General features: G+C 43.9%; 4 protein-coding genes, 2 long non-coding RNA genes and 1 pseudogene across 14 annotated transcripts in view; 4 read left to right on the top strand and 3 right to left on the bottom strand.

Moving 5' to 3' along the window:
* The window catches only part of KIF26B (kinesin family member 26B), a 422711-nt gene extending 205677 nt beyond the window's left edge, over positions 1-217034 (top strand). The window contains exons 1-12 of one of the 2 annotated variants that reach the window (XM_087859572.1): positions 63233-63665; positions 89661-89844; positions 137430-137636; positions 142039-142132; positions 143249-143511; positions 146204-146387; positions 159967-160126; positions 194182-194344; positions 195183-198567; positions 202676-202878; positions 203374-203524; positions 210663-217034. In XM_087859572.1, the coding sequence (XP_087715698.1) occupies positions 63643-63665; positions 89661-89844; positions 137430-137636; positions 142039-142132; positions 143249-143511; positions 146204-146387; positions 159967-160126; positions 194182-194344; positions 195183-198567; positions 202676-202878; positions 203374-203524; positions 210663-210811 (5166 nt within the window). In that variant the 5' untranslated portion in view covers positions 63233-63642 and the 3' untranslated portion in view covers positions 210812-217034. Of the gene's footprint in view, positions 1-63232; positions 63666-89660; positions 89845-137429; positions 137637-142038; positions 142133-143248; positions 143512-146203; positions 146388-159966; positions 160127-194181; positions 194345-195182; positions 198568-202675; positions 202879-203373; positions 203525-210662 lie in introns of those variants that run through there. The other variant, XM_045796283.2, reaches the window with a different exon arrangement.
* Positions 150996-152492, top strand: LOC148110699 (uncharacterized). Its single transcript, XR_015723283.1, has 3 exons — positions 150996-151177; positions 151322-151390; positions 151507-152492. It is a non-coding gene; the product is annotated as an uncharacterized LOC148110699 (long non-coding RNA).
* A 23059-nt stretch (positions 217035-240093) lies between the features above and the next one.
* On the bottom strand, positions 240094-932072 carry SMYD3 (SET and MYND domain containing 3). 2 transcript variants are annotated; one of them, XM_045796289.2, is made up of 12 exons: positions 931828-932072; positions 767084-767147; positions 747728-747835; positions 745684-745741; positions 743822-743958; positions 389613-389680; positions 387951-388053; positions 379749-379859; positions 349809-349896; positions 344809-344983; positions 263942-264050; positions 240094-247863 (listed from the first exon to the last, which is right to left on the bottom strand). In XM_045796289.2, exons 1-12 carry the CDS (start codon positions 931989-931991, stop codon positions 247762-247764), a joined length of 1287 nt encoding a protein of 428 aa, XP_045652245.1. In that variant the 5' UTR covers positions 931992-932072; the 3' UTR covers positions 240094-247761. The 2 variants fall into 2 exon arrangements, with proteins under 2 accessions (XP_045652245.1, XP_045652253.1); XM_045796297.2 differs by lacking the exon at positions 931828-932072 and adding an exon at positions 829630-829919.
* LOC123790966 (small ribosomal subunit protein eS26 pseudogene) lies at positions 866031-927784 on the bottom strand (annotated as a pseudogene).
* Positions 932073-945604: 13532 nt separating the features above from the next.
* On the bottom strand, positions 945605-965057 carry TFB2M (transcription factor B2, mitochondrial). Of its 2 annotated transcripts, none has more exons than XM_045796339.2 (8): positions 964605-965057; positions 963664-963752; positions 958699-958852; positions 958227-958375; positions 955100-955189; positions 953032-953094; positions 947851-948023; positions 945605-946014 (listed from the first exon to the last, which is right to left on the bottom strand). In XM_045796339.2, exons 1-8 carry the CDS (start codon positions 964915-964917, stop codon positions 945840-945842), a joined length of 1206 nt encoding a protein of 401 aa, XP_045652295.1. In that variant the 5' UTR covers positions 964918-965057; the 3' UTR covers positions 945605-945839. The 2 variants fall into 2 exon arrangements, with proteins under 2 accessions (XP_045652295.1, XP_045652304.1); XM_045796348.2 differs by having other exon boundaries at positions 947851-947894.
* Positions 965058-965180: 123 nt separating this feature from the next.
* CNST (consortin, connexin sorting protein) lies at positions 965181-1077594 on the top strand. 3 transcript variants are annotated; one of them, XM_045796311.2, is made up of 11 exons: positions 965181-965441; positions 1006132-1006560; positions 1037784-1037989; positions 1045976-1046006; positions 1048325-1048411; positions 1048873-1048987; positions 1051099-1051120; positions 1051301-1051397; positions 1059714-1060597; positions 1070690-1070825; positions 1074942-1077594. In XM_045796311.2, the coding sequence occupies exons 2-11, from the start codon at positions 1006182-1006184 to the stop codon at positions 1075145-1075147; spliced, it is 2163 nt and encodes a 720-aa protein (XP_045652267.1). In that variant the 5' UTR covers positions 965181-965441; positions 1006132-1006181; the 3' UTR covers positions 1075148-1077594. The 3 variants fall into 3 exon arrangements, with proteins under 3 accessions (XP_045652267.1, XP_045652280.1, XP_087715671.1); XM_045796324.2 differs by lacking the exon at positions 1074942-1077594 and adding an exon at positions 1071542-1071964; XM_087859545.1 differs by lacking the exon at positions 1074942-1077594 and adding an exon at positions 1071157-1071530.
* Positions 1077595-1099613: 22019 nt separating this feature from the next.
* On the top strand, positions 1099614-1112034 carry LOC123791577 (uncharacterized). 4 transcript variants are annotated; one of them, XR_006779447.2, is made up of 4 exons: positions 1108788-1109168; positions 1109924-1110045; positions 1110674-1111554; positions 1111848-1112034. It is a non-coding gene; the product is annotated as an uncharacterized LOC123791577 (long non-coding RNA). The 4 variants fall into 4 exon arrangements; XR_015723269.1 differs by lacking the exon at positions 1108788-1109168 and adding an exon at positions 1099614-1099892 and having other exon boundaries at positions 1110674-1112034; XR_015723268.1 differs by having other exon boundaries at positions 1109920-1110045; positions 1110674-1112034.
* Positions 1112035-1116111: the final 4077 nt, after the last annotated feature.

Here is a 1116111-nt window from a genome sequence, read left to right as displayed (position 1 = left end):
GGGATTTGGGGGCAGAGTCGCTCCTATGCCTCAAACCCGTGCTCATCACTTTGCAACTCCTTCTGCGAGACCGTGTGACAGAGCTGAGTCTGCAAGGTTCTGGAACTCTCCTTGCAGCTTTAGGTGACCGGGGTGGCCTGCTCTCAGGAGGCGGTGCTGGACATCATTCCATCATTTTGTGTGGGAGGGTGCCATTTGTCACCTCTGTGGCCGGCATGGCTGACGTTTTCTGGACAGTCAGTACGTATCACTCACTGTACTGAGCTCCTCATGGGCAAAATCTCCCTTAGTCCTCAGACAGGCCCTGGGGGGTGGATCCTCTCATTTCCCTGTTGGGTGGATAAAGAAGGAAGCGTCCTGAGGTTGAGGCACTGACCCGAGGCTGCGCAGCCAGGAAGTGGCAGTGTGGGGAGCCCGTCCTCACTGCCTGCCCCGCGGGTGTGAGCCCTTGTTGCCCTCAGTGCGAAACGGGCGCGGTAAGACTCCTGAGTGTTTTCTTCACCACAATCCTGAACGGAGGGTCATTGCTTATGAAACATTTGGAAAAAGTGGGTGCTGCCATTTGTTTGAGGAGACGAGTACAACAGCAGAACCCCAGTTTGTCGAGGGTTGTGGACGTCCTCTTTTCTTGGCAACATCAGCCTTTCTTTGTAAAGGTGTGCTTTCTATGGGGATGGACTTGACCGCATTTCAGATACAACGTCTGTAAAATAAGAATTCCAGTTCTGAGTAAGCCGTGGTACCTTCGTGGCCGGAATTACTCCGAGTGTGGACTGTGGGGCCGTGGACCACACACCGTTCCTGGTCTGTGACAAGTGTGGAGGTAGAGAGCAAGCTCTTAGAAACTTCTGGAAGCCAGTGGACAGTAATTTTATGACTGTTGGATCTAGGAGTACAAAAGTGGAGCTTGTGTTTTGAATGTGATTAGACATTAAAGAAAAAGTGATTCTTCAGCACAGTCTGAGAAGTCTGCTCTAGAACATGGCGAAGCCCCAGGCACTCGACCTTTGATGCCTGCCTCGTCAGAATCTATTTCTTTAAATAGCAGCATCGTGGTAGACTGCCTTTGCTCTTAACATCCTGGTTCTGGAAAAGCACTTTTTTGGGGAAAGATAGTAACACAATACTAAAGTAGTAATAGTAACGAGGCTGGCACACCGACCATCAGGCCGGTCAGCTGCCCTGTGCTGTGGGCTTTGGGCTTCACCCACGAGGGCTCTCCTGCGTGGTTCCCACGGTAACGGTAAGTGGCGGTGTTGCATGTGATGACTAGAAATACAAATGCCTCTAAGAATCTGTTTGCACAGGTTTGATTCCCTCAGATTACTCCGTGTTTTCGGACCCTTTGGTGTGTGTCCGTTAGCTCCCCGTCGGGTCCACCCCGTGCATTAGCGGTTCTCCCTCCCTCTGATTTTCCAGTAACAGGGTTATTTTGTACTTACTGATCCTCTTCTCGAAGATGCTGACCTTTACACAAAGTGTTGCTGTTGATTAAAAATACACCTGTTCTGGGTTTGGCAATGTTCTGGGTAAATTTTGGCGTTCTCAACATCGGGGTGCCCTCGGATACATTTGTGGGGTCCATTTGCTCTGCTTTCTCTTTCTCACTTGCTTTGTTCCTCATTTCCTTCTGCCAGCTCCCCCAACCCCTTGCCTTTGGCCCCATCGTCTTCTTTCCTGAGGGATATTGTTATACTTCTGTATATCCTGACCTGTCGTGCGGTTTCTTCCCTCCACGAGTTTAGACCCCTCATCTTTACCCAACTGCTTTCTCCAACCCTAGAGCACGTCACTGACTGTTCATGACCGATTGGCCCCGTTTCCCCCTTGAGGCATCCAAACCAAGACCAGTCGGGTCCTGGGGGTGGGGGCTAAGCCGAGCGTCGCCACCTGTGTCCTGGCTCTGAGGTCCTGCTTTGGGACCAGGTGGCTCCGTCCATCATTCCCCTTGGGGCCCCTCCTCTCCATGCCGGGCACACGCGCGTGCTGTGTGTGCACAGCTATTACTCTTACAGGGACGGCCGTGCTAAAAGCCCCCTGCATGTTCTTGCTGACAGCCGATTCAAATAGTGCCTTGTGGCTCTGGTTAGAGCACGCGCTTACCGTATAATCTTGTACGGAGAAGCCTAGGCGTGCGAACACAGAACAGTAGTCCTTGGTTTCAGGCCAGGAGTTTATGAAGCCAAAGAAGGATGAGAAGGCGCCATGGAACTGCTCAGGTCCTCTTGTTCTTCCATCGGATACGGTTCCCCTGAGGGACGCGCACATCTTCCCGTGATCAGCGCATCAAGCAATTAGCACCAGGGAAGAACAATTGCAAACATGGCCCGGTTGGTCCCGGGTGATGCGGGAGGTGGAAGAGAGAGCTGGGGCACAGCATCTGACTCCTTCTTGATAATTTACTGCGGAGCTTCCGCCTCCAGTTTCACAGACCAAAGTAAATTTCCATGTTAGTGTCTATTATAATAGAACGACACCGACAGAAGAGTAAGAGCTCCTGAGAGCCCCTCGTGCGGAACTTGTCTGCATTATTATGCTTTTCCCATTTCTTGCTTTCAGTGAAGCCTATTGTACCTGAGCTTAACCTCTCTGCTGGGATCTCATTCTGACCCCGTGTCTGTTCCTTTCCCCTTCCTTCCCGCCACGCCCCGAAACTCCTCTGTGGCCCACTCCAGCTCTCTGCTGACTTAGTCTGTGGCCCCAGGGAAGCGGGGCTCGCACTGACTTCCTTTGGGACGTTTGTGTTTAGGTTCAGCGTGCCAGACTGTGCCATTTGCTCACAGGACAAGAGCAACATTTAGGGGGGGCAAGTGTAGCCAGCGCTCCACTGGGGGAGCTGGGGTGCCTGCCTCTGGGCTCCCACTGTCCAGGAGGGCCTCTGTGAATTAGCTGCCCACAGTGTGGGCTTGTCTGCACCAGCTTCTCCTGCCCCCTTCCTCCCTTGGTGGCTCCCCAGGGTCGAGGCAGCAGTTTGGAAGACCCGAATTGGAAGCCAAATCCCCATCCTCTGGGTAGCTTGTTTATTTATTCCTGGCAGGTCAACCTCCCTTTTCTTAGAAAAGACTCCATGGACTTCTCGGAAAAGAGGGGACGCTGGCTCATGTATATGGATGAAGCGAATTTGTAGGAATCATACCTGCGTGAATAGGGTTTTTCTTGAACACGCATCAGTTGCAGCACGAAAGGCAAACATTAAGAAGGAGCCAAATGTATACCGATTTCACCACCAGATTTCAGGGGCCCAGAGAAAGAGCTCTAGGTGTTTGCTGCATGAAGAAGTAAATCCTTGATTGCTTATGAGAGACAGTGAACGCACTGAGGGAAAATTCAATGTCTACACTATTATCCTTTGTGTTCAAAGAAGAAGAGCTTCGGACGCTTGAGATAGATAACCCGAACGTCCGGTACCAGCCCCAGCAACCTCCAGAACTATTCTGTGTCGGGTGTGCAGACCGTAACAGAAATGGCATTCATGGCCTGGCCCACACCATTCGGAGCTGGTGCTCTGCGCTGAAGAAAATGGCCAGTGTTTGCAGCCCCTTCCCATCTCCCGCCGCAGGGGATGTGTAAAATCGGGCAGTTTCTGATTAAACGAGTCCTTTGTCTGACTGATGGCCCGTTGGGGTGTTGGCAATCAGCTCACCACATCTGGGAATCATTTGCAGAGCTTTGCCTCTGCTGAAAACCCAATTCATGTCTCGGTGGGGCTGGTTGAAGGCAAAGTAAATGCCGCAAGCCTGAGGGATCCCGGGGATTCCTGTCAAACGTTCGCAGGGTTAGACATTCTGGTTCTTCCTGCACATTTTGAATATCTTTTTTTTGACCAGCATGGGGAGGAGGGAAGTAGGGTATTGGAAAAAGAGAAAGAGGAAGTACCCTGGGGTGGGAGCCACAGCCTGCCTTGGACTCTCTGGCCCCGACTGGATCTGCACCTCAGGCAAGTAACTTAGCCTCTGGAAGGATGTTCCTTCTGTTCCATGGCGGGCGGTCATCCCATCGATTTCACAGGGTTGTGGAAACGTGATAGCACTTCGCACACGCCATCGAAATCCTGCAGAAGATGTTAAGACGGCATGTGCTAGGAAAGGGGTAGACGTCACTGCTCTGGGAAGCCCGGTGCGTTCTCAGTGTTCCCGCCGGAGTGGATGACTCTGGTCCTGCCCACCCTCGCGCTCATGCGGCACTTTTTCATCAGGGCTAGTGACCAGAAAATGGATTTCAAAATAGACACGAATGAGATCGTGTCCTCTCTCCATCCATCCGTCCTCCGCTCTTTCGGAACTGACTCCGTGTGATCTCATCCTTCCCCGTCAGACCGCAGGGGTGTCAACAAAGAAATAGACTGTTTCCCCTTTTGCTTCCATTCCACTTGATGTTTTTATTCATTTTCACCATCAGCTTTGCTGCCGAATCCCAGCTGCCTGCCCCTGAGTCCTCCCTGAGCCCCAGGATCCTAGAATTCTTCATCACCCCTTCCTTACCGCCTCTCTTCCTACTGTTTTCTTTTTTGTACCATTGGGGTTTTTCTGGGGCTATAAAACTAAAAGATGAAACCCCGTCAAGAGAGTTAGAAGCGTGTAGTCAACTAATTGGGCCCCCCTTGGATGCAGCTCCCCAGGGGCAGCCTCTCTGTGGGGCTCACTGGTGTTTCCAACCACCAATGGCGCCTGGTTCCTCAGAGGGGAGCTGTGCTCTTCAGCCCCGTGTGGGCAGTGTTTTCTCTGAGGTGTGACACCCGGTCTTCACAATTGCTGCAGAGGTCCTCGGTGGTCACTAGACCGGAGTCCTCAGTACTTACTCATTTGAGGATAATGATAGCCAACATTTGTGGAGGGTTTTCTATACGCCACATGCGATTCTGAGTTCTTGACACAAATTTAAACTTCAGAAGCCCCCCTGAGTTGGCCCTCTTTTTGGCCATGGCTTAGGTATGGAAACTAAAGCATGGATCGGTGAAGTGGCTTGACGGACGTTATGCAGCTGGCTGATGAGTAGGTCCTCAGACCAGCTGTCTGATCTCAGCCTGTGAACCAGAACGGAAGCTCTGTAAGGGTAGGGGTGTTCGTGTCTTTGTTCTTGACAGAGGCCGTAGTGCCTCAAAAAGCACTCCAGAGATGTTTGTTGAATGAATCAACAAACACTCTTAGCCACTATGCTCTCCTGTCTCCAAACTCAAGGTGGGCTGTGGTGGGCGAGCAGTTGTGAAACTTCTGCACGAGCATGGAAAGTGACACCAAAGAAGAGAATGGAAGCAAAGCACAGCACAGAAGCTACAGAGAAAAACATTTTGACCCACTGCTTTCTACTTTTCTAATTTTGTTCGTTTCCAAAATACTGCCTCTGTCTCGCTCAGAGTCAAGGCGGAAGGATTTCCAGTTGACTTGCCATCTGCTCTTCCCCCATCGTCCGCCATCGCCCTCTTGCTTACCGTGCCCTGGGCACACCGACCTCCTTGCACTTTCTCAAAAAGTACAAGACCATTCCCTCCTGAGAATGTTTGATTTTCCGTTCCCTCTGCCCTTTCCCCAGATTTCTGCTTGGCTTGGCTCTCCCTTTTTTTCAGATCTTTGTGCAAATGCCTTCCCTAACTCCCCATTGATTTATTTTTATTTTTTTTAAGATTTATTTATTTTAGAGAGAGAGAGCATGCACATGCATGAGTGGGGGGAGGGGCAGAGGGAGAGGGAGAGAGAATTTCATGTGGTCTCCATGCTGAGCATGGAGCCCAACACGGAGTTCCATCTCACGACCCTGAGATCATGATCTGAGCAGAACCAAGAGTTGGACGCCTAAGCGACTGAGCCACCCAGGCGGCCCCCTAACCTCCCTATTTAAAAGTACAATCGTCCTGTCTTTGCATCCCTCCTCCCATACAACACCTACCATCTTCAGTATCAGTTGAATGAAGGAAAGAAGGAATGAATCTCAGACTAAAAGCGAGAGAGGTGGTGAAGTCTCCAGATTTTCCTCCACTCAAGTTGAGAATTTCACATCTTTTCCCGTTCAGTTTAAACCACACACTCAGGAATTAAATTACTGCTTTAGCTTTAGGACGTTCTGAGGCCATAGCATTGTAACAAGGCATGAAGAAGGCATCGCTGGGAAATTGAGATTCTGATGAAAGCCGCGAGTACCTAGTAGTCTTTTCAAGTGGAAGATTTGCAAGAGAGGGGACATGTGGCACAGCCTGGGTGAAACAAGCAAAGAGTTAAAACAGAGAAAAGAGTCAGGACTGGCACAACGCAGTAGGGTCTCTCCATCTTTCTTCCTGTCTCGTTGCAAACCTGTCTTTTCCTCCCTTGAATAAACCCCTTTGCTTTCTGTCCCCTGCTTTGATTTATTATTTTAATTCTATAGCTGTCCTAGTGAAGTATGTAAAGCATTTTGGGATAAAATCATGTGGAAGACATTATAGAAACTAAAGATGTATTATATTATGTGGTATCAGGTAGAGGTTTGGCGGGCTGCTGATGAATCACGTTGTTGATGAAAACACAAATCTGTCCATGGCATCGTCCATCCGCTAAATAAGAAATGGGCTCCTCGTCGAGGGGATGGGGAGCAGGACTTTGAGGGATACTGTTCTAATAATTTGCTGAGAAACAGGTCGAACTGAAGCATAAAGAGACCAGTGGAAGTCTCTGCTTTTTACACCAAGGATATCCCTGAAGGTGGGCTTCTTCTTTTCTTGCCTCTAAAGTGGAAATAATGAATTTTCCCTTTTCTCCTATCTGATTACCAAGGTGTAGACCTCAGGAGACCAGTAAAGGTGTCGAATCTCCCCCTGCACTTGGCACAGTGCCTTGTACACAGTAGGAGCTCAGTAAGTGAATGCTGAAGCACAGAGACAGCCGTGCTTGAGAACTCGGACCTGACCTTTTTCTCGAAAGAGTAAAAATGCTTAAAGAAACTGAAACTTAAAACAAACTATGAGACTGTACTTGAAGCTAGCCAAACTTACTGCGTTGTCTCGGATTTCTCATTGTTCCAAGTACTGGCGTTAGTGGTAGGAAGCGTCGTGAGGGCTACATAATAGAACGGACTGTCTTCCAATGTTGATTTCAACACAGAGTCTGCACACACGATTTCGGACCAGCACCTTTTCATTTCACTCCTGCAAACGTGAATTCGACGTCACACTCTCATTAGATGCTTTTCCTGGCACCTGGCGTGTGTGTTCACGAAGTACACTGAAATTCGGGAAATCTAATTTCTTGAGTCTAGAAATAATGGCCTGTGTCATTTTTTTGGCGCCCTCCAAAACCAAAGCCTTAAGAGTCCATAGTTCGTCCTTTTAAACTCTAGCAAACGGGGAAGAAGGCCTTGGCCGTGACAAAGAAAGAGAAATTATCCTGGGGCCTATCGTGAAAAGGCCGTAATCAGCACCAGGCAGCCCACTTTGAATAAAAAAAAAGAACAAATATAGACCGTCACTCAAAATTTATTTCTAGTCCTGTAGGTGCTTCAGAAAATAAATGTGGTTCATTTTTCTCAAATAAATTTTCATTTATTATCCTATCTGTCTCCTTGGCGCTCAGTTTAAAGTGTCAAGGTGGCCTTTGTGGAGAAAGTGGAATATTTCTGAACCTGGCCCTGCGGAATTTTAGTGACAGTATTTCTAGGGATGAAAATAATACTAGTCTGAAGTCTCTATACATGCTCCCATCACCTACAAGTATTTAAAAATCAAAATACGGCCTTGTTCCCACCCTTGAAGAGCTCCAGGGGTCAGGATAAAATCGAGAGAGATAGGGGTGCCTGGGTGGCACAGTCGATTAAGTGTCTGACTCTTGGTTTAGGCTCAGGTCATGATCTCAGGGTTGTAGGATCCAGCCCCACATCAGGGTCTGCGCTCAGTGTGGAGTTTGCTTGCGATTCTCTCTCCTTTTGCCTCTGCCCCTCCTGCTAGTGTTCTCTCTCTAAAATAAGTAAATAAATCTTTTTAAAGAAATTGAGAGAGCTAGTGGAAGAAGGCCAAGGATTACCAACCAGTGTGTCACAAAGTTGGACCCTGGCTGGGGTCTGACTGCTCTCCTGGGCCTGCAGCCCCTCACACGCCACTGTCTCCAGACCCCCCCCACCCCGGGAATTCATGAGATGAATATAATGGACAACTGCCGGTGCTGTTGGCCTCTACCCCCTGTGCCTCCCACACATCATTTTCTGAACAAAACCTAGTAGCTCCCAAGGTCCAGCCCTTGTGATACTGCCCAAGGGTTTTCTCCGCTGGAGCCCACTGTGTTCGAGCGTGGGGCTGGCCAGAGTGCCAGGGAGGCAATCCTCTTGTGAACAGCTCCCAAACAAGACTGACTGGAACTGGGGGTAAATGCCTCAGCTCCCTTGCCCCTTGTTTGGGACATCGCTGAAGCATGGTCCACACTGACCCTGGTCCTTGGTCCAGATTTCCTAAGTAGGACTGAACCCCAGCTGCCTACATCAGCGGCCTGCTTGATAATGCATCCTCTGGTGGCTTCCTTCCCTCCCTGTCTCACTCCCACTCCCCCACTGCTGCTTCCTGGAATCTCCTGCCAATTAAACCTCCTAGCGCTTTCATCCTCATCCAGGGATGCTTCTAAGAAGATCCAGCATAAGATATTGGCAGTGTATCTTCATTCACTCATCCATCCATCCACGCATCCACACATTAACTCATGTATCCATCCATCCATACATCCACTCATACACCCATACACGTATCCATCCATTCATTCATCCATCCATTTCTCCATCCATCCATCCATCCATCCATCCATCCATCCATCCATCCATCCATCCATCCACTCATGCATCCATCCATCCGCACATCCACTCATCCACTCATCCAGCCACTCAACCATCCATCCACTCATCCACCCATCTACTCATCGACCCATCCACTCATCCATCCATTTCTCCATCCATCCATCCATCCATCCATCCACACATCCACTCATCCATCCATTTCTCCATCCATCCATCCATCCATCCATCCATCCATCCATCCATCCATCCATTCACTCATGCATCCATCCATCCGCACATCCACTCATCCACTTATCCAGCCACTCAACCATCCATCCACTCATCCACCCATCTACTCATTGACCCATCCACTCATCCATCCATTTCTCCATCCATCCATCCATCCATCCATCCATCCATCCATCCATTCAGCATTTTTTAAGCCCATGCCATATACCATGCATTATACGGGACACTGAAGATGGCAAACAGGCAGCCACTGCCATCAGGGAGCTCCCAGTCCAGAAGGGTCTCCAGTCCCATTGCTGGGCACTTATAAATAACATGGAAGTTCAGGACAGAGAAGAACACCAGAACTCCCAGTATCACTCTCCCCAAGTCTTCCAGTCATTTAGATATTAAAGGTGACTTCATAACACCTCTTATTATCAGAAATTATCTTATCCATTCATTTGCTTACTGGTTTATTGCCTGTCTCCCCTTCTAGAACGTAAGATCAATAGAAAGAGATACTTGTCTGTTTCTTAGTCACATCCTCACCTGTTAGAATGGGGCTGGTGCTCGGTAAATATTTGGTGAGCGCATCTTAGAAGTGTTAGGAGTCTGCCTGGGAGCCTGTCAGCCTCCTCCTCTCCCTCCTGGGGTAGTTCATCTGTGCTGCAGTGTAAGCTCCACTGTGGACGTAGTGTCTCCAACACGTGGAAAGCCTCTGCTCAGAGCAGGGGGAAAGAGCGTGGCTCCCTGCCTGCCCCTGGACACCATGCCCCGAGGGCTGGGCCTTCTTTCCAGTCACCCCTCCTGGGGAACTAAGTGCTTTGCCCAACTGTGTACCTGAGGAGAGTGCTTTCCTTTAACACGATGGAGGGTAATATGCTTTATTCAGAATCTGTTGATTTCAATGTCAATCACATCTAAAAGACACCTTCCGGGGAACATCTAGACTGCTGTGGCCAAACAAGTGGGCACCGTAACCTAGCAAATTGGCCATCAAGCCTAGAATCAGCACTGAGTTTAACTGGAAGGTACTTTTCATTCCATGCCGTTCATCAAACGTGTGGAGACTCGCCGAGGCTGCTCCTGGCACCGTGTCTTCGCGTCCAGGCTCCTGCGGGGGCGCACCTGCTGGGCCTCGGAGTGTGTGGGGTGCGTACCTGCTGGCCCCCAGTCTTCATGCTTTTCTGCAGCATCCCTGCCTGGTGACGTGTTCAACGTAATCCTCATGTCTTTTGCATAAATTGGAGAACCCCCTATCATTTATGACTTAAGATTCTGTTTTGTTTTGTTTTTGCTTTCAAGTTAAAGGGAGAGAAAATAAAGACAGATATCATTCACCTTGAAGCCTCTCCCGTGGTCTCGATTGCCAACCACAGCCCCACGGGCTGGTGGTGGACTCACCACACTGCCTGTTCTTTATTTCTTTATACAGCTGGGCATGTGAGGGAAAATTGATTTATGGAGCCTGGGTCCTGCTTCATAGTGGGGGAGGGAAGCCAAGTGTTGTTCAAGCTGCAGTAAATTTCAGCATCACTAGTATTTCCTTACACGTCCAGGAAGAGAAATCCTAATTTACATCTATTGCTATAGGAGCTCGTAAATTAAAAATAACAAGTCTATTTCCTATGCACCTGGAACTTCAAACTCACCGTCCGTTAAGCTGGGATGGCCTCCTTCGCTGAGGAGACACGAGGCTGGTGGCTCAGATCAGGTCTCACGTCAGAGCTTTGAAACCCAAGCGGTGACTCGCCCTGTGTCTTTGACCGTGTGTAAAACATGTCAGGATAAGGGGAGTTATTTACTAACTCGAGCACAGACTCTCAGAAATTGGTCCCATTATCTGTTTCCTGTAACCTTTCCTCTTTTACTACTTACTCTGTTCTCTGGCTTCTTTCTCTCCCTTTCTGTCTTTGTCTGTGTTTTATTTTACATAAATTTCAAAACAAGCCTAACAGCATTGGAAACAAAACTCAGGAAAGTCTTGATTTTCCATTGTGTTCTGAGCCGTAAATCACTCCGTGTACTCAAATAATACACACGGGGGAGCTGGGGGGCTGAATCTGTTTGATAAATATTTTAGCACCTCCTCACCACAGAGCTTCCAGGAGGGAGAAGTAACTTTTCCTCCCATCCCTAAGGGACTGAGTATCACCTGGGCCATGCAGCTGCTTTGTGACACTTTACAGAGGTTAAGACTGAGCCTTGGTGGACAGAGAAGTATGGCCACCACCACCCAAGGCCCCATGGTCTTCACTTCTTTGTTTTGTTCTTTGAGAACTATGTTTACTTTTTCTTTTTTTTGAGAAAATGCATAAATAAAGGAGAAAGGATTTACTTTATTTTGATTTTCGAAAGCTTTTAAAAATATGTCATACCGGGGCGCCTGGGAGGCTCAGGTTGTTAGGCATCTACCTTTGGCTCGGGTCGTGATCTCGGGATCCTGGGATCGAGCCCCAGGTCGGGCTCCCTGCTCAGTGGGGAGCCTGTTTCTCTCCCTCTGCTGTTTCCCCTGCTTGTGTGCTCTCTCTCTCTCTCTGTGTCATATAAATAAATAAATCTTTAAAAATAATGCCATACCAGAAGTTGTAGAAATGATACCACCCAGCCCTTACGCTCTTAAATATTTACCGAAGAGCAGCTGAGCCATAAGTTCGTGCAAACCCTTGTGTGGGAGTGTTCAGAGCAATATTATTCATGATCGCCCCAAACTGGTAACAACACATGGGTCCACCAACTGATAAATGGAGGAACAAAATGTGGTCTAGCCATCCCATGGAGTACCGCTCAGAATATACAAACTATTGCTTTATGGAACAACATTGATGAATCTTAAAATAATTAGAGTGAGTGAAAGATGCCAGACTCCCCCACCAAAACCAGAAGATACATATGGTATGATTTCATTTATCTAAGATTATAGACAATACAAACTAATCTCTAATGACAGAAAACATACCCGTGGTTGGCTGTGAGTGGGGAGGGAGGGAGGGACAGACAACAAAAGGGCTTTTTGGGGATAATGGATACCTCTGTTATCCTGTGATGGTTTCACAGGTGCATTCCTATGACAGAGCTCACCAAATTGTGTACCGTGAGTATGCGTGCTTTATTCTTTATCAGTTATACCTCACTAAAGCTGAATCGATGGGTTTTGTGGGGATGAGAGAAAATGTTTTGAGCTACAGAGGGAATTGTCTTAGAAAGTAAATAAGGAGCTTGGCTAAAGGATCGTTTTTCTCTGGAGGGAAAAGTGTTAATAATAGGAGCCCCTAGGAAAACATATTGAACTGGCCTTATTTAACATTTTTGCGAAGGATCGAGATAAGAAAGTACCACGGGAAATCACCAGATTTGTGCACAAAACTAAGTTCCTTCAGGTAATAAAATATCGTCAAGGCAGAATAAACAGGCAAAGAAGTAAGCAGAGAAATTTTCATGAGAGCAAGGGAAAACGTTTCTGGAAAAGCAGTTCACACTGTCCTTATGGGATAGAAGGCTCCAAGAAACTGGTTGTAATCGAGGACAAGAACCGAAGGACTTAGTCGCCAGAAGATTCAGTCTAAGATCACGACCAGAGAAAACAACAGTCTGTTGGACATTATCGGAAAGGATGTTGGTGGCACAGGGAAAGGTATCATCATGTCCTCGGACCAAATACAATTTTGTTAGAACCTGGAAGTTCTTATGAAGGTTTTGTTTTGTTTTTTAAGATTTTATTTATTAGAGAGAGAGAAAGAGAGAGAGCATGAGCAGGGGGGAGTGGCAGAGGGAGAAGCAGACTCCCTGCCCAGCAGGGAGCCGGACTCCGGCCTCGAGCCCAGGACTCTGAGCTCATGACCTGAGCTGAAGGCAGATCTTAACCGACTGAGCCACCCAGGTGCCCCTTCTTATGTAGTTTTAATAAATACACCTTAAAATATGAAAGAGAAGCAAAACATTACTGAGGGGTTAGAGGAACCTCCCTTCAAGTGTAGGCTGTTGAAAGAGCTCTTCCATCCAGGGGACAGGATCTAGGAGGGAAACTGAGTTGCTTACTTGATGTGTGGCCAGAGGACTCATTAAATCTTGGAGTCATCTCTTAAGACTGGGAAGAGGCCGCATTAGGGAAAAACAAAGCAGGCTGTCCTCCGTGCGCTAAGACCGAGCGTGTGTCAAGCCTTGGAGTTCAGGTTCATGTGCAGCAGGTGGGCTGATTGGAAGCTACTCGAACTGGGCAGGGGAGCACCTCCCCAGCTTCTCCGCCACAGAGGCTGAGCACCTGCCTTTCTTGCCCAGGGAGAGATGGAATTCTCAGCTCGGTGCTTTAGGCTTCCTATCTAATAGCATGGCTATTCCCGTCTGTTTTTGAAACGGTCTCTTGTACAGCATTTTAAAGAGTGGTTACGTTATCCCGAGCATTTTTATCAAGCCGCAAATCAGCTGATATACACGCTTGAAGTGCGCCGAAAACAGGCCAGGATTGAGAAGCCCCTTAGCAGATTCCAAGTTGGACACACATCATGGGCCCCCTCCTTTGGGAGGCAGGCTTGCAGTCAGGCCGGGGTCGAGTGACCTCTGGTGTCCGATATGCGTGTCCTTAGCAGATGCTGGGCACGCCCTTCTGGCACCTGGATTGTTCCATGTCTAAAAAGAGGCAAGACAGGAAGGAATACAAATCCAGATCAGCACGCTGTCTGTCAGAAAGAGGGCAGCGATGGCCCGGTCCTCTCTCCTTGGCTTTGTGTGACATTGTAAAGTGCCGCTTAGGAACCGTGAACTCCAGCCATCTGCTTGCTTGGAACCCGGAGAGCAGTCCCGCCGGCATATCTACCACCTTAATTAAAGGGGTTGCAGGACACGGAGGCATTGCCGCCCGGCGTTCATCACCGGGACGGAGCCATGTGTGGGAAATGCTGGGGTTTGGGGACACAGGGAAGCCCGATGGCTCCCCAAGGACACAGCTGCCCGGCTTCCTTTGTCAAAGGCATGGCAGGCTACAGTTTAGAAAAAAATATTGACTCTTTCCCAAAAACGTCTGTACTTGAGCCACAATGGAGTAGGAGTCTTTCTTTGCTGCTGGCCTTGTTTGCTATAATTCTATCACGTTCTGAAGCTCCGGGGATGGTCTGGGGATGGTCTGCGCTTCCTCCTGCTCCCTCGCCCTGACCGCCCCCCCACCCCTCCCACTTCATCTGTTGGCCCCCGGCATGGAGGTTCCTGTCCGCTCCGCTAATGAGTGTGGGATTCCAACAGTAACGAGCAACCAGGGGAGACCCCAGGAGGGGAACGGGAATAGGACGTTCCCATATTTTTATGGGGAGATTGATAATCAAGGCTAACAATCCCAGCAGAAGGTGAACAGCGCATTAAACAGAGGGGAAAAGATAATAAAATATCGCCTGCTGCTTAACAGTCGTTGGGTGGAAACGTTCCCTGGAACTATCCAGCTGTTGCACTTGATGGCTCATAAAGCCTCCCTAACGTCCGTCAAGGGCCTTTTTTCTTGGTGAGGGACCATTTTTTTCGTGCAGTTATGATAGCATCTGCTTCCTGTCCCTGGAAGTGCGAAGAATCCACGGGCACAGGCAGATGGCTGCCGGGAAGAGCTGGGCTCCGGAGGCATCTGGCTCCTTTAATGGGTTGGGGGGTCACTTCTGACCCGAAGGACATCATCAAAGTGCAGAGTCGGATACGGCAGGTGGTTCCTGAGCACCCGCTGTGTGCCAGGCAACTGGGTTAGGAGATCTCATTTAATCCTCACATCTGTGAGGTAGGTATAAACTTTTTAAAAAGAAGACCATAAAAAAAAAACCAGAGCCCAGGCCCAGGTCACTCCTCTGCGGGGGGCAGGCCAAGGTCGCCCTGCCTGGTGGCCTTTGTTCTGTGCCTCCACGCCACACACATAGGAGAAGTGAACGTGGCTTCCTGTCTGTGCTCTGGGTGTGTGTGACACCTTTCTGCATGTGACTGTCCTTCCTACCATGTGTGTCCAGGAGGGATGACAGTTCCCAGAGCACCCCAGAATAAACCATGGGAGTACTCGGGGACCTGCCGTTTTGGGTTGGGCTCCCCAGAAGCCAATCCGGAAGTGAGGCTCCCCTGTGCAGGTCCCCGGGGACCTGGTGAGGGAACAGGGGAGGCAGGGGAGGCGGGGGAAGCCAGAGAAAGCGCTGTCTCTCTATCCATCCTTTGGCAGCATCCACCTGCCACGGAGCTCCGGGGTGTGAGTTCCGTCCCAGAGCGGTCCTGAGCTGGGCAGTGTCGCTGGGGCTGTCGTACTCCCTGACTGGCCATCAAGGTTGCAGAAAGCAGTGAATCCCAGACCCTTCCAGTCAGCCCCCTGCACAGGCGGGCGGAGCAGGCTATAGCAGCCCAGGGGGAAGGCTCTGGAAAGAGCAGCAGGTGCAGGCGTTGGAAGCAAACGCAAGCTGAAAGGAAGCGCGCGAAATGCAGAAAGGTTGAGGGACCCGGGCTCAGCTCCAGCATTAACACCCGAACCTGCCCTCGGTCACACGGCGCCGGCAGACGAGGCGGCTGGTGGGACGGGAAAGCAGCGAGAGTAACCAGGCGACACCAGTGGCTGCGTAGCCACAAGAAAGGGCGTCGGTTTTCCTGATCCTGGGGTGCTGTTTCTCATCACTCAGTTCGGACGTCTTTCAACCCGAGTTGGCGGGAACAGAATGTCGGGTCATTTCACGTTGGATGACATGACAGGACCAGGCCAACGAATGTCCCTTGGGAGGGAAGGGAAGTGATTCCAAGTGAACGTCCATGTTCTCTTACAAGGTGGGAAAACAGGAAGGGAGACTGAGAAGGAGGGTTGCCCAAGACGGGGAGCCTCCCCATCGGAATCAGCTTCCAAATTCTGTGTGTGTCTCTCTTCAAAACCAATAGCTTTGTGTCAAAAATAATTTTATAGCATGCGAACCCATAGCAATCATATTTTAAGTGAAAACAGATTTCTTCCATTATAAGGAAATGTCAACTCTTCCTTTTGATGGGCGGGGTGTTCCTCCCACACGTCCCAACTGAACACGAAGACCAAATGCCTATGTAATTTACAGCCGAATCTGGTTCCGTCCTCCGCTCACTTCCTACGGGTCACAGCCATCAACACCGAGGACTCTGGACGCCCGAGTACATAATGGCTTTATTGTGACCGAGGAGAGACAGGAATGAATATCGCTCCTCCTGGGGCTGTTGGAGGGCGGAGAGAGTGAAATCCAAGGTGTGGTCATCAGGAATGGCGGGGAAACCGTGCTCGCCTTCCGAAGCCCTGGTCTTCCAGGCGAACCCGGCCCATGGAACGTCACCAAAGGGGCGCGCGTCACAATTCAAAAAGGCAACGAATTAGGATGTTTTTGATGACGATCATGGAATTATCGTGTGCTTTGAGGGGGTAGTTATCCCTCAGAGATATCTCCTGGGGTATTTACAGATGAAATGTTACGATTATGGTATTTTCTTCACAATAAGGTAGAAGAAGAGAGGAGTGGGGGGCATGTGGTACAGGTGGGCTGCGAACTGATCTGTGTTGAAGCGGGCGAGTAAGTACATAGACGCTTCTGTCCATTTTCATCTATGTTTGAAATTTTCCATGAAGAAAAGTTTGTGCAATAAGTGTGTACTTAAAGATCCCTTCAGAAGCCTGTCTGATGGCCCAGTGCTGCTGGTCCTGGAGGGTCCCTCACATTTCATCTGCCTCAGAAACAGAGCCACCATGCACGACGAGGCCTCAGGCCGGCTCAGAAAAGCACCAGGTCCGGGATCCTAGCCTACAGACTCCCAACTGGGTTTTTACCCCCCCTCCCAGGGACACCTCCTTTTTGGTAAATCTGGAGGTTCTAGAGCTTAATTAAAAGGAATTTAAAGAGTAACCTTTGGGCTTAAGGGTAATCTAAAAAGTAATCATAAAAGGTATTATAAAGAAATTTATTCTTAAAAAACAAAGAATTTTAGGGAGCCTGGGTAGCTCAGTTGGTTGGACGTCTTTCTTGGGCTCAGGTCATGATCTCGGGGTCCTGGGATCGAATCCTGCGTCAGGCTCCCTGCCCAGCGGGGCGTCTGCCCCTCCCCCCTGCTTGTGATCTCTCTCTCTCTCAAATAAATAAATAAATAAATAAATAAATAAATAAAATCTTTAAAAAAAACAAAGAAGTTTATCAGAAGGTATCTGATAGAACTGTACATCCTGCTGTCTCCCCATTCACAAAGCATCAAAGGGGAACCCCAGCCCCTCCGATTTTATACAAAAACAATTCATGACTGCTTCACTAGGCAGTTCCCACAGACCTGATGAGGATTCTGGAGGAGAAAAGGGGGTTCCGTTACTTGGGAAGTAAATTTCATTGTCTTTCCTATTTGGAGATGCCGTGTCTGACTAGCGCCCGTGGCCGCCTCTGTGCACCGTGAACGCTACAGATAAAGATAAGTGCCCTGTGAACACTATGACTCTCGGGATGTAATCGAACTGGTTGCGTGGTAGCCTGCCTGACAGTTGCAACCCTGGGTTCCGTCTGAGCTTCACCTCGCGGTGCACGGGGCACATCCCCGCTGGAATGCTCGATGTTGCCACCGCGCTCGCGCGCGTGCGATCTGACAGCTCACGAGGAGCTTTGCCCTCCCGCTCAAGGCCACTTGGTACTGATGGTGCCACAGAGCTCATGGGTAATGCTCGAGACTTGATGTTTTAATTCCGTTCAATCCAGCTTGTCTTTTGTTCTGAGCGTCTCCTAAGCGAGTAAGAATGTGGTTAATACCGGGAAGATGAATTGTAACTCTTAATAAGGGCTAATCTGAGAACGAAGGAATTACTATGTATCTTCTCAAGGTATGGCTGACATTCTAAAGCCCGCAGGAGATGTTGGAGAGCTCCCTCAGCATGCAGCGTTATAAAAACATCCCAGGGCTCTTCCCCGTTTGGTCTGCGGTTCCCTAGCTGATGGGGGAATTCAGAATTGACATCACAACCTATAAAGTGCTGAATCCTCTCCTGCCTACCTAGAGCTACCTTGAATTTTAATAACTTCATGCTGGCTATTCACCGAAAACTATATTGAACATCTGTCGGTTCCAGAGAGTGGGATCCGCTACGCTTTTGGCTAACCCTGTAATTTTTTTAAACCAGAAGCACCCGGCAGCTGTTGAATCCTTCCAGCAATACAAAATATGCATGGCATTCTCAGAATAAAGAGCCGTCAATGCCTGAGACGAGGAGACTGCTCACTTTAGCACATCTGAATTTGAGGATCGCTCGTATGCTTCTGCAAGTTCAGAATAGCGTCGTGTGGATTTGGAACCCCAAATGAATGCAGCTACAGTCGGTCCATCATAATACAGAAAGGCCGAGCCTGCAGCTGTCAGCCTCATCGAGGGTCTTGCTTGCACTGAGCTTTGCGTCCCCGTGGATCGCTGTCATGTGGAAGTGATTGGGGTAAAACAAAACCAAGATGTTTCTAAAAATCAGGGAGAGCATCGTGCAAGCCTGAGTCAGGAAACATGCTGGAACACCACAAAGGAAATGCATTTCCCCAAGAACTTGTTTTTGGAGGCGGGTTTAGATAACTTGCCTTTGAATTGCATTTGTTTATGAAATGTCTAGTAATCACCTCCATCGTAGCTGGACCAGGAGGGCTCTGTTTTCTGTTCAGACCTAATTCCTATGAGTCAGTGTACCCCGAGAGCTCCATTTTTATAGCCCCCCGCAATGGCTGCTGGACATTTCTGCTTTGCACCGTTAATCTTATAAGTTTCTAGGAGCTCAGAAGTGTATCCACTAAACACCTGACTAGCCTTGAGCTCTTTCTACTTGACAAAATGGGAGACAAATGATAATGGCTTTCCCATATTAGACCAGATTGTGGAATTCTTGTCATTAAAACCCTTTAAAACCCTTGGTTGAATAAAAAGGTAAAATATCCCTGATACCTCACTCCTGGGAGGGAAATGTATCCAACAAAAGACAAAAACGTTAATTTCAAACATCAGTTTGTCCCAAGGACACTCACTGACCATGAGATCCTTTTGACAGCCTGCTTGATATCTGACGCGGGTTACTGCCGATGGTTTGTGCTAACGGACTCGTTCAAGTGGATTTACTGTATATGCAATCTCTCCGTTCTCATGTGAGCATTTTTCATTCTTATGCACGTGAGCTGTGTCTGCACATGATGGATGTGCTGTTCATTGATGGGGAGAGCAGAATGTGTCGATGTGGTTGGCCTTGGGCCACACCAGTATTGTCCTATGAGATGTAGTTGGGGTATGTCTAGGCGGAATGTGCTGAGTTTCCCTTGCTTTCATTCCGCTGACCCACGTGCAGAAATCAGCTGCCTTCTCTGGTTGGTATTGTTGGGGGCATTCTCTTTCACCCTTCTCTATTGACCTTATGATTCCATCTGCAAGTTGCTTTCTCTGTCTAGCTTGGAAGTGATGGACTTGGCTCCTTTCAAATCCCTGAGTTTATGGGGCTGAAGGAGCTTGCTTGCCACCCACATTAGATGACTGGGATTCGAATTTGAACGGCACAGTCAGAAGGGGTGGGCTCGCACCATGCTGCTCCGACAAGATTTTCACGGTTGCTTCAGGTGCTCTGAAAGGGGAAATGAGTCATGTTCTCTCCGCTTCAATGCTAGAGGGAGAAAAGAGTCATGTTAATTATCTGCGGAGAGTAATCTAATTATTTTCTCTAAAATTTTTTCAATAAAATGTAGGGTCCTGTCCAGTGGGCCCAGTGGCTATGTGAGAACAATGATGAATGAATTATTGTTTTATCTCATTATCGCTATGAATTATTGTTTTATCTCTGCTACTAGTTGATTTTGGTGCCTTTCGTTAAAAAAAAAAAAGAAAAAGAAGAAAGTCACTTTGTTGTGACTTAATCTTTCTTTGTGAAAACGAGGTGACCAGTGATGCTGTGCGTGTAATCTGCAGTAGGATTTAGAATGAATGAAGGTTCATACTGAAGGGATCTTTTTAGATTGGGGTACCCGAACCCCAGTGATGTAGAGCCATGTGCCAGGGCCATCCAGAAGCTGTTGGTTATATGGCGTGTCTTTCTGGGGCATGAGTTTTTCCTGAAGACTTGAGAGGTGGGTGGGAGACCAATGTCTTTTAACAGTGAAAAACCAAGGAGACAGTGTGGGATACGTGGTGAAATTTGGGCGAATTTTTAAGCTAGCAAGTGAACGTCCAAGCATTGCTTGCTAGATTTAGGCTGCTTGGGGTTATGCCGTCACTATGGGAATGAATTCACCCTGTAGACTTACCACAGGGAAAAGGTTTGTTTTAAAGAATCAGCATTTTGATTTATTTTTTATTACTTCTGCTGTTTTTCTGTTTGCTAACTCATTGATTCTGTTTTTAGTTTTATTATTTCCTTCCTTGTGCCTCTTCTGGTTCACTTTGTTCTTTTTTCTTTGGAAGGGGGAGCTTAATGCATTTATTTTCCGTTGCATAAATATTCAGGCTATGAATTTTCCACGGATTACTGTTTTAATTGTATTTCACAGGTTCTTGTCTGTAATGGTTTTATTAACAGTCTGTTTTAGAAATTCTGCAATTTTGGTTTGTATTTCCCCTTTTCAATGAGAATTATTTAGTACAGAATTGTTAAATTTCCAAGGGGAAGAGCCTTTTGCTTTTATTACTTTGTTATTTATTTCTGGTTATATTGCATTATGATCAGATAATGTTTTTACTATTTCTACTTTATGAAACTTTCTTGAGGCTTTCTTTATGAGTTAACGTCAGATCAGTTTTTATGAGAAGAAGGTATTCTTCTATTGTCTGAGTTCAAAATATAATCTAGAAGATCTGTTTGTTTTTTAAGTTACTGCGGTAAAAAAAGAATCTAATATAAAATCTACCATTTTAACTGTTTTTATAATTCAGAGGCATTAATTATGTTCACGGTTTTGTTCGACTGTCATCACTGTTTCCAAAAGTTTTTCATCACCTCAAACAGAAACTCCATAACCTTAAAGCCCTCGACAACTCCCCATTTCCCCCATCCCCAGCTCCTAATAACCTCTATTCTACTTTCTATCGCTATGAATTGCCTAGTCTAGATATTTTATGTAAATGGAATCATTTAATATTTGTCTTTTTGTGTCTGGTGTCTTTCACTTAATATAAGTTTTCAAGGTCTGTCCAAGTTGTACCGTGTATCAGAATTTCATTCCTTTTTATGGCCGAATAATATTCTGTTGTTTATAGAGACCCCGTTTTGTTTATCCATTCATCTGCTCGTGGGCACTTGGCTCTTTCTAGACTTTTTGGCTATTGTAAATAATGCTGCAAGTAACATTGGCGTATAAGACCCTGTTTTGAGTTCTTTGAGTTCCCAGGGTCCTGGGATCAAGCCCCATAACGGGCTCCCTGCTCAGTGGGGTGTCTTCCCCTCCTTCTGCCTCTCCCCTGGCTCATGTTCTCTCTCTTGCTCACTCTCTCTCAAGTAAATAAATACAATCTTTAAAAAAATATTCACCAATGTTATACTTTTGCTGTGAGTCGTGGCTTTACTATTACAATGTCTTTTGTCTTGTTTAATGCTTTTTGACCTGGATTCCACCTTGCCTTGATATCAGAATCACAAACTATCAGGGAAAACTTGAGAGTCTAACAAGTCCTCAATTTACAAACGGTGAAACTAAGGCCCAAGGACTTGGGAAGAAGTTGAAGTAATTACGCTCATTAAATTAAAAATGCTGATTACTTCTAGGAACTGATATAGCAACGGCCTTGGTGTATTTCAGTGTGGAAGTGGTATCATTCTGAAACTGTGTAAGTAGAAATCAGAGTGAATATCCTTGTCAGGTGGCCTGGGCCACAAGCCCACCCAAGGGCTTGGGATGGGCAGGCTGGGGAGGCTGTGGGCTGAAAATCATACCCCATTAGGGGGCTGAAACTCACACCAATATGCAGGACGTGTGCTGAAGGAAGGCCAGTCAGTCGAAGTAGAGTAGTTTGAAATTTGGGTTTTAACAAGATCCTGGGCCTCCTTTTTGAGCCACTAGAAGCTGCGCGAGTGAAGAAGGGAGCTGTCACTGCACTTCCCAGAGCAGAGTCTCCTTATTTTTCCCTTTTGTGCTTCTTACCATAACCTTGTAGCCTCTCCTGATTCGCCTGGCTGCATTCCAGCAGCTCGGCGACAGCCAAGACTGCCTTCTTCCTCTTCTCCTAAGCAGTTCTTGAGTCTGTGTCTTTGAGCATCTAGGGAGGTTAATCTGAAGACGGGTGGAAATAAACTATGGCTTCGTTTTGACCTTACCAGCCCCTTCTGAAAGCATTCACGCTGCGCATCTTGTTACATGAATGGGGGGGGGCACATTTTGGTCGGGCGGGTTTTCTTCCCTTTGTCTCCTTCTGAGGTGCTCAAAGGCATCAGGAACAGAGCAGGAGAGCTCTGGCTGAACAAAACTTTGTATTTTCCTTTGATACCTTGCACCGGGAGGCCTCCTACAATGCACTTTGTCGGCAAGCTCCTGTTCCAGGCAAACATTGAGAAAACCATTGAGGAGGGCTCAATGAAAAGATGTGATCTGCCCTAGAAACTGCCCCAGTTCTCTCTCCCAGTGCCAGCAGCAGTGGGAGACAAGGTTGCCCCCCCTCCCGCATGGTCTTTCTTTCTTTGTCCTTTTTTCTCTCCTTTCTATTGTAAGAATTGTGGGAACTCTCTTTAAGTGAAAATCACTCTCAAGCTGGGCTTTGTTTGCCAACATGGATAGATGCCTAGAGATCTCACATCCAGTGTGTAAACTAGCGTGTCAGCTGCGGATACTAGCAAACTTATGTGGGACAGAGATTTGAGTTCCAGGTAGGATGAGCAGTAGGTGTTGTGCGTACGGGTTTCGAAAGCCCTGAAAAATTAAATGTTTCTTCCTCAGGCACCTGCCCAGGACATCCTCTGCTGCCCGCTCGCTGGTCTGTCATGTGCGCGTCTGCACGAGGCTGACTCTGTATCATATTTGCATTGGTTTCCAATGTCTTGCCACCACCCCTTGCTTGGTTTTAATTGGATTAGGTATTTCTGAACCCCTGAACATCTACCGTTTTTTAGAATGTATGCTATGTTACTTTCTATTTGCACGTGTACCTTATGTTACAAGCGGATACTTAAGGGGGTGATGCCAAGGTCGATACAGCCTCTCTGCTGCTACTTTCTCTCCCACTCATGGGGTGAGCCCCACTGGATACAGAGGGATGAGCAGTCCAGAAACGAGAGTGTCAACTTCGCCCCGAGGGCTTGCTTATGCTTGTTCATGGAACCCTGGGGCCCAGCACCGGGCTTCTGCTCTTCTCCAGGTCTTTCTCCAAACATGGCTCCAGGCCAGGAAGGAGAGAGACCCCCTCGGGAATGGTGCCACCTTCACTTAACATCTCCCGGTCTCTAAAAGTGAATGGGTCCTCCCTGGATCTCAATTTTTATAATTATCTGAAAATTTGTGTCTTATGCTAGTTATAAAACAGGCCCATTGAAAAATGGAGGAGCATACAAGGAAAGATCTTCGTGATCTCAGGGGGTCAGAGAAAACCACGGGGATGTCTCTTTCCAATCTTTTCCCATTGCATCGAGTTATTTTTCAGAATTGGATTCTTGTATCTAAGCAGTGTTGTCTTCCGTTTTCTTCAGCAGCATTATCTCTTGAACATTTGTCCGTGTCATTTAATATAACTTGAAAAATAAGATTCTGAAGACTGCAGCTCATTACCTGGTGTGGGTAATATTTTGTTTCATGAACACCCTGTTGTCATGTATTGAGGTGTTCTGCCCTGACACATGATGCTGCAGTGAGTATCTGGGTACATGAATTGTGGAGCGTATTTGGGGTTATTTCCTCAGTGTGTAATCCTGGCAGGAGAATCATTAGGTGGAAGTGTATTGATATTTTTAAGGCGCTTGATGCGTAATGCCCGTTACCCACCGGCCGTATGTGAGTACCCAATGTCTTGAACTTGTGCCAAAACTGAATATTACCTTTGCCAGTTTGACAGTTTTAAATGATACCTCATTTTAAATTTTGTTCATCTCATTGCTCTTTGGGTTGACTGTTTTTTGTGTGTTCATCAGTTATTTAAGTCATTTTGCAAAAAATTTTTTCTGGGTCTTTCGCTCATCCTTCCATTAGAGTATTTGGGTTTTTCTTAGTGATTTTTTTTAAGAACTCTAAAATTCTATTATTGTAATGTGTGAACTAAATTATCCAAATATTTTAAATTTTCATGATGCTACAATAGTCAGTCTCCTTTAATAGTTGTAACCCTGTTATGATTTCCCATCCCTGCTGCCTGGAACAGAACTATGCACACACGAGGCTATGGAAATGCTTTTTAATGAAAGGATCATCCATTATCCGAATGTGCCATCACTGTACTGGTTAGCAAAGCTAAGATGAGAATTTTTAGGCACCCGGGTAGCTCAGTTGGTTAAGCAACCAGCCCTTGATTTTGGCTCAAGTCATGATCTCGGTGTCATGAGTTTGAGCCCCACATTGGGCTCCATGCTCAGCACAGAGTCTACTTGGGATTCTCTCTCTCTCTGCCCCTCCCCTTGCTCATGCTCTCTCTCTCTCTCAAATAAATAAATCTTTAAAATAAAATGAGAATTTTTAGTCCATGAGGAGTTATAATAAGGGAAGACTTTTAGAATGAATGGCCCCAGGAGAAGAAGATGGAAGGAAAATATAAGCTCTATTCACATGTGACCTTATGCGAGCTGAACATCAGAGAGGACAGATACTACACATCAAAACAAAAGCACAGCTTGGAATTCTTTTCAAATTAAACAATATTTTATGCATTTAAGATAGAATGAAATCAGAAAGGCTTTATCAAATCTTCATGTTTTGTCATGGGTTTTTTAAATTCTTATTTAAAAAAATTTTTTTTATTATGCTATGTTAGTCACCATACAGTACTTCGTTAGTTTTTGATGTAGGGCTCCCTGACTCATTGTTTGCGTATAACACCCAGTGCTCCATGCAATACGTGCCCTCCTTACTACCCATCACCGGGCTAGCCCATCCCCCACCCCCCTCCCCTGTGAAACCCTCAGTTTGTTTCCCAGAGTCCCTAGTCTCTCATGGTTCGTTTCCCCCTCTTTTTCCCCCCCCCTTTCATTTTTCCCTTCCTTCTCCTGATGTTCTCCACGCTATTCCTTATGATTCCTTTTTTTCAAAGAGATGAAGCATCACAGAATAGCCGAGGCCTCCTGGCTCCTTCCTTCCCCTCCTCCTCTAGAAATATGGTAGTTTTTATTTGAGTGCCTGTTTTTATACTTTTATGACGTGGGTGTATGTCTGTAAGCAATATGGAGTATTGTTTTCCATGTTTAAACCTTCTATGAGTGGTATCATACTGCACGTTTCCTGTTGTAACACTTCCTTCTTCATTCAATATTATGTTTTTGGTATCGATCCGTGTTAATAGTATTCTACTGTGGGGAAAACACAACTTTCTCCACTCTCCCACTGGCAGTCATTCCAATATTTCTCTCTTGAAAATGTTTGCTGCAGGGAACGTCACTGATTGCGTCCCCTTGTTTACACGGGTGAATTTCTCAAGGACAGTAATGGAAGTGCTAAGTCGTAGGTATGCGCATCTTCTCCTTTTCTAGAAAGTGCCGAATTATTTCTCATGTTTGTAAGGTATTCTACAACCACCGAAGTCTCCCCGTGGACACTTCCATAAACAGTGCCGGTTGAATATTTGCAGAGCGCGTACTTTGGGCCAGGAAATGTTCTAACGGGGTTTACACGATGCAGCACATTCAATCCTCACCGATTCCTTTTGCAAATGAAGAAACTGGCATACAGCCAGCGACAGAGCCCGCTCAGACCCAGGCAGTGGAGCTCCCAAACTCTATCTCTTGACACGAGGCTGCGCTCGAAGGCCCAGAGAGACGCCAGCCCCACCATGGTTAGAGTGGCATCAAGACACCGGCTCTGTCGACACCGCCAGGAAACCTCTGTAGAGGGGAGCAGCCCTTTCTAGAATGTTCTGTCCTACAGATTAGGAAGAAGAACCAGGAGGCTGCTGAATCCACCCAAGGTCCCCCGATGAGGGAGGGGCTGATCGGAGCCTGAATCCAGGCTCTGAGTGTAGCCTGCCAGTCACGTTGTTTTCAGCTTCTCTCTCCACCTGCGGTTCATAAAGGCCTATCACTACGTCTTCATGTGCTTCTAGTTTCTTTCAGTCTAGGGTAGACAGCTTGCAATGGAAAGGTCAAATAAATTTTTTAGGAGTAGGAACGGATAGAGTCTTGTACGTGTAAATTTTAATTGCAGTACTTTAATCCCCGTTCCGAGGGCCAAACTTTCAGGATTAATTTGTTGCATGTGTCGGTAACACGGTGCTCAGTCTTCAGGCCAGATTCTTTGCCTGAGGGTCCTCATTTACTAATGAGTAATCACTGCAATTTTCAGAGAAAATGCTACCGGTACAGTCATGTTTGAACATTCATCAAATATGACGGGAACCCAGTTAGGAGAGAGACATTAGCGTCCTTGGCCGGCAAATAAGGGCATAGAATTGATCTCCTCCCTACACTGGGATTGTCCTAGGATCATTCCTGCCATGAGCATTTGCAGGTGTGGGTGAGGAATCGCTACCTGCGTCCTTAGAGCCTCATCGAGGGGACCACGTGGGGAGTCGGGCTTGCAGAATGGCTGACTGAGGCCTTACTTCTCATTGCCTCATATTAGTCAGGCCCCTGTTGGAAAGGGAAGGCAGAGGGGGAGATGGGAACCACGTCAGTGCGAATGCATTTCTCTTTGTAGACGCATCATAGACACACGCCGTTGACAAACTAATTATAGCTTTAGCGGGAGCATTTCCTCATTCTGCGTTTCGTTTGCAAACAGTCAATTACTTCTGCATGCAGGAGAAACACGAAAACCACGGAGTGGGCTAATCAGTGACGTTTCTGGGTGAAGTGCCGCTGTCCACGTATCGCCCCCTCTTGGGTTTACTTTTTTCAGGTGGGGTTTCCATCCCTTGTATCTTTCTAACCTGCTTCCAAACCAGCGGCTGGAGTTCCAGGTGTATGTTATCTTACCCGCGTTCAGCCTTATCTACTTTGGAATGTCCTGAGAGAGTCAACAAAGCCAAATACCTCTACCTTCCTTGAGCCAACAAGAACGGCCATCCTGCCGCATGCATAGTGCATCTCCTGTACACGGGCACCGCTGGTCACCAGGAGGATGGGGTGAGACGTATAAGCCAGTGCGACCTTGCCACAAAGGACCTTAGGATTGACTGAGTCAATAAAAGAATGAATGGGTACTTTGGGGTCACCTGAACTAGAAAAAAAAAAAGTTGTAAAGAGAGGCGGCAAACCCAGAAAGAGCCATCAGAGTGGCATACAAACCCGATAGTGCACATCGGCGGGGGGGGGGGGGTGGGGGGGGGTGGGGGGGCTGTTCTCTCTCCCGGCACATAAAAGGAGGGAAAGCTCTTGGAGGGTGGATCTGTGATTCAAAGTCTCTCTCCAGCCCCCTCATTTTTTTTTTCTGCCTGTGACCTATGGATGAATGAGGGAGTCAAGAAATGCCCTAGATTCATCATCTCCAGAGTTTTCTTAGAGCAGAATTCGTTTATCATGTTCTCTCTGGATCATTTTTCTCTTAGATCAGGAGTTAGCAAAATATGGCCCAAGGGCCAAATCCAGCCCAAAGCCACCTGTTTTTGGAAATAAAGTTCCATGGGCACTCAGCTACCCGCATCTGTTCATGGGTTGTGTGTGGGGCTGATTTCCGCACTAGAACTTAGTGGGGTCGGGTAGCTGGATGGAGAGACTATGCAGCTTACGATACTTATACTTGGCTCTTTGTAGGAAGTTTGCCCAGCCCTTAGAGTGCAGAAAAAAGAGACATCAGGGAATTCCAGAGTGGAAAGGCTCTTGGAAGGGCATTTGGTAAAGCAAAATGGTGAGAAAATGTGTATATTTTGTAAAAGAAATGCAGACAGTATGGACAGGCGCCAGGCTGCTGCTCCCAACGGTGGGGGCGTGGGGCCGTGACATCTGTATGGGAGCTTAAACACAGCTCCCAAATGACGGCGCCTCTCTAGTTATTTTGGCCATCATGGCCCAAATCCAGACTTCCCTTGAAGACTTCTGCCCTCAGAATAGGTGATAAAAAGATGGAGAAAATAGAAGCCGGCCCCTGCCTCTGGCAAGGGAGACATGCAGATATAACTTGCAAACAAATGTTACCAGATCAAATATCCCAGTGAGTGCAGACATGGGGGCCAAGTGGACGGGAACGCACCTACTGCGTGGAGAGGCACAGAAGAGCCCCCGCTCTGTAGTTCTGGTGTGCGGTGCCTTGCCTTCTTATGGGAGTATCTGAATGGAAACCAAGAGCCTGTCCATCCACTGAGGACATGAAGCATCCTCTACGTGTCTTCCTGCTCATGCCTAAGCAGACTTCTAGGGAGAAGGATTCTTATCTCAAGTCTCAAACAACATTTAGGGACCCAAGCCGAAGCCTGGGTTGCTTAGAGGTGATGCCCTAAAATCCAGACTGACGTGTTGGTGCTGGTCTCCCATAAAGTCAGCCTTGTTTGCTCCGTCTTACAACCAGTCAGACCCACCGAGAATGTGTTTGGCAAGCCCCCGCAGGAGCCACAGCACCCAGTGGCTGTGGTTGGTGGGGATTTGTTGAGAGAAACACCCCGAGGAGGAAAGAAATTAACGCCCATCTTTCATTCCATCACCTGGAGCCACTCAAGCCCTGTCCAGACCAGATCGGAGCCTCCCAGGAACCTGGGAGCTGTGTGTTCGTCTCCCCTTTGCTCTGTGGTCTCAGGTGTGTTGGCCGCGAGGATGGGCACCCAGTGGTGGCTCTCTCCAGGCAAGGGCAACATTTTAATGGCGATGGGACGCGGGTGTTCAAGTGATTTCACGATTGCCTCGGGAATTTAATTTTTGGTATCTCGAAGACGGGAGGTTTGGAACAGTAATGGTGAAAGAATTTTGCCGAACTCCACGAATCTAACTTCAACCTCAGAAAGACCATGGAGAGTAGAGTGAGCTTTATCAAAATCTGATCAAATGGAATGGCTTCAAGACCTACCAAAAGTGTGCCATTGCCCAGGCACACTTGCTTTTCTAAATATTTTCGAAAAGTAATGTCCAGAATGTCCTAAAGTCGGGTTTTATGGTACCTTCTTAAAACATACAGACGAAACGTATCCTATGTTATTGAGTATTTCAGCCAGCAAATCAAAGCCCGAAATAGACTTGTATGTTGAAGGAGTAGGAAGAAGACGTGGTCATGCCGAGGGCAACTCAGCAGCATCAGCCATGCAGACTCACTGCGAACCCAGTGTTCAGTGAAAACTGCCAGCATTCACTGGGGGGCTCTCAAGGGTCAGTCTCCGTTCTAATAAGCACTCACTAGATGCTGTCGTGTGTTGTGCTCACCAGCGTCCGTAGGCGGGAGAGGAGGTGCAGAAGGTGACGTCAGTTGCCAAGAGTCCCTTGCAGCTGGATTTGGACTCCCGGTGGGCAGACTTTACCGCACTGCCTCCTTCGAAGGAATCAATACAAACGGATGGGTCCTATCCACTGAGGCAGACGGGTTCTGGAGGACACAGAGAGGCAGCTCCTGCCCAAAGTTCATGACCAGATGGGAAGAGAAGGCTCAATACAAAACACACCTACACATCAGTGGAACAGAATGGCTGGATGGGTAGCAAGCGAGAGGAGGCGGGTCAAGCAACTGCAGAGAAAATGTCCTGTGCCCTCCCCCTCCTGTCTCCATGGTGCCCTTTCCAGAAGGATTCACTGCATTCGTCTGGCAGTATGGGTCAGTAAGAGCGACATCTACTCCTATTTATTCCTTGTGCGTAAGCCATGGTCCACGTTTCCGTTTCCAGTCCTCACACTCCTCCATGAGGTGGGGATTATTATTCCCATTTTATGGAATGAACGGCAGAGGCTCAGAGAGGTTAAGCAACTGGCCCGATCTCACAGCTGAGAAACGGTGGAGTCAGGGTTCATGCAGCGGTGTGGCAGACGATAGAAGCCTGAACATTCCCAGGATCACTTGTGTCTCCCTTGGAAATACAGCAATTCTGTGCTCAGTTTTAGTTTCTCCTGGCAGAAAGGGCAGCTGGAGGCTGGTATGCTTGGGGGGGGGGGGCGGTGACAGAAGCGAAGCCATGAACCTGAAGGTATTTGGACCAGCAGGGACTTCCTGGGACTGTGCAGCCTGTGATTGCAGAAATCACATCTGCTCATCAGGAGACCTGGGAGGTACGCATATTCCCCACCCTGGGGACCAGCAGCTTCTCTGCGTGGTGAACAAAGGCAGGCGAGAACGAGGCCACAGAATCCCTTTGTGTCCTGTGAGTAGAGTGTGGCTCAGGGACAGGAAGCCGGAGGTGGGCAATGTGAGACCGCACTGTGTACAAACACCTCCGAGACGAATCCGTCTGACTCATCTCTACTTGGGGATATTGGACGGTGAGGTTTGCTGCCCCAGGCTTCCCCATAATGATTTTTTAAATGATTCATTCCTCAATTAGTGATGTTTTATTGCTGCTTTACCACGAAGCTTTCAGAATCTTTAGCTCCCCCTCCTCCAGAGAGCGTGCACGGACTCTGCCCACATTGAATCACACCATCCCCTCCCTTTCTAGTCCGTCCTCAAACTCCTGCCCTTCCTACATCGCTACAGTGAGAGGAGCGCGCAGCAGTCAGCGGAAATCAACACCCAGAGCTAAAATGCATATTCGAGAAACTGGACTGGCCTCTGTTTCTAAAGATACTACTGCTGCCCCATCCAAGATAACTCTGGATTGTGGGGAGTGGATGGATGCCTCCGGAGACTGTGGGCACCTGGTACGTGCCCTTGCATGCGTGCGTGCGTGTCTGTGTGCCGTGTGTGTGCCCAGCACGGGGTGTTTCTTACTGGACTGAGCTTGTGGTGCCAGCATCCAGAAGACAAGCACCCAAAGGTGTGTCCCAGGGAGGGCACCACCTAGCAAATCATATCCAAAGCAGGTGACTGGCCCGGGGGCGGGGCCGGGCGAGCAGAGGGCGGAGCCATGGTGCAGAGCCACAGTGCGCATGCATGCTGGCGTGGGCTGCCCCCCCCCCCCAGGCACCGGGGCTACATTGCCTGGGTGACCTCATTTCTCCCTCCAGCACCCTGAAAGGTGGGGGTTTGCCGCAGTCTCCCAGGTAAGACTTGAGGAGCTGTCACCCCTTAGCCTAAGCTCGTGACCAGATGAGGGGGAAGCAACAGGCTGCCGCCCTTGTGCTCGGGGTTCATCTAAAAGCATGGGCAGTAGAAAGATCGTATCAGCCAAAGGATGGGGAGCAACCACACAGCAAATGTCTTTGGGCTTTCTGCCCAGTTCCCCAGAGACTCATTTTCTAGTTTTCGCTATCCTTCAAATTTATACAGATTCCTTTAACATGTAAATATTCCTAAGTTTTTAGGGTCAGCAACCTCTTAAACTTTTCTCCCGATCCAGGCAGAAAACAGATGGCACAGTCTGTCTAATAAACAGTTTCAAGAGGGGCTGTTTCCAAAGCTGTGGCAGGTGCAGAGAAGCCCCCGAGAGATGCCCCTTGAGCCAGAAACGGAAGTGTTCTAACACGCGCAGGCCTGAGGGGCGAGGAGAGGAAGCGGTTAGCACAAAGCAGAAGGGAGGAGCCCTGACCCGAGCTGGGTGCATCAGCAGAGAGACACAGCCAGCCTTCAGTGGCCCCACAGGGCAGCCATTGGGCACCAGTGCCCTGTCCTCTCCCTTCTGAATGTTCCATCAGTTGAGACATCCTGAAACTGCAGAAAATCTGTCTGTCCATGCAGCGTGGACAGAGGAGGGAGGACAAGGTTGGGAGCAGAGCTGGAGGCCCAAATGGGATCCTCAGCCCGAGCCTCTAATGGAAACAATAGGCCTGCTCATCAGAAAAATGCCCAAACATGCAAAATATTACATATGTTTTCAGGGCGTTTATGCACTCCTTTCAGCCCATCCTGGACCTCAGGGTAAAAGTTCCTGATTGAGATTGATGGCACTAGTTTTTTTCTAGATAAAAAGCCTTGGGTGTGTGGTCTCCTTGAAGTCTGTAACAGCTGAGAGAGCAAATGGCCTGCATGCTGGCCCACGGGTCACATGCACCATCGGCAGACGTTTCTTTTCTGGTTTCTGCATAACAAAAGAATAGATAAACCCTGAAAAAGGATCGGAGGAAATAGAATAGCACCCTCAGTTATTTTGAGGGAGTATTCAAAATGATGGCTATTTAAAAAAAAAGATGGCCATTTAAAGGAAAATCAGTGGCTAGGATTTGCAAGGTAAATGAAATCAACTGTAGGAAGGAAAGGAAAGATTTTGAACCAAAAACACTTTCTCTCTGTTCAGTTTATGAAATGAACAGCAAATGTGTGGGCAGACGGTTGGGAGGATCTTGACTTAAATGTTTGATTGCCTTCTCTCCTAAATGCTTTCAAAATCCTCTGGCTTCTTCTGTTATCGGCAGTCACGTCAAGAAGAAGGCCTCGCTAACCTTAGCTTTAGTTTTCCATTCGTCTAGATAATAAAGTCACTTGGGGTCTTGGGCCCAGCAATGTCACATTCTGCTTAAAATGGTGAAAATGGCTGTTTTTGCTCAGAAGATATAACACTGGAAATTCACAAATGGCCAACAGACACAAGAAAAGGTGCTCAATATCACTGACCATCAGGGAAATGCGAATCAAAACCACAATGAGATACCACCTCACACCTGTCGGGATGGCTAAAATCAAAAAGAGAATAAATCCCAAGCATTGGCGAGGATGTGGAGAAAAAGAAACCCTCATGCACTGTTGGTGGGAATGCAGACTGGTGCAGCCACTGTGGACTGCAGTATGGAGGGTCCTCAAAAAATTAAAAATAGAGCTACCTACCATATGACCCAGCAATTCCACTACTGTGTATTTACCCCAAGAAAGTGAAAATACTAACTTGAAAAGATGTCTGCACCCGTGTGTTCAGTGCAGAATTGTGTATAATAGCCAAGACATAGAAACAGCCTAAGGGGCCATCCGTGTGAGTGGATAAAGACATTGTGGGCATATGTGTATCTGTCTTTAGCTATATATCTATATAGAGAGAGAATGGAATCGAATAGAACAGAATAATTATCAGCCATAAAAAGGAAGGAAATCTTGCCATTTGCGACAATGTGGGCGGACCTTGAAAGCATTGTGTTAAGTGCAATAAATCTGCTGGAGAAAGTCAGATACCATATGATCTCACAAGTGGAATCTTAAAAAAAAAAAAAAAGAAAAGAAAGAAAGAAAGAAAAGAAAACCAAGCTCACAGATACAGAGAGCAGATTGGTGTTTGCCAGAGGTGGGGGTTGGGGGGGGCGGGTGAAATGAGTGAAGGGGGTCAAAAGGTACAGACTTCCAGCTCATGGGTATGTGATATACAGTGTGGTTACTGTCATTAATGATTCTGTATTTGAAAGTTGCTAAGAGAGTAAATCTTAAAAGTTCTCATCACAAGAAAAATACATACATGGTGACAGATATTGAGTAGATTGTTATGGTGGTCATCTTGCCATATACACAAATATCAAATCATTATGTTGTACACCTAACACTAATATAATGTTATGTCAATTACAACCCAATGGAAAAAAATTTTTTAGAGAGAGAGCATGTGGGGGAGGGGCAGAAGGAGAGGGAGAGCGAGCGAGAATCCCAAGCAGGCACCCCACTCAGCGCAGAGCTGGATGTGGGGCTCAATCCCAGGACCCCGAGATCATGACCTGAGCTGAAATCAAGAGTCGGACGCTTAACTGACTGAGCCACCCAGGCGCATCCCCACACCCAAGAAAATATTTTTTTAAGATGATGCAAACCGTGTATTCTGTTTTTTGTTTAATCATGAGGCTGGTGCTTCGTGCGGTATTTCACACAGGCAGTAATGCCTGGCATGCAGCATTTCTTAAAATACTGGTTGTGTTTGCTTGTGAGAGTTCGAGGTGACCATCTGGCTCCTCGAGAGGAGCGGTTTCCGCCGCTGCTGGAGCTCTTCGTGTTTGGGACTCCAGTGCCTGCAAACCAAGAGAGGCCTTTGTGCCCCAGTTTTTTCTCCCTCTGTCGGCTCCAAGATGGAAACCATGGGATCTGAATTCCTAAGGGCTCCCACAAAGCTGATATTTTAGTCACTGTGGCCTAGCATTGGTTGGCAGTGGCTCTCACACCAGCGGCCCCTGCCCTCAACAACAGCTTCCATCATGTGTGGGGTGTAAGTGAGAACCAGGGTGAACACTTCTTAAGCCTCTGCCCTTCGACTTGGACAGTCACCTCCAACTTTTGAACTTTCCCAGGAAGTGTGGGGGGTATCACCAACTTAGAATTTAAAAAAATCCTTTCTAATGATTTGGAATTATCAGACACTTATAAGTTAACTTCATTTCTGCCTTTCACCCTTCCCTGAGCCTCTATCAGCCTCCTTTGGGCCTCCATCAGCCCCTCCCAGCCTCCATCAGCCCCTCTCAGCTTCCATCAACCTCCACCAGGTCTCCATCAGCCTCCCTCAGACCTCCATCAGCCTCCCCCAGGCCTCCATTAGCCTCCCCCAGGCCTCCATCAGCCCCTCCCAGCCTCCATCAGCCTCTCCCGGCCTCCATCAGCCCCTCCCAGCCTCCATCAGCCCCTCCCAGCCTCCCTCAGACCTCCATCAGCCTCCCCCAGGCCTCCATCAGCCCCTCCCAGCCTCCATCAACCTCCCTCAGACCTCCATCAGCCTCCCTCAGACCTCCATCAGCCTTCCCCAGGCCTCCATCAGCCCCTCCCAGCCTCCACCAGCCTCCCTCAGACCTCCATCAGCCTCCCCCGGATCTCCAGCCTGTATTTTTATCTTCCACAAAGACCCCTCCCCTAATAACTCTGGGAGAGAAAACAGCACTGGGAGCTGGCATAAACCACCTCTCCTTGGTTACTGACAGAGAAGCGTGTAGAGGAGGTCACTGGTCCCTAGGAGGAAGGGGAGGGAGACGGTACGCACCCTCCATCCCCTTACCAGATACCCCGCTGCTTCTGAGGACCCACTTCCCCGCGCTCTCATCACAAGAGAGGTAATTACCTTATTTCAGGCATCCGTCTGAGAGAGCAGGTGCCAGGCGTCAGGGTAGAAGTATCTCGTTCTCCCGAGAGTGGAACCTCATCGGAAAATGTCCCAGGAGCCACGTGCCTTTTTCTATGAAAACCTGAAGAGGTTAGAGAAAAGAATGAGAAAATACGGAGGCTTTTGCAGAAAAGAAGGGAGCTGTTTGCCGCAAGAGGGAATTTGGGCTTAGAAAGTTATATTTTGAAATTCTTATTTCTTAGAGAGAGCGAGCTGGGGAGGGCGGTGCTCTTGTTACGGAGATGAGTGACATTTCTCTTTATTAAAAAGTTATAAAGTCTGGCAGGGGAACTGCTGATAAAAGCTCAGTTCTACACTGTGGTTTGGTTTGGTTTTTTGCTAGCTCTGCTTTTTTGGCTGTTTGCTTCAGGACTGTGAAATTTAGGGTTCCAGCAGGGGAAATACTTGTTATTGCTTTCGCAAGTGAAACTATTTTCAAATATGTGTGTGTGTGTGTGTGTGTATATATATATATATAAAATTAAATATATATTTATATATATTTTTAATATATATAATTTAATATATATTTATATATATAAATATGTATATTTAAAATATATATATACACACATATGATAGTATGTGGTTGTTTTGTTGTGTTGTTCTAGCATCAGCTGAGGCAGAAAGGGAAGGGCGTCTGTGCTGTAAGATCTTTTGTAAAGAGGAGACTGGCTGCCATTAAGTAACCTCCCTTCTGCCCCCACCAGCGTGGCCCCTCCCTGAGCCCCCACACTAGCCCCCACAGATATCACCTGTGGCTGTCCTGCTGGGCCCCTGTGTCCTGGCACATAATCAGGGCCCCTCAGGGGAGGCTGTCAAGAAGGGATAGTCTGCTTCTCATCTCCGCTAAAATCAAGCCATTAACTTAGCTTTAATGTGGAGATTTTGTGGTTCAGTTTTCTTTGGTGGTATCCATTAAAAAGGGGGGAGGGGTAGCTGGATTGATTGGCATAGCCTTCAGGCATTTAGTATCTATTATTAATATTTAGTATGTATTATTAATATTCCCTCCTTGTAGCAAGAGCTGTCATGGCTTAATCCGAGGTATCCTTTACTCCAGAATTAAACCACATTTTTTTGTGGTTACCTGAATTCTAGGTTGGACCAGCCACAGCTAAGAGTATCTGATAGCATCTTCAAGTGACTTTTGTATTAGCCAAACCTTTTTAAAAATGCCACACAGATGTGTAAAAACTTGTATTCCTGTCTATTCTTTTTTTTATTATTATGTTCAGTTAGCCACCTACAGTACATCATTTGTTTTTGATGTAGTGTTCAGTGATTCATTAGTTACGTATAACACCCAGCCAAGATCTATAAAGAACTTCTCAAACTCAACACTCAAAAAACAAATAACCCAGTCAAAAAATGGGCAGAAGACATGAACAGACACTTCTCCAAAGAAGACACATAAATGGCCAACAGACACATGAAAAATGCTCAACATCATTAGCCATCAGGAAATACAAATCAAAACCACAATGAGATACCACCTCACACCAGTTAGAGTGGCAAAAATTAATAAAACAGGAAACAACAAATGTTGGCGAGGATGTGGAGAAAGGGGAACCCTCTTACACTGTTGGTGGAAATGCAAACTGTGCAACCACTCTGGAAAACAGTATGGAGTTTCCTCAAGATGTTAAAAATTTCAGTCTATTCTTGATTGGAACTGTTACCATGCATGTTCAGTCTAACAAAATGGACAACATGGAACCCTATTGCAACACACCCCAAACCCAATTGACTCAAACAATTAACTAAAACTTTTTTTTTACTGTCTACCTAAAATATGTATAGCGCTGTCTTGTCCTGTGCAAGGGGGACATAATCTAGTCCATGTTTTTTAGGACTTCAAGATCTCATTGGCAAGAGTACTACGGGCCCAATTACATAGATGCCAAAGGTTGTCTGTGGATCTGTGCCAAGTGAGTAGTACCAGAAGGGAATTCTGTAGGAGTTCAAAAGAACTGGAGGTCACTGTGGATTAGAGTCAGGGAGAGTCTTGGGGGTTTGACTCAGGCCTTTAAAGAACCAGTAGGGGGGATGCCTGGGTGGCTCATTCGTTTGAGCGTCTGCCTTCAGCTCATGTCATGATCCCAGGGTGCTGGAATCAAGCTCCACATCGGGCCCTTTGCTCAGCGGGGAGCCTGCTTCTCCTTCTCCCTCTGCTGCTCCCCCCGCTTGTGGTCTCTCTCTCTCAAATAAATAAATAAAATCTTAAAAAGAAAAAAAAAAGACCCAGTAGGATTCGGATGACCTAGAGGAGCCAGAGGGGTTCCCCACCATAAAGCGATTACTCAGAGTTTGGGTCGGCCCAAGGGCAGTCGCTAGCAAGGTGGGTCTGACTGGAGGGGACCTTGACACTCAAGGCCTAGATTTTGTGGGCAGGGGTGGTTCCCTGAAGGATGTGAAATACTGAGGGCCTGGTCGTGCTAATGGATTAGGCAGAAGGGAGATGCTCTTGGAATAGTCAAGACTGGAGTTCCTGGGGCGCCTGGGTGGCTCAGTCAGCTGAGCGGCCAATCTTGATTTCAGCTCAGGTCATGATCTTAGGGTCCTGGGATCGAGTGCCATGTTGGACTCTGTGCTCAGCAAGGAGTCTCTCTCCCTCTCCGCCTGCCTCTCCCTGACTCATGCATGTGCACTCTCTCAAACAAATATTAAAAAAAAAAAAAAAAGACTGGAGTTTCAGATAATCTGGATCACATGGACATGAAAAGATTAAAAAATAAACCAGAAAATATCTGACAGTCAAAAAGGATGATGGAATCAGCCAGGCAAAAATCTAGGGGGAGAGCATTCCAGGCACATCTCTGTTCCTGTAAGGGGTACGGAAAAGCACAGGGCCTCATACACGGGGGAACTCATCACGCATTTATTGAGTGAATAAATGAATGAGTCATGCATTTATCTTCCTGCTCATAAAACCTTCACCAGTAGACTGTTGGCCCCTCGAACTTTATTACGCTACCAGAAGTGATCTTGTGTAGTATTTTCCCTCCAAAGAGACTCGGTAGGGAAGCCAGTAGCTTCTTAGTTGCCTCTCTTTCTCTGGACTCACTTCCCCTTTTGTCCCCAAATTATTCAAACACACCAACTCCTCCTTACCTTTCAAGGCTATACTTCCTCCAGGGAGCCTTCCTGAGCCCCTTGGACCGGGTTGGGAAGGTTCTCATGGCCCTGTATGGACCTACAATGTGCGACTGGAATTGTAGTTTGTGTGCCTGTCTCATTCTCCAAACCAGGCTCCTCCAATGTGGGCGCTGAGAGTTAGTTCCTAATGCAGGCAGGAGGGAGAGGCAGAGGAACCGTTGCCTACCAAGGTGGGAGCCAGCACGCCTGGCCGTGTGCCTCTATGTATATGGCCCTGTTTTCTCCCTAGACCTCTGCTCCCTGCCCTCATGCAACTTACCCCTCATTTAGGGAACCAAATAAACTGCAAATAAAATTTGCAAACCGGTGTGGTGAGCCCTTGTGGAGAAATGTGGAGGGGAGTAGAGTAGGAGAGTGAGTAGGTGCGGACCACCGATTTGCTCCAGAAAGACCATTTGACCAAAGGGGACAAACACCCAGTCTTTACCTCCAGTCTTTACTGTTAGACGCAAAGCTATTTGGTTTGGGAGGGCCAGGATGTGTGGTTACCTGATGTGGCTTTTATATGCTAGTTCTTATTATTTCCAATTTTCTGGTTGATGTTTTCGATTTTCCTGGAAGCTCTAAGTATTTCATGGTCTTGGGGCGGCTGGGTGGCTCAGTCGGTGAAGCTTCTGCCTTCGGCTCAGGTCATGATCTTGGGGTCCTAGGCTTGAGCCCCGTATCAGGCTCCCTGCTCAGTGGGGAGTCTGCTTCTCCCTCTGCCTCTGCCTCTCCCCCAGCTCGTGCTCTCTCTCTCTCTGATAATAAATAACATCTTTAAAAAAATAAATACTTCATGATCTTGGAGTGGCACAGGGCTTCCTCTCATTGCCACCTGAACGAGCTAGTGACGTTACTGGGGTGATGGTAGTCGGGGTGAAGGTGTCCTGTCATTGGGGGGACAAGCTGCACTGTTTCTCCCAGCCCCTCTAAATCTACACTCTAAGGACTGCCTCCCTCTCTCACCCACTTGCTTTTTTAACTACATAATTAATCCATTCTTAACCGGGGGTGGGGGTGTGTGGGAAGAAACAGGGAAGGAAACTGAAGCCAAAAGAGCAAAGTTGAACAGGCATCATCCCAGCAGCTGCTCATTAGGGTCCTGGTGTACAGTCCAAGTACTTTGAGAAATTATTTTCTAAGATTTTACAGCAAATAGGATGACACTGCCAGTTTTCTCACTAACAGAGTATTTCCAGGTCAATAAAAAGTGTCAGTCTGTGTTGCAAGGAGCGGCAGAAATTGCCCCGCTCAAGAGAACGGGACCCTGCAAAGGACAAGGGCCCATCTGGTTGCCCTTCCTTGGGGCAGCTCCATTCTTATGGGAATACATTTTATTAAAAAAAATTTTTTTTGGTAAAAGATTTCACTGCTCAGTTATAAATAGCAAGTTGCAATGTTCTTAGTTACAGTTCCATTGCACATTTGAATTTAAAAACTCTGATTAACACCCACGTCCATATAGCCTCCCACACTCAATGACGGCCTTTTGATTGGCACTAGAGCAGCCATTGGCTGTGCCCTGTCAAGACCTTCGCCCTCTCTGCCTCTTGAGCTGAACTGTGCAGACAAGCTGACTCAACCCTGTTGGCCCATTTCTGATGAATGGGAACCAAGTCATCCTTGTGTGTGTTTATTGGGGGTCATGTTTTTACCCCAGCTCTGCTGAGGAAGCCTTGGTTGGCTGACAACTTAGGAAGGAACTGGAGGGTGCTGTTGTTTACCCTTGTTGCAAGTGCTGAGTGGGCATAGCTGGTGGCTCCCCTAGACGTTCTGAGGTAGGTCCTGGTTGCGGGTCAGAAGATCACTGGATGGGTGGGAATTAAAACAGTGAGAATATTTACCAACTGTGTGTCTGATAAGGGTCTAGTATATAACAAGGACGCTTACAACTCAACAACAGAACCGCAACCTACTTAATTTAAAAATGGGCCAAGGTTTTGTATAGACATTTCTTTAAAGAAATGTGGAGAAATTGGAGCCCTCACACCTTGCTTGTGGGAACGTAAGCTGATGCAGCCTCTGAGCAGAACAGACTGGCAGTTCCCCAAAGGTTAAACATAGCGTTGCCTTGACACCAGTATATGCCCATGAGAAATGAAAACATACGTCCACACAAAGTTGTACACAAATACAAATGGCAGCATTACTCATAGGACCCAGAGAGTGGCCGGACCCAGTGGCCATCAACTGATGAATAGACAAAGAAAATGTGATACATCCATGCAATGGAATGTTATTTGGTCATGGAGGGAGTCAGGTGCTGAGACATGCTAAAGTGGATGTACGTCATGGTCACACACGAGGCCAGGCACAGAAGGCTACACGTTGCACAATTCCATTTACAGCTGACCCTTGGACCATGCGGGGCTTAGGGACACTGACCCTAAGTTGAAAAGCTGCGTGTAACTTTTGACTCCCCCAAAAACTTAACTACGAACAGCCTGCTGTTGACCAGAAGCCGTACCAGTAACAGAAACAGTTGATTAACACATATTTTGTATGTTCCATGTTTTAGGTACTGGAGTCTTACAATAAAGGAAACTAGAGAAAAGAAATGTTACTAAGAAAATCGTAAGAGAAAAGTACATTTACAGGACTGTACTTACTTAAAAAAAATCTGCATATAAGTGGACCTGCACAGTTCAAACCTGGGTTGTTCAAGGGTCCACTGTATATAAAATGTCCAGAATAGGCCGATCTATTGAAACTGAAAGTGGACTGGTGTTGCCTGGAACTAGGGGCGTTGCGGGGGGGATGAGAGTGGTCTGTAATTGACCTTGGTGGTGTTAGTACACAGTTCTGCGACTGGACTGGAAGCCACTAACTTGTATACTTTAAAATGGTGAACTTTATGTTATGTGAATTTGATCTCCATAATAATAAAAATTCAGGGAAGAGGAAGTTTACATTGTGTCTGGCTCCTAAGAAACTGCCTTTAAAGGCCTTCTTACACTTTGTGGATGGGAAAGTAAATCAACAGTCAGCCCGAGTGTAAACAATAGATGGGCCGCCATGGGGCAAGGACAGGATGGAGGGTGCGTGCTGATGGGGCTGGAAGAAACAGACAAAAATGCTCTGTACTTAGAATAACTAGAATGATTGCACCTGGATGGGAGAGGGAGAAAGAGTCAGAGTCTTGGGTGGGTATGGGACTTGGTATTTCTAAGAGTGGGCCAGGACATTTTTGGCAAAATCGTTTCGCGGACTACTGCTTTGTAGAAATTAAACTGCCAAACTGATGCTAATGTTCAACCTTGGTTTTCGATTCCTGGGATGAGTGACTTGTCCTCGAGGCTTAGTCCTGTCTCATTTCTCTTTTCCAAAAAAAAAAAAAAATCCCCTTCCAAATCCTGACTCAGAGGGCTCCTTTTCTGAAGCTCGAGGAACAAAATTCATTCATTCAACAAATATTCTTCAGGCCTGGGACACATCCTCATGAAGCCTGGAGTCTACTGTGTGTGGAGACAGACCCTCCACCCCACACATGCTCAGTCAGCCAGGTGATAGATAGAAGGTGATAAATGCTATGGAAGAAAGGAAAAGGGGAGCAGGTGTTGGATATAGGTTGGTACAGGTGGTCGTGTTAAATACGGTGACCAGGACTCGTCGGAAGGCGAGGCTTGAGCAAAGACATAAAGGAAGTGAGGGCGTTCACCAGGCAGGTATCTGGGCATCTCCCAGGGAAAAGCATTCCCAGCAGATGGAACAAGATCACAGGCTCTGAGGTAAGAACAGGCCTGTCATGTTCAAGGGTCAGCATGGAGTCCAGGTTGGCTGGATAAGAGACTAAGGAGGAATGGGGGGTCAGGGAGTCAGAGAGGCCTCAGGAGGGTCCAATTCTGTAGAGTCTACACAGGCTGCCACTGTGAGGACTTGGCCTATTTTTTAAATTGAAATGTAATTCACATACCCTAATACTGACCCTTTTAAAGCATACAATCCAGGGGTTTTTAGTGCATTCACAGAGTTGTACAACCATCACTACCATCGATTTCCAGAACATTTCGTTCATCCCAAAAAGAAACCCCATACCCTGTAAACAGCCATTCCCTCTCCTCTCCCTTCCTCCCAGCCTCTGGCAACCACTCGTCTGGATTCTGGCTCTATGGATTTGCCTTGTTCTGGAAATTTCATATTAATGGAATCACACACTCTCTGAGCTTGTGTCTGGTTTCTTTCAATTACCATAATGTTTCCAAGGTTCATCCAGGTTTAGCATCTATCAGTGCTTCGTGCCTTTCTCTAGCCGAGAATATTCCGTTGTATGGATATGTCACATTTTGTATACCCATTCATTAACCGATGGACAGTTGGGTTCCCCTTTGTGACTCACATGAGTAAGGCTTCCATGAACATTGTGCACCAGGTTTGGTGTGTGCATATGTTCCTATTTCTTCAGTGTAAGTCTGCAAGTGGAAGGACTGTGATTTGTTTTCCCTGTGTGCAGAGGGTTTTTGACATGATCTGACTTGCATTTTGAAGGGATCACTCTGCCTGCCCGTTGAGAACAGACTGTGGAGTGAACACCGAGTAGATGTAGGGAGACGTGTCAGACTATCGTGTGATCTGGGTGAGAGAGGATGGCAGCTCAGACCAGGGTGGGAGCAGTGGAGGTGCTGAGAAGTGGTCAGGTTCTGGGTATATTTCACAAGGAGCCAGTAGAATTTTTGTTTAGTGAGAGGAAGTGAGGATATAAAGGTAAATCCAGAAATTTCGGCTTGACTGCCCAGAAGGATGGAGCTGCCATTAGGCGAGATGGAAAAGGCGTGAGAGGGGAGGTCAGGAACTCCTTTCGGTGTGCTGTGGGAGATGTCCATTAGACATCCGAGAGGAGCTGTCAGGCAGGCAGTTGGATAAATGAGTCTGGAGTTCAGGAAGTAGTCTGGGCTGGAGATATAAATTTGGGAGTCATTGGCATAGAGATGGTATTTAGAACCATGAAACTGAGCAAGATCACCGAGGTCCCCATTTATTTTAAGGGCAAAATAACATGTATGTGGATAGAAAGTGGTAATATTTTCTGTCTATTGAGCTCCAACAATGAGCTCATGTTATAAGTGAAAACACACATCACAGATAAGCTTCTCTAGAAATGCATATTTAATATGGATAAGCTGCAGGCACTCTGGGGACATCGGCGGAAGTCACTCATCAACGCCTTAGGGGCACGTGCAGCAATATTATGTCAAGTGTCTTTTGTTCTAATTATGCTCTTCATGTTGTGGTTATTTTTCTGTTCTCCCACGTACAGCTCGGCTTGTGGTAGGTATGTACAGGAGTGGGACTGGTTGTCCGGTTGAGACAGTTGCAGCAAGTGGGTGGTGACCTTACCTAACAATGAATTTACACTCTTCCCATGTAGAGAAAGTGGTTTGACGAGAGAGGGAAGAGGATGGTCCAAAGCAACCCTTTACGTTGTGAGATCACTGAGCAAACATCGAGTCCATACAGATGAGGCTAATGGGACGCTCCCTGGCCCAGAAACTAGGCCAGGGAGGGATAATTGCAGATCTAAGGGGTTGAGCCTGGAAAAGATAGAGAGGAGGATGAGTCGGGATTATATTCAAAAATCTGAAAGGGCACAGATTGATTTTATGGGTTTTTTTTAATGTGGTTTTTTTTTTGTGGTTTTAAGAATTTTTTATGTTGTTTTGTGTTTGTTTTTTATGTTTTTTGTTTTTATGTGTTTATTTTTATGTTTTATTTTTATGTTCTAGGTAGAACTAGGATTCATGGGTGAGGATTGCAAATAGACAAATTTCCAATTTTTTAAAAGATTTTATTTATTTTAGAGAGAGAGAGCATGAGCAGGGGGAAGGGCAGAAGGAGAGGGATTGGGAGAATCCTAAGCAGACTCCACACCCAGCGCTGAGCCCGACTCGGGGCTCGATCTCATGATCATGACCCAAGCGGAAATCAAGAGTTGGACATTCAACCGACTGAACCATCCAGGCACCCCCAGACAAATTTCCATATAAATAGGGAAGCACTTTCAGATAATTGAAGCCACATAACGATGGTTCGCTCCACCAGCCTGTCGCCATGACGTGTGGAAGCTAAGTGACCTGGGCCAACTTACACAGTCCGTGATTCTCGGGGAGCATGTCTTTAAAAAGGTGGGGTGGATTTCAGAAGGCTATTGAGAGTGTCTACATTTCTATGAAACAAAGAGGCCCTCGTTCTTCAAAGGGTTGTAGAGCAGCTCAGAAACCAGTTTGGTTTAAACAGCACATCTCGGGTTGAGCTGAAGCGTTGGGTGTAACGATGCATTCCGAGAGTCAGAGCTGGCGAGTGACTGGGTGTGCAGACTGAGTTTGGAGCGTTTTAGGAATGTGCCCTGGACTTCTGTGCCTGAATTGTCCTCCATTCTATAGAGATCATGGGATTCTTTATTTTCTTTATCTTCTGTGTTCCAAGTGCTCGTGTGGCTTAATCCTAACACTTTTAAAGAATTGACAAAAGAAATGTTTGAAGTTTGGAAACAAACCCTTGTGATCATTAAATATTCTGAATAGAAGGGACCACAGAGCTCATCTGGTCGAATCTCCTCATCTTATAGAAAAGGAGAAGGCAAGATCCAGGCAGTGGTTCACCCAAGAGCTGGTTGGTGGTTGATTCAGATCTTCTCCTCTTATTCCCTCCAAAGTGTTTTGTCCACGATTATAGTGTATTTAAGATTTGGCAACAGTTACCCTGTGGAAAGTAGTTAGAGCATGCCAGGCATTGTGCTGGTCGTGCATTGCCTTTCCATTGGCTTATTTAAAATGTCATCTGCAAGCCCTCTCTTTGGAATATTTATGCTTTAGAAAGAAGCCACTGCTTAGAACCAACCATGAGCCAAATGGCTTTCTCTGATCTTTCCTACCATGTGGGTTTCCTCATAAGGCATAACTGGCAAAGGCTCTCTTACCAGCTCTGCACCCCCCTCCCCCAGAGCCTAGAGAGTGCCCACAGCCATCAGCCCAGCTGGCACGCGAACCGTTTCAGGGCCCATTCCCATATTTCAGTTCAATCTGTCTCGAGAACAATGGCACTCCCGAAACACCCTCCTGCTCAAATATGATGTGAAAAGGACGATGTAAAATTTCAGGCTCCGTGTTTGAACTACTCCCCTGGGAAAACGAGCGCGGCGCTTGAGAACTCATCGTTAAACACGGAAACCCGACGTGCATTCCAGCGTCATGGAGGGCTCTGGTCTACATACCGTAGAGAGATGTGGTGCTGGTTTCTATTCCCACAACTTTGATCTTTTTTCTCGAGGCTAATATTTGAGATTTCTCTCTTTCCCTGGAGTGTCAGACCTCCTGTCAACTCGCCATAAAGCCAAGGAAGAGATTTCCTTTTCAACAAGTGAGGACAGATGTGGCCAAGTGTTGATTATTATTGTAAGGGATGAATCCAAATGTTATCATTACTGAGCGCTAAGCTTTGTTTGTTTCTTCAGAATTCCCCGAAAGCCCTCTGGCTGGGGATCTCACCCACAGACCTTGATAAACACCCTCCTCCACTCTTAGCCGTCGCCAGTTTGATGGGACAGTGTGTCGCGGTCTTCTGTGTCACAGAGGCCCAGCAACATCTAACCAAACTGCACCCCTTTTGGAACCGCGTGTGTTTACTGTCCTTGCTAATGAGACCCAGAGTGAAGAGAGAGAAGCAGAACAAATGGGAGGCCATATTGGATTCTAGGAGTAGGTTCAAACCAAGGAGGGAGCTCGTCAAACAGGCAGTTCATGGGGAAAAACATTTATTTTTAAGGGAGAGCTTCCAGTGACTCATCCTTCATAACCAACCTTAGATCTGGATGTTCTACTAGGTGGGTGTGCATGTTTTTTCCTCTGAAAATCCAGAGGGCTGAATAGAAACGTCATTAACCAGGCTCTTCTGAGAGCTTGGGACAGACTGTCTGAGGGCGCTCTGTTTTCTACACAAATGACCTAGTCCATCAGCCTGGGTCATCCTTTGAATTGAGAAGAGAGGACACCTTTGGCTGGTTTTGGGATGGGAAGGGGGGCCAGTGGGGACCTCACTTCATTGATGGGCTACGAAGCCTCAATCAATACGTTCGTCACGCGCCTCCTACCTGGAGTGGCTGCGATTACTACCAGTATTCCCACCAGTGATTGGTTCACCCACAGGTGCACGTGGCTTTCAGAGGAAAGGGTGCGCCACAAGTGTCCAATTCTATGGAACCAGTGAATGCACACATAGTCTCTGTTGTTGGGGCCTCGAAGTCTGGGAGTGTGGTGTGATAACTCAGAGTAACAAGTGCTAGGTTCAGGGAATAGGACACTTCATCAACTCAAGCGAGTCCAAGTCACTGGGAAAAGCGTCCCCACTGCGAGAAGGCACAGCGGTATATGCCGGGTGATGCTCCTAGGCGTGGTTTCCTTTGGAAGGCAGGGAAGTGGGCGCTGGTCAAGGCTCTGGGTCATCTCCTTTTGTGTCCCCTTCGGATCTCAGGGGGTTTCATGAGTGCCTGGTGTCTGACATTTAATGTAGAATCCAAGAGCTTGGTGAAGAGAAGCTGTCTTGGATCTAATCATCATGAAACTAACGCGTAAGAGTTAACACGTATAGAACGTTTATTTTGTGTCGAGCAGTGTGCTAACTGCATCATTTCATTTAGTCCTTCCAGGTTCTATTAGTGTCCCCACTTATGGACAAGAGAAATGAAACTTAGGGACGCCTGGGTGGCTCAGTCAGTTAAGCATCTGCCTTTGGCTCAGGGTTCTGGATTCGAGTCCTGCATAGGGCTCCTTGCTTTGTGGAGAGCCTGCTTCTCCCTATGCCTTCTACTCCCCCAGTTTGTGTTCTCTTTCTCTGACAAATAAATTTTTAAAAATTAAAGAAAAAAGAAAAATGAAACCTAGAGAGGTCAAGAGAGTGGTCTAAGGTCACCTAGCTGGAATTGAAATCCAGGTCTGCCTGACCCTGAAGCCCAAGCCCTGAGCAGCTCGGTGTCCTCCCAGACCTGGCTTGCATGCCTGAGTCTCTCCCATGCTCTCTTTCCTGCAGGTGCTTACACCTGCTTTCAGGGAGTGGCGGAGGAGCAGGACTAAAGTTGAGACTGTGAAGAAGAAATTTCACTCATGAATGTAGGGAGGATGTGTTAAGTCTGCCCCACTGTGTGTTGCCACGGGCGGCATCGCAAGTGGGCACATAACACCCACCTATGCATGAAGAAGGGCGCGTGCCGTGGTCCTAACGGTGGGGTGGGGTGGCCAGATGTTAAAAAAGAGAAGGCAAATCTCAGTACTAGGGGTGCACCCAGGTGGCTCCATCGGTTGAGTGTCCGACTCTTGATTTCGGCTCAGGTCATGATCTCAGGGTCGTGGGTTCAAGCAGTGTGTCATGCTCTGCACTCAGCAGGGAGTCAGTCTGCCTGAGATTCTCCCTCTCCCTCTGCCCCTTCCTGCCAGATCTCTGTCTCTGTCTCTGTGAAATACATAAATATATCTTTTTAAAAGAATCTCAGGGCTGGAACATTCGCTTTGCTAATTTTGTCAGATTTGGTGGGTGTGGGAATCCTATATTCTAATTCTGTGGAACAACCACTAGGGATTCAACCAGAAAGAATAGTTTCTTTTTTTTTTTTTTAATCTTAGCGTATCAAATGTTATTCTCTTTCTTTGCTATTCCTAGTAACGTATCAGTGAGGTGTTGTTACGGAAATCTGAGTCAGCTTCCTCGTTCTACCTCGACGTCTTCCCTTCTGTGTTTGCTTTACTCCACTACTCTTCCCGAAGCGGCTCTTCGGTTGACCGTGCTTGTCCAGAGTGAGCGGATACGAGCGGCTGCTTCTTTCTGCTTCCACTCGAAAGATTCTCACCCCACCTCTTTTCTCTCCTTCCCTTGACCTCTGACCTCTCTGCCTTAACCCCCTCATTCCAGGTTGCCATTCTGGGTTATAGTCTCACTCTTTCACGGCGATACTCTGAATCTCACCTCACTTAAGAAAGTCTAACGAGATGTTCCCCATTCTGCACGTGTGACTCTTATAAGTGCCTGTGAGCTCAGAGCGCCTAACGGAGCCCCCTAGCTGCCTTTCCCATAAAGCCCCTTGAACGGACATACGGTCAGCAATCACCTTGGTCACTCTGTCGGCCGTACCACGTACCCCTGTAACTGGATGCGGCATAACTTCCCTAATACATTTGAAGTGACCAGGCTTTCTGCTGGCACACGTCATTTCTGGGATAGATTCCTTTTTGAAATATCTGTCTCACAAATTAGGCTGATGGAAAGGAGATTTGGTAGCACAGTGGATCAGATTTGGGACATTGTTGAAGGTTTGGAGATTTGGACTTTGTTCTAAATCATAGTTGGAGGTTATCCCAGCAATTCAGAATTCTTCTCCTCCCCCACCCCCACCCCCCCAAAGGAGAAGCTTCTAACAGAGTTGACTGGTGTGAGAGGGCCTGGTGATAGGGGCCTGGGAGTTGTGTTCCTGGGTTAAGTGAGAGGACAAAAGACAAGCAGGTACCTTGGGCTTTAAGTCTGTTTTCCCAAAGGATATTGAGAAATGCAAACAGCTCTGGCCAGGCATCCATCAACATATGAATGGATAAACAGAATGTGACTTGCCCACGCAGTGGAGCATTATTTATCCAGAAATAGGAAGGAAATTCTGACACAGGCCCCAACGTGGAGGGGCCTTGAAGCCACGTCTTAAATGAAATAGCCCTCCACAAAATGACAAACGTACGATCCCACTTCTAGGAGGCACCTAGAACGGGCAAACTGATGAAGACGGGAAGTAGAATGGTGCTTCCCAGGGGTGGGGGAGGGGAGAACGGGGCGTTACGGCTTCGTGGGTGCCGAGTTCCGGTTTGGGAAGATGAAAACGTTCTGGCGACGATGGCACCACATTGCAAATGTAAGTGGTGCCCCCGAAACGCACACTTAAACAGGGCTGAAATGGCAAATTTCGTGTGGTGTTTATATTCGACCAAAAATTTATTTTATTTTTTTAAATGTGTTTATTTATTTTAGAGAGAGAGCATGAGAGAGCAGGGAGAGAGACTCTCAAGCAGACTCCCCACTGAGCATGGAGCCTGACACAGGGGCTCGAACCCACAACCCTGAGATCATGACCTGAGCCGAAATCAAGAGTCAGATGCTCAACCGACGGAGCCTCCCGGGCGCCCCAATAAAAAATTACATTAAAAACCCCTACGTGCAAAGGTAGCCTTAGGAGAAAACTCTGCGCTTCTCATAATCTGGTGACCCTGTGCAGTCCGTACCTGTGATCACAGGTCCTTGGGGGTGGCACTTTAAGATGAGACACTGCAGCCCTTTCGCACGAGGGATGTGGACATTTTCTCCTTCGCTGTGATGAGTAAATAAATAAATGAAGGGAGGTGCTGCGATTCCACAGCGTGCTGCATCTTGGTAACAGCCATCCTATCTTCGGGTTAAATAGGAGCATTTTTCTTTGTAGCATCCTCCTCCCAGCTGTGATTCTTAAATATACTGGCATTTACTTAGACTTGACCTTCCCTAGAGGAGGATAAAGAAATCCATAGACCCTGATTAAAAATAGAAGACCATACACTTTCTCAAGGGTTAATGTAGGCAAAGCAAAGAAATGTCGGTTCTAATTTAAGTACCTATTTTTGAAGGCTCTTTTAACACATTCTCGTTTCATCTCTCCATCCATTTGGGCTAACACTGTCTCATTGAGCATTTTATAAAACCACTGAGAAACTCTAGAAAAATGTTCCTGCCTTGTTTTAAGAGGGTCATATTTGGAGCAAATAAAGGAAGAAAAATATCTGTCAATTTGATAAATCGTTTCCAAGAAAGAAGTTTCTGCAAAGCGTGAAGATTGTGCAGGCAGTTCAAGAAACAAAAGAGAAAAGAAGAGCATCCCATACAGTTACTTTAAGGATGGCTTTTATGTAGAACGTTCAGATTCATAAAGCAATTCCAGGGGCGCGTTGGTAGGTCTGTCAGTTAAGCGTCCGACACTCGGTTTCAGCTCAGGTCATGATCTCAGGGTCATGAGATTGAGTCCTGCGTCAGGCTCCACACTTAGCAGGGAGTCTGCTTGAGGATTCTCTCTCTCCCTCTCCCTCTGCCCCTTAGCTTTTAAAATATCCTCTAACCACATGAAGAAGTGGCTTTGCATCGACCTGACATTTGCCCATAATCTTGCCAACAGATCCCAACAAGAAATGACGGATCATTAGAAATATGTCCATCATAAAGTATCCTTCTGAATTTCGGGCATTTTCTTGGATGGACTTACGGAAACACAGGCTGAGGAGGACAGAGGCACGCTCGGTGCCCCCTCCTCCCAGGGAGGGACCATCTCAGAGGATGCGGCAGCTGGGGAGGGCCTGGCCAGGGCAGGTTGCACGGCGTCTGAGGAACAGCACACAGCCTGGTCCCCGGAGCAGGGCGCCTCAGGTCTGGCCACCGCCGGGGGTTAGATGGGAGCCACAGAGCAGCCACTGCTCTGCTCTGGTCCCTTCCTCCTCCGTCGGGCTTTTGATGAACAGAAGACCCAGGTCTGGGCTGTAATGGAGACTGGCAGACAAGTGACGCATTGGAGCTTGGAGAAGATTATTATAATTATCCCAGGGCCCTGGAGTGGTGCTCGTTTGCGCTTCAGACACTAAAATCAAAGGGCGCATCTCTGAGAAGTTGGTTTTGTGAGTGAGGCCTTAATAACAGAGGCACCCAGGCTGGATTCTCTGTGCATCGGCCTGGGTTTGCCTTTGGAGATGTGAAGGGTGCCGGGGAGGTTAAAGGTGCTCCTTTGCTTTTCGGCCTCGTGCTGTTTATCTGCAAGCCTCCTCGACCCGCCATCTCAAAAGAGTAGGGCTCTCGTCCTAGAATCCCTGGCAGCGGGTCCTGTGGGTTTGTCTGGACGGGAAGGCAGGTTCTTATCTCCTGCAAGTCACTGCCAGGCGGGGAATCGCTAGCCCCGCGCCCACAGTCTGGCAGCTAGGATCTTCAGTGAGGCCCTTGACTGATCGTAGAAATATGTCCATCCCCAAGCAGTCCTTCTGAATTTCAGGCATTCCCTTGGACCGACTTCCTGAAACACAGGCTATGGGGGACCGATGCGTGCTTGTCAAACCTCAGGCGCAGATACGAGAAAGCAGCGTTCGCTAAATTGCGATCGTGTGTCATCTGTGAATAACCATGGACTGGATTCATGAACACATGTACAGGAAAGATATCCCTATCTCGTGGAAGTAAATCCAGGGGCTCGTTTTCTTTTAAAATTATGTAGTCTGTGGGGACACCTTGGTGGCTCAGTCGGCTAAGCTTCTGCCTTCGGCTCAAGTCGTGATCCCAGGGTCCTGGAATCGAGTCCCGCATCGGGCTCCCTGCTCAGCAGGGAACCTCCTTCTCTCTCTCCCTGCTTCTCCCCCTGCTTGTTCTCTCTCTCTTTCTCTCTGATAAATAAATAAAATCTTTTTTAAAAAATTGCACAATCTGTGACCCAGTCCTGGGGTAGAAATCTAAGAGGTGTTGAGCCCCACGACGGGCTGAAGTGACTCTGGGAGCGCCAGCAAACATGATCTCAGCCTGTCATTGTCTGAGACAGTCAGAATCAGGACATCTGTTAAACACAGCACTGCGTCCCTCTCAAAAGATTTAATTTTGGTGTTTGCCAAGTTTGCAATTAAAAAAATGTCTCCACTTCCAATTCCTCTTTGGTTATGTGTGTATGTAATGTCCAGAGGTATCTGGAGGAAACATGCTGTTGGGAGGGCATCACGGTATAACACAGGTGGCTTAGTTTAATATCGACCGAACTCTGTCCCTTTAGATGCTGATGATGATATTCATTATTCTATTACAACTAATAATAGCTAACATTGAGCACTTAGACTGTGCCTGGCGCTTTGCTAAGAACTTTATACTAATTAACTTGCTTAATTATTACAGAAACATTTTGAGGTAGATACTGTCAATATCTCAGTTTTGCAGAAGAAAGAGACAGAGGGTCAGGGAGGTTAAGTAACATGAGCAAGAACAGCTGGCCAAGGAATGATGGAGCCGCGCATAAGCCACATTCGTCCAAACCCAGCCTTTAAGAACCGTACTGCTGTATGGAGAACTGCTTGACTACCTCCACAGTAAGTCAGTTTCAGCTCCCTTGCCCACTAGAACCAAATCTTGGCCTCTACCCTGAGTCCTGAACATGGCAGGAAACAGTGCTGTCAGTGACTGGTCTGTCCTACCCACAATGGGTAGATCCGGGACAGAGGAAAGATGAAACTGGAGCTGCTTTTCCCATATTAGATTATCCTCAATCTACCCCCGAGGGGCTTCCGTGTGGCCCACATGCCATCCAGGCTTCTGCAGAGCACGTTGTTATCACACGGGCCATATTTGGATTTCTTACCTGTCGGTGGGCTCTGTACTAATAAAAAGTAGGCAGTTTCATATTAGTGTCTTATCAAAAGCAGTGCCCATTTTCCGTTGATTCTACTTTTAGGTTTGTTTTCTTCCTCAATATGGAATCCTTGGGAAATGTCATGTATGATGAAAAGTACTTGAGACAATCGGAGAGTGAGTTACTGCTGTATGTGAAACTTTTTATCAAGAATCCTAAGTACTCTGTGATTTCCCCTGTTTGAGAAATGCGTTGCTAACTCTAATTGTGGCTGGGGAAATGAAAAGAGAGAAGTAAATGGTATTTTGAAATACCTGTAATATTGGCTATAAAGTGTATCAGATCATCATAATTCTTCACTTTTTACAGAAAATTCTAACACATGTCCACCTCTTCAGTCACGAAGAATTTTTTCCTTCTTCATATTGTTGCTTGGATTGGCATTTGTCCCACGAGAAATCACTGAACAGATTTAATTTTGTTTATTCTTTCATTTGAGACAGCATATTTATTCTCTGCCAAATTATCCAAAGAATGAAATGAATTTCAACCAGAGATGTAAGGACCTAAAAAATTTAGGTCACAGCTAACATATAACTGGCTTTGTCTTGCTGACATAAGGGTTTTCCTGTTTCTCTTCTGGAAAGAAAACAACTATATGTTGATATTTCAGAATTAAAAGTAACCCACGTTACTGGCTGTTTTTGTTTCCTGTTCCTCTGATAGAATAACTTTTATTTTCTTTGTCTAAGGCATTCTGCTCATATCCCATATAGCTGGACAGACACAGGTAACCTAAAAGTCCTGGGCCAGATTCAGGGTTATGGTGATGTAACTTTGGCTAGGTCAGAAAAGCCAGCCCAGGAGAACGTTCCTCTGGTCTGGACAGGAGCCTCCGTCCTCTAGGAGCTCCTTATGGAGGAGAGAAAACATGGTACCCTAAACAGGACAATGGATCTAAAATCTGGTAAACTGAATTCCGGATCAGTCTTTACCCCCGTTTGGCTAAGTTATCAAATTTCTCTTGACCCATTTTCCTGATTAAGATGGAGATAATGAACCAGAAAATCTCTACATTCTTGCCAAGTTTAAGAGTTTGAGGATTCCGTGATACTCTGTGCCCAGGACGTTCTGGTGTCTGTTGTTTCATTCTGTGTCTTAGGGCCACTCCCCACAAGCCCCCTGAAGATGAGGCCTGTGCGCACTATCAGCTCAAAACCCTCACGGTTGTCCGAAATGTCACTTTGGTGTCCTCTCTGGGTTCTTGGGGTGTTTCACTGAAGCAGGATTCACATCCTCTAATGTTCTCTGGGCTTAAGATGGTATATACACGCTTTGTAAGCTTTCTTCTGATCAAGCCCTGACTCAGGCTCCACACTCAGTGCAAGGTCTGCTTGGAACCCCCCCCTCTCTGCCCCTCCCCCCCCAAATAAATAAATAAAATCTTAAAAGATATTTTAAGACAAACAAAAATTAAAAGAATTCATCAGTAGTCCAGCATTAAAAGAAATACTAAAAGTATTTATACAGGTAGAAAGAAAATGACCCCAGAAATGCAGGAAAAATTAAGAGTGACAGAAGAGATAAATACAGGGTTGCACTGATATATATTAAAAATATATAATGGATTGATGACTGGGTAGAGGGATGGACAGGTGACAAAACAAATATAGAAAATATTAATTATAGAATCTGGATGAGGGTTATGTGGGTATACATTGTACAAATCTTCCAATTTTATTCTTGAAAAATCCCATCTCAGAATAAAATGTTGAGAAAAATATATAGACAAATATAAGTGACTATTGATCATATAAAGCAAGAAAAAATCAGGTCGTGTGGGCTCTAAAATACGTGTAGAATTCAATGTATGGCCAAAATAATTCAAAAAGTGGAAGACGTATAAATGGAGTTAAAAGGTTTCCAATTATGACCCACAAAGCAATGCATAGATGGTGCTCTCCTGAAAGCACACTTAGTCCCGTCATATTCTATTCATCCATCTAAAAAAATGATGCCTCTGTAATTGCCAGGTGATTTCTCAACATGGAGACGTCACTTGTTATGCATCACATGGCCATCTCCGGTTTCCCTGGGTATCGCCTTCCCCGGGGGGAAGCCTTCCTGGGAGCAGAGGGAGGTAGAGGCATGAGAACCTGGTCTGCCACAACTGATAGTCGAGTATTCGCCGCCCGATTGCTGTAGTGCGATGCGAGAAGCTGGAAATGGGATCCGAGACCTCAGGGGCAGGCCAGATGATGAGTCAGCCTGGATGGGAAGGTTATCGCTGTTGGCTCCGGGTGCTTAATTAGAAGCTAGTGGAATATTATCATTCACTCCGCCCGCGAAAACCTGCACTTGCGAGGCAGCTGGGTGCAGGAGGAACGTGCTGAAAACGGCGTTTATGAGCCATGACTGAAAACTGCTTACCCACAGCGGTCGCCAGAGGAAGAGGGGCGCGAGGAAGCGTGGCCGCCTTCTCTGGGCGCATGTGGCCAGGCGGCGACTTCCCCAAAGCTCGAGCTGATGGCCCTATCATGTAGGCTGGGCTCTCTTCCGGACATCTGTGCGGATGGCCAGATTTTCTTCCTCCCAGCAGATACAGTCATTAGTGTTTGACTTTGTTTCAGCCTGGAACATTCACGAATGTAATAGCTGCCTATGAGAAGGGCCAGTCCTGCCCATGGCCGCTTGGCCCTGTGCTTCCGAGGTGCAGAGTCTGAGGGTGCCGGCAGGGGAGGCAAGAGCAAAATTCGTTTCTCCCTCAGTCCTCTCCCTGGCCCACCTGGGCATGCTCTTCTCCCCTTTCATAGGGGGTGTGTGCGCGCACGCGCGTGCACGTGCACCTGGATCTATGGGGGGCGGGGGAGTATGCTTTCATCCTTTCCCGGAGGGGACGCAACACTTCACAGATATGATCTGGATTAATGCAGCATCATTAGAGTATGGAAAGGTTAGAGAAGTCGTTCCAGATGGACTAGGAGATGGAGCCTTGGCTACATCATGAGTTTTTATACGTATATATTTCTTTTTGCAAGAGAGAGAACAAGTGCGCACAAGCACCAGCGGTGGGGAGGGGCAGCGGGAGAGGGAGGAGCAGACGCCCCGCTGAGCAGGGAGCCCAAGGCGGACTCGATCGAGGACCCTGGGATCATGACCTGAGCCACCCACGCCCCCTACCTAGTGAACATAGATGCAAACTCGGAGTTCCTACTTCATATTGACTTCCGTGCTGTGGTCCATGGGAAGAAAGGTAGAGACTACGGTCACCTGACTATCTTTTCAGGACGGGTAAACTTGGCTAAATTGCTGGAAGCATGCCGCTGACCCACAGGTGAACAAGTAACTGCTGTGTTTGTGATTGTAGTGACCCTTAAAGTCTCCCCCCGCACGTGTTCTACGTCTCTGCTTGTAAGTAGATTAAGGGGCCACGCAGGCACCAACAGCAGCTTGGCTTAAGTAGCTTATTAGTACGCATGGCTTTCAGGTTAACCAGTTGATGCCCTGGGCCCCAAGGGATGGAAAACTGGATGGAAGCCTTGTTTTGTTGGGGTTTTGCTTGTGGTGTTCAGACTGGTAGGTCTGGAGCTCAGTAAATGGATGCAAGGTAATAAATGATATGGAATGTAGGAAGAGGTCGTTCTCCTAAGGGGGAGTTCTCCCTCCTGTGAGAGTCAGCCAAGGCTTGGCCTTGCTAGGAGAATGACTTTCCAATGCACACTCTCTTTCGGGCTGGGGAGCTGCTTGTCATTAATTAGAACGGAGACCGCCCCAACTCTTGTTAAGAACACAGGCAGTTTTTAGGACTACTGTGACTTAGACATCCATTCTCTGTGTCCCCAAGTGGCATTGCGGCGGTGGGGGTGGGGGGGTATTCCTTCTAGTTCTGAAGTTCCTTAGGATGAAGTTGGCGACTTCCCTGGGAGAACTGAAAAAGTAGGGCCCTTTGCCAGGGCACTGACCTCGCCCCTGTGAGCTTGACTGGCTGGCCTGGGAGTGACACTTGTCCCAGCCTTTCGCTTTATAAAGCGATGATCTGATTTGAACAAACAGCGTTGATCAGTTAGCCCACATCCTGGTTCCTAAATCAGATGCATTTGCAATGAATACATCTCACCTTTGAGGACTGAGTTCTTTAACACAGTTTTCTGAGTTAGAGAAAATACATTACTTCATAAAGTGCAAAGCCTGTAACACTATAGCACTCAAACAATGGGTTGATACGGGGTTTGTTGTAAGTAACATATTAATAACACCTGGTGTAATGCCTGTTAACACGCTTAGGGCCTGAAGCAAATTGGCGGGCGTTCCTTCTACTTTTGCCAATAACTTGTCAAAAACTGACTTAGAGTTCCTTCCAAATTCTCAGAAGAACATACAAGACAAGGTAGCTTATGGAGCCCTCAGACTTCGCCAGGGCAAGGGCTGGCTCCTGGCCAACTTGAGAAGTCATGCTGAATTGGAGGAAAAACTCCAAGGAGTTGAGAGGGGGGCCTCCGGATGGCAAGATGCCCAATAAGAATGGGATGAATTAATTGATTTGTAACTTACACAAGCGTCAGGGTGAAGATAAAGGGTGAAATTCATTTCCTTCAACAGCTCCAGCTCCTTATTTCTGGAGCTCAGACGCTGCCTCCGACCCAAGAGGCCCAGAGAGGACTCTTTATAATGCCCCCAGGACTTAGGATTTACTGAGCCCCATTGCTTAGAATGGTTTCAGGTGTTCGTTGTGATGAGTTTTTCAGCGGTGCCGGAGATTTGAACCTGGATTCTCGATTGAGGCGAGAGCTCTTTGTCACCTGTTGTTCTATCACTTTATCAAAGCGAGCGGAGTAAATGTTTTCTTTCTCTTCCTGCTACAAAGAGATGAGAGTCCTGCTCTGGCATAGAAAGTATCATGGGGCTTCATCTTTATCCTCAGAGCACTTTTTAAATGAAGGATACTTGCCGTGCCGGGCTGGTAGTTAGAATTCATACCAAAGTTAGACTTTGTGACCTGGAGTATAAACAATTGCATTTTTGCTAAGACTACCCATATTTAGAGGCATAGAGCCGTCCAAAATAATTCTAGTCCTTTGTCAACACACAGACGGAGGGTTGCTGAGCCTCTTTTACTAAATTTGGCTCCGCGGCACTTGTGTCTTTAGAACCAGGCCCTTGTGCTTCCCTCGTACTTTGGTAACGGCCGCGCTGGTGCATGTTCGTTGGATACCAGCTGGACGTTTATAAAATTCTTTGAGAATCTGGCCCATCGACTATCCAGAGTCAACAATATAAACCAATGGCTTGCATTTCAGATCAAACTCCAGACGCAGGATAGATAACTAGATCCTCCTTTTCTGATAAGAAAGTCATCTTGCCTATTGTTTCTTAACTGCTGATAAGAGGGGTCATTAGAGTGTGATCTCTTGCAACTAGAGACTTAACATTTAATGAACAACTAGATAAAACATACACACTTTCTTAGATTTGAGAACAAGGTGGAATGAGAGGAGGTTATGTTTAGGAAGCAGCAGCAGCAATTATTCTAGAAAACCGTGACGAATTTATACCGTAGGCTGAGTGAAGACCACGACGAGGTTTGTCTTGCGCTAGGCACTCTATACATACTTGTTTGATTGAGTGAATGGATGAATGAATGAAAATAATGGTCGTGAGTATTGAAGACAATGCCTCTGGATGAAGAAAGAGAAGTAATGTCAGGGGCTAAAGAACCCAGGACGTCAACAGGTGCCAAATTCTTCCATGAGTGGGATGGGATCTACACTAACTGGGAAAGAAGCTTGTGGTGAACTCTTTTTTGAACCACACGTACGTTTTCCTAATTTGTCTTTAAAAAATTACATCTAGGGGCTCCTTGGGTGGCTCAGTCAGTTACGCATCTGACTTCCGCTCAGGTCAGGATCTCAGGGTCCTGGGATCCTCCCGAGTCGGGCTCTGCACTCAGCAGGGAGTCTGCTTGTCCCTCTCGCTCTCTGCCCCTTCCCCCGCTTGTGCTCTCTCTCTCTCAAATAAATTAAAATCTTCAAAAAAATTACACCTAGATTTCCACGTATCACTTTTCCCTGTGAGTATACCTAATTAACATGAAGATTTTGTGTCTATTTGGCCATACATGACATAAATTAAACTTGTAATTTATATAAAGTGCCGAGATTTTCATGCTCCTTTGGTTTTCACCACCACCCTGTAGATACCACATGTCAAAAAGTTTTTTAAGATACTGGCTTTTCCCAGGGTTGGCATTTACGTTCTTGAAAGCGCTTCCTTCCCCCCCACCCCAGATCTAACTAAATATTTGAGGTATTTAACCTTTTATTTTAAAAAAATGTTTGATGTTCTATTTTCAACAAAAGATCTCTGTTCTCAAATGCATTCTATGGAGAGAATTCCTCAGTTCTTTTGAGAGGGATAAAAATCCTCTCTCAAGTCCGCCAGACCGCAGATCAAGGCGTCAGAGCGCCCCACGTCTGGAGAGTGGTCACCATCATGAAAGGAGGCTTGGCAGTGAGAGGGATGTTTCAACCCCGGGATGGACCACTGGATTCGGAGCTAGAGCTTAGGACTTGTACTCTTGGCGTTGTCACGGGGTGGTGCCTTAGGAGGGGTTGAATCTCTGTCTCTCCTGTGAGGCTTTAATTGTTTTCTAGGATCAACCCAGCTCTGCTTGGGGAGTTTTGTCCGGGAGGCTCACAAATACCCATCACTCACTCCCTATCTTCTGGGCACAGGTGGCCCCATTCTAGGGCTACTGCCACCCACTCCACCTGCCATCCTGGCCACTTTTCACTCTTCCATTTCTCCCTCTGTGCTTCCTCCCTTGTTTTCTCAGATAAAATCGGAGCTGTGATCAGGGTTATCCCTGCTCATAACAGGCTGAGAAAACAGGGAGTACAAGACCAGAGAAGGCTTTGGAAGAAGTCGTAAAACTACAGACCTTAAACACACAAATCCTTAACTTCCTACTGTAAGCCTAATTGCATAACGATCTTCACCTGGGAAAATTAGCAATAAAACATAGTATTGTTTAAAAAAAAAAAAAAAAAGCAAGCTATACTCCGCTCCCATGATGCCCAGCAGCTCCAGAGTGATGGAGGGACGGTTTTCTCATTAGCGGACTGGGGAGCCTTATTTGTGGACAGGTGATGTCTCGAAGGTACAAAGGGTTGCGTACGTTGCGTACAAATTGCATGTAATGTCCCTTCATTCCTTTTGTCAACTTTCTTTTCTGAGTGGCACGGATCTTGAAACTCATGACCCAGTGGAAACATTCATAAAATGTGTAGAAGCAGCATCCGGTCGAGGAACAGAGTCCTTTTTAACCCCCTCTGTGCTGTGTTTTCAGAACACACGGATCCGTTTTCATCTTAGTGTCTTGAAATGATTAAGGATTTTCCTAGGTTGGCTATTTCCCGCGGGGAAACTCACAGGTAATTTAGGCATGGTTCTTTTCCAGTTCTTTTCACTATTTGTAACGGTTTAGTAGCCATTAAACCTTCTTCCTTGCATATGAATACTTACATTTTTATGTAAAAGGTGTCCCTGGTGTTGTAGCTATTTAGATTTCTTTTCTTTTTAATCATTACTTGGGGTAATATTTTCTTACAAGAGGAAATAGGAAACTACTCTCTCTTGGGCCTGCTGCAGAGACATCGGGCCGCATTTCCTATGTCCCCTAAGACAGCCTTCGTCACACACACTACTTGCTGTGTGTTGGGGTGAGGAGGGAGATCACTGAACCACAGCCAGAGTTCGGTTCATTGACCTGAAAGCTTTTTCCTCTGTTTTACCATCTTGAATCCTTCCGACAGACCCCTAAACATGCAAACTGTCCAAGTCCTCTGGAAAGCCGTTCTTTTTTTTTTTTTTTTTAAGATTTATTTATGTATTTATTTGACAATGAGAGAGACAGCTAGAGAGAGAGGGAACACAAGCAGGGGGAGTGGGAGAGGAAGAAGCAGGCTCCCAGCGGAGGAGCCCGACCTGGGGCTCGATCCCATAACGCCAGGATCACGCCCTGAGCCGAAGGCAGACGCTTAATGACTGAGCCACCCAGGCGCCCCTGGAAAGCCATTCTTAATTGCATCATCATTTATGTAGTTCCCTGTCTTTCCAGTAAACCAGAATTAAGCCGTAAGGCATCTGCTGCCGAATCTCTATTATGATCTTGTCTTTATGTGCAAGCTGATTAGTTTTCCCAAATCAGTGGATGGCCTTAGGTACTGTGTTGTTACTCTGCCTTTTTTGTGTGTCATCTGAGGACAGTGGGAACATCACAGAATGGTACACAGCAGGGGCACCAAGACCTCCCTTGAAGAAAGATCTAGAAGGCATGTGCATTACACATGGCCCCTGGAAGTTCTGGTGAACACAAGAGATGGGGGAGAGGATGGTGGTGGTGGCAGCTTTTCCCGCCATCTGCCAGGCCACCCCAAACTTCTGGTTGGGGTCCCCAACTCAATAGTACTGAGCATGGTGCTAAACAAATGTGTTGATAAATAGACCAGACCTTAAGTTAGCTGCTCCTTTGTGTTTCAAGGTGGAATCCTGTGGGTAGTCTTCATTTCATTTTCACTGAGTTTAAGGACCGTTGTCACCTGTTGGGGCTTAATTTGGTACAGAGAGAAACACAGCAGCTTACGTGTGGAGGGATTTGGATTCTAGGTCTTGTTCTGGAATTTATTAGCTGTGTGACCAAGAGCCCGTGATTTAACTTCTCAGAGCTCCGATCCTGCAGTCATTCGTGGGGGACTCACGACCAAATGGAACACTTCAAAAACTACAAAACAGTACTTAAAATGTCTTTTAGAGACTGGCATTTTAGATAATGGACTCTCCTCCTTTAGCACTCTGTCCATCTGTCCACTCATCCATTCACCCATCTATCCCATTATTTTTTAATGTATTTTTAAAGACTTTATTTATTCAAGAGACAGAGCACACAATCAGGGAGGAGAAGCAGAGGGAGAGGGAGAAGCAGACTCTCCGCTGAGCAGGGAGCCCGCCCGATGCGGGACTGGATCTCAGGACCCTGAGATCACGACCTGAGCCGAAGGCAGACGCTTACCCGACTGAGCCACCCAGGCGCCCTCCCATTATTTTTTTTTTAAGATGTACTAATTTATTTATTTTAGATACAGAGTGTGGCGGGAGGGGCAGACAGTCTTAAGCCGACTCCACACTGAGCGCAGAGAGCTATGCGGGGCTCGATCCCACGACCCTGAGATCATGACCTGAGCCGAAATCAAGAGTTGGATGCTTAACTGAGCCACCCAGGCGGCCCGACTTTGGACTAGGTTTTAAGGGATGGTTTGCCTGGGGAAGAAGAGGATTCTTGGCAAAGGCAACAGCATGTGTAGTCTCAGAGCTGAAAAGCCCGGCATGCTTGGCAAGTGGCCAGTCCTTCTCTCAACTCCCGTTTGGCTTCTGTGATCCCTCTCTCCTGCTTCTACTCCCTCCGCTCCAGCCCCATGGTGTTCTCACAGGTGGTCCCTTCACATCTCTCCTCGCTTTGTTCAGTCTGTCGCTCGTTCATCTGCTCACCCAGCACTGGGGAAGAAGGGAGTCTTTGGAAACTTCCACCTGGAGCAGACTCACCTGTGGAGCTTTGTTAAAATAGAGATTCTGGTCCCTACCGGCTCCATCAGAATCCTTGGGCTGGGGTCCAAGGATCCACATTGTCAACACGCTGTCCCCAGGCATTTCCGATGCAGATGATGGGGGACCATACTTAGAGAAACGCCGTGAATGGATTCCTTGTATGGAGAGGTGAGGGTTGCCGAGAACACGAGGAATCAGAGGGAGATGGTCTCGTGCTGCCCACGGTCACGGCTGCCCCTCCTGCGGCGTGTGTGTCTTATCCGTGCCTTTCTTGCCTCTACCGTCCCTCTTCAGCTCCCCTTTGCTGTCACTTCTTTCTCCTCCCATGCTGTCACCTGTTCCCGTGAGGTCACAGAGCACCGTTTGTGTGCCTCACCCCCTGCTCCATGCCACTCCCTCCCTCGGGCATAATCTGTGCCTTGGCTCTGTCTGCCCAGCGTCCCGGGCTGCACAGCCACGAACAATGGAGTGGCACGCAAAGTTGACAGTCACACTGAAAGCCCCCACCTTGCCTGTCTACCCTCTTCCTTTGGAGGGTTTCCTGAAGGAAGGAAAAAGAAACAGGACCCCCCCAAAAGCGGGGGAAGGCACGATTGGAGGTACGGGAGGCAAAGGGCTCGGGTTGTCTGATTCGCACTTCCATTACCGAGAGCATTTGAATAGTTTTAAGACCCGTAAACTGTGAGACTAGACGTTTTCACGGGAATCTATGCATGTAGATATTATTCTCATGGGGACATATGCCTGCATCTGTTTGTCTACAAGTATGCACTTGCAGACTCACACGCATATCCAGAACCTTGGTTCTGTCGGCTTTGTCTGCACCAAATGGGTGTACTTAGATGTATAAATTAAAGATTTTAAACACTTGATTTTGATCGTCTGTTTTGCAGCTGCTGTGCTCAGAAAATTCCTAAGCTTCTGTGGGTTAATGGGAGTTCCAGCAAGTGTTTCTCTCTCTCCCGGTCTCTATTAGTAAAGCTCCTCTCTTCTCTGCCTCTCTCCCTCTCGCCCCCTCCCTCCCTGCCTGCCTCTGCTCTTCCCTCCCTCCCGCTCTGAGATAGCAGACAAGAGAGAAACTGGTGCGGCTTCCCCTGAGAAGCGTGCCTGCATGCGCCGATGGGCACGATCCCGAGTTCCTCTTCCATCCGATGCCGTGTGCTTGGAGGGAAATGCAATGTTGGAGCAGGGGCTGAGCTGGACTGGAAAGGTGGCTGGGAGCTCAGGGAGGCCGGGAGCGTGGTTTAGCCTAAAGCTGGAATCACAGGAATGTTTCACCGGGGTCTGCCCTGAGCCTTCCCAGACCCCCATGGATTGCAGAATTCCCCAGCCTTTTCTCCTTTACCTTCGCTCTGTCTCCCTTCCTCCTGAGATGGCCCCAGATCTGCAAGAGACATTTGCAAGGAGCTATTTACTAACAGATGTGAAGACATGGATTCCGCACTTGATTATTTAGCCATGATTTATCAATGATGACGGATTGGAAAGCATTGTAAGTAACAGCTGTCTCTGTGCTTGTAGGTAGATGGTCTGTCTTAGTTGCTTTTTTTTTTTTAACTTTAACTTTTGCAGTGGATTTCCTTTTTGAGAAAAGTGAAAATAACATGTATCAAGTATTCCAAAGAAGTTAGGAGGGTCCAGATGACCCGAGCTTTCTTCTTGTTCTGTTGACTTGCAGAATATTTAGAGCTGGATCAGATGAGACCCGCAAACCACTGACACCAAATCTACAAACATCCCCCCGTAGGGTGAGGCTGAAATGGGAAATAAATGGACTGGGTTTTTGAACTGACAATCTTTGCTATATTCAGACTTATTCAGAGTTGCTAAAATATTTGACATTGGCTCGCCGTGGAATCAAAGCTGGAATTGAAATGTGTTCTCTTTGCAGGGTCATAAAAATGAAGTTAGCCTATGGCTTTCAGAACAGGCTCTGGCTACATACATAGGAGATTGATTTTTTTTCCCTCTAATGTTAAATGTCAACTCTATTTCCCTTCTATTTCAGCTTTTCTTGAGACAGACCACCTCCCCGTTCTAGCATATAATGTCTGGTCACCACAGGGTTGCAGGACACTGGCAATTTGAAAGCCAGTGTGTGCTACTCAGAGGGTATTCCATCTTTCTGTCCTGGGGCTTGATTTAAGCACTTAAACTGCCCAGTCTTGGGGGGGGGGCAGTAACTTGAAGACCAGAATCAGTTTATTTCACAGGAGAAAGGAACAGCTATCTGAAAGATGAGAAACTGAAATGAAAAAATATGATTTGCCTTTTCTTCAAAATTTGAAATGAGGTTAATTTTGTATAGAGTGAATTAAGCTTTCTTGATTTAAAAAAACAGTATATTCTAGGAGACTTTTAAGATCATAAGTCACTTAGGTAAGGACATCAAAGTAGATCGCTGGTCTTTTTTTTATGGCCAGTTTCAACTTTTCTCTTCGAGTCTATACGATAGTGTTAATGCAGAGATCTCTGGCTTCCTAAAACTTGCTGAGATTCGGAAGTGGGCTTTCTAACAGCAACACTGGAACGAGCTTTCCTGAGTGACCTTTGGCTTTCTCTCCCCATCATGTCCAGACCCCAGGCAGGGCTATTGCCCAGCCCACCTGCCCATCCCCCGCCTGTCTCCCAGCCTCCATCCTTCCCGGTTTCTTGGAACATCATGAAAGACGCTTCTAAAGATCCCCTTTAGTGCGCCCTGCTCAGCTCTGGACAGAGGGAGCACTGTAATGTAACACACAGGGCTGCCAAATTTGGAATTGAATGAGCTCTGTTGATTCCTGAATATGAAATCAGTTCTGTGAGCAACTGAATGAGATCATATCTTACAAACCTAACCCAAAGTGTTCTTAACTTTATTGATTGGCATTTAACATCATCAAGGGTTACAGGACCGAGCACCCGAGGGAACCAGCCTAAGACCAAACTAAATCCCCAAACTCTTCTCAGATTCATGCTTGGGCAGATATACCTAGGGCCACGCCTTTTAAAATATGTCCTTTGTTATCAAGGGAAATCTGAGACAGAAAACACATGTTGGCAGGGTCACGTGAGGGCCTCTGCACACGAAGTGGTTGTATCACAAGGGGAAATGCTTTCAATCTTGTGCCGTTTTGTTTTGGTGTTCTGTTTATACGGACTCCGTCAGACCCGCGCATCTGGAAAAGGTTTGGAAGGGAGCGAAAGCGGCTCAGGCAGCACGTGCAGGGAGAAGGAAAATCACCAAAAAAGTCGGATTCAAAAGGGAATCCTTCTCTTACCCAATTCTAGTTCCCATCCTTGGTCTCGGCTCCCCGTGAAAGCAGACACTCCTGTAGCCTTCCTGGGCTCGTGGAGATAGACATTCTGCCATTCTGCTTTTGGATTTCAAGCAAAGGAGGGAGACTGCTCCAGAAATCTTTCTTGAAGGCATGAGAAACCATCTTTCGAGTTCCTGTTCACTTGAACCGAGCGAGCAACTCCCATCCCCTCCTGCTTTTCCTCCTCCACACCGCCCCCCCCCCATGCCTTCTCTGTGCTTGGGAGCAGCCCTGGTGACCCGCTCCAAATCCCCCCGAGAGCTTGTGTGTGTCCTATTAGGGCAAACAGACCAGCTGCCAAGGGCAGGGTTTGCATGGAGGGTGGAGAGTGCTTTTTAGTGGTGAATGAGCAGTGGGGCCAGATATGCTGATACCGTCCAGTCTTTGAGAGAGGCAGCTGATTGGCATCAGTAAAACTGCTGAGCAATTAAAAACATACTGCAGTCAAGGTGAGAGAAAGAAGAGAAAGAAAAAGAGGTGGTTTGCCCCCGAGGAGTCTCAGGCATAGTTCTGTGAAGCGCCCAGAAGGTCTAAATTGATAACGCCAGTGGTCATGAGTCTAAAGCTGATCCATGCCTTGTAGATGGAACGGAGTTTTCCTGTGGGCCCCTGTTTTGTGGCTAAGCTTGCTCAGAACGAACTGCCAGTTCTCTCGCTCGGCTCTGCCGTCCCAGCTGTGAGGGTGTCTTCTCCCTGCACACCCCTCTTCCTTAGCGACTGGGTCCCATCTCAGAGTTAGGAGCTGGGGCACCGGGGTGGCTCAGTCTGTTCGGCGACCGACTCTTGGTTTCTGCTCAGGGCCTGATCTCAGGGTCGGGGGATCGAGCCCCGCGTCGGGCTCCGAGCTCAGCGTGGAGTCTGCTTGAGATTCTCTCCCTCTCCCTCTGCCCCTCCTGCTCGTGCTATCTCTCCCTCTCTCTCTCTCTCTCTCTTCCTCTCTCTCTCCCTCTCTCTTTCTCTCTCAAATAAAATAAATCTTAAAAAAAACAATAAAAATAAATAAAAGTTGGGAGCTTACGAAAGGTTCCAAAACCAAGGGTGCGCTTCAGATCTTCAGCTCCGAGGAAAAGTGCTTTCTTTAGGGCCATCCTCACTTTTCCTGGGCTCTTGTCTTTGCCCTTCGTGCGAGCTGTCGGTCCACAGTCTTATACCTTCAGGATCCTTCTCACCACGAGCGCCGTCCCTCTCTAGTTCATCTGTACTGCAGGGAGCTCCCAGGTTCCTGGTGAGTTTGGCCGCAGAGCAATGATGTGTCGACACAGCACGCCCATTCCCAACCTCATCTTCCCACCTGTTCCCTTAGAAGGGCTGCAGGGAAGGCATCTGTCCTCAGTAAATTTGGAAAAGAAATCTGACCTGTGAAAAATGCCTCTGGAAGTTTTCCTGGTGGGAAGAAAGACGGCCTTCTCTGCCACACACCCTCCCGTCGTCTTCCTCTGGGCGCGCCTGGGAGAACTGCTTTCCGATCACACCTCCATTCCGCAGAACCAGCCGTTAGTATGCACATGTCAGCTACTGACCAGTACATTTCTTAGCTTCTCTGAGCTTCTGTTCTTGGCATCAGTAAAATGCATAAATCTCACCGCAGGAGATTTTGCAGGAATCGAACGGTTAACATGTGCTTAGCATGGTGTCCTGCCATGTCCTTGTTGGTGACACTGTCCTCATGTTCTTCTGTGCTTTCTACAGAGGACCCAGATCCTAAGTGACGGGGATCCTGGGGAAGACAGTGTGATAGAACAGAAGGGGTGCTGGAGTAGGAGTCAAGACCTGGGTGCTTCCATCCCAGCTCTGTTAGTAAGCACTTGTATGACCTTGAGAACATGATCGTGTCTTCCCTGTCTCCACGAATGGAAACAGTTTCATTTCCCGAAACAGGTTACTCCACCAAGATTCACGCTGGCTCTCAACCCAGCGTGTCCTCCTTTCCTCCGGGGCTTGGCTAATCCCTTCCTTCTCTTCCCCTGTGAAACCTTCCCTGACCCCTGCGCCTGGGTCAGGGCCCCTCCTCCACAATTCTGTGGCTCCTGCTTCTGTCCACTCGAGGCTTCCTCACCAGAGACATCCTGGTGTGCTCATCTGCCTTTCTCGTGAGACTGTAATCACCTTGACATTGACACCCACCCCCCATCCTCAATGTCAAGACCAGGACCCTGCTCCGCAGACATTTGCTGAATGAATGCGTGAATGAAAGCAAGAAAGAATGGAGACCCTTTGCCCTGCCTCCATCGGAGGTCTCATGCGAAGATGAAATGAAAGAATGTGTGAAAGGCTTTGATCGGTGGGCAGTGCTATGTGGTGGCCTTTAGTTGTAAATTTGTATGAGGCACAGTGTACTTTTAGTCCCAGTATTTTAGATGGGTTTTTTTTGAATACTAAGAATCAGAACTTATAGTGAACCGAAACAATCTTCTTTTCTTGTATTGTCCTTGTAAGACGGGTCCGTCCTTTGTCACAGAAGCAGGACAGGCTTTGTGTGTGCCAGGGGCTCTGATGTTTGAAAATCCATGAGCGACAAAAACGTTTCATTCCAAAATGAGAGATAAGGCTCTGAAAGCCAGTGCCCCTGGGAGGGATCACTGTGGAACTTAGCTTGACCCGGGGTGAGTGGGTGATTGCAGATCTGTGCCTGAGAGGGTGGGGGAGGGAAAGAGCTTTCCAAAGGGACAGGTGGGCAGAGAGGAAGAAAGAGGGTCCTGGGGCACAGAGGGTGCAGCTCGCCCACTGCTCGGCTTCATCCTGGCCAAGGAAGGTGCTAGCAAGGACTTTGGAGCCTAACGCACCTGGGTGAGGATTCCAGCCTCGTATTTGGGTCTCTGCTGCTGTCACGAGCTCTCACACCGGAGGTTATGGTTTTCCCTAGCAATGCTCGAAGTCTGGTCCACGATGGAACAAGCTCTTCCTTGGCATTAGGGTGGTTTTTTTTTAAGAAAATGTTCTTTGCAGGGGTGGCGGGGGCGGGGGGGAAATACATTTCCAGTGGCCAGTGCAGAGACACAGGATGGCCCAGAGGATGATTGAGGTCAGGTCCACGAGCAGGCTTTATTCATAGACAAACCTGTAGGGGTGTATATAGGAATCCGGCACACATATATGGAAAAGCCCACCTTGAGGCTGCCTTTGCCATTCGACAGAGCACACCCCAGATCTATTATGCGCGTCTCCAGGTCCAGCCCAGGAGTGTAGAGGCTCATTTGTAACTTTCCGTTGGCTCTCAGCTCCACAAATGAGCCGCCCACTGTATCTTGATGTGGGGCTGGAGATGGGGGGTAGGTCATGAGCCTGCAAAGCCTTTCTCTGCCCATTGGCTGGCTGCACGAAAGGGAAATTGAGGAATTCTGCAAAAGCCACAAATCTGAGATATCAGCTCATAAATATGTAAACTCCTCGCTTAGGTAATAAGCTCCCTGACAGCCAAAACTGTCATTTGCACATTCTCATCAGCTGAACACAGAGTTCCAGTTGCCAGACTGTCCCTGGATGCTGGGGACTCAAAGCTAGGGAGTGGGGAGTGGGAGTGGGGAGGGGAAGCTCGGCTGATTGTTCCGGAAAGATCTCTGGCTGCTCTCCACGGGCGCTGTCTCTGCCTCCGCCCCACCATCAGGGGGTTCTCTCTTGGTATTTTGATTACTAAGTGTAGGCAAAAATTTTGCACTGTGGTGTTTGCCATAGGAAAAGGGTTGAATGTGAATATGCAAATGGAGACTGGAAAACAGTCACCAGCTTTTGGCTTTTGGCAACAGTGACTGAATCCAGACAGATTTCAGTCTCTGTTGTATTATGTTTAAAACTCTATCGGGAGCTGCACCAAAATCAACAGTGCCTATATATCTAATTTTAAATATAGGCCTGCAGATAAAATCAGGGCAGGAAGCAGAGACTTGGTACGTAAACATTCCTTGAGCATCTGGTATGTTGCAGGCACTTCGTAAGGCTTGGGGGATTCCAAAGTGAATCAAGGAAGAGGGAGGCTTAAGACGCAAATAAATTCTGCCGTAATACTTTATGATAAGCCCCAAACTAGCTCCGGTAGCACAATATGACCGGAAATTATGGAAGAAAAGAATAAGGTCTCCTTTGGGTGGAGTGGAAGAGCCCCCACGCATTAGGGGGGGGTCTCAGGGATGAGGAGGCAGGTGGCATTTCAGATAGAGCAGTTGGCACGAGTCTCTGTTTATGCACAGAAGCATGAAAGTGCATGCGTGTCATGTCGTTCGATTCGTTTTGCATGACTATTAGAACTAAATACAGTTGAGCCCAATGTGGGGCTTGGGGGCATCGATACGACCCCCCCCACCACGCAGTTGGAAATCCGCATATAACTTTGGACTCTCCCGAAACATAACTACTGATAGCCTCCTGTTGACCAGAAGTCTTACCAATAACATAAGTAGTTGATTAACACATATTTTATATGTTGTATGTATTATAGATACTGTATTCCTACAATCAAGTAAGCTAGAGGGAAGAAAATGTTCTTAAGGAAATCATAAGGAAAAGAAAATACAGTTACAGGACCATATTTATCGGGAAAAAAATCCATGTGTTAGTGGACCTGCGCAGTTCAAACTGGGTTCAAGGGTCCACTGTATTCTTCAGATTCTCAGAATAGGCAAAGATTAGCGACAGATCACAGTAAATAGGATGGTACGATGAGGATGGTGAATAAACAGCCGTATCAGATAAGAAGCGAAATCATGTCTTGTTTCACAGCTGATGGGAAATAGTGGATCATGGGTCAAGTACAGCCAGAGGACTAAGACCCACGCTGGTGCTTGGAACTGGGGTCCTGTGACTGGGTGGCTGGTCTTAGACTACTCGTCCACTCAGTATGTCTGTACGTCCTTTCGTGAACATCATGGCATAGACAGAAAAGGCCGTTCGAGAGAGGGAAGAGGAGATCGAGTCCAAACAACTTGGTTTCCCTTGAGAAGTGAAAAGTCACTGGGAAACTATGTCTAGTAAAAATGCAGGATCTTATAGTACCTTTCAGGTTATTTATTTATTTATTTAAGAGAGAGAGGGCAAGCAGGGGGAGGGGCAAAGAGAGAGGGAGAGAGAGAATCTCTAGCAGACTCCGCGCTGAGCACAGAGCCTGACCTGGGGCTCGATCCCGTGACCCCGAGATCATGACCTGAGCCAAAACCAAAAGTCGGATGCTCACCCGACTGAGCCACCCAGGCGCCCCCCACTTCAGGTAGTTTAAAGTCTTTTTACAATTACAGACAACACTCTGCCTGCCAGCATTCTGCTAATTGATTTTCTTCACTAAGGTGGATGCCCAAAATTCATGATTTTGGGAGGTACTAATGAGCCTTCTAAAACACCAGAGAAGGGTGGGGTAATAATTTGGATGCTGGTAAGAGTAAGAGCATCACAGTGTTACAGACGCGATAGCGTTTCCGAGCCGGAAGAGTCCCTGGGGGGGTCATGTATTTTGCTGACTTTCAGATACCTGAGGAATGGCGATCTGGGAGTAGAGACTGGGCTGCTCCACGCAGTCCTTCTTGGATCTGTTTGCGCATCCGTGTTTTCCATCAACAAATGTTCATAAGGCCCTTGCAACACGCAGGATAAATATTCGCATGAGACACTGGCTGGGCCCTCCAGGAGCTGCCAGTTTTGTAAGGGGTACGACACGTATGTGAAGAATGTAGACAGGAAGTTATTTTTAAATACAATGGAAGCGATCTAGGAGGGGTCAGAAATGGAAAATTGTTTCCACGTGACATGGAAGACGGGGCCCCTGAAATAGAGAATTTGCTCTACTAATGTGGACTTCCACGATCACATTTGTCTTATTTAAGAAGTCTTGAGCACCCAGCAGGAGAAAAAAGTTAGGTGACATGGAACGCTTGGTGTAACCCATGTTTTTTTTCTGGGGAAATGCAGAGCAGGATTAGAACTGAGTCGTTGAAATCGGTTCGGATTTGTCATTTGTTCACAGCCTAGGAACACACCGTTCAGGTGCAAGCACGTTATCGATTTAATTACTTCGAAAATATAATTTTGAAAATTATCGTTTAAAAAAAAAAATCAAAGATTCATCAGTTAGTTAACAATCATGTGAGCAGCACATACAGGTCTGGGGCTCATCCTGACAACTACCCCAGGGACAGGCCAAAGAAATGTGGGCTTTGAGCCCCCTCTGGAGGAAAACAAGAGAGCCCTCCCCTGCAGCTTTGGCACCAAATGGTTTCTTTTCTAAAGGTCAACAATGGAAAAAAAGAGTCATCTAATCAAGTTGACTTTTGGCATTAACCTTATAAATCTGAAGTCTACAGTCTTTAACTCAACAGAGAGCCCGATGAAGATATTTCCTTCAACAGGCGACTTCAAAAACATCCCTCCCCCAAAGGCTTTGGTAGAACAAATGTTGGACATGGACTAATAACAATGTGGCAAAATAATTATAATGAACACAATAATTATATTTGTTTTATGAATGTAATAGCCTGTAAAACCCCATACGACACAGTATTTCATGGATTATCATTTAAGAAGTCAGCAAAGCATAAAAACAAACACACACAAAATCTATTTATTCGTTCACTCATTCTCCAGTGTCCATGGAGCGTCTCCCGGGCACCTGTGGGCAAGACTTAGGTCGCAGCGGGGGATATTAAGCATCAGCTCCGACTCTGTGCCTTCCCGTAGGATGAGCGAGGGTTGTGGGGATGGAGACAGGGAAGCAGATACACTGGGGAATCCGACATCTCTCGGAAGACTGGACTATCCTGCATGTTTTAAAAAGCCATCTACAGAATCTTAGTTTAGCTCCCCCCTACAAAATAGAAAATAATCCTCTTTCCCACAGACGATGAAGAACCCGTTAATACACCTTGGCAGTCTTGTTTGGGGACTATTTAGAAACTCAGAGACGTCCACACAGGCCCCCAAGCATGGCCTTGCCGAACCGCTGCGCTGGAGGAATCCAGAACTGAAAGTCACCTCCACCTGGACCAGGGTTTCCAAGCTCCTCCTTTGTTGGGAAGCATGTGAGGACCCTACCAGGAAGGCCTGGAGCCAGACTTTTCTTCTGCAGGGTCAGTGATTTGGGGCCAAGCCTCCATCCACCCATCGTGGGTATGTAGTGTTGGACACAGCTGCAGGAAAGATGGGTGTGCTCCTGACTTTACAGTGTTTGCCGTCCGGTGAGGAAGACACAAGTCATCACAGCCAGTTGTAGGACACAATATGGCAGGCAACGCGTCACTGCCCCTCTTCGCCGGGATCCACGCTGGCAGGTGCCTGGCTGGTATGAGAAACATGGCAGGCCGTTCTCTCAGCCTGTGGGCGGCACAGACAACTTATTTCTAGGGCGTTAAGGAAAGTGGTACTGTCTACACCCACTTTCAGTCGTGGGCCTTGAGTTTGTGTAACACAGTGTGGGCTCTGTGCATGTATTTATTTGGCTAAACACCGCCTCAGTTGCGTTGGTGTGGGTGATCATCGGTTGTCCTGCACCCGGTCGTTCCCGCACAAGGACTCACGGTCGGAGGAGCAACTACCAAGTACGTCATCGCCGCCAGCACACAAAGCCTGCAGACGCGTGGTTGACGGAGCAATGTAGTTCCAGCCGGTGGTTTTCAGGCCAAGGCAACGGCGCTGACGGAGATTTTCCTGACGCCTGATTAAGGCTGTAGAAGACCCCAGTTCTTTGGCTCAGGTTGAAAATGTCGTTTTTTCTGACCTTTCTTGGCCACCAACAAGACCCTCCCAGCCAACAACACAACCAAAACTCCTTTTCAAGATGCCCGGGACCTGAACCCCGTCAGAGTCACCTGACAGAGTGGATTGAATGCCAAGAACCCCTTGGTGGGGCCAGTGTTCCCAGCCGAGTCCCAATGCAGCAGGGCCGGAAGCAAAGGCGTGGCTTTCACCTCACTTTTCATTATTTACCTATTTAGAAGCTTCCAGAAAAGAATCTCTAAAAAGAAATGCTTAAGATGTGGTTTTCATCTTAATATTTCATTATGACAGTAATTGTAACGAACACTGAGTATGTACCCTGGGGCGGGAACTATTCTAAGAGGCGGACAGACAATACACAGAGTTTAAATCTCACTCCTCCCTAAGGTGTAGCTACTCGTATATCTTGCTTGACAGCTGACAAAACCGCGACCCAGCAAAGTGAAGGCACTTGACCAAGGTCACAGAGCTGCGAGGGGCAGAAGGCAGATTTGAACCCAGCCAGTCTGGCTCTAGAGGTTCTTCTCTTGGCTGTTTCTCTTTTCTGCGTCTGGAAAGACTCTGAAATACTAAAGCATTGTCACACTAAATAAATGTTCACTGAAGCCTGCACCGATTCCGAAGCTAATACCTCTTCCCCACCCACACCTTACTGTGGAGTCCTGGAGACCCGTTGAAATCGTGGGCCTGAACGCACTCTTGAGAGATCTTCTAGTCTGGATTGAGTCTAGAGTAGTCGTTGGCTGGTCATCTAGAATCGTAGCAGTACCCAGCTAGCTGGGACCCACCTAACTGAGCTGATTTTGAAAGAACTGCAAGAATTGACGAATACGATGTAGTTCTATGGTATGACATCGGGGGTGAGCTCCTCTTGGCCGCCTGGGTGGACGTGAGAGCAAAAAAATCACCAAGATGGTCTTCAGTGGCTTACAAAATGAAATATTTGTAAAATAAATTAGATCTTAAAACATACGTAGGCAACCAGGGAGAAGGAGAGTAAGAGAAACCAGTTCCTGGACCAAGTTGGTTATCGCAGCTGGACATTAATTAGGCTCTGAATTTTATAGAAACAAAAGCACATGGATCAGAAAGGAGTGAAGGAGGAAGGGATCGAGTTCTGCTGAGCTCCTACCGCAGGCCCGTGGTTCTGATGGCCACTTTCCACGTTATGCCCTTTATCTTCACAGCAGACCCTTGCATGGGGTGTCATTATTTTCACATGTGTCCAAGGAAATAGCAGAGCCAGGATTTGAACCAAGTCTCTATGATTCCTGAGCCTGTGCTTTTTCTATCGGGTTTTATTGTTCTCACCCAATAAAGTGACACATAGGATTTCTCTGCAGGCTGCCAGTATGTCTTGGAGAATTTGTTTTAATGCATCCTTAATAGGGAGCAGTGGGTGAAAACATAGTAACCCGTAAATAGCAGGTGCTCAGTCAGCATTTGTAGAATCCATGAATAAATAAACTCATAGATAATAAGGTGAAAGTTATCTTCTTTAATTTTTATAAGCTGTAGAAATGGGTTTTATGGGTGCTTTTATATCAGGCCCTATTTAAACACAAAGTCGTATCGTAGCATCATAATTCAGTACAAGGCATTTAGGTAAAGGCCTAAAAATATAATGTTTTGTATTTTTTCTTTTCTCGTTTAATGTTTTGAAATAGCAGCAGTGTGGGCCTCCTCGCCTTTACTCTTTCAGCCCCTATTTATTCCTCAACCCCCTGAAATGTCCTCTGCTCCTCTGACTCTGTTCAAGGTCAATGATGAGCTTGTTAGTTCTGGTCCAGTGGACGCTCTCCATTCACTGTCGTTGTTGGTCTCTTAGTGGTATTTAACATCAGAGCCCCCCCGTCTGTCTTTGCCCCCCACTCTCCACGGCTCCTTTACAAGCTCCTTCGTCCTCCCCTCTCTTTACATCACTCATCACATGTCGAGGCTCCTGACGGTTCTATCATGGGCCACTTCCTGTTCTCGTCCCACTCGGCACCTCCCTGGACACCTCGTCCACTCTCATGATTTTGGTGGCCATCCTCATGCTAAAGACTCTGCCATCGGAAAACCTAAACCAAGTATTTTTTATTTCCAAATCCTAAGAAAGATCTAAACCATGACTGTACGTCTGGAAAACCAGTGGTTTCTCTTCACGAAGTTAGAGGCTAGGGAAAAAAGTGAAAAAGCTCCGATATATTTCTTCACCTTTCCTTGGTAATCAGTCCTACATCGGGAGTCACTTCTGCGTATCTTTGAACAACTCTTTGCATTGGTGGTTATTACTTACCAGATTGACAGAGTCGAAGGAAAGCACAGACATTTAAAGATAAAGTGCTTGTAGACACTCTCTATTGAATATCATTCATAAAGATAAAATGCCTTCTGAAATTTTAATAGAAATCAATGTGAAATTAGATTCAATTTACAAAAACTCAAATTACAAGCAATTTGTAGAGCGTATCTGTTGTGTAAACGTGGGAATCCACACGAGAAGATGATTGATCGTTTGATTGACGACTTCACGTGAATCGCGTTCTGTCCGACTGCGCGAGAGTATATCCAGACACAGCTGGATGGCGTCCTGGTCTAGAGAATGGGCGTTCTCTTCCTTTCATGCAATCTGTTCCTAGAAGCTCTATTAGAACATAAATATTACTTTCCTGATAGTAATATCAGACCTGGGAATTTTATCCTTAGCCAAGGAATTCAGTGTCAGAAAACCATAGTTACAGTTAACGAGTTAGTAAAGTTGAGATAGTACTTTATTATTTTTTTTAAAGATTTTATTTATTTATTTGACAGAGAATCAGATAGCCAGCGAGGGAGGGAACACAAGCAGGGGGAGTGGGAGAGGAAGAAGCAGGCTCCTAGCGGAGGAGCCTGATGTGGGGCTCGATCCCAGAACGCTGGGATCGTACCCTGAGCCGAAGGCAGATGCTTAACGACTGAGCCACCCAGGTGCCCCTGAGACAGTACTTTAAACCTATATGGCTACTTAAAATAATATAATTATGCTCCCAATTCCGCAAAAATGGGCTCCATTTAGTTTAGGATTGCAATAACTCACACTGACCACAGCATAAAAAATGCAACATTTCCTACTGTAGATTTCACCTCCCTAAAAGTAATATGCCTTCCAAAGTAAACATGAGTGAGTGGGGCAGCTTCACGCAGGTCAGGTTTCTTTCCAGAGTTAACCAGGAAATGTGAACGAAGTCTTTATTTGTTTTGATAAATTTCTCTGTTGCCTGCAATTTATTTCAAAATAATTCCTTTTTTATAGCAGTGTTTAATCTTTTGATAATTCTTTTCAAAAATACTTATTAACTACAAGACAAAAAAAAAAGTATGAAGAATGTAACAAAAACTTTAATTGAGAGGAATCCACTGAGTTATTCTTCTTCTTTTTAACGTCTTTGTTATTCTCCCTGCCTTGTCCCTCCTCCCCCATACTACACAGATGCACACACACACACACACACACACACACACACACGTACCCCTGCGTGTGCACAGCCCCCAGCTGCCTCAGGTGCAGCATTAGGGACAGTGAGTGCAGTAGTGGGATGGGAAGGAATGGGGTGAGTCCCTCCTCCTTGTTCAAGCCATGTCCTATCAATGGAGACATGCACCCCGGACCTACCTCCTTTCCCTTCCCATGCTGCTGTGTAGCATAACCGCCCTGCACCTGCAGAGATAATCAAATAAGCAAGTATGTGCAAGAAAAAGTAAATTATAGGGGTGCCTGGGTGACTCCATTGGTTAAGCGTCTGATTCTTGGCTTTGGCTCTGGTCATGACCTCAGGGTCCTGAGATCCAGCCTGGGGTGGTCTCCATGCTCATTGCAGAGTCTGCTTGAGATTCTCCCTCTCTCCATGCCCCTCCCCCCACTCACATTCTCTCTCTCTCAAATAAATAAATAAATCTTTTTTAAAAAAGTAAATTATAAGTCATTGTTAGCTTCGATTCAAAGTCACAAAAGGATCGCCCCTCCAATCTCATAGGCTATGATTACTATAGATTCTTTCTCCTTTCACGAGTTATTTTGCTCTGGAGTAATGTCTCATCTATGCTGTCTGTTCCGTGGAGATCGCTTCTGTATTGAAAACAAAAGCTGCCTCCTACCTCTGCATCAGAAGTTTTGGACATGCTTGTGGTGAGTCACTTTTCTGCAGTGTGCCTTCGCCATGGCTGTCAGCAGTCTGCACAGACTCCAAGCCACGTGGCTTGGAGGCGGTGTAGGTAGGAAAGGAGGGGGTGTAAGTTTCTGCCTCTCTCCCTCTAGTGGAGCTGCAGAGGTGCCAGCAATCAGAAAGATGTCCCAGGATCTGGGGCAGGGCAGCCTTGCAGCAGAGACAGGAACAGACGTTCTGTGCCTCTGCCGTGTCCTGTTTGTCCCATTGTATTGCAGACCCCATGTGGACTGTCATTCTGTGAAACAACTTACTTGGTGATGTCCTCCAATTTCAACTATAGCAAATAATCTGTTGAACAAAAAGAAATATTGATATTAAAGGAGAAAAAAATTACTTCTTTTAGCAAACAAAGCCATTATATTCAAATTTAATTAACCAAGAAGCCCCCAAACCACAGAGCGTGTCACCCAGCATTGACAATTAATTAGCTTTGCTCTGAAAGAGCCACAGGTATTGAGCAAAAAGTTATGGATTAAAGGCTTTATTTTCTCTACCGACGCTGTCCATTTCTAACTCTCACACCCAGGTAGCACTTGGCTGCTTCAGGCATCAAATGATTTCTGGAGTGTGTGACTTCATGTCAGTTTCTCATTTCACATGATCAAAATATGGGAAGCGTGAGAATAAAGCACCGTTTCTTTTAAAATAAAGACCTCAAAAGTGAACAGCACAACTGCTGTTCAGTTGGTTCTGCCTTTCAAGAGAATTCTCTTCCAAACAGCTAAGGAAGATAAGTATTAAGGAAAGCTCGTGGGGAATTAGTGGTCACCCTTGGCTTTTAAATGGGCTATCCTGTTTATGGTAAATCATGCAGTTTCTCCCTTTACATTAGCATACGCATAAATGATTAAACTAGAAACTACTGGAGTTAGCATTTACAAGGCAGCATGATGTAATGAAGAGAACATTAGATTCATTAGATTCTTAAAATCAAATTATCTGGAATATGCTTGTTCCTTGACGAAATCTTAATTTTAGTTGGATGGTCTCTGTACTGTAGAAGATCTCTGTGCACGGGTGTGAATGCACACACACACACACACACACACACACACACAGGACAACTGTTTCTCACCAGAGAAATCAGGCCCCAGCATTCCCCAAGGAATGGGCTTTAATTATTCTGTGATTGTCTTTTCCTGTCTGTAGCTGGATGGTGGTTACCTGGTTTCATTCACTTCATGCAGGAAGACTAGCCAGTTCTCAATGATTCGTGTTTATGAAAGATCCCAGTAACGGCGGTTCACCAAGACCATGTGTCCCTGGTTTGGGATGGATTTTTAAACTTACATTTGCATTTACTTGGGTCTGGAGTCCTAGGTGCTCACAGTTTTTTGTTTTTTGTTTTTTAAGATTTTATTCATTTATTTGAGAGAGAGAGAGCATGAGCGGGGGGGGGCGGGTACTCTGGAGGGAGAAGGAGAAGCAGACTCCCCACTGAGCAGGGAGCCCAACTCGGGGCTCAATCCCAGGACCGGGCGAGCATGATCCCAATGTAGCAAAAACATTAGGGTTTGAAGCCAACGGCCAGGAAGGAATTCTAGAGACATCTTTGGTGCAAAAAAGACGTCTTTGGGTTTATTAAAACACGGGGTCAGGACCCACTGCCCTGCAGTTGTGAGGAGTGGCTGATTATATAGTTTCAAGTTGGGAGGGGGTGAGGGAGAGCATAAGTCTTTAAAGAATTTGGAAGCCAGGTCTCCAGGACCTTGAGGGGGCTAGCTGTTGTTGGGAAAAGGTCATTTATTATTGTCTAATAAAACCTTAGTCATGAGACCCTTCAGATGTATATTGGTGGGTTTTACGCTTGGAGGTGATTGCAAACATGTATCTTGGGGGTTTTAGAGGTAAAAGGACGTCTCCAAAGGAATTTGTATATGTTACAGTAGGCTTACAGGGTTCTGGGGGTCGGGCCAAGATTGCCTTTGCCCTTAGCAAAGTGTTAACATCGAGGCGGCTGAGTCCCTAGAGGAAGGTCACTCTGCCTGTTTCAAGCACTTGTCAGTGGGCTCTGGGTAGTAAGGAAATTTAAGTTTTCTTTTGCCTTTGTTTCCCACATCACCCCGAGCGGAAGGCAGATGCTTCACTGCCTCAGCCACCCAGCCCCCACCCCCCCAGTTCCTTCAATTTATGTATTATTGGGCCACGTTTGCAAAGGTCTGGCTCTGGAAGAGGGGAAGCTGTGTAGTTTCCGGGTACTAAGCCGTCTTGGGCTGGGCAGATGAGGCCAGAGAAAAAGATCTGCAGACAGGACCCACCTGGTCAGAAGGGATTAACAACCAGAAGGCCAGTAAGCACAGGGACGAGTGTGTAAGGACCCAAGTGCAAATGAGGAAGAAAGCCTAGGAGATGAACCCAGGCTGGAGCAGAAGTCTTGTGAGCAGAAGTCAAGCTGGCATGCGGAAGCCAGGAGGTGGGAGACCGGGAAGCCAGGGTAGGAGTCTGGGAAGATCAAGCCCCAGGGGCTTGGCACAGGCTACGTAACAGGAACACCTAAGTGCTAGGTCCTCAAACTCGGGTGCACGGCCACTGGCTGCACGCCAGACAGAGGGCACGGCTGTGTCCCGCGGAAACGGGGCAGTGTGCCCACCCTGGGCACCACCCGTGCTCCTTACCTGGTGCTGTCCAGAGCATCTGTTGTCAACGCGCTTCAAGGAGATCGCCCTGGAGGGGTACCTCCGGGTGGCTGTGCTCCTTATGGCTTTCTCCTCCCTGAGGGAGTTCTTACGGGTGTGTATCGTGTATGGGCAGGTTGGAGCCTCACCCCCCAGGACAGCAGGGAGTAAAAAAGGGTGGCTTTGTAGGTGTGTGTGGAGAGCAATAATGCTGTCCAGGTAGTGATTGCCACAGCTCTGGAATCAAGCTCCAGGCTATGTCACATGGCACCGAAGGCCATGGACAAATCGGCAGTGTGATCTTTTAGACCTTTCTGTTATGCACGAACAGAGCATAAGTTTTGGGTTATTCCATCTTCCATTGTTCTTGAAAGAGTGAGGGTGCGCTCGCTTGGGATATGACAGTTTGCAGAAGCTTGAAGCAAGACGCGTCTTCCCGAGGTCGCTCTGTCTCAGAAACAGAACTTCCCGGGCTCTGGTGAGCGTCTCCCTCTGGGTCCTGCCCTGGTGTTTGTCATCTTGGCAGTACTGGGGTCTGATAGGAGGTTTGCGGGACATGCAGAGATAGGAACGGGAGTGAGGAAGTCCGCATGTCCCCAGGCTGCCGATAGACCGTGGCACCAACTCGTCAAGTTCTGGACAAGTTCATCGGAGCAGAAGTCCCGCACCTTCTCCTCGGCCCGGGGACCCCGCCTCCTGCAGGTGGTTCCCCGCTCCATCACAGAATATCGAAGGAAGCCGAGATCAGCCACGCTGTCTAGTGCTCTGCTTCCAGGCAGCCGGAAGTGAGCAGAGCTTGGTGAATGATGGGTTGTGAGCAGCGGCTGCGTTTTTTTTAATCAAACATCTTCTGCTTTGTTTGGGCCAATGAAAGCGTTCCTATTTTCACACAAGGACCTTGGCTCAGCAAACACTCTTATAGGTACCTGGCTTTACACAAAGGAGAAGGTCTTACTCTGAATAGCTTTTGTAAAATCCATAGTTTATGAACGGGCTCTTTTTGCTCCCATTATTTTTGACGCAAGCCATATTTTCATTTATACATAATACTCTCCCTTTGACCGTGAAAAACGTGCAGACGCACATGGGTTAGCGACATCTGCCGACGCCAGGGTTCTCAGATACTGCTTTTTACCCCTTTTGTGCCCCAGGGTATGGGTGGATGGTGTGCCGCTCAGATAAAATAGTTCCGTAGGAGCTTCCAGAACGACTCTGGTGGTGAAGCTCTTTAGCTGGGTAGCAGGGTCACCCGCCGCATGTCTGCAGGGTCCTTCACGCTTCTCCTTATCTCTGCTGCCACGGAGCCAGTACAAAGTTGTCAGTCGTGCTGGGTGATGGGAGTCCTCTCATCTATGCATTTTAGCAGCGGACTCTTGAACACAGAGCGGCTGCTGGGTGACTCACAGATGACTTTCGCGATATCCACAGCCCATTGACTGCATAGTTGTTTTGTGCATAGCTGCCATCCGGTAAATACTGATGGGCTGATGGAGTTTCCAGAGCATTCAGATGCATTCTAAGCAGCTCGCAGCCTTCCGTTGGTGTCTGTAGAGGGAGCGGCACGAGGTCGCGGAGGATGGTACCTCCTAATGTCTGTTGTTATTGTCATGCAAGGGCTCACTCCGGGTTGGGACTGTAGGGACAGAGAAACCATTTTCATATAATTTGCCATTCACGTCCTAATTCTGGGCATGACCTGACTCACTCAGCAGACACATTTCCCCCTGTGCTATGAAGGTACGTTGCTAAGCAACCAGATCAGTAATTGGTAAATGCTTATATATGATTTGATTTGAGTCCACACAAAAATATATAACTGCTTTTTGGGGGGGCGGTCTTCATTATTAAGCCAATGATTATCATTTGGCTTTATTTTGCCCAAATAAAATAAAGTAACTGCTCTCATTTATCAAGTTGTGTAATAACATGACACCGTGGACAAACCTGAGTCCCAGACGCGCGAGAGCTTGAATCCTGATCTCAAGTATGAGAATCACTAGTCCCACAACTGTGGAGAAAATCCAGTAACTTCTGAGCTTTCCTTTTTTTTTTTTCAACTTGTCATTTGCATTGCAAATGCTACAGACACCAACCGAAGGCTTCGAGCTGCTTAGAATGCATCTCTGAGTGCAATCCTGAGTGAGGATGGGTGTGACCACGGGTGGAAAACGCTTTAGAAGGAGTAAGGCCTTCCAAGTTCTGAGCATCATCTAGAACTTTCCGTGTGCCCTAACCCCAAAGGCTGGATGGATTGGGCAGCACTGAGCAGTGCACAAACTGTCCCCTCAACAAGGCACAGAGCTCTGGGGCGGGTCTGGCAGGTGTAGAAGAAAGGACGCGCGGTATTGACCTTCAGGGAGTTACTACCTCAGTGTTGGAGGCAGCTCTAGAAAACCAGACAGAGAAGCCCAAGCACCCCCCCCCCCCCGCACAGAGCAGCATCTCATTAAGGGTTGGAACCCAGAATAGATTCTCTCAAGACCAATTGCTCTAAGACTTCAAGGTGATGGATGAGGACCCCCGAAGGCTGAGGGAGTTGATGACGGCAACTTACACAAGTGCTTGAAGAATGGGCAGATTTTTAAGAGAAGAATACGGGTGAATTCATAGAAATGATCACTGTGGGTGAGCGCTGGGCATTAAACTCTAGACGTCAGTTCATTTTCAAACTCTAATCGCGTCCGGCTGCACTGTTGTGCACAATGTGGAGTGACGTGAATGGTCAGCCATGTTTTGCTCCTGACGGTAAACATTTTATTTGAAGTCATGTCATGAATTATCTTCCTGCACTAATGAAATGGATCATTTACATAAAAATCAGAAAAACCCCAAGACCCGTATGCTCTTCGGCCTCTGGAGACATGGAAATGACCGCGCGGACAGCCGGTTACAGCCTGGAAAGGTGGCGGAGAATGCTCTTCTTCCCTGCTGGAGAGCCTCCAAACAGTAGTGTGCATCGCGGTGATGCCTGAACGCTTTCCAGTCGGTGTGATTTCAAAACGATGCGTAACTGGTGTTTTGTTGCTGTTGTTTTTGCTTTTTTTTACACCCGCATGGACATCCTACCTGTTTCCAGAAGCTTTGCTTCAGACCACTGGTTCTTGTCACATATCCTCTCTACTTCTAATAGGGTTTATCTTCTTCGACCCCCGCATCATTGACCCCACGGATTTCCGAGGAGCTACGGTGATCTGTCAAATCATTGCTCATTATCAGGCGGTCTTAATCCTCTGAGCACTGAAACATTTTATAAAGGCACAGAAACCATCGCAGCCCATGGAAGCCCCAGCCACTGTCGCATTAGATGGAAGTGTGGGTTGTCTTTTACATGCTGACAGTGGACATCCTGTCACCGTCGTCCCCTCCTGGGTCAGGACCCTCTCCATGCAGCAGATGTGGAGCAATTCTACAGCGGATGCCTCACCAGCCGATGGCCCTGGGTCCTTTTTAGTAGAGCTTGAACGACCTCTTAACTCATATAAACCGTTTACCCACCTGTCTGAGCATCCCACACTCGGACACCCCCCTCATATAAGAGGAAATGCTCTCTTGGGGCGCCTGGCTGGCTCAGGTAGTTCAGCATCTGACTCTTGATCTCAGCTCAGATCTTGATCTCAGGATCGTGAGTTTGAGCCCCAAGTTGGGCTCTGTGCTGGGAATGGAGTCTATTGAAAAAAAAAGAAAGAAAGAAAGAAAAGAAAAGGAGGAAATGCTCTCCAAATGTGGTCAGCAAAACATGGTATGTCAAATTTTAAAAAGGATAGTGAGTCCTTAAAAAAAATGACTGTCCTGTCTTAGACTCCTGCCTGTTCCCTAAGGAAAGTTCTATTCCTTGCAAAGCTAATAATTCTTAAGAGATTGTTAGGTCAATATTTTAGTAATCTCTACACAATAAGGGTGGCAGACCCCAATTTAACTCCCATGAGATACACTTACCATGAAGGGCTTTCCATTTAAGCACCCCACAATTCTGAAAGTTCAAGGTCAATAGTCTATCACACAAATGCAAAAAAAAAAAAAAAAAAGAATCCTCATAAAGTCTCCCTCTGATCTATATAACTGAGACCTAAGATTTTCCCCCCAACTAAGCTACATTTACCAGATAATTATTTGCCTCCCTTTTTTTTTTTTTTTAAATAAGATCTGGGTAGCTCTGGCCAATGAGAATAAGTAACTGTCCCATGTGAAGGTCATTGCAATTCCGAACTGAATTCTAGATTCAGATAGCATCCCACAGTGTATTAGGATAGTTGTCTCCTGGGTGAGGTGACAAGGCTAGTAGTGAGAGAAAGGGGTAGAACCCGGAGGGAAAAACTGGGCTCACCAGTTTAAATCCTTGCCAAGTTCCCAGCCTCATAAGGCTTAGCACGGCGCCACTTTCCTTTTAGGTGTTCAGTAAATAGGAATTTCATCCTATTAGACTATCTTTTTTCTTGAAATAAGGCACAGAGAAGTAAATGAAGCTTATGGATATTTAAAGATGTGTGCTGGGATGAATAGCTTGAAGTAATATATGATACTATCCGTGATAAGAACGAGACAAGGAAATATAGCTTATAGTAGTGTTTCAGGGTTTTTGTTGTTGTTGTTGTTTGAAATCTTCTAAGACTCATTTGCTTTTCTCCCCATGAAGAAAGAACTTATTAGAAGGCATTAATTACACAAAATACACATCTGGCCAAAATGTCTTTACCTTTTCAATTCTTTCATGACTGCCTCTCCTTTATGTCAGTGAGTAATACAATTATCCATGAGTGATTTCTGGACCTTAACCTTCCCCTCTCTGCCTGTCATTGAAGTGTTATATAACAAAAGCAGAAGCTGGTGACTTCCAAGAAATTGGAACATGTAAGACAGATCAGATCAAACAGCTGGCTATAATGATGTCGAAATCGCAGTCACATGTTCTCGTGAATATAAGGCTCTAAAATATGGTTCTTATTTTTCAAATTCTGGAATTCTCTTTGGTACCTTTATTTCATATACATGTTTTAAAAAGAAAGTAATTTTTAACTGTATTCTCAAAATAATTTCCTCCGTTACTCTTTTTCTGCATTGAAGCCAACAGAGGCTTCCCTAAATGGAATTTAGTGATTCCGGGAACCACTTCTGAAACTTGGAAGAGATTTTGGAAATCATCTGATTCTTCCAACGCATGCATCCTTCCCCCTGATAGTCCCTGGAAGTGGTTTTCTAGCTCCTGCTTGGGCACTTCCGGTGACAGGAAGCTCACTATTTCATGAAGCAGACCCATGACTAATGGGTTACTCTAGTTTCTAGAAAGATAAACCTTATACTTATAAACCCAAACTTGTCTTTACATCTCGCCTACCTGTTTTGCTACCTATTTAGAGACAGTGTTGTACAATATGGGGCAGGTAGACCTGCAGTCTCAGCTTCACTACCTAAAATCCTACAAAGGGCCATCTCTTAAGAACTTCCTGTGTATTGCACCCCTAATGTACAGTCTTATTTCATCTTCCTACTAAGTCTACAAAGGTAGGTACTATTTTTGCTGGATCTTACTATGCAGAAACTGAGGCTGGCAGTCATGTTGGTGACAGTGATGATGATCGTGTTGGGTGCCAACGACATGCCAGGTGCATGGAGACCCTTCATATACGTTATAAACAAGCGGGATTGAAGTGATTGCCCATTATCTGCCCAGTGTCTGAAGAAGCTGGACGTCCAGGTTCAGGTCAGATGCTAAAAGGACTCTGGATTTAATGCTTTAAAGTCCCGTTTCTTTGTGAAATGGGAGGACTGTTGTCTGCTGTGCAGGTTTTCTGAGATCCAGTAGGATAGCCTGTGAAATTTTTCTTGCTTGAAAAATACTTCCTGCTACATATCATTTATTCATTTTTTAAAAAGATTTTATTTATTTATTTGAGAGAGAGAGAATGTGTGCACTAGAGCAGGGAGGGGGCAGAGGGACAAGCAGACTCCGTGCTGAGCGTGGAACCCAATGCAGGGATTAATCCCACAACCCAGAGATCACGACCTGAGCTGACATCAAGATAAGGATGCTTAACCAACTGGTCACCCAGGCGCTCCTATTCATTTTTTTGAAGACAGTTTTTTAGAAGACTCTTCCTTCCCTTTTCTCCTGGTTTATATTCTCCCGCCAAAATATCCCCAGATCCTTCGGTCTTCATTCATTCATTCAACATATACATATGTTCCTTTGGCCCCGTTGGGTTTATATTCTAGAGAGGAAACGGACAATAAACACCACTCATGATAACTAAGTAAACCACGTGCTTCGTTAGAAGACAGGAAGTGCCGTGCAGGGGGTGGGTGGGTAAGGCAGGCAGGGTAAGGGAAATGAGATTGGGCACAGGCACTGGTTCATTTACTACGGTTGTGTCCAGTGTCCCCAAAACTTAGTGGCTTAAGTCAACAATGATCACTTACTATCTCTCATGGCCTCTGGAGTTCAGAAATTTGGGACAAGACAATGAGGATGGCTTATCTCTGCTCCCAGTGCCTTGGGTCTCGGCCAAGAGACTTGAAGTACGGCCCCTGCAATCATCTAAAGGCTCATTTACTCGGGTGTCCTGTAGTTGACTCTGGCTATCTACTGCAGTCTTCAGCTCTTCTCTGCATGGCCTTTTCCTTGGGACACGGGCTTCCTCACAATGGGGAGGCCAGGTTCTAAGGGTGAGAGAGCCGGTAGAAGGCATATTGTCTGTTATGACCCAACCTTGGAGGGCATGCAACATCATTCCCACCACATTTTGTTGGTCAAGGCAGTTTTCAAGTTCCACTGAGGTTCGAAGAGAAGGAAAAGAGACCACGCCTGTCAATGGAGATGCATCAATGTCCTGTCCTAGGAAGAGCATGTGGGATGGGACATGTACGGGTGCGGCCATCTTTGGAAAGTACAGTCGGCCATGGCGCGCAGGGTGGGTTCATTGATGTGGTAACATGTGAAGAAAGATTTGAAGGAGGTAAGGGAGTGAGCCATGTGCCTAGCTCTACGTGGGGCAGAGTGTTCCAGGCCAAGGCAGGAGCCTGTGCAAAGGCCCTGCAGCGGGAGTACCAGGAGTATTTGGAGGCTAGTACAGCTGGATCAGAGTAATTGAAGACGAGAACAGGAGGAAAGGTGGTCTGAGGTAGGAGGGAGGATGTGTGTGAGGCCTTGTAGGCCACTGTAATTACTTTGGCTTTTACTATGAGATGAGAAGCAAAGTGAAGAAGTTGTGGGTTTGGGTTTTTTGTTTTTTTTTCTTAAGATTTATTTATTTTGTTATTTGAGAGAGAGAGAAAGCACAAGCAGACTGAGAGGGAGAAGCAGACTCCCCGCTGAGGAGGGAGCCCGACGCGGGACTCGATCCCAGGGCACTGGGATCATGACCTGAGCCAAAGGCAGACGCTTCACCGACTGAGCCCCCCACGTGCCCGAGGAGTCGTGTTTTATGAGCAGTTACGTTTTAAAAGAACCACTCTGACAACCATGTGGAAAACAGCCTGGGCGGTGGGGGTGGGGAGCTGGTGGGTGACAGAAGAAGGGAGACAAGTTAGGAGACCCTTCTAGGAAGCCAGGCACGAGGGGTTAGTGGCTCGACGGAGACAGTGGCAGTCAGGGTGGTGACAGGCGGGGGATCATGGATACAGTCTGGAGTTAGAGCCAATACGGTTTCCTGATGGATCAGCTGCCTGGTGTGAGAGAAAGAGGGGTCAGACATGTTGGGGCCATTGCACGGATGGAACTGTCATTTTCTGAAAGGGGGAAGTCCCAGGGCACACAGTTTTTCAGGAGAAGATCAAGAATTTAGTGTCTACGTCCAAGACATTGATTAGATATCCAAATGGAATTGTTGAAGAGGTAGTTGGGTAAATAAATACTGAGTTCCAGAGAGAGCTGGAAATAAAAATTTAGGGGTCACGGGCATTGCGATGTTATTTAAATGGTGCTCCTGGGGGATAACAGCTAGAGACTGAGGGTAGACGTGAAGAGGACTGAGGACTGAGCCCTGCCCCCACTGAGAAGAAACCAGCCAAGAAAACCGGGAAGGCATGGCCAGGAATGTCCTGGAAGCCTCAGGAAGAAGGTACATGAAATTGAAGGATATAATCAGTGCTCCGATGGGTCAGGAGAGACGAGGCTGAGAACCACGCCACTGAGCTACCCCCCAGGTCATCCCAGTCAGGACAAGAGCAGCTGCAGAGCCGCTGGGGGTTGGATTCCCCCACTGGAATGAGCTCAGAGGCGGAGAAGGAGAGGAACCAGAGAAAGCAAGGACAGACAACTCTTGCTCTGAGTTTTGTGCAAAGATGAGCAAGGAAACAGAATGGGAGCTGGCTGTGGAAAAAAAGAAGACGTTTTGTGTTTTTCCTTGAAGATGGAAGCATGCTTGTATGCTGTTGGGGATGATCCAGTATTTTCCAGAGTGAAAATCTGGCACTGTAGAAGAGAGAGAGGAGGGAACCCTGGGGTGATGTCCTTGGGAGTGCCCCGCATATATGCTTAGACTTCCAGGACCCTCAGTCTCCCCCTCTGCTGGGGCTGGGAGTGGGGCGTGGGTAGGCGTGGGTGGTAGGCATAAGAAAGAGGAAGAAGCCAGCTGCCCACTACCTCTGGAATTAATCCAGAAGTGAGTATATCAGAGCCTCTGCAATGACGTTGCCTCGTGGCCCCCTGCGTTGATCTCTCACCCCTCCCCACCACGCGCTATAAGAAGAATGTGGTGTACGTGTTGCGGAACATCTGTGTGGTAGGAGACGGGATGTGAACCCCCAAAGGTGTTAGCGATGCCGCCAACCGCCCTCCCGCCTTTCCCCAACTGCCCTCGCAATGCCACCTTTGATGGCTCTGACCCGCACCCCTGGCACTTGCCCACGAATTGCATTTTTTTAATTTGAGAGAGAGCGAGCACAAGCCGGGGGCAGGGGGCAGAGGGAAAGGGAGAAGCAGACTCCCCCGCGGAGCAGGGAGCCTGACAACGCCCGGGGCTGGATCCCAGAACTCTGAGATCATGACCTGAGCCGAAGGCAGACGCTTCACCGACTGAGCCCCCAAGGCGCCCCCATGAATTGCATTTTGTATCGAAAGACCACCCTGCACAAAGCCCGTTTTCCACACGAGCAGCCGTAGTCTCAGTGCCGTATACCCTGGCTGGACTCTGTTCTGATTTGGTGTTACGTTTCCAAAACCAGGCTCATTTATGTTTCCCCGTGGTCCCGGGCGTGTGTTTTCCTTCCGCAACCACACACATAGCGAGCCTGGATTGGTCGCCACACGGTTCTTCATCAGGCTGGTTGGGATTTTACAAGGTGTTTGAGTTTCTAAACAGCTAGTAAGGTCTCTCACACTTGAGTTCATACCAGAGAAGTGGTGGGATGATTAACCTCAGAGGGGCTGTTTTTCCCCAAAGACGACCAGCTGTATCCACGCTTAAGCTAAGTATGGGTCACAGACAAGTCTTTAGGAATCGTGATTGCAGAACTGTGCAATTGGACGGCTTTTTTTACTTCCGTCTAAGTGACTGGGCGGCTCACTGGGTTCACTGGGCTGTAGTAAGGGGCCGCTGTCGAGCCCCTGGAGGATGAACAGGGAACTAGCCAGCTTCAGGAAGAACCGGTGGTTCTTTAAGAGAAAGAGGATAAATAAAGTAAGCCTGGCGTATCTGATTGGACATCGGACCATACTTGCCCCTCATTGTCCCTTTTCTGCCCTTTTTCCTTCCAGAGCTGCCCAGAAGTTAAATCTGTCTTCTAAAAAGAAGAAACATCGACCTTCCACCTCTTCTGTGGCCGAGCCTCCTCTCTTTGCCACCAGCTTCAGCGGCATTCTGCAGACCTGCCCTCCCCCGGCCCCCCCCTGTCTGCTGCGGGCCGTCAGCAAGGTGAAGGACACGCCAGGCCTGGGCAAGGTAGGCGCTCGGCGGGCAGGGTGGTGCGGCAAGGGGAAGGAGGGGAACCAGGAGCCCAGTTCGGTTGTGAACACCAGAGGGTGACGGGGAGAACAGGAGACAAAATTAAATTCACTTGGAAGGACCATAAACTTTTCTTTAGTTACATGCATTGCATAGCAAATGAAGACGATCAGATTATTGGAGATCTGATTGGGTTCGGGCAGGAAAAAACAGCTGCGGGGTATTGACAGGACTGTAACCATTTGAAGAAAAGACAGAAAGACACAAAAGACGCAGGCAGAGGCAGGAGCCCAGCAAAGATATAAATCCTGAGAAGGAGGCCTGCCAGCAGGCCAGGGCTATTAGGAGATGCGGCTCCGCTGGGTTTGGGGTAACTTTGTTTCCAGGCATCACCCCAAACTCTCCGTGCTGACATGGGCGTCCGGGCGAAGTCACCGTCGCTCTTGCCCTCCAGGTGGGAAATAAGCTGAGACTTCTAAGAACATTTACCCCAGGAAGGCGGCTGCTGTATTTCTTTCATTTTTGTCAGGAGTAAGACGGGGTGCACAGCCTCCTCGCCAGTGCCTCGCCGACTTCACATGATCCGCCCGGGCTTGTTTCTGGAAAGTTGTAGGTCTGGCTAAGGGGGCGGCTGCCGTGCTATGAGGCTCCAGCTCTTACTGTAGAGATCTCTTTTCCCCTTGACCCCCAGTCTCTGCTGTTCAGGTTCATGGTCTTCCCGTAACTCTGAGTCCTTCTGGAGTTTGGGGCCCTATGCCCCTCCTTCTCCCCGTTTCTCTGCCTCCTCCCATGCTCTCCCCCCCCCCCCCAATTTCACTGCCCCATTGGGAAAGTATTAACTTGCTCTGTTACTCTTCCCAACGGCGTTTAAACTTTAAGCTTATGTTGAACAGAGCAATACTTACTTCAGTGGAAAGCACCCAGCTCTGGAATGTTTCATGGCATGGGGCAGGGTAGGCAGTTGTCAGCTGATGGTTTTCCCAGCCCTGAAGCAAAGTAGGCAAGAAGGCTGTAGGGCTGCCCTGGCCTCACCAGCCGGGACGGAGATGGTGAAAACCCTTGGGACCAGGATCCCTCTCTAGGGAAGGACTCACGGGGTTGCCGCTGAGGGAGAGCAGGGACACCCTCACGGGGGTAATTTTGGGTGGTCAACATGCTGCCTTCTGGGGAGGGTGGGCACAAGTAACTGCAGGGCGTTAAAATCTTTTCCTTTCTTTTTAATCATGCTGAGATACATGTAACATAAAATTGACCGTTGGAGCCATTTTTGAAGTGTACATGGGCTCTTGCTTTGCTGAGGAGTTTGGAACTTCGGTGCCAGAGCAGAGCTGCCCTGGTTGAAATGAAGATAGCTGTAGGCTCCTCTCACTTTCTGAGCCACAACCAACTTCTCCTTTGAACAAGTGTGAACAAATATTAAATGTTATCACTTTGAGGGCACGCGATTATTGGCCAACCTGGCCTACTCACATACCCCAACATAGCCGGATCCAGGATGCCTCAAAATGAACCACGTAAGGAACCGTCTCCCTGCCTCTGTAACCGTGGTCCTCTCTGTGGTTCCTGCCAGGTCAACATACATCCATCTTCAGGTACGCCTGGGCCCCAAGCCACAGGCCTCCGGTGTTCTCTGTCCCTTCCCTAACCCTCCTCCCTGAATTCTGAGACAAGGGGACCAGGTCATGAGGGGCTGAACCAACAACAGAGAGAGTGTCACCAGCCAGGAGGGTACACCAGCACTTGCATCAAAATAGTTCGGAGGGCTCTGGTCAGATATAAGCAGACCAGATATTATCCTACACACTAAGTAGGATTATAAATAAGATAAGCGGGTATAAGACCCGGTATAACCACAATTAAGATTATAATCATTAGTCAACGAAAGCTTGCAAAAACACTTATTTTTTAATGGAGGAGATCCTCTGTCTCACGCATCTGCAATCCCATACGCTTCTGTGAGTGGGAGAGAAAGGGGTGACAGGGGCGTTAAGTGGCCAGGAAGGGCAGGAGGCCCTGCGTGTGTCTGAGGAAGTGTGTTGTGAACGGGGCCATCAGACTGGGCGTCCCAGGAGGTGACGGAGGAGGCAGCTGTCCGCCAAGTGTGGTGGGGGGCCTTGGTGGGAGGAAGTGACCGTGGGAGGGAGGGACTCAGGAGGGAAGTAGTAAGCGTACCCTCCTTGAAACCGTGTGTATGGCTGGAACAAGAGGTTGGTGAGAACTCTCATCCCGCCGTCTCCTGCGTGGGGAGTGTCTGCTCCGCACAGTGCTGGGGGCCTGGCTGCCCGACCTCAGCGGAGGCTCATTTCCCACACCGCTGCTCTCCCACCCGCTGCTACCTCACTGTAGGGAGCTGCAGCCCTTACCCATATGGAAGGATTCATTCCTGTCAATGTAGCTCTGCTGCAGAACTTACATAGCAGCATCTCTAAGACATACAGTGGAGTCTAATATGGAACATAACCCGTGCTATATATAAATTGGAAGTGGGGAAGCTTGATGGAATCGCCAGAAGCAGCTTAATTACTGACACCTGAGGTGGGGGCGGGGCGCAAGCCCACCTCAACCCTGACCTCTTGTGCCTCAACCACCCCCAGGACTTCCTCGGGAAACTTGGGAGGCTTTCACAGGTATGGAAGAGGCTGATGGGTTTTTCTCGATCAACCCTCTCATTTAGTGAACAAGGTAACTGAGGCCTCAAGAGGGTAAGAGGTCTTCCGGTGCCTCCTTAGTCAGGAGCATTAAGCCATTTTAATTTTCCAGGTCTCACTGCGCTGCCACTAGATAGGCATGATTTGGGGGGTGGAGAGAAGAATGTGAGGGGGCCGCAGTGGTAGCAAAGTAACCATGAGATCCAGCCGTCTTCATCCAGTGGAGGCTGGGAGAGAAGGGGCAGGGGGAGCAGCCAAGAGCAGACACACGGGGAGATCAGAGGCGCTCCATGGCGCTCCCTGCTGGTGTCACCAGCTCCCCCCTCCACCCAGAGTCCCTGCAGCCCTGGGCACTGCTTGGGGCAAAAGCTCTTCCGGATGGTGCCGGAAGAATTCGCAATAACTTCATTGTCCTTGGAGCTGAAGTACAGCAAACACAGGAAACGCCCCGACATCATCGGCACCTGGGGCTCTGCTGGGCACACTGCCGATGTTCATTGAGCACCTGTTACGTGTCAGGCACAGAGCTCGGCACTAGGCTTGTAGTCGTGGACGGACTAGACAGGATGCCAGTCCTTACAGCACTTATAACCTTGCGCCTTGTTCCAGTCAGTCTTAGAAATCTCAGCAATCTGGAGCCCTGGGTGGCTCAGTCAGTCAAGCGTCCGACTTTTGATTTCGGCTCAGGTCCTGATTTCAGGGTCGTGAGATGCAGCCCTGCATTGGGCTCCGCACTGGGCATGGAACCTGCTTAAGATTCTCTCTCTCCCTCTGCCCTCCCCTCCCTGCTCACACACGTGTGCACAAACACATGCTTTCTCTCTCTCTCTCAAAAAAAAAAAAAAAAAAGAAATCTCACCAATTTGGACCGAAATGAAGGACAATCTGATTTAAGGAAAAGTTGGAATTACCTCCAAGACATGTAAACAAAACTACCCCAAGTGGTCTTGTAGAGACATTCTTAATGAATAGAGAAAAATGATGAGTGGATGCAAGCAGCTTAGTCCCCGTTTATATTTCATTGATTTGGCTTGTATGTAAATGATACGTCTAATCTGTTTGAAAATGGCTCCTTCTCCTAAGTCCATAAACGCTCCTTGTGAAATTTGTTTGCACAATTAATTAACATCCATGTTTAAGGTTCATTTGTTAGTTGTCACAGCTTAAAGTCAGCGCTCTTTGTCTTGGATTACAAGCTTCTAGAGCAAATCCCGTTATCTGTTGAACTCACCGCGTGTGTCGCCGTGCCACCATGCCTCCCGTGCGTAGCGCTTCTGAAGACGAGGCTGGTACTGGTGACAGTCGTGTCCACCCCTACACTGGCTAATGCTCCTCTTCCCAGAAGAACACCTGAAGGGAAATCCATGAAGCACGAGGGCGGGAAGGAGCCTTCTTTTTCCTTTAGAACCTCCGGGAATGCCTCCAAAGCACGGAAGGAGAAGCACCCAGCCCGTTTTCCCTCAGTCATGTTTTAGGGACTATAAGAAAACTCTTAGAGGTGAGTGCTAGCAGCAAGAGAGCAAATTCTAGAGAATATGGAAAGATCACAGAAAATGGGATGGAGCGATCATGAAGAGGCATGATGGAAAATTAAGCTGGGACAGGTGTTGGGGAGGGCTCGTTGTACTCGATTCACTCAGTGAATATCTGTAAAGGTCCTACGTCCCCACAGGACACAGGACAGCGGAGCTGGTTGGCCGCTCTGGGCACATCCCTGTAAAGGAAGGAGGGGGCATGTCCTGATCTCCAGGAACTCGAGGCTCCCGTGAAAACATTTGCCTGGCGTGCAGCCTCAGCCACCGCTCCTGGGCCGTCAGCGCTGTTTCCTGCTCCTGGGGATCCCTGCTAAGGGGTCCCCACGTGGTGTCCATGTGGGGGCTCCCCTTACCATCCACCCACACCCATCTGTGCATTTCTCAGGTGCTTCCCCGAGATTCCTCCTCTTCGGGCCGCCGTACAGCCCAGAGACAGGGGACTTAGTGGCGTCCTCAGAGTCGCGATTTAGAAATAGACTTGCTTGTCTGGCTGGATTACATCTGCTCTGCAGTAAAGACTGGGGCTCATCGGTCTTCTCAGCCCTTGATTTTAAGCCGTCTGTGTTGTATTCACTATTTTTCAAACCCAGTAGCAGCATATTTTGACCTCTATTAAAAGATATGTTCTCTAAATAATCTCTCTCTCTCTCTCTCTCTCTCTCTCTCTCTCTCTCACACACACACACACACACACACACTACTTGGCCAGTGTCACCACTAGGTCCTACATTATCTAGATTCAGCTTCATTCTAAACAGTCTCTTGTTTGATGTGGAAGCTCATAGCGTAGAAAAAAAGAAATAAAAGAACCATGTGAGTTTCTTCGTGGAGACTATTTTTCCTTTACAGATTTATAAGCCTTTTTACGGCCAAAGTCATGCGATGATAGGCACACCTCAGAGATACTGCACGTTCGGTTCCAGACCATGACAATAAAAGCAAAGATCACAGTCAAGTTGGCCAGATGAATGTTTGGTTTCCCAGCACATATAAAAGTTATGTTTGTGTGATACTGTGGTCCATTAGGTGTGGTAGCATTAGGTCTAAAAAAACGATGTACTAACCTCAATTAAGACGACTTTATTGCTTAAAAATGCTCCCCATCTGAGCTTCCAGCAAGTCGTCATCGTTTTGCTGCTGGCGGGTCTCGCTTCCACACTGGTGGCTGCTGGCTGGCCAGGGCGGTGGGCGCTAAGGTTGGGGCGGCCACAGCAATTTCTTAAAATAAGACCACGATGAAGTTTGCCTCATCGATGGAGCCTTCCTTTCATGAAGTGTCAGCCTGTCGTTTGAAGCTTTGAAGCCAGGCATTGTCTCCTCTCTGGCTGTGGAAGTTCTAGATGGCATTTTCTTCCAGCATAAGGCTGTTCCGTCTACACTGAAATCTGATGTGGAGTGTGGCCTCCTTTGTGAATTCTCTCGGCTGGAGCTTCTAGAGAACTTGCAGCAGCTTCTCCGTCAGCACGGGCTGCTTCACCTTGCACTTGTATAGAGACGACTTCTTTCCTGAAGCCTCGTGAACCAGCCTCTGCCAGCTTCAGACTTTTCTTCTGCGGCTCCCTCGCCTCTCTGAGCCTTCCCAGAGTTGGAGAGAGTCCGGGCCTTGCTCTGGGTGAGGCTTTGGCTTGGGGAATGTGGTCGCTGTTTGGTCTTCTATCCAGACCACAGAAATGTTCTCCACGTGAGCAGTAAAGCTGTTCTGCTTTCTTATCATTCATGTGTTCACTGGAGTAACCCCTGTCATTTCCTTCTGGAACTTTCCCTTGTGGTCACAGCTTGGCTCACTGCTTGGTGCAAGAGTCCTCCTTCCATCCTATCTCAGCTTCAGCACACCTTCCCCACTCAGCTGAATCACATCTAGCTTTGATTTAAAGTGAGAAACATGTGACTCTCCCTTTCATCTGAACACTTAGAGGCTACTGGAGGGCTATTAATTGGCCTAATTTCAATTTTGTTGTGCCTCAGGGAACAGGAAGACCCAAGGAGAGGGAGAGAGACCAGGGAATGGCCGGTCAGTGGAGCAGTCAGAACACATACCATCTTTATTGATCAGGTCACTGTCGTATATGGGCACAGTGTGTCGTGCCCCAATTACAATAGTAACAAAGATCACTGATCACCATAACAAATATATGAAAAAGTTTGAAATACTGTGCAAATTACCAAATGTGACATGCAGACAGGCAGTGAGCAGGTGCTGTTGGGAAAATGGCGCCAGTAGACTCACCACAAACCTTCAATTTATAGAAAATGCAATGTCTGTGCAATGCAGGAAAGTAAAGCACGATGCAATGCGGTCTGCCGGTACTGAACCCCTGCGACACTGTCGGGAGAGGAAACATTTCTGACATTCTGATTACAAGACGAAAACAACAAGACAAATTTCATTAAAATCAGAGGTTTTAAAGGTACTCATGGAGCTCTTATTTATTCAACAAGAAGAAATGGCTGGTGTATCTCTCCCTTGTTCAGGAAGTGATGCCAGGTTATGTGGAGGAGAATTTCACGCCTTACAGTCCACCAAGGTCCAGGTTATTTAAACAGTATGCAGATTGTCACATTCCTCATTATCGGTTCTATCATTCCTCATCCCGAAGCGCTATCAAAGAGAACGGGAAAGCCTTGAGCCAGCCTTCGACATTCATTTCAAGTATACATAAAATGATAGAAAACTCCGGAGCCCGCTACTCACCCACCACTGACCACTCCATCCTTAAAAGCTACAGATGGGAAAAGTGACTTCTGAGCTCTCTATTTCTGTGTGCTGGAGGGGGGCGGGAGCAGAGGGAAGAACGCATAAATAATACAAAATAATTCATCAGGACCGCGAGGCTGATAGCTTTGTAAATTAAGTTGTCAGCTCTTCTGGAGAGTCAACTCGTGTGACCTACTCCCTAATTACAGATATTCCTGTCTGTGCTCTGCTGGTTTTGCTTGAGTCGGCTAAGCTCTTGTCTTTGGGGTTTGGTTTTCCGTCCGTCCTCCCTTTCTTGTTCCGACCCCTCCTCCAGACTCATTCACCTGGGTGGGTCCTTTCCCCTCCCACCCCCCCGCAGCCCCCCACCCCAAGCAGAGGTTTCCGCGCGGCCCTAGCGCCCTCTTCGTCCCGAGCTGCTCTCCCCGCCCAGGCACCCCGGGCTTCTCCAAGGGCCAAGCTGTTTCTGGAGCAAACCCGGATGCCCTCAGTCATGGGGGCTTTTGTCTACACCTCCTGCCATGAGGCTCTCGCATTTTTCAGCTTTCATTCTTGGAAACGAGAGGGAAGTATTAGAAGATGTTCTCCGTTAAAGGCCACTGGACAGAAAGGGTACCGGTAAAACACGTGTAAAGAAAGTGGGGCACCATTTGGCTTTTCATTACTAGCGTGACTGCCTTTAATACTGCTGATCGACTTGTATGGAGGTAATTTTCCATGGTTTTTAGTATCAGAAGGAAAACTAGAAGGGTAAGCCGCACATTTCAGCTTCTTTAGATCTGATTTTGGACAGGGGGCTGCATTACCATATATAAAATATCCCATTTGGGGCTCTCTTTGCCCGGGATATCTACAAAGAGCCAGCTGGGTGGAAGGGTTCTCGGGTAAGCAGGGAGGCATAATGGGTCCAGCAGCCTGGAGTTACCTGTCTTAGGTCTTGGTCCATTATTATAGTGTTCAGAGCACAGGAAAGGGAAGAGATTTTTAGGTCCATTTTCTCCATAGGGCTGCTACATTTTCCAGTTCTCTGAACTTCTGCCTGCCTTAGGTGGGTTAGGGGGCCTTCTGAAACCTTCTGGTTCACGCTCCAGAGACGTGAAGTCCTCCAGACCCTCAATTTCTCTAGGTTGTAAACTTCTTGGGGGAAGGGAATTATGTTCTTTCTATCTTTGTACCCCTACAGTGCAGCTTCCATGAGGGACGCTGAAAACATGTTGCACGTGTCCACGTAATTCTGGTTAGGGCCTGGGGGGGTTCTGATTGGGTGTCGAGTATGTGTGGGATCCATCCTGCCTGGTGAACGCTGTGCAGAGGAGGCAGAAACATCGAGAACATCCAGATGACAAAGACCCTGGAGGTCCTTGCCCCACTGACCCGGGACAGTGACATGCTGCCTCATGCTGGCACCCTGGCAGACAGCAAAGGCAGTGGACACCCCTCACCGAGGAGGCTTCTAGAACACCATCTCGTCAGATCCTCTCCATGTGACTCTTAGGAAACCGAGGCCCAACAAGGTGAAGTACCTTATCAACCCGTTTATGTGGGAGAAGAGAGACATTTTAACTTACGAAGCTGATCAGTCATGAAGCCTTTAAGACATAATTTGATGAGAGATTGTTCATCTTTTGCCCCATTTTGTGATTTTCAGCTTCAAATCTACTGGCTTCTTTTTTTAGGGTATTTGTGTGTGTGTGTGTGTGTGTGTGTGTGTGTGTGTGTGTGCGCGCGCGCACGGGGGGGGGGACATGGAAACACATAGAAAGAGGAAGGTGATTTTTCTGAGGGGACTTTTTAAAGGCTAGAAACCTGTGCCATAATTGGAAAGGTTCGGGGCCCCTGGAATACAGGTAATCCTAATTAGCATGCTGACTTATGGAATGAAAGCAAGAGATAAAATGAGGGAATCCTCTCTGGAATAAATGCCACGTTCTCAATTAACCAAAGGGCAATAAGATGGATTATAATGCCAGAATAGGGCTTTTGATCATTCTTTGTCCAAAAACTACTTTTTGGTCAGGCTCAGCACAATTAGACAATTACTGATATCAAAAGAATGGGAATAGTAGGTATATTTTAAGCTAACGTTTCTCTCATCTTATCTTTCTGTGTCTTTCTCTTGCTAATGGCTGCAAGGAAAGTTAATCATGATTTGCTATAATTATCCCATTAAAATGGGATTGATAGTAATGCTTTATAAAAAACGGTGAGTCCAAACTGCTGAGTTAATTAGAAAGTTTTCCTTTGTGCCTCAGAGTGGGAAATGCTGTTCTGGCTTCCTGAATGACTCGCGTAACAGAACGTTTGAATTCCTTTCTAATGCTTCATTGAACTAAAATGAATCATGGAGGGGGGAAATCATTCTGATATATTCTTAAAAGCAAACCATAATTTTCTTTAGATTGTTAAATAGTTCCTGAATTAAAAGTCCTCTGACTCCTCATTCTCTCTGATTGCTTTAGGAGTTCATCTCAGCTCTGTTCTGTAATACCCTCTGAGCCCATTTGGCTGCTAATCAAAATACCATATAGACTGGGTGGCTGAACCGAAAACTTTTTTCTCACAGTTCTGGAGACTGAGAGGCCCAAGGTCAGGGTGCTGGCAGACCTGGGGTCCCGGAGAGCTCTCTTCCTGGCACGCACCCAGTGGTCCTCTTGTCGTACCTCATGTGGGAGATGGGAGAGGAGAGGGGGAGAAGAAGCTCTCTCATGTTTTCTTATAAGGGCACTCATCCCATTGGCGAGAGCTCCCCTCTCATGACCGAATGACCCCCAGAAGCCCTACCTCCTGATACCATTACCTGGGATTAGCATCTCAACATAGGAATTTGGGAGGGACACCAACCTGCAGTCCACAGCACTGACCTCTAAATTCCAGCATTGAATTAGAGTACTTGACTTCCCAGATAAACAACCAGAAATAGAACCATTTTAGTAGCATTTAGTGCCGGGGACAGGATTCCTTTCACATACTTTCCCTGTTCGCTTGGTCTGCTCTGTGCTCCGTAGGCCACAGCCAACTACTCAGGTAGACATTCTGTGGGCTTGGAGCTGAGAACTCTTTCCCACCACCAGTGAGATGGTTGGTGGATTCTCTAGTGGGGCACTGTACCAGCTGTAGCCAACCCGAGACTTTTTTCTTGTGGAGCCCAGTGATGGTGAAATCAGTCTGTTTCCCAGGGCTAGCTCCTTCAGTTTGCAAATTCAGTTCTCTTATTCCGGATGTGAGCTTGCTGGCACACACCAAGGCAAGGAGCGCTCTTGCCCGCTCTATCCCGATGCTCCCAGGTGGTCCAGCTTACCTGGGGGTGGGTAATAAATGCTCCACCACCCCCACCCCAGAACAGCACGGCCTGCAGGGCATTGAAGACCCCGCCCATCTGTGCAAATGGGCAGGCACAGCCCTTAGACCAGAGCAGCTCAGGCCAGTGTGGGGCGGAAAGCAGAGGACTGAGACCATGTCGTGAGTTTGGTTCAGCCATTGTGCCAGAGGAGCTGCCAGGGCTGGGCACTAGGAAAGCCTCAGGTGTGGTGGAGCGAGGCGAGAACGGGACCGGCAGTTGTGGAACCGCTGTGTTACCTCCAGACCCGCCTACAGCCCTCATCACTGCACAAAGCTGCTTGTCTCTAAGCCTGGAAACAGGGAGCCCTCTATGGAATCTTGTGACTTTTTTTGCAGGAGAAAAAGGGATTCTTTTCTCCCAAGGGTTATTTCCTTCAGCGGCTTGGCCAGATGCTCCCCCACCACCCCACTGTTGATTTGGGGAAAGAGGAGTAAGAGCCTTTGGGAATGCCTTACCCAGTGGATGAGCTGAGAGCAGGGCTTCTTGTTCTGCTTGCTTCCCACTCCATCCCCTACTCTGTAAAAAGTGGGAAAAGTAGCACCCTCATAGGACTCCAGGACAAATAGAGCCATTCAGACCGCCATAGTCTACACAGCCCTGAAATCGGCTGTGTGCTGTGCTTACAAGTGTGAGTGGTAAGGTCCCCATGAGGAGTGAATGCAGGAAGCCCAGCCCAGGAGGGGACACAGGAAGAAAAAGACTGTGATCGCACCTCCCCCTGAGAGCTTGCTTCCGTCTGCAGGTCTGCTCAGCCTTCGCTTGGCTGGTTCCTGCCCATCCAGCGGATGTTGCGGGAATGCCATTTCCTTGGGGAAGATGTCCCTGGTTAGGGGCGCCAATTTTCTCTTCTCTGTATCTACCACCCTTTGGGTGACCGATCTCCATAATTCAGTGTTTAATGGATCTCTGTTGACTATAAACTTCCTGATGGCAGGATCGCCTGTCTCTTGTCCCCCTTCAAATCCAGAGCACCACACAGGTGCTCAGTAAGTGGTAGGTATATTAGGGTTCTCAGGGAAGCAGAACCAACAGGGTGTGTGTGCGTGTGTGCGTGTGGGTGTGCATGCACATAGGCATTTACAGAGAGATCAGTTGTGGAGGCTGGCAAGTCCTGGGTAGAGACCCAGGGGAAAGCTGCAGTTCGAGTCCAAAGGCAGTGTGCTGGCAGAATTCCCTCTTCCTCCAGGGAGGTCAGTCTTTTTCTAGTAAGGCTTCACCTGATTGGATGAGGCCCACCTACAACATGGAGGATAATCTGCTTTACTCAAAGTCTACTGACTTAAATGTTAATCTCACCTAAAAAACACTGAAACGTTTAGAATAATGTTTGACCGAACATCTGGGTACCCTGGCCCAGCCAAACTGACCCATAAGCTTACCTGGTAAATGAATGGAAGGATAGAATCATGACCTGGGTCTCCATTGTCCTGTTGGTGATCCTTCACTTCTGTGTGTGATGCCTACAGCCGCTGTCATCTGGGTCCCCTCCCTTGACCTTCAGCATAGCCCTGAGAGGTGGGCAGTAGGGAGGATGTGGGGAGAGTTGACTCTACTGGTATATAAGGGCACTGAGATTCAGAGAAGATAAGAGAATGACTGGAGGTGACACAGCTTTTCCGAGCAGATGGGGGGACCCTACATCTTGTCTCCAGTGTCCTCTTCCTGATCACACATCAGAGATAGGCCGTTTCCTTGTTCCAGGCACTGGTAAATCCCTTCTTTCCACTCTGTGGGCAGGGTCTGTGATAATCCCCCCCTCTTTTATATCCCAGGAAGCTAGAACAGATTCAAGATGTCTGCCCAAGGTCACATACCTGGTCTTCGGTGGCACTGGGACACGAAGCCCAGTTCTATGACTTGCTCTCCACACCACTACACAATACGGTCTCCCAGCACACTTCCTGTGTCGTTGTTTGGTTTCAGAAAAGGCCTGGTGTGCAGACAGCCCCTGCTGCAGGGTGTAGCTGTTTGTGTGGGGCAGTGGACGCGGGGCCAGGCAGGTGCGGGGTGGGCCTCCTTGGCTGCCAGAGCCCCACCGCTCTCCCCTTCCCTCGTCATCTCGGAGAGCTTTGTACTTGTCACTGTGTTGCTTTATCCCTTGCACTGAAAGTTTTTTGTTTTTTTTTTTAATGATTTTTTATTATATTATGTTAGTCACCATACAGTACATCCCCGGTTTCTGATGTAAGGCTCGATGATTCATTAGTTGTGTATAACACCCAGTGCACCATGCAATATGTGCCCTCCTTACTACCCATCACCAGCCTATCCCAGTCCCCCACCCCCTTCCCCTCTGAGGTCCTCAGTTTGTTTCTCATAGTCCATAGTCTCTCATGTTTCATTCCCCCTTCTGATTACCCCCCCTTTCTTTATCCCTTTCTTCCCCTACCGATAGATGAGAGAAATCATATGATAGTTGTTATGTTCCATAGATGAGAGAAATCATATGATAGTTGTCTTTCTCTGCTTGACTTATTTCACTAAGCATTATCTCCTCCAGTGCCGTCCATGTTGTAGCAAATGTTGAGAACTCATTCTTTCTGATTGCTGAGTAATATTCCATTGTATATATGGACCACAACTTCTTAATCCAGTCATCTGTTGAAGGGCATCTCGGCTCCTTCCACGATTTAGCTATTGTGGACATTGCTGCTATGAACATTGGGGTGCATATGGCCCTTCTCTTCACTACGTCTGTATCTTTGGGGTAAATACCCAGTTGCACTGAAAGTTATACTGGTACGGATCGCCTTCTGTGGTTTCCGTGCAGTAAAAATAAGTTACCATTGAAAGTAAATTAATATTCAGAATGATATTTTAAAGGCCCAAACAGACAAACTTGTTCTGAATTCTGTGGGAGAAAGCCTTGCACGTCAGCCCTGCTCTGGAGTCGTGAGAACTCAGAGCCAGTGCTGGGGCGGACAGGACCCCTGGAGCAGACTGGATATTTAACCCCACCCCAGACCATATCAAGCTACCCAGGTGACTCAGTCCCATGAGAGTTGTGTGTCTAGAACGTCAGATCGGTGACAGTAGAAATGGCTGAGTTTCAACTTTTATTAAAAGACATCTGTCTTGAGTGTACGTTGAGCTGTGGTCCCCAGCGGCAGCACGAGGAGGAAGACCCACCGTGAGCCCCTCGTGCCCGCCCTCCCTGCTGGCTTCCACTGCTCCTGCTTTCCCCTCGCCGTGGGCCACGTGTGCGCGCACCTGCTCTTCGGGATCCGGCTAAATGCCTGCCTCCGTCAGCATCCCGTCTCCACCCCACGCCAGCCCGCTCCTCTCTGACGTTCTGTGCCATGCCAAGCCCCTGCATGGATTCTGCTCCTGAGCCACTTACTGCCTTATGTCTCCTTCATTGTGTTCCAGGTATAGCTTGTCCCCTCCCCCAAGTCTTTCGTCTGTGTGAGGGTTTATACTGCTTTCGTACCCCCAAACGCTTCGCCGTAGGCCTGGCAGGTAGAACCCGCTGACCTGAAAGACATTAAACTACAGAGTATAGGGACACCTGGGCGGCCCAGTCAATGAGGTGTCGGACTCTTGGTTTCGTCTCAGGTCATGATCTCAGGGTCGTGAGATCAAGCCCCTTGTTCTGCTTGGGATTCTCTCTCTCCTGCTGCCCCTTCCCCTGCTTGTATGCTTGCTCTCTCTTTAATAAAAAAAAATAGTATAACGATTTCATTTCGTGATTATTTCTTCCACTTTAGCCTTCTTCATCCCTCATTCCTTTATCCACCATCCACTCACCCAAGTGTCTGTCCACCAGGTGCTTGATAAGGCGTGGACTGAGGACCTGCTGTGTCCTGGTCACTTTGCAGACACACAGATGAGTCCAGAATGACCTCTGCCCTTAAGAATCCCGGAAATTGCTATTCAAGAGAGTTAAAAATCGTTCTAGGTAGACAACGCACACTAAAAATACCTATTATTACTATCATCATCGGGGCACTGGCTTATCATGGCAGATAAGGCTGAAATCCGTGCAAGATAATTGGCTTCCTGGCGAGTTTCCCCCCTTACTCCTTTCTACCGAGTACAGTCTAATATTCCTGCAGGATTCATATTGCGTGCTGACGACAGCCGAGAGTATAGCAGGCAGGAAAGGATGTACTTTGTTTCATTTTTCAACAGACCGGTCTACTACTGCAATTCCCCTGCAATTAGTTTGTGTGAATGAGTCACAGTGGCACGCGAAGCGTTTGAATTCACACAGACTCTTTCTTTGGAGACCTCACACATCCTTTGCTCACGGAGAAAATTCTGCTGAAAGCACGTGGTAAGGAAGTTGTACTCTTCCCCTCCAAGGTGGGGTGAAGTGAGGGGCTTTGTTCAAGGTCATATAGAATGCCAGCTCCCACTCTGGGTTGTGCCTTCCTACCTTGCAAAATTCCAGTGCTGCCCCCTTTCCTTTGGGAATGCTCCCGTTATGATGGGGGACTGGCATCCACGATGGATCAGGTTCTGAACGTATCTTGCAAAATATGTGTACTTGCAGGGGGTATGGTCTGGAATGGGGAGGGGAGGAGGGGAGCTAAGGAGAATGAAAGGGGTTTTGTGTGAATTAGAAGTCTTTTTAGTTTCAAGCAACAGAAACACAAACTATCAGAAACTGGAAATGACGAGGGGTATTGGCGGCTTCTGGAACCAGACCATGAAGTCAGGGAGCCCTGGAGCGAGGATGTGCCGAGTGCTTCATACCCTCTCTCTCTGTCTTCACTTCAGACCAACTTCTGCCTCACCCAGCTGCTAACCGTTCTCAAGTATTATTCTTACAGTTTCCACCAGACCAGACAGGATCCGATCTTCTCTGTTCCTAAGTTCAAAATTCCGGGCAAGGGCTGAGGTTGGGGACCCAGGTTGGGCATGGGGACTAAGGACGTGGCTGCTCCCACTGGGTTGGAGTGAGGAAGAGCAGGTCCAAGTAGGACACAACGCTGCCCTACAAGAAACAGACAAATGAAGGTCGTCCCGGACATTTACAGGTGCTTTATAGGAAGCATGTTGAGTTCTTAGGAGGAAAGGTCAATGCAGGGGATTTTGTGCCTTAAATTCAAACGCAACCCATGTCAGACCCAAGCCGTATTTATCGAGCCTGTATTATGTGCTTGTGAAATCAGGATTTCTTTGGGAGTTCATGTTGTGGACCACTATTTCACCATCATTAAGCAGTTTCTAGGGAAGAAGAGCCATGTGTGTATTCAAGAGAGTTTAGAGCAAAGCTGCCAAGCAGAGATTAGCCCAGGGAGTGCATCAGGGCCATGGGCGTTGGGAAGAAAATCTAAGGCCCTGGAGACCTTGGAGGAGGGCCTGGACGTGGCTACACCCAGGAGTGCCGACGTCCTTATGGATTTTGGAGGAGACGACACAAAGCCCTGAGTCGGAGCTCTAGCTCGCAGGAGGCACAGATTCTAGGCAGGTCGTCTCGTATCTACTGGTTAATGCTGGCCACGGTCTGCTTGCTCTATAGAACAAATGTTGCACAGAAATGCCAGGATTTCAGCCACATCAATCTCTACGAAAGTGTTCATTTCTCCATTGATCCGTTCCCACCGTGGCTCACCACGGCCCTCCTGCTTCCCTAGGGTGGGGAGCTCCTGGCCAGAACGGCCCAGGCTGCCAGTTTAACCCTTGTAAGATTACATTGTGGAACCTACAGCTGCTCGGCGGTGGTCTCACTCGTTCCACAAAACAGACGTGGAAGCAAAACAGACGTGGGATTTTTTTTTTTAATTTTAGATTTCTAGAATTTTCCAAATCGCTTGAATAACATCAATAATTGGTATTCATGTGTATTCCTCTTCAGTGAGCAGAATAGCTGAACAGGTTCATAGATTTTAAGTGGACCTGAAACCTGAGAAGGGCTGCAGATCTCTTTAGAGGGGGGTAACCAGAGGCAGCTCTCAGTGTCCTCCCTTTCTTATCACCACCTGCAGTGTGATGAGTTGAGGATGTTTATGTCAGTGTAGTGGACAGAACGTGGAATTAGGGGACATGCATTGGAATCCCTGCTATCCTCCTACATTTGCTGGGTGACCCCAGGGAGGTGTCTTAGTCTGTTCAGGCTGCCACAAAAAAATACCGCAGACTGGGTGGCTTTGAAACAACAGAAATTTACTTCTCCCGGCCCCGGAGGCTGGATGTCTCAGATCAGGGTATCCTGAGTTAGACTTCTTCTATCCTCCTGTGGCAGAATGGGCTGGGGCACTAGCTCCATTCATGGGGGTGCCACCCTCATGACCTGATCACCCCCCAAAGGCCCCACCTCCTAAATCCATCACCTTGGGGGTTAGGTTTCAACACATGAATTTGGAAAGGATGCAAGCAGGAAAATACTTATTTCTCTGGGCCCTGAGTTCCTTATCTGTGAAATGGGAAAAGTAATCATTCTTCCTCACAAGGTCATTGCGAGTCTCTGATGACTGTGCCAGACAAAGCGAGGCACGTGGCTGGCTTTGGGCTGCGGGATAGCCTCCTTCGTGGGTCCTATGGAGCTCAGGGTGTGACGTTCCAGACCAGGGAAGCTGGAACCGAGATTCCTGATGATCCGTGGGTGTGGAAGCTTTAGGTGGCTCTTCAAGAGACGGGTACAGGGGATGGGAGTCCATGCTTAGGTCTGGAACTAGGATTTAAATGATAAGGGAAGTAGCACAGGTGAGGTACAGATATATTTGGGTAAAAGTCCAAGCTGAAGCCAATCTCAAATATGTTCATCCAACCAGAGGTGAGACATTTAGCCAACAGCCCTCCAAGGTCAAGGGGCCAGGGGCTGACATTGAGGGGAGTGATAGCAGCTCTTCCTAGGAGGCTGGTCACTGACAACCTTGGGTTTCAGGGACAAGAAATCCATCTCGGATACTAAAAAGGCCCTTGACTCTTAGAAAGCTAGGGTGCAAGGATCAAAGCCAGGACTGCATGAACGGCTGCCTGCCTAGGTGTTGGCCCAGCAGGTGACCCCCCACAGCTTCTCGGGTTCCTCTTGTGAAGGAAGCAGTGGTTCCCAGGCCCAGCCAGGGATGAGCCAGGATTCTGCCCATGGCTGCCCTGCCACGGGTCCAACCCGGATTCTTCATGATCCTCCCATTCAGCTAATCACAAGATCCCCAGTCAAGTTGCCCCCTGCCTGCCCTTGAAAATCCAAATCACTCAATTCAGCGCCAGGATGCTCCCCACCCTCTAGCTCCACCGCCCCCCCCCCCAACCCTGGACTCCAGTGACCGGTTTCCAGCGGTAAGGAGGGCCCTCTTCCTCTGGCTTCCAGGCCTTTGGCCATGCCGCCCCCATCCCCCACCCCACCTTCCTCCTTGGCCCTTCATTCGCCTTTCCCCTTCAGACTTGAATTTGGATGTCACTCCCTGCAGGAAGTTTCCCTGTCTCCCAAGGCCTCTTCCTGGCCCCACAGCACCCAGTGTGGGTTCCAACTCTGCATTTATTCTGCTGTGTGGAGTTTGGCCTACTGCAGGTCTCCTACCCCACCCCACACCCCCCAACTTAGCTCTCTGCCAGTGGAGATAGCATTTAACTACGCCCAGCCCAGGGCGGAGATTGCATCTGACCACACCCCACCTGGGGCGGAGATTGCATCTGACCACACCCCACCTGGGGCGGAGATTGCATCTGACCACACCCCACCCGGGGCGGGGATTGTGTCTGACCACACCCCATTCTCAGGCGGAGTTTGATCATGCCCCAGGAGATAACGTCTGGCCACCCCCCCCACCCCACCCCCCCCCCTCCCCGGCAGGGACAGGGTGCCCACTGGGTCCTTTTCCTGCCTGCCCTCTCAGAGCACTCTGCTTGAATGCTTGCAGCCACCTTTTACTTGAGTAACAACGTAATGCTTGGGAAAGACACTTACTCGCAAGGCAAAGTGCATGACCTTGTCACTCAGAAGACCTCTGTCCCCATGTCTCACTCAGCCCTGGGCTTGGGAAGTGCTGATAAGGGGACAGGGTTAGTGGCGCATTTCTGTCCAGGTGATTTAGTTTTACAGAAGATGCTCTCAAATCTTCGAGGCAGAATTTCTATCCAATTATAAGAATAACAACACATCATTGTATACGGCCGCTGGAAGCTATTGAGTGTTTTCTCTACGTCTTGGCATTTGCAGGCTCGTAGGACTTAAATCACAATTTAAGGAATTCTGCTTTTACTACCAAATGGACAGTGACTGATGACAGGTTTTGTTTTCTTCTTGGGCTCGGCTGTTGTCTTCCATCAATATTTTTTACATTTTGGTGCCAGACAAGAGGTTTTGATGCCAGTCATGCCCCCTATCTGCTCATCTGCCCTCGGCTCGGCCAGTGATGCAACCCCGTCATTGGTTGCCCTGGACAAATGCTCTTCGTCTCTTGGGACTTGGCTCCCACATGACCTGCCGCCTGCAGCCCCTCCCGCTTGAACCACCTGCGTGCACGGGCGTCCCATGCGGATGGTGAACTGTGGAGGAAGGGGCTGTATCTTCAGGCACCTTTCGTGGTACATGTTCATCTGAACACGCAGAGCTCCACTGGTTCCGTGCACCGAGCATCTGCTGTTTGCAGTCTCCCCTCTTAGAAGGAGACGCCCCCAAGATGCAGACCTGGCCTTTACTTAAGAGCTTTCCTTCTGGTTAAGAGAGGAAGACCGGTTGAGCTCTGTGTGTGATGCCGGCCGACAACCTGCTACTCTGTCTTCTTCCTGTGAAAGAAAATGTAGCTTCTGTATTACTTTGTTTTAATTCTGCCGGGGTACTTGTTTTAAAATTCAGAGATCACCAGATGTTAATCTTCTTCTTATCTCCTGTTGCTAATTATGTTAGAAGAAGGACAAAGAGGGAACTTGGATTTTGTGATGCTTTCAGAGAGTATGGAGGTTTAAAACAACTCACTTAGACTTCACCGAGGTTCTTGGGAACCTTCCGTTTCTGGGAAAATGCAGACGTGTTGAACTTGTCAGTCTCCCCCTCCCAAGGAAATCTGACATGGGAATCTCAGGTTGTTAGACCTGCTGTCAGAGGAGCTGTCTGCCCCGGAGACATCCTTCCCTCTGGCTGCCAGCTCCCTCTCTCCGCCACCCCTCGCTCCCTTTCCCGATAGGTGTTTTCTTCAGACGAGGGGGACCAGCCTCTCCACCCTGGTAGCCTGGTAGTCTCACCTTCAAAGCCCCAGTCCCCCAGGGGAGCCGAGCTCAAGTGGAATGCAGGCCATACCCTCCTCGTCCCATGGGAGGCTGGGTTGGCAGCAGCCTAGGCAGACATGATCAACAGAGGGGTCCCCAGTCCCTTGGGGGGAAACCAGAGCTGCCCCCCAAGGCTCTCCGGGTGCTGTGGGGAGCTGGGAAGCTTTTCAGCTGGTGGGCGGCTATTTATCAGGAGGGGCATTCAGCACACAGGAGGCAGTGCTGAAACCCAGCAGCACAGAGCGATTTCCAGCTGGATCAGGGCTGGTTAATAATGGAACAGCAGTAGTGCAGCCGGAAACCGACAGTAAGTAGGTAACGGGATGGGGAGTTGGACATTTGGGGAGCCATTTGGTGTGTGTAACGCTCCCCTCCCGGGGGAAGAGCAGACCTGAAAGAGGGAGGCAGAGTCATCTATCTGCACACACAAACCAGGTTAGGGAACTGTTTTGTAGCTGAGGGGTCAGGTCGGTTCCTCTGCAGAGAACCTCTAGAACTGCCCGTAATTCTGACCCGGCGTTGATATTTGCATCCTTGCTGAAAAGGGGAGGACATTCCTGTTTGTGCTGTAGTGATAATAGCCACTAATATGTACACTGACTCATTTGCATACATAACACATCTATATAACCAGTTCATTTGCATACACAATGCATTTTCATATATTGGCTCATTTACATACATAATACATCTATAATGTTTGCATACATCAACTCATTTATATACATAAGCCATTTGCATACCGTCTTAGTCTGTTTGAGCTGTTGTAACAGAATACCGCTGACTGGGGGGGGCTTCCACAACAAACATTTATTTCTCCCAGAAAGTTCTGGAGGCTGGAATCCAAGATGGAAGCTCTGGCCGATCTGGTGTCTGGCGCGAGTCCGCTTCCTGCTCTGTAGACGGCCATCTTCCCCTGGGTCCCCGCGTGGTGGGAAGGGCAAGGGAGCTCTCTGGGGTCTCTTTTCTGAGGGTGCCACCCTCATGACTCATCCCCTCCGAACACCACCGTGGGCTAAGTGTTCAGCACCTGCATTTGGGGGGGGGACAAACATTCGTTCGGTCCATAACACATGTAATGCATTTACATACAGTAAATCATTTCAGTCACCTGGTTTGCTGCTGAGAAAATGGAGTCACAGGGGATCCCGTGCCTGAGGTCACAGCGGTCAACTCCGGCTCCGGAGGCTCGGCTCCTGACTGTCCTGCGCGCCGCTCACGCTGCTCTGGCGGTTTGGTTGGGATCAGCCCCCTTGCTGGGCACCTGTCCCCCGCTCCTGCACGTGCGGGTGCCTTGAGGTTTGCCAGGCGTCCGTCAGCCCACCTGATCCTCACAGCAGACGGACAGAACAGTTTACAAACCAGCTGTAACCCAGGGCTCCTGGTCGAGGGGGCATTCTGTCCCCCTGTCCGTGGCCTCACCCTCCTGCTGCACGAGCTGTTCCCCCAGCAGCACCGTGATCGCCGTCCCGTGCCTGGATGGCTGATGGGACAAGTTCGGGAGGGGCCAGACCCGACCGGTGACTGGGTCCCTCCTGCTCTTTGTTTCCTCTGCCAGGCATGGTGGGTGCCACCCCACCTCCCAGCCGGACCATGGCTGGCCTCCGGGAACAAAGCCCAGAGATTAGGAAGGGCAGAGGGGTTGGCATGGGGGCAAAGGTCAGAAATCCTACAGAGAGAGGTAAGAGGGTCATTTGGTTTATGACTTTAACCTTTTGCGCTTAATGTGACAGACTCTTCAAAAAAAAAAACCACATAACCTTGTGGCAAGGAATGACGATTTTTACGTTGTCCCCTTAAAATAGGAAGACCCTCACGTTGTATAAAAGGGGTCTTCAGGCAGACAGTTACCAAAAATCTCATGCTATGTTGACACATTCTCATCATGAGAGCCAAGCCCAGGCCCCACAGCGTCTCTCGTGTCCAACCCATTCCCTGTGTAAGCACAGTTACCGAATCGGCCTGTGGGCACGCTGCCGAGACCCTGGCCCCTTTCCCTGAGCTCTGCTCCCTGCCTGGCCCACCCTTGTTCTTGGAGAAGTCTTGAGAGCCCCCTGGTAGAGTGTGAGTCCCCCTCGCGGGTGCCCCACGGCCCTCTGCATGCACTGACCAAGTGGCATGGTCATTACCTGACCAGCTTCCCCATGAGACAGCGAATTCCTCTTGAGAATTTGAAAAAAATCATTGCCTGATATTCTCTGCCTCCTGCCGCCTTCCCCCCACACCCAGCACAGGACCTGGCACCCAGGACGCATGTGTTCAGGGAACGAGTACGAGGTCATTGGTGGGGGATTCTGAAAGGCATCTATCAAAGGGAGAAATCAGGAAAATTCCAATGCCTCGGTGAATGTCACTCAGCATCTCTTGCTGCAGATACGCCCTGAGTCCAGAGTTGGACCCCTCCTGGCTCCCACGCTCCCATCAGCCCACGGTGCCCTTCATGGGACGTCATCAGCCGCCCCCCTGTTCGCTCCCTGCCGTGCGTCGCCCTCTTCCTGCTATCTCTTCGGTGTGTCCTCCCAACAGCCAGAAGCATATTCCTCAAGTCCAAACGCGATGGTTCCATTCAACAGCCGGCTTCCGTGGCATAGCTGAACGGCTCTGCACAGTCCAGTCCCAGAGACCGACATGCCTCCCCACAGGCCCCCTGTGCCCCAGGGCCACTCCGCACCTCCCCCCTGCACTGCAGCCACATGGAAGCCTCGGTCCCTTCTGTGTCTGAGTCTTTGCTCCCGTTCCCTCTGCCAGGTGAGCTTTCCCCGCATTCTCCCCATCGTCCTGGGCAGAGCGTGCTGGCCCTGGCTTCCTGCCTCTGCCAGGACCTTCTGCTTTCTGGCCTCAGTCTCTCCGCACTGCACTGAGCCCTCCTGCAGGGCAGGGGCTGCCCCGGGTCCCTTGCAGTTCCTGCTCCCAGGCTGTCGCAGGGGTACTTCCGCTCCCCCTCCCATGCTACTGGGTATGAGCAGGGACGTCAGCATTTAAAGCTTTGGGTTCAGTACCGACTGGAGTAAGAGAGGGAAAAAGAGCTGTGTGTCTTTAGGTGAGGCCTCGACAGAGACTTTTTCCTGGAAACCCAGTCCTCAGGGTATACCCACGTCCCCGCGCATCCACGCAAATGCCACAGGCTCTGGGAGGAGAGGGAGGGATGGTTTCCTTTCCAGAAGAACATCGGAAAGCACAGAATTTGAATTTCCACGGTTTTGTGTGTTTTTTTTTTTTTTTTGGAGTTCTTTGGGTGAAATCCTGTACCAATTGGGTTGTCACCATCGGGACCCCTTAGCTGTTGGTGGCCCCAGAGCACGTGGAACTCTGGGGTCTGCGGTCCTTTCGCTGGTCATTTATGGTGCTGCTTACATGAGCGTTCTGGTTCGGGGGGAAAGCATTGCATCCGCTCTGAAATCTGTCGGTGTGGAACAAAGGAGATCCTTTCATTTGCCTCCGTGGCCCTGCTTTGCGGATACTCCTGGTTCACGCAGATTACGTCTGCGTTTTCCACAAGGGGTCAGTGGCCCCTTTGCACCAACCTGGGCAGCCCCAGGCCAAACGTGAAGTGAGCGGCATTTGGTTGTGGTGATTTTCTTTGCGGTCCATCTTCTATGTGAGTTAATGGCCATTTACGTGCTCACTGCGCGAAATCTTTCCTGGACGAAGTTAAAATGTGAATGAACGAAGGAGTGAACGAAGGGATAAATACCACACGGATGAGAACCCTTGCCTGCGCGCAGATTACTTTTAAGAGAAAAAATAAAGAAACTAAGGGCTAATGTTAGTACTTCTTCCTCCAAAGCAAAAGCTTTCAGGTGCAACCCAGTGAGTTCTCAAACTTCCTCCTCTAGCCCAGAGCACAAGGTCAAACTCTAAATGGCAATGTGTGCGCTCCCATATCCTAGGTTCCCAGAGCGGAGAGCCCTGCCCCCCAGCTCGGGCGAAGGGTCAGGAGCAGCAACGGTGATTAATCAGGTGGCTTCTGTCTAAGGCCACAATCCACGTTTACTGTGTCTGCAGACCAGACTGTGGAAATAAGCAGACCCATAAAGGCCAGCAACTAATATTTCCCTGGGAGATACTCCAGATGCTGCCGGGGAGACGGCCACATGGCAGGGCCCTTCCTGCTCCTGATTTATTCCATCAGGGAAGAGCTTTCCTTACATGGGGAGTTCGCACAGAAGTGACCCCCTTTGGTTTTTCAGGAGCTGTTCGAAGCCTTCTTAATGGGCCACCTTTCAGTGTGCCGGGGGGACAGAGCTGTGCCCCACAGGCCCACCTTCCCGGACGGTGATGCGGTGGGCTCGCCTTCTCAGCTGCCCTTCTCCCCTCCTCACACCTCCCATCTCCCCTCCTCCCTCCCCACCCACAGCACCCTTCTCCCCTCCCCTCCTCTCACCAGGAACTGGCTTATTAGCGGCATGGCTCCCCGTTAGTTGACCTCTGCAAAATTGTGGGACGTGGTACAGCTGAATTTCAGGACAAAGCTCTTCTTCCTTTAAATATTGAGCGTGCAAGTAGGATAGGGTTGGGCAGCGGGGGTGGGGGGCACGCCACTGCCTCTCCATTCTTCGTTATCATGCCCTGTTCAAAAGCTTTCATCTAAATTAAGAGTCTTTGGTTGGAATCAAAGGGAAGAGGCCTCTCAAAACCCACGAAAAGACTCTGAAGGCGTGTGAGACATCCCGTAGTTGGAGGCCCTTGCCGGCTGGATGCCCAGGCGTGGAGAGGGACGGGCAGCTGGTGCGAGTGTTTACGGACCAGCTGTTGGTCCAGACCAGCAACATCGTACTCTGGTCCTTGGGGTCAAGGGGTCTCACGGGGGCTCCTTGGGGGAGTTCTGAAAAGAAACTGAGGTCATAGGGAATTTGTTTATTTTACATCTTCCCCGCATGTTCTGGTTCCTTGCTGGGTGTCACAGCAGGGGTCAAGGATGTGGGGACTAGTAAACAATCCCAAGAGTTTCACCATCTCTGAGAGGTTTAAAGCCATCCATCCATGCTGTGCTTTTGAATTGAGTTGAACCAGAGCGAATACAAGAGAAACCCAGGACGAATAATTTTTAAATTCGAGATCTAGTTCTGTGGCCTTCCCACTCTTTGCAAAAGGAGGTTACAAGTATTGTCAGGTGTAAGACGATGACGATGGTTGGTTTGCACCGTGCTCCCTTGACTAAGATAGGTTTACGGGGTGTCAAGACAGTTGGCTCTGAAGAAGATGATTCCTCGTAGTCACTGAGTAAATGCTGCGATCGGCCAGCGGGGAAGCTGCAGTCTCATCGCTGGGAACTGAATTTGGATTTTTGAGCTGGAGGATTAGGCAAACGATCACTGAAGTTCTCTTTCTTTCTCTTTGTATCATGTTCTCTGCTGTGTTTCGCCTGTCCTCCCAGATCATCCCGCTGGACCTTACGGAAAACCTCCCCTTGGAGAGAACTGAAGAATCCAGTTGGGGGCTTCTAGAACAGTCTAGAGTTCTTTTTGTTTTTTTCTGGGTGCTTTCTCATGACCATCTTTCCCTTGAGGCAAACCTCTGAGTTCGTTAGGGACAGATGTGTTTAATTTCCGCTTTGTAGACGACAACACTGAAATTCAAGGATGTCTGGTGATGATGTCACCCAGGTTTGAAACTTCAGCCTCGGGGTGCTTGGGTGGCTCAGTCGGCTAAGCATCTGCCTTTGGCTCAGGTCATGATCTCAGGGTCCTGGGATCGGGCCCTGTGTTGGGCTCCCTGCTCAGCAGGGAGTCTGCTTCTCCCTCTGCCTCCCCCCTCCCCTGCTCATGCTCATTCTCTCCCTCTGTCTCAAATAAATAAAATCTTAAAAAAAGAAAGAAACTTTATCATTTTTGTATTTCTACTACTCATCCCACATTCAGCCCATCACCAAACGCTGTTAACTTTTTCCATAAGGTTGCCTGCATCTGCTTCTTTCTGTCCACTTCCAGGGTCACCCACTGGGGCTTTCATCATCTGTGCCTGGACTATCACATTGGTTTCCTACATGACCTTCCAGGTGCCTTGCGTCTTCCTTGATATCTTCCCTGAGTTCCGGGATCTGGAATCCTCATCTGCTCCATTCATTGGGCAACTCGCATGGGTTATGGGCACAGAGCCAAGGAGGCACCATGATGCCTGTGACCAAAAAGGGTTTGCAGAGCTTTCTTAACATACTTGTGCCCTCACCCCACAATTCTACGTCACAAAAGCTCCCCATATTTGCTTTTGGACTGTGGTCCGCTGTTTAGGGTAGACCTGTGGTTGGGTGAATCTGCATTTCTCTCTCAGTGTTATGCCATCACTAAATGTCAGTGAAAGCTCAAACTGAAATTCTTGTGTTTCATTTTCCCCGGACTTTACTGGTCTGGTTGCCAAGTGGGTACTGGGGCCATATATCCATGCTCGTAATCCTGTGTTCACGTTACTTTCCAGATGTCTCCAGATCTTATTACAAGTGATTCTGAGGTTCCCTTTGTTATGGCTGAAATTTAAAAATCTACCATAATAAACTAAAATCTATCAGTTGGAATGATAATACTGCCTGCTTTATAATCCACATTTTCATTGTATGAAGTAACAAAATTGCTTTATGTCATCTTTAGTTTTGGGGGGGTTGTTTTTTTCTTTAGAGAAGGAGAGCTTGCAGGCGGGGGTGTGGAGGTACAGGGGGAAGGGCAGAGGGAGAGAGAGAACCTTAAGCAGGCTCCACGCCCAGTGCAGAGCCCACACAGGGCTTGATCTCTCGACCCTGAGATCAAGACCTGAGCCAAAATCAAGAGTCGGATGCTTAACCGACTGAACCACCCAGGCACTCCTGTCATCTTTAGTTTCTATCATACCCTCTTCCCCAGAAAGATGGTAAGGTAAGTCCCTCAGTGACAAAGAACCATATTTGCTCATGCATTCAGTTACTTAGAAAGACAAGGAGTAAGTACCCATCACACCGAAGGTTCTGCACTTAACCCCTCATCCTATAGCAGTTGTGTCGCTCGACACCCGTGATGTGCCCCGGGGTGGGAAATGATGGTGCTGGGAATGGGAATGAATGGGACTCCTGCCCCCAAGTCCCACCTGTGTTTCTACCGCGACATCCGTGGCTTCCAAAGAAACGTTGTTGACCGTGGGAGATCGACCCAGTTGCGAGAAGGTATTTGACTCCTAGCAGGAGAAGCAGATCAGTCTGATTCCCAGGTAGATAGTTTCTTTATCATCCCGCCCTACTGTTCCTTCAGATGAGATGACCCAGGACAAACCATCCCATAATTCCATACCCATTGGCTTTTCCTGAAAGGGGCTTGTCCATTAGCCTTTGCCTTCCTTTGCTTAGGCTCTCTAAACACTTGAAGTAACAGAATTAATTAAGTCTTTCTCTTGGCTTTGGAAAAATCAGCAGAAACTCAGGAGAGGAGTCATTCTGATATGTCCACGGTGTAGACAACGGATTCTGCATTGCGGCCCCTTCTGTCTGTCAAAGGCTGGGGTTCTGCATTTTGTCATAGGTGACTAGGGTGTCTTCAGTGTGTTTACACAGATTCCTTTGTGACCCCCCAGATCACACCCTCTGAGGACATTCCTCCATCTCTGCCCTTGATAGACAGAGGGAAATTATTTCCTGGTGAGAAAGCAGGTGCTCGTGAGAGCTGCCTTTCAAAGAGGTATCTACCGTCAAAGGGGCTAATCGTCCGAGTGACAGATGCGCATGGCTGGCTTCCCTCTTTATGCTGCCTTGATTGAGACGGGATGAGTGTGCTGCTGGCCTTAGCGATGGAGAATTCTGTTACAACAACATCCTCAGGGAATAGCTTTATCTGCTAAGTATGACAAGTGTGGCAAATGTGCACAAAGCCCAGATCTCATGGCCTGGCTTTGAAAAGGCTGCAAGAGCCAGGGACCTGAGTACCTGCTTCCACAGACAGGACTGGCTCTACCCCGTTCCTATGGGAGTGGTTTGCCCTGGGCAGGCAGGATTTATTTACCTTTTGTCATTCAGCCTGGAACGTTCCGTATCACTCTTTCACACTTGGCCGTGACTCCCGTGGCAGTAATCGCTTTTGGAAACAGAAGGAGGTAGATGACAGTTTCATATTTTGATACTGAGGGTGAAGCCCCGGGGACTCACCGCATAGCTCCTGACTGTTCGTGGGAACAGAGGTGCCACCTGACCAGGTGGGGCTAGTTGGAGGGCGGGACCCTGAAAAAGAGGCTCGGGTGCTCCGAGTACTGTTTCCGGGCGCGAACTCCTGGCCCTGTAGCCGTCACTAACTGTATGGAGGACGCTTCCACTGGCCCAGCCTTCTAGAACAGTCCACCGTCCTGCTCCCTGTCTGTGCCTGTCACTGCTCCCAGGACAAATGAGGATTTGCCGTGGCAGCTGTTTGGAATTCCCTCAAAACACTCCTTGTCAGGCATGACCACAGGGACAGAAAGTGGGTCAGGGATTGCCAAGGGGTCGAGGGAAGGAATTGGGAGTCACTATTAAAAGAAATGGGATTTCTTTTGGGGTGATGGAAGTATTCTAGAATTAGTTGAAAGTCGCATAATATTCTTTTTTTTTTTTTTTAAACTTACAGAAACTTTATTTTTTAAATTATATGTAAATATGTACATATGGATGTATATTTGTATGTTGCACCCCTTTTTTTCTCCTTAAGCAAGATCCAACAATTTTTATATTTTCTCATATTCCAAATATAGGGTAAAAAAACAGATTATAATGAGACCACTTTTAATTAAAAAAAAAAATCTCTGAAGCCTATTCTATGTCCAGATAAAGACATCTTTTCTCAAAACTACTAGTTCTTAATTTCTCCAGCAAAGCCCTGTTCTGTCTGAGAAATCAGGAGAACAAAATTAGGTAAGTGTTCTTTCAAAGTGGGATCACATAAAAAGGGATCCGCTAGCTTTTTATTTTTGTTATTATTATTATTACTATTATTATTGATTTGATAAGAAACCACTAAATTCAAATAGAATGAATGCATTCAATTCATAATATAGTTAACACATTATTCTTTGACTTAATAAAGCTGTCATTGTAATTTAATTAATGCATACAAAGTTAACTACTTCATGTCACTTTTCCTTCTTTGGTATTAGAAGTTAACCCTGGACAGCTTAAGTAAACAGAAAAACTTATGGGAAAGTTATGAACACGAGTGAAGGGAAAACTGAGGAAAAAGATTTGAAAAGTACTGAAATCAGGACAGCTATATGGTTCCCAAGTCCACAGTAGCAGAAATTGAGGGACAATTCCTTAGGATTAATCCAGCCCCAGGGTCTCCAGTCTTCTAATCCAGTGCAGAAGTTTCAGTTCCAGGCAGGGAGATGGCAGCTGGTTTACTGAGCACCACGTATCCGTGGGGGGCAGGCACTCGGATTGGCAGAAGGACCCAACATTCATCATGGAAAGTCGCATAATATTCTAAGTGACTTTTTTTTTTAAAAACCCGCTGAATTGTCCTTGTTCAAATGGGAAATTTTGTTATGTGCAGTTCATCTTAAAATATGAAAAGGAAAAATTAAAAAATGAAACATTAATCTCATCGCTTGATAGCAGTAGTACTCCTCAGTCCTCACACTGTCCTGTTCTAATGCCCAAGTTTATTTCAAGATCTATCACATACAGGGGGTGCCTGGGTGGCTCAGTCAGTTAAGTGTCCGACTCCTATTTCAGCTCAGGTCATGATCTCAGAGTCGTGCGATCGAGCCCCGTGTTGGGCTCTGCACTCAGCAGGGAATCTCCCCCTCGGCCTCTCCCCCGACTCACTCTCTCTCTCAAATAAATAAATAAATCTTTTTAAAAAAAGAAATTAATGAAGATTATTCTTTCCCTGAATGCACCTTCTTCTGTATCATATTATACTTTATATTTTCTTTTATTTGCTATTTCACTGACCCCTCTCCAATCAGGTTGGCTCTTGCTTATTGAAAATTAGCTAAAGGGTGAAAACAAAAAAAAGATCAATTTCTTCCATTTCTGAGAAATGAAGATTGACATGCTTTCATTTGGGGCCAGTTTTAGATCAAACCTCAATAGTTCTTAGAGACCATTTAATTTGAATAAGTATCCAAATGAGAAGGGTCTAAGGCCTTGGAGTGGCTGGAGAAGGCACCCCTGAGGGACCGCGGGGTGTGGCCCGGGAGGCCAAGGCAGGCTGTGCTCAGACATCAGGCCCCGGATCTCCCTGCTAAGATTCTGGAAGCCAGGCTGCCTTGTAGCCCAGCTTTCACCCCTCTTGTTCTATGGCAGGACCGCTGACTTCCCTCCAGAGGTGGCAAAGGCCAAGGGAGGTACCGTCCACACCAGCATCACGGGTGTGAGGGGAGCAGGGGGCTCTCTGTTGCCCCAAGCACGCTGTTCCCCTCTCCTTGCACGTTGCGACCCTCCTTTTCCAAGAATGATGAAAACAGACATTGTGATGTTGGGGGAAATCTTGTGTTACCTTTTTCAACATATGAAATAAAAATAAAAGCAATAGTCTGTTGATGGTCCGTGGATGTTAGCTTTTGTTCACGGATGTGGTTTTGGACACTCTTTCAGCACTCCGGCTCCCAGATAGGCCAGGGTCCTGGAGTTGGTGACTGCATCAGGTTCTGCATCCTCTGTCCCCTCGGAGAGTGGTTCTGTTCAGATCACAGGGACTTTGTCATGTGAGGGTGTGGGGAAATGACGACTTAAAATCCGTAACATTGGGGCGCCTGGGTGGCTCCGTCGGTTAAGCGTCTGCCTTCGGCTCAGGTCATAATCCGGGGTCCTGGGATCGAGCCCCACATAGGGATCTGCCTCTACCCTTCCTGCTTGTGTTCTCTCTCAAATAAATAAATAAAATATAAAATAAAAGATCCATAACCTTTTAGCACTGTCAATACAATAATTTAATCAATGCTCCTAGGAGGAAACCGGTCATTGACAGAGGCCAACTTCTCTATCCATTTTCTTTTTCTGTGACATTTTCCCTGGATGACTTTTGTCGGATTAGAAAATGAGGCGACCATCAGCGGGGGGGTCTGTGGCCTGACCAATCTTGTGCCGCTTCCCCGTGCTTGGCCCCTCACACACAGCTCGGGTCCCAGCACTGTCTGCAGAGCTCACGATCACCCCTGCCTGTGCGTCCTCCAGACCACGGCAGGAGCCCAGGAGGCAGGGACCATCCCGCCAGGTGAGGGAGAAGCCCTTGCCCGTCCAGCCCGTGCCCACAGCAGGGCCTCAGCGTTGCGGTCCCCTCGCTGGAGCCCTGACCTTGGAGAAGTCCATGTGACTCGCATGTGCCCCACTTTCCCCCAATCTGAAAATTAGAGAATGAATTCTGAAAATTGACAACTGCAAGCACAGGTCATCCCTGGGGAGGCCAGGCGGGCATTTCCAGGTAATCTAGATGGTCCCTGGAGACAGGCCTGGAGTTAGCGGGATTCACTTCTGTGTCCTGGCCACACCCATCCGTGCGTGCGGGGTCACTGTGCTGGGGCGCCCTGCTGTAAGACTTTCCCCTTTTCCCCTAGCTCCCCCCACACCCGAGGACTGTGTTTGCTGTCACTTATCTTTGTGAGGATTCAGGGACTTTTCCGAGGGTCTGGGCATCAAAGAGGCTTTTCTGGAGCCTTCCCAGGCTTTTCCTGCCTTGTTACATGGATTGTATAGCTAGCACTCCTTTGGGGCTTGGGAAAGGGGGTATGGCAGCTCGTCTAAAAACCCCATTTCCACGTGAACCGCCTCTGGCCTTTCTCTGTGTGGCATGTTGTTTAGACAAAGAGGAGTTTGTACGTATCACTTCCCACCAGACGCTCCTGAGTGGAAGCCTGGGATTTGAAAGTTGGGGATTTTTTTTCTGCCCTCTAAATGAATGGCTTGTTGGGTACGTAGTTGACACAGTGCAGCTTCTCACCTCTTTATAGCATAAGGGACTGCCTTAGCCCCAGGACACATGCCCTTAGTAGAACTGATGCGAGCCACTGTATTTACAGTTGTACACGTTGGGCGATTAATTTTTGCTTCTCAACATCATTGGTGATGTGATTCGTATCTAACTTTCATCTAAAATTACATACTTCCCCAAATACTTCAGCTACATTTTAGAGTTTTGGTCTCCAAAAATGTATTTTTTTAATGACCTAATCCAAACCTCTCCTTATACAGATGATAAAACCGGAAATCTAGAGCAGGGTTTCTCAAGAGCAGCACTAATTTGACCTTTTGGGCCAAATAATTCTGTGTGGGGGAGGGGGGTTGGCCGATGCATCGTACGGTGTTGAGCAACATTCCTGGCTTCCGTCCTTTAGATGCCAATAGCATCCCCCAAGTGCAGGGTCTTCAGACATTGCCAGTGTTCCCTGGTTGAGAACCGATGGTCTAGGACTGGATGCACAGCTAGCGTGTGACAAGGTCAGAACAGAACCCAGATGTCCAGAGTCTCAGATCCACCCTTTCCAGCTGGGCACGCGAATTGAGCTCTCCACCTGACCAGAGCTCAAAGGAATGGTCAAGACCACCTCCAGAGCTCTCGAGGGAGGGAGAGGGGAAAGGCGGCCAAGGAACCCAGAGCAAGGGAGAGCTCTGTGGGACTCTGGGCAGATGCATTCACTCTACCCAGTAGAACCCAACCAGAGATCCGTCCGTCGACTCAACTTCCGTGCATGACCTTCACCAGACGACGTGTCCTAGAAACTCCTAAGATCTCTGTCCAGAGTGAGCAGACTTAGCGGGGCATCCAGGGGGCAGAGGCATGTTTCTCCATGCCCATCCCCCGCCCAGAACCCGGACTAGCCCCACGGCAGAGGTTCCAGCCGCACGCAGACAGAGCACGACTCCTCAGCCGCAGGTGGACAGCAGCGGGCCCTTCTCCTTCCCCGATTCACAGTTTCTCTGGCACTTTTTCGTAAGTGTAACAAGCCTCCAGTTTGTACAGGGCTCGGTCTGTCTGTTCCTTCACACCTCTGTCACTTTTCACTCCTGGCCACGGGCTTGGAGCACACAGATTGTGGCCGGTAATGAGTACCCCGGGGTACTGCGATGTTCTGATGCGGGAGGGCAGACCTAAGTACTGGGGATCTCATGGGTGAGAGGTCAGGAGTTTTCATGCTGAGCCTGGTGTCTGGGACTGGAATGAACCTGGGTTTCCACTGTGTAAAGTAAGAATGTTCCACTGTCTGGGCTCTGGACGGAAACCATTCTAAGATTTGTTTATTGGCGCCCTGCCATCGGCTCCAAGGCTCCATGGGGCTGGTCTGAGGTGACTTTCCTCTAAACACAGGATTTCATTAGGTGGCTGTGCCTCCAGGCAAAGCAAAAATTTCCCTCGGCTTTCTGAGTCTTTTGTTTAAATGATGCCAGAAATCCTGAAATTGAAACAGAAATTTTGCATGAAGTTACTTTCGTGGAATTAAATAGGCTCCAGGAACTGAGTTAATGAACCAAGGGAAAATAGGTTCTGGTTATGCTAGTAGAAATTGGGGTTTTATTCTAATAAATCATTGCTTTAGAGAAAAGTCCTTTCGAAACTTTCCTTATCCTATTTCTTTTTTTATTCTTTGAATGAAGAGTGGGGTAGTCTCTGTGTTTCTGTGTTATACCTTCCCAGCCACCTGGTCGTAATCCAGAGGGAAAAACAAATGAGACTGAATCTGTGAGCCACACCTCACTGCCTTTCGCATGCGGACCATAGTGCTCCATATTCCATGAAACAGAGAACATTCTAGAAATCTTGCACAATGACAAATTCACGTTTATCTCTACATTTGAAGTTTCCTAGAGGGAAAAAAATGCACATCAAATAAAAGAAGCCTCAACTTTCATGAGTACCAGTGTGGCTTTCAGAACATTTCCCTCTTTGAGGAAGGAAGTGGTGTCTCGTTCTCCTCGGTGAGTGACCGGTGTGCGTGAGGTCAGGCGCTCACCCATGGGCCACGTTCCTCCAGGGCTATGTCCACATTATTCCAGCTGCTGTGCCAGTGGGAAGCGCTCAGACTTTTACTGAAGAATGTCCTCTCATGATGACAGGCCAAAACGTCAGCATGCCCACCCTGGGGTGAGAGGGAGCGGCCTCTTCCCACTCCACAAGGTGGATTTTCCCCTTTGCCAGTGGGGTGTCAAAACTAGAGACTCCTCTATCCTCCCCTCCCCTGAGAGCAGCTGCTGCCAGCAACCCGAGGGAAAGGAACAGGGCAAAGCAGGTCCTGGCTGGAAAAAGAGGTGTCACACTGAAATTGGGCATTTTGTGAAGAGTTTGGTAAAGGGATGTTGACAAAAATATCCGTTGGGGGGAGAAAACTAGAAGGACCGGGGCAGTAGGCAGGGCTGGGAGGAGCGGGGCGCCAGTACCCCTGGGTCTGAAGGGTCCAGGGAGGAGGAAGGTTTCAGAGCCAGAGCACGGCAGACATGGAGAGGCCTCCAGACTTACCTGCCTCCCTCTGGGGGTCCAGACAGGCCGGCCTCCCTGGGCACCGGCAGGATGGGGGAAGGGTGGGAGTGCATCTGGAGGGCACAGAGGAAAACTGGCCCAGCATGGATCAGAATGATTCTTTCTAAATAGCCTCCCTCACTCCCTGAACCGAGGAGGCACCCTGGCCTCCGCTCCCGCACCCCCTAACTCCGTCCTTGGATGGATGCGGCTTCCCCCTCCCGCCCCCTGCCTTGCCTGTCATTTTCCATTCTGTGTGCTGGCCTCATTCCTCGTGCTGCCAATACTGTCATCGTGGGCAGAACGAATAAAGGCTATTTCCAAACATCTCTTTTTGCTGCCAGCAGCGTGACGTTTGCTGCCATTACACTAACACAGACCCAGGGCGAGGTTTTACCCTGGGCTCATTGCAGCCATTTTCTGAGGCATAGACCATTTTTCTTAGCAGCCCCTGCCTGGCTGAAGTCTGGCTGTGTGGGAGACAGCGATAGCTTTGGCCCCCTCGCCAGCCGGCTCCCTAAAATGAAGCTTCCACACACGAGCGCATCTCACACTGCCCATCCCCTGGATGGCAACATTTCTGGTCGCCTGGAGTGACGCTCGGAACAGCGTTTCTTCAGAGACGTTGTCAAAACCCAAGAGGCCTACAAGAGTTGCTGCTGCCTGGAGGGGTATTCACCACACTGTCAACCCTGAGGTTTTCCCCAAGTTTGAATCAAGAGCTACTGATGAGACTTTGCCCTTGGTCAGAATAGCACTGGGTTTTGTTGCAAATACCCTTGTGAGCATTATAATGAAGAATCTATCTTCTACCGTAGAATAGATAGACAGACAGACAGACAAACGTGTGTGTGTTAAAGAACGGGGTCGGTTTTCTTAGAACCATCCATTCTCTTGCCTTTGCCTACATTCAGTGAATGGCTTCTATTGGCAGGATGGCTGGCCGGGGGTTCAGTCCTAGGGGTCTGCCTGCATGTCAGCTGAGGGACCAGCAGGTCCTCGTAGGGAAGACTACACAAGCTGTGAATTTAATGTGTGCCCACCAACGGGGTCATTGTACCTATCAACCTGTCAGTAAACTACACGGCAAAGATTTGAATCGTAGAGCGGAACAGTTCAAAGGACTTGTTACAATCTATAGAGTCAATAAGTTACAATTTTAGAGAATCCCCGAATACAAATTTATACAATTTTGAGTTGTTTTACAACCTATCAGGCCATTAATCTAAGTTTTAAAAGTCCCTTAATATACTTAATCATAGCCTGTGCTTTCTTGAAGTGTGGAAGTTCGTTTCAGCATGCCGAACCGCACCAACACCAGCAGGAAATGACTTGGAATTCCATTAAACTTGCCAAGGCAACCGTAAATACAGTCCGTGTGGAGTCTGTTTGTGTACGATTTATACGCAATAGGTGGGGCTTGATCTAAAGGGTTTGCATTTGCCCTTGTGCCTTTTCTCCCCGGCAGGCAGTTGGGATAGAAGATACAGGACCTACAGCCAGAGCTGAGTTTGAGTCCCGCATCTGCTCCTTACCTCCTCGGAGACCTCGGGGAGGCCATTTCAATCCCATGATAAGAAAGGCCGACCGTGTAGGTAGCTGGGAGGCTGGCGCAGAGCAGAGGCGAGCCCTCCAGAGATGCCTAGTGAATCGGAGCCACAGGCAAGGGCTGACATTGAGCTTAAGGGTCGACAGGATTTTCTACTGCCCATTCCCCAGAAACCCACACACAGCCGCTCCGTCCCTCAGAAAAACCAGCGGTCAGAGTATATTTACTTGTATCTGTTTCATAAATGCAGACACAGCCCCCACCCAGCAGTCAGCACAACTACCACCTCCTGTCTACCCCCTAAAAATACAAGCAGCAAAAGTTTACAGTCGGGATGGGTTGCTTTGAAGACATTTCCAACCCCTGGCCTCATTTGTCATGATTATTTCTGGAGCACTCTTTCTCTTCTTTCGTATCTTCCTTGCGTTTCCTTTTTTTTTTTTTTTAAATAATGATTTTTTATTATATTATGTTAGTCACCATACAGTACATCCCCAGTTTTCGATGTAAGGCTCGATGATTCATTAGTTGTGTATAACACCCAGTGCACCATGCAATATGTGCCCTCCTTACTACCCATCACCGGTCTATCCCATTCCCCCACCCCCCTCCCCTCTGTAGCCCTCAGTTTGTTTCTCATAGTCCATAGTCTCTCATGTTTCATTCCCCCTTCTGATTACCCCCCCCTTTCTTTATCCCTTTCTTCCCCTACTGATCATCCTAGTTCTTATGTTCCATAGATGAGAGAAATCATATGATAGTTGTCTTTCTCTGCTTGACTTATTTCACTAAGCATTATCTCCTCCAGTGCCGTCCATGTTGTAGCAAATGTTGAGAACTCATTCTTTCTGATTGCTGAGTAATATTCCATTGTATATATGGACCACAACTTCTTAATCCAGTCATCTGTTGCAGGGCATCTCGGCTCCTTCCACGATTTAGCTATTGTGGACATTGCTGCTATGAACATTGGGGTGCATATGGCCCTTCTCTTCACTACGTCTATATCTTTGGGGTAAACACCCAGTAGTGCAATGGCTGGATCATAGGGTAGCTCAATTTTTAACTTTTTAAGGGACTTCCACACGGTTTTCCAGAGTGGCTGTACCAACTTGCATTCCCACCAACAATGTAGGAGGGATCCCCTTTCTCCACATCCTCTCCAACAATTGTTTCCTTTTGTGCCCTCATCCAGAACCGTCCCAGTGAAGAGCCCATCTCTGGATGCTTGCATCTCTCCTTTACACCTCCCAGATTCAAAATTTCCTGGCCCCACAGAATTGAGCTCCCAATGGGTGAGAGGCATGATCAGTGTCCCTGGGGATGTAAGGATAAATAGGATGAAGGCTGTCCTTGCAGGTACTCAGAATCTTCCAAATTTGAAAAGGAGTTTTTTGGGGTTTTTTTCCCCCTGGAGACTTACTGCCACGTGTAACTGTGTACCAGCACCCGGGCTCAGCAGCCCCGGCTAAGAGTCTCAGCTGCCACCACCATGTCCCACCCAGACACCCTTACCCTAAATTCAGCTTCTGGGGGAGATTCATTATTGTCTCATTTACTCCATTTTGGCAGATGAATGTTTCTTATCATGCATGAGGGTTTATTAAATCAGTTCCTTCTGAGTGGAGTTCTCTAGAGCTCTCCTGAAGCTACCAGAGGGCCCTCGGCCATCTGGACTGTGTTAGAGGTGGACAGTATCATAATAAGATCTTCTGGTACCTAACTGGGCTTCAAGGTGGATCTGGGTTACATCATCATTCCCACTTGGGATAACGTCAAAGCTGGAAACACTGGCTGGAAGGTTATGAGTTTTCACCCAACAAAGCAAAATTAGTATTTCCTCTGCCCTTCCCAGCGGGTATGATGTGTTTTCAGTGACAGTTTATTCTGAAATACTTCCATCAAATTCAAACATCGTTCTGGATGAACCGTGACCTAGGAGCAGAGGATCCTTCCCTGGTGAAATGACCAAAGTTTTTGAATTTTAATAACTATTTTCCACACGAAATAAATATTGACCTTTCTATTCATATTGACCATTCTACTCAGTAACCATAAATGCTTATTGATTCTAGAAGTTGTAAATGCAGGTGTTAAACGTTATTCTCAAATGTGCTCACACTTGCATGCATGCACACTCATGCACACACATACACATGCACACGCACGCACACATACGCACGCACACTCATGTACACGCACGCACACATACACATGCACACACGCACACATACACATGCACACACACATGTGCATACACACATACACACGCATGCACATGCACACGCACACACACGCGTGCATTCACACGCACGCGCATAGTGTTGCCAAGCTGGGACGGCATTCCCTAGGAGGAGCAATGGTCTTGGAACAATTGTTGATTTCCTTTCATGCTGATTTCCTAAGAATTAGAATTTCTATATGATCCTAAATAATCATTTCTTTGAAGAAAGAGAAACAGAAAAGAACCTAAAGGAAGGGTTGGTTTGGATTCTGTTGTGGGAAGTTTATGCCTCCTTAGGAGTAATGAAAGCGGGGGGGGGGGGCGGAAGAGCTGCAGAACCAAAGAAGAGGAGATCCACGATTTGGGCTACTTTCAGAAGAAGAGCCCTTTTACCTAGCTATCCTTGCTAAGGTCGACACGCACTTCAGAGCTCAAGAGGTTTCCTCGAGTTGACTACGGAGCGGAGTCAGAAGCCACTTCCATTTTGACAGCACCAAAATGTTCTAGTAAGACTTGCACTTCCCCAGACTGTAACTTCCACGCCTGCTGTGTTGGACCCCGATGGAATCTGAGGGAGAGTCTCCGTGAGGGTGAAGCGACGTACCTACTGGACGGTAGTTCTTCAAGCGGGATGCCCACCGCGACAAAATCAGCAGGTGCTTGTTGGAAATGCAGATTCTCGGGCCCCACCCCAGACCTACTGAGTCAGCAACTCTGGGAGGGCCCGCCCACCAATCTGTGTCTAAACCAGTCGTTTCTAAGTGAGTAGTTGGCTTCTCTCGAGTAAGACAACACGTGCTTCCCTTCGGGTGCCAATGTGAAGTCAGCTCCTGGGAATGTGTGCTTGACTGTTGCCACTTCAACAAAAATGTGCCTGGAGACACCACAGCAAGTGGCCAGTTGCCCCATAAAAGTTCACGAAGTCCAGGATCTGTGCTGTTTCCCTCACGCGTCAGACACCTCGTCACCGAGTCGGAGTCTGACCCAGACGCGGGGAAGAACAGTGCCCAGTGGGTGAGCGGCCTGGTGATCCTGAGGCCGGAGGGGCCAGCGCTGCCCTTTCTCCTCCGCTGTGGAGCCAAGAGATGTTTCTGCCCCGGGCAGCCCCCCGGCTACCCTGACACGGCCTGTTCCTGGGGCTGGAACAGAGCAGCCGACATCCCGTGGATTCAGGTACACTCCTGTAGAACAGCGCTCCCTCTTCTTGAGCGTTCCGGAACACATCTGTCTTTGGCGCTCTCCTTGAATGCACATGTTTTGGCATTCTGTACTTCCCCAGGTAAGGCGAGGGCCTTGCTCATTGGCATTTTCATAAGTATTTATTTGTGGGTTGACGGAGTCATTATCCTCTTGTCAAGGTGCAGGGCCGCTGCCAGCACCAAGTGCATACGCATACAGCAGGCCCCTAACTGCCCAGTCCCCGCCGGAGACTCACTGACAAAATCCTCAGCACGTTTTAGAGTGTTGTGCGATTATGAAAGTGCAAGTTGTACGAGCATTTTCTCCCTTAACTCCACAGCAGCCCAAACTGGAAGACTGCTGGTGGGGTTTTCAGATGGAGAAATCGTGGCCCCTGGAGCTTGACCGCAGAGCAGTGGGGACCTCCTGATTTTCTCACTCTCTGCCCTTCTGTGGCTCCCTCTTGTCCAGGTTAAGTGCGAAGGGTTTAGTCTGGAAAAGAAGTCTGTCTGCAATCTGATATCCACCTGTTTTTTCCAGTTGAATTTCTTAGCCCTCCTCCGCCGTGCCCACCCTGGATGGTGGTCAGCGTTTTAAGACAGTGCTCCCCGAGCCCTCACTGTGTTCAGCACACCATCTCCCACACGCCATCTTCCATCATCCTCGTAAGAACTCCCATGAGGCGTAGGCACTGTCACCGTCTCCATTTTACAGAGAAGGAAACTGAGGCACAGAGAAGCTGCTTGTCAGCCCCTCACTGCTCGTATTTGCCCACACACTCCCTCTCCCCGTGCTCTCCACGCCCTGCCTTGGGTGCCCTGCTCACACCGGCTCCTCTTCCCAGCCTCGCTGACAATCATCTGCATGAAACTTTGGCTGTCCCCTGCTCCCTGGGTGGAAGTGCCCCCTGCTCCCTGGGTGGAAGTGCCCCCTGCTCCCTGGGTGGAAGTGCCCCCTGCTCCCTGGGTGGAAGTGCCCCCTGCTCCCTGGGTGGAAGTGCCCCTGCTCCCTGGGTGGAAGTGCCCCCTGCTCCCTGGGTGGAAGTGCCCCCTGCTCCCTGGGTGGAAGTGCCCCTGCTCCCTGGGTGGAAGTGCCCCTGCTCCCTGGGTGGAAGTGCCCCCTGCTCCCTGGGTGGAAGTGCCCCCTGCTCCCTGGGTGGAAGTGCCCCTGCTCCCTGGGTGGAAGTGCCCCTGCTCCCTGGGTGGAAGTGCCCCTGCTGCCTGGGTGGAAGTGCCCCCTGCTCCCTGGGTGGAAGTGCCCCCTGCCCCATTTGGGCCTGCATCGTACCTCAGAACAGAGCTGTGTTGTACTGCTCTGTTCTCTTTTGTCTTCTCACCTGACACACCAGAAGCCCCTTGAAGACATGACTGGCTTTTGAGTTCTTTGTAACCCTGGAGTCCTGGACGGTGCCTGGCCCAGGCTAAGAGACGCTTACTCCGCAGATGCTGGAGGAACGGTGGGAGGGATTGATGGCGGCCTCCTCCTGTTTCCCGACCTGGTGTCAGTGCACCAGACTGGTTTTGGGGTGGCCAGGAGGCTGGGGGAGACGCTGACCTTGCTCTGATGAGTCTGTGTCTCTTGGGCAAGTTTCTTCTCGTCTAAGGTTCTTCGTCCAAACCAGATGAACCGTACACCCTGACCTGATGAGGGGACAACAGCTCAGGCTCTTTCTAAATACAAAGAGGGGCAGTTTGCAGGTTCCCCTGGAAGGCAAGCTAAGACAGCCCTCCGTAAGCTGGGTCCCAGGAACAGAGCTCCGTGACGGGGACACATCAAAGTCATAGAGCTGGCGTCGGAGTCCATTCTGCAGAGACTGATGGAGCCTCTGTCCGCATCCTGGTCTCGGAGGAGAGCTGGTTCCATACAATATGAAACAGCCTGATGAGGGTATCTGTGGGATGTTGGCAAGGTCAGCTCTGATGGTTTGGCAAGCTGCAGGTGCAGACTGTCCGCCCGGCGCATGTTACATGCTTCTGACGTTTCCTCCAGATAGAACGTACTCGGAAGCCTTTTAAGTTCTCAAATGCTGGAGTCCACCTTAGTGATCAGGTGCCTTTCCTTAAAGGTTGCCAAGCCCCTGCCCCAGAGGGAATGAATGCTGCCTCCCGGACCCGTCCACAGCCCCGTCTTTGTTGCCATTGTCGCCATACGGGCACATGCTTTCATTTGTTGTGTTGCTTTTGCAATCCCGACCCCATGCTCCCTGGAGCAGAAAGCAGTTAGGTAAATACCACATTTACTCCGCACTTCCCTCCCTGACCTCCCTCCCATTCTCTATGCACACAATTTAAAAAGAAGGTAAAGAGAAATCATGTCCTCCAAATAATCTTCAATATTCGAGTTTACCATCCTGCTTTGAATTTGTGTCCTGCTGCAGGCAAGGGCTTCTCCGCCAAGCAGCGGGGCGGGTAGGGGGAGTTGAGGCGGTCAGTGGCTCACCTCGGGCCAGAGAGGGCAGGAGCGCCTTGTCCGTGTTGACCCCCAGCTTTATCCTGTGCTGTGAGTCCTTCCAGCACGGTGGCAACAGCGAGCCTGGGGTTCACTGCAGCCAAACCGAGAGATGGTTGCTGTCGTCCCAAGCCTGCAACTTGAAAGTAATCTGAAACGGCAGTGCCGATCTCTCCCTCTGCTGTGCAGGGAGACCTGGCTGTGCCTCCCTGTTCCCACCCCGTCCTTGTCCCTCTTCCTCCCAGCCTGGCCTGAGCTCCCAGCACATGGTGTGTTTCATACGTGGTGTATGGCACCGATGCTTCCTAGGGAGGAATGGGCAGGGAAGGATTGGGGGCGATGGTGGCTAGCCCTGGCTTCGTAGAACTCTATTACTCTTTCTTATTGAAGGAGAATGAAAATCTCTAAAACTTACCAAGGCTCCGGGGCTTTGGGACAGGCGCGATGTCTTCCTGCTCCCACGCCCTCTCTTCTCCCCATCTTCATTGTGCAGGGTGGCAATCCGTGGAGTACTTGTCAGGCTTCGATGCAAGGTAATTTACCCAATTTCCTAAAGTTTACCCAGGCCTGTTCCAGATTTCAGCCTCTTGACCCCAAAGTTCCCTCCAATGCCTGTTCTCCTCTTGCCTGAAACTGGGGCTACTGGGCTCCAGACTGGACAAGAGCCCAGTTGCAGAGTGTGTGTTTCATGGCTTTTTAAAGAGGGGTCTCCCCACCCAGCTTCGATCCACCTTCCTGCAGGCCCGAGAAGGACCCTTCTCTACCACCAGCAGGCAAGCAGTGCATAGGCGGGAGAGGCCTTACTGCTGAATGGAGGGGGTTCTTCACAATCTGGCTCACCTGACACCTGTCCCCAGGAAGCTCTGAGAAGCCAGGCTAAGCTGGCAGCCCCAGACACCGTTCGGGTGTCGTCCGTGCGTGGTCCTACCAGGAGGAGCAAGATTATCTTCTTGTGGGGGATGCACATACTTGAGAACCTGGGATCCCGCATAGACGGTTTTCCTAGATGACAGCTTTCTATAAAAGAGGGTCTTCAGTGATGAATGCCAGAAAGATACGTGCCTAATTTTTACATGATCACGGCTCCTGTCTTCTCGTTTTGGATAACCAGGTGGTTTCTTATGGCGCCTTACCGAATTCCGTGGTGTGTCTAGAGCTGGTATTTCTAGATGGTCACTAGACTGGGTTACTTGACTTCTCAGAGTTTCGGGTGTTAGGCACCTAGGTCAAAGGCTGGGAGCAGTAGGGTGGTGAATCCCCCGGGGCAGGGAGAACCCCACGATGGGGTGCAGAAGACACGACATCCAGGGTCAGGTTAGCACGCTGAGGTTTCTGTATTTATGTGAAGGTGGGCTGCGAAAAAGGAAAGCAACTTTCCCTTGGTCCTGTTGTTTTCCAAACCAGACAGCACCTCCCTGGTGACAGACGGGGCCTGCGTCTGCCGGACACAGATGCAGCATTCCCCGGGCGTTTGCTATTTAACGACAGATCTACTATTTAGCTTTGCAGTCGTAACACATGAGTGAGCTTTAGCGGTAAGCGGGCCCTTATTAACAATAGTGCCACATGCCAAACTGAGTGCGTCGGAAAGAATTCTAATGTAAGGAGTGCCCACGGCTGCTTTGCTCAAAAAGTCAATTTTGTCTCTTGAGTGGGTATTTCAAAAGAGAAAATAACCACAATAACCACAACAGTATTCCTACCTGATTCTCAGAAAAATCTCCAGTTGTCACTTACCCAGGATTTACCAAAACTCAGGCGAAAGAAAGAGCGGGTGGAAATTGGCAATCCCAAGCTTCGCCTTGGATCTGTAAGAATTGGGGGGTCCAGGCGAAGTCTGCATGGCAGAACGACACTTTCTCTCTCCAGGCCTCTCATGCGTGTGGCATAAACCAGGAAGGATCTAGTGACTAGGTCTCCGGAAGCCCTAGGTCAAAGGTGGTGGAAGGATTGCCAGAGAACCATGACCTTGTGCTAGGCTCCTGAGGGCGTGAGCTCTCACAGCACTGCCACGACCGTGGGTTCAGTGTGACGGTAATCGTTAGAGACTACTTTGTGCCAAGTGCATAGCACGGTTATCTGCCTAATAATCACATAAATCCTTCCAGATAATGGAAGGATTTCCCCTTTACTGGTGAGAAAACTGTTCAAATATTATGTTCATGGTCACACAGCTAGAAGGAGCTGGCGTCTGACTTTGAAGTTCATGATCTTTCCAGTAGACTCACACCCTTCACAATAGTAATTTTTAAATTTATAAATTTGTAAAACACTAAAATTTTATATTAATATACTATCACATAATATAGTTATTATAAAGTCCTAACAGCTAGAATTTATTGAACACTCATTACGTAGCAGGCACGGTTGTAAGGGGTCCTATCGGCGTCTGCTCTTTTTACGATCATGACAGCCCTGCTGGGAGCGTACGGTTCTTAGCACGAGTTTCTAGATGCAACACGCAGGAAGTTAAGTCACTCGCACACGGATACACATCCATGAACAGCATGGCCAGAGCTCAGACCCGGGCAGCCTGTCTCTCAGCCTCCAGGCTACGCTCCATGAGGTCGTAGGGAGGACATGCCGACAGCGGGTGTCCTGAACCTCAGAGCTGCTCATCTTCGACGACGCCTCCGAACCCCACATCCCACGTCACTCTGGACCCAAGAATGACTGTGTCTTTGGACGTGTTTTTAAACCGGCTCATCCATCTGAAATACGTTCCCAGATACACCGCGCTAAGAGATGGGGCCTCTTCTGCATACACTGCCAGAGTTCAGTCCCTGCTGCCAGTACAGCCCTGAAATAGGTCTGTCTCCGTCCTTCCAGCCTGGCCAATGTTGCCCCAGCCTGCTAATTGGTGTGAGGGACCTCACTCCCAGAGGCTGCCTGGCCCGGAGCAGCGTGCCTCTCGCCTCTCTGGGGAGGGATCCTTCCTTGCCTGCAGACCCCCTCCAGGCTGCGTTCCCTGCTGGGCTCGCAGGCTGTGGCTGACAGGTGCACCAGGCAGGAGCTTGGGGGACCTTCCCTCCTCCTCCTGCATTCCCCAAGCACTTCCTTAGTGAGCACATCTCATTACTGGGCTCCATTTTCTGGTCTCACGCTTAAGCTTTCTTGTGCCACCACTTGTCACCTTTCCCAGCCTGGCTTTTAATAATGTAAATCTGCCCCCCCCCAAGCCTGTCTGATGGCATCACTGCTCATTATTTGCTGTCTGGTACCACATACGCTCACCCACTGGCACCTCTGAGAAGCCAGCCGCCCAGTGGCCCAGCCAGGCTGAACGGGTTTCAAGCCCTGCTGGGTTTGGTGGGAGGAATGGTTCCGTCTCTGGCTCCCTCCAACCCAGGATGCTCAGCGGGCAGCTGGCTTTGGACAAGTCACATAAGTGCCCAGCACCGAGTTACCTAAGCCTCCTTGGTTGTAAAGTAAGGACGATGGTAGTAATAATCATATTAACATTTCCCTAAGAAAGCTGTTGCAGGGAGTCAAATGGAGATAAGATACAAGAAACTCCTCTGTAAACACAAAATTTGGGTGGATTTTGAAGAGCCTATGACATTGGCTTCTGATTTGCCTTGAACCATTTCCAGACGTGTGTTAGGAACCGAAGAATAGATAGGGAAGGTTTAAAGATCACTCTGATGCGCTGGGATGAAGACAAATATGATACCACCTGGTGTTTCTTGTTAGGTCCATCTGACTTCACCTTGACTCATTTCCGTTGCCAGCTCAGGGACCCTCTCCGCTCCCCAGAGCTGCCGGAGGGAGGAAGGGCTAAAGCAGGTGCTGCCAGGAACCCACCAGATCGGCCCCCAAAACGAGAACTCCTGGCAGGAAGGCCGGGGGACGGTCTTGCTCACGAGTGGTGTTGGCGAAGCACTTTAATTACAGAGGATTAAGCAGGGAGTGGAGTGCTGGACAGAAGGGATAATGACACCAAGGAAGTCAAGCAGAAAAACCCAATTTCCTTCCTTTAAGGGGAAAAAATACATATCCATTTATTGAAATGAATTGCAAAGGAAAGAAGGAGGGTAGCGTTTCCCCACCCTGGGTGTTGAAAGGGCCGTGTATCTACTTGGCCAGACCAGCGGCCAGGGTCTTCGAATGCAAGTGCAGGCCTGGAACTTCATCAGGATGCGGGAGCAATCCCCCCCACCTGGGCGAATGACTCCCTAATTCAGCCCCCGCTCTCCTGCTTCTCCTCGCAGGCCCTTGCCTGGCTTAGCTCATATTTTATATTCAGCACCTCTAGTTACCCCAAAATTGCATGTGAAATTGTGAAATAGAAAAGCAGCGGGCCATGTGACTCCCATCAGTTCTGCCTGGTGCCGCCTCGTCCCTGACTTGTACGCTCAGAGGCCGGGCGAGGGGATTGGCTTGCAGAAAGCCCAGAGGCCCCCAGACACCGACCGAAAGTCGTGCTCGGAATACGTGCCCGTGCCCTCAGCACACCTGCCGCGTTAACTGGGGCAGAGCTGTAGGAGTGAATGGAACCGAAATAAGATCAGAAACATTCACGGTGAACGGGAAAATGGCCTGAATGGAAGGTAGACAGATGGGGCAATTTATTGTCATATACGCGGTGACTGTTCTGACAGGAGCCTGTGAGGACCAGCGCCTAATACCACGCACTGTCCGCAGTGACCCCCGTGGCATCCTGTTTGTGACTCGTGGTACCCAGCGCCAGGGCAGGGGTTCTAAAACCTCACCGTTAACACTGTAATGAGAGAATGCGAGATTGTCACCATTCACAGGGAGGCGAGTATGGGGGAGGGAGGAAGAGAAGGAGAAGAAGGAATCGAGCACCCACCCTGGGCCCAGTTCTTCACATGTCAACTCATTTCATTCTCCCCACAGTCCCATGAGATAGGCCTCATTGTCCCCATTACACAGGTGAGAACACTGAGGCTCTGAGAGGCTGGACCACGTAGGTGAGACAGCGGTTGCCATGATGGAAAACGTATGGGCTTTGGCATCAGACAGAGGTGGGGTCAGAGCCCAGTCTTACCACTTACACTTTCAGGGATGGGCGGGGGCAAGTTCTAGAGCACCTGTTCTCTCCTCTACAGCCCCGGCACAAAATAGACCCCCCGGACATGCAGGAATCATCACATGACCTCCCGGTGGGAGAACCAGCACTTGAATCCCAAAAGGTCGACCTCATCCCAAGCGTGGGCTCCTCCCACCATGACACCGGGCCCCTAGATCCAGGGAAAAGACAGGGAAAAGACAAGCAGAAAGATGCCTTCCCTCCATGCTGCACAGGACCGGGGATTCTCTGAGCATTTCTGCCCGTTCGAATATTTCATCTAAAAATTCACAACCCCCTCTCCCCAAAACCACATGACTGACATTTCATCAGACCTGACAATTGATCCGAGGAGGAAGGCAAGACACAGAGAGGAGCTTAGAAAGAACCTATATGTTGCTGCAGGATTCGCCACGTGGTATTACAAAAATCACCTGTCTCCGTCTGTCTGTCTGTCTGTGTGCCGCTATGTATCGCCAGCCTTCGCATCCCCAGTGCCTACTTCACCCAGGGCCTGGCACACGGCAGGTGCTTGACACATTTGGACTGAACCAGCCACACAGGGACAAGGGCGGGGAAGGGAGCCAACGCCGTCGGGTTCTCCAGGCCTTGCGCCCGCAGGGCCGTGTGTGGCTTCAGCCTGACTTCTGCTCACCGCAGGGCTCTGGGGCAGGCAGTCTCTTTCTGTGAGTGCTCCGTGTGGCTGCAGGGGTGGAGTGGGTGGTCACCGTCCTGTCTGCTCCGCGGTCGATGACTCGGGAGGCGGCTTAAGGACGCTGCTCCTGTTTCCCGCCGAGACGCGCTTTCGTTCCCTGAAATGACAACTTCTATGCACTCACGTAATGGGATCCCAAATAACACATTTCAAACAAATCTTTTATCACCATTGCTCCTTGGAACACGTTTCGAATGCTGGCCATTAAAAACGGGCCATCTCACCAGCCTTTAATGATGACACTAATCACTGTGGGTTTTTGTCTCCAAGAGTCCTGATGAGCAGAAGCCAGGAGTAAATTACGGGGCTAACTTTTATGTCCGTGGGTTATTGATCTGCGAGGAGTTCCCTTCAGGGGAACTCCTTCAGCCCTGAGACCTCAGCCGTCCAGATGCCCTTTTCATCTCTGTAACCGGGCTACCAGCGTATGTATGGTTTTCAATTTGTATCAATAAGAAGACAACACGATGAGCTGTTTCCACAATGAAGCAATGGACGTATCAAATATTCCACCTGGTAGCTATAAATAAGTCAGTTTTCCCTCGGCCCATCGAGGGTCATCATGATTTGCCAGAAGGTTCCCTGCCCCCATGTATGCTTACGTCTCCGGAGCTCACGAGGCGGCCCCTTCCGGAAGTATCCAGTCCTCTCACTCCATGTCTGCTCCTGCCTTTGTTTCTTGGCAGGTGAAAGTCATGCTGCGCATCTGTTCTACACTGGCTCGCGATACCTCAGAATCCAGCTCCTTCTTAAAGGTAGACCCACGGAAGAAGCAGATCACCCTGTATGACCCCCTGACATGTGGAGGTCAAAACGTCTTCCAAAAGAGAGGCAACCAAGTTCCTCCTAAGATGTTCGCCTTTGATGCTGTTTTTCCACAAGATGCTTCTCAGGTGGGTGTCACCCTTCCCGTCCCCTCAGGCTCAGGCGATGTTGATTGGTTTCCAGAAGCGCTGGCTGTTCGAGAGGGCCTGTGAGCCGGGGTGTCTCCCAGAGTGCTCTGATGTGTCCCTTCCTCCATCCCTACGACTTCTGGAAACCAGTTGGAGCTCCATGGAGCAGCTCAGTCCTTTTGCATTATTGCTGTCAGACATTGGGCGGGACCACTGTGCTGGGCTCTCAATAAAACCCTGTCCTTGGAGAGAAGGAAGAGGAAGCCAGTCAGCGATGGCTGATAGAAGCCAGGAGACGGAAGGCAGAAGGGGGAGTTTTAGGAACACCTGCTTCGAGGTGGTGGCGTCCGTGGTCCATGAGACACCCCACCACTCCTGCCTGGGCTTCTGGGGGGGTGGGTCAAGGAGCTGGGTTGGAGTTAGGCAGGGTTCTAGGGCAAGTGGTAGGAGAGAGGCAGCCGCTGGCCCAGATCAGTTGAGTGGAGTGCAAGGGAAGAGAGGCTAAGGAGAGCCCTTCTGCGTTACAAGCCACCCTAGAATTGAGTGGCTTAAACCAGTGAGCGTTTATCATTCCTCATGAATCTACAGGCCGGCCGAGCATTCTTCTGTTTCTAGCTGGGCTCACGTATGATCGACAGTCTTGGCTGGATGCCGTCACGTGTTTGGGGACAGCCTGGCTTTGAGCTGCTCTAGAATCCACGCTGTCTATCATCAACCCGCAGGCTGTCTCGGGCTTGCTCGCACGGCTATGGCATGATCCAAGTATCCAAGCCTCTGGAGATGTAGGCTCCGAACTGAGAGCGCATTGCTTCTGCTGCGTTCTGTTGGCTCCGGTCTGAGGGGTGGGAGGAGACCCCACCTCTTAGTGGAGGAGCTGCAAATTCACATTGTGAGGGGCATACACACACAGGTGGAGAATTATGGCCATACCGCTACGACTATAATTTGGAGGCTTCTTGGGGGCCCAGGGTGCCAAGATTCCTGGACCAGAGCTCCTGGAGCCAGTCCCAGTAAGAACAGACGTCTACTGGAAGATTCAGCTGCACCATCTGGTGCAATTCATCTGCAATGAGTTGGTGCAATGGAAGCTTCTAGTAGGCACATAACCCAGATTATAGGTATACAGTGACCTACTTTGCCTGCATGTTGGCTTCCGACAGCTGCATCTTCCAGACACATTTCCAGCATTTCCTAAGATTTATATACAAAATGGGGTGTAACGGGGTAGCTGAACCTGGGCAAGGTGCTTATAGCTCCTGTTAGTTTCCTCCACGCTGCGTGTGAGCGTGGGACGCCATGGCGCTCACTCGGGCCCCGATAGTGTCCCCCAGACACAGCACATAGCATAGACTCCACTCATTAATGCGCTGAGCAGGTGGCTTCCCCGAAGAGTTTTACCGTGAAAGACAAAACGCTTTACAAGCCAGTCCGATGGTGTCCCTGTTACGGTTCTCGTGTGTCCTACCACCCATGGGCTCACTCACCCAACCCGAACATTGTGTCTAATACATGGCCCATGAATAATTTAATTAACACAGGTACAAAATCTTTTCCAAAGCAATTCTAAGTTGTAAGCATCCCCAGGCAAACCCTAAATTCAGTGTGGACGATGGGTGAGTTTTAGATTCCAGAAAAAAGAGCCATTTTTATTGCTCATGTTTGCTGACATTCCACACTTGGTTGCAGAGCTCAGATGCTCGATGCCGTAGTCACGCTGGCTTCGGAATGCTTTACTTTGTTAAAATGGCCAGTATTATAATACACCGCATTGCTCTGTTAGAGGTGCGGTTTTCAGGAAGTTTCATATACACTAACCCACCTGACTCTCCTCGAAGTCTGTGCTGTGAAAGAGGGAAGCATTGCTCTGTTCACGTCACGCACAAGGAAACCGAGGCAAAGCTTAGTCTCGTGCTCACAGTCTCTCTCCTGAGCAGACAGCTGTCCTGGATCCTTCGCCTTCAACTCTCTGTCCTGCTCCGTGTGCCCTCCCACCATCCTACCCACGGGTTTCCAGCAGTGTGTCCTGGGGCGGGTCGTTCCACTGCTCTGGGCCTCGCTGTCCTCATATGGGCTGTTGGGGTTCACGGAGTAGACACACACGAGACACTGGCGGAACAGCGAGGGCTCCGAACACGTGAGTGCTTACGGTTACATCGTCACTGATGCCGGGAAGGTCCTGCTGCGGGTCACGGTCAGCCTCGGCGCCCCAGCGCTGAGCTCCCTGTGAGCCTCCGAAGCGGGAACATGGACCGCGTAGGCCTCTCTCTCAGGTGCTTGTTGTGGCTCCGAAGGAGCAGACTCAGGCCTCGAGGAACTCGGCTTTCTGTCAGTCTCTCGGGACAACAGTCCTGAGGCCCAGCAATGACCAGAACAGCCCCTGCTCCTTCTTGCCCCTATGATCTCTCCTTAGGACCCTGGAGAGGCCTTGGCAGACGCCCGCTGCCCACTCCGGGGCAGACCTCTCAGGCTCTGGCTTTGGGAAGGTGTTGTGGTCCGTTTGGGGTGCTTATAATCTACAGAAATTGATTTCTCACAGTGTTGGAGGCTGGGAAGTCCCAGGTCAAAGCCTGGCAGATCTGATTCATAGCTGTCCTCCCGCTGCAACCTCACATGGCCCTAGGGAGCTCGCTGGGGCTTCTCTCCTAAGGGCACTAATCCCATTCGGGAGGGCTCCACCCCATGACTCAGTCACCTCCCCAAAGGCTTCACCCCCAAATGCCATCATATTGGATGTGGGGTTTCAACATGGGAACTGGGAAAGGGAGGAGGGACACAAACATTCAGTCCCAAGCAGGAAGGGGGGTGGGGGGACTGCCTGCGGACCTGGCCCTGCCTCAGGGGTCTGTGCTGGGGAAGGCTGCCTGCTTCTCGAGGCCCAAGGGGAAAGGCAGCAGGACGCCTCCAGGGGCCACTGTCAGCTCCTAATAATACGAGACGGACAGGTCACTGACTGCTCTGTTCTCAGCAGATGGTGGGCAGGAACTCTGCAAGGGGAGGCCTGTGAGGCCGCTGCTGTGTCTCTGTCCTCGGGCCTTTGCACAGATGATAAGATGATGGCCGTTTGGTCCACACACAACCAACTTTCTCCCTGCTGCCCTTGCATCTAGTGTAGTCTATCTCAGGGTGGGCTCTCAGCCCCCTAACCCCCACCTCGCTTTATGTCCAAAGAAGGTGGAGTTCATTCAGCCATAGCTGCTCCCCGCTCTGCAGAGCTGCCTGTGACAAATTCCGTCAAGATTCTCCAGCTTCTCACTGCAGAGGTCCTGGGGGTGTGACAGATCCTGCGGTCCCCACGGCAGCCTCGTCCTGCCACTTCCTCGGCCCAGGTGGAACCCCCCCCCCCCCCCCGCCCAGTGGAGTTGCTGAGGTGACCACCAGAACGATCGAGAACGGGTGGGAGTGTGGTTTTTCGATTTTGGTTTGGAAGAGAGAATCGATGTCCTCACCCCTGCAGCCACGTTCCGGGCAAGGCCATGGCTCTCAGATTCCTGCCGGGGGGCACGTGGCTCTGAAGCCTCCAAGGGAGTCCTGGACTTCTGACTCTGCCGGGGACAGCACACCGCACGTGATTTTGTCCTCCTGCCGCCCAGAGAGAGTTCTCAGATCTCCAAGTGAGGCCACAAACTTCACTGAGTTCTCATGGTTTGCGGAGCGCTGTATTATTGGGCGTTAATGGGAAAATGCAAAAAGGCATCAAGAGCCTGGCCGTGGTCTCGGGGTCAGATACTTGTGGGGGAGCTGAGCCCTGTGGCCCGGCCGAGGAACCCCCGTTGTCATGTTGTGACAGGTGGCCTTTGATATTGTATGTCGAATCTGCGCGGAGAGAAAGAAAAGGCTGGTTTTGAAGAGAAGGGAATGTGAATCAAGAAAGAGGAAGGAGGTTGGAGAGAAAGTGGATGTAGATCCCAGGCCTCCTGCTTCTATTAGAAATACAGCGTTTCCCAAGGTCACTTTCCTGAAACGGCACGTCATCTTTTTCCCACTAAAAAGCTTGGTCCTTATGTTGTGTGTGTGTGTCTGTGTGTGTGTGTGTGTGTGTGTGTGTGTGTGTGAGTGAGAGAGAGAGAGAGAGAGAGAGAGAAAGGATCCAGGTAGCAGATCATGGAAGGGCCTGAGGTCCCCAAAAGCACCTTGTGTCCCGTGCCAACCTGTTCCCGCCTGGCCTGCAGAGACAGCAGCTGAAGTGCACCGTGTATTAGCAAAAGGGTGGTGTGCAGGTCATGTGTGTAGGGCTCGGGCTTGCAAGAGGTGGTGGTCCCGGATGGTTTTGAGCACCCCAGAACTGCATTACAGCCTAACCCATCATAACGCCAAGACCTTGGGCCCTGAGCCCCAGGGAAGGGGGCTACCACCTCCATTGCTACTGTTCCACTCACTGCACATCTCTTCTCGCGTCTGCCAGGCTGAAGTGTGTGCTGGAACCGTGGCAGAGGTGATCCAGTCTGTGGTCAACGGCGCGGACGGCTGTGTGTTCTGTTTCGGCCACGCCAAGCTGGGTCAGTGAGAAATGTCCTTGCTCCTGCTGTTTGCACTCCCAGGCACGCGGTCTGGTCTTCTGTTCTGGTCCCAGAGTCTGCAGATGACAGGGAAGGTTGTCTCCCTAGGTGCCCAATTGAAGAACCACCAGTCACCGTTTCTGCTTTTGAAATGTAGTGTGGAGACCCAGTCTTCTAGGAAAGGGGTGGCGGGGTCCTTCCTGCTTGGTCCAGGTCAGGGGCACACCCAGAAAGCCAGCAGGAGTAGGGACACGTTCCGAGGAGGGGCTCTTGGGTTCACGGTGGTGGATGGAACCCACAACAAGCCGGAGGGGCAGCCTCCAGGCCAAGCCCAGAACCGGGTCAGGACCCATCTGGGGAGAGTGTCTGACAGCCAGCCTCTCTCCCCAGCCTCCGGCCTGTGTGAGCAAGAAAGGAGAAGGGGCCAGGGAAGCACCCGGACAGGGGTTTGGATGACTGGACCCCCTTCTGGTGCCTTCCTAATCCTGGCCTGGGGCCATCTGCTCAGCAGGCCTTACCTCACCTGCTGGGGAACTTAGGAATTTGGGGAACCCCAGAAGTGCCCCACGGCAGAGGTTCCCACGAAGGCTGTGCCATGAGGGAGGCCAGGTCGGGGCCGAGGCAGAAAGTTCATTTCAGCTCCCTTCGGTCTTCTTGATCTCTGATCAAAGCAACAATGCAGATTTTAATAGAATTTGCTCCTGCTATAAAAATATACACCGCGTTTAACTTGAGGAAGGATATAAAGCACAAGTCTGTGGGTTTCATCTGTGGGGTGGTGATAAAAAGAACCATCACAGGATGAAAGATCTCTGCCTTCCTACCACGTGTAAAACAAGGCGGCAACTGGATAGCGTGCGCTGCTTGGGATCCTCCTGGGGCTCAGTCGGGACTTAAACCCCGCCCTCAGTCTGGGCACCCACGTTCTTTGTCCCTAGTACTAGGAAATGGTCCTTGTCGTTGTCGTCAGTGCTTAGTGTTTCCCTCACCTGTTCCTTTCCCCTCTTCCCTTCCCCCAACTTCCCCGCGGAGGGGAGGGGACTGGGCGGGGGACACTTCATAGAATGCCCCCCCCGGCACTCACACTGTGTTCCTTCCTTGCCTCGCTCCCCCCAGGGAAATCCTACACCATGATCGGAAAGGACGATTCCATGCAGAACCTTGGCATCATTCCCTGTGCTATCTCCTGGCTCTTCAAGCTTATCAACGAACGCAAGGAGAAGACGGGAGCCCGGTTCTCCGTGCGCATCTCAGCCGTGGAGGTGTGGGGCAAGGAAGAGAACCTGCGGGACCTGCTGGCCGAGGTGGCCACGGGCAGCCTGCAGGACGGCCAGTCCCCGGGCGTGTACCTGTGCGAGGATCCCATCTGTGGCACACAGGTGAGTGGCTCCTGGCCGGGGCGCCGCAGCCCATGACCCCCGCGACGCCGGCAGGCTTGCGGGTGTTTAAGGTGGGTGGAACTTCAGGGCCTCCAGCGGCACAGCCCGCTGCTCACCAGCCTCAGTATTTGTACCTTGAATCTCAAGGACAACGAGCAGGAGCCGAGATGGTTGTAGCTTTGCGGGGGGAGGGGGATTGAATTCCATTTCTTTACGCCCCTTTCGAAAAAAAGAAAGTCCAGTCTTTCTTTTGTTTAAACAATAAGCCGAAATATGTACTGCTCTGCACAAAGAGCTCCAGCCGTGTCTGGGGCTGTTTATGGCTCTATAAACCACGTTTCTGGCACGGGCTGTGCCGCCCGCTTAGCAGGGCTGTCGGAAAAACTAAGAGCCACTTTCTAATTAGAACCATGACACTATTGCTAGGGCTGTGGAAGCCCGGAGAAGCTCCAGTCCACCTTTGCAGGGTGTGAGGCAGGGCCGTTCTGTGTGTCTGCCCCTCACTGGCTGACGATCGGGGGAGGAAGGGCTCTGAGCTCCCTCGTTCGTATCCAGAAGAATCGGTTCTTCCGTCTCCAGCAGGCTTTATTTCCTAGGTTTGTCTTTTTTCAGGTAAGTATTCATTTTCATGAGTCCCTGCCTCATCCCAGATAGGCTCTGTGTCCACAGGTGAGGATACCTCCCTGTTACACCCATCTGCTCACACCTGGCCACGTTCTTCCCCTGCTCCAAGCACCTCAGATCCTTCCGTTTGTTAGGAATCTCCTGTAGCAAAACTCACCATGATTTGCACGGTCCCACGTGACCTGCCCCCTGCCTACCCTTCCAGCGTCATCTCTTGCTGCTCCTTGTAAATCACACGCAGGTCCCCAAGGAAGCAGTGCCTCCACACATCAGTGTGCATAGGAGTCACTGGGGAGCTCGTGACCGTGCAGGGATAGGGCCCCTGGATCTGAGTTTCCCCCAAGCTTCCCAGTGAGTGACCACACTTTTCGTTGCAAGGCCCTCAGGTGCCAACCATCCTCCCTCTTACCTCGGTGCACCAAACACTCCTTTTCCCCTCTTGCTCTCCATCTGGCAAAGTCCCTATCCTTGGGTGGCAGCTCCATGTCACTTCCTCCAGGAAGCCCTCTGAGATGTTTCTCCTTTGTCGGTTGAGAGTGCCTGGTTAGTTCTCTACAGCAGCTAAAGGGTGGGTACCCTGTCTGCCTAAAATTGGCCGCTCGTAGTTTTAACACGTGCACCCGATAGCATTTGGACGTGGAATCTAATCAGAATGCAAACTCGTAACAGGTCATGCAACACTGAATCCCGCGGTTCTCGGACGGTAGTCTTCACCAGCCACCTAGAGAACTAGGAAAACCCCTCTAGAATTTCTGATTCAGGGGGCCTGGAACAGATCCCCAAAACGTGCCCTTCCGTCACGTTCCCATGTGACGCTGATGCTGCTGGTCCAGGGACCACACTTTGAGAAGCCCTGCTCAGTGGCATCTGCCTGCTGTTCCCTTTCTAGGAATTACCCGGATGTTCAAACATGCTGCAGCCTCCATTCACTTTTTTTTTTAATTTAAATTTTGTTAGTGAACATAGAGTGCAATATTGGTTTCTGGGGTAGAATTTGGTGATTCATCACTTACTTACAACTCCATTCATTTTTATAAAACCCTGCTGGTAAAGGCCCACGTAGGTGAAGGACCCGGTTCCCTGAAGGCCGAGAAGAACCGATCAACATTCTCTAACTCTTCTTATTGAAAAATCACAACAAATCTTCCGCTTAGCTTTCTGCCGTAGTAAGTATAGGACAGTGACCACAACAGAGTCTCTCTTTGAAGTCTGAGGATTTTGAAGGGTCCGGGTTCCAAGATCAGTGCTCACAGTTCAGAATTATAATGCAGAGTCAAACAGAAAATTGTCAGGATGCGTACCGACCCCGAGGCATAGACAGCGGACCATTTCTTGGAATAAATCAGATGTTTCCTTTCCTCCCCCCAAAAAGCAGTGTTAGTCAAATTCTGATATTGTTCTGATGAAGGTTTACTCTAATTTCCAAGGGATCTTGTAGGATTTAGATGCGTGGCCCACAACTTTATTAATAAACATGCCATGATCGTGAATTTGAAACTAAAGATAACAACAGATACTCCTTAAACAACAGAGATGAGACATTCAAGCATGTTGGGTTTTTTGCATCTTGTTTAAAACCACGCTCTCATTTGTAAGTCTAAAATTGGCTTTAAGTCGCTGGAGACATTGGGAGTGGAGTTAAAGCTAGCCAGGGTTGGTTTTCCTTCTTCGGGAAGCCAGTGCTGTCTGGCCTGAGATCCCATTGCAGGTTTGCAAACGTTCTAGTCTTTGAGACGAGGATGTGGCCGCGTCCCCTGGGTTTTCTTAGGTAGGTGCATAGCCCGGGGTGCGGCTTTGCTGCCCTCTGCAGAGGTCCGGCTGGGCCCCCGGCTCCCCCTGGTCACTGGGGTACGACCACTCACTCTTCACACCCACTAAGACTCAAATTGTGAAACGGGTAAAACTAGCTTTCATCTACAATCGTGAAGCAGAGAATTGCATGTGAGTCCAGGCCCTTGTTCCAGAATGATCTCTGGCCTCTGAGAGGCACGTAGCTTTTCCGTAGAAAGGAGGCGGCATGCAGGCCCTCCTCGGTCTGAGGCCTCGTCTCCCGGCTTGTGTCTTCCAGCTGCAGAACCAGAGCGAGCTGCGGGCGCCCACGGCCGAGAAGGCCGCCTTCTTCCTGGACGCCGCGATCGCCTCGCGCCGGGGCAGCCAGCAGGACTGTGACGAGGACGACCACCGCAACTCGCACATGCTCTTCACCCTGCACCTCTACCAGTACCGCATGGAGAAGAGCGGGAAGGGGGGAAGTAAGTGGGCGCCCGTCTCCACCCGCGGCCCAGCCCTGCCCCCCCCATGCCCGACGTGGGGCTTGAACTTGACCCTGAGATCGAGACCCTCTCCCGCCTCAGTCCACCGGCCATGCCGGCCAAGCGCCCCTGACCCTTTCTGAGCGGGGGGCACCGGTATGGAGGTTGCTGATCTGGAGCTCAGATGATGAGTCTGGACTGCACTTTACTCTGAACCCTTGGGGAGAAAAGGGTTTGCCGGGTGAGGCTCACTGACATGCGCATTGCCGGGGGGAAGGTGAGAGACAACAAGCTGTAAACGGAAAGACAAATGGTTAGTAGTACCTTTTTGTTCACACACTTTACGGGTGCTTTTCAGGAAAGGCCAGTGTTTACGCACCAAGCACCCTGGCGCTAGGTTGCTCATCGTTAGCTCCAGTCCGCTCTGTGGACCTGCAAGAAACAAAGGCATGTTTTTTAAATAGTCTCTAAATCAGACTTTGGAGTAACTAACCAGGTTCTGGCGGCCTCCGTGCCTCAGTGGCGTTCCTCTGTAAGACCTGGGGCGCAGGCCTGCTCTGTGAGGAGCGGCCCTCCCCGGGACCCCAGTGCCCTGGGTGCACAGTCCCCTCCGGGCTACACAGCCAGCACTGACCTCGGTGGGGCGCTCTACCCTTTGTCTGCCAAGTCCTGGACACTCTGCGCCCTGGGGCGTGTCTCAGGTGGGATTTGGGACCATGGGCCACGTGGTGCATTGACCCGGCTGGGCTTTTTCCCGTGAGCCGCAGGGCTGGGCTTCTGGGCAGCAGCTTCCCTACTCTCTCGATGTCCACTTCTAAGGGCTTGCAGAAGACAGGCAGCTGGCCCCCAGTGCTCGCTGAACACGATTGCCTCAGGATGCTGGGTGCGAGGAAAACAAACATTAGCCTGAGCTCGGCGACTAAGCCAGGGGCCTGGAAATTGTGAAGCTAATTGACTAACACAGAGGCAATCAACAAACCTAATTCTAGGCAGAGCCTGGAGTCAGGCAGCCAACTGGGATCGGGGGCCAGGCTTCCCTGTTTCTCCGCAAGTCGGCCTGTCGTCCAGAGGCCTGGAAGCCCATGTCCGCATCCGGGAGACGGCTCTCAGGGCTTCTCTTGCCCCCAGTGGAAACTCCGCCCTTCCCCAGTCTCAACGTCTCTGCTGGCCCAGTCGGCTGCCATTGCTCCTCCACCTCAGTTGTCGTTCTTTTAATTCAGGTGTCGTGAAGTCCAGTTCAGAAAAACTTACCCTTTGGGTGTGTTGTTAGATGAGTTTTGGCAAAACCATACAGTTGTGTGACCCCTGCCACCATTCAGATAGAGAACAAAGCCGTCAGCACTGAAAGCCTCGCTGCCCTTTCTGGATGCTTCCTTCCCCCGACCTCTAGCTCCTGATGACCACTGATCGGATTTTTGTCCTTTTAGTTTCGCCTTGATCCAGAATCTCGTATCAGTGGAATCATGTGGTCCCCACGTGTGGCCTTTTGTGTCTGCCTTCTTGCATCTGGCGTAACGCATCTGAGACTCATTCACGTTGTTGTGTGTCCTGGTGGTTTGCTTGTTTTTCTTTTTTTTTTTAAAGATTTTATTTATTAGACAGAGATAGAGACAGCCAGCGAGAGAGGGAACACAAGCAGGGGGAGTGGGAGAGAAAGAAGCAGGCTCATAGCGGAGGAGCCTGACGTGGGGCTCGATCCCATAATGCCGGGATCACGCCCTGAGCCGAAGGCAGACGCTTAACCGCTGTGCCACCCAGGAGCCCCGGTTTGCTTGTTTTTCTTGACGGAGCCTGGAGATTTGCCCCTACCTCTCCTCCTACGCCCAGGCCTGAGATCTCACGTATGCCCTGGTCTTGGGGGCTGCCCAGGAGTCTGGAGATACTGGCCTCACTGGTGGGACACTGGGCGCCCCGGGAGGCAAGCCAGCAGCAGCCTGGACCTCTCTTAACCCAGGCAAGGTCATGAAGGTCTGACTGCAGGGCGAGCAAGAGAGTTTGGGAAATTTCCACAGGAGACTGATTCTGAGTGACGGGCTCACACTAAGTATCACACATCCGTTTAGAAAAACTTTCTCAAAGACGGAAACAACGGATTAGGATAGGGATGAGAAGATCCAGACCTTTACAACTCGTCACAGAATTTCACCCCCTAACAGTCTGCGGGCTGGCTTTCAGTTCTGTGCGCACTGTTTTTTCTGTGTCTAAGCAGCATGAACGTGGGAGTCTGAGAAACGTTTTATTCTTTTAAGCTTTTTTAAAAAATTTTATTTAAGCTTTATTTGTTTTAAGTTGTTCTATTAAGTCAATAATAATGATAATGAGAACCTGCCGGGGGTGCTTGTACTTTCAGCAGAGAGAGACTCGCAAAAGATCTGAATTTTTAGCCAAATTGCTTCCAAATGGCGCTGAGTGGAAGCTCTCAGGAGATGGCATAATCTCGTTCTAGGTTTCAAACCGGGCTGAAAACAACTGTTTTCAGTTTTTCACTTTTTTTTTTTGTGGTTCTGTTCTCGATTTGGAACCCGAAAGTAGGGAGGAATCTTGAAAATAAACAGTTAAGTAAATGACTGCAACTGTAAGAACTTGAAATTCAGCTTCCCAGAAGTTCCGGGGTGGGGGGGGCCCTTCCCTCAACCCACCCGCCCTCCCCCAGTCGCTACACGGCCCGTCCCGGGCACTTACAGAATATTTAACATCCCATTCCCCTTCTTGCTGTTTATACGTCATGAAGGCAAATTGCTTTTAAATAATAAATTCGGGGTAAAGGAAAAGGCAAGTACAGTTAATGGCTCCCCAAAACCCTTTTCGGTACTTTTTAATGTATCTGTAGATGAGAAGGACAGCGGTGGGGGGACACCAGGAGACGTCACCTGCCTGCCACGGCACCTGGCTTCCTGGGAGGAGAGGAATCCAGGCCAGGATGTGCACAGCCAGCCTCCCGCCCCTGGCTCGCTTGAGTTCAGTGAATTTACATCTGCTTAAAATATAATGAGATTCGGAGTGTTGTTTAAAATGGAAATTTTTGTTTACTTATATATAAGTAATAATCCCTGTGGACCTGGCAGCTAGAACTCAATTAAAGGAAAGTTTATTAATTAGTTACCCTGCAGGGAAGCGGAAAGCGGAGCGTGCTGTTGGGAACGGGGCCGTCAGAAGCTTAGATGGTGGGTTTTGGGGCGGTCTCTGCCGCGAGAACTACCATGTGTATGCGTGCACCTGAATCTTACACGTGGTGTGTGTATTTTATATGCACATACGTGTACAGACATGCACGGATAAGGAGGCGGACAAAAATGTTTTAAATATGTCCTATCAGGATAGAAGAGAAAATTCTACTTTGGTGTATTACTGTTCTGCACATAGGATTAGTTAAGCTTAAAATATTTCTCTAGTTTAAAGGGTTTTTGGGGTCTTAGTGGGGCTGATTCTCCATCTGTTCCAGAGCCTTCCCCCTCTTTGCCAGTTCATCTGTAAAGGCTGAGAACACCCAGGGGAATTCCAGCCTCGGGAAAGAGCCTGAAGGCCCAGATCCAGAGCTGCTCCTCAGAAAAATGGGCCTGTTAGGAGTCTGTCCACACTGTATTAAATCAAATGGAACGTGTGCTAAATTTTTTTAAATCAGTGTATTTCTCTGTTACCTCATTTAGCTCTGTTTCTGAAAGAGAAAGACCATCCGCTTATCTTTCACATCAGCAGATGGTGTGAGTTCAGAGAAGTCCTCTCGTGCAACGCACGGTTAATTGAGAAAGTTAGTCAGAGGGGGGAATCCTGTAAAATGAGATATTCATGCCATGAACATTTTGTTCCAGCTTAAAACATACAAATGGGTATTTATTCATCCATCTTCTGATACCAGGCCATGGTTTTCTCTTTGAGATGAGTTTGCAACTTAAAGTTCTGCTTTTATAAACGATGCTCATATTAATAGTCTGTTTTTTGCTTTAAATTTCTTCTAAGTGATTCAAGAACTCAAAAGACATTTATGCAGCCAGCTGGTATTAGACCTTTTCTAGATTCTTAAATTTTTTCCCACTCTATAATTTCTCATTTCCACCTAATTCGGCATCTCTTATTTTTTTTAAAAAAAGATTTTATTTATCTGAGAGACAGAACATGAGCAGGGTTGGGGAGGCAGAGGGAGAGGGAGAAGCAGGCTCCCAACTGAGCAGAGAGCCTGATGCAGGGCTCTATCCCAGGACCTGGAGAGCATGACCTGAGCCGAAGGCAGACGCTTCACCAACTGAGCCCCCCAGGCATCCCTCAGCATTTCTTTTTAAAAACTAACTCATTTTAATCTCTTCTTTCCAAAGCATTGAGTTTAGTTTTTAAAGAAACATTAGCTCTGTTTACACAAGCATATCTTATTGGTTTGCATGAGATTTGCTTCTATTTTTTCCGTAATGACAAGTGGCATCCCTCGGTTTAGGAGGGAACCTATTAAGTATACAGCTCATTTGCAGGGAGCAAGAGAGCTCAGACATTCGAGAAAACAGCCAGCACAGGCCACGCGGATCCCACGTGCCGAGGGCATCAGTCGACATGCCCCACAGGTGATGGCCGCGTGGCAAGGCGGCCTTCCCAATGTTTGCTGCAACTGAGAGTCACCTGGGGAACTTTCCCGTGAATCCCAGTGCCCGTGGCGCCCCGCGGGCCTGTTAAATTGGAAAGCCTTGGTGTCGGAGCCGGCCATCCGCGTTTTCTTAGCATTCAAGGGGATTCTGATACGCAGCCAAGTTTGGTGAGCCACGAAGTTAGGAGAAGGAGTTAAAAGAGCTTCTCCGTGCTTTACGGTGAGTGCGGGATCTTCATCTTAGCTTCGGTGTACATTTTTTAGATGTTGGGCAATTTATTTTTTATTTGGGGGGGCGATTTATTTAACCCCTGTGAACCTCGTTTTCCTCTTCTGCCCCACGGAACCGATTCTCGCGTTACAGGACTGTTGTAGGAATTAAGTGCTAGTAAGAGAAGAGCATTTCCTGGCACCTCCCGGGCCCTCGGTGAATGTGAGTGAGGAGGGTGGCTCAGGAGTGGGGTGAAATTCGGACTGCTGCCTGGGGGGAGAGTAAGGCGTGTGGGGGTTTGGGTCTGGCCAAGCTCCCCGTTTACCATATATCCACAGGAGAGGAGTGAAGGGTAACTCCGGTCACCCTGCAGCTGCGGCCCCAGAAATCTGACGAGTGGGTGAGGAATCCGCTTCTTACCAGCTCGGACTGTTCATTGATCACGGAACTTTCTCGCCAGCCGTCTGTAGTAACGCGGGTTCTTGCCAGCAGCAGATGGTCGAGGCGCTCCCACCTCTTCCCTTCCACTGAAGCACCACGTGTGGAACCCGGAATTCTGGGGCTCCTGGGACTTGAGTGGGCTCGGCGGACAGACTCGATTTTCCATTGTCTGAATGTGACTCCTGTTTTGAGTCATGCAGATATAATTATAGGTATTTTATAACGTTCCTCCGCGGCACGGTCTAAACTGTGCCTTTTGTTCTCTGTCTTCTGTTTCACTCCGTGTACATTATGCATTTTATTCCATTACATCAAATGGACTATTAGAGTCTGAAAGGCCAAGCCGGTCCCTGTCTTTGCCCTTTAATCTGCGGTGCAGGTGGAATGGCTGAGCTGCTCCTGTCTATATAATTAGGTTGCGAAACAGATGATCTGTTTTGCTTTAAAAATATTTCCCTAGCACGCTGCCGTGACCTGATCTTGCATGATCCGAAATGGGATAATAGAGAAGTTACGTATTGTATCTCGTGAGGGTTTTTCCTGGGGATCGTGGAAGGTGAAGAAAATGTAGTGTCCTTGATGTGAACAGTTCTTGGCCATGGATGTACCAGAGTCACTGGCCCTGCCTGAATAGAAATGCTGGGCTTTCTGTAAATACTCATGTCTTCTAGATGTGGACACGGAGGGTGGGGCCCAGTAGAGGCAAAGTGAGGGGTAGGACAGTGATTCCCGAATGTCCTCATCCCATAGCATGAGCAGAGCCTCTGCCTACAGATGTGGGGGCGCCCAGAGACTGGCCGCAGGCTCATCACACATCCACAGGACCCAGACCCCCGCCCGTCCCTCCCCCTGCATCTACTTTCCCACCCACCCCTTCTCTGCTTTGCCCCAAGTCATGGTTTCTGCAACAGCTTGCAGAAGTTTCTGTGTCTACCTTTGCTGCTTGCCTTCCACGCAGAGCCGGGGGGGGGGCGGGCAGAGGGCACAGACGCCTTCCCAGAGGCAGAAGGAGCTGAGCCACCCTGGACGGTGGGAATCCGGAGGCCCGAGGAGCCAGTCTGCGGCTGCCTGGGGAGTGAGGGGAGTGGGGAGAGGATCTAGAAGCTGGGGTCACGTGCTGGGGGTGCACTCCCCTCAGAGAGTGGGGCCGCGGCATAAAGGGAACCTGGTGCCCCTGCCGTGTCAGGAACTGGCTGAGGCCACGTGGGGCAGGATGAGGAGCACGGGTCTTGCAGGGGGGAAGCCCAGCTGCCCCCCGGGACGGTCATGGCAGTTTTCCTGGTTGAGAGCAAAATAGGGGCAGCTGGGAGGCTTGGTCGGTGAAGCGTCTGCCTCCGGCTCAGGTCATGATCTCCGGGTCCTGGGATAGAGCCCTGCGTCGGGCTCCCTGCTCAGTGGGGGTCTGCTTCTCCCTCTGCCCCTAGCCCGTGCTCTCTCGTGATCTCGTGCATGCTCTTTCTCAAATACATAAAATCTTAAAAAGAACACGATAGCCTTAACAAGATACACCTGAGACAGTGATCCCATGTCTGGTTTTGCCACACGTATGTACACCCATGAAAGCGTCCGTACGATCGAGAGAACGTAGCCCTCACCCTCAGAACTTCTCTGCTGAAGTGTCTTTTGACACTTTCTGAACTTGTTTTTGTCTTCTAACTCGGTTTTGAGAGTTTTTCATATACTCTGGATAAAAGGCCTTTATCAGATATGTATTTTGCAGATATTTTCTCCCAGGCTGTGGCTTGCTTTTTTTATTCTCCTAACCACGTATTTTGAAGAGCAAACGTAGTTCATTTTTACGAAGTCCAGTTTATTTGTGTGTTCTCTTATAAATCACGTTTTTGGTTTCACAGCTAGGAAATCTTTGCCTAACCCAAGATCAGAAAGGTTTCATACTATGCTTTTTTTCTGGAAGTTTTATAATTTTAGGTTTTATATTTAGATCTTTGATTCATTTTTTTAGTAAATTGTGTAACGTGTGGATTAAAGGGGTTTTTTGGGCATATATATGTGTAGAGAGAGGGAGAGAAGGCAGTATCTTCAGTCTGATAAAAGTGTTTCTGAACCACCTGCTAACATACTGGTAAAAGACCTGTAGTTTTTATATATATATATATATATATATATATATATATATATATACATCTGAGAGAGAGCGTGTGTGAGCAGGGGGAGGGGCACCCGTAGAGAGCGAGAGACTCCCAAGCAGACTCTGCCCTGAGTGCGGAGCCCAGGGCGGGACTCCATCTCCCGACCCTGTGCTATATATAATGGTTCCAGTACCATTTGTTACAATAGCTATTCTCTCTCTACTAAATTACGTTTGTTAAAAATTATTCACATTTGTGTGGCTCTGTTTCTGGACTCTCTACTGTTCCATTGTCCTGTTTCTCTTTCCACCGATACCACACTGTCTTGGTTTATGTGGCTTTATTATAACCTTGAAATCACCTGTTCTATTAGCCTTCCAATTCTGTATTTGTTTTAAAAGTTGTTTTGACTATTCTACGTCCTTTGCATTTCCATATACATTTTAGAGGTGGCTTCTAAATGGACTTTGTAGCCTCGCTTTCTACCGAAAAAGACTGCTGGGATTTTGATTGGGGTTCCACTGAATCTATAGATCCCTCGGGTGAGAATTAACATCTTAACGGCAGGTGAAGGCCGTTTCTCTCCCTGATTGTTACGTCTTCGTTACTGTGTCAGCAGCATTCTGTAGTTCTGTGTGTAGACCTGTCTTCTGTGCAATTCATGCTGAAGTACTTCATATTTTTATACTGTCGTAAATGGTGTTTTTTAAGAAGATTTTGAGAGAGAGAGCATGAGCACAAGCAGGAGGAGGGGTCAGGGGAGAGGGAGAAGCAGATTCCCTGCTGAGCAGGGAGCCCGACGTGGGACTCGATCCCAGGACCCTGGGATCATGACTTGAGCTGAAGGCAGATGCTTAACTGACTGAGCCACCCAGGCGCCCCTGTAAATGGTGTTTTAAAATTTCCATCTCTAGTTGTTTGTAGCTCGTATATAGAAGTATAGGGGTGCCTGACGGGCTCAGTCAGTAGAGCATGTGACTTTAGATCTTGGGGCTGTGAGTTCAAGCCTCACATTGGGCATGGAGCCTACCCCCAAAAAAAAAAATACGGTTGATTTTTTTTAATATCTGTTCATCTTCTGTCTTGCAACCTTGTGAAGTTCCCTTTATTCGTTCTAGTTGCCTTTTTGTGGATTCTGTTAGATTTTCTATGCAGATGATTGTTAGTCCGCAAATAAAGACTGTTTGACTTTGTGCTTCCCCACTGGGTACCTTTTCTGTTGTCTTGACCTACTTACTGCTACGACCCCGAGCACAACACTGAATAGAAACGGTAAGAGTGGGCGTTCTTGTCTCGTTCCTGATCTTAGAAGGCATTTGATCTTTTACCGTTAAGTGTGATGTTAAAAGTGGATTTTTCAGAAACTCCTTATCAAACTGAGGATGCTGCCTTCTGAGCAGTATTTTGCTGAGAATTTTAATCTGGAATGGATGTTGGCTTTTGTTAGATGTTTTTCCTGCATCTACTGAGTGAATCCTGTAGTTGTTTTCTTTTTTTCTTTCTTTCTTTCTTTTTTTTTTTTTTTAGTTAATATGGTGAATTACATTAGTGTTTTGTTTTTTGTTAACCAACCTTGCATTTCTGGGATAAATCCCACTTACTCGTGGTGTAAAGTCCTTTTTATATGCTCCCAGATACAACTCCCTAATGTGGTTCTCTAATTTGTTTAGAAATTTTGCATCCATGTTCACGAGGGATATTGGTCTTTGGTTTCCTGTCTTTGTAATTTCTTGATCTGTTTTTGGTATCAGGGTAATCCTGGCCTCATAGAATGAGTTGGAAATATTCTCTCCTATTTAGTTTTCGGGAAGAATTTGTGTAGAATTGGTATAGTCTTTTCCATTCTTACACTTTATCATTTCTTAAGTGCTTGGTTGAGTTTTCCAGTGTGGCCATGTGACCCTGGAGTTTTCTCTGTGAAAAGGTTGTTAACTGTTGTTAACTCCAGATCCTGTTTCTTTAACAGACATAGATCTATTCATCTTACCTGTTACTCCTTGAAGGAGCTCTGGGACTTGACATCTTTCAAGACATTTGTCCATTGTTCCAAGTTGTCTAATTGACTGGTGTGATATTCCCTCATTACCCTTTGTATCTGTAGAAACGGTAGCAAGTCCATCTCTCACATTCCTGACGTGAGTAATTTGTGTCTTCTCTCCTCCTTTCCTGATCGGCTGTTCTAGAGATTTATGGAAGAACCAGCTCTTGGCTTAATGGATTTTTGTCTACCGTTTTTATTTTTCTATTCCACTGATTTCTGCTTTTATGTTCATTCTTTTCCTTTCTGCTATTTAAGCTTTGCTATTTTTTTTTATAAGGTGGAAGCTGAGATCATTGTTGTGAGACCTCTGTTTTCTAACAGAGGCATTTAAGGCTATAAATTTCCTTCTCTGTAATTCTTCAGTGGTCCCACAAATCTTCCTCATTCACTTAAAAACACTCTCTAATTTCCATTTTGATTTCCTCTTTGACCATAGGTTATTTGGAGCTGTATTGTTGAGTTTCAAAATACTTGGGAATTTTCCAGATATCTTTCTATATGGACTTCCAATTTAATTCCATCATGTCCGAGAACATACCATGATGTGAATCCTTTAAAATATGTTTAGACTTCGTTTATGGACCAGAATATGGTCTGCCTTGGGATGTGTTTTGTGTGTATTTCAAAAGAATGTGTATCCTGCTGTTGGGTTGAGTGCTCTATAAATGTCAAGTGGGACAAGTTGGTTGACCGTGTTTTCCAAATCTTCTAGATCTTTACTGTTTTTTTTTTGTTTTTTTTTGTTTTTGTCTACTTGTTGTATCAATTCTTAAAGGGTAATGTGAAACCTACAACTATAATTATGGACTCACTCTTGGAGTTCTATCAGCTTTTGCTCCAAGTATTTGAACGTCTGTTATTAGATGTGTGACTATTTTTGATTGTCAGGACCTCTGATGAATCATCCCCTTTATGAAATGTTCCTATTTGCTTCTATTCACACTTTCTGTCTTAAGTTTCTTTTGTTTAATATTGATATAACCATTTCAGCTCTCTTACGGCCACTGTTTGCATGGTACAGCCTTTCCCACTCTTACACTTTTAATGGATTGTTGCTTTATATTTGAAGTGCATTTCTCCTAGGGCTCACTCTTTTATCCAGTCTGACAATTTCTCCCTTTCAAATAAGAGTATTCAGACTATTTACATTTCATGTAATTATTGACATGGTCTGGTCCAAATTCTTATTTTTTCATAGGTTTTCTATTCAATGTATCTGTTCTTTCTTTTCCTTTGCTTTTTTGTCTGCCTTTTTTGGACTTAATATTTGTAAGAATTTCACTGTATATCCTTTGTTGGATTAATAGCTATAACTCTTCACTATTTACTGATTGCTTTAGGCTTTATAGTATACACCTTTAAGTTATTACAGGCTGGGGGCACCAGGTGACTCAGTCGGTTAAGCGATTGCCTTTGGCTCAGGTCATGGTCTCCAGGTCCTGGGATCGAGTCCTGAGTTGGGCTCCCTGCTCAGCGAGGAGCCTGCTTCTCCCTCTCCCTCTGCCTGCTGCTCCCCCTGCTTGTGTGCTCGCTCTCTCTCTCTCTCTCTCTCACAAATGTATAAAGGCTTTTAGAAAAAAAAGTTGTTATGGTCTGCTGTCAGGTAATATTATAGCTCTTCATAAATGGAATAAGAACCCTGAAATGGAGCACCTCCATTTCCTCACTTCTAACCTTTGTGCCATTGTCGTCGCACTTTTAAATGCTGCATATGTTATAACCCACACATGACGGTGTCCTTAGTTTCGCAGCCAATTATCTTTCAAAGAGATTTAAATAATAGGGGGGAGCGTACATTTACTGGCATAGTTCTGATTTCCAGAGCTCCTCATTCCTTTGTGTAGATCCTCTGTGGGTTTGCTTTCGATAAATTCCTCCCGCTTTTTTAAGTCTGAAAAGTCTTTTTATTTCCCTTTTGCCTTAGAATGATACTTTTGTTGGATATATTATTCTAGGTTGACAGTTTTCAGTACTCTAGAGATGTTGCTTTGCACTCTTCCCACTTGTATTATTTCCGACAAGAAACCTGCCGTCACCCTCACCTTTGGTCTTTGCACGGAACCTGTCTTGAAGACTTTGTTCGTTATCACCGGTGTTAGGCAGTTTGATTATGATGTGTTTTCGCATAGTTTCTTCGTGTTTCTTGGGCTTGGGACTCGTCGAGCTTCTTGCATCTGTGGGTTTATAGTTTTTATCAAATTTGGGAAGGTCTTGGTCATTATGTCTTAAAATACTTTCTCTCTACCACCCACTGTGTCGTCTTTAGGCTCTCCAGTTACACACTTATTAGGCCATTTGAAATTGTCCTACAGCTCTTTTTTTTCTATGTTTTTGTTTTTATTTTTAAATTTTCTGTTTCATTTTGGATAGTTTCAATGACTTTATCTTCAAATTGACAAGGCTTTCCTTCTGTAGTGTGTAATTTGCCATTGATCCAGTATATTTTTAAACTCCTAGTTTTCAGCTCTGTACAGATGCAGTTTGTCTTTTAATTATTCCATGTCTCTACTTTTTAAACATTTGAAATACTGCCATAACTGGGTTTTTCAGTTGTTTGTTTTGGTTTTGAGAGAGTGGGAATGCGTGTGCAGAGAGGTGACCAGGCATAGGGAGAGGAAGATCGAGAGAATCCCAGGCAGGCTCCGCACCCACTGTGAGCCTGATGCAGGGCTTGACCTCATGACTCTGAGATCATAATTTGAGCCAAACTCAAGAGTCAGACACTTAACCAACTGAGCCACCCAGGCGCCCCTGAAATACTGCCGTAACTATTTTAATGTCTTTCACCGTCAATATTTAATATCAGTCAGTTCTGCTTGGTTTCAATTATCTTTTCATTAGGAGTCTTTTCTTTGCATGCCTTCTTATTTTTGATGGCTGCTGGACATCTTTGTATTTTGTAAATATTCTTACGTATTGTTTTGGGATATAGTTATTTGTAAATAGTTAGATCCTTTCTGGTCTTTTAAGATTTGATAGCCGAGACCTGGTCTGTGCTCCTCTAGGGCAAAGTGTTCCCCACTGCGGAAGCAAGACCCTTCTGGGTCCCCTACCCAATGCCCTGTGAATCTTCAGGTTTCTAGTCTGGCTGTTGGAAACAGGCATTATTCCTGGCCTCGTGTGAGTGCTGTGTGCTATTACCTCTAATCTTTCCAGGTGGCTAACTCCCCAGCTGCGTGGTTCCCTCGCATGCCTGTGCTGACCAGCACTCAGTTGAATACTTGAGGGGATCCCTGCAAATCCCAAGTTCTCTTCTCTCCAGTACTGTCCTGCCAGCTATAGCCACCTTGGTCTCCCTGGACTCTCCACTCTTTCTTCAATTCTGGTGGTCCCTGCATTCCCCCTGAGCTCCCCTGAGGCGCAGCCTGGAAACCCTCTCGAGGCAGTAAGCTGGGACACAGGCAGTGCTGACCTGGCTTGTCTCCCACCTCCCAGGGATCACTGTCCTTGACTGCCTGATGTCTAGTGTCTTAGAAACAGCCGTTTTATACATTTCGTTTTTAGGGAAGACCATCGATCTCGTCCCTGTGACTTCATCTAGGCCAGAAGCAGAAGTACTTATGAGCAAGTTGCTTACTTTTCTGAACTTATGTTTTCTCAACTCTTTTTTTAAAAACAAACAAGAGTATTCAGCTTATGGCTTTACCGTGGGGACTGAACGAGACTGTGTATGCCCCCCCGGCACTTGGTAGATACTCAGCGGATACTTGGGTCTTCCCTTGTCTCCGCCCCTGGTTGTTACTTCTTCCTGATGTTACCTTTGGTTTATCATCCCAGTTCCAGCTGAGCTTTCGGTCAGGGGCTCTGTGACGATCAGCCGAAGCATGTAATCACTCCTGGGCTATTCAGCTGCAACTCCATCAGTTTCAGAATTCTACTGAATTCTGTCCAAAGGACATGTAGGTGCAAACCTTAACCTCCTCTTACTGGACATTTACCCTCTCTGAAATCTCTCCCAATTCAACCTACGGGAATGACTCGTTTGTTTGTAGGATGGACGGCAGTAGGTTTTAGGTCGGTGACGTGTGGTGGACAGCGTTTAGGAGGACTACGTGATTCGCAACCTGGCATGATTTTGTTGGGGTTTCCTACTAAGTCATGAAGGTCACCCTTTTCCTTCCCCTTTTAGCTTTCCCGCAGACTTCCAGGAGCTACCTGGAGGACAGACGAGCGAGTGTTTGCCAGCACTTAACCGCCTCTCTCTTCTCTTGTCTTCTCCGTGTCAGTGTCTGGAGGCCGCAGTCGTCTGCACCTCATTGACCTCGGCAGCTGTGTGAAAGCTCTTAGCAAAAATCGGGAAGGAGGCTCAGGGCTGTGCCTCTCACTGTCCGCTCTGGGCAATGTCATCCTGGCTCTTGTCAACGGCAGCAAACACATCCCCTACAAGTAAGTGACCCTTCCACCGGATGAATGGGCTGGGGTAAGCATGGTGCTGGGGCTGGGTGTGGGACTCTCGGTCCGGGGACCTCTTGGGAAGACGCACGCGACAGAAGGGCAGTCTGGGCGGTTTGTTCTTTCCCCAAACCAGCCTTTGCTAAAGATTGTGTATCCCATGATCTTACAAATTCAAAAGCTGTGAAAATACTTCCATTTGCCCCAATCCTGACTTCGGGCTGCTCAAGTCAGAGAAAATAGGAAGTTATCTGGATTGGGGTCTCCAATCACAGTGGCCACCGGTAGGTCATTGCCACCATCACACAGCAAGAGATGACACCAACAAGTGGAAGATTGAGCTACCCTTCCGTTAAGAGTTAGGCCGTCCTGTTTAATCAACAAAAATACAGGATACCCAGGAAAATTTGGATTCCAGAGAAGCAACAAATAATTTTTTAGTAGAAGTATGCCCTGCAGTATTGCATGGACATTTGGGAATCCTGTATTTTATCTGGCAGCCCTACTTAGGAGAGCTCCTAAAGCTTGGCATTGCCACCCACTGTCCCGTGCAAATGTTTACTCCACTCCCAAGATCCTTGCCCTCCTTCCGTTATGTTCCAAGAGGACGAAAGTGGAGTTGTCCTGTGCCTGGAATGGCCAAAGACTGGCCATGTCATCCGTGCTCACGAATGACTCAGTCCGGGGCTGCCACCCCTCACCATCCCCAACTCAGCTCTGCCCCTGAACAACGTGGTGATGGTAGTGGGTGCTCCCTGCTTGTTCAGGCCCCCGCCAAGTTCCAGCTGCTTTCCTCACGAGCTATCCGAACCTTCATGTGCCATAAACTGACGTTTAAGCTGTGTGTCTTCTCTGCGTCACAGGATATGAGACTCTGAATGGTATGTGTGTGAAAGTTTTTTGTAAAACTTAGAACCCTGTAGCCAGTAATTCATAATGATCCTCTGGTTGAGTCTCTCCTGGGAGGAACACCTGTGGAGTTGCCATGAGGATTAAGCAAAGGTACATGGGTTTTTGTTGTTGTTGTTGGTTGGTTGGTTTTATCTATAAAGTCAGGCAAAATCTAAGTCACTGTTGTGTGGGAGGAGAAAGGTGAGTCGGGCCGTTTGCTCTATGAGTGAGATTCGGGACGAGTCCTGCGCTGTCCTCCCCTCTGCCTGAAGGTGATGCCCACGCTGTGATTTACTTCAAGAGGACCATTCTTAGACTGACTTCAGGAGTTTAAATAGCAGGTATAATCCTGTCTGTTTCAACTCCTGAAATTTGAAAAACTCATTGGGTAAACCCCGAAATGGTTTTCCCAGCCCTTGTGAGGACCCTTTCCTAGGAGAAGAAAATTGCAAGTTGAAGGTTTATAAAGTTTTATTCAGTATCCTTTCTGCAGCTGAATAAACTCATCCTGTAATTACAAGAGAGGAAGGGAGGGCGGCTGGAAGGAAGGAAGGAAGGAAGGGAAAAGGAAAAAAAGATCTGAACTGGTACCATCAGGGCTGCAGACTTAGAAAGCATACTGGCCTCAGTGGGTTTCTCTGTCCATAAAAAGGGAAACATGTCTATTAACATTTACACTGTAATCTATTCTCACAAAATTCAAAATGCCATGTTTTAGGTCACTGATTATTTTACTTCTATGTGTCTCGTGTCGTTTCTGTGGAGTGACTTGCTTTTAGGATGTCAGTAAATACTTGTTGGATTGGTGATGGGGGGGTGGATGAATGTGACATGACTTCAGACAAAGTAACTTCGTTTTGGTTCTAGTTGAATTTCATTGTAAACAGACGGGAAACATTGGGAATTGTGTCTGTTAGTAGTTGGAGGCCAGTTGTCAAATGAAACCTGTGCGGCATCAGCCAGTCATGCGCACCAGACACCTGCTCCCCGGGGAGGGCTGACCCAGTGCGCACCTCCACCCACTGTTCCCTGCACCCATCCGTCGGCTTCACCTCCAGGGTCTCCTTCCTTTGCACGCTAGCTCTGTGGGAGTGAGGATTCTGTTGTTTGTATGTCTGAAGGAAGCACAGACTTAACATAAACTCCGTGTCTGCTCAAGACAGACTGGTCCACCATCAGGACCCTCCTGGAGATATGGCGAGCCACGCATGGCTCGGGGCTGGGAAACACGGTGGCCTGGCCGTCCTCCCCAACACCCTCGTTTACCATTGACTCGTCTAACGTCCCTCAGTCCCTCACGCCCAGCTTCATGTTTGAGCCTGAGAAGACCCTGCCGTAACAGCGCCTCGGCATATGGTCAGTATGTGGCCTCTGCAAATCACCTTTGCAAAGTGACCCATCAGCTAGAATCTCTCCTTTTTCAAGGTCCCGGCAAAGAAGGCAAAGATGTACTCGGATCCCCGAGCCAGGCGGTGGCAGGATCAAACTGCATGGGTTTCCAGGGCTCCGAGCCCTTGGCAGCACTGAGCACTCCTCGCCAGGGTGCTCCCCCAGCCTCATCAGGCCCCGGAATAGATGAACTGCCTTCGCTGCGCACAGCATGGGGCTCTCAGCTCCGCGGGAGGGCTCAGATATCTTTTATCAATTCAGTCAAGGCTCCAAAGCCCCATTATGCAGCATTTTGTTAGCATACTAAACACCTTTCACGTGTCAGACCTCTTTTCTGGGAGGGAGGGGAGGTTCCCCGCCCTGGCAGCTCTCTCTCATTCTTGCTCACTCAGAGCAAACACCAGAGAAACCAGACTCCACATGCCTTACCCTCCCCCACGGAACCCCACTACCTCTTCATTTGTCACCCTGGACAACTCTGCGCTCGGAACCGGCATTACTTGTGTTGGCTTCTGGGAAATTAACTGGAATGCGCACAGAGGGGATACCGCCTGTCCTCACTTCTCTTCATCGCCCTCTCAGACTGTTTGTCATGTGAGCAAGCTCGAATGGGAGTTAGGAGTCATTACCCAGCCCAGGCACCCCCGTGGGCACCTTACAGGTGCCCTGAGCGGTTTTGACTTTGCAGATGACTTTGCCTTTGTAGACGTCAGGCAGGCGCGGAGCGGGCTCCCAGCCTCACGGCCGCACGGCGCAGGCTTGCCGGCCCATCCGAGTGCTACAAATCAATACTACATTCAGAAAAGCACGCGGGGGGGCCGGGAGACCACCACCGACTCCAGCCCCCTCTTCAGTGCCACACTAGCAGGCTGCACATGTTACTCTCCAACTCGGGGGGACGTCCTGTCTAGGGAAAGCCGTGGCCGTCCCAAGCATCTTGACAACGGCTTTGTGGATTCCGCTCCAACGCTCATCCCAGCCATTTGCTGTCACCCCGCCCCTTCCTGGGCACCCACGTAATAGGAATCTTCCCATTTGATAGATGAGAAAAAACAAAAAGGCTGAGGCATCGGAACGAAGTCCCATGCCAGAACCCAGTATCGTAGACACACGCCCCTGGACCCGGCCCCCAGAAGGGCTCCCACAAGTACCGGTCCGTGTGGGCTTAGCTTTGGCCTGTGTGCTGTCATGTCCCAACCCATCTGCAGGCTCCAGTCTTGCCAGAGACTCGGACATTCTGACCTCCACCCAGTCTCTCGATAGAGCATTCTGGGTCCCTTTCAGCTGTTGTCTTACGACGGGTACAGACCCTTAGGAGACCTACCCTCCATAGTGAAGCGTCTGTTTTCATTTACAACTGTTACTCCATTTGGAGAAAGAATTACTTCAATAGGCCAAATGATCTTTGCTTATTTGCCAACAAGATGCTTGTCCCCCGTTTCCAAACACCAGATACTGTATAACGTCTTGGTTTCCACTTAACAAGAGCCTCTTCCATGTCGTGTCTGAGACTCTCTTCCCAAGTCAGCTTGAGTCAGAGCTCTGTATTACGGTCCCGTGAAGGAAGGGGTGCTCGATGCCTTTCTTCAACGGGTTTGGTCTGTGGTTCCAACCAAGACCTACTCCTCGTTTATTCGCATCAGACTGACCTGGCTGGCGTCACCGAACCTTCCCCTTCTCTGTGGCAGTGGGGCCTGAAGCGGGCTGTTCCTGTGAGCTCCACCCTGAAAGCCAGCACCACCACGGAGGCCACGTCGAGGGGCCTCTACTCCACAGAAGCAATCAGAAGCCCGCCGTCAGGGTCTGGGATGGGAGCACATTTCCTCCACAGGTCCTAGTGAGGTCGGACACCAAGGCCATACTAAGAACGGTCCGCATCAGAGCAGCTCCTTCAAGCTGGCGAGCAGCCCTGGAAACTCAAAATCAAGCCTGTGACTTGTGGAGAAGTGACATTTCATAAACAGAGGCCGCGTTTCCAGAATGTCCACACCTCTTCTCCCCTGTGAGGGGGTGGGGTGTGGAACATGAGGGTCGCGCCGGCGGCCACAGGCCTAAATCCAGGCGGCCTTTCCAGGCCTTGCTTCTCTGAAGAAGGCAGACTTACCTCTTCCTTGCTGGGAGAATCCTTTCTCCCAGCAGCCGCTTAATCTCTGCTCCCCCCAAACCGGAGACCCCCTCAGTGTCCGGGAAACTCGGGAAGGGTGCCAGGGATTGATATTACCTACAATATTATTTCCCCGTTCACACGGGAGATGAAGGGTTTGTTCAAATGTATATTATTTATACTTAGTATGAAATTAAATATTTTCCAGGAAAAATGTGAAGGAATAATAATTCCCCAGATTTACTGAAGATAGCACGGAATAGAAACTCTGTAAGAATCTTCCTGTGAGGCACGCGCGTGTGTGTGTGTGAGAAAGAGAGAGACACACGTACTTAGCAACCTTTAAATGTACGTTAATGCTATGTTATCTCTTCCTGATTTGCAGGGCGAACATCAATTTAGAACTATTTGCACAAACTCCGGGTACCGGTTTATAGCATTCCCTGTTTAGAAATAAAATAACTAAAGTCTCTGGTTGCCAGGCAACCAAGCAATGATAATTCTTATATTACTGCTTCAGAAATATTCATTTTTATACATTTTAATGACTGTTAGGATGCAGAGAAAGTGGGTCCAGAAAAATCACAGGACGTAGACACCCCCCCCTTTTTTTAATGAAATTTAAACGTTCTTTCTTCTGTTCTTCCTAGCTCCCTGTACTTCCCTGGCGAGGGCTATCTTCATATTCAATCATGAGTATTTCCAGAGATTGATATTATTTTCTTAAGAGTTTAGGCAGCCAGCACTATGAGTAAATGAAGCCTGCCAGGTTTTTCCAGAAACGCACAGGTCACTCAGGGAGAAACGAGGCCGTCTGGGAATCAGGTGGGGTTCAAGCATTGGCTATTTCTCCCCTGGTCTGGCACACAAACTCTGTACATCCCCCTTTTTGCTCTCAAGAGGGCCACTTTTTGCCCCCTCGTCCGTGGCTCGTCCCCATTGGATGATGGGTCACGTGCTTGGAGGACCGGTTAGAAACTAGGAGATGTCCTCGCTTCCCTCTTGGTTCTTCAAGTGGTTTCCTTCCTTTACGTTCCATCCTGGAGATGACTCATGAAACCCTCTTCTCTCCAGATTCTGAACCAATTGGCAAATAGTTACAAGAGTACGACTGGGAATTAAAACCGTCTGTCTGCTTCATCCTGGCAGAGTGCAAGGAGGTCCCCTGTCCCTCCACAAACCAGGCGCCAGGACCCACCCACGGGCAGAATCAAGCGCACAGGGCAGTCACGTTCCTGGACAGCCACACGGCTCAAGGGTGTCAGAGAAAGTGTGACTTGCAGGGAGGGAGGGAGACAGACAGACAGACAAACAGACAGCATTGGGCTGGACCTGCCCAGCCTCACTGGTCAGCCCTTTCTTGTGCCGTGGGAAGAAGTGAATAAAAGGGCAGGAAGAAAGGTGGTAACTTCTTTTCTCAATCTTTCCAAGGGGATAGAGGTTCCTAATTCGTGGACTTGCCGTGTCATAGGGAGAAGAAGCACATAGTTTCTGATACTTATTTTCTGGTTCTCCAGGAACATCCTGGGTGGTTAGCATGGCGCACGAATGAGCTCTGCATTTCGCTTATTTCATACTGGGAGCGTAACAACGATAGCTCAGAGTCCTTGCTCTCTGACTGTTCCAGATGCTTGGTGGGCGTCATTCTGCCAACAGCCTTACGACACAGGCACTATTGTGAGCGCTCGTGTTACAGATGGGAACCCGGAGACAGGTGGGATAAGTCACTTGGCCATGCTCGCACAGCTGGTGGGTGACAGCCTGCTTCCCTGCCCCCCACCATGCCACCGCTTCCTCGCACGGTGTCTGGACCGCAGGGCGCTCCGTCAGCATGGCCTGCAACAGCAGATGAGCTAAGACAGTAGGTCCTCAAGCATGTGTCGCCGATTGGAAGTGAAGGCGTAGTTCCAAGGAGGGGGGGCCGGCTGTGGCTGGCGGTGCGTGCAGGGGCAGCGACCAGGTCTCCGCCTTGTGGGGATGGCCACAGGCAGGCAGACCCCCAGAGCCTCGTGGCACTGGGCACAGTGGAACGGGGGGTGGGGGAGGGGGAGGGAAGGGTGTCTGCGCCACTGAACCCAAATCAGAAATACCAGATAGGAGTGTGGGAATGAGTGAGACGCTCCTCACTCTGAATCCTGGCACCGGGCCCGAGGTCGAAGGTCGGAGAACAGGGCCTGGGTTGCCCTCCTTAATGGCGCTCAGTGGGACTCCTATTCCAGCCAGAACTATCGGACAATCTCTGTAAAGTGTCACAAGGCTTTTGTCTCTTAATTTCTGTGCTCCTGCCTGTTTGTGGAGCCTTTCCACCGGCCCAGTGATGGGAGAAGCTGAGACCGTGGGGCTCTCTCAGGCTGCCCACGAGACCATGTCCGGCCTCTCTAGTTTCTAGGAGGTGGATGTTTCTAGGAGGTGCGTGGAGGCATTTTTGGGTAAAGAGATTCCCGTCAGAATAGGAGAGGTTATCACCCAGCCTGCATCTTGAAGGTTTTCGGGGCACGAGAAAGGCAAGGAAGGGGGTAGGCTGTAGGGGAGAGTGGCAGCCGGCTGTCCGGGCACGGGGGAAGGAGCTGCCTCCAACACCAGGCTCATAAGAGCAGCCGTGGGGGTTTCCACAGCCGGCAGACAAGGGAGTCCATCTATCAGCTAGAATTTGGGACGTTTCTTCAGGCTTGGCTCCAGAAGAACTATGTAGTCACGTGCCCGTGGGTTCTAAGAGTTGGCCTGCAGCATGGGCTGGGGGGCCAATGCTGAGCTGTGAGTCCTGGGGCGGGTCCCCTTCGCCGGTCCCCCCAGCCTCCCGCTCCCCTGCCTCTGGCAACCACCTGTCTGTTCTCTGTATCTGAGTTTGGGTTTTTAAATTCCACATATAATTAAGATCATACAGTATTTGTCTTTCTCTGTCCGACCTCTTTCTTGTAGCATAATGCTTCAAGGTACATCCCTGTTGTCATAAGCGACAGGGTAGAACTGTTTCATGGCTGAATAATATTCCATTACATGTCTATGCACGTGTGTGTCGGGGGGGAGGGAGTATGTATAACATTTTCTTTATTCTTCCATTGATGGACACTTGGCACCATCCTATCTTGATTGTGAAAGGCCAAGTGGATTGTAATTACCTTTTGTTAAAATGGAAAGCTCATAAATTGATTCGACAAGAGTCTCTATGCCTAATACAGGGGTAGGTTTGCTGGCTGATACCGACATTTCATTTAAGACCGTCCAACCCAATGGACTCTGCACAAAGACTTAAGCACGCGAACGTCTCTACCTACAACTTCCCTCAGTGAGTCCCCTGAGCCTGAGGGTGAGTGGGCGTTGGGGGTCAGATGCTGCTGCGCTCTCCGTTGTATCTGGGTATCCCACTGACCCCGGGTGGGATTCAAATCTTTAAAGATACAGACTTTTCATGTAATATGGCCCTTAAATATAAGGTGCTCAGCCAGAGACCATGATGTGTTCCTATACTGAAACAAAACTCGGCCATATTGGATCTCACGCGAGAAGGGTTTTCTTCCAAAGAGATTTTCAAGATGAAGCTTGATGCTACAAATTTCACCCTAGGCTTTCGATCCCAAGTGATACCTAGAGTTTAGCTCCATTAATCACGGAGCTCAGCGCTGTTCTGATCAGCAAGCTGGATTCTGACCCAAAGGACCTGGCTCGCGGTGTTCTAAGTCGGATGGAGGCTACCAGGCATGTAAGAAACAATCTGAGAAATACTCAGCAGAATATCTCTGAATTCTTCTACCCGTGTAGTCCTTCAAAAATACTTATGGGACCCCTACAATACGCAAGGCACTGGATGCAGCAAAATAACACAGACGATCTCCCCTCTCAGACGACTTACGGTCTAGCGGAAGTGCAGACGGGGACTCACCAGGTCCGACACCTGATAATACGTGGGCGCCGGTTCTCACCCAGCCCCGTGGGAGGAAGGGCTGAGTTAGGTCAAGGGAATGCGAAGGACTGCAGTGAAGACTGTGCGGGTGTGGTGACTCCAAAGCCCTCTGCTCGTCCACACCGCTCTTTCATTCCCGCACGTGCCAGCTTTGTCAAGTGTCCCACAGCCCATCCTTTAAACACCTGAGCCGTCTGCGGCTGCCCTGTCATCGGCCGCGGTGATGTCGATCCTCCTGATGCCCATCATATTATGATGGGCCGGACGCGGGACTGCGAATCTGCTGCTAATTGTTACCTTTAATGATAACTAATCATCGTATCACCAGTCGTGCTGCTACTGGAAGAGAACAGCTGAACTGGGTCGTTCGGGGCCAGCGCACCCAGAGGGCCCCGTGACCGCCCAAGGGTGGCCAGATTTAGGCACAATTAGGCACTAGAAGCGAGGGGAGCATACAAATGAGTTGGGGCTTAATTCATTAAGAAACTGTCTTGAATGTTAACAGACCTTCAATCAGAGTCTCCAACCATAAATTCTCACCTGTTTCACAACTGGTTCAGGCTCAATTGAGCATTAATAGATTTTTTTTGGTCCATGCAAATGAGGTGATAGTTTGTGTAATTGAACAATTTTACACAGTTACCGTCACGGAGCAGCTTGTATCAAGTCTTCTGACGTACTAGCAATTCTTTAACACAGCTGCGTTTTGCTTTAATCTACTCGAGAGAACTGGAGGTTTTAGTGAATTTGTTAATAATTTAAAGGATAGTGGACTTTAAGAGACTGGACAACATTCAGTCCTTTGGGGGCAGCACCGCGTGGCTCTTCATTTCTGTCTCTGCACCAACTTTCTCTTACCCTGCCCCTAGCAGCAAGATCAGGACAAACTGCGGGGGGGGGGGGGGAGGTGGCTCTAGGTTTGGGATGAAAGGAGGGGTTGGGCCCCCGTTTGTAAGCATACATCTCCTAGTTCTGTGCCGCCGTGCCCGTTTGTCCGAGGGTCACACGTGTGTGTGCGCTCGAAGCCAGCGTCCGCCCCTTCCCACCACGCGTCCAGCTTCCTGCACCCGGGCGCCTGGGCGTCTGCGCACGGTCTCCTGCACCGAGGACCGCCTGCAGGTGGTTCTGAGAGTGGAGAGCACTTGTCTGTCGTTTCTGGAACGAGTTCACTACCCCTCCCTCGGGGAAAAGGCCATGCGCCGTTTCCTTCTGGGGATGCTCTTCGGTGAAGGCAGAAGTGACCGTAGTGTCCCGGCCCTCCACGCACCTGCCAGAATGCCCTTTTAAGATGCAAATCTGATGTCACCCCCTTCTGGAAATCCTGCAGGGCTTCTTGACGGCTATGGGATGGAGTTTAAACCCTTTTATGGCACGTGAAGCTCTTCATCGTTGGGGCCACACCCACCTTTCCAATCACGGAAATTGCCTACAGGCTCCCGAACCCCCGCGGCCTCTCACGGCCCCCAGGCTGTGCACACGCTACTTTTTCTGCCTACAAAGGGCCTTGTTCATTTGTTCACTCACTCATTCATTCATTCAGTGGTTATCAAGAACATGCCATATTCGATACGGTCCTGGATCCCCTTCTTTAGCTAGTGACTTTCTGCTCGCTTCCCTTACCTGTTTTCATTGTGAAATCTGCCATTTACACAGACGTAGAGACACACCTGCCTGCTCTACAGACTAACAAACCAAACGCCCGTGTGCCCAGCACCCAGGTTAGGAAATAGAACATTTAGAAGGCCTGTGCTCTTCCGGGACTACGTCGCCCTCCCGCCTTTCCCTGAGGTGACCAGCTCGCTGCATTTTGTGTTTATAGTTCTCTAGCTTGCTTTACACTTTCACCACCTAAATTTGCATCCATAACAATAGATATTGTTTAGTTTTGTCTGATTTTGAACTTTACATAAATGGAAACGGTTTTCTCGGCTCTTCTCAAACTTCCTTTTTTCAACCAATATTTCATTTCTGACATCCATATTGATGTGCGGAGCTAGAGTTTATTAATTTTCTTTGATGTATGATTTTTCCATTGTCAGAGGATATCACAGAGTATTGGTTCTTCTGTTGGTGGATTTCCAAGAGATTTTTAAAAATTGGTTGTTGAATTTTGTCTAACCCATTTCTGCAGCTAATGAGATGATCACGTGGTTTTCTGCCTTTAATCCTTTAATATGGTAAATTACATTAATCAATTTTTTAATATAAAAAATCCTTGCATCCCTTCCTGCTTATTCTTGAAGGCTTACCTCAAATATCATCTCCTCTGAAGCCTTGTCTGATCTCCTTTCCTTCCTCCCGCTTCTTTGTTCCAGAAAAGTTGTTTCCCTCCTATAATCCCCTATGGTATTCTGAAGGTATTGTATTTTAGGCACTGATGTTATATTTTAATTATTTGTTTGCATACTTATCTCTCCTGTCGTATGAGCTCATCAAGATAATGATAGGCCTTTTTTTTCAGGTTCCTTATTTTTGCGCTAATTTGCATTAAATCAACCTGATTGAAACCCTTTTTTTTTAAATTGAAGTAGAGTTGACACACACTATTACATTAGTTTCAGGTGTAGAGCATAGCGATCCAACACGTGTGTACGCTATGCTGGGCTCACCACACGTGTAGCTGCCGTCCGTCACCATACAATGCTATTTCAGTACCATCGACTACATTCCCTGTGCCATGACTTTTATCCCCATGACTTACTCATTCCATAACTGGAAGCCTGTGTCCCCACTCCCCTGCCCCCGTTTTGCCCATCCCCCACCCCAGCAATCATCAATATGTTCTCTGTATTTATGAGCCCGTTTCTGCTCTGGTGTGTTTGGGTTTTTTTTTAGATTCCACATATAAGTGAAATCCTATGGCATTTGTCTTTCTCTAATGGACTTACTTCACTTAGCATAATGCTCTCTAGGTCCATCCATGGTGTTGCAAATGGCAAGATTTCACTCTTTTTTATGGCTGAGTAATAGTCCATTGTGTGTACACCATATCTTCTTTATCCATTTGTCTATCGACGACACTTGAGGCTGCTTCCATATCTTGGCTTTTGTAAATGATGACGCCACAAACATAGGGGAACATGTATCTTTTCGGATTTTTTTCCTTTGCGTAGATAGATACCCAGTAGTGGAATTACTGGAATATATGGTATTTCCATTCTTAACTTTCAGGAACCTCCTTACTGCTTTCCAGAGTGGCTGCACCAGTTCGCATTCCCACCAACAGTGCAAGACGGCTCCCCTTTCTCCTCATCCTTGCCAAGACATGTGATTTCTTGTCTTTCTGATTCTATCCATTCTGACAGGTGTGAGGTGGTATCTCATCGTGGTTTTGATTTGTGTTTCCCTGATGATGAGTGATGTTGAGCACCTTTCCATGTGTCTGTTGGCCGTCTGCATGTCCGTTCTGAAAAAAATGTTTAGGTCCTCTGCCTATTTTTAAGCAGATTATTTGGGATTTTTTTTGTGTTGATTTGCGTAAGTTCTTTATATATTTTGGATATTAACGCCTTATTGGATATGTCATTTGCAAGTATCTTCTCCTATTCAGTAAGTTGCCTTCCCATTTTGTTGATGGTTTCCATTGTTGTGCAAAAGCTTTTTATTTTGGTGTAGTCCCAATAGTTTGTTTTTGCTTTTGTTTCTGTTGCCTGAAGAGACATATCTAGAAAAATGTTTCTACGGCTGATATAAAAGAGATTACTGCCTGTGTTTTCTTCTAGAAGTTTTATCGTTTCAGGTCTCACATTTAGGTCTCTAATTCATTTTGAGTTTATTGTGTATGGTGTAAGAAGTGGTCCAGTTTCATTCTTTTGCATGTAGCTGTGCAGTTTTCCCAACACCATTTGTTGAAGAGACTGTCTTTTCCCTGTTGTATATTCTTGCAAACTTTGTAGTAGATTAATTGCCCATATAATCCTGGGTTTATTTCTGGGCTCTCTGTTATGTTCCATTGATCTATGTGTCTGGTTTTGTGCCAGTACCATACTGTTTTGATTACTACAGCTTTGTAGTATAGCTTGAAATCTGGGATTGTGATGCCCCCAGCTTTCTTCTTTTCTTTCTCAAGTTTGCTTCACCTATTTGGAGTCTTTTATGGCCCATAAAAATGTTAGGATTATTTGTTCTAGTTCTGTGGAAAATGCCATTGGTATTTTGATAGGGATTGCACTGAATCCCTATATGGACATTTTCACAATTTTGATTCTTCTAACCCATGAGCACAGAATGTCTTTCCATTTGTGTCGTCTTTAATTTCTTTTATCAGTGTTTTATAGTTTTCAGAGTACAGATCTTTGTAGTAACCAAAAGGTGTTTTATTCTTTTGGTGCAGGTGTAAACGGATTTTTTTTCTTAAATTCTCTTTCTCTTCATTCTTAGTATATAGAAATACAACCAATCTCTGTATGTTTATTTTGTATCCTGCATGTTTACTGGATTCATTAATTACTTCTGAGAGTCTTTTGGTGGAGTCTTTAGAAGAACGCCACTTCTTCTGTAGCAGATACGAGTCAGTCATCGGCCTTCAACATCTGCCTTACAACCCGGATGGGGCTTTATCATTGTCATGATCAGTTTCTTCAGTGGCTGAAAGGACAGTCTCTCTTGTGTAAAGCCCAGGAAAGTGCCTTTAGGCCCTTCCCATTTCTGGCTCCCTGAGTCTCTCCCACCATAGGGAATGGACAGATCCACAGTCCAAAGCGCTTGACGATCAAATTCTGAAAAAGCAACACTCCCCACTTGATTTCTTACTAGAAAAATGAGACCCTTCTTGACAATTTCCTTTGGAAAAGGAGACTAGCCACCTTTAAAAACCATACAATTTGGGGTGTCTGGGTGGTGCAGTCAGTTGAGCATCTGAGTCTTGGTTTCAGCTGAGGTCGTGATCTCATGGTGAGACTGAGCCCTGCGTCAGGCTCTGCACTCAGCACAGAGTTCGCTCGAGAGTCTCTCTCCCTCTCCCTCTGCCCCTTCCCCTGCCCTCGCTCTTGCTCTCTCTCTCAAATAAATAGATCTTAAATAGTAAAAAATAAAAACCATACAATTTGACCTTGCCAAAGGCGCTCCTCACCAAAGTAATTTATTTGAGTCTCTAATTTGTAAATTCAAAGGACCACATGATTATTCCTCTAAAAGCCTTCTGGATGGAGTCCAAATCACCCTCTTGTCATTAGTCCTCTGTTCAAAGACCCATGTAAGGACGCCCTTGACATGGTCTTGGAGCCGTGGGTGTTGTGCTGAAGCGTGAGCAGCGAAGCTACCTCTCTGAGCGTTTGCTGAGCACGAGTCCAGTCTGTGCAACACGAACCGCCTGTTAATCGTCACGTGAACCTTAGAGGGAGAGGCTGCTGTTCCCTCCTTTCTGTAGATGAAGACACTGAGACACAGAAGGACCTAGCAAATCACCAGCTGTCCCGGGTGCAGTAACTGGGACGCTAGGATTAGAACTCGGGTAGTTTGGCTCAAAGCCCGCCCTTCCATTCTCCACGTCGTTCCCCAGGGCGTGGTATGACGAAAGCACGCAGAGTTAGAGCAGACGGAGCTGGGCCCCGGCCTCAGCTCTGCACTGGCTGCCTGTGTCACTTAAGGCTCCATCTGTACGAGGCAGAGAAGGCTCAGGCTCATTGAAGGAAGTGATGCTTGGTGACGCGCTGCGAGAACACGACCACGATCTCTCAAGTCTCTTGCAGAGCCGTTGTCAGGCCCCTGGGAGTCCTGTACAGAGCCCGGCACGTAAGGAGCTCAGGCTCAGAATCTGTGCTCTCTGAGCTCGGTTGTGTGTTCATCGTGGCACTGGTGAGCCGGAACGCCCGGCTGGCCTCGTCATTCTTGGGGTCTCACGAACATAGTGTGCCTCCCCCCATGCACCGAGGTTATGTTCCGTGCGGGCACTACCCAGGGGGAGCTGCACTTTTCTCTCCGGCCATCCCCGCATCAAACCCACCGTCCTCTGTCTCGTTCCTCCAGGAGCAGAGAGTAGACGCGAACGTGCAGAAACCCATTAGGGACGGAGGTGAAACCTCGCTCGGTGTGCCACGGCCCGAGGCCACACGGGGGGCTGGCCGCTCCACCGCGGAATCCAGAGGACACAGATGTGGCTGACCGCGTGGCCATCCCTGGGGCGCGCCGTGACAGAGTGGTTTCTGGTGCATTTCCATCTGCTCCCTAAAGGTCTGAGCGCACGTAGCGCAGTCGCATCATATGAAGCCTTGCTGAGCAGATTGGAGCAGAAAGTGAGTCGAGCCAGAGACTAAATTCCTTCCATGACGTGGGCTGGCCGGCAGGGCTCCCGCTCCCAGCCAGGACGGCCCCAACTAGAACCCCAAAGGCATTACTTAGTTTGGAGATTTTACTCACTGGAGTGACGACCTGGAAGACCCCACAGTTGTGCCCGTGTGATTGATTTTTTAAACTTCATCTCAACCCCATGCGGCCAGTGCTAGAAATCGGGCAAGGGAGGTTCGTTCCAAAGCTCCTTTGTCACAGCAGCCTGGAGCCGACAGAAACAGCAAGAAATCTCTGTGGCCGCACTTGACCTTCCCCTGCTAGTGGGGCTGGTAAGGGACAAAATCATCAACAAGCAAAGTCTGCCCCCTCTTCCTCGCTGCCACCTCTCCACTCAAGGCTGCTGCCTCGTCCTCCCTGCGAGCGACCCCTCACGCGGCCCTCTCCGCCTCCCCCCTCCATTGCTGACGGCCCCCGGTGCCCGAGGCCTCCGTTAGCTGCACACCCGCATCAGCTGAGCTGCTCCGTGGCTCCCCCTTCTCCGGCTCTGTGACCGGCGACGTCTCAGGTCAAGTTAGAACGGTCCTGAGAACGGCCTAACCGCCTAGACGGTTCCCACTCTTCCCAACCTCAGCGGCACTCATGTTGTCTGATACAAAAAGTGCGTGGCCGTCAGGCGGGTGTTGAACGGCGTATCGTAGCAATTTGAATTCCTGTCTCCCTGGTGACTGGGGAGGCTGAGTTCTTCTCCTGTCTGGTGGTTAGTACTCTCTGTTGCTCCCGTTCACATCTTTCGCTCGGTATTCTGTAGCGCTGCTTTTCTTTTTTGTTTATCAGTTCGTAGAAATTCTCTGTAAACTCTGGATCATTTTGCACCATTTATCGAATCCCCACGGATCTGCGAGGGGGTCAGTCTCTGGGCTCGCCCCCCGTGCCAATACCAGACTGTCCCAGCCGCTTCGGGCTGTGTGAGTTCTTTTCGGCACGCTTGCTTTCCATCGAATGCATTTCTGCTCGTCGCTGTCTCCCGCCTCCTACTTTCTTTTGGTTTGCCTGGCTATTCTTTATCTCCATCTCAAGATGGCTCCTTGGCTTACCTTCCTCTCTTCCTTGCTCTGTAATATCAGCACTTAATTCTGTACATGACCCATTAGGTACTGCTTTGTCTGTATCCTCAAGTTTTGATAATGACAGTTATTTTCACTGTCCCTAGTTCAATGTATTTTCTAGCTTTCATTATATTTGCTGGTTGATCCATGGGACCAACGTCCACAGTTACGTGGAATCTGTTTGCTCCTTCGGGGCTAGCTTCGCTAGGGCGGGTACAGAGCACCTAGGGCTAGCTGGAACCACTGTTAGCGGACCCTAGCATTATTATTATTATTGTTGTCGCTGTTGTTGTTGTTGTTAGCCCCTTCTGAGGATTCCATCCCAACCCCGTATATTAGCAGATCTTTCCAGTCTGCTCGAACACACATGGAATGCCTGCTCTCTCCGGCTCTCTCCTTTTTCTTTTCTTCTGTTTTGCCCTGCAAATTGTAGCCACCTTGGCCTCCCCAAGTTCTGAACTTTGTCTCCCCTTCTCCATAGCGTGACTGCCTGGCTCTGTCTGGGCCTCCTCCTGGGTCCTGTGGCCTCTCCGGGTGGTGAGCTGGGGCGTTTGCGGGGTTCCCATCATTTCTTCCCCTTCTCTACTGCTCTTGTCCGGTATCCCAAACCCATTTTTGTGCTAATATTTTGTTTGGTTTTCTAGTTGTTTAAGGCTGGAGGGTAAATCTAGTTCTGTTTTTTCCAATGTGGCCAGAAGCAGAAATTGGTCATCTCTGATGAATTCTTGTTTATTTTGTTTCTTTAAACATCTTAATTTCCTGAAGCATGTTAATCAACTTTTTGTTGTTTGTCATCTATGTTTGAACGTCTCATTCGGCCACCTGTTGTTTCTGCTGGGTCTTTCTCACGGTGCCTCGATGGCGCGTACTTCTGCCCCAGGGCTGTTCAGTTGCATCCACATTTTTTTTTGTGAGAACTCTTTGAGACCAAGGAAAAAGATGGTTTATTTTAGCATTTGTGTGTACTTCTGCTTGGTGCCTGGGATCACTACCAGCTGAGGAGACCCTACATGATATCCTCAGCTTGAACTATTTTGGACCACCCAGATATGGAGAATTGAAACTGCCAGCCTGCATTAATCCAGCCTGCAATTCCAAATTCTCAGGACGATTTCTTTTCTACTCAGTGCCGTTTTTCAAGACACACGTTTTATAGGGTGAGGGGGGGGCGCGGGTGTCCAAGGGGATTTTCCTCTTAAAATCCTCATGTTGGGCAGGCTGTCGGCCGCATCTTCTGTTGTCCACGCTCTTCGAAGCCATATTAAATTAAGCTGAATATTACCTGGTTTGGCAAATATCTTCAGGGTCAAAGTAAACTTGCATGTTCTGCTCCGTTCTGGTGAGTTCCCAACTTCATTTATTTCTTTCGGCCTGACAATTCTTTATTCTTAGAAGCTCAGCAATGCGTTTAATAAGATTTGTGAAAATATCGTCTCCACGATGTTTAATTGTACTTGATAAGAAGGTCTTTTTAGGTACCTAGACTACCGTGTTGCTTTTTCTTGATACTTTTCTATATTCCGTTACACATATCTCTGTCTTCCAAATTATCCCTCAGGGAACCCTATAATTTACTGTCCAAACTGGGACTCTTTTCAGAGTAAAAGAATTAATACTAATTTTCTGAAACATTTTCTGACAAATCCATTTATATTAGTGGACTTGTAATCAAAATTACCTTCAAAACAATGATGTTTTCTTACCAAAAAAAATCCATGTGTACCAAAGAAAAAAATTTTAATCTCTTTATATTGTTTCTCCGAACATTCATATAAAGTAAGCAGAATAGTAATTCACAATCCACCGTTGTGCCTTTTAGTCCCCTTCACCAAATCTATACCTAATATCCTGTCAATGGGTTTTTTTTTTTTTTTTTTTTTTTTTTTTTTTTGCGAGACAGCGAGAAAGACAGCACCTACACGAGGTAGGGCGAGAGGGAGAGGGAGAATCTTAAGCAGGCTCTACGCCCAGCGTAGGCCCAAAGCGGGGCACAGTCTCGGGACCTACCCTGAAATTAGGAGTCAGACTCTCAACCGACTGAGCCACCCAGGTGCCCTGAGGGTGTCTTTCTTAAGACTATATTTTTCGGGTGCCTGGGTGGCTCAGTTGGTTAATCATCTGCGTTTGGCTCAGGTCATGATCTCTGGGTCCTGGGATCAAGTCCCACGTCAGGCTCCCTGCTCAGCGGGGAGTCTGCTTCTCCCTCTTCCTCTGCTCCTCCCCTGTGCTTGTGCTCTCTCTGTCTCTCTCTCTCAAATAAAGAAATCTTTTAAAAAAAAGGGCATGTATTGTATGGAGCACTGGGTGCTCTTATGCACAAACAATCAATGGAACGCTACATCAAAAACTAATGATGTATGGTGACTAACATGACATAGTAAAAAATTTAGAAAAAACTATATTTTTTCTAGTACTGTCTTAGAGCTACAGTGTTTTTCTTCCTCACTGACCTCACTGCCTGTGTTTTTACGTCTGTGTGTGTGTGTATCAACGTATAAAGCTATGTTTTGATCAGTGCAGCTTCTGTTTCTCCTGGTAGATTATCACAGTCTGGTTGAAACTAAGACTTTATAGGCATCACAACCACTGCAAGTCCAGTGGAGTGGAATACGTTTCTAACTCAGTAAGACTGTTAGGTTTTAATTTTTAAAAGATCCCCCCCCATGAAAAAAATTTTAAAAAATAAATAAAGATCTTCCCAAGTCAATTTCCAGAGCACAGTTCTAGAATTTCAAAATTTAATCCTTTATGCTGTTTCTTACTGCCCAGTATTCACGTAGTTCCTGCCTTGCTCTGCAGGGATGTATTGCAGGGTCCTACCTGTTTGTAAGTTTCCTTTCGTTTAATAACGCAATTCATTACAATCTTCTGATGCTGAGATTTTTTTTCATTTTATTTAAATGAATTTATTAAAAATTTTTTATTTAATTTAAACAAAAATTTTTAAAATCAATATGATTAATATATAGTGTATTGTCAGTTTCAGAGGTAGAGTTCAGCGATCCATCAGTGGCTATAACACCCAGTGTCCATTCCGTCACATGCCCTCCTTAATGCCCCCCCCCCAGCTACCCCATCCCCCTCCAGCAACCCTCAGCTTGTTTCCTAGAGTTAAGAGTCTCTTACGGTTTGTCTTAAGGCTGCAATTTTTTTTCATTTGTTGAGCACCTGATAACACTTACAACTTATTTTGAACAAAGGGTAATCGAAATGTAAAAGACCCGTTTCCAAAATTCCAATACCTTTTTGTAGAGCACGGAGGTAAACTCAGACAATAGATGTCAAAGTTAAAAAATGTCTAATGCCAGCAATGTCATCATTTAAGGAGTTCCTGAGAGCCCCAACATTTCTCAAATCCCACCGATGACAGGCGCAGAGAGAGAGCTGCTCGTTCCCCTAATGAAGTAGTTGTTTGTTTAACGTAAGATCGATCGTGACATCTTTGTTAAGATCAGTCACCCTGTAGAGGTGAGTCTTGCCGATTTTGACAACTGCAGCTTGCACTTTTCCTGGGAGAAACAGCAGCGTTTGAGCCCCGTTACTAGCTCCGTGCGGGCAGGAACCAGTCCAAGTGCGTTGTGCACACGTGTCTCCAGCCGTGGACACCACGTCCTCTGGGGAGCCCGGTCCGCTGCGCGTGTCCCACAAGCTACTCGACGGGACCGTGGAGGCCGAGAGTGAAGGTCTGTCCAACTCTTCCCAGCTCGCTGTTTCAAGTCTTAATAAGACTTTGTTTTTAAAGAATGAAAAATCCATAAACTGGGAGGATGCAGGATAATGGGCATAAATGGAGACTTTGGTGGGGAAACCAGCGCCTGTGATCAGCCCCGCAGAGCAGGGGCTCATGGCATTCGTGTTTACAATCCCAGGGCGGCAGAGGGCCCACCTCTGCCCTCGGGTGTGCGAACTACCTCCCAGCAGGCCCGTTTGTCTGAATAAGACTTTCTCGGAGGGGGCGGCTCCAGGCTTCGTAACAAGACCGTCAGCCTCAACACGTTGGGAGCCGCCCCCTCCACTGACCCTTCCCTGCGGTGGGAGATCCTGGGTGCTATTGTGGAACACCTGTTCTACGAGCCAGAGGCATTGACCTTGACTCTACAACCCGGTTTTATCAGCCCTTTTAACCCATAGGCGCTGCTGAGACCACACATTTTCGCTCTGGAGACCTTCATTTGGCCGGAGTCTTGTTGAAGCTGAGGGCTTCTTGGTTCTGGCTGTTCCTCTTTGGGGAATGTTGTACCTGGCTGTAAACGTCCCTCCTGTGATCTGTCCTCGAAGGCGGGGGCCGCACACACCCGAGTAGACCATGGCGTGTCCTCCAGAATGCTCTGGGAGGCTGGAAGAGTCGCCCTGCCGTCACATGGGGGAGACCGTGAGCCTTCTGCCTGGCACTCGCTCCGCCCGAGGCCTTGGCGTTGGCCGTAGTTTTACTCTGACTGCGGCTCCTACGAGGAGAAAGCCCAGGCAGTGCTTTGGAGTGAGGAAGCTGGGCGTGGAGACCTCTTTGATGGGGAGGTGCTCCTTTGATAATTTATTTAAATATTGATAGAAAGGCGACTCTATGCCAGGTACTGTGTCAGGCCCTAGATGTGTAGAAAAGAAAGAAGTGATCTCTGCCCATCTCACGCAGTTCTTCGAGAAGTAGGCCTTCTCCGTGGTATGGGACCCGCGGAGAGCCCTTCATAGCGCTTTTGAAATTTTTGATGTTTTGAGATTTTTTGAAATTTTTCTTTAAAAGCGGGGAGGCACAAAGACAGGGCATTGGAAGATGTGATGAACTCTAATTTGCAAACTTCTTGTCACGGGTGGGATTTGAGAAACTGCCCAGTTAAGGAGCTTGCAGGATTATCAGATATTCGGTTCTGAACTCAAACCACATTAACCCCATGTAAGAAATGGGCAGCCATTTGCCATTAGACGTATCAACGTAAAAGATGGAACTGTTGTGTCACCATAGTCTTTTTTTGCAAACAAAATAATTATTGCTGGAAACTCGAATCAGCTTCCTTCATTCTTTTTCAAGAAATGTGCAATTTCTTCACGTCCTTCCCCATTAAAATTTCGCAGACTCACTCTCAAAATTAAATGTTTGCATTGTGGCCTCTGTGTAACATCTTCTCTTCAGACATGCACCAGTAATGGAAACCATTCTCAAACTTAATTTCCTTTTAATTCCTTCCAATTACAATGCCGTGCTCTTGGTGCCAAGAGCCAATCCCATTGGTACATTTTGTGAAGACTGTGGGATCGTGTCTCTTTAAGCCATAGGGGACACCCGGAAGGCATTCCAACGGAGTTGCCCTCATCTTTTCCCAAAAGTGGGTTTTATGTGATTTTGAAAGAAGTTTAGCCCCGGGCAGTTTGGCACAGTGATGAACAACAATCTTTCAAGTTCTCCCCAGCTATTCCCGGTTAGTGGTCTGCGAGTAACAAGAACCATATTGGACGAGATCTTCATGAAACTCCACAGGCAATGTTTGGTCACTCTTATTGGCAGGCCTCTCATAGGAAAAGCAACATTGGAAGGTTGTTGAACCACAGGGGCCACAAAATGTGAGCTAAAATCTAAGAATGTTGACATGTTGCTCAAAAAGTTTGTGCATCGAAGGACACGATCAAGAGATCGAAACCCCACAGAACGGGAGCCCATCTTTGCAGGTCATATCTCCGATATAGGGTTCCTATCCGGAATATATAAAGAACTCCTGCAATTCAACAACAGCAGCAAAAATTCAATTGCTTCACACACGGGCCGAGGACCTGCATAGACGTTTTGCAGAGAAGACCTACAGAAGGCCCACAAGCACACGAAAAGATGCTCTGCGTCCTCAGCCACCAGAGAACTGCAGACAAAACCACAGTGAAATGCCACCTCACGTGCGTCAGGAGGGCTGTTACTAAAGAAACAAATATAACGTTGGCCACGATGTGGCGAGATTGGCACCCTCAGGCGCGGCTGGTGAGACTGTGAAATTGTACACCCACCCCGGGAGACAGTCGGCCGTTCCTCAAAACGTTAGAAAGAGAATTTCTGTATTATCCAGCAGTTCCACTCCTGGGTATATCCTCATAAGCATCGGAAGCAGCAGCTTAAACAGATACTCGCTCACAGCAGCGTTCTTCACAATCACCCCTGGGCGGAAACTTCCCAAGGGCGCATCGGTAGATGAACGGAAAACAGCGTGTGCTATGTCCAGGCACTGGAACAGTATTCAGCTCACCTGCATACCTGAAATGACTAAAATCGTAAATTGCATGTTGTGTGTATTTTGCTGCAATAAAAAAGAATAAGAGGAAGGGCAGTGATTTCCAAGGACACGAAGTCCCTGGGAGTTGCTAGGACTGTCAGACTTTTCCTTTATTTTTTTGGGGGGGAGGGGGTTAGTAATTAGTGGGTTAGTGAATAGAGCTGGATGTGGAATTCCATAGGCGTAAAGCAAACAGCACTCCAGGCTGAGCTCCTGGGCTGCGCGTGGTTCAGGAAAGGCCCAGAAGTCCACACTTGCTCAAGGAGCTGTGGGTAGTGGGATGACCCGAGTCCCCCTGCCGGGAGGCATCTACAATATTCCCCAGCATCCTCCTCACTCTGTCCAGCTACAGACCCAAAGCAGCCAGATCATCTTCACAGTCACCCTTTATACGACGAGGAGGCGGCCTCCCAGACCGTCGGTCAACAAAGTAACAAATGGATCAGAACCAGGGTCATGCCTGTCTGCAGCCCATGGGACACGTGCTCACGTCCCCCATCTTGGGGAATAATGGATTTTGTGGCAGTGGTGCTTCACCCTTCCCCTGGGACCATCTTCAGTGTCTCCCGCTGAGTCTTGGCAAGGCCATTAGTCAGGAACCAGGGGGCAGGGGTGGAAGGAGAGGGCAGCGAATGGCTCGTCCTGCCCTCGACAGTCAGAATCCTGTTTGAAGCTCCACGCTGGTGACTTGAAGGAAAAGCCGCTGCACAGGGACAGATGTGAGCTCGACATCCCAGGTGGGGACACATTTAATCACCTAATCCATCGTCCCGAGAACCGGACTGAATCCTTTCTGACGAGGTAATATTCTGTACCGCTGGCCTCAAATAACGAGCCAGCTTATGTCCTCTCTCCTGGAAGGGTGTCCTACAACACAGGATGCCCGCTGCCAGGCAGTGTGACTGAGCAGAGCGAGACCAGACTTCCCTGCCTTTCGCGTGCACAAGATCAGAACGCAGTCAAGGGAATGCAAACAACATGACCACTCAGCGCTCGGATTTGCATTTCCTCTGTTTATCTAGAGACAGCAAGCATGGAATTGCCTAAATTGAACTCTGGACACTGGAGGTAGCCATGATTATAGCCCAGTGTGAGCATTAGGCCCAGACCCTTTGGCTGATGCGATTTGACCTCTTTCTAGCCTTTCCAAGGAATGTGGCACGAGAGGGACTCACCTGGGCTTCCAGAGCTGGAGAATAAAAGCCCCATAATTCACCCAGGACCCACACTGCTCTGTCACTTCAGGTTTTGCTTAGAGAGTTGGTCAGGAAAGTAGATGAAATCCTTCTGGATGCTTCCCTGCCATTTTTTGGTAAACACATTTCTTTTTAAAAAACTCTAATTACACTTGGAGATTTTCAAAGACCAGATTGTACAGCGTTCTAATGTCAACTGCGAGGGACAGCCACGGACGGACTCTAGAGAGAGGTGCCATCGAAATGCCCGTCGGCATGTGTGTTCTGTATGTTTCAAACCTGAAACAAACATCACAGTTCATGGAACAGCACAGGGACATTCTTAAAATGTTGGTGTGTTGCTAAGGTGACACAGGAAGTGGGGAAATGGTGTAGCACGAGGGCAGTGGGAAAGATTTGAGAGAAGGCGTCAGGCAAGAGCAGGATTCCGTTATGTCAAGAACTCCATTTGTAACCTTCGTTGACTCTCTTTTTGAGAATTGTTTAAAAATCCACAGAGAAGGACAGGAGTGATCGCATATCGGGAGGGGCTCTCGATCGCCACGGCAACATGACTCTTGCCGCCATCTCTGTCACCCATCGGTTCCTGATTCCCCTTTGGATTACCGCGGAGATCACTGGCCTTGGAGTTAACACGGGCTCGCAGATCTGAAGATGATCCACGCTTGAAGAACAGCGAAGTTTCTCCCCAGTACAGTGAGCTCATCTTTGCCCAGGGGATGTGTAAATGGTTATATGCAACATAATTGAGATGTTTCCTCATCCCTCCCCCAGTAAAGCTGTCCTCCACGGCTGTCGTGGCTCTATAAAACAGGACTGGACTACAGAAATGTCTAAGCATTGATAACTAATAATGGCTGGGGCCAAAGGAATTTTTTTATAGTGAACATACAGGGTTCTATTAGTTTCAGATGTATAATGTAATGATTCAACACTTCCATACATCACCCAGTGCTCATCACGACAGGTGCACTCCTGAATCCCCGTCACCTGTTTCCCCCACCCCCCACCCACATCTGGTAACCATCAGTGTGTTCTCTATAGTTAAGAGTTTCTTGGTTTGTCTCCTTTTTCTTCTTGTTTGTTTTTGTTTCTTAAATTCCACATATGCGTGAAATCATACGGTATTTCTCTTTCTCTGTTTGACTTATTTCACTTAGCACTATGCTCTCCAGCTCCATCTGTGTGGTCGCAAATGGCAAGATTTCATTCCTTTTACGGCTGAATAATATTCCACCATATATATAGACCACTTCTTCTCTCTCCGTTCATCTGTTGAAGGACACTTGGGCTGTTTCCATCCCTTTTGTGAGGCCAAATGAATTTTAAAAAGGAGGTGAAACTTCATGGAGCGCCTGGGTGGGTCAGTTGGTGAGGGGTCTGCCTTTGGCTCAGGTCATGATCTCGGGGTCCTGGGGTCGAGTCCCGTGTCGGGCTCCCTGCTCAGCGGGGAGCATGCTTCTCCCTCCCCCTCTGCTCACCACTTGTGCTTGCTCTCTCTAGTGCGCTCTCTCTCAAATAAATAAAATCTTTTAAAAAATAAACTGCAGCGAATGATAGAAACATTATTACTCCTAATCTGGTCCTGCAGGTGGATTAAATAATGAGTGTGCACCTATCACAGATCAGTCTGCATGGTTAGTAAGTGCCGAGGACCTGGTTATTGACTCATTAAGCACCTCGTGCTGCATCTTAAGCCTCATTAGCATACACAATTTTTGGCAATCTGTGAATTCAGGGGAAAGCTTTGGGCCTACTTCCTATTTGTCCATAAGATCTACTAATTTGTCTCCTGGGCTGTTGTTTCTAGTTTTTGTTTTGTCTTGTTTTCCATCAAAGTGATGATAACATTCTTAGCTCCCGATCATGCTAAGAGTAAAGATAAATATAGGACCTTTCCCCTTCTGTCCTAGAGCTCATCTGTCATTAACATTGTTCAAGTTACTGTACAGAAAGGTCCAAATAAAAAGAAAGATCAAAATAAAAGCACAGCTCCTACCCTCAAGGTTCTCAGGATCTTGCTGAAGAAAAGCGCTAGCTGGCATTAGCCACACCATGGGGTTTCAGGGCACAGACTGCCAAGTTGGCCCCAGACTTCCGTAGAGTCCAGCTGCAAAGTTAGAAGACTTTACACAAGCCACTCTCACTTCTGACACCAGTGGTGAGTTTGAAGGGTTCCCAAGCCCTAGCCCAAGGAAGAGGTGCATAGGGTTCCACACGCGGAACACAGTGGGTCACCCTCCCAGTGTCCGGGTGTGACAGTACGTGCAAGCATTGCCACCCCGCAGGCTCACTTGAGCTTTGGTGAGCAGACTTTTTACTGGGGCTTTGTTATGTAGGTGTGACTGATTGATTTCCACCATGGTCTCACTCGGTCTACACGTTGACTGACAGCACGGCCCGAAGTCCCTGACCTAAATCCTACGGTTGATCTTTGTGGTGCGGCCAGTCCCTGCCCTAAACGAAGACCCTCCTAACAGGTATGACACAGGTCACCTCCCAGAGGCTGAGAGCAAAGGCTAGACCTCTTCGGGCAAAGCCATGTCCTTTAGTACACAAGAACCCTGAGCAGAGAGGAAGTGCTGGATTTCGTGGTAGCGGAAGGCAGGCTTAGTATGAGCTTGGATGACCGACCAAATATTTGAGGAGCAATGGAAGGAATGTGGAATATTCCCAAGCAAGAGAACCTTTAAGAGAGGATATGATAAATGTCTTTTAAAATGTGAAGGGCCAGTGTGTGCACAAGGATTATTCTTACCCTGTGTTGCCCCTAGAATACAGTGCGTGCCCATGGTTAGAAGCCTAAGGAAGATTTAAGTTCAGTAAGGAAAAACTTTCTGATAACTGAGGCTCTTCAAAAGTATCACGCAGGCTGTCCTGGGAGCTGGTAAGTTCTCAGTCATTAAAAATATTCTGGCAAGGAGCAGATCGCCTGCTACAGTGGCAATTCTTTTCCAGGAAATGCAGCAACCCCGAAAATCCTTCCAACTCTGATACTCTGTGCTTCTAAGAATACTGTTTTTTAAATTTAATTTTATTTTTTTAAAGATTTTATTAGAGGGAGAGAGAGATCACAGGGAGGGGGAGAGAGAGAGGGAGAAACAGACTCTGCTGAGCAGAGATCCTGACTTGGGGCTCGATCCCAGGACCCTGGGATGATGACCTGAGCTGAAGGCAGACGCTTTACCAACTGAGCCACCCAGGCGTCCCTCAAAATATTGTTCAGCCTGACTCAGGATCATACCCTGGAATCAGTGGACTCTCTATCCTCTGATTCTCATTGTAGAAATCCCCTTTAAAATACCTATGTCATCCCTGCGTGCTATGGCCCTGGAATGAATGTCCATTTTCCTGAGCAGAACTGAGAGTATCTCGAGCAATTCAGAGTCTACTCATTCTGAGTGGTCAGCAACTTAGACCAGATGGAAGTGTTTCCTTGCTCTAGACGAGGAGGCTTGAATTGTTTAAAAAGTGAATAATGTAAAAACAAAGTTTTCATGGGACACATTCAGCTTCTGAAAGTGAACCCATGTATTACCAGTTTAGCCACTGCAAGTACGTCTTTTTTTTTTTTCAAATTTTATTTATTGGAGTACATGGGGGGAGGGGCACAGGGAAAGAGAATTCTCAAGCAGACTCCCCACTGAGTGCAGAGCCCAACATGGGGCTCATTCTCACGACCCTGAGATCACGATCTGAGCCGAAATCAAAAGTCAGATGCTTAACAGACTGAGCCACCAGGTGCCCCACAAGTATGTCTTATTAAATGAGTTTGAGGCAGATTAGTTAGGATTTTACCTGGAAACCTTCTGATAGCTCAAAATTTAGTATAAGCTACATCACATACTTCTCTTAAAATATTCTGTCAAGACTATTCACTGTTTATAGTTGGTCTTTCTCATGAAGGAGGTGGAATTAATGTGAATCTTCTCTTATTCAGATAAATGGAACACTGATATCCAGGGTCAAATGGATTTGTGCAGCCCAGATTTCCTTAGGCTCCGTCTTCCTGTGTGTACCGTGGTAAACTATTAGAGTCCTAAAGCAGGCTTCGCTGGCCCCCACCCGTGCATGCAATGCAAACCCTTTAGCTTGCGTGAACTGGCTTGCCATCCGGTAATTCCCAATGTCCTGTTCTCAGGAATGCCTCATCATACATAGAACAGCAGGCCCCTGTGGGGCACCGTCCCTTCTTTCCTGCCTCTCTTTGGGCACTGCCACCAAAGCTCTAGAGCCACCATGGTGACAGCCCTAGGTAAGCGGGATGGCATACGGATGAGCCATCTCTCCCGTGTATTTTTTTAAAAGACTTATTTATTTTAGAGCGCAGGAGAGGGGGCGAGGGAGAGACAGAATCCTCAAGCAGACTCCATGCTGAGCATGCAGCCCAACGCGGGGCTCGCTCTCTCAACCGCGAGATCTCCATCTGAGCTGGAACCAAGAGTTGGACGCTGCACCGACGGAGACCCCAGGCCCCCTCCCCCATCTCTCCCGTGTATTACCCAGTGTCAGAGGCCTTCCAGAATGGTGCCATTTGTGCCTCAGCCTTCTGTGATGTCTAATCAGGAACGCTGTGAGCGAACAGGTTAACCTTGACCACTCTCGGTGGTTACAGTCTCAGGCCCTCTACCAACAGGGGTCTCAGGTTAAGCAGCATGAACTCAGACCAGGCGCCATATTGGTTGGGTCACCGGGCTGGTCCTTCAGCGGGTACTGGGTGGTTCTCCACAGGGTCCTTCTCTAAGCTCTTGCCCGATGAGGGAAGTCAGCACCTCTCAGCTAAATGCCTTGCTTCTAGAGGCGCCTCTAATGCACGTGCGGGTGCCAGAGTCCCTGTCCCGTCTGAGAGCTGGGCTTCTCTGTCCAGTTTGCCTTATTACGCTCCCTGCTCCCAGTGGCCCACGACGCCACCGCTTATGCCATCGGCAGCACAAAGGGAACTATGTCGGAACTACTCTAGCTTCGTGGAACTCCTTTTGAAAATGCCTTTAGGATAGCGTGGCTCATACCCAGCTGTTGGTTCTTCTGTCACAGCCGGAACCAGATCATTCCTGCCCTGAAACGCTGGCCTTCTCGAGGGGGACGTTGCTGAGAAAAGGCCGCTCCCGCAGAGCAGGCGGTTTCCCTAAAGAGAAGCCGTACAAAGTCTTCTCCCCAAAGTGTGCATGTCTGTGAAGCAGTCATGAGAAGGGGGCCACCGAGTCCCTCGCAAGTAAATAAACCCAAGGGAAGTACATTTCCCCCCGTAGATGTACGCAGTTCAGTCTGGCAGCTCAACAATGTCCCAAAGGTGTCCACTGGGGACCTAGAAGACAGGATGAGGACTGCCCTCCCCCGGAGGTACCCTGGTCCCCTGTACTTGGGCTGGCCTCAGGAGTCACTGGCGACCCCCTGGGTGACAATAGGGAAAGATGTTCAGACCAATGGGGTGTGGATAGGAAGGAGGCAGTGGGAGAGAGCGCGTAGAGTTCCATTTGAGTGGCCCAAACTAGGTCAAGTTCATGACGTTAACCTACCTCTTCTTTTCCTTTCCGTCCCTGCTTCCTTTCCACTGTCCTCTCTCCTCCTGGCATTCGGCGGGTGGATGCAGGGGCCTGGGGGCAGGGGGCAGGGCTGCGGGGTCAGAACTCTCCTGGCTGGCTTGAGACCCAGCAGCTCTTGGGTAGCAGGTCAAGGTGCTGCCTGAGGCCCTACAGCACATTCCAGCAGTTTCCGGGTGTAAAATACGTAGAAAGTGGGATGGTTTCTAGAATGCCGTGTGGCTCCAGGGTCAAACCCTTAAGAACGCGAGGGACGCCAGTATTTTCTTGGCATTGATATATTCATTGTTACCTTGATCTGGGATATCTGGCACCTGCCAGAATCCCGTGTGCGTGGTTTCCATTCTCGGATACTGATGGCGCAGTGCTCGGAGGAAAACGCTCTCCCGTTTCTAAAGAACAGCCTGCCCGTGCGCATGCGGGGTGCGAGTCTGCGGTTTATAGGTCTGCTGTGGTCCCACCGCCCACAGGAGGCTTTCTCTTGCAAATCGTTCCGGAGCTTAGTTTTCTGGATTAACGAAGCTCCTTTCTTTCCACGTCATATTGAGAATTATTATGAATTGACAGGAGTGGACATCTATAGTCTCCATGAGAAGCAGGGCCGAAGGGAGGGCGGCTCTGGGCAGGCCGCCCGACGTGGCGATCCAGAGCTCACCACCTCGGTCTCCTTCACCAGGACTCGGTTCCCAGGTGCCCCACTTGGTACCTCCAGGGTTCTGTCACTGCCTTTCTGGAAAAGAAGGATACTTGGCGCTGCTTATTGAAAGGAAAGGCCTTTTTCGCGTGCCATGACCTGGCCAGCACCGCCAGGTGACACGGACAGCTTGTATTTTGGCAGAACCCTGGACCGTCTCGCCAGCTGGGAGGGTTTGGGAAGCTTTCCTCCCCCGAAGGTCCGCAGACAACACGCTGAGGATTCCAAACCACCATTTCCGAAAGGAATTGAGAGTTTTGTGGGGTGTTTGGGGCAAATAAATGTCAGCCACATAGGAGGATCCCAGCCCACAAGACAGACCTAGCTGTCCGGGGGGGTGAGGGTGTTTCTAGCGGTCAGGGGGTTATGGTGACGGTGGGGACGGCGCTCGGCCTCGGAGGGGTCTTTGCATATCACGTGCAGTGTGAGATGTTGTGCTGTTGGCGTTAGGTGTGTTTACCGTGTGTGCGCCTCAATGGGTAGCCGGCTCTGTGATTCCGACCCCGCCGCTCCTCCCCGCCCCGTCCCCGCCCCTGCCCCTTGCATCCAGGTGGCGTGTGCTCGCCAGGCGCTTCTTGAAGGAGCTGCAGCAGACGTGAGTGGGTGAGTATGCGTGGCCTCACAGCCCCTTCGCAAGGACAGGCTCTGCTTCTGTGTGCGACAGGAGGTGACGTGGGCAGTTGCCCGTAGCTGCGTCCTGGCGCTCGAGGGACTGCTGACGCTCGGGATTTGTTCCTCTGCCGGTTTCCGTTCAGCGAGAGACGACTGACTAGCAAAGAAATCACCATCCACCTCTGTGCTCTGGTTGGTGACTCCCTGGTGCTGTGTCTGGGACGAGACCAGGCTGTGCCATTACTCTAGGACACAGGGCAAACAAAACAAACAACCCCCCCACCTTTTTCCATAAAGGACTAGATAGTAGACATTTGTGGCTTTGTGGGCCACACAGGCTCTGTCGCGACCATTCAGCTCTGCCGTTGTAGCCCCAGCGCAGCCAGAGCTGGGCTGTTAATAGGCGGGGCTGTGTTCCAATAAAGCTTTATTTACAAAAGCAGGTGGTGGGCCGGCGTTGGGCTGCAGGCCCCAGTTTCTCAGCCCATGTACGTCCTCATCACGATGCTCTTAGCATTATCGCTACGAACATTTGTTCATGATCCTGTTCTTGCGGTGTCTAAAAAAAGTCAACTTGTGGTAAAAAGCAAGACATTTTCCCAAAAATTTTAACAGACGTGTGCCGTTTGGGGTGGGAGGGAGGTGGAGTATGTGTGCCTAGAACGTGGCTGCTTCAAAGAGGGGCACGGTCCTTCCCCAGACCCCAGTCGGCTCTGCTGTCACCGGTCCCCTCCTGCCTCCACTGTCCTGCCCAGCCAGGACCCCTCCCACGTGGCCCTCGAGTCTCTAAGTCCCTCCTCCATACTGGCCCTGGGGCTCGGGGGCCGCTAGCTCCGCACCTGCGAGTGTCTCTTCCTCTTGCCTCAGCCTCGATGCGGAGGCGCGGACGAATCTCTGCTGCCTTTTGCCCTAGAAACTCTTTCAAATCTTTATTTTCCTACCAAAGACACTGAGTAAAATCTACAGTTTTCAGCCTTTAGTACCCTGCCCCTTCTTTCACCTTCCCTCCCCAACTTAACTGTCTTTGTTCTGAGTTAAAAGATCATCGCAAGGTGGAAAAAACCCAAAGCTTTATAGCCACCATTTTTCAGTCCCATAAGGAGATGTTTGAGACCCACGTGAAGGAGTCTTGCTCGCGGTTTTACTGGCTTTCCTCGAGGAGAGCTGAACTGCTCGTTGCCAAGCAACACACATGCCCTGGCTTCTTCCAACAATGTGGACTCGGAAAAAAACGTTCTGTGATTGACTCATGAATGGGGAATCATGTGGAACTGCGCAGGGCAAACAGTTTGGTGTGACAACGTCCTGTGTTGATTCTGGCCCCTTTGCCAAGGACTTACACGCGGCTGCACAGAGAAGTGAACAGAGCGTGTCCTCAGCCACGTGCACCTGATTAACAGGCGTTAACATGAGGGACTTCAGAGCCCCATCGACCCCTGTCACTGTGGATTCCATATTTGCGAATTACGTGCAAACCAACGCGAGTGGTGCGTTCGCTGTCATTTGCAGACGTGCGAGCTGCCTAAACCTTTGAGGGCTCGGGGCACAGGTTCCCAGGAGCGGTGGGGCGAGCCAATGCCCTGCCTCCTTGTTTCGTCTCTCTTCCTACAAACCAGGGCCCTTTGCGGAGCGGTTTGTATGTGTGCGCGTTTTGTTGGCGGTCACGGTTCCCAGTGGCCCGGAGCACAGTGCTGTGGCCAACGCTCCCTGGTTCAAGAAGGCTGGCATGTGCCTTACGGAGGAAAGACATATGTTAGAGAAGCTTGGTTCAGGTAAGACTTAGAGCGCTGTTGGTGTGAGTTCCATGCTAATGAATCAATATGCTTCCTCCAGAAAAAGGAAGAGGGCATTCACCGATCTATCCTTAGGCTGCTCCGGAAGGTATAAGGTAACCTCTAAAGTGCGTGACGAAGCTGTGGGGAAAATGGCTGTATTTGTGGATCCATAAGATGACTGATAAAATTCTTTAAAAAAAAAAAAAACAGTGGACAATATCGAGAGGCTGAAAGCCAAAGAAATTTATGTTCATGTTACCCAGAGGCAGGAAAATGTTAAACCCTTCTCAGCCAGTGTTTTATTATAAAGAAAGAGTGCATAGAATTAATAATTTGTAAGAAAGGTGTATTAAATCAGGTGACTTGAGACAGGAGCCCCCGGAACAGGGTTACGTCCTGATTCACCGCGGGGCGCTGTTCCCGGCCGTGTGCCCTACTTCTCCATTCACAGACACTTAGACGAACACGACCGCCACGAACAGGAAGAACAGACCCAAAGGATCACAACTTCACCCGAACGGGATCTGTCTTCCACTTGAAGACACGGGGAAGACCAAGCCTGGGCCTTGCCCCGGTGCCGTGTCGCGGCTCAGCATGTCTGCGGGGTGGGACCTGACTTCCTATCTGGTCATCGGTGCCGGTGGCATCCCTGACGTGCCTGCTGGAAGTGAAGTGTTGGCCGCTAGGTCTGAACCCCCTGCACACCCCCTACCTGTCCTAGTCCATTAAAGCAGCTGAAACAGACGACCGCAGACTGGGGGGTGGTGGTGGCTGAAACCGCAGACATGTCTTTCCATTCCAGAGAAGTCCAACAAGGCACCAGCAGATCCTGCATCCCGTGAGAGAGGTTTCCTGGTTCATAGACAGCCACCTTCTCACGACAGCCTCACAGGGCAGAAGGGGCCAGGGAGCTCCTGCAAGTTCCCCTCATTAGAGCCTGATTCCCGTTCATGAGGGCTCTCATGACCGGTCCCCTCCCGAAGGCCCCACCTCCTAATGGCATCACCCCAGACGTTAGGGTTCAACCTATGAATCTGAGGGACATAAACACTCCATCCAGAACACTCACCTTGCACGACCTTTATCACTGACGATTTTGCTGGAAGGGAAACACTGATGTATTTTTTAAATTGCCCTGGAACTGAGCCACAGCGAGCCCGGCCTCCCGAACTGACACCTTAATTGGGTCCAGGTGGAAAGGCAAACGATGGCCCGTCCCCCAGTCTTCCTCCCTGAAGGCCTGATGCAGGTCACATGTGGTTTCCCCGTGTCCAAGGCCTAGCCTCTGCTGACAGCAGCCTGCCTCTCACAGCGGGTCTGCCGAGCTGGACGGCCCCTCTCCAGGGAGCTCTGCGGGGGTGGCTGGCGGGCAACGTGGTGGGCACATGGGCGTGAGGACGGGCCCCTCGCACCCGGCGTCACGAACACGACAAAGAGCTATGCACGCACGGCACAGGAAACACAGAGGCTGCCTCTGCCCTCGGGATCAGGGAAGGCTCCAGAGCAGAAATGACATCTGGCAGCAGCTAAGGCGGTGAGCGCCGAGGATGACATAAGCAGAAGCCTTTAAGAGCAAGGCAGGGAGAATGTGGGGACAAGGGTAGGAATGGAAAAACGGGAGCCATTCTTCCAGGTCAGTCTTTGAAGAGCCTGGAAACACCATCTGTGAATTCCCAGGCCTCATTATCACCCCTCAGGGCCCTGGCCCTCCACGGCACCTGCAGAGTCCCCAGAGGAGGGCTTTCTAAAAAGTTCCTCGTTCCATGGCTGCTGACCGCAGGCTTGGGGCAATGTCTGCCTTGCCCCACTTGTGATCAGGATTACATATGCTTTCTACTGCATTCCCGCCGTGTGCAAATACAAGAGTAAGAGACCATGGTACTAACCGCCTGCAACTCTGCAAATGGCCTATGTTACAAACATGCAGACCTTCCACGCGGGGTCGTGGCTGACAGGCGGCTTTCCCATGTGGCGACCACTTGCGTGCAGACGCTTGCAGAGAAGGGCCGTGTGTGCAGACGGTCTGCCGATCGCCAGCCACGAGCCGTTCTATCCTCCTCCTCCTTCCTATCCCCAGCCCCCGTTACGCTCCAGGTCCCACGCGCCCGCGCAGACACTCAGCATTACCCCCGACAGCAGGACAGCGGGGCCAAGGGAGGTGTTGGGAGCACTTGCTCAGCTGCCGACTGCGCACAGCCCCGTGCTGGAAGACGATGCTCATCAGAGTGCCGTTTAAAAAAAAAAGGGGGAGAAAAAAAACCCCACCCACCACCCACAAGAGCCACGTAGAGGCCCTAAGTCCTACCCTGACAGCCAGAGCAAAGCCTGGCCCACTAATGCAGCCCTAATCCACTTTGTCCGGCAGAGAGAGCAAGCTCACCATGCTGCTGCGGGAGTCCCTGGGGAACGTGAACTGTCGCACCACCATGATCGCGCACATCTCGGCCGCCGCCGGCAGCTACACTGAAACCCTGTCCACCATCCAGATCGCCTCGAGGGTGTTGAGGATGAAGAAAAAGAAAACGAAGGTAAGGAACTCCCAGGGGTGCAGCGGAGGGAGGCGCTTTCGGAGCCCCATCCCGGAGCGGGCCAGCACTTCTAGTCCCCGAGCCCCCGGGGCAGGGGTGTGCGGCGCTGCCCACGCTGCCCGGCGGTCAGTTGGGGTGGGAGAGCTGTCGGGCCGGCCACATCCCTTGCCCCCGACGGCTGCCGGGCATCCAGCCCAGACCCCTACCCGGGAGGGCTCGGCCCGCTTTTAAGCAGTTGGGAGGGACTGCTGCTCCTTTGGGATGAAGAATTGGGGAGGGATGAGAAATACCCCATTTCTCTCTTCCTGCTTTTGTGGCCCTACTTCCCCTGCACATCCGGGAATCATGTCTAGGCTCCTGGGCTTTGCCGTGTGAACTCTGGTCTCTGGAAACGACCAGCTCGTGTTCTCAGAGGCAAAGCCAGGACGGTGGTGGCGTGACAAGAATGTGTTGGAAAGCTGTCATGATTGAGGTCCCTAGGGCACAGCTAGTGAAGTGGGAAGCTTTTTTCCTCTTGTTTTTGTGTCTCTTTTTTTTGGGGGGGTGTTTGCCAAGGCAGTGACCCCTCAGCTTTTGGGAGGTCGGACGTGGCCTGGGCTGGTCACCTCCTTTCCTGAGCAGGCTCTGTGCCCAGCGGGCCACACAAGGGCTGTTCTTCCCACAAGAGACCATGGTGTGCAAGGCTGGAGTACACCGTCCTGGCACACGAGGAATGGCCCAATGCAGGGAGGCCAACCTGGGGCGGTCTTGGGGGGCTGCACAGAGCCAGCTTGTGGGCTCGCGGGGAGGGCTGGCGTGGAAGAGCTGCCCCTGTTAACCTCCCTCCTCTCACCCACAGTACACATCGAGCTCCTCTGGCGGGGAGAGCTCCTGTGAGGAAGGCCGGATGCGCAGGCCCACCCAGCTGCGGCCTTTCCAGGCCAGGGCCGCAGTGGACCCCGACTTCCCCATCGCTCAGCTGTCCAGTGAGCCGGACTACTCCTCCAGCAGCGAGCAGTCCTGCGACACGGTCATCTACATCGGGCCCAATGGCACGGCCCTCTCGGACAAGGAGCTCACGGACAACGAGGGCCCTCCTGACTTCGTCCCCATTGTGCCGGCCCTGCAGAAGGCCCGGGGCGACAGCCGGCCTGCAGAGGCCGGTGGGGCTGCAGCCAGCAAATCGGAAAGGGACTGTTTGAAGTGCAACACGTTTGCCGAGCTGCAGGAGAGGCTGGGCTGCATCGACGGCAGCGAAGAGCCCAGTCAGTTTCCTTTCGAAGAACTGCCTGCCCAGCTTGGGGCAGAGCAGGCCAGCAAGTGTCCCCCATTAAGCCAGGCGGCCGGGGCAAACCCCCTCTGTGAGTCCGATAAGGAAGATAACGGGTCCGACGGCCAGTCCACCGACAGAGAAGGCACCGACCCTCCCGCCTCCAAGATGCAGAGGAATCAGTCGCCCGGTCCAGCGCTGCCCGGCAGCCCCACCCCCGCCTCCCCCAGGAGCATCCCTGGCAGCAGCAGCCAGCACAGCACCTCCAGCCTCCAGAGCAGCCGGGAGAGCCTCAACTCCTGCGGCTTTGTGGAAGGCAAGCCCAGGCCCATGGGCTCCCCGCGGCTGGGCATCGCCAGCCTGTCCAAGACGTCAGAGTACAAGCCGGCCAGCTCTCCCTCCCAGAGATGCAAAGTCTACACCCAGAAGGGCGTCCTGCCTTCTCCTGCCCCCCTGCCTCCACTGGGCAAGGATTCCAGCCTGGTCTCCAGCGAGTCCCTGCTGCAGCCCGAGGTACGCACCCCCCCGGTGGGAATGAGCCCCCAGGTTTTGAAGAAATCCATGTCTGCTGGGAGCGAGGGGTTCCCCGAAAGCCCCGGCGAGGATGAGCCCCAGGCAGCGACTTCTCCAGATTCCAAGAAGGAGATCCTGAGCACCACGATGGTGACGGTGCAGCAGCCACTGGAGCTGAATGGCGAGGACGAGCTGGTGTTTACGCTGGTGGAGGAGCTGACCATCAGTGGGGTCCTGGACGGCGGCCGCCCCACCAGCATCATCAGCTTCAACAGCGACTGCTCCGTGCAGGCCCTGGCCTCGGGCTCCCGGCCCGTTAGCATCATCGGCAGCATCAGCGAGGACCTGGATGGCTACTCCGGCGTGGCGCCCGTCTCCGAGGTCAGCATCACACAGTTCCTGCCCCTCCCAAAGCTGACCCTGGACGAGAAGGCCTGTGAGGCCGGGAGCAGACGTTCGTCCATCAGCTCCTGGCTGAGCGAGATGAGTGGCGGCAGCGATGGCGAGCAGTCCTGCCACAGTTTCATAGCCCAGACGTGCTTCGGGCATGGGGAGGCCATGGCAGAGCCCCCAGCCTCGGAGCTCGTTGGCAGCATCCAGAACAGTGCCGTGGTGTGCTGTGAGAAGCCCAAGGCAGGCCCCGACAACTTGCTCATCTTGTCCGACGTGGGCGAAGACTCCTTCAAAAAGGCGGCCCCCATCAAAGGCTGCAAGATCTCCACACTGGGCAAAGCCATGGTCACCATCTCCAACACGGCCAACCTAGGCGGCTGCGAGGGATACATCCCCATGAAGACCAACATCACAGTCTACCCCTGCATCGCCATGAGCCCCCGGCCCGTCCAAGAGCCTGAGGCATCCACTGTCCCCACCGTCAGCTCGGCACCCAGAGCAGCCCAGTCCCAGGACAGCAGGGAGACTGGTGCCAGGGCAGAGATGCAGTTTGAGGACCCGTGGCTAAAACGAGAAGAGGAGGTCAAAAAAGAGAGTGGCTATCCCAGTGAAGAGGGAACTGGGTGTGAGGCCGCCACAGGCCCCCCGAAGCCTGAGGCCAGGGCAGAACAGGACAGGAAGGCCAGCCCCGGGGACGGGCTGAGCAGCAGCAGCCGTGAGATGTCCGCCTCACCTGGTAGTGACAACTTCAGGAGGGTCGTGGATGGCTGCGAGATGGCCCTGCCAGGCGTGGCCCCCCAGAGCCCCGTGCACCCCAACAGGAGCCTGAAGTCCAGCAGCCTGCCCAGGGCTTTCCAGAAGGCCAGCAGACAGGACGAACTGGGCAGCCTCTTCTACCACTGCGCGGCAGAGACCAACGGGCTGGGCGCACCGGCCTGCAAGGCGACCCCGGAGAGGAAGGTGGCCTCGCCCAAGCACGGTGTCCTGGCTCGGCCCAAAGGGACACCCCCTCTGCCGCCAGTCCGCAAGTCCAGCCTGGACCAGAAGAACCGGGCCAGCCCCCAGCACAGCGCCTGCAGCGGCAACACGGGCAGCCCCTCGCACCCCCCGGCGCCCTTCCTGGCCCCGTTCCCGGACGAGGCCGGCGGCAAGGGGAAGGAGGCCAGCAGCAGCAGCAGGCTCTTCAGCGCCAAGCTGGAGCAGCTGGCCAGCAGGACCAACTCCCTGGGCCGCGCCACGGTCAGCCACTACGAGTGCCTCTCGCTCGAGAGGGCCGAGAGCCTGTGTGCGGGCGGTTGGCGGTCACACGTGGCCAAGGACAGCACGATGCCCCGCGCCGGCCGGAGCCCGGGCCGCGGCAGCAGCGCCGCCGGGGCCTCCCCCACTGCCCCTGGCCCCGCGCCGCCCCCGGCCGCCGCCTCCACCTCCGCCGGCGCCGCGTCGCCCAAGGCCGGCCCGTGCAAGATCTCGGCCGTGAGCAAGCTCCTGCTGGCCAGCCCCAAGGCGCGCAGCCTGGCCACCGCCACCACCAAGACGCTCAGCTTCTCCACCAAGTCCCTGCCGCAGTCGGTAGGCCAGAGCCCGGGCCTGGCGGCCAGCGCCAAGCCCACGTCCTGGTCCACGCAGTCCCTGAGCCGCAGCCGGGGCGCCGGGCCCGCGTGCAAGCTGCCGCTGCGCGCCGTTAACGGGCGCATCTCGGAGCTGCTGCAGGGCGGCGCGGGCGCTCGGGGCGCCGAGGGGCGCGCGGGGGCGCCGGGCGAGGAGCGGCCGGCCACGCCCCCCCTGCCCTCGCCCTACAGCAAGGTCACACCGCCGCGCCGGCCGCACCGCTGCAGCAGCGGCCACGGCAGCGACAACAGCAGCGTGCTGAGCGGCGAGCTGCCGCCCGCCATGGGCAAGACGGCCCTGTTCTACCACAGCGGCGGCAGCAGCGGCTACGAGAGCGTGCTGCGCGACAGCGAGGCCACCGGCAGCGCGTCGTCGGCGCACGACTCCACGAGCGACAACAGCAGCTCCGTGGGCGGCCGCTGCCGCAGCCTCAAAGCCCCGAAGAAGCGCTCCAACTCAGGTAGGCGCCGGCCCCCCAGACGTCCCCGCGCAGCATGGGACCTGGGTGCTGCTGCGCCATGCTTTCCGGGGGTCGCCCAAGTATGGGGCTGCTGCACCCGAGACCCCCGGGCGGCGCTCCGGAGGGGCATGGAGCGCGCAGGGCACACTGCGCTGGATGGCGGTGTATGCACGGCCGCCCTGGGGCCTGCACTGTGCCCCGGCCTCCGCACACACGTGCACCAACATGATACGGACGCGCGTATGGTGCACTAGCATGATACACACGCACAGTGCCCCAGCATGATACACACGCGTGCACACACACAGTGCACTAGCGTGATACACGCGGTGCACCAGCGTGATGCACACGGCACGCTAACACGGCACACCCAAGCACCCTGGTGCCCTAAATGCACCCTCTCAGCGAACATTTTCCATCTCCAGGAATTTCCTATCAAAAGGCAAGTAAAGGGTCCAAAGCTGCTACCGTGGCGATAAAGGCCGCTGACCTGTGAACTGGCGTTTGGGGTGACAAGGGACAGGAAGTTCTGATGGGTGAGGAGGAGGACCCAGGGCAGAGCTGGTGGCCCTGTAGCCATGGGGCTGGTGAGGGGAGGCGGCGTGAGGTGAGGCCCAGACGGAGAGGCAGAGCGAACGAGGACCATGTGAGCTACTCAGGAACCCCCTGCTTCAGCTCCGCGTGTCAGGGCCTTCAGCTCCGCGTGTCAGGGCCTTCCGCGTGCCCCTCTTTGTTCTTGAGCGGAGGGCACAGTTTTTAATGAGGCGATTGGACGCAGAGCCCCGCATGCAGTCTGTGCCTTGGCTGACGTGAGGGGGGCGTGGGGTCCTGCCCGCGAGCCTGGACTTCGTGCTCCGTGGCCCTTCCATGGCCCTTCCGTGGGGCCCTCGGAAACCACAGCCCTATAGAATGGTGGTGCTACCGGCTCGTCGGGAAGTAAAAGATGGGGTGAGTCCTCAAAGTGGGGTCTCCCCTTTCCTGCAGCTGCTCCAGCACCTGCCCCACAAACCCTTTCTCCTGACCACGGGGGTTTCTGCCAACACAGGCGAGCACAAGCTCTGGAATGTTCCAACCCAAACCTAGCACACATCCTAAACCGCTTGCCTCAAATCCAAGAAGTCAACCTCGTCATTCGAGATGCTGTGGCGTAGCTCTCCCCGCCTGCCCACCCCTCACAGGCCACCAAGCATGCGCGGGAGTCCTGGCTGTCAGCAAGCCCACCTCCCAGGCGGTGTGTGCTTCAGGCTCCGACCCGCTTTGGTAGAGCCCACCCCGGGCCCTCAGAGCCCCATCAGGGACCTGGGAGCCGTGGCTGCTTAAGACAAGTGTGCAGTGAAAAGCCATTTGGGATAACGTGACAGCTGCTGGGCCCTATTTTCGGGGCCCAGGGCATTAAAACATATTGATATTAGTCACTAAAAATAGCAAGAAAGTGCATCTGAGCCAGGGTCCGCAGGGGTGGGGGGTGGGGGGACTCTGCCGGCCTTCCCAGCGCTTGGTCGATCAACCTTGCTGCTACCACCTACCCCCTTAGTTCTCCGGAATCCCGATCACTGTGATGTCGGCTGCATGCTCACGGGCGTCGGGGGTTTAGAATGCTTTCCTGCACTCTCGTCGAGAGCCTCCTACCGACCAGTTCAGTTGGTTCTCTACATCTCTGTTCCTCTTTCTTCGAGACTTGCTGTTTGGAGCTTGGCCGTTGTGCTGGGGTCCAGAGCTGCGCAGCCCGCAGCCAGCAGCCTCTGCACCTGTGCTTCCTGGTGCGGCCTCCTTCCGTAAAGTCCGTCCTCGGAGGCGCTCTTGTCCGGCGAGGCTACTGGAGGACACCGCGTAGGATCGAAGCACTGGGCTAGGGGCCAGAGATGGGTTTAGTACAGAGCGTCGTGAGAATCGGATGTCTGCGAGGAGGTGCCGGGGATTCGGGGCCCCACGGTGGACGTGGCAGTGGAAATAAGCTCTTTTCAGGTTAGGTGACCTTGTCTTGTTTATTTATGGTGATTATTAAGAGAAATGCTGGCTGTCGGACATGATCAGCATAAATCAAAAGCAACTTCTTTCAGAGAAGCCATAAAACTCAAAAGAAATTCCGAGCTAGATGGCTGGATGGCACAATTCTCAGGGATGTTCGAAACTGCAGGGAGGACGGCAGTTATCTTTTATCGGAGATTGCTTTTGAATGTGGAAAACTGAAATGCTTTGGTTGAAAAATGAACTAGAAATAGATCACGAGGAGGACAACCTTGACCTCTGGGTGCTTCGTAGGGCGAGAAACAACCAAATGTCATGAAGCTCACCTTCCAGGTCCCATTCCTGGAGGTCTGTGTTGGTGGAAAGGGCCTGGAATGAGCCAGAGTGTGGTGCAGGGGGAAGACTGAGCTGGAGAGCAGGCGGCTTGGGCTGGGCTCACAGAAAGTAAATTGAGGGGTCAGGAGAGCACCACCACAGTCTTTCCGATGCTCACGTCCTGTGAGACAACGCGGGTAACAAGGAATGTGGGTGGTCATACGACTTCCTTTCCATAAGACAACCCACAGTCCGTGGGATTTCTTTTATTAAATCTTGATCAGTCCCCCTCTTCTGTGCTCTTAGGGCTCGCTGACACGCAAGACTCGAGCACGGGGCGGGGAGGGGCGGGCAGCATCAATGACAAGGCCACGTAAGAGGTTTGTCATCTAATTGGAGACAAAGCAGGAAAAGCATGGAACGGAACAGCGACCGAGGCAAACTGCCGAGTCCGGAGTGGGGTCGGGAAGCGTAAGCGTGGGAAGCGTTCAGACGTGGGGAAGGCCCAGTGTGACAGCGGTCTGCTGGGAAACACCACGACTGAGCCTCGTAGGAGGATCGAGCACGTAGGAGGGGGCGGAGGCCGCTGTGGGCCGAGGCACTGAGGGGAGCACAAGCCCGGGCAGCAGGAGCGTGGCCTGCAGACAACAGGGTGAGATTAACTCACCCAGGGGGTGTTGCTGAGGATGTAATGACCGCAGAAGAGGTAAGCGCAGGCCGACTGACACCTCCCCTGCGGGGCAGCTAGAATACGGATGGTCGTCGGCCAGGGGACGTCCGTCTTGGTTCTTGGCCGGGAGTGTGATAACGAGAGAGCAGCCGCGCCAACATCCGCAACTAGTCCCTCCTCGGGGGGCTGAGAGCACCCTGCTTTGCTCTGCCCACCTCCTGCTGTTCACTGGGTCACCAGAGAGAATCTCGTTTTGTCCCTTCCTCTCCACGGAGCTATGGCCCCAAATCTGCTCTAGAAAAATTAAGTCCCTAGGAAAGAAAGATCGGTGGAGGCAATCGTGTCCAAGTCTCGAGGGTGCTCGCAGTCCAGGCCCCTCCGGTCTCCTTTTTGTGCTGTTGCTGAGCTTGACCTCCTGAAGCAGGCTTCACATTGAGGACAGAGTGGACAGGAAGAGGAGGACGACAGACCTCCCGGCCTTTAAGGACACTGACCAGCAGCTGCCCGCAGCACTTCTGCTGATGGCCCATCAGTGGGCACTTGACGTGCACATCCCAGGGGCACGGTCCCCGTCTTGGTGGCTCTGTGCCCTGCTCCTGCTCAGTCCTCTTCACGGAGAAGAACAGAGCAGGTATCAGGGACAGCTAGCTGTCCGTCAGTGTGCCAAGCGTGCTGCACAGGGTCTGGCACATAATCAGTGCTTCTCCTAGCGTTGCTGTCACTATAAGCAAATAAGCCATGTTTTCTAGAACTATTACCGTAATACCAAATACTAGGACCCTTTTTCCTTGAACACAAGCATCTCTTGAATTTGACGGTACCACACATTCACGCTGAGGGTGGGGCCGGTATGGCTGACGGTTCTAGGCGTGTGTTCTGGTGTGCGTGTGTGCACGCAGGTGTGTGGTTCGCGGGTGGAGACGAGGTGGCTCGAAAGGAAAGGCAGGGAGTTGGTGAGCTCTTGCAGGTAAGGCCCATGTGCCGGCTGAAGGGAGAAGACGTTGAAGCGTGTGGCAGGGCGTCGGCGTGTTTCACATTCAGCCCCGCCACAGACCCCAGGGCACCTGTCAGGGTCCCAGCACGCGCCTCAAAACCACAGACATTAAAAAGACTGAAATTTAAAAAGATAAACTTTGGGCTTCATTCCCTCCTTAGGATCTCAGAGACGGAGGCTCATCCCGGCACTGTCCCTTGATACCCCCTCCCCTGTAAGAAAACCCGCCAGCAGCACCGGGGTCCGCTGGGTGGATGGCCCCTTGCGCAGCGCCCAGAGGGGCCTCGGGGAACCTTTTGAGATCAAAGTCTATGAGATCGATGATGTGGAGCGGCTACAGCGGCGACGAGGGGGCAGCAGCAAGGTGAGCCTTCTTGTCCCCTACAGTAGCACCCCCCCCAACAGGCAGGTGCTGGAGCACGGCCCTGAGAGGTGCGCTCAGGCCCACGGAGCCTTCCCAGCCGGCTTCTGGGGCGGGTGGGAGTCGTGGCTCTGCGCCAGCCACGGGGTTTGCACAGGACAAGGAGAGCTCTGCCCCGGGTGTTGAGAAGGCTCGAAGGCTGGGGGAGCTGCTGGTCTTGGGGGCTCGTCTGGCTCCAGCTTGGAACCCCAGCGCCTCCTACATATACAAAATGCCCACGATCGTCCTACCGTGCGGCTGTCTGAGCGGACTCGGGCAGAAGGCACAAACGTGGCTGGGAGGGCCCAGATCCCTCCCAGCTTCCCTGCGAGGAGCCGGCTCCCTTGTTGCCGACTGCGCACGGAGCATGCCCATCTCTGAGAAGCTGCCTGTGTCCGAGCTGGGGGGCCTCGTCTCCCTCTTTCCACGCCCCCCCATTCCTTCTCATCTGCCTTCTAGGAGGTCACATGCTTCAACGCGAAACTGAAAATTCTGGAGCATCGCCAGCAGAGAATCGCCGAGGTGCGGGCCAAGTACGAGTGGCTGATGAAGGAGCTGGAGGTCACCAAGCAGTACCTGATGCTGGATCCCAGCAAGTGGCTCAGCGAGTGTAAGGCCCCGGGTTCCTTCCCATCCCTGGGGCTGCCAGGTGCGCCCGCTTAGCGGGCCTGCACGCGGCGGGGGGAGGTGCACGCAGACCGTGTCGGGCTCCAGGGGCCCACAGCCTCGCTCTCCGCGGGGAAGATGGGGGGGGGGGGCAGCAGAGGCGTAGCCAGTATTGCTCTTGCAAGAATTTTTCTCACGAGTCTCAGTCCCAAGCACGTGAAAATGAGATCCCCCCACCCCGCCCCCCTCATATGGCAGAAGATCCCCCAGACATGAGGCTGAGTTACAAATCTCCCTAGGCCACAAAATCACATTGCGTATCTAGCCCCAACTACACAAGACTTTCTGGAGCTCCTAATAGGGTGGGATGTGTGATCCTAGAAAAGCCTCATGAAGAACCCAGAAAGCAAGAAAACCATTTTTGAGGGGAAAGAACAGCATTCGCTGTGTCATTTCTCTTCAATAGAAAGCCCAGGATGACAGTAACAGTAACCATCTCGTAATTCAGAACAGTTTTGCTCTCTGACAGATTCAGTTGTCTCGTATTTGCTCCTAACCATTCTATTTACCACAAAATAAAGCTCAGATCAGGTCCCAACTACTTCAGTGATAGGGGAACACAACCTTGGAAGACTTAGTCTATGGAATAAAACGCAGATCTGCCATTAAAATTCCTTTCCCTCCCTTGTCCGACACTCACCAGCCCGCCAGCCTCCCTGTGCCTCGCTCCCTTCACCCCTGTCCCCTGCACGCCAATCATGTGGGATGTCCGCCATCATGGGGACCTGCCTGGATGCTGGGTTTCCCACATACTAGCTGTGGGACCTCGGAGAAGACGCCTAACCTCTCTGATTTCCTTAACTGTCAAATAGGGAAACATAGTGCAGCCCACTTCATAGGGTGTTGTGAGGCGTGAGCCCTTCTGGGCCCATGATGAAGGCGTGGTACCTGGTAGCAATATTACTATCCCAGATTTGAACAAAGAGAAGACCGCGCCCTCGTGCCTGCTTCCTCTGTGAGAGCTCTGGATGGAGACACGATCTCACGCTCTCGGGGGTGTTGTCATCCCAGGCACTGGCGGGGGAGAGGACATGAATGAGGACATTAGCTGAAGTCCGGCCGTGGCACAAATACGGGGCCCAGTGCTTCCTTCTCTCCCACTCGTCTCCGTTCAGGAATTCCAGGCAGTTCAGGTCCCAGGGGTGCCCGTGCAGGCAGCCCCCCTTCATTCGTACTGTCTGCATTAAAGCTTTCTTTTTTGAGAGCTGTTTATGCCTAAGGCAGGCTCGAGAACAGTCTTCATCTCACAAAGTCACTTTCTTTCATCAGTTTTATAGTTTTCAGAGTCCAGATATTCCACCTCCTTGGTTCAGTTTTTTCCTAGGTATTTTGTTCTTTTTGGTGCAACTGTACACTGTTTCCTTAATTTCTCTTTCTGCTAGCTCATCATCCTTGTATAGAACTGCAACTGATTTCCGTATCTTAATTTCATATCCTGCACCTTTCCTGAGTTCATTTATTACTCTAGATGGTTTCTTGGTAGAGTCTTTAGGGTTTTCTGTATAGAGCATCAGTCATCTGCACATAGTGACAGTCTCACTTCTTCCTTAGCAATTTGGACGCCTTTTATTGCCCTTTATGTTCTGATTTTTGTGGCTAGGACCTCCAGTACTATGTTGAATAAAAATGAGTGGACATCCTTTTCTTATTCCTGATCTCAGAGGAAAGGCTCTCAGTTTTTCACCATTGAGTATGATGGTAGCTCTGGGTGTGTCCTATGTGACCTTTATCATGTTGAGGCTGTCCACGCTAAAACCACTGTGAGAGTTTTCATCGTGAACAGATGTTGTACTTTGTCAAATGCTTCGATTGAGATGATCCCATAGTTTTTATCCTTCAGTTTGTTAATGTCGTGTATCACATTGATTTGTGGATATTGAACCATATCTGCACTCGTGGAATAAATTCCACTTCATCATGGGGAATGACTCTCTCAATGTATTGCTGGATGTGGCTTGCTGATTATTTTGTTGAAGACTTTTGTGTCTATGTGCATCAGGAATATTGGCCTGTGGTTTTCTTTTTTTAACAGTGTCATTTTCTTTATTTTTTATTTTATTTTATTTTTTAAAGATTTTATTTATTTATTTGACACAGACAGACAGCCAGCGAGAGAGGGAACACAAGCAGGGGGAGTGGGAGAGGAAGAAGCAGGCTCATAGTGGAGGAGCCTGATGTGGGGCTCGATCCCATAACGCCGGGATCACGCCCTGAGCCGAAGGCAGACGCTTAACCGCTGTGCCACCCAGGCGCCCCAAACAGTGTCATTTTCTGACTATGGGATCAGGGTAATGCTGGCCTCACAGAATGAATTTGAAAGCTTCCTTCCTCTTCTACTTTTTTGAAGCAGTTTGAGGAGAGTAGGTATTAACTCTTCTTTAAATGTTGGGTAGAATTCACCTATGAATCCATCTGGTCCTGGACTTTTGTTTGTTGGGAGTTTTTAATTACTGATTCAATTTTATTACTAGTGATTAGTTCAGATTCTCTTTGTCCTCCTGATTCAGTTTTGGAAAATGGTATGCTTCTAGGAATTTATCCATTTTTTCTAGGCAGTCCAATATGTTGGCATATTTTTCATTATAGTCTCTTATACTCCTTTGAATTTCTGTGGTATTGGTTGTTATGTCTCTTCTTTCCTCTCTTTTTCTTGATGAGTCTGGCTGAAAGTTTATCAATTTTGTTTTACTTTTCAAAGAACCAGCTCTTGGTTTCATCAATCTTTTCTATTTTTTTTAGTCTATTCATTTATTTCTGCTCTGATCTTTATTATTTCCTTTCTTCTATTAGCTTTGGGCTTTTCTAGTTCATTTGTGTATAAGATTAGATTGTTTCAGATTTTTCTTGTTTCTTGAGGAAGGCTTGTATCACTTTAAACTTCCCACTTAGAACTACTTTTGCTGTGTCCCAGTTTTGGACACTGTGTTTTCATTTTCATTTGTCTCCATGTATTCTTTTTTCATTTCCTCCTTGATTTCTTCATTGACACACTGGTAGTTTAGTAGCATGTTTTTTAGCCTACATGATTGTGGTTTTCAGGGTTTTTTTTCCCCTTGTACTTGATTTCTACTTTCATACCACTGTGGTTGGAAAAGATACTTGATATGATTTCAATCTTCTTAAATGTATTGAGACTTGTTTTGTGTATGGACATATGATCTCTCTTGGAGAATATCCCACGTACACCTGAAAATGTGCATTCTGCCACTTTGGGATGGATTTTTCTGTATGTATCTGTTCAGTCCATGTGATCTAATATGTCCTTCAAAGCCATTGTTTCCTTATTGATTTTCTGCTTGGATGATCTATCCACTCACGTGAGTGAGGTTAAAGTCCCCTAGTATTATTGTATGACTGTCAATTTCTCCCTTTATGTCTGTTAATATTTGCTTTATGTATTTAGGTGCTCTAGTGTTGGGTGCATAGATATTTACAATTGTTATATCCTCTTGTTGGGTTGAATTCCGTATCATTATGTATTGCCCTTATTAGTCTCTTATTACAGTTCTTGTTTCAAAATCTCTTTTGTCTGATATAAGTATTGCCACCCTGGCGTTTTTTTTTTTTTTTTTTTTTTTTTTTTTTTTTTTTTTTGCTTCTATTTGCATGTATTTATTTTTCCAACACTTCACGTTATGTGTCTTTAGGGCTGAAGTGAGTTTCCTGTAAGCAGCATATCAATGGGTCTTAGTTTTTTACCCATTTTATCACCCTATGTGTTTTGATTGGAGCATTTAGGCCATTTACACTAAAAGTAATTATCAATAGGTACGTACTTACTGCTATTTTGTTTATCTTTGTAGTCCTTTGTTCCTTCTTCTCTTGCTTGTTTTCCTTGTGATTGATGACTTCCTTTAGTGTTATGCTTGGTTTGGTTTCCTTCCTTTTTGTTTGTGTGTGTCTGTTATGGGTTTTTGGTTCGTGGTTCTACAGCCTCCTGAGTATATAGCAGTTTATATTAAATCGAAGGTCACGTAAGTTTGAAACACACTCTAAAAGAACTTCGTTTTCACTCCCTCCACATTTTATGTATACGTTGTCATATTTTACATCTTTTTGTGAGTCCCTTTAACTAATTTTTAGATATGACTGGTTTTATTACTTTTTTAACCTTCATACGAGCTTTCTTAAGTGATCCATCTACTACCTTTACTGTATGTTTGCTTTACTCATGAATTTTTTCCTTTCATAATTTTCTCCTAATTATGGCCTTTTCTACTTAAAGAAGCCTCTTTAAATATTCCCTGTGAGGCTCGTTTAGTGGCAGTGAACTCTTTTTTGTTTGGCCAATTCTTTATCTCCCCTTGAGTTTTCAGTGATGGTCTTGCCAAGTAGACTATCCTTGGCAGGAGGTTTTTTTCCTTTCCAGCACTTTGGATATATCACGCCGCTCCCTTCCGACCAGCCAAGTCTTTGCTGAAACATCAGCTCATGGTCTTATGAGGTTTCTCTTCTACATAACTAGGTGCTTCTCTCTTGCTTTGCTTTAAAGATTCTCTATTATATATCTTGATGTGGACCTTCTTGGTTCACCTCATTTAAAACTCTGTGCTTTCTTCCCCAGGCTAGGGATGTTTTCAGCTATTATTTCTTCAAGTAAGTTTTCTGCCTGTTTCTCTCTCTCTTCTCCTTTTGGGACCCTGAAAATGTGTGTTTGATGTTGCCCCAGAGACCCCCTATTACATCATTGTTTCATTACTTACTTGTCACTCGGCTGAATGCTTTCTGTCACCCTGTCTTCCAGGTCACTTACTCCTTTTTCTGCCTCCTCTAATCTGCTGATTCCCTCTTGTGTATTTTTCGTTTCAGTTATATTCTTCAACTCGGGTTCTTATTTATATTTTTGATCTCGTTGAAATTCTCATTGAGCTCATTCACGCTTGTGAGCATCTGGCCGATGCGTTGACCTCTTCATCGGGTCGGTTGCTTCTCTCCGCTTCCTTTAGTTCTTCTTCAGAGGTTTCATCTTGCCTTTTGTTTTGAGCAGTCTTCTGTCTCTTCATTTTGTCTGTGTTTCTGTTTCTTCCGATAAACTTGAAGGAATGGTCTTGTGTAGGGATGTGCCCTGTGTTGGCCATGTGTGCCTGGCATCTTTGGCTGGCGGACTGGCTGGAGTTGTATGCGCTGGAGGACGGGGCAGTCTGTGCTGGGGCTCCCCTGGTGGGATGGCCAGAGCTGAGATGGTGCAGGCCCGAGGGTCCCAGGGCTCTCCACGCAGAGGGCGTCCTGCCGCGACAGCTGAAGTGGGTGCAAGCCAGGGGATCCCAGGTTCTGGGCGAGGAGCTGAAGCAGGTGTGAGTTTGGGGCTCCCGGGGTGCTCTGCACTGGGGGTACCCTGGCAGGTTGTCTGGAGTTGTAGTGGGACCGGCCCAGAGTATTGCAAGGTGCTCTGCACCTGTGTCACTTTGGCAAGATGGCCTGAGTGCTGTCCAGCGCTGTCGGGTGTGTGCTGCCCTGGAATCAGCCTGGTGGGACTGCTGGCGCTGCTGGGGGCCTGGGGCTTGCCGTGGCAGCAGGCCCAGCTAGGGTGTCTCGACCTTGCCTCTGTCTGCGCTATCAAGGGGCAGGGAATACGTAAAACATGACACTAGTTATCACCTGTGACCTGGCGAGAGTTCCAGCAGCTCTCCTGTCACGTGGCAGAGTTCTAGGGCTGGTTCCTCTGAATTCTAGAGTTGCTTTTTTAAACTGTGGCTTTTGTCTCCTGCGCCCTAGGGCATCTGGAGCAGGCATGGGCCCCCTGAGAGGGCAGGCTGGCTCTGGCACCTGGGCCCTGCTCTCTTCTGCGCCGTCGAGGTGGGGGTGACTGGAAACCATCAGGCTCCCGAGCCCCTCTGACCTGCGGAGTCCCAGCAAAGCCCCTCATGGTGCAGCACAGGGCTGCTTCCTTTCTCTCCCCGTCGACGCGTTTAAATCACGGCAATTTTCCTGGGCCCCAGGGCTGCCACATCTGCCGGCCCCTCGGCTCCCTTCAGTGCTGTGTCTCCACCTCTCTTGTGGTTCTCTGTGCGGTCCCTCCATCCCGGCGCAGAAGCCTTCAGCCAGCCCTCCGTTGTTCTTCAGGAGATTTGCTCTGCCTGTGTGCTTGGGGGGGGGGGGTGGGGAGTGCAGGGTCGTCCTCTGTCGCCGTCTTGGATCTTCCCTCTGGTTTTTAAACATTATCCTGACACTCAGGAGCCCTCGGGCTCGTTCCCAGCTCTCTTCCCCCTTGTCTGTGACCCTGACCAAGTCGCCTCGCTCCTCGGGATCTCAGCGCACCTGTAAAAAGAGGCGGCGTCCATTGCAACCTTTGCGTTTCCGTGGCGTCTGTGTTCCTGTGCCCGAGCCACGTGCGTGTTACGCTCTTGTTTTTATTTTACTCTTCATGGCAACTCGAATCTGGTAGAGGAGGCAGGGCAGCAGTTGGGCCTGTCATTTACTTTTAAGGAACCTGTGCTGGCGGGTGAGGCAGGGCCATCTGTCCTCCCCGGGCTGCTGTCCCTGCTGTCACCACTGGACTGAGCGGGGGCCTGGGGACAGGAGGGGACGGCCCCACCTCACTGCTCCTAAGCGACGGAAGGAAACAGACCGTTGCCTGTGCAGGCCTGACCGCGAGGGCTGGCTTCTGGGTCCCGAATCTTGTCCTCTGACTTGTCCTCTGACTGCAAGGAATCTTAGCTATTATAGATTTCAGCATCCTCCTTTCCCGAACCACCCGTGTGTAGGGGAAAGCGGGCAGGGCCCAGAGACAGGGCCCGGTTTCTCAGCCTGCGCGAACAGGCAGCTGCCTAAGTAGACAAAGGTATAAATGTTGCTCAGGTGAGCACCCCCCCCCCCCGGGCCAAAAAGGGAGGGGATTCTCTGCACATCAGCTTGGAGACTGAGTCTCACATCCTTTGCCAGAGGTGGACGGAGGTGGGGACAGCAGGAACGGTTCCATAATTATCCCTCCATAGAGTCTCGGTAAAAGGAGAAGGGCCCGAAATCCTCATCACGAGAGCAGCGGGCCCCAGGCCTCCCCACGGAGGGGCCGGGCAGGGTGGCGGCGGGGAGGCCACCCTCCCCGCCGTCCGCGCCTCCAGCAGGCTTCTCCTTCCGTGCAGTTGACCTGGAGCAGGCCTTGGAGCTGGATTCCCTGGAGTACCTGGAGGCGCTGGAGTGCGTGACGGAGCGTCTGGAGAGCCGCGTCAACTTCTGCAAGGCCCACCTCATGATGATCACCTGCTTCGACGTCACCTCCCGGCGCCGATGAAGAGCCGGCCCGGCCTGCCGGCCCCCCCCCCCCCCCAGCCAGCCCCTCGGCAGGCCCTCAGAGACAGCGGAAGGAGGATGAAGGTTGGTGCAAGTCTGGAGTGAGCGCTGAGCGGAAGGCAGTTTTCTTTTGTTTTCTGGAGGAAAGGTGCAAACACCAAAACGTGTGGGAGGAGGAAATGATGGGAAGCCCAAGGGACATGGAAGCCCTGTGAGACTGAAAAAGCACTTTGAGGAACTTTCGAGAACTTGGTACGTACGAACTGCTGGCGAGAGGCCCCCTCTCCTCTGGCTTTGCGAGAAGGGGCGAGGGTGCGTGCAGGAGTGCTGTCGGAAGCAGACACGACAACAGCTGACCCAGAGGGACTGATTAAGTGCCTTGCAAATCTTTATTATCCAAACGTCTATGTTGCGACTTTCTCGTGTACAGATGGTGCTAGTCCAGACGAAACCACCACCTCACAGAAGAGGAAAAATCAAACGCGTTTCTGAAATGTATTTACAGCTCGTTTTCTCTCGTGTTTTATGCTATTTCTGACTTGCTGTTTGTAAGTAGTGTGCGTAGCGCTAGCCCTAACCCGTATTGCGTATGAATAAATGTTCACTGTCCTTTACAGTTCTTCTGGTAAGGCCGCTCAGACCAAGCAGAGAGACTCGATGGGCACGAGCCGGGGTGTTTCCAAAGACGGCGGGGACAGCGGGTGACGCTCCGTGCCACCTCTCGCCAGGGGCGCAGGCGGTGGGCAGCCTCGTGGGGCAGGTGTGTGAGGAACGGGGCCTGCAGCTTTCTGGGAAAAGGAGCCGTTACAACTGGGGCCTTCCGTGTCCTTTGAGAGGGATGTCTGTTCCAGATACAGCCTCTCCCTCCAAGTCCTGACACGTATACTAGTTCCTTTACCCCTAAACCCAGGGTTTTCGTGGCCCTCAAAATACTTACCATATTCACTTTTATTCCAAAGACTGGATTGAAAGCTTGAACCAACTCCACAGAGCCATAATTTCTGTTCTCTAGTTCTGTGACGTTATCAGAAGCGGGGCTCTTTCCCAGCTTAGAGACCCTCTCAGGCTGGTGTATGCTCGGAGACTTGCAGCAGTCCCGGTTTGGAACAAGGAAGGATGCTGGGATCCCACGACGTCTCTGGGGCCCACGACATCCCCATCCTCCATGTCCCGAGGCCACCACCCCAAGGAAGGACAAGGCTTGTGCCCTCGGGCTTGGCAGTGGAAGGCAGAGAGGTTTCTGGTCGTGCAGGAACATAGGACTTCATCCTTAGAGGGAGGGGTTCAGCCCCGCCTTGACTCCCTTCGGGATAATCGTACCCATTTTCGTGATGGAACCCCAAGGCGCTGAGTGGTCACAGCCGTGCAGTGGCCACCTCCTACCGAGTACTGCTCGGCTGAGCCCTCCAGCGTGGCACACTGTCACGAGCCGACTTCCGGGTTCGACAGTTGCCCGACACCCCCGGCCAGCTGCTCCCTGGGAAACAGACGGGAGTGCACGTGTGCACGCAGCCCAGCAGAGGCGGCCGGCGCAGCCCAGCCGAACTCAGCGCATGGGAGCTGGGCTCTCGTGAGCCTCGCCGTACCCGGTCCTCTGCTGGTCAGAACCCACCCAGACGCCCCGAGGCTCGTGCGGGCCACGCTGGAAGCCAGCCCCGCGGACGACCAGTCCAGCTCTGCCTCGTGTCCGTGCCTGCTCTCGGGCAGAGGGGCACGCGGAGATGCTCACCTCTGAGAGCTGACCGGGCTCCAACATGGTCCGTGAACGGACTGTGCGCCCCTGAGCTTAACAAGCTGTCAGTCACCCTGGGAAGCAGGGCCTCCCCCAGCTCCTCAGCCTTCACCCCAGCCTGCAGCGCAGTGCAAGGCTCTGGGCTCGCCTCTGCCCTCCCGGTACCTGTAGGAACAGGCTCGTTGAACGGCAACATTATGGAAGTTTCTGGACCCCAAGGGATACCCATCTTGAGTCTGAGTTTGCACCCCTTTTGGCTGCTGCTCTGAATCTACCACTTCGCGAAAAGCCTTTAATCTGGGAATCGTCAGAGGTGAGTAGTCTAGTCTCTGATGAGTCACCCACGTACCTAGCTTTTCCCGGCACATCTGCCCTGGCCCCGAGGTCACCGCGCGGCGCTGCCTGCCTTAAACAGGCCTTTACTGGAGCGGGACCAAATCGAAACATCTACACAAATTTAAAATCTCCATCCCTGGAATCTTTCCTGCTCCCTAAGCCTGCTTTTCTCCACTTGTCGCAACTTCGTGAGCTAGCAGAAGAGTGGGATGAAGCCAAGGGCTTTCTTACAGCGTCAGACGGCTTCTCCGAGACGCTGCGCCGTGGAACGTCTCTCGGGAGGTGTCGGCCAACTGTGTGTGGAGGTTGCCCATTCTGGCTGCTGCTTCCTCTTTCTTTTAAACCTCAGTGAGCTGCAAACTCTTCACGTACCAAGTATTGCTTAACCACGTGATGGTTCCCGGTTCTTCCTGGGGGTTGACTAAACAGCCCAAGCTCTTCAGCAGGTCTGGCCAGCTCTTCCGAGGCAGGCCCAGTAACTGAGGAACGCCTCATTCGATGACCAGACGTGACGTAGCTCCACAGTCTGGTGTGGATGACAGAGAACCCACGAAGCCAAGGAGGATGTCAGAGAACCATTTCCATGCCGTTATCCGCAAATAGAAGGACCGGAAACTTCCTATGTGAAATTAACATCTAGATCCGTAAGCCTTCGTTCCTTGTCTGAAATCTGCCCAGTTTAACGTGACGTGCACATTAGCCGCACAACACGACTCGGGAAACGAGCGATACTGTTTCCCGGGGAGGAAATCCATGTTGCTTTTCACAAGGCTGGGTCGCGCCGTGACCGAGTGGCAGTGGGCTTATCCTGGGCTTGCAGTCCCCCCCTGCGAGCTGCAACCTTTGATCTTCTGGTCCTTGAATTCCCCTGTCCGTCACGGGGAAGCTGTCGCTGAGCTTCATCTCTTCCAGATTTGAAATCGGAACAGCCCGCGTATGGTTTGATCTCCAGTCGCTATTCCACGCGGGGAACTCGTGAAAGACGCAGAGGGCAGTCTCTGCGGACGCCGGTGGGGGTCCTCCGAGGGACCCTGAGCTGGGGCAGGGGTGGAAGCTGGGAGGAGAAGCCACACAGCCCAGCATGGGGAACTCGGCAGGCAACAATCTGGCCAGTTGTCCTAAATTAGCCTTAAGCTTCGAGTCTGCGTCCCTGGAAGGTGGCAGTGACCTCACTGTAGCCACAAATGCCATCCGGGCGGGTGATTATGTTCGCGCTTGGACTTCCGCGCGTGCCAAACAGGAAGCCCCTCCCTGGGCTCCAGATTCTAAAGCTGATGGCGAATCTGGGTTGATCCATAACCCTTTCCGTAGGGTCCCTGTGGGAAAGCAGCTGATGGACCTGGGCTTCGTGGGAGACGGCCAGGCCAGCGTGAGCCTGCAGACACTGTGGCCAGCATCCTCGGCCTCGGCCGATGTGGAGTTGAGGCTTCCAAAAATTCTAAAAAGGATTTCAGGCTGCAAAAGAAATGACTAAAGAGGAGTCCATTTCACGACTGACACCAGAAGAAATCACGAGTTGACTCATTGTTCTTTCCTTCCGGAACGCCAGCCCGCTCTGAGCATAAACTGAAAGAGTCCCTCACTTTAAAAGGCAATCTCTTTTAAAACCTGAAACCATGTCAGTAAGAAACGGGTGCAAAGTCTGGTCACAACTAGTTGATGCTGAAAACAGCCCAGTCCCACTGTCCCCACGGTCTTGGCCACTGCCCCGGGGGGTGCAGCCAGGCCTCCCGTGACAGAGGGATGCGGCTCATCACTGCCACACGGGAGCCCCAGCCGCATGGACGGCCAGCGCAGCCCACTCTGCTCTGTGCCCCATGCAGCCAGGCCACATGCCCAGCTCCACTGACACTGCCGATAAGTGGCCTAAAGTGGTTTGTGGGGGGCGGTCAGGGAACAGGCCATAAAAATACCGCATTCCTTTGGACTAGAATATCTTTCACCTCCTCCAGCAAATATCTGTCAACATTTATGGGTAAGAACTCATGAATTGTGTCACTTAGCAATTTCCCTAACACACACAAATATATTTTATAATTACAGACTCTTCATTTCCAGATGAAAACCTAAATCCAGTCCAGGAGGAGCTCTTGTAACTCAAGCCCCTCTTAAAGTTTTCTGTCCATTCTTGGAAGCTGGTCTACCTATCCCCAAATGAATACACTCTGCTTCTGGGTGGCCCTCCGCAGAACTGGACACTGATGTCCTAACACCGGGCACAGACGGAGCGGGTGCTCGAGGCAGCAGGCAGCCTTCAGCGTACCTGGCGAACACTCTCTGAACGCCCCATGTCCGTGCACATTGGGGTGAGTGCCCAGCTCTGGGCACGCACACCCACTCCATTCCCCACCCCGCCAACCAACAGCCCACAGTCCTGGTCCACTGTAGGAAGCAGCATAATTTATTTGTAAGCTGAGGATATTATCGTGGAACCTTGACCGTGTTTTGTAATTTATGCCTCACGGAAGTGTGGTCCAAGGGTACGTGGGGTGCATCTGTGGCTATTCTCGCGCCCCCCCCCGCCCCCGCCCGGGACCAGGGATGAGGGTCCAATCCTCAAAGTATCAGTACGTTCAACATCTAAGCCGTTTCCATGGCAAGTAGCTGAGGGGGAAAGGTCCCTTCATTTTGAATTTGATGGTCAAGGGCTTGGAAACCAGCCTCCACAGGCCTGGATGGGATTTCTGAGAAATTTCTCCAAAAATCATGGACTGGATGTGGTCCCCTGAGACCTCCACCCACCCCTTAGGTGCTACCAAAGGCGGTCTGGAGAAACAACTAGAGATCCTGACCTTGAAGATGTGTCATAGCTGTTTGTTCTGGAGAAACCAAAGCACTTTAGTGAGGTTTACAACCCCTAATACTTAAGGCATCTTGTCCCCTCCCGGGATCCCTGAGGGGCGGGGAGGGGCTGGGTCAGTAGTCTCATTTGAGAGGCAGCTCTACCTAGGAGAAAAAGCCTGGAGCCAGGAGTCAGGAAGCCGGGGCGGCCTGGTTCCCTCCCTCGCTATGCAACCTTGGGCTCCCCCGTGGGAGATCGGGGCTCAGAAAAGCTGCCCTTCTGGGACCACATAGAGAGAAAATGGTCTCCGTGATGGGAAGTGCTTTGAAGAAACTACAGCTCAGTGTCGGAGCTGGGAATGAGCATTTCTCAATGAAGAAGCTCAAGTCAATAGTCGGGGGCTGATGCCCAAGCCCACAGAATCGTTTCAGGGCAGACCGTGACCCGAGTCCAGAATCCTGGGCTCTTCCCGGGAGGTGCTGTTTACACCAGGCGCGTGAACATGTGGCCGAGCATCACGCCCACGTACTGGCGTGTGTGCACGTGTGCACGGGGCGTAGATGGGTGCATGTGTACAGAAGGTGTATGGCACGGAAGAGCATAGGACAGAAAGCCGGAGTTCTAATCCCACTTGTGCCGGAAGTCCTATGGCCTTGGGTACGTTACCGAACTTCTCCGGAACTCTCCGTTCTTCTGTAAGATGATGACATTGTGCTCAATGAGCGTCGCGGTTCCTGCGGCTCTAGAAATGTATGTATGTATATATGAATATGCTTATCTGTAGAAATGGGCCAACTTGGAAATTGGAGACAAGGCCTGCCAAGTCATTCATGTGTGTCAGAAACGGCCAATTCACAAACCAGTTCACAGAATCTCGCTTTAAGATTCAATGGTAGCAGTTAAGGTCATGGTTTTTAAATTCACCGTTTCACTGGATCAAAGATCAGTGCCATTTTAAAAATCAACCTCTCAGCTTACAAGTGCTGGCTGTTTCAACTTTTTAATAAAGTTCACGTGTTAAAGGCTGAAATCCCAACCGTTCTGTACTTGGGCAGGTCCCAACAGCCTCTTCGCAAACAGGCTGGGTTTTGTGTCTGGGCCCTCACTTCGCTATATAAAAGTTAGCTGTTGGCTTGGTCATGGTCCCTATGAGCAGGCTACCTGGAGAACAGTCTGGAAGAGAAAGTTCTAGTTCTCACAGACTGATGCCATGAATCCATTAAGCTGTGTGCCATTTCCAGTGTGAAGACATTGTTTGCTGGCTACGATCTCGGACTTTTTGTGGCATATGAGGTGTAAAATGTTGTCAGAAAAAGAATCTGGTGTTTAAAAAGAATCAAACTATGGTGGCATTAAATGTTCACTTCTATTCTACTCCGAGTCCTAGACGCCTCTCTATCCAACGTACCCTTCTGTTCAGAGGGGGACACAACTCAGGGCCGGGGAGGCGGTTCTTCTCCCCAGAGCAACACCCTGACTGAGGGCTTCCCCCCAGGCCTGTCTCCAGCAAGTTCGGACACTCAGAGAGGGCTGGGGGGCTGTAGGGGCTGAGTCCCAGAGCCCCAGCCTCATGTGGCATCCCCGACAGTCAGCCGCCGGGATCCTAGGGTACCCCTCCCCACCAAGGACCATCTCTCCCCGGCCCGACCACGCAGATGCTCTCCCCTGAGCAGCCGTCCGGCACTTTCTGAGATGTCGGTACCCCTTGAACGCAAACATCTGAGCGCCCCCCCCCCGCCCCCCGCACTGCCGAGAGAGGGCAGCGGGCCACTCGGAGCACATGCACACACTCCGTTCCTGGCACGGTTCTGCTCTGGCACGGCCGCGTCTCCTGCGCCAGAGTTGGCCCAGACTCCCACGCCCCCCAGGCTCCCTGCTCTTCTCCCCACATCGCACACCAGACCTTCCTGGGCCCCCTTTGGGCCCCTCTAGGCAGAAGCCGCAAGTTCTTAAGAAGCCGTAAGCCATGAGGGTTTTCTAGAAACAATGCCTTCGATATCAGAGGAAGCGGCGGCTCTGCCCGACTCTGAGCACCCGCCCGAGTGGACAGAGGCCAGAAAGGCAGCGTCTAGAACGGATTGTAACCCTCTCACCCTTAACCTTGGGGAAAAAACCACACAAATCTTACTGTATTTTTCTCTCAAACCACTAACCTCTCAAAATTGTTATTAGTGTTACTTTTATTCTTTTCCCCTTTCGATCCTGCATTTTCATCTCCGGGAGAACATTAACACCCTGTCGCCGCGGCGCCCTCCTCCACGTGGATATAAAAACAAAGCACGGTGACGCCATTTACTAGCAAAGCACACTGGGCTGTCCCGGCCCCTCACGGAGAAAGTGTCTCCATGTCTGATGCTTCCACTCACTCCCCCAGGTGACGGCTTAGTTTCCAGAAAATTCTTACAAACATAAAGAGTACTTAGAGTATAAACATTTGGCTGTCAGTGGCTGGTGTGCTCCCAGCACCTGTGGGGGCCTCTTGTTCTATATCTTCAGCCTCTAGACCAGAGTCTGGGATATAGTGGCTACTCATTAATTGGATGGATGGATGGATGGATGGATGGATGGATGGATGGATGGATGGGGGATGGATGGATGGTGGATGGGAGATGGGTGGGTGAATGGGTCAGTGGGTGGGTGGATGGATGGGGGCATAGGGGATGGATGGATGGATGGAAGGAGGTATGGGGGGATGGGTGGGTGGATGGATGGGGGATGGGAGGATGGATGGATGGGGGATGGGTGGGTAAATGGATGGATGGATGGATGGATGGATGGGAGGATGGATGGATGGATGGATGGATGGATGGATGACCTCTGGGAGAAGAGGAGGGACCAGAAAACACTTGGGCAGGAGTCTGCTGAAATTTCAAACACCCTTAGGAAAGGACTGGAGGTCTGCATTTGCAAATGCATAGTTGGGATGAAGTTCCCGATTCCCAGTAGAGAAGGAGCACCAGGTCCATACAGGGTCAAACCCATGCCCTGGCTTCAATATATGCATAACCTTGACCTCCCAACTACTGACCAGTCTTGGCTTCTGGCCTCCTGAAGCCTTTCTCCCCAAGAGGTGAAAAAGAGTAGTGCTCAAGCACTTGGAATCCTACCGATCACTGATAAAGCAATCACCAAACAGGTCTTTCCCGAGCATGTGCTTTGCTGACACTGCTGGCTCTGCTGCGTGAAAACAGACTAGGGCTTCAAGAACTCAGTTACGTTGGCAAGACCAGCTGGCAAACCAAAACCCATTACAAACAGGCCAACACGCTCCCCCTCGATGAAAGATGAAGGCTTCTCCCACCAACCCACCACACAGGCCCTCTTTCCTTGATTTGGGGCCCTTAGCCAGGCCTCAGGCCCCAGGGTTGGGAGGACAAGGAGTGGGGGAGAGAGGGAGGGGGAACAAACACAGGTCACCCTGCAGGTCACTTCATTTCTGCCCTGGAAATTCCCTGTGGACCCCCCAGGCAGGTCCAGCTCTAGGGCCCCTCTGCTGGGGAAGAGGAGAGGTCCCAGGCCGGGCCGTCCCCAGGGCCTCCCCCAGAGCCCCTCAGCCAAGGCCTTCCAGCCCTTGCTTGGGAAGCCTCGTCCCTACATTTGCCAAGAGTTCAAGAAGGAGCTAGGAGGCCAAGGGACTTAGAGGATGAGGCATGACCTGTCCCCCTGAGCCACCTGGCCTCTCCAGCAGGGGAGGGGACCTAGAGGCCACCCAAAGAAACTGCTTCAGGGCTCAGCATCCCTGCATGCTGGGTAAACAGTGTGCCATTTGTTTTTCATCTCAGAATCATTAAGTTGCCCTCCATCAGGCCCTCCTTTATGCCTCTTCCCTCCCCGGAGGTCTTGGGTCCAGACATGCACACACACCTTGTGTGTGCTCGGAAAAAAAACTCGAAGTAAAGGCCTTCCATCAGGCCACAGAGATCCACCAACCACCAAAGTCCCTGAGAGGAAGGCCTTTTGTTCTTTACCTGGCCTTTTGAAAAGCTGGAAATGGAAAATAAAAATGGCCTTCAATCTCATTCCAGAGAGAACCACTGCCATTATTTGATAAACACACAGTGGCATATACTTTTATACATTCCTGGTCATCAGGACATAACACTTTTGGAATCTTTCTTCCCCTGAATAATCCTCGCCTGCCCATTTCCTGCCCGTCAGCTCAAGTGCTCCCACAGCTGACTCTTCATGGCTGCAGACTATTCCCTCAGACGGACCCTCACGGGGTGCAGTTCCTGCTGCTGGACCTTACGGCCGTTTCCACGTCCTTGCTGTAATAAGCGACACTGCAGTGCACACGCTGAACAGAAATCACTGTCCCACTCTGACGCGCGCCTTAGGATGACCTCCAGAAGCCACACAGCTGTACCAAGAGGACGAAAGCAGCGTAAGGCGTGTTATACCCTGAGCGCGGCCATGTGTTGACTCGTCCACCCTGAGCAACGCTCAGAAGCCTTCCCTGGCGGTCCCACGACCGTCATCTCGTCCTCCCTGGATGTGCATGTCACGGATCCAGTTCATTCCACAAGTATATACTGAGGTTCCAAAGGGGGACGGAGGCCCTGCTGTGGGACGCCCCAAGTTTCTCTCAGTCTACACTCCTTTGCATGCACCCTGGTCCCCAGACCACAGGCTTACAGAGGGTTAGGCTCCTCCTCGGGTCTCTGCTGGGCCTGAGATCGGAACTGACGTAAGACAGGTGAACAGGATAAGAGAAGACACACTTATTTCACTTAAGTTTCACGTGACACAGAGACTTCCTAAGGGAACCCAAAGAAGTGGCAGAACTGACACACTTTCATACTCGGTTGAACCGAGAGGGGCACTTGGCAGCCTCTACCCCCCTCCCCATGATGAGAATACTTCTTTTCTCCTGGTTCTGGAAGGGCGTCTGTCACATGGGAGTTCTAGCTCCTGTTTTCGGGAAGAAAGGGGGAGACCACAACGCCTTCTGGCATCTGCTGTTTCTCAAGCACCTTGAACCCAAAATAAGCCTCGTGCCGAGGCAGCCTGCTGGGGCTGGCAGAGCTGGCAACCCCTCCGAGGGCAGACGCGCTCCCTACGGCCCGAGTCTCGCCCGGGGCTGGCGCGAGGTCAGTGTTAAGACGGGGTTTGGGCACGTGCTCCTTAGACGCAACGTGCGTTCGCTCGCTGGCAGAAAGCTGCGCTGAGGATTCTGACGCGCGTCTCCAGCCTTGGCCAAGGGGTCACGGAGCCGGGCTGCCAATCGGAGAACCGCGTGTCCTGCTGGCCTCTGTGGGAGCCGCCAAGCGTCTCTGGGCTCAGACTCCTCGTCTGCACAGGGACGGAGAAGCCGCATCCGTCTGGGCAGGTCCCCTGGTGTGTCCTGAGGATGCAACCACCACGACGGGGTGGAGGGACAGCCGCTCATCATGCCCACGGCCCACGTCTGCCTTGCTCGGCTTTCCTCATTCAGCGCTTGTCCCTTCGGTGGCAAGTGTCAGTGGCCCCACCTGTTAGCAGTAGACGGGGCCGTGTGCCCCCCGCTCCCCAAACCTCGCTCCCCAGGGGGGGTGAGTAACGACATGACAGCCCAGGGGTGTCTCTGCCCCACATAGATGGTTGTGAGTCCTACGACCCTGTGCTCAAGCACTCTGGGGACACCCTAGCAGGCAGGGCTCCCCTAGGGCAGCCCTGGGGGCAGGAGTGGCCAGTCCTTCGTCAGGTGGAGGGGACACTAAGTGAATACAGCACGAGACACAGAGCCTGGCTCCGCAGGGGAGCCTCGACCTCAGCCCGGCAAGGACGGTGGAGCTGACCCTTCCTGTGGCAGTCACGTCTTTGCTTCCTCTCATTCTACCAAGAAACAGAATGTCTAAATGTCTGAGATGTTCATTCATGAGCGTCCTGGTCGGATGGAGGTCACGAGCTTTAAAGCACTTATGGAAGGGACTTCCGGAGGGTGAATTCCGGTCAGAGGCCTTCCCATGCGAACGAAGCCCCCCTGCAGGGGTTCAGATGGTCACACGGAGCTGCCACCTCCGTCGTCCCGAGATGAACGTTAGCGCACACACGCGCACACGCACGCACACGCACGTGCACACGTGCAATGTACACACGCAGACGAAGAACTTGAGGGGAAGTACCGCTAGATATGATAACAGGCCTCGCTCTACTCAGCGCACACCCTGTGTCACCCCGTCCTTGGCGGCAGGCGGAAAGGCTGTGGAGGTCACCGCTCCCTCCCATCCCACCGCCACCACTTTGCCTGACTCCGTTCCTTTGAGCAACAAGCCCCAGGGATGGAGACCACACTGGCTGCATGCACAGGCTGGGCAGGAAAGGCAGCTCCCCTCCAGGAGAGCGCAGGGCCTGCGGGGACAGGGCACACACTCGCATACCCAGCACTGCGCCCCCCTGAGCTTGTGGGGGTGATGCCCTGCACTCACCTGGTTGCTGAGGTCTGGGGACAGGAGGATGTGACCCTTGGCTCTGGGCGGTCACTGTGTCCACACCAGGCACAGGGCAGCGCAGCGCTGGGCTAATGGGCCAGGGACACACCCAGCAAGGGGTTGGTCAAGCACCCCGGAGACCACTCCAACACCTGCACTGGCCCCGCACACATGGGGTCACCCCCACCCAGGGGCAGCGCAGCCTCAGAAGACCCGGACCGGCGGCAGTCAGTCTCGCCAGCATGACTGACCTGCATGGCCACTGTTCAGAAGTCACAGCTCTGGGCTGTGGATTTTCCGGGAATGGGAGTGCAGACCCCGGGAGTTGACGACATGTCAGCTCTGCCTTGTGGGGGCGCACAGGGTGCCCTAGGGGGTACAGAGGAGTGGGGGGGGTGTGAAGCACCCCGAGCTGAACAGAGCAGAGCAGGTGCAAGAAGCCGAAGTGACTTTCCCAACACCTGGTCCCCCGCCAGCCCCCTTCCTCATGCAAACGTGTCTGGGGAGCCGGGGATGGAGGCTTTCTCCCTAACCCCCTTCTCCCACCTCACCGCACCACGTGACTTTCAATGGGAAGGCGAAGGGGTGTGCTGACCTTCTGAATATGCAGTGTAGACGGAGGGTGCTGCTCCGACTCAGGGAAGGGAGCCAGCACGACCCTCAGGGCTCTCCCAGGCCCACGGGGTCACCTGGCCTTTCCCCGTCTCCCGGGGCAGCTGTGCTCTTCCACCACGACAGCTGATGGAGAACCTCCCAGCTCCAGGAAGGAAGCTCCCCCCACCCCCGCAAGGCATGTCTTCAGTCACTCAGACACAGACAAGGGACCTGCTCCAGGGGGCACTCTCTACAGCCTCCTGAGCTGTCTCGGGCTGCAGGGCCGTGGCAGCCCCTTAACATGCCCCCAAACACCCCCCAACACACATGCAGCTCATTATTTACGCCTGGCCAGCGCCCTCCATGCTCCCGTGCAAGCCGGCTGGTGTGCACAGACTCGGCACCCCTTTCCATATGTACGCTCGTCTTACTGGGTCTGTTTCTCCGGAGAACCCCGAGGTAACGCTGCTACCTCCCACTGCGACCATGGGTCTCCTCTTCCGCTAATAAGAGCTCCCTGGAGGAGAACTCAATAAGAAAAAAAGAAAAACCCTCATTAGGACTGTCCCCAAGAGCAGTGACTGCATGAACCCTAATTACTGCACCTGAATTATTCTTGCCTGGTTGAAAAGGAAGGAATCTCTAAGGTCCTTATTAAAACCTACGGCACATCTAAAGAATGGTAAATTGGGAATTCCTGGGTCTGTTTTGCATTGACAGGAACATAAACAGGTCCTGAGGGCATCTAACCCCAACCAGGTCAGCCCAGCACGACTTCATCCAACAGACCCCTTGGAAGGGAAGAGGCCATGAGTACTAACTCACGTTTATAGAGCGCCTCTTACTCTGCGGGTGCTTTCATATTTATGACCGCCTTTCATCTTCAGCACCACCCCACTGAGGTAGGGTTAGCTCACACCCTGGGACAAGGACGAGTCAGAAAGTGAGAGGGAAGGTGGGAAAGGCATTTGAAAACAACAGGAAGGTCTTGGCTGTCGGTTTGCTCGTGCATTCGCTGAACATACATTCACTGCTTACCACAGCAAGTGAGATATGCCAGGAGCTGGGGAAACAGCTGTGAACGAGGAGACGCGGTCCAAACCTTATGGAGCTTATAGCAAACGTTTCTTCAATACTTGCCCTGGCAAAGCCATTGGCAACGTCCAAGGGCATGTCAAGCCCAGGGTAATGGAAGGCTCTCCGATTCTGAAACGCGCCCTCCTGAGAGCGCGGGTGCCACCTCAGGCCTACCCCTCCCACTGGAGTGCTCACATCCCTTCGCTGTGACTGTCCCTCTATAATCTCTCTCCCACGCTGGCCTGAGAGCTCCCCCAGGGAGGGACATTCTCCACCCAGCCAACAGAGCGCCTGGCCCTCGCAGGGCACAGGTGTCCAGCCGTGCCCTACCATGAGCCAAACGCAATGTCAGAAGCTGAGACTACAAAGAGAAAGAAACCCAGGCCCCCACCTCCAGGGACGGAGAGTCTAGTAGGGAGAAAGAGAAGTAAGGAGCAATTATGTTGACCTGGTAAGTTTTCAGAGAAGGAAACGCTAAGGAAGGTCAGGAAGGATAAGCAGAAAGATGCATGTCGACAACTTCCTGTCAAAGGGTTCAGTGAAAGAAAAGACTTTCTGGTCTATACTTGCAACTTCTCTGGGATACTCTTAGGTTGGTTTTTTTTTTTTTTTTTTTAATTACTATAGAAATAATGCGTGTATCGGTCTGCTTGGGCTGCATTAACAAAAGACCGGAGACCGGGTGGCTGAGACAACAGAAATGTAAATTTCCTCTCGTTCTGGAGGCGCTGAAAGTCTAATCAGGACCCTGCAGGGCTGGTTTCCTTGGAGGCCTCTTTCCTTGGCTCACAGACGGCCAATTTGTGTGTCCAAATTTCCTCCTCTTGTGAGGACACCAGTCAGATTAGATTGGGGCCCGCCCTAATAAGGTCACGTAGCTGAGTCACCTCAGGATAAGCCCCGTGTCCAAACACAGTTACATCCTGAGGCACTAGGCTTTGGGACTTCAACACATTCATTCGCAGGGAGACAGAATTCAGTCCATAATAATTTCTTCACTTTCCCCTATCTTCACTTTTTTGAGTTAAATACACTCTCTCTGCTGAGGATTGCCACTGGAAGTCTCTAGAAGGCCCGCCTTGTCTTCAGCACCCAGGGGATGGGTACTCAGTGACGGAAAAGGTCCCATTTGTCACATTTACTGTTCTGCACACCCAGGGTGTCTTCACCGCTAGACCGTACGTCCTGACAGGACACGACAGTGTCTGGTTTCCTAGGACCTAGCATGACACCTTGCGTAGGACAGATATTCAATCTATTTCCAGTGGGTGAGTGCGTTCATTAGTCACATAACAAGGACTCTCAAGTCTTCAAAGAAAACCTGAAGAGCAAATAACTGGGTACTACTGAATCTTTCATCTTAGTTAGAAATGCGTACTCTACTCATAGGACGTACGAACCCACAGAGCAAAGTCCCAGAGCACAGTTTCACATGGACTTGAGATGTGCTGAGTCAGTGTTCCCTGAAACCTCGTAAGGATCCAGGAATAGTCCAATATTTCACATGTGAAAAAGCCACCTAAATCCCAGGGTGATGTTTCTTAATACGGCACAACCCATGTTCTGATCTAATTCTTAACCTGCTTCCCATTCATGATGGTAAATGCAGGACGGCTGCACGAGCGTCAACATCAACATCTGGTTCCTATGGCAGGTTCGGTTTTGTTGTTTTTTAAGAGAGAGAAAGAGAGAGAGCCCCCGTCAGTGGGCAGGTGGGAGGAATAGAAGGACAGAGAGAGAATCTTGACCAGGCTCTGTGCTCAGTGTGGAGCCCAACACGGGGCTCGATCTTACGACCCTGAGATCAAGACCTGAGCTGAAATCAAGAGCTAGACACTTAACCAACTGAGCCACCCAGGCGCCCCTCTGTAGTAGATCTCCAAAGGGAGGACACCTAGCTCCTTTACTGGCCTCTCACCAACTTAGCACATTGCTGTGAACAGGTGCGTTCAAATCCTGAAATCACTCAGAAATGATCCTATTCTAATAAAATATACTTATGATTTTTATAGGTTTTGCTTGATAATCACCCAGTCAGACGTCCTCACACTCTGTTTGCTAGAGGCACTGGTTTCTCACTTCGAAGAAGTAAAACGCCCACAGGAGAAATAAAACAATCCGTGTTTGATCCCTTTTTTAAAAAAAGAAAGAAAGAGAAAGTAATTCCAATTCACTCATAGTGGGTCATGCTTCTTAATGTAGCTACAGGGAAATCCCAATTCATGCAAAAATAATGCTCTCTTCATTATTCCACAGCCCAGGGATGTCTGGAGTAATTTGGCCACTCCTTTGCTGAAAGGAGATCAGCATACGTGTCTTAATAATACATTCTCCTTGGTCTCACTGCAACGTGGCTTTGGTAACTGCATTTGATTGCGACATAACCTGGCCTAGGCCCCCTGCTGTGCTCTTACAGACCATTATTAATGCGTACCCCTTCAGGGGCTGTAATTTGGGATTCAATTTGCCATAAAATTGTCTTAAGTGTCACCTTAGTAATCGGAGATCATGTGACCCATGAAACACATTGAACTGCAAGATGGCACCTCTTAGAAATTAATGTCACATTGTCCCCAGCAGTAAAAAGGCACTAGCCATTACATCTGAAGTAAATTTCGCTGTGCTTCAGAGAGAGTGAGGGGTTAAGAGGGGGGTGTCCCATCCACGCTCCTGGAGCTGGGCCTACAGGGCCTCAGTGAAGAGCCTTCCTCAGTAAATAACCCAAGGCTCAGCGCACAGACTGGTCAATCCAGGACCCCCTCTGGTTGATTTTGACAGTACTTATCTTTTTTTTTTTCCTTTTAAGATTTATTTATTTATTTGAGAGAGAGAGGGGGAAAGAATGTGAGCAGGGGGAGGGGCAGAGGGAGAAGGACAGAAGAAAGACTCCCCCCTGAGCATAGAGCCTGATGCAGGGCTCGATCCCATGACCCTGAGATCATGACCTGAGCCAAAATCGAGAGCCACCCAGGTGCCCCGGATTTTTTAACCAAAAATCCTTATGTAGTCTAGCAAAGAATTTTTAATCTGATTCCAGATATGATATAAAAGGCAGTTTAGTTGTTAAGTCTGGCTAAACAAAAGTAGCTTGGCTAATCCCGAGGGAAATGCAGATCGAAACCACAATGAGATACCACTTCTCACCCATTAGGAGGGGTACTACTGAAAAAACAAAACAAAGCAGGAAACAGCAAGTATTGGCAAGGATGGGCAGCTGCCGTGGAAAACAGCACAGGAGTTCCTCAAAAAAAATTAAACATACGATTAGCATGTGATCCAGCAATTGCACGCCTGGGTATGTGCACAAAAGAATTGAAAGCAGGAACTTGACCAGATATTTGAACACCAGTGTTCACAGCAACATTACTCACAAGAACCAAAAGACGGAAACAATGCAAATCTCCATCCACGGATGAACGGATACCCAAAACATACCACACATGGTATACACACACACTGGAATGTCATTCAGCCTTCAAAAGGAATGAAGTTCTGACACCTGCTACAACATGGAGAAACTCCAGGACACATTCTACTGAGTGAAATAAGCCACACACAAAAGGACAAATATTGTATGATTCCGCTTGTATGAGGTAATCAAATTCATAGAGATGGAGTAAAACAGTGGTTTCTGGGTGCTGAGGAGAGACAGGAATGGAGGGTTGTTGTTTAATTGGTACTGAGTTGCACTTTCATAAATAAGATGAAAAGAGTTCTGGAGATTGGTTGCACAACGATGAATATATTCAATGCCACGGAAGTATACATTTAAAAATTGTTAACATGGTAAATTGTACGTTAGGTATGTTTTATCATAATTTTTTTTGGACACAACCCAGAATGTGTGAAATCTGGGAATGCACTGGAAAAATCGAGGCATCCAGGTGGTTACCTTGTAACTGCTACAGGTAAGACGGGACGACGCCCTGGAGAGATGTAGGGGGAGCCAGAGAGACAGAGAAGAGGGCAGTATCTGCCTCCGCCCCTGGCAGAGCAGGTGCCGGCAACCTGCTCGCCTTCAGCCTGATGCCTCTGCCTATGGGCGAGGCCAGCACTAGCACCTTCATCTAGCCAGTGGCTCTTCTGGAAATTCCAGCCAAATCCATCCACTGTGTTGTAGCCTTATTTTACAGCATGTGTTTTTGTTGTTCTTTCTTTCCACGGTGGCTCTCTTGATGCTGAATTTAGGCACGCCAACTGAGATGGCCTGCACAGGGACCCCTCTATCCACGGCCTTCATGCTCACATGTGTCTTCCCTCCTCTCTCCCCCCACCAGTTACAAGGCACAGGAAGCAACATTCCTTCATATGTTCTAGAGCAGAGATCAGAGCCAATATTACCCTGATGGTATGGAACTTACAGGCCACTGCACATGAGGTGCTCTTCAATGATTCCACTATAAAAAAAACTTCCTATGGTTTATCTGGTCACCTGGAGAGGCCAGACACAGTGTGATCATAACGCTCTTAATAAATGCAAGAGTACCTTTAAGGAAGCCAGATCCTCCAGACAGGAGATTAAGTCAATATTCTTATCACATTGTTAAAGGCATGTTATACTTTGACACCGACTCTCTCCACTACGCCAAGTTCAAAAAAGGCTGTGAGGAATCAAAAAGCTGAGTAGAACTTTTGACAGCTTCATGGGTCTATGGGGCAAAAACCATAGTCTAGGGCTCAACAAGGGCCTGATATCCCCTCTACTTAGGTTTTTAGACCACAAAGGATTATACTCTAAGAGAGAGGATGAACTGGGATGGACTGAAACTCAACTTAAATTCATCTCAATTCTTGAAATTAAGGTGATACAAGATTGCTAGTTTGCCTAGCCAAGATAACATTTTCTTATGTATTAATTATTTCTACAGCTTTTCATATATCATTAGTACATTTTATTAATGTAATACAATATTACAATAATACAATAGTAAAATTGTATTAAATTTTTAAAAATCAGGCATGCAAAGATAAAAACAACATGAAGGAAAACCAAAAGAAACAACACGCACTTCATACAGTTACAGCGGTCCAGATAATGGCATGATCAGAGACAGACTTTCAAACAGATATGTTTAATACATTCAGTAAGCAGAAAGACAAAATTGAGAATTTTTTGTAGAAACTGGATTATTAAAAAAAAGAAACCTCTATAAGTAAAAAATAAAGTAGTTGAAATTAAGAAGTAAATGGGTAGGGGCGCCTGGGTGGCACAGCGGTTAAGCGCCTGCCTTTGGCTCAGGGCGTGATCCTGGCGTTCCAGGATCGAGCCCCACATCAGGCTCCTGTGCTATGAGCCTGCTTCTTCCTCTCCCACTCCCCCTGCTTGTGTTCCCTCACTCACTGGCTGTCTCTATCTCTGTCGAATAAATAAATAAAAATCTTAAAAAAATAAAATAAAAAAATTTTTAAAAAAAAGAAGTAAATGGGTAAGTCTAACAGCAAATTAGACTCAGCTGAATAAAGAACCAACAAACCAGAAGGAAATTCAGAAGAAAATATCCAGTATGAAGTGAAGGAGTCAAAAAAATGGAAAACAGAAGAGAGGGAACAGACAAGGAGGCACAGAAAGAAGGTCTAACACACATGGAACTGGAGCCTCTGAAGAAGCAAAAGAATGGGTCAGAAGCAGTATTCAAATAGATATTTGCTAAGAATTTTCCATGACATTGAACAACATCAAACCACCACTTGTTCGAGGAGAGTGACAAACTCCAATTAGGAAAAATGAGAGGAAATCCCAAATCAGACACATCACACACTGAACGGGGAAAGAAAAAGAGCTACATGGGGGCATCAAACCAGTGCTGCTGATGTTGTCAAAGGAGCAACAGAACAACACAGGACTTCTCTTCAGAAACCACGGCAGTTGAGGGCAACAGAATGACATTCTCAAAATGCTGAAAGATAGCATCTGCCAATCTAGAATTCCAATAGAAATGTACTTTAGCGGTGAAGGGGAGATGAAGCCATTTTCAGGCAAATGACAACTGAGGGAATTCATTATAACAGATCTGCCATTAAGAAAACACTAAATGGCATTCTTCATGCAGAAGGAAGGTGACCATAGACGGAAGTTAAGAAATGCAGGGAGAAACAAGCAACAAAAAGGTACACATCTGGGCAAATCTAAACGAATGTTGATTCTATAAAACAACAATCTCAGGGGATTTAAACTACATATAAGACAGAGATGCCGCAAAGATAGCACACAAATCAGGAGAGATGGAATGAAGCTAGGAAACGCCAAGGTTTTTTGCATGTTTGGGAGGAGTGTGAAATACTGAGAAACGTTAGACGTTGATAAGTCAAAGATGCATGCTGTAGTTTTTAGCCTCCACTAAAAAACAGTATGAGAGTGTCACCTCCAGTTAATGGAGAGAATAAAAAATGTAAAAAATCTAAAAGAAGAGAGGCCCTGGGTGATGCAGTTGGTTAAGTGACTGACTGTTGGTTTAGGCTCAGATCATGATCTCAGAGTCATGAGATCAAGTCCTGTGTCAGTCTCCACACTCAGCATGGACTCTGCTTGGGATTCTCTCTCTCCCCCTTTCCCACTGCCCACCCCCTTGCGTGCTCTCCCACTCTCTAAAAAAAAAAAAAAAAAAAAGTCTAAAAGAAGGCAAGAAAGGAACATAGATCAATTGGTATAAATAGAAATTAATAACAAAAAAGGTAAATTAAGGAGGGCACATATTGCATGGAGCACTGGGTATTATACACAATGAATCCTGGAACACTACATCAAAAACGTATGATGCACTGTATGGTAACTAACATAATATAACAAAATTAAAAAAAATGCACCCCCCAATAAATCAGCAGTTATAATATTATAAATAATAATTAATTATAAGAATTAAAATTATTAATTTTATAATATATATAATTATATTATATATAATATATATTATATATAATATAATATAAATATAATATAAATTTATATGTATTATAATATATATAATATAAATTTATAATATAATTTTATTAATTTTATAAATTATTTTATTTTAAATTGTTAATTATTATAATTAACATAATTCGGATTTCCTCTTTTGCCTTTTTACGTTTTCTACCCTTTAAGTTACTTGCCCTTCATCATTAATATGTATAAATGAGTTTATTAAACATTCTGGATACCAGTCTTCAGTAACTTCATGGCTTCTATTTACATGTTTGAAGTGCGCTTTCTCATCAATTCTTTTTTTTTTTAAGACTTTATTTCTTTGCCAGAGAGAGAGAGCACAAGCAGGGGGGAGCAGCAGGCAGAGGGAGCAGCAGACTCCCCGCGGAGCACGGAGCCCCATGAGGGGCTTGATCCCAGGACTCTGGGATCATGACCTGAGCCGAAGACAGACGCTTCACTGACTGAGCCACCTGGGCAGTCCTCTCATCAGTTCTATAAGAGAATCATATACTGGTCACTAACTCAAAGTACAAAAAACAGCCATAGGGACAGGACCCAACTTCCGGGGCTTGTTTCTAAGCTGGTGTTTTAACTGAAGGTGTATTAGACCATAGCGCTATTCTGTTACCTCAGCTAATTCTGGCTGATGGGGTACCTAAGACTGTTGCAGTCCGTGCACTTGAGCACACTGTCATGTTTCTTGTGCTGTGAAATGTGTTCTTTAACTTGTGGAGGATACCAGGAAAGTAAATAAGGCATTCTGCAAATACATGAACAGTGGTTCTGGCAGAGATACCGTAGAGAAGGAAAACTGATCATACAAGTACATGCACATGTATTTTACACACATATATATGCAAATAGATATTTGCATAAATGTAAGTTATAGAATATATATGTATATGTATGTGTACACACACAATGGAATGAATATATATTGCCAGTAACAGCAAATCATTTTCCCTTTCATGACGAAATGTATCCAACATAATCAACCTCAATCTGTTTCCAGATAACAGCTGGTCTAAGAAATGGTGGACTTTTGGGGGTCTCTGGGCATCCTGTAGTGGTAGCAGCTTAGATCACCCTTAATGAGGGGAATTCAAGTTTTTGTTTCTCTTTTTGAGAGAGAGAGAGAGAGAGAGAGAGAACATGAGCAGGGAGGGGCAGAGGGAGAAGGAGAGAGAATATTAAGCAGACTCCATGCTCAGCGTGGAGCCCGCTGTGGGGCTCAATTTCACGGCCCTGAGATCATGACCTGAGCCGAAATCAAGAGTTGGACGCTTAACCAACTGAGCCACCCAGGCGCCCCTGAGAGGAATTCTATCTTATTCATCTCATAAATAGTCTCTATTCCTGCCTACATGGAAGCATAAATTTATTGATCATATGCCAGGGTGGCTGGGAAGAGACGCTGACTGAGCTTCCAAATAGATCATTTTGTCCATCTGATTACTGAGAGCTACCTTTGTGGTAGGTGTCTTTTAAGGAGCTGTCAAGTAGAACAGAGATATCATCATATCCTGCACATTTCACGAGGTATATCCACATCTCTCTTCCCTATAAAACTCTTTGTTACCAATCTTCTTTTTTAATATTTCTTATCAAGCACCTGATCCCACGGCCTAACCAGTATCCGCTTCCAGGTACTAATATAACTCTGTACCCCAGGCGATGTTTTCATCCAGATAAGGTGGAAAACTAGATGTTGTTCGTGAAGTTCTGCCCATTGGGAGGGTTTACTTTCATTGCCTTTCAGGAACACTCTTTTTTTTTCTTTAAGTAGGCTTGGAGCCCAATGCAGAGCTTGAACCCACAATCCTGAGATCAAGACCTGAGGTGAGATCAAGAGTCAGATGCTTAAGCAACTGAGCCCCCAGATGCCCCTCGGAACCCTCGTGATGCCATAATACTGCATTAGCCCACTTCTGGTTAAAGCCATCATATCATAGAGAACAATCTGTAAACCAGGTTACTTGGTAAGTGGACCAAAGTGGCACAAGTTTTCAGCATCTACGACATCAAAATCCAAAGACATTTTCCAAGTCCTGTGCCATTCTCTTTGTGGTGGGTCCATAAGGAGCAACAACTCATCTTCCACTTTGAAGAGAAAAAAACCACAAAATTATCTACACTATTATAAGTTAGAAACTTGACTTTTGTGATGAGGTCTTCAATGTCAGAGAGGGCTTATCTCCCACTCTCTGGCAGGTATGAACTTATGAAATCAGTGAAGGTACTTTTTCCATTTACCATTCGCTAAGTTAATTTAGCATGATGTCATCAAGGAGTGGACCAAGGGGGTGCTCCAAGTGATGCCCGAATAATCAAGATCAGCGAAGGCTAGATTTTGACACAGCCCAGAAGCAAAATGGCGAAGGTACCGCTGACTCTACCAAATGAAAGCCAACTGCTCTGATGGTCCATGAGAATTGATATTAAAAACAAGGGTCTGAACTCAAAATATTTGATCACCACACCGTCCATGTTTCGCACTATATGTATTGTTCCCATCTTGTCTCTGGAGGATAAGCTCTGCCCCTCTGTAATCATGTCATTCCCAAACTGGAGAACCCATTTCAATATTAGTACCTCTCCCCGTTATCGCTGGGTCTGGAGAGTTCAGTCACCACAGTCAGTTCAAGGATATTGATGCTTCTCACACAACAGCATTTTTCAACACATTAGTGGAGGGGGTGTCCGCTGACAGATACCGTAGAGATTGGGTGGTCATGGGAATGTGGCGGCGCGTGATAAGGCATTTCAACATTTTGATCTCTTTAACTCTTTGGATTCTTTCTTCTTCCTCATATCCGGGAAGTTCTGATATCCCAACCTCACTGAGTGAGCCAGCTCAGTCTAGTGTTCAGTCTACCAGCAAGCCGACTGTGAGAGCCCCTCTCTGACTGAAACATTAAATCCACAGTCTCTGCTTTGTGGACCTGTATTGATAACTGCAGCCTGATCCAGAATTCTATTTTGGTTTCCTTGCTTTAATATCTTTAGACTCAACTCCAACACACATTCCTCAGGATATATAAACAACCTCTTCCCGAGGTTGTGTCCACATGGTGTTTGAGATTCGAGTTATGCGGCTGGAGGTAATGAAGGGTGGTAGGGGTTTCTCATTTTTAAAAAATCATTGTTTTGTTTCTTCCCTTTTGATTCCTAAATCTTTCATGTCTTTTCCTTGCCTTATTACACAGACTAGGACCTCCCACATAATGCTGAGGAAAGTCTTGATATCAAAGGCAAACTTTCTTTAAACGTGTGATATATTCGACATACAACATTGTGTAAGTTTAAGCTGTACAACAGGTTGATCTGATACATTTATATCTTGTAATATAATTGCTATTGTAGCATTTGGCACTCTTATCACATCACGTAATTATCACTTCTTTTTTGTAGTGGGAATAATTAAGATCTAGTCTCTTAGCAAGTATGATGATGGTAATATTGTTTTCTATATTCATTATACTGTGCCTTATATATTCAGGACTTATTTTCTACCAGAAGAGGCAAACTTTAAGCATCCCCTATTAAGTATGATGCTTGTTATGCACAGGTTTTTGTGGTTATCCTTCCCCTTTTAAAAAGTTTCCTTATTCTGAGTTTGCTGGGTTTTCTTTTTAATCATGAAAAGATGCTGAATTTTATCAAATGCTTTTTCTGCACATACTTAGGTGTTCTCATGGCAATATCTCTCTAATGTAGTGAATTAATGGATGTATTATTGCTTTATATGTTGCTAACATTGGCTTCAGAACATACTATGCATTCCTAACTCCTGTTTGCAATTATTCTTACACCTATATTCCTGAGTTAAACTGGTTTGTACTTTTCCATTCTGTACTGTCAGATTTTGGTATTAAAGTAAAATGAATAAATTAGTTGGGAAATATTTCTTATTATTCTGTTCCCTGTGGAAAAAAAATTGTAAAGAATTGAATTTTTTTCTTCCTTAACTGTTTTGATAGACTGTACTAGTGAAACCAAATCAGCTTGTCATTTTCTTTGTGGAAAGAGTATAAATTCTACATTAGTTTTCCATCAATGGTTTTATGATTTTTCAGATTTTTAAAAAAATTTCCTTGAGTCAACTTTGGTGATAAATTATATATTTTTAAAGGAATTTGTTCTGGAATGAAATTGCTAATGTTCTCTTATCATTTCTTTAATGACAAGGCATCTGGAGTGATGTTCCCTTTCATTCCTGACACAAGATATGTGTACCTTTTTTTCCCATTAATTTTGTCAGAGGTTTGTCAGTTTTGTTGGTCTTCAGAAAACTCACTTTGGTGGTGTGGTTATTGCTGTTAATCTGCTCCATTTTGAGCTTGCTTTATATCTCTTCAAGTTCTGCTCTGATGTTTATCATTTCCTTTCTCGTACTTTTTTTGTTGGGCATATTTGCTGAGCTTTTTCCAACCTCTCGAGATAGGTTCTAATTTTTTTTAAAAGATTTTATTTATTTATTTGACAGAGAGAGAGACAGCCAGCGAGAGAGAGAACACAAGCAGGGGGAGTGGGAGAGGAGGAAGCAGGCTCCCAGCGGAGGAGCCTGATGTGGGACTCGATCTCAGAACGCTGGGATCACACCCTGAGCTGAAGGCAGACGCTTAACGACTGCGCCACCCAGGCGCCCCGAGATAGGTTCTAATTTTAGAAAGCTAATTTTGCATTTGTACAATACAAGGACCTTAGAACATTTCTAGCCTATATATTTATGGCTATATCTGATTAAGTATTACTGATCCTACAATTTTTGTTATCATTCAGTTAGAATATGTTCATATTTCCATTGTAATTTCTTCTCTGACTCATGAGCTGATATCTCATGATGATTGCTGATATTTCTATTTGTCTTAGTAATTCAGTTCATTTCTGCTTTATATATTAATGTAATATTATTACAAGCCCACAAATTTTAGAATTGTTTTCTTCCTGGTAGATTGGACTATTTACCATGATTAATATCTCTATTTCTAATAATATCATTTGTCTTAAAGTGTGTGTGTGTATATATATATATATATATATATATATATATATATATATATATATAATTTATTCATTTGACAGAGAGAGAGAGCACAAGCACGCAGAGCAGCAGGCAAAGGGAAAGGGAGAAGTAGGCTCCTTGATGAGCAGAGAGCCTGACGTGGGGCTCGATCCCAGGAGCCTGGGATCATGACCTGAGTTGAAGGCAGATATTTAACTGACTGAGCCACCCAGGTGCCCTGCATATTATATTATTACATTATTAGTAGCCACACCAGATTTCTTTCAGTCAGTATTTGCATATTTTCTTTCTCTTTTACTTTAAAAATTCTGTATCCTTGTTTTAGATGTACCTTATTAACAGCACATAGATAGGTCTTTTAAATCCAATCAGATATTATTTTACTGGAAGCATCTACTCTGTTTATACTTACTTTTCTTTTTTTTAAGATTTATTTATTTATTTGAGACACACACACACACACACACACACACACACACACACACACAGTCAGCAGACCCCTCTGAGCACAGAGCCGGACATGGGGCTCAACCTCATGACCCTGAGATCATGATGTGAGCTGAAATCAAGAGTCAGACACTTAACCAACTGAGTCACCAGGCACCCCTATATTTACTTTTCTTAACAAAATGAATTTAGTGTAATTACTGATATATTTTTATCTAAATCTAATATCTTATTTTGTGCTTAAAAATTCCCTCTCTTATTTTTCAAGTTTTGCTCCCTCCTCCTCCCTTTCCCTCCTTGCTCTATTTTTCTGATGCCGTATTTTGATGAGGTCTGAGTATTTTTAAAATCATTCCCCTTTCCTAAGAGTTTTGTAAGTTATAGGGGGCTCCTGGGTGGCACAGTGGTTAAGCATCTGCCTTCGGCTCAGGGCGTGATCCTGGCGTTGTGGGATCGAGCCCCACATCAGGCTCCTCCGCTATGAGCCTGCTTCTTCCTCTCCCACTCCCCCTGCTTGTGTTCCCTCTCTCGCTGGCTGTCTCTAACTCTGTCAAATAAATAAATAAAATCTTTATAAAAAAAAAGAGTTTGTAAGTTATACACTCTGACTCTTTTAGTGGTTATCCCAGAAATGAAAACATGCATAATTAAATTAACAAAGTCTGAATTTAATAAAAATCTTTACCCTCAATTTGGGCAATACAAGGACCTTAGAACATCCCAACGTTATTTAGTCCTTCCTTATGTACTGTTATCATAATCTAGATTATGTCTTATTTTTAACCTTAATGTATTATTACTGTTTTATAAAGAGATACTTTATGTATACGTGTCCAAATATTCACCATTTTCTTTCTTTTCCATTTCTTCTTGCGACTCTGACGTTCCATTTATGATTACTTTCTTTCCTTATGATGCATCTCCTTTAGCATTTTTTTCAGTCGGGTCTCCTAATAATAAGCCCTCTTGGTTTTTCTTTTTAAACGTCTTCATTCCACCCTCATTATTGAAAGATCCCCTTGCAGGATATAACAGTCTAGAGTAACAGTTACCTTCTTTCATCAGTTGAAAACACCATTCCATTGTTTCTGACTTCTGGTGGTGCTGATGAGAAGTCACCTGTATTTCTAATTCACATGCCTTTGAAGGTAATTTGTCCTTTAACTCTGGTTGCTTTTAAGATTTTCTCTTTTTCTGTAGTTTTATTTAAACTCACAATGTTCTACCTGTTGTGAATTTCTTTTTACTTATCATGCTTGGGATTCACTGGACCTTCAAATCTGTGAATTAGTGCTTTTATTGGTTTTAGAAAATTTCCAACCATTGTTTGCTCAAATCCGGTCTCTGCATATTCTCTCATCTATCCTATGGGTCTTCGACGAAATGGACAATAGACCTTCCTACTGTTTCTTCCTCATTGTTTAACTTATTTACTATGTTTTCTATTTTTTTTCTCTCCCTGTGCTGCATTATGGGTGATTTCTGCCGACCCATCTGCCAGTCCGCTAACTGTGTCTTCTTGGCGCTAAGGCTGCTGTGAAAGATGTTCACGCAGCTTTCATTTCAATTATTGTATTTTTCATCTCTAGCATCAGTAGGATTATTGCCAAATATGTAACTTCTTATAACTTCTGATTTTTCGTAGTTTAAAAAGTCTATCATTTATTTATTAAAATAGTGAACTTAATGGTTTTAAAATATGGATGTGGTATTTCCAGTTTTTTTTTTTAAAGATTTATTTATTTGACAGACAGAGACAGCCAGCGAGAGAGGGAACACAAGCAGGGGGAGTGGGAGAGGAAGAAGCAGGCTCCCAGCGCAGAAGCCTGATGTGGGGCTCGATCCCAGAACGCCAGGATCACGCCTTGAGCCAAAGGCAGATGCTTAACGACTACGCCACCCAGGTGCCCCAGTATTTCCATTATTTAGAACGTGAGTAGGTTTATTGCTGTTGCTTGTTGTTTTTCTGAAACTCATGTTGTTTTTGTTGAGTTCCTGATTACCATTGGCTGGTCATTCGCTGACCTTCAAAAATGACTTGTGGGCTTTCCTAGAGATCTAGGATGAACATACCCTTCTCCAGGGAGTTTTTTTTCATTTGTTTCTGCCAGATATTTGAAGGAACTACCAGCTGAGAACCACCTCAAGTCAGTTCACACCTAGATGTTCCTTAGTCAGCCCAGGCTTCAACTACTTGGATTACAAATTCATATAAAGGCTGGTCTTATACAAATAGCCAATAGACACATGAAAAAATGCCCCACACCACTCGACATCAGGGAAATACAAATTAAAACCACAATGCGATATCACCCCACACCTGTCAGAGTGGCTAAAATAGTATGGAAGTTCCTCAAAAAGTTAAAAATAGAACTACCCTATGACCCAGCAATTGCACTACTAGGCATTTATCCAAAGCATACAAACATAGTGATTCAAAGGGGCACATGCACCCCAATGTTTATAGCAGCAGGGTCCACAGTAGCCAAACTATGGAATGAGCCCAGATGTCCATCGACAGATGAATAAAGAAGATGTGGTTTATGTATATACACAATGGAATATTACTTGGCCATCAAAAACAATTGAAATAGTGCCATTTGCAATAATGTGGATGGAACTAGAGGGTATTATTCTAAGTGAACTAAGTCAGAGAAAGACAGTTACCATATGATTCCACTCATATATGAAATTTAAGAAACAAAACAGATGGACATAGGGGAAGGGAAGGAAAAATAAAATAAGATAAAAACAGAAGGGGAGGCAAACCATAAGAGACTCTTACTATAGGGAACAAACTGAGGGTTGTTGGAGGGGAGGTATGTACAGGGATGGGGTATTTGGGTGATGGACAGTAAGGAGGGCACTTGATGTAATGAGCACTGGGTGTTATATGCAACTGACAAATCACTGAACTCTACCTCTGAAACTAAAATACACTATATGTTAACTAAATTGAATTTAAAGAAAAAATTAAAAACTCCACGGGGAAAAAATAATATAATAACATCATATACTAACATGGTGACTATACTTACCGTGGTAAGCATAGTGTAATGTATAGAATTGCTGAATCACTATGTTGTACACCTGAAAGTAATATAATATTGTGTGTCATCTATACTTCAACTAAAAAAAGAAAAGAAAAGAAAAAAAAAAAGACTTGAGGGAAACATGCCAACTGCAAATAGGGTAGATCTCTGCACATTTGAAGGAAATGGAATTTTTACTTTCTGCTTTGTGATAGCATTTTTCCAGTTTTCTCCAAGGGGAATGTTTTTGTTTTCAGGAATTAAAGTATTTTAGTTGGTTTATCTAATTTAGTGGTGATGAGCACTTTTAAGTTTTGTTTGTTTGGAAAACTCTTTATCTCTCTTTAACTCTGAACAATAACCTTGCCAGGCATTCTTGGTTGTTTTTCTCCAATCAGTACTTTGAATTTATCATGCCGCTCTCTTCTGGCCTGCTAAATTTCTGCTGAAAAATCAGTGTACAGTCTTAAGGGGTGTCCCATGTATGTTACTAGTTGCTTCTCTCTTGCCACTCTTAAAATTCTCTTATCTTTCATCTTTGAGATTTTAATTATTATATATCTTGATGAGGACTTCCTTGGACTCATCGAGTTCAGAACTCTCTGTTTCCTGAACCCGGATGTCTGTTTCCTTCCCCAGGTTCGGGAGGTTTTCAGCTATTGCTTCTTCAATTGTGTTTTCTGCCCCTTTCTTTCTCTCTCTCCTTCTGGAGCCCTTATAATGTGAATGCTGGTATGTTTGATGTTGATCATCTCAATAGATGCAGAAAAAGCATTTGACAAAATTCAACATCCATTTATGATAAAAACTCTCAACAAAGTGGGTTTAGAGGGAATAACCTCAACATAAAAAGACCGTATATGATAAGCATGCGGCTAGCATTATATTCAATGGTGAAAAACCAAAAGCTTTTCCTCTAAGATTAGGAACAAGACAAGGATGTCCACTCTTACCACTTTTATTCAACATAGTACTGGAAGTTATAGCCACAACAATCAGAGAAGAAAAAGAAACAAAAGCATCCAAAATGGTAAGAAAGAAGTAAAATTGTCACTGTTTACAAATGACATGATACTATATATAGAAAATCTAAAACATTCCACCAAAAAACTATTAGAATAAATGAATTCAGTAAAGTTGCAGGTTACAAAATTAATATACAGAAATTTGTTTTTATACACTAATAAAAAAGTAGCAGAGACACTAAGAAAAAAAATCCTCCTTAACCAAGGAGGTAAAAGGCCTGTACTCTGAAAACTAAAAACACTAATGAAACAGTTGAACACAAACGGAGAGATATACCATGCTCATGGATTGGAATTAATATTGTTAAAATGTCCATACTACTCAAAGCAATCTACACATTCAATGAAATCCCTATCAAAACACCAATAGTGTTTTTCACAGAACTAGAACAAATACTCCTAAAATTTGTAATGGAACCACAGAAGACCCCAAATAACCAAAGCAATCTTGGTCTCAACAAACAAACCTGGAGGTCTCATAATCCCAGATTTCAAGGTATAATACAAATCTATAGTAATAAAAACAGTAATGGTACTGGCACAGGCATAGGCACACAGATTAATGGAACAGAATAGAAAGCCCAGAAATGATGCTTCTATGGTCAACTAATATACCACAAAGGAGGCAAAAATATACAATGGGGAAAGGACAGTCTCTTCAACAAATGGTTCTGGGAAAACCACACAGTACATGTAAAGAATGAAACCGGACCACCTTCTCAAACCACACACAAAAATAAGCTCAAAATGGATTGAAGACCTAAATGTGAGACTTGAAACCATAAAATTCCTAGAATAAAACATGGGCATTAATCTCTTCAGCATTAGCCTTGACAATATTTTTTTTTATAGCTCTCCTCAGGCAAAGGAAACAAAAGCAAAAATAAACTGTTGGGACTATACCAAACTAAAAAGCTTTTGCACAATAAAGGAAACCATTAACAAGACAAAAAAGGAATCTAACGAATAGAAGATGTTTGCAAATGATATATCTGGTAAGGAGTTAACATCCAAACTACATAAATAATTTATACAACTCAACACCTAACAAACAAATAACCCCATCAAAAATAGGCAGAGGACTTGAAACAACATTTTTTCCAAAGAAGACACACAGATGGCCAACAGACACATGAAAACACACTCAACAACACTCATCATTACAGAAATGCAAATCAAAGCCACAATGAGATGTTACCTCAAACCTGTCAGAACGGCTATTATCAAAAAGGCAAGAAATTACAAGAACACAATACAATGATGTGGGTAAGCCCTGTGCACCACTGTCAGAATAGTAAATTGGTGCAACCACTGCAGAAAACAGTATAGAATTTTCTCAAAAAACTAAAAATAGAAATACATGATCCAGCAATTTTACCACTGGCTAATTACCCAAAGAAAATAAACACAATAATTCAAAAAGATACAGGCGCCCCTATGTTTATTGCAGCATTGTTTACAATAGCCAAGATATGGAATCAATCTAAGTAATCAGTGACAGATGAATGGATAAAGATGTGATATATATAACGAAATAGTACTCAGCCATGAAAAAGAATGCTATCTTACCATTTGCAAAAACATGGATGGACCTAGAGGGTATTACTGCAAGTGAAGTAATTCAGACAAAAAACCCCAAATACCATATGATTTCACTTATACGTAGAATCTAAAACACAAAACAAATGAACAAAAGCAGAAATGCCCATAAATACAGACAATAAAGGGGTAGCTGTCAGAGGGGAGGTCGATGGGGAGATGGGCAAAATGGTGAAGGGGGGTGGGAGGTACAGACTTCCAGTTACAGAATGAGTCAGTCACAGGGATGAACGGTACAGAATAACGTAGTTGATGGTATTGTTATAGTGTATGGTGACGGATCGTAGCTACACTTGTGGTGAGCACAGCATGTGTATAGAGTTGTTGAATCACTAGGTTGTGCATCTGAAACTAATGTAATATTGTGTGTCAACTATACTTCAATAAAAAATAGAATAAATACATTTTTTGAAAGATTAGAGAATTAAATTCATCCAGGAGGTGTTAAGAAAGTACTTGTGGGAAGCAAAACTGGGATACTTATAGTCTTTATTCTACAGTTATTTTTAATATGCTAGGTTGCCATTGATCTTTAAATGGGGCTGTAAATAATTTTGTCTCACAATTACAGTTATTAATGTGGCATTTTCGCTTCCTATCCCTGTGACCTTGAGATCTACTAGTTTGTATGTCTTGGTTCCTAAAGGAGACAGGATTCCTCCAGCGGATACAACAAGGGCTCCATCATTGTGGAAACTGACATGGCCTTATGGCCACTTGGGACTCATCCTGTCTCTGAATCAATGGGCAAAGCAACCCATTACTGTTCTGGTTGAATGGACCGAATCCCAGTATCAAATCGCTGTCATACAGTGGGATGAAGGAGGACCACATCTGAACCAGGGGCTGCTTGAACATGGAAATTAGTCTGACGGAACACTGAGGCAACCCCAAAAAGGCAAGACCACGAAGTACCCAGACAGCTCAGGAATGGTAAACTGAATCGTTCTGTCAGGTAAAGAACCTCGAGTAGGCCAGGTGCTGGCTGAGGACAGGAAGATCATAGAATGGGCGGTAGAAAAATCTTTTTTTAAAATATCCACTCAACCCAGGAACTGCCTAGAATCAAGGACCATCCAGTGCTCATCACATCACGCGGTTATACGCAACTAAGGCATCACTGGACACTACCTCAAAACTCAATGCTGTGCTGTATGTCGGCTGATTGAATTTGAATAAATAATAATGAAAAAAAGAATCAAGGACCATCTGGGAAGGTTGGTGGTGCTATTATAACTTTACAATAGGACCCTGCTTTCTCCTGGAGTAGATTTCTTATGGAATGTTTTTTGAAAATGCTATTCAAAGGAATTCAGGGCAAAATATTAAAGCAAAGTCAGAAAATGAGTGACAAACTGAGATGAAATGTTACAGTTAAAGGGAAAAACTTCCTAATATAGAGACAACTAAAGATAAGGGGAAAAAAGACCATAAAATTGGAAAAATGACAAAAGACCTGTATAGAGTTCACAAAAAAATTAGACAAAAAGCTCTTACATGTTTGAAGACATCGAACTCCACCAATAAGAAAATTAAAAGTACACTGAGATATGCATCGGCTTAGCAAACAATTCAACACCTGAAAAACCCAGCTTGGTGGCAAGGCTGCGGGGAAGCAGGCACCGTTCCGCAACCCCTCTCGAGGTAAATCTGACGACGCCTAATAAACTTACATACGCACGTACCCTTGACTCGGTAATTCCACTCCTGGGAAATTACCCTAAAGATGCATTTCCAGCAACACACAAAAAAACATATGTGCAAGATGATTCATTATGGAGTTATCTGTAATTGGAAAATTTATGTTAATGTATATTATGTATTTTATTGATTTTTATTTACCAACATAAAGTAGTAATGGGGAAAACCTTAAAGTTGAATAGAAAAAAACCCAATTGGATATCAAATTGATGACACAGCCACACTAAGAAGAATGATTACACTTTTAAACATAGTGCTGTGACAATACAGTTTTTGCCTAAGGACATAAAACCTTAGAAAAAATGTAAAAATATTACTTCGTAGCTTTGCTGTGGGTAAGTGGTTGTAGTGTAGTAATTTCAAACCTATTTCGTGTGTCAGTGAGGTACGCATGTGAAGGAGGGAAACGCAGAACCACCCTGGGTATTGGATTTTAACTGATAGTTTCAGTGTGAACTCATGATTTTTAAAAGGTCTAGAAAGACACATCACCCTAGTAGCAATAAGCAAACAGCGTGCGGGGATCAGGGTTCCTGAATACCATTCCTTATGAAACAAGACCAGGGCTCTGTAAAGAACGGGTAGTTCCAAGTCTAGAGTGGGAAAGCATAAAGTGAGCCTGAAATGTCTCGCTGTACCTCGGAGTAAAAAAGTGTTTCCAAAATGATAGGAACACACAAGACATTTAACCTGAAGAACATCTCAACAGCCAAAGCTGAGAGGACTTGGGCATCACATAGAAGAATTATGGTTACAGACTAGACCGTATTTCAATTTAAAGAAGGAAAGAAACAGGAGGATGGGAGCTCAGGCTAAGTCTTTGAGAATTGGTAAGATTGAGACAGATGGAGAAGAAAGGGGATTAGGTCAGTATGAACAAACAAGGAACTGACGAAGAGGAGGACACAATTCAGGAGACTGAAGCAGGGTGGGGGGCAGGGGGCAAGTATGGATCCAGCTAGAGTAGCAGGTGCATGTGGGGACCAGGAAGTCTAAGATTCAGGGGTCTGGAGCCACGAATCGGTGGCTTGGGGCCATGAATGCCAGTCTGAAGACTGGACTTTCAGTCTAGTGGCCATGGGGAGCCACTGCAAGCTTTTGAGCAGAGGGGGTTATAAGAGATGAGGAGGCGGGTATTTCTGGAAGGTGCCTCTGGCAGCGCTGATGGAGGACAGAGAAAGGAGGGGTGAGAGCGGTAAGGAGGTCTTTGCAGGGGTGAGGAACGAGGTGCTGGGGTCTGCAAAGAGCCCGGGAACAGATAAGGTATAAAAATGGCCAAAATGAAGAAAAGCACTTTGAAGGACTGATAGACAGAACTTATTCCTTTGTCAGAGGAGAGGGTCGGGGACTCTGAGTTTCTGTGCTGAAGAGCTGGAAGGATGATGGTAGCATGGAGCTGAATATGCAGGGCAGAGAACTGGTCTCTGATGTTCTGAACTGGCTTTGACAAGTTCATTGTGAGACCATAGCATTCTGGTGCTTCCAAACCTTGAAAGGTTAGGGGAACATCTCATGCTGGGGGTGGTGGTGTTGCTGGCCCTTCTCCCCCAGTCTGATCTCTTACAGACCTTAGGTAAAAGGAGGGCTCCAGTGTGTTCCTGAAGCTTCTGCCGATGATTGCTTGTCAGACGGTTTTATGATGCTCCGAAGATAATGCCCAGAATCTTCTCCCTGTGGAATCCCAGTGGGCTCCTCTCTCAGAGTGTAACATCATTTCCTGATTGGGCCAGAAGAGAATTCTCCAGACCTGACTCCAGGGCAGGCTCCCCGTATGCCTTCCTCTGTCACCCCTGCAGTGAAGCTGGACCCGGGGGGCGGGGGGCTCTGTGGTCTGTGGCCGTGTGGCCTCGTGTGGCACGGGCCACCCTCTCTGCTGCCCAGCATTCTGGCCTGGCTGGAGGAAGCCGGCCCTGAGCTCCTATAGTGAGCTGGCTTCCCAGGCAGCCTCCTTCCCTGCACGCTTGGCATTCATACGGCCCGGCCATAAATTATGCCCAGTGTGTTCATTTTCAGTTTAAATGTGTTCTCATCCCAGAGGAGCGACTAATGGCGTCAGGTTACTGATATGCAAAAAGCCTGCCGCTACGATGACTATGGATTAATGAAATCTCGGTCATGGAGGCTGGGGCAGCCATAAATCGTCAGCCACGGGGGACACAGATTTAACACTACACTCCCCGTCCCCTTCCCTTGTCCCCCAAATTATTTTGCTATCAAGATGCTGGGTAAATGTTTACCATTGCCTGTTTGCTTTCTATTAGAAGCCAGGCAAGCCGAACCCCTCCCTCCTAAGAGAATGTTCTCTCAGACAACGGGACGTGAGCGGAGAGGGATCGAAAAGCCTGTCACGCTTTCTCTAGGAGGCGTGAGGGCAAATCGCCTTATCAGGGATTGTCGCTGACGGATAAATTTCCCTCTGAAATTGGCCCACACAGGGTTCTAGCAGTGAACCCTGCTCATTTGGCCTGTGAGTGACGACCCCTGCCTTCTGTTACGGCTTCTTTCTTTCCTTAATGAATTTAAAATGATGATCCAGTGTCATTCCTGCATGTGACTGTGAAAGGTGGCAAGTCTCCTTCTCGTTAGATGAAGGACTCCGGGGAGTCCACTGATGGACCACAGGGAGTTCAACAGTCCCTGATCCTAAGAGCAAATTGTTTGGGTGGCTATGGTTTTCTAGAAAGAAGATCTATGAATTTCACCCGATTCATTGAATGTTCTGGAACACCAACATGGGACTGCTATGTGGATTGCCTTCCTCTCCATAATCCCATGACTTTGCCATAGGATGACTGCGAGAAGGCTACCTGCCCTCGATTCTGGGCTGGCCTTGTGTGTGGCTTTGGCCCATGGGATATTGGCAAATGCAACACCAGCAGACGTGGGAAGTGCTTGCATACGGAGGCCTGGCTACTTTCTTTTCCTAGAACGCTGCTGCCACATGAACGAGGCGGGGCCAACCCAGTGGCTGCGTGACCCCATCACCCTCCTTTCCCCAGCTGACCTATTGGCAACTGCTGGCCATGAGTGTACCCGGCCACGGTCAGCCACGCCTGGGCCAGCAGAAGCCGGCCGACAGCCTGCGGAAGGTACCAGTGTGCCGGATGTCGTGCCCACTTCCACGATCAAAGCAATCGCCAGGCGTTTGGCACATCGGCTCCAGCTTCCGGCAGTCAGCCTTCTCTGCTGCCAAGCGAGGCTGGCTCCTCCCGGCTCGAGCAGGCCTCCGTGGGTCACCCTGACAGTGGCCTGCACCCGGGGTGGCCACGTGGCTCCTGTGAAGGCGGGAGAATCCCCGGGACTGGGGAACAGGACACCACCCCCAGTAAGTACGTCCTTTCCTTGCTTGTAAAATCAGGTGTGGGTGACCGGAGCCCCCTCATTACTGTACTGACTGCCCGAGCCCATCTAAGCAGGAGGGACGAAACTGCTCACAGGGTCATGGAGCCACAGAAGAAGTCACCCCCTTTTCCCCCCAGAGGAAAAGTTTCTCTGAATTTGAATAACGCAGAAAGGTAGAAAAGCAGGTGGAGAGGAAGAAAGAAGAAACAAAAACATCCGTTTTGAGCTGGGATGCAGGAAAATGGAGCTTCGGGGCGCGCACGTCACATGGTCAGGCCACAGATGTAGGGAAGTTACTAGAAAAAAACTCCAAGAACAGAAAAAGCATGACATGTACGAAACGGTACAAAATGCGCAGAAGCGAGAGTTACACAAAGAGCTGCAAGACATTTGAGAAAACATTTCTTTTTCCTTTTCCATTAAGACTCTAGGAACTTTTCTAGTAACACCTAAGATGACTTCTTTCCAGGATTCGAGACACCATTTTTTTGTATTAGAGATGTATTTGGGAGTAAATAAGGGATACACACGTCACTTACCACAAATAGTAAAGAAAACATCTGAAACTCTTGTTTTCTTGACAAAATAGACAATAAGCTTTTGCTTGTGGAAACATTGATGTTTAATCCAATTATCCCCCCAGATATCCAAGGAGAAAGTTACAACTTGTTCTCTCCTTAACGTTGAGATCTTAAACACTGAAGTCACCAGTGAGGAAGCAGACGATTACTAGACGGCATTTTCAAACAAGGTTTTGATATTTATCGTAATTGTGCTTTTCTACAACTAATGATTCTTGTAGCTTCGCGCTGAATGTCGGCCTTGGTTTATGTACACGCACAGAGAATCGCATTCCCAGTAGGGAGGCTCCCACGACAGAGTAGGGTGTGTGACCTCTGTAAGGCATTCAAGAAGGGTAGAAGCCATCCTTCCTGGGCCCCTTAGGACGCTCTTATGTTGGCGTCACATTCTTCTAAAAGTAGGATCAGATCTTCAATCAGGCTGTGCTCTCTGCCATGGGTCACTCTCATAATATCAAAAGCCTAAAGGAAAAAGAAAGAAGATGGATTATGTCAGAGTAGGCAGTTAGTTAGGTTTTAACAGGATGCCTGGAGGCCCGCAAAGGGGGACTCATGGGCAGCTCTGGGGGAGGGGCGGTGGTTAGAGACCTGTCCTGGCAACAGTTCAAAACAGAGCTACAAGAAGCCGGATCCAACCAGACAGGCCCAAGACAAAGAAGGCTGGACACCCTGACCTAGTAAGGGAGAAAAGGCACCAAAAGCTGCTCCCAAGAACTGCCCTCCTCCAGTTAACAGCTGTCCGTAAGACAGAGACCCAGACCCCAGTGCAGGCAGCTCTCCCCTGAGCTGGCCCGTGCTCACATCTCGGGAGCATACGCTCACTTGAATAAACTTACCTGCTTGCACGGCTCAACCGCTGTGCCTGGTCTGTCCTTGAATTCCTTCTTGCCGTGAGACCAAGAGCCTTTGGCAACACCCTGGGGACGGGCTGGGTGGAAGCCTCAGCGTCCGGAGCGGGGAGGGGGGCTCCCCAGTCCACCCGGCAACATCTTGATCCCAAAGTAGGTGGGCCCCTGCCCACTCATCTTTGTCCTGTGATCCCAGGAGGGCGAACCCCGCGGTCCACAGCGGGAGCAGCACTGTGGTTCCCCAAGCCACACAGCAAGGGACGGGGTGAATTTCTAATGTGGTGTTTGGAGCTCTCAGGACTTGAATCCCGCCGGGGTGTGGTTTCCAACAATGATCTTCGGGGGTTGTTGGTGAAGAGGTTCGGCGGGTACTGAGGTTTCAGAAGACTACTAACAATGATGAAGTAATATTAAAGATGAAACACCGTGCTGCCACCACCTTAAAGTGAGATCTCATTTCTGCCTGATGCACTTAGTTCTCATCTTTTTGCGCGGTGATTGCAATGTCGGTATTTCCGTGTCTTTGTTTCACGTCCTAGCACATTAAAGCACCAGCGTTTTGACCATCGCTTCCTTCAATCTCCATGTTCAGTCGTCCCCCACTAGGTCGTGTCAGTTCTGCCTCCGTGGTATTTCTAAAACCTGGGTGGGCGTGTGACCACTTCCCAAGAGAACGATATAAGGAGTGCTACTGACTTCCAAGACTAGGTGAAAAAGGCCAGACGGCCTCTGCCTTGTTCACGATCATGTTTGCTCCTGAAACCATGAGTCTCTGTGTTGTGAGAAGCCCAAGCCCACGGAGAGGCCACGTGTGGGGCTCTGGTGGACAGTCCTCACTGAGTCCGTCTTCCAGGTCATCTGCATAAAGAAGCGTCCGGGGGCCCCTGGCTGGTTCAGTTGGAAAAGCACACATCTCTCGATCTCAGGGTCGTGAGTCTGAGCCCCATGTCGGGTGTAGAGATGACTTAAAAATAAAATCTTAAAAAAAAAAAACCAACCCAAAAAACAAGGCGTCCAGATGACTCCAGCTGCTAGCCAGAAGGGAGCCAGGCTCCAGTCTTCCCAGCTGAAACCCCAGACATTGTGGACAAGAGGCAAGCCGTTCCTATTGTGATCTGTTCGAACTCCTGATCCGGAGGGTCTGTGGGCATGATAAAGCGGCGAGTTTACTCTGCACGTTTTGGGAGGGCTTGTTACAGAGCAATGATATTTTTGCAGTCAATAAATTAGAGACAAGCAGTAGAAGCCTGCACTGCCCACTCGGGGGCCAGCGGGGAGGACCAAGCCACCGTACTGAATGCGGACGTGCCCTCAGGAGATGCGTGAAGACGTCACTTGGTGGCTGTTAGGCACCCACCCGGACAAGTTCCTGGCACGTGGGCTCTCGCCTCGGCCGCACAGTATTATCAACCGGGGAGCCTCAGAGAGACCCCAACGCCCAGACCCCACACGTGCGATGCAGGAAACGTGCCCTCGGGGTTGAGAAGGACTGCTACCGTAGCTCTCGACACACAAGAGCAGCTAGTCATGATGCAGTGCGAATTTAGAGCCAGCATAATTACCACTTCAGCGGTCGTGTACGATTAATTCCATCACGTTCACAGACCATCATTCATTCACTAAGCTGTTCTCGGAAACATGGGTCACTTCCGATTTTTACAAACACTGACACGATGTAGCTCTTCCAAATTAGGACGTTTTCCATCTTTGCGGAAGATTTGCTTAAGCTAAATTTCCAGGGACTGCTGGGTAGGAAGAGCTTTGCAGCCAGAGACTGCGGAGCTGGGAAGCAACATGGTCACATCCTCGGAGCCCTTCCTTCCGTGGGGAGGAAACCCAGAGCAGCTAAGCGGTCAGACCCAGGACTCTTTTCCTTGCCTGTGTTCCTGGCCTCCTTCCCGCCTCTTTAAAAGGTTCTCTGTAGCCTGGAATGAAGGCAAACAGGCAGGCAGAGGGCTCTGGATGTAGGGAAGAGACAGGAAGAGGAAGCCCGGCCAGCTCAGGCTCTGGTCTCCAGCCTGGCAGAGAGCAGCGCGCACGCGGTCCAGATGTGATCCCGCAGCCAGCCAGGCCCGGCCCCGGTGACGTCCCGGCTGGCAAACCCCGAGGCCTCTGATGAACTCGAGTGGGTCTGCCCGTGGGCATACGGTGTCCGCAAGCCCATCTGGGGGGGTGTCTCCCACGTTGCAGGCAGCCACGCTCCATGAGATCCCAACCGACACAAGATCAAAAACAAATGTTGGGCCCATTCTGGGAACAAATGCGTCTTGTTTCATCCCCCCGCCCCCCTGGGGTGCGACTCTGGGTCTTCAGGCGGTCTGGACACCTGCGGTCTGAGGCGGAGAGCTGCCAGAAAGCAGGATGGCCGTGGGATCAGAGAGCTGCTTCAAGTCCTTCACAGGAAATCCTCCTACTTGAAAGCTCTCTTGGATGTTCTCGTCCCTTCTACTCAGCAGGGGGCCAGATGTCTCTGGGATCGGGCAGGAGACGAATGGGCCAGAAGGCCCTGACCGAAAACGTCTTTGCATCAAGGGAAATAACCCTCCACTGGGCCCCACTAACATGCAGTCCGGACAAAGGTCGGGCCTGACCTGGGAGGGCTCACCTCCATCGCTGTCCCTCACGGAAACCCTCTGACGGATCAGGGCTGGCCTTGTTGCCCAGGAGGAGGCCCCGAACAGCTTCTTGTGCCCTCCTGGCCGTATTTCCCTAGGTTCCTCCCCTCGAGGATGTCCTGGACATTTGACCAAGAGGCTAAATGACAAAGGTCATCTTCCTAGCACTCTGACGAGGTGAGGTTGATTTGCATGTGTTTAAACATAGCACAGTCTCCAATCTTCCTTCCTGTCGGCCTTTCCTCCAGTTAATAAGTTTCACTTTCTTCCAACTTTCGAAATCAGGTCTGCTCCTTAAGAGCTCAAGTTAATTGTGACTGTTCCAGAATCTTCCTGCTCGTCCCACAGCAGGACAAGAGCCTGAGTCTCGGCAGGCCGCTTGCAGCCTTGCAGCCTTGTGGAATTTCAGAGCCACAGGCAGGAAGGGGAAGCTGCGTGGCTGTCCCCAGGCCTCCCTCCCACACCTCCACGCCTGCTTCCTTACAAAGGGCCAATGAGGGCCATGAGGCCCAAAGTCCTCACGGTATAGGCTGAGAGGTGGGCACAGGGTGAGCGCTGATCTTCAGGACTCAACCCAGGGCTCCCTCCATGACGGCACTGCACAGCCTCCTCCTACAGGGGAGGGACCCGAGGCTCCCCTATACGTCAACGTGGCTTCCAAGACATCCAGACGGATCGCAGGGTCTTCCCCACCAAGATGCTCGTGACGATGCTCTGTGTTCTCTTACGGGGTGGTGAACGCAGCACAGGAAGCAAAGGCGGGGGCAGGGGGAGACCCCTGGGTGTCATGTGTAAGATCTGAGACGCTGAGATTAGAAGATTTTGTCCACGGGGGTGGCTAGAAGCAGAGAGGACCTAGAGGGTAGAGCTGGGGCAGAGGACTGATTTGAAGAAACTGAAAAAAAACATCGACATCATTCGTCTAGAAGGTGAAACTAAATATAGATACAATTAACAAGCAGACATGATCATTTTATGAGCGATGGGGGGGCGCAGAAGAGAACGGGAGAGAAAGGAAAGGAAGAAGTAGGATTCAGTAATGTGCAAAGCCTGGCAGTGACAGTCTTCTGTATGTGTGCGAACGACATGTCACTCCAGGGGACTGAAGGTGATTGGAGACTCAGGCCTGCTGATGGGGGATATCTGGTCCTTGTCTTGGGCGCCAGCCGGGCGGACAGGTGAGCTGGGGCCACAGTGCTCAGTGATGCAGGATGAGAGCACCCCGTGGCTGTGGGCACAGCTCTCCATGGGGGCCGCAACCCTTCAGCCCAGTGGGAAGAGGGGGAGGGCTTTGCCCTCCAAAATAAGGTCATAGTAAATCCCCGGCAAACCAGAGCAACTCTTTCCGGTAGCTCTGCGTCTCCCCTCGCTCAGCCCCTGCCACCCGCCACACACAAGCATGCCAGAAAGGACAATTGTGGTCTCATTTCCTGCAGCAGTATATAAAACAGATTAAGGAAACATAAACTTGGAGCCGGCTTGCACTGGGAAAAGCTTATCTCTTCCCATTACATTTTATTTTTTTAATAGTAGCATTTAAAAAGAGCCTGCGTGTAATCTTCCGCAGAGGAGTCATTTGAAGCCTCCGAGGGGGCTGCCACACCAGGTACGGACTCTACATGTCACATGAGAGATGGCGGCAATGTCTGTCTGCCACGTGACGGGCGTGGTTCATTCTGGAATAAAGACAGGGTCCCAGAACTGATTTCCATCTTATCCCATCTTTTTAAGTAATTTTCAAATGTGGTCTTATATTAAATATGTTAAAACAAATTATGATTTAACGTTGCAAACAATAGCTTGCTTATTAATTTTTAATACAAATATATTAAGCTTATCAAAGATCTCATAAACTCTCTACCATGAGCCCGAGGGAATCCAATAAATGACTTCCCCAAGCATGATTTAAATATGTATATAAAATGAGAGGAAAAGCAATGCATGCCTGATAAGAACCTCTGGAATCACATCACAAGAGGGAAAAACATGCAAGTTTTCTAACTCTGCACATCTCAGGTTGAAAGCTGAGTGGAGGAGGGGGAGGGCGGACATGGTCTGAGGCATCCAAGACAGGAAATGTAAGAAGCCAGACCTACAAATAACCAGCAGTTCCAGAGCAAGAGCTCTTTACAATGGGCAGCAGAGAATTCCACAGCCTTTGATGACACGCCTGAGCTCAGCAGCGCCCCTGCTGGCTTTGCTCTGCTCTACACCTTGAAGAACCAAGTAGGATCCACAGAAACGACCCGTGTCCCCCGCCTCCCTACGCTGGGAGGCAACACTTAGTGAAAACATGGATCCATTCATTCACTAAATATTGTCTAAGCAGCTCTAACCAGTAAGATGTGGTCTTACCCAGGGAAGGGCTCTGGCACAAGAAGGAGACAGAATTAGAGCAGGGAAGTCTGTGATCAAGGGAGTTGTGAGGCACTGGGTGTCCAGGGGAGGGAAGGATCAGCACAGACCAAGGGGACCCCCGGAGGGGATGCAGATGTGAGCTCAGAGCTGTGCCTTCCACCGGCAGTAAAAGGGCTGCTTCATGTTGCTATATTTAACTAATCAATCAGCTCAATGAGTGTGTATCGAGTACCTGAGAGACCTTAAAGAAGTCATGTCACCACCCTGTGCCTCAGTTTCCTCAATTAAATAATGAAGAGACTGGACTAGAGTAATTCTAGGGGCAAACCAAGTCCCAGACAGAAGTCGGTGGTGTGGATTTGACTTTGTTCCAAATACTGTGTTCTTGATTTCTAATTTAATTCTATGTGGTCAGAGAATTTACTCTGGGCAACTGGAGTCCTTTTATCCTCACTGAGACTTGTTTATGGCCCAGTGTGTGGTTTGGTATATGATCTGTAGGCACTTGAAAAGAGCATGTATTCTGCTACTATTGGGTGGAGTGTTTTATAATTTTTTTTGAGAACTACCACACTATTTTCCATAGCAGTTGCACAATTTTGCATTCCTACTGGCAATGTACAAGGGTTCCAATTTCTCCACAACCACATGAACACATTTTCTGTTTTGTTTTGATAATAGCCATCCTAAAGGGTGAGAAGTGTGGTTTCTGATTTGCATTTTCCTAATGAATAGTGAGGTTAAGCATCTTTTCATGTGCTTTTTGGCCATTTGTCGATCTTCTCTGAAGAAATGTCTCATCAAGTCCTTGCCCACTTTTTAAAGATTTATTTATATCTATATATCTATATACAGATATATAGATTGATTGTGAGCAGGGGGAGGGGCAGAGGGAGAGGGGGAGAGAATCCCAAGCATACCTGCACTGAGCACGGAGCCTGATGCACGGCTCAGTCTAATGACCCTGAGATCACAACCCGAGCCAAAATCAGGAGTCGGATGCTCAACTCACTGAGCCACCTAGGCATCCCCTTTGCCCACTTTTTTATTGGGCTGTTTTCTTGTTGAGTTTTAGGAATTCTCTATATATGCTAGATATTGATCCCTTTAGATATGTGATTTGCAAAAATGTCTTATTCTGTGGGTTGCCTTTTTACTGTTGATTGTGCCCTTCGATACATAAAAGTTTTAAATTCTGAAGCAGTCCAATTTGGTTATTTGTTGTTGTTGTTGCCTGTGCCTTTGGTGTCATATACAAGAAATTGTTAAACCCAATGTCATGAAATTTGTCCTTTGTGTTTTCTTCTAAGAGTTTTATAGTTTCAGCTTTTATATTTAGGTATTTGTTCCATCTTGAGTTACTTTTTAAAAACAGTATTAAGGGTCCAACTTCATTCTTTTGCATGTGGATATCGAGTTTTCCCAACATCATTTGTTGAAGAGACTGTCCTTTCCCCATTAAGTGGTCTTGGTACCCTGGTCAAAAATCACTTGAACATATATGTGACAATTTATTTCTGGGCTCTCTATTCTATTCCAATCGGTCTACATGGCCATCTTTTGCTGGTACCAAATTCTTCTGATTACTGCAAGCTTTATAGTAAATTTTGAAATCAGGAAGTGTGAACCTTCCAACTTTTTTCTTTTTCAAGATTGTTTTGTCTGTTGGGGTCCCCTGAGGTTTCACCTGAATTTTAGGATAGAGTTTTCTATTTCTAGAAAAAAATCATTGGGATTTTGATAGAGGTTGCACTCATTCTATGGATGGCTTTGAGCAGTATGGACATCTAACAATATTCAGTCTTCTAATCAAAACCATGGAATGTTATTCTATTTATTTACGTCTTCAATTTTTTTCAGCAATGTTTTATCGTTTTCAGTGTATAATTCTTTCACCTCCATGGTTAAGTTAATTCCCAAGTATTTTATTCCGTTAGATGCTATTGTAAATGGAAAGGTTCCCTTAATTCCTTTTTGGATTGTTCACTGTCATTGTATAAGAACACAACTGACTTTTGCATATTGATTTTATATTCTGCTAGTTTGTTGAATTTGTTAGTTTTCACAGTTTTTTGGTGGCTTATTTAGGGTTTTCTATACGATCATGTTATCTGTGAACAGAGATAATTTTATTTCTTGCTTTCCAATTTGAATGCTTCCACCGTTATTTCTTCAAGTACTCTTTCCACTCCGCCTTCTTTCTTTCCTCCTTCTGGGACTCCAATTTTGCATCTTTGTTACTGGTCCCACAGGTCCCTGAAATTCTGTTCAATTTTACCTTTATTCAGTTGTTTCCTCTGTTTTTCAAGACTGGGGAGCTTCTATTGTTCTATCTTCAAGTTCATTAATTCATTCCTCTGTCCTCTCCATTCTGTTGTAAAGCACCAGTCTGTTTATTTTGGTAACTGTATTTATCAGTTCTTCAATTTCCATTTGCATCTTCTCTATATTTTCTTTGTTTTTAAGATTTTTTATTTATTTGAGAGACAGCAAGAGTCAGAGAAATCACAGAGATAGAGGAATAGGGAGAAGCAGACTCCCCACTGAGCAGAGAGCCCAACGCAGGGCTTGATCCCAGGACCCTGGGATCGTGACCCAAACCGAAGGCAGATGCTCAACCGACTGAGCCACCCAGACACCCTGCATCTTCTTTATATTTTCTATCTTGTTGCTGAGACTTTCTATTTTTTCATGTTTTGAGGGTGTTCATAATTGCTCATTGAGGCATTTTTATAACGGCTGCTTTAAAACCTCTGTCAGCATCCATGGATTGTCTCCCCCCACCCCCAATTAAGATCGAGATGTTCCTGGTTCTTGGTATGACAAGTGATTTTCAATTGAAATCTGGACATTCTGGACATTTGGTTGAGATTCTGAATTTTATTTAAACCTTCTGTTTTAGCTGGCTTTCTTGGACGTTGCTCCAGTAGGAGAATGAAGAGAATAATGGAGAGAAAACACCTTGTCACTGCCAGGTGGAGATAAAAGTCCAGATTCCCCACTTGGCTTCTTATTTGTACTGGGCTTACACTGCCGGTAGGTACATTTCTGCTTGTTTCCTGTAATAGGACTTAATCACTATGCTTTCATTTTACTGACCATTCTGTTATTTAAAGTCTCCTTTTTTGGTTCAGAAACATACACTTGAAACCAATATTCTCTATTTGGAAGTCCACAGAGGGCATTCGTATGTATCAGAGCCCGGGACATTCAAATAACTCTTGGAAGGCATTATGGATGACTATGGTATAACACATCTGTCTGTCCCTCTCTCCATCCCATCTGCCCACATGCTAAGGTGTGATGTCTCACATTTAGAAGATAGCTTTTTAACCCAGAGGCTACAGGCACTTACAGAGTCCAAGGAGAGGCTCCAGGCAGTCCCTGAAGTCCCCGCCCCCACCCAGTGTACAAGGTGGTGTGTGTATGCACATTTTTCTCTAGCGACTCAGTGGTTCTTATCAGATTTCTAATTAAGAAGGTGATCAAAGAGCTGAAGAATCACTGTAGCAGATTCAAGAATGGGAACCACAGAATTGCATGCTCTAAATCAGCCATATTGGGGGGCCTTAAATTTAGGGTGTAGGCTGGAGGAGACAGAGACCTGTATGGCTGTGCTTTGAGCTTTCCCTGGATAAGCTAATAGTTCTGTGAGAATGAGAGGAATGTCTAGGACTTGTGACCTGTGCTCCCTGCTCAGGCCCGGCAAAAGCTAAAAAGATCCTCAAAATGTAAAACGTTTCAACAAAATGAAATGAAAAAGGAAACGAACACTACAGTGTAATGTAAAAAACTTACATCTAAATAAAAGATGATTACTGAAGGGCAAGAAGTCTGGTGTTTTCCAACCTGCCCTCACCTAACAAGGCACTAGCAAAGCAGCCTGTCTAGCCCAGGGTGAGGGAGTCAGCAGCGTGCAGAACTCCTAGGAAAGAAACAGGTTCACTGACAAGACAGCCCAGACGAAGACGGTCGCCCGTGAGCTCCAAGAAGTCAAGTTAGTGGCTAACAAAATTCTTCCAAGAAATAAATGGAAAGGAATGAAAACAGATTAGAGACAGGAGAAAGGAGGAGAGAAACACTGCAAATGGACCCCAGGACTGCCCTGGGGCAGCGTTCATAAGCATTTCAGCTGAGCCCAGTGAGATGAAAGCCTAAACCAAATCAGGGTTGGGCTAAGTGGATTCCTTTCCTGGAGGAGGTTGGCCTAATGGAATCTGTAACCAATTTCTGTGTCTGAAGGTTTTCTCATTTCTGCTCCAAAATCAGCCTTTGAAACCCTTTTCAAATTCTTTCATCCTATTATTTCCAGAGTTTCTAAGAAAGAATAGCTAAGAAAACGTCAGTTTCAAAAGGCAGAGAACAGATCTTCACTTTCCCCTCGCCAGGTTACCTGAGCCCTAAGAAAACTCAGGAAGAGAGGCTTTCTGCAGAACGAAACTGGACTGCTCCTAGGCTCCCACGTCCCAGGAGCTTGCAAAGCAATGGACATGTCCTGCTTGTCCCTCTGTGTGACATCGTAATTTGTAACAAGACAGATGTATCTTTGGTTTTCATCCTAGTTTCTGACACAGAGCTTCTAGAACCCATGGGAGTTCCTAAGTGCAGCAAGCAAGAAAAATGTCTCTTGTTATGTTAATAAGGTGACTTTCTCAGAAAGCACCTAAGGATGGGGGCTCGTTGCCAGGAAAACCAGCCACGTGATTGACCTCTGAGGAGCAAAGAGGAGTTGGAGGCTGAATCAGTTGTGAATGGCCAATGATTTAATCAATCATACCTAGGTAATGAAGCCCCTATAAAAACCTTAAAGAATGGGGTTTCAAGAGCTTCCGGGTTGGAGATTCGGGAAGAGTGGTGAGCTCTGAGAGAGGATGGAAACTTTGTGCCATTTCCCCAGACTGTGCCCCAGGCCTCTCTTCCCTCTGGCTGTTCCTGATTTATAGCCTCTTACAATCATCATCATCATCATCATCATCATCATCATCATCATCATCATCATCCTTTAACCTGTGGCATCTGATGCTACCTCTGGGCAGACCTGTCAGAACTGAACTGAATTATAGGACACCTAGTTGGTGTCCCAGAATTGCTTGTTGGCATGGGAAAACCCTCGCCACACACTGGAATTGGCAAGATCAGAGCCTCGCTCTGCTAGTAAATGGTCAGCAAAGGTCTAGACAGGATCTGGTCCACTAGCCAAAGGGATATCACATATACATATTAGTGAAAAGGACAGGACCAGGGTGGGGCTTTTAAAGATCTCAATTCATTTAAAAATCCATTCATTCAATGGGGCGCCTGGGTGGCTCAGTCATTAAAGCGTCTGCCTTCGGCTCAGGGCGTGATCCCGGCGTTGTGGGATCGAGCCCCACATCAGGCTCCTCTGCTGGGAGCCTGCTTCTTCCTCTCCCACTCCCCCTGCTTGTGTTCCCTCTCTCGCTGGCTGGCTCTCTCTGTCAAATAAATAAATAAAATCTTAAAAAAAAAATAAATAAAAATCCATTCATTCAAGTCCGTCTTTGGAGGAACTTGCTCTGTTTGGGGCACGTGTGTCTCTGTTAGGTGGTGCCAGGAGATACAAAAGGTACATAAGTCAGGGCCCCTGTGGAATTCCCACTCAACTCGGGGAACCAGAACATGCCCATGTGAAATGCTGGGGAGCCATGAACATAACTGTTCAACAGAGGAAACACCGTATCACCCCAAACGACAGACCCAAGAGCTGAAGGGACTGGAGAGCGGGAGAATGATCAGAATGACGATTCCTAATAACAATAAAAAAATCCTTTATAGTCTCAAAATACTTGGGCGTTGGCAAAAACCTCTCACACGCTACCTCATTTACTTCTCCAAACCACTCTATGGGGTAGGGATTATCTTCATTTTAAAAAGAAGAAAATTCTATGCAGAGGGATTCAGAGCCTTGCTTTGGGTCATGGGACTCTCACGTGACCCTCCTCACTCTGAACCTGAGGGTTCCCGCCACCCCGCAACACGGCCGGGCACACCGCTGCACTTCGGTTGATCATCAAAACCAGGCAAGAGACTCAGTGACTTCCAGAGCCAAAGAGGAAGTGGGGGGTCAGGACATGCTTTAACCCCGGGCCTCGGGGCAGACTTGCTGATGCTGCTCCAAGAATCTTTCGTTTGCTGCTGTCAGGCTCCTCCTTTGGTACCAGGAGGAGGAGATGCTAAAACAGTTAACAAAGGAAGCTTCTGGAGGCCAGGTAACATCGCAAGAAGACATGAGGAGGGCAGTATGGAACTGGGCCCGAGGGAAGCAGAAGGGCAGAGGGCGGGCCGTGAGGCGGGCTGGTGTGGCCTCAGCGTCCAGCCAGCCCGCAGGATCGCGTAAACGCACAGCTAGATGTCTGGCTGCGCTCCTGCCTCTGCGGCCGCGGGTGTGCGATGCCTCTCCAAGGGCTCTGCACACAGCGGCGACAACAGAGCCTCGCACGAGGAACGAAGCGCAGCAGATCTGCTGGGATGTCCGCACACCGAGTCCTACTAGCGAGTCTCAGCACAGAGCCTGGGATTCCAGCCTGGGTTTAACGACTTGCCCACAGGTCCGCCTCCCCCACTGAACTGCAAGGACTACGCCGGGCCTTATTCAGATTAATAGAAGAATTTAATCAACACATGAAACTGAACAAACTGGACCTGGATCAACCTCAGGGTGACTTCTGACAGGCTCCTGAACGTGTCCACGCCTTCACTCCTTCAGTTTTCCAGCGGGAACGAGACTATCTGCCCCACTGACCTCATCTGTCAGGGGCATCAGGTAAGGTATGAGCAGTAACTTTAAAAAGACTTATTTATGTATTTTAGAGAGAGGGAGAGAGAATCTCAAGCAGACTCCGCCCTGAGCCCGACGCAGGGCTCGACCTCATGACCCTGATATCACGACCTGGCTGAAACCAAGAGTTGGACACTTAACGGACTGAGCCACCCGGGCGCCCCTACATAGGAGCAGTATGAAATGCTCTCTAGACCCACAGAAATGTGAAGGATTCACTCGAGCTCTTATAAAACAACTTACAGGTGATCCTGGGTTGGGTACATCATATACTTGGGAAATTTCCCCCACATTATTTTTCTGTCAAAACTTTCACACAGCAGACCCTCTCAGTAAGTATTTTCTGCTTCACTGATTCGACTAGCGATTAGCCAGACCAGTAAAGGGAAGTTTTCTCTGAGTGTGCGAGACAGATTGCGAGGTGCTCCTCCATCAGTCTGGGTGGAGCCGTCAGACAAGGTAAAAAGACAGGAAGAGCCCTGAGCCTTCAGGAATCTCAGTGTTCTTCCTGCTGACCATTATTCAGTGGTCCAGTGACCATTATTTCAGTGAAAGATCGGGAAAGGGAACATGGCTATCATTTTCTTAAAAAAAGCAAAAAAGCAAAACTAGGGAATTTCATTTTTAAGAATCTTATAGGCATTTGTGATTTTTCTCCTCTACATGTGGGGAGCTGCCCCTGCCATGGGGTCAGCCAGCCCCTGGGCCTTCCCTGAGCAACCTGAGGGAGGGCTGGGATCTCCACCATAGCTCTTCTGCAGACAAGGACCCCATGGTCCAAGGGGCTCCTGTTCAAGTATCAGGTGTTCCGTGTGAAACCACACACAACAGGTCTCCCTGTTGAGACCCCGACACCTGGACCAGGTGAGCACATCAGCTCTCCATCTGGAAGCCACGGTTTGGGGGGGAGGGAGCTCTGAAGGGGTGGAAAGGCCAGGGGAGCAGAGAGCCCAGGGGCACGGACGCTCACTGAGAGGGTGAAAATTCCAACACACACCCAGTTCTCCCATTTAGTTTCTCGGCACTTACCACTACCATTGTATTGACCGCTCTCCCTCCTCCCCTCCTTCCTCCAAAAAGGAACACCTCCTATGTTCCAGGTCCTTGTACAGCATTGAACTGGTTACCAAGATAACCACAAACCAGTCTCCTGGACATCAGGTAGTCCTACTATCGGATACCTCATCTTATTGCTTTATTGTGCTTCCCAGATAATGCGCTTTTTAAAAAAAAATAAATATATGAAGGTTTGTGGCAAGCCCATGTCAAGCAAGTGTATGAGCACCGTTTTTCCAACAGCATTTGCACACATCATTGTCTCTGTCACATTTTGGTGATTCTCATGATATTTCAACTTTTTCATCATTATTATATTTGTTATGGTGATCTGTGATCTTTGATGTTACCATAGTAATTATTTTGGGGTACCATGAACCATGCCCATATAAGACACATAAAACAAATAGATTACTACGTATATAATAAATAAATATTGTGTGTGTTCTGACTGCTCCACCAACTGGCCATTCATCACCACCCCCTCCTCAGGCCTCCCTGTTGCCTGAGACATGATATTGAAATTAGGCCAATTAACACCCTTCCAATAGCTTCTGTGTGTTTAAGTGAAAGGAAGAGTCGCCTGTCTATTTAAATCAAAAGCTAGACATGATTAAGCTGAGTGAGGAAGGCATGTCGAAGCTGAGAGGTTGAAAAAGCTAGGCCTCTTGCACCAAACAGTGAGCCAGGCTGTGGATGAAAGGGAAAGTTCTTGAAGGAGGTTACAAGTGTTATTCCAGTGAACACACAAATAATAAGAAAGTGAAACAGCTGATATCATTTTTTTTAAAAATGCTGCTGATATGGAGAAGTTTCGGTGGTCTGGACAGAAGATCAAACAGCCATGACATTCCCTTAAGCCAAAGTCTCACCTAACTTACGGAGTTACCCATAAGATCCAGCCAAGATAATTAATGAAGGTGGCTACACTGAACATCAGGTTTTCAATACAGACAAAATTGCCTTATACTGGAAGAAGGTGTCATCTAGAACTTTCATAGCTGGAGAACAGAAGTCAATGCCTGGCTTGAAACCTTCGAGGGACAAGCTGACTCTCAGGCACTCAGGCAGCTGGTGACTTTAAGTTCTGACCTACTACTTAGGGGGAAAAAAAAAGATTCCTTTCAAAACATTACTGCCCACTGATAATGGACCTGGGCACCCAAGAGCTCTGATGGAGACAGACAACGAGATTCATGTTGTTGTCATGACTGCTAACACAACATCCATTCTAAGCCCATGGATCATGAAGTAATTTCCACTTTCAAGTCTTATTATTGAAGAAATAATTTCATTAGGCAATAGCTACCATAAAGCATGATTCCTCTGACAGATTTGGGCAATGTAAATAAAAATTCCTTCTGGAAAGGATTCACCTTTCTATTTCATCTACTCTAGATGCCATTAGGAACATTTGTGATTCATGGGAAGAGGTCAAAATATCAACATTCACAGGGGTTTGGAAGTAGCTGATTCCAACCTTCGGGGATGACTTTGAGGGGCTCAAGACGTCGGGGGAAGTCGCTGCAGATGGGGAGGCAAGAGCAGGAGAACTAGAATTGGGCGGAGCCTGAAGATGGGGCTGAGGGGCTGCAATCTCATGATGAAACCTGAACAGATGCGCAAAGAAAGTGGTTTCCTGAGATGGAATCGACTCCTGGTGAAGATGCCGTGAAGAGCGTGGAAATGACAAGGAAGGATTTAGAATATCCCATCAACTGAGTTGATAAGGCAGCAGCAGGGTTTGAGATGACTGACTCCAATTCTAGAGGTCCTCCCATGGGTCCAATGCTGTCAAACAGCATCACACACTATAGAGAAATCCTCCATGAAAGTAAGAGTCCATCGATGCCGCAAACCTCATTGTTGTCTTATTTTAAGAAACTGCCACGACCACCCCAACCTTCAGCACCCAACACCCTGACCAGCCAGCAGCAAACAGATTACGACTTGTTCAAAGCTCGGACAACGGTTAGCATTTTTTTTTTTTTTTAGCAATAAAGTATTCTTAAATTAAGTATATATTTTTCTTTTGACATAATGCTGTTATACACTTCATAGACGAGAGTATCATGTAAACATAGCTGCTGTATACACTGGGAAGCCAAAAAATTCACTGGACTCTCTTAATCGCGATACTGGCTTTGCAGCAGCGGTTTGGAGCCAAGCCCGCAGCACTCTGAGCTGGGCCTGTCCTATGTGATGAGGCTCTGCTGGCAACATCAGCGCAGTGGGAGGAGAACTGGGAGAAAACCACCCTTCGGCTGGGCCTTAACAGATCAGTAGAGTTCCTCAGCAGAGGAAATGTCTTGGTGAAGACCTAAGTGTGACCAGTTCAAGGTGTCCTAGGCAGCAGCAGGAGGCTCAGTGTGCACTGGCCGTGGGGAGAGGGGGGAAGGCTAGAAGGGGGTACAGGCTGCAAAGGTGGGCTGCACAGGTGGTCAGGAGGCTGGCCTAAGAGGTGGGGATTAGGGACTGTGGTCTGTGGGGAATGGGTGGGGAGGCATGGAGAAGGGTGACTTGCTCCCCTGGAGTGGGGCACAGGTGTAGTGGTGTCCTGAAGGCCGGTTTGCACCAGTTAGCGAGAGCTGACTGTTAGAGTCTCATGATTTTTAGGAGCTGGTCGATTCTACACGGGTAGTTTAAGATCAGCCACGGCGCGCATGTTTAGACCACAGAAATCAGCAAACATCACAAATCAGGTTTTCTCAGAGCTGGTCGTTAAACACTGATGGGCATGCGTGTGTGTGTGCAAACGTGTGCGTGCATGCATGTGTACAGAGTTGCTAAAAATCACAAGGAAACAGCCTAGTGACAGACAGACCTGGTACTCCCCACTGAAGGACACGCGGTCACGGCACACTCACCAGTCTGAGGTTCTTCATCGCCTGGGGAAACATGCCTTGGTGCAACTGTAGTTTGCCCACTTTCATCACCTGCACCCCTCTGACGGGATGGCTTCCGGGGAAAAAAATCCTGGAAGAAACCGAAGGGTAAACAGTGTCAGCAGCTCTCACCTTTGCGGTCGGTGTTCCATCAGGGGACCATGAAAGGGGGGGCAGACCCTGGCTGGGGGTGTTCCAGAGCTACCGAGAGGAAGTTAGCTGGGCAGTAGGGACGGGGAGGTGTCCTCTATGTTAGGAAAGAAAGGACAGGGCTGGAATGTCTCTCTAATCAACACTAGAGAAGGGAGACAAGGGTGGACACCTTTGCGTTCCTATCTGGGGGTGGGGTGGAGAGACCAGGTGCTGAGCTTATCCTCTAGCCTCGTCTGTGAGCATGTAGAACAGCCTTGGAACAGAAGATGGCCGCTCAATACATGTGGAGTCAATGAATGAAGTGTTCACGACTGCCCACAGAGATACCATCATGCCCTCCTTTTAACTGCCAAGCCCTTGGTGTTCATCATGGCCCATATTTCGTATAGGACTTGTGTATTTACTTATCATCTCACTGGATTACAGAGCTTTAATCCCGGCCCCCCCATCTATGTTTGCCATGATGTCCTGCATGCAGGAGGAGCTCAATACAAGCTTGACCTCTTTCCCACGTAACAGAATGGCAGAGGGTGTTGTAAGTAGAGCAAAGAATGAGAACTCAGGGCTATGCTCCAGACATAACTTCTTTTTTTTTTTTTTTTTAAAGATTCTATTTATTTATTCGACAGAGATAGAGACAGCCAGCGAGAGAGGGAACACAAGCAGGGGGAGTGGGAGAGGAAGAAGCAGGCTCCTAGTGGAGGAGCCTGATGTGGGGCTCGATCCCGTAACGCCGGGATCATGCCCTGAGCCGAAGGCAGGCGCTTAACCGCTGTGCCACCCAGGCGCCCCCAGACATAACTTCTGTGTGATCCAACAAGAATTTATTCTATCAGATTCAATAAGATGTGTACAGACTGGCCACTTCTGTGCCCCGCCACCTCCATCCTTAGAGCCTACCGAGTTCCTGCTGTATGTGCACGACTGCTCCTGGGACTGGGCGCTGTCTAGCTATGCGCTTTCCCCTCAAGGCCCAACAATCCCACCAGACACAAGACAAACGTTCATACCACAGTCACAAAATATGACAGGAGAGGGCATGATTTAGTGCCCAAATGAGGCCTACCTTACCAGACGGTAACACTCAGTTCAAGGTGGTTGAATTACACTGAGAGAATAATGCAAGAATTTTGAAGAGAGAGCGCTAACGGGTGGTTGGTTGGACCAGGAAGGTTTCCTGGAGGAAGGAAATAGGATGTAAACTGGCTCCCAAAGGTTGGGCAAACCTGGTGGGATACGTTCAAATTGTTAGCGCAAGCAAGGGCACACTCCAAACGCTGCTTGTCCGGAGACCACAGGTTCTGCCCTAAGAGTCATGACTCACATAGGCTCGCCATGTGCCAAGCTCTGCTCTGACCGCTTCTCACTTGTGAACTCTGGGAACCGCATTCAAGCTCTACTGTGTAATAGGGAAGAGCGAGATTTACCAGGAGACACATCTATTCTCTGATAAGTGGACACATGTCTCCACACCATTCCCTCTCCCCAAACCTCAACTCTTCCCCACACGAAATGTGATATAGAAACCCCTTTCATTTGTGCTCTTCAAAAAGTGGAAAGCAGTCCTTGAGAGGGAGGTATTTCAATCGATAGAAGGTTGGCCATGCTTCTTTGAAAGAACTGCGAAGGGAGGGGGAAGGGAGAAACAAAGGCGACACCTGGGTCTTGGATTTTTCTTCATCTCTTGAGTAGGCCAGGAGATCAATCACTTCACCCCTCACCCCCGACAAAATGAACATCATTATCTACTTGTGTGGAAGAGATTTTAAGATCCACAGACAAAAGGCTTAAGTACAGGACACCATTATCAGGAGGTAATTGCCCTGGACACTTTCCTCGAAAAGCATACCTGGATTTGGGATTTGATTTTATTGCTATGAATGTGGAATAATTAAATTTAAAGGCCAAAAAGTAATCTTATACTAAAAAGCATGCGACTAAATGGATATCTGTCATTAGCAGATGTCTGTCATTACTTAGCAGAAGGAAAGAAAAATCTTTGGTTCTATGCCGGGAGAGAAAGTGGCGCGTAATTACGCCCTGACAGGTACCTGCTCTGGTTGCTTAAGATACTAAAAACAAAAAAGTGAAGTTTAGTCGGGAGAGGATGAGGGGAACGTGTCTGCGGGGCGGACTGCCTCACAAATATTTACGGAACAGTGTCATGGCTCCAGCGAGTGTTGACCGTGTGCCCAGATTGTTTCTGGAAGCCTCGCAGCTGCCATCGTGAATCAGAATCACGATTACTTGTTGGAGTCGCAACCAGAGCAACTCTGGTGAAGCTCACTCCTGCTGGGAGAAGGTCCCCAGTGAGGGCACATGGGTTACAGTGAGGAGGACAGAGGAGGGCCTGCGGGCTGTCTTTAATCTTGGCTCTGACAAAAATGAAGGCCAGCTATGAGTGTGACCCCAAAACAGCCTCCGGGGCCCTGGGAGTGGGGGGACCAAGGCTGGAGTCTTAGTGGGAAGGAGGGGGGGAGGGGTGCCTACGAGATGCCTCGTTCTGTGCCCCAGGGGGAAGGAATGAGAAGTCCCAGGAGAGTCCCTGCCCTGGTCGGGGCACAGTCTAGTTGCGGAAGTGAGGCAGATAAAATCACGGCACGGAAAGGAGTGTGAGGGCTGCCGTGGCACAGACGTGGGCCTCCAGAAACAGCAGAGCCCTTAGTGACCCGGGGAGGATTCCTGGAGCCGCACAACTTGAGCTGGTCCAGACTGGAAGGGGCCATGGGCTCCCGGAACAGGCACGTGGGGCATGGGAAGACATGGGCCGCTCAGGTGATGGTCAGGAGGCAGAATCCAAGGAGGGACAGGACACCAGCCTCAGGCTGGGCTGCAGAGAGACAGAAATGCAAAGCTAGGAATTTCAGACTTCTGCTTGTCAGCGACTGGGCGCTCCTAAGTGGGGCTGCAAGTATTTTCATCAGAATGGGAAACAAAGAAAATTGAAGAAGAGACACTAGAGGCAGACAGACTTGAGGCAGGACAGTGTAAGGCGGACGGAAAAGAAAGACCCGATAGAATGGATGGAGCAGGGTCTGGAGGTTTGCTGGGGCCCAGCAGAGCTGGAACTGACCACAAGACTCAAACAGAAATGCCAACTATAGAAATGCAGAGTGTACAGGAACAAAGTCATTCTGTAGGCCTCGTACTTGTTGGGCGTTATAAATTCCCTTTCCGTAGATACGATGCTAGTGATCACGAGCTCCAGAACGCTGGGCCCAGAAGGGAAAACCTGCCTTTGGTGTTTCTGTGGCAAGTGTCTAGAAAGGAATGTGCTTAAACAACCAGAGCAAAGCAGCGGCACACACACTAGCTTTAACTCAGACCCGTAAGCACCAAGATTTTGCTGCCCTACTTTTCGAGGAGGTGGCAAGAGTCTGGAATGCCTCAAGCTCAAAGGCTATTGGGAGGTCAGGTGGCAGGACCTGCACTGCTGGTCCTGCTGAGGTTTCCCTACGTGATGTAATTACCAATTACACTGTTTCACTACAGGGAGCAGCTCTGCCATTGAAAGCAGGAAAAAAAGCATTTATTGTTTGGGATGAATTTTTTAGAACTGATATAAAAGACATGACTGAATTTAAAAGAAGAGCTTAACTTGCCCCTATAAACTGTATTTCAGAGTAAACAAACATATCAAAGAACGATGGAGAATTTTATAATGGATGGATTACATTGTCATCATCAGAACCTACTGACCAACGTTAGCACCCTTACAGTGTAAAAATCAGAAATCGCGTGCTCTCTGATGTCATGCACCAGGAATCGGTCTGTACTAACTAAACAAACAAAACTGAATTTAACCAAGCCCACACAGTTAAATTCCGTTTCATAGGAAAAACAAGTGATAGAGGATCAAAAAAAAAAAAAAAAAAAAAAAAAAGCAACCAGCTAAATCAGAGATACAGGAAATTCTACAGGACTCTGACACAGAATTTCAACAGGTCAATGGCATGAAAAGAAAAAGACGGCATTGAGGAGAACACTCTAGATTAAAAGAGACTCAAAAGATACGACAACCAAATGTCACATACAGACCTTGTGCATCTGAACTCAAACAAAACAACCATTAAAAGACATTTCTGGGAATTCTAGGAAATCTGAACATGAAACGGCATTGTCGGCATGTATGGAAATGTCCACATTTTTCCAAGATGCAAGCTAATGTATGAATGGATAAAATGATGTAATGTCTAGGATTTGATTTAAATTTCTTCAGCACAACTTCTCCTTCCAGCAATGGTGGATTAGTTTGTTTCAGACCAAAACCCTCGTTAAAAACAAGAGAAGTTAGACAAAATTTACAAAAAAATTGTTTGAAGGTATCACAGACCCACTGAAGCAGAGGGATCTGGAAGAGTCAAACTGCAGAAAGAAGCTCAAGAAGGTGATCCTTACATTTGTTGCCACTGTTCCCTTTGCTGACTTGAAAGAAGAGGCAGACGGGCTCAACAGCTGAGCAGAGGCTTTGGCAGTTTCACAGACATGGACACACAGAAATAAGCTCAGGGTGCAACAAGGATGAAAAGGAGCCCTGGTGAACATCCTTGACTTTCATCCTTGACTTTTCATTTGTGACTTTCATTTGTGGCTATAGTCTAAGAGTAGTGGTAAGCCAGAAAGAGACAAGACCTCACAAAGACTCGATCTGTTCAAACCCTGAATGGATTAAGGTGATCTGTTCCTACAGACTATCAGAAGCAAAGTAAATTCTCTTTGAAGCAAAATGTCAACCTGAACCTAAAATTATCCCTCCAATGTCCTCCAACTGCAGGACATTCAGTAAAATTATAACCAGGCATACAAAAAGCAAAGGACTATCTGAAAACCAAGAGAAAAAAAAACACACACACAATGAAACATACCTATTGATACTCAACAGGTCAGGTCTTTAAATTTAAAAAGTATGTTTGAGAACTTAAATAATAGAAAAGAACTTTAGAAGAAAATTGGAAATAAAATTAAAAATAACCAATGAAATTTCTGGAACTGAGAAACAGATAACCAGAGGCAAGAACTCAATAGCTTAACATGAGATGCGTCACAGCCAAAGAAAGAATTAGTGAACGGGAAGGCAGGTCAAAAGAACGTATCAGTTGCAAAAGATGGAAAGGCAATGAATGACAAATATAGGACCCGAGTCTCATATATGTTCACTGGAATTTCAAAATATGGCTTTGAATTGCCAAAGCAATATATGAAGCCATAATGGCTGAGAATTTCCAAAAGTAATAAAAGACAGCAAGTAACAGATTCAGAAATGCTAAGAATGGCAAAATAGAATAAAATAATTCAACACAAAGGGGGGGTGAGAAATTAAATAAGTGTTGCAAAATTTTGGTAATTATTGAATCTGGATGATGGATATAAGAAGATTCATCATATTATTCTATTTTTGTGTATGTTTGAAATTTTTCATAACAAAAAAACAGGACACTGGGTTTTACTTTTTCACTTTTGGGAATTATGGACTCTGGCAGATAACTGCTTTAATCCAAAAATTTGGATTTTTAATGAATTCTAAGCCTCATATGGAAATGACGTGGAAACTCATAGGGGACTGGGCCAAGGAAGCGTGATGGAGTCATGTGACGTTCCGCAGGCTCGGCTTAAGTGAAACCAGCTGCTGTATGAAAGTTACTCATGCCTTTGGGGGCAGGGTAGCTTCATTTGTAATACGATATACTTTTGTTGTTAAAAAAAAAAAAAAGATCCTAACATCGGGAAATGAAACCAAAGAAAGAAAAGACAGGCCACACTGTCCTAGAAATTGCTCTGGAACTAGAACTATTTCTTACCATGACCTTAATTAATTACAGTTAGTCCAGAAAAGTGCTCTTCCCCAATGGGGGCGATGAATCCTTACTCCTCTGTCACCTCTACTGCCTGCCTTGCTGGCGACGGGAAGATCAGAGCCGTGAATTCTCACTTGTTTCCAAAAAAGGAGGATCCTGGGTTCTGGCCTCAGTTGAACCCTCACCTCCTGTTTTGTCTGTGGCATGTGTTGCTGGCCCCACATCACCAACAGGTGGATTTGCCACCCCCCCACCCCTTGAATATGAGAAAATAAAATGCATGTGCCTCTTATAATTCTACCACATATTAACAATGGCATTTTATAACATAACAGTGAGATTTTGTCTCACCGCAATTAGATTTTTCTCGGATTTAATTTACCCCACAAAATGAGTAAGCAGAATCATCCCCTTATGCAAAGATTATATTTCTACTCCTCTTAATTTCCACTAAATAGAGGTCCTCCACCCAAAAGGTAGGACTTTCTTACTCTCAGAAGTTTAACAATTTATAGTTGTTGGTACATTACCTATTGTTACGAAAGAATCTCTAAATCAGAGAAGAACAAAAGAGCTTTTTGTTTATTTTAAATGTTTATGTAATTCGGGCTCAGAAGCAGAGGTTTTAGAGTAGATAAATTCGAATGAAGGAGTTAGGATATTCAGGTTCAAGACCTGCTTCTTCCAAATAGTTAGTTGACTGGACACTTCACAATTTACCTGAGGCTAAGACAAGAGGCGGGAGGACACTTACAAATGCTCACAACTACGTATAAGCACAAGCTAGTTTCATTAAGTGTCCAGGGCTAGTGACAGTACGGTAATTAGATGTAACACACTGTTACATCCACACTGAGATAAACAATGGGGAAAAATTGTCTGATTTTATCGCAAAGTTAAAAAAAAGTGGCCCAATAGCATAAAAATAGTTATTTCCAACAGCCAAAGGGCCCACTTGGATCACCTGTATGTTTCCCTGTTGTTTTTTTTTTAAATGCACACCGAATGGGTAGCAACGTAGAGAGAAGCCTGGTGGGACCGTGGTAGTTGAGAGGACAGTGGATGAGGGCACAGAGGTGCTTTGTTAGGGGAATGCTTCTGTTGCAGATGGGGTTGAATTTTGAACCTGAAACTTTGTGTTTTCATCTTTTTGAAAACTAAACCACGAAAATGTTACCCATATCATAATTTTAACTTTCGAATTACGTTTAACTATTTTCACGTAATGCTGGATTTGTGCACTATTTTCTCATCCACGTGTCAGACCTGCTCATGAGCAGCCTGGGCCCCTGGTAGCTCGGCTAGCAGCAGGGAGATGTTGTGGTGTTGCCCACGGAACTGGCGCTGCCTGTAGCACAGTGGTCAGGGCTGGTCAGAATCCTCCAGGCAGGCAGGGCGACACTCCACTGTATGCAAACAGTTTCCTTTAATGCTCATAATGGGGCCAGTGCTGTCCTGTGTCTGGCTTTTGCCTGTTTTGTGTCTTGCAGTTCTCTTTTTTAGGGTGCGAAATATTTAACAATATTTTGAAGTATTTCAAAAAGGTCGGCCAGCATGATTGAATTATAAAAAGATATTTTAAAATGTAATAAAATGCTGGCAAGACAGTATCGTCAGGCCAAAATCTAAGTGAAGAGGGACCCCATGAGAAGTAAGTAGAATGGTGCAACTATGGTACACTTGTATGCTGGAGCCTCTGGCTTCCCCTGGTTTTTGTTTGTTTGGTTTTTTTGTTTTTTTCTGGAGCTTGGGGGGCATAAGAGCAAGTCCAGTGTCTACCTAACATCACAGGGTCTAACAGAGAATCCTCCCTTCTTGCCAATTGCAGGAGACAGACTACATTGAAAAGAGTCACAAGTAAGGCCAAAAGAAAGCCAGAAGCCAGAATAATACCTTTAATGTCCCTAGCACAAAAAATTCCTAGTCTAGTATTCTGTATCCTCAGAAATATGTTTTACAGCCAAAGGGTTCAGGGTTGCTTTTTGAGCTGAAGAAAATGTTCTAAAACTGAATGTGACCATGGTTGCACATGTCTTAAATATACTGAATTGTATGCCTCTGATGGGTAAATTGTATGGTTCTATGAATTATATTTCTTATTAAAAAGATTTCATTTATTTGACAGAGAGAGAGAGTGCGTGAGAAGGGGGTGGGGCAGAGGGAGAGGCAGACCCCTCACTGAGTGGAGAGCCTGATGTGGGACTTGATCCCAGGACCCTGAGATCATGACCCGAGCAGAAGGCAGATGCTTAACTGACTGAGCCACCCAGGTGCCCCTCTATTAATTATATTTCATAAACTATTTAAAAAAGAAGAGACCTTAGTACCCCCACCCAAAATAAAATATTGAGATTTAAATCTAAAGAAATATGTACAAGCTCCATATAAGGAAAATCACAAATATCTGATGAATGAAATCAAAGAACTAAATAAATGGAGAAGTATTCCGTGTGTGCTGATAAGAAGACTCAATACTGTCAAGATACCAGTTTTTCCCAACTTGGTCTGTAGATTCGATGCAATCCCAATCAAAGTCCCAGGAAGTTATTTTGTGGATGTCAGTAAACTGATTCTAAGTTTACATGGAGGCAAAAAGATCCAGAATACCCAACATGACCCTGGAGAAGAGCAAAGTTGGAGGAATCGATATACTCAACTTCAAGACTTACTCTAAAGCTACACTAATCAAGACTGTATGGTGCTGATGAAAGAACAAGCAGATCAAGGGAACAGAACGGGGAGCTCTGAAAGACTCACATACGTACAGTTGACTGATCTTTGACGAAGGAGCAAAGGTGACACAACAGAGCAAAGACAGGTGACCTGTTCAACTGTGAAAAGACATGAATAACTTTATATGCTTATTATTAAGGGAAAGAAGCCAATCTACACTGGCTACATTTCAATGGTGTGACGTTCCACAAAATGCAAAATTATGGAGACAATAAAACAAAAATCAGTGACTTCTGGGGGGTGGAAGGGAGGGATGAACAGGTGAAGTTCAGAGGATTTTTAGGGTAGTGAAAACATGATACCATAATGATGCACATGTCATTATACATTTGTCTAAATTCATAAAATGTACAACACTAAGAGCGACCCCTAATGTAAACTATGGACTCTGGGGATAATGATGTGTCAATGTGGTAACAAATGTCCCACCCTGGTGGGGAATGTGGATAATGCCAGAGGCTGTACTTATGTGGGGGTAGGAAATATATGGGAAATCTCTGCACCTTCAATTCTGCTGTGCACTTAAAACTGCTGTTAAAAATAAAAAGTTTTACTTAAAAAAAGAAGATAAAACAGAGACATTTTTGGAAGAAGAAAAACTGAGAATTTGTCACCAGCAGATCTTAACAAAAGGAATTCTAAAGGATGGACTTCTGGAAGAAGGAAAGTGAGCCAAGATGGAAGGTCTAAGGTGCAATTAGGAATGAAGAACAAAGAGAATGCCGAATATGGGCAAACCTACGAATACTAACAAATAAAACAGTAAATTGGGGGAGTTAAAAATATGGTAAAAATAAAAATATACAATAATCATAGCATACATGTCAGTAGTAAAGAAAACAGGATTCAAGTATTCTAAAGTCCTTCTCTATTCAGGAAGAACATAAAGCAGTTACATGCACACTTACTTCATAACTCTTTAAACAACTCGTGTGTGATTTATATACCCTTTGGAATGTATGATGTATTTAACAATAAAAAGTCTTAAAACCTGACTTAATGCTCTGTTTTAATTTCTAGGTACAAAGCCAGTGTGTAAAGAACAATTAGGTTAACAGATAATCTAGGGGTTTAATGATCTCCACAGACTGAATGTTGAACCGAGAAGGGAACTCTGTGGTTTAAAAAATGTACATACTTGGGGCGCCTGGGTGGCACAGCGGTTAAGCGTCCGCCTTCGGCTCAGGGCGTGATCCGGGCGTTATGGGATCGAGCCCCACATCAGGCTCCTCCGCTATGAGCCTGCTTCTTCCTCTCCCACTCCCCCTGCTTGCGTTCCCTCTCTCGCTGGCTGTCTCTATCTCTGTCAAATAAATAAATAAATAAAATCTTTAAAAAAAATGTACATACTTTACCCTTGTTTGGAGGAAAAAATAATACTTACAAAAAATCAAAAACTCATAAAAAAGCTGCAATCTATTCTTAAATAGATGAAATACAGTTGGCCATCAATGATCTTACCAAGCTGTGTGTCTGTATCTAACAACACTGGAAGTGTGTTGTTGACATGTATTCGAGAAATGTGACTGGTACTATACGAGCTGATACAGATGTCAAGTACTCGAGAGCCCATAGGCCTTGAAGAAGTCGTAAGCTCCCAGAGCACAGGTGTTGGGAGGTGCTGGAATGTGGTGCTGGGAAGTAGAAATGTTCTCTCTTCTTTGGTGATTAAAAAAAAAAAGTCTCTTGGAGCATAAAAGTTGGCACCGCTGGGATGCAGCATCGTGAGAAAATGAGTCTACAGCAGGGGTTGGCAAATGATAGTGCCAAGCCCAGATCCCACCTGTGGCGTGTTTTCACAAATAGTTTGGCACACAGCCACACCCATTCTTTTGTAGACTGTGGATGGCTGTTTTCCTGACACATCAGGACTGAGGAGTTGACTGTATGGCTTGCAAAGCCTAACATACTTACATACTTAGCTTTGTACAGAAAAAGCTGGTGGACACCTGGTCTATAGTAAAGGACTTTCTAGAAGTAAGAGGCTGGAGAGTGGATCTCATCCAAAAAAAATACTCTAAAATGGGTAACTATGAAATGGCAATGTGACTGCCTAGTTGTCTTTGTTAGAGCCTTTGCTACATACCAGGCCCTGATCTAAAGACTCCACCTGCTTTAGCTCAATTTATTTTAAAACAACCTAATGCACGTAAACTTTGGTAAAGATGATACGAAGTGATCGAGTCTTCTCTGCAAAAACCAGTATAAAACTGGACAGAATTGCCAAAAGCACCCACCTCAGGGCATGAGAAATTGACTAGAGGTAGATAACAAATTGGGAAGTTGTTCATTCTTTAAACAAACAAACAAAAACAGCTAGAGCTTAGGGTCAACAAAGCAAGAGGCTATGGTCTGCTTGCCTGGGGCTATTCCCATCCACCATCCTCCCCACACCCCCAGTGAGCCACAGAAGAACTGAGACAAGTTGTTTATAGCACTTGGGTACCTAGGAAATTACACGTCCATAAGGGAGCAGCAGGAAATCCCGGCAAAAAGTAGAAGCCAAGGGAGATGACCACAACTTTGAATGCATACACCTTGTCCCACACAGCAGAGTGGGGAAGCCTTTTAGGTGAAAGATGTTTGCGCAATACCCCTGTCCACACAACGGGCTGAACACTACGCTACAGTCACAGGGGAGACCTCCAGGGAGGTAAGGCCAAAACAGAAAACTGAGCAAAGACATCATCAATACGCTGCACCCCATACCCCACAGGTACATCAGGACAAGTTACAACACCACCAGCAACAACCTTCAGAACAATACAACAGAATGTGGACATGCTGGGGTTTCAATTAACACAATTATGACACAGGCCGTGGTAGGGGGTGAAATGGCCCCAAATAAAGCTACAATCTAACCTGCAGAGCCTGTGAACACGTCACCTCACACAGCAAAGCAAACTGGGCAGATGTGATTAAAGTCAAAACACTTGAGCAGGGAGACTAGCCTGGGTCACCCGGGGAGGTGGGTCCCATCTAATTTCATGAATCTGGAAAAGCAGAGACCCATCCCCAGCTGGGTCAGAGAAAGAGATGTGATGGTGAAAGCAGGTCAGAGGATCTTTATGTTGTTAGCTTTGAAATTCAGAAAGAGAACCACGAACCAAGGAATGTGTCCCGCCTCTAAGAGCTGGACAACTTAAGGAGAGAGGTTTTCCCATAAAACCCCCAGGGAGGATCACAGCCCCACTGCACTTTGATTTTAGCCCAGAGAAACCGGGGTCAGGCTTCTGACCTGCAGAACTCAAGATAATCAGTCTGTGTTATTTGAAGCCACCGAGTTCGTGGTCGTTTGTTATGGCAGCAAAAGAAAGCTTGTAATACACACGTAAAAGACAGAGAACCATACGTAACACAGCTGGCAGAAGAAACGCGTCTGCGTGCGCTCAGATATTAGATCTAGAAAGAAAAATCATTAAAGCAACTATGATAAATATTCCCAAGGAATTAAATTATATGCAAAGAATTAAAGGAAAATCGTTTTTCAAATAAAGGTGGTGGGAAGAAGTTTTGATAGAGAAGTAAAACCTGTCACAAAAAATCAAGTGTAAATTCGAGAGCTGAAACAAAATGTTCACAAAAAACCAAATGTAAATTCGAGAGTTGAAACGAAAAGTTCATTAGAGGAACTCAGAGTTATGGCAGGTGAAATAATCAGTAAATTGGAAGCCAGATCAATGAAATATATGAATATCGAATCTCAGCACAGAGAGAAAAATAATTGAAGAAAAATAGAACACTCAAATATCTATGAGAAGTCAGGTGAATATCCTGAAACAAGAGAAGAAAGGGAATGTGGAAGGAAAAACAGAAACAATTATGTCCAAAACCTTCCCAAATTTAATGAACACAAAATATACAAATTTAAAATTTAACTAATACAAAATACCAGCCCATAGATCCCAAGAAGCTCAACTATCTCCAAGTAAAATAAATACAAAGAGAATCTATCCAGACACATCATAGTTAAAACTATTCAAAATTAGAAAATATTGAAAGGAGCAAAAAACTAATAAAAAACAAAAACACCTCACCTCATACAGGGAAACAGAGGACTTCTCATCAGAAACCATGGAGGTAAACTACAAAAGAATAACAATGCTGAAAGAAAGAAGCTGTCAACCAAGAAATCTATACTTAGACTCTCCTTCAAAAGCAAAGGTGAATGTAGTAAAGATGTTGATTCTCCTCAAACTGATCTATAGTGCAATAAAAATTAGTGTAATAAAAAAATCTACAGTTGTAATAAAAATCCCAACATGGTATCTGTAGGTATAGACGGGCTGGTTCTAAAATGTGTATGGAAATATAAAGACATCAGAAGAATCTAAACAATTTTGAAAAAGAATAAAAGAGGAGGATTCGCATAACCCAATTTTAAGATTTACTATAAAGCTGTAGTAATTGAAACAGTCTGGTATTGGCAAAGAGACAGACACACAGATACACGAAATGACAGACATTTCAAAAATAGAACAAATATGGCCAATGTATTTTGGACAAAGACACAAAAACAATGTAGTAAGGATAGTTATTTCAACCACCCGTAGAAAAAAAAGGAACTTTGACCTGAACTTCATACCTTATACAAAGATCCATTATGAGCCCATTAACTCAAAATGGATTATCAATCTAAATGTAAAATGTACAATTATACAACTTAAAAAAAAGATAAAGGAGAAAATCCTCATGAGCTTGTGTTAGGCAAAGATTTCTTACATATGACACAAAAAACATGATCTATACAAGTAAAAACTGACAAACTGGAATTCATAAAAATTTTAAGTGTCTTCTATAAAAGATCCAAAGAACAAAAACAAGCTACAGACTGGGTGAAATTATCTGCAAAATATACATCTAAGACTTCTAACCAACATATATAAAGAACTGTTACAACTCGGTAATAATAAGGCATAAACAAAAAAATGAAAAATGGGCAAAATACTTGACAGTTATTTCAGAAAAAGAAATATGAATGCCAAGTCAGTACCTGAAGAGATGCTCAAAATAATTAGTCATCAGAGAAATGTTTTACAGTACCACTACATACCCACTAGAAGGGCTAGAATCAAAAGAAACTGACAATGTTATTTTGTATGTGTTGGCAAGGACATAGAGGAACTGGAACTCCCATATAGTGTTAGAGGAAGTAAAATGGTACAAGGGCTTTGGCAAACATTTCGGTGACGTCTTAAAAAGTTACACAGAAGACGACCCAACTGAAATGAACAAAGGATGTGAATAGACATTTGTCTTCCAAGAAGAAGAGAAGAATTCCATTTCATTTCCAAGAAGATACATAAATGGCTAATAAACACATGAAAAGATGTTCAACATCATTGGTCATCAGATAAATGCAAATCAAAACCACAGCGAGTTGCCCCTCACACCCACTAGGGCTGTAATAGCCAGTGCTGGTGAGGATGTGGAGAGACTGGAACCTTCCCACACTGTTGATGAAAATGCAAAATGGTGTAGCCGCTTTGGAAAATGGTCTGGCAGGTATTATTCTGTTGTATATTATCTGATTCCATTTACTGAAATGTGCAAAATAGGCACATCCATCCAGAGAGACATACAGTAGATTAGTGGTTTTCAGGGAATGGGGAGAGGGAGATGAGAAGGCTGGGGCTACTGGGTCTGTGATATTTTGCTAGAGCCGCCTGAATGGACCAAGGCAGCCCCCGGAATTCCATTACCAGGAATCCATTCAGCATGAATGAAAACATGCCCACATAAGGACTTATCTGCCAGTGTTCATTTCGGTATTATTCAAAATAACCAGAAAAAGTGGAAATAGCCCAAATAACCGATGAGTGAATGGGTAGAGAAGATGAGATTAAGCCATACAATGCAATACTGTTCTGCCATAAAAGGAACGAAGTACTGATACGCACTGCATCACGGATGAACCTCAAAAACAGCCTACGCAAAGGAAACCAGACAAGACTCCGTATCATATGATTCCAGGGATGTGAAATTTCTAGAAATTTCTACAAAGTCTAGAGTTGTGGTGGACTGGGGCTGGATGTGGAGATAGGAACCAACACAACCAGGTGAAAGAGAACCTTTGGGGGTGACAGAAATATTTTAAGAATGGATGGTGGTGCTCATTTGCACAACTGCAAAAGTGTCTACGATTCAAAGAGTTGTACACTTAAAATGGCTGAATTTTATGGTATGTAAATCACGCTTCAAACAAGCTCTTAAAAAGAAAAATCAAACCACCTTCTGAGCCTGGAACTACTATCACCATTTCACCACTGGGGAAATGGAAGCCCAGAGAGATTAGGGAACTAGCTAGAAAACGGTGGAACTAGGAGCTGATCACAGCAAAATGGCTGCGTCCTTAGCCACAAATCAGACCCGTGTAATCAGCTAAGTATAAAAAGTACAGTCCTGGGAACATGGAGAAAAGCCCTGCCCCCTCCCCACAGGCAGTCATTTTCTGTGAATACGAAGAGAACTTCTATCACACGTGGAGAGTTAACCTATAAGCCTGACTCCAAGCAAGGACCACTCTTTCCCTCCATTCCTGGTGATTAGCATGACAATCTGCCAGGTAGTTAGGATCTATCATCCTCTACTATACAAAGTAGGAAACTGGGCACAAAGAAATTAAACAATTTAAGATCACACAGCTAGGAGGTAGTTTGGGTGGGATTTAAATCAGGGTCTGACTCCAAAATCTCCATATAATACTTCAATTTCTCTCAAAAATGGATTCCTCTTTTAAACATGTTATTTCCTCTCATGTGATAACAGAAGCTATCTGGCCTTTTTACACTAAAATACATAATTTTGCAAAAAGTAATGTGCTTTTTAATGGTTTCCCTGAATTCCACAAACTGTGTCTATAAAATACATTTTTCTGCTACCTCTATAAGTAAAGCTTTCTTTGCTAATGGATGGATCCTCCTTTCACATGATTGAAGGCTAGATGGGCACAGAAAGCCAGTTCTCCACCCCTCCCTCTGAAACCCAAGTATATATATCACTCCCTCTAAATTACAGAAATACGCATTCATTTTATGTCCTTAATTATATTATCAAATCCTTACTCAAGAGGTCAAAATTACTCCAGTTCCTTTAATCTTGTTTCTAGAAGAGCCACTGCAGCCATGACTAATCTTTTTTCATGCTTATCAACTTGTAAGATTTTGACATTTTTCAGTAATGCAGACATTATACACAGATATAAATAGTGCACACACAGTACTTTCTCAAAAGGAGGAAGAAGGGAGAGGAGATCAAGGAAGAGTAAATATTCACAAAAAGAAGGGTAGTGTGTTCCTCTTCTTTGGGGACTTGTTTATTCTGCCACTGTCAAAGGGGAAGCGAATCAAGAATTCAAACACACTATAGAAGTAGCAAAACCATTTGGATTTAACCTGATGGCTTCCAGAAACCTCTAGCAATAACATTTCTTCTGAGGGAATAATTAATGATGCGCTTGCTCTTTTGCCCATTTAATGTGAGGAGCATGACTGTGACAAAATCAGTGAGTAGTCAGGTTCAAAATGGCATCTAAAAAGATACCTCTGATAGAACTCCCAATTTATTATCAAAATGCTTATGAAGACACATTTTTTAAATACAGATTTTTAAAAAAAATCGCAATACAACTTAAAACTAGTACTAATAGCCCACCTAATGCCAGAGTCTACGAAGTGTTCTTAGCCACAACTTTGCTTAGAACAATGCAGAGTGAAACACCACCCAGACAAGCCTGTTTGCTTGAAAGGGAAGGTCCCTTCCTACTAGCTGAATCATGGACCAGAAATGCAAGTCTGGACGAAGCAGGAATCTATGCAGCTGTCCGTGCATTATGGGGGGGGGGTGCTGGTTTCTGTAGTAGACAAAGTCAGTCATCTGGGACTCCTCTTTCTCCTTAATCAATTCAGACTTTTATTCCAAAAATAGTGTAGAGTTACGGGGCAAGAGTGGAGCAGTAGGTGTGTCACATCAACTACTGACAAGAACGGGTGCCCTAAATAACAAATGGTAAGTGGAGACTGAGATATGAGGAACCTCAACAAAAACATCGTGAGATGTTTCGTTTTCAGTATACTTTATCTGTTTCACGTTCCAGAGAGCCAGGATAAGAAAAGATGCCTTTTCAGTCCACCAGATCCCAAATGAGGAAAATCCACTAGATTATGAGAACTGGCTGTACAATGAGCCCATCAATATGCTGTCCAATTACAGATCTGATGAGGAGATTCAAAGAGCACTGGGCCAAGGGCAATTAATACACGACTGTCCACTGGCAAACACTAATACTGAATGCTTTCTCACTAAGACTGGGAAAAAGGCAAGGAAGTCCACTGTCATTATTCTTATTCAACATAGAACTAGAAGTACTAGCCAGTGCAATAACAAAAGAAAAAGGATTAAAAAGGAAGAAATATACTGTCCCTATTTGCAGAGACATAATTACCTATGTAGAAAATCCTAAGGAACTTACAGAAGCATTCCCAGAACTAATACATAAAATCAGTAAAGTCATAGGATACAAACTCAATACACACAAATTAATCATATATCTGTGTACTCGCAATGAACACATGAAAGTCAAAATTAAAGATACAATACCACTTATAATGCCTATAAAAAATGAAATACTTAGGTATAAATCTATAAATATCATGTACACCACGTATGGGCTGAGAATTATTGCTGGTGAAAGAAATCAAAATAAATACATATACAGTGTCTATGGATTAGATGACTCAATACAGAAAAGCTGTCATTTCTCCTCAAATTGATCTACAGGTTAAATACAATTCCTATAAAAATCCCAGTAAGAGTTTTTGTAGATATAGACAAGCTTATTCTCAAACTTACATGGAAAGGCAAAGGAGCTGGAAGAGCTAACAACACGATTTTGAAAAAAAAAAAAAAAACAAGAAAACTGGAGGATTCACACTATCTGATTTCAAGCATGCCTACAGAAGTACAATAATCAAGACTAGGAAGCAAACCCTAGTTCTCTTCCTAGCTCTTGGCATGACCACTTACCACATTTCCTCTTTGTTACCAGGTTTCCAGTGCACCCTGGCAAAGCTAGTATGGAAGTAATATAGGAAGGTTTATGGATGACAAATATTTGTTCAACATTTGAATTATCTACTGCTGTGTATAATAAGCCATTCCAAAATGTAATGGTATAAAAATAACAACCATTGTCTTCTGCTCTATAGTATGCAGGGTTGGGGTGACTTGAATGGCTAGAGGTGTCTCAAAATAGCTGGAGGCTGGAACAACTGAGGTCAGCGGATCTGCTGGATGACACCAAGATACTATGTTGGTTTCCTCATTCTCATTCTGGCACGTGAACTAGAATGGCTGAAGAATAAGCTCAAGGAGGGACTGGTGACCAGAGTACATATATGGCCTCTCCATGTAGCTTCTCAAAGCATGGCAGCTGGGTGTTGAGAGGGAATGTTCCAAGAGTGAGCATCTAGACGGCAAGTGTTCCAAGAGACCAAGGCAGAGGCTGCAAAGGTTTGTCTTATTTACAGAGAACCAAGCTCTGTAAGAACAAGCATTGAGTTGAGATTGGTGTTGGTGATGGGGCCAATAGTGGCAACAGAATATTAAGATGTAAAGAAGGCTACAGAAGGCTGGCAGGGCGCTGAGGCAACAAAGAATAAACCAACAACTCCTTGTGCGGGAAAAAGCATTTTCACATCTACTATTTCATTGATAAATTTACAACTGTGCTATTTATTATCCTGGTTATACAGATGTGTGGACGTGGACCGCAAGGTTCTGAGAGGCTGTGGAATTTTCTCAAAGCGGTACAGCCAGTAAATGGAGGAGCTGAGATCACAGCCCAGCAACTGCTTCCTGAATCCAGTCTCTTTCCAGCCTACCTCACTAAGCCTCACCAATCTCATCGTTTTGCCATAGATTAGCTCTGGGGACTTTGTTAACTTCTTAGGGTTTGGCTAAAACATTTCCAAACAATTCCCAATCGCCCTTGACACACAACTCTGATCCCACTGAGTACAAACATGCCTGTGGGCTGGCATTACCTCTCACCACCAGAAGCCTATAGGTGAAACCAGATTCATCACACAACTGAAAAGAACAGTGCTGGAAAAATGTGAAGCCAATGAATCGGCCAGCAAGGTTGTCTTACACAGGAAACCTGAAATCCACCATCCAAATAAATGGCAGAATACTGTTGCTACCAGCTGGGTTTCCATTTAAGACACCACTTGTGGAAAATATTTATCACAGTCTCCCATTTGCTCAGTGCAAAATCAAAGAAAATTCAGAAATGCCAAATTACATTGTCTTCAAAAATCCTTGTCATTGAGCAACCCAGCTCCCACAAGCTATTTTCTGAAGACATTATTGATGTCCTACCAAGTTGATGGAGTAATGTAATTTGCTGGCCGGAAAAAAGGCTGGCAAACAGAATTGTGTTCATTAGAGCAATATCTTTACAATGCCTTATTCCATTTTCATTACTTTTCACGATCACACCTCATATCGCAGGGCAGAATGGTCGCCTTGCTATGCCCTGGGTATATTCCTTTTGTAACTGGAGGTAGATTTTTAGCACTTGTGCAAATTATATCTGTTCTTCCTAGAAAGGGCTCATTTATGCTGGGGAGACAACACTCTCTGAAGGTCTACGTGGTCTTTGTTTACCTGAAGCGACCATTCTTTAAGACTCCTAAGTTCCTGTGGGGGCAATCTCTTCCACAAGCCCAGTCCTAGTGGTGGACCAGCACACATCAAGGTTTTGAAAGAAGCACCGTTTGTCTGCTCTCTTCATCTCTCCTTATTTCCTAGAAACTCCTCTCTCTTCCAGGCTGGAGGGCTTCCCAGTGGTGCATCACCCATCCTGCCTTCCCCAGTGCAGCTCCCCCCCCAAAGATCCCTCTTCACCCAATGAAAACCCCCAAGTTTCCTTTAGAAAAGTCTGATTTCATCAAGGTGTGAAGAGAAAGCAATCTTATTAAATTACAGCTGTGAATGATTGATAATTTCATAGAGTCATTTGCATTTTGAAGGAGAACTTATTAACTCAAAAGAATTTCTAATGATAAAAATTAAAAGAATGTAACTAAGGATGAATTTCCCATCAGTGGGAAAGAAAAATATTTTCGTACCTCCCAGGATTTTGGAAAACCACGGTGAGCTGACGTTCATGTACGTGTTACTCAACAACCAAGCATGGGACAGTCCCCGTGACCAACGAACTGGTCACAACCTCGGCCTTGCTACTGAAATGTCCATTATGTGCTTGTTAGTGTAAAGGGATGGGAGACGCTTTGCTTACAATGGTTAAAATGAATAATAGACTGTGTAGAGCTAGAAAAAATCAGGGATCACCTACTTCAACCCCTCCAATTTAAAAATGATGTAAGAGCCTAAAAAAGTTGTTCTAGGTCCACTGACTTCCTGTACGTCACATAACAGGATAATAGTATGCCATCTTTTGGGGCCTGAATGCCCACTGGGCTATATATAACTCCTTCTAGAGGTATCTTCACAGGCAATGAAGCAAATGTCCCCATCATTATGAGTACCTGTCAACAGAGAGCTGTTGCGCAGAGGGGATGAGGGCCTTTCCAACTGAGGCAGAGCCTGACTGGCACTAGAACTCAGTGCAACTCAGCACAGACCTGGAATCATCAGTAGTCTGCACCATTGCAAGCTCTGAGCAAACAAGGATTCCAATTACAAAAAGCTCAAACCAATAAAAGAGCTGTAGTCAATAGGTGATTATTAAAGTCAGGGGAGAGAGAACACGTGACCGGGTAATACAAAGAGGAAATGACCCTAAATCCTTTCTACTGGCTCTAGGATATTATTTTTATTTAATTTTGAGTAGAATTGTGTGGTCAGTGTTCTGGAAATTTCCTTCCAACTCAACACTGGTGCAGGACAAGTAAGGTCCAAAGTAGAGAGAATTTCATAAGCTCTTCCTTTTACCTGTTTCCACCATTTTCTCCACTCAAGGCGGACAGCTGACTTCTCCCAGCTGCTCTCAAAATGCTGTGGTGCAAGAAGCATCAACGGGTAAGTGGGTTTCCCTACTCAGGGGTCTGAACTTTCTAGCTGGAAAGCAAAGCTTCTTATAGATTCTTTACTTAAAAAATACTTTATTTATTTTTAGAGAAAGACAACACGAATGGGGCGGGGCATAGAGGGAGGGAGAGAGGGAATCTTAAGCAGACTCCACACTGAGCGTGGAGCCCAACATGGGGCTCAGTCTCACGACCCTGAGATCATGACCTGAGCTGAAATCAACAGTCAGATGCTTAATCAACAGAGCCACCCAGGCGCACCTATATTCTTGATCAGAGAAAAATCCCATCTTTGATGTGGCATACACCTTGAGGGAGACACACCAGGAGAATCCATTTACCTGCTCTTTCCTTCATTTGTCCGTTCATTCATTCATTCACTCATTCCTTCGTTCACTCACTTGCTCTGCGCACCCGTTATGTGACAGGCACCACGAAGTGGGAAACAAGGCAGGCAGTGGTTCCTGTCCTGGTGCCACTTACATTTCTGTGGGCTCGGAGAAGACACCGAGAAGCATTAACAGGTCTGGTGAGTATCGGCTCAGCGTCTGCAGAAGCCTACAGACGGGGGACCTACTCGACAATGGAAAACTTCCCAGAAGAGAAGACGTTTTAGTTGGGGGCTGATAGAGGAGTCAAAATTTGACTGATGAAGAACATTCTGGGCAGAAGGAACAGTAGGTGCGTGCTAAGGTCCTTGGGCACAGAACAACACCAAGTATTCAAGGAACTGACAAAGTGCAGAGTGTCCAGAAGATACAACGAGGGTTATACAGATAACACTGATGTGCACTGAGGAAGAGAGGGTGCGCTACCTCCCTGCCAGGTCAGCTGACTGAACCCGCCCCTCATCCGCCCCCCTCACCTGGCAGGTCCCCACAAGGCAGAGGTCCCTGAGTTAGGGCCAGCAAAGCTCTTCCAGGACAAGGCCTGGGACTTGAGGGGGCTCATCGCTTTTGCCCCTCGTGCCGCACAAGGCCAGCACCCATCACAGGTGAATGCTTTCAAGGAGGGAGAGCCACCAGGACACCGTGAAAGAGCCACAGCCAAGTTTCTGAAGCAGGAATTGCTACCAACAAGCCCCAACGGGAGACGAGCGTACTCCAGGATTTTCTGGCACCATCGCCTGAATTTCTGCCCTCAAACAGCTGAACATCTTTCTGCGTCCACCAGAATCTAAAGCTTCCATGGGAGGGCTGCGTTTGAATCTGAGACTCTGGACGGCTCTCTGCTCCATCCAACCCAACCTGTTAGTTTCCACCGTGAAATAATGCATTTTTTGCTTAATGCACTCTCTGATCCCGAGTAAACTATAATTTTCAGTTGAAAAAGTATTAGATCTACCTCAAAAGCCCATGGAAAAGGAAGATGGGTGCCACCAGTGGGCCCTTTCTGAGAAGTAATCATGGAAGGTGGGCTTGGTCTTTGTGAGAAGAAATGAAGCAGGGCTGAAAGGAGCAGGCAGCCGTGGGGCTGAAATCAGCCAGGCCACGGCCTTCAGTAAGCTCTGCCGCTACAATTCGATGTCGCTACCAGAGAGCCGATTCCTCAATTCCTCCCCGGCATCGAGGGGCTCAGTCCTGTCCTCCAACTGGTCGCTTTCTTCCTCATTCACCAGGGATGTCTTTCCTAAACTGCTCTGGGCTTGTGCGGAGAATGAAATCAGCCGGGAAGAAGCGAGCCTGCTATGTCACCGAGGCAGAGAGGTCTGCCAAGCGCAGCGAGAGCCGTTCCAAATCCCTCTCGGGCACCGAAGTACTACTTGCAACACTTAGTAATGCAATAGATGGGTTTATGCTGCTCACTGGGGGACGCTGCGCGGTGGCATATGGAAGTGGCGGGGGTCCCTAACGCGGGGCATCGTGACACCGCCTCTCTGTGGGTCACCAGGGCTTATGCACTCCCTGTCTGTGTTTTTCTGGAGTAGGGCTGTGGAGCAGGGCTCTGCCAGACAGATTAGCATTTTCTCTAGTTAATGAGTTTATCTGTCTCTTAGGAAAGAAATGGAGAGGGAGGGAAGGCGGGAAGGAGGACGGGCGGGAGGGAGAGACAGAGAGGATGTGCGCACGCTCATATGAGCACCAGTGGACATTCGTTCTGCAGAAATTCGTTGTATTAAACTGAAATTCCAGCCTTTTCTGGCCTCCTGCCAGCCTGCTTCCCATACGCAGAGGTCGCATGTGTCTGGGAGCCAGCGAGGAAGGAACAATGAGCAGCTTCTGCGGGACAGGCAGCCTCTTCCCTCCTCCGTGGTTCTCTAAGGAGAACTGCTGTCCCGCCGCCCCCTCCCTGCGCCACTCCCCCCACCTGCCTGCTCTCCTTTGGTTCTTTCTGATTAGTCCCTTGGTCAGGCCCAACGACACAGAACCACCTGATCAAGGCTTTTTAAACACTCTAATCTTAAACACGTACACGTGTAGGTGTTAGCAGCGCGGGCAGATTTCTTCCGCAAAGGCTGCTCTACGGAATTCTGCTTCTGTCGCGGTTCTTGGCTCCCTCCCTTCCTTCAGTATTCCTTGAGCACCTGCCATTAGCTGAGCGCTGTCCTGGGCACTGAGTACCTGGGCTAGGGAAGTGTGCCCCTCCCCCCGCCCAGCAATGTGAGGCAAACATCACTATTCCCAACTTCCGTAGGAGAAGACGCACCTCGACTGGCCTGTCTCGAACTCGTAATGGTTTTGTGCCGCTAGAAGCTGCCAGCAGACAAATCTTCGTAATCAGATTTGGTTAATTAACATGCCTAATTCTTCACGCCACGGTAGATTCCAAAAAATGATTTGTTAATGATGACAACCAATGGGCAAGATCCTGATCCCTTCGAGAACAAGTCGAGAGAACGAATTTCTATCTCTTCACGTCAGGGTAAGCAAGGAATTTTGATGTTCTTTTTCCTTTTTGGGGGTACAAGGCTAATGGGGAGCACAGTGAATCTCTCGAAACCATCTGTTGGCCAAGACTTCGGTACTATCTGGAAATTGTCTAGAGTGAACACACAGCTTCTTTACAAACAGGGGCGTAACGCGCAGCTGAGAGTGCAGGAGCAATCCGCAAGGTCAGGGCTGGAGTGGAAGAGGGGAGGCCACGGGGTGGGGCGGGGAGGGAGGAGTCAAAGCTCAAAGACAATGAAATGCTCTCAGGATCCCAGGGAGACGCTGCTCATTCATTTCGGGGTGGCTGCCCCCCGTATCATAATGATGACAAAATATGCTCCCTAAAGTTATAAAATACTTTGTTAAAAACGATAGCCTCTGATGAAGATGTGATTTTCAGTCCCAAATAGCCTCATGCCCTTTGCTGCCTTTCTACTCAGAAACCGTCTTCATCGAAAGCCTCCCTGCCCGTCTCTCACGGGTGGCAGACACCTTGCAGATTAGCACTTTCCAGACCATGCGTTCCACACCAGACGCAGGTGGGTGTGAAAAGGGTTGGGATAGCTGGCTCCCTACTGGCAGGGCTTGGGTGCGCCTCCTGGACCTCACCCACCACCACACGGCCACGCTGCAGTGGACGCCACCCAGAGGTCCCCCGTGTCACCCCTCAGCAGCACGCACTGTGTCACCACCGCTCTTTCCTCCTAACGGGCCCGCCTGGCATCGCTGAGATGCACCTCTCTAACCCCCTGTCCGGCCCTTCTCTGCTCTCCAGACCTGTTTTCTGAAGTGACTGCCCACATAACCCCTCCCCAAGCCCCAGATGACCTGCTTCTGCCTCCCTCTCTCTTTTGTGAATTACACAGAACTCCATCCTTACTAATGCTTCTGTTTTGCCCTAATGCCTGCACTGTCTGATAATGATAACCAGCATTCTTCTGGGTAATGTCTTGGTCTGTCTCCATCTTACTATTTTTAATTATCTGGTGTCCTTTTCTCCCTAGACAGCATGCAGGTTGGCTTTTTGTTTATTTGTTTTAGATTTGTTTATTTGAGAGAGAGCGAGCAGTGAGAGACCACATGAGCAGGGGGGAGGGGCAGAGGGAAAGGGAGAGAAGCAGACTCCCCTGAGCACGGACGCGGGGCTCCATCTCACAACCCTGAGATCCTGACCTGAGCTGAAATCAAGAGTTTAACGCTTAACCGACTGAGCCATCCAGGTGCCCCATTAAAATACCTTCCAATTTCATTCTTACTCTTGAAAAATAATTAAGCTACGGGCAGGATTCTTTCGTGACAATTATTTTCTTTACCACATCGAAAATATTATTCCGCGTGTTCTAGCATCAGCAGCTGTTGGCGAGAGATGCTCTACCGACCTAACTGAAATCAGGCTCGAAGATCCTTTGTCCTTCGTGTTTTGAAGTTTCAGTATATGCGTCCAGATTCGGATTTCTTTCATTGATCCTACTCAGTTCTGGGGAGTATGCTTTGTATTTGAGGACTCCTACCTTTTAAGATTCCGGCAAATGAAAAATTTCCTGGCCATTGGTTCTATTCTTTTGTTTAGAACCTCTTAACAGAAATTTACTGGAGAGGCTCAAAATATCCTTCATGCCTGTTAGCTGCTTTTTCATATTAAATCTTTTTTCTTTCTCAGCTGCATTCTGAGCAAATTCCTAAGTCCCATTTTTAAATACAATATATCTATATTGGTTCTTTAAATTTCTATGACTAGTTTCCATTTCTAAGATTTCTAATTGGTTCCGTTCCTATTCTCCAATCCTGTTTCATTTCTGTCTGCTCCCCACCCTAGTAGAGGTTACTTTTCTCTTTAAGGATTAAAAATATATTTAAAACTTCTATTCTGTCATTTTGTTTCCATATAGAATCTATCATCTGACTGTAGATTTCACTGGTTCTCTTTCTTGATGTATTTTCTCCTGTGTGTTAGAATTCCGGTGTTCAAATTCATTTTCTGCAGGACACTGTCTCTCATCTGTCTCTGTCTCTGTGTGCATGCTGTCCCCACAAGCACCTGGGCCCCCACCCTGAACAGAACCTTAAGTGATGGCTCAGGGCTCCTACCCTCAGGGACAGGAATAATGCAAAGCCAGCCACTGAGGCAGCAGGTGGTTTGGCTCAAGTTCCGGTCAGGGTCCTGTGTCCGGGATACACAGATACGCAGACTTCCTATCAGCCACTATTTCACGCAGTCACTTTTCTCGGTCTCCTGATAGAAGCGCGGGTGCCCTTCTTCACTTATAAACAACCCTGGTCTTACACAGCCAGCCTGACTCCACTTCCCGAATCACAGAGTACATATCTAGTCCCCGGTACATGGCAGGCGCCAAAGGACCAGCCGCCCTGCCTGCTTCGTCCCAGAGCCGGACAGCCAGTGGCTTCAGCCTGGTCCCTGCTGCCCATCTCACTTCTGTTGCTGACGCCCAAGACGTTTACCTTGCTTGGAATCTTCTTCTTTCCTCTTGTTACATTTTGTCTCTTGTGGCTTCAAGGATCATCTATCAATGCCATGTCACCAAGACATCCCCTGACAACCTTTATGACCTCATCCCCTGCCACTGGGCCACGTCACCTACTGTGGCATCTCCTCAGACATCTGGTCAACCAAGACTTCTTCCGTACCCAGAGAAGAACAGCCAAGCACTGAAAACTCTATGTTCCTCCTCTGTCCAAATGCCAATCTCAGCCTTTCCACTTCAGCTTCAATACATCTCCTCACAGACTCCCCTCCTGACCACCCTCTCTCAGGAGTGCACCCCCACCACTTATTATGGCATCCAGTTAGTTTTCTCCAGAGCGAAGTTGCAAACAGCTGTAAGATCTCAAAGCAGCAGCCACAGGCCACATTCCGGTCTTTCTGGCAAAATCTCCCTGTGCAGCTCACTTTGACGAGAGCACCATCTACACCGGGAAAGGTCAAGAGAATGTGTGGGAACGCCCTGATGTGGAAGGAAGCTTACCTCCTGGGTGAGGAAGTCTGATTTTGTTTTCAGGACTGAGATGATGGGATTATTTGGTATTATGTTAAATAAACACCAGTCCTGGTGTGTCTCTGCGTTATAGCAAAAAGAGACTAAAACCTGATTAGTTAGGACTACGTGGGAAGGTGAAACATCTTATTTGATGGAAATTTGAAATTCTGGATTCTTCCAGTAAAATAGAGTTTGTTTGTTTGGTTTTTTTTTGAGCCAGTGCAGTAACACCAGAGTACCGGCTTACAGAACACTGCCAAACACAGACTCTGCCAGGACCTACTTTAACGCACAGTGAGGGACTGTCTGTGATTAATAATGTTTATTTGGGATTGCATGCTATAAAGGCAGCACGAACAAGTTAGTACTTCCCTATAATTTCCTAGGTATTCATCATCTGCTTAGGAAACATTTTTTTTTCTTCCTGTCGCAGATACTGGAAATGTGAAGATGACTAAAGCCCTCTCTAAATGACCATAAATTCAAAACCAGTGAGGCCAGATCAATGGGATTTGAGACGCACACAACTCCTGCATGGTCGGATCTGAATTTGGAAGGGGGCACAGTGGGTCACACTCTGCCTCCCAGCCAGTCTCGGGGCACGTGCAGGGGGCTCTTGGGCTAAATCACATCACGGCGCCATTCTATCCATTTCAGACATGTAGCAGATATCTGGGGAAGTGAGGAGTCTCGGGGTATCTTTCTCACTCTCTCTACAGAAGGCATCACTATTCTCGTCAGTCTGTCAAATACGAGAGGTACAAAGACCCGGAGAAAGAATGATCCATCTGGATGGATAGGAGGAGACATATCTGCACCAGCCAGGGCGCTCGGGAATGGAGGAAATTGCTTCCCTGGTAGGAGGGAAGGGAGGTTTTCGAAACGGTCACTACAGGAAGCTTCTATCGAAGAACCAAATCGCAGGACACAGAACAAGAGAAAATTTGCCACCTGTTTTCTTTGGAACGGGGCTTTACTTCAAGAGCTCTAGTGTCAGTGCAGGAAACGGCCAACTCTGAAGATATTACAGGGCTGCAGCAAACGCCCTTTATCGGGCAAGTCTTCAAGACCGTGCCAAGACATGGCCCCTTGATGGCTTCTGGGTTCCCAAAGAGAGCGGGACCAAGAGACTGTCCAGGCTCATCACCGGTGGTCTGTTTCCTGTGTGTTCTAGGGAATTCATTTTCAAAAGCTGTCAGGCTTTTCATGATATGGGTTCAAGGATGCTCAGCATCTGAGATTAGTAGTGTGGGGCACAGAAACCAAATAAAGATTAGGCATAAATGTCCAATGTCTCCTGGTGTAAATGCATCACAATCTAGAAAGTAGAAACAGTATTACTTTTAAAAATATATACAATTCTTGTCTGTTACTGTCTATTTGAAATTCTAGGAAATGATGGAGGATTCTCACATCCAGCTGTGGCCCTAGGGTCCCACATCCCTGTTCCGCCACCCAGCCTGGCCTGTTACCTCACTGGGTAGAGCCCATGTTATGCCTGAAGGCAGTTCCAGAGTCAGCCAGGGGGATCCCCACCAGCAGGAACTGTAGTCCCAGGAGCCTTCAGAGTGAGCACGCCCCGACACATACCCTTCCATACCCCAGCACACACATGCCCCAATACACACACACACACACACACACACCACACTCACACTCCTGTGTCTTCTCCGGGTGTAACAGCCACCCAGCTGCTCAGTCCACCCACTCCAGAGCAAGGACAAGAGGGAAGTCTCAAGGGTCTTAGTCTAAGTTCTCTCTGACCCCCAGAAGTGTCCTCTCCAGGCTGGGCCTGTCCCAAGTGAGGTGGGGGGAGAGCCCAGAGGTCATCCTTGTTCGGCCATCACATTTCCCACGTGCCCTGTTTTCCCTCACACTCTCTGGACCTCTTCAGATCGCATTTCCTGCCTCATTCCCCATTTCCTCCCCGCTCTGAGGACGCGTCTCTTTCACTCCTCCAGGAACAGGCAGCCCTCTGTCCAGTGCCCCCTCACTCCCCTCAGTCTGGCCTTGGCGTCCCCATCATGTCCTGCCCCCTCCACTTCCAGCCTCACTGCCTACAGCCTGACCACATCATCCATCCTTCCTTCCTCCCTCCGTCCGTCGGTCCGTCCGTCCGTCCCTCGAGTGTGACTTATATACCGCACTGCGCAAGTTTCCCGCGTGCTGCATAATGACCTGATTTACATATACTGCGGAGTGGTGACCACGGTAAATTAACAGCACGCATCATCTCACACAGACACAGACAGACGGACTGTTCTCCTAGCAATGAAGCTCTTAGGACCTGCTCTCCTCACAAGATCCCTCCTGACCACACAGCAGTCACTGTGTACGTGACATCCCCAGCGCTTACCTCCCCTGGACCTAGAAGTTCGTACCTTGTGACCCCTTCTTCACCTTCCCCCTCCCCACTTCTGGTAGCCACAAATCTGATCTCTTAATGGGTTTTCTTTTTTAAAGATTCCACATATAAGGGAGATCATACATACTTGTCTTTCTCTGATTCAGTTCACTTAGCATTACGCCAATATGATCCATGTCACAAATGGCAGGGTTGCCTTCTTTTTTTTATGGCCGAGTAATATTTCATTGTGTTTCTGTACCACGTCTTTTTTCTCCACTCATCGGATGAGACACTTGGGCTGCTCCATGTCTTGGCTGTTGTAACTTACTCACAACTCCCACGTCCATCCCTCCGACATGCATTCCTCCTGCTTCACCTGTCCTCACGCCCTCCATACTCCTCACAGAAGAGCCCTCATCCCTTCCCACACTCAGAGAACCCGCCAATCCCCAGAGAAACTAGTGTTCCAGGGGAATCAGAAATGCATGTGAAAGCTTCCTAACCAGACGGAGTGCACAGAGCACCACAGGAGCGGAGCACCTAGGTCCGTGCTCCTCTGACACAGGTGCATAAGGAGCGGGGCAAGGAGGTCAAGAGCATCAAGAGGGACGGGCGGCAGGGCTGGGGAGGAGCCTCGATGGCTCAGCAGGAAGGCCCACCGTGTGCACCACATGTGACGACCCAGTCCTGTGGATTTTGACTCCTGTACCTAGACCCAACTCGACTGGTAGGACCCCCAAAGCTGGCTTCCGTGAAGCATCTGTGCATTCATCAGAATCACTGGTGAGTATTATTATTATAGGTGGGAAGCCCTGCCTGCTTTCTGGAAGTCCCTCTCCTCTCCTTTCTAATTAAATGAAAACTTTGTGGGTTTGAATGCATGGAGTCTGGGATATTTATGACAAGAAGTAGATTCAGCTGCCCCAGAGGCAGACGAGATGATGAGTGAGTTTATGCAAATGAGTGTTCTGATGCTTTGTGGTAAAGCGTGAATAACGTTAATCACGGGAGTAAACGGCACGCCACACTGCTCTCTGTGCGCACTGGTGCGGCCCCGACGGAGGAGGCAAGCGCCCCGCCCTGGATGAGGCTCTCGGTGATGTCTGCTAATGCACCAGTGCACCGAGAGCATTCCGGTGGCATCTGCAGCCCCGGGCTGCACCTGCCCACCTGCCCACCTGAGGCTGCGATGCCGGAACTCACGCCAACCGTGGGAGCAGGTGGCATCACCTCCCAGACACTCCACGGTGGCATCTGCACTTGATAACAGAAACCTGAAGAAAGCCACCATGCAGCAGCTGACCTGAGCATATGGCCACCTGACCAGCCTCATCCTGGGTCACTCTTCCTGCCCATCTCCCCTCGCCCCCCGAATACACTGCCTTTGTGCAGGTTCTTGAGTGTGCCATACCCCTCCTGCCTAGGACGAGCTTTCCCGAGGTTGGCGCGGCCCCTCGGTTAATCCCCAGCACTCTCCCAGACCAGCGGTCCCTCCCAAATACATCCCTGTCCGCCCCAGACCAAGCAAGTCCCTCCATCTCAAGCTCTTGTACAGCGTTCCTTCAAGCTCTTAATACAGTTCACTATATGCAATATTGTCGTAATTACGTTGTTAAGGTATGCCTCTCATGCTAGGGCATAAGCTACCTGGTGGCTTTCGTATACGCTTTTCCTAAAAAACAATACTGGATCTAGTGTCTGGCACATGGGAGATATTCAATAAATATTTAAACGTATGAGTGGTCATAAAAATGCAGTCGGAGGGACCTCGGGGCAACATGGAAACACACAGTGAACTCTGATAGGGCATCCTGGCTGAGAAAACGGAAATCTATGGAAAACAACTAATAACGAAAACTTCGTTCTTAAAGACTACACAGTTGGTCCTTGAATGACACAGGGGTAAGGGGCATCGACCCCGTCCACACAGCTGAAAATCCATGTCTAACTTCTGACTCCCCAAAATCTTAAGTCCTACTAGCATATCGTTGACTGGAAGTCCTGACCACATCAACAGCCGAGTCACACACACTTTCTTCGTTATGTGTACTATGCACTGCATTCTTACAATAAAGTGAGCTAGAGACAAGAAAATGTTACTAAGAAAATCATTAGGAAGAGAAAATACACTTATAGTACAGTACTGTACTTTACAAAAACTCCGCACGGAAGTGGACCTGTGCAATTCAAACACGTGGTGTTCAAGGGTCACCTGCTTTTTGTACAAAAGCATTAAGACCAACTTTTTGTAATTAGTAATAAGGGCCCTAAAACAAGTAGAGGGCAAGCCACCCATGGGAGAATGAAAGCCAGCCAGAGGCAGGTCCCCAGGCCCCAGGAAAAGGATGCGGGCTAGCCGATGGTAGAGACTCTTCCCTTGGACACTGGGGCTCAAGAGCAGCACGACCTTCTCGAGGAAGAAACAGAACCTAGTATACAAACGGCATATTTGTGGCTAGTCTTGCACAACTGTGTTAGGATGAGTTTAACGCAGGTTTCACCACAGAGCATAAGACACAGTGATTTGCATCCAATGCTCTCTGTTCATCACAGAAAATCCTGAGCTGACGAAGTCCTCCAGATATTCTTATGCAGGGTGCAGAACTCTGGGAGTCCGAGCTGGCTTTTAAAATCAAGTTTCTGATGGACGAACTAAAGAAAAGGCCCCACTTAGAGAACTCGATCTTAAAGAAGTTTATTTTTGTCTGGGTGTGCTGCACATCATACCAGGGCCAATTACAAATGTTTAAAATAGCTAAACTTTAAAAAATGTCTGTGATGCTTTTATATGTAAAAGCGTTTTCAAAAACAATAATCACGTCAATAAACAGAGTATCAGATTTTGACAAGGGGGATTACAAAGTGGTTGAAAACTGTTCCCAGAGGATGTTGATTACCGTTTCCCTCCGGCCTGGAGGGCACTGGAAGCAGGCCATCCTTGGGCTGGATTTAGCCAACATTTTTAGCTACGATCAGGATGAAGATATCTGAGACATGTTTGTCAAGCCTGCAGCTGCTACAAAGCTCAGAGGAAGGAATAATTGCCCTATAATCTTGGCCCTGTTACCTAATCCACTGGACTTACCATTTCCTCGTCTACAAAATGGGGAGAGCAGCTCCTACCTCATACGTTACTGTGAAGAGTTCATGAGCTGCGAGCATGTAGTGAACCAGGAAGTTGGTTTTCCTCCTTCACACACAGTAATAGAATTGGGATTTTTTAAAAAGCCTCAAGTTGGGAAAATGGGTTGAAACTAACCATCGTTCTACCAGAATAAAGGGGGAATCCTGCACTTAATAAAAGAAAAAAAAAAGACTCTAGAAAAGGACCCACACAGAATCCATGACACACAAAGACAACGAATGAGTGACAAAAACCAAAAACAAAACATCAAAACACAGACCTGGAATAAGGACCGAACCTATTCTTCCCAAAACAACAGTGCCGTTTGCAAAATCTTGATTAAGGCTCTGCTGCACCAGGCAAGTGATCCTATTGCTTAAAGGAAGGGGGCACGTTCAACAACATCAGCACGATTCCCAGAGAACTGACTTCGGGAACACATCAAGGTCACAGCAAATGTATCCTGCGGTGTTACATCTCAGAATCATCTGACTTATTGAAAGTAACCAGAGTTATCTTCACAGTAAACCTGCATCTAAGCAAAGCTTACTGAAAACTCAGAATGGGAGCAATCTGACTTGGCAGTGCTCCTGAGATGGGGTTCTGGAAGGCGTCACAGGCCACTGCCACCCACCGCTAGCTCGAGTCCTGGAGTCCGGCCAAGTACTAACCTCCCTTTCCTTCCAAATCACGAGGAGAGTCTTCTTTTACTGTAAATTATCAAAATAGCTACTTGGTATTAAGATCAAAACTAATTTTACTTTGGGGCACCTTGGTAGCTCAGTCGATTAAGTGTCTGACTCTCGATTTGGGCTCAGCTCATGAGCTGAGGGTCCTGGAATCGAGCCCCGTGTTGGGCTCCCTGCTCAGCAGGGGAGTCTGCTTTTCCCTCTCCCTCTACCCCTCCCCACTCATGCTCTCCCCCTCTCTCTCTCCCTAATAAATAAAATCTTTTAAAAAATGTTTAAAAAAATAATTTTATTTACTTGATCTCTTACAAAAATGATCAGTGTTTTTCAAGGTTGTTTTGTTTTTTACTTCTTCTGCCTCCCCAAAGCAGAAGGATTGTTACATTTGCGATGGAATTCAGTCTGCTTCAGCGGCCCCAAGGCAGTGTAGTCCAGGACCTGGCTCTGGGCCCCAGAGGTTTCTGACTTCTGAGATGGTTCCAGTTTCCAACATTCCCTCACGGGCCTGTCTGTGACCTCAAGTTCTGTAGTTTCTTTAAAAACACAAAAGCCAAGCTATGGAAGAGGGTGGGGAATGAGCCTCACTCCCCACTCCAAGCGGCCAGCATCGCTCTCTGAAATGATGGACTAGGAGGGGGGACAGGAGGAAACAGGACCTTGAGCCCTATCCTCCTTCTGACTCTGAGCGTTTTTCTTAACCTGCAAGACTTGACAGTTTCGTCTATAAAGTGAGAGGCTGCAGCTAGTTCATCTGTATGGCTCTCATTCTGAAATTCTATCATCTGTTCACTGCCTTGGCACACAGGTAGACTAGCCTTCTGGGGATTTAGGGACACCCCCCAACCCCACCAATAGTGGCAGAAATGAGTTAAAAAGCATGAATGTTCAAGACTCACAGGACTGGCAGAGAAACTTTATAGCTTCTAAAAATGTCTTCTATCCTTCTTTATTATCTGATTCACAGAACATAATTTAATGGTGGAATTCTGGAAAGGCACACAAGAACCTCTGACTGTGACGTGCAAGATGGTCATCTTGGGGGTGGGGCTCAGATATGAATGACTCACCATAGGTTCCAGCACTCTGTCATTTGCCTCCAGCTGTTTATACATTACACTGAGGCACAGGGGAGGCGCCAGTAACGAACCATCAGTAACACAACAATACCAATTTATGCAAGGTTTTCGAGACATGTTCCCCACTCCAAATCTGATAGCTTAGGTTGAACCATACTGACTTGCCAATCTCGTAGATCAAGAACAGTTGCTTATGAAGAGTTTCATAAAGTTACATCTTCCCAAAGATCCCTGATGGCGCTGGTCTTCCTCTGAGTGTGGTGACAACAGAAAGGAGACGACAACCCCCACACAAAGCCTGGACGTGTGGAGGCCAAATGCTTCTTATAGAACAAAGGGACAATTATGGAAATATCTTCTGGGAGTACTAGAATTAGGTGAGAATTCCTAAGGAAAAAAACCAAATTCCTGATTTCTAGAGTTAACAGAGATGAATAGAAAAATGACACAATCACAAAACCCATCAGCGAAAAAGGTTTTTAAAAAATTTGATGTGCCTGATTATGAAGCCAACACACAGAGAGGTAAACAGAGAGATGGAGAGAGACAACGTCCTACCATATCCTTTGAGCCCTGGATCTGCCTATGCCTGAAGCCTGACACCCTGCACTTTCTGGTTACATGAACCAGTAAATTTCTTCCTACTGAAACACACATTCACATACATACATACAATAGAAATTATGATACATATATAGATACATACATATGACGCTAGATCAAACTGTCCTAAAATGTTGAGCTGAATCACAAGAGGTAGGACCCATCTCCTATCAAAAATTCAAGTAGAGAAAGACAATTATCGTATGGTTTCACTCATTTATGGATCATAAGAAGTAGGAAGATTGGTAGGAGAAGAAGGGGAAGAAGAAAGGGGTGGGTAAACAGAAGAGGGAATGAACCATGAGAGACTATGGACTCTGGGAAACAAACTGAGGGCTTCAGAGGGGAGGGAGGTAGGGAGAATGGGATAGGCTGGTGATGGGTATTAAGGAGGGCACGTATTGCATGGTGCACTGGGTGTTATATGCAAGTAATGAATCATGGAACTTTACATCGAAAACTATGGTGACTAACATAATAAAAAAAATAAACACAAAAACAATAAATTGGTAAATATGTAGAAATAAAAAAAAAATTCAAAAAAAGCTTAGGCTTCTCGCCTGATTCACAAACCTACAAGGTCAAGGCCCAGGTAGCTGCAGAGATGAACTGTTTATCTAAGATCCTGGGTGAAAGAAAAAAAATGTTTCCTGTCAAAACAAGAGAAATGAAAGAGAAGCTTCTCACATCCATAGATTTAGCCAGCATGCTCGTGTCTGACACAGAGCTGAAAAGGGACAAACTGGACTATTTCATAACCAAGTCTCCCAAATGTAAGACAGAAGCCAGCTCTTTATGCCTTCATGATAGGTGCAAAGCTGGAAGTTAGGTGAGCTGTGTAAACTTGCACAAGGCAAGAGCTAAGATTAAAGTTATCCAATTGTCATTAAAGTTATTAGAATATTCCCATGTTATTTTAATAATAAAAAGATTAGAGGGGCATCTGGGTGGCTCAGTTGGTTAAGCGTCTGCCTTCAGCTCAGGTCATGACCTCAGGGTCCCAAGATCGAGCCCCGCATCCAGCTCCCTGCTCAGCGGGAAGCCTGCTTCTCCCTCTGCCCCTCCCCACCTTGTGGGTGTGCGTGCACACTCTCTCTCACTCTCTTCTCTCAAATAAACAAAATCTTTAAAAGATATATTAGAATATTACTCCACGCCCCAAATCAGTTTTGTCTCTTTTCTGAGCTGATCGAACACTTGCTGATGTAGGTCTTCCTGCCTCCGTCCTGCTCTTACAATTTCCCTATTGTGGCAAATAAAGATTGATTTTCATTTACAGCCAAAGTTCATGGCACGGGCAAAGGATAAGTTGGCACCAAAAAATATTTCGCTTTTGGCCATCTATTAGTCACCCTCCGAAAATCAATATTCAGTGCTCACCTCACCCGCGGCTCCAGACAACCAGAAGAAAACTGTGGACCGCTCCCAATTCAGACTGATGATGCATGGTGCCGCTACCCTGCGAGTTAATAGGGGACTCAGCAGCTGCTGTCTTACCTGACAAATATGCCTTCAGAGTCCAGGCGCGGGCACATTACTTGTGGAGCAGCCAGGACTTTAACATAATTTATACCCCCAAGTCCCTCACTACCGCTGCCTTTTTAAGAAGATTTTATTCGTTTTAGAGAGAGAGAGCAGGAGAGAGAGTGAGGGGAGGGGCAGAAGGAGAGGGAGAGAGAGAATCTCAAGCAGACTCCGTGCCGAGTACAGAGCCCAACATGGGGCTCGATCCCAGGACCCCAAGATGGTGACCTGAGTTGAAACCAGGAGGCAGACGCTCAACTGACTGAGCCACCCAGGCGCCCCTCACTACTGCTTCTGCACGTATGGCACGTGACCTACGGTAAAGAAGCCAGAGTGGTGCCCTTCTTTCCCGTCCCATCGCTGGACTGCTTTTGCGCCTTCCTTCCATCCCCGTAGCCGCCTCCTACATGCTGAGTGCCTCCTCTGGGCCCTGTGACAAGTGAGCTGCTGGGAAGACGGCAATGAGTCAGACAGGGTCTCTTAAGTTGTTCAAGAGAAGAGAAAGCACACTAGATCGGAGAGTGGTTAGGAAGTATTCTAAAATGACTCAAAGTGGGGATGCAGCATTAAAATCTACGAAACACAGAATGCTGATGTTCTAGCCCACGGGTCCATCATGAAAACAGAAGCCACTAATATTTGCTGAGTGCTTGCTCAGTGCCATGCATTTTGCTACGATTTCTCTCAGTTAATTGTTATTACAACCCTATGAGGCAGGGTGTAATAAACCCACTTCAGAGATGGGAAAACGGATGCTCAGGGAAGTTAAAAATCCCGTGTCTCAAACGAGAGACCTCAGAGCCACAGCGTTCCAGCAAGAACCTATTTGGCTCCGGCACCTACACGCTCACCTGCCACGCTCTAGCGCACCGACCGTACTAATCGTACACCCGGCCAATCTGGGACACGTCGCGCCTCTCAAGATGAATTTTTCATGGGAAATATGTAAAGAGAAAGAATCCGACTGAGGCCAGGGCGCGCGGGTGGGTCTCTGCTACCCATCCGGACCCGTGAAGCTGCCGCCACCCGCGTCGGGTCCAGAGTGCCTCCCGGCACAGGCGGGCGGGTTGCTGGGGTGTGGGGTGCTCTGCTCGGGTGCAGTGCAGTGGGCAGCCCTCACCCCGCCTCTGACCAAACCGACTGGGGCTGTTCTCCTCAGCACACAGACCTCCAGGGGGCTGCTGACCTCCGATCAACAGTCAAGAAATCCCTTCCTAGCACAGCCCCGCGATGCAAAGATGTTTTTACCAGCATGGAAGCAAGCAGGTAGGAGAGCTGTGAAGACAGCGAGAGGAAAAAGCATCTAGCCAAGGCCAGAAAGGGTCAGCCAATGAAGCCCAACTTCTGGCCAGATTGGATACCCTTTCTTGGTGACAACTTAGGAGCAGACCCTGAACTGCACAAAAGCTACCTGGGGAAAGTGAGGCCGGCAGCACAGAGATAATCACTGGCACACAGTAGTGAGAGTGTCAAGAGCCACCTAAAAAAACCGCTTTTTGTTCACGGACTGGTAGTGATTTTCGGGTCTCTAAGAAACCAAATAAAATTAAAATGCACCATTAATAACAAAACAATACTTGACAATCCCCCTTTCCCTTCCAGAGACCCATCAGTGACTGCATCTGATCAAAGCTGAATTATTAAATGTCTATAGATTAATCCCATAACTCTCAAGGGCCTGGAGTTTGTAATTTCCCTGAAAAAAACAGACACAATCTACACCGTGAAAAATTTAATTGCACTTTAATTACCAGTTAAGCTGAATAGCATGAGATATGGGTGCCTTCAATTTTTAATAGTCATTATGATTCCAAGAGAATTTCGAAGGGAAATAATTGAATCTCTTGGGAGGATTCTCTTCTTCTGCCACTGCCAAAATAAAAATGAGAATGGGCAAAAAAAAAAAAAAAAAAAAAAAAGTAAAGGGTGATTCAAATTCTTCCAGATCATAACCCAGGCCGGCCCCCGGCTGCTCTCAGGCAGCTGCACACCACATTTTCGTGATATGCTAACACAGAAACGAGCTTCCTGCAGTTGAGTTCTGCTACATTAAACAGATAAAGGCTCTTGGCTGGGGGGTTTCTTTTCTTTTTACAAATCAGATCCAAAGATGCCATGCTTGCTTCTTTGTTTCTTGGAGCTAGGCACCAGCATGGGCATCCCTTTCCCCTAACACACACATACACACACACACACACACTCACATGTGCACACCTCTCCCACCTGTTTCCAGGATGTCTGGAAACCATCAGTTCTAAAGGGAAATGGGAAGAAAGTGCCACTCCCATGCAAATCTCTAGCAAAATGGAACTCAGAAGGTCTTGGTGAGAACACAAAAGGAGAGAATCAGTCTTAGCCTTTGAACACTTTCAAAGAGCAGGCCTCCTGGGAGCTGGTGCAGGGACGGGTGCGGAGAGAGCTGAGGGGGACCACTTCTCCCCTTCTGCCAGCCCACGTTGACCTTCTAAGCTTCCCGAGGCTCTTGAGGTGTCTCTGTCTAGACGGCAGGAGGCATCAGCCTCCTTGGGGGGGATGCTGTCCCACCCTAGTACAGGACCTTCCTCATGGAGAGAAATCGGGCTGTGCTTATAAAAGGTCAGGCTGGGGTCAAAATAGGACTTTTCACCGGCTCTCCGAGCAACCGAGAGCTCCCACTGGCTCAGCACTAGCAGACTCTTCCCAAGTGTGTACCTTGGTATTAGTGACCCTCAGAGCGGGACTGCAAACCCATCTGTCAGACAAATGAAAGAAAATGAAGACGGTGCAGAACCACCTGTCACTTCTCTCTTCTCCAGCTCTGCACCCACTTCCTTCCCCCGAGCACCTCCAGCCCTCCATCAAACCCACACCAACACCCAGCACTGTACTGACTGGGCTTTGGGGTGATTTGCCCTCATCGCTCTCAGGGACTCGACACCTGGGTCAAGCTGCAACCACCCCAGCCGCGTGGGCCCCAGTCAACAGGGAAGCGGCACAGACCCTACTTCTTGAGCCCAGGGAGTTCAGAAGGAGAAAAGAGTAGCATTCTTCTAACTTCGGCACCAGTACTTGGAGGTACCCCTTCTCGGGGTGCCTGCTGCTGACTTCCTCGGGAAGCCAGCTAGTCCCACAGACACAGAATTCTCAGGTTAGGGAGACAGAGGGAAGTGACAGCAGGATGCCCTTCTTCAGATTACCAAGACTGCAAGTTCGCAGCAGTTAGGAAAGGAGACACAGCAAACGTACCAGCTCAGGCGAACCGGACTGACAGGACAGAAGACCCTGACACGAGGATCCAGGCCAGACCAGCACAGAGGCTGGTCCTAGAGCCGCACGGCTCAGGGCTGATTCCTTAGTGACAAGGGACTGGGGCCTGGAAGTTCCTCTCTATCCCCACAATGTATCGATGATGAGCCCTCTCCCCTCCTCGCCTTCGCAAAGGCTGAACATAAAGACATACCCTAGGTAGCTGACATGGGGGGTGCCCGACTCACCCCTAAAGCCAGGATTTGGGTCTCAGAGGGGGCAAACCTAGGTCATCAACCCTTTTTGGACACTATGCATTTTACCACCAGAGGCCCATTTCATGAAGGCCAACAGCTCTCCCTGATGCCCGGGCCGAAGCGGGCCTTGCTCTGCGGGTTTATGCCAGGCTAGCACCGCTCTGAGTTAGAGCAGGTTTTTTGAGCCAACACTACCTCCCCTACCGGGTACCAAGCAGAGGCCTCTCACCCAGCAGGCTAGGAAAGGCTGTTGTGGTCTTGCATTCACAGAACTGAGAATCTAGAACTCCTCCTGGAGCTCCTCGAGTGTGAGACGTGCTCTCCCCTGGGGAATGACCGCACACAACCTTGATGCTATCAGCTGGGGCTTCCATTCAGAGTCGCCCCAAACCCTCCCCACTCCATTTCCAGAAACATCATGGTCCTTGTCCGCACAGGATCCGAACTGCCAAGACCATGATCTGTGGGTGCTCAGGAAGTCCATGTCGGGCCCCATCTTCCCCTGTTGCCCGCATGCTCTGTCCAGGCTGGGTGGGCTGACGCAAAGACCATCAGCCCTCCGAGCTGCACTACGAATGCCCCGCGTTTTGGGGAGCACTGAGGGGCTGCTGGTTGATGGGGCTTACCCCTGTGGCCGCGCCACTTCCCTGGTGGAATGCAAATTGGGTAAACAAGCACAACTCTTATTTATAGACCAAACACCTGCCATCAATTTAAACAGTAGTTACCTAACTTGAAAGTTGAGCAAGAGACTGAATGCCCCCTTGAAGCAAGTAATTTTGAAGCAGCGGTTCGTGTATACAGATGTGTTTAAAGCCTACTTCAGAATGCTGTAATTATCATCAAAAAGACAGGCTCCATTAAATATCGGTTATGCTTCGAGTATCTGCACTCCCAGACAGATCTGAAATGTTGAAAGTCTTGGGTCTCTTAACACTATACTTTTAACATCATTTCTTGAAAGGACGGCGGCTTCGGATCTTCGGAATTTGGAAAACCACCTGATCTGAGGGTTCTGGAACAGTTAATGATACAATTTGCTTGTTCCTGTCATTTCGTCTTTTCAACCACAGTTCCGTTTCCAGACTCTACCAGACGCACAACAAACTCGGCACTTGGAGAGAGCGATCTTCCCAAATGCAAACAGTGAGGAGTGCACATATCTCTGATCACCTGCGACTGGTAACCGTCACTTTCCGAATGTGAAAAATTAGGTAGCATGAAGCCCAGGTGCTCTATGGGTGTTATTCTGTTACTACTTTTTTTTTTTTTTAAGATTTTATTTATTTATTTGAGAGAGAGAGAGAAAGAGAGAGGCAATGAGAGAGGGAACACAAGCAGGGGAATGGGAGAGAGAGAAGCAGACTCACTGCTGAGCAGGGAGCCTGACGCAGGGCTCGATCCCAGGACCCTGGGATCAGGACCTGAGCTGAAGGCAGACGCTTCACCGGCTGAGCCACCCAGGCGTCCCGCCATTACCACTTCTGATGAACGCTGGAGGGCTGGGTTGTTCGCTTCACTTGCCATGTGATGAAGACCAGGGCGTTAAGGGTTTAAGTCCACTGCCTGAGATCACTCAGCTCGTGAGTTTAAGAATCTGGACTTCCATATGCGTTGGCCGGGCTCTGAAGGCCCCCTTCTCTCCACTATATCATACACCCTTAGAAAATGTCCTTTCTTCTTTGCACAGGTTGTTTCAAAATTGATTTTTTGAAAAGATTTATTTATTTAGGGGGAAGGACAGAGGGAGAGAACCTCAAGCAGACTCCCCGCTGAGCACAGAGCCCGACTTGGGGCTCGATCACAACCCTGAGGTCGTGACCTGAGGCGGAAACCAAGAGTCAGACACTTAACCGGCTGCGCCACCCAGGCGCCCCTCAAAACTGATTTTCTATTTACAGGGATAGAGAATGTCATTCTGGAAAAAGATGATGACTATTTTCAGAGGCTTGAGATTGGCTTGACCTTTGGGGCATGACTCCCCCCACAGACAGGATTCGTCTGCAAGCCACCTCAGTTAGTCACGTGTGTGGGCAAGTCATTCACCTTTGTGGACCCTAAGGACATCATAAGAGTGTGCCAGAGGACTTCACAGTCCCTTTTAAGTCTAAAATTCCATTTATCTCTGAGTCAATGACTGCTTTACCCTCTGGGGCAATGAAGACAGGCTTGTGCTCAGGAGGGCTTGGGACGGGTTCTGCTCCCCGAACGTGTCAGCCATCCTTCCGCAGGTCATGTTCTGTGGTGCGTAAAAGCTCCTCCCCTCCACCAGGTACCACGACTGCTGCATGATGAGTGCACGGGTAATGAGGGGACACAGTCGCACACGCGCCAGTCCCGGGCTCTGCGGGAGGGTGTCCTGAGCCATCACTGTCCTCCTCAGCTCCTTCCCTTATGACCAACATGACACCTGCGGCCGGATTCAACCCCGACATTGGGAGGTGTGTCTTCTGGGAGAACATCTCAGGCTCAGTTACCTTGTCGGGGTAACCAGACAGAGAACGTTTCTAGTCCTCCGCATGAATGAGAAATTCACCAAGTAGCAGGAACAGAGAAAGCAGTGCTCACCCAAGAGTGGCGAGAGAAAACAGTGTTCCGTGAGGATGGGATCATCAGCACCTCTTCTCTGTTTCGGTAAAAACTGCTGTGGGGGAGACGACCTCACCGAAAGGGCACACTGAGTTTGATATGAGCAAGGAACAGAGACGCAGCTAGGAGGAGGAGGGGAGGAGGAGGAGGACGGCTAACCAGACTGCTCCTTTCACTGGCCAAGGTTCCCTTGGGTCCACGCACAACCTGAGAAGCAAACCTCCCTCCCCAGGGCGCAAGCTCAGCAAGGGGCCTCAAGAGTGACACGAATCCAGCCCTTGAACGAGGGCGGCTGCCGAGCAGACGAATCACCCTTACAGATGGCAGGAAAAGCAGCTCTTCCCTGGCCTAAAAGGGATTCGGGAGAAGTACGGGAATAGTAATTACCTGAAAAGAGGTAACCAGCAAAGATTTAGGAGGGCAAGCCCATTCTAATTCATCTACTCACCTTTAGGGCAAGCCGCGAGGGGTAATGGTCCAGCAAGTCAGAGTTTACTGGGATTTCTAAAAGCCCCGCAGAAGCCCCCCCAGTAAGACCAGGAAGCTGAAGGAAGGTTCTGGAAACCACAAAGAACGGGCACCAGGCGAGGAGCTGTTCCCAGGAGGAAGGCACAAACTGCCTGTTTACGCTGCTATTTGCGCACGCGGACGGATGGACGACTCACTGGTATGAGACGAGCCGAAACATGAATCTTGGCTGCTTTTGGGGGACGAGATGTAGGTCTCCTCCCTGCTTTACCTTGTACGCTTTATGACACTGTCCAAATTTGACAGCGTGACTTTTATGACCAGGAAGAAAGAGGGAAAATAAACAGAAGTCCAGCCGCTGTCCTTAACGTGCCCTGGGAGCTACAGAGCGGACAGAAGTCACCGTCGGTGCAAATCCCATCTTGTAGAGACGTGCAACGTGGCTGTTTAGTGAACCGTAAACTCGGTGTGACTCGCGGTTCTGAGCAACCACACTCATGTTGCCGGGACCCTCCTGCTTTGAGTGGAAACAATTTAATAATGTCACTTATGGCTCCGTCCAATTATCCAAGCCACGGTCTTCTCAGAAATGTTAGGAAGACATGATGGGAAAACGTGTGAGGCAGCAGCCAGTGTTGCAGATACAGCGCTGCCTTTTTTTTTTTTTTTAAAGCTCCTTCTTTCTTGCTCTTCTCCTTTAATTGGGGGCAAAAAGAACTCTACTGCCGGAGCGCGCACTCATTTTAAAGCTTTGTCCTGGTACTGCGCGCCCACAGCCCCCAGGACCCGCGAGCGGATGCTGCCGTAGGATTTCACTTAAATGACACGTTTGATCTGTGCTGTGACCAGCGCGGTGGAGGAGCTGCTCCTTTTAAGGACCTGAGGTTGCTCGGCCGCTGCCGGCTTTGCGGGGGGCATCAGTGAGGAAGACTCTGGGACCTTCCACCTGACAATTTTCACATTCCCAGCCAATTTCACGGCTCCCAGATCTCCAGGAGTGAGCTCACACCGCGGATTCGATCGCGCAAACATACTCTCCTCACTGCTCCCCAGGCGCCGTTCTGACAAAAGGGCTTTGGATTAGCGCTTGAGATGCACGAAGGGTAAACCAAGTCACAGAGTCATCAGGGGGAAGGCAGCTGAGCAGGACAGTAGTCTGGATTCCTTCTAACCTCTCCAGATACAACACCCAAGGGAAAGGACTTTTGGGCCAGCCAGCTAACTCATGCTGGCATAGCGGGGTCCTCCAGGCACGACACAGGAGATGCTTCCATCCTGGACCCCCCACCACTGGATCCCCATGGACTTTGCCAGATGCTGCAGCTTGAGTTTGGGAAGTGCTCCGGCCTTGCCTCCAAAGGTATAAATGGAGTCAAAACGTGGCAACAGAAGTCTGGGGCCCAGTGTTGCTTCTTATCCACAACTACGAGAAGCCAAACATCCCACGTGGGGGAAAAAAAAAAAAACAAAAAACAGGAGCACACACAGGAAGCTCTTGTTAACAAATGGGGATGTCCTGGTGGCAGAGCCGGAAGTGTTGCTGGCTAACTCGGCACCAAGCGTTCCCTGCCTGCGGGCCGAGGGTGCCCGTGGACACCGCAAGGCAGTGCTCTTCCATCCCACGGTCCCGATCTCCATGGCCACTGAGTCCCCACGGCGCACTCTAATTTTTCCCGAAGTAGAACTGAAGGACGACCTGCATCAGAATAGTTGGGGTGTTGGGGCATCTGGGTGGTGCAGTTGGTTAAGTGTCCAACTCTTGGTTTCAGCTCAGGTCGTGATCTCAGGGTCGTGAGATCGAGCCCTGCATCGGGCTCTGCACTCAGCGCAGAGTCTGCTTAGGATTCTTTCCTTCTTCTTCTCCCTCCCCCTTTGCCCTTCCCTCCACTCATGCATACACTCTCTCTCTTGAATAAATAAATAAATAAAATCTTAAAAAAAAAAAAAAAAGAAGCCTAGTTGGGGCGCTAGTTACACATGCATCCCAGACCAACTGAGATTTTCAAGCGGAAGGCCTGGAGAGTCTGTATGTCTAATCCCCAAGTGATCCTGATGCGTATTAAAACATGAGCATCCCGCCCAAGAAAGGGCTCAGGTCCTGTTGCCAACGGCAACCAGAGGAGTGGGCGAAGGGTCTCTGTCCCTGCAGTCCCTCCTCTGTGTCACGGTTCTCCTGCTTGGCAGCCTTAGGACACCCTTCAGAGATGAGGATGGTGACAAAAGGTCATTTTCTTAGCACTTTACAGTCTACAAAGAATTTCCACAGCGGCTGCCTCGCGGCATCCACCCCTCTGAGAGAGGAATCAGAATCTCCCTCTTTACACACGCTCGGAAATGACAGGCCCGACAAATGCCCCCCGGCCTGCTAGTAAATAGCAGAGCTGAGGCCTTGGACCTGGGTTTGTGGTTCCACATCTGATGTGTCTGCCATTCACCCGAGATGCCTCCCAGTGTCTCGGGTGCTGGCCCACGGTGTTTGCCTCCTCTGGGTGAGTGGGTGAGTTGCAGCCTGTGATTCTTTTAAAAGAGCAGTGCGACTCCGTGGAAGAAGGTGGGCCAGAGCACTCACAGATCCTGTGGTCCAAGCCTTGGCGTGTGGGGGAGAAGTCAGTCGTCCATCGAAGCTCAGAGATCCAACAACAGATCCAGGGGCTCCTTCCTACCGCCAGCCTCTGCTAAATCTCTCTCCCAAGAAACCCAGAATTTTCTCCCAATGGATTACAACTGAGCATCCACACAGAAGAGGAAATGGAGGGTGTGCAGACAGCAGTGGTAACCTCCCCTGCCCCAGAGAGCACTCCAGGAGGCCCAGCACCATGACCCTAGCGAGACAGAGCGGGGATGGGGCTTGCGCTCCTGGTGGCCGTAGCCAAGCTCAGCCGCACAGGACACTCAGACACCCTTCAGAATGGGAAGCTGGAAGCAATGCACTATTCAGCCGAGCCATTGCAAGGCCGGACAGAACCCCATCCCAGGGGACCTCTCCTATGACAGGTCCTCCTCAGCTATGCAGAAAGAACCAGAGCCAGACGCCGCCAGCTGCTGCCCGGGTCCCAGAGGCTCAGGCGTCTCGCTGCTGACACTGCACTGCTGGGGCATCCTCTGCGTGGTGCTTGCTTCCCCAGCTAAGGACGAGGACTCCCCAGCAGTCACAGTCTACGGCCTCCCACTGACCTCCAGGCCACCGCCACCTACGGCTCCTCCAATGTGGCTCCTCTCTCTGGCCCCCTTTGCCCTGGGCCCTCTATGCGTCCTCCAACTCTTCAGTCAGGAGACACTTGCACCCATGTAGCATAAAGCCCAATTTTTAAAAAATCTTTCAACAGAAGACTGTCTTCAAATCTCTATCGGAACAGGGCTGAGTCAAAGCAAGGGCTTACTAAACAGAACTGGTCCCCTGCTGCGGTTCCTGCCAGTCCCAGGTGCTCAGACACTGTGGGAACAGAGGGGTCTCTGGGCCCTGCCTCCCTCATCACGACATTCTCTGTCTGCCGCCCCGCAAGCACAAGGGACCGGATGAGGGAGAGCATAGTTCTGTGCTGTGAAGTACGGAGTGACCAAGAAATGGGGCTGGATAAGTGAACACAAAAAGGAACACAGCTAGTTGGAGGAACGGCATTTGGAGGGCCCGATTCATATCGTCTTTCTGGCCCCATCTTCTTTAGGATAATTTTATTTTTTAAATTTTTAACTGAAGTATGGCTGGCATTCAATATTAAATGTCAGAGATTCGCCAATTATGTACGTTACGAAATGTTCACCACAATAAGTATATTACAATATTATTGACTACATTCCCAATGCTGTATGTTGTATCCCCGTGACTTATTTACTTTATAACTAGAAGTTTGTACCTCTTAATCCCCTTCACCCAGTTCAGCTGTCCCCTCACCTCCTCTCCCTCGGTGACCACCAGTTTGTCCTCTGTATTTATGAGTCTATTTCTCTCTTTGTTGTTTGTTCATTTGTTCTGTTTTAGATTCCACATATGAGTGAAGTCATACAGTATCTGTCCTTCTCTGACTGGCTTATATCACTTAGCCTAATACCCTCTAGGTCTATCCACATCGTCCCAAATGGCAGGATTTCATTCTTTTTTTATGGCTGAGTAATATTCCATTGTACATGTATACTACATCTTTATCATAGCCATAGCAATGGGAGAGGAAAAAGAAACAAAAGACATTCAAATTGGTAAGGAAGAAGTAAATCTATCTGCAGATGGCATGATGCTACATATAGAAAACTCAAACGATTCCACCAAAAAGCAATTGATCTAATAAAGAAACTCAGTAAAATTACAGGATACAAAATCACTATAGAGAAATCTGTTGCATCTCTATATACTACTAATGAAATAGCAGAAAAGGAAACAAATAAAACAATCCCATTAAAGCAAATATAATAACTAGAAATAAATTTAAAGACCTGTTATCTGAAAACTATGACACTGATGGAAGAGATCAAAGGTGACGCAGATAAATGCAAAGATATACCATGTTCATGGACTGGGAGAATTAATATTGATAACATGTCCATACTGTCCAAAACAATCTACAGAGTCAGTGCAATCCCTATCAAAATACCAATTGTGTTTTTCACAGAACTAGAACCAAAAAACCCCTAAAATTTGTATGGAACCACAAAGACCCTGAATAGCCAAGAGACAATCTGAAAATCCTTCCCCCCCCCTTTAGCTCTTCATCTCTGACTCATCCCTAAGCTTTTGCTCGCTCCCTGGCATGGGCGCTCGCTCTCTCTCTCTCTCTCTCTCCCTCTCTGTCACACACAGAGGGAGCACACACACATTCCTTTAAGGCTGTAGGCATCGGTGCATGGAGAAGCATACCTGAGAAAGACAATGAAGGAAGGCGAAATAAGAGCATGTATCCTGTAACACAAACATCTACGTTTGGTGCTGCACATTATTGCAATTCTTGCGCCAACTGTTTCGTCCAGGCAAAGCTCCCACTCATGTCAACAGTCCCAGTAGGATTTATAAAATTCAGCCATATGGACGGTTTTCATAGATGCTCATTCAAGAAGCTCTCGCTATTCCTACTTCCACTCTGTTGACTTCCTCTCTCTGTTTTTCCCCCAAGTCATTCACTTCAGTTGTTGGGTGACCTTTCAGAGAACCCTAGAAGACAGGGAATTCGGTTCTCTTATTCTGCTGACAAGAGGACAGAAAAATAACAAGAATGCCAGCGGAGGAGAGAAAATTGGAAGAACTTCCCTGATTCCGTAGCAGACATGCTCCAGGATAAGGCTGCACTGTACCAAGAACTCTGGCAGGGCCCTGGGTACCGTGCAGCGGGCAAGGTTCCCGGATTCAGCCTGTCACAGCTGACTGCACCAGGGAGAGCAGTGTGCTGCCAGAAAAGAACAGCATGCAGAGGATACCACAGCCAAAAGGATAGAAAGGCATCAGCTCCTCACACGTGCGGATCCGAAGGGCCAGGATCACATGCTCTGTGGCACGTCAGCTTCCTCTCCCGCTCAGGACTGGAGCTGTGGGTCCTGCCCCGTCATCACAGCTGACTTGTGAGTCGTGTCCGAAGCAAGTGGGGCCCAGGCCACATAGCAGTGCTGCCTGCGGGGTCTTTACGTGGCAGAGAGAGAGCGTGAGCGAGCAAGCTGGCTCTCTGGTCTCTCTTTAAAATCTCATCGTGAGTGCCCCACTCTTGTCACCCTATCTAAACGCAATCACCTGCAAAGGCCCCACCTCCAAACACCAGCACGTTGGGGGTTAGGATTCAACAGCTGAAACTTGTGGGCTGTGGGGACACACACACTCAGCCCACTGCAGTGGCCCCTTCATCTGGCCTGCTTCCCTGTCCAGGCTAGAAGAGTCTCATAAAGCAGAATGAAGCCCTATTTGGCCCTCCCTGAATGCCCCCTTTTCATAATGCCTTTGTGGTTTTTGCAGCGACGTTGTCTTTCTCTGTCCTGGCCCATGAGACCGCGAGCCTTGCAGAGAGGCGTCGATGTTAAGAGCAAGAATGGATGATGACGGGTGCACTCATTGCGGGGGGGAGCGCATGCCCATTCCAAACACATTCTCATTTAGTTCCTTGGATGGTCTGTGAGCTAGATATGAATTATTCATACTTATATCTACAAAAATCTAAAGTTCAGAAAACTCAAGTAGCTTGCCCAAGGTCACAGCCCCAGAAACGGCGTATCTGGGATTTGAACTGAGGTATCTACGATGTTTTCCATTATTGTCTTCCCTGAAGGCAGGGACTTTCTGTGCTTAGTGTCTTGGTATCTCTGCTCTCACTTCTAGCACCTAGCACAGAGCCTCACATATTGTACCATGTGTTTATTAAATAAAAGCTAAAGAATATGCATCCCTTCACCAGATTTTGTTCTCCATCACAGTTCAGGAGTGGTGGGTATATTTGCAATGTTGTGCAAGAAATTTCCAGAACTTTTTCATCCTGCAAAATCAAAACTTTATCCCCATCAACCATCTCCCTATCGGCCCCTCCCCCGGCCCCTGGCGACACCACCCTACTTTCTGTCTCCAGGAGTCTGACTACTCCCCATCAACCATCTCCCTATTGGCCCCTCCCCCGGCCCCTGGCGACACCACCCTACTGTCTGTGTCCAGGAGTCTGACTACTTCAGACAGCTCAGCTAAGTGGGGTCACGGAGCATCTTCTTTTTGTGACTGTCTTATTTCATGTAGCATCATGTCCTCAAGGTTCATCCACGTTGTGGCAGGTGACATTTCCTTCTTTTTCAAGGCTGAGTAACATTCCATCGCATGTCCCCACAGGTGCTTTAGTGCCTTGTTTCATCAAATCACTTCCTTAGAAGACTCTTTGAATTCAGATTCACCAATACAACAACCCCCACTGCCATCTGCTGAGTGCTCACATTGTGCGAGTAGGCCCTTCTCACACTGTCCTCAGAGCAACCCTCCAAGGGCATTATTGTGCTCTGTGGAGGACAAAGCTGAGGCCCAAGGGCATGCAATGACATGCAAGGTCACGCAGCTTTAAAATGCAGCCGTCTAGAGGAGGCTCTCTGAGGCCCCTCTGACTCTACAGCCTGCTCTGTCCATCAGCTTTCCTTCCTTCCAATGAGTGACGTCACAGAGGGACGCTGAGGACCAGACACCCGAGGACACAGTGCCCAAGAGCTGCAGGGGCGGGCTAGAGCCCTGAACTCTCCACTCCAGCCCAGGGCTGTCTTCCCTGCTCACTCGCCTCCTCCCTCCCCAGCCATTCCCCGTCTGGGGGACCTGTGCCCCTGACTTCTCACCCAGTCCCAATGCCCCGCTTTCCTCAAGGCCCGGGCCACGACTCACTTCCTCCTGATCATCCAATGCTCCCACTGACATGCCCTGTGCTTTGCTCCTCCTTTGCTCTGCACAGCTGAACCCAGCTAATGTGTACTCTTACAGGTAGCATTACACACTGCTGTGTGATCCTCCAAGGAGGGGTGTGTGCTCCCCTGCCCCCGACTGTGTTACGGGGATGTGGCCCAGGTAAGTGCTTTTTGACCAGACACACCATAGAACTATGCAGTGGAAGAGCTGGACGGGCCCTTAGGGAACATCTGGCTTAACAGTCTCATTTTCCAGATGAGAAACTGGAACCCAGAGATGGAAACTGACTTGTATGGCTACAGAGCTAATTAATGATGACTCGGGTCCAGAACCCGGTCTTTTGCCTCCTGGTTGGTCCTCTCCCACCACTCCTGGTGCTGGGCCCCATTTCATGAGGATTCTTTAGAATTTCTCTAAATCAGAACTATGCCTTAAGGCCCTAAGTGGGCAGACACAAAGGGAGAGGTTAAATCCTACATTCAGTCATTTTAAAGGGATATGAAAGTACTACTTTTTTATTTCTACAGGGAAAAGGAGATAAAAAGAAATATTGAACAGAAAGAAATGAATAAAGAGTAATGCAAATTCTCACTCCTTATCCAGATATTAAATGGCTGGAAGACAAGATGGTCTCTGCCTGTTCTTCCCCTGCTGCCCCCCTCCCACTCCAATATTGCTTGCTCTTAAGGAAGGCCAGAGAAAATGCAATTCTCTCCAGGATGAAGTGTGAAAAATCCAGAGAAGGGCGTTAATATTTGATGACCTCAAAATTCTTTAATAAGTTAACTTTATTAAAGGATCGCTGGTTCTTTAGTACCTTGAAAATGAAATTACACCTTCTAGAAAATATATATTCACCTCATTTGCAGGTCTGCTGTATTGTTATTGCTACATCTCTGTTTCCACTACAAAGAAAGGAAATCATACATTTCGGCAGCATTTTACAGCCTACAAAATACCTGAACACATTATTTAAAAAAATTCTTTTCCTTATAATAATCCTGGGGGATTACATAATCAAGGTATTATTTATTTCCTTAATCTATAAATGTTTATTGGGAGCCTACAGTGTGCTGAGCACGATTCTAGGTCCTAGAGATACAAGAGCAAAACAAAGCAGAAGTTCCTGCTCTCTTGGGGTTTATATTCCAAGTAGCTCCCCTTTCACGAGGGAGACAACTGAGCCTTACTTAGATAGGGAGTCAGTGATTTGCCCACACGGCTCAGTCTGTGAGCAGGAGGGCTGTGGCTTTGGCTACGGGTTAAAATGCCAGTTCCGCTCTTTCAGCCCCAGCATATGCCCGCTTAGTGTAAGCAGCAGTTTGTTTTCACTGAAATTAAGTCTCTATGTTCTCTTGACACCTGCTCTCAACTGTGGGATGCAGCTGTGCAGAGTAGGTGGTCCCTCATACAACCCAGAGTGACTGCTCAGGCAAAGCTTCTGTTTTTCTCTTTTAAAAGATAGATAACAGCTGGATATGTGCATGAGGTAGCATTAGATCCCTACCTCATTCCATATATAAAAATCAACTCAAAATAGGTCAAAGACCTAAGTGTAAAAACTCAAACCATAGAACTCTTAGAGGGAAACACAGGCATTAATCTTCACGGCCTTCTGCTAGGCAGCGTTGTCTCAGATATGGCACCAAAAACACAAGCAACAAAAGAAAACATAAATAAACTGGACGCCATGAAAATTAAACACTTTTGTGCTTCCAAAAAAAGCAAAAAGATAAGCCACAGAAAGGGAGAAAATATTTGCAAATCATAGATGTGGGTAAAGGATTTGTCTCTAGAATTTATGAAGAACTATAGCAACTCAATAATGTAAAGACAAATCACCCAATTAAAATATGGGTGGAGATCTGAACAGACATTCCTCGAAAGAATACAAATGGCCAATAGGCAAATCAAAACGACAGTGAGATGCCGCTGCACACCCACGAGGACGGCTGGGGGACTGAGCAGACAGACGACGCCAGGTAATGGGAAGGAGGTGGAGGAACTGGAACGCTACTATCACCGGCAGGAATGTAAAATGACGCACCTACTCTGGAAAACAGTGTTGTGGTTCCTGCAAGTATTAAGTACATGATCTAGCAATTCCACTCCTAGGTATATCCCCGAGAGAAATGGAAACTTATGCCCATAACACATGAAAAGATGCTCAACATCACCGATCATCGGGGAAATGCAAATCAGAGCCACAGTGAGACATCACCTCAAGCCTGTCGGAGAGGCTGGGATCAAACAGACACAGTAAGTTTTGGCAAGGCTGTGGAGAAAAAGGAACCCTCGTGCACACCTGGTGGGAATATAAGCTGGTGTAGCGACTGTGGGAAACAGTATGCAGGGTCCACCAAAAATTAAAAGCAGAAATACCATACGATCCAGTAATTCCACTGAGCATTTACCCAAAGAAGACAAAAAACACTGATTTGAAAAGATATCCGCACCCCTATGTTTACTGCATTATTAACAATAGCCAAGATATGGAAGCAACCTAAGTGTTCATGTCACACACACTCACACACACACACACACACACACACACACCCAGAAGTATTACTCAGCCATAAAAAAGAATGAAATCTTGCCACTTGGGACAACATGGATGGACCTACAGGGTATTATACTAAGTGAAATAAGTTGGCAAAAGACAAACCCCATATGATTTCCCTTATAGGCAGAATCTATAAAACAAAACAAATAACAAACAAGCAGAAACAGAAACATAAATACAGAGAACTGGTGGGTGCCAGAGCAGCAGGGGTGGGGGAAGGGGCAAAATGGGTGAAGGAGGTGGGAGGTGCAGGCTTCCAGTTACAGAATGAATAAGTCACAGGGATGAGAGGAACAGCACAGGGAATAGAGTTAATGGTGTAATAGGCTGGACGGGGACGGATGGTAACTACACCTGTGGTGAGCACAGCTATGTACAGAGCTGTCGAATCACTAGGCCGTGCACCTGAAACGAATCTAATAGTGTCAGCTTCACGTAATAGACAGATAAAGTCATATACATTTGCATTCTAAAAAAATAAACCCGAAAAGAACTTCTGTCCACAAAAAAATCTGTACACAAATGTTCATAACAGCATTATTCTTAAAGCCCAAAGGTGGAAATAGCCCAAACGCCCACCAAGTAATGAATGGATAAATAAAATGTGGTATATCCATAAAATGGCATATTATTTTCCAATAAAAATATATAAAGTACTTATATATGCTACAAAATGGGTGAACCTTGAAAATAGGTGAAGTGAAAGTAGCCAGTCACAAAGGCCACATGTTGTTTAATTCCATGTACATAAAATGTCCAGAATAGACAAATCTAGAGACAGAAAGCAGATGGCTAGTTGCCTAGAGATCAGAGGGCCAGGGAGATTGGGGAGTGAACACTAATGGTTACAGGGTTTCTTCTGGGGTAATGAAAGTGTTCTAAAATTGCATAAAAAAGATGCTTATGTGAATCTGTAAATATACAAAAAGACTTGGGTTGTACATTTTAAATGAGTGAATTGAATGTTATGTGAATTACGTCTCAATAAAATGGTTTTGAAAAAGCCAAAGTGATGCATAGTCTAGTATGAGCACTAATGAAAGACCATCCCGGTAGCTATGTGTGTCAGTGAGCAGGTGACTGGCCTGGGCACCACCTTGTCCTTTATCTTCTGAAGCCTACAGGCAATGCTCCTCCAAGGAACTTTCTAGACCAAAAAAATCTGACAAGGAGTAATTAGGAAATAGTGCCCAGGCTACCACAGAAAGTAAAAAGCTGTGTGAGGACTGTTTTTTCGGGCAACACCCAGCCACTGGTAGGATTTACAATTCACCCGAGCAACACAAGCTGTCTGTAGGTTCACTCCCTCTCACTTGAGATAGGCAACACCTGTCTTCAAACTGGAAGTAATGGATTTCCGTCTTCTTCCTCTCCAAACGTCCCCGACACTACGCCCACTATGCTGGTATTGAGCTCCAGAATCATCATCTGGAGTAAGACTTAGATTCTTGGTGGGTGGCCTCTCAGCCCACCCCCCTGCCCTCCGGACCTCACAAGCCTTGGTCTGGTTTCTCTCACCACAAACAGCAGTATCGACAACCTCATCCAAATTCCACACGCCTCTTAACCAAACTTGAGCTAATCCCAAGTAAACAGTACTTGAACTTCAAAAGTCTGGGTCCATACATTTGTGTGAATGCCACACTTCTCGATACATTAGCCAGGGCCCACCCTCAGTGACTACTTTTCCACAGTGACAGCTCTCCACCTCACGGAGACCAACACATGACTGTCCTTCACAAGAGAGCTCTGCGTAGGGGCTCGAAGGACGCGTTGGCTAAAATCTAGCTGCTCTATATACACTGATGGAACTCCACCCTGACCGACACAGAGCAGGAAACTGCCTCTCTGGTCTCCACTGGTGGGAAGGACTAGCATTTGGCTAAGACACCTACCTGAGAAGTGCTTCTGGGTCCTTTCGGACCCACGACCCGTGGCCGCTCTGGGGAAAGCGTGCGCCTCGCTAACATTTGCTCTCATGTGCTATTCTGCCACAGCAGGGGCTGACTCGACCCCTACAGCCTTCTCTCAGAAGAGCCATTAATAACTGGAAGTTTCCATCAGCTCCAAACATACCTGTCACACAGCCCACTTGACTGCATCACTCACACAAAGGTTGCCAACATTTGGACCAAGTCCGACGGTATTTTTCAATAGGTTGAAGTGGTTTTCAATGTTTTCTTGTTTTCCAGTGACTGAAGGTCAAGTCTGGAGCAGGGGATTGGATTGATATCCCTTGTGAGGGTGACTGCTGAAATGACATTTTAACCCCTCACTGACCGGAGAACAGAAAACACTGCCAAGCAAAGCTTTGTGGGCAAACAACCTTCAAACTGGCCTTCAATAAAAAGATGCCGATTGTGGAGAAGGTCAGGGATTATAAAAGTGTGTGTGTGTGTGTTGTGTGTGTGTGTCAGAGAGAGAGAGAAGGAGGAGAGTGTTAGCTCACAATTAGGGAGTTCTGAATTGGAAACCCTGCCAGAAATCACCCAAGCCAATGTTAAATGTTAAAGAAGTTAAAGAAGTTAAAGTTTGTTTCTTCTCTCAGGGAGAGATGTGAGTTTCCTTTCCTTTTTAAAAAAAGATTTATTTATTTGAGAGAGAGAGAGAGAGAGGGAATCTTAAAGTAGACTCCACACTGAGTGTGGAGCCTGACGAAGGGCTTGATCTCATGACCCTGAGATCACGACCTGAGCAGAAACCAAGAGTCAAAGGCTTAACCGACCGCGCCACCCATGTGCCCCAGGTGTGAGTTTCCCAAAGCTCACTGCCCTTCTTGCAGGAGGGAGGGAAGGCTTTTGCAAACTATGCAGACTGCCATGATTTTCAGGCAAATTTTCTAATGAATGGACAGGTCTGGGGCATCCTTACTACATTTAAAGACTCTGAAAAGGATCCGTAGGTCTCATCCAACCTAATTCCTGGCTCAATGATCAGTCAGGAGGTTGGGTCTCTCTCTTTGGGTATCGTTTACATGGAGAGCCCCTATGGATTCAGAAACTCTCAGTAAATAAGTGTGTTGCACACTCATCCCCAAATTTAAAAGCTACAATTTTGGCAGCCTTCAGGTGGAGAATTCATCCCGTATCAAACAGACAGGCAGTAAATAGGGTAGAACACTTTTGAGCTGTGAGCTGCATGTGAGCTGCAAGGAACCCCCGGGTTCCATGGGCAGTTAAGTTTGGAAAAGCATATTCTACCCCTACCCCATTCTGGGAATCTAAGACATCATTAATTTTAAGTTCCCCATTGATTTAATAGCAGTTTTATTATTTTTTTTTGATGGGGGGGGAAGGGAGAAACACCTGACTACAAGTACACAATTTTGTTTTTAAATTATGAGTCTACATTCACTGATAGAGGAACTTAAGACTTTCTTGTTTAGTTAAACTCGGTTAGTTTCTATCTAGTCATTCTTTGGCCTCAGAGTCTAAAGGTTTTCTGAGTCACTTTGACTTTCGGAAGTTAAATATCATAGTGATAAGTTGCCCCTATAAACCCTGTATGCTCTTGATCTCTTTTTCACCTTTAAGATAAACAACATAATTCTGAATCCTATAAAGAAATACTCGTTTAATGTGCCTGTTCTTTTTGTTAAGTTTATAATTCCACCTTTGCTTAATTGAATAAGGTCGCTGGAAGGTATGGACTTTGCCAAGAGTCAGCTGGAAGCTTCTAGCAGACACCTGGACACACAGCTAAGGTTCTTCATAACGAGGGGGTCATCATTCCAAGAACAGCTGGTCACTCCATCCTCTCACTTTGAAGTTTCTGTGATCCATTCCTAGGAATCTGGCAATTTCCATCACCTTCCACTACACTGCCCAGGCTGTGACAATATTTGCCTTGACAATGCTACTGCACCACAGTGCTTTTCTTTTTAAATACACGGTTTGTTTGGGGACAGTTTTTGATTTACAGAAGAGCTGCAAAGATCGTACTGAGTTCCCATAAACCATTCTCCAATCTCCCCTGCTGTTAAGATCTTATATTACCAAGGAACATTTGTGAAAACTAAGAGACCCGTGTTGGCGTACTGCTATTAAACAGACTGCAGACTCTGTGGATTTTACCAGCATTTCCACCAACGTCCTCTCCATGTTGGGGCATCCAATTCAGGGACAACACTGCATTCAGTTGTTAATCTCCGGGTCTCCTCTGCTTGGTGGCAGCTTCTCGACCTTTCCTTGACAGTCTTGAAGAACACTGGCCATGTGTTCTGTACAACATGCCTCAGTTTGGGTTCTTCTCATGTTCTTCTCATGACTAAGTGGGAGTTATGGGTTTTGTCAAGAATCTCAGAGGAGACATGACAGTCATGTGACATCACTGATGCTGTGAATATGATTACATGGATTTTCCACTGCAACCCAACCATCTTTTTCTCGCTTCTTTTTTAAACATAACCACCTTTTGAAATGGCAATGAAAGGATCTAAGTTAAAATTTAACCTTGGTGGGCTCTCTATTTTAAGAACCCACCTGAGGGGCTAGGAAATGAACAGGGCTCTGGGAGGATGGCTGGGTCTCTGTATCAGGTACAGGTGGGGGGACAGCCTGGACACATCCTCTGCTGGGGGCCAGGTGAGCTCACTCTGACCAGGGATGGGAGCAGGAGGCAAGGGAGGTGCTGGACATACTTCCTACATGACCCCAAGAGTGAGCGCCTCCTTAAACCCCGGCCCCCATACACCTCGCCTGCCTCACCCCAGTCCCAGCCCCACTGCTGACATGGGGACTAAGACTCCAAGTTTGGAAACAGTGGAATGTTAAAAGGATGTGCTCTTCATTTCATTTATTTTTAAAGATCTTATTTATTTGAGAGAGAGAGAGAGAGCATGAGCAGAGAGGAAGGGCAGAAGGAGAGGGAGAAGCCGACTCCCTGCTGAGCAGAGAGCCCAACGTGGGACTTGATCCCAGGACCCAGAGATCATGACCTGAGCTGAAGGCAGGCACTTAACCACCCAGGTGCCCTGCTCTTTCTCCCTTCCTTCCCTCCATCCTTCCTTATGTTCAATTAGCCAGCATACAGGACATCATTAGTTTTTGATGTAGTGTTCAACAATTCATCAGTTGCGTGTAACACCCATGCTCATCACAACACATGCCCTCCTTAATGCCCATCACACAGTTACCCTGCTCTTCATTTTAGAATGAAGTTTCCTGTCAAGGCTCTGAGACATCCTGCTGTGCCTTATTTAACCCACTGTTTCTCAAATTAGCTGGATCACAGAGCCCCGTCTTTCGGTTACAAGCCCTTTCTTTCCCTGAACGGATGCCACGCTCTGAGGACATGAGAGTGGGGAGAAGGCAGTGGCGCGGGGCCAGTCCCTTGGGCTGTGGACGTGCATCTGCCGCTTGTCCCAGCTGTCTGATGCAGCCACGTTTCCTCATGAAAGAAGGCTCCTCAGAGTCTCTGACACCCTCAGCCACGTTTTGTGATGCAATTACGTAGATTTCTCTGACCTCTCACACACCCAGGGAAGGAGGGGAAGGCTGCGCTTGCACGTTTGTGAGCTATGGATGGACGTGCTGACAGTCCTCTGGGGATGGCTCACTCCTGTCACCAGGTCGGGAAGTAACAACCATCTGACCGGCACCCAAGCACTCAAACACCACCCCCCAGCTGGGTGCTGAGCCCCAGCTCCCCACCAACCCTTCCGTCCTCCAAAGCCAGCCACATATACGGCTTTCATGCAGTGGACGTCTGTCTCCAACACAGGCTTTAACATCCCCTGAAGAAGCCTGGACGGGCAGGCTGGCAAGCTGAAAATTTAGGAAGCAGATCACAACAGATGTCCTAGGTGCCCACCTCATTTCGGGGTAGAGTGGCCCCAAAGGAGCAACCTTCCAGCTGGGAAGATGGCCGACATGCCAGGCCATCACCGATTCAGCCCATACACGAGACCAAGGTGGGAGGGCCTGATGGATTGAGACCCAGCCTCTGTCTTGGCTACTGACAAGGTCCTTCAGGACACAGGGCTGCCGTGCCCCACGATAAATGACAGTAGCATGTGGCGGGGTAGCAAGCACACACAGGTGTGGAGGGCCATCCATCAAATGAACAACCCATGAGGGGAGTTTCTGGGGGAAAAATCCCACATTACAGGAATGGGGCCTTTTCAATTACACAATAAGGGGACTTTAGAGATCAATGAGGGAAGCTATTCACTTTATTTTTTAAAAACCTACCACCTTTTCTCAAAAGAAGAGCAGTATGGCAGAAAATTTATGAGACTGGGAGTTAGACGCACAAGGGTTCCCATCCTGGCTCCTGGGACACGTTTCTTAACCTCTCTGAGCTTCTGTTTTCTCATCAGTGAGAGATGGATAATAATATCTGTTGACAAGGATATTGTAAAGGATCAATGAGATCATCTGTCTAAAGATTTTTGGCCAGTGCCTGGTACGGAGATGATGGCTGACAAGCTTCCTTCTCACCGTCTCATGGGTGGTACCATATGGCATGGCCTTAATTCTGCATAAGCTTCGGATTCTCATACCCCGGCCTTGGGAAGGTCTCAGCAATAATCTAGAAAGGCAGGAGACCTTTCAAAGCAGTCTCTGAATTGTATGGCGTCACCAGATAAAACACCAACATCGATGCCCAGGTGTGAGTCCATCTGAGCAATTCAAATGCCATCCAGGAGGCTAAGGCATCTGACTCTATCTTGACATGACGAGAATGGTCTTTCTCCCTCCCTCTCCTGATCTTTCTGCTCTCGTGGCTTGTCAGCATTTATACTGCTCATGGGCCAGAATCGAGAGGGCAGCCAGCACTTGCCTTGCCACTGTAATCATGTCCAGTCTGCTCTGAGAGAGTCTGAAAGGTAAGAAAAGTCAACACCCTGGTGGGTTTCAAACACAAGAGATTTACATGCATAGGTCTCAAGGCTCAAGATGGCCCACAGACCACTGCTCTCGTTGGTGCCTGGTGAGGAGACTGTTAGCTCACAGCTTTGATTCCCAATAAAATAGGTGTCCTTGGGAAAGCCAGTCGAGACCCCAGTGGGACAGAAGGATCTAAGAGTGGGTCCAGAAAGGCCTCTAGGGAGACCAGAGCAAGGCCCTGAACCCAGGGCGTTGGAGGAATGGCACCAAGATGGCGGATGCCACAGACCAAGCTTGCACCACAGACTCACCCAGTACAGGATCAATGAAACTAGTTGCAACATTAAGCTTCAGGGGAGGTGACAGACCTCAATTCTTCATCCTGTTCTATCCTTCCCTCTTCCTGAGCATAGCTGTAGGCAGATCCAAGTTTGGCACAGACGTGCCCTATCCCAATGGTTTGTATCTTCTATGTGTCACATGGGAGGGGCCTGGGGGGGCACAGCACCTGAGTCCCTGGGACCAGACTCCTAGCCAGAACCTGCCCCCCGCCCCGTCCATCCCCAACAGGTTGTGACCCTCACAGCAATCTCTCAAGCTACTGTGAAAAGACTGTTAGGCAAAAACAAATTCTGGCCAATCTGGGTAGTTTTAAATGCTTCTGTGGCCAGAAAACAAGGATGACCCCATTTGGGTCTGATATAAACACAAGCAGGAGATTTAAGAGGAGATGGGAGGATGCCAGTGAGGAGCCCGTCCAGGATGGGCTGGCTTACACTGAGCTGAAGAGGAAGGGAGCCTGGCTTCCCGCGAGGCTGAGTCCGTAACCTGGGTGCTCCCCTCCCTCGGCCCCTGGGCTTCCCCCCCGACCCCCCGCCTGGCCCTACATCACCGCGCTCACACTGCAGCTTTGGGGGTCTGCTACAGGGACTGTTCTTCGTGCAAGACGTCTTCTTGAGAGAGGAGTCTGAGATTCTGCAGGTTAACTCCGGGCTCAACCACGGGCCACCTAAGGCGCAAATGCCCGGAGTCGGTCCAATTTTACACGTCCCATCTGTTGCTGGCACCTCGCCGTGCTGCGTGCTTCCCGTCAGCGCACCGTCCTAAACATTTCAAGCTGCTGACAGACGAAAGCTGGCCTTGCTCGTGGCAGACATTCTTCAGCTCGTACACATGCTCTTATAAGGAACTGGAAAGCCCAGAGCAGCCCCTCACAGCTGGGCTGACTGCTTCTGCTCATGACAATGTCCTGATGGGGATGTGGGGACGCCTCCAGCGGCTCCCTTTGTGGCTTTATGGTTACCGGGGTTGAGGACACCTTAACAAAGCAAAGCCGAAAGCCAAGTACGCCCGGAGAGGAGCCTCGGAATTGACCTTTAAACGGACAGCTTTGCTTCTGATCAGCCAAGGGGCTGGGACATCAGATAAGAGCCTGTCACTCATTTCAACATCCCCAAGTTGTCAAATTTTGTCAAGGTTATTTTTAATCACTGGCAGGATGGTACAGTCACTGACCACTCAGGAGAGAGAGAGGCCAGCCAGAGCAACGCAGCAGGGCCCCAGAAGTCTCCAGCACTGCATCCCCTTTTTGGTTCCTGGATTGTGGGACAGTCCTGGGAGAGGAGCCCGAGTAGCTGGCAGAGGGCCCAGGGCAAGGATTCTAATGCTACAATGAGCAGGAGTCAGGACACAGTCTAGGTGATTCTCAGTCCTACTGGGGGCTGGAGTGAGGGCCCAGGCCTGGAAGGGAAAGCAAGGAAGGATGGAAGTCTCTGTAACCTTTGCTTTTTTGATCATACCATGTTAATACCCAAGCGTATACCATGTTGGTCCCCTTAAATTGCTCCTGGATCGCTAACTTCAGAATAAAGGAGTCTAGGAAGAATGAAACTCCTCCCAGAGCCAAGTTTCCACGCTAGCCTGGGGGCCAGCAGGCCTTCCGAGCCTCAGACCCAAGGCCTGGGGACAGGTCTGGCCAATCTCCAGGGAACGCAGTTCCGTCCTCCAACAGCCTGAGAGCATCTCCTCCAGGCACTGGCGGCGTGGATTTCTACTCAGAACACATACGCTGCGGTCTGGGCAAAGGCAAGCATGAAATATACTTCATTGCAAAGTTGAGAAGCATGGAGGGTAAGGTAATTTTAAAGAAGAAAGTCAGTGGCACCGCACCATGGGATGCAGGATTCACGTCTGCAGAAAACACATTGATTTTCCCACCTGGGAGAATCAGCGAATTAGCCAGCAGTTGAAAATATGATCTCTGACTTTTTTTTTTTCATTCCCTTTAGATCTTACATTTTATTTTAGACCATGAAGCAACAGGAGATTAAAAGTCTCATTCAGAAACAGAAGTGGAAAGGAGGATTCAGTATTCCTCTTTGTTCGGAGAAAATACTTTCAAAGATATTTTGCAACTAAAGTGAAATATGTCGGTGGGGGTGGGGGGCTGCGTGGCTTTTCTCGTTTGCTTGGTGTGAGAGAGGCAGCCTGGGAGCTTAGGGGAGAACACGAACCCCCAGGTCCTGCGCTGCTCCCCAAGGCTGGTGTCCAGGGCTCAGGCACCATCAGAAGCCATACTGTCTTCCTGTGGCAGTGGGGGGGGCAAGCAGTAGGAGAAACCATCGGGAATGAAATGTTCTGCCAGGTAGGAGACGTGTGACCCTGGACGAGGCACCCAACTCTCCGAGCTGCAGCTTTTATAGTTCTCAACAGAGGCTAGTATCTTCTGCTGTGATCCAGAAAGATCCAAGTTCAGGTTTTCTGACACCTGACAGGACACAATGTGGTTTGGGGGTCTCCTCTAAGAAAAAGGATTCACGGTTGACACATACAGAATAGAGAACGGGGTCCTGGAAGGGACTCACGCAAGTGAAGGGTCCTACAATGGCAGCCTCATTAGCCCCACAGTGAATCCACTTTTGCAGACGTGCCTACTCGGATGAGATAAAGGTATATATTAAAGCGCTTTGCAAAGTGTAAGGCATTCCATAAACACATGACATTGAATTACTCCACAAATACGTACCACCTACTGTGTGCGAGGCACAGCTGTGGACAAGACGGCGGTGCTCCCCGCTCAGGAGACCTAAAGCCCAGTGGGGCTGCATCATCACCTGTGGTGGAATGTCCTCCTCTGAGTCCTGAATACAGAAATGAAGTTCACCGAAAGAGTGGTCTGACCACTCATCGGCCACACCAGCCCCTCTCAGGGCCCCCCGAGGTCCCGATTCCCACACTTGGCTTTCTGGAACTTGGGTCCTACTCAGTCTCAACCTCTGCCTTTTCCTCCCTCCCAGCCATTGTCTTCTTATTGACTTCCTTTTTTTTTTTTCTTTTTTTTTTTTTTTAAGATTTATTTATTTGAGAGAGAGATAGCAAGCAGGGGGAGGAGCAGAGAGAGAGGGACAAGCGGATCCCGCACTGAGCATGGAGCCCAATAAAGGGCTTGATCCCAGGACCCCGAGATCACAACCTGAGCAGAAATCAAGAATCGGATGCTTAACCGATGGAGCCACCCAGACACCCCTGGACTTCCATTTTGAAACCCCCAGAGCAACAAGTTAGCCCTTCTAACACGTATTTTCAAATATGAATGGACAGTGGTTGCCTAGGGCAGAGGGGATGGGGGAGAGGGTTTGGGGCTAACAGGTAAGGAGCGTGGGGTTTTCTTAGGAGGAGATACCAAAAATGTTGTAAAGTTGATTGTGGTGATCAGTGCACAACTCTCTGAAAATATTAAAAGCCCTGAATTGTGAACTTTAAATGGGTAAATTATGTATGAATTATCTCAATAAAAATGTTAAAAAATATAAATGGACAACTAAGAATCATCCAAAATTCAAGAAAAGCAAGAAAAAGACCAGAACAAAGGGGGTGGGGGGAGGAGAACTCGAAAGAAACCAAGATCATTCAGAAAATGGAAGAGAATTTTTTAAAGGTGAATTATCCTTAGAGATTCAAGATGTTGCGTCCAAAAAGTAGGGAGCTATGAACAAGAAATCATTCAAGAACAAGAAAGACTCCTTATAAATCTAAAACACAAAAATCTGCTGGGATAGAAAAGTTTTATTAAAGGTCTAGAAGATAAAGTCAAAGATAACTCCTAGAATAAAAAGCAAAAGGCCCAAGACAGTGGATACACAGAAGTTGAACGTCTGACTACCAGGATTTTCAGAGTGAAAGAAGAGAGAAAATAGTGGGAACAAAATTAAAAAGGAAAAAATAAAAAAAAATTCCCCAGAGATAAAGGGAGACAAGAGTCCTTAAAACGAAAGGGTCTAGCATCAATGAAAAAACACCTATGCCTAGATACATCGGTGTGAACTTTCAGAACATCAAAGGGCAGAGCCGGAAAACTTAGTAAAATGGGTGATGAACACAGGATCCCCAATCCAACTCACACCAGAAATAACAGATCTCAGAAGACAGGGGAAACAGTCTCCTAAAATGGTCATTTGAACTAAGAATTTTATATTCTCATTCTCCATCAAGAATGAAAGTAGGGGCGCCTGGGTGGCACAGCGGTTAAGCGTCTGCCTTCAGCTCAGGGCGTGATCCCGGCGTTATGGGATCGAGCCCCTCATCAGGCTCCTCCACTATGAGCCTGCTTCTTCCTCTCCCACTCCCCCTGCTTGTGTTCCCTCTCTCGCTGGCTGTCTCTATCTCTGTCGAATAAATAAATAAAATCTTTAAAAAAAAAAAGAATGAAAGCAACTAAATCTCTAATATAGTGCGAAATCTAGGGACACAGCCGATAAAGTGGATGAAACAAGAAATAGACATTTCGGGATATTGTCTGACATTTCATGGGTAGCCATTAAAAGGATTAAATAAGCATCATTTTTGATGGAACAGGAGATGAAGGTGATAGTATCAAAAGAAGAAAAAAAGAATAAAAGGGATAGTATAAGCTAGATCTTGATCTTCATAGAGCTAGCGGATAATTTCTGTAGTTGATATGGAAGACACATAAATGAACAGATATTTAGAGGTATAAAAAAATACTATCAGAAAGGCTGAAAACAAAGGTTTTTAGAAGTTGCCGATTAGAAGCAGGCCAGATAGTTGGGAGGAGTGAAGCAGGAGTTTGTTGCTTTTTATTTTAAAAATGAGATACAAGGTGAAAAAAAGAATTTAGGGGCACCTGGGTGGCTCAGTCGTTGAGCGTCTGCCTTCGGCTCAGGGCGTGATCCCGGAGTCCTGGGATCAAGTCCCACATTGGGCTCCTCCGCTGGGAGCCTGCTTCTTCCTCTCCCACTCCCCCTGCTTGTGTTCCCTCTCTCGCTGGCTGTCAGTCTCTCTCTGTCAAATAAATAAATAAAATCTTAAAAAAAAAAAAGAATTTAAAACTCTAATTAATGGGACTTTTAAACACAGGGCCCAGAGGCACCTGAGATGCTATCAAAGTAACAGCTCATGGCTTTTACGGGTGTCTGAGTTTGGGAAATGTCCTCTGAGTGCCTCTTCAGAGGTCCTAAATGTAGGGTTGCTAAAAGCTCTGGTAAGTTCTGCAGCAAAGAAACCAGTTTCACTGCATTGGAAAGAAAGCAGGTCGATTCACTGAAAGAGCAAGTTGACTACTTCTTTTGCTGATTTTCATAAATTTACCAACTGTCGCTTTCTTCCTATCCAGATTTCTGACTCGTTTCAGGAATGGTTTCAAAGCTTTGACAGGAATGTGGAAGCGGAGAAAGAATATGAAAAGGGGAAGAAGGTAGTAAAACAAATTAACATGAATGGATAATTTTCTACAAATGACTGTTTGGGCTCACTCTGGTTTCTACTGGATGTTTCTGAACATCGTTTTTAACTTTGTTTAAAATGTCAAGCATTTTTTCTTTTCCACAATTCCTCTGGTGGCCTGTCAGCCTGAATTTAGTATCTCTAGCAATTAACATTTAAATTAAACATAAATTCAAAAGCATCCCTCAAATATCAGAGGTTTAAATTGATCTAAATCTAATTTAAATTCTAAATTGATCGAAATGCAAAATTAAAGCTAATAAGTTATTCAGGAATTGGTGAAAGAACATTACAAATGCTTAAATTAAAAACCAAAAGCAAATTATGTTTCCAAAGCACAGAAAAGAAACCAAATACAGCTGAAACAACCCTAACACATATGAAGTGCCAAACCTTGAGACAGAAAAGTTGCATTTCAAAGAGGAATTTTTCAAATAGTACCAAATCCTGTTTTGCCAACCTTACAGAATTTTATTTTTTTAGTGATGTCTCAGGAAGCATCTCAAGGTTAGTTAATGTTCAGAAAAGCATCTTTTCATATCAATGATCCAGACTGAACATTTCGGAAAAAGCTGCCAAACAACCACTCGTAAACTTGGCGTATCTGACAAATGGGTCTTCTGTGGAACTGGAGTTTGTGAGCTGGGATTAATGAACCGGCCATCAGTAGTGGATCTTCTGCAAACTGACCTGAGGCTATTTTATTTAACCTAGCTTTGCCTGAACTCATTTGACGAGGATCCTTTTTTCCTACTGTATCAATGGGACAATTATCCCCAGGGAACGTACTTTGGAAAGCATCACTTAGCAGGAATGGAGTCAGATGCTTGCCCTGGAGATCCCGAAGAATAGCTGACTTTGAGCATATTAATGAGAAACTGATTAACAGGGGAACTAATGAGAAGAGGAACTTAGGTTTTCCCAGATGTTATATTCCTATAAGTCTGCAGACTCTGTTTCATTCATCCATCTCTAATGTGAACAATCCACATTTTGTATTAATTTAAAACACTGAAACATTATACTTTCGTAGCAAACTCATCAGCAAGAATGAAGTGTTTGCCTTCTTTTTCTCCCTGTATGTTCTTTGCATCAGAGAAGCAGAATGTCTCCACATTTTAACACTCTCCTACTCACAAAGGCCAGTGTGGTAACTGCCAGCAGAGTGCTTAGTAGGGGAAAACATAGCATTTACGGTAGGAGCCCAGACTTACAAGCCCACTGGGATGGAGAGGAGGTGGGCTAGGGAAGCTTGTCTGGCCCAGAGCAGTGGGGGTCCCGTCCACTGACAGAGCACCGTTGAAAAAGGTCATTGTTGCCCAGCCCTGCTGCTCCTACTTTGGGGACATGGGTCCACTGTCACGAGGACTTCCAATTTCCCAAGCAAAGCTAGAAACCTAGGATTTTTTTAAAATATTTTTTTATTATATTATGTTAGCCACCATACAGTACATCCCTGGTTTTTGATGTAAAGTTCAATGATTCATTAGTTGCGTATAACACCCAGTGCACCATGCAATACGTGCCCTCCCCACCCGCTCCCCTCTGAAGCCCTCAGTTTGTTTCTCAGAGTCCATAGTCTCTCATGCTTCATTCCCCCTTCTGATTACCCCCCTTTCTTTATCCCTTTCTTCTCCTACCGATCTTCCTAGTTCTTATGTTCCATAGATGAGAAAAATCATATGATAATTGTCTTTCTCTGCTTGACTTATTTCACTTAGCATTATCTCTTTTTTCAAGTGTAAAAATCTCTTACTATTTAGAGACTTGCAACTATTACGGTTAAAAAAATGCCATGCAGCTGATTAGAAATCCATACTTTCAAACAGATATGAATGCACCCACGTGTGTATATATGGGGCCTGTATCCACGCCTATGTATGGTAACACTTCGCAAGGTATCGGCACCTCACTTGGCTTATGCCACCACCTCCTAGAGTCACAGAAAAGAAAGGACAAGCTATCGAAGCTGTAACTGTCCCTCTGGATGTTGTCTCAGAGCAGGCAGAGGAAGGAAAGGGCACACGTCGTGCAGAACATAATGGTTATGGAAGCCACAGACGAGCAGAGTTGAGCTAGTTTGTTTCTGTACCTTGTGACTGGAACTGCAGAGGTCTGGAGGGTTCTGGAACTCAGAAGCTCATCCGGACCACCCTCCCACTGATACAGGAATTCGTTCTAAACAATCCAGCAGATGGCCACCTACTGTGTGAACACTTTCGAGGACGGGGACCTTACAACTCTTCCAAACTCAACAGTCCATTTATGGGCACCTGAGTGGTTCTAAGCTGTTCAGCCTAATCCCCCGGCTGAAATGCGTCTCCCTCGAACCCCAGGTCCCACAGCCTAGCCCCTCCTCCTCTTGTGATGAGGGGTCTACTTCCCTCCTGCACGACAGTCCTTCAAATGTCTGAAAACGGATCACGCACCTGCTTGTCCTTCACAAAATCTTTTCACCCTGTGACGAAACATCTCCATTTCTCATCAAGCACTTCTCGTATCATGTGGTTACAAAATTCTTCTCGCCCTGGCCACTGTCATCTAGAAACTCCAGTCACACCGCAACAGATGCACGCCTCCAATGCCTGGATGTTGATACTATCCTTGCGACGACACAGCCTGAGGTTTTATTAGCTTTCTTGGCCACTGCACGGCTCTAGCCCTCCACGGCCCCCCAGATACAGCAGTTTTTTTAGGGTTTTTTATTTTATGTGAACCAAGAAATCCAATTCAGACTGGCTGACAAAAAAAGAAAGAAAATCATCAGCCTGTGTTCACGTAACCACACAGTACAGGGGCAAATTCGGTTTCAGGCACACTTGAATGAAGTGATCGAGATCTCTCCATTCCTCACCTCTGCTTTCTGGATCGGACTTCCTTTCCCTCTCTCTGAGGTCTGGAGACTTATGACCACATGCTTCCTCACTTATAAGCAATAGGAAAGGGGAGGTCGGCTTTCTTAGTATCTCAAAAAAAAAAAAAAAAAAGTGCAAGAATGGACCATCGTTGGCTCCAACGGGCTTGACTTTGGTCAGGTGACCAAGGAAATGTGATCTCTAGCTTAAGTGGATCGTGGACTTCCCCCGTGGCCCGTCACACACACACTACACAGCTAGGACATCCGAGGTTCGATGAAGAAAGAGAACGGAGGAATTAATACTAGTGGGGCAACCAGAAACAACCCACTACAAAGAACTAGAAAAATTCTCCAGCTCATTATTGAATTTTTAATCACATGTTTTAAGTTCATCTTTTTGATAGCGACTGAACGTTTCTAGTTAAGGAGATGTTCTGAAGTTTAGTTTCATCCCCCAAAGCATTCGTTGTTACGCTCAGGTTTGCAATTCTTACAAATTTGAGGCACACAACTTCTATCCATTCATCCCATGAAGTCTTTGATAAAAATGTTGACTTAGGACCAAGAAAAAAAAAAAAAGGAGCTTAGGGGGCTATCATCATATATTTCCCCAAAGCAGTCTATCAGTTTATTAATGACTCCTGTTGAAAAATAGCTGTTTGAGGGACGCCTGGGAGGCTCAGGTGGTTAAGTGTCTGCCTTGGGTCCAGGTTATGATCCCAGGGTCCTGGGGTCGAGTCCCACATCGGGCTTCCTGCTCAGTGGGGGGCCTGCTTCTCCCTCTCCCTCTGCCGGCCGTTCCCCCTGCTTGTGCTCTCTGAAAAATAAATAAAATCTCTTAAAAAGAAAAGAAAATAGCTGTTTGAAAGGTATAACTCAACCTCACTAGCCCATGGGTTTCCATCCACAGACTTCTTCCCAAGCTGCTAGCTTGTGTCCTGCTGCTCTCTCGGGGATTCTAGAAGCCCGCTCTTACAGAGCTTCATTCCCAACATAGAGCTTTGACCATGCAGGGCTTGCTGCTTTCTTTTTGGATTCTCTTTACCACCTTTGAGTCTTCTTTCTGGCATTTTCACTTGACGCTTAGTGAAATAGCACAGCAGACATCTGTTCTACTGTCCTGTCATCATCCATGCACCCACCAAGCTTTTGAACAACTTCAATCCCCGACAAAACCCATGCTATTGGTAGGGGCTACCGGTGGACAGGAGATCCAAAGATGCCACAGAAGGCCACCCCAAATACATACTTTCAAATTGAGAGCTAGCAGGAACAGGCCTTTTCTTTTGTCACAGAGCCAGAAGAATCAGGCTGGGGCTGTCATGCTGTGCAAGAGGACAGAAGGACTGAGAGAGACAGACCAATCTGATGACCCAGAGTGTACCCCTGAATTCTGTCACACCACATGTGTCCCTGGCTAGGCAGCCACAGGGGCAACAAACTCCCTTCTTTGGCCGGGCAGTCCGACATGGATTTCTGTCACTTGCAACAAAAACCATCTTGACTGATTCAGGAAGTAGGAAGGTAGGTGGTGTCGTCGGAAAGACTCTATAGGGGAGTAACGGTCTGGACCCTGGTAACCAAGCAAATCTGGGTTCAAGCTGACTCCAATGCCCTTTTTGTAAATACGACAAAAATAAATGAACGTGAGGCGTGAGTTCGAAGTCTAGCTCTGCCGTGGGGTGGGCAAGTCACGTGGGCCTCATCCCCCGCCTCCTCACGCAGCAAGGACCCCAGGCTGACACCCTCCGCACCGTGGCCGTGAAGATTAGAACAAGCGAGCTGCCTGGTCTACCGAGGCTCTGAATAAATAATAGCAATTCCTTTTCAGTTGAAGGGAGTTGAAAGGTAGAGGAGAGTTCTTAAAGTCCTTTCACCTATTCCTCTCAGAAGATGCTGCTAACGAATGGCTGGCAGATGCTTTTACGATTGTTGGACCCAATTTATCTTACTTTGGAGGGTATTACGGTGATATTGCCATTACAAGTGAAAGCAGACCTGCTCCTCTTTAACTCCGAAGGACAGCGGGATAGTAAGATCGGGCCCTTTGTGCGGCAGGAGATCTCCATCATCTATCGCGTCTAGGCAGAGCGGGCGCTGTCTGCACCCCCTCCCCCCACTGTCCCCAGGCCCCCTGCCCTCTGCCTGTTGAGGGGCAGGAGCCCGCTGTCCCCCGCACTAGAACCCAGTGGGAGCCACCTTCCTTGAACATATGTGGCCATAAGAATACTATATTTTCCAGCCAGTCCGCGGTCACGAGCTCAAGAGCTCTGTGTGTCACCTAACCCAAAGAATATCTGTCACGCTCAGAACAATCTGGCTATCTCAAGCACTAGGAACTATCATTTGGGGGGGCACTTACTCCCCATCTTTCATTTCCTTCGAGGATCTCTTACGTTCTTCACAAATGCCATCACCATTCGCTATTAGTGATCGGATTTATGACAGTTGGCGAAACGGTTCTGCCTACCATTTGGGGTTCATTCATCTGTCCCTGGAGAATTTCTGAAAACTCAGCATGGGATTCCCTTAAAACACACAGATAAATAGCACTTGTGTGTGCTGATCCATTTGTTTTTTAAGCACAGAACCTGTACTTTATGTGAAATTTAAACTGATTTTAGTCCATTCTCTTTCAGCTTTTCAAAGTGCCATCCACCATTTCCCACTTCTTAGACCCACCTGATTTTCTGTTGGCTCCCTACAGGGGAAAATGGGATTTTTTTTTTCTACTTTCTCTTCCAAGAGCTGAGAAAAAGAAAAAGAGCAGTTCTGTAGCTGCAGGGGCAGCCAAGCAAGAGATTGATTCAACAGGAGAAATTCAACGCATCCCAAAAGATTCCCTAGGATTGGATATCCTGCCGCTTAGGCTACAATTTGTTGTAATAAGAAACTGAAGATTTTCTGTCAGGAGAGTCAAGGAACTCAGTGGTGGCTTGTGAAAGTTCAAAAGAAAAAAAAAGTGAACCCCACGGGAAATGTTTTATTTTGGAAATGTTTTCCTAAGTAGGAAGACCACAGGTCACTTCTCAAAGCCCATGCTGTTCGTAGACACTGATGATCACAGAAGACTGAATGTTTTCCTGTGCAGGTGACCAAGCCCCAGGGGTGGACTATGGCTTTCATCTGGCCTCACAAGGAGGCTGTTTACTGGGAATCAGGCAAATGCAACAGAGGAAAAGTATTTCCTGTGTCCTGTCCTAGCCTCGGGTCTCAAGAGTCAAGGTAGGCATCGGCGTGGGAATGGACGGGGTTGGTCCATCGCTGTGGGATTTTTGAGCAAAGAGGAATTGGCATTCTTGTTCCCCCATGGAATGGGAAGCGGGGGGTGGGGGGCTGCAATGGGCACAGAGACAGTATGTGAGCCAGAATGAGCATGACCTCAGAGGACAGGCCCAGAGGGGTTTGAACGCAGACCCTGGAATCAGTACTTGAAGCATCAGAGTTGAGGAAAAGGAAGACTTTTATGGAGCATAAGCATCTGCGGACTGGGTGAAAGCTACAGGTGGGAACTTTTGTTTTCTGGGACATGGCCACCAAGGCGGGGGCACACGGCTTGGGGCCCTTTAGGTTTGCTTGGAGAAAAGTTTTAAGTGGGGAGTTATCTAAAGGTGGTGGCAGGTGCTAGTGGCTCTTCTCCTGGTCTATACCTTTCCCGGGAGGCTAAGTGCTAGAATGAGTCCTGCTGTCCTGAAGAGTCTGGCATCCTCTCAGGACAGGGTCCTGGACTGGAGCTTGAGTGATAAAGGAGAGGCTTGGAGATTGGGAAGGAGCAAGATTTGGTGAAGGGCGGATGGAAAAAAGTGGCGTCAGATGGATATTTTACGCATTGCTTTAAAATAAAGATCTGAGGACTTCCAATCACTTTAAAGAGACCTGGGGGCGGGGGTCTATCCTTCAACTTCCAGCAGAGGTCTGTAATACATACAGACTACAAGTTGAGTCGGATCGCACGGCCACTGGGGTGATTCCTCTAGAACCCGGGGCTGATCAGGAAACTACTTACTAGATCTTGGACCTCTGTCTGCCCAGATACTTCCCAGCAGATCAGTGAATACGAATCTGGAAGGCCCTTTAACAATGCAATTCAAAACAGAAGTCCAAGCAGGTAGCCAAGTTGGCAGCTGGGTGGCTGGGTAGTCCACAGAGACAGGACACATTTTTCTGGTCAGATGAACTAGACTGAAGTGGTGTGGACAGGGAGTTCTGTTCAGAGACACTACCAGTACATGTACATTTATGTACGAGGGTAACTACAACCCACCCTGGTCTAGTTGTTGGCCTGGGTTCAAGTCCAACGGAAGGTGGTAGTCATGCAGGATTATTGGTCCTGATTTGAAATGAGAAGTTCTGATATTTACTCTCCGAGGACGACAGAGGAAAGTTATAGGCTTCTTGGGTCTTGGCCTACCCTGGGGGCCCAAAAGGCAGAGAAGATTGTAGCAATGGATAGGGATGAATCATGGATGTTGGGTTCTGGAGCAAGAATTGATATCCTTGCTCCAAGTAAGGATGGGGAGTAAGGGAAGATCTAAAGTGGAAAATGCAAGTAGCATCATGTTACAGATCACCCAGGTCAGAATGTATCCAGCCACCTAACCTGTTCTACAGGCTTTCTTAACACCAGCACCCACATGGTCCCAGAGTGCCCAGAAATGCCCCTGAATATCTATGTACACTTTTTGTTAATATACCTAACCTGCCCAGTCAGTTTTGGATGGGTGTGAAGAAATGAAGTGTCCTAGGCGGATTATCTCTAAGGAAAGAACCTCTGCTTTATACATTATTTTATAATAAAGGTAGATAAGAGCTTAAGCATTTGATCTTAAGGCTGTGTCAAAAAAGTGGCATGAGAAAATGGTCATGTCAAAGTATTACATTCCCCCATCAGTGTCCACTGGAGTGCTGGGTTCTGGGAGAAGGCATCCTCTGGTGACCAGCTGGTACCCACCACTCCTACTAGTACTGGGCTGGTCATGAGCGGAGTCTGGAGGTTCATCCTAGTCACTCCTAGAGTCCCAAGCATACCAGCACTGGCTGCTGGGGACCCTCAGAGCTCCTGGACTCAACTGGAAGCTCTGGACATAAGAAATGCCTTTTCCAAGCCAGACAGTGACTTCCAGTAGGTCCAGATACACAGAAACTAAGTGTAGGGGGAATGATCCTTGGAACTGGTATTCTCCAGGGACGGAGAATCAGGAGGCAGTAGCCGAGCTGGATACAGTCAGTGTTAGGAGCTGAACTGTGTCCCTCCAAAATTCCTATGGGAAAGCCCAAACCCCCAGTACCTCAGATTGTGTATTTGGAGATGTGACCTTTGAAGAGGTGATTAAGTTAAATAAGGCCTTGGGGGTGGGCTCTAATCCAACATGACTGGTGTCTTAAAAGAAGAGGAAGTCTGGATCCACAGGGACACCAGGGCTACATGTGGGCAGAGGAGGGACCATGTGAAGACAGAAAGAAGATGGCCATCTTCGAGCCAACGAGAGAGGCCTCACAAGAAACCACACCTGCTGGCTCCCTGAACGTGGACTTCCAGCCTTCAGAACAGAGAAAACAAATTTCTGTTGTTAAGCCACCCAGTCTGTGGTATTTTGTTACGGGAGCCCAGGCAAACCAACACAGCCAGGTTTGGCTGGAGTATGACATGGCGGAGCTAAGTGGGGATGTTAGCTTGGAGAACATGGGAGAGAGGGATCCCCAAAACCAGAGATACTGACTCCTCTACGGGAGACTTTGACACAGAAGAATGGTCAACGGAATTTTGAAATCAATAGGTAAACGCCAAGAGACACAAGGGACGCCAAGATCCACTGAAGGGACTCCTACTCCAGCACTGTTAAAACCTCATTCAAACTTGTCACCTGAGGCCTGCCTTGATTTGGCTCAAGAATTCCTCCTTAGGTTCTCAAAATGCCTGGCTTTCTGGAAAGACCCATTATGTGACACACAGCTGGCTACTGAGGACTGCCTATAAACTCCACCAGAGTCAGGACTCTGCTTTGTTTGGTCTGTATTGTTCGCCAATAGTTACCACAGTGCACGCAGCGGGTCTCAGTAACTGCTTTTGCTGAAAGAATGAGTACGTGCCTGAACCAGAAACTTGAGATGTCCCCGTTCAAATGAACCTGTGCCTCCAGAAGGCCACATAGTGAGCTGTCCATCAGGTGTGGAAGACAGGTAACCATTTGTAGTCCAAATGACATCCCAGCCTGTCTCCTACTACCAGGATGACTAAAAGGCCATCTTCCACTTCTTGGCAACAGGGAGGGTGGAGGTTCCTACAGATGTCGGATTTCCTCCAGGCTGCCCCCCACTGGTGTCAGTGTGGAAGCATCCACACAGACAGGTGGGAGGACAAGGGCACAGCCTACTCACATGGGGGAGGAGGAAAAACCAACAGCTTCATATTTTCATCTGAGAAGAAAGCGGTCGTGGACAATATAGCGATCTAATAATACTCATGACATAGGAGCAGTTGGTGGAAACAAGTTCAGTACAGGATTTCTAAACTAGGATCCAAAATAAAGCAAGGGTATGTAGGGCCTCAGAAAGATGGTCAGGTAGTGAGTGGGCCTCCAGTAGCCAGGGGAGACAGTGTGGAAATCGGTGGCCAGAAGCTGACAGAAAGCACAGGCTGGATACATGTTCTGCCCACGCAGCATGTTGGAGGCGACGGGTGGGTCCCTTCTCCCCTCCCCAGTCAGGGTTGTACGTGTATCAGCAGCGCCCCATCATTCTGTGTCAGCCTTAAGTCAGGTGGGAAACAGCCAAGTTGGATTAGGGCTTGGTCTGTGAAGCTGCCAGACGTCCCAAGCCTGTCTGCCGTCCCCCAGAGCTCTGTCAGAATCCAGAACACTTGTTCAAGTGCCGAGGCCTGGGGTGGCAACCATGAGCCCAAGAGCTGCTGGATTCAGGACAGTGAGCGAGGCCAAAGCCACCTGCCTCCTCTTTGTCAGAGGGGCCGGAGGGTCAGAGCTTTACACCAGTGCTCAGGCTCTTGGACTCCTCTTCTAGAACTAAGACCACAAAGCTGGGTCACTCCCACACAGCTCGTGGGTTCAGGGCTGGATCCACCTGGCACAGCTGGCCAATACTACGTCTTGGCCCAAACCTGCAAGTGGCGTGTTGAGCACGGTGGCTAGGCCTGCAGGGCAACAGGGCCCTTTCAGGGGAGTGGATCACTGCAGGAGAGAGAGGTTCATTTCTCCACTTCCCCTAGAAAAGTCCAGTCTAAGAAACTGCCCATGATGCTCTCCTTTACCCCCAGCAACAGCCTCGTGTTAGCTGCAGATCATCGATCCCTGTGGAACACAGGAAATCAGGTGTGCGTGCAAGCCAGTGGTTTAACCAACACGTAATCAACTGCATGTGGAGATTGTCGCTATTGCTGGCCCCCCCTTCTCCTCTCTCCTTTTCCGTCTCCATGTTTCCTTCATTTGATTTCTAGACTCTAAAGTAAGAGAGCCCTTGGGAACTGAATTAAAAGATCTGATATTAAAAAGTTTAAATGAAAATTGCTTGGGCCTTGAGGGACCGGGTTGTCTACTGTGGCCCAGGCGATCACCCCCGCAGTGTCCAGATGGGGCCTTGGCTAAGAAACCAGTCTTAGAAAATTGATAACAAAGGAAAAGAGGCCCTAGGTAGGTCTATCAGGTAACTCAGTATTTTACACAAACACACAGCTCAAAATCTGGCCAAAGAGACTTTGATGGAAAATTACACTGTGGAAAAAAATGATTAAGTGGCCAAACGATTACTGTCCACATCCATGGGCAGAGAATAAAACATTTGTTCACTTGCTGTGGGAGACAATTCTGTAAATCTCACCACGGAAAACAGGTGGCCAGCAAGGGAAGTGACCAGAACACTGTACAGAGTGCAAGCACTCAGGTCCCCTCCTGGGTAGAGACCTGGTTCCAGTGTGTTCTCTGGGTCCCATTCCACCCGAGATACCCCGGCCAAGGTCCCTGCCATCTGGGAGTGAGCTTCAGTGACGGGTACGCAGACACAAGCATTGTCACATGGCAACCTAACATCATCCGTGCGGCGCAGAGATAAGGGCAGGGCACAGCCAGGCCCAGGTAAGCACCTGGTGAGTGACTGCGTGCGGCGCTCTCCTGGGTCCACACGGCCCCTGCACGCTCGGCTGGGTCCCGGACCACCACATCCTATCGATCAATGGCAAAAACCCTCGAAAGAGCAATTGCAGGTCTTCAGAAGGAGCCAGTCTGCAAACAGCAGTGGTGGGCACTGTGATGAGCTGTGATGGAACCTTGCACTTTATCAACCTATCCATCAAAGCTTCAGAGGGGTTAAGTTCAAGAATGGCTGGCAATATGAAAGCAGCAGGGCTGCTGTGTGATCCCTGGAGGTCTTGGAGTCCCAAACACCTCGCTGGGAAACAGGTCATGTGTGCAGACTGCCAGACCCCTTCCACTTGGCTACGACTGCTCCCAACAAAGCACCAGACCCCACGTGAGCCGAGATCACACTTCTCAATCCACAAGGGGGCGTCACGCTGCTCCCAGTCGCTGATCTGTGCCCACCTGTTCAAGTCCCTTCACGGTTCATGTTCTGCTCTTTCCCAGGACACTCACAAAAATGCCCTTCCCGCCACCACAAAATACTGTGTTGTCGGTCAATACCAGCAAATAGGACCCTGTAAGAGCAGGCTTTGATCAAGGAAAAGGGGAAGACCCTTCTCTATTTTGAAATGAATTCAGATCAGATATAATAAACATCAGGTCACCGGTTCTCAATGCTTTTGAGGAAAGTGACATCTTGGTGGATGGTGGACACAGTGTGGGGGTTGTTATCTCCAGCTAAAATCGAACATACCTTTTCATGCAGCGAGTTAGCATTTAGGCATTTATTACATGGATTTGCCCTATTTGGTCCCATCAGTACACAAAGATTCCAATACCGGAATGTTAATGGCAGTATTTCTTGATACAGTAAACAGAAATGGAAACAGGAGGGACTAGCCTACAGGTTATGGTACATTCCTAAGATGAAATTCTAGAGATCTGTTCAAAAGAATGAGGTGGACATTCAGGAGCTGCTCAGCACCTACAGAGATGTCCAAGCTTTGTAGTAAAGTGAAAACAGCCAGCTCCGGAACAGGGAATTTTCTTTCCTCTGCCCACTCTTGGCTTCTCCTTCCCTTCCTCCTTCCCCACCCACCACCTTACTGGGCACATCTAGCCGATGAGGGCGAGACTGAGTCTCTCCACAAGAAAGACAAGAAGAGGAGAGACAGAAAGGAGAGGGAGGAAAAGAGTCCAAGTGAGCAGTTTTGAGGAGAGAAGAAGTGAGAGTGAGGGAATATGAGTCTCTGAGCATGTGAGATCCACTGGGAAAAGACAAGAAGAACAGGGCATTAAATAATTATGCAAGTGTGTTACAAACGGAAGTTTATGTACCCACACTGAAAACTTCAGGAAAGAAACTTACCATGGTTCTCTTTAGGGAGTGGAACAGGAGCTTGAAAGAGGAGGGTGATTTTTATTTGTGTTCTTTTGGAAACGTCCTTTCCTAGAAGTCTATGCTATTCTTAAACCAAAAGTTACGTTACCAGAACACTTGTGGATAGACCGAAAGTCCTCCTCAAAGCCTTAACAAGCTTGTTTCTCTAGAACTTTCTCTGGGTCCTAAATAAAATCAAGTTTGATTTTATATTCAACATAAAGTTTAAACCTATATTCAATTTTGTTTTTATGTTTCTTTCTTTTTATTTTTACACAAATGTGTAGCATATACCTGTGATATAAGGGGCTGAGCAGAGTTTCAAGGGCTAGTCTGGTGAGAACACCACGATCCTTAATGCCTTCGTCAACAGGAAAATGCTTCCCAAGCTCTAAATTACCACTGGCATACTAACTTCTGCAACTCAATTCATCTTGGGGTTAAGATTTAAGTACATTTTTTAATGAAAATTAATGAAATACCTTTAAAAATGCTGTCTTTCTGCTTAATATTCATAATGCTACAGGACAGAAGACCATGCATATATAATCACAGATACTCTCAGAAGACACAGTAGGAGCTAAAGATGATAAATTTTGTTGTGTGTGAATTAATGCCAACTTATTTTATGAAACAGATTTTTTTAAAAGATTTTGTTTTTTTGAGAGAAAGAAAGAGAAAGGGAGAAAAAGGGGGAGAGAGAGAGCATGAGCAGGGGGAAAGGGCAGAGGGAGACGGAGAAGCAGGCTGAGCAGGGAGCCTGATGCGGGACTCGATCCCAGGACCTTGAGATCATGACCTGAGCTGAAGGCAAGTGCTTCACCAACTGAGCCACCCAGGAGCCCCATGAAACATAAAGATCTTAATACTGTGTTACATCATAAAGGGAGCTTAACTTCTTTCAAGTCAAAATAAATGAAAGACCAGAAAGAAGGGAGCTGAGGGCAATGCGGGGATTCAGATAAAAACAGAACGTGGACACTTTCTCCTTTAAGGTCAGTAGTCAAAATTCAGCCAAGGTCACGAGGGAGAAAATCATCCCTAGAGTCTTGACCTCAATCTGGCTGTTGTGAACAGTATATTAACATTGTAAAACTGGTACCGCAGGTGGCAGGCCCGTCACCTCTCAGTAACTCACACTGTGCTAGCTGCCCGTGTCCTTTGCTAAAGGAGACCCGAAGGCCCACCTGGCGCATTGGTGGGGAGGCTGAGTCGTTGGTTGACAGCCCAGTGTAGACTCCCTCACGCACACGTGGGTGGGGGGTGGAAATCGCCACCAGCTCGCGGATCCCTGCCTCGCATGTTCAGATCGTTAAAGGGCTTGCAGAGCACTGACGCACTTGTTCCTGGTTTTCACCTTTGCTGAGCTAAAGGCAAGAAAGGCCAAGTCCGCCGCAGTCCACCGTCTCACTGCTCAGTCGGTGCTGGGTCCCTTCCCCCACAGTAAACACTGTGGCCAGTGAACCATTCAGATCCCACTCGTGTGAAGTGGGTCAATCAATGCAGACGGGATTTCTGGAAACACAGACCACTGCGGGGCAACTTCTTCACTAGCTCCGGGGAAGAGAAACTGAGGGAGGCTTGGAAATCCGTCACCCGGCGTAAGCACAGAGTGCACCCTTGCAGGGAAACTGTGAGCTACCAAACACCAGGGACTATATAAGCAGAGGTCTTCCAAACCATAGGGAGTCTATTCTGGTGGACGTGGCCTCACTGACAAGAAGGGCCTATTTGACTCAAGACAGTTAATGAAGGGGTAAGTTAGTCCTGAAGGAAGCCGTGACAGGTGTGGGGAGAGGATTCAAAATTGTGTGTGGAAGCAGCACCGTCGAGGTGGGGGACCAACGTCGAGTGTCTGTGCTCAGAGTGGCCTAGAGGGCAGTCTGGAGTGGGGGTACAGGGTGGGGGATGGGACAGTAGGAGCAGGAGCAGGTCCAGCCCTAGCCCGAGTGAGGGGCGAGGGTCTGCGGTGGGGAGGAGGGGGTGCAGGAAGGAGAATTTGCCCGGCCTGCGTCTCCTGGCTGCGGTCCATCCGCTTGGCCTGTGGTTTGGCTTCCCGAGACGCAGCCCTGGAGTTCAGAGAGACCCGCCTCTCATTGCAACACCAAGGCTCAGAGAACGAAGCCTTATCTCTTTGTGCTCGGTTCATATTTTCTGAAAACCCACAAGATTCATCATCCTGAACAGACATTTCACGCTCATGGGAAAGTCTAGTCTCAGCCCCGAAGGCAATCGCTCGTACATTTGATGTGAGCTGACTCATAGTCTGGATTCCAGAGCTGTTCGACCACAGGCAGTGGAAGAAGCCACCTTCGGAAGTTCTGGAAACACCCTTGGGGCCCTGTGGGGCCTGGGGCCATAGCTGGCCTGCACACCCCTGTTGCCCACCCAGCTGGTGGGGTCCTTAGGCTCCTCTCTGCCTGCACCGCGCTCCCGGCCCCGGCCTGCCTTCCTGACGCCGTATCTCACTGCCCGCCTCCTACCTTCGCCTGCACGGATATCCGAGATCCTGGACTCACTTCTATTCTCCCCACATTGACCTGGTAACTTGCCCTCTCCATTATCTCCTGAGGCGTGTCCCCAGACCCTGCCCCTCTCCTTTGCTTAGAGCCCCTCCCCGGCTTGTTGCCCACACGGGGTAGGTTGAGAGCTGGGCTGTCCCTCTGCTTAGCCCCTCAGGGCTGACATCGTGTCTGTATGGTCTTCAGTGCCACCCAGAATGGTGCCTCTGCTCTCAGGGACCTCTCCCTGCTGCCCCCCTACTCCCTAGGCTTCAGGGCACCTTCACAGCCGTGAGTGACCTTGTCCTGTGCTGGCGATGGTTCCTCCAACCTCAGTGGATGGTATGAGGGCCTCTATGCCCTTTCCCTCAGACTGGTCTGTCTCGACTTCCAAACTCATGTTCTTGGCCCCCCGCAAACCCGGGGCCCTACCCGCGGCACCAGACTTCAGCGCTGCCAAAGCTCCTGAGAATTACAAAAGCATCCAGGGACAACACATCCCTGGGCTGAAGGAGCTGTGGTCAGTCAAGAAATAATTAGCAACCGCTTTCACCTGACTCCCTGACACATTTGAGCCCGGGTGTCTCCCCGCTCTCCCTCATGGGTCAGAGGTATAAGGTTATGGGGTCACTTGAGTGAAGACACCCCAGAACCATAATGCCTTGACAAATGCAAGAGGCCATCATCAGTCAGCCAGATGGAGGGCCCCAGACGGGCCGTCCTCACCTGGGTCCGCAGAGGCGAATGACCCAGTACCCCCCCAAGCTGGAGATGAGCTATGGGGGCCCTGGTGGCTGACCTCCCCCCCCCCCACTCTGCCCCCGTCCTGCCGCCGCAAGCAGCACAGCACCCTGGAATCCCTGGCTCCACAGAGACAGCGTCTCCTTAGTCTCCACACTCCCACAGGGCCTGACAGGCGACAGGAACCTCAGGACCGACGAACAAAATGGGGACACTCAGTAAAAGTGGCAACCAGAGCAACTTCGGGACATCTGTCCTCCGGCCCAGAGAAGACCCCGCAGCCTCGCCTCTGGCCCTGGGACTCACCTATACGGCTCCATGGTCCGGATCCCGTAGAACAAGGCCTCCTCCAGCAGCCCGAGGTTGATGCAAGCGTCCATGGCGCAGTCGAGCACCTTCAGCTGGTAGATGTTGATGTCGGGGAGGCGCTCCGCGTTGCCGCTGATGACCGCCTGGCACGTGGCCAGCACCTGTTCCCACTCTGTGATTACCCGTAGTTAAGGAGTCATTGTCTTCCCCAAGAACACAAGTGAAATGAGATTCTCTACAAGGCTGGAGAGCTCCGAGGCACGGGAGGGAAGGAAGAGCCCGTTATTTAACACAGACGAGCTGCCTGAAAACACACTTGAGAAACAAAAACGGGTAAGTGGCATCTCGGAGAAGCAAATTCTGTTTACATCAACAAACCGTCTTCCAGCCGAGCCTATACTTTGGGGGATTAAGCTTTCCGAAGAACCCTTCTTTCTTCATACTCCTCTATGGATTCTCTTTCAAGCCTGTCATGAAATAATGCAGCCATGTATTAAACTGAACTCCCGATGGGGTCAGTTTAAATTATGTACTGTGTTAGCTTCTGTCACAAAGCTGATCTGAAGTGCGAGAAGCTTCGGATGGGTTCCATTTTTAAAAGGAGCTCATTTTGGCCTGTGTCATACGAACCTCGGGTGTACAGGAAGCCAGGGACACAACCCACAGACACGTATGAGGGAAGCAACTTAAAAATACATCTCCACTGGGTCTCATGTTGAAGTGTTTTTATTAAAAAGCAAAAGGGATCCAAGCCTGTACTTAACCAAAAAAAAAGGCATTCTTATTTTGAGCCCCCAAAGTAAAAGATGAAGAACATGGCTCATGCACATAGCTGCAGGCAGAAGGAAAGGGTGCTTTAAAAAGGGCAGAGGGGGTGTCTGGGGGCAGAGCTGGTTAAGTGTCTGAGCCTGGACTTGGGCTCAGGTCATGACGTCAGGGTCCTGAGATTGAGCCCCGTGACGGGCTCCGAGCTCCATGTTCCGCATGCAGTCGGCTGTTGATTCTCTCTCTCAAATAAATAAATCTCAAAACAAAAACAAAAACAAAAACAAAAACACAGGGAGAAGACCCCGCACCCACTTCTGAGCAACTCTGAGTCTCGGATGCACCGTGAGTCCGTAACTTCCTCTCGTGCAGTCTTGGTGTGCTGGCCCTTTTTTAAAACCGCTCTTACGGAGGCAGTGGGAGGACTGCAGACGCGCTGTACGGAGCGTGGAGCGGGCCCTGAATCCCCCCCGGGTGAACATCCCCGCGCACAGCTGAAGGCTAGAGTGCGGGCACCTGGGGCGTGCACACTTCCCTTCCTGCGCCCCGCCCTTCCCTGCCCTCCCTCTGCCCCCTGCTTTCATGAGCCCCACGAGCCGGCGCATGGGCTCCACGAGAGCGAAAAGGGCTGCAGATTTCAGGTGCAGCAGAAATGGCAGAGCCTTCGGCTGGAGCCGAAACGGGATTTCAATCTGAGCTACTTCTGTCATTGGTCAGATCCGTGGCTCTGAGGATGTCCTTGGAGCGCTGAAAGCCACGTGACCTCTGATGGCAACTAGGCATAGGAAAGTGGTCCAGTGCACTGAACCCCCATCTACCCACACCCCTCGCCACCACCATACAACCCAGTCTCTTCCCGATCAGTGTGCCCCCACCAAAGCCCCCTCCGCCCTCCACCAGTCCCCTACATGGCACACCCTGCCCTGAACTGACAGTGCGCTCCAGCGCCCCTTTATCCCGCACTCCCCGCCCCCTCAACATCCACCCCTCCTAACTTCCCTGCCACAGGCGCTGCTGCCTTCCAGAATGCTAGCAAACACTTGTAATAATCCAGTCAAGTTGCTTGTGGGAGTGAGGACTAACGTCTTTATGAACCCTCACGGGCAATGTGTGCTTCTTTTCGGGGGGGCCCCCCTGCAGGCACAGCACCTTACCCCCAAGGCATGACTTCCTTGGTTAGATTCGCAAGCACCACAGTGCGCGGCCGAGCGCCTTTACTTCACACCTCTTGCATACTACACTCTGTAATTTTAGGGTGAGTCCCGTCTCTGAGGAGTTGACTCTGGTCTTGGGCGAGGTGCGTTTATGGAAGAAAAGTGAGTCGGTGACTTCTTTTGTATTCATCTGACGCGTATGGATAAAGTGTGCCGAATGGATCCCCACAGGTTGGCGGGAGCAGTATCTCAGGCAACGGACTGATTTTGTAACAGACTGCCGGGCTAACCTCTGTGGCTTTTCATTCCAGGATTAGATATTTGATGAACTGTCAGGAGGAATGACTCTTATACAACGCTAGACATTTCTGTGGCAAGACTTTGCGTCTTACTTTAACATTGTGTTGTTTGACCTCCATGACTATTCGCCTGCTCATTTATATACGCTCCAGCTCATCTGAAAGAGGTTTGAGGTGACAAGCCTTACAAATAAAAACCAGATGTGATATCCTGCAGCCACTGATAGGAATACATCTACTTTATCCCCCAGCAAGCTGGAAGGGACCGCAGGCCAATTTCCCTTCGCAACACTGGCAACTGTCTCCTGGCAAACAAGGCAAACATCCCGTATAAAACACCCCAGTGAGCAAAAAAATGGAATAATTTTAACTAAGAGGCTTTTCCCCCAAGCGGATGCTGACATTGTATTTGCTCAAAAATGTCCCTGGCATTTGCCTGGTGCTGCATACAAGTCATTCTGTTCCAGGGAGAGCTGAGCTCTAGACCGAAGTGGGGTAGAGAGCCTCCCTGAAGCGGACAGAACGATAACCTCCTCCATGGAACCTTCTTTAACCTCCCAGAGTTGACCACTGTGCCTTTGACGCCCCTCAAATATGTGTGTACCAAAGCAGGTGTTCATTTCCGTGTGACAGTTGCAAGGACAGGGTTGTGTGGACCAGAAGGTGGGTTGTAACCAGCAGAGCACTTGGCACAGAGTCTGTTTTCGGTGAAGCCTTGTCCCCCTGAGACCTGACTGTGGCTGGTCATCCAGGGCCCCAATCCCACAGCAGGGGCGCACAGAGAACAAGCCTACATCTCTGCAGGAACAACAGTTTTTTGAGCCCAAGAAGGGCCCCCTTTTCTTCCCAGATCTGTTTTCCCAGGATCTCCCATCCTGCCTACAGCCAGGGTTTCAAACTGCATTTTGATCCTGGCTCCATTCCTCACAACTTATTTCAATTTTTCTAGATCCATCTTAGTATGCCCTACCCCAAACTGAACCCAAAACTCTGGATATGCTCAGACTCACAGATCACCTTTCTCGTTTCCTGGTCTCCGTGGATGCAGCCCCAGATTGCAGTAGCTTTTTGAGGGGTTATGTCATCCTCTTAAACTTGATTAAATTTTGCTGTGTACTAAAACCCTAAAATCGCTCCACATGTTCTGCTGCTAAGCTTGTCTATTTACACACTTAAACTCTTTGACCCAAACAGAAGATCTTATATACTTCTTGTTGAATTTCATCTTTTTAATTTTTTTTTTAAGATTTTATTTATTTATTCGACAGAGATAGAGACAGCCAGCGAGAGAGGGAACACAAGCAGGGGGAGTGGGAGAGGAAGAAGCAGGCTCATAGCGGAGAAGCCTGATGTGGGGCTCGATCCCATAACGCGGGGATCACGCCCTGAGCCGAAGGCAGATGCTTAAACGCTGTGCCACCCAGGCGCCCCGAATTTCATCTTTTTAGATTCAGGCATCGTTCAAACCTTCAGGGATCTGGAGCTCTGGATTCTATCATCCCAACCTCTGCCACTCCCCCCACCTATAACCTCTGGGAGTCTGATGACCTGTGCTCCGTACCTTCATTCAAGGGATAGAGTCAAAGGCAGGAGAGGACCGAGGTGGGAACAGAGCACTCCAGAGCGACAGTGACCCCAGGGGCATCATTTTCTCAGTAGGGCCATTCAAGCATTGAGAAAGCTATCTGGCCATGCTAGTATCTAGTATCAGCTTCTTGACTGCTTTTAATTGACCCTCTTTCTGAAATCCACATACGAACTTTACCAGAGAAATCCATACTCTGCGGACTCACTTGCTTATGGTGAACTCATGCGGCCTCGGGCTGATCACAGCTCCCTTTTCCATTCCTTTCATACTCAATTACAGATTCTTTACCCAAACTGCAACACGCAAACAACCCACCAGGTTCAGATTTTAGAAGATACTTCTTTCACTAATTTTAAAAGCAGGGGCATTTGTCCATCCAACTCTCCTGTACAATTCTTGAAAGAGCCTTGTAGACAGACACCTCGTTTGCAGATGTTCTTACTGTCTGGGATCTTATTGCCCCATCGCACCTGAAGGACCTTGCATCTTTTTCATCTACCTTGGTCTATTTCTTCTTACCTTGGGGTTTCCCTTTGTCACGTTTTTGCTTATGTGAACTCCCCTACCAGAAGTGACCCTCCCTTTCAGCCTCTGCCCATTCAAACCCTGTCCCTGATTTGGGCTACCTCTCACCCAGGACAACATCAGTGTAGCCTCCCCAGATGACCTCCAGCATAAGTGCTCTCTCCTTACTCTGAACTTTGACCCGCTCATGCTCCTTACTATTTATGCCCAGAAAATTTATTGTGCAGCAACTCCCTCTGCCATGGTAGTCATGGTTGCTTTAATATGAAGCTTCTAGATCTTAGAGTCAATGATATTAACTTCTAAGGATTCTAAGTTATTCTTTACTAGAGACATAGGTTGTGGGAGGAAAGGAATACAGAAATCCACTACCTAGTACATACAGAGACTACTACTTACTGTCCTGTTACTGGCCATTAGTTTTGGTTACAATCTAATGGTGGGAAGGTACTCATGCTGATCCTGCCACACTCTGCCCTAGCCATTACCCAAACTGTTGGCTGGAATTTGGGATGCAGCCTGTGACCATGAAGCAGAATGAAACTCACTGGCTCACACAGAGGTCAAACCATGGACTTGGCTTCACTAATGCCAAGCTCCAACCAATAAAGAAGCAATAGTCCCAATGGTACGGCTCAATCCATTGGTTCAATCCAAAAAGGATACTCCAATGTGCCTTCAGTTCTTCAATTTTTTTCAAGGATTCTTGAACTTCCTTCCATACTTGTTCATCACCAGTGAGCATATCAGCATCCTGTTCACGCCAAAAGAAGAGAAGAGAAAGGATGACAAATTATTCAGTTAAAAAAATGGGCAAAGGATCTGAACAGACATTTCTCCAGAGAAGATACACAAATGGCTAATAAGCACATGGAAAAATGCTTGACATCATTAGCCATCAGGAAAATGCATATCAAAGTCACAGTGAGATCACTTCACTTGCCCCAGCTTGCCTATAAGGATGTCAAAAAGACAGAGAATAACAAGTGTTGGCGAGGATCTGGAGAAACTGAAACTCTCATGTATTACCGGTAACAATGTGAAATGTTGTGGGCACTTTGGAAAATAGTCTGACAATGTCTTCAAAAGTTAAACATAGAGTTATCATATCATTAAGCAATTCCGCTCCTTAGACACATACCCAAGAGAAAGGAAAACACATGTTCACCCAAAAACTTGTGCATCAATGTTCACAGCAGCATAATTCTAGCAAATAAGGTGGAAACAACCCAATGTCCATCAACTGCTGAATGGATAAATAAAATGTGACATATCCATACAATGGAATAGTACTGGCAGTGAAAAGCAATGAATTACTACAACACGGATGACCCTAAAAACACCATGCTAAGTGCAAGAAGCCAGTCACAAAGGGCCACATACTGTATGATTCTACTGATATGAAATGTTCAGAATAGGTAAAGCCATAGAGACAGAAAGTCAATTACTAATTGGCTAGGGAGCAGAAGCGGTTGGGGAGAAGTGGACAGGTCTGCTAACAAGGATGGAGTTTCTTCCTGGGGTGAGGAAAATGCTGTAAAATCCACTGTGTTCATGGTTTCACAACTCTGAATATACTTGCATACTTTAATTGACTGCTTTGTATCCTATGTGAATTATATATCAATGAAGCTGATATATATCAGGAAGGGGAAGAAGGGCAAGAGAAAGAATCATTTGTTTGGAGACCTACAGGTACTCGAATCAGAAATGTAGTTACCAATCAAGATGAGTCTAGGAAAGAGCAGGAGTACAATGACAACACCCATGTGAACTTACTTTGATTTCTGCAAAAACTAAAAGGAGGAGGAGGAGGAAGAGGAGGAGAAGAAGGGAAAAGAGAAGAAAGGACAAGACCCAACAATTTAAAAAGCGATTCGATCGGGCTCCTCCGCTGGGAGCCTGCTTCTTCCTCTCCCACTCCCTCTGCTTGTGTTCCCTCTCTCGCTGGCTGTCTCTGTCAAATAAATAAATAAAATCTTCAAAAAAAAGTGATTCAAAACGAAAGTGTAAGTTATCACTTATTAAATGTTGTCCTCTGGTTTAGTAAGCAGGTCCTCTATTTTTCCTGTGTGTCCACATTTTAAGAGCTCCACAGCCACGTGTGGCTGTGACCACCATACTGGACAGCACAGATGTAGAACAGTTCTATCATTACCCAAAGTTCTCCTGGACAGAGCTGCTAAAGAGGCCAATCAAAGGGTAAGAAATTGTCATCAGACACCATTCAGAACCAGGTGTTCAATATGCATTAGATTCTCCATGGGTATCAGGGAGAAGAACCATCCGAAAGTTGTATCAAATCATGGCCACATCATGGTAAAGGTGAGGGAGCGCAGACTTTTTCAAACTATAGAGATTTTTACACACCTCCTAGGGGATGTTTATACAATGACTCTCGTGAGAACCACTGCCAGAGTAGGCCTGGTGGGAAGATACAGATCACTCAGGTGTGGCAGGGCAGAAAAAAAGAGGGCCACGGAGAGCCACGGACAAGAGATACCGAGAACAGGGCAAGGCAGTGGGTGCACATACGGGGAAACGTGTACACTCGTGTGTTTGTGTGCCTGTGTGTAGCAGGGTTTTATGGGCCTCTAAATATACATGTGCATATGAATATCTCACAGGGTGGTTTTTAAAAGGACACTGTAAGTGCGCCCTACTGTTTTGGGGTGAAATTCTAAATAAGAACCCAACTTTCGATACATAGGAGTGGGAAATGAAAGTTAATTGCTTTTCAAAAGGTAGACATGAATCTCCTAAATACCTGCCCTAATTCCATACTCAGCTCCTAAAGTCTCTGTTCCACCACCTCCCTCCAAAGCAACTGCCTAGCACCTCCCAGATAAAGCCCATGTGTTAAATCTTTTTTTAAAAAAGATTTTATTTATTTGACAGAGAGAGGGAGAGAAGCACAAGCAGGTGGGGCGGCAGACAGAGGGAGATGGAGAAACAGACTCCTCGCTGAACAGGGAGCCCAACGTGGGACTGGATCCCAGCACCCTGGGATCATGACCTGAGCCGAAGACAGACACTCGAGGAACTGAGCCCCTCAGGTGCTCCATGGCTGTTTAGGATGCAATCTTCCTGCTTTATATTTCATTCCTGGCAGCTCAAGCCTTAGGTTCTAGGCAAAACGTCTCACTTGTTAGACTCTACAGGAGGCAGAAGAGACCCCCACAGATGTCCTTGTCCCGGCCCCCAGAACCTATATGTATGTCTGGGTACATAGCAAAGGGGAATCAAGTTGTCGGTGGGATTAAGGCTGCTAGTCAGCTGACCTGAGAATAAGCAGAGTGTCCTGAACCCCCCAGTGGGCCCAGTGGAATCACAAGGGTCTTTCAGGGTGGAACAGGGAGGCAGAAGAGGTCAGTGATGTGATGTGAGGACCCAACTTCACTGTCAGTGTAGAAGGTGGAGGAAGGGACCCACAGACCAAGGAGGACAGGCAGCTTCTAGAAGCCAGCAAAGTCAAGGAAACAAATCCACCGCCCACCCCGGAGACTCTACAAAGGAAGGTCGCCCTGCCAAGACCTTCATGTTTGCCCAGTGAGACTGGGTCAGGCTTTTGACCTACAGAAGTGTAAGGTCATAACTTTGTGTTGTTTTAAGACTGAGTCTGTATCTGTTACAGCAGCCATAGGAAACTACTACAGTCCCTACCACACCTGCTGTTCTCCTGGCCACTGGACCTTGGCACGTGCCCCTCCCTGCCTTGAACGTTCTCCCTCAGGAAATCGTGTCTAATTCTGCCCTCTGAATTAACCCAGCTGTCCCGAGCCACCGAGGCTACTCTGCATACCTCTCTTGGCACCAAGCTGTCCTTAAAGGTCAGCTTTCCTGTGGCCCCAGCAAGCCTCAGAATTTCTGGAGGGACCAGGACCCGATCGTATCTGTATTCCCAGTGCCAGCATGATTAGTTATCCGGTATGTGTTTGGTGACCAGTGAAAGAAGAGGAGTGATCTACGATCCACAGGTAACAATATTACAAGAATAAAACACCTTGACTCCACAACAGGAAAGAGAATGTCAACCAAGGAAACAGAAGGTTGTGTGTTTCATACCATGCTTGTACCTCAACTTGTTGTTAATATTTCTACATCGCATTATGTGGGAAAAGGCTGTGTTTCCCCTGTAGCTGCCCGTATTGGCTGAATTTCCAGATATGGGTCTAGAACATGAATGTGAACTCTCTCCCCAGCATAAGAAATCTCACACTAGCTCAGGACTCCTGCTCCCTGATGATAGCATCACAGCGATTTCGGGGCGCCCTGTGTTGACTCTCCTGGCTTCCGCCTCTAACATCATCCTCAGCCTCTGTGGCTCCCATGGCCCAGAGGTCCCTGTCCCCATCCGACCCGGAGTGGATCAGTGAGGCCATTTAAGTTCCCTCAGACACAGCTGTACATCAATACCTTAGTGCATTCCCTTAGCTATTTAAAAAAAAAAAGGTGCCAGATGACAGGAGATAATCTCACCGTGACATCAAAGGGTGCCACTCAACACAATCCCACTGAACCGGCCAAGGGCTTCCTTTGGGTTTCAGAGTAGGAAGCGGACCTGCCAGGTACCGGCAGTGGATGAGAAATTGGGGTTTCTTAACAGGATACAGTTGGGCTCCGGCAAGGCTGTCTCCCCTTAGGAAAGACCATGGGGCTCTATCAGGCTCCAGCATCAGTTGCAGCCGTCCACATCTACTTTGTCTCCAAGACACTTACACAGATGTGTTCACTCGGCTCACGAGCACTGGACGCGGAAACTCTTGCACTGAGCTAATTTCAGATGGTTCACATTAAAAGGAGAAGGACAAAGGCAATCTGCTTTCCAGGACTTCCTGTTATCCAATCCTCCTGCAAAGTCTAATTAGATTGGAGGGGAGGGAGAGGAGAATAGAATGGGAAATACAATTACTGGACACTCACAAACTTTTCCAGTAATTCAATAATTTTAGAGTCTCAAAAGAAGGCGAGGTTTTCCTGTGTTTTGTTTTTTAGGCAGAAGGAAGCTCAAATACAGTGCCTGCACTTAGGACAGAGATTTAAACTCATGAGGGGAACAAACATTTGCAGGGCCCGGACTGAGAGACTCTGGTTCGTGGAGAATGTACTGGGACTAATAGATTAATATACAACATCATTCAAAACCTTTATGATGCACAGGAAACATCTTTGCTGGAACCAATTTCCACCTCCTTTGGCAAAAACAACTGAAGCAATTCAGATTTAACTTGAGGGGAAAAGTGGCTCTTTCATAAAGTGGAAAAACAGCGGTTAAAACCAGAGCGTTCACTCTTCTATCAAGCACGGACCAGTCAATGGGCATTACGGACTGGGGCAGAAGGTAAAGGAAGGAATGTTCACCACTTGAGGCACGTTCAGCTTGCTGCATGTTCTAATTAGCAATTAACAAGCAACTGGACACAGTAATTAGAACTCGGTGAGAGGAACACGGGCGTCAGAGTCATAACATGCAGATGTGAGTCCCCACTCCAGAGCTGTGTGACCTGGGCGAGGCGGTTATCCTTCCGGAAGCTAAGCTTCCTCGGTGGTAGTAATGCTTTGAATGGCTGCTTCTTCTAATCCTTCCTTTTGCACCCTCTAGAAGCACTAACATCACGAATGGTACCGTTCCTAGACTGAGTTTTCGATTCTCACCCTAGCGGGCGGGGTCCCTCGCAGACTGACTGGAGTCTGCTTTGCTTGGTGGGAGGGAGAAGAACAGTCTTATTCTTTTTTATTTTTATTTTTAAAGATTTGTTTATTTAGGGGTGCTTGTGTGGCTCAGTCGGTTAAGCGGCTGATCCCAGGGTTCTGGGATCGCGCCCCGCATTGGGCTCCCTGCTCAGTGGGGAGCCTGCTTCTCTCTCTGCCTGCCACTCCCCCTGCTCATGCGCTCTCTCTTTCTCTCTCTCTCTGACAAATAAATAAATAAAATCTTTTTTTTATTTTAATGTTTTTTATTATATTATGTTAGTCACCATAAATAAAATCTTTAAAAAAAAAGGATTTGTTTATTTAAGAGAGAGAGAAAGAGAGCACGAGCAGGGGGAGGGGCAGAGGGAGAGAGAGAAGCAAGCTCCCCGCTGAGTGCAGAGCTGAACATGGGGCTCCATCCCAGGATCCCGAGATCATGGCCTGAGCCAAAATCAAGAGTTGGATGCTCAATCGACTGAGCCCCCAGGCGCCCCGAGAACAGCCTTATTCTAATAGAGGATCATGAACCAACTTTGCCCTGCCCCCACAGCTCTGCTTATCACGTTCCCTCTCCCTGGAAGCTTCTCACTCAACTGAGTCATCCACACAAGCCTCCCCCATCTTCCAAGAAGCAGACAGAACGGCCTTTCACTTCAACAGGCTCAGTCCTCCGCGCACTTTCCACTGAGTTCCATGATGATTATGGCAAAATGGGAATAAGCTGACGCAGGTGCCAAGGAGGCCATCCAGGTGCCGTTAGCAGTCCCCAGATGAAATTAAATCACCTTATGGAGGTTATTTTCTTCATCGACTTCAGAAAACGGCGAGATCTCAGGGCCTACAAGCAGGATGCAGCGGTTTGTAAACCCTGTGTCTTCCCCAGCGCCCCGAGCTCCAGCTTCCTGCCCCTCACACCCTCCCCCTTCGCTGGCTGAGCCCAAGGCAAATGTCCCCTCATCAGGGTGGCCAGCCCTCTCCGACCAGCCGCTCCCGCCACTGCCTTGGACCCAGCCGAGGAGCCCTGGGGCAACGGGGGGCACTAACCCAGCCCAAATCAATGCCCATATTGAGGGGAGACGCATGGAGCACCCCGAGCCTCTTGCAGCAGAGTCCCCCCGAACCTCCACTTCGCTTTCTGTTCCCACGGTAGCTGTCAGCATTGGCCAGTGCCCATTTAACTTGGCTTCCCGGACAGAAACAAGATTCGATTGCAACTACAGATTTCCACCAGACCACACTGGAACCAAACGCAGGTTCACGGCTAAATCTCCAGGTACACAGAGTTGCCGGAAGGGGAATGTCACCGTGAGTGCTTCTAGGAAAGTGACAACAGCCCTGTGTGAGGTCAGAACATCTAGAAGCACCAATGGCCTTTTCCAGCTACCCTGTCAACAACTCCCCTCCCTCGGTTCTGGGTACTCTTCTCCCAGGGACTAAAACTCATTCTCAGAGAAATAAGCTCCTTTGCTTATAAAATCAGGTCAGTTTAGGGGAAATAAAAACCAGTTGGCGTTTGCACACTTGGGGCAATGTGAGAGCCTAGCCGGGTCAGTGGTGCTTGCTGAAAATCTGCCTTTGGTGCAACATTTAGTGCAAAACTAGCACGATTGGCCGATATACAAACGCAGTTAAACACTGCACAAAGACATTTAGGACGGAGACACTTCCTTGCACCCTCCTCCCAACTGGAAAGATGTGTTCCTGAGAGTACATAACGGGGATTATGTGAAGCAGAAGGCTCCTGGCTCAGCCCGCAAAAGCACATTCAAGCAAATTCTTTCTCCGTTTGTACAGAGATGATCAAATGGATGGCTGTGTGGCTGGCAACCCAGAAACTCCTAGCGGGGGCCCACTGGCCTCGTGTAAACACCGCAAAGTGGGAGGTTTGAGTCTGGGGGGAGAAAATGCCAAGATTTTACAGGAAAAATCATTCTAATAGCAACACTCATTAAGATAAAATATACCCACAAATTTCAGAGCTGTTTTTTTTTTTAAAGATTTTATTCATTTGAGAGAGAGAGAGCACGTGCATGAGCAGGGGGGAAGGGCGATGGCAGAGAGAATCTCAAGCAGACCCTGCACCAAGTGCAGAGCCCAATGCGGGGCTCAATCCCAGGACCACAAGGTCACGACCGGACACCAAGAGTTGGCGCCCCTGGGCGGGTGATGCTCTAACGGAGGTGTGAGCCACAGCTCTCCTCACCTGCAATCTCTCACCCTCCAGCTCTTGTCTCTCCTCATTTGGGGACGGCCGCAAACAGGAAAATGCTTTCTGCGGCAGCAGAGAAGAGTCCCGTTAGGTGTAAGGGGCGATGTTCTGACAGCAAAGGTGAGGACAACTCCAGGATGAACCAGGATTTAAAACCAGGATGAACAACAGCATGATCTGGGCTCGGTGCTCCCAGCGTATGCAAGTGAGGGACAGGCAGCACCAGGAAAATGGAAATCAGGAGGCTGGAGCCCCCAGTCCCGGCTCTGCTGCCGGCCGCCGGGAGACCCCGGGACTAACAACGCCAGCCGGCTCAGCCTCTCCAGGTGAGCACCTGATGAAGGTTACCATGGAGATGGAAATGAATCATTCCCCTCCATCGGTCACCTATGTATACGGGGTCTGCTGTGCGTGAGGAGAGACCTGAAATTCGGAAGAGGAGAGACTCTGGAATTTGTGTTTGTACAACAAATAGCAAATACCTTCATTCTCTACCTTTCCTCGTCCCCTCTGCTTTAAGCCGAGTTTTCTCAGGTGGGAAAGGCACCAGTCAGAGCCCCGAGAGTATGCGGAGGACCGAACAAAGACGGCACCTCACCCAGGAGTGCTCTCTGCCCGGCCGAGAATCCGACAGTGATTACTGAATGCACACATTCCCTCCACCATTTGTACGTGTCATAGTTATGGGGGCAACACTCCAGACTCACACGAGAACATGGTACTGGCTCATGTGCTAACGCGAACACATCACATTATCTAACCTGCGGTCCTGAGCCCAGGGAAGAGTTTAGTTGGGGTCCAATGAACCATTTCAGGTTATGAGTCCTGGATGGAGGTCTAGACAGGCTTTTTTTGGAAGTAATCCTAAGGGTCACCAAAGGAAAGTGTTCCATGTGACATCAGAACCTGTCCCTTCACGTTGGTTAATGCGATTTCCAATCACCTCCCTACCCTCCTCACAGCTGGCTTGCACAAACCTGCCAGTTCCTACCACCACCTTGTAAGGCAGCACTGAAATCCTCAGACCATGCACCAAACAAGCAAAAAGTTCAAAAAGGAATCGGTCCCCAATGGAGGGGCAGAATTATGTCATCTCTCAGTCATATTTTCAAAAGGAGAGAGCCCGGGATTGCATTCGTCTCTCCGTGGAGAAAAGTCAGTGTGCTTCCAGTTATTCAAAATAATTCTGCAGTCCATGAACTAATCCGTACCAAGTTCTGCTCCTGGAAGCTCGGGTGTGGGGCACCGTGGAGGGCAATCACTCGGGCTGAGGGCCTGACAGGGGAAGGTCCAGGGGTGGGGGGGTGGGGGGAAGAGAAAGGAGATGACCAGATTCCGTGGTTCAGCTTTTTTTTTTGCTCCACTTTATACCCATCAGAGACCCCCCTGCACAGAATCACCAGGACTCAGATGCTCTTTCCTGGCAACCCTGCCTCCTATGGAAACGCGCGGCTGGCTGAGTGCACGGCGAGCCTTTGCCCCGGCGCCCTCCCAACAGAAAGCACATGTCTGCGCTTTATATTCCAGGAAACTCCAGTCTGGCCCTTGGCCAGGGGACCTCTTTATAATGTCAAAGATAAAAGCCCTGGCCATGTCTGGCACCCTGCCCTCCCCTCCATTCTCTCGTAACCATCTCTTAAACCAAGCATGCATTACTGTTCACAGGGCCTTCCAGACAAAGGTCTGGTGGAGCTTCGTAAACATTACCAGATGAGGATCCGAGGTGCCCCACTGCCCAGGAAGAGAAAGAGGGGCAGAGAGGGGCAAGGCATTTCGCAGAGGGCATGCTGGAAATCATGGGGAGACCTGGAAATAGATGCTTGAGTATATGCCCTGAATACCCCTGCTCCCAAGGAGCTGCTCACTGAGCCTGGCCGGCAGACAGTCGCAAATCTCAGATCTGCCCCAAATACTACAGGGACAGATATAATCTGGGCATTGATGTCTGACAAGGTCCTTCTTCCATTTCAATGTCCAAAATGACATTTTGGATATACGAGGTGGCATAATCCTCTCTTCTCATACCCCTTGCCCCAGGGAATGCTATGATGCCAGCCATGGAGGGTTTAGAAATCATTAGCTCTTAATCAGGTTTTATTTTCTTTTTGAGTCATACTTTGGTCAAAAGTATATAGCCCAGCTGTTTTCCTTTAGCATTTTTTTTTCTAAGATTTTATTTATTTGAGAGAGAGAGCAGAGCGAGAGACAGCAAATGAGTGGGAGTGAGGAGCAGCAGACTGAGAGGGAGAAGCAGGCTCCCCGCTGAGCAGGGAACCCGACATGGGGCTCGATCCCAGGACCCCGGGATCATGACCTGAGCCGAAGGCAGACGCTTCACCGACTGAGCCACCCAGGCGCCCCTTCCTTTAACATTTCTGTTTTACAATCTGTTTAACTTTCTAGAATCTGCAAGAGTAAGATTCCAATATTAGTAAACGCTTATCATCAATTAGAATAGGCAAGGATTTTTCTTCTGGAAGTACGTGAATATGAAAATCCCTCCAGCTCCGTTCAAGAGTAGACAGAACTTCACCCAGAGAGCTCAGCATGGGGGTGGAACCTGTGTTTTGTCACCAATGGGCGCTGAACTGTTTGGGATATGCCCTTTTTTGTACAGCTCAGAGGCTTTCATTTGCTCTAGGGGGCTAGAGCGAGCTGACCTGCTCCCCCACCCTGCCAAGAACACACCCACCTGTCCCCCCATCCGCACAGGGAATGTGCTCTATGGGATCCCGAGGGCTCTGACTTCCCTTCACACTCAGACCTATTAGCTTCTGTAGCCTTGGTTCTCTGCCCTGCTGTCCGGGTGTGACGCAGTGGGTGTATTTTATGAACTCCTGGAGAACGTTCAAGAACACGGGGGCCCGGACCCCACCCAGGCAAAGGACAGCAGCAGCTCTGGGGGGCGGGCGGCTATCTGTGTCTTTCGCAAGCTCTCCAGGTCATGCCGACGCGCAGTCAGGAACAAGGACCAGAGGCCTGCCTCCCCCACCACTTCTAACGTCTGTGATCACACTGTCACTTTTTGTGTCAACACCCTGAAGATTTGTCACAAGCACTTAACAGTTTAGGCTTTTCTCCCCCGTCTCCTCAAAATACTTGCACCTTCCATGCTCTCTGCATTTGCGCAAATTAGTTTATTCATATAAGACACAAGAGGAGATCAAGTTCACGGCACTATGAGTAATACCGGGCCCTTGAGACTGTCTTCGGTCCAACACGCACCAATGCTTCCCCCACGCGCACCGGACTAGGCATCGGAACTGCAGAGACGTAGGTGAGATCAGCCTGGCCTCGAGGGGCTTACAGTCTAGTGGTGGAAAGAGACACTACACATATCATTTCTGGATGTTGCATGTGACGAGAGACAAGCCCTGGGGCTCTGGGAGGGAGCACAGAGCGGCATCCTTTCCTGGCCAGCCAAGGCTCCACAAAGTGTCCCAGGGAGGACGATGCTGGAGTCCCATCATGGAGGCTCTGGAAGACTCAGCCAAGAGTCGAAGAGCAGGAGGAGAGAGGGGCAGAAGATGGCAGCGGGATGGGACATGCGGGGCAGGGGTGGTGATGCGGAGGGTGGGTGGTGCACCTTGACCCTCTGTGGTCCTACCGGGTGTGCAGCTACTGCTGTTTGGACTTAGACACTTTTTTGGGGGGTGGGGGTGCCCACTGGGGACCTACTTCAGAATACACCCCAGAACTGAAAACAAAATGCTGAATCAAGCCATTGATAGAGGGACGGGGAAAGAAGCAAGGGTCTGGAGATGAGGTTGAAAGCAGGGTGGAGGCCTTGAGATGGGCTGAACTTGATCCCACGTGGGCAACGGAGACACGGAAGGATTTTAGGTAGAACTGGTGGTGTTCACATGTCTATGTGGAAATCCATGGAAAGTTGGAGGGACTGCAGGCAGGAAGAGTGAGGTGGATGTTTCAAGAGTCCAAACAAGAGGATGTGAACCCGGAGAAGGCAATGGCTTGGGGACAGGGATGGGAGGAAGAGCCCCTTTGAGAGAACTTGAGAAGGTACCAGCTCGGGAGGGACTCTGGAGCAGCCAAGCAGCCGACTCCCTGCCTGAGGGCATGACGAGGGCTGCAGGGAGTACAGGGTGTGGAGAGAAGCACTGAGGACACTTTCGGCCCCTGACTGTGAGCTACCTCCATCCCCAGTAGGGCTGCCCCCCCTCCCGGCCCCGTGAGCGGGAAATAAGAAACCAGAGCCAGCAGCCGAGCAAAGGTGAGAAGCACGGACTTGGAGGTCAGTGTCCTGGGGCGGCGGTTGGACCAGCTGCTGCTCAGTCCACGAGAGCGAGCCCCAGCGCTCGAGGAGCTAAGCAGGAGGAGGAGAGGAGGGCACAGGAGCTAGGGTGGGGGGATCCCCAGAGGGAGCCATGGCATGGGCCAAATGGAGGGGCATGGGGAGAGGATTTCGGGGAGGCTGCCAAACTTGGCAGCGGGCTCACCAGCATCCGAAGGGGACAGTCTCGGAGGCGATGATGGGAACGCCATCGGAGGAGAGAAGAGAAGAGAAAACAAGGAGACATGACATGCACAGATGACTCTTTTGAGGGCTTTCACAAATCAAAGTAAAAGGAAACAGTGGGTAGAAGCAAAAGCAGCTGTTTTTGAATCCCAGGAGAGAGCGTGTTCACGGTGCAGGGAAGGAGGCCGAGCCGAGGGAGAGGCCGAGCGGTGGCTCGAGGAGCAGGCTGGGGTCAGGGGCATGGGTGGCAATGACACTGGGCTCTGGCAAGGAGGTGCGTTTGCTCTGCAACAGGCAGGCGGGCACAGAGGGTGGAAAGTCGAGGGACAATGTGCCCACTGGGTTTACAATTTCTGTGCCTCCTGAAATTAGGAGGATGGAGCAGTAGTAAAAGCTGGAAATGCTGGAGGAGAAGAGGAAGTGGGCCACCCGAGGACACGCAGGACAACTCGGCAAGGTGGCAGGCCAGCCGAGGGGCAGGCCCGGAGCAGCCCCATCACGCACCTGCGGGACCTGGGATGCTCACCGGCACGGCTCCGCGTCAGGTGCTGAAACAGTGGCAGGAACCGCCAGGAAGCCTGCTCACACGTCTCGGTCTCATGACGCCCATGACAGATTTCAGAACGGCCTGCCCATCTCTCTGCCCCCACTTCCAATGCATTTTCGGTTTGGGTTTTGTAATGAAGCAGCTGCAGTTTTGATAATGAGGGCACAGTCATCACCAATCCCTGTCGAGTCGCTGCAAGGGCACCCGTCCACCTACTAGGGCAAGATCTGAGAACACGGACGGTAAAGGGCTGTTAAGCCTTCCCAGCAGGAAGCCAGGCTAGAGGATGGAATGAGGGGGTGTGTATGAAGTTCTCAGCACAGCAGCCAGCCCACAAGAACTGCTAAACACATGAGCTGTTGCGTCAGAGAAGGCGAGACCCAGAGCAGACAACACAAGGACATTCACAATAGAGAAGCAGTAATCTCTCAGGATAGCGTGAGAAGGCTTAGGAAAAACTATTCTAGTGCATTCTGGTGCTCCCTGAGCAAGGAAACAAGCAAGGAAGAGATGCATTTACCACTTGGAGGAATTGGTGAAAGAACAGCAGATAACAGAAAGAACAGAGATACTTGATTCTTAGGGTTTTTTTCCCTTTCCTTTCTCTCAAAATTACTCAAAAATAGGACAGAATGAACACGGCATTTTAGAAAAGGTCCCATGTTGAATTCCAGATGAATTATATCCCAGGGTCGTCAAAGAACTCTGCCAGGTGGCCATGAAACCACTGTTCTTTCTGCAGAACTGGGAGGAAGAGAGTGACAGCAGAAGCCCAGAGAGGTAGCTGACAGAGTCCCAAGAAAGCAGCAAAAACGGAAGTCTGCAGGATGGCAGCCTTTAGTCAGGAAACAAACTGCCCATCTCTGGCTCAAGCTTGTTGTGGCTTAAGAAGATAGAGTGTATCCACTAGAGATAGCATGGCAGCATCCAGAACAAATCTTGTCAATATGCACTCATTTTCTCATAAAGACTCCGGTTACCAACAGTGTACTGTAAACTTCGATGTCTGCTAAGGGGCGCCTGGGTGGCTCAGTTGTTAAGCATCTGCCTTCAGCTCAGGTCCTGATCTCGGGGTCCTCGGATCGAGCCCCATGTTGGGCTCCCTGCTCAGCGGGGAGTCTGCTTCTCCCTCTGCCTCTGTCCCTCTCCTGTTTGTTCTTTCTCTCACTCTCAAATATATAAATAAAATCTTTTTAAAAAATTCCCTAAGAGGTAGATCTTACCAGATCTTTTTGTGACAAGATCTTAAGTGTTCTCTTCATAAAAAAAAAAAATAGAGTAATAAAGAGTGTAGAAGAACACTTCTGGAAGTGATAGATTTATAGCACGGACGGTGCTGATGAATGCCAGGGTGTGTACGCACCTCCAAACTCATCGCGTTATGTACAATAAATACGTACAGCTCTTTGTAGGGCCGTTCCACCTCAATAAGGTGGTTTAAAAGACCGCAGTCTGGGGGCGCCTGGGTGGCGCAGTCGTTAAGCGTCTGCCTTCGGCTCAGGGCATGATCCCGGGGTTCTGGGATCGAGCCCCACGTCAGGTTCTTCCGCTGGGAGCCTGCTTCTTCCTCTCCCACTCCCCCTGCTTGTGTTTCCCTCTCTCGCTGGCTGTCTCTCTCTCTCTCTGTCAAATAAATAAAATCTTTAAAAAAAAATTAAAAAAAAAAAAAAGACTGCAGTCTGGTTAGGGTGGGAATGTGTGTATCAGTTCGGGGCTGACCAAACACCCAAGTGTATTTTAGGACTGACTGATGTCAACCCCGGACCACTGGAATCTGTCTCCTTGTGAGTTTCAGAGGGCTGGCCAGCTGCAGGGTGAACAAGCACACAGCTTACGAAAGGTTCATTATAAATAATTATTTTCACTGCTTTACTTCATTGTTGAGACTCAGTGAAATTGAATCATTTCAACAAGGTAGAAAGTAAAAACCATTTCAGTCCCTCCTCTACAGATGACAAGACCGAGCTGAGAAAGGGGATGGAACACCCTCAAGTTCAAGTAGCTAGAACGTGGGGGTGATGGACTCGAGCCCCTGGTTGTGTAATCCGAAAGCCACCGTGAATGCTCACCCACTAGGGGACGGGAGGAAGGAACCGATTTACTCTTCGCTGCTCCTCGGGGCTGAAGGCGGGCGCTCACGTAAGTTAGAAGAGGCAGTTTCTAGTTCAGGAGACTAACTTTGCAATCACAGCTGGCCGAGAGCGGACTGGTCTCCTCAAAGCGAGTGTACTCAGATCTCCACCAAATCGTCCGCATGGAGCAGGGACACCCACCTGGCAGGGCCCGGAGAGGAGGCTCCTGCCCTGGCTGGTGCAGCCTCTCTGCACCCCTACGAGATACACAGATACCCAGTCAGAGAATGGCAATAATATTTATGCTCTTGACCAGACCAGGAAGCTCACCAATCTAGGTACACCACCAAGCCCATGTTACTGAAGCCTGGGTTCACAAATGCTGGAAAGACGTGCCTCCTTGGAGGAGAAAGAAATGCTAGGAGCACGAATGTTCGAAGATGATAACTGGGATGATGCATCCTGTCTTTGCACGAGGTGGTTTACATGTGGGTCTGTAAGTGTTGGTGTGGGGAGCTGGGGTAGGTCCTGGTGGGAGCTGGGAACTGTTGGAGGAGAAACAAGAATATTCCTTCCTAAGGGCCCACTGTCTGAACTATTACAAAACTGCTTATGAACAAAAGTCATCTTCAAGCTTCGAGGAACACAGTTACTTGGAATAACCTATAGAGCTTAACTCGATGGCAGGCAAACACCAGTGTTTCTCGACTTACCCATTCACGCAACACAAATTTATTAAGTGCCATAATAGCTACGGAAGCACTGTGGAGCCACTAAAGACATGACAGAAAACAAGACTGGAAAGGTCATCCCTACTTTCTTAATGAGTAAGCCAAAGGCAACGACATGTAACACATTATCCTTGTTGTGCTGCAGCGGAGAGAAGGACCAGAAAACAACAGGGAGAGAGACACCTGCGTTCCACAGGGTGGTCAAGGACGGCTCTCTAAGGAGGCGATACAGAGCCAGGTCAAACACAAAGCTACAGGAAGACTATTCCAGGCAGAGGGAAGCCAAGTGCAAGGACCCCAGGGCAGGAAAGAGCCTGGCCGGTCCCAGCCACGAGACTGAGCCGAGGCTGGAAAGGTGAGAGGGAGCCAGGCCACGCAGGGCCCGTCAGCCGGGTCTGTGAAGCTGGATCTCCTCTCTCAAGTGAGCGGGACACTGCGGAAGAGGGTCCTTCCTCAAAACATCCTCTGGCTTCTCAGCAAAAAGGAAATTCCAGAGTATCAGGGGAGAAAGAGACCACTGAGGACACGTTTGCAGCAGCGTGGACCAGAGAGAATGGTGCTGGAGACTGACCTGCAGAATTAGAGCTGTTGCTGGAAGGAGAGAAAGAGAGACAATGGTCTGGTGTCTGTCATGAGCGCTTGCCTTAAGCTCATTCGGGCCAGCGTGCTGGTTGGCAAACACTGCTTTGGTCACCCAGGTCCTGCTGCCCCAAGCACTCGGCCCAGGTTGTCAACAACAAAACTCCCCGGACAGCTTCTGTATTAAGTGTAAGTCATCTTAAAGGGAGCCCATTCAGGGCTTGAAGTTGCTACAATAAGGCAAAAATGAATTTATAATTTTGGGTGATGGTTCTAAACCCATTTTCAAACACAGGTTGCAGGGGGATGGGGCAATGAAAGAGAGAACCAGGTTTGGAAAACTTGCAGTGAGGTGTCTGAGGCAACAATTCAATGACTTAAAATAAATAAACAAGTGTACTAGGGTACCCTTGGGTCCTGGTTCTCATTCAGCTCCACATCTGCTCGGCAACGGAATGAGGAAGTTAATTACTTTTCTATGACATGGATGTATTTTGCGAGACACCACATTGCACCAGTTAATAATGATCTACCTTCTGTTGACACAAAATGTTTAAATTAATAAAAATCTAAATGATACATCTCATAGCAAAGCATACTTAATTGAAAGGCTGGATGGCAGGAGTAGTAATTTTCCTGGGTAAAAATTATTGAGATGTGCTTATGGTAGCATGAAAAGCTCAATCAATACGGGGACTTATGTAGGCAAACTGTTTTCGGGAAGACGCACTTTATAGAAAGGGGAGGCTTCTCCAATCGCTAATACAGCAGCACGGAGATGGTCGGAGAAAGAAACTGAGTAGAGATCCAGTAATTGCCCATAATTGACAATAGTAGTGATTTTACATTTAAACTTGGCTGTTCAAGCTTTAGGGTCTGAAATGACAAATGCAGAAAGGGTATAAACAATCCTTTGAAGGTCTGCTATTAATATTAAAAATCCGTCTGCTCTCCACCGACGGCACCCTTGGTAACTAGATACAGAACCAACAGCATTATGGAAACAGTTGATTTTTCCCGAACGATATAGTGGTATTAGATCACCTCGGAAAAATCCAGATAACATCTAAAGTAGGCTCGCAGCACCAAGATCGAGGGGCACACTCTAAATAAACTTGACAGGAGTGTCTCACGAAGCCTTGAAACCAGTGAAAGGGAAGTCTGAAACCCAAGACACCTTGTCACAATTTTGCTCCTTTCCACTGATTTGGAGGCAAAGAACAAAAGAGTGCACCATCTTTCTTTCATTTTTAAACTACCCCCCTCACTTCTCTCTTTGCCACTTCATCTGGTTTAAAAAACAAAACAGAAACTGGGATGCCTGGGTGGCTCAGTCCGTTGAGTGTCCAACTCTTGATTTCAGCTCAGGTCAGGATCTCAGGGTAGTGAGATGAACCTCTTGACCCAATCAGCACTCAGCCGGGAATCTGCTTGAGATTCTCTCCCTCTCCCTCTGCCCTTCCCCTCACTGCTGGGGCCTGCCTGCGCTTTCTCTCTTAAAAAACAAAAAACAAAAAACAAAAAACCATAATACAAAATGAAACAGAACAAAATACTGGGATTGAAGTCAAGAAGTCAACTGGATTTCCTGCATAACTACTTGTTTCTTTTTGGGGTACTAATGCTAAAGGACCTGGGGAGGACGACTGCTTCTTTGTGACCATTCTGCACCCTGTACTTGGCTGTCCTTCTTGGGTAAACAGCCTTTATCCACCGAAGCCAAGAGAAGATGGTGACGCACAGATGGGCCTGATAAAGAAAGAATTTAGGCAAAAACCTAATGAGTGTAACCCCTTCCTCATTATTGTCCTTTTTTGGCTTGCTTTTCAGAGAGCTTCAGTTAACAGCTTCTTTTGTTTTTCTTTTAAAGATTGAATTTATTTATTTGAATGAGAGTGAGTGAGAGTGAGAGAAAGAGAGCGGGGGAAGGGGCAGAGGGAGACTCCCCTCTGAGCAGGGAGCCCGATGTGGGTGGGGGGGACTTGATCCCAGGACCCTGAGATCATGACCTGAGCCAAAGGCAGACGCTTCACTGACTGAGCCACCCAAGCAGCCCAGCAGGGTCTTCTTTCAGGTCTTTGAGTAACAGCAGGTGCTCAGCAAACGGCTGTGTGTTGTCTGTCATGGGAGTCGGCAGATGAAGGTGAAAATGGCCCAAACCCAGAGTGGGCGATTTTTTTTTTAATATAATTTTATAGGTAAAGTTTTGTGTGATTTTTATTTTTATTCACTTATTTTTAAAGATTTTTATTTTTAAGTAATCTCTGCACCCAACATGGGGCTCGAACTTAAAACTCTGAGATCAAGAGTCAGCCAGGCACCCCAAAATGCAAGATGTAAAAACCAAAACAACCCAAATATCTAACTTATCCAGGGACTTATCCAAGTCAAGGGATTCCCGACCTTGATGACTGGGAAGCTTCTGGGAAACTGGAGAGATTGGACAAGTGGGAAAGACTGTTCTTAGAAGATCCCCATGGAGAAAAATCCCACTATGTCTTAAAAAAATTTTTTTTTTCAGAAGGTTAGTACCAATCCAAAAGCCTACAGTTTAAGTGCATTTCTCCAAGCTTAGCACGGACCAAGCACCGCAGGTCACCCTGCCTGGGTCCTTCTCCCGCAGGCTGAAGGGTTCTGTGCCCTTTGTCTTTCCTTAGCGCTCTTAGCGTACTTTCTCTGCACATAGGAGACCTTCTCTTCGTCCCTTTTTAAGTTACGGGACTGCTGGGCCGTGTGAACTACAGCTTCAGAGAAAAGCCCATGAGGGACACTGCTTGGGGTCTTTGGCTGAGCTAAAAGGCAATGATATGAAATGAAAGCGGTGAGCATTCACAAGTTTTACTGTGATTTTAATAGACCTTATTCATAACAGGAAGCAGCTGTAAAAAGTAGATACTCATTGACAGGACGTCGAAGATGGGCCATTTTCCTCACCTTCTGAGGCTCTGTTCGTTCATCCTACTGAGGAATTTTCCCCATGCTGCATGCAGGCTAATTGTTTAGAAATAATTAACGTGTTTTTATTTCAGTTGTAGAAAACATAATTTATTAATTGGCTGCTACTTTGTGTGTTCCATTTTAAGAGGCATGAGAAATAAAGAAATTAGCATAAGAAGGTACTGAAAAAAATGCCAAGATTGACTAAATTCTGAAAAAGAGCAAGATGATTCTAAATTAAGGATAAGCAAATTTATTGCATGGCGGGGTTTAATGACAAATGGGAGGAAGTTGTTTTTATGGGCATTTAGCTGCAGCCTTCAAATTTTAATTTTGTAGACCGAAAAAGCATTATCAATGCCTTCGTAATCCCAGTCCCAATTTACATAGATGGAGGAGACCCACATCTCTCTTTACTTTTTAGAATTCCCAGGGTCTGGAAATGAATTGGTGGTAAAAGTTGCAAGGAAAGCAAGCAGAAGATATGCTGACATCTGCAAATGAAGCAGGCCCATATCCTCATTACCGAGAAGTACAGTCAGCTTGGAGAGCCAGCACACCCTCTCCCCAGCAATTAATACTCAGCACAATTGGTAAACATCCTAATCTTTAATTGAAGCTCCCTGAAACAGCCTGTGAGCAGATGAGTATGTGAAACAAGCCATTTGCTGGGTATTCATTGGACCCAATAACATCTCATTCGCCGTGGGGAAGGGAGGAAGGCTGCCATTGCAGACAGGCAAAAGCCGCTCTCAGAAAGCCCTGCTTCGGCCTATAATGGTGGGAGAACCACGCTAGTTTTCTGTCCTGTTTTCCAAATTTTTGATTCTGCTGCCTCGTGCAGTAGTTTCTGACTATTCTACTTTGCTGGCTGTTACTGGCCAAAAGCCCACCCTCACTGTTCCCACTGGCTTCCCATCACTTCCCTCCTCCGTGATGGGAATGCAGAGGCTGCCTGGCCTACCCCGCCCCTCGCCCCAGATCACTAGCCTCCCAGCCTGCATCCTGAGGAACACTGAACCACGCAGGCCATTCTCTGATTTGCTGTACTCTGTAGACCTCTGGGACATTTCATGGGGTGCATCCCCATTCTGAAATGGTCCCTCTGAACCTAATGCACTGAAAAGTCCTGCACAGCCATTACACCTCAGGTCCACGCCTCCTACGCAATGAAGTCTTGCCTGACGGACCAGGGAGATGTTCTTTCTCCTTTGCTCCCACTGCACTTGGAACCGGCTCACATTAAGACAGCTGCCACACTGAACGGAGCCGTGTGTCTGCGGTCCGTCTCCACGCTAGAACGCAAGCCACTTTCAGGAAGGTCTGATTCCCACAGTTGGGATACTGTAAGCCACTCACTAAATACTCGAGGAAGGAAGAAAGAAGAGGAAAAGGAGAGAAGAAAACACTCAAGCAGGCTTGCTAAAAGGCTGGAGACAAATGGTAATTGTAGATGAGTAAGAAGCCCAAAAAAGGAGACTTGAGTCTACTCAAGTTGTAAGCAACAGTCAGAAGCCTGATTTCCAGAAGGTTTATGCTCAGCCTCGGAACAGAACAGACTTGCTCCAAATCACAGTCCTCGCTGCGAGGTGTGAGTCCCGGCTCGCTGGACACCCCACAGTAGCTGCTGGGCTAGTCTCCTCTTACAAGACCAACCTACCCACACCCTCCCACGTGGGTAGTGGAAGCATTAACAAATGTTCGTCCAGCCTCTTGGACAGACATTATAATTAAAATGTGCTAAGTTATCCAGTGGCAAAAACCTATCTTAAAAAATACTTTTTCTGGTTTATTTCTGTAGTTCAGTTATCCAAAGGGCTTGAGACACTGGATAAAGACAACATTTCAAGAACTTCAAAATGAGGAATTAGCAAATGTAAGTGCTCTTTCCAGAAAAATCATCAAAGGGGGAACTTCTAGATCAATTTATCCTTTTACCTTTATCTTTTCCCTTTGCCTCCACACCAAGGGCCAGCACCCACACATCAAAAGGGCACTGCCCCAGACTTAGGAGACTGGATTACCTGTCCTGATTCTCCAGTGTCACTCCTCCTCTCTGTAAAATGACAGTATCGACGAACCAGAGGCCTAAGGTCTCTTCCAGTTATTTGAATCAAACTGCCGCCTTCCGATCCACCTCTTGGGCGCTGCCATATTGGTTTACGGGTGTAAGTAAAAAGTATGCACTCTCGTTTCCACCTTTTAGGCTCCGAAGGTAGGAAGGGCCCACTCTGACCATCTTTTCAGCAGGATTTGGGGAGAGAGTGCAGAGACATGCACACGCTCAACCTGCCATATTTACCTGGAGCCCAATGGCTACTTTTCAGAGTGGGGGGGCATAGGTCAGTGGAACCACACTGGGTGGGGCACTGTCCCCAATCCACTATGCTCGCCAACGACACCAAGTTCCCAGTTTGAAGCCTCCAAGGGGGCAGGGTCACTGCAGGTGGCTGTCTCTGCCTAGGAAATCGCGACCCCAAATAGTTATCATGAGAGTCACTGCTTATTGCTTCCTCCCATCTTTCAGCAGTGAGGTGTTCATGGATGGGCGTGTGGCAGAGCCGCAGGATTCCAAAGTTCTAGGAAGTTAAGCACGTCATATCTTAGGGGCTTAGAGCAGGCACTGGAGACCAAAGGCATCAGCCTTCAAGGTCACTATTGAGCCCAGCAAACAGATGAGGGGGAAAATCTGTTTTGCAAGTAAAATAAATAAAAGCTATTTTTGGGTGGCAGCATGTGCTCTCAATTTCTACACAGAGTGAGATAATTAAAGGGACTAGAATACTCCATCTCCTGATTTGTGGGCCATCCGTCCTGTGGTCGCTGCAGGGCCAGCTATGGTTTTAGGCAGAGCCCTCTGCCGCCACTCCCCCTGCAGAGTGAGCAGGTGTGTACCCACCTTGGAGCCCTGATGCTGTTGGGACCATTAGGAGGCCTGTTTTCAGGCTGAGGGCCCAGGAAGTGTGGGTGCACTCTGCTGCACTAGAACGAGTAGGGAATGAGCGCAAGGGAAGCCTTATCCAACAAAGTCGAAGACAGGGAAATTCACCAATGTCAAACGGTCAGTAAACACCACCACCGAGATGGTCAGCCTTGAGAGCATGTGCTCTCTCCGCTGTATGAGCTGCCATGTAACCCACCACCTAGTGTCACCGATGTTACAAGCACAGGCTTGAGGGCTAGAACCCAACTCCTCCTCTATCTAATTCTGCACACTCTATAATATCCTACTGCCTTAAGTAAGATATTGATTCAACAAATGGGACTGGGAAAATAGGACATCCATATGCAAAAAATGAAGCCTGTACAAAAATTACCTCAAAATGGACCAAAGACCTAAATGCAAAACCTAAAACTACAAAACATCTAATAGAAAACATCGGAGAAAAATCTTTATTCTCTTCGATTAGGCAAAGATTTCTTAGATATGGCTTCAAAAGACTGATCCATAAAAAAAAATACTAAAAAGTGGACTATGTCAAAATTTAAAACTTCTGCTCTTCAAAAGACTCTGTTAAGAGAATGAAAAGATAAGCCACAGACAGAAAGAGTAATTTATGAAGCACACATCTGATAAAAACAAAAACAAAAACTTATGTAAAGAATAAGGAACTCTGGGGCGCCTGGGTGACTCGGTGGGTTAAGCGTCTGACTCCTGATTTCAGCTTAGGTCATGATCTCAGGGTCGTGAGATCGAGCCCAGTGTTGGCTCCACACTCAGCAGGGAATCTGCTTGAGACTCTCTCTCTGTCCCTTCCACTGCTCACTCATGTTCTCTCTCTAAAATAAATAAATCTTTAAAAAAATAATCAAAAAGAACTCTAGACTTTAGAAAGATGGTACAGTAACAGGACCTGAAAGTCACCCGTCCACAGATACACCTAGAGAACACCCACAGCAGCACTGAGTACATAACTGAGTGACCCGAAGACGGGCAGGACAGACTCTCCACCGTTCAATGTAGAGAAGAGGCCAGGAAAAGAGTAAGAAAGGCGGAGACACGGTTGGGAGCAAAACAGAACCAGGAGACTGTTCACAAGAGGGAGGGACCCGTGGTCACAGAGAGGGAAGAGGTGCAGACCCTCACACAAGCCACCCCAGGCACAGGGCACCCGCATGGGGAAGATGAATCCCCATAACATTTGGCTTTGAAACCCGGGCGGGCCTAACATCCAGAGTTCTCAGAATCAGTGGGGCTTACCACCTGGGACTCTAAAAATCAGTGGGCGTAGCTCTGGGAGAGCTGGGGGGACAACAGAGGACTGAGTCCCTGCCCTTAAAGAGAGAGCACAAACAGCCCAGCCGAGATACAGCACAGAAGCAGCAGTTTGGAAAATGCCTGGGGTATACAGGAAGGAGACTGGAGGTTTATTTACTAATCTCAGAGCTCGTGCTGCAGGGGGCAGGGATCTTTGGGAGACTTCTCCAACAGCAGAAGAGCTGGTGCCATTTCCCTCCCCTGCCCCCCAGCCTAGATACACGGACACCTGCAGAAACCAGCGCGGCACCAACACTTCACTAGCTCGCCAACAGCACACCCTGCCCCTGCGTGCTTCTGCACATCCACCCCTCCGACCCAGAAGGGCTCAGCCGCAGTTGCCCCAGGCTGCTGGAGGTCCCCTCGCAGCACGCGCGACATGCTGCCGACACCCCTGAGATGCCGGGTTCTGCAGGGAGAAGGTACAAAACAACCATAAAACAAGCAACTAAATGACAATAAGTGCTTACCTGTCAGTAATTACTGTGAATGTAAATGGACTCAATGGTCCAATCAAAGACATGCGGTAACAGAATGGATAAAAAAAAGGAAGACCCGTCTATATGTTGCCTACAAGAGATTCATTTCGTACCTCAAGACACATGCAGATTCAAAGTGAAGGAATGCATTTAGCACGCAATTGGAACTGAAAAGAAAGCCAGGATAGCAATACTTCTATCAGACAAAACAGACTTTAAAACAAAGACTATAACAAGAGACAAAGAAGGACACTATATAAACAGAAAGGGAATAACCCAGCAAAAAGAGATAACAATTGTAAATATTTATGCACCCAACATGGGAGCTCCCCAATACATAAAGCAGTTAATAACAAACATGAAGAAAATAATGGTTAGTAATACAATAATGGGGGGGGTACTGTAACATCCCATTTACATCAACAGATAAATCATCCAAACAGAAAATCAACAAGGAAACAGTGGCTTTGAAGGACACATCAGACCACATGCATTTAACAGATATATTCCGAACATTCTATCCTAAAACAGCAGAAAACACATTCTTTTCAAGTGCACATGGAACATTCTCCAGAACAGATCACATGTTAGGCCACAAAACAAGTCTCCACAAATTCAAAAAGGCTGAAGTCATGCCATGCGTCTTCCCTAACCACAACGCTATGAAGTTAGAAATCAACCACAACGAACCGTCTGGAGAGAGAATACATGGAGGTTAAATAACACGCTGTTAAACAATGAACGGGTCAACTAAGAAATCAAAGAGAAAATAAAAAATACATGGAGACAGATGAAAACGAAACCCAAGGTCAAAACTCTTGGGGGTGCAGCAAAAGCTGTTGCGGGAGGGAAGTTTATAGCAATACAGGCCTACCTTAAGAAGCAAGAACAAGCTTCAATAGACAACCTAACCTTATACCCCCGCCATCTGTCCCCTGAGCTGGAGCTTCTCGTAGACCACAAGCTAGAAGACAAGCATTTTTGTGCAAGAACTGGAACGGCTGTGGGAGAGAATGCCTGTCACCACAAACTGTGGAGCCACCCTCTTCTTGCCCTGGGGTGGGCTTCTGAGCACATCGGGGCCCCTGAAACAGCCTGCGAGCACAGCTGCCTGCTCTCTGGGGAGAAGCATGTTCCAAGGAGACACAATAGCTACATTGTCTATTTCGCGGGCCAACTTTGTAGACCGTGGTACCAAGCCCAGGAGCCTCTCCCATTTCATGGTGACACTGCAGATGGGATTGTGTGGTCAGGAAGTCCATAAACTTCTTTCCTCGCTAGAGCGTTCATGACAAGCCGGCACTGCGCTTGCTCCAGGGAAACCCTTTCTTCTGTTGTTGGGGAAGCAAGGCAGAGATAACACACGCTAACACTGGGCTTGGACCCCTTAAAATCTGTCTCCGTCTGTTCATCTCTATCTCTCTCTCTCTCTCTCACACACACACACACACACACACACACACCGATCTTCACTCCCCTGCCAAATCTGCCTGTAGATAATGTGATCCCGTTACGATGAGAGCATTAGACACAGGGCGCACACTCCACTGAGGCTGTTAAAACCTGTAATATGAACAACTCGTAGCTGGCTGAGCTCATCGGCCTGCCACGAGGCATTTCTGCTTACAATTAATTTACAAAATGGAAGAAGGCAGCAGAAAAAAACCTTGGTTTACTAAAATGACTTTTAAGTAATTGCTCGCATTTTAAATAGACTCAAGTTACCGTCAACTTCTTCTTGGGCAGAGAACTCTCATTTCCTGCGACTACAGCTTTAATTCTAACACTGCCTTGATTCCTTCTTCGGAGAATCACCGTTTCTTCCTTGGCTGCCTGGTACCAGAGTTTAACCTAATAGCCCCGATGAGGTTCAGCGGATGCAGGAACCGAGCACAGCACCCCTGGAAGGCGCTCCCCGTGTAGGATGCTGGGCCACTTCCAGGCTCCATAATGCACACAGGTGTCAGGGAGGGCCTCAGAAGGGACCAAGGAGAGGAAATCCCATGCTACACAAGAGGATCTTCAAACACGGGCTGAAATAATTACGAAGGATGATAACTAACAGGACTTCATTTCTACGGAAGAGAAGAGGAAGTGGACTTAACACCGTAGGATCAGGAAGGAGAAGCTTATTAGGGCTTCCCCTCCCCCACCCCCCACTCCCAGAGCCACTGAACTATTTTCAGAAGGGGTACGTTTTCAGAATGACTCTGCTCCAGTCTCTCTCCGCAGAAGGCCCTGGGATAAAGGATCGAGATCCCTTCTCGGGGATCTCAGAGAGGCTGCTACGGGGTAAAAGGTGCACACATGCTTGGAAGCCCTCAGGAGAATCAGACGGTTTATCCTCACGTCTTCCTTTCCCTCCAAAGCCTTGACTTCTCACCTGCCTGTGTGAGAAGCAAACTGCAGATGTCCAATCAAGATGCTGCAAGGTCAGCCTTTGAGGTTTCCCCTTTACCCCAAACCCCACAGCAACGGTGAGTAAAAGAAAAAAGCTTTACTAATTCAAAAACAGGAAAAGATGTCTCCCTGGATCAAAAATAGAGCAGAAATGCAAAGCAAGGGGCGCCTGGGTGGTGCAGTCGTTAAGCGTCTGCCTTCGGCTCAGGGCGTGATCCCGGCGTTCTGGGATCGAGCCCCACATCAGGCTCCTCCGCTGGGAGCCTGCTTCTTCCTCTCCCACTTCCCCTGCCTGTGTTCCCTCTCTCACTGGCTGTCTCTCTGTCAAATAAATAAATAAAATCTTAAAAAAAAAAAAAAGAGTGTGAAGTTTATCCTGAAGATTAAAGCCAATGGCAAATGTTTTCCAAAATTCTGAGCAAAGCAACGACATGGGAACCCTGGTAGCTCAGCAAACTTACTGTTGGTGTGCAGGATGGACGACTGAGAGGGCGTGGAGGGCCAGGGGACCAATTCGGGGCTTTTTAATAATCCAGGAGTGGGGTGAGGCAACGGCGTTGTTAGTAAGCTAACAGACACCGTGTTTTAGAAGAAGGACCACAGGTAACAGGCCTTAGGAAAGAGAAAGTGACGGCCAGGAAATACAGCTTTTCTTCCAACAAACAGGCGGGACCCGAGGAAGCACGCTATACACCACCCACAACCTTACGGAAACAACCCATTCCCATTGGTCCATCATTCTGCTTCTGTGGCCTAGGATTCTGACCTGGGCGCACCACGGAGAAGCCAAATCGTTCCGAAAGCTCCCTGAGAAGGTTAAGTTCTATTCCTTCTAGTAATTAAGCTGCTGCTGGTTAGAAATGATGCCTAACTCCACACATGCAAATGACAGCCGCTCTGAAAGGCCTCCGGCCTCCCTGAAACAGGACAGCACGTGAGTGCAGCCACGCGCGGATGTGGGTGCAGTAATAAATACCCCCGACACGGAAACCTGTTGAGATGAATTTCTCAGGGTCCAAGAAAAGCAGAAACATCATCTTGAAAACTCTAAGCCTAGGAACTGAGGTAAATTTAATTTTGACGAAGAAGCTCTGGGTTCATAATCTCTGGGGGACGTGCTAAGCAGGAGTCACCTGTGTCTTGGTTTTTCAAAGCAAATCAGCAATACAGAGATTTCAGGAGGGACGTTTACATCACTAAACAGAACAAAGTTCTCAGAGAAACAGAAACTGGGAAATATAACTGGTGAGCTAACTGAAATCACATTTATACTCTCATCTCAACACACACCCCATTCACTTCCCCTAGGAAACATGTCAGAGAAACGGGAGGTTAACAGAGCTGGCAGGGGCTTGAAGAGCATCCGATGTAATTCCATTGTGTTATATACCGTGCTTGTCTTTCTCTGTCTGACTTATTTCAATCAGCATAACGCCCCCAAGGTCCATCCATGTTCTTGCAAATGGCCAGATTCCCTTGTTCCCAATGGCTGAATCATCTTCCAGTGCGTATATACCACATTTTCCACATTTTCTTGAATCATTCATCTACGGATGGACACTTAAGCTGTTTCCATGTCTTGGTTATTGTAAACAATGCTGCAATGAACATGTGAGTACGTGTATCTTTTCTAGTTAGTGTTTTCATTTTCTTTAGATAAATACCCAGGAGCGAAATTGCTGGTACATTTGGTTGTTCTATTTTTAATTTTTTGAGGACCCTCTAAGCTGCTGTGACTGTGCCAGTTTGCATCCCCATCCACCCCTTTCTCCACAACCTCACCAACACTTGTTTATTTCTTGTCTTTCTGCTTCTGGCCATTCTGAGAGTTGTGAAGAGATACAGATGGCCAACAGGTACGTGAAAGGATGCTCAACGGAGTGACCACTGGGGAAATGCAGATCAAAACCACAGTGAGATATGCATCCCTTGTATGACAGATGATGAAATAAATCAGAGAGGCTGAATGACTTGCCCGAGGCTGCTCAGTCTGTCAGGCACAGAATGGACTAGAATCCAGTGGAAGAATCATCCAGTACTTTTTCCACATTACCATTTGGCCCACCTCTAACACAACATTTGTGACAGTTAATGTTATGTGTCGATTCGACTGAGCCAGAGGGTGCCCGGGTATTTGGTTAGATATTATTCTGGGTATGTGTGTGAGGCTGCTTTTGGATAACATTCACATCTGAATCAGCAGATTGCCCTCCCCAGTGTGGGTGGGTCTCACCCAATCACTTGAAGGCCTGAAGGGCACAAAGTCTGACCCTACCACAAGGAAGAAGGAACTCCTCCTGCCAACTGACTTTGAGCTGGGACATTGTTCTTTTCCTCCTGCCTTTGGACTCAAATGGAAGCCTGGCTCTTCCTGGGTCAGACTGGATTTCACCAGGGGTCCCCCACTTACCAACTGCAGGTCTGAGGACTTCTCAGCCTCTACAATCACACGAGTCAAATCCTTATAATAAATATCCCCCCACTACTCCTTTACACACACACACACACACACACACACACACACACACACACACACCCTGTTGTGCTCTTTCTCTAGAAAACCCTAATACAATATTAAATTTTTAGCTCAAAAGAGGAAAGAAAATGGTCTCAATGAACATGGTGGACACTGTCGATCAGCTACGCAAAAGCCATTCACAGCCTTCCTCTCCCTTGTCTTCCTCTAGTTTAAAGGCTGAAAACCTAAAATGTAGTTTCCTCCCCTCTTTTACAGCTAACAGGGGTCATACGACAGAGCTCTGAACAATCACGTGTAGGTGGAAATCCCTACGAGCTCTGCCCTTTGTTCTTGCCTTTTATCACCCTTCTTCTTCGCGTCTAGAGCTAGGACGCACTAACGGAGGGTTGAGGGCGCCAGTTATCCTGGGACCATTTTAGTTGGGTTACCTGTTATTTGAGGCTCAGTCTTTCCCTAATAGATAATTCTACCCTGATTTCAAGTATATCAAAAAACCCAAAAGTGAACATGACCCCGATTTTAATAAAATACAAGCACCTATCCGAGAAATCTTTTGTGGTTCTACAATACAGATGGCGTGTAAGAGGCACTAAATCCGAGACCTCCCCTTCAAGGAGGCTGGCAGGAAGACCGCTGCTTCTTGCCATTGCAGACGACAGTCTAGGGAGAAATCCCAGGGGATCCCCTATAATTCTGGCACTCGTGGCTGTCGCAAAAGGTTAACGCTCAAGTGGACTGAATCTTGGGCAGATATTAGCGGTGGATCCGACTTTTCCCATTTAGCGCCTTTCTTTCTTTTTCATTAAAAACTAATCGTGTTCACGGATTCCTGCCTTGTTAGAATGAGCACAAGGTGCCTGAGCTCCTGCAGTGAAAACGGCAGCCTCCCTCCGCCGGAGCCAGTGCCAGAGACTGCAGGCGGCTCTAGGGTGGAGCGGAACGAGCACGCGATTCAGTCACAAGATCTAAGTGTGAGCCTTGGTTCTGCCACATTTTCTTCACCCTCTCCCACAAGCACACCTCTGGACCTTTCTGAGTTGCAGTTCCAAATTCACAATTATTGAGTTAAATGACATAGTGATTACAAAAGAATTCCCACAAATGCTAAACACTCTGCAAAAGTAAGATTGACTCAGATGCCTCGACTGTGCGCAAGGCCAAAGTCAACAGGTTCAACGTGAGGAAAGCACACGAATAACAGGAGAAAAGTTCATTCATTCTCCTTTTTTTCCTGAACCTAAGTTCATTCATTGTCTTCATGGCATTGACTTGGGCTCTTCTTCCTTTCTCAGAGACTTCAAGTTGCTAGAGATAAGTGATCTCTCTCTGCTATAAGTGTTACAGCAAAAAGTCTTACAGAACAAATTGCAAGGAATTAAAAAACTAGGAATGACGCAGTACATTTGCTGAACAGCCATCATGCAACCTAAGCCTCCTGCTGAAGTCTCGAGCAGTGCCCCGGTCTTCAATGTCCCTTTCATTACACGTTTAATGCCTATATTGCCTCTAGAATCACTGCTCCGTGGGATCCCTACCTGAGATTAAACCTCTCACTGCCTCTTGGGTGATACAAGTTCACGGAGATAGCACACAGGCCTCGTGCTGCACTGTTTCTATCTAACTAAGTCTCCACACTGCACTGAGAGGCATTTCCTTGTGGATTAATGAAAGAAAAGCAGGGTCCGCTCAGAGGTCACAGGCATCGTGCCTGGGAGATGCTCCAAGCTGCTTCCACCCCACATACCTTGTCTTGGGTTTGGCATCGGAAACAGTCACATTCGAAACAGTACTGGTCCCTCAGCTGCTTCCGGCGCTCCTCACTGGTCATCAGCATATCCAGGTAGCAGATGGTGAGCTGGGGGGTGGGGGGCACAGAGGAGAGGGTTACGGGGCTGCAGTGCTTATCGTCTTTAACACATGCTTACTATCATTGCTGAGTATTTAAGCAAAACACGTTTCTGTGACACACCAAAAAGCGCAAAAAGGAAAGATACTACTTACGGTCTCTCCACGCAAATAATCACATGTAAAATGTTAATGCATTACCTTCCGGTCTTTGTTGTGTGGTGGGCCGTACATTATATACTTATTTTAAAGACTTGGACTCCTGACCTCTATACACTTTTACGCCTCGCCTTTTATTCACCAGACAAGAGAACGTTAAGAGCTGGCGTGCGTGGGGTAAGACTAGGGTTGGGTAGTAAAAGCCATAACCGCTCGCAGTCAGAGGCCAGGCAGATTCCGGCCCCCAGAGGGGCGGCAGACGACGCACCCAGGTGCTCTTAAATCCTAATCAGTCCTGCAGCCTCATGGAATTGAGGTCAACCAAATTTGGTGGCTTTGAAGTTAGGAGACTATTTTACTTGTGACTAGGTCGATTTAAAGAAAAAAAAAAAAAGGAATAATTTCCAAGTAGGGAGAACGAATGTCAGAATGTGATCCTAGATGGAAGCTCTGAAGCTGGCTTTCTTGGGCCCTTTCAAACAGTAATTATCTTTCTCGGATGGTGAAAGGTGAGGGTTCCCTGTCGCCATCAAGTTCCACCTGGAGTCACAGGTCTTTAGGTAACATTGTGATGTTCGCACATCCCCCACTCGACCAGACCTACGTGCACTGAAAGGCCAATTCAACATATACAGGATGGCGCTTCTGATCCCTCCCAGTCTGTTCCAGCCCCGCTGAAGCCATCCCAGTCTCAGCGGACAGCAATGTATCTTCCATGTCCTTCAAGCAGAAACCTCAAAGTCATCCTTGACTTCTCCCTCCCTTTCACACTCTCACCCAATCCACCAGGAAATTCTGTGTGCTCAACCTTAAAAATATATCCAGAATCACCCACTTTCTACCTCTCCCAATGTGACCGTCCTCGTCTGAGTCCTTCCTCTCTTGCCCACAAAGCGAGCAAGTCTCATAGCCTGTCTTCCTGCTTCCCCTGACCCCCCTGCACTCCGCCCTCTAGCCGGTGATTCTCACTGATTCTCTTCAAACCTAAGACAGATTGTAAGACAGATCAGCTCTTCCCTGTGCTCAAAATGCTCCAACAGCCCCCCTTTTGCTTACGGACCAAGTCCTGACAAGGGATCCCACAGCACAACTCAGTGCGCAGTTCCAGGGCCTGTGTCACCAGTCCCTGGTAATGTCAGGAAACAAATGCAAAGGAACGTGTAGAAACTTCTACAGGAATCTGGTAAGAAACTTTATGTGACTCTAATAAAACATTGGGCTTTTAGCTCCTATATTTTTAAAATTTCATTTTTCTAGTAATTTATTTTCATGAAATTTTACAAAAATACTAGTCAGCAATGGATAAGGACTAATAATAATAATAATAATAATAATAATAACAACAACCAGCCCAGTTCCCTCTCTAAGCACCACCTCCCCACCAGCCCTCACTCCTTCTGTCCCCATGCACCCCACACCCCCACACCCGACGACCACATTGGCTATTTCCCTTTTGCTGCCCCCAGAATCCACAACAGGACCCCCTCACCTGTGCTAGGTTTCAGTCAGTCCCGCTTCCTCACTGAGGTCCAACCTGAAACCCCTGCTTAAAATAAACAAACTGACCCCCACGCTGACTGGGGCCCCTTGTCCCCTCACACTTTTCTACTTTTCTCTTCTCGGTAACAGATGTCCGCTTGTCACATACTGTGTTCAGTACTTCTGTATTTGCTTTTACATGTAGAAAGTAATCCAGGGGGTGTCTGGGGGGGCTGGAAGTGGAGGCGCTGCAGGACAGGAAGAGGCAGGACCATCCACAGCAGGAGGTGACAAAAGCTCCCTAAAGGAAAAATTCCCGGGTGTTTTTTCTTAGACTTCAAAGAAAGCATCCCATGTCTATAAAGCGCGATCTGGAAAGCATGGCAGGGCAGAGAAGGCCATCCTCTTTGACAGAAAACATAACTTTGGGCGGGCCTCAGTAGAAAAGGGGCCTGGTCAGCCAGCCAGAGCTGTCCCACCCCCCATGGCCATCCCGGTCTGGCTGGGTGGCTCTCTCTAGACCCTTCCCGCGTTAGGCAACTACATCGCGCTGCTCTGAAACACAGAAGTTAAGAGTACGTGGCCTCAACAAGTGTAAACAACGGTGTTACTGAACATCTTCTACGTGCCAGGCACTCACGGAGCGAGGCAGCACGAGACAGTGAAAATCAGCAAAGGCCCGGGATTTGCACCCACATCCCTTGATTCAAGCCGGATAATCTTTTTACAATACGGCTGCTTCTCATCCTTCTGGGGGCTGAATGGACACTGGCTTCTTGAGGGGCTGCGCCGACATCAACCCTAAAATGCGTAAGCTCGCATGACGCAGTGTTCAATGACAACTGGGCTCCTTCGGATTTAAGTCTCTAAGTCCTTTTTTTGCTTTGTGATCTGAAGCCAGGGCTGCCTGGGAGATGCCTGATACAGGCACGTTCCTCTTGCTTACAGACAACACTACGTTCCATATTCCGAATAACCAATTTCGAAGCACGCTTTTGAAACCGCCTGTCAGTAAGTCTGGGGCAGCATATGCATTCATCTGGTCTCACCAGGCTGGAGGGCCCTGTGTTTCTTACGTGATGTGATGGTACAATGAACTGAACTCCATGCTCCCTCTTGGGTTGGCTCTGGGACTCTCCTTCCTAATCCAGCCCAATGGCTCTTAGTCATCAGGCCCTGCCATCAGATCAGATCAACTGGCAGTAGTTACTGGGGAGCACGATGTGCCCGGTGTGAAGCCAACAAATCTAGGGCCAGAGAAGGAAGTTTGGCTACCCCAAGACTTAATTACAAGGGCGAAAACTCATGAGTGATCACGCCAGGCAGTGAATGGGCAACAGACTAGTTATTCCATTTAACCCCACTAAATAGACCCTGACAGCCTCCGTCACTCCCCTGTAACTGCCTGTGACCGCGACCTGGACTGGGCTATAGCTTTCTAACGGGCCTCCCTACGGCCTGTGGTCTAGCTCTCGTCTTCGAAACTACTCTCAGAGATCTTCCTAAAACCCCAATCTGATCACATCATTTCCCTACATGAAGCTTTTTGGTGGCTTCTCACATCCAAGTTCACAAAATACACCGGGTCAAAACTGAAGGTCTCAATGGCAACATGTTTTTATTCATATTTTCGGGGGGGGGGGAGCACCATAGGTTACTAACGGGCAATGACAGTGAAATCATTTTATCAGCCAAAGATAAAAAACCTTTCCTGAAGACTCACTGGTTCACCACTTTTCAGGAAGAATCTGCTCACTGCACGTAGGGCTCACGTAGCAGGAACGTACACGTGAAACTCTGCCACTAATCAGCGGATGCTTTAATGGCATAGAACAAACTCGTATTAACATATTAATGCCACTGACCATTGCTTTGCCATTTCAGAGCAGCTTTTACGGGAAATGTGGTAAATCACTTACAACATTAGAGTAATATCATAAAAGATATTTGCTGGATGTTGGATATATTGCTTACTTGAAAATTTCAAGGCAAAGGAACCCCTTTTCCAAGAAGCCCATCTTTTCATTATGTACAACAGAGTGGGTAAGGAGGCCAAATTAAAATTAGACTTGGTTTTCATTTCTGGAATCACACTGTCACAATTATAAATTTTTCTGCAGATACTGGCTCTGAACTGAAAACAAGACTGCAAATCTCACTTCTTTTTAAAATCACACCTGAGTGTTAGTCTTTCTCTTCTCGTTGTCACACCCTTGTACTTGGTCATTAGCAAACCCTGCTATTTCTAGCTTCTAAACATTCTATTCTTCAGATCACCCACCGTGAGCCGCCACCTGAATGCCTCCTGACTTCAGGGTGCCATTGCCACCTCTTGCTTGGGTTACTGCATCAGCCTGACCCTCACTGGCCCAACCTTGCTTACACATGGAAAATCTGATCACACAGTTCCTCTGCTTCAGTGGGGCCCCACTGCCTGTCCCCAAGCGCTTCACGAGTACCTACTAAGTGTCCTATAGACCAGACACTGTTAGGAGTTCCTTACTAAGGCCCCCATGGGTTCCTACAATCACGTCTGCATATCCCCTCATCGGCTGGTCACATTCAAAGTCTTCAGTCTCCTGATAAAAACGCTTCCTTGAACTCCCCATTCTGTCCCTTGTCTCTGTGTCTTTGTCTAGAACACCTTCCCCTGTCTCAGCCAACCTGAATTCTGTGGCTCCTTCAAGAGTCTAAATCACTGGGGCGCCTGGGTAGCGCAGTCATTAAGCGTCTGCCTTCGGCTCAGGGCGTGATCCCGGCGTTCCGGGATCGAGTCCCACATTGGGCTCCTCTGCTGGGAGCCTGCTTCTTCCTCTCTCACTCGCCTGCTGTGTTCCCTCTCACTGGCTGTCTCTCTGTCACATAAATAAATAAAAATCTTTAAAAAAAAAAAAAAGAGTCTAAATCACTTCTCTGGAAGGCTTTCTTACCCGCTCCCCCACCCCTGCCCCCACCACCACTTGGGTGCCCCTGATCTGACCGTCTATAAAGCCCTGTGTACTTTATACTATCGTACCTTCCATATTCTGTTACTGTTTTCTGCCCTATGTCAGTTTCCTCATTTACACCTTGAGCTCCTGAGGGCAAGGCTGGGTCTTACTCATCTTTGTATTCCCAGTGCCCACCCCACAGCATGACACCCAATAAGTAGGCAGTGAATTTGTCAAATGACTTAGCACATAAGTAAAGAGGGCTGAGAGAAGAAACAGACTGTTTTAATGCCATGACAATTTAAATTAAAACTATGATGGATACGGACATGCTCAGTTTATGCAAATCACATGTCTTCCAGTTGTCTGGCTCCAGAGGCTGCTGGCAGCCAGGGCCGTTATTCCTAACAGCTACAACCTCTTCTGACCAGGAATTCCCACGAGGGTGGCCCACGGGGGCCGTGCCTCAAACCTTACTATAAACCTCTCTATACTAGATGAGGAGACAAAAACCCCAAAGCAAAACCAAACCAAACCAACAGACCCAACAACAGCATCGCAGGGGAAATCCTGAAGCAGCAAAGTGTTAGAGACGGAGCTGCTTTGAAGGGAAGGGTCTGAAAGTGGTCCAAGGGGTGGCTTCATGTGCAGAGAAACAAAGGGCAGGAAATGTCCATGGTGACTTCTACTGTGAAATCCACACAAATTCCCAGCTCTCCTGAACTGAGGCCCAAAATGTTCTCAGCTCAAACTGGCAACGGCTGGCTTTCGTGTTACTTTCTTTCTGGGGCCCGTGGGACACACCTGAGAATTAGTGGTAGTTTTAAAAACGGCTCTAACATTCTATTTCACCTCTGGCTCTGCCTGTAGCAAGCCTTATTCACTCCCTCAACAGACACAGAGTAAGGACCTTCTCTATAAGAAGCACTCTGCGGTCTTCCCTCGGGGAGCCTATATTCCGGGACTCACATCCCAGGGAGCACATGCTAGAACTGGGGGCTCCCCGATGAGCAATAAAGTCAAGATGCAAAGTTGATCCTATGAAACTGCCAAAAACTTCTAAATTTACTTCTTTGCTCAGTTGAACTACAGCAAATATTTGCACAAGAAAAAGGAACTACCTCTCTTAATCTCAAAATGTCATTTCTCCTGGTTCTCCCTCTGCCCCACCTCTGCCCCAAGGGGTCAGTTTGAAATGTGCAGGGGGAATATCAGGTGTTTGGGGTGGGGGGAGGGGCGCTGCAGGCATTAACTGAGCAGAGATTCAGGACACAAGCGTCCTACACAACGAACAGCTGACCCATCCAGGATGCCAACAGTTAGTTCCCTCGGTGACAAGCACTCCTGGTCTTTCTGGAAGCTCATTTGAATGGAAGTCAAGTCAACAATGAGCCACGAGTGCCTCCTGGGTGCAAGGCCAAGTACTGGGTACTAAAGGAGATTTGGAAGTAAGACAATGGCCTAAGTCCTCATGACGCTTAATGGCCGAACAGAGAAGGCCCAGAAGAGCCAGAGGAGATCTCTAAGTGAAAGATATTTCCTTTAATCTGGGGAATCGGGAAGAGGTTTATAGAAGAGATGATGTGTGAAAGGACCTGGAAAGGTGTGTGACAATAACAGAGGAAAATGGGGGAAGGGGACAACTGTGCAGACAAAATGTCACTCACCAAGACATGCACGATGGGGTGGGGAAATTTTTATTTTCTGGGGGAAAAAAAATCAAGCTCATAGCCACAGAGAACAGATCGGTCATTGCCAGAGGGGGGAGTGGGGTGCAAAATGGGTGAAGCAGGTCAAAAGGTACAAAGTTCCGATGATAAAGTTAGCCAGTCCTGGGGGTGTAAGGTAGAGCACGGCAACTACAGTTAACAATGCCGCAAAGCATATTTGAAAGTCACTAAGAGAGTAAATCTTCAAAGTTCTTACCACAAGAGAAAAAATTTCTGTAACTAGGTTTGGTGACGGATGTTAAGTGGACCTACTGTGGTGATCATTTGACAATAGGCACAAACACTGAACCACTGTGTGACACGCCAGAAACATACAGAATGTCGTAAGTCAATCACGCCTCGACTAAACAAAATTATCTTCCGAACAAGACGGTATGAAAGGACTTAGAGGGAGAGCCTCCGCTTGTCAGGAAGCTGCTGTGTAAGTATCACGTGATAACGGACCTGAGTCTGCAGGGCCCGATGCCGAGCCCAGTTATTTCGTGTCCAGCAAGAGGAAGGATTTGCTTGTTGGTCCAGCGATGGAAGGAAGAGGATGTGAAGAAAAGTGAAATCGGCACCAAAAAACAAGACTTTTTTTCAGCTACATGAAAACCAACCAAGGAAAATAATGGGTAAAAGCCAAGCTCAGAACACAAGGCATAGGAAAATCTCTTTGTTGTTCCTGAAAATTCTGACTGTTTCTGATTTTGTTTGCCTCTCCAGTTATTGATTATTTTTAACTTCGTAAATCACCCTCCTACCAGAAGCAGGGACATCATTTTTGAGGAGGAGTCGGCCCTCAGCTCCTGCGCTAATGCTGCTGCAAACGGACGGGGCCCCCCTTTCTTGCTTGCCTTGAAATCACATGAGGGCCTAGAACAGAAACCGTAATTCTCCATCTTGTTGACAGATACCCCAGTGTACTGAGCACAGGGGTCCTAAAAGTGGGAAACAGAGTTAAGTGGCTGTGTAAGAGACAGCTTATTCAGTGGAAAATCAGATCGGAGGGGGTCTGACCGAAGCCAAATCCCTGTCTACGTAAAATACAGTGCCCCCGAGTTTAGGTTTTATTGGCTGAGTGTCGCATAAATGCAATAAAAGCTTATGATACTCTGCTTTCCTTGCAATAAATATCCACTTTAGCAAATTGGTAGGTGGAAGGAAACTAGGTTCTAAAGAGTGTAAATACCTATAACCCCACGCTCGGGGTGGTTTCGTGTGCAAACTCTGGGGGATCAGCAGCCCCGGGGACAGCTCATCCAGCTGCCTCGTGAGACCTGGCACTTCGGAGAAGGTTCTTCTTCCCAAGAGGTGGGTGTGGGAGGCTACAACCCTGAAGGGTCAAGGCTAAGTCACTGCTGGCCTCTCTGCCCTTCACATCTTTGCTAACCAATCACACAGAGACATCGAGAGGTCTCCAAAGACCCCACGACCACGTGAACAAGTAAATCTTGTTTGCTTTCTTGCCACGAAGGTACACATGAGTCACCTGCAAAATGGGGGGGCCCTGGGGTAAGTAAGCCCTTGGGATCCCCATTCACAATCTGGGCCGTGCTCCTGCCCACGGACACTCCGTCACATGATCACACCCCTCTCTTGCCCACATACAAGAGGAGCTGCGGATCCCCAGAGAAACGGTGGTCTACAAAAGCAGTCCATCCGTAATCCTAGACAAGGACTGAAGGGCAAATTGGTCGCTGGGCGGACGCATTATGGCTCTTCTCCGTGGTGGAAGGATCGGGACATGCTGTCCCTCAGGCACAGCTGAGAGGCTCTTTGATGCAAAAGGAGGCCTGGTGGGGGGACAAGCAGGTGGCTTACCTCCTCTCCGGCCTCAATGTCCCGGACTGCTCGCAGCAAGAGGTGGGGCCCATTGAACACAATGGAACAATTGGGGTCACAGCTGTGATTGAGTAAAGACATACTGGAGGAAAGAGAAAAAGAGGGTAGCGTCACTCATCAGACAGAATCCAGACAGAGTCAAACATCTACAGTTAATGACAGGTAAGGTGAACAGGGCACCAGGGACTGAGGGCTCTAGGGGAAGTCCCAGAAAGGTCACTAGCCCACGTCACATAAGCGAAATGCTCTCCAAGGCGGAGGCTTCTTAGGGAAGTGAGTTAACGAACACCTTTCCTGAGTGCTTCCTGGGGGTGAGCATGGGGGACAGCTGTCTCCTTAGATGGCAGCCAGGGCCCCACTGGTCTTTCTCACACAGCTCTGGTCTGTGTGGCCCCTTTTGCAGGCCCTCCCTCCTTAAGGATAACGAGAGTCCTCCCTCTTACGCAGAAAGCCGACGGCACCTTGCTGATGAGACCCTGGAGCGTGTGGGGCCCCAGCCCAGTGGTCACCACGGAGGTGACTTTCCACCATCTGGGAAAGGGCATGAATTTAAGCGGCAGCATACTGGATAATACTCGGAAGAACTGTGAGTGAACACTCACTGTGCAGAAAGCACTGTCTGAGCCCTTACACAGGTTTCCCGAGTTCAAGCATCATAAGACTCTCCTGAGATTCTCTGAGAGACGAAGGAGCGACCACGGGGAAGGAAACGGCTCGCCCCGGACGCGCACCTAGAAGGTGAGACCGCATCGGAAGGAGGCGGCGTGAACTCCGAGCCTGCGCTCTGACCCATCTTCCTCGGGCCAGACCCACAGACCCGTGATTTACAACACTTGTGAGAGTAAGAAAAACAGCTGAATTCTCAGGCTCACAACTAACGATGAGCGGGACCATATTTGTATTTGCACCTTCCCCGCACGAAAACAACACGGACCGAGGAGTGACTGTGGCGTTTGGGGAGGGACAGCCTGGCCGCTCAGGGGAAGAGGGTCACCTCAGCGGCAGTGGCACAGAACACTTCAGAAGGCCAAACCCTGAAAGTCTGGAGCAATGGAGCTTGGAGTCTGTGAGCCGACAGACGAAATAACCCCAACAGGGGCAGCACAGCAAGTCTGGTGAAACGCTCCCGTGCTTCTGCCCAGGAGGCTGGGGAATAAGATCAGGGCGGCGGTGAGGGAACAACCATTTTTTTTTAGATTATTTATTTATTAGAGAGAGAGAGAAGAGAGCATGAGAGAGGGAGAGGGAGAAGCAGACTCCCCACTAAGCAGGGACTCGATCCCACAGGACTCGATCCCAGGACCCTGAGATCATGACCTCAGCCGACGTCCGACGCTTCACCGACTGAGCCACCCAGGTGTCCCAAGGTAATAACCATGTTGTATTAGCACCTACGATCCCCAACTTCTCACCCCAAGGTCCCCGAGAGCAAGAATTTAGGTGTGAGTCTACCTCTTTGCTCAGACCGCAGCACAGACTACAGGCTTAGAAAATTCTTTTCTTTAAACTTAACATTTTCCGTTTTGTTATAATTTATCATCAGGTTTCGAGTATTGCTCTTGGAGCAGCTGCTGCACTTGCCCTTCTGACACCTTCCACAAGGTCGGGGAGCGGGGTGAGTTACAGCTGTTTCTTCCATACCTTGGATACAGGCCAACACCAACTTCCTGCATCTCCGCGTTACAGATGGTGAAAGCATTGCAGATCACCTGTGGAAACAAGGGGGAGACAATCAGGATTACCAGAGTCGCCTAAGAAACTTCGCAGGCAAGAGCACAGAAACGTTCAACATCAACTGTAGGAGTTTTAATACTTTTAGTAGTTGCTCTGGGGAGATCCCAGCCAAACAGGGATGCTCTTTCATTTGCAAAGAAGGTATCTGGGACGCACTTTCCTTAAGCACATCGGGTTAAGTGCAGGAAGAGCGACATCGTGTACAAAATCTCAGGCTTAAACCAGCACAGGGCCTGTGCATTTCAATCCGATCCTCCCCTCCAGTTACTCAGTCCCAGGACAGATTCAAGTTTCAGAATACAAATAATCTATTTATTGAGAACTAGACTCCTACCACGCTGGATTTTCCCCCCTCAAACTGCCTGCAGTTTCCAAATGCCACTGTGTACCTGTGAGGAACAGCAGCCTGTCTTTGATTCCCACAAAGACGGAAGGACATGCTGAGAGAGTCTCTGATCTCAGTTGATGGACCACAACGAGTAAAGGAAGTCATTCAGTCCAGCCATGGCACTTACTAGGGACATGGAAGGGCCTCACTGACTACATAGCACAGTCCTAGCCCCTATGGGCAGTGAGCCAAAAGGAATAAAAGATGCAACCACTGTGCTCAAGGGACCTCAAAATCTATGGAAGGCCACCCAGAATCACAAAAAGACTTCGAATCAGAAAATCTAGGTCCTGGACACACATCGCTGTCTCAGGCAGGTGCTGGGATGAGCACTAAAGGAATAGAGCAAAGTTCCTGCCTTCATGAAGCTTAAATTCTAGTGGGGGGAGGGAAGGCGCACATTCGTGTCAGGAGAAAGAGCAGGTGCAAAGGCCCTGAGGTATAGAGATTCTTAGGTAGAGAGCAACAGCAAAAAGCTAGTGTGGGCAAAGCAGGGTAAAGGAGAAGAGGAAGGGTGAAATATGAGATCAGAGTGGTAGTTAGATCATACAGGTGCTTACAGCCATGTCTAAATTATATTCTAAATGAGACAGAAAGCCACTGAGCTGCTTCTGAGCCAAGGCGTGAATGGATCGGATTTCTGTTTGGAAAGGCTCACTCTGGCTGTCGCGTAGAGAATGGGCTACAGAGAGGCAAGTGGGTTAGGAGAGGGAATAAGAAGCCCAGGTGAGGTTGGAGGCCTGGATGTTGGTGGCAAAAGTGGGGAGAAGTGAGTGGTGCTGCCAATGGGATTTACTGATGGACTGTCGAGGGAAATGGAGGGCGTCAAGGATCGGGTTTGAGCTTGGGCCTGAACGGGCTCCATAATGTTGCCATTCATTAACAGAAGCAAGACTGGAAAGGAGCAGGTTTGGTTGCAGGGAGCTGGGAGCAAGGCCAGGGGCTCTGTTTCAGCCATGTTACATTTGAAACGGCCTATTAGACATCCCAGCCAAGACCAAATCTGAGTGCCTGGAGGGCAGGGCAGCAGCCGGGCTGGAGATAGACGCTTAGGACAAAACAGAACAAAGTCCATCAAGAAGAAAGCAGAAGAGGCCACCGCAGACTTGACATGAACCAGGGACCACAAATGGATACTGACTTACTGTTACAGTTTCCGTAAAGGAAAAACAAACAACAAGCGACAACGACTGTCTCTAAATCAGGCTTACATGAAAGAACGTAAAGTACGAAAAAGCGTTCGGTCCTTTGAGACTCCTCCACTGCTCTGCAGAGCTCTTCTAGGAAATCTAGTGCGACCCATCGTGATGTGGCATTTCCTCTAGAAGTCTGATAAACTGCAGTTTCGAATCAGGAAATAGGGCGGTGTACACACACACACACACACACACACACACGCAGATTTTAAACACACACCAGTTAAATTGCTCTGGGGGCATGTGTTTCGTATTAAGTCACAACAGCATGTTGCCTATACATATTTATGCACAAAAGGGATGGTGGAAATGCGGGACAAAGGATCCTGTGTTTTCTTTTAGAAACTTTACACATTTTTAAATGGGTATGAATCTGGGGGGCGGGGAATAGAAACTTCAACACATATTTTTAAGTGTAACCAGGACTTTACCAACATTAATCTACCGATGACACTGGATCAAACTGATCTAATCTGTTAATTTTTGAATCAAAGCAAAATGTAAACTTTTTTTTCACCACTGGGAAGCAAATTAAAGGCTCTTCCAGAATAGGTTTATTCTGACACAATTTTTTAAAAGAAAGAAAAAAGAGCTAACAAGGGGAAGTGTCAGCTTGGCTGTGTCTTCCTCCTGGAAACTCTCCCCGACCCCTCGGACCTAGCGGACTTACCCGTCTCGTGAGCATTTATCACCCGGCTCATTATTTACCCATTTGCTTGACACCAAACACAACCCCTGGGTCAAATACTCAGGGGGCAGTGATGGTGGTTCCTTACGTGAAAGACACTAATACAGGTTTTCGGGGAGGTGGACGGTCGTGTGGGTGTGGTCCTCAGTGTCCCCAGGGGGTCACTGTCTAGGACAGGGTCAGAGAAGACAGCAGCGTCAGTCACAGGTATCCTGTAGGTGGGGAAGGGGAGAGACGGGGTGTGGTTCCAAACTCTGCCAAGGAGTAAGGAGAAAGTCATCTCCATCTCTCTCGTCTCTAGCATCCAATCTGCTGATATCCCTGCCCAGACCTCCTGTCCATTCTTGCTCTCCACTCTGGCTCATTGTTTGTTTCAAACTCTTTTCCATTAGTCCGATGGATGGGACGACAGGCTTGGGCCTCAGAAGAGAGCCTCTGCTCAAAATGCCAGGGGCCTGGGGCATCCGGGTAGCTCAGTGGGTTAAATGTCTGACTCGTGATTTCAGCTCAGGTCATGATCTCAGGGTCATGAGGTCGAGCCCTGCGATAGGCTCCATGCTGGGTGGGGAGTCTGCTTGGGATTCTCTCTTACCCATTCCCTCTGCCCTCCCACAACCCCCCCCCCAATTGTCAGGGGCATGATACACGGGACACAAAATGTGTGCAAAATGAATGAATGAATGAACGAATGAGCAAGAGTCCCCACATCCTTCACTTTCCCACCCATTTCTCTGTAATTTTTTCCTTTAACTTTCCTCCCTTCTTTTCCTTCTCCTGTTTTCACTGGTACCTATCGGCTACCCTCTCTCATTCTGCCCCACTCCACAATATAGGCAGGATGTTTTAAAGTCCTACTGAGCCAATTCCAGACAAGTTCCTCATTCATATTATCCCAAGCAGCATTGTGTGCCAGTGCTGCTGAGCTAAAACAGTTTAACTTTTTGCCTACTCCCCCTTTTATTAAAAATACCGGTTTCACTCACTAGTGTATCCATATGTGCTCAAGTGAAAATCTGAAAGGAATTTTTCTTTATACCAAGAAGCAAAAGAATGGAAATAAAGCCCAGAAATAAAAGTTTAAACACTTTTCAAAGTATTTTTTGGTACAAACAGTTTTCTTAGAAAATTGCACAGGTTAAACAATTAATGGAGGAAGACTTCACACAGATACCTTTAGAAAAGCATAATAATGGGATTATTTCAATTAAAAAAGCAAGTCAAAAAATTTTTTAAAAACTAAACTGGAGTATTATGGAGTATTACTTTAAAATATTTGGGACACCTGGGTGGCTCAGTCGGTTAAGTGTGTGCCTCCGCCTCGGGTCGTGATCCCAGGGTTCTGGAATCAAGTCCCGCATCAGGTTCCTTGCTCAGCGGGGAGTCTGCTTCTCCCTCTCCCTCTGCCCATCCCCCTGCTTGCTGCATTCCCTCTCTCTCTCTCTCTCTCTCTCTCTCCCCCCCTCTCAGACAAATAAATAAATAAAATCTTCAAAAAAATAAAATATTTCCCATGACATAAAATTAAAACATACATTTATTTTATAATTATCAAATATATTTGTGTGTATTTCCATAGTTATTTCTTTTGAGATAATCAAAAGCCTTTACAATATAACACTCTAGCTTTTCAAGATAGTAAAACTCTAGTGAGTTGGTGTAAGTGATTGTTGAACCTCTGTATTTTGTAAAAGACAACTAAAGTAAAATTTTAAATATTTTATGAAACATGATAAAAACCCTTAACAAAGTAGGTTTAGAGGGAACATACCTCAACATAATAAAAGCCATGTATGAAAAACACACAGCTAACATCATACTCAATGGTGAAAAACTGAGAGCTTTTCCCATAAGATCAGGAAGAAGACAAGGATGTCTACTCTCACCCCTTTTATTTGACATAGTACTGGAAGTCCCAGCCACAGCAATCAGACAAGAAAAAGAAATAAAAGGCATCAAAATTGGCAAAGAAGAAATAGAACTTTCACTATTTACAGACGATATAATACTATTTATACAAAACCCTAAAGATTTTACCAAAAAAACTGTCAGAACTGATAAATGAATTCAGAAAGGTTGCAAAATCAATATACAGAAATCCATTATGTTTCTATACACTAATAATGGAGGAGAAAGAGAAATTTGGAAAACAATCACATTTACAATTGCACCAAAAAGAACAAAATGCCTAGGAATAAACTTAACCAAAAAGATGAAAGACCTGTACTCTGAAAACTATACAACACTGATGAAAGATACTGAAGATGACACAAACAGAAAGCTATTTCATGCTCATCGACTGGAAGAAAAGATACTGTTAAAATGTCCATCCTACCCAAAGCAATCTACAGATTTAATGCAATCTTTCTCAAACTACCAACAGCATTTTTCAGAGAACTAGAACAAATAATAATGTATATGGAACCACCAAAAAACAAAAAACAAAACAAAACAAAAACCCAAATAACCAAAACAATCATGAAAAAGAAGAACAAAACTCGAGGTATCACAATCCACAATCCCAGATTTCAAGCCATTCTACAAAGCTGCAGTGCTCAAAACAGGACGGTACTGGCACACAAATGACACACAGATCGATAGAACAGAACACAGAACCCAGAAATAAACCCACAATTATATGGTCAATTAATCTTTACCAAAGGAGGGAAGAATACACACTGGAAAAGACAGTCTCTTCAACAAATGGTATTGGGAGAACTGAACAGCTACATGGAAAAGAATGAAACTGGACCACTTCTTACACCACACACAAAAATACAAATTCAAAATGGATTACAGACCTAATGTGAGACGTGAAACCATAAAAATCCTAGAAGAGAGCACAGGCAGTAATTTCTGACATTGGCCATAGCAACACTTTTCCAGATATGGCTCCTCAGGCATGAGAGGTGGTTGGGGGTTGGGGGAAACAGGTGATGGGGATTAAGGAGTGCGGTTGTCGTGATGAGCACTGAGGAATGCGCAGAATAGTGGACTCACTATGTTGTACACCTGTAACTAATATAACGCTGTATATGAACTATGCTGGAATACATACACTTAGAAAATATAGGTATAATATATAGATATTCTATGAACCAAATTTTTACGACATTTGGCTCAGGTTCTAGGTCCAGAGCCTGACATTTGTGTTCTGGGATTAAAAGTTCCCCTGTAGCACTCATCCCAAAACACAAAGCGAATACTTCAGAGACTTATTTTATACACGTTCAAATTTCACATGTTCCCTCAAATTTTCTGAACTGAAGGTACTGAAGGTTTTTATTGTAACAGCAGATAAATTAAGGTATTTGAGACATGAGGGAAAATCACCTTTTAATGGCAAAGCTGAACAGCCCTAAGAAAACGTACAACCCATTCAGAAGACAGTCCTTCTAAGCCATAGCAGAAGAAGCCATGCACTCCCCAGTACCCCCTCCCCGATTACCCACTTCTACAAAGAACTCGGTCTGTGTGCGAGTAGCCCTGGCTCGCTGCTAGCCTACCTTAAAGAATGCTTTCCATTTCAAAAGATATAAACTATAAAACATTTAAACCGAAGGGAACTCAGTTTCTACACACAAACATCAGGCAATTTTCTCAAAGCCCATCTGCGTCTCCTTTATAATTTCTCTTTTCAAGGCATAAGTGGAATGTTCAGGACAAAGAAATGTGACGCACGGAGTTTATTAATTAGAGAGGCTAAAGGTAAATTTTCAACAGAAAGTTTACTGCATTTCGTTTTACTGAGGTCTGTGCACAGAAGGAAAGGAAGCAGGGAGAGTTGGCAGATATGAAAACCCAGAGCAAAGGGTTTTGTACAAAAGAGCTGCCCCCTCCCCCGCTACCCCAGCACTACTAATTCTCTAACTTAAGAAACATGGTAAGGATTTCAGTCAGGGTATGTTATTCTTCTCCATGGCATATGACATTTTATTAAAGACAACTATTTTTTTTTCAGAATATTCTCATAAACCTCAAGAGATTTACTTATTTTTTAAAGATTAATTTATTTGAGAGACACTGGAGGAGAGAGACAGCATGTGTGGGGAGCGGCAGAGGGAGGGAGAGAGAGAATCTCAAGTAGAGTCCCCGCTGAGCACAGAACCCCACGTGGGGCTTGAACTCACAACCCTGAGAGCATGTGAGCAGAAACCAAGTCGGTGGCTTAACCGACTGAGCCACGCAGGAGCCCCTAAACCTCAAGAGATTTAAAATTTACCCGATCCCTCCTATCAGCATGTCAAATATTAAACCATCTTTCATGATGCAACCCAGGCCTTTCCTGATATCCTACCCCCTCCTTTGGTCACTCCTTTACAACCCTTCCCTATCCCTGAAAATGAAAGGTATACAATCCACGAACCAGAAGATGAACAGAAGGGAACCAGGCTGCGGAAGGAGGAGAGCTGGGGCGTGAAGAGGCAGCACTTCATGACAAAAAGCACAAATCCCAGAATTCCAGAAACTCCCTCCCCAATTAGTGCAATACATTTTCCCTTTGCTGGGAAATAGCTGGAGAGCCCCGGCCCCGTCGCTATGCTGCTCCCCAGCCAGCCTTGTGGAGTCCGACCTTCAGAAGTTTTCTAATGTTTCTGACATAGGCTCTTCTGTTTGCAAACCTAAGGGACCACTGGTTACAGACAGCAAGCGAGGATGTTGGAAAACAAGTTCAGGAGGAACATAAAAACGGTAATTCTATAAAAGGGACTCAAGATGCTCCATTATAATGACTTTTATCTGGAAGAAATTCTTCCATACCACCTCAAGATGTCTCTAGTATTTAGAAAATGCTAGAAGGAGAACATATAATGAGTATGTAATCTTACTTTAGCAGATGGCATGAAAACTATTAAAGTCTCCGGTGCGTTATTTGAAATGTGTTTGCACCTAGCCCCCTAAAACCTTCTCTTACCTCATCACTTAGAAACATCATGAAAATTATGAAGTTCAATCTAGCTGGTTTTCTAAAGAGTAGATTATAAGAATGATAAGCATCAGGTTTTAAAAGCATGATGCTAAGGCCCAAACCAAAAAATATTCATTTAAATGTATGTTGATAGATAAAAAAAAAACTGTTGATAAAACACTGATAAAAAATATTCATTTAAATGCTGATAAATAATCTAATTTAAAGCAAATTAAACCATGGGTACCACTTGTTAAATGGGAAAGCTAAAAATCTGTCTTTATATTATATGAATATTATTAAAGATTTTGCAAATGTACTTTATTATACAAACCAAGTAAACAATAAAATAATCCAACTTAAGAACTACATCTTTACCACATCCCATATCACAACACACTTGGACATGTGTTCCAGACCCAGTACGTTCGAATACTACTTGCTTCCACAACGGCAGTGGTGTCAATCACGTTTCCAGCTATGGTCACAAAGAGTGCACACTAGACATACTCAACAATGACTTGCAAAAGCTAAAATCAATATCAAGGCCAGTATCCCAAGCGAAGGGATACAGATCCAAAATCACGCCTCCTGTTCTAGAACATTCCCAAGGTGGAGCCACCAAATATTAGCAAATGAGGATTCATAAAATGAAGGCTTTTTGGATAACAGGTCTCTCTTCAGAAACCCATCCACATTTTTATTTTTCTAAGGGCCTTCCTCATGGCAGAACCCATGATATCTTCAACAACTGTCCTTGATAAGAGAAAGCAAAACAGGAACGACAGTCACAAATTTGTCTGTTTTTCTTTGTTCTTCCCTTCAGGATAGTCCCTAACATTCACCTTCTTATATCACTCAGCCGATGAAAAAAGCATTGGCAACAGATGTCTGTCAAGTATGTGTAGAAGTATAAAAGCTCTTAACAGGGTTTCCATTGTGTCATTTTGTTCCCACATCCCGAGGCACAGAAATACGATGATATTCTTAAATAATTTATTGCAGGATATTGTTAGTTTCCATAGCTCTGCCACAGGCGTCCTTTTCTAAAGCGAAACATTTCACATAGTTGTGCTCCTGTCCAGAAAGTGTATTATCACGACCAGCTCAACTTCCCCCACAGACAACACTTAAGGATTCTTCTGTTCAGCTGGAGTCTCTCCAAATGCTCTCTTACGTGATAATCTAGTTTCAGGATTCTCGTTCCAGGTAATTGGAGGAAAAATCTACCCGGAGGCAGTGCGGTACCATGCTCTGTGATGTCTCTTGGTTGGAGTGCTAAAATCCGCAATGCGGTACCCTGGGTGCTGGGCATCCCCTGATGGCGGCTGAACAGTGTGGAGACCCACCATGTTTTCCCATCACGTGAACGGAGAAAAGCAAACTACAGAAGAAACGTTCCATGTGGAAGATAAAACCGAACACGAACCAACTGCTTCATGCAATCCTCAGTGAAAGATAGATTCTAGTACGAGCCGGGAGTTGCTTTCTGTAGAAATTGAGGTGGATATTCTTTCCAGGAGAAATTCTATCAGGCAAGGGTTTGTCATGCTGCTCCTACTTGACGTTGACACCTGAGGGAGTCACTACCGCACATTACAGCATGAGGCGTGCACACGGTGCATCTACAAGCGCGTGGGCATGGGGGTTGGGGGGGTGTTCTGGGGACTAGTAGCCGGGGCGGGTTTCTGGGAGCCAATGGCACCTCAAAAGGTCCATCCTTCTGGGGTGGCCCACGCATACCCAGTCCCTGGTGACTGAGAAGGAAAAGAGAAGACAAATCATGGCTTCATCCCCCACCACCCCCATTTCTACAGAGATAGCTCAAAAGTACCCCTTCCCTGCTTCCTTCAGTCATTCATGTGGACAGCCAGGGACACAAAACACCCTGGTGGGATTTCTACTTGATCATTTGTCTCTCCTGGCACCACAATGAATCTCCTGACCAGATTCCTGAGTTGGCCCCTAAATGAAACACCAGCGTGCCGCCCCTGCACCCCTTTAGTGGTGACCTCCAGAGAGTCCCAACGGAGGTCCCCTGCCTGGGTCAGCGTTCATCAGAATGTGAAGAGAGGAGGGAATTTGGAAAAGCAGATTAAATACATCTTTTCTTTTTTTTTTTTAAGATTTTATTTAATTATTTGAGAGAGAGAGAGTGAGCACAAGGGGGGAGGGCAGAGGAGAGGGAGAAGCGGGCCCCCCCACGGAATAGGGAGCCCAACACGGGGCTTGATCCCAGGACCCAAGATCATGACCTGAGCCAAAGGCAGACACTTAACCGACTGAGCCATCCAGGCGCCCCTATATCTTTTCTTTTTTAATGCCCACTACTGATTCGGTACCAGTGACTTTGTTAGGTTAGCCTTTGTGACTTACACATAGCATTGCTAATAAACCAAGACAATTGTCATAATGCAACAACAAAAAAATCTCCTCTTGCCCTTCTCTCTTTCCCTCCTTCCACTGTCTCTCCGTCTGCATTCCTTCCTACAAGCACTCAGTCAGTGACCTACACCGACCAGGTAGGCTCTGGAACCACAGGAAGGTGTCCGCACTGACCGCGCCCTCCGTGATGCTGAGACTGGCCGGGGACATGGCCACACTAGGCAATGAATCACATGCATGCCGCACCAGTGCCCAGCACACGGGTCATGAGCTCAGCTGGGACAGGTAGGGGAAAGGAGGTACCTCAACCCGGACTCACAAGGATCACCCACGCTTCTTATGCCTTCTGTGACATGGTGGGAAAGCATCAGCTGAATTATAAATTCCGGAAAATGTTTTCCTGAGATTGAAGGAAGTTGGCATAAGCTTCAGACCCACACAGATGATGTCGGCTTCCGAAAGTGGAAGGTGGTGACATCTGATAACAGCAGACGCTACAAAAGTCAACACCGAGAAGTAACAGGAATCACGACACAGGGTTTTGCCACAGCATGTGGAACGAAATACAGACCCATGGCATTCCCTGGTTTTTTAAAAAAACCTTACAAACCTCTAAAATGTGTCCTATTCCTTGTCTACCGCACTGCAAGTGGAGAGGAAGGAAAAAGCAGAGCGATACTAAAGACAGTCATGCCTGAAATGCCATGATGTAATTCTTTCTCTGAAGAGCCAGAAAGGAGATGCAGGGAGGGCTGAACTCGGGCAGGGGCACCTGACGAGAGCAGTCGTGGGTGGGGGGTGCTGGCAGGGGTGTTGGGACCCAGTGGCCCTCAGACCTTTCCTTCAACACATGCTGAGACCAGCTGAACATCACACCACTGAATCCACTGTTTCCAACAAGGCAAGGGCCTCACTGAGGAGCACCTGTCCTGCCTGAGGGAGGAGCACGGGTGCCCCCACGGTGCCCCACCTCGAAGCCCTTCTGGTTCGCAGTCTTGGGGGGCTCCAGCCCCCTCACAAGGGAGCTCTCAGAACAGTGTCTTCATTCTAAGGATGAGGAAAGGAAGGCTAAGAGAGATGGATCCACCATTCTAAGGCTGGGTACTCACCTGCTCTCACGCATCAGCGAGATTTAGTTTGTCAAAATAACCTTCCCAGCAGAAAACTCAGCCCTGGAGGAATTACACACAGGACAGGCTAGGGGGAAGGGGTTAAGTGCCAGGAAAGGTCTGGAACGGTGCTGTCCTGTACCCCTGCTGGCAGAAACACAGGTTTATTCACTCAAGCATTATGGGCCTTTTTATTTCAACACGCACAGTTGAGGCACAGGAAGGAGGGACGAAAATCCAGCCCTTTCAACTGTTTGCCTAGAGAAATGAGAAAGTAAAAACATGTCACGTTCCTCTCTAATTCTGACAAATTTTAGCCTTTCTCGGCCAAGATAATTTTCCTGATTATTGGCCATATTTCTTTGTAAGTCACTCTGTCCAGAACCAAGTTGCACTAATGCAGTGCAGTACTCGAATCTGTCAGATCAGTTCAGAAGCACATGAGTCTGCTGCCCGTGCACGGCCCTGGGAGCCACAACGCACCCCCCCCCACCCCGATCATCAGCAGGAAGGATTGCTGGGGATTGCCGAAGACCAGCTGGGAGATGTGAAGGAAAATGTATGGCCTTTGAATTTTCCACTCTCCCTCCGTCGGACTGCAGCCAGCCACCATTACCAAATTAGTGCCACAAAGAGAGGGATTTTCTCTCCCTGGGGCAGGCCAGAAAGATAAATCAGCTACAAAAGAGCAAATGGCTACAGGAAGAAAGAGAAAATGAAGGTCCGACACTCTGTCGTGCGAATGTCACAGTATTTGCAGGTGGTCACACACGGAGCCATCAGAGAGAGAACTGCAGAGAACCCTCCCCTCCCACTCTGGGCCTCCTCCCATCTCCCCCCAAAATAAATGTGATGGTTTTCTCTTTCATAAGCACCTTTCGCCTTCCCACCTGACCACTTTTTTTTTTTTAAAGATTTTATTTAATTATTTGACAGAGAGAGAGACAAAGCACGAGCAGGGGGAGCAGCAGAGGAAGAGGGAGAAGCAGGCTCCCCGCTGAGCAGGGAGCCCCACGTGGGGCTCAATCCCAGGACCCGGGAATCATGACCTGAGCCCAAGGCAGACGTTGAACCGACTAAGCCACTCAGACGACTCCATCTGACCGAATGCAAGTTGGTACAGCCACTTAGGAAAACAGTGTGGAGGTTCCTCAAAAAGTTAAAAATAGAGCTACCTTATGACCCAGCAATTGCACTACTGGGTATTTACCCCAAAGATACAGATGTTGTGAAAGGAAGGGGCACATGCACCCCAGTGTTCATAGCAGCAATGCCCACAGTGGCCAAACTGTGGAAGGAGCCAAGATGCCCTTCAACAGACGAATGGATAAAGAAGCTGTGGTCCATCTATACAGTGGAATATTACTCAGCCATCAGAACGATTACCCAACATTTGCAGCAACATGGACGGGACTGGAGGGGATTATACTAAGTGAAATAAGTCAAGCAGAGAAAGACCATTATCATATGGTTTCACTTATATGTGGAACATAAGGAATAGCAGGAAGGACATCAGGAGAAGGAAGGGAAAAATGAAGGGGGGGAGATCAGAGGAGGAGACGAACCATGAGAGACTATGGACTCTGGGAAACAAACTGAGTTTCAGAGGGGAGGGGGGTGGGGGGATGGGCTAGCCCGGTGATGGGTATTAAGGAGGGCACGTATTGCACGGAGCACTGGGTGTTATACGCAAACAATGAATCACAGAAAACTGCATCAAAAACTAATGATGTACTGTACGGTGACTAACATGACACAGTAAAAAAAATAGTTATAAAAAAATAAAAATATCAGGGAATTAGTATTTTTATGTGGGGTGCAATGTGCTAAATTATGTGTCTACATTTCCATATTATTGGCCAATTATTTTTGATGAGGAAGAACCCAGAAATAAAGAACCAGCATTTACCAGAAAGCTGTAAAGCAGAAAACTATGAGAATTAAAAGAGATAATAATGCATGTGGGCCTGGGAAGGGCTCCTGGTACAGAGAGAGCTTAGTAAATAGTAACAAGATCATTATTATTACCAAAGTTCATCGACTGTAAGACGCACTCAATAAAGAGTCAGATGCACCATGTTATTGCGTTCTACTAAGAAAAAGCATTAGCAAACTATGTCAGGCTAGCTGTTGTGCAATGGATTCCAGTTCCAGGAACATAAAATCGTGAAAAAATACACAGTTTGGAATTCATGAAATTCAGCATCACTGTGTATACCCCCAGGTGTTGGCAGAACAGAAGTTGTGCTCTGCATAACCAATGTCTGAGGACAGGACATTTGTGTCACCTCAGCCACACCGGGCCCTGAGGTTCCAGCCACCCCTCCGTCTCTCGGAGCTTCTGCACCGAGCTGACCAGGTTCGGGTTGCTCTCCTGGACTCTCAGCATCACCCAAACTCATTCACCACCACTTCCGGTTCTTGGTTTTCATCATCCTCAGTCTGTTGTCCTAAAACAGACTCTCATAAGTCACTCAAAACCCAAAATACGACCTTGACCTAAAGTTGCATTGCTTATGCCAAGTTAACGGTCTGCCCAAATTTGGCCATACTCTGGAGGTGACCCAATGCACGGGTTCCCAGCAGCTTCTTTCAATTCTGAGTTAAGCAGGGCAACTTCCCTTGGATAGGGGTTTAAGTCAGTTGCTTTAAAACCCAAGTTCACATTTCTTTTCCCGCCTACCACACAGCTCTCTCTAAACAGCCAAGGGAAAGCACTTAGAAGGACAGTTTGGGTAGAGAAGCAGCCGATGGATTTTAAAGCCCTTCTGACAAACCGTACAGACAGATCCTGAATGTTCTGGAATCTGAGCTGGCTATTTTTCACTGAGAGCACTGGCCTTCAAGACTATTAACATATATGGGAACTGAAGAAAGATACGTAAAAATATATACAGAAATCATATACGAACTAAACCAAAATGGGGCACAGGGTTTCTGCATCCCACTTATCACCTGTAATGCCAAGGAGTGGGTGGGTCTCCCCTAATACACCAGCCAGGGTCCTTGGTGGCCAAGAGCCCACTGCATTCCTTGACTATACAAAGATCTGAGAGTGAACTGTCCACTCAGTGGTCATTTTCCCATGATACAAAAATGCTCTCCAAATGTTTTTAAAAATATTTTTTCATGACAATAGGTAAATCCTAACTATTAGAAGTTAGAATGTGGCATGTGGGTGGCTCAGTTGGTTAAGCCTCTGACTCTTGGTTTCGGCTCAGGTCATGATCCCAGGGTTGTGAAATCGAGCCCCACATCAGGCTCCCCACTCGGCAGGGAGTCTGCTTCTCTCCCTCTCCCTCTGCCCCTCCCTCTGCTCATGCACGCTCTAAAATCTTTAAATAAATAAATAAAAATCAGATTATGCTGCCTGTGGTCTGGCCATTAACCCCCCCCCCACTTCTTTACACTGTCCTTTATAATGATTACTCTCAGTATTGCCCCTGAAGAAAAGACACCCAAACTTCCACATTTCTGAGATTCAACAGTTCTCCTACTGCTCCTATCACAAATGAAAGAAGCAGGTTTTCCTTTTCCTGGGTTATACACAGATTTAACTAGTTACTTTAAATAAAAAAAATAAAAGTCCCAACGATTCTTTCTTTCCCTCCAGCCTCATTTTGCACGTGCTCTTCATTTTCCCCCAACATCTAAATGCAAAATAGAACATACCCGCTGAAGGAATCAGGGTTTGATCATTATAGCAGGCATAACTGAATTTGCATATGTGAGGTTTCCAACTTTGAATTCAGAGACAACGAACGAAGCAACAGCCCAAACAAGAATTAATCTGTTGTTTCTGAAAAAAAATTTAGTAAATTATCAAAGGTGGTTAAAGAAATGCTGGTTTTAAAGAAAATAACAGAAATGTTCCTAAGTAAAGATGATTACGGTAAAGCTTATTTGGAGGAGAAAAAATAAACGAAAGCATTAGCAATAAAAGGTAAGCCCGGAGAGCTGAAATGCAAGGATCGCTTTGGGAAATGGAGAAAAAATGAAACCAAAGGAAACAAGGCATGAAAAGAAGGGAGGATTAAGAGAATAACGAAAGAGTCGACAACAAAAATGTTACAGACTCCTAGGAAAGAGAATTACTGATGGTCAGTATCTATTTGGATTGCCATGATGAAAAAGAGAAGATATGGCTGTCTCCTGACCTAATTCAGCTCGTTAAATCAGAAAGCTGATTTTCCGAAGGAAATGAAAGCAGCAGCAGCTGATTGGTAAATGGGGAGAGTATTGGGTGATGGGCATCATTGTTACCACTGCTCTGATCAAACTAATTTGAGAAGACTGTGACACTAGCTCTCAGAGGCACCTGTTAAATACTAAGGAAAGGTACCCCCCCACCCCTGCTCCTAGCATGGTTGGCATTCTATGCAAAAGAAACACTGAAAGTCAACATACGCCAAACGATATGTTCTGCAGGCCTGCAGGCTAGTATAAACGCTCCAGGTTCTTACTAAGCTAAAGGAGATATTGCCCTGGGTACACACTGCAGCAGAGAGTTGTAAAAACACCTCCAAAAACGATAAGCCTCAACTCCCCAAACGTCCTCGAGGGCATATACAGTGTCCTGTCCCAAGAGACGTTGGCCGCCCTTCCTCACTCAGGGGTTTGTGCAAACCTACTCAAAGTGAAGTCTAAGTATCTTTATTTTCGGAAGGCACTAGGTTCCAAACAGAAAGGCCGTCATCAGAGAGAGTAGGTAGCAATCAGAGGCTGAGCAGGAGGCTCCGAGAATCTAAAACAAAGGGACTTCATAGGCACGTAATCATGAAATACCTTTGGGTAAAGTGTTCATATGTCCCCAAAGAGGAATTCAAGATAGTTAGACCTCTTTGGTCGGTCATAATATAAACTATTATCAGTGTATTCAGGAGAAAGAAACAAGGCAAAATGATATTCTCTCTCTTTTTTTCCTTCCATATTTAAATTGACTTACTACATTGGGAAACTTGTCTGCACGCTGATCTTCTGGACTCCAACTATATGAAATCTTTAAATTAACTAAAAATATTTTTCAGGCTGTTACTCTGAAGAGAGGAGGTAGGGAAAGCACATCTCGAGGTAACCAGTTTACGTGCAGGGTTCAAAGTTAAAGAACGAAAAGCAACAATAAGAAAAGTTGCTCATATCCTGTGATTAGCCCGCTGCCTGCTCTTCCACCACAGTATCACGTATCACAAATGAAGCCCAGAAGTTTAACACCGAGTGACATTAAGCTGTGTTCGGGGGGCGCCTGGGTGGCTCAATCGGTTAAGCATCCAATTCTTGACTTCGGCTCAGGTCACAATCTCAGGGTCGTGGGTTCGAGCCCTGCATCCTCCGGCTCTGTGCTCAGTGGGGCATCTGCTTCTCCCTCTCCCTCCACTCCTCCCCCCGTTTGCTCTCTCTCTCTCTCAAATAAAGAAAATCTTTTAAAAAATGTGTTTAGTAAATTATACCCACCAAAACACAACAGAACTTTAGAAAGATTTTCAATAATGATTTTTGTTGAAATAAAAAACCATTTTCTGTTTAACTTTTTTGAGCGCAATAATCCTTCTTATCTTAAATAATCAGAAACAAAATGGATCTAATACTCTAAAGTGAAAAGAAACGAACATGTAGTATAACAGGCACCTTTACGTGTTAACTCGCTGATGTGATTAAATCAATTTCCTGAGGGATCCAGGGTGTTAATTAGGGAAAACATATTTCTCCTTAATCTTTACCCTATATAAGTACCAGTAGTGGTCAAATGCTGCTCATCTTTCCCAGACAAGTGCTTTCAAGATGGCGGCTACCATGCAGTTGGTAACTCTGTTCCCAAGTTGCGGGTTACGGGGCAATTATATACATTAAGGCTGCAGATGAACATGAGACAGACACAGGAGTCAGTACAGAACCGAGGCCTCAAGACAAGGTAAAGAAAGTGGTAGGGGTGCCTGGATGGCTCAGTGGGTTAAGCATCCACCTCTTGATTTCGGCTCAGGTCATGATCTCAGGGTCCTGGGATGGAGCCCTACATTGGGGTCTGTGCTCATTGGGGAGTCTGCTTGAGATTCCCCCCCTCCCTTTCCCCCTACCTCCTACCACCCCCCCCAAATATATAAATAAATCTTAAAAAAAAGTGGTAGATCATTCCATATTCAATTGCCCATCAGGTCATAACTCTATGTCACTCACACACATTTACCCCTTTCTATTCAATCCCTTCATTGTCACCTGTCTTGGACCTTCAAGACCTCTTGCTTACAACTTTCCAAGGTAGGCTCTCTGCCTGCCCACCCCACTGTGTTTTGTTAATCCACCCTTCAGAAAAGAGAAATATGAGATCTACCCCATGGCTACAGCAAAAAAGACAAAATTCTTCAACATGACATCGAAGGCCCTCCACAAACTGCCCTCCCCCTACCTTCCTGCCGTGCCCCACGCTCGCTGTGTTTCTGTTACACCGGCTTTTTTGCCATTCCTAGCCATGTCCTGTCCTCACTCAGTTCTCTACCCTGTCCATATGCTTCCTATTTAAAAAAGTACTTTTGTCACTGTCTTTGTTGCTCATAATTTTATTCATCCTTCAAGATACATCTTAAGTGGCACCTCCTTCAGGAAGTGTTCCCACATCCCACGAATCTGACTTCTCTATACTCTCATAGCATCATATTTACACATAAGCTGCAGCACTTACCACATTCTACTCTGAATGGAAGGCAATTATGTAAAAGTCAATCTCTACCACTGGACTAGAAGCAACTGAACACCGCAAGTCACAGCTCTCAGTGCTTTATAGCATTTATTTGCTCATATGTCTTTTCTTTTTCAATAAACCATAAGTTCCCTGAGGTCATGATCCACATCTCCCTTTAAAAATATTTTAAGTGAAAAATTAAATATATATTTCCAACGTAAATATAACACTTAATGTACATTATACACATAAATATATAAATACAGGTATCCTCTGCTTTTCAAAATTTCACATGATGCCACTTTGCTTTTACAAAAGACTTATATTAAAATTAGTGCCTAACTAGAGGAAATCTGAAGAGGATTTCCACTTTCACTGGGAAAGGCAAAAAGCAAAAATAGCGTTCAGCATTTATTTTGCGGGGAGCTGTTAGAAGGCTCCCTTCCACCCTCCACCCTGAGCAGGGAGAGAGCCCCGCCCAGCTCCTTCCCGAGAACCACACGCAGCATCTCAGCATCCAGCCGCCAGACCTGTGACCTGTGTCTCCGAGCATCTCTCTCTGTATGGCTTTTTTAAAAAATTTATTTTGTGCGTCCATTAGCAAGCTGTGTCTCATGGTGTCAGAAAAGCCCGAGAGATTAATTTTTGGCTCTGAGAACACTAAAAATTTTCCATATAAATTAATGTAATGGCATCTTTGCTTTACACCATTTCAGATTAGTAAAGATTTCATAAGGAATGCTCTACTTTCAGATAGAGGGGGGAAGCTGTCCATCATCCATGGTAGTATTTACAATGCAAGTCAAGGTTCCATTTACCTACTACCCACTGAATACACAGAAATCACCCACGTCTTCGAGTACTGGTGGAACAGGACGATATCCTTGGTGCTCCCGCCCATCTCATTCCTTCTCCATCTTCCAGAGGTAATCGCTATCTTAATTTTGTGTTTCTTATTCCCTTGTTTTTATAATAGTCTTATCCCATATGCATGTATCCCTAAACAACATATTGTTTAGTTTTGCATGCTTTTGGTTGCTTATAAACGGAATCATACTGCATTTATTATTTTGCAAATTTTTTGTGTTTGTTTTTGGTTTTTGGCTCAACATTATGTTCCTAAGACTCACACATGCTGACGCATGTAGCTAAAGTTCATTCATTTTCACTACCTAAGTGAACCTCTTGCAAATGAGCTCTGGGAGGCACATGTGAGAAGAGTGTCCACAGCAACACGGCTAACACGAAACACTGCGAGTGACCCCAGTGTTCATGATCAGGAGGCTACGTAAATAAATCGTGGTATTTTCTACACTTGCACCTGCTAATGTGTCTGGCATGCAGTAGGCCCTCTATAAATATTTTTTTGAATAGATAAATAGACTTGAGGATTCATCAAGGCCTCTCCCCCAAGCCCAGGACATGCTCAGATGCTCAGTAAACATCTGAGACATTCATCCACAAAATCATGTAAGCCCCTAAGACTAGCAGTGGACAGATGGTCAGACAAACTGACAACTCATAATATTATGTGAGTTGAGACAAGTCAGGGGACAAAACGGCAACTATGACATGCCTGCCTGCAACAAGCCACGCGGACGGGTGTAATGCCTGACGGTGTGAACTCCACCTGCTTTCTTCTGAGTCCTTACACACACCGCCGTGGGTCCCAGGCACCCCTCTCCCCCACCACCCTCCCCTCGCTCCGCCCCCCTCTACCTTCTCTGCTGCTCCCCTCTTCACATGAGCCTGTTCTGGTACACCTGGGAAGGATTTAGGGATGGGGCAAGAGCTGACTTTTTGATTTCCCTTCTCTGCCCAGCCATCTCGAGCCCCGACTTACTCCCTTGATAATTACATTTTGTTGGACAATGATTTGCCTCTTACTGTTGTCACCATCTGAACACTGCATACCCATTTTAAGGCAGTCAAGCTACCCTGCTTGTTGCTGTTTTAACATATTTGATGTCAGCTCTTCAGCAGAAGCAAGTCCCTAGAAAAATGATCACCGTCCCAGCATGCTATTCGTCTCCTTCCCATTTTACTGAAACAGAAACTAATTCTCAGGGTAACACTGTCGGTGAAGATGTGGGGGGAAGAGAAATTATACCAAACCAAATGAGTACGTGTTTATCCGCAGCGTCAGCCAATTACCTTCAAAAGAACTGGTATAGAAAATAATGAAAACGAATTAAATCCAAAGGTAAAGAAAAGACAGCCGGCTACAGACAAGTTTTTCCATGAAACTGAAGAAGAGTCACGCAAGTTCATCTCACTTTGATTGACTTCGTCATTTTACCATGGTCATAATTTAGACCTGACTATTTAGTCCCCCAAAAAGGAGGGAAGGAAGGAGAAAAGGCATGATTCTGACACAACAGACATAACAGAAATACAAACAAAGCCGGCACATCGTTCTTTCCTTCATTTCTGTTTCCATAACTATACCTTCCTCTTTCCCCTGTCCCATCACCCCCTGCAACCCTCTCCCGTCTCTTCTGCGTTTCTCTTGCTTCTCTTGGCAAAGACCCTGGGAAAGGACCCGAGAGCGGCCGGTCCTCACTCCTTAGCTCCAACTTGTCCGTCGGCACACCTTTTCCTCTCAAATTTCAACCACAATTTCGCTGCAAATAAATAAACTCTTCCTTTTGCATTCTGGATCTTTCCCCGGTCGCTACATTTCTTACATGTGCTTCAGCTCACGCACACCCTCTACTCTGGAAATACTGCTCCTAGATTTGAGTAGGCTCGAAATCCTTCTTCGAGCAAAACAGATCCGCCATGTCAATACGGTCTCCCCCACATGTTCCCGTCAAATCCAGTAACTTCCTTGACCTTTAGTCTCTGTCCTCCAAAGATCCTCGTGTTCTAACTCTGTTAGTTAGCCCTGCTTAAAAGCAGGAGATCTGGAAAAGCCATAGCTTACCTTACTGACTACGTTCTCTCTCCAGCCTTAGGAAGTCATGAGGGAAATCTTTACTTCAGATTTAATTTCACTCCAAAATCTAGAATTGTGTGCTTGGGTACAAAGGACAGGATCCTTGCAAGAAAATGCCAGTCTGATGTTAGGGTCCACACCAGCCAAGGTAGGGACTCTGAGTGCAAGTATTGCAGAGACTTTAGGAAAAGAAGGGAAACCAGCACATTTTAATAGCTAGACCAGCTGGGTATGATATGAGGTGCTTTCACACATTCCTTTATCTCTGCCAAAGTTGGGAGGAGTTCCTATCACCTTCATTTTACAGACGAGGAGACTAAGGTGGTGTCAAAATTTGAATCCAGGCTCTTCTGGTCCTCATGCTCCAAAGAAGGAAAAGTGAAACCTGAAGTCATCCTCAGAGGGCCAAAGGCCACAAAGTACCTTGCTGACGATACAACCACACATGATGCCGACTGCTCGTCAAGTAATAAGCCCCTTCACGCTCCGGCCCCTGGTGCTTTGCCATAAACCTCCCTTCCTCCAGCCACGCAGAACACCGTGCTGCTCCCTAAAGTGCTGACAGATGGTTCTGTGCCTCTTCCTAGGCCCTTCCCTTCATCTGAGATGCCCTTCCCCCTGGCTTCATCGCTCTCCCACTCCGAAGTTCGGCTCAAGGGTCACCTCCTTCAGGACACTTTCCGCACCTTCTAGTCTGATTTAGATGTCCCTCTTCCACGGCAAGCACGTCCCCATTCATAGCACTCACTCTACTGGACCATAACCGCTCGTGTATTTGTCCGTTTCTCCTACAAGCTACAGAGTTACCCCGGAGGGGAGAAACCACATTTTATTTCCCTTTGAATCTCTAGCATACAGTACAGGGACTGGTCCATCAAGAAAGAAAATGGGGACAGATGGCCAGAAACCACAGGGTAGCATACCTGGGATCCCCATACAGAGAGCCTTTAAAAACAGAGTGGTCAAGTTCATGCCAGCGATTCAGCAGAAGCGAGCCAGTAACACGCAGGGACTGCGAACCATCTGCTGACAGGAAGTGAGCCCCGGGGCTCACTGAGCCCAAACATCTGTTTCAGCTCGGACGACCTGCGGCTGCAGGTGCCCCTCTGATCAGGCTTTTCTGACCAGGCCGAGCCAACACCTCAGAAGCAAGCCTGGCACAACAGGGAGAGCCCGGGGACAGGAGTCAGAAGACCTGGGATCCAGTCCTGACTCCACCGGCTGTGACTTTAAGGGAGATGAGTTTCCCCATCTATAAAATGAAAGGAGCAAAGAGAGGTGGGTAGAGGTGACCAACCATATGGCCTCTTCCTCTACGTCTGAGAACAGTTCCCTGTTTCCCCACCATTTACTGTGTTCTTACATGACACACCAACACCCAAAGTCCTCGGCCTGCCCATCCTGCACCAATGCTCTCTTCGGTCTCATGGCTCCTTCTAAACAATAAGATATAATATGCAAAAAAAAAAAATAAGATATAATATGCACAGAGAAAATGAGTAAAATCTACATATTTTATTTGAGTGCACTGGACAGGATACTTTTGGGAAAAAAATTAATAGGACAAACGAATGCAGACGAGATCGGAGTCCAAAGGGAAATCGGTATTGACAGAAAATTCATCAGCCGCAGGCACGACAGATGATGTTCATGGATTTAACACTTGCATATGTGACCAAGCTTGATGTTGAAGGTCCAAGATATGTAATCATTGGTAATTTTATTGAGAAAGGTATTTGGATCCTCCTCGTTGTAAGGCTGATGTTCATAGAAAAAGGTCCATTAACTAATGATGATTCATAGGCTTTGTTATTCTTGGCTGTTTGTAATAAAAGCAGAAACGGGTAAAGTGGCAAGAATCTTTTCTCTGCCTGAAAATGACGCTGACGTGAAAACCAGCTGATCATGTTGGTGACAGAAGCAAACAGAAGTGAATAGAAAGACCAACCAGAAATTAGCTGTAGAAATTGCTTTAATACTGAATTTATAGAATCATTACATATCTGAGCTACTTAACTTTTTCAATTATATTTTACATCTTTTAGGGACAGAGGAAGAGAGAATTATGTTATATGGCATTGTTACATTTGGAAATTCATAACTCTCTTGGGACAGATTACACATAAATGTCTAAGGTCTCCTGTGTGGTATTTAGACCCTTAAAATGGCAACATTAAAAAAAAAAAAACTACCCCCCCTTAGCTCCAAAAATCAGCTTAGTTTACTGAAATTCTCCCAGATGGTCTTGAGGATTCCTGAGGGAGGGCGGAGGTAGATAAGGTTCAAATGTCCGCAGGCCACTAAAACGAACTGAAGATAATCACAAGCTAGTGTTCACTACCTCCTCTTACTTCTCTCTCAGGCACTATGAAAAACAGTCTCTCCTGCGCCCTTCCCAGCAGAACCGCACAGGCCCGTTCTTCTGATATAAACTGAGTCAACCGTGATTTCCAGAAACGTCATTTTCAAGCAAACGATTTTCTTAAGTTTTGCTGGCTGAGAGACGATGTCTGGGTTCTAACTTCATTTTTAAGGGCAATGAGTCTTTAGAGAATACGCTTTATCTTGCCAGCATTTTGGATCCGAATTTCCTTCCCATCCTTCCCCCCTGAAGGATTGGCTTGCATAAGATGCAACGTGAGACACACAGCTGCAAGTGCTCGAGATGGCTCGGGAAGGAGAAACAGACGAGTCACTGATTAGCTCTCCAAACTGGACCCTCAAACACATGAACCATCCTTCTCTCCTACCTGGTGTTTCTGGAAGAGTTTATGTCAGTAATGGAAAATTTAAATGCTCTCATAGAACTTCAGTTTTTTTTCCACTCCAGCTCTGAACAACGTCCTGAATATTAAGACGCATGGCCTAGTGCAGTGGTTTTCACACAGTGCCCTCGGGACCCCTCGGAAGCCCTGGGGGCCAAGAAGGGGGGGCATCTTGAGGAGAGGCCCCAGGTCTCCTCAACGCATTTTACTATGATTCGTGTTTATGGGAATGTAAGCTCCATGACAGCAAGGATTTCTGTCCGTTTTGCTCACGGACACACCCCTGTGCTTGAAACAGGGCCTGGAGCCTGGTAAGGGGCTTGGTAAAAACTTTCCGAACGAACAGGGGAGAGGATGGAAAGAGGTCGATGCTCTGAGGACGGGCCGAGGGTTATGCTCACTTTACAGTCTCACTCCTAATACAACATCGTCCACAGGGCCTCCCACAGGGGCCAGCAGCTTTTTTTCATCTGCTTCACACAGATTTCCCAGCACTTGACACAAGAAAGGGTCGGTGGTAGAGAACAACTATGTCTCAAAACCACTGTCTTCGTGGTGAGATCCAAAGGCAGCAGGTAACAAATCTCACTCCTCGCTCTGTTTCCAGCACTACCCTTGGGGCCTTAAGCAAGTGGTTTAATTTCTTTCATTTCACTTTATCATTTATCTTGGAGGGTGACTCTATGTGAGGTGATTGGAGAATCGGACATCGGACGTGGTCAGAGACACAATCTTGCTAATTTGCTAATGGTGCTTCCAAACTGTGAAGCAAGAGGAAGGCCTAGGTGATCCCCGCCCTCCACCTCAAGTTCAATGCCTCTGCGATTGAAGATCTTGTGCAGGGCTGGCCACGTGGTTCAGTTATTCCTGAACATCCTTTCTGACTGAACAAGCCATATGGCTTTTGGTTCAGTTGCCAGGCAGCCTGGCCAAGCTCCTATCAACATGTCAACCAGATGAGGTGGAGGGGAAGGAGAGACAGAGCCTCATATGCTGATTGTGCTGAACAGTAAAGAGAAAGCAGGGACAGACCATCATGGGCCGGGGATTGACCTCGACAGCTGCAAAACCAATCATGTCTGAGTTTCACCACGTTTCAAGGACCATCCACGGAGGAAAAATCACAGTAGCCCTTAACACATGATAATGTCTCTCATGGGCTTACTTCTGGGATGATATTTTAAATACATGACAAAACCCCAAACCCTACAGTTTCAGATCTTGCCAGAAATTGGGATTTTAGTTGAACTATAAAAGAGTCAAGGGAAGCTTATCGGGTAAGATATGAGGTCCTTCTTTATACGCTCTTATAAAACTAGAAACCATTGGGTTGCCACACAGTTTATGCTGCTGACATCGTGTTCAAGAAAATAAAACCATCCAAAGCCCCGTTTTCAAAACAGGATGAGACTGGGTCCTCCGCTCTAGCACGGAAAGAGCGGAGAAGTCCCCACTCCCTCCTAACGAGTAAAAAGTGAAACAAACTGAAAAATCTACCATTCTTCTTAGAACTGTCAGACAAGTGAGATCACAGGGCAGACTGCTGCCCCCAAACTGGGGAAATGGATACAGAGAATCACAGTTTCAGAGAAGCAGAAACCTCGGCAGGACCCAGTGCTGGGTCTGAAAACCTAAACCGTAACGGACGCATTGTTGGAGACTCAGAGTGCACAAGTCTGAGAGTCCAAACATCCGGGGGGACCCACACTGAGGGGCCCCCAGAGAAAAACCATCTCATGTTTCCAGCAGAGGGAGGGAAAAGCAACCACTTAGAAAAATGTCACAGGGGGCGCCTGGGTGGCACAGCGGTTAAGCGTCTGCCTTCGGCTCAGGGCGTGATCCTGGCGTTCTGGGATCGAGCCCCACATCAGGCTCCTCGCTATGAGCCTGCTTCTTCCTCTCCCACTCCCCCTGCTTGTGTTCCCTCTCTCGCTGGCTGTCTCTATCTCTGTCGAATAAATAAATAAAAATCTTTAACAAAAAAAAAAAAAAAAGAAAAGAAAAATGTCACAGAATTCTGTTCTTCTTTAAGAGGGCTGGCCTCGGGAGAAAGGATCTTACCACAGCCTACCCTGCTGGGGTTTCGCCAGAGCCTAACTGACCTGTGGGAAGGGAAATCCCTAATTCTAGCTCACTTTAGACACCTTGTCCCGCCCAAGATGGGGAAAAAAACTGAGAAGCACTGGTCAAGTTCACAGGACCTAATCACAGGGCTACACAGGTTTCCCTCAGACCTTAGCCGTATGTTATTAAAGACCTTTCACAATTACAAGGCATACTAAAAGGCAAAACACAGTTTGAACAGACTGAACGAGCATCAGACCCAAAGTCAGATACAGTAGCAATGCTGAGATTATCAGACCAGGAATTTTAAAATACTGATTAATATGCTGAGGGCTTCCATGGGGGGGGGGAGCAGACAACATGCAAGAACAGGAGGATAACGGAAGCACAGAAATGAAAATTCCAAGAAAGAATCAAAAGATGGGGAGGAAAAACAATGTAACAGAAGTGAAGAACGCTTTAATAGACTCCTTGCTAGGCTAGACACAGGGAAGGAAAAAAAAATGGCTAAACTTGAGATTATAACAATAGAAATTTCCAAAATGGAAAACAAGGAGAAAAAAGCCTTGGAGGCAAAAAAAAACCCATAAAAAAAAGAATATCCAAGAATAGTGAGACAACTATAAAAGGTGTAACATATATGTTACAAGATTATCAGAGGGAGAAGAAAGAGAAAGGAATAGAAGTGATATTTGAAGCAACAATGGCTGGGATTTTCCCCCAAATAAATGTCAGATACCAAACCACGGATCCAGAAAGCTCACAGAACACCAAGCATGATACATGCCAAAAAACTATGCCCAGATATACCATATTTATACCTCAGACAATAAAAGATAAAGAAAAATCTTGAATGAAGCCAGAGGGAAAAACCCTCTGCACAGAGAAGCAAGGATAAAAACGTCTGACTTCTCAGAATACGCGAGCAGGAATAGAATGAAATATTTAAAATGTTAAGAGGAAAAAAAAAATCACCAAGCTTGAATTCTGCACCCTGTGAAATTATCCTTCAAAAGTGAAGGAGAAATAAGGAGTTTCTCAGGCAAACAAAAATTGAGGGGATTCGTTGCCAGTAGAACTGCACAAAATGTTAAAAGAAGTTTTTCAGAGAAAAGGAAAATGATGTAGGTCAGAAACCAGATTTTCATAAAGAAAGGAAGAGCATCGAGGAAGGAACAACTAAAGGTAAAACAAAATTTTTAGTTTTCTTATTTTTAATTGATCTAACAAACAAAAGTTTGTTCAAAATAATAGCAACAATATGGTAAATCATGTATGCTTCCATATAAGTGAGATGAATGACGGCAGTTAGGGAACAGGAGACAGAAATTAGAATTATTTTGCTATTATGAGGTACTCATATTACCCATGAAGTAGAGTTACTTGAAAATAGACTTGGATTAGTTGTGAATGTATTTTTTTATTGCAAACCCTAGGGCAACCACTCAAAAAAAAGTTTTAAAAGGAGTATACTTGGGGGGCACCTGGGTGGCTCAGTCAGTTGGGGGCCTGACCCTTGATTTCAGCTGGGGTTGTGATCTCAGGGTCCTGGGATCGAGCCCTGTGTCAGGCTCCGGGCTGAGTACAGTCTGCTTGTCCCTCTCCCTCTGCTTCTCCCCCGCATGCACACTCTCTCTCTCTCAAATAAATAAAATCTTTATTTAAAAAAGATGATGTTCAGGAGCATATTAACTAAGTCTTGATAAACAATTTTTCTCCTCCTTTCTTTTTCATCCCAATTCTTATTTCTCTGAATTACTTTGCTATTTTTTAGCATGCACGTAATATAAACACCTGACATAAAATGTACAAAACAGAGGGAAAAAAGAAAAACAAATCACCAAGAGTTCTCTAACCAGACTAAAATTATGGAATATTTCCTTCCAAACTTTTTTCTAGCCATAGATTTTTTTAAAAAATTCTGTTTTAATCAACAGAAAGTACAAACTTGGTTGCTACAGGTCTGGCCCTTGGGGAGACAGACTTTCAGATAATCTACAGCCCTTATTTCCTCCTTATCCTCAACTTCTGCTCTGTCTGAGGGCCGGGGGCCCTGCACCAGAGGCCTTAACTGTGAAGGAGAGTGAGCGAGCGCCACCCTTGGTTTGGGGGAGGGAAGGACCTTGCATCTCTCAAACACTCCTTCTCTTGCAAGCTCCCCACGTCACTCATCCTCTTCAGTACCTGGCGTCTTTAATTTCTGAGCCTTTCCAGAGTTTGGCAGTAAATCTGCTTGCTTCTCCCTGAGAACCATGATGTAGGCCCTCAGACTTCACCTGGCTCTACCCTGCGAATGCAGCCATCAGACTGCCAGTGTTTCTGGCTTCCCTGTTGGTGGACTGCGGTTACAGCTGACTCCCGATCTCATCGAAAGCAGAATCTGTGTTTCTATTCCTCGTTCTCCTTGTCTGGCACAGTGACCAATGAGTTCTGAGAGAAGAAAGAGGCTGAAAAATTTTTATCCCACCATAATTCCTGTTCTTACATGGAATTCTAGCACCATATTATCTTTATTCATTAATATAGTTTTTTAATATGTTTTGCTGTCTAGTAGAAATATACCTATTTCAAATACGACTGAATGTTTCTGCAAGTCTTTCCTGTTGGTTTGCCTGTAAGATTATAAACAAGTTACCGGATAAATGAACTAGAAATAAGTTTAATATTCCAAACTCTAAAGATAATGCCAGGCACATAGCTGGTGATCAGTCGATACCTATCGAGTGATTGTGAACAACGGGTCTGGGAAAAGTCCACAGCACAGGGGCCCATCTGGAAACGTGGGGTTGTTTCTGAAAATCTATTGTGCTATGGATCTGTTTCAGTCTGAGAAGCAAGAAAGGCTGACCTGTGACCACATCTGGTGGCTGCACCTAGCACGCCGTGTGCTGGGCCAACCAAAACGAAGCATCTGTAACCCAGACTTCTTCCATCTGGAAAGCTCACAATGGGGCTGCCGACCGTGTGACACAGACTTCCTGGGGCCCTCAGAGCAGGGGCAGGCATAACTCAAAAATCACTTCTTAATTAAAGCAACAGAGATCAAAGACCTAAACAGAGGGGTAATGGCAGAGCATTAAATACAGAGTAAATGCATCATTCTTTGAATAATTCCATTTGCGACTAATTTACCAGAAATCAAGTTTCAGTGGAATGGTTGGTGTGAGGCAACAGACAGGAGAGTGGCAGGAATTCACGTTTTCATATTTCCACTACTTACTCATCACTTCTAAGGAATATTTAATTTTTGAGCATCTACCTTGTGGCTTACAGGTGTCCCTTAACTTCCCCAAAGTTTGCATCCTCGACCAGTGTGATACAGTGTTTGTTCATAGCTCTAGGAAATTTCTGTGACAAAGTTAATGGCTTCTGAACCAAAGAAATGGAAATCCAGATGCCGCTAGCTCCCTAATAGCTTATATGGATAATGTGAGTTCTCCCTTGGTTTATCTCAACCCGCTTCAATCTACACTGCTGTCGGAACAATCTTAGGACACAGCTCTCAGCACTTTGATCCCCTTCAAAATGGCGTCCCTCTGCTCACCAGCTGCTGGAGAGGTTTTCAGTCTTGTCATGACGAGACCCTCCCCCACGTATACACGCAGTTGAACTTCTCTTTATTCTCTGACTAACCCCACAACATTCTCCCTTCCACGCCTTTGCCCATGCTGGGTCCTCTGTCTGAAATGCCCTTCATCAGACAACAGAAATGGCATCGTCCTTCAAGACCCAAAGCTCCTTTTTTAAGAAGGAATGGTTAGAAATTCTCATTTCAACAAAACGATTCAGAACTTGGGTTACAATGAAAAAGGGCAGGCTCGAAAGCAAAGGTGAAAGAAGGTCAAGGCCAAATAAACTTTGTTACCAACATGTGTTTTTGAAACCACCGTGAGGCAAAGCAGAGGGTATGGACTTTGAAGTCAAGTATTTGTGGGTTTACGTCCTGGCTCTGGTATATTTTAATCTCATGACCTTGTTCATGTTATCCAACCTTTCAAAAACTGAGTTTTCCACAAGATAAGATGGATATAACAATGCCTACGTCACAAATGTAGACGGCAGACAAGAAACACACATTTCCCAAATTCCAATTAATAACTCTGCACTGCCCACATCCTTCCTGTGTTGTCAGATATGACCCTCGGGTCTGGGTCTTTCCAAGTGCTGGAAGATGTCTCCAGACAGCTGAGGAAATGTCCCCTCTTCCCATCCCTGATCACGAGAGAATATTCTGCGTCATAAAACTGGGAGACTTTCAGACTACAGGGATCGCTGCTGTGCTCTGTGAAAGCACCCTCTAAGGCGTGTAACGCTGATGGTTTTCTCAGTTAATAACGTGTTACCTTGGTGATACTATTTAAACTGATCTTTCTCCTCAAAAAAAAAAAAAGTACTTGTGAATTCTCATTGTTAAGTCAGAACAGGAGGCAAAACAAAATAAAAATAAGTCTGCTAGATTGTTTTCTCTTTAAATTAAGAAATTGAGAGCCTTGGATGAATTGAAATTAGCATAGGGTCGCTGTGCGAATTAGTCACAATAATTAATTCATGACTGTTCGGGGGATGGCACGTAACAAAAGATAACCAGCAGTAACGGACTGCCACCCCTTCCTCCCCCAGTAACAGTGAAGATGATGCTCGCCGGAGCGTACAGTGCGCGTGGGGTCCAGGCCTCAGCCCCCACCTCTCTCTGCTGCAGGGGAAGAAATGCCCTCAGCCAAGGTATTGGCTGGACCCTGTTTTCTGTGCTGGATTGGCTATCCTGCTATAAATCAGTCAGCTCCGTTCACTTACTTAAGAGCACACAAACCCTGCAGAGGGGGCAAGGGGTTCTGAGGCAATCCCAACTAACTGCCGGGGGAAGGCCGGGTATGGATTCCTCTGTCGGAGAGAAACGGTATCTATCACACGCACGCACAAATCCCCGAATAAATACCAACAGCATTCCTCTGTGTTGTTTTAAAATTCGGATGACATTAGGAAAAGAGCAAGGTGACTTACTTTTTGTCCCACTGCTAAGTCTCTAGTCCGTTCGAATGCTGTTAGCATTAATGGGAGATGTTATTACCTCTCCAAGTGTGTGTAAAAACCAAGTGTCTCTAAAAAGTACACTTTGTTGACACTTATCATAAGGACTATGGAAACAACATGGAAAAATGTCAGTGTTTCATCTGAGTACCGGCTGCACCCCACCAGCTCTTGTACGATTTTAGCTGACACAGGCTGTGAACAGAACACACGCTCCGGTCCGGTCCCATCAGATGGCAGGATTCTTTCTTAGGGAAAAACCCGGTGCTGCTTCGTGGTCGGCCCTTCGCTTAGCAGATCGCTAATACTTAAACGGCGCTGTGAAGTAGGTTTAGTGAACCCTCCTTCACAGACGACAGATCTCAGGCTTGGGAAGATCGAGAAACTTGTCCAAGGTTATATGGCTGGCAAGTGACCAAAAGGGCTGCAGACCCCAAAGCCCAGCCGAAGGCAAGTCTGCTGTGAACCCTCTGCTGTCCTTCTAAGCGCAACCTTGCGATCACTGACCCGCCTCCTCCGTGATGACCGCCAGGCTTGCAGTGCCTCTGACCCACCCCTCGCTGTACCAGGTGAGCAGGGGCACTGATCTGAATGGCCTCTGACCCCAGGCCATCCCTAGAATGTTTTAATAAGACTCTGATAACCAGACTGTCTTCTTGTCCTCACCTCTAGCTCCTGAAAGCTGAGGTCAAGGAGATCCGATTCTGATTGATTAGGATTACACCACATTTTGACTACACTCCTTGGTCATGGAACACGGCAGCTGGTGAGGTAAGTCCGGTGGCTAGAGATGGGCGTCTGAAGCCACAAGCGAGTTAACAGGCGTGCAGTTCCACTGTACGCTCGCTGTTCCACGACAGTGACAAAGTGCTCCCTGGCGACGTGGTGAAGAGAGCACAAGTTCTGGGAATCAGACACAGCAGAGTTAGAATCTGGGCCTTCCCCCCTAAAACCTAGTGATCTTGGGCAAATCAAGTTCATGAACCTCTCCAAGTTCAATGTCCTCAACTGCGAAACGTACATAATAATGCCTACAGGGTGGGATGTGTTGGAAACTGCCGGTCATTCACCAACCTTCGTCTTCCCTGCTCCCAGGGCTCAGAAAGGAACTACATCTCCAGGTTCCTCACCCCCAGGATCAGGCTGGGCCACATGACTAAGTTCTCTCCAGGGGGCATGAGTGGAAGCTTCTGGAGCTGCTTGCACACCAAAGCCCTGAGACAGCGGGCTCACCCCTGCTGTGCTTCCTTTGCTCCTTCTCGTTGGAGAGAGCCTAGGATGACAAGCCCCCCAGGGATGGTAGGGAAACACCATCCCAGGACCCTGGGCCCTGAAGAGCAGTGTGGGGCAGAGCCACTCATGAACTTGGACCACTCACAACACACCACCGGTGAGGAAAGAATAAATATCTGTCGCTTTCGAGCTGTTGACATATTGCCGATTCCCTTTGTTAGAGGAGCCTGACCTTACCTTACCTGACACAGTGTGCTTATTACCATGTAGCCCGCTGCCGCGCACCGAGCAGGGACTCTATACACAGTGAGGACCCCACCTGCTACCATAACCATCACCACTGCCCACACGGGCCAAGGGGCTCCACAGCCACAGACCCCACTGCTGCCCTCGGCTACAGAAGGGACAAGTCACGAGGTGAGGGTACCCTCAGGGGGAGGACGAAGCCCAAACTTGCAACTATACAGAAGACACCTTCAAACGGCCTTTCAAGGACAGAGCACATAGATAAAACAGCCATCCTCTTTGCTGCTTCTGCTGGGATTCTACTCCTGTCTCTGAGGTTATTACAGGAAAGCTTACAGACACAGGCCTGGAAAGGATTTCAGGAGGCCACGGAAGGCCGGGGCATCTGTGCCGTGCACAAGTTATTCACCAAACGTTTATCAAACACCAGCTAGGTCCCACGTGCCTGCGAAATGATGGAGGTGCAGATGTCAGCTTCTCCCTCCTGCTTCCACGAGCCTTTTATGCAAATAAAGTCAGGTGGAGACAAGTAACTTGTTGTGGGTATCTGGAAGGGGAAAAGGGAGAGGAGCAACTGCCACTCTCTTTGTCAGGGCTGGCTTCCCCAAAGGGGCCACTTGGTCCTCCCCCTCGCTGCCCCCTCTCACCCGTGTCTCCCATGGGGAGTGTCCTAGCTGCGACATGTTCTCTAAAATGGCGTCTCGGTGAGCCTAAGTCTCTGTCGGGGACATTGTTGCAAATTTCACATGACTCAGTGCTGCCTCAGGACAGTGTCCCGAATCTGCTCGCTTCTTCTCATCTCCCATGCCGAGCTCCTGGCGAAAGCAAGTCCGTCTCCCACGCTCCTGTAACCACCTCGTGCTCAGCCTACGCTCCTGACCCCTCAGATCCATTCTCCACATAATATCAAAATCATCTTTTTAAAAACATGAACTCGATGTTCATGGTCATGCTCGTGTTTCAAACCTTTCAACGGCCTTGCACTGCTTTGGAATAAAATGCAAACGTCTCCAAATGGCCTCCAAGGCTCTGCTTGATCCAGCCCTGCCTGCTACCCACTGCTCAATCCCTGCTCTCCCTCCTCTTCTCCAAGCTCACTCCCTCAGGCAGCTTAAACACCACCTTTGTAGGGAGTCCATCCCTGGTCACAAAATCTGAAGTAGCTCCTTCTTGAATACTCTCTCCATTGCACGATAATACGGTCTTTCATTTGCTCTCCGCCTACCCTAATTTGTACGAGGTTCTTTATTCCTTTTTGACTTGTTATTAATTAATATCACTGAAGGTAAGCTCCAGGAAAGCAGAGGTCATACTACTTTTATTTTTATTTTTGGAGAGAGAGCATGTGTGCATGAGCAGGGGTGGGGAGGAGCAGGGGTGAGGGAAAGCGAGAATTAAGCAGGCTCCACGCTCAGTGTGGAGCCCGATGAGGGTTCGATCTCACAACCTCGAGATCATGACCTGAGCCGAAATCAAGAGTCAGATGCTTAACGCCGCCAACCAGGCGCCCCGGAAGTCATAGTATCTTTACAGCGTGTGCTCGCTCTCAAACTCAGCCTGTCCATGTATGCTCATTTCACCCTCGCCCAGACCCCAGGAGGTAGGGACTAATATCTTCATTTTACAGATGAAGAAATCCGAGAGAAAGAGAAGTTAAGCACATCCTTCGGGTCATGCAGCCAGTGAGAAGCGGAGCCAAGTACAAGCCAGAATGTCCATGTCCCTCATTATGATGCCATTAATGTCTATCATACGGCAGTGGGCCTGGCTCATTGCAGGAGCCAATAAACACCGGCTCTGTGAATAATGACGCAAACTCTTCTAAGTCTGCACCTGAGAAACACGGCACCTTTCTGTGTTCCTTTGCCCATTCCTTGCTCTATTGTTTATGCTCATAGGCCTCCTTTCACCCCACTGCATATGCTCTTCTAGGGCAAGAAGCACTTTCCATCCATCTTCACGTCTCTCACGGTAACCAACATAATGGCCGGTGCTCGAAAAGTTTGCCTGGCACTTAAAGGTTAGTAGAAATTAACCAGAATGGCAATAAATGAAAAGTCAACTAAGTGGTCCTGTAAAAATAAGTACGACAGTCGCCATTTGTCATTTTCGTCACTTACAAAGTTAATTTGGTCCTATAGGTATTCTGGGTCTCCAAAATTAAAGAGCCCTTTTACAGAATGCCTTTCTACCCTGTGAGTACGTAGGAATCATCTTTATTGGGAGGAATGAAGTGGGAGAGGGGGAGACAGAGAACTATCCCCAAAGCTTTCTTAGTGCCTGTTCTAAATGCAGCAGTGCCGAGCTCCCAGCCTCGCCTCTGTCCGGGTTCCCAGCGTGCGCTGCTCCCTCCCAGGGTTTCCCCAACTCCTGCTAACCCACACAGTGCCCGGGGCTGGAGAGTCTTTTCCCCGGAAACACTTGGGAAAAGGACTAAAAAGGCAGGGCAGTACAGCCTAACCTCAAATCCCCAACCTCTCACAGTGGGTACGTGCCTTCTAAGTACTATCTAGTGAAGAGAATAAACTCAGCTTCACAGTGAACCGTTCTCTCTCACCACCACCACGCTACCAAACAGAAACATGTAGAAGGCAGGACAGTCGACTCAAATGCCTGAGGAGGCCAGCCGCCACGGAGACTTGTGACTCAGTTCCAGAGTGAAATAATGGGAGGGGTGAAAGGGAACTCGCCCCAGTCTAAAGGTGTCTGTTGATATGTTGAAGCCCTAACCCTGAGTATCTCAGTATGTGATTGGGCAACAGGGTCACTGAGACGGGATCAGTTAAGTGAGATCCTGCTGGAGCTGGGGTCCCTACTCCAGTGTGACCAGTGATGCTTGTAAGAAGGACGCGGGAGGAGAGACAGGACTCCGCAGGAAGGTGGAGGCAGAGATGGGAGTGACGCATCTAGGAGCCAAGAGACAGCTGATGCCGGCACCGAGGGAGAGCAAAGGAACAGACTCTCTCTGAACCCTGATGGGGGGCGAACTCTGCTGACACCCAGTCAGCCCTTGGACACGAACACAGTGTCCAAATTCAGATTTCTAAAATTATCTGTGTTGGCCAAACAGCACACCTGTGGGCTGGATCCAGGTCCCAGCAGCTGGGCTGCTTTGAATATCCCAAGGGTAGTGAGCACTTTTGTCGAAAAACAAAAATGTTAACTTAACTTGCAACCTCCCGGAGGTTACGCCTTTGCATACATACTTATAAAGAGCAGAATTATCTTCTAGAGCCTGGAAGCATGGGTCCTACGGTCAGACTGCCTGGGTCGTATGCTAGCCCTGCTCCCCGTCAGCTGTGGGGTTTGGGCTCCTGCATCTGTCTCCTCGTCTGTAAGCAGGATTGATACCGTAACCTGCCTTGCAGATGGGCGCGCGGCATGCTGGGAGGCCACGTGAATTACACAGGGGTGGGGGGGGTCCCACGATCTGGGCCATGCGGTCGTTATCATCGATTTGCTTTATTGTGAACTCACCTAGCACAGGGCTGGGGTCTTGGTCATTCTCCCCTTCCTTGCATCAATGCGGGGAAGGAAGGCAGGAACTTTCTTTCTGTTTGACTCCTGTACCCGTGAACTTCCTGAGCGTAAGACCCAAATCTTGAATCATCCATAGCACCCAGCTGAAAGGCTATACACAGCCGGAGGGAGGTCTGCGGCTCCGCTCGCCACCAAGCTGGGCTGGGAGCTCGAATTAAATGCCTCATTCCAAGGTCAGGGTTTGGACCTGGATCTGCCAGTTTCCTTTCTGTTTCTCCTACACACATGACAGGTAGAGCAAATCCGGGTGATACACCCTCGCTGAGGAGTCTGAGCAAACCTATTAAACCCAAGGCAGAGAAAATGATACCAAGCACACGACAAATGCAGCCGTCAGTAATTTTGCAATAACCAGCAAATGCTGAGAAGTGCACTTAGTCTCCGTGCTGTCTGATGCTGTCTGGAGAGAGGCCTTAGAGTGTGGGAAACAAAATCCCGTCCGAGCGCATGATACCGAAGCTGTCCACTGGATTGCTGGTATTATCTGGACAAAGCCCACGGCACATCGGCCACCTGTTTTTGTAAATAAAGCTTTATTGCTACTCAGCCCTGCCCACTCACTACCGTACCATCTGTAGCTGCTTTTACACTCAAGCACAGAGTAGAATAGTTATAATAAAAAACCCAGAAAGCCCCAAAGCCTAAAATATTTACTATCTTGTCCTTCACAAAAAAGTCTCCCAACCCCTCATCTGAATCATCCCACTGTGATTATGCTAAAAAGCAAATTCTCAGGGAACAGAAACCTTGTCTGTCTGGCTCAGACTTCTCCCTCTGATGCCTAAAATACCTGGTTGACAGCAGGTGCTCAATAAATGTTGGTGTATAGAATGAAGACGGAGCTGAATAAATGTTGAGATTCTATGACGGGTAGTGCCAGAGGATGCCCCCTGGGCCGGGCCAGTGTCCAGAGCTCTGCCCCCTCCGAGAGGCCCGACTATAAGGATCTTGGTGCTGCCAGCGTATGCTCCTTGGTTAACTAACCACCTAGGAGCCCTCCCTGAGCACCAACTTAGACAAATAAGCAGGGCATAATCATGATAAGAATTCAACAACACTGGGCTGTCGGGACAGATTAAACCTAGCTAAGAAGCAGCTTTCAAAATCCCTTTTCTATAGATATACATTTACATTAGGAATGTCTGAAGGGGATAAACACTGGCAAGGCAGTTCAAATGTAAGGATTCCCTCACACAGAGGAACCTAAAACAGCTGTCAGAAGCCAAACATTTATAAACACAAATGCTCAAGGTACTGAGCAGGAAAAAAAAAAAATCAGATTGGAAAGAAAAGGTCCCATCTATCCTGCCATAACAAAAGCAAAGAACGAAACAGAAAAACCAGACATCTCGGAGAAAGATCCTTTAGTGTTAATATTGAAAGCATGTGCAAGTTCTGGCTCCAATAAAATTGTTTATGGTTAGGTTTAAAGTAAGAAAGGGTCCTTTAACTGGGAAAATGATCACATAGAATGCGTTGCATAAAGAAAGAATTCGATGTTATTTTTCTCTATTTTTCCACTCACTCCCAAGAACTGTGGCTGCCATACACAGCTTCGAGGCAGGCCCGGGCAGGAGACGCTCCTGGTGTGCTCTCCGGGCTGGCTGTGGGCACATCCACGGTCCCTGGTACCCTGAGCACTGGCGTCCCTTCTTTTCCAGAGGTTTGTGGAGCTGTGACTCTCCTATGTAACCCAGACATATTCTTCCGTAAAGTCTTCTTGGGTAATACTGAATTCCCATCTTCAAAGATAGTGGGGGTTTTAATTACAGTGATGGTAAGATCACACCTAGATTTAAATAAAAGTGGCATTTATTGCCTCAGTTTCTGATGAAATATGAAAAAAATCAAAATGTCAGTCTGACGGTGACCTAATGTAACAGTGAAAGGATTATCTGTAAGTTAAATACTTTATCAAAGAAATCCTGATATAACAAGTTTTCTTTAATTAATTCCCTCTTAAACCCACTTAATTCGTATTTAGTTCATGTCCCCCATAACAAAAAATCCAGGTACTACAGAAAAATGTCATGGCATGGTTCATGTAAACTGTTCCTACAACATTCAGAGAGTCTGTTTATTCCATAGGATGAGCAAAAGCATCACACAAGGATTGACTCATTGCACCTGCTTTGAAGAGTGTTATATTCCAGTTAGAAGAGGATTTCCCTATTTCATTTATTTATTTGTTTATCTGAGAGAGAGAGAGAGAGAGAGAGAGAGAGAGAGAGCGCGCGCATGAGCAGGGGGGAGAGGCAGAAAGAGAAGCAGGCTCCTAGATGAGCAGGGAGCCCGATGCGGGACTCAATCCCAGGACCCTGGGATCATGACCTAAGCTGAACGCAGACGCTTAACCAACTGAGCCACCCAGGTGCCCTCCCTATTTCCCCTGCAGTCACTCCATAAGAGATGTGGTCCAGCATTTCCCAAAAGACTCTTGAAGGCCCTGGGGCTCTGCATGGCGGTAGATGATGTCTCACCTTGACCTTGCTCCCCTGCTACCCGCTGAGAACACAAGATACTGAAGGTCTAACAGACACCCAGTGTCCCCTCTTCCTCTCCTGATCTTAGTTCGCCACAACCTTTAGGATATTGTTTCCAGTTCTAACATCCGCCCTTGGGATGAACTGAGAATTCATATATATGAGAATTAATATAAATGCATTTTCATCAAAAGTAACAAAATAGGGAAAGAAAGCTAATGGCTAATTAGAGCAGATTCATTGCTTTTCTAGGAGAACCACACAGGCCAAAATGCTGCTTCTCTGTCAAAGTCCTTCGCAAGACTGAAATCCTACAATGAAATGACAGCCACCTTTTCATGACCGGCTAAGAAACCCATTTCAGGAGATCAAAGTCCAGCCCATGTGGGCCCCTGGGAGCCCTGACCAGGTGCCCATAGCAGACTTTTCATGGTTTGACTTTTCTTCTTAAATGAGTTGTGCTGTTCTTCCCTTGTTTGTTTCAAACCTTCTGTGTGGGAGTGTTAATAAAATCAAACATCTGGAAGTCTCTCCGATTGGGATGATGGATCCCTGCTTCAATTCTCTTCTTTGCTCTGCTTCTCAAAGATGTGATCTCAGCCATCTCCCCAAAGTTTCCAATGACTAAGGAAATAATATAAAAGCCCTACTGAAACCACAAACAAACACAACGCCCCAAACATCGAAAGTCTGAGTCTCCAGATACCTAGTACGATGGGATAGTTCGGCTTCAAAGGGATCAGGAACCAGTAGGATGTCTTGCTGCTGACGAGAAGGGCCAGAAGAAATAAAGAACGGGATGAGAGAAAGAATAAGGTATATTTCAGCTAAAACTAATCACGTTCTAGTTCAACCGGAAGGCACTATTTCCAAAACCTAAATGTGTACGCATTTGAATGGACTCAATCAACCCTACTCTTACCCCAGGATCTTTCAGTAGACAAAGCTGTTTCCTGTTTCTACCAAGAAAAATTATACAACCAGGAGCAAACTTCCCAGCTTCACAAAAACACACCATGAGTCTCTTTGCACCTGTGCCCTCACAGAAGCACCCTCCCTTCCTGGGCAAGGCGTGTGCACCACCTGGGCTCCCGATCGCACCCCTCTTCTCCCTCAAGGATGGCACTTCTCAAACTGACAGCGTGCATCAGAATCACCTGGAGGGCTTCTTAAACCCACTCTGGCCCAAACCCAGAGTTTCTGATTCAGGAGATCTGAGGGGAGTATTGATAATTTACTTTTCCAACAAATTTCCAGGTGATGTTGATACTGCTGGTCCCAGAACAAACTTTGAGAAACACGATCCTAAGAACTGTTCCACTGATTTTGCCCTTTTATCCCAGATTCCTGAGCCTCTCCCTCCAGGCTGCTTCTTTCCCTAAACATATAAACATGTTCAAATTTCTCTCATCTTGAAACACAAGCAAAAATCTCCTTCGACCTCATTGGGAATGGGTGTAGTGTGTTTCTCTCTTCTTTATGTATCCAAATACTTACAAGAATACTCTCCATACACCACTTTCTTCCTTCCCACGTACTCCTTGCCGCTCTGCAACGTGACATCTGCTCTCTCAAGCCACCGAACACACACCTGCAGGGTCCTGCATCAGTTGGACTTTGGAGGTCAATGGATACCGAAAATCCCTCCCTTACTCAGGCTTTCTGCTCTATCTGGCATTGCTCACCTGCCCAAATGGCATTCCCTCCTCCTCTGGGACTTGTAACATCTCTCTATCCTGGGTCTCCTACCACCTCCCTCCCTGTCCCTTTTTGGTCTCCTTTTTAGGAGTGTCCGCTTTCACCATCCCCTTAAGGTTGATAGTCCTTCAGGCCCCGTCCTTGGCCCTCTTCTTTTCACTGCATACTTTTTTTTAAGATTTATTTTATTTATTTATTTGAGAGAGAGCACATGTGCATGCAAGTGGGGGGAGAAACAAGGAGAGGGACAAGCAGACTCCCTGCTGAGTGTGGAGCCCAACTTGGGGATTGAACCTGGGAACCCAAGACCGTGATCTGAGTCAAAATCAAGTTGGACGCTTAACCCACTGTGCTACCCACGTGCCCCCACTGTACACGTTTTGCCTGAGAATGCTCACCTATGCCTGTATCTCAACTCACATCGACATCCTGATGACTCTCAAGTCTAGAACTCTCCTAAACTTCAAAAACATGTAACTGTCATCAGTGGGACAATTCCTTCTATTTGTCCAACAGGAACCTCAAAGACATCAATGCCTAAAAGTGAACCCATTACCTTCTACCGCATTCCTGTTTTCCCTCCTTTATCTTAATACCCCCTAATTACTCAGTCATGCAAAGCAGTCCTTAAGGACAAGCATGTCCTCATGTCTCGTGCCCAATCATATCCCCAGTCTGTCCAATCCACCTGCGAAGCTGATCTCAAATCTGTCCCTTTGTTCCCATCTCTGTGAGCTCTGCCCCAACTTAGGTCAACATCATCTCATCTGGACAGGTGGGATATCCACCATTCAGGCGTCCTGACTTGTAGCTTCCCCTTCCTAATCTCCACATTGCACAGACAGGGATCTTTCAATCGTACCTGATAACCCTCTACGTGAAATTGCTCAGTGGCTCCCATTAACACTGAAATAAAGTTTCCACATCTTCTGCAAGGCACTCAGAGCTTTCAACGTTTGCATCCTTCCTATCTCTCTGACCTCATTTCTAGTCACCCTCTTCTCATACTTTCAGCTGTAGCAGCACCATGTGACATGTCACATTCTCCCACGTCCACAATCTTCTGTATGCCCTATTCCCTCTGCCTGGAAAACTATTTCTCTGTAAAACCCCTGCATCAGTACTCTCTTCTTTCCAAAACCTTCCCAGTCCTCTTGGATTTCGGCCCCTTTCCTGCCTACTCCACTGGGAACTGGCCCCCATGAAAGCAATCATCTGTTCGCAAGCTTATCACTATATGAGACTGGAAGTAGGTCTTTGAATCTCTCGTGCTGACAATACCTGAAAATTTTAGACAGCCAATGTCATAGATTTCAATTAGAATGTTAAATCCCTTGTTCATGTCACCTCTTCCAGGAACTGGAGGAGACACAGACATTAGATTTGGGGATGTTTAGGAGTCTGCTAAAATTTTTTTTGAAGAGGGGTGCCTGGGTGGCTCTGTTGGTGAAACGTATTCCTTTGGCTCAGGTCATGATCCCAGGGTCCTGGAATCGAGGCCCACGTCAGACTCCATGCTCAGCAGGGAGTCTGCTTCTCCCTCTTCCTCTGCTGCTCCCCTGCTTGTGCTCTCTCTCTCTCTCTAATAAATAAAATCTTTAAAAAAATTTTTTTGAAGAAATCTTCAGATTATAACAAGTTTTTTCCTCTAATCATCAGAAGAACGAGGGGAGCTAAGGGAAGCCGCTATTTGGGAATTTTCCATCTTCTTTAAGTACCTGAGTTTGTTTTCTGACATTTTAATCCAAGACAGCCACTGTGAAATACACTTGCACGGTACAGAGCCACACTGTTCCAGCTGCCACTGAGCCGGTTACAGACCACTTCCTCAGCTCCTTAGTGACCCCCACCACCAATAGTTAACACTATTCTGATGCCGTACACAAAATTCTGTGAAATTGTAAAGCCAGTGGTAAACGTCTCAATGAGCTGATTGAAACAGGTAGCATTTGGGCATTTACATAAAGGCTTTACTGGGCCCACCCTGTGCACCAGCAAAGAAGAGAAACTTTGTTTCTTCACTCCCAGGTCTTGGTGTAAAGGTTCCCCATCCACAGCCCACAGCAAAGCTGGTAGAGAAGGACCTTCGACAAAGGAAACATGCTAAGTGCCTTGTGACAGGCTACACACTGCTTTCATCAAGCTTCAAAACAGTCACAGTCTTGCCTTACAGATGTTTTATTTTTTTTAAGATTTTATTTATTTATTTGGGAGAGAATGCATGCACGTGCACGAGTTGGGGAAGGGCAGAGGGAGAGACTATCCAAGCAGACTCCCCCGCTGAGCCTGGCGCCCAACATGGGGCTCGTTCTCATGACCCATGAGATCAGGACCTGACCCGAAACCAGGTGTCAGACACTTAACCGACTGAGCCACCCAGGCGCCCCAACCTTACAGATATTTTTAAAGAAAACTAGCTTGGATAGATGCAGCAAATAAATATGTATTTGAGGCTCAAGAAACAACAATGACTAGAACGAAATGAACACACTTGCATCTTCTGTAAATGTCACTGCACGTGTGCCACAAGCTGTAGAATCCACCTACCCCACTTCGAATTAGTCATCGCCTGTAGCTGGATAGGAAAATGCTGACAGATCTGTACTAGATAAAACAGATCACAGCAGTCTTGGAAACAACCCACTTTTATGATGAAACCAACTCTTACATCCATCCATGCCTCCAAACACAGCTTAGGCCTGAGACCAAGTTGAAGAATGTCCAAAAAAATCTTGAAGAATCCAGATGTTCCTGTAATAATCACTGATAAATTTCCCAAGAGAAAAGAACTTAAACAAAGATGGGAAATTCCAAGATTCAGTACCAGAGAATACTTGCATGCAGAGAAACTTTGCACTTAGGCCTCAAGAAGTCAAGGTCCTACCGTTTGCTGTCGCAGTCAGACATCTAGAGTTTTGTGTTCAGGGACACCCTCCCAGCACACCACCCTTCTAGAAAGTGGAGGGGAGTCACACAGGGGGAAAAGACACAGACGTAGAAAACGCACTCTTAAAAAGAACTGAGGGAAGCAGGGAAGTTTAATGATTATTAGTTACAAGTGATACCCCCTGAATCCCTTCTGTGTGCCTGCATTGTGCTGAGAGCACCACGTGCGTGGTCTTGACCTATTCCTCACAACACCTCACTGTCTAGAGATTGTGTCATTATTCCCACGTTACAAAGGAGGAAACAAAGGAGTTAATAGGAAAGTTGCCCAAAGTACAGGACGTAGAAACATGGAGAGGGGAGTTGAACTCTTCTTGATTCCAAAGCCCCAGCTCTGGAGAGAGAAGAGATTGGCTATATTCTGAAATAGGGGTTCCCGAAGCCATTTGTGCTAGAGAATCAATTCTGGGGCTTTTTGAAAAACAATACAATTTCCAGGGTGTCTGGGTGGCTCAGTTGGTTAAGCAACCAACTCTTGATGGCAGCTCAGGTCTTGATTTCAGGATGGTGAGTTCAAGCCCCCATTGAACACTGGGAGAGGAGCCCACCTAAAAACAAACAAACAAACGAAAACCCAAAACAAAACAAAACAATAATTTCCAAGGTCCCACAACTGACTGGTTCAGTTGAACTGGCATAGAGACCAGGAAACTATATTTTTATAATGGTCTCCCACAGGATTCCAGGGCTCTGCTGGGTCTGAGAACCACTGCTCTAGACCTCAGAACTAGAATATGCAGAAGAGATAACCAGGAGGCATGTTGGCTTCACCTTATTCTACAAGCCAAACCAAATCACCCGTAGACACACAGACAGAGGCAGAAAGACATCCGCGCACATACACACACACAGCCCCCAGCCCTAACAATCAGAACTTCCCAAATATGGTCACAGCTGTACTGGAAAAGAGCTCAATTCCTGGAAACAGAGGTTGTTGCCTCCAACCCTGGTTTGGCCACTTCCTAGGCAGGCAGCCTTGGTCAAGTCACTTTCTCTCTGGTCTCAGTTTTCTCCACTGGAAATGACAGAACATTATTTCCTCAAAAAGCTGTCATTAACCACTTTCTTACACAACACACAAAAATCAATTCAAAATGGATGAAAGACCTCAGTGTGAGACAGGAATCCATCGGGATCCTAGAGGAGAACACACACAGCAACTGCTTTGACCTCGGCGGCAGCAACTTCTTGCTGGACGCATCTCCAGAGGCAAGGGAAACAAAAGCAAAAATGAACTATTGGGACCTCATCAGGATAAAAAGCTTCTGCACAGCAAAGGAAACAGTCAACGAAACTCAAAGGCAGCCCACGGAACGGGAGAAGATATTCGCAAATGACATATCACATACAGGGCTAGTATCCAAGATCTATAAAGAACTTATGGAACTCAAACACCCCAAACCCAAAAATTCAGTCAGGAAATGGGCAAAAAACATGAAAAGATACTTCTCCAAAGAAGACACACAAATGGCCAACCAACACATGAAAAAAAATGCTCAACATCACTTGGCATCAGGGAAATACAAATCAAAACCACAAGGAAACACCACCTTAAACCAGTCAGAATGGCTACAATTAACAAGTCAGTAAACAACAGATGTTGGTGAGAATGGGGAGAAAGGGGAACCCTCTTACACTGCTGGTGGGAATGCAAGCTGGTGCAGCCACTCTGGAAAACAGTATGGAAGTTCCTCAAAAAGTTAAAAATAGAGCTACCCTACGACCCAGCAATTGCACTACTCAGTATTTATCCAAAGGGTACAAAAACAGTGATTTGAAGGGGCACCTCCACCCCAATGTTCATAGCAGCAATGTCCACATTAGCCAAACTATGGAAAGAGCCCAGATGTCCATCAAAAGATGAAAGGATAAAGAAGATGTGATACACACACACACACACACACACACACACACACACAGGAATATTACTCAGTCGTCAACAACATGAAATCTTGCCATTTGCAACGACATGGGTGGAACTAGAGGGTATTATGTTTAGTGAAATAAATCGGTCAGAGAAAGATAAATATCATATGATTTCACTCATATGTGGAATTTAAGAAACAAAAGAGATGAACATGGGGTAGGGAAGGAAAAATAAATAAAATAAAATAAAAAATAAAATAAAAAATAAAATAAAATAAAATAAAATAAAATAAAATAAAATAAAATAAAATAAAAATAGAGGGAGGCAAACCATAAGAGACTCTTAACTCTAGGAAACAAACTGAGGGTTGCTGGAGGGGGCTGGGGGATGGGGTAACTGGGTGATGGACATTAAGGAGGGTGTTATATGCAACTGATGAATCACTTAATTCTACCCCTGAAACTGATAATACACTGTATGTTAACTAAATTAATTTAAATAAAAAAATTTTTTTTGAGTTTTAAATTAAGGACCAGATGCAATTAGGTAAAACTCCGAGCACTGGGGTTGGTATGAGGTAGGTGCTCAGCCACCGTACCCCCATCACTCTCCTGAGCAAGTGATCCTGCCCACCTGGAATCCCACCACCCAGCCAGGCTTCTGCAGCAGGCCTCGGTGAGTGCACAGTGTGCGCGGCCACTGGCAGCACCCATGCCCCCACTCCCACTCCCACCCCCACCCCTCCTGGGAAGTGGCCTGTGATATGAGGGAATCCACTTCAAGCCCCGGTTTAGCGATGGGCCCTGACTGGCCTGATCTCATCAGCCTCCACCTGGCCCCCTTGCCCCGGGGACTGGCAGTAACCAGAGCCTAAACCAACCTGGGCCTCAACCAATCAGCGAAGGGTGCTCCTCTGACCACAGAGACTGGTTTAGAAGAAAGGCTGGGTATGTGCCCTAAATTGGGTCAAACAGAATGAACCCCAAGACTTTTGTCTGAGAGCTGGAAGGAGACGGGAGTGGTTCCTCTTCCAGATGGTGGGATATGTCAACATGACACCTTACACTCAGCAACCATTTTGCTACCAAATGCCTTTATCAAACCGTATCTGAAGCCTGACCTAACTCTAAGTTTTCTGAGATCTGTGCACCAACAAATCCCCTTCACTTTGCAATTTAAACTGGTTTGAAGTGGTTTTTCTATTACGGAGACTGACAACATCCTCACATATGCAGAACTACCTGGATGGCAGAGGTGAGACATGACCACTTAGACCATGTCTAACTCAGATTCCGTGACAGCTTTTTTTCCTAAGATTTATTTATTTGAGAGAGAGAGAGCATGAGGAAGAGGAGGGGCAGAGGGAGACAGAGAGAATCCTCAAGCTAACTCCCACTGAGCTCAGAGCCCGACCCAGGGCTCAATCTCACGACCCTGAGATCATGACCTGAGCTGAGACCAAGAGTCAGACACCCAACCGACTGAGCCACCCCGGCGCCCCCGGATCCCGTGACTTCTTAGACTACTTCAATCAGTGCCTGTGGTAAGATTCACAACACTTACGGTGACGGAGTTCTTCAGGCTGGAATGCTCTGCTCTCCTTCTTCTCCTTCAAATTCTCCTCATCTCTCAGGGCCCAACTTAAGTGCCACCGTCAGAAGAAGCAATTAATCCATCTTCCCACAAACACGTACTGTCCCTCTTTTCTCCCTCATTTCACTGTGAATTTTTCTCCTGCTTACCTCCCCTTCCACGTAGGCGGTGAGCACCTTGTGCAGCCATGCTGCACCCCTACCGATGGGGCATAGCCAATGGCTACCGTGGGGCTGGACACGCAGGAGACATGCAGTAAACGTCTACCAACTCCTTAAATGCCAGATGGCTGGTTAGCAGGTTACACAGGATGACCAGAACACTGACACAGATTCCTGGATGTCTTGCCTTCCTGAAGGAATCAAGGAGAAACACACTGTCTGTCTTGCATGGTTGATCTCCAATTACAAGTGGGTTTTTTTTCTTTCTCTCCAAGTTCAATTCAGGTGTGACAGGGTTCATGATGGTGTAGGTGGTTTACAGTCTTTTCCAATTGTATTAAACCTACTCAGATCTTAACTTGTACAATTGAGATAGAAAACTCAGGTCCTATTGATAGATAGCCTGCCATACGGTATCTTCAGTGATCTCTGAAAAGATGTAAGGACACCATCTCCTCTTCTGTCCTACATCACAATGCTAAATTCTAACATCATCCTGTATTACCCATGTTGGGAGGTTTTTCTCCTACATTTGTTATATTTCACTTTTTTTCCTCAAGTGAGAAAAGTGGTTAAGACAGAGGAACTCTGCCCTACTGCTGATTCCCTGGTCCTAAATCTGGGCCTCACATGAAGTGTCTGGATCTGTCACAGTTTCACATGAAACCTTCCTCCAAAGGAAGGAAATACGCACCATGAACTGGAGTCGATGAGTTCACATTTCAACACTCAGTCACATTCTCAGGAACTAGGAGATATCCTGCAATTCGAAGTCCTCCCTAATAAGGATCACCTTGGTCTGGAGGAATGGGACCATAAACCAAGGAGGGGGAGCTGCCTTTAGAAGCTGGAAGCAGATTCTCACCCTAGAGTTTCTGAAAAGAAATGCAGCCATGTCAATACTGTGATTTTTATAACCCACAGGACTTGTGTTGAACTTTGGACCTACAGAACCATAAGATAATCAATGTGTGGTTCTTAGAGCCACCGAGTTTGTGATAGCTTGTTATGACAGGAATAGAACACTAATATACTGACTTTCGCATACAGGTGACTGCCAACTCTTTGATTAAGAGCAGCCCCTTTCCAAATTGAGTGGGGCTATTCCAAAAAAATTAAGTTTATCTAACATGACGCATGATAATAAAGCATGGTCATAAGGTGAGGTCAAGTCAGGAAAAAGAAAACACTATTTGAATTTATCAAGGATCCAAAGAAGAGGAAAATTCAGGTAACTACTTCAATATGAATCTCAAACATCGCTTTCGCATTCACAAAATAGACCTGAAGAGGTAGGTGCCTCCCTTTAACTAAAATACCTTTTTTTCTTTTCTTTAAATAAAATGCATTTTTTTTTTCATTAACTCAACACATAATTACAGAGCCCCTTCCATGGGCCAGGCACTGTGGCGAGTCCTGGGAAGGTTCTACCTTCAAGTTGCTTACGACCTGTGTGAGCCAGGGCAAGCACAGAAATAAATACACAGAAGTCAATGCCCTTTATAATCTAATCTCAGAAATGGCACACTGTCATTTCTGCCATAGTCTATCAGTCACACAGACCAACTCTGGCCCAAGGTGGGAGAGGATATCCCCAGATGTGAGTATCTGGAGGCGGGAAACACTGGCGGCCATGTTGGAGGCTGGCCATAACACCAGGTTCTTCCAGAACATCTCAACACAGGAAGCCAAGCGGAATGGAAAGCCCCATACATCTAATCACTGTAGCTGCTCACAAAATAGTTTAATTTGATTTTTATTTATTTATTTGAGTAGGCACTACACCCAACATGGGGCTTGAACTCACTACCCTGAGATCAAGAGTTGCACTCTCTACTAACTGAGCCAGCCAAGTGCCTTGAAAACAGTTTTAAATTCTAAAGTGTGGAAAGGAATCCAAAGGGATTTGCCCATTCTGGTTGGTCCTTTGTCTTTCTCTCAACTTCCCCCGGCTGCTCTTTCCCCTAAAAAACATAAAATGTTAGGATAGCTTCCTTCACACTTAAATCTCCAAGTCACAGAAGCAGCAATTTTAAAGTGGAAATTTCAGTCCGATCCTAAACCCAGGGAAAATCTGCCCAGGCCATTAAGTGCTTCAGAGCGTATACTTTCGGGACTACTCTGTGATTACCCTTATCTACGCCCTTCCCCAGATGTCTCCCGTGTGTCTCCGAGTCAGAGTCTGGCCCAGCAAATTGAAGGCAGCGGAGTCGGCTGACAGGGGCTGGGACGCTGGGGTGAAGGTGCTCAACGACGGACGGGCACCAGGCTTGGGGTTCCTACTAAACTACTGTTTTGGAGGTGCTGGCTGACGAGAGGGGAGAGGGGAAGGTTATTCCCACTCAAGATCAGCCCTTTGGAGGAATGTCCTTTCCCCCGTCCTCTGGAACAGGCACTCTCTCCAGGGGCATCTTGGCGCCAGGAGCCCACAGGCCAGGCCCCCTCACCACCACGGTCATCTCTCCTCCTGTTTGCGGCCGGAGTTATGCTTCCCAGAGGCATTTCTGGCCTCGTTTCAGAAACAGGAAAGACCCTCGTCATGAAATGAGGTATCGTGCCCTGAGTCAGGAACACTTGTTCTCACTCACCCATCACCGCCCAGATCCGCAGGCCCGATCACAACACCAGGCGGTGTGCAGTGGCAGAAAGTAAGAAAGACAGAAATTGAAAGAAAGAAAGAAAGAAAGAAAGAAAGAAAGAAAGAAAGAAAGAAAGAAAGAAAGAAAGAAAGAAAGAAACTGCCACAGGGACGCAGGTAAAAAACTAACCTTTGAAAAAAATTCTTTAAAACTACAAATAAATAAATAGAACAAAACACATGATCTGCCTGGATGCTTGTAACGCCCACTTTCTAAACACACTGTCGTGCTTGTTACTACTGCCCATCGGAGGGGGAGTCACAAATCTCAGGACCAGCCGAGGGGCGCACAGTGGCCCAGAGTCACCGCAGCGGGGTAAAGACGAGGTGCAAACTCCGACCCTATCACCAGCTCGTGTCCGGTCCGTGTGACTGCCAGTCGGGTGGCAAGGACTTCACCTGAGCCCGTTTGTGCACCTAACACAGGGGAGAGAGCAACACACTCGTAGGATCTGACGGATAATCTCTGTCACCATGTTTGAGAAGTCTCCAGATTATACACATAAGGGCTGCGGGGCCAGGTGGTATATTGAGACATTCATCTCTATTCTTCTCTTCGCATTGCCTCTTCTTTTGCTCCCACAGGGCACACTTGCTCAGCGCCTCTGGGGAGGCATGGAGGGCTCAGGGAGGACTGAAGGTCTAGGTGAGCAGGGGCCTGGGCCCCGATTCTGGGCAACACTGTTGCCCGAGCAGCCCAGCTTCCCTGGGAGGAGGGAATGGCGAGCAGAGCCCTGTGCACCTTCCCAGACTCCCGAGCCCTGCGTGTAGCAGGGGAGCATCTGCGAGCCTCCGTGCCTGCAGGGAGGGAGGGCTGAGAGCCCCTAACAGCTTGGTTCTGGGGAGGACCCAGACACTCGAGAGGGAGGGGAGGTTTTCCACCACCCCAGTGCAAAGAAGCATGTGCCACAGATTGGACAACGTCATAGAAAAGGTTTTAAATGTGACTTCTTGCACACCACAGTTTTTGGTCTAAGATTTATACCCATTACCGCTTCTGGTCTTCCAATGCCTAACAGCTTTCCAGCAGTTAACAATGCCCAATGTAATGATGTTTAATAACTTTCCTTGGTTTACTTTACAAATACACACATACATAAATACATATGTATATAGTACAAACATTTATATATATAAAAGTCATCTTCTCTGACACAAATTGTGGTGCTCTAAGGAAAAGAGAATTGGCAGGGCGCCTGGGGGGCTCGGTCAGTTAACCATCTGCCTTCAGCTCAGGTCACGATCTTAGGGTCCTGAGATCGAGTCCCACCATCCGGCTCCCTGCAGAGCGGGGAGTTTTCTCCCTCTCCCTCTGCCCCTCCCCCTGCTTGTGCTCTCTCTCTCTCTGTTAAATAAATAAATAAAAACTTAAAAAAAAAAAAGAAAAGAGCATTGGCAAGCACGTTCTGAAATGATTTTCTCTCTACTTGCTGGGCACATAGAGGATGCTCAATGGAAGCGTCTCGGCTGACTGGTGACAGAGTGTCCAGAGCAGCCCCCGCCTGCCCCAGACTCTTGCAATCAACAGCACACATCTGCCAGCTCGCTGGCTAGGATCAGGGGTGCAGTATGTTGTGATGAACGAACCTTTTCTCTATGCAAAGCTAACGTGTTTGCACAGAATACAATTCATGATATGGGTGTGACTTTAAAGACTGTGAGCTAACCGCTTGAGGTTGCAACAGATAAACCCATGAGGGCTGGGCCCGTGTCTACCTGGTTACCTAATGCCGAGTCCCAGAGTCTAGAAGAGCTCCAGACACAGGAGGAATTCAGTAGACATCTGACAGACGTGGACGGTCACAAGACACGAGACCCCTGCCTCCAAGTACAAAATAGCAACTAGAGGTAGCATCCCCAGGCACAGCCGAGGGCCCAACCAAATCAAGAACAGCATGCAGACCAAGGGCCGGCTGGCTTTCTGGGGTCCCCAGCCAAATTGGAGACACTTCGATGGACACCGAAAGCTCGAAGCCTGCAGCAGGGAGGCTGTGTGGGGAGGAAAGAGCCACTTATCAGCCCCGGGCTTCACCTTCCTCCAGCTCCTTCCTATTGTTGAGCAAGGTGTCTCTGTGCTTTGGGTGAAGCAGTCCACCCCACATTCTGTAGCGCTGACATGACCCACATTCCAGCGAAGTTCTGATTTATGACCTGACACCAGCCTGCATCGGCTGGCGCAGAAAGCCACACGCCTGTTTTGGGGGCTGCGCAGAGGGAGTGATTTTCCTCGGGTGCATCACGGTCAGCTCTGGCTCTCCTGGAGCCTCGGAACTCACTTCCAGTCAAAGAAATGGCATTCTGGCCCTACAGCATGAGACACTTCATGAAGTTACTTAATGATGCCAAGTAGGGGGAAGTCACCTTTAAAAGGCAAAGCGAAAAGAAAGAGAAAGGAAGACTGATTTGTTAAAAGACCTCTCAGAGCAACTGAGTCACCTGAGCCTTGATCAAAGGTGACTGGGAATGTCACCGGCGGACAGGTCCCTGGAGAACTGATCTCACCGTGAAAACCTAAGCGAGAACCTCTTTCTTTGGCTGGAAGTTACGGACCTTCTGCTGTGAGCATGCGTACCGTTGTGAGCCACAGAAGGCTCCCTCTCCCTTCAAGAAGCTTGTGATAGACGTTACCAGCTCACATTTCGATTAGCAATGCACTTTCATCTCATGTAATCTCATGTAATCTGAGCTGGGAATCAGAGGCAGGGATTATTTTCCCTGAGAAAAACCGAGAAGTGGGCTGTGCAATACGGGCCTCTTTCCAGGTCACTCAGCTACGCAAATGGCATGAGAAAGACGGCGGCCCACATTCCGGTTACAGCCCTTCCCCAGGGCCGCAGAGCACCCCACGGCACCTGGGAAGCAAGAGTCAAGGCAGCCGGGAGTACGTGAGGACAGAGGAGGAAGGACAAAGGTGAGGGGTGAGGACGGGGGCCTCACACGTCAGGGAGTGAGCAGAAGCGCCGGGAGCAGGACCAGCCGCTATCTGGTGCATCTTCAAGCCCCAAACTGCCACGAAGAGACAACAGCTTTCTTTGGCAGGCGCTCAGACAGGGGGTCATGCGTGGGCACTTTTCTGGCAGTGCCGGGACAAACCAACCTGTCTCTGATCCAAGCTGAAAGGTCTGACGGTAACAGAGTCTGTAGACAAGGAAATCCTAAGGGTGGCATTCCTCCAGGGAAAACGTTATGCTGAACCAGGGCCAGGGCTGCAGACACCTGCGAGTGAGTGAATTCCAGAATGTGCAGTCACAGGCTGGCTCCCCTGAGGCTCGGTGGCTGTCCTCTGCTCGGGAGAGAAAAGAGCAGGAGGTGTCTTCCCACCAGCAGCCCCGCACAGATGACCTCCCCCACGCCTCTCAGCTGGCTTTGGGAGGGCATGGAGATCATTAACTCCAGATAAAGAGTATAAGGAAACTTCATTTTCTGAACTCTCGGGGTTTTAAAACCCAATGGGCTTATCAAGACCTGTTTCTTGCTGAATAAATAATTCTAAGTCAGTGACCTAACGAAGGACTCGTGTCTGACATACAGTTTGAGGTCTTCCGTTTTTATCATAAATTGTTGTACTTAATAGCTCTAGTTCTAGCAAGAGACTATGTGACAGCCACAGGGATCTACCTCCTCATGCCATTAGGAAGGCTATTAACACAAAAATAAATAATGTTGGTGAAGGTGTGAGCAACTGGAACCCTTCTGCGTGGCTGAGGGGAATGGAGACTAGCACAGCTGCTGTGGAAAACCGTTTGGTGGGGCCCCAGAGGACTAAGCATAGAATTACGGTGTGATCCAGCAATCGCACTTCTAGGTGTATACCCCAAGGGATTAAAGGCAGAAACTCAAGCAGATACTTGTACGCCAATATTCATGGCAGCACTATTCACAAGAGCCAAAATGTGGAAACAACAAGTGCCCGTGGATGGATGACTGGAAATATGGTGCATCTGTACAATGGGCTCCTATTCAGCCACAAGAAGAAATGCAGTTCCGAAACCTGCTACCCCATGGAGGAATCTTGAAGACAGTATGCAAAGTGATAGAAGCCAGACAGAGAAGAATGGAGAGAATCCTCCAATTATAGAGACAGAAAGTAGATGAGAGATTACCAGGGACTAGGGGAGCTGGATGGAGGGATTACTGCTTAATGGGGTACAGTTTCTGTTTGGGGTGATAAAGTTTTGGGAATAGTGGCGATGGTTGCGCAACACTATGAATGTGATTAATGCCACTGAACTGTACATGTAAAAATGGCTGAAATGGTAAATCTTATGTTATGTATACTCTACCACAATAAAGACAAATAACCAACCAAACATGAAACCAAAATGTAAGAAAGAAAACAATGTGGAAATTTAAAAAAATAATAATAATCATAAAGGACTTACTCAAGAAATATTTTTAAAAGTTAAAAATAGAACTCCCCTATGACCCAGCAATTGCACTACTAGGTATTTACCCAAAGGCTACAAAAATACAGATTTGAAGGGGCACATGCAGCCCGATGTTTATAGCAGCAATGACCACAATAGCCAAACTATGGAGAGAGCCCAAATGTCCATCAACTGATGAAGGGGTAAACAAGTTGTGACTCATATACACAATGGAATATTACTCATCCATCAAGAAGAATGAAATCTTGCCATTTGCAATGACATGGATGTATTATGCTAAGCAAAACAAGCCAGTCAGACAGATACCCTATGATTTCACTCATATCTGGAATTTAAGAAACAAAACAGATGAACACAGGATAAGGGGGGGAAAAGAGAGGGAAGTAAACCATAAGACTGTTAATGACAGACAGCAAACTGAGGGGTGATGGAGGGAGGATGGGCTAGACGGGGGATGGGGATTGAGGAGGGCACCCGTTGTGATGAGCACTGGGTGTCCTACATAAGTGATGAATCACTGAATTGTACTCCTGAAACCAATATTACACCTATGTTAACTTACTAGAATTTAGAGGGAGTTAAGATGGCGGAGGAGTAGGGGACCCCTTTTTCAGCCGGTCCCCTGAGTTGAGCTGGATAGGTACCAGACCAGCCTGAACATCCACGGAATCAGCCTGAGATGCAGGAAGATACATCTGGATCTCTACAAATGAACATCTCCAGCGCTGAGTATTGAGGTACGAAGTGGGGAGCCATGAAACCGTGCACAGATATCGGAAGATAAATGGAAGGCGGGGGGAGCCACCGTGTTCAGGCGCTGGGAAGCGGTAGCCACCTGCACGGGGGAGCGGGCGGACTGGCGGACCGGCACCCGCGAGAGAGCAGACTGAGACCGTGAGCCGGGGAGTGCGCGCCACCAGACTGAAACGGAGCTCCGGTGTGCTCCCTGGAACCAGACTGAGACCGGGAGCTCCGGGAGCACGTGGGGGCGGCTGGCAGTGTTGGAAACACAAAGGACAGAGACACGCCGGCCCTGGAAGTGAGGGCTGGGAAGCCGGGTGTGGGGCGCACATCCCGGGATGCTGCAGGGTTGAGCAGCACCAACAGTAACAGAGTTAAAGTGGCCAGATCATCAGTGGAGAACGGTCCGCGATCCCTCTGTTCTGGGACAGAGGCTGAGATTAGGCCACTGCTGCTCTGACTCTCAGAAGAGGCACAGCAAACCGCCAGGGAAAGCCGCCAGAGAACAAAAGCCTGGAAATACCGGCTCATAGGGTGCCCATCCCCAACCCCCCTCACAGGGGACACGGAGACTCTACCCAAACAGGGCTGCCTGAGTATCGGCAGGCCCCTCCCCCAGAAGGCAGGCTGAAAAATCAAGAAGCCCACATCCCTAAGGTCCCTATAACACAAGGGCGCACAGCCTGGGTCCTGGTCAATAATTTAGGCTCTGGACAACCCCGCAACCTCTCCTCATCAGAATGATGAGAAGGAGAAATCCCCCCCAGCAAAGAAAAGACAGTGAGTCTGTGGCCTCTGCCACAGAACTAATGGATATGGATATAACCAAATTATCAGAAATGGAATTCAGAGTAACAATGGTCAAGATGATGTGTAGACTTGAAAAAAGTATTAACGAAAATGTTAATGAGAATATAGAATCTCTAAGGGCGGAAATGAGAGTGAATCTGGCAGAAATTAAAAATTCTATGAACCAAATGCAGTCAAAACTAGAGGCTCTGGGGGCGCCTGGGTGGCACAGTCATTAAGCATCTGCCTTCGGCTCAGGGTGTGACCCCAGCGTTCTGGGATCAAGCCCCGCATCAGGCTTCTCTGCTAGGAGCCTGCTTCTTCCTCTCCCACTCCCCCTGCTTGTGTTCCCACTCTTGCTGGCTGTCTCTCTCTGTGTCAAATAAACAAATAAAATCTTAAAAAAAAAAAAAAAAAAAAACTAGAGGCTCTGACGGCCAGGGTGAATGAGGCAGAAGAACGTATCAGAGAATTGGAGGATGGGTTAGTAGAAAAGAAAGCTAAAATAGAATCTGGACTCAAAAAAATCCACACTCAAGAATGTAGGTTACGGGAGATTACTGACTCAATGAAACGTTCCAATGTCAGAATCATCGGCATCCCCGAGGGGGTGGAGAAAAACAGAGGTCTAGAAGAGATATTTGAACAAATTGTAGCTGAAAACTTCCCTAATCTAGCGAGGGAAACAAACATTCGTGTCCAAGAGGCAGAGAGGACCCCTCCCAAACTCAACCACGACAAACCTATGCCACGTCACATCATAGTGCATTTCTCAAATATTAGATCCAAAGATACAGTATTGAAAGCGGCCAGGGCAAAGAAATTTCTCACGTACCAAGGCAAAGGTATCAGAATTACGTCAGACCTGTCTACACAGACCTGGAATGAGAGAAAGGGTTGGGGGGGGGCATTTTTAAAGCTCTTTCAGAGAAAAACATGCAGCCAAGGATCCTCTATCCAGGAAGGCTGTCATTCAGAATTGATGGAGAAATAAAGACCTTCCAGAATTGCCAGTCATTGACCAATTTCGTAACCACGAAACCAGCCCTACAGGAGATATTAAGGGGGGTTCTATAAAAGTAAAAAGGCCCCAAGAGTGATACAGAACAGAAAGTCACAATATATAGAAACAAAGACTTCACTGGCAACATGGCATCATTAAAATTATATCTCTCAATAATCAGTCTCAATGTAAATGGCCCAAATGCTCCCATAAAACACCACAGGGTTACAGATTGGATAAAAAGACATGACCCATCCATTTGCTGTCTACAAGAGACTCATTTTGAACCTAAAGATACATTCAGACTGAAAGTAAAGGGATGGAGTACCATCTTTCATGCCAATGGACCTCAAAAGAAAGCTGGGGTAGCAATTCTCATAGCAGACAGATTGCATTTTAAACTAAAGACTATAGTTAGACACATAGAAGGGCACTATATTATTCTTAAAGGATGTATCCAAGAAGTGGATATGACAATTATAAATATATATGCCCCCAACAGGGGAGCAGCAAGATACACAAGCCAACTCTTAACCAGAATAAAGAGACATATAGATAAAAATACACTAATAGTAGGGGACCTCAACACTCCACTCTCAGAAATAGACAGAACACCCATGCAGAAAATCGACAAAGAAACAAAGGCTTTGAATGCCATACTCGATGAGTTGGACCTCATAGATATATATAGAACACTACACCCCAGAACCAAAGAATACTTATTCTATTCTAATGCCCATGAGACATTCTCAAGAATAGACCATGTTCTGGGTCACAAAACAGGTCTCAACCGATACCAAAAGACTGAAATTATTCCCTGCATATTCTCAGACCACAATGCTTCGAAACTGGAACTCAACCACAAGGAAAAATTTGGAAGAAACTCAAACACTTGGAGACTAAGAACCATCCTGCTCAGGAATGATTCGATAAACCAGGAAATCAAAAATCAGTTTAAACCATTTATGGAGACTAACGAGAATGAAAACACAACGGTCCAAAACCTGTGGGATACTGCAAAGGCAGTCCTAAAGGGAAAATACATAGCCATCCAAGCCTCACTCAAAAGAACAGAAATATCTAAAATGCAGTTTTTATATTCTCACCTCAAGAAGCTGGAACAGCAACAGAGGGACAGGCCTAATCCACGCACGAGGAAGCAGTGGACCAAGATTAGAACAGAAATCAATGAATTAGAAACCAGGAGTACAGTAGAGCAGATCAACAGAACCAGAAGCCGGTTCTCTGAGAGAATTAATAAAATTGACAGACCACTGGCAAGACTTATCCAAAAGAATAGAGAAAGGACCCAAATTAATAAAATTATGAATGAAAAAGGAGAGGTCACAACCAACACCAATGAAATTGGAAGGATTATTTGAAACTATTATCAACAGCTTTATGCCAATAAATTAAGCAATCTGGAAGAGATGGAGGCCTTCCTGGAAACCTATACACTATCAAGACTGAAACAGGAAGAAATTGATTTCTTAAACAGGCCAATTAATTATGAAGAGATTGAGTCAGTGATAAACAACCTTCCAAAAAACAAAACTCCAGGCCCGGATGGTTTTCTGGGGAATTCTACCAAACATTCAAAGAAGAAATAATACCTATTCTCCTAAAGCTATTTCAAAAAATAGAAACAGAAGGAAAGCTACCAAACTCATTCTATGAGGCCAATATTACCTTGATCCCCAAACCAGGCAAAGACCCCATCAAAAAGGAGAATTACAGACCAATTTCCCTAATGAATATGGATGCCAAAATCCTCAACAAGATCCTGGATAATAGAATCCAACAGTACATTAAAAGGATTATCCATCATGACCAAGTGGGATTCATCCCACTTCATCCCCAAGTGGGATGCAAGCGTGGTTCAACATTCGCAAATCAATCAGTGTCATAGATTTTATCCAGAAGGAAAAATTCAAAAATCATATGATTCTCTCAATAGATGCAGAAAAAGCATTTGACAAAATACAGCATCCTTTCCTGATTAAAACCCTTCAGAGTGTAGGAACAGAGGGTACATTTCTCAATCTCATAAAAGCCATCTATGAAAAGCCTACAGCAAATATCATTCTCAATGGGGAAAAGCTGGAAGCCTTTCCCTTAAGATCAGGAACACGACAAGGATGCCCACTCTCGCCATTATTATTCAACATAGTACTAGAAGTCCTTGCAACAGCAATCAGATGACAAAAAGGGATAAAAGGTATCCAAATTGGCAAAGAAGAAGTCAAAATGTCTCTCTTCGCAGATGACATGATACTCTATATGAAAAACCCAAAAGAACCCACTCCCAAACTAGTAGAAGTTATAGAGCAATTCAGTAATGTGGTGGGATACAAAATCAATGCTCAGAAATCAGTTACATTTCTATACACGAATAATGAGACCGAACAAAGAGAAATTAGGGAATCCATCCCATTTACAATAGCACCAAAAACCATATGTTACCTTGGAATTTACTTAACCAGAGACGTAAAGGACCTATATTCTAGAAACTACAAATCACTCTTGAAAGATATTGAAGAAGACAAAAAGATGGAAAAATATTCCATGCTCATGGATCAGAAGAATTAACATAGTTAAAATGTCCATGCTACCCAGAGCAATCTACACTTTCAGTGCTACCCCGATCAAAATACCGATGACATTTTTCAAAGAACTGGAACAAATAGTCCTTAAATTTGTATGAACCAGAAAAGGCCCTGAATCGCCAAGGAACTGTTGAAAAGGAAAAACAAAGCTGGGGGCATCACAATGCCGGATTTCGAGCTGTACTACAAAGCTGTGATCACAAAGACAGCATGGTACTGGCACAAAAACAGACACATAGACCAATGGAACAGAATAGAGAGCCCAGAAATGGACCCTCGGCTCTTTGGGCAACTAATCTTTGATAAAGCAGGAAAAAACATCCGGTGGAAAAAAGACAGTCTCTTCAAAAAATGGTGCTGGGAAAATTGGACAGCTACATGCAAAAGAATGAAACTTGACCACTCTCTAACACCATACACAAAGATAAACTCCAAATGGATGAAAGACCTCAATGTGAGACAGGAATCCATCAAAATCCTAGAGGATAACATAGGCAGCAACCTCTACGACATCGGCCAAAGCAACCTTTTTCATGACACATCCCCAAAGGCAAGAGAAACAAAAGATAAAATGAACTTGTGGGACTTCATCAAGATAAAAAGCTTCTGCACAGCCAAGGAAACAGTCAAAAAAACTAAGAGGCAGCCCACGGAATGGGAGAATATATTTGCAAAGGACACTACAGATAAAAGACTGGTATCCAAGATCTACAAAGAACTCCTCAAACTCAATACGTGAGAAACAAATAAACAAATCATAAAATGGGCAGAAGATATGAACAGACACTTTTCCAATGAAGACATACAAATGGCTAACAGACACAAGAAAAAATGTTCAAAATCATTAGCCATCAGGGAAATTCAAATCAAAACCACACTGAGATACCACCTTACGCCAGTTAGAATGGCAAAAACTGACAAGGCAAGAAACAACAATTGTTGGAGAGGATGTGGAGAAAGGGGATCCCTCCTACATTGTTGGTGGGAATGCAAGTTGGTACAGCCACTCTCGAAAGCAGTGTGGAGGTCCCTTAAAAAGTTAAAAATTGAGCTACCCTATGACCCAGCCATTGCACTACTGGGTATTTACCCCAAAGACACAGACTTAGTGAAGAGAAGGGCCATATGCACCCCAATGTTCATAGCAGCATTGTCCACAATAGCTAAATCGTGGAAGGAGCTGAGATGCCCTTCAACAGATGATGGATTAAGAAGTTGTGGTCCATATGTACAATGGAATATTACTCAGCTATCAGAAAGAACGAGTTCTCAACATTTGCTGCAACATGGACGGCACTGGAGGAGATAATGCTAAGTGAAATAAGTCAAGCAGAGAAAGACAATTATCATACGATTTCTCTCATCTATGGAACATAAGAACTAGGAAGATCGGTAGGAGAAGAAAGGGATAAAGAAAGGGGGGGTAATCAGAAGGGGGAATGAAGCATGAGAGACTATGGACTCTGAGAAACAAACTGAGGGCTTCAGAGGGGAGGGGAGTGAGGGAATGGGATAGACTGGTGATGGGTAGTAAGGAGGGCACGTATTGCATGGTTCACTGGGTGTTATACGCAACTAATGAATCATCGAACTTTACATCAGAAACCAGGGATGTACTGTATGGTGACTAACATAATATAATAAAAAAACATTTAAAAAAAAGGAAAGGGGGCGCCTGGGTGGCACAGAGGTTAAGCGTCTGCCTTCGGCTCAGGGCGTGATCCCAGCGTTCTGGGATCGAGCCCCACATCAGGCTCCTCTGCTATGAGCCTGCTTCTTCCTCTCCCACTCCCCCTGCTTGTGTTCCCTCTCTCGCTGGCTGTCTCTGTCTCTGTCGAATAAATAAATAAAATCTTAAAAAAAAAATTAAAAAAGGAAAGAATAAAAATAAATAAATAAATAAAATAAAAATTAAAAAAAACCCAAACTTACTAGAATTTAAACAAAAACTTGGGGCGAAAAAAAAATTTTTTTTAAAAGAGACTGTGTTAATGGCACACTCTGTGACTAAAGTGTATTTCCAAAGCTGGAAGAAACACAGGGAAGTGAGAATATTCGCAACAGTGTTAAATTAACTACGTTGACATAGTACTTACTCTATACCAAGAATTCTTTTAAGGGCTATACACATATTAACTCATATAATCCTCACAATAACCCCTTGATGAAGAGGTCTGTTGTTACCCCATTTCAAAGTTAATGATTCTGAGACACCTAAAAGTTAAATAACCTCCTCAAGGTCACACAACCGGTAAGTGACAGAGCCTGGATTTAAACCTAAAAAGTCTGGACCCAGAGTCTTTACTTTAACAACTAAGCCTCTAAAAACAAGAAAACAAAAACACAGATCGGGACGCATAAATAATTGTTGGCTGACTCAAGTTAAAGAGACAGATAAGGGCTAAGGAGACCTGACATATTCCTCTTCTTTCAGAATCAAACATTAACCGTTGAGTAAATAGCACAGGATACCACAACCCTTTTGGGCTCCCCAAGTCCGCTGCGGAAGATGAAGAATAAAGCAGAAAGAGCACCCGACTTGAGGTTATAAAATCCGGTTTAAATTCCTGGCTCTGTCCCTTACTTTATCTGCTTATCCGTTTGGCAAGCCTTTATCGGCTGTCTGTCTGCGGGGCATGGGGCAACAGGCTGGCTAGCTCACTCAGAGTTTCAAATGCCAGTCGAATGAGAGAAGCTAGGAATGTTCTGGACTCCCATTTCTGCGTGATAATCGTTGGTTGAAGACACTTTCTCTTGCTTAATTCCTCTGCATAGATTCTTGATAATGATCGGATACATAAATCCCGGCACTTGTTTTTCCAGGGAAGGCGCTGTGCTTGCCAGACTGTGGACAAATAGGCACGAAACAGCTACCTTGTTGTTCTGCCCCTCCCTGTTTCCTACCCTGGGGCCAGCCGGATGATGACACAGGGCAGGCCCCGCAAAGTGTCAGATCCTTGCTCTTCTTCCCAGAAGAGGTGGGAAGAGGAGAGGAGAGAAAGGAGAAAGAGGAAAAAAGAACCTGGAAGAAAAGGAAAAAGGATGCAAAGCCAGAGATGGGGGCTGTGGTCTGCAGAGAGTTCCCCCCTTCCATTTCTCTCTAGAAGTCCCATAGCCAGGACGAAAAAGACAGGACACTTCTCTAGATCCCCAAAACCTGCTTTGGACCCAGGCCTGAGTCCAAAGGACTCATCCCTGTTTCTTGTTCCCCCACCACCACCCCCCACCCTGGCCACCACCAGACACACATTTCAATTATGACCCTTTACTTGGCAGCATGGCCAAAACAGTCATCAAGGAGTGTCATCTCTGGAGTGTTCACTACTCAAGGTAAAGAGCTCAAATACCAGGCCTACAGGCCCTACGCTGATCATTGGTTATTCGCTGAGTACATCTTGCCTAGTAAATTGTAGGATTCGGGAAGACAGAGAACGTGCTTCAATATAACATGCTATCAGTGAGTACGTGTTACAGTCATTCTTGGCTGATGTCGTGTTGAAAAACAAAAAGATCACATTTCTTTGAAAATGTATTCTACACAGACTGGATGTCTAGGTCACCTGGAGACTGATCTGTTTCATCTAAGTATGATTTGACTTAATTTTTCAAGCACTGTGTGGCAAGGGAAAGCCCACCCACAAACAACACGTTTACATTATTCACCCGCGTCTTATGCAATGGGGCCCTCGGCCTGCACCTCTGACGCCGGTGAGGGTCAAGGTTAATACAAACGATCCTCCTACAGCCACCGGACATAACGACATTCAGGGTCATTTTAGGCCAGTCCAAACACGGCCTTCCAACTCTTCACCTGAACTTCACTGTAATTTGTTAGTGTGAATGACATCTTGGAAAGTGTTGCTTCTGACGAGTGAGGAAGTCTATTTCAATAGAAGATGAACTGCACCGAAGAGAAAATATGCCGGGCGAGTCCAAACACGCTTGCTCACCTACAAGCCTGATTCCCATGAGCACCTCCTCCTCTTGCCAACCTATCCCCAACCTTAGAGAGTGCAGATGTTTTCAAAGTTTCTTCTTGCTCTGGGTACTATGAAGAGACCGTGTGCAGCCTCCTTCTAGAAACCAAAGGACACGAGGAATTCACCGTCTGAAAGATGGGGAGTTTTGACTTCAGACACCCTTGCCAAAATCTAAGCACCACGCCAGTTTCCCATCATGTGATCCCTGGTTTTGCAAAGCTGTGGTTTGAAGACGGGAATGAGAATAATCCCACACAGCAGTGACAAACCCTTTACGGGGAAGACTGAAATATTGAAATGGTTTTCACGATTTATGAGAGTCAGACACAGGTCACCCCTGTGAGTGTTCAGAACTGCAGGCCTGACAATAAGTAACACTGGCCGATGGCTCCTCTCTTTGTCTGTCAAGACTCTTCCTCTTGGAGCTCTCAGCTACTCAGAATAGAGCACCAAACTGACCAGGAGAAGACACTGGGGTCTTCTGGATCTTTCTTTCCCCACTCCAAATCAAGGGAATTAGACGGACGCTTTGGCAGCAACCCTCGGCTCTGCTTCCGGATGATGCCTGAGAAGATCAAGATACCCGGTACACCCCTCACGTTGTGTATCCACGCCAGGGTCCCGAGTCTTCCTCTCACTGTATTTTCTATAACCAGCCCCATCACTCTTGAGAAAGCACCAAATTCGTGATAGGGGAAAGCAGCAAGACAAGCCCATAAAGAGACCACGCCAGGAGGGAGGAAAGATTCCAGCCTGAAGGGCAAAATGATCATCTCCCTAAGTAGCCCCCCATAGTTGGTCCCACGCCTGGCTCACAGAGAAACGTCTCGGTCTATCACTGCACCATGTGAATGAGCTGTGCGCCCACCCATCAAAGAGAAAACATGTGTGAAGAGTAAGGGAGAGAAGAGTGAAGGTTATAGGTAAAGAGGATTGGTGGGCAGGCATTAGGAAGAGATAGAGGGAAAGGCGGTAAAGGGGCAAGGAAACAGCAAGTGAAGATGTGCAGGCACATAGAAGAAAATGGAACCAGAACCAGAACTGAAAAAACGATGTTATACTATGGGCTCTAATTCACACTTCATTAGGCTCTGGGGGGATCCCAACAGAACACAAAAGTGCTCACCTGCTTCTCAAACCCATGGCAGGGGGGCACATCAGGCAGATCCATGCTACCACAGCGCCATCTAGTGGCGTGGTGGGACTTGCAACGCCCTAACCAGGATTGTCTAGGAATAAGAAGTCTGTATTGAAGATGGCCCAGGCAGTAAATATGGGTGACAAAATCTATTACTAAAGACTATGTACAACGTAAGTCCACAAATCTTTATGTCCTATGGGTTGCCTCCTCTTCAGAACAAGTGGAGCATAATTCTACATTCTGCATTCTGAAAGAACCAACCCTACTACTTTATTTTTTTTTAAAGATTAATTTATTTAGGGGGCGCCTGGGTGGCACAGCGGTTAAGCGTCTGCCTTCGGCTCAGGGCGTGATCCCGGCGTTATGGGATCAAGCCCCACGTCAGGCTCTTCTGCTGTGAGCCTGCTTCTTCCTCTCCCACTCCCACTGCTGTGTTCCCTCTCTCGCTGGCTGTCTCTATCTCTGTCAAATAAATAAATAAAATCTTTAAAAAAAAAAAAAGATTAATTTATTTAAGAGAGCGAGAGAGCACGAGTGAGGGGAGGGGCACAGAGAGAGAGAGAGAGAGAGAGAATCTCAAGCAGACTCCGCGCTGAGCACGGAGCCTGACGCCGGGCTCAATCTCACAACCCTGAGATCATGACCCAAGCGGAAACCAAGAGTCAGATGCTTAACCAACTGAGCCATCCAGGTGCTCCCCCAACCCACCACTTTTTAAATCAGCTCAGCTATCAATGAAATTTTTAATGAAAAGACCATTGCCTTTTAGGAGATGTACTTTTTCTAGCAATATAAAACTACGTTTCTGATTTTTCTAATGATACCGATTCTAAGCATCTCTTAAAATTAGACAGAAAGATAGATGGCATGAGACACGTGTTTATTATATATGATAGAAACACTTCACAGAGAGAGTCATTAAATACTAATATATGGTTTTGCTGCTTTTCTTTCTCCACAGTTTTCCCATGAAATTCCCCCCAAAAAAACGGTTATAGCAGCATAAGATCTCAGTGACTTATGCTCAAATGATTATGCTTGGGACATCAGGACCCAGGACATGGGGCTCTTGATTTTTCTGTGGCCTCAGGTGTGAGTTCCTGGAGGCAATGTTGGCTGGGTGCAAAGCACATGCTTTGGCTCACATCTCAGCTGGAGTTTCGCCACTACCCCTACTGAGTGACCTCGGATTGACTTCATTTACTGAGCATGCCTCATTGCCATCTGTATAATGGGAATGCTACTAGTCACTTCGCAGGACCAACTGCGAGACTTCAGCGAACACGGGGCTGCGACATGGCCAGCACTGCGCTGACAGGTCGGAAGCCAGGGACATAGACATTCCTTCTTTTTCTGCCACCCCTTCCTGAAGAGATCCCACCAAGAAAGAACAATTCCCAATGTTTAGTCAAGCTGCCGTAAGAAGAACCCTCATCTCTGGTTTATCTTTGCAAAACTGCAAAGATGAGAGAGAAGAAAAAGCCTTCCAAGATTCTGATAGCTGCCACCCTGTTTCCAGTTGAACGTCAACCAACTAATGAGCACAAGGGAGAAGATGGACTCCTGCCAGCCATGGTACCTGGGAGAGCTCATAACACACTTGACTTTAATTCATGTGTACTATAATCCTGTGGGCTAAAGGGCCATAAAAGTTGTTCTGGTTTTTCTTATACTTCAAAGGAAGCAATTTAATGGCCATGAATTACAGTCTCCTGATTACACTGTAACTATGAAAAACAACTGTTCTGGTATGATTTCCAGCCTGGCTCTTTTGCCAAAGGAACTTCAAGGAAAGAATTTAAACAAAATAACCTTTCCAGGCTTTCATCCAGCTTCCTCGTGCAGGAGAGTCTATCCTTGGGAGCCCAAGAATACATGCGCACATAAGGGGCCATGTGGAGTTTGGGAAAAGAACAGGGTGGACCATAGTGTTGAGTTGGGGTGGGGCCAACCCATAAAACGGGAAGTAAACACTGTTCTCTGGGAAGACCCCTGGGGATGACAGATGTTACCAGAAAATAATAATAATAATAATAATAATAATAATAATAATGGGATAACAATTAAAACATGTAAAGGGAGGAGGGTCACATCAAAATGGGGCAGGCCTTAAGATATTCCCATCGTCCTGAGACTTGGGAGAAGAAGTATAAATTTTTTGCACAGCAGCAAAGCAAATGCTTGTAGCTGGGGATTAATCACATACGGTGGCGAGAAGACTACGCTTGGAACTGGATTTAAATCCTAACTGGCTTTCCAACCTTGGACCACTTCCCTGGACATCGGTTTGCTCATCCAAGATGGAGGCAGTCACCTGTCTCCATGAGGGGCTTGGGGCTGTCACGAAGCTACAGCTGGAGGGCATGAGGACAAGGACTAGCCAGTCCACCTGGGTGGGCTCCAGGCCTCATCTCCAGGGTCTGGACACCAGGTCCAGTTTTCTGCAAGTGGCCCACACAGCCACGGTTTACAGATGTGTAGAGGCACCTGTGAAATGCTATTATACACGTAAAACGCAAGCATCTGCTTATTCTGGAAGCCTCTCACAGACCGAATCCTATGAAAACCACCAAGGGGGTAAGAAAAGGGCGGTGGGGAGCCAAGCTGTTCGAAGTTCCAGTTGGTTGTGGTTCACCATCCACCGCTACCGGATGTCTTCCTTGACCTCGGAGTCTCTGTCAGAACCGTGCCAAGGAGGGAGTCCCGGTCAGAGGTCACGGCTCACACCCCTGGATACTGGAAGTTTATCTTCTGTCTGCCTCCAGGGCAGAGGTGGTGACAGAGAACCTGTTCCCAAGCCCTGTGAGTAGGGTCTATGCGCTCGAAAGACAACTAGACGTCTGCAGCGTGAGGAAAAAGGACTGTACATTTGGGAATCATTTCTACAATCATGTTTTAAGATTGGTTTAACAAATAAAGATTGTGCTTTTGACGTCTGCATTAAAAGGACAAACAGGCCCTGTTTGCTAAAAGAATCTAACTATATGCAATGGTCCCTCCAGGTAAATTTAAAGTTGTTAGCATGAAAATATACTTTGTAGGAAAAGGAAGCCTTACCATTCTACCTTATAACTGACTAGAAAGGGTGGGGAGTAGGGGAGGGCTGGGAGGGAGAGAGAGAGAGGGGTTGTGTGAGTGCGTGTGCGCACATGTGTGTGCGTGTGTGTGCGTGTGTGGCGGGCAGGGTGTTAGTGAAGCTGATCAGAGAGGGGAGGCAGTGCGTGTGACGAGGGACAGCTCAGGACTGCTCCAGGCAGACCCATCTTCGTGCCCCATCCTACCAAAGGGCAGCTAAAGCCAGCTCCCCCCGCTTCCCAGATGGAAACCCTAGGTGATAATGTGGAAAGTCCTTCCGGCACAATTGCCTTTCTGCACATTTTCAGAAAATGTGTGAGAAAACCGGGAAGTGATAAGCAACCCATGCATAATTCTGACTTAGTCTGAGGATTTCCTGTGAGTAAAAGAGATGGACAGCCAGGGAAATTGAGCTCATTTCAGCTGGGGGGGGGGGGCGCTTGTTAATAAAGTTGAGTCATAGCAGGTGAAGTCAATGAGGTCTGTTTCTCAGATATCCCAAAAATATGTAGCCTCAGTTCAGCTACAGCCTTCCTGGGATGTGAACTAAGGAACACTTAAGTTGGCCACAGGTTCCAAACACCGGCCTGTCTCACGTAACAAAACTGCTGTCTTTCCCACCCACAGAGGACCCAGGTGGAGCACAGACAGCACAGAAGGGAGGTGTCTGTGAAGGAGCCCCCCTCCTCCACGCAGACCCCCTACTTCATTAACTGTATTTAACATCAGCAACCCAGTGAACACGTCACAGCAGGGCTACTGATGAGCCGACCACAAACAAAATAAAGCAGTCTGTCCCCTTCCCCTTCCTTCCTCTGACCCAGGGGCTCTCCCTCCCAGTCCAGAGCTGAGGCTGAGGCCCAAAGCTGGAGGACAGAGCGCTGAACTGCCCACAGTCTACAGAGCCTGCTGAAGAGGCTGCCAGACATCCTCCCCCGGGCTTCCAGAGAACTCTGCCATCACCTGGCCTGGCCACACTGTCCTTCCCAGCGTGTAGAAAGCAAGAATCGGAAGGGTGTGTTTGTCTTTGGCCTTGTGGAAGGGTTGTGTTCCAGATGAAAAGGGACTCTGTGGGGGCTGCGACGGGGGGTTTTGCCTTTCCAGAAGGCAATAATCTGGGGTGCCTCCAAGAAGGGAGTCTGGTGTGAGTACTGTGGTTCAATCTATCTGGGCAGTCAGTTTTCTGAGCTCACCTCTGCCTACCTGAGCAGGGGCTAAGAGAATGGGACAATCGCTAAGGAGGCAGGGGCAGAGCTGTCACCAATACACGTGCATCCATGCGGTAAGTAGACCCCGTGGAAGTAGCTGGGCGTAGGCCATCTTGCTAGTCCTACTGCCTAACTCCGGAGGGCCAATGTAACTAGGGTCAGGCCTTCCACATTCAGCACCTTCACAATGGCTGGGGGAGAGGGCCCTCCAAATTACCCACATATGCACGGGGTCAGTGTCAGCATCTAGGCACCTGCCGCAGACAGCACGTTGGAGAAGCAGGGCCATCCAGCACCGTTCTCATGAAGGAAAATGTCATTTGTCCCGAACCATCCCTCCTACAGGCCCACAGTGCCACAAGCACCAGAGCCTACAGGGGACATGAAGTGTGGAAAAGACTCCTTATCTTCTCTACACTACTGGACTTTTAAGTCTAATCTGTGACGGGGAGAAAGAGGTTTGAATCGGAGATAAAATTGGAGGTTTATACTGGGCTGGACTAATTTTAATAACCAAACTATAACGGGAAAACCAAGGTAAATGCCCAAAGTCTCATTAAGGTTCCAAAAAAGGGGATCAAACACAGAATAACTGGTAGGAATAAATACCAAAGTAAATAAGTAAATGCCCTAGGGAGTCTGACCCCTCTTAGTAAAGCAGATTCATGAACCCAGCACTTTGGGTTGGCAGCCCTTTTAGCAGTCCCTATAAACTGTGGGGAGTTTAGCACTCTGTCCTGGAAAAGGATAGAAAAGTCAGAGGAAGAAAGGGAGATAAAAAAAGAATGGAAGATTCTACTGTGAGGGTATTTTTCCACAACAACTGAAATCAGGACCTTGAAAAGATACTAGGGCTCCCATATTCACTGTGGCATTACTCACAGGAGCCACAATGTGGAAACAATTTAAATTTCCACTGAAGGATTAATGAATTAAAAGACTGTGGTATGAATGTACGATGAATATAATTCAGCCTTTAGAAAGAAGTAAATCTGCAGTATCAACAGCGTGCATGAACCCCGAGGGCATTATGCCGAGTAAAATAAGATGGTCACAGAAGGACAAAACACTGCACAATTCTGCTCACACGACGCATCTAGAATAGTCTAACTCACAAAAGCACAGAATGGAATGGCGGGTGTCAGGGGCTAGGACGACTTGCTGATCAGTGGATACAAAATCTGAGTCAGATAATAATACTGCATTGTACAACTTAATCTGCTAAGAGAGCTCATGTTAAGTGTTTTTACTACAATAAAAATATTTTTAAAGATTTTATTTATGAGAGAGAGAGAGCACGTGCACAAGTGGGGAGAGGAGCAAAGGTTGAGGGAGAAGCAGGCTCCTCGCTGAGCAGGGAGCCCAACGCAGGGCTCGAGCCCGCAACCCCGGGATCCTGACCTGAGCCGAAGGCAGACGCTTCACCGACTGAGCCACCCAGGTGCCCCAACCACAGTAAAAATTTTAAACAGAAAAGAACAGAAGAAAAGCCAAAGGGTAAGATGAGAAATATATTCTGGGACAATTTGTACTCAGAAGTGAGAAACGGGATCGAATTCGCTAGGAAAGAACCAAATTGAAATTTTGAAAAATAACAGTAATCAATTAACAAGCTACTCCCCATGCACAGGGGGTCCATTTTATGCAAAGAAGAAAAAAAGGAAAGAGAAAAAGAGAAATATATATAAGTCATGGTCCCTGCCTGCGCGAGCTTCCAATCACTGCGTGGCAGGTGTGCGATGATGCGGGGCGTCTGGAGGGGGCATTAATGACGTCGCAGCTGTGTGACAATAATCAAGTCCTTCTACCTCTCTCAGCTTTTTCTTACCTGGCAACAGGGCAAGACAGGAAGGCCCAAATACTCAGGGCCTCTAAACCTTGATGGCAACAAAGAACCAGGGACCATGTTTGCCTTAGCAGCTTGTCCAAGTGACCTCAGAGAAATAGCGGGAAATCGGACCCTTACCCGCAAGAGGCTCAGAGCCTAGCTCGGGAAAACATCCATTACCACCAGGCTTTCTGCTGTCCAGCAGCTCCTCATACATTCTAGAACTCCACATAAATAAGAAAGAGAGGTGGCCTCCGGGAAAGCCAGCACTGCTCTGAGCTGAGGACGGGCTTCGCCTGAGTCTCCGGGAGGTAGGTGGCCCATGAACCTGTCTGTGCTCGGAAGCCTCGCGGGGTCCTGGAGGGCGTAAGGGCTGCAGGAAGGCCACCCGTTTTTCACATGTTGAAAAGTGAAGACTAGAAGCTCTGGTAACAACAGAGCTTCGGGAGGAGCCGCACATCTGAAGTCTCCCGGTCCTTCCTCCAACAGCCCCGGGAACGTGTAATGAGACACGGCAACACGGGGGAACAAAGCAGCAGTGTCTGCTCACAAAGCGGGGTGCTGGCAATTGCCTACATTGCGCTTTCCCGTGAATGCCAAAGTCATTTGTTTTGAAAATAAGAGCCTCTCCATTGCCCTCAGATTCCCTGTTAAGAAACTCAAGCACAGGAGTGATTCTGTGTAGGCCTGCAGAGCGTGGCCAAATCCTCTGAGACACCACAGCAGTGTTTCCAGGAGAGACGGTGAAGGACAGGGATGAAGACCTTAGACTCTGGAGTCACAGGGACCCAAGTTCAAGTCCCAGCCAAGCCGCATGCCGGCAGCGTGACCTTGGGCAAGTCACTTCACCTCCGTTCCCTCTCCTTAGCTGAAAACTGAGGAAAACGCTGTGAAATGACTGACCCCTACGCAGTCAACACTCGGTAAACGTTCGCTACAGAAAGCAGCGGCAGAACCACGGCAGATCTCCAGGAGCACGTAACCACGGGCTGCAGCGGCATAGGACACGCACGGCGTCGAGCACAGATTTGTCGTGACACTCACAGCGCTCCAGACTGTAGGAGCCCAGTTATGATAACAACACCCACGGATCCCCGTAACGTGGGAGATACCAACACACAGAAAGTGTGTGCGATGTGTCTATGCTGCTTCTGGTGCAGAACAGCCAGAAAGCTAGAGGACGTGATTAATTTATTCCTAAGTATCCTTTCCATGCCTGGGAAGAGCCCACGGTCATGACTTTCATGCCGTCTCATCGAAACTAGGAGTTTTCATACTATCTGAAGTCATGGAAATATTTATGAACATGTTTCAGTGGAATTTTGGTTACTCTATAACATATGTATGTTTTATATATATGTTATATATATATGTTTTTACATATATGCACACACATATATGAAAGGATACAAAGCAGAAAATAATACTGGTGTGTACATGTAATATACATGTGGGAAAAATAGTAGATTCCAAGTTCAACCACCTGCTTCCAACAGCGAAGATGCAGGAGTCTTCAGGCAAGTCCCGGACCTCTCTGATCAGGTCTTTCTTCTCATTATTTAAAAAGAGGAAAGAAACATTGAAAAATCCCTTCAAAATACTGTTGTGACCCCTGGGAGAATAACTAGAACAAAGGGGAAGCAGCTATCGAGAGGCGAAGCTGTCTCATATAAGTCCAGGAACATCATAAAGTTTGCTGTGAAACTCTCTTGGTATTAACCCCACTAAGAATAAGAGCCTGAAATAATAAGAATAATAATTATTTTGTTTTTAAAAGATTTATTTATTTATGACAGCGCACACACAAGTAGGGTGAGGGGCAGAGGGAGAGAATCTTTGAGCAGACTCCCCACTGAGCATGGAGCCCTTCACGGGGCTCAATCTCATGACCCATGAAATCATGACCTGAGCCTAAACCAAGGGTCAGACACTTAACCGACTGAGCCATCCAGGCGCCCCAATAATAATTTAAAAAATAACATTAGAAATGGTATTTGTGAGTACTATAAGACACTACTCTCCATTTTCTGGATTTCTGAAGCAAAACAATGCATAATCATATTTTCTATTCAGAGGGACAATTTGGCTGTAGTAAAAAATGCATACAATGGATGAAAATGAACTTTTAAAAATGGACTTCTGGTTTTCTTCCTCCTCCCCTTCACCAGTTTGCTACCACACCGCACAGTGGGGATGAAGCTTCCCTAGCGAGGGAACTAAGGACCTAAAGCTGCAGTGTGACGTACCAACCAGTAAGGGTTGTGCCTAGATTTTGCCCCTGGATAGAAATATCCACAAATTAGGCAGCCAGACCAACGTGGATCCAGAGCCCAGCGATGTCAAGAGGAGAGCCTAAACACAATTTAATAAGCCCCTTCTCTGTTTTCTTCATTCCCTGCCATTTTGCTTTGCTTAAAAATTAGTTCCTGCGGAGAAATGAGTGCATTTTTGGCAAGGAGTTCACAGCATTATCTTTGTTGATTTACGGAAGGAAGAGTTATGATGGAGAAAATCCAAACAGGAAAGAGAATAGGAAATGGGGAAAGTTAATTTCTCCATCTTTAAACGTCCAGCATAAAATATTTCTTAGATTAAAGAAAATCTTATCCATGCTTAAGGTCTGGAGGTCCTTAAAGTAACTTCCCAAACAGAGCTGGTTAGAAGGCATCAGGTATGGGGCGTCTGGGTGGCTCAGTTGGCTAGGCAGCCGACTCTTGATGTCAGCTCAGGTCATGATCTCAGGGTCATGATCTCAGAGTATGGTGGGGAGTCTGCTTGAGGATTCTCTCCCTCTTCCTCTGTCCCTCCCCCTACTCTCCCTCTCTAAAATCAATAAATATACATATTTTAAAAAGCCATCAGGTATTACATACGATACATTCTTTAGGAATATAAAATTACTGTCATCTGCTTAGATATTATGTGCTGATGATCAAAAAAGTTAGACTAAGGAGAGTGAAGGGAAAATTGTGTTTCCCCAAAGCAATCTGTGTTTATTCTAGTTTATCTGTGAGTCTCCTAGGAAAACGCTGCAGAATTTTTATCGTGGAAAGAACATGTAACCTTCTCCCCAAATCATGAAGCTGGACAAGGACTGGAGAGGTCATCTTGTCACCACATGTGATCCCGGGAAAGGACAGATTGCACTCACACTGGAAACCTGCATTTTAAATAGGACTTTACATTCAGATAGCAAATGGCACCGTAGCAAGATAAACTCCAAATACATACGCAGACATGCATACTTTGTTCTGCTGTTCTTCACTTTATTGCGCTTGGAAGATACTGCATTTTTTGGTCTGTTTTTGTTTTTGTTTTTCTTTTTTTGGTGTGGGGTTTTTTGTTTTGTTTTGTTTTTAAACAAATGGAAGGTTTGTGGCAACCCTGCTTCAGACAAGTCTATCGGTGCAAAATTTTCCAAAAGCATCTGCTCACTTCATTTCAGTAATTCTCGCACTATTTCAAATGTTTTCATCATTACGATATTGCCATGCCACACACATTGATGTGTGATCAATAATCTGTGATATAATTATTATAACACTTTTGGGGTACCACAAACCACACCCATAGAAGTTTGCTTCTGCTCCACCAACCAGTCATTCCCCATTTCTCTCCCTCCCCTCAGCCTCCCTATTCCCTGAGATGTAACAATACCCAAATTGGGCCAATTAATAACCCTATAATGGCTTCTGTGTGTTCAGGTGAAAGGGAGAGTCACATGTTTCTCACTTTAAATCAAAGCTAGATGTGATTCAGCTGAGTGGGACAGGAGTGTTGAAGCTGAGAGGCTGGAAGCTAGGCCTCTTGCACCAAGCAGTGAGCCAAGCTGTGACCGCAAGGGAAAGTTCTAGAAGGAAATGACAGGGGCTACTCCAGTGAACGCATGAATGATAAGAAAGCAGAACAGTCTTACTGCTCACGTGGAGAACATTTCTGTGGTCTGGATAGAAGACGAAACAGCGACCACATTCCCCTAAGCCAAAGCCTCACCCAGAGCAAGGCCCGGACTCTCTCCAACTCTGGGAAGGCTCAGAGAGGCGAGGGAGCCACAGAAGAAAAGTCTGAAGCTGGCAGAGGCTGGTTCACGAGGCTTCAGGAAAGAAGTCGTCTCTATACAAGTGCAAGGTGAAGCAGCACGTGCTGACGGAGAAGCTGCTGCAAGTTTTCCAGAAGCTCCAGCTGAGAGATTCACGAAGGAGGCCACACTCCACATCAGATTTCAGTGTAGACGGAACAGCCTTATGCTGGAAGAAAATGCCATCTAGAACTTCCACAGCCAGAGAGGAGACAATGCCTGGCTTCAAAGCTTCAAACGACAGGCTGACACTCTTGTTAGGGGCTCGTGCAGCTGGTGACTTTAAGGTGAAGCCAGTTCCAGAAATCCTAGGGCCCTTAAGAATGATGCTAAATCTACTCGGCCTGTGCTCCAGGAATGCAACAAGGCCTGGACATGGCAGCACATCTGTTTACAACATGGTTTACTGAAGATCCTAAGCCCACTGTTGAGACCTACTGCGCAGAAGAAAGATTCCTTTCAAAACATCACTGCTCACTGACAACGCAGCTGGTCACCCAAGAGCTCTGAGGGAGATGAACGAGATTCGTGTTGTTGTCATGACCGCTAACACAACATCCATTCTAAGCCCACGGATCATGAATTTTCACTTTCAGGTCTTATTATTGAAAAAATACATTTTGTAAGACTACAGCTGCCATAGATGGTGATTTCTCTGATGGATCTGGGCAAAGTAAATTGAAAGCCTTCTGGAAAGGATTCACCATCCTAGCTACCATTAAGAACATTCGTGATCCATGGGAAGAAATCAAAATATCGACATTAACAGGAGTTTGGAAGAAGTTGGGTGACTTTGAGGGGCTCAAGACTTCAGGGGGGAAGTCGCTGCAGATGGGGAGGCAAGAGCAGGAGAACTAGAATCAGGAGCGGAGCCTGAAGATGGGGCTAACAGGCTATAATCTCGTGATGAAACCTGACTGGATGAGTAAAGAAAGTGGTTTCCTGAGATTGCATGTACTCCTGGTGAAGATGCCGTGAAGATCGTTGAACTGACAACAAAGGATTTAGAATACGCCATCAACTGAGTTGATAAGGTAGCAGCAGGATTTGAGAGGACTGACTCCAATTCTAGAAGTTCTCCCATGGGTCCAATGCTGTCAAACAGCATCGCCTGCTACGGAGAAATCCTCCATGAAAGGAAGAGTCCATCAATGAGGCAAACTTCACTGTTGTCTTATTTTAAGAAACTGCCACGGCCACCCCAACCTTCAGCGCCCACCACCCTGACCAGTCAGCAGCCACCAACATGGAGGCAAGACAAAGATTACAGCAGCAAAACGATTACAACTTGCTGAAAGCTCAGACGGTTAGCATTTATTAGCAATAAAGTATTTTTAATTAAAATACATATGTTGCTTTTTAGACATAATGCTATTGCAAACTTAATAGACCAAAGTATAGTGTAAACATAACTTTTCTATGCACTGGGAAACCAAAAAATTCATTTGACCAATTTAATTGAGGTAATCACTTTACCGAGGTGGTCTGACAGCAACTCTATAATATCTCTGAGGTGTGTCTGTAATTATAAGCACAAGAAACCTCAAAATCTTCTGATCTGATCTCAACTTCCCCCTATAAAAGATGGGGAAATCAAGGCCCCAAGAGCTTAAGAACTTGCCCAGCATTGAGAACCAGCTCTCAAATGTCCTCTGCCTCCCATCTATTACTTCCTACTGTTACTGCATTTTCCTTTATGACTCTACCTGAGCTTTGACTTTCTTGAATTGAAAAGGCCGACATGAACACCACTGGCTGGTGTCAATCTTCAATAAGACGACTGGAAGTGTACTGGTGGTGGTGTACCGGAGCCATGAAGTCAGCAGTCCAGGTCTGCCGTGTGTATGAGAAGTTGGGGAAGGGGATGTAAGGAGAGGGGAGAATTGAGAAAGACACTAGGCCACTGTCTCTGCTGTGGGTGGGAGGCCCTACTCACCAAGGCCCTGATGCAAGCTCCCGAAAATTCAGAGTGTTGATAAATGGTGAAAAACACAACAAAGACTTCAGAGACTAGAATCCAAAAAGGCTTGCGTTCACTTGACCTGGTGCTGCCTTCCGGTCCGTTTCTAAACACAGAACTCTTTCACTCTGGGACAGCTACTGAATCAAACCCTGGTAATTGGCACACAGGGCACTGGTCTCTGGTGTTTAGAGTCTGGTCATTCAGAAGATGTACTGAAATCTACATGATCATACGTGACCTGTCAGAAACTCCTCCCCAAGGGGGGCCTGGCTGGTTCAGTCGCAGTGCGTCTGACTCATGATCTCAGGGCTGTGAGTTCGAGCCCCACGTTAGATATAGAGATTACTTCAGAAAACTAAAGCTTTAGGGGTGCCTGGGTGACTCAGTCGGTTAAGGGTCTGACTTGATTTTGGCTCAGGTCATGACTCAGGGTCGTGAGATCGAGCCCCGAGGCGGGTTCCATGCTCAGTGAGGAGTCTGCTTGAGATTCTCTCTCTCCTTCTCCCTCTGCTCCTCCTCCTGCTCGTGCTTGCTCTCTCTCTCTCTAAAATAAATGAATAAAATCTTTTAAAAAAATAAAGCTTATAAGTGAAATAAGTCAAGCAGAGAAGACAATTATCATATGGTTTTACTCATTTATGGAACATAAGAAATAGGAAGATTGGTAGGAGAAGGAAGGGAAGAATGAAGGGGGGTAAACAGAAGGGGGAATGAAACATGAGAGACTATGGACTCTGGGAAACAAACTGAGGGCTTCAGAGGGGAGGGGGTTGGGGGACTGGGATAGACCGGTGATGGGTATTAAGGAGGGCACGTATTGCATGGTGCACTGGGTGTTATATGCAAATAATGAGTCATGGAACACTACATCAAAAACTAAGGATATACTGTATGGTGACAAACATAACATAATAAAAAATTATTTAAAAAATAAATAAATAAAAAATAAAGCTTAAAAAAAACCCTCTTCCTCCTATAAAGTTCACATTTCTTCCACTACAAAAAACCTTAACACCAGCTCGTAAAGCCCTCAACAGCTATCCCTTCCTCCCTGCAGAAGGGCTGATCACCCGGGAACAAAGCAAGTCATCCAATACCCAAATGCATCTGTGCACGGACGGCAACAAAAGCGATTGGTATTGGCTATCCGGACCCGCGGATGAATGGCTTGCTGGAAGAGAGAACGTGACGGCAGTTCCAAGCACTTTCCTACGTTTTCATCCATCATTAGCAGCTCTAAGGAAGAAAAGTTCCTCTTTTGCTTTTGCTTCGTTTTCTTGAGGGGAAAAAGCACCCAACATCAAGAGCCCCGAGCCGCACTGTGCGTAACAAAGTATTGAAAATCACACACAGTGTGAACAAGGACCCAGTGAGTGTTTTTAACTTCAATATCTCCTACGCTGTGAAAACGCACATTTGATAGCTCCCTTTATAGCAAACGTGTGAGATTATACAGAAGGCGTTGGAGCTTCCCTGCGAGGGGAGAACAGAGCAGCTCACGGGATGTTTACGCCTCGTGTCTGCCCGCAGATTCCTGCAACAGAACTTGGAGCTATTCTCTGGTTTAGCAACAGGTGGCACTTGCCATTTCTACGTTCTGCCTGGCAAGAAGCCTTGGCAGTTTGCGATTTCACCTTCCAGGAGGTATTAACAGCTTTTGTAATCACCTCCACCGATAACGTGTGCATATGCTCCTCTGCTTAACACAAACACGAGTGGAAAAACGAGTTTGTGTGCACGCGGTTTTGCCAACTGCCACCCTCCCCGTAGCCACGCCCCTCCCCACAAGGAAACACCAGAGCAGGGGCAAAGCAGAGGGAGACTAGACGGTCACATTCGCTCCGATCTTCTGTTACGATGTACGTGTGCACGCCCTACCCGCGCCCCCGACAACATGCAAGAGAAGAGCGATCGCACAAGGTCCTGGGGCCTATTTCTGGCCGATCCGGGACCGGAGAAGTAGGCTGTGATTCGAACCCACATGGAGAAAAAACACTCAGGTGTCCGTTTTCCATAAGCACCGTTTCCACTCGTCCACACCAAGAGAGCATGCTTAATATTTCAAAAGAACGAACAGGCCCACGAATTACGTTTCCACAAGGAGAACGCAGAACTCAGGACTCTTTTCAAATGTGCCAAGAAGACAGATTACGTCTCATCGGCTTTTTGTGTGTGCTTTAAATATGAGAAAATTGCCACATCAAGAATCCCTCACTCGACACCACCTGCTCATTTTTTATTCACGTGCGTGATTTTATTATGAAGCAGCAGTTCTTATGTGATTTCTAGACTGTAATGTAACAGTTATGGGTTTGCTATATTAAATTTATCTAATTTTGAATTCACGGGTTTTTTTTTTTTATTATTATTAGGACAATTTAACAATGGAAGTCTTGCCAATGCGGCAAAGCAGAGATAAGAGACTGCAGGGTGAATCGCGAACCTAAAGGGACATGCCAGGTAGGAGACAGGCTGGTATGTTTCCCTGCAGAAGAACTCAAAAATATATTTGTGTGAAGGTGGATGAATGGATCAGAGGAAAAGTACGCTGAAAATCATAGCCGGTGCTACAAAGAGATGATGTGCTTTTCTTGTACTTTCTCAGCGTCAAAATGTCCAAACTCTTGCTTTCTGAGAACTGAGCTGAAAAATTCTACCCCGGTGTACTGTTTATGCTGCCTTATTAGTATTATCCGGTAAATACAAAAAGAGAGAGAGAGAGAAGAATGCAGAAAATAAATATACAACACCTAGAACTCAAAGGCACTGGAGAAATTCAGCTTTCATTAGGGGTTTTGTTGTAAAGAGAAAGCATGTGCCCTAAGCAACAAATTGCATGGCCCACATGATTTCCTGGTGATCAGATAACATTGTATTCATGCTTTCTGGATGAACAGGGGTTTCACATAAGAGCAAAGTTTCATGAATTTTGAACCAAGAGATGTGGGCTTAATCCTGACTATCCTACTCATGAGCTGGTTAACCAGTCACATTACTAACCTTTCCCAACCCTGTTTTCCTTGTGTGTTAAATGATCGCATAACAGATTCTTTGTGAGGCCACCATGAATATTTTATTTTATTTTATTTTATTTTATTTTATTTTATTTTACTTTATTTTATTTTGTTTTGTTTTGTTTTGATTTTACTGTGAATATTTTAAAGAATTATTCATTTACAGCAGATGTTTTTTAAGAACACCTAGTTTCAGGCTTTGTGGACCTGAGTAGAAATCTTCCTTTAATTCTCCCCTGAAATACCCACAGAGATCTACAGAAGCTAGGCACAGTCCCATAAGCTAAAGAGAAGATCCCATACTCAACCTTCAAAAGGAGTTGCCTTGCAGCGCAGACCGATGAATGAACGTCCTAGCTTCTGACAACTGGCCAGCAATGTGAAATCGAAGATCCAGAAACCCAAGCAATCATCCCTGCTAACATAAGACGGGGCATCCCGAATTGCTCATGGCCAAGCTGATGCTGTCTGTTGGCAGATGCAGAAACAGTACACGGGGAAGGGAATGGAACAGGAAAGCACAGGTTTGAAAATGTTTCAGCACAGGAAACAGAGCAAATCCTGTCCTCAGAGAGCTGCAGGAAGGCAGGGGCTCCGTGGGGGGGGTGGGGGGGGATGGGCAGAGAGGAAGGCAGAGTTGGGGGGGAAGAGAGTTACGATAAAAGAAACAGAAAACAAGGAAACTGGAATTACCCTAATGGAAATAAAATTTATACTGAAAATCAGTAAGGGGAAAATAGTTTAGCCAGTGTGGGATCACTCAGAGCCATCCTGCCTTGAAGGGCCAGCTCTATGAATGGTGGGGGAAGGGAGCCGCCAGTCTTCTCATGATAGATTTGTAAATACTTAAGAACCCGCCATCTATAGACACTCTATTAATATGACTTTTCCACTTGATGCTATAATACAATAATCTCTCCAACATATTTTTTTCTTCGTTTACTTACAACAGAGTACCAGATGTGAGTCAGGATATGACGATTTTTTAAGGCTTTCGATACATACTGTTTGCTACTCAGGGGGTATATCAGCAAGGTATAAGACCACTGGCCCAGCCATCATTAATTTTGCTGTTTAATTTTATTTTAAACATTTTATTTATTTATTTGACAGAGAGAGAGACAGCCAGCAAGAGAGGGAACACAAGCAGGGGGAGTGGGAGAGGAAGAAGCAGGCTTCCAGTGCTCCCAGCAGAGCAGGGAGCCTGAGGCAGGGCTGGATCCCAGGATCCTGGGATCACGCCTGAGCCGAAGGCAGACGCTTAATGACTGAGCCACCCAGGCGCCCCTGTTTAATATTTTTATTTTGAAAGAATCTCAAACGTAGAGAAAAGCTGCAAAAACAGTAAGGCTTATTTTTTCTGAACCATATGAGAATACACCACCGCACTGTGTATTTCCGAAACACAATGACACCATCCTGCCCACAAGCATGAAAAGCAGGGAACACAGTGATGAGGACACATCACTGCCATGTAGTCCGGAGACTCAAGTTCAAGTTCACCAATCATTCCATAATGACTTCTTCAGCGAATGGGTCCAGCTCAATGCTTACGGTTTCCTTCATTTTCACGACTTTTGAAGATTAGGGGCCGGTTATTTTGTATAATGTCCCTCAATTTGGGTTTACTTGATGTTTCCTCATAATTAGATTCAGGTCATGCATCTCTGGCATGAATATCAGAGTAAAGACGATGTGTTCTCATTATATTCTATCAAGTGGTACATAATTTCAATCGGTCTTAGTGCTGATGCTATCGACTTTGATCACGTGGTTAAGGTGGTGTCTGCCAGGCCTTTCACCTGTGAATTTTCTAATTTTCCCTTTGAAATTAGTAAGTATTTGGGGATGCGGGGAGATACTTTGAGACTACACAAATATCCCATTCTTCATCAAACACAGACTTTAAGCACTGTGTCCAGATCAGTATGGATTCCTGAGTTTCCATTTTATTTAATGGGTTATAACCTATTGGATCATTTTGATGCTTGTACTGTCCCAGATTTGGTTAGCGGGAGCCTCTTCAAGTTGGGTCCTAGGTCCTCTTAATATATCCCCCATTTTTCTTTCAGTACTTCCTTAAGTTACAGATCAAGATACTCCAGGCTCATCTTCTACTTTCTCTGTCCTGGCCCCAGAACCAGCCATTTCTTTTTTCTTTTTTTTAAGATTATTTATTTATTTATTTGACAGAGATAGAGACAGCCAGCGAGAGAGGGAACACAAGCAGGGGGAGTGGGAGAGGAAGAAGCAGGCTCCCAGCGTAGGAGCCTGATGTGGGGCTCGATCCCATAATGCCGGGATCACGCCCTGAGACGAAGGCAGACGCTTAACCGCTGTGCCACCCAGGCGCCCCAGAACCAGCCATTTCTGCAAAGAGCACGTTAGGTGGAGAAGAGTATTCGGAAACCAACGCACTAAATGGCTGGGTACCAGCTATCACTGCCCCCGGAGTCTTCTAGTAGATAGAGCTGGGATACAGGTATGCGTAACACACAACGAAGTCTACATCTGTGGTTAATCTGTACATCATTGGCTTTCTCTCCTGAATATAAGCTCACGCCTGTATTTCCAAAGAGCAGAGTCATTTCATTCTCAGTTCCCCCCTTTCCACGACAAGCCATGTCTCTGCGACTCCCCCGTCTCACTCCACCATGAACTTGGGAATGTCCTCTTCTCTTCCCCTGACTTCTGACACCTTCCTCTGGGCCCTTGTGGCACTTTCCTCCCCCATGGCCCTTCCAACCAAGGTACCTAAGTCGCTCTGCCCCATCCAATGACATTTTTGGACTGAATGGTAGAGAAACAGTACAAATAAGAGAAATGACTGATTTTATAGATGAGTTTGAGCATTTCATGTTTGTCATTACATTTCTGTGTTTTATATGTGTCTCCTATTTATCTGCATGGATCTCTGCTAATTCCTTATTGATTAGTTTCTGATCTTGGTGTGATCAAGGTATTAACACTGCAGGCTTAGGTGTGACAAATAATTTCCCAATGTCTTCTTTGGTTCTTAATTTCTTTTTCTTTTTTTTAGTAGAAATTTTTATTGATTGAGAAAATCCAAACCCCTCGGTATTTTTCTACTACCTCTTAGCCCCACTTTTTTCTGAGGTTTTTTGTATTTCTTCCTTATTCTCTACCCCAGTGTTTCTCAATTGAGGTAACTTTGCCCCACAGAGGACATATCGCAACATCTGGAGACATTTTTGATTGTTGTGACTGGCATCCAGTAGGTAGAAGCCAGGGCTGGTGCTAGACGGGCTACCATGCCCGGGACAGCCCCCACCACACAGAACTACATGTCAGTACTGCCAAGGCTGGAACACTCGGCTCTGTACTCTCCCCACTGCTTTATGGGCAATCTCGATTTCTTCCAAAACGAGATACCGGCAAGAGATACTTCCCTAAGAAGGGAAGTATCTTTAGTAGAGACAATGGCTTTCTCCAAATGCTAAGTCTGATTTACAAGTGTTGGTTATAGCACCTTCTATAATCCAAAGTCATTGTCAAAAAAGAAAGAAGAAGAGAAGAGAAGAGAAGAGAAGAGAAGAGAAGAGAAGAGAAGAGACCCTTTATTTCCACAAAGGATTCTCTTAGCTGAGGTCTTGACATAAAGACACTTCTCTGCTCCACAAAATCTTGGATCAGTGTTTGTTATGATGTCAAGAATTCATGTCTGGATTCTATGGATTTGCTCTATCTTAAATGCCAACAAAAAGGGCAGGCAATAAATAATTTAATTTTTTCACATCCTATAATGCCAGTACCAAGGACCTTAGTACTGACAAAATACTAAAAAAAAAAAAAAACCGTATTTTTTTTTAAATGAAGGACAGTATTAAAAATAAAATCCTTGCTTTCTTGGAATTCAGGGCCTTTAAAGAAATTATTGATACAGCAGAATAATGTGAAGAGGGATAATCAGAGTCCATTACACCTCAATAAAACTGAGGGGAAATATAATTTAACAAGCTATATAATCTATATTGGAAAGCAAGGAGATTTTAAAATATTTTTCGCTTTACACAGACAGCGTGTATCTTCTGCTTATAGAATTGTTACTGGCCCTGCCAGAACAGTTTACTATCATTTTCACAAGTATTCAATTGTTAGAGCCAAGGGGTTTCGCAAGCTCCTCCACCCAATCAGGGCAATCCTTTGTCCTGGAGCCATCTGAGCAGAATCCTATCCCGCTGACAGGTCTGACACCTACTTTCCACCGCACGGGAACAGAGCAGAGCGCTGCATCCAATAAGACTTATCTAGAGGCTAACAGCCAAACAAAAATCTGTGCTGGCAACCTTGTCTTCAGCAGAATCCCTTAAAAAGGACCATAAATAAAAGAATATTCTCGGAAACTGTGATTTTCAGTGAGAAACTGCTAAACTCATTAGAGAGCCTTCTTGCGGTCTCGGTTCCCTGATAAACTATGAGGACTCACTCCTCTTGACCTACTTAAGATCCCAAAAGCCTACAAACTCTGTAAATCATTTCCTTTCCTGCAAGCACCTAAACCTAGCTTTGGGTTCAAATTTTTTTTTGAAGGTTTTATTTATTCATTTTAGAGAAAGCACGGGTGCACAAGTGGGGGGAGGGACAGAGGGAGAGAGAATCTCAAGCAGACTCCCCACAGAGCGCAGAGCCCGACTCAGGGCTCCGTCCCAGGACCCAGAGCCCAGGACCCCGGCCGAAACTGACAGTCAGATGCTCAACCGACTGAGCCACCACCCAAAAGGCCCTGTGTTCAAATTTTCGACCAGTTTACTTTAAATGCTTTTGTATCCTTCCTGACTTGTTACCAGAAAGCAGCCTGTTAGAATGATAATCATTATTAAATTATAACAACATTCATAAAAACAACAAGTATAATAGTAGCTGACATGTATTAAATTGAGGGCTTATTAGGGGCTAGATTCTATTTTAAATGATTTACAGGTGTTAACTCACATAATCCTATCCCAATTAACAAAGCAGGCACTATTATTATAATTATTAGTCCCATTTTATAGAGAAGGAAACTGAAGCCCCGAGGTTTAAATAACTTTCTAGGTCAGAACCACAACTGAAATCAGAAGGTCTGATGATAAAATCCATGGTCTTCACCACTATTATCTGTCTCTGATTTCCATTCTCCTCAAAGCATTAGAGTTTCTCTTTCAGGTTCTTTTAAGTTATATGCTGAAAGAAATGTTACTTTTTAACGGGAGAAAAGAAAACTTTCTCAGACTTTTATGTTGGGTTGAATCCAATATAGCTTCAACATCACAGCACGAAACCCACAGCCTTTGTTTCCTCCCATGGCCTAACTACATGAGCATGGACCCAACTTAGGTTCATACAGTCAGCTGTCTCCACAAATCCTTATAGGTTTGTCTCGGTGGATGGACAATTTCACTGCAGAAGTAAAAACTAAAAAGGACATCATTTGTTTCGTTAAGATCATGGGCAACTAGCAACCAATGAACTGCTGAACACTACATCTGAAACTAATGATGTACTATGTGTTGGCTAATTGAACTTAAATTTAAAAAAAAAAGATCAATGGGCAACTACTCTCAATGCCAATGGCAGAAACGTGTGACCATCCCATGACTGTCAACAAATGATCTGAGAAAAGGAGACATCTGAGGGTGAAGGTCAGGAGAACTGTCTGCAGACCTTGCTGCCACCAGCAGAATTCAGGGAAGACAGGAGCTTTCAAGTCTCATGACATAGGTGCAGAATTCCGTTATGTCTTTCTATTTCGGTGCAAACCAGACTCTGCCATGAGAAGAAACGCTCAGAGGTCACCTCCCGTGGCAGGGGATGTTACCCTCTGCTTTCTGTCCCACCCCCACGGCCCCACAGAGCCCTGGCCACAGGGCACGTGTGGTCAGGCATTTTGAGAGTTTGAACTCCCCACACTCAGAGGGAATGAAGCCCATGGACTTGGATCTGACAGCCACAAAGACACCTGGCTGGCCAACCAGCCAACCATCAAGTCTAAGGATCTGCTGTGTAGCTGTGAGGAAAGAAAGAGGGAAGGAGATGCTTCTTGGGGGGCAGGAAATCCACTTATCCATCATTATTTTATCAATCAGCCTCCACACTCCCCAAGGTAGTAATTAATCACCCTACGGATGAAAAGTCATCTCAGCTTTACAATCGTCATATTGCCTTTTTCAGCAAGACAGCAAAAATTCCACAGACAGAATTTCTTGCTTATACATTTTTATTCCTTTTTCAGTAAATCAAAACTCATTCAAATGGAAAATAGAAAAATAAAATAAAACCGCACGTTTCCGCGTGACCCTGAGTGTAAGGTATCAGTACTTCACTTTGTAAATGCTGTGTGACTTCCATATTCTGTTTGTGAGCTCTTCCAAAGTTTGACTCCTGGGGAGTACCCCAAATTGCTACATAATCAGGGTCACCTCTCCCAGGCCCTGAACGACACTGCGAGATGAAAACCTGGGACTCCAGCAGCAACTGAGAGCAGGTACTGCTGAATACAGCCAAAGACTGGTAGCTCTTGTGTTAAATAAATAAAAGCCTCATCAAACGACAAAAGAATTGAAATTCATTGTCATTATCAAGATGACATATTGTTATGCTCATGGCATCACCTTCTCTGTAGACAAGCTGTGACCTCTTCGCACAAGTCAATAGAAGCTAAAATCATTTGTTAAAACTACATGGGCTCTCCAAGATGAAGAGGTACACATCCGAAAAACAGTTTCACAGGCGTCTGTGTACAAAGATGTTCGGCTCAGTTGGTTGAGCGTCCGACTCTTGGTTTCTGCTCAGGTCATGATCTCGGGGTCTTGAGATTGAGCCCTGCATCAGGTTCCATGCTCAGCACAGAGTCTGCTTGAGAGTCTCTCCCTCCGCCCCTCCCCCTGCTCACAGCTCTCTCTCTCTCTCTCTCAAAATAAAAAATGAAAAATAAATCAATGGGGGAGAAAAAGAGTATTTGTTATGGTGAAAGATGCCCGTGTCGGTCAGCAGAGGGTCAGTGACATGAATTACAATGCACATGTGGGTTCTGGTACCATGTGGCCTGGGTTTGAATCTGGGTTCTGTCACATATTGACCACGTGACCTTGGGTAAGTTACTCAACCTCTCAGAACATTGGTTTCGTCATTCATATATAAAGGGTTTAATACAAAACCTGACACAGAAGAAGTGCTCAGAAAACGGTAGCAGGTGTTATTATGCCACATTATTATTAGGCTATGGATGTGACTATTAAAAAGGATGAAATAGATCTGTATCCCTAAGACATAGAAAAATACATATAGATACAGATACAGAAAGATGACCTTGAGTCACTGTTGAGCAAGGAAATGTAAGTTGTATTATAGATGCAGATAACAATATAGACACGGATAATGATAACCCATTATAGATAAGTGATGTGACCGTGTGTGTGCACGGGCCCACATGGGCCTGCGCGTGTGGGAAGTCTGCAGGGACCCATGTCACACTGTTACAGTCGATCCCCTTCTGGCCGGCAGAAGGGCTTTCACTTTCATACTTTCCAGGGTGTCAGGGTCGCCCCACATCACCTCAGTACCCAGCAACAGTAACAAGCATAACTCTGAATTGTCTCAGCTAAACTTGAGTTTTGTGAAGAATTTTCTTTTCTTCATACCAGGATGATAAGAGACAATATAGGAAGAGTAATCACCTGTTAGCCTGTGAATTTTTTTTAAAGATTCTATTTATTTATTTGAGAGAGCGAGCGAGCACTGGGGGCAGAGGGCAAGGGAGAAGCAGGCTCCCCGCTGAGCAGGAAGCCCGATGCAGGACTCGATCTGGGACCCCGAGATCATGACCTGATCTGAAGGCAGACACTTAACCAACTGAGCTACCCAGGCACCCTTGCATCTTTTTTTTCTAAAGATTTTATTTATTTGTTTGAAAGAGAGAGAGGGCGTCAATGAGAAGGGGCAGAGGGAGAGGGACAATCTCAAGCAGACTCTGTGCTGAGCATGGAGCCTGACACTGGGCTCGATCCGGGACCCCGAGATCATGACCTGAGCCAAAGGTAGATGCTTCACCGACTGAGCCACCAGGCATCACAGTCTGTGAATTTTTAAAGCAGCAATAAAGTATACCTTGTTACGTCTCTACCAGCCCATTGTCTACACTTCCCAACTAGACGTGCCTCTCCGCTTAGCACACACGCACGGCCCTGCTCCTCTCAAACTCACTGGGTAATTGTCCAGACTGAGTATCCAGAGCCGATGAAAACAGCTAAGAGACCCAAGTGCTGAGAAGGAAAGATGCATCTACTTAAATAGCAAACGCTTGCTAATCAGTGAGAAGAGTCTGAAGAAGCGATCTGTGGCCGACACCGATGTGAGCTTTGTTGGAATTCGTGTCTGTGCGTGCCTAGCACTAGCATTCAGAGCACACAGGATTCGGTAGGCCGGCGGGCTCTGGCTGACGAATCCACGTGTCTCGCTGCTAGATTATGGAATTCAAAGATAGGAAAGAGAAAACCAAATGTCTGAAAATGACCGAGGGAAGCGCCTGAATCATCTTCTCTCCCCCCCACAGTTTTCATAACAAAAGAGTCATTCTTTGACATTTTCCAAAGTCAACATTATGTTAAGATTGTCAAGGAAAAATGATACATATTTCGTTCTTCTCGGTGTAGAGGATGATGCTGAGAACGAACTGCTTCACTCTGAGAACTAGTCTTGCTTGGAAGACGATGCTGTGGCTTTCAGCTCCGAGACAGAGAGCAGCAGATAACAAGGAACAAAAGAGAGAGAGAGAGAGAGCACACAAAGGGGCTAAAATGCATGAGTTCAAATCCCGACTCTCCACTCTGCAGCTACTTACGTCGGGCAAGTTACTTCACTTTCTGGAGCTAAACTGCTTCATCAGTTACATGAGGACACTACTAAACCCCTTCATAAGGTTGCTGTATGAATCATACGAAGTAATATACATAAAGTGCTTAAAAACAGCGTCTGCTACACCCTTGGCAGCTGTCCACTATGGCTTCCCAGAGACTTGTGTGGACGGTAAACACTGACCGTTTAGCGAGAAGAAACAGAGAATACCACCATGATAGGACTTCCACTATCGCGATGTTCGAGAGGAGAGGTAAAATAAGGGGTGACAGAGACCATCAAATTTACAGTCACACGTCTTGGCCAGTTCGTCTAGGAGTGAAGGGACCAGTACGAGGTCTCATACCACAGTCCAGTAGTTTTCAGCCACACGTCAGATTCCACTTTTTGCAATATGACATGGAGAGACAAAAAGAATTCTAGGATACAAAGATACACAAGATAGCTCGCACTTTATCTTTTTCCGGAAAAAGGAAGAAACTCAGTATAATCTCTGTCTGAACAACTCAATGTCTATATTGGTGGACAGCATCTAGAAAGGAAGCTTATGACAGATCGGATCCAGGAGGAAAAAAAAAAGAGATCACCCTGAACTAAAGAGCATAAGAAGAAAAAAAAAATCTGTCCCCTCCTCTCGAATACGGGCCAAAACAGAGACACCGAATATTCCTCTACAAACAAAAAAGAGGCATCAGTAACTGGGAAGGTAAGGTCTCGGGAAGTAACTGACTGAACCATGAAGAGAATAATGTTAGGTCAACGCTTATCACCCAAGGTGGCCAAGCGTCCTGCATACTCTACTGGCCCAAGCCACACAGAAGACTCGGACTTTCTACCACTCAGTGCATTCGGGGAGAGAGGGAGCTTAGGACTTCAGCTTAGCAACACACCATCTTGATAAAGACAGCGAGCATCATTCCTCCCCTTTGTTATCTGAGTAGATCAATGCTTAAATGAGGGGTAGGTCGGTGCGGGGAGGGAGGGAGAGACAGACTTGAGACAGTCATAGTGACATCACTGAGAGGGAACACTAGCATTTTCAGTGACCTAAGGACACAAGCGCTCTGAAAGGAGCCCTATCCCAGCGAGAAGGCTGCCTTTTCTGCAAAACGAAAAACAAAACATCACCAAAACCACGTAGTCCTTCTAACCTTCCCTGAGTCCCGCAGAAGACATAAAGAACCCATGAACCCAGTGCTCTCCTTTAAATCAGTGCCTTATTTATCTGTTTATTATTGCCTGTTTATGTCCAGGATATACAGAGTTTGATCGCAGAACCCTGGAACACACACTCCCCCAACAAACTTAAGAGTTTTTCAGTTTGTTTTGGGGAGAAGACAGGTTGGGTGGTGTTTTTCCCCCAGTACGTCTATATTACTCATATAGATAAAAATCAGAATTCCATGGGACATGTACAATCAAGCAGATACTTAGGACATTCTTTTTTTTTTTAAGGTTTTATTTATTATTTGAGTGAGAGAGAGAGAGCACAAACAGGGGGAGCAGCAGGCTGAGGGAGAAGCAGACTCCCCACTGAGCAGGGAGCCCAATGCAGGACTCGATCCCAGGACCCTGGATCATGACCCAAGCCAAAGGCAGACACTTGACCAACTGAGCCCCCCAGGCGCCCCGACACTTAGAGCATTCTACATCATATTCTAGGTAGCCAGCCCACTTCAGTAGCCTTAAAAGAATCTTGTACGATAAGCTTCTTCAAAATTCTGTTGTTGCCAAACTCGTCACACACGAAAAGCATAAATACACCCACACACAAATTACATGTCACTTACTATGTACCACTGATGACAGAGCCCTCGGAATCCTTTTACACATCCTGAATAGAGTTTTCAAACTTCTTTTGCAGTGGAACCTTTATAGCAAATAATAGGGTACATTAACCATAAAATACTGAATCCCAAAAGAAGAGTGATCTAATGTGACACAAGCAAGACATGTGCATGCATTGACCAGGGGCAGGGGGGGATGCGTTCGGGGGGTGCATGAACCTGCACGTGTTTGTGGGAGAGGCGGGGCTGCCTCCCCAGAACATTGCCTGCAAATCACTGATGCAATGTAAGCTTCTCGCTCCCAGACAAAACTAAGTAAGGATTACCCGCCAGGTAAGGAACTTCCTTATGCATAAAATGAGGAGTCTGGACCAGCTTTTTTTTCTCTTGACGCTTCTAACGATAACACGTTTTGACCCTATTATATAAGGTCCTCCTAGGAAATCACATAAACAAAGAAAGGATCACTGACGTGACAGTCATTACAATAGCTCACACTAAACCATCCTGGGAGCAAATTATCTATCTGCCAAGAAAAGAGGGAGTGAGAGCTTAATCAGACCCGCTTCTGGAATCTATGTATTTATTATACATTAAACATTGAGTTCCGAAACCGAGTGAAGTATTTACTGGGGAAATCCATTACGATAACAGAAATAATATTAACCTCTGGAAATAAACATTATTTCAGGTTAAAAAGATGTTAAGCTATGGAAGAAGCAGATTTCACAAGGCTTTGCTGCTATGAACATCAAATGAGGTTGTTTCATTCTGGCTTCATCACTGTCTGCAGGGAGGACCCTGAAATCAGCCATTTTAATTCAGAAACGATGTTTAGTCTGCAGAAAGCAACGAAAACCTGCCTTTGTTATAAATGTCTGAAACACAAGGGATAGTTCCTGGAACGGCTTGAATCGCACAGGCTCCAACGTTACAGGGAAAAGACCCCTCCCTCTTGCAGCGACGTGCAATTCTGTGGTTGCCATTTCCCCAAACTGCTTCATAAAACCTTCTCCTTTTTATCGGATAAAAAAATTAGCAAAAACCAATCGCTCCATGATAGGTGCCCAGGTAACATCACTGGACGACTTCTCAGGGCGAGAAGGATTACTAATTAACTGCTGGTCAGACACGCCGAGTGAGCACTCTTCTCCCAAGGGGCAGCCTCCTGTCAAGATGTGACCCCGAAACAGCCCTTCACAGCACAGGAAGGGGCGACACCTCCCCACAGCACATCTGATAACCATACACACGTCAGTTTCAGTACCTGCCGGGGTCCGATCATCCCACACCTGGGGTCTCCTGCTCCCCACCCCCACATCTCTCCCACAAACACAGCAAGAATGGACGGTATCCGCCTTCCCGACGGGGGTCACCAGCTGCCGCCCGGCCCTGAAGGCTGTCCAGGCTGAAGGGTACCGGATAACCGGACGGCATAGATCCATCCGACTCCTGTCTCCTGCCCTTGATTCGCTGGGCAGGCACTTCTGCCCCTTCGACCTCTCAGCAAAGGTGGGATCATAAAACTTGCTACTTTTGTACTGAAATGCCAGAAGTCCCAATCCGAACGTGTCCGTCATGGACGCTGGTCTCTCTACTATTGACACCTACACTTCTGCTCTTGGAGATAAAAACATGTGTAGTAGTATGGTCACAAAATCACTGCCCCATTTTTAGTGTCCCAAGGTCAGGTGGAAACAGGGTCCTCAGTCTCTCACTCCAAACACTGCTGCTAGAGTCCTTGACTGGGAAGAGCATGGATTTGGATAGTCAGACTCGAGTTCAAGTCATAGCTCTACTGCTTACTAGATATGGAATCTGAGGCAAGTCAACTAACTACTCTGACCATCAGTTTCCTCATCTGCAAATACTAATGATAGTAATAATTACTAGTCGAGAGGATCCCTGCAAGTTACATGCTAAATGTGCAAGTAGCGCAGAGCCCAGCGACTGGGATCCTGAGTTTATTCCAGAGAAATGAAAACTTACATTCCCACAAAAACCTGGACACGAATGTTTGTAGCACCGTTATTTGTAATAGTGAAAAAGTAGAAGCAATTGAGATGTCCTTCAATGGGTGAAAGGTTAAACTGTGGTCTATCTGATATACCACAGAATACTTAGTAACAGAAAAACAACTATTAATTACATGTGACAACATGGATGAATATCCAGAGAATTATGCTGAGTGGAAAAGAAAAGCTAATCCAAAGGTTATATAGTGTATTTCAATTTCTACAACATTCTTGAAGTAAGATTATTGAAGGGAGATTAGTGGTTGTATGGGTTAGCGACGGGTAGTGAAGGAAGAAAGGAAGGGAGGGAGTGGGGGGCGGGGAAGGAAGGAGGGAAGCAGGTGTAGTTCTAACAGAGCAACATAAGGGATCCTTGCGGTGGTGGAATGCTCTAGTTTTTGACTGTATCAACGTCAGTGATCAGACTGTGAGATGCACTGTAGCTGTGCAGGTTGGTACCATTGGAGGAAAACGGGTAGAGAGCACGGAGATCTGTCTTCTCTATTATAACTGCATCTGAAAATACAATCATCTCAAAGTAAAAGGTTTAATTAAGAGACATAAAAAGTAACAATGCAACAATGCATATTTCAGAAGATCACCGTGAGGATCGCACAGCATACGGAATTAAGTAATATTAAATAATTATCAAATATCCTATGAAAAACTACCTAGCACTGCCATCTCTTGGCAAAAACGAGGGCTCAATAAATGTTCATTTCTGTCCTCTAGTAAATTGTACCTGGATAGAATGTGCTCCGGTGGATTTCCGTTTGTGGATCAAATAAAAATGTAACTCCATGAGAAGGGTCTGAACATAATACAAACACGCTTTGGCCCATTTAGGTTTTTTTCCTGGCAATCTGGCCTTTCGGGAAAATTTGTATTATCTCATACTAAATAGCACCAGCCTAATTCCCAGAGCAAAACTGTGCAATCCAGCCATCACCAAATTTCTTCATTGAACTGGGAATAGTGGGGCAGGCTGCACTGGATTGTAATTCAGTTGGCCAAGAGCCCATCAAAAGAGAAAAATGATGGCCGAAAATTGAGTATCTTTTGTTACAGACACCGAAGAAAGAAAACAGAAAGGATAAAACATGGTTTTATGTGCTCAGGAGTTCCTACCTAGTTAAGAGAGTAAAAGTCTCATAGAGGATGAGTCAGAGGTCAAGTAAGTGGAGGACAGCCCCATCAGTGTGACAAACCTGCAGAGAAGGGAGAGGTGAGCATGGGCTGGGCATCTGGGCACGTGGCTGGGGCGGGGGCATGTTTAAGCAGGATGCTGACTCCACATCGTACCACTATTGTCCTGTGGTACTGCTCAGTGGTACATGGCCTTGGCCTTGTGAAGGACTGCAGCAATCCTTAGTACTCTGCTGGGGCTCCAAGTCATCCCTCCTTTCCCAGAGGCCTCAATCCCCCAACTGATCCCTGATGCATAAATTAGCTTGTATGAAGCTCCTGGTTACAAAATGAGCAAGGAAAGGGAAACACAATCACCCATACAGGGGAAAAAGCATCATCATGTTGTGGCCTCAAAAATAAAATGAGGAGAAGGGCACCTGGGTGGCTCAGTTGGTTGGGCATCTGACTCTTGATTTCGGCTCCGGTCACAATCTCGGGGTCATGGGATCGAGTCCTGAGTCAGGGTCCATGCTCAGCAGGGAGTCTGCTTGAGAGTCTCTCTCTCCCTCTGCCCTTCTCTGCACCTCTCTCTCTTCCTCTCTTTTTCTCGCTCTCTCTCTCAAATACATAAATCTTTTAAAAAATAAAATAAAAAATAAAAATAAAATTAGGAGCAAAGTCTTTGGCAGTGCAAACACTACCATCTGTTCTCCTCCAGGTCAATGAGTCAGGGCACGTAAGTACCAGGTAGCCCTGTCTGAACTCTTCAGTTCTCAATTAGAGCTATAAATAAATGGTCCACACACCATCCAAATCTTTTTTAGCCAAAATTAAGACAGTAAGTGTATCCTCGTTTCAGTGATCAGAACCTAGCAATTTGCTATGTGAAGCCCCTAACTCCACTGTCACATATTTGAGGAACTCAGACTTCCAGAATGACATTTATTGTATAAAATGCCATCGTGTTACAAGCCTTCCAGCTCGGAGAGTTCCCTGGAAGCTGCTGTTCCTGAGTTGATGTAAATGGAGCAGAATGAGGGCCAGAGCCCCTTAGTCAAGGTTTTGGGATAACTCCTGCGCTGCTGGCTCCCTGCGCCTCTTGACTGCCTCCACCATTAGGCCAGTATAGTCACCTCGAGAAGTGAGCTGTTGGCAGGCAGACGTATCCGGATCACATTAATTGGAACTCCTTGTCACAAGACAGCAGCGTTTCAATTTCTCTGTGAACGCTTGTGTGCTACACGTGGTGTCTGGCAGGTGGAGGAATCTCATCTCTGATTGCCTATATTCCCAATCTACTTTCTTTGCCCGTTTCGTCGGGCAAAGCAATTACAGTTGAAAATCAGTTCGTGACATGCGCTCATCCATATTCAGTTCTTTCCACTTCAGGCAAATATTGCCCAGGAAATAAATAAATAAAAAGAGACAGATTTGAGAAATCCAGATTTGTTCCTATATTTTGATCCCCTGATTGTCCAAACGTTGACTTGTTGATAATCCACAATTTGCTCCGTATCAAAATAAATATTCAAAAGACATAGCTGCAAATAGCTAACACATGTATCTGCCTTAAGGGAGGAGAGATTACACGTGCACAGAAAAGTTGCAAAATATCAGACCAATAGATGGAGGCAGGCTGAAGTACCTGAAAACCCAAATGATAGAGAACACGTAAAAAACAATCAGTGTTACTGATGCCAAGAATTTTGAGGAAAAGAACAATTTAAGAGGGGGCATCTGGGATCAGTACCCACTGGCCACAGTTGAAACCAGGTTGAGGAGGAGATAAACTTTCTCCCTGAAGCCCTTAGAGCCACCACATCAGTGGATCTGCCAATCAGCTTCTCAGATCTTGCTTGCAAAATTATTAGAAGTTGCAAGTCAAAGGCTAGAATGTCGATATTCTCCTAATTAAATTTTCACACAGAAGCGATCTGTTTAAGATGGTAACTAACTGGTGTACAAGATTATGATTATTCTTAACTTTTCTTTTTTAAAAATTAGGTAACACACTGGGGCGCCCAGGTGGCTCAGTCGGTTAAGTGTCCGACTCTTGGGCTCAGCTCAGGTCTTGATCTCAGGGTCGTGAGTTCAAGCCTCATGTTGGGACCCACACTGGGCATAGAGTCCACTTAAAAACAAATAGGTAACATACTGCTAGGGATCAAAATTTAAGAGGTTCAGAAAGATGAAAAAATCTCTGTACCCCGCCCCATCTCCAAAGGCATCGAGTTTTATCATTCCATTGGTTTACTCTTTCATGCATATACAAGAAAACGTGTATGTAATCTTTCTTTCCCTATTTTGTACACAAATGGCTATACTCTATACATCCTATTTTTATTTTCTCTGTACTCTTAATAACATAACTGAGAGTTAATTTTAGATGAGAATATAAAGAGCTTCCTCATTCCTTTTTACGACCTCACAGTATTCCATTAAATAGATATAGAATAATTTATATAACAAGACCCCTGCTGATGGACATTTATAGTATTATAATATTATTCCCATTCTTTTCATATTATAAACAAGGCTGCCATGAACAGCTTTACTCTGAAGTCTCTTCATGTATTTGCTAAAGTATCTGTAGGATAAATTCCTGGAAATATAATTACCAAGTCAAAGGGGACATGCATTTCTCGTTTTGAGAGATAACAGCATTCATTCACATGCATACACACACCTGGATCCTTGCTAACACGGGGTGCAATTATCCGATGGCTTGTTCTTTTTCCATATGATTTTGGTAAAAAGTGACACTTTGGTGTAGTTTTCATGAGGTTCAGGATCCTTTCATCCGTGTCCCAGGAGGCTGACCCCTGAGCACAGGTTCATCTGGGTTCCCTCGCCTGGTAGCATGTGAAATTAGGTCAGAACCGGCAGGAGACTGGAAGGTGGCCACAGAGAGATGTTTCCATTTCTGTCTCTTTCCAATGCCCTGTTTCTCACAGGGGTCACGTCCCTCCCCAGGTAGCTCCCTTGGGGCAATCCAGCCTGCCCCGCCCCAGCTCTCACTGAGGTCCAGGAAAACTGTTTGCTCTTTGGCTTTCAATCCAGGGATGGTCGTGGCTTCCCACTCGGAGTGTCTCCCCACGCCTTGTTCATCCCCTAATCCTACCCTTGCATTTCTGTCTTTTCACTTGAACCACTTGTGGGAAATCTGTTTATTTTGCTGAGACACTATCATCCACGGCTCTTACTGATTTTTCTACTGGTCGTTGGGTCTTTTTCATATTGATTTGTAGTTAGAGGAGCTCATTATTCAGGAGAGCAGGATTGGCAAACATCTTCTATGTAGGGCCCTACAGGAAATACTCTCAGGCCTGCGGGCCATATAGTCTGGGTTTTAACTCCTCAACTCTGCCACCAGCCACAGATGACGCACAAACGAATGAGTGTGGCTGCATTCTAATAAAACTTGATTTACAAAAACATAGGAAGCAGGCCACGTTCGGCCCTGGGGCTGCAGTGGCCGACACCAGAATTAAGAAAATTATCCCTCCTCTGTCCTATAAGCTGCAAATATTTTTCTCCCAATTTGGTTTCTTACTTTGCCTATCAGGGTTTTGCCGTGCAGAATTCTTTTAATTTTATGTTAAAAAGTAGACTGTACCTGCTATGTACGGCTTCAGATTTTTTGCATTACACTTAGAAAAGGAACAGAGCTGTAAAACCACAAGAAACTCATGGCAGGAAGACTACATGCTGAGCTGGATTAGGCCACCACTCGGCCTGCTAAGATTAGGCTGTTTCCAACATGTTCTAATCAGTGGAACCCATCTCTCAAGAAAAATCTTGCACGGAAGGCCGAGACGGAAAACAGCGTGAGCACCCTGGCCGAGGCAGAGGGACCTCCCCCAAGCGCACGAGGGGCCTCCTGGGCCACTGGATTCTAGACCTTAAACACCACTTCTCTGCATGAACACTGAGGCCTCTAGAAATCAGAAAAGAGTTTTCCACATCACAGCCAAGTAACACTTCCAAGAATTTTCCATTCCATCTGGTACAGGGCCAGACCGACCTGCCCACCCCAGCATCTTTCTGTCAGTGGTGACAAGGGGACATCCACTGCCGGGCTCATCATTAAGGGGTCTCTCGGTGCTTCCATGTCAGACCTACACCTTCGTTCCTATAGGATTTTGCTCCAGGGTATAAAAGCTTTTAGCCTCCATTTGCAGTGAATTTATTTTCTGCCTTCTACAAATGAAAAAACAAATACCTTTAAGCAAATTTTATAAGTAGAAACAGAGGGGAAGGAGAACATGGCCAATTTAAATACTTATTCTGGATAAACTAGGCTAGGATTTTCTCTTAGAGAAAAATACTGGACATTCAAATCTCTACTGGGGTTTAATACTTTACAGCCACAATTAGCTTTGCTTGCTTTTTCCTACCACGAAGAAGCAGACAGTTATAGGTGAAGGAGAACCAAACACAGACCATGGCAATTTGGAGGTTTCAGCATGGATTTGCAGCTTTGTTTTTAATTAAGATTTTATTTATTTGAGGGAGAGGGGGAGAGAGAGAGAGTGCACACAAGTGCAAGAGCAGCGGGGGGGGGGGGGGGGTCAGAGGGAGAAGGAGAAGCAGGCTCCCCGCTGAGCAGGGAGCCTGACATGGGGCTTGATCCCAGGACCCTGAGATCGTGACCTGAGCTGAAATCAAGAGTCGGATGCTCAACTGAGCCACCCAGGCGCCCCAGATTTACATCTTAGATAATACTAGCAATGGGTAATAACAGTTTGAAGTTTCTCAGTTGAGTTATAAAAATAATCCTTGAAACTGTAATTTGTTGCTCTGTCCGTGAACTAATTGATTCAAAGTGAGATGTCCCTTTATACACATGTGCACACATGCACAAGTATATTTTATGTGTATGTTCATTCAGATGTAAAAGTAGATACATGCAAATAGATACCCACCTCATCTCATTATATTGCCTACAAAATATATAAAAGGTTAACATATAAAATCAATGTGGCCCAGAAAATATAGCCTTTGGGGAACAGGAAAGACAAAGCTCAGTAATAAGCACACCACCTAGGATGACCTAAGACAGTCCTTGCAATGTGACCGTAATACTGCTACAGTCCTCAAAGGAATAACTGGTGCTTACAACCTGGTTGGGGGCTTCACATCTCCATTTACTAAATGACTCACTAAATTTTACTAAGCTCCTAATACATAAGAATACCATGAGACGTTGAGAGGTAGGAGGAACTGATGACAGTTTAGTTGAGTTACAAGATGACAAACATCAGTTACATGGCAGTAAAGAGAGGAGAACCCTTGAAAGAAGAGCTATGGATAGGAGTTTTCTCCACTGATTAGGTCATGTTGAAATGGAGGCAAGGCCACAGGTTCAAGCCTCTTTTTACCAATTACCTTTATTGTTTTTCGAAGACACAGACCAGGCCTGAGAGTTCTCAACATCTTACCACAAGATGAAAAGAGATTTGGGAAGAAAAGAGAGTAGATGAGCCCCATTCACTTCAAGTGCTAGAAGATTAATTTACATTAACTTGAGTGGATTAGCACCATTGTCTTAGTATGAATTATAATGCCCAACAGAATCTGTGGCTAGGTAAAATTAAGTAAGACATTTCTCTTGGATAGTATTAAACTAGAATTTATCCAGTCAACCTTGTAAGATCCTATAATACAAAAGTACTCACCTTTCAAATGGATATATTCTACTGTTTTGGTTTGTAATTAATCTGGGGCTATTTTGGATATTTCCTGCATCATAGACACAGTCTAAATATTATGAACTTGCAAAGAATAAAATGGAAGAGCATTTGTTTGGCTCATAGTGAGAGGTTGAAGACACAGCAAAACCACGAGGATTAAAGCATCTTGGCATGATGCCCCCAAACACAAGTGGTCAACTACTGGTGCTTCTCAACCACAGACCTAAAACAGGCTGTCACTCATCTTTTCTCTTACACAAATATGAACACGGGCTTGGAATGGCTCTGCACATGCTTTGCTCCTCTCAGATGAAACAGCCCAATACAGCTGACACTGCCCTCTGAATGTTCCTTTCTGATAGGAATTTGACAATTTAATTCAAAATTCTAGAGAAACTATTTGACTTTAGCCATACTGGGACAAATTCCAATGGACACTGAGGTTCTCAACTAGGCATTGTATTAAAACAGTAGTTACAAATTCTACTTCCCAGAACCTCCCCAGGGCCCAACAGGCCGAGTGCAGGGCAATAGAGAAAGAGGCACCAGGGTCTTGCATACTTCTCTCAGGGAACACGATGAACCCTTACCAAAATGGCTCCTGGAATCTCTCTCATTTGGGGAAAAAAAAAAAATGGCGTCGTGCTAAAATATTTTAACAACTCCTCTCCTAGCTCATTCCTAAATTCTGATAGGACGTTAACATTTTGTGGTCTATACTTCACAGATTCTACTGCATCTTAATATTTAGTGCATAGAATTTTATTTGAAAATTGTGAAATATTGCACAAATGGCAAATAACTGGAAGACAGATGGTTGTGCTTTCTCCATTTCCGACATATGTATGTTGAAGAACTTCTTGCTAGGAACTACCTCCTAATTAGGATATACCTATCCTGAGGGTGGTAATAAAATCTTTATAGTCCTCATGAAAAGACTTGGTGCTCCTCACGCTCTCGCCCACAATATGGACCTCAAGATAAAAACAATACTAAACGTGAAAAAGACAAAATGTTGCAGATGCTGAAATTAACATCTTTCCAGAGTTTCTAATAATACATTTCTGGTTAACTTGTTCAGAGACTAGTATTTTTGTGAAAGGAAGTGTATACGGTGTGTGTGCCTGTGCACGGATCCTAGCGTTGCTAGGGGTCTAAGCGCCAACATAATAAGACCCAAATCTGCCTTGTGGGTAATTCTGCAATGATTATACTCTATAAGAAAGTAATCTTAAAGGCTGAGAGAGCAAAATATTCATAGAGTAATTAAATATACCAGGTATTTTAGAAAAATCTTAATTTCTGATTCTTAAAGACAGTTAGAAGGGTCATAATCTCTTTTTCAATGTCAGATGGAGTTATGCCTACCTCAATTTAGATGGAAGAAAATCTCTATTAGAAAAATAAATGTGTGACCAAATACATATGCTTTAGTCATAATTCATATTCCTAGATGAAACTACCAATAGGATAGCTACTATTTCTTGAGCCCTTATGATGTATTTGGTAACACTTTCTCTAACACCCTCCCCCCACAAAGTTGGTTTTAGTGTGTGTTTACTTCACAGTTAAGGAAATTAAGGGTCAAAAAGATTAAGTAATGTGTTGTAGGTCAGATGACTGGTAAGCGACATTTTGAGACTGTGACCCCAGGTCCATCTGATCCCAATGCCATGTGCTTCCCATTACAATAGGCTGCTGGGACAGGTTATCTGTAAGTTTTAGACTGCATAGCTAATAGCTAACTATTTCCCTCCAAATTCTATCTTTACGCAGATCATCCTTTGACCATCTGACAGTCTTCAATGCTAATTCATGTTTATAAAATGTCCCTCTAGATCCACAGATACTATTACATATTGTAAGAATGGAGAAAAACTAAGGCTAGAAACAAACTCATCTGACAAGAAAAGAGTGGAGGGAAAAATCCGTGGGGAATTTCCAGGAAAGTAATCATAATTCAAGAACCACATACACGGATTGTCTACAAATTCCTATTTGCAAATTAAGCAATGAAGAGGATGGTGGCCTCACATAGTACACCCTATAAACCATACAACATTCAATGGCCACAGTTTGCCCTTTGGGGTCACTGTTTGATTATGGACTCATGTGAATTGATTTAACATGATTAACAAACCAATTCTAAAACTGGGACCTGGTATGACATCTGAAGTTCAAAAGCTTTCTCCCCAACCCCCAAGAAGAAACTAAACCTGTATTCTTCAGGGACTGATACTGGTTGCTCTCTTTACCCCTTCTCCCTATCCAGCAAGTTACCTCTTCCTTAATCTTCAAGACTAAACCCAAGACTCACTTCTTGAAAGCCTTCTCGAACTCCATTCTCATATGGATGCTCCATATTTCACCCCACCCCAGAACTCTACAACTACCTTAATTAGTTCCCCGCTACTCCTTCTCCTAAGTTCTTTGAGGCTATCTCCAGGCCTCTGTGCAGTGCCTGCTCTCAGTAGATGCTTCATAAATGTACCCTGAAGGATAAATGAAAAATCAAATGATCCGAATGGCCTAAAACAATTTCCAGAACATAGTGAGAGATTTTCCTGTCTCTTTTTTCAGCCATTCCCATTACTTCTTTATCCTCACTCCTGCTTACATACAAATAAATACACGCCAACATATGCACATAAGCACACATACAGACACACACACTCATCGTCATCATCATCATCCATTCTAACTTTCACGTGGACTTGTGCTGCCTCACCCACTACCGTTAATATTAGAAATAGTCAAAGAAGAATTAAGAAATCTAAGATTTTCTGATAATTGACACAAAACTATATAATCCACCCGTCTTCCCACGCATTGCTGCCATTCAATCGAACAAATATTCACGGAGCACATACTACTATGTAAAGCACTAAAAGCAAATCAATTAGGACACTCACATACTCAAAATGAAAAAATGTCTGAACATCACAGAAATTCAGAAAGGTCCAGAAAAGCAAAATTAATTACTTCACATAATTAAAACATATCCTGGAAAAGCACCAATGCCACCAAAACAAGATGGCTATTTGGATACAGGGCATGGCCAGGAACACAAGGAATGACTCAAAGGGACATGGATGTGACTCACAGCTTTTGGACAGATGAGACAAAATATAAACACACATGTTCTCCTACAGGGCATAGGAGAAACATCAGTGCTGACTTGGGTGGGATACCCGGATGATCATTTGATAAACAGTTTACCTTTAAAATGTGATCAAACAGCATTTACAACGAACATCCTTAGAGAATGATGAATAATGTATCATCTGTGCAGTAAAGGATAATATAAAATAGTTGACTGAGGGGATAGTTTTTCCCTGGAAGCTTCCCAAAGCCATTACGGTGTGTTTTTTTCCCTTCCTCAGAAATACTGGAGTTAGACCCCTGCTGCCAAAGCCAACAATCCTCAACACAGACAGTGGACTGAATAATGATTCTCACCAACAATTTCTGGGATCTGCAGGTAAAGGAAAACCTGTTAGAACACTCAACTTGGGAGTATCCACAGTCGACTACGACTGCTACAGTGTCTTCAGGTGGTTTCTGGCTAGAGAGGGCAGACTTCTCAATGAGGTCCTCTTGCAACCTCTTTCATCCAAGACTTATATTTAAAAAATGGAAATAAATCATTCCACAGAATAGTAGGGATCCCAATTTTCTTCCAATTCAGGAGTTTTGTAAATAAATACAGATCTAACTTGAACAGATTCACAGTATATTTTTCTAAAGTAGGGGGAGTTCATTGTGCAATAGAAATTCATTACTTGTGGGCCCAGTTCTTCATGCAAATTATAACAATTCATGGTTCAGTAAATAGGAAATGGCTTACATCAGTCCATGTCCATATACATGTTCTGGATGAATACGTAACTATTCATTAAAAATTAGAACTCTGTGTAAAAAGGAGATATTACATGATTTCCATTTTACCTTGAGTGAAATGTGCATAAACCTGTTAATGATTTTGCCAGGATCAAGGATCTCATATAAATGGATGGTCTGGGGTAGAAATTACGTAGGTGCATAAAGATAGAACTAATTTAGAGTTGACATAGGCTCTGTCTCGTGTTTCACAGAGAGGCTAGGCTAGGGGCTATGGGTCACTGAGAAAAAACATATCAAGGAAACTGATTTTCAGCCCTCTTTACCAGGCATATAATTTTTTGATGAAGAACTCTCGGCTCTGATCAGTAAGGACCCTTACGGAGACCAGTATGCATATAACAAATCAGGTCAATAAGTAAGTGTGTTAAAAATACTTAACACACTTAATACTTAAATAGGTGATGCCTGGGTAGCTTGGTTGGTTAAGCCTCTGTCTTTGGCTCAGGTCATGATCCTGGAGTCCTGGAATCAAGCCTGCATCCAGTTCCCTGTTCAGCAAGGAGTCTACTTCTCCCTCCCCCTCTGTACTCCACCTCCCCCCAACCCGGACCACGCTCCTTCTCTCTTGTACACACTCTCTCTCGAATAAATAAATAAAATCTTTTCTTAAAAATACTTAAACAGGGAAGATGAGAACTACTTAAACATGATAAAGACAACTCCGCAAAATTCAATGCAAACAATGCTAAATGTTGAAACTTCAAGCCATTTTTATGAAAATGAGAAACCCAATAAGGATGACTGTCATTAACTCTTAAAATATTGCTTTGGGGGCGTGTGGATGGCTCAGTCGGTTAAGCATCAGACTCTTAGTTTCAGCTCAGGTCATGATTTCAGGGTCTTGGGATTGAGTCCCCTGTTGGGTTCCAAACTCAGCGGGGAGTTTGCTTGTCCCTCAGCCTGCCTCCTCCCCCCACCAACCCTGCGAGCAAGCACCCTAGTGCACTCTCTCAAATAAATAAAATCTTTAAAAAAATAGATAAAATATTGCTTTGATGTAAGAAGAAACTATATATATACACGCAAATCATCTCTACTTGCAGATGATAAGATTATATACTTAGAAAATCCAACTCTAATTAAATGTTTAAACAAATAAAAGAATTTACTAAGATGAACAGATGCAAGATAAATATACGAAAAAAAATCATTAACTTTTTGCTCCACTACATATTTAATAAAAATATTATACAAAAAGTAGCAATATATATCATATGATACACAGGACAAATGTAACAACAATAAAATATAAGATCTACATGAAAAAATATCAATAAGGAATACAACTCAGGGAACAAGTAGTGAAGGTATTACTACAACCAATGAGTAGCCTTTTACAAAATGCAGTGGAGATTAAGGGCCATAAACTGCAAATGTTCTTTTCACCTCACAATGCAAGATTAGACCACTAGACCTATTTTATGCCTAGAATTTTTATCTCTTTCTCCAATTAAGAACAACATCAAAAAGCCTGAGCCCATGATGGTCTCCAGTCAGGTAGGCCTGGTCCAAAACACAAAAGAATTTCACAGACAGAATCTTAGCAAACCATGAAGTCCAAAAGCCTCAACGTACAGTGTATCTGTTGAGTGACAGCTTCCAGACAAACTAAGAGGAGAGCAATATACACAGGCAGCAAAACAGGAGAGTCTGAAGGCCAGGCCAGACTGGGCATGCGATTCACCCAGGATACCCAAAGGTAGTCTCTACCTGGAGGGACAATCTTAGTCACTGCTCAGGAAGGAAGCAAGGGCGCATTAATGAAGAAGCGGTTCTCGGTGTCAGGTCCAATGTACGTGACAAGGTCATAAAAAGCAAAAAGAACTGCTAGGCCAGACACCAGGAAAATCAGGAGTTAAAGGGTATGGAGAAAAGAAATCGAGTGTCTGTAAGCAGTTCAGAACGAAAATAGGGAATACCGAGAGGTAACTGCAGGATTTCTGCTATCATGCACCAGATGCATGGCACATATGATTATGCAAGCCCGCACGTGTAGACAACCGAACTGGGAGACGGGAAGAAAAATGCAAGTTTCATGCCTTAAAGGAGTTGGGCAAGACCAACGTTCTAATTAAATATTAACTATCAAACCATATTTTCATATCGTCCCTTACTGAATGACGATTCTGAATTACTTGGGAACAGCCACACTTAAAGTGATAGAATAAATTATCCAAGTGCAGAAAAGCTATGCATGTCATTAGGATCCCATGATCAGAGCTGAAAGGGTGGTCAAATTCAAGGCCACAGATGCACTTTGATTGGGCAAATATAAAATTATGAAGAGGAAGATATCCCACGTATAATTCCTTAGAAAGGTAAAATTTTTGTTAAGCTCAGCTTAACATTAATTTCTTTTTAATATGACAGACTAGGGGAGTCACATGGAAGTTGGTTATTGTATCTAAAACAAAATGAGAGTAAAAATACCCTCAAATCTTTATATACAAATTAGGTAACTAACATGACTCACATTCCCTTTTCAAATCAATTTCTAGATATTCTCCCTGACAGTGGAAAAAATTTAGCAATTAAACTGAAGACCACAAAACTAATTTCTCCTCCAGTACAAAAACACAGCAAGCAAAATGTAATTTCATCTCTCCTTGACCTAGATTATGCCAATTACTTTAGATGTTTTATTTCCCATACGTACCAGGATGTTCAAATGATATATAGGCTTCTAAAAAGACTATACATCATTCCCAAATGGAACTCTCTCTGAAACAACAAACTTCACTTATTAATCATTCTGAAAACTATATGCTCACACAAAAATAACAAAATGGGAAGCAAGAACTTTCCAAAAATGAATGACCAACTGAATCAGATAGGCAGATTTGATTTTTTTTTAATTAGGCACTGCTGGCATGATCGCAGAATTTAAAAGACCCAGATGATTCTGTATAAATCTAACTCATCATCCCCCTTATAAAAAGTCCAGCTCTAATGAAGTCCATAATGATCTGGATAAAATACATTTAATTAGATTATAAACTGCAACATAAAACAGCTGCACCATGCCTTTCAAGATTTCCCTCTCTGAAGATCAGAAGATTGAAAAGGGGTTATAAAACAGCCCATTCATTTTTGTCTTTTAAAAGGAGGAAGAAAGAACCATTAGGCACAACTAAAGTTCCAGGCAACTTTTAACAAGTGAAATCCAAGTGTGCCACATTCTGAGACCTCACACACAGGATATGATAATGGTATCAGGTGACCAACACATCAATGGGATCGTATGCAATTAGACAACTTTGGGGAATTCTAACAATTTCCCATGTGATACTGATAGTCCAAGACAAAATCCAGGCCAATTACAATGCATTTCAGAGATAATCTTGACGTGACTTTCTAAGGATAAGCAAGTCCACCACAAGTCTGAGATGGTTGACTACAGATCTGCCTATCCTTCCACAGGTGTATCTATCTACTCAGATATTTATGTATTTATTTTAGGTTGACGGAGACAGGAGGTGGGAACAGCCATGCAACAATTGCTAAGACTTATTTTAAATCATATTATCTTGACTACTAGTGACTAAGAGCATGTCCTACCAGAGTTAGCAGACCTCTTAAATCCCGGTTCCAATATTTATTAGCTCTGTGACTCTGGGTGAGTAACTTAACCTCTTTCAGTTACAGCTGTCCCACTAAACATAGTAAAAACAACACAAGCTTCATAGGGTAATTTTGGGGGATTAAGTATAAAGCACTTTGCCTGGCTAGAGTACACATTTAATAAATTAAGTCACAACCAAAAGAGAAAAGCACATTTGAGAGATATTAAAAACCACTAAGTAAATAGATATATACCATATTCATAGACTGGAAAATTCAATATTAAGATGTCAAATCTTCCCCCAGGTATTCTATATTCAATAATATTTCAATTAAAGTAGCAGCAGGTTTAAAAAAAAAAAGAAAAAAACCTAATGAACTGATTCTGAAGTTTTTGTGAAACAGGAAACAATTTATAATAGCCAAACTGATTTTTAAAAAAGAAAGACGGGCGCCTGGGTGGCACAGTCGTTACGCGTCTGCCTTCGGCTCAGGGCGTAATCCTAGCGTTCTGGGATCGAGCCCCACATCAGTCTCCTCCGCTAGGAGTCTGCTTCTTCCTCTCCCACTCCCCCTGCTTGTGTTCCCTCTCTTGCTGGCTGTCTCTCTCTGTCAAATTAATAAATAAAATCTTTGAAAAAAAATTAAAAAAAAATAAAAAAGAAAGAAAAACTTCGAGGGCATATACTACCTGATTTCAAAAGATTGAATAGAGAGCTACACTAATCAAGATGGTGAGTTATTGAAGAAAGGATACACAGAGTAGAGAATCTAGAAATAGAGCAAAATTCTATGATCAGTTGATTTCCAACAAAAATGACAAGGTAACTCAATGGGGAAGGGAAAGTCTCTTCAACAAATGATGTTAGAACCACTGCATGTCTGTATGAAAAATGAACATTAACCTGTATCTCACACTGTATGCGAAAACTCACTAAAAAGGATTATAAGTTTAAATGTAAAAGCTAAATTATAAAACTTCTAGAAGAAAACCTTTGTGACCTCCCAAAGGCAAACACTTCGTAAAAGAAACATAAACCATAACAAATTGATAAAATGGACCGTATCATGATTAAAAAACGTTTGCTTCTCAAGATACCACTAAGAAAACAGAGACAAATCACAGGGAGACGTTTGCAGTGTTTGCAGTGCGTGTGTGACAAAGAACTTGTATCCATACGACATAAGGGATGCTTACAACTCAATAAGATGAAGAGAAACAACACAATATAGAAAAGGCAAAGAATACTGTTCAAAAGAAAATATACAAATGGCAAAAAAAAAGAAAAACATGAAAAGATGATCATCATTACTTAAAGAAATATAAATTAAAGTCATGATGAGTGACTGTACAGCAGTTACAATGGTTAAAATTAGAAAGATTAGTGATACCAAGTGTTGACAAGGACACAAAAGCAACTAAAACTCTCATATACTGCTGGCAAGAACATAAAATGGTACAGTGGTTTTGGTAAGTGCTTTGGCAGTCTTTCATACAGTTAAACATAAACATCTACCATAAAACCGAACCAGTAAGCCCCTCAGTATTTTCCTAAGAAAAATGAACACGTATGTCCATATGAGATTGGTATATGAATGTTCATAGCAGCTTTATTCAAACTAAATGTCCATCAAATGGTGAATGGATACACAAAATGGGATATGTCTACCCAATGAAACAGTACTTGGTAATAAAAAGGAGTAAATACACCCAACAATGGGTATATCTCAAGACCATTATGCTAAGTGAAAGAAGTCAGACATAAGGTGCATGGTGAATACTTTCACTTACATAAAATGCAATCTAATATGCAGTGACAAGAAGGAGATCAGTGGTTGCCTGGGGTAGGAGAAGGAGGGAGTGAGGCTGACTGAAAAAGCGTCCAGACTCAAAGAAGATATACACAGACAGCCATTATTATGGACATGAAAAGATACTCAACTTCACCATCATCAGGGAAATGCAAATCAAAACCACAGATACCACCTCACACCCGTTAGGATACCTATCAAAAAACAAACACCACCCAAAACAGAAAACAGTGAGTGCTGGGAGGATGCAGAGAGATCGGAATGCTTGTGCATCATCAGTGAGAATAGAAAACGGTCCAGCTGCTGCAGGAAACAGGAAGGATGGTTCCTCAAAGTGAAAGAGAACTACTGTACGATCCAGCGATTTTACTTCTGGGTGTATTGCCACAAAAACTGAAAGCAGAGACTCAAACAGATTTTTGGGTTTTTTGTTTGTTTGTTTTTAAAGATTGACTGATTTAGAGAGAGAGTGTGTGTACAGAAGGAGATAGAAGAAGGGCCAGAGGGAAAGAGAATCCCAAGCAGACTCTGTGCTGAGCTCGGAGCCCAACGCAGGACTTGATCTCACAACCTGGGGATCATGACCTGAGCACAAACCAAGAGTCGGGTGCTTCACAGACTGTACCATCCAGGCACCCCTCAAGCAGGTCTTTGTAGACCAGTGTTCAGAGAAGCATTACTCATAATAGATGAAAAGTGTTAGGAGCCCAGATGTCCGTCAACAGATAAATGGATAAACTGTACGAACATGCAGTGGAATATTATTCAGCCACAGAAAGGAATGCAGCTCTGACAGATTAGCTACAGCGTGGAAAACCCTGAAAATGTCAGGCAAAGAGAAAGAAGTCAAACACAAAAAGACAAATACCATATGATTCCACTTTTATGAAATATCTAAAATGGGCAAATTCATAGAGAAAGAAAGTAGGTTAGAGGTTATGAGAGAAAATGAAAATTACTGCTTTATGGGCACAGAGTTTCTGCTTGGAGCAATGAAAACTGTTGGGGAAAGACAGCGGTGGTTGCACAACACTGCGAGTATAACTAATGACACCAAATGACACGCTTTAAAATAGTTCAAATGGCCAATATCTCGTTAGGTATATTTTATTGCAATAAAAAATTCGTATAAAGGAAAAGGTGGCAGAGGGAATCTTTTGAGAGTAATGGGATTGTTCTGTATCTCCAGTGTGACTGTGGTTTTGCCAGGGTATAAAACTGCCGAAACTCACCCACTTAAATAGATTCATTTAATTATATAAAATTATTGCTCAATAAAGTTGATAAGGGGGGGGAAGACACCAACGAATTAGCACGGATATAATTTATGCCTCTCCTCCCTGCTTTCATCCATTTCATCCCGCCATGCCTACTGGGTTTTGTTTCCTTCCCATGGGAAGCAGGAGGAAAAGGGAGTAAAGAGGGAAAACGACTCACTTATTCACGTATTATTTGGGGAGCATCTAATTCATCTACTACTCGAGGGACACTAAGCATCGCCGGGTTAGGGATGAGGACACCAAGGTTTGCCATGGTAAGGTCATTTATCAAGGTCACACAGAGTAAACGGTAGAGCTCAATTTGCAACCTGAAGTCTTCACAGATGTGCACAGTCTCTGACACACCAGGCCTACATACAAGAGGGGAGATGATGCACAAGCAGGATCTATACAGGAGGGTAAAAGGAGGTGCAAAGCCATGGCAATCGTGCATTATCGGTCAAAATCAAATGTGTGCAAAACATGTATTTCTACTCATGTTTTTAAGAAGATTTATTTACTTGAGAGAAAGTGAGTGAGTGAGAGAGTGAGAGAGAGAGAGAACAGAGGGAGGAGAAGAGGGAGAAGGACAAGCAGACTCCCCACTGAGCACAGAGCCCGACATGGGGCTCAATCCCACAACCATGATATCATGACCTGTGCCGAAATCAAGAGTCAGATGCTTAACCGACCGAGCCACCCAGGCATCCCTGTTCACACTGTTTTTTTTAAGAATGTTTATATCTTTGAGAGAGAGGAAGAGAGAACAGGAGGGGAGGAGCAGAGGGAAAGGGAGAGAGAAACTTAAGCAGAGCTTAAGTCGTTTTAATTTGAATAGTTCAAATTAAATGATGCTGAGATCATGACCTGAGCCAAAACCAAGAGTCCAATGCTTAACTGACTGTGCCACCCAGGGGCCCCAACTTGTGTTCACATTTAAGGACCTCTTGTAAAGAGTTCAAAACTTGTCTTTGGTGGTCTCTCCATACTTAACAGTTGAGTACAGAAGTTAAGAGCATAAGCTCTGGAGTCACACCTCCCAGGTCCCAATCCTGGTGCTGTGACCTGTGTGATCTACCACAAAGGGCTTTTGTGATGATAAAATGAAATAATGAAATAATGCATGTGAGGCACTTCATATAATGTGGGGGCACAATAAGTTCTCAATAAATACTAGCCTTCTTCTTCCATAAACTCCACCTGTAATATCTAGGTATAGTAAGTACAAAGTCACATGCAACAATGAAAAAGAAGAGGTGGTTTTCTGGGTGGTGGTTTGGCTTCAGTGGTGTTTTCCTTCCTTCCTTCCTTCCTTCCTTCCTTGCTCCCTCACTCCCTCCGTCCCGCCCTCCCTCACCTCCTTCTAATGCACTACTGTTCATCAAATGGAGTTTTTGCATTAAAAATGTATGATGGAAACCAGGAATGATGGAAGCAAACCTCAGTCAGTAACTGAAAGTAGCACATTATCTTAGGAAAGAATAAATGATTCATTTCTCTCTGGCAGAACTGGGTCTTTCCCGTGCATTTCACTTCCTGGGGAAATAAAAATTTTATTCTTTCTAAAAACTTGGAGGATCACTTTTGAAAAGCCAGTATTCGGAAGCTCGGAAAGTCTTTTTATAGCCAACTACTACAGCTGGCCGTCTGAACGGCCACATAAAAACATCTCTCAGTTCTACAGATACGGCAGCTCACAAGAGCGCCACCATTTTTATTGTGGAAACAGAAAACGGTTGGACATGCTCAAAATTCTATAGCACAGAACACGACTTTTAGCATAATAAAAATAATGTAAAACAAATGTTTCTTACAGGTAACAAAGGTACCTGCTTGCCTACTCAAATTCACATCTCTGAGGAACTGCAAGTTCACTAACGGTAAAAGTGAAGGAGAAAGGGAGCAGATTCTTTGGGCCTGACCTTACGCTCAAGTCAGGTAGCAAACTGTCCCCAGGTGTTCCAAACCAGCAGAGTCAGAGATAATAAAAGCAGGAAAAAAAGGGAACTATTCAAATTAAAACGACTGTAAATATTCTACAACAGGAGAGCTCTAAAATTAAAAGTAAATTAACACTCATTGTTCGGAAAACAGAACCAGGGGCGCCTGGGTGGCACAGCGGTTAAGCATCTGCCTTCGGCTCAGGGCGTGATCCTGGCGTTACGGGATCGAGCCCCACGTCAGGCTCCTCCGCTATGAGCCTGCTTCTTCCTCTCCCACTCCCCCTGCTTGTGTTCCCTCTCTCGCTGGCTGTCTCTGTCTCTGTCGAATAAATAAATAAAATCTTAAAAAAAAGAAAGAAAGAAAGAAAGAAAACAGAACCCGTATCTTCTACACCACTAAAGAATCAGGACCCTTCACTCCTACCTTATCAGCAGGTGTGTTGAGCTGACCTGTGTCATATCAGAATGTTGCATAGTCTTTTTTTTTAAAGATTTTATTTATTTATTTGAGAGTGAACGAGAGTGAGCATGAACGGGGGAGGAGAGTAGGGAGAGGGAGAAGCAGACTCTCTGCTGAGGGTAGAGCCCGACCTGGGGCTCGATCCTAGGACCCTGAGATCATGACCTGAGAGCCCCCCCAGGCGCCCCGGAATGTTGCACAGTCTTGAGAACCAAAACTAAACGCAGTATCTTTCAGAAGTTATAAAAAGTAATTTTAGACTTGAGGCTGAGAGATAAATGGGTTGAGGGAAAAAAAAAATTCCTCTGCTTTTTAAAGGTCTTGAACTTTCATAAGAAGCTTCAAGAAATAAAGCAAATAAGACAATTATTCTGTGGCATAGTAACATTTCATTTTCTGGAACTCAATTAGGAGAACTAATGATGAAGAAATGTGTCCTTTGCTCGCAAAAGCCAGCGTAAGCCGGTAAGAACCTAATTACTACCAATATTTGTGAAGTAAAATCCATTTATGCTGGAACAAAAAACATTTAAGCATTAATATGAAAGTTAAAGTAGAAAAAAACAGTACAGAATACTTGTTAGAATTTCAAATGCAGCAGTGTTAACAAATCGAGCGGCTCCAGAGATCACTAAATATCTTGCTTTTTAAACACCGTCTATCCGACACAATGTGCCAAATATAAATATTTCATTTGAACAGATGGTTTAAGCATTCTTTACATTTACACGAGGAACATATCGTAAAGTTATACCCTCTCGTCATCATAGCTTAACTCTGAACATTTGTATTTAACAACAAAAATGACGTAACATTCCCAAAGCAGCAGAGTAGCTTTCTTGATTTCTGGAGATAACAAAGTAAGAAATAAAAAAAGAAAAAGAGAAGAAACCGACTGACTCTTGTTTCATTTTTGGTAAATTTTTAGGATGCCTCACACATTCCCGGGTTGGAGCACATAATACTTTCTCGTTCGGGCCTCATGTATATTGGTGAATTTTTAGTTGTTAAGGTTGTTTCCATTCGCAGAAGGAGTCCTAGATCTGAGCTCTGACATGATCAGTCAGTTCCCGCCGAGAAAAACATCCAGGAGCCCCCTCACCTTCTGGTTACTTTGCTAAGCCAGGCAATCAGAAGCCTGGAGAGGGGGCCCCTCCCACACACCGCCACCAGGAATATGGATGGGCTTCGCGGACATCACTGGTCAAGGCATCCATTCCTTTTTTTCCATTCCTAACATAAACCTGATTTTAGTCCGGTATCCCTCAGTAGAAATAGATGTTTTAGGTGTGACTGGCGGGCTTAGCTGGTTAAGCATCTGCCTTAGGCTCAGGTCATGATCTCAGGCTCCCGGGATCGAGCCCCTGCATCATCAGGCTCCTGCTCAGTGGGGAATCTGCTTCTCCGGCTCCCTCTGCCCTTTCCCCATCCCCCCACTCGGACTCTCTCGCATTCTCTCTCTCCAATAAATAAATAAAATCTTAAAAAAAAAAAAAAGAATCCTACAAGTTCAATGAGGAACTGTTCATTAGGACTGAGAACCAGGAAAGATTCCTAGTTCATCTGCATGAATTTCACACCAGTAACAGTGGCAACAGAAGACTGGTGCCGTCCATTGCTCTTAGGTGAAAGAAACCATGTGAAGACTATTTCTCCGAGACCACAAAGTGGTTGGTCACTGATTTAGAGATCCTTTTAGTCCACCAATTAGGGGTGACCTGACCTCTCTTCAAAAGAAACACCCATCAGGAATAGCCTGAAAACACTCTGCTGAAGTTGGGGCAGGTCTCTAAAGGGACGACCGCGCTACAACTCCTGAAATGGTAAAGGCTCCGACTCTTACTTGTAAATACACTGTGACATCCGGAGAGGCGATGATAATGAACCTGATATGCCAGTCTTCCTGCCCATGAACTGACACAGGAACACTTAGGGTGCTGTTCTTATCAATAACAAAATTAGTTACGTATTGAAATATTTCAACACTTCATGTCTGAAATGAATGCTATGCTATTTTTCAAAGGCAAATGTCTCATCTTCCCAGTGAAATAACCACCCCTGTGAACACACGACCCCATATCCCTAAGCACCATTATGGCCTGTAAAATGCCTAACCAGTTCCAAACATTCGGTATGATTTTCAAATTTGCTGAATAAATTAATGAATGAAGGTATGGTGAAAAAAATTACATTTTCCTGGGAAATTAATTTTGCAAAGGCAACAAGAGTCAATAAACATGCTAGCTCAAAATAACTCTCATAAAGTCCTACCAGAACTGAATTGGAAAACTTACCGTGTGGCTTATGACTGCTCTCACCCCCAAAGCTGCCACTCCTTCACCCCCCGATGATATGCCACTATGTCAAGAGACAGCTATTGTTGGGAAGAAGCCCAGTACACCCTCAGTTTTGATGATTCACACCAAGGACTCGCAGGACTCAGCCTACAGTCATACTCATGGCTATCTGCGATTTACCAAGGAAAAGGACAGCAGAATTGGCAAAGGGAAGAGGTACCCGGGTGAAGTCTGGGGGAAAGCAACCACGCACACGTGGTCAAGGATCCTCTCCCCGTGGAGTCAGGCAGCAGGTGCTCTATTCTTCGAGCAGGGCGTTAGGATAACATGCATGGGAAGCTGTCAACCTGGGAAACGTGCAGAGATCCAGGGCCCAGGGATTTCTGTGGGGACTGGGTAAGTGACACAGGCAGCCTCTGACTAATATCAGACACCCAGAAGGACAGCACATGTTCAGCAAAAACCACAGTGTTTGTACAGTCTGGGCACGGTGAGCCACTCTTATTAGATATGGGGAAAACCCTCCCCAGATCGCAGTTCCCAGACGTCAGCCAAGGACCAACCTTCCAAACAAGCAGGGCTTTTCAAGGACAGCAGTTCGGCCTGCAATGTTACTCTCCTCTGCACGGTGACCACACCAAAACCCAGAGTGGCCTCAGCTCCTACTTCCTCGGTATCCCTCTTCTCTTCAGGGCCAAACCCACTGGACCGGCTCCTGACTACCTCTGCTCCTCTGCCCCGAGGTCACTGCTTCCAGCATGGCCTCCACATCTCTTCCCAGAGGCACTGAGGTGAAAGAGTCTCCAGCCTCCCTGCCTCCACTCCTCTCTGTCCTCACAGGTTCCTCCCTTCCTTACCGCTGTAAGGTCTTCATCCTGTCACCCTCCATCTGCAGCACCACATAACAGAGGCTCTTCTCATGTCCCCTAGTTATTGGTCTCATTTCCCACCAGTCTCCCCTTTGCACTCTCCAGTCAGCCACACTGAATGATGACACACAAGTCCCCGAAGGCATCGCACTTTCTTGCCTCTGTCACTCTGTACAGACTGCCTGTCCTTTCCACCTGGAACATCTTCTACTTTAGCCAGGGTTAAGGAGTCCATATCCTTTAGAATTCAGCCAAGGTTTCAACTCCTCCAGAAACCCTCCCAGTCTGGATCAAGTCGCACTATGTTGAGTTTACTCCCCTCCGTGGAACGTGTTACACTGCACTGCAATTTCCCCGTGCTTCTGAGTGATGGAGGGCATGGTCCTGCGCCCCCAGGGCCCAGCACGGTAACTGACAAACTGTGAGTTCAATAAACGATTGTTGACTGATCGACTGAATGTCCCGATTTTAGAAGGTTTTCCTGAGTGAGGGAAGCCCCACCCCCGGCCTTCCGGAGAGGTCTAAGCTTAGCTCTGGCACAAACCCTGGGAGTGTTGCATTATGCACGTTACCCTGCCCATCTGCTTTGTTCAAAAGCTAACAGCCAAAGTGAGATCCACCTCTTGGGATTGGAGATCCTCACGGCATGCGATCTGTATACTTCTGATTTCAACTTATTTGCCTTAAATTCTTATCCTCATTACTTACATTTTTTTTTTTCTCTCGCTTTGTCTAACTGAAATTCTTTCTGGAACAAGGCAGAATAACAAACATGTATACAGTCCCAGAGATATGAAAACACTATCCCATTTTTCTCTAGAGAAGGTGAATCCTCAGTGATTCCTGGTAACCCATCCCTGGCTGAATCCAAAGTACCAGAAAGCTGGGGCGCCTGGGTGTCTCCGTGGGTTAAGCGTCTGACTTCAGCTGGAGTCATGATCTCGGGCTCCTGGGGTTGAGCCCCCAGTCCAGCTCTGCACTCAGCAGGGAGTCTGATTCTCCCTCTCCCCCTGCTCCTCCCCTCTGCTCATGCTCTGTCTCTCTCTTGAATAAATAAATAAAATCTTAAAAAAAAAAAAAAAGTACCAGAAAGCAGAGCTTACAAAAGGAAACCTTGTCCTTCTGGTTCTCCAGCTCCACGTCACCCAGTTCAGTCAGTCGAATAAAAACCGTGCACAGGTTTGCCCATATTTTCCTCACAGGATTTAGGAACAAGACCCAAGAAGTAAGTCCAGATGTGTGCCTTGCTTTATTCAATGTGCTACTGAAAAGCTATGTGTAAAATGAGTTGTGTAAACAGAACCAAAATTTAAATTTACTTGAGATGCTTGCTATTCAAAGGAATATGGCAAATCAATGAAGTAATTTGGGGGTGAAGGAAGCAATCGTTCCAAAATTTATCTCTTTTGTGATCCTGGATTTATAAACAGAGGCTCTTCAGAAGTATGCCATTAGAAGAGCCTTCTGGATTCTCCTGCATAGAAACACAACATCTCCTTAATTTGTTTCCTTGCCTCTAAACGTAACTAAGTTCAAAACCGGCCAGAGAAATCAAATTAATTTTAAATACTGAAACACTGTTATCACTAAATTCACACCAGAAATTATTAGCACCTCGCATCTGAGAATATCCTCAAATCCTTGTTAATTCCCAGGCTGGCCCTCCCCTTTGGCAAACACTTGCTGACAGCTGAGTAACACACTTCCCAGGATATCAAAGGGACCAATGCCATTAAGGCACAGGCCTTGCCCTCAAAGAACTTACTGCCTATTTATTGAGCGACCTCGTTCTGATCGTTTTCCCATTTTTTCGTTATTACAAGAATATCTATTATTGACACGAGACATGTTTTTCTTCTTTGATCCAGGTTTTTATTTCATTTTTTCCCCTTCATATTTGTTTTTGCCTTTATAAATTCCCAGGCAGGAGATGATTTTCATTGATTTGCTTTACGAGATTCCTAACAAATAACTACAAAGAAAAGGGAACATAGAAGAAACACATGCAGAGATGGAAAAAACTGTGAAGATTTTTTTTTTTAAGTCATCTCAACACCCAACGTGTAGCTCGAACTCATGACCCAAGATAAGAATTTCACGCCCTTCAGACTGAGCCAGCCTGGAGCCCCCCTGCAGAAGATTAAAAGCTCATTACCATAGAAATATCTAAATTTAATATTAAATATTACTAATTTGAATTACTAGATGAAAACTCTTTCTGAATTAATTACAGATCTGAATTTTTAAAGCAATTCAGTTTAATTTACCTCAGGTAAAAAGACAGTAAGCCAAAGTGGGCCCATCAAAGGTAGCTTAGTGGACATCCTAGGAAATTTAATTTTAATGAATAAATAGAATTGTGATTTGCTTCTCAACAATTCGAATATGAACAAGATATTTCAGAAAGCTGTTCTCTCATGGAGGTTAAGAATCGGTTTCCAAGATTTCCTACATTACTATTTTTTTCTTTGAATCATTTCTTACAAACACTGAAAATATTATTTTAGCCAATTTATGCCCCAAATTATCATAACTTGTAAATATGTACACTCAGACTGCAACTACCTTAGAAATGAATTAGCAATGAACCCTGACTTAGAGCAAGAAGAAGACAGTGCCGTTTAAGCTGTTCAATAACTCTTGAGCTGAGCTCTACATTTATAGGCAAGTATTTTTTAGAACCTCTGATAGATCCTTGTCCATTGCTTCCTTACTTATTACCTGTCACATGTGTGTGCTTAACATGCTCACAGGTACTTTTGCTAATGCATTAACTCCCATGGGGTGCCAGGGCAGACTTTATCATCATAAAGCCCTGATGCATAGCTTCCTGGGTCAGAGACAAATAAATCTGTTAGTATAATTGCATGTTGCTTTATGTGCTGCAGTTCTCCAGCTGGGAGCAAGGTTAAAATATTTAAGGTTTATTTTTCTGGTGTGATAGTGGCTTTATAATTAAAGCCTGGGGTGGGAGGAGAGAATGGCTGAATTTAGTACTTTATTTTAGTAGGAATAATCTTTCTTTGAATTAGTAAACTTTAAGAGTCACTAAAGGTAAAAGTTATGGTGGATCAGAGCTACTAGAGTCCTTTTGAGATCATTATCATGGCCATTTTAAGACAGTCACGGTTCAGTTAAGACAGAGCTAGAACAATAAGGGAGATTGTACACGTCACAAAAATCGTGATTATCATCAGTAAAAAAAATAAACTGAACCCTATCATCAAGGTTAAGAAATGCTACGCTCCAATACAATGACTGTTTACCTATCTCCATATCTGTCCGTGGACCAGACAGCCAGTGGGGAGAGAAGTTTTGTTCTTAATTAGCACACTATTTTGAGCTGAAACTATCTGATTGGCAAGTAAGCCAAGCATTCCTTCACCCCATTCCTCTACCACACAGACTCCATTACCATTCTTCTCCTCCCTTTTCTCCTAGACGAAATGAGAAAAATCCAGTCTGTGTGGGGAGCTGGGGAGGGAAAGGTGTGGGTTGGGGAGAACATCTGGGTTTTATCACCTGGTGTGCCAGGATTTGCAAATTTTCTTCAAATTTTAACTCTTAACCTTACTCTGCAGACTTGTGCTTCCTGGTACAAATAACATACTCTTCCACTCACTAATGCTCTCCATGGCCCACAGCCTCAGGGTTCTCCAAGGAAAGGGGAGCTCAGTACCACCACTGAGAACACATTGCTCCTGAATCTAGCAAGCGACGTTATTTTTATTAGATACGTAATTTTATAACTAACCTGATTTTCAATCTGCTCTATTATCTTGTTTGAATGGAAAGCATATGCGTCACAGCAGCCTGGAAGACAAAATTGAAGATTTAGACGCATTTCACTGTGTGTGTCCATGCCCGGGAGAGGTCTGGCTCAGTCCGTGTCATGTGGCAGGAAATCCACAAATAGTTATAAAGGCCACACGCTCTGGTGCCCCGACTGAGAACAGGAGCAAATGGTCCTTAGCTGGATCCTACTTGGGGGGGCACGAGAGACTGTGCAGAGGGTCTAGGAGAATGAATCTGTGGTTTGCGACCAGCCGGTCAAGTCTTAATGGAAGTGAATCCAATGCAGGTGACTGTTCAGAAAACCAACTAAGGACAGTTAAATCTCTCTTGGTTATTATTCTCATCTGGAGGTGTGGTTCGCGGAAAGAGCCTCCTGGAAATGAGGATCAGAAACAAGTATTTAATGTGAAAAAAATCAGTTCCAGATGATTCTGTTTATATGCTTTGTGTTTAAATCCAGACTATTAAGTCTAGACACTGGAAATTAAACTACAGGTCAGCAAAAAAAGAACACCCAAGCCGTAAAAAGCTGTCGCGTCACTTTGCCTTTATTAAAGGGGTACGATCTGCTTCCTTCAAATCTATGCTTTAGACTTCTTTCCTTCATAACAAAACCTCTTCTGTCGATACAAACAATTGAAAAAAAAAACTGAAAGAAATCATAAAACAAACTTAAATGTGTAAGCCTCTATGTCCGGGCTGACAAATGCAAGGCTCGGGAGGAGGGTATGACTGGGAAGGTCTCTGAAAGGCTGTGGAAGAACAGGAGCAAAAGAGCCTGGGGTGTCGGCAACGCGCCACCTGAGGGACCCACCGGCCAGCCGAATCCCAAGTCACTGCTTCCTCATCTCGACCAACAGTGCGGTAATGTACTAAGCAAACTGTCAATAGTACTGAACCACAGGAGCATTTGTTACTGTCGGCTAATAAAAACCACAATAATTACCACTCTTAACTAGTACCCAATCAGAGAGTCTCCTTCGTACCGAGGCAGTGTAAAGAGCTCTGGAAGGGAGCCAGTTCCACAGGCATAACAGCCATCAGCCGTAGTCATCCATCCAGAATGACCACATGCGAAGAAGGGGCCCATGTCTTATGTGAAGGTTGCTCCCACTGCCCGTGCCTAAAAATCGAATGAACAGGTGATCTCCCTACCAAAAATGAAACCACCAAAACCAACATGGGAAAAGGAATCACTGACTAGGCTGTGTTTGAACAGGAAACAAAGTAGCTCCCATAGGAAAATAAAACGACGGCAATCAGCTTCATAAGGCACCATTTGGATTGTTACCGCAGTTTCTTAGAGACTGCAAGTCAAGTAACGACAATTTACAGGTGACCCTTGAACAACATGGGTTTGAACTGTGCATGTCCGCTTAATGCAGATTTCTTCTGCATACTTCCATACAGTATCAGTACCGTAAATGTGTTTTCCTGATGACTTTATTAATAACATGTTCTTTTTTCTAGCTTGCAGTATGTAACACACATACTATACAAAATATGTATTAATCAACTTTATGTTACATACGAATTGACTGTTTACGTTATGTTAAACAGTATGGATTCCAATCATGGTAATTATGCTTCTAAATTAGATAAAAACATTTAAAGTAAATCTATCTATGTTAATCTGCTAACCTACAATGATGCCCTGTATTTGTTTTCGCAAATAAACCACACAAAGCATTTAGGGACAAACGTGTTGCCAAAAATGAAACATAAGACCAGTTCATAAATGCATGTATTATGTTTCATAATTATTTTAATGTTAATTAGCCAAACAGAATCTCAACTCAAGAAACAAAACCAACAGAAAAGAGAAAGATGACATTTTTAAAACCAAAAGATAGGACTTCAAGCTTTTTATCACGAGGCTTTCAAACTCATCTCCATCTAACCCCAAAAGTATGCAGGAACTACTTTGTTGCTTCTTCTGAACAAGGACCCAACACTCCCCCCAGGCTCATTCCTGAATCAGAGGAAGCAGTATTCTCTCCCTGCTCTGGACACCTACAAGGGCTGAGTTCTACTTGGAGTTAGCATTGGGCAGGAACCAGTCTAATTCTCCCCCAGGATGCTGAAGTAGGTATTGGGAGAGCATCATCCCCCCACATCTTCACTAGGAGTAGCCTCGGTTCTGAGGAGGAGTGAATCACAACACTCCTCTCTTCCCTCTCCTTCAAAGAAGCATGCCCATGCATGTGGTGGCCACTTGTTTGGCCTGACTCTTTGCTCAGAGAAAGGACTCGTGCTTTTAGAGAAGCTCACCCTTCCCTTCCGAATCCATTTTTAAGGCTGAGAGGTGGTGGTGATGCAGAGAGTCACAAAGACCACCTAAGAGGCACAGAAAACCAGCAAGGTGGGACCTAGCAATTCCTAAATCTATGGCAACAGGATCGCCCCCTCAGGCCCTCTTCCTTGCTTTCCCTTCCATTCCGAGGGCTGGACTGATAACATACACCGGACCTCTTTGGGCAAGAGGAGAAAAGGTGCCACAAGAGAGTTCAGTTCTCAAAGGAGGGGAAAAAGAAAGAAGTATTTAATATTGATCAGGTCCAATTATACTTTCTTGGTATGTAGCCAGAAACATACACGGGCATTTCTGGAGCAATCTGTAAGAGACTATATAAATGTATCTATTTCAAAATAATGAGCTTTAAGTTACTAGTTCTCTGACATATCCTTTATTCATTCCCATTTTATCTTTTGAAAATAATATTCAAAATGACAAAAGCTTCAGACTATTAGAGTACCAAGAGACAAAGTCCCTGTATTCCCTTTCCTACCACCCAGGGATCAGCTCCAAGGGGAGAACTCCTCCCCAAGAGGTAAACTCCTTCCCAGGGATCTGTCAGAACGCTAATCAGAAAGTAACAGAACAAGTGAAGTGGTATGATAAAATGGGAAGGTACTGATCGAGTTTAAATTTACAAAGACAGGGTACTAATTAGTGACAAATCTGATTGTGGAATTATTTTAATAGCATGTACCTTTTACTGTTTCCAAATGCATAGAGTAAGCCGAACCAGCTACGACATTGTTAGATAATGAAACATAGCTAAAAATTTATGTGTAATGGGCACATTTTAAACTAGTAGTTAAAAGCTACTTACATCTCAGTTAGAAAAAACATTCTTTTAAGTCATTAAGTGGCAACCATCAATTTTAATTCTGTTCTTCATCTAATTAGCACAAATTTCAAGTAAGTAGGCTCCAAAACAATGAAGTTTCACTGGTTCAATTAAAAATACTAGTTGAAGGGTTTCCTAAGAGGATTACCATAGGATAAATTAATTTCATCTACAGAAACACTAGAGTATAGAATATCAAATGTAGTATAAAAGCAAACATGGAAAGATATCTAAGCCATAGTAGTAAGTAAAATAAGGGTATTATAGATATCTACATAACATGATGCTACTTATCAGAACAGCACAAAACAATTCTCAATTTTTCTAATGGGGTGTGTGTGCATAATCTTTCTCTCTCTCTCTCTCTCTCTTTCTTTCTTTCTTTCTTTCTCATTCATTCATTCATTCATTCATTATCTTTTAAAGTGGGCTCTACATCCAGTGTGGGGCTTGAACTCACAACCCTGAGATCAAGAATCACATGCTATCCTGACTGAGACAGCCAGACACCTCTGTGTGTAATCTTTAAGGTCACATGCCAGAATATTACCCATGATTACTTCTAGGAAGGGAGGAGGAGAGGAAATAGGGATTGGGAACAATGATCAAGTGGAATTTTAGCTTTGTATGGATTTTCTAAAAATGAAGTGATTATGTTTATATATTACTTTTGCAATTAAGAATTAATGTAAAATTTCAGGTTATGGATCACACTCGTAATGAATCACAAATATTAACTGCTGAGTATTAAAGAAGCCTGGTGTCTACAGGTGCTAGGAAAGCACTATGGGAGAAGCCGTAAAAGTTCCTAAGCATTTGATTCCAGTTATGTTCAAGCTTATGGGATCCATGTCTCAGGCACAATTTCTCAAGAAGAAATCAACTGTCATGATTGGCAAATTGACCATGGCTTATGTCATTAATACCACAGGGATATCTAGAAAGAACCCCACTAAATTAAGAACAGTTTGCAGCTGAAAAGAACTTAACTTTGATACTTCTGACAGTCAAGCTAATTGAGTAAAATACATTTACAAATAAAAACAGGAGAAAATCTTGTCTTTCTTTTTCATTGGCTTGTTAAAAAGGCTGTAAACATATGGTAGACACAATAGTTATTAAAAGTTACAATAAGGCAGGCACCTGGGCAGCTCAGTCGGTTAAGCATCCCACTCTTGATTTTGGCTCAGGTCAAGATCTCAGGGCCATGGGATGGAGCCCTGCGTTGGGCTCTGCACTTAGCGGGTGTCTGCTTCTCTCCTTCTCCCTCTCTCCTTCTGACCCTACCCCCCACTAATGCTCACACTCTTTCAAAAATGAATGAATAAATAAATAAATCTTTTTTTCTTTTTTAAGTTACAATAAGGCTTCTGGCAATGGTGAGGTAGCTCCTACCATAAAAACCAATCACATGTAACAACTATAAAGTCCACATAAAATATAAAAAGCAACTATCTGAAGGCGCTGGAACATTTGAAATAAATGAACACCACTAGGTGAGTTTCTTGTTTCTAAGGCTTTTTGGCTGAACAAAGGTCTGTGCCAGCTGGGACAACTAAAACTCAAAGGAAAGAGAAGAAAGTGAGAAGAAATATCCCAGTGAGAACCACAGAAGGGCAACCCTAATTTACTCCATAAACAGTACCTGGATCTCTGGCAGATCCCCAAAATCCACAAGCATCACGCAGATGCCCGGTAGTCAAGCCAAGGCTCGACAAACTGAAAGACTGCCCTTCACATTGGTAACAAAGTTTGGAGCAAGAGCTCAGCCAAGATAATAGCTTCCTAAAACTAACAAACCAAATTCAGTAGTCTTCAGAGGAATATAACAGAATCCAGAATCCTGTAACATCTTAAAAAGGCTCAAGATAAAATCCAAAATTACTAGACAATGAAAAAGTGACCTATTCTCAAGGGAAAAAAAATGCAGTCAGTGGACGCCAACTCAAGGCGATCCAGATGTTGTAATAACTAAATAAGAATGTTTTAATCGGGTTTCATAACTATACCTAAGGGAAAAAGGATAATATGCTTATAATAAATAAACATATAAGAAATATCACCAGAGGATTGTTTAAAAAAAACACAAAACAAAAAGAATTAACTGGAAATTCCAAAACTAAAAACTATACTATCTGTAATAAAAAAATTCACTGGATGGCTTAACAGCAGATTATAAATATTAAGAAAAATCCATCTAAAAATTATCTAATCTAAAGAAGGGAGAGAAAATGACTGAATAAACCTTTAAAAAGCCTGAGACTTGTGAGAAAATATCAAGAAGTTAAACATAACTGGAGTTCCAGAGAAAGAATCAATAGAGAAGAAGGAAATAGGGTAGAAAAATTACTTGAAAATATAATTACCAAAACTTCCCTGAATTTGGCAAAAGATCAAAAAATGTATATTCAAGATGTTCAGCAAACCTCAAGTAGTATAAATACAAAGAAAACAACATTTACGTATCATACTCAATCTGGTGGAAAACAAAGATGAGAAAATCTTGAAAGCAGCCAGGGGGAAAATCTCACTCTGTACACATACGTGGCAACAGTGAGAAAAATTATTCTGAGTCTCCTCAGAAACTATGGAGGCTAGAAGACAGTGGAACCAAATTTTAAAGTGCAATGATGGGTAGAATAATGACTCCCCTCCAAAGATGTCCAAGTCCTAAATCCCAGACCCAGTGACTATGTTAAATTAGGTGGCAAAAGGCAATTACAACTTCAGATAGAAATGAGGGTACTAATCAGCTGACCCCGAGATGAGAGACTGCCCTGGATTATCCAGTGGGCCCCCATATTATCACAAGGGTCCTCCTAAGTACAGAGGAGGGCAGAAAAGACAGAGCAAGAGAAATGGCAGCGACAAGGAGCCAGCCTGATGTTGCTGGCGTCAACAACTGGGCCATGAGTCAGGAAAGCAGACAGCCTTTAGAAGCTGGAGAAGCAAGGAAGCAGATTTTCACTCAGAGCCTCTGGAAGAAACATAACCCTGCCGGTACCCTGATTTTAGCCTGCTGACATCAATTTTGGACTTCTGACTTCCAGAAATTTAAGATAAAAACTGCGTACTGCTTTATGTCACTAAGTTTATGGTGATTTGCTACAGCAACAACGGACAACAAAAACATATTCTAGAAGGGGAAAAAACAAAAACCTGTCAGCCTCTAATTCTATATCTAGGAAAAATATTCTTCAACAATGAAGGCAAAATACTTTTTCCTATAAAATAAAAGAGAATTCACTGCCAGCAGATCTGCGTGCTACATGAGCGCAAGGATGTTCTTCAGGCCGAGGGGAAGAAAATGATGCCAGACAGAAACTTGGAGCTTCATGAAAGAAGAGCTACTACTTGGAAATAGGAACCGTGTAGGTAAACATCAAAGACATTCTCCCCTCTGCGTTTCTTCAAAATACATATGACTATTTAAACCAAACAGTAAAATACAGTATTGTACGTTTCTAAAGTGGACAAATGCAGTACCTACAATGTTATACAGAAGGAAGAAGCATTCGACATTTTACATAAAATGGTACAATTTTACTCTAAGTAAACTGTGAAAATTTACCTATGTGTACTGTAATCCCAAAAGAAACTGAAAAAGAGTACAAGGAGGTACAGCCTGGAAGCCAAAAGTCAGTATCTTAAAAAAAAAAAAAAAGCACCGCACAACAGCAACAAAAAAACCCTTTCAGTTGACCCAAGGAAGGCAAGAAAGGAGGTACAGCGGAACAAAAAACAGAGAGAACAAAAAAATAAAAAATAAAATAAATAGTAAAATGGCAGCCCTAAAAGTTACAATAACCACAGTAAAATAAAGCAGCATTTCTCAAAACAAGTTAGGGAAATGTTTGTTTCCATAAAATTCATACATAGAAGCTCTAATTCCCAATGCGATGGTGTTTGGAAGTGGAGGTTGGGGGGAGGTGATTAGGTCATAAGGGTGGAGCTCTCCTGAGTAGGATTAGTGCCTTCCCAAGAACAGACACAAAAGAGATGGTCTCTTTCTCCACCACACGAGGAAGCGGCAAGAAGACCGCCATCTGCAATGCAGACAGAAGGCTCTCACCAGATGCTGACCCAACTAGCACCTAGGTTTTGGATTTCCCAGGCTCCAGAACTGTGAAATGAGTATCCGTTGTTTAAGCCACCTCAGTTTAGCATAATTGCTACAGAAGCCCAAACAGACTAAGACAGAAGCGTCATTTGAAAAAAGTGCTCTGCCATTACAGAAATTTAAGAAACACTGGGATAAACAAAGTTAAATAAGTTATCTCATTTTATTCTTTTTTAATAAATTTTGTGGGGGTTTTTTTGTGTTTTGTTTTTGTTTTTGTTTTTGTTTTTAATAGCAGAACTTCTCCTAAAACAAATGTACACTGGGACTCTCTGGGGCTTATCCCAAAGAGCATTTCCCAAAGCCTTTATCTTGATACCATTGCCCAGGTTTTCCATGGAAAATACTTTTGGAAATGCTACCGGGAAGTCTCAGCAATTATGTCTTCCCAATATGTTCATTTGCACCAGAAGCAGATTTCAACATGTCCAAAAACACCTAAGTCCATTAAAGGGTTTTAGCTTTTTTTATTATTATTATTCAATTAAGTAAGAAGGAAGCCATGAACAGAAGACTCCAAAAGGCAAAGTAACAAATCCATCTCTAATCTGCTGTCTACTCCATTCACAATTCTCACTGAGGACAAAAAGAAAAAAAGCACCAGAGCTGGACTCCATTTCCTGCAGACTCAGCCAAGTGATGAGTCTTCCCTGTCACCCACCTGCTGACCCACACTGAAACACGCTGCGAACAGAAACACTCAAGGCAGGGAAATGCTAACTTAGCTTTCGCTGTCTTTCTAATGCATCCCATTTTGTTTGGGGCAATCAAATTTGATTCCACGTAACTCCTCTGGGCTCTAAAAACAAAAGTTCAATATCTTAGACTTTAGTGCACTGTTGATTAACGAACATACAAACTAGTCACTTAAGAACATTAATGGTGTTGCCTGAAATATTTAAAAAATAATAATAAGTCAAAGGTATGCAGAACATTTGCCCTTTTTGGCTCATTTATTTCAACTGTTTCTACTAGCATTCTATAATTTTTGCCATGGTCAAGCTAGATAAATTATTCAATTGTCCTTCCTTCAGTTAAGGTAAAAAAAACAGAAAAAATGCTTTGCTTTACAGTAAGTCTGCATTTATTGAATATATTGTAACACAGTATTTATTGAGAGGCTATTATTTGGTAGATATAGACAGACATAAAGATGAATAGGCAGCTCGTGTCCTCTCCAACTGAAGTACAGCGTGTCGGCTGTACACAAAAGTAGATCTAAGACAAGGCCGTCCTACAGAAGCAGGAAGGAAGACGCATTTTGTTCAGCTGGAGAATCAGGAGAAGCTGGTCCTGAAAAAATATTATCAGAGGTGAGAGGTGGCGGAGAATCAGAAGTAGACACAGGAGACCAGGGGAAGTACTGGGCACTGGAGGGAAAGATGGGAACCCAGCGTGGCTGCAGCACGCAGGTGCCACCGGTGAAGGCCGCGCATGAGAACGCTGTGTAATTTGGGGTCTGATGCCAAGCTAGAGAGCTTAGAACCTACCTGATGGGGGGGTAGGGATGGAGGGTCCCCTGGAGGTTTTTTCAAACTGTGGATTAACATGCTTCATCATGTACCAACAACACTGAGCGTCTGTTAGGCGCCAGCAACTAGGCTCACAAGTAGAGGTACGAAGCTGAATTGCACCACGTCCCCCCTCAGGAAGACCCCCCCTCGGGAAGACCGCAGTTGAGCCAGGCAGCCAAATGGGCAGAGAAACGATCTGCCCAGCAGCAGCCTGGAGAACAGAGCACACTGAGGTTCCGTCGGGCAGGTCTGCTAGGCTGGGCCTGCCTCACCAAATTCCAGCCCTCCCGTCTACATGTGATAAAGTTCACAGAAGAATAAATAATTTAAGATTATAAGAAGAGACAAAGGAGAGACTGGAGGAATCCATTGCTGCTGTCATCAGAATATCCATAATCTAATAAAAGGTCATAAAATTGTGCAAAAAGACACCACTAGCCTGAGGGAAGAAAGATTTTTTTTGGTAGCAAACATGAATGCAGAGCCTCTTGTGCAATGCTCTAGTGTTCCTTGCCTGTCTGGTGGTATCATTTTAAAAAAACAACGGTTTGTCAAATGAAAACAAAAACTAGTATCCTTGCCCACTCTCGCCACTATTATTCAACATAGTACTAGAAGTCCTTGCAACGGCAATCAGACGACGAAAAGGGATCAAAGGTACTCAAATTGGCAAAGAAGAAGTCAAAATATCTCTCTTCGCAGATGACATGATACTCTATATGGAAAACCCAAAAGAAGCCATTCCCAGACTATTAGAAGTTATAGAGCAATTCAGTAACGTGGCGGGATACAAAATCAATGCTCAGAAGTCAGTTGCATTTCTATACATGAATAACGAGACCAAAGAAAGAGAAATTAGGGAATCCATCCCATTTACAATAGCACCAAAAACCATACGTTACCTTGGAATTAACTTAACCAGAGACGTAAAGGACCTATATTCTAGAAACTATAAATCACTCTTGAAAGACATTGAGGAAGACATAAAAAGATGGAAAGATATTCCATGCTCATGGATCGGAAGAATTAACATATTAAAATGTCCATGCTACCCAGAGCAATCTACACTTTCAGTGCTATCCCGATCAAAACACCGAGGACATTTTTCAAAGAACTGGAACAAATAGTCCTTAAATTTGTATGGAAACAGAAAAGACCCCGAATCTCCAAGGAACTGTTGAAAAGGAAAAACAAAGCTGGGGGCATCACAATGCCGGATTTCGAGCTGTACTACAAAGCTGTGATCACAAAGACAGCATGGTACTGGCACAAAAACAGACACATAGACCAATGGAACAGAATAGAGAGCCCAGAAATGGACCCTCGGCTCTTTGGGCAACTAATATTTGATAAAGCAGGAAAAAACATCCGGTGGGAAAAAGACAGTCTCTTTAATAAATGGTGCTGGGAAAATTGGACAGCTACATGCAAAAGAATGAAACTTGACCACTATCTCACACCATACACAAAAATAAACTCCAAATGGATGAAAGACCTCGATGTGAGATAGGAATCCACCAAAATTCTAGAGGAGAACATAGGCTGCAACCTCTACGACATCGGCCAAAGCAACCTTTTTCATGACACATCCCCAAAGGCAAGAGAAACAAAAGATAAAATGAATTTATGGGACTTCATCAAGATTAAAAGTTTCTGCACAGCCAAGGAAACAGTCAGAAAAACTAAGAGGCAGCCCATGGAATGGGAGAAGATATTTGCAAATGACACTACAGATAAAGGACTGGTATCCAAGATCTACAAAGAACTTCTCAAACTCAATACACGAGAAACAAATAAACAAATCAAAAAATGGGCAGAAGATATGAACAGACACTTTTCCAATGAAGACATACAATTGGCTAACAGACACATGAAGAAATGTTCAAAATCATTAGCCATCAAGGAAATTCAAATCAAAACCACACTGAGATACCACCTTACGCCAGTTAGAATGGCAAAAATAGACAAGGCAAGAAACAACAATTGTTGGAGAGGATGTGGAGAAAGGGGATCCCTCCTACATTGTTGGTGGGAATGCAAGTTGGTACAGCCACTCTGGAAAACAGTGTGGAGGTCCCTTAAAAAGTTAAAAATTGAGCTTACCCTATGACCCAGCTATTGCACTACTGGGTGTTTACCCCAAAGACACAGACTTAGTGAAGAGAAGGGCCATATGCACCCCAATGTTCATAGCAGCATTGTCCACAATAGCTAAATCGTGGAAGGAGCTGAGATGCCCTTCAACAGATGACTGGATTAAGAAGTTGTGGTCCATATATACAATGGAATATTACTCAGCTATCAGAAAGAACAAGTTCTCAACATTTGCTACAACATGGACGGCACTGGAGGAGATAATACTAAGTGAAATAAGTCAAGCAGAGAAAGACAACTATCATATGATTTCTCTCATCTATGGAACATAAGAACTAAGATGATCGGTAGGGGCAGAAAGGAATAAAGAAAGGGGGGGTAATCAGAAGGGGGAATGAAACATGAGAGACTATGGACTATGAGAAACAAACTGAGGGCCTCAGAGGGGAGGGGGGTGGGGGAATGGGATAGACCGGTGATGGGTAGTAAGGAGGGCACGTATTGCATGGTGCACTGGGTGTTATACACAACTAATGAGTCATCGAGCCTTACATCGGAAACCGGGGATGTACTGTATGGTGACTAACATAATATAATAAAAAATCATTAAAAAAAAAAAACTAGTATCTTCCCTTCTTTTCAAGGGTTTCAAGGGGTGCCAGGGTGAGCTCAGTCGGTTGGGCATCTGACTTGATTTTGGCTCAGGTCATGATCTCAGGATCCTGAGATCGAGCTCCGTGTGGGGCTCTGAGCTGGGAGTGGAGCCTGCTTGGCATCCTCTCTCTCCCTCTTCCCCGCCCCAAATAAAAAAAAAAAAAAACAAAGTTTCAAAATGAGTTCCAATAAAATTCTATCATTGCCAGTGTTCAATAAAAGTACATCTTGGCAGCTTCTTTTAAAGCGTGTTCCATAAAACAAGCAGGAGAGTCACAGACACACTTAAAAAAAAAAAAAGAACAACTCTGAGATAATGTAAGTTTCTCACTGTAAAACATCTGGACAAATTTTATCTGAGCCATTCAAACTTTTCTTTACCCAACACACTCCTTATCGGACTATTATCATCTCAATGTCACTCTCAGACTAAAGAAATACGGGAATGAAGTGAGTTAACGGCTCAAATGCCACACCCAATCCAGGTGCCCTCCATCCCCAGCGGCCCTTAGACGGTCAGAGCTCAACTTCTAACCGTAACTAAGTGTAACTACGCGACCTACGTCGTAGCTAGCTTCACTCCGTGACTCTCCCGCCTCTAACAACATTCACTTCGCTTTAGTCTTCAAAGCACATGAGGTCCATCCATCTTTCAAGGTCACATTCAAGTCCCACCGAATTAGCCTTTCACTTACTCATTCACTATTTACTTCATGCATATACTCTACGTCAGACCTAGGTTAGCTTCTAGAGTTACAAAAATTCCTAAAACTCAGAGAAATAGGAAAATACCAGAGGAGACAGAGAAGTAAGAGGCAATTTCAATACTATGGGATAAGGACCCTAATTACAGGGAGAGAGAATCAGGCCACTATGGGAGCATAAAGGTGTGGCATCATTCCCAGACACAGAGTCCAGGGAAAGCTTCACGGAAAAGGTCCAGCGCTGAAGGGAGGGAAGTCAGGCTTGCAGCACGAGTTACAGGAACGACTGGAGGACAGAAATCGTGGTGGAGTTGGAGAACTTCAGTGAGGCAGGAGCACAGAATGCAAAGTGAGGACACTCAGTCAAAAAGAATGGAGTGGGAAGAGGGGACAGATTATGAAGCGTTTTATATTTATGCCAAATTAAGGAATTTCTGGCTTTTATTAGAAACCAATGGGGAGTCATCAAAGGGTCTAAAAAAGGGTAGATTTTCAATCCATTTGCTGTAGAAAGATCCTTGGCGGGAAGAAGGCAGGTGAGACTAGAAGCACACAAACTGGTCAGGAGCTGATTCAGTGACCTACATGACGGTGGCCTGAACTCAGGTGTTAGCAGCAGGGGTGGAGGGAACCGTGAGATTCAAAGAGTGAGGTGGTAGAACGGACACACGTATTGACTGACTGAAAGAGGAGACAAGGCAAAAAGAACCATCGATGACTCTCGGGGGTCCTTCGATGCAGTCATTCTCTAATTTATGTACCAAGCACCCCGTACGTTCTATGGTTGTGTAGGTACCAGAGACACACGAGTGAACAAAAGAACGTCTTGTGCTCACGAAGGTTGTATTCTAGCAAAAGACAGACAAGAAATGAAGCCCTCCGGGGCACCTGGGTGGCTCAGTCGTTAGGCGTCTGCCTTCGGCTCAGGGCGTGATCCCAGAGTCCCGGGATCGAGCCCCACATCAGGCTCCTCCGCTGGGAGCCTGTTTCTTCCTCTCCTACTCCCCCTGCTTGTGTTCCCTCTCCCGCTGGCTGTCTCTATCTCTGTCAAATGAATAGATAAAAAAAATCTGAAAGAAAGAAAGAAAGAAAGAAAGAAAGAAAGAAAGAAAGAAAGAAAGAAAGAAAGAAAGAAAGAGAAATGAAGCCCTCCACGAAACCATCTCTGATCATTCTGGCCAATAATGGTTTCTATCTTCTCGGGGGTGCCAGAATACACCTTACACTGTGAACCAAGGTGGAAACAGAGGAGGGTCACATCATATATACACTGACCAATTAATGGGCTCACCTGGGAATCCTGCAACACTTACATTAAAGAGATGACGGGCTGATCAGGTCTGAAAAGGGCCATCTGTGTGGAAAGAATGTCCGAATGATTTTAAAGATTTTTCTGGTTTCTAGCAAAGAAGTAAAATATTTCTTGTATTTTTTTGGACAGTTTAAAGAATTTTCAAGAGAATTTTGACCTTTTTTCTTTTTTTACATTATGTGATAAATTTAAAACCTAATTTATTTCCCATCCCCACTTCCCAAGAAGACGCCAGTATCTTCTTTGCTATTTTTCTCTAATTGCGTCACATGGGTAAGTAAGCAAAAACTACTTGTGAAAGTTTCTGAGTAGTTTAGACACGTGGAAGACAGAGCTGTGCCTAGCCAGTCTTCACAGTGACCGCGGTCACTGGCGGAGTCCCAGGTACATAGGAAATGCTCAATAAATATGAGCTGAGTGGAAACTGATGAGGCTCAGTGTATCACTTTATTCCAAGTTCTGGTCTCTAGTGCAAAAAATAAAAAGAAGAAAAAAAGAAAGAAAGAAAACACACAACAGAAAAAACCCTAGATGTTAGCAACAGAGCAAGCATATGAAATCTGTCTCATAAGAGGATGCACATTTCACACAAAATCATAAATGCTGATTTTAATTTTAAATGACCTTTGTCTGTCATAGAATGTGATCTCTAATGATTCACTTTAGAGCAGTTAAACAGCAGAATGATTACAAAAGGATGGCAGAGATAGAGGAGGGGAGGGAAGAGCAAGTAAGGAAAGGCACCATTTGTAGGCGGCAAAAGGGCTTAATTTCAGACCCAAATAGTTTGGGGCGACTTGGAACATTGGTGTAAAACATGCCAGCTCAACCTGACCCTTAAAGGGATCTTTTACTTCATCACCTCAGCCATCAACGCCCTGGGTGGGGAGCCCTGCCTTGTAGGAAAAGTCCTTACAGAAAGTTGGGGGCCCCAGCGGAAAAGCACTATTCCTAACAGAAGAGAAAGATTACCAAAGAGCCTTTTCCTCTCACCACACAAAAGGGGGGTAAGCCTTAAGGAACCTTGAACTTTACTTCCATGTCCAAGTTCAATGTGCTGTTCTGTTACCTAACACACAACATCGTGCTTACCCTGCTTGCTGTCCAGCTCCCTGACTAGAAAATGAACTCTGTAAGGGCACATTTTGTTTCTGTTTTTCACTGCTATCTCCCCAATATCTGGAATAATGACAGACAAACAAGAGGTGGTCAGTAGCAGCTGCTGACGGGATGAAAGATCGCCACTTGGAGGACAGAACAGCGCATCTGTGAACTGTGTGCATATTTTCAATGAGATAATTAGTGTGTGTCACTCAAACAAAACCGCTCTGCAAGAAGTCCATCCCCAATGCAAATAAGTTACCAATTTGTTTGATTGCTACAAACTATAAAACAATGGGATCCTCTAGAAAAAAAATTGAGCGATTTAACTCCTATGACCTTAGCTTTGAAGAAGGAGAAACACCATCTAAGAGAGTCAGCTGGTTTCCACTAGAGAAGACTAGGTTACTCTTAAAAGCGGAGGTCAAAGTCTAAACCCTAACATCTTAAGGACACCTCTGCATGGAAGCAGGCACTTCCCCCACTCAGGGGGTATCTGCATATAAGCTACAAAAGATTATATCTCTTATGAGCTGTACGTGCAATTAAATACAGGACTGTTTCCTTCTTTTCCTAGCTTCCATCTTTCAATTACTAGTGTGCCAGCTCAGAACTGAATACATCTTTCCGGCTGCTAGAGAACATTTACGATAGACTTACTTCTCTGCAGTTGGCCTAACGGCCAAACTGAGCTCCTGGATTTTAAAGAGTTCCCTTCATGCAGAATGAAAGCTCCAAACAAATACATACATGGTCTCGCATACATTTCAGGGAGGTCACAACTATCAGCCCCTTCCTTTACTGGGTCCTGACTCTGACTCCTCGATTCTAGCAAATAAACAAGACACAGAACACAGACAAACATCACAATTTGGTATCTGCTTAAGAAGTGCATAAATCAGAATAAACTAGAGCCAAACAAAACAATAATCTTTCTTGGGAAAAATGATGAAAAAATTTGGAAATAGGTCAAAAGGGTAACTTCATGTCCTTTCAATGTCAGGCTAGATCACTAATAGGCCCACCCAAGGATTACTTAATAGTTTAGGATAAGGTGCCTTTGTTTGGCTTACTGTTTATTCCCTATCAGGGTGCAGTCTGTTATGTTATTGCTAACTTATAGATTTTTATCCATAGAGATGCAAATGATTTTTCTGTGGGAGAAAGATAGCCTCAGAGATCACAGTTATACTGTCTGTAAAGTAATAATCAATTTACTAATCTTGCAACCTTGTTCTAGCATTCTACATGTGCCCCGTGTGTGTGTGTGTGTGTGTGTGTGTGTGTGTGCGCGCGCGCGCGTGTGTGTGTATGTGTGTGTGTGTGTCATCTCTGGAATTTTGGAGGAACAAGGTTTACTTCTGCTGATTTCCCCACTCATTAATCAAATGAATTGTGCTCAACTTTATATCTGTAAGAAAATCATATTTTATATATTTTTGAAAAATATAGCTCGATACCTAAGTTTTGATATATTTTCTTCTTAGACTCTTCCAGAATAGAAGGTGAATTGTTCTTGCTGTATCAGCAGCAACAAAAGAATGTAAATCGATTGCATTATTCATTCTCCAGAAGGCTGATTATTGATCTCATAGTGCTACTGTTGAATTATTTACCTAAAAAATCTAGTAAAATAATTACAAGTTATCAGTGATTATCTGTATTCTTTAGAGCACTCTGTTTTATCCCTAAAGATGTACATTAATATTTTGTGATTAGAATACCCAGAGGAATACATAAACGAGAGTAAAATTGTTGCTAAATGCCACAATACCTGTTTTCTCTTAGTGCACGTTTAAACCTGAACATACTAAAGAATACCACATTTCCTCTTTATTTTTATTTCTTAATGTTGTGTGTGTGTGTGTGTGTGTGTGTGTTTATTTATTTATCGGAGAGAGAGAGAGAGAACGAGTCAGGGGGAGAGGGAGAAACAGACTCCCCACTGATCAGGGAGCCCGATGCCAGGCTTGATCCCAGGACCCTGAGATCATAACCTGAGCTGAAGGCAGATGCTTAACCAACTGAGCCTCCCAGGCACCCCTGCATTTTCTCTTTAAAAACCACTGGATTTCATCCTCCAGCAAAGGCACTGTTCCGTCATCTGTAGTAACTTTTAAGTACTTCAGTACAAAAGTATTCAGTGTGATTTATGCGTTTTAGTGAGTTTCCATCCACATCCCACTGGCATTAGTGAGCATCTCAAGCACCCCAATGAGGAATTATCCCAGGAGTGGTTAGTGATTACCTCGCATGCTCTAATCATAGGCAACAAAGCCAGGAGTTACAAAAAGGTTTAAAATATCTTTGTCTCTGCCAAACCTTAAAGGAGTTGTTAATTCACATTATAGAGGATAGAAATGATTTCTTCCTTGGCAAAACGATGGGTGTTTAAGATTTGTGTATGGAAAAACTACTATATAGGTATCTTTGCTTTGCATGAACAGAGTACGAGAATCTAGAATGCCCACTGCTAGGAAAACCAAAGGTTCCAATTTGCCTGCTAGAGTCCCAGTTGACACCTCTTATCCCAGCATAATTATTAACAGCTCCTTCTTTTATTCTCCAAAGTCTTCTGATTTGGGCAATAACTTATATGGACACCCTCCAAGAGCATACCCTACCGAAAGGCCCCCTATATTTCACAGTATGATGGAAACGGTACAATCTTCTGTGGGTTGATCGCAACGATCCTCGAGCTGAACCCTGAAGCTGAACTATTAGTGCATCTGCTTGAAGTGAATGATTCCTTGGGAGGTGCTTGTTGGAATACCTGAAAGGCCAAAGCACAGGTTGTGTTTGTGCCTGCTTCATAAGAGGGGTTTGCGTCTGTGCGCGATGCGGTCAGAGCCTTGCTTTCGTGATCATGCGCTGCCCGGAACGCGGCTTGTAGGCGACAAGATCTTCAGTTCTCCTCTGCCTCAACGATGGGAGGCGACAGACATATTTCCAAACAGTAACAAATACACTTGCTCAGGTCAGCTTGCAGAAGATGCCCACCTCAAGGACATCGTGAAGTTCGTCACCTTGCACAAACCTCTGAGAGCCACGGAAACTAAGCTGAGTGACAAAAAGGGTATGTGAGGGGACGACTGTACATCTACACAACAGTGAGGAAGGCAGGAAATGCTTCAGCCCCTGAGACAACAACATGACAGGGACAAACAAAATGAATGAAACATAGGTGACCCTTGGGGGGGGGGTTGAGTCGCTGGCCGCCACGCAGCTGAAAATCCACATGCAACTTTTTGTTCCCCCAACACCTAACTGCAAATTGCCTATGCCTGACTGGAAGTCTTACCAGTAACATAAAAAGTCAATGAACACACATCTTGTATGTTCTATGTATTCTATACTGTGTGTGTACCACAAAGTAAGCTACAGAAATGAAAACATTATGAAGAAAATAATCAGGAAGAGAAAATACACTCACAGTACTGTAATCCATGTAAAATCTGTGTATAAGTGGACCCGGGCAGTTCACTCCCATGTTGTCCAAGGGTCAACTGTACTTGACCAACCTCAATTCTTGGAATGAAATCAATCTCTGAGTAAAAATCTTGTGATGATCTGGATAATGGCAGACCTGAAAACAGCATTACTGAAATACAGCAGAAGTACCAAGATTGTTCATCAAAACTCTTCAAAGGAAATGTGGTTTAATTCCACAAGGGCCCCGAGCAGGTTTCTCTCTCCTTCCCTCATGCAGCTGAAGAACAGGACCAGAGCAGGGCCAACTGCGCCACTGGCTCACTTCTCTTTATCTCCTTCCTCACATTGCTACCTACAAACAGATGCCCATTGTATGGATGTGCTTTAAAGGCAAAGGTAATTAAGTCCTTTTGTGTCTATTCTGGCCTCCTCATTCTCTCATGATTACGTCAGGTCTTCCTGACTGTCCTCAAATCCAAATTCCCCATTTCCCCTGCCGTGCCCAGCAGATGACTGCTCCTCCCAGATCTCAAGAGGAAACAGAACTTTTGGCCAGAAGTGACATCAACTCCTCGCCACCAAATCTACAAATCCGCGTGCCTATTTCCAGATCGACCACGTCGCTCCTGTTAGAAGAGAATACGCACCTCTTGCTACTTTTGATTACTTGTTCAGTGTCTTTCTTCCAACACGAGGCTATGACTAACCTCAGAGATATCGCGGGTCCAGCTCCAGCCCACCGCAGTAAAGCCCATTTTGCAACGAAGCGAGTTGAACGAATTTCTGGGCATCCCACTGCCTATGCCTATGGAAGTGAGGTTTACACTAGACTGTGGTCTGTGAAGTATGCAACAGCGTTATATCTAAAAAACAATGTGCATACTTTAATTAAAAAAACGTTAGTGCTAAAAAATGCTAACCATCATCTGAACTCCCAGGGAATCATACTCACTGATCACAGATCACCATCGCAAAAGGAATAACGAAAAAGTCTGAAATACTAAATTACCAAACTATGACATAGAGACATGAAGTGAGCAAATGCTGTTAGAAAAATGGCATCAGTGGACTTGGTCAACACAGGGTTGTCACAAACCTTTAATCTGTAAAAAACAAAATTCTGTAAAAAAAATCTGTCTGCGAAGCACAATCAAAGGAGGTAAGCCTGTGTAAGCTGCACGAAGTCTGGAAGACTGTCTTGATTAGTCATCACTGTATCCCTGGGTTCTAGCACGTTTGGCAGGTACTACTCAGCCAGTAAATACTTGTTAAATGAGTAAACAAAAGAAAAACTTCCTGGTTTCTTCTCTGGACATCAATAGCTGCTTTTCTCCCTTTGAAAGCAATGACAAGAAAAAAGTCTCACAAGCAGAGGCTCTTCTAAAAGCTGCAGGAGGAAAGTTTGGGCAGTTGTTTTCCTTGGCACCCACGTTACTTTGCTCAAAATAAGCCATGTGTTCTATACTTTTACCTACTGACCCATCAAGTAGGCCTGCAAATAGGACATGACTGCACCTGCTTGTGCCTCTTGAGTTTAATTTTTATTATTAAAAAACTCTCTCAATCTGGCAACGTAGGGTTTCAACACTGCCATGATTAAAGGGTAAATAAATAGCAATGGTAAGGTCCACTCTGGATCCAACGTGAAGATTTAAACTGAAGCCCATCCCTCAGCGCCCACCACCTGTTAATCAAAACAGCCTGCAGTTCTGACTGGACGTACAGCAAATGTTTAAATTTAAATTTATTTTTTTAAAGATTGTATTTATTTTTATTTGAGAGAGAGAGAGAGACAGAGAAAGAGTGAGTGCACACAAGCAGGGGGAGGAGCAGTGGGAGAGGGAAAGGCAGACTTCCAAGCAGACTCCCCACTGAGCACGGAGCCCAACAAGGGTCTCGATCCTACGACCCCGAGATCAGGACCTGAGCTGAAACCAAGAGTCCCATGCTCAATGGACTGAGCCACCCAGGCGACCCTAAATTTAAACTTAAATGAAGTATCATTTCTTATCTGTTTTATACACCGACTTTCTAACTATGCTCTCATAGGAAAAGAGAAGCTACAACCACCACTGGCTTAGAAGAATAAATACCACGCTCTTGCTCCTCTATGGATTCCTTTGATCCATGAGTTGATTTAATTTTGCAGACTCTCCCCATCTAAGGGAGGAACCATGCCTATTTTCAGCAGGAAACACACATCTGACAAAGCCCAGAACTGCCACAGAAATGTAACCCATGTAACAAACACAAAGACACACACATACACGTTCCCAGGGAGTTTTCAATTTCTTGTTCCTTCTGGCGTAACAATTGAGATGAATGAGAAAAGTTCCACAAAGCAGTTCATTTAAAATTTTATTTTACTCAAGATGTAAGTTGGAGGAGACTGATAACTGCCCACTTTTGTTTTCAATAGGACACCCCGAAATGTTTTCAAAAATTATTTCTATAGACCATATAACATGCTTCCTACATTGCATGCCATTTAATAATGTCAGAAAAGCTTATGATTTCCATAGGAGGAGGTCACATACATACCTACTTTATGGACATACATATGCAGTGCATACATACATGTGTTCACATATGCTACATCCAGAAGGGTTTTAACCACATTGCTAGTTTCAGAGGCTTTGAACCTTTTGACTATTTTATAGGTAATTACTAACCTTATTTGAAATTTCAATGCATACAGATTACGTTTCCCTAGTACATTCTTTCTTCTGTAACTAAAATATTAGGCATCAGGAATCAGTTACATTTTCCACGTCCATAAATAATATCTTACAATACTGTATTTCCTAATATCTCTTTTAATTATAAACTTTAGATCCAGAGAATTATTATTTCACAAAGGATGCATATCCAGCTCATCCATATTTCTGGTCAGAAGCTCTTCAACTGCCCCCGATCACTTAAACACCTCCAGAAAGGAACACTTCCAGTCTTCATAAAACCTTCACCGAAGCTCACTGAAGTTAATCAGCTTCCAAAAATATTCCTTTCCAATTCCCGGCAGCCCAGACACAGAAAATTTAGGCTTTTTTTTTTTCCTGCTCTTTTTCCCTTTGTTCCTGTAAGGAGCTGCCCTCACAGTCCATCTTTCAGTCTACTACTTAGATAAGGAATCAATGGGGCGCTTGGGTGGCTCAGTTGGGTAAGCGTCTGACTCTTGCTTTAGGAAGATCAGGTCTTGATCTCAGGGTTGTGAAATCGAGCCACAAGTCAGGCTCTACGCTCAGTGGGGAGCTGCTTCTCCCTCTCCCTCTGCTTTTCACTGCCCCCCCCAACTCATACATTCTCTCTCTCAAATAAGTAAATAAAATTAAAAAAAAAAAAAAAAGACAAGGAATTATTTTTCCACCAATGAAAAGGTGAAACTATTTCAAATCCAGGCTTAAACTGCAAATTGACAAAATACATAAATACTACAGGTTAAAAAAAAAAAAGCAGAAAAATTCTACAGATATATACCAATGGCTAAATTGACCAACATACGAGCTTTTCCGTGAGCACTCAGTGTGTCCTAAATGGGAGAGAAACCACTTCTAGAAGAACGGTGACTGTAATCACACACCGGAGCTACTCTCTTCTATGCAGCCCCTCGGTGACAGGGCAGGTGGGCATTCAGTGGCACTAGGGAAACAGTATGGCATGCTCTTTCGGGACAAAAGTCCAATGTCAGCCAAGAACTGAAATCAGTTCTGGGCTCGCACTGCGAAAATGTGCTTTAAATTTGCCCGTGGTTGTTTTCTCCAGTGGTCAGGGAGAATATGCTACTGATTTGTACTTTGGCATTTCCATGGGGCACTGACAGGCAGCTTTTTCTAAACACATACTTGAGTGGTTTCAACAAAGCTCTCTATGTGACTGCAGCTTCACTAGTAATCCTAACAGTTCTTGGAAAAGTATGCACTCACTAAGTTAAATACAGCGCCAACAGGCATGAGTAATTAGCTTGATGCTAACGCTACATCAGGAATATTAATTATGTGCTTCAAATGTTACTTTTATCTTCAGTCTCAAAGGATATTTATATAAGCATTGATCTTCATAATACCTATAACCTCTCTATTGGGCACAGAGGACAGAACAGAGAAGAAAATAGGTTTCTTAACCAAATTATCACTATTCTGCACCAGCAAAGCTGGTAGTAATCACAGCAACAGAAAAATCTGGACACTTCCTCTAATCATTTAATAAAATTTTTTCTTTAAAAGCACATGTAGCTTTTATTCAACTATATTATACAAAAGTCTGTCCTAATTATGCATGTTATCCATTCAAGTGTTACCTCAAGTATAAAAAGTCAATTTAGATTAAAGGCCATGTGTGGTACTATACCCATGATAAAATGGGACTAATTAAAATGCATTAACGGTGGGGTTAATCTTACTTCTGGGGAGTTGGGACCATTGTAAACGTTTGGCTTCTTCCAAAAGAAAAAATGATGAAATGGCTTCAAAATTTTTATATGGTACAGTGCAAACTTAAACTGCTGTCTAGAATTACCCAAGACCTATCAGATAAGAGTAAACCATGGGACAACCAGGAATAAACACATTCCTACTTGTTGGAAAACAACCCTATGCATTAAAAACTTGAAGTTTCTACACTAGAAAACAGTATCTTTGAACAATAATTTTCCAGTTTATTTTTTAAATTCCAACAGACACTATATTAGCATGAGGATAAAATTCTAAAGTAGTATCACAGGACACTGCTTATTGGGATACATTTAAAATATAAATAAATCTCATTTATTGGCACGCCCCACCCTTCTCCCCCTGCCTCTAGCTTTTTTTTGTTTTTTAAAGAAGAAACACATAATCTGTATAAATAACCGGTTTACTTGAAGTTTCTGTGGTGTGTGCTCTACTATCCCACATACCTTCCCCATCCGGACAGGGGCAGGCCTGTGACAAACACCAAAACCCACTTGACCATTGGGAAGGGAGGTTCCAACCACTGGGAAAGAACATACCAGGGAGAGAGCGGTGTTCTCACTACAGAAACTTCTCCAGCCCCTCTCACAGGAGCAACTGCAGGAAAAACCCCTAGGATTATGCCGTGGTTTTAATATTCATGTTGTTTCTGTAGCCACAGGAAAATGCCACCATAAAGCTGGCGATAATCTTATACTGCAACTGACGAAGAGAAAGAAACCTCATGGGCCACTCTCTGAGCTACGGGCTTTCCATACCCCACAACCTTTAATCCCCACACCAACCTTATGAAGGAATCCCAGCCATCTGTGCCAGACAGCCTTCAAGAGGTGATGTGACTTCCCTGAGCTTGCATGGTAAGAAATGACACAATAAGGACAGCAAGACAGGCCTGTCCTTGTTTCTGCCACCTCACAACACTACATCATTTACAGTTTGCGTAATTATGACTTCGAGCGGATGTCTGGATACTCTGGGCTTCTCCAGACTGAACCTCTAGAGAGTTTTTATTCCCACAGTCGATAACTTTCCACACTTTCAAAGACCTTTGGGTTATAGTTCAAAGACTCATCCTTCAAAGCACAGGCAGGTACACAAAGGTCCAAAGTAATTGTTTTTTTTTTTTTTCTCTTTTGTTTTTTAAGTAAGCTCCATGCCCGGGGTGAAGCCCAACGTGGGACTTGAACTCACGATCCTGAGATCAAGACCTGAATTGATATCAAGAGTCCAATGATTAACCGACAGCCACACAGGCACTCCCTGTTTTTTCTTTTCTTTCTTTTTTTAAAGATTTTATTTGAGACAGAGAGAGTGTGAGAGAGAGAGCACGAGCGGGGGACAGAAGTAGGGGAGAAGCAGACTCCCCACTAAGGGAGCCAGGCTCAGGGCTCGATCCCAGGACTCTGGAATCATGACCTAAGCCAAACACAGACGCTTAACTGACTGAGCCCCCCAGGTGCCCCTGCTCATTCTTTTCTATAACGAAACTTACTGAGAGTCCTTCTGGCTGTTTCTCAGGGCTTTAAAGTCATAGACCACGGGAGCCACACTTCGTTTCTCCAGAAAAAGCAGAAATTCATATCATAACAACCCTAACACTTCCATGGTGCCCATTTGTCATATCTAATCAGCACCGAAATCTGTTGACTCTCTCTCCCACATTGTCTGATCTGGCCCCTCCTTGCCACACTCAGCTCCCTGCCTTGCTTAGACCCTCCTCTTCCTTGGCCTTGGGAATATGCAGAAGTGCCTGATTGGTACGTCTCCACTTCTTCCCACCAATGGCTTTTCTACCTTGTAGCCAATGATCTTCCCCTCAGTCGCCATCCACTCCAGTCTTCTCTGGACCCTCAGGCTGGACTGGGTCTCCTCCGGCCTCCCCATACCCCTCGCACATGTCACCGTATCACTGATGCACTACACCATCATTTGCTTCCCTGTTTGTCTCTTTCTCGAAAGGGCTTCCTGGTGGCTAGCACAAACACAACTTTATGTGTCTTTCCTTAACAGGACAGAAAAATAAAAATAAAAACATAAGTGTGAGAATGTCGGAGGAGAAGGAGGAAAGACCCCAAACTCATTTCGTATCTTTTAGACTTTTGCAGGCTTTAGCTATTTAATAGTTCATCTAACAAATAATTTTAGACCTTACACCCTGCTAAGCATTAAAAGTACAGAAATGATTAAGACACAGGGGGGCTCAGGGAGGCTCAGCTGGTTAAGCACCCAACTCTTGGTTTTGGCTCAGGTCATGATCTCAGGATGCTGAGATCGAGCCCCGTGTCAGGCTCCACACTCAGCCCGGAGTCTGCTTGTCCCTCCCCCACTGTCTTCCCACTGTTCGTGCTTGCTCTCTCTTTCTCTCAAATAAATAAAATCTTAAAAAAAAAAAAAAAAAAAAAAAAAAAAAGACAACAGCAAACAATCTAGTGAGAGGGCCTGACAAGCAAACACAGCTATAAAGTGATGAGGTTAAGCACAGGTTCTGTGAGAACGCAGATTGAGAAGACAAATCACGCCTAAAGATCTGGAGGGGACCACCCAGAAGCCTAAGGTGAAGACTGTCGCCTGGGAAGGAGGTTCAGCAGCAGGAGACCCACAGGAAGGGCAGCCCAGGCACCAAAGTCACCAGTCAAACCAGGTAAAGCAATTCCAGAGCCCTGATGACCCGACTCTGCTCGAGATATGACCTGAAACATCAACTTCACTCCCATCATTGCATTACTTCCATATGCTGGGACCATCAACACTCCTTTAAAATAAGCTACCCACACAAAGACACCTTCCAGTGGGGCAGTATCTCCCCCATACTTAGTGGGAATTATGTAAGATATTTTTCCATATGAATAGTGGAAAGGCAACTCCATGAGGCTGGAGTGAGTAAAAGTGGTGGGTATCAAACACTCATCTCTCTGCTACTGAGATGTAAGCAGAAGCATCCTTTGTTGAACAAACATAAAACATGTTAGAGAAAGAATGTGCACTAGCTCACTGAGCTTATGCATGCATTCATGCTTATCCCTGTTAGCTCAAGTGACTAGACCTTGCTTTGTGCCTGGAGCAAGCAGAATAGACAACTCGAAATGCTATATCCTTAACTGTCCTTATCAGGGGGCAACTGAGGGCTTAGCAGCAGCTCTGTGGAGACAGTCTCTTATACCCTCCTGTCCAGGCCTCTCTGCTGGCAAAGGCCACAACTGAATAAACAAGAGAGACAAGATGGGCAATGTATCAGCACTAAGTCAATTACGACAGTGGGAAGGACGGCGATCTGAGGTCTGAATCTGTCAAACAGCAATCATCTTCGCTCCACGTAAGAAATCTGGCAACCTCAGTCCACCGTATTTACGGGAGTGCTTTTTAGATTCTCTGATTAATACAAGTACTCTGGAGCAGGACCCCAAAGACCCAGCCAATACACTGTAATCCTGAGCTCAGTCCCCAAATGGGTTAATGAGAAACTACCGGCCTGGGAAAATCATGTGTATGAAAAAGATACCAGAAGCATCTTGGGTTGAACAAAAGGATTCGTGGCTCTCGCGAGTGTTCATCGTCTCCATCCTCTTCCAGTTACAGGACAACAAGTCCAGTTTATGAGAAGAGACACTTACAATAACTGCCAAATGATCTGCCCATCTTATCAAAGGCCAGGAAATGATGGGCTCTCTACGAGTGCATGAACTATTTCTTTTCCAAGTCTTTGATTTCACATGTTCAATCCACTTTCTCATACAGAATCCAGGAATCTAAAGAGCGTCATAAGTACTAGCGTAGATACATGATCTAAAGTTGCCCCAAGGGCCTGTTAAATGTTCTTCCACTACCGAGTATTCTTTTCTTGAGTTCTTAAATATTTAGAAAATGTGTAAGATATATGAAAAAGACAGGTTTTTGAACGAAGACCCACCACCCTGACCTCCTTATATTTTTCCCCCAGAAACAGAATGCACTTCAACCCATTCCCTTTAAATGCATTATTTTCCAAATTTGTGGAAAGCACTGAGAATTTGGGAGGCGGTCGTAAACCATGTTGATTCCCTGTGGTACGCCTCGCCCTGTAGGGGTAGCAAAGGCAGCAAGTGCATGGCCCAGAGCAGACTGCCTTCATGATTGCAAGTCAGCTCACACAGGGTCCCGGGGAGCCTTCCACTGTTGTCAGGCCAACGTTCTCTCCACGTTTAATAAAGGGCTCTCACGCTTCCCAACACGCATCTGCAAACTATACTGGCCTGACCAGAGTTAGCTGGAAAAGCAAAGGTTTTGGTCACTCCAGTGTTGACAAGCGGACTCGTCTAAAAACCTCTTGTTCCTCTGTCCCAACATTTAATTCTAACTCTCTACCTCTGCTCCCATTTCACCCCAGTTCCCACCCAGTACTTGCGACTGGGAGGGCTGTACAAACTTGGGCAGTCACGCATTGCTCCACTTTCTGCCCAAATCAGATCTGACCATCCACCTTCTGACCTATCACATCACCAGGATGTGCAGAAATACCTGGGGTCTGAGACCTACGCTACATCGGCAGGCACCTGCATTACCTTTCTTAATGACAAGCCTGATTTGAGCTGGTTTCTTCAAGAATTTTATGCCTTTTGCCGGTATGCTTCTGTGATTGAAATTCTGCAAACTAAGGGGCGCCTGGGTGGCGCAGTCGTTAGGCATCTGCCTTCGGCTCAGGGCGTAATCCCAGCGTTCTGGGATCGAGCCCCACATCGGGCTTCTCTGCTGGGAGCCTGCTTCTTCCTCTCCCACTCCCCCTGCTTGTGTTCCCTCTCTCGCTGGCTGTCTCTCTCTCTCAAATAAATAAATAAAATCTTAAAAAAAAAAAAAAAAGAAATTCTGCAAAGTGAGAAGTTTAGTTTCTACTATCTTTTACACACAGCAGCTGGCACTAAGTTGTCCCTACTTGCTTTCCCGTCACCCTTACAGTCTGGTTGTAGTATTTGCTTCTTCTTTATTCTTCCTGCGTCTACTTATTTCTCAGTCACGACTAGACTTGTTTTTATATTTTATTTCCAGAAAAACTAATTGGGGGGAAACTGTGTCTACACATGTCCCCAAACAGACACTGTAATTCAGTGCAGAGGTGCAAGTGGAGAACAAGAAGATGGGATACGTTCTCCAACTACTGACCTTCACAGTCATCTGCCTCTTGCATGCCAATGAGTATACTTCAAATATTGGATCAATGTTAACCTAAGAAAGCCCTAAGTTAAAAGCTCTCTGCAAATTATCTGTTTTCACGCACTCAAGAACCTGTTACATTGGGATGGCTGGGTGGCTCAGTTGGTTAAGCGTCTGCCTTTGGCTCAGGTCATGATCCCAGGGTCCTGGGATTGAGTCCCACATTGGGCTCCTTACTCAGTGGGGAGCCTGCTTCTCCCTCTGCCTGCCATTCCCCCTGCTTGTGCTCTCTCTCTGACAAATAAATAAATAAAATCTTAAAAAAAAAAAAAAAAAGAACTTAACTACGTTAAGTGAGTTCATGAAGGTCCAGAAGTATCAACCACAGACTCTAGGAGAAAATATTTTAGATCTTGTGTATGTGAAAAAGGCCCACTATTTGAACATTTAAATGTTTAAAACCAATAAATAAGGAGCTACTATTTTCTTTAAAAACACATCTTTTCAAAATTGTCCTGTCATGCTTTCATTTGCAAAATAAATTAATGATAACAGAATATGAGAAAAGTTTTCATGTTGGGAGACTTATTTTACCTTTACTGTCCTGAATTTTACATTAAAAAACAAAATTATGTTCATCACTTAGAATAAGGCATTGTAATTCTTGAGACAGTAAGGCTCCCTTGTCCTATTAACACGGTTTTTAAATTATAAAATTTTTATACTCAACTTTTCAGAAACATTATTAAAGACAGATATGTCTATCTGTATGTGTGTGTACACACACACACACACACTTTAATCCTTTGATTAAAACAGAAACACACAACATACACTTTATACATAAATACATGTTAAAACATTGAAAAGAAGTTCCAAAAATAACTAAAATACCATTTTGCACAACTATTTTCAGGCTGTCTCCAAGCAAAAAAGAGTGGAATTTGAGTCAACCCTCCCAACCAGACTCAATCTTTAAATAACTGGAGACCTTCTACAGTTTTCAACTAACGGATTTGATCTGCATGGTTTTGTGGGACTGCTGAGTTGAGAACAAAGAACAAAAGGCCGAAGCCAGACAGCCTGCGCAGTGTGATGCTTCTGGAAACTGCTTTCCAACCTTCATCTGGCCAACAATCTTGAATTAAAAAGTGGCACCAAGAGGCGCCTGGGCGGCTCAGTCGGTTAAGCATCTGACTTTGGCTGAGGTCATGAGCTCAGGGGCCTGGAAACAAGCCCTACGTCATGCCTCATGCTCAGTGGGGAGTCTGCTTATCCCTCTCCCTCCACCCCTGCTCCTGCTTCTGCTCCCTCAAATAAATAAATAAAATTTTTTAAAAAGTGGCATCTAGTCTAAGCTTATGGAAATGTCTCATCAATTGTGTTTCATGATCTTTACTGATCTGAAAGAGAATCCGTATTCATCATTCACTGCTTGGTAAAGCATCTTAAAAAGTACTGATGGGGCTTTTGAATCCAGGTCCAAAACAAGTACTTAAGACTTCAACAAAAGGTAGTTCTATGACATCCTTGGGCCTAAGAGGCAAGTTATTTCTTCAAAATAATATCCAATTCGATCATTTATTTTGACCCAATTAGTCTGTCCCATGACTGGCTATGAAATAAACAGCTTTCTCTAAGTTCGTAGCAAAGGGACAGGAAAATTCAAGCACATCATCTACCCACCTGCCCCTTGGGCAACAAGCCCATTTAGGAGCAACACGTGACTAAAGCCAAGCTCTCTGCTCAAGAGGAACGAACCTATGACTTCAAGAGGCAATGTAACAATTACTGAAACTGAGCACCCGACACAGTCCCCAATCTCCAGAATAACAGTTTGAAATTCAAAATCTAAAACCGATTCTGGGTCAGTCCCAGTGGGACGAGAGAAGCTATTGTCTTCTACCAAACACTGACTCACTGACAATTGGAAGGGAAAAAATATAAATTCCAACGATTACGAAGTTAATAATAATTTCATCGGCAGCGATATTCAGGAAGTTGATTAGATGATCGTAATGGGTGATTTAAGGCGAAAGGAAAAACACCCTTAGCATAATTTCATAAGAGCTTCAGACTGAAGCACATTCAAGGGTTTCATGAAAGACCTTCTCATGGCCTTTTAATAGCTCTTTCCAATTCCAATTAACTTGTTAAATGCCAATTCTCACTACCTCATCTGCAGTCTAAAGCCAGCCCTCTCTGATTAAATCACGAAATTATCATGAGTAGAACAATGCCTAGCGAGTATTTGTGGACGGGCAGGCGCAGATAAGCAGCTCACAATTCTCCACGCCAAGAGAAAAGAAGTGGGTAATTAAAAATAATACATTTTATTCATCTTTGCGACGCTTCAGGTGACATTTACCTAACACATCACCCTCCCTAATTGTTTCACTGGGGTTAATATTTAGATTAGTATAACCTTTGTGCAGACCCTCCACAGACAATGCAGAAATGCTGATTGAGAGAGAGTTCATTTACATGAAAATGCCAGGTTGGTACCCCAGGAATCAGAAGGCACCTGTCAACTGGGAGCTGTGGTCCTGCCAGTGTGAGGAGTTAAATCACAACCCCCCCTCAATGAATCACTCAAAAGTCCACAGAGGCTCCAGGGCACACGCCACACCCACAGGTGCTCCTACTCAGTCCCTCTCCTGTGCCTGCAGGTTTTGCTCCCCCCTCCCCCACATTGCGTGCTACAGAAGGCCTGGATGATCCTGGCTCAAGAGACCAGTAAGCACATCCAGGGGTCTGGTTCAAAGTTCAAGGTTGCCCCACCCTCCCAAGTCAGGAGTCACCCACCCACGGAGCTATGAACAGGTCAGCTCCGCCACATCTTCGCTTAGACTTGAATTTCTTTTACTTCTGAGTATATTCGGACAGCAGTCCTCTGAGAGGTGAGTCTGAATCCCCAAAGGAGGGCTCCCAACACTGCCTCTGCTCACAACATTACACAAAGACTTCTGTGTATACTATAGTCTCGCTTTCTCCATTCAGTCTTACAACTATTATCATGGGAGAAAAGAGGCTTTGAGGGTAGAAAACAAAATAAAATGAAACAAGATCAGTAAAAACGACCATTTAATTTATATTCTAGGCATTATTAAGTTCAGTCTCTTCCAGAAACCAGATAAACTGCTAAAACTTTGATGACTATGTTACCAGTAACATTTTGATTTTTTTTTTTATGGATGAAGGAGCTGGAACTATGTGAAGTTCCGTCAACTATTTCTTGAGATGCTAGGGTTGGTTCTGCTTAAAATTATACTTCTAACCAGAGGCAGCCAAATATAATATTTGTGAACAAAAATGACTACACTGCTCGTGTGGCTCTGTATCTTCCAGTTAAGGACGGAAGTCTGCCAACAAGAACAGACGTTAAGTGTCGCGTTCGTATCAATGGTTTGATGAAGACCGGGTATTATCCTAAAACAACTGCTAAAAATGTTACCAGACCGTGCCTGTTTATCCCTCCTCTCCCAGCACAGCATCTGGCACAAAGGGAGTTCTCCTTAGATCTGCCGCTCCCCACCCACGCGTCCTTCAAATTGGCCACGATTGCCCCCATTAAATGCTCCTTGCAGTATTTTTACCTTACTCTATGTCATCTCAGTACTTAAAAGCTTAGTTTAGAACGAACTGCATCACACTTTAAAAAATATGGTTTAGGACTCTTGGGTGGCTCAGTCAATGAGGCGTCTGCCTTCGGCTCAGGTCATGATCTTGGGGTCCTGGGATCAAGCCCCATATGGGGCTCCCTGCTCAGTGGGGAACCTGCTTCTCCCTCTGCCTCTCCCCCTACTTGTGCTCTCTCCCTCTGAAAAATAAGTAAATAAATAAATCTTTAAAAAAAAATGTGGCTTACACATTTTTCATAAAAAGTATTTAATCGTATGCATAAATGGCATTTTTATGCATAGATTATGTTAATATGTTCCTGTTCTCAAATTATTTCATGTTCACACATTTTTAAATTTCTTCAACCAAACAGTTCAAGGAAAGGAGAGGTTCCTCCCCTCATTTTCTCCTTTAGCACCTTTGTACTCTTCCAGCAGACAAGCCAAAGATACGCACTAGCCAGTTACACTTAAGCTGGCTTCTTTTGCCTTTTTGAGGTTAGTTCCCTGAAATCGGCCCCTCTTTCTACCTTCAATGCTTGTTAGGAAATTTTAACCACAGAAGGAGACCAGATGACGTGGTTTCAAATCGTCTCAGCTCAGTGGGTGGCAACTCCTCCACCAGTTTGAATGACCCACTCCTACCTGCTGATGACACTGAACAGTCCTCTCTGGCCTCCACTTCCCGGTAGGACTTGGCACACGAATATTTACCCGCCTGCTAGACATCTCCAGGGGCCTGGTTCGGTGTTTCCTGCTGAAGTTCTCATCTCTCTGCCCAACCATTCAAGTAGCTCAAACTTGACCCTGTGTCGTCTCACACCTCCCTTTCTCTCCCTGTCTGACCTGAATCAATCTCAATGTCCTGTCAAGTTTCCCTGTTTCTAGTACTAACTCCCTGGTCTATGTCCGATATTACTTACCTGGTTCAGATCTCTATCATTTCTCACTAGAATTTTCAGAGTATTTCCCGGCTGGACTCCCTGACTCCCTCTTCCAGGACAGAACTTACACCCCACTCTCCACATGGTGGCCAGCACAAGCTACCTAAACCCAAAGTTGTTCCCTTCCTACTGCCCCCACTGAAACCCTTCTTGGGTTCTTTCTCACCCAACCATAAATTCTCACACGTAACACTGGGCACCTAAGAATCTGGCCCCAGCCTACCTCTCCTTCTGTTTCCACAAACCCTGTTTCTTGGAAAGTCCCTCTTACTTCTTTTCACTTAACATGTACTCATCTCCTAAGACTAGGAAAACTCACCTCCTCCAGTGTCTTTCACGGCCCCACAGTTGTGTCAGCAAGCTTAGCCATCGTCCCTTGAGCATACCGACCCAGACCATATGCTCTGTCGCTGTGTCTTTCCTCCGTATTTAGCCTGTGAGCTCCTTGTTCCTAATCGAATGCTTCTCACATGGCAAGCCTTCGATAAACACTGAAGAATGAATGAATACGTGAAGTTCAAAAGTGAGAGCCAAAGATCTATACCAGAAAACGCCAAGTCAAAGATCTGAGGTGCTAAAATAAAGAAAACCCTGTTACCTTCCCCAAGGCAAATTTATATTTTTTTCCATTGCCATCAGTTTCCTGAAATAACTTCAATTATTTTGAAGATATCAAAGCTACTGAAAGTAATACTTCTATCCTCTCTCCTCTTTGTGGGAAAATTATGTGTATCTTCATCCGCAGGAAAACATGTCCCTCTATGATTCAGGTTATCCATGTTAACGAGCCCCTCACCCTCCCCCAGCCCCTCTCTTCCCCCATTCCACTCCTTCACTTTCAGAAATGGTCCTTGAACGGATCACTTCCTCTAAATTCACAGAGCCAGGTCTGTATCATCTCTGGATTATTTTAACAGCCTCCTAACTAGTTTCCCCCCTCTAGCCCCTCCCCTTAATAATCCAGTCTTCATACAATCTGAGCGCTAACCACAACTCTGATCGTGCCTTGAAATCTTCTCAGGTGAACAAGACAAGGTTTAAACATCTTAACCTGAAATTCAAGGGCCCATAACACCTCGCCTCCTCCTGCCTTTCTAAACTCACCTCCGTTGGTACATTCTACCATCACACCAATCTGCTGATTACCGATCACTTCTTATCAAGCCAAGTCTACTACATCTCTCCAATCTTGCTCACGATGGTCCTTTGACTTTATTACTTTGCCAATTTGAAAAATCCCTACTCGTCCTTCAAGAAGACCCAGTTCAAATAAGCTGCTCCTCTATAAAAACTTTAAAACTGCCCAATTACAAATCATGGCTACTTTCAGGCTTTCCAAACATTTAGTGTATACTCCTGGTATTATATACAAGATACTGGCTGTATGTCCATTATAAAATGGAAACTCCTTGAAAGAAAAGTCTGTGAATTACATATCTTTGAATATTCAACTGCTTAAGATAAAGCCTAAGGCAAATCACGTGCTCAAAAAAAATTGTTGAATTATGTTGCCTTCATTACACAGCAAACTCTCAAAGGCAGGAACAATACTTTATTCATCTCTGTGTATTTAGGAGTACCTACCACAGCTCCAAGACCAAGACATATTTGTGGGATAAAAGACTAACCCACATTGGGGGCAAATACACAGAACAGATAAATGAGCTGATGTGAAATATTTTTTAAATATAAATATTTCCAAAATGATTTATAAACACTTTTATTATGATTTACTTCTGCAAAGACTAGAGCGGGTTACTCAGAGTATCCTATCAGCCAGAAATTCTTTTATGGGTCCACTGTGAGATAAGAACTAAAATAAAGAATAAGCATTTAGGAACTTTTAGGACAACTTGACAAGGTTGAGACATCCAAACATACCCTCGTGGGCTTGTCTCACCAAAGAAAGCATTGGTTGGTGTTGGTCTTGGTGAATGTATGTGCTAAGTGGCGTGTGGGGTGAGAACTGCAGGCCAGTCTTGGCTCAATGACCACACACTGGTCTGGGACAGACTGGAAATGATAAGAAAAACAAAAGGCATTTCACCAGAGGCAGTCTGGAAAACACTAGCAAAGGAGAATAAGATAACAAACTCCCGTGTACCACAGGCCATTTCTCTGTATTTACCTTCCCTGTTTGCTTGAGACCTTCGTTCCCATGACATACAACATTCCATACAGACTTGAAGGCAGCTTCAAGCCCCTCCCCAGTCCTTGTGTCCTCCTTCCCTCTCAAGAGACAGCCTCCAATCTGACTTTTAAAATAAGCTATGAAATCCTGTTCAATAATGTGAAATCTTCCTGCTGGGGTTTTAGAGCAATTAGAATTCCTTTCACCAAAAAAATTAAAATTTAACAAGGGTAAGTCTTATTTTGAAAACCCCTGTCTGTTAATTTTATGTGAAAAGCTGTTTTGTGTCCTCTCTCCATGACCCTTCAGCAATGACTGACAGAGCTGAACTCCAAGTAAAGGGACATCTGCTACCTCGACCTTCAGGGGGAGAAAGACCTTCAAAAGCCCACAACTTGAAGAGAAGGATAAAAGTGTGTTGTTGCCAGGATGTAGAAAGAAAAAGATTCCCACTCATACTCATATAACAGGCTTTCCAAGAACTCTGTGCTGATGAGACTTAACTGTAAAAGACGCTTACTCATGTCAGAGGTCAGCATGGAGAAGACGCAAGAGACAAGAAATGCCGGAAGTGACAGGTGGAAACCACGGGCTTTCCATGGTTAATCAAATGGGCACAGCAATGCCAACACGCCTCCTGAAATCCAAACCTTCTATTTCTGCATTCCTGCCAACTCATTTCCAAAACCTTCCCTGCTAATCAAACTTGTTTGGCGGCCTCCTTATAAAAACTTTACAAAACTTTAATTTCAGCCTCATGAGCCCTGCAGCTGTAAATTAATTGAATAAAATTTACAAACATTACGCAGTGAGATAAAGCACTTTCAAAGTCTTTTCCCTAGTCAGTGGACTTAGCTGCCTAGCACGCCAGTTTTGCTTGACATGAGTTCAGAGGCCCTGGAAACCATCCTAATCCTACTCGCTAGGCCTTGTGCCTATTCACGGAACCATGTTAACCCATATCCGGAAAATTAATAAACCCCAGATGGGTGTAAGCACTCAGAAATAGTCCTGATACTTTTTGCCATTTATTATACGGAGGCATCCTTTGCAATGGGAGAATCCTCCTCAAAAGACCACAAGGCAGCAGAAAAAAATCCCTGAGGTTATTAGCATGCAACAAAATATCTCACTAAAGATTGCTGCGGTCTAAAGCCAAAGCCAGGAATTAAATGTACTGAAGGTGAAATCACCTATGCTTCTGTGTAATACAGATATTCCCAAAATGGTTTTCTGAACTCCTCCATTTCACATTTCTCGCAATTTTTAAACAGCAAGGGGAGTAAGACTGATTGCTCTCATGTCTGCCCACTGTGCCACGCAAGTCAGCTCATCAGGGGTTTCATGTCCCTACATCACAGAGACGGAGAGAAGACAAAAGACTATTAATTTCTCAAAATGAGAAGTCCTCCTATACTGAGGCACCATAATTCGTTTACGATTTCCATGGCTACCAAGGAAGAATCGAAATGCCCCCGTCTGGATGGTTTTCACTGAACAGGAGTCACTCCTCCCAACTGGGGTCAAGTCTATCAGCTTCCAGTTTCACGAATTCTATCAGCAGGTGCAAGCCCTCTGGCCCATGCAGAGCTGCGGGGGCAGAGGCTTCTCTCCTACATACGTGCAAGCCTCTGCCTTCTGCAAAAGACCTGGATTTGCAACAACTGAGGGCTAAAGGAGTTCTGTAGATTTCTTAAACTCTTGGAAACATTGTTCTCAACTATAAAGATAGGGCTCAAGGAGGGGCAGAGTGAAGAGCTGGGCATGTAATAGTCTTCTATCCAGGAAAAAATTTTTTGAAATGTAAATTCCTCTTTCCCTTCTTTAGAAAACAAACTAAAAAATACAGCCAACATATCCCATGACAATTGTTCTTTAGATCTATGGTCTCGTGCCAGAACCAAACAAGATCACAAAGAGATTCTTTTTAAAACTTAATCACAGAAAAGATAGGAAATATCAGTGCTTGATGGCTATGAAAGTGATCTATTTCCCCGCCCCTGGCCCCACCAAGCAAGATAGGAATACAGTCCCCGAAATAAACGTTCATGTTTTCCCTCAGTAATTTTGGACAGTGGGAAAATAAGCTGATTCAAACAAAGTCCATTAAATAAAATGCCAACACTTGTCTCTTTAGACAAAAAGCAGATGGTAACAATACGAAAGATTGCTAATGCTTTGGCAAACTAATCATTCTTCCAAAAGCCATTTACAAAAGCCCACCAGACCTCCAGCTGTGAGGCTGCCATGGGAAAATCCTGTGGCAATTATAAGTGTATTTAACTCAAGACCAGAACCACAGAGTATCATGAATGAATGAATGAATGAATGAATGAATGAATGAATGAAACTCCCAAATAAATAAATCTAGAATTTGAGCCATAGGTTCAAAGAGCCAAAGTCAAAGACAAACGTATATATTTAGCTCCATTTTATCATGTGACCTCAAAACAAAAAGTACTTGAGTGAGTTGTCACCAGGGAAACAGTCAAATAGAAGCCTGGGTAGTTTCTGGAAAATGGAAATCCAAGCGAAACTTGTTCATACAATGAGAATGACAACTGACTTTGACAGCCGCCGGCTAGTCTTCTTTCCCACCAGAAACAAACACCTCATTGGACCAAAGAAGAATTCAGTAGAGGAAATCCTCACGTAAATGGCTGGTGCATTTATCTGCCCACCCAAGTTCTTACCAAGCACATGCTACGTACCGCGTGCTGGGCCAGGTGCTGGAATAATGACAACGATAACAAAGTAAAACAGTTCCTGACCACAAGCAGTTTGTACTCCAGGCAAGTCACAGACGATTACAATACAAAAGCACAAGAGTTGCACTGGAGAAAGCCACGGGTTAGCTATGAATGCAGGTGTCCCAGAAAATACCCCCAGTTACAATTTCAACAATTAGAGATGATGCCTTCACGTATGTAATGCTATCAACATTGGCCCAGTCCCCCAAGATCACCCTCTAAATTCCTTGCTTTACTGAGTTCTAGATGTACCGGTAAAATATCACCCAAATTGATTCTGACCTCAAAGTCACGGCCCCACGCTTATCATCTTCCAGACACCTTCTTTTATAAATGCTTCCCAGTGTCCTCATTTCCAGTGTCCACAACCTTCACTACTTACCCCTCAGCTACTAAAATATTTCCCACCAACAAAAATCTGATTTCACTCCCTTAAAAACCTCCAAGAGTTTCTGTTGGGTAGAAGAGAAGTAAGACCACTTAGCAACAGCTCAGCCCAACCAGCAAAGCAAATGCTAACTTTATGTCCCCCGCCCCTCAAGCAAGCTAAGACTGACAATCACACTAGACTTGGTACTAGGAGGCCGGCCACACTGTGATCCCTCAGGCCCCCGCTGCTTTGTACATGATGTCCCTCTTCAAGAAGGTCCTCTCCCCTCGGCCTTGCATGGATGCTTCTTTCTCTTCCTCTGATGCACTGTCTCCCATGTAACCTTCTTTGGCTGCAGGCACCTCGGCATCTAGGCCCTGACCAGCTATCACACGGCATATGCCATAAAACTGTACTCCTGTATGGGTGTAATTGTGTCTTTTCTCTTCTGAGACAAGGACCATTTTTTAATCGTCTCCCAGAACCTAGCACAATGCATGACACAAAGAATATACTTGATAAAAATTTGATGAATGAACTAAGAAAATGACTCATCCACCATTTAATACAAGTCTAATAAAGGAAATTACTACCTATTAGGCTGGTACTGCACCATCTTACAAAGATAAAATTATTCTGGGCCTGATAAAAAAAAATACTGTTAATAGTCCTGGAAACAGCCTGAATAGAAGGCTTTTTATAAATGGATTCCTGACCATTCAGCTGTACCAGCCTACTCACAGAGGGTCCTTTTGCAACTTGCAATGCATGTAAGGTTCCAAGTTAGCTCAAGGGAAAACAAGATTGGTATCTAACACACTTATTTTTAAGTTTGAGGTCAGATTTTATGAACACTATGCGTCCTTAGAATAAGAATTTATTTTTTTAAGGATTTTATTTATTTATTTATTTGAGAGAGAATGAGCAAGAGAGAAAGAGAGAGAGAGAGCACGAGCAGGAAGAGGAGCAGAGGAAGAGGGAGAAGCAAACTCCCTGAGCAGGGAGCCCAACTCGGGGCTCGATCCTGGGACTCAGGGATCATGACCAGAGCCAAAGGCAGATGCTTAACCGACTGGGCCCCCCAGGTGCCCCAAGAAGAATTTATTTTTATTTTAATTTCTCTCTGCAGCTGAAATCTCTATATGGTCAAGAGAATCTTAATTTCTTGCTAGCTTCCAGCAAAGTCATTAACCTGCAATTAAAAATTCAGGTTTCTTCAACAGCCTCACACATCCAGCTCTCATTGGAAAATGAACAGAAGCCTCTGACCAAGTTCTGACTTACTACCAAAACACTGATTATAGGTCTCCTGGTCTCCAACTCGGTTTGTTTCACTAAAATAAATTCCACCCAAGGTGGCAGGTGCAGATAAGGGGGCTGCTCAGTGGAAAGCAGAGGGGCCAGACTTACTATAAGGATGTCAATTTGCAATCTTGGAGCAAGGAGGAAGAAGCAGAGACTCTGGCAAGGGCTCAGGATGGAGGGCCTTCTTTGCAGGCTCCCAGGGGCCCCCATTATAAGCTACAGGAAGGCCACATCCTTGGGCGGAGAGTAGGAGTGGAGACAAGCAATGGTGGTGTTGGCTAATACAGCCGGAGCTCCAGCTGTAGCCACTGTGGCCCACACATCCAAGCTTTTTCTCATTCCGCAACAGAAACCTCCTCCAGGGTAGGCAAAGTCTTCGGAGCAGGAAGTAAGTGCGAACTGCAGATTACATGCCCGTGAGTAAGGGCCATGCGTCTAGAATTCACAAGTCAGGTTCCCTCTTAGCTTACTCTCCAGCTAAATGTCCAGCCTTGGACAAGTCAGTTAACCACTGGGGGACTCAGTCTCTCCGTCTGGTAAAGTAAGAATCCAATCAGATCACCTCTTAAGTCCCTTTTAATTCGAAACTTCTATAATTTCCATGTCCTCAATCATAAAATAAAGAAGTTAGAACGTTAGGTATTTTTCAAATACAAATTTCGGAGAGAAGCCTTCATGAAGATGTTTCCTCTTTCATTGTCCATGAGATAAATCACCAAATCCTCTCCAAAGATAAACAAACATAAAATTCAACAGAAATGACAATTAAGCTTTACCAAAGACCCTGACACAGGCACAGTGAACATAGCACGATATTCAAACATGGCATTCACATGATAGAAACATGCCTGGGGCTCTCCTACTCTCCCTTAATAATTCACCAAGAATTTCATCCTTGGGGCACTTGAGTGGCTCAGTCGGGTAAGCATCTGACTCTTGGTTTCGGCTTAGTTCGTGATCTTGGGATTGTAAAATAGAGCCCACATAAAGCTCCATGCTCAGCATGGAGTCTGCTTGAGATTCTTTGCCTCTCCTTCTGCCCCTCCCCCTGCTCACGTTCCCTCTCAATCAATCAATCAATCAATCAATCAAATCTTAACAAATAAAACAAAAAGAATTTCATCCTCAGAAGGCAGCTCACACACTTACATTTCTCTTAGTTAAGAGAATCCAGGTGTTTTTACCACTGTCACACTCCAAGGGATCCCATAGTAACCAGTTCTACCACTGTTACACTTTTCTTAAAGTCCGCTAAGTTTCATGTCTTCCTGTTTTGACTCAGATTCAAATGAACTTGAAGGCAACCCACATGGGCCAGTGAGGCTGAAAAAAACCCCACTGGCCAGGCAGTGGACCACTCAATGCTACACCACTGAGAAATCCCTATGGTGACAGAATTCAGTGCAGCCTGAAGAATATTTTGCTTTGCCTTAATGCTCTTCTGGATATCTTTGCTCAAAAAGAAGTGTACTCGCAGTACATGTCTATCCTTCCTCTATGTAAGCTCCTCTACATCCGGAGGAATGGTTTTCCTCATGTGTGAATGTCTCCACACGTGACTCAATCATATGAGCCTTCCCTCTGGGCTCCTCTTGAAAAGGAAGAGTGCCCAGTATTCGCCCAAACAGTGGACATCCACTTTGCATCCCATGACACTCTGCTAATTTAGACACCATCACAATCTCAGGCACCTATCTGGAGTGGACCCATGACAGTACTTTTTCCCATGTTACTTTACCGTGTGGTTTAGTAAACAGTCCAGTTAGCAAGTCCAGTCTGTTCAGCTTCTGGCTAATACTAGACCCAGCTTACGACAGATCTTCAGTAACTGCCCAGTAACCAGCTCTCACTGACCAGTTAACTTATCCAAACCATGCAGAAAGTAGTTCTGGAGAAACACTGCTTATAACACAGTATGCTTACCTGCACAAAAAAAATTCTGTTGTTTTAATGGAGGTTTTCCACCCTGGAGACCGTGGGCCGCATACTCCCTACAAACTTAAAACTGTTCATTGCTAAGTCACTCTGGGATTAAGGCCATATTGCACACCATAAGTAACCTCAAATGTACACTTACGAGTTAATTCTTCAAAAGATAAATTATCAAGCAGAAAGCAAAGCCAACCCCCATTTTCGTGCTATTGCCAAAATCTGAGCTGTTTCTGTAGAATTTCCATTGACTGTTCTGAAAAAATTCAATCTTTGTCAGTTTGGGAAGAAATCTAAAAGTGACCAAATATTCTAATAAATCCTAGGTTAAATTTTTGGTTCTATAATGACTGCATTACTTTGATTTCCCCCAAAGCAATTCTTTATTAGAGACTCTTTAATTAGTTTAATAATGAGGTTTCTTTTTTTTATTTTATTTTAAAGATTTATTTATTTTAGAGCGGGGGAAGGGGCAGAGAGGATCTTCAAGCAGAAATCAGAGCCTGAGGCCCATGAGATCATGACCTGAGCCAAAAACAAGAGTCAGACATTTAACCACTGGAGCACCCAAGTGCCCTGTGAGGTTGAAGTCAGTGACAATACAAATAGATTTCTACCAAAAAGAGAATAAGAACAACCAAACATTTAAAAAGAGTTAATATTTATTCTCCTCAAACTATTCCAGAAAATAGAAGAGGAAGGAAAGCTTCCAAATTTACTCCATAAGGCTAGCATTACCATGACCAAACCCAAATAAAGACACCACAAAAAAAGAGAACTACAGGCCAACATCTCTGATGAACACGGATGCGACACTGCTCCACAAAATATTCCCCAAATGACTCCAACAATACATTTAAAAAATCGTTCACCACAATCAAGTAGGATTTATCCCTGGAAGGCAAGGGGGGGGTTCAATATTTGCAAATCAATCAATGTGATACCCCACATTAACAAGAGAAGGGATAAAAACCATATGATCATTTCAAAAGATGCAGCAAAAGCATTTCACAATGTACAACATTCACTTATGATAAAGACCCTCAACATAATAAAGACCACATGTGAAAAACGCACAGCTAACATCATTCTCAATGGTGAAAAACTGAGAGCTTTTCCCCTAAGACCAGGAACAAGACAGGGATGTCCACTCCCACCCCTTTTATTCAACACAGAACTGGAAGTCCCAGCCACAGCAACCAGACAAGAAACAGAAATGAAAGGCATTCAAATTGGTAAGGAAGAAGTAAACCTTGACGGTTTGCAGAAGACGTGATACTATAGAAAAGCCAAAAGACACCGCAATAAAACTACTAGAACTCATAAACGAATTCAGTAAAGGCACAGAATAAAAAATTAACATACAGAAATCTGTTACATTTCTATACACTAATAATGAAGTACCACTAAATTAAGAAAACAACACCATTTACAATTGCACTAAAAAGAATAAAATACCTAGGAATAAACTTAACCAAGGAGGTGAAAGACCCATACTCTGAAAACCAGAAAAGATGATGAAGGAAATTATAGATGACACAAATGAAAAGACATTCCATGCTCATGGATTGGAAGAATCAATATTGTCAAATTGTCCATAACTACCTAAAGCAATCTACAGAATCAAAGCAATCCCTATCAAAACACCAATAGCACTTTTCACAGAAAAGGATGAAATAATCCTAATATTTGTATGGATCCAGCAAGACCCCAAATAATGAAAGCAATCTTGAGAAGGAAGAACAAAGCCGAAGGTATCAGCATCCCAGATTTCAAGATCTACTACAAAGCTGTAGTAACAGTATCAAAACAGTAATCAAAACATTGAGGTATTCAAAATGACGGTGCCAAGAAAACTGGACAATTACATGGACCACCTTCCTATACCATGCACAAAAAATAAACTCAAAATGGATTAAAGACCTAAATGTGAGACCTGAAACCATAAAACTCCTAGTAGAAAGCACAAGCAGTAATTTATTTGACATCAGCCTTAGAAACATATGTAGATATGTCTTCTCAGACAAGGGGGACAAAAGCAAAAATAAACAATTGGGACTAGATCAAAATAAAAAGCTTTTGCACAGCAAAGGAAACCACCAACAAAATGAAAAGGCCACCTACTGAATGGGAGAAGATATCTGCAAATGACATATCTGATAAGGGGTTAATATCCAAAATATATAAAGAACTTCTACAACTCAACAGATAGCCCAAACACAAGGAATCCAAATAAAAAATGGGCGGAGGACTTGAATAGACATCTTTCCAAAGAAGACATACAGATGGCAAAGAGACACATGAAAAGATGCTCAACATCACTAATCATCAGGAAAATGTAAATCAAAACCATAATGAGATGTCACCTTACACCTGTCAAAATGGCTTGAATCAAAATGACAAGAAGAAAGTGTTGGCAAGAATGTGGAGAAAAAGGAACCCTCGTGCACTGTTGGTGGGAATGCAAATTGGTGCACCCACTCTGGAAACAGTATGGAGGTTCTTCAAACAATTAAAAATAGAATTACCATAGGATCCAATAATTCCACTATTAGATATTTGCCAAAAGAAAACAAAAACACTAATTCGAAAAGATATATGCACCCCACTGTTCACCGCAGCATTATTTACAATAGCCAATATATGGAAGCAACCTAAATGTTCATCCATAGATGAATGGATAAAGAACATGTGATATGTGTATATGCAGACACACACATACACACACACTGGAATATTACTTGGCCATTAAAAGGATGAGATCCTGCCATTTGCAACAACATGGATGGACCTGGAGGGTATAATACTCAGTGAAATAATTCAGACAGAAAAAGACTAATGTTATATGATTTCATTCATATGTGAAATTTAAGAGACAAAACAAATGAACAAAGAAGAAAAAAGAGAGAAACAAAAACAGACTCTTAAATATAGAGAAGAAACTGCGGGTGGTTGCCACAGGGGAAGGCGGGGATGGGTGAAATAGATCAGGGGATGAAGAGTGCACGTACCCTGATGAGCACGGGTAATGAATACAGAATTACTGAATCGCTATATTATACACCTGAAACTAATCTAACATTGTACATTAATTATACTTCAATTTAAACAAGGATCAGAGGTAAATCAGTCCAGTTCTTCTTCCCAATGCTACTTAAAAGAAGGCTACTGAAAGATCTGTATTGTGAATTATCTGTGTTTTGTAAACTCAAATTTTGAGAAGTGATATTTTGTTTGTTTTGGTACCAAAATACAAAACAAAGAAAGTTAAAAACCAGGTATAGTAATGTACTTTTTCAAATATACTTAGAAACTATTTCATTTAATGCTACCTTGGAGAATAGTGAAGCTTCAGTAGTATATTTTTACAGAAATAATTCTGCTTCTGAAAGCATAGATAAAAACAGTAACGAAGACCAAACTTTTTCACAGTTGTTTTTTTATGAAACAGAACAAATTTAATAAAAGCAGACAATCTTATTTTTCCACTAAAATAGCTTCCAAGGGAAATACGTTATTTTAGAAATCAGGGCTTAGAATTGCTCTCCACCTGTTAAACAGAATAAAACCCATCACCAGTCAGAAAAATTATATAAACAAACAGCAAATTCTATTTAGGTGGCTACAAACAGGATAAATTAATAAAAAGTGTCACTTGGAGACAAAGTCAGTCTCAGTAAGAAGAAAGGTTATTTAAAAACACTGCTTTGCTCTTTGATGGTTTACTGAGAGCTGATACAATAAGAGAACTTTCTGTTCACCAAGAAATCCAAAGCCCAAAAAAAGCACCAGGATGGTACTGTTATGCTTTTACTTAAAATAGCACAAAGAATGACAGAGAATGTCTCTGGCTCCTGGAAGTCTTTCAATTGGAAAGCCATAGCCTATCAGGTTATATTATAGTTTTCTATCTACATATTGTTTCTCCGTAAGACCACGAGCTTCCTGTGGGCTGGGGTATCACCTCGTTCATCCTGCGTCTTCAGCACCTGTCAGGCCGTGATGCCAACACATCATGTCATCTGTTACCTTTTCAGAAGAAGGTATGGGGAATAAGAAATATGTCTGCTTAGAAATGGCCATGTTACTCTGGTCCCCTTCAGACTGCCCACGAGAGAGGCAGAGATCCCATCATCCTTTTAACACTCTCTGGAAACCAGTTTAGGAATCCAAAAGGACGAGAAGCCACGTGGCAGCATGGTGATGGTACTTCTGGGGGATGCTATGCAGTTCCTCCTGGCAGGGCCTACGACTTGAACTGACACCACTGCTAACAGAACTCCAACGTCAACAGGAAGGAAAAGCACCAAGGTCAGATGGGCTCTGAGAGGGCACAGCTTGAAGAATTCAGACAGAGACCCTTGAGCTACCAGCCAGGTGGAGTAACAGGAACTGAATTTACCATTCCATCGAAACAACCAAAAACGTGACAAAATATACAAAGAAATAGTTTTTGTGATACTTAACATCAGGAAACAAAAACCAATGATCGCTGAGAGAAATGAACAAAAGACTCCCCCAGCTTACTGACCTTAGAGAGTTTCCAGACCGAGGCACAGGAAGGAAGCCTGGTGGATTCCCCAAGTTAAGGAGATGTTGCTGAGAGTACAGGGAGACCGAGAAGGTCAGAGTTCACAGGTCAGAACAACAAGGAGGAAAGAACTGCACAGAGACAGAACTGCAAAAATCTGCCAATGGTCCCTCTTAAGTATTTAACTGAGTGGTGATCGGCACGTGCACAGGACAGTAATCTAGCCTGGGGATAGAACCAACTGAAATGATCAGAGGTAACAGTACCAGGTACTCAAACAAGCCCAAGAATACGGCTTGTTCCCATCAGCAAGAGTAGAAAAACTTCACATTCACAGGGCACTGAACAGAAGACTTAGAGGAGCACCTGGGTGGCATAGTCGGTTAGGCGACCAACTCTTGGTTTCAGCTCAGGTCGTGATCTCAGAGTCCTGAGATCGAGCCCTGCATTGGGCTCTGAGCTCAGCATGGAGCCTGCTTAAGACTCTCGCTCCTTTTGCCCCCTCGTCCCCATGCTCACGCTCTATCTATCCCTTCCTCTAAAATAAGTAAATCTTTGGGGGGTGGTGGGGAAGAATACTCAAGAGTCTTGCCTCGGTAGCTTACCCTAGACTGAACACTGCTCTAGTCCCACCTAACAAATCTTAAAAGCAAGACTCCCCTCAAATCACACCGTTCCCAGGTAACTTAACTATGTCCCAGGAAAAAAAGCTCACTAATAATTTTATGGAAGAGATAAATATCCAGCATCCACGAAGGTAAAATAATAATGTCTAGCATTCTGTCAAACATTATTAGGCAGAAATCGAGCAGGAAAATATACTATATTATAAACAGCCCCAGAACCGCCAGAGATATTAGAATGAAAAGACAAGGACATAGAGAGTTATTATAATTGCATTCCATATGTCCCCAAAATTAAGTGGATACATGTAAGATACAAAAAAGACCCAAACTTCTAAAGATGAAAACCACAATATCTAAAATGAAAAAGGTACTGCATGGTATTCACGAGAGGTAGGATGGTACAGAAAAAAAGAGAACTGGAAGACACAGCAATGGAAAATACCCAAAATAAAATGCACACAAAAATAATGTTTTAAAAAGGGAAAGAGGGGCACTTGGGTGGTGTAGTCGGTTAAGCATCAGACTTCTGGTTTCAGCTTTGGTCATGATCTTGGGTCGTGAGATCAAGCCCGTGTCAGGTTCGGAGCTGGACACGGAGTCTACTTAAGAGTCTCTCTCCCTCTCCCTCTGCCTCTCCTGCTTATTCTCTCTCTTTCAAATAAATAGATAAATCTTTAAAAAAAATAATAATAAAAAAATAAAAAGGGAAAGAGTGGGGCACGTGGGTGGCTCAGTCGGTTGAGCAGTCAACTCTTGATTTCGGTTCAGGTCGTGATCTCAGGGTCCTGGGATCGAGGCCCACGTCAGACGTGCACTCAGCAGGGAGTCTGCTAGAGGATTCTCTTTCTCTCCCTCTCCCTCTGCCCTTCCCCCTCCTCTCACTCTCTCTCTCCATCTGTGTCTCTCTCTCAAATAAATAAATGAACCTTTAAAAAGGGAAAGAGCATCAGTGAGCTGTGGCCCCACTTCAAAGGGTGAATACACTTGCGGGGAAGGAGCAATACACTTCAGCACACTTTCACTGGACAGCTGTCGCACAGTGTGGACAGAGATGTGCTCTAGGGTCACAGATGACCTCAGAGGTAACCCTTTCCTGATGAGATGGAGCCCATTATTTCTGTGCAGTTAGCACGCATCGACTAACACCTCCCACACAGGGAGAGACTGGGAAGGACCAAGGTCAAGAGGACATGGACCAGATGAGCCACTGAGTGCCCTGAGTACGAATGAACCACAGTCCTGTGTGTAGAGCACCTTGAAATGGGCACACACACGCACACGTGCAAGCATGCACATTCTGCTAAGCACTAGGCCATGCTACCCACCCTTACCATCAGAGAACAACTAACATTTAACTTCTCACTTTGTAAATCACATGGAGACCATTTATTTCCCAGCTTATCTTATTAAATAGGGCCATAACAGAGAAATCAATACGTTAAATTTACCACAATGTAAAGCAACACACGCGATGGATTTAGAATAGAACTGCAGCTTTATCCTTATTGGTTCCTTTGCAGAGAAAGACACATTATGACTTTAAGATTCCTCTTTTCACTTGCAAAAGAGGGGAAAAGAAACATTAGTTGCATGTTAAGCACTTAACATTGATCTTTATCCTAAACACAGAATATATCGAAATTTACCAGATTGGTTTTCAGAGAGAAGTCCTTAATTATGCTAATCTACTGTCCAGCATCATAGAGAAGAAATACTGAATATTAATGAGAAACAGAATAGCTTTCATACATAGTAAATAAGATCAGTTAGCCAGGCCTATCCACATGATTTAAGTCGTCCTTTACAGAAAAACAGTATTGCTTCAATTAATTAGGTAACACATTTTCAAAGGTCAAGAGCATGAAACCAATCGGCTTGCTTAAATTACATTCCTTTCAACAAACAGGGGGAAAGTATGTACAAAGGCAATATTGTAAAAATAAAACAACAAATAAGCTAGACCATTAACTCCAAAACTAAAATTTAGTCAAAGGCATTAAGTTCCCTTTGTTTTAAGAAGATATGAAATGTTTTTCCTTAGAAACTCTAACTCTGATGGATAAACGTATTACAAGAAACCACAAAAACCCACTGCCACATCTGCTTTTCTATAAACACACAGGATATCTTCTGGAAAACAAGCCACATCGAAAGCTGAACTCCATTAAATAATCCACTCTACATTTGCTTGTCAGACCTCAGAAGAACAAAACCCACAAAATACTATATCCGTTTTGCAACATCTTGTATAAGTAAGCCAAAAGTGACAAGTAGAAATCCAAATCATGTAATTTTAATTTTTTCTAATAATTTTTAGGTTTAAATAAATAAATACTAATTTCAGCTTTCAGTTCCTTTGAGTGTATTTATATTACTCATCACTTCCATTAGGACTAAGCAGCCCTGCACATTGACTTTTTTCAAATGGTTTCTCTGCTGCCCCCTTCTGTCTAAACAAGACACAGGAAGCAGGTCCCCCAGATGTCAAAAACATCTCAAAGCCAGGCTAACAGAATGCAAAATCCAGACTGGCATGGAGACTTGATTATCTTGGTTTTTTTTTTAAAGAAGTTTTTCATTTTGCAACAGAAATCATTTCGTGTACATCCTGAAATCTGATCCATGTGTCAGGTTTTGCAAACCCAGTGATGACAAGAGAAGGTCCCCCCCCCCCAACCCCATGCTTACTCTGCCTAGTAGGAGGCAACTTAGGAATCCACTGTGTCATGCATGCAGCAGGTAATCTCACATTTACGGCTTAAAAAAAAATTACTACTTTAAAATTGGGTTCCTTTATTCCCCAAAACACAATGGAATAATATTATTTCTCATCACTGGTCAAATGTACATATTCTTGCCATGATGGGATCTCTTTCTGTTAGAATATATAAAGTAACAGTTACAATGTCATGATTACTGATGACATATCCACCTCACTATCACTGCAATGTAGCACAAAGGGCATATATTCCTATGAGGTGAATAACAATAGCTACACAATGCTGATAATGAACTTTTAAAGCAAAGGGACTTCAAGAAAAATAAGTGGTTCTAAAAATGCCTGTATATTATCAGTAACCAAGAGTATAAACCCAAAGTACCATAAAACTTTTACAAATAATTCTTTTCTTTAGTAAAAGGCAAAAGATTTGTACATATAAAGGGAAACCAGAGTATACAAAGAATTATTTTCAAAATACAATAGAGAATACACTTAAGGAACAAAAAGAAGCTGAACACAACTCTGCCTTCTAGTTTATTTTTCCAAAACTCAGATGTTAGAGAAAAATTTTAAAATAGAAGAAGCAGAAGACATTGTAAATGCTACCCTCAAGGCCACTGAAAGCGCAAAAATTGTTTTAAAAGCAGCCTAAGAGGGACGCCTAGCTGGCTCAGTTGGAGGAACATGCGACTCTTGATCTCAGGGTCATGAGTTCAAGCCCCAGGTTGGGTGTAGAGAATAGTTAAAGAAATAAACTTTAAAATAATTTTTTTAAAGCAGCCTATGAGATTGTTCCAAGTATAGAGGGTCCAATAAAGCATATAATTTCAGAAGATATAACTCAATTCCATCCTTCATCTCAAATCCCCCGAAGACTCAGAGATGTACAATGGACACCTGCATTAAACCCACGGCAGAGTGATCCATGCTGGTCCATGTACAATATGGCCCACCTTCACTGGATGATCAAATGAACCAGGCTAGAACTATCACTATGCCTAGTCAGGAATGGCAGTAATGGGAAACATTAAAATAAAAAAAAAAAAAAAAAAGCCCAAACTGAGGAGTACCTATTTCTGTTCATTGCATGCTGGCTTTATTACTGCCCTAATGAACCCTCTACACTCTGATACCCATTCTCCCTTCTTTGTTAGGGAGAGATCTTTGCCTTTTTAGAAACAGTGTATGTGTTAAATATCAGTGTTGCATGAAACTGAAAAGGAGCTTTATATAAAGGTATAAGGCACGGACCCTCTTTGGCTTTTCCACCTTTCTTCCTTCTTCCTTGATGGAGGAATGATGGTTGATGCTCCGTAGCCGCTTTCAACCACGTGGGACCTTAATGTTGAAAGCCAGCTGCAGCACAGCCAAAAGACTTTATTTATTTATTTTAGAGAGAGAGAGAGAGAGAGACCACGCTGAACACAGAGCCTGACTCGGGGCTCGATCTCACAACCCTGAGATCGTGACCTGAGCCAAAGACAAGAGTAGGGCTCTCCTAACCTCTGAGGACTTTTTAAAGCTGCTATCCCAGCCCCAGAATCCTCATCTCCAGACTTCTTCATATGAGCGTTTAACTTCCTGGATCGTACACCACTGTAGTTGGGTCTCTCTTCCTTGCAGCCAAATATTAGTTTGAACTTGTGCACTAGTCTTGAACAACTCGCCATCAGTCATCCGATGTCCCAAACCCTGCTGCCTTCCCAGCTTCACCTCCTGTCACACGATACCACCTTTCCTAAGAACGCTCTTCCCTATCTTGCCCTAAATGTTCCCAGATCAGGTTCCTCTGCTTGAAACCAGACCTCAACCCACCCACCACTGGCTTACGAAATTCCCAGCCTCCCGTCCTAAACTCAACAGTCATTCCTGTGCGTTCTTTGCTGGCCTTCCCTCTCCCACCCCAAGTGAGGGTCTCCCAGCTGCCTCTCTTCTTTCCCTCCACCAGAATCCCATTCTACTTGTTGGATTTTAATCATCTGTGTGTGTGTCGGAAGCCACAAGCGCTGTGCTTTGAGAGCAGGAAGTACGCCATGTTCATCTCTATTTCCTTGGTATTTGGTACAGAGCCTGGCTCATGGCCTTGACAGGATGGCCAATATTTTGATTTGTAAATAAATGACGGGTTGCAGGCCAGCCAAGCTTGAATGTGCTTTGTTCTGTGAAATCATTACGCTTAACCCAACCTCTCCCTCGTGTGTACCTCCAGAACGCTCTGTACGCACACTGAATAATGTAGTGGGGTAGCTATTTACACACTTGCATCTTCTGCTAGATTGTAAGATCCATGGGAGGGACCATGTATTGTAAAAGCTGGTATCCCAACCTTGAACACTGAGCCTGACTCATAACACCTGCTCAATAAAAATTTACTCAGTGTTGACAAAAAAAGATGACTACATGAAGAAGGGCTTTCTTTGATCTCACGTTCATTGCACATTACTACGGTGGGGGTACAAAATAAGTAAGATGTAGTTCTTGCTTTGAGAAGGCCACTACATCTTTTAAGGCACAGAATCATGCTGTATCTGTTATCTTTAGCCCGTTTTATGTACTAGTCTTTAAGCATTTTGTAATACTAAAGACAAAACAAAAATCATCTTTTACTACGGCATAATCCTAATACATGATATTTCTTGTACTGTAAGTATTTTTAAAAACCGACCTAGTAAATGTGTAGCAACAAAGAACCACTTAGAAGCTGTTCTTTATGTTCCAAATTGAGTCAGAACATGGCTGACTGCCTTTCTTCCCTCAAGTTTGTTTTACTTGACTTTTCAGCATTAGGGTGAATTTTGAAACCCCACCCATTGTGCCAAGGACACGGCTTTTCTAAGTACTCTTCATTTTAACTGTAATCTCTTAAAAATGAAAGAGCACAAAATTCCTCAAAATATGCCTGTTAAAATAAATAGAGGTCAATTTGAGATACTTTTCATCTAGATCTATCTTTTGGCCTCGATATTTAATTTTCAGTTTGTTCCCAGACAAGTAACAATGTTGATTATTTTTCTTTCCTGTCCTAAAATTAATAGCTAATGCCAGACTCTTATAATGAAGAATAAAGATTTGCCCTATAGGGCGGTAACTACAAAAAGCAGATAGAATGTACTATTCTGGAAACTAGCCCTAAAATGAGTAATCAGTGATCTCATTCTAGGATAAAAAACATAATGTTAATGACAGCGTCTGGGGATATCACTGATGACAGCAGTATCACAACACAACAAAAGAGTTTTACTAAAGGATATCTAATCAAACAAAATATCAAGAGCTAATTCAAATATCCCATGCTCGGAGCGCCTGGGTGGCTCAGTCCACCGAGCTGAAGACTCTTGATTTTGGCTCAGGTCATGATCCCGGGGTCGTGGGATGGAGCCTGGCCTCAGTCTCCCAGCTCAGCTTGGAGTTCACTTTTCTCTTTCCCTCTGCCCCACCCCCACCCCAGTCACTCGTTCTCTCTCTCTCTCTCAAATAAATAAAATCTTAAAAAAAAATTTCCATGCTCAGAATAAAACTCCAGCTCACACATACCTGTATCCTCTTCTCTGTAACCTATACCGCCTCCAGTGAGCTACAGCGATACTCAAAAATATTTACCTTTTCAAGGGAAAATCCCTTTTCGTTTTTTCAAATTTCAAAAATAAACATACTTTATAGAATGTCTGAGAAGGAAAGACTGATCTGCTAGGAAAAAAGAATAAAAATGGGAATTCCCAATGTTTTCCTGAGTCAAGTAGACACAGTATCAAGAATATATACCAGTCGTAACCACACATATCTACACACTCTTACAAAAGTGTATTCACACATGATGGTATTAAGAATTTTGAAAACGGGTGCCTGAGTGGCGCAGTCGTTAAGCGTCTGCCTTCGGCTCAGGGCGTGATCCCAGCGTTCTGGGATCGAGCCCCACATCAGGCTCCTCCAGTAGGAGCCTGCTTCTTCCTCTCCCACTCCCCCTGCTTGTGTTCCCTCTCTCGCTGGCTGTCTCTCTATGTCAAATAAATAAATAAAATCTTTAAAAAAAAAAAAAAGAATTTTGAAAACAACTCCTTGATGTTAAATGACAAATGGCTGAAGCTCCAAACATCTGCCATGTATTTAAAAAATATTACCTAAAATATTAATCCTATTACATGTTAATGAAATACCCCCAGTTGCCAAGTAATTTTCAAGAATGTACCAACCCATGAAAGAAAACAATCACACACTTGACTAAGGGACATGTATCATTTAACTCTTAGCCGAATCTTTTCATTGAACTCTAGGTGGTCATCGTGACAAGCCCAAGTTTACGACATAGCTGTAGCTCAGTAACCAAATGCAAGATGGCAGCATGCGTGGTGACTGGGCCCAACCCAGCTGATGACCAAAACAAGGAAAGCAATCAAATGTGCCCCTGCTATCCAGGGCTATTTTCAGATCTGTCCTAAAACACACAAGGTAGTACAGCAGTTATTAACTTCAGGCAAATCCTGTGGTTCCCAGAGGGGGCATAATTTAAATCTACAGATCATGGAATTAATTCACAGGAAGTTTCTGTCATGAGAAAACGTACTTTGAGTTTTTTGGCTTTTATTCTGATTTTCAGGCAACATGAGATCTATAATATTCAGTGAAGTGCAGTTAAAGAGAAAAATTAAAGGGGAGATCAGAGACTGTCCTTTATTGTGAATTCTCTTCCTTTCCTACCCTGTTCTCTCACCAAAAACTGAATAGCTTTAGTCAACTATGGAGTTCAAAACCACAGAAATCCAAAATTTTGAAGAGCTAGAACAACTATCAGATGATAAGTGGAGCTGAGCATGTTCAAAGCCATCCCGGATTAAAGAGAACTTCACGGTGCCAGCCCTGGAAGGCCGAAGAGAAGACGAGCCACTCCATGCAACAGCCTCAGTCATTCCGTGTTGGAAACGATGCATTTCCTAACAGTGGCAGTCCTTGGTCTGCATCTTTCTATTTTTGTCCCTAATAAAACTGAAACTATTAAAATTGTATTGCATACTTTTATTGCTTTACATAGGTAGTATATTAAAAGACCTCATAAAACCATCACACAAAAATGCATGCTGTCTTGGGGTGCCTGGCTAGCTCAGTTAGTGGCATTTGAGTCTTGATCTTGGAGTCATGAGTTCGAGTCTCATGTTAGGTGTAGAGATTACGTGAGAAAAAACTTTAAAAAAAAAAAAGATTTTATTTATTTATTTTAGAGAAAGAAAGAGAGCATGAGCAGGGTGGGGGGATAGGGAGAGGGAGAAGCAGTGCAGAGCCCTAGGTGGGGCTTGATCCAACGACCCTGAAATCCTGACCTGGGCTGAAACCAAGAGTCAGAGGCTTAACCAAATGAGTCACCCAGGTGTCCTTCCTCGAAAAAAAAATCTTTAAAAATCCATTCTGTCAAATCTTTCCTGTGTTTTTTTTCTTCTTCTAAGAAATGTATGGTTTTCTATAGGAACTATCAAAGTCATACACCCCCAGCACCAAGGGCTGGGATTGTTTCTCTATCTAGTGGTGCCAACAGCTTTCCTTCCTGTTGGTGCCCCACACTGATCAGGTCACCATCGTCATCCCTCTCACTATGCTCTGTCACTCTGCTCATCTATAAATATGTTACCTTTTCTTTCTTTTTCAATCTCTTCCTTTAAGATCCTTTTCAGAATAAAATTTTTGCCTTTGTCTATACCTCACTGCTAAGGCTTAATACCACACCTTCTGCGTACAGATGTCAATAAATATTTGTTGAATAAGGGATAAATTCCTCTACTACTGTCATTAGAAAAGCAGTACTCAGTTTTGGTAAGTGAAAAATAATCTCTTTCTAAGGTACATTAACCTATGTGTTGGCTTAGTTCTGTTACAAACTGGCTCCTGATGTAGGACAAATCATTAACCTCCCCAGGTTTCGGTTTTCTCATCTGTTCAACAAGAAATTGGCCAAGGTGACTTTTTAAAAAAAAAAAATTATTTATTTATTCAAGAGAGAGAGAGAGAAAGAGTGCATGCCAGGGGAGGGGGTGAGGGGGAGGGCAAAGGGGGAGAATCTCAAGCCCACTCTGCACTGAGCTCGTAGTCTGATGCAGGGCTCTATCTCATGACCCTGAGATCATGACCTGAGCCAAACCAAGAGTCGGACTCAACCGAATGAGCCACCCAGGCGCCCCATGGCCAAAGTGACTTTTAAAAAAGTTCTTTCTGCAAAAAAGACTATGATTGTATGGCTTTTTATTTTTAAAGGCTGTATCAACTGAATCAGTGTCTACAATCATCTGAAAGTAATGGAAGAAACTGCTAATATTGAAAACGCTGTGCACAAGTAAGATGAGGTCTGAGCAGAGGCAATTTGCTAACATGCATTGAGCATCTATGAAGTGTCACACGCCGTGCCAGGCGATGTAAGTACATGAAAGTGTGTAAGACCATCCTTAGGGCTTTCAGTCTAATGGAGGAGACGGGTGAGTAAAAGACTAACTGTAATGTAAGGGAGATGACATAAGTGCTGGAAAGTGACACAAATAACATAATTTTACAAAGACAACAACAGGACATGATGTCTCCAGCTAGACGATGTCTTATGGTCCCAGACAGAGACCTGGACAGCCTCGCCCCAGGCCACCCAGGACACTGCAACGGAGCGCGATCTTCCACTTCAAACATGATCTGATCATATTTCCCTTAATGGATTTCTGATAGGTCAACAATTATGGGACTTTACTCTAGCTGGCAAGTGTGCTGATACCAGCATTTAAAGCCTGAATAATCTCCCTTCGTGCCCCATATACTGAGGTAGAATCCTCAGCCAAGTCCTCTCAGACAAAACAAAACAAAACCCTACGAAATGAACACAAATTAAGTCATTAGAATACAACTTTAACTCTCAAGACTATGTACTGACCCTTCCTATCAAATTGAAGACAAGGTCCCGCGTGCCTCTGTGGTAAAGGTGGTGACCACGTTGCACACAATGGGTCTGCATGACAAAGAAGTCAGTGCTTTCTAGAACCACTCATTCAGGTATCTCCTGCTTCTGGTACAGACAGTCCAAAAAAAGAGTAAACAAAACCAAAATGAACCTTTTAAAAAACCAGCAGTCAACAATAAGGAAGCAATCATTGGGCGTACAACAATGCCGAAAATACAGCTGGGAACCATGACTGACTGAGCAATGAGAAGGAAATAAATATTCTGAGGGAGCGGTGACATATCATAAAGGATACCTCGGCAAAACGAAGGGAGAGAAGAAAGAGAACAGCAAAAGTGACAATGCTCTTGATCTGCGGTGGTGACGGGGACGCCAAATAACAGCAAATATCAGTATGTGGCCTGAAACTTCGATGACCAGAGAAAAAGAAAACACCAAGAAGTAATTCTGTAATCAGAAAGGTGATGAGGGGGTACCCGGCTGGCTCAGTCGGTGGAGCGTGCAACTCTTGATCTCGGGCTCGTGGGTTCAAGCCCCACGGTGGGTGCAGAGATTACTTAAAAAAATAAAACTTAAAAAAAGTAAAAGAAAAAGAAAGAAAGAAAAGAAAGGTGGTGAACAGGAGCATCGTCTGCCTACCCATTCTACTCCCTTTATGTACAAGAACCTTTGGGGAATCCGCTTGTGGTATCTGAAGAGGGTGCTGGGGCATTCGGAGAATTAGAAGCCACCTGAACAGACCACAGGATCCCCAGAAGCTAGCGGCCTGCCGTCTGGAAAGTGCTTCGAGCAAAACAGTTCCAGAACACCGAGGGGCACCTGTCAGTGATGCCGCGTGCCGCCAAGCCGAGTCAGGAAGCGGCAGAGTGCTACAGCCAGGGGAGACCACGAGTCCTGTGGGCCAGCTGTACACCAGCAGTTCTCAGCGGGAGAAAGCCCCGAGCGGGTGATTTGGGGTGTGTTTCATGACCTCAATGGCATTTGTGAGACTGGAGCCAAGCATGCTGGAGAGAACAGTCTTGGGGAACAAAGAATTTTCTGCATCCTGCAAGTCTTTCAAATGTCCCACCAACTCATCTTGTAGGTGAGAAATCCCTGTGTATAATGACCTAAACGCAGAGCCCAAATCCTCTTTAGTGAGACACAAAGTATTTCTTGCACATCTTCAGATATACTGAATTTGCAAAGATTGCAACTTCCTTGAATGTAAATCAAGGAAGGATTATACTTTGTTTTGTTTGGAACGATACCAAGACTTGTTCACCATTTTGGAAAAACGTGTCACCAACTCACGGTGTTTAAGTTACTAACACAACACACCTGCACCAACCTACAGATGTTACGTTTATATAATATAAATGGAGCTGACATAACAGATATAGATGTTACATGTACGGTGATTCTGTGTGTTTGTGGAGGCTTATTCAGACCTCATCTCATAGGTTCAAATATAACGAACTTTTGCCAATAATCAGTTGAAACTTCTTATACTTTTCTTTAAACCAAACTTCCTTATTACAAGTAGGTTCAAACATCCAATTACTTCATTGCATTTCCTAAGACAGTCCTGAGCAAGTATTAACACAGCCAAGTGAATTCACAGTTATCCTTCTTTTTTATTTATATTACAATTACAGCATGATTTTAATTTTAAAATTACGTGTATAGGTGTTTATGTAATCTATAAATTTCATTTCAGAAATAAAGGGGGACGTTCCAAAATGTGTTATAAAGAGGGGAAGCTGTATCTCATAGGATGGGTAACTACTTCGTTGGCTGCATCGGACAGAAGCTACAGTGGATTCTGATATCCCCAGGGAGAAAGGCAAAGGGCAAAAGTATCAAAAGTTGATGCAAGTGCTGAAAAAGAAAATGCCACCTGGGGGCGCCTGGGCGGCTCAGTCAGTTAAGCGTCTGCCTTTGGCTGGGGTCATGATCTCAGGGTCCTAGAATAGAGCCCCACGTAGGGCTCTCTGCTCAGCAGGGAGTCAGCTTCTCCCTCTTACTCGTCCTCTGCCCCTGCTCCTGTGCTCTCTCGCGTGCGTGCGCTCACTCTCCCAAATAAATATTTTTTTTAAAAAAGAAAAGAAAAGGAAAAGAAAAAAGAACACCTCCCAGTTACGCTCACAGATTAGTGCAATAGCAGGATCGGAATCCACCAGGTGCAGCTTGGAGCCAATGGGCACCATCAGCGGACCGTCTGTCATCACAGAAAAGCCATGAGCTTTCCTGTCAACAGCAACCGTAGCTCAGAGGGGCCGGAATATGTCCAGAAACACTGGTGTCGCAGGGCGATGATTCTCTATCGGAAAGTATTCGACAAAAGACAGCTGGGAAATCCTCACGCTGTTGGAGAATGCTCTATTTTCTGCTTTATTTTGTTTTTAAAGAACTAATTTCTAAACTGGTCTAATCTGCAACCTCACTGCAGAGGGGCAGAGACACAGGAGAGACATGAGTGGAGAGAAGAGGCAGCTAACATGGGTGGTAGAGATAGTATATGGTAATTTCTATCATCAGGGTTACATTTTATTAGTATTAGCACTAAGGAGTGACTTGTTATTATTACCAAGTTGTACATACATGGCAAGGCCAGAAATGTAGACACAAGCAAAACCCTATTTGGTAGAATTAATAATATAATAATCATATACCTTCAACTCTTTGTTCAAATGTCATCATCTCAGTGAGACCTAAAGTGACTCCCTATTTAAAACTGCAGTCTATTCCGGAATCCTACACTCCTGATCCCTATAATGATGCTGAATGTTGTCCCACAGCTCTGATGAATTTCTATTTATTATGGTTATTGCTGCTTCCTCTTACTACAATATAAGCTCCATGAGGGGAGGAGCCTTTGCCTAGTTTGTTCGCCTGATATCCTAGTACCTAGAACAGTGCCTGGAACATAGTAGAAGTCCAATACGTGTTTGTGTATGAAAAATAGCACCTACCATTTACTGAATGCTTTCTCTGGGTCACCCATATTAAGTGCTCTACAGAGAGGAATCTTACTGAATCCTTATTTAAGAAGCCTGGGAGGTAAATATTATGAATTGCCATTTTAAAGATGAGCGAATCGGAATTTAGAGAAATAAAGAAAGTTGCTCAATATGGTACAGCCGATGAGCAGTGGAGCTGGTATTCAACTCAAGCCCAGGTAGTCTGACCTGAAAGCCAATCCTCCAGTCAATGCCATGGACCTTAGTAGAGCTCATATACTGTCCTCCCCTCAGGATATGAAAGGGGATGGTGGATTAGTGAGCCTCAATGTCTACCCCATGTTTTCTCACTGAGACCCCCAGCAAAATAAGATGAAAAATACTGTATATATATATATATATATATATATATATATATATATATATAGTCAGTCACTTTATATATATATATATGTACACACACACACACACATATATATATATTCGAAAGAGGAAGAGAGAGAGAACATGCAGGTGAATGAGCAGGGGAGGGGCAGAGGGAAAGGGAGAGAATCTTCCAGCAGACTTTCCACAGAGCATGGAGTCCGACTCAGAGCTCAATCTCAGAACCTGAGATCATGACCTGAGCCAAAATCAAGAGTCAGATGCCCAACCGACAGCCACCCAGGCATCCCGAAAAATAGTATCTTAATATATCTGTATTTCTAAACACCTCAATGTGGGGGTCATGAAAGGTTTAACAGGTAATTGTTGACTTAACACCTTTATAACAAAGAAAGACCTGCACCTGAAACAAAAGGAAATTTATTCATCAAATGCAGTAAAAATGGAAATGAACACAGCAGAGCATGGTTGATCTCAGCTTCCCAAACTGACATTTTATATTTTCTCATTTGGTCCAACTGGCTTTGAGGGACTAACCTTTTGACATTCGGTGCTTTCTCCTTTCAACCCCCAGCCTCTTCTGCTGCATGTTCACTATTCAAAGTAGACCAAAGGGAACAATGACAGTCTGCAGCTATTATTCTGCCATTTAATCAAACCTGAATAAAGCGCCGTGCACAGAGGAAAGAGACATGTGTCAAGGGACTCACTAGAGGTTACGCGAAGAGGCTGCCAGGAGAGGACTCATCTGTTCACATGAGTAATTTCTCCATCAGGATTGAGGAAGTTCTGAACACATTTCTTTCTCTCTTTCTTAGGACTGAAAACGGAGAGAACAATTTCACACCACCTGTTAGCTGGTGAGGTGAATGCTGTGAATCTTGACATATAAATAATCATGAACCCTCAGCAGAAAATACTTCTCCGGGCTCCCTTCCCTGACCTGGCCCATGTATATTCAAAGTTAAAAGTTCTGATAAGCCGAATATACCACTGTACCTATGACTACTCCAGATTAAAGGGAGAGATACTTGAGGGTCATCTGGCTGCCTCCGTGAGTTAGCGTCCAACTCTTGATTTCGGCTCAGGTCCTGATCTCAGGGTCCTAGGATCAAGCCTCACCTGGGGCTCCCGGCTCAGCATGGAGTCTGCTTGAGGATTCTCTCTCCCTCTCCCTTTGCCCCCCCCCAAATAAATAATCTTTTAAGTGTGTGTGTGTGTGTGTGTGTGTGTGTGTGTACATACATACACACAAAAGGTAGCCCCAAATCCTTAGGCTTCTCTGCCCTTCCATATACCATTCTCAGACCTCCATGTCTTCAGTGGTAAGAACAGAGAATTTTCTCAAACTGAGCTCCAATTCACAAGTACTGCACCAATTTTATACCCCTGAAAGCCTGAAAATTTGAAATCGCAAAACAGATAACTCAGAAAGACTGTACCCCACAGGAAGATCAACGGATGCTAAAATGCATTGATTCTTATAGAGTGCCTGCCCTTTGAAAATTCAAAACCACGTCACTCAAAAAACATGTACAACCTATATTTATTATTTTAAAAGAAGCTATAAACCTTAAGTGAAAAGAGCACATTTTTGTTTTCAAAATCTAATTTTTACTCTCCTAGTATAACAGATAATTTTAATCTCTTCCTAATCACAAGAAGAAAAGGCTAGTTGCATTAAAAGCAATAGTTATGTATCACTTGCTACATTTCAGGTGGCTCTGACCTTTTTAAAGAGATCAGTTTTGCATTTCCATTTCTCCTACCTTAACTATTGCAATGGCTTGAGAGTTGGGCTCCATCTCTCTGGTGCCTTGACTTTCTAATCTACCACTACACTATTACCAGAACTATCTTATTAAATCATCAGAATTGTGGTATGCTCCTGCTTAGAAACTTTAAATAACTCCCTATTTCCTACAGAATTAAGTCCAAATTTCATATCAGAACATTCCAGATACCCCATGACCAAAGCCTGCCTCACCTTTCCAATCCCCTGTATCACAACAAAGTTCAACACAGCCTGGCTTCATGGACCAGGAACACACCAAGTCTTTTGATAGGTCTAGGACGTTCTCACATGGCTCCCTCAGTCCCTCCTGCCACTGATATCTGCCACTGATATGTAATAATCAACCTTACTCTAATACATATTCTACTTTCTTCACTTCATGAAGATGTTCTCAATACACATAATCATAACTTCGTTTCTTTGCATTCCCACCACACATAGGTTTTATTTCTAGAATGATGCTTATTTTATCATGATTAGTATTACAAGTGGTTCTCTGCATTGTGCTCTTTCCTCCTACTGTGTAAGATCAAAGATCTAATCTGTTGACCTTTAGAGGACCAGACATTCCTAACAAAGAGCTGTGTACATGATGGTTTCACAGTGAATGTTTGCTGAATCAAATAATAAATGAATCATGCAATCAACCAATCAATCCATAAAAAGGGGAAAAGGCAAAACTTTGAGTCAAATCACACAGCTTTGAGCGCCTTCACTTATACATGTCATCACCACGGGTTTTTCAGGATACAAGATAAACACACCAAACTTGTGTGTGTGTTTGTGTGTAAGCATATGCACACAAGCACATACATACAACAAACACATGGAAACCGAAAAGCAAAAATTCAATACCATTTATAATTGTCCAAAAAATGAAATATGTCATTATAAATCCAACAAAACATGTATGGAACTCATATATCGAAAACAACACAATGCTGATGAAAGAAAACATAGAAGGTCTAAATAAATAGATCAACATATCAAATTCATGGATTGGAAGACTCCACACAGTAAAAATGTAAATTCTTCCCAAATTAATATACAAGTGTAATATAATTACTATCAAAATCCCAGCAACATTTGTAGATATATACATGATTATTCTAAAATTTATTTGAAAATACAAAGGAACCAGAGTAGCTAAAACAATTGTGAAAAAGAGTAAAGGGAGCGGTATCAGTCTACCCGAATTTAAGACCTTACATAAGCAACAGTGATCAATACTGTACGGTATTGACAGAGGGATAGACACACAGACCAATGAAACAGAATAGAGAGTCCAGAAATAATGATAAAATCCTGAGCTCTAGGACTAGGCAAAGAGCTCTTAGACTCAACACCAAAAGCACTATCCAGAAAATGAACAGACTGATAAACTAAACTTCATCAAAATTTAAAGTTTTTGATCTGCATAAGACCAGCTAAGAGGATGAAAAGACAAATTACAGACTAGAACACACCACTTGTAAACCACATATCTGATAAAGAACTAGTATCCAGTATATATAAAGAACTCTCAAAACTCAACAGTTTGTAATTTGAACATTTGATTTAATGCAAAAAAGGTAACTTTCCCAAGTATGTCATGTAAATCAACTCACATGGCGTGACTGAGGAAAAAGCAGAATATCATGAGCATTCTACCCCTGGGTTCTTGGTTCTTAAAAAGGACAACTGTCCCAATTCTCACCAAGTCAGAAAAGAATGAGAATGTTTTCCATAGCGAATCTCCATACTTTACTAAATGGAGAAGCCAGAAAGGCTTTTTTTTTAAATAAATGAATAAATAAACAAACACTTTTCAAAAGGCCTGAATGTTATTAAACTTGCTATCTAATGATAATATCTCACTGTCCCTTCAGTAGCTTTTAATTTGTTTTCTGTAGTTGAGAATTTATATGAAAAGAACAGCCTAAGAGGCCCATCTGATACAAGAGCTTACCTCACCTAAACCCATGATTCTTGATTCACATCATCACTCTTGGCAACTAGTAATGCAGTGAGGGCTGTGGCTTTATCAGGAGCAGCAAGAAAACCTTTTAAAAAAATTAAAACTTTCTCTTTCATGAACATTTTTTTTAAAAAAACAGCAAACAGAGAGAGAGAGAGCAATGAACTCAACTGTTGCCAAAATAATTCTTGAAAATGTTTCGCTATTCTAATTACAGCCACAGTGAAGTTAGCAAATGACACTGCTGTAGCTATTATTACTATAATTAAAATTGTACCCTAAGTTTTTATTTTAAACTCTATAATTAAACCATTGCCATCTATAGACTAATGGTACTTAAAAAGAACATATTATTTTTCTGATCAGCTTTTTTAAAATGCATGATATTTGGACCAAAAGAACCCATTTCCATATACAGGCAAAGATGGCCCTGGGGAAATGACTAGTGAACCTTCAGATAAAATGACATTTTAATCTTCCTTTACAAACCACATCTCCTACCTGGCTTCATAAGCACGTCAGCTCACTTTGTCACTTGCTGTATTACATTAAGAAAAATGTTTTTATTTTCTTACCTTCCCTTCTAGAAGTGACATATGACTGCAGTTCAAGAGGAATAGCTTTTACTTGAAAATACTTTCTCTTAGAAATAGTTCAAAGGTATATTCCAAGCTGAACTCCATTAAGACATCCTCTAAATTGGGGCTTTTCATATAAAATATATGTATTCACCTCAGCTAGATGACATATATAATTTATAGATAATCTAAATAATTTATAAATTTTGTAGGTGAAATTTAAATTATACAACACACTATTTATATGCCCCGAGCAGGTCCACTAATATGCTTCAGGATCCACGAACCTTTGAAATTAAGTGCAAATTCTGTATGTGTGTGCACATGTGCTTAGTTTTTCATAGTTTCTCAAAAGAATCTATAAACCAAAAAAGTTAAGAACCATTGGCTTTTTCCCAAATGGCCATTATATTATTTACCTGAAAGTAGCATGAGGAAAAGGGGACACAGCGCCCTCTAACTTTTAGAGGGCTTAAGTAACGATGGAGTTTTCTATTTATTTCCAGGCCTCTATGTAACTGAAATCAGTTTACCAAATATTCCTGTTTTCCCACTCCTTTTGATGACTCATTTTTCATTTCCACTCAAGCACGAAATAACAGCCACTTTTAAGGGATGCATATTTGTACGTCAGGCCAATCTAAAAATTACGTCCCCTAGAAAATGTTCAGTCGAACCACAAAAGACAATGGACACATAGGCCAGAGGGGCTGCTATTTGGTCCCCTGGTTAGTGCTGACGTAGGCAACAGGAGCTAGAGATGGAAAAGGGCTTCTCAGACTTCAAAGGACAGCAGTATTTTTAGTGCATGAAAATTACTGTTATTTAAAACGCTAATACACTCACACAAATTGAAAAGGTAAATCTTCTGCTTTGATACGTTGATGAGCTACAATGGTTTGGTCATCTACCGAAGGCTTTTCAGTCCAAAGCTGCTGAACTAGGTCTGTCTCCGCTGCTCTTCTGCATGCTGCTGAGAGCAGGGGCCTTTGCCTCATCCACTCTTCCGTATCTAGTGTCAAACATATTAATTCTAATAGTTTTTGATTTATGAATATTGCATGACCTGATTAAACCCTGTCATTTGGACTATCGAAAGCGATCCCAATCTGGCAGCTTTAGTACGCTCTAGAAATGATGGAGGGTCATAAATAAAATAAGCCATCTTAGGGACACGTGGTAAAATGTTCCAGAGAACTATCATTTCCAGTCGCATTCCTTGAGTTATTTCATAACAAATCAATGCTAATAAACATAGGAGTAATTGGGCAAAGAACATAAACTTGCTTAAAATACAGAGACAAGAAGTGATTCCAAAATCAATCCTCCTCAAGCTTCTTAATTAAAACCAATGTGGCAACTGTCACCAAATATTATCTGTATAGAGATATAGATACATAGATATAGACATGGAATAAGAATACAGAGCTGAAATTCTTTGCATGTTCAAGCCAAAATGAAATTTTAAATAAAAGAGAAGCATTTAAGACCATACAAACAAAAGGAATTTCTAAGGGTCACCTAGTTCAAACTCCAAGCGGGCTATTTGTCAGTCAAAGCCAGTTTCTTAAAGGCCTCTAGGATTATAAAATGCATTATTAGGTGTACAGCTCTCCCAAACCGTCCTCTGTTCACTTATGCAAACAGAAGGAGAAAAGAAGAGGGTTCTCAAGTCTGGAAGTGCCCACTGAGAACAGCACTTCGGAGCGTTAGAGCAGAGTCACAGATCCTGGTTTCTTGATCATTCATATCCTGAAATCCTCTCAAATATGTCAGGAGTTGTACATGTTCCCAAACTACCACCTCAGCACAATTCAACAAACTGGATGGAGTTCACATCCATAAACAGAAGCTTAAAGCTCAGAGCTCAGGCCAACTCTGATAAATATGTAGATCTTCTTGATTTGTGGTTACCAACCTGCAAGAGTATAAAAACTAGCCGTCCAGGTGAGGAGTAGATCCTCAGGTTTCAGTCTGATATCCATCATCAATTCCAAACGCATAGGTGCCTCATGATCAGATCTGAAAGTTGAAAGAAAGACATACACTGCAGCCTTCAGGAGGAGCCCAGAGACAGTGGAGAAGAATGAATCTCCCGTGGCCTCCATTCCTGCTTTGGGATAGAATCTTCTTGTGTTATTTTTGGAAACAGTGGCATTGCAATGGAAAAAAAAAAAAGTGGCACAAGAAAGGAGGGAAGTAGGGATGTAAGCAGGGCCTTCAGACTTCCGGGGGGTGGGAAGTTTTAGAAAAGATGGGAAGAAGGCTGGGATGAAGAACACGAGCTCCTCTACAGATGGGGCAGAATGAACATGACAACCAGTGGCAATTTTAAGATAAATAATACAGTTTACTGAATGAATGGATGAGTTAATGAAAGAATGAGCCAACAAAGGAACCAGTAAACAAATAAAATGAATAAGTAAGTGGAGAGTGAGCCTATGAAGAATGAGGTAGATGAAGGGAAGGTTGGAACTAAGATGCAGATAATGAGTCTGAATCCATCCCAAAGAACAGCATGAGAAAGGCACACCTAAGAGTTGTGCAGTACACAGTCTGCCCAACTGTACACACAGAGTTGTCTAAAAGCAATGAGCATTCACTCGAAGTTTTTATAAGGAGGAAGTAAGTGCTTCAGGAAGATTAATCAAGCAGCAGCAGGTGAAATGTAAGACACAGAAGCCTTACTATTCCGACTATAAAAGACCAATATAAGATACACATAATGACTACAAATTTGGAATTAATAATCTTTTCAAAAATTGAAATACAATTCACACACCAAAATATCTATGCTTTTAGAATATATAATTAAGGGATGTGTAGTATTCACAAAGTGATAAAATCACCACCACTATCTCATTCCAGAGTATTTCATCACCCCACCAAAAAATCCTTGTACCTATCAGCAGTCACTCCTCAAACTCCCTCCCTCCAGCCCATGAAATTAACAGACTTTAATCTTAATACAGATTTCTTTTTTATATATATCCCCAAAGTGCATATACGGAGATTTCCACACAGCAGTCTCAGTAGAAGATAAATGATTCTTTACAAAACAACAACAAGAAAAACACACAAAGGGGAGGAGGGTGGGGGAATGGGATGGGCTGGTGATGGGTATTAAGGAGGGCACGTATTGCATGGTGCACTGGGTATTATACACAACTAATGAATCATCAAACTTTACATCAGAAACCGGGGATGTACTGTATGGTGACTAACATAATATAATAAAAAAATATATTAAAAAAAAAAAGAAAAAGAAAAACACACAAAACCTTCCAAACCCAGGAAGTATCAAAGAGGTGATTTTTCTTTTCTGCCTACCTGATGTGACATTTCTACTCTCACTTGGTAGGTGGCAATTGTCAAGGTTCACAAGTTTAGTTGATTTTTTTTCCTGTTTTAAGTTCAACTAAAAATGTACTGGCATTCAAATTTGTATACAATTCTAGCATTGTGTTTGCGGATTGTTCTTTGGTATTTGGCAGCACATTTTAAGAATAAGAAAATCTCCAAATTTCTCTCAGAGATTCCTACTGCCCTGAATTTTAGAAGAAATCTCATTTGGGTTTATAGGCTTCTCTGCCCCTACCCGTGTACACATTCTTTCTCTGTACTCTTCTAACAATGCAAAATACCTTTGTTAAAAGAGACACTATTCCTCAAGTTAATGAAATCAGGCTGAATGAAAATAATTGTGACTCTTATTTTCCCAATTCTCTGAATAAAGCCCAAGGGACTAAATTTACAAATAGGACAGATGTTGTAGACATTCTCATCTTTCCCGGCCCCTCACCCCCAAGTGCTGCGTCCTGAGGACCAAAACATGCTCGTGCTCTACCTTCAGAAGATGCTGTTGTGAACACAGTTGTTTTACTTTATCTATCTATCTATCTGAGAGAGAGCGAGCGAAAGAGAGCACAAGCAGGGGGACCTGCAGAGGGAGAGGGAGAAGGAGAAGCGGCCTCCCAGGGAGCCCCACACGTGGCTCGATCCCAGGACCCTGGGATCATGCCCTGAGCTGAAGGGAGACGCTTAATCGAATGAACCACCCAGGCGCCCCAACACAGTTATCTTAATGACATTCGGCTTCTGAGATTTTTAAAAAATAACCCCAAACTAAAAAATATAAAGAATGTGTTTGAACTAGATCACCTTTCCCTTGTCAACTATTTTTAAAAATCTATTTTTTTTTCACAGTTTAAATGCTTCTTCCTACAGAGCCTAAATTTCTTTGAACTGCTCTCCATAGACAATACAGGTAGAAAATCTTTTGTCACGTGCTTGGGTCCTTCAAGTTTGCTGGGCACAATCTAACCCCTTTTCTGTCTCCCCTCCGCATCCTAGGACTTCATAGGGCTGCAGGGTGGTTGAGACCCCAGGGACCCCAGGGAGGTGGCCTTCAGGAGCACAGCGGCCACCAAGCCCCAGCCGGAGCCATTCAGGGGTGCCATTCAGGGGTGCGGATCCAACCTCCCCCTTCACAATTCCTGCACCCCTGAGGGCATGTGCCATCAATAATTCAAAAGCAGCAAAAAGGGCAAGCTCTTGTCAATAAGGAGCAACAACAAAATTCACAGCAGGCTCCAGAGGACCGACTGGGTGTGATATTAATATCTGACTTAACTACCTCAGAAAATTTAATTTTTCATAGACCAAAGACGTAAAATTAACCTTTTCACCTTATCTTGATAAAGGATCTTTCCCAAAGGAGTGAAAAATACTTAAGAAGTACTTTTAATAAAAGCAGAGGGCTAAAATGAGTATTTCAATACCTAGGAGATTTGCTAAGATCACACAGAAAAACAAAATTAGAAGGAAAATTCTTAATTATTTTTCACACCTTTCATGATTATTTTCAAGGGCGTGTTACAGGGGCTGTAAAACACACTTTGGTTTTTCCACTGCCAATTGCCTGTATTCAAGAAAAGGAATTTTGAGTATTCTGCACCCAATTTCTCCTTTTCTTGTACTTCACCCTTGTCCGTTAAGAGCAAAACAATCACACTGCATCAGTGGCTGATGATGACACATATTGTTATACCAAAATGATAAATTCTGATTTTATGATTACCCATCCACGCTTTTACATTCAAAATTCTTGTTCCGTGTCCCTGTTGCATAGAAAATTTGAAATGGTTAACAATGGTGGATTACAGAAGACCTTCCTGATAGGTTTATTATTTCCCCAATCTGGTTTTATTCAAGCTGATATTCAACAGAATTTGAGTCTTTCAGCATACCCTGAGGGGAGAAGCAGCCAAGATCTTGCTAGAAAGTAAGGAGTGGCTGATCTGAACATGCCATGGACAATCCTCATAAAGACAGAGGAGAGTTAGCATTGATTAATTTTTCAGTGAAGGAACGCTCTCCTTCATTAAGTCCTGAGAGCCCTTCCATTATTTATTGGTTGATGAGAAGACCAATAAAACCTAAGAATGGAGAAATCACTCTTTAACTAGATAAGAATATATATAAAGCCAAGATCTCCCCTAAAGTGGATGAATATTTAAGAATGCACATCCATACGAAACAGGAAGATATGCTTCTTCCTGAAACGTGTGGTAAACAGCTAAGAGGGTGGGCTCTGGAGACCAGGAGCAGGGGCTTCAACTCCAGCTCCCAGCCTCAATGTCTCCCTCTCTGGAAAATTATGAATGATACTTACACCTTGTACAACTGTTCTGTGAGGCTATTTCCTTGCCAACTAAAGTTTATGCTTTTTTTATGCTGAGTTTTTTTTTCTTTTTTTTTTAATTCCAACCACTCTGGATGAAGATGCTTTTTAAATGCACATCAAGGTGCCTGGCTCAAAGGGGTGGAGAGTCCCTTCCTTGGTAGTTCAGCACCGCGTTTAAGATCCATAGTCACTGTCTTGTGTCACTTAGGACAGTAAAGAGGAACAGCCAGGGCAGGCTTCAGGCGGCCTATGCATTCAACTACCAGCCTTTTCTTGAAGCTGGTGTTGACTTTTTGTTGGACAACGAAATACCGCAACGGTTTGGGAGAAACTAACCCCCCACATGAGGGACTAGTCACGTGAGCCCCAGAGTGTCGGGCCAGGAATCAAGGCTCCTCCTGTACTCCACGCTGTACTCGGGGGCTTCTGGATTCGGGCTACAGCCCCCGCAACTCTGCAGAGAGTTAGCGGGATTTGCATTGCATTTGACTAAATGTTGGCCAAGGTCACAAGCCACAGCTATAAAAAAAGCTAATATTCAAACAAAGACAAATCATTATTTTTCCGATTTTGTCTTGTTTGTGCTGATATTCAGAGGAATCTGAATTTCTAAACCAGACCCTGACCTTGATGGGGGGGGGGGGGATCCTGAAAGTTGGCTGTCTACTAGACAGAAGTTGAGCAGGAGGGACATTCCTGTAATCTGTAACTGCTTGCTGTCGTTTTTCTGTCTTCACAGTTGTATGGCTAACAACGGCAGCAATGGCTTATGCTTATTAAACACGTACAAACAGGCCAGGAACTGTGATGAACTCTTTACGCAACCACAGCCCTCCTGAATGTTCTCAGAATTTACAGAGTGAATGATGAAAGGGCCACTCTAAACACATGTGTCCAGAAATCTTCATGTAAATTTATTGAACGATCCAGAATTTCTGAACCAATGTAAAAACATTCCAAATTTGCACTGACGTTTAGTAATTAGATCTCCTGGATTCGAAGGCGAAGAATACAGAACTAGTTCCTGTTTAAATCCTGGTTATTGAGTTGGACGTTTGTTGAGGCACAGTTCAGACAGAAGCAACAGAGCACTGAATTTTTTAAAATATTTTATTTATTTATTTGAGAGAGAGAAAGAGAGAGAGTACAAGCGAGGTGAGGGGCAGAGGGAGAAGCAGACTCCCTGCTGAGCAGGGAGCCCGACGTGGGGCTCAATCCCGGGACCCTGGCATCATGACCTGAGCCAAAAGCAGACGCCTCACCGACTGAGCCACCCACACGTCCCAACAGAGTACTTATTTTGGAACAAAGTTGAGTTTCTCGTAAAGAAGAAAATTTATACTTATGTCTATTTTTCCTCTTTTTTCAAAGTTTCCTTTTTTCTTACTCTCTCATTAAGAATTTACCTTGAATCAAGAAAGAAATGCTTGGAAGACATTAGTTGCCAGTGACCAGTCATTGCCACCCTCAAACCTAGGTGCAACCGTACTCTTTTTCCTTCTTGCCTTTCATACCAGAAGGATAGAGCTCGCTCTCTAAGAGTAAAACCGATTCTCCTCAAACCTCTGTCACGGCCGGCAGACCTGGGTTCAGTGTGCAAGCAGGGCAAGCCTACGCTCAGAAGTGAGTCCTTGAAAGCATATTGTGCTTTTCTGACCATCGACAAACGCAAACTGGCCAGGAATACTGAAGAACGATGAAAGCAAAGACCAAGTGGGGGGGGGGGCCAAGAGATCTTAGTTCTCACCTTTGGTGGCTTCCGCGTGGAACCCATGATGAGAAACAACCGCTGCCAGGAAATACAACAAAATCTTGCTAACGCGTGGTAACAGGCAAAAAGTAAATCTGGACGATAGTGCGCTTTTTAAAAGAAATATAGTTGTAGTACATTTAGTACATACTCACACATACATCCTTAAATCAGACTAACAGTGTAGAGGGACTTGGGACCTACTTAAAAGACAGGGACTACTTGTAAGCCACATATTATTGCAGGAAATTCATCCTCCTGAAAGGCTTAGAAATAGGAGGCCTTCTTAGTGTGTTTAAATAGTCTACTTGCAGTCCTGGTTCTATAAGGCCATTCCAAGTAAGATTTTGTTATAATATATTTTGAAAGAAGGGCGCCTGGGTGACACAGCTGGTTGAGCGCCCAACTCTTGGTTTGGGTCCAGGTTGTGATCTCGGGGTTGTGCGATCGAGCCCCACGTCGGTCTCTGCACTTGGGGCAGAGTCTGCTTGAGATTCTCTCTCTCTCCCTCTGCTCCTTCCACTAGTGTGCTCTCTCTCCCAAATAAATAAATAAATCTTTAATATATATGGAGAGAGAGAAAGAAAAAATTCAAAGCAGTCCTATGTGAAGCATCATAAATGTCAAATTAGTAAAGTCTAAATTCTGAAAATTTTGCTTACTTACGAGTGGGACTCTCAAATTTTCCCTGGATCCCCCCAGCTGGTGAGTCAGTCAACATCATCTATCTGCATGTCTGGAAGAACGCCCAATGATATAACCCCACGGAAGGGCACTGGATCAAGACACTACAAACGGGATTTAATGCAGAAAAGATAACTTTCCCAAAGCTTTTACGCTTTCCAGTCAGGCATTTTCCTCCTCACAGAGCAGCAGCAGGGCTAACAAACTGCTTCTAGAAGCTCCTATAAAGACGTATCACTTTAGCTGCGGAAAAAAGCTAGAGATTTCCTTTTCCACTCCCTGACTACTTACAGGCCACTTACTGATGCCGGCCTGATCGACAGCCTCCCTGTAGGGCTGACAGGTGGTGATGGCTACACCCCGCCCAGGGTATTGCTGAGCGTGTGAGAGGCCGCTCTGCCCCATCCACCCAGCTCTCCAGTGCAATCCTGCGGACTCCACTGTCTCCCCTCAGAGGCAGCGACGTCCTGAGATGGACTCAGCTTTAAAATTCTAACCTAGCCCCTCTCAGTTCAGTTTCTTCTCGGGGCAACACTGAAGAAGAAATGGATTTTTGGTATTTGAAGCTCATTTTTATGTTTGATTGACCCATTATTATTAAACCGCAGTTTCTGATCAAACTCCACTTCACCATAACATGCAAAATACTGCAGCCGAGATGATTAATTAAACCCTAGAATAAAGTAATGACAGACTTCCCTATTTCGAATACATAATGGGAAGCTGCTGTTTTATTCTACTCATATAATAACGGACAGAGTAATATACCCTCCTCCCCCAGCAGATTCCAAGAAGCTGCATTTATCTTTTTCTTTTCTCTGGTCAGTTGCTATAAATGACAGGAGGACATCATCATGTGATTAGCTGACATTGACTGGCAACCTCTCCTCTTGTTTTTAATTGGAGCCATTTTAGAGAACCGCCCATAAAGGTGGACTTTGCATAACTAATAATCTTCATAAATAAGACCTATGGAAATCGCAGCAAGATAGAAAACATGTGGATAGTCGCTGTGTTCCCACTTCACTGAACACTGGGGACACGGAATGCAACCTGAGGTATACGTACAGAGCTACTTTGGAAACCATGAAACAGGTGCCCTGGGGAGCACAAAACTGCCAGAAAGACAACTTGGCCTCCACTTCCCAGCATCGCATACTGATGTAGAGTGATTCAGAGCCCGGGTTCTGTTGGGGAGCACCATGGAAAACAATGCAGGAGACAGAGTCTTTCACTAAGCTGTCAAACCTAATTAAAGGGGGAAGAACTGCTTCTTAAAAGCATGATGGGAGGGGCGCCTGGGTGGCGCAGTAGTTAAGCGTCTGCCTTTGGCTCAGGGCATGATCCCAGCGTTCTGGGATCGAGCCCCACATTAGGCTCCTCTGCTAGGGGCCTGCTTCTTCCTCTCCAACTTCCCCTTCTTGTGTTCCCTCTCTCTCTGGCTGTCTCTGTCAAAATAAATAAATAAAATTAAAAAAAAAAAGCATGATGGGAAATGTAGTTCTGGCCAAATGTCATTCTCGCAGCCGTAAGATAAAATACGTACTTCATCTTCCTGAAAATAGTTCGGAGTCAGTCTCCAGAACACAGTGATTATTCTGGTAACAGAAATTAGGAAAGCATGGGTGTGCAGTGTTATGTGTGGCTGTAGGGCTCCTGAAAACTCTGCAAATATTCTCTCCTAAGACACAAACCCAGGGGAACCTGGCTGCCTCAGTCGGTTAAGCATTCGACTCTTGATCTCGGCTCAGGTCATGATCTCAGGGTCAGGAGGTGGAGCCCCAGGTCAGGCTCCGCACTCAGCACAGAGTCCACTTGAGGTTCTCTCCCTCTCCCTTTCTCCCTGCTTGTGTGCTCTCTCTCTCTAAACTAAATAAATCTTTAAAACAAACAACAACAATAGAAAAAGCCCACAAAACTGAAAATAATAAAATAAATTTTAGGTAGCCTCACTCCTTTTATATCATGTCAAGGTCCTTGGAATTCGATTTTTTACACAGAAGTATCAATAAAATAATTATGTCAACTATGACTCCATTCTCAAGTCACAGCTCCGTTTTCACCCGTGCACAACTCTGCAGGAACTGGAGAGTCAGACTGGAGCCGCCCCAGGCAGCACGCTCTTCTTGCTTTATAAGACACCAATATTATGGTGATTTCATTGAGAAAGTGCAAACAGCGCGAGCTCTCCAGTCACGGTGCCAATGTATTCATGCGTGCACTGGAACGCAGAGGGCTTGAGAACGGATCCCAGCTCCATCTGAGCTCTGCCCTGAAGCTACAATGTGCCCTCCATCAAGTTCATTCACACTTCTGAGCTTCACGTTGTTGCTGGTAAGAGGAAAGCACAATGATAGGCACCTAACCGGCAAGGTGGTCTTGAAAAGTAGTTACAAAGTGTGTAAAGCGCTCAGCTGGTCAATAAATAGCAATTTTTATTCTCACAATGATCATACATTATTGTGGCTAATAATACTGAGCTGCCAGGATCAAATTAAATAATTTCGTGCACATGCTTGGACAATTAAAGGCGCTGCAAGCCTCTCAGCGTCACTGGTTGAAAGACCATTTTTAAAGCGCGGTTTCAGCCCTTCCTTTGTTTTGATCATCCGAGTGTGGTTCTCGTATAAGTACTGTGTTCTCCCCCAACGTTCCCACCCTCAAGGAGCCTGCACGCTAGCAGGCATGGGCTCTGGAGTGAGGCAGTCAACTGCGTGCTCACTCGGAGCCCAGCCGCTTCCTAGCTGGGGAACCCTGAGTAAGGAGCTTAACCTCCTGAGAGCCTTGACTGTCTCATCGCCAAAAACCGACCTGGGAGGGTTAAAGAAAACGGGCCGTGTGGATTGCTTAGCACAATGGCTGGCGGGGAGTAAGCACCCAGTGTGTGCGCTGCCCTCATCCACTTAGTGACAACACGAGATCGTATCTGCTGAGCATAAGCAAGCCTTGCGGTACTGCGGTGACAGAGGCTCGGGGCTGTGAGCCGTAGAGGCGGGAATCTTTTCCCAGGGCTGTCTGACTTCAAAACTCATGCTCAACTCTCAGGCTAGTAAACGACTCTTCAACAGGCTCAGTCTTTTGGTTTTTCTTTTCTTTGATAACTTTTGTGTACTACTTTCCAAAGCACACAAATAGGAGAGAAAAACGTCCTTTAAACACGGTAGAATGAAACAAACCAAATCCCTACCCCACGTGCAGAACGTCCCCCAGGACCAGGATCCCCCACCAGGATGGTACAGGGATACAAGTGATGAACCCACACTGGCTCATCATCACTCCACGTCCATAGCTTATGGGCCACTCTTGATCTGGAATATTCTAGGAGCTTGGACGAGTGTAGGATTATACATATCCATTGCTACGGTGTCACACAGAGTACTTCTACTGCCCTAAAAAAACCTATGCTATGTGTCTTTGCATCGTTCCCCAGTGCCCTCCAGCCTATGGCAACCATGGCTATTTCTCTTGTGTTTAGAGTTTTCCCTCTTCCAGACTGGAACAGAGTTGGAATCACGCAGTACTCTGCCTTTTCACATTGGCTTCTTATTAGTAAGTGAACTTCATTATACGCATCTAAGGCTTTTCCGTGTCTTTTCTTGGCTTGATAGCTCATTTCTTTTTAGTGCTGAATAATACTTCATTATGCGATGTAGCCCAATTTCTTATCCATTCCAATTAGAGAAAGACATCTTGCTTCCTTCAAGATTTGGCAATTATGAATAAAGCCGCTTACAAATATCCATGTGCAGGTCTTTGAAACCGTAAGCTTTCATCTCCTTTGGGTAAATACCAAGAAGTGCATTAATCATTGTTTATGAATTAATACTTGAGTATTCGCAATGTCCTGATCAAAGTGCTAGTTGCTGAGGATACGATTGTGAACAAGGTAGAGGGTATCCCTGGCCTCAGGGAGCTTAGGTATCTGGGAGAAACAGACAAGAGAAAGGACATTACCAGATGGCGTGGTGTGTGATCTCACAGGAACAATACCCAGGGCTAAGGGGGCACCATGTGGGGGGAACAGGGAAGTGACTAAACAACTCTTTATTTTTTTTTTTAAAGATTTTATCTATTTATTTGACAGAAAAAGAGAGAGCGCACAAGCAGGAGAAGAGGGAGAAGGAGAAGCAGGCTCCCCGCTGAGCAGAGAGCCTGATGCAGGACTCAATCCCAGGACCCCAGGATCATGACCCAAGCAGAAGGCAGACGCTCAACCGACTGAGCCACCCAGGCATCACTAGACAGAACTCTTTAGAAGACAAGAATATGGTAATAAAACTGCTACCATTACCTCACACTTGACCTTTTCTTAAAATCAGAATTTCCAGAGACATCCAGCAGCTCAGGACATTTGAGTACCAAACAGAAGGAAAATGTTCCTGGACTAAACTCAGCAGAGCACAGACATACAGGGTAATGTCATGGGTTCAAGAAAGAGCCGCCTATCCAAACAAACCTTTGTCTTCCCACCAAGTGCCAACCTTTTTAAACATGGGGCAAAACTGCTTCTCCAAAAATTAAGGAAGAGACTTTTTTTTTTTTAAAGATTTTATTTATTTATTTGAGAGAGAGCATGAGAGAGAGAGAGAGAGAGACATCATGAGCAGAGGAGACAGGCACGGGGAGAAACAGATTCCCTGCTGAGCAGGGAGCCTGATGTGGGACTCGACCCCAAGACCCTGAGGTCATGACCTGAGCCAAAGGCAGATGCCCAACTGACCGAGTCACCCAGGCACCTAAGTAAGAGACTTTAAAAGCAAATGGCTTTCTTAGGACAGACAGCACAGGGATCCAAGGCGCAGTAGCCTCAGTGACTGACAGCAGACCGTTCTGGAAGGTGGGTTTTGAGGGGGACAGAATAAGAGGTGCTGGAAGGGAAGCAGGGAGAACAGGAAGGAGGTAAACTGGCCGTGGAATCTAAATAATGGAGCCTAAAGCCTCGTGCTGTCCGGAGCCAGGTACATATAATTAGCCTACAATTAGCAAGACAGAAATAATGCATTCTGAAAGGAGGGCAGAGACGGACCAAGGATGGCAGAGAAAAGGGAAAGAAGCTGCTGGACACTTCGAGCGTTCTCCAAACTGCTCCTAATCCAATGGAGGCTAACGGCCTTGTCCACCTCATCACAGAAGGAAACAGACAAAAAGCGCACGGATGGCCCTGTGTGGTTTTTGGAGTCAGACGCAGGCCGTGGCTCATTCATCTGCACACGGGGATAACAGTGCTCGACAGAGAACAATCTGTTCAAGAATAATTAGATGCACCTCACATCTTGCCTTGGCGGCAGAAGCACCCAACATATTCACAATATCTCATTTCGCTTCCATCCGAATCCATATGGTTGTCGATCAGGTTAAAGCGGGAGCTACGTGGCACATTCTTCACCGTAAACAAACGGCCTCAGCAAACCCTAAGGGAAAGGAGGGGATGCTGCTCTCTTAATTTCCCAAGCCTGGGACAGGCTCGCCTTCAGGACGAGCAGCAGCTCGGATGATTTATTGCTGGAGAAAGGCCATAGCTCAGAGGATTGGTGGCAGGAGCGACAGGTACAACCCGGGGAGAGGCCCTCATTTACCGGGAGACAGGAGAGCAAGCTGGGAAAGGGACCCGCAAAGAATATGCCTTTATTACATGTTGAAAGCAAAGTGAATGAGGACGTGCACGGTGCTTATAATTCCACAGGATGATTCAGAGACCAAGACAGACGAGGGGAGGAAAGATAGAAGGGGAAGAAGAGAAGAAAAATCTTACAGGTAGAGAGAAACTGCCATTTGACAAGCACAGTGCTGGGCACGTGGCAGAAACTCTCTCAAAGGAAAGGTTTCTTGGTGCCATCTGAAATGAAAGCACAATCCCCATTCCTAGCCACCCTCCCCACCCCCACCAACAACCTGCTGGGATGAGGCCTTTACCTGCATAACCAGTAAGGTGACAATGCATCTATCACAACCCTGCCACCCCAGGGACACTGAGACAGAGTTCCTTCACCACCTAACCAGCCAGGGGCATGTGGAGGACGGGTCTAGTGCTTTCAGGTGGGGAGTAAGAAACCCTACACCCCCTGGCATGTCCCAGGACAAATGCATGGGGTCAGCAATGCAGTACCTTTTTTTTTCTTTTTTTTTTTTTTTTTGAGATTTTATTTATTTATTTGTCACAGAGAGAGAGGCAGGCTCCGGGGCTCAATCTCTGAACCCTGGGATCATGACCTGAGCCGAAGGCAGATGCTTAACGACTGAGCCACCCAGGCGCCCCAGCAATGCAGTAACCTTGACGGGGAGTCTGAGTAGAGCAGTGGGGACCAAGCAAGGCGCCGTGAGGAGAGTTTAAAAAAAACATGGGAGGGGGGCGCCTGGGTGGCACAGCAGTTAAGCGTCGGCCTTCGGCTCAGGGCGTGATCCCGGCGTTACGGGATCGAGCCCCACATCAGGCTCCTCCACTATGAGCCTGCTTCTTCCTCTCCCACTCCCCCTGCTTGTGTTCCCTCTCTCGCTGGCTGTCTCTATCCTGTCGAATAAATAAATAAAATCTTAAAAAAAAAAAAGAAAAAGAAAAAGAAAAACATGGGAGGAACCGAGAACTGGAACCAAGGAGAGAGACACTTGCTTTGAGAAGTGCTTCTGTAAAGGAAACTAGAGCATGAGGACACTAGCCAGCCGGGGATGTGGGGTTCGAAGGGGAATGGAAAATCGGCAAGGTCTGATTTAAAAGAATACCTCCTGTTGCATTTTGATCAAATGATAAAAACACTAGGAAGTATCCTAGAGATCTGAATCAAAGCCCTTATTTTCTGCATTAAGAAATCGAGACTCTGGGGGCTGCGCTGGTGGCTCAGTCGGTTAAAAGTCTGCTTTCAGCTCAAGTCAGGATCCCGGCATCCTGGGATGGAACCCTGCATCTGGCTTCCTGCTCAGCGGGGAGTCTGCTTCTCCTTCTCTCTCTGCCCCGCTGCCCTGCTCATGTTCTCTCTCTCTCTCTCTCTCTAATAAATAAAATCTTTAGGAAGGGAAGGGGAGGGAAGGGAAGGGAAGGGAAGGGAAGGGAAGGGAAGGGAAGGGAAGGGAAGAAGGAAAGGAGGGAGGGAGGGAGGGAGGGAGGGAGGAAGGAGGAAGGAAGGAAGAAAGGGAAGAAGAAAGAAAGAAAGAGACCAGAGATATTAAGTGACCTCCTGCCCAAAACACAGCGCTACTCAAGACCGGATTCTGCATTCAGGATACCTCAACATCACTGAGCCTCTACTCTGTCCACCACCATCCCATGCCACATCTCTCTCTTCACTGCAACTGGTACCCAATTTTAGTTGTGGTTCTGTTTTCGAGAAGATAGTTCAAAAGACCTTGAAGATAAAGGTATCAGATTAACTAGAACTGATTTTTTTTTCTTTTCAGAAGAGAAATTTTAACTATCTTCACCAACAAAGGGATTAAGTCTGCTCTGTGACATAGCTGCATTAAAAATAATGAGGCAGATAAAGAAAAGCTTTTTTTTATTTTAATGAATTCAAAAGCTGGAAGCATTATTGAGATGAACAATGTGTTCATTGCCCTAATCCAATATAATCATGTTTAAAAAATTATTCTGTTTAGGAACTTTCTGCTGTATTAGACAAAATCCAAAATGTACCAAGTAGAATATTAAAATTAACCTCAGATCCTGACTGCTGTCCAAACAGAGACCAATATCCTACGGACCATCTTTGAAAGTACCACATATGAGACATGAAGTTCTGTGATACACAAAGATGTGCTTCTGTCTACAATTTACCCAAAGATTTCTCTATCATTTAACCCACATCCTAAGAAGTTCATGAATCTATACATTTTTTATAAAGTACACTCTGTGCCCAACGTGTGGCTGGAATTCATGACCCCAAGATCCAGAGTTGCACACTCTATGGACCGAGCCAGCCAGGTGCCCCTAACACATTTTTTAAAAATCTGAATCAACCACTCACTTCTGTGTATAAGGAAGCCCATTCAACCTCTCTGTTCTTTTTCATCTGCAGCTATAGAAAAAGAAATTTAGCTTCTGACTCATCTCACTGGGGTTGATTCTAAAGAAAAAAATACCATAGTAACTTTCAGCATGAACACGAATTTGCTATGTTTTAAACTTTTAAGTCTCAGAAGAAAACATCAGAATCTGTTTTTCCCCAAACAATTTGAAAGCAAAGAAATAAATATTAGCCAAAGAAAGCACAACATACAGGACACCTATAATAATACTCCTTTCTTTCTCAAAATATATCACATTTCTTGGCTATAAGGTTCTCACTCTACTGACACATCAAGCTTAGATATTAGTATTCAGGTAACTGCAGCAGCAAAAATGACTTTGGTGAAGCAAAGTTAATTGCATTTCACTCATTCTGAGGTTTTGTGTTTTTACCATTGCTCACTCACGCTGAACACATTATTTCAACAACAACAAAAATAAGCCACCAATGTCAGGTTCAGCTTTAATTTCAACAAGAGCACAGCAGTGGTTACAATTAAACTTGGAGGAAGAGCTCAATTCATCTCCCTACAGGTTTGTGATGAAAACGACTTACTCCAAATTCCTCCAAAATCTGGTCCCAGCTATTGTAAAATGATGATGCCATGTTCAACAACCCCCAAAATTCCAATTAAAATCCAGTCCAGAATATGGAACGTCAATCATGTAAAATTCTCTTTATCCCAAATTTGTAACGAAATATAGCATAAATTTCAAAATTAATACAGATATTAAATGAATGAGTGAACTGGTAATTAAGTCTTTTATAATCAGGGATCAACTACCTAGATTGTCGTTTTCTAGATTCTTCCATTGTCATCCTACTGTCTATAGTCTATTAACACTATTGTTCTGAGTTTTCACGGGAATAAGGGAAACAGACCACCTCCTTCTGCTAAAAAGGTCTACTATGGTCTGATGAAGCATGTTTCACATCTCCTGGTTAACAAGATTTATTACTACACTGCTAATTCTAGATATACTAATGTTTCCGCCTGCATAAAGCAGAAGAATAGCCCATGCGGACAAACTAAAACCCCAACCAAGAATTCCTCCTCTGCAGCCATGTAGGGAGCTAACTGAGAATGCCTGTCTAAGAAAAAAGGGCCTGACCCAGTCAACAAAGACAGCAGACATGGGGACACAGGGAAGAGGCCACAGGGAGACAGAAGCAAAAAAATTCCTGTCCCTGTTACCATGGTTATGCCCCAAGGGCTATATCCCCATGTACAGCGCTGTCCCAAAATGAAGATTTTGAGAATGCCCCCAGTTTACCATCCTGAAAGATATCAGAGGAATAAGGCTTGTTTAGAAGCTTGGCTCCAGGTTGAAATGATATTCTACAGAAGTTATTACTCCTGAAATACTATTCGAGGGAAAAATATTAGGCCCATAACCCCCCACTTTTTATATGTCATCACGGACTTCTACATGCTGGAGGGAGTTTCTATTAGATAATGAGTCTTTATAACATAGCAGAAAAAGCAAGGGGTTTGAGGCCTAGCAGTTTAAAATCCTGACTCTGTTTCTTCTTAAATATAGTGCAGGAAATAAGTAACCTTAATTTCCAACCTTCAGTTTTCCCATTTGTCAAATGCAGACAATAAGCCTGCCTTGAAAGATTATTGCAAGAATGAAAAACACAACTTGAAGAGCACCCAGCCTAGAGCCTAGCAAAGAGGAGACACTAAATAATTATTTGTTCATCTTTTCCCCATAATCTCCATCCCACCAGCAGATGGGTGCAAACATCATTTAATTAGATAAATAAACACTTGATTATTTCAGAAAAATTATCCACTTCAACCCTGAAAGTATATTCAACACTATACGGAGGTATTTTAGAGCCTACATTGTTGACACCCAAAGACTGAGACATATTTGGGCATGTTTGACCTTCTAGTAGACTGCCTTCCAAAGATCCTTACATGGGAGGAACAAAGAATCTTCTGGAGAAAACAGTCATCCTAAGGGAAGAAGTAATGCTTGCACATGTGGTCAAGGGACACCGGAGGAGTAAAGAGGAGAGGTAAGTCTCAACTAGACCACCCTGACCCCCAGGTCTGAGGTCGACATCCTTGGGTGGGGGTTGGAGAAACAACAATAAATGAAGACCAGCTTTACTAAAATCGCTGTTTCTGGGAGCCCAAGGCAGCTACATCCTCTGGAGCCGAGGAAGCAAAACCTACTCACCTGAGGTGAAGGATAAGCCCAGTGGCTGCTGGAGCAGGAACCAGAACAGAGAGCTTGGGTGACACGGCAGAGAAGCTCCCAGGAGGCAGCCCACAGCGTGCAAAGAGAAAAGGCAGCTGGGGACGGAGAGGAGGAAGGAGGATACTGGAGAAGTGGAAAGAGGAGAGTGGCTGGGGACACACTGAACGCAGCGGTGTACTTGACTGGGGCCACAGGACGTTCAGAACCGACTGGAGGGACTGACAGCTGGATGTGTGGAGACACTGCGTGGGAAGAGCCACTTTGGGATGACGGTCACCCTAAACTACAGTAACCTGGTAAAGCAAGAGTTACGAGTCTTCAGACTAAAGGCACCTCAGACTAGACGCGTGTAAGAGGGAAGCAGAGAGAAAAGGAAGGAAACCAAGTTTCTGTGCACTTACTACATTTTAGGCAATGTTCTCATTTACGTCTGTGTCATTTCATTCTCAAGAACAGATTAACAATTTTCTTTGACTAAATATACTTCCTTAATAAGGACTTTTGAAGGAAAGCAGATTTAATCTGGATGATCGGGCGGTAGTCTGAGTGCATCACCAAGACAGATAGATTATGGGGAACTCACAGCAATATTTGTACTGATTTATTTGGAGAACATTTCTGTGTATGTCAGCACATCTCAAAGCAGCTCTCAAAGACCCTTTCAGAGGACATGCGAGGTCAGAATTATTTTCATAATAGTAGAAAATACAGTATTTGCCCTTTTCACTCTCATCGTGAGTGGGCAGAGGAGTTTTCCAGAGGCTGCATGTTACATGACATCACTAAAGACAGAACAAACAAGCACATATAAGAAATAATTTGTCATCTATGAAGCCATACAATAAAGAGGTTTGCAAAACTGTAAGACAATACCAGTTTTTCTCCCCAATTTGTTACTGTTTTTGAAAAGTTATTTCTCACCAAAATATTTATATTAAAATTTAATGGATTTCTTATTTTCAATGAATTAAATGCTTTAAACTTCTCTTTTAATTTCGAACATGGCAAAGATTGGTAGATACCCATTTAAAAACGTATCTTTGGGGTCCTCAGTAATTTTGAAAAGTATAAAGGGATCCTGAGACCAAAAAGTTCCAGACTCAGTGTTATACCACAGGCCATCTTTCTCCCACCAAGGATAACCATGGGATATCAAGAAATGACTCAATCCCAGGTCACACTGACCTTGCCTGGGATGATGTGAAATCCAATTTTCTACAAAAATCAAGAAACACATGTCCCTTCTTCTCTTGCTCTTCACAACCGAGCTGTATTTTCTCTGAATTATGTAGAGCGCATTTTTTAAATTAACAGCTTGTTGAACGGATGGGTATGTGTATGTGTGTGTGCATTTTTGCTCTTAGTTTCTGGATTTTTGCGTTGGTGTGGATTCTTAAGCTACACATGCAACGCTTTCTTGAATCACACTGAGAATACTAATGAAACCAGGTTTAAAGTTTTCTCCCATTTTCTCAATTATCTGGAGTGAGGCCTTAATTCTGGCAGCCGCCAAGTCTCTTCATATATAAAGTGAGTGTTTTATGCTTTAATTTGGCCTATATCATTCAGAAAGTTAACGTGCCCTCACAACCCATATAACTCACTGTTCTGTGCCTCCAGGAAGCCCTCCGGGGCATAACTGGTGAATGAAGTCTGGCTCATGAGTTGCACCCTGGGGAGGGGGGGGTGGCAGGGGGCGGGGGTTTTAGACGAAAAAGTTTTAATAAAATTCACAGACCACATGAAGCAGTGTTACCACTTACAGTCCTACTCCCCAGTAGACTGGAATGAATGCCAGCACACCTCCTCCCCACAGACACTTGTGTTCCATCCCTGGTCCTCTGACAGAGTGGACCTTGATTCAGTGATTCTTCCACAAGTAACGAAATGTGTCTAGATTGAGCAGTCAAAAACAGCTCTCAGGAGAATACCTAATATGGTCAACACTTTTTAAGGAAAACAGGACACCTCAGGAAAGTAAACCTGCAAACACATATTTTGGATGAAACCCCTTTTCCCCCCACCCTCCCGACGCACCGTGAGCCCCCTCCTATGAGGGAAGCACTCCCTTGCAGTCCAGTCCTGGGATGCTCTGTTCTCCAAGAACACCAGACTCATAAGCCCTGTCCCCACCCCAGCTTCACGCCCGTTCCCACCCGCCCGGACCCAAGGGGCATCTCGACCACCCTTCTAGGATCAGCATCATCGACGCCCCGGTCCTTGTCTTTGTGCCTCAGCTGCTGGGCAGAACACAACACGGAGTGCTCCACTGCGTACTTCTGCTCTGCACCAGCAAAGCGCCAGGGAGGGCAGGCTGCGGAGCCCTGCGGCTTAGGAACTGTACACACCACTGACCAGCACGTGCAGCCTTTCGGTCCCCTCTGCAAAACGGGGATGGAAATAACGGGAGCTTACTTCATAGTGCTGTTGTGCGTCTACTGCCTGTTACTGGTGCCCGGCACAAAGTAAGCACGGGAGAAATGTTTGCTGTTTTTATTTGTGAAAACACCTGGCTGCTAAAGCTCTCATGGAGGAAGTCATGGAACTCTGTGCCTGTGTCGCTAACACACGTACGATGGCGCTATTTATCCTTGTAACTGCTCGGGACCCAGGAAACTGGGATCCCATGGTCCAGATCTGTCCCGATTCTCTCGCCCTCCCCCTCTGCTCAAGCCCCAACTTTCTGTGTGTGCTCTTCTCCCTCCGCAGATGGTCTGGCTTCTGATTTCACGGAGAAAATCAAACCAGCCATCAGCTTTCTACCCAAACCCTATGAACAACAGGTGCGCCCGTCTCCTACCTTCTCCTTCTGAGAACAGCACTCCCCCCAACTCAGATCACCTGTGTGTCCGGGGTCCTGCATTTTTCCCTCCCTGCCTTCATTCCAGATGGTTCTCCAGCAACCATCAGTTCTGCTTCATCTTCAGTCCCTTTTTCTTCCAGTAATGACTTCCCCTCAGCCTAAAACCCTGCTCTGAATGTTTCATCCTAAAACAAAGTAAAAGACAACCCCCCTCTAATCCCAATTCACCTCCAGCTACACTGTCTTTCTCCCTTCACAGCCAGGTTGACAGAAAAAATTCTCTGTACTTGGACCTCCACTGCCCAAACACCCAACATTATATGATAGATACCAGGACCACATCAAGCGTGAAATCATGCTCTGGCTTCCAATGACCTCGTACACACAACGCCCGTGAGACTTGAGGTTTGTACTCTATGCTACTCTCCCAACTTGGATCATCGTCTCGCCTTCACTCTGCGGCCTCGCTGCACGGCAAGTTCACTAACCGCCAAATGCTGGCCCGTTTGGTCTCTGCATCCACACACATAACGGGGGTACCGAGCCCGAGCTCGCTGAAAGACTCAGTGAAAATCATCGGAGTCTCGGTGGTTCCAAAGCCTTCTCTGTGCTATCCACTCTGGGTCCGTCCCCACTGCCAGTGTGAAAGTGACTGAGTCAACGACTTCCTTGGCAAAGTAAGATATCAAGGAGCCGAGGTTCCCCATCTGGCGCTATGCTTTGCTCCAGTGGGAAATCTGGGGTGGAGTGATTCGGGCTTTAGCCCTCAAAGCCTCACCCCTGAGCAGGAGGGGGCCCAGTACAGACTCTAAGGCTACAGGGCTTCACCAGTGGTGTTACAGTGATCTTAACAGCAAAAGCCAGTCACTCTCCTGATTCATCTTTCTTTTTCTTTTTTTTTTAGATATTTTATTTATTTATTTGAGAGAGAGCACGCACACACAAGCGGGGGCAAGGCTAGAGGGAGAAAGATGCTCAGCGTGAAATCATGCTCTGGCTTCCAATGACCTCGTACACACAACGCCTGTGAGACTTGAGGTTTGTACTCTGTGCTACTCCCCCAACTCGGATCATCGTCTGGCCTTCACTCTGCGGCCTCGCTGCACGGCAAGTTCACTAACCATCAAACGGGGCCTTCTCATCATTCTTGGGCCTTCTCATCATTTCAAGTCAATTTAGCTAATAACACCCTTTCATCAGACAGCCCTTGGTCTCAGAAATCTGAGAAATGGGTAACAAAAAAGTGAAAGGACATAAAACAACCACATGAAAAGGATTGTCTAAATCCTGCCACTGGGGTGAGGACAGAGGACAAGCAACTCACCAGTATACAAAATTAAATTGTTTCAAGAGTTTTACACTCTAAACTTAACAAAGGAACACGCAGAACACCACCTGCAAAGACTCTGAAGCTTATAATGCTAAGTTTCTTGGGAGCTGAGAACATGTTTCCCTATGAAAACAATTCTACGTCTTGCTTACAATGCAAGGTTAACTCACAAAGACCCATTTCTCGGATCCCTTCAATAAACAGTAAAATCCTGTGAGGCACCACGCCAAGAATTAGGGATATATAGTCAAATAAGACCCAATCTCTGCCCAAAGGAGCTGTGGATCTAGTAGAAGAAATTAACGTTCACAGACAGTGCTCTAAGTGTGTTCTAGAATATTCACAAGGTGCTTTGGGGAGCAAAGAAAAGGGGCCCCTGAATCAGAAGGAAGCGGGGAGTCAGAGAACGTGTCCCTGTAAGAGGTCACATTTGAACTGAATTTGAAGGTCGTGTGGGAATTAATTACACTAAAAAGGAAGACAGGGGTCAAAAGGTACTTGATGCCTGACCAGATGGTGCAGGTGGGGGCACAAAGGGGGCTCGAATGACTCAGGTGTCTGGTCTGGGCAAATGATTCAACGTGGGCGCCACTCACGGAGAAAGGACTCCCAGGAGATAGGAGAGCAGAGTCCAAGAGTTCACATGCAGACCAGGCAAAGTCGGAGCCTCTGCCTTATATCTGCTGGGAAGAGCCCGAGATCCCTACTCGGGGCTTCTGTCAGCAAACCTGAGAAGGCAGGTGGTGTGAGACAGAGGACAAGGGCTGCCCCAGGCGCCGCCACCGCCCCAACAGCGCACAGGTGTTCCCAGCCCTCCTCCCACCTCCGCACGGACTCACAACCTACACGTTTTTGCCTGTTTGCAGCTTGCGCTTTGGCCGCGTCAGCAAATTATGCCTCAGGAAGCTCTGGCTACACAGCCGCCAGTGTCCAGATGATGACACTGAGGCGCAGAACAGTACCTGCCCCACAGCAGGAGACGGGCAGGCGGCCCTCGCCCACGGCCCGCGCTCCGCACCACAACACGCTGTAGAAATCCCTTGTCTTAGAAGCTCAAGCTTTCCAAAGACAGGCTCTCAGTCACTGAGACATCATCTCTCCTGACAAATCAGCAAGGAGACAGATGCTGAGAGGCCTTCCCTCTCCAGTTGCTCCTTTTACTCACCTTCTTTGTTACAAGCAAAAAGCCGACTTTAACACTAGGATTCCCCTGGTTCAGCTGGGGAGCCTCCTAAGGGACTCGAGTCTCCTCTCGCCACAACAACTCTGCCTTCTTTTCCTCTGGTTGCCCTCCGCTGCAATCTGTTGTTGGAGTTACACAAGAGACAAGTGTAACTCCATCAATTCCCAGGCCAACTGCTTTGAGAATCTGCAAACCAGGCCATCTATTATGGGGCTTCTAAAATCCGGTGTCACAGAACCGCATGCTCTGACCACCACATGACGGATCCGGACCCACACGTCCGATGGAAGATGAGCTTCATAAAGAAATATATGGCCAGTGAGATCCCAGCAGGTTGAAGACTGCAAGAAACCGAAATGCTTAAATTATTGATTCTAGGAAACGGGCCTATTCTCCCCTGGTTATGCAGAGCAGATTGAACGGAGAGTTGCAGGTACGAACCGAGAGGTAAAACGACCTCTAAGTAAGTAAAGAGCCAGGGGATATGCAGGTTGCAGAAGGAATTATTAAAACGCACACTGGTCTACAGTCTCGGGTATGACTGATCGCTGAGTGAACACATCCCTTCCTGAATGCTGCTACTTTCAGGTAAAAATAGACTCATTATTCCCCCAAGTCTCTTTCTTCATCATGGATGAAAAGTGATGCGGATCCACTGGTTTGTAACTGATGTGTCTGACACTAAAATTTCATCCGATGCACTGCCATCCTCTGAAACACACAGTAAGAAAAGAAGATTGTCTTGACATGCAAAATAGCACATTTTGACGTGAAGCCACGGAAATGTATGTGAAAGGCCATTTTTCTACTGGGACAGAAACACAGTTCTGTTTGAAAGTTTACCACACATTTCAAAGTTCACTTTGAGCAAACACTTTAGGATAAACAAACAAACATACAGTGGCTAAAAGAGGAAACTGGCTTTATTTTTGTTTTTTCTAGAAATATCCAGTAAAGGTAGAGGAAGGGGCACATTTTTAGGTTTCCTTTTTCTCCAACTTTTTAAAAGATGCATTTATTTATTTAGAGAGGGAGTATGAGCAAGAGGGGCAGAGGGAGAGAAAGAGAGAGAGAATCTCAAGCAACCACATGCCTAGTGGGGACTCAGACGGGAGGGCTCGATCCCAGGACCCCAAGATCACAACCTGACCTGAAACCAAGAGTTGGAGGCATGACTGACTGTGCCACTCACGTGTCCCTGTACTTCTTTATTCTACACAAACCACTGAAAAATACCAAAAGCCAGTAGGTGCCTAGAATTCTTAGCACACAGGAGTTAAGTGCTCAGTTTACAGATCTGAATTACGTCACTATACAAACAAGCACAGAATATATAACTACATATATATCATCGGTCCAATACCATTAATTCCACCTCAGTTTTTTTCTTTAACCAATACACTAGCAGGGACTAAACTGAAGACGCGGCTCTTTAATCTAGATGATACACTTTATGTTCATCTACGGTACGTACTGAGCATCTACTTTGCATCAGACGCTGCAGACAGAGCAGTGAGCGGCACAGATGTGCAGACCGGAAGTAAAGAGACAAGATAATTTAAAGTTGTGCTAACAACGGGATGACAATCAAACAGTGTTGTCACAGGCATGTGGAAGGAGCGACTTTTAGATGGGATGACCTGAGAAGGCCTCTTTGTGGAGACCATTCCCTTATTTATCTTATTTATTTTTAAGTAGGCTCCCAAGCCCAGCGTGGAGCCCAAGGCTGTGCTTGAACTTACGACCCTAAGAGCAAGACCTGAGCTGAGGTCAAGAGTCAGACCCTCCACAGGCTAAGCCACCGGGTGCCCCCATGAAGACCATTTTCAACGGAATACTGAAGAATGAGAAGGAGCCCGTCATAAAAATTTGATTTAATTTTGGAAAGGATAGGGGAAGAGCATGTGTAACGATCGGACTTACATCAGCCGCTTACGTCGGAACACACACCAAACAAAATGGTTTGCTCAGAGAGGTGGTTCTTGTTCTCACAGGCCGGGCTCCACAAGGCCATGAGCGGACCCAAACTCCTTTCAATCTTTCTTCTCCAATCTTGCCTGCTTGCCCCCTTCTGCTCACCTGGAGGGCTGTTCTGTACCACATTCTCATGACCAAGAATGGAGACATGGGAAGGGCACAAGACCCGGCCAGCCTGGTCAGCCCCTCCAGACCAGAAAATAGTAGCTTCTCCAGAAGCCCAGACCATAAGGCCCCACTTACGTCTGCTCTGAACTCTGTCCCACAGCTACTCTAAGGCAGCTTGGAAGGCTGCTTGCTTGGAGCTGGCATGGGCCTTTCGCAGCCCCCCCACAACCCTGGGAATTCTATCAGTAGGAAGAAAGCTGGAAAGGGTGTTGGCCTGTGCGGAGCGGCGTCTGCTAAAGCATTCCAGACAGGGCAAGGGCAAGGGCAAGACAACAGGTTTGGCTTGTAGAACAGAAGACCAGCCTGTTCCGAGTGTCAGGAACAAAGCGAACACAGCCCCGGAATTCACTTAGCAAGATGAGAGCCGCTGGGACTGAGGGCTCCCTGGGTCCTCGATACCGTGAACGGGACAGGACAAGCACTTTCCATACCTCACTGAAACCTCCCCCACACAGCACCCCCCCCGCCCCCCCCCCCCCGCAGGAACCACCTTTATTTTACCAGCGCTTGGGTTGAGTGACTTGCCCAGATTCACAAAGTTAGGAGGGAGAAGAGACACAGTTATAACCAGGTTGTGTGTCTCTTAAATTCAGGCTCCCAGCCCCGCTGCCTTCATTTCTCTGCCTCTGAACAGCGAACTGACAGAATTCGTTCTTCCAGACCCGTTCCTGTCACTACCTGCTCTCCTATTCACTAACACTTCAGAGAAGTGCTTCTTTATTTTTTTAATATTTTCATTTATTTGGAATTCCAGATAGAGGGATTTCCATGTGATTCTTTACCTATCTAATATGCATGAGAAGGGAAAAAAATGCTGAAAATTGAAATTGACTATCTCTTTCTGACATTGAGGTGTGGAGGTGTGAAACTCATATTAGTGGGAAAATAAATCTCTCCACCGCTGCTTTTCACTCGGAGATACCTGGGGAGGAAGAAAAGGCAGAAATTTCAAAGCCCCTGCCAGTTCTTCAGTGTTGGGAAACATTAATGAGCTTCCGGATTTGCAAAGGTGGGCCCAGAGCCTAAGGATCTTTGAGAGTTAAATTGCTCTGCATAATGAAGTAAAGGTAATTGAGTTTCCGGAAGAATCAGAGAATAAAGAGGTCAAGGAAAATGGAGAAGGCAGGGAGCTATGAGGGAGGGCGGCTGTGGCCTAACCTCACGTGGTATCTCGGATGATTCCAGCCTGTCCCAGTTCCCACCTGAGAGCAGACACAGCCCCAGGTTAAGCACCCCCAGCTGACTCCAGTGGGCAGGCAACTGATGTGCTCAGAGGTCACGCCCAGGAGCAAGCCACTATTTTAAAAACCTGGGCAGATTAGAAGGGGAGGGCCCACAGAGCTCCTCTGGTGTTCTCGAGGGCAGAGGCCGACCCAAGGCGGGGCTGTTTGCTGACTCCACTCAACCTCAAAGGTACTGCCCTGCATGCCAAGACAAAGAAAATAAATACCAGACCAGCCCAGTGTTCCAGGAATTGCTTTAGGGAACCTCTTCCCTGGCTTCACTCCTCAGCACCCCCACACCCAGCCCCTCCAAGTAGAGTTGCTTGCAAAGGCAAATGCAGCCGCCAGGGGACCCCCAAGACGCCACTAATCTGGGGCCCAGTGGCTTTCCCTGTGAACTTCAAAATCCCCGTTAAAGTATTGTGACTGGCTCCTGCCTCCAGCCCAGCCTCGCCTTGTGGTCCTGAGCCCCAGTAAGCCTGAGCCGCTTTCAGGGGCCCCTATGTGCCAGGTTGTTAAACTCTCCCGCCTTCACACAGCTGTGCTCTCTTCCACACCACATCTGCTCTCACAAAACTATCTGCTAGGAGGACTTCAAAGGGCCATTCAGGCATCATGGCCTCCAGAAGCCTCCCCTGCCTCCACATGCGATTCAGCTGGCTTCCTTTATGCTCCTGCCACGCCAAGAATCTTCTGTCCCAGCACAGCGGCCTCCAGTCACCGACTGATGACTGTCTCCCCACCACGTGCCAACGGAGCTCAGCCCTGTGCCTACAACGTAGTAATTATTCCATCAATTCTTGACAATAAATGTATGACCTCAAAGCTTTTAATCCAAAGCCTAAAAAGATAATCAAACACAGATCTGCCCAAGAAGAGGATATTTCAAATGACCATCAGGCTGGAATATGTCGTCCCACGTCTTGATCTTCCCTTCAACACACAACTGTAACTCTTCTGGTCTCTATCCAGACCCTCATGGGACTCTCACCCAGTGAAGCCAACAGTAGCCTTCAGACCAGGAATAGGAAGGCTGATCGTGAAAAGCTAATATTCTTTCATTCAACAAATATGCATCATGTTTCATCCATAAAGCATGGTGCTAAACTCTGGAGATACACCAATGGACAAAAATGACAGTACTCCTATCCTAGTGGAATTCCACCAATGAATACACATCTACAAAATAACAGTTGTGGTAAGTGCTCTACCATGGAAAATGACAGGGTATGATGGAGAGGGCAACAGTTTGATAGGGAGACCTCATCTAGTCTGGGTCAGGGACTCGGGGACCGGAGGAAGGTTTGCCAGTGTGAGTGTAGGAAGCAGGAGTTTGCCAGAAACAGTGTGTGTGTGTGTGTGTGTGTGTGTGTCGGTTAGAGAAGTGTGAGAAGATGAGTATTACAAAGAGAGATCGAAGCCCATGGGCAGCCCGAAGGAGCCTGGAGAGCTTCGAGAACAGAGCAGGGGACGGTGTGGAGGCCCCGGGAGCTCCCAGTGCGAGTGAGTGAGGTAGAACCAATCTGCAATGTATCAGATGGGCGAAGCTAAGTTGGTTTTTCCTTGGTGACTCTGTCAGAGGACAGGCTACATCTGTGGAAGCAACGTTTCTGAAGTGAGGAGACAGCACCAGAGTGAAGCGAGGCTACAGAGAAACGATCACCAGCTGAGGAGCAAGCAAGTCCAAGTTGGCTAAATGACGGACAAGGCTTACCTCCATCACGCCAAGAGAACACTCCGGAATGAGGGGAAGCCAAAGAGCATAAGCATCACGGGGGTGAGGGAGACTCTGGGGACAAGTCTGTCAGAGCCTGGCCCAGTGACACTTGGGTTGGCCTCGGGGACAGCCTGGGCTGAAGCCATGCAGCCAACCCATCCGAACACAACTGCCACTCGAGGCACGTTAATTCTTTCTAAACTAACAGAATGGCTGAGAATGCTGTTGAGCCATGTTAAGTTCTCATCTCCTGTTTATGAGGCTCTGGAATTTCTGTCTGCATTACCTCTGAATCCGAGTTTACACAAGGAGTCCTTTGTTTTCAGTCATCGTGACAAAACAGCTAGCATTTCCCAACAGCTGGTGGCAGCAACAATCTGAATCTTGGCATCAGATTTCTCACTTAGGATGCCTATGGCCAAGAATCACCTCAGACACTCAAGCACAATCAAGTGTGAGGGTTATTCCAGCTGTACAGAGATTCCTGGTGCGTCAGGATTCCCATAAAAAGACATGAACTATCCCATATTCCCACATCATGAGCACTTAGCCTTACCACTCGAGTGCTACAATTACAACTTTTATTGAAGATGTTCTGTTACTAGGCATAGGCTTCACACAAGGAAAAATTATTTTCTGTGGAAATGGGTGCAAGGAGCTTACTTAATATATATCTTATGCGGCTTAGGGGCGAAGTACGTCATCCCTTCAGCTGTATGCCTCAATTACGTTTGTTTTATTGTAGATACCTACTGCACGGTTAATCACCTTCATCCGTATTGTTAACCGTACCCTTTAAATATTCATACTCCCAGAACACATCAATTATTTTTTGCCATTCTTTCGCTTGAAAAGATCTTTGGAACATGCACGGTTAGAGAAATAATGGGTGCCATGTTTCTAATATTATAAATTATTGTGACTTTTATACTCAATGACTAGTCGTAACTTGGAAACTCAAAACCACAACCATAAGTGACTATAAAATGACAATGAAAACAGAGTTCATTCCATAGTTGTGGGCTGCTTGACATTTCCCAGCTCGCCCTGATTTTATAAAAAGAAACGACCTCGAAAATAATTAAGCATATCAAGTGGTAAGGCTGAGCTCACTGAAATATGACAATATGTTCATGCCTTTATAACGCTGCTAAGCATTCATGAACTTGGAAGAAGTTTTATTGCTCCTTAACCAATTTATATTTGTATTTTATAGGCTTATACACATTCCCTACAAGGCCATTCTAATCTCTGTTTACCTGTATCCCCCTGAACTTGGAAATAAAGGCAATCAGGTCTCGGCCCACCAGACGGGGAAAAAGATCAGATACTGCGAGAGGCGGAGGCTGGCTGATTTGTTTCTAGCCTGTGTTAATTAGAGTGCTCTTAGTAAAAACACAGCTTCAGATTAGCTTTCTCTGCTCAGTGTTTATTAATTTCGATGCTCTTTAAAAGGGAACATGTAAGCATCTTGATAAATAGATTTAGCTGCTCTCACTTTATAATAAAGGAACAAGTGCAACTAAAATAAAACAAGAACAAAAACAAAAAACCAACAATCACAAATGATGGTGAAATGGACAGAAAATACTTCCGTGACCTGAATGCCCTGGGGCCCAGGGTGCATGCTCCCTGCAGTGTGGGACAGGGCCCAGGGAGTCCTGTTCAGCCACACCTCGGGACCTCAGGGCACAGGGGGGCTGACAGGTCCCAGGAAAATCAGAACCTCCAAGGTGGAAACTGAACTGGCAGAAGTCCAAAGAAGTGGATCCCCCCTCTCAGAAAAGTAATGCTCAGGAGGGAAGTTGTGGGAGTCGAGGCCAAGTTCTGTGCTGGGTTCCCCCCTCCTCCCGCCCGGCACAGTTAGCTCACACCAGGGTAAACCTGCACAGAGTGTTGAGGCGCTTTCTCCTAACAGGTCCCTTTGAACAGGGCTTGAAGGAGGAGGGTGTAAAAAAAGGCTGCTCTCCTGAGTGAGGGAATGCCTCAGAGAGCAGACACTTGCAGGTGCTATCAGGGCCAACCCCAGGGAGCCAAACCTGTTATGCTTAATCCTTTCCTCTTTCTTCAGCAACACCAAGATGGCAGGTGGGGGAGAAGATTTCTTAGAAAAGATTCTAACGTTCTACTTAGCATATCCAGGAGCAGCACTGGTGGGACTGGGGGGGAAATGAGTTCCACATCCCTAGTTCCCAGGGATGTCCAGGGGGAGTGCACAGGGACTGGGAAAAAGTTAGTAACCCAGGAAGCCAGGCCCACAGAAGCGTTGTTCCTGGCATCAGAATGCTCCTGCGGGACCTGCTCATTCACCTACCCATCTTTTTTTTTAATTTTATTATGTTATGTTAGTCACCACACAGTACATCATTAGTTTTTGATGCAGTGTTCCATGATTCATTGTTTGCGTATAAAACCCAGTGCTCCATGCAATACGTGCCCTCCTTAATACCCATCACCGGGCTAGCCCATCCCCCACCCCCCTCCCCTGTGAAACCCTCAGTTTGTTTCCCAGAATCCACAATCTCTCATGGTTTGTCTCCCCCTCTGATTAGCCCCCCTTCATTTTTCCCTTCATTCTCCTGATGTCCTCCCTGCTATTCCTTATGTTCCACAAATAAGTGAAACCATATGATAATTGTCTTTCTCTGCTTGACTTATTTCACTTAGCATAATCTCCTCCAGTCCTGTCCATGTTGCTGCAAATGTTGAGTAATCGTTCTGATGGCTGAGTAATATTCCACTGTATATATGGACCACATTCTTTATCCATTCGTCCATTGAAGGGCATCTTGGCTCCTTCCATAGTTTGGCTACTGTGAACATCGCTGCTATGAACATTGGGGTGCTTGTGTCCCTTCTTTTTGCTACATCTGTATCTTTGGGGTAAATCCAAGCTGAGATACCAGCTCACCTGCTCATCTTAAGAACTCACCTACCATGAGCAGAGGCACTGTCCTTGCAGGGAATCAGACTGACAATGCCTCTGCTCGTGTGAAGTTTACACTCTTGTAAACAAGTGACGAATAATCGTAACAACGGCATCTTCCGGACAGTGATCAGCGCTTTTAGAAAAATGTCTGTCCATCAGCCCGTTCATTAACTCACAACAGACCGGATGCGCGGTGCACACCAGGTTCTGGGCTAGCTGCCGCGAGTGCACCACGGTAATTAAAGCACGGGCCAACTCTGGGAATCAGGCACACACAGATGGTAAATGAATCTGTGGGAATTAATGAGGTCGCCCCGAGAGGGTGTAGGGCACGAAGGAAGATGGAAAAGGAGCCCACAGATATGGCAGGTGGTGGTGTAGGAAGACGCGGGGGAGAGTATGGCGTGGCTCAGGCCAGGGCTCAGCACAGAAGCAAAGTGTTCAGAGAAGGCAGTCACCCAGAGTCCAGGCACAGTCACAAAGTCAAGTTCGAAGAGGAGCCAGTATCACAGGGTCCTGGGACCCAGCCCAACATCGGGCTCTCCGCTCAGTGGGAAGCCTGCTTCTCCCTTTTGCCTGCTGTTCCCTCTGCTTGTGCTCTCTCTCTCTCTCTCTCTGACAAATAAATAAAATCTTAGAAAAAGAGAGAGAGAGAGAGAATGGAATCTAGAAAGCAGGAGGAGACACCCTTTCCACTGAGTGTTAAGAGACAGAAGAAGGATGTTGCTGAGGACAGAGTGGGGTGGGGGCAGGGCTGGGGTGAGGAGCACTGGTGGGATGGGGAGCAGGCTGGGGTAGGAAGCAGGACTGGGGTGGGGAGCACAGGTGGGGTGGGGAACAAGGTGGGATGGGGGGCAGGACTGAGGAGGGAGCAGGGCTGGGATGGGATGTGAGGGTGGGGTGAGGAAAAGGAATGGGGTGGGGAACAAGGCTGGATGGGGAGATGCCTGGGTGGGGAACAGGGCTGGGGTGGGGAGCACAGGTGGAGTGGGGAACAAGGTGGGATGGGGGCAGGGCTGAGGAGGGAGCAGGGCTGGGATGCGGTGTGAGGCTGGGGTGGAGAACAGGAATGGGGTGGGGAGCAGTGGAGAATTAAAAGCTCGAATAATGTCGAGCTAATGGCCACAGAACATTCACAGGCAAGTTTCAGTGCAAATGGAAGAGGCCTCCAGAGCCTGGTATTTTGAGTAAGTCAGCTGACAGTTGCTAAGGGTAAATGGGTGGATCGGGTGGGGCAAGGTACGTGGTGTCTGATCACGGAATGTACTTCACATGGGAATATATAAAATGTGTCCAACTCGACAGTGAAGAAATACCTGCGTATCACAGCGATTCACACATTTTTTAAGTAAACCTTTCCGTGTATGGCTTCGAGCCTGGGGAAACCCTGCCAGTGTAGACGACCCAGTTCAGTACCCCCAGACGACGTACAAAAGCCCAGCATCTGCGCACGACCGTCTGAATCGAACGGCTGAGGAACTGTGGCAACGAGGCTCAGCCTCCAGGCCCCACACCCTAGTCACTTGACTTCAAGCCAACGGCTCGACCTCCCTGCGTCCCAAGCGAAAGAAAGTACTCTCTATTTTTTCTTTCCGCTCCTCTGGGCAACTGTAGAGATGAATCCAGGATCTACTGAAAGCTTCTGGCCGCCTTAGAAAAGAGCCTGAGAACATCAAAGGCCTGTGTGGAACTGGAAGAATGTTCTGGGTGTGGGCATCACAGGGCCACACGAATAGCAAAGGCAGAGATGTGTGTAGGGCTCTTTTCAAGCGTTTCCCTCACCGGAATCAGCGGTCCCAGGATGCGAGACGGAACCAACCCTAATCAGAAGACAGAGAGCACGACACCGCCCAGACGTGCGGGCGAGTCCGGCAAATCCCTGCTCAGGACTCACCTTGTGAAAAGACACATTGTCCCTCTGCTTATCCACAACGTAAGCCCTTCATTTACTGAATAGCTGCTCAGTCAACACAGAGCCTTCACAGTTTGTCTGTCCCTCTGACCGCTGACGCTTGGGACTGGTGGGTTCCTAGTCTAGGGACCATGTCGACCTTTGCGCCCAGTACATGCAAGGTACTCACCGGAATGTTTGCCAAATTGCTCTCTCACCACGGGGCATGTGAGTGTGGGCTCCGTAAAAGCCACTACAAAGGCAGGAACTGTAGGCAAGGTGATGGGGGATACCTGAGCCATTTCATAAAATTTTTAAAATTTTGTATTGAAGTAAAATCGACATAAAAATGAACCATTTTAAAATGAACAATTCAGGGGTACCTAGTGCCTCAGTTGGTTAAGTGTCCAACGCTTGATTTCGGTTCAGGTCATGATCTCAGGGTCGTGAGTTCGAGCCCCGCGTCAAGATCCTGGCTGAATGTGGAGCCTGTTCAAGTTTCTCCCTCTGCCTCCGCCCCTTCAACCCCCCACTCGCGTGTGACCTCTCTCTCTCTTTCTTTTGCTAAGAAAATAAGTAAATAAATAAAATGAACAGTTCTGTAGCATTTAGTGCACTCACAGTGGTATACAACCAACCCCCACCTCTACCTAGCTCTGAAACATTGTCATCGCCCCAGAAGGAAACCCTATAGCTATCTAGCAGTTGCTCCCCGCCTCCCTCCCTTCAATCTCAGACTGGCGACCACTAATTTGAATTCTGTCTCCGTAAATTTGTCTATTTTTGAGTATTTCTTATGACTGGGACATAAAGTGTGGCCTTTTATGTTTATCTTCTTACACTCAGCATGTTTTCAGAAGCCTTGAATGTTGTGGCACGTACCGTACTCGTTCCTTCACTGGCTGAATGATACTCCATTGCAGGGCTACGGCACCGCCGGCTTAGCTACTCATCCTTCGTGAACAGTGGGGCTGTTTCTACCTTCTGACTACTGTGACCAGTGCTGCTATGAACATATGTGTACACGTATTCGGTAAGTATCGGTTGTCAATTCTTTGGGTATACAGTTGATCCTTGAATGACACAGGTGGTAAGGAGTCAACACCCTCCCCCAACGGGGCACAACTGAAATCCATGTATGACTTTTGACTCCCCAAAATCCTAACAATGACTGGCCTGCTCCTGACCAGAAGCCTTACCAGTAACATGAACAGTCAGGTAACATGTTTTGTATGTTACATGTATTATATATACTGCATTCCTACAGGAAAGTAAGCTAGAGAAAAGAAAATGGTAAATTCATGAGAGAAAATATATCTACAGTACCGTACTTTTTAAAAAACATCCACACGTAAGTGGACTCGGGCAGTTCAAACCCTTGTTGTTCAGGGGTCAACAGTACAACTAGAAGAGAAAGGACTCAGTCATATGGCAATTCTACGTTTAATTTTGTGAGGAACTGTTGTCCACAGTGTTGGACATCCCCACCAGCAACGTTCAAGGGGTCTAACTTCTCACATCCTTGCCAACAGGGTCTTTCTTCTTCCTTTTTTATCACAGCCATCCTAGAGAATGTTAAGCAGTATCTCACTGTGGTTGTGATTTGCATTTCCCTGATGACTAATGATCCAGCACCTTTTCGTGTGTTCCTTGGCCAATTATATACTTCTCCGGAGAAAAGTCTACTTATGCCCTTTGCCCATCTTTTTAATTGGGTTGTTTGTCTTTCAGTCCTTTTTAAGCAAGGCACTCTGATACTCCTCTCTGAACGCCCTGCTTCAAGGAGACAAGACCAAACCAAGATGTTAACAGAGCGCTGGCTGAGAGGTCACACTCTGAAGCCAGGCTGCGTGGGTTCAGTCTGCAACAGAGCTGCTCGACAAACTTACCTCCCTGAGCCACAAGCTCTTCATGTGTACAATGGGCAGTATTAATAGTAAACGTCGTGGATGTGTGGTGCAGTAAATAATTTAATCAATAATTTCATCAATAAAATCAATTACAGTGGTGTCTGACAAAAAGTAAGAGCTATAAAATGATTCAAAAATCAATAAAGTTCGTAGAGAAAGCACCTCCGTGAGATTACATATGCACAGAACGGGAGACATGGATAAGCATCTCCGCCAGATCCAGCAAGAGGAAAAGGAACGTCGGGAACGATTCACAGTATTTTGCCTCTATGTGAAGTCTAAAATGATCTCAAAATAATAAAAAGCAGTACACAACACATTCTTCTTGATATCTTTTTAACAACATAGGTAACACATTCTTACACTGTGGCTACAAGGCAGAACTCACAACTGTGAAGGTAGTTTGATGATACAAATACTAAACCAGGACCAAACCTTCTGCCCCATCACATTCCTTGGAATGAAAAAAAGATGAAGAAAGTGTACAGGCTGCTGCATTTTAGAATTCCGATTTCTTTGAAATGCCTACCTATCACTGTGACTGAGGACGATAAACCACTGTATGTGGCTGAGAATATCAAGACCCTCTCCTTTCTGCTGTATACAGAAAAAATCCAACTGATCCAGAGGCGTCATGTCCAGCAATTCGCCTACTCAGGCCCAAAAGTCATAGATACGGTTCTGCCAAGTCTACCTCACTGCCATTACGCTTCACACAGTCTTAAGAAAGGGGCATTCAGGCTAACATGTGACATCTATCCAGTGTCACTGTACAAAGGCCTCTGTGCTCCAATTCTATCCTATACTTGAAAGATAAAGGCTCTTCCAAGGTGGAGGTTCAATACCAACTACTACACACTCAGGCCCAATTAAATTTCCAATTTATAATATACGATTTCATACTTGTAATGCTTCCTGTCATTTTGCATTGATTTAATAAGGAGTGAAATCCCTTCTTCTCTTGAATTCTTTAAGGAGCTTGGGTTTCCTAAAAGCTTAGGTGTCCTTCCCCAATCCCCTCTACCCAGCAAACTTAAACCTTGACATACTAATCAACTGGGATTACCAATCCATGGGCTCTGCAAAGGACTGATGCCAAGGAACTGGAGTCATGGGCAAGTTCATGTTTATTCTCGATAGTGGAATGAACAGACAGAATGAACAGAAGAAGTGGTGAGAAATTAGTAAATCAAAAGGAAAAATGCCAAAGTTAATTTGTCAAGCAGAGATAAAGGAAATTAGTGAAAGTCTGTTATAGAGCAAACAAACAACAGAACTTACTTTCTTTGAAAGACATATAATAATATGACATATGAAATGGGCAAGCTTAAGTGAGCTTACTCTTAAAAAAAAAAAATCATGTTCCTGGAAAAGCAAATAAATGGAAATAAGTCCTGGATTAGTCATCAAAATGTTCTTTCTTGTTCAAGATCACAGTTAAAGAAGGATGTTTAAGAGACTGTGAGTCCCAGGTTTGAGTTCCAGATCTAAAGACAGGCCAAGAAATGTCAGGTCTAAAGTGTACCTATAAGGGCACCAGGTGGCTCAGTCAGTTAAGCGTCTGCCTTTGGATCAGGCCATGATCTCAGGGACCTGGAATCGAGCCCCATATTGGGCTCCCTGCTCAATTAGGAGTCTGCTTCTCCCTCAGCCTCTCCCCCCGTTCGTGCGTGCATGCTATCTCTCTCTGAAATAAATAAAATCTTTAAAATAAAATAAAATGTACCTATAAGTGCATTTTTCACAGATTACAGAAATATTGATTTCAACTTTAGTGACAACTAAAATTTGCTATAGTTTGATTCTGAGAACTATAATTTTTTTTTTTTTTTTTTGCTTTCTGGCCATTACAGAAAATAAAGAAATCATAGAATAATACAGGGGAGAAAAACAGGGAATCTGATATACTATGCCTTAAGAAAGGAGGATTTTTGTTGTATTTACTATCAAAGGCAAGACTTAAATAATATATTTTGCATTATCTTAAAACTAAGAATTTAACATACTGTGACTTCTTCCCTACCAAAATATCAGAATGATGTTATACACGTATCATTCAACTTACAACACACAATGATTATTTTCCCATATTATTAAAAGTGCTTAATGGCTGTATGTAACTTCTCTATACTTTTACTTATAACTTATTTAGCCAATTCCACATTGCTGAACTTTTCATTCTTTGCTACTTAAAAAAAAAAATACAACTACAAATTTCACCAAACAAAGAGTATTATGAGCAGTTTTAGATTCTTGATAAATACTTCTAAACTTGCTTTGTCCCAGGGCGCCTGGGTGGCTCAGCTGGTTAAGTATCTGCCTTAGGCTCAGGTCATGATCTCACCAGGGTCCAGGGATCAAGCCCTGCATTAGCCTCCCTGCTCAGTGGGGAATCTGCTTCTCCCTCTCCCTCTGCCTCCCCCTCCCACTCGTGTTCTCACTCATTCTGTTCTCTTGCTCAAATAAATAAATAATCTTAAAAATTTTTTTTCTTTGTCCTAAAACAGAAATCAATTTATGCAACAGTAGTAAATGAGAGTCCCTGCCTTACTAAATTCTTGCTAACATTTGAACATTAACAATTCCTATTAATTTCTGCCAAATGGCATCTCACTATGTGCCTTTCTTTGACTATTTAGTAAGGTTAATTTTTTCCCCATATATTTATAGACTAACTGTACTTTTTTGTGGATTCTCTATGTAATCTATGGTACACTCTCTTGTCTATTAATTCTTCCAAATGATCAATAAATACCTGGGATGATGCCTCAATACCATTTAGCCTGGAAAGGCCATCATGTTTATAATGCTTAGTTTTAGCATCTGTGAGCACAGTACGCCTCTGCAATTAATCTCCTATATTGTTTCAAGTTTGTAAATCTCTTTGTATTTTCTTTGTTGTATTTGAAATCTCTACAGTCCTACAAGACTTGTCAGCACTTTTGTATGCAAAATATATGCTATTTTCCAAATCACTCATCTTTTCTTTTTATAACCAGGAATTTTTTTTTATGATTTATTTATTTGAGAGAGAGAGAGAGAGAGAGAGAGAGAGAGAGCATGAGTAGGAGGGGCAGAGGGAGAGAGAATCTCAAGCTGAGCAGGAAGCCCAAAGAGGGGCTCGATACCACAAACATGAGATCATGACCTGAGCCAAAACCAATAGTCAGACACCTAACTAACTTTTCCACCCAGGTGCCCCAGGAAATTTTCTATTATGACATAGGAATCACTATTTTAAAATTAAGAGTTTCTGAGTACAATTTGCTTGTTTTCTATTATTTTTATCAGATTCTCTATTTTTATGTTATAAAAATTTTTAATTTCCACTTCAGTCTAAGAGTTAAAGTTTTTTAGTTCTCAAGCAATGGGTGGAGTTGAACCCTTGATGCCTATATCCACCAAGAATCAGTTTTGGTAAATGTTTCGAGGATAACTGAAGAAAAAAAAAAAGTTATATATCTTTTATGAAAGATATAAATTGATTTCATTTAATGCTTTTTACCTTAAATTCTATTTATATGACACTGATATTGATATCCCTGTCTTTCAGTTTTATTTTTTTAATTTTTATTTATTTATTTGAGAGAGCGACAGAGCGAGAGGGGTATGGGGAGCAAGCACGAGCAAAGGGACGGGCAGACAAGCTGACTCCCTGGTGAGCACAGAGCCCAAAGCAGAGCTCCACCCCAGGACCCTGAGATCATGACCTGAGCTGAAGTCAGATGCTTAACCAACTGAGCCACCCAGGCACCCCTCTTTTAGTTTTAATTTGCCTGATTTGCCTTTGCTTATCATTTTACTTAAATCACACTTTTGTTTTTGGGTGGAGTGAGTGTTGTCACTTATGAACACCTTATACTTGAGACGGCTCTACTCTAGGAGCTAAAGGAACACCTGGCACAGAACAGAGTCTCAGCAATTAAGTTGTTTGTTATAAAACATCTGTCTTTCTCCATCATACTTGCATCTGGTAAGCGCCTAATAAAGTGAAGAGAGGTTTTCTCTGATCACTAAGCCATGCTTCTCTGCTACTCTTAAAATTAGGAATACTATAATATTATAAATTAAAATATTATAACCTTTTCTAAGTTCATGGAAATATCTTACAACTGATGGGAGTGTGAGTTACATGAGTATCTATCAATATTCACATGTCATCAAATTCTATCTAAACATATACATTTTATTGTTTGTAAATTATAATTCAATTTAAAAATGGGCTTAGGAGGACGCCTGGGTGGCTCAGTCAGCTGGGCGTCTGCCTTAGGCTCAGGTCATGATCCCACAGCCCTGGAATCAAGTTCCTCATTGGGCTCCATGCTCAGCGGGGAGCCTGCTTCTCCTTCTGCCTATCTCTCTCCCTGCTTGTGCGCTCTCTCTCTTTCTCTTTCCTGACAAATAAACAAATAAAATCTTAAAAAAAAAAAAAGAAGAAGAAGTTTAACAAAATGGACTTAGAGGAACAAAATGTAAGCATAGCTCATGGAGTAGCTTCCCTATGCTCCATGAAGAAAAGATTTTTGGCAATACAGACATAACATTAATTTTATCCATAAAATTACATTTGTGTACAAAATACTATCTCATGGTATTTTGTGACAGGGGAACAAGCCCTCTGTTGCACCAAAAATTAAAGTTAGGTTTCAAGATGATTTCTACATAAATTATGAAAATAAACTTTGGATTTTCCTGATGATACAGGAAATAAAACAAAACCAAACAAAAAGTATCCCTGAGAGTTTACCAGTCAAGTAGAATAACTGCTTTGGTCTTTGAGATTTGCTATAACAATTACCCAAACAAACAAAGGTTCTTTAGAGTCTACAAGTAACCTTTACACTGTAGAGGTACCTTAACCTTCAAAGCTCCCTCATCACCCAAGGATTAAAACACTTTAAATATTCCTATCTTGAACCACACTTTCCATCACAAATCTGGAAGTCCTTCATTTATGAAGGAAAACAGGGCATTCCAGCATGAGCATTCACTCAATTTGTGGAAATAAAGTATCCTTCAGTCCCTTACAATTTTGCTCAACAACATTTGCGAGGGAAAGTTTCAAGCATTTATTGGAAATACCCCGGAAAATAGAGGGCAATTTACTGGCGCATATGATTGTCAAGTGGGAGAATATGTCAATCACCTAATTACCAACTATTCATTGAGGAGGGCTTTTAAATATATTGTAAATGAAACAAGTAAAATTAGCCATGATTCCAAATGTACTATACTGTATAACACACAGAATAGAAGGCTTTTTCGAAATACATGATTTATTCCAAGGAGTTTCCCACCTTAAAGACGTTCTCTGTGAAAAGCAATTTGTACTGACCCAAGTTCCTACACCTTCCACAGTCCTTTTCAGAGTGGATATTTATTCAAAAGCAACTAGATTATGGGGAAACAAGTCTTCCAGTCTGAGCTAAAGTTCCACAAAAGCACTAAGGAGATCATTTTTTATTCCGTTCCAGTACCCACCTTTTCATTTCCTGGCCTCCTTCAGACCCCAACATAAGCCCCTTTACAGGGAACCACAAGACAATTCTGATTTTGCATATGACACTTTGGAGTTGCAAAACTAAAGATCAGTAAACAGAATCCGTCTTCCTCAACCGTACTGATAAGGACCCGTGTATAAAGATCATTCCTACTTTCTGCCATGGCCCCAGATCCAAAAAGGGCACCACACTTTGGGGCCATATTTGCCTCTACAGAGCCCTTGGCAGAGAGAGAAAACATCAAAATAACAGTGATAACAACAGCACACCATTTAAAATTGAACTGATACTGCAAGGAGAAAGCAGTATTTTGTTCCTTAAAACAAAAATGACATATACGATCTAACCATCAGCAACAGGAAAACATTTTCAAAGCAACGAGAATAACACCTGTATTTGCCTTTTGTCCATGACACCAGCAAATGCTGGCTCTTCCCGTGACGTGGTGACGTCAGCCACTCTTGAGCTAGAAGAACACATGCATAAGAGACACACAAAATGCACGAATCCCCAAACTACACACTTTAACCAAACCAGTAGAAATAGATTTCTATTTTAATATAAAGTAAAAGGAAGAGAAATCTTAAACTTTTTTAGGCCTGTGATTTGAATATTATAGGAACCGCTGTGATTCACTGACCCGACGGTACAAAGACCTCTGCTTATACCCATGACTTGGTCAAACATTTTCACAGCAGCAGAGGCACCTACTTATGATATTAAGAAGAAAGTGATTTAAACCTTCACACACTCTGCTAATGTGCTGTTCTCTTCAAATGAAAAGTGCAGGGGAATATTAAGAGCCACGTCTGGGTTATGAGCAGAATTTGTAACTTCACTGCTTTCTTAAATTAGATCCCATCGCTCACAATTCTCACCTCATTTAAGACTTTGTAAATTTAACATAACAAGAACAAAAATTGTAACAATTCATCATTACAAAGGGCAGAGTTGACCCAGATTTGCCATGTCAACTGTCTAAATAAATTCTAGACTTCACTTATTACTGAAGAAATACAAAAATTCATAACCCCAACCACCAATGGCAGACTCCAATGATCTTCCCAAACCTTGCTGAGTTTTAACTGCCCACACACTACTCCCCAAATGAGGATGAAAGTAGCTAAATACTATTTATTTCTAGTTGTGGGGGCCGTTACTCTATAATTTGAAAGGCATTCTTCCTTTTGAATTTGTCACTTTGAGTTTATCGCTTCAGCACTGCCATTAAAAATTACTAGCTACTATACATATTAATGCCAGGCTGGAAGTTAAACTGAGCAAGGAAAGTCTGTTCCCCGTACAGAAGAGCTCAGAAAGACAAAATAAAATCAAGAGACCACACAGAAGAAGAATAAACATCTTCATGGCAGTAGAGCACTGAATGGGCAAAGAATGAGTATGAAATTATTGAGGAGAATCTGAAAAGGCTGTGAGCCTCTTTCCAACAAAAGCCTAGTCTCAAACTGGTGTCCAATCCTCCTTGAAAATATGGAGAAAAAGAGATAGGAAAACCAATGTGGGGCCAGGAGGAGAAAGGAGACGATGATAACTGCACAGAAAGTTTGCTATTTCTAAGGATTTCGATAAAAATGGGGCAAGTCAAAAATTGATCTCTCCAGGGGCGCCTGGGTGGCGCAGTCGTTGAGCATCTGCCTTCGGCTCAGGGCGTGATCCCAGCGTTCTGGGATCGAGCCCCGCATCGGGCTTCTCCGCTGGGAGCCTGCTTCTTCCTCTCCCATTCCCCCTGCTTGTGTTCCCTCTCTCGCTGGCTGTCTCTCAAAAAAAAAAAAAAAAAAAAAAAAAAAAAAAAAAAAAAAAAAATGATCTCTCCAATGACATCAATTTCCTGCAGGCAGATTTTCTAAACACTCAACCCAGCAACTCTCCCAGACCATCCTTATGCCAGACTTCAGGGAGAAAGCACCCGCTTGCTTTCTGCTTTCAAAAGGGGTGCTGTCTCCACTTAGTGATGTTTATAAAAATGGCAGCAGTTTCCCATTTGAATGTTAATTACTGTTGTGACACACAAGATAATTTAACTTGCTTCAGTAATTTATTCTTCCTTGTAATTAGATGTAGTAATTGGAAAATCTTCCAGAATGTAACAACACTTCCAAAGGTGAAATGGCAGGGAAAGGGAGCTTTCCCAGAGGATCTCAATTATAAATCTGGGGCTGGCTGCTCAACTGGCCGTTGCTTAGATGAACCGAGCCAGGGATCAGAGATGGTCCTTCTGGAACCAAGTAGGTGGTACCCATACTCTTCAAGAGCTGAATGATTCAAGAGGAAGGCAAAGCCCCAACAGACAATTTAGAGCTACACTGAGAAGAGAACGGATGACAAAACTTGAATGAATCCAGGAATGATACTACACAGTGCCATTTTAAACCCTCTACTCTGGGAGCTATTCACACACAGGTCAAAGACTCTGTAGAAAGAGTGCAGGCCAAAAATACCACTGCAGTGTGATGGGTTCTACTCATATTACTTGATTTATGGAAGTGGTTCGGTGCTTGCCACATCATACATGCACATAAATATTTACTGAAACAAGCAAATGAGGGACTGGATAGGTAAATGAATTGGTGCATGCAAGGCTTGGAAATAACTATAGCCAGTAAGTATTCAATACATAGAATATATAGGTACCATGCTAATAAGCACTTTATTCTCTTTTCCTCCTCTCCCAATTTCCTTTCCATTGTACCCAAAGTCTTACTCCCTATCTTTACCTAAAATCCTTTTTAAAAAACATTCTATGATGACTATTTCAATCATACACATCAATCTAGAGAATACCCCCATGTACCCATCTTCTAGATTCAATAATGATGGGCAATCTTTCTTCATGTATACCCTGTAATAGTAGGCTTCCTATATTTTTTTTTTTGAAGTAAATCCCAGACACAACATTTCATCTGACAATATTTAAAGGGCTCACATTTTTTTACAGGGCTCATTTTGATAAATCTCAATGTAATAATTCCTTAAATACACTAACAAGAATTCCTCAATATAACCAAATATTCAGGTACTATGCCTTTCCCCCAACTGCATTATAATTTTTTTTACAGTTTGGGGCACCTGAGTGGCTCAGATGGTTAAGCGTCTGCCTTCGGCTCAGGTCATGATCTCCAGGTTCTGGGACTGAGCCCCGTGTTGGACTCCCAGCTCAGCAGGGAGTCTGCTTTTCCCTCTCCCTCTGCCTCTCTCCCTGCTTGTGCTCTGTCTCTCAAATGAATAAATAAAATCTTTAAAAAATAATAATAATAATATTTTACAGTTGTATAAATTGGTATCTAAAAGAGGTACAGACATTAGGATTAGTTGATATATATCTTAATCCTTTTAATTTATAGATTTCATCTTCCATCTTTTTTACTTCAGTTGCTTCATGTTACTTCATGTTACTTCATGTTATTTCATGTTACTTCATGTTATTTCATGTTGCTTCAGTTACTTCAATTGTTAATGAAAAAAGTCATTTGTCCTGTAGAGTTGCCTAGTCTAGATTTGTTAAAAATTGTATCTCTCTGATGTTTAATTCACTCTGTTTCCCTGTCTTCCACATTTCCTATTAATCAGTAGTCAGAGAGAGGCCAGACCAGATTACACGCTGAAAATTCAGCAAGAATATTTCACAGGCTGTACATTTCACCAGGAGACATCCAGTCCAGTTGTCTTTCTGTGGTGCTGTTGGCAGCCAGCGATGCTCACTGCTTAGACCCACTGACGCACTGGGGTTGCTGACCCTTCTGAGTACTTTCTCATCTGTTCACTGAGCTACTTCTCCAAAAAGAGACTCTCTCTTCATCGCTTGGTTAATCTGAGGTACAATTTGTAAGGGAAAGCAAGTAAAACACTTGATTCATTCCTTTCTGTTCACCAGTTTACAAAATAAGGAGCAGATCCCCTAATATCATTTTAAAAAGAAAGAGAATTTTATTTTTAACTCTGAAATTTCCTTAAGGGAACCATTCTATGTCAGAAATTCAAAACTGTCCATTACCATAGTACATTTGGAGGCTGGGGTAGATAAAGACATCATGTCTTTCAGAACTCTGCCTCATTAGGGCCTCTTCCGCGAGCAGACTTTTTCTTAATTTGAACATCCCCAAGTGAGGGAGTTCTAATAAACAAAAGATCCTGTGTATTTATTTAAGAATCTTATCTACCACCTTCCTCTCAAAGTCATGATGCAGACGCTTGCCTCCTGATTCTCCGATCCAAAGGGCAGAAGAGAATGGGCAGCAAAGACTAGAGTAGTTTCCAGCAAAAGACGCCTCCCTTTGCAAACACTCCCCAGAACTGACACGAACAGAGCACGTGATGTAAGGAGCCACAAAGAGATGTGATCAAAGCAACCAAATGTCAGGCAGGAACATGTTCTTCTGTAGAATGTACATCACATGGGCTCCTTTTCTCCCCCAGGAGAGAAACTGATCACTGAAGCTACAAATAAAAACAGAGACCCTGGTCTGTACTGTATGGAGAGCAGAGACACGTGTCCTTGAAATCACACGCGGCTGTGATGTAAGAAATCTGTTCGCACAATTACTAAGCAGCTCACATCCTCTCCAGCCCCCGAGGCTGACTGCTCAGGAGGCACGGCACAGCGGACGTCCTGTCTGCCGCGGAAAGGACTCAGGAAACTCAGGGATAATAGGAATTCTATCATCTCATGTATGGCACTCCGGGTAACCAACAATCGCCTCTACTCACCAGCCCAGGAAATCCATGATGATGATGTATCCTCCCGATACCCACACAAGCTCAAGGCAGGAAAGTCAAACAGAGAGAGCTGAAAAACGGGAATTCAACACTAGCACATGGGCTTCCCGAATAAACAGCTTCACCGCCTTGCACCTTCCTTTCCACATTTACAAAGTAGAGATGATTACCTTTGCTTATACTCCAGGGGTATTTTGAATAACAAAAATAATCCTTTGAAATCTTCACAGATAGTACAATTTTATCCTACTAATGAAGGAAACAGAAAGAGAAACCTGAACAAACAGTCTCAAAGCCTGTCCAATTAGTCCACGGAAAAGAAAGATCCACTTCCAAGACTAGGAAACACCCCCGACTGGCAGCCACTAACACTGTCCTTCTTGTCAACTCCTCCCTATCACTACTTTGCACCTCCTTCTTTCCCCTTTCTCCAGCCCGCATGGCCTAACCCCACTCCTCCTCTTTCTTGATCCTCTACCACTTCTCCCTCCCCTATGTAAGCCTCCCTCCCCTGCACAATTAAAGCTCCTTCCCACTATCACCCGTAGGACTGAGCTGCAGGGGACCTGAGAACTCTTCTGATCAAACTCCTGGACTCTTCTGATCAAGCTCATAAACGGAAAGTTGAGACCTGAAGAGACAGAAGCCACAGGCTCAGAGACAGATGGCCCATTATTTGCACGTGGTCCTCAGGGACACGTGACTCCCGGTAGAATGCTGCTGTGTGCGGCACCACACTGTCCTACCTGGGACTGCGCACCACTCTTACTCAAGAAATGGATTTGAGGAACCACGAGACGCATCTCATTGTTCTCCCACCATTATGAAGGGCTTCGAGTCACAATCAGAAAAAGAAGATAAGACGGACCACAGCAACCAGATTCAAATCCTACATCTGAAACCTCCAAAGTTCCCAGGGAGGAAGAGTCCAGAGATGATTCCACAGGGATCCTCTCCCACTTACTTCACCACAGTGTTGACATCCTGGAGCAGTATTTTCCATGGGTCAAATCCAAATCCTTCCTACAGTAAGAAGCAGTTCTGGATTCTTCAGTGTGATACTGAAACACAACGGACACCATGAGGTAGGAAAGGCTCTCCAGACCAGTACCTAAGAGCAGGCAGGCATGCTCAGCACAGAGAATACAAGGAACTTCTGTGAAGGGCCCAGCACTCAATTTCTCCACAGTCTTATTCTTTAGCAGGTCAAGTAATCTTAGCCCCTTTAACTGTATTAATCTTCTCATGATATTTTTGGGTCTTGTTTAAGACCCCTTCAAATTGTCCATATTCCCTTTTGAAAGATAGAGTCTAGAACCAAGGGCAGATAGATGAGAGTCCTTAATACAAGAGAAAAGCCATCAACCAAAGTATGAGAAACTCTGGATAAGTCCAGGGCAATGAAGGAAAGGAAACCTCCATACAAAAGAGGCGGTATTCACAACAACAGTACTTTTTAGGTAGACTAACTTGGAAACTTCCAGAATACCAGAACTAAGGAGGAAACATCAAATACAGTCTACTGAACACCACCTACCTTAGACACTCACCACATACCTAAACAGGAGAAGGCCTAAGAGATAAAAGCCAGAAATGTCCAAGCTACATCCTTTAAACATTAACCAAGTCAGAACAAAGCAAGGTGAGGCAATTAGGGAAAAGGCAAATTCCTTTTCCTACAAAGTAAAGAAAGAAAATTCAGTGAAAATCCTGACTGAGCTCATAAAGCGTGTTCAGAAAAAAAACAGTAGTTGGGTTGGGTGTGCGCTCTTGGTACAGGGTCTTGAAAATAATAAGCTGCTGAATTGCGAGCACCAGGGAGGTGAAGTAGTAGCTCAAAAGATTATGAAAATTGAGCTTTCCAAACGGAATCTGAAAAGGAGAAAGGTAAAAAGAGGTCAGCTCACCATGAGCAAGGAGGGAGTTCTATTATTCGGCTGGCTGTTCTAAATTAATATCTTGGAACATTAGCAGGCGAAAGAGCCCCATGAAAATGACAGAGAGAGAAGCAATGGAGTAGAGACAACAGTGTTTACACCTTACTAACACAAAGGTATTACTAGAAGGATTTACAAGGTGCTAACATGACAGACATCAAAGTCAAAAGGCTAGCTTTAATAACTGATGAGAAAAGGCAGGTGGCACGGAAGTAAAGCCATAGGACTTGAAATAACTCCATCTATGCAATTTTAAACCAAGTAAACTACCCCAGGATCCATGAAAGATCATGTTTTGTGATTCCCTAAGAGGCAGTATTCCCACTGCATCAAACCGGTGAAGGCAGTTACGTGGAAAAACTAAGAGTGAGAAGAATATAAAGCACCTGTCCGTTCTGAGATACTAGTAGGCACGCTCAAAGAATCCTGAGACACACCTTGACCCAGAGAGGTCCCAGCCTTTAAATTCAAAGTGAAAGAAAAGCAAGAGCATTGCCCTTTTTCCTCCTCTCGGGAGATACATGGAGATAAGAGTGGAGAAATCAGATCAGATGAGTAACAGTGAGTCTGTATCACTGACATGGTCTACGTCCGCACACACTTTGGCAGCATGGACTTCATCAAGGCATGGCTGCTGTCCTCAACACTCACCTGGCCTCCTCTGAGGACAGCATTTCCTGTCAGCCCCCAACCTGTACGTTAGATGTGTGATTTCTGCTTTTAACATCGCACACCTTGTCAGAGACTGAATGTGTGTGCCTCTGCACAGTTCATACATTAAAGCCCTAACTCCCACACTGGAGTTGCCCCCTAAGGAAATAATTAAAGTTAAATGAGGTCATTATGGTGGGGCCCTGATCCAATAGGAATTAGTGGCCTTTTAAGAAGAGACACAAGAGAGTTTGCTCTCTCCCCCCATGAGTACACACGAAGGAAAGGACATGTGAGGACATATCAAGAAGGCAGCTGTCTGCAAGCCAGAAAGAGAGTCCTCACCAGAAATCAAATCAGCTGAAACCTTGCGCTTGGACTTCTCAGCCATAGAACTGTGAGAAAATAAATTTCCATTGTTTAAGCCACCCAGTCTGTGGTATTTAACATATAACATATAACAAGTGGCCTCAGCTAGGACACACATATTCCATCAGTGTTTAACAATGAGTTCTCAAACAGCAGGAACAGTGCTGTGTCAAGTTGGGGGCTTCAGAAATGGCTTTGACTGGGGCACCTGGGTGGCTCATTCTGTTGAGAGTCCGACTCTTCACTTTGGCTCAGGACTCGATCTCAGGGTCTTGAAATCAGGCCCCCTGTCGGGCTCCATGCACAATGCAGAGTCTGCTAAAGATCCTCTCTCCCTCTGCCCTTCCCCTCCAACCCCCCACCCTACGATCAATCAATCAATCAATGGCTTTGACTATAATAATGGTTAAAAACTACACTGACCACAGTAACACCCACAATTGTCTATCAGCACTGATAGTGTTATCATCCAAGTTATCACTTTTACAGGCAAACACGTTTCTCCTTGTTAAACAGCAGACTATAGAATGCTAACCTTTTCTTCACTCACTACTGAAAACTGTCAATAGCAATTCAAGTACTACAACTCCATTTTGAGAAATATAAACACCAAAATAAATTATCTTCTGTAATGCTAACTTACGTGCACATACATGCATGCTAAAATTACTACAAAAAACTTCTGTTGCAATTATTTTATATAAGTAAGATACTTATATTCCTTGATTTTATGCCAATTCACCTTGGTAATAATAAACTTAGCCACTATATTGTAAATCTGAAACTAATATAACACTGTATGTTACTAACTGGAATTAAGAAGTTTTTTAAAAGTTTTAAAAAAATCAATAAGCTTAGGACAGAGCACGTTGGGCTTACAGAATACCAAAGCATACACTCATAGGATCACAAATTCAGAGAATGACTACAGACTAGAGATAATTTAGGTCAATTAGTTATTCTTTAAATGAGATCAGAGCTCAGTGATATGAGCAATAAAGAGATCCATTAATTTCAAGAATTGTGTTCTTCTACGGATTTGCTAAGGAATAATTTTAAAAGAGTTAAGGAAGTTAAAATCATAAATCTCAAAAATAAGAAAGTATAAAAGTTTTTGTTAAACTCATTAATTAGGGAACCAGTGATATATTACAACCTATTCAAAGGAGAACCCAAAGAGGAAACAAATATACAAGCATCAGGAATGCTAGAAAGAGGCAAATTAATGAAGTTGGTCGGTATACATAAGGCAATCATCTATTGTATTCTCCCGTCATAATTAGCTTTCCATGGACGAGATCATTTGCTTTATTACCTGATTTCTACAACAGAGTGAGTTATAAAACTGCTCAAAGATGATAAAAGGCAGAGAGAAACTGGTTGGTTGAACTAGACAGAAGACCCACTGGTTTTTTTTCAGAGCTTCAAAGTCTTCCACAATTTCCCCTCCCATTCTCTCACCATATATAAATACTATAAAACCGCAAAACGGCATGGCCGATATGCCAAGAGATGGAATTCAGAATTCTTGTTTAGTTACTTAGTCAGGAAGGGGTCCAAGTTCACTACACATCAACACAGAAACTTAGAGACAATGAAATCTCTACCATGTTGGGTGAGCACAGTCAATGCTATAACTCTTTCCCCCCAGATGACACCTCATCATACAATAATCCCACAAGGGTGACAGATTTGCGACCAATTCCTTAACCGGGGTAGGTGCAAAGTCTGTATTTAAACTCGGATCTTCTGACTCCCCATCCCCATACGTTTTTCGTAATATCACTGGTCTAGTTAGCCCATGAGAGAATGTCTCTAACGACCCTGAAAGCCTATGAAAAAAAGGTCTACAAGAAAAATTCTGCATTGTTCTTCAGATAAAATGTAAAATGAGAAAAGACAGGAGAAAAAATAATCTGCTGCATAAACATGCCAAGAATGTGGAATACGATTGCTAGCTGACATGTTGCTCAAGTGAGCCCAGCTGCACAGCTCTGATCGGAGAATCTACCCTGAAGAGAGGAGCAAACGGGATGAAGCACAGAAAAGGTGTAAGGTGAGGGCTCAAAAGCACAACTAGGAACAAGACGGTCCTGTTCTCACGTGTGCTGTGTAGGAGAGAAGCAAAGCACGAACACATGAGGAGAATGGGAATCAAGGACTAAACTAAAACTTTTGTCCAATTTTTCTTCTCAAAATGCTCAAGAGGTTCACTGCAGACAACATTCAGAAAACCAACAAGAACATTAGTAGCTAAAGCGATTTTTCAATAACTCAACTGTGAAAAAAAAAAAAAGATCTCAAAATTATAAGCTTCGAATTTTTTTTTAAAGATTTCATTTATTTATTTGAGAGAGAAAGAGAGTGCACAAGCAGGGGGGAGGGCAGAGGGAGAGAGAGAAGCAGGCTCCATGCAGGGAGCCCAAAGAGGGGCTCATCCCAGGACCCTGGGATCATGACCTGAGCAAAAGGCAGACACTTAACTGACAGAGGCACCCAGGCGCCCCAGCTTTCAAACTTTTAAATATTTTAATTAAAATGTTTCTGAATTTAGTTCGTTCTTAAGTAAGATTGAAGCTCTAAAGGGACCACCAAATTTCTATCTTTCTTAGAAATAAACATGCTTATACTCATTGTTTAAATAGAAAATCATGAGTTCAAGCAAGCAAACAAACAAAACACAGTAATGGAAAGCATTCCTTCGGGATAACAACAATACAAAGAGGAAGGGGAGAAATGAAAGAATATTCAATTAAGTATTAATTTCACTGAGTACCTATAGATGGAAATATTGCTATGTTTACTTAAAAATAGCTCTTTGGACTGTAGCGCTAAGAAGGAAGATACTTGGTCTTTGGCACACATCCATCACACACACTAAGGAAGGCCCTGGAAAAAGTATCATGCAAACCTCTTGGCGTTCAGTGGTAAGCCTTTATTCGTTCACAATGAAAATATAATGAGTGGAAGATCAGGCAAGCATCTTCTGACCAGCCTGTCCTCTCTGCGCACAGGAAGCCAAATTACAGTGAGAAAACTGTTTCATCAGGCACTGCAGGGCAGGAAGCTGCGCACATAAACTACCCCATCACTCAGCAGCTGCTGGCCCAGCAGAGGACGGAGAAGAGAGGATCCTGGCCTCGGGCAGCTCCGTCCTGGCATGGACCGCATGAGGGGGTCTACTTGCCCCCCGCTCTGTGCGGTGGTCCCAGCGCTGCTTCCCTGAGCCTAGATAATGCCCAGGGGAGCGCCATGAATATGCATCTCACCAACTCTGATTTGATTTTTTCCCCCATTTTTCATAACAAAATTTGCCATTTCAACCATTTTCAAGTTCACACTTCAGTAGCATTAATTAACTTCACAATGTTGTGTAACCATCACCACTATTTCCAAGACTTCATCACCCCAAACAGAAACTCTGTAATGAGTTTGCTTTTTAATAAACTATACTAAGATATATTTTCACCCCCAGCAAGACAAAAAATAACTTGCCTCATTTCACTTCCCTCCTAGCCTGCTCACACTGGTGCTCCCAGCATCCAATTAGAATCGTCTGGGGTTGGAATTTCAGATTGTTACTCTTTCTTACCATACACCCCAATTCTTTAGACATTGTTAGTTTCACAGGGACTTTTGTTCTCCAGTGTCACCTGCAACCCTTGTCTTCCTCTCTCTTTTACTTCCTTTTGTATCTACTAGAATACAGCCTCAATTAATTCCTTCAAATGCGGTCTGCGGGTAGGAAAATCTCTAAGCATCTCCAAAAATATCCTTAGCTTTCACTCATGAGTGCGACTTTTGGAAGAGAATTCTAAGTTTAAAACAATCTTGTCTCACCATTTTAAAGACCTTATTTCACTGTTCACTGTACCCAATATTGCTTAATTAAAACCTGATGACAATCTAATTAACAAAAATAATTCCTTTTCAAAAGGAGCACAGGTCACTAACATCTGTGATTCACACATCCCTTTTAAATGTATCTCTCTTATCAGATTATAGGTCTGCCTGTAATTCGTTCCTTTAGTCTCTATGTTATTTTACCTTTTGTGTTTGGATTTTGTAACTTTTCCAGAAGGCACAGCTGTGAATTCAGAAGAGAGGCACCTCACTGCCATGCCGCTGTGCCCACACAGACCCTGCACAAAGGTGCTTTCTCGTATGGGGTGCTCGTTCTCATCCAAAAATTACAAATATCGAGAAAGACAGTATCGTCACCTTCTTAGAGGTAAGGAAGCTGAGGCTGAAATGAATGAATTATTTTTCTCAAGGCTACTCAGCTAGTAAGGGAAAGTCTAAGAGTCAACGGGTTATTCTCTATAGGAGCAAAGAAGAAAAGAAGATAGGAAGGAAAGGAGGAAGGGAAGGAGAAAGGGAAGGAGGAAGAAACAGAGGGAGACAGGGCAAGAGGGAGGGAGGAAGGAGGGGGAAAAGGGAGGAAAGGCCTGTGTTTGATTTTGTATAGAATTACCATTAAGAATATTCACTAAGGGGGGGGGGGGGCTGGGTGGCTCAGTCACTTAAGCGTTTGCCTGCGGCTCGGGTCATGATCCCAGGGTCCTGGGATTGAGCCCCGTGCCAGGCTCCCTATTCAGGGGGAGCCTGGTTCTAAATCTGAATGCTGTGTTAAATCTACTATTAAAATACAGGGGTTGGGCGCCTGGGTGGCTCAGCTGATTAACCATCTACCTTCCGGTCAGGTCCTAATCCCAGAGTCCTGGGATCGAGCCCCGTGTCAGGCTCCCTGCTCAGCGGGGAGCCTGCTTCTCCCTCTCCCTCTGCCACTCTCCCTGCTTGTGCTCTCTCTCTCTCTGTCAAATAATAAATAAAATCTTAAAAAAAAATAAAAGAAAGAAAGAAGTACCTGGGTGGCACGGTTTGATGAGAGTCTGGCTCTTGGTTTTGGCTCAGGTCACGATCTCAGTGTCATGAGATCCAGCCTCATCTGGCCCCGGGCTGTGGGTGGAGCCTGTTGAGATTCTCTCTCTCCCTCTCCCTCTGCCCCTCCCCAGGCTCCTGCTCTCCCTCTCTCTAAAACACATAAATAATCTTCAAAAGTCTATTCTTAAAATACATACTCATACAACAAGAAGAGAAACATAAGAAGTAAAAAGAAAAGATTTAAAAAAAAATTAAGACAGAGGAGAGGCTAAGGAAGTGATTTTAAATGGATATGCTTTGGGGAGAGATTCTCAACTCCCTCCTTATGAGTGGGTCACCTCAGTCACTTAGGGTGGCTGCCCTTTTCTGAAAGCTGACAGATATCTCAAGGGCAAAGTGAAGAGAAAGAGCGTGATGTAACCGCTGCAAATTATTGGTGTTTGTACCATGGTAACACTCTGATTTTAAGACCAGTTGAAGGGGCGCCTGGGTGGCTCAGTGGGTTAAGCATCTGCCCTCAGCCCAGGTAATCCTGGGGTCGTGGGATCAGCACCCCAATCCGCTCCCTGCCCAGGCTGGAGTCGGCTTCTCCCTCTCCCTTCGCCCCTCCCCCCACTTATGTGCCACTCTCTCTCATGCTCTCTCTCTTGCTCTCTCTCAAATAAAAAAAAATAAAAAATCTTAAAAAGCAAAAGACAAATTGAAACTCCATCACAGGCTGCTTTTAAAGACCAAAAGACTAGAATAAGAACTCCCAGGTACAGCAAAGCAACATGCTGTCAGTGGGTGTGCTTAGGAGAGACACGTATTACCAGAGCGGTGCAAAGCCCTCCTTCTCTTTACAATAATTAAAAACAAAAAAACAAAACTGACAAGGTAACAAAGGAAAATATGAGACAAGTTTAAAGTCAGGATCTTATTTTCTGTGCAGCCTTACTTACGTAGTTCAAGAAATCTAGATTATTAAACGGAACCTCCATCTGAGGTCTCCCAGGGAGACGATAGAGACGAGTCCTTAAATGCCTAACCTTTGGAGTCTGAGAGATCTGAATCCGAGTCCCAACCCCATCACGTACCAAGGGTGAGACCTTTGCCGGGCTATATAACCTCTCAGAATCTACTGCCTCAAAATAGTATCTCATAAGGCTGATGAGATGATTAAGTAAAACAGAGCATCTAAAGCACCACATGGAGCCCAGCGCACAGTAAAACCTTCGTATAAAATTTTAAAAGATTGGGGGTGGGTAGCTAAGCCCAGAATTACTTTCCAGTATGAAAGCACACTGACGAAGATCAATACTGCCAGCGAGACGAAGTAAAAAACAAAAACAGAAACAGAAAAACAAGACTGAGTAAAATGTATCAAGGCTTTCTTTGTCCTACCAAAAAGGGGGGGGGAGAGCAACAAAAAAATATTAAATAATAGAAGATAGTGAAGGTCATGATTTTCAGTTTGTTCTCCAGCCATTATTTTTCTCTAACTACTTCTTTTCTGAATTAAAGTATTTCAAGGTCAAAGTAGAACAGAAGGAGAAAAACAGGAGGAAACAGAAGGCAGGAGCTAGAAAAACAAATCGTAAAAGTACAGCACCATTTTCATCACAGTATCAGCAAGGACCACCAGGCAGTGCCCAAGCTCCGGGGCAGCGCTGAGTTTGAGATCTCCCTCCACGTACACCGTACAGAACACACTGAGCTAGTCCAGACAGAAGTGGGGGATGGGGAAGCTCACCCCACAGTTTGCTTCTAGATGCCACTGTTCCCACGCTAGGTTAAGTGGTTGGGTACCAACCACAGAAAGACAAACCATCAGTTCTCCACAGAAGCTGTAGCAGATAATAATACTCTTGAAGTCGGTGCAGCACCCTTTGGCCACAGGCTGGTGGTGTGATTTTCAGATTCCTTGTCCTGGGTCATTCGTGGTCCATGCTCATTTTCTGAACCCACAAATAATGGTTCTGCCTAGAACCACCACCCCAAGTTGGAGTGAAAAAATGCCAGAGCACCAGGCTGGTGGGTACAAAACCAACATCCTTCCTCGTGATTAACCTTGGGTGGTCTTAACAAGTTATATAAGCTTTCCATTTCTATGGGAGGACGTTGCATTTTTAGAACATTTTGAGGTACAAAAACCAGTGATACCTTCAAAAGGGAAGAAAATTTCACAGATATGTTTATTAAATGTGAAAACTGGAGGAGGATATACCTAAATACAAAAATGTCTCTTTGGGGGTGAGAGGGAGAGCACACAAGCACAGGGGGTGGGGAGGACAGAGGGAGAGGGCAAGAGAGAATCCTCAGGCAGACTCCCCACTGAGCGTGGAGCCTAAGGGCAGGGGCTTGATCCCAGGATCCTAGGATCATGACCTGAGCTGACATCAGACACTTAACCCACTGAGCCACCCAGGAACCCCCAGAAATGGCTCTTAAAAAAACAAGAGACAAAAGTATGAAGCATTTGAAATCAAGAGAGACATTTTGGGGACCTGAACTCTTGCCCTTTGCAGGAGGAGACCTGAAAGGTCTTCATGGATTCCAGCCTCTGGTCAACCACCAACGCATTATGTGCCACTAGGAAAGGCATGAGTTTCTCCCAAGCCTAATTTCCTTCATGTAGATCTGCCCAAAACCACACAGCGTTCTTATGAGGGATCAAATACGACAACAGAGTGTGTTGGTCCCTGTACCAGGAGCATCAGCAGCCTGGGCACTTCTTCACAATGCAAAGTCTTGAGCCCCACCCACAACCTAAAAAATCAGAAACTCCAACCATCTGTAATTCTGACACACCCTAAAGTCTGAGAACCACTGCAAAAATATACACCAAAACAACCAGAAAACCTTAAAACACTAAATATAAAGCTGTTAATATGGAAAAACTAAGAATGTAACATTTGAAGATTTTAAGGGCTTTCATTCACACATAATTGGACATAGGTAAGGGTGTGTGTGTGTGTGTGTGCGTGTGTGTGCGTGTGTGTTACAAGCAGATTCACATTCCATCAGTTTCTTCAGTGAGTGGTACTATAAAATAAAATGGAATATAAAATTACGGCATCTACCACTATTAAAAATGTATTATTACTTTGTCATAACTTTAAAAGGACTGGGGCGAAGAAATCAAACTAATAATCATTATTCTTTAAAAGAGTAAATATTAGACGGACTTGATTTAAATCCAGTTACTAGTAAATAAAAGAGTAAGCTTCAGATTCCCCTGCCTCGTGTGGAGAGAAGAAAAACACATCTTACTGGGATCTTTACATTTTCTTGGCAAGAGTAAAGCATTCGTTGCTTTTAAAAAGGAAAAATGTGAAATCAAAATGAAGAGAACACGGTTACAAAGGATGCATTCCAACAGACAATGTGGGGCTTTATTTAATGAAATCATTACAGGAAGTCCTTGAGTTCCAGTAAGTAGAACTAAATTGAGAACAAAACATGCTAAGAAAACCGCGAGGTAGTATTCAGATTATTGTTTCATTCTACACTCTACGTAAGTCCAATAAAAAACATTAAACTAGAATATCCCTTCTTAGAAATATTCTCAGTTTACATTTAAGTTCAAAGCCCATTTATTACCTCCAGCTAAGGGAATCTTCACTAAAGCTTCTGACACACCATGGAGGACCCGAGAGTTACTTTGCTAACATTATACACAGGTCTGATGGAAAAGGGAGGAAGAAGAGATCTGAGGAACAAATTGACATTTAAAAAACAGCAAGATCGGGCACCGGGGTGGCTCAGTTGGTGAAGCATCTGCCTTCAGCTCAGGTCAGATCCTAGGGTCTCAGGATCCAGTCCCACGTCAGGCTCCCTGCTCAGCGGGGAGGCTGTTTCTCCCTCTGCCCTTCCCCACCCCAAAATAAATAAATAAAAATATATTTTTAAATAAATACATAAATAAAAATTAAAAAAAAACAGTAAGATAGGAATAGAAAACTAATGGGATAGAAAATAGGAATAGGAATAGAAAAACTAATGTATAGGAATAGAAAACTAATGGGAAGTTTTGTCCAAGAGTTAAACTGCCAGCCATTTAGAGGTTAAAGTTGTAGTAGACTGATTCATACACCTTCATGACATGTTTATCTGTAGGTTATTTTCTAAAATGCCCTCAGGGAAGAACCTACACTGGGCAATGCACTGAACAGGGTACCTGGACAAGAAGGGAAGAACAGCCGGAGAAGTGGCCCTGTGGTCCGACTGGCTGTAGAGGCAGCAAAGCCTCCATCAGGACCCCGCCCAGCGTTCTCTCCCGGCCTCTTTCCCACCGGACAAACCAGACCCCGGTCGGCAGCATCAACAGAAGAAGCAGGGAGGACCAACACTTAGATCAGACACAGTCCCGGTCACCTCTCTAACTTTCTCAGAGAGCCTCCAGCAGCCCAGCATGGAATCCAGGGCACGGAAGCGGTTACTCCCTTCTTTCTCTCTGTCCTTAATTCCAAGTGTCTTTCTTTCCTTCCTCCCTTTGTGTCCCTTTCAAACTTCCCCTTCTATTCAAGGAGGGGGAATATATGCCAAAATGGCAAAGGAACAACGCATCTTCAGCTACACTCACCCCATCTCATGCTGGGGGATAAAAATGGATACCAATTTCTCCTCTTTGTTCCCTTTGATTTGGGGGCCCACGTGATTAAGGGAGATGTATCGTTTCTGTGCCCTTCTCCACAGTCCCACAGTTGCAAGGGGTTCCCAGGTCCACCTTAGAACCCAGGACACACATGTGCAATGGTGCTATGACACTGGGAACATTAAAGACGTAGCCTCCTCTACGTTGTTGTTTAAAGGAAGTATCGTGTGCGTCTATATTTCTGAAACGGAAAAATAAACACTTTTGAGCATCTATAAGCCACAGTTTTTTGGACATTATCTCACAAATAGATGTGACAAACTACCTAGAGCAGTAGTATTTACATTTAAAGTTAAATTAACACTGAGCTCCTCAATAAATCACTGTGGCTAGTGACCAGCACACTGCCCAGCACTGAGACAAAACATCCCCACCGACACGGAGCTCTGTTGGATGACACCTGTCCGTTCTCCTTACAGAAGATGCTCCACAAAACTGCCTGCAGTTACACTTGCTCCCTCCAGCACCATGAAGACAAACTCCCTTCGATCTGTCACTAGAGCCCTGCAGCCTTCTGCATGCGCTCTCTGTTACTAGGGCCCCTGCAATGTTCTACCCTCTACCTCCTGAAGACAGCTCCAGTCTTTCATCTCCGCCTGCATCCTCACCTCTCTGCAATGACTGGCAAAAATTTAGATCAAAAAAGACATTGGGGGGGGGGGGGGGCTGGGTGGCTCAGTCCATTCAGTGCCCAGCTCCTGATTTCAGCTCAGGTCATGATCTCAGGGCCCTGGGATAGAGCCCCACGATGGGACTCATGCTCGGCGGGGGGTCTGCTTCTCTTTTTCTCTCTCCCCATCTCCCTCTACCCCCCGCCCCCGTACTCCTGCTCTGTCTCACTTACTCTGTAAAATAAATTAATTAATTAAAAAAAAAAGACATCAGGGGTGCTTGGGTGGCTCAGTTGGTTGAATGTGTGAGTCCTGATTTCAGGTTCAGTCATGATCCCAGGGTCCTGGGATCAAGCCCCACCTTGGGCTCCGAGCTCAGCATGGAGTCTGTTTGGGATTCTCTCTCTCCCTCTCCCTCTGCCCCTGGCCTCTCTCCCCCTACCTCCACATGCACACTCACTCTCCCTAAAAATAAAATTCAAAAAAAAATTAAAAAAGAAAAGACATTGTACTGTTACACATATGAAATAATACTGTTGTCTCCTGGAAATTCTTTGGCCCACATGAAGTGTGACTCCTGGGGCAGCAAAAGAAGTAAAGTCTATGCTTCAGCTCAAGAGACAAAAGGGACTTGGTGTGATGTGAAGTTCATGATAGTAAATTATGTCATGGTCTTAAAAATATTTTTAAAAATTTTTTCATGAGTGGAATGTCATTATCAAACAAGCCAACAAAAAAGCCACACTTGAACCAGAGTTCGATGTTAGTCAGATTTCCCTCCAAGTCCGACAGCAGCACTGGAGGGCTAGTCCACAGAACACAGTGTGGCACTGGGCCTCTGTGAGTCGGTGAGTTCTCATCCCTTTTCTTCTAAATTTTACCTTCTGTGGTTCAGACATTCCTATTCTAACAAAGAATACCTCTCACTAAGTTATTACTCTGTAGGTCACTAGACTACTTGCTCACATAGCTCGACCGTAGGCTGGGAAGCTCTGTGAAAACTCTGATTAGGCTGAATTTTTAAACAAAAGGCTCAGAGCCGATGTCCACGTCAGCTGTTGTACTGGTTGGCTGCCTGTGATGATAGGGCCACTTTTTACCTTGAAAGAATGAAGAAGGTGTCCGTAGAGTGTTGTACTACCATACAGACGACAATACTATCTTAAAGGGTAGCAAAATTAAATGTTATTGTCACTTCTGTATTTTAAAAGAGCTTCCCTTTTAGAAATACCACAAATACCTTAAAAATCATTTATTTCTTATCATTTATAAGCCAGAAGTTCTCAGATCTTTGGAAGTTCTTCAGGTGTGGATAGGGGTGCCCAGTACGTACCTGACATGGGATCTCCTGGTTGTTCAGGCTATCCCGCTCTGAATATCAATGCATGTGCAGCACTATCATTTTTTTTAAGATTTTTTTATTTATTTGAGAGAGAGAGTGAGTGAGCCAGTGTGAGCAAAAGAGGTGGGGCAGAGGGAGACAGAGAATCCCAAGTAGACTCGGGGCTGAGCTCAGACCGACTCGGGGCTCGATCCCACAACCACGAGATCATAAACCAGAACAAAATCAACAGTCAGATGCTTAGCCAACTGAGCTACTCAGGTGCCCTGCAGAACTGACTATTAAATATTCTGAAAATCACTCCCAGGTATAGACACTGAAATGTGTCTTTTTTCTTCCCTTGTGTAACTAAGACAGTAAATGTCCAGCTTCCAAGTGCTACATTCAACTGCTGACCTGTTTGCATTTCTGACTCTAATCCAAATTAGATAAATGGAAAATCCACCGTGAAAGAAAAACATGAATGGCACTCATCACAGTCACTAACCAGGGTATCTCTGCTTGGCGAACATTTATTAAAAATTATTTTGAAAAATTACACAGGTAAATTTATGGAAACAATTACAGAATTCTATGACAAGTTCTTACAAAGTATGTGTTCTTTTTAAATTTTACTGTGGATGACTATTTTTATTTTTTTTTTAATAAAAGAAAGTAGACCCCACGTGCAGTACCTCAGTGGATATGTCTAGAGTCTTGGAAGCTTGACTCCCCTACATTCTCCCAAAGATGGACCCTGAGCGCTCGTCTGGAGGTCCTGGTAGGGAAGCACAGCTACTCGTGTACCCATGAGGTAAGTATGGTTCTTCTCTACCGGGGCAGGTCATCCTCTTTGACTGAGCACACAGCTTTGGGAGGGACGCCCATGGGGCTGTGAGGGAGGCAGGGACACCCACCTAGGGAGCCAGACCAGCAGAACCAACCCTCGTAACCAATGGGGTGACAGAAGTCACAGCCAGATCAGCCTCGCATCCTACTGTTGGCAGTTCTTGACCATAACATTACAATAGAACAGAGTTTTTATCCAGAGAAAAACAAATTTAAAAGTATTTGTTTAACACTTCACCAACATTTAGAAGAAATAGTACTGCTGAGTACAGAAACTCAAGCAGCTTTATTCTTTTTTTTTAAGATTATTTATTTATTTATTTATTTGAGAGAGAGAGACAGCAGGAGCAGGGGCAGTGGGAAAGGAAGAAGCAGACTCCCTGCTGAGCAGGGAGCCCCACATGGGGCTCGATCCCAGGACCCTGGGATCTTGACCTGAGCTGAAGGCAGACGCTTAGCCAACTGAGCCACCCAGGTGCCCTGAAACTCAAGCAGCTTTAAAAATTAGAGTTAAAACTTTTACATAAGTTCTATTAGCAAAGACAGCAGGAACAAGCCCAACTAGCATCCAGCTCCTGGTTTCCAATATCATTCTCGAATAAAAGAAACCAGGCTCCTTACAGAAATGGCTGATTCTGGGACTAGAGCAGGAAACACATAGGACAAGCCTGCAGCACTTTGTAGTTCCAGAAAGGAAGGATGTGCTAAAAACAGGCAAACAAACTGCACCAAGACGGGGATATGTCAAAGGCACACAGGAGCCAAGTGAAAGAGTTCCTTCCCAACAGCCAAAGCTGGAAAACTGAGCGGCAACATAAATAAAGTGGGTTATAACCCAAAAGGTAAAATAAATATCCCTGAGTCCACCCTGATATAATTAAATGACTAAATAAAAGAGAACAGACCAATCGCCTACGCAGGAAAATTGCAAATAATTTATATAAATATTCCTCCTTCAAGAACGTGGACCATACCTCCCCACTCCTCAGGTGCGGGCTACACACAGCAACTTCCGTTCAATGAGGACCACAGGGACCAGGGAAAAGGAACAGCTCCGCAGAGGGGAAACTTCAGACACACCTCAGCAGGGAATCAAGGTCAACACCAACAAGAAGTCATGCGACAAAGCCCAGCCTTGATATGAGGTGAGGACGATGGCACTTGACCTCTGTGGTCTTCCTCTCCAGAACCCAAGACTCTCCCCTGATGAGAAAACTTCAGACAAGTATCACTTCCTTTCCACATAAGGAACATTCTATACAATACTGGACCTGTCATCCTCAAAACCGTCAGGATCATCAAAAACAAAGAAAGTCTGAGGAACTGTCACAGAGGAGCCTCAGGCACTATAATGACTAAGGGTAATGTAGCATCCCGCGAGGGACAGGACAGTAGGTGTAAAATGGACATTAGGTATAAACTAAGGAAGTCTGAGGAGGTATGGTCTTCAGTTAACATCAGTGTATCGATACGGATTCAGTAACAAAGGCACCATACTAATGTAAGATCTTCATAACGGGGAAAATCTGAGCCCTGGATATATGGGGAATGGTATTATCATCACATTTTTGCTGTAAATCTAAACTGTTCTGAAATTAAAAGTTTTATTTTAAAAATGTATATAATGAGGGTGACTGGGTGGCTCAGTTGGTTAGGCGTTTGGTTTGGGCTCAGGTCATGATCTCAGGGTCCTGGGATCGAGCTGCTCAGCACAGAGACTGCTTGAGATTCTTTCCCCCTCCCCTCCCTCTGCTCCTCCTCCTACTCACTCTCTCAAATAAATAAATAAAATATTTTAAAAATAATTTCTACAATCTTTCCAACAGTAAATCACATTATATATTTTTGGTTTTAAAAATATTTGTTTGTTTATGGGGTGCCTGGGTGGCTCAGCTGGTTAAGTGTCCGCCTTTGGCTCAAACATGATCTCAGGTTCTGGGATCGAGCCCCACATGGGGCTCTCTGTTCAGCAGGGAGCCTGCTTCTCCCTCTCCCTGCCACTCCCTCATCTTGTGCGCCCGCTCTCTCAAATAAATAAACAAAATCTTCAAAAAAAATATTTGTTTGTTTGACATTATAATTGTGGTAAAAAGTGTAGACTGATCACACTGCCTCTCCCCGTTTTTACCATGATGTGCTTGCCCTGTACACAGTACACAGCTAACATGGGCCCAAGCCTGCAGCTACGTTCAGCACAATCTTTGCTTTCCCACAAGAGAGAATAAGACAAGTAAGTCCCAGCCAGGCATGACCTTCTCATCACATGGTAGCCACGAGTAGTAACAACCTGGCCAATGTGTTGCACTGAATAACAGTGGGAATAAGCCTTTGGCAACCTGGTCTGCACTCACAGGCAGGCAGGCTACCTGCCCAAGAACAGATGTAAGCAGCAACGTGATCAATGCCTCTGAGCAAAGAGCAGAGCTGATTTTAAGAGGTGTCGGTAATTTCACATGATATGAACACTATCTATTATTTCGATTATTCGGATGAGGACAAGGAAATCCTAGTCTTTCCACAAGCAAAGCTTATTATAAGAAAAAGGAGCAAAATGGATGTGATGAAAATATCAGAAGATACTTTCAATAAAAAATGACCAGGGCGAGGTGCCTGGGTGGCTCAGTCAGTTAAGCATCTGCTTCGGCTCAGGTCATGATCCTGGGGTCCTGGAATCAAGCCCCAGGGCTCCCTGCTCAGTAGGGAGTCTGCTTCTCCCTCTCCCTCTGCCCTGCCCCTCCCACTTGTGCTCTCTGTCTCTTCCTCGCTCTCTCTCTCTCTCAAATAAATAAAGTCTTTCAAAAAAAAAAATGGCCAGGGCTTATAGTGTTATTTGTTTAAAAAAAAAAAAGAGCTTGCACGTTATAAGATTTACAACTTTCCTACCAATGAATGCTTCACAAATGAATATTCATGCAGCAATCACAACCGCTTTACCAACTAAGACAGTCATTAAAGGCTTGTCATCCTGGTCCAACGATGCCCCTGGCGCTTCTAAATTATTAGATCTCAGTCCACAGCTTTGAATGCTGCAACAGCAACATAGAACAGAGAAAGAAATGACCAGGATGAATAATCAAAGGTCACAATTTTCAGCAAAAGCCCGAAATGTTCTAGTTTCACCTCCTTGGTGATATAAAACTATATTAAGATATTGTCTTGACCAAGACTGAATAAATAAAAAGATGAAACGAAGTGAAGCAAATGAAAAGGCTGAGAGTCACAGGGCTTCTTTAAAAACACTACAATTAGCTAATGGGCATTAGAGGGCTTTTTTTTTTTAACTTAAAACTTCTTAATTAACTGTGTTCAGAGTTAGATGAACTGTACCACGTTAGTACCACATTTAATCTAGGACTGGGCCTCAGGCTGTGCTCCCCCAGAGGAGCAGTGCTGGGTGCAGATCCTGCCGCAAAGCCAGGGAACGGGGCTCAGAGAGCGCCACCCCAAGGGAGCAGGAGAGCCCAGCTCTCTCTGCTCAGAATGCACCCCAGCACTGAGCACTGGGTGTGTGAATAGGAAAGTAATCCGTAAACAGAGGAATATATCTGCTTGTGAAATGATTCCCCCTCAAGGGTGCTTGTCAGGGGGCTTTGGATGTAAGCACACAAACAACCCTGCTAATGTACGCTTAAAAAAAGAGAAAGTGGGGCACCTGGGTGGCTCAGTCGGTTAAGCATCTGCCTTCAGCTCAGGTCATGATCCTGGAGTCCCAGGATCGAGTCCCACATTGGGCTCCTGCTCAGCAGGGAGTCTGCTTCTCCCTCTGCTCTCCACCCCTGCCCCGCTCATGTTCTCTCTTTCTTGCTCACTATCTCTCAAATAAATGAATGAATGAATGAATGAATGAGTGAATGAATGAAAGTGTTGACTCTAAGAGATGAGAGCAGGTGCAGGGCTCTAAATGGTAGAAAGTACTGGATGGATAGTCCTTCCCTTCAGGACACTATCATACACGTTTGCACAGTGTCACAAGCTCAGGGGTTCAGGAGAGCACATGCGACCGGCTGGCTCGGGTGGCATGTTCACCAGGGGATCTCGCCCGACAACGACACCACGCTCTGATCCAGAGATGGGCAAGGAGGCATGGGAAGCACACAGGGGGAAGCGAAGCACACCCTGATGGAGAAGGAGCAGCGGGCAGGAATAACGAACCAACCTCCAGCCATGTTCCTCTCCATCCACGTGATCCAACAGTCCAATCTTGGAAGGTGGACATCACCAGAGCCCCCAGGAACCGAAGTTCATGGAGTTTCAGTTACTTAACTAAAGTCACGTGGAATCAAACCTAGGCCTTACATTCTCTTCTGCCTCTTCACAGACATGAAAGGTTCTTACCCAAGTGTCAAGACATGAAACATTAAATCCATGGAGCGTCTCAGAAATGCAAACCTGGTAACCAACAGTGCCTCAACATAAGGACTTCTTCCTTCATGTTACCCATGTTTTTCTATATAACATATACAGAATCCTTTTCGTTCAACGAAAATGGTATTCATTTATATATAAACCTGCAGTTTCCATGGCTAATGACAGAAAATACAGATACCAAAGTAACAAATACAATACTGAGGAACAGGTTAATGAATCTGCCCCCCTCTCTACCAGCTCAGAATGCCCCATCACTAGTTCTACCAGGACACATAATTAGTACTGGTAACAAGGGAACCCAGGTCAGAATATGGACACATTAGGCAAAAATCAACAATCCCTAATGGCAAATCATCTGCCCAACTAACAAGGGGCCAGACACAGAAGCTTGTTTTAAACCAGTGCAAGCCCAGCACTTTCCACCATGCAGAAAATGTGGGCTCATCCCTAGACCAGCTGAAGCACACGCATGCAATTCACTTTATTATTTGGGTCACTATATCTATAACCTAAACAGATGGTACGTGCGTTTTATGTGAAATATTTAACTAGGCCATCAGGAATGTGGCGGTACCAGCTGTTATGGCCTGCTGACCTTGGTAAAGGAGGAGATATCAGCAAAATGAGGATGACAGTGTTCAGACAAGTCCAAGAAATGAAGCTTGTTAATGAAAATATCAGCTACTCCAACTTTGCCACAACAAAGGCAATAAATATCAGCCCACGCACGGAGATCTGGCTCACATCACTCACCATCAGGCCCTCTGGGTTTATTAAGAACTATTATTTTTAAGATTTTATTTATGTATTTCTCAGAGACAGAAAGAGAGCACGCATGTGAGAAAGCATGAGCGGGGAGAGGGGCAGAGGGAAAAGCAGGCTCCCCACTGAGCAACGAGCCCGATGTGGGGCTGGATCCCAGAACCCCAGGATCACTACCTCAGCCGAAGGAAGACGCTTAACAGACTGAGCCACCCAGGCGTCCCTATTAAGAACTTTTAAGTGATTTACACTAACACATACATAGGAAAAACTCTGGAAATAGGTACTTCAAAATAATAGGGGCGCCTCTCATGCATCCCCTCTCATACTCAAGCTCTTTCTCTCTCAAATAAATCTTTTCTTAAAAAAGATTTTATTTATTTACTTGAGACACAGAGAGAGAGAGAGAGAGCATGAGCAGGGAGGAGGATCAGAGGGAGAGAGAGAAGCAGACACCCCACTGAGCAGGGAGCCCAATGTGGGACTCGATCCCAGGACCCTGAGATCATGACCTGAGCCGAAGGCAGACGCTTAACTAACTGAGCCACCCAAGTGCCCCTCAAACAAATAAATAAACTCTTAAAAAAAAAAAAAAAGGTTCTTATTTCGAGGTGATGAACTTATGGGTGAGTCTTATTTTCTTTTTCTATGTATTTTTATGATTTCAAGTATTTAATTTAGAAAACCAATGACTTCTACCCATATATGTCTTTTCCTATCATACCCAAGACCCTGAAACAGTACCTTAAGAATCCATTTTTCATTATTAAAAAAAGAAAAGAGAAAAGAAAAAAGAAGAGAAAACTCTATCCTCTCCCATTCACATTCAAGCAATTTTTTATTTTCCATAGCCAACCTCCCCAACTGGCCTACGAAGCCGTCTAGTATCTCAGTGCTGGGTTCCTCCTCCAGGTCAAGTCAGGGGCCCCCTGTTACTGCAAACCCCAGGCTGGGCCTCCGACCCGCCCACAAGAGTTCTACCGTAACCACACGAACGCCTCACCTTTCCTCAGAGGCTCCTGCACTGGTCCTCTGACCCCTCACATCTCTTCAACCAAACCATGGAGACGCGAAGCATTAAATGCACAGTCTCCGAAATGCAAGTCTTCCTTGAAAACTAGAGTTCTTAATAACAAGGACTATATGCCCTCATCTAACAAAACAGAGTCAAAATCCTCTTCCATTCAACGGAGAGAGAGAGAGAATATAAATATATTGACTTGCTTACATAGAAACGAAAAGTTTCTGCGGCTAACCATTCAATACGGTGACAAATCAGATCCAATCTCCCCTCAGTGTCTTTACAAAGAAAAGAAAGGCCAGAAATTAATAACACCCTCCATTTCCTGCCCTTTTCCAGAGTGAATCCCTGGGGCTGTTTCCCTCCCACTGATAGTTCAGTTACAGTAATTCAATAAACATTCGTTGAACTTTGGGCCAGATGTCCACAAGAGGCTGAGGACTTTTCTGGGCAACAGAGTTCCCCGCCCTTACAGAGCCAACGGTCTCTGCTACATCAGTCCCCCTGTCCTCGTCCCGGCCAGGGCTCCCCTGTAGGAATCAGCCTGTGCTGCCGTAAGCAAGAACCACATGCTGGTTCTGGCTTACAGGACAGAAACGTCTTTTCTCTCCGATCTGGGGGACGAGGACTGAGGTCATGATGTGGGCAGGGGTGGCGTGTCCTGAAGCCTCTTTGCTTGGCTTGTGGACAGCTCTCCTGTCACTGTCCTCACATGGTCCTCTGTGTGTGTGTGTGTGTGTGTGTGTGTGTGTGTGTGTGTGTGTGAGCACATGTCCAATGTCTGTCTTTCATAAGGACACAAGTCATAGTGGATTAGCGCTGCACCCTAAAGGCCTCCTTTTAACTCAATCACTTCTCTACAGACCTTGTCTCCAAATAAATTCACACTCTGAGGTAAATGGGGGTTAAGATTTCAACACAGGAATTTTGGAAGAACACAATGTATCCTTGACAACTCCCGTTCCCTTGGGTCCAGTCTCTCACTAGGACCTGGCTACTTGGCCTCAGTATATAATAGTCTCAAATCCTTTTCATAGTTAAAACACCAGCAAGCCTCCCTAGCCCTTATCTTCCCCCGTTGCATCCAGCTGCTTTCCTTCATGGCAAGATGTGAAAATCGCCTGAACTAGGAGTCTCCAACTCAAATTAGAAGGGCAGACCATCAGTGGGCCAGGTGAAGGACCAGAGAGGCCAGTCCCATCTAAAGGTAGAAGGGTAGAAGCCATGGGCCACTACCAGCTAATTTTACTTATGTGTGAAAACACAAAAGAGGACTTCAACCAGCTCCATTTTTTCCTCAACCCTTCTGATTCTGTTCTTCCCAGTTTATCTCTGAACACAGGCAAAGCATTCCCTGGTGGGAACCGAGAGGCCCCCTCAAGCATCCCCTGCCCACAAACACAGCACACTCAGTGGCTCTGCCCGCAGGTGGCTGTAGTCGCCCTGTCCTGAGTTGTGATCGCTCTGCTCTCCGTGAACAGACTCCTAGCTTTGGACAATTTGGAGCCTCCCTCAGTTTACCTCTTTAATTAGGTGGACATACCTAACATCCACCTTTATTAATTTCAAAAGGAAATCAAGGCTCCCATGTATTAGAGTTAGCATTTTAGCCAAGGTATTCATACCAGACTTGGAAGACTGTCCTCATTTATCCCTGATGTGGCATTCATAGTAAGAATCTGATTTTCTATTGAAAATCTTACATGAACTATTTTTTTTATTAATAGAGAGATCATACGCCCAGGAACAGAGGGGGAGGGAGACGGACAAGCAGACTCCAGACTGAGCACAGAGTCAACATAGGGCACGATCTCAGGACTCTGAGACCATGACCTGACCTGAAACCAAAAGTCAGGCCCTTAACTGACTGAGCCACCCAGGCACCTCATGAAATAATATTCCTTAACTATTCTTAAGATAATTTCAACTACATGTGAAAAGAATAGAAAAAAAAAAATAGAACACTCTAAAAAAAATCTTATAAAAAAATACAATTTAAACCTGAAATGAATAAAAAGGAAAAAAGTTATTAAAAAATAAAACCTCACACCTAATTTTATCTACCTCCTTCTTTTATGTTGGGTCATCCTAGAAATCTGAATTATGTGTCCTCAAAGGTTTAGATACTCTCAAAGAAATCAGAAAACCATTGGTGACCCCAACTACTATGAAAACAACTATCATACATTAAAAAACAGAAATACAGGCCAAATGATACATAACTATATGTCAAAACAGGGGAGAAAATCTACACTGAGGTCAACATTCTTCCATAAACCAACATGAAATTTTCTTGTAAGGAGAGGCGTTCTGAAATATCCATTAGGAAAAAACCCACATGAATTCAATGGGTAAATGAACTAGCTGAATAAATTAAACAGGTATTTGGATGTCTGAGTGTCTCATTCAAGAACTAAATTGAGTTAGCATCATTCAGAAAGTTCTAGTAGCTCAAAAAGCCACACAGAACCAACAGAGAAAAAGCCGGCACAGAATCTGCAGGCTTGAAAAAAGGGTTGCAAATATTATTTTTCCCTTGCAACAAATGTGAAACAAGCAAAATTGATAATCAATTGTATTCTAGATTTTCATCCACCACAGTACCTGCGGGCAATTTGGGATAGTCCCTGAACAGAACCCCTGCCTCAGCGTCTGCTCAGACAAGTAAATCTGTCATTCTGACCAACACATAACTCGTCGTATAGGCAGAGAGAACACTTTATGTCTAATGCTTTAACAAAACTCAGGAAAGGCTGGGAATACTGTAAAACATTAGCTAATTTAGAACAACTATATCACATTTAAATATAGTTTTAGAAACAGTATCATTTCAGCTAATTTAACAACGATAAAAAGCCAAATTTATGGTAATTGAATCCATATTAATTTTTCAATTCACTTTTCAGAAACGGTGATTTGCCACAAGTGCTATCAGACTCAGAAGCTTCCTAGAAAACAAAACTGAGTTTCCCAAACATTTCATTACTGGGCATTGGCCGGGAACGCCGTCCTATGCTACAGCACACAGGCAGGTAGTAGGACTTCAAATCACCTAAAATGAGCATAATGAGAGGTCACCGCTATACAGATAATGGATACTGGACATAAAAATTACAGTTCAATTGTTTGCCTTACCCCTGCTATGAAACATCACAAAATCTATATACTGGGTATAAGTCATTCATACAACTATTCCTCTCTTTTAAATTACAGATTTTCCATGCACCTGGGTGGCTCAGTTGGTTAAGTGTCTGCCTTCAGCTCAAGTCATGATCCCGGGGGTCCTGGAATCGAGTCCTGCATCAGGCTCTTTACTCAGCAGGGAGCCTGCTTCTCCCTCTACCACCCCCACTCAGCTCATTTTCTCTCTCTCTCACAAAAATAAATAAATAGATAGATAGATAGATAGATAGATAAATAAATAAATAAATAAATATTTTTTAAACTACAGATTTTCCTCAACTTACGATGTGGTTACACCCCAATAAACCCATCATAAGTTGAACACTGTATAAAACAAAAATGCATTCCGTACACGTGGCCTACCGAACAGTGTGTACTTGTCTAGCCTACGGTTAATGTGCTCAGAACACTTAAGCTAGCCTACAGGTGGGCAAAATCAGGTAACACGCAGAGCTTACTTTATAAGAATACTGTAATGAAAGCAGAGACAATGCTTCCGTGGGGACAGAGTGTTGTAAGCGTGTAGGTTGTTGAACATCACGAATGCATGGCTTACGGGAGCTGTGGCTCGTGGCCTCTGCCCAGCATCGACAGAGAGTATCATGCTGCCTGGAAAAAGATCCAAAGTCAAAATTCCAAGTACAGTTTCTAATGACCATGTATTGCTTTTGCAGCATTGTAAGGTCAAAAAATCCTAAGCAAAATCATTGTTAAGTCCAAGACATCTGTATTCTTCACCACCATCAGATTCTATTATCCGTATGTTTCTCTTCCTTATTTTCTTCCACTTTTTCTTATTTATCCTTGGCCCATATTATTATGGTAACATTTATCATGGACATTTATATGAAGAAGCTAAAAGAGCATCCAAGGAATAGTTGAAGTATATAAAAAATTTGAAAAGAAAAGAAAAAAGGGGCACCAGGGTGGTTCAGTTGGTTAAGCGTCTGACTATTGGTTTCAGCTCATACCGTGTCCAGCTCTGCGCTCAGAGTGGAGTCTGCTTGGGATTCTCTCTCTCTCTCTCTCCTTCTCTACCCCTCCCCCCCACTTGTGCTCTCCCCCCCCCAAAAAAAATAATCTTTAAAAAAGAAAAGTAAAGAAAAGAAGGATGCTCTAAAGTTTAGAAATTCATCGTTATGAGACACAAAACATGTTTCATCTCTAAGTGGAAGGGAGACAAATAAATCACAGGTACCTGGTGGGGGTGGGGTTTGCTTAAGAAAAAGTCTGAGATTTGCCTTTTGGGGTTGACACGCTAACTGTACCTACTATTCGATCTCAAGTTGTCACAGGAACCCCATCAATAAAACTGAGACAAGGACCAGAGACCACGGAGCTGGAATTCAATCCACTGTGGGGGTCACTGCTTTGCATTAACTAGTCTAGATAAGTAAGATGTGCAGACCATCTCTGGGGATACAGGAGCAGATCTGCATTCTAAAAATTTTAAAAATGAAGAATGACAGGAAAGAATCAGCCTCATTTTGGCAAAGTCACACTGGGTGAAAGGGCTGGGAAAATGAGTGGAAGAAAGGTGAAGTGAGACCACAAACACTCCTTTGGCTTAAAATATGGGAAAGAAGGTCTAACCGGTCAGGGGAGGAAAGGGAAGCCTCATATCTGTCTGTTTAAATTTTGAGCGACTGCTTACGTCTGTCTTTATGGAAAGATGACTATACAGGAGAAAGCAAAGCACAAGCCTATGAAAACCACGAGCTTCAGGACAAGGGCACATTCCTCTGCAGGCACTCAGGACATCATCTGAAAAGGACTTACTACTGTCATTACCAGTGACTACGTCACAAAGACTTCGTTTTTGTATTCTCGGTGAGATATAAAAAACATGGCTCTGAAATGAACAAAAGCCAGGGTTGAATATGATTTGCAAAGTCAACAGGTTGAGTTGCAAAGGAAAATGGCTATGATTTTACAACAATAAATGGAAGTTTAAAATTCACATCCAAAGCAATAAAAGCAAAAAGGACAATACGGAAAATCAATCCTGAAGAGTAGAAGGCAAATCAGAGAAATTCTTCAAGTCATTAGAACTGAGGTCAGCAAACTAGAGCCTGAAAGTCAAATCTGGCCCGCCATCTGTTTTGTTAATGTCCTATGAGCTAAGAATGGTTTTTACAGATGAACACTTGCAATCAATTAATGATAAGGAACTTTGGACCCCAATTAAGCAAAAACTTCTATCTCCCCCAAAGAATTATATTCTGCTCCTTAGATCTATATTACAAAAAAAAAAAAAACCCTCAAACAAAACTCTACTCAATTATTATATTTTGAATTTCATCAATAAAAAATTTATAGAAATGTGTTTTCCTGTGTTATATAAATAGCTACACAATATCTTCAATTTTGCCTCTTGGTTCACAAAACATAAAATATTAATTATCTGGCTTTTTACAGAAAAAGCTTTTTGACCTCTGCTTTAGAGGAAAGAGAGAGATCTACAGGCTAGAGAAAAGAAAATGGCTATAGGTTCAGGGGAAAGAAATCCAACCAATGAATAATGAGTGCTTCAAAGAAGAACCAACAAATGGGAGTGATAACCAGAGATTTAATTCAAATAACTTTCTCTGATGTAAAGAAATAGCTAAATCTGATATCAAAGGGGATTTCGGAACATTCGGCATAAGTAATTCAAAGCGACACACTTGGACAACCCTTAGTAAAATTTTTGAATTTTAAGGTTAAAGAAGAAAAATTCTAACAACATACAGACAGGGTTGGGGCAATGAGGGAAGGACAGCTTGCCCAGGAAGAACAAAAACCAGGCTGGCCTTGGACCTTCCCTCCGCAACAGTAAAACAATGCCATGACAGAGACGGTTTTACTTTGCTCTTGAAGAAAAACAAATTGTGACTCAGGAATTTCATATTCGCACACATGGATGCTTTATGTCTAAAAGACACTCAGATGTGCAAAAAGATTCAGAAAACTGACTACCTATCCAAGCTTTCTTAATAGGTATGAGTGTGTATTTTTTTTTCCAGGCAACATAGGTGAGTCAGGAAGAGTGTCAAGGTTGCAGAGCACAGAGACCGGAATTGATTCAGAGTTCTGGCTCCAGAAGATTGGTAATAAGCACGGACAAATCATTTCAGCTCTCGGTGCCCCCACTCCTTCATCTGTACAGTGGACTTATTAACGGGATGTGCCTCAGAACAATACGGAGAAGACTGAACATGAGTTAGCGCATCTAAAGGGCTAAGCACAGTGAGCAGCACTTTGTAAATACTTAATAACTGTTGGATGTTGCAGTTGTTGCTACAATTATCCTGCATGCTACCAGAGGAAAAGAAATTGAGAACCAGAAAAATAGAGAATATGAAGTATTAGAGCACTGATGATCAAAAACGAGAGTTAAGGGATGCTTGGGTGGCTCAGTCAGTTGAGCACCTGCCTTCAGCTCAGGTCATGATCCCAGGGTCCTGGGATCGAGTCCCACATCGGGCTCCCTGCTCAGTGGGGGATCTGCTTCTCCCTCTTGCTCTGCCTCTGCCCCTGCTCCTGGGCTCTCTCTCTCTCTTTCAAATAAACAAAATCTTAAAAAAAAAAAAATTTAAATAGTCAAGTAGAGGTGATTGTAAGCGTGGAAAAGGTAAAACAACTCGTGAAGAAGAAAATAAAACAAAAAAATTAAAATTCACTAATGATACAGTTTTAGAAGACTACATTTTAGAAACTGGGGGCATAAGAGTAAAATATATATATATATTTTTTTAAATATAGATCGAAAAATAAATTTAGTTTGTAGATTCTGTAATTAGGTTTCACTTCCAATCAGAGGAGAGCACAAAAGCAAACAAAACCAAGTTCATGTTAGAAAACAGCAAGGAAGCACTGAATGTAGAAAACAGGAAACACCTATTAGTTGCGAAAATACATGTAAATTTTGTAAACTCTATTTAACCAGGACAAAGAACTGAAAATAGTAAAAAAGCAAAATGAAACAGAAAGGTTAAAAATTAGAGAGTAGGCTAAGAAATGTAAAACATAATCAGAACAAAAACAGGGCTAACAAATTAAAATTAGGTAACAAAATCTGAGCAAAAACCGAGACCTTAGGGCAATTTATATTACTACCAATCCTATAATGGAACAACTGGGAGTCTTCCATCCTTCGGTAATGTAACCTCAAAATATGAAAATCAAAAGCCATTAGAAATGAGTAAGAGCAAAAACAAATTGCTGCAGAAGACTGGGAGACAAGGCATTCAATCCACAATCAGGGCTGTGGAAGATTTCACGTGCAAGGTTGAATTATTAAGCACACTAACTCCGTATCCACCAAACAATATCCCACTTGTGAAAAAATGTACATGAAAGAGTCTGATTATCTCTGAAACCAAAAGACATAAATACATGGGCAATATCCCAAAAACTAGGAAGTACTAAACATAAATACAAACTTCCATCCATCTAAAACTCAAAAGCATATCAATAACAACATATTTCCTAGAAAATAACAAAAAAGAACTCATACTATAGGTTGCAGCCAACACTGTGCTTATAATTCAATTCATGCCCTGAAAGGCTTTCATTATGAAGTTTTTGTTTTGTTTTGTTTTGTTTTGTTTTGTTTTAAGAAGGCAAATATATAAAACATTCAAGTTATTAAGAGCAGGGGCCTTAAGGAAATCATGAGTTAGGAAACAACAGAATGCACATCCAAAGAGCCTGGCTGGCTCAGTCAGGAGAGCATCCAACTCTTGTATTCGGCTCAGGTCATCCTCTCAGGGTCATGGGATGGGCGCTCAGCAGGGAGTCTTCTTGAGACTTAGATTCTCTCTCTCCCTCTCCCTATGCCCATCCCTGCCTGCTCTCTCTTCTATCTCTCTCTCTCTCAAATAAATAAATAAATCTTTTTAAAAAAAAGAATGTACATTAAATAATGGAACAGGAAGCTAAGAACCCACTACAGTGGTAAATACATTAGCGAAAAATCCAGATATAAGCTTAACAACAGAGAACTATATTAATTTTCGCATATTTTTCCAATAACATTTCTTTTACTATTAAAAGCCACATTTATAAATATTGCAATGAAATGCAATAATGTCTATGATGATAAATGAAAACATGGCATATAAAATTATATACATAAAGTAACAGCAACTGCGTGATAACAAACAGAAAAAATACATAAACATAGAACAACTGCAATTACATCCACAGGTTAAAACAGGAATAACATTTTTAAAAACTCTTCTAGATTTTCCCTGTTTTGTAGAATGGGTATTCATTACTTTTATAATCAAGGAGAAAATCGCAATATTTTTAAGCCAGTTGAGTGCCCAGTACTAGAATGCAGCTCTCACCTTCTTTTTAATTGAAGTATACATGGCATATAACATCGTCTTGGTTTCAGGTGTGCAACATGACAACTCCATATTGGGATACGTTGTAAAATGATCACCACAGTTAAGTCCAGTTAAACATTCATTACTACACACAGTTACAAAATATTTTTTCTTCTAATGAGGACTTTTAAGATCTACTCTCTTAGCAACTTTCAAATATGCAGGACAGTATTATTACCTATAGTCACCAAGCTGTACATTGAACGGTCAGGACTTATTTACTGTATGCCTGCAAGTTTATACCTTTGGCCTCCCTTCGCCAATTCAACCACCCTCCATCCCCCACCTCCGGCAACCACCAATCTGTTCCCTGTATCTTTGCATCTCTCACCATTCCCGTTACCGCTATTCAAGTTCACATTTCAGTTTTAGGTACTATTACTTTTGCTTGCACATTTAGAAAAATCTGAGGCATTTTTAAAACTACAAGGTGTAGGGGCGCCTGGGAGGCTCCGTCGGTGAAGTGTCTGCCTTCAGCTCAGGTCATGATCCCGGGGTCCTGGGACCCAGTCCTGCATCTGGCTTGTTGCTCAGCGGGAAGCCTGCTTCTCCCTCCGCCTGCTGCTCCCCCTGTTTGTGATCTCTCTCTCTCTCTCTCTGACAAATAAAATCTTTAAAAACAGAAAACATGTAATTTTCCAGTCTTTTGAGATGAGTGATCAGTAACTGTCCTGTGCCTGTTTAAGTCAGTGCTGCATTTCAAACCACCTTCTCACTTCGAAGCCCCGCTAAACCTGCACATTCCTCGGTGACACACCGCCTCACAAAGAGCCACGCAGGCAGGACTTCCCAGGTGACTGCAACACAGCTTGTTGAGTCATTTTTTTCTGTCAAGATGCCAAATGTAAAAATAAGCCCAGCTATCTGGGAGCTGTCATGTTGTATTAGAAAAATTATTATTTCCGTATAAATCTGTGATTTCTAAAGTTTTAAGAGACTTGAAGCATTCTTAAATGTAATATTGCCTATATCTTGGTGTAATGGCTTTTCATCTAGATGAATTTCTCTCTATGTATATAAAGAAAATGTGAAGGAAAATCTATTTGGTATACAAAACATCAGGTGACAAGGAACTCTTTAGATGCAGCTATTCTATAGAATAAGATGATGCATTTTTGTTTTGAGTCTGTGTGACAAAATAATTCTAGAATGATAGTTATCTTTGCCACACACGCTAACTGAAAGCACAGTTCTCTCTGCATGCACTCTTTGTTTCTGGAACATAGAGCTGCTGCGAGAACCATCACAATGGCCGCAAATTAAGCAAGGGGAGGATGAGAGGCCCAGGCGTCATGAACAGGGCCAGGACCATTCCACGGACTTCCCACTTCATGTGAAGTGCATTACCATGGAGCTGATGTCACCGCAAAATGTACACAGACACTATTAAGCTGGAATGCATCTAAACATGTCGAGGCTTCCTATCTCACTAACGCTGCATTGATAACAGAGTTTCTAAACAGTTCATTTCAAGGGGATTATGACTCTTCTCCAATACTCGAAGTCATTTATGTCTTTCAACTTATTTGAAAGACTCAGTAATAACTCCTCAAATATTCATTGCCTGTCATAATCTAAATACGGAATTCCCGGATGCAAATGTGCAGGTCCTATTAGCACTAATGGAAGCTATGTATTTGCACCAAGGAACGAACATACATCTAGGAACCTGTTCTCTGTTGCTTCTAGGCAATCACAGTGCATTTTCTCTTGTGGACAAAATAAAAATGCATTGCTATTTATGTGGAACCACTCAGGTGTTACAGGCACTTCTGTAACATCCAAGAATGCATTAGCCGTAACCAACTAAAGTCGTTTTGGGCTCATCATCATTCAAGCTGAATTAATAATATTAAACAGCATGTGGGATGAGGGAAAACACAGTGCAGGGCAACATTAAAACCCCTTCCCACCCAAGCATAATTCATTTTGATCTTTACTACTTGATTCAGCTAAAGGTCAAACTATATATGATGGTTTAGATCCAGAAAATATATTATTTTGCTGTGCAGTATGGTCTGAAATGAGGGCAGCTAATTTAAAAATGGAAGCAATTTGGAAAATATAAATGAAATGAAAAATGTCTCCATTATGGAGTATATAAATTAAGTTCTACCGATTACTGCCAACTTTTAAAATTTCCCCACTCATACTGGTAATGCCTTTAGTGTGACTTAATTTTCTTCCTGTTGTGTTGATACCTTCAGTGAACAATCACTCTGGTGAGGGACCAAAAACAAGGTCAGAAATGTTAGTGATGATAAATGACAGACCTTAATAACTTTTAAACAGTTTTAAATGTAGAAGTCATCTATGAGTCATTTAGCTTGATAGATGAATGGTTAACGAGCTACATAAACTAATAAGAACCACGTGTTAGTCCATACTGCTACATGGCATGAGGCCAAGATCTCAAACATGGTCTAATAAAGAACAAAACTGGGCATTGGAGCATATATAACTGGAGAAAGGAAAAATGGATCTTCTTAAAAGACTGTATAAACAATAATTACTCATTAATTTACACATATAATGTATAAGCACAAAAGGTTTTATTAAAGGACTGGCCAGATTCACGACTGACAGACCATTGAAATGTTACCAGGTTTGGGATAGAAAAAATTAGGTGACCAGTAGACTCAGGTGTTCACTTGTTCATTTGTGGCTTTGGGGGGATTTGTTTTGTTTTGTTTTGTTTTTTGCTTTCAACGAAAGGCAATGTGAAAATTTCAGTCTTTATTGCAGGCTGTTTGGTTTCATGCTTGTATACTTTATACGTGTACTCCCATTTTTTGCTTTTGGGTGAGTCACAAGCAGCAATGGTGGGCTGCCTTCCAACATCCTCCTGGGAGACATCCACAGAGTACGTTCTGGAAGGACCCCAAATTAGTCTAACCCTACAGAATTAAAAGCACTTCTAATATGGAGAGACTTAAGAATCAAGCTAAAAGAGGCACCTGGGTGGCTCGGTCGGTTAAATGTCCGACTCTGGGTTTAGGCTCAGGTCATGATCTCAGGGTCCTGAGACAGAGCCCAGGGCCTGGCACTGCGCTCAGCAGGGAGTCTGCTTCTCTTCCTCTACCCCTTCCCCAGCTCATGCGCTCGCGTGTGCTCTCTCTCTCTAAAATAAATAAACTCTTAAAAGAAAAAAGAATCAACCTAAAAGAGCCACATATTGGAGAAATGATAGTTTCCCCATTACTGAATTAAAACTCACAAGTGACATGTTGCCTGGTAACAGTGAAGAAATTTTCACTAATCCAGCCACTTCAGTATTTCTCAAGAGGGGTCCTCCTACCACCGGTGTATCACAATTACCCAGGCAGCTTGTTGAAAATACGTATTGCTACATTACCTTCCAGGTCTCAGGTAATAAGATCACCAGGAGTGGGACTGAGAAAGTCTTTCAACAAGCTGCCCAGGAGATACTCATGTGCCCTAAAGCTGGAGGTCGACGGTCCTGGGACAAAGGCCCATAGGGCTCTTCATGACACTGAATTTGCACCTGCTGCTGCTAGCCTCCCTCATTCCCTACATCACACCAACCGTGCGCATGTCAGCAATACAAGAGATACCAGCCTCTTAAGAGCAGCATGAATGAACGGATAAATGCATGAATGGGAAAGTTCACAGTATTTCTGAAATAAGACAGGAATTCCAATCCCATTGGAGCTGGCACTACGAATCCATTCACAGCTCTCTAAAAATCCCCACAGTGCTCCAAATTTTTCAGTCTATATATCTGACACTCTGGTCTGGGCTTCTCAAATATTGATCACAGGCAACTGTGAAGAAAGAGGAAAGGCAAGGCTGTGATTCTGGTTTCTCAGAAACGTCACAATGCTGTACTGCATTCTACCCTGCATAGCAGGCTGGCAGACACCACTACTGTCCAAAATACATCTGCTGGGAAAGTCGTTGCTTAGCAACAGCAATCAATGCTGTTCTTCCTCTTCACCATTTTCCTAAAGATTGAGATACTGCTCCAAGGTATTATTTTCAAATACCTTCTGTTTCACTGACCAAACATGTTTGTTAATATTTCCATTATGCAAAAAAAAAAAAAAATCAGGAACCAAATCAGCATGAGAATTCAAGAGGAGAGAACAAGAGGTCAGTATAACACAGGGTGCTTTGGGATTTGTTTGATGAAGAAAAATTCCTTGACAGCTCATTGACTTTATTTGCTATACCCTTTCATTCTGCCATTTTAGAATTGATTTCTGCTAGCTCATGGGAGATGAAAGCCATTAGCATGAATTATCATTCTAAATGCAGATCCGCAAGGTACTGCCATAAAACAAAAAAAGCAAAGGATTTTCAGAATCTGGCTTAATACACATCTCACATCTCTGTTAAAGCTCGGGTCTTGGTTATATTCTTACTAATCACTAGCAACATTTTCTAAAATCCTTCTACTGACAGTACCAATCTTTCAGATGGGCAATGCTTATAATCTAAATTACTTGCTGCTTCTGATATAATTTACAAGCTAAATTACATACACACAATACTAACACTGGCTTAGGAGGAGCAGGTAAGAATTTTTATTTCAAATACACCAATATGTCCTATGAGTGAATGGATTCTTCATACAAAAAGAAGAATGAGGGCCCGGGAACTTTATGTGATGCTTTCCAATAAAAGGAGTTGATATTTGTTTAAAGTGTATAATACAGATGTGTTAGTTAGTGGTGGAACCCATTCGGGTGGGTATCATGTGGTAATTATTCTCCACGTTATTGAGCACCTACTATGTACAAATCTCTACGGGCAGCATAAAGATGAGTCAAATGTGATCCCTGTACAAATCGTGCTAGAAACAGTCACATCAATAGTAATAAAGAAGAATACGGATATTACCACAGGTATTTGTTTAGTTACAACAAATGTCCCATTAATATGAGTTATATCTGCAACACAGACTAGATGAATAAATCAGAGTCCAAAGCCTTTATTTTTTATGATAACATTCAGTGTTGGTAAGGATGTAGCAAGACAGGAATACCACCATGAACCATAAAAGACCAGCACAGTAAAAGGACAATAAAGTAAATCTAACTTTCTGAAAAATATTGGCTATATGTATTAAAACTATGTAAAATATGTGTATGTTGAATTTTGACATACTAATTAAATATCTAAGAAACTATTTTAAATCAAAGATGCCAACAAAATAGCTTTATTTCAGATACATTTAAAACAGTAACTACTTATACACCCGAACAGTAGAATGATTAAGTGAATAATGATATAGTCATATGATGGATATTAGTAAAATATTTTTCAAGAGTATTTTTTTAATAATAATATTTTTTATTATATTATCAAGAGTATTTTATAACAGCTAGTGAGTATAATACTAAGCGAAATAAGTCGGTCAGAAAAAGACAAATATGTGATTTTACTCGTATGTGGAATTTAAGAAAAAAAACAAGCAAAGGAAAAGAGAGAGAGAGAAAGAGAGAAAGAGTAGGGGGGGCAGAAGGAGAGGTAGAGAGAGAGAATTTCAAGCAGACTCCGTGTTGAGTGGGGAGCCAGATGCGGGGCTCAATACCACGACACATGAGATCATGACCAAGCAGAAACCAAGAGTCGGACGCTCAAGTGACTGAGCCCAACAAACTCCCCCGAGAAACAGACTCTTAATGATAGAGAACAAACAGGTATACAGAGGGGAGGGGAGTGGGGGATGGATGAAATAGGTGAAAGATTAAGAGTACACTTATGATGAGCACTAAGCAACGTGTACAAGTGTTGAATCACTACATTGTACACCTGAAACTAATATAACACTGTACGTTAACTATACTGGAATTAAAATTAAAAACTTAATTTGTTAATACGTTCATCAGAATCTTACTTGAACTTCTATTTACAGATTTTTAAATCTCATCTGAGAACTTCAGCTCTTGGGGCACCTGCGTGGCTCACTCCGTTAAGGGTTGGACTCTTGATTTCAGCTCAGGTCATGATCTCAGGGTCCTGGCACTGAGCCCAGCACCCAGCTCCACGCTCAGCGCTCAGCGGAGTGTCTACTTGAGATTCCGTCTCTCCTTCTCCCTCTGCCCCTCTGCCCTGCTCACAGGCTCTTTCTTTCTCTCTTTCAAATAAATAAATAAATACATATATAAAAAAAGAACTTCAGTCTTCACTGGTCTCCTAAGCACTGACAACTTGAGTGATAAAGTATCAATGTTTCACAAGTATTTCTGGATCAACACTTTCACATTTCCATAAATATCTGATAAATTTAGTCAATATGTTCACAAAGGACAGTAACAGTAAAAGTGTATAATATAGCCTAAAGAAAATTACCTTTTTTTAAAGATTCATTTAGTTATTTGAGACAAAGAGAGAGCGTGAGTGGGGGGTGGAACAGAGGAAGGTGGAGAGAATCTCCAGCATGACATGCGGGCTGGAACCCACAACCCATAAGATCACAACCTGAGCCAAAACCAAGACTCAGAGGCTTAACTGACTGAGCCACAATTTAACAATTCAACAAATATGCACCAAGCACAGGGCATAAAAGACAGGATACTCTTGGGATACTGGGGATACATTTCAGTGACTTGCTTTTCTATGATGACCTCCCAGAAGACACAGGGTCCCCAGGTACAGCATTTCTCTTGTATCAGAACTATACCATCTGAACACAAAAGAAGTTTCTAGTAATGTCTGAGGCAGGTGATTATGGTATCTACAACTGTTAGCTGCCCCCGCCCCCATCATCAGAGAGACTAAAGTGCCAGGGATGCAGAGAAATAAATAAAATTAAGAGAACCCTGTCAACAGAAATTATTATTTCTGTAAATCTTCCTATAAACTTCCTTTTATATATATACACACAATATATTCTTTCTCTCAGTGACTATGGGTGCTGACAAAAGCACATTTCTCAGCCTAAGAACTGAGGGGCAGACTTTTCCGTCTTTACATTAGCAGAGAATATGTTAACACTTCCTATATCAAAGAAGGAAACTGTGGTTTTAAATCGTGAAGTAACTTGACCGGGGTCACCCAGCTAATCAGCAAGAAGAGAAAACTCAAGCCAAGGTCAATTTACCTCTTTAAGTCAGTGCTCCTTCCTTTACACCACATGTGACATTTGGGTAAATGGATAGGAGAGAGGTATCCATTTCCAAGGAGCAACATGGCCAAGAAAAGGGAAGCAGAAATGTGCAAGATGTCCAAAGGTCCCACACTCCCCGGTCTGCTAGAACAAGGGCAGTAGGACACATCTGGCCCATCTACTGTGTTCCCACACCAGGCTAGTGGCCCTGTTCCAGGTCAAGATTAGTCACACCCTAATGCTCCCCTCCCTGGCTCCACCCTCCCTTCCAGCTTGATGATCTCCCCATGACCCCTGGGACCATCAAAATACTTGTAGTGACCACTGGCTTTGAGTAAAGCCCAGTTTTAATTGGCCAGTGAATCAAGAAAAAAAAAATTTCCTCTTGTCCTGCTTCTCTTCCTTCAAGAAGTGCCTTTCAGAGACACCCCAGGTTTCCTAGCTTAGAATCTCTTCTGAACTCCTGCTACAAAGAGCGCTGTGAGCTGCCTCCCATTGAGTGCCCTACTGGCTGATTCTCTTGTAACAACAAAATGCCCCCTCAACACCAGGAGGCAAAAGATACAGTTACTTGGTCATGGTTTAACCTTCTAGGTACTGAAGTAAATACATCCTCTCCTTCTCCCCACCCTCCATAATCAACCAGACTTTCTTTTATTCCAAAGAAGTGATGGTATCGTCCTACATGGAACACGGTCTTCACAATGCCAAGTTGTGAATAATGACACTGAAAAAGTCAAGGTAGGAGTCTTCAACTCCAGTCAGAGATTAGATTTCACATCCACGGTCACTGATCAGTAGGGAGGCAATTTTTTTGTTGTTGTTAAAGATTTCTTTGGTAAAAGCATGCAAGATGAGGGGCATCTGGGTGACATAGTCAGTTACACGGCTAACTCCTGGTTTCGGTTCAGGTCGTGATCAAGCCCCACATAGAGCTCCCAGCTCTCTCCATCTGCCCCTCTCCCTCTGAAAAAAATAAATAAACCTAAAAAAAAAAAAAACAACTTTCCATAGACAGCTACCAGGATATCTAGATATAAAAATCAGAAATAAAACCCTCTGATTACTGAGGAATGATAGTTAAAAAACACACAAAGAGGGATGGCGAAAAGTAACTTTGCATCTAAACTAGCTCAACCCCCAAACATACGTGCCCATGTTTATGTTAATGGTATTATAAAACCACATATATGTGTGAGTGTGTACACACACACACACACACACACTCTTTTTTCAAAGTCATTTTCTACTATGTAGTAAGTTAATATTCATGGATATACCTTATTTTCTTTATTTCTTTTTGTTTTTGTTCTTGTTTTTAGGTTTCTACCTCTCTAAAGAATGCTTCTGCTGAGCTTTCTATTTTTCATTCATTCAAATTAAAACGCAATGATTCACCAGTTATTACCACAATAGCCATACACACGTGGAAGAGAAGCTGGTGATTACCATCTGCACGATTACTGCGGCTAGATAGCATGCCGAGACACAGCGTTTTCAAAGACGGCTTCATTTCCGATGGAGATCAGGACAGCAATAAAACAGTTTCACAATCTCTTCACTAAATACATCTTTGTTTGCATGGTCTATGTATATTGTCATGGGGCAGGTGCAGGAAAATATAAAATATAAATATTTAAAATCCTACAAGAGCTGCTGTGAAGTCAATGACAAAGAAAAATACAAACATGAAGGCTTCATGTGTACAGCTAAATACATAAATAACTACGAAATCACACAAAAAAGCAGCACAACCCTATTTCTTACTTGGTGCTTATCATGATTCAACAGCAATATATTTTTATTAATCTTGAGCCATCGGAAAAGTATGTCAAGCAATGCTAACTTCATCAAATCTTAAGCCCCAAATAAAGTTACCTAAGTAATGAGCAACATCATTAGATTTGCTTTGTATTTAAGAAGAAATCATTATCCAACTGTCTTCACCCCACAGAGTAACTTGAATCACCCTGAGTCTTCATGCACCCAGGCTGACCAGCTGCTGGACACAACGGGGTTCAGCAGAATTCAGCTGCCCAAAGAAAAGTTGAAAGACAAATGGGTTTTGTTCCACAAAGCCAAATATCTTTTTTGTAAAAGGCTACCCAGAGGTGGAATCCTGGTTGAGGTCAGTCCACTTATCTGACAAAACTTAAAATTGCAACTACCTGGATGAAGTCAATGAGCTAACCAGTTTGTATCTTCCACTTGAGAAGTACAACTCTTCAAAAAGGACAGAAAAATAAGGGTGCCTGGGTGGCTCAGTTGGTTTCAGATCAGGTCATTATCTCAGAGATGTAGGATCGAGCTCCGTGTTGGGCTCCCTGCTCATCGTGGAGTCTGCTTGACTTTCTCTCTTCCTCTCCCTCTGCCCCTCCCCCACTCACGTTCCCTCTCTGTCTCTCTCTCTCCCAAATAAAATCTTTTTTTAAAAAATAAAATAAAAAGGACATAAAAATAGTTTTCCAACTAAATTACAGTCCTTTAAATACATACTCAAATACTCAGCAAGTCACAGGGAAAGGGAAGAGAAAGCAAAAAGATGGAGCAACTCTGGCTACTAGAAAAAACAAAGAGCAGACTTCAGAAAAGGTCAAGCAATAAAGCATATTTCCTTATCTGAGAGTATACTGAACCAAATAACCCAAAGAGCCCTGCTGAAAAATACATTTTGAAATGTATCATTACATTATTTGTATTCTTATTTTGGGGTAAAAACATAAAAGATATTTAGGGACAGCTGGAGAATTGAATACAGATTAGGCATTAGATAAATACTAGAGAACTGGTATTCATCTTCTTTTTCTTTTAAGATTTTATTTACTAAAAAAAAATAAAAAAAAAAAAGATTTTATTTACTTATTTGACAGAGAGATAGAGAGCACAAGCAGGAGGAGCAGCAGGCAGAGGGAAAGGGAGAAGCAGGCTCCCGCTAAGCAGGGAGCCCCCCATGGGGCTCGATCCCAGGACGCTGGGTTCATGACCTGAGCCGAAGACAGACGCCCAACCAACTGAGCCACCCAGGCGCCCCTGGTATTCATCTTCTAAGATGTGATATAACATAGTGATTCTAAAGCAGAATGGCCTTATTTTTAGAAGATGCACAGCAAAACATCCAGGGTCAAGCTTCATGATACCTGCAACTGACTTCCAAATGGTTCAACACACACACACATACACCAAATATGCAAATATGGCAAAATATTAACAATTTATGACTCTAGGTGATAACCTTCCTATCTTACCCTTTTATCTTTTCTTCATGATTGAAAGTTTTTATAGTAAAGGATGAAGCAAAATTAATGCATATAAGGACCTCCATTAAAAAAGAGAAAATTGAGGGGCGCCTGGGTGGCACAGCAGTTAAGCGTCTGCCTTCGGCTCAGGGCATGATCCCAGCGTTATGGGATCGAGCCCCACATCAGGCTCCTTCGCTATGAGCCTGCTTCTTCCTCTCCCACTCCCCCTGCTTGTGTTCCCTCTCTCTCTGGCTGTCTCTATCTCTGTCGAATAAATAAATAAAATCTTTAAAAAAGAGAGAGAGAGAGAGAGAGAAAATTGAAAAATAAAATAAAATTAATTATTGCGATCATAATAAACAAAAGTATCATTAGATGACTACATTAAACAAAAGCAGCAAACCTGAGAGGTTAAGTAACCTCTCCAGCTAGCTCTCTCCCTGGAGACGCTTGGCTAAGCCAGGGACCCTGCACTTCCACCTGACAGACGCCTGGGCCACACCCAGAGTGGGGAATCGAAAACCACACTCCCCAACAGACCTGGGCTCCAGAGGATGACATCCCTCAAATGAATTACAACAAACTCATTCCACATGAGGGACAGAAGGGAAACTGCCCATCTAGACCTGGGCACTGGATAGAGTGGGATTCATTTCTTTCCAGAGAACTTACAACCATAACGTGGCAACTGGCCAAGCTTGCAGCCTACATTAATGTTATCTTTCCGGTCCAAGAAGCCTCAAGCACAGAAATTAACCTTCGAGGAAACTATGGCTGTTAAATCCCTACTTAGCCACTAGAACAAGATAAAATTTACTCTGGATGAGCACACCTTTAATACAGACTTCAAAGAATTTCAAAAGAGCTTGAGATTAATTAAACACATGCGCGCACGCACGCAAATACAATAAGGAAACAAAGACTAATGAGAAAGGATCAATAAAAATGTATCTGAATTAAACTCACAAAGATCTCATAATTTGGACTGTCAGAATTTAAAGTAAGTGTTTTGTATGTTTAAAGAACTCAGAAATTGAAAACATGAGAAAGGATAAAAAATGCTGTAATGTCTAAGCCAAAAACTTCTGCAACTGAAAAATACAATTATAATTAAAATGCTAATTTAAAAATTGGCAACAATCCTTAAATCCTACAGTGTCAAATGTTGGCGAAGATGTGAAATAATGTGAACTCTGATACACAGATGGTTCAGTATAAATGTATACAGTCCCTTTGGAAAACGATTTCATGTTATCCAGTGAAGCTGAGATAAGCATACTCATGGCCCAACAACTGATCACAAATTATATATCCTACAAAAACTCCCGTACACATTCAAGAGGAGATAAGTTCATGAATGTTATGGCACTGAACTGTGTAATAGTTAAAAGGAAAGCAAATAAACTATGATGTATCCACACCGTAGAAAACTATACAGCAGTGAAGCCAAATGAGATATAGCTATAGTCATCATGGATAAATTTCAAATTAATGAACCAAAAAAGGAAGTAGAAAAAGTATAACCTGACTCCATTTAAAGGAAGTTAAAAACATATGAAGCTAAACCAAATACTGATTGTAATACACATGTGAAAAACCATAAAGAAAAGCCAATGGATGGTAACACAAGATTCAAGATGGTGGTTACTTCATGATAGAGAGAGAAAGATAAAAGATGGGTACATGCAACCTCACTGGTACTGGGAGCATTCTATTTGTTAGGCTGATCACTTTACAAGTTTTTCTTTACTGCTATTTGTGTCTTATAAACACTTTTTCTATGTATTGTATGGTAGAAATTATTTAATGACACAAAAAAGGAATAGTATATTGGGGTATCCTAGCCAAGAGCATAAAATTATAATTTATAACAAAAAATTTGCCTTAGAGAAAAGGGAACTAGAAACATTCGGGACAATCATAGCAAAACACCCATGTGCATCAAGAACAATAAGACATTTAGGACACTGAATGAGTAGAAGACCAATGTTCTCAAGGAGACGTCCATTCTACGTGAGCGCCTGGGAGTCAGGCCCGTCTGTGATACAAGCTGGCTTACACTGAATAATCCGTGATTTCTCTTCTCCCATCATTTCTGTTCATTCAATTCCAACTCTAATGATATAAGTACAATTTTTGGCATCTGTTACGTTCTTCTAAACCCAGCCTTAACTTTATATGATGAAAATCTTAAATTTTCCCAGAATGATACTACTGCTTTCCACATCTATTGACTGGGATATGACTTACACTCTGTGTTATTCTCTCATCATAATTCATGTCAGAGCAGAATCTGCTATTTTGACAGTGATGTTTTGGCTAGAAGCTGAACAGATGGATATTCTTCTCTGGTATGAATATTTGCCAACAATTGGAAGGGTGTAAAACTTATTCTCAAAGAAACCCAAACATAACCACAAGGAGTCTAACAAATAATTAAAATATCCACTGTTGCAGATTCAAGTTTCCAGAGAAACACAATGTGTATTCAGAAATTTTGATATAACAGCTAATTAAAAGAATACTTTGGTAATGTTGTTAAATTAATGCTACTAATAATCATATTAAAACTTGAATTTATATAGGTATTGTGTTCACAGTCACCTGGTTCTTATGGTTCTATGAAATAGATATTGAGATATTATTACCCTGACTTTATATAGACAAGAAATAAAGCATGGGGGCGGGGGGAGGTATGTCATCCTGGAAAAGGACTGATCTCAGAAATCAGACCTGGGGTCTCAGCTCGTCTGTGCCTCATTAGCTGTGTAACTCTGAGCAAGCAACTTCATTTCCCAGAGCCTCCATCCCCTCATTCGTAAACAGGCAGAGTTAACACTTAGTACGCAAGGCTCCTGCGAGAATTACGTAAGATTTATAAAAGCTCCTAGCACGAGTACCTGCCATGGAGTAGCTCCTTCAAAAATATATCCTTCCTTAAATAATAATTCCGTAATGAAGTCCCAGTTGACAAGAAAAAAGAAAAATTCAAAATTTTCATCTTTACTCCCTTCCAAAGGAGTCAGGGGTGACTGAGATTTAGGGCAAGAGAAGCCTATAGACCTAAAACATCAGTATAAACTGAGGGTTGTAAGGAGCTCTAAACACCGGACAATCACTCTGCAGTGGCTTCTCACAGACGTGGTGAAGGAATGGACAGAGTCTACTGAGCGGGCCACTGAGGAGGTGAGAGACTGAACAGGCCCGTCAGTAACACCCATGACTCACCTGATGCTAAGCCACGTACCGTAATGTTGTGACCTGATATCGGATACACACACTCCTTTCGACACAGTGAAACAGCAGCTCCACGTCACATAAAAACAGCCCTCGACCTTCATTCACAGACTCCCTGTTCCTGTTATCGTGACTTATAATTCATAGATCCCTCCCTGGAGCTCAAGCAGACGCCCTTCAGCCCAACTCCTGTGGCCCCAGCAGGAAAGGTGACCGTAGGCAGCGGTGAGGGCAGAGCTGGGCACGGGGAAGCCAAGGAGCTCAGAGGCATACCCCCCACAATGGTCTTATCAGACAAAAGAGACGGAGGTGTCACAAGAGAGTGGGAGCAGTGGTGTTCTCAGATCCTTCCAGCCTTCATTATTTTAGTTTTTTGCCCCTGTATTTCCTGCTTGGGGGTGACACCTGGCACTTCACAAAAAGTATTTATTTGCTCATTCCAACATTCTGAAGAAATACTGAAAAACAGAGTCACGGTCATGAGAGAGGAGGTCCAGTACCCCCTGCTTCTCTTATGGATGAACATGGGGCTGCAGAGATTGAAGACACTCACAGATCGGACCTGACCTTGACATCACCTTAGCAGGTCTGCCCCTTCTGGGTTCCCCATCTCCACCACACAGCATGTAGCAACTCTTACCTGACAAACACAGTGCATTGGAATTGTGCATTTTGCATGGTCCTTCAGGATATGGAAAACTTCAGTAATTACTCAGGCGATGTGCTGGAATGGCTAAAATCTATAATTTCATTAGGTTACCTTAATCACATCATTCAGTTTGATTGATTTCCAAAACCGGTTTGCATTATAATCTGAAAAGAACTGAAAAATGCTTTTAGTTGTAAAGACCTCTCTTTCACTTGTAAGAAGGCTTCAATCTGTTTCTTTGAGAGCATCATTCATTTAACTCACGGGTTAGGGGTTTTCCGCACACTGCTGATATAACGAATGAAGACTGCCAAGGACTCCATCTTCATGCAGCAGGAAAGCAGTAACCAAATGCACAACTGCAGTTTAGACAGTGCTACTGCTCAAAGAGAACACAGTATAGATTTCATGGGGGGAGCCCCTTTGGGTTGATTGGTCAAGAGACCTCTTTCTGAGGAGAAGACATATATACTGAGACTTGTCCACCTACGACCATTCCAATCAGAAGGACTAGCAATTGTCTGGACCGTGTGTTACAAACATTATTGGTCTATTAGAGGGACAGAAAGAAGTCTCATGTGCAGTGATTTGGCAGAGGTAAACTGGGAATAGATGTGTTAGTACTGAAACAACATTAGAAATTCAAACTAAATTCTTTAAGTTTTTTTATTATTTATTTAAGTAATTCCAATAATTAATGTGGGGCTTGAACTCAGGACCCCAAGATTAAGAGTCACAAGTCTCTTCTGACCAAGTCAATCAGGTGCCCCAAGAAATTCACATTGTATTCTAAGTGTGATGGGAGTTAATGAAAGGTTTGGGGAGAAGAGGCAAGCAAGGCCCAGTTTACATTTTTAAAGATCGCTCTGGGGTGCCTGGGTGGCTCAGTCGGTTAAGCATCTGCCTTTAGCTTAGGTCATGATCCCAGGGTCCTGGAATCAAGCCCCAAGTCTAGCTAGCTCCCTGTTCAGCAGGGAGTCTGCTTCTCCCTCTACCCTTCCCCCTGCTCTTGCTCTCTCTCTCTCTCTCTCTGTCTGAAATAAATAAATAAAATCTTAAAAAAAAAAATCACTCTGGTTGGTAAGCAGAAAGATTATAAAGGAACAGGAAAGGAAGAAGGAAGAAAGAAGATCAGCATGGAAGACCACCAATTGTTCAGACAAGATATGATGTTATGTTGGACTACAGTGGTGGCAAAAAAAGGAGAGAGAAATAGATCATAGGTGTATTTTGGAGGAAGTGCTAACAGGAATTACTGAAGGATTAGAATGGGAGTGGGGAATGGGGACAGAAAGAATTAATCAAAAGTGATGAGGGGCGCCTGGGTGGCTCAATTGTTTAAATAGCTCACTCTTGATTTCAGCTCAGGTCGTGATCTCAGGGTCCTGAGATCGAGTCTCTCCTCGGGCTCCACACTCAGTAGGGAGTCTACATGAGCATTCTCTCTCTCCTCCTCCCTCTTCCCCACCACTCCTGTTCTCTCTCTCTCTCTCTCTCACTCTCTCTTGCTCTCTCTCAAATAAATATTTAAAACAAAATCCTATACCTCAACAATTCACATAACCTTAGTTCATGGGAAATATTAACCAAATCCAATTTCCCATATATCCCCATGGCAAAATGGTAGACCCAGGGAGAACTGGGGTAGTATTTTCTTTGGAGCATATTACAATACATGATTAGATGTACTTTTCCCTTTTTCTACTACTGGCGGACAAAGTTTCTATTTTAGGAAATGTTGATTATATATTCTTCCCTTCTCCACTTCCTCTCCAGCTCATGTACTTAAGAGCCAGCCAAAGGACTAAATAACACAATTTCGGTGGTGGTAGAAATTCCATCCTAAGGCGCCAGGCTGAAGAACCGGGTCCCTTTACATATTACTAACAGTTTGGATGTGAGCAGGTACCTTCTCCAGCCCCTTCACTTTTATGCTTGAGTTGAAAATAATACGAGTTTACACACAATCATTTACGTAATTTTCTAAGGTCTCATCTGCCTCTAAAAACCTATGATAAATATATTCACAAACTAGATTTGGCATCACATGTTGTTATGTATGCTTAGATAATATATATCCTCATTTCAAAGTTTATTTCAGAAGACCCTAACGCAGGGCAATTCAATTGGCTTCCATGTTTAATTACCACGAAATAGTTTATCTTGGGGGACTCTTGGGTTAATATCATTATTTAAGAGAAGGCAAAGTTGATAGAATACCGGACTGTGTGGTACTTCTTCTACGCTAATCTCCAACATTTTGAGGCATATGAAAATCAAGTATGACAACAAAAAGAATTAAAAAGCATCCAAATAGGTAAGGAAGAAGTAAAACTTTCACTATTTGCAGATGACGTGATACTATATACAAAAAACCCTAAAAACTCCACCATAAAGGTATCAGAACTCATAAATGAATTTGATAAAGTTGCAGGATACAAAATCAATGTACAGAAATCTGTTGCATTTCTATACACTAATAATAAAGCAGCAGACAGAGAAAGTAAGAAAACAATCCCATTTTCAATTGCACCAAAAATAATAAAATATCTGGGAATAAACCTAACCAAAGAGGTGAAAGACCTGTAGTCTAAAAACTATAAAACAATGATTAAAGAAATTGAAGATGACACAAAGAAATGTAAAGGCATCCCATGCTCATGGATTGGATGAATTGTTAAAATGTCTATATTACCCAAAGCAACTATATGTTTAATCCAATCTATATCAAAGATCCAACAACATTCTTTCCAGAACTAGAAGAAACAACCCTGTGATATGAAACCAAAAATGACACTGAATAGCCAAAACAATCCTGAAAAATAAAAACAAAAAGAGGTATCACAATTCTGGACTCCAAGATATATAACAAATCTGCAGTAATCAAAACAGGATGGTATTTGCACAAAAACAGATACACAGACCAATACAACAGAATAGAGAGTTCAGAAACAAACCCACACTTAAAGCTTAATTCTAGGCTTCGTTTCCTCCCAATCTTCGACAAAGTAGGAAAGAATATCCAATGGAAAAAAGACAGTCTTTTCAACAAATGCTGTTGGGAAACCTGCACAAGCTACATGCAAAAGAATGGAACTGGACCGCTTTCCTACACCATACACAAACTAAACTATAAATGAAGTAAAGACATAAATAAAACATGAAACCATAAAAATCCTAGAAGAGAACACATGCAGTAATGTCTCTAACATCAACCATAGCAACATTTTTCCAGTAATGCCTCCTGAAGCAAAAGAAATAAAAGCAAAAATAAACTGCTGGGACTGCAACAAAATTAAAAGCTTCTGCACAGCTAAGGAAACAATCAACAAAACCAAAAGGCAACTTACAAAATGGGAGAAGATATTTGCAAATGACATACCCAATAAAGGGATAGTATCCAAAATATATGAAGAACTGTACAACTCAACACACCAAAAAAAATAATAATAATAATAATCCAATTAAAAATGGGAAGAAGACAAGAACAGACATTCTTCCAAAGAAGACATCCAGATGGCCAAGAGACACATCAAAAGGTGCTCAACATCACTCATCACCACAGAAATGCAAGTCAAAACTACTATGAGATATCACCTCACACCTGTCAGAATGGCAAAAGTCAACAACACAAGAAACAACAGGTGTTGGCAAGGATGTGGAGAAAAAGGAACATCTGTGCACTGTTGGTGGGAATGTAAACTGCTACAGCCAATGTGGAAGACATTATGGCGATTTTTCAAAAAGTTAAAACAGAACTGCCCCACGATCCAATAATCACACTATTGGGTATTTGCTAAAAAAAATACACAAACACTAATTCAAAGGGATACATGCACCTCTATGTTTATTGCAATGTTATTTACAATAGCAAAATTATGGAAGCAGCCCAAGTGTCCATTGATAGATGAATGGATAAAGATGTGAGTTTTATATATATGAGTATTATGCAGCCATAAAAAAGAATAAAATCTTGCCATTTGCAACAAAATGAACAGAGGTAGAGAGTAGAATACTAAGTGAAATAAGTCAGTCAGAGAAAGAAAATACCGTATGATTTCACTCATGTAGATTTTAAAAAACAAAACAGGAAAATAAGAGACAAATCAGGAAACAGACTCTCACCTATAGAGAGTCTGCGGGTTGCCAGAGGGAGGTGGGGGGCGGGGAACAGGTGATGGGGATTAAGGAGTACACCTGTCGTGATGAACACCGGGTGAGGTATGGAAGTGCTGAATCACTATATTGTACACCCAAAACTAATATAACATTATATGTTAACTATACTGGGATTTACATTCAAAAATTAATTGAGGGGCGCCTGGGTGGCACAGCATTTAAGCATCTGCCTTCGGCTCAGGGCGTGATCCCGGCGTTATGGGATCAAGCCCCACATCAGGCTCCTCCGCTATGAGCCTGCTTCTTCCTCTCCCACTCCCCCTGCTTGTGTCCCCTCTCTCGCTGGCTGGCTCTATCTCTGTCAAATAAATAAATAAAATCTTTAAAAAAAAATTAATTGAAAAAAAAAATCAAGGGGTGCCTGGGTAGCTCAGTTGGATAGCCATCTATCTGCCTTTGGCTCAGGTCATGATCCCAGGGTCCTGGGATGGAGCCCCTCGTCTGGCTCCCTGCTCAGCGGGGAGTCTGCCTCTCCCTCTGCCCCTCCCCCCGGTCATGCTTGCGTGAGCTCTCTCTCTCTAAGTAAAATCTTTTAAAAAATAAAAATAAATAAAAAATAAATTTTAAAAATCAAGTATCTGATTCTGATAACCACACGTCCTTTCGTGTCTGTCTAGTACTCCCCGGTGATACCTGACTGACTGTCTTCCCCACCTCAGTTTCAGCTGAATGGCAGCATAAAATCCCAAGTAGCCATAAATCTTAATATCTATGTCACATTTTTTATATTAGCTAAAGGGCAATTTAGGTTCCAATAGTTAAAAAGTTCAAAGACCTCTATTCTACTGACCCACCTTTATGATGAGCTTCACAGAGAGAGGAAAACAAGATGTGCATTTTCTAACAACACTTACCTGATTTCATGAAAATAATTAAAAGTATCATCTGGACTCAACGTTTCTTCTAAAAGAGGTAAGGCCTCTTTTAATTGTATATTTTTTTGGATACATTTTAGAATTTTTTAGAAATTCCCATTATCCTAGGAAATAGCCATTAAAAAATGAATGAATTACAATGAAGTGGGATTTTGGAGTCAGATTTTGAAATTTTTTCAGATAGATTTAGAAACTACCTTAACATCATTTAGACTAAGAACAGCAGTTCAGTGGCCTGAAATAATGTCATAAATAAAGCTCTAATATTCTTTTTACATTCGTTAATGATAACTATTATTCTAAACCTTCAATCAGTGGTTCATTAATTTAAAACTTAAATTCATTATAGGAATAAATGATGTTAGAATATCTCCGAATATATTATCTTGCTTATATACAAAAATTCTACACCATTATTCTCCTGAGAAACTCTACATTTGATTTTTGTTCTTCATCTTATCATCCTGCTAAAATTCTTTGGAATCAATTTGTCTTACTAATTAAAAATAAAAAGGATTAGTGTCAATCTAAATGAGATAATTAGCAATAACCTGTTCAATAATGAGTTTAGTGTTAATAATAGGTGTTACATTGTTTCAGTCTGCCTGACAGAGAACAGAGTAACACCAATAATTTATTGAATCCTAAGAAAATTTTTTAAAAAATTAACTCTTACTATAGAATAATTACTATAATGGCCCCTTATCCATCTCCTAGAGATGTTGTGAAGTTAAATAACACACGTTCAAGTATTTTGAGCTTTTCAGAAAATGACATGATTAGAGCTATTGCGGTATCTATGAACACCTAAAACTAACTTACATGGGTCTGCACTCTTAAAAATCTGGGCCTTATAGTTTTTCAGATGAACCCCAAAAATGAGGCACTGTCCAGAAACAAAAATTTCAGTATCATGGCATTTAAACACTAATTTGAGGAATGCTTTAGGATTTTTTTAATTTGATAATTCACTAAGGCTTTAAGAGCCACTGCTTTTCCTATATCATCTTACCAGATATCTCCGCTTAAGATTTTTCCAATTGTTCCCTATCATCATTATGATCAAATCATTAATTCTCACACTGCTATGATCTGTCGGTTAGTAATATCAATCCTTTTTTTTCTTTTTTAACAAGTAGGGAAACCGTGGTTGAAAGGGAAAAACTGGATTTCTCCCTATAATCCATACCCACTCCCAGAAAGATGTAGCTTGCATGGGCACATTCAATACACAAAATTAACATGGGCTTTTTTCAAAGCTTCATAAAGAAATTCTAACTTAAGAAAAAAGGAGAAGGAAACAGGGAACCACTTGTCAGGCCAGTATATGAAACACACACAAGGCAGGTCACTAGTCTGGAGAGATGCATTAATAGGTCCAAATACCAGAGAGAAGTTTAAAGCTGGTTCAGTGTTTGTAACTCTCAGGTCACCATTACGTCCTCAGGCAAAGTTAGCTGCAAAATACATTGTCACTATTATACTGTTCAGCTTATTTTTGTAATTGAGGAATACTATAATGATCCCTGCGTCTCTCCTGATTAAGGAATTCTGGCGTACCAGCATTACGATATAACTTCCTGCAATGACAGAGATGTTCCATATTCGCAACTTCAATATGGCAGTCACTAGTCACATGCAGCTGTTAATATGATTACTGCAACCGAATAAACTGATGAGTAATTTGATTACTTAAGTAGCCAAGTGTGGCTAGTGACTACAGTTTTTGATAGTGAAGTGTTTTTTTTAAGATTTATTTATTTATTTATGAGAGAGAGAAAGAAACAGAATGAACACAAGCAGGGAGGAGGGGCAGAGGGAGAGGGAGAAGCAGGCTCCCCACTGAGCAGAGAGCCTGATGTGGCACTCAATCCCAGGACCCCAAGATCATGACCTGAGCCGAAGGCAGACATTTCATCGACTGAGCCACCTAGGTGTCCTGACAGTGAAGTTCTAATGTGTATGTGTGCGTGTATAAATTTCTCTCTTACAGGGACACCTGGGTGACTCAGTTGGTGAAGTGTCTGCCTTCAGCTCAGGTCATAATCTCGGGGTTCTGGGATGGAGCCCCGCATTGGGCTCCCTGCTCACCGGGGAGTCTGCATCTCCCTCTCCCTGCTGTTCCCCCTGCTTGTGCTCTCTATGTCAAATAAATAAATAAAATCTTTAAAAAAAAATTCTCTCTTACAGTGGTACCTTTCTCTATTCAGCTTCCTAACTCAGAAAGAAATATTTTACATATGTGGCATATTTTCATCTAAATACTTTAATTAAGTTTCTAATTAATGCATCTTATTCCAAAGAATTTTTCAAATGACAGACTCCATATTCACAGTGAGAATACGAGGCTGTTGACAAGCATGATATTTGATACACTCACATTCTGGTCTTCACTCATCCCTGAAAGCAATCTTTCTACCTCAAATGATGAATCATTTTCACCTCCTTCTCACTCCAGCTGACATTCCACTTTCAAAGAGGAATGTTTTCTCTCCTGCTTCCTGCGTTCCTGATACAGCTTGTGGACACGTGGAGAGTATAATGACGACGCTGTCCAGAAAGCAGCTCTGCAGTCGCTGGGTGGCTGCCATCAGCACAGCAAACCAGGGATCTAATAAAGTAATAAACAGGGGCGCCGGGGTGGCTCAGATGGTTAAGTGTCTGCCTTCAGCTTAGGTCGTGATCTCCAGGTCCTGGGATCAAGACCCGAGTCGGGCTCGCAGCTCAGCAGGGAGTCTGCTTCTCCCTCTTTCTCTGCCTCTCCCTCTACTTGTACTCCCTCTGTCTCTGTCTCTCTCAAACGTATAAATAAAAATCTTAAAAAAATAAAAAGTAATAAACAGATATCCCTATTAGAGGGAACACCGTATACAAAAAGCAGCTGTAATATTTTTAAAGACTCAAACAAGCATCGACATAATAATCTAAACTCCACATTAGTCACTGGCTTTTTGTAGTTAACAAAATGCACACATTCACGTTCATATACACAAAAAAAGAAAGCACTGCTTTAAACTGTAAGGGAAAATATCAAAATGAGATTGTAACACATTTCATAATATCCTGGAAGTAATATCCCTTACATTTCAAAACGGCCTTAGTCATCTGGGGCGCCAGCTGTTCGTCAGATATGGCACTGGACCCACAAAGGCATGGCATGAATGACAATTACTATTTTGGGTACAAATTGGTACAGTTCGCGCACAGGATCTAATACCAGTCAACTTCCCACAGCAAATCAATTTTTCAAAATGAAGGGTCCACTCAGTGTTTATGTTAAGGATGGGAAATCAAATGAAAGGGGACAAAGTGACATTAAAATCCTTATGCCCCAGTTTAGTTTTTCCTGGGGAGCCATGAGCAGATTTTATGAAGTTTCACCTAATTTTGCTATGGCAACAGTTGTTTTACTTGAGAGCATACGATAGGAAAAACACAGTATTTTCTCTCACACTCTAGTACTTTGATCGTCTCATAGTTTGACTAAAAAGCCAGTTTTTCATTCCAATGAGAATATGTATATTGAGATTTAGAAATGATTAGGACATTTACATTTGTAATAAATCCGACGCAGGCCTCTTCCTTCGGAAGGTCTTTTGTGACATGATGCTTACCCAGTGGTTCGGGGGTTAATGAACGAAATGGATCACTGGATTGAAAATAAAAATCACTATCAAAAAAAAAAAAAATGCACCACCAGGAGAATTAGGCACTACATAATACTGTAACCACTGAGAATTCTCAACAGTAAAATAAAGCCTTGTAGTGCCAGCATTTTCATTAGTTCTCCAGTAGCGTGGGATGCGGTGTGAATTACAATGAGGGCTGAGAACACCAAGTCGGCTACCTTAAAAGAACACACACTATACAGAGGAAGAACTCGTTCGAGTCACACTGGGACGCTTACTGGCCTCTCAGACCACTCTGTGCTTTAAATTTTAGTTCCTTAAAACATCTCACGGAACAGAATATTACATTTAGCCTGCAAGACAATAAATGCTAAGTTGCTGACATAGTGAACTATGCCTCATTACAAAGTGAACGTAAAAACATGGAATTCTACAAATCACTTAAAACTTGTGCATGCAACCTTTGTAACTACACAATTTGGAATCTGAATTATGTTTACATTGTGTGTCTATTTAAACAGATGGAAAGTAAAGGAAGAGTGACGAAAACCCATGCGAAGGAAGGAAATCAGGATATCAGGTATGGCGGATGTACAGAAATGCACAGAGTAAGCAAAGTGAAACATGACATTAAATCTGATTTTGCGGGCGCCTGGGGGGCTCAGTCAGTTAAGTATCTGCCTTCGGATTTTGCAGGCGCCTGGGGGGCTCAGTCAGTTAAGCATCTGCCTTCGGCTCAGGTCATGATCCCTGGGTCCTGGGGTCGAGCTCCGCACCGGACTCCCTGCTCAGAGGCCAGTCTTCCCCTCCCTGTGTGATCTCTCTCGCTTTCTCTCAAATAAATAAATAATATCTTTTAAAAATAATCCTTATAAATCTGATTTTGCAACAGAGGTTTATATTTTTCTTTGCATTAGGCTCTTATTCTCCCAGTTCTCAAATTAGTAGGTCTTGTGAACTACCAATTTCGGGGGGTGGGGGGAGTGGCGTCCTACATCTCATTAACAGATCTGCTCTTAAGTGCAAGGCTGAGGCAGAAAGTGTACCGCCACAGAAAACAAGACCTAACACTGTTTTATCTAGTATAATTGGAAATATCATAAGCCCTACCACTAGTTTCTGTTCTTATCATCCTGTGGGTAATCCCTTCCAGTTCACTGAAAGTGAAGAATTGTTCTCAATTTCTTCTAGGATAGGAATAACACTTTGTCTTCCAGCCAGATAATGATGCCCTTCCTTTATACGTTACTGAAGAGTTATTCACCGAGGAAGATGCAGAATTATAAAATACAATCCGTGCTCTCAAGTTATTTATCATCTGGTTAGGAATACATAACCACACAGAACTGTACAGGTGAATTAAATGCAGCTGTGGTCCTCAGCCGGGCAACAGTGAGGCTCTGGGGAACAGCTATTCACAGGGAACCAATTCCAATCATCAGGCTCAAAGCAGTGTCTCCCCAGGGTTCCAAATTCCTGACACTGTCCTAGAACCTCTGCTTGAACTTCTCTGGAGCAAATGCCTAACGTCTCAACAGGGAATGCTGAGAAAAGACCGGTCATTGCAGGGGTACACAAATTCAACCCCCCTTTCTAGATGCGCTCCCAGCCCGGGAGCCCTGAGGCACCAGCTACCGCTGAGTGCTTGTGCAAGTGAGGAACAGAATTTGGTATTTAATTGAATGAACTTAAAATTAAACAGCCACAGTGGCTAGTGGACACAACATTAGAGGCAAGACATAAAGCATTTCCATCATAGAAAGTTCTATTGGAGAGCCCTGCTCTATAAGCTAAACTAGAGGTGATACTTGATGATCCTTGAGTACATACATTCCTGAAATATCTCATGGTTTATAAAATCTTACACAATGACGGATTATAAAGGCAGAACACTGAGAAACTATACAATATTGTAACCAGAGCCTTAAAAAAATCCTAATTAAAAAAACCCTAGAACCATTTAAAAAAGACATTTTACATTCTTCATAAGGCAATAAAACAGTAAATACACAACACAGCCTTGAAAGAAGGCTGTAAGAAAGGTGTCTGTGTTATAGAAATGCAGAAAGACTACACGGAACTGTGGCCAATTCAAGCGAAGGAGAAGAGCAGGTGAAGGGGCCAAGGTTCACGACTGAGTTGTGTTTGTAGCTTTCTGTACTTTGGGATCAGCGGCTACGCTTGGTGACAAAAACCATTAACATGCCAAGAAAAATCACCTGTGAACCAGAGAGACAGGCACATTCAGTATCACTCCCCTATTTATCAAGTGTGCATGAATTAATTCTGTGATAGAAACATGAATCGTGATAGGAAAGGCTGCATTGGTCACACGGGTTCTTTTAGGTGCCCTTGAACTACCTAGATGACTCGGGCCACAGCTCCGCTGCCACGTTGGTCTGTCAGAAACCATGCCCCATTGTCCAAGGCTTTTCTCCACTGAAACCTCCTTTACTAAGGCTTTCTTGATCATCTCCACCTCCCACCAAACTATCAGGAATATACATTTTTTCCCAAAGGTACGTCTATGCACACTTCACATAAACTTCAAATACAGATATCGGTCACTATCCTTGTTGTAGGTATGACGATTACTACAGACGGCTTTGGAGAGCTGGTAGAAACGAGGAGCAGAGGCTACTTTCCCAGAACTTGGCTACACCGCTACTAAGAGGATTATAGTGCCCATTCTGCTACTTGCTTCCGGGCTGATCTTGGGCACATCATGCCCTTCTCAGGGCTGCAAACAATCAAAGTATCTTTACTGAGTGTTATAGCTGCAAAAGTGATAAAAAGCCCCCATAAACTTGTATATATGCACAGAACTAGAAAAAGAAGTGAGAGTAGCTATGTAGCCTTCTAGATTTTTTCTCACATGAATTTATATACACATAAACATGTTTTAACTTAAATTACATCATACCATCCATTTCTTACTGTAAGTTAGTTTATTTTATTCACTTAAAATCTTGATTTCAGTACATATGTAAATCTCTCCCATTCGTTTAATACATTGCATTACAAGGAAGAACTATAATTGAACAATCCTGTATTGATGAAAGTGTCCTTTAAATTTTTAAAGCTTTTCTTTAAACTAGGAAAGTAATATATGCATATCGGGGATTATTTAAGTATAAAATGAAAATTTTCCTTTCTCCAAAACCACTCTCTTTGGAAAAAAAAAAAAATTCTAAAATGTATGTTTTTCCATTCTTCTGATGGTTACTATTACACTTTTAAAGAAGAGAGAGAGAGAGAGAGAGAGAGAGAGAGAGAGAGACGCAAACCAAGAAACAGACTCTGAACTCTAGAGAACACACTGCTGGTTACCAGAGGGGAGGTGGGTGGGGGTTGGGGGAAACAGGTGATGGGGATTAAGGGATGCACCTGTCGTGATGAGCACAGGGTGACTGATGTATGGAAGTGTGAAATCACTAGCACTTACAAAACTATAATTACATAAGTATTATTAACCATGAACCCAAGGATTGTGGATAGACCCACAGGGGAAGAAAGGCAATCCTACACCACTGAGTGTCTCTTGTTTAAAGGAAAATGTCCCGGGGCGCCTGGGTGGCACAGCGGTTAAGCATCTGCCTTCGGCTCAGAGCGTGATCCCAGCGTTCTGGGTTCGAGCCCCACATCAGGCTCCTCAGCTATGAGACTGCTTCTTCCTCTCCCACTCCCCCTGCTTGTGTTCCCTCTCTCGCTCGCTGTCTCTCTCTCTCAAATAAATAAATAAAATCTTTAAAAAAAAAATAAAGGAAAATGTCCTAAGAATCAAGGTCAGATTCCATTTTTTTGTCGTTGTTCCTTTGCTTCACTTCACCTACATCTCCCTCTCTCTCTCTCTCTCTTTTTTTTTTTTTTTTTTTGAAGATTTTATTTAGGGGCGCCTGGGTGGCTCCATCAGTTAAGCATCTGCCTTCAGCTCAGGTCACGTAGGATTAAGGCTTGCATCAGTATCCCTGCTCAGCAGGGAGCCTGCTTCTCCCTCTCCTCCTGGCTTGTGCTCTCTCTGTCACTATCTCTGTCTCTCTCAAATAAATAAAATCTTTTTAAAAAAATGGTTTTACTTATTTATTTGAGAGAGAAGGACAGAGCAAGCAAGAGAGCACAAGCAGGGGGTGGGCAAAGAGAAAGGGACAAGCAAGCTCCCCTCTGACCAGGGAGCTGGATGCAGGGCTCGATCCCAGGACCCCAAGATCATGACCTAAGGCAAAGGCAGATGCTTCATCAACTGAGCCCCCCAGCCGACCCTAAGTACATCTCTCTCACGTCTCAGGTTATATGCTTTCTTGGATTTCTGCATCATGTCCTTGAAGTAACTCCCCAGATATATTCCCTTCATATAGAAGCCTGGATAAAACATACCCTATATCCCTGCATATCTGAATATATACATATTTTAAAGATTTTATTCAATTGTTTGTTTGAGGGTGGAAAGGAGCAGACGGAGAGGGACAAGCAGACTCCCCGCTGAGCATGGAGCCCAACGTGGGACTCAATCTCAGGACCCTGAGATCATGACCTGAATGGAAACCAAGAGTCGAACACTTAAACCACTGAGCCACCCAGGAGCCCCTCGAGTATATTTTTGTTGTTACCTTCTTAACTAACAAATAGCTTGGCTACATAGACTTTTGACTCAAATTATTATTTTCCCTGAGAACTCTGCACACATTGCTTCATTATTTTCTAGAATCCAACAAGGCTTATAAGAAATGTAGTCTAGTTCCCGTACTTTTTTTAACTTATTGTTTTGCTCTGCAGAAGTATGTAGGTATAAACACTTTTTACTCCAGGAAGCTCTTGGGGTAGGAATAACAGAGTATTGGATTTTTTCATCTGACTCAGCACATGGTGAGTCCTTTCAATTTGAAGACTGGTGTGCCTTCTCAGCTCTGTGAAGAATTCTTCAATGATATGTCATTGATTATCTCCTCCCCTCTGTTTTGACTATTATCTGCTTCTGGAAATCCTAATAGAGGGTGTTGATCTTCTGAGATGTTAACCTCTACGTCTTTTAGTCTGTTTACTCCTCCCTATCCTGGGAGATTTCCTGATCTGTCCTTTCAAAATCAGTCTTTGGCTCTATATATTCTAGTAGTTGTCCATACGTTGCCTTTATTTTTGAGATCCCACTGCACTTCTTGAGAAAATGTTTTACTATTTGAACATAGCTTTAGTTCCCACTCTGAGAAGTTGGTATAGGAAGAATTCTTAGTTCATGGACAAAGAACACAGCACACCAAGTTAATTCAGAAAGAAACATTTCAGAGGGCTTTTTAAAAAATTCCCCTCTCATTTGGAGGTAGAAGATGATTTTTTTTTAACTATAAAAGTCAACCGATCTCCCAATCACATGTGAAAGATAACCCAAAATGTAACCTCTATCAATAAAAACTTCATACTCGGTGCATGCATACTTTTGGGCAGTCCAATTTAAAACGTGTGTCCAGGCAACCATGGATTCAGCTGACCTCTGTGGGAGATACTGCCTATTCCTGTGGTTTAGGAGAAGGATAATCACAGGAGGAAAACAAACAAAACACACACACTCACGCGTGCACACACAGGTGCAACCCCACACACACAGAGTCCCAGCTAAATTACTTTCCACGTAAAAAAATTTATTTTATTATCATCTCTTACAAGGAAACATTACCACAAAAACACTTCCCTCTTTCTTTTTATTGGACTCTAAAATACACTATAAAAGGGGTTAGCTACAGCTCATGAATCACCTCCCACACCTGAAAGAGTCCAAAGACACTTACATGCAAATTCATCGCACGTTTCACTTCCTTAAATGACCCCATTTTAAAATGCATCTTGGGATTCTCTCATCTACATATTAGAATTTCTCATTCTGGAGTGCTGACTCACTTCATTAGGGAAAATGAAGCTTTCACTGGTGAATGTGAAAACAGTCCTGATTTCCTGGATCATTTTCTCCCATTCACTCTGGATAATGTCACCCTAAAAACAGAACTTACGCAAAAGAGCAAACTGAAAGCATCAGCGGTGTACTCCATAATCATTTATTTAGATATTTTTAAATGCCTTGTTTTTAACGGAAAAATAGCTTTAGAGCCTCCATGATCTGTACCACAGCTAACTCAATTTGAAGTGGAAGATGCTATGCTGGTCTGTAACGGCACAGAGGAAACATACTTGTAAGAGCAGATCTTCTGCATAGAAAATCAAAATTCCTTTTGCTTCGTATTTTTTAGTACTTTAAAAAGGGACAGGAAGCACTACTAATACTAGATTTTTCAGTGCTTTCTGTTGCCCACTATAAACATTTAAAAATGCTTTCACTTATGGCTTAGTTAGAAGTTTTCTGTACAGAAAAAAGGTATTTCAGTTCTAATACGAATTGGGTTTATATGGAGTCCATCTAAACATTATTCATGAAAAATTCTGAACACATACAAAAACTGTATCTCAATGATCTTCAAAATGCTGAGGTTTCATGTTTCCATAATTCTGCTATCAGGCAAGGCAATGCGTTCATCTCTGAGTGGAAGACTGCCTTTCAGGCTTCACTAATGTTTTAGATTTTCATAAATTCTACTATGGCCAAACAGACCAAGAACCTGGGCTCTGTAAAGTTACTGAAGGAATTAAACAGCTACTAAATTTTATTTTTCCTTTTATGAAGTTTCATCTCCAAACAAAACTTTCAAATAAGAATAAAAACTACAGGAACACCTGAGTGGCTCAGTCGGTTAAACATCTGCCTTCAGCTCGGGTCATGAACCCAGGGTCCCAGGTCGGGCTCCCTGCTCAGCGGGAAGTCTGCTTCTCCCTCTGCCTGCCGCTCCCCCTGCTTGTGCTCTCTCTCTCCCTCACTCTCTCTCTCAAATAAATAAAATCTTAAAGGAATAAAAGCTGGGAACAAAAATATTATGGAACATGCTGGGATATATAGTTTCTGTCTTATCAAGGAAAGAGCAGACACTCAACACTCCCAGGATAAGCCCAACCCCCAAAAGAGAGAGAGACGTGAAAAAGACACTTTACAAATAAGAAGAAAACATTACAACACCTCATCAAAATAATAGATACTAAATTTTATCTAAGAAATTAAAACTTTAAAGTAGAGAATGTTTGAAAAATGTTGTGATTTTGAATAAGTCTTTTTCTTTTCTAAAAATTTTATTTTTAAGTAATCTCTACACCCACCGTGGAGCTGGAACTCAAAACCCCAAGATCAAGAGTTCCCATGCTCCACAGGCGGAGCCAGCCAGGCACCCCATGATTTCTGAGTAAGTCTTATGACATTTCCACATCACTGTTGGCTAAAATAACATTAACTAATTAACATTCATTCCATACCAACAAACCACGGGGGCCTTATTCCTCAAGATCACAAAGGTGATTCATTCATGCTCATCCTTTGCTTATGAATATTCCAAACTGCATGAAAAGTAACAGCCACATTTTCTTCAATCATCTACATGTAAGTTTAGTAAGAATGCAACCATGGAAACAGAGAAGCTGTCTTACTAACTTAGCCTTGTTTTCCTTCCCAGGAAATTCATTTGATTTCGACCATAGTGATAACGAAATTATCTTCTAACTTCATTTCGGTGTTTTTCATTTTGTTATTTAATCCTATTTGTACTCCAGTTTGTTCCCAAAAGTGTTTCAGAGAGCCTGCGCCAAAATCACAAAAGATGCATTAAAACTATCCAGGGGGAGCCTGGGTGGCTCAGTCAGTTGAGCGGTGACTCTCAATTTCGGTTCAGGTAATGATCCCAGGGTCCTAGGATCCAGCTCCAACGTGGGAGCCATGTTCAACGGGGACTTGGTCTGAGGATTCTCTCTCCCTCTCTCTATCAAATAAATCTTTCTAAAAATGTTTTTAAATATAAATAATAATAGAAATATCCAGGATAAGGAAAACAGAATTTAACTAGGAAACCAAGACCAAAAGGATTCCCAAACTCAAAGACAGGATCTTAAGTTCAGCAAATATTTCCTTCTTTTCATAAACTGGGATGTTCATTGCTATCAGACAATTGTTTTCACTTCTTTTCTAGCTGCTAGGAAAGTCAAGGCTCAGGTTTACTTTCGTTGTCACGGTTTCTCTTCAGTCAAAAGAAATTTGTATATAATTTTTCTCTCCCCTTCCCCTTTACTACCCGGCTTCTGTCTTTGTCCTTGTGGTATGACCCCTGATCTTACTGCACCTGCAGTTTTACTATAGGTTAGAAATGAGGAATCCAACTGCAGCACTCCCACTTCCCAGGGTCACACCACGGCCGTGAGGTGCTCCGTGTCTGGCACAGAAGGATGGCAGGAGATGCTCGGTATCCGACAGAGGGTATGACACAGGTGAAGGGGTGCGAGGTAGGCCCAGGGGCCTTTACCCCTAACCACACGTCAGGGCCCCTCCTCTATCTCCCTTTTCCTGAAATAAGTGATGCAGAATACCTAAACCGGCATTACTCTTCTGAATTTTCACAAATATCACAATCTTAAAGTTATCTGAGTGGGGTTTTTTTTAAAGATTTTTATTTACTTATTTGAGAGAGAGAGAGAGAGAGCACAGCCCTGGTGACCGATGCCTAACCCAAACTGTACCAGATTCCCATCTGGGGTCAAACTGAGAGACAGGAAATCAGTGGAGTCCTCACAACTATGGTCGCATTTTCAAGAACGAGCAGGTCCACAAGTTCTGGCTTGGCTACCAAGGAATTCCTTTGATCTGATAAAATATCCCAGGGCCGAGCTAACTAATATCCCTTTTACTTAAGCGAGCCAGAGCTGCTTTCTAGTACTTTCAACACAAAGTCTCTTAATAAGAGAAGAGAGCCAAATGGTAGGAATAGCTTGAGGCCTTGAATGTGAGATCAAGGTGAGTCATTCCAGCCCAAAGGGCCAAAGTGAGCTGTGGTTTATGCGTTTAATGCCACAGAGGCTTTCCGTTTCACTAAGCCTAGGGGATGTATCCTCACTGCAGAGAAATAGACCTCGTAGTATCTCTTTTTAACCAAACTTCAAGTGTGCCGGGCTGGAGCAGGGCGACTCTGGGATGACCCCAGTCACGGCCCAGTGTAAGACAGATATGTGCGAACTTCCCTTTACCTCTCCTTTTCCCTTCATTGGTTGAAATACCTCTTACGTTTTTGTAAGATTTCTGACTTAAGTGATGACTGGTGCCTCCTCCTATATTACAATCACTTTCTTAATTTATTTCATAAGTCAAGGATCTTTGTCAATGAGAACTTTCTCTAGCCAGACATATGTCTGTAAATTAATATATACCAAAGTCCCATCTATTGAACTCATTACTGGGACCATGCTGTTAAAAAAATAAATAAGTAAAATAAATAATGGCCATCTCTCTCACCAATTCTGTTTGCTTGTCACAAGATCTATAATTTGTAACAAAGATTTACTCCAGGGAACTCAGTGGCTATGGAGCCTGGATGACCTGGGTCACATGGGAACCAACCACTGATATGGTGTGTGGAAAAAAAAAAAAAAAAAAAGAGCAAATCAAAAGATAATAAAGCCTGAGAGATTACCAAAAAATGAAATTAGAGAGTGGGAGGTGACAGCCAGGTTCCCTGCTTCACTTACCAATTTAGTATCCAAATGAGAAAAGAATGAAAGGTATGGTTTCATCCATCCATCCATCCATCCATCCACAAGACAACTGGGTGATAAGCTTTTGGTCAAATGTTAGGGACCAGACTGAATTGAAGAGCAATCTTTTTCACTATGCAGGTAACAAATGGCTAAATAATTAGAGAATGAGAGGGTTTCTCTTAATAACCTAAGGGATTTGGGGCCTTCACCTTCTTAAGATCATGTCACCACCTGTGCCCAGTTTGAATTACAAACCAGTATAGCATCCTCATTCAAGGTGGAACATTAATATTGATAAGATATTCTGACCCAAGAGAGATTTAGGGTATGAAATCAAAGGAATTCATTTCCCAATTGCTCAAATACACACACACACACACACACACACACACACACACACACACCAAATGAGCATGAGGTACTCATCTGAGATGGAGTTTGGGTAGGGACTAAAGTTGGTAAATACATACTTTCATTTTTTTCTGATAAAATTACTCTGGTGATGTGGGCACCCAGGGTGGTACCAGGCTCAGAACGGTACCCCCATTTGGGCACCACCCAATAGGAACATGGCAAGAAGCTGGCAGCCACAAGCAAAGGAGAAAAAGCCAAGACTAAGACTCCAATTAGCTAGGAAGAGTGCACCTCACTGGATGAAACTCATTAATTTAGTGAAAAGAAGCTGATTCCCTGATATCCATGGTATTTGGCTCAAAAATGTACATCTTCAGCTCACAAACACCTGCCTATATAATAATCTTCTTTACACCCCCCACCCCTGAGAGAGAGAGAGAAAAAGAGAGAGAGAACACCAAAAAACTTAACATCATAAAGATACTCAAATATTATGTATATAATGTACATGTAAAGGAAAATAGAAAATTTTAACTATATAGAATTTCTTGCTCAGTGGTAGTCTTTATATTGAATAAAGCTTATTACTATAAACTGTAGCCATGGAAATCCATTTATTATATTGAACTAGTCACTGCTCTAGTTATTCAAACCATGTTCTACCTGGAGTGTAAGCATACATTTTCCTACTGGAGTGTCCAAGTGAGTCTTTCTGAGCAGCTGGGGTTCCTGTCATGGTAGAAAGGGCACTAATGCCAAGTAATAAGTTTTCCAAAGTAAAGTCATTATCTTGAGTGGAGAAGTTCAATCGGTACTTTGCATTATTTCAGGACAAGTGTAACTTATAAAGACAGAGTTGCTCATATTGCTACATATGCATTTGTTATGATCAAAGAAGTTTTGAAGCTTCCTATTTGTGAATGAATTCTATCAAAAGCAAAAAGAATATCACTTTAAGGCACTTTATAATGTGCATGAATAGTACATCTATGATTTTATCCAATCGCCACAACAGCCATATTAAGTTGCTATTTTTAGCATCCTCATATTACAGATGTGGAAACTGAGGCACGGGGAGATGCCCAAAGGACACTGTGTTCTGCCAAGTTCAAACACAAATTGGCCAGATTCCAACACTGATGCTGTCGAATATGATTACAATACCTCAAACGGGGTGAAGACATCTAAACTCCAATTCTTCAATTAAGACATTTTTTTAAAGATTCATTTATTTATTTGAGAGAGAGAGAGAGAGACCACAAGCGGGAGGGGCAGAGGGAGAGAGAATCCCAAGCCGACTCTGTGCTGAGCATGGAGCCTGATGCGGGGCTCGATCTCAAGACCCTGAGATCAAGACCTGAGCTGAAACCAAGAGTCATTCGCTCAAATGACTGTGCCACCACACAGGCACCCCAACAATTATAACATCTTTAAGAAGAAAAGAACGTTCGGCATGTTTCTTCGTTAGTTATAGATGTTAAAATGCCCAGATTACACATGCAACTACTAAATGGATTAACAAACCAAACGCTATTTGGTGAACAACTTCCTGCTCAGGCCTGAAGGTTCCAGAGTTATAACTCACCTGGATCTGATCTGAATTCAGGCTGTTACGCCGCTTGGCCACTTGTGCTGGGTGACTCAGCACGGAGCCCCAGAGGAACCACAGTGAAAAATGAGCTGATCCGTGCAACAAATCTCGAGACGCTGGGCTGAAGTCCGTGTGTATGTAGTTCAGCAGGAAGGATCTCCAGCCCCAGATCTCAACCTTTACGAGTTACAAGCACAACACCAGAAACTCGAGTTTCATTTCTTTTGATCAAATACATGACCTTTTGTTTAACAAAATGCTTCTTAAAGAAAACAAAAGTTATGCTATCACAATTTCTAGCTAATAGTTACCTATTTTCTTCAAAAACAGAAATTCTTCTAGTGGGTTACAATGTTTGCTTTGATTCTTCTGGTACTTTTCCTCCAACAGAATCCAGGTAGTACCGAATCTGGATAATTACTGCATGGACTGGTAGCTACTATGGGTAAATGCTACCGCAGAACAACATTATGTCTTCGCGAGTGATGGGAACTACTTTCCTGCTTTTACTGTCTCTCATCACCCACACACCCCCCCCCCAGCGGGAAGATTCATTCTTTTGATATAAGGTTTGGGAGTCAACCAAAATAGTTCATAGGGAGGGAGGATACGTCCTTTGAGAATAGATTATGAAGTAAAAGATGAGGACAGTGAGCCACTGCTGAGGTGTTCGTGGGCAAACTGCTTCACGGGACTAGAAAAGCACCCCAAGGAGGTGAGGCTGGGGCCAAGAAGACAAGAACTGATGACATACCAGCTTTTCCTGACTACTCCTGAGCACACATTCAAATCATGCCCTCTCACCAGTGTAACAGACATTGGGCAAGTCTGGTCACAAAACAGATACTGGGCTCTGACACTCTGATTTGTGGATGATGAAAAGATTTCAGACGACTTAAAAATCTTGTCTCATCCAAAAATTGCCCTTCTTTCCAACTTGAACTTTCTCTGAACACAGACTATTCTAAGGTAAGTAATTTTGGCCACATGAGTATACATAAACAAATTTATCTAAGTCTGGGAACTTCAGCTTCATTTCAGGTGTAAGTGCATGCTTTCCTGGCTTCACAAAGACTGGCTACCCTGCGTGGTTCCCTGATAAAGCTTAGCCAGACTCATTTGTTCCAATAGCAATGACTGATCAGCATTTAAATACTTATTTTCCAAAATCAAAGCTTTTCCAATGGTTCCCGATGCTCATTTTCCCCACCTTCCATGATCACTGTGCCCCTGGGCTCTGAAACCCTGCAGAGTCATCTATCTCTACCACTCCAAGAATGAGGAAACCATCCACCTGATTCATGGCGTTGTTCTGAGGATCAAGATGGTGACCCAGATGTGAAAATTGTGAAGGACAATAAAAAAATTGGATGGTACTGGTGTCACTGTTACTCAGTATTCCACACAAAATGTAGAATAGACACGAAACTACACAAAATTTATTTCCAGGTTGGAATTCACGGAAAAGTACCCAGCCTGGACTTTACATAGTCACTTAAATTTTGTTTGTAACTCCCTCAATGCACTGGAAAAAATATTTGGGAAAAAAAATAGGTCTTATAAAAATCTTGATGTCAAGGCATGTTTGGGAATCATTGTGCACGATCAACACTTTTACCTAAAGCAACAACAAAACTACACCTTCTCTTTCCCCTTAAAGAGAGGTGCATATGTGTGTGTGTGTGTGTGTGTGTGTGTGTGTGTCTGTGTCTGTGTCTGTGTCTGTGTATTTATTTCTTTCCCAAACTAGCTTTTCTTATCAGCTAATAAGATAGGATTGCATTAAGTCTACTGCCCTTACATTTCATTACAATATCTTCTTTGGCAACTGTTTCTTAGATATGATGTACTATGAACTCTCAAGTTATTTCCCCCTCAGATAAGGGATCTTGTCCTTTTTATATTAAACTTTGTCTCTTTTCTGCTGAGAGCAGGTCCCGCAGGTATTCATGTCTGCTCCATGTTAGCTCGCTTTCACACTAAGTCACCTTTGGCACGATGCATTCTAGAATCTGTTAATAATTTTAAGCACTTACAGGATAAATTCAAAGTGTATTCCTTTCCCTCCTCCTCTTTTTCTTCATTCTCCCATCAACTCCGCTTTCCTCTTTCTTTTTTGATACACACCTGCAAAACTGTTGCAAAAATCTTAGGAAACCTAAAATGGAAAACCGGACTTCTCTATATTCGCATGTTCCTCCTTACGGATCCCCCAGTCTAATACTGTCTTCTCTACAACTTCGGGGGCCCCATCTAATCTACCCTCACTCTGGGTCTACCGACACTCCTCTGAAATCTCATTTTCATAGTCCAATACTCACATCTTCAACTGTTTCTTGACAAATTTGGCTGTCACAATATATCTACTTAAAAGCAACTAAGCTCAGAACACTATTTTTAGTGACTGCAAAACCATCATACACAAAGCAGACAATTTTTCACAGAAGCTAGGTGTAAAGACAGAAAACGTCCACACTTCATAAGAGAATATTTCAAAAAATAAATCTTCATCAGACCAAACATGTAAGTTTACAGAAAACCAGTAAGACATCATTACATTAAATAGCACCTGGAATATTCCAAAAGTTAATCTCAGGAAACAAACTGAGGGTTGCTGGAGCGGAGGGGGGTGCAGGGGGGGGGGTACGGGGCGGCTGGGTGATGGACATTGGGGAGGGTATGTGTAGTAGTGAGCGCTGTGTATTGTGCAAGACTGATGAATCACAGACCTGTACCCCTGAAACATATAATACATTCTATGTTAATAATAAAATAAAATAAAATAAAATAAAATAAAATAAAATAGTCAATCAGCTTATAACACTGCCAAAATGGTAGCAAACTCATGTGTTTCTTGAGTTGGAAATTAAATTACAATTGAAGTTCCTTTTCATAAAGCTGTTTTCATGCATTTAGAATTCTACCACACAAAACAAGAAAAAAAATAAAGCTGATAGACACTTTGAAAGATGATTATCACACTTTGGACTATAAATACAACTCCCCTAAATCAAACTTTTAAAAGGCAGCCATCTGACACCAAAAGCAACAGCAGCAAAAGCAAAAATAAACAAGTGGACTACATCAAACCAAAAAGCTTCTGCACAACAAAGGAAACAATCAATAAAATGAAAAGGCAACCTACCGAATGGGAGAAAATCTACAAATCATATAATTGATAGGCAGTTAATATCCGAAATATATAAAGAACGCATGTAACTCAATAGTGTGCATTCACACGCACACACACACACACACCAAGGGCAAAGATCTGAACAGACATTTTCCAAAGAAGACATACAGATGGTCAACGGACACATGAAAAGTTACTCAACATCACTAATCGTTAGGAAAATGTGAATCAAAACTACAGTGAGCTATCACCTCACACCTGTGGGTGTAGACAACAGAATGGGCAGTATCAAAAAAACAAGAAATAACAAGCGTTGGTGACATGTGGAGAAAAGGAAACTCTTGTGCACTGTTGGTGGGAATGTAAATTGGTGTGGCCGCTATGGAAAACAATAGGGAGATTCCTCAAAAATTAAAAAGAAAACTACTATAGGATCCAGCAATTCCACTTCTGGGTATTTACTAGAAGAAAACGAAACACTAACTGGAAAAGACATCCGCACCCCCAGGTTCACTGCAGCATGATTAACAGTAGCTATGATATGGAAACAACATAAATGCCCATCAATGGACGAATGGACAAAGAAAATCTCTCTCTCTCTCTCTCTCTCTCTCTCTCACACACACACACACACACACACACACACACACACACACACAGTGGAATATAATTCAGCCATAAAATCAAAAACCTTTCCACTTACAACAACCCGGATGGTCCTTGAGGGCATTATGCTAAGTGAAATAAGTCAGACAGAGAAAGACAAACACTGTATGATCCCACTTTTTTGTGAAATCCAACAAAAACAATAACCCAAGCTCAGAGATACAAAGAAGAGATTGGTGGTTGCCAAAGGCAAGGGGAGGGGCACAAAACGGGTGACATGGGTCAAAAGGTACAAACTTCCAGTACTGAAATAAGTAAGTCCTGGTGATGTAATGTCCAGCATATAATGTATAGCATAACGGACTATAGTTAATAATACTGTAGAGCATATTTGAAAGCAGCTAACAGAATAGATCTTAAAAGTTCTCATCACAGGAAAAAAATATTTCTGACTCTATACAGTGCCAGATGTTAACTAACTTACATTGCGGTGATCATTTCACAATACGTTCAAATATCAAATCTTATGTTGTACACCTAAAACTAATATAATGTTATATATCAATTATACCTCAATAAAAAAAAGCAGCCATGTTTCTTTTTTTTTTTTTTAAAGATTTTATTTATTTATTCGACAGAGATAGAGACAGCCAGCGAGAGAGGGAACACAGCAGGGGAGTGGGAGAGGAAGAAGCAGGCTCCTAGCGGAGGAACCCGATGTGGGGCTCGATCCCAGAACCCCGGGATCACGCCCTGAGCCGAAGGCAGACGCTTAACCGCTGTGCCACCCAGGTGCCCCAAAAAGCAGCCATGTTTCAATGATAGTTAATAGCTTTATGAGACCAATAACCTAGTATAAAAGCCTAAAAGCCGACTACTGTAAGCTCTTCTAGAAATTAAATACACCCTATGTATAGATGTATAAGTTTGTTTCAAAGGTGATTTCGTAAAAGAAAAAAAAATCAACTGGTAGAGCCAAAACAGATTTGAGTGGGGGGGGGGGGGGTAGTCTATTTGAGTTGGACAGAAGGATTGTGTTGGCTGGATTTGGGTTTTGGGGGTGGGGGGTGGGTGTTTCAGAGGGGAACAATTTTTTCTGATAATGAAAAGTAACCAAGCTGATTTCAAATGGTAGTATCTTCCTTGAGGTATTTTATAGGTAAGTTGTAGATATAAAATACCTTCAACAAAATGTTATCATTTTGTGATTGGGGCTCATGTCAAGTGCACTGACCTCCAGCTGTTAGCAGGCCCCTCGAACGGTGTGCTGTTTCAGCTCTCATCCTCTGTTCCCAATTCTCTACCCTCCTGAAGGACTGATCAAACGTGTCATATACATTAATATCAAAAGATATCACTTGGGGCGAGTGGCTCAGTCAGCTAAGCACCTGCCTTTAGCTCAGGTCATGATCTTAGGGTCCTGGGATCGAGTTCCACATCGGGCTCCCTGCTCAGCGGGGAGTCTGCTTCTCCCTCTGCCCTCTGTCCCTCCCCCGTGCTCGTGCTCACTCTCTCTCTATCATTCTCAAATAAACAAATAAAATATTAAAAAAAGAAAAAAAGATAACGCTTATGTTGTGTCTGAGAACTATCAGTCAGGCACAATTCTGGGTATACAATATCAGGCAGGAACTATTGCTATACCCATTTTTTTAGATAAAAAAACTGAAGGACAGAGAGATGAGCAACTTGCCTAGGTCACACAGTGGTATGAACAAATCATATATTTAACTACACTGACCCTAAAATATAAGGTTTTTTCTCTGTTAAAAGATTTCTGTTTACTTCTGCTCCAAGTAGCACATTCTACTCATTTTAGATTCATTCCCTTTACTTCAAGCAGCTTTCTGTTCGATCCATCGATACAAGATTTTACTTCATGTATTAAACTCATCACTGATACAAAGCACCTGGTTTTCACGAGGCCTGCCTGGGTTACTGGATGGAATGCAGCACATAGGACGGGGCGGCATCTTTTCATAAACATTTCCTTAATAAAAGAAACAAGGACAAATTTCCCAAAAGTTACTGAATTTGTGTCTGAAATAGGCATATTCACACATGACTTATAAATCATTTAAGTATGCACTAGCAGAACAAAGCCTATTAATCTATAGTAAAGAAACACACCCGGTTCTATTACAATACGTAGAAGTCATCAAGCAAACAATATTTTTTTCATTAAACCCTGAATCATTGTGACCTACCAACAGCATGAAATAAATTGATGTTTAATATTTAATACCATGTGACGGCAACACTAACCCAAATGTGTGTTTTAAATTTTATGTTATTTGACATTTCAATTGTAACTGAAAAGTATTGCTAAAGGATTGAAAATATGTGCCTGAAAGTAGCAGTTTAAATTTAATAAATATCTCTGGCTTTTTAATGTCACCATACAGTCATACCATTTTACCCTTTAATGATGATTCGACTCCAATTTCAGAAAATGGGAGAGGAGGGGGATCAAAGATAGGCTCATCTTCAAAGACGTTCAAAAAATATATAGAAAGGTCATCAATATGACCTATGGGATTTAAACAATTATATATGAAATGACTGGCTGAGAGATCAAAATTTTTGAATGATAAACTCTGAAAATAGATGAAGCACAAAATACATTATTAAGATATGGATTGACCTTAATAAGTAAAAAAATAGCTTTGCATCTAATACAAATTCATGCTAGCAATTTTTCACAAAAATGGTGATAGGGACCCAAAACAAATCAGTTCACTATTTGCTGGAAGGAAAAAAGGATCATTTTCTCTTCCTGTTGGAAAGAGAGAAAAAACAGTCTTTAAAATGAGTGGCATTTGTAGGGACTATGTCAAACGTATGTCAGATCCCTTTGCTATCACTCAGATTCATGTCTGTTGATTTTCAATTAGGAGAGAAAAATGCAATAAATCTGTTTATAGGAATCACATTGTTGGTAGAAGTGAGTGAAAAATTAGCTGCTGAAATTTCAATACCTATCCATCTCCTTCTGTATTCGCAGTTTTATCCGGTAATAGAATTCTGCTGCGTCTGCTCATTTCCCATGTTCTCCAGCTGCTACTGAGGGCATCTAAATGTAAAACGACTTGATGGGATTAAGCAATAGTGTGTGAACTCATAGAACAAAAGGAGAAGAATGAGATAGGAGTGCAGAAGCTGGGGAGTGTCTGGGTGTGTTTGTGTGTATGTGTGTGTTATCTTCCTCGAGTCCAAAAACCCTTTGGATTATCACTGAAGCCAAGACAGAATTTGAAAGCAAACACTGGGACATAACAAGTGAAGTCCAACCTCACAGCACAGAAGAGTCACCAGTCTGAAACCTTAACCTCCTTGAGAACAGGGATACTGTGTTACTTAGTTTACACTATGTGACTAACAATGATTAACTATCTAATATGAGCCAGACACAGTCCGGGGCATATTCCCATATTTTAACTCATTTAATCTTGACAACATCCCTCTGATGTGGATTTTATTACCCTTTATTCCAGATGAAGAAACAAACTTGGAGACAATAACCAATTTGCCTGGTTTAAACAGACCACGATTTCAACTTTGGTCTTCCTTTCAGTTAATAAATATTTCCTAAGGTTTTTTTTTTAAAGATTTTATTTATTTATTTGAGAGAGAGAGTGAGAGCAAGAGCAAGAGAGCGCACATGAGTGGGGTCAGGGGGAGAGAGAGAAGCAGACTCCCCACTGAGCAGGGAGCCCCACATGGGGCTCGATGCCAGTACCCCCGGATCAGATGCTTCCCCAACTGAGCCACCCGGGAGGCCTTCTAAGCGTTTTCTGTATGCGCCAGGCCCCGTGCTCAGCACAGCGTCCGCTCTGCACGTCTATTTCTCTTTACTGCACACACAGCCACTCCCTGACTCCAGCACACGGCCAAGTCCATAGCAGGTTCTCAGTGAAGGGTCACTGAACTGTTAGCCTAATTAAGTTATTTGTCCCCATAAAATAAACAATTGAATAGATATTTGGCCCCCAGATTATATTATCTTGAAACATCTTAATTCAGCACTAAGACAAATATTTTTAAAATTATCTTTAAAAAGGTAAATTATTCCACTGATTATGGGCATCCTGGAAGCCCACATCAGGTGGCAAATACCTACACTTCAAACTCATACAGTCACAGCGGGGAAGTGTGGTGCAGAATAGTACGTGCGCCATGCACGTTCCACTCAACCTAGTGTATAAATAAACCACCACACAGAATCTGATTATTTCAAGAGTGCGTGATTGGAATACCCATTCAGCTACAAGCATCACATGGGCATGGTCTTCTAACGATTTTTCACAGACTCAAGGCATAATGCATAGTCTATGTGTGCCAAAAATGCAACGTAAGGAAGCCACGTAAAGATTCATGCACAGAACGCTGCCTGCGTGCCTCAGTAGGTTGGGCGTCCGACTCTTGATTTTGGCTCAGGTCATGATCTCAGGGTCCTGAAACTGAGCCCAGCCTCAGGCTCCCTCCTCCCTCTGCTGCTCTCCCTGCCTGCTCTCCCTCCCTCCCTCCCTCTCTCTCTCTCAAGTAAAATCTTAAAAAAATAATAAAAATATAAATAAAGAAGATTAATGTATGGATTACTTTGTGGTCCGACACACCAGAGTTTGGATGCCACCTCGATCATTTTTCTAAGCTGCCTCATCTTGGGGAAGTTACTTCACTTCTCCAAGCTTCACTTCCTATATTGTAAAATGCAGATACAATTACAATCACCCTTAGCGCCCACATCAGAGATTACTGTGAGGAGGAAATTACATGAGGCGTGTAAAATATTTAGCACATGCCCAGGTCACCACGGGGCTCGTTAAATGTCAGCTTGTGTTGCGGGAGGAAGTAGGGAAGCTGGGAAATAAATTTTCTGGTAGGCATGAGGTACAGCAGATGAGACAGTGGTCACCCTCTATTCCCTAACCTTTAAAGCTTCTCAGGATGCAGCAAAATGCCTGCCCCTGAATCAGATCTCCATAATGTGCAATACCAGAAAAATCACCTTGTTTATCTCAACAACATTCTGCTTAACACTTACATACACACACATACTTTCCCTACTACCATTCAAGTTAACTGCTGATGATATAATAGTAAAAATGGGTAAATTGCTAAGTTCCTTCGATATGATTCTATACTCCCTCAACAAATTATGCCTTTTCCTTCTAAAAAGAAAACAACAATTTCTTCCAAAGGCTCATGAGCAAACCCAAAATGTACTGATAAATCTGAACATTTTTTTAAAAATGTTTCAGAACAAATCAAGAAACAGACTTTCAACTCTAGAGAACAAACTGATGGTCACCAGAGGGGAAGGGGTGGGGGATGGGCAAAACAGGTGATGGGGACTAAGGAGTGCACCTGTCCTGATGAGCCCCAGGTGCTGCATAAAGTGTGGAACCACTAGACTGTACACCTGAAACTAATAAACACTGCATGTTAACTATACTGGAATTAAAATTTTTTTAAGAACTTGTATATAGAAACAGAAAAAAATAAAAAATTAAATATAAAAAGTCTCAGAAAAAGAAATTATATTAACTATTTATTCATATCTTTTTTTTTTTTTTAAGATTTTATTTATTTGACAGAGAGAGAGAGACAGCCAGCGAGAGAGGAAACACAAGCAGGGGGTGTGGGAGAGGAAGAAGCAGGCTTCCAGTGGAAGAGCCTGATGTGGGGCTCAATCCCAGAATGCTGGGATCACGCCTTGAGCCGAAGGCAGATGCTTAACGACTGAGTCACCCAGGCGCCCCGTACTTATTCATATCTTAAATAAAAAATGCGTAAGACTGTAACTGACTAACATAATTGTACTCCTTCTTCCTAGGTGGTACACAACTAAACTTTTATCTCCAAATTAGTTTAAGCCGAGCTAACTACTTACCTATAAGATGCCTATACAACCAATGGATCTAAAAAGCTTTTAATTTCTGAGTCTTAGCCAAAGAACCATTATTACCCCAAGAGAACAGAAATAAATGTTTTGTTTGTTTTTTAACTTTAGAACCTACGTATAGATAAGAGGGAATTTAGGATTAAAATATGGACTTCAAGGGACAAAAAACCCATGGAAACTTTTCCTTCAAAAGATTTTATTTATTTATTTGAGAGAGAGAGCACACGAAAGAGCGCAAGCAGCGGGAAGGGCAGAGGCAGAGAGAATCATAAGCAGACTCCACGCTCAGCATGGCGTCCTATCTGGGGCTCCATCCCACAACCCTGAGATCATGACCTGAGCTGAAATCAAGAGTCGGACACTTAACCGACCAAGTCACCCAGGTGCCCCACAACCTTATCAAGTTACGCAGGGCAAAGATTACCAAGCCCACTTGACAGATGAAGAAACTGAAGTAGGCAAAAACATCAATATGTATTAAACACCCACTGTGTACTCAGGCCTTTGCAAGGTGATTGGCAAACATTATGACCTTCTGAGATGAAGAATGAGCATCACCCCAACCTTACGATAAGGAAAACAAGTCCAGAGAAGTTGAGAAGTGTGTTTAGAGATGCGTGATCAGCAGTGGCAGATTCAGGAGGGGGCCCAGATCCTGCTTCCAAATCACGCTCTGCTACAACAAAGCAGTGTCCCTTGTACTGTGGAGGCAAAGGGAGGGGGAGGGCAGTTGGAAGATCCGAACTGTTTTTAAAAGGGATTCTTAGCAGATTACCAAAGTAATCCAGATGAGACGCCGAGACTGGAAGTAAAGAAGGTTCAGTCAGGACGGCACAGCAGATGAATGTGAATGCGAGTCACAGACTGAAATGACCCCACAAGGCTGGACCCCAGGCAGAAACACAAATTGTATCCAAGTGCCACGACCCTGTCATCAGATCTTGTCCGACCTTCTTCTGGACTCTCACTGTCCTTCTCGTGACAACCCCACGGTGAAGCATTTACCAGATTTCATCAAACCTAAAATGCCACTGATTGTAAGACACATCCTTATTTGTGTACTACAAAAAACAAAAACAAAAACAAAACATGTTAACCTATTACATGCCGCTGACTTTAAAACACACACTGACTTCAGAGGCGCCTGGGTGGCTCAGTCGTTAAGCGTCTGCCTTCGGCTCAGGGCGTGACCCCGGCGTTATGGGATCGAGCCCCACATCAGGCTCCTCCGCTGGGAGCCTGCTTCTTCCTCTCCCGCTCCCCCTGCTTGTGTTCCCTCTCTCGCTGACTGTCTCTCTGTCAAATAAATAAATAAATAAATAAATAAATAAATAAATAAATCCACACACTGACTTCAGACATTTAAAAAAAATGTGAAAAAGAAATCTGTAATTGGAATTGATGAAATATGGTAACATTTCTGTATTTTTTTCAACATGATTTTATTCTCACTCTCAACAAGATACTAAGACCTAGTCTTTTAAGGAATAGCTCCTTAATGCCACGGCCTCCAATGTAATGCAGGGCGGTATCATCATCATTCCGAGGATGCATGCACTGTCTTCCCAGACCAAGCACTTGCAGTCTGTACCCTATCCTTCTCGGTCCCAAACTTGAAGGGATTCTTAAATTCCTGACATCTGACATCTAGCTCTTCGACTACATTACCTGCGAGTGACTGCTGTAAACGAGAAAGTAAAACAAGCATTTACCAAGAACAACGACGGTGGCGGTACTGCTAGTCATGATGACAACGGTATTTAAGGAGGATTTACTACGTTCTACACGCTTTACATGGACGTTGATGCTTCATTCTCGTGATATGTTACCAACTATCTTAAGACTACATGAACAAAATCAGCTTCCAAATGATAATTTGGAAGAAATGAAAACCTAGGGAAGAGTGAGTTTTATTATTAATTTTTAAAAGATTTATTTGTTTGTTTGTTTGCTTGTTTATTTTAGAGCGAGAGCAAGAGAGAAAGAGAGAGAGAGAGAGGGAACAGGGGGAGGACCAAGGAGAGAGTGAGAATCTCAAGCTCTGAGATCACAACATGAGCTGAAATCAAGAAGAGTCAGGCGCTTCACTAACTGAGCCACCGAGGTGCTCTGGAGAGTGAGTTTTAAATCAAAGATCCCTAGGAGGAGAAATACGCCTAAGAAATAATCCTGCTCGCTTTTGTTTTTCGTGATTTTGTGAAACATTAACTCAACCCCTGTTAATTACTCTTGGACAGTTCTTGATTGACAATGGATCAAACTGAGGCACCTGGTCAGCAATATATTTACTTTTAGGATAAATTTTTGTTTCATGAATTCGAGCCAGCAGAAAGAAACAAGGCCATGGAGAGCCTGCGGTCCTCGTTCTTAAACAATACATCTTAGGCTGGGTGGCTCAGTCCATTAAGCATCAGGTTTCGACTCAGGTCATGATCAAAGGGTCATGAGATTGAGCCCCACATTGGGCTCCACACTCAGTAGGGACTCTGCTTGAGATTCTCTCTTCCTCTCCCTTGGCCGTCTCCTAGTTCTTACACTCTCTCACTCTCTCTCTCGAATAAATAAATAAATACATAAATCTAAGAAAGAAAGAAAGAAAGAAAGAAAGAAAGAAAGAAAGAAAGAAAGAAAGAAAGAAAGAAAGAAAGAAAGAAAGAAAGAAAGAAAGAAAACACATCTTTCAGAGATGGTAGGTCTTGGGATATTTACACATCAGCAAGCCTCAATTTAAACATGAAACAATGAAAAGCCAGCAAATCAGCAGGAGGAATAAACATGTCAGAAACACGGTGGCCTTCAATGACCATCACATATCTTCACAAATGAACTATCCTCCAGCTTAGATGAGCCTTCTCCCATGGGGACATTTCGGGGAACCAAAGGATCAACAGAAAATATTCCCACAGTGCTTGCCTTTTTAAGTAGGATTATGTGAAAGTTGCTGAGAATTACTCCCATTTGGGAGAAATACTGCCAAAGGTATTGGGTTTGAGAATCTTCTGTCCTGTATTAGCCAGTGTCACAAATGTTAACATTCCAGGTCCACATATTTGCTATTTACAAAAAAGCACATGCAACTGACTACCTCCTTAGAATTTTGAGCTTGTTCCTCAAGACACCACAAACTTTTTCAAGTCCTTCTGTGTGCTGTAAATCTCATTTCCACAGGGGATCATATGAGCCCCCTTGAACAAGGGTTCTATTGCAGTCCATTCATAACAGGCATCTGACCAACTTTCTGCTCACCATATATCAAAGCTTATGATCCCTAAAACACTCAGGGTTTGTTTTGTTTTGTTTTGTTTTGTTTTGTTTTGTTTTGTTTTGTTTTGTTTGTTTTGTTTTAAGGGCAGGGTGAGATCTCTACCAGGGAGGCCATGCCTTTCCCTTCCCACCTATCTTCTCTTTTCCGTCAAGCAACTTTACGTTCATCCTGCAAGGACCAGTGCAAATGCCATTTCCAAACCATCTTGCTCACTACTGGAGAACTAATTTGTTGGACTAAACTGTTTGTATGCCACATAACGAAGTCTATGAAGACAGAAAACATCACTTACTCATCTGTACATGTCTAAAAAGGACCTGACACAGGGTAGTTATCCCGTAAATTTTCATTAAATAATTTTAATAATGTGACTCAAAACCTTTACTAACAATTTTATTTCGTAAAAGGAAAATATAATATTAGCCTTTAAATAGTAATGAGAAAAATAAAATACCTTTTTAAGTGAAAACTCAAACTGGAGTAAAATCCCAAGTAAACGATATAAGTTGCAGAAAATAATATTTTCCTTTTCTCATTCATTTTCTATGGTTTCTTAATTCTCTTCTATTAAACGACTCTTGGGGCAATTTTATTTATGAATAGTAATATCCAATTTTATGAATCTGACAAATGTCTTGCCCCAAAGTAACAGAAATATGTATTTAGTGCTAAATAATACAAAACTCACTTTGCAACTTTTTATCAGAATATTTGCCTACCTTTTAAAGTCAGACTAGAACAATATTAAAATAAATTTGCATAGCCTAAATACAAACCAGGCTAGAGATTACTGAGTATACGCTTGACCAAAGGGAGGAGATGGGCCACGATCAGAAATACACCCAGGTAATTTACAAAGCTAATAATCATGTGTTAACATACGAACTGAAGCTGATGAACGGAAATTTCATCAGCTGATAAAACAGCTGTAAACTATATTCTGGACCCACTTCCACAAATAGAAAAAAATGTTTTATGTTGTTTGATTATTTCCAGTCCATGCGCAAATCCCTAAAGCATCAGATGAATAATGCTTTGGGGAAACATCTCCAAATTTTCATTGAGCATACCCCTTGTACTTCTCAAATGCCAGCAAACTGTTCTGGTCCACAGGAGCAGAGAGCTCTTAGCAAAGAACTCGCAGTTTACATGAGAAAGCCGCCCTCTCTCAGGTCTGTGGAAATCTCCCTCACTGTTTAAGAAAGAGCTGCAGGGGTGCCTGGGTGGTGCAGTGGGTTTAGCATCCGACTCTTTTTTTTTTTTTTTTTATGTTATGTTATGTTAGTCACCATACAGTATATCATTACTTTTTGATGCAGTGTTCCATGATTCATTGTCTGCGTATAACACCCAGTGCTCCATGCAATACGCGCCCTCCTTAATACCCATCACCGGGCTAGCCCATCCCCCCACCCTTCTCCTTTCTGGAACCCTCAGTTTGTTTCCCAGAGTCCATAGTCTCTCATGGTTCATCTCCCCCTCTGATTTCCCCCCTTCATTTTTCCCTTCATTCTCCTGATGTCCTCCCTGCTATTCCTTAATGTTCTACAAATCAGTGAAACCATATGATAATGGTCTTTCTCTGCTTGACTTATTTCACTTAGCATAATCTCCTCCAGTTCCATCCATGTCGATACAAATGTTGGGTAATCATCCTTTCTGATGGCTGAGTAATATTCCATTGTATATATGGACCACATCTTCTTTATCCACTTGTCTGTTGAAGGGCATCTCGGCTCCTTCCACGATTTAACTATTGTGGACATTGCTGCTATGAACATTGGGGTGCATACGGCCCTTCTCTTCACTACGTCTGTATCTTTGGGGTAAATACCCAGTAGTGCAACGGCTGGATCATAGGGTAGCTCAATTTTTAACTTTTTGAGGGACCTCCACACTGTTTTCCAGAGTGGCTGCACCAACTTGCATTCCCACCAACAGTGTAAGAGGGTTCCCCTTTCTCCACATCCTCTCCAACATTTGTTGCTTCTTGCCTTGTCAATTTTTGCCATTCTAACTGGTGTAAGGTGATATCTCAACGTGGTTTTGACTTGAATTTCCCTGATGGCTAATGATGTTGAACATTTTCTCATGTGTCTGTTAGCCATTCGTACACGACACGTCTCCAAAGGCAAGAGAAACAAAAGGAAAAATGAACTTTTGGGATTTCATCAAGATAAAAAGCTTCCGCACAGCAAAGGAAACAGTCAACAAAACAAAGAGGCAACCCACGGAATGGGAAAAGATATTTGCAAATGATACTACCGATAAAGGGCTGGTATCCAAGATCTATAATGAACTTCTCAAACTCAACACCCAAAAAACAAATAATCAAGTCAAAAAATGGGCAGAAGATATGAACAGACACTTTTCCAATGAAGACATACAAATGGGCATCTACCTCTTGTTTCTGCTCAGGTCTTGGTGTCTTGGCATCGTGAGATCCAGCTCAGTGTTGCACCCCGCACTCAGCACAGAATCTGCCTGGGACTATCTCTTGCTCTTCCCCTCTGCCCCTACCCTCCCACCCCGTGCTCTCTGTCTCTTTCTCTCTAAAATGAATAAGTAAATCTTTAAAAAAAAAAAAAAAAAAGAACCAGCTCCAACATCACAGGCTTTTAAGGCATCCCTAATTCTCCTCCCTATCCAACTAGAAATTATGTCCATATATCCTCAGACCACTGTTTTTCTCTATCTCCTACACCCCTTGAGATATTCTTCTTGGAATATAATCCCAAGGCAAGGAGTGCACGTTACATAGCTGAGCACAGAGCTGCACGCTCAGTAATACTTGCTGAATTGAAAGCAGGCTTTCAGTTAAGTTCAATTCTGGCTCCTCAGTTCAACAGACTATATCCCCAGACCAAGCCCAAAGCCCTCTTCTTTGTTGTCTGTCCCTAAAGAAGTAAGGTCCTTTCTGTCTTCTTCTGTGAACAAGAGAGAGGACAGGCCTCATATATTCACCATTCCCAGGTGTGAGGTTATATAACGTGACACACACCCAGATTTCTCTCCAGATACCTTTGGGTTTTTGAAGCTTCTCTTTTCCTATCATTTCTCATGTATTTTATCAAAGTATCAATTATCAACTGAGAATCATATCACTGTTAATAAAATGGTCTAAATTCTAATTAATATCACCATTAAGGTAATAATAACTTGGTCGATCCGAAGTAGCTAAAGAATAAAAATTAACAAATTCTCTTTACTAAATTAGAATCAATAAAAAACAACTATGTTGTCAGTACCAAATTAATAAAATCTTCCCTTCGTCCATGCTGCTACATTCCAGTAATGCCACTATATCCCACTGTGTACCAATCTAAAGCACACCCCAGAGGCCCAGGGTTAAGTCCCAGCTCTTTCCGGAAGCCTGTTTGCTCTTTGACTGATATCACCCTTTCTAGATCTGCTTTTCTACTTAGTTGGTATACTTAATAATGTGCCAATAGCCCATATTAACAACTCAATAAATATTAAATTGAATGATTTCTATGTTATGACTATAAGACTTGAATCCTCTTAATACTGTGATGTTAATATTATATCAAGACACTGAGGCTCAGCAGTTAAGTAACTGGTAGCAAGTGATGGAGGCAGAATTGGAATCCAGGTCTGTCTCATTTATAAATTCATATTCTTTCTCCCACAGCACAGTATGACTCTTGAATTTATTCTCTCAAGTACTATTCTTGAATGACTCTACCAGTGTTGGCTTTCCATCTCTAGTGCATTACTTGCGAAACTGAATTCTGACCTGAGCAGAGAACAGGAAGGCGAGGCTGAGACCATAGTTAGGGGCTCTCTGAATCGCCAGAGGTCGTTTATGTTGTGCTCCCATGGGACCTGGTGGATTCCCAGACTGCCTGTATCTGTGGTGAGGCATTTGATTTAAGGGTTTACAGAATAGTCAACAAATCTGGGTAGATCTGGACTGGACGGAAGGACTCTCACAGTTTGAATTGGTGAAAATCCAGGGTTAAAGCATTTTTTAAAAGTCAACATATTGTTTTCAATTATATACAGTAATTTAGCTGTAACATTAGCCCATCCCCCCAACCCCCTCCCCTCTGGCAACCATCAGTTTACTTACTGCACTTATAGATCTGACTCTGTTTTTTGTTTGTTTATTCATTTGAGTTATTTTTAAGATTTCCACTTATGAGTTAAATCATATGGTATTAGTCTTTTTTAGTCCGAATAACTACACTTAGCCTAATACCCTCTGGGTCCATCCATGTTGTCTCAAATGGCACAATCTCATCCTTTTTTATGTGTAAGTAATGTTCCAATGCAATTGGGTTTATATGTATACATATACACATACATATACATATATACATACACACACACCATATCTTCCTTATCGAGCTGTCTGTTAATGGGCACTTAGATTGCCCCCCCATCTTGGCTATTGTAAATGATGCTGCAATAAACACAAAGTTACATATATGTTTTCAAATTAGTGTTTTTGTTTTCTTTGGGCAAATATCCAATAGGTGAATTATTGGATCATATGGCAGTTCTACTTTTAATTTTTTGAGGAAACTCCATACTGTTGTCCACAGTGGCTGTGCCAACTTACATCCCCACCAACAGTGTACAAGAGTTCCTTTAAGTCCACATTCTTGCCAACCATTGTCATTTCTCATCTTTTCAATTTTAGCCATTCTAACAGGTGTCAGGTGGTATCTCATAGTGGTTCTGATTTGCATTTCCCTGATGATGAAGGATATCAAGCATCTTTTCATGTGTTTGTTGGCCACCTGTATGTCTGCTTTGGAAAAATGTCTATTCATGTCTTCTGCCCATTTCTCATTCAGATTCTTTTTGGCGTGGAGTTATATAAGTTCTTTATATATTTTGGATGTTAACTCCTTACTAGATATGGTATTTGCAAGTATCTTCTCCCATCCAATAAGTCATCTTTTTGTTTTGTTGATGGTTTCCTTTTCTATGAAAAAGCTTTTATTTGCACACAACATGATACTACACATAGAAAATCCTAAATACACCACCAAAAAACTACTAGATGTAATAAATGGATTCCATAAAATTGCAGGATACAAAATTAATACACAGAAACTGGTAGTATTTCTATGCGCTAATAATGAAGTAGCAAAAAAAGAAATTAAGAAAACAACACCATTTACAATTGTACCAAAAAGAATAAAATACCTAGGAATAAACTTAACCAAAGAGATAAAAGAGCCATACTCCAAAAGCTACAAAACACTGATGAAAGAAACTAAAGAGGACACAAATGGAAATATATATTCCATGCTCATGGACTGGGTGAATTAATATTGTTAAAATGTCCACATTACCCAAAGCAATCTACACATTCAATGCAATCCCTATCAAAATCCCAACAGCATTTTTCGCAAAGCTAGAACAAATGACACTAAAATGTGTACGGAGGGGCGCCTGGGTGGCTCAGTGGTTAAGCGTCTGCCTTCAGCTCAGGGCATGATCCCAGGGTCCTGGGATCGAGCCCCACATCAGGCTTTTCCGCTGGGAGCCTGCTTCTTCCTCTCCCACTCCTCCTGCCTGTGTTCCCTCTCTCACTGGCTGTCTCTCTCTCCGTCAAATAATAAATAAAATCTTTAAAAAATAAAAAATAAAAAAAAATGTGTATGGAACCACAAAACACTCTGAACACCAAGGCAATCTTAAGAAAGAAGAACAAAGCTGGAGGCATCACAATTCCAGATTTCAAGACATACTACAAGGCTGTAGTAATCAAAACAGTATGGTTCTGGCACAAAAACAGACGCACAGATCAATGGAACAAAATAGAGAGCCCAGAAATAAAACCATAATTATATGGTCAATTAATCTATGACAAAGGAGGCAAAAATGCACATCAGGAATAGACAGTATTTTTAATAAATGGTGCTGCAAACTGCACAGCTACATGTAAAAGAATGAAACTGGAGAGCTTTCTCACGCCATACACAAAAATAAACTCAAAATGGATTAAAGACCTAAACGTGAAACCAAAAACCATAAAAATCCTAGAAGAGAGCACATGCAGTAATTTCTCTGACATTGGCCATTGCAACATTTTTCTAGATATGTCTCCTGAGGCAAGGGAAACAAAAGCAAAAATAAACTACTAGGTCTAATTTAGCTATTTTAAAGCAAAAAATAAACAGACACATTTGGAGAATGGGGTCCTCAGCATCTGGTAACACTGGCTTGAAGTAAGAGCCCCAGGATAAAACACTGGGTTGAATGTCAATGCATTCATATCACTGTTTTATTTTATTCATTTATTTTTTATTACTATGTTCTTTCCAGAAAAACCAGGTATTATAAGAAGCCCAGATGTGAAACTTAGAATAATAAAACCAAAGGAAGAACATATCAGAGGTAAAAATTTAGATAATATGGAAGTAAATTAACAATTCGAATCACCAAAACTGTAAGATACAATAAATATGTATTGTTTAAGCCAATTAAGTTAGTGGCCATTTGTCAAAATAGAAAGTTAGCACAGAGAGAGGAGATACTTCAATGGTTAAAAAGAAAAAAACTTAACGCACCCAACAAAGCAGGCTTTCTCATCACACCAGTGCTAGGCAGAGCTGTCTGTCTGTTGTCCAGACATATAATCACCTCTTCGGTGAACAAGTAATGCTGCCCCGTGTCCTTCCTGACACCACGGTAGTCCAGCAGCTCCAAGCCGGAAGTGCTAATACACATGGATCCCAGACCTCACAATCGTCCCCAAGGGCACTGCAACGAGTAGGGGTTATTGACTGTCCTTGCAAGCCAGTGCCCTATTCTCTCCTGAAGAGACACACACTCTCTTGGCCCTAACAGCCTCAGTGAACATGGCTCACGACAATCCGAAAGAGCCACTAAAGCCCAGACGGAAGCCTGCTGTGACCAGTCCTTACATGCACGGAGTTCTATTTTACAACTAAAGCAGTGTGCTGCGAGACCAAGGCAGGTTCTCAACTTCTGCAATACATTTAGCATGAAAGTCAAATATGCAGAATAGTAAAGAGACAAGCATACAATAAGGAGGGAAAAAGACAGTGTGGTATCATGGAAAAAGAACAATGTTGGGAGTCGGGAAGTGCTTTGCCATCTACAGCTCTGCCCTTGATGCATCACACAGCCTGTCATCAAATGAGGGACTGATGACCCTGAAAGTGTCTTCCAGGTCAAACAATCCATCATTCTCCAGTCTCAACATAAGCATCTGTAGTTCAATAGTTACAGTGAGTTACAAAGAGCCATTATCTAGGGTGGGGGCGGGGGGAGCTAAACTAAGGCATCAAGAAAACAGCTATTCCATCCACTAAAAGTACTTACTCTCAGTCACTAAGATTACCCTGCAGGACTCTCAGTTCTAACACACACTGTGTTCTTAGCATTTGGGAACCATAGTTTGATAAATGTCAACCCCATACATCTAGGTGGCACAGAAAAGTCCATTCCAGTCCTCTAAGATAACCTGCAGTTATTTGATACATAGTCCTTTGTTCTTTTACTTGAAGTTTAGTGTCCAGGAGTAAACATTCCATGTCCTATTTCTTATTATAAATGTAACTCTGTGAAATATTGACATTTCCTATGCAAGCTATGACTCATGCTAGTTTATCTTTACAACTAGCCAGCAAAAAAGGGGGGGGGGGGGCGGGGACAGGTTAAAGTACTATATTATAAAAAGCTTACCAAGTCACTAAGATCAAAGAAATGCACATCACATTTGCAGGCATCTTCTTGCAAACGTCAACACAAAGCAGTCAGGGAGGAAATGTAAGTTTGGCTGAAAGTCCTATGCTGCCATGTCAGAGAACAGACCGCTAAACCACCTACTGTTCGTAATTCATCCTCCGTCACTAACAGTCTGTCATCCAACAAAAATGGTTAAAGGTTTTTACCTAAATTTTTAGCAATTCTTTGCTATAGCTTGAAATTTTAAAAAAAAAGATGACATCTAGACTACACATTTCAGTTTCTATTCTCATTCCACTTTAGCGAGAAGAAACACATGCTGTGCTTGCAACTTAAGCTGGTATTAAACTGACCCCTGCTGGCCTTCTTTCTCTTCTGTTTCTGCATTTATCAGATAGTACATCGCGTAATCGCATTCCATAGCTGAACCTTTGATCAGTCCATCATATCAAAAACATGACCTAGGAAAAAGACGGTCAGTCCCACCACTGCAAGTGGAAGGATGCTTCCCTTCCTCAAAGCTTTGGCTATTATATTTGCGAAGAAGACCTAGCAATTAAAATCACACTAGTATTCCAAAGAAGAGCTTCCTATTTATTCTACAAATGAATTCAATCAACACACATTTACGGTTTTTTATTTGTTTTGAGAGAGAGAGAAAGTGGTCCATGACAGCCGGGGGGGGGGGCGGGGGGAGATCCAGTGCAGAGGGAGATGGAGAGAGAGAATCCCAAGCAGGCTCCACACCCAGCACTGAGTCCTACTTGGGGCTCAATCCCATGACCCTGAGATCACCACCCGAGCCAAAATCAAGTGTTGGACGCTCAACCTGGAGCCACCCAGGCATCCCCAATTACAGGTTTTGGGAAAGACCACAGAGAAGCAAGATACTTAGAATTAAATCACCTGCTCTCCAGGAATTCACAGGCATCTATGAGTCCCTGAAAAGCTACATTTCAGAATTCAATTCTAGCTCCTGATTGGGTACCAGAAAGGTAAGAAGGAAGCAGGGCTACCAGAAAGGCGGTGGCATAGCCTGCCTCCTGGGCCTCAGTTCACTTGAGATTCTTTACTAAACCAGCAGGGAAATTCAATCTCTTTCATTTTTATGAATCCCTGTACTTCATGAATAATAACGGCTGCCCTTTACTGATGACCTATTATACAGCAGGGACTATAGCTTGGTGCTTTCCAGATACTATCATATTCACCTCACTTAATAACTCCATGAGATACGTACTTTTATGCTTAGTTCATGGCTGAGGAAAGCTCTAGTCTAATATTGATCATAACATACTACAATGTTTTTCTTTTATTTTTTTTTAAGATTTTATTTTATTTATTCATTCAACAGAGATAGAGACAGCCAGCGAGAGAGGGAACACAAGCAGGGGGAGTGGGAGAGGAAGAAGCAGGCTCATAGCGGAAGAGCCTGACATGGGGCTCGATCCCAGAACACCGGGATCACGCCCTGAGCCGAAGGCAGACGCTTAACCGCTGTGCCACCCAGGCGCCCCCAATGTTTTTCTTTTAAACAGACGTTTTTCCTCTATAAGAGAGCGAGCGTTTGAAGAACAGGGGATTACATCACTGCCATCTTTGTATCCCCAGAACCTCGCACATCCCCAACACCTGGCACATAATGGATACTCAAAATTTGCAGAATATATGAATGGTTGCAGGAACGTGCCTCCTAACTGCATTCGATGTGCACGACCCGTGTGTGCTTAAGCCTTGAGAAAGTAGTGGAGGGAAAAAAAGAGGAAGAAGTTTTGATTCCTGAACACAGACATCCACACTTAACTACGGCAAGGAAAGAAGCCCCCCAACATGCGTAAACGGAATGCAGTGGAAATAGAGCGTAACACCAGTCAGTTAAAAGGCAAATAGGAATAGGACTCCTGCATCAGAGGATGATGACACACACAGGTGCCGGACTTGACTGGAATCGTAACCAATTAAGAAAGATGAAGAAAAGAAAGAAGAGAATCATGAAAATAAACAGTGTAGAAATAAAAGAGATTTTTAAAAAGATTTTCTTTCTTTCTTTATTTGAGAGAGAGAGAATGTGAGCAGGGGGAGAGAATTCTAAGCAGACTCCACCCTGAGCGCAGAGCCGGATGGGGGGACTTGATCTCATGACCCTGAGACCCTGACCAAGAGTCAGACACTTAACCGCCTGAGCCACCCAGGCAGCCCCCCCCCCAAATTTTTCTATGTCCCCAAGAAGCTCATGCATTTTTCTTTTCCTCACTGCCCCTTTTTTTTCAACATCTCTTTTCTTGCACTCCAGACAGATGAAGATAAATGAAGTACAGTAGTTAAACTTCTTTGTTTGGTTACAAATGATCTTTTGCATCAACATTATTGTTATGTAAGCACTTTTAATATTGCTTCTAGCAGATGAGACTTCTGCTTCAACATATGTTATGGGGAAAAAATGGTAAAAATGTATTCATGACTAAAATAACTAAACAGTCCACAAACACAAACACTGCCTAGAAAATACTGTAAATGAAATGTGGTTTCTCGGGGTTCTTAAGTCACGTAAAACTGAAGACCCAACCTCTCTCCCCAGACAAGAATGAATAACCCCAGAGTCTCAGGACTGTCCATGCTTCCTATGTCTTCCTATCCTACAACAAACCACTGCTCCAATTCATTCCTTAAAAGACACTGGAGTTTAACCTCCTTCCTGCACCTTCCCTGACTCAGGAGACCATGAGTCAGGGGAAATCGGGTTCTTCTGCTCAACAACAGTCACCTCAAAAATCTCAAGTTTACTGAGGAAACATAGCCCCCATAGGAAATAAAACAACGGCCAAGCTTCTGGGCTCTGGGTTCAGACTGCAGTAGTAATCTCGGCCAAGACACCTACCTTTCTAAGTCAAATATAATAAGACGGCCTGGATCATCAAACCCAAGCTATTAGAAGCAAAGGGCTTAGCATACTACCTCGAACATCAGTGTTCAATAAAAGTTAACCCCATAGGACTTCTCTCCTACTAAAGTCTTGGCCTCAACTCTGAACCTGAACAAAAAGACAGGCTCTCCGAATCCTTACTCTAGCTGGACTGAACTTCCAATGTGCTCGGATGAGTCCATCCTGCCCTCTTTCCTTCCTTTTCCTTTCCTGCCATTAAGCACACCAGAGGAAAGCTCCCTTTGCTCACAAATACATGACGCTCCCATTCATATACACTTGTGTCCTTGTATATGTCTTCCTTTCGTAACTAGAGGTCTCAAATTAGGCAGTATGAGCCAAATTCCAAACATTCTGGTCCACTGATCCCTTAATGACACTTGTTTCTGTGGACCAGAAAAAATCTCATTGCCATACCTATAACATTTGAGCATAGAACTTGGAGCCCTCGCAGAAATCTACCGGGATCCCTGCTTGCTGTAGCTTTAGAATTTATATCTCCCACTCTTCACACTACCAAGCCATAAACAAAGACCGCAGCACATTCCAGATTTCAGACCCCACAACAACGGTGACCTACCCACAACCTACAGATAGGCCATTCATAACAGTCCCGCTTCCAGTAATTGATTAAAATGTATCAAAAGGAGGTGTTTCCATCCAATGAGGTGTTTACATCCGATCACGTGTTTAAATTTTTACACATCAATATTTAAGTAAAACAGCAAACCAACGAGCACAAAAATTAAACATTATAAATCGCTCTGGGGGAAAAAAAAGAAAAGACTACAAATATTTCTTCAACGTGCAATCTTGCCGCAGGGGTGCGTCCCTGTCACCTACAGCCTGAATCACTTCCTTGGAGCCAATGGGAAGCATGCTTGTGAGCAGGCTGCTAACGTGTCAGACACAGTACAACAGCGCTCCTTCGGCTGTTCGATTAGGATTTCCCAACAGGCCAGGGCCGCAGTCCTCCTGCATCCAGCATCTGCTGCTGGTCACAAAGGCAGAACAAAGAAAGCAGCAGGCTCAGCGGCTCACCACTGCAGCACTTACATCTTACCTTCCCTGGATCACCTGGTCTCCAAGGTGAACCCTCCCCCTCCCATGAAACATGAGCACAATTTCCATCCTCTGAGGTTTCGGCATCTAAAGCAAAGCCTCCACCCCACGAAAAGCTTCATGAAGGATATTAATAAATTCTTGCTTCTGGCACCTGCCAGCACTTGTCTGTAACGCGACAATGACAAACCCACTCCCATCAGTGCCACTTACCTGCAAATACTTTCCACAGGCGTGAGAAGTCAAAATTTACATGAAATTTACTACATAAATCATTCCCCCAAGTTTTCACTCAATGAGAACTTCTAAGGATGACACGGGACTGACAGATTCAGTACTTACTTTCTGAGAAAATTAGTGCTTGTTTTCTATCAGTTCCCTGAATGTCTGAAAAAATTATTTATTTTAGAAATGCAAATGTAGAAATTAATAGTTTACCAGTACAGCTGTGAATAAAAGACACTGTTTTTGTTCATCTTTGTATATTCCTCACCGAACCAGATGCCTGACACATACCAGACAGACAGTATTTGTTAACTAATGAGTAGATTTGTTGCCTCTCAAATGTTTGATAATCAGACTTTTTGAATTCCAAATTCAAATGGAAAAATTTTCTCCCGTTGACTTTCATTATAAAATTGGAGTGGTCTATCTTTGGAAAGTATTTGACCCCAAGACATAAGATAATAAAATCCACATTTTAAAAAGCAACAATCATTTTAGAACTTCATGAATATTAACTGGTTAGAAAATATTAATAAAGACAATCTCCAAAAGTCTGATATTTAACGTCCAAAACTGTTCTGAACTTAAGATATATTTTCTCATATAAATGGCATTTTGAATAATGATCAGGTCAGATGAGCTAACAATTTCATTTTAGTTTCAAGTTTAAAAGCTTCTGTAGTAGAGCCCATGACTCTAATCACTATTTAATAGTTTATATTTTCTAAAAATACATTTAACATTCAATACCAGAAGAACTGACTTCCATATCCTAACAGGGCCAGAGTACAACAGATTGGCTCAAAATCTGGCTGCATCGTTTCCTAAGTGACCTTGGGCAAGTTATACTAAACCTTTCTGCCTTAGTTACCACACCTCTAAGAGGGAGACAACACTAAGTTATGAGAATATTATTCTTGAAATATATTAATTGCTCTGCTTTTCTGTGTTTCCTTATACTGGACACTGCCTCTGTTTTGTCAAAGGCATCCATTTACCTAAGGGATATTGAAGTTTGTTGAAAGAGAACTACAAAGAGAAAGGCTCGATACTAAGTTTTGACACCTCAAAATCATTGCTTTAAGTCAACAGCAGGACCACACTCTTAAAAGCCAAGTTTTGTTAGGAGAAAATGTGTTTTCTAAATCCCTTAACCATGGGTTTTAACAATGGGGGCTTAGAGAGGCACAAGAACCCGGCGCTGGTGGTGACCCACTTCCTGGAGCCAACCCTAACATTAGCCTCATCTGGGAAGCTTTGGGAATATTCTACTGCCTGGCCCCACCCCAGACATTTTGATTGGTCTGGGATGAGGTCCTTGGGCATCAGGCATTTTTTTTAAAAGCACCATGAGGTGATTCTAACGTGTCACCTGGATTTAGAATAACAGCTCTAAGGGAAGCCTCCCATGGTTCAAAACCGTGACCAACACAGAACAGGATGTAACACCCAGCTGTGGCCACTTGCCCCCGACAGCCATGAGCATACAGTGTGTTGGGGATCTGAACTGCTCTGTAACCCAGTGGGTCCTGTGGACCCATGGCCAGGACAGGAGGAAGTTAGAATAATGAGGCTAGGATGGAGTGATCACAAGAACAGAGGCAAAGCCAGTTCAGAGACCAGACTAGTTAAACCACCTGGGGCAGAAACGAGGAAAGACCAGAGGACAGAGCTGGTCCCACTGTATGAGAGCAAATGAGGGAGAAAATGCAAAAGATGGAGCATTTACCTGAAGGAAGCTGAGCTACACAAGAGAAACAGTTCAAACTAGAAGGCACAGAGGCCGCAGAAGCTGGCAAGTTGGTCCAAGTCCTGCCCGTTCCTCACCTTCTCCACTCCCCGTCCCCACTGAGGTGGAGGCTTGGGAGGAAAAGGAAGTCAGTTATAGATTATAAAGAAGCCACCGTGACGAAGAACAAACTGATGGTTGCCAGAGTAGAGGGGGCTGGGTGGCTGGACAGAGTGCGTAAAGGGGACTGGGGGGTGCAGGCGTCCAGATACGGAATGACTAAGTCATGGGAAAAGAAGGCACAGCACGGGGAAGGTAGTCAATGGTATTACAATAGCATTGTATGGTGACGGATGGCAGCTCACTCATGAGCAGAACACAGAGCTGCTGAATCGCTATGTTGTACACCTGTAACTACTGTAACACCGTGTGTCAACTATACTTCAATTTAAAAAAGATTTTTAAAGAAGCCATTGTTATCAAAACTATCCAAACCCTGAAATAAAAGAGTCACGTGCCCTTTCACTGTGGTACCAGGTACCATAACACAGGCTCGCCCAAGGTTTCATTCTCTAGAGCAATGTCCCTGGTTTGACTTCATTATTTACTATCCCATTAGGGTGCAGACACTTGCAACCACAGGTGAACTTGTAGGTTTCTGGCCCACAGAAAGGACAGACTTACAAGTTGTGGTTTTACTGCCTGCAGAACATTACCAGCTTTGTCTCCCCAACCTAACGATCTTAGTCCAACATTGTTTTGTAATGCCAGAACATTCCTGGAACCATCATTAATCTTCTCCGGCTACGTTGTTAATAAGTTAATAAATCACTGACACATTACAGCCTGTATTTCTATGAGAGTCAGGTTTTAACATTTTAAAAATTATACTTTAATAGTACATTTTCTTTGCAGCTTGAATAGTGTATGTAATTCGGTCACCTACTGACAGTGACATAGTAAATGCTCAGTAAACATGTCATTATTCGTGCTAATGGAAAAGGGGGATTTTACCTGACCCCTGGCAGTAGCTGTGAACTCACCAGCAGGGTGGTGGTGGCAACCCAGATCAGTCGTTATACATGAAGGGCCCCTTCAGTAGGAGACATGTGCAAGTATTACAAATACTGGGAGCCGCTATGCCCAAAAGAATTTCCAAACGATCAGTGCAGATAGTTAGAATCACTTGTATATTTTTTTAAAGATTTAATTTATTTATTTAAGAGAGAGGGAGAGCGAGCAAGCATGAGCAGGCGGAGAGGCAAAGGGAGAGGGAGAAGCAGACTCCCCGCTGGCACGGAGCCCAGTGTGGGGCTCGATCCCAGGACCCTGGGATCACGACCTGAGTCCAAGGAAGATGCTTGACTGACTGAGCCACCCAGGTGCCCTGAGAATCACTTGTATGCTTATCACAATCTGTATGTGGACCTACGGGGAGAAAACAACCCTAACTTAGCAAGATCAAGTACAAGGCTCTGCAAGAAGCCATCTTCTCGATGACTGAGTGCGCTCCTCCCTACTTCAAGGGATGTTGGGATGGTATTCAAAACTTAGACTGATTCTGGCTATAGGACAAAAAGCAATACAGTAAAGTTAACTATATTAGCATGTGAACAGGGAGGAAACTAGTCAAGGGAGGGAGCAAAAGCTATCAAGAAGGAGAATACATGATTAATTTCTGAAATTATCAACTCTGTGGGTATGATTCCTCTCCAGGAAGTTTCTTTCCCCACGAAGTGCACCTGTAAAAACAGTAACTTGTCCAACCTTAAAACTGGGCTTATAAGAAACTTCAGGGGTTGGCTTTGACTTCAATTTAGAGGGTGAGAGTCTCAGACGCATCAACGCACTGCCAAGGCCAACCCCACCTGGTGAGCCCTCTTCCCACTGCTTTTGTCTCAAGTGTCTGGAGGCTCATTCTCCCGCTATCAGTACACAATACTATGATCCGCAAAACACAAGTACAGGCACAGACGCCTCACAAAATGAGGAGGAAAAAACTATATTCTTTTTCTCACTCTCTTTCCCCTTGCAAAGACGGGGAAGAAAAACCTAGCTTTATTCTGAAGCAAACACTCATAATTACACACACGGTCTTCATCATTTTCTGCACTGACTCCTGGCTTCATCTCAACTATCCTACCACCTGCTTACTACAAAGCAGTTAGAAGTAAAGTAATAATTAATACACAAATTTCAGAGGTTATATACCTCTGTGAAAACAGGCAATGTTACACACTATAAAATAAAGACTATTTGTTATCTTGTGATGGTACAATTAAATGGGCTTTTAAGAAAAACAGAAAATACGTAGTTTAATAAAATGATCTCAACAAAAAGAAAGATTCGACAATATTGGCATTTCTATATCCGGCAGAATACTGACGACTATATGGTCAGAATGAGCATCGGTTACAAATTATGTGTACAGCTTGCTAACAAATTAGGGAAATGTTCCCCTTTGGTTTCTTTCCTGACTACTTGCAAAATAATATTCACACACAAATTTGCAATTCAAATTCATGTCTTATGAGTACATTTTGCAGATCATGGTATGAGAAGGGAGAGAGGGAGCTAACAATTGCATAGAAAGTATAATTTGCTGCTGGCTCTTAGCCAGAAACACTAGACCAAATGTTCAGAGACCACAAGGCATCTAAGCAAGCCCAGGGCATCTGGGCTTCGCGGTACCAGTCGTTGCTGTTTATACGTGGACCTCCAAGTAAAGGGCCACATAAACTTGAAATTCATGCATTTAAAACTGTACTTATTTTGTTTCCAGGGGACAGAAAGGGAAGCAATTCGAAGGCCCTTTGAGCACATTTGCAACAACGCTGACAAGAAGACCCAGTGGTTTAAGCAACACTAATAACCATATGTCTGGACCTATGTTCGGCTGTAATTTATACATTAAATATAAGCTTTTATTTTCATACTTGAGAAAACATGCCAAGTATTCAGTATTTATTATCATAGTTAACTTGCAGAATGAGAAAACTAATTACAATAGAAAGAAGGAAATATTGGTCTTGGGAAAAAATGACTTTGATTTTCATACAGGTAGGTGGTAAAGGAGTCATTACTACCTCCCCAAACCAATCAAACACGTGTGCATCTTAACCTTACTGTAACTGTCACATATGAAAGCAGACATGATCACTACATGGCAAACAGACTGCCCATCAAAACCTGCTCCAACATACTAAGTCACTTCAACACAGCACAATACAATTGTTGTGGGTGTGCACTGCAATAAACCACGTGACACGATGAAAGGCCTGGCACGTTCCAAATCTTCCTCAAAGTCCTGTGAGCAGGTACGGCCAACCCAGGACTTGCGAGCACGCAGGGGTAAACAGGCCAGGCCAAAATAAAAGTCTCTGCAACAGAAAGCAATGTAAGTTGCTGAGCAAATGGCAGAGGGAGATTAGGCAGGGAGCACCTGCCTGTTTTAAAAGAAACATGATTAAAGGCTGCCTGGGTGGCGCAGTCGGTGGAAGGTCCAACTCTTGCTTTTGGCTCAGCTCCTGAGCTCAGAGTTGTGAGATCGAGCCCCACATTGGGCTCCACACTCAGCACAGAGTCTGCTTGCAATTCTCTCTCTCTCTGCCCCTCCCGCTCGTGCTCTTCATCTCTCTCTCAAATAAATAAATAAGTCTTTTAAAGAAATGAGTAAAAAAGGCAAGAGCTAACCATTTTCAAGAAAATCATTTTAGCTGACTGTAAGTGTTAAGACTGATAATGGAAGCATGAGCCGAGAAAACCCGCGGACAACATCAAGGAGGACCACAAAGAACGACCATCACAAGCTCCCACGCTCCGTAGGTCAATGCCTGTCCCTCTTACTGTGGGGACACCTGTGTGCAGGAGCACCGCAGACACACCAGACCACACAGGACATCATTCCACACATGGTGGCAATCATGAGGTCCATTTGCAGGTGCTCAGCAAGAAGGGATCGTGAGGTACTTTGAATCACGGGTCCACAACCTAGCAGACAGTCTTGCCCACGAGGGCCCAGCACTGGGGCCACTTCTGGGGGATGCACCATGTACAGTTTGTACAACAAATGGTTCACTCCTTCTACCTCATCTCTATGTCCCTACAGAGTCACCCGAGAGCACCTGGAGCTCCCAGAAGGTGATGCTTTAATGTTAAGTATGGTCAGTATGCTTCTTATTAAACTGTGATTTCTTAGAAGCCGTTATCAGAAGATGAGTTAAAGGGGCGCCTGGGTGGCGCAGTCATTAAGCATCTGCCTTCGGCTCAGGGCGTGATCCCAGCGTTCTGGGATCGAGCCCCACATCAGGCTCCTCCACTAAGAGCCTGCTTCTTCCTCTCCCACTCCCCCTGCTTGTGCTCCCTCTCTCGCTGGCTGTCTCTGTCAAATAAATAAATAAAATCTTTAAAAAAAAATTTTTTTTAATTTAAAAAAAAAGAAGGTGAGTTAAAAACTTAGGGGATGGTGACCTCAAGGTAGCATTACGCACACACGGCCATTCGCACGTGTGCCTCCGCGATGAGGCCCATCTACTGGAGAGACCGCTGCAGGAGACTTTGCAGTTGGCACAGTGCGACCACCCACAAGAGTCTCAGAGGGATACTGTCCACCCCAGGATCCCTGGACTCAAGGTAAATTCCTTTGCTTTCACCTTCTCAGAAATCTCACTCCCCGACTTGTCTTTAAATTTGCATCATTACTGGCTCCCTAGCTTGTATCTCTTTACAACAAGCAACCAACCCATCATCTACATTCCCCTTCTAACTGCCATCCTATTCTTTTCTTACTCACAGCCAAACTTATTTAAAAGATCCAGCACTCAGGGGTACCTGTGTGGCTCAGCTGGTTAAGCCTCCAACTCTTGGGCCTTCAACTCGGGTCAAGATCTCGGGGTCCTGGGACCAATCCCCGCAGCGGGCTCCCTGCTCAGCGGGGAGTCTGCTTGTCTCCCTCTCTCTGCCCCTCCCCCTGTTCGTGCTTGCTCTCTCTTTCTCTCTCAAATTAAATAAATAAATCTTAAAAATAAAAAATAAAAAGGTCCAGCACTCCTGACTCTACCTCAGGTGCTCTAGCAATGCTCACTATAGAGTGCTTTATTACTGAGATCAATTAACACTTCAGTCTTCGTCGTAACTGACCTCTCTGCAGCAGGAAACTTGACTTCCTTCTTGAAACTTTCTCTCCTTAGTTTCTACATCTTTCTCTCCAGGAGCTCCTCCGGCTTCTGCCTCTCAATCACCTTTGCTGGCTTCTCTTCTCAGTCAGCCTCTCGCTAGCCCTGTTCCCCAGGGTTCCCTCCATACTCCCCCAGTCTTCATTTCCACCTCTCCCCTGTTGCTCCCATTTCCATAGCAGCAGCTGTCAGCTACACGGTTCTGAATTCTCAAGTCTCAATTTCCTCCCCAAATCTCTCTGGAGACTCCATTCCATCCGACCAGCTCCCTTCTGATGACGTCACCTGCATGCCCCATAGGCACCTCCTATTCTGACACGTTCACAACAGAGCTCACGGTTTACACATGCCCTCCTTCCCATCTCCCTGCGCCCCTGCTGTCCGCTCCTCTTGCTGCTTGTTGTCCTTCTGAAAGGCACTGCCAAGCACTACCTGGGTTTGCCAGGCTAGGAACGTGGGCATCATCTTTACCTCCTTTCCTGCCACCCACATGGGCATCTCCATGCATTAGCATTCTACCTCCTTCACCCGTTTCCTCCTCCCTCCGCCTGCCGCGGCCACTGCCACAGCAGGGCCACCCGGGGTCTGGGTTTGCTTCCTGCAGCGGCCTCCCAGCCTCAATTCTGCTTTCCTCCAACCTCCTCTGGCCCTCCTTTAGAAAGAGTGCACTTTGAATTCCCCAAATCCCACATCTCTTGTCAAATTAAAAACCTGTAAATGGTTCTCCTTCAGGAAAAGGTCCAGCTCCCTGGCTCCTGCCTGTTGTCTGCCTCTTTTCTAAACAATTTCCTGCCTCCTGGCTCTGCTCTGGCCATACCCGAATCATGCAGCAGTTTCTAAAAAGCAACATCTTTTCTTTCTGTGTGCTGGCAAATGCTGTCTCCTCTGCCTGTCAGCCCTTCTCCCAACTCTGTAGCTGCAAAGACTTTGAGACATGGCTAAAGGGCCTTGTCCTACCCATCGCTTTCCTGGACACCCACAGCCTGGGTGTGATGCTCTAAGCAGAGTCCCCCCTTAGAGTACCCCCAACAGTACTGTGACTGTCCTATTTGAGGAAATGAACCAAAAGTCAATCATCTTTAAACAAAGGTTGTAACCAAATCTAAGTGACTAGCCTAACGAGTACTCAATAACATGCATTCAAAGACTGGAAGAGGAACAGATAATCATTGGCCTTGAAGTCTGCATCCGGTATGATGCCTGTGAGCACCCAAGGTACAAAGGTGTCTATATAAAACTGTATATATTTAGATCTTCAGAGTAATAGGTTTCTTGCTGTTGTTTTTTTTTTTTTTTTTTAGATTTTATTTTATTATTTCTGTGATAGAGAGACAGCCAGCGAGAGAGGGAACACAGCAGGGGAGTGGGAGAGGAAGAAGCAGGCTCCCAGCGGAGGAGCCCGATGTGGGACTCGATCCCAGAACGCTGGGATCACGCCCTGAGCCGAAAGCAGACGCTTAACGACTGCGCTACCCAGGCACCCCCCTCTTGCTGTTAATGACCAGTAAAGGGTCAAAGAGCGGTACTGTCTCTAGACCTTAATTACAAAGTTATCTGATGATGCAGTAAACGTTTAATAACATATTATACATACGTGAACACATGCAGACACCTTCTAAACAGCCTGACTACACAGTCGACCCGGCCATCAGCTGCAGAGACGGTGTTCCTCATCTCTGCGCGCTCAAGTCCCTGGCCCACGGCACCCGCTCAGCGAGCTCTGATGAAAGCCTGAGGGATGAGTGACTATAAAGAAAATCACAAGAACAACTCCGAGCTACCCTGATGCAGAATTAGTGATGTCTACCTTCTCGCCGAGTCTAGATCCAGCTGATCTACAAATGGTCAGTGTTGCCAAGAGCAAACTGCCACTTCTTGGAAGTTTTCACCTCAGTATTCACGCATTCAACACATACCCAGTGCCCACTGTGTGCCAGCCAACTCAGCAGGCACAAGAATTAGTGAGAAAGCACTGGGACAGAGACAGGCCACTCTGCTGCCAAGACTGCCGAGACGTTGCATGAGCTGCGTGATGTGGGCAAACCAAGTAAGCTCTCTGCCTACAAACATCTTCATACAGAAATCGAGAATAATAGATCTCTTTCACAGGGTCACTGTGGGAGTTAAATGAGGTAATCCATAAACCCAATACGGGGCACAAATATTAGCTATTCCTTATCCACCGTGAACAAAAAGCAGTAATAAGTATTTTATGTATTACTTTATTAAAACAAGCTCAGAAGACAAACAGGACAGAGATTAATACCCCCACTTACAATTTTTAGAAACAGTCCCAGGGAACCTAAACTATTTTCCCAAGACCATTCGTGCAGTTAGTAGGTGGCAAAGTTCTTTGGTACCAGATACAAAACGGTGATTCTCTTCACTCAGTGGCTCTGGTATCTCTCACCTGTAAAAGGTACCACACCAAAGAGAAGGAGTAGCGTGGAGAAAGCATCAGTCTTCCTAACACAGGAGCTGAGAAATGCTAAGCATACAAAGTGCCTAAATTAACTGTTTTCTTACTAAAGAATAATAGCTTTCTTCCTGGACACAGGGTAATGCCAACCAGAAGACGCAGCATCAAGTTTTCAGTCAGGGAAAGGTCCCCAATGTCGTAAGTTCTGCTTTAACAAGAAAATTCTAATATTAAAAACTGCCCGGTTGCCATGGCAACAATCTATTTGCGATCTTGATGCTGGTGGTATTCTGTTATATTTCTCTCAAGGAAAAGTAAACTAGACATGACCAAGGAATTTAATAAAAGTATCTGCTGGACCAAAAGCCAAGATATGACCATTTTTTAGGCAATATGACAGGATTAAAATATACAGCAGGAGACCCCTCAGGTTACAATACCAGTTCCATCAATAAAATTAAAAGATTTTGACCTTGACACCAATACAAGGTATAGCCATATGATATGGAAAACTCAATTCTCTGAGCAAGAAAAATAAATCGTTAAACAACCGAGATGACAGCCACGGAACAAGAAAGTCAGAATTCATCAACAAGAGAACAAAATCAATTCTCAAAGGAAGTATGAATTATAAAGACTAAATCTCTAGTGAAACCTTAAAGGTTTCATTTTACTGTTTTGTTTAGTGTGTATGTGTGCATGTATGTGTAAGGGGCTGGATTTTGAACTCTACGCCTCCTTCTACTTTTCTCTAGAAAACAGCAGAGGACATATTCAAAATAAATTGATTCCAAGCAAAAAAAGGAGAAAGTTATTGTTATTAATCAGAACATTCTGAAGTCTGAACACGCAGGCTCCCAGTGCAGACAGGGACAATTTCTACGCGATCAGCACAGCCTCAGTCATGACTAGGAAAATCACACAGATTTTCCCTTCTGGTAAGCTTTTCCAGTCCTTATTTTTTCAACTATCCAAGAAATGGTAACATTTTCCCCGAAATCATTTCTTTCCTATTTGTAATGAGTTTACAGAACAGCATATAAATGCCCAATATCCTCAAAGACAATCAAAATGAAAACTGCACTGCCTCTACTTCAACAATCAACTGGCTTTGTAAGAAAATATCAACATTCATAATAGAAGAAATTTTTTTCCTTCACTGGCCAGCTCTTAACTTACACAATAAGTGTGGACTTATATATATAAATCATTTTATTTTAATAATGTATATTTATATTATATGTAATCCTATTTTCTGTCCTAGGTTACAATACATTTCAAATGAATATTTATACATAAAAATAAAGTAAATTTACATATAGTTTATTTCCTGAAATACAGTCCTGAAAACTACGTGTATCAAATTTTCCACATAACAAGTCAAGCTTTCCTTCTTCTTTCAATATAAAATTATAGAACTGTTGTTCCCCAAGCCCCTGAAAAGGATTAGCTGAAGATATATATTTGTTTTGGTTTGGTTTGGGTTTGGGGTTTTGGTTTGGTTTTTTTTTTTTTTTAAGTAGGCTCCATGCCCAGCACGGAGCCCAATGTGGGGCTTGAACTCACAACCCTAAGATCAAGACCTGAGCTGAGATCAAGAGTTGGATGCCTAACCAACTGAGCCACCCAGGCACCCCAAGATATACATTTTCTTAATTACAGTTAAGATTATGGCAAACTTCATAAAATCAAATACTTTAAATTTTATTAAATTCAGGCAAAATATTAACAACTTAAATAACAACACCTATAGCTAGCACGGGCAATGTGCCTTTGCCTATTTTTCTCAAAGATCATGGAGATGTTGGAAATGTTAAGGTCAAAAGTCTCTATGCTGAGGAACTCAGGCGGAGGATAACAATGTCAAAGGGTAAAGGAAACACATGAGTAAGTACAGACTTGAGGGGAAGTGAAGATAACCATCTAGGCTTTATGCAGACTGGATAGTGAGATGGGGATGTGCGGTAAGCAGCTGGAAACACAAGGCTGGAACTCAAGATGGGGTCCTGAAATAGACAAAGATTCACTCATGGGTGGAAAATCAGTCAGTGATCTACGAAAGAAGATGATATCCCTTAGGAAAACAATGTGTAGAGAAACAAGGCTACTCCTTGCAGGAGAGTGATTTTTACAGGTCAGTAGAGTCTGATCAAGCAAGTTGACGAGCAGGTCTCGGAAGTCCGGGGAGAAGGGTTTCAGGAAGGGAACACCACCAGTGCGTGCCTCAGAGAGCTCCACCAGAACACAGAACAGACAAGAATACTGGAACCCACATTCAGGATGTAACCACTTAAATCAGGACAGCAGGGGAGGCAGAAACTAGCCTCCCGAGGCTGGATGAGCAAGATGGTGATCCTAAGCTCTTAACACCAAAATCAGGAATCCTCAAAACATAAAGGTTAGTGATTCTGGATTACACAATAACCTTCCCGGTGAGAAAGAAACAGCAGCAGCATTTGTTTTTAAAGCCAAGAACTTGAAATTAGTGACTTATATAATGGGAAGCGGCCACCCATCCTTTTTTTTTCCTAGCAGCATAAATAAATTTCTTGGCAGAAATAAGAATAGTTTCTCATGCATCAAATGTCAAAAGTTCATTTATGTTTTTTCTGACATGTAAATGCCATAGACCCATTGCATTGATCAGAGGACGCTATGAATCTGTCTGGAATCAGTAAAGCTTTTTAATTAAATTAAAAGATTTTTCCTTCCAAGATTTCCATTTCAGTCCTAAATATGAGTTCTATCCATTCATCCTTGTCTCATAGGACAAGGCTCCCCATATTTTAGAGGTAGACAGCTTTACTGTTGGCGTCCTGTTAACAGGACATCTTGGATTTAATTGGCAATATTATTTATGAATTACAATTGCAGGAGTGTTTTTCAGTATGATGAAGATTCCATCATCTTTAATTTTTAAGAGATGCTTAATATGAAGAGGGATGGGACAATACACTTGCTCTTTTCCTCTCTTGTTACACCCTCTTCTGGAAAGACAACAAACAACATAGGCTTTTTCCTTTGTCTGTTTAAACTTGCAGGTTCAGAGACAGTTTTATCAACAGCCAAACAAAAATAGGAAAGAACTTCTAAGAAGAGATGTACTCATAAAAGGCAAGAAAGCACTTACTGAGATAAAAAATAATAATTAGCAGCTATTACAGCAGGCGGGTAACAAAATATAACTGCATAGTAATATGAAGTACTAAGAAGACAGTAAATTGAAAAAAACCCAAATATTCCATATTAATCTTTCTCTATAACAAAAAGTACAGTTAAGCTTACAAACTCAACTAATGCCTAATGGACTGCTTTAAATTTAAAGTACGCGAATATAAAAAAGAAAGCTGTGAACAGTACAGGCGGTTCTCCTGTGTTTACAATACAATTTCAGATATCCTACAGGAGCCCCCACATTTGGTTCCAAGTATTCCTTCATAAAAAAATCAGAGACAAATTGGACATTTTGCTCTAAAAGTAAAAGATATACCTCCATCAGATTAAAACCTCCTAGACCTTATGACTTTAAGGCTCTCGTTCAGTAGCAATGGCTAGAACATCATGAATACACAACACTTCCTGTGTACTATACTCCATCATATAAAGAAGGAAGAAATAACGCTACGTGGAAAAGCCAAAGAAAATGTCTAGGTCTCCTTAGAATTGTCATGGCCTCAAAAATTTCACAGGGACAAAGAGTCAAAGTCTCAAGGTTTTATCATGCAAATTCATGACTTAAAAGCCATCAGAATTTTGTAACTAAAAAAATTAAAAATTAAAATTACAAATTGATATTACTTGCAGCACTTACAAGATTGGCAAGGATTAAAAAGAATAATGATATCTCATGCTAACAAGGTTGTAAATAAAGGGTACATTTATACAGAATTGGTAGAATGTAAAGTAATAACGTATATACTGGAGCACAATTTGGCTACAAATGTACAAATGTAAAATCTGCCACAGCAATATCATTTCTATTAATTTATCTTACGCAAACAACCACTTAATTATGTGAATATATATATATATATATATATATATATATATGTAGAGTGATGTTCTTTGCAACGAAAACAAAAAAATGTAAATAACCCAATAAGGTACTGGTTTATTAAATTTTAATGTTCCTACAATGGAACAGTGCACAGCTATTAAATAAAATTGTATGTGGTGCGTCTGCAGGAGCATAAATATTAAGTATAGATACAGATGTAGACCTAACTATTAACAGTGGTTGTTTCTAAGTAGTTGGGTTTCTGGGGCACCCAAATTTCTGATCTGTATTTTTATTTATCATTTTTAATTTTTTATAATGCACATAAAATTCTTAAAACACCTGAATAAATGTTTAAAATAAGTGATAAAATGTATTGGCACAGTTGAAAAACACATATTTGCATATGTTATAGATAATAGTTTCTCTTTGTGTCAAAGGATTAAAGATACCTAGAGATAATGAAAGGTAACGTGTTGGCTATCTACAGTCTCCTGTTAATACAGAAGAGACAAAAAATACACAAAACTGCCTTTCTGGGGAATATAAGTGAAGACACTAGTCCAGCAAATGTTTAATGCATTACCAGAATTAAGATGCTATCAACTTGTTGAATGGGTACAAAGTATGAATTTGGGATTTTTATTATTTTTTTTTCTTGAGAGAAAGTGTGTGTATGAGCAGGGGGAGGGGTACAGAGAGACAGAATCTTAAGCTGACTCCCCACCGAGCATGGAGCCCAACACAGGGCTCGAACTCACAACCCTGAGATCATGACCTGAGCCCATGTCAAGAGTTGGGCACTTATCTGACTGAGCCACCCAGGTGCCCTGACAAGCTATATGACCCTGGGGAGGATCCTTCACCTTTCCAAGCCCCTTTATATCCTGCAATACAGGGTAATAACAGTACTTACCCCATAGAATTGTTGTGAAGATTTAATAGATAATATACCCAAGGCACAGGACCTGGCATATGGCCTTACTCAATGTTGGCTCTCATCCTTCTCACAGCACACCAAGTTTGTTTTTTTTCACTAGCAATTACAAAGACTTCAGGAAATCAAAGCCTGAGTTTTATTGCAAACAAATAGAAACAAGGGATATTAACTTCAGATTGGATAATAGAAAACACCCAGCCCGTCGGTGGAGTTCATTCTCCTCCCATAATAACACTAGACATTGTAAGAACAGTTTTAGCTTTCCAGAGATACAAGTAGTCTCTGATTATCGATACCAACCTGATTTTGTGACAGGTATTAAAATAATATCAGCTACAAAACGTACCCATAGAAAACTGAATGAAGACCAAAACTCAAATCTCCCTATAAACGTAAATGAGCACTTGAGGGAAAATTAAGACAAAATCTTAGGAACAAAAAGAGTATAAACAGACAGTGGGGGGAAAAAGCCCAGAAACTGTTTCCCATGATCAGAGCACATACATTTCCACCACTCAACAGATTCCAGTCAACAAGCATGTATTAAGCAATTCTTTGCCCTCAAGAATACCCAATTCTACCACAGGAGCCAAAATTAACCAACAAGTTAACTGTGACACGGAATTACCAAGCTCCATGGGAGCCTGACAAAGACACAGCTTACTTCCTGCTGGAGGAGAAACAATCCAGCTCCAGGGGAGTGCTTTCCAGGTGTGAGGATAAACAAGAAAGTCAGAAACTGAGAATCCTTCGTCTAGCAAGTGTGAAGTTATGAAACTATGTTTTCATAAGCTGCATGCACAAATTTTATCAGGAGCCTCTTTTGCGAAAACCATTACGCTGCGTGCTGTAAGAAAACATGGTATTTCTGACACCTCCTAAGCTTTACAATCCAGTTGGGGAGCATTTTGAACATATTGTATGGTGAATTCCCGAAGGCAACTGAAGTGCCTTTTTTATTTTTGTATTCCCACCTCCTTGCACCATGCCAGCAACGTCACTGGCACTAAATCAATGTGTGGCAAGCAAGCAAATCAATAAAGGACTACAATACAAAGCAGAATATTGTATGTGCCACTGATGATCGGGATTAGAGGAGTTTATCAGAGGGACAGAGCACCCGCAATAGGGTAAGCAAGGAAGATGAAAGTGTGTGTTGTCTCTGCCACCTGGCTCTCATTCCCATATTCCCCTAGCAAACATCTTTTCCCCATTATCTGTCTCCCTGCTCCCTTGGAGCTAGAGGGGTGGGCCTGTGACCCAGGCTGAGCAAACTGAAACACTCCACCCTATTGGTTACAGCAAATGGTTAAAAAAAATGCATACCTGACCCAAGCCATGCCTATTAATACAATCACAGCTAATCTTTGGAATCTTGCTTAAGCAACCAAAAAGATAAGTCATTTTTCATGCTGGAGTTGGAGCTGAGGGGACAAAAACAGAGCTTCTGACCACTGTGTCGCCTCCACATGTGGGAGAGCCTGTCTGAGAATGGAAACAACTCACAGAAAGAGCCTAGCAATGGAGGGAGACTAATCCTAATGACATCATTGGAGCCCCTGGGTTTAGCATTGCTAAAAGGAGGCATTTTTCAGTTCGCAGCCAACAAATCTCTTTCTTGCTTCATTCAATATTAGACTGGATTTTCTGTCATGTGAGACTGTAAGAGTTTTCACTTAAAGATGGAATTAGAACTCATCGATGAAGAAAGTGGCAGCTTTTCAATAGGGAGGAGATCCCAGGTGGACAGGACTATATAAGTGGTAAGATAGAGTAAAAAAACAGAAGACCACTTCAGTTATAATGACTTTTTTAAAAAATCTATAGCTCAAGTTTAAGTTTAGATGAAGTCTGAGAGAATGGGTTGGGATTAGCTGAGTGAAGTAGGTATAACAAATAGGACTTCTCACACCTCGCTAAGAGGACTGGCTGCTACCCAGCCCAAGCAAACTGTTGCCATTTGGGAACTGACCCAGTCCAGCCACATCCCCCAGTTTTTCAGCAAAAATCTCAATCCAGACTTTAAAGGTGTTGGTAAGAATTAATATAAAAAACCGAACTGACAGTGATATATGGTCTAAATATACAAGTCTATAGACAGGATCCAGCAGCTGGGTTCCTGACTTAGAGTCTATTCCAAAGGCCAAGAAATTAAATTCAAATCCATGTAAGAGGATTTGACCTTGTAAAGGTTTTCTAAAGAATACAAGTATATGCACATCCTAAGGAAAGCCCCTATGACAAAAGAATGGAAGAGAGAATTACGGATACACAGAAGGAATGACAGAACGAACATCTATGACACTGAGCTCCTAGCACAGAAATAGCTGTTGAGTAGACGAAAATAATGAAAGAATCTATGCTCTCAAGGCAGGTGCCCCAAGGTGCTCTCCAGGCTCTCGTACTTTCCACCTCTGTAAAATATCACTAATTATAGTATCTACTTCGTAGCATTCTGAAGAATAAATGAGTCGATACTTATTATGACTGGCAGAATTCTAAGAAAGCTCCCAAGATTCCTGCCCCCTGGTACTCACTTCCATATAATAAATGGGTGCTGTTTTAAGCTCTTAAGTCTGTAGCAATTTGCTATCCAGCAATGAAAAATGAATACACTTATAAAGCACTTAGAACATAGCCTGACACAAAGTCCTCAATGAATATTAGCTATTGTTACTATAAGAGTCCATTAAACTGTACCTTCTTCTGATATATTTAAAATAAGATTCTGATTACAAAAATCTGCCCATATCACATTTGCTGGCACAGGATAAAAAGGTATATAAGATGCATCCTGCGATGGCTAATCTTACCGGTCAACTTGACTGGGCTAAGGGATGCCCAGTTAGCTGGTAGAACATTCTTTCTGGGTGTGTCTGTGAAGGTATCTCCAGAAGAGATTGGCAATTCTATCAGTAGACCAAATAAAGAAGATGGGCCTTCACCAATCATCCAGGCCACTGAGGGCTTGACTCGAACAAAAAGGCAGAGGAAGGGTGAAATTGCTCTCTTTGCTTGAGCTGAGATAGCCACCTTCTCGGACACTCAAGACATCTGTACTCCTGGTTCTCAGACCTCCAGACTCAGGCCAGGACCTACGTTGTTAGCCTCCCATCTTCATGCCTTTGGGCTTGGACTTATACCATCAGGTACCCTGTTCCTAATGCCTTCGGTTACACTACTGGCTTCTCAGGTTATCCGGCTTGCAGACGGCAGCTCCTGGGAATTCTCAGCCTCCATAATTGCACGTGCCAACTCTTTTTTTTTTTTCAAGATTTTTTTTATTACTGTTATTCATTTGACAGAGAGAGAGGGAGAGCACAAGCAAGGGGAGCAGCAGGCAGGGGGAGAGGGAGAAACCGTCTCCCCGCTGAGCAAAGAGCTCAATGTGGGGCTTGATCCCAGGACCCCAAGATCATGACGTGAGCCAAAGGCAGACGCTTTCCGACTGAACCACACAGGTGCCCCTGCATGTGCCAATTCTTAAATAAATCTCTTTTATATTTCTGTCTATATATCCTATTAGTTCTGTTTCTCTGGAGAATCCTAATATACCTCCCAATGATACAAGGAACTAAGGAAGGCAATTTGTAAAAGTACATTTCATAATGCATTTTATTGAGAGTGATTCTGAAATGATTTTATAGGAGGAAAACTAATTCTGTTTATATACTGCAGACCGGAACCCAGCTGGAAATAAGTTAAGGATATGCAATGACAGCCTACTAACCTAAAAATAAACTACATCATAGAGTTATTTTCTTTTGTTTAAGATTTTATTTATTTATTTGACACAGGCAGGGGGGAGAACACAAGCAGGGGGAGTTGCAGGCAGAGGGAGAGGAAGAAGAGGCTCCCTGCTGAGCAGAGAGCCCAAGGTAGGGCTTGATCCCAGAACCCTGGGATCATGACCTGAGCCAAAGGCAGATGCTTAATCGACTGACCACCCAGGCACCCCATAAAGTTACTTTTAAAGCATACTGGATCAACAATTACTTAGCATAGAACAAAGCATAATAATTTTACTGGTAAATGAAATCCCATATCACATACATAGTATTAAATAATGATACAATATTTTATACGATACTAGTAAGTAAGAAAACAAGCCATAATTTAAAATATATTTGAATGAATTCCTACAGAGCACATACACAAAAGAAATACTATAGTAAAAAATCTGTCTGTAGAAAGTAGGCAGTAAAATACAGTAAATTTCAAAAATTTCTATGGAGGTAACCACAGTGTATGTAGAAATATATTTCACTTAAGAAAAAAACACCAGCTCAAAGCGTACAGGCAAGTAATGAATTTGAAACAATTCTACCATCATGTACAAACATGCCATGAAAGCACATATTTCTCTGAATATTAGAAAATGACCAGCAAGAGAAAACAACTGAAAATATAAAAAACAGACTTCATTGAATATGTAAGTGGGAAGAAACAGTGAGAAAAAAGCTACATAAAGATCTTTTATCTTCATCCTCAAAGCCAAGTATATCACACCTCAGAGCCTGAAAGCTGACTCATGAAACTGGACTCAGGAATTTTCCATGGCATTTACTACGACAGTCACAGTCATCGCCACCTTGAAAATACCACTTTATAGCACGATCGCTAGAGAAATCGCCAACATTAAGCTTGACCTTAATCTTCTGTCAGTATCTCTGTTGCTCATGAGCCATAAGCTTCAAACTAATAAATTTATATCTGAAGTAATAGATGAATTAGCCCTGTGATCAATCTCCGTGGGTTGAGGCTTGTTTATTTAAAAACTACCAATGAGATAAGAGACTTCCATCTTCATGGAAAATCATTATATTCTGGAACTCCCTCTCGTGGAGCAGCCCTACAGCCCACCCCAGAGCCTCCGCGGGACCTCTGCTCGGTCTTGAATCCCTGAGACAAGCGCAGAAGATGGGGATACATGTTGGCACAATTACTTGACGTAATTTGAACGTGTGATTTTATAGAACTGTATCAACTGCCTACAATTACTTCACTTCTCCTGAGGTTGCTTGCAGTTTCTGTGAGAAGGTGTTCTAAATCTCTCAAAACAACGGCAGAGTCCAAAGGAGTCCAGAGCTCATGTTTTTGAGGGGCACGGACTTCATTTAGTGAAACACTGCCTGAAGATTTTGTTTCCCATTTAATTCTAAAATCTCACGAGAAGATACAAAATTGACTGAAGAAAAATGTTAAACAATTTAATAGAATTCTAGAAAGTCTGATTTCAGCACATGCCTCCACATAAGAGCTTTCTTGTTATCTTCAATATAACACAAATTGTCCTTTTAACGTAAAATATTACGGGTCATGGTAATTTCACAGCTTCATTACACTAGAAAAAATTTTAATGGTCAAGTCAGATTGCTTCCATTTTACAATATGCAGATAAGGGCAACTTCCTCATGAAGATGTTAAGGAATGAATATTAAAGAGGGATGGATGATAAAGAAAATAAAACCATCTGAAAAAGATAATTTGAAATCAACAGCTAAGCTCCACAGTCATATTTAGAAGGAAAATTCCCACTAAAGTTTGACTTTTTATTAATTACCACAGATTTTAAAGAATCGAATATAAAAGAACCCAGAAGCCCCCTTCTGAAAAAAGTACACAAAGTTAGCTTGTCCTCTGATTTTTCAACTATTATCTTGTCTTAATAAATGAGTATGATAGTTAAGTGCCCAATTTCCTCCTGAATATGCTCCTGATACCTAGCAGCAGCATTCAATCAAACCAAACTACCCCAGTCCTCCTTCCCTTCAAGCTGCGAAGAGCGAGGCTCGACAGGTGAGTGGGGCACTCCCACCAGTGACTCGGGAAGCCCTCTCTGTGGCATCTGCTTTCATCACAGATCAAAAGGGAAGGCTAATACACATTTCTGAGGTGAGTTAAAAACATGCCACAGAATGTATCTGCCAAGCTTTTACTTTGGCTATGCCATTATATTCCTTCAAAATATTTGTTTTAAAATACTTAAACTGAGACAGATACATTACACTGTTCTAATGTTCATGAATTAAAATGACATTCTCTGGACCCATTGTGAACATTCCTGGCCATTCAAGCACCTCCCTATTCAAAACAGCACAATCTGGTTTCCATCATCTACCTCATTTCCTGGTGAGAATTTTCACAGTATGACGGAGCCACTAACAGGTATGGCTTTTCAATGGATGATAACTTTGTTTAGTGCCTTAGTACAATACTTAAGAGATCACACAACGTACAGAAAAACAAACCTATGCTTCTGATTTACTAAGTAATCCCCAAATTATATTTGTGCCCACTTTTCAGGTTAATATTGTAAAACTTTGCTTTACAAAAGATTAAATGAGGCAAACGATTTTGATTAAGATAAGACCAGTATGACTTCCTCCCCATCCTGGATACTTTTCATCACAAAACACAATACAGTTGTCAAGCGTGTAAACTTCTAAATCACCAGGATGCTACAGCTCCTCATGAAACACTTCCAAATGTTTTGATGATTTTCAGGCCAATGACCAACATACCAATTCAGACAGAAGTTAATTTCCAGTTCAAATACGGGAGAGGGGAGGCTATCCTAAGAATAAAAAGAATAGCTCAGCTTTTCATTAGAAGTAATACATTCTGAGAAAGAACTTAACCATTTTGGTAAAAATACCAAAAACCTAATCACTCAACTTCTACTCTGAAGTAAAAAAACAATGAAAGTCTTCACACTTTTGGTCCACATGAAATATAAACATAACACCAGTGATTTTCTAATTGCTAAATTCAATGCTGAATTTATTCCCTCATTAACATCTCTTAACTTTCACATGTTGGCCATCTCCTTTTTGAAATTCTCTTCTTTCATGGATCCCAAAAAGCCTGAGACCACCAGGGCTCCTGAGACACCTAAGGCTACTCTCTTTCTTCATGTCTTTTTAAATGATCTTTCCCCATTTATTTTTTTTTTAATTTTTTTAAATTATTTTTTTTGATGTAAAGTTCGATGATTCATTAGTTTTGCAAAACAGAAAACAAAAAGCAAAGAAAAAAAAAACTAACAAAAGCTTTCACCCGAATTTCCCACTTGAAAACAATGCTGCCCCAAGTGATGTGACTCCATCAGGATGAGGACAAGCAAGGGGCACGGGGACAGCTCACACAGAGAAGGGGGTCTCAAGACTCCCTCCAGCAGCCTCAGCTGTAATTCAATCAACTGCTCCTAACTAAAAACGGTCACATTCACTAAGGATAAAACAGCAGCAAAACTCTTGGATTGCCTCCTCCTTGGCATCCGGAGTCACAATAGTCTCATTTCTAGTCCTGGGGTCCCCAACGGCCTCCCTAAATTCTAGGAAGTCAGCACTGATTCTTCTACCAACAACACCTTTCATAAAAGGCCCAAATGAAATGATCTCTGCACACAAACCTCCATCTCAAGACTGTCCTCCGTTACCACAGTCGGCTGCAGAACATTCTGAGAACCTCCAACGTACCGAGCTTGGCGTGAAGGAGGAGAAGAAGAGAAGGATGACACAGTCCCACTTTCAAAAAACTTTTGGTAGAATTATATTTATTTATATATGTTTCTTTTATGTCTCCCACCAGATGGGACAGAAACTAAGTCTTAACTGTCCTTTTTCCAAATAGTACTGTGGATACACAGGCAATATAAATTTGTTGAGCTGACATTGCTTCTTCCTGAACTAAAATATCCAAGTAAGAATCCCACTACTTTGTTCTGATCCTATTTCTCTACTTCTCCAATATGTTCTAGAAATAAAGGGAGCTTAAAATGACAAGTCAAACCAATTTTTCCCCGCTTCTTAGTGGCAATGTGAAATATCACAGTGACATACAGGGCTGGGGAAAGAGTTTACTCCCGGAAGGATGCCCACCTAGCCAACTATAACAGCAATCTCGCAAAACCGCCCACCAAACCAAGAAATCCAAAACTACAATACTATATGACACTTAAAAGGAAGAATGGTTCACATTTAAAATTTATGATTGCACAAAGACGCTCTAGAATTTTATGTTCAATGTACTAAATAAAAAGCAGCTGTTAGTCAAAGAACGATTAAATGACTTCAATGTGAGAGAATTAATCACATTTTCTCATACTTGGGATTCTACTGTCACTTAAATATAGAAACGGAAAGTACTGTAATGTCAGCATTCTAACACAACATCAAAATAAGCCCCCTAACTACTATTCACCTAGAAAAATGCAAAATTATGTATTTGCCTAAGATTGTAAAAGCTTAATTACACTTAAAAGTTTTTAAAGCATTCATTCTATATTAATATAATTAACAGAACATCAGAGTCATTTCTATTTTCGAGTTGTTTAAAAATATTTAGTGTTAGCAAGTATATTGGCCTATACTCTTCTCACAAGCTCTCCACAGTAGGCTCAAATTCCAGCAAAACAATGCATTTACCCAAACATGTTGGGGTGCCTCGGTGGCTCAGTAGGTAAAGCGTCTGCCTTCGGCCCAGGTCATGATCCAAGAGTCCTGGGATCGAGCCCTGCATCAGCTCCAAGCTCGGCGGTGAGTCTGCTTCTCCCTCTCCTTCTGACCCTCCCCCTCCTCTCTCCCTCTCTCAAATAAATAAATAAAATCTTAAAAAGAAAGAAACGTGTTGTCACATTACGACATGAATGGAAAATAGATGCAGATAACAACTAAGAACAGGCGCTTGGATTGTTATATTCCACCAGGCAAATATCAGTACAGTGAACTGGCCAGTTTATCACGAGAGGAAACAGAAAAGCTCCAATGCGTCAAATACACGGGAATTGAAGCAAATGGCAGCCTGGAGAAAAAATGGCAGGAAGGGTGCATGGAGCCCTTAGTCCCTCCACTTAGCAGGTAGAGGGTCTCAGGAGGCTACTCTCTCGTGCTCCGTGTGCACTGTGGTCCATCCAAACCTAAAGTTACTGGACTTAGAAATCCCACTCAGAAAAGAGCAAGCTGGACGGTGGAGTAGGTATTTCACAGAGAAATGCTCCCATGGACACTAATCAGGTTTTGGAAAAGAGAAAGCCACTTGCTGACTGGCTTCATGGCCAAAAGATTCAAAGAGCCAAATCCATAACACTCTTCCTCTGAATTACAATTTAGCAAGGCAGAGCCTACGCCTACCTCATTCTAGAAATGGAAGTGCAAACAAGCCCCAAGAATTTGTTGTCTATCAAAGAAACAATTGGTCCCTGCAGAAGAAAGGGGAAAAAAAAAAAGCAGATTTAACTAATCGCGAATGTACTCTGCTTTAGGGAAATCTAGACATGACATGCAGAAATCCAGGTTTTTAAAACAGAGCAATGAGCTTACCAAAATAAACCTTCCTTCACAAAAGAATCCTAATAGAACTCTGTTAATCTCCAATTTTCCTACTTCACATAAGTTGATATCTTATTTATAGAAATTAAATTTACAAGCAAGATTTTCAGGAAAAAAATATACCGCATAATATACCATTTAATCCTCATGTTTATCATTTGGCTATAAGGATAATTACAATTCGTCACTTGGCAGCTTTTTCAGATCTACTTTTTCAAAAACCTCTTTGATTCTGCAAAGAGGACCAGAATGATAGGAGACAAAGCTACCTAAAAAGACAGAATGCCACCAACAGACTGGGAGGAAAGACTTCCAAAACGTCTGGATGTGAAATGCTGCCATTCATCCTTGGCAGCCCATCGGTTCCAAGGGGCTGAATGAAGCCTTGGGCTCCTCCCTTCTGTAATAAGTTGGCCAACTCACCAGCACCTGGCTGGAGGGATTAAATAACGCAAGTGCCTGCTCTCATTTTCTTATCCACTTATTACCTTCCCATTCCTGCCCTAAGGGGACATATCTCAGGGAGTGGAGAAAGGCTTCTCAGAAATGGGGGAATTTGAAGTGAATCTTGGAGACTCCAAAAATTTTTTTTAAAGTGCCAGGAAGAATGGGGAAGAAACTATACGTGCAGAGGTGGAAATTACGGATCTTGACTGTTGGGGAAATGACAAACGGCAAGGCTTCAGAGCGCTCTGAGTCCAGCTCAATGAACGCTGACGAGTACCCGGAAACACATGGATGACCGCACTCACGGAGACGCTGTGCGATGCTGTACTGAAAACAGCAGGTGTTTGCGAAAGGACTCCTCAATCCAAAACCAGGGGCGCCTGGGGGCTCAGTCAGTTGAGCATCTACCTTTGGCTCAGGTCATGATCTCAGGGTCCTGGGATCTAGACCCTCTTTGGCTCCCTGCTCAGCAGGGAGTCTGCTTCTCCCTCTGCCTCTGCACTCCACCCACCCCCCAGCTTGTGCTCTCTCTCTCTCTCTCTCAAATAAATAAATAAAATCCAAAAAAAAAAAACCAAAATCATCCAAGTCTAAACATTCCTTGCCATGTGGAAAATACCCTCCTACTCCAATATCTAAAAGGTAATTATCTTTATAGGGAATAACACCTTGCTTCCGCAGAATGCAAAGGACTTGGTAAGATTCCCTTGGTTGACTCTGAAGGGGTAAGAGGTGACAAAGTCACTCAAATTTCACAATATAGAGGAAATATTTTCAGCTCAAAAAAGTTATCATTGAAGCAATCATCATGGCTCTAAAGAAAAGCTAGAAGCCTGACTGCCAACCATTAGCAACACACATGGATATCTCCCAGGAATGGAGTTCCAAAATCTGATCGTACCCCTGTAATTATCTAATACCGAATCCAGCAGCGTTGACAAAGCAGACGCCCACTCAGCCACTGCCGATGATCGGGACTCAGAGCGAAACCTTCTTCATCAAATCAGAATGACTTCCAAGTAGAAGCTCACTACCTCAGGAGCCAAACGAACACAATGATCTCCGCCCCCTTGCTTACACACGTACACACACGCACCCGCACACACCAGCCATAACCGCACCTTGTTGGCTTGTCACTGGCCCTGATGGCTTGTCCTCGTGTGTTCTCACACACATGGGCAGCTTTACACGTTGGTGAAAAAATACCCTAGCCTCTCAAAGATAATTCCCTATCCAGAGAATGTGCTTGTCCTGCCTACCTTTACTTGTTACCATCACAACAACATGCTACCATCAAGATTTGGCAGTTTGAAGAAACATATTGACAATGCAACAATATAAAGGAATAAAAGGTATATTGACAGAATCCATGCAATTTCCTGGTCACTTTGCAAGGTGCTAGGAAAATGGTTACACCTCTCAAGTTACGGGTAGCCAGTTCCAGGAAACTACTATGGGATGAGGATTGCAGAGTCCTCAAATGCATACTTTAAAAGTGTGATTTTAGGGGCGCCTGGGTGGTGCAGTTGTTAGGCATCTGCCTTCGGCTCAGGACGTGATCCCCGTGTTCTGGGATCGAGCCCCACGTCAGGCTCCTCCACTAGGAGCCTGCTTTCTTCCTCTCCCACTCCCGCTGCTTGTTTTCCCTCTCTCGCTGGCTGTCTCTATCTCTGTCGAATAAATAAATAAAATCTTTAAATAAATAAATAAATAAATAAAATAAGATAAAAGCTTGATTTTACAGGATAGGCAGCAGGGACTCGACAAACATTTTTAAGCAGAGAATTCAAATGATCAGATCTGCTTTCAAAAAAAATATGTATGTATATCAGGATATAAAAGAAGTGACAAATATCATCCAAATCTCACAATATAAAGGATATACTTCGAGCTCAAAAAAGTTATCTTTATAGCAATCATCACTGATGACTGAGAGAGTAAGAGGCAAAGAGATTAGTTAGAGCCACTTAGGCAAGATAGAAAGAGACTGAAGTGGGTCAGTGGCAAAAAAGATGAAAAGAACACAGTTAAGAGATCTTGCAAAAGCAGCAGGGCATCTGGAAGGAAGGAGGGAGGGATGAACCAGAGGCCCCCTGGGTTTCGGACACGGATGACTTAGGAGACCACCACGCCAAGAGAAAAGACAGAAAAAGTGGAAAAGCCGCATGTCTTACTGAGCACAAGACAGGGTCTAAGTATCGTTCATGATGAATCTGAAGGTAAAACAGATCATGCAAGGGGATATTTTTATTAATAAGTAGAAAATATAAGACTGGACAGCAGAAGAAAGAGCAAGGCTGGAATTGGAGCTTGGGCTATTTCAGCACAGGCAGCCAAGTCGAGCCAAGGCAGTGGAATACGGCCATTCAATAAGTAAAAAGAGATTAAGCAAATAATAAGTTTTTAAACAAAATGGGAAGAAACGTAGGAGAATCAGAGGGAGATCATGCCAGAGGCCAATTAAAAGATTCCCAAATGTTAGACAATATCACAGCTTAAGATCTGCACATTCCAGGCTTTAGTGGATACTGCTCGTAGAATCTTGAACAAATGGAAAACAAGAAAACCCAAAGTCACTACTATACAAAAGACCGCTGAGGCCCCGAAATAACGTTCCTTACCAACTTCTGCTTTAAACCTGAAAGGCTGTGAAGCGTGAACAGGGCCCCAGGACATCACCCAGTATGTTGCACGGGCTCTTCGGATGATGAGCTGGCTCTGCCATTACAACAAAATGCTGCCAGCCATCGAGGGAAAGAGGGTAGAAAGTGCTGGAAGGGTATTTTCCATCCTGATCCTGATTCAGCTGATCCTAATGAAACAGCTCTGCATAATGAGTGCCTCGATAAAATTTTCCTACAAACATTGAAACTAAAAACAAATCACTATTTTCTTTAAAGATTTATTGATTTTTAGAGAGAGGAAGAGAGCATAAGCAAGAGAAGCAGATGGAAAGGAGAGTCTCAAGTGGATTCTGAGCAGAGTGCGGAGCTGGAGGTGGGGCTCGATCTCACAACCCTGAGATCACGACCTCAGCTGAAATCAAGAGTGGGACGTTTAACCCACTGCGCCACCCAAGCCCCCCAAAACCAAATTATTAATTAAAACTTGAAATAGGGCCCACAACTGCCAAGTCTGGTCAAACGTAGTTCTAAATGCTTTTCTTCTGCTCGACAACTATTTGTTCAAAAATGGTATTTCTGAATTACTTGCTTATCCCATTAATATCAGGTATAATTTTTAAGGTCACATAAATACTCCTCAAAGAAAAAGAAGTGTCCAAGAAGGTCAAAGAGGATTTTCTTCTATACTGTGCATATATTCTACCACATTATAAGATATTCTAATCTGTAAATGCAAATATTTATAGAATCACACACACAAAAAAAGCCACCTCTAATAATGGCTTGAAAACGAGCCAGATCCAGGCTAAAGGCTCTTGAATAATTAATGTTTTAATATTCAGTACTTCAAGGTTATGGAATCCAGATTCCACAAAGTAGCTTAACTCCATGCAAATTCCGCTCCAATCACCTGTATTGTCACCTGGAGCTGTGGCAGCATCAATTCAGAAATATTTTTACGAAAAACCCACCCCCCTCCCACACACCCTAGCGGCACTTACTCAGAAGTCGACATATGAGGGAGAGAGGTGCGTGAGACAGGGTGTGCCGCGTGTGTGAAGGCGGCGGGAACCCTCAGGAAGGAACTCAGAGCCCTGCCTGTGGCGCTACCTTAGTATCGGTGACAGAAACCCTATCAAATATTCTCATTTCGCTCACCACAAACTCAAAGAGCACCAGCCCTACCTTATACTAATGGAGCTAACTCATCCTGACACGAGATGCTGACCCTGAATGAAACCCTTCCAAGGACAGGTAGCTCCAGGCTGTGTCAAGGCAGCCTGATACATGGTTGGATCACTCGAACAGTAGAGCTCTTCCAGATACTAAGTCATAATCAGCTTGCCTGATAGGACAAGACTTTCCTTGCTTCCTTCAGTGTTTCATAAATGAACACTTACCTGAATATGTCTCTTTAAACATCTAACACTAAGTACTCAAAATAAAAATTTCAATGAAAATTGACCCTTGACAGAGACTAGTGAGGTTATGCTCTCTCTTGATCAGGACATGTTTGTTAATCTGGTTTAGAGAAGCCACCCTAAATTCTCTTATATTTGTAATATACCGAGTCACCTTGTTTTCCATATCAAATAGCAAGGTCTAATTTCTGCCATTAAACCTCCACCTTGTTTCTGCTGGTCATAAAATGTAACAGAGCAGGCTATCACAATTTTTATTATTATTAAAAGTATACACCTAAAACATATTTGGTTTTTTCTCCCACGAGAGGTCCTTCTTCATTCCTAATAGAAATAGTCAAACCACAGTATGTAAGGTCTGAGCGCAATATCCATAATTTAAAAAAAAAGATCTAAAGAATCAAACAGTAACTTTCTGAACTTGAGTTATATAGTCAAAATATTTCTACCAGAAAATCCTATCTTTACATTTCATTTCAAGGCAAAATAACAAAATATAACACCTGCAGTTAAAAAACTAAGAATGAAAGTGTATTCAAGACATTAATAAAGTACACAATTTTTTCTATTTAACAATTTTATTTCTTCCTAATCTTTAGTGAAATACTACATCTATCCCACTGTATTACTGAATTGAACCATTTTTAAGTTACTAAGTTAAATCTTCTTGGAGTAAAAAATAAACTCAAAAATCAATTATTGTATACATACTGTGCTTATGAACATGATTGGCAATATAACAATAGAACTAATGGCTTGTTAGAAGGTAACATAAAACATTTTCTACACTTTTTTCTTAAGATTTATTTATTTATTTGAGAGAGAGAGAGAGAGAGACAGCAGGAGGGGCAGAGGGAAAGGGAGAGAGAATCTCAAGCAGCCTCTACCAGCATGGAGCCTGAGATGGGATTCGATCCCAGGACCCTGAGATCATGACGTGAACCAAAACCAAGAGTCAGTTGCTTAACCAACTGCAACACCCAGGCGCCCCTATCTTTTTTTTTTTAATTCTCAGAGAATTTTCTGGTAGCATATAATCTGTTTTCTTTCAAGAGCAAAAATTCTTCTCGCTGACAAAGAATAATTCAAGGCTTAGCAACAGTGGTCCATGGCCCAAGTGTGGCCCTCCACCTGTTTCTGCACAGGCTGCAAGCTTAGAGTGTCTGCCTACGGTTTTAAATGTTTGGGGAAAAAATAAAGAGAATATTGGGGGATAAGTGAAAAGCATGTGAAAATCATTGCTCAGTGTCCATAAACAAAGTTTTATTAGAACATGGCCACCCCTGTTTACTTACATGCGGCCCAGGGAGCCTGTCAGGTGCCAAGAGCAGAGCTAAGAAGGTGCACTCTCAGCAGACACTACAAATTGCCAGGATACAGTAATAATTCTCTTTTGCCTCTTGGCCCACTGAGCCATACTGACCATCCGGGCTTTTACAGAACAGGTATGCTGAACTCTGTAATAATTAACATGACGATTCACCATTTCCTGAAGAACTGAGGATAACGGCAGCCTCTCTGACTCTGACCCATCAATGAACTTACCAAACTTCTTGGATTTTACATATTAAAGACTTATTTTTACCTAGTCTGATATGTTTGCAGTAATGTATTATTTTTTAGACATATTTAGCAAAATACACTCAATAAAACAAAAAAATGGACAGTTTTCATGCAGTCCTTCATTCAGTCGTCAATTAAATACCTACTGTATACCATGCGGTGTCCAGGGATTCGAAATGAAATATAATTCCTGGCTCTAAGAAAGTCACACTCGGGGGCGTCTGGGGGGCTCAGTCGGTGAAGTGTCTGCCTTCGGCTCAGGTCATGATCTCGGGGTCCTGGGATCGAGCCCCGCGTCTGGCTCCCGATTCGGTAGGGAGTCTGCTTCTCCCTGTACCTCTGCCCCTCCCCCTGCTTGTGCTCGCTCTCTCTGTGTCGAATAAATAAATAAAATCTTTTAAAAAATAAAATAAATTTAAAAAAATAAAAATGTCAGACTCGGGTAGGCAGACACGGCACTCCAGTTTCGCCACCGAAGGGAAGGCCAAAGCAAGGAAAGCAACCTCTGCCATTTCACAACGACATACTGTCATTTAAAAAACATTGGCTCTATCTGAATTAATGGCAAGTTGTACACTCAAATAGAGAAGGCAACAAGGCTTGGCAAACACGTTTATCCATCAATAGTTTTAATTACAGCATTAGCCTTTCATAAGCAATTAACCTTGACCAACACAGGTATGAATAAAAATGCTGATTAAGAATTTACTAATTATCCTTCCCAACTTCAGAAGTCAGCTAGCATCTGGTCTTTATAACAAACACACCAACTCATCATAGGTTATTTACACTTAAATGAAGATAAATATTAACTGAATGGCTAAAAATGAAGAACATGAAACACACATTAAAAACACAATGACTTGTTGGGTTTTGAAAGCCCAAGTGTCCTACAAATGTCACTTTACTTGGAAGAATGTTTTTGAGAATAATGGTCTCTTGAACCAACGCAGAGATTCAATTTACTGTAATAAAGAGAAAACCATATAAATCATAAGTGCGTCAGCATTTCATAATTAGAATGCCAGGATCTGCATGCAGTTAAGCATCTTGGCTGTTTGCCCGCTTTCCTTAAAACCAGAGGAGAGGTAATATCCCGACAACCAAGTCTTCTAGCAGCTGTGCTGAGCAGACACGAGAGATGTCTCACCTAGCAGCTACCTCCAAACGAGCAGATACAAGCACCCTGGTGATCAGAGGTTAGCAATCCTGGTGCTTCTGCTCGCAGTTCGCAGTAAATATTTAATGGCATATTTTTCCTTAATGGAACCCAGGCACATCTGATCAGTCACTGGGATCATTTAGTAATGCAGTCAAAGTTATCATACTGCCATTTCACATCAACTTTGTAATTAGATAATTCATCACTTTATTAATTCAAAAGATGGCTTTCTTTACTACTTTATAGCAGGCTACGGTGGGGAAACCCAACTGAGCTGATCAACAAAAAGGCTCTAAAACTTTGTCCTATGTGAATTTGAACCCTCGAGTGGCAAACATACACACTCCTGACCTTTCAAACCAACAGAAGTAATATTCTTCCCACAAATTAGCCTACCAGCAAGAGTGAAGTAATAAAATCACCACTACATCTAGAATAAGAGGGCTAGCAAAACTGAAAGTTTTAAAATAAAAACTGAATATATCAAGAACAAGTTTGTTCCTACTTTCTACTGAGGCACAATGCTCTTCGGTGAATTAAAAAGGACCAAAAGAGGGTTATTTAGTAATTTTTCCTTCTTGCTGATTTTACACACTTTACTAAAATTATGAGGTTACAGCAGGATATCACATAGATTAGTAACACTCTCAGCCTAAAGGCACACAGCGCCAAATGTAAACATGCAGTCTCAAGTATAATAATATCATTACTATTTTCTTATATCTTCTTTCTAACATATCTCAATCAATTAAATTACTATTTCTTGTCCTATTATGAATTACAAAGATTCTCAAGTGAACATATTTTCCACTGCTTCTCCAATAAAAAAGAATTCTCCCCCAGCACAAAACAATTTGATTGGGATAAAAATGAGTAGAAATTTTAAGTACCACAGTACAAAAAAACCTTTAAAAAACTCATTTTCAAGTCTGTACAAGCACAGTATATACTGCAAAACCAGCTGCAACTAATAACACTAAAATTTAGAGCTTAGAAAGGCAGGCTCTGGAGGTCACATATGTGCCTTAAAGGATAAAAATAACATGGTACCAAAATTATTATTTTGTTTGAAAGGAAAAGGGAGAGAACATCTTCTCAAACAAATGTGGAATTTCTAATCAATAAATTCTGTGGCAGTTGTACAATACTACAGAGTTAAAAAGGACTTTGCAGAGCTCTGGAAACACAATGACACGTTTTGTGGTCAGGAAAGCAACTTCTATTATTGTTGCTTCCAATTTAATGTCTGTTTGTGAAACATTTTATGCAACTAGCTCATTTTCTATTTTATTGCTCTGATCTTATCACATCTCTAATCGGTTTACCAAATGCATTTTTAGAAAAGGAAGCTTTAAGTCCAGAAAAAAAAATTAAGTCTATTTTTCTCGAACTCTACGCAATAATCTCTAAAAAATCTATTGTTTGCGTAAGAAATAAACTCAAACCTAGGTCTACTGACATTAGGTTTAGGCATTAATAACCATTACGAATAACAATCAATATACATTTCGAGGGATGGACTAGAGAAGTATTACACATTCCACGCCATTTCAGTGAATTATAACATGATAACTAATGAATCTTCTAATTTCATTTCATCCTTCAAAAATGCATGCGTGAGAAACATTTCGCTCATCGTGGGAAACTTACTTCTGTACGTCCTATGTGACATCCCAAGGAACTAATCTGAAGTCATGGAGATGTTAATGAACGCAGGAAACAGTAAAAGATTTCCATCCACAAGAGCTGTGGGTGATTCTCAGCATTTCAGGAGATACCAGCACTGGGCACAACAGTGAGCCCCCCTTTGAGACTCTGCTTTACACCGAGCCGCAGAATGGCTCCTGACCATCCATATGACAGCACAGGGAGACATAAAACACTACAGTTTAAGACCCAAACAAAAATTAAGCTGGGAGGTGAGGCCAGCAATAGTAGAAATTAGTAATATGTGTTACACTAAGTACTTTTGACTTACCCCTCACTTTCATCTCTGAAGTAGATATGATGATGATGACGATTCCCATTAACAGATGAGGAAATCAAGGCTAAGGGAATCTCATTTTCTGTCTCAGAAAGCAACCTAACCATCATACTATGCAGCACGCCATTTAAACCTGTCCTTCTCAGGGCGCCTAGGTGGCTCAGTCAGTTTAGCATCTGCCTTGGGCTCAGGTCATGATCTCAGGGTCCTGGGATCGAGCCCCACATTGGGCTCCCTGCTCAGTGGGGAGTCTGCTTCTCCCTCTCTATGTGTGCTCTCTCTCTATCAAATAAATAAATAAAATATTTTAAAAAAATAAAATAAAAATAAATTTGTCCTCTAATTGTTATCCTCTTGCCCTCTGAAGTTTATATTTATTAGGAGTAGTAACATTTTTCTGTGTTTGTAGCAAACATTTAGAACTTGATCAGTAGACTAAACCACAGTAGCTGTCGCACTAAGGTAAATCCATTTTGAAACCTAACCCAAAATTTTGTTTGAAGATAGAAGTGGAAGGGGAAAAGTGTAGGTGGGAAGGAGAAGGGGCCTGTAGAGACGGAGAGGCGGGTCTTCTCTAAACAATCTGACAAAGAGCCAGCAGAGGTAAACCTGGCCTCCATCTCTCATGAACACATAAATAATCGCATGTCTCCTGGCTTCTCACTACCAAGTGTCTCCCACGCACCCCGCACTTCGGCCACCGCCATTACTGTCAGCAGCACCCACGGTTTTCCTTACCTTTTGACCTTCATCTCCACTCAGCCACACCCTCCAACCACCCCTTCCCCACCAGGTAACACACAACCTAAGCTTAAACCTAGCCAACTGCTTTGAAAATAAAGCTCTGGCAAATCACTCAGCCTCTCCATCCAACCACACCATCACTCTCCAGCCCCTTCTGGAGAAATTCGACAGGTACTATTACCCTCACTAATCTTCTACTACCACCTAATGCAAAACAAACATTTTAAGCATCAAGCTTCTATTCAAACTCTTATTGTAGTCACTAAATATAACAGAAACATGTATTCCACGGTAATAACTACCTTTTCGGATCCCCAGAAGAGGTCAGTGTGTTACCAGCTCAGGAGGTCAGAGGAGCCAGCACCCCTCACTCCCACCAGTATTTGCAGACCATTTGTCTGTAACTGTTGCCCTATACCAAACTCTCTTCTAAAATTCATGCCATTAATTTTACTTTCTATGTGAAGTCTTCCTGGATACCCACCCGTAAAAAAGTTTCCCCTTCGTATGACTCATGCTATTTAAAAAAAAATTTTTTTTTGAGAGAGAGAGAGAGAAGGTGGGGAGGGGCAGAGGAAGAGAGAGAATCTTAAGCAGGCTCCATGCCCAACACAGGGCCCAAAGTGGGGCTCCATCTCACAACCCTGAGATCATAACCAGAAGTGAAATCAAGATGTGGATGCTTAACTGACTGAGCCACCCTGGCACCTCTCATGCTGTTTAATTTTTTACAGCCAGGCAAAAAATTCATAAGTGGACAGGATATCCTTATAAAGCAAACTCCTACATTCTAAACCCGAATTGGCCATATCTTTCCACAGTCCTGTTTATGTGGGAGTGGTGAGCAAGAGAATAATATTGGTGGTAAGGAAGTGGAAGAAAAAGAAGCACAACTGGGGGACGCCTGCATGGCTCAGTTGGTTAAGTGTCAGCCTTAGGCTCAGGTCATGACTCCGGGGTCCTGGGATTGAGTCCCACATCGGGGCTCCTTGCTCAGCAGGGAGCCTGCTTCTCCCTGTGTCTGCTCTGCCTGCCACTCCCTCTGCTTGTGCTCTCTCCCTCTCTCTCTCTGATAAATAAATGAATAAAATCTTAAAAAAAAAAAAAAAAGAAGAAGAAGAAGAAGAAAAAGCAGCAGCACACTTGGGAATATGATCCAAAAAAATGACTACAGAACAATGCCTTTGGAGTAACGGGGCGGGGGGTGGGGCAGGTCCTGAGTTAAACCAAGTCTGAAGTAGCAGAAGCACATCCGATGTTGAGAACCTGGTCCAAAAAGAGATACATACACTATTTTCAACAGAATACCCCAGAGTTTTCAAAACATAAACTGCCACCATGGTCTTCTATTAGAAGAAGCCACCAGTGTTTTATAGCAGCATCGTCTACAACCACCAAATTATGGAAAGAGTCCAAGTGTCCATCAACTGATGAATGCATAAAGATGCGGTTGGTATACACAATGGAATATTACTCAGCTATAGAAAAGCATGAACTCTTGCCATTTGCAACAACATGGATGGAGCTGGAGAGTATAATGTTAAGTGAAATACATTGGTCAGAGAAAGACAAATACCATATGATTTCATTCATACGTCAAGTTTAAGAAACAAAACAAAGGAGCAAAGGGAAAAGAGAGGGAGAGGAAGAGAGAGAGAGAGAAATCAAGAGACAGACTCAGCCACAGAGAACACACAGATGGTCAGCAGAGAGGAAGTGGGTGGGGGAATGTGTGAAATGGGTAATGGGGATTAAGGAGTGCACCTGTCACGAGGAGCACTGGATGGTGTATGGAAGTGTTGAATCACTGTATCATACAACTAAAACTAATACCACATAGTATGTTAATTAAAGAAAAAGACAAAGAGCCTAGCGGGAATGAATCATGTGCTCAGGTTTAAGGACCTTCTCATCCTCCACTGAGCCCTTTCGATTCCAGGCAAGTCCAAGTTTAACAAATATACACATATTACCAAGTAAGACTTTTGACTTGCTAAGGTTTTTGCCTTGGTAGATAATTTTCCGATTTATAATCAGCCACACATTTCTATCACCTGTATCAAGAATGCTTTGCACAGGGTAGGCCAGCAAAAAAAATTTTAAAAAGGTCTGTTTAATTTAATAAGTGAATTCACTAACTTCTTAGGTGCCCAAGAGCTTCATAATAAAGGACTAATTGTAAGGAATGTTTGGAAATCTGAATTTTAAATAAAGAACATTTGTCTGAAATCTAAGTATTAAAAATATCAGATATAAAACAATTTCAAAAATTATTAAAACCATGTGACAGAGACATGAGGATTCATTGTACTAATCTCTCTACCTTCATGTATGTTTGGAAAAGTCCAAAGTCAAAAAACTTAGGATATAAACAAATAAAGAAAAGTTCTCAGAATTCCTTCTGCCTTAAGTGACCATGAGATGAGCTGAGATATAAGCTTAGCAGGTCTAAAACCTCCGTAAAACCAGAATGAATATAAATGAACATGACCAAAAGCAAAACACTACCTGGATTTTCTGTATTGGGGCCAGGCAAAGCCAGCCTTCTTCAAAGCATAAACCGGAAAACCGGTGCATGAGGTTGAAAAAGGCAGGGCTGCCTGGAACTACACCTGACAGTCTGTACATCTGTGGGCTGTGGGCAGTACACACTGGGGTGTCCACTCCTCTCTGGTTAATTCAATGCCACTAAGACAGAGGAAGAGGCAGAGGAATAAAACCCTCTGCCCAAGGTTCTCCACCCACTTCCAAAGCACTTGCCATGACCTGCACCAACACACGCTCACAATGTCAGCAGCTCATCCCTGATGTACATATGCACCAATGAGCTTAATATCAGAGTATCCTATTTATTTTTAAGATTTTATTTATTTGAAAGAGAGAGAGACATAGAGAGAGACAGAGAGGCAGAGAGGCAGAGGGAGAGGGTGAAGCCGACCCCCACTGAGCAGGAAGCCCAACACGGGGCTCAATCCCAGGACCCTGAGATCATGACCTGAGCTGAAGGCAGATGCTTAACCGATGGAGCCACCCAGGTGCCCCTAGACTAGTCTATTAAAAAAAAAAAAAAAAAATGACAAAGAAGAAGAAGGTGGGGAGAAAAAGAGGAGGAGGAAAGTGATCTCTTTTAAGGACATATGTGCAAGCAGAAGATTAACAACAACTTATAAAATCTTAATAAAACTTTTACGAGCAAGTACAGGAGCCATAAGGTAATGTTGCTTTCATCCACATACAAGGCAAAACTCACAGATCTGAGTCCACTTCCCCTCAAAATCTCAGAGATGTCTATGCTCTACTTTTGTGGCAATAACAAATACGACTATGTGGGGAGAAGGGAGAGCATAGTATTAAGACTTTGTCTACTTATTCATAATGACAGAACTTTCCCCTACACAGCATGAAAAGAATTTCACTGTAAGACATATGATCAAAATTTTTAAAAAAGAAATATGAGAAATAAAGTAATTCACATGTCACATTGAGCAATAGAAAGTATTTTTAAATATTTTCCATAAATACTAGTAACACCGGTAATTACCACTTGAACAATTCCTAACAACAGAAACAACAGTCACAGGAGAGCCACAGACTTAACACCAGGAATGAAGTTACAGTCAACACAAGGCATATTTTTATCTTTCAGAAGGTATTGCTCTGTGGAGTGTCGAAAGCACCTGTGTGTATGGTACACACGACACTCTTAAAGGCTCTGATTTTCAGAAGGATGTGAAATAAACACATGAGACACTTCTCATATGTATTATAAGTAAACACTGCATTTTGAAATCAGTTTTAAACTGTAGACAAACCAGAATGTAATGCTAAGGTGATACTACCAGAAAATCATAAAAACATACCCTGAAGTATAAAAATACATTCAAGAAAAACAAGAATACATCTCTAGCAATCACACAAATCACCTCAAATTCTTAGAAAACAGGCAGATCACAAAACATACTTTAAAAATATTCATGGGATAAATATGTTATTAGATGTGCACTTAGGAATTGTAATATCAGTGGCAAAATCACCCTCGAACGTAAAATTTTACTTGTTATTAAAATGCGATCGATATTTAAGCAAACCAAAATACGCGCTATGGGAGAGCAAGGACAGCAAACACACATCAGTGGGGATTTATCTGACCCTCTGTCCTCATCCCAGGGCAGAGAGCAGGGAGCACCCAGTGCATGTTTTCTCCCTGGGCCCAAACAAACCGTCCGAATCATTTCCAAGCACAGTATGTCAGGTAGCAACTACCAAGAGACCACACACAAAAATACTACATCAAACCTCTCTTTTCTATACTTAACATAGGATTTTAGTGACCTAAAACATTTAAACAGATTTTTAGACAATGATTTTTAAGTCAGAAATGGTTATATTTTCATAGTATTTAGAATTCACATAATTAAGAAATGGATTCCAATATATTCTTCATTTCAAAGACCAAGATCCATCACGGAAACAACACCATAAAACCGAACGCAGTGGCAACCTCAGCGATCCATTAGTAAGAAACAAGGGAATTGGCTGTTTTCTCTGGAGAAAAGCAAGCACACTTGAGAGCAGAGAGGGGACTTTGCAGGCCAGGAAGAAGAGTGCTGATAAACCAGAAAAAGTAATAATACCCTTTTCAATACAAGCAATACATTCACTCATTCTCTACTCAACAAGGTAGGGGAATGATTTAAGCCATGAGAGGTCCTAAATTTTCATGGATCAACAACAAAATAAGAAGTAAAGGGTTGATTTACGGCATAAACAAAGATATCAAACACTTAACACTTACTTTTGCAAAAGCTTCAAAAATGTCAAAGGGAAGTGGCAGCTGAGAAGCATCCTGAATTTCTTCTCTCATGAAATGTTGAAATGTCATTACGAGTTGCCTGAGGCCCTCTTTCTTCTCTTCAGTCAGTTTGTTAATATCTTTTTTAAAAAGAGAATAAACAGCACAATCACACAGTGAATTTTTAATGGACAATTTTCAGGTGTTCAATGCTAGCTGTTAAACCAGATTTATCCTCTCTAGATTTCATTCTGACAGAGAGCAAACACGTTCCTTTTCATTTTCTCACAACTACAAATTCAATACATACATTATCAATTAAATTGTGCCAAACTTCACCTACAATCTAAGATCAAATGCCTATCAAACAAAATACATACAAGTACAGATGAAAAACACTACAACCCAAATCAGGAAAGATGTGTTACAGGTCGTCCGCACTGCCCTGGACACATGCTCAAGCCACCACAAGGGCACCGAGGCAGTGAATTTAAGTGGATTGTTCCCTGAAACACTTTACAACCAGGTCATGACCAACTGATAAACAGTATATCTCAAAGGCACACACAAAAAAGAAAAGAAAAGAAAAAAGAAAAGAAAAGAAAAGGAAAGGAAAGGAAAGGAAAGGAAAGAAAAGAAGAAAGAAAGAAGAAAAGAAAAGAAAAGAAAAGAAAAGAAAAGAAAAGAAAAGAAAAGAAAAGAAAAGGAAAGGAAAGAAAAGAAAAGACGAGAAGTAAAAAATTCAGCTAGAGTCCAACTGGTGAAATGTGTCATAAAAAGTAGATCGAGAAGAACGGGGACCAACCCAAGAAATCTCGACTTCAAGTTATTCCCCCATTGAATAAACAAGACGCAATGCTGCTAAAACCCAAACAGAAGGAGAAGGTTCCAGAGTGTAGTCATCCAAAAATCATCCCGTTGAAAACTCAGCTTAATTTATACCACAAAAAGGTGTTAAGGCTAAGAGTATACAATCAATAACGTTTGAGAACATTTCACTTAAGACAGCATGTGTGACACTACTACCGAGCAGGGCTACTGTTAATAGTAAGACTCACGGCAAGAGATGTTAATTACTTAGCGGTAATATAACATGAAAAAATGACTAATTAGTCCCCCATTAAAACTGAAAAGATACATCAAATTGAACTACAGCATAATTCTGGGGCTCATGTCAGCTCTACACATTCTCTTTAAATTACTTGTTCAACAGAACAATTAACCCACCGATTTCTTAAATAATAATTTATTATCATTGGCACTTAGGATCCCATAACCATAAATCTGTACTAGACTATCTTCGTATTTGCCTCCATCCAGAAATATTAAACTGTGGAGCCAAGTTTACTCTATGAGCTCTGGCTACTTTGGGGTTGAAGTCATGGACAACCTCACTGAAGGGGATCTGTGCCAGCAGGAAAGGAACATAAACCCGACATTGACTGAGCTCTCAAACTGGAAGGCCCGTCAGAGTTCCCATATATCATGGCCACCACCACGGGAGTTGAAAAGAAGAACATCGTGCAATGCTGTCAGACAGCCTAAATCACCTACACCATCAACTCTGCTTATCATCTACAGGACCAGTGACCCTCAATGTTCCCTGGAACTCCTGGTTCACATCACTGCTCCCTGGCATCAAAAAGAAACAAAGATCAGGGTCTAGTATAAATTCCTAAAAGGCCCAAACTACCCTGGAATAAATTAAATAAGCTAATGAGTCAATCGTATATAAAAACATGAAAAGATTTGTTAGAATTGCGTCACATAATGAGACGGAACCCAACAACGTTAAAAAGAAAGCAATGCATGAGGTCAGCAAATAAATGGTGGGATCTGTTTGGTGCTGACAGACAATCACTTACTTGACTCCAGATCATAAAATGAGTAAAGTTTCTCTGATTCAGACGGTGTCTCTTCCATCTGTGAAGCAAAGGGGGAAAACACCAAAAACAATTTCAAGTGCTCCAATATATCAATGAATATATTTGAATCTCTTTAGATATTTAAGTGAAACTCTATTTAAAAAGACAACATTGTATATATTCCTCCTCTTCATCACTTTCTTCAAGTTGAATTATTCTATCAGTAACAATTTTAAAATAAAGTCTCAGTTGTGACTTAACCCATCACTTTAATTTCCAAATGGAAAATTCTTTTACAAGAAGTTCTCGTACTTTTATTTCTTTTTCCCCAGCTCTATCCACAGACTTGTATCACTGTAAGGATTTTATTACTAATCATGATAGAAAAGCAGAGATGGATGAATAAATATAAGAATTTATTACAAACCACAACCTTCACCAAATTACCTGGAGTCAAGAATCATCAATTTCCTTTTCTAAAACATAGGAGAATCACAGATTCCCTGGGTTGTTGTGGGGATGAAATGGGGTCTATTCTGTAAAGCATGTAGCACAAGGCCTGGAAATCCTAAGTGCTCAATAGAAGGGATCTATTATTATCTGGGCTTTCTATTAGATTCTGCTCCAGTAGGTCCTGGTTCTCAATCTTCTTGATATTAAAAAAGCAAAAAAAAAAAAAAAAAAAGTTCAACCTTAAATATAATGATCATACTTTTAATACCTAGCAATTAAAAAAATGCACAATAACAAAGTTGATCTGAATTTATTAATACTTTGAAATAAATTTGTGCTTTTTAGTTCAACACAATATATATATATTTGCAAATAGTAGCTAAATATATGATAGATGTTATATATTCAGTCCAAAGATAATGCCCATTTGATATTCCACATCCAGTTTTTTTTTCCCAAAGATTTTATTTATTTATTTATTTGACAAAGAGAGACAACCAGCAAGAGAGGGAACACAAGCAGAGGGAGCAGGAGAGGAAGAAGCAGGCTCCCAACAGAGGAGCCTGATGTGGGGCTGGATCCCAGAACACCGGGATCACACCCTGAGCTGAAGGTAGATGCTTAACGACTGCGCCACCCAGGCACCCCGCAGTTTTTTTTTTAAGTGAGATATAATTGACATATAACATTGTGTTAGTTTTAGATATAAAAACATACTTTTACATGATTAAAACTCTCTATAAAATTTGACAGCCCTCCCCCACCCGAAAAAGTCAATAAACAACAGGACAGAACAGAGCTGGAGCCTGAAATAATCCAAGAAAGAGATATTCATGTGAAAGCCTGGCAAAAGGAAGTCTGGAGGGTATCGCCAGGGGATTATTTCACCAAACCCAGTGGTTGTTCAGGCAGAGGAGGGGAAAAGGACTGAAGAAACATTTTCAGTGAAACTTGGCTAAAAAAAAAAAAAAAAAAAAAAAGATAAGCCCTCATCCACATAAGAGTAATTATCTTCTAACTAAAACCTCATTTCAAGAAGCAAAAGTTAGACACCTGCCCCGTGCATTAGTTCATAGCCAAAAGTAATGAAGGCAATGTAACAGACATTTCTGACGTTTCATGACTTCAGTACAGGACCTTGTGTTTCTAGGGGATTGCACACATACACAGGGCCTTCAAAGAGGGCCCTGTGCTGTCTCGCCACCACTGATGCTGTGATTAATAGGGAAACAGCAAGTTTTTGTCTTAAGACACTCCCCGAAAGAATCCACCTTCTACCTTCACACGGGTTTAAAGTCAGCCTTAAATAATAATACGGAGCACCTGGGTGGCTCAGAAGGTTAAGCGTCCTACTCTAGACTTTGGCTCAGGTGGTGATCTCAGTGTCCTGAAATCGAGTCCTGCCTCGGGCTCTGTGCTCAGCAGGCAGTCTGCTTGAGATTCTCTCTCCCTCTGACCCTCCCCCCACTCAACCCTTTCTCTAAATAAATAAATAAATAAAAACTTTTTTTTTTAAATATGAATAATACATACATCTGCAAGTGCTTTGGTTAATTAAAACCAGAGAACATTTCACAAGTTTTATACTCACAAGTTTGAAAACAACTCTGCCAAGCAGTCGAACGGAATCCGGGGGATACCTGGGTTTGCAGCTTTTAAGGCATTTGCATTCTCGTTTATGGTCCGGCCAAGCTTTTTTCTGTTAAGACAGGAGTGGGGAAGGCACATGTTTTAACTCTCATTTACACTGGTTTTGAACGTGGAGAGTCATCAACATTAATTTAATGTCAACAGCCTAAATGTAACTGCAAAATAGAAAATGAAAGCAATATTCGAATACTATTAATGATGCAGAACCCAGTCTTTGCCAAGCACGTAATTACCAGGCGTGGACATCAACACTCTCCTCCGCTTTTGTCCTTTAATTGACCCGGTGGTTATTACCTGGCTAGTGGAGTTCAAGGAAGAATCATTATGGCTTACTTAATAATTTATAAGATAATCTTTTATCTTTTAGCTGATGAAACAGGATTCAATAAGAGAGTAATTTTGAATACAAAAAGAAAATATCACACCAAATTAGAAAATAAACCCATGGTTCAGGAAAACCAAAACAGGGCAGATAGCCTTCTGAATTTCTATGCTGCTTTAGAGAGTATAGAAGTATCAGGAGCTACCATAACAATAAATATAAAACCTTTTGTTTTTGAAGACCACACAGAAAGGGGTTATTAACTAAAATGATCAAATGTCATTTGCCCAGGACCGCCGTGGTTTAATTATGTTGTCCTGGCCCAATCATTAACAGTACCCCTTTTCATCCTGAAAAGTGTGCTTTGGATGATAAATTATATGGTCACTTAATGCACAATCCTACCCATGTGCTGGTATGGCTGAAAAGACCAGTGAGCCAGTCACCAATCCTGCAACACTGAGAAGAGAGGACAGTGGGGAGGACACTGTCTCCCTGAATTGTGGAGTCAGAAATGTTATGGCTCCTTCACATGGAATGACTTCTATAAGGGAATACAATCCAGAGTATCTAAGACTTAACCCTGGTGAGTGGGAGAAGGCTCCACGGAATGTCTGATAACGTTCTCTTCCAACTGAGCGCTAGAAATTCCATCACTAAATGCCCGACGCTCACATGCATTCTTGCTTCAGAAACTGTAAATCTGTCCCCGACTTCTGGCCCTATAAAATCCCTCCAGGAGGAACTCTCTTTTCCACCTGTAGCACAAACATGCAGTGCAACCAGAAATTTCAAACCTGGGGGCACCTGGGTGGCTCAGTCGGTAAAGCATCTGATGTTGGCTAAGGTGGTGATCTCGGGGTCCTGGAATGGAGCCCCGCATCAGGCTCCCTGCTCAGCGCGGAGTCAGGTTGTCCCTCTGCCCCTCCCCACTCGTGTGCTCGCTCTCTCTCACTCTCTCTCTCTAATAAATAAATTTTTAAAAAATTCAAAAGTGCTGCAGGTACTTTGAAACTGTTGACTTGCATTCAAGTTCAAGCAGCATTTAGCTCAGAAAGACTGGCTGGGTTGAGTTGCTGAGTGAAGGTGTGGCTTGTCTGCTATCTCCTATGAACCCAAATCTTGAAGACACTGTTTGTAAAGGGTACCTCATTTCTTTTATCAACTTGACCCACAAGTGCCTCATTTCATTTCTTCTTACCCACTATAGGAATGCTCTTAATGTGATGTTTGTCATCTTTTTTTTTTTAGTATTTATACTTCACTCACTTCTAAACAAGACTGAGATGCTTTGAAATAAAGATGTATATGAAATAAGGTTGTAAAATTAGAAACAGAAAATGTTAAAGTTATTAAAAAAAATAGTCCTCTAGCATTTACTTAGCATTTTACAGTATGTCAGACACATGGCTAAGCAATTAAAAGAGGATATTTCATTTGATTTTTACAATAATCCAAATGGTAGATATTATCCCTACATTAAAGATGAATAAAGTAAGGCTGGGTGGGATCTCACCACCAAACTAATAAACATAAAAGAGGAGAGTAAAAATTCTTAGTATTCTACCCTGAGAGCTAAGTAATTGCCATGTCTGCACACTACATTTATCTGACTTGCCTTGCAGGCAAGGCAAAAAATAAAGCATAATGGCTTATATAATTCTCATCTGCCATAAAAGAAAAACACATAGCTTTACCAAGTATTAAATCACAGAAGGAATTTATTCCAAGAATGCTAATCAACGTACGGACAATTATAATGGCCGTCACAGAGCTACTTCTAATGTCAGGACTCACTAAAAGGCATAATATTAAACTGTTAAGTTAGTGAAAGAAAATTTTCTATTGTTTAGGGGGCTAGTCTTAGACCAGCGATTAGCAATGGGCCAGCATGGATAAGATCCTTTAAAAAAGTATGGTTCCACTGTCAATTAAGTTTGAAAACTGCTACATAATATACACCCTGCTTAGGGACTGGAAGTAATTTAGTTTGCTAAAATGCTCTGCATGAAAGAAACTTGGGTAACTTAGTTAACACAAGAGTTTCCCGTGATTGTTACTGCCATCCTTTGGGAAATTAGATTGGTATATATGGACTCAGATACAGCTATTTTCTTTCTTTCTTCATCTGATCTTTCAGTGAGAGCGGGTTTAACAGACAAATTCATGATCATTCACAGTGATAGAAAACTAGGGTGCTAATATTTCTTATTTCTGATTGAAGGGTGAACCACAGCTTTGGCAGAACAGTTTTCATTTAGTATTCAAAGCTGAGCAGGCTGATAGATGCCCTCATTGGATCAGCTATGTAGGCAGGAAGGAACCACAAGTACCCATGGGTCTCTGAGAAAGCACTCTGGCCCTGTTCAAAGCCTGAGCAAGTGTGCAGATGACAAAGGACTGCACCTAGCAAAAGAAGGCTGAGACCATTTGGACCAAAAGGTCTGAAGAGCAGATTTTACTCGATACTTGTAAGTACAAGAGACCATCCACAACTCCTTTGTTATGTTCCGAGCATCTCCGTCTCCTGCCAGCTTACCAGGGTGAACTATCAAATGTACCCCTAGGTAATGAAACTGCTGATCTGTTAAATGGCATTACTTAAGAGTTAAACAGCCACATTTTGGAGAATTCCTGTCAAAACAACTTTAGGTCTTTAGCATAATTAATACTGCACTCCTATTTCTCAACAGTAATTAGAAGCTAGACAGTATGTTTCTTAAAGCTATTCCTAAATTACTGCACGAGAACACCAGAGAACATACTTATCTTCCCATTTGCTTTCCGGAAAATGATATTCATTCTTTTCATCTAAAAACCAAATCAGATCTATATAAATATAGAAAGTAATCACACCACTTAAAACTGATCTATAGCATAGTGTCAAGGTACAGCCTACTTCATATCTTACCATGATATTAAAAACTATGATTTTAAAACAGTAATTATTAGGATTTACTGTCACGTCACCATCGCATCTTACCATACGGCTCACTAACAGAAGCACACCACAGAAAAGGCTTACAAAGCAATCTTTTAAGTAACCGCCTATGACATTGAAGCAAAACTTCACGATCTTACAAGAGCACTAGGCATTATGTACACTGTACAAACTTTAACCTTGGTCTAGACCTCAACAGCACATAATATTATCTGCCAGTTTTTCAAAGACAACTTCCTGATTTACTTTTTCCTATTTTCCTCCCTTACCACAATGCAGGTGTAATTAAGATTTTGTTCACAATACTGGCTGTAATGTGTTCCGTTCTGAAAGTTGAACATTATCAATGATGTACAATAAGCACAAATTAGCATGAAAGACAAAATTAAAATATTGCATTAAGACAGAAAGAAAATGGGAAAAAGAGTTTTGGATGGAAAAAGGAAATGAAGACATCTACAAAGACTCCACATGTCAGTACATACAGGACTCAGAAACCACTGTGGAATCTCTACACTTTCACGCTCTATAGTACTTACAGTGACTCGGAACAAAAACTAATTAAGTGGGGCGCCAGGATGGCTCAGTCGTTAAGCGTCTGCCTTCAGCTCAGGTCATGATCCCAGGGTCCTGGGATGGAGCCCTGCATCAGGCTCCCTGCTCAGAGGGAAGCCTGCTTCTCCCTCTCCCACTCCCCCTGCTGGCGTTCCCTCTCTCGCTGGGTCTCTCTCTGTCCAATAAATAAATAAATAAAATCTTAAAAAAAAAAAAACTAAACTAATTAAGTAAACCAGTAGCTCCCAACGGGGGTAACCCTAATCTGGAGGGCTGTTTGGTAAATGTATGGGGGCATCATTATTTGTCAGGATGCCTGGGGAGAGACATGGGCACTGAGTGGACAGGAATCAGAGATGCTGGACACCCGTGAGGGACAGTTCCATACAATGAAGAATCAATCCTTCTGGGCACCTGCGTGGCTCAGTCAGTCAAGTGTCCAGCTCTTGATTTTGGCTCAGGTCATGATCTCAGGGTCATGGGGTCAGGGTTCATGCTCAGCAGGGAATCTGCTTAAGGATTCTCTCTCCCTCTCCCTCTGTCCCTCCCACTGCTTGCATGCTCTCTCCTAAAAAGTAATAAATAATAAATCTTTAAAAAAAAATTGTTCAAATCCAAGGCGACTTTTAAATATCCAATCAAACATTCTCTAGAGGAGACAAACTTGTTCCCAATTATCCGAGCCTGGAACCAAGCCTCCTTTCACATATAAAATCAAAGAACTTGTTTTTACACAGCCTTCACAGCACTGAATTTTCTAGGTAAATCAAGGGAAGACTTCTTAATTACGTCTTCTAGTTTACTCGTGCCTGAGCATCTCCTACTACAATGTGTATTATTTTTGTTGTGTTGAGTACCAGGTGTTATTTGTAAGGGATGAATCACTAAATTCTATTCCTGAAACCAATATTACACATATGTTAACTAACTGGAACTGAAATAAAAATTTGAAAAAATAAAATACATAAATAAATTATACATTATTTTATGATAAGTTATTTTTATTTTTTTCTCCTTTACATACAAGATATGGCATTATATTGATACTGAATTTTAAAAATATGTAACTAGTTAGATTGTATTAACTATGGAATTTCATTTCAATATAGTAGAGAGGACAAAAATATAATTACTATAAAAACGTTGAGGGGCACCTGGGTGGCTCAGTCGGTTAGGTGTCCAACTCCTGATTTCCACTCAGGTCATGATCTCGGGGTCATGGGATCGAGCCCAGCGTTGGGCTCTGCACTTAGCATGGAGTCTGCTTGAGATTCCCTCTCCCTCTCTCATGGCCCCTCCCCCACTTATGTGCTCTTTGTCTCTCTTTCTAAAATAAATATAAACTTAAAAAAAAAGAGTTAGGTCTAAGAGAGTTGAAAACTGCGGATCTAGAACAATGCTACACAGGTATAAACAGCACATGCACACCCAAAATATATATTTAAATTCGCAGCCTGGGATGACTGAAGAGATTCTGATGGTAGTGATGAGATATGATCAGGTGTCCAAATTCTTTTTAATCACCACAAACAACTCCATATGTAGCTAAGGTTGAAAAACCACTGATCCAGACTAAATTAAAAAGAAGGCCATTGTACATACTAAATAGAAGAAACAAAAAAATACTACCCTATACTTATTAAATTATTATTAGAACTGTAAGGTTCTCTAATCTTTTTTTTTTCTTTTAAGAGTAAGAGAGAGAGAGAGCTTGTGTGCAAGCAGGGGGAGGGGCAGGGAGAGAGAGAATACCAAGCAGGCTGCACGTCCACTGTGGAGCCCAACGCGGGGCTCAGTCTCACGACCCTGAGACCATGACCTGAGCCAAAATCAAGAGTCAGACACTTAACTAATTGAGCCACCCAAGCACCCCTCTAACCCTTCTGATGGTGTTTAGTAATGAACATCAAAATTCTTAATGTGCATACTGTTGGCATATAAATAATATTTGTAATGGACTTAACCCTCATCAATGTAAATGATGTACAGAAAAAGCGTAAGAATGCTCTTCATACATTTGTTTACAGAACTGAACAAGTGGTAGTAATTTTTTTCAGTTTTTCCTAAAAGAAAAAGCTATTTTTGCTCTCTCCCTCTTCATCTCTCAAAAGTAGTCCAGTATTGAATTACAAGTTGGCAGACACATGAAGGTCTAAAAAGTTGGAATCTGGGGGGAAAAAAAAAACTGGAAAGCTAAGCCAGTGTCTCATCTGACTGACAGGTATTGATTAAAATCTTGCATAAAATCTCCTCAGAGCACACGAGAGACCTAGTGATGCCATTAGACCTTTCACTTTCAAAGCTCACTGAGTGCTGCACCAAACCGAGCGTGAGAATGCCTTCCCACTAGCCTTCATCAAGTTAGACCGAGCCAAATATAAAGGCGGCAGAAGAGTCGTCCCAGGGCAGCAAGCTGACAGAAGAAACAAGAAAAAAGTGTTACTTCTTCAGAAAATGGAAGTTACAGTCTCCTGGTTAACTGAGGAACCATATAATAAAGAATAGTATTAGTGCCCCAAAGCAAGTCAGTGACCATCCAGGGTACGATTCTGGTCAAATCCATTCTGCCACCTGCTTTTATAAAGTTTTACTGAAACACAGTCACACTCAAAATTTACACTCCCTCCTTTGACACAATGACAACCGAGTTGAGTAGTTAGACACATCTACTACCCACAATGCCTAAAATATTTATTATCTGGGCCACTACAAAAAAGTTTGCCAACCTCTGATCTAATGAGAGAGCATATGAAGATGGAATGACCTAACCGATATATTCTAGCTGGAAAGACAAAACCACTCATTTACCTCTACAGACTGCCAACCATCTTTGAAAGAAACTTCCGCGCTGGATTACTCAGAAGGTCAGCACTGCGTTCTAGCAGAACATGGCGCTGCAGCACATGTATTTTAGCTCCCTGGTACAAGTAATCATCAAGTGTTCAATTCACTAAGTATATTAGAAGGGCCATCCATGAATGAGGAGTTCAACATCATGTCTAGAAAGTGGGGATAAGACAGGCTGCACAAACAGGGCAGTGGAGGCCATGACAGAGCGAAGTTACCCTCAAAGTCTTTTCTGAGAGAGGAGCCAACCTACCAAGCAGAAATCCAACAAGGATTTAGCATCAAAGAATTTATGTCGGGCAAAGAAGGGGATTGAAAAGTAGCATTAAGGGGCGCCTGGGTGGCACAGTGGTTAAGCGTCTGCCTTCGGCTCAGGGCGTGATCCCGGCGTTATGGGATCGAGCCCCACGTCAGGCTCCTCCGCTATGAGCCTGCTTCTTCCTCTCCCACTCCCCCTGCTTGTGTTCCCTCTCTAGCTGGCTGTCTCTATCCTGTCGAATAAATAAATAAAAATCTTTAAAAAAAAAAAAAGAAAAGCAGCATTAAAAAGAGAGACTTAACCAAAAGTCTGCATGCCAAACAGTCTGAAAACACCTCCTTGCTCTTGGAATGACTTTGAGTAAGGAGAGAATTGTCCAAATGGAGATTTGGTTGAATTTGATGCTAATATTTCTGATGCAGAGATTTGCCTCAGCCTTCTCTTTGGTCGTCCTGGCCTCTCTCACCCTCCTAAGATGGCTTTCTCGACAGCAGTCTCATTGTTTGAGGGGCTGAAAGGCTGTGACCACTTCATTACAGAGGAAAGGAGAGCCATGCACACTTAAAGACTCTGCAGTGAGCGATAATTTTTTTAAAGAGTATTTATTTAAGAGACCGGGGGGGGAGGGGCAGAGGGAGAAGGAGGAAGAATCTCATGCAGCCTGATGCAGGGCTCGATCCCAGGACCTTGAGATCATCATCTGAGCTGAAACTGAGAGTCAGGACATTTAACGACTGCACCACCCAGGCACCCCTGCAGTGATCAATATTTTTAAAACAATTTCTTGAGATATAATTTACATTACAATATGTGCCAATGTTAAGAGTATAATTTGATGAGTTTTGACAAATATATACACACATCCTTGTAAGAACACCAAAATTAAGATATAAACTGTCATTACTGCCCTCCCCACCAAAGTTCCTGCTTCCCTTTACATCCAAGCCCTCCAACCCTGGTAACCGGTGATGCGGTCTCCACCATTAGACACTACTTGTGCGTATCCTAGGTTAGCGAACAGCACTCCTTCTTCCAATCTGGCTCTATTCCCTCAGTATGAGGTTTCTAACATTCACTCATGTTGGGGCATTTTTCAGTGGTTTGTTCTCCTTTACGGCTGAGTGTGTGTGTGTAGTGTGTGTGTGTAGAGTGTGTGTATGTGTGTGTAGTGTGTGTGTGTGTAGTGTGTATGTGTGTGTAGTGTGTGTGTAGTGTGTGTAGTGTGTGTGTAGTGTGTGTGTGTAGAGTGTGTGTAGAGTGTGTGTAGTGTGTGTGTAGTGTGTGTGTGTAGTGTGTGTCGTGTGTGTGTATGTGTGTAGTGTGTGTAGTGTGTGTGTAGTGTGTAGTGTGTGTGTAGAGTGTGTGTATGTGTGTGTAGTGTGTGTAGTGTGTATGTGTGTGTAGTGTGTGTGTAGTGTGTAGTGTATGTGTGTAGAGTGTGTGTATGTGTGTGTAGTGTGTGTGTGTAGTGTATATGTGTGTGTAGTGTGTGTGTGTAGAGTGTGTGTAGTGTGTAGTGTGTGTGTGTAGTGTGTGTGTAGTGTGTGTGTAGTGTGTGTGTATGTGTGTGTAGAGTGTGTGTAGTGTGTGTGTAGTGTGTATGTGTGTGTAGTGTGTGTCGTGTGTGTGTAGTGTGTGTAGTGTGTAGTGTGTGTGTGTAGAGTGTGTGTATGTGTGTGTAGTGTGTGTGTGTAGTGTGTATGTGTGTAGTGTGTGTGTAGTGTGTAGTGTGTGTAGTGTGTGTGTAGTGTGTGTGTAGTATATATGTGTGTGTAGTGTGTGTGTAGTGTGTAGAGTAGTGCGTGTGTAGTGTGTGTAGTGTGTGTGTGTATGTGTGTGTAGTGTGTGTAGTGTGTGTGTGTAGAGTGTGTATAGTGTGTAGTGTGTGTGTAGTGTGTATGTGTGTGCTGTGTGTGTGTAGTGTGTGTGTGTAGTGTGTATGTGTGTGTAGTGTGTGTGTAGTGTGTAGTGTGTGTGTGTAGAGTGTGTGTATGTGTGTGTGGTGTGTGTGTGTAATGTGTGTGTAGTGTGTGTGTGTGTGTGTGTGTGTGTGTGTGTGTGTGTGTAATGTGTGGGTACTCTACCTAGGAGCAGAACCGCTGGTTTGTGTGGTTAAGTGAACATTTAACATTTTTAGAACCTATCCAACTTTTCCAAAGCTCGTGACCATGTGACATTCTTACCAGAAGAGTATGAGGTTTCTAGCTTGGTATAGTCAGTACTTTGCAGTTCAGCCTATCTGGTGGGTGGGTATGTAAAGGTACCTAAATGTGGTTTCGATTTTCATTTCTCTGATGACTAATGATGTTGAACATTTTTTACTGTTTATCTTATGACACGGCCATTCAAATCAAACCCATTTTACTATGCTGTCTTACTACTCAGTTGGAAACATTTTAAATAAGTTATGGGTACAACGCCTTAACCAACTCCGCAGGGAGTGTGTCTGTGATAAGCCAGCTAACCAATCCACAGCCCTATCCCCTCTCTCTGCTCCAAGTCCCAGAGTCAGGTACACCAGGCAATGAGCGACCATTCCTATAATCCAAAACCCTCGGGAATTATTCAAATTCGGCAGTCCTAAATGGTTTGACTGTTCTGCCTTGCCTTTCCCACAGAAACCCTAATAAAGGATCCAGCCTCAGCTTTTCCCCAGGCTCCTGCCTTCCTCCCCCTGATACCCTAGGCTTCCGCATGTGGTCCTGTATGGCGATCCATGCTTCCTGTTCTAGGAACCACAAGTGTAATAAACATTTTTTCCTGAGCCTCTCTGTGTCCCATCTTGTGACTGACGATCCCATGAAAGGAAACAAAACAGCTCTATTTCTGGATTCTCTATTCTATCCATCACTCTCTACATCACTCCTAAGCTTTAGAATAGGTCTCTAAAGCAGGGGTCTAAATCCTCCAACTTTGCTCTCCTCTTACCTAAAAGGACTCAGTTAAGTATTCTGCATTTCCACATAAATTACAGTCAGCTTATTCATCTGTGGGACTTTGAATGAGCTTCACGGAACTGGCATCTATACAGTGATATTTTAAAAATCACATATTATAACTATGGATTTTGAACTGTTAGAATCAATTTATACACAGGACTTAATTTTGTTTCGGGTTTTTTTTTAATTTTTATTTCAAGAGAGAAAGAGAGCAGGTGTGAGATGGGTAGGGGGATGGGGGGGAGAAGCAGAGGGGGAGAGAGAGAAATCTTAAGCAGCCTCCATGCCCAACACAGAGCCGGCCACGGGTCTCCATCTCACAACCCTGAGATCATGACCTGAGCCAAAATCAAGAATCAGACGCTTAAATGTCTGGGCCACCCAGACGCGCCTAGACAGGGCCTATCCTTGTGTTCCAGAACAGAATGTAAATATTAATCTTGACAATACAAAAGTAAAGGTACAACCGGCAAATTACAGGAAATAGAGTGGTAACAGATAGAGGGATGAGTGGGAACACTAGTATGTTCACCTTTCAAAGTAGGGAATCAAGAGACACTGTCTATAAAGTAGATCCCCCTTACCCAAGAGGGACAGTTCCAGGACTCCAGCGGATGCCTGAAACTGCAGATAGTACCAAACCCTATATACACTACTTCTTCCTACACATACACACTTAGGAGATGTGACTACAAGGTAGGGAGTACATAGAGCATGAATATGCTGGACAAAGAGACGATTCAGGTCCCACGTGGGAGGAATGGGACAGTGTGGGACAGTGCAAGACTTCACCACGCTACTCAGAACAGCATGCAATTTAAAACTTATGAAGTGTTTATCTATGGAATTTTCCACATAATATTTTTGAGATGCAGCTGACGTCAGGTAACTGGCAATGCAGAAAGGGAATCGGCAGATAAGGGGAGATGACTATGCTTGATAAAGCATAGATGAAGGTTTGCCCATATTGTTTAAAGTGACAAACTCAAGAAGGGGAAATTGACCCTAACAGATGTATAACAGTTATCCCCAAACTAACATGGCCAAAGCAAATTTTTTCCCGAGTCTCTTACAGAGTCTTCCCCATGTTACAAATGCAATCATCATCTCCCCAAATGCTAAAGCCAAAAACAAATCTTTCTTGATTCCTGTCTCCCTCCTCATCCCATAATCATTCCCCATTTCTTTTTCACGCAGTCTCCGCCCCTCTTTTAAGCGCCACACAAACGTATCAGTTGCCTATTCAATATCTCCACGAGTATGTTCAGTAGGCACAAACTCAAAACGTGGTATTAAACTTCCCCTCCCAGCACCTGCTCCGCCACCAGATTTCTGTAAGTCGCTAACTGGCGCCACCATCACCCGAAGCTGCTCACCTCTGACTCTTCTTTTTTCCTCGCCTCTTACATCTAACCTCTTGGCAAACGTTCAGCTACACCTTCAAAATATGTCTGAGATCCAGTCATTTCTGAGCGCCTCACTGCTACTCCTCTAATCCAAGCCATCCAAGCTCTTGCCTAGATCAGCGCTTAGCACACACTAAACTCCCGAACTGTTGAATGATTAGTGCAGCCAGGAGCAAATTCAGTCAGCGTTCCTTCAGATCTGCCTGGTCCTCTTTGGTGCCACTACTGTAGTCCTGGCCACCATCATAACCTCCTGACTGCCTCTTCATCCCCTACCTTTACTTCCCTTATGCTATCCCCACAGCAGTCAGAAAGGTTCCTTTAAAATCTCAATCACATTGTAATATTGACCCTCCTTCCCCCCTTATAATCCTATAGCAGCAGCCCATTACACACAGATGTATATTTTTATGTATATTTTTAACCACAGCATATAAGGGCCTTACCATAACCTGGCCCCTACCAGCTCTCCAATCTTATCCCCTACAACCTCTGTTCACGCCCCTGGTCCACCCTCTGGCCTTCTTGTCGTTCCTTGAACGCACCATATGCAATCCTGCTTTTCCATTTGATGTGCACCCAGCCTGAAACTCTCTTCTCCCAATCTTGGCATGTCTTGATTACTTCTTTCAGGTGTCCACTCAAATGCCACTCCTGAGAGGTCTTAGATCGACAGACAGATTGATAGATAAGACAAGTAGATAGGTAGGTAGGTAGATAGGTAGAGACAGATCTCGTTATAAATAGTATAAATGTATCTATTTATCTCCCTCAGTATCTATACATTAAATATATAGAGATATGTATATAGTGTATGTACATATGTATGCATATATGTATAAATGTACACACACACACACACACACACACACACACAAAACAACCTCCCAATCTCTATCATTTTCTTTTACCCCCTTTATTTTAGGCACAAATATAAGATAATACTACATATCACTTTACTATTTATTATCTGTCTCACTGAGAAAATGTAAGCTCCACTGGGGCGCAAGGGCTTTCTTTCTGTGTCTTGTTCAATAATATTATGCCAGAGCCTAGAAAAGTCCCGGTATTGACGCTAATATTTGCTAAATAATCAATAGATGGATGGATCCATAATCAAGTCCTTCCTATCTTCACTCACTAGCCTGACCTCCAACTCCTACTTTTTTCTGCATTTATTTTTTCAAGACTTAATTCTTTTAGAGGAGTTTTAAATTCACAGCAAAACTGAGAGGATGGTACAGAGGAGGCCCATATACTCCCTCCCACCCCACATGCACAGCCACCTGTATGATCAACATTCCCACCAGACGGTACATGTATTACAACGGATGAACCTACAGTGACATGTCATTATCACCCAAAGTCCATGGTGAACACCGGTGTTGTCCATTCTATGGGTCTGGACACATGTACGGTAATGGCTATCCACCCTTATCGAACACCATTTTATTCCTCTAACATGACAAGTTTGTTCCTGCTTTCGTTCCTTTACATCTGCTGTTCCTTCTATGTAAAAAATCTGTTGCAGAGCTTTCCATGGCTGGCTACTTTTGGCAATTTGATCCCATGTCAAATGTCACCTCTACAGGAAGTCCTTCTGTAATCACCTTTTCAAAGGTGAACTCCTGCTCACCCAAAGCATATTCACTCATATAACTGTGGGCATTTGTCATTATCTGTCTCTCCCACATCCATGATACAAGCTTTAGGAAAGCCAGGATCCTCTTTACTTGTTCATTGCTAACTGCCCACCACCCTAACCCCCAGAATAACTTAGAACAGGGACTAGCTAGTAGCTACTCAAAAAATATCTACTGGATAAACCCTGGATGGATGGAGGTTCGGAGATAACTATATAGGAAGGGGAGAAGAAGTAGATGCCAATGTGGGTGAGCTAAATCCCCTTATCTACCAGCGCGGGAAGTCAATGGATGATGCCGACACAGATGGCTCAGGAAATACTTCCCCATATAGACTCTAAAAGGAACCAAACGCAGATACAGAGAACAGAGAGGCAGGTGCCAGAGGCAGGGAGTGTGGTGTCAGGGAAATGAGCGCCATGGTCAGAAGGTACAAACTTCACGTTATAAATTAGGAAAGTCTTGGAGATGTAATATACAAGATGGTGACTATAGTGAATAATGTGTTTGTGTGTGTATGTATGTGTGTGTGTGTGTGTGTGTGTGTGCATACACACATTTTTTTTTTAAAGTAGGCTCCACGCCCAGCATGGAGCCCAAGGCAGAGCTTAAACTACAACCCTGAGGTCAAGACCTGAGCTGAAACCAAGAGTCCCACCAACTGAGCCACCGAGGCGCCCCAGTACTGTATTGTGTCTTTAATAACTAGTAAGATGGTAGATCTTAGAAGTTCTCATCACAAGAAAAAAGAGTATAATTATTTGTGGTGAAGATCACTTCACGATATATACATATATCACCTCATTATGTTATATACTAGAACTAACACAGTGTGTAGGACAATTATATTTCAACTAAAAATAAAAAATAAAAAGAGGGGCGTCTAGGTGGCTCAGATGGTTAGGCATCTGCCTTCGGCTCACATCATGATCTCAGGGTCTTCGGATCGAGCCCCGTGTGGGGCTCCCTGCGCAGCAGAGAGCCTGTTTCTCCCTCTCCTTCTACTGCTCCCCCTGCTTGTGCTCTCTCGCTTTGTCAGATAAATAAATAAAATCTTTAAAAAAATTAAAAATAAATTAAAAAGATTCCTACGGACAGATTATTTAAACATAACGTAATGTTTCAAAAACTAATTCCAACCAACAAGTACCACTGATGAATGTATTCATTCATTCACTTAACCAACCATGTTACATCTGCATCAGGGAACAGTAATGCACCCCCTGAACGAGCCTGGCCATCTAACTGCATAAATGGCCAATTAAACCAATAATTAAGATAATTTCTGTGTGAAAAAGGAGGGACATAAACTAGTCTCAGGAGTTTAGGAAAGGAGGGAGCAACATTTGATCTGGGTTATAAAGGATAAGTAGAAGGAGTTCAGTAGGCAGGGGGTCAGGTGTGGGCCCAAGCCCAAGGACTCCCGTAGCCAAAGGCTGGGAAGTAAAAGCGTAGCAAAATCCACAAGCTTGAATTTCATCCTGAGGAAGACGGCCAGGGTTTTCTGCTGGTGAGTGACAGATCACGCTCACACTCTAGAATGAAATGATCGCTCTGGCTCCCGTGTAGGAAGTAGAAAAGGAGCTGGCAGGAGGGCACAGACCACAGTCAATGCAGTAGAGAGGTCACAGGAGCATGCACACGAGTGCTGGTGGAGAAACGAGAGAGAAGCGAACCAGTTTCGATCTTAAGTAGTAAAATCAGCAGGACATGTTGATTAACCGGGCGTGGGGCCAAGAAAGGACATAAACCAAAGATGATTCCAGCCCGGCAACTCAGACTGCTAGGCAGTTGGTGAATTATTCACTGAGGCTGAAAATCGAGAACCAGGAGCACCTGGGTGGCACAGCAGTTAAGCATCTGCCTTCGGCTCAGGGCGTGATCCCAGCGTTATGGGATCGAGCCCCACATCAGGCTCCTCTGCTATGAGCCTGCTTCTTCCTCTCCCACTCCCCCTGCTTGTGTTCCCTCTCTCGCTGGCTGTCTCTATCTCTGTCAAATAAATAAATAAAATTAAAAAAAAAAAAGAAGAAAATCGAGAACCAAAGCAGGTTTAGGCAAATATCGTGCACTGAGGTCCTGCTATATGGCACTGGAGATACAGGTGCACCACCAAAGTAGAGGGGCCCTGTAAGGTATGGGTCTGGTCCTTGGGAAAAAGGAGAAGGCTAGAGATGGAGTCTCAAGGATGATGAATGTACAGATACCAACTGAAGTCATGGGAGCAGATGAGACCACTCAGCAGGTGACCAAAGTGAGCAAAGACAAGCTTAGGGACCCGGACGTTGGGAGAAATAAAAAACTGATATATGATCAAAGAATTTCAACCTTTACAGGGTATTCCCTTCTCATTTACAATTAGATATGAAGCCAACTTCCCTACAGAACACTCCATTCATGTCCTTATCAGTCTGAAGCCTGGCACAGAGCTATTTATGAAACAAACAAAGGGCTTGGCTTTCTGCATTATTACCATTATTGGGTGTGATAGTCCAGACCCCAACTTATTAAATCACCCTGTTAGGGCCAACTAATATGAGATTCATCACAAACGAATCAGATCATTCTATAACTAAGCACAAAATGTAAACCCACAAATAAGATTCACATTTTTAAAGAGGTCTATAATTATTAACATAAAATAGAGCCTTTCCCTGCTAAAACAGTAACTTTTTAAAAGAATATAAATTGCAATTTGGTACAGTATCCGGCTGCTTATTTTGATCAGCAATTAATTCAATTACAAATGTAGATATTATGAATCAAGTTAAATCCAGAAGAGGTAAAATAATAATTGGTGAATTTGTTTGAAATTGGCTTACTTGTTAGCAATACTGCAAATTTTGAGCATGCTTTTTTTTTAAGACTTTATCTATTTATTTCAGAGACAGAAAGTGCACACACACACAAGCATGAGCGGGAGCAGGGGCAGAGGAAGAAGCAGACTCCCTGCTGAGCAGGGAGCCTGATGCGGGACTTGATCCCAGGGCCCTGGGATCATGATCTGAGCCAAAGGCAAACGCTCAACGGACTGACGCACCCAGGTCCCCCTGAACATGCTTTTTTAAAAGAAAACTGAACCCACACCTCCTCTTTCATCTCAAAATCACCTACGATGTTTGGTTATACAGAAATCAGACTGGTTCCCATATGTAAGCCCCCTATCGCATTTTATGACACATCATAATAAGGTGTCCACAGAATACAAAGCCACTGATGACAAAATATTTTCCAGTATGAGAAACAGTACTGAACATAGCAGTCAATATATACATATATGTGAACACTAGGTATGAAGGGTAGACGGACAGATTGGTGTGTATCCTCCACTCACAAAACAAACACACAGAGACTACCTCTGGAAAACAGAAGTAGGAACGGGGAAGGGAACTGGAGGAAACATTCACTCTTCTTACTTTACTTTTCTGTTTAAAAATGAAATGTGATGGTGATGGGTAGTGAGGAGGGCACGTATTGCATGGTGCACTGGGTGTTATACGCAACTAATGAATCATCGAACTTTACTTCAGAAACCAGGGATGTACTGTATGGTGACTAACATAATATAATAAAAAATAATAATAAAAATTTAAAAAAATGAAATGTGAAAACAGTAACACTGAAACCAGCCATATGGGCGTGAGGTACATTATACCTAATACCTCAACGGCCTCTCTCACACAACTCGTTGATGCCATGGCCCCACACAGCAAATGCTAAGCTAATGAACCAAAGTTATATCCCTCCAGGGCAAACATATTATAGATTTTATGCTACAAATCCACATCCTCTATATCAATTTCCATTCCGAGGGTGTTTTGCCTCCTGTTCATTACTGTTCATAGTTCAGTGTGTCAGTTTAATTTTGTGCTGCTTTGTAGGAATCCACAATAATTACAATGTTTAATTCTGTACCTGAAGGGTGAGCTAAACAGAGCAGTTTAAATGCATATATTCTGACCAATCTTTGACTCCCATCCTGCCTCTACACAGACCCCATTCCCCTCACACATACAAGCATATGCACTAGTTGGCTTATATATGATTATCTTCCATCTTACCGGCTATTTTCCCATTACTTTCTACAGTATATCTGACGATGACGTTATTATTGACGCTACAGTAAACAGCTAATGTATGTGGTCAAAGGACATGCACTACAATGAATCAAAATGACATACCCACCCACCAAACTCCATCCACATGTTCTAATCAGATAATGGGGTTTTTTCCTTGAGTGTACTACAAAAGGAGGAAGTAGCATTAGAGAAAAAACATTCCTAAAGACAGGGGAAAATAAAAGTGAATGTTTGGGTCATTAAAACTGGAAAAGAAGTTCATCCAGAAGACATATATAATTCATTGGTTCTATATATAGTCTTCTTAATTTGAAGTTCCTTGAAATGAATCTCAGTTTCACATGGATAAGATAGATAACATCACCATAAAATAGTCTATGCAGAATTTATCTCGTAGGAAAAAGCGTGGCTTTGTTTTCATAATGTGCTTTTTCTTCTTATAATTACTAATGATCTTATATAAATCTGGTATCGTTCTGTGACAGAATTTTTGCTTTACAAAATGAGACAAAAATAATCCAATTATTTTTCACATTCCCTATTTTCATTAGGAAAGTGTTACTTCAAACCTTCTATTTTAGTATTTTTTGTTTTGTGTTCCTTGGGGATAGGGTTGCACCCTTATTAAAAACAAAACAAAAGCCAGGAAAAAAATGTGAATACAATAGGAAGCAGAAAGCTACAACTAATCAGAATGTTAGAACAAAAATAAAATTTGGGCTTAGAAGAGAAATTAAATTAGAACTCTGGATCCAAATTCCAGGGCCTACTCAGTACAGCATGTTTGGCAGCTTACTTAGCTCAGTCCCCTGACTGGTAAAATGAGCACAATGGTAGTGATCTCCCAAGCTTCATGGAAGAGTAAACAGAATAAAACAGTACCTGACACAGTAGATATCTCATAAATATTAGCTCTTATCAGCAGTTCAGATTAGGAAACTAAGGCCCAGAAAGTTTCCATGCCTTCTTGGGGATAAGTTAACGAGCTAATGGCACAACTGTCATTAGAACTTGGGTCCTCTGATTAATTTGTATGTTTAGGTTCCTTCTCTGTTAAGATCACTCTATTTGCAGTCTGGAGAAATTAGGTTCATAGGAGAAAGCAAGAGAGCAAAACTCCCTCAGAGAAGCACAGCCTAGATGTAAAAAAAAAAAAAGAAAGAAAAGAGGAACACCAGGTGTTCTCACATGCTCACGCGCGCGCACACACACACACACACACACACACCCCAAAATAAGAAACAAAAAGAACGGGTGGAAGGTTGAGAGCAAGTGACACAGACACAAAACCTCCAATTACACATTTTATTATGATGCAATGCATTACAGCATAATTACATTTCTTATTAAATGATTAATCATAAGTTTAGAAGAAAAGGTTATGTTGAATGTTAATTATACACCCTTTAAAGAACTTCAAAGACACTAACAACGGTACTCTCACAGACTCTCTGCCAGTTGTCCTAAATTAAACTCTTAGAAGGCAATTCGGCACTATCTTTAAAAATTCAAAATAGTGTATCCTTTAACTCATCGGTACGGCTGGGAAGAATTTATCCTACAATTAACCTGTGAAGGTGTACAGAAATGTACACAAAAAAATGCTTGGTCCATTACTGGCAATACCAAATATTGAAAAAAATTAAGCATTCATCAACGAAGTGACAACTGTGGTGCATTCATGTAATTGAATCAGTGGGATGACACCAAAGGGTCCTCTAGACAGTTTATAAAACGAAAAGGAGAATTTAGGTATATAAGAATAACCCATCTCTGTTTTTCTAAACAAAGAGTATAAATATGCAAATGTGTTAGGAGGAGAAAATGCTGCAAAGACATAAGAAACTAGGTATCTCTGGACAATGGGACTCAGGTCAGGAGGACTAGAAGATAGGCGTGAACATTTTTTTTCATGATATATGGATATTACGTACTTAGTTTATAAATATAGATATCATATAAATGATATATTACCATACACATTAATTTTTAAATTAAAGGAAAATAAGTTAAAATAAATCAAAGATTGTAAAGAAACAGCAATAGACCAATGGGCATAATAGAGCACAAATTAAGAGCAGAGAACTTGAAGGTTTCCCTTATACAGAGCTGAACATTCTTTGTATTTATTTATTTACTTCAGAGAGAGAAAGAGAGAGAGCACATGAAGGGAGAAGCAGAGAGAGAGGGACAAGCAAGCTCCACACTGAGCTGGGAGCTCAATGCGAGGCTCGATCTCAAGACCCTGAGATCATGAACTGAGCCAACTGAGCCACCCAGGTGCCCCTGTAGCTGAACATTCTTACCTGACACTTAGCACTACAGTATTTTGCAACTCGACATTGAGAACATCGCATCAGCTTTTCCTTCCTGTTAAAAAAAAAAAAAAAATCACATTAGGAAATGAGTGAGAACCATATATATTTGAAGAAAGAAACATAAATCACCATACTGATGGCAATATGTCCTGCTCAGCCCACCTGTATGCTCCTGTAAGACTTAGATTTTCACACTGATGACTATCTTTCATCTTCAATGTGAGATGTAGACGTAACAGCTAACGGTCTCTTTTTCTTAACTGTGGTAAAATACATATAACATAATATTTACCACTTTAAACATTTTTAAGTATATACTTCAGTGTGTTAAAAAGATTATTCAAGGCCCAAAATGGAGTCGCTTTTTCTAAGCCCCATATCATGTTTGAGACTTAACTACAGTTTTGGCTCTCCCAAAGATGAAATCTTAAACCAGTCAATCAGGGATTACTAGTTAGGTAATCTGCTTAGTAGATGCCTGCTCTCCCCTCAGGAAAGTGAACGACTTTTTCACCTAGTATAATTTTCTCGTTCCTGCTCTCTTCTGCCTATAGAAGTCTTTCGTTTTGTACAGCATCTCAGGGCTACTTTCTATCTGCTACACAGGGCATTGCCCAAATCCTGAACCACTGAACGAAGCTAATGAGATCTTTAAACTTTGCTCCGCTGAATTTTGTTTTTTAGCAAATGGCATTAAGTACATTCACACTGTTCTGCACTAGCACAACCACTAATGTTCATTCTAAAAAAAAAAAATTAATTAATTAAAATCAGAGATTCCCATTGAGACCAAAAATTTTGCTCCACAGAGATTTTAAACTCTTCATATGAAATACAGAATCCAGTCCCATCAACTAGCTGAAGTATTCTATACTCTTCAGATATAAAAATTGTATAAGTCTTAACTTATCACACAGTTTAATTATGACTATATTCCTTCTGGAAAATGATTTTAAAATTCCATTAAATCCAGTTACGACTTTAGACATGCTGAACTGAGATACTCAAAAGTTACATCCCCTTAAATCACCTGTGTAACAAAAAAGCAAAAATGAAGAAAAAGTTGAATCATAAAATGAAAAGAATAAATGTGATGATAAAATTAACAGTGACAAACAAAAGGTAGGAAGGACTGTGGATAAATAAAGGGTACCCGAGAGCATTAGAAGTCAAACCGTAATATATCAACGACAAAACAATAACAAATCCTTCCAAGCACTTCTAATGTGCCAGGTACTGGTCACAGACTCTTACATCTATGATTTACTCTTACGTTCAAACAGTCCTATAAGTAAACAGTCTTATTACGACGACTTTACGGATACTTCAATTCATTTCAAGAGATAAAAAGTAAAGAGTAGTGCAAACACCATAAAGGGCAGGTGGCAGAGATACTGAAAGGGAAAGAACAGAATCTTAAAGAGAATCGGAACCTAAACATACCAGGTACTTCACCTCTGGGACAGCAACGGTCAGATACGGAACATAAACCAAGGGGAGAGGTTAAAATCTAAGCAAAGGGAAGCCAAAGGGCCTCCCATCGCCAAGTATAAAGTTGTAGCTGCCACCTATCAACACCCCAGGCAACAACGCGAACCAAGCAATCTGGCCTTCACGTTCTTGCTTTGACCATCACACCACGTTGCCGCTCTTGGAAAACACTGGATACAAACAAAATCCACCACGCCACACCTAGGAGGCGAAGTTGGTTAAATGACCGAGTGAGATCGAGTGTGGGGTCAGACTCCGCACTCAGCACAGAATCTGCTTGAGATTCTCTCTCTCCATCTGCCCCTTCCATTCATTCTCTCTCTCTCCAAAATAAATAAACCTTTTTAAGAAAAATACACCCATAGGCTGTTTATGAGACACACTTCAAATAAAAGGACACACAAAGGAGAATGAAAACGATATGCCACGCAAATAATAACTAGACAAAAAGCCTGTGTAATTACATCAATTTCAGAAAAAAAGGACTTTACAGTTAAAGATCTTGTTAGAGATGAATAAGTTCAATAATCAATGGTAACAGACTTCGATTCCCAGGTGGAGGTACCTAGGGACAAATGTACCCAGTCTCAAAATATACAAAGTACAAGTAACAGATCTGAGGAGAAAATGACCAACACAGTAAGTTGATACATGTAAGACCCTTAAAATAGTGCCTGGAATATAGTAAGTACCATGTAAGATTAGTTATACCTATAAAAAGATAAAGTATTTTTCAGAAATTCACAGACCAAGCAGATAAAGAATTAGGAGCTCAATAACTTACTTGATTTCATGCAATACAAAGACCCTTACACTTGTCACATGAAGTATATTCACACATTCCTTTTAAGTACCCACTGCCCATTTACAAAACGTGCCCAGAAAGTAGACCACAGAGCAAATCTCAAAAATCCCAAAGAGTCAATACCATATAGATAATTTTCTCCAACCATAAAAGAATTAAATTAGAAATAACAACAACAACAAAAAAAAAAAAGCCCAGGGAAATATCATGTGCATGAAAATGTAAAAGCATGCTCTTACGGAATTCAAGGATCAAAGAAGAATGATCATAAAATGAGAAAAGATATAGATATTTTTTGTTAGGTAGGCTCCACACACAACATCAGGAAACAAACTCACAGCCCTGAGATCAAGAGTCACATGCTCTACTGACTGAGCTAGCCAGGCATCCCTAAAATAAGAGGATGGATCATATCAACAAATGTCTTCTAAGATGACTTAGGAGGAAGTTACAAATAAATAACATGAGGAACAAAATGGAATGGAACTCAAGAGTCAGTAGAGTGAACAGCAAACAGGAGAGAATTCTGAAAGAATGGCAGCAGTGATACAGTTTTCGAATCTCCTTAACTCACCCCACAAAAAAATGACAGTGCAGGTGAGACAGCAGTCCTGAGTATCACCCCCTACCCTGGGAAACATCCCAACAAACTCGAAGTATGAATGAGCACAGGACACCACTACCAGCTCTGAGACTTAAATCAATATATTTGTGGGAGAAAAACAAAGAAGGCAGCTGGGCTCCCAATAAACCTGAAAACAAAAGAAGCCCCAAAGTGCCAAAAGATACCCAGTGTGGGGAGCCAACCTGAGAACAGGTAGCCAAATGCGGGAGAGGATGCTAGGTGCAGGAACGTTCCTGAGGATGTCACTGGGGTCCCCGTGAAGGCTGTCTTCCTCAGACCTGGCTCCTCAGACTTTCCCTCATCTCCCTTATTCGGGTATACATTATTCAGAGGCAATTTCTGTTCCTTGCAAATTAAAAGCCCAGCTGTACAAAGTGTTTCTTCTCGATTTTAAAAATTAATGAGCAGGAACAAGATACCTCAGAAGGTCAGTGATGAACAGGTTAGCAAGTCGAACTGTGTCCTCTCCCTCCCATAGCTACCAACCCAGAGCTTTAAGGAATTTTAACACGGGATTTTGGCAAAGTAAATACCAATATTAGACTAAGTACCTAAATAATTGAATCGTCGTTTCGACGTGTGAAGGAAACTCCTTATCATGAGTTATTTAAATGTTCAGTTATTTTTACGTATCAAACAACGAAATAAATTTAAGTTCTCAAGTTTCACAAAAAAGGTCAACAGAATCCAAGAGAAAAGCTGCGTGTGTCTGATCAGAAAATCCCTGAGCTTCGGTAGAGTCACTGCTTGTCTCTCAGGGGCAAGACTCAGAGCCTCGCATCCCGTGACGCAAATCCCAGCGCTGCAAAGGAGAATGAGTGCAATGAGTTTCCTTCCAATGCTAAAATGATTTGCTTCTGCCTCTCTTGTACAGCCAACAACTATAAACTAGATTTGAAGATGACCAAAGTTGTACACAATCTAAGGCAAATTACAGTAGTTTCCGAGGCACAAAGAAGTAATGAATATAGAATTTTCACAGACTGCAGAAACACGCTGCTTTCAAAACGGTTAGCTCAAAGGCCAAATGGACTTTCTGAACAGAAAGCATCTGTCCCTCCCCTCCACTCACGCTCTCTCTCTCTCAAATAAATAAATAAAATCTTTAAAAAGAAAGAAAGAAAGAAAAGCAATCTAAGGAAATAGGTTAGCATAGTATCAGTAAGAGGAAATGATTAGTTTTTTTTTTACCTCTTTTGCCCTCTCCACTTAAGAGAGAAATAGTACTCTATACCCAAATAGGAGAAGATACTAAACTATTTTACACCAAAATCAGTGTTATCTTTAGCTCTACCCACCAAAATAGCAAAAAAAGAATCCCCAATCACCTACTCATGTAAACTGTGATATGCTGTAGAAAAGTGTCAAATCACAGAAAATTCTCAGGTTGCTCAGTGCCACACATACAGTGTGGTTCATAGAGCAAACCAGTTAGGTCCTCTCTTCCAAGTAAAGGCTGGGACATAATGAGTTTCGCCAACAGCACAGGTAACAGAAATGTGGAAAGGAAATGAAAACAGAGCAAAATTACTTGTTCTTCCAGTATACAAATTAAGAAGTTATATATGAATACAGGAGAAACCACTGTCTCTAAAAAAAATCAAAGGAAAGATTAATTGGCCCTTCAAATCACAATTGGGGTAATATTTAAGGGAGTTAAGTATCCCAGGATTTAAAACTCTGCCCGAAATTAATATGGGCAGGTGCCAGGCAGAGGAAAAGAAACTTCCTGGAAAGGATATAGAAAACAAACAAATTCTAGTGACTCAAATTCCTCCCAGCGCTGGCACCTGCAGAATCCATTTTAAACCTTCTGTAGAGAAAACTGTATCTACAACACATTCATATATAGTATGCTTAGTACACAGGCAATATGTTTTGATCCCCTAGAAGTCTCCCAGTGTGCCCTGCAGGAGAATCTCTCCTTCAACGGCCACCCACACACACCTGCTGGCCAGTCTGGCTCCGGCAACGGCTCAGGAAATACAAGGAAGCTTGGCAACCTTCGCGCCCTCCGAAGCAACTCATCCGGACAGAGCACAGCCCTGTACAGTCAGAAGGAACCCAGAGCCCACCGTGTGTCTTTGCAGCCTCTTCTTCTGAGCTGAAGATCTGTGCCCAGGAATCTTTTGCACACCTCTGTGCTTTCTCAAGAACCAAAATTTAGTTTGTGGCTGATCACTGTGACCTTTGAGAAGAAAGATGAGCTAAGAGAAAGAACAGAGCTCAATTAGATAGAGCCCACATCACTTATACTTGCTAAAGAAAGAGTGTTGACCATGGGATGTCTGATGTAATACCCCTGCCTTCAGACAAGGCTTAAGGACGTTTCTCTGATAACAATTCCTGTGACAATATTTCTTCACACAATTAAGACACAGGATGCTCCGTGGAGTATGGGGAATACAGACTGTCTCAAGAATCAAGAGCTCCATTTTTCTTAAAGGCAAAAACCAAAATAACTATGTGAATGAGGTCTAAATATAATTTTTAAAACAAAGAGACCATAGACATAATATTTCTTTAAAGAATTTTTATGTGTGTAAACATCACTGAAATCTCAGAATCCTGAACTCATTAAAAATGTTAATGTCAGGTACCCAAGTACTTGGCTGTTTCCCCATGGAAATTTCTGAAGCAAATGAAATTCTCCACTATGAAAAGGAGATTATCCCCAAAAAGTCATGCAATTCTATCCAAGGGTAGTGCAATTACTTTTACTCTGACCAAATGAAATACACTGCAAAATGCTAAACATACAGAGTTCCCTTTGGCATAAATATTAATAATTCAGAAAAGAAATCTTCCATTTTTGTTTCCAGATGGTAATTATGTTGGTATGGGCCCAACGGCTTCTTTTTAAATTAAAGAGGTTCACATCCACCATCCAGCTAACTATCAAATAGTTTTTTTTAAGAATTTATTTATTTAGTTGAGAGAGTGAGTGAGTGAGAGAGCACAAGCTGGGGGAGAGGCAGAGGCAGAGGGAGAAGCAGACTCCCTGCCAAGGAGGGAGCCCAACAGGGGGCTCGATCTGGAATCATGACCTGAGCAGAAGGCAGACGCTTAACCGACTGAGCCACCCAGGAGCCCCGCAAATAGTTTTTAATACAAGATAGCAGATGTGGTCAAAATTACACAGACTCATAATACAGGAAGGCAGAATTGGTTTGGACTCATTTTTCTACAACCCCTATCACTTTATTTCAGATTTCTAAATTCAAAGTACAAAACAAGAAAATGTAATGGTTAATATTTCAGGGGGAAAAAAATGAATCTATGATCCAGAGGCACCATATCTTCCTGGGCAAAAAACAAGCAATTTAAACCCACATTAGCGCTCAGAGAAAAAGCATGGCAAAGCATCTGAGCCAAATGAGCCACGAGAGGCAGACCATCTGACTTCTCCTTCCACTCTTCTCCGGCTCCTGAACTAAACCTATTGTTGTACTTGGGGAGACAGTGCTACCTGGTGAACACAAACACCAACTGTTAAATTCAGCAAGTGTTCAGTGGTTGGCCCCCATGTGGACAGCACCCTGCAAGGTCCTGCGTTGATACATGCAGAGAAGGCACGACAGCCACAGCCCCTAGAAGCTCCCGATAAACAAGAACAGGTCAACACATACCACTTGCAGAACAAGCCACAACACGAAACCAAGTTTTGAGAAGCAGCACAGAGTATAGGACCTGAGTTGAGATGATGGAAAAGTCACGTTCTTACCAAGAGTGACTAAGAGAAGATGGCAGAGCTGTTGTTAAGGAAAGGGAAGTCCCCGTTACGTAAAAATGAAAATGATAGAGCAGCTTAGAGTTCAAAATCGGCACTGCAAGTGCTAGGGTCTGACTGTGTAGTCACCAACATTCAGGAGTGGAAATCGTAACCCTCAAAGGTGACAGGATAAGGAGGCAGGACCTTTGGGAGGTGCTTGGGTTATCAGGGTAGAGCCTTCATTTAGTGTTCTTTTTTTTTTTATTTTTTATTTTTCTTTTTTTTTAAGATTTTATTTGAGAGAGAGCAATGCAGGGGGTAGGAACGGAGGGAGGGGGAGAAGCAGGCTCCCCACTGAGCAGGAAGCTCGAAGAGGGGCTCGATCCCAGGACCCTGAGATCATGACCTGAGCCGCAGGCAGACGCTTGCCCAACTGAGCCACCCAGGTGCCCTGGAATTAGCATTCTTAAAAAGCAGTCCCAAAGAGCTCACCCCTTCTATCAGGTGAGGACACAGAGAGAAGGCGCCCACTATGAAGCAGGAAGAAAGCCTTCACCAGAGTTGGACCATGGGGCACCTTGAGCTTGGCCTTCCCAGCTTCCACAACTGTGAGAAAAAACTTCTAGTGCTTAAAAGCTACCCCACCCGACATTTTGTTAGAGTAGCCCCAAGGGACTAAGACACCAAGCCCACTCCCTACCGGCAGTGTAATCTTGCAACTTCCTTTGGCCTCAATTTCCTCTCTGTAAAATGGGAGTAAGAAACCACTCATAAAATTGCCGGCCGGACTACAAGAGATCACCCACCCAAAGTGCCTGTTCGCACTGTGCCAAGCAAGCAGACCATCCAGCACAGAGTTAAAGCTGAGGTGCTGAGAGTAATATTTTCAGAGTGCTCAAGATTACCTTGTCTATTTCTATGCCCTTTCTGAAAAGAGTTTCTTCTATACCTATCCCATGATTGCTAAAACAGCACAACCCACAGGTGGGACAAATGTGGTCATCGCCATGCATGCACACAGACATGACACTAGCCCTACTCTTTACTCGGCTCTGATTCCGAGTTTTGACCCGCATCATAAGCATTTCACTGCTCAATCTCCATTCACCAAAGTTTCTATTACCATTACTTTTAATTTGATCGGAATGATTAACTTGAGTGCTCTGATTCAAGGAGCTAAAGACGTTTTAGGAAAGTTTCATTTGTGGAAATGACAATCAGAGAGGACCATTACAACATCACTAAAATTAAAAGTCAATTACGACTCCTATCATTCTGTTTCCTTGACGCAAGGTAATGTCTACCACAAGTTAAGAGCACAGACTTAAACTTTCCTCATTATATAACATTTCAATACAAAATTCGGCAAAGGGTGCTCAGGGCCCTCTTCATGCTTAAAATTGGTGACTTACAGCTGTTTTCTAGGCAAAGCACATGAGTAAACTGAAGAAATTTGTGACCAAAATGCAATGCTGAAGAGGGATCTGTTCGAACAACGACATCTGTGTTCCTAAACAGGAAACCTCTCGAGCTCAGTCTAGTAACACCACTCTGGTAAGTCTAAGAGATGTATTCAATTTCCCCCAAGTCTTCCAGAAATCCAAAATAATATAACTGTGAGAAATAAGAAAAAGATCTGATTCCACCCAAAGAGTGAAATCAGAAATCCTTTAAACAAATAAGAAAAAGATCTGATTCCACCCAAAGAGTGAAATCAGAAATCCTTTAAACATTCCACCCAAAGAGTGAAATCAGAAATCCTTTAAACACAGAGCGTAGACATAAAAATCAAAATACCACGGGTAGAATTTCAAAAATGTGTAAGAATATTTGATCAACATTTTCAACAATAGTGTATGACCTAAGTATTCAAACTGGCAAAAGATGGTCAACTTGATTTCAGTTCCAGAAAATAGTTTGTCATGAAGGAGGAATTCTCTGTATCTTTCTCTAATTAAAAAACGAAACTTAGGGGCGCCTGGGCGGCTCAGTTGGTGAAGCATCAGCCTTTGGCTCAGGTTATGATCTCGGGGTCCCGGATTGAGTCCTGCTCAGCAGTGAGTCTGCTTCTCCCTCTCCCTCTGTGATTTCTCTTGCTTTCACTCTCTCTCAAATAAATAAATAAAAAATCTTGAAATAAATAAAGTATCACAAGTGTCTCTTGCCCCCCACAACTCACGCACCCGCTCTCTCCCTCTCTCAAATAAATAAGATAAAAATGAAGCTTAACAACACCATGATTCTTTTTTAGCTTTAACAGCTAGAAAACAAAAAGCCAAATTCACTATCTAATTATACTAATCTCGTCATTTCAGAGCCCCAGAAGCATCTTCTCCTTCTGCCTACTTTAAAATTTGCCCTTCTATTTTATAATGAAGTATATTACTTTGTTTAACGTTTAACTACAAATTTCCTCAAGTAATCGTGGAAATAAGCATAACGAAATCTCAAGTAAGTCACTGTCTCTTTTGGAGAACAGAATGAAACTTAATTATAAAGAAAGTGGACACGGCACGTGGGTGGCTCAGTCGGTCAAACATCCTTGATTTCGGCTCAGGTTGGAATCTCAGGGTCTGGAGATTCAGCCCCACAATGGGCTCCTCACTCAGTGGCGAGTCATCTTGAGGATTCCCTCCCTCTGCCCATCCCCCAGATGGCATGCTTGCACACTCTCTCTCAAATAAATAAATAAATAAATCTTTTTTTTTTTTAAGTGGATTTTGCTGACCTAGTCCCAATGTAAAACAAAACAAAACAAAAAAACCTTAAGAGTCCTTAAGACACACATAATTAAATGTTACACCTGCTAATGCATTATAATTAACAATAAATTCATAAAGACTCGTATAGAGTGATCATTAGCTGACAACGATTCAATGAGAGTTAACGGGTCAGCGCAGGGGGTTTTCGAACCTCTGTGGTCCTCCTAAAGGGAACAGGTGGTACGGCCAATACCAGGCTTTCCCATGGCCCCAACCATCAACCTCATAGATTACATTTACCAGATAATGACATTGCTTTTCAGCAAACACACAGGTGAGATTGTAGGAATAGAAATTTTGATTAGAGTAGGTATAGAAAGGGAAAATAAATACCAGAATTTGGAACATTTAGAAGGCCTAGACAGAAAAAAAAGAGGAGAAACTATGACAATGTACCAAAATGGAAGTTAGAAATGAATAAGAAGGAAATTTCATTTGCCCTGAAATTTGGACTTAGGCTCAGTACACTCCCAGGTATGGAACAGGGAAGTTACACTGAGCAGAAAAAATCCTACGAGCAATGCACTTTAATCCTGGCTACTTCATTTACCGTTCTGCAACTACAGGTAATAAATATATTTCTTGGTCCCTAAAGTTATTCTAATCTAAGATAATAGTCATGATAATAATAATAATAATAAAAGCTACCTGGAGGGGAGCCTGGGTGGCACAGTGGTTTAAGCAACCAACTGTTGATTTCCACGAAGGTCAAGATGGGATCGAGCACCCCCACCTCCACTCTCCCGTGGGGCTCCGAGCTCAGCAGGGAGTCCTGCTTGGGATTTTCTCTCTCCTTCGCCCTCTGCCCTCCCCTCACTCACTCTCTCAAATAAATAAATCTTAAATAAATTAAATAAAGTCAATGAGCTATAATAATATGAACTAATATCTAATTCTTAATAAAGCCTGAGCTTAATTTTATTATGGATTTATAAAGAGAAATATACATATATTCTCAAAAAAATCATTTTATTTACACACGAGGTAAGGGATGTCTCACAAATATATACTGTCTGATCCCTATATAATTATGTATGAATGTCTGTGTGTATATATAAAGATGTATCACAATGTGTTTTATCATCCCATATTGATAGAATTAACAGCATGTCCATACTGATGAACATCTGGATTCCAATGTTTTACTATTATAAACAATTCTACAATGAATACTTGCACTGTTTAATGATTTTCAAAACTGTTTTATCTTAATCGGGATTTAAAAAGACTGAAGGGGGACACCTGGGTGGCTCAGCTGGTTAAGTGTCTGCCTTCAGCTCGAGTCATGATCTCAGGGTCCTGGGATCGAGCCCCACGTCGAGCTCCCTGCTCAGCGAGGAGTCTGCTTCTCCCTCTCCCTCTGCCTGCTGCTCCCCCTGCGTGTGCTCTCTCCCTCATTGCTCTCTCAAATAAATAAGTAAAATCTTATAAATAAATAAAAAGATTAAAAGACCACAAAGATGTTTTATTTATCTGGGTTATATCTATAAATATTTGTATATCTATAAGTGTTTACTGTATTAGAGAGTAAAACTAATCTTTGAAATATTTATTAATGCATTTAATAATCCCATTATATGTCAGCTTAAATAAAGTATTTTTATAAAAAATATTTTCTGAAACAAAAATAAGTTAGTAAGGAGAGTGGTACTACTTTGCATTTTTGAAAATCTCTTTAACACCTCACTTAATAGAAGCCAGCTGGATTCTCACTATTCAACTTTCTGTTGAATAATCACGTCATATCACTTCTAGAAAATTCCACTGTATACACTAATGATGAAACGAGACTTAAAAAGGCAAATAATGTCAGGCATATCGGTGGTTCAATCGATTAAGCATCTGCCTTCAGCTCACGTCATGATCTCAGGGTCCTGGGATCAAGCCCAGCATCAGGCTCCCTGCTCAGCAGGGAGTCTGCTTCTCCCCCTCCCTCTGCCCCTTCCCCAGCTTGTGCTCTCTCTTGCTCACTCTCTCTCTCTAATAAATAAAATCTTTTTTTAAAGGCAAATAATGACTTAATATTATTATAAAAATAGCTTCCATCTTCTAGATCCCTTGAAAGGACCTTGGGGAGATCCCTCTGACTTCCACTGCTTTAGAATAACATTTTCCTAGAAGAGGAATGGCTCAAGTTCTACAAATGCACATCTGGAAGGCGTTGCATTTTTGACACATCTCTCAATGGGTCTCCAAAGTGGCTGCAGGAATTTTACACTTCCACAGCAGTGTAAGAGTCCCCTTAAATCCATGTTTTGTCAACCCTTCAAATTGTCAGTCATTTTACTTTCCGCCAGTCTGAATTGTGTGAAATATTTTATCTAACTGTGGGATTTTTTAAAATAAATATTTACTTATTTATTTGAGAGAGAGAGAAGGGGGGAGAGTCAGAGGGAAAAAGAGAAGCAGACTCCACACTGAGCACAGAATTGAACGTGGGGCTCGATCTCACCATCCTGAGATCATGACCTGAGCTGAAACCAGGAGTCATCAGAGGCTCAAACGACGGCACCTCCCAGCCATCCCATCTCACTGCTGGACACTCTCCTAATAAGCAGTCAGAGTTTGAGCAGCCGACTAAGTGCATTCACCATTCAAGGTTTCTCCTCTGTGAATTACCTGTTTGTATTATTTGCCCATTTTCTACTAGGTTATCTTTTTAAGAGATTAAACTCAATTTATTTTTTAATAATTTATTGAGTTTAATCTCTTGTCAGAAGCATGTTTTGTAAACTAATTTCTCACAAACTGTGCCCGTATTAATTTCTCAACCAGGCAATATAAGACAATATAATACGGTAAATCACTAACACTGGAACCATATAGCCTGGAATTGAATTCTAGTTTATTACCTAGTAGCTGTGTGATACTGAGCAATGTAATCTCTCTAAACCACCAAACTAAAGGGAGAATAATTATAGTACCAACATTAAGTGGCGTAATGAGAATTAAGTAAAACATGTAAAACTCTTAACATTGTGTTTGGTTCATAGAAAGTGCTAATTAAAAATTAGTCTTCTTATCATCACATTAATATTATTCCTTTAAGAGGGTTTTTTAATAGTAAACTCTCAAAGAAGTTCCTCTATATCATTTGAAATACTTCGGTGCTGAGTAGAAATATTTTTTAAAAGTTTACCTATTCTAGAAGTTCAGAATTTTTATGAACTTTTTTTTCATAGATGTTTTCAAGTTCCTCATATAACTAACTCTAAATTGTTGGATCAAAGTACAGAAACAGTACAAGTTATTTACTGAAATACTCACATACATAATTAAATGGTAATTACTTCTTAGCTTAGAAGAAACCAAACATGAACACAATTTAACCATGAAACTCGTGTTTTGGGGGGAAAAAAACCCCTAGTGTTTTTGGGAAAATTGCGGGTCAACATCAGTTTTAAATGTTCTAGAAATGAAACACCTGTACCCAAATACTAAAAGACTTCTATACATTTGTTCTCTTATCTCAAAAGAAAAAAAGAATCAGATATAATAAGGCTGCATTGAATGCTTTTATTTTTCTACACAGATCACCGGAAGGGCTGAGGAAATCGTAATGCATCAAGACCGCCGTCCCCTCATTAGGCCGGTAGCAAAAAGCATTCAGCACAAGAGAGCAAAGATAATTAACTCTTTGCAGGTAAACTAAACCATTTTACTAAAGAGTAATTTCCTTGTTTATAGCTCATTTACAATAATCTTTAGAAGACAGAAATTTTTTAACTGATCAACCTTGACTAAACTAAAAGAATGCCGATGGCAATAAACTATAACATCTCTTTTCCCCCAGAGAAAATGAGAAAGAAAATAATTCTTGAAATGTCATCAAATGGTTTTTAAAAATTATGTGATATTTTAAATGGTAGGTTTTAATTATCTTTTTTCTAATACAGAGATCTTTTGGATGCCTCATCCTTCCTGTTGTCACTGTTCTTTATTTCACTGCGCTCATAATCACCAAAGACCTATTATACCATGGACTGTGATAGTTCTGGAGAAATACAGATCAAAAGGCATAGTCCTGCCTTCGAGGACGGCTGGCGCTACAACAGAAGCAGACTAGCAGAAACAGCAATAACGCACTAAACATCTATCATGTGGTGTGAGCTACTGTGCTGGATACCTGTAACACAGCGGTAGATGGAGAGTCGTAAACTGAGGTATCAGAAGTAATAGTTATGGTCATCACAGGTCCTAGGGTATGGCCATAGGAAGAGGCAGCTAAATTGGGGTAAAGACAATCAGAAGTGCGGATGAAGAGGCCACGTGTTGGGATGTTCAGCAGGAATAATGATGAAGAGTGAGTCTCAATGTAAAGAAATCACTGGAAGGTGAGATAAAGGGGAGGTATGATGGCAAATGCTTCAAAGGAGCTAGCAATTTTGAGGGACAAGAAAAATCATCTCAAAGCAGCAAGGGAAGCATTCTGTTTCTCTAGACCCTGAGGTACTTTCAGGGTAGGAAAAAACAGCCACTACTTGGGAGGATAGGAAGCACTGTCCTCAGAGGGCAGTCAGGTTTCAGTTAGAGAAAGAAGGAGAAAGGAAGGGTGCCTGGGTGGCTCAGTCAGTTAAGCATCTGCCTTTGGCTCAGGTCATGGTCTCAGGGTCCTGGGATCGGGCCCTGCATCAGGCTCCCCACTCAGGGGGGAGTCTGCTTCTCCCTCTCCCTCTCTACCTCGCCCCGCTCATTCTCTCTCTCTCTCTCTCTCTCTCTCTCTCTCTCTAATAAATAAATAAAAACTTTAAAAAAAGAGAGAAAAGGGAACACTTGGAGACCTTCGGGATATGGAGGTGTGAAGATGAATGTGCCAGGTGATATAGAAGGTGGGGGACAGTGTTGAGCAACGGTGAGGACTCAAACTAGATTAGGGGAGACACAGAGCCAGATGGAGCTAAGACAGGTACTGGTGGATAACTTTACATTGTATCTGATTTCAGAGGCCAAGCACATTCCACCAAATGCTGCTCCTAAAATATCCCTAATGCAAAATGATAAAAGTTATAGTCAAAATATGTAACAAAATTCCAGGAAAATTCAAGAGCAGAAACAGAGCACTACCAGAAGCCAGGTAATAAAAGGTGATCAGTGAAACTGGAAATACAGAAGGAATTAGCTGAATAATTAAGTAAAAATTAAATTAAGTAATTTTCCTGGGTTACACTCTAGGCACTGATCTCTTCAAAGTCCATAGTCTACAGTCTTAAGCAGTGTGTCAAATGTCCAATTATGAGCGTCTTCTGAGAGCCAGGCAAGGCGTGGCAAGGCCTAAAACAAGGCAGGGAAAGTTAAAATACAGGTAGGATAATGGCTACAAAAATAATCAAGAGCCACTTTAGAAAACAACCTGGCAGTTCTTCAAAAGGTTAAACATAGAATTACCGTTACTCAGCAATTCTGGTCCTAGGTATACAGCTAAGAGAAAAGAAAACATATGTCCACACAAAAATGTGCGCATGAATGTTCATACCAAAGAAGTGAAAAGGCTCCAATGTCTACCAACTGATAAATGGGTAAATAAAATGTGGCATATGCAAGCACTGGACTATTATTCAGCCATCAAAAAGGAAGTATTGATTGATACATGCTACAACATGGATGAACCTTGAAAACGTTATGCTAAATGAAAGAAGCCAGTCACAAGAGAAATCACATATTCTATAACTCCATTGATATACCCGGAACAGACACATCCATACTGAAAGAAAGTAGACCAGTTGCCTAGGGCTGGGGTGGTAACGAGGGTAACTGCAGTAAATGAGAAGTGCCTCTAATGGGTTCAGAATTTTTCTCATGGTGATGAAAATGTACAAGAATTAATTGTGGTAATAGTTTCACAACTCTGTGAATATACAGTTAAAACCACCGAACTGTTTACAGATAAACTGTATGGTGTATGATTTATATCTCAATAAAGCTGTTGCCCCCCAAAAAAGACAATCAAGAGACGGCTGTATCTCTCCGATTAGTTCAGTTCTATTCTAATGTCTGGTAGGAACAAAGAATGTTGGGCCAAAAAACTCTACTTCTAAGACAAACACAGCCCTTTGCTTCCATTACAGAGAGAGCAATGGCACTTCCTCACAATGGCCAGATCCCCCATGGACAGATTCCAATCTCTGATGCCTCAGGGCTCACAGTGTGTTCCAGAAAGGGAGGTAAAGCCTGCACCACCCCTCACACTCCCTGAGACATTTCTCTTACCTTCCCCCTACACAGCTACTAGAGAACTGAGCAGACCTCATCTGACATAAACAGGAATATTCACAAAATAGACACTAGTTTAGCGAGTCCCAGGAAAGGCTCTCTATTAAAACAAAAGGTTTAAATGCAATCTGAATCAATAGATTTCTTAATTTCATTAAGGATGAAAGCCTTGGAAGAGTCAGTGAACCCAGGACATGCTCATATACAAACGAAGGTATACTAAATAATTCATTTAAATTGTTTTCACAGTGTAACAGATACAGATGATATGATAAAATCAGCAAAGGATAGCACTGAAGAGATTTAAAGGCACTGCCAGGGGACAAAACTTGGAGGAGAGAGTCAAAGTGTGTCAATGCTTTTGTGCAGAGTACCAAACACAAATTGCAATCAAGTTAATCAGAAGACTTCAAGATTTTCTCATACCGTGAAGGAAGACCAGTGAACTCAGACTGTCAGACACATGCACTAAAGGCTTCCTGAAAAGCAGGATGTATCCAGCCATGAGTATCTCCCACAGGGCCTTGCACATCTCACACAGTGAATAAATGTTTGAGAAATGAATAAATGCATTTACATATAAAAAGTACTTTCAACTAGACCTCCAAGACCAGTAATGCTTGAGACCTGTAAAAAAAAAATCACAGCAAATTTTTCCAAAATGGTTCTCTCCTAAATGTCAAGAGGCAACTGTTAGAATAGTCTAAGGATGGCTCTTTGTGCTTCGTACACCTTGTATCTCACAGATAAGGGTGAAATGGTCTCTACCTTCATTCAGATACCTATCCCAACAGACACAATACAGTTTTCAAAATTTTATGTTGGAAATCCTTGGTTTAAGGGCAAACTCAAAATTCTAACCTGGTAATCACACATACTACTTACAGATTGAGTGTGCTAGGGGGGAAAAAAGGTGTACAACACCATGCTTTTCCCATCTGCTTATTTATACAGCAGATTTTCGATTTTATAAAAGAAGTTCATAAGTGAAAATATGTGCACACACAGAATAAATGACCTTTTTTGAAAAAAAAATCTTTATTTATATGAGATAGAAAGAGAGAGAGAGAGAGAGAGAGCAAGGGGCAGGGACAGAGGGCCAGGGATAGAATCTTAAGCATCCTCCATGCTCCGCAAGCAGGCCGACACAGGGCTGGAGCTCACGACCCTGAGACCACAACCCTGAGATCACGACCTGAGCTGACACCAAGAGTTGGATGCTTAACCTACTGCACCACCCAGGCGCCCCACAGAATAATCATCCTTGTTTAAAAAGCTAACACCCAGAAATATTATCTACCAAAAATGAACATTAGAGAGTAACTGTCATTTAAAAAAAAAAAAAGAAAGAATTCCTCATATTCACTTTTCCAAAAAATTTACTCAAGTATTTTTTTAAGTGGAACTGTTTCTGTTACACTTAACATTATTAGATTGATATAAATTTTATTTCCACTTGTCATGCCAAGACTACATCGCCAAGCTAAAACAAAAATCTGCCTCTACATATATCACAAATACAAATAAAGTTGCTAGCATTCTTAGACCATCGATTAGCTAAATAAGCAACTCAGACAATGGGTCCAATCTCTCCCAAGTGAGGTGTCTCTCCGCCCTCCCCCTTCCCAGGAAGCTTGGGAAATGCAGAGGGAAGGCAAGAAAGATACCAAAGGAATGAGCAACATGGCCTCTGTCTTCACAGCACCATCCACCACCAGGGAGGGGATCTGAATGAGATGAGAGATCCCAGAAATCACTGAAAGGAGACCTCCTGAGAATACCCTCTGCCCAAGATGACAGAAGACAACACTGCTGGAATGAGCAGCCAAGCTTCATCTGGGAGGTCGACAACACACCAGACCTACCGAATTCAGAGTACGCATCTCAAAGATCTCTAGGTGATTCGAATTTCACTACAGGTAGAAAAGTATTGGTCTAACCTACAAAAAACAGCCATACCTTAAAATTGAATTATAGGCAATTATTCTGGATATGAAGCTTCTTTGGTTTAAAAATATATTATCCCTGAAATGGTAAGCAGCAAAATCTAACAAATCACATGAAATAAAAGCTGTCATGATGCTGCATTTTAGAAGATGGTCAAAGAATCAAGATGATTGACCCCTGATCGGTAAAATTCTGGACAAAATACACACACACACATATATACACATACAGTATTACACTGTAACAAACTCAGCCAATAAAAGTGTAAAAGTGTAATCAACCTAAGCACTTAATTTAAAAATTGGTAGCTGTCACTTTATATAAATCTGTTTGAAAATATAGTGATAAAGCAAAGTTTAATTTATTTCACCAACATGAAGCTCCAAGTTCAAAACATGTAAGGTTTTAATGAAGCGTGCAATATCAGAAAACAATGACTAGTAAAAGGGGATACTACAGCCCCAGAATAGAAGGCATTAAAAATACCCAGACTAAAAGAAGTACGAAGATGCTCTCAGGTGTAGGAGAGAGATTCATGATGAGGGGAAAGGCAAGCAAGAATAAAAGCCAAAGTGAATTATAAAGTTATGAACGCAGCGCACTTGTGCTCCCAAGACTGTAGACAGCTAGCAAAACAATTACCATTTCCTTAATAACGTACTACTCCGAAAAACTTTAAATTGATTTTTAAGGTCACGTCTTCCCCTCGACAGAGCAATTCTGAAATGAAAGTGACAAGTAAAAATAGAAAAGGCTTTTAAAATGCATTTTACTATGATTTTTTCCAAAGTACATCAGTCTTGCCAAAGATGTAGCTGCCGTGATGTCTGACATCCCGAAATATTTAAACTTAAAGGATAAATTAAAGAAAGACATGATGGGGTCTTCTACTTGCTGGGTGACATGAGTTACATGTAGTGGCATACTCATGTGCTCTTTACCTCATCCCCATCCCTGTCTTTACTCCATCAGCATCTAGCACAAGACAAAGTACAGAACAGGTGCTCAATATTTAGTAAACAGATGAATGATTCACACAGCTTGTCTAATGATCATATTTATAAGAGAGACCATATAGCACTGTACACACACACACACACACACACACACACAAATAACTAACTCATAGCCAACCCTGATTTATCACTGAGTAGCTCGCAAACATGTATCACTAGTCATGGGGGAAATGACTGTAAGAAGAAGTGATAAACCTTGAGGCATAATATTGCCATCTTCATGTATAAACAGCACAATCAAAATGCATTTTGTCTCCTCAAAAAGAGAAATCAATCATTCAAGTAGAAGGGTACGTGAAATATCATGGTCCAGTTCAATCCAAGAAGGAGCACTAGACATAAACACCAGCTGCTGGTCCACACCCATCATGGATAAGCCTCTCATTCCCCTCATCTTTCCTCCTGCAACTCTCCTCACGTATCCCCGCTTGCTTTATCTACCAGAACTTACAGAAAAAACTCCTATCACCAAAACCCTGCTCATCTTCTTAGCCACAATAAAAACCAACACCTTTGTTTCATGCACATTACAGGCCTGTCAGCTTCTATTCCCTTACGTCTACCATATGCAAAGAGGAATATGAAAGATATGGGGAAAACCTATGGTTATGGAGAGAGGAAGACATTAAGCAAAATCAAGTCATCTGGAACAATGGGTGTGACTAGTGTCTGACAGGAAACACTCGGAGGTGCCAGCATCTGTTCATAGGAGACCTGATAAAGAGGGTGAAGTCAGAAAGACTGAGGATGGAAAACGTATGGCTTGCTTTCGCTATACGTGCATCTCATATGAAATATTTTCACCTAGGGGCGCCTGGGGCTCAGTCGGTTAAGTGGCTGCCTTTGGCTCAGGTCATGATCCCAGGGCCCAAAGTCGGGCTTCCCTGCTCAGCAGGGAGTCTGCTTCTCCTTCTGCCCCTCCCCCCACTCATGCACACACATGCGCTCTCTCGCTTTCTCTCAACTATATAAATAAATAAAATCTTTAAAAAAAAAAACAAATAAAAAATAAAATATTTTCATTTAGATAAACTGGAAAATAACATATCTATTTTGGAGCAATATTATAATATGGTAATATTCAGGAAAAATATCCTAAGGGATAATTATCTTTCAGATATTTTTTTTCTTCCAGGCTATGTGAATTGTGTTGATTCTTATATTATTTTCCATAACTGTTTTGAGAGCAGCTTTAGGTTCACAGCAAAACTGAAAGTAAGACAAAGAGATTGCCCATATATCTCCGCCGTCACCCCACATTCATAGTCTTCCCCATCATTATCAACATGCCTCCCCACAGTAATCTATCGGTCACAGTTGATAAACCTACAATACATCAAAATCCTCCAAAGTCCACAGTTTACATTAGAGTTCACTCTTGGTGTTGTCCATACTATGGGTCTAAAAATGTAGTATGATACGTATCCATCATTACAATATCATACAGAGTATTTTCACAGCCCTAAAAGTCCTCGGATCTGCCTATTCATCCCTCCCCACAACCCAACTCCTGGTGTCCACTAATCTATTCCTCTGACTGCAAGTTGAGTCTTTTCCAGAATGTGATACAGTTGGCATCATACTACATAGCCTTTCAGGTTGTCTTCTCTCACTTAGTGATATGCGTGGAAGGTACCTCCGTGACTTTTCATTGCTCGATAGCTCATTTCTTTTCAGCGCTGAATAATATTCCACTGTCTGGAGGTACCAGGATTTATTTCTCTATTCACCTACTGAAGGAAACCTTGGTTTCTTCTTTTTTTTTTTTTTCAAGACTTATTTCTTTATTCTAGAGAGAGAGAGAAAGAGAGAGAACACACAAGCAGGAGGGGCGGAGGGAGAGGGAGAGAGAATCTCAGGCAGACACTGAGTTCAGGGCCTGAGCCGAAACCAAGAGTCAGATGCTAAACCAACTGTGCCATCCAGGTGGCCCATGGACATCTTGGGTTCTTCTAAGTTTTGGCAATTATGAAAAAAGCTGCTGTGAACATCCATAGCAGATTTTTCCAAGAACATAAGTTTCTAACTCCTTTGAGTAAATATAAAGGAGCAAGATTACTGGATAATATGGTAAAAGTATGATTAGTTTTGTAAGAAACTGCCAAACTGTCTTCCAAACTGCCTGTTCCATTTTGCATTCCCACCAGCAATGAATGGGAGTTTATATTAACTCCACATCCTAAAAGATTTTGGTGCTGTCAATGTTCTGGATCTTGGCCATTCTATTACATACATAGTATATCTCAATGTTATTTTAATCTGCATATGATGGTGGAGTATCTTGTCACATGCTTATTTGACATCTGAATTATCTTCTTTGGTGAGATGCCTGTTAAGATCTTTATCTATTTTTTAATTGGGTTGTTTTCTTACTGTTAAATTTTAAGAGTTCTTTGAATATTATGGGTAACAGTCCCTTATTATATGTATATTTTGCAAATATTTTCTCCCAACCAGTGTTTTATCTTCTCATTCTCTTAACATTGTTTTTTGCAAAGCAGATTTTTTAAATTTTAATAAGGTATAGCTTATCAAGTATTTGTTTCATGAATTGTGCCACTGGTACTGTAGGCTCACTCCCCAGCTATCGTCTATAAGTCCTACAGTCTTGTGTTTTACACTTAATCTATTGTCCATTTTCAGTTAATTACTGTGGAAGGTATAAGGACTGTGTTTAGAACATTCTCTTTTTGCTCTGGGAAGTCCAACTGTTGTGTTGAGATGACTATGCTCCATTGTATTGCCTTTGTTCCTCTGTAAAAGAGCAGTTGACCGTATTCATGCAAATCTATTTCAGGGCTCCCCACTCTGTTCCAGTGAACCATTCATGTATTCTTTTGCCCATAATAAATTGACTCAATTGCTATAGCTTTGTATTAAGTCCTGAATTTGGGTGGTGTCAGTCCTCCAACTTTGTAATTCCCCAATAAGGCATCCCGGGTCTTTTACATTTCTAAACTTTAGAATCAGTTTATTGATATCCATAAAATAACTTACTGGGATTTTGATTGCTATTGAATTGAATTTATAGATCAACCTGGGAAGAACCGACATCGTCACAATATTGACTCTTCTTATCCTTAGAACATGGAATATCTTTCCACTTATTTTATTCTTTTTTCATTTCACTCAACAAAATTGTGTAGTTTTCTTCATATAGATATACATATTTTATTAGATTTGTAACTAATTTTTCCGGAGGCGCTAATATAAATGGTACTGGGTTTTTAAATTCAAATTCCACTTCCTGGGGCCTCTGGGTGGCTCAGTTAGTTGAGTGTCTGACTCTTAATCTCAGCTCAGGTCTTGATCTCAAGGTCTTGAGTTCAAGCCCCATGTTGGGCTCCATGCTGGGCGAGAAGCCAACTTAAAAAAACAAACAAAAAAAAAATACGCACAAACTCCACTTAATAATTGACAGTATGTATAAAAGCAACTGACTTTTATATATCAACTTTGTATCCTGCAACTTTGCTATAGTTGCCTATTAGTTCCAAGAGGGTTTGGTCAATTCTTTCAGATTTCCTACATAGTTGATCATGTCACCTGTGAACAAAGAACTTTATTTCTTCCTTCTAAATGTGCATCCCTTTTATTTTCTTATCTTGTCTTATTTCATTAGCTAGGTATTCCCGGAATAATGTTGAAAAAGAGCAAGGACAGGGTGACATCCTTGATCTGTCTTGCACTTACTGCAAAAACTCCACAGTTATTCACAACTGAAAACTGAGTACGTTAGCTATAGCTTTTTGTACCTATACTTTTTCTAGTTGAGGAAACTCCTAGTTTACTGATAGTTTTTATCATGAATGAGTGTTAGACTTTGTCAAACAAGTTTCTGCATTTATTGATATGCTAGTGCAGATATAATTTTCCTTTTTCAGCCAACTACTTGATTTTTTTAAGATTTTATTTACATAAGAAAGAGAGAGAGCAAGAGCAGAGGGAGGAGCAGAGAGAAAGGGAGGGAGAGAATCTCAGGCAGACTTCACGCCCAGCACGGAGTCCCATGCAAGGCTTGATCTCACGACCATGAGGTCATGACCTGAGCCGAAATCAAGAGACAGACGCTTAACCGACTGAACCATCCAGGTGACGCTAATTGATTTTTGAATGTTGAACCAACATTGCTTACCTGGGACACACCTCACTTGGCTATGCCATATCATTCTTTATGTACATTTATGGATTTGGTTTCTCAATATATTCTTGAAAATTTTTAGATCTATATTCATGACAGATACAGGTCTGTAATTTTCTGATTTTAGTTATCAGAGTAATGCTGACCTCATAGAATGAGTTAAGAAGTATTACCTCTGCTCCTATCCTATTAGCGGTTGTTAAAAAAAAAAAAAAATGTTTAATTGCTTCCTTAAATGCACAACAGAATTCACCAGAAAAACAATCTGGGCCTGGTTGCTTCTGTTTTAGACAATATTAATTATTGATTCAATTTCTTTAATACATACAAGCCTATTCATGTGTACTTCTTCCTCTGTGTTTTGACAGCTTCTGTCTTCCAAGAAATTGGTCCATTTTATCTAGGTTATAATATATATTAATGGGCATACAGTTGTCCATAGTCTTCCTTTATTATCCTTTTAATGTTCGTGGGATCCACAGTAATGTCCCCTTTCATTTCTGTTATTAGTAATTTGTCTTAGCTCTTTTTTTTCCGAGTTAGCCTGGTTCTTATGGATTTTATTGATCTTTTTGAAGAAACAGCTTCTGGTTTCAATGATTTTCTCTATTAATTTCTTGTTTTGAATTTCACTGGTTTCTGCTATAATTCTTACTGCTTTTCCTCTGCTTACTCTGCAATTAATTTGCTCTTCTTTTTCCAAAATAGAAACTTACATAATTGATTTGATAGCTTTTTTTATATGTATTCAATGCTATGTGTATTTAATATTTAATATATGTATTCATATTTATATATGTATTCAACACTATAAATTTCCCTGTAATCAGTGCTTTTGCTATATCCCAAAATTTTTGATAAATTTGTTTAAATCAAAATATTTTTAATGTCCTTGAGGTTTATTCTTTGACTTACATGTTATTTAGAAGTGCGTTGTTTAATCTCCACGTATTTTAAGATTTTCCAATAATTTTCTCTGATTTCGAATTTAATTCCAAACTGTTCTGAGAATACTGTAAAATTATTATTTTTAAATTTCTTCAGGTTGGGGCGCCTGGGTGGCTCATTTGGTTAAGCATCTACCTTCAGCTCAGGTCATGATCTCAGGGTTCAGGGATCGAGCCCCATGGCCGGCTCCCTACTCAGTGGGGTGTCTGCTTCTCCCTCTCCCTCTGCCCCACCCCAACTGCTATGCTCTCTCAAATAAAGTTTTTTAAAAATAAATAAATTTCTTCATGTGTGTTTTATTTCCAAATATGTGATTTCCATTGGTAAATATTACAAGCGAGCTTGCGAAGAATACCTACTTTGCTCTTGTTGGATGAAGTAGTCTATAAATGTCAATTACATTCAGTTGATTGATGGTGTTGTTAAGTTCCATCATGTCCTGATTTCCTTTCGGTTGGATCTGCACATTTCTGATAGAGGAGTGTTGAGGTATCCAACTATGAAAAAGATTCATCTATTTCTACTTGCAGTAGTGTGAGTTTCTACATGAATTAGATGGACACTGTTGTTTGGCAAACACAAGTTAAGAACCGTTTTGCTTTTTTTTTAAGAGAGAAAGCATGCATGTGTGTGAGGTGGGGGGGGTGGCAAAGGGAGAGGCAGAGAGAGAATCTTAAACAGGTTCCACACCCAGCATAGAGCCCAACGATGGGCTCAATCTCATGACCCTGAGATCATGAGCTGAGCAGAAATCAAACAGTTGGACACTTAACCAACTGAGCCACCCAGGTGCTCCAGAACTGTTCATTCTTCTTGGAAAACTAACCATTCTATACTTGGGTAACACCCTTCTTTATCTCTGCTAACATTCCTTCTTTTAATGTCTACTCTGTCTGGTGGCACCTATATGGCTCAGTTAGTGTAAACCTCTGCCTTCAGCTCAGGTCATGATCTCAGGGTCCTGGGATCCAGTCCTGCTTTGGGCTCCCTGCTCAGTGGAGAGTCTGCTTCTCCCTCTCCCTCTGCCTGCTTGTACTCTCTATCTCTCCCTCTATCAGATAAATAAATAAAATCCTTAAAAATAAATAAAGTCTACTCTGTCTAAAATTAATGCAAGTACTCCTCTTTTCTTAATTAGTATCAGTGTTGTATATTTTATTCCATCCACTTATTTTAATTTAATATAACTTAATCTATTTACTTATTCACTTTTAAAGTTCAGTATAGGGGCGCCTGGGTAGCGCAGTCATTAGGCGTCTGCCTTCGGCTCAGGGCGTGATCCCGGCGTTCCGGGATCAAGTCCCACATCAGGCTCCTCGGCTGGGAGCCTGCTTCTTCCTCTCCATCTCCCCTGCTGTGTTCCCTCTCTCGCTGGCTGTCTCTCTGTCACATAAATAAATAAAATCTTTTAAAAATAAATAAATAAATAAAGTTCAGTATAATTAACATACAATGTTATATTAGTTTCAGGTATACAAATATGACTCAACAACTCTATACATACCTCAGTGCTCATCACAATTTAAGTATATTCTTATTACCCCCTTCATCTATTTTACCCATTTGTCCACCCTTTCCCCTCTAGTAACCAGCAGTTTGTTCTCTATATTTAAGTGTATATTTTTAGGGGCGCCTGGGTAGCTCAGTCGTTAAGCATCTGCCTTCAGCTCAGGTCATGATCCCAGGGTCCTGGGATAGAGCCCCGCATTGGGCTCCCTGCTCAGCAGGAAGCCTGCTTCTCCCTCTCCCTCTGCCTGTGTTCCCTCTCTCACTGTGTCTCTGTCAAATAAATTTTAAAAATCTTAAAAAAAAAAAAAAAAAAAAGAGTATACTTTTTAGGGATGCCTGGGTGGCTCAGTTGGTTAAGCATCTGACTTTTGATTTCAGAACAGGTTGTGATCTTGGGATCCCGGGATCAAGTCGTGCATCAGGCTCCATGCTCAGCGGGAAGTCGGTTTCTCCCTCCGACCCTCACCCTGCTCATGTGTGCTCTCTCTCTCTCTCGAATAAATTTTTTTAAAAGGTCTAGTTTTTGGTTTGTCTAGTTTTTTTTTTTTGTTGTTTCTTACATTACACATATGAGTGAAATCATATGGTATCTGTCTTCCTCTTATCGACTTACTTCACTAGATTCATCCATGTTGTTACAAATGGCAAGATTTCATTCTTTTTCGTGGCTGAGTAATACTCCGTTGTATATATATACCACTTTTTTTTAAGATTTTTATTTATTTATTTATTTGACAGAGAGAGACAGAGACAGAGGGAACACAATCAAGGGGAGTGTGAGAGGGAGAAGCAGGCCCCCTGCGGAGCAGGGAGCCCGATGCGGGGCTTGATCCCAGGACCCTGAGATCATGACCTGAGCCGAAGGCAGATGCTTAATGGCTGAGCCACCCAGGTGCTCCTATATATACCACTTCTTTATCCATTCATCTATTAATGGACATTGGGCTGCTTCCATAATTTGGCTATTGTAAATAATGCTGTAATAAACATAAGGGTACATATACCTTTTTGATTTAGTGTTTTCACATTCTTTGAGTAAGAATTCAGAAACAGAATTACTAGATCATATGATAATTCTATTTTTAATTTTTTGAGGCACCTCCATACTGTTATTAACAGTAAATGAACCAGTCTGCATTCCCACCAATGTTGCACAAGGGCTTCTTTTTCTCCACAACCTCACAAACACTTGTTTCTTGTTATTTTGATTTTAGCCAATCTGACAGATGTGAGGTGGTATCTCATTGTGGTTTTGATTTGCATTTCCCTGAAAATTAGTGATGCTGAGAATCCCTTCATTTGTCTATTGGTCATCTGTATGTCTTCTTTAGAGAAATGTCTGTTCATGTATTCTGCCCATTTTTAATTGGATTATTTGTTTTTTGGATGTTGAGTTGTAGGAGTTCTTTATATATTTTGAATACTAACCCTTTATCAGATATGTCATTTACAAATATCTTCTTCCCTTCAGTAGGTTGTCTTTTAGTTTTGTTGATTGCTTCCTTTACTGTGCAGAAGCTTTTTCATAGTAGTTTCATAATCCTTTGTATTTCTGTGGTGTTACTTATTCTCTTTCATTTTTCATTTTATTTATTTAAGATCTCTCTCTTTTTACATGGTGAGTCTGGCTGAAGTTTTATCAACATTGTTAATCTTTTCAGTGAACAAGCTCCTAGTTTCATTAATCTTTTCTATTATTTTTTTAGTTTCCATTTCATTCCTTTCCACTCTGATCTTTATTATTTCCTCCTTCTACGAAATTTGGCCTTTCTTTGTTCTTTTTTTTAGTTCCTTTAGGTGTAAAGTTAGATTGTTGGAGATTTTTATTTCCTGCATCACTGCATCACTATAAACTTCGCTCTTTGAATGGTTATTGCTGTGTCTCAAATATCTGGATCTGTTATGCTTCCATTTTCCTTTATCTCCAGCTATTTCTTTTACTTTCTCTTTGATTTCTTCATTGATTCACTGGTAGCATGTTGTTGAGCTACCATGTTTGTGTTTTTTCCAGTTTTTTAAAACTGATTTGTAGTTTCATGGTGTTGTGGTTGCAAAAAATGTCTGATCTGATTACAATCTTCCTGAATTTACTGAGACTTGTTTAACAGCCTAACATGTGACCAATCCTGGCAAATGTTCCATGCACATTTGAAAAAAATGTGTATTCTGCTGGTTTGGAATGAAATGTTCTGTATGTTTTGCTGAGTCAATCTGGTCTTACATGTCTTTCAAAGCCACTGTTTCTTCATTGACTTTCTGTCTGGATGATGTATCCATTGACTAAGTGGCGTATTAAGGTCTTCTACTATTATTGTATCCCTGTCAGTATTTCCCTTTACATCTGTTAATATTTGCTTTATATATTTCGGTGCTCCTGTGTTGGGTGTATAGATATTTATAATTGTTATATCTTCTTTTTTTTAAATGATTTTTTATTATATTGTGTTAGTCACCATACAGTACATCCCCGGATTCCGATGTAAAGTTCGATGCTTCATTAGTTGCGTATAACACCCAGCGCACCCTGCAATACGTGCCCTCCTTACTACCCATCACCGGTCTATCCCAGTCCCCCACCCCCTTCCCCTCTGAGGCCCTCAGTTTGTTTCTCATAGTCCATAGTCTCTCATGTTTCATTCCCCCTTCTGATTACCCCCCCTTCTTTATCCCTTTCTTCCCCTACCGATCATCTTAGTTCTTATGTTCCATAGATGAGAGAAATCATATGATAATTGTCTTTCTCTGCTTGACTTATTTCACTTAGCATTATCTCCTCCAGTGCCATCCATGTTGCAGCAAATGTTGAGAATTCGTTCTTTCTGATAGCTGAGTAATATTTCATTGTATATATGGACCACAGCTTCTTAATCCATTCATCTGTTGAAGGGCATCTCAGCTCCTTCCACGATTTAGCTATTGTGGACATTGCTGCTGTGAACATTGGGGTGCATATGGCCCTTCTCTTCACTACGTCTGTATCTTTGGGGTAAACACCCAGTAGTGCAATGGCTGGATCATAGGGTAGCTCAATTTTTAACATTTTAAGGGACCTCCACACTGTTTTCCAGAGTGGCTGTACTAACTTGCATTCCCACCAACAATGTAGGAGGGATCCCCTTTCTCCACATCCTCTCCAACAATTGTTGTTTCTTGCCTTGTCTATTTTTGCCATTCTAACTGGCGTAAGGTGGTATCTTAGTGTGGTTTTGATTTGAATTTCCCTGATGGCTAATGATTTTGAACATTTTTTCATGCGTCTGTTAGCCATTTGTATGTCTTCATTGGAAAAGTGTCTGTTCATATCTTCTGCCCATTTTTTGATTTGTTCATTTGTTTCTCGTGTATTGAGTTTGAGAAGTTCTTTGTAGATCTTGGATACCAGTCCTTTATCTGTAGTGTCCTTTGCAAATATATTCTCCCATTCCGTGGGCTGCCTCTTAGTTTTTTTGACTGTTTCCTTGGCTGTGCAGAAGCTTTTTATCTTGATGAAGTCCCATAAGTTCATTTTATCTTTTGTTTATCTTGCCTTTGGAGATGTGTCATGAAAAAGTTTGCTTTGGCCGATGTCGTAGAGGTTGCTGCCTATGTTCTCCTCTAGAATTTGATGGATTCCTGTCTCACATCGAGGTCTTTCATCCATTTGGAGTTTATTTTTGTGTATGGTGTGAGAGAGTGGTCAAGTTTCATTCTTTTGCATGTAGCTGTCCAATTTTCCCAGCACCATTTATTGAAGAGACTGTCTTTTTTCCACCGGATGTTTTTTTCCTGCTTTATCAAAGATTAGTTGCCCAAAGAGCCAAGGGTCCATTTCTGGGTTCTCTATTCTGTTCCATTGGTCTATGTGTCTGTTTTTGTGTCAGTACCATGCTGTCTTTGTGATCACAGCTTTGTAGTACAGCTCGAAATCCGGCATTGTGAACTGTTGAAATGTTATATCTTCTTTTGCATGGATTCCTTTATCATTATATAATGCCTCTCTTTGTCTCTTGTTACGGTTTTTGTTTTAAAGTCTATTTTGTCTGGGCACCTGGGTGGCACAGTCAGTTAAGTAGCCAACTCTTGGCTTTTCCTCAGGTCATGATCTCAGGGTTGTGAAATCAAGCCCTGTGTCAGGATCTGTGCTGAGCATGGAGTCTGCTTGGGTTTCTCTCTCCCTCTGTCCCTCCCCATCATTCATGCACTCTTTCTCTCTAAAATAAATAAATAAAATGTTCCAAAAAATAATCATTTTTGACAGATATATATTTATTTCCATTTTGTTACTTGTTTTGTTGTTGTTTTTGTAGCTCTTCTCTCTTCCATTCGTCTTACTCCCTTCCTTTGTAATTTGATGATGTTCTTTAGTACCATTTAAATTCCTTTATCTTTATATCTGTGTACCTATTATAGATTTTTGATTTGTGCTTACCAGAAGATTCACATAAAGCATCCTAAGTATACAACATTTATATTAAGTTGGTGGTCAGTTAAGTTCAAACATATTCTAAAGACACTAGTTCTACTCCCCTCCTCCATGTCTTATTTATTTTACATCCCTTTATTTTATTTACTCAACTAATTTTTTAGATGTAGTTGATTTTTACCATTTTTGTCTTTTATCTTTGTACTAGTTTTATGAACTACTACCTTTACTATATGTTTGCTTGTATCCATGAAATTTTTTCCTTTTATGATTTTCTTGATCCTAGTTATGGGCTTTTCCACTTAAAGAAGCCCCTTCAACATTACTTATTTAGTGGTGATGAACTCCTCTAACTTTTGTCTAGGAAACTCTTTATAACTCCTCATCTCTGAATGATAAGCTTGCCAAGTAGACAATTCTTGGCTGTAGCTTTTTTCCTTTCAGAAGTTTGAATATATCATGCCACTCCCTTCTGGCCTGCACATTTCTGATAAAAAACAGCTGATAGTTTCCCTTGTATGTAACTAGTTGATTTTCTCTTGCTACTTTTAAATTTTTCTCCTTAGCTTTAATTTTAGACATTTTAATTATTATAGGTCTAATTATATGTCTTGGTTTAGACCTTCTCGGACTTACCTTGTTGGGGTCTCTCTGGGCTTCCTGTACCAACATATCTGTTTCCTTCCCCCAGGTTAGGGATATTTTCAGCTATTATTTCTTCAAGTAAGTTTTCTGCCCCTTTCTCTATCTCTTCTGCTTCTGGGACCCCCTACAATACAAATGTCAGTACACTTAATGTTGTCCCAGAGGTCCCATAACCTATCATCACTTTTTTAATTCCTTTAAATTTTTAACGTTTTTAATGTTGTAACATTAAAATTTACTTAAACATTTTAATGTTTAATTTAATTTTTAACATTTTTCAGCTTAGGTGCTTTCCATTAGCATTCTTCTAGATCACTTATCCATCCTTGTGTATCCTCTAATCTGTTGTTCACTGCCTCTAGTGTATTTTTCATTTCAATTATTGTGTCCTTCAAGTCTTCTTTTTTAAATTTTCTCTCTTTGTTGAAATTCTGAGTTCATCCACTCTTCTCTCAACTCTGGTGAATATCTTTAATGACCATTACTTTGAACTCCTTATCAATTAGATTTTTTACCTCTTTTTTGTTTCATTTTTTCTTTTTTCTCCTGAAGTTTTATCTTGTGCTTCCCTTTGGAGCATATTCCTTGTTCCCTCATTTTTTTTTTTTTAATTTCTATGTTTCTATGAATTAGGTGAAACAGCTACTTCTCCTAATCTTGAAGGAGTGGCCTTGGTAAGAACATCTTCTGTGGAGACTGCGTGTCCTGGCAGCTCTGGCTAGCTGACTGAAGCTGTAGGAAGTACAGTCTGGGGGTCTCAGGACAATCCACTCATGGGCCACCCTAGTGGGAAACCTGAAGCTGTAGTGAAGACAGGCCAGAAGTTGTCCTTGTGTGCAACCAGGCTAGGGCCACCTTGGTGGGACACTTAAGCTCATGTGGGTGCAGGTGGGGGCCACTCCTTGGGAAAAAAGCTGGAGTTGGTATGGGCTAGGATCCTCGTAATTGCTGGGGACGAAAGGCCAGCTGGAGTGCCCAGACCCTGCTCCTGTCTATGCTATCAAAGTGGAGGGAAATGTAAACAATGGCATTCAGCCAGCACCTCTATCCCCAAAAAGAGTTCCATCAGGTCCCTCACCATTTCACAGATGCTCTAGGGTCAGTGAATGGGTTTCCTTAACTCCTAGCCTATTTGCTCTATAAGCTACAGCTTTTTTTCTGTGTCCCAAGGTAGTGAAATCTGCACATGATTCCTTCAGTATACTATCCCTTCCCACTGAAGTTCATAGCATCGGGGGTGGGGTTCCCATCATTACCACTTAACCATCTCTCCTGCCCTTCCTTATATGGTCCCTGTATCCTTTGTTGTGCAGAAGCTGTTCAATCAGCCAGCAATTCCTCTTCAGAAGGAACTGGCTCTATATGCAGGTGCAGCTTCAGTGCGTCCATGTGAGCACATGAGTTCAAGGTGTTCCTATGCCAACATCTTAGATGCTGGCCCAATGTGATATTATATGAATGGTCTACTCATCCAATTCTCTTCAGGATGATTATGGCAACTGGTTAGGCAACTCTGAAGTCTGGAGAGCAGGCCTTCAGGAAGAATAGGCCGGAAACTCTCAGGCAGGAGCCCTCTGTTTTTTTTTGTTTTTTTTTTTAAGATTTTATGTATTTATTTTTGTTTGATAGAGATATAGTGAAAGACAGAGCATGAGCAGGGGTTAAAAGGAAGAAGCAGGTTCCCCACTGAGCAGGGAGCCTGATGCAGGGCTCAATCCCAGGACTCCAGGATCACAACCTGAGCCGAAGGCAGATGGCCAACCATCTAGCCACCCAGGTGCCCGAGCAACCCAAGTGCCCAATCCCTCTGTCTTTTAATTGATTCATATTAGACCACTGACGATCCTTGTGATTACTGATATAGTTGGATTAATATCTATCATATTTGATACTTATTTCTATTTGGTACCCTTGTTCTATTTTCCTATTTTTGTCTTCTACTTTTTTTGCCTTTTGTGGTCTCAACTGAGCATTTTATATGGTTCCACTGTCTCATCTTTCTTAGCATACAAGTTATACTTCTGGTTTTTACTTTTTATACTGATTGTCCTATATTTTGTAACACAGAATTACAACCAATCCAAACCTACTTTCAAATAACACTATACCACATTGTGAGTAGTGTGAGTACCTTATAACAACAAAATAATCCTAATTCTTCTTTCCTCTCCCTTATATCATTTCTGTCACTTATTTCACTTATATAATAAGTGTGTGTATATAAATATATACATACATATATAAGCATACATAATTAAGTACATTGTTGATATTATCATCTTGAATGATCTGTTATCTGTTAGATCAATTAGAAGAAGAAATAAATGTTTTTATTTTATCTTCACTTATTCTTTCTTCAATATTCTTCCTCTCTTTATGTAGATAAAAGTGGCTGACCTGTATTATTTTTCTACTCTCAAAAGAACTTCTGGGACGCCTGGTGTCACAGTCACCTAAATATAGGACTCTTGGTTTCTGCTCAGTTCATGATCTCAGGGTCATGGGACTGGACCCCATGTAAGGCTCCATGCTTAATGAGGAGTCTGCTTGGGATTCTCTTGCCCTTTCCCTCTACCCCACTTGCTTGTGTGCTCTCTCTCTCTCTCTCAACTAAATAAATAAGTAAATAAATAAATAAATCTTTTTTAAGAAAAAATAACTTCTTTTAATGATTCCTGCAAGGCAGGTCTACTGGGAAAAAGTCTTACAGTTGTTGTTTATTTGAGAAAGTCTTCATTTCTCCTTCATTTTTGAAGGATAATTTCACAGGGTACAGAATTCAAGATTGGTGGAGATTTTTTTTTCTCTCAACACTTTAAATATTTCACTTCACTCATGTCTTGCTTGCATGATCTCTATCTTGGTTCCTTGATAGGTGCCGTGTTTGATCCTCTTGTTTCTTTCAAGATTTTTTCTTTCTCTTTGGTTCTCTGTAGTTTGAAAATGATATGCATAGGTATAAGTTATACGTTTTGGCATTTATCCTGATTAATATTCTCTGAGCTTCCTGATCTATGATTTGGTGTCTGTTATTACTTTAGGGAAAATCTGAGTCCTTATTGTTTCAAACATTTTTTCTGTTACTTTTTCTCTTTCTTCTCTTGTATTCCCAATATATGCATATCACACCTTCTGTTGTTGTCCCACAATATTTGGATATTATGATTTGGTTTTTCTTTTTATTTTTTTTTTCAGTCTTTCTTTTCTTTGCTTTTCAGTATTGGAAATTTCTGATGAGACATCCTCCAGCTCAGAGATTCCTTCCTCAGCCATGTTCAGTCTACTAATACTCCCATTAAAGACATTCTGCATTTCTGTTACACTGTTTTTGGTCTCTAGCATTTCTTTTTGGTTCTTTCTTATGATTTCCATCTTTCTACTTATATTGTACATCAATTCTTACATGCTCCCTATTTAGCATATTAATCATATAATCATATTAATCATAAAATTTCCAGTCTGATTTTTCGAACATCCATGCTGTCTGGTTCTGATGATTTCTCTTTCTCTTTGGATTGTGTTTTTTCTCTCTTGGTAATGTCTGGTTATTTTTTTCTTGATGGCTGGATATCATGCACCAGGTAAATTAACAGCTGTAAATTGGTCTTTAGTAATGTGGCATTAGTAAGCATGGGAAGAGAAGTGTTTGATACTCTTATGATTATGCCTCAATATTTTAGTGAGTATAATGCCTCAGCACTGTACACTTCACAAGTGTTACTCAGGGTTTTTTTCTGCCCCCTCAGGTGCAAGAAGGCAGCAGGAGTTGCCTGGAGTTGGGTATTTCCTTCCTCCCAAGGCAGTGTGTCTCAAATAATACCTCAGCCAGATAGAATATGGTAAACTAGATTCTCCTGCAGGCAGGTGTTTTCAAGAAGTATCGAGTGCTCTGAGGGGCACCTGGGTGGTGCAGTCCATTGAGCATCAAACTCTTGGTTTGAGCTCAGGTAATGATATTGGGGCGGTGGGACCAGGCCTGCTTCGGCTCAGCACTTGGCTGGCAGATTCTGCTTGGGGTTCTCTCTCTCTCTCTCCCTGCCCCCCCCCACTTGTGCTCTCTCTCTCTCGCTTGCTAAAATAAATAAATCTTAAAAAAAAAAAAGAGAGAGAGAAGAAGAAGAAATACAGAGCGCTCTGGCATATTTCAAATCATTCCTTTTTCCCTCCCCCTGCCAAAAGCACAAGAGGATTTTTCTCTAATATTTACTATGAGAACCTGGTCAAGCTACTAGAGGTAAAATTCACAAAAATGGAGAAGTCCCTCTGTGATAAGGGTCCTCCTGGAGTTTTTAACTCACCTTTGTCCACACTGAGACTCCATCAATTACAGTTCAGGTTTTCCCACTACAGTTCTGCTTTCCACTCACAAGTCTGTTGTGCTGAGCCATGATTCCCTTTACTCACTTGTCTTTCTTCAATCTGGGGGACAGTAGTTTGCCCTGTGTCCTCCCTTTTCTTAGAAATCCAAGAAGAACTAATGGTTTTCAGTCTTTTCAGCTTTTTATTTGTTAGGATATAGTAACAACTTCCAAGCTTCTCACATGCAAAACCAGGAACTGGAAGTATAATGTGTTTGTTCATCTTTCTATAAGGTCAGCTCTCATAAACTTTCCAGGTTCCCATTCCATTTACAGTGAGACTCAACTTAGAAAAATTAATTCCCACAATGCTCTAAACAGAGATGAATGTAAAAGGAAGAAAATATAACTGATGAACAAGATAAAACTATACTTAAGGACAGAAATTTTATATATAACATGGGTCTGCATATGTATCAAAAGAAGTACCACCAGTCACTGTCCTTAAAAAGCCTTGGTTTGGAAAAAAAATTATAATGAAAGACATACTTCAACAGCTCAGTAACAAAAGACAAAGGTAGTTAATTGGCCCTTCTATTTATTAGCTGTCTAAAGACATTATTTGTAGTAGCTGAATAGGGTGGATTGTCTTCCTACCTTAGAAATATTTCACCACTGGGACATTAAATAATACTGCCTAGGACTTACAGAATGACAAAAACCTGACCAAATTTCTAATAAAGAAATCTTTCATTCACGCATTAAAAAAAAACAGAAAATAAATTGGTTAAGTTTTAGAGGGCAAAGTTTAGATGTTTTCTGTATGGGTATTTTATTGAATAAAATCTTACAAGACCAGGTTTTTCTTCTTTCTGAAATACTGAAAATTTATCTTTTGTCTCCAAAACATCTCGTAAACTGAACTTAATAGCTAAATTATTTAAAAAGTCTATGTGTATAACACAATACCTGAGATTTGCAAATTGATCTGAGTAAATAATAAGCACAAAACATTTGAGACAGATAAACAAAATATGCTTATTTCCTAAATATTTCAGTTTACCCATGGTACTTAAAACTCACATGGCTCTATAAACTTTATAGTAGCTTACAAATATTAAGAGTGAACAGCTTATTGCATTTCCACTTCCTCATCAAATCCTGATATACTGAATTAAGTCACAGTCCTTTGAGAGATAAGGAGCCAGCCTTTGTAACTTAAAATAAAAACCAGAACTGTTTCCCTTAAAAGAAACAGAAGAAAAAGATAAATAACCTGAATGAAAGGATTCAATGATAAACCCTGTACAAATAGCAGTCCCCCTCCAAACTGTTTATGCAGTAGACAATTGCCTTGCAAACAAATCACCTGGGAGTCTTCTTTAAAATGAAGATTCTAATGCCACAGGTCTAGAATGGGGCTTTTATGCATTCCTAACAAAGTTCCAGGTTATATTGATGCTCTTTTCCATGGACCATATTTCAAGTAGTAAGGAAACAGGATATCAGGATATTTGGGGGTGCTAAAGTCATGCCCAAAGACCACAAGTTAGGGTTACTGACACAGCAAAAAGGGAGAGTGCACACCATGGGAAATGGCATCACAGTAAGTGACAGAATAAACTCACTATGGGGTTTGGGTTTCTGCTGGGTAATTTGGAAGAGAGCTAAGGAAATGGAAGTCTGTTCTGGATGTGTCAAGAATCAAAGATAATTTTTTTTTAATTTCTTAGAGAGGGAGAGAGAGCCAGGGAGGAGTAGAGGAGAGAAGAGAGAAAATTCCAAGCAAATGACAAACTGAGTGTGGAGCCCAACACAGCGCTCAATCTCATGGCCCTGAGATCATGACCTGAGCCGAAACCAAGAATCAGATGCTCATCCAACTGAGCCACCCAGGCGCCCCAAGAACCAAAGATAATTTGGTGCAGCCACTATGGAAAACAGTATGGCGGGGCGGCCAGGTGGCTCAGTAGGTTAGGCATCTGACTCTTGGTTTCAGCTCTAGTCATGATCGCAGGGTTGTGAGATCAAGTCCTGCATCAGACTGTCCACTCAACGGGAGTCTGCTTGAGATTCTCTCCCTCTCCCTCTGCTCCTCCCCCTGCTTGCTCTCTCTCAACAAATAAATTAGCCAGAGGGGAAAACGGTGTGGGGGGGATAGACAAAATAGGTGAGAAGAATTAAAAGCTACAAACGTCCAGTTATAAACTAAATAAGACATGAGAATGCAATGTATAGCATAGGGAACACAGGGAATATAAGAAATAAAGTTAATAATATATAACAACTTTGTATGTAACAGACGGTGGCTAGATTTATCATGGTTTATCAATTGCAATGTATACAAAATATATATAATACATGTAATATAATATATATTGAATCATTGTGTTGTACACCTGAAACTAATATATTATAATATCATATGTCAGCACACATCAATTTAAAAAATGATCTCATGGATTAAGAAGTTGTGGTCCATATATACAATGGAATATTACTCAGCTATCAGAAAGAACGAATTCTCAACATTTGCTGCAACATGGACGGCACTGGAGGAGATAATGCTAAGTGAAATAAGTCAAGCAGAGAAAGACAATTATCATATGATTTCTCTCATCTATGGAACATAAGAACTAGGAAGATCGGTAGGGGAAGAAAGGGATAAAGAAAGGGGGGTAATCAGAAGGGGGAATGAAGCATGAGAGACTATGGACTATGAGAAACAAACTGAGGGCTTCAGAGGGGAGGGAGGTGGGGGAATGGGATAGGCTGGTGATGGGTAGTAAGGAGGGCACGTATTGCATGGTGCACTGGGTGTTATACGCAACTAATGAATCATCAAACTTTACATCAGAAACCAGGGATGTACTGTATGGTGACTAATATAATAAAAAAAAAACATTAAAATTAAAAATTAAAAAAAAATTTAAAAAAACGATCTCAAAGTTTCCAAATCCTCTGAAAAATATTAATCTACACGTCAGAGAAAATTAATGAATCCCTAAGTAAGATAAAAACAAAGAACCACACCTAGGCATATGATGTTCAAACTGCTGAAATTCAAAGACAAAGAGAAAATCTCAAGAGCTGCAAGAGAAAAACAGCTTCATGTGCAGGGGAACAGCAATACAATTAATGGTTGACTTCTCATCAGAAATAATAAAGGCCAGATACAAATAAAAGGACATATTCAAAATAGTGAAAGAAAAAAAATTCAACCTATAATTCTTTCTTCAGAGAAACTATCCTTCAAAAATAAAGAAGAAATAAAGACATTCCCAGATAAGGCAAAAAGTGGGAGAATTCATTGCAAGCAGACCTGAACTACATGAAATACTACAAGAAATAGAAAAGCATAGTTCAGATGATAATCCAAGCCCATACAAAGGAATGAAAAGCATTAAAAATTGCTAGTATGTAGATAAATGTAAGACTGTATACACACACATCATTTTATTCTCTCAATTTCTAAAAAAAAAAAAAAAAAAACCTAAGATTACTTAAAGTAAAAATTTTGCATTGTTTGGTTTTATAACAAATAGATGCTCTATATATGACAAAAATAACATACAGAAAGGGTGAGAAAACAGTTATACTGGAGCAAAGTTGCTGTATTTTGCTGGAATCACATCACTATCGAACAGAAATAGATCGAGGTACATTTAAGATGCAAGTTTTGCTCTTCAGACAGTGCTATCCGACAGAAATACGAGAGCCACAAACGTAGGTAATTTAAAATTTTCTACTCATATTTTTTAAAGTTTGCAAACACGAAATTTCTACAGTTTAATTTAAACCAAATGTCTAAAGCATTACTATTACTCTATAATCAATATATAAATCACGAATGAAATATTTTACATTCTGCATTTCACACTAAGTCGTTGAAATCTGCTTTGTATTTCACATCATCATATATCAACTCAGACTAGCCACACTTCAAGTGCATAAAAGCCACATGTGGCTAGTAGCCACAGCATGGGGCACCACAGCCCCAGAGCAATCACTAGAGGAAGTGACTCAAGAGAGATGCCTTTAATATATATATATATATATATATATATATATATATATATATATATATATATATATCAACAACAACAACAACAAAAATCACACGTTTATTTTTCACAGCTCCCATCAGCAAATATAGAATAGGGTCACTAGGAAGCATTAAGCACATGAAGAAATTATTATAAGTGATAAAAACAATAATAATAGCCAACATTAAAGGAGCTTTTACTATGTGTCCAGCACTGCTCTAAGCATTTTGCATATATTAATTCTTTTAATCCTCATAATAACTCCATTAGAAAGGTACTGGTTATTGCCACTTAGATATGGGTCAACAGCAACAAAAAGTCAATTAAAATAAATGACATTTCTCCAAAGAAGATATACAAATGGCCAATAAGCATATGAAAAGATGTTCAACATCATTAATCATTAGGGAGGGAAATACAACACAAATCACAACGAGGTACCACTTCAAACACAGGAGGGTCATAAAAAGACAGACAGGCACAAGGGTTAACACGGATGAAGAGAAACTGGAACCCTCTCACACTACTGATGGAAATGTGAAATGGTCTATTACTTTGGAAACAATTCCTGGCAATTCCTCAAAACATTAAACATAAAGTTACCATATGATCTGACAGATTGTGGAATGACACCAAAGGTTACAGGTTTTCTTCTGGGGGGGGGGGACATTCTAAAATTGGTGATGCCTGCACAACTGTGAGAATATACTGAAAACCCTGCACTGCACAATTTATTTGTTTAAAGATTTTATTTATTTTGTTTATTGAAGAGAGAGAGACAGAGAGAGAGAGAAAAAGAGAGCATGAGTGGGGGGAGAGGCAGAATGACAGACTCCATATTGGGCTTGGAGCCTAACCTGGGGTTCCATCTCACCACCCTGAGATCATGACCTGAGCCGAAATCAAAGTGGGATGCTTAACCAACTAAGCCACCCAGGAGCCCTTGCACTGCTCAATGTAAATGGCTGAATTGTGTAGGGTGTGAATTGCATAGCAATAAAATGCTTCGCATCAAGTTAACAAGAGAAGCGTTATAATTAGCTCATCTCCAATGAGAACAGCATCTACATATCTAAACCAAAACTATATATTTTCCTAAGAGCATTTTTTTATTGATGTTACTTTTTTAAAAAGCTAAGTAGGATGAGAACAAATTTATAACAGTAAAGAAATTTCTAAAGGAAAACAGTTACTTTATTTCTGAACTAACCTCTGTACTTTGGTGACATCCTATAGTAAAAAATTGTAAACTATCCTTAGCTGTGAAAGCAGATGATTTTTCCATATGGCTACGGTTTTTCTTACTTTTATTTTTATTTCTCTCATAGAAACAGAAAGCAAGGAAAATCGAAGGAGTTATATATATTACTCCTCTCCGTCACAGCCTAAAAATACCTGTTATCCTATGTCCTTCAGGAAGGAGAGTTATATATAGCAGGCAAATGATACATGTTTTTTCACTGCTCTTACCAGTCTTTGCCTAAAATATGAGACAAACTAACTCATGTAACACAGGTGTGAAAGTGATAAAACCAAAGATCTCTAACACATCCAAAAATGAGTTAGGTACTAATTTCCTTGCGGAATGAAATCCAAACAGCTAGTTCTGACCCAAACATACTGTGAGAGACCTCCCACGCACCTACTCCCCATCATGAAAGGAAGTTTGCGCCCACTGTTCAGGAACCTGACAAGACAGACAAGACTGATGTCAGCACAGCAAAACGGAGGGCGTGACAATATAAACACACAGCAAGGCATCACCTGGATAACTACCATTTGGCAGGCAGACCCTTCTTCTTTCCACCTACCTTTGGAATCCTGTTTTGAACTTTGCTGGATCACAGGCTTTTGATACAGAGGTCAGAATATAACAAAACAAAGAAAACACCAATGTCAGAAACTCTGGCCTAAATCCTAGTGCTGTGAACAGATTCAACAATAAACAGCAGCAATCAAATCACGATGAATTTAGCTATGTTTTATTATGTAAGAGTGATAATTTGGTCACTTGTTGGACAGAACCACCTGGGACAAGTAATTTTAACATGAAGAAAGGGGTTCGAATCCCTTCCATTTTATTTTTCTATAATATTATTAATTATATTACTCATGCTGTGCTTTTCATCCCCATGATTTATTTGTTTTGTAACTGGAAGTCTGTATCCCTTAAGCCCCTTTACCTGTTTTGCCCATCCCCCCACCCAGTTTTAGAATGGTTTTAGATTTCTAGAACAGTTCAAAGGCAGTGGAGGAGTCACCATGTACTCCAGCCCCAGTTTCCCCTCGTGCTAACATTTCACATTTGTGTGGTGCTATGGTCACCACTCAGGAACCAGCAATAATGCATTATTATTAACTAAAATTCATACTTTATTCAAATTTCCTTCGTCTTTACCTAATTCTCTTCTTCTGTTCCAGGATTCCACCCAGACAGAATTCCATATTCCATTTATTTGTCATATCAGCCCAGGCTACGCTTGGCTGTCACTGTTTCTCAGACTTTCTTTGTTTTTGATTACTTTGGCAGCTTTGAGGAGTTCTAATAAAGTATTTTACAAAATGTCCTTCAATGTGGGTTTGTCTTCATTTTTTTTAAATGGCTACATGAGAGTTACATATTTGGGGGATGAAGACCATAGGTGTAGAGGACAATTCTCACAAGGTATCGGGGTACACAGTCAACCTGATTTACCGCTAGTTGGATGTTGACCTGCATAAGCTGTGTTATTTTTTAACTTTTAATTGAAATACAATTCATATAAAGTGTTATATTAGTTTCAGGTGTGCAATGTAAGGATACAACAATTCTATGCATTGCTCAGTGCTCATCAAGATAAATGTATTCTTAATCCCCTGTATCTGTTTCACCCATCTCGCCCCCCACCTACCTTCTAGGAACCACCACTGTGTTCTCTGTATTGAAGAGTCTGTTTGTCTCTTTTTCATTTGTTTATTCATTTGTTTCTTAAATTCCATGTATGAGTGAAATCATCTGGTATTTGTGTTTCTCTGACTGACTTATTTCACTGAACATTACACCCTCTAGGGTCCATCCATGTTGCTGCAAATGGCAAGATCTCATTCTTTTTAATGGCTGAGTATAGACCACTTCTTCCTTATCCATCCATTTATCAATAGACACTTGGGCTGCTTCCATATCTTGGCTACTGAAAATAATAATGCAATAAACATAGGGGTGCATTTATCTTTTCGAATTAGTATTTTCATTTTCTTTGGGTAAAAATCCGATAGTGGAATTACTGCATCATATGAAATATTTATGTATAGGTATGTCCCCTCAGGCAAGGGAAACAAAAGCAAAAATAAACTATTGGAACTACATCAAAATAAAAAGCTGCTGCACAGTGAATGAAACCATCAATAAAATAAAAGGCAACCTACTGAATGGGAGAAGATATTTAAAAATGATATATCTGGGGACACCTGGGTGGCTCAGTCAGTTGGGCATTTGCCTTCGGCTCAGGTCATGATCCCAGGGTCCTGGGAATGAGCCCTGCATTGGGCTCCCTGCTCAGCCCACCCAGGTGCCCCAGGAAATGGTTCAATTTTTCATCTGCCTGTTGGACTATAAATTTTTAGGACACTGTCCACAGCACATACTATCCCCACGGTCTTCTTAACCACTTGAGATGTTCCCTTTTGTAGTCCGAGTTGGAAAACTGTCTCCAAACACAGAACCTAATCTAGACAAGCCATGAACCCTTCCCTCATTCATTATCAAAAATAATAAATGCTTATTATGGCCAGGTTACCAAGAAGCTCACGGTCAAGTAGCAGAAAATACACCTATATATAAACAACTATAATGGAGGGTGGTAAAAGCTCTCACAGAGATGTGTACAAGATGCAGGGGTGAAGAAGAAAGTTTCACAAATCAAATACTTGAGTGGTTCTTCAAGGGTAAGTAAGCGTTCTCCACCAGGCTGACAGGGAAAAGGAAGGCCATTGCAGGCAGAAGATAAAGCATGTGCAAAAGTACAGAGGTTTGAAAGAGCACAGTCCATTCAGAGAATTGAGTCATTCAAAACGACTGGAACAAAGAGCGTGAGTAGGAGAACACTGGGGGCTGAGGTTAAGCAGATAAGCAGAAGCCATAAGGAAGGAGGAGACCAGACAAGAAAAACTGAGGAGATGGGCACAAGGGAGGAAGAAAAACAGGGAGATTTCTCACGGAAGCCAAGGGAATAGAGCATTCAGCCTGGACAGAGCTGTATGAAGTAGATGGGGTTCACACTACATCTACCACCCAGGCTTCTCTCTAGTGGTAGTGAAGAAACGGACTCACATGGCCAAATGCCTAACAAAACCAGCCGTATCATAAAGGAGTAATCTTGAGATAGTCGTAGATTTTCTCATGAGATTTTAATTATACACATATTTTTAACAAATTTTTTCAATAACTACTATTGAAAATGGTACTCGAGAAACAAAGACGAGAAAGACACATGCCTATGCGTAAGGATCTTACATCCTACGGCAATAAAGTCATCTATGGATTTATAGTACTATGTCATCCTGTAAACTTTATTACAAAGACTACACATGAGACATTCAATCCATAAATAGGATGCGTTAACATCAGCTTTAAAATTACTTGTGTGAACAAACATAAAATTCAAACACGGAAATTAATAATGCTGATCTAAGAATCAGTACAAATCTGTGTAATGTTCTCATGGCATTCCAAATATTCAAGATACTTACATTAATAAGCCATTCCACAAGACCACTAAGATTACAGCCATATTTTTATGCTACTTTATTTTCACCTTCAATTGCTAGGGGGCTAATTTTAGGATGTGCTGTTACCAGTTCAAGAAGTCACTCATTCATTTATTCACCTAATGATTATTTATTAAGCCAGATACCAGGATAGGCAGGGAGGAATAAGCACAGAACAAGAAGAAACAGTACCTGCCTTCAAAGCTTAGTCTAGCAGGAAAATAATGTAACAAGGAACTAAAACATAGTATAGTAAGCACCTTCTACAAATAAGCTTTGTAACTACAAATAACCACAGACACCACTGCGTTACACCAACACAACCAAAGCCTTGTTTCAACATCTCATTTCAAACCCATTTTTAATAGTACTTGAGGTGTTCAGCCAACTTTAAGAAACAAAAAAATGATTGGCATCAGTCATTAATTGTGCTATTTTATGACTTCTAATATTTTGACACACTATACTTTTGCCACCAGACATTTCCAAAAGATTAATTCTTGCCCCTTTCCGGCTACTGCAGTTGAGACAGAAAACTGAAGATATTTTTGAAAACAAAACAAACAAAACAGCCATGGGAAACAGTATTAGCCATGTGATAAGAGACCCAACACACTCAACTTTAATCATTCTAGTCACAAAAAGAACTATGAATACATGGTATCTGGGCCTATATTCTTTAAAAAACACTGAAAACAAAACATTCACGTGGAAAGAAATTACTTTACCTCTGCCACTGACTGTTTTCAGAAACACTTGAAATTCACAAACATCACAAAATGTGAAGTTTACAAATCAAAAGAAACTGGTCATACTCAATGAATACGTTAACTTTTTAAAAATGTGCTTGCGGCAGGTGAACATCATCACGGTACCTTAAGACTCATATTTCCTTAGATTAATTTAACGATCATTTTCTTTTTTTTTTTTTAAGATTTTACTTATTTGAGACAGAGTATGAGTGTGGGGAGGGGGTGCGAGAGGCAGAGGAAGAAGCAGACTTTCCACTGAGCAGGGAGCCCGAAGTGAGACTCGATTCCAGGACCCGGAGATCAGGACCTGAGCCGAAGGCAGATGCTTAACCGACTGAGCCTCCCAGGCGCCCCTAATGATCATTTTCAAAGTAAAGTTTTCTCCGAAAGCTAAAAGAATATTTTGAAGTAACCAAGGGGAGTCATTAAAATGGAAAGCACTGATAATATTAAACTCTAAAAATAAGATATGCTGTAATTATGTACAGTTTTAAAACATCCCAGTAACAGTGTTTTTAAAGCCAGTAACTCAAATGGTATATTAAGATTACAGTCATAATGCATGCTAGCCCAGGATAAGAATACCCTCTCTAAACAGTGCATGCCACTCTCATCATTTCTTTTTCCAATATAATGGCAAAAAATAGAATTGCAATACTTTTACTGTAGTCACAAAAACATTAATTCAATATATATGGCACTAAACTATCAAAATACAAAATACAGTAAATATCAAAATACAGGTGTTTATTCATCTTAATGAGTAAATTCAAGATTAGACATGCTGATTACCTACTTTCTAAAATTATGAAATACCATAAAATATGAAGCAAAATTGTTCAAAACCAGTTAAACTGAGTCTTGATCTGCTAAAATGATTAACAACACCATCCTACAGATGATCCCACATCTGAACACGTGGTACCTCTGTGATTTCAGGGCACAAATCCTTCTATCCATCAAACTAAATGGAAGGGTTAGAGAGGTTAATAGAGACAGAGTATCTGTAATAGACTTCTGCATTTCATTCTCCACTCAATATACTCCAATGATCATTGAGCTCTTTGTAATGTTCTTATGAATCAATGCTCCCTTCACAGTCGAGACAGAGGCTAGAAGCCAGGGTGTGAAGCAATAAAGCTTACCTTTGCAAATCCTCATCAAGCTGATCTTATGATTAAATCTAGGTGAGCCTTCACAGACAATTGAATTGCAGGCACCACGTTAATTAGAAACTCAAACGGCACTGCTAAACACCTAAATAAAACATGAGAGGCACGACAGCCCCCTGCAAAGAGCAGTGCCGATTTCCAGCCTCTGTTTACCAAAGGGGATTTTTCTCTATTCAGCTCCACAGTCACTCAGGCTGTATGAGCCCTGGGCTAGCAGTAGCAGTCAATAATTTAAAATCATGGAAATAAATTTTGAATCTGCACTTATGTTCTCTAATGGATTGCACTCACAGCCGTCAAATATGTTACAGACTGAAAACAGCAAAGTTCTCTCCTATGCGAGGCTGGCACCCAGTTCTGTCCTAATTCTCCATAAAGATCCACCATCAAACAGACAAACAAAACCCTCAGACGGTGGACTGCTGATAAATCAGGGTCAACTGATTCTATGTGTAGCTGATTAATGGTGAGCCTGGGACTACGTGGCTTCTTAGGTCCTTCCTGGCAGAAGGAAAATTTCTAGAAGTGTAAGGACTACAGAGCTAGCTGGGCAGGTCTCAGCCACATCAGGATGATTCGTGCTGGAGAGCAAGATGCAGGGGCCCTGATCACGAAGTTCCTTCTGTTTGTTTTCCTTCATTTGTCCACCCTGAATTCAAATTTCCCCGGGGTTATGTTTATTTTTCTGTTTTAAGTGACAAAGCCCGAAGGTGACCTTTATCCACTGATACCTTGTCTCCTCTCGTGGCCGCACAGCCCTGACAGTGCCCGTTGGCTGAAAGGAGAGGGGTCAGAAAAACTCAGGTTCACCACTGAGCTCCACCTCTTTCTTCCTAGCTACATGATCACGGAACAGTTACTTTCCTTCTACGTGCATTTCTTCACCTGTTAAATGGAAAGAGCAAAAGCCCTCGCAGGAACGTGATGAGAATTCCATGAGAGATCAGGCCTATATGACACTCCAGATACCCAGAAAATAGTACGTCAGGTCCCTCCTCTTCTCCTTATTTTAAATATGTCCTATCTTCCTGATCACTCTTCCCCCTGGTCCCTTCTGAGATGTGAATGATCTATGCCCTCGCCTCGCTACCTTCAAACAATAATGTAACAGAAAATGTCATCAACTGAAAGAACATTTTCCTAAGGAACAAACCAGAAGTCCACTTTCAGGAGAATGGATAAAGTGTAGCATATCGCACACAGAGGAAAACCACGCAGCAGAGACAAGGGATGAACTGGGGCTCGCTGCAGTAACAGAGATGCATCTCGAAAATGTTGAGTAAAAATATATACATATATATATCCTGTAAGACTGCATTCAGCCATGATACCATTTTACGAAGCTCAAAAATTAATTAGAAACAAATATATATGTTTAAGTAGACAGACGCTTATGATAAAACTCAGCACGGCAACATCTCAGATACCCTGACTCGAAGCTGACATTTTCACAGAAAACTATTCATGTTTGGACACAGGCCTGAATTGGAATGTACCCTGCAATATACACGGACACACCGAACACAAATGACCAACCTCTGCTCTAATGCTGTTGCTCTGCTAAAAGCAAATCAACAGGGGGTGTCTGGGTGGCTCAGTCAGTGAAGCCTCTGCCTTCAGCTCCGGTCATGATCCCAGGGTTCTGGGACTGAGTCCTGCAACGGGCTCCTTGCTCAGTGGGGAGTCTGCTTCTCCCTCTCCCTCTGTTGCTCCCCCTGCTCATGTGCTCTCTCTCTCTTTCTCTATCTGTCAAATAAATAAATAAAACCTTAAATAAATAAATAAACCCAGCAACATATGCCACCCTTCGTTTACCTACCTCGAATTCAAACCACAGTAACAGCTATAAATGGAAATTTCTTGCCTTTTATTATGAAAGCTCCCCACATACCATGGCAACCACAGCTGTTGAGGTCAGCAGCGTCACGACAGCCTCGAAGGGTTAGCAATTTAGCTCTTTCGTGTTGAGGCCTTGGCTCAAGATCCCATCTGTGCTGACTTCAGGCTGCAGGGAATAAATTTCCTCCAGCCTGAGTGCCGAAACATATGCGGCAATAACTATTCCTGAAAGCCAGGTCAGCAGGACCCGGAATGCTGACACTGGGGCCCCGCAAGCACCACCACAGCACTTCACGCAGGGCATCCACCTGCTAGACAGAAGATGCTTCTAGAGACTCAGAATAAGGTCACCAGATCCAAAAAGGCAGAAGTGCCACTACCTGTATGTAGTATTTCCATATCTTAGAGGAGACGTGCAGAGGGGCGGTTTTGCAGGTGCAGGAGACAAGGAAAGGCAACCAAACGACAGCATTTAGAATGCTCCTGCAAGCATTTTCTCTTTGCATCCCCTTTACTTATGCTGCCCAATACCAGCCACATGGGCCACTGATATTTAAAGTAATTTTAAAATTCCATAAAATTTCAAAATTAACTTCCTCTGACACACTAGCCACATTTCAAGTGCTCAACAGCACATTCAGCTGTGGCTAACGACCACTGGGCAGAGCAAATATAGAATACTGCCATCATTACAGAAAGTACTTTTGGACAGTCCTGATGTAGACATTAATCCACCTGTGAAACAAAACCAAAACCTCCACCAGCGTGCTGAACATAGGGTGCTACGGTCCTCAACCAGAAAATGTCAAAACGTAGTAGACCAACACAACTAATCTGCGATGGGATGCTGGAGGCTTCTCTTGAATGGTATCTTTATTCGCCCACTTCATCGTTCAGTGTTGTTGCCTAGGGATGAAAAGAATGCGCTCCGGAGTCAGAGGACTCGGGCTACCTCTAAACCAAGACACTCGGAGAGAATTTCTCCATCTGTCTCATTTTCTACACGTAAACATGGGGATTATAATAATAGCAACTTCACAGGATTGTGTAAAGATTAAATGATACAGTCCTTGTGAACCTATTAGCGCTCTGCTTGGCACATGGTAAGAGCTTCGTAATTGTTAGCTATTAAGCACCATTATCCTTGCCAAACGAGAGAAAAAGGAAAAAAGGATGATGAATTTTGCTCACTGAAATCTACGTAGAGCTCTGGTAAAGACTCATTACCCGAGAAAACCAAAACACATGACCTGTTTCATTTTCCGCAGTGTATGTTTATAATTTTATAATGTCCTTTCTCACTTTTAAAAGACCTTGTCCTTCTTGGGGCGCCCAGCTGGCTCAGTCGGCGGAAAATGCCACTCTGGATCTCAGCGTCATGAGTATGAGCCCCATGATGGATGTTGAGATTACTTAAAGGGATAAAAAATAAAATAAAATAAAATAAATCTTTAAAACCCTGCCCTTTGCAGGGCACCTGGCTGACTCAGTTCGTAGAGCATGTGATTCTAGGTCTCAGGGTCTGGAGTTCAAGCCCCAGTGTTGGGCATGGAGTCTACTAAAAATAAAACAAAATAAATAAATAAAATAGATTTGGGGCGCCTGGGTGGCACAGCGGTTAAGCGTCTGCCTTCGGCTCAGGGCGTGATCCCGGCATTCCGGGATCAAGCCCCACATCAGGCTCCTCCACTATGAGCCTGCTTCTTCCTTTCCCACTCCCCCTGCTTGTGTTCCCTCTCTCACTGACTGTCTCTATCTCTGTCAAATAAATAAATAAAATCTTTAAAAAAATAAAAAATAAAAATAAAAATAAATAAATAAATAAATAAATAAATAAAATAAAAGAACCCTCTCCTGGCCTTTTCACTGTACAAGTCTCTCTTCTACACACTGTATGCACAGTGCTGTGTCAAGAACTAGTCAAAGCACATGACATGGACAATCCCACACCACTTTCAAATATTCAACTAGGACATTTAAGTTTAAACCAAATCCCTTTTTACACATAAGCAGAAGTAATCCTCGCCCTGGTTTAGTACATTTAATATATGCCAAATTGTCCACTATGGCAACGACTTAGGTAAATCAAAGGGCACTGGTCCTTTTTTGGTCCAAAACTCAACCAAGAGTTGTTCATCATTTCAGACGATAATGTCATTGTATCTGAATCACCAACAACACACTTCTATCGGTCCCCGTAAGAGTGGCACGTTACACTATTTCTTCACATGAATTCCAGGACTGCCTAACAAGCATTTATACGTGTAGCATGTAACTATTTAATGATAACTGTCCATTTATTTCTTCTTTATCATTAGGGCATTATATTGATATTTTGAAATTGTGTGTATAAGTACTCTTAACGAAGATTTTTTTTCTTCAGGATAGTGCGTGTGTGTATGTGTGTGTGTGTGTGCATGTATGTGTGTTTCAAAATGCATGTTTAGGAACAGGATAGAGGGAAGGTGCAAGAGGCAGTAACGCTGTGACCCTCAGGTCCTCACCCTGTGTGCAGGGTTGGCACTGGCCCCAGCATGAACAGATCTGCTGTCTTACAAAATGCTGCTTTGCATGTAGGCTTTCTCACTGCAACAACATCAAAAAATCCAAAAACTCTATTGTAACCTCTATGTTATCTACCATGTTTGTTTTATCTGAAATATCTAGCCAACCACATTTTACGATCTCAAAATACTCTGATCAACCCAGACAGAAAAAAGAGTGTCATAGTACACTTAACATTTCTATTAAACACTGGCCTCATTTTGAGCTCAGCCTACTGTTTCCAGCCCTAAATTCCTTTGACTCATTTATCACTGGTCAGAGTGCAATAAGACGAGGAATGGGCTGTTTTCTTGTGTTAAAAATGCTTTATGGCTTTGTATATAAGATCTGTATATGCAAAAATAAATGAAGTGCTTTGTTCAAAAAGCATTAAGAATTTCAAGATCGAGGCAGTACAGCATTAAACCAAATGTGGGGCTCTGGTAAGCGTGGGGCGCTTTGCATGCCCAGGAAGCTGGTCCTGGTCAAGAGTTGTCTCTATGACTTGAAGGAATTGTGGTAATTGTTTGTGATTGTCTGTCCTAAATTTCATGGTCAGGAAGAGCTCTGAGAAGTAACCAGGGGGTGCGGAACAAAAACAGAAACAAAATGCATGTTTATAAAAAGGGGACATTGTGCCATGTGAAACTGGTGGCCCACAGAATGAACTCGTGTGATATTACCTTGCCGTTTCCTATCAATATTTTACAGTAAAAACAGAGCTCCATGTCCCCAATACCAGCTTTCTGACTGTCCAGGAGTATTGATAAACAAAGGGGGGAATGAAACCAAGTCCTGGCCCCTCCCATCCTAATCTCTCCCTTGAAGCAAGTCTTCGAGGAAGAGAGACTCTATCCCACTTCTTTCTATTATCACTCGCCACTGGTGGAGTCAAATTGGTTTGAGTTAACTGCCATTCACAGCACAGCCCTGGGAGGCTGCAGGGAAGGCCCATGACCTTGGACTGACCACCATCAGATCACCCCAAACCTCTGGCACGCCTACCTGCCCAGGAAGTAAGATCGGCTTTCACAACCCTTGGGTGGTTCCTCAGGCACTCTCCCAGCCGGAGGACAGCTTCCTAATGTTGCTCCCATTTTCATCAGCGAATCCAAGACCAAACACAGGATTCCAACCTCAATTCCTTGACCTGGGTGTCCTACCTTCCATTTCTTACCCTCTTAGCTTCTGGCAAAAACAAAACTGCACTGCCTAGTCTTTTATTTGCTAATTCTTCTTCAGCTATAAAACCTTCAAGTTCTTGACCACTTGATCTCTTTTCAATGCCTTCTATTTGTTGCTTGTTAATTCAACCAAAAAATCGGGCAGGCATTAAAAAAAAAAAAAAAACAGATTCCAATAAATTAAACAAAACAGATTAAATGACAACTACTTACCATGTGTTAGTTAAAGAATACTGGCTAATTTTTTTTGCCCCAGGGAACTGAAAGGTTTTTCTGAATTTGCAGCATTCCTAAACTGAACTAAGAACTAGAAAGGAACAAGAGAATAATAAAATAGTGGCAGTTTTTGAATTTTGCTTTATACCACATCTTCTTCCCAATTACCTGATAAGAAAGGTTACCAGCAATTTACGGACGGAAGAAATCAATAGAAAGAGGCTGGACAGTTTGCGCAAGGTCATGAATAAAGACTCTGCTACCCCACCCACCCCATGCTAAAATTACAGCATGTTATCCCCATGTTTGTCTACCTCCATCACGCCATGCTGCCTCTCAACAGTACCTATTATAACTCGAACTAGCAACACGCCAGGAACTGTGCTAGGAGCTCATTCAATCTTCATGATAACGGTGTGTGGTAGGAACCAAATTCAGCCCCACTTTACGAAAGAGGGAACTAAGGCTAGAGAAAATCAGTTCGATTGCCCCAAGTCTCACAGTAAATAGCGCAGCTTATATTCAGACCCAGGCAGTCAGGCTGCAGAACCCATATGCCTCCTCATGAGGCTATCCTCCGCCATGACTAAAATTCACCAAGCAAAGTCTAGTGAACAGCTAATCTTCATCAGTAAAGCTTGCTGATAAAACCGCAACAGTTCTATCCCCAGCAGGATGGTTTATTTAACAGTAGCTGTCTTCATAAGGATGCATTAGCAAATCAAAATGGGATGTTTCTTTTTAGTCCACAAATGATTAAAACTCTTAAAAAACACAGCCAGTAACCTTAAGAATTAAATATCATCTTTTGATATGCTAATGTAAATAGTGAACATGAAGTGATTGAAGAATAATTATCTATAATTGCTATGGGGGGGGATGATAGTTAATGTTGTGACACAGAAATGTCTCCCTGTATGTGCCCAGTTGGAAATCCACTTTTCTACCCAGGATTCCAGGCCCCTCCTCTCCCTAGGGCAGTTGGCCTGAGAGAGGCAGTCTTTCGAGAGAGAACACCAGGACTGAGGTATCAGACAGTTATTTACAAGTAAAGCCAGCAGTACTAATATATTAGAGAAAACCAAAGGATTCTAAATAAATCAATTTTTAAATGGCGTTTAAAATATTATCTGATAGGGGTGTCTGGGTGGCTCAGTCGTTAAGCGTCTGCCTTTGGCTCAGGGCATGATTCTAGGGTCCTGGGATCGAGCCCCGTGTCGGACTCCCTGCTCCGCTGGGAGCCTGCTTCTCCCTCTCCCACTCCCCCTGCTTGTGTTCCCTCTCTCGCTGGCTGTCTCTCTTTCTGTCAAATAAATAAATAGAATCTTAAAAAAAAAAAAAATTACCTGATAAGTTAACAAAACCCTGAAGTAAGAATCAAAAATCCCAACTCAGCCATGTGGAACACAGAACAATCCAAATAAGAAGAAAACTATTCTCTTCTCCACACAGGTTAAAGTTTAGCACAAGTTTGCTAGAACAACAGAGAGATTTATAATGCGTGGTATCATGTAAATAGTTTTTGCTGCCATCACTGTGACAGTTGCTTACGGACATATTTTCTCTCCATAATATATATGTAGACAGAATACATACATAATCTAGTCCCATATATATTCCTACATATATATTCACAGATATATACACATGTATAAATGAAAAACCATAACTGAATATTGGAGTCAGGCTTCTGACATCCACCCCTACTCTCCTAACGTAACGATAATATTAACAGATATAATGTATTTAGTACTTAGAATGTTCCAGATGGTTTTAAATGCTTTCCACACTCCATTATTTTTAATCCTCACAACAATCCCACTATCAATGCCATTTGCAAATAAGGAAATGAACTAGAATTCAGCTAAAAAGTCCCAAGTCATTAGTTAGTTGGTTGAACTGGTCTGGAAGCCTGCCTTCCAACAATAAAATCTTTGCTAACCTTTTTTTTTTTTTTTAAACATATTTGAGATTAGTTAAAGGTTTCATTTGGGGGAAAAGAGGGAGGGTGGGGGAGGCATTGCACTACTTAAAATAAAAATATTGACCACAACTAGTCTACACAGCTCATTAAGTTAGTATTACTTATCCTTTGCTATCACTTTTACTGTGATCTGGATGAACGCTTTAATTCTGTGTTGTTCTTTAACTCCGTACATGTTTATAATAAATATATTTATGACTTGACCTGCATCCATTCAGCTTTCAACTCCCTTAGAGTGGGAATTCCTGGGAACCTGTATTTCCTTGTATCTCCTCTGTAGCACCCAGCATAGTGCCTTCACGTATAAATTTTTCAACAAGTAAACTTGGTTTGACTGGCTGAATAAATCCCTATTTTTGGTCCTGGGAAAAACAATTTTAATTTGGTCGAAACTATGTTACTGATAATAATGAAGCACTCTGAGAACTTCATTTGAGCACAGCAGTTGTACCCACCCCACCCCCAATTTCTTGTCCTTACAGTGACACTATCAGTTTATAGGCTAAAACAAGAGAAAAGTTTTCAGCTACAAAACTAGTAAAACATACTTTCCCTACAGAGGGACCGCTAATGTGACTTGTGTATTCTAATTAAGCTTTTTTTGAAGCTTAGCATTCAAATCTGCATTCTTACTTGATTAATATTCATCACAGCTCTTTTTATGCAGATTACATAAAAAATGAATCCTACATGCCAGGATAACTTGCAAGAAATTACTATTCATCAGCATGAGTCAACAAGCTCACAACTATAATAGTATCCACTGGGAAAAGTAAAAGAAAAAAAAAAAAGCTGTTACTAAGTTCATGTAATATTAAAGAAAAGGGAGAAAAATTAAAAGATTCATTTTTGCACTGAAAACCACACAAATGTTTCAAGAGAAAATTAGTATGGCCAGCCAAGATCAAACACCTTCAAACAGATGAAGTTCTAATATGTATCACAACACGGATGAACCCTGAAAACATTAGATTAAGTAAAATGAGCCAGACACAAAAGGACAAATATGGTCTGATTCCACTTCTACGAAACCTAGAGCAGGCAAATTCGGAAAAATGGAAAGTAGATTAGAAGTCACCAGGGGCTGGGTGGGAGAAGGACATGGGAACTCACTGTTTAATGGTTACAGAATTTTTGTTTGGGAGATGAAAAACTTTCGGAAAAAGATGGTGATGATTGCACAACATCCTGAATGTAAATAAGGCCACTGAAATGGACTTTAAAATGGTTGAAATGGCAGATTTTATGGAATATTTATTTCGTATTTCATCTCAATTAAAAAAAATAAGTTATTGGGATCAAAGTTTAAACTTCTTCTTCAATCCCTGAGTCAAGATAGTAACTGATTTCATAGATGGTGAACCAGGTCACACGCTAGCCCACGTTATACTCCTTGCCCACAAGTGAGCCTTGCATGGCATGGCTCAGGGTTGGATATGATATGATATGATATATGATATGATATGATATATGATATATGATATGATATGACATGACATAATACAATATACTATTTAAAATATTAAATATATTAAAAATATATTTATATATATTTTATGGTACATTCCTTTGAAAAATATTTATTCACTATATGTTCCAAGGCACGATACCATGCCTCTAAAACTTAAACCATGTCTTTCTCCCAAGAATCCCATCATATCATCAGCTACTTACATTTTAACAACACAATAATAGTCGATAAAGATTTAAACAGAAATCAATTAAAGAAAAAATATTGCTATTAGTCATTAATAGTGTTTTTCTCATAAGCAATTTGAAATACTACAAACCAATTCCATACACAATTAAAACTAAAGAGTATTTTTTTTATCATTTTAAAACCAAGTTCAAAGTCGAGACACCTCTGTAGTTATATGGCTATTCTACACAAAAATTCAGATTATGGGTTAAAGTTACTAAATTATAATATATTCAGTTGTGTTTTAGAAGATTCAAAAAAAGGGGAGCCCAGGTGGCTCAGTGTTAAGCATCTGCCTTCAGCTCAGGGCGTGGTCCCAGGGTCCTGGGATCGAGCACCCCATCAGGCTCCTCCAGTGGGAGCCTGCTTCTTCCTCTCCCACTTCCCCTGCTTGTGTTCCCTCTCTCGCTGGCTGTCTTTCTCTCTGTCAAATAAATAAATAAAATCTTAAAAAAAAAAAAAAAAAAAGATTCAAAAAAGGCTCAGGCCCAAAAAATCCTAAGCATTTCGTTTTCTGGATGCTGTGTCTGTATACTGCTATCTAACAGGCAGTGAAAAATCACTGTATTTTTAAAACTTAGTAAGTAAAAAATGTAAAACATCTCAATAATTTTTATGCTGATCATATGTTGGTGATAATATTTTTGATACACTAAGTTAAATAAAACATTTTATTAAAATTAATTTAAAATATTTCTTTCAAAGGCTGCTACCAGAAAACTTAAAATGATGCATTCCTATTGGACAGAGCTGCTCTAGAGTAAAGCCTTCCACTCAATGGTCCTTGTTGCAAGAGAAAGAAAACTGAAAACAACAGAAACTACCCTGTTATCCTTAGGGAAAAGTTACTGCAACCCTGTTTTTAAAAAATTGAAAAACAACAATATTCTTGGAAAGTAAACGCCAAGAGCAGAAACGAACTGTAGTCCATGGAAAAACAGGCTCCCAAAGGTGCCCTCCTCGCCCTAATCCTGGAACCTATGAATATGCTACAAGGCAAAAGGCAATGAGATATGAAGAGGGAATTAAGGCTGTTAATCATCTGAACTTAAAATAAGATTAGGGGCGTCTGGAGGGTGCAGTCGGTTAAGCGTCCGACTCTTGGTTTTGGCCCAGGCCATGATCTCAGGGCCCTGATCTCAGGGGTGTGAGATTGAGCCCCTCTTCAGACTCCGTGTTTTCTCTCACCCTCTCCCGTTACCCCTCCCCACTGCCCACTCCTCCCCCCCTCAAATAAATAAATCTTTTTTAAAAATGAGATTATTCCTGGATTATCCCAGGGGGCCCAGTGTAATCACAAGTGTGCTTTAATGACTGAAGGAGAAAGAAGGTCAGAGTCAGAGATCTGAAGATGCTGCACTATTAGCTTTGAAGACAGTGGAAGGGACTACAAGCCAAGAAATGCGAGTCGCCTGTAAAAGCTGAAAAGGGCAAGGCAGCAGCTCTTCCCTAGAACCTCCAGAATGAACACAGTCTACTGACAACTGACATTAGCTCAGTGAGAGTCACTTTTGACCCCCAAAACTGTAAATTAACAAATGTATGGTGCTTTAAGCTCACAAATTTGCGGAAATATTTGTTCTAACAGCAATAAGAAACTAGTATATGAACACTCAATAAAAAGGTTAGAAGATGAAGCTGAAGAAGTTTCTCAGAATGTACAACAAAGAGAAACTCTAACTCCAGAATGCAAGAGAGTGCTCTCGAAGCTTGGGAGCAGAAGTGAACAAAGCCGTTACAAGCACAGTGAACATGCAGTCAACATGTATTAAGCTCCTACTGCCTACAGTGCACTGTGGTCAGTGATCATTCAGGCTACAGTAATTTGGAATCACCATCACCTAAGGTTCATTTATAAATAATTTAACAGGTTGGAAAGGATATGTGAAGAACTATAGTTTTATTTCCAAGAATCCATGACCCTATCTGCAGCTGGTCTTATGAATGGGCAGAAGGAGAGACTCACATACTTGGCACGATTTCCCAGGGAGTTAAAAGATTCAGCTGCTCAAAAATATCTGATCCATCAATTTGCTCTAACATATCAAATTCCCACAAACAGAAAGCTTTCCAGATAATAAGTCTTCAGAGAGAGTATTAAAATGGAAATATTAATAGGAAGGGTAGGGCCCGCTAAAATTTTAGCATACGTTAGGTAAGAGAAGCTGCCATGGGGAACAAGAAAAATGATTAACTGGAAAGACAATCAGCCATATTTGGTAGGAATGCAGAAATTGATAAACTTTACCATTTCCTTCATGTAAGTTTTGGAGTATGCCTATTTTTATATGACATCTCTCTTTTTTTTTTTTTTAGACAGTCCAGTTACTACTTATTAAGACACGGTTTTGCAGAAGTATGATATCCTACATCAAAATAACCTTTAAACTCAAATGTTTATATTATTCTTCTCCAATGTTTATATTATTACATCTGATAGACGAGGGTCAACTCTGCATCATTAACAAGGAGTAATCTAAATTACTAATTAAAGGAAGAAGCTTCTTTAATTTATATTAAGATCATATTCAATATTTTACTTCATTAAACAAACAAAACTAATAAAGCTAAAATAGATGTACATTTTGATTTACCTTACAATAAAGAATAATGGCTTGATGAATTCCTTTCCTTATTGAAAGATTCCTTTACTGATATCTGAAAACAAGCAAAAGTTCTCAAAAGAACTTGAACAAAAGGATATCAAGAGAGGCCCTCTGTATAAAAACACTAAAGGCAATAAAATGTAATAAAGTGATAAAATTGAAAAGGCAACCTTCAAATCCATGAGAGATATGGGGGGAAAATAAGATGACCTTAAAACTGAAGTTCTAATGTGATTTTCTATATGAAAGGCAATCTTACAGGACTTATAATACTAAACAAAAAATAGTAAAAACAATCATAAAAAACATAGAGGTATCTGAAAATAATAGAGGATGATTAAAAGGAATAATATAGACAAGAGATTTTTTATGCCTAGAAAAGAAATCGGAAAGGCCTACAGCCAGGTCTGCAACTCAGGGCAAGGAAAGTGCCAGTACAAAGCAGGAAACGGGGCGCCTGGGTGGCACAGTCGTTAAGCGTCTGCCTTCGACTCAGGGCGTGATCCCGGCGTTCTGGGTTCGAGCCCCACATCAGGCTCCTCCACTAGGAGCCTGCTTCTTCCTCTACCACTCCCCCTGCTTGTGTTCCCTCTCTCGCTGGCTGTCTCTGTCAAATAAATAAATAAAATCTTTAAAAAAAAAAAAAAAAGCAGGAAACAGAACACGACACTGGGGGAGGGTCAGCACTCCTCCAAAGGAAAAAGGGGGAGATTACAAAACAGCCTCATTTCTTTATTTATTAAAGATTTTATGTATTTATTTAAGAGAGAGAGAGAGCACACACTTGGGGGTGGAGGGCCAGAGAGAGAGGGAGAAACAGACTTCCCATTGGGCTGGGAGATCATGACCTGAGCCGAAGGCAGAGGCTTAACCAACTGAACCACCCAGGCGCCCCAAGAAACAGCTTCTTATAATTCTGAGCATTGGGAATGATGTCACAAAAAAGACAGCATTTAATATGTTATTAGACATGAAAGACAGGTAAGATTTTGATAAAGAGGAATGGGAGGCAGGATTTACTAATGGAAGGAACAACTAAAATAAATGTAGAATATATGTGATATACACAGTAGGAAACACAGTAAAGGATGGCAATAAAGAATGCTAGAGACTGGGGCAGCTGGATGGCTCAGTCAGTTAAGTGTCCAACTCTAGATCTCAACTCAGGTCTTGACCTCAGGTTTGTGAGTTCAAGCCCCACACTGGGTTCCAAGCTGGGCCTGGAGAAGGGAAGGGGAAGGGAAGGGAAGGGAAGGAATACTGGAGACAAGACAGAATGACACTATGAAGGCTCTTTGATGACAAACTGAAGAATTCTAGAGCAACAGAAAACCAACAAAGGTTATCTGCACAGGAAAATGGCAGAATTAATCTCCCTACTGGATATTTAACCTGATTACAATGGACTTTTGCAGAGAAACTAAAGAAGACCTCATTAAAAATTTGTTTAGAATGGGGGGGGGGGGGCTGGGTGGTACAGTCGGCTGAGGGTCCAATTCTTGATTTCAGCTCAGCTCAGGATCCTGAGATCAAGCCCCGCAACAGGCTCCACACTCAGCAGGGACTCTGCTTGGGATTCTCTCTCTCCCTCTGCCCCTCCCTGCTACATTCGCTCTCTCACTCTCTCTCTCTCTCTCTTTAAAAAAACAAACAAAAAACAGAAAACTTGTTTAGAATAAATAAGTATACATACACATATATTTTATATATATAAATAAAATAGTTGGAAGGACTCCCCTAACCGCATTTCTTTCTTTACCAGGCTTAGAGTATAATCTGCTCATGGTCAGCTGGAGAATTAGTAACACAGGCTACAAGGTTTCCACACAATGAACTCATAAGCACCTTATACTTAATATAATTTTAAGCTTTTTTAATCCCAAAATTTATTCCATCACTTTCTTCATGAACTGAAGTCTTTCATTCATTCATTCATTCATTCCACAAATATTTGCTGAATCCACATTATGTGACCGGTACTGTTCTAGAAGATAAAGACAAAATTAATTCCCTCCTTTCTTATATCTAAAATCCAACAGAAGAAACAAGATAATAAATAAATCAGCACATAGTATGTCACACAGTGGTAAGCATTACGGAGAAAAATGAAGTAGGATCACAGAGGAAATGAGTGCAGAGTGGAAGGTATTATACACAGAGTAGCCACAGAATGCTTTTTTCATAAGATGACATGCATGAGGTGAGTATCTGAGAAAAGACTGGTACCTATTGGGGAACATCATCAAAAAGATGTGACCAGGGGCGCCTTGGTGGCTCAGCCGTTAAGCATCTGCCTTCCGCTCAAGTCATGGGATCGAGCCCCGCGTCGGGCTCCCTGCTCCACTGGGAAGCCTGCTTCTCCCTCTCCCACTCCCCCTGCTGGTGTTCCCTCTATCGCCGTGTCTCTCTCTGTCCAATAAATAAATAAAATCTTTAAAAAAAAAAAAAAAAGATGTGACCATGGGGTAGCTGGGTGGCTCAGTGGGTTGAGCATCCAACTCATCTGACTTTCAGCTCAGATTATGATCCCAGTGGTCATGAGATCAAGCCCTGAGTCAGGCTCCCCACTGGGCATGAAGCCTGTATAAGATTTTCTCTCTCCCTCTGCCCCTACCTCCCTACCCCCATGCTCGCTCTCTCGCACTCTCTCTCTCTCTAAACAACAACAAAAAAGTTAGCAACTGCCAATTGACCAGTGAGCTAGACTCGGGCACTAGGAGGCTTCTTACTCCCTCCCCTGTCCTTGGAATGTGGGTTCTGCTCTCAGAGGCTGCTCCAAGGACATAGCCTTGAGATGGTGATATGGTGTTGAGAACACCTGCAGGATATATGTGACTGAACCCAGTTAAGGCCTCCTTTTAAACTTTTAAGATTTGATGGGAAGTTGGGGAGACCCATTCGTCTTGCTGCCATCCAAGGCAAGCCTTTTTTTTTTTAATATTTTATTTTATTTATTTGGAAGCAAGTGAATGAGAGAGAGAGAGAGAGAGAGCATGCTTGCACATGCTGGGAGAAAGGCAGAGGGAGAGAGAGAGAAGCAGGCTCCCTGCTGTGCAGGGAGCCCAATGCGGGGCTCAATCCCAGGACCCTGGGAATCATGACCTGAGCAGAAGGCAGATACTTAACCAGCTGAGCCACTCAGGCGTCCCCCAAGGCAAGCCTTTTGTATGTTACTTTTGCGTATTAAGACTGCCACCTACAAACCTGAAGTGGCTGGACTCTTTCCTTGGTCTCTACCTGCCCTCAGCATGCAGGGGCTCATTTCAGATTACACCTGGGAATTCCCAAGAGGGTTGTGAACCAACATCCACAAAGAAGGACAATAAATTCAAAATCTTGGGGCGCCTGGGTGGCTTAGTCTGTTAAGCATCTGCCTTTGGCTCAGTTCATGATCCCAGGGTCCTGGGATCGAGCTCCGCATAGGGCTCCCTGCCCAGCAGGAAGTCAGCTTCTCCTTCTCCTTCTGCTCCTCACCCCCTCCCACTTGTGCTCTCTCTTTCTCTCTCCCTCTCTCTCAAATAAAGAAATAAAATCTTTTAAAAATAAAATTTAAAAAAAAGAAATACAAAAACTAGAGCAGATACCACTTAGGCTATTTAAATGTGGGAGGAAGGAAAGATAAAGAAATGAGGTCAAAGAATCAGAAAGTTTCAGGGGCACCTGGGGGGCTCAGTCAGTTAAGAGTCTCACTTGGCTTGGGTCATGGTCTCAGGGACCTGGGATTGAGGCCCACTTCGGACTCCAAGCTCAGTGGGGAGTCTATTATCTACCTCTGCCCTCCTCTCTGCTCATGCTCTTTCTCTCTCTCAAAATCATTTTAAAAAAATCTTTGTTTCTACTGCAAAATTTTACTTGAAAGATAATTTTAAAATTTTAAACCACTTAAAGCAAAAATAATGGCAATATACTGTGGTGTTTCTAACATGTGTAAGTAAAATGTATGATAAAAAAGCACGAAAAATGGGAGAAGGAAAATGGAAATATACTATCATAAGGCCCTTACATTATGTTATGTGTATAATATTATTTAACAGATTATAAGATAAAGATAAACATTTTAAATCTTACAGCAACAACAAAAAATAAAGTATAGCTAATAAAGCCGACAGAAGAGATAAAATGGAATATTAAAAAATACTCAACTCAAGGGAAGGTAGAAAAAGAGAGAAAAGAACTGTACTTAATAAAACTTGGCAAGAAAAATGTCTACCAAGCACCATACTTAAGCTCATCCGTTTAAGTTTATCTATCAGGAATAAACCTGAAAATTCCTATCTTTACTTACGGATATAAATGTCTGCCTCTAGGTTTCATAGATAATTTATTGTAACACGGTCACTATGCCTCGCTTCTTTTTCAATCTATCACAAAACACTTGTGCATGGTTTCCAAAATCAAGAGATATTTTTAATTAGCCAACTGGTTTACTGATATCTTCTCAAATAAGCTTTTTGAAATACTAGGCATCATCAAATAAAAATAGCAGCTGGGATCGGTAAGAAGAAAACCAAGTAAAATACAGCATTAAAATAGTTATTTGCAAAGTCCTGAATCTTTGATTCATGGAACCATTATGTATCTTATATACCATAGGGTTCCTCGATCGACATTCAAAAAGTTGTTACATCCGTATATTTATCATGACGAGCACGGAACAAAGCACAGAAGAGTTGAATTACTATATTGCATACCTGAAACTAATAAAACACCATATGTTAACTATACTGGAATTAAAATTTAAAAACAAATAAATAAAAGTTGTCACATCAACATTGTTTGCAAAAATCCTAGTATGCTTTCCTTATTTTATACAGTATTAACAGTGATCAAGTACCAAATATATTAGAATTCATATTGGCAGAGGCTAAAGGAACAAAAACATTTTCTGGCTTTCTTAAAATCCGTAATTGGCTTGTCGATGTTACAAAGTACCCTATTTCACTAACTTTAATCAGCAAGAACACCAGACTCAATGGAAACCTGGTCACAGCAAGAGCAGCCCAGTTCCCTTTCCAAGGGCCGGTCCAGACTTCAGAGCAGGCCCGGACCTCCGAGCAGGCCCACACAGAGCCCGCGTGCAGAGGTCCTGCTGCGAAGGAGCCCACCACTCTCTTCAGCACAAAAAATGCAAAACTGCTCCCTGCCTCCTTTGTGGTCCCATTCAGAGAAGAGGATAGCTCCAAAGGTACCGGAGCTATGACACCAAAGAGACAACGAAAACCAGAGTACACCCACCTCCTCCGTTTTGGCTGAAACTGGAGTATCTCCCACATCTCAACGACATGGATCCAGGGATCGGGAACACCTGGCAGCAGAAACTGCTGAGCCCTACATGCTGACGGCTCTCCACTACAGGCCACACTATCGGGGAGAAGCAGCCGCCAAGGCTGGACGGGAGTTGGAGAATAAATACCCCAGCTTTCTTTGCCCGCAGGTACAACTCTGAGGTGGTTCTATGCAGTTTCACAAAGTCCCCAGCAGGACTGAGCTCCAGCCGCCTAGAGCTGGTAGCGCTGCTCATTAGCACACCTCATACTGGCTTAATTTCATCTCATCTCACTTCCCCCCACCCAACTCTCCCCCCACACCCCAATCTCTCATCTCACTCCCCCCAACTCTCCCCCATACCCCAATCTCTCATCTCACTCTCCCCAACTCTCCCCCCACACCCCAACCTCTCATCTCACTCCCCCCAACTCTCCCCCCCACACCCCAATCTCTCATCTCACTCCCCCCACACACACCCCAATCTCTCATCTCACTCCCCCCAACTCTCCCCCACACCCCAATCTCTCATCTCACTCCCCCCAACTCTCCCCCCATACCCCAATCTCTCATCTCACTCCAACTCTCCTCCCTCCCACACCCCAATCTCTCATCTCACTCCCCCCACACACACCCCAATCTCTCATCTCACTCCCCCCAACTCTCCCCCCTCCCACACCCAATCTCATCTCACTCCCCCCAACTCTCCCCCCCCACACCCCAATCTCTCATCTCACTCCAACTCTCCTCCCTCCCACACCCCAATCTCTCATCTCACTCCCCCAAGCACTCCCCCCCACACCCCAATTTCTCATCTCACTCCCTCCCCCACAGCACTCCCCTCTCCCACCCCAAACTCTCACAGGTGCTTCCTGTCTCCCAAATCAACTATTTGCACCATTATCCTTGATTACAACTTTATTTTTTTTTAATAATTTCAGCTGTTTTATTTTTCCTTTTCTAATGTGGGTTCTAGAATATTTTTTATAACATTTTTTTATTATATTATGTTAGTCACCATACAGTACATCCCTGGTTTTTGATGTAAAGTTCGATGATTCAGTAGTTGCGTATAACACCCAGTGCACCATGCAATACGTGCCCTCCTTACTACCCATCACCAGACTATCCCATTCCCCCACCCCCTCCCCTCTGAAGCCCTCAGTTTCTCAGAGTCCATAGTCTCTCATGCTTCATTCCCCGTTCTGATTACCCCCCCCTTTCTTTATCCCTTTCTTCTCCTACGGATCTTCCTAGTTCTTATGTTCCATAGATGAGAGAAATCATATGATAATTGTCTTTCTCTGCTTGACTTATTTCACTTAGCATTATCTCCTCCAAAAGAGTGCTGTCATCTTATCCTAGAATAAGGCATGACTTTAGTTTTATACATTCTACCTCTAAACCTCACAGAAGTGTTTTAAAGTTTTCTTCATACAAGTTTTGCAAATTTCTGAAGTTTAATTCCTGGATATTTTATCATTTTTGTTGTTTAACTGTCAATGAATGGGGTTTTCTCTTCTATTATATGTCCTAACTGGTTATTGTTTATGTGTATAAAGGTTTATAATTTTTATATGTTAATTTTATGTCCTACTACCCTAGTGAATTACTTCACTGCTTAATTTTTTTAAAAACCACTGTATTAAGAAATAATTTACATACCATAAAATTCACTCCTTTAAGTATACAGTTCAATAGGTCTTAGAGTATTTAAAGCTGTATAACCAACACCACAATCTAATTTTTTTACTTTAATTCCAGTATAATTAACGGTGTTGTATTAGTTTCAGGTGTACAAAAGAGCGATTCAACAATTCACCCCCATTCGACAATTCTAATATTATAACAGTTCCCTAGCCGCAAAAAGAAACCTTGTGCCATGTAAAGTCACTCCCCACCTCCGCTCCCAGCCCCAGGCAACCACTAATCGACCTTGTCTCTATAGATTTGCCTACTGGGAACATTTCATGTAAATGGAATCATACAATATGTGGCCTATTCTGCCTGGCTTATTTCACTCGGCATAATGCTCATTAGGGTCATTGTTTTGAGTCGGTTTTACCGCTGACTCACTAGAGTTTTCCAAGTGAAATGCCACCTCAGCTGTAAACAGAAAACAGTGTTCTGGTAATAATGCCTTTACTTGTTTCCTCTGGAACTGCATGGTAATACCTTCAGTACCATGTCTCTGACCTTGGTGGGACTACCTCTGGTGTTTTCCTATAAAGTAAGATGCTGATTATTTGGTAGATTAACTCTGCGAGTACAAACCTATTTCCATATATGCCACCGTCCATACTTTTTCACAGACCAGGAAACTTCGAGAAGGTGGCATTACTTGCCCAGAGAGCCTCAGTGAGGAAGTGGCAGAGCGGGCACCCAAGCCCCGGCTCTGGAGTCCAGAGCCACACTCTGAATGTTAACGCTCCACTGCCTCCTCACGGTTTCTCAGCCTGCAACTCTCCTCAACAACTGTGCTGGCGCAGCCCTCTCCCACCGCTGGCTTCGAGCTCCGGCTAGCGCCCCTCTGGTGTTACGGCTGCCAGTACACTGCTCCTGGGGCTCCACACACTAGCCTGTCCTTATGGAAAAGGAGAGAGAGCAAGTATTTCTTCCCACCCAACAAAGCCCTCAGTCTCACTTTAATTGGATGCATCTAGGCATTGTTCCCACTGCAGATACGGAATGAGTTTGCCATAAGTTATGTCCACCAGTGGGAATCCACCACGGACGGGGGGGTGAGGGGAACCCACTCTACCCACCCTGCACAACTACTGTGTTATACGGCAGGGCTGGAAAGAATGTTGAGTAGAAACACAATGTCCACTACAACCAATAACACCCTTGGGTGATCAAGCCCACAAATGGAAATCATCATGTAACCTCATGCACTTCATTACTAAAATTCATCAAATCTAAAATGCTATGGATTATATGACACGCTGTTATTAAAGATACTACTAAAAACAGTATATACAATATTATCAGTTATCTTAAGAGGCCATCAGCTGTAAAACACATGGTAATTTCAAGGAGGCTAAAATGTGGAGGAAAATGCTCCTCTTCGAGTCAAATAATATGCCAAATGCCATTAGCCAGAGCTCTAAAAATCCACAACCACCTCCCCACATACATCCAGCATGAGTCTAGTCTGACTCCACATGCAGGCTGAGAAATGGTACAGAAACTAATCCTGCTGTATGCCCAGAATTTAATGTGAATGATAACTAACATCGATGTCAGAAGTCTACTCCTCGAATACCACATTAGGCCAGGCAATGCCCAGCATATGCCAGGTCCAGTGTATGGGTCCTAGAAGGGAAAATGTCCTAACTCCAGCCTCAAGAATACAACAGACTAGTGGGAGAGATATGGCAAGTACTAAAGAATTACACAATTAGCAGAACTGGTAATGTCGTTAAATGGGTTTCAATAAAATATATGAGTTTACAAAACATAAAGAGCAACATAGAGAAAGAAGAACGTAAACTCCCTAGATCAGGGAGCGCTCTGCTCTGGCATCAAGCTGGCAAGGAGCTGTTCAAGCACGTGTAAAAGATGAGGATCTGTTTCAGAGAGGGAGGCATGAAGCAAGCGAAAATAACCGGGATACAGGCAGGTTCAGGACATACTGGTAGAAAGCCAAGTATTTTAGTTCCACTAAAGCAAATGTTAAATACGCACAATGCGAGCACCTGGGTGGCTCAGTCAGATAAGCGGCCAACTCTCGATTTCAGCTCAGGTCATAATCTGGGGGTCCTAGGTTGGAGCATCTGGCCGTGCACTCAGTGAGGAGTCTGCTTCTCTCCTTCTCCCTCTTGTCCCTCACCCCGCTCTCTCAAATAAGTAAATAAATCTTTAAAAAACTATATGGCACAATGGAAAATGAAACTGGAAATATAGTTTAGGGCCAGAGCATTTGGAAGGCAGGAAGAGAGACTGAACATTTTCAAGCTTAAAAATGACAGAACTAGAAAAGGGGGTAGCAGGGTGGCGGAATCCCTAAAGAGTTATTTGGAGACACTGGGTTTAAAGGGCTTATGGGGCATCTTGGTGATTTTTCTCACTTACTGGATCTACCCAGAAGATAGCTAGATAGAAGTCAGGAATCCTGAAGAAAGATCTGGGCTGAGAATGTTTATTTGGGAATCATCCAGGCCAGGTAAGAGTTGAAGCTATGAAATAAGAAATTTTCTGAGAAGCTCTGACACATAAGGAAAGAAAGGAATCCAGAGAAATAACCCAAAGAACTTCCCCATTAGTGAACTGAGCAAAAGAGGAGCTCACAAAGAATAAGCAACAACGGTTATTAGTAGAAAGAAAATCGGGAGAATAGAAAAACAGTGTTTTAGAAAAGAGAGAAGCCAAGGGGCGCCTGGGTGGCTCTGTCAGTTAAGTGTCCGACTCCTGATTTCAGCTCAGGTCAGGATCTCAGCCCCACCTTGGGCTCCCTGCTCAGCGGGGAGTCGGCTTGAGCTTCTCTCTCCCTCTCCCTCTGCCCTTCCCGCCCATCCCGAGCACTCACGTGCATGCTTTCTTTTGACCTTCCTCGCTGTCAAACAAATCTTTAAGAAGAGAGAGAAAGAGAGAAGCCAATACTGACAAATTTCACAGCAGGACGAAATAAGATAAGGAACAAAACTTATCCAGTGGGACTTGGGTTATTGATGGTGTGGCTGGGGTAGCCGGAACAGGGGCAGAGTACACACAAGGAGGTCAGAAAAAACTAGCCTTGAGCTGAGCCGAAGGTACCCAGATGGACAGGAAAAGTCATCAAATGGAAAGAAAGGAAAATAGTATCTACAAAGGATGGGCTGGATCCAATTACAAGATGTTTATCCTAAGAAGAAAAAAAGCTGTAAAGTACACATAAAATGACCTTCAAATTTAACAAGCATAACTAACTTGTTATTTTGAGCAAGCTAATCTTTTATTTTAATTACAATGCTAACTTTTTGAGAAAAAGAAACCAATCAAAACTCTGGCAAATACATTGCTCAGAAAAATGTGATGAAAAGGTATGTAAAAGGGGCCATGCCTTTTGTATGAACGCTAAAAGGGGCAAATTTCTGTGTATCCGCTACATAAATTACTCTCCAATTCTGCCACAATCTGTTCAAGCTAGCTCTAAGCAACCGAACTTCAATCTTAATCTTTACTTTTACTCAATTCCTCTTCTCTTAAGCTTTTTGGGTTTTTTTTTTTTTTTTTTTTTTAAGTAGGCTTAGGCTCCATGCCCAGGATGGAATCCAGCTCGGGGCTTGAACTAACAACCCTGAGATCAAGACCTAAGCTGAGATGAAGAGTCAGACGCGTAACCAACTGAGCCACCCAGGCGCCCCTAGAACTCAATTTTTATAATAGAAGGATCAAAAATTGCCTGTGGGTACCTGGGAGGTTCAGTCAGTTGGGCATCCAACTCTTCCGTTTCGGCTCAGGTTGTCATCTCAGGGTCATGAGATCGAGCCCCAAGTCGGGCTCTGCGTTCAGGGTGGAGTCTGTTTAGGATTCTCTCTCTCTCTCTCCCCCTCTGCCCCTCCACCTGGCTCACACTCTCTATCTCTCTAAAATAAATAAATAAATAAATAAATAAATAAATAAATAAATAAATAAATAAAATTTAAAGAAATTAAAAACTCGAAAATTGCCTTTACTCATGAAATTAAGAAAATCAGTCCATTCCTAAAAACCCGATTTTCTGGCTATGCTGTGGGAGGACAAAGACAGTACAATACCCACATAAGTTCTTTTCACCTCACTGTGTAACTGCAGATGCGACACAGGAGTGATGTAAAAGTTAGGTTAAACTCAGACTGGACTACAAGTACTGAAGCCACACCTCCTCTAGCAGTTTCTCCAAGGAAACGATCAGAACCATTTATTATCAACTGCGTGTTCATAGCAGAACTATCAGTTATGCGGTGCCCTATAAAAAGACATACACAATTTCTAATTATATCCATTCTTTCGCTCTAATTACTCAGGAGAGTGATTACATATTTAACTTGGCTATCTTTAAAACATTAAGTTGCTTTAATGAAAGTATTTTAGATAGCTATGCCACCATACATCAATTAGAAAGTTAATCATTCTCCTTGTTCTCACAAAAAGATTTTTAAAGCAGTGGGGAGGTGGCACTGTTTGGTGCTTTTTAAAAAGTTAATTAGAGCGCACTCAGTAAGAGAGATCATCCAGGAAATAAAGTTTATCAAAAACTCAAAATATGTAATCTGCATAGAGTAAAAAAAAAAAAAACAGTAAAAAATTCTCTTTAATGAGCCTATTCATGTTCACTTGAGAAGAAAACCCACTTCTCTGGGTCAGGTTTCGTTTTCAATGTGCTGTGGGACTTCACTACAACATAAAAGGACCACTCCAGAATTTTTCTTAGAATATTTCTAAGAGACAAAAGGCAAACAAAACCATAATCTATGACTAACAAAGCTCCAAATTAGCTCAGACGTATTACAAATTAAACTATAAATAAAAAAAGTTTCACAGAATAGAACCTAAGATATTACCCATCAGTAAGTGAATCATGAATGTGCTACAATCGTAGCATACATTTCCCTCATCCTAGATTCACTAATAATGAAGCAATTTATTTCTATAGGTGAGAACTCCATCTTAAAATGTAAACCATTGCAGTTTTATGTTGGCAAAGGTGTCATTACTAGCATTTCTGTGAGAGGTAACTTTCAAAAACACACAACCTTATCTTGCAGTCTTACTGGTCCTCCTGTAGCTTCCTTTATACAAATTGCACGCCATTCTCCCACTACCGTCCATAATCCCATTAGTAACTCTTAAAAGACTAATTCAGGTTTCCCACACACTTCTTCTCTCAAGACAGTTTAGCCCACACAATAAAATGTCAGTGTGCCCGTTATAGTTCAAAACCTCATTTAATTAAATGAGATCAAATGAACTAAGGCAAATGGAAGTGGATTTTGCAGTCTCTCACCTGGCAGGCATTCCATAAACACCTGCAATCTGGATCCAGCACAACCACTCTGACACCGAAAAACAAAGGACTGAAAGGTTCACCTGTAAACATCAAACTGGACCAATGTCATAGCAATAGCACTCAGGCAAATGGAACCCATCAGGAATGGAGCGGCAAGAAGTGAAGGAATTTGACCCCCCTATTTAACCCTGCTGAGACACAGAGTAATGTAAAAGATGCCCAAGACCATCATCCTTCAGTCATACTCCTTGCTCATTCTGCTGGGGGAAAAGGGGAAGGCCATCACTTGCTTGGTCGTGGCTGCCCGCTACGGTACAATGATCCTGCTATATGCCTCCACGGCCCACCTTACAAAATATAACATGCTCTTTTTTTATATAACTTCTCAGTGTTTGAGTTATCATAATCACCACCCTACCAAAATTTACTAATGTGATAAGAACCAAACCAAATATTAAGATAAATTGATATTTCATCTTTGCCCCAAAACACGGTTCTTTACCTTGGGTCAACTGATAAGCTTCACTGAGGTCTAATGATCTGAAATTATTTGCAAAAGTGTATATATACTTTCTCCTGCAAGGAGAGTCCACAGATTTCCTAAGTTATTTTATTATTCCATGAACAGACCATGGGATAAACAAAACTGCGAAGGAGAATTTTAAGTAAAGGCATTTTATTTATACGCCAAAGTTTCTCTGGTAAAAGTAGTGTGTTAAGCAAAGAGTAACTGGAATACCAGATAATGTACAGCCAGAGTGATAACTACAGTCCTTCTCTTAGCTAAATTCCTTCAGAAACTACTGAGAATTCCAAAGCGGCTTTAATGGCATGTGTGGTGGGGGGAGGGAGAGTAACAGGATTGAGATTCTAAATGACAGAAGAATGTCAAGCAGAAGGTACAAGGAAACTGGAGAAAACATGCTCAATAAAAGCACATTGATTAGGATGTCCCACATGACAGTTAACTTTCCTCTACTATTGTCTGCTACAACCTCCAAGAAACTATGAGTTTGTCAAGGGAAGAAACCAACCTTAATAATCTTTGTAGCATAGGTCCCAGCTCAGCACCTGTCACCAGTTGTTACCCAACGTTTCATGAATCAATAATGCAATTAAGATTTGGAAGTAGGTGCCAAATGAATTTTTCCACTAACATCCTTGTTCTGGCCAGAATTCTACAATGCATTTAGATATGCATTAGTCTCTCTAATCTGTGACAATCCCTAAAGCTATCCTTGTCTTTGACACTTGATACTTTTGAAGAGTAATAATCAAATATTTTGTGTCCATCCGATGTTTTCTCACAATTCTGTTGAGGTTATGCATTTTGGTAAGAATAGCATAAAGGCGATGTTCTCTTCTCTTGGGTAAGGTGGTATGTGCCAGGTTTATCCACTATAAAGTTACTCTCTTTCCCTTGCAATTAAGATCTTGGAAAAGATACTCTGAGATTCTGCAAACATCCCATTTCTTCTCAAACATTCATCCACTAATTTTAGTGGCCATCACTGGATCTTGCCTGTAACAATTATTACTGTGGTGTACTAATGGAGATTTTCTATTTCCTTCTACATTTATAATTCAAATTCTTCTGTATGCCACCTCCCTATTTATTTATTCATCTAATTATTTATGTATATCAGTATGGGCTCATAAATCTTTATCTATTCTGTGAGTTATAATCCAAAAGTGTTTTAACATTTTGTTGCTCAAACTGTTCCAGATTTGGCCATAGACAGCTCTGTTTGGCTCCTGTGCCCCTCAACATGACCCGTTCTTTTTTTAAGAACTTCCTTAGTGGGGGTGCCTGGGTGGCTCAGTCAGTTAAGTGTCTGACTTCAGCTCAGATCATGATCTCAGGGTCCTGGGATCAAGCGCCGTGTCAGGCTCCCTGCTAAGCAAGGAGTCTGCTTCTCGTTCTCCCTCTGCCCCTCCCTCTGTTCATGTGCTCTTGCTCTCTCTCTCTCTCAAATAAATAAATATCTTAAAAAAAAAAAAAAAAAGAACTTGCTTAGTTGTAGCAAAATAAGATGTTCCGGGCTCATCTTGTAGATCTCTAACCCCATCCTGGAATCAACCAGGTCTTCAGGGAGCCTTGCTTCCTTTCACTGGAGAATGGCATTTAGGAAACAAGATATAGGAACCAGGTGTGCTCATCACCACTGGGCTATCTCTGCTTCTAGAGCCTCTAAGCAGAGATGGGAAGAATATGTATGTATACAAACCCATGTATACACTACACTTCTTAATTTATTTATATAGAAATAATTTATTTCTGTATCTACTTACATGTATAGCTAGAATATTCAGAATGAATTCATACTGATATCTCTGATTGCAATCTAACACCATGGGTTCACTCTAACCTGTTACCTTTCCTTATTGTTAATTTCTCTAGTTTCTCTGGCTTTTGTTATCTACTCCACCTATTTTACCAACCCTAATAAACATATAGTTTTGGAATTGCTAATCCATACTTCTGTAAGATACACATTTACTAAACAGAGTACAATACTTGTATGCAACTCCTTTTTGCCTTTAGCCTAACAATATCCAGTCAAAATACTATTTTCCAACATTAATTGAGCTAGTCCTTTTCTTCCCCACTCCCTTCAGTGAAGTTATGTTCTGAAGGGTCATTAGTAATAGTCTGTGTCCTATTTTGGTTTCCCTTTACAACTTAGGTTTGTTTTTTTTAATTTACATAGAGTTAAATTCTCTCTTTCAGATATGCAGTTCTATGGGTATTGACAAATACAGTCATGTTTAGACTTGTTAGAAGGTGGAGGAGGGAAAGTAAAATATTCCCTAAACTGAGAAGGCACTTAGAGACCATTCCATACGGTTGACAGAGCTTTATTCAGGGTAACTTACTGGCAGGGGTAGCAGCGGAAGGATGATCTACAGCAGCTGCACAATTACTCTCTGCCAAATCCAGGTCTTAGTTCCCAGATTTTATAGAACAAGGGGACACGCAGAAGGGCACTGTATGAGATCAAAGGGTTCGCACACATCTCGAAGAGTCTGCATGCACCTAATTGATAGCTAACCTTTAATTAGACCTTGTGGCACCAGCTGTGTATCAGGAAGGGGAAAGACTATGTTATCTCTGATTCCTGGGGGACAAAAAAAAAAAGCCTCCCGCCATCCCAGCCTCGGCAGGCATTTCTATGGCATGTATATTAATCTCCAAGGGGCCTGGAACACATAGCCCCAAGAGAAGTCACTGAGCGAAGGAGAACAAGACCGAGGGCCAGAGATGGAGTCAGTGTTGTCAGCACTCCTACACACCTCATGTTACAGAAAAGCTTCATTACCCCAAAAAAATACCCTCATGTGGCCCCTGGGAATCAACCCCTTCCCCATCTCCAACCCTAGCAACCCCTGATCTGTTTTCCCTCCCTACAGTTTGCCTTTTCCCATTTAACTTTTTTAGTGGTTTAGAGTATTCCAATTGTGCCTATGTTAGACATGCCAATATTGTTCCATAGCTCTTAGACACTCTGTTCTGCTTTGTGTTTTTCCCTACTTTTTTCTCTTTTGTGATTTTTTTTTTCAGTTCTCTCTTTCTTCCTTTTTTTTTTGAGAGAGAGCATGTGAGCAGGAGAGAGGCAGAGGGAGAAGGAAAGAGAGAATCCCAAGCAGGCTCCACACACAGCCTGTAGCCCGATGTGGGGCTCGATCCCACGACCTCAAGACCAGGACCCGTGCTGAAACCAAGAGTCAGATGCACAACTGAATGAGTCACCCAGGCACCCTATCAGTTACTTCTATTCACCTATTCTCAAGTTCAGGGATTCTTTCCCTGGTGGTGTCGGAACTACTCATAAGCACACCAAAAATATTCTTCACTGCTGCTTTTTCTCACTTGTAGTATTTTTACTTAATTCCTTCTTGTAGTTTCTATCTTTCTGCTACAACTACCCATCTAATTTCTCATGCTGTTAACCTTTTTTCATTAGAGCTTTCAATACAGTAATTATAGTTATTTTAAATTCTCTATCAGATAGTTCCAGTATTTGTGTAATTTCTGCATCTGATTCTATTGACTGCTTTGTCTCTTGGCAGTGCTGTGGGTACTACTGCTACCTTTTTGTAGGCCTCCTGATTTTTTTCAAAGTTGAACGTCTTGTGAAGAGGAGGGACTGAGATAATAAATTTTATGCCTAGAAGTGGACACATCTTCTCTTTTGCTATGCCTTGAGGGTGGGGGTTTAAGTTAGTCTGGTCAGAAGTTCAGCTGGGTTTGAGGTTTATTTAGGGTACGGTTACCCTCAGCATACCAGTCTTCGACTTCATCTACTGGTAACTCATGTTTGGGGTGAGGACTGGTTCACCAAGGTTTCTTCTGAATGCTATACTCTCAGCTCTAGGTCATGCTGCACCTCAAAGATGGTCTGTCCCCATGGTCTGACTGCTCTCCCAGCAATATTCCATTGTTACTTGTTACTTGATGCTTACCACGGTGGTAAAAGAAAATAGGAAGAGGGATTTTCTAGTGTTCTGATTAAGCATCAATCTCAGACAGCCACTGAATCCTTGGGTCTCAGGCATATGGCCTCCTCCATGGCTCCTACCCCTTACTTAGCTGTGGTTCTGGACCCAACATGCCATCCAGGGGTAGGTTTGATTCTATTCCCAAACCCCAGATGAAATGGGATTCTACCAGTGACTAAAGGCAACAGTGATTTTTTTTTATCTTTGGGTTTTTTTTCCCCCCTTAATTTCATTCAGTAGAAGAGAAAGGGAAGATACAGAAGAAGGTTCCTGACAAAAATTCTTGCTCCATCTGGAGCAGCTGCTGTTCTCCCCAAGCTCTGCACTACCGAAGGACACTTTCTTAGGAATCTCACCATGTTTTTTGGGAATGCCTGGTAGAGTTCACAGAGAAAAAGCCTGCAGGTGGATATAAACTCTCCCTATTTGTTCAGTCTCCAGGACTTCACATTTTCTTGGCAGCACTCATTCCACATCCATGATTTCTTTAACTGCTCTAGCTAAACTCCTACCAGTGCCCAGCAGTATCTGCCCAGGTAAGCAAGTACTCCTGTCTCACCCTGCAGGCATCTGTTTCTCCTTAAACTTCAAGCCAGCTGGCTGCCTATGATTTAAACTCTGATGGATTCCAAAAAAACAATAAACTTACAGTTGTCCAGCCTTTCTTGTTTTGTTTTTTTTTGTTTTGTCATGTTTTCTGCACCACGATTTTATTTTTATTAATGCCTGAACTTCTTTGCTTAAGTATAACACTATGAAACCAAATTTAAAGTTTACTGAAAAGTCAACATAAAAGCAACATTTCAAATTCCAAATTAAAATACTCAATATAGTTTTTAGTCTTAAAACCTAATTAAAGAGTTTTGGCTATTTGTTGAGGTGATTTTTTCCAACTGTTGATATATCAAGAAAAGCCTCATTATTTCCCTAACAATAAATTCAAAACTTAAATTGCAATAATGCAGCTAGATATAAACTATACTGAGAACTCAGCCTAATAAAAAACACAGAACAGCTGATAATGATTTCTTAAAAGCATTTACTTTCCATCTGACAGAATGCTTTGAGAACAACAATTATGTATTCATAGTCCCCATAATTTTGTTTTACAAAATATTTCCTCAAATCTCTCAGGAGATTACTACAGGGTTAAAAGCTGTCTTAAGATCAAAGATCAAATGGAGGGAAAAAACCCTGTAATTCTCTGTAGCAGCTCATTGATCTTTCCCATCTGCTATGCAAAAAGGAGGTATATGTTAAGTTTGAAAAAAGAAAACCTTTTTAACTAGAAATGACAGTAAACTGATTCTGGCAAATGTTCAGAGGGAATTTTTCTATACGAGATCCAACTCTTTTTTGCCAAAATACAAACGATGTCAACAACGGGAAAATAAAATCAAGTCAGTAAATTACTCTTTATTTATAACTTACTTCCTGCAAATAGATGATCAGATTTCTCTTATAAAACCACACATAGTAAATGAATTTTCAACCATGGAGAGGACTTTATAAGCACAGCTCATGGGTGAATGATGAGAGACAGCTGGAGCAAGATATGAAAAATGTAGCTCACTCAGACATAGAGAAATTCCTTTCCTGGTACCGACCAACAACTCACAAGTTTCCCTAGACTTTCCTTTATGTAAAAACCTAGAAGCCCTGTCCTACATCTTCACCTTGGAAACAATCAAGAAATTCCGAGAAGACAAATTATGTGGCACACTTCTTTTAGGACAGAAGAAGCACATTTTGTCTACTGAGTCAAATGCTTATGTGCATACTGCAATTATGGCCGTTAGAGCATTCTAGAATGGGGTCTCATTCTTTTCTCAGTGTAACCCTTACCTTCTGTCTCCTTTCACTAGAGTTGAATTGTACACTTAAAATGAGTGAATTTCATGGTATTTAAATGACACTAGCATAAAGTTGTTTAAGAAAAAAAGGAAAGAAATATTAATTGATCCAATGTTACTGAATCAATGAGTGAATCTACAAATAATTACCATTCACCTTCCTATATACAGAGGTGTAGATAGATCTCAAAAAAGATGTGGTGGGAGGGGAGAAAAATCTTTTCAATAAATGGTACTGGGACAACTGGATATCCACAACCAAAAGAATGAAGATGAACACTTACTTTATCCTATATGTGAAAGTTAACTCAAAATGAGTCAAAGAACTAAATGGGAGCACTAAGACTCTTGGAAAGAAATGTAGGCATAAATCTTAGTGAACTTGCATTAGATAACAGTTTCCTAAATACAACACCAAACACGCAAATAACAAAAGAAAAAAACAGATAAGCTGGACTTTGTCAAAATTAAAAACTTTTGTGCATCAAAGGATACTATTGAGAAAGTGAAAAGACAACTCAAAAAAAGGAAGAAAATATTTGAAAAATCACATATCTGATAAAGAACTAACATCCAGATTATATAAAGAACTCTTCCAAGTCAACATTAAAGAGTCAAATAACTCAATCAAAAAACGGGCAAAGGATTTGAACATTTCTTCAAAGAAGATATAAAATGGCCAATAAGCACATGAAAAGATGCTTAATATAATTTATCATTAGAGAAATGCAAATAAAACCACAATGAGATACAAATCCACACCCACTAGACTGGCTATAATAACTTTAAAACAAATGGAAATAAGTGATATTGAGGATGTAGACAAATTGAAACCCTTGTAGACTGCTGTGTAAAATAGTGCCGCCGTTGTGGAAAACAGTTTGGCAGGTCCTCAAAAAAAAACAGAGTCACTATATGACCCAGCAGTTCCACTCCCAAACACAGACACACACACACACACACACACACACACACACCCCTGAGAGAAATATAAACATGTCCACATAAACACTCATTCACAAATGTTCAAAACAACATTATTCATAACAGTCAGTAAATGCAGAAGTCCATCAGTTGATGAACGGATAAGAAGAACGGGTGGCATAGCCATACAGTGGAATACTACTTGACCATAAAAAAGGAATGAATTCACAATATACACAAAATATCAAACCATTATGGTGTATGCCTGAAACTAATATACTGTAATATGTCAATTATAGCTCAGCTTTTAAAAAGAGGAATTAAGTACTAACAAATGCTATAACATGGATGAACCTTGAAAAAACATTATGCTAAGTGAAAGAAGTCAATCACAGAAGACCACATATTGTATGATTTCAGTGATCTGAATTGCCCAGAAGAGCCAAATCCACAGAAAAAGAAAATAGATTAGTAGTTGCCAGGGGGTAGGAGAGAAAAAACTTGGGAGGTACAGCATTTCTTTCTGGAGTGACACAAATGTTCTGGAATTAAATAGTGGTGATGTTTGCATAACACTTGAATATACCAAAAATCCAAACATATACTTTAAAATGGTTAACGTGAATTTTATGTTATGTGAATTTTATCTCAATTTTTTTAAAATGGGTAGAAAAGAAAAAATGGAGAAAAAAGTGATAGTGCAGGTTACAGACCCACCCTGAGAAGAACTGTGGTCCTTCCCTTGGATCCCAATGAACGCCAGTCACCGGAGAGTGGCCACACTTTACACCACTGTCAAAGCTTTAAGTGGACACAAGTCAAGCAGGATTAGAAGACAGTGGCCACGAGATGCAAAAGGCAGTAGGAGCTCACGTGTTATTAAGAGGGGCAGACGTGAATTTGATGGCCAATAGTGGCTATGAGGAGGAACACCCGTACCCTCAGCTCCACGTAGAGGGAGGAAGGCAGGGTTTCTCAATTAGCAACTGCCAAACTTGGGCTTCTATACAAGATGAAAATGGGATTTTCACAATGCCAGCTGCAACCCATTAGTGAGTTGTAAAATCAATTTAGTAGGGCATTTTTTAAGTGAACTAAACAAGAGATTAAAGATGAATGGGATAAAATACATATCACATCACAGCTACTAAGGTGTTATTTACTGCTTTCAGTTATAAACATATATGTGTTCATGCTAACTCAAGGTGTAAAATAAGTTTTTGTGATTTCTAGTCCAAAAAAAAAATTCTGAAAAAAACAAGTCTACAATAGATAGTAAAAATCTCTGCTGCAGGCCATTAACAATAAATAGGATGAAAACTATAGCAAAGGAAATATAGCCAGTAATATTATAACACACTTATCACGGTGAGCATTTCATAATATGTGTGATTGTTCAATCACTATGTTGTACACCCGAAATCAATTTAATTATATGTCAATTATACTTCAAATAATTAGAAAAGAAAAAAATCCATAGGTATAAAATAATCTATTTATTGACTTCTTCAGTAAGCAGGATAAAAAAAATTATGTATTTATTGGCCCTCTTATAAGAAGATGCACATAAAGATTTATCACATGAAATAGCTAGAAAATAAATTGCTAAAATAAAAAATAGTCATGTGACTATTATTTTCCTCCTAACTTTATTATTTTTGGAGTTAAATATGTAAGTACAAAACAAAAAGTCTAGAAACCAACCAGTTTCTATGCTTTGGTATTCATCATCATCAAAGCCCCAAACTTTGCTTTACAACTGGAAAAATACTAATATTTTTACTGTCCCTTTTTGGGACAGTTTAGTATATGTGTTTCTGAAGGGAGCACTCTTTTTGGGAGAGTCTCATCACTCCGACCTACTACATTCACTGGTTAAAAACTTACTGCAACCCCACATCTGAAGGTGAGGCTGTGGGTTCTTCTTCCTCAGTGTACATGAATGGAATTTTGGTAGTTCACAGAAGAACTGGTGATCTCCATGTTCCCCAGACAGAAGTGTTCAGCCAGGGAACAGTAGGGACTATATACCAAGAAAGCCTTTCTCAAATGTTCACAAATAGTGCTTTTGTAGCTTCTGACATGTTGAATATGTCTAACATTCATGCCTCATGTTGCTTCACAAATTGGAGATAGTATTTATACTACAGAGGTTTAGAAATACAACCTCAATTCAATTTTATTTCAAAATTTAATTTTTATTTCATAAATTGAAGGAGTTTTCTTATGATGTGGTATCTCAAATCATTTAATATTTAAAAGTAAAAATACATTCCCTAATAAATAAGCGAGCTCTGTAACACTTTCAACACAAAAGGCGGCACGTGGCGTGCCAGTGACATTGCGGTGTTTGGTTTCTAAAAATGCATCAACCTGTAACATACACTTTCACAGACGGTGGATATATTAAACTGCATATATATACACAATGGTTCAATAAAAAGTGTTTTTAAAAAAATTGATGTGTTTATCGACAAATCCCTTGGATGGGTGTTTTGAGTTTTTGAAGAGTATTTTGTTGCTGTTATTTTGTTTTATATGAAGAATTTATTTTTAAGGAATCTGTACACCCAACGTGGGTCTTGAACTTATGACTCTGAGATCAGGAGTCGCATGCTCCTCCGACCGAACCAGCTAAGTACCCCTTGTTTTGTTTTTTTAGATGTGTTTATTTTCTAACTCTAAATTTTTATCTTCAGATATAAAGAAAACTTTCTCTGGCTCCATGGTTTTACTCAGCAAATCACCTCCACCAATGACACAGAGTAGTTCTGAGACACTTCATGTAGGTTACACAGTAAGTCAGGATCATAGTGTAGACCTCTAGATGGGCACTAATAGAACTTTCTGCAATGATGGAAACGTTCTGTATCCACACAGTCCACACAAAAGTCACTAGCCATATGCGGCTACTGAACACTTAACATGTAGATATGTAATTAAAACACTCAATTTTTAAGTTTAAATTAATGCAAATAACCACAAGCGTCTACTGACCATTCTACTGGACAGTGCAGTTCTAAATAACACCTAGCATCTTCTGCTCTGCAGACATCAAGCTATGCTTCATTTTTGTTAGTCACAGAACATTCTGAAGGACCTGACACACAGTGATTACTATAGTTACAAGAAACAAGGATCTCTGGGGGCGCCTGGGTGGCACAGCGGTTAATCGTCTGCCTTCGGCTCAGGGCGTGATCCCGGCGTTACGGGATCGAGTCCCACATCAGGCTCTTCTGCTATGAGCCTGCTTCTTCCTCTCCCACTCCCCCTGCTTGTGTTCCCTCTCTCGCTGGCTGTCTCTATCTCTGTCAAATAAATAAATAAAATCTTTAAAAAAAAAAAAAAAGAAAGAAACAAGGATCTCTGGATATTTCTCCCTCACGTTTGAAAACCATCCTTCTGTTTCACTGGTTATCAGAAGACTGCAATAAGTAAGTCTATAAACTGAAGACTAAAATAATTAAAACGATCAAGAGAAAACACCAAAAAAAGAACAGCTCCCACTAACTATAGGCAAATAGGCTGGGGTATGTACCCAGACAACAGGAGACCTCTTTCAGATGGGGAATTAACTGATACTTAAGGCCTGATAAATGTTAAGGTTGTAAATTACTAGGTCTAATAACACTTTTCAGTAGTAAAATTTTCAGAATGGTAAAATTTTTCTGTGCGAGTTAACCATTTGTCTAAATCAGTATTTACCAAACTCTGTTTTCAGGAATAATTAGATAGTATAAAAAGTTAAGTATGCTACCAAAGGAGTGTTCATGGTTAAACTGGGAAATGCTGGGTTGAAGAGAACATAAAACAGAACATAAAATAACTTTTCTCAGGAAAATTTCTATATAACTTTTACTAAGCTAATATTCATTCTGAATCTCCAAGAGGAAGATTACAGAAGATTTGTGAAATCTATCAGAGGAATCATCATGAAAAGTAAAGCTCTAATCAGTATTTCTCAATTTTGCCTGGTTGTAAGAATTACCTGGGGTGCTTGTCAAACACATACATCTCCAGGCCTGAAGATTCTGATTCAGAAGGTCTGGTGCAAGGAATCTGACTCCAGCTGAATTGTCTGGTCCAGCAAGCTGAGAAAATACTGGTCTAGTTCATTCAGTGTATCCAAGAACAATGTGAAACAATATATACACATAAAAACTTACACTATCACACATACATGGAACAAGAGTGAATCAAAAAAAAAAAGAAAGAAAATAACAACTGTTTGCAAAAATGTAGAAAAACTGTTAACACTTACAGACTATTGATGGGAATGTAAAATGATATGCCACTTTGGAAAACAGTAGGGCAGTTCCTCCAAATCTTAAAAATACGACTATCATGTAATCCAACAATTACATTTCTAGATATATTTACAAAAGAATTTAAAGCAAGGTCTTGAACAGATACTTGTATACCCGTGTTCTTGCTGCATTATTCATAAGAGCCAAAAGGTGGAAGCAATCCAAGTGTCCATCTACAGATGAATGGATAACAAAATGCTGTATAGAACCATAGAATATTACTTGGCCTTAACAAGGAAACTGTGACACCTGCTACGACAGGAATGAACCCTGAAGACATCATGTGAAGTGAAACGAGCCAGTCACATAGGGACAAATTCTATATAATTCCATCTATATGAAGTATCTTCAGTACTCAAATTCATAAGAGACAGAAAAGGGGAGTGAAAGTTACTGTTAATGAGTACTAAGTCTCAGATTTGCAAGATGAAAAGAACTGTGGAAATGGATGATGGTGATGGGCACACAACAATGCAACTATAGTTAACGTCACTGAACTATAGACTTAAAAATGGTTAAGATGATAAATTTGATTTTATGTAGTTCACCACAATTTAAAAATGAAAAAAAAGATATTATCAGAATTGTCTGGTTACCAAGGTTAGTTCTAGAGGCAGCCTGGAGCCTCCTGATGGCCAAGAAGACACTGTCCTTGCTACCATGCCCTATCAGAGACGAATAACCAGGTCCAGCATATCCTAGGTCTGAGCAAACTGCATTTTCTCCAGTTCTGCTTATTTGGAATTGATAATAACCCAAGGAAAAACTTCAGATCACCCAAATTATCTAACTGTAAGGAAAGTGTTTACTGATACACAGAGAATACACATAACCTATTTGAGCAATCAACTTCTCCCGAAGTACTTCCACCACATACATCACGCTTCTAGTCTCAAAATCTACAAGTATGGTTTTTTAAATTATATCATAAAAATAAAAGGGCTGACTTTTATCTTAAATTTAATCTCTCCACACATTTATTTTTCAAGATCTTATCTATTTATTTGAGAGAGAGAGTGAGTGAGAGAGCATGAGCGGGGGCGGGAGGGTGCGCAGAGGGAGAGGGAGAAGCAGACTCCCCCCAAAACAGGGAGTCTGACAACTCAAGGCTCCATCCCAGGACCCCAGAATCATGATCTGGGCCAAAGGCAGTCACTTAACAAACTGAGCCACCCAGGCACCCCTCTCCACACATTTTTTAATTTATTCAAGCAACAATACAGAGCTTCCCACTATTATTACTAAGGCTAATTTGCATTTTCTTAAAGTTACACTAACAAACGCTGAAAATGAAGTGACTATGTTATGTATTCTAAAGCTTCTAATATCTGATCATGAAAACAATAATTAACACTTTGTACTTTGTATTTTAAATTTTGATAGAAATTTTATCACCATAGGATAAGTCGGGATTTTATTTTCTTTTAATCCAAATGTAATTTGTGAGAAATAAAAATGTGATTGGCAGATCATCTAATATTACTTCAGACAGCTAAAAACCTAATTTAGACAGTTTTCAAAAATTCAAAATAGATTTTGGGAGAGGTGTATGATGATCAACCACCCAATAATTCCACATTTTTTTCCATCAATAACATACTGTCCCAAACACGAAGTATCACCCGTATATGTTGCAATCCTATTCCAAAGTGGGGGGAGGATTAATCCTCACTTTACCTTCTGGCTGAAAAAAAGGTAAACATTGTTTCTGTCTTTTTTTTTTAAATTCCAGTATAGTTAACATACAAGATAAACATTTCTGCAGTAAGTTATGAGAGTTTTCAACAGCATTCTCTTTTCATTTTTTTTTAAGATTTTATTTATGTATTTGAGAGAGAGAGAGAAAGCATGAGAAGGGGGAAAGGGTGGCATGTTACATCTTAAACTAATAAGAAAAACAAAAGAAAATAATGCCATCACCCAGAAAGGCAACCACCATTAATACACACAAAAGGTATATACATTATTTTTTCAAGATCTGGGATACCATTTTGTAATCTACTTTTATCACTCAATTGGATTATTTGCCCATGTCACTAAATACCATTAAAAATGAACAATAATAAAAGCTGCCTCATATTGACTGCTTACCACTGGCCAAGCACTAGACTAATTAGCACTTGCCATAAGCTCTTTCATCCTTACAAAAAAAAACCTGTAAGAAAGGTAAAATCATGCTCGTTATACCGATGAACAAACTACTATTATTTAATGATATTTAGGGTCACAGGGCAAATAATCAGAATAGTATCTTTTTTTTCTTAAAATTTATTTATTTATTTGAGAGAGAGCACAAGCTGGGGCAGGGGATTAGGGGGAGAGAAAACAGAGAGGGAGAAGCAGACTCCCCACGGTGTGGGGAGCCCAATGCGGGACTTGATCCCAGCCAGGACCCTGGGATCATGACCTAAGCCGAAGGCAGACACTTAACCAACTGAGCCACCCAGGTGCCCCAGTACTTTTTTTTTTTTTTTTTAATTACAAAGTCAAATTTACAGAAATCTTTTCAGGCAGCCTATAGATGTAGGAACCCTCTCCTCAAATCAACAAGTACACAAAAAACATGTCTACAAAACAAATGACTTTGGAGGTGCGACAACTAAATTAAAATAAGTGTGCAAACGTATTTCAGGTGAAGCTAAGAATCTTGACTTTGTTGCGACTAAAATGGAAAAGTCTCATGTGTGACTTTAATAGAGTACAGAAGGGAAATTCAAACAACCAGCAGCAGAATCAAGAGCTTTCAGGGAAAAAGTTCACAAAATCCCCTTCATAATTACAGGGTTGGGGCTTTCTCATCTGTGACCACTTTTCTGAATGTCCTGGTGTGCCCCTTCCTTTGTACTTTCCTAAGAGAGGCAGAAATCCCTTCGTGAATGGAACAATGCCTTCACCGCCATGTGTTGTAAGGGTATCTCTGCCTGTTGCTTGGTTTAAGGCCATGGCAGTGATGCACACCTGTGAGTGGGGTGAACCTCGGTCCTCCAATCTGGTCTTATTATGCAGTAGCAAATGATAGGTAACCCTTAATCTCTGTTTTGTGCCTCTCCCCTTGGCCTTTCACCAGGACGTTCGTATTACAGACATATGAGGAGGAACTTTTCCCACAAGACTTTGGAAGAGCTCATGAGAAGACCCACAGGAAGACCTAAAGAGCAATTATTATAAGTTAATTCATTCTACAGTGGTCCTTTCTTAGATCTCATTCACGGACACTAACTTATTCATTAAGTACAAAAATACTTTTGTTTCAAAGTCGTCATCTAAAGGGCCAAGACATGGTTTGTGAAATGCTGCAGAATTTGTGATTACAGTGACTCCAAATTATCCCATTTCACCCTCACCAGAATCCTGTGAGAAAAGTACCCCAGTACGCTCATGAGCAAATGGGGACTCACTTAAAAACAGTAAGTTGATATTACTTGTTACTAATGATCTTTATTTAAGAAATGGTCAGGTCACTCCTTTTCTGATATCACTGGAACATTAAAATCTGCAAGAAATTGGAAAGCATTCTAGGGGCTTCACAGAAGCACTAAGATAAAGACAAGGAACGCCTTCTCTTTTTCCCTAAACTAACAACACTGACATTTTACGGTCTGAGTAACTTCTCATTCATATAGAAAATGCACTCCCCTAAAGCTTTCTTTTTTTAAAAAAGATTTTATTTATTTATTTGAAAGAAAGAGAGCACAAGTCAGGGGGGCTGGAGAACAGAGGGAGAGGGAGAAGCGGACTCCTCACTGAGCAAGGAGCCTGATGCAGGGACTCGATGTGGGGCTTGATCCCAGGACCCCAGGATCATGACCTGAGCCAAAGGCAGATACTTAACCAACTGAGCCACCAAGGTGCCCAAACCCCCCTTCCCCCGCTAAAGCCTTCTTGTCTGTAAAAGCAAACAAAGAAGACAGCCAGCAGTCTGACATTCAAATCATTTCACTGGGTTAGGTAAAAATGATAATACAGTCATTTATGAAATAACATGGTGGCACTTTACTTTTCCTGGGTACTGCCTCAGCACATTGCACACAAGAACTCCTTTAGTGTCCCCAACAACTGCATAAGTTACATTTTATTGTCACCCCCATTTTGCAGATGAGCAAATTAAGGCACATTTGGCCAATAACTTGCACAGCTGCTTAAAATGAGGACCAGGATTTGAACGCAGAGAGCCTGTCGAGGGCCCGCAGACCGATGCCACAATGGCTATGCTCTCGTGTCACCAAGAGCAGGTCAAACAGACTCTAAAGGCTTCCTTTGTATTTTCACTTCACAGTGAGTTCAAGTTTATTGTCCAGCCACTCTCACTTGTCCTCAATCCACAGAATAAGATGTGAGAGTCCCCTGGGGCACCTGCGTGGCTCAGTTGGTTGAGCATCTGACTCTTGATTTCGGCTCAGGTCACGATCTCAGAGTCATGAGATCGAGCCCCAAGCAGGGCTCCAAGCTCAGTACAGAGTCTGCTTGAGATCCCCTCTCTTCTCTCTCTGTCCCTCCTGCTCACATGCACTCTCTCTCTCTCTCTCTCTCTCTCTCAAAATAAATAAATAAAATCTTAAAAAAAAAAAAAAAAAAGATGTGAGAGTCGCTGGAGCAGCTGTGAGGGCTCCGTGAGTTCGTGCACACATCACAGCACATAATAAACACACTGGAAATGCTGCCTGATACTATTATTAGTCTTTTCTTCTCACTACTTTCTCTAATGACTTGATGTTCGTATATCCAGTCCTTCAGCCAACAAGCAGAAAACACCCACCACGTGACAGCCTCTCCGGAAAGCACTGAGAATCACAGGTTACATGTACTCTCAGGGCTCTCCCGAGTGAGCAGAGGAAGCCCACCCACACACCCCCACATCCTGTAACAATGGTAAGTACTAGAATGCAGGTGCTCTGAGGGCACAGTGGGGTGCACAGTCATACTGGGACTCCACAAGGAAGGGGTGACCTAAGAGCAAGGGGACAAAACGAATGGACCCTTAAGGAAAATTTTTCATTAAAAGACAACTGAGAAGATTTAGTGAGAAGTAGTAAACAGAGTAAAAGTAGTCACATAAAAAATGAGGAAAGGAAAGACAATATTATGATAAAGAAATGTACTGATGTGGAGGTTGGAGGTTAAGTTAAAAATGTTTTTTCTTTGAACTGGGTATTCAACAAGGTCAGATGTCTGCTTCCAAATGAATACATGCACTGGCTCACTGGTAAAGCAGACCAGCAAGGCACACACTGGTTCTACTCCCTCAAAGCTTCTGTGATGAGCAAGGCAAGAAGGGAATGAACGGCTGATCACTGCGGATAAACTGAGGTAGGAATCCAATGGCTTGGGAAGGAAAGTTAGCTTTCCCATCTCTGCACCTGGCGGCTGTCCCCCTAACTTCAGGCTACCTCCCGCGTCTTCTAGGATTCTTGCCCACTGACTTTCCGTCCAAGGTGCTCCACGTACCCAGCGTCAGACTTGAAGGTCCACTGTGCTTACAATATTCTTATTTAAATGAAAACCTTGCGGGTTTTGTGTATTCCTTGTACTTGTTTTGTTTTTCATTCTCTTACTTCTTGCATTAACACTTTAGTTCACCTACACATGTTTTGGCATAAAAAGTCTGCTCAAGTTCCTCTTACTAATTAGTTCTCCTGGTTTCATCAAGGAATGAGACTCTAATAAATGCCGAGCTCTTTTTAATACTTTTCTGTTTGATCCTCAAATTTGACATGCTCCATCTGCTGGTGCAGGGGTAGGTGAGGGAGCACGGTGATCTAACACCGTGGGGTTCACGTCCTCTGCTTTTGCACCTCCTAAAAGAATCTTGTACTCTTCTGGCATTTTCAGGTTGACATCTTAAATTTTTATCATGCATTTCTAGGGATATCATTTCTAGCACAGTATTTATGTATTTCATTTTATTTTTCTAGCTTTACTGAGGTATCACTGACAAAAATTATCTATTCAGGTATACAACATGAAGATCTAATATACATATACACTGTGAAATGACTGCCTTAACCAAGCTAATGGACACATCCCTCACCTCACGTAGTTCCTTCAGTGTGCGTGGTGAGAACATTTAAGATCTATGACCTTAGCAAACTTCAAGCATACAATATACTATTATAAACTAAAGTTACAATGCTGTGCATGAGAACCCCCGAGCCTATTCATCTTATAAATAAAAGCTTGTACCCTCTGACCAACATCACCCTGTTTCCTCCCGTAGCCCCTGGAGATCACCACTCTACTCCCCGGTTCAAATTTTTTAGATTTCACACATAAATGATATCATACAGGGGCGCCTGGGTGGCGCAGTCGTTAAGCGTCTGCCTTCGGCTCAGGGCGTGATCCCGGCGTTCAGGGATCGAGTCCCACATCGGGCTCCTCGGCCGGGAGCCTGCTTCTTCCTCTCCCTCTCCCCTGTTGTGTTCCCTCTCTCACTGGCTGTCTCTCTGTCACATAAATAAATAAAATCTTTAAAAAAAAAAATTAAAAAAAAATAAATAAATGATATCATACAGTATTTGTCTCTGTCTGGCTTATTTCACTTCACATAACGTCCTCCCGGTTGATCCACATTATCTCAAAAGGCAGCATTCCTTCCTTTTTACAGCTGAATAATATTTCACTACATACATGTATGTACATACATATGGGTATACATATATACACACACACACATATATATAAATAAAATATACCACAGTATAAACGTATTTTAAATATATTACTACTGTTGCAACACTGGGAGCTGTAGATTTCACTCACTTACTTAATGAAATGTCCACCAAACAATCTAACTGCTAAGCCTGTCCTCATTGTCAAATCAATAAACAAAATCAAACTGTCCTTCAGAAAAGCCCGACCACATTTTCGACTCAAATAAATGTGCTAATCTTCCTTCTCTGTAAACTTCCCTACCCCTTACACACACACCAAGTCGAACTCTAAAAGAAATAAACAAGGCATGGAATCCGGCCATGCATTTGTCACCAAGATAAAGTAAGACTCTGCCCCACCTATGATTCTGACCAAAACTCTCTTTTACTATTTATAACTTCTCCTCCAGGAGCTAAGAATTCTTAAATGATCCCTTTATTAGAAGAACCAGAAGATTTTGCCCCCTGGGGCAACTACTGAAGGATTCATGCTGGCTGAGAAGCATGACTTTGTCATGTGGAAGAAAAGCAATTTGTGAATGGGAAGTTCAGAAAGGAGCATCAGCCAGCCACCACAAGAGCTCTCAGGAAACCAATCTTAGGAAAGTAAATAGGTACACTGAGCATCTAAATACCATTAAAACCATTTTTGCATGTAAAATCCCTGGAAAGTTCCCTGAAACCCCAGGTACACTTATTCCAGTTTAAAGACTAATCTAAGAAAGAGCTCCAGAGCAGAACTCAAACTGTAAAGCCAAGGAACATAAACTGTGAAAACTGTCCATCATCATATGTAAGCACGAAGCAGAATCAAGATCAGCACAACGTGGCGAAAGCTATAAATATGTAAGTTCAACATAAGGGTGCAGAATTTGGACTCTGGAAGCATAAAACACAGGGTCTGGACCCAGCTCTACCACTTACGTGCCACGGGACTTGGAATAAATTCATTTATTCCCCTTTGTTTTCGAGCCTTATTGAGATATAACTGACAAATAACATTGTATAAGTTTAAAGTATACAACATAATTATTTAATATATGTTTATATTGTGAAATGATTACCACAATAAGGCTGGTTAACACACCCGTCACTTCACATAGCTACCGTATTTTCGGGGGTGAGAACCTTTTCTCTTGGCAACTTTCAAATACACAATACAGTGCTGTTAACTATAGTCACCATGATGTACATTACACTAGAGTTTGTATCCTGTAACTCTACTGAATTCACTTATTCTAACAGTTATTTAGTGGAGTCTTTCAGGTTTTCTTTAGAGAAGATCATGTCATCTACGAACAAACACTTTTATTTCTTTCTTTCTGATTCAGATGCTTTTTTTTCCTTGCCTTGCCTGACTGCTCTGTCTGGGACTTGCAGTACTACATTGAACAGGAGCAGTGAGAGTGGGCACCCTTGTCCTGTTCCTTGTTTTAGAGAAAAAGCTTTTCAACACTTCACCATTTCACCATTGAGTAAGACGACCGACGTACCCATATTGGTAAATGTGATACATCGCATTAACAGAGTGAAAGATAAAAACCATATAATCATCTCAGTAGCTGCAGAAAAAGCATTTGACAAAATTCAACACTCATGATAAAAATGCTCAACACATTGGGTCAAGAAGGAACACACCTCAACATAATAAAGGTCACATGTCCTTTATTTCCTGAAGGCTCAGCTTCCTCATCTATAAAACATGAGTGTAGGGCGCCTGGTGGCTCAGTAGGTTGAGCGTCTGACTCTTGGTTTCAGCTCAGGTCATGATCCCAGAGTTGTGAGATCGAGCCCCGAGTCGGGCTTCATGTTCAACACAGAATCCGCTAGAGATCCTCTCTCCCTCTCCCTCTCCCCCTCTTCCCACTTGCTTGCACGCACACGTGCACGTGCACATGCTCGCTCTCTCTCTAAATAAAATCTTTTTAAAAAATATGAGTGATGGCAAAGATGTCATCATGATGATGATGGTGACATAACAACTTTATTTTACTGTTTCACTGAACTGTTGTGAGGTTGGATGACATAACAGGAGGCACTTAACACCAAACCTAGCATAGAGTAAACACTCGGTAAATAGTAAGAGCCAGCGGTTTGGGCTACGAGTAAGAAAAAACTTGTTAACGGTCAACTCCGAGAAAAAGAAAACATATTATTTTCAATTACAAGTCTGTCCTATGTCTCTAAAATTGCCTTCTGTGAATCTAACCCCAATCAGAACACAGTTTAGGAGGAACATAAAAATTTTCCCTTCTTACTAGTCAGTCACCTAAGGGATAAATAGCAATAAGAAGATTCTGCTATTTTGAAGCCACTCACAAATCTTTATCTGAATTTCAAATTGTTTAAGGTGCCCAGAGTCTAATAGCATATGACACAGTTTACAACAAAGAAAATGAACTCAAGAGAGCTGAGTTAGAAAACCCCTACAGGTGTTAAGACATAGTCTTTTGCAAACCAAGAGATTAGGAATTTAATTTGTGCAAGTACGGAGGGGACTTCCAGTCATTTGTCTGGGAAAGCTTAGTGCAGATAAGAACTTAATTTGCCTGAATGACCTAGACTTAATTTCACAAACATTCTCACTTCTGAAAGGTGCCTGGAGCTTTGCCTGTGAGTGGACGTCCAAAAAAAAAAAAAGAAAATATTTCTAGAAGTGAAGGAATTACCTTAATAATTCATAAAAAGTAAGGCATTGCTAGACATCTGTTAAGACTGAATAACATGAATATATAACTAACAAACTGCCCCACAGATCAAGTTCATTCAAGATCTCAAGCAGTTAATTCCATTGCATTTCAAACTTTGCTACAACTGGTTTCTTTCTTAATCTTTACCTCCCCATTTACTAAGGTAAATGAAAAGACTCCTTTATATCAATTGCCTCTAAAAACAAAGAACAAATAATGAAAAGGTAAAGAAGATACGGCATAGTTTCCCAATGCTATTGTGGAAATACAGCCAAAATCATCGCTTAGTTTACTACCAAACAAACTATGAAACAGTGTATCACTACATGGATCAAACGACAGGTAAGCAGAGAATCAAGACAGCACGACACTACACCCGCAAGATAATGTGCTACCGCGTTTGTCCCAAAGGCAACTCTGGAACTAATTCTATTTATCTCCTACGGTGGGGCAATTTACTATTAAAATGAACAGAATCCTCCAAAGAATATCAAAAATAAAAAAAGACATATTATCCAATATGGGATCTGGGAGAGAAAATGTACTCATCTCAGTAAATGGAACTTTCACATTAGAGATATTATCTAACAGGTGCTGTTTTTCTAAACCAATTCAAGCTGGCTCTCTGAGTTCGCAACAGGATCTCTGTCTAGTTCTAAATTTTCAATGAAAAGTTATGTATGATTTACACTGGTACCATATGGGGACAAATTCTACAAACCTTTGTAAGTTGAGGCATCTGACGACACTGCATTATTAAAAGGGGTTTCCTATTCTTGCAGTAAAGCAGTGATTTAGAAATGGCATCCTAGCTAACTTTATCACACCATAACTTAGAGCAAGTTCTCTATTTTACGTTATAAAGTTTTCAAGAAGCAATACCAAATCCTATAAATAAAAACTGCATTAAAGTGTTAAACGCACTACTATCATTATATCATTTCCTTTGGAAACTAGATTTAATTTTAAGGTAATCTGTGATGTTCTGCCTTTCTCTGAGAAATTGGGTGGGTGACTGAATAAGTGAATTACAGCATGCACCCAACTTTTTTGGTCCCCTTAGCTTCCTTAAAGCTGAGTAACAAAATGCAGTATGAAAAAAGAATACTTGTAAAATCAATACCATAACTGATGGCTTCAAAACAGAAAAACTGACTATTGGCTATAAAAGCCAGAGGAAAATGTCAGGCTTATGACAAGGTAAAAATACTAAAAATATTTGATATTTGCAAACAAACATAACCCCTGTAGTTCCTCTCACAAATATCTGAGAGACAGACAGACACAGAGACAGAAAGAGACGGACGCACAGGAAACAGACCTAAAGTGGTCTCACCTGTCTTTTAAGATTGATTGTCCCAATACAAGGATGATTCTTTCCAATATTTCTTTTTCAACCTTTTAGTCTACAGAAATACCCACATACGGAGAGCTAGAAGGACACTCACATTCATAAATCATGGTGGACAGGTCAGCTTCATGCTCAGTCAACTCCTCATTCCACACTCTTTCCCAGTTAAAGGCAGACTCACCTCCTCCGGGGAATTAACTGCCAGGGAATCACCACTTGGATTGCTGAGCACTATTCTTTCACACGAAGCTTTTTAAGAGAACTGTTTTCCTTATTTTCCTCCCACCTTTTTCAGACAGAGAAATTGAGGGGGGAAAAATACAGTGGTCACTACTATACCCTTTCCCCAGATTCAACATGTGTTAGCGATTTGCCATGTCAGCTCCATTGCCCCAACATACACACACTTGTGTGTTCTTTTGCTCATCCACTCGAAAACGGCAGAGGTCACAACCATCCCGAGAACCCTCAGCATGTGATTCCTAAGAATGACGTCTCTGCTACGATCATATGCTATTATCCCACCCAAGAACATAAACAACGATTATGTGATATTATCTACTACGCGGTCTGTGTTCAAATGTTTCCAATTGGTGAAAGAATGTGTGTTACAACTTCCCCCTTCAACCTGGATCCAATCTAAGTTCATACATCACAAGCGTTAATTATGGCTCTTCAATTTCTTTCAGTCTAGAAAATTCTCTCTCTCTCTCTCTCTCTCTCTCTCTCACACACACACACACGCAGAGTCTCTTTCTTGCAATAAGTTTGTGAAATGTTCCAGAAAACTGTCTTATTAAATGTCATGCATTTTGAACTTATGTGACTTTTTTCCTCTTGAGGCCATTTACCTTGTTTCTCTATCCCATGTTTCCTAAAACCTTGAAGATCAGGATAGCATGAGAGACTATGGACTCTGAGAAACAAACTGAGGGCTTCAGAGGGGAGGAGGGTGGAGGAATGGGATAGGCTGGTGATGGGTATTAAGGAGGGCACGTATTGCATGGTACACTGGGTGTTATACGCAACTAAGGAATCATCGAACTTTACATCAGAAACCAGGGATGTACTGTATGGTGACTAACATAATAAAAAAAATATTATTATAATAAAAAAAAAAAACAAAAAAAAAAAAAAAGAGAAGGCATAAGTAGAGCTTTTTTTGTTTCCTCCCCAACTACCCTTTTTGTACCACTATAGACCAAGAGATTTTTACTTATTCAAAATATTACAATCAATTAGAGTTATTATTCTTTCTTGATATTTAAATTATCCCAAACTTAAAAAATAAATACATAAGAATTTAAAAAATTTAAAAAATCAATTGTCCCAAACTTGACAATTAGGAGCTTCTTTAAGCTGCTGTTTTTTAAGACCTGTGATTTAAAAAGTCGTCTCCTTTGGGGCGCCTGGGTGGCTCAGTCAGTTGGTCATCCGTCTCTTGATTTCGGCTCAAGTCATGATCTGAAGGTAGTGAGTTCGACCCCTCAGGCTCTGGGCTCAGTGGAGAGTCCAGAGAGTACGCTTGGGATTCTCCCTCCCTCTCCCTCTGCCCCTCCCCTCCACACGGGTGTGTGTGCACGTGCTCTCTGGCTCTCTCTCTCAAATACGTAAACAAATCTGTTAAAAAAAAAAAAGTCATCTCCTTGTTTAAAGGTTATTTCTCAACTAAAGAAAATCACCCACTAATTCAAATTTAAATTTAATTAACATATATTGTATTATTAGTTTCAGAGGTAGAGGTCAGTGACTCATCAGTCGTATATTCCTCCCAGTGTTCATTCCAACACGTGCCCTCCTTAATGCCCATCACCCAGTTTCCCTATCCCCCCACCCCTTCCCTCCAGCAACCCTCAGTTTATTTCCTATGATTAAGAGTCTCTTATGGTTTGTCTCCCTCTCTGATTTTGTCTTCTTTTATTTTCCCCTCCCACATTCATTTAAATTAATTCAAAATCATTTGTTAAATATTTGCATGTGGCAGATACTTTTTAGGTGTTGGGGATATATTAATAAATAATAGAGACCCTATGGCTATGGGGCTCATATTATAGTTTGTGAAGACAAACAACAGCCAGAGAAAGAATTGTGTAATAGATGGTGTTAAATGCTTAGAAGAAAAATGAAGCAGCACAGTGATGAAGAATAATATAGATATTTTAGAGAGAGCCCCTCTGATAAGATAACACTGGGCAGAGACCCAAATGAATCTGAGGGAGTAGCCTGTAGCATCTGGAGGATGAGAAACCCAGGCAATGGGAACAGGAAAAAACCCTCCTTGGAGTGTTTCACAAACTGCAAAAAGATAGTGTGTCTGGGGTCCAGTGAGCTGGGGCTAGTTGTAGGAAATAAGATCAGTAAAGAATGGACCCTAACATTTCCTGTACTCGGTGAGTAAACAAGATTTGGTTTGCATTTTTACCGTAAAGTAATAATTTTTCAAGCACGCGAATGAGCACGGTTCTCGCAGGGGATCAGAGTGGCCATCAAACAGATACAAACACATCCTAACCCCAGGAACTTGTGCATGTGGCCTTATTTGGAAAACGGGTATTTGCAGATGTAATGAAGTTAAAGATCTCAAGAAGGAATGATCTGGGATTCCCTGGCTGGGCCCTAAATCTAGCAATGGCTGTCCCAATAAGAGGCAGAAGGCGAGAAGACTCAGAGTGTAGGCCACACGAAGACGGAGACAGAGACTGGACTTGCAACCACAGGCCAAGGAACACCTCAAGCCACCATTAAATACTTGTGAAAGGCAGACCTAAATACATTTATAGAAAACCCAATCAATGTTAAGAAATCAAATTGATCAATAGATTCAAAGCAATCCCAATCCAAATCCCAACAGGCATTTTTATAGAAATAGACGAACTGATTCTGTAATTTATATGTAAAAGCAAAGACCTAGAACAGCTAGAACAAATCTCACCAAGAACAAAGGTGGACAACTCACAGTGCGTGATGTCGAGACTCATTATAAAGCTAGAGTGATCGCGACAGCATCGTACCGACACAGAGATAAATGCATACGTCAAGAAAACAGAAAAGAGTGTCAAGAAAACAGAAAAGAGTGTCCAGAAAGAGACTCTCGTGTATTGTCAACGGGTTTTCTACAAAGGTTCTATGCATTGAATAATATGCATTGAATACCATGCGTTGAATACCATGTCTACGCGGAATGTGACCTTATTTGTAAACAGGGTTTCTGCAGATGTCATTGGTTAAGATGAGGTCATACGACATTAGGTAGATCCTAAATTCAGTGAATCGTGTCCTTATAAGAAAATAACACACAGAGAGGACACGCGGAGACACAGACATGCCGGAAGAAAGCATGTGACAGCAGAGGCTGAGCTTGGAGTCATGGCACTCCAGGCCAAGAACCGCAAGGTGCAGGGGACCACCAGAAGCTCCGAAGACTCGAGGAAGGATTCGCCACTATAGCCTTCAGAGAAAGTCCTGCCAACACCCTGATTTCAAACTTCTGATCTCCAGAACTCTGAGAGGACGAATCTCTCTTTTAAGCCACCAAATCTGTTTTAATTTCTTACAGCACCTGTAAGAAATGCACACAGTTTTCTGTTGCTTTGGTTGGTTGGTTTTTATGGAAGTAAAATTCACGTGACACGAAGCTCACCTGAGTGCATGGGTCCTTCCGGTCCCACTGGCCTGGACTCCACGCCTGCATCTGTCACTTCCCATACTTAGCAGAGCGAGCTGCCAACCTGCACCTCATTTGCTTAACCATGAAACAGGGCTGTAGTCTAACCTGCCTCATGGTTATCAGGATTCCTTGATAGAAAGTGGTGGTTCCCTACCTTAGCTTGTGTCAGAGCCACCTGTAGGGCTTGTGAAAAAATAACCTGCTGGGTGCCACTCCCATTTTCTGATTTGGTGGGTCTGGGCGAGGGCTGGCCACCTGCATTGCTAACAAGTCCCACGGGGCACTGAGGCCTCTGCTCCTGAGAGCACGCTAAGAACCAAGGCATGGAGTTTGGGATAAAACTTGAACTCCACTGTTCAAGAAATGATCCTCTCTTCTTCCTCTACTCTTCCCTGTCCTGAAGTCAAACTGTCATTACCCTATGAAAATAAAATATATTTGAATATATTTTATATCATCGATCCTTTAGCAAGAACTACCCGTCCCAAATACATCTACTACGATAAAATCAACATCCAGCCCAGGAAACCAACCCATTATCTACAGTAACCAGTACAGGAAGTCAAGCAATAATGATCGGCCCCAGATGACCATGACTTGATTACAGACAGCTTCCCTCATTTTTGCTCCTACTTCAACTTACGACCAACAGAGAAAATTAAAAATGCACCAAACCAATCCCATAGAATGTCCTGCTTCTAATTAGTCTGCCTCCAGCTTCCTATAAAACAGCTCCAACCAGAGCACACCTGAACTTCCCTTTTTTTTCTACCAAAAGCGTTCCCACTTCACTGCCTGCCTTTGAATCTCTGCCAAATGAAAGTGATGAGGGCTGACTCCCTTCCTTACTACAGCAAGCTCTGAGTAAATGGCCGTGGGTTGTTCTCGTGTGGATGGTCTTCATTTACTTCCACAACTAGGAAAATCACTTGTAACTCTCGTTTTATTTTGGTGGTGTCTTTCACTCTGTAACTTAAACACTCCTTCCAAGACAGCATGGTATAGGCGGGGGTCGGGAGTCCTGCTTTAGAACCAGAGAGACCTGGCTGGAAAAATCTTGCTCCTTTAGCTCTGATGTCACGTAAATTCTATAATGTCTTTGAACATGAGTTTCCTCACTCATGTCCCCAACCCAAGAAACAATAAGCACCAGCTGTTCGGGACTGTCCTAAAAAGCAATGGTGACCACAAAGAATAGTGCCCAGAACAAAGTGCTCAAAGAAGTTACCCGCTTTGCGCAGGCCATGATTCTCACCATTGAAACATCTCACCCTGTGATTCAATTTCAATAGCCTTTTGGTATTAGGTCTGGGAGTTATTTTTTCTTTTTTTAAGTTATGTTATTAGGAGTATGGAACCAAGTCCCTCATCTTGGAAAGTAAAGATGGGCATTCTAGCATGGATGTCCTATTTTGACTACAAGTGAAAGAAAACCACCAAAACCACTTCATGTAAAATCTTAAGGGCAGAACCCAAGTACATCCAGGACTCACAAGGGCTGAATATGAACTGATACATAAATCATATGACCCTCTCAGTAACTGCTGGGTTTAATCATCGCCATTTCTCTCTCAACTGGCTTCCTCTGCTTACTTAGCCTGTTCAGGACCCTTAAAAACAGCCACCCCAAAATGGTAGTGATCTATAACTCCAGAAGGATCTGGGCTACACACAGGTGTATGCATCTGTCAAAGCTCATCTAATGGTACACTTAATACGCATACATTTCACTGCAAGTATTTCATGTCTATCTCCCTCATTAAACTGCAATATATCAAAGACAAAAAGGGATTCATATTCAACTCCAAATCCCCAATATTAGCACAAAGTCTGCCATGCAGCCAAATCTCAATACATTTTTCATTATTAAACAAAGAAAAACTTAAAAATTTGATAAATTTTACCTATTGGGATTCATTCTGCAAGATGTGTTAAAAGTTCTCATTTTAATTAGTGATTACATTATAGTGAATTAATATAAACAGATTTAAATTTTACTTACTATAAAGAAAACTGTATTTACAAGCAAACAATTAGTGACCTAATTATAGTGCAAAATAATCTGGGTACATGACTCTACCACCACCTAGTGGAATTAAGTATGTATTACCATGCCTGAAAACAAGACAAAGAATCTCCAATGAGTTGATGGGCCGTGAGCAGTAACACTTGATCCAGGCACCTGTTAGGTTCTAGAAATTATCCCAGGTTCCATGAAGACAGGCATAGCTCATGTCTGTTTTGATCACTGCTGTATCACCCCAGCCTTGGAGAGTATTGGCTTCCAACAAATATTTGTTAGCTGACTAAATTCTGGGATTAAAAAGGGACTGAGATAAGATCTTCAGGAAAGACATTCAGCCATCCAAAACCATTAAAATTTTATCCAGACAATGAAATATAATTCAGCAATTTAAAAAAATGAGCTATCCACCCATGAAAAGACATAGAAGAACTTAAATCATATTGCTAAATAAAAGAACCCAGTCTGAAAAGGCTACGCTATATAGGATTCCAACTGTATGACATTCTGGAAAAGGCAAAATTATGGACACAGGAAAAATATGAGTGGTTGCCGAAGGGGAAGGGGAAGGGAGGGATGACCAGGCAGAGCAGAGGATTTTTAGGGCAGTGAAACGAGTCTGTGTGATACTCTACTGGTAGGTACAAGTCATCGTGTATTTGTTCAGACCTACAGAATGTACAACCCACACCAGGAATGAGCCCCAATGTAAACTACAGACTTTGGGTGCTAATGATGTGCCAGTGTGGGCCCATCAACTGTAACAAATGCACTACTCCAGTCGGGGATGCTGACGGTGGTTGAGGCTGTACAAGTGTGCAGGCAGGTGGTATTTGGGAACTCTCTGTACTTTCCACTCAATGTTGCTATGAGTCTAAAACTGATCATTGAAAAAAAAGTCCATTTTTTTAAATCAATAGGATTTTATATTCTGACTTTAGATTTCAAATAAGCAAACCTGCATCTAATGCGTACATCAGAAGTATGATATTATTTTTAAACACAGAAGCATATGTTCAATAAATGTTACTTTCCCCACAACACAACCCCAAACCCTAACCCCCAAGGAGCTACCATTAAGTAGTTATATACAAGCCACTGTTGTTGTTGTTTTTTTTTTAAGATTTTATTCACTTATTTGAGGGGGGGGGGAGAGAGAACCAGAATCCCCGATGACCCAGGCACCCCAACACTGTTTCTTCAGCTATAAAATTAAGACAAATAGGGGTGCCTGGGGGGCTCAGTTGGTTAGGTGTCTGCCTTCAGCTCAGGTCATGATCCCAGGGTCCTGGGATCGAGTCCCACATCAGGGTCCCTGCTCAGTGGCAAGTCTGTTTCTTCCTCTGTCTCTGTGATGCCTCTCTTCCTCTGTGATCGCTTTTGCTCTCTCTCAAATAAATAAATAAAATCTTCTCCTTTTTTTTGAAGTATAACTGCCATTTATTTATTTATTTTTCTGGAGAACAGCTTTTCTTCAGTCCCTTCAGTAAGGACTTAGCTCCTTACATGGGCTTTGGTGGAGGTCGTGGGGCAGCACCCGCGGGTCTAAATCAGGGTGGGGTGTTCGGTCTTTCCGTGCTTCACGAGAGCGATTCCTGACTACCTTGCTATGAATGGCACAACTCACACAATAATGTAGTTTCACATACAGCTTGGGAAGCACATAGGCGTCGAAGACACTCGCTTCAGAAATATCCCTGACGGCGGCGGCCTCTACTATGTTCCAAATAACAAACTTCTTAATGGCCTTGTCCTTGGGCACACAACGGGCACAGCTGGTGCAGCGAATAGGCTGCACGTGGCCGCAGCCTTTGTTGGCACGACCATCCTTCTTTTCTTGGTCATTGTGGATGCGAGACCCGAGAGAGATAAATAAAATCTTTTTTAAAAAATTAACATAGCTAGACTAGATCTTTCAGCTCCATTCCTAATTTAACACTCTTTTAATTAAAAAAAAAAAAAAAGAGGGGCTGCCTGGGTGGCTCAGTTGGTTGAGCGGCCTACTCTTGGTTTCCACATAGGTCATGATTTCAGGGTCGTGAGATCAAGCCCTGGCTCCCTGCCGACCCCCATAACCTCCTCACACAAACACCCCCAAGAACAGGCTCCAGCTCCAGCTCAGCGGGGAGTCAGCTTGAGATTCTCTCTCTCCCTCTCCCTCTGCCCTTCCCCCCACTCATGCAGTGCACACGCTCTCTCTAAAATAAATTAAATCCTTAAAAAATAATAAAAAAAAAATAAAAGAAGAAATAATCTTTCTAGGGGCACCTGGGTGGCTCAGTCAATTAAGCATCTGCCATCAGCTGAGGTCATGATCTCGGTCCTGGGATTGAGCCCTGCATCAGGCTCCCTGCTCAGAAAGGAGGCTGTCTCCATTGCACTACTGGGTGTTTACCCCAAAGATACAGATGTAGTGAAGAGAAGGGCCATTTGCACCCCAATGTTCACAGCAGCATTGTCCACAATAGCTAAATCATGGAAGGAGCTGAGATGCCCTTCCACAGATGACTGGATTAAGAAGTTGTGATCCATATATACAATGGAATATTACTCAGCTATCAGAAAGAACGAGTTCTCAACATTTGCTGCAACATGGACGGCACTGGAGGAGATAATGCTAAGTGAAATAAGTCAAGCAGAGAAAGACAATTATCATATGATTTCTCTCATCTATGGAACATAAGAACTAGGAAGATCGGTAGGGGAAGAAAGGGATAAAGAAAGGTGGGTAATCAGAAGGGGGAATGAAGCATGAGAGACTATGGACTCTGAGAAACAAACTGAGGGCTTCAGAGGAGAGGGGGTGGGGGAATGGGATAGGCTGGTGATGGGAAGTAAGGAGGGCACGTATTGCATGGTGCGCTGGGTGTTATACACAAGTAATGAATCATCGAACTTTACATCAGAAACCAGGGATGTACTGTATGGTGACTAACATAATAAAAAAACATTAAAAAAAACAAAAAAAGAAAAGAAAGGAGGCCTCTACCTCTACCCCTCCCCATGCTCGCACTCTTTTTGTCTCTCTCTCAAAATAAATAAATAAAAAATTTTTGAACTTTTCTAGCATGTAGAGATAGAAAGAAAACTGTTCAAGTATTACAGCATCACACTCACACCAAAACCTGACAAAGAACAGATTAAAAATTACTGTCAGATCTCAATTATGAATATTTAATGCAAAAACCTTAAAAATAGTACCAAAAAGAATTCAGAAGTGCTCCAAATGAAAGCTAAGCTATAAGCACATGTATTCATTCCATTGAAGCAAGAACACTTAATACCAAAACATTTACTCATGTAAATAACCATATAAATAGAAAAAGAAAAGTTAATGACCTCGGTGTATGCCAAAAAGCATAAGATAAAATTTTTAAATGATTCCTGATTTTTAACCCTTACCAAAATAGCAGTAGATGACCATTTCTTTAATATAACTGAAAAATGCAAAATTTTATATCAGTCCAAAACTTCCTAATGTTTCATGGAAACATGATTGAAACACTAAAATAATGAAGCATCAGAGGCATTTCTGTTGAAGTCTAGAAAGAATAAAGAAAGCTCATCATTTTTTTTTAAAGATTTTATTTATTCATTTAACAGAGATAGAGACAGCCAGCGAGAGAGGAAACACAAGCAGGGGGAGTAGGAGAGGAAGAAGCAGGCTCCTAGCAGAGGAGCCTGATGTGGGGCTCAATCCCAGAATGCTGGGATCACGCCCTGAGCCGAAGGCAGACGCTTAACCACTGAGCCACCCAGGCGCCCCATCATTTTCTAACTCTGACCGAGAAGTCTTAGCCAACACAAGGGAAAAAAGATGTTTTTTATTTATCAAACATTTTTATGGTGCTTACTATGTGTCAGACATTGTTTTAAGCATTTTATACATATTACATAATTTATGTAATCTTCATAACAATCCTTTAAGTATACTATTATGATCCCATTTTATAGATGGGGAGATGGAGGCACATAGATAGTAACTTGCCTCAAGTCATGCAGCCAGCAAGTTAGTGAAGGTGGGATTTTTTTTTTTTAAGATTTTATTTATTTATTTGACAGAGAGAGAGACAGCCAGTGAGAGAGGGAACACAAGCAGGGGGAGTGGGAGAGGAAGAAGCACGTTCCCAGCGGAGCAGGGAGCCCGATGCTGGGCTCGATCCCAGGACCCTGCGATCACGCCCTGGGCCAAACGCAGATGCGTAACGACTGAGCCACCCAGGCGCCCCTGAAGGTGGGATTAAAACCCAGGCAGGAGTGGTTCCAGAACCTGGGCTCTCCACCAACATGTTCTATGAATCTCTACACTGGAAAGGAGACAGCAAAAGTATCCACACATCCAGACGTTATGACTGTAGCTAGAAAACCCAAGGGGGGAAAAGCCAAAATGCTGTTAGAAAGGAGAATTCAGTAGTGGCTGATTACAAAAATCAAGTAAATAATCAATAGTATTTTGATACGTTAACAATAAAAACTAAGAAAATATATTTATAACAAAGATGCCATTTATGCTAGTGACCAAAAAAAGCTAACTGGAAATTAAAAACAAAAAAAACCTCAGCTCCTATTTGAATAAAACTTTACATCTCTGTTAGTTTACCAATAAATACAATGCAGCTCCTATTCAAATAAAAATTTGCAACAGTGAATATGAACTTGAAATTTATAGGAAGTGAGGTATTCAAAAGGTTCAAAGAGGCACTGTGTGCCTCAGTTGGGCATCCGACTCTTGGTTTAGGCTCAGGCCATGATCTCAGGGTTGTGGGATCAAGCCCCACATGGGCTCATCAAGGAGTCTGCTTGTCCCTCCACGCTCAGCGCGGTGTCTGCTTGTCCCCCTCTCCCCCCTGCCCCTTCCTACACTCTCGCTCTCTTTTTCGCTCTCTCTCCCAAATAAATAAAATCTAAAAAAAAAAAAAAAAAAAGCCTCAAAGGGCCCCGCAAGCGCCTAAGTTGTAAGAGTAGGAAGCAAACCAACCCTACAAAGCAGTGGAAAGCAGGTGAGCTTTGTCAAGTAATCCGTTGATACCCAAGTTAGGTCAGCCCTCCACAAACGTAATCCCTAGTGTCACCAGCCCAAGAGCATGAACAGAATACAGAGTGGCTTTTCGGCAAATTATTAGTAAACCTCAACTGTGTTCATACAACAGTCCACATTTTTACTACCTGAATAAGCACCAGCTTTCCGAACAATGAGAGAGACGGGAAAATCGGAAAGGTACAAGTGGATCTTCTCAGGTGCTCTAGTCTAGTTAAGGACCTCGACTAAAGAAAGGCGAGCAGTAAGTGCCCAGATGAAGACAGCCACTGCAGACCAGCTGACTCACGCTAGGTCAAGAGGAAACTGTTCACACTGCAAAAGGAGAAATCCTGAATAAATACAGAGATATGCTCCCTGAAAAGTAAGATCATTCAGCTGTGAAATGAGTTAAGAAGGGAAACTGCAAATCTCTCTAAGAAATATTTCTATAGGACAGATATGCACCCATAGAACAAATGTTGTGCATTTTGATAGGGTAAAATGTTTTCATTGTCAAGGTGAGCCCAGTAACTCATCAGTCCGCCAAGCAACCAATCAACAATTGCAGTCCCTACTGTGGGCACAACTCTCCCCAGCAGTTATAATGAGACTTAAGGTATGGCTCCATCAAAGAAAATATTGATTATATGGTTGGGGAGATAGAATAAACACATAAAGAGAACATAAAGCAATACATGAAATAAATAAGGCAAACTATTAATAGAAGAATTTCTCTCTCTGCTTTCCCATACATGTTTTAGGAATAAGAATACAAAGAGGAGTCAATGAGAGCGGAATTTCATTTCCTCCCACTTTTAGAAGCTGAAAGGATTTGGAGCTCCTTAAATATACAGAAGTAAATAACCTACAGCAATACTAATCACTGATGAGATTATTGAACATACTGAAACCTCAAAGAAATCTCAGTAATGTTTATTCTCCTGCTTCGTTAAAGCAGAGTCACTAATGACATTAACCACTGCTATACACAAGCCACCGTGCGAAGTCCTTTGAAGGAGTCACAATGAAAGATAAAAATACACAAAGAATTCTTTTTTTATTACTATTATTTTTTTACTTTATTTATTTTTTTATAATAATTTTTTATTATGTTATGTTAGTCACCATACAGTACATCCCTAGTTTTTGATGTAGTGTTCCATGATTCATTATTTGCGTATAACACCCAGTGCTCCATGCAATACGTGCTCTCCTTAATACCCATCACCAGGCTAACCCATCCCCCACCCCCTCCCCTCTGAAGCCCTCAGTTTGTCAAGATGCCCCTCGACAGATGACTGGATTAAGAAGATGTGGTCCATATATACAGTGGAATATTACTCAGCCATCAGAAAGAACGATTACCCAACATTTGCAGCAACATGGACGAGACTGGAGGAGATTATGCTAAGTGAAATAAGTCAAGCAGAGAAAGACAATTATCATATGGTTTCACTCATTTATGGAACATAAGAAATAGCAGGAAAATCGGTAGGAGAAGGAAGGGAAGAATGAAGGGGGGATAAACAGAAGGGGGAATGAACTATGAGAGACTATGGACTCCAGGATATACAAAGAATTCTTACATAAAGCAACGGGAGCAGAGGCAAGTTCTGAGGGCAGCTCTTTAACAATGAAAGAAATGGGACCGAAATTCTTAAGTTTGTAACTGAAAAGAAACACGGTTAGCTATGTCATCCTGTCTATTTATACTTCCAGGATAGAAGCCACAAGTGGGGTTAAATCAATGTCCTCCCATCCCTTCGTATGGGATACTTTACAATACCACAAACTTATGACTTGGGAAGTAAGGTGATAGTTCACATTAATTCAATTCAACAAATATTTACTGAATTCTACTATGCTCAGGGTCTGAAATGCGAAATGGTTTGCTGTTGCTGCTGTTTTTAAATAAGAATACAGACAAGTCCAAGAACTTGACCTAAAAGAGCTCATGTTACAGTGTTCTTCTCTTTGTTGGGAAAAAGAAAAAGGAATAACTTTAAAAAGTAAGGTTCCTTGAAACAGTTCTGTTTTTCCAATCATTAACTATGTAACCAAGAAGCTGGAGAGCTGGAAAACCATGACACTTTACTTGTAAGAACTGAACAGAATAATGAATTTGATATAAAAATTAAATATCTCTCAAACTAAAATGCTGTATTGGTTCAACGTAAAACTATGGCATCCTACATCAAGAAATTTTATTTACACAAAATCTATCACACAGAGCAAGACATAAGCAGCTAATATTTCACTGCACTATTACAAAGTGTAAAGAGGTTTCCAGGTAAGAAATGTGCTCCGTTAAAAGCTTTAGGGAGACTGAGCCTCCAAATCCTGTAGAAGAGGCAGATACAGCCTTGAGGCAAAAATGCTGGGAAGTGATAGAATGCCTTCTTTACAATTTGCAGCTAGGTTATTACCCATGATAAATTGATAACCATTCATTAACTTTGAGAGCAATAGACAACTGGCAGGCTATTTCATGCCTCAAAGAATTTATGGCAAAAATGACAGGTGACTTTGAATTCAGAAAATAAAATGGATTCTTGGAAATGGTTACTTGCATGCATTCTTCTTAAAATAAACTTGGAGGCAGATATAGGTATTTGCTGCTGATAAGAATTAAAGGTCATGATTTTCCACATCAGTGATAAAAGGATTAACATTTATCAGTTGCATCAGTCCATCAATCAACAAAATCTATGTGACTTGGGCATTACAGTCTCCTGACACACTCTGGATCATAAGAAAGAGGTTATGCAAAATGTACATCAACAACCTAAATTTTAAAAAGATGCAATTAAGATTTGGGGATTGTGCTCGCAGGTTCTCCTGGCACCACAATGCTGGCATTCCCTAATTAGGGTTTTTGTCTGGCTCTTTTTTCTTCTACTTCTCCCTCCTCCCAAACTGATCCGTATCTAAGGCTTAGGCTACCACCACATTCCACCATCTCCAAGACAACCTCCGCCCTGAATTAAAAGGACTGTCAACTCTAGCTGCACATTAGCATCACCTCCGTCATTTAGAACATACCAAGCGGAGTCCCTACCCCAGGTTAATTTAATCGGAGTCTCCATGCACAGCCCCGGGGCATGGTTTTGTTGTTGCTTGGGTTCCCAGAGGGCAGTCAAGGTCCAGGCCTACTGCTCCTCTACATCCATCGCTCCACCCCTCTCCTGATCATTTCCACCCGAATATCCCACAGACACCTCAAATTCTCTCCTATCTGACTTACTTGTCCACCAGCACTAAGCCTGAGCTTTTTCTCCTCCTCTTCCTTAACTGACCCCAGGAGCACCACATGCTTCCTCTTAGCTTCCACAGTATTCTGTCCATGCCTCCATAAAAACATTTATCACGGTTTGTAGGAACTATGTATATGCCTACCTCCCCCATAAGACTGGGCACTTGTTTTTTGTTTGTCCATTTCATTTTAGCATTCAAAACATACACATGTGAGTGGTACAAGGGTGAGCGATAACCAAAAGCCAGAGACCAACCAAATTTCTACAGTCAGGTTTAAGAAGTAACTACAAGACTGGAAAACTGGAGACAAGGCTAAGGAACGATGAACCATGTGGATGCAGGATCAGAGTCGTGAAGCACACAGAAGAAGGGGATGGTGTACCCAGAGCTCAGCTTTACTGGCCTCCACTCCATACGCGGAATGGACCAGACTGATCAAATCGGACCCAGCACTGAAGCCAAACAGTCCTGACAAGTCTATCTCCCCCCAGCGTAAGCTCTTCACACCCTCACCGCTCTAGCCTCTACGTAGAGCCTCCACCATCTTTGCCTAGCCTTTTTTCTTTTTTTAAGATTTTGTTTATTTATTTGAGAGAGAGAGAGAACGAGTGGTGGGAGGGGCAGAAGGACAGAGAGAGAGAGCAGACTCCCCGCTGAGCAGGGAGCCTGATGTAGGGCTCGATTCCAGGACCCCGAGATCATGACCTGAGCTGAAGGCAGATGCTTAACAACTGAGCCATCCAGGCACCCCTTGCCTAGACTTTTAGAAGAGCATCTTAATTCATGTACACATGGCCCATTTCTTGCTACTCCAGGCTGAGACTGACCACAAAATCACCTGTAAAAAGAATATATCTCCTCCCGTTACTCCTCCCTGGGAATTTTTCATGTAGTTTTCAGGAAATGAAGTCTAAATTCTCCACCATGGCTATGAGGCCTTCCTCCACCTGCTCTAACTAGCCCGTCAGCTATCCTTCCCCCGTGATAACACCACGTTCACACTCAACTGCTCTCCATCAGTCCACAACTTGGTTCCTGCACACAAGCTGTTCCTACAGGAAAAATGCCCAAACCATTAACCACACACATCCAAACCATACAGAATCTGCTCACATATTTCCTCTTCAATGAGGCTATAGCAGAGGAACACTCCCATGCGTTCACTGATTCTTTCCCAAAGTTTTTCTAGAGGCCCTACTACGTGACAGGCATTGCCGTAAATAATCCTATAGTATCCGGTTCAAACTTGAGTCATGATGGTTATGGCGTCGTATTAAAAACATTTGTGATTTGGGGCGGCTGGGTGGCTCTATTGGTTAAGCGTCCAACTCTTGATTTTGGCTCAGGTCATGAGATCTCAGGGTCATGAGATTGAGCTCCGTGTGGGGCTTACACTCAGCACAGAGTATGCTTGTCCCTTTGGACTTCTGAACTTCCCACTCTGCCACTTCTCTCTAAAAATAAATAAATAAATAAATTTTTTAAAAAAACTGTGATTTTCTCTTTTCCATCAGTCTGTTTCCTGCAGAAAAGAACCATATTTTCTGGTCCAGCTCTCTTGTTTTTCTGACTTGGGTCCAAGAGAGGCGCAGGATGCCAGAAGACACCCTTGAGGACAGGTCTCAGCTACAGGGCCCCCGAATCAGGCTACAAGGACGGACACTGAAATAAAAGCTGGAGCCTACTGGCAGAATACAAACAGTGAACCAAAAAGTAAAGAAAGGTCAAAGCAGGTCTTCATCCCAGACGAGAAGGACACCGGTAAATGTGACAAACAGGGCATGGAGACTGGGTACAGAGAAACTAAAGACGAATTTTGAATGAACATCATGAATACAGCTCATCTGTGCACGACTTGACACACTTTGCTGGAACAGGGCCATAACCTTCAAGCGGCAAAACCATTCTAAATACACTGTATTCATCTTTGTAACCATCCCACCCACCTCACCTAGTACTAGGAATGGAAGCTGCAAAAGTGTGCTGAATTCACAGTTTTGTGAGCAGTGATCGATCATACGTGTACACGTACACACACAACGTATTCATATGACCCAGAAGATGAAACAAGGCCATTAGAAACCCTAAACCTCAGCACAGGATGACAGAAGTGACCTGGGATTACTAACACCTAGCATCCAGTACTTCTCAAAGACTACTAATTACTCATTCTACCATATACAAGTCACATGCAGTACTGAAGCCTGGACGAAAATATAAAATCAGGAGCTTTGGACATACCACACTGTCATGGGAACTGAGCATCAGAGGAAACCATTCCGCGGTGGGGGGAGGCAGCCAAGCAGAGAGAAGCACGGATGAAAAAACGCAGGTAACGCGCCTGGGTTCTTGAAGGCGCTCCAGTCCCTAGTTTCCCTTCCCAACTCACAAGATGACCCTTGTTCTTCAGTTCTGTAGGACACCCGAATCCTGTTGATATGTTCTTCTTCGCATAAGCTACCTCCAAGCTGGTTTCCGTTACTTGAAAACAAGCACTCTTAAACCAAACGGTAATATGACAACACGCATGGCCCCTGCTGCCTTGATTACATCTAAGACCCCCACTGCCAAAAACATCTACTCCTTTTATAGCTCCAATTTCATTTCTGACTCCCCTTTCCAACCAGTTCACTCAATTAATATCTCCCGAGCACCTGCTTCAGGCCAGCACTGCTAGCACCTGGCAACACAGAGTTCCCGCACGCAAGCTCACAGTCCCGCGCAGGGCCCCTTCCAAACCACAGACAGGTCCTCATCAATTTGTAAAATCAATTTAGTCAGTCCCATGAAGCACTTTTTTAAAAATCTGAAATATAAGAGAATAAAAATAGAGATAAAAGGTAAGGTTAAATACTGCTTTCTACCACTTCTGTTCGAGTTATGTGTATTTATACCAGATACCAATGTCATCTGTATTTCTTACTGTGGATCATGAACAAAAAACTTTTAAAATACCCATGGGTCTCTATTTCCTAACAACCTCAACAAATGCCAAGGAAGAGGGCAGAGAAAAGTTGTCCCTTAGAGAATCCATTAATGCTTTAATTAATAAAAAATAATTTTAATTGGCATATCCTTAGTTTGTGTTGATTTTTACATGCTTGAAAACAGTTATCGGTTTGCCTCAAGTAGATTAAACATTCCTTCTTGTTTAGTTTTAATTAGCTAAGCAAATCCTTTTCTCTTTGAAGAAGAGAAACTGTACAGAGAAAGTTCAAGTCAGCATGTCAGAATTATTATAAACTCTTAATTAGCTTAGTATAAATTCAGTAAATTTCTGCCATGCTCACAATGAATGCTGACCAAGCAAAACCCAAACATCATCACGGTAACTAACTATCCAGATACAGGAGATGACAAGTTAGCTTGGAAAAAACAAAGACCACGAGGCAGAGGATAGCTATGTTCCAATATCATTAAAGACATACAATGACTCTGAAGTGTTTAAAGTAATTTCTGAAAAACATTAAATAAAGAGAATATAAGAAAAGTACATCAAGGGCACCTGGGTGCCTCAGCTGGTTAAGTGCCTGACTTAGGCTCAGGTCATAGTCCCAGGGTTCTGGGATCGAGTCCCATGTCGTACTCCCTGCTCAGCAGAGAGCCTGCTTCTCCCTCTCCCACTGACCCCCACTCGTGCTGGCTCTCTCTCTAGTGCTCTCTCCCTCTCTCAAATAAATAAAATCTTTTAAAAAAGTAAGTTACTAAAAAAATAGCACACATCAAATAACCCTTGGGCATATTGGCATATTTCTTGTATTTTCCAAGTGTGTTGAAAAAAGAACCTGAGTTCATCTCAAGCAAAAGGAATTCAAACGTGATTATTCTCTAATTTAAAGGCTGCCCATCTTTATCAGATAGCAGAAGTTACGCTGCACTCTTGATTCATCAGCAAGAACACATACTGCACACCCAGTATGTGCTGCTCTAGGAATCACACACGACGTCATAAATGATGCAGAATGTCATGAAATACTGATACATGAAAACCTATCATAAAAACTTAGGACAATTCTAGTGGCAGAAAATAACCATGTCACAAGAACATTCCCACAGAGAAACAAAAACCTATCACAGAATGCATGGCGGTCCATTTTCATGGTTTTTCAAAAACATACATATACGTGCTACTTATTCATCCATTTTGTCACGGAGAAGTATATAACTAAAGGAGAAGAAAATGATGTGTAAAAAATTGAAATTGAGAAAATGCACTCACAAACATTTTTTTTCCTGCCACAAGGAATGTGCTGCCATTTTCCCAGTGGCATGTGCTTCCAGCGCACAGAACAGCCATGTTCATGCATTCATTCTCATTTATTCTAAATTAATTGCATGTCTGCCTAATTCTAGGTACATCAAGATGAAGGCATTCACAGTTTAGAAAATGAGCAAACACATAAACCTAACTGGTATTTAATTTGGAAAGTACAACAGAAAAGAATACCTAATATGGTGTGGTGTGCTGCGGTGGGGAGAGCAAGGAAGGCTTCCACGAAAGAAGTGAACTTAAAGGGGAGGAGGCACCCGGGTAGGATGTGTGTGGAGATGCGGGAGGCCTGCTAGCTGAGCTCAGCCAAGGGGAGAAGAATCGGCCTGAGGGGTGTGCAGGGGAGCGGGGGAATCTCCTCCAGGGAACCTGGGGGAGCGGAAACAAGTTCAGGGCAGAGACCAGACAAGCCTGGAGTTAAAGAAAGGGTCCGACTTTATGTCATAAGAAATCACGATGCAGAGAAATTTCAGACAGCTCATTCTGGTGGCTGACGGAGGATGGACCGGACCGTAAAAAATCCGGAGGCAGCGAAAGCACCTGTAAGAAGCTGCTGCCTGGGTGGCCCACAGGTGAGACGACGAAGGCCTGAAGTGACCATCACAGGAGGCACGGAAGCAGGAGAGCTCGAGACAAACTTGGAAATACAGAAAGTAAAATGAGCTGGACTTGCTGACTGACTGGAAAGAGAGGAGAGGAACGGAAAAAGTCAAGAAGTGGTTCAAGATGAGGCAGGGAGGGGGGCGCCTGGGTGGCGCAGTTGTTAAGCGTCTGCCTTCGGCTCAGGATATGATCCCGACGTTATGGGATCGAGCCCCACATCAGGCTCTTCCGCTATGAGCCTGCTTCCTCCTCTCCCACTCCCCCTGCTTGTGTTCCCTCTCTCGCTGGCTGTCTCTCTCTGTCAAATAAATAAATAAATAAAATCTTTAAAAAAAAAAAAAAAAAAAAGATGAGGCAGGGAGGGATCCATAGGCACAGTAAGGATTTTAAGCCCTAAACTGAGAATAGCTAGGAGGGAAATAAGAAAAGGTACCAGCTGATGCATTAGGAAACTACTATAGAAATTCAGACACGAGGCTACAGGTGATAAGACATGGTTTTGACTAGGGTGAAGACAGTGGAGATACTGAGATAAACATATATTTGGGAACTATTTCATTGCTAAATTCAATAGGACTCACTGATCATCACGCTGATGGGGCAGAAAGAGGGAGAGAAGACATCAAGAATACCGCCCATATTTCTCATAAGGGCAAAACAGTGGTACCAATCACTGAAAGAAAGTGGGAGAAGCAGATTTACGAAGAAAGTTCAAGGGGAGCCTGGGTGGCACAGTCAGTTACATGTCAGACTCGTGATTTCATCTCGGGTCTCCATCTCAGGGTCGTGGGTTCAGGCCTCAAGTTGGGCTCCACTTAAAAAAGAGGAGGAGGAGGAGGAGGAGCAAGTGGAGAAGGAGGAGAAAAAGGAAGTTTGAGACTATACAGTGTTTTAAACATGTTGAATTTCAAGCACCTCTGAGATACCCAAGTAGAAATATCAAGTAGACAGTTGAATATAAAGGGCTGGAATTCAAAAGAGTAGCCTCTTCACACTGAAACTATAGTTCAGGAAATTACTAATATATAATCAATTGTAACCATGCCTGAGATCCAGAGGAAGAGGAAGAATATGGATTGAAAAGATGGCCTCGGAACAGGCACTGAAAAGATCTAAAATTCTAACCTTTGGATGTAAGGGGAGGATAAGCCTACCAAGGCTCAGGTCATGGTGTCAGGGTTGCAAGATCAAGCCCTGCATTGGGCTCTAAGCTGGGTATAGAGCCTGCTTGAGATTCTCTCTCTGCCTCTCCATCTGGCTCTCCCCAAATATAAATAAATAAATAAATAAATAAATAAATAAATAAATAAATAAATCTATATCACTAAAACAATGGGAAGCTGGTATCATTCCATTATTTTAGCACAAGACAAACACACAACATTGGACAAAATTGATTTTTCATATACTCTTAGGATGGCTCCTCTTTACTTTGTCAAAAACTACCCAATATGCCTTTTTTTAATTTACATACTGTTTAATTCACTTTTTTTTTTAAGATTTTATTTATTTATTTGCCAGAGAGAGAGCACAAGCCGTGGAAGTGGCAGGCAAAGGGAGAAGCAGGCTCCTTGGGATCCCGACACAGGACTCGATCCCCAGACCCCAGGATCATGACCTGAGCTGAAGGCAAACGCTTAACCAACTGAGCCACTCAGGCATCCCTAAATTCACTTTCTTTGATATACAGTTCTATAATTTTCCACAAATGCACAGATACAGAACAGTTCCATCATCCCCAAAATTCCCTTGTTGTACTCCTTCGTAGTCGACCCCATTCTCTAACCCCTACCCCTTTCAAATGACCTTTTGGGACACTGTGCACACACTACTGAGGTCCACAACCACAGTAATTTCAGTACCTCCATAGTCCATTACCAGGTCAAAAGGCAACTTCTGGAGTCCCAGCATGACAAGTGGAAGCCAAAAAGAACAAGGAGTGTTGTCACATTTAGTCAATTTCCTTGACGACCCACAGGAGGGCTCTGCTGCTGGCCATCCGCTTTCCACCATCACCACAAATGTCTATCTATCACCTCCCAAAGAGGGGACGTCTCATCAACTACTTCTTTACTCTGGATCTTTTTACTTTTTCCACAATTTATCTCGGTTCAGAAAAGCCCTAAATATTATAAATTTCACCACCTCCTAGTCCAGGCTTGTGTGTTAGTATATTAAAAGAAGCTAAAGGAATTTACAAAAATGGCTGATTCCAGACTGGGGAGGCAAGATACAAGATAAACCTGGGACATTTTGTTGTGCCAGAGAGTAAAAAGATGTTCCAAAGAAGTATGGAGGCAAATCAAAAAAATATATATAGGAGCCAAATTGAAGGGGCTTCTGTGAGTCAAATCTGTGAATTTCAGCATCAAAACAAACAACAATAATGTATTGTAACCCACTGAATAAAACAGATGTTTTATTGTTTCTAACCTATCAGTTTAACCATCAGTAGGAGTCCATACAGATAAAAATTAGATAAATAAATAAGGAAGGAGGACTCTTCCTTTGAAGGAAATAAACAGTAATAAATGCAGAGGGAGTGAAGGAGTCAGAAAACCATTATTTTACAAGCATCACGGTAGACATTGGTTCAGGCAAAAACCAATCATAAAGAGATACTAAATATACGGAGGAAAAAAATGCTGAGGACTAGATGTTTTCATGGTCTCTATGGTTCTCCCCACAAGGGCTCCTGGAGGGCTCAGTCAGTTAAGCATCTGCCTTCAGCTAAGGCCATGATGTCAAGGTCCTGGGATCAAGTCCCACATTGGGCTCTGCACTCAGCTCAGAGTCTGTCTCTCTCCCTCTGCCCCTCCCCCTGTTCTCTCTCTCATTCTCTCTCTAATAAATAAAAATCTTTTTAAAAACATATTTGGAACCAGTGGCAAAATTGGAAATATGTAACAGATACAAGTATTGTGTGAATGTTAAATTCCTTGGATTTGATTAAGCATACAGTGTTATAGAAGAGAATAACCTCGTTCTCAGGAAACACACACGAACGTATTAAGTAAAGGGACGTTATGTATGCAATCCACTGTCAATGGTTTAGAAAGAAGTGTGTGTGTGTGTGTGTGTGTGTGTGTGTGTGTGTGTGTTTATAGATAAAGAAAAATAAATACATATAAACCTAATGTGGCAAAATGTTAAAATTTGCTGAATTTGGGTAAAGGACATATCAGAGTTCTCTGTAGTATTCCTTTAATTTCTCTGTAATTTTGAAATTATTCCATAATAAATCTTTTTTAAGTTGTTTGCCCAACTTTAAAACATATTTAAAATAAGAACGCATTCACGCTTCGTCTCTAATTCTAACCATAATTAGCAAACTGACAAAAGATACTTTCCAATGGAAGAGATCTAAAGATCAATGTGATATAAAGCACAGATAAATATTTTATGAGAGGATTAAAGCTTCAGCGAGCACAGTGATTATGGACTGGTGTTCAGCTTACTGTTTTAGTTGGATTTCATTTTAGGCTCATCGGGGATCCCCCGAGTAAGATTAAAACACTTTATCTCTTATCTATAAATAGATCATTACATTTGAATACAAAATACTTCTATAAAAATGTAAGAACACACTCCTAAAGACAAGCAGGTACAGAACCGCCCAGTCACCAAGTCTGTCTCCTGATCTCAAGAGCCTCTAAAAGCTAATTGGCAGGATGCACAAGAGACAAAGAAAGTGGAGGACATTCAGACCAATCTTGGGAAACAAAAACCTTAAGGTGTTATTTAGGATGTCTTAGCTATGAATAATTCTATTTTTAAAAAATGGTAGCATTCATCCAAAATACTTGATTTTCATTTTCTAATGATCCCTGATGCTGTTTAAGTACTAAAAACATGGGAAGAATACAAACTAAAAGTTAATTACCAAGCACAAGCCATAAAGGGCCTCAAAAACAAAAACAAAAACAAAAAACAATAAACCCCACACAACACATTTCTACAAACCCACTCACCTAGCTCCCATACAGAATCTGCCATATGTAATAACAATAATCAGATGTTTTCAACCTTTTGAAAAAGGACCCAGAAAAGTGACAAGTAAAAAAAAAAAAAAAGTGACAAGTAGCCCTTCCTGCATTTTAATGAGTGGCTATTCCTCTAACAGACTGAAGCACATTTTGTTTTTAAATTTTTAATCAAGAAATATATAGCATATGGTTAAAAAGTCAAACAATACAAAAAGAGTCCCTTGCCTTGCTCCCCCAAAGGCAATCATATTTTAACCATCTCATTTTGAGAGTCCCTGGCAGTTCCCCTCAATTTTCTAAATAATACACTTTTCCATCAAGTTCTTCAGTGATCACCTTTAGATATTATAAGACATTAACCTGTTAGGCCAGGATGCTGGAGCCCACTTCTATTTCGCATGAATACCTTTCTCCCTTCCTCTCAATGTATATCACTAATTTGATGTTCTTAGGTCGGTTATTTACAAGACATACTTCCGATTCCATTTTTGTTCTAACAGCTATAAAAGATCTTAACTCTTCCTTCACAGAATAAGGCTATCATAACCTATACCTATTCTTCACCTCCTCCCAACTTCTGTCAGCTGTGCCTTTTTTTTTTACATTGTCAAGATTTAAAATTCATGTTCCATTATATAGTCATAACTAAGTTTTCCATGCACTGTCTGTAGTTCTTAGAGTGCAATGTGATTCCTACTGATAGGTTAAACTGATAGGTTAGAAACAATAAAACATTTATTTTATTCATAGGGTTACAATCCATTATTGTTTGTTTTGATGCTGAAATTGTCACAGATTTGACTCACGGAAGCCCCTTCAAGTTAGCTCCTATAGCACCTGGAGAGTCTGTTAAAATACAGGTGGGAAGGCCTCACCCAGTAAGTTTTGTTGTTTTTTTTTTTTTAAGATTTTATTTATTTATTTGACAGAGACAGAGACAGCCAGCGAGAGAGGGAACACAAGCAGGGGGAATGGGAGAGGAAGAAGCAGGCTCGTAGCAGAGGAGCCCGATGTGGGACTCGATCCCGGAATGCCGGGATCACGCCCTGAGCCGAAGGCAGATGCTTAACCGCTGTGCCACCCAGGCGCCCCACACCCAGTAGTTTTTGATTCGTTACGTCTGGAGTGTGGCCTGAGACTGAATTTCCAACAAGTTCCCAGGTGATGCTGATGCTACTGGTCTGGGAATCTAACTTTGAGAATTCTGTTCATCAAAAGACCAAATAGTACATTAGTTAAGATTACATTTCATTCTCTATGGTGGTAATGTCAAGATCCTTTTGCCACTCAAGAAAGAATGTTCTGGGGCTCCTGGGTGGTGGCTCATTCTGTTAAGCGTCCGACTCTTGATTTCAGCTCAGGTCTTGATATCAGGGTCATGAGTTCAGGCCTTGTGTTGGGCTCCACCACACACACACACACAAAAAGGGGGGGGGGCGCGTCTGGGTGGCTCAGTCCTTAAGCGTCTGCCTTCGGCTCAGGGCGTGACCCCAGGGTCCTGGGATCGAGCCCCGCATCAGGCTGCCTGCTCCACTGGGAGCCTGCTTCTTCCTCTCCCACTCCCCCTGCTTGTGTTCCCTCTCTCGCTGGCTGTCTCTCTCTTTCTGTCAAATAAATAAAATCTTTAAAAATAAAATAAAATAATAAAAATTCTTAAAAAATGTTCCTAGTGTCACAATTAAATGCAATCCTCCTGCCTACTGCCAACTGCTCCAAAGCACATCACACATTTTAATTTGATTCTTACTTAGATCACAATTTATTGCACTATTTCCCCCTTTGGAATTGGTTTTCCTTTATGGTGTGTGTGTGTGTGTGTGTGTCTGTGTGTGTGGGTGTGTGTCTGTGTGTGTGTGTGTGTGTGTCTGTGTGTGTGGGTGTGTGTCTGTGTGTGTGTGTGTGTCTGTGTGTGTGGGTGTGTGTCTGTGTGTGTGTGTGTGTGTCTGTGTGTGTGTGTGTGTGTCTGTGTGTGTGGGTGTGTGTCTGTGTGTGTGGGTGCACGCTTTTTACTCCATCTATGGTTTAGATTAGGAAACTAACGGCCTTCTCTTCTACTGGAACCAAATGCACGTTGCAAGCAGTCATCGTGGGAAGTTTTATTGTTTCCCAGAGCTCAGGGGAGAGGTTAGAACTGCAGGTGTATATTTAAGAGTCATTAATTTACAGTGTTCTAAGAGAAAGCCAAGGGTTATCACTAGATATAAACTTGGTAACAGATCTGTCTCAGGTTCTTTACCTTTGATATCACAGAAGGACAAGGAACAGTGCAGATTAAATATACAAACTTACTTATAATTGACTCCACCTTTCCTTAACCCCACAGGAAAACACAGGATGGATCCTGGTCAGAAGGAATATCCCACAGTCTCACACAAGCGATAAAGGGCAGCACAGGAAGGGAAAGTAAGCCCGTCTCACCAGCCAGTGAGTCACCTGTGACGCTGGCTCCTCGAGGCTCTTCTGGTCAGACAAGAAACACATCTTCTGCACAGTAAGGAGGTCCTAGCAGAAGAGCAAATGCCCAGGTGCTCTGGAAAAAATACTCAGAACTTCCAGCTGCTACCAGATGTGTCCAAAAGCTTCTCTCTCCAGTCCCCCTTACCACATATACACTTACCTAAAGTTCAAACCAACACTTAGAATACCATAAGCAAACTGCTCACCATTTTAGAACTACAGATCCCAATGTGGTCAGTCATGTGGTGATCACCTTAACGGAGTCTCATTATATCACACCTAAAAGCCAAGGAAAATGAAGGACTGCCTCTGCTATGCAAGGTATTTAAATGCATGGGCTTTGGGGTGCCTGGGTGGCTCAGTTGATTAAGTGTCCAACTCTTGATTTCAGCTCAGGTCATGATCTCAGGGTCCTGTGAATGAGCCCCATGGTTAGCATGGAGCCTGCCTGAGATTCTCTCTCTCTCTCTCCCTTTGCCCCTCATCCCTCTCATGCACTCTCTCTCTTTAAAAAAAAAAAATTAATTATATATATACGTGTGTATATATATATATATACACGTATATATATAATTGCTATACAATTCAGAAATTCTAGTCCTAGACACATACCCAAGAAAAATGAAAATATATGTCCACACAAAGACTTGTCCATGAATGTTCACAGCAGCTTTATATACCAACATAAGCAACAGGCAGAAACAACCCAGCACCCATCATCAGATGAATGGATAAACAAAATGTGGTATACACATACAATGGAATGTTATTCAGCCATAACAAAGAATGAAGTTCATACACGCTACACATGGATATCCGAACCTTGAAGACATTACGCTAAGTGAAAGAAGCCAATCACAAAAGAGCACATGTTGTATGATTCCACTTAATATGAAACTATCTAGAATAGGCAAATTCATAGAGACAGAAATTAGGTTAGAGGTTACCAGAGGCATAGGGAAGGGGGAGTGGGTGTTACTGCCTAATGGTTACAGAGTTTCGGTTCAGGATGATTAAAACAGTTTTGGGACATAAAAGTGATGGTTGTGCAACACTGTAAATACAATTAAGGCCACTGAACTATACACTTAAAAATGGCTAAAATGAAACATTTTGTGTTATTTTAACACTAAAAAAAAGATCAATGAACAACTATGAATAAATGGCTAAGAAAGGGCAAGAAAGTGAGCAGAGAATGAGGAAAGCTATTACAGTTACCATGGCAAGAGATACAGTGACTTGGATTAGGGGAACCAGTGAAGATGGGGGGAAGTGTGTGGATTCAGTACTTTGAGAGGTAACACCAACAGTGTTAGCGGACTGAATATAGTGGAGCAAGAGAAAGAGACAGAGAGAGGGACTCAGGGCTACTCGCAGCAGCACAGCTCCCTAGGGTAACACTGGTTTAGCCTCGGTAGGAAATGCAAGATGGGATGTGGTACAATTCCCCAAAAATTATGTCTTTTCAACTATAAAGCAATATAAAGACTTAACAGATGTCCAGACTATAGAGAAGAAAAGACTGTCCAAAGTTTTCCCTTTTCATACACATTACGTGCCACCAACACAAAACCTCCTATAAAAACTACTCACAAATAACTACATGAGGGCTCATTTTGGTTTTTTTTTTTTTTAATGTTTATTATGTTAGTCACCATACAGTACATCCCTGGTTTTTGATGTAAAGTTCGATGATTCCTTAGTTGCGTATAACACCCAGTGCACCATGCAATACGTGCCCTCCTTACTTCCCATCACCGGCCTATCCCAGTCCCCCACCCGCCTCCCCTCTGAGGCCCTCAGTTTGTTTCTCATAGTCCATAGTCTCTCATGTTTCATTCCCCCTTCTGATTACCCCCCCTTTCTTTATCCCTTTCTTCTCCTACCGATCTTCCTAGTTCTTATGTTCCATAGATGAGAGAAATCATATGATAATTGTCTTTCTCTGCTTGACTTATTTCACTTAGCATTATCTCCTCCAGTGCCGTCCATGTTGCTGCAAATGTTGAGAATTCGTTCCTTCTGATAGCTGAGTAATATTCCATTGTATATATGGACCACAACTTCTTAATCCACTCATCTGTTGAAGGGCATCTCGGTTTCTTCCACGCTTTGGCTATTGTGGACAATGCTGCTATGAACATTGGGGTGCCTATGGCCCTTCTCTTCACTACATCTGTATCTTTGGGGTAAATACCCAGTAGTGCAATGGCTGGGTCACAGGGTAGCTCAATTTTTAACTTTTTAAGGGACCTCCACACTGTTTTCCAGAGTGGCTGTACTAACTTGCATTCCCACCAACAATGTAGGAGGGATCCCCTTTCTCCACATCCTCTCCAACAATTGTTGTTTCTTGCCTTGTCAATTTTTGCCATTCTAACTGGCGTAAGGTGGTATCTTAGTGTGGTTTTGATTTGAATTTCCCTGATGGCTAATGATTTTGAACATTTTTTCATGTGTCTGTTAGCCATTTGTATGTCTTCATTGGAAAAGTGTCTGTTCATATCTTATGCCCATTTTTTGATTTGTTTATTTGTTTCTCACGCATTGAGTTTGAGAAGTTCTTTGTAGATCTTGGATACCAGTCTTTTATCTGTAGTATCATTTGCAAATATCTTCTCCCATTCCGTGGGCTGCCTCTTAGTTTTTTTGACTGTTTCCTTGGCTGTGCAGAAGCTTTTTATCTGGATGAAGTCCCACAAGTTCATTTTATCTTTTGTTTCTCTTGCCTTTGGAGATGTGTCTGAAAAAGGTTGCTGTGGCCGATGTCGTAGAGGTTGCTGCCTATGTTATCCTCTAGGATTTTGATGGATTCTTGTCTCACATTGAGGTCTTTCATCCATTTGGAGTTTATTTTTGTGTATGGTGTGAGAGAGTGGTCAAGTTTCATTCTTTTGCATGTAGCTGTCCAATTTTCCCAGCACCATTTATTGAAGAGACTGTCTTTTTCCCACCAGATGTTTTTTCCTGCTTTATCAAAGATTAGTTGCCCAAAGACCCGAGGGTCCATTTCTGGGTTCTCTATTCTGTTCCATTGGTCTATGTGTCTGTTTTTGTGCCAGTACCATGCTGTCTTTGTGATCACAGCTTTGTAGTACAGCTCAAAATCCGGCATTGTGATGCCCCCAGCTTTGTTTTTCCTTTTCAACAGTTCCTTGGAGATTCGGGGCCTTTTCTGTTTCCATACAAATTTAAGGACTATTTGTTCCAGTTCTTTGAAAAATGTCCTCGGTATTTTGATCGGGATAGCACTGAAAGTGTAGATTGCTCTGGGTAGCATGGACATTTTAACTATGTTAATTCTTCCGATCCATGAGCATGGAATATTTTTCCATCTTTTTGTGTCTTCATGAGGGCTCATTTTGAACTCCAAGCTCTGCAGCGTTACTTCCACAGAAGCAAGGCATTCTTGTGTGGTGAACACTCCCATTTCGTGGAAGGAGGCAACTCTACCCTGACCTGCTTGCCTCCTGAGGCCTAGAAAGGAACTCAGTCAGCATGTATTCCCAAAATACCTCCCTCTGCCTCCAGACTTCACCTGTCCCTTCACCAACGCTGACCTCTTCTTCCAATCTCACCAGCCTTCACCAATCAATCCCTGAAGCTGCTTCCCCACAAATCACTCATAACCCCTAGATTTTAAGTCCCAAACAGTTGTCTGTCTTGTTGTCCTCACTCTATTTGACTTCTCCAAAGGATTTACACACTGTGAGCCACTCCTCCTTCTTGAAACTATCTTCTCTGGCATGTATGACCACCTCCTTATTTTCCGTTTCATTCTCACTGTCTCTCTTCCCCAACTGTCCAGTAACCACACAATGTTCCCTTCGGCTCAGCCCCCACACCCAACCTCTTCTCACCCAGAGATATTCCACAGGCCGTGTCAGCCATCCCCGTGATGCCCACAATCACCCATACCTGGCACGGTACCCAGAACACCGCTCAGCAAATGTTTGTTGAAGTAAATACACCCACGCCGGCCACGTGGAGTTGGCAAGAGAAGGCAAAGAGGCAAAACACAGAAACAGTAGCAGAAAGCAGATCTATTCAATAACGCACATCTGGTGAAAAATACCTAGAGAAACAAAAGGAGAAAGAGGCACCAAAATTCCAAGAACTATCTTTGCTTGCGAAGAACCTAGTCATATACTGGTCTTTACGGGATGAATGAATACAGACAAAGGATCATTTCAATTAACAAACGTATCCTTTCAGGGTAGAATGTTTTTCTCCATGAGATCAGGAGCTCAGATGCCTTATTACGCACCAGTGACACTGCTCAGCTTAAAGGCAACCGCGTCTCTGCCTTCACCTCTCAACTCCTGTGCCCTGCGTGCTCTACACGGCTCAAGCCTTGCCTAGATAATGAGAATTTAATATATAAATATCATAAGTCCTTGTCAAAATTCCAGGACGGCTATAAAATGGACGAATTTTAAGTCATGTTTTTATACAATCACTAACTCTAACCAGTTCATTAAACAATACTCTAGCTGCCTGATAATCATTAGGACTTCTCCTAGAAAGACTGAATTACTTAAGTGTCACACCTTTTCCACTTTAATCAACCTAAAAGTATTTACTCAAGAACTACTTTGGAAAAGCATTGTTTCTAGGCTTAATTCATATTTCCATATAACTCCAAGTAATGAAAGTATTAAGACTCATTTTAAACTCATCAATAATTATTGTTCATTTAGTTTTGAATTATTATTCCTCCCCAGCTGGGTCAGAGCATCCTTCTATAACACAGAAATCTCTGAATACTCCAATATCCAATAATCACACAAATTCTTAAACTGTGTGTCGTCTACACCACAAGAATTAACATTCATATAGTCTGTCGCTCGTTTTCTCGTCCTTTTGGTCTCATCATTTTGTTTAACGTAAGCTCAACCAGGAGGCCTGGCGCTCAATCTCCCCTTTGCTTACAGCCTGCCCGACATCCCACACAGTCCTTCGCACACAGGCGGCAGCTATCAACTACTTACTGACTTAACTGTCCACAGCCCTGTCACTATGTTCATTTCTTTATTCAAACATTTACTAAGCACCTGCTATGCCAGTCCCTACACAGAGAGCTCAGAATTCCTCTAAGAGTAAAATAGACATGGTGCCTGAGGAAGGTCACAGTAGGATAGAAGACATAAATAAAAGGATGGGAAATCCCAACATAAAGCAAAGTGTGTGGGGGTGCCTGGGTGTTTCAGCTGGCTAAGCGTCCAACTCTTGACTTTGGCTCAGGTCATGATCTCAGGGTCGTGAGATGGAGCCCTGCGTGGGGCTCTGTGCTGGGCATGGAACCCACTTAAGATTCTCTCTTTCTCCCCCTTCCCCCCCAAATCATGCAAAAGCTCTCTCTCAAAAAAAAAAAAAAAAGGAATAAAGTGAAGTGTGCTATGACGGGAGAAATACAGGATGCTGGGGCCCCTGGGTGCTTCAGTCAGTTGGGCGTCTGACTCTTGATTTCAGCTCAGGTCATGACCCCAGGGTCATGGGATTGAGCCCCATGTCAGGCTCTGCATTCAGTGGGGAGTCTGCTTCTCTCCCTCTCCCTCTGCCCCTTCCCACCACTCGCACACTCATGCACGTGCTCTTTCTCTCTCTCTAAAATAAATAAATCTTCCAGCACAGAAAGGTGCTGGAAGAAATGCCATGTAACATGAAATGTGAAGGATACGTAGAAATTAGCCAGGAAAAGGGTGTAAGGCAGGGGAGGAGAGAGACAAAAAAAAACAATATATGCAAAAGCCAAAGGCAAGGAAAAGTGTGCACCATTTAGGGACCTGAAAGGTGGCTGGAGCACAAAGATGAGGAAAAGGTCAACAAGTAGAGCTGGAAAAGTAAAAGAAACCATATTTGCCTTACAAACTATCCCAAGAGCAATGAAAAGCCCCAAGGGGTGTTGAAAGCAAGGGAGGGACATGAGCAGATTTTTATTTTTAGAAGAGTCATCCTAGATACAGGAAAAAGGATTTGGAGAGAGTAAGCTGGAGGCAGGAAGCCCAGCTGGCGGGGTGGTGACAGAGGAGGAGGTGAGCAGGAGAGCCAAACGAAGGAAGTAGCGGCAGGGTGCAACAGAGTGGAAAATGTGCGAGCTATTTATGAAAAGGAATAATGAGAGCCTGGTAATGATGGGGCATGGTGGATGACGGAGAGGGAAAATAAGAGATGATAGCCAGGGCTGACGCTTGAGCAGGTGAGCTAAGAAAAGAGAAGGCAGTATTGGTCTGAGGAAAAGATAAGGACTGGAATTTCAGAGTGAGTTTTAGGTGTCTATGACCTATCCAAGAAGAGATGACCAATAGGTTACCTGGGATATGAGTCTAGAATTTAGGGGAGGCTCAAGGAATTTAGATAAAGATGTAAAAATCAATTAATTAATCATAATAGCCAAAAGGTGGAAAGCCAAATTCCCATTGAATGATGAATAGACAAACAAATATGGTATATCTATGAGACAGAAATTATTCAGCTATAAAAGGAATGAAGGAGCACCTGGGTGGCTTGGTAGGTCAAGCATCCAACTCTTGATTTCAGCTCAGGTCATGATCTCAAAGTCGTGAGATCGAGCCCCCGAGTCAGGCTCCATGCTCAGCAGGGAGTCTGCCTGGGATACTCTCTCCCCCTCTCCCTCTGCCCCTCCTCCCTGCTCACATGCAGGCACAAGGGCACTCCCTCTCTCTCTCTCTCTCTCAAATAAGTAAATAAATCTTTTTAAAAAAATGAAGTAATGACATGTGATACAACAAGGATACACAACGAAAACATTACCTAAGTGAAATTGTGTGATTCCACTTATACAGAATGTCTAGAATTGGCAAATCCATGGAGAGAGAATATATACTACCTGTTGCCAGGGCCTCAGAAGGAGGGGAGGGTGGGTTGTTACTGCTAATGACTACAGGATTTCTTTTTCCGCTGCTTAAAATGTTCTAGTGTTAGAGTGGTGATGGTTGCACTAAAAACCAATGAATTGTATACTTTAAAGGGGTGAATTTTACGGTATGTCAGTTACATCTCAATTTTTAAAAAAAAGAAAAAAAAAGGAAAAAGTCATGGGTAATTGCTCCTATATGGAGCAATCCTCCTACCAATAACAACTTATAAATTCTGAGTAAAATATAAAAAGCAACTACCCCCAAAGGCACTGGAGAGCAACTGAAAGCAGAAAGAAACTCATCAGAGTAGGCAGGAGCGTGTGAAGGTGGAAAACGGGGGTTACTGGAATAAGGGCATGGCACTAAGAAATTCAGGCAGGTTGGCTGGCTGGGCAGCTGGGTGGTTGACTGGTTGGTGTGAATGACTTTCATTCTGAAGGCAGGCCCTGCTTTGTGCCATGTGGGACAGCTAGCTGAAACTAGGATAAAAACTCAGTCTTACAGGCTTGAAAAACCAGAATTTGGGGCAAACAACAGGTAGAAAATGAAGAGGGGGCCAAAAAGGGAAGACCCAGAAAGAGTGTGCCCCAAATTCTAAGCATCAACTCTATCCCAATTTTTGGCTGAACCCCAAACTACACGTGGAGAGGATAAGCTGCAAGCAACCCAATGTAACTACAAGAACTGAACAGAGATTTCAGCTGCTGCCCATGGCAGGGGGGAGTCCAGCATTACAATTGTGACCAAAGATGTACAAATCTGAGAGTTACAAAACAGTGATGGTACGTGAAGCCGTAAGGAGATATGAGACTGCCCAAGACCCTCACTTCTATAATAAGTAGAAAAGGTTTCTTATTATATTCCATATTCAGCTGATAATGGCCTACTAGCAGGAGAAAGGTATTAAGAAAGATTCGGAGGCCAATTCCAAAATATCATAGGAGATTAGTCAAGCTTGCTATGAGAAAAAGGAGTGGTAGCATGCATGACATGTACCTGACATTTCTGGTCTAAAAGATCAAAGGCAGGGGCGCCCAGGTGGCTCACTTGGTTAAGTGTCCGACTCTTGATTTCGGCTCAGGTCATGATCTTAGGGTTGTGAGATCCAGCCCCACACCTGGCTCCATGCTGAGCACAAAGTCTGCTTGTTGCTCTCCCTCCCCCTCTGCTCCTCCCCCCACTCTCTCTCTCTCTCTCAAATAAAATCTTTTTTAAAAATAAATAAGTAAAAGATCAAAATCATGCTTTCTCTACACTCGATAAAGCTAATACAGAATCCTGTACACAGTGGGCTCACCTTCTTTGATCACATATTCACCCCTGTATGTTTTAATGCTCCCTGCTTTCTGCTCTAAGATATACACCAAAGTCAGGGACAGGACAAAATACACTCTTTTAGGTTTACTTCTCCAAAACTCCAAGTAAGTATTTACTTACTTCTCCAAAACCCAAATATAGCGCATGTAAGTTGTCCTGGACCCTTTCTTCTCTTAAAATCTACACACACATAGAGAGACAGATACTCATACGTAGATATATGCGTGCATAAGTGTCAGCACACGCATGTGTCAGCACACGCATGTGCCTGCTCGATGAGTCTGGCTGCCGTGAAAACAGAAATGTATAAATCCAAGTTACATTTGACAGAACAGGTGACAAGACTTGATGTTGAGATGAGCCTTGATGGCTCAGTCAGTTAAGCACGTGCCTTCACAGCTCAGGTCATGATCCCGGGGTCCTGGAATGGAGCCCCGCATCGGGCTCCCTGCTCAGTGGGGGGTCTGCTTCTGCCTCTCCCTCTGCCCCTCCCCCTGCTTGTGCTCTCACTCTCTCTGTCAAATAAATAAATAAAATCTCAAAAAAAGACAATGTTTAATTGGATGTACAGATTGAGACCACTCCCTTCAAAAATTTACCATACTTTCTACAGCATGATTACTATTAAAGATCCATACAAGAATTTCTAGTTAATATGGTCTTCTCTAATGAATCTTTTTCATTCCATTTTTTAGTATGTATCTTAATTTTTTACTTAATCTAGGGCGCCTGGGTGGCTCAGTTGGTTTAAGCCTCTGCCTTCGGCTGGGGTCATGATCTCAGGGTCCTGGGATAGAGCCCTGAGTCGGGCTCCCTGCTCAGTGGGGAGTCTGCTTCTCCCTCTCCCTCTGCCTCTACCCCTGCTTGTGCTCTCTCTGTCTCTCTCTCTTAAATGAATAAACTCTTAAAAAATTAAAAAATTAAAGTTTTTACTGTGAAGCAATAGCTTATATTTATTTCATTTTTTAAGATATATTTAGTTATTTTAGAGAGAGAGAAAGAGAGCATGGAGGGAGGGGCAGAGGGAGAGAGAATCTCAAGCAGACTCCCCGCTGAGCACAGAGCCTGACCCCAGGCTTGATCCCAGGCTCGATCCCAGGACCCCAAGATCATGACCTTAGCAGAATCAAGAGTCAGACACTGAACTGACTGTGCCACCCAGGCACCCATAAATTTATTTTATTCATGCTCAAAAGTTATGTTACCTAGATTTCACTTTATTTTATGACAAGTAATACAGAAATATGGCACACAAAGATAATACTAGCATAGGATCCGAAGCTACTTTTTAGAAACTTTACCAATAAATGAATAATGGGGTTCATGCAATGAATATGGGTATTTTATTCTGTAATGACACATCTAGCATATACAGAGTACCCTACATTTTAAAACTATCTTGCTAATTCTGATGGAACACCTCCTATTCACTACACTCCTCTGAACATTGTACATTATACCACTTTCATCGCTGTGTTACACATAAGGAAACTGGGACACAGGAGGTTAAAAACACCCACCATCACAAAGTCGGAAAGTATCAGATTCAGGAACTCTGCTAGTCTGGCTCATACTCGATCCTCATATTCAATTGGCGCTTCTCAGACTGTAATAGGTACACAAATCAGATGGAGACCTTGTCAAGACGTCCATTCTCAAGAAGCTGCTCTGGGATTGGGCCTGAGAGTCCAAAAAGCATCTATTCACACCAATGCTGTTGATCCAGAGGCCACAGCTATCATGACTGAGCCACTCCGCTCCGCTGCCCCACAAAAGACTTAGAGGGCCGGGATTTAACTCAGGACCTAGCGACCTAAGTAGTTCAAGTGCCAAAGCAAGACATGGGAAGAGTTTCGACTCACAATGCTCTCAAGACCACCTGACGTCCACTCGATTTGTGCAATATCCTTTTTTCCTCTCTTGGATAAAAACCTATTTTCTCCCCATTCCCATGCAAATATACAATAAAATAAACAACTCTTTCCCTTTTGGGGGGGTGGAGGGTTGGGGGGCTTTTCAATTTGTCATCTGACTGAACATTACAAGTAAAAACAGACACATCATTAAGACACAAAACTCTTGACTACTCCATTCTCGAATATGCCACAAAAGGCTGCAAATGACAGCTTGTCTCTGGATTACCCCAGCTCAGCAATTTCTTAAAGGAGGGATTACAAAAAGAAATTGTTCCAACTAGTCATGTTTCTCTGTTAAAAACAACATGCTTCAGGCTCTTACAATTTACAGACATCTCTGATGTGAATTGAAACTGATCTGCTTGTTTGAATCTAGGCCAACATTAAAGGCCAACATTAAAATACGGTTAATTTGTAATACACTTAAACCTAATATCTCTTTCTCAGAATCACGCTGTTTCTAAAAATTATCTCATAGTCTCTTTTAAGGACTATTTAGAGTTTTCTTTGTTTATGCATTCTATTTTTCCTCCTTACAGGATACCTGAATAAATGTAATCAAGGAATTTATTAGATTTTGAAATTAAAATGTAGTCTTATTGACCAAATTAACTATAATAGTTTCTCCAACAGGTATCTTACTTTTTTAAAAATGCCCACTTTCTAAAATCACCTGTTAACATGATTGTATTCTGATGCTCTTTTTGAAATGTGGAGAAACACCCGAAGGAAAGGGCAAAGGGAACTCTGGCAAGTACGCAGCCCTGGGTTTACATTCAGCTTGAGTGACTAGACTATGTGACCTATGGGGAGGTTTACCTAAACTTCATAGGTCAAGATTCTTTGTTTGTATATAGTAAACACTCAATTACACTGTTATTATCGCAACAGATATTAGAGAACCCTTCTTATAAAAGAGAAAAAGAAAGCTCATGGAATTCATACTACTTGTTGAAGGTTACATAAAACTGAAAAAGCTGGAGTAAGTCCAGCATTATCTGACTCCAAAGCCCAGGATTTCTCCTCTGACCCACATATTACATTTCTAATGTGGAATTATTGATTGTTTAACTATCAAGTACTTTTCACACACTAAGAATGGATCTTTAATGTTAAAAAGCATAAAAGCCACTACATCTACGCTGTTGGTACTAAGACAACTAACTATTAAATATCAAGTAGCTAGAGGGGGGGAAAAGTCAATCTCCAGTAACCTAATACGTACTTTAAAAAAAAAAAAAAGATTTTATTTATTTATTTATTTATTTATTTGAGACAGAGAAACAGAGTAAGTGCATGAGCGGGAGGAGGGGCCTGTGCAGAGGGAGAGGGAGAAGCAAGCTCCCCACTGAGCAGGGAGCCCAATATGGGGCTCAATCCCAGGACCCTGAGATCATGACCTGAGCTGAAGGCAGATGCTTAACCAACTGAGGCACCCAGGCACCCCAACCTAATACATACTTATGTAATTAATGACAAAGATGACTGAGAAAATTAGCTACTGAGGCCCTCCCACTTTTTCACTCTAACAAATATCTGTTGAAAACCTACTATGAGAACATGCTGCTGAGGACAGACTTAAAATTTACAAACATTATGACAAGGATTAAGACTAATGAACAGGACCGCTTGAAACAAGAAAAATAAACTAACCTAAACGATAATAAATAATAACTGGTGCTTTAAATGATAGATTTAATTAATTGCATCTCAGAACATACAACACCTAAATACAGCTAAATACTGTGTATAAAGGCACCAGCGGGGGACGCCTGGGTGGCTCAGTTGGCTAAGTGTCTGCCTCTGACTCAGGTCATGATCTCAGGGTCCTAGGATCAAGTCCCACATCGGGCTCCTTGCTCAGCAGAGAGTCTGCTTCTCCCTCTGCCTGCCGCTTCCCCCTGCTTGAGCGCGTGCGCATGCTCTCTCTCTCTCTCCCTCTCTCTGAAAATAAATAAAATCTTAAAAAAACAAAAAAGTACCAGCGGGGGAAGAAGTACCTGTCTACACATGTGCACGCCTGTCCTCTATCCAGGACAGGGTCATGGTTCATAGCTTGGGCCTGCGGTCATAAAGACCGGAGTTTAATATCCAGCTCTGTCACTTACAGCTGAGTGACTCTGGTCAAGTAATCTCTTTAAGCCTCATCACCTCAACTGTCACACGGAAATAAAAACAGTACTTATTTTGGGCGCCTGGGAGGCTCAGTCAGTTGGGCGTCTGCCTTTGGTTCAGGTCATGATCCCAGGGTACTGGGATTGAGTCCCACATCTGGCTCCCTGCTCTTTGGAGAGCCTGCTTCTCCCTCTGCCTCTCTCTATCTATCTCTCATGAATAAATAAAAAAAATTTTTAAATCTTAAAAAAAACAGCACTTACTATACCTTGCCATACGGCGTTGTGCTAGGCACTGTGGGTTAGGTATAAAAACGCATGTGCTTGGCTTGTCAAGAACAAAGCAGGGGTTTTTGTTTGTTTTGTTCCCTGATGTATCTTCAGACCTAGAACAGTGACTGACATGCAGAAGACTTGCCATAAATATTAACTAATGAATAAAATATATATATTTGTTTGATTTGTGTATATGAGTATGTTGGGAACGATGCCACTTAGGAGTGAAGTCTAAAGAAACATGTATCTTCTTTATACTTCAAGTCAGTTCCAGGTTACAGCAGATAATACAAACAAAATGGGAATTTGTCCAAAGCCAGAGATTAAAAAAATATACATTTTCTAACTGCAACATTTAAACAACAATAATAAAAATAAAATCACCAACAACTGCTTTTCAAAGGAAATAGTATGATTTGTAGAAGGAGTCAAGGGCCAGGTATAGGAAAATTCAGGCAAAATTACTATCTTAAATATCAAATACTAATTTCTAGGATATTTCCTGACTTCGGGAAAATTTGAGCTAAAATGTGTGAATGGTATTTTTATCCAGAAAAATAACTTATAATTCTCCAGTATTATAAGTCACAGCCTACAAAATAATTTAGTCTAAACTTCCCCAAATGATTTGTGACACAAAGCATCCTGCTGTTAAAAGAGGTTCCTTCTGGTTGCTCACCCATTCCTATACATGTGATGGAATGAGAAATGTGAGCTCAGCTGTGGGGTTTGACAAGACTTCTTTTTAGAGTTAACTGTATAATTCTTTTTTTGCTAGATTAGAATGTTTCAAGTGTTCTGTTAGTTAGGGAACACGTAAAGTAAGTGAAATCAAGTTTCTAAAGTTCAATAACCAACAAAAGAATAAATTGTTTAGTGTCAGGTGGGTCAGAAACTAGCCACCCCAACACACGACCTTTGTTTGGATTCGGCCTCCTTGAGCATATACATTTGTTCAAGTCTCTCTTTTTTTTTTTTTTTAACATTTTATTTATTTATTTATTTATTTATTTATTTATTTATTTATTTATTTATTTTAAGTAGGCTCCATGTCCAATGTGGAGCCCAACAAGGGACTTGAACTCACCACCCTGAGATAAAGACCTGAGCTGAGATCAGAAGTCAGACGCTTAACTAACAGAGCCACCCAGGTGCCCAACTCTCTTAGGTTTTTTCTTAAGATTTATTCACTTGAGAGAGTGTGTATGTATGCGTGTGCATAACCACGGGGTGAGGGGAGGCGCAGAGGAAACAAGTCTCAAGTAGACTCCCCACTGAGTGTGGAGTCCAACACGGGGCTCGATCTCATGACTCCGAGACTGCAACCTAAGCCGAAACCGAGAGTTGGATCTTCAACCGACTAAGCCACCCAGGCGCCCCAAAGTCTATTTTTAATAAGAGTTAGAAATCTAGCTTCTGAAGATTTTCTGTGAGATTTTCTGTCATACATGTTTTTTGGGTTTTTTTTTAAGATTTTATTTATTTGACAGACAGCCATAGAGAAAGGGAACACAAGCAGGGGGAGCATGAGAGGAAAAAGCAGGCTCCCCGCTAAGCAGGGAGCCCGATGCGGGGCTCGATCCCAGGACCCTGGGATCATGACCCGAGCCGAAGGCAGACACTTAACAACTGAGCCACCCAGGTGCCCCTATCATACATGTTTAAAATACCTTTAATTGAACATTTTATAAAATAAAATATTAAACATGCAAAGAAGTAAAGTATACACCTTCAGGAACTCATTAACCAGCTTCAACAATTATCAACACATTTTTTACTATGTTAAAGTACTTTAAAATTCTTCGCACAATAAGACTAATAAATGCCTATCTATTCAGACACACCTGTTGATTCCTAACCGAAGAGAAAGGGAGAGGTACATGTTTATGTTGTCTGATACACCCATGGCTCTCACATCAGCTCCCTTACGAGACGGCACTGCACAGTAAAAATGAGTTTTACCAGCAATAAGCACTCGTAGGAAACATAGCAATCAATCCTCCTTTGCTCCTCCCACTCTGCTACTTCGGGCCTGATAAAATGAAAGCAAATTTCAATGTAATCCGAGCAACCTTCCCCCCCACCCCAAGGGTCTCTGTATATCTCGGTTTTTAAAATAACCAAGAGGGAAACGGTGCTGTACATACATTATGGATAATAAACCTGCTCCAAATACCATTAGGTCCACATGCGAGCTCCTTTCTCATGAGCTCAAAAAACCTCTGTAACTTCTAAGTGTTCTTCAGTAACAACAGAGTGATTCTCAGTTCACCATCAGAAGTGACGGGACATTCTGAGACAGGCCAGGGCAGAGAATCTTTACAAGAGCGGTCTCACTGAAGGGTGTGGTGTGTAGCCATGGCAGTCCTCCTCACCGGTCTAATCCTCAGTGTTACTAATTAGGCATATTAGACGCTTCTTATCACCCTGTAAACTGATTCATCGTGTATCCATATACACTACCTACATAAGGATCCACATGGTACCAGCTGGTATTTTGTCCCTCAGATTTTTGTCACAGTTACAGTGGCTGGGACCACCATACCCTCGCTCCTGGCCTAGACCAGAGGCAACTGTAAGCCCTCTGCCTCACCTCACACTAGCAGCCAAGGGGGGCTCTCTACACCCTTCACTCAGAGCTACAGGTACACATCCTCTAACACACCGGGAGATAAACAGTTACTCGATCTCAGCACAGCACCCTCTTCTAAAGATCTAATAAGCATATAACTTTAGGCAATAAAATTAAGGTAACAAGTTCCACATGTTTTATAAACACAGGAATTTAGGATACAGTGAGAAACAAGTATCGCTCCTGTATCAGGTATAGGGAAATCAAAGCTGTATACCTCTCAGTAAGGGGCATGTCCCATAAGAACCTAGAAAAGTCCCACCCCGGGACAAAGAGAAGAAAACGCTGCGCCACAAGCAAGGATGAACCAGAGAACCTCCAAGACTCCTAAGAGTGTATGGTTATGTAAGTAGATTTCCCAAAGAGATCAAACTGTTCCCCCAAATTTCAAGTTTCTTCTTAGACCCTATGCCCTTATACCACCAGGTTGATCGCAATGTCCCTCTCTTGAACCTAAATAAAACCCACTTGTCCTTAAAAAAGGATTTAGTATTCACAGCAGCAAAATTAATTTTCTACTACTCCCAGATGACTTATTTTAATGTTCCTTTTTAAGTTACCGCAGTTAAGGTAATCAAAGAAGGATTTCCCCCTTGATGATATGTATACCTCAGTGGATGTAATTTAATATTCAACTAAGAATTAAGCTGTTGATAAGTCCTTTAAATCTGGTTATTCTCATAAAACATTCACATTACTTCAAGCAAAACATTAAAGAGCATTACATAATGAGTCATACTAAAGTGGCAATGAAAGGAGCAACCACTAAGACGCCCAGAGCACCAGTTTACCACGAGTTATCACTCACAGCACAAAATACTTACTAACATCAAAATATTTACTGAGCCCCCAAAAGTACCCTATTCCTCCCCTTATATACACAACATTTACCAAAGTATTGTTGCATGCAAATAAAAGACTTCTCTCTCTAAAAATGAAACTAAAGAACTTCTTTGGGAAGAACAGTCACAAAGTTATCTCTACCGCTGACCTACAGGCCTAAGGGACCACTTATGGGAAGGGTGATTATGTAATTATGTTCCCTCGTACAATTGGACTGTCACATCAGCTTTCTACAAGAACATGGACTAATTAAGATGGGGCAGCACAGAAATAAATAAAAACATATACATTTTTCCACACTAGCCACGAGCAACCACAGAAAACAGTTATCAGTACCCCTTTCTTTCTCTCTCTTTCATCCACCCTGTTCTTTGGGGACTTTCTGATAAAAGGGAAGAAATTTTCAATGCAGTAGTAGTTTCATGGTTCATTCCAAATAATATTTCCTATTTTAATAAGTCTAGCATTGTTTTTTCACTATTTTAACAGATAGTATTCAACAAAAATGTCTCATTAAAGATACTGAAGAACACAGAAATATCTAACTTTAACCCAAATCTCTAAACTATTGGGCTAGCTACATATTACCAGAAAGGGTCCTTCAGTATTCAATCTCGTGTGTACATTTTTCCTAATCTCAGAGAAAGATGTTATGATCAATATTACTGCATCATAGAATGCATCATTACTGTCGATATTTGGTAAGTTTCCAACAAGAATGAAAAGCTTAATTAGTAATAAACAACATGGGTTCTGAATTCAGGCAGAATTAGCTACATAACTTGATCAAGTTATAGCCTAAATGTCAGTTTCCTTATCTATAAAATGGGAATAGTAAGAATACCTATAGAGACCTCAAGAGATTTTTGCAAGATTCTGTGAGATAATGCACATGAAAGCACTCAGCATCGTTCCTGACACATGGCAAGTATTCCGCGTTAACTCTCATCATCCTCTATACCAATTACCATCACCATAAATAATATCCCAGGCATTGTACTAAGTGCTACATCCTTTATCATGGGTTTTAGCATTTATACCCTGCACCAACCCTACGTGGTAGGTGGTTTTATTTATTATTATTTATTATTATTTCAATGCTATCCCGACCAAAATACCAATGACATTTTTCAAAGAACTGGAACAAATAGCCCTTAAATTTATATGGAAACAGAAAAGGCCCCGAATCTCCAAGGAACTGTCGAAAAGGAAAAACAAAGCTGGGGGCATCACAATGCCGGTTTTCAAGCTGTACTACAAAGCTGTGATCACAAAGATAGCATGGTACTGACACAAAAACAGACACATAGACCAATGGAACAGAATAGAGAACCCAGAAATGGACCCTCGGCTCTTTGGACAACTAATTTTTGACAAAGCAGGAAAAAACATCCGGTGGGAAAAAGACAGTCTCTTCAATAAATGGTGCTGGGAAAATTGGACAGCTACATGCAAAAGAATGAAACTTGACCACTCTCTCACACCATACACAAAAATAAACTCCAAATGGATGAAAGACCTCGATGTGAGACAGGAATCCATCAAAATCCTAGAGGATAACATAGGCAGCAACCTCTGTGACATCGGCCAAAGCAACCTTTTTCATGACACATCTCCAAAGGCAAGAGAAACAAAAGATAAAATGAACTTGTGGGACTTCATCCAGATAAAAAGCTTCTGCACAGCCAAGGAAACAGTCAAAAAAACTAAGAGGCAGCCCACGGAATGGGAGAAGATATTTGCAAATGATACTACAGATAAAAGACTGGTATCCAAGATCTACAAAGAACTTCTCAGACTCAATGCGTGAGAAACAAATAAACAAATCAAAAAATGGGCAGAAGATATGAACAGACACTTTTCCAATGAAGACATACAAATGGCTAACAGACACATGAAAAAATGTTCAAAATCATTAGCCATCAGGGAAATTCAAATCAAAACCACACTAAGATACCACCTTACGCCAGTTAGAATGGCAAAAATTGACAAGGCAAGAAACAACAATTGTTGGAGAGGATGTGGAGAAAGGGGATCCCTCCTACATTGTTGGTGGGAATGCAAGTTGGTACAGCCACTCTGGAAAACAGTGTGGAGGTCCCTTAAAAAGTTAAAAATTGAGCTACCCTGTGACCAGCCATTGCACTACTGGGTATTTACCCCAAAGATACAGACGTAGTGAAGAGAAGGGCTATAGGCACCCCAATGTTTATAGCAGCTCTGTCCACAATAGCTAAATCGTGGAAGGAGCTGAGATGCCCTTCAACAGATGACTGGATTAAGAAGTTGTGATCCATATATACAATGGAATATTACTCAGCTATCAAAAAGAACAATTTCTCAACATTTGCTGCAACATGGATGGCACTGGAGGAGATAATGCTAAGTGAAATAAGTCAAGCAGAGAAAGACAATTATCATATGGTTTCTCTCATCTATGGAACATAAGAACTAGGAAGATCGGTAGGAGAAGAAAGGGATAAAGAAAGGGGGGTAATCAGAAGGGGGAATGAAGCATGAGAGACTATGGACTCTGAGAAACAAACTGTGGGCTACAGAGAGGAGGGGGTGGGGGAATGGGATAGGCTGGTGATGGGAAGTAAGGAGGGCACGTATTGCATGGTGCACTGGGTGTTATACGCAACTAATGAATCATCGAACTTTACATCAAAAACCAGGGATGTACTGTATGGTGACTAATATAATATAATAAAAAAATATTTAAAAAAATATTCTATGAGATAATGCACATGAAAGCCCTCGGCATCGTTCCTGACACATGGCAAGTATTCCGCATTAACTCTCATTGTCCTCTATACCAATTACCATCACCATAAATAATATCCCAGGCATTATACTAAGGGCTACATCCTTTATCATGGGTTTTAGCATTTAAACCCTGCACCAACCCTATGTGGTAGGTGGTTTTATTTACTATTATTACCCTCACTTTATCACTGAAGAAACTAGGTTCAGCTGGCAATTTTCCAGGTTCATTCAATGAGTAAGTAGCATAACCAGAACCTGAACCAAAATCTGACAACAAAACTCTTTAACAGATATGATGTATTAACAGGTTCAAATTCCTCTGAGATGGGTAATAGCAGATTCATTACCCAAAAGACATTATAGATGATATTCATACAAATAACTACATTAACTTTTTTTTTTTGGATTTTGTTTTTTTACTTATTTGTCAGAGGGGGAGAGAGAGAGCACAAGCAGAGGGAGAGGCAGGCTTCCCGCTGAGCAAGGAGCTGATGCGGGACTCGACCCCAGGACTCTGGAATCATGACCCGAGCCGAAGGCAGACACTTCACCGACCGAGCCACCCAGGTGTCCCCTACATTAACTTCTAAATGTTTCATCCAAAAAGAGACAAACCAAAATCCCATTCCGACTCTTGATTTATTAATTCATCTTTCATTTCTAAAAACAATTTCAGGGATGAAGGTGATGATTATGACAACACATCACATTTATGTAATACTTTGGTACAGTAACTAATTTGATTTTCACTACAATCCCATGGATATCAGTAGGAATTATCACCTCCATGCTGTAGATGAGGAAAATGAAAAGTCACAAAAAGACAAAAAAATGGAAGAAGGACTCAGGCCTAAGTCTTCCTGCTCCAATACACATCTATTTTTCACTATACCATGTAGACAAACAGATGGCTAAATAAATACTAATTAAAAACTAATCTCAAAAAAAAGCAGTCCACACATACTCATTCTCATCCATGATCTCAGCCTTAGAGACAAAGCAATGCTACAGTTCTCCAAACGACCGCATTTAAAGAAAGGAGAAGCGATTTAGAGAACCTTTAACACTGTTCCAAAAGGACGGCGACTGGACCTATAAGGAAGGCGGAGGCTCAGTCTCCAAGATAACAAAATAAATAAAATTATCCACTTGTACTGAAAGAATAATGAAACAACTACGGCTTAGAACTATACTGACAAATTTAATTTACATTAAGGAAGAAGAGTCAGAATTGGTATATGCTGGTGGCAGGACAAGACACAGTTCCTGTGTATGATAGGAAATTATTTAATAAATATTGTTCAAATAATTAAGATACAATGTAGTGAGATAAAAGATATATGCTATGAGTGTATATAAGAGAGAGAGCTCTGCTCTAAACAAACGGAATAATTGAATAATGTGTTCATTTACGGAAAGAAAAAGAAAAAAAAATATGGGGTGCCCCAAAATACAAGGAAAATCGTTACAGGAGCTATCAGTTTGCAGTGGAAAACCGCGCTCAATGCTGGCAGCTACATGAATCATCTGACCTCTCAATAAATTGATCTTCTGCAAGTACACTGCTCATTCAAGGACGGGGATCCAAATTACACTTAAGTCAATTTATTTGATCTGTGACTGATAAATTAATGATTAAAGATAGTTATTACATGGATAATTTCATTCAAAAATCTGTCTGTTTTAAAATAGACTTAAAGAATCATCTGAGAGTTTGAGTTGTATATCTTGACTGAAACCAACAAAAGAAAGGTCTTCCTTTGTATCTCTTATATAAAAGAATCAAGTTCAGGAAATTTAGTCAAAAAGCAAAGTTGAGACAGAAGAAAGAGAAGTTCTCTAAGAAAAAAATCTGAGCTAAGCTCAAACAAAAAAAAATACTAAAGACTTTAATCAGGCCATTACTGAAAACTGCTATAAACATTCACATTCAAGTAACATTTTTGGGGGCGTGCCTGGGTGGCTCAGTCGGTTCAGCATCTGCCTTCGGCTCAGGTCATGATCCCAGGGTCCTGGGTTCGAGCCCCACGTGGGGCTCCCTGCTCAGCGGGGAGCCTGCATCTCCCTCTGCCTGCTGCTCCCCCTGCTTGTGCTCTCTCTCTCTCTGTGTCAAATAAACAAATAAAATCTTAAAAAAAAAAAGTAATATTTTTTTGGCCCTGGTGTTCTCAAACTTTAGGGCCAACACAACAACTGAAGTAGGCAAAGAACAGATTCCAAAAGGAACGTGTCCCTGTCTTGCAGGTAAGCAGGTCTCCAAATGTAGTGGGTACCAGGCTCACCCAGGTAGCTGGTAAGAATGTAGATTCCTGTGCCTAAAATAGTAGATATTCTGAGGAGAAGCACAGGAAAATGGATTCTAATAAGCCTCGCCCCCAGCTAATCCTGACACAGATGAATGGTGGGCACTGCTTTGAGAAGCAACACAAGATTCCAGGCACTGTCCTGGGTACTCTCATGTGTTCTTTCATCGAATCCTCATAAAACCACCTGAGGTAGATATTATCCTTATCTCATGAATGAGGAAACAGAAGCCCAGGGATTAATTAAGATGGCTAAGATTAAACAACTAAAGAGAAAGAAAAGGGACAGAAGAGAAATTTACTTTATTAGATAGCAGTTTCAGAGGAACCTACATAAGGAAGCTGGCATTCTAAAAATCATTGAAAAAATAAAAATAACAGTAGGTCAGAGAGCTCATTTTGTGTCACTCAAAGATACAGAAAAAAGAAAGGGCAATATTAAAAATTATAAATAACTATTGAAATACTTATGTAAAACGCAATTCACCTCTGTGTATAGTTTGCCATATGTAGCTGAGGTGAACAGTAAAAGTACACTGATATGAACTTATCTGTGTTTAAAACTTACATTCTTTAAGTTTTAAGTTACTTCTAACAGGTGAATTAAATACTCATCTATATATATATTTTTTTTTGATATAAACTTTTAGGTGACTACATGGAATTACAGTTTTGACACCAAGAATTCAGCCTGTGGCCCAAACTCTCCTAACCTGTCATACAAACTGACCAAGATTAGTAATTAATTAAGGGAAGGAGAAAGTTTCAAAATGTATCAGGAACATGTCTCAGATGTTATCTGTAGACACAGTGCTCTGATAACCCCGCAAATCTCAGTCATGGAGACATTTACTGAGTGTCTCTCTGTGCATTCAGAACTGTGCTAGGCTCTGGAAACACACAGAAAAATAAGACTACGTCCCTGTCCTCAAGGAGGCTAAAACCAGAGGGGAAATAATAGGAAATAACCTAATAATAACCAAATTAAGAGCTAAATTATGTAGTATGACCTAATGCCACAAATCAATGAAGGAAATCAATGACAAGTAAAACAAAGAAAGAACATTCATGAAGTATAAGTGCCCATTGTACACCAAATACTTTCACTTGTGTTACCTCTTTTAATTCTAAGAATAACCCTGAGAGGCAGGGTTCAAGATGAAGAAAACTAAGTTCAGGGGCGCCTGGGTGGCTCAGTCGGTTAAGCAACCGACTCTTGGTTTGGGCTCAGGTCATAATCGCAGGGTCATGAGACTGCGGCCGAGACGGGCTCTGACCTGAACGTGGCATCTGCTTGGATTTTCTCTCCCTCTCCCTCTGCTCCTCCCCCTCCCCCCCTTTCCCTCTCAAATAAATAAATAAATCTTGAAAAAAAAAGAAAAAAAAAAAGATGAAGAAAGCCAAGTTCCGAGCAATTAAGTCGCTTGCCTGCTTGACTCAGGGAAGCAGCAAAGGTTAACAGGAGGGAAAGCACCAGCGTGGGAGGAGGGCGAGACCACCTTGAAAGGCACTGAGGGAGCCAGTCTGGCTAAAATACAGTGCACACCAGGAAACAGGGTTGGCCAGAGCTGGGCCAGAAAGAATCCACTGTTTACGTGTGATGAGCTAAGACAGTCGGTAAAAGGGATATTTAAGGAAGACTGATAGGGCAGGACTTCACGGAGCAGACTGAAGTTGAGAAGATTTACACCAAGATGGAATCAGCAAAGAAAGGGCTCTAGGAATGAGCTGCTCCGACCTACCAGGGCTGGCCTGGCACTATGGCTGCGCTCCCATGTGGCCAGGCGATGGCTGTCACGGCAAGGCAATGCTATCCCCCTGATGAGTAAGAACGATTTCACAGAGCATCAGTGTCAGACAAAACCACTCCACGGCCAGGATGGCTCAAGACAAAAACAGGACCTCTCTGGAATCATGTCTGAACATGGACAAAATGTGAACGTTTTCCAAGCCACAAAAATGATCCCCCATCCTGGCTCCTATAAGTTAAGCTACTGCTTTACCAATCACAGCTGTAGCCACAGTTCACTCCGGCCTGCTACACAGGATTTATTAAGATGCTCAATCATGGAATTACACCCACTTCTTGATGGCATCCAATCCAGAGCAAAGCCCTACTTCCTTGAACCCTCCCCCAAATCACCTAACACAAGACAAATCCTTAATAAATCCCTTCTAACATCCTCTGAAACACCCCATAATTCTCCATGGCTAATAAACCCAACTTTGTTAAACTACAACAATGTTCTGGTAGTCTCTGGCTGGATAGCACTGACAGAAATGGGAGCCTACACTAGGCTGGTAGCAGCGGGAATGGAGCAAAGACAGACATTTCCAGGTAAGAATGAAAAGAACTAGTAACAGATTATTAAAGTGGAAAAAAAAAGTTGACTCATGCACCACTTGGGAGAATAGAGATATAGACTAAAATATCATGAACTTAGACTGGACTTAAATTAGCTCATTTTTTACAGATAAAGGAAGTTTGGTGGGTTTTTTGCATCTCTGCGTAAACTTTTTTTATTTGAATTCAATTAGCCAACATATAGTACGTACTGAGTTTCAGATGTCGTGTTCAGTAATTTATCAGTTACGTGTAACACCCAGAGCTCATGACATCACATGCCCTCCTCAGCACCTCTCACCCTATGTGATGTGTGGGTGCCACCTACCTGGACTCTGGTTTAATAGACCTTGTATCCTGGGCATAAAATCCTGGATTTTAAAAAGCTCCTCAGATAATTCCAAAGTGCACCCAAAGTTGAGAATCACTATCTCAGAGAATGCCCAAGGCTCAGGGCTGGGAGGAAGAAGAAGCAATGGGAAGAGTGAAAAGAGACCTAAGGAACTACTGGGCAAAAATCGAAACTGAAAAAACTGGCATGACGACTGAGCAGGACTCCCAGGTTAAGTGAGAACAATGAAAATGTTAAGAGTCATTGCATTTAACAAATGACAAACAGAAACCAGAAAGGAATGTTAAGATAGGTTTCGGTGACTGGCACGTGGTCAACTGGTAAAGATTCTGCATTAGCAAAATCTTCAAGTGGAAGGCTTTCAGTCCTCTGAGGCTGCCTGTGTAACACACTACACCTACTCCCACAAATAGATAATCGTGGACAACCTAGTGTAACAGTGGACAAATAGAGGTGGATTCCCCCACCACCACTTTTCCAATGGTGTTCCCACACTGCCATCTAGTGGTCAGGATGGCAAGGACTGATTTGAACCGGAAGTGATTTCTAGAGAGCTGTGAACTCATCTGGTTACAAGGCAGGTGGTAAAGAACCTAAATTCAAGGGTTTAATCCTAATGTTTTCCTGTATAGTAGTAGATAGGCTTAAGGTACAGGATGATTTCTTTGGACGATGATGAAAATGTTCTAAAATTGTGGTGATGGCTGTATAACATTTTGAGGTACTTAATGCCACTGAATTATACATTTAAAAATGGATAAAATGGCAAATTTTATGTTACTTTGTGTCATTTTGAATGGTGAATGACACGATATACGAATTATATCTCAAGATGTTACCAAAAGGAGGAAGAGGCGGGAAATACAGAAATGAGTCAAGAACTGTGGGAAAGCTTAAAAAGGATGCCAGAAAAATCAGTCCCTTCATTTCAAGCCCGCTTCATTTCAAAACAGGTAAAATTGAGGCTCCACAGATTAAATTACTTACCCTATTCATCTAGACAGTAAAACCTCGGCCAAAAAAAGGGGGAAATATTAACTCAATTAAAAGCTTTCTGTCTCCCAATCCTGAGATGTGATTTTCCTTATGATGGGTCCTCACCAGGGCCTGGAGAGCTCACCCACACCAAACTCCAAACAGCAGAGTATCACCATTATTCCAACAATTTGAGCTCAAAACCCCACACTCATCCTTCACTCCTCTCTCACCCGATAATCAATCATTCCATGAATTGGGTCAACTCTTCTTTCAAACGACCTATCTTCTTTTGGTGTTACCACCACCCCCTTAACTCAGACCTTCACTGCTTCACACCCAGAATAAAGCAAATTCTCTCTTAACTGGACTCCCCATCTTCAGTCTTTCCACCTTTCTCCTCAAGCACGTTCACAAGATAAGTACTGCTGCACTAATCTCCCAGAATTCTGTGCACTTCATACTGCCAAAATCTTTATGCGCTCGATACTTATAAAATAAAGTTCACACTCTTATTAAAGATTTTTAATTTATCTGAGAGAGAGAGCATGAGGTGGGGGGGATGCAGAGGGAGAAGCAGACTCCCCGTGAAGGAGGGAGCCCAACTTGGGGCTCCATCCCAGGACCCTGGCATTATGACCTGAGCCGAAGGCAGACAATGGTCTGAGCCACCCAGATGCCCCTGAAGTTCCCATTCGTTAGCCTGGTCGTCGAGGCCTCTGTAGTCCACAATCTATTCCAAGCTCATCCCCTATAACCTCCCCTGTAACACAAACACTCCGATACAGTCAAATGGTCTATCAGAGACTCTATATGCATTTCCCCATTAGTCCCATGGTCATGACCTCTGCCAATAATTTTCACTATTATCCTGTTTTTTTCTTTCCCAAAGGTTCTCAACTCTGGCTAGGCATCAGCCTCACCTGTAGAATCTAAAGAGATGGTCCAGAAATCTGGATATTTTTCAAAATTTTGCAAGTAAATTTTCACAAAAAGGGAAAACCAACTTATTCACAGACTTTAAGAAAGTCTTCTGTAAGGTTTGTTTTCAGCACCTAAACAGAGTATCTAATATTATTCAGTAAAAAGAAACAAAAATTAAATTGCCCAGAGAAACCATTACTTAAATATCTAAGCATTCTTTTCTTGATCACCTGTACAACATAAATCTAATTAACATCTACTTCCTAACAAAAGGTAAACACAGTAACTGAAAAATGCTAGTAAGAATTAAATTTTGATATACTCATCAAATTTGTGAGAAACAACACCATTATTCTACTTAAAAATTCAATTTAATATGTGCCTGCCCTACATATGACAATCATTTAAATGTGAACAGAACATGCGAATGTGAATGTCCAGTTTGAAATTCAACATGCAGAATTATTTATGGATATCATGAGTAGCCTGAATGAACCCAGCTGTGCCAATTTCACCTTAGCCCTTGAATATAAAGATGCAAGGGGGGGGTCAATTAAGATGAAAAAGAAAGATAGTCACTGTCAAACCAGACTGCACATTAGAATAACCTGGGGAGCTTTTAAAATTTCCACGTTCAAGCACAGACTAAACCAATTAAATCAGATCTCTGGGGTGGGAACCATGTCCCAGCATTTTTGCTTCCAATGTGTAGCCACCACTGAGAACCAATGAATCAGAAGAGAATCTCTCCCAGGTTCTATAAACCTAAAGATCAGAACTATGCAAAGACAAACAGGAAAAAAGTCCCAGAAAGCAGGGAGTACTTCATAAGTAAGCTGCCTTCTCTCAAGTTAAAAATGATTTCTATGTATTAAGGGTATGTGCCTTTTTACGTTGCAAATATTTTCCTCAGTTTCTTGGCTTCTCCATTATGAGTCTGTTCTTTGACATACAGATGCTTTTTACTTTTATGAAGTCAAATCTATTGATCAAACTAACTTTTCGCCCTTATTTGGTTTTTCTTATTTTTGTTTCAAAGACTACAACACAACCAAAACAATAAAAAACGGGGTACTTCCCAACATTACTTTTCTCAACCAAAGTAATGAATAAAAAAGTCAGAGGAGCCTGGGTGGCTCAGTAGGTTAAGCATCTACCTTGGGCTCAGGTCATGATTGGGGGGGGAGCCTGCTTCTCCCTCTTCCTGCCACTCTCCTTGCTGATGCGTGCGCACACGTGCTCTCTCCTTCTCTGTGTCAAATAAAAAAAATCTTTGAAAAATCAATATTAACCTAGAACTATAAATACCCTTAAATGTTTAAAATTAGACATGAATAGCCCATGTGTAAAATAAAATGGCAACAAGTTAACTTTAAAAAGGATACTTTTTGATTTTACTCTATTTAAACAATAACGACTTTGTCGATTTTTACCATTTATTTATTTATTTATTTAAGCAGGGCTCGAACTCACAAGACCTGAGATGAGATCAAGAATCCGATGCTTAACCAACTAAGCCACCCAGGTGCCCCCCAATTTTTACTTTTAAAATAAACTAAGATGTTTATCACATGGGTTATGTGCCTTTTCAGGAACTATTCAGAAATATACCTGCGTTTCAGGGAAAGCAACCATTTGAGTTCTAAGATCAGAACAAGACAGAATCAACAAGTTTATTTCACACAATTACATTTATTATTTTCATCCTAACAAGTAATTATTACAACAAAATTTAAGGGGGGGTTCACCGTACAAAATAATTTGTAGTAGTAAATCCTACTGTAAATATAGATCGATAGGCACAATTCTCCCCTAGATCATCACAAACTCAACTGAATTTTTGCTTTTAATGTGAATAACATGGTCATTATAATTAATAAGGCACTGTGTCCATATCAATTTGCCCAGTGTTCTTTCATTATGGTGAGTTTTATATAGAGATTTATGATAAAATTTTGTTTTTCTGGCTCAAATTCAAAACAAAAGCTATGGTAAATGTCAGAGGTTGAAAACAGTTTGGAAAGGACATTCATGAAGATGATCACTCCGGAATACTGAGTTTTAACAGCTGAAAACAAAGTCACTGTACTGAAATGTCTGTGCGCTTTTAACTCCATTGTCCAGCAGAGGGAGCACCACATCTGGTTAGAGCCTAAATGAGGACCTCCCAGATGGAAAGCGAGTATCATCCAAAACTTGGGACAAAAATTTTAGATGTAGCATTTACAGAATTAAACCTGAAACCAAATTATAGCACCCCAAAAAAAGTCAAAGGAAACATTTATCAAATAACTGGACTACCGAGAACTGTAATACTTACAGAAATCCATTCATCTGTTTAACATAAATACACAAGTTACACAGATACTGAGAAATTATCTGCAGCAAACGTATGTTGACTCAGGAAGTCTGTGCTGCAGCACAAAACTCTGTGCTAACCAGCTCCCACTGATAATGACACTCCTGATCCACAGGCCACACCTGGTGCAGCGAGAACGGATGATAATGTAACTGAATTTCCAAACTCACATGTTTTAACTTGGACAGAAAGTCAGGAAACTGATTGGTAAAGAGTGGGACCCTAAGTTTGGGATGCAAATGCATGAAACTTGATGCCTTAAGCTCCTAAACTCTGTTGAATTTCCATTACCAGTAAAAACACTCTGGAGAGGGTGGGCTCCATCTGCCTGAGGAAGCTGCAGTGGTCTCCCCCCATCTAAGTGCCCTGTGAAGGACCGAGGGACCTGCTCCGGAACTGCCTTCACCATCTCTCAGTGCTTTAGATCTATGACCAGACTCAAGCCCCAGCAGACCCCAAAGAAAGCGAAAAAGTACAACCCACTGGGACACAGGGTGGCACAGTCGGTTACGCATCCAACTCCTGATTTCAGCTCAGGTCATGATCTCAGGGCTGGGAGATGGCAGCCCAAGTCACGACTTCAGGGCTGGGAGATGGGAGCCCTGAGGCAGGCTCCACCCTCGGTGGGGAGTCGGCTTGAGATTCTTCCCTCTCCCTCTGCCCCTCCCCACCTTGGGCATGCACTCTCTCTAAAATAAATAAATCTTAAAAAAAAAAAAAAAGTGAGGGGCACCTGGGTGGCTCAGTCGGTTCAGGTCATGATCTCAGAGTCTGAGGACTGAGCCCCACATCAGGCTCCCTGCTGAGCTTCTCCCTCTCCCTCCGCCCCCACCCCTGTTCCTGCATGTTCTCAGGTACAATAATATCTTTGGGGGGAAAAGAAAGTGCAACGCATTAGGAGATCCATTACACACCAAAAGGATTCTAAGATTTTGCTAATTTATATCAACAAAAACTTGAGGAACACATATGGGAAAGGATCCGAAGAGTGTTGGATTCAGGTGGGAGATACTGTTGGATTAAGCTGAATTTACTGCTATGGGTGCACTAAGTAGAAACTGTGGATTCAATAGGTTGGCTCAAGCAGCTAGTAACACCTAACAGTTTGCTTGGTTGGTTTACTGAACGCTGGACCTAAAGGTGACCTACACTAAATGAAGGTGAAAAGTCAAACTTCTTTGGGTACTGAGGTCTTCCTGATGGCTTAAGGAGGTCAGAATGCCAAGTGGATTTAACACATAAGACCTGCTTACCCTTAACCAGCTCCCTGGGAGGATCCAGAAAACATCCCATTCTCCCTGGCCTCCTTTAAGAGCTCTGTGATGGCTAGCCTCCATAGGCCAGGAAAAGAAGTGGTAATTTCTGCCATCAAACTGACTCCCTAAATTTAGCAGGAAATGATGGGATCCTGTGGTGGCAGGGACCAAGTGGCAGCACTTAACCACCAAAGACAAGGTGGGAATGAATACCAAAATGGCAGCCAAAACAGTAACCAGAAAGGTCTGAACTGCAGAGATCCAGGACACTGGCTAAGAAATCAGTGTCCCTAGAACTGAAACAGATGGGCAATCTAGTCAGGTCTTGATTATTGTAAGTGGAAAAACTCTAGAAGTATGACTTAAATCACCAAAAAAGGTAAAGGTGTGGCCCCTCTACCAATTCCCAGATGGGAGCCATTTCAAAGACCCAGAGTCTCTGGAATGAAGGCAAGAAGACCCCTTAAGGAAGACCTCTACCACAGAGCCAAATATGGATACTGTCAATTTTCCACCTAGACTTCCCAAAAAACACCAACAGCCATTTATGAGGATGACTTCATACTGGGGAAGAGGACATAACCAGACCTTGGGAGGATTACTAGATACTGGCTGAGCTAAAGTTAATTCCTGAAGACTCAAAATATCATTTTGGTGCAAACTTTAAGGAACAGCAGCTTATGGAAATCAGAGGATTAATGCAGATTGGGCTCAGATTTATCTCAGAGTGGGTCCAATAGGTCCCAAATCTACCATGCAGTGAGATTCTGCCAGAATGCACAGCTGGAGCAGACATCCTGAACAACTGTCAGAATCCCCTCTCTTGGTGCACCTGCGTGGCTCAGTCGGTTAGACATCTGACTCTTGGCATTGGCTCAGGTCATAATTTCAGTGTCGTGGGATCGAGCCCTGCGCTGGGCTCAGTGCTCAGCATGGAGTCTGCTTGATAGTCTAAAATAAATAAAATCTTTAAATAAAATCTTTTAAAAACTAAAAGAATCCCCTCTAACCCCCTACCCATACAGTAATGACTAGTGTGGTATAAAAGTCCACGTGGAAGCCACTAAAACTGCCTTTACCTACATATACAGTAAACCAAAACCAAAACCACATTTCTGGAGGACTTCATGCCACCATCAGTGACGTGAGAGATGCAAAGGTGGTGATTTCCTCCCACATCCTCATTAAACTTGATTTGGCCAACGCAGTAGACAGATGGATCTCAGAGAATGACCGTGTGTTTTCAGTCACACAGGACAGTTAGGTGAATGAACGTGCTATTGTCACCAAGTCTGGTTAAGGATGGTTAAATAGGTATGCATGTGTGACAAGGGATGAACTGTGGTGGCTTCTGTAGTCTATTGTCATAGCAAACTGGAACTACAATTCCCAAAATTTCCTCTCTGTTAGGACTCTGGGTTAAGGTTGGTCAAAAAAGATGTGTGCGATCTGGAAGGCAGAAGTGAGGCAACCACCACCCTCTTCTGTAGGGTGTGTAGGCCTTGTGTAGGGTACGAGGTACTGTTGCAGCCTGCGTACACTCGCACTACCTAACGGCTTGCCTTGTTGGCCTGGGATAGCGCCAAGCCCCCTGCTCCTCCACGTCCCACGGTATCTCTTCTTGAACCTACTCCAAGTTGTGGGGCCCAGTACATGAAGAGTTCTGTGGCAAAGAGCATAAGCAATTTCTTCAGGTCATCAGTGTCATTGAGGGGAAGGCAGTGACAGACACAGGTTTGAAGTTGTCTTCAGGAGTTCCAGTTGGATTCCAATGTGTTTTTGCTTCCCCCGTGACATCCGGCTTCTCTTTCTGCCAGCTCCACTGACTTCGGGGCCCACACAACTCAGAGGCAACAGCATCTTTACTAATTCCCACAACTACGTAAGGTCTATCCTCTATAACCCTTATCCTTTGTCATTAAGTGATTTTGCTTCTCTGATTCAACCCCAAGTTGATATAAGCCCTTTGTAGAAAAACTGACTAGTCCTAGAGAATAACCCTGACACTTGGGAGACACCAGATGACCAAATATGTACACACCCACTGGGCAAGAGTCTGCACAAATTCCCAGAGTTGTTCTTTTTCAACCTAAAACTTTTTGTGCCTCATTCTTCAATATGACTACTCTAGAATGACCAGACATTTGAGGACAGTCCTTTTATCTTTTCTTTCCTTTTACTTTTGTCATAGAGAGTTTGAAACATTCCCAAAAGTAGAGAAGAGTGTTAACGGAACCCCACACATTCATCAACCAGCTTCAAAAATTATCAACACATGGCTAATTTATACAACCTATACCCTCACCAATATCTCCCAACCACATTACTTTAAAGCAAACCCCAGTCTGTCACCTCACCCATTATCTACCTCAAAAAGATGAAATTTTTCATTTTTAACTTCTCATTTTGAAATAATTTCAGACATAACAAAAACTGGAAGAAAGTGAAGAATTCCATTTGTCCTTCACAAGGACATCATATGATGCTTACATCTTACATAATCAAAGAACCATTTTCAAAATCAAAAAAATTAACATTCAATCTAGTAATTTCTAATTTTATTGCACTGCAATCAGAGAACAAAGCTATTACTTGAGATTTGTTGAAACTTCGTTTACCATCTAATATAAGGTACATTTCTGTAATAGTTCTTGATTACTCAAGAATATGTAATCTCGGGATGCCTGGGTGGCTCAGTGGGTTAAGCGTCTGCCTTCAGCTCAGGTCATGATCCCAGGATCCTGGGACTGAGTCCCACATTGGGCTCCTTGCTCAGCTCCTTGCTCTGCTTCTCCCTCTGCCTGCTGTTCCCCTCTACTTGTGCTCTTCTCTCTTGGACAAATAAATAAAATCTTTAAAAAATATATGTAATCTCTGCTAAGTGTATAGTCTTCAAAATATCTAATAAACTTATTAATTGCAAAACAAATTAACATTAATTCAATATTATTAGCTAATCTATAGATTTCATTCAAATTTCATCAACTGTCCCACTAATGTCCAATTTCTAATCTAGGACCATATTTTGCAAGCTTTAGTTTTCATGCTTCCTTGGTGTCCTTTTATCTGGAAGAGGTTGTTTAGTCTATCATTCACCACCTGGATTCATTTGCAGAGTACTGCCTAATTATCGTATACTATCCCTCAATGTGGTTTCCTCTAATGTTTCCTCATGATTGAATTCAGGCTACATTTCTGACATCTATACATCAGAAGGGATGTTGTGTCCTGCTCAGTGCATATCAGGAAGCATACCGTGTCAATATGTCATATTATCAGTGTTATTAACTTTGATCACCTGGTTAAAGTGATGCCTGCCAAGTTTATCTACTGTAAAGTTACTGTATTTTTTCCCTTGTACTTAGTAAGTATCTAGTAAGGAAACTAAAAATTATGTGATTATCTATTTTTTTAAGATTTTATCAGTCTAGGGGTGCCTGATTAGCGCAGTCGTTAAGCGTCTGCCTTCGGCTCAGGGCGTGATCCCGACGTTCTGAGATCGAGCCCCACATCAGGCTCCTCCACTAGGAGCCTGCTTCTTCCTCTCCCACTCCCCCTACTTGTGTTCCCTCTCTCGCTGGCTCTCTCTCTGTCAGATAAATAAATAAAATCTTAAAAAAAAAAAGATTTTATCTATCTATTTATTTAAGAGAGAGAAAGCTCAGGCAGGGGGAGAAGGAGAAGCAGACTACCCGTCAGGCAGGGAGCCTGATGCGGGGCTCGATCCCAAGACCTTGGGGTCATGACCTGATCCAAGGCTGATGCTTAACCAACTGAGCCACCCCGGCACCACTGTAAATACCTATTTCTGATCATACTTTTGCCCACTCATTTTAGCATCCACAAGATTATTCTTGCCCAAAAGTTACAGATTGGACTGTTTCTGAGACACAATCCAACTATTCTATCCCACGACTCTATTAGCATCTTAAATTAAAAACATCACCTTCGTTTGGTTAAACTGTTAAAAATTTTAGGCAAGACTGGGGTAAGAGAAATAATTTGCATAAACAACACCCCACTGATTAAAATTTCATGCTGAAACACAGTTTTATTTTAATGATGCTCTTTACCTAACCAAGCAATCCTAAAATAGAAGAAGACTTATATACAAGTCGGATCCATAGTCTCTCTTAAGTAAATTTATAGTGGGATATTAATAAGTCTAGAATGAAAAAAATCATGACTCTCCACAGATGATGAAAATGCCTTTGGCAGAATTCAGCACCTGTTCTTAATTTAAAACTCTTTGAGAAAATAGAAATGGATGGATACACTTTCTTAACATGGTAAAATATATGTCCATTAGTCCTAAATTCAGAATCTTACTTAATAAGTAAGCCCCAAGGGAGGCCAGGAACAATACAAGAATGCCCACTACCTCCACTACTTAACACTGTTCTGGAGGTATTACTCAAAGTATATCAGCCTGGAAAGAACAATGAGAGACCTAAAAATTGAAAAAGAAACGAGGCTACATATCTGAAGATGACATGAGTATTTTCAGATATTAAATGCTCTGTAATTCTAACTGAAACAGTGTGATACAAGTACATGAGTATATAAACCAATGAAACAGAGTAGAAAGCCCAGAGGTAAGGCCACTTACTACATGATACACTGTTTTTGTCCCACTGATTTGCTCTAATCTTTTTAATAAATGGTGATGGGACTAATAGCCATTTAGAAAAAGATAAAATTAGATCCATACCAGGGCACCTGGGCGGCTCAGTCGGTTAAGTGTCCAACTTGATTTCAGCTCAGGTCATGATCTCAGGGTCATGAGATCGAGCCCCACATCCTGTTCTGTGCTGGGCATGGAGCCTACTTAAGATTCTATCTCACTCTCCATCTCACTCTCCCCTCCACCCCCAACCCTGCATTCTCTCTCTCTAAAACAACAAAAAAAAATAAAACACACAAGATCTAAAAGACGACATGGGTGAATTACTCTATCATAATCAAAGTTAAATGACAACCTAAGAGAAAATATTTCCAATATTTATCAAAGATAAAAAGCTAATATTGATAATGTACCAAAAAAATGCTTAAAATTTGAAGGGAAAAAAAAGACCAGAAATCTTACAAATGGTCAAAAGATATATACTGACAATTCACAAAAATATATAAATATGGCCTTTGCACATATGAAAAAATATTTAACAGGGGCTCCTGGCTGGATCACTCAGTAGAGCGTGCAACTCTTGATCTCAGGGTCATGAGTTCGAGCCCCACATTGGGTATAGAGCTTGCTTAAAAAATAAAAAAGAAGGAGCACCTAGGTGGCTCAGTCGGTTAAGCATCTGCCTTCGGCTCAGGTCATGATCTTGGGGCCTTGGAATCGAGCCCCACACCAGGCTCCTTCTCCCTCTACCCCTGTCCCTACTCATGCTTGCACTCTCTAGCTCTCTCTGAAATAAAATCTTTAAAAAAATAAAATAGGGGCACCTGGGTGTCTCAGTCAGTTATGCGGTTATGCGTCTGCCTTCAGCTCAGGTCATGATCCCAGAGTCCCAGTGTGGAGCCCTGTGTCAGGCTAGCTGCTCAGCGGGGAGTCTGTTTCTCCTTCTCCCTCTGCTCCTTCCCCCTGCTCGTGCTCTCTTGCTCGCTGACTCTCAAATAAATAGTCTTTAAAAAATAAATTAATTGGGGCGCCTGGGTGGCACAGCAGTTAAGCGTCTGCCTTCGGCTCAGGGCGTGATCCTGGCGTTATGGGATCGAGCCCCACATCAGGCTCTTCCGTTATGAGCCTGCTTCTTCCTCTCCCACTCCCCCTACTTGTGTTCCCTCTCTCGCTGGCTGTCTCTATCTCTGTCGAATAAATAAATAAAATCTTTAAAAAAAAATAAAAAATAAAAAAATAAATTAATTAATTAAAAAATAAAAAAATTTAAAAAGAAGATGTTTAGGGGCGCCTGGGTGGCACAGCGGTTAAGTGTCTGCCTTCAGCTCAGGGCGTGATCCCAGCATTATGGGATCGAGCCCCACATCAGGCTCTTCCGTTATGAGCCTGCTTCTTCCTATCCCACTCCCCCTACTTGTGTTCCCTCTCTCGCTGGCTGTCTCTCTCTCTGTCGAATAAATAAATAAAATCTTAAAAAAAAAAAAAAAGATGTTTAATTTACTGATAACAACTTAAATGCAAATTGAAACTATACTGAGATACCACTTCTCATCCACCAGACTGGCAAAAATTCAGAAGTTTTTTGAATACACTCAGCCTACAAAGCTGAGGGAAACAAGCACTCTTACACGTTGCTAGTCAAGACGTAAAAAGGTACCCCCCCACATAGATATTGACACTTTGATTAGGACTCCCACTTCCAGGAATTTACACTGAATACACACCTGCAACAAAACAAAAATACGTAAGTGTGAGGTTATTCATTACAGCATTATTCACAATAGCAAAATACTAGAAATTACATAAACGGCCAAGCAGAGGAAATTAGAAATTATGGCATACACAAAACAGTATTATAGAGCTATAAAAAAGAAAAAGATTCTACAAATACGATATGGACTGATTTCCACTAGATATTTTAAGAAAACAAGTACAAAAGAGCAGATACAGGACGCTACCTTCTGTGTATCAATGGAAAACAAGAAAACATATACATGTGCTTATCTTTACCAATAAAAAAAAGACAGAGAGAGAAGATAAACCAGAAAATGATGAACATGGCTACCTGCAAAGTGTGGGGCCCGGGGGGGGGGGGGCAAATGCAGTACGGAGATGGGAGGGGCTGACACTTCTCTTTTTTTATAGTTCACGTCTGGGAAGCATGTCAATGTTCTACATATTCCAAATATAAAATTAAATCAGTAAGAATGGGGAAGGAAATCTAAAACTGAAAACAAAGTAAAACAAATAAACTCAATTGTATTGCCAATTAATACCAATAAATACACTGAAGGGAAAAAGAGAAAGAACACAAAATGAGCATAGGATTAACCTACACACTCTCAGGCTTCAGCAGAGTAGCAGGGAAGGGACACTGCAACTATTCTGGACTGAGTAGGGCTTCTTATAGTAATATGTAGATGAAGCAATTCTTGAACAATTTTAGATGATATACAGAGTCAAATAAATGAGTAAATAAGTTGATGTTAGTAAGAGTGTCACCGAGGCAGAAGAAATATACAATTATGGAACAAGGAAAGGCAACAAAGAATGCTAAGGAGAGAAATCTGACTTGAAAGTGTTGGTGTGAACTCACGATTTCTAAATTATATATGTGTATATACGCATGCATATTTTCATGAACCTGCATATTTCCTAACTTGGCTACAAAGGTCAAAGAGCAAAGACACAGCAATAACAGTGAGCACACCTAGCAACAGACCTTGATGTCTAATATTACTCCTCACTAGAAAAATTCAGGAATCCTCAGAGAAATCCGGATTCCAGGATTGGGATGGGCTAATTACAGGATGAGCCCAGAACATCTGCTTTGCAAGAAAGTAAGGAAATGCTTTATGGAAAAAAAAAAAAGTTACAGGACAGAAGATCCAACTTGAAAGCTTTCCTACTAAAAATTCTGTGATAATCTCAGCACCAAAATAATTACACAACTAATTATAAACAACTGGGAAAAAAGGAAATTCATCAGTCCATGCTGATAATAAATAGACAAATACTGAGGAAGAAGGATGGGCTCTTGCTTACAGGGGAATGCTGAGCTGAATGCTAACTGCTAAGTGTGGGGGGAGTGCTGTATTTGGAAAACCAGCATTTTGCAAATATCATACCGAAGATTCAATCACGAATCATCCATGGATTCTAAATCTAGAGGAAATTTTAACTAACAGCATATTTCCATGGTCTTATAATGTCTTCCCACAGATTATTAGTTGGGAGATGAGGGACTGTGCACAGAGGGAAAACAAGACAACAGCTTGAGTGGGTGATCGCAATTACCACCACCAATGAAAGGCAGCTAACACTGTGAACCTCCAAATGGGATACCCTGAGGACACATCAGCACAGGCAGCATCACAGCTGAGAACACATAACCTGAATCTAACCATGAAGAAACATTAGATAAACCCAAAATGAGGAAAGTTCTATTAAAACAGAAAGGAAAGGAAAAGTTAGTGTTATATGCCAAAGGAAAGTTATGGAATGTTCCAGATTAAAGAAGGCCAAAGATAAGACAATTAAATACGATACTTGACCCTAGACTGGATCCTGTACTAAAAGGGGGGGGGGGATGCTATGAAGAACATTATTGGGTCACTTGACAAAACGGAAATAGAGTAAAGTATTATGGTAATGTTAAATTTAATGAAGTTGGTATGTGTAACTTTCCTGATTGTTGGGAATACATATTAAAGTATTTAGGACAAAGGGCCAGCATGTATGGAACTTACATATTTAGAAAGAAGAAAGTGTGTATATGTGGATAAAGATGGGGGGCTTAAGGGAGGACAGGAGGGGGGAGTGTAAATGATGTCAACTGTTAATAACTTAATCCGGGTAAAAGGTATCCAGATTTTTTTGTCCCATTCTTATTCTCGCAACTTTTTTGTAAATTTGAAATTATTTCCAAAGTATTAAAAAAATTTTAATTATAACGGGAAGAAGTTACTTTTCCACAAAAGTAGCTAGAAAAGTTTTGCAACAACTGCAAACACCAAAATCACAGTATGTTCAAAATGATCTTAATTTAACTCCAGATTCTGGGGCTCCTGGGTGGCTCAGTCAGCTAAGCGTCTGCCTTCAGCTCAGGTCATGATCTCAGGGTCCTGGGACCGACCCCCACATTGGGCTCCCTGCTCAGCGGGGAGCCTGCTTCTCCTTCTCCCTCTGCCCCTCTCCCCACTTGTGCTCTCTGCTTTCAAATAAATAAAATCTTTAAAAAATAACTCCAGGTTCCAATTTCGTCTATTTTCTGCACATATAATACTAAAACCAAATTACAGCCCATGACACATGAAAGAGTATACGTGTACTTAGGAATAATTTAACACTTGATTATAAATGTAGAGTTCCTAGTTCCTTTTTGTCACATTCAGTGCCATTTCAGGATGCTAGAATATCCATTTGATAAGTGCTTTTACTGAGTACTTACAGTGGGCTATATGTCATTTAATTTAACCGTTTCTTACGTCTTTGTTGCTTGTATGTGATCAGCAAACCAGCAGCTTTAGCTTGTTAGAAACGCAGAATCTCACACCCAACCCAGACCTTACTGAATCACAATCTACACTTGAACAAAACCTCTGAGCGATTTATTTGCACATTAAAGTTCAAGAAGGGCTGCTCTAAGTGACTTAACTCAACAGAGGTTTATCTCTAGCTCCCACTCATTCTGATGCTCAAAGTGCAATTCCCCAGAGCAGCTCTCCTCCATGACATGACTCATGCCTGTTTCTCCAACTCTACTCGTGGCCTCCACAGTCTTCCAGGCAAGGAAGACAGAGCAGGAAGATGCACAGATGTTTCATGGCAGACCCAGAAATGGCTCATATAACCTCCAGCCCACACTCCATTGGCCGAAAATGAGTCACAGGGCCCCAGGCAAACTGCAAGGAGGCTGAGAAATGTAGTCATCTTGTGTGCTCATGGGAGAAGATGAATAAAGTTTACTAATGGATACTGAGATGTCTCAGGAATACCAAGGAAAAGTTAAGTACCAGGCTTGCGCAGAGGCAGACTATCATGGGGACTATGAAGAGGAGCTCTATTCTCAGTTCGAATTCTAAAGCCACTGGCCAGCCAATGAACTCACTCACTTTCTACCAAGAGGTTCACTCTTAGTCTAATCAACTGACGATTAAAATTAAAAAAAAAAAAAGTGGATCTAAGCTGTCAAGCATTTCTAAGTCATCTTCATCCCAAGCAGCACACAGTTTCATGCAACTTCAAATGAAACAAAGTCTAAGAAAGACTTTCTCTAAGTTTATTTAAATTTCTAGTTACAAAAAAGGATACAAGCTTGATTGGGAGAAAAAATACAAAATATAGAAAGTTCGAAGGAATATCTTCCCTCCCGCCTCCAAGTTCCATTCTCCACAAGTAATCATATTAGAATTCTGGGTTGCTCTTCCAAACTTTTTCTATACACACAAGTACACACACACACACAAAGATTTATTTAAAATGTATACATTCTTCTACTTTATTCACCCCACAATGTGTCATGGACAGCCATCCAAATCCGTAAAAATGTATCTACTTCAATCTGAACATCTGGACAGTGTTCTATAATACGGCTACACCATAACTCAACCAGTTCCCTATTAATGGACATGAAAATTCTCTTTTTAATTATCAAATTGCTATGCTAAGTATCCTTGTGCATCCACTGTTATTTGTCATTTTGTCAGAATTCCACAAGTAGGGTCAAGAAAACATATGCCCAGCTGACAGGTCCTATCAAACTGCACTCCTACAAGTGTATGAATGTTCCATATTTGTGTTTATAAGGAACATAATTGACACTTTTTTGGGGTTATTATGAGAATTAAGTGAAGTAATACACAAAGTAAAGCACTTAAAATCATGCCTGGTATTGCTAAGTTATGATAAATATTAGCTACTGAATAATAATATTCAATCGTTGTATATTGTGATGACAAGTAAATGAAAGCTAGCTCTCTTATTTTCCCTTGATAATCAAGGTTAATCACCATCCTGTATTTGGCCATACCCAATACAGGGGAACATCTCTCCCCTGACTCCTAAGCAACCAGAACCAGCCTAGAGGTACAGGATGGGAAGCAAAACTTGACTCTGTCATCCTCACTAGGCCGCACTAAGTCCATACCTTGGTTCCTGACCCCAATATATCCTGATTTATGAGAAAACCAGAACCAAAATTTGTTCACTGGTTCACAACATATACTAGGAACAAACCTCAGCCTCTCAAAATGATACAAAAAACATGTCCAGGGGCACCTGGGTGGCTCAGTCACTTAAGTGTCCAACTCTTGATCTCAGCTCAGGTCTTGATATCAGGGTCCTGAGTTTCAAGCCCTGCGTTGGATTCCCCACTGTGCATGGAGCCTACTTTAAAAAAAAAAAAAGAAAAGAAAAAAGAAAAAAGACATGTCCAGTGTATTCCAACAGTGGTTCTCAAAATATGGTCCAGGGACCACTGGAAGTCCCCAAAGCTCTTTCGGGAGACCCATCAAGTCAAAACTATTTTCTTAATAATACTAACACCTTTTCTGCCTTTTTTATTCTCATTCTCTCATAAGTATAGAGTGGAGTTTTCCAGAGGCGATATGACATTTTGCAATATACTGAATGCAGAAGCAGTTATGGGAATCCAAAGGTCTTCTAGTAAGCCAGACATTAAAGAGATACACAAAAATGTAAAGCAGGCAACTTCTCTCAGTAAGTGTTCTTTTGTTTCAGAAAATAGTTTGTTTCATTAATAACTTTGTTAAATGTAATAATTATGTTTAAATATATAATATATTTTCAAAACTTACCAGTTTTAATTTTTTATCCAAGAAAGTCAATAGAGATGGCCACATAAGTAAAACCTACCCAGAGTAAAACCTACTCAGGGTCCTAAATAACTGTTTTTTAAAGCCCCTCCTATGAAATCCTTCTCAGTTTTTAAGAGTGTAAAGGGGTTCTGAGACTGAAGTTTGAGAAACACAGTTCTATGTTATCAGTTGTCTCAAATGACACTGTTATGTCAATAGCAGCCAAACCACAGGTTTTAGCCCATTGCTTCAATTCTCCTGTGAGGGTCTAAGGCAACCATATAAGGTCTACAGAAGCCTGTCAGTAGGTCTCAGAGATGTCGGCACAGGTAGAGAAGGGAAATCAAAGGGCAGGAAAAGTTCCAATAAGAACAAATCAGTTATCCCTCCCCGTGACAAAAGGGTCTACAGTAAAAACCTGACATCAGTTGGCTGGCTGGTCCCAAAGATATATTGGCATTTGGGGAACTCAGGATCCCTCTCTACTGGTGGCAAACCAGGCACTCTGTACCAGTAGAAGCCACATGGACATGGTGAGCCCAACTGTACTGTTGAGTTCCAGGCAGCAATCTCCAGCCCTGTCCCCACAGTTAGCTCTGTGCTTCAGCCCTCTGAACAGTCACCAGGCTGTCTGAAGAAGGAGAACAACTTATTGCTATCAACAAAGCAGGTCATCCTATCTGATTAAGAACATCCTCTGCTGGGGTGCCTGCGTGGCTCAGCCATTAAGCATCTGCCTTCGGCTCAGGTCATGATCACAGAGTCCTGGGATCGAGCCCCGCATTGGGCTCCCTGCTCGGCGGGAAGCCTGCTTCTCCCTCTCACACTCCCCTTGCTTGTGTTCCCTCTCTCGCTGCCACTCTCTGTCAAATAAATAAAGTCAATAAATAAATAAATAAATAAATAAATAAATAAATAAATAAATAAAATAAAAAGAACGTCCTCTGCTATGGCATTCACATGAACCAAATGTTTTCAGGCTCAGCGTTCTGCCCTACAGCCCTTTTCCAAACCTCCTTGCAGAAGAAAAGGAAGAAGCAAAAGAAATAGGAATTATAACTCCCACTTAAAAAGAAAAATGGAAGTTATATCCAGAGTCCTTTCCAACACACCTTATTATCAATCCTTCCTTGACCCTCAGGTAAGTCCATTAGCCAGTGCCCAGGCATCTGCAAATTCTGATTTCAAGCCATCTCTCAAGGTTCTACTCTTCAAGGGCCTTCAGTCCACCCTCCACCTCCCCAAGGAGAGTCTGCGACAGTTCACCAGCACCTGGTAATGACCTGTTTCACAAAATTCGCTGTAAACCCACAGAATATCTTTTACCCATTATTTAAACAGAGGTGAGTGCCTCCCTGTCTCCACTTGGCTCTTTCTACCAGGCCCTTAAATCTTGGCTTATGAAACCAATGTGAGAATTTTGCCTTTGTTGAAACTATTCATTCCAATGCTTAACATTCTTGGTAACTTCACTTACCTAGAAAATTCATCTAAAAAAAAGGCAGGGGGGTGGGGAGAACCTGAGTGGCTCAGTCAGTTAAGCATCTGACTCTTGATTTTTGACTCCAGTCATGATCTCAGGTTCGTGAGTTGGAACCCGGAGTTGGGGCCCTGTGCTGGGTGAGTAGCCTGCTTGGGATTCTCTCCCTCCCTCTGCACCCCCCCCACTTCCCACCCGCTCACAAAGGCATTCTCTCTCTCATAAAAAAACAAAGAAAGAGAGAAAAAAATTCAGCTAAGACCTCAGCTTCTGTTTCCTGATCATGTTAACAATCTTCTTCCCTAGCTCCATCATCCTACCCTCCTTATGGTCTCAGTCCCTTGCTTAAAAATCATGGTGCCTGATTACCTCCCTTGCCGACAACTTCCACTTCCCTCCATCCATTAAACTAACCCGGCAATCCTGGATAAACCCAAATTTCACGGTCAAGTAGCTGACCATGGAGAGAGAAAAAAGCACTCCCGGGCTAACTGCTCTCACTCTAAATAAATGAACACAAGTTTTTGGTGTTGTGTGTGGGCTTTTTTTTTTAAGATTTTATTTATTTATTTGACAGAGGGCAGGAGAGAAAGTGAAAAGAGAGAGCACAAGCAGGGGGAGCAGCAGAGGGAGAGGGAGAAGCAGGCTCCCTGCTGAGCAGGGAGTCCGACCTGGGGCTCGATCCCAGGACCCTGAGATCATGACCTGAGCTGAAGGCAGACACTTAACTGACTGAGCCATGCAGGCACCCCATGAACACAAGTTTTAAGTGGACCCTCAGCACTTCCCAGCTATGCTACTACATTCCACGAGGCAATTCACTCTTCTAGAAGAATATTCTCTTCTCTAAGACTGAGTCCCTCAGCACCCACTTCCCCAGCTGTCCTCAAGTGGTTCAACCGCTGCTGCTACCTTCTCCAATACTCTTCTTCCCTCAGTATATGAACGTATTTCTTCCTGCCTCTACCCAGGACCAGCCCTTGGCCGAGGAACACATCACCTCACCAAAGACAATGTTCTTTTTTTGCCTTTTATTGCCTGGTCGTATCAACCCATGCTGTAACTCAAATGTAGCTGCTCTATTTTCTATTAATTGATCAAATCTGTCTCACGGACATGGGGCTGTTTTTTCTATAATTAATCTAATCTTCCTCATAAACACTCACCCTAGGAAATAGCCAGAACCTTAAAAGTTGCCAAATGATATCTCAGTCTCTTGCAGTTAATATTCAGACACTAAGTTTAATTCCTTACCAGAGCTGATTTAAACAGATGCTTTCAGGTAAATTTTTCTCCAAATGGGGCTTAAAGGACATCCTTATGGATGGCAAGAAGACCTACGACCTTGGTGTCTCTGTGGGTCTTCACTGACCTCTGCTGCAAAGAGGTGATCATGTGTCGTGGCTGGACTGGTGGCATCTCGCCTTCTGGGATGTCACGCCTGCTCCCAGCACTGTATCCATGACCCCGACCTTCAGTTTGCAGTTGTATGATGCCTGCTGTCCCACAAGGTCCCTCAGCTCCTCCACGTCCCTCCCAGTGGGATGAGAGCATCAGACTCTCCTGCTACCACAGGATCCTCTGTCTAGCCACTTCCCTCTACCACGGCTGTGCTATATCCCCATGTTGGCACAGTACCAACCCGCACAGCTATCCCCTCTCAAGATTCCAAATAAGAAGCACAGCCAAAGGCCTTCTACTTTTGACTGTCCCCTCAACCTACTTAACACATTCACCCCAACTCCAGAACTTGGGCCAGACAAAGAAGCTCAAAACATGTATTTCAGTTGGCTGGCTCAGTCGGTGGAGTGTATAACTCTTGATCTCGGGGTTGTGAGTTCGAGCCCCACGTTGGGTGTAGAGATTACTTTAAAAAAAAAAAAAAAAGATCTTTCAAAAAAACCCAAAGACATGTATTTCTCACAATCTGTTTTCCCTATTTCTGTCCCCTTTCTTCCCATAATTCACCAGGGCTTTCTCAGGGCTGGAAAAGATGGACTTGCCATTTCCAATCCATCCTACTTCCTCTTGGGAGGCACTAAGCCACAAGTTCAGCCTTAATGATAGAAGAGCTATCGTATCCTCTTTACCCAATAAAAGAAACTATCATTAGAGTATGTCTGAGGCAGCTCTTGATATGGAAACTACAGAACTCTTGGAACTTTAAACAACAAAAACAAACACACTTAAAATTCCCTTAAATACTATCCCTTCACAACTTCAACAGTTACCATCTCCTGTGTGCTAGGATCCAAGGATATAAGATTAGAGAACTAGGTCACTAAAGTGGAGAGACCTACAAACAAAATAAACACAATGGAATTTTATATGCTGCATTTACCAAAACAGAAAACACAAGTAATATGTTTGTCAGTCTTTTCCAGGTCTGTCAAACTAAACTAAAGCAACTGCAGAAAAAGGATAATATAAATTATTTCAGGTCACAACTTCATATCATTTAATCTTTCCCCAATTTACATACTTCATTTTTTTCTACTCACAAGGTGAAAATCCAGGCCTTACTGAGAGGAAAAAAGGAAGAGAAGCCATTTAGTGGATTCAAGTTTCTCTATTAATAAAAATAAATGTGCAAGAAGTAAAGCACTTTTCCAATAGCCCAAGACCAAAGGAAATCAGGTAGAATGAAGTAATAAATTATAATAAATCTGTTTTCTTATGTTGCCACCCCCACCCCGAACTGTTACTGTTACAAACAAATATTTTCATTCCATTTAATTCAAATGGAAGAGAGCAGAAAGGCAAGAAGAGTTAGAGGAAAATTTAGCCAGATGTTCTTAACACAACCTAAAAGCTTACTATGTGTCAGGCATTGGGGCTACAAAAATTGAAAGATGTAATACCTACTCTCAAGGACTTCACAACTGAGGATGAACAAATTTTACTTACAAGGTGATAAAGAACACAGAAACTTTATCTCAATGATGGCCATTCAATTGTGGTAGAAAACTGCATGAAACAATGCAGCAAAGTTTGATTTCTCTAACCCTGTTTTCAGGCTGTGCTGATTCCCAACTAGGTGCTGCAGACATTCTACAACCGATGATGTGAAGTGTTCAATGGAGCACCTGCTACCACAGCACAAGTCAGCTGCAGCCTAGCAATCCGAAATAAGTGCAAATAAATAATTGCAAATGTATTTTTTGTGTAAAGCACTACTAAACGAGTGCGTGTCAGTATGAAAACTTCTGTTTGTTTTAGTTTGGATGCTTGGCATTTACTGATGTCCCTTTTCTTATTTTATGTTGGCTAATTTCCCCACTATATGAATATTGGTAGGAACAGAGCCTGCCTCCTTTCCTAAAAGCCAAGAAGCCCTAATAGTAGTTACCTGCTCAAATTCCCTTGCAGCTAGGATGCAGGCAGTGACCCAATCTCAGCCAATCCAAGACACCACTGGATTTTGAATCAGAAGCTAATTCCATAAAGAAGCATGGATGAGAAAGCAGCTTTCCAGCAATACCTAGTTTCCCAACAGCAGTGGCAAGAGCAGCAGCAGCAGGGCCCAGGATCGTGGTGCGGGTAACACATGCGGGAGAAGCCAGCACTACCAGGCAGCATCACAAGTGATGTCACCCCCAGGTCCCAACCCCAACTATTTCTGAGGTGTAATTCTTCACTATGGAACTCTCCATGGTGCCTGCCGACTTTCAGAACCGGGGTTCCTCCAGACCTCAGAGCAATGCTGAGATCTCCCCAGTGCTCTTGCATGAAATTTCTTTTGTGCTTAAAGCATTACTATCACGTAATTTCTTGCCAGTAAGATACGTGAGTGATAGCCAACAGTAATGTAATAGCATGGTAAGTAAAGAAGCATCCCACCCACAAATGTCTGGGTCTGCGTAGTCTACTTTGGAAAACAGACAATTCTATGTGTCACAGGACTCAAGCTCTGATAATTCAGGAGGAGATAATTCATTATCAGCTCTATCAGAGCTCTATTCAAATGAATAATTTGTCATCATGTATTAATTCCAAAACCTTTCCACCCCAACTACTAAATACCTTTGCGGGTCTGATTTCATCTGCAAGCCTACCCACACCTTCTCTCTTCATCAACTAATATTATAGGGCAGCAAGTTCTCTACATTCAATCCCTAGAAACACACCCAGATGATTTAAGATGAAGAGTCCAGGTCTCTAATGTGCTTGAGTAAGAATCAGAGATCTAGAACTTCATTGTTAATTCCTTGAAAGGAATTAACTGTTTTCAAAAGTTTTTCGTTTTTGAAGTTTACAAAAACTTCAAAGTGCTCTCTCAACTGATTTTTTTTTGTTGTTACTGTTATGGTTACATCAGGAAGCTAGAGATACAATTGTTATTGTTATTTAGTAACTTTAAAATACAAAGTTAAATAAATTCCTCAATTACAAATCAAATAAAGAACTGGTTAAGATTAATGGTCAAGCTACCGAGATTTGAATTCTGCAACTACCTCCTCACCTCCACCCACCCAAATCCCAGGCTAAGAGATCCTGGAAAAAATCATCCCACCTATCTCAAACAGAACTCTCCTCTTTGGCAGATAACAGGAGCTAATGTTACTAACATGAGTTGCTTGACTACAATCCCTATGACTGTGCATATATATTACATTTTTCCACAAATTGCTTTCGCATAGCACTTTACATTGGCCCAGTGCTTCCATGTTTATGAAACACTTTCACGTGAATTCTCGCATCCCGATAGGTGGTTAAGACTTAGACTTGCCTTTACAACCATGCAAAGCACATCATGGAACCTCAGTAACTTGTGCTCCCAGAGCACTGTACTACATCTCTATTTCCGCCCTTCTGATGCGCTGCAATTAATTCTCTCCCTCACTGATGTGCTCCTTAAGGATTCTTAGGGATGCCGCCTTCATCTTCGTAGCTCCAGGCGGAACACAACCTGGACCCTGGAAAGTGTTCCGTAAACACCGAGATTCTTCCACCTCCCGCCAACCCGGTCCTCTTCTGGCGGGGCCTGAGTACCGAGCCCCATTTGCACACATCCCTGCGCCCTCCACGCCCATCCCCCACCAACTGTGACTTCCAGCCGCACCGGTGAAGCGTGCCGCCCAGGACACCGACTTTTTGTTCCCCGGTAAAAAATACTCATAGCACAACGCTGCCCCTTAGCTGTGCCCCACGGGCTCCCTCCAATTCCTACGGCAGCCCGGGGGAACGGGCAGGAGTGCTAGCGGGTCCAGCTCGGCCCCACGGACCGCCGGGGGCTGAGCCTGGGACGCCCCTAACGCCCGGCACCCAGCCCCCTGCCAGCCGAGACGCACCCCCGGGAACCGCGCGTCCCAGGGCGCGCGGGGCTGGGCACCCGGGCAGCGTCCCCAGACGTGCGCACTCACGGCCGGGAGGAGTCCCGCGGCGGGCGGCCCCACGACGTCCCCCGCGCCCCGACCCCGCGGGGCCCGAGACTCGGGTAGGCGACGGCGCTCCACACGTACCCGAGGAGGCAGCGGTCGCAGACGACGCCACGACTCCCCTTGCACACCGTGTACGCCAAGGGATCCGAGCGGAAGAGCAGCTCTCCGGGGCGCAGCTGCGCCAAGGCGCGCAGCCCGTTTCCCCTGTTGGCCGTACTGAACTTTTCCACTTTCAGCGGCTCCATCACCTCTGGTCCGCACCTCAGCGGTCCGCCGCGTCCCGCAGCCGGCGCCTCGCGTGCCGCCGGGAGCCGCGCGCCTGCGCCTTGTGCGCACGCGTACGCCCAAGGGGCGGGGCGGGCGCGCGGGGCCTCTGAGCATGCCCAGACGGGGTCCGGTGGCGAGGCGGGCCGTGCCTCCTGACCCAGGGCTGGCCAGCGCCGCTGCCGGGCCTCCGCGCGAGGACTGGAGGTGTTACACGCACTGCGCTAGCGTTCAGTTGTGATCATTTGTATGCAGACGGAGAGGTGAGAGAACAGCACGGTGAATACCTGTATACCCTACTCCGAGATGAGACAGTTCCTAGTATTTCGCCATTTCTGCTCATTTTCTCTCCCCGGGTAGGTAGGTCTTGTTGCTGAACCCCTTGAAAGTACGTTGTGGTGCTGTTGAATCACTTAAAAATGAGCTGCAGACATCATGAAATCTCATAACTCATTCCATAATTAAATACTGTCACCTGTGCTGAGGGAGCAGTAGGACCCAGCAACACCTCCCCCCCCCCCCCCCGCAACTCCTGGGTGGGAAGTGTGTTGTGACATTCCTCCAGGAAGCTCCCAACTGTCTTCCCGTTAATGCCTCCCTAGAGGGGAAAACGACCTTTATTTGACAATAGCAAGGCCTCCAGGGTCCTGAGGGTCTTCTTCAGCTTGTGAAAGTCCTTTTGGGTGCCTCCCTTTTTCCTTACCTCCCCCAAATCCCAAGTATATAATCAGCCATTCCTCACAACCCCAGTGCAGCAGCTTTTTCTTCCCACGGGTCCCATCCCCGTGCTTTCATAAAATCACCTTTTTTGCACTGAAGTTATCTCAAAAATTCTTTCTGGGCCTTGGGCTCCAGACCTCAACAACATTCCAAAACTACATCACATGCATTTCCTCACATTAAAAACGATAACTGTAGAACTACAATTTCAGAGGCACCTGGGTGGCGCAGTGGCTTGAGCTTCAGACTCTTGGTTTGAGTTCAGACTCTGCTCTCGGGGTCATGAGACTGAGCCCCACTACTGGCTCCCCACTCAGCAGGGAATCTGCTTCTCTCCCTTTTCCTTTTGTCTCCCCTCAATAAATAAACAAATAAATCTTTAAAAAAAAAAAACTACAATATCATATTGGTGTGGGAAACAAAGTCAGAAGAAAAATTACCCCATTTCCTTACAACCTCCAGTGCATTGACAAGTCCTTGAAACAGCCCGGTGACATTCTTCTAGGAGCTCAGCTGCCTTCATGTTAATACTTTGCTAAGGGCAAAAGGCAATCTTAGCCCAACCCCCAGGATCCTGTAAGTCTACTTTAACATAGAAAAATTCCTTTGGAAGCTTCCTTTATCTAGATTCCCCAAGATAGCAATAATTCACCAAGCAGATGACCCAACTGATGTGGTTTTGGAATATAGGTGAGCTTGAGTGGGGTGAGATCCAGAGCCAATGATCAAGAAAATTCTTGAGGGCACCTGAGTGGCTCAGTCGGGTTAAGCGTCTGCCTTCGGCTCAGGTCATGATCCCAGAGTCCTGGGATCAAGTACTGCATTGGGCTCCCTACTCTGCAGGGAGCCTGCTTCTACCCTCTGCCTCTCTCTCTCTCTCTCTCTCTCTCTCTCTCTCAGGAATCAATAAATAAAATCTAAAAAAAAGAAAATTCTTGAGATGTCTTTGGTGCAAAACAGTGATTTTATGAAAGAAAGGGGAAAGAACCAGCGGGCAGAAAGTGCGGCACTGGGGTTGTGAAGAGCAATTGATTATATACTATGGGGTTGGGGGAGATAAGGAAAGAGGGAGGTTTTCAAAGAACTTTCATATGCTAAAGAGGACCTATAAGATACCTGAGGCCTTGCCATTGTCAAGGTAAGGTTGGTTTTCCCTCTAGCAAGACATTAACAGGAAGAGAGTTAGGAGCCGTCATATAATTGACTGCCATGTCATACTTAAAGGTGGTCACTGTATGCTTGGCTAAAGCCTCTACTTGTAACTTTACATTAAGAGAGGTAGTTCCTGAGACAAATATGACTAAGGAATAAAACCATCAAGAAGGCCTCTTTGAGGTCCAGCCTTAACAATATCCTAATTATAAGGAATCACTGGCAAGTGAGAGAAGACTTATAATAGATAGGGGCATCCCCAAGTACATTATCCAATCCAATCTTAAAGTGGGGCCATCCATTATGTCCACAAGTCCATATATAACCCCATGGAGTGGGGTACACTCAGTGGCTTTTAAGGAGCGACTTTGTCATCCCAGCCACACAATTGATCAAGGTATTGATCGAGTTATAGCTGTTGGGAAATTAATCCTAAATAATCATACGCCCGTGGGGTACTGTTATTATCACCACAGAATAACAAGCAAGAAGATTGTCTATACGTGAGCTATTGTGGCAATTTCTCTGAAGTTTACCTCAAGTCGTCCAGCTTAGGCAGACATTTAAGGATAATCAAAACTAGGATTTAAAAACCGCAAAGATGTGTTATTGAAACATAATTTCTGTCTCTAAAATAACACTCACTTCCAGAGAGAGCCAAATCAAGACCAATATGTTTGCTAAACAAGTCCAATTTTAACAGACTTGGCCAAATTATTTACATAAGCTCAGCAAGAATGATTGATCATTTAGATCTTTTAGACTCTGCTTTGCTGGAAATTTTATAAGGAATCTCTAAGTTGAACTCTTAGAAGCGTCTTCAGGCCAGAAGCCAAGGCAAGTGCTTGCCATCAGGCATGTCTGCAAGACCTATAGATTTGGGCGAATTCCTCTTCATGAGGTCCCCAATATATCCTGAGGTTCCTGCACCTGCCGGGAAGTGACATTCTTTACTCACCTGGTGTGGCTGCTGGGAACGCTGTAAGCAACGTATCAGGCCAACATTTCCCAGGGACTTTATGGCTCCAGGTTTCATAAAGTCAAGCTTAGTTCCTTAAAGCTGTTTGGTCATATCTGAATTTATGCATGTCTCTCTCATATACGACATCCCAGTCAAAGCCTTGGGAAAATAACCAATGTTTCCAGTGGTGTCCTGTTACAAGGAGAACAGATTCTTACTGAACTTACCTAAATGACTGATTGCCAGGAAGAATACTTACTGATAGACCTTTTGAATTTCAGAGGGTTTCGGTAGAGAGAAAAGTTAAATGCTTCAATTTGTTTTATTATTTCTGTATATCAGTGGTGTCTTAAAAGAAAGTTTTCTTGGTCTGGAAGAGCAGTTAGAGAACTGCTGGAAGAGTATTGTTTCAACCAAGAGTCACAAAAAAACTATAATCATTTTTCCCAATTCACTTAGGCCCATGTTACTGTTCTTGTTTAGTTTGAATGCAGCTTTAGGTAGTTCTGGAAATTCTTACCTATTTCCGTTTTAATATTAAAGATAACGAATACCTGTATTTTTCCTGAAAGTCCCTTTTATGAATCACCTTGAAGATGAACCATTTTATAAGAGAATAAGAACAATAACTATAAATGACAAAAGACTCGAAAATGAACATGGTTAAAAATCTGAGCAGAATATTGAGTCAATCAGAAAAAAATCTGAGGAGAGGTTACAATATGGCTGGCAAGGAAATGCGGTTATTTCTGTGACAAATAACACTTTTAATAATCGAAATATGAAGTGATGGTCTTATGCCAGGATATATTAAAAGTTCAGGAACTGCATATCATCTCTAGAATAGTTATAGCATCGACCCAAATGTAATCTAGGCTTCTCATTTGTTTAACAGTACTTCTGGAGTAACATGCATACCAAATAAAAAGGCCTAATGAGTTAAAGAGAATTCATTTACAATTTAAATCTTGGGAACTTTGTTAAAACCTTAGAAAGTTTTAGAGTTTTAATGCCTAAATTGGATTAGGGATCAAAGACCTGATAAAGACAAAACACAGAAACTGGGTTTTTTTGGGCAGACCAAAGAAAGAAAAACAACTTTGTTTACATTTTCTTATCAAGAGCAGACCAATGATTCAAGAAAACTTTTTCTTTTGAACAGAGAATTTCAATCTTATATACTACTGTATTTTTAAAATCCATTCATTTCAATCTTCGTTCGTCCTGACCACATCTAAAATTCCTTTCCAAAGATACCTCTTCACAAACCTTCTACAACTTTCTTTTGCATTCAGATTTTGTCCCAAAACCATTTCTCTCCAAACAACCATCTTATTTAGGGCAAAATTACTTTGTTTTGCCTTCAACAAAAATGTATTTCCATTCCTTGTATATCTCCTATCTTACATATCTCCTACCTTTCTACATACAGAGTTGCTTTTCTTATTTTCGTCAGTCTTAATAACATTTAGCAGAATTTTTCACTCTTAGAAAACTTAGTCTCCAGTGAAAACTAAGTAGTAACCAATTGTGAATTGTTACACCAGAACATTTTAGACAGCAACTTTATGAATCATTTAAGAACAAATCATGTTTACCAACAGACTCTGAATAACCTTAGTTTTGTGCAATAAGTATGCAAAAGCACAAACCTACATCCAGTACTCAATGCTTTAGTATTTTATCTTATTTGGAAAAGACCTAGATCTCCAACAAATTCAATCCCATTTATCATCAAAGCAAAACTTTGAGATAGACAAGATTAACCATCATTTTAAGTCGTCTTTTTGCTAACAAATTGCAACAGAGATAACACGAGCTTATTTGACCTTCAGCAAATCTTGGTAGAATAAGTTAGACATTTAATGCTGATAACCTTAAACACATGTCTATCTTAAACCAATGAACTTAGTTTAAATACTGAATATTTCCACCTGGATTCTCTTTGAAAAGTCAGTTTGCTCCCGATTGTCAATTTTTACCTGAGACACTGGTGAGGAAATTTGAAGTGGGCGGTGTTAAGTCCAGGGGTGCTTATCTTCGCTGCTTGATAGAGAGGGAAGGAAGAGCGAAGGCATCTGAGGCACCCAGGATGGTATAGAAGCCAGTTATACAGCCCCACCCAAGGTGGTGCAGAAACAGGTGGGGAAGGGAAGGCGGAAGAGGCAAAGTGCTGCCAGAAGGCAGGGAAAGGGTTCCCGGTTCTAGAGCTCATAAGCTCCAACTGAGGGGCAGGCACCATGTTTTCCCACTGACAAGGAGGCAGTCCATGTAGGGCCGGAGAAGGAAGAGGCCATTTTCCCAAAACAGAGTTTCAGCAGCTGTTTGGGAATATTCCTTAAAGTCCCTGTCCCGAGGTAGACTAACCACAGTTGGCTCCAATTATAGCCATTAACCTGGGAAATGAGTGAGGGAGAAGCCCCCACATCGACTAGGAAGAACAGTGAAAGAGAAGAAAGTCAAGAGTCCCCTTTGTCTGGAATGGCCTATGGCCTATGTTTCCTCCAGCAACCTATGTTTACTCAGGGGAGGCCTATTTACTTAGGTAATTATCCAATATGTCAGGAGCGAGTTTACTAGCCAAACATGTTCTGCAAGAGGCCCTTAGGTCTGGGTCCTGATTTAGAGCCCTGAAAGTCTGGATGGACCTAGGGTACCTCTGTCTATTTGCCCTGCTTCCTGCAGAAGAGATCTGATAGATCCCACTGCGGCCACGCAGTGTTACAGGAGATCAGTCCTTTCTTAAATTTTGCAATCCGAATTGTTTCCAGAGGGTTAAAAAGGCAGCCCAAGGGAGAGTCCATGGCGCTTGAAGAAGCCTACTGAGGCCGTGCTCCTGGAAAAGTAGAGAAGGAAGCATCCCACACGGGATATGTCAGAGGTTTTGTGTGTCAGAAGCGACCGGAGGTGTCCCTCAAGCAAAAATCTCTATTGATCACCATCCTGCCTTAACACGAAGGCATTCCTGCCGTAAACGGCCCCGGAGGGATGCCAGCATCCCTCCCCTTCCCCATCTCATCCTAGGCTGCTAATGGGTGCTTTGTGAATGGACTAAAATACCGTGCCATGCCGTCCTAGGCCCTGAAGGTTGCATTATTGCCCTGCCATTTTTAACCCATGGAAAACATTAGAAAAGTTTTACAAGGGAAATTACCCAGTTTTGTAATTTAAGTAGTTAGTAGAGGACATTGACGGAAAACAGTAAAGATAGAAATCCATCATGATCTAAGCGACATTCCAACACATGCAGTCCTAACAGCCAACTTCCCTAGGAAACAGCCCCTGGCTGGGTTTTATATCCATCAGTACTGGTTTCCACCAGCTGCCAGTGGAGGTCCCACGGCCAGAAGCAGCTAGACCAGGATGTGGAGGGGATCACATTAGATCAATCAGGAGGAAATCTCACACAGGAGTCTTAAGATTGGCAGCCATGCTAGTCACTTAGGTGGCTGTCCTGAGCCCAAGATAGACAACCTTGTATAAGGACAGTAATAAAGAGAGGGTATGAATTTTCTGTGGCTTATTACCATTCAGGCCAGGGTACTAACTTCCAGCCAAAAAGCAGGCTTTCTCCCCCCATGGAGTAGCCACGGGCTAGAGGATTGCAGCCTGAGCAATTGACATGAAAATGTTCCAATAAGACTGTACTCCTTAAAAAACCCCTGAAAGGAAGAAGAGGAGAAAGTACTCACCAAGTTTGCACCGAAGCTCACAGTCCAGATGAGAAGACTCAAAGCCCCTTGATGGGTGCCAAATAATGCAGTTTTGGAATATAGGTGAGGTTGGGTGGGATGAGATCCCAAGCCAATGGCCAAGAAAGAATTCTTGAGACGTCTTGGTGCCAAAAAGTGGTTTATCAAAGCACTGGGACAGGACCCCTGGGCAGAAAGTGCTGCACAAGGGTTGTGAGGAGAATTGATTATATACTATGGCGTTGGGGGAGGTAAGGAAAGAGGGAGGTTTTCAAAAGAACTTTCATATGGTAAAGAGGACCTACAAGATACCTGAGGCCTTGCCATGGTCAAGTTAAGGTTGTTTTTCTCTCTAGCAAGGCATTAACATGAAGAGCATTGGGAGCTTCCTGGGAAAATGTCACATGTGTCCCACCCAGAGGGGGCGGGGGAGGTTGCAGGGGGTCAGCTTGTGCTTGTCTTCAGTCAGCCTTCTGCTCATTGCAAGTACATTTTACACTTGCAGTTAGTGACTAATCTGTGGGGTGACTGGGGATTGTAAGAATAGTCTGATTCCCATAACCTGGAGAGGCAGACTTTTGACACTTCTGAAATAGTCTAGAAATGGCTGTGGTGTAGCGAAAAGAGGGGTGGTTGAGGATTTCAAAGATATAGATTTGAGTCCCACTTCTTCCCTGTGACATTAGGTAATTTTTCCAAGCCTGTTTAGTAACTTTATAATGAAGATGATAATACGTTTCAGAGTGGTGAGAATAAATCCTATGAAAGTATTTTGTGAAATCTTCAAAACACCATACACATATGAAAGGACAAATTATTCTGAGTTAAAACTCTTCAGTCTGTGAGTATAGAATGATGCCTGCATACAGCACCCTAACTACCAGCACTGCTGAGATAATCATCTCATATATTAGCATTAAGTATGAGACTTAGAAGAAACTCACAGTGTTTACTTAAATAAGTAACATGTCATAAGGAGGTCCAGAGAACCAGGGGCTAATTCTACCCTAGAATAGTCTGAATTACTGAAGAGTGTGACAATAGTTCTCAGGGAAAACATTATGCTGGATTCTCTACTTAGAGATGCTCTACTTAAGAGAGTCTTTCCTGCTCCGGGATGTGGTTTCAGCTACCCGGACACGACCCATTTCCCCTGATGTCTTGTTCCTACTTCCCCTGATTCAGAAAGGCAACTATCCTAAATCTTGGAGGAATATCCCCCTCCCACCATGAAAAAAAAAAACAAAAAAACCAATATCTCAGAAAATGTGGGAATGTGAAAGGAAGACCCTTATACCCTTAATTGTTCACCTGGTTGGACAATTCCATGAGAGACATGGAAATTGCTTAAACCACCCTTATTTTGTCTGTGCTAAAGAAACAGAACCAATACTGTCAGTTTGCAGCCTCTTTTGCAGCTAGGGTGCAGTAGGAGACCCAGGCTCCACCCATCAGACTCACCCATCCTGCCCATCATCCTGGAGACCTTGAGGAGCTCTGGCAGTTCTGGTTGTTGGGAGCTACTTTGAAATGCCCCCAAAATAAGATGGATTAATGGTTGAATAAAGGGATGGATAAACAGATGAGTAATAAAGCTAGTATAGTGAAATGTCAAAGACCAAATCTAGGTGGTGGTAAACCTAGTGCTCACCCTAAATTCTTTGAATTTTACTGTGTTTGAAAATTTCCATAATAAAATATCGATGGGAAAATACCATCATCTCACCTAAAAATTCTTCTAATACTCTCATAAATGTTTTGTTTTAGAGTTGATGTATTTAATTCAGATTCCCGATGAAGTTTATACATGGCATTTGATTAATATAGATCTCTCTTTTCTTCGTTCACTGCTCATTGTCATTGTTGGTTGTACAACAGGACCCAGGACAGGCAAGAGATGCCTGGACCAAGGATCAAAGTCTTTCACTGGAGCCAAGAAAAGTTAAGCTGCTTATGCTAGAAGAAGTAATCTACACCGCCAGAAAAGCTCAATGTCCAAAGGCTGTGGCAAGAGGTCTCTGGATCCATATTTGGCAAAAGGACCAAGACTTTTGACCTCAGAAGCAGATATTGGGCATCAGGAATTTCCATCAGCAGGTGTCTACAGACATGGGGCATGCAAACTCCTACCTTCCTGCACTTTTAAATGTTGCTTTGCTCATAATTAGCATGCAAAGACTTGACAGATGAATGAATGATGGGGTCTCAGTCCTTATCCTCCTAGATTGTTTCTCTCAGGAATTTTTTTTTTTTTTTTTTTTTTTGAGGGAGCGAGAGTGCTTGGGGTGGAGGGGCAGAGGAAGAGGGAGAGACTCTTAAGTGGGCTCCACACCCAGCGGGGAGCTCACGTGGCTCGATCTCAGGACCCTGAGATCATGACCTGAGCTGAAACCAAGAGACGGACACTTAACTGACTGAGACACCCCGGCACCCCTCTCTCCGGAATCTTTTGAGTGTGGTGCTGTGTGCTCGTGAGCAGTACACCAGCAAGAAAAAGCATGAGCTCCTCAACTGAAGGTTCAAGGCATAGAAAGAATGTAGGATTTCAGTTACTGCGATACTATGTGAAACCAGGATAACTTAATGTTGAGGCACAGAATATAAAATTAGAAAAACATAGAGATTTCCTGATTTGGGTTTTGGGTACTGAGCCTGGAACTGAGGGCCCTTGGACCCCAAATCTGAATAGGGTGCCGAGAATTGGGAAGCAGCCCACTCCATGCATAGCATTTTTATTACAAAGTAGGGCACTTGTTGGCCCAGTGAACAGAAGCTAAGGAAACTTCAGATTGAGGGTCCCTCCCTGAATCACCCCATTTGAAGGCCCACCCTGTTTTTCTCAATGGACAAAAAAAAAAAAAAAAAAAGCAGTGACCTCAGGTACAGGGAAGCCAGGGAGCACTGCCCTAGCCTGCAGCCATGGTCTTATCCTAGGAGGCAGTCTTGAGTGAAGGCTAGCACTACCTCCATATCCACCAGCCCTCCATGATGATCCAGGGAGAAAGCTAAAGGAGCCACTGCTTGGGAACCACGATGACCCAGACTTTGCTCACTGATTAGGACCAACTTGGCAGAGGCAGGGTTTGGGGCGTGGGGAAGGAGCAGGTAGTTAAGGACTCTGCTGAACTGGACCTGGGACAGTGTGGAGGGAGATCAAAGCATTGGAACCCCAAGGCTTGTCTGTATGAGAGACGCCACCAGGGCAAGACGATGCACAGGGAGTTAGAGACATGGAATCACCAATGTTGAGAAGCTGAAAGAAAAAAAACTTTATTTATAGTAATAAAAAATTTCAGTTAACCATGTTAGAGGAAAGACTGAATTGTTTTTTCATTCTCTCTATAGAAACTGGTATTATATAAAATTCTTATAAGAATCTTTATATACTCTTTATAAGATCAAAGAGTATGCAACCAAAAACGCAGGGGAAAAAAGGATCAACGGTCTATCACACTTCATTTTTTTCCCTGGATTTTGTGATGTCTGTGGTATTTATTGGCTTTTAAAATATTGTACTTTGCTGTGATTTCTTTTCTCATTCCAAATACTCCCTTTTGTACTTAGAGTCATACTGTTTCGTATCCTTTTTCTTAAAAGAGGTCCCCCAATACCCAAAGAATTGAAAGCAGGGACTACAAGAGGTACCTGCACGCTCGTGTTCACAGCAGCATTATGCACAGTAGCCAAAACGTAGAAATAATCCAAGTATCCATCAACAGATGAATAAACAAAATATGGTATATACATACAATGGAATATTATTCAGCCTTAAAAAGGAATGAAATTCTAATACATTGCAATGTGGACTAACTCTGAAGACTCAAAACGACAAATATTGTATGGCTCCACTTCAGGAGGTACCTGGAATAGACAGATCCATCGAGACAAAATGTAGGAGAGAGGTCATCGGGAGCTGGGGGAGGGCAATGGGGCACTAGTGATCAATGAGTATGGAGTTTCTATCTGGGATAATGAAAAAGTTCTGGAAATATGTAATGGTGATCTTTGTACAACAATGTGAATGTACTTAATGCCACAGAATTATACACTTCAAATGGCTAAAGTGTTAAGTTTTGTGATATATAAGTATGTGTGTGTGTATCCACAATTTTAAAAGAGGCTTGTTCCCTAAAGTTGTATAAACCTGAGCCCCACAAAATTTGGATCTGTCCATACCAAGGAAATAAGCAACTCCAAAGTAATACAGTATAACATCCTATAATGAGAACCACATATTCAGTACTAGAAGGGTTTAAGTTTTCTTAATAAAAGAGATTCATTTAACTATTGTAAAATGGGCTGTTGCTTTCCAGAACTCATAAGTGATAAATCAGAAGCATCAGGTTCCAGATTTCCTATACAAAGACCACTCAGAAACTGGAAAGGTGGCTGACTCTTACTGTTCTTTAAAGTTGCCTGGGACGGAATGGCTGTGGTTTAGATGTTATTTTAGAACTGAAGCTCAGAATCCCTGGGCCCTCCATCCTATCCTGCAACTCAATAAATTCTTTTGGTGGTTCCTCTTGTATGAAAACAGTAAAAATGTATTTTATAGAGAAGCGGAAGATGTTAAGAGAGGTTCATGTTAAGAGAGAAGATGTTAAGAGGAGTACGAGTTTTCATAAAATAAATAATAAGGAAATCATGGGTAGGATCCTGAAACCATCTTTCTGCAAGTCTTGGAGATTTGATGTTTCCAATGAAAATTCTTACCAAATTACAACCAGCTTTTACCAGGAATCTAAATTGGACTTTAAAATACACAAAAAGCAATGCTTTCTCGCCCTACTGGTTCTATTACTTTCATATCCTCGCTTCTAACAAGCAGATAAAAACCAAAAAGAGCATAGAAAGTTGTGCCTCAATTTCCCATAAACCGTAATTGAAAATTTAACACACTGTTTTATTAGCAAGAGGGAAATTAAGTAGCATCTATAAATGTTTAATACAGAACTACCCAGCAGTTTTAGTAATACACCAAATGAACATTTAACCAAGACTTACTGGATTACTTTTTAAAGTGTATTACATGTCTCCTCAGGTTAACTAGGATTCCTCTTTGAAGCCTTAGACTGGTCAAATAATAGAGTAATTGGGCATGGAACTTAAAAAAAATCCCTTCCTTCGGGGCACCTGGGTGGCTCAGTCAGTTAAGCATGTGCCTTTGGCTCAGGTCATGATCCTAGGGTGCTGGGATCGAGCCCCACATGGGGCTCCCTGCTCAGCAGGGAGTCTGCTTCTCCCTCTCCCGCAAATCACCCACCCCCACCTGTGCTCTCTCTCTCTCTCAAATAAATACAATCCTTTTTTTTCCTTAAGATTTTATTTATTTGAGAGAGACAGGAAGCCTATGTTGACTTCATTCTCCAGATTTTCCTTGGTGGGTGAAGGGAAAATTTTCCTCCCTAAGGGAGATATGCTTTTGATAATACATTATCAGATATAGAAGGCCACAAAGTTAAATCCTTTTCTTTCATCTTGCACAAGCAAAACCAAGGTCCAGATCATTAACCCATTAATTTTACAATTTCGTGTTGAGAATGAATGGTAATATCCCACAATAACACAAAACATTTTTTTTACTCCTACTAATACAGAACATGCCTATTTTGGTCCCAATCACCTCCTGAATTTGTACTGACTGTATTCTTATATATTCTAGAGAAAAACATCTATTTTCTTATTGGAAAGTTATCAATATCCCAAAAACAAGTACACAAAAAGATCCTTAAATACTACTGAGCGTCTCCTGTTGAAATGACTCCAGGTCTCAGACCTGCTAGTTGTCTTAAGCCACCATGATCTTACCTAGAGTTAACTGTATGGACAGCTAGTTCACCCTTGGAGTAAAAACTTTTCTTCCAAGACACCAGGCCACGCTCCCGTAATTCCCTGTGAACATTCAGCTAAACTCATCAGGTTTGGGGGATTCAAACAAAGCAGATGAACATCCATTACCCTCAGCCAGCCATAAGGCCCTTTGGCAAAATATCTCTGGAAGTATTTAACTCCCAATTACCTGGTACTAGGCCTTGCCATGGCAATCACTCCACCTCTGGTATCTTAATATTTGTTTAGTGAAAAAGTTTCAGGAGAAATTTAGTCTGGAGGCATAGGAGTGGAAGGAACAGTGAGAACACTGAATGACATGAAGATTTGGCAGATTATATAATGGCAGGATAGGAATGACGAGAAAGAAGATTCAGTTTCCAGCCAGATTGAATTGTACACCAATGACAATAGTATGGAAGTCGGGAAGAACTGGTTTGGCTAAATGTTAACAACATGCCTTGCAAAAACTTACTAATAATACGCTTTAGGTATTACAAAGTATTATAATAGCAAACAAGTCTAACTGAGGAGATTTAATATGTCTCAGTTAAAACCCAGTAGCTTCTTCAATGATCTAAGAAAACATTCTTAATTCCATTTAGGTTCATGTAAAGGTCTAACTTCAGATGAACTTTCTTGATAGAACAAAAATTCAAGCAACTTTTGTATAACACAGACTGAATTACTCACTGAAAGCACACTGACTGTACATAACAGAATTTAAAGTGAATAAGTTAGGTTCAACTTAATATTTCATTAGATAGAGACCAACAAATCACAAAATCTTATTACTTAAAATACTTTAATGTCTAAAAAAGTTTAAGCCATATTAAAATTGAAATAATTTCATTGTACAGTACTTCATAATATAATTCAACAATCTGAAAAGTAAAACAAACCATTTAAATCATTTTAATTTACTTTCTACCTTAATAATGTACAAACTCTTCTGCCCTCTAGGAGGAAGCAAAAATCAACAGTGAAAGTGGAATAATTAAGTTAATACAATGTAAGATATTTCACCAAAGGGATTTTTTTTTTAAGTAAGCTCTACACCCAACGTGGGACTTAAACTCACAACCCTGAGATCAACTCATACACTCTACTGACTGACCCACCCAGGCACCTTTGGCCAAAGGGATTTTTAAAACTAAATTTCATCTGGCAAAACCCTACAACTACCAGTATGTCTACAGCAGATAGGAATTTAAAACAAAACAAATGCAATCTGACCAAATTCACAATTAACAGAAGTTTTCATTTTATTTTTTGTGAATAAAATAGCAGCCATGGTTTTATCCAATTTACTAAAGGTATCACCTTCAGAAGAAATTACCTGCCCAAGCTGCAAAACAAGAACAGTTATCTTCTGTTGAAAGCCTGGAAGCTTTTCAAACTTAGTTCTCCTCTGTTTGTGCCATAATTTCCAAATAAAGTCAAGGCTCCAGCTCACGTGTGGGCACTCAAGTTCCCTACATGATCATCTCTTCAATGCAATCGTCAAATAGCCACCTACAAGATTCTCTGGAACACTCTATAGTTTCAAAAAGCCGTTTAAAGTCTTGAGGGTACAGATCTGTTATTTTCATGTCTCCATGTTTCCCTATTTGCTTCAATATAGCCGTTGCATTAACTGGACTCAATAACCTGCAGAAGAAACACAAAGTAAATCTGCTTAATTCCTTTTTATAACCACAGTAAATGTTGGTAGAGATGGCTTCTATGCCCAATTTAAAATGCTTAACTTATGGATATATAATTAATCTTGTTCGGTTTAAGAGTTTACATATAATGTATAGCTTTTACTATTATTTCTGAAGTTTCGTGTCTTACCTGTCACAGAAAGAGCAATCTGGGCTTTAACATGTTCTCATCAATTCTTACACAAAATTCTAATTTAATATTGCCCTTCAAGAAAATTCTTCTGCCTACCTCTTTCATCTGTTAACTCTGTACAAAAACATTTTTTTTTTTAAAGATTGTACTTATTTATTTGACAGAGAGAGAGACAGCGAGAGAGGGAGCACAAGCAGTGGGAGTGGGAGTGGGAGAGGAAGAAGCAGGCTTCCTGCCGAGCAGGGAGCCCAACACGGGGCTCGATCCCAGAACCCTGGGATCACGACCTGAGCCGAAGGCAGACACTTAACAACTGAGCCACCCAGGCGCCCTGCAAAAACATTCTTAACTCCATTTGGGTCCATGTAATAGTTCAATAAGTACAAACAGCAGAAACTGGCATCTAGTAGATTTCAAATAGGGAATAGTTTTCACCTTTTTATGTAACAATTACCAGTGAATAAATTATAAAGCAGAAAACTGCCTTACAAGAAAACATCAGTGAGCCTCTGACAATAACAACTAAACAACTGTAGTATGTTGGTGGAATCTATTTCCAATACTTTTTGATTCTGAATGGAATCCCGGTCACAGGTGTAAACATGCTTTCAATTCAGAGATCACCGAGGGAATTGTTAACATTTTTTCACCATAGTTTACATATTTATTGCTTAATTTCCTATATTCTTTCTTTCTTTCTTTCTTTCTTTCTTTCTTTCTTTCTTTCTTTCTTTCTTTTTCTTTCTTTCATTTTCTCTCTCTCTCTCTCTTTTTCTTTTTTTAGGTAAGCTCCACACAGAGCTTGAACTCACAACCCCAAGATCACGACCTGAGCTGAGATCAAGAGACAGATGCTCAACTGACTGAACCACCCAAGTGCCCCTAATTTCCTATATTCTTCATATTTCCACTCAAAATAGTCACTACCACAAGGTGAGAAGATAAAAAATAGATTACTTTTACTGGTCTATTGCCAGGCTTAACATTTATTTTTACACAAATATTGTTCAATCAACAGCTCATTCAGAGTTTCACCCATTCTCTGACAGTACTTTGACTATGGGCTGCTGATTCCAAGGCGTCATGCATAACTTACAGAACTGTACCCATCAGCCCCATGGAAATGTTATATAGCTCCCAAGGAGGCAGTAACAGCTATAATTTCATAAAGCTTTAGGCAGAACCATAAAATTTGGTCCAGGACAGAAGGACTAGGGTGGTAGAATAATCTGTGCCTGCTTCGGTTAGGAAATAAACCCACGAGGGACAGGCAGTGAGAAAAGGCAGATAGTGGGTTTGCCACCACTGATGCTGCTTCTAGCCTGGTCACTGGCAAGCAGCTAGTTCTCCACGTAAGTCAATCCTGGACATACACTCAGACAAAGAGAAAACAACTGATAGGCATCCCTAGTCGTTTTTACAAGGGAAAAAAAAAATTAAGTTCAGGAAACTATGTGGAAAAAGGAATTTTATTTTTCTAAAATGTGCACCAGGGAAGGAAGTGTTGTAGAAAAATCGATGAGTGAAAACATGATACCTCACTGTTAATCAAGATATGCAAGATCCAGAAAATGGACCTTTAACAAGAAAGTATAATTCTTACATTAAATTGCTACTTTTACACTTGCTTTTATTCCTCTTACTTACTGTAAATGGTCCATTAGCTTGAAATTGCGCTTCATAAAACACTGCTTTAACATGTGAAAAAATACATCATAGTTAACAGATGTTAAATTTTCTGTAAATAAATTCTGAAGAGGAGTCAGTTGAATTAAACACATGTTTTGTCCTACTTGTTTATTTATTGGTTCTAGTGGTTTCTGGAGAGAGAAAAAAATAGTGTTAGTCATAAAATACCGCCAGAGCAAGACAGAGCTCGCTCACTCATTCAAGCCAGCTGTTGGATGGGACTATCACCATAGACCCCGAGCGCCCCTGTACATTCTTGCTGGGTGTGCCAAGGATGCAAGGCCCCAACCACTCTTTCCCGGGGTTTCTCAAGGCTGTCTGCAGCAAGCCACCTTGAGGGATGAGATAATGGCTCTCTCCAGGACAAAGAGGAGCTGGCTTCCTGTGTGCTATAAAAGAAGTGGATCCCCACTCTGTGTTTCTAAGCTGCAACACAAGCCCCAGCACGTACACCGTCAACTGAGGAACATCACGTTACCCCATGGGATGTGGGGGCAGATAAAGTCTTTCGTCTGATCCAGGAGTCTACCTCTGGGCAGTATCCATGAAAGAGTAACAGCTTATTAACTTTGAGCAGGGTAAAATCAAATCCCAAACAGGACACTAACATGTACTGAGTTTCTTCTATATTTGAGACACAACACCAGATCCTAAGGATAAAAAAGCATTATTGACTTATAATTTTCCCTTGGATATTTAAAAAAATATGGGGTTACAAACTATGGTCCATGGCCTGCCTGTTTTTGTATAGTCTGGATCTAAGAATTGTTTTTACTTTATAAAGGACTGTTTAAAAGAAAAAAAAAAAAAGCAAAAACAAAGAATAGGAGAGAGACTACTATGTGGTCTGCAAAGCATAAAACATTTGCTGCTTGGCCCTTTACTAAAAAAGTTGGCCAACCTGCTCTAGTATACAGTATTCAGATTTTTTTTTTTAAAGTACATGCCTTAATGTAAGGTTAAGATGTCTTTTTCCTCTGATATTATCCCTCAGACAGCACAGAGGCCTTACATTTAAGTCCTTTGGAAATCTCATATATTAGGTAGTGATCCCTTATTTACTTATCTAACTATATATATACACCCACATACATATATGTGTACATACATAACATATACATTTTTGAATATATATACTCTTTGTGGAAGACCTATTGCCTGAAAAAGAAACTTTCAATCAATTCTAGTTTCTAGTTTTGGATGCCCGTAGTTGAAGGAATTAGTTTAAAAAAGAAAAAAAGGAAGGCAATGAAATTCAAAAAATATTTAGTGATTAATAATTAGAGAGGGAGGGAGATAACCTCATAACTCAAAGTGTTATATGTTGCTGTTAGTTAAGACTTTTGAAGGTGACTTTAGAAAGCAAGCTGGTAGGGGGTAACTGGCTGGCTCAGTTGGTAGAGCATGCAATTCTTCAGGGTTTTGAGTTCAAGCCCCAAGTTACTTAAAAATCAATTAAAAAAGCCACTCCCAAATTATTAGAAGTTATAGAGCAATTCAGTAACGTGGCAGGATACAAAATAAATGCTCAGAAATCAGTTGCATTTCTATACACGAATAATGAGACGGAAGAAAGAGAAATTAGGGAATCCATCCCATTTACAATAGCACCAAAAACCATACGTTACCTTGGAATTAACTTAACCAGAGACGTAAAGGACCTATATTCTAGAAACTATAAATCACTCTTGAAAGACATTGAGGAAGACATAAAAAGATGGAAAGATATTCCATGCTCATGGATCGGAAGAATTAACATAGTTAAAATGTCCATGCTACCCAGAGCAATCTACACTTTCAATGCTATCCCGATCAAAATACCAAGGACATTTTTCAAAGAACTGGAACAAACAGTCCTTAAATTTGTATGGAACCAGAAAAGGCCCCGAATCTCCAAGGAACTGTTGAAAAGGAAAAACAAAGCTGGGGGCATCACAATGCCGGATTTCGAGCTGTACTACAAAGCTGTGATCACAAAGACAGCATGGTACTGGCACAAAAACAGACACATAGACCAATGGAACAGAATAGAGAGCCCAGAAATGGACCCTCGGCTCTTTGGGCAACTAATCTTTGATAAAGCAGGAAAAAACATCCGGTGGGAAAAAGACAGTCTCTTCAATAAATGGTGCTGGGAAAATTGGACAGCTACATGCAAAAGAATGAAACTTGACCACTATCTCACACCATACACAAAAATAAACTCCAAATGGATGAAAGACCTCAATGTGAGACAGGAATCCATCAAAATTCTAGAGGAGAACATAGGCAACAACCTCTACGACATCGGCCAAAGCAACCTTTTTCATGACACATCCCCAAAGGCAAGAGAAACAAAAGATAAAATGAATTTATGGGACTTCATCAAGATTAAAAGTTTCTGCACAGCCAAGGAAACAGTCAGAAAAACTAAGAGGCAGCCCACGGAATGGGAGAATATATTTGCAAATGACACTACAGATAAAGGACTGGTATCCAAGATCTACAAAGAACTTCTCAAACTCAATACACGAGAAACAAATAAACAAATCAAAAAATGGGCAGAAGATATGAACAGACACTTTTCCAATGAAGACATACAAATGGCTAACAGACACATGAAAAAATGTTCAAAATCATTAGCCATCAAGGAAATTCAAATCAAAACCACACTGAGATACCACCTTACGCCAGTTAGAATGGCAAAAATAGACAAGGCAAGAAACAACAATTGTTGGAGAGGATGTGGAGAAAGGGGATCCCTCCTACATTGTTGGTGGGAATGCAAGTTGGTACAGCCACTCTGGAAAACAGTGTGGAGGTCCCTTAAAAAGTTAAAAATTGAGCTACCCTATGATCCAGCCATTGCACTACTGGGTATTTACCCCAAAGATACAGACGTAGTGAAGAGAAGGGCCATAGGCACCCCAATGTTCATAGCAGCAATGTCCACAATAGCTAAATCGTGGAAGGAGCCGAGATGCCCTTCAACAGATGACTGGATTAAGAAGTTGTGGTCCATATATACAATGGAATATTACTCAGCTATCAGAAAGAACGAGTTCTCAATATTTGCTACAACATGGACAGCACTGGAGGAGATAATGCTAAGTGAAATAAGTCAAGCAGAGAAAGACAACTATCATATGATTTCTCTCATCTATGGAACATAAGAACTAGGATGATCAGTAGGGGAAGAAAGGGATAAAGAAAGGGGGCGGTAATCAGAAGGGGGAATGAAACATGAGAGACTATGGACTATGAGAAACAAACTGAGGACTTCAGAGGGGAGGGGGGTGGGGGACTGGGATAGGCCGGTGATGGGAAGTAAGGAGGGCACGTATTGCATGGTGCACTGGGTGTTATACACAACTAATGAATCATCGAGCCTTACATCGGAAACCGGGGATGTACTGTATGGTGACTAACATAATATAATAAAAAATTATTAAAAAAAAAAAAATCAATTAAAAAAAAAAAAAGGAACCTGGTAGATAGCTTTGTAGTTACAGATAACAGACCTACTTGGTAAATAGGGAAGAAAAAAACTGTCCTGGTGTTAAATGGATGGCTATCTGTAACTTAGCAAAAAAGTTCCAGTGATAAAAATATGGCTTCTAGGGGCGCCTGGGTGGCACAGCGGTTAAGCGTCTGCCTTCGGCTCAGGGCGTGATCCCGGCATTCTGGGATCAAGCCCCACATCAGGCTCTTCCGCTATGAGCCTACTTCTTCCTCTCCCACTCCCCCTGTTTGTGTTCCCTCTCTCACTGGCTGTCTCTATCTCTGTCAAATAAATAAATAAAATCTTTAAAAAATATATATATATGACTTCCAAAAAGTGGGAAAGCCCAAACAACTTGGATGGAAATAAAAATAATGTGCTCTAAAAACTGTTAAATGTCTCCAAGTGCCTCTGTAGCAATTATGAACATGCTGATATCAGAGATACGAGTGGACTCTTTGAACACAATTCTCTCATGAAACATGACATCTGGTTTTCTCCTTTTCATCCCTAGAGCTTATGTATTTAAGTTGGACAAAAAAAAACTTTTTTAGGGGCGCCTGGGTGGCATAGCGGTTAAGCGTCTGCCTTCAGCTCAGGGCGTGATCCCGGAGATCTGGGATCGAGCCCCACATCAGGCTCTTCTGCTATGAGCCTGCTTCTTCCTCTCCCACTCCCCCTGCTTGTGTTCCCTCTCTTGCTGGCTGTCTCTATCTCTGCTGAATAAATAAATAAAATCTTAAAAAAAAAAAAAAAAAACTTTTTTAGCTTTTGCTCTTGTCAAAGAAAAAATGATAGTGTCTTATATACAGGATTGTTCACTTTGGGGACATTTGGATAAATTCCTAATGGTCTTAAGCCAAAATAAATTACTCTGATTCTATTTTGTGAGGCTACAAAAATATGCTTATGAAGAGTGAAAGAGAGCTAAAATCTCAATGATCACAACAATGACTGATCACTGAAAAGTCAGACCATTTCTAAATTGATCATTTTCTTTTTTTCTTTTAGTGGGAAGAGCGAGGAAAAAAACCAAAGCAAGTAGGCAAATGGGACCTTCAGGCTGAACTGGTCCAAATCATTAGCATTTCATCCTGAAGTCAAACTTTGGATTGGTTTTAAAAATTCAGCTACTTTATTCCAATTCTGCTATAAGTCCCCCTGAAATAAAGTAAATGGAAGATCACTTTATAACATTATCACTTTGGTTCTATAAAAAGGGGAAAACACAAACAAAAGCCCCACCCTCTGGGTAAGAAACAAGACACACCTGTTGATGAACTCAATCATTATAAATAGTAAAATGACAGATTTCTGACTTTTACATTTCTGTCTGTAGTTTATCAAATTAGATGAATACTAAGATGATTGTATTTTCCAAATTTGGGATGTATCTTCATTTCAAGAGAGACAGAGATGGAAGTCAAATTCTGTTTAAGCCTATTACTATGCTAACTAGTATCCACTGTATAATCACCTGAAAACTACAACTCTCTTCCAAAATAATTTGAATTTATTAAAAGCAGTAAGATATGTTTAAAGAACATTTCCAAATATTCTAAAATTAAATACCTTAAATAAATACAGGATACCAGATAATCTTAAAGAAAATAGGACGTTCCATTTAGAGGGAAAAAGAGAAGGGTATTCATTCTTACCTTACTCTTCCGCTTTTTCTGTCGCCCACTTTGGCTGTATACACCAAACGAGGACCAAGGCTCCTTGAGCGAAGGTAAATGAAACGAAAAACATTTCTTTTAGTTCTCTTTAGTCAAAGTGCCCCAAATTATTACTGCCTTTAAACAACAGAGTGAATTAAACCCAAGTCATCATTCTAATTGCACTTAAGAAAAACAACGTGGGATAGTTAAATCATCAACTTCCCTCTTCTCCTTGTTTTTTTTTTTTTTTTAGATAAAGAGGAGTATCAAAGGTCTATCCTGATACTGCTAATTCTCTTACTTATTTAGATAGAGTATCATCCTTAATATAATCATGCAAATAGGTCCTTAAGCTGGTTTAACAGCTAAGATTTCCATATTAAGTCACAATCAGGTTAGGGCCCATCAGATCAACACCGACATGAATACATGTCAAAAGTCAACATAGGGCCTTTGAAAATAAATATTGCAGAACAGAAAAAAGAGAAGATTCTCCAGAAAGCTAAAGTCCTCAGGAAGCCTTTATGAAGAAACTAGCTGACAGCCATAAGGAGAGGAGGCCCAGATAAAAAGCCAACAGAATGAGAGATCACTGAGGTAAGAAAGGATTTTAGGGACACCAAGAACCGCAGTACCAATGTTATGGTCCACAGTTCAGGGTCAGTGCTGTGAACACCAGCGTGTAAAGATTTCTGGGAATACAGAAAAACAATAAAAGCATGACAGACACTAAAGACAAGGAACATAGAGCCAATCTAGGAACCTCATATTTTGGAGGAAAACACACAGAATTGGAACAAAAGCTAAAATCACATGGGTAACATTCTAACGACTAAGTATGCACCCCGAGGGGCTTAATGTGCTCCTGGACAACAATACTGAAGGGAGTACATGGAGATACACACGATGAATTTAAAAATGAAACCAACACATCCTCAGAAGAACAAGGGCCCATCACATACATAAACATACATCCAGCAAAAAAGAAAGGCCAAATTATTGTATGAAAGAAATAGTGTTTATCAGTTTTTCCTTCACTCTGGCCCTTTGCTATGAATACGGTGGCCACTAGTCATATGTGGCTACTGACCCCTGAAAGTATCTAGTCTGAATGGATATGTGTTGTTAAGTATAAAATACACAGTGGACTTCAAAGGCCCTATACCTAAAAAAAAAATTCAAATTATGTAATAACTAATTGTAAAATACTGATTATACACTGAAATGATAATATTTTAAATCGAGATTAAATAAAATATATTAACATTAGTTTTACCTGTTTCTTTTTTATTTTTTTATAAGTGTTGCTACTAAACGTAGCACTGCACGTGAAACCACCTGTGTGGCTCACATTCTGTTTCTGTGAGACGACTCTGATCTTGCCTAAGGAAATAAACTAAAGAGGGGAATGGCTATAGTGAGGTTTTAACTGGCCATTAAAAACTTAGGAAAAATGTCTAGTGATGAGAGAAAAAAACCTTATCACTATCTATTAGCTATTAAGTGAAAAAAATAAGATACAAAATAATATAATCCTTACTATTAAAAAAAAACACACGGAGCAAAAATAAAAGGCTACAAACAGGCCACAAATGTCAATAGTGACCTCTGGGTGGTGGAATTTTAGTGTTGAGTTTTTAAAATTCTTTTTTTCTTTTTCTTTCTTTCTTTCTTATGTCTCACATTTTTAGAATGAGCATATATATATTATTTTTATAATCCAAGAAATATATAAATATTTGTGACAAAAATAGAAGCACAAAGTTACCTAGCTCTGTTATCTTCAACAGCTGGGAAAAATAATAAAATTCATTTTTCATTTTTTTTTCATTTACTGGTCACAAAAAGGTAGTATCTTTAAAAACAATGAAGTTTGGGGCCTGGGGGGATAGGGTAACTGGGTGATGGGCATTAAGGAGGACACATGAAGTACAACTGATGAATCACTGAACTCTACCTCTGAAACTAATAATGCACTTAACTGAATTTAAATAAAACAAAATAAATAAATAATAAAAAAATAAAAATGAAGTTCTCTGTTGCCATTTAGAAGGATTTTACTTACCACATGCAGAAGCTTAATCTTACAAGCTACTTGCCAGAGCACACTTAATGCTTGATACAAGTGCGGATTTTGGGGACTTGCCACCAGTTTCTAATAAAGGGAAAATAAAAGTTACATGTTTACATAACTATAAGCAATCAAAATAAAATTCTGAATCTTAAAAGTAATATCTTAATAGTATTTAGAAATTAAAGAAAATTAGAATTGCAAAATCTTAACCATAACCATAACCAAAGAAGAGAAAATCTTTTTAAATATTGAAATATATCATCATGGACACTTAAAATATAATGTATGTGAGACTGACTTCCTTTAGTCAAAACCCTATCAGGACAAAATCTCATTAAAGAAAAAAATCACACAAAAATGAATAATCACCGTGGAGAAAGACAAGTGTGTGTTAGAAGTATGTATCAGGTGGGCTAGTAAATTTTGAGTCAAGAGTTGCTCAGGCTGACACTTGAAGGATGAGTGGTTTCCTCAGTGAATGAGAGAGCACTACACAGCGGAAACCACACGTGAGAGGGTCCATGGTAAAAGAAGCACTAGAACATTTCCCCAGTAGCAAGATAAAATCTGAAGCATTTCCCGTTTCTCTTCTTTCAATCTTTCATGTATGTAATGTATGTACAGCCTCACGGTTCTAAGGCCCCTACTCTTTCCGTGGATAGTCACTATTTCTTTACTGAGTCTTGGTGTGTAAATCGCCCTTTCATTTCTTGCTCCACTATCCTAGCCCATAACTCTCATGCTACAATGGATTGGAAGATTAATAATGTGAAGCATTCTGAGCAGAAAAGAAACATTACTCTCAACACACTGTAAAGAACTTCAGAAGGCCCTTCAATTGCAGAGAGCAGAGTCCAAAAACTCTAAATACTCCTGTTACAACTAGTACATGAATTCAACAAAGTTGCAGGATATAAAAATCAACACACAAAAGTCAATCATATTTCTACATACTAACAACGAATAATCTGAAAAGTAAAATTAAGAAAACAACTCCATTTACAACAGCATCCAGAAGAGTAAAATACTTGGGAATCAATTTAACCAAGGAGGGGAAAGACTTGTACACTGAAAACTACAAAACACCAATGTAAGAAATGTAAACACAAACAGAAAAACCACCTGTGTTCACAGACTGGAAGAGTGACCAATGTTAAGATGTCAGTATTACCCGAAGGGACCTACAGTCAACGCAATCCCTATCAAAATCCCAATGATGTTCTTTTCACAGAAATAGAAAAACCCATCCTAAAATTCATATGGAATCTCAAGAGACACTGAATAGCTTAATGTAATAAAATAGCCCAGAAACAGACCCTCACGTGTATGACTAAATGATGTTTTGATAAGGGTACCAAGGCCATTTGATGAGGTAAAGGGACAACTTTTTCAACAAAAGATGCTGGGGAAACTAGATACCCATATGCAAAAGAATGAAGCTGGACCTTTACCCGACATCATATAAAAAAAAGTAATTCAAAATGGATCAAAGACCAGAATGTAAGAGCTGAAACTATAAAACTCTTAGAAGAAAATACAAGTGAAAAGCTTCACAACACTGGATTTAACAGTGATTTTTTAGCTATGACACCAAAGGCACAGGCAACAAAAAGAAAAAATAGACAAACTGGGCTTCATCAAAATTAAAAACTTTGGGAACCAAAGGACACAACAGTGTAAAACGGCAACCCATAGTTGGGGAGAAAATATTCACAAATCACATATCTGAGCAGGGTTTAATATTGAGAATATATAAATAACTCCTTAAACTCAACAGAAAAATAACCCAAAGAAAACGGCAAAGGACTTTCATAGACATTCCTCCAAAGATGATCTACAAATGGTCTATAAGCACATGAAAGATGTTCAACATCACTAATCAAATCAAAACCACAGTGAGTTCACAGCACTACAACAGGTATTATAAAAAAAACAGAAAACAAATGTTGGAGAGAACATGGAGAAATTGGAACTCCTGTGCATTGCTGGTGGGAATATAAAATGGTACAAACACTATGGAAAACAGCAGGGTGGGTCCTTAAAAAATTACAAAATTGAAAAAAATTAAAAATAGTATTGGGGCGCCAGAGTGGCTCAGTGGGTTAAGCATCTGCCTTCAGCTCAGGTCATGATCTCAGGGTCTTGGGATTGAGCCCCAACTCGGGCTCCCTGCTCAGTGGGGGTCTGCTTCTCCCTCTGGCTCAAATAAATAAATTTTAAAAATATTTTTTTAAAAAATCTTAAAAAATAATTTTAAAAAGATTCTCTCTCCCTTTCCCCCACCTGCCCTCTCCCCCTCCACAAATAAATAAATAATATCTTTAAAAAAAAAATAGTACTGCCAAATGATTCAGAAATTCCACTTCTGGGTATATAGCCAAAAGTACTGAAAGCCGGGACTGGAAGAGATATTTGCACACCAAAGCTCATGGCAGCATCATTCACAATAATGAAACGTGGAAGCAACTCAAATGTCCATTGACAGAAGACTGGATAAAGAAGAGGTGGTGGGTGTATGTATCTATGTGTATATGTGTTTGTGTGTAAATATATACATATATCTATGCACGCAATGGTAAATTTTTCAGCCTTAAAAAGAAAATATAATTCTGACACATGCTACAACTTGGATGAAACCATAAAGGCATTATGCCAAGTGAAGTCAGTCAGACACAAAGTGCAATATTCTATGATTCCGCCTATGACAAAGTACCTAGAATAGTCAAATTCATTGAGACAGAAAGTAGGACAATGTTTACCAGAGGCTCAGGGGAAGGGGGAGATGGGGAAGTAATGTTTAATTCGGTATGGAATGATAAAAATGTGCTGAGAAGAGATAGATGGTGCTAACAATTGTACCACAATGTGAATATACTTCATGCCACTGAACTGTACACTTAAAAACAGTTAAAATGGTAAATATGTCATGTATATTTAACCACAAAAAAACCTTTAAAAAAATCGAACCTAAAGATTGCTCTACAGAAATTTAAAAGCCATCTTAATACTCTCAATGTCATGAGCTCAAATTAAAGTCACACAGATTAAGACCACTCAGAGAAAGATCACAAAACTTTCAAAACAAAAACTCATCAGGTACTTGTTGTTAATAACCTACCTCATATTCCCTTTCAGTAATAAACATATTTAGTTCTACTCGTCCATAACTATACACAGAAGTAGAAGAATATATGTCATATAAAAGTTTCCAAAGTATCTTTTTTTCATTTTTTGATGGGAAGATTCCAATTACTCTTAATGGGGTGTCTGTTAGGAAAACAAGCAAAAACATTTGAGTAAGTTGTTAAAACTTTTCCCTAAGATCATATTTTATTGAGTCAAACTAAGTTAACAAACTATATTAAGTCAATTAAAAGGAAGCCTCAGCATCTTTCTTTGATAGGGCGGTTGGCCTCTGTGGAACTGCTTGGATTCTGTCTACGTGAGGGAAAAGCCACAGTCACCTGAGAGCACCCGCCCAAAAACTCTATCATCTAAACAGGACGTGGATCTCTTCAGCCGACAAAGTGTCCTGCTAGAGAAAGCTGGCAAATTATAAGCTATTTGCTGCAGTGAATGACAAAAATTACCTTCTGACCAAGGAACTGCTTTTATTCCAAAATGCCGAAAAAGTGTTTCTGAAATCATAATGGGAGGTTTTACTATTCCAGAATTTCTAGGATCCATTTTAAAGAAGTCACAGTAGACCACTTCTAGTTTTCCATTCACCGTTTCTCGCAGGGACTGAAGAGAGGCAGAGATAACATGTTTAAAAGTGTCAGCGTTAGGGAGACTTTGTATCAATTCAAAGATCTACTTCAAAAAACTTACCCTAAAATTTAAGAGTTAAGAGAAATTAATTAATGCCTGAAAAGCTATGAAAGTACAGTATTACTAAGAAAAAGCCCCCAAACCAAAAAACCTTCAACATATTCTCACTTAGCCTTTCACTTTCTCTACTTTATCTCAATTGGTTCAGCTGTTCCAAAAGCATCCTCACACTAATTGACCGCTTAGTGGCGGCTGCCTGGAGCTCGGGCAGAGATTCGGAGACCGCACCTGGGCCCAGGCAGAGAGCCGCAACCCATCTGCTGGTTGTAGCCAGATGCTTCATAGAGAGAAACGATAAAAATATTCAAGTGAAAGGCAGACAGTCCTGTTTTTACTAGAAGAGTTTAATTAGTCCTTCTCGCCAAATGAACTTGGCTACACTCATCGTGTAGGTCACTTTCTCTTTCCCCCCCCCGATTTTTCATTTACGTTTTCTAAAGACAAAAGCAACTGCAGAAGGAAAGCTCCTTGTCTGCCAGAGGTCCAATATACCTCCATCTTTTTACCACTCTGATGTGCTCATTCTGTCGTAGCATTGGACATCTTAGTAGTGAGAACGAAGGGTTAGCTACAGACTCCATAAACTTAATTTGAAGTTACAAAAAGATCAAACAGAAGAAATTAATGTGACTTGAGATTCTCACACACAGAAAATTCTATTGGTGTATATCAAGGTTTCAAGATTTGCAATTTAAAGTTATGAAATAAAAAGCCTAATTTTTCATAAGTGTTTGATTTCAACCTGTATTATTTTATTTCTAAATCTAGTAAATTCTAATGATCATTTTCATAGGGACCCTTGAGAAAGACTAGGGAAGGAACAGACTGGGATAGAAATCATATACTTTTGGTCCTGTTAAGTTTGAGATGCCTATTGTAAGTGAACCATGTGGAGATGCCAGGTAGGAAGTTGTAGACCTGAATAGGGAGGTCAGTGGAGTGGTCCAGGCTAAAGATATAAGTTGGTGAGAATTTTGCTTGTTGAAGGTTATAAAGCCAGGGGTGCAGATGAGACCCCCTAGGAGGAAGCACAGAAGACAAGGCCTGGGGATGGAGTAACTCCAGAGTCTCACAAGAAGCTGAGAATAAACCAAAAATGTAAAGAAGAAAACCAGAGTGTGGGGGCGCCTGGGTGGCACAGCGGTTAAGCGTCTGCCTTTGGCTCAGGGCGTGATCCCAGCGTTACAGGATCGAGCCCCACATCAGGCTCTTCCGCTATGAGCCTGCTTCTTCCTCTCCCACTCCCCCTGCTTGTGTTCCCTCTCTCGCTGGCTGTCTCTCTCTGTCGAATAAGTAAATAAAATCTTTAAAAAAAAAAAAAAAAAGAAAAAAAAAGAAAACCAGAGTGTGGTGTCATGACAGCTAGAGAAAAAGAACACTCACTTGATGCTTATCTTAAAAAGAGATTATCTTGAAATTCTTACAAATTGTTCTGTATGTACAGCAATAAAATTACCTCAGTTATTCAAGAGTCATGTTTTAATTTTTGCAACTAAGAAAAGCTAATGAATTTTGGTTTGATAGGAATTTAAGAGGAATGTATACATTAAGACTTTGTTCCACTTGTATTCTGAAAGTACTTTTTTGTTTTTGCATCTGTCACATAGCATGAATAATGGTAATAATGATACAACAGCCAGAACTCCAGAATAATTTAGTTCTACAACAGTGAAATCACATTTAAAAACTCAACTGCAATTAGGATTCAAAAACAGGAAGCACAGTTCATCTTATTTAAATTGCAACAAGAGGGGCACCTGGGTGGCACAGTTAGTTAAGCGTCCAACTCTTGATTATGGCTCAAGTAATGATTTCAGGGTCATGAGATCAAGCCCCACGTTGGGCTCCTCACTAAGCTGGGAGTTTGCTTGTGAGTCTCTCTCTCCCTCCCTCTCTGCCCCTCTCCCGCCACCCCTGCTCCCTCTCTAAAATAAACAAATTCTTTAAAATAAAAATAAATTGCAACAAGATCCTTTACAAGTGGGCATTAACATCTCTACTTTATATATGAGGAAAACCAAAGTCAAAGAGGTTAAATTACTTCATTGCCCAAGGGTCTTAAAGGTAGTGATGGCTAGGGCTGACATTCAGCCTGACTTGAAAAGACTGTTCTATCTCTGCTGAAATACCACACCACTTGCCACAAAAGCTGAGGGCTCTTCAACTGAACATGTACAGCTCTTTCTGCAACAGTAGTCCTCCTTTTCAAAAGGAATGTATCATGATTTATTATTACAGAACACAATTTGAAAACTGTTATCTCTAGCACATCCAGATAGGAGAATTAACTGTTCCTGCTTGAGACATTGTTAATGTGGAGTCCCGGGAATCTTATCAGAGAGGGTGGGGATTCTAACGCTAGACAGAAATTCAGAGTCAAGCATCATCCCTTGAAAATCTTTTCAGTTTTTAGGAGCAAACTCTGGGTGGCTAGAAGCATTGTCTGCTGAGAGCACCACTTTAAAGCTGTGATTTAGGGATACCACAAGACTTCTATTTATTTTTTATTTCATTTTTTTGAAGATTTATTATTTTAGAGAGAGAGCATGTGCAAGCATGCACACAAGCGGGGTGGAGGGGCAAACAGAGAGAGAATCTTCAAGCCAACTCTCTGCTGAGCAAGAAGCCCTCACTATCCTGAGATGATGACCTGAGCTGAAACCAAGAGTTGGACACTTAACTGACTGAGCCACCCAGGCGCCCAAAAAAACTTCTATTTAAATGGTTACTTCTCTTTTATTCTGAAAAATAGATGAATTCACATAAAACCTTATCTGAATGGCTTTTCCCTCTGTCATAATGATGGTTAATAAGAGTGAATACCTACTGAGGGCTGAGCTCAAGTTAGTGCTGCGGGGAGGGGGGATGGGGAGTTAGAAAGAAACTAAAAGCTGGCAATAGAACACAAACTTAGTTCTAACCAAAGACTGGATTTGATCAAGATGGATTTTTAGTTTACACTGCAGTTTCAGAAACATTTACAACGAATATTCCTGTATTTCTTACAGGGAAGTTCTGCGTGTCATGAACTTTCTAGCCCCCAACACTCCATTTCTCACGGAATCATTGTTTTCAAATTAACACATATCTTGCTCTTACAAGAAAGCAACTACTGTGTTACTGGATAAGAAACTAAATAGACAATTTAATGCATTTTAATTATTTTGTGAACATGCAGATTAACCTTCAAAAGTAGGCCTTGGGGCACTTGGATGGCTTAGTCAGTTGAGTGTCCAACTCTTGATTTCCGCTCAAGTCATGATCTCAGAGTCCTGAAATCAAGCCCCAGGCTAGGCTCCAACCTGGGTGTAGAGCCTGGTGAAGATTCTCTCTTTCTCTCCCCCCTCCTCAAAAAAAAAAAAAAAGTAATCCTTTTTTAAAAAGATAAAAATAAAAGCTATCTGGTTTCCAGTTCCTAAGGTGAAATTGAAATTACAAATGGCTATGGTGACTAAATCACACTTCACAATCTTTGAACACTTGTGTTCTTTTCTCTTCATGTTTTTTGGGATTCCAGCAAATTCAGCATCAATTAAATAACCTGGCTAAAATCTTGCATTCCTGGGGCGCCTGGGTGGCTCACTCGGTTAAGCACCTGCCTTCAGTCAGGCTATGATCTCAGGGTCCTGGGATCAAGTCCCATATCGGAGTCCCTGCTCGGCTCTGCTTTCTCTCCCTCTGCCGCTCCCCCACTTGTGCACTCTCTCTCTCAAATAAAATCTTAAAAACCAAAAACAAAAACACACCTTTTTATTCTTTCAAAGCTGTCAGTTGTAGGATAACCACCACCTAACATGCATAGTTTTATTAAAAAATAAACTGAGGGGGCGCCTGGGTAGCGCAGTCGTTAAAGCGTCTGCCTTCGGCTCAGGGCGTGGTCCCAGCGTACCGGGATCGAGTCCCACATCAGGCTCCTCTGCTGTGAGCCTGCTTCTTCCTCTCCCACTCCCCCTGCTTGTGTTCCCTCTCTCGCTGGCTGTCTCTCTCTGTCAAATAAATAAATAAAATCTTTAAAAAATAAATAAATAAACTGGATTCGGTGGACATTTTCATAATTTTTTGTTGTCGTCCTCCATATCTAAATAATACATCATACCTGGTTTCAGGAATTTGGCACAGAGAAGTATAAGTTTCCTAAACTGAATCTAGAGACTCAGGAGGGAAGGGAAGGAGAAGGAAGGAGGCTGGCAGTGAGACAACGAATTTCCACTTCACTGTTACGTGTACCTGTCCGCTATATAAGCAAGCAGAATTCATTAAAAAAAAAAAAAAACCCATTTGGATAATGCTTTCACTACATGCAATTGTATGTGACTATACCAAAACGTTCTTGCCTCTGAAACCCTAAATCCAGAGTTTAACATAGTCTCGTTTAACCTAGATTCTAAGTTCACAGAAAGCAGAGGCGCAGGATACCCTACTGAAGACGAGGAAACAAGCCTAGAGATGCCAATTACACACTTTGTTCAAAGTCACCCGCCTAGTCTGCAACAGCTAGAACCAGAGAACAAGTCTCAGAACTCCAATCTTTCAGTCATTCAACAAGCATTGATACCGCCTACGATACTTACACTGTGTTCTAGTCACGGGGGATAACAATGTATTTACAGCAAGGCCCCCCAAAGTGATTCTACAAGTATAAATTGTGTGCTTCATTTTCGCTTCCCTAAATACTCAAAGATAGCTGACTGAACAATAAATTAGTTTAGAAACTAAAAGTATACCTCCAGATGTGGAAGAAAAGCTCTGTTACTTTCAAGGGCAATCACTTTGGCCTTGCTTTGAAGTAACGCTTGAGTCAGGATTCCAGGACCTAGTGTTATTAACAGAAGGGAAAGTTTATTTGCAAAAGAAACAAGTTTTTTCAATAGCGACTAGAGTAGATGTTTCACATGTATTATCTAATTTTGGTCCTCACAACACCCCCAAAGTAGATACTACACTCCTCATTTACACGTTGGAAAACTGGGGATTAGATAAAATCATTTGACTCCAACATCACAACTGGTAAGTGGTGCTGCTTGGCTTTGAATCCATTCTGTCAAAGCCAAAGCCTGAGCTCTTCATCACAATGTTTTACTATGTCTCAGGAAAAACATACAAAGTTCCTTTAGAATACCACTTATTCATGGTCTACTCAGATACTTTAACCAGGAAAAGATACTGTCAAACCTGAACAGTTCTGACTCATGACAGGCAATGCTCCTTCAAAAAGGTAGTTTTTCAGGGGCTCCTGGCTAGCTCAGTCGGTGGAGCACGCGACTCTTGACCTTCGGGTGGTAAGTTGGAGCCCCACGTTGGATATAGAGTTTTTTTTTTTTTAAATAAAATCTTTACCAAAAAAAAAGTATTTTTCAGAAAGTCTATACATCTTATGTTCTCGGCATCCTGCTATGGTCTCTAGGAGACCTATGTAAAAGATAAAAAGTTCTCTGGGGGGGGGGGCTTGCAAATATTTTGAGGAGACAGTAAAATCTAGGAGCATGTTTTATCCAAAGCTGTGTGAAGTGCAAACTGCTGCAGAAATATTTCCTGATGTCATGACCGAGACCGACCATCCAAGCTGCTCCAAGGGGCCATGTCCTAAGCGGCCCCCCACGGGCGGTCGAGGGGAGTTGGTACTAGCGATGAACATCCGAGGAAAGGCAGTCCCCGGCGGACTCACCTGGATTACACTCCAGGATGAGGCTGTCAGCGTTTTTCTTTTCTTTCTTCAGGATCCGCACCAAGGTCGTGGCCAGTTTCGGACTGGTTATGTAACTCTTGGACTCTGAGCGGTACCTGGGCAACCACGAGGGCGAGTCTCGGAAGCCCTGACAGGGCATCAGCTGCGGGTGGAGGTCAGACAAGCCCCGGCGCTGCGCCGCGCGGACGCCCCTCCACCTCACCGCTCCCGACCCCAACACGCAAAAGCGACCAGCACCGACCAAGGCTGAGAGCGCCAGCCGCGGAGGCAGCCCCGCCACCGGGACCGACATCTTCGCCCTCTAAGGTCTGTCCCAGCGTCACCGGAGACCGTCACATCGCCAGCGAGCTCCGTACAGAGAACTCCACGTGTAACACCTTCAAGCCACCCGACTAGGCCAGCACTACTAGACACCCCAAACTGCGCATGCGAACCGGCTCCTCCTCTTGTCATTTCTCTCACTTCCGTTTCCGTCCAGGCGAGCCGCCCGAGGACTGTGAGTGGACGGACGAGGAGAGAGACAGACCAGCCGGGTTGTGTCTGGACTGGTACTCTATGGTTGTCCGCCCACCTATGCGTCCTCTCTAGCCGCTTGCGCTCTATGCTCCGCGGTCGCGAGCCGCCCGCCGCCAGCCCGCCAGCCGGGAAGGGTGCGCAGAAGGAGGCGGGGCGGCAAGGCAAGAGGTGTCTCCTCCACCGGAGCGGCGGGAGACCCGAGCCGACTCTGTGACAGCTCTTCGGCCGCCATGTCAGCAAGCGGGGCTGGAAACAGACCCGGCGCCCAGCCGTAGCCCTGCGTTCGCGTCCGACTCCCAGGTGAGGAGAGGAAGAGCGGGATGTGGGGCGCCGGCCGGCGGGCTGCCGCGGCGGGAAACCCCCCGGGACCCCCTCGCTCCTCCCCCGGCGCCGCGCGCAGCCTCTGCGCTCCCGGTGCGGGGCAGCCCCGTGCCCTCGGCGCTCGCCCGCGCGCCTCTCGTCCCTGCAGCCCCGTGTCCGTGCTGCGCTCGCCCCTCGCCGCAGCCCCGGCTCCGCACCCCGGGGGCCGTCCTCGTTTGCCTTCATACCTGTTCCCTCCGCCGAACCGAGAACCGCCCGGGGTCTCCCTTCCGGACCTCCCTCTGGGCCGGTATCTACCTTAATTTTTATTTTTTAATTTGCGTGTTGAACAGATTTAAAGTTAAGGCTTTTTAAAATTAAGGCTTAAATGCTTTAAATCCCTTTGTAAGCTTAGAAAGGTTGCGACCTTAGGATGCTTATTTTGATCCCTGTATAAACTTACTCAGATACGTACTGTGGAATGCAATTTTGAAGACCAATTCCAAAGACTCTAAAAATAGGATGCTCTAATGGAAATTTTGGCAGCCTTCTTACCTATTGAGCAATGGTAGGAGACTCGATTCTTTGAGAGTGATTTCGGGGTGTAACGATTATACTCAGAAAGAGATTTGCCCATTACTCTTTACACCGGGTCAGGAAACTGCAGCCAGTCAACACCCCCATTAAAATATGAGCAATCCTTTCTGCTTACTCGACTGGGAACGTAATTGAGCTTGGTATTTATATGCACGAGGAAAAGGTTTCTAAGGAATGTATCACCTAGCAAATTGAAGTCTGAAGATGGTACTCAGCTGGTGCATCTCAAAATGGATAAAGAAATTGACAGCCAACTACGTATGGCCTTTTGGGGATTATAAATTTGCTAGGACACCATGGAATGGTGGAAGCCTTAGGTTCTCCTTGGTCTAAATTTCCTCAAAAAAAAAAAAATTTATTTTTTTTTTCAGTTTCCCCATTGATGGTTTTCTAGAGGTGACTCTTGCATCCTCTGGACACCTGAGAATGCTTTTCCCCTCCATTCTTTAAAGAGCTGTCTCCTCCTCTACCCTTCTAAAAATATTTTTATAGATTCAGAAATACAGTGGGTTTTTTTCCTTGAAAGCCCTGGGGGCTTGAATACTTTTAAATCAAATAAAGAAGAAAGATGTCTTATGATAGAGGAAGAAATGGTTTGCTTCTAGAAATGTGTTGTTGAGTTTCTCACGTTTAAAGTACACTTCTAAAAAAATTGCGGTGCAAGGTATTTATTTTAAAATATGTTTTCCTGTTTCATAAGGTTTGTGGACCAAAGGTAGTCTACCTAGCCCTGGAGAAATTAATGTTTCTTATCTTCCTTTTGAGTTGTGTTTTTTTCCCTTGTTGTTGTGTTTTTTGTTTGAGTTTTTTGTTTTGTTTTTAAGTTTTGGACAAGAGAATTAGGTTATAAGTATTTCCCTTTTTATAATGTTAGTGGCTGGTTGTGGTTGAAGGTACTTAAATAATAAAGACAAGATCTTACATATCTTTCTGAGGCCCTAGCTACTGGAAATGAATGAAATGTTAATTTCACTTTAAAGCTATACCTTATAATCAGCATTCAGATCTGCTTTATCAGAAAAACTTGGTTTGTGTATTTCCCACTTTATTTTCTTAAGAGGTGTAGTTTTTGCATCCTGTGCTATTTTTGCCTATTTTGCCTTTTTGTCAAGTAATCTTTCTTTAAAATGGTGTCAGGGCAAGGTGATTCTATTTTTACATTCTTCTTGAGTTATTTTTATTATAATCTCAATGGATCCAGAAAAGAAAATACTGCTTTTGGCTTTTATTTTTATTATTTTTTGAAATATTTATTTATTTATTTTAGAGAGAGAGAGTGTGCGTGGTGGGGGGAGCAAAGGAAGAGAGAGAGGAAAAGACACAGACTCCCCTCTGAGCAAGAAGCCCCACATGGGGCTCTACCCCCACAACCCCAAGATCATGACCTGAGCCAAAACCAAGATTCAGAGCCCAACCAGCTGAGCCACCCAGGCACCCCTCTCTTGGTTTTTAAATGGCAGTTGTAATTGGGAAATGTCAAGTGATAGCTCTTGTTTGCTATTAGAACTAAGGCTGTGAGTCTGTAAGCATTGCTATAGGGACTAGAGGTCTGTAACAATCCAACTATAATGCAAGCCATATGAGCAATGTAAAGTTTCCTAAATAAAAAATAACAAAATAAAAAAGAAACAAGTGAAATTAATTTTAATAATATATTTTATTTAACCCATGCAGTTTCGGGTGTAATCAATTTGGTAAGTTAGTATTGAGATATTTTGCATTCTTTCATGCTTAATCTACAAAATCTGGTTTTTATACTTAGAGTACATTTGAATTCCAACCAGCCACATTTCAAGTGCTCAGTAGCTACATATAGCTAGCAAATGGCTAGGACCATATTGGGCAGCACATAGCTATAGGATTACTGTATGATTTTTAAGGTGTCTTCCTACCCTGAGAGTCCGGGGTAAATCCAGGGGGGTAAGTTTAAAAAAATCCTTTTCTTAAGTGTTGTGATATTCATACTGAGAAGTTTGTATGGCAGAAAGAAAGTTCCAAGAAGTCTCTTCCTCTTAGTGTTGACTGTATTCACACTGAGGAGGATGAACAGGTGCCAGAGTGCATGTTTCGTGAGGGTTGTAAGATGATTAGAACGCTCAGTCATTTCCTGGGGTGTCATTGTTACAGTTATTGACTTCTGCATGTCAACAATGTGTCAAGGCCTGTGTGAGTTTCTGTCTCCTTTGCCCCTGGCTATGAAGGAGGGAGAGCTTGAAGACCTACAGGAAGATTGAACTTTACTGTAAACAGGTAGAGTTCCTGCTGTTGTAGACTTTATTTCTGAATCAGTTTCTGGTCAGTTTCAGAGTTTTGTAAATGTGCTCCTCTGCATTGCTTGTCAAAGGAAAGAGAAAATCTTCTCAGCAAAATTCAGAAAGACAGGGTATAGTTTTTGGCTCTAAAACCCTGGGAGCCTGATTATTAGCAAACAAGTGACATGTGTGTGGTGGTTTAGGTAAATATAAAAGGAAATCCGGCACTATTTTTTTCTAAAGATTTTATTAGCAGAGGGGAGGGGCAGAGGGAGAAGGAGAAGCAGATTCCCTGTTCAGCAAGGAGCCTAACTTGGGGCTTGATCCCAGGACCTCGAGATCATGACCTGAGGGAAATATAGAACTTTTTGTGGAAAACTACTGACAAGCTGTCTAGGTATGTGCTTTAAGTTGTTTTTGCAACGGGATGATTTGCGTGGAACCATCTCTTGTTCTGAGCTGTTAAAACTGAAAGATAACTCTCTTGGAAAACTAACCCTGCAGCTCACTGACCTCAGGACCCATCATTATTCCTGTCTTGACTTGTATATTCATTCATTCATTCATTCATTCATTCATTCATTCATTCATTCATTCATTGTTTTTCAGAGAGACCAAGCACACGAGCAGGGGGAGGGGCAGAGAGTGTGAGAATCCCAAGCAGGTGCTTTGCCCATCTTGGATCCAGACACGGGGCTCCATCATGACTGAGCTGAAATCAAAAGTGACATACTTAACCGACTGAGCCACCCAAGCGCCCCTAGGCTTGTATATCCTATTAAACTTCCCTAAATACTACTTGATTTGCACTGTTTACATATACATTGAATATTAAAATTCAGTGGCAAAATTCACCTGAAAGACTAATTAATATTTAAAATAATCTAAGAAAAATGTCCCCTCCCCAACCTTTACGGTATAAAGAAATCTTACATTACCTGGTCAGTAAACAAAATTCCTCTGCAAAGTCTGGTCATGATAGATCTGGCACAATGTTCGCAGTGTGTAGAGTATTAAAGGATCAGAGACAGAACTGGGGGAGGAGGTAGTGATTGGATGTTGCTTGTTTGGTGACACATACGTGCACATTATGGTAGGAGAATATGGCGTTTTCATTTGTATTTAAATCTAGATGACCACTGACACCATTTTAGTTGTATAAGAAAATGTTCCTACAAATTAGTCTGAGCCAATTTTTTTTTAATTTGAGGAAGAGTAATTGAGAGTTTGGCAATTTTCAGTTTTTAAAGAAGATCTTAAGTGACTGAAGTGGCCTCTCCATGGATTTTATTTTTATGGAGAAACTCTACTCGCTCACATACTCACTGTGTCTGTGTCTTGATACTGTTGTGGAGCGTTCTCTCCAGTGTAGAGCCCTGAGGAGTCACACAAATACAGGCTTTTCTTTACTTAGTAATCATTCCCTTGGGGAAAATTATATTTCCTTTTAACCAGGGAATATTTTTGTTTTCCATGCATTTGAAATAATTTATTTGTAATATTTTTAAAGTACATCACTCGTCAATTATACCTCAATGAAAGAAAAAAGAAAAATCATGTCCAAACCATCTAAAACAAACAAACAAAAAAGAAATACCTCATGTAAAACTTTTCTGAATCTTACAATAGCTTGAGCTTTCTCAAATTGTTCAATCACAGTTGTGAGATTCTGCTCTTTAACATGTTTGGAGATGGAAACTTTATAGCATCACCCGCTCTTCCCTGCCATCTCTTAGGACTTCCTGTTTTTCACCTTCATTAGCCATGTGGAAAGGAAAGATAGTAATGTGTCTGTCAAAATACTGACAAATTAAGTTTATTTTTCCTTTTGACTGTAGGAAGAACGCTGAAGCAGTAAGCGACAAATATCGTCATCTTTATTGACATTTGGTCTTTCAACATTTTAACGGACAGTACCTAGGTGATTTTAGGAATTAGCAATATTTTGTTGTAGCTGTTAAATTCTCTTATGAGAATGCTTAGCCTGTTTTTCCTGGAAGACTGCTACCTAGCTAAATAATTTTTTTTCTGTTAGGTGCATCTAGAGAACTCGGTACATTCAGTGGCTGTGGTTTTCTCATTTGAATGAAGGCAAACATTTTACAGCATCTTTTATATTGTAGATTTTGAAATAATTTCTTTAAAATATGTGAACTTTATGATAAGATGAAGAATGCTGTTTTTTCTGAGTATTTCGGAGCATACCACTTAACATTTTTATTTTATGCATACATTGCTTTTCTTGCTACTTTTCTACAGGTATTAAAACTGTGCAACTAAATCTTTTTAAAAAAGTTTTTAGGTGAAGCGAAAAACATTGCTTAAGATTTTTTAATGAGGGGGCGCCTGAGTGGCGCAGTCGTTAAGCCTCTGCCTTCGGCTCAGGGCGTGATCCCGGCGTTATGGGATCGAGCCCCACATCAGGCTCCTCTGCTATGAGCCTGCTTCTTCCTCTCCCACTCCCCCTGCTTGTGTTCCCTCTCTCGCTGGCTGTCTCTGTCAAATAAATAAATAAAATCTTTAAAAAAAAAAAAAGATTTTTCAATGAGAACTTATTTTTGTGAAAATATATTTTATTTACTGAAACCTAGTGGAGTTATTTCTTTTGTACCTTATGAAGCACCAAAGATTACTTCCTTCAGTTGTTTCTCTTTTCCCTGCTTGTGGAGCATGAAGATGGTTTACTTAACTCAGGTCTTAAAAGGATTCATACCAAGTAATCATGATTTCCTCCCTCACGTTCAACTCAGTTGAAGAGTGGAAACTATGCTGACCAGTAAATTACAAAATTGGGTTTCCTGGAAAAGGCTTTCTACTCATTTGTGACTTCTTAATCCAAATTCAGTCACTGCGCTTTATTTTCTTCAACACCTTACAAAGTAATCACTTACTTCCTTTTGCTCTGGTAGTTAGAAAAAAAAAAAAAGTTGTTGTGGAGTTCTTTGCCGTCCCAATCAGAGCTATACCTATAGCATTGGGAAAGCACTGTAAAGAGTCAAAATTCATGGCACAAGTTCACGTGACTTCCTTAATTTAATCTTATAATACATGTTTTGTGACTGATGAGAGAAAAGAAATGGTTTCTCTTCTTAGTCTTACATCTGAACTGTAGCTTAAAAAGTGGTCTCCTAGGTCTATCCGCCAAAGCTTATATTTTCAGAAGCCAGAGAAAGATCTCTTTCACGTTTGCGTAAAGTAAAACAGCATTCAATTCAGGAGGTAGGTTTTTTTTTGTTTTTTTTTTTTTAAGATTTTATTTATTTATTTGACAGAGACAGCCAGCGAGAGAGGGAACACAAGCAGGGGGAGTGGGAGAAAGAAGCCGGCTCCCATCGGAGAAGCCTGATGTGGGGCTCGATCCCATAACGCCGGGATCACGCCCTGAGCCGAAGGCAGACGCTTAACGACTGTGCCACCCAGGTGCCCCAGGAGGTTGTTTTTAATTATATCAGGTGGCCTCTTGTTTAATTATAATTTTGTGGATTTTGATGCCTACCTGCTTTTTGTCCTTTTTCAGCTGTATGCCTGCGGAAAACATCTGGATTCCCTAGTGAACCCCAACAAGGCTTTACCTTTGTCAAAATGGCTTACCTTCCCTGACAGCTTCAAAGAGTATATACCTATGCATGCAAAACATGAGCAAGAATTCTGCTCCAGGAACACTTATCGAGGCTGAGGAAACAAATATTCTAAGAATGTCTGTCTTATAACTAAAGCTTCCATGCACTTGTATAGTATTTTGTATTTTGTTTAGCCTTTGCTGGAGAGTTTCCCTTTTGTTCTAGCTCTTCAGAATATGTGAAAAGATATCCAGAACGCCCCAAAACTATTCTGCCTTACCTCATCTTTTTGTTTCTTTCTATTCTTCTGTCTTCTGTGAAAGTTCAGAAGTCAGAACGGGTCATGGTTTATTATAGACTTGAAGTGGGGGAGGAGTACAAACCTTACTCCTTCCCTCTTTCCTCTCCTTCCTTCTCTGTTACAAACGTAATCATGCTCCAAAGAGAAAAGGTAGATAAATTTTAACTTGAGGAAAACACGATTATTCAAAAATTAGTATTTTTTTCTATAATTGAAGTTGAACAGAAGCTTTAATTTAAAGTCAGAATCCGGGGCGCCTGAGTGGCTCAGTCGTTAAGCGTCTGCCTTCGGCTCAAGGCGTGATCCCAGAGTTCTCGGATCGAGCCCCACATCAGGCTCCTCCGATGGGAGCCGGCTTCTTTCTCCCACTCCCCCTGCTTGTGTTCCCTCTCTTGCTGGCTGTCTCTCTCTCTCTCTGTTAAATAAATAAATAAAATCTTTAAAAAAAAAAAAGTCAGAATCCATTGGTCTCTCATCCTACTTAAGATGCCTCACGGATATGTCAGGAAGAAACTGAGAAGGGATATACTTTGAGGACACAGACATAGGCTATACTAGAACATATTTAATAGTATCTCTTTTTATCGTATATGTTTTCTTCAGGAAATATTCACCACTGAAATAAAACATCTTTGGGGAAAATCGTATTCTATCAACAATCTTCTAAAGCACCCTAACGTATCCTTCTCTGGGACAAATTTTTTCTCTATTGGTTTGTAACCTAGAGCAAACTGCCTTGCTCTGGCCGTCTTTCTGTTCCCAAAACCCAATCAAAATATATTCTCTTGAAGAACTAAAAGAAAGCATACTCACTTTTACACATGTCTCTGTTTCTGCCTTTCCATTAACGTTCAGTATGCTCTAGATAGAAATCATCATGTCACTATTAGGCCAAACAAAAATGCAGGAGTCTGGAGTTCTTGATGTGCTCGGACTGGGTAATGGCGGGAGGGGGGGTGGCAGCAAGTGAGTGACAGTACAAAGGGGTAGGAAGTGAGAGCCAGATAATGGGATGTTGGTAGCGACCTGCTGGAGATGTCAGGGCTCATCTGAGATGCAGAGTGTTTTGGTGCCAGTAACAACATAAGACTGGGGTGACGCTAGCTACACTGGCCAGACAGTGAGATGTCATCATAGATCTTTGAGACATGAAGAAATACTCATTCCACAAGTGTATCAAGTCACTGTTTTTATTGTAAAACACAAAGGTACTTGTTTTCAAAAGAGAAATCTGCCTCTGGGATGCAGGATGGATTGAAAGGGCTATATGAGACAATGAGAGCCTTAATTAAGAGTAAATATGTCGGCCTAAACTCATTTTGAAATTTCCTAATAACTTCGGAAATGACAGAATTAATGAATTTTTACTTCTTGTTCAAAAGAATAGAAACTAAGCAAGAGAACTGCTGGCTTAGGTTTTGCGATTTAAAACTAGTGTTAAAATTGTGTTTGATGCTGTAGGGATTATGTTCTTTATGCAGTTGAATTCATTACTTAATTTTACTGATAATCCATACGAACCTACACTTTACAGTATACATGTGTATGTATACAATACAACATTATATACATTTTGGTGAATAAGTTTGAAATGGTGGCTTGTGAATGGATCCAAACCTAGCATTAGGTCCTATCAGTTTAATGGCTAATGTTTGAGCCCATAGGTGAGCAGTATTGTATTAAGTACTGTAAGAAATACAATGGAAATCAGCATTTTCACCAAAATACTTGATGAAAAATACATGTCTCCAAGTATATTTACATAATTTTCTTTCTTAATGTCAGAAACAGCTTTATGTAGATTTGTTCTAATTTTTTAGACAGAAAAAGAAAAATCCATGAAAAACTTGTTGGTTAGTATAATTTGTAATTAATTCAGTAAATATTGTGTAGAATTTTTTTTTTTATTTTGTCGGAATTTCAAATGCCACCTTTTTGACTTATGATTTAGTAAGCATACAGGGACAGATTCTGTAACAGTTGAGATGAGTTCACTTCTAAGATCTGTAAAGGTCCTCAGTAGAGGTCTATACTTTGTGCCCTTGAAAAATGGCTTTGTAAGAACTCCTGTTTTTCTAGGTTATTGGCAAATATATCAGGCAACTCTTTGATGGTTTTAAAATAGAACAAATAAAGCAACGGCTGTCTTCTGAAATGGTGGATAAACACACATCCCCAAAGGAAGAAAATCCACAGTGTATTACACGAGATAATGTGTGTGTCAAAGTGACTACCTTCCATGGTGTGTAGCATACAGAAGGCACTTAGTAAATGGTGTGTTTTGTTTTAAATTTGCTAAACGTTTGTACTTGTATTATTTTCTTTTTAAAGAGGTGAACAATATTAGTATTTAGATTAATGGTAGCATTAGTGATTTTTAAAAAATATGTGTTCTTGATTGAACTTTTTAAAAAGATTATACTTATTTGGGAGAGAGAAAGTGCGCACGTGAGGGAGAGCCATGGGGAGGGCAGAGCAAGAGGGAGAGAGAGGATCTCAAGCAGATTCTGCACTGAGCATGAAGCCTATATGGGGCTTGATCCCAGGACCCTGAGATTAGGACCTGAGCTGAAACCAAGAGTTGGACACTTAACGAACTGAGCCAGCCAGGGGCCCCTGATTCAACTTAAAAAAAAGATTTTATTTATTTGAGAGAGAGAGAGCACATGCATGTGCAAGCAGGAGGGAAGGACAGAGGGAGAGGGAGAGAGAATCTTAAGCAGACTCTGCTGAACGTGAAGCCCAACATGGGGCTCGATGTCACGAACCTGAGGTCATGACCTGAGCTGAAATCAAGGGTCAGACACTTAACCAACTGAGCCATCCAGGTGCCCTGTGATTCAACTTTTTAAAAAAATTTTGAGTATAAAAATATATCTTTAAATATGCGGAATACAGAAAAGTGCAAAAAAAGAAAAAAAATCACTTGTACTCTCATTAACCAAGAAAAGGAACTGTTAACATTTTTGTATATTTACGCTCAGTCTGACACAGTTGAGATCCTATCTATGGTTTGTTTCAGATTTTGCTTTCCTCATTTTATCATAGACTCATAATGTACATATTTTGTGACTTTGTAACACTTGGAGCATAGGCTAATTTACTTAGTTTCTCCTCTGTTATTAAACATGTAGATTGTTTCCAAGTTTTCACTCACTGCCACAGAGACCTTGCACAAACTATGGAACTGCCTTACCCCTTAGTTTTCTCATGTACTTCATAGGAGTTACAAAGATTAACTGAAGTAATGTGTCTAGAATAATATAGAACAGTTCCTGGAACAAAATAAACCTTTAAAGAATGCCTCCATGTCCATCTTTGTGCATAGAGGATTCCCCCCCTCCTTTCTTTTCTTCTTTTTTTGTTGGTATTCCGAGTACTTCTTTACCATCGATTTTCGGAAATAAAACTACTAGGTCTTCACTGTTTTAATATTCTTGCTACGTACTGTGAAGTTGTTTTCTGATAAGTTGTGCTAATTTACATTCAGATTGAGCAGACTGCATTAGTCAACGTGTATTTCATTGAACCCTTACCAGTACCACATATCTCGCTTTTAAAAATCCTTGTTAACTTTAGGGGTAAATAAGTTGCCGATTGTCATCAGCGAAGAAGTTTTATGGAAGACTAGTAGGGAATAAAGTTAGAGAGATGGGTTGCTGAGAGACTGGTAACAAGGCTTGGGAGTTGGGATTTGAGCTGAAACGGGCAGTAATGAGTTCAGGAGGCTTCCAGCTACTCCTCATGCTTTCCCCAGGCAGCCAGTCAGGTTCCGCAAAAAACTCCTGGTCTTTGTACCTGTATTGAAGTGCCTGTCCCATCCCACCTGTCCTTATTGTCCATCTATCTAATATTTTGATTCATTCTTAATCTCCTCCATGTCTTTTCCTGTCCAGGTGCCTGCCCAGCTAAAACAACAGAGCAGAGCACTGTGTGTTCTCTGTGGGCAGGCTCACTTGAGGAAGAAAGAAGGTGGCTGAGCCAGCCAAGCTTAGTTATTACCAAATTTACCAAACAGATCAATCAGTCTACCTCCCCAGAGGTGAGTAAAGGAGTCTATCAGGAATGGAGAAGGTTTCTTTAATAACACAACTCTTAATTTTTATATTAACCCTGTCACATTCCTAGTGATTAAAAGGAAAAAATTGGCATATGTTCAAGGCTTTTTAAAGTTTTCTTTTCTTTTTTTAAGATTTTATTTTTAAGTAATCTCTACACCCAACATAGGGTTCGAACTTACAACCCCAAGATCAAGAGTTGCGTGCTGTACCGACTGAGCCAGCCAGGCACCCCTGCAGTGTTTCTGAGTGTAAAAATAATGCAGCCTTACAACTCCATGAAAAGACAAGTAATCCAGTTTAAAAATGGGCTGAGTATCTGAATAGACCTTTCTCCAAAAAAGATATACAAGTGGCCAGTAAACAAATGAAAAGATGCTCATTAGCCATCACGGAAATGCAAATCAAAAACACAATGAGATATCACTTCATACCCTGAGATGAAGAAATTGGAACCCTTATACATTGCTGGTGGGAATGTAAAATGGTATGACAACTGTGAAAAATGTGGTTTCTCAATAACTTAAATACCAAATTAGCATATGACCCAGCAGTTCCACTTTTAGGTATATACCAAAAAGAATTGAAAGCAGGTGTTCAAAAAGGGGAAAAAAAAAAAAAAAACTTGTATAGGAATGATTTTAGCAGCATTATTCACAATAGCCAAAAAGTAGAAACAACTCAAATGTCCATCAGCTGATGAATGGATAACATGTGATATGTTGATACATGGAATATATTTCAGCAATAAAAGAAATGAAGTGTTGATAATATGTTACCACATGGATATATCTTGAAGACATTATCCTAAACAAAAGAAGCCAGTCCCAAAAGACTGCATACTGTATGATTCCGTTTATATGAAATATTTAGAATAGGCAAATCTGTGGAGACAAAGTAGATTCATGGTTCAGTGGTTGCATGGGGTTGAGGGAGAGGGAGCTGAGAGAATGTAAATTGACTATTAATAGATACGCGAGTATTAGAGAGGGGAGATCCTTTCTCGGGTGATGATGAAATATTCCAAAATTTATTGTGATGGTGTTGCACAACTTTGTGAATATACCAAAAACTGTTGAATTGTACATCTTAAATGTGTAAATTTTATGGGAATGTGAATTATATCTCAATAAAACTATGATTTTTAAAAACTCAGTTGGAAAAAAATGCATGTTTATCACAGAAGATGTGTAAGATACAGAGAAGTGCAAAAAGGAAAAAAAGTGAATTTATTAGAATGTTCATTTTGATGAGCTATAAGAAAATAATATAAGCTTGTTGAAGGTCATCACGGTCGATACCATATTCAAGTTCAGATCAGAAATCGAATTTTTACAGAGCAGTGAGCATCATACTAAATTGATGCTATTTTAATTTTATTGGGATTTTTTTACTTTTATTAATTTTTAAATTTGTTTTTGTTTAATAGAGTTATAAGCACATAAAAATTCTGTTTTTACATATTTGGGATTGTAAATAAAAATAATATGTCAGTGCTTAAGGACCATCGTAATAATTATAATTTTTTTAGTAAAGCCAGTTAAGAAAAATAGTGGCATAAATAGTTATAGTTGAAAGGGCGCATGTTTTTATTGCTGAGAAAATTAAGGCTCAGAGAGGTGTCTTGCCCGAGCTTTTCACACAAGTTGTGAACAGGGCTTGGATTGGAACTCAGATTTCACTTCATGCAGCCCAGTGTTATTTCTGCTGGGCTTTATCACTTCCTTCTTTTCCTGACTCTCTGTAGCTACCAATAGCTTGTCTTTTACTGTTGTTTCTTGTGCATGTGATTTGTCTTCTCAAATAGAGTGAGTAGTCTTGGACACAGATTATACCTCTTAATTCTTTGATTAAAAAAATTAGATCTAGTAAATTTGAAAATCTAATTGGCTTTATAAAATGACCCATGAATCAGGCAGCATCCTACTTAGCAAGTCAAGGGGAGCTCCAAAAGGCTGTAGACAGGAAAGGTTTTAAAAAGCTGGACAAGGAAATCACGAGCAGAAAAAAGGATTATTTCAAGTGAGGTCACCTTTTTGGGGGGACATAGGGTCTTATTAGTGGATTACCTCATCTTCCTTCGGGGGATAGATTACCTTCTTAGCATTGACCAGAAAATTCCTGACTGACCAGGTAAGACTACATTTCTAGGGAAGGTTGGAACTGCAGGTAGGTTAAGGTTATGAAGCCCCAGTTTGGCGACTTGGCCTAAGCGAAGCCATTTGGGGCCTGTGGTTTTCTTTTTAATGCTTTTTTTATCTGATCCCCCTTCCCTTTCTGCCCCTACATACACTGCACAGAACCTGGTTGTATGTATGTACTTCGTAAGCACTCAGTAAACTTTGCCTTTAGGAAGCCATGAAAAGGTGGCCTTCAAAATTCGGACAAGTACCAGAGTGGAAACATTTGGAAATCTTTGTTCTAACATGAAACAAGTAACTTTTTTACTTTAAAAAGTTTAAAAAGATTGATCTTGGTTTTTACATTTTTAGAAAAGAGCCTGCCCTCTCTTTTTTGATGGGACACTGCCAAGTTGCTGCTTTCTCTGAAGGTGGCTAAAGTGGATATCGTCCTTTCAGTAAAGAAAAAAGCATGTACTAAGGAAATCATGAAGGTGCAAATGTTTTTGTGGTTAAAACCTTTTCAGGGGCGCCTGGGTGGGACAGCGGTTAAGCGTCTGCCTTCGGCTCAGGGCGTGATCCCAGCGTTCTGGGATCGAGCCCCACATCAGGCTCCTCCGCTATGAGCCTGCTTCTTCCTCTCCCACTGCCCCTGCCTGTGTTCCCTCTCTCGCTGGCTGTCTCTATCTCTGTCAAATAAATAAAATCTTTAAAAAAAAAAACCTTTTCAAAATTGGTAATTCATATGAAATAAAGGCTTAAGCAAGGCAAACAAATCCGAGGGAACTGTTCTTATGACTGTTGTTTATCTCCCACCTCATTACTTCCTCCGCTCTTCTACGTTATCTTCTTGTGCTAATTCTCTTTGTATGACCCTCTGACCCTTCTCTGGGTCATTTTTTAGCAGAACTTTGGGCTTAGGTTACTCCAAAACTCAGTAGTCTGGGTGATATCCTGTACTCTGTGCACTATTTTATACCCATTATACAAATCCTCAAACCATATCTCCACTTTGACTTGGACCTCTGAGGTTACTCTTACTATTTTAGGGTCTTTTACCTTTAAAATTTCAGGACAGTCCTCTTAATAAAATAATGTCTTAATTTCAGTAAGACCAGTCATGATTCTTCTTGGAACCAGTTTTATTCCATTTGTTTCAAAGACTTTCATTTTTGCCTTTTAAATGGGCATGGAATGAGCTTTTATGTTTTTTCTCTCTTGGAGAAAGCCAGTCAAGAATGTGAGAAGGTGAACCTTTCTAGTAAAATTGTAGTTGAAGAAAAAAAACCAGGCAAGCTAGTTTAAAATAAGTTTGGTGTTGGTCTGATTCCATCTGTCTCATTTCTATCTTTGGGAAAAAATTAACAGTTCTTCGGTATTTTCTTTAAATATTTAACCTTTCTTCTTTAATTTGCATAACATGAGCAGCCAGGATTTATAATTACAGACTCAAAACTTTCTAGGTCAGAAAGTACAGTAGGTTCATTTAATTTTGTTGTTGTTGTTGTTGTTTTTACTAATTCATGCTTTTTTGAAATTTGCTGACTTGTTCTTACCATATTTTGTCTTTCAGAGACAAAAATACTCTCTGTTTGTGGAGTTTCTCCTCTATGTCTGTTCTTCTCTATGTCTGGGGTTTTTTGTTGTTAAATAAATTTTAAACATCATCTTAAGTGATGTGACCATGTTTTTCCTAAGGTGAAAGAGACACGTTAGTATTTTAGTTCAGTTGAGCCAACGTTTATAAATACCTGTCGTATGCCTCAGGCTCCGTGGTGGTAAGGATGGCACAAGAAGTAACACATTCTCTTGCTTCAGACACTGGAATTCCACTCGGGAAATAGTCTACATGCATGAAATAACTCGTGGGAAATCCTGAAGCAGTAAAGAAGCGAACACAAGACCGTATCCACTACGTACTTTTTAAACTACAGTGTTTATTTAAAAAAATAAGTTTTTGAGAATGTGTCATGTAGAATTTATCTCACCAACTATCTCAGACTACAACTGGACTTGTCTAAGGCCCGATAATAAAGACTCCCAATTTCCTTTCCTCCTTCTCCTGGTTTGTCCTAAGGCTTCCTGTCCAATTTCACCATCTGTGCGGCCAGCGGAGGCAGGATAGACTCTTGAGCCCCTCAGCCTGGGTTCGAGCCCCAGTTCTGACAGCTGTTTGGGCTCCGATGAATTGTTTAACCTGTCAGTGCCTGGGTTTGCTTCTGCATAAACTGAAGGCACTCATCATGCCTGCCCGACAGAACTGTCATGAGGATGTGACATAACGGACGCGTGGCGCGGAGCGAGCACGGTATAAACATCTGCTTTTGTTCTCATACTCTGTTACGATGCCGAGTCCTGAGAGCAAACATTATGTGATGTCATGTGTTTGAACCTAAAGATTTTTTTTTGAATTTTGCATTTTTTTATTCTGTTCTATAATATTTGTTTTGACATAAAAATAGTGTCTGCCTTCCCCCCTACCCTCGATTTTTGGAGTGAATTGGTGTTACCAAAAAAGGCGCATTTATCATTCTTTCACTTTGCAGAACCTCAATCAGCTTTTAGTCTTTCCTCTTTACTTTTGCTATTAAATATTCATTAATCATGCCTTGCTGACCACCAGGTCCTGTATGCGTGTGTTCTCCACTAGCTTACGGGTTCTTCTCAGAGGGGTTCTGTCTTGTTGATGATGGTGACAATTGTAACAATTACCGAACACAATGTCTTGTGTCTTGCTATCACTACAAAATTCATTTTCACAAGCAATCATCAAGACAGGCGTTTTAATATTGCAATTAGAGTATAAAGCATAACTGCAAGTGCCATTCAACGTTATCTCTACTCTTAGTAATCTGCCAAATACTTGATTATTCTCATCGTTTCCCTAAACAGACTTAGGCACTGAAGGAGAATGTGTTCATTCAGCAGACAATCCTTGACTGACTGTTCTGCATTTAGCACTAGTCTAGGCACTAGGAGGAAGTTCTCAAAGTGGCAGTGTATGGTAATTAACAGTGCACACTCCAAATTCACATAGATCTGGGTTCAGCTCTCAGTTGTGCTACTTGCTACATAAACTAGAGCCAGTTACTTATCTCTGTTTCCTCATCTATAACATGAGAAAAATACTTAAGTTTCTATGAGAATGAAATGAAATAAGATGTAAAGTGTGAGCACAGTACCTGGCATTTATTAAATGTTCAATAAATATTGCATATTATCAAGAGCTCTTTTAGGAGAACAGGGTGGGGGCAGCTATCCAATGGGCTTGAGTTTCTCTTTTTTTTAAAGTGGGCTCCATGTGCATGGAGCCCAACATGGGGCTTGAACTCACAACCCTGAGATGAAGACCTGAGCTGAAATCGAGTTGGGTGCTTAGCCAACTGAGCCACCTAGGTGCCCCCAATGGCTTGAGTTTTATCTGTCACCTGGTGACAGAAAAGGAGGCCATCCAGACTGAGCCAAGGAACCCAAATAGGGCACTGATGCTGAGAGCTCCACATATAACCAGGACCCTTGATGGATTGTGCAGTGGGGGCAGTAATCTGTCTGATAGCAAATGGATAAGTTTTTCTGTTTCTGCCTCACATTATGTTGAAGAGAGGGGCTTCCCTGAGACGTTGTAACCATGGATCTGTTAACCCTGAGGTTTGGGGTTCATATGAATGCTTTCCTCAGCTGAGAATTAATATAAAAACTGGCCCTGGCTGGTAACACAACCTGGGAGGCCTGGCAAAAGCAAAAGCAATCTGGAACGAGTGATCCTAAATCAGCCTATGCAGAACGCCCACCAATGAAACCCCTTACTGCAGAGGCTCAAAATTACACAATTACAAAAATTATAAAATCTCAAAATTACAGAATAATCCACCATGAGTAAGAGTCGACAGAAACAACAGACAACACTTTTAGAATCCCAAGAATTTAAAAGAATGAGCATTTTCTGACTTTAAAAATGTGGGATAATAAACATGGAAAAAGATCGTATTAAAAAAGAGGCATTTTAGGTAGTGCTCTGTGTCTTCTGGAACTAAAAGATGGTTACAGAAATAAGCTGAATGGACAAATGAAGTAGCAAGTTATACACAGCTAAAGAAAGAAGTACTTAACTGGATATTGTGAATATTTTTTTAAAGATTTATTTATTTGAGGGGGGAGGGGCAGAGGGAGAGGGAGCCTGACCCTGATGAGGGGCTCAATCCCTGTGACCTGAGATGAAATCACAAGTCTGTCACTCAACCGATTGAGCCACCCAGTCGCCCTGGGATGTTGTGATTTTTATTATGAATTCAAGCCCCTAATTACAGTACAAAAATATTAAGAGAAATTACAAAAGAGAAGTTGAGTGATGTAGATGATATAGTAAGAAAACCTAACGTACATCCCACAGAAGTTACAGAAGGGGAGAGTAACGTCAGCAGGCGAGAGACCATCTTTAAGGATATACTGATGGTTTACCAAAATTGATAAAACACAAACAGGTTAGCAAAGCACACACAGTGCAAGGCAGAGTAAATAAAAGTAAATTTCCACTTCGAATACATAGCAAGAAATCTCTCCAATTTTTAATTGAAGCACAGGATTTTAGGACTGTCTCGACACCCAGGGACTGTTTACCAGAGCGGTCTTCATTTATCTTTATGGATGACCTCAGAAGTCTCCCCTATGTCACCTCATCTCATTCTCACAACAAAGAAATCAAGGCTTCTACAGCTGAACCAATTTGAGGACAATTACCAGCTGATAAGTATAGGCACCTGTTTTCAAATGGAGGTGGGAAGACTCCAAAATCAGAATATTGCTTCGTTTTGTTCTATTCTGCCTCTAGTCTTCACTTCATGTTTTGAAGTGGAAGTTTTGGTACCTAGGAATGACGGGGAATTGTATTGCTGAAGACAGTGATAAACTGTACTGAATTTCTAAATTTTTATTAAGATTGAACATTAGCAGTTGCCTGTTTTATTGATGCTTTCCTTGCATTAAAAAAACCAACCGGTCAGGGGCGTCTGGGTCAGTTGAGCTGTGACTCTTGGTTTTGGCTCAGGTCATGATCTCAGGGTACTGAGATCCAGCCCCGTGGGGAGATCCCTCCCTCTGCCTGTGCCCCCGCTCGTGTGCTCTCTCTCAAATAAATAAATAAAATCTTTTTTAAAAAGCATAACCTTTCATCTTCTTTTGAAGCCTAAATGTGGATTTCACTCTTGACATGTAAATAGTGAGGCTTTTGTATCATTTAAAGTATATTCATCAGAAAAGAAATTAATGCATAAAAATATTGAAATCTGCGGGCGCCTGGGTGGCACATTTGGATAAGCATTCAACTCTTAATTTCCACTCTGGTCGTGGTCTTGGTTGCATGAGCTGGGGCTCTGTGGGGCTCCATGCTCAGTGAGAGTGTGCTTGGGACTCTGTTTCTCTCTTCCTCTGCCCCCCTCGCTAGGCGTGTGGGCACGTGTGCTCTCTCTCTCTCTCTCTCTCAAATACATAAATCTTTAAAAAGTATTGAAATCTGTTTTTAAGTAAACTAAAATTAATCCCTGAACATTTTTTCACCATCAGGAAAACATGACATTGCCATTTACCAACATGCTTTTTTTACATACCTTAGTTTAAAGGACAGAGAGAAAGGTAAGAACAGTGGTAAAGGTGTCTCCTACTTGGAAAGACTAATTCAGGAGGCCCCAGTGCCCAATTTTCAGCCATATTTCTTTATCTTTCTAAATGAATTCTATTAACTGTTACAGTACTTTGCACATAATAGACCTTTAAATATTTGGTTGACTTCATACCAAAAGGAGCTATTTTTTTGTACCCTTTTTACTGTTCCTAAATGAGTTTCTGTTTTCTAAAAATTGAGCACATTCTATATGGATTTAATTTTGACAACATTGGTGTCTTTCTGAAGGTTTCTTCACAGCATTAAAAACCTTTTTTTCAAAACATCCATTTACATCCTTGATGCTTCCTTCCCTGAGTAATTTGCCTCCAGGTGCTATTTCTGTCCTATTGGGTCTCTGTAATTATATGCTTTTCTTCCTCAACCAGTTCCGCCCACGGATATGGTAACGACCACATTGGCTAGATCTGCATCGGTATCTCCATATTGTATTCTCCCTCGCAAATCTCAGAGTCCCATCCTGGATCCTTGTCAAGTCTGTGGTCGTTCAGATGTACCATCGCGGTGGTAAACTCCTTGACCGTGAGGAAGCCGGCACCAAGCCGTAGAATCAGGGTAGAAAGCGCCCCCCCACCCCCCGTTTTCCTCAGATGTCCTATATGTCTATACCTTTTTTTCTAATGATAACCTCCCCCACAGAACGTGCCACACGCTTTTTTAAAACTCAATTTCTTTTGCCAGATTTCTGCCAGATCCTGTGAAGATTTTATATATATACGGAAATAATTCAAGGAAGATTTTATATAGTGAGGGTGGCTGACTGTGTTAATACTTTTCTGAAGTTTTTTCTGGAAATAGAATCTTCTGAGTGGAATATACTTACAAAGGAGTGGTGTGGGAAGATAATTTTTTTTTTTTAATTAGATAGAGTTACTTAGCTATAGCTGTGTTCAGGGCATGTACTTGAGAAATAATTTATTCCAAAATACTGCTGCCAATTAACAACAAATTGAGTATTCTTAGAAAAAATAGTTCATTCTTACATACTTTAAGAAAAAATGTAAGATATACTTCAAAATGCATTATTAATGTTGGAGATGATGAATTAAACTTTGTCACTAACAGATCTAGAATAAAATACATGAAAAATAAAAGAATCCTTTTTTAAAGGTGCCAGAAAAAAAAAAAAGAAATTAGAGAAAGATGAGATTTTGGGGGGTAACTTTTTAAGATGGTTTCAAGCTTATAGAGAAGTTGCAAGAGTAGTGTAAAGAATTCCCCTGTATCCTTCACACGGATTCACTCTTTTAGGTTTGCCCATTTGCTTCATCATTGTGTTCTGTCACTCTGTGTGCATGAGTAAATGTATGTGTATATGTTTGTGTTACACATTCACACACATACACACAGACTTTTTCCTGAACCATTTCAGAGTACGTTGCTGACATGTCTTTTGGTTCTAAGTATATTGGAAGGTAAATTTTCTAAGAATAAGGACATTCTCTTACAGAACCACAGTGTAGTTATCGAAGTCTGGAAATGCAGTGTTGATGTAATACTGCTATCTGTTCTGCAGTCCATATTCGAATTTTGACAATTGTCTTAATAATACCCTCTATAGCTGTCTTTTTTTCCTGGTCCAGGATGCCACACATCACACATTGCATTTAGTTACTGTGTTTTCTTAGCCTCCTTTAAACTGGAATATTCCTCAGTCTTTCTTTATTGATCTTGATGTTTTTGAGGACAGGGCAGTTATTTTGAAGAATGTGCCCAAATGACTGGATTTAGGCTGTGCATCTTTGTCAAGAACCAAGATCTAGGTATATTCAATGGGAGTGGGTCATTGGTTCTAGATTTTTTTCAGTGCACAAAACTAGGCAATATATGTATGTATGCCATGTTTTTATTTCTGTATCTAATCTTAAAAGCCGTGAATTCATGTGATCCCTCTAATTCCAATCTAAGATCACAGGATTTATTCTAGTCTCTATTATTATGGAGAGTTTGTTGGGCTTCTTTTCCTCTGTATTAATTATAACTGTGGCTTTATTTAAATTATTGAAGGTCACATATAAAAATAGCTCTTTAATTATTGTTAATGAGTTTAATTTAATCACTTTAATTTTTTGGAATTTTGATAGTAGAGTGATCTTTTTTTTACATTTCTACTCAAATTCCAGTTAGTTAACATACGGTGTTATATTGGTTTCAAGGGAACAATATAGTGAATCAGCACCTCCATACATCACCCAGTGGTCATGACAACAAGTGCCCTCCTTAATCCCCATCACGGAGTTCACCCATGCCCCACCCACCTCCCCTCTGGTGACCATCAGTGTGGTCTCTATAGTTAAGAGTCTGTTTCTTGGTTTGCCTTTCTCTCTCTTTTCTTTTTTCCCTTTTGCTCATTTATTTTCTTTCTTAAATTCCACATATGAGTGAAATCATGTGATATTTGTCTTTCTCTGACTGCCTTATTTCGCTTAGGATTATATTCTAGCTCCATCCATGTCATTGCAAATGGCAAGATATCATCCTTTTTTATGGCTGAATAATATTGCTTTATACACACACATACACCCCAAATGTAAGAGTTGAGTGATCTTTTGATACAAATTGAAATCATAAAAGGAAAAGCTATCCATTGAGTTTGCCAAATGATTATTTAATGTGCACAGACGGTGTAGGGACAGGGTGGAAGATTATTTCTAACTTTTCATTCTAAACTTAGTCAAATTCAGGCTATCCTTAAATACAAATCAGAGCCAAAAAAGTTAAGGTAATTGTATCACTTACCAGTGGTAATAATTAAGGAATTTTTTTGCTTCACTTATAAGGTAATGAATTTTTAATTTGACCAGAATACACAACTCTCTACAATGTACTATCTCTACACAACTTCTTTTAAAAAAAAAAAAAAGATTTTGTGTATTTGTCAGAAAAAGAGAGGGAGAGCGCAAGCAGGGGGAGTGACAAGCAAAGGGAGAAGCAGGCTCCCTGGTGAGCAAGGAGCCCAATCTGGGACTTGATTCTAGGACCCCATCATGACCTGACCCAAAGGTAGATGCTTAACCAACTGAGCCACCCAGACGTCCCTCCCTGCACAACCTGAAGACTGTGGCTTAGAGATGTAAAGTGTGAGCTCTGAAATCTGGCTTTGAATCCTTACTTGGTCGCTTGCTCTGTGACCTTGATCAAGTTACTTAAGCTTCTTTGTTTCTATTTCTGCATCTGAAAAGTGGGAAATTTTTCTGCTCTTCATAGGGCAGTTGTGAGGATTAAATGAGCTAATACATAAGGTACAGTGCTTAGCATATAAAATGCAATGCCTGGGGTGCCTGGGTGGCTCAGTGGGTTAAGCCTCAGACTCCTGGTTTCGGCTCAGATCAGGATCTCAGAGTTGGGAGATCAAGCCGCACATCGCGCTCTATGCTCAGCAGACTCTGCTTGAGATTCTCTCTCTCTCCTTTTCCCCCTCCCCCTCCTGCTCATGCGCTCTCTCTCTCTCTCAAATAAATAAGTAAGTCTTAAAAGAAGTAAAACACAATGTCTGATTGCATGCTAATTGCCTAGTAAGTGTTAGCTGTTAGTATTATTTAGCTAAATGGTACAGATTAGCCACTGAAGGTCCTAAGCGTGAAGTACCTCAAGCCAACCCCCTGCACAGTCAGAAATCTGAGTATAACTTTTAACTCCCCCAAGAACTTTTGCTAATAGCCTACTGTTGATGGGAAACCTTACCAATAACTTAAATAATTGATTAACATTTTATATGTGATATGTATTATGTACTGTACTCTTACAATAACGTAATCCTGAGGAAAGATAATGTTACGAAGAAAATCATAAGGAAGAGAAAATTGATTTACAGTACCATACTGTATTTGTCCAAAAATCCACATATAAGTGGACCTGTGGTGTGCAAGTCCATGTTGTTCAAGGATCAACTGTATATATAGCATGTTCTTTTCTCTTCTGTTTTGTTCAGTTCTCTTTTCACATCAAAATGTCTTTCTTCTTCATAGCCCAGAGCAAATACATATCTTTTTTTCCCTTTAGAGGTTAGTTGTAGACATAGTATTAGCCATAAATAGTATCTCATGCCAAGATTGAGGTTTTGGGTCATAGTGTAAATAACAGTTCAATATCTTACAATGTGTTTTTCTCTAACCTTTTTGAAGTTAGAAAATTCTGAACTTACCAGCTCATAGAATAATAAAGATAATGGTGAGAGAAAAGATGTAATAGAGAAATAGGATAGGGGAAAGAATAATAGAAATAATCTAGAATCGTGATGATTTTGTTTTGATAGAAATTTGTTATCAAACAAGAGATAGTGTGAATAACATGAATAAATCCATTTTAGATTTTGTTGGGGCAGATCATGAAACAGATTTTAAATACTATTTTTGTATTGTGGTGAAATTGTAAATTACTGAAAAACCTGTTCAGGAAAAAAAAAAGCACATAAAGTAGAAAGAGCCCTAAAGGCAGAAATATGGAAGGACTAAATAAAAAATAATGGGGGCGCCTGGGTGGCTCAGTCCATTGAGCATCTGACTCTTGGTTTTGGCTCAGGTCATGAGATCGAGCCCTGCATAGGGCTCTGCGCTGGGCGTGGAGCCTGCTGAAGATTCCCTCTCTCTCTCTGCCCCTTCCCCATCCAAAAAAAAATCAGTAACATTGATTAAAAACTAACCTTACTAGGGCTTTACAGGGAAAGCGCTCATAAAATAGCACTTCACCTTTTGGCAATTTTCTCGGTTTCGAGAACTGTTTTTTTCTGTTGTACTCCCAAGAGGACACTGCATTTTACAGTTTTTAGATTTCTTACATGCTTTCACAAAACAATATTAGTAAATTCGGTCTTTAGTTGTGTTAGTCGGTAAACTGTTCTTTGATAAACATTTAAAGATTAAAACACTACTCGGACATCAGCCGATTCTCTTTAATGCTTTATGCGGCCTCCCTTTTGTAGTTTTCCTCCATGTGTATGAACCAGATTCCAGAGGGAGAAAGGAGAAATGTTTTGCAGGAAAATGTTATGAGGTATCTGATAATGTCATAGACAAGAATATTTTTTCAGTGTGTATTATTTTTCATAATTTTAATGGTACCAAGTATAATTAAATACCTTTTGAATTTAGACATGTTTCTTGGTTAAAGTTTAAAAGATAATTGTAGGGGCGCCTGGGTGGCTCAGTCGGTTAAGCGTCTACCTTCGGCTCAGGTCATGATCCCAGGGTCCTGGGATAGAGTCCTGCATGGGCTTCTTGCTCAGCGGGGAGCCTGCTTCTCCCTCTCCCTCTGCCTGCCGCTCCCCCTGCTTGTGCTCTCTCTTTTTCTCTCTCTGTCAAATAAATAAATAAAATCTTAAAAAAAAAAAAGATACTTCTAAACTTTTACATCAAGAATGAAATTGTTAATATTTTATAAGTACGCTGTTTTTCAGAAGATGAAATGTATAAATACATATGCTTGAGAATGATCAAATTTACTGACTTCACACAAAGGATAACCTTCGCAAAAATCAAAAGGCTTAAGTGAAGCACTTCAACGTGGCTCTTTGTCTGTCATCTACTTTCTCCCACTGTGTAGTGTGTCCTCGAGGAGAGAGGGGCCGTGACTGGGAGAAGGGCACCTGGTGAACAGGTGGTTCCTCGTCCTGTGTGCTCCTCTTGCCCCCCTCTGTCCCCCAGACCTCTGGTGGCAGAGTCCATTGTCTCTTCCCTCCCACATCCAGTCCATCGTCCAGACTGTGAACTCTGCCTCCGGGGTCTGTTGTGTTCCAGTTTCCAGCATTGCCACCCTGATGCGGACCTCACTGCTCCCCCATCCCTCACCCCCTCCTCTGCTCCATCCAAGAATCTGCATACTCACACCCTGGCCCCTGGGTCAGCAGCCTTTCATGCCTTCTCGGCCCCATCCACACAAAGTCTGAATCAGAGCAGCTCAGGTTATGGTCCTGTGGTCTGGGGACGGTCCACAGGTAGCGTTTCCCTTGCTGCAGGGAAAGAACTCCAGGAAATGAGAGTGTTCGGAAACCTCCATGGCATTTCAACAAGGTAACTTTTACCTGGATATAACAATTTTAAATACTGGGTTTGTGTTTTATATGTCTTTTCCCTCCTCTCCTTTTTTTCTAGCAGGTGATTCATGGTCTACTGGAAGGGGAAAAAAAGGTGCTCTTCCACCACAGGTCGTGTGAGAAGCACTGTTTTGAATTCCTTTGTCATCACGGTCGAGCCCCACCTCGACCTCTCAGTCTCATCACTCCCTCCTTTCCTACAGTACTCCCTTTCCAAAGTCCAACAATTTGTTCTTAAAATACACCCTGTATTTGCTCACCGTTTGATTTTGATTTTGCTTGTTTCTTCTCTTGAAATTACCTCTCTGCGCACTTAGGATAGGGTGCGGGTGGAGACCTGGGAGCTGAGTTAGGGTGTTCGCACGTCCTGTCCACTCCATGCTGGATCAGCCCTCCCGGCTGATGGCGCAGACCAGAGCTGAGGATGAGCAGCTCCTCAGGCTGACGTCCCTGGAGCCAGCACTTGCCCTGTGGGAGAAAGGCAGGGACAACGCCTGGCCGGTGCTGACCTCCACTAGTTAGCGTGAGCAGCAGCTCTATGCATTTCGTCTGTTTCTCAGGCGAAGGGTGTGTCAGTCAAGAATGGGTGTTACTAATGGGTGGTTGATTTAATAACTCATTCATACCAGTACCTTCCTGGATATTTGATGTCTCTCCTCTGTGGTGTCAGGAATATTTGGTGATGTTTGGTTCTTCTGTTCCTTCCTACCTATGTTTAGCACAAGGATGCTCTCTTTCTGTATCTAGCACGTCTAGCTGTTTGATTCAGTTCTCAGTTTCATCTCTCTTCCCTATTTCTATTATTTTCTGTAATAGAATATTCTTTTTTTAAAAGATTTATTTCAGAGAGAGAGCGCGTGTGCAGAAGCAGGCGGGGAGGGGCAGAGGGAGAATCTCAAGCAGACTCTGCTGAGCACGGAGCCCGACGGGGGTTCAGTCTCACGACCCTGAGATCATAACCTGAGCTGAAACCAAGAGTCAGACGCTCAACCACCTGAACCACCCAGGGGTCCCTGTGATAGATTATTCTTAAATATTCACCCATCACACCCTCCCTACAAGTAAAAGTCATATCCCTTCCTCTGAATTCTCAAAGAACTTGCCTGTGATTTGTCACACTCTTCTCTGCAAAGGTTTGTGAGGAAAAGGAAGTTTAGGACAAAGTTGGTAGCCATTTCCTATCAGAGTATAAACTCTTTCTCCTCCCAGTTTTATTGAAATATAATTGACATATATTGCTGTATAAATTTAGGGTTTACTGCGTCATGGTTTGACTTACATATATTGTGCAATCGTTATCACAGTGAGCTTAGTTGGCATGCATCATCTCATACAGATATAATAGAAAGAGAAGGCAAAGAAAAAAGAAAAAGAATATTTGCCTTGTGAAAACACTTAGGACCTATTCTCTACAACTTTCCTGTGTACCCCACAGCAGTGTCACCTACAGTCACCGTGCTATATGTGATATCCCCAGTTTGTACTGCTCTTCCTCCCTTCCCCTCCCTCCACCCCCACCTGTGGTAACCACAAATCTGATCTTTCCTCCTATGAATTTTGGTTTTGTTTTTTTAGGTTTCAAATATATGTGCGATTTATTATGGTATTTGTCTTTCTGTGTCCAGTTCATTTCACTTAGCATAATATGCTTGAGGCCCATCCATGTTGTTGCAAATGGCAGGATTTCCTTGTGTTTTTAAGGCTGATTTATGTGACATTGTGTGTGTGTGTGTGTAATTTCTTTATCCATTCATCTGTAGATGGACACTTAGGTTGTTTCCAATCTTGGCCATTATAAAAAATGCTGCTATGAACATGGGGGTGCAATTATCTTTTCAAGTTAGTGTTTTTCATTTCCTTTGGATATATTCCCGGATAAGGAATTGCTGAATCATATGGTAGTTCTGTTTTTCATTTTTTGAGGATTCTCCATACTGTTTTCTGTGGTGGCTGTACCAGTTTGCTTTCCCACCAAGAGTACACAAGGGTTCTTTTTTCTCCACATCCTTACCAGCATTTGTTATCTCCTGTCTTTTTGATGAGGGCCATCCTAACAGGTGTGAGATGATATCACATAGTGGTTTTGATTTGCGTTTCCCTGATGACTAATGATATTGAACATCTTTTCATGTACCTGTTGGCCTTTCATAAATCTTTGTGTGTGTTTTCTAAGATTTTATTAATTCATTTATTCATTTATTTATTTGAGACAAAGCGGTGGAGGGGCAGATGGCAAGAGAGAGAAACTCAAGCAGACTCCCTGCTGAGCACAGAGCCTGACAAGGGGCTCAATCTCACAACCCTGAGATGGTGACCTGAGCCAAAACCAATAGTCAGATGCTTAACCGACTGTGCCACCCAGGCATCTCTCTTCTGTCCATTTTTAAATCAGATTGTTTTGTTTTGTTTTGTTTTTTTACTATTGAGTTGTATGAGTTCTTGTTATATTTTGGGTACTAACCTTAGAATATAAGCTCTTAGCCGAGGCTGTCTCATCTGTCTCTGTCTTCCCCCGCTGTATCTAGTAAGGAAACTTTTTTTTTTTTTTTTTTTTTTAGTAAGTAGGCAATTCGTAGTAGACAATTACGATTGATTTCATTAACATCAGGCTAGCTCAGTTAAAGCACGCCACTTCTGAGGTCAAGGTTCAGTCTGGAGATTATTTGCTTTGTTTTCTGTCCTGCTACTAAACCTTCAATGCTGGCTAAACGTGTGCTTTTGGGTACAAAGAGCGCTGGGTACAAAACAAAGAATTAGCTGTGTTGCGTAAACAGTTCAAAACTAGTATTCTCCCGGATGTGGGACAGGAGCCTCATGTTCCCATTCAAGGGGCAACCTCACATCACTGTTTTTCAAGATAAGGAAACTAGGCAATGAAGGTGGCTGAAGAAAATGTGTGAGTTTGCCTGGAGCTGTAATTTTTGGGTAGATAACTAGCCATCGCAGCTCACATAATAACAAACCAGGAAGCGATATTTGTTTTAGGCTTGAAGCAGTAAAAGACAAATAACAGAAGACTTGGGAACTAATAACTAGAATCATCGTTTGTTAGAGTTTGGAGGAATCTTAGAGGAAACTTTAAATCCCAGGAAAAGAGCTAATATGAGAACTCGACTTTGCTGACTCACTAAATCAGTATGTTGACGGTCTTCCAAGAATTTCATCTTGTATCTGTGTCAGAAAAGTCTGAAATTTGACGAAATTTGAAACTGACTTCATCAAGAGAGGTGGCATTTTAGAACTCCAGTGTCTCTAAACTGTGCCGAACACAGAAGTGAAGGGAATACCATCTGTGAGCTCCGAGTGGTCTGCACTGAGCACATTTACCATATAGGCCAGGATGTGAAGAATTCATTTGCTTTAAGTGAAATCAACCAGAGACAAGGATTTTACAAACGGCATTTTCTTGTCCACATAAAGAGATAGGAAGAATGGCAGAGCAGTGCAGAATAGAAAAACCGGAATACTCATGAAAATTGGTGTGGAGAGAGACTGAAGAAATCTGGTGTGGAGAGAGACTGAAGAGTCTCCTTTTAGTTTCTCTTCTGTGGCTTGCTCGCACCAGGACTTGAAGGCAATGTATACAACCGGCTGACTGGAGACTGGCTCTGTAGTGGAGTGAATTTCCGTGAGCTCGCAGAGGCAGCCCCACAGTCTTCGAGGGCTGTTTTAAACTTCTCTGTGTTTCCCCCTGGGCAGATATCTTACTCCCTATTTCCCTGAGACAGATCCATTATGGACTACAAACGCCTCTAACTCAACTCCAGTGTAAGCCACCCCCCCATCCTTCCGTGACGATGGAAAACATGGCCCATCTCTTTAAGGGCATTCGCCCCACCTGTGTCCTGGATGCCATTCCCACATCCCAGTCTGCGATGTCTCTCCTGTTATCCTTAACTGCTCCCTCTCAGCTGGCCCTTTCCTGTCCTATCAGCAGCCCATACATATCCCACCCTGGAAAAAGAGAGGAAACCTCATGTTATTTAAGATCGATGTGAATGATTTCTCTCATATGTAAACCTGATCATGTCACTCCTCTGATTACAAATCTTGCAGTGGATCCCTACTGATACATTTAATGATCTACTGATTTACACTAATGATCGAGGACTTGGAGCAGTGGTTTTATTAGAGCTGTTAGCCAGTTTCTTTTTGTCTCGCTGTCTCTCCCTGCAAAGTACAGCACAGCATTGATTCATTTGTTAGAAGTTAACTGCGCAAAAAAAAAAAAATTTTTTTTTGCAGGTATTTTGAATATAATTCCATGTTATCCATGGCTATCATTGAATTCAATGTTAGTTCTGTCTGTTGTCTTAGGATCTGCAAAATAAGCCATGGGACTCAAAAATAACACTTATTTACGAAACATCCAGGACACTTGAGATAAACAAGACAGCTGGGCCTTTTGGCAATGTATCAGCTCCTCAGTCACCCAGGTCGCTTGATGGTGGCACAAATACATAGTTGGTGAGCTTGTGGAAAAGGCAGTATTTGGTTATCTTACATGCATGTTAATTTAGTTATAACTTAGAAGTTTGGGGATATGGGGGCGCCTGGGTGGCATAGCGGTTAAGCGTCTGCCTTCGGCTCAGGGCGTGATCCCGGTGTTGTGGGATCGAGCCCCACATCAGGCTCCTCTGCTATGAGCCTGCTTCTTCCTCTCCCACTCCCCCTGCTTGCGTTCCCTCTCTCGCTGGCTGTCTCTATCTCTGTCAAATAAATAAATAAAATCTTTAAAAAAAAAAAAAGAAGTTTGGGGATATGAGTGCTCATTCAGTCTACTATGTATTTTTAAATATTCATAAATCAGTGTAAGGCAAGAAGTCAATTCGGAAGGGAAAGATCTGTTCACGATACTAAAGTGTGCCTCGCCAGGCCTAGTGCATACCAATGACTGGACTTAAACAATAGAAAATAGAGTGTCGGAAAGTGACTCTTTGTACTTCCCCTTGACCACGCATTTAAATAAAAATTTTCTAGAATTGATTAAGAAGTTATTAGACACCGTTTAAATGAATTCAAAGACACTTATTTCTTTGTCATTCTGAAGTCTTTTAGAAATTAAAGATTAAAGCCTCAAAATGTCCTTGAGTTCCATACCTGGAATAATTTCAGTTACTGTATTTTAAGACCTAGAATATCTGATCTAGAGCTAATAGAATGTTTGATTTTAAAAAAATCAAATCTAGTGATTTGTTTGTGGTTAGTTCGCTTTTTAGCAAACTAAACTATTTGCTTTTTCTACTGTATTACCAATTCTAGTTCTCTTCTGAAATTTTCTCTTTCCCATTTAAGTCCTTGAACATTTTAACAATACCTAAGGTTCCTGTATGTTAATTCCCAACGTATATGGATCTCCTATGAATCTTTTTCTGTTAACTGTTTTTTTCCCAGTTTTTTGTCAAATCTTGATCTCCTGTATGCCTGGTTATTTTTCGATTATATACTGGGCTTTATGATTGAAAACATGTGGCAATAACTTGAGCTTTTGTTGGATTTTGTCTTCCAGAGGAGATTTACTTATGTTGCTGGCAGGCAACCACGTTAGAGCAGGTCAGCCCAGTTCAAGCAGAGATGACAATGATTCCGCTGGGCTTTAGTCCCTGTGAAGGTTGCTCTGTCTCAGCCTCACCTTTTCTTCTAGCAAGGAGCCCTTTTAGGTCCCAGTTGAAAGCCAGAGGCTCCCCTTTTCTTGGCAAGCCCTGAACTTTAGTTTTTCCTGCAGGTCTGTAAGTCTGGTAGAAGCTCTGTTTTTGGCTTCCAGATTGAAACTTCCTGCCAGCTCTCCTGGTTGTGATCAGCAGGACGGTTTGTCTGAAATGAGTTAGTCTGCCCTTGCCAGAGGGAGAACTGTACGATCCTTTCTTCATGTTTATTTCAGTGTATATTTTAAAATGGATGTATACCTATATAGTAGCCCAGTATATGTCCATATGAGTTATAAACAAACCCATGTACAATGGGCATACATGTGTTGAATTCTCTTCTCGTTAGGGGTGCACTGTTAACATTTGGAGACTTGTCCTTTATTTCTTCTTTAGCTGTGATGGCGGCTCAATGGATATCTGTCATCTGCCTCGTAGAAATTATTCAGTGTGTACAGGGGAACAGTGTCAGATTCTTGATGATGATCTCTAACAGGGATCAACAGATATAAATATGTAATCCTAAAGAAATGATTTCATCATGTTTAAGGAATACAGCAAGTAAATAGTCTTATTGGTGGGTTTTATTTTATTTTTGCCTTAACCTATTTTCTAAACTTTATATATCTAAAAAAACGTTTCAAGATACTAGAAATTGTTTGTATTGCTGTCTCCTTTAAGCTAGCAATTTGTTTACAAAATATATTTCTGAGAATGGTTGATTTTTAAAATTAAGGGAATAGGGAATAGGCTCTGGAGTCTGGAACTTTGAGTTTGAATCCTGACTTTGCCACGTACTAGCTGTGTGACCTTGGCCTATTTATTTAATCTTTCTCTTGCTGTTTCCTTCTCTATAATACGGGTATAATTATAGAACTACTTTGTAGGATCTGTGTGAGGATTAAATTTTACATATATATATATAAATATGTATATTAAAAATATATATATAATATATATATTTGACTGAAACACTTCCTGATACTTAGTAAATATTCAATAACTGTTGATTACTGTTAATAATCAACATTTTTATTTAGATAATGGTATTTGGTCAGGCCTCTTAAGGGAAGGTTCTAATGAACTGTTTGCTCTTGCCACCATATTAGCATGAATTATCTTTTTAAAACAAATTGTGTAGTTTTATGTGTACATTTTATTTTTTTTTTAAGATTTTACTTTTAAATAATCTCCACACCCACTGTGGGGCTTGAACTCATAACCGGGAGATCAAGAGTCGCACGCTCCACTGACTGACACAGCCATGCGCCCCAAGTTTTATGTGTATTTTTAATGATTGAAGTGTAGATAGATCACTTGATATTACTAGTTGTATAGCAAAGTGCTCTAAGTTTAAAAATTAATAAGACAGGTTCCACAAAAATATTTAGTTGATATGTAGTAGTAAACATAATTTTTGTTTGAAAAGGGGTCATTATGGTCCGAACCAAAAAGTATTGTCAGGATCTTGTCCTGTTGGTTGGGGCTTCAAAGTGTGGTTGCAATGTTTTACAGCAAAGAAGCATTTAAGACCAAGTGAGCACACCTTATGTGTGAACCTAGTGAAATGATTCATTCCTCTCAACCGTGATTCCCCCTCTGTGTGTGGAATTAAGCATGAAACTAAGGAGAATGCTTGTGTTGTACTGATAGCTTTCTATGCTGTGATTTTCCCACCCTTTACCTGCAAGGGATGGAGAACTCATTAACATCTCAGAGCATCTCGAATCATAAAGTCAATTAGCCTGAGGTAGGCAAAATTTCTAAGGAGTGTTAATTGAAAAAATTGTTAGACATTATTGCTAAAAATACATGTTTCTGGGTACCTGAAGATGTCCTTGACTCATAGAGTTGTGGAGATTTGCTTCTATTTTTTTTTCCTTTAAGTAAAACTTGTGTATGTCTAAGAGAGAGGGAAAAGAGGAGTGTGGTGACTGTCTTTGCACTGCTTGGATATACCCACAGTGAGGTTCTTGACCTGTCATTTCCATATATGTAAAGAGTTTGGGGTTTTTAAAAGATTTTATTTATTTATTTGAGAGAGAGTGTACGCACAAGCAGGGGGCGGGGAGGGGCAGGGGGAGAAGCAGACTCCAGCCCTGAGCAGGGAGCCCGATGCAGACTCGATCCCAGGACCCCGGGATCATGACCTGAGCCGAAGGCAGACGCCTCACCGACTCAACCACCCAGGTGCCCCTCCATGAATGTAATGGGTCTTGAATGCAAAGGCCCTGTAGATGTGTCAGCTATGTTAAATTGAGCCCCATTAAGGGAGGGAGGACTGGGGAAGATGAGACAAAGTAGGCTTTCTTTACTCAACTTAGCTGCCCCAAGGTTGTTTTGGTCTTAAGAGTCACATGATTTCAGTTAATTTCTTCTATTTGAACACTGCTTTCTCTGTACAAATAAAAATCCATGTTTGTTGTTTCTTCCTTAGACTCATCACCTCACATTTGACTCTAATTGATCATTTATTTTTCTTGTGTTTTTTTTTTATATTCTTGTGGTTTTGTTATCTACTTTGTCATATCTTTCTCCTCCTCCTGGCATAAATTTTTATGACCTTTCTTGTTTCTATATTAAGAACAAATTCCTTATTATGAAGTTGTTTTTTATTCTTATTGAAGAAATATTAAAACAATCTGGTTAACTTTTGTATTGTACTTTTTTAAAGATTTATTTATTGGAGAGAGGGAGCACATGAGCAGGGACAGAGGGAGAAGGAGAGAGAATCTCAGACTCCCCACTGAGCACAGAGCTGGATGCGGGTCTCGATCTCACGTCCCTGAAATCATGACCTGAGCCGAAATCAAGGGTCAGACACTTAACCAACGGAGCCACCCAGGAGCCCTTGTACTGTACTATTGTATAGAAATTAAAGTATTTAGAAAGATTACTTTAAGGCTGTCTTATTAGTTACTTAGAATATCAAGAAGTACCCCCAAAAAGGGTTGACATGACCCAGGGGTTTACATCCTGGACATCAAGGTAGACAGGTACTTACAAATCGATTTTAAAGGCAGGTAGTGTCTGTTTCCTTCAGTAACCATTTACCTTGTTTGATTATAGTAATAATAACATCTTCAGCCAGGAAATGCCTACAGCATAGCTTGTATGAGCAAGAAAGAGGCCGGGATGGAGTGAATACCATAAGCCATGACTTTGACTACTGTGACACTGTCAAGACAATGTCATGGAGAGCAACCATGTCCAGTAAAAATACCATGTAAACCGTATATAGAATTTGGTTCCCTAGTCACCACATTAAAAAGCCTTTTTAAAAGGTGAAATTAATCATAAAGTTTACTTAACCCAGTAGATCAAAATATTACTTCAACATATAATCAGTACTTAAAATGATCAATGAGCTGTTTTACATTATTTGTCTTCATAAGGAAGTCTTTGAAATATGGTACGTCCTTTACAAATACAGTACATCTCAATTTGGACACATTTTTATTGGAAATGCTTGATCTATATTTAGACTTTGTAAAATTCTTAAGTTACAGGTGAAAGCAGATTCATAGGCCCAGTTTGTTCCAAACATACATAAGTTTTTCAATACCTCTTTTTATTTTTATTTATTTATTTTTAAAGGTTTTATTTCTTTATTTGACAGAGAGAGAGAGAAAGAGCGCGCGCACAAGCAAGGGGAACAGCAGGCAGAGGGAGAGGGAGAAGCAGGCTCCTTGCTGAGTAGGGAGCCCAATGCCAGCACCCTGGGATCATTACCTGAGCCGAAGGCAGACACTTAACTGACTGAGCCACCCAGGTGCACAAATTAATTTAAATTTAAAGACATGTATCAAAGGGCTCGTGAGTGGCTCAGTCGCTAAGCATCTGCCTTCAGTTCAGGTCAGGATCCCAGGGTCCTGGGATCGAGCCCCAGCATTGGCCTCCTTGCTCCCCGGGGAGTGTGCTTCTCCCTCTCCCTCTGCCTGCTGCTACCCCTGCTTGTGATCTACCAAATACCCCCTCTGTCAAATAAATAAATAAAATATATTTTTTTAATTTAAGTTAATTAAAATAAATGAAAGTTAAACTAATTAAAATTAAATAAAAGTAAAAATTCAGTTCCTCAGTCTCACTGGGCATATTTAAAGTACCCGGTAGCCATACATACATGATTAGTGAATAGCACATCGGACAACATAGGGATAGAATATAGCTCACAGCCGAAGATGTCAGCCAAGGGACCCTGGGTCAGGCTAAATATTTTAGTTAGATTTTAAGGTGAGGAGAATGATATAAATTAGCAAAAATTATGGTATTGAAATGATAGGGACAACATTTTAATGAAGTTGATGTCTGAGTTCAATATGATTGGCATCATTTTCAGAAAACAGTTTGGAGATAATCACAATCTTGTCTGGTCCTTGGATGGTTGTCATTAGGTTGAGATACTATTGATTCCTAGAAAGCGCCTTACAACATATTGCTTGTTAGCAGGGTATGAAATCAGCCCAGTGGATCTTGAGCCAAACATACATACGTTTTTTAATAATGAGCATTCTTAAAGATATGACATAGTATTGAATAGAACGGAGAATGCATCAGAATGTGTTTAGTTTCACGAAAACTTTGTTTCAGTTATATATACATATTTCGAGTGTATAGGATCTCAGTGAAAATGAATTTCTTATTCTGGGTTGCAAAAGTTTTGAGAATCATTCCTCTGAGGCATAGTTTTGATTGCTCACAGGTACACGTCTAAACAAAGCATTAATCACAGAATATCTTGGATTTAGCAATGAGATAGAAGTGTATTGAAATATGTATAGCGAGTAAAATGATAAAATGCGAAGTGAGGTATGTAATCTCCATAATAAACACAGCATATGGGTATAGTGACTTTCTTCCACAATCCTGAGCTGACTAGGGGTAACCAAATTTGAATTTGGCATTAACCAAATACCTTACTGGTTTGGTAACTGTCTTCCTTTAAATTTTGGTTTGACTACGAAGTCATCAAATTTCAACTTTAGGTTGCATCTTAATTCTTAAGAATCTCGGCTTCTTTCAAAAGTGAAAGTATGGGAAAAGCTGGTGGGCTGAGTCAGTGGAGCGTGAGACTCTTGATCTCAGGGTAGTGAGTTCAAGCCCCACATTGGGTGTAGAGATTACTTCTTTTAAAAAGTAAAAGTATGTATTTAAGCCTAATTTGTATGGATTATAGAAAAATATCACTCAAAATCTCCTTAAATGATTTTTTTTTTGAGTGGGGTGGAGGGGTAGAGGGAGAGAGAATCTTAAGCAGGTTCCACACCCAGTGCGGGCCCAACGTGGGGCTTGATCCGAGGACCCTGAGATCAAGACCTGAGCCTAAATCAAGAGTCTGATGCTTAACCAGCTGAGCTACCCAGGTGCCCCACCTTAAAGGATCTTAGTAAAATAATTGAGTAATACCTATTTAACCATCCCTGTAGATTAAGTTTTTTGTTTGACTGACACCTGATGTTTAATCTCAGCAGATATCCATTAAGATGTTTCAGAAGATGAATTCAGATTATACCTGGATCAAGAATATTTTTGACACAACATGGAATTCTTTTTGTTTGTCTGTTACTCTAAATTATTGGTTTATTTAAAGCTTCTTCCACAAAGCTTTGTCATTTTTCAAGTTTTGTCTAAGCCTGACTTGGATATGTTTGCTTGAAATTCTCAGCTGTTCAGAGTCAACTTGTCGAGTAACTTCTGCACAGTGTACATATTTGGAATGCTGCTTTCACACAAGAGGCTGGAAACTTGAGCGGCACTCCCTACCATGCTTTTAAAAAGCAAACTATGCCAGAGTCAGTGCTGTGCAGTCATTGTAGCTCATAAGTACAAGGCCCGAGGCTAGATCCCGTGAAGAATAAAGATTCTCTGTGGCTGGGTTATGGGTATTCAAGTGACTGGAATCTAATAGGACACATATGCAGGAATACACGGTGCAGGGCAGTATTTGGGAAGGGCTGTGTGTGGTACAAAGTGTTAAGGAGCAGTACGTTATGCACGGGTCTGGGGAATGGAGACCTCAGGGAGGCGCACTGGAATGGCTTTGGAGCCAGTCCTGGAATAATTGGTAGGGATCCTGTAAGAATAATTACAGGACAGTCACACCTTGGAAAAACTTAGTGTTAGAATTTGTTATAAAGTACTTTACAAAGTGACCTTTTGAGAGTTAAATTATGTCATCATACAAAACAGTAAGAGGCAAAATGTCTTGAGGCCCAAAAGAGTTCTCGACAGAAGAAGGTGGGCACTATAGGAAATGGTATTTTGCAGGGATCCAGCAATTCCCAGGAAAAGAGAGAAGTACTCCCAGGAATTTGAACTTCTTGGTCATTAGACATGTTGTGTCCTCTGCTGTAGGTGGAGTTTCTTCAGTGAGGTATACCACAGCTGGAGTGAAATACTCTTTCAGGTACTTTCTCCCCATTCTCCATAGAGCATAGTGGTGAAGAGTATGGGCTCAGAATCATAGCTGGTCCACATCCCATTTAGAAGTGGAAGTAGTAAGTTTAGAAACTTACTAGCTGAATGACTGTTGATGAGATATGAAACTTGGCTTCTTCGTTAGTATAATGGGACTAAAAATTACCTATCTGCCTAGGGTGATTATGAAAATTCAGTAAGAGCTGTGGTCTGAAAAGTCTAACACAGGGCCTGGTACATGACCCTCAATAAAGCTGTGAAATGAGATTTGTAATTTTATACTCACCCGGAAGCCTTCATCACTGATTTCTAGATTTCTTTCTGAAACAGGGTGCACAGAATAGACGCTTAAGCATTCTAGTAACCAAATGAGAGCCCCATCATAAGTTAAATTACAGCATTTTCAAACGATGCTGGTTAGCATTAGTTTATCATTAAGAACCTAAATCATTTCTGGGAAATCTGGAAATGCTCTGTTTCTAAGACTGAGTAAGGCTGTGGACCCACTCGAATAAACCTACTAGTGTTTAACGCCCACCGTTGAGGTTTCTTGGGAAGGAATGGTGGCTGACTTTTCCTGAGCGTTCACTGTGGGCCAAGCACTCTGCCAAGGGCTTTAGGTGCCTTGTCTGAGCCTCACAAATGACTCTTCCAGGTGGGTACAATAGTTCTCCACTTACAAATGAGAAAATTGAAGCTTGGAGATGCTAGGCAGCTTGCCCTAAGGTCAGCGCCGGAATCCGAGCCCCGGTCAGCCTGGGTTCTCAGCCTCTCTGCTGGACTGCCCAGCATTCAAATCCAATTACACTTCCTTCCAGGAAGATGAGCTGACATGAGGTGTTTTTGCCTCTCCAAGCCTGAGAGTCTTCATCTGAAACCCAGTGTGAGTACCTCCCATGTGGGGCTTGCTTGCAGGATTAGATATAAGATATGTGAAGTGCCATCACGGTTTCTAATGCGTGATGGAGACTCAGCGAGAGAAAAGTATAATTGGGGCTCTCTGCCTCCCACTTCCTCCTTGGCATGTGACCCGTGTGTCTCTCAGGTACACTAAAACCTTGGTACTTTCAGATACATGTCAGGGGCGCCTAGGTGGCTCAGTCAGTGAAGCGTCTGCCTTTGGCTCAGGTCATGATCTCTGGGTCCTGGGATCGAGCCCCATGTCAGGCTCCCTGCTCAGTGGGGAGTCTGCTTCTCCCTCTCCCTCTGCCTCTCCCCCTGCTCGTGCTTTCCATCTCTCTCTCTCTCAAATAAATGAATAAAATCTTTAAAAAAAATAAAAGAATATAACTAGACTATTTAGAAGACAGCCGAGGCTGTTCCTAGTTTTAAGGACTGACATTTTCCCTGCATAGTCGCATGAATTTCTTTTCACTGCTATGATCGAGTATACATACCACATGCCATTTTAACGGTTGTTCTCTATACCATGCCGTGGCATTAGTGACACCAAGGCTGCTGTGTACCCATCACCACTGCGTTTCCAAACCTTTTCCGTCACCCTGAGCAAAAACTCTGCAACCATTATGCCCTCCCTTCTGGCAACCAATAATTTGTTCTCTGTATTTATGATTCTGTTTTTTTGTTATTGTCGGTTGTTGGTTGGTTGGTTTGGTTTTTAGACTCCACGTAGAAGTCAATCATATCATATTAGTCTTTCTCTATCTGACTCATTTTACTTAGCATAACACTCTCTAGGTCCATCCATGTTGTCACAAATGGCAAGATTTCATTCTTTTTTGTGGCTGAGTGGTATTACATTGTGTATATATACCACATATTCTTATTCCATTTGTCGATCAATGGACACTTAGGTTGCTTCCATACTTGGCTATTGTAAACAATGCTGTGATAAACGTAGGGGTGTATATATATCTTTTTAAATTAGTGTTTTTGTTTTCTTTGGGTAAATACCCAGCAGTGGAATTACTGGATCATCTGGTACTTCTATCTTTAATTTTTGGGGAACCTCCGTGCTGTTTTCCAGAGTGCCTGCCCCCGTTTGCATTCCCACCAACAGTGTGTGAGAGTTCCCCTTTTCTCCACATCTTCACCACCACTCGTTATTTCTTGTCTTTCTGATCCTACGCATTTTGACTAGTGTGAAGTGATATCTCCTTGTGGCTTTGATTTGCATTTTCCTGATGATGAGTGATATTGAGCATCCTTTCATGTTTTGTTGGCCATCGGTGTGTTTTTTGTTTGTTTTGTTTTCTTTTTGGCAGAATGTCTATTCAGTTACTCTGCCCATTTTTATTATTTGGCTTTTTGGTCTTGAGTTGTGCAAGTTCTTTATATATTTTGGATACTAATCCCTTATTGGATATGGCATTTGCAGATATCCTCTCCCGTTCTGTAGGTTGCCATGTTATTTTGCTGGTTGCCTTCACTTGCAAAAGCTTTTTATTTTGATGTACTTCCAACAGTTTATTTTGCTTTTGTTTCCCTTCTCTGTGGAGAAAGATCCAGAAAGGTGGTGCTAAGGCCAGTGTCCAAGAGTACACTGGCCATGTTTTCTTCTAGGAGTTTTATGCTTTCAGGTCTCACATTTAGGTCTTTTTAATCCATTTAGAGTTTATTTTGGGGTATATTTCATATGAGAAATTGGTGCAGTTTTCCTTCTTTAACATGTAACTCTTCAGTTTTCCCCACCGTTTACTGGAGAGATTGCCTTTTCCCCAATGTATAGTCTTGCCTCCTTTGTCATAGATCAATTTACCATATCATTATGGTTTATTTCTGGGCTCGCTATCCTGTTTTATTGATCTTTGTCTGTTTTAGCCACATACATTTTAAAAGTCATTCAAGCTTGGGTTCTCTCATGATAGTAATCTCAAAGACACTTCATTAAAATAATAACTGTTTTTAAATTAAAAATTATACTCTATTTGGAATTTATTTTAAGGCTAAACCCAAGTTAATATAGATATGTGGTATAAGGAAAATGATACCATCCAAATTTAGATAAAATTTTATGTTTGCTAACCAGTACTATTATGTCTGAATCAAATAAAATATTCCAGTTGCAAAATATGCTGGAAACATATGATACAATCAGTGCAGGGCTAATGTGGTTTTTTTGTACTTTGTTTTCATGTTTATTTACATGTTTCTAAACACCAAATAAGCATTTCTATTAATTTGAAGAATTTAGAAAGTCACTAAAATTTTTCTCAGATTACTGGAATGTTATATTTGATTCAAACCCAAAATACTAATTGGCAAGCAAAAAATTTCAAAATCTTGCTGGCATCATTTTCCTTAAAATGTAATATACTTTTGGACGATAAGAGGGGACAAAACATGTCTGATAAAAGGCTTAGAATCTGTTTTCTGTATCTTTACAATGTTAGAAGGATCCTTGGAGCAGATTTAGATTTTCCAAGTCTAAACTAGTCTAGAGTTAATCACGGCCCTCTTTTTTTTTTTTTTTTTTTTTTTTTAATTGTAGAAAAGGAATTTGCTGACAATCCTAAGGTACTTTCCAGGGCTTATTTTTAGGAAGTAAATGATGTAATGAGTATTACCATATACTACCCGAATTTTCTACATACCTTTTTTTTTCAATTTATTTTAAAAATATCTGTAAATGTGTTTGTTTGCAAATATTGCTGCTATTCAACCAGACAAGTACTTATTCAACTTTTGTTTGGTTAAGTGTCCAACGATAACATGAGGGATTGATTTTAGCAGATAACCAGTAATCATTTAACCAGTAATTTCTTTCATTAAAGAAGTGGCCCCATGGTACACAGTAAAATAACTTAGAGAACTTAAAAAAACATATGAGGACCAGGGCTCCATGGACAAGTGCTCCAGGTAGTAAACGTGCAGCCAGAGTGGAGAATGGCTGTATTCAAGCTGAACCCGGTGAGGTTGGGTGGGGTTGTGAGTGCGGAGGAAGTAGAAGGAATGAGCCTCGGTCGTTTCCATCCTTTCCCTACCTACAGTAAGACAACCCAAGAGCAAAGGAAATTCAAAGATCACTGAGAATCCAGCAGTGAAGTAGCTTTTTCCTTTGTGTCTTTGTAGACATGGAAGGACTTGATTGAAACATAAATGGTTCCACAAAAGATGCTCTGATGGATGACAGCGGAACTCCTACAGATAATCCGCAGATAGAGTCACAAGATGGGTGTCATCCCAGTGACAGCGTGGGAAGCATAGTGACACACTTGCCTTCTGCATCAGATGAAAATGACAATCAGCTGGATGGGGACGGACAGGAGTGTCTGAGCAGTGGTGCCAGCACCATGGGCAAACCTGACGTGCTTGCCCAGGACAGTCTCAACAATAACGAAAACTGCCCACCCAGCAGTGCGGTGTCTGCGTGTGAGAGCTCCGAGAGCACTTCTTGTGAAGGCCCTAAGGACAGGCAGGCCCTCGTGGGAAGGGACAAAAAAATACCTGGAAGAAGAAGCCCGAGAGCCAAAAGAGGCACGACTAAGAAGATACCACAAGGTATTTTTAAAAGTTATTTTTTCTACTATTCTTTACCTAAAAATAGTCTGTACTGTCCTGCGTTTTGCTTTACTTCCCTTGAGATCGTCTGGAGCTACTTCTCCAGCAGCACGTGGAGATCCAGCTGTGTGGCGTGCAACGCACATGACAGCTTTCCACAGTGTTCCCTCGCATGGGTGTGCGTGATTTATTCACCCACTCTGTATGGCGACTCCCAGTAATTTGCTCTAATAAATGTACTGAAATTGAAGTTATTTGTACATATTTTCACACGAGGTATTTTAAGTACATATAGTCTTCTTCTTTTATAAATTAGACCATTTTCTACCAGTATCAGCCTTAAAAATATCCTTGTGTCATTACTGTGGCTTTGATCTCATCTGTGAGTTTTTGTGCTGGTATAATTTTTTATTTTATTTTATTTTATTTATTTTATTTTAATTTGAGAAAGAGAGTGAGAGCAGGGGGAAGGGCAGAGGAAGAGGGAGAGAGAGAATCTCAAGCAGACTCCATGCTCAGTGTGAAGCTGGATGCAGGGCTTGATCGCACGACTTTTTTTTTTTTTGAGAGAGAGAGAGAGAGGTGTTGGTACAGTTTTAAATTCTTTACTGGGTGTTTCCAAGTCACTTAGTGAGTGAATAGTATGTGTTAACATATATTGATATACATTTTATATCAATGTTGAAAACACATCTAGCTTTCATTATCTATATCACTTTGGTTACAAAGTAATTAGGAGTATTTCTTTTTCCTTTTTCTGTTTCTTTCAATTTTTTTTTTAAAGATTTTATTTATTTGACAGAGACAGCCAGCAAGAAAGGGAACACAAGCAGGGGGAGTGGGAGAGGAAGAAGCAAGCTCATAGTGGAGGAGCCTGATGTGGGGCTCAATCCCATAACGCCGGGATCACGCCCTGAGCCGAAGGCAGACGCTTAACTGCTGTGCCACCCAGGCGCCCCCATTTTCTTTTTTTCCAGAGTATTTCTCATTTGGTATGTAGTGTGGCACTTAAAGTTTGGAGCTATGGACTTTTTTTTCCTGAATCACAGGGCACCCTTGGGAAAAGGCAGCCTCTGGTTATTTTCCATCAGGAACATGTGGGACTGGAGCATTCTGGCAGGTCCAAGGCTGGGACTCTGTAGTCTAGCGCCACCTTACCTAAGCCAACAGTCTTTGCATGAGGCTCAAGAGAAAGAAGGGGAGTGTCTCCTCTTCTTCTGCCTCTTTGGCTGCTTAGAAATATAGTCGATCTCTTCTCCTACCGATCTTCCCTACTTCTTATGTTCCATAAATGAGTGAAACCATATGGTAATTGTCTTTCTCTGCTTGACTTATTTCACTTAGCATTATCTCCTCCAGTGCCGTCCATGTTGCTGCAAATGTTGGGAAATCATTCTTTTTGATAGCTGAGTAATATCCCATTGTATATATGGACCACAGCTTCTTAATCCAGTCATCTGTGGAAGGGCATCTCAGCTCCTTCCACAGTTTAGCTATTGTGGACAATGCTGCTATGAACATTGGGGTGCCTATGGCCCTTCTCTTCACTACGTCTGTATCTTTGGGGTAAATACCCAGTAGTGCAATGGCTGGATCATAGGGTAGCTCAATTTTTAACTTTTTAAGGGACCTCCACCCTGTTTTCCAAAGTGGCTCTACCCATTTGCATTCCCACCAACAGTATAAGAGGGATCCCCTTTCTCCACATCCTCTCCAACATTTGTTGTTTCCTGCCTTGTCAATTTTTGCCATTCTAACTGGCATAAGGTGGTATCTCAGTGTGGTTTTGATTTGAATTTCCCTGATGGCTAATGATTTTGAACATTTTTTCATGTGTCTTTTAGCCATTTGTATGTCTTCATTGGAAAAGTGTCTGTTCATATCTTCTGCCCATTTTTTGATTTATTTGTTTCCTGTGTGTTGAGTTTGAGAAGTTCTTTGTAGATCTTGGATACTGATCTTTTATCTGTAGTGTCATTTGCAAATATCTTCTCCCATTCCGTGGGCTGCCTCTTAGTTTTTTTGACTGTTTCCTTGGCTGTGCAGCAGCTTTTTATCTTGATGAAGTCCCACAAGTTCATTTTTTCTTTTGTTTCTCTTGCTTTTGGAGATGTGTCAAAGAAAGGGGGGGTGGTAAACAGAAGGGGGAATGAAGCATGAGAGACTATGGACTCTGGGAAATAAACTGAGGGCTTCAGAGGGGAGGGGTGTGGGGGAATGGGATAGGCCAGTGATGGGTATTAAGGAGGGCACGTATTGCATGGTGCACTGGGTGTTATACGCAAGTAATGAATCATGGAACTTTACATCAAAAACTAGGGATGTACTGTATGGTGACTAACATAACATAATAAAAAGTTATTATAAAAAAAAAGAAATATAGTCGATCTCTCCATAGCCTGTTTCTTTTTGGTTGTTTGTTTGTTTTTAAATTTGAAGTAAAAGATGAAACTTTCCCGTTCATAAATTTATCCTTCTTTATTCAATAAAGTGGTTTGATAACTTTTTAATGTAGCTCATAATTAGGCTTTCCAGTTAACTGATCCCTTCATCTTTGCTTTCCTTAGTTTGCTTAAAGAAAATTAAAATAAATTTTGAAAAGTGATATGAGAGCCTTTTCTTAAAAGACCCAAGATAAACAGATGATGTATGTAGTGCTATTTGTACATAAATTGATTTATCCAATGACTATAATTCAAGAGCAATTTGTGCGTCTCTAATGCATTCTTTTGATGTTTTTAGGAACTGAGACCTAGTTGCATATGTATATGGGTCAGTCGTAGCTCCTTTTATTCCTTCATTCCGTGGACCTTATTTCATTTTCCCTAGGTGTGATTATATTACTTAAAGTTATTTGGCATTTATTATCCAGTGAGCAGATATGTGTAGAATTACTATGCCCTAATGCATTTGAAATATGTGATTTATAAAACTTAGGGGTAGTCTTTACTTAGATTAGCTTTAAAAGTACTTTATATATCTTAAATAAAATGAGTTTAAAAGTGCAAGAAAACTGAATTAAGAGTTGCAACCCCTATATTCAAATCTTACTTCCGGTTTTGGTCACTTGGTGAGACTTAACCATTCTGTACTTCAGTTTTCTCGACTCTATAATGATGATGTTCATCCAAATATATCTATAAAATTCCTTTCTGAGCTATGAATTCTTTTTTTTTTTTTAAGATTTTATTTATTTATTTGACAGAGATAGAGACAGCCAGTGAGAGAGGGAACACAAGCAGGGGGAGTGGGAGAGGAAGAAGCAGGCTCCCAGCGGAGGAGCCTGATGTGGGGCTTGATCCCAGAACGCCCTCAGCCAAAGGCAGACGCTTAACGACTGAGCCACCCAGGAGCCCCTGAGCTATGAATTCCTTAGATTCCTGAGTGGAGATGGTATGTTCTAAACTTGGTTAAAATTTGGTGATTCACCTCTGTACCTATGTAGTTTTTATATGTAAGAGGTACATTTTTATTTGTACTTTGAGTTTTGTTTGTTTGTTTGTTTGTTTGTTTTTTTAAAGAAGGGAAGTGTGGATGGGCAGAAGAATTTTACTCTGGGTGGAAGGATTCCCAGGAGGGAAGAATTACTTCTTGCTAGACCTGGAGGGACCTAGAATGGGGAGCTTTAGGATGGCCTGGGAACTCTCCTCGCTGTACCCAGAGAGATCGCTGGAGCCTGTTCTCTCTCAGTACACACCCCATCACCACTTCTGAGTGATCAAATGTGTCAGACCTCTCTGGCTAGCCTGTTTCTCTCCATCTCCACAGCCACAGTTCAACGTCATCATCTTTTTAGCTGGAGTAAAGCTGCCTAAAGATGTCTCCATCTTGTCGCTCCCAAATCCATTCCCTGTGTCCTAACAACGCAGAGAGTCCATGCATAGGTGTCTAGACATGGGCATGGTAGCTCTTCCATCACTCTGAAATTCTAAGATCCTAAGTAAATGAAGTTCCAAAATTTTGCAGATGGGTACTCTTCTAATAATACAATAGCTTTTCAAATGCGAAATGATATATAAAACATGATATTCAATTCCAGACCAGAAATACGTTTTTTAGGTGCTCTCTCAATACTTTCCAAAAAAAATAGATTAAGGTGAATTTATTTACTCTTATGCCTCTTTACCTAGTTTAATCTGTAATAATTTTTTGTATATCCAAAAGCTGGTGCTAGAAAAAGAAGTAGAGCAAAAGTATTAGGAGATCTGTCATTATTTACAGGTTTTCTGGAAGCAGCACTTCTATAAACCTGCTAAAACCTTGAACTCAGCCTGTCATTATACTATGAGACTGTTTCCTTTAGAGAGTTGAATCCCTGTAATATCGTCAACTAAGCAGAGTTTCAAGCTGCATTACATCAAGTTTTCAGTATAGTTGAATCTGATAGCTTTAAGTAAATATCCTAAAAAGGAATGAAAATTAGCCTATGCATTTTGAACAGCTTGGGGTGCCTGGTGGCTCAGGCAGTTAAGCATCCGACTGGTGATTTTGGCTCAGGTCATGGTCTTGGGGTTTTGAGTTCGAGCCCTGTGTTGGGCTCCCCACTGGGCGTGGAGCCTGCTGGAGATTCTCTCTCACCCTCTCCCTTGACCCTTCCTCCCCCCCAAATTTTTTAACAGCTTTATTGAGATATTCACATACCATACCCTTCTACTTAATGTGTGCAATTCACTGATTTTTAGTATATTCCCAGAGCTATACAACCATTACCACTGTCAATTTTAGAACATTTTCATCATTCATCACACAAAGAAACCCATACCTACTAGTGGTCATGCCCCTTTTATCCCAGCCCTAGACAACCACTAATCTACTTTCTTTCTTTATAGATTTGTCCCCTCAGGACATGTCATACAAATAGAATCATACAATATATGGTCTTTTATGATCAGCTTCATTCACGTATTGTAATGATGTCAAGATCCATCCATGTTGTACCCGCACGTATCAGTGCTTCTTTCTTTTTATTGTCAATTACTATTCCACTGCAATGAATATACCACATTTCATTTATCTATTTGTCTGCTGATGGGCATTTGGACAGTTTCTACTTTTTGGCTATGCTGAATAATGCTCCTGTGAACATTAGCATATGAGTTTTCATGTGGACATGTTTTCCCCTTTTTGGTTATGCATGCCTAGGAGTAGAATTGCTACATCATAAACAGACACTTTCTTTAACTTGTCGAAGACCTGCTAAACCATCTTCCCAAGTGGCTGCACCAGCAAAATGTGAGAGATATAATTTTTCCACATCTTTGCCCACACTTGCTAATATCTGATCCTTTGCTTTTAGCTACAGTCTTTTTTTTTTCAGATGTAACTTACATGCCATAAAATTCACCTTCATGAAATGTGCAACCTCCTGGTTCTAATATGTTCACCTAATTATGCAACCATCACTAGTATGTAATTCTAGAACATTTTATCCCCCTCAGATAAATCCTGTACCCGTTAGCAGTCTCTCCCCATTTCTCTGTCCCCACCCCACAACCCAGCCCCTGGTGACCATTAACCCATAAATTTTGTGTGGTCGTAAAAGGCAAATTCAGATAAAGTGTTTGATGGTTCTTGTAGAACAGACTGTATTTACTCAGTCACCCAGTATCTAAGCATTTAACCAAACAGTTCAGCAAATGGCAGGAAGCCAGAGATAGGCAGCACATGGAAATCGAGAGGGGAAGAACATCCAGATTGACTTGCCGCTCATAGTCAATGCCCTGACTTGTTCCGCTGGCGGCCTCCGGCTCGGTGGTGACAAGGAGGGTGTGAAAGGTAGAGGAAAACAAATCTTGGAAACGCGTCTGTGGCTGGAGTCAGGCTTGCGCAGTAAAAAGGCTAAAGACTTTGCCTCTTCCTACCCATGTGACCTTAGGAAATAGCTCGTTTCCCTGAGCCTTTTCCCTAATCTGTAGGAGGGCTGATCCTACCATTTCTGCAAGGTTGTCCTTGGAATGAGTGATCCTGGGCGTGGACGTGAAGCACTTTATCAAGTACCCTACCGAAGCGAGGTGCTTCTAAATGGTAGTTGGTAGTCTTGTGTGTGTCACGGAACAGTTTCTGAGTGGTGTGACCAGGAGCAACATTTAACGAAATTAAGAAATTGATTTAATTTGACTTTAAGTCCATCTTACCTCTTTCATCAGTATCTTTCTTATCTCCTAAGATCTTTTTTGATACTCTCCTTTCTGGCTTACCTGTCCCTGCCTTGCTGCCCTAAGGTATATTCTCCACAACCTCTTTCCAGTGCCACCTTAGCTTAATGTTAGGTATCATGTGCCTGCTGGCAGCCTAATTGACGTCTACGGTAATAACTGCTAACACCATAAAAATAACTGATAATGGGAATGCAGATTTGAATTTTACCGATCTGGCTTCCACCCTCATAGAACCCTTAGAGTTGGCCCCCAAGCCCGACTGTCTAGCGGAGTCAGCTGAGTGATGTACGCGCTATAGTTTCGGCCACGATTGAGATACTGGGATTGATGAGGACCTGGATACGGCAGGACCGTGCATACCTACCTAAGAGCATTCGAATTAAAACATGGAAAGGCCCAGCTAACCCCATCTAAGAATGCTAGATTCTGGTAGTGATATTTGGGGGTTGTAACCCATTCTGTTCATTAGGTAGATAAATGGCAATTTAACTCTCATGCAGACTATACAGTAAACTTTGAAGATTCTGAAGTCCTGATTTCCCTTCTCTCTGCTTCAGCTCTTTTAAACTAGAATTTCTTTGGAAATTGACCTACGGAAACCGTACCCTCTCCTTTTTCTCTTCCCTCAGTGAGAGATTCATCAAAGAAGACAGATCGTATCTCTTCTGAAAGGTAGCTGTTTCCTAGGCAACAATAGAATAAAAGAGTTCCAGATTTACATAGATTCAAATAATTGTAGAGTCAGAGGGGACTTTAAGGTTCCTAGCCAAAATTCCTTTATTTTTAAGAAAAGCCCCAATATGAAAAGTGCCTTAGTTTTCTCTTGCTGCCATAACACATTACCACAACTTTGGTGGCTTAAAACCGACACAAATTTATTACCGCATGGCTCTGTAGGTCGGGACTCTGACACGGGTCTCAAGGTGTCAGCATTCTTTTCCCGAGGCTCCAGAGAAAATTTAGCTTCCTGTCCTTTCCAGCTTCTAGAGGCTGCATTTCTCAGCTGGTGGTTGCCCTTCCTACATTTTCAAAGCCAACAATGTCACACCAGGTCCCTCCATGTATAAAGACCTTTGTGATTATGTTGGGACCACCCAGATAATTTAGGGTAATCTGCCTTTTTTTTAAGATCAACTAATTAACTAATAACCTTAATCTCATCTGCAGTCTAATTCCCCTTTGCGATGTAATGTAACATATTTATGGGGATTAGAACATGGATATCTTTGGGGTCCATTTTTCTATCCACAGCAAACAAATCTTTTTTAAAGATTTATTTTTATTTCTTTGAGAGAGAGAGGGCACACGCATGCGCATGCACGAGTGGCAGGATGGCAGAGAGGCAGAGAAGCAGACTCTCCACTAAGCAGGGAGTAAGACATGGGGCTTGATCCCAGGACCCTGAGATCAGGACCTAAGCAGAAACCAAGAGTTGGAGGCTTAACTGACTGAGCCACCCGGGCACCCCCACGACAAAAATATTTTAAGATAGCCTAGATGATGAATTTATATCCCGGAAGAATTCTTCCCCTTATAAAATATTTTTTACATTATTTTGTATAACCATACAGGGTTACTTAGTCAACAGACATTAATTGAGCATTGTATGTATGCCAGGCACTATAATACTGCTGGTGAACCTGCCTTTGAGTTTTGTGCTTGAGTATGGGAGCCAAGTAACCGACAAGTTCAGTCTAGCAGGACGGGAGTCATGGCTGGTACGAAGTCAGCACACGGCTGTGGAAATGCTGTTCTGGAAGGGCTAGGGGAGCCCTCCTTGAGAAGTTGATGAGTTCGGACACCCAAGCTAGGACGAGTAAGTGCTCGCTAAGGAAAGGCGAGGGGAGAGAGGGCCAAGGAAGGACCTTAGAAGTAGCACACCACGGACTAAAGCCCAGAGGATTCTCAGAAGGAAACATCCCACATTTCAGCAACTGTCGATATTCAGATTGTCTGGAGCAGAGTAGAAGGGAAGAATAAACCTAGGGAAAATAGTAGAAAGTACAACAGTGGAGAGATTGAAGCTCGAGAGATCAACATGGTCCAGGTTATAAAGGATGATTATTTTGTAATAACCAGTTCGGGCCTTCCCGGCAAGTTTGAACAGGAGTGATGTGATGGGAGTTGCAGTTTTTAGAAAGATCGCTCCATCTACAGTGGGAGAATGGGTTAGAATAGTGCAAGATTAGAGACCGTGCAACTGGTTAAGGGGCTTTTGCAATAATCTGTGCTGGGGATGCTGCTGGTGGTTCTTACTGAGAGAGTAGCTGTGGGGCTGGAGAGAAGTAAGTGGACTGAGAGTTATTAAGGGGGTGGAATTGACTGGACGGGTCATAGATGAGGTGTGGACAAGAGTGCGGGATTAGCCCCAGTTGTGTGGTGTAGGCACGAGATGCATAATAATGCTGCCTACAAAGGTGGGAATATGGAGAGACAAGGAGCAAGTCTGGGGAGAGGAGGGCGGAAGGCAATGTGGCAATTTGGGGTCAGGTGTTGGGGTCCCTTAGACATCAAAGTGGACATTTCAACAGGCAGTTGGTCTAGATCTCAGGACTGTGATCTTGGCTAGTGATGTAGCTTTTGGAAAGCTAGAAAGGGTCTTGAAAATGATCTACTTGAACCCCTTTTTATTTTTTTAATTTATTTTTATTTTTCATTTTATTGATTAATTGATTGATTCTTACTAGATCACCAGTTTATTGTAAAAGGATATAACTCAGGAACAACCCGAGGAAAGGGATGCATAGGTGAGGTCTGGGGAAAGGGCCGGGGCGGGGGGGGGAGTTTTCCACTCCCTCTCCAGGCACAGTACTCTCCCACATCCCAAAGTGTTCACCAACCCAGAAGGTACACCCCTTAGTTTTTATAAATGAGGAAATTCAGGTTTAATCTACAAAGTGCCTTGTCCGCTTCTGAAGGAGACAGGAGGAGAAAGGGGATGTGAACCCAGGGGCTCCTGATGAGCCAGATGTGTTTCCTGTGTAGCAGAATTCTCCTTGTCCTGCTGAACACTGAGGTTCTCCCAATGGCATTAATAATAATGATGGTAATTCGCCAACTTTTATTAACTTTCTACTGTGTAAATATTTCCCAGGCAATAGAAATACAGTGATGACAAGACAAATCTCGCTTTAACCCTCATGGACTCCTCCTGGAGTTTAGTGGGAAAGCAGGCATTAAGTTAAATCATACAGTTGTTACAGGGGTGCGTGGTGCTGGAAGTCAGTGCCGGGAGCAGAGCCTTGGGGCAGGAAGGAGTGCTGCTTGCTTAGGAAACTGACAAAAGTTCCGTGTGTGGAATGTAAGGAGCGGTTTGGAGGATGGTGGGCATGGGCTTCAAGTACAGTCTCAGAATAAGCACTAATGAAATAGTGGAAAGCTTTCACAGACAGCTCGGGTGGTGGTTGATAGTTTGGGGAAACATGTCACCTACTTCTATTTTTTGAGATTATATTTATTTATTTTTGAGAGAGAGAGAGAGATCACAAGTAGGCAGAGTGGCAGGCAGAGGGAGAGGGAGAAGCAGGCTCCCCACTGAGCAGGGAGCCAAATGCAGAACTTGATCCCAGGACCCTGAGATCATGACCTGAGCCGAAGGCAGACCCTTAACCGACTGAGCCACCCAGGTGTCCCCATGTCACCTACTTCTAAAGACGATCCTAACCTGACAGCTAGAACGGTAGAAATGTGTGCTCTGCTGTCCTCTAGCTCTTCCAACAGACAGTGCCATTTCCAGGAGCATTGGGAATGGGGTTTGTTGCAACCGAAAACACAAACATATATGGGAAGGGACAGCAGAATATAATGAAAAAGGAGAAAATTAAGGAATTTTGCATGGTCTGTGTGTCTGCTACTGCATAACAAATCCTCATAAAATTTAGCAGCCAAACACAACAGACATTTTTTATTTCACGGCTGTTCCTGTGGGTCAGGAATCTGGGTGTGGCTTAGCTTGGTGCCTCTGGCTTAAGTCTCTCATGCTATTGGCCAGGCCTGTGGTCATGTCAGGGCTTGGACTGGGGCTGGAAAATGTGCTTCCAAGGTCGCTCAAATGGTATGGAGCAGGCCCCAGTCCCTCCCTTTGTGGCTTACCTCCCAGTACCTCACCTCATGCCTTACACCATGACCGCTGGCTTCCGCCAGGGGTAGCAGTCCAAGACAGAGCACCCCACGTAGAAGCCACATTTTTTTAAAGTAAACTCTACGCCCAGTGTGGGGCCTGAACTCACAACCGTGAGATCAAGAGCCACACGCACACTCCACTGACTGAGCCAGCCAGATCACCCCAGAAGCCACTCTTTTTTTGCAATATAATTTAAAAAGTGATATTCTGGGACACCTGGGTGGTTCAGTCAGTTAAGCATCCAACTCTTGGTTTTGGCTCAGGTCATGATCTCGGGGTCATGAGATTGAGCCCCGGTTCCAGCTCCCCTCTCAGCACAGAGTCCACTTGAGGATTCTCTCTCTCTGCTAGTCAGACAACTTTTTTTTGTGATTTCAGTCATGCTCTGACAGCTATCTAGAAAGAAGGTGAAAAAGAAGGGAACTATCAATCTGGCTTTTCAAATCATTTTTATTTATTTATTTATTGAATTTTATTTATTTATTTATTTGACAGAGAGGCAGCAAGAGAGGGAACACAAGCAGGGGAAGTGGGAGAGGGAGAAGCAGGCTTCCCGCTGAGCAGGGAGTACAGTGCGGGCTTGATCCAAGGACTCTGGGATCTTGACCTGAGCCAAAGGCAGACGCTTAATGACTGAGCCACCCAGGTGGCCTGTCTTTATTTTTCTGAGAATATTTTGTTACTGATTTCACAGAACTCAGCTTAATGGAAGCATACATTCAGGTAGGATGTTTAGGGACTTGACTTCTCAGTTTTCTACTGTTAAAGTTAGACTTTCCAAAGTTAAATAATTTTCTGTGTAGTCTCCTTTTGGTGTTTTGGTTTGTTTGTTTTTTTTTCCACTCTCCAAATGTTTGCCAGTAGTCCCTACAAAGCGTAGATGTCTTCTTATCTTAATTTTTTTTTAATTTTTTTTTTTTAAAGATTTCATTTATTTATGTGACAGAGAGACAGCCAGCGAGAGAGGGAACACAGCAGGGGAGTGGGAGAGGAAGAAGCAGGCTCCTAGCCGAGGAGCCCGATGTGGGACTTGATCCCGGAACACCGGGATCACGCCCTGAGCCGAAGGCAGACGCTTAATGACTGCGCTACCCAGGCGCCCCCTTATCTTTATTTATTTAAAATAATAGTTTCTAAACACATTCACAGAGTCAATACTGTACTTAGTTAAAAGGGCTTTTTTTCTAGTTGTTTTGTTGTATTCTTAACAAAGTTATTGCATCCATCTGGCTCTCTAATTTTGAAAAAAAGCACACAAGTAGGCATTTGAGAAATGTAGCTATCGGATCAAAAGCAGGTAGAGGGTATAGCCATACAATAGAATATTATTTGGCAATAAAAGAATAAAGTGCTGGGGCGCTTGGGTGGCTCAGCTGCTGAAGCGTCAGATTGTTGATTTCGGCTCCTGTCATGATCTTAGGGTTGTGAGATCGAGCCCCGCATCTGGCTCTGCGCTCGGCATGGAATCTGCTTAGGATTCTCTCTCTCCCTCTCCCTCTGCCCCTTCCCACTCCTCCCACATGCACACTCTCTCTCTAAAAATAAAGAATAAAGTACTAAACATGTACTACAATTTCAAAACCTTATGTCAAGTGAAAGAAGCCTGTTACAAAAGACCATATGTTATATGATTCTATGTAATATGACATGTCCAGAATAGGCAATTCCCTAGAGACGGAAGGTAGATCAGTGGCTACCTAGGGGTGGGGACGTTGGGAGAAATAGAGATGGGTGCTAAGAAGGATAGGGTTTCTTTTTTGGGTAATGAAAACTTTGTAAAATTGATGGTGGTGTTGGTTACCCAACACTGAGTCTACTGAAGCCTTTGAACTGTATGGACACTGAAAGTGGGTGAGGGTATTCTATGTGAATTATAGCTCAGTGAAACAGTTTTGAAGAAAGCAGTGGTCATTGGTTTGGTGATATGAAGAAACAGTTGGGGTATAGTCTTTTGTCTGCAAAATTTGAAGATTACCGGCTTAATGGAATACGACATAACATAATTTTTTTTTTTTTTTTTTTTTTGTAAACTGCAGTGAATTCAGCATGTTTCTCTGTGTTTTTCTTTTGACTCTGGAAGGTTCCGAGTTAACTCCTGGTTTTCTAAATTTTTCTTTCTCATATAATTCCATTAATGCAAAGAGAATCTGATGTCAGTAGCTTTATGAGAATCACAGAATATTAAGGAAGGGAGGGAGGCTTAAAGGAAAATTTAGCAATCTGGTTTCCTTCGGGTAATTAGGTCCCCCCTCTTCTTCCACAAATAGGTACTATTTTTAAGTGTTGAATTTAAATACATATCTTTACATTTGTTAGAGAAATAAAGTATGTATAACTTAAGTTTATAAGAAGATCGTGTTTCTTAGAGGCCACGTCAAATTTGATAATTTTATTTATCCTAGAGAACCAAGGAATATTTTATATGTGATAGCTAGTGAAGTCAATGTGCTTGGAATGAACTGAAAAATGTGGTAAAAATTTAGCCATTTTGAGATTTGCAGTGCACTTCTAAAGGAAAAATATATTAATTGCACTTAAACTTTGGTGGTGCTTAAAATTAAAAAAAAAAAAACCTTTGGTGCTTGTCTGTAGACCTTGATTAAAAATTCTGAAAATCTGCATAATTAAATGCATGCTTAGGGAAATCTCTTCATATTTTTAGTTTTTAATAAAATGAGTTAAAGTCTAAGCAGACTTCTAAGAGGAAAATTAGGGAATCCAATCCACCTCGCTGACATATTACACAAAATTTAGAGTCTAAATCTCAGCAATATTTATGTGTACTAATTTATGTGTGCCTTGAATATGAATTGAAAACAGCCTGGAGCAAATTCTAGAAAGTGGTGGAACTTGAGGGAATAGCTGTGATAGGAAGGGTGTAATTTAGAACTGCTCATGGGATCACCTGCTTTTACAACGTGGAGACTGGCCTTTCATAGCTCCTGTGGGAGCATCTTTGGCATGAGTCTGTTAAATTCCCTTTGAGTCTCTTGAAATGCTTTTTCAGATCCATTGTGTATTTGTAAAAATGTAAATATTGAGTTCAGGAGACTCAGACAGTTTGTATCCAAAGTAAGTGAGTCTTTTGTATGAAAGAAGAAAAGATACAATGGTCTTTGAGCTCCAGGCATGTCTGGCTGGAGGCAGCAGCAGTGTGAATATGGAGTTAGGCTTGTTGATCTACAGGGTGGTTCTGCAGGGCTCATAAAATTTCTTTTTTTTTTTTTATTAATAATGATTTTTTATTATATTATGTTAGTCACCATACAGTACATCCCCGGTTTTCGATGTAAGGCTCGATGATTCATTAGTTGTGTATAACACCCAGTGCACCATGCAATATGTGCCCTCCTTACTACCCATCACCGGTCTATCCCATTCCCCCACCCCCCTCCCCTCTGTAAGGGCTCATAAAATTTCTGATGAGTAATTAGAGCTCTGCTTCTTTAAGAGTTCAGCAAAACTCTTAAAAGGGTTCCTTCCACTCGAGAGAGACACGTGTCCTTCGTGGCATCAACCTAAGAGGAAAATAAGGCTATTCTTTTGAAGGTTACACGTGCTGTCCCTCGGAGTCTCTATGATGGCACATTGCCACTAAAGCCCTGAAAACATGCGTGATTTAACGAATACAAGGAGTGCACCTTCAGTCTTTTTTGAGTTCTGTCCCTCCCAACAGTCCTGAAGCATTAAGTGATTTTCAAGAAGCTGCCTAAAATAAAGTCTGGTGGCTATTTTTATGTCGTCCCACCCCTGTATCGACGCTGAAGTCACCTGCCAGACACTCAGTGGAGAGACCAGCACTCCCACGTTGAGTGCATCCTAAACGCTGGCTGTCTGTCGTGTGTTACTCTATGTCATCCTTAGCCATGCATTTATGAGGAGTCGGGTCAAGTCCCTTAGGTCCCCGGGGCAGCTTGCCTGTGGCCTCAGCTCCCAGCCACAGCCACAGCCCCACCCTGTTCCTTCTGAAGGCAGAGGAATGTGCGGGGTGGGGCAGATGGTAATTGTGCCCGGATTACATAAAGAATCCCTTTGACCCCAGGTCAGGTCATAAGGAAGTTGGTTTATTTTCAGATTTCTCACTCACAACACTTGTGTCTAGTGTTGAGGAAAAGGAAGGAATGCTTCCCTTTTACCACTTATATGAGCTTAGCCAGGGATCAAAGGTATTTAGATATGAGCACTCTCCTCTCCTCGTTTATGGCACTCACCAGAACCTTGCGGTGAGGAAATGTGGGAGGAAAAAGGAGCAAAGCACAGAGAGTCGGCCATTGGAGCTACATAAACCATTGTTTAAAAATAATTCTTTTTTTTTTAAAGATTGATTGATTGATTGATTGATTGAGAGAGTGTATGTGCAAGCAGTGGGGAGGGGGCAGAGAGAGGGAGAGAAGCAAACTCCGGGCTGAGCAGGGAACCCGACCTGGGGGCTTGATCTCACGACCCTGAGATCATCACTTGAGCCCAAACTAAGAGTCCAAAGATCAAACGACTGAGCTGCCCAAGCGCCCCTAGAAATTATTTCTGATCCGTCTTCCAAAATTATGGCCAAGGTATGCATCAGCATAAACAAGTCAGGCAGTTTGAGGAATTCAGTTATGTAATGGCTCTAAGAATCATAACATGAAATCATAGAACTGAAGGGGTTTTTTGCCTTTTATTATTTTAATATTGCAGTAAAACATGTATAACATAAATTTGCTATTTTAAATGTGCAGTTCAGGACCATTAATTACATTCACAATGTTGTATAACCATCACCACCGTGTCCAAAATTTTTATCACTCCAAGCAGAGACTCTGTAAGCATTAAGCAATAGCTCTGCATCCTTCCTCCCCCAGCCCCTGGTAACCTCAGTTCTGCTTTCTGTCTGTATGAATTTTCCTGTTGTAGGTAATTCATCTAAGTAGAGTCATATCATCATTTGTTTTTTTGTGACTGGCTTCTTTCACTTAGCATAATGTTGTCAAGTTCACCCATGTTGCAGCATGTATATACCACGTTTTGTACATCTGTTCATCCGCTGATGACTATCCCTTCAACTTTTGGCTAATATGAATAACGCTGCAGGGCACCTGGGTGACTCCATTGATCCGACTCTTGATTTTGGCTCAGGTCATGATCTCACCCTGCACTCAGGAGGGAGTCTGTTTGTCCCGCTCCCTTTGCTCCTCCACCCCCCCCCAACTTGCTCACTCCCTCTGTCTCTAAAATAAATAAATAAAAAATATTTTTAAAAGTGTGAATAATGCTGCTGTGAACATTGGCATACATATATCCGTTTGAGTGCCTGTATACCTAGAAATATACCTGTTTTGTGTGTATACCTAGAAATGGAATTGCTGATCATATGGTAAATTTAATGTTTTGAGGAATTGCCAAACTGTCTCCCACAGCGGCTGCACCATTGTACACTCCTATCAGCGATGCATGGGGCCGGGGCCGGTGCCGGGGTGGGGGGGGGGGGTTCCCAGTTTCTCCACATCCTCACCTACTGTCCATCTGTCCATTGTTCTGTGTTCGTCTCAGCCTATTGATAGCGATGCCATGGGCTAGAAATGCCAGGGGGCACTTACCTGAGTCTGTATTACTTGAGGCGACCCCCACAGACATTTCCCTGACTAGAGCCAATGTTGTGGTTGGACAGGCCCTTGTGGTCCTTATCATGATTACAAGACACACCTCAGTAACAACCATAAGTGAACTTTGAAAAAACAGGGTTTGTAATGTACAAGTTCTAGAGGGTACATACATTGCATGCCCAAGGCCACACAGCAAGATCACCTGTCGAAAAACAAAAGGAGAGCAGACTAGGGTTCTGCCTTTATTGGGTCAAGGGTGGAGCTCCTAGGACTTTGTGGGTGAATTTAAAACAGAAAAACAGGAAATAAAGCACACAAAGGGAGAAGGGGTTGGTCAAATGGTGAGTTATCTAGGTCAACCAGGGCTTTGTGAAAAGGGGAACTACATGGGTGGGGTGGCCTGGCCTTCATCTAGTTGTGTCTCTGGCAGCATGTTAATTCCAGACCAGCACTTACGTTATAGTCAAAAAACAAATGGTCAGGCTTACACTGTAGCCATAATAACGGGTATAAACTGGTATCTCATTGTGGATTTCATGTGCATTTCCCTAATGGCTGGAGATGTTCAGCATCTTTTCTTGTGCTTATTGGCCATTTGTATATCTTCTTTAATGATATGTCAGTTCAAGTCCTTTGCTCATTTTTAAATTGGGTTGTTTGTCTCATTATTGTTTAGTTGTAGGAGTTCTTTATGTATTCTAGATATTAATCCCTTATCAGATTTATGATTTAAAGATATTTTCTTCCATTCTGTGGATTCTCTTTTCACTCACATTATAATGTCCTATGATGCAGAATGTTTTTAATTTAGATAAAGTCCAGTTTATCTAGTTTTTTCTTTAATTTGCTATACTTTGATGCCGTTTCCAAGAAATCATTGGAAATCCAATGTGACGAAGATAACTCCCCAATGTTTTCTTTAAGACTTTTATAGTTTTAGCTGTTACATTTAGGTCTTTGATCCAATTTTTTTTTTTTTTTATTAGAAAGAAAGTGAGTGCGAGTGGAGAGAGGGGCAGAGGGAGAGAGAATCTTTAGCAGGCTCCATGCTCAACGCGGAGCCCAACTTGGGGCTCCATCTCATGACCCTGAGATCATGACCTGAGCTGAAATCAAGAGTTGGTCACTGAACCAACTGAGCCACCCGGGCACCCCATCTTTGATCCATTTTGAGTTCATTTTTGTATATGGTATTAGGTAAGATCCAAATTCATTCTCTTATATTCTCTTACAGTTGCCCCATCAATTTTGTTAGAAACACTGTCCTTTTCACATTGAATGGCCATAGCATCCTTCTCAAAAATGAATTAACTATGGATATGAGAGTTAATTCTTAGGTTCTCAATTCTGTACCATTGGTCTGCATGTAATAGGTCTATTCTTATGCCAGTACCACAATGTGTTTTTACTCTAACTTTATAGTAGGTTTTGAAATCTAGAAGTATGAGTCCTCTAATTTAGTTCTTTTTCAAGATGGTTTTGGCTATTCTGGGTCCCTTGAAATTTCATATGAATTTTAGGGTGGGTTCTTCTGTTTTGGCAGAAAACACTATTGGGATTTTGATTGTATTTGCACTAAATCTGTGGATTGTTTGGGTGGAGCTGTCATCTTAACAACATTAAGTCTTACAATCCATGAACAGGGGGTGTCTTTCCATTATTTTTATCTGCTTTAATTTCTTTCAACATTGCTTTGTAGTTCTCTGTGTATAAGTCTTGTTTCCCCATGGCTAAATTTATTCCTAGGTATTTTATTCTTCTTGATGCTATTGTAAGTAGAATTGTTTTCTTAATTTCCTCTTCCAGTTGCTCATTGCTAGTGTATAAAAATACAACTGATTTTTGCATAGTGGTTTTTTATGCTGCAACTTTTTTGAATTGATTTATTAGGTCTAAAAATTCTTTATGTGTAATTCTGAAGGGTTTTCTAGATGTAAGATCATGTCATTGGCAAATAGAGATAGTTTTACTTCTTCCTTTCTACTCTGGATGCCTTTTATTTCTTTTTGTTCCTTAATTATTCTGGCTAAAACTTCCAATATTATGTTGAGTAGAAGTCACAAAGGTGATCATTCTTGTTTTATTCTTGATCTTAGGGGGGAAACTCCCAGTCTTTCACTTGAATATGATGTTTGTTGTGGGTTTTTCATATATGGCCTTTATTATATTGAGGAAGTTCACTTCTATTCCTGATTTATTGAGAGTTGTTATCAAAAAAGGGTGTTGGATTTTGTCAGATGTTTTTTATGCATTATTAGCTGATAATGTGGGGTTTTTTTCATTCTAATAACATGGTATATTACATTGATTGGTTTTATGTTAAACTACTCTTGAGTTCCTGGGATAAAACCGTCTTTATCAAAGTGTATAATCATCTTAATATGCTACTGAATTTGTTTTTCTTGCGTTTTGTTGAGCATTTTTACATGTACTTTCATAAGGGACATGGGTCTACGGTTTCTTTTTTTATAGTGTCTGTTTGGCTTTGGGATCAAGATAATGCTGGCTTCTTAGAGTAACTTAGTGTTTCTTCCTCTTCAAATTTTGGGAAGAGTTTAAAGATAAATCATGTTAATTTTTCTTTAAATGTTTGATTGAATTAATCAGTGAAGCCATCCATTCTGCTAATAATTGCCTTTTAATTGAGGAGTTTAAACCATTTACATTTAGAGTAATTACTTATAAGGAAGGACTTACTTCTGGCATTTAGCTATTTGTTTTCTGTCCTACATGTTTTGTGTTCCACAGTTCCTCATTTACTGCCTTTTTTCCCTTTTTAAGAAATTTTCTGTAGTGTGCCATTTTGATTCCTTTCTTTTCTGAATATTTTTAACTGCTTTTGTAGTAGTTTCCTTGGGGATTGCAACTGACATCTTAAACTTTTAACAGCCTAGTTTGATACCAGTACTTATTTTCAGTACCGTACAGGCACTCTGCTCTTACACTTCTGTCTCTCCTTTTTTATTGTTACTGTCACAGACTACAACTTCATATAGTGTTTGCCGATTAACATAGTCACAATTATTTTTTAATACATTTGCCTTCTAAAGCGTCTGGAAAAAACAGGAATTACAAGGCAAAAGTACAATTATGTTGACTTTTGTATTTGTCTAAGTTGTTCTTGTTACCAGTGTTTTTTTATTTCTTTATATGGGTTTGGGTTACTGTCTAGTGTTCTTTCATTCAGCCTGAAGGACTCTCTTTAGCTCTTACTGTAGTATAGCTCTGCAAGTAACAAACCCCTTTAGCATTTGTTCATCTGAGAATTTCTTTATTTCTCTTTCCATTTTTGAAGGATAGTTTTCTTAGATATAGAATTTTTGGTTGACTGTCCTTCTCTTTCAGTACTTTGAGTATGTCATCTCATTGCATTCTGACTTCCATGGTTTGGGAAGAGATATTAGCTGTGATTCTTATTGAAGATTCCCTTGTTCATGAGGCTTCTCTCTGCTTTCAGAATCCTTTTTTTGACTGTCACTATTTGCAGATGACATACTATACATAGAACATCCTAAAACTTCACCAAAAACCAACTAAATATAATAAATGATTCAGTAAAGTGGCAGGATACAAACTTAATACCCAGAAATTGGGAGCATTTCTATGCACTAATAAAGAAAGAAATTTTAAAAATAACACCATTTACAATTGCACTGAAAAGAATAAAATACCTAGGAATAAACTTAACCAAGGATGTAAAAGACCTATACTCTAAAAACTATAAAACACTGATGAATGAAATTTAAGGTGATACATAGAAATGGAAAAATAGTCCATGTTCATGGATTAGAAGAATTAATATTGTTAAAATGTCCATATTACCCAAAGCAATCTACACATTCAAAGTAATCCCTATCAAAATACCAACAGCATTTTTCACAGAACTGGAACAAATAATACTAAAATTTATATGGAACCACAAAAGACCCTGAATAGCCAAAGCAGTCTTGAGAAAGAAGAACAAAGCTAAGGTATCACAATTCCAGATTTCAAGATACACTACAAATGTGTAGTAACCAAAACAGTATGGTAGTGGCACAAAAATAGACATACAGATCAATGGCACAGAATGGAGATCTAGAAATAAACCCACAACTACATGGTCAATATATCTATGACAAAGGAGGCAAGAGTGTACAACAGGGAAAAGACACTCTCATCAATAAATGGTTCTTGGAAAACGGGACAGCTACATGTAAAAAAATGAAACTGGACCACTTTCTCACACCACACACAAAAATAATCTCAAAATGGATTAAATAAAGACTTAAATGTGAGACCTGAAGCCCTAAAACTCCTAGGAGAAAACATAAGAAATAATCTCTTTGACATTGGCCTAACAACATTCTTCTATATATGTCTCCTGAGGCAAGGGAAACAAAAGCAAAAATAAACTATTGGGACTACACCAAAATAAAAAGCTTTTTTACAGCTAAGGAATAAAAATTCCATATGCCATGTCTTTAGTTCCTGTGACTTATTCGCTGTCTAACTAGAAACCTCTATGTCCCTCTTCCCTTCACCCATTTTGCCCATCTCCTCACCCCCCTCCCCTCTGGCAACCATCAGTTTGTTCTTTGTATTTACAGGTCTGATTCTGCTTTTTGTTTATTTGTTTGTGGTTTTGTTTCTGTTTTTAGATTCCCTTATAAGTAGAATCATATGGTATTTGTCTTTCTAAGTCTGACTTATTTCACTTAACATAATATCCTCTCAGTCCTTCCATGTTCTCTCATCCTTTTATGGCTGTGTAATATTCCACTGTATGTATAGTTGTGTGTGCACACGCGCGCGTGTGTGTGTGTGTGTGTGTGTGTTCACACCATATCTTCCTTATCCATTCAACTATCGATGGACACTTTTAAGTTGCTTCCATTTCTTGGCTATTGTAAATAATGTTGCAATAAACAAGGGGGTGCATATGTATCTTCAAATTAGTGTTTTTATTTTTCTTTGGGCAAATACAGGGTAGTGGGATTATTGGATCATATGATATTTCTGTTTTCAATTTTTAGTGATATGGTCATAGCCGTGTAATGGGACAGGTGGTAGCTACACTTGTGGTAAACAGCATAAAGTATAGAGTTGTCAAATTACTAAGTTGTACATCTGAAACTAATGTAATGTTGTGTGTCAACTATACCCAAATTTTAAGAAGAGAAGAGAAAGAGGAGTGCCTGGGTGGCTCAGTTGGTTAAGCATCTGACTTCGGTTCAGATCACAGTCTCAGGCTCCTGGGATCAAGCCCCACGTTGGGCTCCATACTCAGCAGGGAGTCTGCTCATCCCTCTGCCCCTCCCCCTGCTCGTTCTCCCTCTCTCTCTCAAATAAACTAAAAAAAAAAAAAAAAAAAAAAAAGAAAGAAAGAATTCTTTGTGTGTGTGTCTGGGTTTTGATGATTTGACTGTAATGTGTCTAAATGTGGCTGTCCTTGAGTTTATTGTGCTTAGAGTTTGTTGAGCTGCTTGGATGTGTAGGTTTGTGTTTTTCATGAAATTTGGGATGTTTTCAGCTATTACTTCTTCAGATATACTTTCTGCCCTTTTAAATCCCTCTTCTCCTGTGAGTCCTGTAATGTAGACCATATAAATCTCTATTCTCTGTTAGCTTTTTTTCACTTTTTTCTTTCTGTTCCTCAGACAGGTTAATTACCTATTCTGTCTGATAAGATAATTATTTTATCAAGTTCACTGACTCCTTTTCCTGCTTGCTTAAATCTGCTGTTGAATTCCTCTAGTGAATTTTTCATTTCAATCACTGTATTTTTGGCTCCAAAAATTTTAATTTCTATTTGTAATTTCTCTTCTCTTTATTCATATTCTTTTATTCATACTTGTTTTCTTGATTTCCTTTAGTTCTTTGTCCATGGTTTCCATTAGCTCTTTGAGCATATTTAAATTTAAATTAATTTTCTGATCCAGTGTCTAATCCTGGGCTTCGTCAGGGTTGTTTTCTATCCGTTTATTTATTTCCTCTGAATGGCAGACTCAGCACTGAACTCAGAGCCCAAGGTGGGGCTCAGTCTCACGACCCTGAGATCATGACCTGAGCCGAAACCAAGAGTTTGGTGCTTAACCGATTGAGGCACCCAGGTGCCCCTCAAGGCCTTTAAATTTTAGATTTTCCAATAGAAAGAATTATGCCCACAGGCTGGAATTAAGTCGAATAGCTCTGAAGAATATTATGTCATATTTTTGTAGGTTAGGTGCTTTTTAATTAAGGATGCTGTTGATTAAGAAACATCAACTCATTGGGGCGCCTGGGTGGCTTAGTTAGTTGAGCTTCCATCTCTTGATTTCAACTCATGTCATGCTCTCACTGTCCTGGATCAAGTTGTGCACGAGGCTGCATGCTCAGTGGGGAGTCCCTTGAGGATTATCTCTTGTCCCTCCCCCTGCTTATGCATGTGCACATGCTCTCTCTCTAAAATAAATAAATCTTAAAAGAAAAAAAGAAACATCGAGTCATTAACCTTTCAGAAGTGATATTAGTTCTGTTTAAAAGATGGAAGGCAGGGGCACCTAAGTGGCTCAGTGGGTTAAGCGTTGGACTCTTGATTTCAGCTCAGGTCATGGTTTCAGGGTCATGAGACCAAGAGCCCCATGTGGGGCTCTAAGCTGGGCATGGAGCATGCTTAGGATGCCCTCTGCCCCTCCCCTGCCTATGTGTGCTTACATGCACGTGTGTGTTCTCTCTTAAAAAAATAAAAAAGATGGAAGGGGGGGAGTATACATATTGAAGCCTTATGAGAATACAGCAATTGAGATGAGTTAAAAACCCATAGAGTTCCAGCAGAATACTTGGAGGTTCCTCAGAAAGTCAAAACATGGGTGCACCTGGGTGGCTCAATCGGTTGAGCATCTGCCTTCAGCTTAGGTCATGGTCCCAGGGTCCTGGGATTGAGCCCCGCATCAGGCTCCCTACTCAGCAGAGAGCTTGCTTCTCCCTCTCCTTCTGGCTGCTCTGCCTACTTGTGCTCTCTCTCTGGCTCTCTGTCAAATAAATATATAAAACCCTAAAAATAATACATTTAAAAAAAGTTAAAAATGGAATTACCATTTAAGCCAGCAGTTCTACTTCTAGATATATACCCAGAATCATTGAAAGCCAAGACTCAAACATATAGCTGTACACCAGTCATCTTTAATATTATTCACAGTAGCCAAAAGGTGTTAACAACAAACCAAGTGTCCGTTGACAAATGGGTAAACAAAATGTGTTCTATGTGTATATATACGTGTGTGTGTGTGTGTGTGTGTGTGTATTTCCATTTGGAATGAAGAAAAAGTTCTGAAATGGGTGGTGATGATGGTTGCACAACATTGTAACTATAATTAATGTCACTGATTTGTACACTTCAAAATGGTTAAAACGTTAAGTTTTATGTTGTATATAAAAAAGAAATCACCAAAAAAAATTCATAGAGCCTCAAACTCAAGGGCATATAGAGCTAATTTGATTCCAGCTGGCTGAGTTTTTGTTGTTTGGGTTTTTTAAAAGATTTTATTTATTTCTTTTAGAGAGAGAGAGAACACAAGTGGGGAGGGACAGAGGGAGAGAGAGAATCTCAAGCAGACTCTGTGCCCAGCATGGAGACCCACTCGGGGCTCAGCCTCACGACCATGAGGTCATGACCCAAGCCAAAACCAAGAGTCAGTCAGTCAACTGACTGTGCCACCTAGGCACCCCTTAGCTGGCTGAGTTTTAAAACAAAATTTTTTCTTGAGCATTTATTGAGCACTTGCTGTTTGCCAGCCACTGTAATACATGCTTTGCATGGAATATCTCATTTAATCTTCTTTTCAGCCTTATTAAGTAGGTAATACAATTAGCTTCAATTTATAGATGAGGATTCTGAAGCACAGAGAGATTAAGTAACTTGCCCTATATCATATTACTAATAAGTGACAGTCTCTGGATTCGACCCCAAATGCTCTATGCTCAGTCTGTCTATCATGCTATCTCACTTTTGCTGAATTTTTTTAAAGATTTATTTATTTATTTTAGAGGTGAGGAGGGGTCAAGCAGACTCTGCACTGAGTAGAGCTTGATCTCATGACCCTGAGATCACAACCTGAGCCGAAACCAAGAGTCAGATGCTTACCAGACGGTGTCAACCAAGCGCCCTCACTTTTGCTGAATTTTAAAGTGTGTTTAAAGGAATTCTTTTTCATGCTTGAGTTATCATAATTTACTGCAGAACCATTATTGCACGTGCCTTTCCTCTGAGTGTGTTACCGACCACACTTCTTCAGAACAATACCTGCCTACCAGCCTCCACGAGACGAGAACTCAGAGAAGAAGGAGGAATGGTTCACTCTGAAGGGAAGTGGCGGAGTTTGGTTTGTGTTAGCAGTTGTCTCTGGATGCTACTGTAGCTCTGCCTCGGGTTCCTTATTTGGTCTAGCATCAGTGTAGGGAGCACTTCAACACTTCGATCAAGGAAACAGTTTTTTATAAAATCAGTGAATCTGAGATTTTTTCCTAATACCTTTCTTCAAAAACGTAGTGCTCTTATTTAAAAGAAGAGAGGCTGTGGAACTGTGGATAAATGGATAAATTTCTTTCTTTCTGATCTAAATGTAGTTTCTTAGGAGAGTTCATGTGATTAAAAAGGCAGTGTACCCATGTAACAGATGGAAAGATTAAGGATGAAAGAGACTGACTTACCCAGTCCCAGAACTAGAAAGCAGTCGACTTAGGGTTCAGACTCTGGCCTGACTCCAGAGCCCATGCTCTCATGTACTCTTTGATGAATTTCAAGTGCTTCATCTACAATTTCTAATACCAACCTTATAATGCTGCTGTGAGACTCAAGGACCATAATGTATATGGGTTAATAGTATACTCCATGAGAGGCACTAACGTTTTGGTCAACCTTTTTCCCAGAAGTGTTTGAGTACCTGCTCTGCATCAGCACTGTGCTCAGGCTGAGGTCACGGGGCTATAACGTAAACCTGCTCTGTGTACACCTGCTCTGCATGCACCTGCTCTGTGTACACCTGCTCTGCATATACCTGCTGTGCATACACCTGCTCTGCACGCACCTGCTCTGCGTACACCTGCTCTGTAGAAGTTGACAGTGCAGGCAGAGGGAGCAGCGTGACAGCAGCTTCTGCTCTTAAAACCATGCAATCCTGCATGTAAGATAGTGTCCTTATACTCTGAGTAGTTTTGTGTAGAATTTAAAATGTATCAGGCCTTTAAATAATCTTTCTTCCACCCCCAGACGTCCCCAGCTTAGGTTACATTGTCACTGTGAACATTTTCTCCTAAGCATCATCACTGCTGTGACGTTTACCTTGGCCTCAATGTCGTCTGCATAGCATCCTGCTAATTCCCATTTTGTCCCTGATAAGTTTTCATTCTTCTGAGTAAATTACCACCTAAGGTACCAAGTGTGAGGTTTTGCCTTTCACCGAAGCTCATCATTCTCCATGTCACACAGAGATGTATTTACAGAGACCAATAGCAGATTAAGTAATGGAGAATAATGTGAATAATAATGTCAGGGTACATTCATTCCTAAGATTTTCAGGTAAAGGATACTACTGTATTCTCCCACAATATGTCTCTTAACCATTACTAGAGACAGAGTCCAAGTTGAATTAAAAAATTACGTGTCAAAAGACAAATACCATATGATTTCACTCATATGTGGAGTTTCAGAAACAAATCAACAAAGAAAAAAAAAGGGCAAACAAAAAAATAGACTCAATTATAGAGAAAAAAGTGGTGGTTACCAGAGGGGAGGGGCTGCGGGGAATAGGGGAAACAGGTGAAGGGGATTAAGAGTACACCTATTTTGATAAGCACTGAGAATGTAGAGAGTTGCTGAATCACTATATTGTACACTTGAAACTAATACGACACTGTATGTTAGTTATACTGGAATTAAAATAAATAAATAAAAAATTGTGTGTCAAGGGGCAGCTGGGTAGCTCAGTCAGTTAAGTGTCCAGCTCTTGATTTTGGCTTAGGTCATGATCTCAGGGTTATGAGATCAAGCCCCGCACTGGGCTCCCGCACTGGGTGTGGAGCCTGCTTGGAATTCTCTCTTTCCCTCTCCCTCTGAACCTCCCCCACTCCCATTCACTCTCTCTCTGAAAAAGAAATTATGTGTCAAAATGGACAGAATCCAGGTGGTATGTGATACACTGAATAAAATCTCTCAGTCAAGGTAATTCCTTTCATTTCTGGCAGAAGGTAGTTATAAATAATTTTTAAAAATAAAACCTCTGTAGGTGCAAGTAAACACTGATGTTGACTTTAGAGCTTGATGGAGTTGACAGGTGTAAAGTTAGGGCCTATGAATTTGTCACCATCTGCATATAAATAGTATCAACAAATTGCTTAATGTGGAGTTTTAACTATAACTCATTTGACTTTCACAGATGAAAGTGAATAGAATTTTATGTTCCTGTATAGATTCATATCTGGCAAAAAAAGAAAAAGTTTCATTTAAATTGAATAAGACTGTAGCAAAGATGAAGTGACATGTTGTACAGTAAAAAATTTTTTTTTGACAGAGGGAGGGGCAGCGAGACAGGGAACACACAAGCAGGGGGAGTGGGAGAGGGAGAAGCAGGCTTCCTGCCGAGCAGGGAGCCTGATGCGGGGCTCAATTCCAGGACTGGGATCACGACCTGAGCCAAAGGCAGATGCTTAACGGCTGAGCCACCCAGGTGCCCCTTTACCAGAAAATTTTTATGTGTCAGAAGAAATTTTTGTACTAATTGTGATACATTATTACATTATTTTTCAAGAAAACTTTTGTAAGTTCACATGACATCAAAATTATTTTGAAATCCAGCATGTTCACTACATTATCCCATTCTCTCTGGGCCTGCAATGTTTCTGCCAAGAAGTCCACAAATACCTTTCCAGGGGTTCCCTGGTATGTGAGGGATTTTTTTCTTTTCCTGTCTTCTTAAAAACTATTGTTATTTTGTATTTTCTACATAGTTTATTGGTGTTATTATAGGAACACTGGGAGCTGGAATCCTCCCCTGAGACTTTTATTTTAGTAACCTCTATGCGCAGTATGGGGCTCAAACTCATGACCCCAAGATCAAGAGTTGCATGCTCTTCCAACTGAACCAGACAGGTGCCCCTCTCTTTCTATTTTAAAAATACTCTATTTCTTTGATTTTAGATAGTTTTATTATAACGTGTCTTTGAGAAGATCTTTTTAGGTTGATAATTTTGTGGAACCTATAAGCTTCATGAACAAGGATGTCCAAATCTTTCTCCATATTTGGAGATTTCTTAGTCATTATTTCTTTAAGTTAGTTTGCTGCCCCCTTTTCCCTCTCTTTTCCTACTGGGACTCTAGTAATGCGTAGATTGTTTCTCTTCATGATATCGCATAATTCATGTAACATTTCTTCATTCTTTTTATTCTTTTTTCTTTTTGCTCTTCTGACCAGATAATTTCAAATGACATATCTTTAAGTTCACTGATTCCTTCTTGTGCTTGGTTGAGTCTGCTATTGGAGCTCTCTGTTGAATTTCTCATTTCAATGTATTCAACTCTAGGATTTCTGTTTGATTTTTATCATGGTTTCTGTTTCTTTGTTAAACTTCTCGTTTTGTTCATACATTATTTTCCTAATTTTATTTGTCTATCTGTGTTTGTATTGTTCACTACATTTCTTTAAGAAGATTATTCTGAATTCTTTGTAAAGTGGTTCATAGATCTCCATTTTTATAGAGACTTTTATTGAATCTTTGTTAGTTTTGTCTGGTGGTGTCATGTTTTCTTGATTATTTATGATCCTTGTGGTCTTGTGTTGGTGTCTGCACATCTAAAAAAAGCCATCTTTACAGAATGGCTTCAAAAGGAAACCCTTCACTAGTCAGCCTGTCCAGAGATTCTGGATGGGCCAGCTGGTGGTGACCATGGGCAGGCTTGGTGCTGGAGTCCTTAGGTGGGCAAATCTGGTGCATGGGTCAGCAGGTGGACAGGCCTGGTGCTTTGGTCCATAGGGGTCAACCTGCTGCCTGGGTCCACTGGGGACAGCCTGGTCCTTCAGTCCATATGGGTGGACCCTGGATCCTAGGTCCTTGGGGATGGAAGAGGTAACATGGACCACTGGGGTGGTGGACCTAACACCTTAGTCCATGAGAGCCATCCTGGCTCTGGTGTTGGCTTGGGAGCCTGTATCCATGGGACCCAACCTGGAACCCGAGTCAACTGGTGGGTTCCCTGGAGCTAGGATGATCCTGGAGCCTGGGTCCATGGGAGCTAGCCTAGAGGCTAGGGTCATGGTGGCCAGCCTGGTTACATTTCTTAAATCACTGTGGAGACATTAAATGTTTGAGATGGTCAGATCTAGGAGGAATCTGAGGTCTCATCTGGCCAATCCCTTAATTTTAAAGATGAGGAACTACAGTATAGAAAATAAATGTCTAGGGGCGCCTGGGTGGCGCAGTCGTTAAGCGTCTGCCTTCAGCTCAGGGCGTGATCCCTGCGTTATGGGATCGAGCCCCACATCAGGCTCCTCCGCTATGAGCCTGCTTCTTCCTCTCCCACTCCCCCTGCTTGTGTTCCCTCTCTCGCTGGCTGTCTCTATCTCTGTTAAATAAATAAATAAAATCTTTAAAAAAAAAAGAATAAATGTCTAATCCAAGGTCACTTGGAAAAATAATGACAGACTGATGTCTCTTGCTCCTATTCCAGTGCTCTTTGATTTATACTCTGTCCCAGTAAGGAATATTATCTTAAGAAGTAAGTTTTGTAATTACGTTATCTCTGGAACTCATGATCTTCAATCCCAATAAATAATCCTTTTGTGATATGAGTCTTTCAAGTTTCCTTGACCTCTTAACCCATTTGGAATGACCCATTTGAGCCCAGTTCATATTTTCTGTTCCTTCCCTACACTTGGTGACTAAACTATTATATTCTAATTGTTTACATTAGCCTTCCATTGCTTTTGGAATCTTTAGGCTTGTATATATGCTTTTCGAACTTTTGTTGGTTTTGGTGACTAATATTCTTCTTTCTGTTACAACTTTTTTTGTTGGCTACATAATTTTATTTACCAGTATATCACATGTTTATAAATTATATATATCCGTAACATTAATTATTAAAGTAACTTGAAAATGGATCTGGCAGGAACCATGGCCATTATGGATCTACACTACCTAACTGAGATAATCACAATCCATGTTTCCAGTTCTGTTATTTGGGACCCTGTTCTGACCTCCTTTAGATAAGAGAGTCATAAAGTCTGTCCTTTTTCTTTACCTTTGAGAATCTTGTCCTTCAGTAATATTCTTTGAGTGTTTTATTTAACTCCCTTTTACTGAAAATGACATGATAAAATTCCTACATGTTTTCAGAGAAGAAGCATGGAGTAATATTTGATAACTATGTGGGAAGAATTTAATCAAGAGAAGTACAGAATTCGGGAGGCTGGCTTTATCACAGTCTATATGAGATTAAATGTCTTGGACATAATCATGTGCCCGGGGAAAAGGGAAAGAAACAGTAGTTCTCTTAGTTTCTTTGTAGTTCTCTATGGAAAGCTTCTCTTCCCACACTGGCACTACCACCATTTGGTTAGAAAATTAGAAAGCAGGGGCGCCTGGGTGGCACAGCGGTTAAGCGTCTGCCTTCGGCTCAGGGCGTGATCCCGGCGTTACGGGATCGAGCCCCACATCAGGCTCCTCCGCTGTGAGCCTGCTTCTTCCTCTCCCACTCCCCCTGCTTGTGTTCCCTCTCTCGCTGGCTATCTCTATCCTGTCGAATAAATAAATAAAAAATCTAAAAAAAAAAAAAAAAGAAAAGAAAATTAGAAAGCAGAAGAGTCATCCATGTCTTCACAAATACTCTCCCTGCAGAATGGCAGGCCATCACTAAACCTTGTATTTCCAGATCCCAAATGATACAAAATTCACAGAAGAGAATTTTCTAAAATATAAGGAATAACCATAGGTGATTAACTTTAGAAATCACAGCACTTGAAATTTTCATGCTGAAGACACTGCTGGTTATAGTTACAATAACCATGGCCCATAAGTGAATCCCTGTGGATGCAGGAGTTCTGATCTAATGAAGATGATACCTTTCACCAATCACCATAATACAATCCAGCATAATACAGGGCTATCTACAGTATTCAGAGAAGAGTAATTTAGATTAGGCCCATGTTATACAGAAATACATGGCTTTTGTTAGGGTAAAACATAAATAGGTATAGATAGGAAGAAAATATTCTGTTAGAATCTGTACTTGTTCAGGTCGCAGAATATTTTTCTAGGGAGATGAAGAACTGACCCGTCTGGCTAGAGCAGTGGGCTTATTTAGAAGACAGTGAAAGACAGAGTTCTGGGCACACTCTAGAGAGCTTGTGGGAGGCATCCTCAAACACTGTACATACACTGAGTTACTGAGAAAGAGCCCTTCTGAGGCTGATCCCCTAAATGGATGTAAGGATGCAGATAGTCTGTTTCATTTGAATATGCATATTAGAGCAGATACTGAGATTTTAGAGAAGGGTGAAGTTCTAACATGTAATGATTACATTTTTTAAATTTGGTACATCATCTCAGGAGCTCCAGGCCAAGCATTTATTCACGGATGATTTACTTATTTATTTTTTTTAGAAGTTTGTGTTACTTAACTTCTTTTTTTTTTTTTAAGATTTTATTTATTTATTTGACAGAGAGAGACAGGCAGTGAGAGGGAACACAAGCAGGGGGAGTGGGAGAGGAAGAAGCAGGCTCCCAGCAGAGGAGACCGATGTGGGGATCGATCCCAGAACGCTGGGATCATGCCCTGAGCCGAAGGCAGACACCTAAGGTCTGCGCCACCCAGGCGCCCCTACTTAACTTCTTATTACAAAAAAATTTTCCATGGCCATTAGCTCTGGCATCTGAATTCCTGCTGCCCTCTTGGGATCCAGAAGTAGTCCTGCAGTTATCAGACTAGAGTTTAAAGAGGGGGGCTTAACTTTTTTAGCCCTTTTATATGATAAGCACATTTACCTTGCTGTTTAATTGTCTTCTTTTAAGCAAACCAGGACTTTCAATTACAGCTAATCCGTTTTTTCCTTTCGTTGAATCAAGTTCGTGGACAGGTTATAACCTGCGTACTTTCCTTTAGATCTCTTTTTATTAATCCTCTAAATTATAATTCTGCAAAAATGGTTCATGTGTGTGTGCTAATAGAAGCAGTCAGATGACGGACGGCACAGTTTAATGAGGACAGAAACTTCTGGCTCTGGGCTTATTTTGCCCCATATGATTAGCTTTATTTGCAAGTTTTATGGTTAACAGACATAATTATTTTAAGGTATTCCACCATGATGATACTTACCCTAATGTAGGCATTGTATTTACTTCTTAAAGGACTTTCTTCAGGAGATGCCACACCTTTAATGCAAGAAAATACGCTAAGTGCATCCACACGTGCTGTGAGTGATGAAGAATCCACAGAAGTAAACGCGAACGATCAACCAGAAGCCCCAAAGCGAGTTCTTCAGTATCTGTTCTCACTTATACGAGGTGAAGTTGAGCAGTTGGATTCCAGAGCGCTCCCTCTCTGCCTTCACCAGGTACTCCATCCAACCCTCATGTCCCACCTCCCTACGGTTCTCGGACCAGGGTTTGGAATCATTGAAAATACAATTCTCTGTAATTGATTCTCACCAACCTGTCACTGGGGAGCTGAGGAGGTGACCCTGGGTCAGTGACTGGTGGGATATGTAGGATATGACTACTGGTGGCCACACATTGGCCTTGTTCAGATAATCACTGACTTCCTTTATGTAGTGAATAAGCTATGTATGAGTTAGTCAGTGTAGCAAGCGCTTAGTAAGTACCACCGAGATGCCAAAAAGTCTGCTAGACACTGGGGAAACAAAGATTACTTAACAACATCCTTCAGGGAGTTGCTGTAGAGTAGGAGAAACACTTGCAGAGATAAATAATGGGAGAAATCTGTACTAAGTGTAGACAGATGCTTCAGGTTCAACAGAAGCACAAAATGCATGATTAACTTTGTTCTGTGGGCATCAGGGGAAAAGAAGATGATTCTTGAGCTGGGTTTTGTGGAGTATGTAGGCGCTCACTAGATGAACAGCGTGAGCTGGTGCAGGAAGAGAGCTCAGCCCCTGCAAAGGCATGGCTGACATGGTGTTGGAGATTAAGATGGAGAAGAGGTGGGAATGGACATTGGATGGCTGGGGGCAGTGATCACGGCCTTCCTCATAGAGACTGGGCGTTTTTAATGGTGGGAGTGCCAAATTGAATGTGAATTTTAGAAAAAAACAACTCTGCTGATGACTGGGAGGGTAAATGAGGAGATGGAGAGCCTGGACACTGGGAGGCCTTCTGGACAGTGGGAAGGAAGCTTTTTTTTACACAAGAGCTAATTCAGAAAAATAAGATATGTATGAACTGCATTTAATTTTTCCTTTAAAATGAAAATAATGAAATAATGGAGAAACTGAGGCTCCCTCACCAAGCAAGTTCCTGACAGTTCTGGGGCCAGAATGTGTTTATTCCACTCAATGCATCTGTTTTTGGAATATCATGGGAGAAATTTGAATATAGGCAGTATATTAAATAATCTTATTGCCCTAATTCCTTGAGACTGGTAATACAATTATAGGTTTTAGAGGACAGTACCCTTGTTCTTGAGAGATACATGACCACATATTTGGGAGGGAAGTGACATAGTACCTGTATTATGGTATTTTCACTTATCATTACTTATGATGCTTCAGTAGGAAAAAGTATATAAGAGCGGAAGAGACAGAGAGAAAGCAAATTTGGCTGTCAACAATTGACAGATCTAGGTGAAAGGTAAATGGCTGTTGATTTTACTCTTCTTTGAACTCTTCTGTAGAATTTCGATAAAAAGTTGAGGAAAAGGACATTTGAAGTAAAGATGGAAATAGCAAATGTAGTCAAATCTTTTCAAGGAGTTTATGTCACTGGGCTGTTGTTGCATGAAAGGCAAGAAGAATGCTCTTTTCTACTGGTGTACGATCCTGCACCCGAAGCAGTTCTAGTAGATCTGGACCAGGCCTGAAGATGATTAACATTTTTTTAAGTTTATTTATTTATTTATTTTACTTTTTATAACTTCTACACCCCACGTGGGGCTCGAACTCACAACTCTGAGATCAAGAGTCGTGTGATCTTCCAGCGAGCCAGCCAGGCCCCTTATTTAATTTTTTTTATGTCTCAAAGTAAAAATTCTCCCCGCCCTCCCCACCCCCCAGGAACATACCAGTTTGCTGAGTCCTGTAGGTCATGCTTCTTAAATATCTTCCCCGGGCGGAGGGGCTTAGAGAGCATGGTGGGGGTTTAAAAGTGGGGCTTTGGGCTCCACTGCTAACAGTCTGAGTGGCTTTCAGTTTGTTTGGTGAAGTGGTGCAAGACCAAACGGAATAATACGTATAAAAGCACTCAGTATAGTGCTTGATACGCAGTAAGATCCAAATAAATAGTATGCAGCAGGACCGCACCCTCACTGTCACTAATTCAAGGACTGCAAGTAATTCTCAGGCGGTCTGTGGCATCACCCGTAAATATATGCGCATGTGTTTCCCAACACCATGGATTACCCACCCCCCCCCCCACATTACCGGCAATGCTGGGATTACCCACAGGAAGTGAGATGCTGATATCAGAGTATTGTCCCACGGACAGCCTGTGGTTACGTTTCCCTCACGTTGTGCCACAAACCTAGCTAGTTCTCCCCTAATCCAGGCTCCCATGAAGGACCACACATTGCATTCTGTCATCAGGATTCTTTAGTCTTCTGTAATCTGAAACAGTCCCCTGCCTTTTTTGTTTTTTTGACTTACGTTGACACTTATGAAGAGCCCAAGAATTCTTGTAGAGTGCCCCATAATTAGGATTTGTCTGGTTGTTCCTGCATGACTTGATTCAATCTGAAACACTTTGGGCAAGGATTCTGCTTTGGTAACGTTCTACACACGATTGTCTCTTGAACCCACTCCAGTCTGGCTTTTGTCCCCACACTCCATCAAATTAAATTCTGAAGGTTGTAAGAGGACTCCACGTCACATGTTTGTGCAAATCCAGTGGTCAGTGCTCCATTTCCGTCCTGCTGGGGGTGTGAGAAGCTTCGACAAGTTGAACACGTAGTCCATTTTGAAGCATTTTCTTTATTTGCCTTTGGGACCCTCCCTTCTTGGCGTTCATGCCTTGCCTCACTAGCCATGCTCTCTCTGGCTCGTTTGCTGAATCCTTCATATTTTACTAATTTTTTAAAAGTTTTTTTCATTTGTTTGAGAGAGAGCCAGAGAGAGAGAGCACAGCAGGGGGAGCAGCAGAGAGAGGGGGAGAACCAGGCTCCCTACTGAGTAGGGAGCCTAACAGGGGGCTTGATCCCAAGACCCTAAGATCATGACCTGAGCCAAAGGCAGACGCTTAACTGACTGAACCAGGTGCCCCATAAATTTTACTAATTTTTACACATCGGAGCACTTCAGTATGCTGTTCTGAACTCCAGGCTTCAATATCCAGCCTCCTGAGGTGTCTAAAGAGCACTTCAAACTTACGATGTCCAAAATCAAACTTTGGTTTTTCTCCCAAATCTTCTGCATCCCTACTCTTTTCCCTTTTGTTAAACAGCAGCTCCATCCTCTTAGTGGCTGAACCCAAATGCTTCAAAGTCGTCTTTTATTTTCTCCACCCCCCCCCATCCAGTTCCGGTGAGTACACGCTGCAGATCTATTCCCACATACACCCGCAATCTGACCCCTTCTTCCCTCCTTCATTGCCTCCACCCCCGGTGCAGGACTCAGACCTCACCTGGATTCTTGCAATGAACTCGTCACTTTAGAAACCCCCCTGACTCTCCCTCTCCCTTTTTATCTTTGTCCTCTACACAGCAGTCATCATGACCCAGGGAAAATGTAAGTCAGATCCTGTCCGTCCTCTGCTCAGAGCCCTCTGGTGGCTTCTCTTGTCATTCAGAGTTAAAGCTAAAATCCTTACAGGGCCTACAAGACCCTGCCCAATCCATGCTGTTACCTCCTAGACCTTAATTCAGAAAACGCTCCCTCTTAGTCACTGCTTCCCAGGTCCACTTGCCTCCTGGCAGCTCCTCAGATATACAAGGATGCTCGTACCTCAGGGCCTTTGCTCATCTCCTTTCTACCCTTTCTGAGGAAGCTGCTAGAGGCTGCACCAAAATGAAGAGGTAAACCTGGGAGCAGGAGGGTGTGAGATATCAGAAATTGGGATGCTACCCAAGAGAGGGGTGAAGGGAGTCTGGAGGTGCAGGAATGCTCTAAGATGACAGCTCAGTACCAAGGAGAGAGTCTCCAGTTCTGTTTGGAGCAGATCAGAGTAGTCTGGGGGGAAAGTTTTATGTCATATGCCTATTTCTGTGTATTTACTGTATCTGAATGTGTTGAGGGAAGATTTAGACTCTTGGTGGCGTGGAGTTGAATGTGTGACAATTGCATGGAAAACTATGCCCCCCCCCCAGAAAAAAGTAGGGGAAAAGGAAAGGGAAAAGTAACTACAGGGAAAACAAAAGGTTTTCAGAAAAGGAAAATTAATGAGTTTACTATCTGGCTTGGCTTACAGTGAGGCACACATTAAGTGTTATCTACCCATTGCTACAATATAACTGTATGGGGTAGATGAGTGTGGGAGAGTGTGTGCGTGCTCTGTGTTTGCAGGGTTGGGGCTGGGGGAGCAAAAGGCTCAGTCCTCATCTTCTAAAAGCTAAAAATCCAGAAATGGCCAAAATAGGCATAATGTTAGGGATACACGGGTTAAAAGAAAAAGAAACCGGAAGATACCTGAGCGCTCATTCCCGAAGAATGGAGAAAAGGCCAAGAGGGCAGGGATTTGTGAACACACATCATAGGACGATTGGACTCTTTAAACCACAGGTTTGAACAATTTTAATGAAAATAAGAATTGAAAGGAGATATTGATAATTCAGGCATAAGGCAAGAAAAGCATGCTGGTTACGGTGGCAGTGGTGGCTACAGAGAGGGATGGATTGCAGTCCTCTTGAAGGAAGACTCCCTAGGACTTGGAGTGGATAGGAAAGGGAATGAGGGAAGTCCGAGATGGCCAGGAGATCCAGACCGGGCAGATGGTAGTCCATGAACAGAAATGAGGAATTGGAGAGGGACAGTCCCTTTGGGGACAGTTGTTATTTTTGAAGTGATATTCCATCAGTGAATGTGTGCTAAAGGCTTTTGGAAACATGCCTACAGTTACATCAGATATGTACTTGTATTTTTAGCTCTTGAAACTCTTGAAGATTTCATTTAAAAATTCCTGTTCTCGGTATGAGTAATCTTCGCACACTTAGTTAATATGACTGTAGGTTAGCTCTAAGTATATAACTGAAGTCATAAACTTGGAAGCTTGTCATATAGAAGTGGGAAGAAAAACATCAAGTGTGGTGCTCAGTGAGTTTGTCCTGAAACTGGTGTCAAACTTAGGCAGGAAATGGATCCACTGGGATCCTTGAAGCCAGTGTCTGTGACTATGGTCAGAAGATACACCTTCCTGCTTCCCTTTTCTGGTTCCTGGTGGTAAAGGAAGCCTAGAACCAATATAACCTGAAAACTTGAACTTTAACACTGGTGAGCTCCCAAAGTCGTGTTCACCTTACTTTCTCCCACATGGTTCTACTCTTCGTCTTGCCCTTCCAGTTCAAATTCAGACTCAAAAACCATTTTCAACACTCACTGCTGTGTGCTGGCCCCCACGCTAGATACACTCTCCCTCACTTAATCCTGACAGCAGCCTAGCAGCCTTGTCTCGGACAGTCCCAGGTATTACTGTCCCTGTTGCACAGGCAAGGAAGCTGAGACTTGAGACAGAAAATGACATGTCCAAGGTCACATGGCTAGCAGTGGCAAAGTTTGGATCAGAATGCAATCCGCTGTTCACCTCCACACCGCACGTTCTTTCTGCTCCACCAGGCTACTTCCCAGATTTAGACATATGGGACGTCAAAGAAAACCCTGTCTGCTCTTGCCCTGCTAGACTGGCCAGGGGCGGGTTTCTACAGGGGAAGTGGCTTGTGTATTTTTCCCCAGTTGCCCTTTCACCTGGAAATGCCTGTTACTTTTGAGGCTTTGGGTCTCGTGACCCTACCTTTATAGTTGCTTTTATAGTATTGGAACCATCACAGAAATCTGAAATCTAATTGAAATGCATATTTCCATAGTGCCAGAAAGTCTGGTTTATAAGAATATGAAGCTTGTTATAAATGACTGTGTGCCAGTTGTGCACAAATGCAAAAAGGCAACGAGAATGGCTTTGAAGAGCCAGAAATTCAATCTTAATGGGCAACCCGAAACTGTATTCGATGTGACGTATAGTAGAGAAATTTGATCTCATGCCATAGATTTTTCACTGGATGTTGATAAATGAAACGTTAGTGGTTTCTATTAGGTATAGCCCAGTGCTGTGCTGGAGCTCGCTACTGCTAGCTCGTGAGAACCATATCTGGCGACGTCCATCATGCCGGTAGCTTGAAATTGGCTATGATGGAACCATTGACAACACAGAAATGAGCGACCACTACAAGTCAGGGCTCTCCCCAGTACTGGAGAGCCGGGGGTCAGGGGTGTGTCAGCACGCTACTGGTCGTAGTATATGGAATTCTGGTTTTGTAAGTAAGACAGTGGTTAAATAGTGACAATTTGATATGGTTCCAGTTAGTATCGTCATACTGTTAGATGGATGAGCTGACAAAAGACAAGCAGAATCTTGAAAATCAGTTTATCCTTTGCAAAGTCCTCAGAAAAGAAAGTAAGTTATGGACTCAGCTTTAGGTTAAATTAAAACTTTACAAAGAGGTGATTGAGTCCACTTATATATTTTGCTCATAGAAAAATGTTAGCATTATAATATAAATTTTAAGCTAGGCAAATATTTTCGTTTAAAAGTATACTGTTTCCATGGTGGAATTTCAGAAAAAACATTCTTTTTTTTTTTTTTTTGTAATTTAAATTCAGTTAATTTTTTAAAAAGATTTTATTTATTTATTTGACAGAGAGAGGCAGCAAGAGAGGGAACACAAGCAGGGGGAGTCGAGAGGGAGAAGCAGGCTTCCCGCTGAGCAGGGAGCCCGATGCGGGGCTCAGTCCCAGAATGCTGGGATCATGACCTGAGCTGAAGGCAGACGTGTAATGACTGAGCCACCCAGGTGCCCCTAAATTCAGTTAATTAACATACAGTGTATTATTAGTTTCAGAGGTAGAGTTCAGTGATTCATCGATTGTATAAAATACTCAGTGTTCATTCCATCCTGTACCCTCCTTAATGCCCATCACCCAGTTACCCCATCCCCCCATCCACCTCCCCTCCTGCAACAGTTTATTTCCCATGATTAAGAGTCTTTTATGAAAAACCATTCGTTTTTCTTCCTAGATTATAGTTTGACAAGTAGTATATTGCTCTTTGCATCGGCACCTTGCTGGGAAATGGAGGTGTAGGGATCTATAGCTGGAATACCTTTCTTACTATAGACTTAGTAAGAATGAAACTGTTTTAAAAGTGTGAATATGTGTATGAAATATTCTAAATATGACAAGTCAGTTTATGCAAGTATTTCTCAATTAATCCTTTCAGTTTTACTGCTGTTCTATTTACAAACACTGTATTTAAATAAAGATATAAGTAAAAGATCCCAAAATGTTCAGAATCAAAGAATTTTTCTATTTATTTATTTATTTATTTATTTATTTTAAAGATTTTATTTATTTGACAGAGAGAGAGCAGCGAGAGAGGGAACACAAGCAGGGGGAGTGGGAGAGGGAGAAGCAGTCTCCCTGCTGAGCAGGGAACCCGATGCAGGGCTCGATCCCAGGACCCTGACTGAGATCATGACCTGAGCCAAAGGCAGACGCCCAACTACTGAGCCACCCAGGTGCCCCAAATTTTTCAATTTAAATATGCTTTAGAATGAATCTGGTAACTGATAAGTCTCGACTGGGACCAGATCCTGAATCTTTGGACCTCTCCCCCGCCTCCATCCAATGCCCTTTATCCTGTATGGCACCTTGTAGGTATTCCAAGCGTCGTTGCTCAACTCTTAGCACTTGGCCCTGCATTTTCTGAAATATCGAAAGAGAACCAAAAGTCAGTGTCCCATGAGGTACTTGGTGAAATGCGAATGAGTCGCATGTGACTTGACACGTTTTAACTTTTTGATTTACAATACAGAGTCACTCTTTCACCCATGTTACACTGTTATAAGCCCCTGTAGTATTTTCCTCATTCTCTAGAGTTCTTACTTCTAAACTCTAATGAATCGGTGAAGTTGGCTTTGATTTGAAATAGAATAGGGCGAGAGGGGTTGTCATAAAGACCAAAGAATGTCTCCGTTTGCTTGCGATCAGTGACTTCAGAAATATGTCCTGTGCCTACAGTCAGATTTCTTCTCAACTGGTGAGTGTAGTTCAGAGTTTTCTTAGTCTGATATCAAAGACTTGGAGAAGGTTGAGGTCTTGATTTGTTCCAAATTTGCCTTTTCATCCAAATGTTAATTTAATTACCTGTCTTTTTTTGTTTTTTAACAGATAGCAGAGTCCTATTTCCAGGAGGAGGACTGTATCCTTAATTACAGGAAGAAATTCATAGGACTCATGGAGAACTGCCCATTTTTTGAAGTTGAGATTTACAAACTATAGATAAATAGATAGATAGAGATACAGATGTATAGAGATACATATCTGTTGTTTTCTATGGGTTTTAACAGCTGTGTTTACCCATGTAACCCCATCAGAAAGCAAGGTGTAGGGAATTTCTGCAACTCCAGAAAATTCTCTAGAACTACCCAAATTTGGCCTTCCATGAAGAAGCCCCAATTTTACCATAATGTAAATATTTGTATGTTTGGGGGGGCAGGAAAAAAGCTACATCGCTGAAAAATAGAATTTAAAAATCCATTGGGTTTTCTTTCTTTTGAATTAAAACAGATACAAGTCAAGTGACATTCATATGGTACAGCCTGTGGCGTGTTACACGTAGGAACTCTCGTGACCGTCTTATTCTAGCTTTCGCCTGCAAAAGGAAGACTGAATTCTTCCCTCGTAATAAACAGAACAGTGCTGTCATGTGAGAATGCATCTTAGCTTTTATACAGGAAACATTTCTTTCCTCAGTTTTCTAATTGTCCTTTGTAAAAATCGCTTCTCTTTTCCAGGGATGGCCCAATATAGACTCTCTAGAAAGAGTGTGCCCTAACCATCTGTGTTTCTCCATTTGTGTGATTTCGACTCCGTCCTCACCTTGTTGACCTTGTTCCCCATCTCCAAGCAGGTTGAGGGAAACACAATTACTATCCTGAACCCTAGCAAATCGACTCTGATAACCACCTCAGACAATGGCAGCTCATGACTAAGCGCGCGGCAGATCTAATTCTGGTGGATGGGAAGCTAGAACTCTTTTTTTTTTTTTTTAAGATTTTATTTTTTATTTATTCGACAGAGACAGCCAGCGAGAGAGGGAACACAAGCAGGAGGAGTGGGAGAGGAAGAAGCAGGCTCATAGCGGAGGAGCCTGATATGGGGCTCGATCCCACAACGCCGGGATCACGCCCTGAGCCGAAGGCAGACGCTCAACCGCTGTGCCACCCAGGCGCCCCTAGAACTCTTCTTGTAACCAAATAATGAGCACAATGTAGTGGAGTGCAGACCAGCGTCCACATTTGCGGGGGAGGGGGGGGTTCATAGTGTGCACACCCATGGGCCTCAGAATCAGAGCTTCTGGAGATCAGACCCAGAAATGTGCATTTTAGCAAGCTTTTCAGATCACTTTTATGTTCAGTAAAGTTTGGGGAACTTTGGTATACTTTACGTCATGGGCAGAGGAAAATGGAATTGCCCCCACTTCTCCCTGGCCTAGTTTATGATCCTCAGCATATTTTGAAGACTACAGATGAGAGAGAGAGCTGAACGTCCAAGCAATCATGGGAAGGGCAAAAAGCTAACCAGCATTTTTTTCTCTTCCCCTCTTTCTGGGTCAACATTTAGAACATGGCCCAAAGGAAGGTGGACAGTTGGACAATTGGCCACGACCTCATATGATGCTGAATGTGTGATACAGATGGAGAAGGCAGAAGTTTAGAGGAAAATGTACCAAAGAGTGGAAACGCGTAATTACGAAAATCACTCTGGCCAGTTAATTAAATTTTTACAAAAGATCCGTATAATGTTGTGCTCTGTCCTTGTTTTGGCTTGCAAGCCTTTGGTCTTATGGGGGAAAAGCATTCAGTGAGAAATAAAGAGTCAAGGTGAGTCAAAATCAGGAACATGCACGTGACTAGAGGGTAATGTAGTTGTTGGACAGAAAGTGATTTAAGGGGCGCCTGGGTGGCACAGCGGTTAAGCGTCTGCCTTCGGCTCAGGGCGTGATCCCGGTGTTGTGGAATCGGGCCCCACATCAGGCTCCTCCGCTATGAGGCTATGAGCCTGCTTCTTCCTCTCCCACTCCCCCTGCTTGTGTTCCCTCTCTCGCTGGCTGTCTCTATGTCTGTCAAATAAATGGGTGAAATCTTTAAAAAAAAAAAAGTGATTCAAGTAGAGGGAAAAAAATGGGAAACATTTAGATTCCAGGATTCCTCTTTCCAATTAAATTACTTTTAATTGATTCTGCTAGAGATACACTGGCAAGCAGGCATTCCTTAAGCATTGAAACCCTCTTTTAGTTTCTGTTTGCGGCTAGAACGGAACCCGAGCAGCTGTGGCATCACGTGCTACGTTAAAACTTACCTACTCCAAACCAAGAAACCTTAATTTAAAAATATTTAGAGTCCTCTCATTTTTTTGGTAAGCTCCAAATATTCCCAGTTTCGAGAGGATATTCTTCAAATGTGAGGTTAAATGTAAAGAGTCTGGATTTCTATTTTCCTCAATTTTTCTATTCAGATGAGAAAGCAATGAAATTCATTCAGCTTGAACGACTGTATCATGAGAAATTGCTTGCAAATCTCTCTGCCATTCAAGAAGAGTGGGGTAAGTACAGACTCACATAGGATATGCAATTATCAGTAACCTAACACATTCCTATCTAGAAATTTAACATATTTGACCTGGTTTTTGTAAGTCAGGAAATAGATGGTTTCTCCAGTTAAGTTAATGTTGCAAAGAAAGTAGCAATTTTAACCATGAGTCTGTCATTGTGAGAAAATTTCTGTCTGTATTTTGCTCTTCGTATCAATGCCAAGAAAAGAACACTTACAACTGTTTGCATTTCTTCCGATCCCTTGGCATGCCCTACTGGCTAATTTAGTCTCTGGGATAATATTTACTCATACTGAAAAGTAATCACTTAGCTTTTTCTAACTGTGTTAACTTGGGTTGTATGAGAAGATAATTTTGCATGGGGATCTTGACCGGTGGTGCCAGTTAAGTACTTTTGCCCCCCCCAAATATGTTATGTAATAGCCAGTAACTAACAGATATTTTAAATTTAGAAACAAAATGGAAAACTGTACAACCACATACAGTTACATCTCTAAGGAATTCAGAAAAAGGATTTAATGGTGAAGATTTTGAACGGCTTACTAAGTTTTGCACAACACACCAAGAGTAAGTACATCAGTACTTGTGTGGAATAAGTTGGGGTAGGGTATTGAGGAAGCATTGTAGCACTGAATATTTGAAATTCATGATCCATTTTTTGTTAATGTTTTCAGCTGGAGAAATTAAAACAAAATGATTAGCTTTTATCTGATTAGCTTTTATCATAGTTTCTGAGAACTCAGTAAAAGTTCAACTTTATGTAAGTTCAAAGCACCTTCTAATCAGAAATTTTTAAATGTAAGTTTTAATTTTGATCTCTTTTTGGTTAAGAGATTAGGTGATGGAAATGGAAAAGAGTTGTGTATTAGGACTTTTTATTGTAGTTGTTTGCCAGTGTCTGTATGTTGTAGTAAAAACCCATCTGTAAGATTTGTCTAATGGTGGAAAGCAGAAACAGTACAATATTTAACCAAAATACTGCAGAAGGAAAGCTACATTTACCAGATATTTTTTTTACATTTACCAGATAATTTTAAATTGCTTGATTTGTATCAAAGATTGGGATTTTTAAAACTAAATCATAGTGATAATAAAGCACTTAAATATATTTTTTGAATTCATTATTCTAAGACTCAGAATTCTGAAGGTGAGGGGACATGATAGTGTTTAAACTAGTGATATTTAAACTAGATTTCTGGCATGTACGACATGAATCCTCCAGACAGACGCTGCAAGATTCCATCCTGTGGATAACTTGTTCTTCTTTTCCACCGGAATCACAAAGAGTAAACTAAAGCTCTACTTGTCAGTAATGAAACAGACCCAAGTAATTGTTGTTTAGCTCACGGAGTGGAGAGTTAGAGTCTGATTTTTTTGGAGACCAGCCTTTGAAGAATCTTTGTAGATTCAGGAATGATGTTTGTTCACCTCTCAGGATGACAGTTTTCTGCTGTTGATTTGAACCTTGGAAACAGTGTTTTTAGGGACTCTGCATTATAACCTAATTTCTTAGCATGTTAAATAGATTAACTTTCAACTTCATAGAGTTGTAAAATAATGGAATCTTTTACGACAAAGGAGATTGTGTTCTTTCAAAATACTCGGTATAGACACTTTCCCTGCCTTTCCCATGGAATTAATCATTTTTTAATGTATTGCAGATGTTTTAATTATTTGAAAACAAATATGTATTTAATGTAATATTGGTATGGCGTTTTATGCTTCAAATTTGGATAATCTCCCCCGCAAATTATTACTCCTAAATTTATTTCTATAAAAATTAATTTTTAACTCTATATACATTAAAGCACAGAAGCTCAGTGAAGGTTTTATATACACATATATGTCTATGTAACTACCTCTCTGACCAAGACACAGAACAGCCCAGCCCCTCAGCATGCTCCCCCATGCCTGTGCCAAGTCAGCACCCACCCCCCAAAATAGCCACTGTCTAGTTCTATAACAGTATATTTGCCTCTTCTGTAATTCTTACAAACCGAATCATACCGAGTGGAGATTTCTGTGTTAACTGCTCTTGCCCCTCACTGTGCTATGTCTGTGTTCCATGTTGTTGCATGTAATGGTAATTTGCTCAGTTTTATTCCTTCTGTGGATTCACTGTAGGACTCTGTAGCAATTTATTTGTCCATGATAGGGTTAATAGACATTCAGATTGTTTCTGGTTTTTGAGTATTACAAAGAAAATGGCTATAAATATTTTTGTGCATAATTTCTCTGTGGACACATGCATTCTGTTATCTTTAATATTCCCTAAAACATAAAATATTTTAAAATTCCCTTTCTTGTTACCTGTTTCCATGGATAATGCCAATAAAATTATCTTCCGTCATAACCTATTTCAGATGATACAGATATAAACTGAAATTTTAAAAATATGTGTGTGAAATACTCTTTACATTATTAGCAAAATGTTGTGTTTTTTTCCTGGATCTCAGCATTTACAGCTTATTTGACAAGCTAAGGAGCTAACACATGAGAGAGTCGCTCTTTGAACTGTGTGAACCAGTGGTAATGTCTCAGCCCTGGAAACGTTCTGTACTAATATTAGAATCCAGAGAAGCTATATTTTATTTTTACAGCCATTTCAGTGACATTTGTTTGGAAGCATATTGCTGCTGTAGTTTTTTAAAAATCTTTTTTTCTCTTTTTTTCTACAGTCCTCTTTTATCCAAACGTAAGGTAAGAGACTGTCTCCTCGAAAATATTTGTGGGAAAAAATCTTAGGAGTCATATGTCTATTGTATGGACTGCTTTAGGAAATAATGAAACCTTTTTCAAAGTATTTTCAGTTTTCTAACTTAACGCAACAGTTTCCCCCAAAGTGTTGTTTTTGTTTTGTTTTGTTTTTCAACTTTTTAGATAGCAGCTGTAGAAAAGCCTCTGGGAAGGAAATGCTTTACGCAGTTAATAGTTTCTGAGGACCCAAAGGAAAGAGGAGCCACAGCCAAAGAACCAGGTATGTTTTTACATTAGAGACGGACATAAGAGACACCTGCTTCTTAACTTTTACAAGTGTTACAAGGACTGTTTGTGCATTTACATTTTTTTGCATATACCTTTCGTACCAAATTTGCGAAGCGAGATTCTTTTTATATTGTGTAACCCTATTTTTAGAAAACTAGTAGTAGGAATTATAACATCTAAATTCTTATAAAAACATAAAGTTATTTCCATGTTTTCAGTAGATAGTTGTATCTATCTAACAGAATATGACAAAATTGTATAAAAGTGCTCTGAAACAGAGTTGGTTTTGGTGTATGTTCAGATACCCCTTTCTGTTTAAAAACCAACAACTATTATACAGACTTGACCAGAAATTTGTGCTGTAAATGTAGATATTTAAGAGCTCAGTTTCTTGGTAATTTATCTATGACAATTTATTCTCTTCCCCTTTTTTGTTAACTAACTTATGGTGTACTTTAATTTGCATGTATACATTTCTAAAGCATTTATAATATATTTTATGCCACTTCTGTGTCTTATGCCAAAAGTTCAAAGATTTTTAGAAACTCTTTCTTACAGTACTAATGTGTGTTTGTTATAAAAACTTTAGAAAATAAAGATAAATAAATACATCTTAGGGTGTTTGTTTTTCCTGATGTATGATTTGTATTCTGAGGCTTCCTGTCCCTGGGCCTGAGAGCCCTCATGGTAAACACACAGCATCAGGTGTTTGGCCTGAGTTGCCCAAAGAGATAAGGTGATGGTAATGACAATGCCTTCAATTTAATCTGCCTTTTTCTGTTCACAAAGCCTTCCCCCCTTCCCCCCACTACATCTTTATCCCCTTTTCTTCTGTGGGCCAAATTTGGGATATTGCCTCAAGTCACTCCTATTATACTCTGTTCTTCCTATCTCTCCTTTTCTTTCTTTTCTTTTCTTTTCTTTCTTTTTTTATTTTAAGAAATTGGATTTTTCTCCAAATAAAATTTTATTCTATGTTTTGCATTATGAAATGCAAACTTCTCTTCCTACCTTTTACCCCTCATCTTTATTTTTAAAATGTCCTGGTAAGCTTCTGTTTTTGTTTTGTTTTGTTTTTTAGTATAGTTGATACACCATGTTACATTAGTTTCAGTGCACAACATGGCGATTGGACATGTCTATACATTATGCTGGGCTCACCAGGCAGTGCTATTATGGTACCACTGACTATGTATTCCCTGTGCTGTACTTCTGTTCTTTTGACGTCTTCATTCCCCTGTCTCCCACTCCCCTTCAGCCATTTGCGCATCCGCCCCACTCCCTCTCCTCTCCTCGGACAACCGCCAGTTCATTCTCTGTATTTATAGGTCTGATTCTGTGTTTTATCTGTTTCTTCATTTGTTTTGTTTTTTAGATTCTACATGTGGGTGATTTCCTACAGTGTTTGTCTTCCTCAGGCTGACTTATTTCACTTAGAATAATACCCTCTAGGTCCATCCATGTTGTTGCAAAAGGCAAGATTTCATTTTTTTTATGGTTGAATAATATTCCCTTGTATATATACACCACATCTTCTTTACTGTTCCTCTGTCGATGGACACGGGCTGCTTCCATATCTTGGCTGTTGTAAATAATGCTGTGATAAACACAGCAGTGCACATCTTTTCAATTAGTGTTTTCATTTTCTTTGGGTAAATGCCCAGTAGTGGAATTATTGAATCATGTGGTAAATCTCTTTTTAATTCTTTGAGGAACCTCTAGGCTATATACCGCAGGGGCTGTCTCTTCTTTTCCAGTCCTTTTTATATTGGAAATGATAGTAAAATGAGCTCTATAAAGATCTTAAAGAGGGAGAAATTCACAAAACAGCCACGCGGTTTGGGTGCGGCTGTGTCTCCAGGGCCCAGCTGACTGGTTTGACCGTGAGCGTTGGCTGCCGTGTGGCTCAGGCTCGGCACTAGCTTTCTAGCCTGGCCTCTGCTGTGAGGTGCGGGGTGCAGATGAGGAAACTGAGCTACCACGTGCAAGTCACTCGCTTGTGCTTTGATTCACAACCAGAACCTGGGTCTTCTGGTTTCTGACGGAATGCAGCATCCTTCTGCTCAGTAAGCTGTATGCATCATCAAGCCTTTCCCAATGCAGACATCTCACTGACAACCATCTTATGAGGAAGGTAAATTCTGGGGAGAGAAATCTTGCCGAGTCTGATAAAACAGTATCTTTTAAAGAAGAATGTCAACTCTCCCAGAGTTAGTTTCCTCAGATTGGTTATTTTCTGAATAGATGTGAGAAAAAGAGAAATATGAAAATAATCCTTTAAATGATTGGTATTAAGTATATTGTTCTTGTTTTACCTCATGTTCCTCATTTAACAACGTCCAACATGTAGTTCAATCTAGACTTTCCTTTCCCTGTTCTTTCTCTCCAGCTTCCTTGGTCTTAAGCTCCTTCTATATCACGTTAACTTGCCCTTTTTTTGTGTAGTGCTTAAAGACATTGTTTCTGGAGCAAGACTGGTCTGGTTTGAATCCTGTCTCCACCGTGACCTTAGGCAAGTTGCCTGACTTCTCTGGGCTTCTCTTTCCTCAGCTCCCCAATGTGGACACTAATAGAACTTACCTCATGAGAGTCTTATGAGGATTAAACTAGTCATTTCATGTTAAAAGTTCAGAACGGTACCTGGCAGGAGGGAAGAACTCAGTATATGCTGACTGCTCTTTTCTCCTCCTCCTCCTTCCCCCGCTATTGCTGCCCCTGCTAATGCTGTTCTGTTAATGTTCTCTATGTATTATTCATTACTATTTTATAATCAACCTGCCATTATAACTCTTCAAGTAATTTACACAGCATTTTGTATTTTCAGAACACCTTTATATATATTATTTCATCTCTTCCTCTTAACAACCAATGTAAATTACGCTGAATCATTTTTAAGAAACTCCAGGAAGTGACTTTTCCAGGAATAGAATTCATTAGAACTCAAAGCCAGACGCTAGTTTTCTGACCTTGAAGTCCATGTGTTTTTATTAACTTATATTTTTCTTAATTTTTATCAGGTAATATTTTATATGTAAAATATAATATATGTTACATAAAACATTATAACAAATGATAACAAAATGAAGACCTGTAAGCCTAATACCCAACTACAGACCAAATTCCTGTCAGTTCTGTTACAACTATCTTTGTGTTCCTGTCTTCCATCTCCTGCTTTCACCCCACCCCTGAGAAAGCCATCATCTGGGTTTTATACTTCTCTTTCCCTTCCCATTTTTAATTTTTTAATTTTTAAAAAATATTTATTTATTTTGAAAGAGAAAGAATGCGTGGACACGCAAGCAGGGGAAGGGGAAGAGGGTGACAGAGAGAGAGAATCTCAAGCAGGCTCCACACTGAGCATGGAGCCCAACTCAGGGCCTTGAACTCATGACCCTGAGATCATGACCTGAGCTGAAATCAAGAGTCAGACGCTTAACCAGCTAAACCACCCAGGCACACCTCCCTTCCCATTCTTAATCAACTTTATTGAGGGACAATTTCCATGCAATGAAATATACCCATTTTAAGTGTATAATCTGAGAAATTTTGACAACCGTATACACTCACGTAACTGCTACTCCAGTTGAGATGTAGCACATCTTCATCATGCCAAAATCTTCCTCCCAATTCTCTTTGTAATCAGTCTGTCCCACCTCCAGGCCCAGGCAACCCAGTGCTTCCTCTTACTATTGGTGAGCTTTCTCTGCTTTGGAATTGAACATAAATAGAATTTCTCAGTGTACTGTTTTTCAGAGTCACCCAGTGTTACATATGTGATTAGTTCATTCCTTTTCATTGCAGAGGGGTATTCCACTCTTCGACTATACCACAACTTGTTTATCTGTTCACCTGCTGATAGACATTGGGTTGTTTCCAGGTTGGGGATATCATGAATAAAACTTCTAATTTGAAAAAAAAGTGTTTAAAAGATTTTATTTATTTGTTTATTTGACAGAGAGAGGGAACATGAGTGGGGGAGGGGATGACTAGAACTTCTGGGAAGTCTTTCTGTGGATCTGTGTTTTCATTTCTCTTGTTTAAAGAGTTGAGGGTGGAATTGCTGGTCATAGGGAAGAAACCGTCAGGCTGTTCTCCATATAGTTGTACAGTTTTATACCCACAAACAGTGTGTGAAGATTCCCATTGCTCCACATCTTTGCTGGCATTTACTGTTGTCAGCCTTTTTTATTTTGGTCATTTCAGGGGACATGAATATCATTGTGGTTTTAACTTGCTTTTCCCTGATGACTGGGTATGAACATTTTTAGTTTTGAATTCGCCTCTGTAGAAGCTGTATGTTATCAACATTTCATACTTAAAGTATTTTTTTTTCAGTGTACCATGAAGATTTCTTCTTCAGTCCTGATACCACTCCAGTGTTTGTGCTTAATGTTAATGAGATATTCAGAAAGTATAAGACGTGTTCATTGAGGAATGATTTAGTCTTACATCATGAATTGTGTGGGGAATTTTACCGTAACAAGAACTCATGCGAGGGGCGCCTTGCTGGCTCAGTTGGAGGAGCACATGACTCTTGATCTCTGGGTTGTGACTTCGAGCCCCGTGTTGAGTGTAGAGATTACTAAAAATAAATAAATATAACTTTAAAAAGAGAGAGAACTCATGGGGGAATGGGAGTTGAAAGAGTAACTCAGAGACGGACATTTCTGTAGATTATGTGGTAGAACTTAGGTGAAGCCTAACTGCTCCTGTGAGAACTCCCTCTCTAACTCAGTTGTGTAGTAAGCATCTGTCATGCACTCAGCCATTACTCCATTTATTCATCAGAGTAGAGTTTTTGTTAGTAGGTGTTAAGTGACTACAGTAGGGAGTAACAGACTCACTCACTAGATCTCTGGGTTCAGGGAGCACTGATTAACAGAAATTTGTCCTAATAGTAACAGAAACATTAACAATATTAAGTTTTATACTCGAATGCATACTTTTCAAAAATTCAGAAAATATTTTTGATTAATCAGAACGGATCAAACATTTACCTTCATTTTTTCTTAGAACACCACTGAAATGTCAGAAAGGTATTCTTTTTTTATGGGTTTTATTTGTTTTTAAAGATTTTATTTATGAGAGAGAGAGTGCGTGCGTACTGCGGGGGGAGGGGCAGAGGGAGAAGCAGTCTCCCTGACAAGCAGGGAGTCCGATGTGGGGCTTGATCCCAGGACCCTGAGATTATGACCTGAGCCGAAGGCAGGCCCTTAACTGACTGAGCCACCAAGACGCCCCCAGAAATGCATCCTTAAAGGCAGAAACCCACAGCCACAGAATCAGTGAGGAGGCAGCAGCAAATCCAACATCCAGAAAGTTCCGGAGTCTGGAAAGCAGGTGGATGGGTGGCAACCGGCTTATTGCACCAGAGAAAGTAGAAAGCTAAGTGTCTACAGGAACAATGTTGAGTCCCACCTGTAAAGGTTTGGGAATGGGAAGCGTGGAGGTACCTCTAACGTCAAGCTTTCATGGTTGGACTGGCAACAGGAGGTTGGGCCGAACGACTACACGAGAAACACTTAGATGTTTAAAAACCCTTTCTGCCCAGCGGGAGGCTGACACTTACTCCGTAGAGCACCTGAGCTAGAGGAAATGTGGACATGGATCAGGCACAACTCAAGGAAAGGATATTATATAGAAAATGAGCATTGAGTGAAAATCTTACCACCGGAATGGCGAGAGCCTGAGCCTGCTTTCTGCAGCTCGCATCTAGAACTGTGGCAGCTGGTCTCTTTCTTCCTCTCTGGGAAACTGGCTATTCGTCCGGGAGATAAAACCTCCAGATACTCATGTTAAAGGCCTCCCAGCACATGGCCCAGGCCCTCTTCATCCCACGCTGAGGACTGACCAGTCTTGGAGAAGACTTGCCTTTCCCCACAGAGCTGCTTGCTGCCTCATTTAAGAACGCGTCAGATAGGAAAGATGGAAACCAGACCAGTCAGTCAAACCAAAGGAGCTCAAAGGAAATAAAATGGAGAGAACAGATGAAAACTTTAAAAAAATGAACAGTGTCACAGGTTAGAGAGAATATTGTATATATGAAAATAAGAAAAAAGAGCTGCTTTATTTTTTATTATTTTTAAATATTTTATTTATTTATTTGACAGAGAGAGAGAGAGAGCACAAGCAGGGGGAGGGGCAGAGGCAGAGGGAGAAGCAGACTCCCTGCTGAGCAGAGAGCCTGGCGTGAGACTCAATCCTGGGACCCTGGAATCCTGACCTGAGCCTAAGGCAGATGCTTAACCGACTGAGCCACTCACGCATTCCAGAGCTGTTTTAAAAAAGAAAAACATTCAGAGAAAGAAAATGTTCTTAGAAGATAAAAGGTGTAATGGCCACAATAAAAAAATTAATTATGGGGTGCCTGGGTGGCTCAGTCAGCTGAGCGTCTGACTCTTGATTTAGGCTCAAGTCATGATCTCAGGGTCATGAGATAGAGTCCCAAGTCAGGCTCCGTGCTGAGCATGAAACCTGCTTAAGATTTTCTCTCTCCCTTGGCCCTTCCACCCCTCACTCCGTTCTCTCTCTCTCTCAAAAAAAAAAAAAAAGTAAAATTAAAAAATTAATTAGAAGAGTCAAGGGTAAAATTGAGGCAGCATCCCAGAAAGTTAATCCAAAGGCAAAGAGAGGAGCAGTGTGGCAGAAGAGGTAGAGATGATCCGTCCATGAGGCCCAAATCCGAAGACGAGCATTCTGAAGGGAGGAGACAGAAAGCAACAGGCACAAATGATTAGGGAAGTAATACAAGAAAATTCCCAGAATTGAAGGTCATGGGTGTCCAGGTTGAAAGTCCCACCAAGTACCCAACACAAAGAATGAGAAACCTGACGAAGCTTCAGGACACCAGATAGAAAGAAAATCTAAATCCTCCAGGAAGCAAATGTAGGTGATGGGGATTGATTTTCGGATTGGTTGAGAGACTCTAAGCCCTACCGGAAGCAGGACACGGTACAGCAGTGCCTTCGAAGCTGTGAGAGGATGTTATCTCCAACATGGAAAACGACCCAACCAAAGTTTTAGTCAGGTGAAGGAAAAGACTTTCAGATCTGAACAATCTTAAGTTTACATTCCATGTACCTTAAAAAAAAAAAAAAAAATCCGAAAGAGAATAAACAAAGAGGAAGACCTGGGATTCAGAAACAATGTTCCCAACACAGAACCAGAGGGAATTCCAGGGATCACAGGAAGGGAATTCCAGGACAAGGCCTGTGTAGCCCGCCTATAGAGCAGCTCCGCTTAGGGGTGCAAGAAGGGTATGTTGTTTGTGTTTTTTTCAAGATTTTTAAAAAATTTTTAAAGTAATCTCTACACCCACCATGGGGCACAAACTCACAACCCTGCGATCAGGGGTCACATGCTTCCCTAAGTGAGCCAGCCGGGCGCCCCAAGAAGGATGTTTTCAAACTGTTAGGGTATCTGTTGGTACATATGCTATAGTTGTATATTTGTCAGAGTTTGGAGATACATAGGCAAGGATTTTTTTAAAAAATATTTATTAGAGAGTGAGAGATCACGAGCAGGGGGAAGGGCAGAGGGAGAAGCAGACTCCCCACTGAGCAGGGAGCCCAACTTGGGACTCGATTCGAGGACCCTGAGATCATGACCTGAGCCGAAGGCAGATGCTTAACTGACTGAACCACCCAGGCGCCCTAGCAAGGATTTTTTTTTTTTAATGAAGGAATGAGACAGTTAACAGCATGCAAAGTAAAGTGGAAATGAGAAAGGAAAATGTATCCTAGTACACCGTGTGGGTCAGTTATGAATAAAATTTCAAAGCCATAGCAGGGTAAGCGTGAATATTGGTTTACCCCAGAATTGTGTTGTATTGCAGTAGGAGGCTAGAGGAAGGGAAATAATATATCATTGGGGGAAAGGAATAGAAAGAACTGAGAGAACTAATCCTCTTCTTCCACAGCAGGTAGTCTTTAAAACTGAAAAATCCAGAAAAATAACAGTATAAATCTTATCTTCAATGGAGAGTAAATATGAAAGGAAATATAGAAAGCCAATAAAGGTCAGAAAAATATCTTTCAACCTTTGAAAAATGACTTTTTCAACGATAACGAAGCCTAAATTACACGTTCATATTCTTAACAGGTTCTGAACAATTTCTGTTCAGGGCTACTGGCTGAATAGAGTATTTCCTCTCTCTAAAGATACCATTAATCCAAGCAGATGCAGTTTCCACTGGAGAGGTTTCGAATTTTGTTGTGTCACACGTATTAATTCCTATGTCCTTTCTCTTCCCTCCTGTGGCAAGTGTTATTTTTGAACCTTAAAACAACTTGTTTTTCTTCGTCTTCAGAGAGTGAAAGTTGTCTTGGCCCGGAGCCAAGGGAAGAAAGGCAGCGCCAAGAGAGAACCCAGGAGAGCAGCCCCTGCTGTCACCCGATGGACAGGCAGGCCGAGCCCCTGAGCCTGCCGGTAACTGCAGGGAAGGGCCACACGGAGGAGCCGGTCTGCAGCGCCGAGGCCACGCGGGAGCTCCACGCCCAGCCCTGGGACTCGGTCGGGAGCCGGTCTGAGGACGCCTGTGACGATGACAGCCACTCGCAGCTGCCTCAGACAGAGGCCTGCCGAGATGTGGCCACAATAGGAGGCCCCGCGGCAGCCCCCGCAGCATCGCCCCCCAGCGAGTCCATGCTAGAGCCGTTGATCTCACCTGGCCCTGACCTCATAGCACCTGCTCCCACCTCCAAGGGACCGTGTTCCCAGACTCAAAGAAAGGAACTCCGTCTGCCACTTAAGGATGCTTCTGAGGCGTTGGCCACAGACCGACTTGAGAACAGTGAATTCAATGAGCTGCAGCAACCTGATCTCCCAGACAGCGATGGAAAATCACCACGGGGGCCGCCCGAGCCAGAGCGCTCTGAGAGGGCACTTTGTGAGAGTAATCAGGACTCTGACTTAAGTGCAGTGCATCCAGGAGTGTGCATGGCCCCCGAGGACAGGGGGGGCGAGGACGAGCGAGTCAATAAGGAGACGGAAGACTATTTGAACAGCCTGTTAGAAGGATGCTTAAAAGATGCTGAAGACTCCCTGTCATGTGAAGACAACCAGGAGGAAGACTCAGACCTCCTTCCAGATCTTTCTCCCGAAGAAGCCTCCTACAGTCTGCAGGAGGATCTGCCTTCCGACGAGAGCTGTCTTTCTCTTGATGATCTAGCAAAAAGGATAGAGATTGCAGAGGTAAGTGTGGGATTTAACAGAAGTGCAATTAAAAGTAAAATGAAATTTTAAGAGCACATCTCTGCTAAATTGTGCCCTGTTTTTGTAAATTTTCTCCGGTTTCCAGCATGAGGGGAAAATCTACTTAATGTAAACTTTTAAAAATTAGTAGTTTTATTTTTTACATGCATTGAATAAGATGACTTTTGATCATGATGTTTATACTTGAAGAACTTTTATTGCATGCCTCCGGGGACAGTAAGTGTTATGAACACTGTTTTTTATACTGCTGTGATTTTTATTTGACAGTTCTGGCAGTTATGATCAAGACAAGATTAGTTACATTCTTGTAAGGAAATCTCATTTTTTTTCCCTCATAATACATACTCTTACGATTATTAAAATAATTTTTAATTCCTTAAAACAGTACAACAGAGCAAAGGAAACATTTTAAAATACAGTAAGACAAAGAGATACTGTGTGGATTTTTAAATCATTAAGTTGTATGTTGTGAGTCTTCTCTTTCTTGTAACATTAATTTATAATCTGTAGGTTTGAACAAACTTCATACCTACTGCTTGAGTGAAGTCAAATATTATGCATAAACCAGAGTTTCTCCAAACAGTAACGAAGCTGCTGAAGACAAAACAAACAAAAAATAATGGACAGGATCAAGATGACCACTCTTTGTTTGATAGTACAGTTTTTTTAAATTAAGGGAAAAAAAGGGGGCACCTGGGTGGCTCCGTCGGTGAAGTGTCTGCCTTCAGCTCAGGTCATGATCCCGGGGTCCTGGGATCGAGCCCCACATCAGGCTCCCTGCTCAGCGGGCTCCCTCTTCCTGTCCCTTCTGCCTGTTTGTGCTCTCTGTCTCTCTCTCTCTCTCAGAAAAATAAATAAAAATCTTTTTTTTTTTTTTTAAAGATTTTATTTATTTATGTGACAGAGAGACAGCCAGCGAGAGAGGGAACACAGCAGGGGGAGTGGGAGAGGAAGAAGCAGGCTCATAGCAGAGGAGCCCGATGTGGGACTCGATCCCGGCACGCCGGGATCACACCCTGAGCCGAAGGCAGACGCTCTAACGACTGCGCCACCCAGGCGCCCCAGAAAAATAAATAAAAATCTTAAAAAAAAAAAAAAAGCCATATGCAAACTGTAGCCCCCCGGGAAAGTGGCCTCGTACAGTGGAAAGAGAGAGGTCTTAGTCTGAGGTCACATACGGACCCACTAGCTAGCAGCCCTACAGGTTCCTGCTGACCTCTCCACGTCGCTATTTCCTCCCCTGAAAATTAGGATACCAGCTACTCTTCCTGTTTTTCATCTTATAGTTTGTTCCAAGTAAGCTTTTATGTCCCGTCTATAGCCATTGTTTTCTAATTCTGCATCATCATTGTGGGGAGAAAAACAAACTTCAAGTAGAAACTGGAGAAGCAACCGAGCAAAGTGGGCACCAGAGTGCCCGGGAAGGTGGAGCCCTGTGGGAGCCTGCGCGTCATCGGCTGTGAGGTCACGGGCATCCCGCATTGCCTCTTCTAGTCAGCTCCCCAGCAACTAGTCTTCATTTTGTCTTGACACAGTTGGATAGAATAGTAAAGCACTTTAGATCCAGTATTCATTCATTCGTTTATTTTAACCAGATTCTTATTACCATTTACAAGTCAGCCCTCTATAAACTATGATTTTTTTCTTCCTAATTTCCTCTTGAAATTGATTCATAGTGCTTAATGAGTACAGTTTCTGTTTGGGTGGATGAAAATTTTAGAAGCCATTACTGGTAGTGGTGGCACGACACTGTGAATGTAATTCATGCCACTCAGTTGTTACAATTGCAATTTTATGTTAGACGTATCTTACCACAATTTTTTCTTAAAATTAAAAAACATTAAATAGAGGAGAGGGTACAGAGCACACTGTCCGCATGGCCGAGGGGAGGGTACAGAGCATACTCTTCACGTGGCCAAGGGGAGGGTACAGAGCATACTCTTCACGTGGCCAAGGGGAGGGTACAGAGCATACTCTTCACGTGGCCAAAGAGAGGGTACAAGGCATACTCTTCACGTGGCCGAGGGGAGGGTACAGAGCATACTGTCCCCATGACCGAGGGGAGGGTACAGGACATACTCTCCACGTGGCTGGGATGTCCTAGGGAGCCCTCTTGTCTCTCTTCCCACCCTGCCCTTGCTCCTGTGAGTGGCTCTGCCCCTCACCGATTTCCTCGCTGCTCCCCACTCTTCCCACCTCTGTGATTATGGCGGAATGTTCTTTCACTGCCAGGTTTTCCCTTCCTGCTGGTCTCCCTGCCTTTATTCTGTTGCTGCTTCTGCACTGTTCAGCTCTGTCTGCGATGCTCCTGGGCCTTGACAGCCACTGCCGATCCAGCGAGCGTTTGCTGTGTCCTTGAAACACCCAGGTTCATCCCATCAGATGAAACAATTCATGCAAACTCTCATAGAGAACTAAAACCATCCACAGTAATTCAATTCAGTGATGCAGAGACGTGTGTAAATGAAACTTCTCTGGGCTTGAGGAGCATTTTAAAATCCAGAACAACTTTGCTAAGCAGAATGATAGCTTAGTGTCTGCAGCACGGATGTTCTTTCTTACGTAAAAAAGATCATGACACGCTCTCAAAAGAAGTATAACCAGCACTGTTTTTAAAAAGCATCAGAAACATTTAGGCTCATTTCATAGATTTTTAACATAAGAAGTGTATCACATGTGCAGTGTCCACAAGGTAGAGAGATTCACTCTTTTGTTCCCTCCTCAGTAATTTTTACGTAACTTCTGTATGTACCATGACTTTGCAGATGGAGCGACTGAAAATTCAGATAGGGTCACTCTGTATGTAAAGCCTGCATTCCCAACAGGTGTCCAAGTGTTATCGGTTGGCTGAATTTAACTATCCTGGTTTTGGGGAAAAGATGAAATTTTATTGCAATACCCATAATATTCTGACATGATTATTTTAATGTCAGAACCCAAACTCCCTTTACCCAGGGAGCCTGATAATGCCAGTAAATAATTGACTTGCTTGGTTCTGGAACCTGGGAGGGTTGTGTTATCTTCTCTTCAAACCCTTCAGCTGTTCCAAGGTACCTGGGTGCCTCGGTCGGTTGAGCATCTGACTCCTGGGCTCAGGTCATGATCTCAGGATTGTGCAGTCGAGCCCTGCCACAGGCTTCACATGGAGCGCAAAGTCTGCTTGTCCCCCCACTCCTCCTCCCTCCCTCTGCACACTCTCTCTCTCAAATAAATAAATAAATAAATTTTTAGGAAAAAAAACTCTTCAGCTGTTCCTGGCATCAAACCCTTGACAAGAAATATGTTCTTCAAATTCAAGGTGGTGTCATGATTCAACCCCATACTGGTAATTAGAGTCCACTCATCTTGTAGTAGATTGTTCCATGAGGGAGTGGGGCTAAGGGAGTTGTTTTGTTTTCTAAATGAATGACATGGAATATTGGGTATATTTTATGAAGCTTAATCTGTCCTTTCACATTGAAAATAATCATAGTAGATAATTCAGGAGATGCCCTTCGTGAGCACATTTTAGCAGCATGATCGCCATACGGAGATAAGCCACTCATTTTTCTTCATTAATATGTACATGTGTAATCTCTTTGTGGGGATGTGATAGCTGGGGAAGAAGCCACTTTGCTGCTGCTTGGGGCTCTAAAAAGTTTTTAATCTGAAAGAGGGCAAACCGTGTTCCCCACTCTATATCGGCAACATTTACTTAGGTATTTTCAGATGTCCATGTGTCTCAGGAAACAAAACCTGAAACTTTCTGGTGGGGAGAATGCTGATGACCCCGAGTTGCTGTTGGATTTATCTTCAGAGAAGCTGTGTCCTCAGAGTGCCCGCTGTGCAGTCTTCATCTCTTGACTAGATCGCTGGGGTGGGGAAGTCTCGTGAAGACGGGCCACTGTGGGAGTCCACACGGGATTAAGATGGGAGGCCAGGGCTAAGCAGCAGTTTATGAAATTCTGTAGGTACCTGGTCTGCGGATCGTGCCCAAAGGAGGGCTTTAGGAACCGTGATCGTGGCTGTTCCGTACAGGGGAGCCAGGCTAGTCCCGCTTCCTTACAGCCGAGGAAATGCAGTCTTCCAATCGTAGAAGACGCTTCATGGACAGTGGTTGACCCAGGACTCGTGTCCACGTCTGAAGAGCCTCCCCAGGATTATCCAGGGACGACCTACCTTTTCTTGTGCCAGATGGTCTCATCTTGTCTTTCTTTCTCATCCTGTCCTCTAAACTTTCTAATTGGTGATTCAGTGAGCCTCTTGACTGTTGGGTCTCTTGCACCCAGCTTCTCTTTTCCATGTAATCGTTCTTTTAATTTACATCGTAACTGCCCGTTCCTGGACCTTTGCTATAGCTCCTCAGTAAGTTTTCCCATTCCTCCTATCACCTTCGTCTCCCCCTCCAGATGGTCTTAGGTTAGCACTAAATTTGGGGTCTCAAACTGATACCCAAAGGGGCCAGTCAGGTCATAGAAGCAAATGAATGACTTAGTTGTAGGGTGACAGAGGGGGGCGAGAAGGTTCCCGTGCCTTGCCTGACCTTAAGCCCTATTTAGGACTGCCCTCTTTCCTTGTTTTTATAGGGCACACACAGTCTTCTACACTAATTGCAAACTCCTTAAGGGTGGGGATCCTATTGAATACATTTTTATATTTTCTACAAAGCCAACATGTTATTGTCAATAACAGTCATCTATACAGGGCAAGGCTTTTGTTTTGCTTTTAAACCTAGTGTATTTAGAAAAACAACCTTTGAAAACATACTTAGTTTTGATTATGTTAAGTGGAAAACCTGTGTTATCCAACTAAGTGTAAGCGAGGTGCTGTCTATATGGAAACTGCTCATCTGTGTATTCATTTTCTTATTGGCATATTTGTTGAGCACCTACTATATTCTAGAAATAAATTCACATAAAAATAAACAATGTAGGGGCACCTGGGTGGCTCAGTTGATTGAGTCCAACTTGATCTCTGCTCAGGTCTTGATTTCAGAGTCGTGAGTTCAATCCCCACGTTGGGCTCCATACTAGGCATGGAGCCTACTTAAAAATTAAATAAAAATTAAAAAAATAAACAATGTAGGTTCAGATATCAGTAAGGGCTGTGCCGAAATCTCAGCAGGGTGAGGGATGGAGAGAGATGGAGCTGGTGGGGTGGGGGGAGGAATGGGCTCTTTTAATCCAGGTGGCGGGAATGCACTGGGAGGGTGAGCACAGCTGGGGCACAGTGAACAAGGTGGGGGAACAGCAGGGAGTTCGGGGGAACGCAGAGGCTGAAGCCAAGGCCCGTAAGGGCCTCCAGACCAGGGTAAGGAACCGGAATCACATTCAGTCAATGGTGGAAAGCCGTGGTTTTGAGCAGGAGATGTGACCAGATCTGCTTCCTGGCTGCTCTGTGGAGACTAGAAGGTACGGGGGCAGGACCAAAGCAAGGAGACCCATCAGGTTATTGCCACAGTTGAGGTGAGAAGTAGCCAGTGTGCCGTTCAGGTTGCAGCCGTGGATATGGTGAAGCTGCAGGTCTGAGGGCAGGAAAATCAAGTGTTTTGTTCCGGAGTCTACCTATTTAAACGGTGTACTGGGGGTTAAAAAGTGGAGTGGTTCTTGACATTCTTATTTCTTTCCCTATTTTGTACTTACAAAGTTGTCCCGATAAGTAAATCGCAAAAACATGAGGCAGTGCCTAATCTAGAAACTTAGAGACTTGGTAAAACTCCTATTTTTTTTTTAAACCTTTTTCCTCTTTAAACTCATCTTTTAAAACTTCAGCATTGACAGACTTCAGCATTATTTGTTTTTTCCTCCTTTTTGCTCTCTCCGTTTTGCGCTGTTGTAAGATGTGGCACTGTGGGGTCGGAGGTCCCCACCGCGTTCTTTCCAAAAGTGGCTCTCCTCCCCATAGTCGCTTCCTCTTGCTCCGGTGTGACTTGTAATATTAATTTGCTGTGTTAGGAGTCATGACATTAATCTACTTGCAGATTAATGGAATGACACAAAAGACCTTACATCTCCCCATCTCCTCCCCCACGTCGCTAGATCAGTGGATTTAGCCATTAGTTGAAGTGTCTCTTAATTGGGGTGATGTGTAAGGTAAGGGTTTGTTGCAGGAGATATAAAGTACTTTGGAAAGACAAAAGAAACTGCTTAGGTTTATTTGAAAATTCTGTTCATCTCACTTTAATTGCAACATATAACAGACGACACTAAGCAAAATTTTCGTAGTCGTAGAAAATAAGATCTCTTCGCATGAAGAAAATGGCAAGAGGTTTAATGAGCTTGTATTCAAATTCTGCCGGTAGCTCGTGCGACAAACGTAAGCAGATTATATTAGCTGCCTGAGCTTGGCTCATTCTGTAAAATGGGACTTATAATGTCTGTGCGATAGATTCAATATGACGTGTTGTGTAAATGTGTACCAGTTCGCCAAATTGTAGGTCTCACTATGGAGCCCAAATCTAAAGGAGCAGGCAGGGAACGTCGCGTTCCTTCAGTGAACAGTGGTGGTAAATTTGACACATTCTTCTAGAGTGACCTCACTGGCGTGTAAGCTACTTACACTATATGAATATGATTTGTGAATGTTAATTCTCAAGTTAGTCAGAAACCAGCAGTGTTCCTGGTCAAAATTCACCAGCCTTGATGTCCTGGATTGAGCCAGCCTCTATCATTAGAAGAATATTACGTGTGTCTGCTTTCTCCTTTAATTTTGTGCGGGGGCAGTTCTAACAGCAAGCCCCTCTCAACGTTTTCCTTGTCACATTAGGATTTACTGTGTGCCAGTAAAGTTGTAACATAGTCTTGTTTTTTATGACCAGTTAATTCTTAAAACGCTACTTAAGATGATCATTGATATTTGAGGGGATGCGCAGTAGATCTGTTTATTTGCAAATGTACAGGACTGGGCCGGATGGATGTTCTGTTTTGCTTTTGTTTTTAATTCTTTACTTATTCATGGAGTACCACCAGCGACAATTACATTAATTACAGCTTAGACGTTCTTTTTGTTCTCAGTGGAAGGGCTGTTATATCTTGTTTGGATAGGAAAGAAACTTGGTAATTGAAGTGGGAAACTAAATTTAAAAATTTTATTGGTTTTTAAAAGCTTTATTGTTTTGAGATTTAAAAATTAACCTTTTAATGCTGACATTATGGTAAAAAGGAGGAAAAGGGGCATTGAAAATTTTTTTAGAGTAGTTTGGAGAAGACACGTTTCCATGTGTCCTAAATCATCTTCTCTACTTACTTAAAAACACTTGGCAGTCTTTTGAGTGAGACCGCAAACTAAACACCCTGACCTTGCTTTGGCTTACTTGCGTTTCTACCACAGAATCAGGGAAAACTCTGCCAAAGTTATTTCTTAAACTTTTTATATTTGATTGCCTTGATGTGGTAGGTAGAATTTCTGTGCTGGGGGTAGGTCCTAAGACCCCTGCCCAAAACCCTTGCCAAAACAGAGAGGAGCACACCCACTTGTCTTCTAAGAGTTTCCCCCTCGGCCCGCGTCTCCGGTGCCTGAAGTTGGTCCCTCCACCCCTTGTTCTATGTCTATAGACTATAGGACGCAGGACCCTGAGAAAAGAAAGGTCCCTGGAGGAGGTCCCTGAACACGGGAGGTCCCTGAACACGACTGAAAGGAGAGAAAAGAGCACACACCCTCACTTCACACTGGGGTGCACCTGCTGAAACAAGCGGTTTTTGGTGGGAGACGAAAAGGAAAAAGCATAAGGTGTGGTTAGATTTCTAGACAAGAATTAAGGGTTGGGTGGGGGAGGGTGTCACAACAGAATGTTGACCCTCCCACACAACCCTCATTTCTCCCCTCTTTCAAAAACTTGCCAAAGTTCGTCACGACCCACAGTAAATAAGGTGGGGCCACTTGGGAAGGCTTGTATTCCTTAACTGCATGACTTCCAGAGCCAGATGCTGCAGATGAGGCCAGCCGGCTGGTGCACTCTCACCGGCTGCTGAGCCTCAGAAACACATCTGTGTCTTTCCAGATGACTTCAGAGTTTCACTCAGTCCTTCAACATACTTTTATTCACATTCACTGTCTTTTGATTTATGATTTGAGTCTGTTTCTTGAATTTACAGATTGAAAATTCATATCACAAAGATATAAAACAGGAACGCCACTCTGGGGCTCATCTGCACACGTATTCTTTTTGTTTTTTTCCTTCCCACAATTATTAATAAGATTGTTTTTTTCTTAGTCGTTAAAGCAATTTGAAAACACTTATGGTTTTAGGTGAATTCACTGTAGGTAAATGTATGACTTTATTTTATGGAGAACTAGATAGTGAAAATAATCTATGAAAATTTCCCCCCCTTTTTTTCTACATTTATGAAAAATAACAAGAATATCAGTGATACATCATTAGTAGTAATATAGCCATTAAAAGTCATTTCCATTTTCCATCTCTTGCTCCTCAGAAACTTATTAGGACTTCTTTTCCTCTCCATTTCACTGTGGTACGTGTAAAATCATTCTACTCTGTCGTAGAAAGGGGCTCTTTAATGTTGGATAAAGGGGGTGTTTGTTGTTGGTTTCTAAAGAAACATTTGAAAGACTATTCCTTTGCATATTTGTACTTTCCATTTTAATGTCACTGAAGTGCTTTAGTTTTCTCAAATGAAGGACATCATCTGAAGTACACATTTCTTATAAAAAGAATAAATTGCTAACATTGATTTTTTTTTTTTTGAGATAATGCTTCTATAGACCCATGTTCAGGGAAGCCCAGTAGAAGATTATATTGAGTCATTTGGCCCTAAAAGCCTTGAGTTATAAAAAGAACTAACAGGATCAGTAATATTTATGCATAGCACATTATCAGAGATGGCTGGCTGGAGCTGGAAATCGCATTAAGTATTTTATGCCATTGATCAGATAAATGACATCACAGGCAGAGCCCTGAGCTTCCAGTGACCTGCTCCCAGCAAGTCACTGACATCTGCATGTTAGGCCCACAATGCCCACCTATGTCATCACCTACCGCTAGTCCTTCAGGCTGACTCACAGGTTAACTTTGAATCAACCTGCTGCTTGGAGTGAGGCTTTTGCTTCCTAGTCTGGCTCCACCAACTCATCCCCTTCTCCCTACACCGTGGAGTCTCTTAACTCCTAAATGGCAAGGGTTTTTGTTTTTGTCTTTATTGCTAAATAAGGGGTGGGGCCGAGGCAGCATAGAAAGGGGTGGAGGTGGGGACAGGAGATTTTAGCCAACTCTTTCTCCGAAGTGCCAAATAGTAAACATGTTAGACTTTAGGGTCTGCTGGGGCTACTCATTTCTGCGGTTGTAACAGCCCTACAGGGTATGTGGATGAGTGGGCCTGGCTGTGTTCCGATTAAATGTTATTTACAAAGAGTAGGCAAGGGGGCTTTGGCCTACTGCCCATAGTTTGCCAACCTCTGTGTGTTACAAAGTAACATATCCCTAGGAAACTGGCTCTGAGATATTCCAGAAGAGAAGTCCTTAAAATATTTTGAGCAGTAGAGCAGAATTTCATAAATACGTAGTGTCTCAAAGGAACTGAGCTTACTGCCCATTTTGATGTTAAGAGCTGGCATCGGGGGCGCCTGGCTGGCGCAGTCGGTAGAGCACGCGACTCTCCATCTCGGCTTCTTGAGTTCATAGCATCAAACATATTTTGCGTCTCACATGCTCATTTCTTAAAAATTGCTGGTGAATGGAAAAAGAAGTGGCGGACCATTAGCCTCTGTTATACAGCAAAAGCCAGCACTCATGATTAAGCAGAGTGGGGCCGTGAGTGATCATGTTACAGGCGCCCTCCAGGGACGTGGAGACGAGAGCCGGGTGGGTACAGAGGGCCTGGTTTCCAGTCCCTGCGCGCTGCGTCAGACCCAGAGCCCCAGAGTCGGCTCTGGGCTGTGGGAGAGCCGCTCAAGTTTCAGATGTGGGTATTTGGCGGTCATCTGCATAAAGTCAAAATATTATCTGTTGGAACAATTCTGATGATTGATTGTGATGGGTTTTTTTTCTGTAGAAGTTGGATAAACCTATAATAGAAATTCAAGTGCCTATTGAGTAGAATTGGTCTTTTTTACTGTTTGTGTGAATATCTCCGACAGGTTGTCCCTGCGGAAGGACTGGTCTCTATATTAAAGAAGAGGAATGAGGGTGTAGGAGACCATCCTGCCCAGATGCAGCAGAAACCATCGAAACGAAGAGTGAGGTTCCAGGAGATAGACGATGACTTGGATCAAGGTAAAGCACCCGGGGGCCCGTCTAGCACCGAGCTGCTTCTTGGTGTCGGCCGAGAGAGGGTCCAGACCCGGGAGCGTATTTGGTAATAGGGTTGGTAAAAGGACATGTGTACTTTGTTGCTTTATTATATTCTGTGAAGAAACACGTAGAATCAAACGGTCATCAGCTCTTCTGTTATTCCTGTGCATTTTGTTCAAAGAAGTGAGAAAGTGGTAAACTTCAGCTCCTGGCCTCCCTGTCTCACCGACAGCCTGCTCAGAGCTCATTTCAATGTCTTAATACTTTTAATACTTTTTTTTTTTAAGTGGCCATTAATACTCCTCCTTTGTAGGTCTGAGAAATATTTCTGAATTACGAGGATATTCTCTCTGGTGATTTCTTCGAGACTCTACGGGACAAAGTGCTGTAACACTGCTTTCTCGCCTTTGACCCCTCCCTCCCAGGCCCGTGTGTGCGGTGGTTGCTAGGGAGACCTGAGGCCTAAGTCAATAAGGGTGAGAGGAAATACAGCCAAGAACTTTTCAGCGGGCTTCTGGATTTTATAAAACAATGGCATTGCTAAAATAACAGAGTAAACACGTAGCTATGCCTTCTAGGTACATAAAGTGACAGTGGTAGAGGTCTCTAAATTTTTCCAGTAGAAAGCTTCTAATTTACGGTTATAAAGAAGCCTTGGAAACGATCGATCCCCATCCGTCCTTTTACCTCTGCACCAGGCTTCTCCAGAGAGAGTGCTGTGTTCTCTGCACGAATGGCACTGAATCATTGCTTACCGGGAGGAGCCCGGATGTACAGATGACACACCTACATACTCCGTGGCCATCACATCTTAGCCCGGTCACTTAGTTTCTGCTCGGCTGCCACCTGCCTCCGGCTTTGGCCACACAGCTCCGAACAGTTTCAATGCCTGTCGATAAAACAAACAAGACAGATGTTTTAAAATAAACTGTGTTTAAATATTCACATTGAAATGTGTGATTATGAAGAAAAACGTGGGAAACTTCACGCACTACCTGGTTAACATAGATGAGGGGGTGGGAGTGCATGATGCCAAAAAAACAGAAGAGGGTGAAAAAAACTGAACTGACCAAAAAAGCAAAAAACCCCGAGAGATACAGTAATGATATTATGTTTATTCATTTGTAGAAAAATATATCTGCAAATATACATGTAAATTATCAAACCTATTGATTATTAAAATTTATTAAACTATAAATTTGTAAATCATAGAACAATATAATTACATAATCCTATTTTTAAGGGTTTTTTTTTTAAAGATTTTTATTTATTGGGGCGCCTGGGTGGCACAGCGCTTAAGCGTCTGCCTTCGGCTCAGGGCGTGATCCCGGCGTTATGGGATCGAGCCCCACATCAGGCTCCTCTGCTGGGAGCCTGCTTCTTCCTCTCCCACTCCCCCTGCTTGTGTTCCCTCTCTCGCTGGCTGTCTCTATCTCTGTCGAATAAATAAATAAAAATCTTTTAAAAAAAAAAGATTTTTATTTATTTATTAGAGAGAGAGAGAGCATAAGCAGGGGGAGGAGCAGAGGGGGAGGCAGAAGCAGACTCCCTGCTGAGCTGGGAGCCCAACTTGGGGCTCAATCCCAGGAGCCTGAGATCACAACCTGAGGCAGATGCTTAACCGACTGAGCCACCCAGGCATCCCTACATAATCCTATTTATATAAGAATCCTGAAACCTGTGTGTTTGATCTGGAAGGTTACACACTAGAGTGTTTTTGCCCCTAGGTGAGAGGGGAGTAGGAGAAAAACAGAGAGTCCCTAGATTCTTAGATGTCTTTGTGTTTAAATTTTTACAGGAAGAATATATTCACATAATCCTGTAAAATCTTCCAAATAAAGTCTTTATAGTTTATATTATGTTTTATAAAATGTAGGGGGGATTATCATAAAAGGAATATATGCTAATCATGAAAAAGCTCATGCAGTGATGGGGTACCTTGGTGGTGCAGTCCGACTCTTGGTTTTGGCTCAGATCGTGATCTCGGGGTCATGAAATGGAGCCCTGCGTCCGGCTCTGCGTTCAGCAGGGAGTCTGCTTGGGATTCTCTCTCCCCCTCAACCCCTCCCCCCACCACATGTGCACACTCTCTCTTTTTGTCTCTTTCTCTCTCTCTCTAAAATAAATAAATAAAATCTTTAAAAAAAAAAAAATGAAGTGAAACAGTGTCAAGTTTTCCAATCTTCCCTTGAATGTTTCCCCCAAGTACTAACTGAAGTTTCTTACTGTATTTTCAAGAAACATAGTGTATATATATGTGCACATGTGTACATACACACTGACTCATGCATGGTTTTTGTTTTAACACAAATGGGTTCACTTCTTTTTCATTGAACCATCGATCTTGGATGTCTTCCTATGAGAAAATATATTAAACTTACTTCATCCTATTAAACAATTGCATGTTATTTCATTATATGAATGTCCCATGATTATTTAACTGTTCCATTATAACTGGAATAACAGTTATTCTCAACTTTTTGTGCTAACAGACTTTGTCACAGTGAACATGCCTGTAAATATGCTAGTTTGTGATGGGCTGATTCTATAGGCTGATTCCTGGAAGTGAATTTGTTGGACTAAGTGATAGGGTCCAGCTGCCCTGAGGCGGTCCTGGTTTACACCTATTGTCTCAGCTTTGTCCCCCCACTCTCCCTTGATTTCAAACATGTCCCAGTCAGGAGGATACATTAATTTAAAGTTTTAGTGGATGCTGCCAAATCACCTTTCAAGAAGGTTCTGGTACTTTCTCATAGTGCTGATCATAAAACTTTTTAGTCTTTTTCCAAATTTTAAAATTCTTTAATTATGAATGATCATTAAGGCTTTCCAACAAAAGAATAGCTATTTTCTTAATATAGACAGAGTGATACTGACATTTTTATTAAAAACAGACCTGCCCATTATTAAGCAAAATATAAAGAAATCACTATACTAGCTAGAACATTGCTGTTCCATTAAATGATAAGAGTAAAATTGAGTAATGGCACCTGGGTGGCTCAGTCAGTTTATGGTCTGCCTTCGGCTCAGGTCATGATCTCAGCGTCCTGGGATCAAGTCCCACACTGGGCTCTCTGCTCAGTGGGGAGTCTGCTTCTCCCTCTGCCTGCCATTCCCCCTACTTGCACTCTCTCTCTTTCTCAAATAAATAAGATTAGGAAAAAAAAAAAAGAGTAAAATTGAATAAGATGCAAGAGTGATCCCACCCGAAGACATTTTTTTATTGTTTAATATCAAATTGACCTTGCTTTAAGGTAAGCTCATGATGTGAACTGCAAAGATATGGTAATACTGAGATTGTAATTTGTACCCTAAAATAAGGCTATGAGCACATCAGAGAAGCACTGCCCTTCTTTTCTTTTCTAATGGAATCAATTATATTCGTTGTATAAATGAGCTAGTTTTCATTTTAGCATTGACAGGCTCCACAGGTGTGTGTGTCTGTTGTGACTGACAGGTGTGTGTCTGGTGACTGACAGGCCTATGTCTGGGGTAACTGGCGTGTGTCTGTGGTGACAGGCGTGTGTCTGTGGTGACTGACAGGTGTGTGTGGTAACTAACTGACAGGTGTATGTCTGTGGTAACTAACTGACAGATGTGTATGGTGACTAACAGGTGTGTGTTGTGGTAACTGACTGGCATGTGTCTGTGGTAACTGGCATGTGTCTGGTGACAGGCATGTGTCTGTGGTGACTGACAGGCATGTGTGTCTGGTGACTGACAGGCGTGTGTCTGTGGTAACTGACAGGTGTGTGTCTGTGGTGACTAACAGGCATGTGTCTGGTGACTGACAGGCGTGTGTCTGTGGTAACTGACAGGCGTGTGTCTGGTGACAGGCATGTGTCTATGGTGACTGACAGGCGTATGTCTGGGGTAACTGACAGGCATGTGTCTGGTGACTGACAGGCGTGTGTCTGTGGTGACTAGCAGGTGGGTCCTGTGCAGTCCTCACATGCACTAGCTTTCCGTCAGTGACTCCGCCCCTGGAGGACTCAGGTTAACTAGAAACGTCTACTTACCATGATCAGCAAGAAGACAGCAGACACTGGGATTTCCGTGTTGCATCAGTTTAACCTTAGTCTGTTCTCATGTCTGCAGATGAAGTTGGAGGTGGTTCCTGTATTTTACTGGTCTTGCTGTGCATAGCAACGGTTTTCCTGAGTGTTGGAGGAACTGCATTGTACTGCACTTTTGGTGACATGGAGTCGCCAGTTTGTACGGACTTTGCGGACAACGTGGACTTCTATTACACTAAGTTACTGCAGGGAATGGCGGAACTGAAACACTGGATCTACCTCTCCTAGCAGCACTCAGGAGGCATAGGCATGCTGGCAGTGAGAATCAAAGAGTGAACCTTTCTAAACAGCTTTTATTTTCGGAGTTCTGTAACATGCGTCCCCTCCCCCCGGTGAGGAGCCCTGGACTTCCAGAAACGGCAGCTTTAAATGGTAATCCAGAGGAGCTCTCAGAATAACCCAGAGGCACATGTCGATCTGAGTATCGTGGATGGAAGGAATGGTCTTTGGAGAGCACGTCCACCCCCTCTGTGCTGCTTCCTAGTGTAGCGAGCTTCGCCCAGCAGAATCTCGAGGGCACTGGTGGAGCCCCACCATTTTTAGCTGCCCTGTCAAGCTAATGGTTAAAGGACACTTGGTTTACATTCGTTGGTCCAAAGACATTGCTTCCAGCCATCACGCAATAAGTTTGTGTATAATCAGAAGGAGTTACCTTACGGTTTCATTGTCTTTTTTTTAGTTAATCTTGGAAGCTGTGTAATTTAGGCTTTGTGCATTATTTCCAGATTCCTTTCTTCATCTGCGAAACGATTGTGTGTGTGCGTGTGCCCGCGTGCGTGTCTGTTTCAGACGGTTATCCTAAGCGAATACCCGACGCGGAACAACAAAGATGATCTTTATTTGTGACTATAGATGTATGGGCACAAAAGGAAGGCTTAACTGTGGAACAAATGAGTGCTAGAAATCTCGGCCCTAAAATCAGACACTGTGATAGATCTGTGACAATTAATTCGATTAACTAGCCCGAAATTAATCACAGGCCTAGAGGTAAAGAGGAAAACCTAAAGAGCTCCCTCTAAGTCTCAGTCTCCCAGCTTCATGGTGGATTCAGTGCTTCCTGAGGAATGATGAGAGCTGGCCTCACTTCTCAGGAGGTGAGCACCTGTTACTAGGTTCTGAGAAGCTAAGAACCAGAATACAAAGATCAAGAAGATACTAGCTCCTGCTCTAGATGTTTTAATTTTGGTCTTATGTAGAATAAACTCCCACTTTGGCAAATTAAATTAAATCACCATGTATAATCCAGTATTAAAAAATCACGCATTCAGACGTTTGAATGCACATTCATATCATGGGCTTGATTTAGACCTCTTATGGGGCCGTTGAGCAAAAATTCAATCAATCATATCTTAAATAGGTGTCTGACTTTGGTTTCAATCTGTCAGTTCGGTGGCATTTCCTTTTCTGAGGGACAGTGGTCTAACATTTAGAAAGCCTTGCTTTGGCTTTTTATAGCATAGGCAGCCCTTTTAACAGAAACAGAACACATGAATTCTAGTTTTTTAGCAAGTGACCATTATTTCATGTTTTTTGTTAGGATCGTTTGAAAGAGAAAGGGAGAAATTTACTTTCTAGTTGTTACTGGCTGGTACAGTACCTCCCTGTGTGTTTCTGTTTATTTATTTAGATTATATGAATTTTAAAGGGCTTTTTATATAAGTTGGAAGTCTGTTGAGCATGCGTTCGGTCATCCCAATGCTAGGTATTTAATTGCTATGTACTTAGTGTTTTGATTTTCTATAATTTTGGTTCAGTGTATTTTTAGGCCTGTTAATTTTTAAGTTGATGTTTTTATTTCCACTTATAATACTGTTTGACTTGTCTATCATGTCACCATAAACTGTAATATTTTCAAGGATTATAGATCAAAGATATTTATTTAGAAGTGTACGAGAGACTGAAATTTAGATTCCTTATACTTAAGGCTGATTTTATTAGAGGATTATTTTAATGTTCTATTATAAATTTTAAGGATTTGTATTCAGATTGTATGTAAACTATGTAAAATGTTGATGGTACTCTCTCACATGGTTCTAGAAAAGACATTCACCCAAGTCCGCTGTGAGGGGCATCCCCAGCAGAGACAAACCTCTTCTGTTTAACCCTCGTGATTCCTAGTTTCGAGAATTTGGTGGTGGGGATTTCTGCCAGTTTTATGTCAAGATAAGTCAGAATTTCCCTCCTGTTCACCTCTTTTAGGTCACTATCGAAGTCCTAAATCTGTGACATCACATTTGCCTAAAGGCCACCAGGGCCACCCGATCCTGAAACCGGAGACCTCACACTGGGGCACAAGGACTGAGACAGAATACCCGGTTCTCAGGGGCCCAGTTGTGTGTCAGACAAACCGTGTGTGTCCTCACCGCTTCCCAGGGAGCGTGAGGTGAGCTCAGGAGCATACTGATATCTTGACTTAAAATAAGCATGAAATCTCAACTAGAAAAAATTAGGACAACTTTAAAAAATGTAATAGTCATTTATTGCATGAATTGGAGTAAATCCATCTGGTGATAAAAAGAAATTGTTATCTCACGCATAAAAAATTCATTCCAGTTTTACTACAATGTAATTTTTTCTGCCATTTGAAAGTACTGACAACTATTTGTAACTAATCTTCCCTAAAAACTGTATTTGAGGGTAACAGATCAAGCTTGTAATTTAAAATGACACCAACACAGCGTCTCAGAGAGTTTATTTGAACCCTGGGGTGCTGAGAAAAACTGCTTCAAAGAGACAGTGAAATGCTTTGAGAGGTTGGTCTGGCCCCACATGCAGATGGCCGTCTATTTTGGGACTCTAAGAGGTCCCTGCGGAAAAGCTCTTCTGGTTATAAAAGCCCTCCCCTGTCTGCCTGACACAGTAACTGGAATTTACTCTAAAAACTCATTGCTTCGGATTTAAAAATCAAAATCCTCTGAGCTATAAATCTGTGTATTATGCTGAGAGGATTTGAAATTGGAAGGCAGGCCTTGTTTCAAAAGGACAGGTGTGAATTGGGGCATGCTGGAGCAGCGGGGTGCGGAGGGGGCAGGAATTGAGAAGGAAACAAGGGAAGGTGGGGAAAGAACAAAGAAATCCTTTGATTGTTAAGCTGCTTTGCTGAGAGGCTGGCTTTGTGGGCATTTACCCCCTGTTCAAAGAGAGACCGATTTTTGTCTTCCCACTGACATGACCTGCCTAACTCCTGTGGATTTCTGTGGGTTTAATTAATATTAACACACCCTCGTATACTGCCCCGTGCAGTGTAGATAGTGTTTTCACCTGTATGCATGTGATGGTTACATCATAAAACACACATCCCTCAGTGCAGCTTTGTATCTCCCCAATCCTGTCTGCTTTCCATCCCATCACGTTGTCTCCGCCCTCGGCAAGAATGAGGGTGATCTAGGGTTGATGGCACAAATTCTAGTGCTGTCTGCTGTTTTAACAACCTCAAAGATCAACGTTTATCGAGCTCCATGCACTAGCCCTGTAAAAGCTATGATAAGTTAAACATTTCCTGAAGGATTCTAGAACAGTTTAACTCTCTCTGGGTTTAGAGTGCTGAGAGAAAAGGTATCTCTTCTCCCTGGTTCTAACAGAAGTAGCTCCTAAACTCAGCTTTTTGCCTTTGCCCTGAGATCAGAACACCTCAGAAAGGAGAGTGTACTTGCCAGTTTGTTTCATGGGACCAGTATCACTCTGAGACCAAAACCAGACAGGTCAATAAGAAAAGATAGCTAAAGACCAATATCACTCATGAACTTAGACACAAAATCCCTAACGAATACCAGTCGATCCAATCTAATAATATACACAAGAGATAATACAGCATTGCAACCAAGTGAGATTAATCCCAGAAGTACAATGTTGTTTTCACGTTCAAAAGTCCTTCGATATAACTCACCGTTTTAAGAAAGAAAAACTGTATTACCATACCAACAAATGCATACAAATCATACACCATTTGTGATAAAAACTCTGAGCAGGGGCGCCTGGGTGGCACAGCGGTTAAGCGTCTGCCTTCGGCTCAGGGCGTGATCCCGGCGTTATGGGATCGAGCCCCACATCGGGCTCCTCCGCTATGAGCCTGCTTCTTCCTCTCCCACTCCCCCTGCTTGTGTTCCCTCTCTCGCTGGCTGTCTATCTCTCTGTCAGATAAATAAATAAAATCTTTAAAAAAAAAAAAAAAAACTCTGAGCAAACTAGGACTTCCTTAACTTGATCAAGGGTATTTCTTACATTTTATTTATTTATTTATTTATTTATTTATTTATTTATTTATTTATTTATTTATTAGAGAGAGAGAGAGCACACAAGCAGGCGGAATAGCAAGCAGAGGGAGAAGAATCAGGCTTTCCGCTGAGCACGGAGCCCAACGCAGGGCTTGATCCCAGGACCGTGGGATCATGACCCAAGCCGAAGGCAGTCGTTTAACCAACTAAGTCACCCAGTCACCCCTCATCAAGGGCTCTTCTGAAAAACCCGCAGCTAATATCAAATACCTAGTTGAGGGGCGCCTGGGTAGCGCAGTCGTTAAAGCGTCTGCCTTCGGCTCAGGGCGTGATCCCGGCGTTTTGGGATCGAGTCCCACATCGGGCTCCTCCGCTAGGAGCCTGCTTCTTCCTTTCTCACTCGCCTGCTGTGTTCCCTCTCTCGCTGGCTGTCTCTCTGTCACATAAATAAATAAAATCTTTAAAAAAAAAAAATACCTAGTTGAAAAAGACAAGTGCTTTTCTTCCTCAGGTCAGCAACAAGGACAATCCAGACATGCCTCCTCTTGTAGGGGCACCAGCGATCCTTTATGAAGGCTCCAAGGTAATTCAGTGGGGCAAAGGAAAGTCTTCCACACCTGAAGCTGGCACAACTGCATGTCCCATTTGGGAATAAAATCCTTAGACCTTTACCTCACACATAAAAATTAACTAGAAATAAATGGATCCAGGGGCGCCTGGGTGGCACAGCGGTTAAAGCGTCTGCCTTCGGCTCAGGGCGTGATCCCGGCGTTCCAGGATCGAGCCCCACGTCAGGCTCCTCCTCTATGAGCCTGCTTCTTCCTCTCCCACTCCCCCTGCTTGTGTTCCCTCTCTCGCTGGCTGTCTCTATCTCTGTCAAATAAATAAATAAAATCTTTAAAAAAAAAAAAAAAAAAAGAAAGAAATGGATCCAAATGCAAATGCTAAAATTATGAAACTTCTAAAAGAAAAGAAGAAAATCTTTGCCCAACCTTTGGGTAAGCAAAGGTTTCTGAGAACACGAAAATATACAAACCAAAAAATTTATTAACTGAACTTTAAAAACTCATACTCTTTGGGGGCACCTGGCGGGCTTAGATGGTAGAGGGTGCAGCTCTCGATCTCAGGGTTGTGAGTTCGAGTCCCACAATGGGTGTAGAGATTAAAGTCATAAATGAATAAATAACTTGAACTCTTGGAATTACATAGTTAAGAAAATGAAAAAGCAAGCTGAGCAGCAGAAAAAATATCCACAATACCTTTATCTGGTAAAGGCCTTGTATTCAGAATATATGAAGATCATACAACTCAATATTATGACAAACAATCCAGTTAAAAATCTTTGGACGTCCTTTACAAAAGAGAATACACCAGTGGCTATTGAGCACATGAAAAGATGTTGCATATCATTAGTCATCAAGAAAATGCAAATTGGAACAATGAGAAACCTGCTAGAATGATTAAAATTACCAAGACTGACACTACGCCTGGAAATGCAAGGGTGGTTTAGTATAAGAAAATCAATATAATAATGCCATTAACAGAACAAAGGGGGGGAGGACATGATTATCTAAACTGATGCAGAAAAGGCATTTGACTAAAATCCAAAAAAATCCAACATTCTTTCATGATAAAAACTCTCAATAACCTAGGAATAACTTCCTCAACACGGTAAAGGTCATTTACCAAAAAAACCCCCACAGCTAATACAGTGAAAGACTGGAAGCTATCTCCTTAAGATCGAGATTCTAGGGGCACCTGTGTGACTCAGATGGTTAGGCTTCTGCCTTCAGCTCAGGCCGTGGTCTCCGGGTCCTGGGATCGAGCCCCATATCGGGCTCCCTGCTCCACGGGAACTCTGCTTCTCCCTCTCCCTCTGCCTCTCCCCCTATTTGTGTGCTCTCTCTATCTCTTTCCTTCAAATGAATAAATAAAAAATTTTTTAAAAATAAGATCAGGATTCTACTTTCACTATTGCTATTCAACATAGTACTGAAGTTCTAGACAAAATTAGACCCAAAAAAAGGCATCCAAATTGAAAAAGAAGATGTAAAACTATTTGCAGATGACTATATACATATTATACATATAATCCCAAAGAATCCACAAGAAAGCTACCAGAGCTACTAAACGGACTCATCAAAGTTACTGGGTCCAAGATCAACACACAAAAATGAATTTTTTAAAAAAGATTTTATTTATTTGAGAGAGAGAGAGAGTGCATGAGCAGGGGGAAGGGCAGAGGCAGAGGGAGAAGCAGACTGCCCGCTAGCAGGGAGCCTGACCTGGGACTTGATTCCAGGACTCCAGGATCATGACCAGAGCCGAAGGCAGATGCTTAACCAACTGAGCCATGCAGGTGCCCAAAAATTAATTGTTTTTCAACACCAGCAATTAAGATTCCAGAAAGGCAATTATGAAGGCGATTTCATTTATACTATAATCTAAAAGAATAATAAGAAGAAGAATCTAAAAAAATAAAATACATAGGAACGAATTTAACCAAGGAAGAGAAGACCGGCCACACCGAAAAGTACAAAACATCACTGAAAGAAATTGAAGAATATCGAAATAGATGGAATGTTAGCTTGTGTTCATGGATGGGAAGACAACATGCATTAAGATGTCAATACATGGAAAGCAATCTACAGATTCATTGCAATCACCATCAAAATTCCAATGGTCATCGTTTTGAGAAATGGAAAAGCTAAGTATCAAATTTATATGGCATTGCAAGGGGAACCAAACAGCCAAAGCAGTCCTGAAAAAAGAAATAAAATTGGAGGATTCACATTTCCCAACTTCAAAACGTATTATAAAACTACAGTAATCAAAAAACTGTGATATTGGCATAAAGATAAACATATAGACCAAAGGAATCAAATTGAGAATTGAGAAATAGGTCCAAACATCTTAGGCCAGTTGATTTTTGATGTCAAGAATGTCAAGTCCAGGGGCACCTGGGTGGCTCAGTCGTTAAGCGTCTGCCTTCAGCTCAGGGCGTGATCCTGGCGTTCTGGGATCGAGCCCCTCATCGGGCTAACTGCTCCACTGGAAGCCTGCTTCTTCCTCTCCACTCCCCCTGCCTGTGTTCCCTCTCTCACTGGCTGTCTCTCTCTCTGTCAAATAAATAAAATCTTTTTAAAAAAAAAGGATGTCAAGTCCATTGAAGGGGAAAAGAATACTCTCTTCAACAGATGGTCGTTCTGGGACAACTGGATTTCCACACGCAAGAGTGAGATTAGACCCCTACCTCATACCATATACAAAAATTAATGCAAAATGGATCAATGAGCTATGTATGAGCTGAATCAAAAACTCTTAGAAGAAAACATAATGGTAAATCTTCATGACTGTGGATTTGGGAATGGATTCTTAGATATGACACCAAAAGCACAAGGAACAAAAGGTAAGTTTGACTTCATAAAAACTTTAAAATTTTGTGCATCAAAGGAAATTCTGGAGAAAATGAAAACACAAGCCATAGAATGGGTGAAAATATTTGCAGATCAAATATCTGCTAAGGGTTTAATATCTAGAATCCATACAGAACTTCTACAATTCAACAAAAAATTCCAATGAAAAGTGGGCAAAGAACTTTTCTAAAGAAAATATACAAATGGCCAATAAACACGTGAAAAGACGCTCCATATCCTTGATCATTAGGGAAATGCAAATCAAGCTCACAGTGAGCTCGATGAAATGGTACATAGTACAACATGGATGAAACTGGACAACACTACATTATGAGAGATAAGCCAGACATGAGCAAATATTGTGTGATTCCATTTATATGGAGTGTGGGTAGTGGGCAAATTCAAAGAGACAGGAAGTAGAACAATGGTTACCAGGGACTGAGGGAAGGGGAAATGGAGTTATTGCTTAACTGTTAGTGTTTCTGTTTGAGTGCTGAGAAAGTTTTGAAAGTACAGAATAGTGGTGATGGTTGTACAACACGGTAATCCATTTAATGCCACTGAATTGTACACCTAAAGATAGTTTAAAAGGCACATCTTAAGTTATGCAAAAAATGGGGCACCTGGGTGGCTCAGTCAGTTAAGCATCTGACTCTTTGTTTCCACTCAAGTCATGATCTCAGGGTCACGAGATCAAGCCCTGCGTCCAGCTCCATGCTCAGTGCAGAGTCGGCTTGAGTTTCTCTCTCCCTCTCTCTCTGCCCCTCCCCCCTGCATGTGCTCGCTCTCTCTCAAATAAATAAATAAATATTAAAAAAATTAAGTGACACAAAAAGACTGACACTGTGAAGTGTTGGTAAGGCTGTGGAACAACCAAATTCTCACACACAGCTAGCAGGATATGGAATAGTACAACCACTTGGGAAAACAGCGTAGTGGTTTCTTACAAAGTGAAGTACACCTCTCCCACATGACCCAGCAAGTCCACGCCTAGGTTCTTGCTTAAGAGAGAGGAAAAGCTGTCCCCACGAAAACTTTTGCATACGTGTTCATGGCAGTTTTATCTATAATAGTCAATAAGTGAAAACACCCTAGTGCCCATCACTAATAGAATACTAGTCAGCAATGGAACACATAAACTTGTGAATATACAGACAATATGGATTAATCTCAAAATAATTATTCAGAGCGAAAGAAGCCAGTGACAAGACAGTATGCATCATACGTTTCTACTCATATAAAATTTTAGAAAATGCAAGTTAATCCAGTGACAGAAACAGACCAGTGTTTCCTTGAGGGGCAGAGGATGGCAGAAGGATGGACTGCAGGGGTCACAGGGCAACTTTTGGGATTGATGGAAATGTTCTGTATCTTGATTGTGGTCCTAAGTTCATGGGTATATGCATCTGTCCAAATGCATAGGGTTATACAATTTACGTAGATACAGTTATGTACAAAAATTATACCTCGATAAAGTTGTTATTTTTTTAAATTCCAGTTTGTAGCTTCCTGGCATCTCAAGGTGTTATGAGGGGCAAGGGACTTCATACTGTCTATCTGAATACCTTATTCCCTTTCACTGTTGTGACTTCATTTGGCTGCAGAAAAATGATGACCTCCAAGGACCACCCCCCATTTGTACAAGACCTAACTACTCACGTGCCTACTTGCAAGGTGTTCCGATAAGGTCACTGGTTCAAAATGCCTTGATTTCACTCCAAATTCTGTTCAGAGCTCTTAGATCCCTCTAGCTCCTTCTGAAATATTAAGACGGTGCTTTAAAACTATGCTTTTTCTCTACTCAATGCAGCAGTCCAAGTTCCAAACCCAATCTAATTATAGATATTCTGTAAGGACAACCCACTTTCCCTCCCTCCGGCCGGAATGTATTGATCAAAAGTGAGGTTTTGTGATTTTATTGCTTTTCTTAATTGCCTTGGATCAAGGGTCAGGAAGGAGATATGCACTCAGGGAGCAGAGAAGGTTTACATCATTCATTGGAATGACGACAGCCCCTGGTTGTTATTTTCCAAGTACAAGATTGGGGGTTGACAGGATCCATACAAACTAAACAAAGAAGGAAAGTATCCTTGCCTACGCTTCTGGTGTGGATAGGAACTTGGTCCAAAAGTGACCGTAAATAGAGTCGATCTACTTTTCTTCCCATTTCGATTTTTTTCTCCATTGGAAAAATGAAGTTGTTGGGATAGGAAGAGTAGTTTGGTCAACCATGGAGAAAGGACTCGGGATACAGGATCGTTTGGCGGTACAGAAGAGCTGAAAAAGGAAGGTGGTCCCTGGAGTTGGAATCTCGATGATGAATGAGAACACAGTGTCCTTACCTATGTAATTGCTAAAATGACATCAAACTTAAAATATCCAAAACATTCTGTTTTCCATCACCGAGAAAAGACAGCACGGACTTCTCTATTTGTTGGGTTGCAAGAGTTGGATGAGGTTGGATGGGAGTCCTTTGAAGCTCTTCATGGAAGTGAGAGGTGGAGTATACGAATGGATTCATAGACTTGGAAGTTCCCACTGTGCCCAGAGCCCCTTCTGAAGAAGAGACCACCTCAGGTGGTTCCTTCTCCACAAGTTGCTACATTTGTATTTTGTCACCCTACAGCCCTGGCCATTGTTGATTGGATTGGGGGAATGGTGCCCTAGCCTGACGCTTTCCTGGGAACCTGAACATAAGGGAGGACCGTGAACAGGAATGGGTTCTTCGGAGACTGTTTAGTCTCCAAAACAACATAAAAGCAGGACTTTTGGTAAACGGTATCTGCACAAAACCGATCACTTGAATTGTGGGACACAGAGTCTATGTCCAGTCCTGGCAAGGGGAAGGAGCAAAAGTCCACCAGGCATCGGGGAGACCGCTCAGACTGGAGTCCCACAAACAGAACAGCCTCTACAGTAGAGAGGTGCAAAGTCTGGCTCTGGAGAGTCTCCAAGCCCTACACTGCATGCATTACAGGTCCAGAAGGCCTGGCTCTGGGGGACCATCCTCTATTACAAGACCATCATTTATTACCAATGGGGCAGTCACCCCGTTTTGGCAAACCCTCGACACTGGGACATCTGCTGTGTAACCATCCTGTGCTTGTGTGAGGGACTCCGGGGGACCTGGTAGGAAGGCAGAGCACTTCCCTGGCAGACCCCATGTTCACACTCGGTGCCTATGGATTCCAGATAAATACAGCATATGCCCGGTTATTGCATGAGACATACTGAAACGGACTTGTGCTTTATCTGAAATTCAAATTTAACCAGGCGTCTTATATTTTTCTTGCTAAATCTGGCAGTCCTATCAGGACCACAGTGTGACACCAACACCCAGGGCCGGAGGAAGAGGCTCATGACGGCCAGAGAAGTAGAGGGCACTAGACCCGAGGAGGTCGGAGAGCAGCTCTCAGCGGCCCTTCAGGGATTCTGGAAGCATCTGCAATGTCGTGAGTCTGTAAACCGAAAACATGGCCTCAGCACAGCTGTGAGATCAATGTGTCTGCAAAGGGGCAGCGAGTGGCCAGAACTTGGTGGCATTTGTGGTGCTCAAAGCCCTGTGTCTGTAGGATTTGAACTGTTTTAAATCTTTCACAAAAGTGAGAATTTAAGCAGAGCTTAGAATGTGAGGCAAACCATTAATTGAGCCCCTCCCCCTGAAGTGACAGATCTTCCAAGTGTGGCTTTGTGTGCTGTTTGTCCTTAAGTGCCCATCACACTCAGTGACCCACACTTGCAGAACTGCGGTTTTTACTCCTGCTTTTCAGATCAGAGAGATGGCCGACGCTACCCATTTTGTTTTAGTTGTTGGGTCATCTTGATTTTATTCGGGCCCTGTTCCAGATAGAAGATTGCTGGCTGTACCTAGCTGAAACTAAATTATTCATTTCCTCCCCTTGTGAAAAAATGATGGCTTTTTAATTTGGTATATTCCTAGGCTTAGCTTTCGATTCCCCCACTTTGCACCAGTGACTCTTACCCCTCTGCCTGCTTGTTTCCCCTCGGTGAGACCAGCTTCTCATGACGAGGCGTTTAGCCTTCTGTCTGACCTTCGCTTCAGAACAGCAAACCCCATTTTCTGTTAAAAATGATTACTCAGAAATAGAAGTGCATTAGTATTAGCCCTGGCCAGAGTCCATCTGGTCTCTTCCCTTCTGTACAGAATGATAAATTGGCAAAAGGTCAGGAAAAGAAGGGTCAGGGAGCAGGATGGCCAGTCCCTGCAGAGACACAGCCTGTGTGCACAGATGTCAAGCTCCTTGTGCAGAGTGAGCTTTTCTGTGTCCTGGGAAGTACCCTCCCCAGCTCCTTGGGCCACTGCAGATTTTAATATAGGGCACGGGAAATGCCACACTTGCCAACATGTCTGCCAAGCATCCTGGGTTTGTCAGAGGAAAAAGCAAGTAAGAATAGAGGGGAAAGCAATAAAAGATAATAGAATTTTAGAAATCATTCATACTGATGAGTGTCTGTGTGTGTGTGTGTGTAAATCCCGCCCCCCCCCCCATTTAGCTAGTTACTACTCAGTCTAGCAAGGTATGAACACTTAAAGGACCAATAACTTATTTTTTAATATTTTTAAAGATTTTATTTATTTGAGTGAAAGCAAGAGAGATTGAGAGAATGAGTGGAGGGAGAGGGAGGAAGAGAAGCAGGCTCCCCGCTGAGCAGGGAGCCCAATGTTGGACTCAATCCCAGGACCCCAGGGTCATGACCTGAACTCAAGGAGCCACCCAGGTGCCCAGGATCAATAAGTTAAATAACAGTAAATGCTAATAGAAAATGCTGAAATGGTAACAGTACAAAAGTCACAAAACGCAGACCTGAGACAGGGCAGGGCCTGAGGAAGAGGAGGGATATCTGTCTGCAAAAGCCTTCCTAGGGACAGCGCTTGCATGGCCAACAGTCCTTGGCCCAGCACCTGCATTTCCCTTCCGCAGAGGCTCAGAGACAATTCTCCTGGGGAGCTTTCCACAGCAACCTTTCTGTGACCTCATGGGCTCAGTGGTGTCTTAGCTACAAGAGTGCAATGCACAGTCAGCCACTGGCTTAGTTCGAGGATGGCCTAAGGGACACAAACCCTTCCTCCTCTTTCTCTCCTGAACTATTCCAGGTCCCATTTGTAACAGAATGGCTTTTTCCCTACATTATTTTCAGTAGGATTTTTTAGTTCTTCCGTGGAATACAATGATAAAAATAAAACGAAAAATTTTCTTATTCCTAAAAGGACAAACTGGGACAAGTCAGATGCCTTCCAAGATCTTAAGAGAGAAAACCCAGTTTTCTTTTTCTTTTATTTATTTATTTATTTATTTGTTTGTTTGTTTGTTTGTTTGTTTATTTATCTATAAAAGATCTTATTTATTTGACACAGAGAGAGAGAGAGAGATTACAAGTAGACAGAGGGAGAGGGAGAAGCAGGCTCCCTGCTGAGGCAAGAGCCCGTCTGGGGGCTCTGGGATCACGACTTGAGCTGAAGGCAGATGCTTAACCAACTGAGTCACCCAGCCCCCCCCCCCCCTTTCTCATTTTAAATCCCTCTGAGAGTCTCTGTGAGAAAACCCAGTTTTCGATTCCTGGATGCCCTTCTGAGACCCCAGCTCTTGCCTCGCACAGTTACAGGGAGGAATATTTTGCGGGTACTCCGAGATGAGCCAAGGAAGACCCCTAGAAAGCTGGAGGAGGGGCTGGGAGCTGGGGCTGGAAGGGCACAGAGTCTGTCTTCAACACGACTGCTGCATTTCCCAAAAGTCAGTTAAGCCCGTGGGAAGCCAAGCACTGGAGAGTGGGGTTTTTTACCCTCCTTGGTAAAGTTTCTAAAATCTGGAGACGGTAATGAGGAGTGATGCGCATGATCTTTCCTATGTTCTAATGAGTTGTCAACAGAACTATTGACGGGCCATGTTAATACTCGTCATCTTCCCTGCGGCCACGAGCAGCCTGGGGTGGCTGTGGCTCATCACTGGGGGCGAGCTGGGCCTTGTCCTTGAACTGGTGCAGGTATCTTAGAGCCGGCCTTCCTTACAGGAGGGAATCCTGGGAGGGCTGACACCGCGGCGGGTGCTCTCTGGGGTGGGGAGGGACTGGCACCCACACAGCCTCCAAGGTGGCTCCCGCGCTGGAGGGATGGGGAGCCGGGGAGAAGCTGGGGAAAGGCTGGGGATGGGCACTGGGAATTCTCACCCAGAGGCGGGGGAGAGCCTCGTTGCCGCCGAAGGGGTCCCTGCCAATCAGAGGCAGGCGCTCCCATCTCCACCAATCAGAGCTTGCACCACCACACCATCCCGCCAATCAGAACCAAGCACGGCAATCTTTAGGTTTACATTGAAGAGAGTGTTTTGTTTTTTAAAGATCCCTTGGTGAGTCTGGAAAACAAAGTCTAGGGTAGGAGAAAGAGGCAGGTGGACACCACCCCTCCCCTCTTGCAGATAGGGCTTCAAGCCCCGGTTTCAGGAAGCCTCAGGTTCTCCGGCTTTGCCTCCTCAGGACGCTGCGATCTGGGTCACATGCTCAACTGTCCTAGTCCCCTTGTTTTCTCCTTGCAGCCCCTGGATTGATGCTGTTTGCAAGTGTGTGGTTCGGCTGCAGTCCTACTTCCGCAGCAACATTGTCCTTTAGATTTCACCTGTTCCCATAAAGCCAGATTAATGGAGGGCCCTCCAGACAACCGACCACGTCATTGGTCAATAAGAGTCTAAAACTACACGAGAATAAATTCAGGGGACGCCTGGGCGGCTCAGTCGGTTAACCGTCTGCCTTCGGCTCAGGTCATGATCCCGGGGTCCTGGGATGGAATCCCCCATCAGGCTTCTGCTCACGGGCTCTGCACTCAGCGGGGAGTCTGCTTGAGATTCTCTCAGTCTCCCTCTGCCCCTCCCCATGCTCACTCTGCCTTTCTCTCTAAAATAAATAAATAAAAAATTTTTAAAAAATTCCCAAGACTAGGTGGGCGTTGACTGAGCACTTACTCTTCTGCTTACGGGTTAGAAGCTTAGGAACTGCCTCAGCCTTCCGAGGGCTGCCTCTCCAAGACCACACCCCGACTCCAGTGGCCCACATTCAGTGATGGATCAAAGCCATCTCAGCCCAAAGCAGGACAACTGGGAAAGCGTCTTGCTCCCCAGATCCCGGTAGGTTGGCCAGGGCCATCCCTACTGGAGCTCCACTTCTATCCACTGGGCTTTGGTCCCCTTTCTTCCACAAGTCTTTTTTTTTTTTTAAGATTTTATTTATTTATTCGACAGAGATAGAGACAGCCAGTGAGAGAGGGAACACAAGCAGGGAGAGTGGGAGAGGAAGAAGCAGGCTTATAGCGGAGGAGCCCGACGTGGGGCTCGACCCCACAATGGCGGGATCACGCCCTGAGCCGAAGGCAGACGCTTAACCTTTGTGCCACCCAGGCGCCCCTCTTCCACAAGTCTTGATCTTAAGAACACTCCACATAAACGTCCTGCCCACCAACCAGCATCCCAGAGTCTGTGACCCGGGGAACCCAGTCTGCAAAGACACCGTGCCAAGTTCTCTCCTCCCTGCCAGCTCTACTCACACGTATAGAGCTGCCTTCAGAATCTGGGCAAAGATTATGTTCAATCTATAAACCTTTCTACCGGTCAAAGCTGCCTGAAATGAAAGAGGCATCCTGTAAAGACGAGGAGATCTTCAAAGGGGAGATAGATGTTCAGAGAAAAATTCAGTTGGAAAGATGAGGGCTCAGTGAAGGAATGGAAATCAAGAAGACTAAGGGTGGACGGTGCGCCTGGGTGGCTCCATCAGCTAAGGGACCGACTCTTGGCTTTGGGTCAGGTCCTGATCTCAGGGTCATGAAATTGAGCCCCGGGGCGGGCTCCATGGATCATCACAGAGTCTGCTTGTCCCTCCCCTTATTCTAGCACGTGTGTGCGCCTACATGCACACTGTCTCTTCCTCAAATAAATAAATAAAATCTTTAAAAAAAAAAAGAATATTGAGGGTGGATAGGTTGGACGTCCTCCAGAGCTCCTTCCTACATCTAGACCTTGGAGTATGTAGTAGTTCACTAACGCTGCCATGACAAAACACAACAGAGCTGCATCTCCTCGTGCTTCCGAAAGCTCCAAGTCCACGGTCAAGGTGTCAGCAGGGTTGGTCTCTTCTGCGGCCTCTCTTCTTGGCTGTGTCCTCCCTGTCTTCAGATGGCCCTCCCTCTGTGTCTGTGTCCTAATCTCCACTTCTGAGGACACCAATCATAATGGGTTAGGGCCCAGCCGCATGACCCCCCCCTTTCCCTTCATCACCTCTTGCAAGGCCTTATTTCCAAATACAGCTATATTCTGAGGTACTGGGACCTCAGCATATGAATTTGGAGTGGCCACAATTCAGCCATAACAACACCCAAGGTCGTGTTGCATCCCAGATATGTACTACCTGTTAGCACACATTCAGTCCCATCTTATTATAAAAGACCAAAGTCAGTTTTTAACTACGTAAGACAGGGTTGGCCAAAGTCATGTTTGAGAGAGATCCATACCGCTACAGAATTGTAACTGCTAAGTAAGTAGTTGGTAGCCTTTTAAAAACAATGCTGCCTTCCTAAATCGGGTAGCTATGAATATCATTATATCCACACTACTTAATCCAGATAATCTGAATATCGGCCAGAGAAGCCAGAGCACACGTACACACGTCTACACCAGTGTATGTTCGCACACAAACACAGACTCCATCTGAAGGAACAAGGGGCCTTTCTAGAAATAATAGGATAACTGGATTTTTCTGGGGATAATAACTGAGTACAGAAAGAAAAAGTCTACTATGATGGCTTTATCTATTTTTTTTTTTTTTTAGAGAGAGAGCCATTGTTTTTTAGAGAGAGAGAGTGAGGGAATTTTTTTTTTTTGGTTTTAAAAAATTTATTTTTTAAAAGTCAACATGTGCATAAAAGGAAATTGAAAAACACAAGAAGCAAAGAACAAAGTCGTGCATAATCCCAAGCAGTTTACAGTTTGAGTTCTAGGTCCCACGTGTGTATCTACATGAGTAAACATTTTAATGTAATTAAGATCATACAGTTATGTATCATGCTTTTTTATACACCATGAATATTTACCATTTCGAAGTCCCCAAACTATGAGTATTTTGATAACCAAGAATATACTACACCACCTCCATCTGAAAGAAAAAAAAAATGAAATCCTGCCTTTCTTGGCAACAAAAATTTCATAAAAGACAAAAATGGCAACAGGCCTCTAGATGAAGATATTGGCAGGGTTACAGTTAAAATACTGCAGTCCCTAATGTTCAATTAAAACTGAGACATAAGGGAACAGAGTACACAATGTATAATGGTGAGAGAGAGAATCTTAAGGAGACTCCACACTCAGCTTGGAGCCTGATGTGGGGCTCGGGGCTCGATCTCACGACCCCGAACTCATGACCTGAGCCAAAATCAAGAGTCAGTCACTCAACCAACTCAGCCACCCAGGAGCTCCAATGGCTTTATCTCTTGCATTCATTCAATATTCATTTATTCACCCACGCAAACAATATTGATTGGGTTCCGACTACAAGAAAGCATGTGCTAAAGGATTTGGGAAAAACAACTTTGTAAAAACCCAAATCCCATAATGATGATGCCATAAAGCATGGGCTTTGTCATCACAAATTGGGCTCAAGACCCAGATCCCTCCTGGGTCAGCTCTGTGACCTTGGGCAGGTGTCTCACCCTCTCTAAGCCTCAGTCTCCTCATTTGTACAATGGGGACAATAATAACACCTTATCTGTTGGTGTCCTTAAGTGGTGGTTCGGGAAGCTTCTGCCCATCCTCCATAACTGTCATCAGCATCCTCCAAAGCACCTCGAATAAGTGTGAAATCTAACCAACCCTGCACCTTTACTTGGCACTTGCATCTTCCTCTTCAGTGAAATGGCAGCCCTGGGGCTGGGTGGCTCAGTCAGTTGGGTATGACTCTTGATTTCAGCTCGGGTCATGATCTCAGGGTCATGGGATCGAGCCCTGCATTGGGCTCTGTGCTCAGCGGGGAGTCTGCTGGAGATTCTCTCTCTTCTCTCCCTCTGCCCCTCCCCCTGCTCTCTCTCTATCTCCAGAATGAATACATAATTCTTAAAAAAAAAAAAAAAGATGGCAGCTTGAAGTCTCTCCTATATTGAAATCTTTGAGTCACCAATTTGCCTTATGAGCTGCTAAAGTTAAATGAGGTAATGCATGCAACACGCTTTCTCGTGTGATTGGGCGATAAAGGTTAGCCATTATTAAGGCATTTTGCGGTAAGTACCGTAGGATGTGGTGACTGATTCATCCCGATTTCCCCTCATCCGTCTCAGGACGCCCACCCTGCCCAACCCCAGGGCCAGACAAATCTCCACAAGGATGCGAAAGGATGGTCGCATGGAAGTGTCGTAAGACCCAGGAGGAGAAAGGATCACTTCCAGTGTTTTTAAGAATGAGGAATCGTTTTGTGGAGGAGGTAAGATTTAATGCGGTCCCTGAAGGATAGCAAATCCAAATGGAAAGAATGGAAGAGGAAGGTGTGTTCCCATTCTAGGTGGGTGCCCTCACTGGGAGAGAAAGTGGACTCTTTGCTGGGGTGCAGTGGGTGTTAAGTCTAGGAGAGAACGTCGGTGCTAAAATCCAAAGTGTCCTTCTAGTCTGGAGAGGCTGAGGTTGGGATCAGTAGTCAGGGAGAAACTGCTAGGAAGTCTAAGCTGATAGGTGAGATGATCAGAAGGGCTTTGAGAACAGGTGCCTGGGTGGCTCAGTCAGTTGAGTGTCTGCCTTTGGCTCAGGTCATGATCCCGGGGTCCTGGGATTGAGTTCTGCATCGGGCTCCCCACTCAGCAGGGAGTCTGCTTCTCCCTCTGCCTCTGCCCGCCCCTCCTGTGCACGTGCTCTCTCTCAAATAAATAAATAAGATTTTTTTTTTCTTAAAGAAGGGCTTCAAGGAGATGGCTCAGCCGACAGCCTTCAGGAACCACCAGGAGGGGAGCTGAATCAGGGCCGGAAGAGGTCAGGGGAAGGAGACCAGTAGGAAGGAAGCGGATGAAATTGTCCGGAGGAGAGCAGTGAGGACCTAAGGCAGTGACCATGAGGATGACAGGAGCGCTGCCCATGAAGAAACCCACCAGGAAGGTGTCCTCCTATGGGGCTTGGTGGATGACTGGTGGTAGAAAGCAAGAGGGGAAACTGAGTCAAATATGTCATGGCCACTTGAACCAAAAACAGAAGTAGAGATAGAAGAAAGAGGGGCTCAGAGGAAGAGGGAAACCTTGAATTTGACATCAGAGTTACAGACGGAATTGGTGAGGGGGCCAGGCACCCAGAAGGAGAGGCTCAGCAGACACGGAAATGGTCCAAATCTCAGGTGTGAGTCTCTGGCTAGCCATGTGGGCATTGGGGCCAGCCCCAGAGACGTGAGCCCCTGAGTGGGGCAGAGGAGGGGAGTGCTGCGGTGGGTGGGAAATGGGGACAGGGCGCGTCTGTGGTCAGAGCGGGGATGCTGAGGGTACAGGAACAGCCAGAGAGAGAGCAGAGGATGGAGATTTGTCACTCATTTATCCGTCCTGATGTGGGGTGTATTCGAATCTGCCCCAGCAGCCCAGAAGCTCTAGCTCACTGGGGGAGGCTGACAGCAAGGAGCCCGCCAGAGGGCTGTGGGGGTGCACAGCAGGATGTCTGGCTTCAGGGGTCCTGCCGGAGCCGAGAGCCTCCTGGGGTCAGCAAAACAAAGCCAATCAGAAGGCGAGGAGAATCGAGAGTGAAGAAAGAGTTTGGGATCAGGAAAGCCGTGAGATCAGAAATTAGATTACCAGAACTAAAGAAAACAAGAGATGGTGAGAATATGGGGATATAGTTTAGCAGCTGTTTTTTAAAACACTAATATCCAGTTCGGGCTGGGGTGTCCTGAGAGGGGGCGAACGCACGCACAACCGGGAGAAGATAAAGGTGTGCAAATCCTCTGGCTAATAATCTGATAAACGATCAGAAGCTTTAAAAATGTTCACATTGCCCTAACCGAGTAATTCTATTTCTAGGAATTTAATCCTCTAAAGATTTATATGTTTATGATAGTGGAAAATAGGGAACATAAAATATCTAATAGTGATTGGTTGAGGTAATTTTGAGATAACACTATGCAGTCATTAAAATGTACATTTTGGTGGGGCACCTGGATGGTTCAGCTGCTTGAGCGTCCGACCTTTGGTTTCAGTTAGGGTCCTGATCTCAGGGTCCTGATCTCGGGGTGGTGGGATCCAGCCCCGTGTCAGGCTCTGCGTTCAGCAGGGAGTCTGTTTGTCCTCTGCTCCTCCCCCTGCTCTCTCTCTCAAATAAATAAATAAATAAAATCTTTAAAAAATAAAATAAAATATACATTTTGGAAGCACTGTATGACAAAATGTCCATGATATATTAAATAGAAAAGTATGTTATGAAATAGTAAATACAAGAAGCCACCAAGTTTATGAAGATATATATTGTACACACACAGGAGTTTAGGCATTAAAACACCTGTTAATGATTTTATTTTATTTTTTTTATTTTTATTTTTTAAAGATTTTATTTATTTATTCGACAGAGAGAGAGACAGCCAGCGAGAGAGGGAACACAAGCAGGGGGAGTGGGAGAGGAGGAAGCAGGCTCATAGCGGAGGAGCCTGATGTGGGGCTCGATCCCAGAATGCCGGGATCACTCCCTGAGCCAAAGGCAGACGCCCAACCGCTGTGCCACCCAGGCGCCCCTGTTAATGATTTTAAAACTGGTTGTCTCATGGTAGCAGAATAATGGGTTATTTGTTTCTTTTTGATACTTTTCTGTATTTTCCAAATTTTTCCAGCAAACAAGTAATACTTTTTAAACAGTAAAAAATAAAGTTGGGCATTGACAAGAAAGAGGAGATAACTGGTGGAGTAACAGGGTCCAGAGAAGTGTGGGGGTGAGAGAAGGTGTGGGGTGGAGGGCATGGGGTGATGGGGGGGCGGGGGGAGGAGGGAGAGAAAGGGGACAAGGGTCCAGGGGGAGGCATTGACTTTGACAAGCGGGCGGAGAGGAAAGGTGGGAAGATGCTACATTTGGGGTGATCCACTCCTCCACCAGGTGGGTGGTAGGGGAGAAGAGTAGGTGGAATGTGGGGAGTCTACCAGAGATGGCTCAGACGACCGCTAAGAATCTCACAAACCCCTCAAATCCTTCCAAATCCTAGTGTGCAAATTTGTGATCTGACTGTACCCCTGGAGAAAGGTCACTTCCCCACGGAGCACCCTTGGTCTTCAAATTGTCTCAGCTCAGGACTCAGTTGTTTCTTTCCAATTGGGCCCAGACTGATACAGGTGTGCTCCCCTGCAGGAAACAACACATATAGTTATCATCCGTACACACACTCCACACAGAATTTGGTTTTTTTTAAGATTTTGATTTATTTATTTGAGAGAGAGACAAAGAGAGAGAGCATGAGCAGGGAGAAGAAGAGGGAGAAGCAGGCTCCCTGCTCATGCTCTCTCTCTCTCTCTCTCTCTCTCTGAGCAGGGAGCCTGATGCAGGGCTCGATCCCAGGACCCCGGGATCATGGCCTGAGCCAAAGGCAGATGCTTAACCCACTGAGCCACCCAGGCGCCCCCAGAATTAGTTTTTTAGATCCTTTACAACACCTGTCTACCTGAGAGCAATTCTGACAAAGAAGCTGATGGGCCTTGGGCAGGGAGTCGCCCTTCCCTACTCCGCTTACGTGGTGTTGTGGGGCTGCTCCTTTTCCTCACCCCAGGACTCCACGATGTGTGGTCTTGCCTCCCACACTTCCCTCTAGAAGACTGGCCCAAGGTGCAGGCGATCCCAGCCCAAACCAATCAAAGCCAACAGGGAAGTTTTTCGTCCCAAAGCCAGGGTCTCTCCTCTGAACTGAAATGGGCAGAATGTGAGAATATGACGTCCTTGCCTGGGAAGAGCCTCAAATGAGGGCCATCCACAGATGGACCCCACGATGACAGGAGGCAAAACAGAGAGATGCTCCCCTAATGCCATCTTTGGGTCTCCGAGTAATTTTTAAGACAGCTTTAGGCCTCCCCCTCCATGCAAGCGAACGAGCCTTCCCTCTCCCCACCTTCTTACCCAGCCTAGGTCCACTTAGGTCTGGACCTCTGGCAATTGAAAATAGACCCAATGGCACACTGTATAGACCACACGGGAACCCATTCTTGCTGCATTATTAGAGTCTGTGCAACCAGAAAAGAGACACAGAAGCTTTCCAGTGAGGCAAAGGGAAAACTTTGAGGCCTGTTCATCCAGGCCCAAGACAGTTTCTATTTTTAAAAAGCTCCTATCAGAGTATCTTCAGACTCTCTTCTCAAAGCTGTGAGTGCTAGGATTTGACACCTTTGCTGGTTTCCATGACGACCCTCGGCAGCTAGGAGAATACCAAAACAAAACCCAGAGGACTTGGTGCTTTTACCTTTATTTTGTGGTCAGATTATCACCAATCTTAACAGAGAATGTTCAGTCCCTTGAACTCCTGCCTGTCTTACGTCTTCAGTTTTCCCCTGTAATATGGGTGGGGTAACCAGAGGCAAAGGGAGGGCTGCCTCTCACTATCCCCGATCTGCGCTTTGCGGTCTCCGTCCCAGAGGCACGTCTTCTGACCCTGGTGAGATTACTTGGTGACCTCGTTCCAGTTCTACAAGTTGCATGAGAACAATTCTTGGGCACAGTTGGCTCAAAATAGCTCCAGGCATCTGTGCGGTAAATAAGCTCCGTGGCAGACTCGCCCTCTTTTCTCCCCAAAGAAGAGATTCCAAAGACCAGCATCGGGGTCAGAGGGTTGGGTTTCAGGGTTGGGACAGAGGACACGGAGGTAGCAATCTCTCAGGAACACCAAGTTCAGCCCCCAAATCCTCGTGTGGCCCTCCTGCCTTCTGCCTGCCCCTGTGCTCCCCTGGGAAGCCGACCTCCCTGGGAAAGTTGTACCTGAGGATGACGTCATGGCACAAGGCACCACGTGCCTGGATGAGGAGCTGCAGTGACCCCTTCTCACGTCCTGCCCCCCTTCCAGCCCCAGCTGGAAAATCCCCAAGTATCTGAAGCACATCACAAGTTGGGACTGAGAGTGGGTCAACTGAGGCCAGAGATAAGGTTTTATACCCAGCCTATTCACCGCCGGAACTGTTCCAACCTAGAGTCGATATCTACACTTCTTCTTTTCTTAAAAGATTTTATTTATTTATTCGTCAGAGAAGGAGAGAGAGACCACAAGCAGGGGGAGCAGTGGGCAGAGGGAGAGGGAGAAGCAGGCTCCCCGCTGAGCAGGGAGCCCGACGCGGGGCTTGATCCCAAGACCCTGAGATCATGACCTGAGCCGAAGGCAGATGCTTCACCGACTGAGTCCCAGGCGCTCCAGTATATACACTTCGTGACTGAAGGAAGAGAGCCAACTTTTACTGAGTACCCACATGTGCTGGACGCCGCGTGAGGTGCTGGCCTGTGGTCAGGTTCCCCGGGAGGCATTTGGCACGGTAGCCAACAAAGGTTAGTTAGCTGGTAGTACTAGCAACGGCCACAGAACTCCTCTGTGATCCTGGGAGCGCCTCATGTGACCAAACATTGTTATGGAGAAAGTTTAAGTCCTTAAAAGGGAAAGTTCCAGAATTTGTAAGCCCAACACAGTAGCTCCTGGAACACTGGCTGGATGGATGAGAGGCCAGCGTCCGCGTATCCTGGCGTTGGTCCGAGGCACAGAGACTTGTCTTCTCTGTGTTTACTGTGTGCATGGTGCTAGGCAACGTACTCCGTGACCTCGCAGAGTTGAAGATCTTGTTGTGGAGATGAGGCCAGCAGACAGAACATTTGAGAGCAACGTATGGCCAAACTGTATTTCTGGCAAAAGTGCAGCTACGTGAATGCCCACTCTGCTCTAGGCCCTGGATTAAAAGCATCACCTTATTCACGTTTTCATTCATCCTATGAGGTAGATCTTAGGTCCCCATTTTAGAGGTGAAGAAACTGACTCAGAGAGCGTCGGTAACTTCCCCGGGACACACAGTCGGTAGGGGGCTGAGCCAAACTTGAACCCAAGCCTCCTGTCTCTTAGGTCCCACAGGACACCTCCTCCCTGACAAAAGCAACCCCATCCTCTGGAAGAGGGAGCCGGAGGTCAGAGAAGTCAAGTGACTTGTCCAAGGTCACCTAAGTGTAGCAGGCCGGGCTGGGATTTGCCTGCGGGTCCCCGTACCTCATGGTCTCAGGTGCTCCCTTCACCCCGACAGCATGTCCCAGACGCTTCCGTTATAGCAGAGGAGGGCAAACGTGAGTGACACGTCCGAAGAATCGGGCTTCTTGGCTGCTGCCCCCCACAGGGCCTCCTGAGGAGATGACCCTGAGGCCCAGAGAAGCTCATTCCCCGCAGCTGTCCTTGCTGTCAGTCCCATCCTGTGCCCTGGCTTGCCCTCACCCACAAGCCCCCTCGATTCCCACTGCCTATGAAACCTACTCATCCCTCGAGGGGCCTGGGAAAGTCAGTGACTGCCCCGGAGCACTGCCAGCCAACCAGGTGGGGACACGCTGGGTCCTTGGAGGAGGTGGGCGCCTTGGTCCCGCCTTGGTGCTCAGGAGCGCCCCCTCCTGGGTTCCAAGAGGAGCTTAAGCCGTTTGGGCTCAGGGGTGCCAGCCAGAGCCACTGGGGAGCGTGGGGGCAGCGGGTTGGGCCCCCACTAAGGGAGCAGTGCCCCCGCTTTGCAAACCTCTTCTAGGGCCCCAGCATCTCGTCTATTTTTCCCACCTATTTTATGGAGGAGCCCAGCCTCCCAGGAGGAAAATCACGCGGACAAGCTAACAAAAAAGAGTTTCCTACGCCCACCTGCCCACCGGGAATGTGGAGAATCCTGTGAAAATTCCAAATGGCAACTACACGCCAAGGAATTGTTAGAGAAACAGATGACATGCTCTGGACCCCTTTTCTTTAGCTGATGGCATGAGACCGAGACGGCCCCCCTGCAGCTGTCACCCCAGATGAGTATAGGTGGAGCCAGACCAGGGTGAGGACGTGGCCAAGCAGAAATAAGCCGCCTTCTTCCCAAGAGCCCTGAGGAGCACAGAAGTTACCGGGAAAAGGCCCTTTCTGACCCAGCCCCCAGGCCAGCCTCTCTATTATAAATTCTTTTTTTTTTTAAGGATTTTATTTATTTGTTTGAGAGAGAGAGCACAAGCAGGGGAAGCAGCAGAGGCGGAGGGAGAAGCAGGCTTCCCGCTGGGCAGGGAGCCCAGCGTGGGACTGGATCCCAGGACCCTGAGATCATGATCTGAGCCGAAGGCAGACGCTTCACCAACTGAGCCACCCGGGCGCCCCGATCTCCATTTCTTTAGGGTCAGTTAAAAGAGCTTCATCAGTTTTCTATGACGGTGTCATGTTTACCGGATTCTTGGTGATCCCCGGGTCCTTGCATGGCCATCTGTGTTTTTGGGCACGTAACCTCCTCTTCCAGGCTCCACGGGTGTGTCTCAGCAGGGAAAAACCTCCGCCCGCGGGTGTGTCTCAGCCCCGAAAGACCTCCGCCCGCGGTTCCGCCCGGCGCTCTGTGCGGGTCGGCCGGTACCATTCACCGGCAGGTGGCGCTGGCTACTCGCAGCCTGTGCTCCGGTCTGCGCTCCCAGGCTGCTGCGGGGCTCGTGTTTGAGTGGGGCCACGGGCTGGGCTCCCCGACTGGCTGCGGCTGCTGGCTGGACTCTACATTCAGGTTGGGTGGGGCTAGAGACTATGCTTGGCAGTCAGATGGGGTCCCTGTCTGCGCTCCCTGGTCAAGGGGGGCCAGAGGATCTGCTCAACAGTTGGGCAGGGCTGCCGGCTTGGTTCGTGGCCCCAGTGGGCTGTACAATGTCCTTCCAGGCTGCCAAGCGTCTGTGGCCATGCTTCCCAGAGGGGCGAGACAGGAGGCTGTGCTCCGCAGTCAGGCGGGATGGTGAAATTGCAGAGATGTGGGATGCGCTCCGTATCGGGTTCAGCCCAGTGGACTGGGACCCAACTCAGGCAGGACTGCAACCGAGATCTGTGGCCGGAAGGGGCCACCTGCTTAGCTCCCCAGATGGGCAGAGCTGCTGGCTGGTATCTGGTTGGGGGACTGCTGCCTGCAGGAATACGGTCCTCCAAGATGTAAGCACCGGTTGCTATAAGCCCTGCCCCCTTGTCTGTCTTTCTCTGGTCCCCAGTGGTCGAGCCCTGTGGGTTCCCCCAGTGATCTCCATGAGGCAAGACCCAGTGGGCTTCCCCAGAAGCGTCCCACAACATTGAAGAGCTGGGTGTCCCCCTCAGGCCCTCTTTTTCCCACTGGAGAAAAGGTAGGCCCAGGCGGCCCTTGTGATGCTGTGCCATGTTGGCCAGAGGAAGGAACGGTGTGATCACAATGGATCACGTCCTCTTCGAACGTGGTCCTTCTTGCTCTGTGCTCCAACGGCTGCTTCAGTCTCTCCCCTATATTCGGGGATTTTAATGATGTCGTGTCCATGTTTAGTTGCTAGTTGGTCTTTTTGTGAGGGGGACTGAAGTCGTGAACAACCCACGTCTGCATTTTAAGGCTGACGCTCTTTCTCATTTATTGTTATTCTTACTTACTTCATATAGACCGGCAGGTGTTTTCAGTCTAATTTGGACAATGTGGGTCTCAAGATAACTAGTAGATGTGTTTGATGGCGACTTACTTAGATCTGGCCACTAACATCGGTTTCTCTGCCTTGATTCCAAGGCGTGTGGCTGGAAAGAGAAAGATTTGGAAAGAAACTGGTCTGGGAGATTTACGTCAGCCAAGGAAAATGGCGGTCACCCCCCCCCCCCACACACACACACACACTATTACTGTGTCCCTCTACTCCTGGCAAGGCATTCAGAACTCGTTCCTATCCGCTGAAGACCAAAGACACACTCAAGGGCTGGGTGATGGTGCAAATACTTCTCTATTATTCTTCCTTGGGGATCTTCTACCCTGTAGGTGCCCAGACCACCATGAGGGGGTATCCTGAGGCACCCTCTTCCTTTTCTGCTCTGTCTCCCTCTACCCATCCTGCTTCACCTCGCATGGCCCCTTGCAATCCAGCCATTCTGGAAGACCTTCCCTGCTAGCCCCCACCCTCGGCACTTCAGAGATGAGCCCCAAGTAGACAAACCTCTTTCATATTAACCTTGATTGCTAGATATTAATAAGTGTTCTTAGGACGTTTGCCGATGCTAGGAGACCTTCCCCCCTCACTGGGGTGAGGGCAAGGCAGGCCACCTGTGCTCCTCCTGCCACATGCACGTGCAATGACAGAAGCCCGTGTAACGGAAATGCCGACTGTGGCCCTCAGTGCCCCCACCGTGTTCCTCCATCCCGTCAGCGTTCCTTACAGGGCAGCGTGCTTAAAAATCTGGCAAAGGCTAGCGAGACTCACATTTGGTAAGTATTTCTGCTGGTCTAAAAATGTGCATTTTGGGGCTCCTGGGTGGCTCAGCTGGTGAAGCGTCTGCCTTCGGCTTAGGTCATGACCTCAGGGTGCTGGGATCGAGTCCCCTGTGGGGCTCCCTGTTCAGCAAGGAGTCTGCTTCTCCCTCTCCTACCTTCCCCCTCACACTGTCTCTCTCTCTCTCTCTCAAATAAATAAATAAAATCTTTTAAAAAATGAAGCTAATGTTTAAAAAAATAATAAAATAAAAATAAAAATGTTCATTTTCCGTGCACGAGGAGGGTCTCAGGAAGAGTGAAACGCAGATTTGGACTGTCTTCTGGGTGACGGCCATAGGATTAAAACAGGGCTTAGGCTCCGGGCACTGCGGTGGTGCGAGAGCCACTATTTATAGCCAAAGCGGTGGAGAGGGTTATTATGAGAATGCCCAGGGCTGTTTTTAGGGGAACACACAAGCCAATCAAAACCCGCAGCCTTTGGGCAAGAAGAGCGGAGGAGCGCCACCTAGCGGCCCCGGCAAGTCCTGCTCCTGATCAGTCTGGGAGGGGAGACAGAGACTCACTTCTCACAGAGAGGGTCAGAAACCGGAGGCTTCGAGGAGAGCCAAAGGACAGTGCCTTCCACCCGCGCAAAACAGAGGTCAGACCATCCGTTGCACAAGGCTGTTTGATAATTACATGAGGTATTTTCTTCGTATATGAAATGTTCTGTGCTCATAGAGCAAAAGTGGCAACTAAGTCATCTTGGTCAATTTGGGAAGCCCAGCCATGGGCCAATGGATTTACCACGTGGTTTGATATGTTGTATCATCTCTGTGATTATGGAATATTATTTGAAATGTTCCAGTTTGTGATAATCGTGCATGGGGGTGGGTGGTTTCCTACTAGAATTTAGGGAAAATATACAAAGCGATGTTATTGGGTTCCAAGAAAATGTAATATGTAGAGAAAATTGAGAAGAATTATGTTAGAAGTGAAGTTCATGCCTGTGCGGGTGTTTGAATGCCTGTGTGTGGAGGAGAGAAAGAGAGAGCCCAAAGATACAAGGAATAACATAAAGCAAAGCCTAAAAATCAGTGAAACCTACCATCTTCTAGAATATTCACGAATGTTAGAAGGTCTGAATGTTATATACCACGGAACAGAGGCAAGCCTGAGTCTGGATGAGACCAAACCTGGATTCCTCATGTGTCGCTGATATTCCTGGAAAGCAGAGATAGAAGCATCATCAGGGCACCAAACACAGTCCCCCCTGATGACTCCATCACATCCTGTTTGGAGGTGGGCCCCTCGTGTGCACGCAGCACCAGCGGGAGTGTGTCTGACTGCTACACGTGGGTGTGCAATCAGCTGGAGCCAATACCCTGCTAAGGTAAGCATGTGTTATGCAGTGAAACACATTAACCTTCTTTACTCAACTTGAGGATATTTTCATTTTCATGACGACCATATCCAGATTGGAAGAAATACCCATTATAGTTGGGGTACAAAGATGTTTACACTTTTGACGTCAATATATATCCTGGATTATTTTGAAGCCATCCCAGACATCATACCATTTTACCTGTAAGAAATTCACTATATGTCTCTAGGGGCACCTGGGTGGCTCAGGCGGTTAAGCGTCTGCCTTCGGCTCAGGTCATGATCTTGGAGTCCCAGGATCGAGCCCCAGGTCTCAGGGTTGAGCCCCACTTCTGGCTCCCCGCTCAGTGGGGAGTCTGCTTCTGCCTCTCCCTCTGCCCCTCCCCCTGCTCTTTCTCTCTCTATGTCTCTCACTCACTCCCCAAATAAATAAATAAAATATTTTTTAAAAATTCACTATATATCTCTAAAAGAATTCAAAAAATTTAGCTACAATACCATTATCACACTTAAGAAAAATAACATTAACACTTTAATATCATCAAATATTCAGTGTTTGAATTTCCCCCACTCAGCTCATCAACTTGTTCAGATGTCACATTTGTCACACACTGTATTTTATTTTATTTTTTTAAGCAGGCTCTATACCCAACATGGGGCTCCAACCCACAGCCCTGAGATCAAGAGTCACATGCTCCACAGACTGAACCAGTCAGGACCCCTACCAAGTTTAAAATGTACCTATTTATGTCAACAAATGTTGATGGAATCACTGGATATTTGCATAAGAAAAAAAAAGTGAATCTTGACACCCTAAAAAAATTTTAAGGTGAATCATGGATGAAAATGTGTCAGGTAAAACAATAATGTTTTAGAAGAACATACAGATTTGGAGTTCACAAAGATTTCTTTCTCTTTCTTTCAAGAGGGGGAGAGGGGTGACAGGGCAGAGGGAGAGGAAGAGAGAATCTCAACCAGGCTCTGGGCCAAGGGCAGAGCCCCATGCAGGGCTCGATCTCACGACCCTGAGATCATGACCTGAGTCGAAATCAAGAGTAGGACGCTGAACTGACTGAGCCACGCAGGTGTCCCCAGGGCCCCCAAATTTCTTAAACAGCAAACAAAAAGCACTAACCTTAAAAGAAGGAAAGTGACAAATTGAGCATTCAAATTAAGCCATTCTGTTCAATGAAAGATACCACTGAGACAGTGAAAATGCAAACTCCTGTCAAGACCATACGGACGCCCACCGAACAAGCACTCCTGTCGTTCATCCAAGCAGAGGTCATCAGTGGATGCGACAACACTGAACCGGACACGCATGCGGGCTCCACGTCTCTCTCCACAGCTCACTTACCCGGGACAGAGTGGACCAGGAGCCTCTAATATGTGGGAAATCGGTCAGATGCCACCTTCCTCAAGGGATCAAACTTAACATCACCAGGAAGACGAAACCCGTGGGGGGAGAGGGAATACTCAGATAGGTTCCTCACAGAAGAGGATGTGTAAATGACCGATAAACATGTGAAAAGCCGATCTACACATTACATACGAAGTAAAGACAAATTAAACACACAGTAGAGTACCGCTACATACCAAGAGCAAGGGCTTACAAAGGAAAAAGGCTGACAATGCCAAGTGCCGGCGAAGATAGGAATGACTAGAACTCTCTCTGAAGGGTTAACTGAAACAACCACATTTAAAAACTGCTTAGCGGTATCCACTATGGCCAAATACGTGCCAATCTTTTAATCCAGCAATTTCATTGCTAGATAAATATCCCACAGATGTAAGTATACATGAGCGGTACGAAATATGTATAAGAAAGGTCAGGTAACTTTATTCATAATAGTAAAACCAGAAATGACCTGAAGATCGAAGAGCAGAAGAATAAAAACGAAGGTTTTGATTGATGCGCACAATGTACTATTACACGACAATAAAAACGAGGAATTATACAGTCCTGGTGTATGTAGCAGCATGGACGGACGTTACGGATACTGTGTTCAGCGCAAGAAACTGGATACAAAAGAGTATATACTGAATGGCTCCATTTATGCGAAGCTCGAGGAGTCAGAACAGAGGCTACCCATGGAGAGGCTTATACTGAATGAAAAGAATAACGGGGAACCCTCTGGGGTGCTGGACACATCCAAGATCCTGATTTGAGTGGTAGTTACAGGCTGCATGTATGTGTTAAAATTCAACATCTGCACATTTAAGGTGAATGTACTTTGACTTTCCTATGTTTATTTTATACCTCAGTAAAGAAGGAGAAAAAACAATACAGAAACTAACTTGAAGGGAATCCTACTGCTCAAAAATGGGACAGTTTGAACATCCAAACAATTCTGACTGCAATGTGTTGAAACATATTAAATAAAAATCCATGAATTTATAGCATGAATAATAGAATTCTAAAGGTATTCATCGGTCATTGTGTTATTATTCTGAAAATTGATGAAGGGAAGGAATCAAGCATTTCTTTCATTTTTTAAAAAAGATTTTAGGGGCGCCTGGGTGGCTCAGTCATTAAGTGTCTACCTTCAGCTCAGGGCGTGATCCCGGAGTCCTGGGATCGAGCCCCACATCAGGCTCCTCTGCTGGGAGCCTGCTTCTTCCTCTCCCACTCCCCCTGCTTGTGTTTCCTCTCTCACTGGCTGTCTCTCTCTCTGTCAAATAAATAAATAAAATCTAAAAAATAAAATTAAATTAAAATTAAAATAAAAAAGATTTTATTCATGGGGGGGTGGAGAGCACAGGGAGAGGGACAGCTGACTCCCACTGAGGGCTGAGCAGGACATGGCTCGATCTCAAGACTCTGAGATCATGACTTGAGCCAAAAGCAAGAGCAGATGCTTAACTGACTGAGCCACCCAGGGGCCCCTCTTTCATTTTTTTCTTACCAACAATATTCCATAGTTGATAAATCCCAGCATAGTAATTGCAGGAGGCACAACAGAATTCAACTCTTGCTGCTTTGCAACACTAGTGAAATAACAATTATCAGTTATCAATGCCTGCCAGTCAGGTGAAAGGTGGACGAGACAGTTTGTCATGGAGAAATTGAGCTGACCCCACCTCAACCCAACAAATGAACTGAATATCACTACAGGTGGGCGAGTCTGATGCTCTGTGCCTCATGGTGGGATGTGACAGGGAGCACACAGTGCCAACAGAAAGCATTCTAATGCAAGGAATTGTCCTGAATGTAATCAAGCATCTAAGTCTATGTATGCATGTACAGGAAACCTGGGGAATGGAGGAAAGTGTGAAATGATGCAAAGAGGATGCAATCAACCAAATCCAGAATGTGCGTGATTCTGTAGGACAGGAGATGTGATTTCATCAACAGATAAATGGCAGGAAAATAAATGAGGATAGAAAGAATCATTATAGATTAAGGGACTTACAAGGTTTATCAACAAATAATGTATATTGTTTGGATGCTGATTTAAACCGAACTGTATAAAAAGATAGTGTGAGGCCAATCCTGAAACTTGAGCATGAACTGGATATGATCCTGAAGTCTAGATATCACCTCTCACTAAAAGGAACAGGGGTCCTAGGAGAAATGGCTGACTCCAGGGCTGGCGTAGAGACAACATGAGGTGAGCCGGGAACATTTTCTTGTGCCAGGAGGAAAGGAAATGCTCAGAGACGAATGGAGACACATTAGAAGGACTCGGGAAGAACAAGCAGAATTAATCTCTGTGTAGGAAAGCAGAATAGAGGCTGCCCATTGAGGAAAGGATTCGCTGACAAAGGGCAATAGGAAAGTTTCTGGGATGGTAGGAATGTTCTGTATCTTACGTAGGTGTTGGTTATATAAGTTTTTTTGCTTTGTAAAATTTCAAATTGTACACTTAGGATTTTTCACTGTATTTAAAATTTTGCCTCATTAAAATAAGAAGGCATAGAAGTAATTTCAAGAGGCTTGCACTGGTCATATTGGGGCAATTTAGTGTTAAAAACAAGATTTTAATGGATTCTGACACATTTGGTGAAAACGTAATCCACACATTTTTAGTAATACTAAAACAAAGTTCATTGGGGGAATGTATGGCTCTTCTTTTTTTTTTTTTTAAGATTTTTAATTTATTTATTTGAGAGAGAGAGAAAGAGAGAGAGACTGTGTGCGTGGGGAGTGGCAAGAGGAAGACAGAAGCAGACTCTGCCAAGTGTGGAGCCCAACGCGGGGCTTGATCTCACGACCCTGAGATCACGACCCTGAGATCATGACCTGAGATGAGATCCAGAGTCTGACCTTTAAACGACTGCGCCACCCAGCTGCCCCTGCATCTCTTTTTTATGAGAGAATTCCAACTAATCGATGTAAAAGGACGGATAGAGTTAGAAAATCATTAAAAATCTTGATTTTGCAAAAACCCATACAATACCTGATTCAGGCCGGAATCATCCACAGATGCCACGACTGTTGAGTGAAAGGAAGAAAGTCGTGGGGGCACAGGATGGTTGCAGTCTCCATGTTTTACGTGAAAGATTATCTCTTCGTTACAGAGGGGAGAAATTTCGTTCACCACGTATAACAGCACCACCAGCAATGGGCCGAGCTGGCACTGTGCTCCTTTGGGGTTGCTGCAACAACACCAAAGAAGCATGTGACAACGCTGAACTAGTTTTCTACAGCTGCGTGACAAAGTACCACACATTTAGCGGCTTAAGGCAATACCCACGAACCAGGCTGAGTTTTTGTCTGGTGCCTCTGGGGAAAATCTGCTTCTAAACTCATTCTTGCTCTTGGCAGAATTCAGTTCCTTATGGTTGTAAGACTGAGGTCTCTCTGCTTCCTCGCTGGCCGTCAGCCAGGAGCTAGCTCCTTTCAGCTCCTCTGTCTTCAAGCCAGCAATCTCCCATGGAATCTTTCTAGTAATTCAAATCTTTGGGTCCCCCCATTTCTGATTTAAAGGTCTCATGGGATGAGGTTGGGCCCACTTGGATGATCTCTCTATCTTAAAGTCCAGTGATTTGGCACCTTAATTACACCGGCATAGCTATTTATAGTCACGGATTCTGCTCACGCTCAAAGGGAGGGAGTTATACAAGGGCAAGGGTTGGTGGGACATCCTACCAGCATCACCAGTGTAGTATAACTCACCAAAAACGTTCAACCTGAATCCAGTCCTGAGTGTATCGTCGGACACATCCAGATTGTGTGACATTCTACTTGACCACTGTCTTGAACTCTTCAAAGATGTCAATGTCATGAAAGTTTAAAAAAAAAAAGTGAAGTATCTCTTTCAGATTCAAGGAGATTAAAGAGATTTAACAGCCAAACACAATGCATGGGCTTCGATTTGGTCCCAGATTTTTAAAAACTCTATGAGACATTTTGGAGACATATTTAAATTACATATTTAAATCTCTCTCTGTCTCTCAAATAAATAAATTAAATCTTTTAAAAAATGCTGAACGGAGAAGAACTTAATGTAAAAAATATCTTTTTTTTTTTAAGATTTTATTTATTCATTAGGGAGAGAGAGAGACAGCATGAGCAGGGGGAGGGGCAGAGGCAGAGGGAGAAGCAGACTCCCCACTGAGCAGGGAGCCCAATGGAGGACTCAATCCCAAGACCCTGGGACCATGACCTGAGCTGAAGGCAGATGCTTAACTGCCTGAGCCATCCAGGCGCCTCAGGAATATTCCTTTTTCTCCACATTCTCACCAACACTTGTTGTGTCTTGTGTTTTTGACTTTAGCTATTCTGACAGGTGTGAGGTGACATCTCTCTGTGGTTCTGACTTGCATTTCCCTGATGACGAGTGATGAGCAACTTTTCATGTGTCTGCTGGCCACCTGATGTCTTCCTTGAAGAAATGTCTGTTCAGGTCTTCTGCCCATTTTAATCAGATTATTGCATATATATTTTTTGGTCTTGAGCTGTAGAAGTTCTTTCTATACTTTGGATACTAACCTCTTATTGAATCTCACATTTAGGTTTTTCATCCATGTTGAGCTTATTTTTGTGTGTGGTGTAAGAAAGTGGTCCAGACTCACTCTTTTGCACGTGGCTGTCTAGTTTCCCTAACACCGTTTACTGAAGAGATGGTCTTTTCCTCATTGTATATTTTTGCCTCCTTTGTCATAGATTGACAATATAATCGTGGGTTTATTTCTAGGCTCTCTATTCTGTGCCCTTGATCTATATTTCTATTTTTGTGCCAGCACCATACTGTTTGGGTTAGTACAGCTTTATAGTATAGCGTGAAATCTGGGATTGTGATACCTCCAGCTGTGTTCTTCTTTCTCAGGATTGCCTCACCCTTCTGGAGTCTTTTGTGGTTCCATACAAATTTTAGTATTATTTGTCCTACTTTGATGAAAAATGCTGTTGGTATTTTGATAGGGATTGCATTGAATAAGATCCTGGTCTTCATGAGCTTGATGAATGTGTAATGGGCTGATAATGTATGTTCGCATTGGAGAAACCTGGTAAATAACTTTCTCTTCCCAGCCCAAATTGAGATCTAATTGAGGGACCAGGCATGGAGTCAGACAGGTGGAGGTCGCAATGATCAACTCTCTGATGAGGGCTGGGACATACATGGTGGGCCTGCTAATCCTTCACCCCTGCGTTAGACAGGCGTTGCCATCCGGGCACTGACACACTTAGACAAGGCGGAGAGCAGAGCAGAACCAAGTCTTCACACGGACGTCTGAAAAGAGAGGGGGAGGACCCGTTCTTTCTCCTGACCCACCAGTCGGGTAAGCATTCTCCTCTGCTGAGAGGGAGGTGGGGAAGGAGGCCGGGAGTGGTGCTCTGAGGAGCCTTCTCCACAACAGAAGCTTTAGAGCATGGGAAAGAGGTGGTTCCCTGACAACAGGGAGCAAGGTGGGTACAGGGTCTTGTGGGGCACCTGGGAGTTCCAACCCAGTGGTTCCAGGGAGCCTGAGTTAAGTTTTGGGGTGAGTTTTATTCAGGCAAGAAGAAACAGAAGGGACTTCTTTTCTCAGAGGGAAGAATATGGACGTTATTATGAAGGCATCAAATAAATTTATGAGCTTGGGAACTGGAAGCATTTTGATATTATGAAATCATAAAGTGCGAGGGAGGAAGGGGTGGCATCGTACTTGGGGGTCAGGTGATGGGGGGTGGTGTACATTCACTGGGGATCAAATAACAGTCTAGACCCCCTGTCAGTTGAGGAGGGGCAATCAGAGGGAGAAGGCAGGGCTTGCGCTGATATCTTTAATACACCCTGGCTTGCTCCTGGTCCCCAGCCGACGCTTGATAAATGGTGTCCTGAAATCATTTAGCACCTTCACGTGAGGGGTTCTGGTGAGAGCTAAAGATCCCCACCAGCGAGACAGTCTGTGATCTCGTTCTCTCTAGTTTTTCTCTCGAAGCAGTCTCCTCCACCGGTGGTCCCCGAAGTGTGGTCTCCGCGCACCCGCAGCATCACCTGTGACCTCCACACCTAACGAGTCAGAAACTGTGGGTTGGGCCAGCTGTCTGTGCCTCAGCAAAACCTTCAGGTGGTTCTGATGTGCCATACAGTTTGAGAGCCTCTGGTTTCTAAATATGTCCCCCCAAGGAGCACCACACATGCCCGCCCTGAGAAGCTCTTTATCTGTTCTCTGTGCCTTTTCTGTTGATAGTCATTAGGCTTTGGGGCACCAGGCAGCAGACTGTTCTGAGATTTTTTTAAAAAGATTTTATTATTTGTTTATCTGGGGGGAGGCGTAGGCAGGGCAGGAGGGGCAGAGGGAGAGGGAGAAGCGGACTCTGTGCTGAGCGTGGAGCCCAATGTGGAGTTGGATTCAACAGCCCTGAGATCATGACTTGAGCCGAAAGCCAGAGCCAGACGCTTTCCCGACTGAGCCACCCAGCTGCCCCTCTGTCTTTCTTTTTGAAGAGCTGGAGCCCCAGGCTCCTTATTTTATTTGCATGCACATTTCCTTCTCCAAGTACATGATAATCAGCATATGCCCCATACGTGTTTTTTTCAAATCTAAGCACATTTTCATGCTTTGCCAGGTTCCTAACTAAACAAAAATAAAATTTTTGTGTACCTACTGTTGGGAGCAACAGGCAAAAAAGAAAGCCTCACCCCACTTTTGTGAAGCTCGTGCTTGTGATCAGAGCCCTGAGATGTCACCTGTAGAGCCATAATCATGTCGGGATCCCGCACTCCGCTTACCTGACGCCACACCCGTGCCCCTGAACTTGGCTGGGAGAAACAGTGGCGGCAGGATGACGCTTGCTGCACATGGGTGAGCACTCGCCTCCGGGGCTGGTCTTACCCCAGACCAGTAGGAGCACCCCCTCCCTCCTAGATGATACCTTCTTTCCTGCTTCTATTTCCTCAAGCCTCACTCCGGGGTAGAGACTTGGCTTCAGACATCACTGCAAAAAGCTAAGTAATCAGATGGGGATTTTCATAAGCTCATACACCCATCTGTCCCCTGCGTCTATGCCCCAGTGCTATCATTCCCCCCCTACTATCTCTGACACACTGTCTGGGGTGCCCGGGACGCACTAGCCTCCATCTTGTCTTTGATTCAAGGTCATTCCCTGGCACTTCCCCTTTCTCGCCTATATCATCAGTCTCTCTTCTCTGGGTTGTCCTACAAGCCAACCAACCAACCAGCCAACCAACCAGCCAACCAAAGAAACAAACCAAAGAAATCTCTCCGGATCCCCTTTCCCCCTCCAGCTTTTGCCCTTGATCTCTTTTTCCCGTGACAATAAAACTGCTTGAATTCACTGTGAGATTTTTCCTCCCTCTCTTTCTGTCTGCGTCGAGATCCCCAGTGGGCTCTGAGCTGCTGAGCCAGGAGTCCTTCTCAGTCCTCAGAGCATTTGGCCTCTTGAAGTGTCTTCTTTTAGAAATATTATTATTGTTATTTTTTTTTTGAAATATTCTTCAGATGGCTTCCGAGATACCACACTCCCCTGGTTTCATCTGTACCTTTCTAGTTCTTTGTGACCGTCCTCTGCTGATTCCTCTCACCTTCCTCCCCTCTAAATCGGCCCGGTCCCATGGAAGTTTCTACACTGATGGAGATGTTCCATGCCTGCACTCTCCAGTATGGTAGGACTGTGCGGCAGTTCGCCACTTAAAATGTGGCTGGTGTGCTTGAGGAACTGAATTTGAGATTTAATTTTGTTTAAACTTTAATTGTAGTAACCACATGTGGCCGGAGACTGAACAGTGTAGCTCTAGATATGGGAGTGTCCCAGGGCTCCGTTCTTGTGTTACTTAAACCAAGTTCTGCCGCCCTTCGCTCTCCAAAGGCCAAGACTCAAGAGAGTTTTGACTGGAAAAGAATATGAGCTTTAGTCAGGAGGCCGGCCACCCGGGGAGAAGGTGGACCCTTGTCCAAAGGCCAACTCTGGGGTTTCTGCCTGGCCCAGACATTTTTAAAGGGTTTTATTTATTTATTTTTTAAGATTTATTTATTTGTTTTGGGGGGGCACGTGGGAGGGCAGAGGGAAAAGGAGAGAGAATTGCCAGCAGACTCCTCCCTGAGCGTGGAGCCCCATAAGGGTCTCAATCTCATGACCGTGAGATCATGATCTGGGTTGAAACTAAGAGTTGGATGCTTAACCGACTTTAAAACCCAGGTGCCCCTAAAGGGCATTAACCAGTTAAGGGAGTGCTGTGGTCTGTGACTTTCTTGATTATATGCAAACTTAATGATGTCAGCTAAGGAGTCATCTTGGTACTTGGAAGTTGTGCAAGAAATTCTAATTTCTTGGTGCCCAGGGAGGGTTTGTCCAAGTAGGTCTGGTCCCTTGGTACCTGGGGGTGGTTGTGTTAGAGGGTCTGGTTCCTTGATACCTGGGGGTGGTACAAGAGTAGTCTGTTCTTTCTGAAAATGAGGGAAAGGTCTATGGATGTGCAAAGCTTGGTTTATAAAGTCCTTGTGTGGCCTTAAAGAAGAAAAACATTTTGCTAGAAGATTGCTGGGCTCATCAGAAAGCCAAGATGACTTCAAACAGGCTCTGGCCTCCATGGCCTGAGAATATTCTGGTCCCTTATTCCCCAACGCCAGGGGTCTGCAAATCTCAAAGAAAGGAAATTAGTTCTGTTATGGATCAAGGGCCTCATGTCAGCAAGCAGGGAGTGTGTTACCTTGGAGCAAGTTAACTGTTAACACTGCCTGGGTGCTGTTACCCTCGGACCTTTTCTTTTGTCTGCCTACACTCACACTCTTGGTGAACTGGCACCTGTTCGAGCCAAATGTCTTGGAGTCACCCTGGACCGCTCTTTCTTTTCATGTTCCCTTCCTCACCCGATCCACCAGAAAATCCCGTTCCCACCACCTGCAAAGAAATCTGGCTGCTGACCACTTCCCAGGACTTTCACTGTCCACACCCTGATGCCAGCCATCACCTCTCACTTACTTTATTGCCAAACCTCCTAACATTTCCCAAAGTCTGCACTTGGTCTCTCTGTAGTCTGTTCCCCACAAAGGAGTCAGAATGGGGGTTTGAAAATGGGTTTTGGAAAAAAAAAAGATGCAGAGTGCCTTTTCTACCCCAAAGGGTACCCCATCTCACTCAGAGGAAAAGTTGGGATCCTTCCTGTGACCACAACTCCTGCATGCTGTGTCCTGTCTTCTGTCTGACCTTGTAACGTCCCACTGTCCCCTCATCCATCTGCTCAAACTAGTCTTCTCACAGTTCTTCCAATGCACCTGGCGTGTTCCCACCTTAGGGACCTTGTTGCATCACTTGGTCTGGAATGTTCTCCCAGATCTCTGCACAGCCAGCTCCCTCCTCTCCTTCCGGGCTTCTCTCAAAACCACCTTCTGGTTGAGGTCTTCCCTGGCCATTCTGTCCAAAATCTCACTCACAGCCGCACCCTGACTGTTCACATCTCCCTTCCCTATTTTTATTTCCTTCACCACCTACCTACCATTCTGTGTGTCCTATTTCATTATCTTATTGTGTCTCCCTACTAGAATGCGAGCTTCACGAGCACAGAGAATTTCCTCTTTTTTTCTTTTTCTACTGCTGGATCCTTGGTGCCCAGAGCAGTGCCTGGCACAGAGTAGGGTCTCGATGAGTCAGTGTTGAGATAATGCAGGCAGGCAGGCAGGACATCCATAGGGGCATCAAACTGGTGACACTTGGGTCATCAAGTATGTTTTGGATCCTGCGTCGGCGACAGAGCTGTGCGAGCCGACTTGAGTCTGGGTCAAAGTAAGACTCAGTAACCCTGGTTCTATTTGAGATTCTAGTATTTTGTTCATCATGGATATTTTGCATTGTTTTTTAAAGTCATTTTTATTAATTAATTTAAGGAAGCTCTACGCCCAGTATGGCTTGAACTCATGACCCCGAGATCAAGAGTCCCACGCTCTACCGACTGAGCCAGCCAGGCGCCCCCTGCATTGATTTTTTTAAAATATTATTTATCTTGATTATTCAGGGTTTTTTTTTTTTTTTTGATGGATCCTTAAATTTTGTACTCAAGGCCCAGAGAGGCCCCCTAGTCCTGGCCTTGGCACTTTTAAGAGTGCCTGTGACATGTGATCTTTTGATGTAATGAGAACTAATAGTTGGTCTTCATCCCTGGTTGCTGGCTCAGAGACCCTAAAACTCCTGTAATTTCCTGAGTGAGAGAAATGAGAGGAGCTTCTTTTGTTATTCATAATAAGCAATAGTCAAAGGTACCTGAGTTTATGCTAATGAGCTGAGTCTTCACGGGTCCCTAGAGAGCTGCTGGGTAGTGTCTGTTTCCCCCCCACCCCCCACCTCCCATCTCCGGCTCCAGAAGAAACAACCGTCTTCAGAGAGCTGGAATTTTCAGTTCCACCACCAATGGGGAAAATTTTATCGATCATGCGTCCAGGCTGGTTGTGGCTGGGAGCATGAGACACCCCGACTCCACAGGAATAGAAGCTCTGTGCTTGGGACCCTTTTGGACCTCGTTCCATGTACCTCTTCATCTGCACATTCATTCGGATCCTTTAAAATATCCCTGATAATAAACCTGCAGTAGTAAGTAAAGTGTTTCGCAGATATTCTGTGAGCCTTCATAGCAAATTACCAAACCTGAGGAGGGGGTTCATAGCCAAAGAGTCAAAAGTATGGATGGCCCAGGGCTTCTGACTGGCATCTGAAGTGGGGGGGGGGCAACTTGTGGACTGAGCCCTTCACCTGTGGGGTCTGCACCACTAAATACTCCCACCACGGTGGAGTTCGAGTTACCAACATGACTTCACCTGGCTCATAAAATTCCTGAAAATCGGACAGTTGGCTCTCATGAGTATGAATGGCCTCATCGCACCATTGGATACGTAGCTTATTAAAAATAAAAACATTAAAGATAATAAAGAAATGTCTCAGGATTTGCATAGAGACCTTTTAGTTAACAGATTTTTAGTTAGAAAAAAAGAGAAAGTGATATGTAAAAGGGAAAGAAAAAGACAGAAGTAGCACCTAATCGGTAAAAAAAAAAAAAAAAAAAAAAAAGGACTTAGTGTCTTTTGCTTTCCAAAAGATCAACCCAGACTAATTGCTCTCCCCTGAGTCATTTTTAGCCTGATGGTCAGAGGCTGTAGAAACAATGGGTATTGAGAGATGGGCCTGTGTTGTACTATTAGGCAACTTCTTGTCTGCTGAGCGCATCTGTTCTAAAATGTGGTTGCACACGAGGGATGTTCTGATTGTATTGTCTACTTCGCCTGCCTTCTGTTTACATGTATCCACTGGAGATTAACAAATGATTCTGGCCATCAGAACAACTTAGAGGTGTCTCTCCATTTCTTCTTCCCTTCACATTCAGCCATAACTGTCATAGTGGTTCTTAAGTGTGG

Source organism: Ursus americanus, chromosome 2 (genome assembly GCF_024610735.1).
Source record: "Ursus americanus isolate L20-20 chromosome 2, mUrsAme1.1.p, whole genome shotgun sequence".
Taxonomy (NCBI): Eukaryota; Metazoa; Chordata; class Mammalia; order Carnivora; family Ursidae; genus Ursus; species Ursus americanus.
The sequence above is the reverse complement of the archived record's forward strand: the minus strand, read 5'-3'. Positions and strand labels throughout refer to the sequence as shown.

Coding starts and splice junctions, on each gene's coding strand:
- SMYD3 (XM_045796289.2), bottom strand. CDS start 931,991: ATGGAGCCGCTGAAAGTGGAAAAGTTCAGTACGGCCAACAGGGGAAAC. Junction 349,897..379,748: donor GATGCCAAACCCAAGACAAG/GTATGTGGGGTG, acceptor TGGCGTGAACAG/GATGCTGATATGCTCACTGG. Junction 344,984..349,808: donor AGAACTGAAGGCACATTGGA/GTATCCTTTTTG, acceptor GGGTAATCACAG/AGTGGGAACAGGTGCTGGCC.
- TFB2M (XM_045796339.2), bottom strand. CDS start 964,917: ATGTCGGTCCCGGTGGCGGGGCTGCCTCCGCGGCTGGCGCTCTCAGCC. Junction 958,853..963,663: donor CTTTTCTTCCACATCTGGAG/GTATACTTTTAG, acceptor GCCTCTCTTCAG/TCCCTGCGAGAAACGGTGAA. Junction 953,095..955,099: donor AGATTAAGCTTCTGCATGTG/GTAAGTAAAATC, acceptor CCTTCGCTCAAG/GAGCCTTGGTCCTCGTTTGG.
- CNST (XM_045796311.2), top strand. CDS start 1,006,182: ATGGATGACAGCGGAACTCCTACAGATAATCCGCAGATAGAGTCACAA. Junction 1,048,412..1,048,872: donor TGCCATTCAAGAAGAGTGGG/GTAAGTACAGAC, acceptor TTTTAAATTTAG/AAACAAAATGGAAAACTGTA. Junction 1,051,121..1,051,300: donor CTCTTTTATCCAAACGTAAG/GTAAGAGACTGT, acceptor TCAACTTTTTAG/ATAGCAGCTGTAGAAAAGCC.